Source organism: Nyctereutes procyonoides, unplaced genomic scaffold (genome assembly GCF_905146905.1).
Source record: "Nyctereutes procyonoides isolate TBG_1078 unplaced genomic scaffold, NYPRO_anot_genome, whole genome shotgun sequence".
Classification (NCBI taxonomy): domain Eukaryota; kingdom Metazoa; phylum Chordata; class Mammalia; order Carnivora; family Canidae; genus Nyctereutes; species Nyctereutes procyonoides.
Genome location: NW_026575043.1, coordinates 13436613 through 14590045, shown reverse-complemented (window position 1 = coordinate 14590045; position 1153433 = coordinate 13436613). Strand labels below are relative to the sequence as shown.

Genomic DNA, 1153433 nt, shown 5'->3' with positions numbered 1-1153433 from the left:
CTTTTCCCAAAGAATCTCAAATTTCTGGTTCTCTTGCCATTATATCCATGAGTAGAAATTCTCAGCATTGCAGAAAAATCTGTTATGTTCCAGGAGAGAAATTTTGGGTAAGATTCAGTCTTGAAAAAGTTCCATGCTGTATAACAAAAAAAAAAAAAAAAAAAAAAAAAAAAAAAAAAAAAAACCAAAACAAACAAACAAACACCTGTTCCTGCCTACTTCTAAGCAAACTCTGTAATAGTTTAGAAAGGAAAGGAAAAAATATTTCAAGGCCAACTTTGGCGCTTAGGAACCCCATCTAATGGCTCCTGTCTCCAAATTTCCTTTTACAATAAGGACCCCTTCAAGAAAAAAAAGTCCTTTACAGGTTGTTTTCAAAAGATCTCCCTAGGAGATGGAATTAAAGAATGAGGTCAATTGTCCTTGGTGGTGGGTAAGTCGAGGCCTCCCTTAGCATAGACTTCCAGTGCTTCTCAGCATGCTTGCTTATACCAACTGGAACTCGGACCTACAGTCACTGCCAATCATACCATTCAAGTGTATAATGAAGTTCAGCAAGTCATTTCTGTTTCACTGATGTAACACAGATTGGGCCATGTTTCCTGGGACGGAGAGGTTAACTTGAATCTGGCTAGGGCAGATGTCTCTAAAATTTTGCACGCATAAAATAGAGAGATATTGGACTGATGAAAGGCACAGCCCAGCAAAATAACATAATTAGGGGGGATACCATCTTAGCTGCTATGCCTCTAACATTAAACATTACATAGATACTGGCAAGGGACATATCACAATACGCATATGTACCTCAAAGGAAAGAAGGAAAGTCGAATGAAAACAAAAGACCTCTAAAGGATATATTGAGCCATACAAGACAAAACCTACACATCTCATTTGTTATTTTTCCATTTGATAAAATGCATAGATCAGTGACAGATTTCTCCTTCTTGGGAACATTCCAAGGACACACACAAGAAAAGCAGTAAGTGACACAGAACTTGCTGATGGTCAATAAAGAAGTAAAACTAATTATCAACTAATTTATATGGATCAGATGCCTTTGATGGATATCTCATCAAACCTGAGGTGTCACTCAGAAGACAAATTTGCTATTTCTGTCTTCTGAATTTGCAAGGGGAGATTACTATATGTTTTTTAAATGAGTGTTCTTTTAGGTGACTCTAAGAGAAATGCATTTTAAGTTTACCTGTGTTATCAATGTGTATGTGCAAATATACAATGAGCAGTATCCTTTGCAATTTCTGTATTTACATCAGGCCACACTGATTCACCTGTTAGGTATTGTTTGACAGGTTTGGTTGCCTTTGTCCACCATTTTCTTTGCTCCTAAAAACTGGTTGTAATACAAAAGTTCCTGGTATATTGAGGAAACAGAAATGATTACTTCTGAAATTCTGATAGGATTCTGTTCCTAATGACAGAAGCCAACTCTGAGGTAGCCAGGGGATGAATTTAAACAAAGAGAGATTTTAATTTCACACATGATCTGTTTTGTGTCTTTCCTCCAAACCACTAAGACATTAAAATTTAGTTTCCATTTCTGTTTCTCATTGTATTGACTCTCCAAAGTAAAAATCAAGTAGTCTTTGGAGGCTTCTGAAGTTTGCTAGATAATACAGGTATTGAAAGAGCAGCTAATTTTGATTGGGTTCTGAGTATGAAACTTTCTGAATGGTCATAATGACTTTCCAGAACCTTCAGGGTTGGTAATTCTACAGAAATGTGAGGTGACTTGCCTGACTTCTCTTAGGGTACATCAGTATGAGTTAAACTTGGGATTGATGGTAAGGTAGAGAAGTAGTGGTTCAGTTTTAAGTTTACCCAAACTTAATTTGTGTTTTTATTCATGTATATATTCATTCAGGATTCATTTTATGCCCACTATAAGCCTGTGTTCTGCAAGATACTGGTGTATGAAGATGAATAAACTTGTCCCCAAGGAACAAATAATTTTAAAGTTAAAAGATTAAAAAAAATACAATTTGCACTGAAGAAGAAAAGAACAGATAACCTGTAAAGACAAGAAATCTAGATAATCTCAAAATTTTCAAAGGGGCACCTGGTAGCTCTGTCAGTTAAGCGTCTGCTTTCAGCTCAGATCATGATCCCAGGGCCCGCAAATGGACCCCTGCATCGGGGTCCCTGCTCAGTGGAGTCTGCTTCTCCCTCTGACCCTCTCTCTCTCTCTCTCTCTCTCACACACTCTCTCAAGTAAATAAAATAAAATATAAAAAAGAAAAAAAAAGAATATTTCTTCGAAATTCTAAATGCCAAAGACAATAGAGCAACTTACAGAATTGAAGAGGAAAATTTGTGATCAATCCACGCTCCATGTGCAGTCTCCATAATGGAGCTCAGAAAAATATATCCGCACATACTCTTCCAAGGGAGAAAATGCTTGAACTCATACTAGAGCCAATCAAAACTTGAATAAATTAGTACCTTAAATTGAAATGAATTAGCACCTTATATAAGACCATAAATGAGCAATGAAATGAATGATTTCAAAACTGAGGGTGGCTGTCAAAAAGGGAGTGATAATACATAATGTAAAAACAATATTTTTCAACAAATATTTATTAGAGCCCTCTGATAAACGAGGCACTGTTCTAGATGATGAGATCACAGTAATAAATTAAATAGACAAAAGTTGAATAGAATAAAAATTCTGCCTCATGGAACTTATATTTAGTAGTGGGATCAGAAAATGAACAAGATAAAATCAATGAAACGTGTACTATGAAATAACCCGATAGCATTTCTTGGGGCACAGTATCTCAGATTTGATGAACAAAATTTAGAAGTTGGATAGAAAAGAACAGAAGTGAGTAAAAGAAGGATAAATTCCTTCGGTAGAAACAAGAAAAAAGGGTTTAATTTTTTTTTTTTTTTTTGGTATTTACACCGTGCACCCACCAAACAAAATGTAGGAAAGTTATTTCACTTTTCTAATACTTTTGATAAAGTTACTTTATCAAAGTACATAGCATTTAAGAGGGTATGAAGCACAGTTTATATTAATAGTGGTCATAATATAAAAAGTCAGCAAATCCACAGACATGGTCTTCCTATTCTTCAGCTGGCTCAGTTTCTGCTCTTGCTTGCCTATTCAGGGTATGGCCCTCCAGCCCGAAACTGAAGCCTAGAAGCTGGGCATCACTCTTCACTCCCTCTTCTCTCTCATCCCATATGCCCAACCCATTACTCACCTAATTCTATTTCTCCATCTCTTAAATATGTCTCAATCCGTCTCTCCTTCCTTCCATGCTTACTGCTGCTTCGCTTATTTGTGGCACTACCGTCTCTTACCTGGCTTTCAACCCCTAACCTCAAAACTAGTTTCTTTGCCTCCTGTCTTGTTTCCATCAAATATATTCTTCACAGGAAGACCAAAATAACCCTTCAAAGTCCTCTTTCTCCATAGAGAGATCATAGTATTCCTTCAAAGGCTTTTGAAATGGACAATCATTTCAAAAAAATGATTGTGTCATTTTTCTGCATAAGACACCAACGGCATTCCATTGTCCAGACTCCTTGGTATCGCCCTTTGTAGTTTGATTCTTGATGATCTACCCCGGCTGGTATCACTCTTGTTGACTTTCATATCCCACCATGTGAACATTTGCAATTGCTGAATACTACATCAGGCTCTCTCATCCTGCAGCCCTGGCATAAGTCATTTCCCTCTGTCTGGGGCCATCCCTTTGCTTCTATCTTCCTTTCACTTCTACTTACAAACCTTTCTTGGCTCTCAGCTTTACTAAATCTGGTTGAGTTTCCTTTCATTTCATTAGAAACTTGAACTTATCTATCACAACTCCTACTTATATTTCTGTAAACCAAACTAGATTATAAATCCCATGAAGCCTGTAGACCATACTTGCAGGCCAAAGTTTTACCCAGATGGGCTTTTATTATTAAATAAGATATATTTTAAACAGTAAGTAAATACTTAACTTAAAAACTTAGGGAAGATAATAAAGAATAAGCCAAAGTATATCAGTAGAAGGACTCAATGAAGATTTAAAAAAGACAAAAACAAAAGAAAACAGAAAAACAATCTTTCTTTCTTTTTTTTTCTTTTTAAGACTTTATTCATGAGAGACATACAGAGAGAGGCAGAGGCAGAGGCAGAGGGAAAAACAAGCTCCCTGTGGGGAGTCCTATGCGGGACTCCATCCCAGGACCCCAGGATCGTGACCTGAGCAGATGCTCAACCACTGAGCTACCCGTGTCCCAACAGTATTTCTTTGAAAATAACAAAATAAAGTGAATAAATCTGTGATAAACATAATGAAGAGGAAAGTATACACACAATTGAAAAATTGGTATGAGAAAAGACAATACATATCAAGGATATTTAAAACTGATATTTAGAACATCTTTTTAAATGGTAAATTTCCTGAATAAATATGAATGACCAAAATTGTCTTAATAATTAAGAAGTCTGAAAACTCCAGTAACTATGGAAGAAACAGAAAAGTTCTCAATTTTGTAAAAAAAAAAAAAAAAAAAAAATACTAGGTGGGACCAGCTTTACAACTTTCACATTTTCAAGGAACAGATTACTTAAATTGTTCCATGGAACAGAATAAGATTTTTCAATCTGCCAAATTAATTTTATGTAGATGAAATGATTCTGCTTCAAAAGGCTGAATAAATAACTCAAAACTCCCAAACCGAGTATCTATCTTATCTTTGTATACGGTTGCAAAAGCCTTAAAATAATTACAATCCAAATACAATAGCCCTGTAATAAGTAATCCACTCTATCCAAGGAGGATTTATTCCTGGAACTCAAGAATGACTTAGTGAGAGAAATAGGTTAGCACAGTATATAAATGTATGAAATGAAAAAAAAAAAAAGGAAAGCTGATAAAACCATTTTAGCATCATTCTGGATAAACTAAAATACAAGGACATTTATTCAAAATGCTAGTAAATATCCAATAGCTAAGCTGAAGAGACAAATACCTGCTTCACTAGATTTCTGGCATCCTGAGAGCCCTCCTGATCAAAAATCATATTGTTATATAGGTGACCCTCACATCTAATCAGTGATGACTGACAGTTAATTTTGGTCTAAGCCCTATTAAATTTTCATTTTTGTAGGGCAAAACAATCAAACATTGGCCATTTCTTATGGTTCGCTCTACTGCAGGTACTAAGAGAAAGTAAGTTTGCTAAATAACTTTATCTCTCTCTTTTTTTATCTCTCTCTCTCTCTTTTTTAAAGGATCCTATGTATTTATTCATGAGAGACACACACAGAGAGAAGAGAGAGAGAGAGAGAGAGGCAGAGACATGGGTAGAGGGAGAAGCAGGCTCCCTGCGAGGAGTACGTGCAGGACTCCATCCTGGGGCCTGGCATCACACTCAGAGCCAAAAGCAGACACCCAACCCCCGAGCCACCCAGGCATCCCTGCTAAATAACTTTAGGGAGGACATTGTACCTGTAGAGATAAGCAGCAATGTCTCAGGAACAAACTGGAAATTGTCATGAGTTGCATAGTAAGGAGGGGTCTCTCAACTCCATCTAAACTTCTTTTACCCAGTGCTCAGGATCCAGTATTTCCCAGCACTCTCCTATAAATAAAGTAGGCACACCTGAACTCAAAATATTGTTCCCACCACTAACCCATATTCCCCATTGAGTCCTCTTTAGTAACAGGACAGGAACAAGGCAGGGGGTCCCTCTGCTGGCTCACAGTCCTGGGGTGCATACAGCTGTGATGAGGGAAGCATGGCCCTCCCCAAGGTGCCAAAAGAATGGATAAGAAACAGCTGACTTACTCCCTGTGAGTTTCATCCTGCACCAGGAGACATTGGCTGCAGTTTGCCTGAGTCTTTGGCATGACATTTTGAATCAACTAAATAGTTAATACAAGAAGAATAAAGGAATTAGATTACATAGTACTAGTAATCCTCATAGGTTGTATACTAGTATTCACATCACAAAATAAAATAATCATTAAGAATTGTATTCAGTTTTCAGTTATTTTACTTCACTTAAACCTGGGGTATTTCCAGGAAATGTGTTGTTTGGGAATCCCTTACATCTTGTGAAGATGTGTTAACAGCAGAATGTCTACTCTATCACCCTGAATTTTCATAAGGAGGTAAAACTCTAAAATCATGTACAACAAACTTGATGATCTATATTTATATAACAAAGGGTATTTTTAAATGTGTGTAAGAGAAAAATGAAAAACTAAAAACATAATTGAATATTGCTGGTCTACACTAAAAAAAAAAAGAGATTTGACAAGAGTGCTCTAAAGTTCTGAGTCCTCAGAGGAAACACATTTTTACTAAAAAGTTGGTTGAAATGATTGCTATGGACTGTCAAGCATTTTCAGTGGTTGAAAAGAAAGAATTATTCAGATTTGCACAATACGTAAATCCTAGGTACAAATTCCATTCTTTGTATATACATTACAAAAAATATTTTGCTGAACTCATGCTATTGTGCTTAAAAAGTCATTGATGTTTTAAGATGTGCTGCTTCTGTATTTTGTGTCTCAGTTGTTGGAACATGCAGAACTCATTAGAAATTTTTTTAAGTTTGATAGTGTGGTGGGTGTATGTATAATCAGCTAAGTTTCTCTTCAAGGGGATGAATGAAAGATTTGAGGATACATGCTAACAAGATAATGAATCTGAATGAGGAAATATTTAAAGAACGGAATATTAGTAAACATAGTTATTATCAACAATGAACATGATGAAGGCTATGGATGACTTAGGAATCACGTGCATATACTGTTTTACTCATACCCTACAGTTGTGTTTGGAAACTAATTCTAGTACAGAGTATTTTAACAGGATGACATACCAAGAAGAAAGATCTCAGGACTCTTCTCTATTTTTTTTTCTTTAGATTTTATTTATTTATTCATGAGAGACACAGAGAGAAGGCAGAGACACAGGCAGAGGGAGAAGCAGGCTTCCTGCAGGGAATCTTACATGGGACTCGATCCCAGGGCCCCAGGATCACGACCTGAGCCAAAGGCAGATGCTCAACCATTCACCCACCTGGGTGCCCAGACTTTCCCCTTTTTTTGATCAAAGACAAACGACATGGTGTTCAGATTTGGAAACTGGTTTGCCATGTTTAAAAAAGGTGATAATGCAGCCATTATGTGTAAAAAGGCTGGTTGAACCAAATAAAGCCTCCATACTCTGTATATTACAGATAATGTTACCAGATTAACAGGATATACTAGCCACCAACTTTTTTTTTCTTTCAGAAGAAAAATTGTTTGCTATTCGAGACTGGTTAGGAAATAATCAGTAAACTGATTATTCAATAAACTCATCAATAAGCTGCTGAGTCTTAAGAGTACAAATACTTCTTACATGATTTCTGCTATAAAAGTTCTCTTATCACTTCATTCCAGAAAAGATGCTTGTAATTACTTTATGGCAGTGAAAGCTGAGATATAGAGGGAAAATCAGAGATTTCCCTGAAAGCTGACTGCTTTCCATTGCAACATTTTTAGATGTAAGCCTTAAGGAGAGATTTTTATCAAATGATTTATTTGAATGCAAAATATATTAGAAATAAAAGCATAAGTGAATGTAAAAAATTAAAAAAATAAAGATTTTAAATAAAATAAAATTTTTAAAAGTAAAAATCTCAAGTGTGATTCTCAAAGTGTATAGAAAGCATCTTACCCCAGCAGAGCACAAAACTTCAGTTGGTAAGATTGTTTGTTTCACTGAAACTACATCATCACCATCAACCAAATCTTCACAGCCAGGAGTGGAATGGAAGGTAATGTCTTTTCTTTGTTACTGTCAGAGAAGAAAAAAGCTTGGTAGCATGTCTATGAGCACCTTTTCTGGGAAAGCTATCCAGAAAAATCTCTCCCCTTTACCAACCTTTCTGAAATGGAGTCAATATTCTATTTGTCAATTTAAAAACATTACTACAAACTTTAATGACAAAATTATAATGACAGTTTTATTTTTTTATTTTAATTTCTTTTACAATGACAGTTTTAAATAAAATTTCAGATGAATTTTATATTCCTGCAATATATTTTATGTTGATGACATACGGCTTTGCCACATGTTTGGCTAAATACAAATTTGTAGCATTTGGTCTTGCTATTCCTTCAAAAGATATCATCAGTATCTCTCTACTTAATGTTGTTTTGAAAATACTGGCTAATATATTAAATCATAAAATGGAAATGAAGTATAATTCCTAAAGGACAGGAGATAAAATTACCACTATTTGCAGCTGACAAGAATATAAGCTTAAAAACCTATGAGTATCTACTGAAATATTCTCAGAGTTAATGAGACTTCATTAGCAACTCAGATTTTAGCAGCTCAGAGTTTTAAAATAAGATTTAAGTAAATGGAAAGATATAACTTTCAGTAGTGAGCTAAATTAAGTGCAAAGATGTGAATACCTCTCAATTTGTTGGCTTAACAAAGTTCTGGTCGCAATTCCAGTGGAATTTATTTTGGATGTTAACTTAAAAAAAAAAAAAAGTCAAAAAATTACCTAAAGGAATAGTGGGTAGAAGTGGCTAAGACTTTTTTAAAAAAATTAAAGTGATTAAAAGGATATTGCTCTTTTATATGTAAACATATTGTAAAGTAACATTCAGTAAAATATGACTTTACTGAGAAAATGGAAAGACAGATCTGAAACAAGATAGATGTCAGAAACAGATCCCAAATCTATGGAGACGAGATGGGTGTTTGTAGCTATTAAGGAAAATGAGCTCTTTGAAGAGAAACAATCAGAGAGATACCTACTTCTCTCTCATGAATTGGGTTATTATTTCAGAAGACCTTATAATAATGCCCGGCACATAGTAAACTCCATGTAAGTGTTAAGTAAATAAATAAGATATAAGCCATCAAGACATATTAAGACCTAAAATAAAACATTAAATCTTAAATAAAATACAGATGAATTTGGAATTTCAAAAAAAAAAAAAAAGGGCAAAAATCGGTATTTGGCTACATTCCATCCAACACTAGAAACAAAATACAAAGTAAACAACAAGCTGGGTAAAGTATTTCCAGCAAGTGTGGTAGACAAATATATAAAAAATTTTTACAAGTCTATTGGAAAACCAGTAACACCTCTTGATAAAGTACATGAACACACAAGTTATAAAAGCAGCGTGTAATTCTGACAGACTTATAAAAATAGGAATTCAAAATAATAACAATTTTAAAAAATCAATAAAGGCTCCAAATAATGTTTTAGAATACTAATAAAATATCTTTTATCGAAGTTAAAATGCTTATGGTTGGGACACCTGGGTGGCTCAGCGGTTGAGCATCTGATTTTGGTTCAGGTCATGATCCCCGGGGTCCTGGGATCAAGTCTGGCATTGGGCTCCCCCTGCAGGAAGCCTGTGTCTCCCTCTGCCTATGTCTCTGCCTTTCTATGTGTCTCATGAATCAATAAATTAAATCTTAAAAAAAAAAAATGCTTATGGTTAAAAGGGTCTTGTAATGAAAATCAGTAGGCTTTCTTGCCTTCCCCCTACTCTTGATTCCCAGTCTCTGAAGGCAAGCACTTACCTCTTTGTTTCTTCTCATGTTTATTTTCATCTCTTAGTAATAAGCTTACATTGCTTTTGCTATTTTTGTCACTTTTATACCTTAATTATTGGTCTCTGAAGTGACAAATGAAATTTTAGCTCTCTTGCAACATACCTTCTTCTCCTCTCCCATCCTACTCAGGCCATTAGATAGCGTCTTAAAGTTAAATTATTACATTACTGTGACCATGTCAATATTGTTACCCTCAAAACCAGGTCATGTTTTATGATGATATGTCTTTTACAGTCTTTTGCCTCCTCATGCCCTGGAGTTTCTGATTGCCTTTATTTTTTTATAGCACTAATTGTCTTTATCATATTGTCAACCTCTTTTTAAACTCTTTATCACACCAAGCATGCTGGCAAATCCTCATTTGGACTTAGACTACCCTCCCAGAATCCTAGCTCTTTTTGCTCCAGTCTGGGTGGTTGCTCTGCAAAGATTTGTTTAAAAGATTATATAGAAAAAAAAAGGGTGTGGTGAGACACTCCACCAGGGCTGATGGAGTGTAAACTGTTACAACCACTCTAGAAAGCAAGGTGTCAATATTTGTCAGAAGCTATAAACATTCAAAGACTTTGACCCCGTGTCTTACTTCTGGAAATTTCTTCTAAGAAAATAACCAGACACATTATGCAAAGTTATGTTTCCATGATGATTGCTACTGTGGTGTTTACATGAAAAATTTGAAGTGACTCAAGTGTCCACTTATTGGGGAATTGTGGAGTATTATGGAATACTCTGGATTCATTAAAATTCATTGGTGGGGCATTTTTTTCAATTCTGCTTTGGGGAAACACCTCAAAGAGAGAAGTGGCTTTCTTCAAGCAACTAAAACTGAGGTGATTGTCAACCAGCTGAGCCATGTTATACACATCCAGGAGACAGACTAAGCAAACAAGATCTGTTTTCAAAGTGATCTTCAAATAGAAAGATACAAGCACACACACTGCAAATTCCCAAGTGTTCATTACTGTGGAGTGGCTCTTCACATGGGCGACTCCATGTAGCATGCATGCTCCAAGGGGGTGGCAGGGCTTTATTTTAAAATTTCACAATAGTAGTGATGCTCCCCAACAATGCAGAGGACAACTCTGAGTGGACAGGTATCAAGACTTAGTTGGGTATGTAAAACTGACAAGGAGGGGAGAAGGTGTTATTGGACAAAGGTGTATAGAGTTCACAGCCACAATTATCCTAACTCTAAGGTGCTGGGGAAAGGGTGTGTGGGGAATGAGAAGACTCACCTTGCGGATTATAGGAAAAATGATGTCATCAGGGGAAATCCAGGTTTCATCTGGGATGAGGTGGAGAAGGGTGTATTTGAGAAAGATGTTCCAAATTTCTGAAAGCTTCTTGGCAGCAAAGGAGGCCTACCGGAGAACATGATGGCCAGGGTTAAGGGAAGGTCAGAAGGGAAAGATGTTCCAGAGAATGGTCAGGCTGCTCTGAATGGGATGGAGTACAGACCCAGGTGGGCCAACAGAATTTGTCTTGTAGTGATCCCCAGCAGGAGAAATTCTGGGAGTTGAGGGGTAAAGATGCAGGGCATCAACAGAACCAATAAAACTGAACAGACAGCTCTGGGGTTACAATGAAACTGTACTGAGTTTGTAAAAATGCCTCCACAAACAATTGTTTCAGCGAGCTCAAGTCCACCTAATTGCCCCAGGGTTATCAGGATTTTTAAAGGTTGACTACTTGCACAAATATTTCAGGGGAAAATCCTATGGCTATGTAATTTGAATGAATACTTTGCAAGAGAATGAAGTGTTAGGATTATTTGTTCACTAAAGCAAAATGCACATATTGGGATTGAGGTGCATGAATAAAAGCCTGAATCCAGTAGTTCAAGATAGCGGAGATAGGCCGGGCACCCTGAGGGAACAAGTGGTTTGCCTGGGGGGCATCCTGGGACTGTGTGGAACCCTGGACACATTTTAAGTCAGAGTGGGTCAAGGTGTGGATCTGGCTTCCACCAGAATGGACCTCACTCTGCTGTTGAGGCAAAAATCGGTCAGAAATGGTTCTACATTTGGACTAAAGCAAGGGGTAAATGTCAATTAGTGAAGGAAGACGGAGAGACTCATAAGTAGATGCATACATGAACCACCTGGTGATGTTTGTGCTCTCTCACTTCCCTGAATGTTTATTTTAACCTAGGGCACAATTCAAAGTGAGTGGGATTGTGGGAGGTGAGTTGTTTACATGTGCTTTCTTATTTCTGGCAAATTATCAGGAGCCAATGTGCACAATCCTCTGTAGAGAAGACCATAAAACTGTGAAGAAGACAGTCCAATCCTCTTAGCATGATTAGCATTTTTAATGTTTCCTTGGCCAGAATTTTGAGAAATGGTTTATGTAGATAATAGAAAATGCACTGCATTTTTTGACAAACAATATTCAGAAAACTCACTCTCAGACTAGCTAGTGACCTCATTCCAGATCCCTAAGCAGCCAGGCTGTGTTTCTGAATTTCCCCTGCTCAATACACAATTTTTTTTTTTTATAAATCTAGGAAACATAGTTTGTCCAGTCTCCAAAAGAAACCCTTTTCTGTATTATATACCCACAAACACATCTACCAAAACCAAAGGAAGAATTTCCTTGAGGGCTTAGCACAAAAAGAATACACAATGGATGTACAGATGCAAATTATTGATGGAGGACAAAAACACACCCCAGATCTGTTTGTTACCTCTGTCCTCATCCAGGGTCCAAGGCATTCACAGAGAGGGCTTGTTTTTCACCCTGTTGACATTGTCCAGCCCACTACTCTGAGTTTGCAATGAGGTTTCTATCTTCCTAATACTCGATTTCCATCATCAGAGTGCTCCCAGAAAAATCTTTCACCACCATAAATCACTTTGGCCATTATTGATGCCTGGCCCACAGTTAGACAAACACTGTGAGATCTTGAACTAGAGGGTTAAATGGATTATTCTGGACATCTTTCATGAGAGTTACAGTCTCCTCGTATTTCTTTGCTGTGTTTTCCTTTTCTGAGTGCCTTCTTAATTTCAGTGTAATCATTTTCTCTATCCTTTCCAGTTCCTTGTTAACAAAAGACAGGAATGTTTCTCGTAGAAGTTGTCTTTGTGAACTGACCTTTGCATTTTAAATGACAACGCCACTGTCTTGATTTTTAAAAAGAGTGGAAGGGGAAGTGATCCTGTAGGTCTAACTCTCCTTAGATTTAGATTTAAAGTCACTGAATTTCTTTTTTTTTTTTTTTGAACGTCACAGAAACATTTCATTTAATTTTTATTGAGAAACAAAATGTCATATATCAACAGATCCTATATAACAATTTTGACCTGTAACACTCGGAGAGTTTCTAATGAGTAAAGAATAAAGAGTAACATCTAATGGAAGCATAAGATGTATGCAAGCTCTGGTAAGCATCCTATTATTCTGATCTTTCTTAGGGCCACGTCTTTGCTCATCAAGATTCCAAGGGCTCTGCTGAGAGAAGAAAACCAGGCACCTAAAGCACTATGGTTTAGAGCAGGGGCTTGTGATTAGGAGCCTGGGGTTTAGAACGAGAGCAACTAGGGCTTGAATCCATTGCTCTGATAACTGGATAAACTTGAAAAAGTTTCTTAAACTCCTCACTTCAGTGTGTGTAGGTAACAGATGCAGGTGCGAATAAGTGGGATTTCAAGTAATGGTCCTGAAGGATGGAATAACCATTTTTCTCAAGCGAGGTGAGAATATGGAAAAAAGAGAAATTATATGAGTTTCTTGTTTAAATTCACTGAGCAGGTTGGAAGGGAGATCACTGAAGAGAGATTGTTCTTTCTAAATAGAAGGCACGGCATGACTGTGTCCTCAGGGATGGAAGATGGGAGAAGTAGAGGGAAGATGAGCTGGGGGAGTAAAAGGAGGTTAAGAAAGTAAACAGTGACTAAGACAATCTTTTCTGGCCCACGTGTTTCTTAATATTAATAATGGCATCTTTTTAGTACAGTTTTATATCACAGAGCATGGATTTATTTTATTAACGGGGGATTTCCTCTATGAACCATAGTCTCAACTTTGCTCTCTCTACTTCATTTATCTGAAGAGACCACACATTCAACACCCAAAAACCAAGAGGACAGTAAAGGGCTGTACCATTTAGACTCACTGTAAGGGCAATAGAAATGCAGTCAGAGATGAGCATGGAATGGAGGATTGCAGCAGGTTCCGAGAAGGAAGTAGCATTGAAGGAAGCTTCCCGAGTGCCAACAGCAGTGGGAGGTCTGTAGGTCTGATGTGGTTGTAGGATGCTTTGTCCAGTGCCCAGCAAGGTGCCTGAAGTACTGTGTAAAAGTTTCTGAATTTGGGGGCACGTGGGTGCCTCAGTCACTTAAGTGTCTGCGTTTGGCTCAGGTCATTATCCCAGGGTCCTAGGATCCAGCCCCATGTTGGATTTTGTTCAATGAGGAGCCTGCTTCTTCCTCCCCCTCTGCTTGCCACTCTGCCTGTTTGTTCTCTCTCTCTCTGTCAAATAAATAAATAAAATCTTTTTAAAAAAGATTTTAAAAAATCTGAATTTGTTGAGTAGATGTTACTAAAAATCTCTCTGTTTTGGGTTGAATTGTGTCCCATCCAAATTCATATGTTGAAGGCCAAACCCCCAGAACCTCAGAATGTGACTGCATTTAGAAATAGGGCTTTTAAAGAAGTGATTAACCTAAACTGGGGTTCTTAGAGTGGATCTTAGCCTAGTGACTCATGTTTTTGTAAGAAGAGATTAGGACACAGACATTGGACATGTGCACGTGCAGAGATGGCCATGTGAGGACACAGCAAGAAGACAGCCATCTACAAGCTAAGAAGAGAAGCTTCAGAAAAAATAATCTCTGATAATCCTGATCTAGACTCTAGAACTGTGAAACAATAAATTCATATTGTTTAAACCACTCAGTCTATGGTGCTCAGTCACGGCAGTCTTAGCAAACAAATATACTACGCTTCTCATTTTAATCTTTCTTTGGATGACAATTGTGCTTTAGTTATGTTTGTTGTCTATCCCCATGGTAGCCACCCATTTTTTTAATGTCCTAAATGACTAAGCTGGGACAAGAGGAAAAAATTAAGTTGGAGAAATATGAAAACCTGTGCATGGGGAACAGAAACAGGTACATGAAAATCACAGTCGGGATGGTACAAGGCTAACCTGATACAAGGTTGAGGGAACCTCTTCACCTTTTTCCAGTGACTCAGACGCTGATTGCAACATGACCAAATGCTTCCCTAGAGAATTCACCAGGACTCAAGGAGGAAGCAGAAATCAGGGCTAACCCCTTAGCTCCTTCTTTCAGATACCAGACATGGGGCAGAGGAGTGTGGGGGGTCGGAGATGTAACAAGGAGGAGAAACTGGAATCTGGACCTTGGGTAAGGAAGTAAGGGGAACTGGGAAGACCAAGTTGGGACCAGAAACAATTCATCATGTGACTGCATCTCACATTTTATTACCTGCAAAATAATTCAGGACAAATACGGAGGGAGAAGACGGAGGTAATAAGTATCCAGTTGTGCTCTTTATGGAATAAGTGCCAAAGAGAGCCTTAAAAGGGAAAGGAAATGGGGAAGATACCTCAGAAGCTCTAAATTGAATGTCAGGGTGGCCCACGGCAGTTTGGGAGCTGGGGAAAGGGTGTGGAGGGCAGAACATGATGGGTGGTATTCCAGTTTTTATTAAATGTCTGGATTTGTTCTCATTTATTTAATGGGAATCCAGTCATGAACCCATGGTCCAACCTCTCAAGGATCTCCCAGTCCAGTGATGAACATCTACAAATAAATTGCAAATGCTTCAGTGTTACAGGTGCTAAGATGGGAACACCATTGAAAGCACAAAGGAGGGACAACTTGCTAGGGTGAAAGGGGAGTCTGAGGAGGTCTTCCCGGCCTTCTAAGCCAAGTCCCAGAAGAAAGTGGGGGTGGGGTAGGCAAATAAAGAGAGATGAAGTGCATTTCAGGAATGTGTGAAGTTGGGAGAATGTGACTCACTCATGCAACTACAAGTAGGTTACTAGCATGGGGTATAAAACAGTATTTCTGAATCTTAGTCTTTTCTCATGCCAGGGAAGGAGGTCAGGGGAAAAGACCCACAGTGTTCCCCTCAGGTCTTAAAGACATCTTCATCTCAATAATGTAAATGAACATCTGCCTATCATGAATCATCTGGATGATTCGCATATTCGAGGGCTATTACAATAAAGATAACTCAGGACAATACCAAATGTAGCAACATGTCCTTTTCTTTTCAAGGGATATGTTTGAACATTGGTGTTTTTGGGTCAAGAATCCTGAATATTGGAGCTATGAAGAAAGTCTTCTAATGTTGAAAATGGAACAAAACAGCACCATCAACTTTAATGGGAAGAAAGAAGTGGTCAAAGAGTAGAAAACTCATGTGTGTTAAATACCACTGACAGGGTGGTATTTACTACATAAAGGGCAGCTTTTTCATAGGCTTTGTGTTACCCTTAGTTTCTGCTTCATCTGGCTGATATTTTGTCTGTTACCCCCCCCCTTTGTCTTCAGTATTATAAACAAGTAAACAAAAAACCCACCAGAAGGGACACCTGGGTGGCTCAGTGGTTGAGCATCTGCCTTTGGCTCAGGGCATGATCCCAGAGTCCCAGGATTGAGTCCCACATTGGGCTTCCTGCATGGAACCTGCTTCTTCCTCAGCTTATGTCTCTGCCTCTTTCTGTGTGTCTTCCATGAATAAATAAAATCTTTTTTTTTTTAAAAAAGAATGTATCCTCAAAGAGACATTTAAAAAAGAAAACCCACCACAAAATCAAACAACAACAAAAACTCTCTGCTTTTAAAAGAAATATTTGGTGCATTTTTCAAAGTGATTAAATGAATTGTCTTTTGACCAGTGAGTTGTGAATATGTACACCACATCCCATAGAAGTATTAACGAGCTAAATTTGGAGTTTGAAATGCAACTACTTTTAATGGATTTTCATTTAGATACAGATAAATACTAACACTGGGCTGCAAGGCAATTAGCAATAAGAACTTTTCCTTTGAGTGGGAAATATCAGAGAGGGAGACAGAACATGAGAGACTCCTAACTCTGGGAAACGAACAAGGGGTGGTGGAAAGGGAGGTGGGCAGGGGGTGGGGGTAACTGGGTGACGGGCACTGAGGGGGGCACTTGATAGGATGAGCACTGGGTGTTATGCTATATGTTGGCAAATTGAAATAAAATAAAATAAAATAAAATAAAATAAAATAAAATAAAATAAAATAAAATAAAAATTTGAGATACCTGAAAAAAAAAAAAAACCTTTCCTTTGAAAGATTTTTTTTTTTGAAGTAATCTCTGCTCAAATTCACAACCCAGAGATCATGAGCCACAAGCTCCACCAACTGAGCCAGCCAGGCCCCCCAGTTAAGAACTTATTAATAAAAGGCTTTATGAGTTCAAGAGAAAATTGGTTGCATATTAGTACAGAGCCTTGTCATGCCATCAAAGTACATGGGATCAAGGACTGTTTTGTTCACAACTGTGTTGCCACGCATCTAGAATACTACCTGGTTCATAATATACTGTGCTTCAGTATTTCCAGAATGAACTAAAACCACATACCTACCTACTCTGAATCAGGCACTGTTTTGGGTGCTTTAAAAATCCTTGTCTCATTTGACTTCCATCATAGCTAGTAAGGCATCCATTGACCCATGTGGATGGAAACCAAGGCTCAGAGAGGCCAACTCTACAAGACAAATAGCTGGTCCATGTCAGACCTGGGATTCCATGCAAGCCTTCTAACTCTATTCTCAGTAATGTTTTGGTTACGTTGTTTGGGTTTAGGGAATAATTCTGGTTCTTTGGTGGGAGGACTGGGTCTTGCCTGCTAGAAAAATTTTTTGAAGTTTTTCTTCTTTCTCCTGGTATATAGGTCCCCAGAGTCCCATCATGTGAATTAAATAAATTACTAGTCAATTTCTTTCTAGATCCAAATGTTTAGTGGTACACCAGGACACTTTGCAATCTCAAAGACCTTTGATTCCTAAGTGCCTGGGTGGCTGAGTTGGTTAACTGTCAGACACTTGATTTTGGCTTAGGTCCTGATCTCAGGGCGGGTGGGATTGAGCCTCATGTCTGGCTCCCTGTTCAGCAAGGAGTCTGCTTAAGATTCTCTCTCTCCCTCACCCTTTGCCCCTCAACCCTACCTCCTTCAAAAATAAGCAAATAAATCTAAAACAACAACAACGACAACAACAACAAGAACTTTGATCTGAAGAACACAGCTAGCGTTACTCATGGAGTCCCTCAAAGGGCTGTTGCTCAGAAATTGGTTATATGGCCCCAGGGCCCCCCACTTGGCTGCTTGCTGCTGGCATCCCTGTGCTTCCTTTGCACATATGCTTCCTTACATGTTACACGAACAGAGTACTGTCCCGATGAGTCATTTTTGGCCTTGAAGCCATTTGTCACTAAGTAGGCAGGAGAGAGATGAGAAGGAGTCTTGGCATGACTTTCAAAGAGAGAGACTTGGCCTGGTTACACATATTTCTTTTGTTATAAAATTTTGATTAAAATAGACATCTCTCACTTGACACAGCAGATCTGCAGTTAGCACTTTTCTTCTCTCCTGTAACCAAAATTCACTTTCCCCCCCCAACCTTTGGACTCCAGTTAGAATTTCAGGACATGAGATCAGGGACTGTCTTGTTCACGACTGAATAGGAGAATACTACCTGGTCCATAATACACTGTACTTCAGTATTTCCAGAATGAACTAAAACCGCCTACATATCCACTCTGAATCATAGACAATAAAGATGATAACTCACCCTATAAATATAAAATTTCCCACTCTTTTATAACAGCATATGGGGCAAACACTTTCAGGTAGGCTAAACAAACGCTAGTTTTGGAAACGTATCATAAGGGACATTTAAGGACAGACACCTTATATTCAAATCTCCTTTCTTCATTAGCTGGTTAAAGTGCAAAGTGACTCCTGGCCGTCAAAGAGGTGGAGTGTGTATGTTTGCTGCACAAGTGCCCATGGGCACGCCTGCGTGTGTATACACACACAAGTGGAAAAAAAAAGAGAATCCTGGCACACAAAGATTTTGCTATTTACACAAAGATGTTGATAGTTTCAGGACAATCTCTAGGAGGGAGAACTTTCATCCAGCTGGCGATTTCTACCAAGGGAAAGAGGGAATGTGTGACTGTTAGCTGGGAGCTTTATGTCCATTGTGAATTCAATTTGTATTTAAAAATCTGTTTTGCCAAGTACTTTCTAAAAGTAAGTTACTGTGTGAGGGAAGGGAAACAAAGATGAATAAAGTGCATTCCTTCACGCCAAGGAATTTACAGTCTCAAAGGTGAGGCAGGAGAATAACTGGTGGTTATAATGGGGTGTAGCTAAGGGTTGCGCAAGAAGTCTGTACAGAGTCATTATATGGGTGCGCTTAGGAGGGGCACCTCCACTTAATCTTAGCCAGAGGATGACAAGCTTCAGTATCAGCTTGGTAGATATGTGCGTGGAGGTGTTTTGAGGAAGACTCCCCCAAGGGGGTGGCATCCATTCTGAGTCTTGAAACACTGGTGCAGAAGCCAGGGACAACCCCCCCACAAACACAAAGCAACTGCTGCAGGCACCAGAGAACCTGACCCAGTCAAGGACACTGCTTGCATACATGTGGCTGGGGGGCAAGGCCATTTTAGAGTTTAGATTCCTCTGAGGACTGTGGAAAATCGGTGAAGGATTTCAAGTAGGGGAAAAAAAATAGAACTAGTTTTGTACTTTAAAAAAAATGAATCTGTCAGCATTTTGAATCAAGGCATATGATTATTTTGGTTTGTTTTTGTGCTTTTGATGATCTGGATTGATAAGGAAGGAGGGACAGGGAACTCCCTATAAATAAAAATTCATGTGTTCTTCTGATCATTATGCTGGTGGTTAGCCTAATTTTCTCCCCATGAAACTTTTTCCTGAAGTGTCTAGTAAGTTGTCTTGCTAAGTGGTGAATGCCTCACGGAGAACGGTTGAGACTGGTGGCAGGAACCAGTCATGAGATTCTTGAGCAATCCCACAAGTGGAAATGTTACCAGGAGATAGAATTGATAGGACTGGGAAGGAAGGGTGAAAGAGAGCCCGGTGTCTGACTTGGGCAACCAGAAGGATGGTGATCATACAACAGGTAATATTTATTGAGCACTGGCTATGTGCTAACTCTTCCACATGCTTTACCTATATGAACTCATTTAGTCCTTACAACAATAGATGGCGTGAGTGCGACTCTTTCCACATTTCACAGATGAGGAAACAGAAACATAGAGCGAGGATAAGTAGCTTGTGCAAGGTTACATAATTAGTAAGAAACAAATTTGGGAGTGGTCAATTCATAGAGATCCGAAGGCAAAAAAACATGGATAGAATTAAGCAGAAGGCTTCTGTTGGGTGAGGAAAGGAAAAAGCCAAGGGCAGAACCCTGGGAAATTCCAGTATTTCAGGAACTGGCAAAGGAAGGGATGTGTCTGAGAGAGATGGAGTTGGACCAGACCTAGGGGTAGAAGAGCTCAGAAGACAATGGCTTGATAGATGCCAAGGGCCTGAAGGTTGGGATTGCCACCTGCCTTTTCCAAATGAGGACGTGTATGCTGGGCTTTGCTGTGATCCTTCACACCATGCTCTTCCCACCACTCTGGGACCCCTCATGGTTAAGGTGGCCGTCGGAGGACAGACATATGATTTTTATTTTTATTTTTGGACTCTTGATTATCTGGAATGATGAGGAATGAAATGCTGGGACTTGGTTATGAATTAAAATGCAGATTATTCCCTTATTATAATGCTGGGTGTTAGTCTAATTTCCTGTGTACGAACTCTCTTGCTAGAACACTTAATGAGTTAGGAAATTAACTGATTTAAATTATGTCTCCTCTTTTATTTCCAGGAAGAACTAGCTAGAAAGTACCTAGGAGGAGAAGCAGAAGACCCCAACTGGGGTCCAATTATTGGGATCCAGGTATCCCTCCAATGCTCATTGTTGGTATAGTTAACCTTGGATAGCCTGCAGCTGACAACGTTTGTTGGCAACCCTTACTATTTGTAATAAGTGGTAAGGTAACCTACTGGAATTTTTCCTACAGATTAAAATTCAGCAAACCACATGAATTCTCAGAGATTGCTGGTTTTCTCGGGCCACCGGAAGGCCAGTCATTTCCTTTCCTTTCCTTGAAATGTGTTAGCTCAAAAAGATGCTTGATGTTAGTCTTTGTCCTTGCAGCAATACTCCTGGCGGAGTTCCTGAGGGTCCTAGAGGGTCTTCAATCTCTGATGCAGGGCCACACTCCCTTCGTAAAATACTCACAGCCATATATTCTTTTTTATTTATGCCGCATATACACTTACTTTTCCTTTACATTCTATACTTAAAAATCTCTGCAAAAGCCAGCTTGAGGGGCACCTGGGTGGCTCAGTGGTTGAGCATCTGCCTTTGGCTCAGGTCCTGATCCCGGAGTCCTGAGATCAAGTCCCACGTCGGGAGCCTGCTTCTCCCTCTGCCTGTGTCTCTGCCTCTTTCTCTGTGTGTGTCTCTCATGAATCGATAAATAAAATCTAAAAAAAAAAAAAAAGCCAGTTTGAAGGCTTGAGTCTTTTATAAAGCTTGGTGCCTGGCCTTTTTTTTTTTTTTTTTTTTAAAGAATGCTGCCTTTCCATTTGAATTTTTATGTTTCTATCCCCTTTTCCTCCCTCTGGCAGGGTTTGCAGCTAACCTCCCAAGTTCATAGTCATAAAATCATACTAGTCTCTGCTTGCATAGCCCTTAGCAGCACTTGTCAATTTTTGTTTATTTGTCCATTTACTTGTTTGGCTGTCCATTTACTTGTTTTGCCTTGAGGATCTAAGAAGACAGGAATGGTGTCTTTTTTTCAGACCGCAGTGCAAATTCTATTTTCAATTCAAGCTCAGTGGTTTTTTCACTCCGCACACTAGGACCAGAGGCAAGGAGGAGAGGTGCACCCTACAAAAATGGTCCCTAGAAAATGAAATGGGTAGGCCATGAGCTCTGCCTCCTGAGGCTCCCCAGAGAAGCTCAGTGGTAGGTAGTCAGTTAAAGGAGGGGACCTGGCTGTGCAAGGCCGAGCTGAGCCAGGAGGATGAGACAGCGTGTTGGGGTGGAGGATAAAGTGGTCTATGAACGAGGATGCCAGTCAGCTACTCCAAATCTCTGACACATAAGAGAAGCTGGAGGGATGGGGTCAGGGGTCAGACAAAGATCGGAATTGGGCTAGTTCCAGATAAATTGGACTAAGGCAGGGTATCTGAGAACAGATTTCCCTCTCTCAACCAACCTCATACACACTTGCTCTGCATTTTCTTGCACAGCCATTTCTCAGAGAGCTGTCATTTGGAAAACGAGCCGAAGAAGAAGAAAAGCTGACTGGTGAAATGAAAATGATAAAAGCCGTAAGTGAAACTAATGACCTATTATTCATTTCAACAGTGAAAGAAGGAAAATCCAGAAGGACGGCAGGCAGATATCAGGGCTTCCTAGAAAGTAGATTTCAAAATTCACGGTAAAAATTAGAGATAAACCTCCAGTGACTGTTAAAAGGGAAAGTGTTCGAGAAGAATGGGAAGATAAAAATATGACTCAAAAAAAGTACAACGATAAGATAGCCAGTCAAAAATAATATGGAGGAATAAGGAAAAGGGTAGAGGTCTGTGTAACTAAACAGGAAGAAGTCTTATTGGAATTGCTTATAAAAAAACCTACATAAAAAATGTAAGGAGAAGACTATAACCAAGTACAGATGTAAAGATGGCTTTAATCTATCTGCAAAAAAAAAAAAATAATTCTGCAGCAAAATAAGGGAAGAGAAAAGCTAGTTTCTGGAGTGAACTAAAGCTCGCAAAAAAAAAAAAAAAAAACAACAAAAAAAAAAAAGAAAGAAAAACAACTCCAACAGAATGATATAAAAGGGTCCTTTTTTTTTTTTTTTGATAAAATGGTCTTTACAATCTCAGTGAAGAGAAGCAGCACTAGCTCTGCTTTTTTGGCATTGACATGAATTTTAATGGTATAAAAATGTAAGACCGGGGGCAGCCTGGGTGGCTCAGTCGGTTGAGTGGTTGACTCTTGATTTCGGCTCAAGTCATGATCTCAGGGTCCTGGAGTCTAGCCTCGCACTGGGCTCTGCACTCAGCCAGGAGCCTGCTTGAGATTCTCTCTCTCCCTCTCCCCCTCCCACCCTCCGCCTCTCCCCTCTCCATACTCCCCCTTCAAAAAAATAAATCTTTTAACAAAAAGGAAGATCAGGAGAGATAACTTCTTTCTTTCTATTCTGTGATAACCTAATCTTCTTAATAGCATATTTCTTTTGTTATTAATGACCTTATACACCACAATAACCTTTTCTATACTCTGTTGTGCTGAATAGTATGTGGCTCTTTTCCCCTAACGCTGTCCTAAATTGGAAAATTGAGATTCTTTGTTCTCTAGCTAACTGCTTACGGCATTTTAGCGCATTGCTTTATCTGTGATTAGTTTAGCGTCTCTGCAGCCCAGTTGAACATTTCTAGAACAAACTTCACCCCAGATCAGGAAACAATTACAGGAGATTAAAATAAAAGGGGCTTTCCTCTCAGAATAATTTTCTTGTCCTTTTTAGATATTTGCAGACTATGTTTTCTCTACTGCCACTTCACAGCTCGAGTGCTGTTTTCACTTATAATGAGGAAGATCGCACATGCTCAGTGTCTGAACTAACCGTTCCTCCTGCCAATGCTCGTGCACACTGTCTCTTAGGTTTCAGGTTTTTTGACTTTTCACATTGAAGATCTCTGCTATTACTTATGATTTTCATATTAAGTGTCCTCTGTCCCCCTGCCCACCACCCCGCCTCCCCGGTCCTAGTCAAGATCCAGTAGTGGTAGCTTAGACAAAACTTTTCCCTCTGTCCTTGTCCTCTCCACTCCTTGTATTGGCATGATGCATTGGTGAAGTGTCTTGCTCTTGCCTCTTTTAGCAGATCCTTGACTGAAAAAAGAATCCCAAGTGGATCTCTGCATATACTTCACTTGTTAAACTCTTCCAATCAATATGGCTATCTCCTTTCCTTGACAACCTGCCTCGACTGAGCACTTTTGCTTAGGCATCTTGAGATAAATAGCAGGTGACGGCTCCCCATCTTATAAACGGGAGGAGGTGGATGGAGAGGTCAAGTCTTTTGTCTGTGTGAGGGCGGGGTTGTCCAGTTAGTTCACACCAGCTCCTGCTGAGCCGGATAACTTCTGCATGGACCATGTCATCATTAGGAATTTCACTTTCCTAAGAATTGGGTGTTCTCATAATTTGGCATTCTGACTAAATTTTAGATGGGGTCACTTTGCCCCATTGATTCACTTTCCAATTTTTCCTCTGTTCTTCAGAGAGCAGGTGGTAGCTCTTCCTGGGGTGGCTGCCCTTTGTGGATTCCCTGTTCTCTGGAAGCCTTCAAAAAATTACTGAGAATATATTTCTTAATTATCATTTTTTCCATTACATAGCTAGGGTTTTAAAGCAACATCATATTTATGTTTCATAAAGAGAAAGAATAAAGAACAGCCTTGATTGAGAGAAACCAAAAACATAATCAGGATTAAAATGTTCTACATGTTCACAGATCATCTTTTGAGACCAGAAAGAAAACAGTCCATAGGTCCACAGCTCTAAGAGGATGCTAACCAATCGAGGAGGGAGGTGGGTTTGGAATCTCTGTGCACGTTGGGAACCTGTACTCTTTGTCCCATTCTGTGGGGTCCAGGTCACCAGAAAGTGGCAAAAATGCTCCTTGGAAGGGGGAGGGGCTTGGGGAGAGTACTGAAGAAAAGGAGGCCTCTGGTGCAGAGACCTGGTCATTAGTCCAAAAAGATAGTTTTGTCCAGATAGTGTATAAAAATAGAATGGATGCTGGGGGAGAAAGAACAGCCAGAAAGAAACAATGCTGTTAAAATTCTTTATCTAGAAAATGTTAGCTCTCCCTGACTAGTCTTGAAACAACTTGGGGAAAAAAAGGCTTTCAACAAGCTACTTTGCAGCTCACAAAATCTTTTCCACTTTGTAGCAAGATAATGGGCTTTATATGAACATTATCAGTTTCTAAACTCTCTAACTCATGCTTCCCTGCTTCCCTCACATCCCAGGAAGGGGGGTAATGAGAATGGGGTGCAGCTCCCTGCCTGGCCCTCTCCCTCCAGCCTCTCCTCCCTGGCCCTCTGCCCTCGATTTCCCCTTTCCCGTACCCCCTTCCCCACCCCTCCCTTCTTTTTAAAAGGAACCTTCAGTACTGCTTTCCCAGAAGACCTCCAGTGGCCTGAAATTCAGCCATAAGCAGATACCTCCTATATTCCTTCATTTTACTGCAGTTTTCCCTTTCCCATATTTCTCTAAAATAAATAAACCTAAGGTGGTAACAAACACGATGTCACCGCTCTGCATTCTTTGCTCTTGTGAGTCATATGTAGGAAAGAAGTGTACTTCAATGTCTTTTGCCTTAGCTCACTGTCCTTAGTAAAAACTACAGTCAGGGAAAGACAGTTAATCAATAAATGTTAAATAATATTAAAAGAAAAAGTATGCAGGAGTTTTTTAAGCTTCACAGAAAAAAAAAGAGTAAAGACATTAATTTCCAGGAAAATTATTCTTGTAAGCACTCCAAAAGTTTTTTTTTTTTTCATCAAAAGAACAAATGGAAAAAAGCACAAATGCCAAATAAAACACAATCCTTAGCGTTAAATATATTCTGGAGCTTGTGAAATTAAATTTGCATGTTTAAATGAATCCAAATGCCCCTTTAAAAATGTAACCCACTTTTCCCCTAATTTTTCCCCCTATGTTGACAACCAGCAATGAATATTCTTTCCTTTTTCACTGCATATTCAGATTTGGGAAAAAATGATTATTTGAAGAGAAATGTACTTTGGTCAGAGTGATAGTTTAGAAAGGGAGGGTTGAATTGTTACTGGTAGGTAGGCAGCAGATAGGAATAACAAAAATAATCCTTGCATTAAATTTTTTCTCACTGAAGGAGCAGAGTCTCGAACTCCATAGTGAACACATTCCACAGCCCTCCCCCCGAAAATGGCTGAGTCCAAAAAGGGGAACTGCAAAATGTGGGAATAATTTTAACTCATTTAATATTTTCAAATACAAATAGAATCCAGACCTTCTAATGGCGACATAGTCTACACAATGAACTGTCAACATCATTTGAGCTTATGCACTGGGAAGGAGTTCCTCATGATTCCTGTGGCTTTTCCTCCTAGTGGCCAATGTCCATCAGGACTTAAGAAACCACAGTGTGAAACTGTAGACATTCTACATCCTACTGGTACATTACAGGGGTGTGGGACACACTGACCACTGACCACTTACCTCACACAATCTTTCTCTATCTCATCATCGACCATCTGGTCCCCCTGGAACTGTAAATCCAATAACCAAATTATCTCATTAGACCTCCCTTCACCTTCTTAGCCAATTCCTGTCCTTTGTCCCAGATCCCAAACCCACTCATCTTTGAAGATCTTCCCTGCTTTCTTTTAGATCCTCCATTCGGCCTCCTTCATTCCATGATTACTTCTTGAATCATTGGTGCCTGGAATGGTCACAGCCTTTGCTTGTTTATAAATGTCTTAGCTTCCCCCACCTCAGTGATCATCCTTCCCATGCACTCCCAGTTTTGCTTTTTGCTGGTGATTTTTATTAATCCCATCCCAGTTTATTGACCGGTGAATACAAAATCCACCGGACCTTTCCATTGGAACACACAAAGTACCTAAAATTACTTTTGACACCCAGTGGGGGCTCAATGAACATATATATGTATGAAATTGGAGAAATAAAATAATAGAAGCTTTCTACATTCCGATTTCTAATATGAAAACGAATATCAAATGAGTCATTTTTTTGATACTTTCTGAGGGTAGCTCTCTAAATTTCAGCAGGACACCAAAGGCCTTTTATTATACAAAAGCTGAGAAAGAGGGGATCCCTGGGTCCCTGCCTTTGGCCCAGGGCACGATCCTGGAGTCCCAGGATCGAGTCCCGCATCGGGCTCCCGGCATGGAGCCTGCTTCTCCCTCCTGCTGTGTCTCTGCCTCTCTCTCTCTATATATATATGTCTATAATAAATAAATAAATAAATAAATAAATAAATAAATAAATAAATCTATCTTAAAAGAAAAGCTGAGAAAGAGCTAAGACATTTGGCTTATGTTTTGTCATTATACATGAGGTGCAAAAGAAACTTCACCTTTTTTGAGACATAATTGGCATATAACACTGTGTAAGTTTAAGGTGTAGAAAGTGTTGATTTGGTACACGTTGATACACTTATATATTGCAAATGCAAACCACTGTAGGGTTAGCTAACACCTCCATCACATCATATAATTACCATTTCTTTTTGTGATGAGAACACTTAAATATGCTCTTAGCAACTTTCAAGTTTGTAATACAGCATTGTCAACGGTAACACCATGCTCTACATTATATCCTCGCAACTTATTCATCTTATAACTGGAAGCTTGCACACTCTGACCAACTCTCTCCATTTCTATCACTGCCCTCCCCCTCAGTCTGGTAACCACCATTCCACAAAAAAAAAATTCTTAAAAAGCAAGAAATATACAACCAGTAATGAAATGGAGTCACAGAAAGCATTCTGACAACACTTACCCACAGGCAGCCTACTGACTCATACATATGCTGTTGGCCTAAGAAAACGCAAAGGTAGCCATCATATTTATGGGCACCTGCTCCAGAATGAGGTTTTTTTTTTTTTTTTTTTTTTGGTTTTGTTTTGTTTTCTGTCTCATTCAAAAATGTGGAAGGAAAATTTGTCGGGAATGACTACATAAATCAGGTTCAATGAAGTGGCTTGATTCTACTCTACTCACTCTCTCAAGTGGTGTTCTTTTTTTAAGCCCCACATCAGAGTCTTTTTAGCTCCACATGTCATAAATTACATAGAATCAAAATTAAAGGGAAAAAGATGGGGAGGCAGCCACTGGCCGACACATTTTTTGGTCTCTCTGATGTGTGAAATATTACAATTACTCTTCCATTCCAATCTGTAGGTCCACGTGTGGGGTGTGTGTGTGTGTGTGTGTGTGTGTGTGTGTGATGCCAGTGAAAACACTCGAAGAGGGTATTTAACTTCAAGGTAGAGGGTTGAAAACAAGATAAATACCAAAACACTAAAACGATAAGCCAAGGGGAAATATCGACTAGGAACTCTTCTAAGATAGGGAGGCTTTGTTTTCGTAGATTGTGAATGTCAGAATACGTGTTTCTTTGAAGTGCACCGATATGAGAGTTTTGATGTGCGATATTTTGAGATGGTCTTGAAAGTAGAGTTGAATTAAACCAGGGCTTATTCTTAAACGCAATAAAGTGTCAGACATTGCCACGTAAGGAACCGTGTTCCCTAGGAGTGAGGAGTACCTCGATGCTAGGATATAAGGTGATAGTACATGGCTGAAGATTTTTTATTTCCAATAGCTGAATGAATACACGATATTATGTTCATTGTACTGTGTATTAAAACTATGATTTCATGTACATTCCTTAACCATAGAAAGCATGACTTCATGTACATTATTGCTTCCGATAGTAGTAATAGTGCGTTGCTTTAAAGTTTTTCAAGTAGAAGAAATTAGTCGGTTAATGGAGAATATTCTGTGAAAAAGTACAGGTGGCCATGAGTACGACAACATTGTGAAAAAGGCTTATGGATGACAGGTTTGAGGAATGCAATGTTAAAGAATTGCACATATTCTTTGAAACTGAAGACTGGCTGTTATTGGCTTATGAACGAAAGCGTCAAGGAGATTGCGCTGCGTGCATTATATGTTTGTGAAATGCAGGCGATGGATCTCTCCTGAGGGTCACCCTATTTCCTTGGCTGAATCAACCGTTATATTCTGGGCTGCAGGGAGAAGCCGTGTTGACTCCAGGAGGTGTGCAACGTAGTATGGAGTAGCATCTGTAGTACACACTCTTTCACAGCAGTACCAGGGAACCTGAGTGCTCTGCACGATGCAGAGGGAAAATGTCAAACAGTCAACACTACACCTGATTGAACCAAGTCTGGTGACACGGAGAGCTTCACCGTGCCTGGAATAAACTGGTTTCCCATCCTTTGCGCTATCGTCAAGCAACCTAACGGCTGTTCTTTTTGCTGAGCTAAATGCAACATCTCACGCCAGATTTATTGGCTTGGCAAAGTTGCAAACTTTATTACGCAAAAGTTGAGAAAGAGCAAAGCTGAGGAGTGCTAAAAACAGTACACTTTGCTACTGTGTAGTATCTGCGTTTGGGGCTCAGGAGGTTTTATTTATAGATATCTATTAATACATAGCAAGAGATACAGAAAGAAATACATAAAAAATAGCTTTATCAAATAGTTTCCAGTATTCAAGTGTAATATCAAAAGCAAGAACAGCAACAGCAAACTGTTCTATTGAAGAAAAAAAAAAAAGCCATGTTCTTAGTCTTCTCTCCCTTCCCTTCCCTTTCCTCTCTGAGGTCTGTGGCTCCTAGATCTTGGAAGGGTGGGGTTCGGGCTGTGGAGGGTGGTGGGATGTCCGCATGTATTATTTTGTTCAGCTTTTTTAGCCTCCACCTCTCCTACCTCCCTCTCTAGCAATGCTGTAAGTGGAGGAGAGGTGGAAGCTTGGAGCTTGTAAAACTGGTTTGTTGGGGTTCTTTCTCCCCCTCCCTCTTGCTTCTTGGGAAAATGTCTTGCTGGGCAGCTGCCTGGCAGTGCCCTAGCTGCCTTTTCTGAACCTGAAAGGGGCTTCCCCTTCCTCCAAAAGAAGGAAAGGGGGCTGCACCCAGAGGTGGAGATGGAGAGCAGGATGGAAAGGGCAGAGCGCACCGATGACACACAGAGAAAAGCAGGACACCCCTGTATATGCCCATGCGCATCTTGGAAACTCAGGGTTCAGAGATGGAGGCGAGACTGTACTTGGAACAATGGGAGTCTCCCAAGTCTGGAACCCTGTGCATTTACTTACAGGGCCCTCGAAGGCCTGGGGTCAGGGGTGGGGGCGGATCACTGCCCACTTTTTGTATTTCTAATTCAAATACATTCACAGGATGACACACAGAGGAGAGGAGACCAGAGGAGAGGAGACTGTGGGAAGGCGTGTGGGCAGTTTCATTTTGCTTCACTTCTCCACCCGATTGCTGGGTGCTGCTGGCAGGGGCAGCCTCAGTACTGTGGGGATGGCAGGGAGAGGGGCTTCCCTGCTGGAGGGTAACCCAGGCTCCACCTGGAGACACTGGGGAGGGCGGGGGTGGTCCTTTCCCAGGAGGAGCTTAGGACAGGTTGGTCCTGACTGTGACCAGGCTTTTGCCAAAGTTGCCAGAAGGTTAAAGAAGGGGTGAGCGGGATCCCAGGCAGCCTTTCCCTCCCTGGGAGGGGGTGGGGGTGGGGGGAGCTTGGATCCTGTGAATGTGACATCAGCTCTTCGCAGCTCTCCCTGTGGTCTGCTGGGGAGAGGAGGCGGGGACGCACCAGCCAGAGCTGAGGTGGGCAAAGCTGGCTTCCAGTTTGATGACACCCTGTTCTAGGGCAAGCTGAGCCCTCCCCAGCCCCCCAGGGCTGGGCTGAAGTAAAGCCTATGCAGAGGCAGAAGGCCCAGGGAGGGTCCCCTGGGGCCTGGGTGGAGGCTCCTCTGGTGTGGGTGTGGGAGGGAGGGTTCCTGCCTCTCCCTCAGCTCCAGCTCTTGCTACAGTGGCTCTTTCAGGGAACAGATCTCCGCAGGCACCTGACACCGCTACCGTTACTGTCTCCCCAACTGTGACTTCCAGGGAGGTCTAGGGGCCCAAGTGGGCTCAGGTTCACAGCTCCCCCGCTGGGGCAAAATCTGTCCTTTTGATTCTAGAGGTGAGGTGAGGGCTAAGCAGGGAGAAGAAGGAAGGAATGGTTTGAGTCCTGGAAATGGGTCCACATTTGAATATCCACCCCCCCCACCACCACCCTGGGGAGAGGACTGGAGTTAAACAAGGTGAGGAAATGCTGGAAACTTCTAGTCCATGGTGCCCCTAGGTGTTAGATGTAGACTCACCTTTCTCCCATGCAGGGAAGATGCTCTAAACTTCTGGCCTCTGCTTTCCTCCTCACAGTGCAAGGACTTTGGTAGAGCGTGGGAGCTGTGGGTGCCTCGGTTTCCCCACCTGAAAAACGAGGCTACCCGAAAAAGCCAATGCCTTACATTTATTTTGCTTGGTACCTTACAGCACATTCAACTGCACAGTGGCTGCCCTGTGGGTACCTCTTGCGCGGGGCGAGTGTGTGTGTGTGTGTGTGTGTGTGTGTGTGTGTGTGGATTTCAAGGGCAAACAGACAGAAATTGCTTTGAAAGTGTAAACGTGCTATTAAGTGTGAGGTATTATGCGGTCTTCTCATTCAGCACGGCCATTTCCTCCTTCCCAACACCACCCTCACTTCATATCCACCCCAACCCTTTACAAGAACTCCCCTTTGCCCTCAAGAAGCAAATTTTGAGCTGGGGCGGGGGGTGGGGGATCGATCTGGAAAAGCTGCAGGGAGTAAGTGAACCTTCTTGGGGGGCACCCCTTTGTCACAGGAGGCGCCCTTGCTCGCTCTGCTCCCATCTCAGGCTGCCTTCCTTGGGGTTCTTGGGCAGCCAGGGCTTTAGCTTTTTTTTGTTGTTGTTTTTCTTTTCTTTTTGTTTTTTTTTTTTTGTTTTTTTTTTTTGTTTTTTTTTGTTCTCAGCAAACATCAGCCCCTGTAGCTCTTCATCTCCCCCTGGCGTCCCTCTCGCGCTACTTCTTAACGTGGGTGCTACTGAACTGGGGAGGGGGGGCACGCACCCCGGTCGGGGGAGGGGGTGGGGGGAGAAGGTGGGCACTCTGTGATATTGAAAGCCCTGGGTTATGGGCCTGAAAGGGCTCCAATGTCGTCTTCTTCTTCTTCTTCTTCTTCTTTTTTTTTTAAACCGTCCTGTCCTTGCCATTGCTTCACTGATCTTTTTCACTGCGCACGCAAAGAACTTTAGCAAAAAAAAAAAAAAAAAAAAAAAAAAAGAAAGAAAGAAAGAAAGAAAGAAAAGAAAAGGTAAGGGACCTCCTCGACCTGCCCAAATAATCCGACACCCACACACCCCACCCCCGCAGTGGGGAGGTGGGGAGGGGGGAGCAAAGAGGGAGAGCGTTCCCTTTGTTGGATCAACACTAAGAAATCGGAGACATAAAAGGAAAACGAAATGAACAACAATAAAAAAAAAAAAGAAAGAAATTCCCCCCGCGCACAACAATACCATCTATTTAAACCGTAGCTCATACTTTTCATACCAATGGTATGACTTCCCCGGAGTCCCTCTTCTGAGTCCTGCGCAGAGGGGAAGCGGACCGCAGCGCGGCGCGGGCAGGTTTGCCCCGAGGTCTCTAATGGGTATTTTCTGGTCCTTGGCCCTGCCCCTGAGTGGTCAGACGGCGGCGGGCGTCTGCCTCTGAAGTTAGCAGCGATTTCCTTCGGAGCCGGCCCTTATCTCCGGCTGCACGTTGCCTGTTGGTGACTAATAACACAATAACATTGTCTGGGGCTGGAATAAAGTGGGAGCTGTTCACCCCCACTCTATAGGGGTTCAATATAAAAGGGCTGCGGAGAGCTGTCCAAGCCAGACGCGCTGGTGCCGCGGCGCAGGGCCGAGCGCGCCGGAGGGTCCCGGGCTGCGCGGTCCCGAGGTCCCCGCGGTCGCCGAGCGCCCCGCAGTGCGCCCCGCAGAGCGCCCCGCTCCCACCGCCCGCGCTGCTCCCTAAACCTCTTCTTTATTATTATTATTATTATTATTATTATTATTACTTTTTTTTTTTTTTCTAAAGAGCGCTTTTAGGCTGAAGGCTCACTGGCCGATCTGAACAACTAGAAGCTATTATTATTATTATTATTATTATTTTTTTTTTTTTTCGTTTTCAACCTTCTTTTAGGTTCGGTTGGCAGGAGAGGACTTTGATCCATCCCCACTCCTCTCTTCTTTCTCTCTCTCTCTCTCTTTTTTTTTTTTTCCAAAATGGATTATTTCCCCATGATTTTTTCTCTGCTGTTTGTGGCTTTCCAAGGAGCTCCAGAAGCAGGTAGGCAAACCGGGACTCGTGAATCTCTCTGAACGTTGCTGTCTACTGATTTGTGTGCACCTTCGTGGTTTTCGTGCTTCTGTTTTCCTCCTCTTTTTTTATGCCTGCAGCTCACATGGCAAGGGTCTGGGAATTGCTGCTCAAAGCTACTTAAGTTTTCGAGTTGGGGGAAAAAAAAAAACTTTTTGAGTTGCGGGGGGAAGAGAATTCCTCTCTTGAAAACAATTGCTCCCAGAGCATGAAAATAACTTATTGTTATTATATAGGTGGTGTGGATTTCCTGGGCTTTTAAAATCTATAACTCAAGAAAGGCAAAGACTAGCCTCGCAGTTAGCCAAATGGATATTTGCAGCACATGTGTCTGTACAGTTCCTAGGACATATAGGAACTTCCATCTTATTTAAATGCCGTTTTAATAGCGTGTGAATGTGTAAAATATTTAAACGTTTCACCTCGAAGCCAAGGAATTTTATTCAAGTCATTCAAGCAATCTATGAGCAGTAAAATCACCTGCAGAACAGTCTGTTGAATAACCCTCCGGCGGTTTCAGGGTGAAGCAGATGTTTTCTTTAAAATTTGTCACTATTGACTTTAGGCTTCTTTTGGCAGGTTTTTGGCACCTAAGATGGTGTGAGGTCTATTTTCAGTTTTATTCACCTGTTGTGGGAGGGGAGCCACGATAAGTCGTGGCTGCTTGAGGATTTAGATAGTACGTGTGCATCTGCCCGTTTCCCCCTTCTTGGGGTCAATGCCCTTTTTTGTGTGTCTTTTCATGACCCTGACTAAAGAGAAAAGATGTCAAGGGAATGAAAATCCTGGAATGTGTCTGATCATTTGAAATGTACAAAATTGGGCAGATAAGCTGCATGGCTAACTTGTCAGTAAGAAGAGGCGATGCCGCAGTGGGGAAGGGGCAAGAAGCGAATCCCACACATGCCATCCTGTTCGGGCGATTCTGAATTCAAAATCCACAGAACCTGCATTAGGTTCCCAAGCTCCTTGCTGCTCAGTCTTAGTCTAAGTCAGTGCCTTCTCCAGAGTTTACCACTTGTGATGACTATTGTAGGGCTGGTTTCTCTTCTTTTCTCCAGTCATCTCCCCCAAACCTCTTGAATTCCTCCTAATTTCAAGGACTATATACCACCTGGGCTGCTCTCTGCCCTCCACCAGGTGTGAAGTGGCAGGTACTCCCCTAAACTGCATGGGGAAGTGGCCCTGAACCTAGGAAGAGGCAGGGGATTTATTTAGCTTTAGATCTTTGGTCATCGGCCAACTTTAAGCCACTGTCCTACTAGATCAGTCTGTCCTATTAAATGCCATGGAGAAGCCACCCTGCATTTCTAACAGGTAGCATGGCCACCCGTTTCTCTGGGGCCTGGCCAGCAGTCCCCTTTTCAGGTGGTTGCCACCCCAGCTCATGTGTAATCTCCCTGAAAGTGCATAAGCCAGTGGGGGTAAAGGTGAAGTCACGTTAAGGAGAGGAAAGATAAAGAGCCCCTTTTGCTCTGTGCTTCTTGCTGAAGGCGGGCTGTGTGCTTCACGGGCTTCTATGTGCTCCTCTAGATCCCAGGGGACATGCCCTGCTGACCTGCTCTTTCTCTCCCCAGCGGTCCTGGGTGCGGAGCTCAGCACAGGCCCGGACAGCAGTGGGGAGAACCCGGCTCCCAGTGCACCCTGGCGGCCCCGCCGATCCAAGCGCTGCTCCTGCTCTTCCCTGATGGATAAAGAGTGTGTCTACTTCTGCCACCTTGACATCATCTGGGTCAACACTCCTGAGTAAGTCTCTAGAGGGCGTCATAACTCTATTCCTTACCTCTGGCTTCCCCAGACTCTGGAGCCCAGTGACTCTAGCTGCTTTTAGGGGAGCTCCTGGTGTGGATTCCGAAGGTAGCACTTCTTTTTTTTTTTTTTTTAATTTTATTTATTTATGATAGCCACACACACACAGAGAGAGAGAGAGAGAGAGAGAGAGAGAGGCAGAGACTTAGGCAGAGGGAGAAGCAGGCTCCATGCACCGGGAGCCTGACGTGGGACTCGATCCCGGGTCTCCAGGATCGTGCCCTGGGCCAAAGGCAGGCGCCAAACCGCTGCGCCACCCAGGGATCCCCCGAAGGTAGCACTTCTGACAACATGTCCCGGGTGGGGGGCCGGGACAGTGCCCCTCGGGTCCTAAAAATACACAGGCAGGGTGGTTCTTTGAAACAGAGGGGAGGGTCTTCTGAGGCCCCCTGGCTCAAACACTCATGACAGGATAGATGGAAAATGCTGATGGCAAGTAGGATTCCAAGGACAGAACTTTATTCCTTTTAGGTGAGACTCAAAAGGGACACTTTGGAAATTACTGGACAGCCTTCTGGCAATGAGTCCTTCTATTAGTCGCATGATATCACCAGTTGCGAGAGATGTGCAATCCTGGGGGTGAATGATGTGTGCTGTAGTATGTCCTCCCCATCCCCCCACTCCCCCCATCCCCTTCAGGGGGCACTTTTCGCATTATCATCTGTCTTGGATTGAAAATAGATTTTCAAAATCATGTGAGTCATAGTTTTGCATCTAAGTCCCCCCCCCCCCGCCGTAGCTGTTAACTAGATAGAAAGTCAGAAAAGGAAGAAAATAAGAAACAGACACCAAAGCTGAGATGTCATAATTTGGGACAAAAAAAACAAAGCTGTTTGTGTGGAGAGGAAAGTGAAATTTGTTAAGAATCCAAATGGAACTTCACTGAGTTAGAAAACTGGCTTTCTCCTGGTGGGGTACACACTCGGGGCGACATTGGTGGGCACTGCCCCTGACCACCACCGTACTGGACCCTCCTAAATTGCGAGACCAGGTGCTGTGCGGTGAGCAACTTGGGTCCCACTGCAATGAGTTTGTGCCACAGAATGCATCATTTCAAAGACTCATAAGTATGCTAATGTCTTTTGTTCATCTTTTTTGCTAATAGGCACATTGTTCCGTATGGACTTGGAAGCCCGTCTAGGTCTAAGCGATCTTTAAAGGATTTATTTATCACAAAGGCAACAGACCACAGGAAGAGATGCCAGTGTGCTAGCCAAAAAGACAAGAAGTGCTGGACTTTTTGCCAAGCGGGAAAAGAACTCAGGTGAGGTAGAAACACGTTGGCTTTCGATCAGTTTTATGGCCTCCTGATCTTCCCATCATAATGTTGCCTTCTTGTTTAAGAGACATTAACAGAGACTTTGTGAGAACTGAAGGTACCGTTGCTGAAATGTTTTGCGCTATCTGTATTTTAACAGGGAGCAAGACAGTATGGAGAAGGGCTGGAATGGCCATAAGAAAGGAAAAGACTGTTCTGAGCTTGGAGAAAAGTCCAAGCAACAGCAGCTGGTGGCAGGAAGAAAAATAAGAAGGTAAGAGACTCCCCCAACCAGCTAGCCCCAGTCACCAGTGCTAAAGGGCTGCTCCCTTCAGGTATCCTCCTGTTGATGAGAGAAAGGCTTAGAAGACAACAAAGATCTTCATAGTCTATAGATTTAAAAAGCAAAGGAATCCCTCTCAAATATTTTTTTTTGAAGGCAGATCTTTGCCCACTGTACACTCTGATAATCTGGAGCCTGTGCCACTCAGTCCAAAGGTAGTTTTTCCAAACAAGTTACATCTACGGGCACCCTTGTCACTTGGTCACATCTAGTCCTTGCTTTTCTGAGTCAATGTATTTGCCACTTTCCTTGAGAAAGTAACAATTCTTTCAGGGACAGGAGTTTTGATATTTTATTTTATTTTATTTTATTTATTCTTAAATTCAAGTGTCATGGATGATCAAGTTCTTTAAAACATAGCAGTTACAAAAAAAAAAAAAGCCAAAAAACAAAAGAAAAGAAACCCCCCAAAACATAGCAGTTACTCCAATGGCCAAAGGGAAAAATAAAGTCATTAGATAGGGATGGTGAGAATTAGAACATGCTGTTTTGAGGGTTTATTTATTTATTTATTAAAGATTTAAAAAATTTATTCGTGAGAGACACAGAGAGAGAGGGAGGCAGAGACATAGGCAGAGGGAGAAACAGGCACCCCACGGGGAGCCTGATGTGGGACTCGATCCTGGGACCCTGTGATCATGCCCTGAGCCAAAGACAGATACTCAACCACTGAGCCACCCAGGTGTCCCTATTTTTTTAAATAGGGAAGTGCATGAGTGGAGAGCCCATGTCCTTGTGAAGAGCTCTCATCTTTTCTAGTTGGTTGTGTGTGAGCTGGGGCAGAGAAAGGATGCTGATTAGTCAACACCATGGGGTTGTGATGGGCATCTCTAGAGTGATGGCCTTTCCAAATCCAAAACATCTTGGAATTTGTAAGCTGGAAGGAGGAAATCTGTATTCAGAGCTTTCACGTGTCCTACATTTCCCTATCTTGGTCCATGGAAACTTTTCCTAGAAATCCAGAGGCAAGAAGTTCTGTGATCAGAGTGTTCTGAGCACAGGCCTGGCAGGCAGCAACTACCTCTGTGTTACTTACTGCTGATGTATGGGACATCCTCAGCTGTCTGGGATGTTTGGCTGGCCATTGCCATTCCATATTTATAATGTCAGGCCCCTGATGTTCCCTTCAGATCATGGGGTTACATAAACCACAGTTCCTTAACTGATTTGGAAATTATTCTTATTTTTCTATTAGTATTATTGTGTCAACGATCAAATCACTACTGCAATTCCCTTTCTTTTTCCTGCAAAAAGAAAACATTAAACCTGCAGAAAATACAGCATTTTCTAAGTGTCGTACACCATTTGCTTTGGCCCTACCTGTATGCCTCCTCTCTTTTTGCTTCTTTTCTACCAAGTCACCTTTAATTGCTTTTGTGATTAAGAAGACATCCATGGTTATTTGAAACCTATGCAGAGGTAGTTCTCCATAGAGTCTCGTGGTGGTGGTAGTTGGGAAACAGAATAAAAGAGAGTATCTCTAGTTAACAATAAAATTATATTTTAAGGGGGATCCCTGGGTGGCTCAGTGGTTTAGCGCCTGCCTTTGGCCCAGGGTGCGATTCTGGAGTCCCGGGATCGAGTCCCACGTCGGGCTCCCGGCATGGAGCCTGCTTCTCCCTCCTCCTGTGTCTCTGCCTCTCTCTCTCTCTCTATGTCTGTCATAAATAAATAAATAAATAAATCTTTAAAAAATTATATTTTAAAATTGTACTTAATGCCCAATTCCCTTTAGATATGACCATAGCTCCCTTCATCTCCCCCCACCTCCATTTCCAGAATAAAAGATGGGCTTCATTTTCCCTTGAGATTAACCAAGAGTAGCATGCTGTTGCAGTTGGTGGTGAAGGTTTAGGATCAGACTTAGATTTGTTTGTGCCAGATTCTAATTTTAGATGCCTCTTTTTGCCCAGAAGTGATTTTTTTTTTTTAAAAAAAATAACATTTGTTTTCTCTTGTCTTGTTTTAATAGGTTGGACACCATCAGCAACAGCATCAAAACAGCTTTCCGTGTTGCAAAGCTGAAAGCAGAGCTCTACAGAGAGAACAAAGTGACCCATAATCGAACACACTGATGACTGGTCACCTTGACTGGGCCTGTGGCCCGCAAGCCTTCTCCTCTGTGGAGGGAACCCTGCAGCTAATTCTGCACTCTCTCCCCATGGCTGAGATCAGAGCAAAAGCATCCTCCCTGCTTAGACTGTTTCTTGTTCCAGACTGGCAACGGGCCAGTGCCCTTGCTCTAAACATTCCAGGGAAGGTTAAGGAGTCCCCCAATCCATCTTCATTTGCTTCCATCAATGATAACTGCTTTAGTCTCTCCTCGCTTGGGGTGACAATGGACCACTTGGAAAGCAGAGAGACACAGTGACTTGTGAATTAGGATGTCATCCTCTGGGGGAGAAGAGATTCCACACAGGGTGGAATTTCTGAAGAGAGTCCGAAGGGAGTGTTTGTGTCTCACTCAGGTGCCTGGCACATTTCAGGGAGAAACTCCAAAGTCCACGCAAAGGTTTTCTAAGGAATGCACGAATTGAAAACACATTCGAAGGACATTCAAGTAAAAAAAAAAAAAAAAAAAAAAAGTAAAAGACTTTTTTTTTTAAATTCACAAAATGCAAAACTAAAAGAAACTGTTACTACTGTAAATCAGGATGGGTTTGATGAATCTGAGTCTACCTCACCTATATTGCACTCTGGTAGAAGTACTTCCCCACCGTTAATTATTGCCTACCCCGGCTCTGTCCCCTCTTGCCATCCCCTCCCCCGAAACCCCCATAGTAAATCTTGGCCTCATAGATGTCTAGTCTAACATGCCAGTAGTAGATGTAACATTTTCATGGTAATCTACTAGCTCTGATCCATAAGGAAAAAGATCCTTGAATCTGGAGGTTCCCTTACCTTGATCTTTGGAAACACAACGGTATAGGGTTGTTCATAAAAGACAATGAAAAGTAAACATTTGGTTATGCTTTAAAGCAGTAAAGTTATTGTCCTTTATGTAACTGGCTAATGGAAGAGGTTGGATTAAATTTCGATGTACTTATTTTTTTATAGATATTTATATTCTAAACAACTTATTCCTTATATTTACCATGTTAAATATACATTTGGGCAGGCCATATTGGTCTATGTATTTTTTTTAAAATGTATTTCTGAATGAAATTGAGAAAATGCTTTGTTTTGCCTGTCAAGGTAATAACTTTAGAAAATAAATATTTTTTCCCTACTGTACTGATTTTGAATCATTTCTGAAATTCCCAAGAAGTGGACCAAAGTGCTAAGAATTATGAAGGGAAATGATTAAAGCTGGGTTTTTTGGTGGGGGAGTGGTAGTGATAAGAAGGAAAATAGTGTTGGCTAATCACAAAAGAACTTGATCTAGATCTTAAAAGTTGCCTTTAGATTACATTAAGGAAAAAACGAAACAAAAACCCAGCATTAATACCTCTGTGTTTCCCTGGACAGCAGCCTTCTGCTTCCTCTTCCCCCATGCCCCCGACCTTAAAACTCTCCTGGGGCTTGCTTCATCCATTGACTTTGCTTAGGCTATGAGACAGGATCCTACAGTTCAAGCGGATGGTGTGGTGAGAGGTGCTTTCTCCAAATCAAGGGGCCGAAGGAAGCAGTGGCAAGACGACTCCCCCAATCATACCTAATTAGACACAATTCCACACTAGAAAAATACCTGGAGGAAACAGCCGCCGGTTCAGAGCAAGTGAGGGGCCCCTCTTATTTTTTTATATTTTATTTTTTGGGCTCAGATTAAGACTTTTGTTTATTAAAGAACACTAAGTGCCTTTGCTTTTCCATGGTAGCCCAGGACTGCACACATGCCTGTGGTGGTTGAAATACTGAAAGCTGGGTGTAGGGCGTGGGGGTTGTGGCTCATTCTCCTGTCCACTTTGCTGTGCTGGTCTTGCCAAACCATCTGGGAGACTGGTATTGCATATGGTTGTTACCAACGGAAGCCCAAAAGAGCTTGATGAGCTCTTGACACTCGTCACCATCTTTCCCAAATAGGAAAGAATGCCTGGCATTCAACAAATATTAGCTCATGATGATCACTGTTGTCCAAACAATGACACATCTGAAAGACGTTGAATACCAGCCTTCAGGTGTGTGTAGCCAACGTCCCAGGCAGAGTTTCTATCTCTATGACATTGTTTTTCATCTTCCCTTCTTCCTCTCTCTCTCTCTCTCTCTCTCTCTCTCTCTCAAGGGACAGTCTAATATCTAAAAGTGTATTTTCTAGAAGTCCATTTAGAGCAGATTTCTCTCTTTGCCCTAAAGGCCAGGCAGAGCTTTGATCTCAGGGCTTGGAGGACCAGATATCCTTTGATCTAGCAAACTGTTGGTGTGTGATTCTTAAGGGAATTGTGAAGTTTTGTCCACAATGACCGGGGGCTTGGCTTGAACTTGGCCACTGTTTAATCCTGAGCAACGAGTCTTCCTGCATCGTGAGTGTTCTCATCGGTTAAGTGAGGGAGTGGGGAGTTTCTCTAACGGCTCCAAGAAAGAGCATGTGATGTTCTGAAGCATGAAGAAATGGAGGTGGTGTGAGAGAGTGAAGTTCTGAGCTTGGAGGACGTGGATCCGTTACCTTTAAAAGGGAGTTGGGATGGAAAGAAGCCACTGAGTACAAGAAGGATGAATCAAGCAAAGGTGATAAGATTTCTTTTTCTTTTTTCTTTTTTCCCCTTCAAATCCTCTTCCTCCGTGCTTCCTGCTTCAGTAGCCAGCAAGAAAAGCAAGAAGCGTGAAGGAGCTCTCCTAGGGCATGAGGTCAGTAGTAAAATTAAGCTGGAAGATTTAGAGGAAATGAATATTTTTCAAGTATGTAGAGGAAAGATTCGATATTATTCAAGGCTCATGCTGGCTTGAGAGGTAAAGCGGTAGAATGGACTGTCACATTTCCTGCTGTTTTTCTTTCCAGTAAAAGTGTGGTTTCTGGAAGTCCACTTAGGAAAGATTTCTATCTTCGAGCTAGAGGCCAGGCAGGGCTTTGATCTCGGTACTCTGAGGACCAGAGGATCCTGGGTGCGGAGTCGTGACCTTTGGTGGAGGGAGGAGCCCACAAAGGGGTACTGGATTTTTCTCCTCAGGGAATGCCTTCTTTTATGATGGAAATCATTGGCTTTAATCCTGCCTGTGCTTCCTGAAATATTCAGGATATTATACTAAGTACAGTTCTCACAACTCCAAGTATTATAATGAAGCTAGAGTTCCCTCGAGAAGACTCCTATTGACATTGAGGAAGAGAAATCTTTTGTCTTCAGGTGAAGAAGCCAACGTCCAGAGAAGGATAGAACTGACCTAAGATCACACAGCAAGCTGTGGCATCTTTGGACTCCGAGCCCTTGAGTACAGATGTTTTACCCAGAGGCTCCTGGAGGGCAGTGGAGACTGGTGCCCAAGTAGATATTATCAGAGAGTTCTGGGTGGTAAAGGCAAAGTCAGCCTTCATAAAAGCTTTGCCTTCTGGCCTCATGGGTGGTGGCTGGTGGTCCCTCCTTGCAGTATGTAGTGGAAGAAATGTAGGAGAAGAGAAAAGGAATAGAAGGAGACATACAAGTCCCATGGCTTCGTGAGGTCAATTTCTATAGGATGAAATAGAATATAATGGGGAACTTGCATTTATTATTACTTTTTAGGGTTTACTTACTAAATAGTCCTTAGATAATATGAGTAAAGAGGAATCTTTTTGCTCCATTTTCTTCTTCTAGTAATACTCCAGTATAGTAATGCTCAAGGTACTATGTTTTCTTTCTTTGTCTTTAGACAAAGCATTTGTCCTGAAAATGCTTATTTTCCAACCCAAGTTCTCCATGTTCAAAATACTGTTTTCAAGCTCAGATTCTTAATGGAATTTCTCCCACTTTGGCTTTCTCTCCTTTTTGCACCCTCACAGTTTCTGGGGTCCTGGATCTGGGCTCAGGATGTATCTATTGCAAGTGCACGTTGCTGTTCTCAGAACCTTATGATTTAACAGCAACCTCTCATCTCTGTAGAGAACTGAACTTCTCGTAGCATTTTCCCATTTGTCATTGACCCCCGCCCCCATACCCAACTATCTTTTCAGGATATTGGGGCCATATTTTTATACTCTATGATGTCTGAGGAAACAGATATATTGAATGAATAAGTGATTTCTTCAGGCTCTTCTCCCAGGCAAATAGCAATACTGGATCTCAAGACTCTTGACTCTTTCCCCTAAAATTGCCCCAGAGCCCAGGGCATAGTACTGGCCCTGACTCTTGCACAAATGTAGATTATTTCCATATTGCCAGTGAGCTATGAGCAGAATTAACTTTTTCTTTTACAGATATCAGTGCTCCATGTGTGCACTGGCATCCTAGTCCTGAGCATTTTCATTGCATATCATCCTATGCCAATGCACGGTTGGTAGAAAAATCATGACAATTTATGATGGCTGTTTTCAAACCTGGTACCATGGAATGCTTTATTGACAACTACCAGCCATAGGTCCAACACATGGGAAGAAATTGCCGTGATAAATGAATGGCAGAGGTTGTGCCATTTCCCCAGAATAATCAGAGAATGATCTAGAGCTGGTGCCATTGGATAATGAAAACAGAGGGCCTAGGCCTCTGTTTCCACTGACTAATGGAAATGATGGGTCCCAAGTATGACAGGCTGTTCATAGCTCTAAGAGGCAGCACACTGGGGATCTGACATGCAGACTTGTTGGCTCAGAGGGTTTTTTTTTTGGTGTGTGTGTGTGTGTGTGTGTGTGTGTGTTTCTGTATCTTATTTCTTCACTTTCATATTCTGAGTCATTCTGGTCCTCCACCCTAAACTGCTGTGGAAGTATCTAGGATGAAGCTACCACTGGCATGGCATGGGCAGTGACCAACTGGAACAGACAGGTAAAAAATTTGGGATCAGATTCCTGGTGGCCCCCAACCAGGCCAGATGTTAAGTTCGTAAGACCCACTTACAGGGGTCTCATTGGGGGAATTTGTGTAGTTGAAATATTCCTTTATTCAGGCTCCACTCTAGTGGTAATTATTTGTCACAGTGAGATGGATCTTTTTATTTCTCTCTAGTCCAATTCATCCATTTCACCATCATCATAATAATCTTCCCCAAATGCTTTAATCATAATTTCAATGAATCCAGAGCTAGAAAGAACTTAAGAAATAATTCATGCTATTTCCCCATCTCAAAAAGACATTTCATTGTCATTCTCTGCTTATAGAATAATGAATGTTATCCACTGAGGCAGGGAGCACTAGAGAAGGACCAGACTGAGAAAGAAGAACAGAAAGTATTATAATTTTGGTATTGGACAACTTGAATTTTAAATTCCTTATTATGGATATTTTTGAATATACCCAACATTTGAAAGATTAGTATAATAAGCCCTGTATAACCATCATATAGTTGTCAAGATAGGATTAGTGTTATTTCACCTCTACCCACATTCTGCGTTCCCTTCGTGGATTACTTTGAAGGCAATCCATAGTATCACTGTCATCTCATCTGTAAATATTTCAGTATAGATGCAATGAATTTGATATGCTTTGTTCAACCAAGTGAAATGTGAAATGGTCAATTGGATATGTGGGTCTGGAGCTTAGAGGGGATGAACAGCAAATGTTTCCAGACCTTGTGGGACTGGTAATAACAAAGGAGACAAACACATGTAACGATAGTTAACATTTACTTAGTGCTCACTATGTGCCAGATACTCTATGGAGAGATTTGCCCTCATCAACTCACTTCCTCATGACTATAACCCTATGAGGCAGGTACTTTTATTTACCCTATTTTATAGATGAGGAAACTCGGGGAGAGACTGAGTAGTAACTTGCCCCAGGTCACGCAACTAATTAGGAGGCAGAGCCTGGTATGACCCAGATAATCTGACGCACTGTGCTTTGTGACTAAGAAAAGTACAGTAATAAAGGTGACACCAGGGGACAAACAAGTCCTATGATGGTATAAAAGTGGCAATGATCAATTCTGCCTGGAGACAGGGAGAGGAAGAGTGGTGGTTTCAGGGAAGGTTTCATGGGAGGAGACTGAGAAGAATGGTCCTTGAGCCCCTCACTAAGCAAAATACCACTGGTTCTGAATTCTGCCAAAGGTATGTAATAGTCTCAATAAAATGCTTTGTCTACAAATGATATAATAGGAAGAATGTAACCTAATTTGCTCACGTGACTGGCTCATAGTAAAAGTATATAGGTATCTTTTTCATCAAGAAGTGATTTATCCTAGTAAAATCCAGAAAGGGTAATTAATTTAATGGTACTGAAAATCTTGAAGCAGCACAATCACAATAAATAAAGTCAGAAATTTATTTTTCTAAGTGGTGTTGATTTTTCTGATTAATCATTCTGCTAAAACCCAGAAAGTGTAATTAACAATATTGAAAAATCTTAAAGCAACATGACAATAGCAAATGTGATAGAAATCTCTTCTTTTCTTTTTTTTTTTAAGATTTTATTTATTCATTCATGAGAGACAGAGAGACAGAGACATAAGCAGAGGGAGAAGCAGGATCCCTGCATGGAGCCTGATGAGGGACTCAATCCCGGGACCTCAGGATCATGACTTGAGCCAAAGGCAGATGCTCAACCACTGAGACACCCAGGTGCCCCAGAAATCTCTTATTTTCAAGTGGCATTCAACTAAATTAAAATTTGGGGATGTAACATTAGAAAGAAAACAATTCTAATAGTTTTCAACTAAATTTAGAAAATTTTACTAAACTTGTGTCTAACAGAATGAAATAACTCCACCGGAAGCCTCTGTACTTGACCACACATAAAATTCTGCTGTAGCTCAGATACTCTGCCAATCTCCTACAATTTGCCACATGGTCACAAGCGTCCTTGCACCATGTCAAGAATTCCCACTTGGTATATGAGTAGAAACTGCTGAACCAACTGTTAGCTTAAATGTCTTCTTCAGGCTTGCAGAGCTTGCTAAGAGGCCATTACCAATCACCCTCCTGTACACATTGTTCACTGGCTTGCTCCCCCTAGTAACTGGTTCATTTTTCTCTGTTCAGTGGCCATGGGTGGTGTCTCTCATTTTGGTGAAAGACAAAATGCACAGGGCAATTAAGGAAATGATTTTATTCAGGCCTTTACAATTAGGAAAATGCTCATCAATGAAGACTGTTTCAAGAAAAGGAAAGGAGACCAGGGTTTTATAGAAGCAAGGAAACAAAGAAGTTGTCCAATAGTCCTATGAGAGTCTCCAGGAAGGCTGGAGAGGGTATCCTCTGAGTTGTTGAGAAAGAGCAGAGAGAAATATTCAAGATCAGGGTGGTATTTTGTGGTTAGCCATTTCTCAGAACCCTAAAGGGGAAGGAGTATTCTTAACCCTTGCTTTTGAGGAACACAAAGCTCAGATAAAGTTTGACATTGTCAGTCCTCCTTTTTTGTTTAGGATGAATGTCTATTCATCATCGAACAATTCAGCAATTATAACCCTCCAGAGTGGGGCAGAACAAGGTCTCAGAAATAGTTTACAAAGATTTTTGTATGGCTCCTGCTAAAGTGAATGAAGCAGCTATTAATAAGTGATGGTAAAGAGCAATGGTTATAGCATCCTGGAGATCAGGCCCCTTATTTTTTTTTAATTTTTATTTCTTTATGATAGTCACAGAGAGAGAGAGAGAGAGAGAGGCAGAGACACAGGCAGAGGGAGAAGCAGGCTCCATGCACTGGGAGCCCGACGTGGGATTCGATCCCGGGTCTCCAGGATCGCGCCCTGGGCCAAAGGCAGGCGCTAAACCGCTGCGCCACCCAGGGATCCCCCAGATCAGGCCCCTTAAAAGGGAGATGCTTACAATGAAAAAGAGAAATGTGAACATTAAAGGTTATATTAAAATGGGGAGCTGGGAGCTGAACTCTGAGGGTAAGCAGCCCACTGGGTTTCAAGAGGCCAGTGGAGGAATACTCTATGGTATGTACCACTGCTTTTTGAGTTTCTAGGAACTCTTGGGTTAGGATGTTGATGCTTTTGATCATGTTTCCTCAGTCCATACATGAACCTAGCATTCTATCAGGCTTATTTAATGGTCCAGGTTGTGCCTTTTCAGGGAGAAATCAGACCTGTGAATGGCTGGCTGTGGTGCTGAGTTCTTTGAGACATATGTCAAGCCATTGGGCTTTAGCTCGCAGTGTTCTTTGGGCCCTACAGAAAGGGCCAGCTGCCAAGCAACTTAGAGTCCTCACAGGGACCTGGGTAGTAGGCTCCAGTTCTCAGTGACACTGAGTCAGGTAGCAGGGCGAAAAATTGGAAACCTTAGTTTGAAGGATTATGGTCAGATATTGAAGGAAACTGGAAGGATTGAAAATCTAATAAAGATTGACAATTTGGAAAGGAGCCAGTCCAATTTACAGGTAGGTACCCACACTGATTTTTCCACAGGTAGGGAGCAAGATAGTTCAAAGAGCCAGAGGCAAGACAGAGTTTGTATAGGCATCAGTTATCCACAATTTTAAAAGAGTTCTATCTAAAATAGTTCAAAGACAATGAACAGGGTCAGAATCTGGTAACCTGGAAGGGTCTGCTATATGACATATAGTTTTCATTGAGATTCAAAATTCTCAAAAAGAAACAAAACAAAACAAACAAAACCAAAATTCTCTCTACAGTCACCCCAGTTTTGGTCAAAGATAACCTCAAAGAAAAGTTATTCTTGATCAGGTTAGTTTAATTAAATTTGGCATAGTTATCTAGATAGGTATAATAGGAATGGTAATTTACCATATAGGCCATTTTAAGTTTACTTTCTGGAAATTTTTATAAGGAATTTCAGACTGGACTTTTAAAAAAGCCTCTTGATGTTAAAATGTCAAGCTGAAAGCTTGCTACCAGATTTCAGCTGTAGTAGCCCACATCTGGGCAAATTCTTTTCTTCTTGAAGTTACCCAAATATTCTGAGATTCATGGGCCTTCCTGGAAATGACCTTTCTTACTTACCTATAAGGCTGGGAATTTATGTCAGGTATCTGGGCTGTTTGCCCCTGAGAGCTTTGTAAATACTGAGTCCATAAAGCTGACCTTAATTTCTTCAAAGTGGCTAGTCATATCTGATTAAATAAGCAACATTGTCAAATATGACATTCCGGGCAAGGCCTTGGTTGTGTAACCCATATTTTCAATTATGTCATGGTAACAAGGACAGATCCTTACTGAACCTATGCAAAACTATTGCCACGAATACAAAAATACTCAAGGAGAGTTCCTGAGTTCTGGATTAATTGGGCAAGAAAAACAAGGTATCATTTGCAAATCTTTCAGTTGACAAAAACAGCGTCCACTAAATTATCCATTACAGAGAGTAGAAGAGAAAAAAGTAAGGGCTTCCTTATTCCTCAGAAAATAGAATATTAGAACAACCACATTCCAGACAAAAACACAGTCATTCTTCATCAGCTCATTGAGTCTTATCTAATTAAATCTTGTTCTTCCCTGTCATGAGTTCATGTGTTTCTCAGCTAGAGTTCCAGAAATCCTAACTCAGTCCACTGGTATGATCTCAGCCCACTTGTTTAAGTGATGCCACCAGAACTCTATACTCCAAAGTACTTCTGTGTTGAAGGTGAAATACTCTGGCCTGTAGCTGATTGCAAGAGCTTTAGGGAAGCAACGGAGTAAAACAAAGAACTTTCTGTAGATGACATAAGATTTTAAATGGCTGTGGTAAACTTATTACTGACCATTTTCAGTAGTGAAATATTTGAGGATTGTTCATTATAAGAATAGTGCAACTGACCGAAAAAATGTGGTTGTTTATGTGGCATACAAAACAAGATAAAAAGTCAATCCAAAAAAGTTTGAGACAAAGTAATTATAAACACAACTGCTACTCCTATTTCAGAGAAGAATGGATATTACATCTAGTTTATAAAAATAGATGAACGTCATCTTTAAAAAATCCTCAGATATAACTGTAATAATCTTGACACAATATACCATGAATATAGCATACCAAATGTACAGTGAAATATTCAAGAATATGTCAAGAATATCAAAGAGATTCTATAAGTTTGGACTACGTCTTATACATCAATATGTTAATAAAACTCCATAAGTGAGTGATGTGAATACCAAACTGAAAATCACTGTCCCAAAGATGCCAGATTCAAATTAAAGAAATAGAATTGTGATCAAGTTAATATATTTTTATATAAATTTATTTTTTATTAGTGTTCAATTTGCCAACATATAGAATAACACCCAGTGCTCATCCCATCAAGTGCCCCCCTCAGTGTCCATCACCCAGTCACCCCCACCCCCCGCCCCAAGTTAATATTTAAAAAAAAATAATTGATGGTGCCTGGGTGGCTCAGTCAGTTAAGTATCTGTCTATCTGTCTTTGGCTCAGGTCATGATCCCAGGGTCCTGGGATAGAGCCCTGCAGCTGGGAGTGGGGAGTGGGATGGTCCCTGCTTAGCAGGGAGTCTGCTCTCTCTTTGCCCCTCCCCCACTTTTTCCTCTTTCTCTCAAATAAATAAATAAAATATTTAAAAAAATAATTGAAAAAAAATAAAAATAAAAATTGAGATTATGACTGTCAGCGCTGCATTATTATTGCCTAATATTAGACAAAGCAGTACTAGGACTCTGATACATAGAAACATATCACAGACAATGAGGACACTGATAATTTTCTAGGGATATCTCATATAACATACAATTTCTGAAATATTTATAAAATCATATCCATACACATTTTACCTAGGGAAAGTTAAGCATCTCTTCTGGTGTACTAACTCATCAATGTAACTCTTCAAAAGTCTAATTATTTCTAGTACTTCTTTTTTAATACAGATGAAGGAATAAGCCATGGTGACTTTCCAGGGAACTTTTAAAAAATATATGTATATATGCACATACACACATACATCCATGGCGCCTCTAGACTACATAAAAAGAAAAGGTAAAATTATAATAATCTAGCCACATAATGAATATCTATTCATTTACTCAGTATGGCAAGTTTCAAGGTTTTAAATTTCTTAAAGATCTTGCAAATCTCTTCAAAATGACATACTGCAAAACATAATTATTGCTGAAATAAATTTTTTCAGAATAATAATTCAACTGGGTAAAACATAAATTTACATTTTTCATTGTCTTAAACATTTACTAGACATCATGTTAGCTTATTCAATCAGTAAATCTATAAAGTTGAGAAAGAACATAAACACAAGTAGAATAAAAATCTATGCTTACATTACATTTAACACCAATAAGAGAAAACAGCTGTTTTCATTTTAACAGCTGTTTTTATTAAAACAAAATTATTAAGCTAGTATTACTTGTCAAAACTTACCCAAATTATGTGAACTCAAATTCTTAAATTATTTTTGAGTTTCTTTCTTTCTTTCCTTTCTTTTTCTTTCTTTCTTTCTTTCTTTCTTTCTTTCTTTCTTTCTTTCTTTCTTTCTTTCTTTCTCTCTCTCTCTCTCTCTCTCTCTCTTTCTTTCTTTCTCTTTCTTTCTTCTGAGTTGGTTTCTATAAGAATATGTTTTTCTCCCCACACTGAAAATGTTAAAGATCCAATGTTTTAAATATTTCTAGGAATTTTAGAAATATTTAATTTATGTAAATGCTTATTTATCTCTAAGCCAATCAGACTGGAGCTCCTTTAATTTAAGAGATTTTCTAATCTAGTGTATTAATACCATCAAGAGATAGGAAAACAAATAAATAAAATCTTTAAAAAAAAGAGATAGGAAAACATTACACACTCTTACGAGAGGCAAAGGCCTTTCTAAATTACAAGTGTATCAGCATATAGACTCCCACGTAGAGAAAGCTTATGATTTCAATTCTAAAATTTCAGCTAGCTCAATCATAAACCCAGAAATACAAAACTCACCAGTCCAGACATTCACTTCCTGGTTGACATGAAATTCTTAGTTGATTTGAGCTCAAAATAGACAAAGAGAAGAGATTAACCACATTCTCCATTACCTTCCACTCAACAGAGACAAAGATGTCTACAAATCATCAACTGTTTACAAAGTTCATCAAATGTTTGGGGCAGGAAACCAAAAGATGACACCAGAAATCAAACAAGTGCTCAGAAAGAATCAAAATCAAATCTTCCTGTGCTACCTATGGATGAAGGTCTGGGGCACGGAGTTGAACTCTGATCACCAGTCAGGAGGGGATGTGATCAGGAGCACAAAGGGCTCCAGCCGGCTCATTCCCTGAGGCAATTGCGGATCTGCAGATGAGTTCTAATTCCATCCAATCACTGTACCCAGCTGAGGGAGACCCTGTTTACGAGGGAAATATGAGAAGGAAGGGGAGCCAGGTCAGCACAAATACGATAAGGATAGTAGCCCAAATGCAGTGAGATGACTATGAGCATGGTCACTGGGTCAGGCATACTGGGATTCAAATCATGGATCCACAATTTATGCGACCTTTGGAAAGCTATTTTACCTTCCTGAGTCTCCATCTATTCATACATAACGTTGGAAATAACAGTACCTACCACCTATGTGATTGTAAAGATTAACTTTCCACATAAAAGAACACACCAGAGATCAGCCCCCCTGACACAAACCTGTTGCTGTGTGCCTCCAACTTACTTCTCCTGTCGTATCTTCACCCTCCAGTGTCTACCTCCTATTTTAGAGACTATTTTAAGGCAATGTCTCTCAAATTTTATGTGAAACAGAATTACCTGTAAAGTTTGCCAAAAACGAATGTCCCTAGGTCACAAACCCCAGACATTAGGATCTGATACATGGTAGGATGCAACAAACTTCATTTGAGCAAGCATCCGAATGGTTCTGATGCAGGTGTCCTTTAGATTATAATTGAAAAACTCTTCTGTTAGCTGTTCTTCTTTCGGACTTCAAGCTTTTTCTCCATTCTGGATTTTCGGATACTGCTTCCTCAGTGGAATGTCCTTTCTTCACAGTTATGCTGGTGAAATTTTATTTATTTTCAAGACTTCCTTCAAATGTTTTCTCTTATACATGGTCTTCCTGGACTCCTCAAGGCAAAAGGGCTTTGCTGTCTCTACTCTGGTATTTGTTTATACATCTCATTCCCCATTTGACAGTGAGCTCTTGTAGGGGAGGAACTGGGTGTTATTTATCGCTGTGCCTTCAACATGTAGAAAAGGCACTCTTTCAATGTCTGGCAATAGAAATGACGATCCCAACCCCATATTTTGGGGAGAATGATTTGAATCTCTCCCATCCTTGGCTTTAAACTCCTCTACAAACCTGAACTGAGAACCGTACAAAGGTTTAGTCCAGAAGACAGTAAGGTCTTGTCAAGCTACAGAATGGGAAAAAAAATCTTGCAATATTTTTGAGATAAAAGACTGGACATTGATTGCTGGGATACCAATCTCTAAGAAATGGTGCTAACATATCATTGCAATAAATCAGAAAAACAGTGCTTGTAAGCTCAGGTTCCCACCAGAAACTCTTTTCACCACTGGCAAAACAGAGCTTTGTTCTGCCTCTGCTGAAGTAGATAGTGTCCTTCGGTAGAAATAAAGACCTTCCTAGCATCAACCTACCTCTGCTATTTGTGTGCATGAATATGTTACTCGGGCAACGACAGATCGCTAACCGTCTCTGAGTCCGGCCACCTGACAATCACCCAAAGTCACCAGTAATAGGCAGCCGACATTCTGAACCCAAATAAGGCTTGACGAGAGGCCTTTCCAGGGAAATGCTTTATCATTACAGGCATGTCGCTGAACCCTACTGAAGAGTGTGAATAAAAATTGCTCTCTAGCTATAGGCAACAGAATAAGCCATGAAATGAAAGATTATTTCTAATAAGTTGAAATGATAAATTTAGTAATACATCAACATAAGAAGCTTTACAAAATCATGAATTTAAAGAAGCAGTTTTGAGGTTAGGAGTCAAGAGAGTCACTCCCTTGTGAGGGGCGGCGGGGGGCGGCGGTGGTCATGACTAGCAGAGAGCCTGAGGGACTTCTGATGTTCTATTTCCTGGTCCGGGTGCTGAAAACATGGGTGTGTTCACTTTGTTGGAATTCTTGGAGCTGTACATTATGATATATGTTGTGCGTGTGTTATATTTCAAGAAAGTTTACCTCCTCCTCCCAAAAAGCATTTTTGTCCCCTTTCTTCACTAAATATATGCTGAACAAATATGTACAGAATAATAGTTTGAAGGGATGCCAGGATTGCCGCATGCCTCAAGGAGCCATATATGTCTTGGTCTGGCCTGGGCATCAGATGTGCATTTTTACTTACTTCAGTTCACTTCATTGTTCCAAAACCTAGCTTTCCTATTCAAAGCAAAGACCTCCCATGCAATTTTCTTGCATAAGGTCCCCATCCTGGCTGCATAAGGAAGGTTCCTTCACTGCCATAGTCCTGCCTCAGATGAGCTTCCTTGTACATGTTGCCTGGCTTTGTCAGGTCTTGACGCCATCCTGAAGATGGTAAAATGAGCCAAGTGATTTCATCTCTCATGGCACACCTTGAGGACATTACTTGGGTACAAGCCAATTCACTGCTCACAGTCTGAGAGACGTCTTTTTCCCACGAGCTAGCTTACCTCCCCCTCTTTCACAAAGAACTTCTTCCATGGGAAAAGACACACCAGAGAGTATGGAGCATTGTAGCTACTGGGAAATATGCTTGACATAGGAGATGCTGTCCCCACTCCCTCCTTCCCCACCCACTCCACACTGACGTGTCAACTCTAATTTCTTACTAGTGCTTGGGTTTCACTCGAAGCTTTCTTTGCTTGCTCATGCCCATCAACAAATATATCCAGGGAAAGAGAGTGCATCGGGAATAACTGGCCTGTGTGTAAGCAATCCTTTTTGTGGCTGATTGGCCTTGAGCAGCTTGGAGAATTTGACTCCTTGAACTCTTTGACAGATGTAGGTGCCCTGTGAGTATGTTTCTTTCCACCTGTGACCTAGAACTAAAAGTGATGATGAGCATCAATTGGCAGGATGTGTTTGTTGATTGACACTTGACTTCAAGACCAAGCTGAGCATTCGCACTCTTTTGGCTAATTGCACTGGTCTTTCCACTTGGTCAATTCCATGACTCTGATCCAGGGCCCAAGGAATTAGCATCTCTACGAAACCAGACACAACTGCAATGCCAAAAAGGGTTGTGCTCAAGTATACAGGGAGTAGATGCAAAGAGTCCGCTTTTCATTGGGTTGTAACAGTGTTGTGGCCAATTGGTTTCAGGAAGTTTTTGTTTCGTGTTCCTCCAAAAAATATTTTCAGAGATTTTGCCTTTAGTCTTTCAAGCAGTTTTATAAATGATGCATCTTTTATATTAAAAAAAAAGTTTATGGATTACACTATGTAGACTTTAATTCTACAGCTTGGTGGGATTTGACAACTTTCTAGACCTATCTAAACCAAGGTGTAGAACATCTCCATCACCTAGAGAAATAAATCACGTCCTTTTTCAGCCAGTACCTCATACACACACTCTCTCACTCCACCTACCCGCCCCCGTCTGATGGAACTTGGAGGAAACCATTGCTCGGATTTGTCTTGCCATCAATTAGTTTTGCCTTTATAAATCGGAAGTGATATGTCTTTTTCTGGGTCTGGTTAATTTTGCTCAACATGATGTTTTTGAGGGTTGCCCATGTCATTGTTTGCATCACATTATTTCTGTGTAGTATTCCGTTGTATGTATACATCATAATAAGTTTATCAATTCTCCTGATTGGGTGCACTTGGATTGTATTCAGTCTGCAGCTATTATTAAGACTGCTATGGACGTTGTTGTAAAAGTCTTCATGTGCTCATGTTTTTCCCATTTCTCTTGTGTAAGTAGACTTTTAGGACTGTAAGCAGATATATGGCAAGTTTATAGGAAACTTCCAAAACTTTTCCCAAGTGGTTTTACCATTTTACACTCTTACTAGCAAAACAAGAGTTTCAATTGCTCCATATATGGAATCATCAATATTTTAATTTTACTTATGCCAGCATTTGGTATTTTCGCTTTTTATTATTTCAGCTATCTTAATTTATGTGAAATAATATCCTACTGTGGTGTCAGTTGAAAGCACTCCATAATCTGTGATGTTGAGTGCTTTTCACGAGCTCAAAAATTGGCAATTTGTTCTTTTGTGACCTGTCTTTTCTAATTCTTTGCCTATTTTTACAAATAGGGCTACGTTTTTTGCCTGTTTGTTTTTGTTTTTTAAGAGTTTTTATATGTTATGCATATGAATCTTTTATCAAATGTATATATATTACATGCGTATTTTCCAGTCTGTGGTTTGATAATTCATTTTTTAATTATGACTTCTGGTGAATAGAAATTAATTTTTGTGAGGTTTGACTTAGGAATTTCTTCTTTTATGTGCTTTTTATGACCTGTTTAAGAAAACTTTGCCTTCCCAATGACTGTGATATTCTCATAAATTTTCTCAAAGAAGTTTTATATTTTGCCTTGACATATTTATGGTCTATGATCCGTATCAAATTAATTGTTATGTATGGTATGAAGTAGAAAGTCAAGATTCATTTTTCCCCAAATACTCAGGTGTCCAAACAGTTCAAAAGATTTGTTCAAAGACTTTTATTTCCTTATTAGAATAACTTGATGCTTTGGTTGAAAATCAGTTAGTATATACATGTGTATGCCCACTTCTCAGTATTCTGTTCTATTCCATTGATCTATTTCTGGACTCACTTGGTTTCACAGACATATATCATTTCTTGTAGCTTCAGAGTAAGTCTTAAAATTAGTTCATGTAAGTCTTCCAACTTTTTTTTTCTTTATCAAAATTGTTTTGGTTGTTCCAAATCCCTTGGATTTCTATATTTATTTTAGAATCAGCTTGTCATTTTCTTTAAAAGAATCAGCTGGATTTTTTTTTATTAGAATTAGGTAGAATTTATCATCAATTAGGGAGAATGGATGTCTTCACATGTTGAGTCTACCAGCTTTTAAAAATAGTATTTCATCTTATTTAAATAGGTTTTATTTCTATTGACAATGTTTAGTAGTTTTCAAAGTGTAGAGATTTGGCATACCTTTCACTACATTTATTCCTGGTTATTTAAGTTTTTGGTGGTGATATCATAAATAATGTCTTAAACTTTTTATTTGCCAATTTTTCATTGCTAGAGTATAGTGCATGCAGTGGGGTGTGGTGACTTTGTACCCTGACGCTTTGCTAAATTTACTTATTAGTTTTAATATTTGTACACATTCCATAGCATTTTCTTCTTCTTTTTTTAAGATTTTATTTATTTATTCATGAGAGACAGAGGGAGAGAGAGAGAAAGAGAAAGAGAGAGAGAGGCAGAGACACAGAGAGGGAGAAGCAGGCTCCATGCAGGGAGCCTGATGTGGGACTCGATCTGGGGACTCCAGGATCACACCCTGGGCAGAAGGCAGGCGCTAAACCACTGAGCCACCAAGGGATCCCCCTCCATAGTGTTTTCTATGCATAAAATTATTTTCTTTGGATAACAGTCTGGTTTCCTCCTCTAGAATCTTCACACTTTTTATTGCATTTACTTGTCTTCTACAATTGCCACAACTTCTAGAATATTGCAAAATAGAAGTAGGAGTTGATGTTCTTGCCTTAACCCCAATCCTAGAGGAAAGGCAGTCAGTGTCACTAGTTTGAAGAATAGCTTGTAATTAGATGGAGAAAGGTTTTTTCTTTCTTTTTTCTTTTTTTGAGAAAGGTTTTTTCTATTTCTAGTTTGCTGATAGTTTTTAGCATGAATGGGTGTTGAATTTCATCTAGTGGATTTTCTGCATTTATTGAGATAATTATTTTTTTCTTTCTTTTCCTAATAAATTCACTCATTCAAGTTAAATTGATTCACTTTCACACATTAAACCAATCTTGCATTTCTGTTTAAACCCCACTTGGTCATGACTTTTATCTATTGATGATGACTTTTTATGTTTCTTTTTTTTAAGATTTTATTTATTTATTCATGAGAGACACACAGAGAGAAAGAGGCAGAGACACAGGCAGAGAGAGAAACAGACTCCATGCAGGGAAGCCTGATGTGGGACTCGATCCCCAGTCCCCAGGATCACACCCTGGGCTAAAGGTGGTGCTAAATCGCTGAGCCACCCAGGCTGCCCTTTTTATATGTTTCTGAATTTTAACTGCTGATATTTCATTAAGGATTATGTGGATATACATATATTATATATGCATATAATATATATTTAAGCATATATATATAATTTTAAAGATCCTTTCTGAAAATATCAATACTTCTTGAGCTCTGATTATATTAACTATTTTTCTTTGCAGGTTTGCTTTCATACTTTTTCATATGTTCCTTAATTTTAGATATTCAGTTTCCTAATTTTAGATTTAATACCAGACATTGTGTATTAATAAGAACATTAGAGACCCAGACCAATTCTTTTACACTGAGAAGAGGCATGTTCCCTCTTCTGTCAAACTTTCAGTGTAGAGGTTTGGTGAGTAAACTTTGTAGTGGAGGCAGGCTGAGGCTCTGTTGTTATTTTATTTTTTATTTTTTTTTAATTTTAATTTTTTTATTTATTTATGATAGTCACACAGAGAGAGAGAGCTAGAGAGAGAGGCAGAGACACAGGCAGAGGGAGAAGCAGGCTCCATGCACCAGGAGCCCGACGTGGGACTCGATCCCGGGTCTCCAGGATCGCGCCCTGGGCCAAAGGCAGGCGCCAAACCGCTGTGCCACCCAGGGATCCCTCTGTTGTTATTTTAGTTCTTCTGTCCTGATCCCAGCCTTTGGCTCTTATTGAAGTCCTAGAGCATCTCAGAGGTAACCTTGTAGTTCTTCTACTCTCCCTCCAGTGGAAGCCTAGAGTGCCCTGTAGGGTTTCTATCAGCTCTCCTGCCCTATCTCCAGCAGTTAGCAGCTTCTGCCTTGCATTTGTCAAAGGCCCCATCCATCTCATATCTCACAGGGGAGATCTCTCAGGACTTTCTTGCCCCCAGACTATGTACAAGTGACAATCCATAGGCAAGAACTAGAGAGTGAGTGCATACTAGGGTTCCTTAAGACTCCAGCCCACCATCCCAGCCAACCAGTGAACATCAAAAGTCCATCAAAAGTCCAACTGACTTCTCCTCACCCCATCTACAGAAGGCTCTTCCAATCCTCACTTCAGCCAAGGCTTGAAGCAGTCATGGGCCTCTCTCTCCTGAAATCCATGCCATTTAAATTTATTTCTCTACATCTCTTATAGGTTTCTTTAAACGAGAATTTCTTTAAACTATAATTTCTTTAAACTATAAATTTATAATTTAAATTAAACTATAAATTTATAGTTTATTTTTTTTAATTTATAGTTTAAATGATAATTATAGTTTGTCTGGATGAGTTTTTGCAATGGTCTCTTGCTACTTCTTATATCCTAACAGGAAGCAAACCTTTAAAAGTGATGTTAAAAAATCATTAGGCAACTGAAATTCTATACCTTCCATTAAAACACAACACACACACACACACACACACACACACACACGAGTCCATTTCCTAATTTCTCTTAACTTTTGCCCTACTCAGCCATCCATATCACTTCCTGTTGCCCGCCTCTTTTAAATCAGTGACTCTCCATTAGGATGCTTTTGCTCCCCAGGGGACACTTCTGATTGTTATGGCGGGGAGAGTGCTATTGGCATAGAGAGGGTAAAAACCAGGGATATTGTTAAACATCTATCAGTGAGTGGGACAGCACTCAGCAACAAAGAATCATCTGGTCCAAAATGTTAATGGTGCTGAAATTAAAAAATCCTGTTTGAAGGGAATATGAATGAATGCCCATAGCAAATTCAATCTTTTTTTTTTTTTAATCAACAAATTCTGGTGGCTACCAAGCAAATCACAAAGGAATGGAAGGGGAAGCAAGAATATTTGTATTATCTCCTTAATCCTGGGAAGGCAGTGAGTGACTCTTCCGCATTGCCACATCTTTTGTCACAATGATTTACCATGGTAGTATCGGTAATGAATGTTTGCTGAATGAATACACGGATGAAAGAGTGAAGTGTATGTGCTGCCTGCTATCTGATAAGCTTCTTTTATGAAGCTTCTGCTTGAGCCTCCCATTACTTGTCAAAGGACAAGGGCATTTGAAAATTGTGTCCCCAAAGTTAATACAGTGATGTTCTGCTTTTGAAGTCAACTAGTTCAAATACTTCCTCGTTTACTTTGGATGTTCTTTCAAAACCATTCTTCCATTTCTACATTTGTGACTGGTCACTACCATGAGGCACCGCACTGGGCCCTGGGATAACGTGTTGAGTACTGCATGGACTTTGCCTCTGAAGGATCCTTCCCAGCGTATGCTCCACAGAAAAGCATGCATCTCTGAGTCACCAAAGTCGTGTTCATGATGGCTATTCTGAAAGCATAGCCTCAAAAATGTTTAAAAATCTGAAAAAGATAAAGAGAGAGAATCGAGTATGTTATAGTTCTGATTAATAAACTTATTTTGGGCACCTAGATGGCTCAGTCAGCTAACTACCTGACTCTTGGTTTCTACTCAGTCATGATGAGTAGAGCTCAGGGTCATGAGCTCTAGAGGAGTCTGCTTCCTGTCTCTCTCTCTCTCTCTCTCTCTTGCTGCCCCTCCCCCTACTTGTTCTCTCTCTAAAATAAATAAATATATTTCATAAGAAATTTATATATGAAACTCAGCACTATTTAAAATCAATTATCAGTAGAAATTTTTATCTTCCAAAATCACTTTGGGGACAAGATGCAAGGCTTACAACCAATTTACCCAGACAAGGAAATACTACGAGTTAGACTGGTGTGGGTTGCTGGCATTTATTTTTGTTATTTTTGCTCTAGTTGTCTGATGCAAATATTTGGATGGATGATTTATTACCATGTTTGAGTCCTGAGGCTTTTTCACTGAGGCTTGAACAGTCAGTGAGGAAATGTTTTTCAAATATATTCCAATTCAAATGATTTAAATAAATTATGTGTATATGTGTGGGCATGTATATTTGTGCTCTGCACTTACAAGAGAGTTCCAGCAGTTTTCAGCTTTCCTTTAAGAAGCTTTTCAGACTAATAAGTTATGAAAACCTCATGCGTGGATGAAATACAATTTCTTCATCTTTTTGGTAATCTTTTAAATTTTTTTCTCCTTAATTATTCATTTATTTTTTTCTATAAATATCCAGGGTTTGTGAGATCTAGAGCTCTTTCTTAAACTTACTGTAGTCTTAAGAGTTCTGGTTGAACCAGGGGTAAGGATGTGGCATTACCAGGTCCCAGTCACAGGTAAGTATTTGGACACATGCCTGGTTCCAAACCCACCCTGAAGTAGGACCCCAGCCAGCTCCATCTATTTGTGGTTACACCTTCATGTACCTGCCTCCCAGTTAGGTTACTGTGAGTGAAGTCCTTCTAGAGACTTTAAGTTAAAGAGAGAAAACCCATCTCAAATGAAGAAGTCAATCTGAGGAAGAGTACAAGAAGTGAAAGGCAGCGCCTAGCAATTTGCTTCTATGGGGCTAGGGAACTAGGCTCTAGGCGTATCCCAGATATGATTCACGAACACGGAATTTTTTAAATAAATTAGCTTAAGGAGGCCTCAGACAGTATTTGCTATCCTAGTATCACCCTTTATTCAGCTGAGGGCCCAGCTTGCCAAAAAGGACTGCGTGACTCTGAATTGGAAAGTTACGATCTGCAAACTAAAAGGCTGGAATCTTTGTTTACCTTGGTGTACCTACTCTGCCGTCAATCACAGGGAAATAATTTCTTTTTTATTTCTCACAAGATCTGGACTTAGGAATGTGGATCCCGTCATTGGGGAATGAAGCTCAGCTCAGTGTGTCTTCTTTTCCCTCCATACGGGTCTCTTTCCCCCTGCACTCTAGCAAAGGAGACAAGGGCATCTACCCTTCCAGTTGCTATTGTGAAATTATCATAAAGATAAGGTCAGCAGATACATGCTGAGTGCATCTGGTGACTAATTGAGACTCGACTTCTTTCTGCTTCTTCACGGAGGATGTGGTTAGGAAACACAAGGACAGGGAGGACAGGTTATCTCACTCCTCTGGAGGAGGCCCTGCCTTTGTCTTCTCCATTTGCGGTACCCTGAGGGCAAAGCATCTACTGTGGGTTTGTCTGTCACTTTCTGGGTGGTAGGAGCCTTGCCAGCTCCTGGTGGGAGACTCACTGCTGGGGAGGGACCTTGTCAACATCCCGGGGGTGGTAACAACAGCTCACTCATTAAGTCTTTGTTTTAAGATCCAAGCATCTAATTAGGATTTTGCTACTGGGATTAGAGGTATTTCTTCTTTTAAGTGGTTGAAGAAAAAGGGGTGACTGAGTGACGGGCACCGAGGTGGGCCCTTGACGGGATGAGCACTGGGTGTTATTCTATAGGTTGGCAGATTGAACACCAATAAAAATAAATTTATATAAAAAAAGGAATTGGGAATGGGGTGAGTGATATGACGATCTTTAAACATATATTAGCCTCTGAGACCAAGAAGAGAATAATGAAGACTCGCAGCAGGAGGAATTACTAGGCATTTGATGTGAAGACTGAAGAATATCATGAGATTTGATTCCTTTGCTATTTTAAAGAACACGATGAAGCATAATTTCTCAACAATTAGCAAGATAAAGCCAGCCCGGAGGAAGCACACAAGGCATGGTTTATTTATTCGCTCAGAAAAGTTAATTTGGCACCCGACGAGACAGGCAGTGGGCAAGACTATTCTGGGGAATACTAATTGGACCCAACCTTTAGCCCTCATGTGGTTCATAATCTACCTATCATACAATTCAATGATTTGTTGAGGATCCTTGTTTTTTATTTAGTGTAGAAAACCACACAAAGTAATACTGATAAACTAGATTTTTACTGGTTGGCATGATATAGAGGGCAGGCTAGATGCTAGAGATCTGCTATGCTTTGCAGCTTTTTAAAAGATCTAGCTCATAATGAGCTTGTGTGTTTGTCCCAGTTCAGCTCTTCAGCTCATGGTGCTGCTGCCTCGTGGTCACCCTCCATTCCCAGCTACATCTAGGAGCTGTTGACCAGAAGTGATGAAGCAGGACATGTGACAGCTGATTCACAGGAGTTACTGGGCACACTTGGTAAGAACCTCTGTAACCAGATGCTGAAGGTCAGAAGGGACCTACTGAATTAAGCAATTCATCCCTATTCTGCTCAGTGTGATTAGACAAATTGCTATGGAAAGTGTATATCTTGGTGTGATACCAAGAGCAACATGTCCCAGGTGCCAAACAGCATGTGGAGGGACTAGATCCCCAACCCTGAGAAGTCTCCATCCTCCATGGGATACTGATATTCCTTCCCCTTGTCCTCCCCAACCCTCCCAGAATACTATAGGGGACCTAACTGGCAAAGCAAGAGAAAGGCTCAGAAACCATGCACACTACCCAGGAATGAAGAGAAAGGAAGAGAAGAAGGAAGGTAAGGATTTTATTAGTGTCTCAGGCAAGAACTACTGATACTTGCACTTCTCTACTCCACTTTGAAACAATGGTTTATTAGTTTGCATGCAGTTTATTAAACACAGAGAAAAACCATCAACTTATCTGTTTAGTGTGGTTCATTGCAGGAGAATAAGATAACGATTTCTGCCCATTCAGTGCTAGTCCCCCAATATTTGCTAAGTGACAGACAGTGCTACTAATGCTGAGGGTGTGGTGATATGCCAGTTCTTAAGAAATGTGATCCACTGGAGGAAATCCTCATGAACCAACAGAATCACTGTCATAAGACTAAAAGAAATATTTGCAGGCAGCCTGGGTGGCTCAGCAGTTCAGCACTGCCTTTGGCCCAGGGTGTGATCCTGGAGGCCTGGGATCAAGTCCCACGTCTGGCTTTCTGCATGGAATGAAGCCTGCTTCTCCCTCTGCCTGTGTCAGTGTCTTTCTCTCTCTCTGTGTCATAAATAAATAAATAAATAAATAAATAAATAAATAAATAAATAAATAAAATCTTAAAAAAAAGAGAAATATTTGCTCAATATGGGCACAATTAGATGTAGAAAATTTCAACTGACAGTTCTTTTTAGGGAAGATAGTTCAGATGAACTCTTTGAAGTAAGGAGACAGATTACAAAAACATACCCAAGTAACAATGGATGGTTTCAACACTTTGAGGGAAGAGGAGATCTTGTTAATTAAAGGGCAATTTATTTTCCAAACATCATGGGGGATTCACTGTGTGCTTTCTGGGAGTAGAAGCTAGGGCAGCAATGGGTATCTTTGCATGGTAGGGAGAAAAGAAATCATAACTCTATAGGGAGCAGGGATCCAGAAGGGAAAGGAGAGCTGTCTACCAGGCAGGTGCACAGGAAGGTGTAATGGTCACATGACACTGTCAGCATAGCTTGCTGTGGTGATTGCAATGTAAATTGTCCCCCTCTTCAGGCCTCCCAGAGGAATCTTCAATAAAATAGAAAATGGTTAATATGGTTTTGTGTATATTTTTTTTAAAGAGCTGGAAGCCCCACTTGAAGTTCTGTCTGGATTGGTGGGTGGAGAGGATGAGCAAACGAGCCTGCATGGACTTCACACTCACTAATGACCTCCAATCTTGTCAACTGTCTTGACTGTGGAAATAGGCTCCCAACCGGTCTCCCTCTTCCACCCTTGCTCTCCAATGGCCTTTTGTCCCCAACCTAGCCCAAATGATCCTTTTAAAACATAAGTCAGATTGCATCTACCCTCTGCTCAAAACTCTATAATAGTGTCCATATCCTTTAAGACAAACCTGCTTTCCTAATCATGGCTGACATGCCCCTGACTCCTTGGGGGCTCATCTCCTGCCACTCTCCTCATTCCTATCCTACTGTAATCTTACTTTCTTCTCCTTGTCATTTGAATACTTGAAGACCTTCTTCATGTCAGACATTTGCATTCATTGTTTACTTTGCTGAGATGCTCTTCCTTGGGAAGATCACCTAACTCATTTTCCCTTCTTTTGATGTCTTTCCTCAAGTGCCATCTTCTTGGTTGGTAGCCTCCCTGTCTCCCCTTTCTTACTGAGCATTTCTCCACTGTCCCCTCCACCTCTGACCTGGCACTCTTTATTTCACAGTGTTTATATGTTTGTTGATGATTTGCCCCCACTTCCTGCTAGAATGTAAATCCCATGGGGTCATGGGCTTTGTCAGCATTGTCATGCTGTGTCTCCAAAGCCTATAATGAATGGTACCTAGTATAGGGTAAGTAATTAATGAATAAGTGTTGAAGGAATGGCTGGCTGGCTGGCTGGCTGGCTGGATGAAGTTGTACATGGAGAGACCATAGAGTATGAAGAAAAACTTGGATTAGAGTGAAAACCTCACAAGTGACTGAAGTTTCCTTCAAGGATTCATAACAACAGTGGTAGGGGATTGTTTCCAAATAGTCTTGTCCATTTTCTTTTATTTTTGGCACATAGTATGTCAGTGATGTGCTTTGTTTTATCAAACAAGCCTTTTGGAGGGTGGCCTAGAGGGAGAGGGTGGGCCTGGCCTCTTCCTTGAGGATGCACATGTGGCCTCTGGACAATGGAATTCCTGGCCAGGGTGCCCTGAGAAGGCAATGCAGGCAAGCGCACACACTTGCGCATGCACCAGATCTGTGTGCCCTTCTGTGTGGGGGGTTCAGATAGCTCCCTCCTCAATTATAGTTGTGACAACTCTGGAAGCAGAACAGAAAAGGAGGAAGAGGGAGAGGAAAAAAGAAAGAGAGTAGTGGAGCTAAAAGGCATTTTGGAATAAATACGATGTATAAAAATAAGCAGCCAAGTGGACTCATAATGTGGACATAGAATTCACTCACTTTTTACTCTTGACTAGAGGATTGCTCCTAGCTCCCTTCTCTCTTATCTCTATTTTGTATCCCCAGCTAGGAGAAAAAGCATAGCAATGGCTTGGATCTTTTTTTGTGTGTGTGTTTTGTTTTGTTTTGTTTTGTTTTTGCAGGAAAGATATTTGGCCTACAAAATAAATCTTAAAGAGTAAGGCACTAGAAATGACATATATGATAATGATAATCATGTCTACTAGTTGTTGAGTACCTCTACTTGCTCAGCTCAATAGAAGGCCCTTTCCATGGGTTACTCCCATTCTTACACAGCATTGTAAGGTGGAGATTATCCCCGTTGAACATCTCAAGATACTGAGGCTTGAGAAACCTGAAGTAAATCTAGACCTTTTATATCTTGAAAAGATTCCTCTTGGCTATTTTCTCTTTCATAGCAGTCCACGTACACCTTGAGTAGAGTTGATAGTCCAAGCAGTAATGAATTGAAGGAAAGTAGGAAACCCCCAAAACCAAGATTCTAATTATCTTTGACAATCATAATAGTGTATGACACTCTACTTCAACAAATGTCTGTCAGACTGGAGTTAAGGGAATAAATGAAACTGTTAAAGGTTGATGAAAATAGACAGGGTAGTAACAGGAAGGGCTCACGTGCATACAGCATCCCCTCTCACCTTATCCCAACTCCCATGTTAGAATGGTGGTATTATGTGGTGAAAAGTGTGAATTTTTAAACACCAAGGGAGTTGTTTCTTGGTGGAGGGGGTCTCAAGTGTTCGAGCTGTGAAAGAGACCCCACAGCAGGCTTTGAAGTAGTTGCTAGGGAAAAGGAGGAGGATATAAGAGACCATCTTAAGGTGGGTTGTGAAAAAGCAAAGATCTGCTCCAAAATCAATTCTTGATTACTCATCATGATGGATCCAGAAAGAGAGAAGAGCCCCCTCCCCTCCAAACCCCCCATATCAAAATATCATCTTCATTTCCATAGCAAACTTGCTTGAAAGACTGCTAAACAGTGGCTAAATTCAAAACTTACATCTCACTTTCCTTCTCTGTCCTTCTTCTCCCTTTCCTAATACAGGGATGGACAGACAGATGGAGCCCAGACTATTCCAAGATTTTATCACGGAATGATCAGGATTTGGATGCTTGCACTTTGGGGAGCTCATTTTCCAGTTTTGTGTGTGTGTGTGTGTGGCTGAAGGCTGTCTGACCTATCAGGTGACCAGAAGAAGCTAGCTAATTCGTCCATTAAAAGATTTGTCAACTAAGCAGCTCACCACACAAGAGCTGCTGAGGCTTCAGGGCAAAGAAGCCAAAATAAACATCAGTGGGGCCCACAGGTTTGGGTCACTGGGATAAAAGGAAAGGAAATTTCTAAGGTGGCTGGCCTGTGTTATCTCTTCCCAGGTTGCTGCTCTTGGCATTGACTGCTGTGAGGCCCAGCGACCCAAGGCCATTCCTGGTTGAGAGAACCAAATCATTCACTCCTTCCTTACTTCTTTCAGTTCTTTGAAACATGTGTTCATCCATTCATTCATCAATCTCAGCTGACTTCCTCTGTGACTCTCAGAGGTGGGTCTGAAAGACATTTTAGAGCAACACTAAAGAGTCTCAGGGTAACTGGGTTACAATCAGCATTGCTAGGACTTTGAATATCAAAGACATACTTTGGTTAAAATACCTGATGAGGCCTTGGCAGGAGGGGATGAATAACCTGGAAAGCCATAGCATCTGAGGCCTGAGTTTTCACCTACGTAAGCTCTAATGCACTGAAATATAACCACCTACCTATTTGCCTGCCTTCTGCTCAGCAGTCAGCTTCTGGAGGTCTTGTATCCCAGCACCCAGCACAGGTCTTGGCAAATTGTAGGAGCTTAACAAATATTTGTTGAGTAAATTGAATGAGATTGGGCAGATTCCCATGATGTCAGCCTGTGAGGTCTTTTTCAAGAGGTAGGTGTACTCAGCGGCTCCTGTGGAGCATTTTAGAAGGGGGAGTTAGTACCTTGGGGGCAAGGACTGCCTCTCATTCATCTCTGTATCTGGAGTGCTATGTTTGCTTAAGGAATGAGTAAATGTCTGTATTGCTCAAGGGGTGGCCATGTAATAATCTATTGGGATAGTCCCACCCTATCCTCAGCTTGGAAGAAGATCCTCAGGCAATCAACACAGAAATGTGCCAGACTGATGCCTGATTATTGCTAAAACATCTCCAGAGGGACCTGGATGGGGGCATTTTCTACAAGCCATACTTTGAGTTTGTAAGCTCCTATCAACAGCTCAAAAACTCAAGGAGGTGCCTGGTAGTGCAAAGGGCAAGGCCTTGTTAGCCAGTTTGGGACACAAATAACAGGAGCCAGAGGAATGGCTTTAGCAACAGTACTTTGTTATGACTGCAGGAAAACCACCCAGGAAATACATGCCCTACTGTTGATAACTACAAAAAACAGGAAATGAACAAAAGTAATGACAAGATGAAGGAATGAGTTGGTCAAGGAGGAAAAAAAACAACAACAATAAAAATGAGGCTCATAAATATACCATGATTCTACCTTTCTTAAGTCCATTCATAAAAATACATTCAATATGGATTTGCATTAAATACAAAAACTAAAAAAAAAGATTAAAAAATTAGAAGAAAATATGAATCACTTTTAACTGATCACTTGAAAGGGAAAGCATTTCTAACCACAAAGGCAAAAACAGAAAGCCAATTGCAAAAGAGCAACTTAACACGCATTAAATTAGAATGCGTGTAGAGATCTTGATGTCCTTCTTGAAGTCTTCATTTCCATAATACACAAAATAAAGGTATGACTCTTGAAATCAGAAAAAATAAAAGCATGCGTTTAATAAGAAATATACATTTGTTCCATTAACATCTCACACCAGGCCAAATACCACCCCCACCTCACCCCACCCTTGCTGCCACTTAGGTTGACTTTTTTGGCATGCTTGTTATATTTCTATACTTTCAAAAACTTGCATAAATCCATGTGCGGATGCAAGGTTGAGAAAGCCCACAGCATGATTCGTCTCTGGTCCCAGGACTCACTAAGGAATGATCTGTAGTGTTAGATGTGCCCTCTTTTACTTATCCCAACTATCCCAGTATTTTTGTCTTGAGAGACATCGCTTTCATTGGACCTAACTCCTATACTCTTATTTTACATTTGTTTCTTCTTCTTTCCTAGTGTGGCATTCTAAACTTCTCACGGAGGGTTCCAGGTATCCATATTCCCAGCCCCATGTCCCATTGGGCATGCACATACATAGTATGCTTCATCTAGCATTGCTATACTTGGTACATCCATGGAACTCTATGCTTTCATTTTCTCTCTACCTGGATTTTTGTTTTCTCTCTTTTCCATCTAACAAACTCCACTCTCTTTAAGAATCAAATCAAAAGTGATTTTATGCATTATCAATGCCTTTCCTAATTCTCCTGTTAGAAGGCACCTCCTCTCCCCTCAGCTGTCACAACAGAGTACCTACACACCCATGTCCCACTTTTTTTTTTAAGATTTTATTTATTTATTCATGAGAGAGGCAGGGACATAGGCAGAGGGAGAAGCGGGCTCCCTGCGGGGAGCCCAATGTAAGACTCGATCCCGGGACTCTGAGACCATGCCCTGAGCCAGAGGCAGATGCTCAACCACTGAGCCATCTAGGTGCTCCACACCCTCGTCCCACTTTATCACCTTAAACCCTAGCTGTGTGTAGTTTCATCCCCCTGATCCCACCACAGGGGCCCTGAAGGCAGAAACCATGTCTAATTCCTGTCTCATTCAGCTTCATACCCCCAACATTCTGCATGGTGCCAGAAATAGAGTAAAATTTTGTTTTATGATGAATGAATGATATTGTAAATGATAAAATATAAACTGGTTGTTGTATTCTCCCATGAACTATTTTTTTAAGATTTATTTATTTATTTATTCATTGATTCATTGATTCATTCATTCATGAGAGACACAGAGAGAAAGAGAGGCAGAGACACAGGCAGAGAGAGAAGCAGGCTCCATGCAGGGAGCCCGATGTGGGACTCAATCCGAGGCCACCAGGATCACGTCCTGGATGGAAGGGAGGTGCTCAACTGCTGAGCCACCCAGGCGTCCCCATGAACTAGTTTTTAATTCCTTAAGGCAGAGTATCAAATTTGGCCTCTAGGAGACACAATTACCACTTCAAGACATACTTGTTTTATGTTTCATTTTCCAGCTTCTTATATATTGGAACCTGAAACGCTAGAGTCTGAAACATAAGATTCCCATAAAGTGTCCATAAAGAAGGTCAAGGAAAATTCTAGCCTTTGGATTTTACTTCTTCTTCTTATCATATATTTAAAGGTTCAGGTGTTTCCGGTTATCTGAAAGTGAATAATAAAACCCTAGAGGTTGTACATATCTGTCTGGATTAGTTTGTTTATTCCTATGACAATGGCTATATTATCCCCATAGTTTCAAACAGCAATCAGAAAGCTCCCAGAGCATGCATCAGGTTTTCAGTGAGCAACTTATTTACTTGGCCACAGAAACTGGACCACCATATGCTAACAGGCTACTGGTTTTCTTTCTTTCCAGAAGGCCATATGTGAAATCCTACTGAAACATATTCTTGCAAGTTTGGGGGCATTCGAAGTAAAGGGCTAGGCTGAAAGGTCCAGTTTGTTAATTGGTGATCAACAAGTGACTTTTATTGAGGATCGATCGTCTGAGCCAGATACTGTCATCCGTTCTCTCAGAGTCAATGTTCACAATAGCCCTATATTACACAGTATTATGATTATTTTAATTTATCATTATTTACAGGTAATGAAAGAGAGTCTACGAAAACTTAAATCATTTGCCACAGCTCACAGAACCAGCAAATCAGACAGGGACACAGACAAAACTCTGCAGATTCCAAGCGTTTTTCTCTTCACTAGGCCCGGTATCTCCTGGTAGGAGAAATTTGGTAAGTCAACAAGGAATGACAGTGGGTTTTTATCAGAGTCCTTCCAGGCTCCTTACCACACTGCACTCACAGTGAAACAGCACATCCTCTGGATTTCCAGGGTTTTCCTTAGTCCGGGAGACAGCCCAGCGGCAACAGTGTGAGCTGGTGCCAATCCCACCCAAGGTGATCTGTCCTAGTCTGCAATCAGCTCAGGGCTTTCGTTCTTCTGAGCAGCCCAGATTTTCCAACTGCCTCATTTTCATGGGCTTTCGGCCTGCTGCTTTTTAAAATTTCCTGATTTGTGTGTTTCTTCCCCTTTTGCTTATTTGGGTAGGAATGAGGAAAGGCCACGTACGTCCAGACACTCCAGGAGGCCCAGGGGTGGTCAAGTCACCCCTTTCCTTGCAAACCCCTCAGGGCAGAGCCTGGCTGACAGCTGACATAATCTCACATACCAACTGAGAAACAAATAAACAGAGGAGGAGTTTTTAGTAGTAGCCATGACAAAAGAGCAAACAGAGAAGGAGCTGGACGTGAACAAGTCACCACAAACGGCTTTTGCAGTCACGCAGTCCTGTTGGCCTTAAACCTGGAAGAACCTAGAACTAGTCCTTTAAACTATGACTGGCAACTAAATTGCACCTGCTTAGCCAAAGGCCGCAAAGTTGGCCCCCAGCAAAGCAGGAAAGAATGTAGGGTTTGTGTCTGGACCTTCATCCCCCACCCCTCATCTCAGCAGTATTGTGGGGCATGTCAGCTGATAAGGGGTTTCCTGTGTCACTCTCCTGCAGGGACAATTTGCCTTTTGACACCTGGAACGGGGAATCCCCCAGTACTAATTTACTGTTGAATATCTATTTCCTCTTGTGCCGCTCTATTTCATATATTTTTCTCATCCCAGTTAGGATTGATGAATTATTTCACCAAGCAGGCACTTGAAGAGACCTCTTCCATTCCAGACACTGTCACATGTGAACTCTGGTTGCCTGTGCCCATTTTACTCCGGTAGGTACCTTCTAGTGGGATCCAGACAATGCCTAGAGATTCATGGGTCATTTGGACTCAAAGGAACATTGGAGAATTAATAGTATTAATAATACAACTAGGGGATCCCTGGGTGGCTCAGTGGTTTAGCACCTGCCTTCGGCCCGGGGTGTGATCCTGGAGTCCCGGGATCGGGTCCAGCATCGGGCTCCTTGCATGGAGCCTGCTTCTCCCTCTGCCTGTGTCTCTGCCTCTCTCTCTCTCTCTCTCTGTGTCTCTTATGAATAAATAAATAAAATATTAAAAAAATAATAATAACTAACGTTTATTGTGTACTTGCTATGGGTCAAGACTTTGGCTAAGTTTTTATGTTTTACTATTCCATTGAAAACTCACAAGAACTCTAATGATCTCCACTTAAAGAAGACATGAACTGAAACAAATGGTGGTTAAAAATTTTCCCAAGCCCACTTATTTTTCTCCCCCATTCTGGTAGAATTAGGGTGTCTTTCCTCACCTAGTTCTGCCCTCCTTAAGCCAAGCAGGAACACTAGGGGACTGCCTTGGGTCACACAGAGGGTGACTGGTCTCACTGCTTCCATATTAATGCACTGAATGAAGCCTCTGAGAGTTAAAGTAATGAAGGTGTATATGTAGAGCGTTGGGTCTTAAGGGTGTTATTTAGAAGTTGGGGAAGGGGCATCTGGGTGGCTCGTTAAGCATCTGGCTCTTAATTTCAGGTCAGGTCATAATCTCAACATCCTGAGGTCGAGCCCCATGTTGGACTCTGTGCTGAGTGTGGAATCTGCTGGAGATTCTCTCTCCTTTTCCTTCTGCTTCCCCCACCCCTGCTCACGTATGTGCTCTCTATCTCTCTCTCTAAAAAAGGAGGAAGGAAGGAAGGAAGGAAGGAAGGAAGGAAGGAAGGAAGGAAGGAGAAAGGAAGGTAGGAAGGAAGAAAACAAAGAAGGAAAGAGGGAGGAAGGAAGAAAGAAAGAAAGAAAGAAAGAAAGAAAGAAGAAAGAAAGAAAGAAAAAAAAAGGGAGAGAAATTGAGAGAGAAGCAAGGGAGGGAGGGAGAAAGAGCCCAAAACACTGGGGCCAGAGGAGACCATGTCTTTGCAGAGGGCAGGAACAGAGACTTTTGAGAGGGCGTCCAAGGCTGAGAAGTTTGTGAGCAGCAGCAGGTATGGAAGGGAGATGGAAAGAAGAGGATAGGAGTTTTAAGGAGAATTTCTCAGGGTTGAGAATTGGACCTCCCTCCTTAAAAGTATCTCAAGGGACACAATAATAATTGCAATTACTTTTATGTTTTTATTGATGAGTATGCAGTGTTTCTCTGAGTGGACTGGCAAGTCAGGAACAGGCCACATGGAGCCCTAATTCTCAGAGGGGTTGCACAACCAATTTTCAAGCATTTACCGACACCTGTTTTGTCCTAAGGATGGAAAGAGGAAGAAGGAAGAGCTTTAAGATTAAGAGTCTCACAAACAGGTGTCTACCCTTCCATCTGGAATGACTACTAGACCTTTGGCCTTCTTGGCTGTGTGCCTGCATCCAAGAAGAAATGAAACAAAACAAAGTCAAGGTCCTTAGCTTGGGAGGGGTAGACTGTAACCCACAATGCCCAGAGTGAACCAAAAGGCAACTTAATTCAAACCCTTTATTTGACAAATAAGAAACCGAAGCCCAGAGGATGAAGTGGCCTCATGGAGCAGGACACCAACAGGGACTGGAGACACTTGACTGTCTCTTTTCACTGTAGGCTCTCAGGCATTGCTGGGCTGAATCTGGGGACCTCAACATACAATTCCATCTCACTTATCCCTACTCCGAGTGGACAAGACTTATCAGGGACTTCAAGACAGGCTGCATAGAAGCTAGAGACTGGAGGCCCTTCCACATTGCCATGGTAAATGTCTGTGACGTGAGCCATAGCTCTTGCCTAGGCAAGCCTCCTGGCTGCTCTCAAGTCCTGTCTCCCCTTGGATTCTGGTCTTGGTACTGCTTCCAAGCAACTCAGAGGACTCTATTATTCAGTTTTACCTTTCATTGAGGGCAGAGGGACAGAGGGCTAAAAGACTCTGTTCTTTTCCAGACAGTGTTGACTTCCTGCCTCTCTCCACAGCACATCAATGGGAAGCACACTCCTCTGAGATAAATTGATACTTGGAAAGATCAAAGGTTCATCAGGAAGGCAGTTCATTCCAGTGATCCATCAGCTGTTTGGGTTTGTCTAGGTGGGTAAAGAAACAAGAATTCTCCTTGAGGTGTCACCAAAAAGCTGCCTGTATGGTGGTGGAGGCCCCATGGAGGTTGGGTGGTTGGATGGGCCTCAACCTGGTCATTTGTCAAAGGTGTCCGTCATCCTGACACCTGATTTACTCATTTTTTGGGTGAATGGGGAGGAGACATTCTACTGGGCCTAATACCATGTGGGCCAAGCTTTCTCTGTCAGCGAGGTGGAGAGCCTGCCATCCTCCAGAGTATCTTAGTCCCTGGAATTCTCTGCCAAGACAGGGGAAGAATTAGGGTGAGGGCAAATTTTTGTGTCTCTAATGAATCCTCAAGGCTCTGAGTCTGTCAACACCTGGGAGCTGCAGGAGTCAGCAGGTGCTTCCTTCCTTTCCCTCGGACCCACAGGGGCCCCAAAACTCTCAAGTGGGATGTTGTCCTGGAGATATTGTTCCCTGGGGCTAGCCCGGGGCTGTAGACACACCACAGTAGGCCAGTGTCAATGACTGTGTTCCTGGCCTTTCCAACTCCTCTCCCAGAAATGCAGGCCATGCCATGAATTTACTGTGTCATCTTGAATGGGCCTCTAAACTTCTTGGGCCCTTGGTTCTTCATCTATCAATAATGATCTCCGCCCAGCTATAGTAGACGTAGGTTTTCCAAAGTGTGATTTGTGCCAACCTCTGCCCCCACTCCTGTCAGAATTCCTGAGAATATTTATTTTAAATCTGTGTTCCTGGATCTCATGCCAAAGAATTCTGATTCAATGGTACTGGGGTTGGCCTACACGTATCGGCACTGTTAACAGATACCCAAGGTGACATTTTAATGCATCTCACTTCCCTAAATTCATGTCATGGTGGCAAACTGAACCATTCTATTTAGTACTGGATCATGTCATTTACTGTATTGATTTCCAATTATTTTTTAATGATTTTATCTATTGACAGAGAGAAAGAGCACAAGCAGGTGGAGAAGCAGAGGGAGAGGGAGAAGCAGACTCCCTGTGAGCCCAATGTGGGACTCAATCCCAGGACTGTGAGATCATGACCATGAGCTGAAGGCAGACGCTTAACAGACTGAGCCACCCAGGCACCCTGATTTCCAATTACTTTAGTCACATAATACAGCCTACTTTGAGCAGCAGGCAAGCTCCATGAGAGCCAACATTCTAGTCTTTTTCTTTTTAAAAATTTCCCTGCAGGGGAGATTGATTAGAATGGAGCAACAAGGAACTTACTAGGGTGACAGAAATAGTAGGGGTATAGGTTACACTGGTGTATCCATTTGTCAAAGCCCACTGAATTGTGACACAAAGAATTTGAATTTCACCATATCTAAGTTATACCTCAATTAAATAATTAACTTTGAGAAGAACAACAAAAAATGCTAACTCAAAATTCTCATATAGTTAACAGAAAGGCAGCCAGCTTGAATCAAATATGCTTTGTTTGAGGGACACTGTCAGCAACATTGGAAAAGGCTCTGCAGCTGGCAATTTCTTTCTAAACTAAACCCTTTCCCCCTCCTGATCACCAATGGGTGGCAAAGCCAATCTCTGGGTCAGCCCTTCAAGTGGGGACTGGTATGGACTCCAGAGTGCCTCTGGGAAGCACATGGAGCAGAAGGAGTGTCCTGCCCAAACCCTCCTGGCACCAAGAGGATCTGAGACACATGTCTGATGTGCAACCAATCAGCCCCAGCTTCTGCCCTCTGCCCACCACCAACACCCCCCCTCCCCGTCACCAGGATAAGGCTGCCCAGCTTCATTCCAGACATTTCCCTGGGGCTGCTTTCCTACATGGAAATGTGCATTGCTTTTTTATTCAGTCCACACTGATCAAGTATCTCTGTAGCAGGCACTAAAATGAATGAAAAGTGGTGTCTGTCTTCAAACCCTCATAGTCCTGGGGGCCAGCTAAGTAAATGTGCAGTCTGAGGGCAGGATGTGAAGCGCCTAAGTGGCTCAGTTGGTTACGCGTCTGCTTGGCTTAGGTCATGATCCCAGGGTCCTGGGGTGGAGTCCTGCATGAGGTTCTCTGCTCAGAGGGGAGTCTGCTTCTTTTTCTTCTCCTCCTCCCTTTGCTCCTCCTCCCTTGCTCTCTCCTCTCAAATAAATAAATAAATAAATAAAAATCTTAAAAAAAAAAAAAAAAGTTTGATGGCAGGATGTGAACCACAGTCACAGGTCCTTTGAGCTTGTGACCCCAGAGGAGGAGTTCAGCACTCTGGGGGTAGCGCCTGAGGCACAGAGGAAGGGGCCGGTGGTGAGCTAGGAGGGTTGTTCCAGGGAGAGGGGGTGGTATCATTTAGTTAAGGGAGTGGTGAAAAAGAAGGCTTGGGTACAGGCTAGACCACAAATTGCCTACTGACTTTGGACTTTATCCTGAAACTGCCTAGTCTTGTTGGTTTTTGTTTTTGTTTTTGGTTTTGTTTTTATTTTATTTTTTTCAAATACAGGAGTGACACACTTTGTCTTTTATTTTCCTCCTCTTTTAAACTAAGGAAATGCACAGTAATTTCTACCACTCTAGTCTCCACCCCACAGTGAGTGAGAATGGCCCTGAGCTCCAGCGGTCAGATGTCCTTGGGGGCCACCTCCTTCACCACTCCCCTTCCAGTCATGAGGAAACCCAGAGGCACAGCATATGGACCTCAGTTTCTTCCAAACTAGCTGAATATCTGAATCGTGGAAGATATCCTGATCTTCCACGGTTATACTTGGAACTCTTAAACTTCTAGTGACTTCCACTCTGGCTTGTTCAAGAACCGGTTCTACCATTTCACCAGCAGGAATGCACAGCACGATCCCATTCATCCCAAGGTGTTTTGTCTGGTAACCTCAACGATGACACCAAAGAGCTGAGAATAAGAACATTTCCAAATATATAAAGTCAGTGACATTAGGTCCATACTGTAGACATGGTTGGCATGTATTCAGTTACCCGGTCCTTTATTTGGAGGCTGGTCTGCACCTATTAAACACAATTGGGACAAGCCTGGCACTTTCCATTTCCAGCCAAGGGCAGATCAAAAGTAACAGCTCAGACTAGGAGAAAGATCCAACCCCACAGCAAGCAGGTGAGGGGGAGAATTTAAAAGTCACAACCATCTGCAGCAACGGATGAAAAGAGAGACAAAAGTTCTCATAATCCCCCTTAGTCCTGGGGGCATTTCTTTCCAGTGGAGCAAACATTTTCATTGCTGCAATGAAACAATCATTTTATTTTTTATTTTTTTATTTTTTTATTTTTGAAACAGTCACTTTAATAAGCCATCACGTAAAGGCTACTCAGGTTTGGGCACTGCTTAATCAGGCAGGGACAGGTGCAATATATGTCAGAAAAAAAATACCATGAAGATGATTATAATATGAAAATGTTAGTGCTTCAGAGAACACATTTCAGTTGTCCAGGAATTCCATTTATGGGGACTGGTCACTCGCAGTGGTACAAATGAATGAAGCATTTGTGCATTTGTAAACTCCACTGAGTATCAGGTGATGGAGCCGCAACAGCCTGTACAGGTAAGCTTACAAACGGACGTCTGAGCCTTTCCCTTCCCACAATAGCAGCTTCCCTCCGCGCATAACCAAATGCTTAGGGAGGGCTGCTTTACCCTTTTAACAGTAACAGGCGGGGAAGCTCCCTGGTGCATCCTCGAGTCTTTCCCAAACCTGCAAGAGTGAGAAGGCGCCGTTTCCCTCCCTGTCCCTCAGAACCACACTGGGAAATGGTTTTGTCTCTGTGCCCAGGAGTACCTGTTCTTAAATCAAGGGATCAATGCATCTCACATACGTGAGCATCCAGTTAGCAATCCAGCACCAGTCTGCTCTGTCCGCAACACTCAAAAAAAACGTGGTGCAGGTGAGTGGTTGGTGAAGGTGACATTCTGGGTGAAGCTGGGGTCCTTGGCTGAAAACCTTAAAGCTTGAAAAAAATGGTTGGGTGGAGCTATGAAGAAAAAACTTACGAGCTGTTGTTTAGTTTTTTGGAATAACACTTCATGCTGGCAAAAAGTTGTCCAGTTTGATTTTCTTCAGCAATTATTCTTTGAAATGTACAAAATGCTCTCGAATGTACTACCTTATTTTTTTTTAAGATTTTACTTATGTATTCATGAGAGACAGAGAGAGAGAGACAGAGACAGAAGCAGAGACACAGGCAGAGGGAGAAGCAGGCTCCATGCAGGGAGCCTGACACGGAACTCAATCCCGGGTCTCCAGGATCACGCTCTGGGCCGAAGGCAAGAGCCGAACTGCTGAGCCACCCAGGGACCCCCGTACTACCTTATTCTTTACATTCTTTCCAAGGCTTCCAAAAGTTTCTCCTTTCTTCCGACTTTGACTCCTTACTTTAAAAAAAAAAAAAATTACACATTCAGTGGAATAGCCTGTCTGTTAATTGAGTTAATAAAATGGAAAGCTCCTCATTGCATAACTTGGGGTTTTCTGAAGTCTCCTTCCGCTGAAAAATTAGCAAAACCAAAAGGGGAAGATGAAAGCATTATTTTCCTTCTTCATGTTTCACTGGTATTTTCCAAATCCTTGCACTGTTGTTTCTGTTTATTCGGGTCTATATCGAGTCAGGGTTTTGGATTAATTCTGTTCAGTGACGCTCCATGTTTTCCTGTCTTGCTTTGAGTTAAATCATTGCAGCCCAAACAGAGGAGAACACGAGGCCAGGGATCAAGAGAACTATGCTCAGACCTTTTAGTATCTTCCTATTTGGCCTTCCTCGGCTATAACATGAGACTAACCCAAGTCCCCACATTGCCTCGCTTACAGGTAGCGTGTGGTTGGTGGGAGAGCACATGTGAAGCATTTTCAAAGGATGGACCTTTATACATCACACAAGATTTCATTATCTAGGACAGTAAGGAATTGAAGCCCACTGGCAGAGAACGGGCTATGGCTACTACCCTCTGGGAAACTGTTGGTTAACTTCTAAGCCAGAAAACTTGCAGAGCTCATCCATGCAGTTTTTGGTTAAAATGTCAAGTTCCATGCTTCTTATCACTTTATTCAAAAGCAGCTCTCTTGAGAAATAGTTGGCATGATTCAAATTATTGGAACTGTATTGCCTTAGACATCCACCCCTGGGCATTGTCAGAAGCAAGTGTAAGGAGAGCATCAAGGAGAGTCCGCTTACATTTGCTCCTCACCTGGAATATTTTCTCTGTGCAGGTTTTCTGATTTCATTGTGTTTGCAAAAGGGTAGTGATTACTCAGTGACTGAAAAATATATATATATATAGAGAGAAATGAAATCTCACCATTTGTAAAGACGTGGAAGGAACTAGAGGGTATTATACTAAGCAAAATAAGTCAATCAGAGAAAGACAATGATCATATAATTTCATTTACATGTGGAATCGAAGAAACAAAACAGAGGAAAGGAGGGGAAGATAAAATAAAATGAAATCAAAGGGGGAGACAAACCATAAGAGACTCTTAATTCTAGAAAACGCACTGAGAGTTGCTAGAGGGGAGGAGGATGGGAGGATGGGGTAATTGGGTGATAGGCATTAAGGAGGGCACCTGATGTGATGAGCATCGGGTGTTATATGCAACTGAGGAATCGCTGAACTCTACTCCGAAACTAACAATACACTATATGTTAATTAATTAAATTTAAATAAAATAAAATAAAATATTTTAAAAAGGGGGGTAGTGAGATAGCTAGCTGCTTCTGGTGGGAATTTCTGTGGACGTTGCTGCAATCAGACCCATGGTGCCTAAAGATACCTCTGGACACAGTTCTTGTCTGTGTGCAAATTGTAGCTGCTAACACGGGGCAGAGAGACTGCGTGGGGATCTGCAGGTTGGTTCCACCTTCCTGGCATTCCTAACCTGAGAGTCTGCGGTTTGGGGTGGATGCTTTCTTTTTGTCCTTATTTGCCTGCCTCTCACCTGCTTTACCAGCCGGCTGGCATTGCCCCCGCCTCGCCCGCTTGCTGTTGACTGGACCTGGGGATGTGTTTGGCTTTTCACAGATTGTAAGTAATTATTAACTCTGTGGGGTCAGTTATCGTTTTATGTTCATAACATTGCAGGGGGCTTTGAGATGCCGCAGGTTGATAAGACCTTTGGAGGCAGTTCTCCTGGGGGCTCCCGGGAACCGGCGGATGGGGCCATGGCCCCACACTGGGACTGACCCAGTTTCTGGAGGAGGAAGCGCTTTGCCCTGGAAGGCAAGGAGAGCCCTCTGTCCCCAGTCTGGCTTCCTGATCTCATGCCAGGAGCCTCAAGCAGCTAAAATCCTTTAGGCGACAAGGTTTGGGTTTCACTTGGAGCTGTCCTGTTTGGTGAAAGCAAGCAGCCCGTTCGCGTACATTTTGGACTGTTCCTCTGCACCGCCCGAGGGCACCCTGCCACCTGTTGTGCCACCTGTTTGGTGTGGACAGCTGGGAGAAGAATGATTCTAGAAAGGCTCCCACAGTCCCTCAGCTGAGGCCATATATTGAGAGTTCTCTTGGGGCAGATACCTTGTAGGCTCTGGGAGACAGGGAGAGGGTTTAGAGGGCCAAAAGGAGAGGGAGCTGTGGACAGCTGCCCCATTCTTGCCCTCGAGTAGTGAGAGCCCCAGCACAGGGACAGCACTTGTACCCACAGCACTGCCAGAGGTCATGCTTCACCTCCCTGGCTTGTCGTACGCAAGTCTGAGAGACACAAACAGGACTGAACTCTTTCCTAGAGGCTCAATGCCCCCAGTGAACATACCCACAGACATCCCTGTATAGTTGGTTGTAACTCATTCGGAATTTCTAAGCATTCTGTGTTGATTGATATGAAAGCCAGTGTGCCAGTGATAAACACTAGTGGGAAACTGGTTCACCCTTCCTGTGGCCGAGGCTCCACACTTGGTTCATCTCTTGACCCTTCTGGCCAGTTCTCCACCCTCTCTCTGCAGCAGCTCAGGGATCTTTTGAGCAGTCCCCACCCCTAATCAAAGCCTGCTCATAGGAATAAAGCCTAAATCAAATCCACTCACACTAAAAAAACCAATATGTCACCTCTTCCAATAATATTGGCATGATTATTATCCTTTTTTTTTTTTTTAAGATTCCGCTTATTTGTTCATGAGAAACACAGAGAGAGAGGCAGAGACACAGGCAGAGAGAGAAACAGACTCCCCAACGGGGAGCCTGATGCGGGACTCGATCCCAGAACACTCAGATCATGCCTGGAGCTGAAGGCAAATGCTCAACCACCGAGCCACCCAGGTGCCCCAGCATGAATATTATCCATATTGGGAGAAAGAAGTTTCAGTCAAAGGAAAACATATCTAATTGTAAAGTTTTGAGAGAAGTGGAACAAGCATTTATTGAGTGTCTACTATGTCCCTGGTATGCTGTGCACATGATCCAGTTGAATCTGTAAAACAACTCATGAAGGAGGCAGTTTTATACTCACTTCCTCAAAGAGTAAAATGAGAGTAATGTGTCTAAAGGTACATCATGGTTTCAACCTGAAATGGCTTCTGGACTTCATTGTTAGACCCCTGGCTCATCAGAATCCAGGATTACATGGAAGTATCTCAGAGCCGCTACCAGAAAACGGGAAACTGAGTAAGTGAGAAGAGAGAATTGAGGCGTTTCTCCTTGGCTTTGGCCAGAGCAGTGTCACTTGTGTACATTTTATATCATGAATTTCAGGAAAGTTTCTGCATTAGGAGTTCAACTAGAAAATAAGTTTAAAATATCTTCTTCGGCAAAGAGGAATTTTTTGAAGTCATTTAAGCAAGGATATACAGGGCTATATTCATTTTTTAAACTGTCACCCTGGCACTGTGTGGAGAATGGATCGAGCCTAGAACCCGTTGTGCAGAGGGCCCAAACTAAGGCTTATGAAGTTAGAAGTTTGTAAAGACAAGAGAACAGATGTGAGAGATGCCGAGGAGATCAGCCTTCCAGCCCTGGTGACTCCAAGCCTGGTCTTTGGACCAGCAGCCTCAGCACCACTAGGGAGACTGTGAGAAATGCAAATGCCCAGCCTCCTCCCCACCCCTACCAGCCACGAGAGCAGAATTTGCATTTTGACCAGATCCCCAAGGGATCCCTATCTTCCTCCCACTTGAAATGTCAGAAGCATTGCTTTAGCAATGCCTCAGCACTGTTTGCCTGGCAAAGGGGAATGAGGAAACACTACATGATGACTTTGACCTTCTATTGGGTCATCCTGAAATAGGTGGCCTGTTGGAAGAGCGCTTTGCCTCAGCAGCTCAGTTATGGCAAGGCCTTTCTGGTGCCAAGGCATCTATCCAAGTGAGCTGGCAAGTAATTGCACTGGCTAAGGACCTAGTTGCTCTCTTACTATATTCTCCCTTTCTCTGTGGGCACAGATTTCTTCAAGCATCTAGGACCATCTCCCTGGATCTGGGGTGTCCTACTGAATTGGTCTGTGGTAAACCTTTTCTGCCTAGATTATTCTTTTTTTTTTTTTAAGATTTTATTTATTCATGAGAGACAGAGAGAGAGAGAGAGAGAGGCAGAGACACAGGCAGAGGGACAAGCAGGCTCCATGCAGTGAGCCTGACGTGGGACTTGATCCCAGGACTCTAGGATCACGCTCTGGGCCAAAGGCAGGCGCTAAACCGCTGCGCCACCCAGGAATCCCTGCCTAGATTATTCTTGACTTTCTTTTATTCTCTCCCAACATTTTCTTATCTAACGGTTTATTCTCTCTAGGCTCACTGATGTAAACTAAAATGCTGATGGCAAGGTATCGTCCTTCTTCAAAGAAATATTTCAGTGTTCACCGAACCTTAATTCACTGCCATTAGAGATAAGACTATTTCAAGCGTGGAGTTAATGAGGTAACATTTGGAGGCATGGGGGTCTTCAAGATCTGCTAAATGAGACGGCACCATGTCCCGTCGCTCCTCCACACATACCTTGTGCTCCTGAAATTCTTGATCTCAAAGGACTGTGTTCATTCCTACGTGGAATGTGATTCTCCAGCTCTCCTGCTGCCTCCAGCCTGAGGTAGGTACCCCCACCTGTGTGGTCCCCTTGGGCATACCTCCATCAGGGCGTGCTATCACACTACACCTTGTTGATTTACATGTCCCCCCTTGATTCTGTGTCTTTTCATCTTTACACCCTCAAAGCATAGCAGAGTGCCTGGCTCACACCGGAGGCACAATAAATATTTGTTAAATGAGTCAATGAAAGAATGTGTGACTGGACGAGGCTGGTTTTGGGTGTAGGATGGATTTGGGGAGTCAGAACGGTAGTGCATTCAGCAGTTTGGGATCAGAATACATGAACTTCTTGATTTGTGCTGAGATTAGGAGCTACTCTGTATTCTCAAATGAGATTTTGAGTATCTCCGAATTACTCTTAATATCCTAATGGGCTTATCTGGTGAACAATAATCTAGAACATTCCTCCTGACCTTAACTTTTCAGGCAAGCATTGAAACCTGCTGCTCAGTTATTTTTCCCTAAGAAACTTGAATACCGCTGACTGCAAAGTGGGTTTGGTCACTTATTTTACTTTTATGGGTGTTTTATTCTTAGTTGCAGAGGTATTTTTAGTATGCTTTTACTCATTGAACACTTAGAGCCCAAGGAACAATAGACTTGCATAAGTTGACTCTGGCCAACTCTGTTTGTGAGGGAATTCCTGGCCTTAAGAAGTGATGGACTCCTACCCAGTCTAGCCACCTCAAACGAATTCCAGGACAATACAAGGAATGTCAAGAATAGCAGAGCAGGAAAATACTTCTGTTGCAGCTTCAAACTTGAGGGATGCATTCGTCCCCACCTCAACTTAATAATCTCCCTACAGAAGGAGGAAACAAAGATCCCTGGGAGCAAAGAATGATGGAGTATGTGGGTACACGAATGGATGCATGTGCATTTTGTTGTCACTATTGTAATCAATGATCCTCCGTTGTTGAAAACAGAGATTATAATATTATCCTGATTGACAAGCAAGCTTTGTGATTTATCTTCTAGTGTTCTCTAGTAATGATCCTCTGAATATAGTCTACTCATTGCTTTTTCCTTGCCTTTCATTCTTTATCCTAACACCTCTGAAATGTAGTTCTCATTCTGCATGCTCCCTACCCCCATGGTGGCCATTTCTTCTTTATTTCAAGGCTCCATTCTCCCATAGCTCTGCTCAATGTTACACAGCTCTATGTGGTAGCACATTGGTCTTTTCTGGTCACTACTGCATGTATATTACATAAGAACATTGAAAGTATCTTTGAAAACAAGCCCCAAGCTTATTTTCAGCCGTCTTTTCCCCATGACGTGGTAATAACACTTGGCTTATTACAAATCACAGATGCGCCACCCAGACGAATCAAGACCATTTTCTTGTCCTCTAGCAGAAGGATGGTGGCTGGCTTCTCTTCCACCATTGGAGAGAAAGGCCTTAAATTCATGCTCCAATCATCCGAGTTAGATAGCATGCACATGGTTAAGACTGAGATGAATTGGAGCTCCTGGAAATGATGCTTGTTGGGAAGAGAGAAGCACCAAAAGCCTCCTTTGCCTCTTTTCAACATTTCTTAAAGCCAATCCCAACTTTAGTTACACTACTTCTAAATTAAGGTACTTCACCAGATTTCCTAGTTTTGCCAATCCCCGCAACAATATTATTTCAACTGTAACAGAATTTTTGACTAGGTGGAAAATTGACCTATGGAAGGCAAAGTATACCTGAAATGATTAATATTTTTTCAAGTTTCTATGTTGCATGTCTTGGGTTAAAATGCAAGAATCCATTGTGAATGGAGCTTACCGCTGCTGTTTAACCAATAACACTGACCAAACTAACTTTTGACACAAAAATAGGTATCTAACCCTGGCGTGATCATGGGAAAGCAACAACTTTTCACTGTGTGAACTATTTATATGTCCTATGAATATCCAAAAAAAAAAAAAAAGAAAAGAAAAGAAAAGAAAGAAAGAAAGAAAGAAAAAAGAAAAATAAAACAAGGAAGAAAAAGAAACAAAAAATGAAACATCATATCTAAATCAAAACTGTACTAATCAGATCTTAGTGACAATGAAAGATTTTTCTTTTGTAACATCTCTGGAATGGGCACAAACATAATTAGGGGTGAACTGCATTGGAAGTCCCACATTGCAGGGGCACCTCGGTCCACCATTTGGTCAAGCATCTGACTCTTCATTTTGGCTCCTCAGGGCATGATCTCAGGGTGATGAGATGTATCCTGGGAGTTGGGCTCCACACTCAGTGGGGAGTCTGCTTGTGATTCTCTCTCTCCCTCTGCCTCAGCCCTTGCCCTCTCTCACGAGCATATGCACTCTCTGTCTTGCAAAAAAATGTCCCATATTGCAGAGAATATTATTTCATCCTCTAATTCAGTTATTTTTCCTTTCATTTTCTTTTTTCTTTCTTTCTTTTTCTTCTCCTTCTCCTTGGGGGATGGTATGTGTGTGTTTTGTTTTTTGCTGTCTGGAAGATGAAAAATCATATAGTTCAGTGACATAAAGTCTGGAAAATGTATTGGAGAAGTTCCTAGAAGAAAAGTCCTGCTAGCTTCTATGTTCCCTGTCTTGCTACCATGAGAACACTGTGTACCCTCCAGAGCTTAGGGTGGTCTGATGGGGCTATATTATTTCCATATCCACAGTCAGCTGCTTAGGAGCCTAAGAGGTAGAGCACATGCTCCAACTCTTTTTAAGAAGGATCAGACCAGATCTTGTTATTGCCCCTTCAGTTCTGCTATTCTGCCTCCACTAATGCTCAGGATTTGGTAGTTTAGGGGAAAAGAACGCCAGTTATGCCCCTGGACAGGTATGACATAATTGCTGTCCGTGGCATGCCAGGATTTTATCAATTCCAGCCTGTGATCGGTTCCTGCCCTGAAGAATGTGTTCTGATTGTGTCTACCACTGCTGGCACATCTACAAATAAGATAAAAACACAGTTGTTAATCATCTGGCACCTTTTAAAAAGACATGATTATCCTGCTGTCTAGCTTTTGGTGTTATTAAGGTCTGACATGCAATTGTGAGACGTGCTAGTGCTTTCCTCTATTGGCTCCAAATCAGGGATGATCAAATGTTTCAGACCAGAGCTCAGCCAGATCCTGAGATGCAAAGGCTCCTCTTACCTGGCCAGAAAGTGGTAACCCCTTCCTCCCCCAGTTTCTCCAGGTTTATCCCAATTGACTCTATCATACTTCTTCTCGAGGGCACATGTATAAATAAATTAAATGTATCAAGAAGATAACAAGTGTGTGTAAAACAGTCTCAACTTTAGGTAGCAGTGAGCCTTATTGATTCAAGATATCTTAGGCCAGAGAATGGAATGGGATTATCCACATTTTTCTTTCCGTTTCTCACATTCCAAAGGTTAGTTTGGTGCTGCCCAAATGTCAGACAGAGAGCGTGCCCAACACCAACTAGAACAGCAAGTTGAAACCATCAATTTCTCCCCCAGATAGTCACCCAGTCCCAAATGTCCCATTTCTGTGACTAACACCAGTACCCTCGGTGTGACGTTGAACATCTGACTTTCTTTACTTGCTGAAGGCTCGGGGCATCTCTTGCTCATGATCACCACTGCTGACCACCCACAACCAGGCTCACATCTGGATTGTGAAAGCAGCTCCTACTCTGTGTACCTGCATTCAGCCTTTCTCTCTGCCCTACCCCTCCTCTGTGTCTTCCAGAACAAGCTTCCACACGTGCTGTTGGCAGTGCCATCTGGTGATTCAATAAAAAGTTCAGCCAATTGCCTTAGATCTCTGACAACTGACTTTATTTTAAGTTCTTCTTTCTCTCTTATTTCTCCTCAACACTGCCTGTTTCTAGCTCAGATAATGGGCTTGTTCTTTGCTTCACAGGACTGGCTAGATATTTGCTCTGAAGGCTTCGTTCAAATCTTTCCACCAGTCAGAGCTTCTCTCTTCTCCTAATCTCCTTGCCCTTCTCAAGACCCGAGTTTCAGCTCCAGAAGATCACTGTGGTTAACCAGTAGACCATTCTGATGACCTTTTCACTTTGCTTTCTTGTCCCCTCGAAGGTTTTAGTTGATTGACGTTAGAGTCAATAGCAAACCATTTTGACCTGATGATATTTTGTTTTATAATTACTCACGAGGCACTCCTAGTACATTTGGAGTGTACCTTGACCAAACCGTCCCCAACTCAACTACGTCATAGAAAGCTTTTTGAAGTCAGGAACATGTCTGCCTCCTCTTGTCTTTTATGTATGCCACCCCCTCAACAAAGACATGTATCTATTCAGCATGCCTTCAGCAAATGTCCATAGGTGTATAAGGACTGCAGGCACAGGAGTGAGGAAGACAGACCCAGTCCTTGGCCTTAAAAGCCAGTGGGCGTATAGAGCTAATATCCTGGGACATAAAAGGAAAATGAGGCACATAATTTCCAAAGGAATAAAAAAAGCAGGCGTGATAGTTTCATGAAAAGTGGCAAGGGGGATGGGAAAGTCACATCTAATGATTTATTTCATGATACCACAATGCAGGTAGAGAATAACATGGCAGGCCATGAACACAGCCCATCTGCCAGATTCTGCAGACCTTCTATGTCCTCTCAAAATAGTAGGACCAGTCTTCTATAGAATACCTAGGAGTAGGAGTTTTCTATGTCTTGGTCTGGTAACGGCCACACAGGTGTATACATATATAAAAATCCATCAAGCTGTGCACATATTATAATTCGATAAAAAAGGTCCTGTGTGTCTGTGTATGATAAAGGAAAATTGTAAGAAGAAAAGCAAAGTAAAAATTTGGCTATCGGCATGACCTCTTACTCCCATAAAACTCCCCCCAGATCAGTCCTGCCTAGATCCCTAGGATCTAGGTTGGAGATACTTTTGTGTCCATAAAGTGCAGAGCCATCTGAATGGATTCTTGTTGCATCTCATGTGAATCTTGAGGGGAGCAAGTGATTCTTAGATACTGGAGGATTAGTAATGAGCCTGAAGATCAGTGCAGTGTTTCTGAATTCTGGAAGCACATAAGGACCACCAGAGCATTCTTAAAGAGACATCAGTGCATGAACCCCACCCTCTGAGATTCTGATTCAATTGATCTTGGGTGGGGTCCTATACCACTATTTTTAAAAAGGTACCGTTTTTAATGTGCAGCAAGAATTCATAATCCCTAGTGAATCCCATGCCCTCTTTATAGAGTTAAGGAAATGAGATTTCACAAAGTTTAAGTGATTTGCCTCAGGCAGTGCTTCTGGGTACACGTTCTCAATTATCGGGGGAGCATGTGGAGTGTATCCATGCCTGGGAAGAGCCACTGTTTCAAGGTTCCAAAAGCCTAAGTGGTCAGAGCCAGGAATCCAATCCAAGTGTTTTGATTCTTAACCTCTAGTTTGTTCCACTTCATCTCCCCCAAATGGAGACATCATTATTGGCAAGAGCTTTTGAAATAAAAATTGTAGCTATTGCTTTAATCTAAATGGGAACTCATTAGAGCAACCCCACTGACTGGAAACATTAGAAGGAATCTAGGAGGCTGGAATTTACTTTTTAAAATTCTTGATGTGAATAAACAATATCAATGGCTCTCCCAGGTCTTATTTCTTATTTCCCTCCTCACCAGCCTACCTCCGGCCCCCGTTAATCCATTTGACATAACACACTGTGTGGCATCACTCGGCACACTTCCACATTATAATATAATAATTCAAGAAACCAGAAAAATGAGGGGAATGTTGGTTAGAAAAAGACTAATGAGGAAGCTGATGTCCACTGAAGCAACTATTTGAGAAAGAGCATTAATGAGATCTTTCCAAGTTAGCTTAAAACCTTCAGCAGTACATGAGCTGCCCAACTAAAATGACTTCAAGACTCTACAGTGGTAACTGGAAATCTACAAGCAGTTATTTAAGACCTTGACTACAAGGTCTGTTCTGAACAGCCCGCAGAAAATTCATTAGTGAGACCACCATTTAGAAGCAAATATGAAGGACTTTCTCAGAAATCCATCATCCAGATGAGTTGAAAGTAGCTCATCTCCCTACAGTTTTTTAACAGTGCTTTCCTTTGAGGTAATCAAGGCAATTTCTGCATTCACTTGTGATGACTGCTCTTCTCCCCATTTTATCACTTTCATCTGGATAGTTATGTACATTTTTGTGGGATGATCATTATGTTTTTTAACAAGAGTACACAGTACATTTAAACAGGAAAGAGAGATACATCTATCAGACTCTGTGTCAATGTGGTTGGATAAGTGCATGTAGATGAGAGATTGGTTTAGATCAGATCTAACTTTTTTTCAGGGTTGGTAAATGTAGAAAATAAATTATAGTGGAATTCTGATGCTGAGTAGTACTGAATACAGCTGTGGTCTGACATGGGGAAGGACAACATGGGGAATTTTTCTTCAGGTGGTTTCATCTTTCCTTTCCTTTTTTTTTCTGCTTTAAAAAATTTTTAATTCCAGTGAAGTTAACATATCGTATTATGCTAGTTTCAGGTGTACAATGTAGGGATTCAACAGCTCTGTACATTTCTCAGTGCTCATCGTGGAAAGTGTCCTCTTAAACCCCTTCACCTATTTCACTCATCCCCCTTCCACCTCCCCTCTGGTAACCACCAATTTGTTCTCTCTTAAAGAGTCTGTTTTGTAGTTTTATCTTTTTCCCCTTTTTTTTTGTTTGTTTTATTTCTTAAATTCCACATATAAGTGAAATCATACAGTATTTATCTTTCTCTGACTGACTTATTTCACTTAGCATTATATTCTCTAGCCTCATCCATGTTGTGGCAAGTGGTAAACTTTCATTCTTTTTTTAAAGGATTTTTTTAAAAAATTTATTTGAGAGAGAGAGAGAGAGAGAGAGAGAGAGAGAAACAGACTCTGCCCTGAGTGTGGAGCCTGACTTGAGGCTTGATCCTATGACCCTGAGGTCATGATTTGAGCTGAAACCAAGAGTCAGATGCTTTAACTGAGCCACCTAAGTGCTTCAGATTTCATTCCTTTTTAAAACTGAGTAATATTCCACTTTAAATATGTGTATACCGGCTCTTCTTCATTCATCTATCAGTGGACATTTGGGCTGCTTCAATAATCTGGCTATTATAAATAATGCCACAGTACACATAGGGGTGCATGTACCATTTCAAATTTGCATTTTCATATTCTTTGGGTAAATACTCAGTAGTGGAATTCCTGGATCATATGGTAGTTCTATTCTTAAATTTTTAGGGAATTTAGGGAATCTCCATATTGTTTTCCAGCGAATGAGTGGCCGTACCAGTTTGTATTCCCACCAATGGTGCGTGAGGGTTTTCTTTTCTCCACATCCTTACCAACACCTGTTGTCATCTTTTCTTTCTGACTTAGAGGAAGAGTTACTTTATAGATATTCAATAAATGTTTGGTCATCTATTTATTCATTTTTCCAACCAGTATTATAATGTTGCCAACTGTTTAACAAACCCTGCTAGGTGTTAGAGTATGCCTGTGAATAAAATATAGTGCATGACCATAAAGTTTTTGTGGATTCCTTATTGAATGAATGAATACAGGGAAGAAAGCAAAAAAACAAAAAGTGCTGTGGGTGGCACCTAGGGGGCTCAGTTAAGACTTGATTTTGGCTCAAATCGTGATGTCAGGGTTGTGAGATCAAGCCCTGCATTGGGCTCCACACTCCACACGGAGTCTGATTGAAATTCCCTCTTTCCCTCTGCCTCAGCCCTTTCCCCTGCTCTTTCTCTCTAAACAAACAAACAAACAAACAAACAGATAAATAAATAAATCTTTTTACAATGCAACAAAAAAATGGCTAGGGGAATAACAATACTAGAACAGTGTTGAGAAAGCACAAAGTTTTGAGTCAGGTAGATGCTGGTTTAAATCTAAAAGTCACTTCTTACCATCTCTGTGACTAAAGTCAACAATTTCGAGTAACAGAAGCATTTGGTCAAGAATACTTATGTTGGTTGGGGTCCCTTGAGAACCAAAAGGCAAAACAAGACCTTCAATAGATTTATTGAAGAAAACACCTGTGAAGGATAAAGGAGGAAGAGGGAGTATGCAGGAAGGCCCCTCGGACCATGATGTAAGTCTGATTCCTGGGAAGCAGAAAAGGAAGGTAGGAGGATTGGATAGGGAGAATCTGAGATTCCAGTGCCATTGCAAGACAGTTTTGGCTGAGTTGATGGGAATCTCTGAACCAAAATCATCCATTGGAGAAAATTTGCATCTCACAAGAATGGCATCTATGCTTAGCCATTGGGCAAGAGCCATTTACCTGAAGTGTGGCTTCTGAGGATGTGGTCATGGATCCAAAGGGTAGTAGTTGGTGTTGTCACTCACTTATGCCCCACCACAGCAGGACATCTAAGCATCCATGACCACTGCAATGCTTTTGACTGGAAAAATAAAAAGGGATATTCAACTGACATTTGCTTAAACCAGGAGTTGAAAAGCCTTTTCAGTAGAAGAGTAGACAATAAATCTTATAAACTTTGTGGGCCATACAACTCTGCTATAAGATGAGAGATGCCATAGACATTATGTTAATATGTAGTATTCCATTAAAACTTTATTTATAAAAACAGGCAGGAAGACAAAATTGGCCTGCAGAGCATGGTTTGCAGATACCTGGCTTATGTGGATAAGGTAATATTTCCTCATGTGGTGTTTAGAGATAAGATTGCAGGTGATGCTTCAGTGACTCAACATGATATTAGACTTTTCTGTCTTTTGCTCTTTCATTCTCAGTATTATTTTAAGGCTACCAGCTGTTTTTCTTTTTTCTAAATTTGCGGTAAGCAAAATTTTATTTCAGAATTGTATTTTGCTGTATAGTTCTTAAAATATATTATAGAACATCATGTAGGTATTCTTTAATATTTTAACATATATTTTAAAGATTTTTTTAAAGTTTTATTTATTTATGATAGTCACACACAGAGAGAGAGAGAGAGAGGCAGAGACACAGGCAGAGGGAGAAGCAGGCTCCATGTACCGGGAGCCTGACGTGGGATTTGATCCCGGGTCTCCAGGATCATGCCCTGGGCCAAAGGCAGGCGCCAAACCGCTGCGCCACCCAGGAATCCCTTAACATATATTTTAAAATAGCTTTTGATAATTGCATTTTTTAATTATTAACTTAGTTTAATTTATTTTTAATTTATTTTTTATGTCTTTTTTAAAATTTTATTTTATTTTTTATTAGAGTTCAATTTGCCAACATATAGCATAACACCCAGTGCTCATCCCACCAAGTGCCCCCCTCAGTGCCCATTACCCGATTTTCAACAGAAATCTTTTCAGTATTTTTAAAGATAGCAATGACTTCTCTGATGTCTATCCCTTATATAAGGGGAAAAAATGATTTCTCCTAAATCTCCAAACATCAGTTAATTCATTAATTAATCACATATTTATTGAGCAGTTATTTCAGACCAGCTATTATCAGTGCTCTCACAGTTAACAAAACAGAACAAATCTTTGTCCAAATGAAGCTGACGTACTAGGAGGGTGAAGGAGATGACAGAGACTCACTGTGGGTACTGTATTGAGATTTTGCTGAAGGAGGGGTCAAGATAGAAGCATGGAGTCCCATTAGAAGCTTGAGAGCAAGAGCTACTGGTGATTTGGAGCAGAATGGCAGCAATCGAGGTAAGGAGAAGCATAGATGGCAGAATCTGAGGATTGACTGGATATGGACTGAGTATGAGAAGAAGAGGAGGCAATGATGACTCTGCCTGAGAGGATTGCATACTGGGGACACAAGAGTTGGCATTGACTTAGATGGCAAAGATGGGCAGTGCGCAGATACACTGGGAAGGCTGAGAGGACAAATTGGACTTGTCAGACCAAGAGTCCTATTGACATCCTGGCCAAGGATGCTGAGCCGGCAGTTGGAAACATAAGTTTGCATTTAGACTTGAAGTCCACACTGTAGATGTGACTTTGGGAGTCTTCCGCATATGCTTACATATCATCACCTGGAACTTTGTCATATAGACAGGCTACTCCTAGCTGCAGAGAAGGTAGAGAAGTATATGTTCACCTTTTCCATCTTCCACAGAGAAAGGCAGCAAGAGATAGAAGGATTGATCCTTCAACTAGCAACATCTGGACTCATGTCTCTTTAGTTCTTCCTATGCAAAACGGGGATAATAAAATTTACTTTACATGATTTTTTTAAAATTTTTTTATTATTTTTTATAATAAATTTATTTTTTATTGGTGTTCAACTTGCCAACATACAGAATAACACCCAGTGCTCATCCTGTCAAGTGCCCCCCTCAGTGCCCATCACCCATTCACCCCCACCCCCCACCCTCCTCCCCTTCCACCACCCCTAGTTCGTTTCCCAGAGTTAGGAGTCTTTATGTTCTGTCTCCCTTTCTGATATTTCCCACACATTTCTTCTCCCTTCCCTTATATTCCCTTTCACTATTATTTATATTCTGCAAATGAATGAGAACATATAATGTTTGCCCTTCTCCTGAAAATTCACCTGAGGTCAGCGATAGAAAGCTCCAGGCATAAATAATATGTTCTTTAAATATACAAGTTCCCCTTGCTTCCCTTCAAGTGATCTGAGATGTTATGGTAAGTTGTTAACTCAGTCTAGAATACTTATTTTTGGACTTCCTCATTTAATAAACCAGTGACACCGCTATTTTTACTTTCACTGCTGTGGCAGAAGAAAGGAATTTTTTCTTCCCTGCCCCCCAGAGCCACATACTTTTGAGAGTTGGATTGGTTAAGCTGGTTCTCTACCTCTCAATAACTCTTCATTCTCATTTCTAAGGGGGTGCTGTTTTCACTTTTACACTTCAGTTCCTGTGAGTAGTAATGGGCAAAGAATTTACAAATTCTTAGTAATGATTAACCATTTCAAGATAGGGACAACTCTCCCCCAACCTGAGACTTCACTGGAGAATATGTGGGAAGAACACTCACAAAGTACAAAGAAGTTCCAAGGCAACATGAAGGGTGTCTCACTGAAGGCCAGGTGGAGGCTACTTGGTGGAATGAAGTCAGAGCAAATCCAGTGGCTGTCAGAGGAAAATAACTCTAGAGACATTATTCTCCACTTCCACATCTGGCAGAAAACTATGTAGTGGCATTCTGAAGTCTCTTCTCAGCCTGATCCGTTTGTTTTATATTTACTTTACACCCTTTTCTCTCTCACAGTGCAAAGATGAGACAAAATGTTTGTGCACGCTTATACCTATAGAGGATGGCCATAAAGTTTTGACTCTTAGATAATATCATTTTATCATTTATTGTACTGTGATAACAATAAATCTTTTCCAATGTGTTTGTCTGCTTTTCCTGACTTTGTGGCCACCGTGTGTGTGTGTGTGTGTGTGTGTGTGTGTGTTTGTGTTTGTGTGTGTGCGCACATGCTCACGCATGTATGTATGAGTTAGCCAGGGCTGCCATAATAAAAAAACTACAGAGTGGGTGGCTTGTACAACAGAAGATTATTTTTCCACAATTCTTCAAGGCTAGAAGTCTGAGATCAAGCTATCAGCAGGGTTGGTCTTTTCTTGGAGCTCTCTCTTTGGCTTACAGATGGCTGTCTTCTCTGTGTTCTCACATAGTCTTTCCTCTGGGGGGTTGTTTATGTCCTAATCTCTTCTATAAGAACACCAACCACATTGTATTAGGACCCATCCTTATGGTTTCATTTTAACTTAATCATCTCCTTAAGGATACTCTCTTGGGGTGCCTGGGTGGCTCAGTCAGCTAAGCATCTGCTTTCAACTCAGGTGATAATCCTGGAGTCTCAGGATGGAGTCCCACATCTGGCTCCCTGCTCAGTGGGGAGTCTGCTTCTCTTTCTGCCCCTCACCCCACTTGTGCTCTCTGTCTCTCTCTCTCTCAAATAAATAAATAAAATCCTAAAAAAAAATAAAGATACTTTTTCCAAATATGAGCATATTCTGAGGTACTGAGGGTTAGGATTTCAATATATGAGTCTTGGAGTGACACAATTCAGCCCGTAACAGTATGTATCTATACATAAATATAAAATATTGTATATGTATAAATACATACACAAAGTATTATATGTAATATATTATATTCATACTTCTTATGCAGATACATATATCTGTACATATGAGTTATACACACAGGATTCTGAGATATTATCCAATTTGTGCTTGAAACTTCCTCCTATCTATGGAAATACCAGTCCCCTGACTGCCTGGGGGCAGCTTCCCACTGTAACTGTAGATGTCTGCCAAACCCTTGTTGTCCAGATTAGTTAATCTTTGTAAGATGCTCTGAAGGGCAAGCTACCTTAACCTCCTAACCTCACCATGCCTGTTAAGTGGAAGGGAGGCACCCTGCTCCTGGGACAACTTCACCTGTGGAGTCTATGAGCAGGGTCTCAAAACAAAAAGGCCTCCTGGATGGGGGTTAAAGGGAATGGGAGTGGGGAGGACTCCGTGCTTTTGTTTCCCTAAAATTCCTTTAGCAGCAGGCAGGAAAAGTGACCACAGCAGGGTAGGCTTCTGTTTAGGCTGAGGAAGCAGGGAGCCAGCCAAAGACCAGGAAAAGACCCATGCTTCTGGGTTAAAGATAAACTAAAAAGGTATTTTAAGAGCTAGCTGTTGGTCCAGTGGGAACAATAGATAAGTTAAAGGCCTGGGGATTAAGCCAATTTCATCTCTGAGTAATTTTTTTAGGAAACTATAAATGACATAAAGATTGGCAACAATTGTTCACTTGAAAAGAGATTTTTCAAGAATCTTGACTTTTCCCTTGATATATGGTCAAAATGGGCAGAAGCCACTTAGCTTTCCCTGTAGCTCATACTTTATTCCTTTGGGGTGACTTTTCTACTTGTCAGTTACAGATTGGTCAATTTTATTTTCAATCATGTGTAGGCGCTAATTTGTCCAAGTTCTTTGCTACTCAAAGCAACAAGTCTGGACCAGTAAACTCCACATATCCTGGGAGGTTTGCAAGAAATAGAGTCTCAGTGCCGCCGGTCCATCCCCACTGCCCCAGACCTGCCAAATCAGAATCTGCATTTTAAGAAGATCCCCTGGTGATCTCTATTCATATTCAAGTTTGAGAAGCAGTAGTCTAAGGGCCTAACATCCTATTTGTGACCTTTTCTGGAAGGTAGAGGCCACATACAAACGTATAATACTCTATTAGGAACCATTTCTTATTATATGTGATCTTGAGTAGGCAATAAACAAACACAAGTGCTTTGATGATTGATAGGTCTAGCTTCATCCTGCTTTTCGGTCTGTACATTGGTGGCTTTATTATTTGTCTAATTGCACCATTTTTCCGCTGTGTTATCTTGGGTCATTTACTTGACCTTCTATGACTAACTCAGTTTCTCTTCTGTAAAATGAGATTTAAAATAGTATTTATCTCATAATATTCCTGTAGGCTTTAAATGAATTAATACCTGGGAAGCACTCATATTGACATATTGTGTCTGGCATATGGTAGGAGCCCAATAAATGTTAGCTAAAAATACAATACAGCAGGACCTCTAAAAATACTTACACTGTTAAAATCTTCCCAGGTGCAAGTTGTTATGATACATATATATTTTTAAAGATTTTATTTATTCATGAGAGACAGAGAGAGAGAGAGAGAGAGAAAGAGAGGGAGGCAGAGACACAGGCAGTGAGAGAAGCAGGCTCCATGCAGGGAGTCTGATGTGGGAGGGACTCAATCCCTGGTCTCCAGGATCACACCCTGGGCCGAAGGCAGGCACTAAACCTCTGAGCTACCCAGGGATCCCCATGATATTTTTTTAATGTGCTATCTGGTTTCTTCCTGTGCATTTGCTACCTTTCTTGTTGTTCTTTCGGTTTCTTGAGGGAAAAGTAAATGACGGTTACCATCTTCCTATAAAACCATATAGCACAGTGCTCAGCATACAGAAGATTCTTAGCTTTGCAAAATTATCTTTGTTCATGTGCATAACCATTTTGACAGTGAAAACTGATTTGACTTGTTTAATGTTTTTCCACTGCAGCAATGATTAAATTGGCTATAGTTCACACATTCATTCATTCCCTCTTTTGACAATCAAGGTTTCAGCACTTACTATGTTCTAGATTTGGTCCTAGATGCTAAAGATACAGCAGGAACAAATAGTTTGAAAATCCTTTGAGGAGTTTTCCCTCGAGAGATGCAGAGAAATTAGGTGTTCATGAAGGGAGTTGAGAGGTGGGTCACGGGAAATTAAAAATATGGAGAGTGTTACCACATGTGCATATACTCATGGCAGTTGAGATAAAAATGATGAGAGGGTTGAGGGGAGGCAGTTCTCTCCTTGGGATAATGAAAGGGTGAGATCTAATGCATCAGTATTGCAATTGGCCCTGGTTGGCAGCAGCGACAACCTCACCATAGAGAAAGGAGCACAACTTGGATGAGCACAACTGCCAGCAGTTGGGTAGATGTGACAGCGGGAGAATGACGAATTTCTCATCTAATTGCTACTTAAAAAAATTGAAATAGGAAACAAGGTAGATATCAGCTCAGGAAGCTGAATAAAGGGGAGAGATTGGAGGTTTCAGGAGAGAGAATGTGGGAAGTAGTCATCAAAGAGAGCAGGAGAGAAGATGGGGTCTGCACACACAGAACACCCGCCCAACTATGGAAAGGTCCATTGCCCACTATGGTCGTGAGTTTAAGGAGAGACCGGGTAGCACATTGGGTTTTTTTCTTTGGTCCCTTTTAGCTACCTGGGTGCAGGTGTGGAATAGGCCAAGAATTGTACCTCAACCAGGTTGTACTCATGGTTTGGTGCCACGTGCAAATAGCCACTGGAAAGACTAGATGTGCCAGTTCCTTAGGGATCTCACACAAAAAGTATACTGGGTATGAATTATTTGCATAATAATAAAGCATTTACTCCCAAAGAATATGTTATTCCCCCTGGTATTATGCTGTTTGCGTTAGGTTTTTATATTTTTATTTTCAATGACTTTCATTTCTGGAGAAATGACAGATACTCACATATTCTTTCACTCATGTGAAAGAGTCACTCCTTGACTTCACTTAGACCCCAAGTTCACCTATGCCTTCTTATGACCCTTAAAAATGACGACTTTATTTAGTGCCTACACCCTAGAATGAGCAACCCCAGCTGGAAATCTGTTTGCTTTGCTGACTCAATAGTTTGTCGAACAGCCTGAAAGTGTTAAAGCAGCTATTTTGGGGATTTTTGGTATCTCCTCTATGTCAGGATCTTGCTTTTTTGTATATTCAGAATGGAAACTTTTTGTTCCTCCCACAAGGTTGAGAAAGGCGTTAAAGATAGATTTGTGTCACCCAAATTTCCTTTTTTGTCCCTTCCTCCACTGTGTTGGCTTACATTATTACCCAACTTCCATGACTGTCCTTTACCTGAAACAGCAGTATTCCAGAGAGCTCTTAAAATCTTACGCCCCAACAAAGAGGAAATGAATGAGCTTCATGCTTTGTAAATCTTTTGCAACCTCCTGTGGTGAGTGCAGGGGTTGCTCTGTATATTCTCAATTCTCTCTGGTTTCTGGGCCATCCTTGGGCAATGGGAAGCTGACTGTTCTCTGGTCGCTAAATTGTCCTTGACTTGGGGGTTGCGGTTTGCTCTCTAACGTAAGCATTGTTGGCTGCATATTTCTTACCATGCACAGGTGCAAGAAGTACCCAGGGGGCTTCCCCATAGCTCTGGATCATGCATATCTTTCCCTTGATCACATTCTGTACCCTCTTCACACCTCCCCTCCCTCCAGTCTTCCCTGATAATGCCAGGGAAGGGACATTCTGTTCCAAACTCATTAGTCAAGAATGTTACCAGACTGCCCTGAAGAGGGTTTTCTCTGGTGTGGGCTCTCTGCAGTGGTGCAGAAAATCTGAAAATCATGCTGTCTTTATACTGAGTTCAACTCAGGATTACATTTCCTCCCCAGTGCCCAGGCACTAAAGGTATGGTCTTTTAAGACTCCAACAAATTTATAAAGATGTCCAAATTAATAGTTACCCAGCATATGGAAAGTGTTCAATGAGTCCCTGGAATAGTCATCCTCGAACTCATTCTTCCAAATGGTTCAGTGTTTGGCTTCATCTTGCTAGGGAGAGTAGCCCTTCTAATGCATGAAGTCAGAAGAGGGTAACATTTGTGCCTGCCTGCAGCCACTTTTTGGGACTCTCTGGGAAAGCTAGAGAGCCAAGCATTTGAGTCACGAATATCTATCAAGTGCCTTCTATGTGTGTCAGATGCTGTACTTTACAAAGTGATTCTCAAATTTTGCTGCATTTCAGAATCCCCTGGGGAGCTTAAAAATAATACTGATGCTTTTGTTACAACCTATATAAAATAAATCTCCAGGGAGGGGATCAAGGTAACAGAATTTTTTAAAGCTCCTAGCAGATTTTTGGGGTGCCTGGGTGGCTTAGTCGGTTAAGTGTCTGCCTTTAGCTCAGGTCATGATTCTAGGGTTCTGGGATCCAGCCCCAAGTCTTGTTCCTTGCTCAGTAGGGAGTTGGCTTCTCCCTCTCCCTCTGGTCTTTCCCCTACTCAGGCTTGTTCTTTCTTTTTTTTCTTTCTCTCAAATAAAGAAAAGGAAAAAGAAAAGAAGAAAAAAGCTCCTAGCAGATTCCAATGTGCAATTGAGGTTGGGACCAGTGTTTTTTGACAGTGCTCTTCAACTTTAATGTGAAAGTGAATCCCCTGGACACTTTGTTAAAAATGCAAATTTTGATTCAGTAGGTCTAGGGTGGAGCCCGGGGTTCTACATTTTCTTAGAGTTCCCAGGGAGCTGCTGGTCTTCAGACCACACTTTGAGTAAGAAAAAATAGTTTCTTTATCCCTTAACGTGTCAAGCTTTCCTGTCCTTGAGGTTTCACACAAGCTCTTCCTTTTTCTCTGAAATCACCTCCCTGGAAATCCCCAGAAAAGATGCGTTCTCATCCTTTGGTCCTTCAGGTTTTTCCTGACAACCCAATAGAGAGTAATCTCTACCTTATTTGTGTATGGTTCTCTATTTCTTGTTTTCTCACTGGTCCTGACTAGGGTAAGTGCCAAGAAGCCAAGTACCACCTCCATAAATTATCCTCAATGTCAGCACATGTCTAACACAAAGAAAGCAGCTGGTAAATGCTTGTTGAATGAATGACCACAGGGAAGCCTATTCAGTTTCACCTATTTTTCTACTTCAGGTGAGACAAGAAGCAGAAGTAAGAATAGACCAGAGTTTTCCATGAGAAAGAAGAGAGTATCTTTAAGTATGTCTTATCTGGCTCTTGTTTTCTAAAATGAACTTTGACTGAAAAATTATGGGCAAGCTCAAGAAACTCAGACCTCCTTCCTAAAAGCAGAGCTTGAGGAGAATCTATGGCACCTAGGGGATTCATTCCATGCCTCCAAAAGGCTGAATCATCAGTTTGACGGTATCATCTTTTCAGGTCACTGCAGCTCACTAAGATATCATCAAGGTCAATAATCAACAGAGAAATGCCATAAGCATCTCAGACATTGAAATGACCTTGAGGTTGGTTCATTACTAACCTGAGACCATATCAGAGGCCTTAACTCACCACAGGCAGCACTTCATCCTTGCCAAATCTGGGACTTCAGATGGCAAGTACACCAATAATCTTGTTTAACTCCTCATTTTAAATTTAAATCATGAAAACCAGAAAGTTACATTGATTTCTCATGGAGGTACAGAGGTCTCAATACCAAGGCTATGGGTACTCCAAGTAAAGGACTATGGAGAGCCAAACTACAGTTATTTGATGAGATTAAGAGATACAAAATCTATCCAGTCTCACAAAATGGGGGGAGAAGGATATTATCACCTCCTTTACTCTTAGAGAACTAGGGCATGAAAGAACTAATTGATCACCTAAAGTCATTCAGCAATGGGATAGAAGAATAGGACCAGATCATCTCTCTTCCCAGTGGAAGCCTGTGTACTCAGTGACACAATTTCCCTCCTAATTCCTAAATTCACTACAAGGGATTTGTGTATTATGTTTCCTTAATTTTTCTGAATGGGACATTACAGGATCTCAAGTCTGTTTCAGGCATATGGATTCTAAGGATAATGAATTTTTGTATTTAACTTAAGTATTTATTTAGTTTTTCATTTTGAAAAACTTGACTGCTACCATTGACCTTTTGCTTAGTGTTAAGAATGCCCATGGGCTGTGTATGCTGGCGAGTGTTTGTTAGTGACGCCACCTTTTCCACATTATAGAACAATAAACAGGGAAATGGCTAGTAGATGTTAGAGTAGTATTTAGGGACAGGACACATACCATCTAGGAGTCTGGTGATACTGCCTGAATCAGTGCCACAGTATTATTTATATGTTCCCCATGCAGAAAAGGAAACTTTTGGTAAGACTGCCCATCTCACTCACATTTCCAAGGTCTAAAAGCCTCTAAAATGCCCAAAGCTGAGATATTCTGTGTGATTACAGCCTTTAGAGATCTCTATAGCAGGAATACAAATCAGGAAGAGTACATGTATTCCAAGACAAGTTTCTCTGTCCTTCAGCCATTCAGCTCTAAAGCCCAGGAGAAAAGAATGAAATTCATTCTGCTGTGGGCTCCAAGGTAATCTTTGAAGAACAGGAGTTTGATCAGCATGTAACATGTTACATTGCTAAAATAGCTGAAGAAGCTGCCTTGAGAGATTATGGAAGTCATAGGATCTCAGCACTGGATACCAACTGGATGGGTCTCACCTAATGCGAGCCTCCTTACAGAAAATCCTCCAGGCCTCATGAAGAATGAAGGGCTCAAAATTTTGGGGAAGGTCATTCTTTGTTGGTTCTAATTTTAAAACCGGTCTTCCTTAATTTAAGCCTATGTCTGTATCATTCTAAGTTCTACACAGAGTTTTCACCTCTAAAGCAATATACTGTGTAAGATCAATTCTTTTTCTAGCTATTTCACACTCTTTATAGAAATAGTTTTACTTATAAGTTTAAAAATGAAAGACTCCAACAATAATCCTGTGAGCATTTATTTATTTATTTTTAAAAGATTTTTATTTATTTATGAGAGAGAGAGAGAAAGAAAGAGAGGCAGAGACACAGGCAGAGGGAGAAGCAGGCTCCATGCAAGGAGCCTGACGTGGGACTCGATCCTGGGACTCCAGGATCAGGTGCTGGGCTGAAGGCGGCACTAAACCACTGAGCCACCCAGGCTGCCCTCCTGTGAACATTTAAACAAAGATATTAAGACCTGTCTTAATTATTGTTCTCTTCTACACTTGAATGTAAATGATTGATTTTTATATATGGTTCTAGATCTCCTTACACTAGATGCTCTTCATGCATTCATTTATTCACTAGGCAATCATGTATTTATCTGATGCTCTGTGTATTTTATGAAATATACAGAGTGCAGGAGGACTATTACTTTCCTTGCACCTTCAATAAAGTAGGCTCAATGTGTGTTTGCTCCTTATTAGCATCTTTGTCACATAGTTGTGATCTGTTTTTAGCTAAGTCCATCTCCTTCTGTCTGTGACTGGGAAGATATTTGTCAAAAGATTCATATTAAAATAGTCTTGAGAGATGGAACTATACTAAATAGTAACTATTTTAAAAAGACAAATAACTACAAGGAAACATAGACAAGAAACTAGAGTCTAAAAGAGGTAGTGGATTGTCTAGTAGGTAGTAACTTTTCCTTCACTAGAGTTTCTTCAGATATTGTTGAGGGACGTCTTGCCACTAACAGCGAGAATTACAGAATTTGATTTAATTACTGCAGTCTGTGATTTCAGCTGTCTCTGTGTCTTTAGACTTCTCCACTTTTGTTTTCAACTATTTGGTTTTAGTTTTTAATGAGTGTAGAGAATAAGCTCCCTCCACTGCTAAATAAACTGTCCAATCTTTGCCCCATGGAGCCATTCATGCACGAGCCAGGCAGAGGTTGTGTCATTTATTCAGTCCCAGGCATGGCTCACATGAATTTAATATTACGATTCCTCTAATAGTTTTATAGTTTTAGCTCTTTACACTTAGGAGTTTGACCCACTTTGAGTTAGTTTTTGTGTATGGTGTAAGGTAAGTGTCTAACTGTATTCTGTATGTGGATGTCCAGTTTTCCCAACATACATTGTTGAAGAGATCATCCTCTTCCTGTTGAATAGTCTTGGCACCATTGTCAAAAATCATTTGACTCTGTATTCCAGGGATTATTTCTCAGCTTTCTACTTGATTCTATTGCTTTAAGTGCCCAACTTTATGCCACCATCACATTCTTTTGATTAACCTTTGTGGTTAAGTCTTGAAATCAGGAGTGTGAGACCTCCAAAGTTGTTCTTTCTCAAAATTGTTTTGGATATTTGGGGTCCCTGGAGAGTCCACAGGAATTTTAGGATAAATTTTTCTATTTCTGCAAAAATTGCCACTAGGATTTTGATGGAAATCACATTGAGTCTGTAGGTCACTTTGTGCAGTACTGCCATCTTAACAACTTTATGTCTTCTGATCCATGAACACAGGAAGTCCTTCCATTTATTTCTGTCTTTAATTTCTTTCAACAATGTTCTACAGTTTTTAGTGTTCAAGTCTTTTCCTCCTCCTTGGTCAAGTTTATTCTTCTGTAATTTATTCTTCTTGATGCTATTGTAAATGCAATTGTTATCTGATCTTTCTATTAATATCTCATTTTATGGATGAGAATACTGAGGCACAGAGACATTAAGTTACCTGGTCCATGAATAGTAGTAGGGATAGGACCACCAAACTGTGAAATCAGGATTTGCACTCAAACTGCTTGATCTCAGAGTTGTGTTCTTAAGTGCCCCACTGTATTGTCACTGCAGAAAGAGGAGTAGACCTTCAAGGGCCCTCAGGATGGTGATTTATGGTGGAAAAGCAGGATTTCTGTGGTTTTTGACTACTCCTCCCTGTCCTTCCTTCATCCTTCCAAACTACCTCTTTCCAACAGTTCACTGCAAAAGAGAGACAAATTGTAAACAACAGACCTTCAACTTTCAAACGTTAGAAGCTTGATGAAGATTTATAGCCCATTCTCTTAGAATGCCCCCTTTCCTTCCTTTCTTAGCTGGACTGTGAATAATTCTTATCTACTTATGTTGTTTTTTAATTTTTTATTTTTTTACATTTTACTCCAATTTCCCAGAATAATTTCAATAAATGATTAGAAACTGGTTTGAATACACAGCAATAAAATTTTTTTTAAAATTGAGCTTTGTAGTAGCGACTGGTATTTTCCTTATTATGGATTTGTCTGGATTGTACAAGGATCTCTTTGTATAACCAAGCTCAATAAACCAATGTGCCAAACAGAGGCTTCATTTATCTCTGGCACAGTAGCACCAACCTAACTCAGGTGGCTGACTTGAATTAGTATGATAATCTCGCTCACAAGCCCAGGTATCAAAGACTTGAAAATGTATGTGGAAAAACCCTAATGTTTCACCTGTTTCATAAGAGCAGCATTTTAAGAACTCAGTGGGGAACCCCCAGATGAAAGCACTAGAAAAATGTCTATTCTGTAACATCCTCTATGTAATCAAATGAGGAAAGAGTGAAGCAAAGGGCAGGATCTTCAAAGCAAAGAAAGGATCTTCATTCCTTTCTCTCTATTCATCCAAATAACCACCAAACTCTACCCATCCTTATTTCTAAATATCTTCCAGTCGATTCACTCCCTATTCCCACAGCCACTGTCTTCATTCAGGCTACCATTCTCATTGCCCCAGATTGCTACTGCAGTATCCTCATTTGACTCTTACTCTCCATCTCCTCCAAGGGTGATCCTCTAGAGAAAAATTTCATCATGGATCTTCTCACCTGAAAACACTTGATTTCGAATCACATCGCTTCCTTTTTCTTTTTCCTTCCTCCATTAAACTTCTTTCTTTCTTCTCTAGCTAGACTTGCTTCTAGGACATGCTATTCTTTCTTCCTGGAGTGATAGTCCTCTGCATCTCATATATCAGTCAAGGTCCAGTCAGGAAAAGGAAAACCACTATAGTTTCAGACAGAAAGAAATTTAATGCCAGGCATTGAAACTGAGAAAGCAAACAAGGGAGTGATACAACTCTAAAGCCACAAATGGGAAATAGATCCCATTTTTTTAGTTTGGGGGGATAAAGAGAGAAGATGGTTTATTTGATCCCAGAAGTCAGGTAAATACCAGAAACTGAGGCAATGGAGAGATGATATCCTGTAAGAACTAGAGCCATTAAGAAGATGCAGCCATTGCTTGAGAACCTAATGAAAGAAGACGGAAGAAGGAGCAAATACCAAGGCTTTTTTCTCCTCCTATCATCCAGAACCCCACAATGCTTCTCATTAGCTGAATTTACATTGAAACCACAGGAGAAGAGGTCTGAGTCCCTCCTATACACAACAAGGCAGAGAAGGGTAAGAGAATGAGCTATATATTCAACTAATTCTCTCTTTTCAGGATTCAACTTAAACATCATGTCTTCTGGAATACTTTTCCTGATGTTACCAAGGTATCTAATTATGGCCCTCTCTTTAAATTTATTTTATTATTTTTACCTTTTATCTTTTAATATTTTTAGCTTTTAACATTTTATTATTGTTACTTTTTATTCTAGATGCTCATTTAATTATTGCTTTCTGACCTAATCCATAAGGTCTTTCAGAATTTCCATTGCCCCAGTAACAAAGCAGTATAATAATAAATATTTGTTAAATAAGAAAATGCTTTTGGTAATTGCTCTTCCTAGAAGTTGTACCAGTTTACACTCACCAAAACAATAAAAGTGCTTAAGTTTTCCCAGCTTCACCAGATTGTATATAAGCAGACTGGTTGATCCTTGTGGACCCGAGAGTTGAAAATGGTATGTCAATGAAATTTATATTTGCATTATTTTTATTGCAAGTGAAGATAAGCATCTTTTTATACATTTAAGAATCTGTGAACTATTTACATCTTTTGTTCTTCTTTCCATTTGGTTGTTGATCTTGATTATATTGATTTATAGGAGTTTTTTATATCAGGAGAATTAGTACTTTGCCTCATATAAACAATGAATGTTTTTTCTTAATTCATTGCTCATTGTGAGACTTAGCTTCTTATGGTTTCACCATATAAAAAATTTCAAATTTGTTACTATTTTCCTTTAAAGGTTCAAATACAAGATGGCTTTTGATTTATACTTAGGTATTCTTCATCCTAAGGATTACATTTAAAAAATCTCCTGTTTTCTTCTAATATTGTATAATTTAATTTTATTTAAATTTTTGTGTTTAAATCTGTTTTCAGTCTGGAATTTATTTGGATATAAGGTACGGCATGGGTAAAACTTTACTTTTTTCCCTAAATATTTTTTTACATCTCAACATCATTGTTTAATAATCCATCTTTCCCCTCATGAACTCAAAATGCTATTTTATCACATTCTAAATGTGGATATCACATTGGATTTATTTCTGTACTTTCTACTATGATCCACTGATTTGTGTATTGATGCAGCAGTTCCATAATGATTTAATAACTATTTATTGAATTTTGATTGCAATATTCAGATGTTCTGGTTTAATACTTATTGAAAATATATGACAAATAAAAAATCAAAAATAGTGGTAATAGTAGTAAAGTTTCCTGTTAGAGGTTCCAAACTAAACCATGAAGAAATATATAAAATTAAATAAGCAGGGCTTCTTCTTTCAAGTTGGATATAGGCTAATCCTTCTACTTCAAGAAAATCCAGATTAATTACAAACCATGAAACCACAGAAACAAGAAGGATTCAATATACTAATTTTCAGTAAGGGAAAATGTTTCTGATGAGATTGATGTCATCCAGATATATATTTCTTAAACCTTAGGGACATTTTTTGACTATGAGCATAGGTTAAGCATTGGGTTCACTCAAGTAAAGAGACTTTAGGGGAATGGAAACCAGCAAAGCTGCAGCAGTTATACAGAGCTGGCGTGACAGGATGAAAACTCACAGGGACCTAAATGTGCCGATTCCCATGGAACGTTTCCTGGGTTCTGGTGCTATGTGGAAGATAGGGGAACTAAGATGGAGGATTCTAAAGAAGAGAGTAAAACCTCTCACAGTCTTGTGTGCTTGGGAAACAAAAAACTGCTGAGACAACATTGACCTCACTACATAGCTACTTTGCCTCTCAGGGTATCTGCCAGAATTTGAAGACACATGGGTATGAAGCTGGAACCCAAGCAGAGCAAATTTAGATCCCTTGATCTTTCAGTACTGAGAAAAAGGAGACTCTTCAGGCTTTCACTCAGATCAGAGGTCCATGGCTGAAGGGCAGAATTAAGCTGGAGAGGAGATGATTCTCACTACATTGCAACCCATCAGTGTCCCAGCTCAATTTCTGACTGAATCAAGTTGATCACCCTTCACTTTGCCTAACAGAGGAAAAAAGGAATATCCTCTGCTATAGGAAAACATCTTCTAGAATGGCTCTTTAGTATGCAATATCTGGAAAAAAATTAAAAGTTACTGATCATGCAAAGAAATAATACTGACTGATAAACAACAGAAAAATAATATGATAGATGCAGACCCACAGATGATCAAAGTATTGGAGTTAGCAGATGAAGGCTTTATCCAAACTATAATTATTATGCTAAAGGAAAGAGAACTGGAAGTACAAAGTAGATGAGAGTATGGAAAAATTTAATAGATAAACCTATAAAAAAGAAATTAAGTGGATATTTTAAAACTGAAAAACTTTAAAACTGAAAAATAGGATGAACACAGAGAACCTTAGTGAGGCAAATTGTAGTCAGATTGCTTAAAATCAAAGTATTAAAAGCAGCCAAAGGAAAAATAAGAACATTACCTTTACAGAACAGTAGTTACAGTGAAAACTGTATCTCAACAGAAGTGATGAAAGCCAGGAGGTGAGTAAGTAATACTTTTCAGGGATTGAAAAAATATTAAGAACTAATTTATATCCAGTAAAAACATTCTTCAAATATGAAGGTGGAATACATATGCTTTAAAGACAGAGTTAGATAGCTAGTCTAAAATAGACCATACTAAAGGAAAAACATAAAGCTGCATCCTTCAGATATAAGAAAAATGATTCCAGATGGAAACATGGAAATATTGGAGGAAATAAAGACTAATATAATGAGAAAAATATATGGAAATTAAATGCTGGCTGTACAAAACAATAATCTTAATGTCTGATGGAGCTACGAATGCATGGCAATAGTAATGCAACAGTGATTGGAAGTAAATGGAATATAATAGACATCCTAGCAATGTCAGGAAAGTGGTGGAAGTAATAATTTATATTAGTACTGTAATAATCCAAGAATGTCTATTGTAATCACTAACAGAATAATAAAGTAATTTAAAACTAACAGGTTAATAGAAGGAAAGTTAAATTTAAAAATTGATTGCCTCAAAAGAAAGCAAGAAAAGAACAAAAGAGAAATAGAAATAAGTTAAATGGAAAAGAAAAGGTAGCCAATATATCCTGTAATATATCCATGATTATGTGAAATACAAATGAACTGAATTCTCCTAGTAAAAGAATATTTTTGCTAGACTCAGTAAAAAATATGATGCTTAGAAGAGCCTAAAGTTTGAAGGAAAAGAATAGAAAAAGATACACAATGTAAGCATCAATCAAAAAAAATGCTGTACTAATCTATACTAATATTGGACATGTTATATTTTAAGACAAAAAATATACAAAGCAAAATTGAAAAACACAAATCTAAAATCATAGTGGAATACTAAGGCTCCTTTTTCAATATACAATAGAAAAAGCAAACCAAAAAAATTCAGTAAAGATATAGGTTACGTAGATAAGAATGTTAACTAAATTGATTTAATTGACAATAGAGAATATTGCATCAAAAAGCGATCAACACTTTTAAGGGAACAAGAACATTTTCTAAAACTGACCATATGTTGGGTTATAAAGAAAACATCAACAAATTTCAAAAGATTGGAACTATTCATAATGTGGTTCTTCACCATAATGGAATTAAACCAGACATCAATAACAAAAGGATAAATAGAAAAATTCAAATGCATGGAGATTAAACATATGTTTCTAAATTATTCATGGGCCAGAGAAAAGATCCAAATGGAAATTATAAAAGATGTTAAGTGAGTGGTAACAAAGACACAATACAGCAAACTTATGGAAATCCAGCTAAAGCAGTTAATGAAGAAAAGGGTTCCCTGAAGTACATATTAGGAAAAAACCTGAAAATTTAAGTTTCCATCTCAAGAAACTATAAGAATAACAGCAAACTTAAGATTAGAGAAGTAGAAGAAACCAAAAAGATACTAGTGAATAAGAATAAAACAGAAAAGAAGCAAGCAACTGAGAAAATCAACAAAGCCAAAATTGGTTCTTTGGGAAAAAAAAAAACAAAACAAAACACTAGAATTAATAAACCCCTAATAAAAATGATCAAGTAGAAGAAAACACAAATTACAACTATCAGTGATGAAAAAGGAACATTAGTTTAGATCTTAGAGACATCCAAAAAAATAAGAAAATATTACATACAATTTTATTAAAATGTGTTAATTTGAATGAAATATATAAAAATCCTCAAAAAAAAATCTTGTATAAGAACAGAGAAAATATGAATGTTTTATACCTATTGGAATGATGGAATTCTTTATTGAAAACCTTCTCACAAGAAAACTCAGGCTCAGATGGCTTCATCTTTGAATTTCTTCAAGATATTAAGGGATGAAATAATACCATCTTGCATAGAGTAGTCCAGGGAGAAAAAAAAAAAAAAAGGAAGAGTAAGTAAAGGTTTCTTAGAATGCAAAAAGCTTTAACTATAGCAGAAAAACAAGATAAATAGGATTTCATCAAGATGTAAAACTCTGTTCAGCACAAGAAACAAACATTAAGTGACTAGCAAACTACAGCCAAGAAGGAAAAATTCACAATGCATACATCTGACAAAGGACTTGTATTTTATCCAGAACATAATTTCAAACAAAGTCATCTAGGGCTCTTGCTATTTCCTGCCAGCCAGGTCCAACAGGCATAATGGCACCAAATGTCTGTGCCAGCATGATGTTTTGAGGCATACCAGGTATCAGGTTCCTTTTGGACGATACTATGACAAATAAAAGAATTGACATGACTCAAAGCAAAAACAGTTAAACAGCAGTATACTGCTGTTTCTGCCATGTGAACACAAATTATTTCCCACTATCTTTTTTTCTGGAGCCCTAGATGACTTGGTAAAACACAAGAGTGTCCCAAAGTGAGAGAAAATAACCAGAAATTTTCAGGGGCTTGAATATATTGCTGAAATCTCCAAAGGACTAATTTTGGGAACACGTGGGATATCTCCTTACACTACTCACTAAAGAAAAAGGCACACGATGGATAGTTCTCTTTGAATTATAAAGGCAATATATGCCATATTTAAGATGCTGTTCCAATCCATTTATCAGGTCACCCACAAGGATACTGGATCAGAAGGGAAGGCTCTGAAGCAGGTTCATGCCACACTGCAAGTGTTCTGGCCAGATTGCAAGCTGTCTGACCACAACCAATAGTATTGGAAAACCCTAAGAAGACATTCAGATAAAAAGTTCTAGGTTTTAGAGTATGGGTATGTTCTCTTCTGTGAATCATTCTCCATTTGAAAAGTAGCTCCAGATTATGCTTGATCATGGGAAATGAAATGACTATGCAACTCTAACTTCTCTTAATGAACTATTATCTGATCCAATGAATCATAGGACCCTACTGTAAAATAAAGACTGTATACAGAAAACTGAAACTCAGTAGGTCCAGAATGTACAAGTACACTGTATAAGCAGACAACATAGACTCCCATGGCACCTGCTTCTACCAGTTTTTAACTTCTGTTTGACTCATACCCATGACCACATGAAAGTTTCTTATGACTGGCAAATGGGGTAGGAAATAATGTGAGCCTGGTTTATAGATGTTATCTGCACACTGTTACCTTATAGTTTTATGCAGGGCTGTCCCTGAATGATAGTGGTGAAGGGAAAGTCTCCCAGAGGGCCTAACTTCATACACTATACTTAGTTGTCCACTTTGCATGGAAGGAGGGATGATCTGCTATGGACCTACAAGTGGTCGATGAGTTGACCTGCTGGATAGGGACCTATAAAATTGAAAATTTTGTGCAGGAAGTTCTGAGGAGGAGTAGTAAGGGAATGTGCTTTTGGAATGGATATAGAGTATGTAAAAATTCATGTCCCACATAAATACATACCCAGACAGTGTCCACTTTAGAGACTTTCAATAATCAAGTTGTTAAGATGTCACCTTGTGGACCTTGTGGATCTCAGTCAGCCTCTTTTCCCATCATCCTGCACTGATGAGTACTGAGGGCATGAAGGGCTAAGTTTGGAATTTGTGGCTTCACTGGGAAATCTGTTAGTGCTGCTGTCTAACCTACACCTCTGGTGAAAGGAAAACCACAACAACCCAATAAACATAGGATAACCAACCACTCATGTCCCATGAAAGTGAAGGTTCAGCTATACCCTCATAGAGAATCTTGCCAGGCCAAATTTAGTGTAAGGAAATATGGGATGGATGATAAAAGAAGGATGGTATGATTATCAAGTTGGTCTTGGTGACCATCTAAGTAAGTAGAAGTATGTCTTATATTAGTTGATTCTTTTTGCTCCTGCTGTCTTATACCTTATATGGAGAGAATTTCAAGTGACTAATGTTTTGAGTTTTTTTTAAGATTTTATTTATTTATTCATTCATAAGAGACACAGAAGAGAGAAGCAGAGACATAGGCAGAGGAAGAAGCAGGCTCCATGCAGGGAGCCTGATGTGGGACTCAATCCCAGGTCTCCAGGATCACGCCCTGGGCCAAAGGCAGGTGCTAAACCGCTGAGCCACCCAGGGATCCCCTGTTTTGAGTTTTTGATGGCAGTAGGACTGAGTTTATCCTGAGAGGATACAACATTTGGTAAGATTTTGTGTGTCTCCTGTGTTGGGATCATGTTTTCATCCAAAGAACAAGAGTAGGGGCACCTGAGTGGCTCAGTGATTGAGCATCTGCCTTTGGCTCAGGTTGTGATCCCGGAGTCCTGGGATCCAGTTCCACATCAGGCTCCCTGTGGGGAGCCTGCTTCTCCCTCTGCCTATGTATCTGCCTCTGTGTGTCTCTGAAGAAAAAAAAAAAAAGAACAAGAGTAGATGTTGAGGGTCAAAAGACATGGACCAAATATCTTCTTTTGCCCATTGAATATGTTCTCCATCCTTCTCCAACTTACTCCATGTCCAGAAAATCCACTTTTATGAATTGTATTAATGGGCATCTTCACTTGCCTTCCTGTTGGGTTTGACCAAAAGATGTTCCAAGAAGGAGTCCAGAGGGTAAGAAGAGAGAGAGAATTCAGGGTATTTATTCCTCTGGCTTCCATCCTGGAGGTAGGTCACATTGTTTTACTTAAGGATTAGTTCCTAGTAGGAGACCCTCCTACTCCCTCTTTGCCTCCTTCAGGTCTGGTAGTGGGAATAGCTCCTTTTGTTCTGGGGTAATGCACTACCCCTTGTTGGTTTCCCAAGCCTTACACAGACCTTTGTAATGGACTCTCTACTAAATTCCTCTTAATTACTCATTTGGGGTATGCCATGTTTTCTGCTTGAAACACAAGCATTTTATATCTCTCTCAAAACTTGTCTTATTAATGCATTCCTAATGTTAACAGATGACATTACCACCTAACCAATTACCCAAAACAAATATCTAGGTGACATCCTGGTGTGTTCTTTCCTCTTCATTCCTCATGGCTTATGCACAACCAAGTCTCTTTCTTTATCATTTTTTTAGGGGCACCCGAGTGGCTCAGTTGGTTAAGTGTCTGACTCTTGGTTTAGGCTCAGGTCATTATCCTGAGGTTGTAGGATTGAGCCCTGCATCAGGCTCCATACTGTGTGTGAAGTTTGCTTCAGATTCTTTCTTTCCCTCCTCCTCTGGAGCCCTCCCCCCCGCCCCCCGGTTATTCACATGCTCTCTGTCTCTCAAATAAATAAATAAATAAATAAAATTTTAGAAACCAAATTTTTAATACTTATTATGCCCACAACTATAGCTTTATAACTCAATATTTGCAAGTCTTCTAACATAACTCTCCTTTTGAGTCTTATGCCTATCCATCCTCCATGTTGTTGCTTTTCAAAAATGCATAATTGAGCATATCTCATTATTTCTTAAAACACTTTCATATTGCTTCCTCATTCACAGTCTCAGCCCAAAGTCCTGAGAATGACATGGAAGATTCTTCAAGCTCTGGATCTGCCTATTCCTCTCTTCTTTCCCTCACACAGTATGCTTTGGACATACTGAGTGGATTGACTTTCTGAGAACTGACCAAGCTGGTTCATGTCGTCATGCCTTTGTGCGTACTGATTATTCTGCTTGGCAGGCCCTTCTTGATCTTGTCTACCTGGGAAATATGAAATCATTTTTTAAGACACAACTCAAATATCAACTTTTATAGGTACACTCTCTTGACTTAACTTGAAAATCACATAGAATTTATGTCATTACCTTACATTCACTCCTTTCGTAAATATTTACAGACACCCTATACCACACACTTATTCTGTCACTGAAGATATGGAACTAAATGAAACATAATCTCTACTCTCTTGGAGCTGGCGATCTAGTAGAGAGATACACATAGAAACAGTTAAATATATTGCATTTATGTTTGAGATTCAGGCTAGGGAATAACATGAAGTAAGTCGAGAGGCTGGGGATTCCTGGAAGGATTGCTATTTTATAAAGGATGGTCAGGCCAAGTCTCATCGATAAGGTGATATTTGAACAGAGGCCAGAATGAAGAGAGTAAGCCATTTGGATGACTGAAAGAATATCGTGTGAGGCAAAGAACCCTGTGATCTCAAAAGTCCAGTGGCAGGTGTGCACTTAATACTTTCAAAGACCAGCAAGGTGACCAATGCAGTAGAAAGATACGAGTGAGGTAGAGGATTGTAGGAACTAAGATGAAAGAGCTATAAAACTTGGAAGAACCCTGGGTTTTTCTCATGGAATGATGGGGAGATTTGGGGGAGTTTTAAGTGGAAGGCTAATGTGATCTGATTTAAGTTTTTAAAAAATGACTCTGGGGGGACCTGGGTAGTGCTGTCAGTTAAGTATCCCACTCTTGATTTGGGCTCAGGTCATGATCTCAGCCTCCTGTCAAACCCTGCCTTGATCTCCATGCTGGGCAAAAAGCCTGCTTAAGATTCTCTCTCTCCCTCTTCCTCTGGCCCTCCCCCACAACTCTCTCTCTCTGTAAAACAAAAAACAAAAAACAAAAACAGACTTTCCTCTGTGCTGACAGTAGTCTGTAACTGGCCTAGGGCAGAGACAAAGAGGCCAGATAGGAGGCTGTTGCAGTAATCCAGAAGATAGTGGTGATGTAGACCAGGGCAGTGGTGGTAGAGGTGGTGAGAGATGCTTGAATCCAGATTATATCCTGCAAGGAAAGCCAGCGGATGTACTGAGGATTAGATATGAAGGAGATACACACACACACACACACATGAATACACACATACACACATGACCTCACACACACACGCAAAGAAAAAGACAGAGAGATAGAGAAAGAAAAGAGTTAAGAATGACTTCATGGTTTTTGCTTCAGCAACTGACAGGTTGGGATTGCTCTCTTCTGCCTTGTGGAGTTCAACAGCAGGTGCAGCTCTTGGCAGGGAATGAGAAGTTCCATTTTGGATATAATAAATTTGAGCTGTTTGTGTGGAGATCTCAGGTAGACAGTTGAATATATATGCCTGGAGTTAGAGGGCTGGGATAAATATCTAGTCATGAAAATAGTTCTCTGTAATAATGTCCACAATGTCTTGTTGGATTTATTTGTTTCCATATTTGCATCCCTAAGTAAACTGTAAGCTTATTAAGGCCAGCAACTATGCCTGATTCAATATTGTATGCAAAGCAGCGAGACCAATGCTTAATAAATATATATTGAATAAAATGTATGTGTGCATGGTCCTCACTTGGCCTCTTCTGCCTTGCATACCTGTTTTCCTAATTCTCATCTCCTTAGAGGAAGAGATACACTGGACATCTATTTATTCTTAACACCCAGTACATCTCCATGTATATATATAAAATAGATCCTCCATATATATTTTCTACATTGAGTTAATGTCCCATACTCTATTTACATCTATATTCTGGATATACATTTGGATTAATAAGCACAACTATAATTTTGAGTTGGGCTTCTCTGCAAACCATGTGTCTCCCATCTCTAGTTACTCTTTCAGTGTCAAGCAAAATTCAACATAAGTGGGGAAAAATGAAGGAATTTATCCCATAGTCAAATACAATTGACTTTAGCACGATCAATCAATCTTCTCTATACCATTAATATATTCCTCCATTTTGTGGCATCTTATAGTCCTCAAAGACCTTTTGCACAGATTTTCCCCTATAATTCTTATAACCGACAGAGCACCAGTGAGGATATGACTCACCAAGTGCTACACCGTTATTAAATGACAGAGCTTGGAGTAAAACCTGGTTGTGTTTGTTTGTGGGTTTTTGTGTGTGAGCATGACTCTAACTGCCAGACTCCTTTCTCCACACCTTTTTGTCTTCTTGGTGGTCTCTGTATTTTTAGTGAAAAATGTTGAGTCTTGAAGCTATTTTCTATTGAAGACTATTATAAGATGTGTCCTGACTCTGTACCATGATGAGTTTTTTAGAACAATGTAGGAAACATATAGGGTGAAGTTTGGAGGCAATTCCTCACAATTGTTTGGATGGCTATTCTAAAGAGAGAGAGAGAGAGAAAGAGAGAGTTGGTGAAGATATGGAGAAATTGGAACCATTGTGCACTGTTGGTGGAGATGTACACTGAGGTAGCCACTCTAGAAAACAGTATGGTGGCTTCTCAAAGAAACAAACATAGAATTACCATCTGATCCAGCAAACTCTATTCTGTGTATTTTCTCAAAGGGATATCTGCACTCCCATGTTCATTTCTGTGCTACTCACAATCGCCAAGTTGTAGGAACAATATAAATGTCCACAGATGGATGAATGAATAAAGGATATCTGGTACACACACACACACACACACACACACACACACACACGAAGATTATTCAGCCATAAAAAGAATAAAATCCTGTATCATACTACAACATGGAAGGACTTGGAAGACATTATGCTAAGTGAAATCAGCCTGTCACAGAGGGGCAAATATGACATGATTCCATTTATATAAGGTCTCTAAAACAAAGAGTTAGACTTATAGCAGCAGAGAGTAGAACGGTGATTGCCAAGGCCGGGTAGGACATGTAAATGGGGGGTTAGTGTTCAAATGAGTACAAAGTTTCAAATGTCATATGACTAAGTTCTAGAGATCCGCTCTACAACATTGTGCCTATACTTAACAGTATCATATTGCACACCTAAAATTTTGTTAAAAGCATCTCTCTCAAGTTGTGTTCTTTCCATAGTGCAAAATACTAGAGATGACCTGTTGCCCAGAATAGAGAATGTAGGACACCACTCTTCTGGTAAAATGCTGGAAAGGTCACCGATGGGCAAAACAGATTGTACACATTTAGTTTAGCATCAGGGTCACTCTGGTGCAGACCCCTGCCTCAAGAAGGAGATGACACCGTAACGGCCATATTGGTCATTTCTGTTTGCACATTTTCAGTGCACAGTACTTTTTAACACAAGTCCTGGAACAGGACACAAACTTCTGCTGGCTGAGTTATATGCTCCAAAATGTGAAGCTGATGTCACATTTTCTTCTTATACCAGCCAGTTTCATTTTGTCCTTTCCTGCAGGGACCTCCCTACCACTGCTCCGCCCTGCTCCCAGCCCACCCAAAGCTCCTTGGCATCCCTACCATCAATATTTCCACTGTGTATCTGGGAAAGAGGTAAGGTTGACACCACGGCCTTCACTCTTGTCTTGGACACTTGTCCTTTCAGACCCAACATTTGGGTATTTTATGTGTCCCTTAAATTTGCCATAGTGCCAGGAAGATATCAAAGGAGATGGTTTGGATTGTTTACAAGATGCAGACAACATAGCATCCACAAAGGACACAGGATATCGAATGTTGAAACACCCAGGCCTTCCTTCTTCTCTCTGAGGGGGTCCTTTGTGAGTGTTTTTGCTCTCTCCAGTGAGGAAGACATAAAGAGGTCTCTGTATAAAGCATGACCAGCTTTCACACATCTGGAATGTTTCCACAATCTGTCTGTATCCAGCTGCTGGAGGAGGACCAATGTACCCTGGCAGTGTACCTCATGCCATCATGGCACTTTGCAGACTCTATCCAGGGAGAAGTGCTGAGCTGTTCACTGCTGCCACCACAGCCTCATTCCATTCGGCTGATGGAGATTTGTCCACTGATGACTGAGACATCCTTTTCTCCTGCTGCTCCCCAGGCTGGTGTGGACTCAGGATGTGATATCTGATCATTCTGGAAGCCATGTCCCTGGTTGTAGCTACATGTGCACCCAACCTCCCCCTCTCTCCAGCACCCTCTCCTGTTTCTTCATGGGCATGGGCGTGTCCAAATTTGACAGCCAAATGGCAAGTCTGAATTATACCATTGGCCTAGTCATCAGTGTCATACTGTCACCTGACAATTTGCCTTGCTGGTTCCTTTTTTTTTTTTTAATTAAAATTTTTTTTATTGGAGTTCAATTTGCCAACATATAGCGTAACACCCAGTGCTCATCCCGCCAAGTGCTCCCTTCAGTGCCCATCACCCAGTCACCCCAACCCCCGGCCCACCTTCCCTTCCACTACCCATTTCGCAGATTTGGGTGTCTCTCATGTTTTGTCACCCTCACTGATATTTTCACTCATTTTCTCTCCTTTACCTCTATTCCCTTTCACTAATTTTTTATATTCCCCAATTGAATGAGACCATATAATTTGTCCTTTTCCAATTGACTTATTTCACTCAGCATAATACCCTCCAGGTCCATCCATGTGGAAGCAAATGGTGGGTATTTGTCATTTCTAATGGCTGAGGAATATTCCATTGTATACATAGACCACATCTTCTTTATCCATTCATCTTTCGATGGACACCGAGGCTCCTTCCACAGTTTGGCTATTGTGGACATTGCTGCCTTGCTGGTTCCTTTTACTGGTTTGTTCAAGTCAGGGTCATTTGTAAAGTACTGAGCTGAAAGAGCCAGCATAATCAGGAAACCCTCGTGTTTTCACAAAAAGGCTTCATTCAATTTTGTCTTCTCCTGGAAGCTTGGTTGTTGAGGTCAGAATTGTAATGGTGCTCATTTCGAGGTATTCTCGATATCTAAAATCATATTACAGATGTTTTGATGCTTTCATGGTCCAAACAAAAATCTAGAACTGTACAGTTCCACTGCTGTGTTCATTCTCTTATGTCAGTATTTCATGGCGATCCAAGCTCGGTGAGTCTTATTTTTATCTAAATTTTTATAGAATGTAAAAATTCTATGCATTTAATTTCAAGTGATCTTACTCTTCAACTTTTAGGGCTATGCCTACCTCTCACGGTGGTCAGTGTAATACTTTTTTAGAAACGATAAAGAGAGCAGGAGGTGTCGCAAATTGTTGGGACCTAGGTAAATTACGATCTGTAGTAGCAGCCCAAACACTTAACAAGAATTTAGGTCCTGTTATGATCTCTTTCTCTATAATTGGCAAAGTAATAATTCTGTACCATTATTGTTCTCCAAACTGCATATTTAAACTCACTCTGATTTTTATATAAGCCCTCTTCTGGTTTCTTTCAGGACTTGTACCTTTGTCCCAGAGGACATTTGAGAAAAACAAGGTTGTGATTCTACTGGGTGTGAGAATTCATAAAAGGAGGTAGTGGGACACACAGCCTCCTTGCACAATACTAACTAATATGCATTTTTAAGAATCCAGTGTAACCAGGAGCATTTCTCGGTTAGTTTCTTTCAAATTTATTTTTTAAAAGTGCATACAAATTTGCACATTCATTCAAGCCCATGTGGAGGCTGCTGGGTTGGGCTGGGGTCTTGTAAAACAGCCAATGCTGCCTCATTGTTACACACACACTACTCCATGAGAGGAACAATTCTCTGGGAGAGTATTATTTCCATTTCCACTCTAATGAGGGGCTAAGACAATACATGAATGTACTCAGCACAAAACGCAAACGTAAATGAATCATAAAAACAGAGATGTGAAACGTTGAGGAGAGAGCATTGTAACTTCTTCAACGTTTAAAGTTAGAAAGATGGAAAAATCAAACTCCAGTGGGAAATACCTTAGATTTCTGCCTTGCATTTCTGTATCAAAGGGAATTTATCTCTTTGCTGGCATATCATCCACTCTTTCAAAGTTTATAGCTATTCCTTTTTTTTTTTTTTGACAGAGAGAGAGAGAGCATGAGTGGAGAGAGGGCAGAGGGAGAAGCAGACTCCCTGTTGAGCAGGAAGCCTGACACGGGGTTGGATCCCAGGACCCTGAGATCCTGAAGTCAGACCCAAGCTGAAGTCAGACATTTAATCGACTGAACCACCCAGTTGCCCCTACAACTGTTCTGAACATATTATCCTAGTTAATTGATTTTTTACCCATTTGAAAGAATCTAAGATTGTCCAGTGGGGATTATAGAATCCCATTCTCTCCTATTTTTCCTTATTGAAGTATTAAGATATCTTGGATTATTGTAGAATATAAAACAAATCTATTAGACATGCTCTCTGAAACACTCACTTTCACCAACACAAGCATACATTTATGCATTTATGAGCACAAGTATACACAGGCACACGTGTCTTTATACAAACATGCACTATTTCAGGGGCTGGCGGTAGGAAAATTTAGTTCTCCCCAAATATACCTTGTGCTATATGCATGCTCTGTTAGGGGTTCAGTTGAAGGCGTTGAGGAGAGGAGTGGAATTTTAGGAGTCTTCCCTGAAGATGATTAAGATGGACTGCTTAAAAGATCATTTAGTCTGCTTCACTGACTTTCTGGGAATGTACTTCCTTGACACTGAATAGAATCTGATTTGCACAGGGACACCTGGGTGGCTCAGTGATTGAGCATCTGCCTTTGGCTCAGGTCATGATCCCAGGGTTCTGGGATCAAGTCCAGCATCGGGTTCCCTGCGGGGAGCCTGCTTCTCCCTCTGCCTGTGTCTCTGCCTCTCTCTCTGTGTGTGTCTCCCATGAATAAATAAATAAATAGTCTTAAAAAAAAAAGAATCTGATTTGCACTATTTGGAAATTTACTGCACCTATCCGGGCTTCCCTCTTGTGATGGCTGGCTCCCTGTATGCTCCATAGAGTTAATTACAGTAGGTATACTGAGAGCATATTATTATTTATTATTCTTTTTAAAATGTTATTTAAATTCAAATTAATTAACATATTATTAATATATTAGTATTAGTAGTTTTAGGGGTAGAATTTAGTGATTCATCAGTTGCATATAACACCCCATGCTCCTTCTGTTAAGTGTCCTTCTTAATGCCCATCACCCAGTTACCCCATCCCCCTGCCCACCTCCCTTCGAGCAATCCTCAGGGTTTTTTTTTTATTATTATTATTCTAAGGTTTATATACTGTTGCAATTTCCATTCTACCGTTGAAGAAATTGAAGATTAGAGAGGTTACCCTGGCCTCAGTCTTAAATCTAGCTGGCACTAGCTGGCAGTATCCCACCCTAAATTTAAATTAAGAAGAGAAAAGAGAGGGACACCTGGGTGGCTCAGTGGTTGAGCATCTGTCTTTGGCTCAGGGCATGATCCTGGGGTCCTAGGATCTAGTCCCATGTCAGGCTCCCTGCAAGGAACCTGCTTCTCCCTCTGCCTGTGTCTCTGCCTCTCTCTCTCTGTGTCTCTCATGAATGAATAAATAAAATCTTAAAAAAAGAGATAAACTTACATATTCATTAACTTTCTCTACTAAGCTATCCTCTAGAATAACCAGAGTAAATTTTCTTACAGAAAACCTGAATTCAAAAATCACATCAACTTGTGATTCAATATAATTACGATAAATAACAGCAATAAAACAGTAACCTATCAAGAGTTAGCACCCATCAAGAGATAACTAGAATAACAACTAGAATCCCAGGTGCCTTAAGAAACTTTCCTTGGGCGAGGTTTACATGTCCTTCCACCTCTCAAGATGGCTTTCTTCTCTCATTCCTTCATGTGGGTCTCTGGGATTCAGCTTTCTCCAGTGCTCCCACTCATGATCAGCCATCAGGTTGGCAACATTTTTTTTTCACTTCCCACATTGGTGATGATGTTGCTGTGATCCTCACTGCTTTTCTGCTTGGCTCCCTATACTGGATGGATACTACTCTTGTACTTTGGCTCCTGGGGCAGAGAGCTTTTTGAATTCCTAGTTTCTCACTGTTCTTTCAGCAATTCAGCAGTCTATTTCCCATTCTTTATGGGGAAAACTAGGACATCTAGTTCTCTAGTCAATAAATTCATTCTCCTTGATGGCAGTCTGGAAGATAATCTGCATGTGTGGCCCACACTGTATGTAGATCCCCAAGCCAGCCTAGTCACTTTGCCTCTCCCTCCCCATTAGGATCTAGGCCCAGATGATAAAGAGTGGCCTCTTTTCCAGTAGAGCTCTGTTGCTGGGTTTCAGCCGTCCATCCTGGCATGTCTACTGGGGTCTCTTGGTCCTTCAAACAGGCCCAGACATGCCTGAATTCTTGGTATTCACTTGATTTAGGCTCTTGCTTTGGGAAATTTGCCTCATATACTTGGGTCCTTTCCCCCTCTGTGTTTTCATTTCAGTGATCATCAGTCAGAATTTAGCCTTCTGAAGCCCAGATCCTGACACTGAAAATCCCTGCCTATACCCATCCAACTTCCAACCAACATGGTATCCCCATTTTTCTGTCTTTTATGACTAGGGTTTAAATGCTAATATCCTTTTCTAGGACAAAATTTCCTATCATTTGGTTGAATGAGGTGATATGCATCCCTATACTGAGGATATACCAGGCTGTTCTTAGCAACTCTTTTGTTCCTATCCAGAGGGCTCCAAGTTGGGATAGTGAGCAAGACAGTCTTGGAAGCAGAGGAAGAAAATATTGAACTATTATTTTCATTTATGTTTTACCAGAAGAGAAGTAAACCGTAAACTTTATGGTTTCTGCTCTGTGTTTTGACACTGTTGCCCTTTGTTCAAATGACCCTATGGTTCATGAGGGATCCTGAGAGAAAGTACTACTGGAGGCTTGATAGTCACTTGGTCACTGGTTGTTAGCATAGCGGCACATATTGTCATTTGTGTTTGCCTGGTTCAGTGGATTACAGATATTATCTGGCTTTCCTAAATTAAATCTCACAATATGATTAAAGGGCATACAAAAATGGCTGGAAGGGATGGCTGATTAAGATAATATTGGTAATGCTGACAAAAGGGAAAATGTAGTGAAGCTGACTCTTTTGAGCCCCATATAAGCTCTCATTGGCCAAAGTAGGAGGCAAAAACAATGACTATTTAATCCAATATCAAATATCCTTGAGTGAAGAATGAAAAAGCAGCATGCGCCTACACAAATTTGAATTAAGAACATTTAAAAATCATTGTACAATGAGTAAAAATGAATTGATTTTCTGTATTTGTCCTCTCATGATTTTCTCTTTAGAATTCTCCTCATTTTGATGGCTTCTTCATTCTGTTTTTTCCCTTTTAAGTGGAAATGCCAGCTGGGCTGACCTCATCTTAATATCGTAATACTGTGAAAATAAGGCCAAGCACATTGCATCCCCATTCCACACCTTCCACTGACTTCCCATCAAATCAACATCCCCACAATGGCCTTCAAAGCCCTACGGGTTCCCTTCCCTCTTCTCCCCTCTCAACCTCATTGATTAAAATCATCCCCACCCTCACTGGCTTCCTTATTCTTCGCACACATCAGGCAGTGATAAAATTATCACTCTATTATTGTATGATTTAACTATTGTAGTTTTATAACACACAGAAGGGAAGGCTTGGTTTGCTCAGAGACTAGGACTTCCTGGAAGGAACCAATACATCATATGCATCATCAGATATGCATCATATCTGAGAGGAAGACAAAATGTTTCACCAGAAATGATTTGGACTTTCAATATATTAAATATTTAATTTTGGAGACCTATGCATTTTTAAAATTCCAAGAATGTATTGAGAAGAATTCTCTTTTGACAAATTTATTTCTTGGAATATTAAAAGGACTCTATGGAGAAATTTTTTAGTAAGGATCTAAGCATGTTTCTGATAGGGTCCTTACAGAGGGGAAGTTCATGAATGCCGAATTGGAAATACTAGATACAAAAAAAAAATTCATTGATTCTCTATTGCCATAATAAAAGTACCTAGAAGGAAACTAATCTATGGTATCATAGAGATGTTACATCTTTGGAAAAATTAAATTCCAGGGGTGCCCTAGAATAAGTTAGGGCATAATATGATTGGGTAAATCCACCAAGGGGGAAAAAGACATTTTATGGTAACAGTAGAGAAGAGAGACAGCATTTAGGGTAACATCCACTTGAGAAAGCAGCAAGCATTGGGAGCAATTTCTTCCTTATAAAATAATCTATCTATCTTTTGGAAGTGGGCAGAAGTCAGGGGGCGATGGAAGCACTTCTGCAGAAATGTAATCAGAGCTATTACCAATCTGCACAGAAAATATTTCCCTTAAGCAGAACTGCCACTGGTATTGATACCTTCTCTTAGGGATCAATCTCATTCTGGCCCAAAGGTGCTTCAGGAAATAAAAACTTATGGGGATGATGGTGCCTCTAAGTTATTTCCTCTGCTCTGTTAGTCCCACTCTTTTATCAACAAGAAAGGCCTTCAGGAAAGAGGTCATACACCAGTTATCACCAGTTACACACACAGCTCTCAGGACATTCCTGAAGTCACACATTTCCAGGGCATGCTGAGATACTGCAAAAATGAACCAAGTAGTTACTTTCTGTCTGCCCTAAAAAGACCCTGCACAGGCATCTTATTCTTCAGCAGCTCCTGCAGAGTCAAGTTATCCGAGGGTCGCTGAATAATTGGCCTCACTTTTGTTTCTGACTTTACTCCGATAGAGATATGAGTTATAGGACATAAATCTATTCTGATAGCTTCATTGGGCTGGCAGAAATTCCGTTGTTCAGGATACCATGCATGGATTAAGTTTTTAAAATGTAATGTTGCTGGGGTGCTTGGGTGGTTCAGTTGGTTAAGTGTCTGCCTTCGGCTTAGGTCATGATCCCAGGGTCCTGTGATCAAGTCCCACATCAGGTTCCCTGCTCAGCACAAAGCCTGCTTCTCTTTCTCCCCCTGGGTCATGCTCTCTCTCACTATCTCTCTCTCTCTCTCTCTCAAATAAATAAAATCTTTAAAAAAGAAATGTAATCTTGCTTTCATGATTCTGGTGCAGCATACCTCTACATTCTTTATCAATGGAGAAATCAGACCTCTTTTAATGGTAATTAGTAATTAATTGTTATATTTTGGGATTTGTTATGTGGGAAGAGCTTTCTTGCTAATTTTAGGATCCTCAATGCCAAGAGCTGTACCTAACTCACCACTTTTTCCCTTACAAATTTGCATTTCCCTGTGATAGATCATCAGTCAAGTTTTCTTAAATGAATAGGTCAGTCAATAAATGAAAGATTGAATTATAAATGAGCATCAGAGACATGATCTCTGTCCCTAAAACGTCTTAAAATACAGGTGAGGGCATGATCTGAAGAAAACATCAAATCGGTTAGTAGAGGCCAAACAGGTGGTACAGATGATACCTCCTAGAGAACTGGAAAGAGAACTGGAAAGGCCTCTTGGTTAGAAGTTGGATTTGAACTGTATGTTGAATGATGAGTAGAATTTCAATAACCAGAGCAGATGTTAGAATATTCTTAGCAAGGTGGTGATGGAGGATATTAGGTAGGCTCTGGTCATAGTGAAGAGGTAAAATTAGCAGGAGATGCAGCTTAGAGTGCCAAAGGAAAGAGCTTAGACTTTATCCTATAGAAAGCATCAAACTCTACAGTTATAGAATTCATCTTATAGACTCCAGGGGTGGTGCTAGAGATACAGGTTAAGGACAGACATAGCCACAGGTTAGTGCCACAAAAATGATCGCTGCCTGATCAACTTTGAGTTAGGGTATGGTGGTTGATTCTACCTACACTGGCTAAGCACGCAGGGCTGCTGAGGCCAAGCCCTGTCTTTTACTTTGGACATTTTCCATTGTGCTCAGATAGAGCAAGAAAATAATACTTGTGTGAAGAAGCCCCCCAGATGCGTAGCCCTGGGAGACATCTTCTGGCAATCCATTTCATTTTCCAGTGATTTCCCAAGAGAGTTGAAATCCTACCTGACACACTGGCCACTAGACAGCCTCAGTAGCACTACTTACTAGTGTTTCCTTAGGGCTCCAAATCTATAATGAATCATGCAGAAAACTTCTAAGTTATTTTCAAGATATTAAAAAATCATAGGAAAAAGTCATCATATCCCCAACAATTAACATATAACATCAGCATTGTCTCTCCTTCAATCAAAACATATGATGGAAAATAACTAATATTTCTCTATATTTTATTGACTGTGAAAATGAAGTCCACAAGCAGAATATTTTTCATTGTTTTGACCCCCTCTTAGGGAGTAGCAAGAACCAATAAGTAACCAATTTAATTTTGGGCAATGCAGAGAATTATCACAACGTCTTAAGCATGAATTATAAAAAAAATACAAGCTGTTTCCCAAATCTATAACCACAGTCTTCTAACTTTCAAGTTAGAAGAGACATATTTAAGTTTGCCTGGGTTTGCAGAGGAAGTACTTCGGCTCTTACTAAAATTGTAACTTGCTTTAAAAGTAAACTTCAGAGGGTGCCTGGGTGGCTCAGTAAATTAAGTGTCTGATTTTTGGTTTTGGTGATGATCTCAGGGTTGTGGGATCGAGCCCTACCTCAGGCTCTACACTTAGCTCAGAGTCTGCTTGTCCCTCTCCCTCTGCCCACCCCTTCCCTTACTCTCTCTCTCTCTCTCCCTCTCTGTCTCTCATAAGTAAATACAAAATCTTTTTTAAAAAAAAGGAAACTCCAGAAATAGAGTTGATTCAGAATTTCAATGGGAGAAAAGCTAAGGAGCTTTTTTTCCTGCTAAGATAACTTGATAACTTTCCCTGTTGTGCTGTTCAGTCTCACAACTTTGTGAACTAAGAGGGTGTCGTGACCTCGGATAGCCACCAGTCTAGAAAAATCGAAGTATGACAGAAGTTGGTGTTAAAGACTTCAGTAACTTAGAGAGATGAAAACTGAGGAGCATGTCCTCACAGGATGTTAAAGGAGACAGGGTGACTTCCACATCTCCAGTGAGGTTCGGTGTTTGTAAATACATTCAGAGTTATATACCTGAACTTATAACTAGTAAAAATAGAATAAAATAAAAAAAATAAGGTTGCATACTTTAAACCTGTGTGCCCAGGTAGTTCAGATGACAATCCTTCCCATCCTCAGGAAATCCCACATCAAGAACCACAGAAGCAACTTCTATTTGAAGCTGACCTTGTCTAAGAACCAGATTTACATCAGCATTATCTACTTGCAAGTGGCTTTACTTGACTTTTTCTTAGCTTTTCCATATTTCTCCTGTCCGAACCTCAGATATTGGTCTTCCCAATGACCTATGACTGTTCACCTTGGATCCTTTCTTTTCTTTCTCCGCTCTGCCCTCTGATAACTGCAAGTGCTGGGAGTCTTTTACCTTGGCTACCTGAACTCTGGACACCTGACTCATGCTTGCAGTAAGCCAGGAGTACACTCCCATAGAGTCGCCAGATTTGCAGGTCTTGATCTTGACTTTGATTTTCTTGCTGAACTGCCATTCTTAGATACTATGTGGCTGTAAGACCTCATTAAGGAGGTTTGTGGAGTCACTTCCTTGGGAAGTTTTCATAAGAAAAGCTGAATAAACTTGCTTAGGTATATGAGTCTAGCCTTGGACTCAGAGACATCCTTATAATTCTATGGTCCTTATCAACATTACTGCTCTAAAACCTCACAGCACCATGCTAAAAAGAAAGGATTTCTGTAGGTTAGTGAAAAATTCTGACAGTCTCTCTAGGTTCAATTTCAGGTCCTTCTCACGTGAGACGTGCCATGAACATATGGATGTAAGTCATACAGATCCTCAAGAAATGTGTAATTACGAAAATCAAACTCAGAAAGAACCACAAACATGAAGGACTTGACTTTGCCCAAAATCATTAAATATTTCTAGCAAGAAATTTAAATTTACATCCCTTATCATTTATTTCACCTTTGGAGAGATTTTTGAACACACAAAGACATTTTTATTTAAATTGTCATGGCTTGCTTTCTGTTCAAGGGATTGAAAAAAAAAAAAAAACAACCCAGGGCTTTCTGACTTTAGCCTCCCCACACACATCTGTGGGAAGGAGATAGCTGTGGAGCCTTCTATGGAAGGGGTCTGGCTCAGAAAGGTGCAAAATGAGAGCATGTCTTGAAAACATAGAACAAGATGACGTCAGACATCCAAGAGTCTGGGAAGAACGAGGCCCTGGTGAGACGGCCCCATATCAAGCCACTGTGAGATGTATGGGACACCCCAGAGGTGAATGAGGTAGGTTAAGGGAATGAGGCTAAAGGAAACCCTTCTCTTTCTCCTGGGGTGTTGGCTTAGCACCTAGGGCTGCTGGGCCCTGGCCCTTCCCACCTTCCGTGTAGGACATTTCCTATTGTGCTCAGACAGGAAAAGAAAACACTGCACAAAGAAGAACCCCAGGTACTCAGGCCTGGGAGCCACCTTCAGGCAATTCATCTCACTTCCAACTGTCCAGTGTTTTTCAATGAGACCTGAAACCCTAACCAACATGCTGGCCACGAGACAGCCTGAGCTGGGCATTTCCTTTGGTAGTGCTAATTCCTGGTGTCTTTACAGGGATCCTGACCCAGAAATGCATCTCAATAGGTAAGAAGTTAAAAAAACACAAACAAATGGGGGAAACAACGGGGTGATAAAACATTCTTGAGTTCAGGGGAGCTCAGAAAGGGTATTTGGAGCACAATTCACACTTGGGCCAGCCAGCTCTGTTCATGCTGATAAGTCATTTTGGGAAAAACAAATGAATTCATATCTGATAAACCAGTACATTGATAATACCAAATGCCTTTTGCTTTTCTAAGGCTCTATCAGGGAGGGGGTGGATAAGTTCCCGCTGTACAAGGGCTGAGGAAGGGAAGATTTACTGTGAGTGCAACACAATGGAATATTTCTCAGCATAATCAGTTTTGCAGGGATTACAGTGATAAGTTCCCTTCCTCCCAGGTAGTTAGGACATACCTTCATGTCCCTATACCTGTTTTAGAAAGATAGCTGATAAAATCCATTTCGAGCATGTCTGTTGTTCCAATCAATCACAGACAGCAGCTGAGTGGATCCCAGGGGAGTTTTTTTTTTTGTTTGTTTGTTTTTAATGATTTTAAAAATGGTTTCAAGGGGGTAGGTCCGGCGCTGTCTAAATAGTACTTCCCATGTATGTGTATATATATATATATATATATATATATATAGATATAGATATAGATATATACACATACATATATTCTCCTTGTATATTGTCTATTCCTTCTAGACAGCTAGCCAGTCAGGGACCTCAGAGAAAAATAGGGTCAACAAATTAGACATTGGGCTGGATTCTGAATGGTAGCTCTTTTAAAGCACCTTCTGCTTCTGCATCTAGACTTAGCACTAACTTATATTTGCATTTATGTTTTGTGACATTAAATAGTAGAACATAAAAAGTCAGAAATGCCTGAATAATCTAGGGGCTGTAAGCAAGGCGTACATAAATCAGAAAGAAATACCAGTAGAACAATTTCTGATTCTTTCTGGGTAAGTTAAGGGTGAGTTGATTGAAAGATCTTAAAAAATGGGTAGGTCCTAACAAGCAGACAAAAGTTCTTTTTCCAAATACATCTAGCACAGAATAGGCATGCTTAAATATTCATTCATTCATGCATTCATTCATTTATTCACCAGAAAAATCTACATAAGCACCTGGGAGATAATGGTTAATAAGACAGACATCCTCGTTTTCATTACACTATGATGTGGTTGTTTAAGGACTACAATTATAACACAGTCTGATATAAACTAAAAGGGACTAGGCGAGATGCGCAGCATGCTTTAGCAGCACACAGCAGAAGGACAAAGAAATTCCACACTGCCTCTCCTTGGGCTCTTCCTCGCTGAAAGGTAGAGTAAGTGCTCTCTTGTTTTCACAGCAATTTATCAAATGTACTTCTTGGCGCCTCTTCGAAGAGCTGTCTGATGTAATTTTGGTCAAAATATTCAGAATCAAGGCTAAATCCATCCTCATGCTTTGCTCCTTTAGTCCAAATTAAAGGGTCTTTCTTAAAATATGGATTAGATTTTGTTTTCCATCACCAAGCAGGGGCTTTGGCACATAGCTCCCAGCACTTCTCCCTCGGAGACCATTCTCAGAGTCCCAGAGGAAGCCCTGCTGGTCCACAGTGGGATGCAGACATTGCTTCTTTCTTATGGGCAGATGCTTCATATGAGACTTGGGGAACCGATGCGTCTCTGGGACTCAGTTTCCTTGTTCTATAAAAAGTTGAGACTCGGTTAACTCTAAGGTTCTTTTCAGATTTCAGTGGAGAATCAGAATCCCCTCTCCTATGTATTAGGAGATGAATCTCTAGAATCAATAGTGCTTTTGCATCATTAGAGGGCAGACTTCCCTTGGAGTAGGAAATGAAGAAAAGTTATTGGAAGTTAAAATATTTGATGTGAAGCATTGGATTCTTCTCTTGGTGGGTGAGCATCAGAGAGGGAATGACTGGGAAAAGGCAGTGGAAATGATGAAGGAATTGGCCACTAGTCCCAGAGCAAATGGCCACTGTCAATCAAATGCTTAGTGTACGTGCACTGTGTTGAAATGCAGGGCCCATTAGTTGATCATGAAATCAGCTTATCATATTATAAATGTCATTAAAAATAAAATGAAGTAGGCCCCCCTAGGTGGCTCAGTTGGTTAAGCATCTGACCCTTGATTTCAGTTCAGGTCATGATCTCAGGATCATGAGACAGAGCCTGAGCAGGGCTCTGAACTCATTAGGGAGTCTGCTTGCGATTCTCTCTATCCCCCTCTCTCTGCCCCTTGCTTCACTATTTCTCTCTCTCTCAATAAATAAATCTTTAAAGCAAATTAATTAATCAATTAAAGTAAAATAGAAAACAGGTATGTTTCATATAATAAGAAATGTTATTTAATGAAATTTTGCTTCATACATATGTGTGTGGGAATATGTCCTGAATCACAATATAAAATTCATTTCTAACTGTACATATAGGTCAAACACTTTGAGAAATATTGGTCTAAAGGGATCAAATATTGCTTTTTGGGTTAAATATTTAAGATATTTATATGCTAATATAGAAATTGTGGTTTAAGATCTGGTCAAAGTAGGGCAAGACTCACACAGAGACAAACCAGTACTACACACTTAATCATCTTGCAGAAATAGAATACATTCTATTTCATACACATACCAACATTTTTTTGCCTTTAAACTTACAACATTTTCTCATCTTATAAGTTTTATTTGTTTGTTTGGTCTTCGTAGTCTTTGTTATTGGCTTTGAAATTAGAACCTCATCTAGATCCCAGTCCCACCATTCCCTAGATGTATGACTAGGGAAATCATTTAACCTTTTTCTGCTGGTTGCCTTAGCTCTTAAAATTAGGATAACTGCACGTTGCATACAGAGTTGTTTTTACTCTATCAGCTAATGCATGTAAAGTGTTGAACTCAATCCCTGGCACATAGTAAACTCTCAATAAATTATAGTTCTCATGGTTAGAAGAGAATTAAAGTTTTCCCTTCTTAATTTAGGAAGCCTAAGTGTAGAACAAGCCATGTGATGGCTGATAAACCAACCCAGAGATCTACCTTCTAGCAGGCTGCATCTTTGTCCGCACCCACTCTCTGAGAAACTAGGTATTAGGTAAGAGTCATAAATTAGTACACACAGCGAAGGACAAAAACTGATCTCAGCTCATATACATCTCCTTCAAACTGCTACTTTAATCTAAGAGACTGTATCATTTCTGGGCTGTTTTCCAGTTGAAAAACTAAAGAACATGATGTCTCTGTTTAGGGTGAGTAAGTTGGCCACCAACTTAGACAATTCACTACCCTGAATGGGATCCTACTTCTCAGCTCTGCTTTAGGTCATGATGCTGAAGCACAGCATAAAATGTTGTGGGTATGTGCAGAGCTTTTGGAGTACTCCATGACAGAGGAATCCCATGTGGGTAATATCGTTGTTTTCTGAGTATCCAAGTCTTGTTATTTGTGAATATTACCAATTGGAAGTGATGAAATTCATGTGACATTCATGAAACATGGAATATCTTTTATCTTAAGGCCATCCGGTGCCCTGTCTATGGTCAACAATCTCAGCTGATCTAGACTTGGCACTTTTCAGAGACTGAGCTCATGCTTTTCCAAGTTACCTGTGCTGGTGGATAGATTGCATGATAGAATTATATAATTTTTGAGTTGTAAGACTTTACAGAGATCATCTTGAATGAATTCTTCATTTTATAGTTGAGGAGACAAAGCCAGAGGTATGAGATTATCTGCTTAATTTTATCACTTTGTTCGTGTGTGACTCAGGACCTGAACCCAGACATTCTGTCTCCAAGCCCAGTACCCTTCCCACTGCATTCTAAATTCTCAACAATGGGTATGAAGTAAAGGCAGTCCTTATAGTTCAAGGTCATGGCAGGACTACTTAGGCCTTCACAAAGCAGGCCTATCAATTCTCCCTCAGCCAGGCCATGAGACATGCTTCCCATGAGAGGCAAGAGACTAGGCTCTCTCACACTCAGCATCTCATATTTCTCTCTAAAAAACAAAAAAGACTGACTCCCTTTCTGAAGGGCATTTGACTATATATTTCAGAAGCTCAGTGAATATTCATGACTTTTAGCTTAATGATTCTACTCCTAGAAATTAATCATGAAGAAAGAATCTGGATAAGAGCAGAGCTTTAGCTACCAGGAGGACATGGCATCGTTTTTATAACAACAAGATCTTGGACTCAGGAGAATTATTTAAATAAAGATGTTATATTTATATATAGCTAAAAAATGATGTTTTAGAAAGTAACATCTAATAACCTGAGGGAAATGTTCTTGATGCATTGCTCAGGAAAAATGCTTCATAAAACAGTGACTATAGAATTATCCTAATTCTGTAACAAAAATCTATATTTATACCTCTATTTGTTTAAAATAAGGACTCAGATTAGATATAGTATATATCAAGAGTGGGTGATAAAATGGCTGAGGCATTAATATTTTTGCTTTTGTGTTTTGTTGTATTTTCCAAAATTTTGAACATGGACATATATCATTTTTGTAATGAGACAAAATTATTTAAAATCTGATTTTGTCCTTTACCATACTTCTGGAATGTCCCAGTAAGCTAAAGATGTAGGCTACCACTCTAGACCTTAAGTGGGGGTACAGTGGTGAGAACAGGAGAGAATCATACTCGGCAGATTAATTATATGTAGTATTTCCAGTCCTTTAGGTCCACTGTAAACATCATGAGGCACAAAATATTTTTTAAGATTTTTTTTAATGTTTTATTCTAGACTCCCTGAAGGAAATCGATCTGAAACACTTTTAAAATTTTTTAAATGATTTAATTTATCTATTCATGAGAGACACACAGAGAGAGAAACAGAGACATAGGCAGAGAGAGAAGCAGGCTCCATGTAGGGAGCCTGATGTGGGACTCGATCCCAGGACTCCAGGATCACACCCAGGGCCAAAGGCAGGCGCTCAACCACTGAGCCATCCAGACGTCTCTGAAACCGTTTTTTTAGATCAAGACCCAATCAGGGGTTCCTGGGTGGCTCAGTCAGTTAAGCATCTGACTTTTGATTTCAGCTCAGATCATGATCTCAGGGTCATGAGATTGAGTCCCATGTTGGACTACGCACTCAGTGGGGAGTCTGCTTGAGATTCTTCCTCTACCTCTGTCCCTTCTCCCTGCTCTCTCTCTCTCTCTCTCAAATAAATAAATATTTTTTTAAAAAGACGCAATTTGGCAGGAAAAAAACTCATGACTTACCCCTCTATTTCCACTTTCTATTGGTCATATAGAACTGGTGAGAAACAAAATAAAACACATTGCAGCAAACTGCTTGCTGGCAATATGTAAGAATCACTTACTGTATGTGAAAAATATACGAGCTTATCCACATGATTTTACATTGTAAAGCCATGTGACATGGGGCCCCTGGGTGTCTCAGTGGTTGAGCCTTTGGCTCAGGGTATGATCTTGGGGTCCTGGGATCGAGTCCTACATCAAGCTCTCCACAGGAAGCCTGCTTCTCCCTCTGCCTATGTCTTTGTCTCTCATGAATAAATAAAATCTTAAAAAAAATAAAGTCATGTGACATAAACCTAAAACTAACCTTGCAATGTTATTATCTCATTAGTAGGTTGCAAATTACTTGCATAGAATAGATGTATAAATGGTACAGAACACCTGGAGACTTTACCATCCGAGCACATTTTGGGGCTTGTATCTGCTCTAGCACAGGGTGGGGGTGAGTCATATTTGAGCCAGAACAGGCGTACCTTAGTTTAGTAATTCGGAAATTATAGACCAAAAATAAACTTGATACAAAAATGCATCATTACACACTATAGGGCCAATCAAATAAACTACATCAAACCAGATTGATGATAATGAAGCTAGACCAAGAATGATTTATCACTGAAAAGCAAAAATACAGCTATTGAAAACTCCTTCCAACCAAAACAAAAATGATGAGGCAACTGATTTGAAAGTCACCTTCCCAAAATTTATGGAATTCTAAATAATGGCATGAACCCGTACACTGTTGGACCTGGGCAATGTGGCCACAGAGCTCCAGTTTTTGGTAGCCTATGAGAGATTTTCCCTTGGTAAAATCCAATAATAGACTATTCTTGGTTTATGGTATGAAGTTTGTGTAATTTTTGATAATTTCCTTAGCGGATTGGCTCTATGTACAATGGAAATCAGTGGCCTCCCAGTGCTCCTGCCTGCGAGTATTTAGGAAAGTCTTCTCATTTTAGAATCCACACTCTGTCTGAGGGCCACCACTGTGCCAAGTTAGTCGCTTAGATTACTGTGAGGTTAGGGGATTCTTTTTTTTTTTTTTTAATTTTTTTTTTTTTTATGATAGTCACAGAGAGAGAGAGAGGCAGAGACATAGGCAGAGGGAGAAGCAGGCTCCATGCACCGGAAGCCCGGTGTGGGATTCGATCCCGGGTCTCCAGGATCGTGCCCTGGGCCAAAGGCAGGCGCCAAACCACTGTGCCACCCAGGGATCCCGAGGTTAGGGGATTCTTGATCAACGTGAAGTATGGAAATGGGTGAGCATCTGATTCATGGGTTCAACTCAGGGCCTCCAAACCTTGGCCCCAGGAGTTAGGAGGAAGAAGAAGAAGCTTCTTCTAGAGTATACAAAAATCCAGACAGCTTTTCTTTGTTTTCTGTTCCATCTTTCTTCCTTTTCTATGTCCCTCTCCTGGTTCAAGGTCTGAGTAGTGACAAAAATAGAAGATTGAGCACCCCTCCCCATCCAAAAAAGAAATAGAAGATGGGTTGTGGAAGACATCCCATGTCAGTGCTTTTTTTTTTTTTTTTTTTTTCTGATGACTTTCCATTTATTTTTGGTTCTTTTTAAACAGGCCATCTCTCATCTCTGGAATAACTTTCCTTTTCCATTGCTGTGCACCCTTGTTCTACAGAAAGGAGGGGGGAGCTTTCAAATTTTAAAAACAAAGACAAGAGGTTGGAACAGCTGTAATAGCCTCCACATTCAGGGAATTAGTGATCACGAGAACATTCCAGACTGGGCCCAAGAAGAAAACCTAGAGAACCTAACCACGAGACAGGCACTGTGATGCCCAGGTCTTCGGAGGGCTGAAGAATTAGCTGTGATTTGTGGAATGGGTGGAGGATGTGAATTCCAGAAACTGAAAGTGTTTTGCATAAACCCCTCCCTTTAAAAATGGTTTGGCTTGTCAGATGTCATCTGGCCCTGACAATTTACATGTCTCCCTCCAGGGACAGAGGATACTGGAATAGTAGCAGTGGTCTGGAAGCATCATGATTTTATGGGCACCAGGACGACAAGGGCTGACGCTCTGGCTGTGTGTTGCACAGCCAGGCTCTGAGGCTACTTAGGGCTAGCAGACTTGAGGGCGCCCCTGGTCACCCATGCCTGGTGCAGGGGGCCTGTAATCCCTGAGGGCTCCCAGTAAGAATGAGTCAGGCCTTGGCTGCCTTGGACCTCAGCGAGACTTGTCTTCTGGCCCCTCCCTCTTACTGTCTTCTCTGCTCTGTGTGGCTTCTTTGAGCTTCTCAAGGTTTCTTTACTCTTTTCCTACTGATACCTGCACTCAGAAAAGGAGCTGATCTTTGCCTGTCCTGTGAATATCGACTTAGGTTGACCACTACATTTCTTTTAAAGATTTTTTTTTTTAAGATTTATTTAATTCAGAGAGAATGTGTGGAGGGACAAGCAGACTCCCTACTGAGCATGGATTCCCAATGCAGGGCTCGGTCTCACCACTCAGAGATCATGACCTGAGCCAAAACCAAGAGTTGGACGCTCAACCAACAGAGCCACCCAGGCACCCCTGACTACCACCTTTCTGAATGCAGTTGTCATTCTCACATTGTCCTCCAACGGTGCAGAGAAGGTCATGTCCCCTGGCAGAAATGGAGTGATATTTTGGGGGACCAGGAGGGTTTCTCAGGTTCCCAGACTTGATAGGATTGCTCCTTCCTTAGATAAGGTCTGCTCTTGAGGGGATGTTTGAAAAGTTCAAACTCAAGCTGGAAATGATCACTGGCTCCTGCCAGCTCTGAAAGGACTTCCAACAAAGAATTCAGTTTTTTTTTTTTTCCTCTCAGGAAAGAAACTGGGCCTATCCAGAAGTGCCCCTGCCATGTCTTTACTTATATTCCCCTGGCTCTAGGGAAGCACCTGGGCAAGTGGCCTAAATTAGCCTTGCCTCAGTTTGCCTCATCTATAAAATGGGGGGGGGGGTAACAAAAATAGTATTATCTTTTAGGAAAGCTGAAGAGCTGAATGTGACGGTATGTGTAGAAAGGCTGGACACCCAGAAATCACACCTGGGCCGTGATGACTCACCCTTGAGGCTTGGGGAGTAAAGACTTAACCATCTAACTTTGGACTCAGGCCCACAGGTGAGGTTGTTGTTTTTGTTTATTTCTAAACCAAAAGGATAAAGGTTGAGCAGCAGGCCATCTTTTCTCACTTTGTGCAATTCGGGACCCGCACGGCAGGGACTTATCTCCAGGAAGTCTCTTTGGCCTTGAAGTAGTTCTCAGTCAGTCCAGCAGAGCACACGAGCACACGGATGCATTTCCTTCCCTCTCCTCCTCCGACGCAACCACTTAATTGTCTGGCTTGGATCACCCTGTACTTCTGCCTATTAGGTTTGCTTTGTGTCACGTGTCAACCACTGTCCTAAACCAAGAACCAAGTTCTCTCTTAGCACACAATACTCAGAGGATAAGAAAGGTAGAAAAGGCAAGGCAAAGCTTGAGGATGTGGTGGGTCGGGTAATGTGAGTTCAATCCACAAAAATCTAAATAAACCAACGTACATTTCAGTCACAGCTGCTTTGGCTGATGGGTGTCCTAGTGTATACATTGTTCATTAATACTGAAATTATATTTTTCTGTGTCTATCTATCCTGCTAGATTCAGCTTATTTTTTTTTAAGATTTTATATATTTATTTGACAGAGAGAGAGAAAGCTCAAGCAGAATGGCAGGCAGAGGGAGAGGGAGAAGCAGGCTCCCCTCTGAGCAGGGAGTCTGACTCGATCCCAGGACTCTGGGACCATGACCTGAGCCAAAGACAGACACTTAACTGACTGAGCCACCTAGGTGCCCTAGATTCAGCTTCTTGAGCTTCCAGCATCTTCTGTTGTATTCCTAAAGCCAGCATGGGAGGTTCCAGGAATATGTTATCCTCTTAGCCAGGGCCATGCTTCCCTTTGTTTACTGAGACTAGTCACAGGGGTCCAGATGAGGGTTTCTTTCTGCAGATACACTGTTGGAAAGGCAGCCTCACCTGGCATCCGAGAAGGGAGGCCAGGTATGTCGGTGTCTTCCGGAGCCTAGGGTAGTGTGGAGATCCTCTTGTATGGATCTCCACTCCAATGTCTGCGGTTGATGCGGTTACTTCTCTGTCTTAGCTTGGGCTGCTCTAATAAAATACCATAGACCAGGTGGCTTATAAACAGGATTTATTTCTCATAGTTCTGGAGGTGGTGGGGGGGTCCACAATTAAGGTATTGGCAGATCCCGGGTCTAATGAGAGCCTGTTGCAGACAGACGACTTCTGCATGATGGAAAGAATGCTAGCTGGCTTTCTGGCCTCTTCTTCTAAGGGCACCCATCCCATCCATGAGAGCTCCACCCCTGCAATCTGATCACCTCCTACAGGTCTTGTGTCTGGATACCATTGTACAGGGATTAGACTTTCACTATCCTAATTTTGGGGGACATGAACATTCAGTCTTTTGCAGTAGCTAATCAACACCCTTCTGTTCTCACTACCTCCACTTCCACTAACCAGGCAGGACCCAGGATGGCTGCCTGAGGGCTGAGGGTGGGGAAGGGCTTGCATGTCAGCTCATATAACTCCGGCAGCACCACACAGCGTGGTAGCAACCTTGCATTCTCCCAGTCACTTGCCCTGTGCCTAAAAAGGATGAGAACAGGTCAACAACACCACTTACCATCCGAGTCCCAGTGGGATCTTTGCCAATGTACTTGTGACATTGGATCAAACAGCATGAGCATCAGAATTTGAAACAAGGTGATTTTTATTCTCACCCTTGTGACAAACTGTCAACAAACAGGAAAGAGCCTGAAACATGGAAGGTCATGTCCCTAAGAGGAGCCAGCCAATATTCCCAGTTCTGTGACTTTGTCCTACTCCATCTGTGGCCACAGCGATCTCTCTTTCTAAGCAATTGCACACTCTCAGCAGGGAGAAAAGGACAGAAAGGTTCACTCCAAAACAAAGGAAATCTCCTAAGGTACAAATCAAAGCTGCCTAAAGTCACCTGGACATACAGCTGTGTTTGTTGTTTTATTTAAATTGGTTCAGAGTTCTCTCCACTTCATAAGACAAGGAGAGAAGAAACAGACAAGCAATCCACAAGGTAAGAGAAGAGGAAAGAGAGAAGCTATGAGAAGGATGATGAGCAGTTGATGTAAAAGTGAGGGCCAAGCACTGAAATCCTGTCTTGCTAAGTAAATGATCTACTGTGTTTCTTATCAGAATCTCTGTCTGCTTTGTCCTTAACCCTGTCTCTTTGGGGATGGAAGGGGACTGAGAGCACAGGAAGTCATCCCTAAGTGCCACCCTCCCTCCCTGTACCTGGCTGCATACCTTGTCCTACAGCTCCCTATGAAAACCCATCACTGCAGCACCCGCCACACTACAGCGATGTTGGCCCTTGCTCGTGGAATCAGGAGTCCACTCAGGCATCAGACCAACGTATTAATCTTTATACTTGAGGTTCCAGCTCCTAAGATGTTTAACAAAGATTGTTTGAAAACAGCTGAACAATTTCCTCTGACAAAACCCAGTAAAACAAGAAATTTTGCTATTTGTCCAATTGATTAAAAATCCTTAAATTACGGATGCGTAGGTGGCTCAGTCAGTTCAATGGCCAACTCTGGATTTTGGCTCAGGTCATGTTCTCAGGGTCATGAGATCAAGCCCTGCATCAGGCTCTCTGCTCAGCAGGGAGCCTATTTTTCTCCCTGTCCCTTCTCCCACTAAATAAATAAATAAATAAATAAATAAATAAATAAATAAATCTTAAAAAATCCTTAAATTAGAAGAATGTGTATTGACATATTGGCAGTAAAGACATACCAAAGTGCAGTATTATTATGGTGCAGCATGTCCTTCTGTGCTAGGATGGGGTTGGAAGTTGGCTGACAGGTCAGTGCTTCCTGAAGACCCCCCAGCGAGCTGACAAGAAGCACTGAGAGCTTCTTGTTATAAATGAACTGTGAGAGAGCCCAATCTTTAATGGCATCAGAACAAAATAGGAAGACGGTACCTTGATGCTTTAGCACCATATAGATATCAAGACCAAAACTTATCCTGGTTTGAGAGTTTATTTTCCCTGTGCTCCATTTTTCCTCTTTCAGCTTATAAACAAATAGGGTTGGAACAAGAGTCCTATAAGCAAATTGTTAGTCAAAACAATAACAACAATAACTCTCACGGTTTTTAATACAACACATCTAAAACAGGCATTATTTCAAATGACTTAGAATGAATCAGCAAAGAGGTTGGGCACAAACTAGACAATAGCCTCATCACTGTCCCCAGGGTTTCACTGTGGCCCCAGTAGCCCTCCATCACCTTCCCATCGGGTCCCCTCCCCTTCTGCGCTATGCACTCCAGGGCAGCCTCCTTTGCTATTGGGAAGTTTGCTTTAGGCTGCTTCACTTTTACAAAGGATCTATTCTATTTTATCTTTTAAGATTTTGTTGATTTATTCATAAGAGACACACAGAGAGAGGCAGAGACATAGGCAGAGGGAGAAGCAGGCTCCCTGCAGAGAGCCCAATGTGGGACTCGATCCCAGGACCCCGGGATCATGACTTGAGCCAAAGGCAGATGCTTAACCACTGAGCCACCCAGGCGTCCCAACATAGGATCTACTTTAAATACATGTTTTCACTAACCAATAAAATCCAGAGGATTTTCACTTTTAGAGAATGTTAACGGCTTCTTTGGTTTTTGGCTATTTCGGTTTGTGAAAGCTTTTGTAGGAACACCCTACTTTCAGACAGTGGGGGAAACCCATATTCTTCTTATTATTATTAGTTGGCAGCCTCTGTTCAGCCAGAAAGGCATGCAAAATGACTGCTTGTGGCACTGCTCTCCATTGTTAGGGAGACAATAAAAGGATGTCTGATAAGGATCTTACGACAGATTTTTCTCCAGCTGAAGCATATTGGCGGCACAACTTTCCAAATCTGCGTTTTACCTGTGGCTCCACGGAGCTAGCCCAGACTCCTTGCCAAGAGAGGACATTGTTCCTTCATTTCTAGAGGCGCAAACACTTTGCTGCATTGTTGCAGACATTGTCTTAGAACTAGCTAATTCTCACATGACTAACTGGCGACTATAAATCTCTGGTCGTCAAAGGATTTTTGAACCGTCTCAGTGTTTTGGGAAAACCTATTTGATTAAGAAACATGGGAGCAGGTTCCGTGGAGTCTGTGTTCAAGAAGGAGTAGATTTGAATATACATGTGTAGGAAATTTGGATTCTTTTCTAAAACGTAGATTGAAAGTCATGCTTTGTTTTATAGAACAGTCACAAAAAGAAGACAGGAATTTTTCAGCTATTTGTCTTGCACTGGATGTTTTCAACAGAGGCTCAATGACCATTTTCAAGTACAATCCAGGGGGGTATGTTAATGTGGGCTGGGAACTACACCACCTGGCTTTTCATTGTGAGCACTAAGATCCGATATTTCCATGGCTCCCTTAAATAAGACCATCCCAGGGCACCTGGGCAGCTCAGTGGTTGAGTGTCTGCCTTTGGCTTAGGTCACATCCTCGGATCCTGGGATCAAGGCCCACATCAGGCTCCCAACAGGGAGCCTACTTCTTCCTCTGCCTGTCTCTGTCTCTCTCTTTGTGTCTCTAAGGAATAAATAAAATAATACCTTTTATAAATCAATCAATCAATCAATCAATCAATAAATAAATCCATCTAGGGATGCCTGAGGGGCCTGACGGATTAAATGTCCAACTCTTGGTTTTGGCTCAGGTCTTCATCTCAGGCTCGTGAGATCAAGTCCCACATTGGGCTCCACATGCTCTCAGCACTGAGTCTGCTTGAAATTCTCTATCCTTCTCCCTCTGCCCTTCCTGCTCAGGCTCTTTCTCTCTATAATAAATAAATAAATATTAAAATTAATCAATCAATAAGAGCATCCCTATATATTTACCATATAATTCAATTAAGGAAATTTCAAGTTATGCGCCAAACCGTAGGAACATCTCTTGGCTGAAACAAACCCCTTGTTTATGGTCTTCTAATCAACTGTATTTATTGTGTGTGCTGTCATAAGGCACCATACCAGGCATTTTGGATAACAAGAAACTAAATATCTGAACAGAAATATTTATTGAGGAAACAAGTCACAAGTAGATAGAAAATTAATTTTTAAATAGCAGATGCTTGCCAAAAACTCTTTATAGGTGATATGGAGGTTCATATCAAGGAGAGAACATTCCACACTGTAATGCTGAGGAAACATTTCATTAAGGAAGTGGTATCTGATCTGTCCCCTTTGAAGAAATTTTTTTTACCTGTGTGTTTCCACTGCTTCCATTTAGTTAATAAAAAATTAAGTCCAGAATAATAGTTTTGGTTGTTGCTCCCTATGTCTGTCAGATGATCACAAAAGTGAATAAAAACATAAAACATAAACATAAAAGATAACATAGAGGTACATTTGCAGGATAGCTAGAATTTAAAAAGGTAAATGTGATGGGAGGACAAAGTTGTTTATTGACAACGCATATCAATTATTTCACATCTTGGTTTCATTCATTCATTTTAAGCTCAAGTATTTTCAACATAACAGTCACCACAATAAAAAGAAACAGCTGGATGCAAATTATTGCCTCATACCTTCTAGGTCAATATCAACAAAGGGACCATGATTGCAACACTTTAAAATTGTTGAGAATAACTAGTATGGTCCCTTCTAACATGATGTGAATAATAAGGAAGAATTTCAGGGATTGGACTGTATTTCTGTATTTTTTTTTCTGTATTTTGTAACATTTGGTAAACATAAGGCGCCTTCATTTTCTGTTCACCATATGCACCATCTTTTCTATTAGCACAAAATTCCAGTGACCCTTAAGTAATCCAGATTCAGTGACAGAACATGACTAAGATTCTGTTACTATTAAATAAATGAACACAATTCTATTTAATCTCATACTATTTTGGGTAGAAGAGTTCTCCTTCTTGAAACCTTTTTGATAGTATAAAAGTATTGTTTAGAATCCAAATATTTGTTTTTTTTTTAATTTATTTATGATAGTCACACAGAGAGAGAGAGAGAGAGAAGCAGAGATACAGGCAGAGGGAGAAGCAGGCTCCATGCACCGGGAGTTATAAACTGGTTTCATGATAGGACAATGGCTTTCACTTGGCCTATTAATTATTTGAAACATTTATTAGGATTAAAAAGATTAGCTCCCCACTTACTTAATCTGCTCTTTAAGTACTGGGTTTCAGTAGCTTTGTTTGTCCTACTATTCTAGACAAGGCAGAAAAAAGCAAAATCGACAGATAATAAGCACTCAACTTTATACACTTGGGGAAAATTAAACCGATGACAATTATCCATAAAGCATATATTCAGCCCGGTGCTAATTACTCCTTTGAGTATAAAGAAGTGAGCCTTGGTTCAGACCCTCAAAGTGCTTCCCATCTTGCTAGGGAAAGAAAACTCCTACAAGTGACCTACTTAGGCAATAATATCTAACTTGAGTGATTCAGAGTGATAAAAGCGTTAGAGATGCATAAATGGGAATCAGACCCAGGGGAATGTGTAGGAGAAAGTATGATGTGATGTAGTCTTTGAGATAGATTCCATTCTGGACAGGTTTGAGGGCAACAAACATGGGAAAAAGGCCATTCTGTTCATGGCCAGTGAGAAACGATCACTTGATCAAACAAAGAAACAGAAGGCAGGATTAAAAACAGGGCAGCCCGGGTGGCTCAGCGGTTTAGCACCGCCTTCGGCCCAGGGCCTGATCCTGGAGACCCAGGTTCGAGTCCCACATCGGGCTCCCTGCACGGAGCCTGCTTCTCCCTCTGCCTGTGTCTCTGCCTCTCTCTCTCTCTCTCTCTCTCTCTCTCTCTCTCTGTGTGTGTCTCATGAATTAATAAATAAATCTTAAAAATAAAATAAAAAATAAAATAAAATAAATAAATAACAAACCAATAAACCTTCCTGACTAAAGTGGAGATATCCTTGGAGGGGGAAGAGCGGACACAAGTGAATCTGTAGCTAAAACGTGACCAAGTAAAGGTGTGCTTTGAAGTTTAGGCAGATGAATCTATGGTGATAAGATGGTTGCTTGACTACAGTACAATCCTGATTAACACTGGAGAAACCCCAGCTGGACAAGGTCTTTCACAACTAGTATAAAATGTGTGGCTTTTTTTTTCAATTATGCTATAGAAGTTGGTGAGGAGATAACATCATTTCATTGTAAGTGATGCTTCCAAGTGATACTTCATTTTAAATTCGCTTGTTTAATCCATAGTGTGTTTTGAACTTTCAGTGATTGCTAATGATTGTTTTCTAGTTCAATTTGAAAAGAAATTAGGAGTCAAAGAGCCATTCAACTATTTGAAATCTGACAGCTTGCTTTGTGCTTTATTTTTAAGGAAGGCTTGTGCTTGGGGCTCTAATTTGTTATGTATATTTATTACAGTCAGATATGGCAGCTGTTAAGCAGAATAACCAAGAACACAGACCTTAGAGGCAGAGTAAGATTGAATTGAATCCCAATTCAACCTCTTACCAATATGCGACCTTCAAGGAGTTGTTTTAGGTATCCGTGCTTCAGTCTCCTCATATACAAAATGGGAAGAGGATGGTGAGGATGATGATAATAATAATAATATCTACTTCATGGAATTAAATGTATGCCTATCTATCCATTTATCTATATCTCTATTATCTATCTATCTATCTATCTATCTATCATCTATCATCTATCATCATCTAGCTAGTTAGCTTTTAGAATAGTACTTGAGTAGAAGCTATCAATAGGTATTAACTATGATTATTTTATAGCAAACGTGTCCCCAATATTATACTGTGATTAAGTGTATAAGCATTTTATCGTATCTACAAAGAACACTCTAAAATCTAGATATTGGATTAAAAGGTTTGAGAACCACAGAGCCAAAAATAGGAAGCAATTATAGTTTTTGTTCAAAAAGTGACATGATGAAAATAATTTTTCAGGAAGAGTAGTTATCTTTCTTCTCTTTTTCATGTATTTTCACTGCCCACATTTAACCAGAACAATCTTATCCATTCCCATGGCGTTATTGATAGTATTTCTTATATGCTGACATTCAAATGCTTATCTCCAAACCCGACCTTTTCTTCTAATTCCTAACCTGTCTATTCAATGACCTACTGGAAATCTATTACTCTTTCAGGGTACTTAGGGGCAGTGTTTCAAACTTAGCTGTTGTCCAAATCTATCATATTGGTAGACTCCAATGCACTGGTTCTCAGAATGTAATCCCCTATCAGCCGCAGCAGCAGCATCGCCAGAGAACATGTTAGAAATACAAATTCTTGGGACACATGGGTGGCACAGTGGTTGAGCGTCTGCCTTTGGCTTATGTCGTGATCCCGGGGACCGAGGATTGAGTATCACATGGGGCTCCCCACAGGGAGCTTCTCCTCTGCCTATGTCTCTGCCTCTCTGTGTGTCTCTCATGAATAAATGAATAAAACCTTAAAAAAAAAAAAAAGAAAAGAAATACAAATTCTTGGGCACTATACCAGACCCTTTGATTCAGAAATTTGGGTGGGAGTGGATGGGTGGACTGAAGGGCAACGATTTGTGTTTTAATGAGCCCAGGTTGATGAAATTTTGGAATATAGGTGAGGTACGGAGCCTACGACCCAGAAGGAATTCTTAAGATGACTTTGGTGCAAAATGGTGCTTTTATTAAAGCCTGGGGACAGAACCCATGGGCAGGAAAAGCTGCTGCCCCAGGCTTGTGAGGGGTAGCTTATTATATACTTGGGAGTTGGGTGAGATAGGGAAAAGGGAGATTTTAAGAGAATTTTCATATGCTAAAGAGGACCTACAAGATACTAGAGGCCTTGCCCTGGTCAACTTAAAGATTGTTTTTCCCTCTAACAAAGCATTAACACTAAGACAACTGGAAGCTTCCTAAGGAATGCCACACATATTCCACCCTGGGGTGGCGGGGGTGGGGGGGGTGGGGGGGGTAGGGGGTGGGGGGGTGGGGAGGTGGGGGTGGAGGGAGGGGGGGGGTGGGGATAATCTGTGGGATATCAGCTGTGCTTTGTCCTCAGCTAGCTCTGTTCCCCCAACAAGGTGCTTGTTGGACTTTGAGAACTATTGGTCTAAAAGTAAGCTTTATACTTTATTCTAGACCTAGTTTATGACTCACTCACTCTTCACAAAAAGGATTCAGTTTTCAAGTAGGAAAGATGATTCTGGTGATCTAAAAGGAGAATGAGTGAAGGGGACAACTAGAGATGTACCTGGTGACTAATGAGATAATACCCATCAGAACTTCACCTGGGGCAGGACAGTGGATTGCCTTATGACTAAAGCCAGAACATTCTAGGTTCCATTATCTCAAGTCTGACTTGAGACTTATTAGCTCCTTCTTTCTAACATGCACTCTTTCAAAAAAATATTTTATTTATTTATTTATTCATTGGAGACACACAGAGAGAGGCAGAGACATAGGCAGGGGAAGGAACAGGCTCCTGCAGGGAGCGTTCTCTGGGACTCCATTCCCGGGCCCTGGGATCACCACCGGAGCTGAAGGCAGACACTCAACTACTAAATATACACTCTTAATAAGCTACAATATTCTTAGTAGAATTTTTGAAAATTCAACTTAAATAGTTATGATCATAAATCCTTTTAAAAGGGTTGAGAAAGGTGTCTTAGTGGCCAAAGTTAAAATAATTTATCTAGATTTTCTAAATCATGAGCCTTTGTGTCCATTAAGAACAGCCTTTAACCTCTATAAATTGTTTGGGTTGGATAGTTAGGGAGATCATTTATACAACTAAGGAAATTGTATCCATGATATTTTCCCAAATTTTTCTTAGTGTATCTGGAAATTGTTTTACATTAAAATAAGTGTGAAAATTAGACCATAAAGTGAAAACTTTTTTAAAAAATGGTTTATTTATTTATTTATTTATTTATTTGAGAGAGAGAGAGAGAAAGCAGGGATGGGGGAAGGACAGAGGGAAAGAGTAAAGCAGATGCCCATGGAGCAGGGAACCCAATATGGGGCTCCATCCCAGCACCCATCATGACCTGAGCTGAAGGCAAATGTTTAATTGACTGAGCCACCCAAGTGCCTCATAAAGTGAAAACTTTTAAAATATTTTATTTTTAACATTTCTAACTTAAAGAAAATAATATCACAGGCATTATCAAGGTTCTTGTTTTGTCTATTGATTCTTTTAAATGCCATTCTTAGCAAGCCATGTACCAAATGGTTTTCTCTTTGGAACAAAACTATAAGAACTCAAAGCCTCTCTTTCTCTCTCTTTCTCTTTGTTGTTTTAAAGGAGGCTCTTAGTAGTGAGGTGGAATATTTTTCAAAAAGATAATACAGGGTTCAGATAATTGTAATTTAAAATAAATTATGCTTTATCTTCCAATAATCAGAGGAAAGAGAGATAAGAAAAAGTAGATTTCAGGTCAGTCTGGAATTTAGCATAATTAAATTTATCCTAGCACATTTAGGAAGCTTGTGGGGGAAATTACATAACTTTTCCTCTTTCTTTCTTTATTAATTTTTAATTTATTAAGTCTTCACTATGACCCATACATTTGCATGGTATTGGCTATAAAAAATGAATTAGACACTGTTTCTGCTTTTAAGGAATGCATTATCTAGAGAAATAAGATTGTAAAATTTCATAGTGCATTTAAACAAAAAGTTAAACAATGGCAAAGAAAATTGATGTTCTCTTCTCTAATGTGAAACAATATGTAATCTTCATTCAAAAATATAATCAGGGACACCTGGGTGGCTCAGCGGTTGACCATCTGCCTTTGGCTCAGGGTGTGATCCTGGAGACCTGAGATCGAGTCCCGCATCGGGCTCCCTGCGTGGAGCCTGCTTCTCCCTCTGCCTTTCTCTCTCTGTGTCTCTCACGAATAAATAAATAAAGTCTTTAAATACATATACATATATAATCAGATAACTAAGGTCAATAGAGATTTTATGAAAATCAATAGCAAGAAAATAAGTAATTATAAAGATAAATGGTACAAATGATAAATAGTACAAATGACAGAAAAAAGAGAAGAGAAATATAAAGGGGTTGTTTTTTCCATTTTACTTTAATTATGAATACAATTCTCTGACAAAAAGAATAATTCAGAAAACAAAAGCATTGAAGTAATATTGTTAAATAAAAATAAAAATTAAAAGAAGGGTGGAAGAAAATAGGAAGATAAAGTAATGAAAAATTAAGAAAACTGATAAGATTTCAAAGATGAATTTAATTAATAGGCCCAACATCTGCTTAATAAAAATTCCAAAAAAAAAAAAAAAACAAAAAGAGAGAGAGAAGGAAAGGGAGAGAGGATTAGAGAGAGAAGGAGGGAGAGAATGAAAAAAAGAAATGATCTAAAAACAAAGGGTTGTAATATCACAATATCCTCAATCTTTAGATTAAGTGCTAGGCTGAATAAATTTCTAAAAATAGCAAAACCGGACACATTATGTTAAAATCGCAGAGTAGTTTAGGTACTAAGATGATTCTCAGAGTCTGCATGCTGAATTTTCAGAAATGCAAAGATTTAGAAAGTTTAACTCCCATGCACCATAGTTGTAAAAATTGTATAAGAATAAACTAATAATACAAGAGAATACACAAAAAGAACATGGAGTTGAAGAGAAGGGGAGCTAAGTGGGGTGTGCAAAAGAATTACTGGGAGGTAACTATGCAGCAGACAAAACATCAGGTCCAAGTTCCAACATGAGTATCTGTTCGTCTGAGGAAAAAAAAAATCATTTCGAAATGAAAATACTGTGCATTTAGCTGCATGGTATAATTAAGACGTTGGGATATCTCATTTATGTAGTAGAGGTGACATATATCTCTTCTCAACAAAAACAGGACAAAAAAAAAGACAGTAAAAAACTATAGGAAGAACCAATAAGCTAATTATAATTTAAATATGAAACAAACAAACATTCGTGTGGTTTAGAGGAATTCAAGCTTGGTGAAAAAATTCACATATGGTGAGGGAAAAGAGGTTTCATTTATTCTTGTTCTTATTTTCATTTCAATTTGAGTGGCACAGATTTAAAGGCGTAGAATTCATTTTACCTACAATCATATTAGTTGATTTTATAGCAAGCAATATTTTGCAATCAAAATATTCTAAGTGCTGTTTATTGGTTTTCCTTCTTTATGGTTTCCACTTCTCTACTGAAATTCTTTCTGGTCTTTTAATTCTTTGAACATATTAAGCATAATTATTTTAAAGTTTGTGTCTGATAACTATTTCTGAATCCCTGTCATATTCTTTCTCCTCCTCCTCCTCCTCCTCCTCCTCCTCCTCCTCCTTTGCCTTCAATCAATTGTTGCCTCTTTTACTTCTGGTTATTTTTTTATTTATATGCGAGGCATTGTTTATGAGAAATTGCAGAGTTAATTTGAGGCTTAGGGTAATGTTTTATTTTTCTAGAGACGATTCGTGTCCACTTCTAAAAGATTGAGATGTTTCCAGAGCCTGCCTTAAGTTTCATCCTATTTCTGGTTCACTGCTTTCCCTAGAGTATCGCCCTTCAGAGTCTTAAGTTAAAGTCTCAGTAGTTTACCAGGGTCCATCCAACTTGAACATCCTGGTTCAAGTCATAATTCTTCATTTTACAAACCGGCCATTCAGAATATGCTGCCTAAAGTTGAAACTGAAAGTTGGAACTGAAAATAGAGGTTTTACACATATTAAAGTTATAGATAGTAGATAAACCAAAAAAACATCAACAATGTATCTGAAAAATTTGGGACCATTAGGGAAATAGGGGAAGGTATAAGAGCCAAATCTGCTTCTTTCATAATAATGGTCAAAAAATAATGCAGAACAGTGAGAAATCAACCTTACTTGGAAATGTGGCAATAAACAACAGATCTAAGGCATGGTTATCTTTGGGGACAGGGCCCAGGGATCCCAGGAACAGGTGGAGGACTTTTTCTTTTACTTAGACCCACTCTAAAATGTTTAATGTAAAAAAAAACAAAAACCAAAAAACTAATTCTGGGAAAATCAGTAAAATTTTCTTCTTTTTTTTTTTTAACAACAAAGCTTTCTTTTTTTTAAAGATTTATTTATTTATTCATGAGAGACACACAGAGAGAGGCAGAGACATAGGCAGAAGGAGAAGCAGGCTCCATGCAAGGAGACCAATGTGGGACTGGATCCTGATGTGGGACTCGATCCCGAGACCAGGATCACACCCTGGGCAGATGCTCAACCCCTGAGCCACCCAGGAATCCCTCAGTAAAAGTTTCATAGAGGTAGAACACTTTTCATTTTAATGGATAATTTCCTTTCCCCCTCTTAGTCATAGAAAATGGGTGGTAGTTTGGAAAGAGACATGGGCATGTACCATACCCTATTTTACAAATGACAGAACATTCTGTAGATTGGACGATACAAATGAAGGAGGGGAGTAGTAGGAAATGAGACAGATATGTGACTTAGGGGCCAGAATATAAATGGTCTTAGAAGCTCTGAAAGTTTTTCTCCAAAGTTTTCATTTAAAAGTCTGGGAGGTAGGGACGCCTGGGCGGCTCAGGGGTTGAGTGTCTGCCTTTGGCCCAGGGTGTTATCCTGGGATCCAGAATCGAGTACCACATTGGGCTCCTTTCGGGGAGCCTACTTCTCCCCCTGCCTATGTCTCTTTCTGTGTCTCTCATGAATAAATAAATAAAATCTTTAAAAAAAAAAAAAAGTCTGGGAGGTAGTTGTCAATTTCCTGAAACAGAGAACACTAAAGGCAAAACAATCTGAAGTGAGGACACAGTGAAGAGCAAGTAATCCTTCAGATATTTCATAAGAATTGCTTTAAAGTTTATAAAGAAGCTTCTTAGCTGTTGTATGTGGTAGAGGAACTCAATTTGTTGATCGCTTTGGCAAAATAGCACCTCTAGAAGATTCAGTAAGATGACTGAATTTAAGAGCCTCTATTTCTGTCACGCTCTCCAAAGAGAAAAAAGCTTTTAAATTGTCCTGGGTCTCAATGTGTTTTTGAAACATTTCCTTCATTCACTTTCAGCCCAAATAATCACTCTTGGTATTCTCGGAAGAGTATACAAGTCATTTTAACTTTGCATATATAAACATCCATACCATAGTAGCAAAAAATAATATTCATCTTGATCCTAGCAAACTCTGGGCAGATCTGATGGATCCTTCAGATTATAAATAACTTCAGATATTCTCTATTCTCAGGAAGGGGAACTAGTGAAGGACTTATGTATTTAAAAGCCCTCTTTTAGAATAGGATATTAATTTACCAAAATAGTTTCATGTGTACAAAACTTTTTGATTTATTAAGAGTTTGTGAAATGCAGAGGGGAAGTTTGCAAATTGTTGGAGATACTAGCAATGTGTGTAAATCTCATGTTTTGAAAGGGTGAGAGGCAGGGGTGGGTATGAGTCCTCTTCTTGATTTGCAATGACAGTGGATGTGTGGTCCTACGTTCTCATGTAATTAACCGAGAGTTCAAAGGCTTATAAACAAAGATCCCAAGAATCCAAAGTAAGGCAAAGCGAGGACACAGATGCTAGGCTAGTTGCACAACAACTGTTGATACCACACTCTTATGAAAGGGTGGATGCCTTTTAGTAGCTAGGCTAGCTGCCTCCCAAATTCATTCAGGACAATAAAGGGAGGCGATTGGGGACATCTCTGGACAGATACCTATTATCACATCTCTTAAGTGAACCAAAATCTGTGAGTATGTCTTGTCTCATATATCTTAATTTTTGTTATGGGTTGAATTATACCCATCCCCCTTAAAAAATAAAGATATGTTAAAATCTCAACCTCCAGTACTTCAGAACCTGATCTTGTTTGGAAACAAGTTTTTGCAGATGTTATTAGTTACAATGAGATCACACTGGAGTATACTGGGTCCTACCTAGTATGACTGGTGTTCTTATGAGGAGACAGGACACAGAGAGAAAGCTGTGAAAAGACAAACACAGAAATTGGAGTGATGCAGCTGCAAGCCAAGGAATGCCTGGTGCTACCAAATGCTGGAAGAAGCCTCCAACATAGCATGATTCAGTTGTCACCTTGATTTTAGATTTCCTGCCACCAGAACTGTGAGACCATAGGTTTATGTTGTTTTAAGCCACCCAGGTTGTTGTACTTTTTAGAACACCCGTAGGAAACTAATACACCACTCTAGATCCCTAAATGCAGATACACTGGAATATAAAAATTAATCTCTCAATTAAATGCAGTAATCTCATCATAATGACTATTTTGGTCTCAATATCTGTCAAGTATTTTTAGTAAAAATATATTTTTTGGTAAATGTCTTCCTTAAGGGCCACATAATCTTCTGCCTTGTGGACTCAGTCATTTATTTTATTATTTCTCTGTGAGGTATTCAACTTATTTCATTTTTATCCCTTTCCCCTTCTCTTCTAGATAGAGTTATCATAAACATCTTGCTATGGAGGTATTTGTCTACTTGTTTGACAATTATTTTAGGACATATATGTAGAAATAGAGTTACTGGATCAAAAGGCATTAACTTTTTGATATTCTTAATATATGTCATCAAACTGCTTCCCATAAATGTTGTAGCAATTTATTAGTTTCACCTGATGTTAAAAAATCAGAGCTGTATCCCAGGACTCAGAATTTTCACTAAAAATATTCTCTGCTAATTGGACTAGTAAGGAATCTGTTGCTTTAAATTTCATTATCTTGAATACTGGAATAGAACTCCCCTCTCCCAATAATTATTAACTCCTAGTACTTCTATGACACTTTTTACTTTTGTTCTTTAGTCTTTTTTTTTAAATAGGGCCTTTGTGTGAAATCTATTTCTTCCTTAGTATGTGGAATATATTAACATTTTTTAGTGTTCTCATTTGTAACATGAAGGTAAGAATAAACATTCTCTAGAGCTGCGGTAAAAATGAGATATGCAGAATATACCAAGTACCAGGCACTCAATAGAGTCTTAAAAATTAGGATTATTTACTATAATTTCATATGAAGGTAAAATGAAATGACCTGCATATACTGTTACTTGTTCTCTCAGACGTAGTAGCATGCTTACTTTGACTTTGCCAATAAATTTATTCCCCTTTGTGTAGTGATTTTCTATCTCAGTCTATAGTCTTTAGTAATTTTCTATTTCAGTCTATAGTCTTTATTAAGGTTGAACCAAGGTGGAGGAATAAGCTGGTCTGAAGACTCACTGTGGGGAAAAGCACAGAAACATGGAATGCATGTATGAAGTAAGGTCTGCACTCGGACCACCTGATTTTGTGTGTTGGTAAGGTGTCTTTGGACTAGTAAATTAACCTATTTATGCCTCAGTTTCCTCTTCTGAAATATGGAGATTAATAATGTAAACTATCCCAGATTATTATGGAGGTTTAATAGCTCTATTAGTTATGGATTGCTGCACACCACCTTACCCCATATTCACCTGCTTAAAACAATACTAAACACTTACTATCCCATACAGTTTCTGTGGGTGAGGAATTCAGGGGTGATTTAGCTGGGTGCTTCCAGTTTAAGGTTTCCCAGGAAGTTGTGGTCCACATGTCCTCTGGAGTGATGGTAATGTAAGCTTGACTAGGGCTGGAGGATCTGATTCCAGAATGATCATTCATGTGGCTGGCAAGTCATTGCTAGACCCTGGCAGGAGGTCTAGGTTCCTCACCACATGAATCTCTTTCCAAGTCTGCTTGAGTGTCCTAATAACATGGTCTCCAAATGATAAAAAAAAAAAAAAAAATTCAAGGAGAAAGTTGTAATGCCATTCGGCCAAATTGCTAAGGTCTCACACTGCCATTTCTGCCAGTCTCTAATGTAACCTACAGTCAAGGGAAGGAAAATCAGTCCCTGCCTTTGGAAAAGAAAAGGAACAAAGAATTTGCGGACTTATTTTAAAACAATCACATGTCTTAATGTATGTCCTTCACGTAACTGGGACATCAAAGAAGAAGAACACAAAAGCTACTAGCCAGTGTATCATCACAATCATCATTATTGTCCATAGCACTGTCATTAAGGAACTGCAAATTGTTTTATGGTGGTGCCTTTTGAGTTCATGTGAGGCGTGGTAGAAATTGAGTCTGTAAGATACACAGAGGATAGATTTAAAAATGGGTGAGTATGTCATAATACAGCACTTGCATTTTTCCAATAAGTCCTTGGTTTTCAAACTGGGCTACCCCCAGGGCACACTAGGTAGGCACAAGGGACAAGTGCTATTTAAAGTAATAGGATAAACACATATCATATCTACTGAAGTGCTACTTTATTGGAAGAAACAAAAAAGTAACACAAAAAAAAGAAATGTGCCATCAAGCCATGAAAAAACATGAAGGTAACTTAAATGCATGTTCCTAAGTGAAAAAGCCAATGTCAAAAGGTTCCATACTGTATGATTCCATCTAGATGACATCATGGAAAAGGCAAAACTATGGAGACAGTAAAAAGGTCAGTGGTTGCCAGGGGTTAGGAAGGAGGGAGGGAGGAATAAGCAGAGCACAGAGGATGTTTAGGGCAGTGAAACTATTCTGTATGATACTATAATGGTGGGTATAGGTTATGACATATTTGTCAAAGCCTATAGAATGAGGGTTCACCTAGAGTGAACCTTCATGTAGACTATGGACTGTGGGTGATACCGATGTGTCAGTGCAGGTCCATGAATGCTAACAAGTGTTACACTCTGGTGGGGAATATTGATAATGGGGGAGATCTGGGGGCAGTATATGGTGAATTTCTTTACTTTCTGTTCAATTTTGCTATGAATCTAAAATAGCTCTAAAAATAAAGTGTACTTGGGAAAAAAGTAGATGTGTTGGAAAATAGATTGTAAAGTTGCTATTTTAAAAATGGAACATTAGGCAAGTGGAATATTGGCCTTCTGATAGGCTTCTTTGGATTACGCCCCCTGATCCTGAGTAAATAATTTACTTATCTTTCCATTTGGGGTAACTTAAGGGAGAAATTAAGGGACTCTGTTAGCTAATGAGGAATCACTGAAGGATCTTAGGCAAGGTAAGAATTTGACATTTTCAAAAGGCACTTCAGTCAAGAATACTGAAGAAATTTTTAATAAAAGAAAGGTAGTGAGGTGCCTGGGTGGCTCAGTCAGTAAAGCATCTGCCTTTGGCTCAGGTCGTGATCCCAGAGTCCTGGGATCAAGCCCCATGTCTGACTCTCTGCTCAGTGGGGAGTCTGCTTCTCCCTTTCCATCTACCCGTTGGTCTACCTGCTTGTGCTGTGTTCTTTCTGTCAAATAAATAAATAATATTTAAAAAAAGAAAAGAAAAGTGGTAAATGTTTCCATTAATCCAACAGATATTATAGGTGTTCCAAAAAAAAAATGGTGTTACAAAGCCTTAATAATTAAACAATGAAAAAACTAGGACAAGAATAACAAAAGGATCCATTTACAAAAGTAATTTTTCCAGAAATAGCTGCTGGTTTATGCCTAAAAATCTAATATGTACCTAAGAAGGCATTACCAATGAGTGGGGCAAGAAGTGGATTCAGTGCATGTTAGGGAAAAATGGACACTCTGGGAAAAAATTTAAGTCCTAGCCTCATTTTGCATTATATGCTAAAATAAATTCCAGACAGGTGGGATAAATGTAAAAGTGAAATCATAAAAGACTTGAAGGAAATTAGATGCATATTTACCTGCTGTATGGATGGAAAGGGATTTCTAAATATGAAAGCATTAGGACTCACTAGGGAAAAATAAATGAATGGATGTATCTAAGCAAGTATTAAACCTTTGTATAATACAATAAAATTTTTAAAACAAACCCCAAATACTGATGGGTAGCATTCATTGTGTGCCAGCTATGTGCTAAATACCATTCTTGGAGCTTCATCTTAATTACTTATCATTAATCCTCACAAAACAACACCTAGGGCCTAGTATTATTACCTGCACTTAACAAGTGAGGAAAGTCAGAATACAAGAAATGGTATCAATAGTTTACAATTCTGGATGCACATTGGATTATATAGAGGGGTTTACAAAACCCCATGGGTAGACCCCATTCAAGGACAGTTTAATTAGAATCCCTGAGAGTAGCAAGTGGGCATCCAGTGCTTTGTCCAGTTACACAACAGAGACAGAGCCAAGGTGTTTCTGCTTCTTAAACATCTGGACTTTTTTTTACACCACATAGAAGGATTTCTTTAAAATATAAACAGCTGCCTAGTTCTCAAAGATTGTAAAATCTAAATGAAGGCCTAACTTAAGGCAGAAAAAATTTTAGATATGAGGATATATTTGTTGATCCATCTGCAACATGGACTTTCTAACTATGTTTTGGGGGTACTGGTAAAACAAAAACAAAACAAAAGAAAAATAATAACCATATGGCTGGAATGGATGATCCTCTGAAAACTCCTTCAAAGCTGTGTGCTATAGGAAATGTGCTACAGGAAAGAACGGAAGGTTTAGAAAATGACTAGGGGAATGATAGCATTTTGATGGTCTAATAATTTTGAAACAATTGGCAATGCATGCCCAACAGGTAAGATGTCCATGCGAATCTACCTTCTTTGGTGCATTATTGCCATTGTACCTTCTCCTTCAAGCAATACATAACAACATGCATGAGCCACGTCACTGCACCACTTTTAAGAGCACAGATTTTGAAAACAAATCACCTCATTTAGTCCCCAAATATACTCTCCATAGCTCTGCAGTTTTACATTTGTCAACTTAACTTCTCCATGACTCAGTTTCCCCAACTGTAAAATAGGAATAATAATAGTATCATCTTAATGCTGCAAAAAATTAAGCTGACATACTAGATTAAGATTTTTTTTATAGGTTTTCTGGGTAGGAATGCAGGATCAACTTGGATTGGCAAGCTCAGGGTTTCTCTAAATGAGGGCTGCGTCATCTGATGGCTTGATTAGGAGTAGAGGATCCATTTCCAAGGTGGCTTGCTCATATGAATGACAATATGGTGCTTACTCTTGGTGGAAATCTTTGTTTTCTGTCCCCAAAGGCCTCCCTACTGGACTGCTTGGGAGTAATGTGGCATGCCATCTGACTTCCTCCAAAATAAAGATACCCAAGATACCAGGGTGCAACTTGTAATGCATTTTATAACTTAGCTTTGATCATACACTATCACTTCTGCAGTATTTCATTGGCCACACATATGAGCCCTGATTCAATGTGGGAGAAGACAACACCCTTGTACCAGGAAGCAAGGATCACCTGGGGCCATTATTCGTGGTATAGCTACATTAAGTAACTAGTTTATAGGCTTTTTGCTGCTATAAGTAACTAGTTTATAGGCTTTATATATTATCTGTTAGATATATATATATATATATATATATATATATATATATATATATATATATATATTTCCTTAGAATTTCCTTAGAATAGAGCTTAGACCAATAACTTAGAACACACTTAGACCAGGGCATAATATATTGTATGTGTGTATATATACACTTCACATTTAGAACAAAGCTTAGACCATAGTAAATATATAACTAAATCAGAAATCTGAGGGTGAGTCTAGGCTTTAGTATTAGTAGGTTAAAAATCACCTCAGATGATTCTAATATGCAGCCAGCTTTGAGTGTCAAAACTGTATCCCCATACTTAGCTTCATTATAATCATCAACCCTGAAGCCCTAGAGGAGAGGTTTTTTACCTTGGCTGCCCAATCTGGAGAGCTTTAACAAATCTAAATACCCAGACTACATAGTGGTCCAATTATGCCAGAATCTCTGGGGCACGGCACTCAGGCATCAATATTTTTTTGAAGCTTCCTAGTCAAGTTAGATACCCACTGTTTCAGTTATTTAACTTAGATGATTATATTCCAATTTCCCTATTTACTCTATGAGCTGAACTCTAACTCAGCATTTAAATCCTGGAGACCTAATTTCACTTGTTGAAAACAAAGGGAAGACCTTTGACTCACCCTAATGTGCTGGGAATGCTGAAGATGGGTGGGAATGTGCAGCATGGCGCCAGTTGCTCTCTGACTGCGCTGTGTCTGGAGGATTTGAGCCTCCAGCATGTCAGCCAGGCTCCTTTGGCCAGAAATTGCCTTCATGCAAGAGTAGAAACCTCCTAGGCATGTGATTGCCGGGCCAGGAAAATGTCACCCATTGCCAGAGAAAAACCAGCCTTCCACGAAATTAGAGTGAATGGCACATGAAACCAATTTAGCCAAAGTGGTTGGAGAGGCATCAGAAGCATTGTGAGATGGCCACTCTGGAAACAATGCCTAAAAGATGCACCTGGTAATGTTTATAGGCGCTTGTTCAGGCAGAGAACATGCTCCAATTCAAGAACACAGAGCTGCCTATTTGCTGCTCTATGAGTTTGCTTTTGTAAATGAGCATTAACAAGGCATAGAAAACAGTCAATTACAATTTGAGGCAGATAAGCAAGAAGGAGCAAATGGCAGCTGTAGTTGAGCCAGAAGAATACTAGGTGAATGGCAATTTCCAGTGAATGATACCCTCAAGCTAGACACAGAAAGCTTGCGTTCTGGAAAAATCAACTCTTTTTGCAAATATTTGGGATTGAGGGAAGCTCTTAACAAACTGTGCTCATAGCTTTCTCCCCACATTTAAACCTATGTTTGTTTTAAGTAAAGCTTAATCCATGTGTTTCTGATTCCTTTATACATAACTCATCAGAGTCTTTATTCTGAAAAGAAAAAAAAACTTTTTAATGTCCAAGATGCCTTTGCTTTTTAGCCTTTTAAAGCATTTTTCCCTCTTGAAGAGGGGTTCAAAATGCATGTTTGCCAAGTTTAGAACCCACTCAACTTTTGTGAATGCAGAATTTTGCTACTGTTCAGGATTTGAATTTCTCCACATTTGCCAAAAATGTGACTTCCTGTTTGTTTTTGATATTCAAATCCCCTTTTTAAAATTGAGTTTGAGACTCTTAATGAACTGAATATAGTAGATTTGCCCATTCATAGATTATTTATCTCCCCCTACTGTGGAGCTTATTGATGCGTTTATATTACAATCTTTCTGAGCCTTGGGGACAATTTTTGTTTGTGTTGCCTATTAATATAAGAAAAACACGTTGAACTTTTGATAGCACCTTTTTATCAGGAATCTCAAAGCTGGCTTGCAAACATGGACACAGAGCTATGACAACATTGGCCAAATACCCCATGATGGATGAACTCTTGATTTGAAGGAATAAGAAAATGAGAAGTAAGATTATAAAAGAAGAGTGTATGGATGGAAAGGAAGGCAAATGGGCCTTTTGGACCCCAATAACAATTTTATCGTACATCACCTAAGAAAACTAGTTAGGTATTCTTATTTTTAAATTTTTGAGAAATCACTGGATATTTACCCAAGGAAAATAAAAACACTTATTTGTGGGCAGCCCCGGTGGCGCAGCGGTTTAGTGCCGCTTGCAGCCCAAGGTATGGTCCTGGAGATACAAAATCGAGTCCCAAGTCGGGATCCCTGCGTGGAGCCTGCCTCTCCCTCTGCCTGTGTCTCTGCCCCCAACCCCCGCCTTTGTCTCTATGAATAAATAAATAAATAAATCTTAAAGAAAAACAAAACCCCCCACTAATTTGTAAAGGTATATGCACATTTATGTTTATTATAGTATTATTTACAATAGCCAAGATATGAAAGAAACCCACGTCCATCAGTAGATGAATGAAAAAAGAGTATGTGGCATGTATGTGTGTATATAACATATATAATATTCCATTATGTATATATGTGTATGTATATATAAAATGAAATATTACTCAGCCATAAAGAGAATGAAATCTTGCCATTTATGATAATATGAGTGGAACTAGAAGGTATTATGCCAAGTGAAATAAGTCAGAGAAAGACAACGTATTATTTCACTCATATGTGGAATCTAAGAAATAAATGAACAAATACAAAAGCTAGATTCTTAAATACAGGGAGCAAACTGGCGATTGCCATGGTGGAGGGGAGTGGGTAAAATGAAACAGATAAAAGGGATTAAGAGATACAAATTTCCAGTTACAAAATAAGTCACTGAATGAAAAGTACAGCATAGGGAATATAGTCAATAATATTGTAATAACTGTGTGGTGGCAGAGAGTGACTACGCTAGTGGTGAGCAATGAGTAATGCATAGAAATGTGGAATCACTAGGGGATCCCCGGGTGGCTTAGCGGTTTAGCACCTGCCTTTGGCCCAAGGCGCGATCCTGAAGTCCCGGGATCGAGTCCCACATCGGGCTCCCGGCATGAAGCCTGCTTCTCCCTCCTCCTGTGTCTCTGCCTTTCTCTCTCTCTCTATCATAAATAAATAAATAAATAAATAAATAAATAAATAAATAAATAAATCTTAAAAAAAAAAGAAATGTGGAATCACTATGTTGTACACCTGAAAGTAATATAACATTGTATGTCAATTATACCTCAATAAGAAAGAAAGAAAGAAAGAAAGAAAGAAAGAAAGAAAGAAAGAAAGAAAGAAAATGAAAGAAAGGTATCAGTTTCATAACCTCTGTTTCTTAGAATGAGAGGTAAAAGAGAACTAACCATGTTAATCAGACTCAGCCAAAGTTGGGTTGAAATATTGCAAATCACCTAATAAAAACTAAATAAATGTTAGTTATCTATTCAGATATATTTAGATCTGTGCAATGCTGTATGATCTGTTATTTATAATATCTTTCTTTTTCTTTATTAAACTTTTAGTTATAGATGCTTGGTTCAGGCAATCAGAAAGAGGGAGGAAATAAAGCTCAAGAAAGTTGTAATCATGGGATGCCTGGGTGGCTCAGCGGTTGGCATCTGCCTTCGGCTCAGGGTGTGTCCTGGTCCCAGGATGGAGTCCCGCATTGAGCTCCCCGTGGGGAGCCTGCTTTCCCTCTGTCTATGTCTCTGCCTCTCTCTGTCTCTCTCATGAATAAATAAATAAAACCTTAAAAAAAAGAAAGTTGTAACCAACTATTGTCAAGAAGCTGGGATAAATATTATTTTTATAGATGCTGTAAACTGATATCTAATTTAACCCCCAGATGAGTAATTTGGATCAACACCATCTTTTATATTGACTGTTATTTGGTAATGTGGGACATTTGTACAGGAAATGAAAGTCATAGTTCTTGCCCTTGAAGAATTTACAATTAGAAGAGTTTATAAAATTTCATTATCAAATATAAACCACAGAAATAAAGGATTAATTCACAGCAATGACAGATGTACTAAGCAACTTAGTACTTGGGGAGGTGAAGAGGACAGAATGTCAGCAGACAGACTTGAGTGACCTCAAATTAGGGAGACTCACAGGACTTTGAATGTCAGGACACCACAGGAAGTAGTAAGCATGATTTTCCACACAATAAAAATTTATTTTTGGAAAAAAAATATAATTGAAATCATTCCATTTTATACAAATAGTTTCAAGTTTGATATTTAAAAAGAAGACAAAATGGAATATTGCAATGGAGAGGGATATACCTTAGTAATTACTATTGGCAGCTTGAGTTTATTTTCTGTAACAAGGTTCACATCTATTATATCTTTTTAATATTACCAATTGGATCAAAGCATTTGTTATTATAGTAATCAATTTTTAAAGTGAATGTTATGAAGACCATTTTTCAAGATGGTTATATATTTGATAGAATATATAAGCACATTTCCTTATTGTATTTATTATACTTTGTGCAGACATTTTATCTCAGTGCTGGGCTCTTAATTGACAATGAGTAATGTAAACTGAAGTTTCCTCTTGAAGATTATACAATAATTTCTTTATTAATCAGGAAGAAAAAGCAGACATTTTTAAGGGAAGATTTCAATTTGTTTTCTTTGAGTGGCTGGCCTTAATTCAGTCTGTCTCTCAGTGACTCCCACCTTTTATTTATTTATTTATTTATTTATTTATTTATTTATTTATTTATTTATACAAAGTAGAGCTATCATTATTTCCCAGAAAAAGAAATATGAGATGAGTCAAGGGTGAGTGCTTGAAAAGGACAGTTGGACTCCATAGTTATAGAAACCGTTCCTTGGTTTCTGGGAAAGAAGTGGAGTAGGAATCTGTCCCCCCACCTAAAAAAATATTGTACTGGGGGAGTCTGTCTGATGTAAATATTTTGGAACTCTGTAATCTTTTGAAGGCATGCAACGTTCAACTTTCAGGGGAAGACTTAGATGGTAAATTGTGGTTAATTTTGAGCAATTTCAGCCCTTAGCACAGTAGCCTCTACCCCTCCCCTATCTCCAGCTCCATGTTTGGCAGTTGTCCATGTGTTCCAGGGGCAGGTAATATGGAGCTTGTAGGAGCCAGGGTGGGCATACTAATCAGAGTTCTCCAGAAAAACAGAACCAATAGGACATTATCCTCAAAGTTTCAAAAGATAAAGAGAGAAATTTGACAATAGAAAAGTCAATAGACAATAGACAATAGGAAAGTGAATCACCACCTATAAGTGATCCTTTGTAAGTTGGTCAGCAGATTTCCCAACAGAAATTTTGGAGGCCAGAAGAATGAGCAGATATATTCAAAGTGCTGAAAGGAAAAACAAACAAACCCTGTAAACAAAGAATCCTGTATCTGGCAAAACAGTCCTTCAAAAATGATGGAGAATTAAAACATTTCCAGGTCACTAATACCTGAGGTAATTTCTTACCACTAGACCAGCCCTGGAAGGAATGCTTGAGGGAACCCTGCAAGTTACAGTGAAAGAAACTCAGAACTATATGAAGAAATAAAGAAACTCAGAGCTATATAAAGAAATATATGACTGAAAGTCAATATACCAGCAGTTCTAAAAGCTCGTAACATTGCAGCACTAATTTATAACTCCCAGTTTTTATTTCTACATGATTTAAGAGACTAATACATTTTTAAAATCATTATCTGGAAGTTCCTATTATTGTCACTTTGGTTTGTAACTAACTATACTTTTTGTCTTCTATGTAATTTAAGAGATTAATGCATTTAAAAGAATTATTAATTTACGTTTTGGGCTATACAACGTGTAAAGATGTAATTTTGTGGCATTGGCAATTTAAAGAGGGGGCAGAGCTGTAATGGAGCAGAGTTTTTGTGGTTTATTGAAATTAAACCGGCATAAATTCAAACCAGAGTGTAAGTAACTTTGGATTGCCCATAGTAACCACAAAGAAAATCAGTATAATATATACACAAAGGAAAATAAGGAGGGAATTTGAATGTTTCGCTATTAAAAAAAAGTCAAATGAACACAGAAGACAGTAATGCAGGACAAGAGAGGTGAAAAAAGCTATAAGATGTGGAAAACAAATAGCAAAATAACAGAAATAAGCCTGTTCTTATCAGTAATTACTTTAAACGTAAGTGAATTAAACTCCCTAAACAAAAGACAGAGATTGGCTGAATGGATTAATAGATCAGTTACAAAAAGACAAACACTGTATGATTCCACTTATATAAGGTAATTAATCAATCATAGAGACAGAGAGTAGAATGGTGATTGCCAGAAGTTGGGGAGAGGAGACTGAGTAAGGAGTTATTGTTTAATGAGTATTGAATTTCAGTTTTACAGGATAAGAAGAGTTCTGGAGATGGTTGGTGGTAATAGTGGTATAAAATTAAGAATGATTTTAATACCACTGGACTGTATACTTAGCAATGGTTAAGATGGTAAATTTTATGCTATGTATATTTTGCCATAATAAAAAATGGAACAAAAAAGAATAATTATTTCTTTTTTTAAAAGATTATTTATTTATTTATTTATTCATGAGAGACAGAGAGGCAGAGACACAGGCAGAGGGTGAAGCAGGCTCCATGCAGGGAGCCGGACATGAGACTCCTATCCTGGGTCTCCAGGATCACTCCCTGGGCTGAAGGCAGCGCTGAACTGCTGAGCCACCAGGGCTGCCCAGAATAATTGGTTCTAAATAATTGGTTACCATTTAAAATTTTTTTTTAAGATTTTATTTATTTATTCATGAGAGACACAGAGAGAGAGCCAGAGACCAAGGCAGAGAGAGAAGCAGGCTCCATGCAGGGAGCTCGATGTGGGACTCTATCCCGGGACTCCAGGATCACACCCTGGGCGGAAGGCAGACCTCAACTACTGAGCCACCCAGGTGTCCCTGGTTACCATTTTAATTCTGCATTTCTGGGCAAGACCAGAGAAGTAGATGCATTTGGCTTAAAACACTGAGTAGTGTCAAATGTCATCTGAGAGTTGCTTGGTTTCTCTCAGCCTCCTATTACCTACCATCACTCCTTGGTGTCAGCCACATATTAGATGAGAGGCATTATGTAATCTTATATGACCAGCAGTACATTAGGATCTGCTTGTTGGAGTGGGGCACCATGTTCTTATATCCAGAGCCTTGGATGTAGAGGGATTTCAGCATGTACTTCCCCCCCCCCCCAAAAAAAAGAAAGATAATGCATCAAATTTCAGGTTTGGCTTACATCCATTCAAGTAATCAACAAATACTTATTCAACATATACCAGGTGTCAAGTACTATCCCAGATGCTAAGGGCCCTTTGGTGGCAAAGTTTCATTCCCAAGGGAATGAAATTATTTACTTAGTGTTTCCTTAATCAGATAGGTATTGGAGAAATAACGCACCACATCAAAATCCTAACAATAATTTTGGCTAAGTCTAGAATATTTCAATTGCTCTATTTCCTTGTAGAAATGACACATAAAATCATCATATAATAGGAGACATGTTGCAAAGCACTCTCATGAATTATAAGTTAAAGTGAAAGCCATGTTTTAAACCAGGCCAGTAATATTTTGAGTTTCTAGTGGTCCCAAAGCAAGACTCAATTTCTAGCTTTACTGAGTGAATTTATGTGGATCATTTAATACCATCGAGCCTTCACTTGAAGTAAAATGCTGCTAATTCCCACCCTTCTGTGGCAGGCAGTGTTGACCTAACATTCTCATTCTCTTTTACCCTTGTTTGCCTCTTGTACAGTCTTTCAAAGCTAAATATGAATTTTCCAGCAAGTCTTGCAACTAGAGATGGCTGTGTCATGAAGCAAGCTGATGTAAGTAGAGATGTAAGTATCCAATAAGACACGAGTAGATGCATGTTGAGGTAAGGTGGAAAATTCTGGAAAACATTAACTTTCCAGATAGAATGACACAGACTCAGCTGGGGCCACTTCTCATCCTCATTTTCTCCTCTCTTCCTTGAATGAAGTTGTGATAGCTAAAGTGTCACAATCACACTATGGTGATGAGGTGACCAGCAGAGGACAAAATCCAATGTGCTAAAGAGAGCTGAATGAAAAAGAGAATCTGAACCCTGGAAGATATTACTGAGGCACTGAGCTGACTTCAGCGAGAGCTAACCTGATTTCCTGTTCTTTTTTTTTTTTTTTAAGATTTTATTTATTTATTTTATTTTTTATTTTTTTATAAATTTATTTTTTATTGGTGTTCAATTTGCCAACATACAGAATAACACCCAGGGCTCATCCCGTCAAGTGCCCACCTCAGTGCCCGACACCCAGTCACCCCACCCCCGCCCACCTCTCCTTCCACTACCCCTAGTTCGTTTCCCAGAGTTAGGAGTCTTTCATGTTCTGTCTCCCTTTCTGACATTTCCCACTCATTTTTTCTCCTTTCCCCTTTCTGTAAGGAAGACACCAGGCACCCTCAATGTATTTAAGCCTGCGTTAGTCAGAGATTCTTTTTCTTGCTGCCAAATGCATTGCTATGTGGTGACTCTTTCCACCTAAGCTTACTATCAGGATTTCACACAGACATGACATCAATTGTTTATTTTACTTTATTGATTTCATATTCTCATTTTGTATATGAAGAAACTGGGGCTCAGAAGGACAAGTAACAGAGCAACCTTAACCTGGGTCCTCAAGCTGCACTTCTCTTTTTTCTTCTTTCTCTCCCCACCCCCACCCCTACTTCCTTTCCTTCTTCTTCTTCTCCTCCTCCTTCTCCTTCTTCTTCTTCTCCTTCTTCTCCTCCTTCTCCTTCACCTACTTTTCTCCTCCTCCTCCTCCACCTCCTCCTCCTTCTCCTTCTCCTTCTTCTTTGGCACTAGCCTTTATTGTGACTGGAACCACATAAACAAACTACTCTCAAGCGAGGGAAAGAGCCTTGTTAACACAAATCCACTCCCCATCCCCAAACAAATTTTATTCTATTCCTTTTGCTTTGCGTTTAGATAGCTGAACTAGTGTACTTGTAGAACAAGATGGAGAGTGAAGACAGCTCACCATTTTATGGATCAGAAACCTAACATACTTACCTGATTATTAATATTTTGAAGAGTTTGAAAATTCTTATTATTCCAATACATTGCTCAGGTTCTTCATCTCAGATAAAACTGGTATTTATATATAAAAGGCTTGGGTTGTTATGCTGACCTATTTAGTCTGTGAACTAATCAATGAATCATCTCTAACTGCATGTCTTATGATCATGCTATGCCGCACATCCTTTTGAAGCACGCAGAGTAAATGAAAGCATTTTGTAAATGGTGATGCTCTTATAACATCTCTAAACATTGGTCTAGTCCTTTAACATGTTCAGTGCATTTTCAAAAATTTCAACAAGTTTGATTCTCAGAACAACCCTGCAAAGGAGATAGTATTAATATCCCTGGGTTACATCATTAATGTCAATATTTTTCTTCAAAAAAAATATTTTTCTTCACTGCTTTCATGACCTCTACTACTGCTCAGCTCAGCAATTCTCCTATCACGCTGAACAGTTCCCACATACTGTCCTTTTTTCCTCAGTGGGTTCAAGCTCTTTCTTTGCCTTGTGTTCCTGCCTTGGTCTATCTCTACACATCCCTTGTAAAATTCTATTTTAATTCAGCAGGTTATGTAACCACAACATCAGTGCAGACATCGGCTTGGCTGAGGCCAACGAGCTCTGGAAATCTCACTAAGGAGGGTGTCCACATTGCCAAATTCACTTATTAAAAAAGAAATGCTTATAGTATTAGACACGAAATGTGATTAGAGCCAGTTCTGGCCTGAGGTGACTTTTATATAAAGGTGATGCCTCCAATTTTGGAGGAACTGCAGCCCACTTTTTTTTTTTTTCCTACCAAGCCTGTATGTGTACAGGAACCTCTTTGCCTCATTCAAGCTAACCTGGTAAAATCTCCCCCTTGCACACAGACCACTTCCCCAACCAAGTTGGTGACTGTAAAGTGATACTAAATGAAAAAGCAAACACCAGTTTGTTGAAATGCATTCTATGAATAAAACATGGCAATCCAGGGTCAATAGGGAGTTAAGAAGTTACTCTACCTAATATCTCCCCTATGAAGTCTTGCTGCTCCAGGCATGGCCTCTGGACCAGCATCATCACACTACCTTGGAGCTTGTTAAAAATGCAAAATATCAGATTCTACCACAGACCTACTGAATGAAGATCTAAATGTTAACAAATGTGAGGCATGCTGAAGTTTCAGAAGAGTCCTGTGAAGAGCCACCTATCATAGAGATGCGTACGTTATGGGTGACCAAGAGCCAGGTTTTGCCAGGGTATGCATTTTTGTCATCTCTTTCTCTTTCTCTCTTAGTACTTTTTTAGTTAGTTTTAGAGGTAGAATTTAGTGATTCATCAGCTGCATATAACTTCCAGTACTCATTCCATCTAGTTCTCTTCTTAATGTCCATCACCCACTTATTCCTTCTCTACACCCATCTACCCTCAGCAACCCTCAGTTTGTTCCCTAGAGTTCATTTCTTATGGTTTGTCTCCCTTTCAATTTTCATCTTATTTTATTTTTCCTTCCCTTCCCCTATGTTCATCTGTTTTGTTTCTTAAATTCCACACATTGTCATCTCTTTTGGATCTTGCTTGTGGTGCCTGAAGAATTTCAGTGAATGAAAATGCACATTCCTTTCCCCACTTTATTTTATTACTCAAAAGTGTAAGTTGGTCTACTAATACGGCTCGATAGTGAGTACATTTGGGTGCACCCACTTAGAGCACCAGTGGATATTTCACTATTGTTTGTCCTCTCTGGTTAGATTTGGACTAAAATTTGTAACTGAATTTCTGAGATCTTATTGATCCTCAAGTTCCATTCCAACTTGTAAAGTTTGCTGAATAAAGTTATGTGAAAGCACATGGTGCCTATAATAGAGTGGTATGCAAAAACAAATGATATCATATTTTTGCCTCATGAATATTATTATTGTTTGTATCTTGGTGGATCCACATTTTTTTTTAAGTTTTTTGTTTTTTTTTTAATTTTTTTTTGTTTTATTTATTTTATGATAGGCACATAGTGAGAGAGAGAGAGGCAGAGACATAGGCAGAGGGAGAAGCAGGCTCCATACACTGGGAGCCCGACGTGGGATTCGATCCCGGGTCTCCAGGATCGCGCCCTGGGCCAAAGGCAGGCGCTAAACCGCTGCGCCACCCAGGGATCCCTGGATCCACATTTAGAGGATGTTGATGGGGATGCAGAGAAAATATGGACTGTGACAAATTTGTTTAATAATTCAACAGTTATGTACAAATTTTCTCCTAGGTTCCTGCATTGTCCTAGTGATAAGCATATAAAGATGAATGAGTCATAGTCTCTCTGCTGAAGTTGCAGATGGTCATGTGGATGCAGAACCTTGAACAGCATGACTCCAATGGCACTAGTCAAAGCCAGTCTATGTGGACTATCAGGAGCTGAGCCTGAAGCCACCTTGAGCTAGAAAATGCAACCAGCTATTGCAGAGTCTTGAAGTATCACCCCTCCCTGCTGCTCAACAGCCACATGAATGTCACCCTCAGAGCAATGAACGTAGATTGAGCCTGAATTAGCTGATGGTGGTAGCAGGTTACAAGGCCTTTAGAATTACCTTGAATCCTCTGTATACTCCAGAAAACGCTCCATTTATGCTTCTACCCACCTGAAATGACAGCTGAGTGCTCCTTTATATTGTGATGTATAACACAACAATCACTCCTTAGTATCACGGTAATGTCTCTGTCTCTCTCATCATAACCCATTCATCTCTGCAACCCCTCCCACGTGGCTTCAGAGTCTAAACTCTACAGAAGCTATTTTCAGAAGTTCTGTAATAACATAGACATAATATCTGTAGTGTACATTCCACGATCACTTTCCTTCTGCTATGTCTGACATTTGACACTGTTGATAACATCCTTTGTTGTGAAGACCTCTCTTGTCTCTGGGAAGTTAACTATGGTCATTCTTTCTCCTCCCCTGGTTCTATATCTTTCCCAATGGGCTTTTTCCAAATTGCAGAACTTGGCCTTCCCTTGTTTTGTTTTATGCTTTCTCTTTGGGATCTCAGTCAAACATCCCACAGTTTCACAATCCCCAAATTTGTCACTCCAACTCTGACCCCACAACCCCCACATGCCTTATCAGGAGCTTTCTGTTTCCAACAGCCTTCTGAACAGTGCCATCAGGTGTCATACTTCATCACCATGGCATCAACATATTCTGAAACTGAACTCACCATCTTTGCCTACAACACTGCCTCCTTTTCTTGACATGCTTATTTTCATTCTTGGGAAATCACGGTGCTGAAGTGAGAAATTATCTTTAATATTTCACTATCTCTTACCTATTTAACTAACCAGCCACTCAACCACATACATTCTTCCTTTCAATGGCTCTTATGTCCATCTTCCCCTTTTTCTCTCATTGCTATCACTTTGGCCCAGGCCATGAATAACCCATGCTAATCAGTATGGGGTAGAGAGCAAGAGTGCAGGCTCTGGAGCTGGGGCATTTATGTGGATTTCCAGCTCTACTCTTTATTATGTCATTTTGGACAAGTCAGATCATCTCTGTGTGCCTCCATTCCTCATCCACCAAATGGACATAATTATAGCATCCATCCTATACATTTGTCAGAGGATTAAATTAGTTGATGTATGTCACATACTTGAATAGTCCTATCACATCAGCTGAACTTCATTCAGCTTTCATTTCAAGCATAGTAATGGAGTGATTTGGAGGAGTGAGAGAGAGAGAAGCATGTCTTCGTTTTTACCAACCCAGTTTAGCTTCAGATCTAGTTTCCAATCTCATCTCTGTGTGACTTGGAACAAGTAGCTTAATGTCTCTGAACCTCACTTTCTTTATCTGTAAAAGCTGGAAAGTAATAACATTATAAATATGAAATGTCAGTATATGTGTTAATTGTTTAAGTCCTCGTTTGAATTAGCCTGCATATAAAGAAAATACCTTATTTAAATGAAGTATCATAAATGGAATGTAAAAAGAGCGAATGAATGGGTGCACATGGAAAGTATGCAGTTAAGGAATATATGTTAGTAGTTGTCCTAAATCAGACTTGCTTATTCTCATCCTTTGGCTTAGTTAAAACTGCTACTTGCATATGCTTATCTTAACTCACTCTATCCTCCCATCTTTTAAAAAAATAATAATTCAAGTAGAGTTAATGCTCAGTGTTATATTAGTATCAGGTATACAATAGAGTGATTCAACAATGCTCAGGGCTCCTCACAATGGTTATGCCCTTAATCCCCTCCACCTATTTCCCCAGCCCACACCCAGCTTCCCTCTTGGAACCTGCCTTCCCATCTTAAAAGTCCAACTGTGCTCCCTACATTTGTGAGATATCTCTTTTCAACTCAGAGTTTTCTTTCTTCTTTATAATATCTATAATGTATATTGTTAATTCAGGGTTTACTATGAACTGCCCTGCATTGTTAGTTACATTTTTGTGTTTGCATATTTATTCAGTTCAGCACAGAAATTAGGTCTTCATATTCCCTCTACATATAGAATCGACCTCTGCAAATAGCAACCCCTCAGGTTTGAGTTTTTAATTTAATATTCTGTGTAAAAAGGAACATTTGCCATGCTGACTTGTCATGTTATATGAATGCCATAGACTCAGGATGTCTCTCCTCCTTTGTAGAGGAAGTATTAACTACCCTCAGGCTTGCTGGGCCTTTTGAAGCCACATGGCAAAAGCTTCACTCACACCACCTCCAGCACCATGCCCTTCTATATAAATATGCTGTAGATTGATGCCCAGTATGTGAAATCTGGTTGTTCTATACACTAATTGCAACTGCTTTCTCTTTGGTGGGAACATTCTAGTGGGCTCTGAAGAAAATAAGATCCAGCAAGGGCAAGTCTTGCAATAAGTTATGCATAAAGCATTTTTTAAACAATCCCTAGAAACAGCTAGCTCTTTCCTCATCTGGCAATTTTGATTTGGGTTTTCTAAAGGCCCTGTAATTGGTAATTCTAAAGGCCTTATAACCAAAATACAAATTTTATGGTTTAAAATGCGATGTATTCATAGACTCTTAACTTGCCTCATTATTTATTTCAAAGTGCAGACCACATAGATTTTGATGTATTATAAGTCAGCCTATTATAATGTTTAGGTGGTGGCCTAAGCTAACTCAGGCTTTCAGTCCAAATACATTACAAAATACATTACCCCTTTTTCAATCCTTTCTTCAACAAATGCTTAAATGCTGACATTGCTGCTGTGGGCCACAGTCCCAGCATAGTCCATTAAGGAGGAAAATAGACCATTCTTGACATGCTTTGGAGATTTATTCTGGAATGAGGTTCAACGGCCATTTCAGAGAGCCTAAGGCTATGTGAGGGAATTTGGATCCACAGACTGAGGAACTTGAGGAGAACCTCTGCTTCCAATGTTTTGTTACTCAGCCCGAGCAAACATTAGATTTCTGGCACAGCCTCACATGCTGACCTGTAAGTTGAGGGCTTAGCAATTACCTGCTGGTTTTTAAGAGAGGCAATAAGCCTAACATTGGTGGATCAGTAACTCTATCATAATCTTGCTCATGCTGGGGTACCTAGGTGGCTCTGGATTTCAGCTCAGGTCATTATCTCAGGGTTGTGAGATGGATGCCCGTGTTGGGCTTCCCCTCAGTGTGGAGTCAGCTTGAGAGTCTCCCTCTCCCTTTGCCCCTCGCTGACACTTGTATGCTCTGTCTAAACAAACAAATAAACAAACAGAAAAGATCTTAAAACAATAGTGTTCATGCTGATTTACAAATCAGTCTACTGAGCATTTTATATACGCTATCTCATTATACTGTCATAGCAGTCCCTACGAGGTAGGTAGAAGACTGAAGTCAGGTAAGCGACCTAGAATTAAAGTGTCAGGGATATTATTTGAACCTAGATCTAGCTAGATACAAAGTTTCTTAAGCCAATATCATATTGCCAAATGAGGACGTTTCCTGACATTGTAAATGTTTTGGTGGCTAAGTCTGACTTATTGGGGGAAAATGAATCCATACGTTTGAAAAATGTGTTTATTTGAAGAAGATATTTTAATAAGACCAGTAACAATGGAGAATTTCACCACATGGTGGAATGAGTGTATAAATATTTGAAACTGGTTTTAGAATGCCCTGACTATACTGATTACCTTTCTATGTGTGTATTTGGTGGAAGCCAGTTATTGACTAGTAAGGAGCACAGAGAGTTGGAAATGTTTAATCTCCTTATCAGCGTTTACATGGGTGCACGCCTATGTAAAAAATTTTTGACGTATATGCTTAAGATTGGTACACCACATTTGTAAGTTATATCTCAATACTTTTAAAAATTAAAATGCCTTAACATATTCTGGCCTTATTGTTATTTAGTAGACGCTTAGATCATTGCTATAAGAACTTTCTTCTTTTCTAATATGAGTGTTTTATGCTACAAATTTTTCTTAAGCACTAATTCAGTTGTATTTTCTACATTTTGCTATATTATGTTATGCTCATTCAATTCAAAATATTTTCTATTTTTCCTTATGAATTCTTAATTGGCCCATGAGCTAGTTAGTAGTGTTATTTAACTTTCCAACACTTGGGAATTTTTCTATTTTTAATTCTAGTTTAATTACATTGTGGTTAAAAAGTATACTCTGTATGCTTTCAATTCCTTAAAATGTGTTGTATGGTACAGAATGTGGCCTATATTATATGTACCTGCAAAGAATGTATATTCTCCTTTTGTTGGATAGAATATTCTGCGGATGTCAATTAGGTCAAATTGTTGATGGCATTTTACCAGTCTTTTACATCCTTACAGAATTTCTTCCTAGTTGTTTTTATCAATTACTGAGAGAACTATTGAAGTCTCCAACTAAAATTACATACTTGTCTTTTTCCTCTTGTAGTTCTACCAGTTTTTAATCATTTACTTGAAGATCTGCTAATAAGTATATAAAATGATTATGTCTTCCTGATTATTCTAGCTCTTTATGATTAAGAAGTGGCCTTTATTCCTGGTGATATTCTTTGCTCAGAAACCTACTTTGTCTGATATCAGGATAGCCAATCTAGCTTTCTTTTGATTAGTATTTTCATAGCAAATCTTTTGCCACCTCTTACCTTTTTTTGTCTTTATATTTAAAGTGAGTTTGTTATAGGCAGTACATAGTTGAGTCTCACTTGATTATCTAATCTGACAATGTCTGTCTTTTCATTGGTATATTTAGACCATTTACATTTAATGTGATTACTAATATGATCAGGTTTAAATCTGCAACATTAACATTTGTTTCCTTAATGCCTTATCTATTCTTTATACCTTTTGTCCTGTTTTTCAGACTGCTTTTGAATTGAGTATTTTTATGATTAAAGTTTGTTATTGGTTTATCATTTCTAGATCTTTTAAAAAATAATGTCGGTCCAAGCATTTATATTATACATATTTAATCAATTATAGGTTATTCTCAAATAATATAGTACTGCTAAAGATAAGGTGTAAAATCCTTAAACCAGTATATCGCTAGTTCTGCCTCTCATTTTTGTGTTATTATTGTCATACATTTTATATCCTATATGATGTAAACCCACAGTAGATTGCTACTACTTTTAATTTAAACAGTAAAATCTTTTACAGTGATGAAAAAAAGAAAAGATGTATTTTATATTAATATCTTCATTTTAACCATTCCTAGAAATCTTCATTTTCTTGTTTAGATCCAAATTTCTGCTATCATATTCATTCTGCTTAAATAATGTTCTTTAACATTTCTTGTAATCCAGGTTTGTTGAAGAATTCTCTCAATCTTTTTCTTTTTGCCTGAACAAGTCTATTTTGCCTCCTTTTTTTTTTTTTTTTTTTTTTTTTTTGATAGAGAGAGAGCATGAGGAGGGGAGGGGCAGAGGGAGTTGGAGAGAGAAAATCTCAAGCAGTCTTCCAACTGAGTAGAGAGTCCAATGCAGGGCTCAGTCTCATGACCCTGAGATCATGACCTGAGCAGAAATCAAGAGTCAGACACTTAATGGACTGACCACCCAGGTGCCCTTATTTTGCCTTTAGTTTTGAAAGATATTTTCACTGACTGAAGAATTTTGGATTGACTTTTTTTCGTTTGAAATTTTTAAAGATGTCACTTCACTGTTTCTTGGCTTGCATGGTTTCTGACAAGAAATCTCTGATACTTCTAATCTTTGTTCCTATGTTTGTGATGTGTCTTTTTTTCTCTGACTGCCTTCAGATGTGCTTTTCATCTTCAATTTTCAGAAGTTTGTATCGATGTGTTTAGCTATGTGTGTCTGTTTGTGATCTTCAGGATTATTCTACTTGGAGTTCGTTGGGATTCTTGGATTTGTGGTTTGATATCTTTTTTTTTTTTTTTTTTTGCAAAAATTTCAGCCATTATTTTTTCAGCCAATGTCCACATTCTGTTTCGTTGGAAGAGCTTATTTCTCCTTACATTTCAGACCTGCTGGTTGCATTGAAATCTCAGCTCCCTAGGGCACTCAAGGAAAATTCTGGTATCATAGTTTACCTAGGTTGTTTTTGTTATTAGAGTAGAAGCAGCACTGTTTCCTAGAAGGAAGTGTAACTCTCTTTATTGGATACTTCAAATAAGTATCTCTTTGGTATATGAAGCTGTCAAACCTATGAAGGGTTTGAGATTTTACCCTACTTGCAAGTTAACTAAAGTAGTCTGCCTCTGCTTCAGGCATGCTGGCCAAAGACATAGGACTCCTGAATAAGACAAAGGTTAGTTTATTATTCATAGCAATTAGGGTAAGCAGAATATCATTCTGCCCATTTCCCAAGCATTAAATCCCAGAGGGCAATAAGCAGAGGGCCAGATGATCCCTGCACATGCAGTGGGTTGTGTTACAGGGAAGCCCTGATTTTAAGGAAACCAAACATTTTATAATTGGCATTAGGTAGGTGTGCCCTTTGCTGTGAAGAACACACTATTTATCCCTTGTTTGCTGTACAAATATAATTGAAGAGAGTCCAAAACAAAGGGAATCAGCACTTCTGCTCCCAAAAGACACAAAAATGCAAGAGACTTATGGGGAACTTTCTCCCCAAAGAGATAGCATCTCTTGAGCTGATCTGTTTTCTCAATCCACATTCTCAATCCAATTGTATTGGTAACTCAATTCTGTATTTCGTCTCACAGAGAATCTATTTCCATTAATTTCAATGATATTTATTGGGGATCTCTCATGTACCAGCAAATGTGCCAGGTAGCTGAAGATATTAGAGTGGAGAAAATAAATATAGTCTCTATTTCTCCAAGCTGATAAATAGGATAATTGGAGTCTTTCAGGGTTTTAAAATCCTGAAAGCCATACAAAGTCCTAATGGGCTAAACTACCAGGGATGAAAGAGTTCAATATTCAGACCATAATCTCACATGAATGCCACTTACATCTCTAACTTTGTCACAATTCCTTTTCCATTATGCACATCTCCATAGGAACTTTAATATCACACTGTGCAGTTTTTAAAAGCAAGAGCTGCATTTTATTATGCAGTGCTTTGTTGTAATTTCTCATAGACTTTATTACCACATAGGAGACACAAGAATTTTCTGTGCAAACTTGCCTTTAAAGGTGTTTCCTAAGCCTCACATGTTATTTCATTAGAAAATGATACTTCATCCTGCTTTAAAAAAAAAAAAAAACTTCATTTATTTATTTGAAAGATAGAGCAAGAGTGGTGGAGCAGGGGCAGGGGAGTGGGCAGAGGGAGAGGGAGAAGCAGACTTCCTGCTGAGTGGAGAGCCTGACACAGGGCTCCATCCCAGGACCCTGAGATCATTACCTAAGCCAAAGGCAGATGCTTAACAAACTGAGTCACTCAGACACCCCCATATTGCTTTTCAATAACATGGGAAAATATCCACACAATTTTTACCTGGATGTTTGCCACATCAGAAAGCTTTGAATCATTAGGCATAACATGTAAATTCTGATATTTTATCACCAGCAACCTTTACACTTCATAAAACAGATATGGTGCTTCCTATTTCTGTACATGAAGGTGAAAGATAAAATTGAAGGAAGTTTGGATTTGCAAATGACTTGGAACCACATCTTGAACGCTATTTTTTAGCACATGTCCTTTCAAAACAGATATAAAATGTAATCTTTTTTTTCTTTGTCTTCAACTGCCAGGAATAGGAAGATGATGGCATTTCATTTCTGAGAAAACATCACAGGTTTACCTATTTTCCCCCAAATAATGCCTTGGACTTAGTAAAAACCAGCCAGTAGGTTCTTTCTTTCTTTCTTTCTTTCTTTCTTTCTTTTCTTTCTTTCTTTCTTTCTTTCTTTCTTTCTTTCTTCCTTTCTTTCTTCCTTTCTTCTTTCTTTCTTCTTTTTCTCTTTCTTCTTCTTTCTTTCTTTCTTTCTTTCTTTCTTTCTTTCTTTCTTTCTCTTTCTTTCAAGATTTTATTTATTTATTCATGAGAGACACAGAGAAAGAGAGAGAGAGACAGAGAGATACAGGCAAAGGGAGAAGCAGGCTCCATGAAGGGAGATGTGAGACTCGATCCCGGGTCTCCAGGATCACACCCTGGGCTGAAGGCGGCGCTAAACCTGCGCTAAATCGCTGAGCCATCCAGGCTGCCCCAGTCAGTAGGTTTTTTTAGAGCTTACCCCTGGACTTTTAAATTCTATAAATGCATATATGTATATACCAATATACCTACATACACAATTTAAACTGTGTTCTTTATTCATTTGTGCTTAATTATATGCCCTGATTAAATGTTTCTGTGCCTGAGGTGTCTTGTCAAGACAACGGTTTAAGTGCTGACCTTTGAACCTAGGAGTTCTGTTTTACCAGCACTCAACTGTGGAAGGGCCAAAGTTCAGCTCTCAATTCAGTGTGCTGCTTGATTTAAATGTGAAACTTGGCACTGAGTGTCCTCCTGTGCCTGGTTATTATTCTTGGAATGCAAAAGGTACATGTTTTTGTAATTCTCTAAGGAACTCCTCTATAGCTTTTCCAGAACCTAAGTCAGGTTTCACTTCCAGGCTATGTTCCAAGTCCTAAAATTCATTTTTTAGCAGGTCTCAGACAGATGGGTGCTATTTTTGAAATCCATATGGGCTTTCCTGTCTGCTAGGGTCTATTTAATGGTCTACATCACTACTACAGAAATATACTTAGTGCATTTGTTCTTCCCTTGTTGCACAGAGGGCTCTAGTTTCCATCCAAAACACTGAAGCTGACCTGGGGAGGAAAGGGAGAGCAAACTCATTTGTAAGTGAACTTTAGTCAGCGTTTCTCAACTTCCACAGATTCCGTTTCAACGTTTATTGGGAACTTCAGACATTAGCAATAGTCAGAGTATGAAGCCTATAGCTACCCAGGCAGCCTAGGAGAAGAAAATAAGAAGTGAAATATACATATGCATACACTATGATGTTTACAGCTGGTAAATTCTAAATCAAAACCTATAGATTAAGGTTTGGGGAATTAAATTACATTTTAAAGGCAATAGGGAAGCATAGGAAAACAGCATTCTAAGTCAGTAAAAAAATCTTCTATAGCTAAAAGACCATTTGGTGTCTGTTTTATAATCCCTTGTTTTTTGGAACTCTGACCTCACCTCTCTGAAAATCATGCATCCTATAACTCCTCCCATTCAGAACATAACCCAGAATCACAAAATTAGCCAAAGGTAGTGCTGCAAGCTAAAATCAACATCTCCGTGTCCGTGCACTAAAGCCCAGGACCTTGAGTCGGAGGCAAGCCCCAGGTCAAGACCTATTCATCTGTAGTTCATGCACAATTCTAAAAGCTATCTCCTATTCATTTTTTTGTTTGTAAAACTTGGCTAGGGCCGTCATAACAAGTGCCACAGGCTTATGAAACAAAAGATGGATTAAACAAAAGAAATTTGTTTTCTCAGGTCTCGAAGCTGGGAAGTCCAAGATCAGGGAGTAGGGCAGTGTTAGTTCCATATCAAGGTCTCTCTCTGTGATTTGCAGATGGCAGTCTTCTCCCTGTGTTTGCACATAGTTGTCCTTTAGGCGTGTGCATAATCTGTGTCTAAATTTCCTGTTTTTATAAGAACACCTGTCATATGAGATTAGGGCTTACCCTTAAGATCTCATTTCACTTAATTCTCTCCTTAAAAACCTTATTTCCAAATACAGTTACATTCTGAGGTAGTGGGTGGGGATTAGGATTTCAACGTATGAATTTGGGGGGATACAATTCATCCCATAATATTATTAGCTCTGAAACAGAAACCTGAAATAGTAACTATAGAAAGATATGACATTAATCAGGTGTACCAAGAGTAGCAATAAGCAAAAATCCAAAGACAAGAAACAGGATTGCAAATTTATTTTAAAAGCTCATGTAGGTCTATTGAAAAGCACAAAAGTCTGATGCAAAGATCCTTCATCTCTCAACAGGTCCTGGATCATCTTGATAGAACCATAGAATTATAACTGAGTGAAAAGTGGAGTGTTCATCAAATAGAAGCAGTGATTTGTTATAGAATGACAGATGAGAGCGTAAGTCCTAACAGCATCACTTGAACAACCCACTTAAACTCTCGAAGTATTTGTTTTCTCATTAGTATCATGAGGATAAAATTATTTGTGCAAATGCCAGAGATAAGAAAGCCATGTGTGGGTAAGTGTTTCAGAAACTGATAAGCATTCTACCAGGAATAAGTTGTTAGATCCAATAAGAAGACATAAAAATTTGTGTTGCGCGTAAATAGGATCTAGATTTACATACCAAAAGGATCAAGGAGGGAACTGTTGAGTTTTTAATGAAGCATAGCCTTAGTCATCCAGAAAACTGATTTTTAATAATAAAAAAGCTAAGTCAATTTCTAAGAGTTCTTTCAGGATTTATTGCAATGAACTTTCTTAAGACAAAGCATTGCTTAAATAACCAGATGAGGTCCTTCTGACTATATTGCCCTGTATTCAAATTCAAGAAATGATAGCCATAAGAAGTAACATGATATAAGAGAAAGAGTTCTGCTCTGTAAATAAAAGAAATTGGATTCTGATTAGAACTTCCAAAGACCTTAAGCTCCATTTGTTTTTCTGGGTTAGTTTCCACTTATTTAAAATAAAAGAATAGAACCAGAGGGTTTTTGTGGTGTCTTCCAACAGTAAAATTCATGAAGAGCCATTTCCACTTCCTTTGTTCTCATTTCATAGAATTGGGGAAGATGTAAAAAGGAGATAGTCTCTACTTACTTACCAATTAATTCCCTTACCCACCTCTACCTACAATTTGTGGAGATATGAAGAGAATATGAATGACCAGGAAACCTGGTCTCTATCTCCTCAGCCACCTGTCATGGCAACCTGGACTCTTTGAGCGAGTGTAAGAAGTCTGTTCCTTGTGTAGGGACTTCCAGAACAACACAGGATTGTCATGTCTAAATCTCATAATGGGTAGGTTGCTGTTTTAAGGTGCTAAGTCCTCCTTAGCAAGGTACCACCAGGCCCTACTCTGTCAGAAGTGTTTTAATCTCTGCCATTCAGAAGAAACCAAATACGCTGTCATGGGACAGCATGTATGCAGATTGTGTCAAATCAAATGTGCCTTTAAATGCTGTCAATAGGGATCCCTGGGTGGCGCAGTGGTTTGGCGCCTGCCTTTGGCCCAGGGCGCAATCCTGGAGACCCGGGATCGAATCCCACATCAGGCTCCCGGTGCATGGAGCCTGCTTCTCCCTCTGCCTATGTCTCTGCCTCTCTCTCTCTCTCTGTGTGTGACTATCATAAATAAATAAAAAAATTAAAAAAAAATGCTGTCAATAATTTAGTCACTATAGGAAGCTAGTGCTCTCAGATTTCTCTGCCTAAAGTCCTAAGAAGAAAGCCCTTATCTTAGATGGAAGCACATCTAAGAGTCCCTCTTTGCTTGAAGACAATAAGTATCTACCACATGTTAAAAATAAATTCTTCAGGGCATCTGGGTGGCTCAGTGGGTTAAGCAGCTGCCTTTCACTTAGGTCATGATCTCAGGGTCTTACTCCCTGCTCAGGGGGGAGTCTGCTTCTTCCTCTCCCTCTGCCCTTCCACCCACTTGTGCTCTCTCTGTCTCTCTCAAATAGATAAACTCGAAAGAAAGAAAGAAGAAAGAAAGAAAGAAAGAAAGAAGAAAGAAAGAAAGAAAGAAAGAAAGAAAGAAAGAAAGAAAGAAAGAAAGAAAGAAAGAAAGAAAGAAGAAATTCTTCAATTCTTCTACCCAAAGCAGTTATGGATTTGGGGAAGGCACCAGAAATGGTTATCAAGCAAGCACTTTCTCAGGCTGTAAGTGATACAAGGTTGCACATGAGAAGATCAACTTCACTGAGCTCATGATCTAAGAAAGAAAGAACAGTTTGAAGTGCTAATACCAAGGACTTAGGAAATAGGGCAATGCTTCTGCAGTAGAGCATGCAGGGATACAGACTTTGAACTCCAAAGACAATTCAAATTGAATATACCAGCAACCAAACTCATTATCCACCACCCCTTCAAACCAATTCTTCTAAGTCACCCAAGCAAGAATATAACCTCCCCTCCCATCCCTAATGAGTAACTAGGACCTACTGATTCTATCTCCTAAATATTTTTGAAATCCATTCTGTTCTCCTGTTTTTATTACTATTACCCTAGTTAAATGTCTCTGCCTGCCTCTTGTCATACCAACCTGTAAATCATCCTTTACACAACCAACAGATTATCTAAATAAAATACAAATTCAACTGTATCATCCTTTTGCCTAAAGCCCTAAATAGCTCCTCTTTTTCTTCCATAGAAGTCCAGCCTCCTCAGAAGGGTATATAAAGCCTTCTGTCATCTAACCCCCTCTGATATGGCCACTTTACTCACTTCCTTTAGAACATATCGAATCCAATTCATTTGTATTTTCTTACACATTGCTTTAATACAATTCATCTTAGAAAAGCAACATAAATGCTGATCTTTTTTTTAAATTTTTATTTATTTATGATAGTCACAGAGAGAGAGAAAGAGAGGCAGAGACACAGGCAGAGGGAGAAGCAGGCTCCATGCACGGGGAGCCCGACGTGGGATTCGATCCCGGGTCTCCAGGATCGTGCCCTAGGCCAAAGGCAGGCGCTAAACCGCTGTGCCACCCAGGGATCCCAAATGCTGATCATTTTATAGCATAGGTACCTTAAAATAATTTATGGGTTCTCTGAAACAGACAAGTTCTGAATAAGTTTAAGTGGTAAGAGCTGTGTTCTTCCACTAGATCATCATTCGCTAAGCTAACCACCTAGGTTTTAGGACTTTACAATGAGGATAAAACCCCATATTTAAAAAATATGACAGTCTTCATAAGCCAACAAACTGTTCTCTACTACTATAATCTTTCCTCTATACCAGGCAAAATTATAGTAAATTAGTTTAAAGAATACAAATTTAGAAATAGCAGAGAGAAAATCTAATAATGGTATTTTGATAAGCCTTGTTCAGTGCAAGGCATTTCTCCCCATGGGCATAAACTGATACTGGGGTGGGATAAGGGCGGGGGTGGGAGGAACGTGAGCTACTGTCCATGGTCCTGATACAAAAATACACACCATGACTTGGTTGTTCTCTGTGGGCCATATCCCTTCTCCCCCACATCTACCATCCTCCAGCATCCAAGAATTATATCAATACTGCTAGTTGTAGTTTGTTCAAATGAGTCAGTGCTTTAAATGAGCACCATTATAGATTGTGTCCCTCTAAAAGATATGCTGAAGTTCTAACTCCCAGAACCTGCGAATGTGACCTTATTTGGAAATAAGGTACTTGCCGATGTAATCAAGTTAACATGAGGTCAAACTGGGTTAACTAGTGCTGTTATAACAAGTGAAAAATTTGGACATAGATATGCAGTGGGGAAGGCCATGTAAAGACAGAAGTGGAGACTGGAGGGATGCATCTGCAAATTAAGAAGCACCAAATATTGCTGGCAATCTATTGCAACCAGAAACTAGAAGAGATGAGGAAGGATTCCTCTGCCAGAGCCATCAAAGAGAGCATGACCATTCCAATGACTTGATTTCAGACTTCTAGCCTCCAGAACTGTGAGAGAATACATTTCCATCATTTTAAGCCACCAGTCAGTGGTCATTTGTTAGGGAAGCCCTGGGGAACTAATAAAAGTACCCTATAAATACTCCTTTGGTTTTTTTTTTAATTTATTTTGCTGTTACTTGACATTCCCAAGTCTTAGCTAATTATCTTTCTTCAAGCTATAAGTTTGGTGGCCTCCTTAGTCTGTATAAAGGATAATATTCAGGACTATAATATGATAATGCCTATAAGTGAGGGAAAATCCCACTGTCAACACTAAATTAGGCTTAGGGTCTGAATTCCATGGTACTTCTTTTTTTCTGCTTCAGTTCAGGTGGCAGGGCAAGTATATCTTTCACTTACAGGAACAAAACAGTTCCATATAATTCAACATTAGTGGTAATCCAGGGGCAGTTTTTGGAGATTTTGCTTCTCTACTTTTCTCTTTCGGATCTTTACTACTTATGTGTCTTTCTCAGTATTTACAGTGATTAATATGTCTACTTACTGTTTTAAGACATTGTGAGGTAAAATAAAATGGGAATTATCCATCAAAATGTCTACTTTCTTAAGTCTTTTTTGCACAAGAGGACACACTAGTGCAGAAATGGCTGGACAGAGAGGATGGCACAGTGGACACCGCATGCTTTGCAAGCTGTAAACGTTCCTTGTGACTTGCTTCCTCCTGACTACAGTGATCCAAGTTATTTTCTCCCCATGCATACGCTCAGTGACTGACAAGGGTATCTTTATTATTCTTCTGCCTAGAAATGCCATTTTTTTTGTTGTTGTTGTTGATGAGAATACAGAAGAATTCCTGTCTTCCTTACTTTCTCATCTGGGGTATGTGTATGTGACCAGGGGGCGTGTGCTCAATACTCTGCCTGCTGATGTTATCAAGATATCCTATAGGGCATACTGTTGAAGAGTTTCCTGTTCCTGCAGAACAGAATGGCCAGATTGAGTTTTCAGACAATGTACTTTGGGTGGATGATGCTGACAGGCTGCACGTTAACTCAGAAAGAGCCTTTGGCATGACTGGCAACATGACATCTAATTCTTAGATTGTTTTCTTTCTGTTCAAAGGAGTGATCTTTTCTTATCATAATCTTCCTATAGATTTTGAAACACACTGTCTATCCCAGTGTAAACACGACTCTGGGGGATGGCTTCCTAAAATGGATTTTCTGGGGTGAATTTTGGGACTGTCACCTCAGTAGGTAATATATTAGACAAATTGACCTCATTGGAGTTGCTTTCAGGTTGCAGCACTGGTTTACTAGAATTTAACAGACAATTAGAACTTCTGTGGGATTCATTTATTTTATTTCAATCATTTGGATCAAATGGATACAGTGAAACTAAGAACTTTATTTCAAGATTATTTTCATTGGTGTTAATTGAGATAACCAGTATGTTGAAGGTAATTGGTTTTAACTTTTAAGATGTTAATCCAGAATCTTGCCCTTCTTTTAGGCTTCTGAGAATAAGTGAAATAATTATTATTTTCTTGCCAAAACTGTTTGCCAGGTGAACTAATGATTATTTAATAAAACTATTCCTGTGGTTCTTGTTTAAGTGTGGTATTACTCTTTTTTTTGTTGTTGTTGTTTTTGTTTTTTTTTTTTTTTTTTTGGTATTACTCTTGACCATTGTAGGATTAAATCTTTTGGATTAAGCCAAAAAATCCCGATGACTTAAAAGCAGTAAATTTTGTTCTTATCAGTTATTTGTCTAAAACAACCAAAAAAAACCCCATAAAAACCTTAATATGGCATTTTTCTGCTCAAAAACCTTTGTATTGTTGATTCAACTATTGAAATACTTTGTCACTTACATCTTCCTCTGTTTGATTGTTCCCCTTTTTCAAATGAGCAGCAGGATGCACAGCGTGTCTTATGTTAAAAAGATAACTCTTTCCAGGGTGAAAACAATTTGTGGCAGTGACATGGCCTATGCTCTGAGAGGAGACAAATAAGAAAATGAAGCCTGCCCGAGTTCCAGAAAAGTTGAAAACTAACTTCCTTTATTTGGTAATGATAGAGCTAGCTAATAAGCTTAGCTTTGGGTAGATATTTAGAAGTTCTCATATGATTTGGATATTGAATTTTAGCAGGACGTTTGACAAAATCTTATGCTTATGAACAAGATGCTTAGTGACTGGTGCACAAACTACTTTATGGTTGAAACACATTAAAGGAAATAGAAAACTCCTAGTAAGGTACCTATGGGTCCCACCCAGATCTGTGTTAGTCAGGACTCCTGTGAAGTCATGGGCTCAGTTCTGGGTGCTGGGCTTTATGAAGGCAGTGACTATGTAGAGTATATCCAGAGAAGAGAGGTTAACATGGTCACAAGAGTAAAAAAAAAAAAAAAAAAAAATTGAGTCATTTGAAGGAAAAACTGAATAAATTAAAAAATATTTAGCTTGGATAAGAGCTCGGAAGGGTATGAAATGGTGAACAATATGGTGGGCTAGTATATCAAAGAAGGACTTATTCTATGGGGCTCTTTGATTTAGAGAGGCAGCAGGGGATAGAAAGGAAAGATCAAGTACTTAGAAGTCAGAACTGTGTTTATCACACCACTTTCTAGCTATGTGGAGCTGAACACATTTTTTTTTCCTTTATGAACGTGCTGACTTTGAGAGGATTATAAGACAGATATTAATAAACTGCCTGGACTATAAGATGTTATGGATTGGATGTTTGTGTCTCCCTCTCACCCCAAAATCATACGTTGGAACCCAAGTGTGACATGGTAGCATTTGGAGGTGGAATCTTTGGGAGGTGATAAGTCTAGATGAGGTTCTGAGAGTTACACTCTCATGATAGGATTAGCGTTTTAATTTTCATTTCATTTTATTTAGTTATTTGACAGAGAGAGTGCATGAACAGGGGGAGTAGCAGGCAGAGGCAGAGGGAGAAGTAATCTCCCTGCTGAGCAAGGAGCTGGATGCGGGGCTCGATCCCAGAACCTTGGGATCATAACTTGAGCTGAAGGCAGACACTTAGAAACTTACCTGACTGAGCCACCTAGGCATCCCAGGATTAGTGTTTTAATAAAAAGAGAAAGAGATATGAGAGTTCCCTTTTACCCCAAGAGCACTCACCAAGGAGAGGCCATATGAGGACACAGCAAGAAGGTGGACATCTGCAAACCAGGAAAAAACCCCTCATTGAGAACTGAATTTGCTGGTGCCTTGACCTTGAACTTCCTAGACTCCAGAACTACGAGAAAATGTGTTTGTGGTTTAAACTACCCAGTCTGTGGTATTTTGTTATAGCAGCCTGAGCTAAGAAAGTAGATGGTATTATTTCAAAGAATTAGAACTAGTATCTAGAAGGTCCTGGGAAGTAGTTTTGCTTCACGATAAAGAAGGGCTTTCTTGTATTGAATGCATTCTAAGAGGAAAGTAGGGGAGTGAATTCCTTCTTGCTGGAGTGTTCAGAGTCTATATGATAACCTGACCGATCTGTGTAACCTTTCTTCCACTTTCTTCTACTGGCTTGCCTTTTGCTATATGTTAGAGATTCTAGGCACAAGCAAGTGAGAAATCATATAAAGGGAAGGCTAATTTAAAGAAGAGTATATCTAATTCTGATTTACCTCATGGGTCTGTAATTCAATTTCTTGAAAGAATTTGTTCATTTATTTCTAATTTGGATGTGTTCATTTATTTCAGCCAGTTGTACCTGCAAATTATATCTTTTAACATCATATCAGTTACTGCCACCCAATCACATGGCTATAGACTTAAGAAGAGTGCTCATTCTCTTAAAGTTGGAACTCAGGAATGAGTTTTAATTGCTCCAAACCAAACATACTCTGTTTTCAAGTGGAGAATTATAGTCTCTAAAGAGAATAAAACTAAAATGCAAGAATGCATCTTTTCTATTTTCAGAGACAAGATGAAAACTTGACTTACATATATTCCCTGCAAGAAATAGATAAATGACCCTCTGTAAAGCACAGGGAGTCCCGGTGGATAACTGGATCTAACTTATGGCACCGTGAAGGCATGTTAGTGTAATTTATATGCCACTAATGATACTTATATGAATTTCATTACTATTAAAAAGTAAATTGTCACTATCTCTGTGTGGATAAACTATATTTCTTTGGTGGCTTTTGAAAACTATTCTGGGCCCATAATGGGAACTCTCATGGGAATTGAGATCCTGTGTATAAAATTAATGTCCATGTATCATTCACTGTAGGCAGCTCACATTATTGTTCAGTGCAACATATATTAATAAATTAAAGCCACATGAACCTAATAGACTAAAGAAAGACAACATTTTTTTAAAGTTTTTTTTTAATTGACTTTGTTAAATTCAGTAAGAAAGAAGATTCTAAAACATGGCTGAAATTAAGAGTCATTCAAATCTAAAGGAATGGATGTTGTAAGTTTCTTTCTGGACAACAAATTTGATCTCCATACACAATACATATTTTAAAAGGTTTGAAAACCTTATCCAGAAATCAAGATAAATTCATTAATGTGTTTTGTTATAAATTACATGGGATGGGTATAATTAGATGAATTTTCTTCAAAACAGAGACATTTATCATATTTTATGTTCAAATAGGAATTGATTGAAAAATCTTTTCAGACATCCCTCCGCTGACAAGTTGGCTTTTCCAAAGTCATTTTTAGAATTCTTCAAGATTTAGTGAGCGAGGTATCTCAAGTGCCTCAGGTAAGAAGAATCATTCTTAGGTATGAACAGATAAAACAACTTACGTATTAACCTGTCCAACCTACCATGCAAATATGTCAATCATTTCCTGAGAAAGAAAGCATTTGAAATAGGAATAAAAATTCCTGTGAGCATTATGTAAATCTATTAGATCCATATCCATGTATTATTTGTCTCATTGACTTCCTCACACTTTAATAAAAGTTATTTTAATCAAATCAAAAGAAGAATTTGCTCTTGCTTTCATAAGTGCCTTAGGGAACTACAAGTGGCTCATTTTGAGTCTTTTGAATGTATGTGTACTCTTCCAAATTCAAAAGCGATCTTGAATTTAGGGAAGCTAAATAGTTTCCCCAAATATACAAAGATGATAAGTGACAGAGCTTGGACTCAAACTCACGTGAGATTGTTTAAAAATACCAACTTTGGTTTTCTCAAGACAGCACTCTCTCTTCTGGGGAAACCTTTCCATCCCATTTGCTGACCTCATTCCTTCCCTTTCACTACTAAACATCAGAGTTATTTGGGTCCCTGGACCAGGCCTTCTCTCAGTATATTCTTTACCTAAACAACCTCATCTGTTCCTACATGCACAAATACCACCCAAATGTTGACAATTCCCAAATTTCCATCTAGCTAAAAATATCTCTTCTGAGTTCTAGATTTATACACCCAAATGTCTTACAGTCAACTTATACTTAAAATTTCAAAAGCTTGCCTTCTCCACAAACCAAAATGAACCATCTCTAATTTTTCCATCTCAATAAATGGTACCTCCACCCATGCATTTTCTCATAACATTGATTTGCCTTTGTCACCCACAACTACATCCTAACTATGTTCTGTTGAAATATTTTCTAAATATCCCTCAGGTCCCTTACTTCTCTCCATCTCCTGGCAATGAGGACCAAAAAAATGGTTCCTGAATCAGAAAAGCCAAGTTGACTTAATATCATCATTTAAAAAAAGTGTAATGGATTTTACTTCTTGTTCTTTGGAAAACTATAGTTATGTATTTGCTCATTTCTGTAAGAACTTGCTTTCCTTGCTTTGACAAATTTTGAACTGTCTTTAATTTTATGAAGGCAAAAACAGTTTAAGAGTTTTTTCCTTATCTCGATGCCTATTTGCCTCCTTTCCCTATGTGACACATTTTGTGTTTTCCAGAAGTCCTTCCAATCCTCATTTGGGTTTTTGCTTAATTATTCCTCTAACAGCCTCCCTTTTTGGTCTAGCCAGTCCTCAAATCCTGGTTCTCTAGGGACTGTGTTTTTATTATTGTGGTTTACATATGAACATATTTTATATAACCAGACACGTGAAAACACTTTATTTCAGGGTTTCCCTTATTTTAAAAATATTACAGAATGGAATTCTTTTATTCTAGAGAAGGGAGAAAAAGAAGAGATATATTAGCTGTTTTAGGTCCCAAGATTTTTCCACAGGAGTAATATAGTATAATCAAGGTTTTGAAAATATCACCCAAGTTTTTTTTCTTTCCTGCATCAACACTCAGTCCTTCAGCTAACATTTCATGCTTACAGACAGCAGTGTGCGTGGCAAATGGATATCACACACTCCTGATAATAACCAAGTTTTCCCTTCTAAAGTCATGCCTTCTTGAGAGGAAGAGATCTAGAATCCTAGTTGCTGATCTGAGACTTGATAGAAAGACCTAATGGTCTTTTGCTTCTCATCAGACATCAGTCCTCACTCCGCATTACCTGAGCTAACTTTATAAACAGACTTAGAATACCTGTGATACCTTAGAAGGAGAGCTTTTTAAATTATTGCAATTCTGTTTCAAGGATGGCTGGTATTTATAGTATCCAGACATAAATAGCAAAAAGGCCAGCTTCTGAGAATGAAAAACAAGGCTGAACATGGATTTGTATTAAGGTTTTCAGACAAAGTCTTGCAGTTCTGGGAATTGACAGTAGTCTAGCAGTTCAGGGAATCGACAGTAATCACAAAGTGAAAAAAAAGATTTTGTAGATATTTTATATCCAACAATACCTCTGACAAAGTCCTCATTAAACCTACTTCTTATCTATGGGTTGTTAAATATAGTCCTACATTATTGCATAACAAAGTTTGTATTCAAAATAAGGCAGGAGGAATTTTTTTTTCTTTTAAAGGAAAAGTCATGAGATTTGAGAATCAAAATCATTGAACCAGAAAGATATAAAATGAATATTGTCAGACCCAGGCTGAGGAAAGTACAACAGAGTTCATAGGTTTGGAACTCAAAATCCTGCTTTGCCACTTTGTAGAAAATTGATCACTTCCTAGAAATTAACTAACTCATTTTCACCTCTTTCCTCACCTGTAAAATGGAGATCTATTTGTAATTCAACAACCATTCATTGAGCATTTATTATGTGTCAGCAACTGTCTTAGATTGGGACGAAGCGTGGCTATAAAGAGATAATGATAAAAACAAGAACAAAAACAAAACAAAATAAAATAAAAAAAACAGAAAGGCAGACAAATATGTTTCCTGTTTCCCAGAAACTTAGTTTAGTGGTGGGAAATATTAAATGGATAATCAAGAAAAAAATGTATGCACTATAGCTGTGATTAGAACTATGAATTAGCAGAACAGAACAGAGTGCTATGAAAATCTATTACGGAGTTAACCTGATATAGTCCAGTATTAGTAATAGTATCTGTGATGGGCTGAATAATGGCCCTTCAAGATGTCCATGTCCTAATCCCCAGAATCAGTGAATGCTATATGGTAAAGACTTTGCAAATATAATTGAGTTGAAGATTTTGAGATTGTCCAGAGTTATCCAGATAGGCCCTAAATGCAAACATGAGCATCCTTATCAGAAGAAGGCGGAGGAAAACTGTAGTCAGAGAAGAAGGAGGCAGTGTGGCCACGGAGGCAGAGTTGGGTTGCTCTCAGCAAAGGAGGTCTGGAGTCACCAGATGAGAGAAGAGGCAAGGAACCGATTCTCCCCCAGAACCTCTGCAAGGAGCACGGACCCCCTGGCTCCTTGATTTCGGCAAAATGAAACATATTTCATATTTCAGGCCTCTAAAATTATGATTTAATGCATTTGCATTGTTTTAAATTTGTGATAATTTGTCACAACAGCCTCAGAAAGCTCACACAGTTCCATGTCACAGGGCATGCCAAAAGCAGGCATGGAGCTTGGAATATTCTGTTTTTATTCATTGCCATTATTATCTAAACCATCTAAGTTAGTGGGAATCTATTCTACCTTTAATGATCTCCTCCAAAAGAAGATGCTTTTGCTCCTCAGAGAGAAGAGTTTAACCAAGCCTTCCACTTACTAGCGAATGACAGTCATTTAGAATTTGTTGTGTGCAAACTGTGCTGGAGGGTTTTGTTAGCTATGTAGTTATAAGGAGAAAATATTCTCTATAACATTAGTTTTGCTCTTTCAGCATTTTAGTCCAGTCTTTGCTACAATGCTTATATTTATATTTCAATCTATTTAGTTTTACATGTCTGAATCACTAAGGATGGGGGGGCCTCTGAAATCTGGCTCTGTATTTCCAGAACAGAACAGAGTATCTGGCAGGCAGAACGTACTTCACTGTGAATAATGAATTGATGGGCTGACTGAATGAACAGATTCATACTTCCCAGTTCACCTCATTAAATGGTGGTCCAGGGTGGAGGAAGAGGATGACAAGCCGATGTAACAGTATCTTTTGGGAAGGACCATAGACATGTGTAGGGAAGACCACAACCAGACTCCTGTGTGGCCTGGGGAAGGCACTGAATCCCCTATTTCTATTTTCTTCTCTAATAAGGATCCGATAAAATAAAATAAGGGGTTGTAGTGGGTTAAACAGTTTAGTCATAGAAAAGCTGTTTATTGAATACTTTGGCCAGACGCTATTCAAGGACCTGGGACTATAACTATGAAAACAATAAGATCTTTTATTTCATGGAACTTAAATACAGTAGGGAGAGACAGTAGATAAACACAAACATGTTAGGTAGTGCTAGTGATCTGACAATTAATTAGCAGGAGAGTATGATAGACTTTTAACTAAATCCTAAATAGGAAGGAAGCGAGAGCAATGCAAAGATCTGGGGGAAATGGTTTCAGGCAGGGGGAGAAACCAGTGCACAGGCTTTAAGATGGCAAAAAGCCTTGCTTGCTTGCATAGTGGAAAGAAAGTAAGAGTGGCTGGAGGCTTGAGACAGAGACAAGCAGAGTACAAGATGACAACAGAGCGGCTCAGAGGTGCCAGACCTGCAGGTTCATAAAAAAAGGTTCTCAACATAGAGAACTTACAGAATTTTTGATCTCTCAAGCACCGAAGGATTTAAAAAGGGGACCAACTTTGCTTGGGCTATTTATTTTTCAGAATCACATTTTGGGGGGATGGGTTGCAATGAAAGCAAAACACCAGATGGTATGCCGTTGCAAAAGTCCAGATGGGAAAGGATGATGATGGCTTGCATTAGGGTGGGAGCAGTCAGATGGCAAGAACTGGACAAATCTGAAATCTCTCTCAGTAACCGAGTTGACAGGACTTTCTTCTCTGCTTCTTGGACATAGGGATGAAAGAAAAAGGATTCAAGAACAACTCTTTGATTTTTATCTTCAGCAACTGGGTGAATCACAGGAAATTTATTAATATGAGAGAAAATAAGAGGAAAGTCAGGGTGCAGGGTGGGAATCATGATTCTGTATTGAGATTCCTGTTCAATATTTAATGATACGTCAATTGGGCAGTCAAATATGTAATGTGGGGTTTAGAATCAGAATACCCAATAGAGGGACAATTAGATTCCTAGAGCTTCAGTAACAAATTATCCCAAACTAAATGGCTTAAAACAATAGAAACTTTATTGTCTCACAGTTCTGTACTCTAGAAAGCAGATCAACTATTGCTGGTAGGGCCATCTTCTCTCAAGGCTCTAGAGGAGAATCTATTCTGTGCCTTTCCCTTCACTACTGGCATTCCTTGACTTGAAGCTGTATAAACCCAGCCTCTGCCTCTATTATCACCTGGCACTCTTCTCCCTACCCATCCATGTCCAAAGCACCCTCTTATAAGGGCACCAGTCGATGGATTAAAGCCCACAGTAATGACCTCATCTTAACTTGATTACATCTGCAAAGACCCTACTTCCAAATAAGATCACATTCACAGGGACTAGGGTTTAGGGCTTCCAAATCTTTTTGGGGGGGGGGGCATAATTCAACCCACAGCAAATAAATGGTCTTTGCATTTTGAGCCTGAATGATATTCCTTGAGAGAAAGTTAGATAGAAAAAAGGCCCGCACATCTGGCCCTGGGGTGCTCCAACATTTAGAGGCTAAACAGAGGAGGGAGAAACCTGGATAAAGGCAAAGAGAAACCAGGAGAGTCTGGTGTCCTAAAAGATGAGAGATGAGTGTTTTAAGGGGATAGCAGTGAAAGATCTTTGCTATTCACAAACACTAAGTCATGGGACATTCTATGCCACCAGAGGTTGATTTTACAACAGAGAGAAGTCAAGTGCAGGAGCTACACCCTCTGGAAGACAAGAAGGGCTACAACTGACCTTTAATTGGAACAGGAGCACACTGTCCACTGTAGCACATCCTTGGACACACTTCTGATCTTAGACCAGAAAACAGGCAGACTTGCTAGATCCACAGGCAGGAAGCTTGAGATATGACAATGAAAAGGAGTGATGGTTTTTTGTTTTGTTTTGTTTTGTTTTTGGAGTCTTCCAAATTCCTCTGTAGCGAGTGAGGCAAAGCCATTAGTTGAGAGTGAGTCAGGAAGAGGAAATGTAGGTGACACAAAGGGAGGGGGGTGGAGAGTGCAAAAGGCCTTTTGGAGAATGGGAAAGTGACGATACTAAGGACATGTACTAGGATTGAAGTAGGACAGCTTCTAGTTTGGGTTCCATGATTTGAGCCCATGATAGTTGCACATGCACACACACAGGCACACCTCTGAGCTTTCTCAGAGTTACTTATTAAAACCGATTTGTAAGCATATCGTATGTATTGAAGATATTGGTATTGGCCGATTGTCATGATGTTACACTTTGTACAGTCTACTGTTTGCTCATTGATTTTGTAATGACTTTTTTGGTTTTAATTATTCATGTTGTCAAATTGCATCCTTCTTTGTGACTTTTCCCATTGTTTTTATGCACAGGAAGTCCTTCCTTCAGAAGGATATTACAGCTGGGTCTTCTCTTCGTGTTAAGCTGCCACCATTTCTAAGACTTTCCTAATTTATGATCCTCTTTTCTATTGTAATGCTCATCAATGCCCTAACCAGCCAAGTCTACAACTGAGTGTTGAGATCTGACCTGCACGACACTAAATTATATGTTTGAAGAGTGGGGAATAGACACAGAGCCCAGACCTCAAACTATAGCCAAGTATTTCAACCTGTTTATTTTTCCTGTACTTGAATATTCAACTTTCTCATATACATTCCTTAGATTTTTGGCTGAGAGTCAGAATTAGAGTTGGAAACAAACAAACAAACAAACATAAAGTAGTAAGTGGAAAGAGAGAACATCCAGTGAATAGGTGGGGATTTGTTCTTTTTCACCATGGCAGCTCAATGTCAGATGCCCAGAGCAGAGAGAGAGAGAAAAAAAAAAGCTCTTGGAAAAGCTCAGTGGTCAAGGGAAAAGCTCTCTCTCTTGTTCCCTGTGTATGTCCCAAGCCAGGGAAGAGCATTTTGCTCCAAAGTTTGAGAGGCTCTCCAGGGATTTCCTTGGGGCCTGAATAAACACTTGGGGTGTCTTTTGCCACATTTCACTTCATCTAGCCAACATGAGCTCTATCACTCCTGGCTTGGGAAGAGCAGGTCTGCCCTTGGGTGATTTTAAGTTTGATGTTAAGGAAAGAATGTGGAAATGTGGAAACAAGGCAGCATGAAGCATGTTACCTGGACACGTGTATTCTTACCAGGTTGGGGAGAATCAGGATGATGCTTCCCTCCAGTTTAGGAATTCATGAAAAAGCAATTATTTACTGAGCACCAAGGTTGCACCAGGCATAGTTATAGAAATGGAAACTCTTGCTTGTGTCACTGAGTTTGAAGTAGACTCTCCTTTCAGAAGGAAAACTGTTTCATAGTTTGCAGACTGGGTTCACTGATTCCTTTAGCACTTAATTCTCCTCATGAATATCCACATCAGCTTACATTCAGTGTCTCATAATGTTTACCCTCTGTCCAGTCATTTGTCTTATCCATCTACTACTACTACTACTACTATTACTACGACTACTAATCAGTATCCTTTCCCCCTGCATTAGAAGGAGGGCCTGGAGATCATTAGAGACAACGTGCCTTCTATGATGTCATTAGAACTGCTTTTGCTTCTGTGTCTCTTTGCTTTACCTTTTCTCCTTCTACTCTTCATCTCCTTTTCCTCTTTCTTTCCATGCACCCCCATTTCTCACACACACATACACATAAATGCACAGAGACCACATCTCATACCTGGCTTTCAAACACTGGGGACGCTCTTTACCACATTACTGACAAAGTGCGAAACTTTTGCTCTCTCTTTTTGTAGATTTAGTGGCTACAGAGTGTTCATGTCTATTGTCACGTACAGTTTTCTTTCTTTTGTGGAGTAATTGAAATGGAGTCATGACTCAACCCTTAACCGAAACACCACATTGTGAGGCTGACAGTTTTGGAAAATACTGGAACTCCTACCCTAACCAAAGCTGTCTTTCTGGTCTCTTATTCTATTATTCTTCCTATCAGCTGCTGTCCGTGCTTGGAGACTCCTTTTCCTACTTAATTCCATTGCATGACTAGATGTAACGAGGAGCCTAAGTGAACTGCAGATTAAGAATTAAAAAAAAAAAAATCTGTCTTCAGAGTAAATTAGTTAAAAAAATAAGGAAATTCTTACATCAGAATCTCTGCATGTGAAACCTGAAAAAAATCATATGGAGCTATGAGAATGAAATGATTTTGGACTCCCAGATTATAATTGATCCATGCATATGCTGATCCATTTTAAGGGGTTTTAGTTAAATGCTAACATGGTCATACAAGTAGTACATTTTTATTTTTCTCCTGATTAGACCCCACTGTTTGCTTTATCATTTCTCTTCCTTTTTCATAAAGAATAAATTGAGATCTTTAGATGTTAAGCACTTATTGTAATTTCAGGATACGGTGAGATCTGAAATGGCATTTGGAGATTCCAACATGTAGAACCAGAAATCCCAGATCAAAGGTGGCATCTGCTCAGGCTCCATCTGTCTTGTCCTGCTAGTCAGGTGCCATGTCTACAATAATTTCCCAGTGAGTATCAAGGCCCTGACTACATACCTGTATATGGGCTTCTCACTTCAGGTATTTTTTTCTTACTCTGCAGGATTATATTCATCTCTTCTATATAATGCTGACCAATTATTTGTGACTTTTACCTCTGTCTTCTCCTCTGTCTCTCTCCCTCCCTCTCCTTCCTCCTTCCCCCAGCCCATCTCTCCTTATTAAGAAATGGGGTCATTCTAGCCAGGCCACAGGGGTACTGAGTCTCTGACCTACTTCTTTGATGACAGCACCCTGATTTTGCCTTGCCACCTTCTTGGGTACTTCTCTAGTTCTTACTGTCTTGATGTCAGAACTCTCTGCACCTTTTGAATTTGCTGGAAACCTGATATTTTCACTATAATTATGGGCTCTCATTTCTGTGAAATGTGCTAGTTGTTGCCTGGATTGAGTGGTGCTCTGTGTTGTTCTGCATCACACCTGATTCCGCCTTGCCCGGCACTCCTCTGGGCCTCGAGGGCTACACTTTCTTGTTGGCACTGTAAGAAAAGGTCCCTAAGTCACAGCCTCTGAGCAATTCCACCCTGTGCCACACACCAGTGTCTTCACTCATCACATTCCTAATTGTCTCTGGGTACATCCTGGTGGCTTTTAGGGGTTTTTTTGACACCCGGTCCGACTGAGCATACCCTGGCTCTGCAGCCTGCCTTACCAGAGTCCCTACTGTGCAGCTTGGCATTGGGACCCTGACAGCCACATACTGAGTCTCAGATCTCTGTGGGCCTTTGTGGCTCCATTGGCAGCTCTCAGCAGGCTGGACAGCAGTTTGTCTTGTCCTGCAGCTTTGAGCTGAAAGAAATAGCCTCTTGGCGGTCAGGCACCATGAAGACTTGCTCTCCTGGGAAGCATAGATTCTCACTCCTTATATAGCCTTTCCTTGCTCCCAATTTCAAAAACTCCTCTACTGGCAGACATGCAGCCTCCTCTCAGGAACCTCGTCTATTAGCTGGGCCTCGTCTATTAGCAGAGAGCATTAGCTCTTTCTTGCCTGCTGTATGAGCCAGACTCAAGCATAGGTCCTTATTTTGATGAGTTTTAATTCAGTCTAATCTGGAAACTCATTGGGATGGGCACAAATAGCAGTCTCTCATAAGTTAAAACATTGTCCCAAATCCTAGGACAAGAAGATATAATCCTTACTTCCTGCACATACATGTTCTTATGAACACCTGCAGTAAAACACATACACACAGTCTCTAGCACCATAAAGATTGGACACACACCCTGCTATACTCATTCACACATGCACCAATGTGCCTGCAGCAGTGAAATATTAGGATTCTTCTCAAAGCAGCCATTTTGAATTCAGCCAAATTTCTTTTTTGAAAGTTGAATTTTAAGTTTTTTTTTTAATTTTTATTTATTTATGATAGTCACAGAGAGAGAGAGAGAGGCAGAGACACAGGCAGAGGAAGAAGCAGGCTCCATGCACCAGGAGCCCGACGTGGGATTCGATCCCGGGTCTCCAGGATCGTGCCCTGGGCCAAAGGCAGGCGCCAAACCGCTGCGCCACCCAGGGATCCCTGAATTTTAAGTTTTAAATGATGCTTTGTCACACTTGTACAAAATTCCCTGCATAGACAGACTTGTTTCAGGTCTTCATACAGTATATACGACCTCAACTATTTATTCTAGAAACACATGACTCTCTTTACTTGCTATGCTATTTCAGTCCACACTTGTTCACCTGGGAAACCTTAAGCACAACTCACCTTACTGAGCTAGTCCAGGAAGACTTCCCTTAGATTCCCACCCCAAACAAGTGGTTCTGGCTCCTTGTTCTATAATCTCATAACACTTTGTACATTCTGTAATATTTTGATATAAGGTTATAGCTTTTTGTATAACGTAACCATGTGTTATACTGTGAGCTGCTCAGATGAAGGTATTGTCCTTTGTCATCTCTGTGGGTCCCAGCATTTAACATGGTGCCCATGGGGACATGGTAGCTCTTAATAAGTTTCCACTGACATACAAATTGTCAACAGGTATATTTAAAAAGTATTAAACATCACTAATCATCAGGAAAATGCAAGTCAAAACCACAATGACATATCTCTTCACACCTGTTAGGATGACCATCATCAAGAAGATAAGAAATAGGGGATCCCTGGGTGGCTCAGTGGTTTAGAGCCTGCCTTCCACCCAGGATGTGATCCTGGGGACCCAGGATTGAGTCCCACATTGGGCTCCCTGCATAGGGCCTGTTTCTTCCTCTGCCTGTGTCTCTGCCTCTCACTCTCACTCTCTGTGTCTCTCATAAATAAATACATAAAATCTTAAAAAAAAAAAAGAAAATAAGAAATAACGAGTGTTGGTGAGGACATGGAGAAAAAGGAACCCTTACACAACTGTGGGTGGGAATGTAAAGTGGTGCACCATTTTGGAAAACAGTAGGGGGTCCTCAAAACATGAAACAATGTGGGGTGCCTGGGTGGCTCAGACAGGTAAGCATCTGACTATGGCTCAGTTCATGATCCCAGCATCCTCGGATCAGGCCCCACATCGGGTTCCATGCCCAGTGTGGAGCTTGCTTCTCCCTCTGCTTCTGCCCTTCACCCCTCTCGTGCTCTCACTCTAGCTCTCTCTCTCTCAAATAAATAAATAAAATCTTTTAAAAAAATCTCCAATTGATTTGTCACTTCGGTCATGCATTCATACATTCAACAACAGTGTGAGTCAAAACTCAAAGTAATAAATGGCAGTGAGTGTAGACCTAGCCTAAGGGTCTCTGTGGGTAGAATCTTTCCAGGAGGATCACTTGCTTTTCTCAGGGCACGATTTTGCTTTTTCCAACACGGTTGCTTAATCCTGCTGACATATTCCAGGATACTGTTAGGTCTGATTAATTAATTTGTCTCTGTTGTCTTTTACGTTTTCCAAAAAGTTTTCTGTGGCGAGCTTGGTGGCGTCATCTACAGTTTTCTTTCCCTCTGCAACTTGTTGGGAAGTTTCTTTCAAAGGGAAATGTAAGGCCTGATCTGTCAGTGTGGGGGTTCTGGTGAGGTGATTGTTTATGAGACATGGATTAAGAACATTTAGTCCCCTGTACATAGACTATGCTCTCTTCCATCATTTTAGTGGAGGAGTCAATAAAGACATCTTAGTCTTCTTAATAAGTGACAGATAATCTGTGTGTGCCTGTTTTTCTGCCTCTAGCTTGGAGACAAATGTTGCTCACACTGAAAAGAATGATGTGTGTTTGTCTATTTGACTATTAACTTTATTCCTATATATGGCATCGGTTTGTAATTCTATTTGTCACTCCTGGCACTTTGTGCCACATGTGCGTTTTCTTTCTCTCCACTTAGTACTATGATCATGTTGTCTGTTTCTTTGTATAATATGTGTGATGTGGGCCTCTGTGTGGAATTCCATTTGCTTGGTGATTAAGAAAGTTCAGGTCTGGCTGAAGTCTACCATTGCCTTCCATGAATATGAAATTTTCTAAATAAACATTAAGAATAAAATAGTTCAAAGAAATAGGGAGTCCACTTAAGGGAAGAAGATATAATCATTGTTTGAAAGCAAATGAATCCTGTTAACCAGGTGTTCTCTTCAATCATGAACAGGACTTCTATCTGGAAGCATTTTTGCTACATTTGTCTGCAGACCGGTGTATGTGTGAAAATAATAAACATGCATCTTTATGTTTCTATGATGAATATTTGAACTTATGGATTTTTTTCTCCTTCTATTAATCTAAGTGAGAGCCTTGTTAACCTTAAAAATAAAAGTCAGCTATTTTACAAAGAAAAAATGGGTTTATTTAGGAGTAATATAGAATTGCAATTTGGGATGTGCAAGCTATAGCCAAACTATAGGCAAGTCCAGCAAACAAAGAGGACCATTATTTTATGGAGGAGGAAGCTGGGAGGGGTTGTTTTGGACAAAAGTCCTTTGGAGAAGAGCAAGAGTTCGGGGTGATGACGATTTCTTACTGGCTGAGTTGCAGGGGTGGTCGATGTCTTGTGGGGAGGCAAGGTACTCCTTTCCCTGTGGGGGCCTGTCTTTGATGATTCTTTCCTGTGGAGGATTCTCTGGTGGGGACTGTGATGGACAGACACTTCCTGTAGCTACTGCCTTGGGCTGAGCAGCTCCCCCCTTCTGGCTTACCTTCCAGCCTCCCTCCTCTGTTAGTGAGGTCTCCCTTTATTAATTTCCACAGCTTCTACAGTCTATAGAAGGGAATGGAAAGACCACGATACAGGGACAATGGAAAAGCTGTAGCCACTTATACTGGGAACTCTGCAGGTCTCAATGACTTTCTTTTTCTTTTCTTTTCTTTTTTTCTTTTCTTTCTTTCTCTTTCTTTCTTTCTTCTTTCTTTTTTTCTTCTTTCTTTCTTTCTCCTTCTTTCCTTTTTTCTCCTTTCCTTCCTTTGTTCTATTCTCTCTTCTTCTTTCCTTCCTTCCTTCTTCCTTCTTTCTCTTTCTTTGTCTGCCTTCCCTTCTTCCTTTTTTCTTTCTTTCTTTCTTTCTTTCTTTTCTTTCTTTTTTTCTTTCTTTCTTCTTTCTTTTCTTTTTTTTTTTTATTTATGATAGTTACAGAGAGAGAGAGGCAGAGACATAGGCAGAGGGAGAAGCAGGCTCCATGCACCGGGAGCCCGACGTGGGATTCGATCCCGGGTCTCCAGGATCGCGCCCTGGGCCAAAGGCAGGCGCCAAACCGCTGCGCCACCCAGGGATCCCCATCTTTCTTTCTTTCTTTTTTTCTTCTTCCTTCCTTCCTCCTTCCTTTCTCCCTCCCTTCCTTCCTTCCTTCTTTTGAAACAAACCCTGGAACAAAAAACTTTTCTAGGGTTTGCAGCAGAGATTCCAGAAATGTGCTGGAAAATAAGGCAGAAGTTGGCAAACTTTTTCTGCAAAATACCTTAGAGTAAATATTTCAGACTATGAGGCCCATATACCGTCTCCTGTGTCTTCCTCATTGCTTTGCTTTCTTCACTCCATCTCAGCAGCACTTTAAAAAGCAGGCAGACACGGGCTGGATTTGGCCCACAGGCAGTAGTTTGCAATACCCCAGGAAGAGGGGATTGCTTGTTTTTTGAGGACACTTATAATTATGTGTGTTCTGTGTGTGTGTGTGTGTGTGTGTGTGTGTGTGTGTGTGTGTTGGAGGAGGAGGGGATTGGGATGATAGTCTTTGAAAACCTGGAAACTTTTTTTTTTTTAGCTTATGAAATATTTTACTCTTTTAGTGTTCAATTTAGATTCTTCTAGTGACCAAAACTAGCTACTTTAAATCCTTTTCATAATATACATGAGTAAATATATACTCATACATAAATGAGTTGAAATAACACATTAATAACCTTTTTAAATTGACATATCCATCTAGAAATGTATATTTATGAACACAGTTCTAATACCACAACCCAACAAAAATGGCAATAAAGCTATTTATGTTGATTGCCCTCCAAACTGTTTTCCTTTATATGTGTTCCTATTATATGTACACATCTATATACAAATGTTTACATGTGTACAGAGCTATACCTATAAATGTGAAAAAGTTTAGATAATTTTATATTTTAGAATCATTTCATCTATTTTCATTTAATATGTGTTTTTTTAATACTGAGTTTTTGTAAACATAATTTTACATTACCAGGCATAACCTTCTGTTTTAGAAAAAAAACCATCATGCATTTAATTTTCTTTCTACCAGGTTCTTTTTGTTGTCATATTTAACACAAGGAACAGCTTCATATTTGCAGTATTCTTGAATGAGAGCCAAAGATTTCACACATATGTAAGTAGTGAAAAGCATAAAACAACTACATTAGAGGTTCCTACAAATTTATCTGACTAAGCAAAAGGAGTATAAGAGTTCACTTTTTACTGGGAAGTAAATAATCTAGAAGAATATACGTGTCTATCTTACTCAGCAAGTGCTTTGTGATGTTGTTCACTGAGTTTATCATTCCATTCTCCAAATTCTCTTTCCCACTTGACTTAACCTCCCCATTCTCCAAGACCTCCTTATATTTCTACTGTACACAAGATGCATGGGAAAACCAGAACTTGACTGCTAAGTGCTCCTTTTTAAAGGAGTATTTTCTGTTAGCAATTCAAGCCAGAGTAGACCACAAATCTCAGATTACAGGGAACTAAAGATGATTTGAAACATAAAATTCAGCTTACTGGAAAAGGTGTAGTGTTTGCTTTTATATTGTCCAGGCTAGATGAATTAGTTTTGAGCTCTACAGATACAGATGCAGACATAGAAACTTCTATTAACAGAAAAGGTTTGCTATTAAGTGTTGGCAAGGAAAAGTTTCAATGAAAAATGCAATATTTTAACTACTTGGTGTTTGTTATGAAGGCTCAAGAGATAAGAGCAAGTCAAATTGCTCATATACCATAAAAAGTGCTGTGAAACATCAGTCTAATGTCTCACAACTACAACAATGAGAGGATCTGAATTTGAAATAGATGCAGTATTCTCTTTAGTTAAAAAAAGTTGTTCACCAGTAGCAAAAGGAAAGTGAGTATCCTCTTTAGGTAGGAACGATTGGCTAACTGATCACAGCCAGAGACCTAAAGGGGGCACCTGTGGAGCTCAGTTGGTTAAGGGTGGAACTTTTGATCTCACCTCAGGTCTTGATCCCAGGGTCTTGAGTTGGAGTCTTGTGTTGGGTTCCACACTGAGCATGGACCCTACATAAATAAAAAAAAAAAATACATAGAGCCTCCCCTGAATGATCAGATGGCTTGATTTAGAGGACCTTTTCAGGGATGACCCCATCTTCTGTCCAAAAAAATCCACTTTGCACAAAGTCAATTGCTAAGTGCTTTGGGACCCCAGAGGGAGAGAGGTGGTCCTTGAAGCCAAGTCTCTAATTCTTACTTAGCCTGCCATACTCCTCTTCCATTCTCCTTCCTCACTCCACTTTATTGTGTACAAAGCACTTCTGTAACATCAGTTTCTATCAACGAGGCTCAAAGAGAGTATGTAACTTATCCAGGGTCCTTCACCTAAAAAGTAGAACAATTGGACTCCAGATCTTAGATTTACTTTCAACAAACCCTGCTGTGTGGCAGGAATTGAAAAAAACTGGAATATTTCCTTGTCCAAAGAATCTCCTTCACGTGCATGTCATGATACCGTGCCATTCTTCCACAACAGTTTAATCAATGCTGATAATAAGAAAAAAGTTGAGAATTTGTGAACAATTCACAATGGTATTTTTATGTGCTATCTGTAGCTTTCTAATGTATAGGTAGAGATTCTTTCTAATTTAGTTTCTTCTTGAGATTCTTTCTTCTAATTTATAGTGTACAGAAAATGTGTGGCTCAGAGCAATTAAATAACTTGCCATAAGACCCATGGTTAGAAATGGTACACCTGGCAGGCAATTACACCCAGAGCTCTAGAAGCAGCTTTCTCTCTCACACTTTTTTTTCTAGGAATAACTGTTCAAATTTAAATTCCCCTCAAGGAGCAACATATTCACACCATCTACAGATACTGTTTTCCTGGCTGAAATTGCAAAGACATTTGACCATTAAATATTGATGGTAAATGGAAAGACAAACCTAGAAGTAGCAGTAGCAAATCTAAGTTGATGGTGGAAAGGATAGAGCTTGAAGAAGTGGTGGTGCATTTGGGGGAAGGAGGGCATTGATAACATTGCCAAAGGGCACAAGGATAGTATGTGTCCTAGGCAAGTTATGTAGCCTCTTTTGACATCATATTCTCCTCATTTGTAAACATAGAAATTCCTACCTTCTTGTGTTGTTGTGAAGAAAGGAAAAAAGAAGATTGTGGAGCACAAAACATAATCTTTGTTTACCTCAAAATTTTGCCTCCAGCCAGCCCTCTGTCTGTACATAATCTATTTTTCACTCTCTACTAAATCTTTGTTCTGAAAACAAAGCAAAACAAAATTGAAAACCTTTTCTTGGCCCCATTCCTCCATAGCTACTGAGCCATTTCTTTGTCCCTTTTACCAGGAAATCTCCTTAAAACAGTCATCCATTCTCCTGGTCTCCGATTCCTCCACTCCTATTCTTTCTTAAACCAGCTCCAGGCAGGTTTACATGCCATCACTTCGTTGAAACTGCAGTCTGGCTCAATCCAATGGCCAGTTCTCCATCATGATCGTGCCTGACCTACCAGTGACACAGTCAGCATTTCTTTCTTCTTGATTCATTTTTTACTTAGTTTATAAGACTTTCCAATCTCTTGGCTTTTTTTCCTACCCAACCGGCCACTGTTTCTCTATCTCTTTTGCTGGTCCCTCCTCTTCTTCCCAGACACCAAATTTTGGACCAGGGCATCAGTCATTTTTGCCCCTCTGTGTATTAAATCCATGGTGATCACGGATTTAAATGTCATTTTTATGATGACAATTTCAATTAGGTAAGCCCAGACCCAACTTTCTCCTAAGCCCCAGCTTCACTGAGCCAACTGCCATCTCCCCTTGGATGTGTAATTGGCTTTTCATGCTCAACCATCTCTAAAATTAAAATTTTGAAGCCACCCTCACCCCATCTGAAGAAATCAGCTTTATCTGCAGGCTTCCTCATCACAGGACATGGTAATTCATTTTTCTAATTGCTCAAAGCCAAAACTTTGGATCATCTTCACTCTTTACTGTCTCACACTTCACATCTGGTCCTTCAGGATATCCTGTCTCTAACCTGTGAGAGCATGTGACTCCTTCTCACTGCCTCTCCTGCTGCCATGCTGGTTTGAACTCCCTCATCAAGTTCATCATCAGAGCTTCCTGAATTCCACTCTTGATCCTTTGTGGGAGCCAGAGTGATCTGTTAAAATGTGAGGTTACACATCACTCCTTTCCTCAACTATTTGCTGTGTCTCTCCACTGCATGAAGAATAAAACCCAAAATCTGAAAGTGGTTTGCCCAGTGTCCTGTAGACCTTGATCCTTTGCGGTGACCATTTCCTGCTATTCTTTCCCTCCATCCCAGCCACACTACCCTCCTCTCTGTTTTTGGAAACCAGACGTACTCTACTTTTGGAGCTTTGCTATAGCTGTTCTTGTGCCTGGAACACTCTTCCCCCAGATGTGCATGTGGTCTCCCTTACCTCCTTCCAAGCTTCATGCCAATGTCACCTGCTTGATGAGAAAGACCATTCTATTTAATACCTCATACTACTATTCCCCATGGGCATTTTCATTCCTTCTTATACTGATCTACTTCTTTTATTCCCTATAACACTTACTGTCTTTTAAGCATTCTATATAATGTACTGATAAATTATGTTTACTTTGTATTTGTTTTCACCCACTAGAATGCAGGTTCCTTGAGGACAGAAATGTTTATCTATGTTGTCTCTGGTGCCTAGAACAGTGGCTCCACAAAACAGGCACTTAATAACAATTTTCCAAATGAGTGGTTGAGTGAATGAATTGAAAATGAACTGGATCTGATTCAAGAACAGGGAGGACACGTCCTCCACATCAGTCTGTGGAAAAGTTATACGTGGAAAGCAGAATCTACCAGCAACCACTCTCTCAGTCTGTCCCAAGGGAGAGGTGTGAGGTTTTCAAAGAAAAGTTTAGCTTATCAATTGTAATGAAAATGTATACTAGCCACCTGGAAAGAGAAATCAAAAGATATCACTTAATGCAGACTTTCATCCCTAGAAATGGAATTTGTTTAAGTTTAAACAACCATGTATGCATAATGATTACATAGTCAGTGAATCAACATTTGAATTCAAATTTTATTTATAAAAAAGTAGAGATCTGAGAGTCAGATTCTTGTTAAAAATTCCCTGTTTTCCAAAGTATATTCCTGGGAACCCCAAGTCTGGGAGACACTTAATAAAATAAGTGTCTCTGGGTCCAATAAGATAATAAAGTGACTCAGTGGAGTGTGACAGGTTGCTCATACTGGCTCATGCATGTGTGGGTACAGCACATGCAAGAAGTCCTTCTTTAGGTAAAGTCAGTTTCTATTTCAGAGAGAATTCAAAAGCTTCTCTAGCGTTGCAGAGACTGACCCTGTTTTGTTTTGTTTTGTTTTGTTTTCAAAACCTCAAAATAGGGGGGCCCGGCTAGCTCAGTTAGAGGAGCATGTGACTCAGGGTCTTAAGTCCAAGCCTATTTTTTTTTAAAAAAGCTTACTTAAATAACAATAAACACTAAAAGCAAAATAATTTCTATATACTAAGAAAACCAACAAATTTCAGAATAAAAGGAAGTATGTGAGCTCAGAGCAGAGAGAGGGCCAGGAAAGAGAGAACTCGCTTCAGACTCAACTTCTCTTGTCCCCCTAAAAGCATGTTCCTATTTGCTCATCGACTTCCTCCCACTGGTGTTTCAAATTCAATAGTACCTTGGACTTTTTTTCTTCTCCCTGAAAGAGTTCATAATTAAAGTCTCAGACACCTTTAATCCAAGCTTAGATCTTTTTTTTAAAGGTATACACAGCTCTTTTCAACCCCATATTGGTACTGTGAAATCTAGAGTACCAGGAACATTTACTCCATGGAAATAGGCAACTGGCAATAAACAGATGCTACAAATCAGACCTCATTATTACTGATCAGATTTAAATAAAATTTAAATAAGAGAGTTCAGGGACTCCTGGGCAGCTCAGGGGTTGAGCGGCTGCCTTGGACTTTGGGCATGATTCTAGATTGAGTCCTGCATTGGGCTCCCTGCAGGAGCCTGTTTCTCCCTTCTGTTTCTCTCTCTGTGTCATAAATAAATAAATAAATAGTCTGTTGTTAAACTTTTGCTCCCACACAAAATTCATATTTGCCTTTTAAAATCACAGAGCTGTCTGGGAAAAATCGATGTAATGTCTCCTAGTCTAACTGAATATGCATAACTGTGGAATCAGTTTTTATTTGTTTTCTTGGGGGGGTGGTTACCCAAGGAACACAGATTAATATTTTCATAGAACATATTTTATAAAATGCTCTGATAGTAGAAATTGCATGGAATTTTTGAGTGTGAAAAACCTAAGTTATCAAATATGTAACGTTGGGCAATGATACTAAAGAAATTTCCTCTTGTGAAAATGAGAATTAGCAACCAAAATCTTATTCCTCATCACACAAACAGACATATGAATTCAGAATGGAGAATAGGAAGTGCTGTGTATCACCGTTTTATTTGTAACAATGTCTTGAAAGATGTGTATGTATCCTAGACTTAGATTCATCATAAAATAGTTTGTGTGATTATTTTTAAAAAACACAAATCTTACCATATCATTTCAGTGTTTGTTTTGTTTGTTTGAGCCACCTTCTCCAGCACTCTTACTTTTTTTCCTGGTGAGTTTTCTTAGAGACAGGACTCATGGAAACATCTTTCAATTTTATTTCTTTGAGATAGGTTATTTTGTTCCAAATTCTAAGTAAGGACTTCGAGTCCAAGAAGCTTCAGGTATGAGTGAGCTGTCCTTACATCTGGTAGGTATTTTCTCCTAGAAAACAAAATGTTCTCCATACACTAAGTGGGTATTTCATAACACATTGTAAAATCTTCTTAGGTAAATAACTTGGTCTGTCTTATTTATTAGGAAGACCAAATGGGTAATTATAGAGGTTTCTAGGAAACGTCACTTCCCAAACAATCCCAGTACTGATCCCAGCTCAAGCAGTTGTTTCTTGCCAAAGTCAACTTGCCCCGTACCAAATGGTATCAAGCAACACTCCAATGACTTTCATCAGAATAATGTAGATATTCCAAATGATGTTTCAAAACAACTCTTAAAAAAATCCTTCTATGTGCAAATTGGAGACACAGTAGATTATGTAAGGAAAAAAAAGTGTTTTCTGGAACAGTATTTCCCGTGGGATTCTTAGGACACATCTTGATTGCAACCTGCCATGTGATTTTCCATGAGCATCACTCTCCAGATTGTGGGGAGGCTGAGTGAGCGGGGCAAGTCATCAAACAAAGTCAAACACATGCAAATGGAAGAACTCCTTGGCACTAGTCACAGAACTCTTACAGAAACCTAAGAGCGCCTGAGTGGCTCAGTCAGTTAAGCGTCTGTCTTCCACTCAGGTCATAATCTCAGAGTCCTGGGGTCACACCCCACATTGGGCTCCCAGCTCAGCGGGAAGTCTGCTTCTCCCTCTCTCTGTGTGTCTGTCTCAAATAAATAAATAAAACCTTAAAAAAAAAGAAGAAGAAACTGAGACTGAGATCCAGATGTGTAGAAAATTCTAGCCATCGATGATCACCTAAAAGACCTTCCTTCTGATCTTCAGTTGAGTCATGAAAGAGTAATATTCAGGAACACAAAATAGTCAGCTTTAGCTATCATGTAGATTGCAAAGATTTTGCTTTCCTGTTATCTCTTGGTATGTGTGACCTTTATGATTTCTTCAATGTGTGTGTACACTTTCTGTGCAGAGGAAACAAGCACATTCAAGAGGAATCACCAGCAAAAGGCCTTCCAGGACCACCAGGTATACTTTTACTACATTGTGCTGATTTTGCCACAGCCAAAATTCTTATATACTGAAACAGTCATTTTCAGTTCTGCTTAATGCAAAAGCAAAAGCCTTTGCCAAGAAGAGATTATAGCTGGAACACAGACATTAATAAGTATGTAGCTAACAACAACAGAAATTAAGCTGTTCTAAAATAACAAATACATTAATGAATTAAATAAAATAAAAGCTAATCTGTTCTTTCTTCCATGTATCCTTGCTAGTATTCGCCAGTGTTGCCATGAAAGACTGTTAGTTTTTTAAGTGAAAGAAATATTTTAGTTCCTTTTTTCAATTATTAGTAAAAATGAGTGGTTTTCCACAATTGCGAATGAGTTATAGTTCCACCCTTAAAAATTTTTTGTGTCTTTTGCATATTTTAATTGTATTTTCATCAATATTTCTTATATACTTTATGTGAGCTCTTTATAAAATAAAGTGATGATTTAGTTATCGAATATCTGAATATGAAATACCCCTGAATTTTTATTATTTTTTTTGTACAAAGAGAAGCTTAACATTTCTATATTGTCAGATCTATCACACTTTTCCTTTCTAACGTTTCCTTCCACACCTAACCTTGTACATTTTTTTTCCTGCTTTGGAATTCACTAAACAGATACTCTGATGTTCTAGTTTTCTAAGGTTTAGCTTGTATTTAATTGCTTACTACATCTGGAATTTATTCTAATCCATTGTGTGAGTTAGGATCTCAACTGATTTTTTTAAGACTTTATTTATTAAAGAAAGAGAGAGTGGCAGGGAGGGGCAGAGGGAGAGGGAGAAGCAGTCTCAGACTCTCCACTGAGTAGGGAGCCCAATGTGGGACTCAATCCCAGGACCCCAGGGTCATGACCTGAGCAAAAGACAAACACTTAACTGACTGAGCCCCCCAAACCCCTCCATCAACTGGCATTTTTTAAAGATTTTATTTATTTATTCATGCGAGACACACAGAGAGAGGCAGAGACATAGAGGGAGAAGCAGGATCCCCAAAGGGAGCCCAACGTGGGACTCAATCCCTGGACTAGGATCATATGAGCCAGAGACAAATGCCCCACTCCTGAGCCACCAAGGTATCCCTCAACTGGCATTAAAAAAAAAAACAAATTAACTATCCCAATATTTACCAAATAATCTTTTCTCTCCCCATTGATCTGTGAACCTTAGCAAGATGGATTGCATAGGGCAGGAATGTGCATTTGAGAACTTGACAGGCTTAGGTCGGGCTCTCAGCTACTTTATAACCAAGTGGTCTTGGGCGAGTCCCTTTATCCTTCTGGATTCAATTTGCTCATCTGTGAAGTAAGGATAATAATGTCTAACTGCCCATATCATCATGAGGATGAAGTCAGAAAAGACAGGTAAAGTGTGGAACCCAGTCCTTGTGACATAATCAGAGCCAACTGAAAATGTTAATAATATTCCTGCTGCCTCATTGAGAAAGGCAAAATTCTTACCCTAGCCCTGCACAGCCTTTGCCTTACTCTTCCCCACTATGGTCACTTTCTGACCTCATCTTTTCCCCCTAGCTCATCCTATTCCCACTGCACTAGTGTCCCGGCTGGCTCTGAATCAGCTAAGCTCACTCCTGCCTCATATGTTTACTCTTCATCTTCTGTCTCCCTGGATGTTTTCCCAGACTCACCCCCAGCTTGCTCCCTCACCTCTCGAAAGTCTGCTCAGCTGACACCTGCTCATGGAGGATTTCCCTGAGCACCCCATTTAAGATCGGGCCTGCTCTCCAGCTCTCCTTCTCATCCTTGTTTACTTTTCTTCACAGACTTGCCATCCTAATATATTTTATGTATTTGCTTATTGTCTGTGTCCGCTCTCCACCTTGCACCAAGAAAAAAGCTCCATGGGGTCAGGATTTTCCAGCTGTATTTTTTTTATTAGTGTATCCCCAGTGCTGGCAATAGTGTTTGGCACAGGGCATGTACGCCAAAAATTACTGCCGAATGAACCAATTGGACTTTTTTCCAATAGGCTATCTGCTTCAACTAAGGATGGGAGGGATTATCATACTGACAATAAAAGAAGTGGGGGAAAAGGAGCAACAGAAAGAGGAGCAGCTCATACCTTCTTCAGGGCGACGTTTTATTGGAAGCATCTGTTCAGAAGCTCAGGCTACGAAGTGTGGCCCTACTCTCATACCTGCCTATGCAGATTTGCTTGCTTGGAGGTGCCTGGGTGGCTCAGTGTTAAGCATCTGCCTTCTACTCAGGTCATGATCTTGGGGTCCTGGGATCAAGCCCTGCTTCGGGTTCCCCACTCAATGAGAAGTCTACTTCTCCCTTTCCCTGTACCCCTCCCCTTGCTTGTGCTCTCACTCTCTCTCATAAATATGTTGTAGATAGATAGATAGATAGATAGATAGATAGATAGATAGATAGATACAGATTTGCTTGGGTACCTGCCCTCTGAGGAAGGGGACTCTTGAGAACCAAATGACCAAACTTGAGCTGATGAAGAAGGAGCAAAAGGGGAAGGAATGGCCCTTCAGTGAGTGGGCACCATCTCTGAGTCTGAAGTGTTTGGGAGACCAACTGAGTAACATGCATGCTTAGTTCATACGTGAGCAGTAAAGTATTAATCTTGGGTTGTTAAATGCCCGAAGACTGAAAAATCTGTGACTTAGTACTCAGCCATCCAACGTGACATAGTTCTAAAACATTGTTTAAAACAAACTCGATTCTTAGGTCTTCCCTATCTTCTCTGCACTGAAAAACAAAACAAAGCATTCAAAAACTGCAAGTTGCACAATCTTTTTGATGTCATCATTTCGTGATGCTCTCTGTACAACTATTGGGAAAATTAGATTTACTTTTAGTTTTCTGCTTATGCAATAAGATAGAAACTCCAGAGATGTCTTGGCACTTCATTCTAATGTCCTTCCTCTTTACTTTCTTGCGTTTACTTGACAGAATTGTAGTAATTTCCTAAACTGTATGAGCTATACTACCAAAATCCTTTCAAATAAACTGTTCTTACTCCAACAATGGACATGGGTTTCCTAAGGTCAGCACCAAGGGACTGTTTTCCCCTGTCTTTGACCTAACTTTTTCCAAGCCTACATAATCTTCTTTAATATGTCCCATTTCCATTCCCATTCCCAAATGATTCTGAATGGAACTCCTTCATTTTCTTCCAGCTTGCCTTGTCCTTGGGGGACTAGAAAAGCCTTAACTTTATGAAGAGCAGAGAGGGGGAGGAGCTGGCTTGTTGAAGCTACAGCTGTTTCATAACCCTCTTGCACCTGATGTAGAGCCTTCCCACCAGACAGCATTTTCTGTTGCCTTGATAACCTCCTGACTCAGGGCTACTAGCAACTCCCAGAAGTCCTCAAGTAGTTGAAGCCAATGTAATCATTATCAGGATGTCCTCTTGGCCCATGTTTACTATGAGGCACCCAACCACAATGAGTTTTTGGATGAAGGTGAGACAACCAGTGATTGCTTGCCCATGCATGAAGAGGCAGGCATCTCGAAATCAGAATGCCTTGCTTGGTACAACCATGGATGACTCAGATGGGTTGGATCTGGGGACAATGCTTGTTAAGATTTTATAAACCAGCCAGCAGCATGGTGCTCATGTTACTAAGAAGTTCTCCGTGTCATATTGATTAATGCAAGTTCACTACGTTCTCTAAAAACAGTAACACGACGTAACTAAGTTTTTGTTCCATCAGTGTCCACATTGCGTGCCTGGGTTTTTATAATTTAGGTCTTGTCTCTGTCTTTGGCTCCTCATTGTTCAGAGCAAAAGAGATATTTATTCATATAACCAGTCAACAGACATTTCCCAGGTCTCATGGTGTTTGACTGCCCTTCTCAGTTCTGTGGTGGTTGTTGCGAAGGACATCAAAGAATTACAAAATATTGTCTTGGGGTTAGGAAGGCTGTACCAAATTATTCACATCAGGATGATGAATTAGTAGTGGCAAAGTAGCCCCAAGGTCTATTTGTATATTAATTTGCATGGAAGGGAAGAGCCTTTGAGGAGATTTACACACAAAAAAATTGGAGTTAGAGGCGAGGAAGAGCATTTGCGTCTCTCTCAGCCTGGTCCATGGATTAGGTGGGAGCTTTCTCACAAGAGGGACTGAAGACAGAAACTAAAAGAGGTCATTGAGAGATACAGGTCATTGTGCAGAAATGATCTGAGACCTCGTGACAAACGACAGCACACGATGAGGACAGGGATAAAATGAGAAGAGGAACACTCTCCTCATATAGGAGCGGGACAGTAAGAGCACAGTGTGGGTGCCCACAGGCCTGTGACTAGAGGCACCTGGGATTTATACTCTGGCAGTGGATCCAGGTCTAATGGGTTCTGGAAGCAGTAGGCGTCATGTGGGCCAATGTGGAAAAACAGAAGAGGACCCTTGGTAACCACACATGAGAACCACAAGGGAATCCCAAGAATAGGTGGGAGAGATTTAGGGTGGCAGGTGAGGGACCTCACTAGGCAAGTAGGGGCAGTGAGCCAGTAAATTTTACCTATTACTCAGCTTTGGCTTAATTGTACCCACACGTTGGAGATAGTTTTCCTGATCTGATTTTTGGAGTCTCTCCAACATTTATGAAGTGAATGTTGGTGAGGCAGTTCCTTCCAGGACATGGCTAGTCAGAGAGGGAGCAGACTGAGTGGGAAGAGAGAAGAGGCTCGGAGCCCAGGTCAGTCCTAAGAAGGGAGGTGAATGATTTTCCATTTCTCTTACCCTCATCAGAAGATTTTGATTACTAAAATGACTTCACAAGGTTATAAACCCTGAACTGATAGAAAAAAGGAGCAGAGAAAACATTCTAATGGAGGTGAAGTAACATTAGTCAAGTGGAATATTGCTCCCACATGAAACACCATATTTACTTGGAGGGGAGCGCTCCAATTGACCACACACATTGCTGCTGATTTTTGCCTCTCTCTCCTGCTGGCTCCATAAGGCAGAGGTGACCTGGTTGATTGCTGTGTGAGCGAGGCAAGTAATGACATGGAGACTCAGTTAATACTTGCTGCTCTTAATTATTAACAGCTGGTTATGAGCATGCTTCTTCTAATCAAGTGATCACCAAGTGAAGAAAGATTTCACCTGCTTAAATAAGTCTTGCAATCTGTACTCTTTTCTCTTTTATTATGTGGCATTTGATCCAAATCCTCCTTATGTGAATATGATGATCAGAAACCTGAAAAAAAAAAAAGATCTGGAACTAGTCTTTTATTGATTGTGACTTCCACAAGCTTGAAAATGCCTGGAATTGTCTTTCCCTGGCATGTCACTTGCTTTTGGAAAATTTGCCATAAGATTAAAGCCAATGGGCAAGAAAGAACTTTTACAAGTTATATCATCCCTTGCTTCCTTCTATTACCTCCAGTTATAACTGGTTTTATAGATATTTCATTACAGAGTTTTAGGGATAAAAATCAATTGTTAAATCGATATATCCATTCTTCTCTGAAAAAAGGATTTGAAATACAATAATAGATCTCATTTACAGGTAAGATCTCAGAGGAAATATTTTATGTCTGGTTCATTATTAAGAGTACCTATTCAAAATGAAATCATTTTACATATTCCATGTGTCAAAAACCATGTGTCAGAAGGATCTAAGATTTGACCTTATTTAGAAGCTAACAAATTAGCCTGCCATCGTTTTGTAGATGCTGGCCCCAGACATGAGACTCCTGAGTCACAGACAAAGAACTTTTGGCTCGCAGCAATAGCAATAAGCCAAGTATTAACATTCTCTTGTTCCATTCCACAGCCCCAATTACATAGCACAATTCAAAGGGAGCCAGGTGACATCTGTACACACAGTGGGTTGCATTACAAGATAGGAACCATAAGCTCAGGGAACCAGAATCTCTTACTGTAAGCCTGCCTGTCCTTTGCTCTGGAGAGAGACACTCTTTCTATCTTCAAAGGCAGTTCACCACACAAAAAGCTCTGAAAAGGTAACTCAGAACAAAGACAGTCAATACCTCTGCTTACAAAATGTGCAGAATAAGCTATTCATTGAGAATTGTCCCGAGCCATATACACACATTTTAAAAGTGAATGTCTTTGTCAGGTCAAATTATAGAAATGAAATGTAAGAGGCCCCCTAAAGTAATTTTTAATTATGAGTTCATAATTCAATTGTGAATTTTACTTTGTAATACGTAATCTTAATGTATATGACATTCGTAGGATTCACTTCCCAGTTAATGTTTTCATAATATAAACATATAGTGATAAAAATAGTATTAAAATATAATATTAAAAATAATATAAGGAGAAGTTACTTTTTTCTAAAGTGACATTTCTCTTTGAATTGAGGTGATTGAAAGAGTTAGCTATCAAGTAGAAGACCAACGAGAGGAGATCTTTGCAAAATTTATTCCATTACAAGAATCTGGAAGAGAAATAAAATTTTTCTCTTAAAAGTATTCATTGGAATGGAAATATTCCAGTATAAATGAATAATCAAAAGGAAGGTTATTTGTTCTCCTTACTGGGAAGGAAGCTCTTGAGCTTGGCATTAAACAACTGGGGGATACAGCTAGATGGCAGGAGGTAGTCCAAAGTCTGTAAGATGGCAAAGGTGACCTGAGGATTGCCGGATTCAAAAAGAACTTGGTCCAGTTCAGATCTTTCCAGTAACAGGTAAGTACTAGTTGACTAGTTTGGAGTTTTTTTGTTTTTTGTTTTGTTTTTGTTTTTAACTACCAGAAATACTTGATTGCTGAAATGCAAGTTCTTATCCTCTCTTTCACTTTTCTTATTCATTATAATTTCCCCATTCCAACCCAGGAAAGATAATAATTCTATAAGCCACAGATATATTTAATTTATTCAGATGCCAAAAGCTTCAGAATAATTGCTTCCACCTTCCAGAACTTGATAGAACTTTAAAGACTGACTAGTTTATTGAAAGTAAGTCTGAACTTAATTTCTTCCATTTGCTTACTGAGATAAATACACATCTCCTTGGCTGCCTACTCTGCCTTCCTATGCTACTGTTCCCCCAACCATGAACCAGAGATCATAACAGTTTTTACCTGAGGAGTTTGTTATGAAGGCTACATGATTTAATATGTGTAACAGCTTTAGAACAGTGCCTGATACATAGGAAGCACCTTATAAATGCTTATTATTATTATATCAAAAACAGCATTTTTTTTCTTTTTTTTTTTCAGATCAGAGTGACTGAGGTCTTGGCAAAGCTAAAAATGTTTATATCCGCACAACTTCTATGAGCACACTATCAGGCACTTGGTAAGGATTCAGTTACCATATATTGAATGGATGGCTGTAATATATGACTACATAGACCAATGATGCTTACACTTATCTCTTTATTCTCATTCTATTACAGAATCTAATCATTATATTTAAAATTATGTGAAAGGGAGCTAGAGAATAATCCCGAGCCTAAACCAGCACCTGTGGGAATGCGCTGTGCTCCTGTTTTTGTCAACAATTAATGTCCTCCCTCCTTCCCAGTCTGATGGAATTTTGGTGGAGGCCTGTATGCTTCTTTCTTTCTTGTGGTATTGAACTGTCATGGCAGCCATCGGGACAGAACAAGACAGATCTATGCCCTAAACTCTAATGTGTAATTAAAGTGAAAAGTAAAATGTACCCAGTCACATCCTCTGAGATTATGCGGGCTGAAAACTAAAATCATATGCAATTCAGAGTCATGGCATTCTGTCCATATCTTAATCCACAGATTTTACCCTCCATCACCTTTGGGTGAAATCTATTTGTAGTGGCATTTGGTCAGAAAGCTCTTGAGCAGAAAAGACTGTCTCTAGGGTGTGTTTTATTTTTAATTCCACATAATTACTCAAGTTGTTCTATTTCACTGCCTGATTGAGTGTAGACTGAGGTAACCTGACAGATATTTTCCAACATGTCTTGGCAATTGCCTGGTGCCCCACCAAAGGCTTTGCTAGGAAGGAAAAACCAAGTATAATTTGGTCCCATTTGGAGGGCTCTCGGTTTTGGGAACTGCAGTGGTGGCAGATGCTCCTAGGCATCAAAGACTATATGAGTAAGAGGGTGGGTGGAGCCTCAGCACATATTACAAATCTCAAAGAAATTTTCACAGCTAGAGCAACCCTACTGTTTCTGTTGGAATGTGGAGGAATCATTTTCTTCTTAAGAAAAATAAACTCGTTGGAAAAAGCTAGCTCCTGATACTGACTTGGAAGGAAGGAGCACAAAGTCTGTAGTTTGGGTTTATTTGAGTACCAGAAAGCCTCCACCACAGAGTAAATAGAAGAAAGCCTTTTAAAGGAGACTAGAATGTGCTAAATTGTCTCTTTCCCTCCTCCTCTAAATTCATATGTTGAAACCCTAATCCTAAGTGGCTCAGAATGTGACCATATTTGGAAATAGGGTCTTTACAGTGTAATTAAGGTAAAATGAGGTCATCAGGGTGGGCCCTAATCCAATATGACTAGTGCCCTTATAAGAAGAGGGAATTTAGACACAACATGTGAGGAAGGACGATGAGAAAACACAGAGAAAAGACAGGCATCCGCAAGACAAGCAGAGCAGCCTCAGATGAAACCAGGTCTGCCAACACCTTCATCTCAACTTCCAGCTTCCGTAACCAAGAAAATACATTTCTGCTGTTGGAGCACCTTAGTTGGTAGTAATTACTGACAGCAGCTGTAGTAAACTAATATAGAGATGGAAGACCAAAGTCACTGCAGACAAGCAGTGACTCAAACTTCCATGGTCCATACAGTCACAAGGGTCATGAGGAGGGTGGAAAGTTTTGCTAAAAATGAGTAGTTCAGTGTTTTCACACTCAAGTCCTGTTATGGAATTTTGCAATTTTTCTGAATAGAAATTCTGTAAAGAACCTTCTTGAATCTTGATTTACTCATTTTTAAAATCAACTGTAAGATCCTTGCAGCAACCACAGGGACTTTTATGTCATTTTGTTTTGTTTTGATTTGTTTTGTTTTACCTGGATCCAGCCCCACTAGAGAAAAAAAAAGAAATTAAATGAATGAATCAGTGACTAGAAAAAGAGAGCAAAGGAGTTCTCCCTCTTCAAGGCGCTTACAACAGTTTGGGGGGAGATACGTTGCATAGACAAAGAAATACAACCAGGGAGGTGCCTGGGTGGCTCAGTTGGTTAAGCATCTGCCTTTGGATCAGGTCATGATCTCGGGGATCTGGGATCAAGTCCCAAGTCAAGCTTCCTGCTCAATGGGGAGTCTACTCCCTTTTCCCATCTGCTCATGCTCTCTGTCGCTATCTCTCTCACTCCCTCTCCCAAATAAATAAATAAAATCTTTTTAAAAAGGAGAGGGAGGAAAAAAAAAGGAAGGAAAGAAGAAAGAAAGAAAAAGAAAGAAAGAAAGAAAGAAAGAAAGAAAAAGAAAGGAAGGAAGGAAGGAAGGAAGGAAGGAAGGAAGGAAGGAAGGAAGGAAACCAGGAGGCAGATAAGTGAAGAGTACTCAACATAGTGTGGACTCTGAAGTTCCGAGAAGGAGAGATCTGGAATGATGATGGAAGCCTTCAAGAAGGATGTGAAATTGACTTACTCTTTGAAAGCTGAGTGGAGACTGGATACAAAAAAAATCCCCAGATACATCTCAGGTAAAAGTAAAGAAGTAGACAATGCAATGTATGTCTCTGGGACAAAAAGAGGAACAGTTTGCCCATGTGGAGCTTTCTTCACACTGGAGAGACCACTTTTGGGCGTTCGTGTTAGAGGATAGTTTGTCATGAGCCATGGCCTTAAAAAAAAAAAAAGAAACAATAAGGTAATTTGACTAGATGTTGGAGGCAGAAGGAATTGTCCAACTATTAAAATAAATTGAGAATATTATAAATTTTATTATGGCAGGTGAATGTTTCATCTTTCTGACCTAGAAAACTGTTCTATCCCAGGCCACTGACACCTTAGGGAGTGCATTACAATGACCTATGCTCCATGCAAGAAGAAAAGATTTGCCAAAGAAGTGAATGAACAAACATGACTCCAAAACGAATGCTTCCAGAGCTTTAAAATACCAGTTCCATTCCAATAGTATTCTGATGATGAATCTCTGTAATCTTGTCATCAAAATAGAAATCTGGAGGACTGCCACTTGGCACTGCCCTTAGGCCTATTTAATCCTTTCTATATGTCTTTGAAAGCAATGACTATGTTTTACAAATTAAGCTTTTAATTCAGATCGACCTTTACAATAGCAATCCAAATGATTACATTTTATTACACTGTCAATCTTCTATGAATTCAATCAACAGAAAGTTATTGAACTTCTACCATGCACAGAATCAGCTTCAGGGAAGAATTAACCCTAAAATAATTGTTGATGATGCAGTGTGATGTCTGTATATTCTGTTAATGCCATGGAGGGCTCCAAAATGCTTTACTCAAATTGAGGTAGGAACTGGTGGGGAAGTTTGGGTTTTGAAGATGGTGAAAAAGATCAAGTCATAGATTTATTGAGGAAGATGTTACATAGAGAAAGCTGTTAGCTCTGCTACTCATTAGCATCTTTACCAATGAGGAGTGAGAAGGGAGAGTGAAGGTAAAATCTGAATTCATTACGTGTGGCTCCTCATTAACCAATTGGCCTAGAGCTTCATGAGTATGGCTGTTGAAGGAAGTTTTGTTGGGAAAAGCATAGGGTTGGGAGAGAAAAATCTGCATTAAAGGAAGGGCAGAAGCTCATGATCTAGAGATTGGCTTTATTTTTAAGGGTAATGGGGAGCCATTGGTGTCTTAGAATAAGGTTCTAATAAGATGTGAATTACATTTGGTGAATGTAGTCATCTTCACAATGCATCTTAACTAAAGAAGCAAGAAGGCAGGCTAGGTGAGATTTGGATCATTTGAATGAGAGGTGATTATAAACTATTGCTAAAGAGAGTGGTGATGGGGAAGAAGGTAAGACTATTGACAATGTTGACATGAAGAACAGAACAACAAAATGTGGAGAAAAGTAAAATAAGGAGACCAAGGTGGCTGAAAGCTGGTAGACATGAAGCATAGAGAGGCTGCCCATAGAACAAGCTGTTTCAAAGGTCACTTGGGACAATTTCCAAGGAATGAGATGAGAAACACGATCAGCTAGTGGCATATGTATTGTTGCCCATGTCTTTTTTTAATGATTTATTTATGTTTTTATTCATGAGAGACACAGAGAGAGAGACATAGGCAGAGGGAGAAGCAGGCTTCCTGTGGGAGGACCCCTGATCATGACCTGAGCCAAAGGCAGACGCTGAACCACTGAGCCACCCAGGTGCCCCCGTTGCCCATGTATTACAATGGTTGAGGAAATTGACGTGTGTCTTGGACAAATGCATAAATTAATCAGTGCCTAAAGTCCCTGACTTCTCACATGCTGACAAAGATGCTAATGAGCCACAGAACTGTCACTAAACATCATCCTGAATAGCTATGGCTTTATGTCCCACAGTCTTCAAAATCCAAATCTCTCTACCATGTCCCATCTCAAGTTGAGTAAAATTATACACTTCCTTTGTGTTCATGAGGGTTTACACTGCCCATGGTGCATGGTTTGAAGTCATGCCACCAGATTAGGCACCAAGTGAGCTATTTTTTAAAGAATAATAATAATAATAATAACAGTAATGAAAATATAGGCTTAAAGAGGAATATACCAACTTGGGAATATATTCCCTCAACCTTTCACAGCCAAACAAGAGTTCTGAGAATTCCTTTTCTCTGAAGAGTTAAGTTCTATGAGGTGAGAGATGCAGTAGAAAAAAGGAGATGTACAATTAGATACAGAACAGCTGGCTAGTCGTTTGTAGGTCTAAGATCTTAGGAAAGTGACACAGATTTGGATTCTGCAAAATGAGATTCTACCATGAGTCTTCTTGGAAATTTCTTTCTATGGTCTATGCTGTAAATGACAGCCGTCATTACTGATCTTGTCATTGTTGGTGTTGTTCCTCTGATGATGTCATCGCCTTGCCATAAACACAGGTTCTGTGACTTTTCTTGGCTGTTTCTTTCTGAGTTTCTTTCTTTCTTTCTGAGTTGGGAGAACATAAAGTCTTGGGCTTATCTAGGAATGTGGCCTTTTCCTGACTAACTTCAGGTCATTTTATTTTTACAGAAGATCAAGAAAGGAACAGATTTATTTTGGTGAAAGTGCTTCACAAACTACAAAATACTCTAAATGACAGCCGTCTTATAGAAAAATTCTGAGCATGCAGATCTTCAGATGGAAAGACACGGATGGTGTTGTTGAGTGGTGTTTAACCCACAGAACTTCATAATGATCAATAATGACAGGCTGTGATAAAAACAGACTTGGGCTTCCCATGTGTTTTATGGATTTGGACTGAAACCAGGAAGCATCTTTCTCAGATTAGGGAGTCCCATGTGAGTTCTTAGGCTCTTTTTCTTAATGCTGTATTTCAACCTTCCAATTTGGTCATCAAGCCATATGCCACCTATGGACAGCAGTTCTCCTTTCAGATAAGTGGTCTCCAAGATGTTATTTGGGGCAGAAGACCATATTCTGGGTTATAGGTCTGCTGTCTGCTGTCTGTAGGAGTCCTATCTGTGCTCCAGTGTGCTGGCCTCACCTCACTTCTATGACCAAATCTGGGTTCATAGCTGAAGTGCATGCTTCCTAGAGAGGAGTTGTGGGTGCACTTCCAGTTCTCTCAGGGACTTTGTGACCTTGGGCAAGCTGCAGAAATACTTTGTGCCTTAGAGACAAGTTACTCCCCTTACCTCCCTCTGACAGGTGCTGTCAGAATTAGAAAGCTCTGGAAGATTCTGAAAACGCAAACCTAAAATAATCATTATAATTAATAATAGTAATTAACTTTCATCATAGGTGAGTCATCTACACCTTCAAGTTTCAGCTATAATTTGTTTCAAAGTTACCCCTTAGCATTTCCTTACTTACTGGGCTCATTCATCATAAAAGCTAAATTATATTTTCTTTTTATTTTTTCCACCTTTATGGAATCGTAATTGACCAACAAACATTGTATATATTTAAGGTGTACACTGCTATATGTATGCATTGTGAAATAACTATAATCAAGATAATCAAGCTAATTAACAAGCAAACCCACAGCCTCACATAGTTACCTTTTGTGTGTGTGTGTGTGTGTGTGTGTGTGTGTGTGTGTGCGTGCGTATGGTGAGAACACTTAGGATCTACTCTCTTAGCAAATTTCAAGTATACAATACAGTATTGTTGACCATAGTCACCAGGCTGTACATCAAGTCTCCAAAACTCATTGGTCTTGCATAGCTGAAACTTTGTACCTACCCTATGACCACCATCTTCCCATTTCTTCCATTCTCCAGCCCCTGGCAACCACCATTCTGGGATACACTTTAAGGAAAATATTCTTAGCTTTTGAAGAGAACAAAGAGAAGTTTTCCTATCTCATACTTAATGCATGTGGATGGCTGCTATTGGCAAAGTAATTTTTTTTCTTTAAACCACAATGAAAAAAAAAGGGAGGTAAATGTTTTTTAAAGTAATCTAGAATTCTGTATCTGTAATTATGTCAATACTGATATTTTTGCTTTTAAATTCCTTCAGTGCTCAACAGGCCAGCTTATCTCTGTGAAATGTTTCCTTCTTCCTTTGTCCAATAACAAATGGATAGGAAGTTCAAACATTTATACTTTTTCTTTGAAGCAATTGCTCTAAATCGGTAATGCTGTTCCATCAGCTACAATTTTTATTTCCCTCTGATAAAGTTTTAGGTCTGTGCTCATGAACAAGATATATAACTGTCAATAACCATCTTTTCAGCAGATAGAGTGAGTTTATTAAACAGAACGAGCTGCTCTCCTGGTCTTTCTTCCTGCGACGAATTGCCCAATTATTTCACATTCTTTGAGTGTAAAATAAACACATAAAGTCTGTAGAGATACTGCTGCGGTTATTTATTTTTCAAATGTAATAAGAAAGTAGGGGGGAGGATGACCTTTTCTTAGGACAGGAAACAAAATTAGACCTGACAGTGATACATTATCAATTTTCACAACTATGAAAATATTCCAGAAAGCAAGCAGTTCTCTGTGCACTCAGGTGACTGGCCAAGCTGGCCTGTGGAGTCATAATACCCAAGTCTTTTAAGTTAGTGTTAGTTAATTTTCCTTTTACTTGCAGGGTTTCATTTACTCTGGTAAGCCTCATAACCATGCATAATTATGTCCGCTTTCTTCCTCATCAAATCCCACTACCTCTCCCAGGCCAAAAGGAGCACATGATTCTCTTCTTAATGAAGGTAAAAAAAGAGCATGTGGACTCTGAAAACAGGTTAAGCTGAGGGACATGCCATGGTAAATTTGCTTTGTGAAGCTGAGTCAAATAACTAAGATCTTCTTATTATTTCCATTTCTCAAACAAAAGCCACCAAAACAGCTTTTCTTGCCCAACAGTGTTATGACCATGAAAATACATGGTCAAGTTAAAAGACAACTACATGTATGTATACATACCACCCCCACCCCCAACCCTGCAGAAAGAAAATCTGTCAACCATGCAGGTAGAAACATAGAGCTTTCAGAATCTTATTTTTCTCTAATCACGAACTTGTATTTTGTTTAAGTGGATGGGCTCTCAGCCCGAAGCATAATAACCATATGTACATGGTGGTCAAGGGCAGCAACAGTTGAAGATTCAGAAGCATAAGGTTATCTAGAGTTGAAGAAAAATATTTCTAGACCTCGTACAGACATGGCAAATTCTGGCAGGGGGAGAAAGTAATAAAGTGAGCCAGGCAATGCATACACACAGCTCTCCTCTGAGAGCTTAGAGGAATGGAGATCATTTTTTTTATATATATCTGTCCTCAATAATACCCTCTCATTTTCATCTCCACAGCTGCCTGAGCTTGAATCATTGTTTGGTTTGTGTTAAAGGGGACAGATGCTGGGGAGAGGACTGGTCCCGATTTCCAAATTTGTAAAACCTGCAACACCTGGAGAGTTCTGGCGAGGGAGCTACAGTGACTGGATTCACTCTTGTCCTCTCTCTGGGTGGTGGTTTGATAAGAAGAAGCTACAGCCCTGACATCATCATCATCATCATCATCATCATCATCATCATCTCTCTCTCACTCAAGACTTTATTTATTTATTCTTGGGAGACACAGAGAGAGAGGCAGAGACATAGGCAGAGCCCAATGCGGGACTCAATCCAGGGGTCCTGGGATCATGCCCTGAGCTGAAGGCAGATGCTCAACTGCTGAGCCACCCAGACGTCCCTTGTTACTCTATTTTTGAGGAGCTTCAGCAGAAAGCAATCTGCTCCTCGTATTCAAGCTTCATGAGCATTGGTTTGGAACAAAGGAAACTGGTAAAAGAGAGAAGTGTGAGACATTGCATAATGTTAGAGCCAAAGCCTATGAAGCCAAGATATGTATATACTAGCAGTGGGATATTCAGGATGAAGGTTTGGGTTGTCACGGCCCGGGTGTCAGATCTCAATGTTGGTCCTTGTCCTTCAGGCTGCCATCCAGGCTGAAGACAGCTCTGGGATAAGCCACAAGAAACATGCCCTGGTCAAAACTGGTCCAGATCCACTATTATATATTTCCAACCCATCCCTATCTTGAAGCTCTTTTCTGGGTGGTATCAGCCATCGCAGGAATCAGGCTCATATTTTGAGGATTAAGCTTTCATGCTTTTCAAGTCCAGATAACACATTTTCCTGTATTAATAAATACAACTGAGAATTCTACAGGTTTTCCTCATTGTTAGCTCCCTCTCCAACCCATTTCTTGTCTTATAATCACATTATTACCAGGCCAGGATTCTAGATCATTTCAGATATGAGACATGTTTTCTGATATGATGAATAGAATTCTAGCTTCTCTTTGGGAGTAGATTTACACATTTTATTAGAAAGTCTGCTTTCTGATTGTGCATTTGTGTCTGTGCTTCAGATTTCAAGGTTGTGGCTGCTTTTCTCCTTTCCAAGTGAAGTTTTTCTGGTTGCTCAAACAGCCTTATATCCTTTCCTAAAAATTTTAATGCATAAATTTCTGTCTGTTGCTATCATGAGTAAACCACTCTCCTCCTCCCTCTGAGCTATGCTCTTCATCTGTCAGTCATTGCAAATCATCACATGAGACATGGTAAAACCAAGACAAAATATCCTAATGTTAGGCCCTGTGGTTCACCTTCTCCCTCAAGGCTTTTTTTGTTTTTCTTTCATTTTTGGTCTTGGATAAAGCATTTGAGAAATTCTTGATGTGAGCATAAATTTTATTGTGGTTAGGACTTGATCTTTTCTGGGAACAAAACAGCCAATAAAGATTCACCAAAATGTTTCAGTCAGAAAGCAACAATGCGTTTTCCAGTTCTCAAGCAACTAAGTCCTTTGCACTCTGGAGCCATCCTCTCTGCTTACTGAAAGACAGCTGTCCATGGGCAAAGAACTGTGCCAAGTTTCTATTAGAACAGGGTCTTTTCTCCTTGGCCTTCTGAGAGAAATTTCTACTGAGCTGGCTGGGCACATTCCAAGTGAGGATTTGGCACTTAGCAGGGAGAGAATAGCTCTGTTGTCAGTTCTTAGTGGAATATAAATCATTCCAGAGAGGAGTGAAAGAAAGAAGTTCCTTTCTAGTCTTTGGTCCTAAGTTTTACACACAGCCATCTTTCTAAGAGGTCCTCTGAGATACTAGTCTAACAGGGCTTTCCTTCTTGATCAAACCAGACATCAACGGAAGATGGAAGGGGTACCTGGAGACAGACCTATTTCTCTCCACTCTGCTCCCCTGTCTTTCTCCTGATAAGACTGCAAGGGGACAAGTATGCTAGAGACATAGATAAAAGCATAGATAAGAGCATTACTGAGAATGTTCCTTGAGGTCCCAGGGATCTCAGACAGACCTTCCTAAGGCAAGAGAGCTCTAAGGGGAAAGACCCTCATACCCAAAGCTGTACACTCCTATGAGACTTTTGTTAAGGGATAGAAACCTAACTCAACCTAGCTTAATCAAAGAGAGAGAGAGAGAGAGAGAGAGAACTTTTTGGAAATCAAGATATGACTGGATTCTGGATTTGAAGGCTGTCCTTAGCAGTGCTTATGCCTATTCTACTCCCACATTCAAAAGTCCCTCACAACACTGAGTCTACATAGAACTATGAACTTGTGATCTCAAGGGAAGAGATATCACCTCTTCCAATAGTTCTTGCAAAGGTCAAGAGAGGGCTCAGACTAACTTGGAGTAGATCACATGCCTATTCCCCAATTAATCTCTGTGGCCAGCAAGATGGGTGGCCATAATTGATCAAGAGTCCATCTCTAAGACTAGTAGGAAGTCAGACAAAGATGGGGACTTAGGAATCACCAGAATCCCTTGCACTGAGAGGATTATTAAAAATTGAAGGAGAATTGATTCCCTGAAGAAGTATTAAAGTACAGAAAAACATATGTTCACTGTACATATGGGAAGACCCTGATGGGGCATTCATTATTGAAGGACATCATGCATTTCTCAGTGCTCAGAGAAGTAGAGGGCTCTGGAGGAGGCTTGCATAAGTCATTTGTGAGTTACATAGTGGAGCTGTGGATTCAATTTCAAGTAATTCCATGTACTTTCCTGGATAAGATTGTGAACTCAGGAGGTTCCTGGATGGCTCAGTCGGTTAAGCATCCAACTTTTGATTTCAGTTCAGGTCATAATCTCAGGGTTGTGAGATTGAGCCCTGGAGTCAATCTCTCCCTCTTCCTCTGCTCTTCCTCCCTGGGCTTGTGTGAGCTCTCTCTCTCTTTCAGGAGATTAAAAAAAAAAGACTGAACTTAGTTATGTTTGGGTTTGGGGTTTCTATTTCTTATATCTATGGTCCTGTTTACTTCCCCTTTCTACCCATTGCCCACCAAAGTACTTACACTTCCAAAACCATCTAGTCCTGTTGTCCCACTCCTGAGTAATGATATAAGCAGGTTACCCCTCATTCTTTTCCCAAATGACTCACCCTATGTTTTGAGCCCCGAAGAAATTCAGGGAAATTGATTAATGATTAATATGAACTAAAATGAGTGTTGTTACCAGAGAAGATGCTATTGATGCTTCAAGAGAGGCTATCCCTTTACCTTGTGATTTCCAGACTTTGAGATTTTCATAGACTATCAAAATGAGAGAAAGAGCACTATTGAGGAAGTAGAGATGAGGAGAAGGAGAGGAGGGGAGAGGAAAGGGAAGGGGAAAAGGAGGGAAGGGAAGGGAAGGGAAGGGAAGGGGAATGGGGAAAATTAAGGATTGGTTTGGGATTTTTAAGCATTTTATTTTGGTAAGTTAAGGACCTTAAAAATAGCCACAATAAAACTATTTGATGTCACAAAAAAAGTAATAAAAGAACAGATATTTTAATGCCAGGAGATTTGGAAAGGGTTTAGTTTCATATTCAAAGAGAATTATTTAAATTTTAAAAATTACAACTTTTTGGGAAAACTCACTGAAATGTCCTGAATTAGCCAGAAATCTTTTAATACTTCATCCCAAAGCAGCCCTTGCTAAAAATTAGCATTTGAGAACCTCACTGGGAGTTTAGAGGTGTGGCTCATCCATGGGAGAACTTAATGGCCATTGGGCCTTCAAGAAAATAAATAAGTCCTCTATCTGTGAAGACCTGGCCTTGTTTTAAGCTATGGAGTCCAGCAGAATTTACACATAACAGAATCATCCTTGATAGGGACCTTTTATCTCTCAGCACATCCTTCTCTTTACCTAGAAGGAGAAACTGAGGCTCAAGAGAAGAGACTAGGCTAAGGCCACACTCTACAGATAAATCCCATAGCCAAGGTGGAACTTGCATGGACCGGGACTCAGCTGTTATTCAGATAGAAGGCAAAGAGAAAGGAGAAGAGTTGGAAGTGAAAGATGAACACATCCCCAGATGGGCCCAGTGGACAATGGGTGGAGATGACCATAGGTGACAGGAAGGATGCTGGACCAGAGGTGGAACACTTTAGGAAAGGAGAATGTTGTCAAGGGATGGAGCCTGGCCTGGCCCTCTGGGGGAAAATGATTCAGACCATATTGGGGGCCTGGCAGTTTCCAGGCAAGCCCCCATGAAATGTAAGCAAGACCCTTCCCTCAGGAACTCTGGATTCTTAGGCTTATTATCAAGACGGGAGTTTGGGCCCCCTGAAGGACAAGTCAGGGTATGGCCTTGTCCTTGGAGCAATAGCAAGACAGATTTAATTTTTTTTTATTCATTTATGATAGTCACAGAGAGAGAGAGAGGCAGAGACACAGGCAGAGGGAGAAGCAGGCTCCATGCACCGGAAGCCCGACGTGGGATTCGATCCCGGGTCTCCAGGATCACGCCCTGGGCCAAAGGCAGGCGCCAAACCGCTGCGCCACCCAGGGATCCCAGCAAGACAGATTTGATTGGCTTCAGACTATCAGGCCACTGGGTGGGACAAACTCATTCTGAAATGAAGATTAGAATGTTAACAGCAAAGGAATATTTTACATTGTAAATGTGTAATTTGGGAGGAAGAAATCTGTAGGACTTTTTCCCCCAGTAAAATGGCTGTTATCTTTAATATCTTCCTGTCTCTTGAACTCCATTGTTGACAAAGAGAAGCACGTTTCAAGCACAGAGTTAGAAAAGGCATGGTCACATGTGGATGAGGAGACATTTAAATAAGGCTGTGAAATTGTAAGCCATTTAGAACAAAAAAGAGATAATTTTGGTGAAACCATGGAGAAAGACAAAGACCGGCTCTCAGAAGAGCTGGAAGTGAGTGGAGAGTAGAGTGGCCAACTCTGGCAAAGTGCTTATAAAAAAAAAATCCCAGCATTAAGCACAGGCAGAAGGAAGACACAGTCAGGTCCGATGGAGCTCCTAACCAGACACTGGAAATTAGGGTGGACGTTCAACTTTGTAGCTAATTCTTGGATTGGAAATCCAGTAGACCCATGGAACCCTACCATGTCTACTAAGGGACACCAAGGACATTAGGCCTTAGACCAAAAGAGGTGGCTTAAGCCTTGGGAATAGGAATAATACAACTTTTTGAGATACTTTATTTTTAAATTTTTCTTAAAGATTTTATTTATTCATAGGAGGCACACAGAGAGAGGCAGAGACATAGGCAGAGGGAGAAGCAGGCTCCCTGTGAGAAGCTCGATGTGGGACTCGATCCCAGGAACCTGGGGTCCCGACATGAGCCAAAGGCAGATGCTCAACCACTGAGCCACCCAGGCATCCCTTGAGATACTTTAAAAGAGAAAGTTCAGACTGAGCTCTGAACATCCCTTAAATCCAGTGGGCAACCCCCACCCCAAGATTAAATCCAGTAGGGAATGTGCCTAAAATTCTTTAATGTTGTGAGATTATAGGAAGCTATACCTCAGATTCCTTCACATTTACTCCCACCATCTCTAAACATTGAAACTGAGGCTCCAGAGAGTGGAGTCAGAAAGCGTGGCAACACCTACCCATTTCTCCCGGAACCCAACAGTGCCCTGGGTATGGGAAATCTTTGGTGAAAATATCAGCCATCGAAACAAATGAAATATCCTTGGGACATTAATAATTAAACGTTCATATCTTTTACGACAAAAACAATGCTCGGAGCACGGCATTACTGGAAGTTCATGAAATGAACCCTCGTTTTTGGGTCAGTGTTTACTACAATCCTGATTGTTTCAGAAAGAAAACTTTATGAAAGGAAATCAAGAGCGTTTCTCCAACTCCACGGGTATGGCAATAACAGGAAACAAAAGTCCTATTTCTGTAGTTTGCCAGATAAGAACTGAATAGTAGATTTTTTTTTTGAAGGCATGTGGCAAATACTGTTAACCACATATAAATTACTGTCTATTGCATAGTCTTGGCTGGGTGACTTACATTGTAGCTTCTATTTCTGGTGCGGGAGACACAGGCATTTGTCATTACTCCAGAAAATGGTAAAAAATGACAAGTTGGCAGAAGAGAAATTGCTGCTCAGAGAGCAGCCGCTTCAGCTCTGGTCATCCGGTGGAACCACTCTGCCCCAAGAACATTCTAGAGAGTGAATTTGCAAAAGAGCAAATGCCAACTTACCGAGCAATTAGAGGTAATTTCTAACAGACTCCAAAGATACTACAGTAAATGCTGTTTAAGAGTAGAAGAAAAAATAGCACCTAGTGGCCTGAACTGGGATCATTTCTTTGAATATGCAAGGAGATGTCTTTATTCAGTTCAGCTCAGGGCACATTTGCTTATTACATATTTTATAATTCAAGCACAAAAGCTAGTTGGCCTAATGCAATATTACTTCCCCAAACTTTTCTCAAGTTCTGTTGTAACAGCAAACATAATTAGGGAGGTATATGTGTTTCATTTTAAAGTTTATCTTCTCAGTGGCTTTGCAAAAGACAGGAAAATGAGATCAGAAGCCCACAGTGGGTCATTTAAGACAAATCTCCCCAAAACACACCTTCTAAGCACGTATTGATACCGAAATATGTACATTGAAGGATTTTTTAGGTTATAATGCAAAAGTTCTTTTTGGTCATGGTTTTCAACTCTTTAATCATGATGCCCGATTATCAGTTTCCTTGTTTGCTTAGCATCACTGATACCATCCATTATGGACAAGGCAGTGAATTTTTAATACGTGGTTATGTCAATAATTGTGAAATGTTACTGAGACCAATAACAGAGGGTGAGATTAGTACCTTTATTGAATGTATGATTGTTACAACTATTAGAGAACTGTAAAAATACAACAGAATGCATCAAAACTCCAAACTCAGATACAGTCACTGCTTACATATTGCTATATTTTGCTATGCATTTTACTTTCTATCTTTACTAGATCACATTTACCCACAATTTTTGCATATTGTTTTTCTTTCACTCACCTTTACGTCATAAGCAATTTCCTTTGCTACTAAAACTCTATGCGAAGATCACTTTTATAAATGGATTTATTTTATATGAATATACTAGAATTGACACACAAAAGTTGTTTGTGCTGTTTCTTATCATAAATAATTCTATGTAAAATATCTTTGCAAAGATATCCCTTTCCTTATTACTTATGATTTCCTCAAGATTCTTTAGAGTAAGATTACAAGGTGAAAGATATAAATATTTTAGAACTCTTGATACATATTGCCAAAAATGAATAAGAGAAAGATAGCATCAACTTATATCCTCAACAGAAGTTTAAGTAAGCAAGAAAAATGCACTTAGTTTTCTTTAATATGATTCTGTGGAAATTTATGCTATGGAAAACAGAGCCTTTGTCAAGAACAATCTATTGAGATATTTTTGTTTAAGATAAAATAAAGATGGAAAACATCTTTAAATTACTAACAAATGGCAGGAATTTAAAAATATATTCAAAATTTATAGCAGAGGCAACATCATAGGCAATTTTTAAGTCCACTTTTTAAGAATAAAAGAATCCCTGATATTTGCCACCTGCTTAACAGTTTGCAAATACTTTCATAAATGATCTCTTATGAATCACCATGAACTTTAGCAAATACTGAAATAATTCAGACCTACCAGAAACCATTAAGTGCAATCACATTTTAGAGATATCACAAAATAGTCTGGCATTTAAAATCGATTTTTCTTGTTTGTCTTAAAATTTTTATTCCCAAGAATGATTTCTGCTCTTTGTAAAGAATAAATTCTGTGGCATGGTTCTTTTATTCTAAACAGTTTCCAGCAGAGGAAGGCAGGTCTAGGACTCCTATCTGTATAACTACATGTCTTTCCATTACCTTGAAATCAAATAATGGGAAGAGAGAAACATTGCAGCATCCTGAACACAACATGCATGGTCTTCCAGTCTTCCCACCTGCTGGTCCCTTTAGCCTAGAGTGCCCCCCAATCCTGTGATATCATGGCTTCTTTGCCCCTTCCCTTGGGTCTTTGCTCAAATGATATAATCTCAGCTGGGGTTCCCTGCATGGTCCTACTTAGAATTGCAATCACCACCATCCCGCCCCAATTCCCACCCCAAAAAGTCACTCTCTGCTCCATTTCCTTGCTTCTTTTTTTGATATAGAACTTGTTACCATGGAGGCACCTGGGTGGCTCAGTGGTTGAGCGTCTGCCTTTGGCTCAGGGCATGATCCCAGGGTCCTGGATCAAGTCCCACAACAGGCTCCTCACAAGAGCCTGCTTCTCCTTCTGCCTATGTCCCTGTCTCTCTTTCTGAGTCTCTCATGAGTAAATAAATAAAATCTTAAAAAAGAACTTATCATTATTTTTGTTTTTTTGTTATTAATATAACGCTCAATTACCACAACAACATTAGGAAGCAGGTAACCTCTTCTGAATATGTATTCTATGGGTCTCCATATAAGTCTGGATAATGCTAGGTAATTCCTACCTTCAATGGAATTCACTTTATGTTAGTATATATAATTGTATTAATAGATGAAGAAGGTCTGCAATAAAGAACTGTTCAACTTTATTTTGGCTTTAATCTTTTATTTAACTTTAACCAAGCATGACCCAAAGGATGCTTTTCTCTTTTTACATGACACGTATTCTGATCATGTTAAGATGCTGAGTCCTGTAAATGCCCTTTAATAACTCACAGAATGCATGAATTTTCTCCACTTAACAGAGAAGAAAGTTGAGACTCCGAGAAGCTCCGGGACTTACATAAGGTCAACACAGAGAACATGCAGTAATGCAGATATCCTAACCCTGCTCCACCCGATTCAGGAGGCTGATCTTATCACCACCTCATTCTTCCTTATCACCACCTCCTTCCGCCTGTCACCTAATTTGATTATGATTATTGCACATAGAAATGACAAGACAGCAACACAGCTGCACTTCTAGAATTGTTGAAAACTCAAACACAACTGCAAAATGGACTAAAGATAAGATCACATTTTGTGAACCTGGAAGAAACATGAACTCTAAGTGCTCGGCCATGGCTCGGTGCTACCAGTGATTTTCTTCTTTCTGACATTCCTGTTGTAGGCAGGCAAATAAAAGCAAAGCCATTTTCTAAAAGCTTAGAAATGGTATAATTCACCTACAAAGATTTCAATTTTATTTATTTATTTACTTATTTATTTATTTACTTATTTATTTATTTTTGAGAGAAAAAGAGAGTGAGTTGGGGGAAGAGGAAGAGAGAATCTCATGCAGGCTCCATGCCTAGCAGAGTGCCTGAAGTGGGTCTCTATCCCAGGGGAATCATGAGCAGAGCCAAAAATCAAGAATCGAATGCTTAACCAACTGACCCATCCAAGCGCCCCTCACCTACAAATATTTTAAAAGAGAATCAAATTAAAATCAGTCCGTTAGAAACACACTGACACAAAATGAAACGTGAAGCTATTTTCCTTTTGTCAGAGAGAAATCTGGAAACTTTCAGAGTGTGGATGAGAAAAAAACTAAGCTTCAAAAAAAAAAAAAAAAAACACCTTAGATTTCTGCTGTTACTTAACCAGGGTGAGCTTTATAGTCAGAAATCCCAGCTAGAAAGGAAGGCTTGCTCATACATAGTGCCTTGTCTGTTTTGGAGATGTGCTTATTTGGTTTCTGAATCAGAAATTTCATATTATGTAACTAGTGAGGTCTTTAGAAAAAGCCTGACAAAAGGAAGCATGGGGTTCAGAGTCGAGCAGAGAGTACTCGGGTTTTTGCTGTTGTTGAAGTTTACAGTTCATTGGAAGTGAAAGAGAAAAAAGTCCATGGTAAATAGGGAGATCATGTTTGAAGTTAATGTCTTTATTATTAATCTCTCAAAAGAATTTGCAAGTCAGGATGGGCAAAAATGACAGGAAAACCCAGGTGAGATGAGAGGCCAGAGAAATATCACAATTGTAAATTGCACGTGGTGTCAAGACAAATCATCTCAATTTGGCTAAGTTGGAAACAGTTTATGTGCCGTTCATCTAGCACGCCATATGAGATAAACAAGACTTGGAGAGGCGTCTTAAAGATTAGACCACATATCCATCTAGCTCAGTTTGTTTTGCACATTGGGTCCTTTTTATGACCCACAGTATCCCTCAATTAATGGCACCAAAATAGGAATGGATCAAAATACTCAAATCATCCATTTTTTAAAAAAAAAGCCAAGCCATGATAAACATACCCAGGTACCTGTCCCAGCCCTGGGCTGACATAGGTGGACTTGTCTTGAGATATTCTATGCATGATTAGTTTATAATTTGCCTCTAGTTGTTAAGATAGTAGGCATGTCAGATCGAAGCAGAGCTCCTTGGGCATGCTACTGTGCAGCAAAACAATGACAAAACTCTCAAGTTATTATCAGTGGCAACACTGATTATGAGAAAGACCATGAAATATTGCTCCTTAATCCAAAAGCTGTTAACAAAAGTGTTGAGACCCAGCAGGAACTTTCTCTCTCTTGCTGTCTATGGGAGAGTTCTCATCTACCTCCTTATACGCAGATTGGCAGCCCTACAATATTCACAGGAGAAAGGACTTCTTTATATTCCTATGATGTTTTTCCGGGATAATAGCATGCACGTTTCTAACATGTCACTCTTTCTAAGATAATTAAGGATATTGGTTTTGCCAAAAATGCACTTGAAGCAGGCCTTGCAATGTCAAGCTTAGAGGTTTTGCAAGATGCCAAATATCTATGTTTAGGGCAATTTGTACACATTTTGGACAAGGCAGAGCTATTTATTTTGAAATTAAAGTGTCTCCAAGCAACCATGCATTACAAAACTTTTTGGAAAGCCTTCTGGCAATGGCTAAGGAGTATTTTCCATATGTATGAATAAGCATGTAGAGATGATGGGCATAAAAACCCACTTCCAACTTCTGACACTTCTTGTGCCTGATTTTACCTTAGAGAGAAGTTAAGAATCAGGCTGCACGCACTGGCTTGTTCTGTACAACATCTTCAGCAAGCCTCTGTGTGTGTGTGTGTGTGTGTGTGTGTGTGTGTGTGTGTGTGTGTGAAATAATACATATAATGTAAACTGCAAGAGCAATGTTCAAGTTTATCTCAAAGAGGTATATCTCTATGTTCATTTTTCAGGTAGTTAACCTTCCAGGGAAAGTGTCTTTTGGGCTAAACATTTTTTGCCCTTTCCCTATATTCTTGGCATAAAGGGAAATGCTTCTCTGAGAATATCTCTCAGATCCCACAATGGGATGAATAGGTAGGTAGAGAAGTTACGGAACATGAAAACCATGATTACTATTTATTTATTATTATATTTATCTGACACTTGTGGGTGGCATTTCTAGAACTTCGTTTCCCTAGGTGACAGGTAAGTGAGGATTGGGGCAGGATCATTACAGGGAGTCATGTGGCTTGAAAGTAAAATACTCCTGATGCTCTGCTGTTATTAGGACAACTCTTAGTCAGCTGGTGAGACTTAGCTTTTGAGGTTAACTTCTGGTTTGTCAGTGCCTCAGAGAATTGTTTTATATTTGGGAATTCTTTTCTGTCTGTCCATAAATAAAGCCTTTCTTTATTTGCACAGGGACTACCCTTTGTAGCTGTGTCTTGGCAACATTCTGTGTGTCTTACCAACAGAAAACAATTGCTCAGTTAAATATAATTCAAGTTTTATTTCTCAGCAAATCTTCTAGAGTGTCCCAAATAAATACATCATTAAATGATGAAATCCTTGCTGAACTCAGACTCTCTATCGAGAGCTTGATATATTTTAGCACCCAGTTCCTCTCTCTCCTTATGTTCTGAGTCTAAGCAAATTCTAATCGTGATTTATCTCCCCGTGGAAGTCTGACTACAGGGAGAGTTTTCACTAATAATGCCACTATAAGTATTCCAATTCTCTGACAGTTCTATTTCTCATTGCAAATTAGTACATGGGACAGATATAAATGATATTCCACATTGGTTAATTTGAGACTGCCTACCCTCATTGAATGAACAAAATCTAATCAGAAGCCACAGGTCAAACATCAGATTTGGGTCCATGGTGGATAATTTCTCCAAGGCTCTCTTGGGCTTGTCAGACTGCTAATTTGCTTCCCTGGAGGCAATTCTCAGATATTACCATGTGGAAACTGTTCTAAATTCCTACAGTCCTCTTTGTACTTTCATTCTAGGAAAGTTTGGAAACTATGTGGGCAAAATATTGTGAAATTGCAGGTGGATATTGAGGAAATTTAGGTGATAATCATGCAGAGGGAACAGTTGCTTTGAAGGCTGGGAGTGGTAGGTCAGGCAAGGATAGATTCTATATCCTTCTATAGAGTATCCACAACATTGCCAGCATGCCAGTGAGGGAAGAAGAAAAGCTTCCATAGAAGGGAATGTTTATCCAATGATAGCCAAATTTTGGAGGATGAGGAAAATAACAGTTCCCTATCTATATTAACTTGGATTTGCCTCTACCCTTTATCATTAATCACTGCTCCAAACAAAGTTAATGGGAATGTTATGGCTCAGTTTCTGTGGACTGGGGAAGCTTATCAATGGGGCTGCCACTTCCTAGCTACTTGTGGAATTTATCTGTGTTAAATGAGTTCACTCAGGGATGTCACGAACATTATAAACTCTGTCCTGCTTGGATGATGAAATATTAAAAAATATTCACACACATTTAGGAAAAAAGAAAAAGGGGAAAAAAAGATCCAACTTCCTCCCTCCATTCAGCCATGAAGACTTAAAAAGACATTTATCATTACACACAGTAATACACATCAATGGAGCTTAATTACATTTTTGAACCCAAATAGGTTACAATTCTGTGATTATTCGGGGACACATCCCTTTAAGAAAGACTATTTTGAAAGATCATGCACAATAAATTGGTAGCATACTAAAAAGTTGCTTTCTTGGATGAAATCTAGCTGAATAGCTTGCTGTCTACCTGAGACATGCACATTTCGCCACATAGATGAACAAGGTTGTTTTATTATGTTATCCAAATAGTGAGTCATTGCTACTTAAGAACTCTTGATTCCTACAACCAAGAATAAGGCCACATCAAGAACACTGTAGCTGAGTTCCAAAGGGCTATAAAATCCTTGCCCACGTTGATATGGAAAACAAGTTATAAAGCCGATCCTTCCCATTAAAGATATGTGCACTAAGTTCACTAGATTGCCCTGCATTTCAATTAAATGATGTCTCTGAGCAACAAGAGTGAAATGCAGATGGTCTTGAGATAGTAGCAGGATGAAGACAGGAATAGCCAAGAGCTCTGCTGTTTGTTTTTGCTAAACTCTGTGCTATTTGCATGATTAAGTTATTGAGAGTCCAGGTAGTTTTAGTTTTAGTTTTTGTTTTTTGTTTTTTTTTTTTTGTTTTTTTTTTTTAGTTTTAGTCTTTTACATGGGGTGGGATGAAAGAATTAGGCAAGAGGGAAAGAAACCTAGCTAAAGAATGCCACACATCCAGTCTTCCTTAAAGTTGAGGAAGAATCCTGCACGTTAGTTTTAAAAGCCACTATGTGACTTTCAGATTTGAGTTTCTTAAATATGCTAAGATAAGGCTTATAGAGGGAGAGTGCGATTAAAGAGGCTAAATTTCACAAATTTTTTAGGGGCTACAAAAAACTATCTGAATCGACATTTCTAGGTAGATAACTGTCTTCCTTCCCCCACCCCAAGCCTTTTTTCCACATTATTCACCAAAAAGTCACATGTTCCTTGTGAATTAGAACTGATTTTATTAGAAATATAATTTATTTTAAGAAATACTCTACTGATAACCAAGACACTAAAATATCCTTTAATGTAAGAAATATTCCTAGTAACTTTGCTAGGATGCTAAAAATAAATGACTTTTTATGTCTCCTTTTCAAGTGCTGTGGGCATTGAGCTGAGGAAAAGCTTCTCTACTCATAGCTGAGTAATCTTGGGGATGTTGTCTAAATTTTTTGAGATTTGGTTTTCTCGTGTCTACAAATGAGGTCAGTGATTCCTACCATCCAGTGTACTCATGACAATTAAATTAGATAGACTATATACATTTTTTAGTTTCTGGATTACAGTCGGTCCTCGGTATAAATTCTCAATAATTCTTTCAATCCCAACTAGATTTTAGGCTTTTTCGGTCCTATGATAACCAACTGTAGCTATAATTAGTGGATTCAATCCTTAAAAAGTGATATACAAATTATTCATGATATAAATATGTTTATTATAACCATATATCAAAAGCATTATATTAAATACATTTTATTAGTTTTTTTCAAAGGATTTAATACTTAATTAACACTTTATCAAATTCTAATATACATATTAATTCCACTGACAGGAAGATTTTCTGAAAGGATATAACATATAAGGAGAAGTAGGGCTTCTTCACTCAAAATCAAAATAAAATCATGACTTTATTATTCCATTTTTGCATAAGACATAGGCTCTTTTTCCAAATCCATTGGTAGAAGTTGGACAGGATTCTGAGCAGAGGGAGAAGTATGAGCAAATGTGCCAATAGCTCAATACCCAGATCAAGTACTATCTCCTTCAGCAATTCTTTGGTTATATTTGGCAAATGAAATGACTGCTAGACTCAGGGCACCCTGCTATGGAAACAAAGACGACATTTGCATCCTTCAATAGGTTTACAGTCTAAAATAAAGAGAAATATTATATATATAATATAATATACTGTAGATGTTGGAGTAAGGGTATTTGGCCAATTCAATTTGGTCAAGGTGGTGCATTCCAGAAAATACTTACTATAGTCAGAACCATTAACCTGATACTTATACACAAGTATTTTGTATACATAACTAGGTGTCCATCAAGTAGGGTGAATGAGGATGATGGTGGATAGTAACAGACCTCAGAGAGGGACCTCATAAATGAAGGTACAAAAGCGTGAAGCATCCTGGCCTATTAGGAGCCATCAGAAAATGAGTGGGCCTGACACAGAGTGGGTGGCAAGAGATAAGTTGGGAAAAGTAGTTGATGACAAGTCTTCATGGTTTTCTGCTTATTCTACAGAAGTTGGACATTGTCCTTAGGGGAGTGGAGAACCATTGAAAATTTTAAATAATGAGAGCAAATAAGAAGACAGACATTCCAGAAAAAAATCTCTGGAAAAAGTACAAAGGATGAAGGAAGGCTAGATTTAATGCAAAGTTCGGATTGGAGACTGTTTCGATCCTCCATGCTAGAAAATGGCTAACATTCTCTTTTTGAAGTCTTAATGTACTGATTGTCAGTGTCATTCATTTTGCCACCTAGTTGCCCTTTTATTTCACTCAGAGAAGTTTTCTTTCTACAACTACATTGAAAACTATTCCACCCCTGACATATCTTGAATTGTTTTTTGGTATCTCCTCTATTAACCCTCTGGAACACACACACACGCGCGCGCGCGCGCACACAGACACACACACACACACACACACAGAGCTCCCAGGGGGGCACACTGAGAAGATGAGCAGACAATGCTTAATTAACATATTCCACTGGTCTTGAAATACACACAATCAGTACCATGAGGTCATTCACACTGAAGATCATATATCCACATAAGCTACTAAAAGATATCTGAAGGCTAACTCAACACACTGGAGAGTTGAAATGTGTGTGCCTCCATCTAGTTATTCGATGTAACTTTATCTGAGTATTAGCATATAAAAATTTTTGGCTTTCCTCATATGTTACTCTAATTTTGATTTTGCTGAATGTATGAGATGACTTTGCCCTCCACACATTGCCCTCATTGCTCACACCTTGCAAACTGGGTTTTCTTAGAGCCGTATCCAACTCAGTGGAATTTTCTTTCAAAAGCATCCACTCATTTCTTTGCAAAGCTGGCTTTTTAACCTGACCTTTTTCTGTATGCACAAATTAGGCTTCATTGCGAGCATTATCCTAACTGATAAAGGATTACATTATAGATGTATTAGAAACAATACACATAACATGCTGTTTAGGTGTAGTGACATTTTGTGGATGATTGGGAGGTAATAGGAAGGGAAAAAACTCCCTGTAAAATATCCCACAATTCTCAGTTTTAAAATTCATGGAATTGGGGGCACCTGGGTGGCTCAGTCAGTTAAACGTCTGTCTTTGGCTGGGGTCATGATCCTGGGTTCCTGAGTGGGGAGCCTGGTTCTCCCTCTCCTTCTGCTTCTCCTAACCATGCTCTCAGTGCCCTCACATACATGTACTGTCTCCTTCTCACAAATAAATAAATAAAATCTTTTAAAAAATTTATGAAATTGGACGATTATGTAGTCTAAGATAATAAGCCTCTCTACTTTGAAATCAATTCCCTCCTAAGACTAAGTTTAGTTTTTAGATGTGTATGGATATGTACATTTAGGTAGTAGAAATTTTAGTTGATTCTGCAAGAATGCAGCTTATTCTATGGAGATGTCTGGGATTTGGGGGAAGAGAAAGGGATAGAGTGGAAAAGGTGAAGGAAGAGGAAGGAGGAGGAGAAAGAGAAAGGGGTAGAAGAAATGATTTTGGAAAATGTAAGGGTTGGAGAATAACTCCTAGGCAGGAAAAAAGGAAATAGCAGAGACAGAGGCATCAGGAGAAAATGAAAAAGTAGGACTGCACAGGAATCCATGACATTGCAAGTTCCCCCTCACAGTTGTCCTCACCCCCATCTGGTATGTGGTATTGTACTGCAGTGGTGAGAAAATGAACACTGCCTTTCTCAGATTCTTTCAGCAGAGGTTTCCTGACATGATTTAGGTCCTGTTGATTGGAGACACTGTGAGAGGCTTGAATTTAATTCTGAACCAAGTAGGAGCCAGAAAGCATCAGGTCAGGCATCCATTTTTCTGATAGAGATATCATCAAGGACACCAGATTCTGGGGCCCGTCATTCTGATGGCAGCTCCTTCATGCCCAGGTGGCTCAGAACATGTGATCCTGAAGATGGTGACAGTCTCAGCTCTGGATTGCAGATGTATTTAGGGAAATGGCTTCCTGATTCCCAAGCATTTTGATTGTGGTAGAAATAGAACCTGCTCTTCCAGTATCTGATTCTCTGTTTTGAATCCCTTATTGCTTAAAATAGTAGAGTGTTTCTGTTATCTGCAACTGAAACCTGATTTATACACATCATTTTTGTGAAGTGACCATGAAGAATCCATGAGAGAAAAGTTGGGAGTAACTCCTTTAGGAAATAAAACTTTATCATTATCAAAGTACCTTAGGTATAAAACTTATACATGTTACGTCTGTATTGGTAAATATCACCCACTTCATTATTCAAAGGTCACCTCTTTCTCATCATCAGTTGTCCTGACAATAGCCCCTAATACCAGAATTTTAAAAAAGAAAGAGACTTTTGAACAGAGCACCTGAATAATTCTCATTGGTCCTCATCCAACGAGCATTCAGAGTATCACTGACTGCTAATTAACATGAAAGTCAAAGAAATTGACATTTATAATTTCTCACTAATGTGAGCAGAAATTAGAAATACATGGGAAAAACTTATAAAGACAAGCACAAATAAGTAAGAGATTGAAATATCACAGAGGAAATGGAAAGAAATCAAAAGGAGATATGATATCATATTCCCCGAAATATCATTCAAATTATAATGCAGAGACAGCCCCCCCCCAAAAAAAAAAACAAGACTATGCTCTGAGACAAAATATAAAAATTTGTTATCATTTTATAACTTAAAAACATATGATGTAATGAGATGAAGACATTTTACAACACAAGCGCTTTAAGTAAATAAATGAGCCACGGTAATTTCTTTAAAGTGGATGGGTCACCCTTGAAAGAAACGAACACTCACAGAGAGAATCAAATGCGTGTCATTCCCACCATGTGTAATTCATCAATGGAAGTTGGACTGACACCAAAGAGCCTGAGTAATAATTCTCTAATTGAGTAAATAGGAAATAATGGAAGTACTTCTGGGGTTTGCTTAGATTATGTGACATAAGGACACATTGGTTGAGTGTCCTGAAATTTCAGACAGTGAAGATGATCGCTTGACAATAAATTAGAAGCCACATTAAAAAATTGTTCATCACTTTTTCACATAGCCTACTCAGTGTGGCCACTAAATCAAGTTCATGAGTTTTTGTTCTCCCTCCCTTCTTGGCTTTATGGCAAGGTCCAAGGCAACAGTCCTTGCCTATATCCATGACATCAACTATTTCATAGAGTGTTGTTGTTTTGTGCCCTCTGCTCTGAACTCAAAGCATAGATAGATAGATAAGTGATAGATAAATGGATAGGTAGATGATAGATAAATAGATTGATAAATAGATAATTAATACAACTTTCCAAGGCATCTGATTACATGACAAATGATTTTTTGCAGAATACATGAAAAATGTATACATGACTATATGTATACATGAACACCTGAAAAATGATTTTTTGCAGAATAATATATAAGGTATAATCCCCATTTAAAAGAAAAAAAAAGAGGGATGCCTGAGTGGCTCAGTGGTTGAGCATCTGCCTTAGGTTCAGGGCATAATCCTGGAGTTGGGGATTGAGTCCGCATCTGGCTCCCCGCAGAGACCCTGCTTCTCCCTCTGCCTCTCTCATGAATGAATAAACAAAATCTTAAAAAAAAGAAAAAGAAAAAGAAAAAAAGTTGTGTATATATATGTAGGTTTGCATAAAATACATAGAAAGTAGAAAGACTGCACAGATGCCAAAAAAAAAAAAGAGAGAGAGAGAGGGAGGGAGAGAGAGAGAGAGAGAGAGAGAGAAGAAAAAGAACACCCCTGGGGCAAAGAAGTTAGAATAGGGAATATCTGAGGTGGTTGGGAGCACAAAGGCAGGTGCAAGAAAGCTGAAGTCATCTTAGACTCCCTGTGCACCTGGATGTAATTATCATCACATCTCTTCCATATTGTCTTCTTCGTAACTTTAGAATTTGTCTATTTTGAGAAATGGCTGTCCCTTCCTTAACTTCCCCAGCTTAGGCAGCCAATATCTCCCACTTCGGCTTCAAGCTATTCTTGCAAAAGGTTTAATTGCTTCTAGTTTTGCTTACACATATTATCCTTCTGCAGCACTAAATCCATACTAATGCCTTAGCCATAATTCTTTTAAAAATCTTTGAATTTGACAATTAGGCATTATACAATTATATATTTGGCACAAATATATTTTTGGTGTAGATGATTCAAATTATCCATACGTTTCCTTTCTGTCTCTACCCCCTCCACTTACCTATCCATTCTCTATCCTAAATCCCACTTGCTTCCCCAGAGGCAGCGTATGTGATTTGTTACACATCTCTCCAGTTTCCTTCTATGCTTCTTAACATACTCACACTTCTATACATCTTTTTTGTTATTAGTTTTTGCAAAAACATGATTTACCATATATATTATTCTGCAGCTTTAGTTTCCTCTTAAAAATTTGTCTAGGAGAATTTTCCATTTAGGTATAAAAGGTCTACCCTATTCTGTTTAATTGTTGCAAAATATTTCATAAAACAGATATATTATGATGTATTTCTTGATAGACATTCAAGCTTATTACAGTTCCATGCCATTAAAAAATTCCATATTTGTACAGCAGACTCATTTTTATAGAATAGACTCTCTAAAAGTGGAATGCTGAGAGGAAGTATGAATTTTTTTGTTTTTGATAGATACTGTCCCAAATTACATTCTAAAAATTTTTTTACCCATTAGCACTTTATCTCTTGGCACTTTCATCAAAAGTGCCTGGGGACGACGCCTGACTGGGTTAGTCAATAGAACAGGTGACTCTTGATCTCAGGGTCGAGAGATGAAGCCCCACTAGGCATGGAGCCTACTTAAAAATAAAATAAAGTGAAGGTTTCTTTTAAAAAGTGCCTGTTTCTGCAACTGATTTTATCTTTTAAATGTTTTTAATTATGATGGTAATATATGACACTTACTTATTGTTTGAATTAGTAATTCCAGAAACATTAAATATATTTTACATTTTTATCTGATATCTCTACTTCTATCTTTTGACAAATACATATTTTCATTCATTTTAATAGAAATTTTATTTTATTTTATTTTATTTAATCTATTTATGATAGTCACACAGAGAGAGAGAGAGAGAGAGAGGCAGAGACACAGGCAGAGGGAGAAGCAGGCTCCATGCACCGGGAGCCCGACGTGGGATTTGATCCCGGGTCTCCAGGATCGCACCCTGGGCCAAAGGCAGGTGCTAAACCGCTGCGCCACCCAGGGATCCCCTCATTTTAATAGAAATTTTAAATTGTGTTGCATGAATTCTATCTATGGATGGGTCAATTGATCGATTATTCTTTCATCTGATATATAGAGCCTCTGATAGGCAATGGTCAAAGACCTTTTATTGCATAGTTGGGTCTTTTTTCCAATGATGTGAAACAATTTCATAAGATACCACAATCCCACATATACATGGTCTGATTCTGGGCTTTCTGTCCTTTTATATCAATATGTTTTTACGTTCTGTTTTAATGTCACACTGTTTTAATTTCATAGCTTAATGACTTGTTCTTGTACTTGTTCTTGTCTTATTAGACAAGTTTCCTTTTCTTTATTTTTTTAAGATTTTATTTACTCATTAATGACAGAGAGAGAGAGACAAAGAGAGAAAAAGAGAGGCAGAAACATAGGCAGAGGGAGAAGCAGGCTCCTTGAGGGTAGCCTGATGGAGGACTTGATCCCAGGACACTGGGATTATGCCCTCAGCCAAAGGCAGATAGATGCTCAACCACTGAGCCACCCAGGTGCCCTTTTCTTACTTTAAAAAAAATCCTCTTGGTTATTTTCATAAATTTTATTTGCCATATGAAATTGAGAGCTCATCAAGTATCATGAAACATCACACTGTGATTTTCATTGAGGTTATAGAAATTTCAAGGGATAATCTGGGGAGAAATAACCATTATACAACACTGAATCTCTTTGTCCAAGAACGTGGGTAATTATTTCAGTCTTTAAATATCCTTCACTACATTTTTATGGTTTTGTTTTATATGGTTTCTGGGTTTTATTTTTGCTATTGCAAATGGATTTTTTTTTCTTCCAAAACATTTTTCTAATTAGTCATTTCTGCTATTGGGGAAATTTTTAAAATTTATGTCTTCATTTTTCAGCCTATCTACTTTTTAATCTTACACCTTTGTTATTCCTTTTCTAACTGCTTGCATTTTAGGTTTTGTGTTTGAGAGCTCTTGCTTGGGATTCTTCAAATTTTCAGCACCTGGCTCTGGTGGGCTTAGGATGGTGGCAAAAGTGACCCATTGGTTGTTAGAGCCCTGTCCTTTTTTGGGTTTTTTAAACTTTTTTTGAGGAATACTGACAAACATATACAATTGTATATACTTAAAGTGTACAATGTGAAAATCTGACATACCTACACATTGTAGAATGACTACCCGATCAAGATAATTAACACATTCATCACCTCAAAAGTTAACAGAGATAACTCGATGTGTGTGTGTGTGTGTGTGTGTGTGTCTGTGTGTCTGTGTGTGTATGTGTAAGAATGCTTAAGATCTATTCTCAGTGACTTTCAAGTAGTCAGTACTGTGTTATTAACTGTAGCCACTATGGAAAACCCTATTGTGGTTTCTCAAGAAAAAAAATTAACCGAATTGCCATATGATCCAGCAATCCACTCCTGGGTGGGATACACCCCAAACAACTGAAATCAGGATCTCAAAAAGATCTCTATACCCTCATTGCAGCATTCGCCATAATATCCAATATATAGAAACAACCTAACTGTCCTTCCATGGATGAATCTATAAAAATGTGATATATATATATATATATATATATATATATATATATATAAAATATATAATGTTATAATAGCATATTATTCAGCCATGAAAAAGAAAAAAATCCTGCCACTTGCAACCACATGCATGAATCTGGAGGGCATTATGTTAAGTGAGATGAGGCAGAGAGAGAGAGTCCTTCCCATGGGAGGCCAGTATCTTCCTATAGTGTTGCTCCATTTTCCTGCTGGAGCACCCACCCTCTCTGGTCCAGTGTTGGGTACACACCATGACTGTCCATGTGCTTCCTCAGATGAGGAAGCAAGAGATGGGAGGGCCATGCTCCAGCTACTTTGCCCACAGCCCCCAGGTGAGCTCCATGATGCTTCCTCACTGGATCCTGTGACTTCAAGTTCTGAACTGTATTCTGGACACAGGACAGTACATTTTTTTTCTAATATTTTCTATTTTCTAACAGGGCACCTCCTCCAGGAAGCTCTCCTTGACCTCCAAAATTAGGTTAGATGTCCCACATCCCTTCATCCATGTACCTTCTGCTTATTCCTGTCATTGCATTTGTCACATTATATGGAATTTTACTTTTTACTTGTTCTTTACCTTTTTAGCCTGTATTTTATGTGAAAGTCAGGGATTGCAATTTATGCACCATGTAAACAACCCGATGGAAGGAACTGCCATCGATTCTTATCTGTATAATTTCTAGAGCTCAGTACCATGCCTTAAACATAATCTCTTAAAAGCAAGAGCTTCGGGGTGAGTCAGACTTGGATTCCAAATCTATTCTGTCATTTATTAGCTCTGTGCAGGGCTGGTTACATAATTGGGGGTGGGGGGAGGCAGGGCAAAATAAAAATGTGAGCCTTGACTAGGATGAAGAAGTCAATCTCTCTTCCCACAGGCCTAACTCCTCAACCCACAGCTGATGGGCAATCTCTAAGAGATCACAGCCTCCTTGTGGGAATGAGATTGGTACCTGGATTAGGAACAGGTAAGTGGCTTTTGCCATCATCTACCAAAAGGGGCAAGACACTGTCAGACCAGGACAGAGACCTCTCTTTCCTTGACCATTTCAAAGACTCCAACTCTCCCTGTGCACATGCCCAAAACCCCTCCTACCCCCATCTGGGAGACTAACAGCAATGGTGGACCGAGGGTCTTGTCCTGCAGACAGTCACTGCTCTGTCATAGGGTGGGGTCAATAGCAAAGATGGGAGGAGAGAAGCCAGTAACCTCTGATAGGCAATCGGAAGCAAGACCACTTCTAAGCTAAGGTTCCAGCTCCCGGTATATTCTACATTGTCTCTTCAGGCCTTACTTTAAAAACAGAAATTCAATGGTAAAATAATTAAAATGTCCAGAGGAGATAGTAGAGCTTTGATCTCAGGAAGAAGGAGGCCCTGCATAGCTATTGTGGTTGCAAGCCCAGGAAGCTGGCCCTGACTCTGTGACCTAAAACAGTTCACCTAAATTCTGAATTTCAATGTCTTCACCTGAGAAATAGACATGATAAAACCTACCTCATCAGGTTGTAGTAAGCTTTAAAGAAGTAATGTCCTTAAAGCTCAGAACACAGTACACTAATATTTTTATGGGAAGTTCAAGATCTCCTCTTTGGAAGGACTCAAATGCAATTTTTTAATGGACTGCTTTGCTAAAGCTGAAAATGTGCCAGAGTTTATGGAGTCATTAATTCTTTTAGTCACTAATCCTTTTCTTAGCCCTTACCTCGTTGGGGTTGGATGGTGAAGTGGACAAAATGGCCATGGGATCATTTCACACTGTGGTCCACCATGTGGTGTGGAAATCAACTCTCAGCGTACACCTCAGGGTGGCTCCTGATCTCCTGAGGTGCTTAAATAATTCTGTTTCCTGAGCTCCACCATCAGAATAGCTGGAGAAAAGATTCAGGAATAGATGTTTCTTGCAAATATCCTGGGTGATTCATACACACACAAATTTTTTTCTCAATATTTTCAGGGTGTTTTTCCCCTTTTGAGGTCAATTCACTTGCATGGAATGGATAAATCTTAAGTGCACATTCACCGACAGATGCATCGACCCTATGCAATCTGAGCCCCTATCAACACGCAGAATACGCAATGAGCTACATGTTTGTGTTCTCCCCGAATTCATCCTTTGAAGCCACAAACCCCAAGTGATGGTATTTGGAAGTGGGTGCCTTTGGGAAGCAATTAGATTATGAAAGGCATCGCCCCCACCAATGGAATTAGTTTCCTTAATAAGTGGAGGCACAAGAAAAGTCACGACTTTCTTGTGCATGTGAAAAACACAGGAAGGTGGCTCTCTATAAGCCAGGAATCTGGCCTCCATGGTACCAGATGTGCCAGGGCTTTGATCTTGGACTTAGCAGCCTCCAGAACTGTGAGAAATAAATGTTCCTTGTGTTAAAAAGAAAACCACAAAGCCCAAGCCACTTGCCCCCAGGACAGTAAACCAGGATTTCATTGCAATTTCAACTTCTCCAGCAGTGGAATTTTAAACCAAGCAGTCTGGAATTTTCTGATCAGTTCCAATGAGGTCATCTGTCACATGGGTTCTCTCCATCCCCCAGAGCAAGATAAGGCGACACCACCTAACAAGACTTCCTCTCCTTCCCTCTAAGAGAAGATGACCTTGCTAAAATAATCCTTTTTTTTTTTTTTTTTTTTTTTTTGCTAAGAACTTCTTGTCTCACCTTCTTTCTGAAATAAAACAAAAACAAAAACAAACAAAACCCTTCCATTTTGTACGATTCCTTAGAGCATCTCTCTGCTTGCCAGATGGGATGTTGCCTGATTTATGAATCACTTCAGAAAACTTATTAGGTCTTCAAATTTACTTGGTTGAATTTTTCATATTTATTAGTGTGTAAGCCGCCCAGTCTGTGGTATTGTTATTACAGCAGCCTGAATTGACCAGGACAGAACATTACCATCACTCCAGAAAGCTATACCACCTGTCCCTTCCCGGTAAATAGACATGCTCAGCCTCCCAGAGATAATCACAATTAAGATTTCTTTCCAACATAGATTTCTTTATGCCTGTTTCAGAGCTTCACATAAAGGAATCATGTGTTACATACACTTTTCTGTAAAGCTTTTATTCAGCACATTTCCATCCACAATGTTGTCTGCATCAGATGTTGGTCCCTTCCGGTTGCTGAACACTATATAAACTCTACGAGTTCCTTTCACTACAGGAACACTCTACCATTTATTTATTATCCTTTTTTTTAAAAAGCTTTTTTTTAATTTTTTTTTTTTATTTATGATAGTCACAGAGAGAGAGAGAGAGGCAGAGACACAGGCAGAGGGAGAAGCAGGCTCCATGCACCAGGAGCCCGACGTGGGACTCGATCCCGAGTCTCCAGGCTCGCGCCCCCAGCCAAAGGCAGGCGCTAAACTGCTACGCCACCCAGGGATCCCCTATTTATTCATTATCCTACTGGTAGACACCTCTGCTACTTCCAATTTAAAGCTATTATAGGGCAGCCCCGGTGGCGCGGCGGTTTAGCGCCGCCTGCAGCCCAGGGCGTGATCCTGAAGATCCGGGATCGAATCCCACGTCAGGCTCCCTGTGCATGGAGCCTGCTTCTCCCTCTGCCTGTGTCTCTGCCTCTCTCTCTCTCTGTAGGACTATCGTAAAAATAAAAAATAATAAAAAAAAAAATTTAGAGACCTAGGATCGAGTCCCACGTCAGGCTCCCTGCATGGAGCCTGCTTCTCCCTCTGCCTGTGTCTCTGCCTCTCTCTCTAGCTGTGTCTCTATGAATAAATAAATAAAATCTTTAAAAAAAAATAAAGCTATTATAAATAAAGTTGCCATGAACATTTTTGTGCAAACCTTTTTAGGTAGATTCTTATGGCTCTTGGGTAAATACGTTGAAGTGGAAATGCTGGGTGGTAGAGGAGGGTGTAGATTTAGTTTCATAAGAAAATTCCAGTTCTTTTACACTCACACCAACAGTGTTTGAGAATGTCAGTCACTTCTCATCCTCACGGAAATTCAGTGTTGTCGGTCTTTTATTTTTTTTATTTTTTATTTATTTATTTATTTTTTGTCAGTCTTTTAAATTTACTCTTAACCCTTCTGGTAAGTATTAAGTGATATCTCATTGTGGCTGTGACTACCTTTTTCCTGACAACTATTGATTTTGAGCACTATTTGCATACTCTAATTGGCCATTCAGGTATCTTCTTTGTAAAGTGTCTGTGTCAGTCTTTTGTCATATTTTGAATTAGGTTATCTGTCTTTTTTATTATTGAGTTGTAGGAGTTCTTTATCTATGCAGGATGCTAGCCCTCCTTTGTCAGATAGGGCTTACCAATCGTTTCTTTCATTCCAAACTCTATTTTCTTTTAATGGTGTCTTTTGAAGAGCAGAGGTTTTTTTGTTTGTTTTGTTTTGTTTTGTTTTCTAAAGATTTTATTTATTCATTCATGAGAGACAGAGAGAGAGAGAGGCAGAGACACAGGCAGAGGGAGAAGCAGGCTCCAGGCAGGAAGTCCAATGTGGGACTCGACCCCAGGACTCCAGGATCACACCCTGAGCCAAAGGCAGATACTCAACCGCTGAGCCACCCAGGTGTCCCAAGAGCAGAGTTTTTAACTGTTGCTCAAGTTCAGCGTAATACTTTGTTCCCACATGGTTAATGCCTTCTCCCAAGTGAACCACGTCTGTATCCACTCATCTCTGGACTCCCAGCCTGACCGTACCTGAGAGGTGAGCTGGGAGGTGAACAGCACACATTTCCATTTCCATTTCCAGCACACATGTCCCCCATTTCCATTCCTCCTCACTCTTCAGGCCCCCGCCTCCAATGCCCTCTGAACAATGACATCAAGGAGGTGGACTCACTAGGCACCTTTTAAGAAAAGTCTGTCCCTGATACCACCATTTGGCAATTTTTATTATCCAAAGAAAAAGACAGCAGCCCTTATTTCCTGTTGTTCCACATTTTTCAGAGACACAAATTACTTACCGTGTTTAAAAATTCCTGACAGCATGGAGCCCCGGGTCACAATTTAAAATCTTCAGAATTGGGGGCAGCCCGGGTGACTCAGTGGTTTAGCGCTGCCTTAGGCCCAGGGTGTGATCCTGGAGACCCGGGATCGAGTCCCACGTCGGGCTCCCTGCATGGAGCCTGCTTCTCCCTCTGCCTGTGTCTCTGCCTTTCTCTGTGTGTGTCTCTCATGAATAAATAAATAAAATCTTTAGAAAACAATTTAAAAAAATAAAAATAAAATCTTCAGAATTGGGAACTCAGAGTGAAGGCAGAAGAGGAAGACTGAGATGCTTGTCATGAGCTCCTTGGGCTCTTATGTTATGTTATGTTGTGTTATGTTATGTTGTGTTATGTTATGTTATTCGAGGTCTCTGTGTTCAGAAACAATCATCTGGAGCTTTCACAACATTTGACAGGGGGTTAGGGAGTGAGGTAACCATCTTTGATGAGAAACAGCAGACACAGGGAGAAGGCACCTTGCCTCAGGCCATTGTGGGGAGCTTGGAACAGAAGCCAGGCCCCTATCAGGAGGTCCCAGTCGCCTCTAAAATTCCACCATCAGAACCAGGCAGAGCACAAAAGAGAAACCCACTGAGGAGAGGAAATGTTTTCCCACAAAAGCAATTTCCTCCAATTTGTATTTCAGCAACAAATTCGTTTCCAGTTTCAGATGCCACTATTCAAAACTGACCTGTTGCCTTTCGACTATAATAGAAGCTCTCTCATTCTTCAGTGATTTGCTTGTAAATATTTATCAATACAGCTTGGCCCTCAGCCCCCTTCCTCCAACTTTCTGACAGGGAGCCCCTGGCCCCTGCTGGCACTTCTCAGGCCTTGATTACAGTTACCTCCTTCACAGGGATCGATGTGCTTTCTCCTGTGGGTTATGAAGCGCTATAAATGCTTACCACTGAACTGTCAATGTGGAGAAAAAAAAAAAACTGTAAATTTTCAGAGTTCAGTGATCTGCATTATGCTTTTTATACTTTTGCATAGGTCCGGAAGATTTGCTTTAATCTTAAGAAAGTAAAGCAATAGATTAGATTAGCTTCACTATATTACTCAGTACCCATTCTGCTAAGATCCTGAAACTGTCCCATTCCTAGAGTTGTATGTGTTTTCTCTTCCAATAGAATCTGGTTTATTAATGATAGGAACAAAGGCTTGATTAAAATTTCAGTCTTCCTCTCATTGACTGCTATAGTCATCTAAGGCAGTGGTTCCAAGCCCTCAGCTGGCATCAAAATTCCCTGGAGAACTTGTTAAAACATAGATTTCTGGGCCCCGCCTCCAGAGCTCTGATTCAGAAGATCTGGAGTGGGGCCCGGAAATTTGCATTTCTGACAAGTTCCTGCTAATGCTGATGCTGCTGGTCCAGGAATGCAAAGCATTGATTTGGTGCTTCCATCTGAACAACCGAGGGTATTCACTTTTCAGTTTGGATTTCAAGCAAGTGATTGCCTTACTCCCATATTCTGAGCAGTGCAGAATAGTAAGGCTTTGTCTTCACAGGTAACAGGGTTCACCTCATGCAAAACTTGAGAATAAGTGACCCTCACAGGAACAAAGACACATCTCTACGTACCAGGGTATCAGCAGGTATCCTGCCCAGTCTTGTTGGCCTCTGGCTGTGTTGGGTTTCTCCAGCCCTGGGAAGGTCTGTGAAATGTTCTTATGTGTTCTATGCTTCCTCCACATCACTACCTCTTTCTAGCCAGCTGCTGTTTTTTTTTTTTAAACTTCTTCCGCAGAGATATGTTAATTAGGATCTTCTTCTCATTTGATCTTACCCACTACATCCCCATCTGTTTTAAACAGTCTCCTACCCACACTTCAAGGCTTAGCTGAAACCTCACCCCCTTACCCCCATGACACCCTAGAGGAACTCTCAGCACCTCTCTGTGGTCTGGGAGCATTATGATCAAATATTGCATGTAACACACGGCCCTGCCCTTTTCTGGTTACATGTTTATCCCTTTCTATGAAACTCAGGATCTTCTAGACTGAGCAGTGTCTTAGTTATGTCTGTCACCCTGCAAAGTCACACTCAGTAAATTAAGAAAGCAGGACAGGAGGAAGGAGGAAGAGAGGATGTTCTGCTCCCAAGACATATGTATCATTCATTACAGAAAAGGGTAGGATGGTATTTGGGTGGTTGGGGAAAGCAGTGAGGGCTGCTACCTACCATGACAAGGCAAAAGCTTGATTCTCACATCAACAATGGAATCAGCCGCATGAATGATTTCACGATAGGCAAGACGTGGATCCAGCCCACCAATAGAGGAGGAATGCATTGCCCACACCCTTCTGGTTCTTATGGCCCTTTGGCAGAGAGGATGCTGATGCCATGATAATGGTGGGGAGCTGGGTGTGGGGGGTAGGTTGCTTGAGGCTGAAGAACTATAAGACTCAGGAAAGATATGGGATGAGATAAAAGCAAAGGCCGAATAATATTTGCAAATGGAGTTACTCATCATCGGCGCACTATACACCAGGCACTCATCTAGGGTTAAACATACAACGAAATTGAGAGTTATGCAATAAATTAAAATAGTATATATTTGTATCTTTATCCTGTGTGAATAGTATTGGGATTTCCTTTAATATAAGAAAGAAATCATAGATTCTTTTCTACATTTAATTTATCTTCAATATCTTGCAATATACAAGTGACAAATGAACTCACTCATACAATATATGCCTTTTTGCGGGGTGCCTGGTTGGCTCAATCAGTAGAGCATGTCACTATTGATCTTAGGGTTGTGAGTTCAAGTCCCCTGTTGGGCATAGAGCTTATATATATAAAAACTCTCTCTATATATAGATAGATATAGATATAGATACAGATAGATATATACAAGGCACATATATGTATGCCTTTTTGCTCTTTCCAAAAATAGTGTGAGAATATTTCTTCATAGAACCACTTTAGAAGATATTTGGCAGTATCTTACCAAAGCTAAACAGTCTCATCATTTGATTCGGCAATCCAGCAGTCATACCTCTAGGTATTTACTCAACTGAATTGAAAACTTATGTTCACATAAAAACCCGCACACAAATGTTTGTAGCAGCTTTATTCATAATTGCTAAAAATTAGAAACAACAAAGATGTCCTGTTGCAGGTAAATGGACAAAGAAACCTTGTTAGATCCATAAAACAATATTATTTAGTGATTAAAAGAAATATGCTATCGGGACACCTGGGTGGCTCAGCAGTTGAGCACCTGCCTTGGTCTCAGGTCATGATCCTGGGTCTGGGGATCGAGTCCCGCATCAAGCTCCCTATGAGGAGCCAGTTTCTCCCTCTGCCTATGTCTCTGCCTCTCTCTGTGTGTCTCTCATGAATAAATAAATAAAATCTTTTTTAAAAAAGAAATAAGCTATCAAGCCATGAAAAGACATGAAGGAATTGAAACCATATTGCTAAGTGAGAGAAACCAGTGTAAAAGGCTATATACTGTATACTATGTATTTAGAACAGTATGGCCTTCTTAGAAAGAGACACTCTGGATACAGTGAAAAGATGAATGGTTGCCAGGGGTTGGGTGGGGGAAAGAGAGAGATGGATAGCTGTAACACAAGGATATTTAGAGCAGTGAAACGACTCTGTATGATACTGTAATGGTCATAACGTAATCCACCATTACAGCGAATGCATGTTTGTCAAAACTCATAGAATGTGCAACACCAAGAGTGACCCTAGAGTAATCAGTGGACTTTAGTTAATTATAATGTCCATATTGGCTTATCAATCATAACCAATGTATCACAATCATATAAAATGTTAAAAGGGGGAAATGAATGCAGGGGAGAGGGGGATTTATGGGAACTACTGTACCTTCTGTTCAATTTTTCTTTAAACCTAAAACTGCTTGAAAATGTAAAACATGGGGTGGGATAGGGAGAAAAAGCAGACTAATTCTGAATCACTCCAGAGGATCAAACTCAGGTGCCAGGAAGACCTTACTTAAAATGAAAGTTGATAAATATAGGAGTAGGTTCCTTTCATTGGTAGGCTCATGCTGCAATTCTGTCTACCCAGAATGATGGCTCATGGAAGAAAGTCATATTTCAGTTAGGTTAGAACATTGGAGTAGATGATAACTAAGGTTACCTGCAATTTTGATATCCCGTGATGCAATAGAAAGTAGCTACAAGTATAATAAACTCTATATATCAGAAAGGGAGACAGAACATGAAAGACTCCTAACTCTGGGAAACGAACTAGGGGTGGTGGAAAGGGCGGTGGGCAGGAGGTGGGGGTGACTGGGTGGCGGGCACTGAGATGGGCACTTGGCTGGATGAGCACTGGGTGTTGTTCTGTATGTTGGCAAATTGAGCACCAATAAAAAATAAATTTATTAAAAAATAATAATAAATAAATAAATGCTAAATTAAGATTTAAAAAAAAGAAAAGAAAAAAATTAAAGTCAGGATGACGTATTTCCCCAGACTAGGGGCTGAAGAAGGCAAGCAAAGCATGTGGAATGGCTGTAATTCTGAATAGTGGTCCATGCCCAATAAGTGAGGTGAGAAGGAGGAATTAAAGAGTGGTGCTTTTTTTAAAAAAATATTTTATTTTTATTTATTAGACACAGTGAGAGAGAGAGAGAGACAGAGACAGAGACATAAGATACTGGCAGCTGCAGAATCTCCCTCTCACCCTCAATTTTCCAAAGAGTATGATCACATATGAATGTATGTGTGTCCACACACAAAAAATCACTAGTGGCATGAGTCACCACTAATGGGTTGGCCAATTAAGTGGTTGATTTGTTTTTTGAAACATCCATACTAATCCTCAAAGATACTGTAGAAATGAGAGAATAGGGGCACCAGGGTGGCTCAGTCAGTTAAGCATCTGCCTTCAGCTCAGGTCATGTTCCTGGGGTCCTGGGATTGATCCGTACATGGGGCTCCCTGTTCAGCAAGGAGTCTGCTTCTCCCTCTCCCTATGCCTGCCTCTCCCCCTGCTTGTTCTCTCATTCTCTCTCTCTCCGTCAAATAAATAAATAAAATATTTTAAAAAATAGAAATCAGAGAATAGACACCCTTGGAATAAGAGTCTCTAAACTAAATTGTCCCATATCTGGGTATTTTTACAAATCTCCTCTTTCTCCTCCTATAAGGGAAACTACAGGCAAACTTACTTTATAAACACACCTGGCTACAAAGCCCCTCTGTGGTCACTTAGGTGTTCTCCTCTACAACATTAAAAGAAATTCAAGGTTCCTATCTGCAGAGCTGCTGTTGCCAGGGCAACAAAGCCTCATCAGAATGCAGTTGCTTTGAGTCTCAGTGCCCCAGCTACTGGCTCTTTTGATTAGTGGACACACAGGAATCTCTTTATATCTAAGAAAGTTAATTTCTTCATATGCATCTATTGCACAAACATATCGGTCACCTGGGTCCAGACAGACTCCTGTATCTGGTTACCTGAGTAGCACTTGTTCATGGAGAGAGGGAAAGCAATGCCAGGGGATAGACCATTCTGTCCTTCACAAAGAACAGGTGGTACTAAGGGGTCCTCTCTACTCTGCTTTCCTAGAAGTTCTCCAGAGATCCACAAAGCTTGAATGTTTGTTTCTAATAGGCAGGCATTCCATCCTCCCTGAAGGTACTGTAATAGTCTATGACACAGGTAAATTCAACACGGGCAAATTTTCCAACTAGAACTGACTCTAATGTTCCCTAAATATTTAAGGCTGGGACCACTCATCAACAGAATTTCCTGGCACTCAGCTTTTATTGGAAGGTCTTCCAGAAGCAGCCTAAATTCTTATATTTCAGGTTTGTTCCAACTCAAACAACTTACCTGAGTGATTTCTGGAAAGTATGTAAACTGATATCGATTGGGTTTGAGCTATTTTGAGCTTGATAGAAATCCAGATGAGATATTAACCCATTCATACAATCATGAGTCTGTATATATATTGATTCAATAATCCAGAAAGCCAGTCTTTTTCATGGAGATATGCTTCGGAGAACCCTCTCTATGCAATTTTTGTTTTCTTTTCTTTTTGTTTGTTTGTTTGTTTCAATTTTTGTTTTATTGGCAATAAGTGACCTGACTTTCTCATTCATTCTATGGATGATGATACAGCAAATGTGCTAATGTGCTCATCTAAGAGAAATCTGAAATGGGGTCATTTTCAATTTTCTTTAGGAGAACAATAAAGACATGATGACTGTCTCATTATGAAGGTTGATTTCATTGCAGCATGTAGATTTTTAGCAAAATTTTTAGTATCTTGAAGGTTTACTCTCAGGAAAGCTTCATGCCTTTTTTTATATATATATATACTGTCATTGCATTTTCCCTGGGTATTCTAGTAATATTTCTAGAATTTTTACTCTCTGTTTAGCATTTGTGTAATGTACTCTATTCTTATATTTTACTTTTAAACTTGTCCCTCAAGAGGTACCTGAGTGGCTCAGTTGGTTAAGCATTTTTGGCTCAGTTCTTGATCCCAGGGTTCTGGGATGGAGCCCAGTGTTGGGCTCACCCCTCAGCGAGGAGTCTGCTTTTCCCTTTCCCTCTATCCCTGCTCATGCTCTTGCTCTCTCTCTCTCTCTCAAATAAATAAAGTCTTTTAAAAAAATAAACCAGGCCCTCAAGACTTCTGATTTTTACTAATTATTCCCATTAACTTACCACGGCATTTCCAAAGAAAATTCCAACATTTTTTTCCTTGATAATGTCTTCCTTGAAAATAGCATCATTTCAAATGAAATCCATTTAACTTCATTAAGTCTAGAGTGGGCATTTACCTCCTCTCCTGATAGGCAAATTCAGGTGGCCCACATAAAGGGATTCTGGATGTGATCTCCTCTGAATGTTTATCCCATATTTTTATAGCTAGAGCCACTTGCCAGGTCATTCAGCAACTCCAAAATGATTGTTTAAAGCAAGACAATGTGCCTGTGTGGTAGAGTGTACAATGTAAAGCCCTAACCTAGAAGATTGACATTAAAACTTGACAGAAACATTCCTTTTGCAGTAAAATAAACAGTTTTTTCTCCTCCTAGATAAGGTGCAGTAATTTTTTTGATTAATCCATATGGTTTTTGCTCTTGCCTCGGAAACCACTAAAGACAACAATTTTCCAGCTCCCTTCCTCGAAATTTTCATTATCAATAAATGCCTGTGATATCAGCTGAGATTGCTTAGCCCACACATCCGGCTTATATCTTAATTGCAATAACTTCTTGTCACAAACAGCCAACTGAGCTGATGTATGGAAACACTGGATTTTTTTTTCTCCTCCCCATTCTCCCCCCTGTACCTCCAACCCCCTTCCCTCCATTCCCCATTCCCAACCTCACGGAGCCCGGAAAGTCTTGCAGCATTCCTGAAAAGTTACATAAGACACCAGGAGTAGATAACATTGTATGTTTCAAGTTTAAAATGCAGAATGTTTATGCCTGTCGGGAGAGAAGAATGAAAGAATATCTTTTTCAGGAATCCTATCTGAAATGACTGCAGTCTGAGAAGTGTTTCCCTTAGTGTAAAAACGATGTTTGAGGAGTTTGAGTGTTCTTTACTACCTAGTCAATGGTAAGTTCTTTGTTCCTTAAGAATAAATAACAAGGACCTAAGGGTCTAGGTTATGGCCACTTGGCTGAGATTTCTTAGGTTTTGTTGGAGGCAGGGGCAAGGGAAGCAGAACTTCAGACCCAAGAGCAAGCAGTATCTTTGGTATGGAAGGACCAATAGGATGGAGGATGCGGGTTGTGGATTGGCATGAAAGAAAGACAAGCCAGGTTCTCCCTGGAGCATTTGATCACCTGGCTAATGGCTAGTTTGCAGATACAGAGAGTTAGGTCTGCCGAACTCTTGAGCTTTAATCCCAGCAGCCTTTTCCATCTGGCAAAAGAGACACCTTCTCTGAGAACAGAAGACACTGTGCTGTAATTCAAAAGAGGAGATCGTGTAGTTGGCTAATGGAAGCACCTAGAGAAGAGGTTTAATGTGTAAACATATTTGCCTGAATCAATATGCCACACAGAATTGGTTCTTCCGAGGCCTCCTGACCTTGCCCTTCCCTTCGGTGAGGTCAGCAGCGCACCCACTCACACACACACACACACACACACACACACACACACACAGCCCCACGGCTGATTCCAACACACTGCAACCATCTCCGAGCCAACACTGAATTACGGTCATCTCAGCACTGCCCAATTTCCAGGAAACTTCTGGGGCGCTCTGTTCTTTGTGGTCTGGCATCGGGATGGAAAGTTTAACCTAAACGCAAGTGGAGGCTGGTTGGTTCCTACAGACTCTGCATTCTTTTCTCCGGGGGGTCGGGTTTGTGAACAAGGACTGGCCCCACCTGTAGTGTAAATATTTTCAAAAGGCTTGTAGAGCGTAGACATGACCTCTGCCCGGTGCACTTACCACCCATCTAGATAAGTAACAACAGAAGGGAAATGCAGGGAGCATCTCCACTCCTTTCTTCAGGATGGAAGTGACTTGGAAAAAGGAATAAATGAAAGAGAACTGAACAATACAAAACTGTTCGGCTGGTTTCTTCCCTCTGCCCACATTGGCTCCTGCTGTTGCTCTTTCTCATCCTGCTGAATTTATTTCTTTTATTTTCTGTAATGGAGACCTGCCACGGTGTGACTGGGGACTGCTGAATATAACTGAAATAAAGCACAGTGTTTACCAATGAGTCTCCTTGTGGCAACGAGACCCCTCTGTTTCATTTTATTTATTGAGCTGTGATGGGCATATAGTGAAGTTGTACCTGTTCCATGTACACATCTTGATGAGTTTGAGATAAGTATTCCCTTTATCTTAATACTGTCTCATTTAGGTCTTTCTTGCATCAGTACTTTTACCTGATGTCATTAATGAAATTCACTCTTGCCCATGTTCACCAGAAGTCAATGGAACCCCTGCTAAGCATGAGACACCATGCAAAGCCAGTGATAGGGAAAAAGGCCATTGCAATGCCATCTGTAAGGGTAGTGGAAGACAAGAGAAAGTGACTGCCGCATCTGGATGGCAATTCCAGGGTAATGGCCTCCAAGGGATGATCCTGACCAGCAACCTGGTCGGATTATTAATCTCTCCGTGTTTCCCATCTGTAACATGGAGACAAAACTAGTATTTCTTATACAGATGTCTTATGAATTAGATCTGGGCTTCCAGTGACTGTCTTCTACTTGTAACTCACCCCTGGCCCAGGAAGTTTAAGAGATGACCCATTTTCTTGCTGCGTTGCAATGACTTCCAATGCTGAACGGAGATGAAAGGGAAGTTGGGTTTTCTTCATCTCGGTTGGGATTGATTCTTACTGCAGCTTCCATCACTTTGTAGGGTTAAGTTAGACATGGATGTGGCAAGTCCTGCCCAACTAGGTAGATACAAACTTCCAACACCCAAGCCTTGGGCAAAGTGTGACTCACCAAATCTCCAGACGTTCTAGAAGGCATAAGAATGTGAACATTCGGGGCGCCCGGGTGGCTCAGTGGTTGAGCATCTGCCTTTGACTCAGGTCTGATCCCGGGGATCCTGGGATCGAGTCCCACATCAGGCTCCCTGCATGGTGCCTGCTTCTCCCTCTGCCTGTGTCTTTGTCCCTCTATCTGTGTCTCTCATTAATAAATAAATAAAAATCTTAAAAAAAAAAGAATGTGAACATTCAATTGTCGGTGTTTGATGTTTGGACAGACCCAGGGCCAAGAGAGCAGCTGTAATTCACATGACCAATAAGAGCCCAGATCACTTTGATAAGCAGGAAGATATACCCCCATGGTTCTACCTTAAGTTGCTATGTCTCAGCACAGTAATTCACACAGAGGAAGATCTCTGGATGAGAAATTAGAATTTAATTGTTTGCCATACTAATGAACCAAAGAATTGAAGCTGGTTAAACTCTTTCAAAGACGCTATCACTGTGAGAAACTGCCATATTAAGAATAAAATTCTCATTTGACCTGGAAGATTGAGGTAGGATGAAAAGGTTTCAGAAGGTGGAATTTGGGGGGTGATACCATTTATCTAAGAGATAGATGTATAACACATTTCCACTTATGTGACATGCAAATAACAGACACTAAAGAAACACTTAAGTGAAAAATTTCATACTCGACGTGATAACAAAGAGCCAAAACCCAGGGAAACAAGGTGATATCAGTAAAATAAGCATGCACACATACCCAAAGAAAGCTCATAACTCTTCACAGTCACCCCATGAGATAGATGTTGTTCCCATTTTATAGATGAAAAAACTAAGGCCTAAAAACATGAAGGGGTTTGCACAAAGTCATCCCAAATCACCTTCCTCTGGCTTTAAAATCTGAACACTCAATACTGCGATATTCCTTCATGTCAGAGATTTACTTATGTTAAATGCACCACTTTTAAAAAGGCACGATATCCAAGGCTACTTCTGGCTCTGCAGCCTTCACCTTAATATAATATTACCTAGTGTCAAGGAATTTCTTAAAAATTAAATCATCCTGTAGGGCAAAGACTGAAAAACTATTGGCCATGGTTCAAATCCAGTCCTCTGTCTTCATTTTTAAATAGAATTTTATTGGAATACACTCATGCTTTATGTATTATCTATGATTATGTTCAAGCTGCAATGGTGGAAGAAAGTAGTTACAATAGAAATCCTATGCTCTGCAAAACTGAAAATAAGTATTTCAGTCACTTGCCATGCAGCCCTTTACAGATTCATATAAAATGGTTAGTATAGGGCAGCCTGGGTGGCTCAATGGTTTAGCGCCACCTTCGGCCCGGAGTGTGATCCTGGAGACCGGAGATGGAGTCCCATGTTGGGCTTCCTGCATGGAGCCTGCTTCTCCCTCTGCCTGCGTCTCTGCCTCTCTCTCTCTTTCTCTGCGTGTCTCTCATGAATAAATAAATAAAATATTTTTTTAAAAGAGTTAGTATAAAATTAATCCACCTGCCTATATATTATACACAATATTTTACAGTGTTCATGATATTAACTGTGAGACTTCTTGCAATTTCTTAAAGCATCAAATAAATCATAAAAGACTCAAGGCTACTTGATACAGTGTTAGGTGTAAGTGTATTTTATGCCATTCAGATCCACTTTGGGTAAACTTAGTACAATTCCCTTAGGCAAAACATCCTACTCCCCAGTGATCCTGGATAAATATAATCTTGACATGAAAGTATTCAACAGGCTCTAGTCTATAGCTGAAATTGCTACAGTAGAAGATGTATACTGGTTGTGGACTCACTCAGCAAATTTATTCATATTAAAACATGCTTTAGGTTTTAATTTTGCTTTACCACCCCCCACTTGTACAATTTGATTTTTGTTGTTTGCTGTGGTTTTATAAGCCAGTTATCTTTCCTTCTTAGCTTATGAGCGCTTGCATTCTTTTGTATCTAAATCTTCAAACAGCCATACAATGAGTAAAATAAAATTGTTCCTGTCTTTCCTAGTTTTCTTTTTCTACTGATTCATTTGCATTAGTTTCCAAACATGTTCTTATTTTCTCTCATCAAAAAAAAAAAAAGAAAGAAAGAAAGACCTCCTCTTGACCAACCTCCCCCTCCTCTATGGTCCTGCTGGCTAACATTTCCTTAAAGTATAACCCCTTCAGAACTTTCTTCCAATTCTCTTATTTCTACCCTTTCAAACTATTCCAAGCAGGCTTTTGTCCTCCCCACTTCCACTCCAGCTACTAGCAGTCAGCAATGACCTCATTGTTAAACCCCTACTCAGCTCTCAATCCTCATGCCACCTGACTTGCAACTGCAGCATCTGATGTATTTGCTTGCTCTATTCTCCTTGTTATACCCTCTTTCCATGGTTTCCAGGATGCCACACCCTCATGGGATCTTGAGTTTTGTCCCAGTTCATACCTAGAACTATGCCTGAGACTTTGGTGCTCAGTAAATAAGTGTTTAAATAAAGGAGAATGAGACACCTAACCTCATCTGCACCACAAAATAAATTCACACCACTGCTAGCAGGATACTATCAAATAATGTTTGGAAGCTTGTTAAAAAAATATGTTTATCAAAAAAAAACAAATGATCACATTCCAATGCAAAAATATCAAGTACCATTAACAAAATAGCTACCCTTCATCTATCTGTGCTATCTATATACACACTTCCTTTAAGGTATTTAAAGAAACTGTAAAATTTTTATTGATAAGGCAATGACAGTATTTCATTCTTCTGGGAATACCCCCCTTTTGGGGGAAAGAATTACAAATCTGAATAGACCATGGATTGAAAAGCATGGCCCAACATCTTTCTTCTTTACTTATCACTGTATTTGACAGAAGTTGTAAGAAGATCCTTGGGAATATATCAATGATGGATACAGTGGTGAATAGCCATGTTAGGAAAGCCAGTTAAGGAGGTCATTTGGATCAGGATGACACATTAACTACGGTGTTATCTCCTCTGGTCAGATAATATGTGGCATGTAGTAGGGGAACCTTCCCTGCCTTCCCACTCCCTGTGAAATAGAAGATAAGCTCATTGTGGGTGTCCAGTAATACTTCACAATAGAATGAAATTGGAAAAAAGAAAGCATCCTGGTAGATTTTAACTGAGTTGTTCCTGATTTAAGAAGCATTTTTTATTCAATAGGTTGCTCCTAGATCAAAACACTTGTATGTGATAAATAGAAATTAAGAAGCCAGACTCTCACAGTTATTCAAAACAGCCTTTGAGAAAACGGAAAGCGATTTTACTGAGCATCTGCACGTTTAAGGAGACAACAAGCACGTATCACGAGAACACTGTAAACACAGTATGAGGACGAAGTTAGGATTGTGATATACAGGGCTTCCTCTGGGTGGGTGACATGCCACCAAGACAAATGGCATTCCAGTCACTCAGTTGGCCAACATCTAAGATTATTAACCAACTTCCGTCCTGTTCTTTTTTTTATGGGTTTTAATGACCAGACGAGATTTCACTGTTTAATATTTAAACAAATGTTTTTTTATGCAGAGACAATAAAGCCACTGTTGAGGCTGGCTAGGACTGTTTAATATTCTCCAGTATGGCTGACTGCCATTCCCGCTGGAGTAAATGGCATAAGTTGATTTCTAGAAGTGTTCAGAAATTGAAGCTCTTTTGGTGACACATGTGAAAGGAATCTCCTTGAGTGGCACACATAGCATACCAGGTGTGTGTGGTCTGCCCTGCAGGGTGAGTTCCTCTATTGTTCCGGCCCTTCTAGAAGAACATGATTTGGTTAGGATAGCTTGTGTTGGCTGAGTGAACTGGCTCGCCTCCACGTGCTGCTCCTTCTCTGCATTAACCCTTATCAAATTGCTGATGGCCTTTAATATACCCCTTCTTAATTACCCACTGTCAAATGCAGCTGGGTGGTGGGTTTCTGTTTGGAGATTCAATATCCCACCTTGGTAAGATGACCTGTAATGAACCACTGAGGTAAGCTTACTTAGCATAAGGGCATGTTTCACATGAGGCAGGACATCTCTCAAAAGCCACTTTGACCTACTTAAACAGTAGTTCTATATTTTTTTATTCAAAGTTAGGTGTCATAATTTTTGGATTACATCAGGAAGCCTAACTTTACAAAATGTTCAGGATCTTTTATGTGCCTGAAAAAACTGTGATGGACAAATCCACAGACGGTCTTTGATGACACCCCTAAGGAGGTTTTATCTCTTATAAGGTTGAGTGTGGGTAGGACAGGCTGCAAATTGGGTCACTATCCCTGAGGATATTTAGCCACACAACCCTCAAAATACTAAAGTTGTACATTCAACTTGTGCCCATCATGTTTTAACTAGTTGGGGTTTTTCGTTTTTTTTGTTTTGTTTTTTGGTTTTTTTTGCCTAGATGAGAATGGAGTCAAAGATAAAAGCCAGCAATTGGAAATAACAATATAAAAAATCTTAAGTGGTACAATCACAGCAATGAGACAGGGACGAAATAGAATTTAAGAAAAGTTTGTTGATTTCTGTTGTCTAAATTGCCTTCTTTAATAACAATCTTAATACATCTCAAATGTAAAAAATAAAATCATTTGAATATGATTGTGTATAAATTCTAAAGCTTCCATAACACAGTCTGGTAAATAAGATGATTCCTCCAATCCAACACCCATAGAATATGCATTAGAGAACACAATTTCTCAGAAAGGGTATGAATTGATAGAACTCATCCACATTCTCTCCCCTAGCTCTCCCAGACTCATGATTTCAGAAATGGCAGCCCACAGCCAGAAAACCATTTAAAGCTACCTGGCCACAGGGAGAAGTATTTCTCAAATTTGTCAGATCAGAAGTATTACTTGGGGCGTTTGTTAAAAATATAAATTCCCTTCACCCTTACCCACCCACTCCTCACTTCAGATCAACTCAAGAATATAGATTGTTAATAAGTCAGTTTTTCATATGAGGAAATTGTGTGAAACATTTTTCCAAGGTATAGAATCCCAAAATTATGACCTCACCAATTGAAGATGTACCAGTTTTGTGGCTTAATATATTCACAGGGAATGAACAAGAGAAACTGAAAAAGAACTAAGATATAAAAAGCATATATAAAAAATATAGATGGTAGAGAGAAAAAATTAAGCATGGCAAGATAATGATCAGAAATAAGTAGTGACTAGAAACTTAGGATATGAGAATATGAAGGGAAAAAACAGATACAAAGACAGAGATGTAGAGAAAGAGATTGATTTCCAGAAAAGTTTGCTTTCTCACATTTACTCTGAATTAGTCTTGGACTTGTGTCCAAGATCAAGGTCCCCTGTTCTCATGACAGGGCCCTGCTCAGTAGCCCCTGTCTCTTTTATGCATGTAGTATTAGACACTTGGAGCTAATTAGGAATACGTGAAGTTTTGTTCTTAAAGTGTTTATTTTTAAAGTAAAATCATTAAGGAAAATAAATAGGAGTAGGACATGTGTTGATGGAAGATCTACCATTAATTGAGCATCTAGCTATGTTGCACACACTATCCTTGTACTCTAGCATTTCTTCATGGATCTTCACAACTCTCCAAGAGAGGTTTTATTACAATTTTATTGATAAGGAAACAGAAGCTTAGAAAAGTGGTTTATCAAAGATCGCATCATCTACCAGTGGGTTTGAAACCAGACACATCTCTTTCTTTTATACTCTATATTCATGAGACAGTAAGCTGTGGATTATGAGGCAAGAATCTGGATTCATTTCCTAGGTTGCCTGATAACTAATTCTGTGTATTTAGTTCCATGTTTAGTTTTCTTTGTGCCTTGGTTTCCATTTCTTCCAGTCTGTAGGCAACTTTTCTATTATCTGCTCAATATAGTATTAGTTGACATTAGGTATGGGGTTTCTATTTGGGTTCTACATCTGGTGTGAAATTGGGAGGAATGTATTCAAAAACTTTCAGTTGCTATCAAAATGGCAGCAGTGGCTCACAAGTGAGGAAGCCCATTAAAGCAATTCGAGGAACTATTCACCTATCTGGGAACCATCTGGTGGGTTACTATTGTCTTTGGACCTTGTCTGACACTTGTCAGCTTGCTAAATTCTAACAAAAGGGACAGAATGAAGCTACTATCTAAAATAAAGCATCTTGTGCCAACTGGCAAAAGGCAAACATGATCTCCCAGACACTCTTGCCTAGAAGTAACTGTTCTCTAATGAGTTGCTGTTTTTATTAAATATTATGTAGAGCTGATTCATCCTCTTGGATTATAAGAGACACAAACATAACGCAATGTGCTTTTCCTATGCAGAAGCTATTTGCAGCTATGTAACAAGTCCCGAGTGAATGTCTGAAAATCAGTCATGTTTGTACAGATTTAAAGAGGTTTGCACAAAGCTTTGAAAGAATTAAAAATAAGCATTTTTGAACAATCACTGCCATCCAAAGGACAATGCTCCCTGGTGTCAAGGCGTATCCTTTGCAAGAAGGAGCTGGGGGATGTGAAAAAGAACATGAAATTAATGTTAAGAAAACAGATGTCCAGAGCCTTAGGGATTAGCAATGCAATTCCTGAGCAAGAGAGCTATAAAGTACAAATGAGTCCAGGAAGGAAATGCGATAATGTGGGGGAGTGATATCTATTGGGTAGATCCTAGGTCTGTAGGGGTTTCATATTTTCAGCAACGACTCAGTGATGGCACCAAGAACATATTTGTATTCGATAAGTTAATAGGTGACCCTGGGCTGACCCAGAGAAAATTAAAAGTCAGAATGCCTTTATTCAAGATGGGGGGGAAACTTGGTGAAAAATTTAAGGATAATTTCCAGACAACGCAAACACTACAGAAAATAACATGGCAGGAGAGAGCTGTTTGCGGTTTACCATGAACTTCGTGCTATCTCTAACTCACCAGTACACAACGTGGTAATGTTTCCACAGAAGCATATAGGATGTACAATAATTAACTGGAAAGGGAGTATCCAGTGGGCCCCCTTTTCTTTAGCCGGTAAAACAAATGACAGAAGGAGAAAATAGGAGAGAATTAAAGAAAGGGAGATTTGGGTCAACCAAGGGGATGAGATTTGCAATGAAACAAACTGTTCAACGCCGAGAATATCTGGTTAAGGATGTAGAATTATCATCCTTATTATCACTTTCTTGAGGTCTTTAAAAATCAGAGAATTTCTTGTCCAACCAGGACAAGGTGCTTGCTATTAGGATGACCAACATGAATTGCACCTAGGTTTAGAGGATTCTTTAAGGCTCCCTTAGTCTGTTGCTTCTGTGGACCTTAGGAGAGGAAAGTGCAGGCTATCCAAAACTTCCCTGGGCTTCTTGCTCCCATCCTGGACCCAGACAGCTCTCAGGATAACCAGACTTAGGTTGTGCTGGCTTTTTATCTCTCTGTGTTAATTGACTCTAAAGTTGGAGCATATCCCTGTTTCTTCCCACTCTATCCCCCAAAATGGAAACGGAGGAGTTCATTTTCTCCTGCCCTGAACTAGCTCTGACTTTGCTAGCTCATGTTCTCAAATTTAGTTGTCTCACATAGCAGACTGAGATGAAGAGAAAAAAAAAAAAAAAAGGAAGAGGGATGAAAAGAAGAGAAAGCACAGGCAGTGCCAAGAGGATGACTGGGGATGTGAGCCTTGGTTTAATTTCCATTTGCACATAATCTTGAATGGGACTCAACATCAGTTAAAATGCTATCTTGACTCTGGAAATGTAGCTTTAATGCGAATTCCTCAGTCTCCCTTCCAGTTCTTTGCATTATCAAAGAAGTGGTCTCTGATTAAAGAATCAAAGTCATCTTGAGTTATAAGAGACATTAAGAGGAAGAACATCTAGTCTAACAATAGATAATATCTAGTCTTTATTTTACAAATTTGCAAACGAACAGCCAGGAGAATAAATGACTAGACCAAAACTACTCTTCTCTGGTTTACAGTCAAGATTGTGGTTCAGTTGGTTAAGCATCTGCCTTTGGTTCAGGTCGTGATCCCAGAGTCCTGGGATCAAGCCTTGTGTCAGTGCTCAGTGGACAGTCAGCTTCTCCCTCTCCCTCCGCTGCTCCCCCGGCTTGTGCGCACATGGTCTCGCTCTCTCTCTCTTTCTCTCTGTCAAATTAATAAAATCTTAATTAAAAAAAAGATTGTGGGCTTCTTGTGAGCAGGACATTTGTCTATCTTTTTCTGTTATAACCTCAGAACTTAGCACAGTGCCAGGCATAGAGTAGAAACTCAACGTGTTTTTATTGAATGAATAAATAAATGATTCCTGATGCCCTTTCTCGTGTTCTTCCCATTCAAGCACACATTTTAGTTCTAAAAGAAAAAACAAAATCCAAAAAGCAATCTGAGGACCAATTTAGCTCACTTCACCCCACCTCAAGCCCTGAAGTGACCTAATATTTTATCTTGGAATGTTCCACTGTGTTTCCAAAAATTCTTAGTATGTTGTAGTGTGGTTTGACTTAATTATGTTTTCACAAAAAAAGTCTGGCTAAGTGAGCCTTTCACAAATGCTCCATTGTTATCACCAGTCTCAAACTTTCACCAATGAAAAGAGTCACCTTCTGAAATTTTTGCTGTTTTGATTCTCAGACTTTCTCCTACTCTTCACAATTAGAGGAACTCTTTTACCTTAGTTTATAGTAGAAGAGAACAGAGTGCCATAAGCCATATGTAGGTAAATCTCACCATAAATTCTAACATTAGAAAATCTGATTTCCATTAAATTCTACCCCTGAAGCTAATAATACAGTATATGTTCAGCAGATTGAATTTAAATAAACAATTAAAAAAAAAGAAAATATAACTTCAAAACATAATTACAGGGGAGGCCAATTTTTTTGTAGTACTGAAGGATGTACCATAAGAGTCCTTTAAATATTGATCTAAGGTGTAAATGTGGTGCAAATTACATGCCACCTTTTCGGAACACATCTATTGTGCAAGAGAGGTAACTTCTGATACAACTGCAGGATAGGTAAAGCAGCCAACTGCTATGGCATGTTTTAGGACTGACTCGGGGCATTGGGAGTCAGAGTTCCCAAAGCCCTGTAAAGCATGTGGACTCTTTCAAGCTCCAGAAGTCAGGGATCATCTAAGAACTAGCATACTTGAAACTTGCTCCACAGCCAGTTAAGTCCAGAGAGGAAAGAGGAATAGGAATAGGAAGAGATCATTTTAACCCTTACTGAATGTCAAATGCCCTACTTCTGGCTAACTTTGACTGACACATAACAAATGCTAACACACAGGATGCCTGGGTGACTCAGCAGCTGAGCATCTGCCTTTGGCTCAGGGCCTGATCTGGGAGTCCCAGAACCAAGTTTCGCATCAGGCTCTCTGCATGGAGCCTGCTTCTCCCTTTTCCTATGTCTCTGCCTCTCTCTCCGTGTCTCTCATAAATAAATAAATTAATTAATTCTTAAAAAATACTAACACTCTGACACTGAGATATTCATAATTTTTTTAAAAAGTAACTCAGGGGGACACATACAATACAGTAAAATAGAGAAATCAAGTGTACATGAGGAAAGGGATAGGAATAGAAAAACAGAGAAGCTAAAACAACAAAGTGCACCATAATGTATGTTATTACAAGAGACGTGGATGTTGATTCCTGGTTTTTTAGCAAGCAGTCAGTGAGAAAAAGAGAACTGATCAGTTATATAACTCGTTATCTCTCTAAGATTTTTTTTTTTAATGCTCTAGAAAGCACACCAGATAGAAATTTGTCTCCTAAGTCCTCATAAAGATGACTCTGGGTAAATAATAAATAGCATGCCTAATGACATAGTTCTCATAGATGAGTGGTTCTCAAACTTCAGAGTTCTCAAACTTCAGAGTTCTCAAACTTCAGAATCAACTGGAAGACTTATTAAAACACAGATTTCCAACACCACTCTCTTTCTGGTGCGGTTCATCTGAAGTAGGGCCCTAGCATTTGTATTTTTAATATGTTTCTAGGTGATAGTCATGTTGCTGGGCCAGGAACCACACTCTAAAAACCATTGCCGGGATCCCTGAGTGGCGCAGCGGTTTGGCGCCTGCCTTTGGCCCAGGGCGCGATCCTGGAGACCCAGGATCGAATCCCACGTCGGGCTCCCAGTGCATGGAGTCTGCTTCTCCCTCTGCCTATGTCTCTGCCTCTCTCTCTCTCTGTGTGTGTGACTATCATAAATAAATAAAAAAAAATTAAAAAAATAAAAAATAAAAACCATTGCCGTAGGCACAAGGCCAAATTTGCCAGGTCCTTTTCCTTAAGCAACTTTCCATATAAACTGATGACAATGCATAACTACAATTGAGCAGTTACCTGGGATTAATTCAAGTGCGTCCAGACACATTCCTTCTGGAGACCTAGTCCACAGCAGAGGAGGAGAGGTAATGACCACCATACCATTTATCCATTAATATTTGCTATATCATTCTTTGCAGTTTTGCAGCCCAAACTCTGTTGGTTTATTCATTGTATCTCTCAGCAAACATATTTCTTCCTCATTCATCAGATTGCTCTGGAGAAAGAACTCTACCTATTGGAACTTAACCATCATGTGTCGGCAAACACACGAAAATCTTTTCTGATTGATGGCTGCCTCTTGAGTATCTTTTTTTTTTAATTTTTTATTTATTTATGATAGTCACACACACACAGAGAGAGAGAGGCAGAGAGAGAGAAGCAGGCTCCATGCACCGGGAGCCCGATGTGGGATTCGATCCTGGGTCTCCAGGATCGCGCCCTGGGCCTAAGGCAGGCGCCAAACCGCTGCGCCACCCAGGGATCCCGCCTCTTGAGTATCAATAGTCTTTTGCATCTGTATTACTCATTATTTACATGTTCCCCTTTCATTATTCATCCATTATTCATCAACTTTTTAAGAGTGAGTTTCCTTATATTTCCAACCAGAGGTCAAATTCTATAGACATGTGTAATGCTTCCTTGCATCACTAAGTCACATGGCGTAGCACTTGTATAAAATGGGCACTCAATTATTTGAGAGCTGAACAAGATGCTTAAAAAGAAAATGGTAAGAAACCGGTGAATCTGAAAACTCATGTCGCCAGAGGAGATTCCCCTCAGCCATCGTGGCATACCTTCTTTCTCATCAAGATGGACTCTTGTGGATTGACTACATTCTACTGAGGAAACGAAAACGTGTGTTTAAAAATGTGATTTTACTGACAGTGTGAAAAATACATGGCATCGTTATTTTCCTTGAAATAGGATTTTTTTTCCCGTATTTTAAAGCTGAGTTCATTCATTGATTCAACAAATATTCTGAGCTTTTATTACGTGTAAAGTAAAAAGAGTACTATCTTAGGGAGCTCACATCACACTATGGAGCACAGACACACAACTCATTAATGTGACCCATACTAGATTGGACATACCCATGAAATAAGCTGGAAAAGCAAAGAAAATAATGAGCTTGGATGGCAGAGTGTGGTCATAGAAGGTTCTCATATCTAACCAAAGGAGCCGAATGCATATGAAGGGTAGCACACATTTTAGGAAAACAGGACTCATACTGTAAGGAATTGGCATGCCTTTTACCATAACAGGTGAAGCAAGCAAACTAATCCATTAATCAGCTGTGAGCAAGGGAAGCATGAAGAAGTTTGAGAGGACACACACAGTAACATGTTTGGAGTGGGGGAGCCGGAGATATCCCGCCACCAGTTGTGATGGTCCTGACATTTCACCATTAAGAAGCCATTCTTCTACATCTTAAACATTCTCTGATTTTCTTTTTTTTTCTTTCTTTTTTAAATGTATTTATTCATGAGAGGCAGAGACAGGCAGAGGGAGAAGCAGGCTCCTTGTGGGGAGCCTGATGCGGAACTCGATCCCAGGACCCCGGGATCACGACCTGAGCCAAAGGCAGACACTCAACCACTGAGCCACACGGGTGCCACCATTCTCTGATTTTCTAAGTCCTCAGGTAAAAACGTCATTTCTCCTAAGACAGTAACTTTCAACGTGGTGACACTGGACATTTTGAACTAGATTATTCTTAGCTGGGAGAGACTGATAAGCTGCAGAATATTCAACAGCATCTCTGGTATCTATCCCCTAAATGTCAGTAGCAGCCCACTCCTTAGTCATGACAATAAAAAACCTTTGGACACAGCCAAATGTCCCCTGGGAGGCCACATCATTTCCCATTGAGGTCCACTGTTCTAGGAGGTATAACACTTTAGGTTGGGGTCAGGTCTGTTCTGTTTCTTGAGATTGAAGAATAGCTCTCCTCTCTCTAGGGAGACTGCCTCCTCCATGTAGTCACTGTGCAGCTAAGAGAGAAGTGACTGACCAATTAAGAAGCAGGATGACAATTGCCCACCAATTGTATTGGCCATAACAACTCTATCAATGGGGTGACAGGTGTCACCACCTGAAAATTTATGAATCAAACTATTTGAGCAAAGGAGAGATCTTGGGAGAGGGAGGAGAAGCAAATCAGAGTGTGATAAATCAAAATGGCCCAATTTTATAAAAGCTTGGAGAAGAATGTCTAAATTAAATCTTTTCTGTTTAGGTATATCATACAGCAGAAAGGAATTTAATTGTTGATTTATTGATTGACAAAGCATCTATAAAGTACATAATTATCACTGATACATTATTAATAATCAATCCTGAAAATAATAATGTCCTTTACATATATATAATGCTTTATAGCTTTTAAAATCCTTTTCACATATGACCTTTCCCAAAAATTGGCAATATTCTGATGTTTCAAAAATCAAAACAATCTAAAAAGGATAAGCGTGAAAAATCTCATTTGTACCCTTGTCCCACCCACTCATTTCTTTCTCACTTCAGATAACTATTTTTGAGTTTCTTTGCTATCCTTCAAGAATTTCATGAAAATCCAAGAATATACAAATATATATTTATATTTTCCTGTTTCTTACACAAAAAGTACCATGCTACACATTCTGTTCTGCAGCTTGTTTTTTTGTTTGGCTTTTTTCCCCCCACTTAACCTCTTGGAGACTCCCATACAGAAAGCTTTCTCATCATTTGTTTCTTATAGCTACATTGTGTTCCATACATAGATATGCCACCATTTGTGTAAATAGTTCCCTATTGATGAACTCTTGGATTATTTCCAATTATTTTCTATTGCATGCAATGCTGGGATAATTACCCTTGGCCATACATTGTTCCATGCATTACCTTCATCTGATCTTGACATCAATCATATGAGATAGACAGGGAAAGGATGTTCCCTTTGTTTTCCAAACTTGGTTCTTTCTCTGTGTGGTAAAAAAAAAAAAAAAAAAAAAAAAAAAACAATCTTAATCATATTTAAGTATGCAGTTCACTAGTGTTGAGTATATTTACATTATTGTGAGACAGATCTCCAGAAATTTTTCATATTGCAGGACTGAGACTCTATACCTATTAAACACTAGTTCCCTTCTTTTGCTCCTAACTCTAGCCTCTGGTAATCACGTCTACTTTCTATTTCTATGAATTTGACTCTATTTTAGATACTGCATGTAAATACTGCATGTAAATTGTGTTTTTGTAGCTGGCTTGTTTCACTTAGTATAATGCCCTCCAGATTCATCCATGTTGTAGAATATGACAGGATTTCCTTTCTTTTTAAGGCTACATAGCATTCCATTGTGTATATACTACATTTTGTTCCATTCATCCATTGAATGGATGACCCTAGGTTACTCCCATTCATAGTTATTGTGAATAGTGCTGCTATGAACATAAGTGTGCAAATATCTCTTCAAGACCCTGCTTTCAATTTTTTTTGGTTATATGCCCAGAAGTGAGATTGCTGGATCATATGATATTTCTATCTTTAATTTTTTTGAAGGATCTCCATATTGTTTTCTATAGTGGTTACACCATTTTACGTTTTACATTCCCACCAGCAGTGCACAAGGGCCAAGTTGTATTCTTAAATATTCTAAAGATGATGTGTTATATATGCAGAAACTAAGACAGGCTGCAGCTAATAGAACACCAACTAGGAAAGAGAACTTCTTGACACAGTCCAACGGAATTTATTGACACAGTCCAGTGTTCTGTATTATTCTCCTCACTGTATTAAAATTCCAAGTGAAGCAAACAATGCAAATGTTATTTTCTGTCATCAGTAAGTTTGATCATCTCTGTTAGAGTCTCTATAATAATTAACCCAAAGATTTTTCTACCCTTTGAAAGGATAAACTTTCCCCTCATTCCTCATGTATACTAGTGCTCTTCTCCAGCACCACTTCCAAAAATGTAGACGATTAGTATACTAGTTCATTGGTAGTTATTTATGCCAGGTTATATTCATCCTCCATTATATATAAATTAATTGAAATCTTGAACTTGGGAACACAATTATGCCCCACTGGCCCAACATCAGGGAAAGAATCTCAAATGACTAATACAGTAACCCAGCTAGATGTGTTTGCTAACCCAAAAAGCTGTGATCTCTGGGCCAGGCACGTGGGGCCAGAGGAAGAACTAACTCTTGGCTGTATTAGTGGATTTTTCCACCAAAGAATTATTGCAGGAAGACGGGTCACAAAGTCAAAGCATATATTACTGAGCAGGGAATACCATCAGAGGCAAAAACAAATATGGGCAGGAAGAAAGGAAAGGCTGGCCCATTCTCCCTCACACGTCTCACCTCAAAGATGTTGGTGGTTGGAAGCTGTTTCAATAATGATAGCTCAGACTGATGACAATGCTCTCTAGAACTGTCCTTGTGATCTGGTTGTTTTATGTTTCATAAAATATCCAGTGAAGTAAAGGAAGGTCATTGCCACGGGGAAGGATACAACAGAATGTTGTCCAGCAGAACTGTTACTTTTCCTGCTCTACATATGTCTCAAATCAGCATTCAAAGGCTTTATGCTCTAATTGTCAGGGAGCTTGCCGCTGATGATAAAATCATGATCTCTGACACTCGAGTGCACATGTCAACATTTATGAAAAAAATAGCTTTTATGCATGAATGGCACAATTAATAATCAGCTAACAAGTACTGGAATCTGAAATATCATAGCAAAACTAGAAATACACCCACATGTAGAAGGAGACATGGAGATGTGCCTGTCTTCGACTTGGCATTGGTTGGAAGGGAAAAGAATCCTCCCTAAAGAATTCATAACCACACTCGCACATATGTAGGTTTGCTTCCCAATTTTGCACTTCCTATTTGGTCCAAAGAAATCTGAATCTAATCCAATCCCTTGGGGAATAAGCCTTGACCTCCAAATTCTTTCTATTTCCCAGTAATCAAACCATGAATCTGATCACAAATTATCTTATCATTTATCTTAACACTTAAATTTATTATATAAATATTTCCAGAGAGCAGTAACACATGAAGACATTATTATCCAGATATCTACTGTAACTCTATTCTTAGCCATCTACATAGCTAAAGCAAATAACTCTTGAATCTCAGAACTCACCAATTCGAGTATTGCTCAGTTACAAGTGAGGAAACTAAAGCATAGTAATTAATTAACTTGCCCAAAGTCACAAGAAGTAAATGGTGGTGATTGGCAAAGTAGGATTCAATCCATGATAAGTCCGAAATGTTTTACTACTGTACTATATATACTGCCTCTTTCTAGTGCACACATTCTGTTTTTTTTTTGCTAGAATTTAAAAATTTCTGAATATTTAAGGGTCTATGTATGGTTAGTGAACAAGTAATATAAGAAAACTGTTCTTTTGAAGAGTATATTAAAATAGGAAAACATAAAATAAGCAAGTAAAAATAATAGCTTTAAGAAAATGGTAATTGCTATAAAGAGTAGAAAAATGAAATAAAGAATGACTAACAATTAGGATAGGGCTGCTTTTTCAGCAGAGCTATTTTATCTTATCACTAAGTTGGTGATGCTTGAGAAGGGTCATGAATAATGAGTTTAAAATCCAGTTATCCTGAGATCTGGAGTCACAGAGAGAACTTCCCAGCCAAAGGGAACAGCAAACATAAAGATCCTAAGGTAAGAGGTTGCTATATTTGACCAATAATCACCTAGTGGCCTGGAGTCTACATGAAAGACAGAATGGTTGGATGATTTCAGAGCAGTGTGTGGGTCTAGATCATGTGGGGTCTTGTCATTAGTTGGAAACTACTGGAGGATTTTATCATATCACTCGAACCATTTAAAGAACAGAGTTGCTTTTGCAGTACAGAGAGTTTCCAAATAATCCTTCACCTAGTTTCCTCCAATGTTAACATCTTACATAATCACAGCACAATGACAAAAACGAAGAAATTAACTGAATTACAGATTTATTTGGATTCTTTTTTCAGTATTCTTTTTCTCTGTCAGGATTCCACACTGCATTAAGCTGTTATATCTCCTTTGTCTCCTTCAATCTATGATAGCTCTTTAGTCTTTCCTTTTCTTTCAGGACCTTGATATTTTGAAGGATGGTCAGCTACATCTGTAGAGTTTTTCTCCATTTGAATTTCTCTGATGTTTTCTCATGATTAGATTGGAGTTATACGTTTTTCAAAAGAATATCACAGAAGTGATTCTCTTCTCTGTTCATCACTATATCAGAGAGAATAAGATACTATTACAAGGTGATGTTAACCTTGATAATTTGGTTAAGGTACTGTCTATTGGATTTCTCTAATACAAAATTACTAATTTTCCCTTTATAATTAATATCTTTCTAGAGGTTCATTAAAATCATGAAAATGTCCTGTTGTATCTCAACTTTGTGTCTACTGATTTTAGCATACCTTATTGAATCTTGCCTGCAGCAATGACTAGTGTGGATTTTACTCCACTTGACCACTGCCCAATAGAGGGAGCTGGGGGGACCTGGGTGGTTCAGTGGTTGAGAGTCTGCCTTTGGCTCAGGTCATGGGATCCCAGGGTCCTGGGATCAAGGCTTGCATCAGACTCCCTGCCCAGAGCCTGCTTCTCCCTCTGCCTATGTCTCTGCCTCTTTCTCTGTGTCTTTCATGAATAAATAAATAAAATCTTAAAAAAAAAAAAGAATAGAGGGAGCTGAAGAAAAATCTAGGGCTTATCCAAAGTGAAGAGTCTATTAAAAAATTGCTATTGGATGTATTAGATGGGGATGGGTTGATAAAAACACACTCACAGAAGGGGCATCAAAGATTTGCCTGTTTTAAACTTATTTTGTGAAGGCTAAAAATATTTCCTTGGAATCCAGAAGCAAAATATGTCTTTAATGTGGATTTGCTCCCAAAGTTCAAACTTGAGATGGTATTTTAAGGTAGTCCTAGGTCACTAGTGCCCCAATAACCTCACAAAATCAAGTGAAAATAATCTAAACAGAAATCCACTTCCAACATTGACCATTAAATATTTCCCTAGGTAATGTTCTACAGAACATGAATTCAGTTAAAAATCATAAAATACACAAAGGAGAAAGGTGTATTCAAAGGAAACCAGCAGAAACAATATATAGTAGAATCACATAAGCCAATATTTCTGGTACTGGAATTTTTCAATAAAAATACTTAATAGGTTTAAAAAACAAAAGAAATATTCATAAGACTATGTCTATAAATTACCAAATTTGAAAAAGGAAATCACTTAGAAGTAAAAACTGTAACAATTTAAATTTAAACTGAGAGGATAAGTTAAACATATTAGCATTTTAGACCAAGCTGAGGAAAGAATTAATAAACTGGAAAATAGAACTGAAGAATTTACCCAGAATTCAGCATATTGGATCAAAGAGAGAAAATATGAAAAAGAGTTTAAGAGACACGGAGAAAAGAAGAGAGTGTAACACCAGACAAGAATTTTAAAATTGGAGAGAAATGAGGGAAAAGAGGAAAGGAAATATTTGAATAGAGAATAACAGAATTTTTTGAAATTGTAGAAAATTTAAAGATTTTAGAGTTAAGAAATCCTATGCAAGATAATAAAATATATCTACAATTAGACTTATCCCAGTAAAACCAAAAAACACTGAAGACTAAGTAATGTTCTAAAATTTGTCTAAAAAAAAATATTACTGACAAATTAACAACAATATGCCTAATTGATATCTCAACAGCAATAATTACTTACCTAAAACTGTATACCTATAAAGACTATTTAATAGTGATATTTTTAGAAAAAAAACTAAAATGAGAAAATTAATAAAGATATTTTTAGGAAAAAATCATCATAAGAGAATTTTCACCAACATTTATTAAAGGAAAGTATCAAGAAAGTCCTTTAGCCAGGATAATCTCATGTGGAATTTCTGAAATGCAAGAAAGAATGGATGAGTAAAGAAATTGGTGAAACAGGGGGATCCCTGGGTGGCACAGCGGTTTAGCGCCTGCCTTTGGCCCAGGGCGCGATCCTGGAGACCCGGGATCGAGTCCCACATCAGGCTCCCGGTGCATGGAGCCTGCTTCTCCCTCTGCCTGTGTCTCTGCCTCTCTCTCTCTCTCTCTCTGTGACTATCATAAATAAATAAAAATTAAAAAAAAAAGAAGTTGGTGAAACATATGAGCAATTTACACAGTGATTGTAAAAAATAACTAATATTTTCTAATTTGGTTAAAATACACACAAGAACAAAAATACAGTGCACTGATGATATATAAGAAAGTAGAAATTGTTTGAGATTATAGTGCTATTAGATCTTATGATGTTAAGTAGAAAGGTCAAGGTAATAATTAATTTTATGTATTAGTCAGGGTTCTCTTGAGAAACAGAATCAATAGGATTTTTATTATAAAGATTGACTCACATAATTGTGCAAGCCAAGATGTCCCCCAGTCCACTGTCTGCAAGCTGGAGAACCAGGGAAATTGGTGGTATCATTCAGTCCAAGTCCAAAGGCCTGAAAAACAGAGGAGCCAATGGTGTGTATCTCAATCTTAGTCCAAAGGCTTGAGAACTGGGGAGCACTGATGTCCCAGAGCAGGAAAAGATGGATGTCCCAACTCCAGTGGGGACTGCAAATTCATGCTTCCTCTGGCTTTTTGTTCTATTTGGGACCTCAATGGACTGGATGCTGGGAAGGACAATTTACCTTATTAAGTTCACCGATTCAAGTACTAATCCTTTTGAAAGCATCCTCATAGACACACTCAGAAATAATGTTGTACCAGCTTTCTGGGGATCTCTTAGCCTCATCAAATTGACCCATAAAATTAATCATCACGTTTTAAAATTTAAGTAAAGTAGCATGGTAAAATTTTTACAGTAACTATTAATGAAAAAGAAACTGTGTTTATAATTTAAAACCAATAGGGGAGTAAAATATGGAATGAGAGAAAAAAATTCAAATAATTTCAAAGGCAAAAAGGAGAAGAAACAAATATACTCAAAGGTTTAGAAAAGGGGAAAGAAATAATAATGGTAGAAGTAATACCATGTATATAAATATAATTAAAATAAATATGTGTGAACTAAATTTAGCAGCCAAATAGCAAAGATTATTACACTGGATTAAAAGATCCACTTATATGCTGTTAACAAGAGATGCACATGCATTATAATGCAGACAATTTGAGAGTAAATATTTGAGACAAATATTAGCCAAAGGAAACCCAGCATCAATATATTTATATCAAATCCTGTAGACTTTATGATCATACCGGAGGTACAGTCACTATATTGGATAAAATGTTTAGTTCACCAGGAGGATGATATTTTTAACATATCACTAACATATATAAAGTAAAAATCAAGAGAACCACAAGAAGTAGATCAATTCACCAACATCCATCTTTCAACTTGATAAATATATAGATCTTGAATAACACAATTAACAAGTTAAATATAAGATGGATATTTAGAACATTTTATCCAAAACATACTTTTTAATCATACAAAATAAAAACCCCCCCACAAAACCTACCCTTATAAAAATCTGACCTGTAATATGCTTAGATCATGAAAACAACAAATCTCAAAATTTAGTATCATACAGACTTAATTCTCTGACCACAATATAGCAAGATTATAAATTATATAAAAATATTATTAGCATTATTACACATATCTGGAATTTTTTCCATGTATCTTGAACTTTTTTTAAAAATAAGCTCACATCCAGCATGGTGCCCAATGCAGAGTCCAGACTCTTGACCCTGAGATCAAGACCTACGCTGAGATCAAGAACAAGATGCTCAACCAAGCCACCCAGGAACTCCTCATATCTGGAATTTTTAAAAAAGAAAAGCAGAGTTCAAAATCTGAGTCACAAAAGAAATAATAATGAAAATAAAAAATTAGAACTATCCAATACCCCAAAATACTACATAACAAAAATGAGTGATACTGAAAAAAAGCAATGCTTAGAAGTATAGAGCTTAAATATTTGTATTAGAAAATATTAAAAGCTGAAATTTAAAATAATAGGCATCCAGCTTAGAAATTTAGGAAGAACAAGTATAAAAAAAAGAAATGAAAAAGATAAATTTGTAACATACAAGGTAGGGATAAAATAGAGGATTAGCAAAGCCAGAAGTTTATTCTATGTAAATACTAACAAAATTGATATCAGTTCAGCGTCTCAGCTGAACTGATCAAGACCAAAAAACCGAAAAATCACAGTTTTTGAAAAATTTGTTGCTAAAATTGACTCAATAATATTTTTTTTAAAACTTGAGTTAAACTAGCCATTTAAGATATTGAGTCAGTAATTTAAAATCACAAACAAGTGAGAAAATCCTAGGTGCGTTAATGTAGGTAATGTAAATCACTCTAGTTAATTTACAAAGAAAAGGATTTGGAACAGGGTAATCACCTTTACAACATCACTGCAAGGACTAGGCTAGATTTGGCAGACTTTTTCTGTAAAGGACAAGATAGTAAATAATTTAGGTTTTATGAGTCATATATAATCTCTGTCACATATATTCTTTGTTTTGATTTTTGGTTTTTAACAACACCTCAAAAATGTAAAAATCATTTTTAGTTCGGATTATATAAAAGCAGGCCATGAATTTGGCACACAGACTCTAGTGTGCCCGGTCCTGATCTTAAGCTCAACATCCTGGAATGATAAGTGGAAGCAGGTGGTTTGTTGCCCACATTCAGGATAATTGCTAACTCTTCACTTTGCTTTATGTTCTTTTTTTTTTTAAGACAGAGAGAGTGAGAGCAGGTGCAAGTGGGGGGCAGAGCGGCAGAGGGAGAGAGAGAATCTTGAGCAAGTTTCATGCCCAGCATGGAGCCGATCAATGTGAGGCTCGATCTCACGACCCTGAAATCATGACCTGAACTGAAACCAAGAGTCAGACACTTACCCAGTGAGCTACCCAGGCGCCCCTATTTTATGCTTTTTAAAATTAAGAGCACTTCATATTCCACCCTCAGAAAAAAGTTGATTAGGGAAATAAAATGTCCTCAGAACTCCACAGAACTGCTTTTTGTACAACTGCATTCAACATGAACTAAAATTAAAATGTTTATTCCTATTTTCCTACAATTCTAATAAGTTATGTTCTTCTTTTTCCCTGTGTGTGTTTATTAATATGCAAGTTTACAATAGATTATAAAAGATGTGTTCATATATCTATGTAGACATGCATGTCTTGACCACTGTATATTAATATTATATATTTATATCTAATTATAAAAATATATTAGAGACTTATTTGTGTTATCTATTTCTTCAAAGCTGTCAGCTCTGAGTCTTCCGTGGCTGTTGGCTTCTTACAATTACATGCATTTATTGATTTGCTTATCACTTTCTTATCAATTCTTGTCACATTACCTAGCATGTCATGTGTTAACTAAATATCACAATTCAAGACATTTTGGAAAGAATGAGACAAATGAATAAATAAAATATGAATCCTAAGAAAGTATGGAAAGTATTTTTATAGCATAGTTAGCAGCTTCGCTGTGCTCAAGATATGATACATATACCACTAAAATCATAATTGATAATATTGCATTGATAGTGGATGCTTGGAACATATATAAAGAAACAATATTTTTCCATATGTCAGTTCCTTTCTGTTTATTCACTTTTGTCTAGAACTAGCAAATCCTGAATATGTCTGGATGCAATGGTAGTTCTAGGATATCTATAATTTCTAGCCCAATTAGAAACACTTCCCTCTCATATTTTTATATTTTTTCAATAAATGTTAACAATTTCTATATAACAAATCAAGCTGATGGTTTAGAACCATGATCTTTCAACTCTCCCTAGCCCTCCACTTCTTTGGCATATGTTCTTATTGGTCCACTTTCAAAGGGATTTAGCATGCATGTTTTTACTGAAAGCACAGGACATCAACCCTGGCACGTCTATAACGTAGTGGACAGAGTCACCAAGAATTTCCCTGAGGTCGAAAAGAAATTAAATGACATTCTTTCCCTGAGTTCTCAGCTGGAGAGAAAGAACAAAACAACCTGTTCATTGCCATCTATAGAAATTTGGATCTAATCAAGGACTGAATATTAATCATGTTTTTACAGGAAGAGCAACACCAGGAAGCTTTTCTAGCTGAAAAAAAAAAAAAAAAGAAAGAAAGAAATAAAATGAAAATAAAGCAGTGCACTTCACAGACAAGAGTTCTGAAAATGACTCATCCAGGAATCATGTCAGGAATGCCTGGCTGTTACCAGATGGCTGATTTGGGTGTCAGACTGAATTCTTGAGATCCAGGTTGTAGGACAGTCTCTCCTTTGGATCAGATCTTACCTTAAACTCGTTGAGACCCCAGCTGATGTCCAGATGGGATTGGATGTTCCAGGGACATGGGGATGATGCTATGGTCTTAGGGGTTAGCTGACTTGTGGAAGAAGCATATTTGTTCTCAACTCTCTTCTCTGTAATGGAAAACTACAGACGCAGCCTCACCTGTCTTGGTGGGACTTCAAACTAATGTAAGCACATTTCTAGAATACATACTCATTTGGATGGCAATTCAATTCACACACTTAGAGAAATATGCCCAATCTACCTACTGTCTTTTATTTCAATTAACTACATACTGCCTTAGGATGCTTAAAGATTTATTATTTATTTATTTATTTATTTATTATTTATTTATTTATTTATTTAAGACACACACAGAGAGAGAGGCAGAGACACAGGCAGAGAGGGAAGCAGGCTCCATGCAGGGAGCCCGACGTGGGACTCGATCTTGGGTCTCCAGGATCATGCCCTGGGCTGAAGGCAGCGCTAAACCACTGAGCCACCCGGGCTGCCCAGGATGCTTCATATTTAATGCGTAACACAATTTAAACTCAAATCATTTGATTTTTCATTTGCTCTCTTATCTACCAAAGCCAGCTATAAGCTCAGCGAGAACAGGGATCATGCTTTTTACTCTCTTGTGATCCCCATCTAGACTGAAGTGGAATTCAAACATACTCTGAATTTCAAATTAATAAAAAAAAAAAATCCAAGTGATGTTCTTCTTATGAAGGAACATCGTGAGCTAAAAGAAATCAAGATAAAACATTTCCCAGAAACTTATCTTGTTTTATTGGAACCAAATGGCAAAATCCTATCGGATGGGCAATGTGATTGTTGGTCTGTATGCTGTTCTCACAGATGTGCTGGGCACAGCATGCTTTTTCCTGGGGCATAAACATGGGTGATGCCTTCCTCTGCTTTTCCCTTACCATTGGATTTTAGCATTCACCTCAAAAGCAAAACTACTTAAAAATTCATCTACATATATAGTAATCAATCAGCATTATTATTTAGAGACTACTGTGTTTGTGGATTATTATTTTTCAGAAGTTGAGTAGGTGTTATAAAATTAAAAAAACAACAACATTATAACACCCAAACTAGAAGTCACTGTGATGGGTTAATATGATTTGCAGTGTATTTTTTGGGAAGTAAACATTAAGTTTTTTAAGTGTGTGGGTGGGTGGGTGGGGGTTATTTTGCTAATTTAACTCTTTTAGACACAAGGATCATGACCCTCATTAATCAGGTAGGACTTCTGAGTTTAACAATACCTTAGAGATGTTTTCCAAACTGTACTCCTTGATACACCAGTTTCTGGCAAGAAGTCAGTAAGTGTTCAATGAAAATAGTGATTAAGTAAGTTTGGGAAATTGTGCCTACTTTGTCACCCACTTGAATAATTCCCAATGCATGTAATCATAGTAATGATTCTGAGAAGTCCTTCTGTTAAGAAAGCTTTGCTCAGCTTTGTTTAACTCAGTGTTTCCCAAACTAATTCACTTGTAGACTACCACCCCCTTTTATTTTTGATGATTTATTAACATTTCAAAGGACACTAGTGTTCCAAGGAGCACAATTCAGAAAAAGTTCCCTAAGGAGTTTATTCTTTATTTCCATTCTTTTTGAGGACAATAAAAGGATTAGTTGAAAAAAACCACACCTGCTCTCTGTAATGAGAACTTCATGTGGTTTACTCTGCATGAGTACATTGGTATCGTGGCTAGCCACTCCCTCCTAAGAAGCAGAGAATAATCTGAAACCCGTAGGTGGGGTAAAGGAATCCTTGCTATTCCATCACCATATGAGTCTGTGTGTGTGTGTGTGTGTGTGTGTGTGTGTGTGTGTGTGTGTGTGTGTTGGAGCATTTATTTCTTGTTTCTCACCCCATGTCACTAAATGTAGAAAATGTACATATGTACATTAAATGTACATATTTCCTTTAGTAACCACAGAAATAATTTGTCGCTGATTGCTGAGTCTTTTTGTCTTTGCAATTTGTCTGTAATTCTCCAAAAGATCAACATTCCGTGATATTTGGGAGAAACAAGAAAGATAAAGATATACCTACCTACTGTCTTGATAATTTCTTCTACTGTCCAGAATATTCTGTGATGATGGCTAATGCGTGTCTTCAACTTCTTCCCTCAACCTGCTTCATTGTTTCACTTCATAAACATGTTCAAGTCTTCTCTATGCTAATCAGACAAACTCTCTTAAATCTCTTGGTTATAGTATTATTCCTCATACTATTCTCAGCCAAATTTCTAGAAAAAATGTTATTTTAGTCATTCTGTTTGCACCTCCAATTTACTCTTCAGCCCTCTACATTCTTCCTTAATTCCTTTTACTGATACTATTCTGAGAACACCAACCATCATGTCTCTGTTATTATCTTGCTTGATCTCTCTGATGCAACTGACTCATTAACCAGAGCCTTCGTGAACTTTCTACTCTCATAGTTTTCATTATACCAACACCTTTTCGGTGATTCTAATTCTTGGTCATTTTGTGGAATTCTCCATGTCCGTCTGACCCTAACTTTGCTGTTTTCTGGTGTCTGTGCTTGCTCACTCTTCTCACTCCATTTGTTCCTTCTGGGGAATGTATTTCATTCTCAAATATTTAGCCACCACTTGTGTGCTGATGATTTGCAATTATCTATCTTCATCATGAATATCTCCCCTATACATCAGACTCACATTATCAGATGTTTCCCAGACACCTTCATTTAAATGTTCCACATGAATTCATACTCAACATACTCACAGTAGAACTTTACACCCCTTTCTCCTACTTTTCAAGGATTTACTTTTCCAAATGTAATCCTTACTACAGTTGGTGGTAGCCTTATAGTCTTGGTCGTGCCAAAAAGAAGCCTGTATTGCACCTTCATGCAGTCAGCCTTTCCTCTTTTCTTGCCCTCCCTTGCAACATCTAAGAGTAACTTGTTCCTTTCAATTCTGTTGCATTGCCATGTGGAATAGCTTCTGAATTTGTGGTCTCACTCATGCAAGTTTATTGACCACAGAGCTGCTAAAATCATCTACCTAAAACACAAATCATGTCAAGTCATGGCTCCACATCATGCCTACCAGTCAAAATATAAAGGAAAGCTCTTGTCTACAGTACTTGTTCTCTTTCAGATTGCCTGCAAATTCTTCATTTTTTCATCTACTTATCTCTGTGAAACTGGATTTTCTTCAGATACTTCCAAAAAAAATTAACACAGCAGATTCAATTCGGAAACAGAACTCTTAAGCTAGATACTAAAAACATTTGCAAAAAAATGTAAAGCAATGAATGCCTCTTTCCTCACTAAATGTGATTCTTGTTTTGGAAAAAAATAGTTGCTTTTCATAAAAACAGGTCATTTATGTTAACATAATAAAGTTAGAATTTGTTATTTTTAAATGAATGAATGCATATTCTAGATGCCTCAGTTGTCATTTCTAATAGTAAATACAGATTGATGCAACCTGCAAAGGTCAAAGTTATTAAACATCCTCAATCATATTTAACAGTATAAAGTCATCCTGAGACCAAAAGCTTTATAAACTTCTGATGTAACTGTTACAATATAAGCTTCTATGCATGCAGATGTTCATTCACCTATTTGAAGTATTAATGATAATGTTACATCTGACTGCATCTAAGCCAATCAATTCTGGGGTCTCTTCCTTGAGAAAAGACTCTTTCAACTCCAGTCTAGATGAGGTTGTTCCTTTCCTGTGCTCCAATTGTGCTGAAATAACTTGATTTCCTTTATCTCTCCTAAAGAATTGTCAACACTTGAAAAAGGTACTGTATTTTTTTCACTTTTATATTCTCATTCCCTTGATCAGTGCTACAAGATAATCTATAACTATTCACAAATCAAAGTCAGGGCTACGGCTGACTTCAAAGAAGCTTTCAGTTTTTGTGGCTGGCTTTCTTCCAGTTGCACCCAAAGTCAGATCAGTCTCAAATTCTCTTAATTTATGCCTATAAATCACCAATTCCATGTGCTTATCCACTCACTCATCCATTCAACAAATCATGAGTGCTTACCGTGTCCCAGGCACTAGGCTAGGCATAGTTTCAATGCTGAAACAAAGCCCATGTGTTCTCTTCCCATTTGAAGCAAACTGTCTACAAAGAGAACTCTAGGGGCACCCAGGTGGCTTAATCAGTTCAGTGGTCTGACTCTTGAATTTAGCTCAGGTCATGATCTCAGGGTCGTGCGATGAGCCCCATGTGGGGCTCCAGGATCAGTGTGGAGTCTGCCTCTCTTCCTTTCCCTCTGCCCCTCTATCTAAAAAAATAATAATAATAATCCTAAAAAAAAAAAGAAAACTCTAGTGCACCAGTAAATACACAAATACTGTATACTTGTACTTATGGCTAGGAAAAATAAACATTGTGCTGTTAGAGAGGATCAGGAAGGGACAAATCTTTTGATGGTTTGGACAATCAGAGAAGGATGCCCTCAAAGGATGATATTTAAGCTAAAACTGTAAAGGGAGAAAGAAACAAGTGCAAAATGGAATAAAGAGCAGGAAGTGTAAAGACTCTTAGGTAGGCAAGTGCTTGCCCTATGTGAAGAACTAAAAGGTAGGAGTCAAGAATAATCCTACTTTTTTAAGTGAGCAACTACAGGGGTCTTTTATTGCCACCACTTAACTGACTAAGCCTCCTGGGTGCCCCAAGAGTTTTCTTTGTAGACAGTTTGCTTCAAATGGGAAGAGAACACATGGGCTTTGTTTCAGTATTGAAACCGTGCCTAGCCTAGTGCTTGGGACACAGTAAGCACTCATGATCTGTTGAATGGGTGAGTGAATAAGTATATGGAATTAATGGTTTATAGCCATAAATTATGAGAATTTGAGACTGATCTGACTTTGGGTGCAATTGGAAGAAAGCCAGCCACAAAAACTGCCCCTGGGTGGCTCATTTGGTTAAGCATCTGCCTTTGGCTCAGGTCATGATCCTGGGGTCCTTGGATGGAACCCTGCATGGGACTTCCTGCTCAGCAGGAAACCTGCTTCTCCCTCTTCCTCAATCCCTCCCTCCACTTGTGTGCTCTCACTCTCAAATAAATAAATAAAATCTTAAAAAAAAAAAAAAGATCACTCTGATTGCTACCTGGGAAATGAAGAATGAGAGAATAAAATTAAAAATAGGAAGACCATTTAGAGAGTTCCTGCAACATCCAGGTAAGAGTAGCTTAGACTAGGGTAGAAATGGAAAGATTTGAGATCTATTTGGAAGTTAATTAATGAGGTTTGATGGTAAATTGGAAGTGGAAATGTGAAGAAAATGTAGGAGTCAAGAATAATCCTACTTTTTTTAGGTGAGCAACTACGGGAGTCCTTTATTGCAAAAGATGTCTTCAGGACAGTGAGGCTCCCACTCTCAGAGTGGGAGAAGAGCTCAGAAATCAAGAATCAAATCGTTTTGGATATTACATTTGCAATTCCTATGAGACATTCAGGTAGACATCGGTGAAAGGTGAGCTTTGTATATACGTTTGAACTCAGAAAAAGATGACTGATCAAAAATGTTAATGCCAGTCATCAGCACGTAGATAAAACATAAGTAAAATAAAGTTCAAAATATTTCCTTTGCTTCTTCTTCTACTTAAAAATGCTGATATAATTCTTGACCTCCCCCATCCCATATTTGTGATATAAAAAAAGGCTCAAAATTGGCTTCCAACACTAAATTTTGAAAGCCTTGCTGTCTCCCATTTACGGTGATTTCAATAAATGATTATATTGCATCTTTCAAAAGATTAATTTTTCAGCTTTTCTGGATAGGACTTGTACTACAGAGTGTGGTATTCCTAAGGGTTTGAGAGTAGATCACTTCTGGGAAAATTAAATTATTTTGCAAGTATATGAATGAGGTCAGTTGTTATTTATATTAACCCATGGTGAAAGAATTTATAAAGTTAGGAATCATGTGTGATTAGTGAAACACCATCCTCTGGTGTTTTGTTTGGGAAGTTTAGATTTAGGATACCAAATTTTCTTGAACAGGTAAGACCTGAAATTTGTTTTCAAAGTTGATATAGTTATTTTCTCTATGGCAAAAAGCCTACCAGTCTAAGTCAACATTATTGCATTAACTATGGGTGGGTCTTTTTCCACTTTTAGATTTGAAGCTAAAACTGAAATGCTTAGGTCATTAATCTTTGTACTCCCAAGTTCGTGTAAGAACTCATGCCTGTGGAATTCTTTGATTGAGGTAGCAATGTCAGGAATTTTGGAGAATATCCTACTAAAAATCTCCCGAAGGCTTATTACCTCTCCTATCAGTACATATAACACACAAATAAAACAAACAAAAAAAAAAAAACTGTGATTTGCTAACAAACTTAACCCTGAAGATGGAGGTGGAAGACATGTATGCATGAAAAAACATGATCAATTACATTTTTTTAAAGTTTCATCTTAATTCCAGTTAGTTAACATACAGTGTTATATTAATTTTAGGTGTTAGTTACATATTTTTACATACTAGTTTCCAAGCATTACTAGACAAGGGGATCTTAAAACAATGACATATTACCAAACTTTTCATCTATCACTTGAAGATTTTGGAAAAAAGAATATTATGACTTTGGTTAAGCATGTAAATTATACACATGTATATTTACGTGTATATGTGTATATATGTGTATACATGCATGGATGTATATGTGTGTGTAGTATATTAACATGTGTAGTATATATGTAGGTGTTGGTGTATTTGTATATATGAACATATGTGTAATGAAACCATAGATATCAAACTATTGATATGGATTTCCTCTGAAGAAGAATGTGGGAACATTGAGATGCATGAAGTGGGCTTTCATGTTTATTCCATATATGTTCATAATATTTTAATCTTTTACCATGTGAGTGTATTTATATTTCTTGCATAATTTAAAAAGAAATAGAGGGGAAAAGAGGAAAATAAATAAATATTTGGATAATATTTTACTTAAAAAGCAGGAGGATAAAGAAGACAAAGAGAATAAAGGGAACACGATAAAAAGTAGAAATATGACAAAAGTGTTTAGACTTGCTTCATCAACTTGTTTCAAATCTGGAAAATTGATGCAAAGACCTGGCCATCTGAACTTTGGCTAGACCAAATATTCCCAGAAGCAATTGGTGGGTTACAAACAAATGCACCTTTATGTACTGGTTTCATATAAAGAGAGATCCACCAGAATCAAGAACTTGTCTTTCTCTGGGCTTTGCCTCCCCATTTCTATTGCTGTTCATCATAGGGATCCTTCAGAGGATGAGTCATTACCAGCATTATGCTGTTGATCTGTGTTTTCGGCTCCCATTATTTAGATGGCTGACTTTGGCTGAGATCCTTTTCTTTTTGTTTTTATTAAATTCTCTTTTTTAAAGAGTTTGAGAGAGACAATGAGAGAGAGAGAGAGAGAGAGAACACAAGCTGGGGGTGGGGTAGAGGTAGAGAATCTCAAGCAGACTTCATGCTGAGTGTGGGGCCCGATGGGGGACTAAATTTCATGACTCTGAGATCATGACTTGAGCTGAAACCAAGAGTCAGACACCTAACTTAGTGAGCCACCCAGGCATCCCTTTATTGATTTCTTTTTAAAAACAAGCTTCTCAATGCTGTTCTATCTTTCCCTTGGGAATGGTCATCCCAATCCTCATGAATCATAAAGTCATTCCTTTAATCCTCATGAGTACTTGTTCAATATGTAACTTTTTGTAGAAAGAACTGTGAGCAGCTTCTCTCAGAGAAGGAAAACCCTCTAACTCCTGGGGGGAATTTCTATGTTATATCCACCTTGCCCTCCAACATCTGCAGAACCCCCTAGAAGAACATATACTATTCCTGTGGAGGAATTCCCACAAGCGTTGAGCAGACTCTTGTTACCAAGAATACAGTGATATTTGAATGAATATCTCTCAAGGAGTTGGAATGGAAATGGGTTTCATTACTGACAATGAAATGTCCCGTTGTTCCTTTCTCTCCTTCTGCTCACACCCTTATATTCCTCCTTTCTCTTCTCCCTCTTTCCTTCCTTTTTAACTTCCTCTTCGTTTTATGTTCAGTACATCCAAGAGTCGTTGTTTACAGAAGGCTGTCCACCCCAGGGTAAGTGTGACTTTTTCTGGGAATGAAGTGTCAGCGGGCAGCCTTGGTATTATTGCTCAGAATGATGCAAAGCCCTCATAGCAGGGGAGGGCCTGCGGCTCTGAGTGATGAGCTAGAACCTTAGATTTAATCTGACAGGCAGCCTCAGTGACTCGAAGGAATTCACAAGGAACACTTGGTCCCTCCTCGTGAGTCCAAGCGCTGTCTGGAGCTGCCAGTCTGTCTTGTCCTGTACTCCTTGCCCAGGGCAGGTTGGAGATCCTAACCCACACTTTAGACAGAAATAAGGTTGCTTGTTCGCCTCAGATACTAAGAACAACAGCATTTGAAAATGTCTTAAAATTGCCCAATCATACCACATTTTATTAACTGTCCCTACCTCTGCCCCCAAAAATAAAGGCAAAAGGAACAAAAGAAAAAGAGAGCCCTATCATCTCTCTAACATCCCATAACATGGTATATCCTATGGTGAGATGTGGCAGTGAGTACAAAAGGCTGTTCAGTCTTCCTGGATATTTGGGGCTAGTTTTCAGTATTTTTTAAAAAGATTTATTTATATTTGAGAGAGAGGGAGAGCACAAGCAAGAGGGGCCAGAGGAGAGAGACTCTGAAGCAGACTCCATTCCCAGCACAGAGTCTGACGTGAGGCTCGATCTCAGGATGCTGAAATCACCACCTGAGCCAAACCCAGAGTCGGCCACTTAATGAAGTGAGCCACCCCGGTACCTGACTTAAATGAGGCAAATAACGTCAGAGAATGACTCTCTCTATAGGGTGTTGGGAGAGGACGCCTAAGATATATTTACTTTGAAGAAATGATGCACTTAAGGTTGTCATTTAAGTGATTTGATCTAATAAGTCATTGAGCATGGAATTAAAATTGTTTGGAAGCAAATTTTCCATTTGATATGTTTCTTGGTAAGGACTGTTGAACAAAAAAGTCGTTGACATTTGACTCATGCAACTTTCCAAAATGTGCACGTGCAAGATTTTGAAGGTGTATGCAAGATTATTGAATTGTAACTTAAGCCATATTCCACAAACCTCAAGATTTCTATTGGACAGAGATGACAAAATTATCTCAAATAAAGAAATGAAGTCAAAAGAATTTAGATTAATTTTCTTAAGTATACTTTGGGTTTTGAGTCCAGAACATTACCTGCAGGGCAATTCTCACCCTCTATCTGTTACATTAAGAACCTGGAGTCACCTGTCAACTTGAGAAAACCCACCCAGAAACATTCAACAAGTTTACTTCTCACCAAGCAGGAGAGTTGGCATTGTTTAAGAGTTTGAAGACCCTCTCTTATTTTTACGTACATGCCTGGGCATTGTGAAGTATGCTCATCCCCCAGGCAACCCAGAGCACAATATTTTCTTCCTCCAGGTCCTTTAATAACTTTGGATTTGCACTATACCAGCATATAGCACCTTAGCATTGCTGATTTTTAATGACTCAACAGGTCTAGACTCATAGGCAAGAATTTTAGGGCCATCGCCCAGGCCTGAATCAGCCAGGACTAAATCCAATTCATTACTTTGCAACGATATTTGTTAATTCTTGTTCCAAATGTGATTCAGAGAAAAACAAAGCCCAGGGAAGCTCAGTACAATGTGTTAGCCTGCAAATAGAGTTATTTTAATGAAATGTATAGACCTGGTCACCATGCCATTTCAAGGACTCTTTTGACTTCATTTATCTGAAGTGACCAAGAGAATCGCAAGTGAGTCATAATTATTTATTGTTCTCCAAGACAAAAATAAAATGAGTAATAGCCAAGCCTCACAGAAAAAAAGGATGATATACCAGAATATTCATAATCCTTCCATTGTGCCCAGTTTCAATTATCTGATTGTCAGTGTGTTTCTGGCTGCCCTTTGGATAAAGCCCAAATCTGTGATCATTAGCCAGCATTATCTCAGGCAACATGAGCCTAATTAAACTCTCCTAATCTTTTGCACCTTGGGCAAGGTGACTCTAATCTGGTTATTGATAAATCACCACCTATTCTATTAATCATCTGCATTCCTATGTTGGGTGCAATAAATGCCCAAAACCTGGAAGTTGTCATTTTCTTCTTTAAGTCTCAGAATCACAATTTATTTATACTTGTGTCTTGAGGTCCAACCAATAAGTCCTTCCAACTTTCAACATCTCTAGAGGATGTCATCTCACTCTGATTTTATAAAGACGATCCTGGCTATGGGTGGTGAAATCCCTAAGAAGATGGCAGGTAGGTGGGAGATGAGAGGCAGGCTCTGTCTCAGCCCCAGCAGTACAGCTACAGTCCTTGACCTTGGGAGGCAACGCTTCTCCATTTTTACAGTATAACCATGATAACATGACCAACCTATGGTTTTCAAAGAGTGCCCTGTTTTTGCCTTAAAGACAAATTAAAAAAAAAAAAAACACAAAGAAACATATGTTCGTTCCCTACCTCTTGGAAAGCATTAGAGACATCTGATTAAAAGTGAATCTGTTTACAGGTTGTAAACGTAGAAAGTCTTTGCTTTTGTGTGGGTTGAGTTGGTTCAATGTTCCAAGGAAAACCTGATAATTCTTCCTCCCTGCCTATATTAGAAGAAACTTCCCTCTGTGGTAGGCTTTTTAAAAGAGGGCTGGGTCTGCCTCTAACTTAAATCAACTACATCAGGAACCTGGGTGATGTTCTGGCTGTTTATTGAGATGGTTGGAAACAATTCTCGCAAGATATTTGGAGTTAATTGACTGCTTCAGGTCAGGATCACAGCTGTACAAATGGTTCTTCAAAAGGCATGACATCAATGAAGTATTTCTGATGGTTGAAATAAGATACTTCTTATTGTGGTATTTTGTAGGCCAATTTATTTAGTAGACATGAAAACTCTCATAGAGCTTGTCAGGACACACTTTACCTCCAACAGACGATCTATCTTCCTTTAATTGGGTTAAAATGGATTTCTCAGAGAGCCATAAGAAGGTTCAACTGCCAATAATGGCTAAGGATATAACCCATACTTAAACTGAAGTTTGGTTGTTTTCACAAGCAGATAACTTACTCAGTCAAGCATCTTGGCCATTCCATACAAACAGAGCTCAACAGAGCTACCGAGGGAATAAAACACTGATATCCGAGTGCATTGTGTGTTTTTACCCTTATGATGGGTTGAATTTGCAATCGAGTCTATTCATATTCAAATGGACCCCACTTAGTCCTTTATCCCCATTTGTCTTTTGGGATTTATCTCTTTCAGTTTGTGGCCATGTCAGGCCTGTGCTCAGGATCTACCCCTTCTATCAGTAATCCCCATGTTGGCTGGACACAGATCTGGATTACTTTTTCTTCCTCTGTACTACTTCAGCAATAATGCATGCTCTTGGTAAATACATTCTTAATGATTTTAAACAGATACTGTTATAAGAACACTTCCTTTCTTCTAAAGAGAAAGGCACACATGGATGAATATGTTCATGACTGTCAGTGAAATCAGGTCTGAGAACGTCCGTGTTTCTATTCCTGGTTAAAATTATATTTAAATTCCTTTAGGGAAAATTTGCCATTACAGGTTTTCAAGAATTTTAAAAGGAGAGACAGAAAGAATGAGACTGGCAGACTTTTGGAAACACTTTGATGTTCCTCTCATCTTTGCCCCTTAACTCCTTGGTGTTTAAGCTTGTTTTCTTTTAAAAGAGCAGTCAGGGTGCCTTGGTGACTCAGTCTGTTGCTTTCAGGTCATGTCATGATCTCAGGGTCCAGGGATGAAGCCCCACCCCATATGACATTGGACTCCCTGCTCAGCAGGGAGTCTGCTTCTCCCTTTCCTGTGCCCCTCCTCAATGTTCATGCTCTCCCCCCACCTACCTCTCTCACACGTAAATAAATAAAGAGAGAAATCAAACTGTTCCTCTTTTAAAAATTCTTAAAAGTCTGGGGTATCTGGGTGGCTCAGTGCTTGAGCATCTTTCTTCAGCTCAGGTCGTGATCCCAGTGTCCTGGGATCAAATCCAGCATTGGGCTCCCCGCGGGGAACCTGCTTCTCTTTCTGCCTATGTCTCTGCCTTTCTCTGTGTCTTTCATGAATAAATAAAACCTTTAAAATAAAAATTCTTGGGGGGGATCCCTGGGTGGCGCAGTGGTTTGGCGCCTGCCTTTGGCCCAGGGCGCGATCCTGGAGACCCGGGATCGAGTCCCACGTCAGGCTCCCGGTGCATGGAGCCTGCTTCACCCTCTGCCCGTGTCTCTGCCTCTCTCTCTCTCTCACTGTGTGCCTATCATAAATAAATAAAAATTAAAAAAAATTAAAATAAAAATTCTTAAAAGTCCTATAAAGTTACTACATACACTTAATTATGAATTAATAGTAATATTTCGTCATTAATTGAAACTGCAGATCTGAGATATAATGGTGATACTCTGAAAAGTCAAACTAACATTTCATTTCTTTATTGAATTGTTGTCTCTTCTACCACACAGAATAGAATTGCCAAAAGTAATATAATCCATAATTCATATAACATTGTGGCCAGAACTACAACCTAAAATAATTTTCTTTCTACCTCATGGCTCCTAAGGAGAAATGCCCTCAAAATGCTGGAAGTACAACTCATTTTGATCACACAGACCTTCAGATCTACTGCATCCAGCAGTTGGGCAGAATTTTTGCCCTATTCAGACAGACACCCCGTTAAAAAAAAAAAAAAAGCCCAAGCACCTTTTTGATCTAACTTTAAAAAGCATTGTCAATGTCAAGAACACGGAGACTGTAAGCTGTGAGTTGTTTATTATGCTAGAAGGAGTCTTCTGTGTTGTATTGTTTGTGTGGTATGAAGCAACATTGTATGCCTGCCGTCCCTTTGGGACCCTCATGAAAAGGAGATATTTTATCTCTCTGCCTATGCCCGTAAATGAATTCTGCGAAGTAAATACAATATATAAAGACAAGTCTGGCTCCAGAGTCATCTATGTACCTTCTTTTGGTTATAGAGGAACTTACTCATGCTTATCAGAGGACCAAATTTTGTGTGCCATTCTTAGGTCTTCGGCATTATGGTAAGAAGACACCATTAAGGGTGGTTTTTAGGAACAAGGTGTGCCAAAACATGGTCTCCCTGTCTATTGGCTCCAGGGAGAATGCTCCTTCCTTTATCCTTGAGGTAGAGGAACTTCTATGAATAAAAAGAGAAGTCAGATATCCTTTGAGAATGGGCATCACATCACTAGTCATATAGGGGAGGTGGTTAAACACATTAATTTAAAAATATTTTTTCCCATCTATGGCACTGAAATTTGGAGAACTAGAATCCCTTTTATTTTATTATTTTGAGTCAACGTGGGATTACTTGCCTCCGTGAGGAAACCAAATATGCAGGAATTTAGCCACTTGACAAAACCGTGACCCCATTACAAGCCAGACAATGGGAAAGGACAATGGAGAAGGAAAGTCAAATTGAAATTATATTGCTTCATGACTGAACCATGTCATTTATTTCCTGATCCTGACTCACAGCCTTTTCCACCCATGTACATCAGTTTTGTCCAATCCTTTCCATTTCTCCAGATTCTTCAGAGCATGGGAGTCTGACATCTGTCGTCAGTGTAAATGCATTGTTGGGGTTAGATAAAATTGCTTCAAAGCCATGAACATCCAGACTCAACTCCTGAATCTGCTACTTGCTAGCTATGGGGACTCAGACAAAAGCTTTCTAAGAACTTGCTTGCTTTATAAGTGATTATAGATTTTGTAAAGTAGCTATATAACATCTGAAACAATTTCCTAGAAAGTGAGGATATAAAAGCAGATCATAATTCTATGATGTTTTCAGAAAAACAGCTCATTGAAAACACTTGAGCTATTTTTTTTTTAAGATAAAGGATTCAACTGGGAAGTATTTTGTTAGTTAACCATCCTAAGACGTATAGTACTTATTATGTATAATATGTTAACAAAATTAAAGATTTAATTTTTACCCACAGGCTTTGAAATGATTCTTGAAATTCACATGAAAATATTAACCATATATTACTGAGTTTAATTTAAAATTTAGAAATAGAGGGGCACCTAGGTGGCTCAGTGGTTGAGCATCTGCCTTTGGCTCTGGTCATGATCCCGGGGTCCTGGGATCCAGTTCCACATAAGGCTCCCCACAGGAAGCCTGCTTCTCCCTCTGCCTGTATCTCTGCCTCTCTCTGTGTCCCTCATGAATAAATAAATAAAATCTTCAAAAAAAATAAATAAAATAAAATAAAATTTAGAAAAGAAATAATTTAAAGTTTTATTTATTTGATTTTACTGAGATACGATTGACATACAACATTATGTTAGCTTCAGGCATATAACATTATAAGTTGATATTTGTAAATGTTGCAAAATGACACCACAATAAGTCTACTTAACATCCATCACCATACGTAGTTAAAATTTTTTTTCCTTGTGATGAAAACTTTTAAGATCTACGCTCCTAGCAACTACACAACTTAGCAAATATACAATGCAGTATTTAATATCCTCCCTCTGCTGTATATCCTCCCCCATTACTTATTTTAAGAATAATTTAGTTTTAATCTTAGAAAATCAAACATAGGTGTCTATGAATACATAACTGAGAGTTTTATGAGCTTCTCTTTTCTTTATTCCTCTCCTAAGGAACCCTTCTCAGAAGCTTAAAATACTGTTGTTAGTATCTTGTTCAATAGCCATCATATATTAAATCTGCTAGAAATTTTAACTTACAACGTCAGCTCAACCAACATTTCAATCATGCAGAAGCCTGAAGAATCAAGATTAATTAGCCAGGTGCAAATTTTATACATTTATAGCGAATCTGGAAAGTATATCTTTGGATTGATTTTCTGTGGAGGTTACAATGGTCTATTTTGGCCTGTCTGCCCCTTAATATCATCTCTAAGTATAAATTAGAACCTATCAAGTACCAAATACAGCTGGAATGTAATTGCCCAACAGTGACGTCAAACTTCCAGAGAGTAACAGTCTTAAGCTAAGTATTTCAAGGGGTTTACCTCAATATTTTTTCTTCCTGTCACTGATCAGAGAAACTGAAGGACTGAACAATTATGATTTCCCAATCTCATTCACTGGAGGAGAAAAATACTATGGAAAGAATCACTTAGGATTCCGGTCAGTGTCCATCAGCTCCCTTTCTACGGATTTGTGTAAATCTACATTCTAAAAAGTGAAAACCCGTTCACACTACTCTCAATAGTATGGGCATCTGTTTTGACTCCTTTGGTGACTTAAAAACATCTCTGGGTCTGGATGTGTGCACTCTTGAAACTGCAATTTGTCAGCTTTGTAGTTGACAGATGGCATTTGTAGGGTTTGATTCGGGCTTGTCTTTAAGAGAAAAAAAAAATTTTTTCTTAAAACTGTATGCCTTTATCAGAAGTCGCCCCTGGGCTGTTTACAAGTGCCATGGTTACAGTCCAGCTAGACTGATGATATTCACATGCAGGAAACAATGCAAGGAAAACAGGATTTGAACGGCTCCGACTGCACTGGCCCAAGAATTCCAGGAAGTGATTGTACTTTATGAAACCGTCTGTGCTCCGCTAGATTGTCTATAGCTTTTAAGGTCAAGTCCTATCACACTGAGTTTGCAATGCCCTTTGTAACAACGCCGAGTGTTTATGAAGCTGAGTACATGCTGTATTGTTTACCAGGCCGTGCGGTTTAAAGGTGCGATATCCCAATCTGCTGTTCAGGATGGCACTGGGAATCGATCAAGGGCTTTTCTGACATGGGCTTGGGATCAGTTCAAAGAGCCACTAGCAACAGGGACCATGCGACAGTCCAGAGCATGGAGAAAGTCACGACGCCTGCAGTCTCTGGCGGGACAGACGGGTGAGACGGTAGAAAATAAATGCGGGGAGCACTCTGAGTTTATGTTTTAAGATTTCTGTGCTTCCTGCTGTGGCCGAGCAGTCGCTTGTTGGAGGGAGAGAGGGTCTGGCGTACAGTATTCCAAGAGTGCGGAAAGGAGCCAGAGACTACAATGGAATTTACTTCTTCGTAAGAGAGCTGGGAGGCAGCCAGGCATTCCAGGCCTTGCTCTTGGATTTCTTTGATTTCTCTGCAGGGCATAAGGACCAGAGATGCCTTGTGCTGCTGGACTCGGGCTGCTGGAGCCAGACAGTGGACACTGATGTGGGAAGAAAAGGCAAAAGAAAAATGAAATTTCCTTACTACTCCCAGCCCATTGACAAGTCCTTGAGACAGGCAGAGTGACCTTCATCTGGGAGCTCAGCTGCCTCCACATTGACCCTTTGCTAAGGGCAAAAGGCAATCTTAGCTTAACTTTATCCCAACCCCCAGGATCCTGTAAGTCTCCTTTAACATATAAAAATGCCTTAGGAAACTTCCTACTCCCCAAGATACATGGCAATCATCCCAAGAACATGGCCCACCGATATACATCTGAAGGGTCTCATGACTGAGTTTTTACTAAACAGCAATAAATGACCTTTTCCTAACAATAGCTGGCTCCCTCAAGATCCTGGAGACCTCGTTTCCAAAATACCTTGGAGGATTGTGCTCTCCCTAACCCTCTCCCAACTTGAAAATATATAATCAGTTGCCCGTCATAACCCCAGTGCAGCACCTTCTGCCCATGGGTCCTGTCGTGGGCTTTAATAAAAACACTTATTTTTGCACCAAAGATGTCTCTAAAATTCTTTCTTGGCCGTGGGCTCTGAACCCCAACATTTTCCTACATCAGACACCAAATCGACTCAACTAACCAGACCCCTGCTGCTCCTCCCCCATGAAGGATGTTGAAGCTAAGTCAAACAAGCAATAACCCATAGCTATAGTTTAGGATGCTGTAGCAACTGATCATCTAGGCCTGCAAACTTTCAGGTCGGAGCATCCACTACTACCCCGGCTTAAGTGAACTGACTTTCTGGAGATGTTCGCATGCTATGCTCCAAAGTGATGACAAACGTGACAGTACTGTTTTTCAATACATGGACCGAATGAACTTTAGGGGGTGATTGTTGCTGTCAAATCAATCAACCTAAACTTAAGGGAGTGCATTAGTTTGTAAGTTAAGTGACTTCCCATTAGGTGCCATTTCTTCAAGGATGGAAAATAAATGGACAACAGTGAAATAAATACTCTCCATCCCGCTCCACATTATGTACCCCACTACATTACTGGTTTCACAATGGAGGGTTGTATTGTGTTGAATATATTAATTTTATTTTTAAATTTCATCTTTAAATCAATAAGTACACTATGGAGAAAATTGCACAGGTCCCTTTAAGCCTTTTAGTAAAACTTATTTCTTTCAAGTAGGCTCATAAAAGAGTCACTGTTGGATGTAGTAGTGAACATAACCACCTCATAAATAGTTGCCAATGACTTCAAAATTCACAAAACTAAATAAAAATTTAAAAACACCACTCATCAGGTAAAAATATGGTAGAAAACACCAGATCAGAAATCCTATGATCTTTGTTCTGGGTTTGGCTTTGGCACTAACCACTAGGAAATTTCATTTCTGCTATTTATAGGCATTTGGACAATCACTCCCTGGACCTTTGTCTTTTCACCTGCAAATAGAGGAACTTTGAATATGTGATATGCAAGGGCTTTCACATCTACAAAGATAGAATCTGAACCTGTGGCCTCCAGAGAAGACTCTATGGAGAGAGAGGGTGAAAGCTTCCTGGAGGAGGTAAGAAAGGCCCACATGGGAAAAAGAGCCAAGGTACCAAATTTTGAGGATTAATCCTGCCATAAGAAGAAAAAGAGAAAAAAAAAAAAAAAGAAGAAAAAGAATACTTAATACTTTACATTTGCATAGAACTTTTTAAAAAGTGACTCCACAAAAAAGAAAATGACTTCTTATTTATTAAATCCTCAGAAAAATCCTAGGATGTTGATATGGCAATTTTCTTTCTTTGTTTCTTTCTTTTCTTTTCTTTTCTTCTTCTTCTTCTTCTTCTTCTTCTTCTTCTTCTTCTTCTTCTTTTTTCTGATATGGCAATTTTCAAATCACAAATAAAGATGGAAGGTGAGTCTTGCTGAAGGTACCTAGTATTGAAGGCTTGCATAAATAAAATAAAATAAAATAAAAATACCCCCCTACAAAAAAAAAAAAAAAAAAACACACACACACAAGTTTTCAGGCTCCAAGACCAGGGCTCCTTAAGCAGTCCAAATAAAAAGGTAATGGTGTCTGATGGAGAAGAAGTCCAATTGAGAGCATGTCTATTCTTGGTTCTTGCTGTATCACGTTTAGTTTTCTCAATGTTCTATGTCGCAAAATGTAAAAGACCATTCATTGGCCCTTTGTAGGGACATCTTCTGATTTTAACTGTGTTAATTTTATTTTTCACCCTGTTAAGATATAACATTCATAGAAAAGAAAGGAAATTATGGAGGTATTTATTTGAGGCATATCTTAGGAGAAATATATATTAGAGATAATGAAAACCATTTTTTGTGTCCTAAGTGCTCTCAGCAGATTGTCAGATGATATAAATAAATGTTAATTACTTAACTTATTCAATATTTATGCAGGTGGAGCTAACAAAAGTGATAAGTACTATAGATACAAAAACAATATGTGAGGTACAAAAAAGCTGTTTTTATAGGGAAAAATACAGTTTGCAATTCTTATGCTGGAGAAAGAAGAAAGACTTCAAATTAATGAGCTCAATATCCATTCTAAGAAATTAGAAAAAGAACAGCAGAACAAACCCAAGGTAAAAAAGAGGGGAAGGGGTGATAGGAAATAGTGCAGAAACAAATAAAACAGAAGGTAAAGTTTCATATAAATATTCAAAAAGCTCAAGGTTGTTTGCAAAAACAAAGTTCTGGTAGATGTATCAAGAAAAAAAGAGAATATGCAAACAGAATAGGCCAAAAAAAAAAAAAAAGGAAAAAGAAAAAGGAGAAATTAACATTATTCCCACAGATATTTAAGAAGAAATAAGAAAATATTATGCACAATGTTAGGCTAATAAGTTTGTAAGCTGATGAAATATATGCACTTGTAAGAAACATAACATAAAAATTACTCAAGAGGAAATAGAAATCCCCTACAAATTAGAAATGTAATTGAATCTGTAGTTTAAAATCTCATAAAGGAAATGTCATGTCAGATTATTTTACTTATGAATTCTACCAAACATGTTTTACACAAACGCTTCCAGAGACTAGAAAAAGATGGAAAGCTTTCCAACATATTTCATGAGACTTGTACAAGCGCAGTACAAAAACTAAGAACAAAGCAAAGCAAGGAAAATTACAGGTTAGGATTATTGTCATTCACTACATTAACAAGTTAAAGGAGATAAGCCATATAATTAACACCCAGAGTAGCAAAAACCTGTCCAATGAAATTCAATAACCATTCATGATAAAACTTTTGGCAAAGTAACAATAGAAGAGAATGTCTTTAACTTGATGAAGATCTATAAAACTCCAGAGCAAACATCATATATAATTGTAAAAATTTGAAACTATTTCTTCTGAAATCATGAGCAAAACAAGGATGATATTACCACTACTTCCTTTCTACATTGTCATGCAAATCCCAATCATCAAGATAAAACATAAACAATTAATTCAATCAATCAATCAATCAAGAATTGCAAAGAAAGGAACACGTCACTTGTTATTAATAGGTGATATGAAAACCCAAAGAGAAAACCCAATAAAAGTAGTAACAAATCAAGCAGCAAAAAAATTCATTTCTAGCTATAGTCAGATACAAAATGTAACTTAAAATATCTTCTACAAAAGTAAAGGACGCGGGATCCCTGGGTGGCGCAGCGGTTTGGCGCCTGCCTTTGGCCCAGGGCGCGATCCTGGAGACCCAGGATCGAATCCCACGTCGGGCTCCCGGTGCATGGAGCCTGCTCTCTTTCTGCCTATGTCCCTGCCTCTCTTTCTCTCTCTCTCTCTGTGACTATCATAAATAAATAAAAAAAGATTTTTTAAAAAGTAAAGGACGCTTGACTGGCTCAGTCAGTAGAGCATGTAACTCTTTTCTCAGGGTTGTGAGTTCAAGCCCCACATTGGGTACAGATATTAGTTAAAAATAAAATTTCTAAAACATAAACAAAAAGAAAACACCTTCTGTGAAAGCAGGTAGATATAATAAATTATATAAAGCACATAAATACATAGGAATAAATCTAACAAAAGATATATGACATATGTGTGACTAGAAAGGTTTTCGAAGCTCATTAAAGAACTCAGCCAATGGAAAAATACACCATCATTTTCGGTATGAAGAGTCATATCATAAAGTTGTTAATTCTCAAATGGATCAGAATAGTAAATGTGATTACGATAACAATTTCAAAAAGTTTATTCTTGGAATTTAACTAGCTGATTTTGACATTTATATAACAGAATAATGGACAGCCAATGTACTCCCAGGGAAAGAAAATAAGTAATTTGTGTGGCACGCCTGCGAAGCTCAGCAGTTGAGTGTTTGCCTTTGGCTCAGGACTTGATCCCAGTCCAGGTATAGAGTCCCACATCAGGCTCCCTGTGGGGAACTACTTCTCCCTCTATGTTTCTGGTTCTCTGTGTCTCTCAGGAATAAATAAATAAAATCTTAAAAAAAAAAAGAAGGAATTTGTGCTCTTAAATGTAGTGACTCATGGAAAACTATACTAATTAGAATACTAATAATGTGATATTGCACTCTAACTAACAAGGAGACCAAGGGGAATGGAATGGAGAGCTTAAAAACAAATCCACAGATACATGGAACAAATATGACACCTATAACAGAGGTGGTATTTGAGATTAATAAAAAGATCAGCCATTCAATAAAAGCTACATTCAAAAATGTTTAAAGATTTTTTAAAATAATCTCTACACCCAAGATGGGGCTTGAATTTACAACAGCAAGATTAAGTCTCACACTCCACCAACTGAGCCAGCCAGGTGCCCCTTACATTTAAATTTTTAAAACTGAACTTACAACCCTCTTCTCACACTATACACAAAAATCAAATTCCAAGAGGATTAGAGAAATAAACATGAAAATCAGAAGTACAGAATCCCAAGAGAATGTAGGAGGTATCTATAAACAGAACTTAAAATTTACAAACTCTAAAGAACAAGATTGAAGAATTCCATGACTTTAAAACTAAGAACAATTCTTCATCCAATGAGCCCACCAAGAGAGTAAAAATAACTAGCGATGGAGTGAGAAAACATAATTACCTCACATATCATTTATGAAAGCAAATAAACTCCACATAGTTAAAATTTTTGCCTATCACTATTCCTGCTTTAAGAGCTTGAATCAATTAATTAAATAAAAAGAGAAACAACCCAATATAAAAATGGGCAAAAGACCCAAAAAATAATTCCAAAGGAAAGGAAACACACATGGCCTGTCATAAACACTGAAAAGTTGCTTGGCTTCTTCAGTAATCAGAGAAATGCAAAGGCAAGATCACAATGAGGTTTCATTCCACATGTACCAGATTGAAGAAAGAAAAAAAAAATATTTGGACATTAGCATGTGTTAAAGAGGATGTTGAGCAATGGGAACTCTCATCTAGTTCTGGTGAAGGTTTAAATGTGCACTGCTACTTGGAAAACAGTTTGGGATTGCCTAGAAATGTGAACATTCATAGTTTATGACCCAGCAATCCACTTCTGGTTCATACTCAGACTCTTGTTTATGTGCACCAGGAGCCAAGTACCCGAAAATTCTTATCAGTGCTCTTAGCAGTAGTCCCAAACTAGGAAACATTCAGATGCTGATCAAAATCAAAAGAAATAAAGCAGAATGGACAAATTCAAATGTGCATCAAAAGCAAAATAAATGAATTCTCATGGTGGAATATTACATAACAGCAAAAAATAGTGAGCTACAGATACAAGCATCAACATGGATGAATTCCTAAAACATAGTTTTGAGCAAAAAGAGTAAGTCCCAGGGAAGTATAAATATAACATTTCTTTGATATAAACTCCTCCCTAAGTCAAAACTAAACCATAGTTTGTTTAGGGATATGCACATGAATGTTAAAACTACACATGGGGCACCTTGGTGGCTCAGCTGGGTAAGTGTCCGCCTTCTGCTCAGGTCATGATCTCGGGGTCCTGAGGTCGAGCCCCCTGTCAGGTTCCCTTGTCTGCCTCCCTCCCTCCCTGCTAGTTCTCTCTCTCTCTCTCTCTCTCTCTCTCTCTCTCAAATAAATAAATACAATATTTCTTTTTTAAAAATCCTACATATATATTTAAAGCAGGGAATGATTAACACAAAATTCAGGATGCTGGTTACCTGTAATGGGGGCAGGGAAAGCAATTGCCAGGTCCACATGGAAGGGTTTGAACTATAGGTTATGTTCTGTGGGTAAACTGCATAGTAGGTACTTAGATATCCACATTATCATAATCCTTTATAGTATACGGGTATATTTTAGATTTTTGTATATGGATGATATGGATGATGCACCCCATAATAAAAATAAATAAATCTTTGCTTACCACATCATTTATGTCCAGAAGCACTGCAAAATAATCCCATTCTTTGCCACTGGATTACTTTGGTAGGAAATGCTTTTATAAAAAGCCCTGTCTTAAAAAAAATAATAAAAAATAAATAAATAAATAAAAAGCCCTGTCTTACAGTTAACATAAACGATGAGCTTTCAGGTTTGGATGGACGAGGCGATAGATAGTGAGAGGGGGCCTGTGGCTGCCAAGGGTGCACGTGAACAGTCAGAGGACAGGAAGTCAGCGGGTACTGTGGCCGACATACTTCACATAGCCAGTAATTTCACCCAACAGTCCCTGTCTACAGAATTGTCGCAAGCTGGAAATCCCACATCAGTCACTACTTCCCTGGTGACATTAGGCTGTTCTGAATAATGGAAGGCTGAATTTTTATCACAAAATAGAAGGAAACGGAAAACAAAGAACGAACCCAAGAAGTGGAATATGAGGGCTGGGGTTTCTCCCTAAATTTCCCTTACACGTATGTGAATGTTCTCCTCGGTTAAGTATTTGGAAAGCACATTGTATTTCAGGAGTTTTTTTCTTCTCCCCTAAAAAAGAACAATTTGTTCCACTACTAGAAAGAATGACAATGTTTTCTTTCTTTATTACATGATAACACCATGTGACACCAGACAGGAGAGATCTTATTTAGGGGATACATGTGTGTAAAACTAAAAAGAAAAAGCTGGGAATAACAGAAAAGTAAAATGGGTAGTAAGCTCTGGCAAGGGTGGCATGATCACTGAGATTTACCAGGTAAGGAGGGTGGTTCTAAAACACTGGCCATATTCTATTTTCTTAATCCAGCTAAAAGATACATGGCCTTTCCTTTTACTGTTATTATCTAAACTGTGCGTGAATTTTTATAATCTCTTTTCTACACATTATAAATTTCATAATACCTATTTATTTGCTTTATTTTACCTGAAGTTCTTAGATGCTCCCCATCAAAAGAAAAAAAAAGCAGAGATAAACACAGAGGGCCCCCAAAGAGCAGATATCAGAACCAAACAGACCAGGGTGAGAGAGATTTTTCTCATGTATACCTGGTACTCTTTTAAGGCATCAGACTTTTAAATACACACTTCTCATAAGAGACACTTTAAACGCTCTCCTCCTGACCCCGGACAAATCACACGCATTTGCTGGGAGGCTATGGGTTGAGTGGAAAGGGAAAGGAATACCAGAAGAAGAGAAGCCACTGAGGTTGCAACCCAGTTGGTCTGCCAGAAGCATCTCAAGAAGGATTCCAAAAGCAGTGCGTCAATAGATGTAGAGCAACAGTGAGTTAGCCCCACAGCTGCCTGATAGCATGATGAGCATGTCTACCAGTTTGCTTCCTGTGGCCCGAGCTACGTCTTCTGTCCCAGAATAATTGTTATCAGCAATGCCCTTTTGCTCTCAAAAGCATCCCGGTGAAGTATGCGGTCATCCTCTACACAAAGGAAAAGATGTTAACAGTGGGGGGGGGGGGGGGTAAAGGGCTCATCCAGAAAGACATCATAAAAGGGGAGAAGCTAGAGTTTAGATGCTAGCTTTTAACTGCCCAGAAAGGATGGAGAATTTTTTAAAAAAAGAAATCAAGACAGAGAGAGAGAGGAAAAAGGAAAAGGAGAAGGAAGGGGGGGAATTCTTTGTGGATTTGTTTAGATCTGTATGAAAAAGAAATGAGGAAATGTAAAACAAGACTCCTACATCCAAAGAAAGGATTGGTGGACGCTGGAGGGGATGGCATGAGGGGAGGGGGCCGGGAGGGGGTAGGGAGGGGGTGAGCAGAACAGGTAAAGGGGATCAAGAGACACAAATGTTCAGCCCCAAAGTAAGTAAGTCACAGAGATGAGAAGTGCAGCGTAAGGAGTATGGTCCATAAGACTATGATGACTGGGGCATCTGGGTGGCTCAGGGGTTGAGCGTCTGTCTTCAGCTCAGGTTGTCATCCCAGGGTCCTGGGATTGAGTCCCACATCAGGATCCCCTCTGCCTGTGTCTCTGCTTCTCTCTCTGGGCATCTCATGAATAAATAAATAAAATCTTAAAAAAAAAAAAAAAGACTATGATTGCTTTGTGTGGTGACAGAGGGTACCCAGACCTGCAGTAAACCATTCGCAATGACTTGCCCAAGCACTCACTATGTCGAATGCCTGAAACTACTATGACGTCGTGTGTCAATCCTTTGCTTCAATGAAAATAAACGAATGAATGGGAGAAAAAATGCCAGGGGATTGGCTCTTACTTTCTTGACCAACTTGTCTTCTGCTTTGAGCTTCTAAACGGTGTGCCTGGGCTTCTTTTCCCTCAACTCCCTTTCCATCTGAGATGTGTAAAAGACACACGGGAGGAACTGGAATAATCACAGCTGACTTAGAGATTAGGGAATTCCAAGCCCTGCATCATGTCTGGGGAAGAAAGGTTGGAGGTTTCCTACCTATTCTCATCACAGGGTTTGTGACCTGTGTTCCTGCTATTCCCCAATACACATTCTTGTGGCTTTGTTAGCTCTGACAAAGAATGCTGGAATTTATGAGCTCTCTCCTCTTTTGACCCTTTTGGCTGAATTTATCAACATTCTCTAATTTTATTAACAAAAGAAAAGGAATTATTTTTAGGTGTGATGACCACAGAAGGCTGAAACCGGACCCTCCCAAGCATGTTGCAACTCTATAAAGCGGTCCTAGGAGGCTCTCTCTCCCTCACGTGATCTCAACTCATAAGTCATTGTTTTGTAAACCTCGTCCTAAGAGGACCAAGTCACAAAGTTTCTGTTTTGTTTTTTCCTTAAAAAAAAAAACAATTTGCATATAACCATAAAATGAATAACAGCTTATAGCAGCAAGGGATGAGGAGGTAAGGAACAGGACGAAGTAGGAAAGTCTTCAGAGAAAGAAATTCAAACCCAGCCTGGAGTATATCTCAGCCTCCAGAGACCCCAGGAAAAATATGAATGGCAGAGTTAACTAGAACACAAGCAATTTAATTTGACTCAGGAGAATGAGTAGAAAGAGAGGGCTGATCTCAGCCTTGGAATCAGACACTCCTAGAAGGAAAAAAAAAAGGCATTTACTAATTAATTCATTTATTTATTTATTCAAAATGAATAATAGCAATCAAATCATGGTTAGCTACAAGGGGAAAATTTTATTTGTTGCTTTCAGGTACACTAAACTCTGGATATCAATTTCTTGAGTACAGGAAGATCACTCAGAATTACTCTAAAATGCTGCAATATATTTAAGAAAGATCCTTGGCAGCAAAAAGACTCACACTACACAAGCTTGAGCAAATTTATGGCAACTCTAATGGGCCAGTAAACATTATCAGTAATGTCTTCATTTTTCTTGGTTTTAAGGCTACCTCTTTTGCTACGTGGACAACTCAGTTCTCCCTTTTAGTCTCCACTTAAAAAGAGAGTCAGGATTCATATGTTACACAGCCCTAGACTCTTCGTGGCAAAGGAATATTTACCCAGTATTGAGACTTATGAATATAAAGGAGAATGACAAAGCAATCTACAAGAATTTCTCCCTATCAACACTGACTCCAATAAATGTCATAGTAATGAAGATTTGGGAAGTGGAAGCTTTTCAGTAAAGGGAAAGGTATCAATCGAGTTTAACTTGGAACAGAGAAGAGAAGCATTTAAGTTGTGTTTTAGAGTGTAGATGTCCACCACATACATACTTGTTCAATCCGCATTAAGGCACTGTGCCAAGCATTTATTTTTTTCCCACTATTTTTCCAAATAATGGGTGAATTCTGCTCTTTACCAAAATGGAAAAGGTGGTGATGGCAACTTCCCCTGAAGAAACCATCTGAGACTTTTAGCTGAGATGCCAAAGGGAAGCCACCCAGAAAGAAAGCTTCCAAATATTGGGACGGGATTTTTCTCTTGAGCATTCAAGCTTATTTGCCTCTCCAGACAACTTTCGGTGTCTCCTCCTTTTAAAACAAATGCACTTCATTTGTTCATTTGAGAAGTCTTCATTTTGAGTGCTGTTGATATATGGATTAATTTTGAAGTGATGTCTTGGTAGAAATTGGCACATGATCAGCTGATAACAAGGATGACCCAGATGAGAGAACAAGTGATACATGTGGAAGTCAGGGTGGAAGAGAGGTGGCAAAGATATCAGGAGACAGGAAAGGAGAGGAGGAGACAACAAGAAAGATTAATTTCTCTGATTTAAGACTTTTATCTGAACTGACTCTGGTCATTGTAGGAATTAGCTCACATAATGCCATGCAATTCCCAGTCACCTGGCAAACCTTTATTGAACATCTCATAGGTTCCAGACACTCAATTCAAGTCTAAGGATTCAAGACCGAACAAGACATGGGGTATCTGGGTGTCTGAGTCTATTAAGCGTCTATCTTCAGCTCAGCTCATGATCCCAGGGTCCTGGGATGGAGCCCCATGTCAGAATTTCTGCCCAGCAGGGAATCTGCTTCTCCCTGTCCCTCTGCTCCTCTCCACCCCCCCACCTGCTGCTTTGCTTGCTCTCAAGTTAATAAATAAAATAATTTTTTTAAAAAAGACTGCACAAGACAAAGAGAGGACTTCTATTGCAGACTACATCCTAGAGGAAATTACATCTAAATTCAGCTTTGAGGAATGAATAAGAATTTTCAAGAGAGGCACGTAGCCAAACATGGCCATTTGTGGCTTCTGGTTCAAAAGGATCCTCAAGCATTGCTTTTGCAATTCTTTCACTTTTCCCCAGAGTCTCTACACTTTATCTCCTGGAGCTTTCCATACTGCCCCATATCTACTTACTGTCAGGAAATGACCTAGGCTCCTGTTCCTCAGAGAAAGAGGTTCACCATTCATGAAATCCTTCAATTTCTCTCCATGATCATTCATCCATATATCCCCAATCCTACCTCATCACCTCGTCTTACAGGAGAATGTCCTCATCCCCCCACCCATTACTCCTTGATATAACCAAGTCTTTCTTCAATCATTGAGACCTGTACCTTCTGTATCTCTTCTGGAACCTTTGATACCATTGTCTTCATCCTCCCTCCTGCCTTCATCTCACACCCTAGTTCAGCATGAAAAATGCCCAGCTTTTCTCCCTCTTAAAAAGCAAACACATGCACACACACATACTCACAAATGTTTATTAAAACAATTCCTGTCAGGATTTCTCCTACCTGTACTTATATTGTTTTATTCATTTCATTTACAAATCAATGAATTCTTAGTGATTCTCAACCTAATTAACCTTTCTACACTTTTAGACATTACTGACTGTTTCTTCCTTCTTGCAGTGCTCTCCTTACTAAAATATTAATTTCTTCCCAGTTCTCTTACCCATCTAATTATTCCTTCTAGATATCTTATCATTCTTTATCCTTTAAATATTTGTAGTCCCCAGGGGCACTTGGGTGGCTCAGTAGTTGAGAACCTGCCTTTGGCTCCAGTCACCATCCCGGGGTCCTGGGATCAAGTCTTGTATTCAGGTCCCCGCAGGGAGCCTGCTTCTCCATCTGCCTATGTCTCTGCCTCTCTCTGTGTGTCTCTCATGAATAAATAAAATCTTTAAAATAAATAAATAAATAAATAAATAAATAAATAAATAAATAAATATTTGTAGTCTCCAGAGTTCAGGTTGTGATCTGCTTCTTGTTCCATTAGCTCTCCCAAGTAATTTTATTCATCTTTAGGGCTTATTTTCTCTGACTTCCCATGCCCAACCAACAGTAATTTCCATTAGATCTTCCTTCTTTATATTTATCAGTCCCAACCTCTTCTCTGTATCCAACCTATTGCCATTCATCAAGCTGGCTATCCTCACCTATCACCTTGTTTAGAATTAAAGCCTCCTAATGCATTTCTGCCTCTATTCTGGCAACCCTCCAATTCCTCCACAGTTTGCCAGAGTGATCTTCCTAAGTGATAAATCTTATTTTGTTCCCCTGCTTAAACACTGGAATGCTCTTCATTGCCTTCGGGATAAAGTTCAAATCCTTATGAAAATTCTCATTGTGACACAGAGACTCATTTAAGGTCAATCTCGATCTACTTTTATCATCTCTCTTCCCCTTCTTTATACCAAGTGCACCCTTGGAGAAAATTTTCATCACCCTTCAACCATGCCATGATTTTCACACCTCATGCCTTTGCTTCTGCTGAAATTCCAGGCCTGGAATATCTTTCCTGAATTTTTCCACATGGAAAAATTATACTGATTCTTCAAAAATATGAAAAATAATGACATCCTCTGCAAAGCATATTTTGTTCTACCTCCTTACACTCTCCACCCTACAAAAAAAAAAAATGTCCCAGACAAATTTAGTTACCCTTTCGTCTTGGCTCCCATAATATTTCATCCATTCCACTACTAATAGCCCTTACCAGATTATTTCACGGTCATATGATAACTCTGTTTCTCCTGGGAAATCAGGGTAAGGACAGTTAATGTCACGACTGAAACAATGATGATCTAGAACACTTAAGCTGGTGAGCCATCTCCTATGCCATGGTGTCTGCTTAGTATCATCCTGCTGGAGGGGAAAGTAGATCTGATAACCTCTGAAAGGCTTTGTCTGTACTACCATGATTCTCTGAATAGCTTCTTTCACCATTGCTTCACCACAGAATCCACACAGCTGATGCCTTTGTTTTGTAAAGGCCACCCTGTGAACAGTGGCAGGAAATACAGCACCTCTCTTACCACATCATAGGTGCCGTTACTGAAGGTGACATCTTGATAGCCTTCAGGCTTGCTCTTATTCCCAAATGCCTAGATAAGCAGAATAACATTGTTATGGTGGTCCCATAAACTGAATCATTTTGAAAAAGGTCACAGTGGTTGGGTTTTTCCATAGGGGATTTACTATGACATACAGAGTAGTAGAAATGAATGTATTGTGTGTCATTAATCTGTTAGTTCAACAGAACTTCCTTGAGATCAATCCAAATATGAGAGTGCTTCTGAAGTCTGAAGAGCTTTTCCTTTTCTAAAATGGGAACTGAGATAGAGATGTAGTTTCAAACCTCATGGGATAATTTAGTCTAATTGTAGGTATTGAAAACCCAAGTGAGCACCTACCATGCACCAATTAAGTGAAATATAAACAGACACTGTGCAAAAGCACTATTTGTCAAGAATTGAAGCTCCCTGAATAAATTCTCAGATAAAATTCTTTTAAGCAACAGTTTTATAATATCGAATGGACATTGTGGGCCTCGTGTGGACAATATGTGATCCAAACAAAATGGGAGCATTTCAACTTTGAACATTTGCCCTGCTCTTTTTGGAGGGAAGGGGATGAAGGATGTGAAAGAAATTGGTCTAAAAGTTGGAAGGATCTTAGATCTCCTATCACAGCTCCTCTATAACTGCTTATAGGACTTAGAGAAGACAGCCATCTGGTGCCTCACATTCTCCAATACAATATGGATAAAATACCTGCTTCACAAAAAGACACAAATTGAGTATGATATGTGGAATGATAGTTACTTTGGTTCTTAGAAGCTGCACACTATAAGAACAAAGTATTTTCATCTGTATTGTGTATTATTCACTCATTCAGCAATAGTCATTGAGCACTAACTATGTGTCAAGCACTATTCCAAGTGTGAGAATGAGTAAAGAACAGAAGAGACCAAAAAAAAAAAAAAAAAGTCCCGTCTTTTTAAGAAACAGCATTTAATAGAGGAAGACAAAAGGAAATAAACAACAAAAAATTATATATTGGAAGACAGTAGGTTGGATGGAGAAAAAATGAAACGGGAAGAAGGCAGGGAAGTCTAAGATTGGAGATGGATTCCAACTTTGAATAAATGATGCTCTGGGAAAACCTCACTGAGAGCAACAGTTGAAAAGCACTTGAAGAGGGAAGTGAGATGAATTATGAAAATGAAGATATATGGAGAAAGAATCTCTGGGGCAGAGGACACACAGGTGTGAAGAATTTAAGATGGAAACATGACTCTCTGTTCAAGGAACGATTAGAAGGCCAAGGTGGCCAGCCGGTGGGAGGAAGACCAGAGAGTTAGCAGGAGGCCAGATGCACAGAGCCTTAGAGCTCATTAAAAGGATTTGCTTCTCTGAGGCAGATGAGGAGCCATTGGGTGACTTTAATCAGAAGAGAAACATGGTCTGACTTGTATCTTAAAGGTATTCCCCTGGCTGCTGTTTTGAGAATAGATGTGTGGGAAGGTGCCCAGGTAATAAGCTGTTATAGTAATGCAGTTAGTGGTTAGGGCAGAAAGGTAGCAATGGATGCAGTGAGAGATGATCACACCATGTATTTTAGAGGTAGAGACTGCAGGATTTCCTATTGGAATGAACTTGAGGGTGAGAGAGAGAAAGGAGTCAGGGTGACAGCATGACTGTCATCCTAGCAAATGACAGAATGTACTGGACATTGTAATTCCACTGCTGTGACACTAGTTCAATTTCAGGGAACTTAAGGCAAATAATTTAACATTATCTCTTCTTCCACATTTGTATGTATCTCTCCAAGTGATAAAAATGTGAATATTCAATTGGGAAGTTTTAAGGACTTTGACTAGGGGCGCCTGGGTGACTCAGTCGGTTAAGCATCTGCCTTTGGCTCAGGTTATGATCTCGGGGTCCTGGGATCAAGCCCCATGTCGGGCTCCCTGCTCACGGGGAGCCTGTTTCTCCCTCTCCTTGCCATTCCTGCTCTCTTGCTATCTCTCTCGCTCTCTATCTTTCAAATAAATAAATAAAATATTTTTTAAAAAAATACTTTGGTTGAAAAGAAGCTATAAAATAAATTTTATATATATACATATAACTTTATCCTATATATATATATATGTATAACTGTATATATGTATATAACTATATATATAGACTTTAAAAGGCTCACTTAATCTTAACAAACTGCCTGTGAAGTAAAAATAGATCCACATGAAAGGAACAATATGGTGTTATTACCCAGGTTTTACAAATGAAGAAACCAAGGCCCTGAGAAACCATCATGCAGCTAGGACCAGTTCTGATTCCTTTTCCAGGGAACTATCGTAAACACTGCCTCTCTGATCACATTAAACCCATGTGTGTTACTTTTATAATAAAAATAATGATTTCTATGTGGAAGGCTCTTGGGTTTCAACAATGAATGAACCCCTCCTCTTCCAGAGAATGTAGATTGGTATTATAAGTAAGACACAATGGATTACCAGTTGGCTTGTTTTCCTCTTTAAATCTTATTTCCCCATCCTTCAAGTTAGAGAGTCATTAATCGGCAGCTTTGTCGTTCCATATGCATTAAAGCTAAACTGTGAAGATTGACTTGAAATGCAAATGCTGTTTTAACACCTTTCCAGCAAATAATACTTATACTAATGCCAGGCAAATAGCGAGATCAGGAGATTGTGAAACTCAGTTTTTTCTCCTATTCAACTGTCTCTATTTGCTATCCTAGAATATTCTGAAGGCAGCAAGTCATGCTAGAAGAGAAAGTTTATAACAATTTGTATTTCCTCTGCTGTGGGGCAAAGAAAACCTTAAATGTCGGTTTTATAGTCTTCTGTACTCCCCAGGGAATTTAGGTATGCAGAGCTTTGGCTGAGATAGGAAAGGAACAGCTCAGAGGTGGAGGCTGCTGCTTAAAATGTTCCTTTGTTTCATTTTTTTCCTGTTATTGTATATGAAACTTTGAAACCATCCTGACTTTCCATTCCAGAGGCACAGGCCAGCACAGGTGCCAATTGCCAGGACTGCTTGGATGAAGGGCATACACGGTTACCAGCTTTTATGGGGCTCCGAGGGAACGCAGAGGGGGTTTCATGGAGAAGTTTTACTATGAGATTAAGATGTTTGCATACCAGGGGTGCCACGGTAGCTCTGTTGTCTAAGCATCTGGCTCCTGATTTTGACTCAGGTCTTGATCTCAGGGTCCGTAGATCAAGCCCCGAGTGGAGCTCCATGCTTAGTGGGGAGTCTGCTTGGGAATCTTTCCCTCTGCCCCTTCCCCCACTCATATGCACACTTCCCCTCTCTCTCCCTCTCAAATAAATAAATAAATCTTAAAAAAAGAAAAAAAGATGTTCGCCTATAAGGGTAAGCTGTAATCCTTTGCTACCTTTGGGTGAAAGGTCTCCTGTAAGGAAATTCAATAAGGGAGATCTTCAGGTTAGATAGAAGGTGGAATGAAGTAGGGTACGTGTAGTCCCCAAAACAGAGTGGAAATTCAAGGCTCTGGGTCCTAAACTCAGTCTGTGTTTACTTGTCTTGTAGGCTGGGCACAGTGTCTAAATTCTCGCTGCTTCCATTTCCTTATCTATGGATTACGGCATGCCATGGGGATAGGTGTCGTGTCAATACACAGATACCATCATTTCTTGGAAAATAAGCGCTTTGTTTAGCCGACAGGGCTCTCTTTTCTGTAGAACAGGGTGTGAACCAGAGCTCCTGGGTCTCACTCCAAAACTCTGAAGATATTCAGAAGATGCTACGGACAAGGCACTTTGCTTGACTTTAGGTACGTTACCCAACGACTGTGCAGAACTTTGGGAGATCTGTTTTATTGTTCTTTTGGGTATACTACTCTGAAGTGATGGACTTAAAGACCTTCTGGGCTGACCACTGTGTCGTGTTGAACAGCAAAGCCACTTTAACTTGCTAGGTTTATTCTCATACTCTCACCGGTGCCACCTCTCCTCTCAAACACACACACCACACACACACACGGGATATCTCCTCCCACTGGTCATTTGCCTGACCAATCCCAATGATTTGAGGGATTTCTGCTGCCACATTTATGCACCCCTAACCACTTCTCCTGTTATGACACTGAAACCTGTTATTAAAATGGAAAGGAGAAGAATCAAATCTACTCTGTTGTTGCTCATAGCATCAGTATGAGCACTGGGTTTGAATCCCAGCTCTGTCGCTCACTGCTGTGTGATGCCTCTGAGGCTCAGTTTCATCCTCTGTGAAATGGGCACATTAATAGTACAGGCCTCATAGGATTTTCTATGGGAAGTATAAGCAATAATGATACAAAGTGCTTACAATCTTGCCTAATATGTAATAAACACACAATAAACACAGCTTTTATGATTATTTCTGGTTTGCCCATCTTCAGCCAGAAGAGGAAGGGCGAAGTGTTATATTTGCACCAGCCATTTACGAGTGTTCAACATAATTTTTATTTTACTCCTGTTGATGGTAAATTTTAAGGGCTTGTAAGAGTTGCCTCGTCCTGTAGACAAAGACCATTCCAATCACTCTATTGCTAATGACTGGAGTGACCTCTAGTGGTACCTTTATCATACGGGGGGGGGGGTTACCACTCAAAGGCCACTGCTAGCTAACATCAGCTTTTACTATTTTGCTTGTAAGCCCAAAATTCACAAATTGCTTAAGTGGAAACTAATGTAGTGTTTAATTGGGTTGACTGATTTCATAATGAAAATATTAACATTCACAAAGTAGTTTCGACTGTCCCTTCTGAACATCACCACACCCGTGCCACTATCTGGGTTTGTTTTCCATTACTGCTAAGTCAGAGGAATCGTTCATTCATTTTCAGTTAAAATGGGTTGGTTGCCTCCCACGTGCCTGACACCGTGCTAGACAGGAAGAGACAGAGAAAGATGAAAAATGGCCAGGCCTCTGCTCTTAAGGAGCTCCTTACTGAGTGAATGATTTGGGGGACAGTTTGAGGGGCAAAGTACTAAAAAAGTGTCTGCTTCTCGGAATGTACTAAAAAAGATGCCAGCACAAAGAATTAGCACTGTTTGGTGCTTTCTGGAATTGTAGACAACCTTTCTTTTTCTAATAAGGGAAGAAACAGACCCCCTTTAAACAAACAAAGCAGAATAAAGTATCATGTCCATCAAAATACAAAAGAATTCTCTCCCACGGGCTGGGAAGTATTGGCTGAGTGTAGAGTCAGGTAGCAAAAAAAGACAAGTACACTGCCATGTTTTTTTTTTTAAATCTATATGAAATAAAGCAAATTCAAATTCCAAAAAATCCTTTAAAGAAGTTATTTTAAACTTGTTTCATTACCAGCAATCATATCTCACTTCTTTTCTGGATAATTCTACTTTCAAATAAACTTACTCCTTTCTAGAAAGCAATGCATTAATAAGTAGGCAAGTAAAGATGATAACTTTTTATAGCTTGATATAAATTTTCGTGTAACTAAGTTCACAAGTCAGGAAAATATTTTGTCATATCCTATTTTATCTCGTAGAAGATTGGCAATGTACATCTAGTCTGTGTCTAAAGAAGTAGGATTCCCAAAGAGAACATTAATGCTCTGTTATAATACCTACCCTTCAATCATTTTTATTTGATGGCTATACGAAGCTAAAGAATATTTTTTTGCTACACATGAAAAGTATAATTGTCTCTTATTTCTCTACTCACTTTCCATGAAGACTTTAGTGACGACTAGTTGACAAGCTAATAACCTTCAAAGAGCTATTCAGACATGGCAGGCATTTAGAAATTATTCAAGCCTAATTCAATCTAAAGGCCGCAAAATGAATTCACAAAATCTCAAATTCCTCCCTTTTAACTTTATTTTTTTGGTAAATTTATTTTTTATTGGTGTTCAATTTGCCAACATATAGAATAACACACAGTGCTCATCCCATCAAGTGCCCCCCTCAGTGCCCGTCACCCAGTCACCCCCCCAACTTGTAACTTTATGTGGCAATACTATGGCGATAATTCCCCCCACCTATAATGTAACTGGAATTTTCCTGAAATATTAGGCTTGATCATTGGGAATTCTGTTCCATTTTGTTTTAAGGTTTCTATTTAGTTGCTCACTTATGTTCATTTTCATGTCCTGGGAGTACAGACACAGACCAACAGGAGCACCCAAAAAGTTTTGTTTTTAAAACTTATTTGTTGGTTTATTCTTACTTATGTTTTCTTTATTCTTTACATCTGTTTTTTTTTCTTCTTATTTATTCCTTATTCTACTGAGGATTTACCTTATTTATTCTTAGCTGGTCCTCAGTTTAAATAAGCTTTAAGGCATTCAACAGGATGTACCACGTCTGATGAGGAGCTGGAATAGGATGGAACATGCAGTTCATTAAGAAATATTACAGGAAAGATGTATAGGGAAAAAACCCAGGCTGAAAATTATAACATTACCTGTCCCTGGGGAGTCTTTGATTTCTCACTGTCAGATTTTGTTGACTCAATGTTTTATTTGCTTTACACTTATAACTACATTTACAATCTAATAGTCCATCATAGGCAATTAATATCCTTAGTCAACACTGAGTGGTAATTTGGACACAGTTAAACAGCTTATGCTTTTCTAAGCACTTGTACTAAACATTGGGCTAACATTAAGTTCGTTTGCTACATTGCTTTTAGTTATTTGAACTTCTATATCACCACTTAAAACAACTATCAGCACATGTCTAAAACAAATAAAAGAGGTTAATTGGCAGCACAGATTTAAAAACAACTTCTCATGCTAACTGGGAAAAGCTATAACATTTGGATATCTAGCTTCAATTCCAGGGAAATAATAAACCTGGGTCAGGTCTTCATTAGAAAAGTGTTAGGGCTTATTGGGTACCTACCTCTGTTCTGTGAATTTTAAAAGTAAGTAGATGTAACTTCCAGAAGCCTCAGAAAATATTGGGAGATACAATCGTTATAATTATACCTTTGAAACTTTTCAAGCTAGCGTGTTCTTTCATACCATTCCGTTTTATCCACACCCGTTTTTGCTTCATCTCCTTTGGAGTATCATCCACAGGTTTGAGGTTTTTTGCTGCTTGGCTAATTGCTTCTCTCAGCAGTTTGCTGCCACCTAGTGTCCAGGATGGGCAGTCATGCATTAAATCAGATTTGGTGAGTGACAGCAACTTGACCCTCACCAGAGAGCGCACAATGCAAAAACTGGCATATGAGAGTTGTGATAATGGCTCTCATGATGATCCAATAGTGCCATCAGATAAGATTCAACTCCCATTAATACGTACCTCACCGTAAGAATGACCAGGAATGGGGTGGAAACAGTTCCAATCTCAAGTTAAACTAGAAAACCAACTTACACATTTTCAAGTAACAAGAGTTTCTTTCTTTCTTTTTTTTTTTTTTAAAGATTTTATTTATTTATTCATGAGAGACACAGAGAGGCAGAGACACAGGCAGAGGGAGAAGCAGGCTCCCTGTGGGGAGCCTGATGCAGGACTCGATCCCAGGACCCTGGGGTCACGACCTGAGCTGAATGCAGACGCTCAACCCCCGAGCCACCCAGATGCCCCTCAAGCAACTGAGTTTCAAAACCTATTAATTATGAGAATTCTTCTGGCACCAGCCCTACCACATGAGTTTAGAGAACACAATCACAGAAGATATAGTAGAATTTCAGAGGGATTTATACTGAGTTCTGCCAATTTTAGGAGTACTTTTCAATACTAAGTCCCAGTATAAGGGAAACTTCTCTTTATTTTGTCTACAAAGTGTTAGGCTTCCTCCACTTTAATCTTCCATTTATATCCAGCTACAATTGGATGGCATATTACTTCTGAAAGTCTAGTTGTTACTAGGATATGACAAACAGTGTTTGACATCCACTTTTCTTTCCAAGCCTGTTCCACTTATAGCTGTTCTGAAGAATAGGCTTCATTTTGAGAAGTGAACACAGTGCTGTTACATAAAGTCTGATTGATGGCAGTTAAGGTGGGCAGGAGTTATCAAAATCTGAAAACGAAGTGTTTGAAGGGGAAGGAATGTATTATCATTAAAGAAGTGGGAGGATAGGATTGCCTGCTCTGGCTGAATGATGGGTTGGAAGCACCAGCCTTCATCATAGATCCCAACAATGGAGCCCGGCATCCTCGAGGACTCGCTCTGCTGGGCTGACCTTCTCACAATTCATTAAATGCCATTTGTCAAAAAAAGTCCTCTTCAGCAATCAATCTAGTCACAAGCAAAGACTTGTTTGGACATTTCTCTGTATGTCTCACCAGACTAAAATATTAAAACTTACAAAAGAATGACCTCAGCAACTCAGAGCCAAAAAATGAGGGAATTGGGGAAAAGAGAGAAAAATTCAGCCTCGCTGTTAAAGTGATTCCAACATCTCTCTTCTTTCCTCCCTACTGACTATGTCACAGAGCTCACACTTGCCCACTCCCATTCTCCCTCATACACACCCACAGGTCTTCACATATTTATCTCTCCTCTTTCTTTTCTGCAAGAAATATATGCCACGGAATCACTCTCCTGGTAGTGGAGCAACCATTGCAATATTTAAAACCCTCAGTTATAAATTTTATGGCTGCTCATAAAGTTCCCAACTGATTGCCAATCTTTCCCAACCATTTCCTATATGGATATAAGCTTAAAATCTTGGAGCATAGCACATGGTCTGTGTGAATAGAACAAACAGAAAGTCCTTACTTTCATAACTCTAAACATTTTCATTTAAACAGTCCCATATTAGCAAAGGTGAGACCCCTTTTTTGTTTTGATCATTAAGTACGTGGCTACCTGAAGGAAGAGAGGATTTTGCTTTGTTTCTGTTTTGTTTCTAAGATTTTATTTACTTATTCATGAGAGACAGAGAGAGAGAGAGAGAGAGAGAGAGAGAGAGAGAGAGAGAAAATGGCAGAGACATAGGCAGAGGGAGAAGCAGGCTCCCTGCGGGGAACCCCATGTGGGACTCTGGGATCATGACCTGAATCAAAGGCAGATGCTCAACCCCTGAGCCACCCAGGTATCCTGGAAGACTGATTTTGAATGAAGGATTTATCCTGACCATGCTGGCTCTGTTCTGTCCCTATATATCTGATGACATTCTTAATGAACATCTAAACCTATGTTACAAATGAGAAAAGTTCTTAGATGCTAAGCAATAATGCAAATTGCATGTGTGTGTGTGTGTGTGTGTGTGTGATGTATACATATCTGTATATACACCCAATGTTGCTGATAGATTATATGCATTAGAGGGGATGAGTCAGGAACAAGAATCTAGGCTCTTTTTATGAGAAAGTCATCCAGACATATACTTTCCCTGTACAGAACTTGAGTTTCTGATTGCCAGTATTCATAAACCTGATGGTAATAAAATTCTTTTCTTTGTTTTAAAAAAATACATAATGGCACTTACTGTATTTCACAAAGAAGGCTAAGCATCCTTTTTCCACCTTTTTCTATTAATATTACAAAAATCCATCAGTGTCTATTGGTGTGCCCTTGATAGGATTTTAAGAACAATTTCCTCTTCAAAAGGAATGGGGAGGGGGGACCTTGAGCAGTGAAAGATTATACATTCCAAGAAGGTTAACAAATTTCCTTCAATGGAGCATAGTGAAAGGACTGTGGACAGTGTGTGTTGTGCTTTATCTATTTAAAAAATGTATAAAAAAGAAGCAAGGATATCACCATCTCTTCCAGCATCCAGATCTACAATTTACAGAGTTAAACAGTAATTTTGAGCAACTTTGAAAAGACAATCAATATCATATGCCATTTTAAACAATAGAAACTTAGGGTACCTGGATGGCTCAGTGGTTGAGCATCTGCCTTCTGCTCAGGTCATGAACCTGGGGTCCTGGAATCAAGTCCTGCATCAGGCTCCCTGCATAGAACCTGCTTCTCCCTCTTCCTATATTTGCCTCTCTCTGTGTATCTCTCATGAATAGATAAGTAAAATCTTCTTTAAAAAATTAAACAACAAAAACTTTGTCTTTTTACCTCCAGCTATCTTACATTTTAAAGACACAGACTCAAAATAGCACAATGCATATTTCTAGATTTTGGTCATTAAAATGCTTCATCTGTAGCCTGCTAGTCATAAATAGTCAACTTGAGAAAATAAACCAAACTAAAAGTCTTTCTTGTTCCTCTAACCATTTCTGGATTTTTTTTTCAACCTTCTTGTTCAAGCAAAGAGAGCCCAAACAAACAAAATCCAGCTGTTTGCCCAATCTTTTCGATTTACGCCTGCATAAATCAAACCAGAAGTGACCTTATTTCTTATTTCACCAAAGGGAGTTGGTGACACATCTAAACCTCCCCCTGGGTAAGAGAAATAGGATAGGCCAGAAAGACAAATCATAGACCTGTAAGTCAAGGTTTAGCATAGAGAAACAACAGGAAATATCTATGAGGTTGTTTACAGCTTGTTAGGCTGACTTAATATAAGACTACATAATGTGACTTACCTTGACAATAGTTTCAACTCTGGAATTTCCTTCCCCTGTAGTAAATTTTATGGTGCCCTTGAACCAGGGAAGCAGTGTGGTATGCAGTGTGGGAAGACACAGGCTTTGCTGATAGACAAACTGAAGTGTCAATCTCCAAACATCCACTTGGCTTTGGCAATATCTAAATGAATCTGAAGTTTTTAATTGTAAAATGATTATAAGAATCTATACCTAACGTTACTGTATGAAGATCTAGAGATAATATACAAAAAACTCCCTGAATACATCTTTAACCTTTTTTTTAAATTTTTTATTTATTTATGATAGTCACAGAGAGAGAAAGAGAGAGAGGCAGAGACATAGGCAGATGGAGAAGCAGGCTCCATACACCGGGAGCCCGACGTGGGATTCGATCCCGGGTCTCCAGGATCGCGCCCTGGGCCAAAGGCAGGCGCCAAACCGCTGAGCCACCCAGGGATCCCCATCTTTAACCATTTTTTAAACAACATTTTATCTATTTATTTGAGAGAGACTCTGAGCATGAGCCGAAAAAGGGCAGAAGGAGCAGAAGGAGCAGAAGAAGCAGACTCCCTGCTGAGCAGGAAGCCTGATGCAGGGCTCAATCCCAGGACCCTAAGATCATGACCTGAGCTGAAGACAGATGCTTAACCAACTGAGCCACCCAGGTCCCCCCATCTTTAACTATTATTGAGAGAATTATGAGCATCAAGCTATAGAAGCCAGAATGTGGAGAAGATTTTGTCCAAGACACAGGTAGTAAAAGGAGGTAAAATCAGGAGAAATCAAATATCTCTTTAGTAAAAAGTTTATTTAAGATTCAACCATCACAATGAGGCAGGAACCAGATGATAGAGACTTTGTGAAGTTATACGCTGCCCCAAACCGGAACTGCTCTACTCGATCACATCTCAGATTTATCACTTTACCAAAAGGCCCTCTTAGAAATAGGCCCTGTGCAAAGTCGTGCTTGTGGGAAGTGTCATTCCACAACCATTATGCTAAAATCAACCTGGTGAACTGCAATGCAGCCTTGGCAAGTACTAATTTTCCTCACCCACTGGGCACATGCCAAGTTGGTGTATTCAAAATTTCATTTATTATTCAATTTACGTAAAGAGCTATTATTTGGAGGTTGTTTTGCTAGACTGTAGACTGAGGAAATGTATCATTCAGCAGAAATATGCAGTTAAGGACTTTCATCTCAACTTGACATTATTGTTACTGGTGCAAAGGTGTTGCCTTTTAGGCAAGAGCTGAAGTAAGAGCTGCCATATGTCTTGGCAGAACTGCTATCTGTGAGATCCAGCACTAAGCCCCACGTGCCTTGGCACAACAGCTGCACAAATCAGTGCTGCAGAACTTGTTCTAAATACGTCACAACATAGATCTGGAGCAAGAAGGCAGAAATTTGAAATCCATAGGACTAGGTTTGCTCCTCCTGGGAGTGCTAGTTGTTTTACTTTTGCAAATATCTCAAGTATCTTTTTATGCAAGCCACTGTATACACATTATTAATTTTTTACCTGTCTTGCCCAGAACTCTAAAAATCATTTTATTTATACCTCAAAAACATTTTTCTCTGGATAAAAAGGGAGCACACCAAGTTTCAAAGCTTCAAAAAGGGAGAATTATTTCAGAACCCTGCCAATATTCACTGCAGTATGATTAGAAATGAATCTTGGATAGGCAAAGATCTCTTGGATAAGACCCAAAAAAAATCCCTACCAAAAAAGAAAAAAAATGATAAATTGAACCTTATCAAAACTAAAAATGTCTTTTATCAAAGACTCTATTAAGAAAATGCATAGACATACTACAGACTGAGAGAAAAATGTTTCAATGCATTGGCCAAATGACCAAGGACACATATCCAGAATATTTAATTACTACAAACCACTAATTTTAAAAATGCAATAAATATTGGCAAAAGTTTTGAATAGCGACATTCCACAAGATAAACAAGTAGACAAAAAGCACATGAAAAAGCTTTCACCATCATTAGTCATCAGTAAAATGGAATTTAAAACCAATAAAATGCCATTTTATGCTCATCAGAATAGCTAAAATGAAAAACTCTGACAACACCAGGTGTTGGCAGGGATGTGGAACATCTGGAATGCTCAGAAACTGCTGGTGGGAGTGTAAAATAATAAAGTACTTAAGTACTTTGGAAAACTGTTTGACTTCCAGCAATTCCCCTCATAGTTATTGACATAGAGAAACAATAACATATGTCCACATACAGACTGACATGTACAAAAATATTCATAGCAGCTTTATTCATAATAGCCAAAAGTTGAAAACAGCCCAAGAGCCACTTCCTAGGGACATGAATACACAAATTGTGCATATTCATATAATAGAACAGTTCTCTGTAATAAATAGGACAGAACTACTGATACACACAACAACCTGGATGAGTTTCAAAAACATCATACTGGGGATCACCTAGGTGGCTCAGTCAGTTAAATGACTCTTGATTTCAGCTCAGGTCATGATCTCAGGGTTGTGAGATCAAGCCCTGTGTCGGGCTCTGTGCTCAGTGAGGAATCTGCATGAAATTTTCTCTTTCCCTGTCCCTCTGCTCCCCCCGCTTCTCTCTAAAATAAATAAATCAATCTTTAAAAAAATTGTCATACTGAATGAGAGAAGCCCGACACAAATGACACAGTATGACTCCACGTATATAAAATCTAAATTCAGACAAAACTAATCCAAGGTGCTTTCAACGTATCATTTGCCCAGAATATAATCCAAAATTATTCAATAAAGAAAGAGGGAATATCAAACATACTCAAGAGAAAAGACAAGCAGTGGAGACTGACCCCAGGATGATCCAGATATTGGAATTAGCAGGCAAGAATTTAAAGCAGCTATACAGCCATGCTAAAGTTTGTGACGTGCCCATGAGGAAGGAAAAGGCAGGAAACACAGACAAAAAATGGAAACTAGAGGAAAAAAAGAAACAAAAGGAAATCCAGACCTGAAAAAAATTAAATATCTAAAATTAAAAATTCAATGAACGGATGAGCTAAACAGCAGATGGGAAATTATGGAAGAATTATTGACCTTGAAGACAAAGAAGCAAATTATCCAATCTGAGAAATAGAGAAAAGTAGATTCCAAATAATATGTAAGGCCTCAGGAACTCATGGCACAATATCAAGAGGCAAACAGAATTCTTGGAGTCCAGTAATAAGAAAGAGAGAATGAAGCCCCTAAAAAAAACTATTTGAAGAAATAATGGTTGAAATTTTCCCATAGTTGGTGAAAGACAAAGTCTGTATTTTCAAGAATCGCAGCCAACCCTGAGTCTAAGAGGTAGGATAAAGGGGCTTGGTGAACACATACTTCAATTATTCTGTACGTTAGAAAACATTTCATAATAAAATGTTGAAAACAATATTTAAAAACTCATCAAAACACTTAGATCTGTATATGATATTGTATCTCAACATATCAACTTTTAACAAGTAATTAGAGTGTGTTAGGTGGATATTCAAGCTTCAAGCATTAACTGAAAGGTGTTCAACATCTTTGTGATTCCTGCTTATTGAGGTAAAATGTGGTCCATGGAAAAGGCAGATGATGATTCGCATTATCTGATATAGGGTCTACTCCCAAATAATCAGTTAATTTATCATCCTCTTGTCACTCACTGAAAGTTCTTCATCTCATCTTATGGATAAATATATACACATCTGGTGAAAAAGTTTTTTGTTTTTGTTTTTATTTATTTTTTTTGTTTTTGTTTTTGTTTTTAAAGTGAGAATGAAAGATGGGAGACAGAGTGCCATGCACAGCAACCTCCTCCCCACTCTTGTGTTGGTGATCTGGTCTTTCTCAGCAAGAGTGTACATTACAAAGATGCACCAGAGAGTCTAATCTTTCAGCACTATATTTGACCATAGGATGATAAAGAATAGCGTTCATTAACTTATTTGTCCAACCTCTGCCACTTACTAGTCATGTGACTATAAGCAAATCCCTAAATTTACTCAAAACTCCATTTCTTCTCTACAAGTTGAAGAAGTGAAGAAAAAAATTGCTCCCTCAAGCCCCTTTCATGCCTAATATTTGTTGTCACCACTAGGCTCTTTTGAAAAGGACAATAATTCTGTTTCCAGGAATTCTACTGAGATGCCAGGTCAACTGAATTTGTCTGGTATTTTTCTCTTTGGTCCAAGTCTAGGATCTACTTGCAGTCGGCCCCACCTGAACCCAGCAGATTTCGAACATATTCAGATAAGCATCACCAGCTCGGAACAAGTGTTCTTGTTTTAAAAAGGGAACTGACATGAGCAACTAGGTGGGTTTTAAAAGATATGAAAATCCCCAAAGAAAGTTAATGTGCTGTGATTAAGTTCGTACAGAACTGACATCATGTGGGGGAAAAGGAAAACCACCTACAAGAAAGTGTTACGCCTGTCCCTGTTTTCAAGTTCCTCCCACGCGTCTACTGCTTCTGTTGAAACTTGTAATTGCTAAAGTACTTTTTTATCATAAAAAGAGCTATAGTTCTAAAAGGGACTATTGGCACCCAAATTCAGCTTTGGTGCTCGAGGCCATTAAATTTTGTCTGGTCATTTCTTTTCTGGGCATTTAATAGCATTACTGTTGTCAGTGTGCCCAGAAAGGGGGGAATTTTCTATGACTCATAAATACAGCACAAATATTCCACTAATTTTTGAATATTTCTTTCTTGGGACAAAGAGCTGGATTATATCGAGGCACGATGGCCAAAATAAAAGCAAAAATTTCATGACTGGTGAAAAGCAATCTACGTTCAACTGGCTAATCAAAGCATTCAAGTAACTGTAAAAAGCTCATGTCCTCATTCAAGGTGCTTTAAATACAAAGAAGTTGTTTACAGAGTAAATCCAAGCTATGGATTGGATTTAAAAATCCAATTTAAATCTCCATTTAAATCATTAAAATATAACATCTGTGTTAGCCTAATTTTCTGAGTAAGTAGGGATGAGCTGATGATCAATTCTGAGAATTAACTATCAGTGAGGCTCTGATTTGCACCCTTACCCTTTCCCCCTGGCTCTCCATAGGTATAGCTAACACCAACCAGTATCTATTTCAGGAAATGCTGAAATCTCTTTATTTTGTAATTAACAATCAGGGCAGGCTTTTTCTGAAGCTTTCGTCTGGGCATCCAGAATCGCTGACTGCCACTAAGTTTATGACATTTTTTTCAGGCAAGAATTCTATCAATTCAAAATTATAATTCAAAGATCACTTTATGCTCGGGCCAAAAAGACAGAGATTGCAGTGTTTTCCAAACTTTTCTCCCAGAAGCCCCTTGAGATCTACAGAGATACATCAAGGGCCTGGTCCTATTTAAGTAAAGCAGCTCAGCCTTTTCTGTTTCTTTTTAAAAAAATAAAATGGATGAGAAATCATGGATTATATCCAATTCCTCTCAATTTAAGGTTGAGAAAAATGGAACCTCAGGGACATGCAGTGGCTTTTTATAATGTAGCTCAGCTAGAGGATTTAGACAAGTAACAATGATTAGACCAATAAATAGGAGAGAGAAAGAGAGAGAGAGAAGAGAAAGAGACAGAGAGAGAAGAGGGACAGAGAGAGAAGCCGAGCTGGGACCCTGTCCCACCATGATCCACCGTTTTTCTCAGTTACCTTGGGTAAACGTCACCTCTATATCATACCTAATGTGTCTTGTTCCTTTTCATGTTTGTTGCCACCACTTTAGCTTAGGCCTTACTTGCTCACGATGGGACTAGACTGTGTCTCCCTTCAGTCTCATCCAGCATCTTCTTCCTTCAATCCATTTTACGCCCTGCCACCGGACTTCCTACTGACCATGTTACGGCCTTGATGAGAGATACCTGATGGCTCTCCATTGTCTTCTGCTGTGCTTCCCAGGGTGCAGCACTGGCCCTACATCAATGCTACCTGAAAATTTGTGAGAAATGCTGTTCCTCAGGCCCTACCCCATACTTGCTGAGTCCAACACTCCAGAGTTAGTGCCCTGTAATCTGTGTCTCATCAAGCCTTCTGGATAATTTCAATGCACACTCACACCGAAGAACCCTAGTCTACAGAAGAAACTCCAAACTGATGGTTCTGCATCATCAGTTTCCAACCTACCTCCCATCTTTATCTTCTACTGCTTTCTAAAATGGAACCTACATTCCACATAAACTGTACCATTCCTTTGACCCAAGAGATGACTGAACTTTTCCTACTTCCCAGCCTTTTCTCACTCTGTTGCATGAGCCAAAAGTCTCCTTCATGCTCATCTGTATATGTCAAAACACCAGCCTTCTAAAGTCAACCTCAACTGCTCCTTCAAGAGTACCTCACAATATCCACATGACTTCAATAACTTCTCCTTATTCTGAATATCTACAACATCTTCCCCCTCCTTTGTTTTTTTTTTATATCCTGACTAAATTATGATTATTTATCTATATGTCTTGTTAGAGCTCCTAGATACTTTAAGCCTATGAGGTAAAAGGCTGTGCTTGTAATTGTTTTGTACCAATGTGCCTACAACATTGTATATAGATTTAATAAATATTTGGCAAATAAAAGAATAAAGACTTCTTTTTTAAAAAATATTTATTTATTTTATTTATTTTTAAAGATTTTATTTATTTATTCATGAGAGACACAGAGAGAGAGAGATAGGAAGAGACACAGGCTCCATGCAGGGAGCCTGACGTGGGACTCAGTCCCGGGTCTTCAGGATCAGGCCCTGGGCTGAAGTGAAGGCGGTGCTAATCTGCTGAGCCACCAGGGCTGCCCGAATAAAGACTTCTTGAGACTAAGAACTATATCCTCCTTGGCATCCAGATGAGTTATTGTATATAACAGGGGTTTAGTATGTTTATTACTTGAATAAGAAACTGAAGAATAACAGTTTCTCTCAAAGGTCTGGTTTCTGATTTGTGGTAACATTCTTTGCACATCTTCTATATAACATTATTTTTAAAATACTTTATAGCCAAAGTACAAATGGCTAGGAATTTAAAAAACCTGAATTCTAGACCAGTTACTTGCTGTATGTCACTTTACATAAGCCACTTGTCTCTTCTGGGTTTAAATTTCCCCCATTTAAAATGAAATTTTTAGATAATATGTTTTTAAAGCTCTCCTACTGTTTAAAATCTATAATTTTATAAATTAGCATAGTGCAGTGAAAAGAGCACCCAATCACCAGACACTGAGTCTTTCTGTGATAACCATTCTGTTAGGCACTAGCAGTGAATTTTGAGTACCAGATCCAGCCCTGTAACTGACTAACTTTTTATATTAGTCAAGCTCCTGTAATGATTTTAATTTCAATTCTTCATTTATAAAATCAGTTTTTATTCTAGGAGTTTTATCATGCAGGGCATCTCTTTTTTCTTGTTCTCTCTTACTGCATTTACTCTGCCTTGTGCTGCAGCCATCAGCACAATCTTTTCTGCGAGATTGTTCCACTTCACCCCCCATGTTTTATCTTCTATTCATGCAAAATGTTTAATAAATGCCTGTTGAGTTTAATTGGAAAGAGTACATGTTTTCTTGCAACTTACTGTAAGATTTGGTATTTCAATGAAAACATGACTACAGTTTTCTATCAAAAATTTTAAAGTCTTGAAAATTGTGGAATATCACAACTTCAGATGCTGCTGTATCATTGAAAAGTCTGTAGGTTTTAAAAGGGATAGTCGGACTTTATTTTACTTGAAGAATTTCAAGCCTGACACTTTCTTACAGTAGAATCAATCCATAGTGGCAAGGTTAAAAATTCATGCTGACTGGAGTGACACCAGGCAAAGAAAAAGAGACTAGGAAACAATCTGGAAAATCAAAAAGCAGAAAGGCTAGAACAACTCAACAGTCTGTATCAATGATGGTCTCAAATCCTATGACAGTCTTTTCTGAGGATAACAATGTGGTAAGATACATAGCACACTGACCATCCTGAAGTAGAGGGTGTGTGAGAAATGTGCCTTGGTACACATGCTCTGTTTCTCAGGTTATGCCTGAAGAAGAAAATGCTCCAGTGGGATTCTTTCTAATCAGCTTAAATATATATATTTATATATATAAAATTTTGTATATAAAAGGTATATATATATAATTGTATTTATTAAAAAAATAAAAATACTTAAAATTGTATTTATCTGAGAGAGAGCAAGAGAGCACAAACAGAGGGAGAGGGAGAAGCAGACTCCCCACTGAGTGGGGAGCCCCACACAGGGCTTGATCCCAGGACACTGGGATCATGACCTAGGCCGAAGGCAGATGTTTAACTGACTGAGCCATCCATGTTCCGCTCCCATCAGTTTCTGTGGAGAGAATTTTGCCACCTTCTGAAATTACATAAGAGAGAAGATATCCTTTCAAATCTTAGATGGAAAGAGTGAGTTAGGGTGGGCATGAAGTCTCCCAGGCACCCTCTCATCAAAATATAACCAGAATGTAACTCACCTCTTTCCACAGACCATAGGCTGAAAACCAAAGAGATAACATTTAAGGAAGAAAATATGACCACTTGGAAAGCTCTTATCATCAGGTGGTTGTATATCCATTGATAGTGAGACAATTTTGACTTTGAGGCTGTAGTAGGCTAAGGCCAAAACTATACTAAATGAATATGAATCAAAAACTCCTAAGCCATCATCCAATGCAGGAACAGTAGAGGGAAGATTGTCTGGAGGCTGGACCAACAAGAATTTCAAAGCCCAGAATCTGGTCATCAGACCCTGGTGATGTAATTTGCCAAGGAGCCAAAATATTAACTTATTTGGTAGTGTAAGTGGTTTCTGGGCCATGAATGAGCTGAGGGTATATAATTGAGCAGAATTACCAATACTCATTCCTCTGGCCACAAAGACATCACATTCCACAGTACTGAGACCTCCAAACTTAAGATACACTGTGAGACAGAAAGAAGGAAAGACGCAAAGACGTGTGCATCTGTATCCCCTTTGTGTCTTTTGCATTTTCATTAGGTGCTTGGAATTAAATCCATGCAAGAGAAATCTAGAACTCTTTCCAGCTTGTCACACTTACTGTTCTTCTTCTTTTTTTTTTAAGATTGTATTTATTTGTTCATGAGAGACACACACAGAGAAGAGGCAGAGACCCGGGCAGAGGGAGAAGCAGGCTCCATGCAGGGAGCCCAATGTGGGACTCGATCCCGGGACTCCAGGATCATGCCCTGGACCAAAGGCAGGCGCTAAACCACTGAGCCACCCAGGAATCCCCTCACATCACCATCCTTGAAATAAAATCCAACTCAGCGATCTGGTCTCACTTAGAAACCCAAGCTTCTCAAAGAGCATAGATTGACATGTCTGATTACAGATTAGGTTGATGTAGTGGATTGTATTTTTGTTCTCAAATAGTCATTGCCCCTACTTTGGGAGAATAAACGTACCCATCTCATTGACAAGAGGCTTGACTGTGTGGCTGGCTTAAGCTAGTGCAATGTGAGCAGAGATGATGCTCCAAGAAGAATGTTCAAGAGCCAGTGTGTGGTTCTGCCAGCAATCCTGTCCCTTTGCTAAGATGAAAGAGTTTCATGTTGGGATCACCCCTTCAAAATGAAGAGATTGTGGAAAGGAGCCATAACAAACATATAAAACACACATGAACTTGAACAGTAAATTCTTGTGACTGTGAGCCACTAAGTCAAGGGTTCATTTGTTACCACAGTATAGCTTAGCCTGAACTGACTGGTACACTCATGTTAAGTCATAGGCTTTCTTAACTGTCAGAAAAGCATGCCAGGCATCTTATTTTCCAATAAACAGCTGGTACATGTATAAAGGTGCTATGCTCAATGTTTCATCATGTTGAAATTTTATGTATTGATATTTTATGGTTTTGGTTCAAATGGTCTTATCTTTTCTAGGAGGGTGGTGATTGAGAACCATATGCATTTGCATTCTCCCATCTACCAGTCTCCGTTTGGCCTGCATTCATTAATAGCCAATTTCCCCTGAGGCCAACTTCTGAAATTGTGTCACTAATTTCAAAATGTTCTACTAATTGAAACTTGAGTGTTTCCCTCGGTTTGCAATCTAAGTTCTATAAACTCCTATTGTCATTGTTTGGAAGCTGCATAGAGAAAAAAGGCAAAACGCATATTATTTTGACCTTTCCAGTGCTCAAAGAAGATATACCTGATAGAAGCCAAAGTATAGTCTAGCCTATAAAATCATGTGCATTATCTCTCCTGACCAAGTGAAGAGCTGTCACCACAGAGATACTGGCCAGAGTGTAGAGGATTTTCTGCTCTTAAGAAATGATGGGAAAATTTTTCTATATTACATTTCAAAGTTTAAAGATGGAATTTTATCATCTTTAAACATGGGATTATTGTACACATTAATTTTCTCTACTGCAAAATTAAATGCAATTACTCTTCCAATTTGGAATCACCCAGTTCTCATTGGTGTCATATCTGACAATTTTTGCCCTTTAATTGAAGAAGATATTTCATTTATATTTAATGTAATTACTGATAAGCTACATTTGGGTCTTGTATCATACCGTTTGGTTCCTACATAGCCCTTTCTTTATTGCTTTGTTCCTCTTTTCTTGTCTTCTTTGGGTTAATTAGGTATCTTTCAGTAGTAGTTTCTATCTCTTCTGTTGGCTTTTAAGTTATATCTATTTGTAATACTTTTCTAGTGATTCTTCTAAGGATTTTAATACAAATCTTTGACTTACCACTAAAAGAAAGCATCACTACAACTTAGGTTACTTTGTATTAATACCATACAACTTTATATACAACACAAGAACCTTAAAACAATACCATTCTATTTATATATTCTTTCCTTTTATGCTGTTGTTACATATTTTATTTTTATATATGTTGAAATCACACAGTACATTTACCACTTTTACTATTAATATTTAATTGTCTTGAATTAATTTAAGAAAAGAAATAAAAGACAGACACTTATAGTTACATAGTTATCCAGTATTCTTAATCTTTCCTGTAGATTGGGTGTTCCATTTGATATCATGTCAGAAGTTTCCCTTAGCATTTCTTATAATGTGGATCTAGTGGCAACAAATTATCACAGTTTTGGTTTATCTACCACTGTCTTTACTTTGCCTTTGTTTAAAAAAAATTTGTTGAATATATAATTCTAAGACAATACTTGTTTTTTGTTTTGTATTTGTTTCAGAACCTTAACGATGTTATTCCACTGTCTTCTGGCTCCATTCTATGGAAAGCCAGTTTTCATTCTTATTACCTGTATGTGATATAGCTGTTATTCTTTGGATTCTTTAAATGTTTATATTTATCTTTGATGCTCAGAAGTTTGATCACAATGGATACAGGGGTTGTTTCCTTTGTGATTATCCTGGTTAATGTATGGTTGTAGAGCTGGCTAGTCTTCATTCACATTTGGGTTCTTTTTTTTAAAAGATTTTATTTATTCATTCATGAGAGGCAGAGCCATTGGCAGAGGGAGAAGCAGGCTCCCTGCAGGAAGCCCTGTATAGGACTCAATCCCAGGACCTTGGGATCATGCCCTGAGCCAAAGGCAGATGTTCAACCACTGAGCCACCCAGACATCCCCCACATTTGGTTTCTAAAACTTTGACAACTTCGGCCTCTTGGTTGGCTCTGGGGTCAAACTCATGCAGCTACTAGACCTTTAAACAATGAGACCTCACACATGGAGGAGCACAAAATTGTGAGACCGTGAGACTGCTGAGCATATCCATTAACCCAGAGACCTCAGTCTTATGAGTCTATAAGACCGAAGACCATGAGAAACTAGGACTGTGGAATGACAAGGTGTTGAGACCATAAGACCTCATGTTTCAAGATTGCAAAATGTCCACATGAGACTGAGATTGTGAATATGATGGGATACACAATCTCTGTGCCTACTCAGACATCTGATTTATTATTTTACAATGCAGTTAAGTAAACACAAAGAACTTATAGGTCCTGTGGCTTTATTTGGAACTAGCTAGGTTTAACTCTGTTTCTTTTTTAAACAATTGCTTAGGTATTTAATCTTCATAGATTAATTAAAATTATAGGCAGGTTGCTGCCTTTAGGACTGTCAAGGAGAAATCTCTTCACCTCTTTCCTCTTGAAAACTACTCTGTACTAATAAGAACACAGAACTCAAAATCCCTTTTTGATGAAATCTGCAACCCTTGATCACAAAATGGGAAGCAAACAGTTGGAGGAATAGTACAACTTAGCCGAAGAGGGGTAGGTCAATCTAAGTTTTGTTGGAGGTAATACCAATAAGGACAAGCCCATTTGCCCTGCAAAACCCAGGAACAGCTTAGGAATAGGAGACATAAGATACTTTGTAAAATGAAGCTCAGTAGGAAGGGTATAAACACAGAGGGTTCATTGAAAATTTATTTTAAGAGCAGTTAGATACTCAGTGCTTCATCCTTTCCAGATAATCAGGCCACTTCTCTTCCTTTCCACTACTGAATATAACAGGTAATTTTTTCAGAGAAAGAACATCAAAGAGGCTCCAAATTAAAAAAAAAATCAGGCACAGAGAAAGTTGTTAGAGATGTTCTAAACTACAATCCATAGACAGGTCTATTAACTACATATCTACCTTCTATCACTCACCAAATGACAGAATGCCAATAGTTTCACATAACCTTCCAGACAGGAGATTGAGAGATCCATCTCTGAAGAAAGTGAATTAACCCAGAAAAAAACCCAAATAGATACTGATATTTTGGGGTTCCCCAGTGTATCACTTAGAGAAAGCTACCTGCTGTAACAAATAGAGACCCTACCCCCAAAAACATGTTCATGTTTAATTCTCACTCACTAAGGATCATGCCATCATTCGGGCATCTGTGCAGATGGAGACCCTGCCATCTTCAACACATGATTTCCAGGATTGTACTCTGAGAATCCTTCTCATTCCAGACATAAGGGAGTAAACTATGGTGCTTTCATGGGCCAAGCCTGTAAGTGGAAGGAGTCACCTCTACTAACATTCTGTTGTGTAAAACAGTCATAAAGCCATATTAAACTGCAGGAGGGCTGGGGAATGGATTTTGGTGGGCAGCTGGAAGTTTTAGCCACACTCAACCAAACTTCTAGACCCAGGACTAATGGGTCTCCAATGAGTAAACCCTCTTTGTCCAGAAAGCCTTTTAGTGGCCATGCCTGATTCATAGAAACAATCCTCAAAAAAAATGAGATTTGGACACAATAAAAATGCAACCACAAGAAACTAGGAAGTATCCTTGGAAATTAAAATTATCATAACTCCAATTAAACATTCAAAAAATCTTGAAGGATGAAACTGAAGAAACCTCCTAGAAAACGGAATAAAAAGGAAGAGAAGACCAAAAGGAAAGAAAAGGAGAGGGAAGGGAGGGCAGGGGAGGAGAAGAAACAGAAGAAAAGGAAGGAAAGGGAAGATGTGAGAAGATTTTAGCATCATTTCAATAGCAACATTGGAAGCTAGAAGCAAAAGATTAATGGCTTCAAGCTTTACATAAAAATTTATTTCAAGCCCAATGATTAACTGTGTGTAATGAAAGAATAAAGAAAATTTCATATATAAACTGAGCAAGGTTTCAAAAAAATTATCTTCCATGAATCCTTAATTAGGAAGCCAATAAAGAATGTGTTCAACCAAAAAAAAAAAAAAAGAAAGAAAGAAAAAAAGAATGTGTTCAACCAAAACAAGGGAGAAAAATAAAAAAAGATACAGACACAGGATCCTAGAAAAAGGCCATACAAAACTGGGAGAGAAGAAGCAAGGGAGTCTGAGAATGAGGGCAGAGGGATGTCAGAGAGTCTCACAGCAGAACTAAAGAAAGACAAGTATAGATCTAAAAATTGAACAGAAATTTTTAAAAGGGGGCTGTTTCAAGAAAAAATAAAGTGGAACTGATCATCAGAACAGATTTCACCATTCATTATGGAAATATGTTAACAGAGTTAGTGGAAAATGTAGTGAAATGTAGCCACAGGGTCAAAGAAAATTAAGGAAAAGAGGGGGGAAAAGACTATTCATTACAGAAAGAATAAAAAGTCACAAAAGAAAAAATGTAATCACAGAATACAACATTATTAACAATATTCATATACTCTATTTGCTATTTGTTGATGTGTAACAAACTACCCCAAACTTTGCAGCAACACCTATCTGGGGCATCTGGGTGGCTCAGTCAGTTAAGCATCTGCCTTTTGCTCAGGTCATGATCTGGGGATCCGGGGACCGAGTCTCACATCAGGCTCCCTGCTCAGCATGGAGTCTCTTCCTCCCACTCCTGCTCTCACTCTTACTCTCTCTCTCTCAATAAATAAATAAATAATATATATATATATATATATATATATATATATATATATATATATTTTTTTTTTTTTTAAGCAAGCATACTTATTATCTTACAATCTGTGGTTCGGGAATTCGAGCATGGCTTAGCTGAGTCTTACACTCTGGTCTCTCAGAAATCAAGGTGTCAAGCCAAGGTCTATTGTATCATCTGAAGGTTTGACTGGAGAAGGATCTTCCCTATTCAGTCAATGGTTGTTGGCAGCATTTGGTTTCCCACAGGAAACAAAGGAACTCAGTTCCTCATTGGTTGTTTGCCAAGGGCCACCATTATTTCCTTGCCCCATGGGCCTCTTCATTATGGTAGTTTACTTCATCAAAGTCAAGAAAGCAATCAAGTCTGCTCGCAAGACAAAAGGTAAAGTCCTCTGTAACCTAGTCTCAGAAATGACACCTATTTGATGTTGCTATATTCTATTGACTGGGAGCCAGTTACTTGAAGAGAGGGGATCACACAATACCAGTCATACCAGGACATGGAGATAATTAGAGACCATTTTAGAACCTGCCCACAACACAGCAAGATAGTTTTTCAATTTTTACAGATTGAATTCAATTTTACAGACATACCTAAAAAGTGTGATAGAGATCTATTGAGGGCATGGAGGGAGAGGGTAGGAAGCATAAGAGAATTAAAATTCACAATGTATATGCAGGCAATCTATAAACAATATCTAATAGATATCAACTGGAGGATAGTAACACAAACATATAGCATTTAGGGATATGAAGTAAATATCAAGAGAATCTCAAAAAAGTTAACAATGATTGCCTCTAGGGAGAGGATGGGGCAGGAGACAGCTGGTTTTGGTTTTGATTTTTTCCTAAGCAACATTAAGCAAAGACTTGTTATTTTTCAGGTAAATACAAATGGATGAAATTTTGATTGCTAAAGGAAAACTTCAATGTTGACCACATTAATTGGATTTCAGACTTTAAAAACAAACTTTTTATGATTTTCTTCACTTTGTGATTTTTTTTCTTGTCAGTTGCATTACTTTTTAATTAATTAAAATCATATGGTAACATGTAAAATTTATTATCAGATATTCATTGTTATTTCTAGTTTTTCCTTTGGTCAGTACAACAGGTTTTATTTAAAGTCTGTGTGTCTGTGTGTGTGTGTGAGAGAGAGAAAGAGAAAGGAGGGAAGAGAATTGAGACTTTGGTAAATGTAACAGTGAGAACATTTCAGTGTCTTTTCAGTAGAGTTGTAAGAAAACTATCCCCTCATCAGTGCCTGGGACCTATATAGCACAAGGGAACCACTTCCTGAGCACCCCCCCCCCCAAAAAAAAGATGGAAGGATTTATGAGTGCAAGGAAGGAAAAGTACAAAAGGTGTTTCAGGCATGAGGACATTAATTCATGCCATTAACTAAGCACTTCTCTTTTAAAATAGGAATCTACCCATTTTTTTCCACCTTCTCTTTCTAGTACCTATATGTTCTATTACATCTTTATCTGTCTACATTTCAACAGGAAATTGGAAAATATTTCAGTGAAATTGAAGAGCAGTAAGGGTGAGGTATCCCTTGGACAAAGGACAGCTTTCAATGATGGGGAAAAAAAAACAAGAAACATGAGGATGGTCCATACGTCTTGCTACTTTTTACTGTGACCAGGGATATGGTCACTAGGTAATGTGAACAAAGGAATATTACATGTGGATATTTTTAAATTTTTGACATTTCCTCATGAAAACATGACTCCTCTTGAATAGTTCCAACTTTAGAGATAGTTGCTACATCTTCAATTGTATTCATGAAATGTTCTTTTCTTTGTAATTAAAAAAAGATTTGCTTAGATTTAAAAAAGAGAGGTTTGCAAATCTAATTGCTATCTTTTGTAGAAAGTGGAAGTCTTTAACAAGCCACTCTATTCTCTTTGTATACCTAGACATTTACATGGTTCCTTTTTTTGGTAATCATTTATCAGCTATTTTTAAAGATGACAAGAATATATTTTTTTCTTTATTACTGACACAACTTTCTATTATTCCCAATAACAACTGAAGGAGTATTTTTATTTATATGTTCATCTTCATATTTACTGGATTTTTTTAAAAAAATTTCTTGACCTGGAAGTACTTTTAATTAGTCTTAAATTTTAACTCAAACTCACCTGTGGCCACTCTTACAGTAGATGTTTTGAATGCCTGTCTTGTAAGCTGACCTTTGACATAGGGGACCCAAGTGAAGTCCTTTGCTCAAGGTCACATGGCTAGCTAGTGCCAGAATCGGGAGGATGTCCGCTCTCCTGACAGATTGTTATGCAATGTTCATTCCACTGTGCTTAAAATTCTCTCACTATTTCCTCTGGTAAATAAATGGAATTGAGATTTGTTTTGTTTTGTGGGATTTATGAATAAATGCTCCCTTCTGCCTCTAGGTGACAAATTAAACATATGTCTGCACAACACTTATCCACTAACATTCATAGTAGCATTATCCATAGTAGCCAAAATGTGAAAACAATACAAATGTCCATCAATTAATGAATGGATGAACAAAATGTGGTCTATTCATATTCAGTAATAAAAAGGAATTAAGTACTGACACCTGCTACCACTTGGATAAACCTTGAAAACATGCAAAGGAAGTCAGGCACAGAAGTCCATATACTGTGATCTCAGTTATATGAAATATTAAGAATAGGCAAATCTATAGATACATAGAATCATGGATGCATAGAGTTGAAAGAGGCAGGAAGGCTCGAAGATGACAGGCAAGAGGTGTGGGATTTCTGTTTGCAGTGATGACAGTGTTTTACAATTGATTGTGATAACAGCATTACATAGTGCCCTAAGTACCCTAAAAGCCATTGAATTATACACTACAAATGTGTGTAATGTGGAATATAAATCATGCATTAATAAAACTGTTAAAAATGTGCCTTTGTTGGTGCTCATTTTAAAAAGAATTTACATTTATATCATTAAGATGAAAAGAAATATCAGTAGCAACCATAGATATAAAGGTGCTCTTATAAAACAAATGTTATGGGGTGACTGGGTGGCTCAGCTGGTTAAGAGACAGTCTCAGGTCATGATCTCAGGGTTATGAGGTCAAGCACCATGTCAGGCTCCCCACTCAGCATGGAGTCTGCTGGAGATTCTTTCTTCCTCCCCCTTTACCCTTCCCTTCACATGTGTACCCTCTTTCTCAAAAGGATAAATAAAATCTTTTAAAAAACCCAGATTTCTCAGAACTAAAAGAAACTTAATGTGTTTTGGGTTGTTTTTTGTGTGTGTGTGTGTGTGTGCTTTACCTTATGTATTAGATCCTCACTGTAAGCTGTGCTAAGAAAAAATTTGAATGCCTATTTAGCTGTCTGTGATAGGCTCACCCTTTCTGCAAATACAGACCCCCCAACCTGCTGCTAGAAACTGCTGGATACAGGGGTAAAACAGTAAGTAAATAAATAAATAAATAAATAAATAAATAAGGCCACCAAGGGAGTTCATGGTAAAGATTCCAGTTTTAAAAAAAATACAAAAATACTAATTCAAAAAGATACATGGACCCTGATGTTTATAGCAGCATTATCAACAGTGGCCACATTATGGAAAGACCCCAAAAGTCCATCAACTGATGAATGAATAAAGAAGATGTGGTATATATACATATGAATGGATAAAGATTGATGCACACACACACTGGAATATTATGCAGCCATAAAAACAAATGCAATCTTACCATTGCCACTACATGGATAGAGCTAGAGTATTATCCTAAGCAAAACAAGTCAGTCAGAGAAAGACAAATACCATATGATTTATTTAAGAAAAAAAAAAAGAGAGAGAGAGAGAGAGGCAAACCAAGAAACAGACTCTTAACTCTCTGGAGAGCAAACTGATAGTGAACAGAGGGAAGAAGGGGGGTGAGGGGTTGGGCTACATAAGTGATGGGGATCAAGGAATGCACTTGTGATGAGCACCAGGTCATGTGTGGAAGTGTTGAATCACCATATTGTACACCTGAGACGAATATTACACTGTATGCTAACTAACTGGAGTATTTATTTATTTATTTATTTATTTATTTATTCATTTGACAGAGAGAGACCACAAGCAGGGAGGTGGCAGGCAGAGAGAGAGTGAGAAGCAGGATCCTCGCAGAGTAAAGAGCCCAACTTGGGGCTCCATCCCAGGACCCTGAGATCCTGACCTGCGCCCAAGGCAGCCGCTTAACCCACTGAGCCACCAAGTACCCAACTAACTGAAGAGTTAGCATTTGTTGAACACATTTTACATTCCAAACACCACGCAAATAATTGTACATAGTTTTAAAGTTATAATAATGGCCAATTGAAAAACCATTTATTACTCTACAATTAATATTGGTTGGCTATTAAGATAATGAAGTGTTTAAATTATTCAGTTGACATCTATTTCATGACTAAAGTCATCCACTGTCTTATTTCTCTCTGTGTCTCAGGAATCTATTTGACTAATGATAATCAAAATATAATTTATAATAAAAACTTGCTGAACTCTCAAAAGCAATTAATGAGTTAGCAATATGATTAGCTTGTGACTGCAGTTCATTAAAATCCAAGAAGTAGTCAAACAGTTGTCTTATTGATTCTTTTCATCTCCAGTTCAAGAGAGCAGAGCAAGGAAAACTATTTACAAAGGCAGTATATGGAGAGTTATGAGCATAATTGGAAGGCTGGCTAAGGCCAGTGCAAGTTTGCAGACTCGCACGAATATTGTGGTCTGATGACTTTTCAAAGGATTCGCAAGACTAACCACTGCTTTCTGCTTTATCTCACACACCTTCCAAGAAGCCCTCAGACACAATAGTTGCTTTATTCTTTTGTACTTGAGCATGAAAAGTGAGTTTCTCTTTATTATGTATACTTTGGGTGCACGGCAGGTGAAGGCAGGGGCTTGGCCATTGACAACATGTGTCACTCGTGCAGTTATGTGGATTATACTTACCGTTCTAAGTGTGACTTTTCTCCTGAGAACAGAGTGCTTTACAAATATCTGCCGGAGCTCAGAACCTCAGCAGGGAGACAAGAAGATAGGGACCAGTAGTAAACTATTTCACACCTGAGAAAATCAAAGGAAAAGAGGCTTTCCAACTGTCACGTAAGGAAATTTTAATCTTTTTTTTCCACTGTAAAAATTTATTTTATTGTGATAAGAACACAACATGAAATCTACCCTCTTAAAAATTTTTAAGTGTACATTATTGTTGACTATGGGTATAATGTTATATGGCAGATCTCTAAAGCTTACGCATTGTACTTAAACTTTATGCCTGTTGACTAATAACTTGCCATTTTCCTCTCCTCCCAGACCCTGGAAACCACTGTTTCACTCTTTGATTCTACAAATTTGACTATTTTAGATAATTAATGTGGGTAGAAGTATGCAGTATGTGTCTTTCTGTGACTGGCTTTTTCCACTAAGCATAAAGTTCTCAAGGTTCATCCATGTTGTCACATATTGCAGTATTTCCTTCTTTTATAAAACAGAATAATATCCCATTGTATGTATATATCAACAGCTGGATGAATAGAGAAAATATTAATATTTTAACTACTCAAGGCAAATGAGCTAAGAAATAATTCGAGGCTGAGTTTGCCTCCTGCGTGCTGACAATGGCAACACAATCTGAAGAATTCGGGGGGACTCTGCTTAAGCTATAGATGTCCATGCTGCACAGATGGTCTCATTGCAAATGGCACTTTGGACAAAGAGGTGTCCAACAAGACAGTTTTGAGCCAAGGGATTGTTGAATTGACTTTGGAAAATGTGGCATGAGGGGCACCTGGGTAGTTCAGTCGGTTAAGCGTCTGCCTTTGGCTCAGGTCCTGATCCTGGGGTCCTGGGATGGGGCCCCCACATTGGGCTCCCTGTTGAGTTGGCAGTCTGTTACTATCTCTCCAGCTCTTTCTCTCTCTCTCAAATAAATAAATGAAATCTTAAAAAAAAAAGAAAAAGTGTGGCATGAATATGTAGCTTAAGCATAAAACAATCACTATTAAGCACACTACATAAGACAGCCTCTGCAATAATTGCCTCTGTGACCATAACAGGGATTTGTTAGCTGCAGAAGTTTACCGGAGGTGAACTTGATTGAATCAACTCATGAAAGGATTTGGAAATTTTTTTAAAAAGTCTGTGCATACAAACACACACTTGTAAATTACCAATATATGCTTAATCCAGTCAATCAATAATGAATGAAAAGTTACAACTAGATTTTGAATTAAAGCTGTTTTTAGATGAACTGATCATGGGTTGCCTAAGTGTGTCAGTCGGTTAAGCATCCAGCTCCTGATGTCATCTCAGGTCATGATCTTAGGGTCGTGAGATGGAGCCCCCAATGGGCTCTATGCTGACCAGAGAGTCTGCCTGAGAGTCTCTCTTTGCCTTTGCCCCTCCCCCACTGCTCATGCAATCACGATCTCTGTAATAGTAATAATAAAAGAAAAAAAATCTCAAAGGAAAAAAAATTAAAGGGATTGTTATCAGCAGATTTGGAACCAGAGATGGTGCAGAAACAAGACAGCAAGGACAGGCTATGCCCATGAGTGGCCGCTGGTGTCAGGCATCAATACTCTTGGGAAATGGCACTTCAGGGTTCAGAGGGAAGGCATCAATAACCCAGTAGGACTTTGACTGGTATCTATAGGACAGGCGCTATTTTTGTCATTGGTAGGAAGCTAGCAGGCAATGAGGGAACCAGCGGGTGCCAGCTGGGGAAGGTCTGCGTGCTGTCTCACTCATCATGAACCAGAAACATCTTGAGATGGGTCCTCAAATAGAATTCCATTCAAGGGGCTGTCATTGCCTTGGGGACTCTCAGATCAATGGGAGCAATAAAAGAGGAAAGGTGATTTCTGCACAGCAAAGGAACAGTGTCTTGTTACAACTGTGGCATTATTTTTGTCCCAGATCACTGTTGCGAGGAGAAAAAAAAAGATGAGTTATGTTCACCTTCCAAAAGGATATTTTTAGTACTTTTAAAAGCCAATTATGAAAAGCCATATGTAATTATAAAATAATGTTATGTTACTCTAATCCTGTAGTATAGTGCCAACAAGAAAAATAAAACCCAAAAATTAACTGCAATAAAGTGTCCTGTAGGTTTCTAAGTGATACTGAGATTGTAATTTTTTAAATAGCCTTTATATAATAGAAGTCTAAATAGTCTGATTTTTATTTGTTTTTGCTGTTTGCAAATATGTTACCATGACCAATCTAAGTCAAGAGAATATTTATAGTATAAATGATGAAATAAATATATGCTTGTCTCTCATACCTGCTGCTACAGATAATAGAGCACACTGTTTCTATCTTTCCTGAATTAGAATTTCTTTTATTTGCTTGAGGACATGACTTCATTTTTTTTTCATTTTTCTTAAACTTGTCAGTAAACTTATTTTTGCATTAATCAAAGTATTTAAATGTCTTTCTCTTGAGTCATGCTTAACAGAAACATAAACAGGGTTGGCTTTAGATAAAATTGTAAAAAGGCAACATTTGTTTCCAAGCCTCCAGCTTACCCAAAATGTTTTCAACCTTCCCCAAACCCCATCTCCCGCCCTCCCTCCTGTCCTCCAAAGCAAACGTGTCAGTTTAACCTACCTGATTTAACCCATCGCAACCTATCTTAGAAACAACTACTGAAATTACTTACCATCTCCTCCTTTTATCAAAAAGTATCAAAAATAGCAGCTGAATTTTAACAAGAAACAATGCCTGGGATGCTCACATCAAGGTAGCTTTAATCCTAGGAGTGTACTTGGCCTGCCAGCATATGCAAAGTCTCAGGAAACATCTGATAGTACATCTTCCCGAATGTAACTATTAATGGCACATCATTTTAAACATTTCATGTGAAAACAAACATGGCTATATAAATTCGGATTGCAAAGTACCAAGAATCGCAAAGAAAAAAACACAAGACTGTGAGGAAATTTTATTATTGTGATAGGCTGTTTGAACAACCACCCCCCCACCAAAGCCATTCATTTCTGTTATTTGATCTCATGTCCCACTGCCATCAAATAGGCATCTGTAGGAAAATTGAAGCAGCACAGTCTTCAGCCAAAGAAATGAAGTCCTAATGTCTAATTTTTCAGTACCATCCAGCTGGAGAGAGACCAGAAATTAGCAAGAGGACGATAACTCTTATGCAGTAGAAATAAATTGAAGTTCCAACATCTCCTACTGGTGTGACCTTGGTCAAGTCACTTACCCTCTTTGAGTAAGTCTCTACCTGCCACATAAAGGTAAGTGACTCTTGTTTCTATTTTTTGTTCTATTACTTGCTTTGTAGAGATGTTCATAGGCCCTCTCTGGAGCCTGGAATCTCATCCCTACAGCTGAGCCCCTCCCTGCCCACTAGCTGACTGCTGGTCTGCTCTGGTGTGATGTCCTTCTGGGCTTCTGAATTCAAGTTAAGAATTGCCTAGGGTAGAGTGTCAGCATTTGATCATAAATAATTATCCTTGTTGTATATTTGGATTTTACGCAGAAATAGAAAAACATGTCTGTGTTTTAAGAATCTGTGGATGATTTTTGCTCACATCCCTCCTCCACCTGAAGGATCTGTAGGAGCTTGTGAGGAATGCAGAATTGGTTCTGGTGATGCCTACATCAGAGGTGGAAAGAGCTCGAGAAATCACACTCCTTTCTTTGGAATCAAGATTACATCTATCTTGGGTTTATTTGCCATCTGTGCTGGTAAATCTTTTGGGGAGAGACAGATATATAGTTTTAGATTTGAGGCCATCAATTAGGTATTTATATAAATAGCAAAATGTCTTAATCTGAACTTGGAATTCCTGGTTTCTATACAGACAATGCCACTTCCCTCGTAGAAAGGCAAGCCATACATATGCACACAGAGAAGTGTGCAGGGTCTTTCTCTCCTAAAAGACAGCCCCCAAGTGCAACTATTTTTTGATAGGGACAAGACCCCTTTCAATGGCTACCGTGTTCTCCTTAGTGTTCTCCCAGAAACTGGGAATTTGAGTCAGGCCCAGGGCTTTGTTTTCAAAGGAGACACAAAACACTCGGCCACTCTAAAGCTCCAAGAATAGTACCTGTCAGGAAAGGGTATGTTAGCAACCAGAAATTAAAAGTGTATTTCCCTAGAGATTTTCCAGATAACACGATCTGATATATTCTGCTCAAGTCTGAGAGTTGTTAGCACATCTGTCTTCTAATCCCAGTCCTCCCACTGTGATTGTACAACTGGTAGACGGAGCAGGTTCCTCCCCAGCTGGCATGCAAGGAAGCTCCGGCTGACATGGGAAAGGCAAACGAACATGCTCAGGGGATGGGAACAATCTCAAATCTATCTTCCCTTTAGCTTTGAACGTGTTTATTCTAATGCCACAAACTTACTCTCAATTTTAGGACACGTGGCTCCTATTTATTGTTTTTCTTTTCCTTTAAGAGACATAATTTTCTTTCTTGTTCTTCTATTTTTTTCTTTATTCTATTTTGTTTTATTTAACACAATGAACACAGACAGATACAAAGAGTACAATAAAAAAGAAGTATCGTAAGCATGTTGAAAAATTACTTTCAGGGCTTTTAGCTATGCATATGCATGTGTTCGAAAATCAGAGTCATAACATATAGAGTCACTGAACATTTGCATTTCTTCTTTAAACTACACATGTCATGTGCCCAAATTTTTAAGGAGCTATATGCCTTCTTCTGATTGATTTCAAAGCCCTATTTATATATTAAAAACAGTTACACCTTATAAAGGTTGCTTGTTCCTGGTTTATTCTTATTGTTTGAACTCTTTTTTTTTTTTTTTTTTTTTAGGTTAAGGTAACCATGATTTTCTGAGTGACAAAACCAAAACACATCATCATGGATGTATTTTTTTGTTTTGAGGAAAAAAAAGCTCACATTAATCTACATGTTGAGATAACCACTATTAGTGCTTGGTATGTATCTTTCTCAATATGTATATTTACATATAATATATATATTTATTTTGATTGTGTTTACCTGAAAATTGTTGTCCGTTACTTTTATTTTTGACTTGGCCATATTCCTTTACTTTAGGTCTATGTCTTAAGAGCTCCACCTAATTGGATTCTGAATTTTTTCCCCCTCTAATTTGAGAGACTTACTGTGGCAGTTAAAACCACTTACTTTATAACGTGTTCCCAACCACCCACCACTGTTTCTGTTTGTTTGTTTAAATATTTTATTTATTTATTCATGAGAGACACACAGAGAGAGGCAGAGAAACAGGCAGAGGGAGAAGCAGGCTCCATGCAGGGAGTCCGATATGGGACTCGATCCCAGGATCCCAGGATCACACCCTGAGCCAAAGGCAGACAGACATTCAACTGCTAAACCAGCCAGGTGCCCCTCTATTTGGTTTATTATCACACAGACTATTCTCGCTCTCTCTCTTCTTTGTATACATTTTTTTCTAAGATCTTATTTATTTATTTGATGGAGAGAGAGAGTACAAGCAGGAGGAGTAGCAGGGACACTATACACAAACTGAAGCCATGCATTTCTTTCTCTCTCTCCCTTCTTTTTTTAAAAAGATTTTATGTATTTATTTGAGGGACAGTGAGCACAAGCACGGGGAGAGGCAGAGGGAGAAGGAGACTCCCCACTGAGCAGGGAGCCCAACGCGGGGCTCAATCCCAGGACCCTGGGATCATGACCTGAGCCAAAGGCAGATGCTTAACTGACTGAGCCACCCGGGCATCCCCATTCTTTATTTTTATAGTTTTTTTTTTACTTTATTTTTATACATAGCCTTTTTATGTTTTGTTAGTGATCACATTTTGTTATGTCATTACTATTCAATTAGTTATTTACTGATGAGTGTTTTAATATTATACGGTTTCCCTACTAAGAACTTCTGGGGATGCCTGGGTGGCTCAGTCAGTTAAGCAGTCTGCCTTTGGCTCAGGTCATGTTCTCAGGGAAGCCAGGGATTAAGCCCGGAGTAGAGCTCCCTGCTCAATGTGGAGTCTGCTTCTCCCTCTCCCTCTGCACCTCCAATTCATGCTCTCTCTCACTCTCTCTCAAATAAATAAGTAAAATCTTTATTTAAAAAAGAACTTCTGATACTTTTATTATGCTGTATGTGCATATTTGTGCTAGAAGCATTTCTAATATTAATTAGTTTCCATGGTCATGCACATTGTCATTTCTCGTTTCACATAACCTACACATTTTCCAGTTCTCCATTTGGGTTTTTCATTCGGTTCTCTGGACCAGCTGACAGAGACCCAAGCCCATTTCCCATCATCTTTGTGCATAAAATATCTACAGTGAGTCTTCACTCATCAGTACGCAATGAGCCCTTCTCATTTGTAGGCTCCAGTGTTCAGGACAATTTTCTTCTTCCTTTAATTATTGCTCTGGGTTCATCAAAAGCACTATTTCTCTGAAAGTCTGTTCGACATAAATGTGAGCCCTAATTATATCTGCATTGCTCACCTTTTCTTCTTCTCTCTCTCTTTCTCATTTTTATCTCTAGACTCTCTGCCTTAATTTCAGGAACAATTCTTGAGTTTCTCTTCCACTTCAGAAATTTTATATTTTCAGTATCCAATCTACTATTCATTGTATGCATCATGGCTTTTATTAGACACTTGTGTTTTTCATCTCTCTCTCTACCACTCTGATTTTAGAACTTCATGACTACCTATTTTGGATTCATATATGCAAATTTGCTTAAGGCACTTTAATAACACAGTTAGAATCATTGAATTTTCTTTTCCTACTGTTTCTTGAGGCAAATTTGTTTCAGAGGGAAGCATTTGCTTTGGTTCTTCAGAGCAGTTCCTTATGTTAGGTTAAAGAATATTACAGCCTCTCTTTATTTATAAATATGGCAACTTTATATGATTTCACCTAAAAGAAATATTTTCTTTTTTAGGACTTATGACTTAATCTTCCACAAGTAAACTGTTGCTGCCCAGATTGACTTATAGCCAAGTCAAAGTAAAGATGAGTTTGTGAGAGATTTATTTGTGTCTCTGTTACTATTCTTCAGGTCCAAGTAAATGGGAAGATTGAGTATTATTCTTGAAATGAACTTGTGTTGTGCTAGGTTAGGTAGGGTATGGGGGAATCAATACCACAATCCCAGCAGTCAATTTTGTCCATGTAATTTCCATATGTGATGGTGGATGCTGCATAGCAAAAAAAACCCACATTTCCTTAGGACTGCCTAGTTGCCATTCTCTTTTCAGTAATCATGGCAGACAAAAACAATGGTTCTTGTCTGCTATATACATTTGCCAGGGGATCCCTGGGTGGCTCAGTGGTTTAGTGCCTGCCTTCGGCCCAGGGCGTGATCCTGGAGACCCGGGATCAAGTCCCACATCAGGCTCCCTGCATGGAGCCTGCTTCTCCCTCTGCCTGTGTCTCTCTCATGAATAAATAAATAAAATCTTAAAAAAAATATATTTGCCAGATTTGGCAACTAAAAATATAAGATGCCTTGTTAAGTTTGAGTAAATAACAACTTGTAATATTTGTATGTTCTATGCAATATTCAGGACAAGTTACACTAAAAATTATTTGTTGTAGTGCAAATCAATACCACAATGAAGTATCACCTTCTATCTGTCAAAATGGCTAGAATAAAAAAGATAAGAAATGACAGGTGTTGCCCAGAAACTCTCATGCACTGTTGGTGGGAATGTAAATTGGTGCATCCACCATGGAAAACAGGATGGAGAGTCCTCAAAAAGTTAAAAATAGAACTGCCCTACAATCTATTAATTGTGCTACTAGGTATTTGCCCAAGGAAAATGAAAACACGAATTCCAAAAGATATATGCACCCTTGTTTTTATTGCTACCTATTTACAATAAATAGATAAGGTATGGAAGCAACCCAAGTGTCCATCATTAGACAAATGGATAAAGAAGATGTGGTGTGTATATATATATGGAATACATACTCAGCCATAAAAAGGATGAAATCTTGCTAACATGGATGGATCTAGAGGATCCAGAGGATGTTATGCTAAGTAAAATAAGTCAGACAGAGAGAAAGATAAATACCATATAATTTCACTTACATGTGGAATCTATAAAACAAAACAAATAAACAAAAAAGTAGAAACAGACCCATAAATACAGAAAACAATCTGATGGCTGTCATTTGGGGGATGGGTGGAGAGGTGAGCAAAATTTATGAAGGAGAATGGGAGGTACAGGTTTCCATTTATAGAATGAATAGGTCACGGGGTAAGGTACAGCACAGGGAATATAGTCAATGGTATTGTAATAGTGCTGTATAGTGATGGTACACTTCAATAAAAAATGATTTATTGCTAATCTGAAATTCAAACTTTGTTATTCATCCTGCATTTTACCTGGCAACCTACTGCTAAGCCTAGTCACAGCATTAAGTTCTTTTCAACACAACCAGGCAGTCAGTATAAATCAACTGGAGTTGACGTGTGAGTTGATGCCCATTTGACATCTTATAATGGAGCTTACCTGGTAGGATACAAATGCTGACAAATAGGTCATACTTGTCTTCAATACTTGCATATCTGAATGTTTGGATGCTTGCTGGCGTCTGTCAGGATCTCTCCCACACGTGACCAGGAACACTGCTGTTATGCGGGAGGAATGGCATTGGTCACTCTCTATAAACTGTCATCAGGGTGGGTCCACCTCACCATCTCTCCCATAAATTCCTCAGATGTCATGAAATGTCAGTAGTGCCCTTCTCTAGTTCCTAATGGCCATGCAAGTTTCTATTAAGTATTTCAAAGGGATTTGGGGAAAAAGAATATTAGATGACTGTGATATAGTCATCTTACCACCTAACCTGGAGAGTCAGAATGATTTTCTTGATCTGAAGCAAAACAAATTTTTGCACATGGTCAATGGACATATTCCACCATGAACTTTAATAATCATATAAATCGGATTGTGATACTTATCTATAGTATGGCCAGTGTTTTCATGAATTCATTGTTCTCGTTGTAAAAACGGTTTTTAGAAAAAGGTAATCTTGAAAGTGGCTCTTGCTCCCTAGTTGGAATGTGAGGCAATGCGCAGACAGTAAGACGTGCTAATTAAATAGTGTGAAATATAACCCTTTAACATGATGAACGAAATCTTGGAAATTTCCCATGAAGATAATTTCTTATTACAACACACACTGACCAAACTTTAAATGAGGATCCATTGAGAATAAAAATCAAAGAATTTAGACAGCACCTCCAAAATGATCATATGTGGCCTCTTTCCTTCTCTGCCTTTATCTCTTCCTCTCCATGGGTGACATATAAAGAAGAATTCTGCAGCATTAAATCAGATTTTATTCTCACTACTATCATCATATGCACATCAATGATACATGTCATACTCTTGCTTAGTTAAGTGGAGATTATAAGGAAAGCATTCCTTTAGAGAATTTGTTACTCAACTTCTATGGATATTTCATTCTAGAAAAATAAGATTTTGGTCTACGTATTCAGGACTGATGCCTTTATTTGAAGTTTTCAGTAAATACTAAGGCCACTGTTCAAACCTGTTTAAATACAATAGGAAACTACAAAGTTGATTCATTTTCAGTTCAAAAAGTATGTTGCTAACAATGTCCTACTGTTCCTGCAGTAAGATTATTTTCCTTTTTATTTAATTAAGGTATACCTGACACACAATGTTACATTAGTTTCACATGTACAACATAGTGATTCAACAAATCTATATAGTGTGCAATGTTCACCCCAAGTGTAGCTCCCATCTGTCACCATGCAATGCAATCACAATACCATGGACTATATTCTTCATGCTGTGCCTTTTATTCCCATGATTTATAACTGGAAGCTTGTACCTCCCACTCCTCTTCACCCATTTTGTCCTTCCCTCTGGCAACTGCCAGTTTGTTCCCTTGCATTTAAGAGTATGTTTCTGCTTTTTTTAGAAGGTTACTTTACTTTTTTGGTGTAGAAATAGCTTTGATTTTTTATTTTAAGTTTTATATGTAATGCATATTCAAAGTAAAAATCAAAAAGTATAAAATGATATAAAGAAAACAGGAAAAAAAACTACCTTTAATCCTAACCCTAGAAAATAAACTTTACCATAATGTTGGTATATCTTTCTGGATTTCTAGTCGTTTCTACTTAGAAATATAAATGTGAACATATACATGAATACAAAACTACAATCAGAATGTTGACTTTATTTTAGGTAATATGTGCTTCAGCACTTTGTTTGAGTTCCTTTTTAATTTTAAAAGCCACCCTATAAAGTAGGTACTGTTAGCATTCCCAGTTCAGAGATAAAGAAATTCTGAGGACAAATTAGTCAGCTTGTCCAAAGCGACACGCTAGCAAATGGTGAAGCCAGAATCTGAAAAGCAGATTTACTCCTGAGACAAGACAGGTGAGGGGCTGTTAATGACCTGCATTTTTCACCTAACAGCATATCACTGACACCTTTCCACATTAATACATACCTAAACACATACATCCTCTTTATGGATGCATAGTATGCCTTTAAATGTTTGTGCCTCAATTTACATAAATGATCTCTTTGTGATGGGGTTTAGTTTGATTCTTTTATTGTCAATTCTACAATAATGCTATGAAGAGGACCCTTGCCTAGATCTTCGCTAATCTCCCTGGTAACTTATTTAGGATAAATTCTTGAAAGTAGAATTTGAGTGCTCAATTTAATTTCTTCTACACATTGACAAAATGCATTTTCTAAAGGTTACAGCCATCTACACTCCTGCAAACAGCAACCCAGAGTAACTCTTCTCCACACTGGCTCCACATAGAAAAATTCTTAACATCTCACATTCCGGGTGGCTCAGCGGTTTAGCACTGCCTTCAGCCCAGGGCGTGATCCTGGAGACCCTGGATCGAGTCCCACATCAGGCTCCATGCATGGAGGCTGCTTCTCCCTCTGCCTGTGTCTCTGCCTCTCTCTCTCTCTCTCTCTCTCTCTCTCTCTCTCTCTGTGTGTGTGTGTGTGTGTGTGTGTCTTTCATGAATAAATAAGTAAATATTTTTTTAAAAATCTCACATTCCAAGACACTTTGAAAACAAAAATCTCCTTCCATAGTGAGTTAGTACAGTCATTTCCAAAGTCCAAATACTTTAAAGACTATGATTCTTTGTCTATTGGACCAATGCTCTTGCAGAAAATACGGTTCCAGGGTCCAGTCACCCAATCACCGCCAGCAGGCGGTGCTCATACACAGATTAGAAAGCTCTCTATGGCCACATTTACTCTGATGCTTAGGGCATCACTCACATCCTCTCAAACTCTTGGGCAGCACATTATGGCCTGCTTACTGGAAATTTATGTAATAGTTTGTCCAGTAATCTCTAAAATTCAGATTTTTTTTGTTATTCCTCTTATATCAATGCCTTGGCAGGAGTGGTGTTAGCAAAGTCCAAAATAGCCTTCCCATTAGGAGGTCTACTATCTATAAGCAATAATAGCTCACTAGGACTCATTCACATGAGTTTTCAAGCATCTGATCTTAAACACGAATCAGCCAGCTTTCAGCTTTTACTTCTTTACCTATACTTCTTGTCTATAAGGAATGTCATATGCCAAAACACTACCTCATGCTCTTTCTCTGCCATATTTCACTTGTTTTAAAAAATCATACATTTCTTATTAAAACTGTGGCTAAATATTTGTCATTGCAAGACTGAGGTGAATACATTTTTCTATGTTTTCCTTCCATTAGAGCTCAGTTTATTTCTTTTTTAATGTCATTATATTGGAAAGCATCATACTGCCTCATACTTAATATAAGCACATTTCAGCCTCCTCTATGATTTCAGAATTCAAATGGAAAGTTTGAAAAATATGATCACACACATAAAAAAATGTCTGAACATTCAAAATATCAGAAACAAAACAGATGAGCATATGCTAAGGAAGAATAAAAGAAAAATAGCAGGGGGCGGGGGAAACAAACCATAAGAGACTGAACGATAGAGAACAAACTGAGGGTTGATGGAGGGAGGTGGGTGGGGGATGGACTAGATGGGTGATGGGATTAAGGAGGGCACTTGCTATGATGAGCACTAGGTGTTGTACCTAAGTGATAAATCACTGTATTCCACTCCCGAAACCAATATTGCACTGTATGTTTACTAACCAGAATTTAAATAAAAATTTAAAAATTTTTTGAGAAAAATATTTACAACAAATATGATTCACAAAAGATGACATCCTTAAGAAATGAAGAGTTTGTAATTGTCTATTAAAAATATTAAAAACCCTAACAGAAAAAAATGGACGGTGAACTTGAACAGAATTTACAAAAGTACAAATAACTATGGATGTATTTCAAGAAAATATTTAATCGAATTAGTTATGACAAAAATACAAATTAAAATGATCTTGTTCAAATTAGCAAAGAGTAATTCAATGTTAGTAATAACATGTTAGGACATGGCAAAGGTCAAAGTCACACCTCACACACGGTTAGTAAAAGTATATAAACACTCTAGAAAGAAATTTTACAATTTATAGCAAAAACATTAAAAATATTTATGCCCTTTCACCAGTAATATATTTCTGGAAATTATCAGAAACCAAGTCAAGTAGTATATATGTAAATTTCATTCTGACATTATTTATTCCAACAAAAGACTACACACCACCAAATATCCAACAATGCAGCATAATTTTTAACATATAAATGCAGGACAAATACAGGAAGAAAATATATCCTATTTTTAACATTTATTTTTTCTGGATGTAAAGTAATAGTTTTTGTTTTTAATTTGTACTTGTTTGTTTCTCATACTTTTACAATCAGAAAAAAAATACATAGATTTAAAAGATCAACTTGACTGAGGTATAATTTCCATAAAATAAAATGTACTTACTTTAAGGGTAGAATTAACTGAGTTTTGGCAAATGGCGTGCTAACATGGCGCTCATCATAATCAAGATCCAGAATATTTGCATTTTTAAAAAATAAGCTCTACACCCAACCTGAGGCTTGAACTCACAACACCAAAATCAGGAGTTCCCTGCTTTACTGACTGAGCCAGCCCATTGCCCCACATACAGAATATTCTCTGCCAAATCTTTCCGCCTCGATCCCCAACAATCCCTGGTTAGCCTTCTGTCATAACACAGCAGTTTAGCCTTCTGAAAATTTCATGTAAATAGAATCAGTAGGTTATCTTTCATGTTTCTCTTCTTCCCCTCAGCATAATTTTTTGAGATTTAAATATGATATATATATATATATATATGTATGTATATACACCCATAGCTTGCCTCTTTTCACTATTGAGGAGTATTGATTTCAAAGATATACAACAATTTGTTTATCAAATCAACTAATGATGGATATTTGGGTTGTTTCCAGTTTGGAGTTATTATAAATAAAGCTTCTAATTACATTGGCACATGTGAACATATGCTTTAGTTTTTCTTGAGTAAATATCTTGGAGCAGATTTTCTGGGTAGCATTGTAGCGAGTATTTATCAAAAAAAAAAAAAACAAACCTAAAAGCAGTGTTTCTAAGTAGTTATACCAATAGATCTGCCCAACAGCCAAGTATGAGAGTTTCAAATGTTCTACATTCTAACCAGCATTTATAATTATCAGTCACTTTAATTTTAGCCACCCTCATAGAAAGAAGTTTTTATTTCCTTGATTATTAATGATTCTTAGCCTCTGTTATGTGCTCACTGACAAAATCTGTAGCTTTATTAAGCTATTCATCACTTCTATATTTTGAAATATTTTATGAATACAATGTCAAATATTAAATATTAATTGATTATAGCATGTTTGATTCATCAAAATCTTTGTAAGTAATGGTCAGTGCATCTAATTGGCATGAGAAAAAGAAAGCCAGGTTAACTTGATGAAATTCCTCCTGCAAAAGAGGCTTAATTAAATATTGTAGTAAATTAACTGCATTCTTTACCCTTTCTTGTTTCCACACCTTTTGTTAAAGTGACTTCGGAGTTCTTCCTTTAAAGATGGAGTATTTCTTCATCCTTGATGCCTTGATTTGACCTTTAGGATAAGTGGAAGTGACAGTGGGCTAGTTCTGAGCCTAGACCTCAAGGGGCTTTGCACGAGGCTGCTTGCTGACCCTTGTTTTCCCATCATCCCCAAGACAACATGCCCTGGTTAGTCTCCCAGATAATGAATGAGACTCATATTGAGCAGAGCTGGGTAGCTCATCATCTTGGTCATGGCCAGCCTGCATCAGCCACCTTCCAGCAGGTGAATGATCTCAATCAAGATCAGCACAGACTCTTGGTTAACCCCAAGGCTGACCCCACAAAATAAACACATATCACTCTGCCACAACATAGTTTTACAGTTGCTTGTTATGTAAGTAACAGAAACAATTATAGTGAGTTTTCTTGCACATAATAGGAACACATCTATTATGCTTTTAAATACTTTGAAAATAACCTCCAAACAGTTTTTATTTCTTCGAACCTAAGCTTGGTTACTCCTGCTAACAAACAGACCTCTTCTGTATATGTGTGATCATAGCCATTGTTACAAAGAGGCCACATATGGGTCAGATATGAGTCCATTTAGTACAAAGCAGGAATAGCTGCCTTCAAATGCTGCCATGCTCGTTTTTAGTCTCAAAAATCAATTTCTAAGTGAAATCCCCAGAGCTGATAAATCTGGATTCAATAAAAATGTGTGTACATATGTGTAAATATGTGTGTGTCCTTGTATCATACCTACGTATCTTTATTAAATACCTCAAAATATTTTTAAATCATATACCCACCATAAAGAAAACTTGAATAAATTCTAATAAGTACAATTACCCAGATTATTTTCCCTACTGGAAGTTTATTTTAAAAAGGTTAAACCAAAAAATAAATAAATAAATAAAAATAAAAAGGTTAAACCAAAGCATCAAATTATTTTTAAGACTCTCCTAAAATATTTTTTATACCAAGCAGGAGGTAATTTTCACAAACTGTTAGTTAATGAGGAATATATACTTCCGAAACATAATAGTTTTCATCTAAACCAGACACCACATCCTATTCAGTAATAAATACTTGATTTATCACAGTAATATCAGAAACAAACAAAACATACAAGGGCACCACCATTATTTATCTGGATTCTAGAAGTAAGACGTCATACATTAAAATAAACAAAAGAAGATGTCAGTATTAGAAAAAATACATTTATCACTACTTGAAAGTAACATCATTTTCAATGGAGGCTATTCAAGAATACTGATAAAAAATATTTGAAGTCATGAGACGTTAAATAAGGTAGCTGGTTGAAACCCAGACAAAAATAAGTTGACATCAGATCACGCTGTACATCATTTCAATTCTTATAATTGGGGATTGATTGAAATCACCTTTTTACTGAAGAATAATTTAGAGGAATACTATCTCAGGTCTGGAGATAGATGATAGATAGATAGATAGATAGATAGATAGATAGATAGATAGATAGATAGAGATACGCATATATATGTCAGTATATAGATATTCATATAACTTTAAAATAATACTTGTGACTATTTTTACTGTTGATTAATGCTATGAAGATTAGCAGAATTTAGGCACAGCACAGAAATGAAATGAAAAGTGGTTAAATTTTATTATAATTTATTCCTATGCATACTATACCACGCATATCATCAACTAAGTAAGTGCTATAAATCGTTATCAACATTTCAGTTTATACTGCAAAGTCATTTGTACTGTTGGTTGTAAAAACCCACACTTATATAATTATTTCAAGTACTCAGTAATACTAGAAAGTACTAGAAAGCACCACAATGTTTTTTAAACGGGAATTATTTTTAAACATGCCCGTAGCTATGGCAAGCACACGCATACCCTCTCTGTTTACTCTGTGTGAGGGAGATGCTATGCTACTTTGCATAAAAATCATTTCTCAGTGAGAAACAATTCAACTTTACACTCTGACTTCCAAAAATGCTCAAGTATATATGAAGGTGGTGAGATTCATGCAACCCCAGGTGGATGGATTGAAGTTCATCTTCTCTTCCTCCTTCAGCCTACTGTTTGGGAGAGACACTAATGAACACTGAAATGACCATACGTTTAATACAACCAGAAACACAAAAAGAGAAAAAGAATCAATATAGCCTGCTGCTGCAAATTCAAGTGTCTGCTAGGCTTCTAAAGACAACCCAACAGAGAGTAACACATATCAATCATTACATCACAAACAAAAAATGATATGAGTATATGAAAAGCAGATCAATCTCACTAACAATGAGAAATGAAAATAAAGATGAGCTATAATTTTTGTCTACTAGATTGGATGAAATTGAAATGACTGATAATATTCCGTGCCAACAATACAGTGGAGAAATGACATTTTCATCAAATGCTGGGGGATAGATAAATTCGTACAATTTTGTATAAGATAGTTTTGTCTGCATTTGAAAGGAAACCCACCTAGGAGCCCCTGAGTGGCTCAGTCAGTTGAGCATCAGGCTCTTGGTTTTCACTCAGGTCATGATCCCACGGTCATGAGATCGAGCCCAGTATTTGGCTCTGAGCAGAATCTGCTTGGGACACTTTCTCCCTCTCCCTCTTCCTCTGTGTCTCCCCTGCTCGCTCTCTCTCTCTCTTTCTCTCTCTCTCTCTCTCTCTCATATAAATAAATAAATCTGGGGGAAAAAAGGGGGTGTGTATGTCTGGGTGGCTCAGTTGATTAAGCAGCTATCTTTAGCTTAGGTCATGATCTCTGAGTCCTGGGATGGAGCCCCATGTTGGGCTGCTAGCCCAGCAGGGAGTCTGCTTGTCTCCTGCCTCTGCCCCTCTCTAAAATAAATAAGTAAATCTTTTTTTTTATTTTTTAAGATACATGAGGCTTACCTTTCCTGACAGAAAATAAATTTGTGGCAGTGATATATTTTGTGTGTGACATTTTGGTAGTATCTGCCAAAATTTAAATGCATAAATCTCTAACAATGTAACATTTCTTCCATGAATTTAGGCTAGAGATACTTCCAGAAACACTGTGGAAAGATATAGGCTTCCTTGTAGGTACTTCTGGGATTTTATACATGTATGTGCATCTGTATATCTTTACACAGTACTTCTGGAAATATGTGTAATCATGCCAGCATCATTAATAAAAAATTGGAAATAACATATAACTTAAATGTCAGTTAATGCTTATTAAATACTTGTACCTGGTATAGTATCAGGTACAATATGTGCTAAGTGAATATTTAATGTTTTGGGTTTTATTGTAAATTATTTGTTCTGTTTTTTTTTTTTAATCTCCATCAATGTAAGATTAAATCAATATTGGAATGCCTTACAGCAACCAAAAAGAACAACATAGGTTTACATTTGCTGACATTGAAAGATGTATAAGATATATTGTTCAGAGAATAAGGCGAGTTTCTTAATAATATGTGTAGCATCATCTTATTTTTCTTTAAAAAGGCAAGGAAAATAAAGCTAAGAATATAATTGAGAATGAGTTTAGGTTTCAATATTGTCGTATTTTTTAAATAAGACCCAAGCATTACTTGTTTACTCTTCTGGGTGATTTTGGATGTCCCTCTTTGTTTTCAGCTGCTTAGTACAATGGATATAGATAAGATGTATTTTATATTTAACCAGCTTAGAGTTCTTAGCACCTCTTGAATATATAGTTTGATGTCTTTCATCAATTAAAAATCGCCAGACACTTCTCTCTAAATAATACTACCACCCATTCTCTTTCTTTTCTCTTATGGCACATCAATCACACATGTTAGATATTATTATCATCTCTTCTGTGTTTCTTTTACTCTTTTCTAAAATTTTTATCCTTTCGTTTCTTTGTGCTTCAGTATGGATACTTTCTTCTATCCTACCTTCAAGGTTACTTATTCTACCTTTACTCATTTGCAATCTGCTGTTAAACCATCCACTGAGTTTGCAGATTGCATTTTTCAGTTCTGGAATCTCCAAGTGATTCTTTTTATAGTTTCTTTAGAATTCATATTTGTTTATTATAATGCCTTTGACATGTATTATGTATTTTGAAGTCCCCGATAACTCCATTATATGCATCTGAATATCTATTTTTTCCAGCCTTTCTCTTGATTTTTGGTCAAATCTTATTCCTTCACATGACTTATAATTTCTGATTAGAGCCAAATATTCCCTATGAAAAATTGTAGAGATATTTTGAGAATCTAGATAATATTACCTTTCTCCAGAGAAAATATAATTTAGTTTCTGGCAGGCAGCTATGCTAGATGCATTAGTAATCCAAGATTTCCTTTTTTGATCAGGAATTGAGATGATCTAAAATTGGGCTTAATTCTATATGAAATGTTCTAGTTCCAGTATCCCAGTGCCTGCTTTACCTTCACCTTGGAGAATCTCAACCAAAAATCTGAGATTTTTGTGAACCATTTCCCACACATTGGTGGACCTTGAATTCCAATTTTTATAATCTCATTCCTGTTGACAATTCTACTCAGCTTCCCAACCTTTAACATAGATTACTGTTTTGAAAATTGACAAATGGTTTTAGAGACCAACTCTCTGACTCTGGACTTACTTTTTCATTGGGGAAGGGGAAGGGGCTTTGGAGTACCCAAATCTTTACTTGCCAGTTTTTCTATTTTCAAAGAAGATTCGTGAAAAACAAATTAATATACCATTGGCAAATTACAAATCACAAGTAGCTTTTTTTAAATTAAAAAGAAGAAAAAAAAAGATATTATAGCAAATCACACTTTGAGTTAATTAATATCTGACATTTCTATAAAAATGAGGCAGAGGTTTTAACAAGAATTCTACATTTACAGATTATATTCTAGGGATTTGAACCCTACAAAATATCAGGGGAACCACTAAGTGCATAAGGTATTAAAAATGGGAAACTGGTTGTCTTTGGGCTACTCCTTAAGATTAATCCCACTGGAAACTGAGATCTATTAAAAAGTACCAAAGTGACCAAAGAGTAGGAAAGAGAATGAAATATCTGGGTTAAAATGTTAACATAAAGCCATAATCTTCTTCTATTAATACTATTAAGATAGCTATTGAATGCATTATTTTCTCTTAACCATATATCTGGCAGTCCATCAATGTTAATTAATACAAGCAAGTAAAAAAATGGTTATGTAAAACAATCAGCAGCAGCAACCAAGCATAGAAAGAGCAAATAGGCTTCAAAAAAAAAGGAACTGAAAATTCTTTTGTGACTTCACATCTCCTGATACCACAACTCCCTTTCAGAAGTCATATCAATGAATAAATTTTACAAAATCCTGGAAATTCCCAATAATACCCACTTCCCATTTAGGTATGCCCACACTGGCAGTAAATAGGTGAGTCAGGAAAAATTCAGGGGAAAAGATGTTAATGTAAGCATTAGTAACAGTAGGAATGTTAAGTCATACTGTGTGGACAGAATGGTCCACCTTAACCATAAATAAAAGAAAAGGAACAACAATAAAATAAGTCATGAACTGAGGGATAGACACAAATTTCCTGTCAGTGCCTCATGTCAGAGAAAAACTTTAAAAGAATATAAATATATAAACCAAGGATTCAGTTAAAACAGTAAAACCATATAATAAGAGGGAATTGAGAAAATTCTTTCCAGCCAAGGAAACAAATGGATAACAAAAAACTCACCATTACCTAGCTAATAAATAAATAAATTAGAAACCTTAAGAAGCAGATTAACCATGGCTGAAAATTAAATTACTGACAAGGACAAAAGCCTTTGAGATAATTATAATAAATGCTGAGGAAATGGGCAAACAGATAAGACAATTAAAAAGAAGACAATAGATACAAAAGATAGACAAACACCATCTATCATCATGATAGTTCCTATCCCTGAGGAAGAAAGCAACAAATAAAATAATAACAACAAAAAGAATGTTTAAAGATATAATAGGTCCAGGTAATTTTCTGCTATCCTAATGTCCAACTACAACCGCAGGGTAACAACAATGACAACAATCACCTCAGAGAGAATAAAGAAGAAAAAACTATAAAATGAGAGGCTGAAAAGCAAATGGACCAATGATAACCTATTTGGCAAATATAAGAAAGCCAAAACTCATGCAGTCAAGACAGCTGAAGCTCAACACAGTTTGCTTTATAGAATTCTCAAAAGGTACGGGGACCCACAGCCTCAGATCTCTCTAGAACTGTGGGTAAATGGAAGAGATGCCAAACTGATTGAGAGAGTTCTTCCCAAAGAAGTTAGCTTCTTAGTATCCTTTCCCATCTCGTGCTAAGCCTTGAGATTTATTATCTATATATTTAGATTCAGTGGCTATATGCACACTGATTTCTAACTGCAGAGACCCCCAAGCCCACCCCGCAACAACCCCAGTTCCCCTGACTTTGGCTCCCAGAATGATGGCACTTGGATGTCCAAATAGGAGAGAATTGGGACACTAAGCAGTTCAAGAGGACATATTTAAAGACATCAATATTTGGAGATTCTCAACAAAAAGTTCATTAAGATCATCCTATAATGAAGTTTGAATACAACAAGCCCAACCCATTAACTCAGTGCTTCCAATCAGCTTTAGTAACTCATTTTAATCATAAACAGACAACCCAGAATTACAAGAACTAAAGGAAAACCTGTAACACAAAAGAGGCAAAACCAACCAACCAACAAAACAATAGGGAAAGAAAAAAGAAAATCCCAAATTAGAGAAAACTGTGTAGGGAAAAAAAATCCTTAAAGATGGTATTATTGATATCCTCAGAGGTAAAGAAAACCAATGCATCCTTGAAACTAGATTAGGATGCTCTTAAAAGAAGATTTCAAACAAGCAAAAGCTTTTAGAAACAGAAAATGTAAAAACAAAAACTGAAAAACTCAATAGACAATTTAGAAAATGTAAGTGAGGAAGTTCTCCATAAAATAGTGCTGAAAGACAAAAGGATTAAGAAAGAGGGTAAGAAAATCAGAAAGCCAATTTATGAATCTAACACTATAATAATAGGCACTTCAGAGAGATAAAATAAAAACAAGTGAGCAGAGAAAGTCATCAATAATATAATTTAAGAAAATCTCCCAGAACAGAGGTGCCTGGGTGGCTCAGTTGGTTAAGTATCCAACTCTCAGTTTTGGCTCAGGTCATGATTTCATGAGTCCTAGGATCTAGCCCCACATGAGTTTCCACACTTTGACGGGAGACTGAAAAATTCTCACCCTCTGCTCCTCCCCCTTCTCTCACAATTAATCAATCAATCTATCTTCTTTTTAAAAAGAAAATACTCCAGAACAGGACATATATCACCGAATAAAAATTATATGTTATGAAAATACAAACAACCTCATATAAAAATGGTCTTCCAGGGCAACCCAGGTGGCTCAGCAGTTTAGCGCTGCCTTCAGCCCAGGGCCTGATCCTGGAGACCGGGGATCAAGTCTCAAGTCAGGCTCCCTACAGGGAGCCTGCTTCTCCCTCTGCCTATGTCTCTGCCTCTCTCTCTCTCTGTGTCTCTTATGAATAAATAAATAAAATCTTAAAAAAAGGTCTTCCAAAGAAGATATATATGTATATATATAAGTATATATATAAGGAGTTCTCTTGTATATATATATATGCAATATATGCAAGAGAACTCAAAACATGTCTACACAAACTTTTGTACATAAACTATAAATTCTCCATGATAGCTAAACTATGGAAAACCCAGGCGCCCATCAGTTGGTAAGTAGCTAAACAAATTGTGATATATCCATATAATGGAATGCTATTCTGAAATTAAGGGAAATACTGATACATGCTGTAAAATTAATGTATCTTGAAAATATTATGCTAAGTGAAAGAAGTCAGTCAGGAAAAGTTATAAAACTGTATGAATTCATTTATCTGAAAAGTCCAGAAAAGGAAAATCCGCAGAAACCAAGTAGATTAGCAATGCCTAATGCTAGGAGTTCAGGTTGGAGTTAGTGTTAATAGCTATGGGTATACATAGTATATGAAATTTCATAATATAAATATTCTAAATTTGATTATGGTAATAATAGCAAATTCTTTGAATATACGAAAAAACATTTAATTGTAACTTTAAATGGGTGAATTGCATGATAGGTAAATTATATCTCAAAAAAGCTGTTTATATGTAAATTATATTTAATTAAAGCATTTAAAAAATGATTGGCCAGGCTTCCAGTATAATGGATGAGAATAGATGCAACCAATGTATTTTGTTACCACATTTCAGAATACCAAGGACAAGAAGAAGACTCTATAGACTTCCAACGGAAGAAAAATTAAATAATAAGAATCAGAAATCTGAATGGTGTCACAGTTCTCAGCAGCAATCAGAACCATGAAGAAATGCATCAATGCTCTCAATATTCTGAAAGTAAGCATTCTGCAATCTAGAATTCTATAGTTAACCAGACTGTAATCAAGCATGAGGCTAAGATAAAGATCATTCTGGTATAAAATATCTCAAAAAAAGTAACCTTGTGCACCCTTCATCAAGAATCTTCTGGAGGATGCACTTCTTGAAATGAGCATTATCAACTAAGAAGATGACTAGGGGATAAGGAAATGGGTCATCCAGTGCTGGAGAGAGACAAAGAGAATTCTCCGGAAATTCCCAAGGAAAGGGGAAATCTGAAACGATAGTTATGCTCTAGATCAGAAGGCAACAATCCAGTCTGAAGTATCACAATAAGCAACAAATATACAAAAAAGCAGTTTTCACCAAGAGCCTTAACTGCCATCCAACCCAAAATGCCTGGATGTACCTGCTTCAGATGCTTATGTGTTTTGGATTGCATAACCATGTGCTGTGGAAATTTCTGTTCTGTCCATGCTCTGATATTAGATCATCTAAAGACACTCATTTCAGGAATGCCTGGGTGGCTCAGTGGCTGAGCATCTGCCTTTAACTCAGGTCGTGATCCTGGGGTCCTAGGATCAAGTCCTGCATCAGTCTCCCCCCATCCCTCAAGAGCCTGCTTCTCCCTCTGCCTATGTCTCTACCTCTCTCTCTGTCTCTCTCACGAATAAATAAATAAAATCTTAAAAAATAATAAAAGTAAAACACTCATTTCAAACCACAGAAGTGCACTTCATTCACCTTTACTTGGGAGCTAAAAGTAAGCCGTGATGTGATATGTTAATCAGAGTATCGGGGATTATGCTGGGTAACAAATTATCTCTCAAGCTTTGAGGATCTATCACTCTCATACTACATGTCCAATGTGCCTTGGCATGGATATCCTGCTCCTATAGTCACTGAGCACCCAGGCTAATAAACACTCTGATTCCTAACATCTTGTTCTCACAGTTGCTGCGGAGGGTTAAAGAGAGTTGGTTTAGCAACCACGCCTGAACCGCTCCCAGAAATAATATACATCTCCTACACTCCCATCACATTGGCAAGAGCTAGAAAAATGATCCTACTAGAACCACAACGTTTCTAGGAAATGGGACAGACCACAAGAATATATGGTGAGCAATAAATATCTCTACTATATAAACTGAGAAGTAAAAATTACAAAGTAGCCTGTTCTCTCTGAACCTAGCTATCCAGAACCTGGCTCACAGTCCACACCCCAGATGCCCCATCTTGGTAAGCCCTGTGTTTCCCAGAATTCAGTTGTGACCTTGTCCACGTCTCTCCCCATGGGAGGCAGTTGTTGATTCTCAGGAAGCTGAAGTTAGAATATGAGACTGAGAATGTTCAGCTTGTTTTCTTCATCAGTGGGCCTTCTCCTAACATAACTATGTTTGTATTTGCTACTCAGATTTTCAAAAAATAAGTGCAGGCAGATAGAGAGAAAGAGTTAACACAAAAGTCAGAATAGTGATATCTCTGGTGGAGAGAAATGGTAATACAGCTGAGAAAATGAAAAAGTAACATATACTATTTCTTAATCTGGGTAGTAAGTGCTGGGTACATAGGTCTTTGTTTTATTAATGTTCTTAAACTAAATCTCTATCTATCTATCCATCTACTACCTATCTAGTCTACCTGTATGTGTCTCCGGTTTCCTGTTGTACAGTAAGGATTAACATTGACCAAAGAAAGATTTGGCCTGAGAAGTGACTCCTAGACCCTTAGAATGTCTTTCTTGGAAAGATCGTGTTTATTATCTAGAGGCCTTAGATGTGCAATATCAGCTTGACCCCTGGAGAAGCTGGAAATACAGGTCAGCTATGCGGGCAGTCAGCTATGGCCATGTACCTGGCCTCAGTGAAATCCTGAACTCCAGGGCATGGTGGAGCTTTCTTGTTTGGCAACACTCTTTGCATGTTGACACAGTGTTCCTGGGATCAGTGGGCCCTGTTTGCATGACTTCCTTGGGAGAGGACAGCTGGAAGCTCTTGAGGACAGCTGGAAGCTCTTGTCCCATCTGGGATGCTATCCTACGTCCCTCTTCCCTTTGCTGATTTTGATCTGCATTCTTTTCCTATAACAAACAAATAAGAGCTTTGTTACATTCTGTAAATTCTTCCAATAAATCAGCGAACATGGAGGTGGTCTTGGGGACCCTGGGACTACATCCAGATGTAAGACAGTTTTTGCAATTAGTTTTTTTTTTAATATAACAGAAGAAAAGTTCCCTAAATATAGGAAGAATTAAATCTGCAGAACAAAAAGACATTTTGTGCTCTGCAAAAGATTTATTTACATCAGGACATGTCACAAAGAAGTTCCTGGACATTAAGTATAATGAGGGAAAAGAAATCTTTAGTCATCCAGGGGAAATGCGGTTTACTTACGGAGACAGAAATAACTGCTGCTGAATTCCAGGGGAGAATATTTAAAAAATTATAAAAATCTGAGAAAGCACTACTGAAGAATATAATACCCAACTTAAATTTATGTTCAAGTATTAAACTAACAGACCAACATTCTTACTGAGGAAACAATCATGGGGTAGTGCACCCGCAGGCCCTTGCTGAAAGCTATTATGCCAAAGTGAAATCATGCAATCAAATACGAATCAAAATATAAATAAAGATCTCAGAAAGGGAGACATGGGACTAAATTGATGAGCATTAAGCACTGAATTCATTTTATTATGGAACCTGGTTAAACATGTGTTGGAGGGGCCCCTGGGAGGCTCAATTGATTTAAGCAACTGACTCTTGATCTTGGCTCAGGTCTTAATATTGAGGTCTTGAGTTCAAGCTCCATGTTGGGCTCCATGTTGGGCTTGGAGCCTATTTAAAAAAAAATAAATGCTAGAATCATGGGTGAAGAACAGAATGTAGATGTTAAAACTCTCAGCTAAATAAAAATAATAAAATAGAAGTCAGGATGTGATTGGGAAGAAGGTGGGAGGGAGGGGGAGAAAACATGATGAATTCCTCCACCTTTCATAGCAGAAAGCTAAAGAATTTTTTCAGAAATGGACCTAACCCAAAAACATGACTCCCTCTCCGATATTTTTCATAACCAACTTTCCTTAAAATAAATCTATATAATTGAGCTAATATAAAAATAACTGACATTTATGAATCACTATATCCTAGGCACTGTTCTAAATGTTTTCTTTATATTATCTCTTCTTAGCTTTGCAACACTCTATGATTTAGGTACCATCAATCCTATTTTACAGATGGGAAATCTAAGACCCAGACAATGTGAAATAACTTGCCAAAGTTCCCACAGAAAGTTAAAGGGTGGATCCTGGAAGTAATAATTTTTCATGTATGGAAACAATTTTATACAGTTTTTGACTTCAGATTTCTTTACTCCCTTATGTTCACTTGTAATTAAATGTGAAATCTTAATATGATATACATAGCATAATCTCATTGTTTTTACAAAAATGTCGTTCTTTGATCTAGCTATATATGCATGCACATTGGAAAATGTTCCAGATATAGTCAGCAATATTGCAATAACATCGTATGATGGCAGATGGTGACTGCACAACAAAAAAAGAAAAAAAAATGTGGAGGTACGTTGCTCACCTAATATTATAGAAGATGTTTCAGACATTTAAATTTGGGGTAATATCTCTGCTCTATAGTTATTTATACTGTTTGAATTTACATAATTCATAAGGTCTATAAAATTAATAAAACACTCTTCAAAAATGTATCTTATAATTTGGCCAGGAAAAACAGCAAGCTTCTGCTGTACCAATACCATGAAATTTTGAGCAGCTATTTAAAGCCCTAGTATAAGGCCACCTGGGTAGCTTAAGTGTCTGACTTTTGGTTTTCCCTCCTGCCCTGATCTCAGGGTCATGAGATCAAGCCCAGAGTAAAGCTTAGGCATAGAGTCTACTTGAGATTCTCTTTCTCTCTCCTCTCCCCCTCTGCCACTCCTCTGTCTCTCTCTAAAATAAATAAATACATCTTTTTTAAAAAAGTGCTGGTGTTAAGACTTATGGATAATGGATAAACTTATTTTTGTAGAAACAGTCAATTTTCAATAAAACATGAAGAATGCATTTAGTCATATAAAGTTAAATATGGTGTGTGTGTGTATGTGTGTTGTCATATACAGAAATAAGTTCTTCAAGATAGTAGCCGGGGTTATATCTGAATGTTAGAATATGAGGGCAGCCAGGGGGCCTCACTGGTTTAGTGCGCCTTCAGCCCGGGGCCTGATCCTGGAGACCCGGGATCGAGTCCCATGTCAGGCTCCCTGCATGGACCCTGCTTCTCCCTCTGCCTGTGTCTTTGCCTCTCTCTGTGTGTCTCTCATGAATAAATAAATAAAATCTAAAAAAAAAAAAAATCTGAGATAATTTTTACTTTATATTCTTTTTAGAGTTCTCCAAATCATTAATCATAAACATGCTATTAATTTAAGTACAATTGGGGAAATTAAAAAATTAAAATTTGGGGAATTGTAAAGGCCAAGGATACATTTGTATATGTCCTCAGAGAGGTTCCCTGATTTTTCTGTGCTGGCTGTTTGGCAAAGGTGTGGGTGTTTGGTTTTTTTCCACTATTTTTTTTTCCTTTGCTCATGATTGCTTAAAACCTCTTTCTTGATTATCCTCTTTGAGATGTAAGACAGCGGGAGTTGTTCAGTATTGAGTCATTTTGACGGGGAGGGGGAAGAAAATGCTCCAGGGCCATTTGAACAACACGAAAGAATTGATTATATTTTTGACCTGTTGCTGCTCAATTAGGTGACTCTGCCCAGCTGTGGCAAGATTGCCTGAGCAGGCTATTCTGCTTAGGGAACATGTCGTTCTCAGTCCTTTGCTAGACTGATTTACCCCCTTGCTACTTAAAATGTGGTTTCTGGCACAGCAGCACAGACCTTACCCAGGAGCTTATTAGGTCCACAGAGCCTTGGGTCCCACCTCAGACCTACTTTTATCAAGATCCCCAGGTGATTCTCAGGCACATTAAAGCATGAGAACTGCTGATTCCAAGAACATCATGTTTCTGATTCTCTCTGATGGGTGGTCAAATGTGTGCCTGCATCTAGGTCAGAGAATCACAGAAGGTTATATGGAAAATACCCACATTCCACAGAGGAGAAACCTGGAGCATAGAATATTATTTCTGCTCCTTGTGGCCAACCATACCCTGGACACACAAACCTGTTCCAGGACCTGCAAAACCACAATCCAGAGATGTAAATTGGCAGCACTGGTTAGGATACCCAAAGACAAGTAACACTGACACTAGAAATTGGAAATTGAAGACCACGTTACTTGAATGTTCTGTTTCTTCTTCAGAGAGCTGATTTTCCAGCTCTTAGTACCCAGGTTGGCACATAGCAAACACTGTGTTTTTAACCAAATAAAGAATAAACTAGGAGCACCTGACTGGTCGATGGAGCACGGATCATAAGTTCAAGCTCTACCTTGGGTGTAGAGATTAGTTAAAAATAAAATATTTTTTAAAAGAAGAGGAAGGGGCACCTGGGTGGCTCCGTGGGTTAAGCATCTGCCTTTGCTCAGGTCATGACCCCAGGGTCCTCTGATGGAGCCCCACCATGGGCTCCTCCCTGCTCAGCAGGGAGTCTGCTTCTCCCTCTCCTTCTGTGTGTTGGATCTCTCTCCCTGACTGTCTCTTAAATAAATCTGAAAGAGAAAGGAAGAAAAAAAGAAGAAAGAAAGAAAGAAAGAAAGAAAGAAAGAAAGAAAGAAAGAAAGAAAGAAAGAAGAAAGAAGAAGAAAGAAAGAAAGAAAGAAAGAAAGAAAGAAAAAAGAAAGAAAGAAAGAAAGAAAGAAAGAAAGAAAGAAAGAAAGAAAAGGAAGAGAAAAATTAGATGAACCTAAAGAGAAAATTAATACAGAGTTTGACAGAGGAGCCCAAGGTCAATACCAGTTAAAGGTAAATCTAGGATTTGCATTTAAATCTTTTAATGGCAGGGATCCCTGAGTGGCTCAGCAGTTTGGGCCTGCCTTCCAACTGGGGCGTGATCCTGGAGTCCCAGGATCCAGTCCTGAGCCGGGGTCCTTGCATGGAGCCTGCTTCTCCCTCTGCCTGTGTTTCTGCATCTCTCTCTCTGTTTCTCATGAGTGAATAGGTAAAATCTATTAAAAAAATAAATCTTTTAATGGCCGTTCTGTGTTCTTTCTACCTCCTTTCCCCATTGTTGTTTTCCTACTTGTTTCTCTTTTAGCAGGTCCTCTACCATCCAAGTAAGATAATAAAACCAATGGGAAATTATGATAATCTCAAGAGCTACCAAAACGATAATTGGAAAAGAGTGATCACCCTTTCCCATTTAAATTTGTTAAAATCATCAGAGTAATGTGTGCTTTGTGAACATGATGAAATTATGTCGAATAAGCTTGGTGTCGAAACACCAAATTTAGGAAAAACTATGAAAAAAAAATTCACAATGAGCAAAAACAAAACTAAAATCATGGACTACCTGGGGAAAAAAAACGTAACAAATTCCATGTGATTCCAGTTAGAACTCCAGCAGCATGTTTTCAGGAGTTCATGGGACAAGTCTAAATTTCACCTGGAATCAGAAAGAAAGGAATACAGCCAATAAAACTCTGAAAGAAAAGAGTGATTAAATGAGACTTGCCTCCAAGAGATTTCAGCATTTACCATAAAGCTATTGTGCATGAAGCAGTATCTTACTGGTGAATTTAATTTGTACTTTAAATCACATATTAGTGATATTTTTATAACACTGAGTCTTTCTGGCTAAGAAAAAATATACAACAATATCTTACTGGTGAATTTAATTTGTACTTTAAATCACATATTAATGATACTTTTATAACACTGAGTCGCTAAGGAAAAATACCTGTCTCCCTTTATTAATACATGGCCTTCAGTAACATCGCATAATATTTCTTATCTATATATATCTTGTTAAATATATTTGTTAAGTATTTTATGTGAATTATAGTAGTTACTTTGTGGCTGTCACTATCTCTGTTGCTGTTATTATGAATTGATCTTTTCCAACCTTCTATTTTCCACTCTATAAAAAGTTAACTCTATGTATAGGAATTGAATCTGTAGAAGTACTCAAAGAAATTAAACGTACATAAAATGATGTTTCACTGCAAGATGGCTTCAAAAAGTAAAAATAAGGTTTGACAAGTAAATTCTATTCTATCCTTACAATGACATACTCTGGAGTCATTTTTTAAAATGACTTGGATATATAACGAATTGACATGAGTCACCGTCTAAAATATATCATAAAGAAAAAGGATTTTAGAACAGCATGTCAAATAAACCATCTTATTTTCTAAATTATGCATGTCTACAATGTATTTTCAATAAAAGCTCATACTATTTTGTAATTGGACAAAATTAAAGTGGGACATCTTTAATACAATGCAGTATATTGCAAGCATTGTTGTTCACTTGAGAGAAATAAATCAAAGCAGTATAAGAAAGAAATTTGAAAATCAAAATATTAAAAGCACCATAATCCCATGATCTTGCCCAAGCAATATTAATATTATAATGCCTATGTTCCTTTTCACTCCTTTCCCCTATAATCCCTTTCACTATTTTTTATATTCCCCGTATGAATGAAACCATATAATGCATATGTTCCTGCCTTTTTCCACACTGACTTGTAAACATATTATACAGAGTTTACTAACTATGAATATGCTGGCAATATAATATCCTATTGTGTGATGTCCCATAAATTATTTAGTCTTTCTCTTACAATTAGAAATTTAGGTTGCTTCAGTTTTCTCCATCCTAAAGAACAGTGTGATATGGACCTTCAAGCAAACAGCAATTCTATTAAATTTTAATTACAATTAATGTGACTTTCATATTGAATATCTCAAGTTGAAATCACTGCTGTAGCATTCATACTTATTTATAGATACATACCATCGCAGGATAACCACTTGAGAAATAAAAAATTCATCAAAGCTGTTTATTTGGATATTTAATAAACACAAAATAGTTACTTCAGTCACTTTTCCGGACTTTCGTCTGGAATGTTTCATGTGCTTGATACTCAGAATAACTTAGCAGAGTGGAAATTGCTTTGGATCGTTAAGGTCAGCTGATCAATTCTTTTTGCGGATGTTTTGAGGCAAGAATTCAAAAAAGACTTACACTAGGATGTAGGGGAAGGACCTCAATGTTCTTTTATTTTCTTTGTAAACCACCATTTAATTAACTGTTAAAATTAAGTAAAGAAAATTGACTTGTGTTAGTAGAGTGCACTAACAATGAGCATGTTATTATTACAGACCACGGCTGAAAGCAGTCAGTCTCCATGCTTTGTCAGTGGGAGAATTTAAATGCCTTTAAGGGGAAAAATGAGACAACAGCACACTGAGCCAACTATGCAATTCTACCAAATTTTCCAGGAAATAAAGTTCACAATGTTTATTTGAGAAGGTACATGATCTCAAAGGCTGCACCTGCAAACTGCCATTAATAATTCACTTTGTCTGATTGCTACAGATAAGGAGAATATTGTAAGAGTTGGTATTTAAATCTCCACTTCACAAATGAAGAACTGCCCCCCAAAGAGTTGAACCCTCTCACCCAAAGTGATGCTACCAGATATGTTCTATTTGAAATTGGTAATTCTCATGGAATGTGGGCTCTGGTTTGTTTGTCTAGAAAACAGAATATTCATTAGACAGATTGCTTTCAAAAATCAAAACAATTATGTAAATTCCCAACTACTTCAAAATGATATAAGGATTCTGACATCATTAAGTGGCATTTAAATGTGAATTTTACATCTAAGGTAGTTGAAAATCTAGCCTGCCTTTGTGGAGAGGAGGTGAGATTTATTGGGAATGACATGAGCAAACTTTCTGTGTAGATGGTGATATTTTTACAGAGTTCTAGGAGTGGACAGATAAGTGATAAAATGAGTATAGTAAAATTTAACAATAGAATCTTGGTGAATATTCAATATTTGTTATAAAATTCTTTCAATTTTTCTGTATGGTTGAAAATTTTCTGCATGTTATAAAAATATAATAAAAAGTAAAGGGAAAAAGGCATGGAGGTTTAGAAACCCATGTCTAGGCAGACAAATCACTTACAGTTATTTAAGAAACTCAATTTGAAAGAATGCACAAAAAATTATCTTAGGCATTTGGAACCTGACTGCATTTCTTAAGAAAATATTGATTTGTCTAAATTGTATTCAACTTTACTGTAATAAAAACTGAGATTATGGATTCTTTTCTGGATATTGGAGAGGTATATTTTGTGTTCAGAATGTTTCATTATTAATAGACTTATTTACCATTCGTGTTGTTAGCAGCTGAATAGACATTTCTAAGTGTTTCTTTTTTTGAGTAACTATAGAGACAATTTCTCTTTCGTTGTCTTTTCAACTGTTTTCACAATTCTTAGGACAACCTGGAAAGCAAGCAAAGCAAATTTTGAGTAATTTAGTATGTCTGGAAAAGCCTTGCCATCGAGCTCACTTGAATTGCTTTTTCTGGTGCAATGGGGAAAAAACAGCTTCCTCTTTCAAGGCAACAAGCTCCAGAGACAGCTGCCCTCAGGGGCTGGATTCACCTCCATGGTTTTCCTCTATTCCACGCATCTTTCGATTTCACAGTTCAAGGAAAGAAGGCAAAAATAAACAAACAAAAGACCCCTAAATAGTCCAAGTATCATTCTCAAAGAAAATGATTTGGGACAATTGTCTTAAAAGAATAAGCAACAATCTTTTTAAAATGACCTTAATAAAGTAGTAGTTTTGCTTTTCTAAAAATGATGGACTGATGGAAGCTGTGTGTTTTCTCTCTGTAGTTCTATAAGGCGCATATGTGTTTAAGCTTTGTAAAGGCAGGCAGTCACTGCACTTGATTCTTTCTGGAAATTCTGGGCTGTCAGAAAACCCATCTTTGCTGTTTCTCCTACTATAGAGGATGTGGATGAGTCCTGCCTGCTTGTTTGCTAAAGATATTAAAATATGTTAGAGCAATTCTTTGTTGATACTTATATGACGCTCGAGGCTCTTTCTGATTTTTAAATGCTTCACCAGGCTTACTGCCTTTGTAATACTTAGCAGTGGGAGCTAACCCTGTCTTAATGACCATTTATATATTAATACTCTTCATAATAGTTCTATTTATTTATTTATTTATTTATTTATTTATTTATTTAGTTCTATTTATTTTTTTAACAACTTTCAGAAACCTGAGTGTATTTGTGAAAGTTCCTTACTAAATTATCGAATAACAATGGTAAGAGGTGCATTTATTGTAACATGATTAGTTTTTCCTGGGAGAGATATACAGGTTATTGGCATAAAAATATATGAAAAAGAAGTAACAGAGCCTACTGGCTCTATCCCACGAACCCAAAGCGTTAGATGCAATAGAAGTGACAGCTTTAAACCTAACACAGAAATGGAGGGAATCCCTGCAGGGAGAGAAGGCTCAGAGTCTTTGTTGCCATGTATGTAGCAGAAATGGCAGTGAAGAGCCAGGAACAGAGGTTAGGGAACTAGGTGGGAAACATGTTTTACTGTGTTCTTTTCTCTCCTCTAGTATTTCATCTGCTGTCCTTGTGGAATAGAAAAACTTTTAACTTCTTGAGAACCCTCCATACTGTTTTCCAGTGTGGCTGCACCAGCTTGCATTTCCACCAACAGTGTAAAAGGGTTCCCCTTTCTCCACATCCTCACCAATGTTCATCGCCGCAATGTCCACAATAGCCACAATGTGGAAGGACCCGAGATGTCCATCGACAGGTGAATGGATAAAGAAGATGTGGTCTATAGATACAATGGACTATTACTCAGCCATCAGAAAGGATGAATACCTACCATTCACATGGATGTGGGTGGAACTGGCAGGTATTATGTTGAGTGAAAAAGGTCAATTGGAGAAAGACAACTTTCATGTGGTTTCACTCATATACGGAATATAAGAAATAGTGCAAAGGACCATAAGGGAAGGAGGGGAAACCGAATGGGAAAAAATCAAAGAGGAAGACAGACCATAAGAGTCTCTTAACCTGGGAAAAGACTGAGGGTTGTTGCAAGGGAGGTGGAGGGAGGGATGGGGTAACTGGGTGATGGGCATTAAGGAGGGCATGTGATGTGATGAGCACTGAGTGTTATACACAATTGATGAATTATTGAAAACTACATCTGAAACTAATGATGCACTGTATGTTGGCAAATTGAATTTAAATTAAAAAAAAAGAAGAAGAAGAATAGGAAAACTTTAATTCCAGCCTAATGCTGGGTAGAAGAGTAGGTAACATCAGAGAAATTTTAGAACCTGGTTTGGAAGAGAAGGGGAGAAGAAGTGGTGAGATAAATTAGCCAACCCTCCATACAGTTCCTCCTCCTCCCACCCTGCTTCCACCCTTAGTGAGATAACTACAACTAAGTGAGGGGACTCTTCAGAAATAGCAGTGCCTGAAGCAGAGGTGCTGGAGGGTACCTGAAGAACAGGACCATTTTATGAAAAGGGTAGATGTGCAGTAACTCAGGTGTAACCTCAGAGGCATATGCCCCTTTCCCTGACCAGTCTGAAGGGGTGGGAGCTAGGGCTGAGGCCTTTGTCCCTTCCTCTGTCTATACCTCACTGGCAGGTAGAGTTCACTGATTTAAAAGATCATGAGCTTGTGGAGAAAATAAGGAGACATCCACAAAGCACAAGCAATATAGAAGTGAGATCACATCTGGAAAACCTAAGCTAAAGTAAGCAAAATTAAAGAGCACGAAGAACCAGAATTTAAAATAAGCTCGATAGAAATTTTCAATGAGATAAAGGAGAATATTGAAAGTATGTGCTGTGGTCAGTAGTTAGAGATAAGAACCATTTAGTGAGACAGGGCATGAAAAATATGGTAGCTACAGAAAGATCTTAAAAGGTGATTAATTGGCAGAATAGGTATAGTCAAAAACCTAATTAAACCGGAATATCAGATCCAGGAACTCTCCAAGAAGGCATTAATAAAAAATAAAGAGATGAAAAATAGCTTATTTAATGTAAAAGTCCTAGAGAAGGAGGGGAAAATGTAATCTATGCTAGGAAAAGTAGGGAAGTGTAAACATTTGTGTAATATAGGAGTCCCAGAGAGGAAAATATATATATATAAAATATATATATGCTAAGAAACATAACAGAAAAAAGTATTCATGATATATATAAATGAAATAAATTAAGATCAAAAGATAAAACACCTCAGATTGAATTAAAACAAGACAAAACAAAATACAACATAGCAATATAGTGTATGAGATAAATTTACAATAAAAGAATATTGAATGATTGAAAATAAGTTACCAGATAAATATGAGTTAAAAGAACACATTTTAGGCACTTTAATATTAGTCAAAATAAAATTTAAGACAAAATTCTTAGAGATCAAAGAGAGACATTATTTACTAGAAGAGAGATAAATAAGACTCCAAGGACTATAACTGCATCCAACTATATAGTCTTATTATTTAAGACTATAAATATATAAAGGAAAACTGATACAGATTAATCAACTGGTAGCTGAATATTTTAATAACCCCTTTCCAGAGTAGAATGTAGATTGTATAGCTCATGCAGAGAAAAAAGAAAAAAGACAACACAACTTACAGGCATATAATTATACATATACCTTTGTACCAAACATATACCAAATATTCACAGTAATGAACTATGAATTTAGGCAAGAAAGAGAGCTTCAAAAAATTCTAGAGAATTCAATGTAATATCAATTACATTTCTAATCATAATGCAATAAAATTAAAAAGTAAAAACAAAATGAAACTCAATCTGAAAAGTCAAAACAGTTATATCCAGCTCCAAGAGATTAATTCAATTCAACAGACATTTATTAAGCATCTACTAACTTGCAGTCCTTGGATACCTACAGAGGATCCAATAATGCCCATTGAGATACAGGATAAAATATAATAACCTATTGACATTTTTCTCATACTTTAAAAAAATCTATGTATATATTTTTAAATGTATATAATGTATTGGTATAATACTTGAAGTATATAATATGTACAAGTAGTAAGACATGTCATATATTAGTTATGTGTCTGTAGTGTTTACATTAATTCCCAAGGGTTGCCATAACAAATTACCATAAACTGGATGGCTTAAAACAACAGAACTTTATTCTCTCAAATTCTGGAGGCTAGATGTTCAAAATCAAGGTGTCAACAGGACCATACTTCCACAGAAGGCCATAGGAAAAAATCCTTCTTTATAAGTGTTCTTTCCTTCCACTGATTTCTAGCAACCCTTGGTGTTCCTTGGCTCTTGGCTACAACACTCTAATCTCTGCCTTTTCTTCACATCGCTTTTTCCCCTCTGTGTGTGTGTTTCTGTGTCTCCCAAGCTCCCTCTCCTTGTTAGGACACCAATCGAGGTACTTAGGGCCCACCCTAATCTAATAGGAACACAACTCGATTACATCTACAAAGACCCTATTTCTAAATAAGATTAGTCACAGGTACTAGGGGTTTGGACTTCAATATATCTTTCTGGGGACACAAGACAACTCACAACCTTTTTTAAATTATGGAAGTATGCAATTCAAAAAAATTGAGATCACTAATGTGGAACTCAAGGGCAAGTACCATGAGAGACATGGGCATGTGTCAGATATGGCTCCTGGCTTTTGCACACTAGCAATCTGTGCGATACATCACAGGTTCACTAATTACCATAATATATTTTGGCAGGATAAATGTTACAAGAAGAGTCCTGACAATGTTATAAGGCAGTGCAAAGGAAAAAGGTCATAACCAGGTCAGGGAATCATGAAAGCCTTTGTTAAGGAGGTGATGTTTATCATGAGCACTGAATACCATTTCATCCAGAGAGATGAACACTCTATAGAATGATTTCCTGGCACAGATACAGAGCCCAGGGAAGGAGCCAGAACACTGAATATAGTTTGGTTTAGAGTGATGAGTAGAAAAATAAGAGGAGATCACATCACAGAATCCCTTGGAAACCAGAGGAAGCTTTTATTTCCTTGTTGCTTTTGTTTCCTGAGGTTTTTTTTTTTCTTTTTTTTCTTTATTTGGTGGCAATAGAGAGCTACTGAATGTTTTTGAAAATCTTATTCTGGAGGCAGTGTACATAATGGTTGGAAAGATGGATAGACAGGAGATACAGGGAGATACTGTTTAAATACCTAGGCCAAGGAGAAATAAAGACATAAAGCCTCAATATCTGTGAGAATAGGAAGGAGGAAAGTGATAGGAGGACTATTACCAATGTAGAAGAAATAACCTGGCAAGTGATTTATTGAAAAGTTGGAAGAAGTCAAGGGGCTTGAGTAATCAGGAGGCCAATACAAATGGTCATGAAAAGAGAGGAATCAAAAGGAAGATAGAAATTGTTTTTGTAAGGGCTTCAGGTTGGGGAACCTGGGTGGCTCAGTCAGTTAAGCACCCATTGATTTCGGCTCAGGCCATGATCTCAGGGTCGTGAGATTGAGTTCTATATCAGGCTCCACGCTGGTCATAGAGTCTGCTTGAGATTCTCTCTCTCCCTCTCCCACTGTCCCTCCCCCTGCTCATGCTCTGTTTCTCTCTCTCTCAAATAAATAAATAAATAAATCTTTTTTAAAAAAAGTTTGACGTTGAAATTTGGACACAATTAGATTTAAGCCTACCAAACAAGGATGTCAGATAGAAAAATAGAAAATGTTTTGAGTGCTCATAAGACAATCCAGGTCAGAGGCATAATTTTGGGAGTCATCTGCCTAAATCAAGGTGAGAACTAAAGCTCTGAGAGTCCATTTGCACTCAAGGAAGAAAGTAGCAAAGAAAGCAGAGATAGGGTGGGATGGAGTTTGTGGTCTTGATTTAACTGCTTATTTTTTAAGTTATTTTCCATATCCTCCAACAGATTTTACAAATGGAATTGCTGAAGCATGCGTTTGTAGCAGAACAAGCCTTTCTTCTGCAATATATTGCTTTTCCTCTCCTCATCTGCTCATTTTTTTCATTCTTTGCCTATTAGGCCAGCTAATGTCAAGCTAATAGAAGTGGGTGGCCACAGAGAATTCTGGGATAAGTCTCAATTTTTAATAAATACCTTTAAAGATTCAGACACACACACACATACACAAGTATAGCAAGCATTGTGTTAGGAGTCGGGATATATGAGAGATGCTGAGCTTTAAGAAACCTGTAGTTTAATGAGGAAGCTTTCAATCATGTAGGGAGAAATGCTAAAAGCAGAACTGAAGGTGTTTGATGAATGAATGGGTAGCTAGGTCTCATTATTTATATAACAATTAGACATTTATCTTTTAATGAATTTGGTGGTAAGGCAAAGGTGAGGAAAACAACCAGCAGTAGCTTGTAGCTTGAGCAGGAGAAAAGAAAAAAAATAATACTTTTCATGATGAGGAGCAGGTAGGCATGGTTACTCAGAAGAAAGTGGCCCAGGAGAAAGGCAGTTGGATATTCATATGATAGGATAACTGGCAGTGCAGGGTCAAAAGTAGGCACAAGTAGATAAGGCTGGAGTGCCAGCCCAAAGTGAGCTCCAGTCTTCTTTCTGAAGAGGAAGAGAAGGTATGAAAAATAATTTGAGGATGGAGGAAGAACATAGAAGTGGCAGAGATTGGATAACCAATTAATAATATCACTGAACTTTAAAGATAAGAAATAGGGACACCTGGGTGGCTCAGTGGTTGAGCGTCTGCCTTTGGTTCAGGGTATGATCCTGGAGTCCCTGGACTGAGTCCCACATCTGGCTTCCTGCATGGAACCTGCTTCTCCCTCTGCCTGTGTCTCTACCTCTCTCTTTGTGTGTCTCTCATGAATAAATAAATAAATCTGTAAAAAAAATAAAGATAAGAAATCTTTAAGTTGTCAGTAAAAATATCAAGGGAAAAAGAATCAGACTGCATTCAGAGTTTGCCACAAAAAAATTGCCCCAAAATCCTTGAAGAAAGAATGAATTATACACCCATCTAAGCAGTCTTTCATATATAATGACATAAATATTTTGAAATATACAAAGAACTCAGGGACTGTAGTCCCAGATATAGATATACTGCACAAAAATGAATTAAGAAGCGATTGCAGAAGAGAAATGAATGAAAAGTTGAGTTTGAAAAGCAACTGACACAGGGACACCTGAGTGGCTCAATTGGTTAAGCGTCTGCCTTTGGCTCAGGTCATAATCTCAGAGTTCTGGGATTGAGCACTGCATCAGGCTCCCCAGTCAGCGAGGAGTCTATCTTCTCCCTCTGTTCCTCCCCATCCCTGTGCTCTCTCTCTCTCTCTCAAATAAATAAATAAAATCTTTGAAAGAAAAGAAAAGCAACTGACACATAAATGAATATTTTTATACTATACTTAAGATACATTTAGGGTTAAACCCAACTTTGTTTCCTGGCGCAGAAAACTACATGACAAAAATTTGATATCTTTGAAAAAGATGAGTTCCAAACCAATCTTTAAGTAAAATTTGTTAAACAAATTCATTCTGAGGTTGGAGACTGCCTGGCTATAAAACCAAAAATAGCTTGTAATATTATTGAGTTAATATGGAATTGATACAATATATTACTCCAATTTCCAACCTTACTCTTAGCAAGGGAATGAACCCTAGCAAGGGAATATTACAACAATATAAAAATTTGACTTAAATAAGACTATGTTGAAATTTGTCTTTAAAAATATTTTTTTTAATTTCCTAGTTCCTTCTGTATTTCAGGAAATCTCTACCCTATGAGTTTTTCTGAGAAGCAAAGTCATCTCCCAGTGAGGACAGGAAACACCAGGGTTCTACTGGAGATAGCTTGAGCCCCTAGCCATGGCTTGTGTCATCAAATGTACCCACTCAAGACTGAATGAGGAGCTAAAGGTAAAAAGATGTGCCTACGGGAAGCTTTTGTGGTGGACAATAGCAAAGGCAAGAGCTGCTTTGCCTTCCCAGGGGCCATGGTGGCAAAAGTACAGAGGAGCCACCTGCTTTCCAGGGCTGGGGCAGCAGGGACCCAACCCATCAGATTGTTTAGTGGTGACAGTAGCAGTGTCCCCACCTGACTCACTGCAGGTCTCAACTTCAGTAAAACTGTGGCCGTGGCCTTAGTTCTGACCTCCTTTTATGTGCCTTTTATGTGGCCCTTTTATCTGCCACCGTGGACCCTGGATATTCACAGAGTGATCTGTGGAATACATGCATACACATATAGCCTAGGAGGAAAATTCTAGAGTTCAAATATTGTACCATTTCACTGAATACAACTTTCTAGTTGTGTCTCCCATTATTACCATGCTCTACAGGCTAAATGACTTATCACCTGTACTCACTCTCATTTCAAGCTCCTGATATTCCTTGCCTGGGATGACATTTCTCTCTCTCTCTCCAATGACTTCACCTTTTTGAAGACTTATGCCCCTTACAAAACTTAACCAAAGAAGCCAAATGCTTCCGTGGCCATGACTGAAAGGGGAATGCACAGGTGTATCTGGAGAGAAACCCATTTTGTACTTTTGATGCATGGTGGCTTCCTGCTGGGAAGCCGTGGTGCTGAAAACAGCGACCATCTCTCAGAGAGCTGGGAGGGCCGGCTTATGACTTGAACTGGGTATTCTTGTCTTTTGACATTCTTCCATCGAATTGTGTAAATCTCTTCCTAGAGTGCTTTCCTACTACTTTTCTGTTTTCTCACAGGGATTCCCTCTCCAAAGTGCCACCCTTAAATAAGAGCCTTGTATTTCATTAGCTGCCCACTGGAATGAGCAAAAGAATTAGCCTTTTTACTAACAACTGCATTTTTCATTGCTGTTTCTGTGTCTTATTATACACATAAGAGGACTTACATTAGAGGGTGCTCCGGGGCCCATTTCTACTAGCTAGACAGACCTCTTGCTATACTCCTCAAGCTCCCACTTAAATGCCTGGCCCTCCTTAGTGTGTTTCCTAAACCCTCACCTGCCCATTTCACATCCTGACTACATTCCATTCCTTCCTTTACGTTGCCACATCAGTTAGTGCTTCTTTTAAAGCAATTACACTTACAGTCAGATGCAACAATGACAAATGACGTGTTCTTTTATACCTTTCCTAGTCTTTCCTCTTTCCTGTACTTTAAATTACTGAAAGAAACTAACAACCAAAGATGTTCACAGATTCAGTCACTCAGCAATCACTAATGGAGTTCTTGCTTGTTCAGGCACTGCACTTGGCTTTGGTCACCCAAAGATGAAAGTAATAGGTTCTGACCTTGGGAACTCAAAATCTAGTGGGAGAGAGATGGAAACATGACAGAGCATCATTGTCCATTTAAGCAAAAAAGAAACATACAAGTTTTGGGATTTCCTAGGATCCCATACCAGGTGGGTATGGGGAGCAGGGAGGATAGAACTGCAAAAAACTTCCCCAAGAAGTAGGACCTGAAGTCATTTGTAAAGCAGTAGAATATCAAAATGGGGGGAGGAAAGGAAAAACAATTTCAAGGTAGAGGAATAGTGTGAGCAAAAGCAGAAACGCAAAAAGTGATCAGTGTATGCAGAACACAAGGATTTCAGTATCACTCAAGTGTGAAATACAGAGGTGAGGTGCAGAGGCCAGATGACAGAGGGACACACATAGTATGTAAAGAAGCTTGGGATTCATTTTGAAGGTGGAAAGTCAGTGAAGGATGAATTGGCTTAATACTTTGGATAGATCACTCCATTGCCTTTGCATAAGATGGATTTGAAAGGGAAAGTACCAAAGGCTGGTTAAGTGATTAGGGGGTTGGTACTATACTCTCCACCACAGAGTATCTATTCTAGGATAGGGATTGTAAGGTAAGAGAGGATGTGATGACTTGAAGAAACAATTATACAGTAAAAAATTGATTGTGTTTGGAAATTTATTTTCTGTGGGAGATTAGGAAGGAGGGAGGAATCAAGGCTGCTCCCCCATTTTGTTGCATCAGAGAGATGGTCAACCTGGAGGAAACATAGGGAGCTAAAGAAGATGATGTCAGTATGGGACCAGTTGAGTTTAATTGTAGTGGAGTTGATACCTAGCTGGAATTTAGACCATTAGGTCCATCCTGACTTACTAAACAACTGAATTTCAGGAGAAAATTCTGTGCTAGACAGATGTGGGCTTTACCAGTATCTAGCAGTATCTCACCGTTATACACATGAGAATGGGCAATGTAGAGAGATAATAAGATGAGAAAAGAAACACCAGGTTGGCACTAGAACAAGGTATACCAACTGTAAAGATGGGCGGCAAACAAAACCTTCCAAAGGACATGGAGACAAAATGGTCAGAGATGCATGGGGGAAAAAAAGCAGATATCTGAAGTGAGGGAGTGTGCCACCATGTGAAACTCGATGAGGATCGAACACATGCCCTGAATGTGACGACATGTCATTGTGCAGGTTGCAAGCTAGAAGCCAAATCTCAGAGAGTTGGACAGCCCGGGTGGCTCAGCGGTTTAGCACCACCTTCGGCCCAGGGCATGACCCTAGAGACCAGGGATCGAGGCCCATGTTGTGCTCCCTGCATGGAGCCTGCTTCTCCCTCTGCCTGTGTCTCTTCCTCTCTCTGTCTCTTTCTCTCTCATGAATAAATAAATAAAATCTTAAAAAAAATCTCAGAGAGTTGAGTAGTGCCCGCAAGATGTGGAAGTGAGTTAAGAACCATAACTGGTGAGGAGTGCAAAATGAATGGATGATAGAGAGGACCAGAAATCTTGCCAATTTATACAAAATCAGCTCTGCATAGTTTAAAATGGCATGTCTACAACTGTCTGCAGCCCCACCTGAGCACAATTATCAGAGCCACCCCTTGATCCCTGACCTTCAGCCATCCCTCAGATCATGGGACATGATGATAGCAGGTGTTCTCAAGATAGATCAAGCCGGCAAACCGATGTGGATGGTTAAGCAACTGTCTAGCAAAACTGATTAAAATAGATAGCCCAACCACTTGTGCATTTTAAGTTTTCTTCAGCCAGCCTTGCTATAAGGATGAATTGCAAGGCTAATGGCCTCAGTTCTCTGCTAAGGCATTCCCCACAGATAGTTTTCCATAAAAGCCAGGCAAGGAGGCAATTACAGAAAACATGGGCTACAGGGCAATTTACACATTTAATGCAATCACTATCAAAATACCATGGACTTTCTTCAGAGAGTTAGAACAAATTATTTTAAGATTTGTGTGGAATCAGGGAAGACCCCAAATAGCCAGGGGAATTTTAAAAAAGAAAACCATAGCTGGGGGCATCACAATGCCAGATTTCAGGTTGTAATACAAAGCTGTGGTCATCAAGACAGTGTGGTACTAGCACAAAAACAGACACATAGATCAATGGAACAGAATAGAGAATCCAGAAGTAGACCCTCAACTTTATGGTCAACTAATATTCGATAAAGGAGGAAAGACTATCCACTGGAAGAAAGACAGTCTCTTCAATAAATGGTGCTGGGAAAATTGGACATCCACATGCAGAAGAATGAAACTAGACCACTCTCTTGCACCATACACAAAGATAAACTCAAAATGGATGAAAGATCTAAATGTGAGACAAGATTCCATCAAAATCCTAGAGGAGAAAACAGGCAACACCCTTTGTGAACTCGGCCACAGTAACTTCTTGCAAGATACATCCACGAAGGCAAAAGAAACAAAAGCAAAAATGAACTATTGGGACTTCATCAAGATAAGAAGCTTTTGCACAGCAAAGGATACAGTCAACAAAACTAAAAGACAACCTACAGAATGGGAGAAGATATTTGCAAATGACGTATCAGATAAAGGGCTAGTTTCCAAGATCTATAAAGAACGTATTAAACTCAACACCAAAGAAACAAACCATCCAATCATGAAATGAGCAAAAGACATGAAGAGAAATCTCACAGAGGAAGACATAGACATGGCCAACAAGCACATGAGAAAATGCTCTGCATCACTTGCCATCAGGGAAATACAAATCAAAACCACAATGAGATACCACCTCACACCAGTGAGAATGGGGAAAATTAACAAGGCAGGAAACCACAAATGTTGGAGAGGATGCGGAGAAAAGGGAACACTCTTACACTGTTGGTGGGAATGTGAACTGGTGCAGCCACTGTGGAAAACTGTGTGGAGGTTCCTCAAAGAGTTAAAAATAGACCTGCCCTATGACCCAGCAATTGCACTGTTAGGGATTTACCCCAAAGATACAGATGCAATGAAACACCGGGACACCTACACCCCGACGTTTATAGCAGCAATGGCCACAATAGCCAAACTGTGGAAGGAGCCTCGGTGCCCATCGAAAGATGAATGGATAAAGAAGTCGTGGTCTATGTATACAATGGAATATTACTCAGCCATTAGAAATGACAAATACCCACCATTTGCTTCAATGTGGATGGAACTGGAGGGTATTATGCTGAGTGAAATAAGGCAATTGGAGAAGGACAAACATTGTATGGTCTCATTCATTTGGGGAATATAAATAATAGTGAAAGGGAATAGAAGAGAAGGGAGACAGAACATGAAGACTCCTAACTCTGGTAAATGAACTAGGGGTGGTGGAAGGGGAGGAGGGCGGGGGGTGGGGGTGACTGGGTGGAGGGCACTGAGCAGGGCACTTGACGGGATGAGCACTGGGTGTTATTCTGTGTGTTGGCAAATTGAACACCAATAAAAAATAAATTTATTATTAAAAAAAAAAGAAAACATGGGCTATGTGTCCCTGTGTCTGCCTACCTCTCCCTCCATGGTCTTCTCATGCTACTGTTCATTTTCTTCAACACCCTATTTTGAGACAGATTTACAGATGCTGTCACACCAACTGATGTTTGGTGATAAAAGTCATTTTCTCTGCTTCAGCCCAGCTTTTTCTGACCAGCATTCATAATGAACATTAGGATCTCCTTCAGGATCAAAGAATGCAGGGAGAATTGTCAAATGATAGCCTGAAGACTCTCATCACAGTAGACTGGGTTTTGTTTTGTTTCTTAGTTGCCGTCTTTACAAACACATTAGGTCTCTGGGACTATATTCTATTTGCTTTGAAATCCAGGGTTTTAAAACTCGGAAACAAAGGTCAAGACCCTATGTAAGAATCTAGATGGACAAGAATATTCTCACTCTTCCTACTCCGACAAGCAGGCAACCTGAGGTGAATGCTGGGGGCTGCATTCCACTGTCCAACAGGGATCCTGCTTGGTTGCTTCCTGTGGGTTGTGACAGAAATTGGCCTGAAGCAAGAAGGGGGTGGGAAGGTTTTGTCTACACTGGAAGCAGAAGCAGTTTCTCAGAGTTCATTGCTCCTATATTTAAATTTGCTTTTTTAATGCTCAGCACATCCTCTTGTTTCAAGAACGCATTCTCCAACTTCTCCATTTAGTTTGTAGACTTACCTTCTTCACCTGCCAGAAATTGGCTGGAGGAGTTAAGTGACTTCTCAGTAACCTACTTCCTACCACTACAGGGATTGCAGGCTGAGAAAGTGACAAATCTGAATGGTCACCCTGTGATGCCTGATGAAAAAATACAGAAAAATTTGTATGCAGAATAAATGTAACTTGTGTCCCAAGGGAGAGAGGACATTTTGAAATTTGTTGTTGATTTTTCCCCTTGGTTGTCTGTTAAGAAGGAGAAGAAATGTCAATCCCTCTGGTTTTCTTTGCTGAAGCAACAAAGAACAGCAAGATGCCCAGCAGGGTCTCCTAGCACATCAAATTCTGGCTGTGCAGAGACTCATCACCAGATAAACACCATCAGCCAGCCCTGCCACAAATGAAGGTGTTCCAAGCAAAGATTAAATCATGATCATCCTCTACCCTGATACACACACACACACACTCCTACCCCACTCCTACCCCAAGTCCCAGCTGTCTTCCAACTGTGGGAAGCCCAGATTGGATTATGAGATGCAAAAAAATCTCTTTTAACCTATAATACCAGGATTGGGATCCTGGTACCTAGTGTCCAACATAGGAAAGGGGACAAGTCTCCTGCTCAACCAGAATTCAGGCACAGGTCCAAGGGATGATTTAAAAGGTTGGGAACAGGGGGGAGGGGCAAGATGGCGGAAGAGCAGGGTCCCCAAATCGCCTGTCCCCACCAAATTACCTAGATAACCTTCAAACCATCCTGAAAATCTACGAATTCGGCCTGAGATGTAAAGAGAGACCAGCTGGAACGCTACAGTGAGAAGAGTTCGCGCTTCTATCAAGGTAGGAAGACGGGGAAAAGAAATAAAGGAACAAAAGGCCTCCGAGGGGGAGGGGCCCCGCGAGGAGCCGGGCTGAGGCCGGGGCGAGTGTCCCCAGGACAGGAGAGCCCCGTCCCGGAGGAGCAGGAGCTGCACCAACCTTCCCGGGCGGGCGGAAAGGGGCTCGCAGGGAGTTGGAGCAGGACCCAGGAGGGCGGGGATGCCCTCGGGCTCCCGGGGACACTAACAGACACCTGCGCCCCGGGAGAGTGCGCCGAGCTCCCTAAGGGCTGCAGCGCGCACGGCGGGGCCGGAGCAGCTCGGAGGGGCTCGGGCGGCGGCTCCGCGGAGGGGGCTGCGGGGCGGGAGCGCGAATCCACCAGCGCAGGCCCCGGAGCACAGGGCGCCGGGACACAGCCCAGGATCCGGCCTCCCCCGGGACAGGCAGAGGCCGGGAGGGCCCAGGACAGCGAGGACGCTCCTGCCCCGAGCTGAGCAGATCAGCGGCCCCGCCCCGGAGCCTCCAGGCCCTGCGGACGGAGAGCCGAGAGCCCCGAGCCCCGTAGTTCCTGCGGAGGCTGAATCCAGGCTTCCAGAGTTGCCATAGCAACTGCGGCTGTTCCTCCTGGGGCCCCACGGGGTAAACAACCCCCGCTGAGCCCTGCAGCAGGCAGGGGCAGAGCAGCTCCCCCAAGTGCTAACACCTGAGAATCAGCACAGCAGGCCCCTCCCCCAGAAGACCAGCTGGACGGACCAGTGATACTCCCCCGTGTTCCAATACAACTTGTTTTTGGCCACTCTGCACTGAGCAAAATGACTAGAAGGAAAACCTCACCTCAAAAGAAAGAATCAGAAACAGCCCTCTCTCCCACAGAGTTACAAAATCTGGATTACACTTCAATGTCAGAAAGCCAATTCAGAAGCACCATTATACAGCTACTGGTGGCTCTAGAAAAAAGCATTAAGGACTCACGAGACTTCATGACTGCAGAATTTAGATCCAATCAGGCAGAAATTAAAAATCAATTGAATGAGATGCAATCCAAACTAGAAGTCCTAACGACGAGGGTTAACGAGGTGGAAGAACGAGTGAGTGACATAGAAGACAAGTTAATGGCAAAGAGGGAAACTGAGGAAAAAAGAGACAATCAATTAAGGGACCATGAAGACAGATTAAGGCAAATAAATGACAGTCTAAGGAAGAAAAACCTACGTTTAATTGGGGTTCCCGAGGGCGCCTAAAGGGACAGAGGGCCAGAATATGTATTTGAACAAATCCTAGCTGAAAACTTTCCCAATCTGGGAAGGGAAACAGGCATTCAGATCCAGGAAATAGAGAGATCCCCCCCTAAAATCAATAAAAACCGTTCAACACCTCGACATCTAATAGTGAAGCTTGCAAATTCCAAAGATAAAGAGAAGATCCTTAAAGCAGCAAGAGACAAGAAGTCCCTGACTTTCATGGGGAGGAATATTAGGGTAACAGCAGACCTCTCCACAGAGACCTGGCAGGCCAGAAAGGGCTGGCAGGATATATTCAGGGTCCTAAATGAGAAGAACATGCAACCAAGAATACTTTATCCAGCAAGGCTCTCATTCAAAATGGAAGGAGAGATAAAGAGCTTCCAAGACAGGCAGGAACTGAAAGAATATGTGACCTCCAAACCAGCTCTGCAAGAAATTTTAAGGGGGACTCTTAAAATTCCCCTTTAAGAAGAAGTTCAGTGGAACAATCCACAAAAACAAGGACTGAATAGATATCATGATGACACTAAACTCATATCTGTCAATAGTAACTCTGAACGTGAATGGGCTTAATGACCCCATCAAAAGGCGCAGGGTTTCAGACTGGATAAAAAAGCAGGACCCATCTATTTGCTGTCTACAAGAGACTCATTTTAGACAGAAGGACACCTACAACCTGAAAATAAAAGGTTGGAGAACCATTTACCATTCAAATGGTTCTCAAAATATACCCTAAAAACTATAGAACACTTCTGAAAGAAATTGAGGAAGACACAAAGAGATGGAAAAATATTCCATGCTCATGGATTGGCAGAATTAATATTGTGAAAATGTCAATGTTACCCAGGGCAATTTACACATATAATGCAATCCCTATCAAAATACCATGGACTTTCTTCAGAGACTTAGAACAAATTATTTTAAGATTTGTGTGGAATCAGAAAAGACCCCAAACAGCCAGGGGAATTTTAAAAAAGAAAACCATATCTGGGGGCATCACAATGCCAGATTTCAGGTTGTACTACAAAGCTGTGTTCATCAAGACAGTGTGGTACTGGCACAAAAACAGACACATAGATCAATGGAACAGAACAGAGAACCCAGAAGTGGACCCTGAACTTTTCTGGTCAACTAATATATGATAAAGGAGGAAAGACGATCCACTGGAAGAAAGACAGTCTCTTCAATAAATGGTGCTGGGAAAATTGGACATCCACATGCAGAAGAATGAAACTGGACCACTCTCTTGCACCATACACAAAGATAAACTCAAAATAGATGAAAGATCTAAATGTGAGACAAGATTCCATCAAAATCCCAGAGGAGAACTCAGGCAACACCCTTTTTGAACTTGGCCACAGTAACCGGAGAAGGACAAACAGTGTATGTTCTCATTCATTTGGGGAATATGAATAATAGTGAAAGGGAATATAAGGGAAGGGAGAAGAAATGTGTGAGAAATATCAGAAAGGGAGACAGAACATAAAGACTTCTAACTCTGGGAAATGAACTAGGGGTGGTGGAGGGGGAGGAGGGTGGGGGTGGGGGTGAATGGGTGACGGGCACTGAGGGGTACACTTGACGGGATGAGCACTGGGTGTTATTCTGTATGTTGGTAAATTGAACACCAATAAAAATTAATTTATAAAAAAAAAAATAAAAGGTTGGGAACAGAAGTGGTCTGGGTGGCTCAGTGGGTTAGGCACCTGACTCTTGATCTCATCTCAGGTCTTGATCTCAGGGTCATGAGTTCAAGCCCTTTGTTGTGTTCCACGCTGGGCATGGAGCCTACTTAAGAAAAAAAGTTGGGAACAAAAGTTGCAGAAGAAAGATCAATAGGGAAAAAAGAATGGAATACAATTTTCCACAGAGATATAAGAGAATGAGTGTACTTTTCAATTGTGAAATTGGAACCTTAGACCTTGCCTGGCACAAGAAGTTATGGGTGGTGATGGTCAAGCATGATAAAGGAGTTGAAAGGAAATACACATGAGAATAGCTTTGAAGAGGAAGTCCCTGAATTACAATAGTCAAATCTCAGAAACTCAGTTAATAAGTTAGTGTTGGGTAATAGTTAACTAATTGTAACATTGCCTTTTGAAAAAAAATTAAAATTTTATTTATTTATTCATGAGAGACACACAGAGAGAGGCAGAGACATAGGTAGAGGGATTACAACCTGAGCCAAAGGCAGATGCTCAAAAAAAAAAAAAAAAAAAGGCAGATGCTCAACCATTGAGCCACCTCGGTGCCCTTGACAAATTTTTAAATGCAATAGCAAATGGCAGAAAACATGTACATTACAATTTTTGAAAGTAATCAGAAGAAAAGCAGTAATGGGAAATATGAAATCTTATCTTGCTCCCAGCTCTCATGACCTGAATGTCACACAGATCCCCAAGTCTACTGCTGTTGCTTCATTTCTGTTAGTCATCCGTTAAGTGACTTGAACAGATTTAATTACATGTCATAAGAGGCAATGAAACCATTATATAATATAGCCCATTTGTAATTTTTTTTTCTCCTCCACAGCTTCTGAACACAGAGATTGATTTTTTGAGTAAAACTGATTTACCCTGATGTGTCCCTCTGGTGACATCCCACAGGACTCCAGTTCCACCTGCTTTATTATCCATCCTCCCAACTCTTATTCTAGTCCTAGATCCCAGAAGGTAAGAGGAAGAGGAAGGCAAGGAGGAAATGAGAGGAAACAGTTCTAACTCCAATGCCTGTTGCCAGAGGGCAATTCTGGAGGCCAAGAGATCACTTTGGAAAATATTGCATGATTTCAGGAAGTGGGTGATGATGGTCTGTGTGGAGGGTGGAACAGAGAGAAACTGACAAATTAAGAAATACTTAGAGGATTATTGTAAAGACTAATTGGTTTAGGACAAGAAAGAGGAAATAAGAGAATGATGGCTTAAGCAAATTGATAAATATGGTGCTTGTTACTGGACCAAGGAACAAAGAGGAGAAGGAGGCTATTTATGAAGTAAGATGACTAATTCCGTTCTGAATACCCTGAATATGCAGGGATCTGACAGACCTCCAAATAGGGACCCAATAGGTAACTGAATATACGCATCTGAAGCTCAGGGGCAAGTCATTGCTGGAAATACAGATTTGAAAGTTAGCAGGACTTAGAAGGTGGCAATGGAAGCTGTCAGATCATTGCAAACCCCCACAGGGACCATAGGGAATCCATAGCGTTAGAAGAGCAAAGGGTTTTGAGAAACTCCAATATTTAAGGGACTGATATAAAGAGAAGCCTAGAAAACTGTAAAAATGAGGTAAGAGAAGTAGAAAAAAAAAACATAGACGAAATTGCCGGAATAAAAACTAAGGCAATAGTGTATTTCAAGAATGTCTGAAAGATGGTAGCAAGGTACGTAGAAGAGCAGTTTGAGGATCTTCCTAAATTCTCCATATAAAAGGAGATAGAGAAACTAAATAGCAAAACCAAAACATATGGGAGCATGTAGAAGAATTCTTAGTGACAAGACACCTTTAGAGACTCCAAAATACAAGGGAGTCACAACAAACTATCAACAGTGACAAAACCCATGCAATTCCAGCATCTGTGTAGGAGAATGAAGATGGAAGCAACAGGACACCCAACAGACCTGAGATTAGGAGGACCTCAATATAGCCACCAGGAAATCACTAGAAAGTCAAGTGGGCCAATTTGGGAACAGCAGCTGAACTGGGCAGGGGTTTCCTTACTCTGAATCTCTATTTCTATAGTGACAGCACGCACAATAAGATCTCAATCAGTTGGACCAGTATTCACACTCTGAACTCTTGAAACTGAGTTTCAGGGCTCCTCATGGGACAGCCCCCACACTGGAGGAGTGAAATAAAAATTGAGCATATTAAAGAGAAGTCTAGCTCAAAGTGAGGGGAACAGAAACAGGACATCTTAGACAAGCCACCAACATTTTATAATACCATGTGAGAATGACAGGAGAGTTTTGTGAAGTTAAAAATGTCATCAGAACTAAACCTCCTGTTACACATTCAGGAAAAGGAAATTGCCATAAAAATTATCAAGTTCAAATTTTTTACAAGCTTTCTACAAGATAAAAAAAATAAAGAGCAGACTAACATCCTATCCAAAATACAAGCATTCCAAATGGTGTGTTCAAACTAGATCAAAATGACTGCATATATAAAATAAGGTAAAAGGAAAATTACACAAGACATGAAAGAGCAACATATATCAGAATCAGAAGACCTCAAATGAGGTGATGGAAGTAAAAATGACTTAGAAATAATTCTGGAGATGGAGCTATGGAGATGTGGAATCATTCACTATATTGTATACTTGAAACTAGTGTAACATTGTATTGCAACTATAGTCAAATAAAAATCGTTTTAAAAAGAAACAAAAGAAAAAATTATTTTAGAAATAAGGAGTAAGCTAGACAGCACGACAGTAAAAAAAAAAAAAAAACACTACAGATAACGCCTTAAGAGAAATTTAAAAGAATGAAAAGATAGAAATGCTTTAACTCAAAAGAAACAAAGACATTTTTAAAGGGGCTTAAGAGAAAATGAAAGTATTGAAGTTAAGTAAAAATGATCTAATAAACAGAGAATATTAAAAAAAAGAACAAGAAAACTGAAAACAAGAGAATAGAACGAATACCCAAAACTAAAGTACAGGAGAAAGTTTCTAAAATTAAATAAAAGGATTTGAAGTTACATATTGAAAGAGCACAAGTCCACATAGACCCAAATAACGAATAGTACAACATTCTCTAGAAAAATCCTAAACTTTAAAGAAATTTATAGAGAAAGAAAATTAATCATCAGACTTTTTGACCTCACAGCTTTGTATCAGATTAATATAAAGTGAAAGATAGTCAAAGATAATGATTATGGGGGATCCCTGAAGTGGCTCAGCGGTTTAACGCCTGCCTTTAGCCCAGGGAGTGATCCTGGAGTCCCAGGATCGAGTCCCACATCGGGCTCCCTGCATGGAGCCTGTTTCTCCCTCTGCCTGTGTCTGTGCCTCTTTGTGTGTATCTCATGATTAAATAAATAGAATCTAAAAAAAAAAAGATAATGATTATGAACTAAGGATTTTATATCCAGCAAAAAACAGACCATCAAAAAGAAGTATATAGAAAAGTCATCATCACAAAGAAAGAATAGTGTTCCTATAATTCTTTCCAAAAGAATCTACCAGAAGAGAGCAAGCTTTGAGCAATCAAACAACTAGAAAAACATGACATGAAGCCAGATGATGAGCAATAAATCTATAGCAATGTGTAAAACCAAGACTAAAGAGAGGTTACAGGGAAAAAATTTAATATGCAACAGCTGCATGATCTGACAATGTAGATATGGTGCTGTCATTACCTAAGTGTATAAGGATATTGGCATATGCAAACAATATTTTAAAATTACTTTAGTTATTGTAATTGATGGTACTAGCATTAGTGTTAGTACTCTGGGAATAGTTTGTATATATAATATGGGGATAGTAGTTTTCTGAATCTTGGCACTATTGCCATTTTGGACTAAATAACTGTGTTAAGGGCCAGTCTGTGCATTGAGGATGTTTAGGAGCATCCCTGGATCCTAGATACTAGTAGCACCAAACCTCCTCACCTCAAGAGTGACAACCCAAAATGTCTCCAAACATTGCTAAATGTCCCCTGAAGAGGACAATCACTCTTGATTGAGAACCACTTGGATAAATCAAATGATTAATCATGAGACATGCTAATTCTAATTCATCCCCTGAGTCTTTTAAACCAAGATTCTTGGTATAGAGGAAAAGTACAGGTTATAGTATATACACTGAGGAGAGAGAGAATTTGCAGTATCCAAATTTTAGTCTTCAAATGTTATTTCCCATTAAGAGAAATCAGGACTTGTTGGAGAAATGGCTGGCTCTGGATCTGGGGCAGGAAATGATTTTGGAGTTCCTTAACATGCCAGATATCAAGGAAGAAATTAAAGACAACTAGGGCCAATGTTGAAAAGACTCAGGGTCTAACTTGAAGAGTTAGATCACTGGCCAAAGTTCAAACAATTAATCTTCAACAAAGATAAGATTTGCAATTGATTGGAAATCATTCATTATGTTTAAATTTATGAGTTCATAATAATATTTTAAAAACAATGATTTTCTTCAGAAGATGATAGGGAAACAGGTAATCACCTTGAACTCTTGTAAGTAAAGAATATGAATCAATACTTTATCCAGCTTTTCCTCAATTAACCAAATAGTGGATGAGAGAAAATATCTCTGTAATAGGTTTTCAAAAATAATTTCAAAAGAAATGATAGATTAGAATCTCATCGTTTTGCAAACTCCTACAATTTGATAAATAGATCAAGGCATTGAGAATCAATGAACAAAAAGATCAACAATCAGACATAATGTGCCTCCTGAAAAAAGGACACAGTACCACCTATAGTCTTGCCAAAGAAATCAAACCAGACTCTGATTAAGTGTCTGGGCCCACCTGTTAGTTTATAAGAAATAGAGGGGATGGAGGAACATGCTACCAGGAGTATGGTTATCAGCAAAATTCAGATTGTGAAAAAATACACAGCAAAATGGTTAGAATTTTTTCACAGTCAGATTGTAAGGGAAAGAAAAGAATGCAAGAGGAAATTACCTGGAAAGAGAATAAATGTTACATCCAATAGTTTTAAATGGGTAAGGCTAAGCTGTAGTGTGTAAGCTATCATAGGGATGCACACACGAGTGATAAAACCATGCAGAAGTCCAAGGAAAATATATTTTGAAAGATTTTATTTATTTATTGATGAGAGACACAGAGAGAGGCAGAGACATAGGCAGAGGGAGAAGCAGGCTCCCTGTAGGGAGCCCAATGTGGGAATCGATCCCTGGACCCCGGGATCATGACACTTAACCCCTGATGCACCCAGGCTGCCCTACAAGGAAATTATTAAAACAAAAGTCAGGGTGGAGGTTACTCGTGGGAGGAGAGCTTCTGAGGTGGCAGCATGGTTTCTATTTCTTGGCCTGAGTGATGTTTACCAGAGTGGTATATATATATATATATAATTCACTAATTTATGCACTTATTCTCCATTATCTTGTGCGTCTGTTTTATTTTACAATGAAGAGATTGCAAGAGAGAAATAGACAGGAAAGGCATAGATCTCAAAAATGAGTATTTCTAAATCCTCTCAATTTTGTGACGAGTAGGTCAATTTTTGCCTTACTGAGGCAGTTTTGGTGAAGTGAGAGATGCAGAACATACTGAAGTAGGACGAGGAAGGGAGGGAGGGGGAAATGGAAACAGCAAGCACAGGCAACCCCATAAGAAAAATAGCTTTGGGGGACACCCGGGTGGCTCAGAGGTTGAGCGTCTGCCTTCCGCCCAGGGTGTGATTCTGGAGACCCAGGATCGAGTCCCACATCTGGCTCCCTGCATGGAGCCTGCTTCTCCCTCTGCCTGTGTCTCTGCCTCTCTGTGTGTGTGTCTCTCATGAATAAATAAATAAAATCTTAAGAAAAAAAAAAAGCTTTGGGGCACCTGTGTGGTGCAGTGGGTTGAGCATCTGACTCTTGGTTTCAGCTCAGGTATGATCTCAAGATGGAGAGATGGGGCCCCATTGTCAGGCTCACTCCACAGTGCAGAGTCATCTTGAGATTCTCTCTCCCTTCCCTCTGCAATCTCCCACCCTCTCTCTCTCTTTCTCTCACTCTCCCTCTCAAATAAATAAATCTTAAAAAACAATTAAAGGAACACAGCTTTGAAGGACAAACAAGAGATTCAGCAATAGAGAGAAGGATGAGCCTAGAAAAAAGAATGAATGTGCTTAATTGTTGGTGGAGAGTAGTACACAGAAAGGGGGAGATTAAAGAGATAACTGAGAGACAGGCAGGAGCCAAAGTGAGAGACAGCCAGGAACCAAATCTTGAAGATCTGATATCAAAATAAATCATGATAGAGAAAATTTTTTATTTAAAAAAAATAAAATCCTATGTCTATAGTAATTTAATTAGCTGATTGATTAAGGGAAAGAAAGTTCTTTCTTTCAGTAAAATGTTAATTAATAAACATGAAGGGGGGATCCCTGGGTGGCTCAGTGGTGTAGCGCCTGCCTTTGGCCCAGGGCACGATCCTGGAGTCCCGGGATCGAGTCCCGCGTCGGGCTCCCGGCATGGAGCCTGCTTCTCCCTCCTCCTGTGTCTCTGCCTCTCTCTCTCTCTCTCTCTCTATGTCTATCATAAATAAATAAATAAATCTTAAAAAAAATAAACATGAAGGAATGAGAGAACTGGAAAATAGTTTTCAACAGGATGGGAATAATAGGATGCTGGACTTCAGCAGTGAAATATTGAGGAAGAACAGGATATTAACATAGCCTCAAGTTATCTCCCCACAAATCACTTATTAATTATGAAGGGAAAAATAATAACTTTGAAGTAGAGAAATATGGCAGACACTTTATCCAAGTCAATATTATCAATATTAGAACAACACCACCTCATGCACCTCCTGGTACAATGCACTGAAGAAGACACATGTCAGTTATATTCCTGCCAGAAATGAATGGCCTGAATTCTAATTGCAAGAAAAAAAATCCAAATTACAGGACATTCTAAAAACTCACAGGGCTTTATTTTATAAAACTGTTAAGATCACAGAAGACAAAAAAAGTGGGCGAAGAACTATTCTAGATTAAAGACCCTAAAGAAATATGACAACTTAATATAAGAGTCATCTGGGATTGGATCCTAGCATGGAAAAACAAAATAGCTATTTAAAGGACATAATTAGGAAAACTGAGAGAATGTGAACATGGGCCATGGATTCACTATTAGTATTGTTGTCAATGTTAAACTTCATGATTTTCACCACTACACTATGTTTATGTCAGAGAGTGTCGTTGGTCTTAGGAAATACGTCCTGCAGTATTTAGGAGGTAAGAAATTGGCTCTCTCTCCAATGTATCTGAAATTATTCTTTATGAATTGAGACAGAGACAGAGGAGCAGATGGGGCAAAATGTAAACAAGTGGTGAATCTGGATACAGAGTATATGGATTTTCTTGTGCTATTCCTGCAAAATCTCTGTAAGTTTGAAATTGCATCAAAATAGAAGAGGGGAGAGGAGGAATGATTGATGGATCAAGGTCAGTAAGGAGATGAAAGGGGCCAAGATTTAAAGCACATGCAGAGGGAAGAGCCCTAGATTAGAGGAGGGACACTGTCTCCACTGTAAAAGGAGAGAAAGGGGAAAGATGGCTTCTGGTGTCATTTTCTGTGTTAGTTGAATGGAGAGAGGATAAAAATATCATCCTACTAGCAAGGGGAAAAGTCTTTATAATACTCTCATCCCCTTTTGAAAATTGATGAAGGAAAGAGCAAGTGTGAGCCTGGAGCAGAAGGACCATTACTTGGCAGAATGTGTTAATGAATCTTTGGGTATGCAAAGAAAGGCTTCAGGTTCACTGTGTGAGCACACATGCCCACTCCTGTGTAGTGGAGGACAGAGATTGGGAGAAGTGGAGGGAGAAAATAAATAATGCAGGAGGGTCACAGCCTCACCATTACTGGGGAGACAGTGGTTCAGAAGAGAGTGAGGCACTTACTCCCCTCTACTGCCCAGGCCAGGATGCCTGGTTCTGGTCCTGCTTATGATTTTCCCCTAAACCAGTTTTCACAGGATGAGCCTTGGGACTATTTTTAAACTAAAGGCATAAAATGTGTTCTACCTGTAAATTGTTCACATAACTGTTAGCCTTAGTCATTGCTCAAATTTAAAAGCTATTTGTGGAATGATGAAATCCTACAACAAATAGTGAAATATTCAAGTTTTAAACCCATCTCTGTAAGTACAGAACAGTATTACTTTCATGGCTTTCTGTTAAAATGCCCCAAAGAGACCAATAGTCAAGATAGATGAGATGCACTTTCATTCAAAAGTGGGTTTTTCTTCCTTCAGTGGCTCGCAATTTTCACCATTACCTCTCTTCAGCTTGTTAGAGCAAAGATTTGGTCAACTGACAGGTGCACCATAAAGTCTTAAAAATAAATAAAAATTTGGCCCCCAGAGATATGCTTACAATAGTAATGCTGTTCAAGCACAAAGTTTAAATATAGTGTTCTTTACACATGGAAGAGTATAAGGTCACTAGAAAAATTTGTTTTTTCTGACAAATGAATGTTTACCCTTTCAAATGAAGTAAAAGCCTATTTGTAAAATTTGGGATGTTGGAAAATTGATTGGATGGCTGAATTTCTCTATCCAGCAAGATCCAGCCAGTTACTAAGTCTCTCTTATTTTCAAAAGAGACACTAGGAATAAGATTGCTCAGAAAGTTGGACAAATGACATCAATGGCCAGAAACAAGAAGATGGCACCATATAGCTGGATCTTGGGTTCAGATGATGGTACAGGGCCCAGCTGGGAGGGAGAGGCATCTTTGTTCCATTGTGTATAACGCAAGTGGAGAGATGGATCTCATATACAGCTCATTTTATACACCAGGGATGGACTTGAAGGAAGGAGAAGGACAGGATATTTACTCAAACACTGAAATCAAGCATAAATTGCACACAACGGATACAAGATAATGTGTCAGAGATGCTATAAGAACACACTGATTTACAACCATTATAACGGGACCACATCTAAGAGCCAACCACACATTTTATACATAGTTCTTTCAATAAGCCATCTACAAGGCAAATACCTAGCAAATACTTTGATGTTTTACTCATCCATTCTATAGACAGTATTATGTTCATGGTCCCAGGTTAGAAATAGGACAAAGAAAAGGATTGAAGAGTGTTTATCTCAAAAAGCTCATGGCCTAGAATGAGATGCTTGCTATCAACATCATCATCGCCATCATTATCCTCATGACAGTGGATATACACAACAAAAATATGCCTCTACTATTACGGGAATATCAGAGAGGGAAACAGGAGCAGTCTGTTAGCCCATTCTTTAGGAATTGGTATAAGAGTATTGAAAGGTAAAACAGACTTACACAGGGAGCGTAGAGTGGGTGGGCATAAAGAAGAGCATGTCTGAGGGCAACGAGGCACCAGAAAGCAAAATGCCCTTAGAAATCAGAATTTTGGTCTGCCTAGAGGGGATAATGCTTGTGGAGATGCAATGGCATATGACAACTGCTGAAAGAAAAATTGGGGGGTCCTGTATCTCATATTAGGGAGTTTGAACTGCATCCTGAAGAATCTCCAAAGACCACTGTTGCTAGGTAGAGCTGAACCTTCCTGTTTTGAAGTTTTAAGATTGACTTCTCAATTTAAAAGTGTTCAAGATAGAAGATTCTAAGAGGAAACACATTATAAATGACCTAAGTCTCCAGTTACAAGTTACATATAAAAGACAAATTGACCCAGCAAAGATAATCTGTTATTGAATTTTAGCATGCAAAATAGCTATCTCAGCCACTTACTGGAGTGCTTAGAACTTTGCTTCTTCTCTTCCTTAAAATTGTTGGTATGACTATCCCTCTCTGGATTTTTAAACAGTTTTTCTGTTAATGTGTTAACTGTCATGTTTCCTAACAGTCTTTTGGGATAAAATTCAAGTGATCTCTCTCCAGGTACCAGGATAATTTCCCAGCAGGATGGTGTATAGAGAATTACACAGTTGAATCAGTGCCAGTGAGCAGTGTAAAAACTGACATCAAGTCCCACAAGATGTCTAGATAGTGAGGAGAAACTGACACATTTCAATTAAACATGAATCTCTCACCCTCTCCATGGTGGTGGCCCCAATAATGTTTGAAGTTTGGTTTTGTCTTAAGCCTTGTGATGCCTTGAGAAAGAGACTCTGATTATAGTTTTCTCAGCATCCAAAAGATTATACTACTCAAAGAGCTGTTAGTAATAATTTCTACCCTAACAGCTGTACAAAGCTTCCCTAATGTGAATTCTGTGTACCCACTTATTGGCAAATCTTTAGCTCCCCAAAAGAGTCATTATAGTGAATTTTATTTCATATACTTGAAAAATTTTAAATGTATGCAAATAATCATTGTGTTTCCCAACCTTTTGAGATAAAAAAAATATATATTTCTTTACAGAGATGGGGAAAACTCATTCTAGGTTTGGAAAACAACATTTGCAATGGCTTTCAGGAATGAAAGTATGCAGAAAACTTCAGAAGACCATGTGGCTACATCAGATATATCTGAGTGGTGAGGCTCAAGCAGGAAGTGATTTTGCTTACTGTGGCAAGAAAGGAGCTAGAAACACATCCCGGAATCTGGATGGGTATTAGTGAAGGAGCTCAGGCAAGTGAATGACATGCTCAATTTGAGTTTAAAAGATTCATTCCAGCATCATTAAGGGGAACGGGTTATAAGAGGCATGCCTTGGATCCCAGAGACCATTGGAAACCTTTTCAAATAACTAAAGCCAAAAATTATGAGGCAGTAGAAATGGAGGATACAAAAGACCTCAGGAGGAAGGAAAATTGGCAGGACTTAGTAACTGGCTGGATCTTGCTGGATAGAGAAAATACAGGGATTTGGGGGGACTCCCCAGTTTGTGGATGTGATTCCCTGTATGATAATGTACTATTTGCAAAGAAAAACAAAGAATACAAGAGAAAGAACAGTGAGGGCATACGTAATGATAACAGCTAAAATTTATTCAGTGCTTATTCACCATCCACTATGCTAAACTCTTTGCATTACGTTATGCCAAAGGGCGTGATGAGTTTGAGAGGCCTATGCCATCCAGGGGAACATCCTCATCAGCAGCACCAGGAGGATATGAGTCTGCAGAAGGGTGCATTGCTTTGGAGATCCCACTTCAAGAGTCATGATAATAATAAAAGCAATGGTTTATTGAGTGTTTGCCATATGCCAGATACTGTTCCAAGTACCTCATGTGTATAACCCGTGTAATTCTCAGACATTCACATGAGATAGCAACTATTATTAATTCTTTCCATAAAAGAGTCGAACAAGAAACATTACTTGACTTGCCCAAGTCATGGAGCCAGTAAAGGCTCTGAATCAGGAACCGCATTCCCAATTCCTAAACCTTAAGGTTGAAGACCCAAAGAAAGTTGCAAAACTAAGAGCCCCAAGCCACACTTGTGTTCCTTTGGTAGTAGGTTACAAGTTACTGCATTTTCAACCCTGTGGTGGGGTTCTACAACCCAGGGAACAAATGGGTATGTCTTGAGGGAATTCAAGTTAAGAAACTGGATTTGAAATTCTCCTTTGTGTGATTTTAGGCAAGTAACTTTATCTCTATGAGCTTCATTTTTTGTCATTCTGTCAAAGTTGTATAATACCACCCAAACGAATTTTTCTGACAATGAAAAGAAATGGATTTCAAAGTGGAGCATATAGTGAATAGGCACTAAAAGCCTATCATACATTCAACTCTCTTCCGTCTGCAATAGCCTATTCACTTCTAAAAGTAGCCACCACCATCACAAAATACCAGTGAAGAGACAAGGTCAGGGTTGGGGAAGAGATACTTCAGAATGGACTTCCTTCACATCTTCTTTGGAAAATTAACATGTCCAGGTGAGAGAATCAACACTTTTTATCTACCTTATTTCAAGAATTAGAATGAGCAGCTAATTATGTCTCCGTTCTAAGGTAAAGAGAATTATGAGATATTACCATTTCTTGTTTTTCTACAAAAACCAGTATTTTGTGTCCTTAAACTGACATAATAATTTCTTTAAAATATCATACTAGATATTAATCCATCTGTAGCTATTTTGCATTCTCAGATCACTGGGAGTATTATTGCTGTCATTCAATTTTTAAGACCTTGAGCTTGCAATTGGGGGATCCCTGGGTGGCGCAGCGGTTTGGCGCCTGCCTTTGGCCCAGGGCGCGATTCTGGAGACCCGGGATCGAATCCCACATCGGTCTCCCGGTGCATGGAGCCTGCTTCTCCCTCTGCTTGTGTCTCTGCCTCTCTCTCCCTCTCTCTCTCTCTCTCTCTCTCTCTCTGTGACTATCATAAATAAATAAAAATTAAAAAAATAAAAAATAAAAAAATAAAACCTTGAGCTTTATGACTCTGCAGATTTTATCAACTTTAAGTGCAGTTTTATTGCATTTTGAAAATAAAATATTTTCCTTAGATGCACAACTCTTATTGTTTTTATTGAACAAATGTTTAAGCTTCTCAAGGACAGAGAGAGTGTCTTGCAATTCTTTCACACCATCTGTAGGTACCCAAGATAGTTTGGAGAACTTAACAAGCAGTTATTGAACACAAAAATACAGACATTCTATAAAGTATTTCATAAGAATCATTCCACTGGTAGGTCATTGTTGAGATTACAGCAACACTTTAATTATAGCATATCTGGGCATTTGGAAAAATCTTATTAGGATCAGTGCATAACACATTCTGAGATAATTAAGAACTCCGAAGCTTTCTGAGATCCCATTTTACATCATTGGATAAGCTAGGCTGCCAATGAATAAGCTAGACGCTTGAGAAAATTTGCAGAACTATTTAAAAATACATGGCTTAAGTCTTTCTTCCTTCTTAGAGTCGGGCATAATCCATCTGATTAAATTATAACCCAACAGAAGTAGTACTTTAGAATCAGTCAATACTTCCTTCTCCCCAACCTGATTTCCAAGGCAGAGGCATAAAAATCCCATCATACTCTATAATTTAGGTATTAATCTTTGACTCATCCTTGACATTCTACTTACACCTACACAAAGTCTTTCAGTCTTACAAAATGCCACCGTTTCAAGGTTTAGCAAATTGAGGCATACAGCTCTTTACCGCTAAAAGAAAAATCTCTCTCCTTGTCCTGACTTCTTGCTCCCTCCCTCTCCCCCAAAACTACTTTAGCACATGAAGAGTTTCTATCCTATCTCTAACTTCAAAAAATTGTTGTATAAGCTCTCTAAATTAATTGAAACTCTTGAAAGTTAAGAGCTTAATAAAAACTCAAAGGTTGGGGTGCCAGGGTGGCTCAGTTGGTTAAGCTTCTACCCTCAGCTCAAGTCATGATCCGAAGGTCAGGACCCCTGCTTATCGGGGAGCCTGTTCCTCCCTCTGTCCCCTCCCCCTCGTGTTCTCTCTCTCACTTGCTCTCTCTCTCAAATAAATAACAACTTAAAAAAAACCTCAAAGGTTTCCTAAAGAATATGCTGTTTTATGTCATCGATGATACCTTCCAGAAATTACCTTCACACCATTCTGTTGCACAGCAACTAAGGCTTCTATTATTAATACATTCCTGGCATTATGCTCTCATTATAAAAAATCCTATTATATTTGATTGAATTTAGATTTCTACTTCCCCTTACGACTTCTTAGCACAGTGATTCTTTTCCCTAGCTATACATTAGAATCACCTGGGGAGCTTTTAAAATACCAATGCCTGGGCCTTACCCCAGAACAAATAAATCAGAATCTCTAGGTGCAAAGTCTGAGCTTGGGCATATTTTTAAAGTTATTACTTTTTTTTCAATGCACAGCCAGGGCTTAAACTACTGTTTTAGCAATTCAGGGGCACTTAAGTTGGGTTTGGCCAGGGCTCACTCGTTATCTTCTAAGCATGACCCATGATCTGCACATTGGCAAGAATCTACTCACCTCTAAGATATGAAGCAGGCATTTAAACTTTACTCTTTAAAAAAAAGATTTATTTATTTATTTTAGAGAATGAGCATGTGTGTGTGTGTGTGGTGGGGGCAGGGAGCAAAGCAACAGGGACAAGCAGACTCCAAGCTGGGCATGGAACCTGAAGTGGGGCTCAATCCCACAACACTGAGATCATGACCTGGTAAAAATCAAGAGTCAGATGCTTAACCAGCTGAGCTACCCAGGGACTCCAGGCATTTAGACTTTAATGTGCGTGGACGTCACCTGTAAATCTAAGCAAAATGCAGGTTCTGATTCAATAGGTCTAGGGTGGGACCTGGGACTCTACACTTCTGATCAGTTGCTCTGGATTTCTACAAATGCTGCTTGCGGGAACACCTTATCTCTTGTAACTGCACTTGTTCACACTGTTTCACATTCCAAATATATTGATTGAGAATTCATTTCCATAGGTGCAACTTCTCCCTTTAGACCCAAATTTCTTTCGAATCAACCAAAGAAATGGCAACGTTAATGGGTAACACTAAATTGTCACCAATGTTGCCTCCTTTGACTCTCTAAAAGGGTTCAGGTTTTGTTTGCTTTATTATTTTGTTTAATAAACATTTTTATTTGTGTAAGCTCAAATAGATTGCTTAGCTGCCCTAGAGAGCAACAGAGTTAAGAGATGTCGATTTAGCAAAGAGTAAAAATAAGTACTCATGTATTAGGATGAACTCAAATGCATAAATGGTGGTTCTTATTAAGTTAGTGTGGTTTCTTGTCTCTATACTTTCATTCCAGTTAGCCCCAGATAAAAGTGTTGTGCTCATCATAAAAGCGACTCAAGATCCTTCCCAAAAAAGGTGAGGCAGTTTCAAGGGTATTCTTATTGTAGCATGCTTTACATAGCTTTTCAGGCATTGCAGTTTGAAGAAAGCCAAATTTCCAAGCTAAATTCTATAAGTGGAAATTGGAGGCTATGGTTAAGTGAACAGAAATAGAATTGACAACCTAAATGCGTCAACATCCATGAAAAGTGACATCAACAGGTTTGGTGTGCTATTGCTTCTTCTTCTTCTTCTTCTTCTTCTTTTTTTTTAAGGTGAGTAGGTGTTTAAAACTTTTAAATGTTTAGAAAGTGTTCTTTTCAGCTTATTTTGCTTTATGTAATTTTTTTAACAAGAAAGGAATTCTTTGCAAGGATTAGAAGATATGTTAGCACCAACAAATGTAAAATCATGTATCTGGCTAAAAACAAGGACATCAAAAAAGACTACAGCCCTATCTCCCAAGACATATAATTTGGGGACTATTATCATAATCCTTAATAATTAGAAGAGACTTCTGCACCTTGGATATGATCATGAGTATCTACAGAACTGCCTGCCATGGAACAATATCGCTACCTGGCTATTCGTGAAACATTTGAGGAGTCTCTTTGCTGACATCCAAAGGGCTACTTAATGACTTTTTAAGAGAATAGAAGAATAGATCAATTTAAAATTTCAAGAACAAAATGTGTGGGAAATATCAGAAAGGGAGACAGAACATAAAGACTTCTAACTCTGGGAAATGAACTAGGGGTGGTGGAGGGGGAGGAGGGGGGGTGGGGGTGAATGGGTGACGGGCACTGAGGGGGGCACTTGATGGGATGAGCACTGGGTGTTATTCTGTATGTTGGTAAATTGAACACCAATTAAAATTAATTTATTAAAAAAAAATAAAATAATAAAATTTCAAGAACAAAAAGATGAAAACATTTCCAGGCAATCTCTTCTATCATTCTGCCTAAGTTTGTTGATGTTGTTACCTTTAAAATGAATTTGTGAGCCCAGAGAAGAATATGTCGGTTGTTCTATCAAAATATTTTACCTCTACTGGTGAAAGGCATTCAGTAAAATTCTTGATGAAGCAAAAACTAATCCCTCCATTCTCTTTATACCCTAATTGCCATGTACATATTTTTATTATAGGTCATTCGTGTTTATTGTATTTTGAATCTATTTACTTCGGTAGACTGAATTCTCTGAATGCAAGGATTTTATTTTTGATCATTTCTGGATTTAGCACATCACCAGTGTCAGGTACTTTTGGAGACTAAAAGTGGTTCAGGACCATCAAGATCATATTGTTTAACCTAATATTGTTCAATATTTGATGAATGAATACACAATCAATTACTTTAGATTAATATTCCATATAGCAGTGCTGAACTTTTCAAAAGGAAAGTCAGCACCTATTCCATGTCTTTCATGTTTTACAATGTTTATGAAATGATAGGAAGTATCAATTAGTCAATTGCTGACTTGATACTATGGAGATTTCCCGGTTATCATGACAAATAATTCAGCCCTAATAGAGAAAAAATAGACCTCTGTGCCTCATTATATTCTGATAAATGAATTAAAGTTTTGTGGATCTTTTGAATAGGAGAATGTTTGTTTCTAGAAACAGTTTTTCATTCAATGTGTGCATGGTTATGTGCTATATATATAGTACGCTCTATATAGATTTGTCTCAACATTTCTTAAGAGCAGACAAAAAACTAAAGTGGAAAAAATTAACCCTGGAAAGTTTAAATGAGCTTTTTGAGGAAGATGCCTCCTCAACTGAAGACAACTTCAGAGAAATTCAAAACAGTCAACAAGCTAAAGGATACCAGAGTGAAAATTAATAAGATAGAGCCATATTTCTCTTAATTTCATTGCCCAAATGATGGTATGAGAAATCCTTTATACCATTTAACAATATATTTCAACAATAGCTCACTCTGTGAAACAACATAACCACATAAACCTTACAAAGGACCATTTTTACTTCTTGATGGATGTTTCTATCTCACTTAAATGACATATTGGCTTTGAAGCCACTCTAATTTTGAAGGTCTAAATAGACCTTCCTCAAGGAAGGTCTATTTTTGAGATATTAGGCCATATATATATATATATATATATATTATATATATATATCCTTCATTTAAAACCAGTTTGCTTCCAATATTAGTATTCAAAATGACTTGCTGCTATGAAAAATATTTAGAGGAAGAATTGCTATTTCTCTAATGTGGAAGTCTCACAATAGGCTGTCCATGTTTAAAAGTAAGAAATATACGGGGTGCCTGGGTGGCTCAGTTGGTTAAGCATCATCTGCCTTCAGCTCAGGTCATGATCCCAGGGTCCTGAGATCAAGTCCTGTACCAGCTCCCTGCTTGGTAGGGAGTTGGCTTCTCCTTCTCCCTCTGCCACTCTCCACTGCTTGTGTGCTGTCTCTCTCTCTCATTCTCTCTCTCTCTCTCTGCTTTCTATCTCTCATATAAATAAATAAAATCTTCTTTAAAAAAAAAGAAAGATACACCATAACCCCTTTCCAAGGAATGAAAACACCATCTCGTGAGTTAAGTGTTTAGAAGTCAGCCTTTCAATCTCCCAGAACATTAACTAAAAAGAATGAGATAGAAAAATGGACACTTGCCAAAAATAAAAAAGAAAAAGAAAAAAAAAGAAAAATGGACACTAAAATCAATTAACTTTTGGAGTGCCTGGGTGGCTCAGTTAGTTAAGCATTGGACTCTTGATTTCACCTCAGGTCATGATCTCAGGGTCTGGGGATCAAGCCTGTGTCAGGCTCAATGCTCAGCAGGGAGTCTGCTTGAGGTTCTTCTCCTCTGCTCCTTCCTCTGCTCCCTCCCTCTCTCTCTCTAAAATAAATAAATCTTTTTTTAAAAAGTTGAAAAACTCAATTAACATTTCTTTCAATTAAAAAATTAACTTTCTTTTTTGCACTATTGGTGAGAATATAAAATGGTACAGCCATTATGGAAACACAGTATGGCAGTTCCTCAGAAAAGTTAAAAATAAAACTTCCATATGACCCAGTAATTCCACTTCTGGGCATAGGCCCTAAAGAGTTTAAAGCAGAGGGGCACCTGGGTGCTTCAGTGGTTGAGCGTTTGCCTTTTGCTCAGGTCATGATCTCAGGTCCTGTGATCGAGTCCCGCATCAGGCTCCCCACAGGGAGCCTGCTTCTCCCTCTGCCTGTGTCTCTGCCTCTCTCATGAATAGATAAATAAAATCCTAAAAACAACAACAACAAAAAACTAATTTAAAGCCAAACTTGAAGACGTATTTGTAAACCTACATTCTTAGCAGCAGTATTCACAATTGCCAGAAGGTAGGAACAACCCATGTAGCCGTTAGTAGATGAACAGATAAACAAAATGTGGCATATCCATAAATGGAATATTATTCAGCCTTAGAAAGGAAGGAAATTCTGACATATGCTATAACATGGATGAACTTGAACACCTTATGCTGAGTGAAATAAGCCAGTCACAAAAACACAAATATGATAGAATTCCACTTATGTAAGATACCTAGAACAGTTTAATTCATCCAGACAGAAAGCAGAAGGGAGGTTGCCAGAGGCCAAGGAGAGTGAGGAATGGGGAGTTAGTGTTTGGTGGGTACAGGGCTTCAGTTCTGCAAAATAAAAAGACATCGATGGGCACCCCGGGTGGCTCAGCAGTTTAGAGCCGCCTTCGGCCCAGGGCGTAATCCTGGAGACCTGGGATTGAGTCCCACATCAGGCTTCCTGCGTGGAGCCTGCTTCTCCCTCTGCCTATGTCTCTGCCTCTCTCTCTGTGTCTCTCATGAATTAAAAAAAAAAAAAAGAAAAGAAAAGACATCGATGGTGGTGATGGTCTCACAACAATATGAGTGTACTTCACACCACTGAACTCTATGCTTTAAAATGGTAAGATGGTAAATTTTATATTATGCATACTGTATAAAAATTTAAAAAAAATCTAATTAAAAAATCATCATCTGTTGTCTTGGTCAGAATAGACACCCACAGACACAGGTGGGTAGGACAATGAATATCCTGAATCGGCACAATAGTCATGATATTGGGAGTGGCACCCAAACACCTGTGCTATTGCTTGGGTTCTGTGACTTACCAGCTTTGACAAGTCAATTCAGTTCTTGAGTTTTGTGCTGACCTCTTCTGAAAAATGAAGTCATAATCCCACTTCTGATTTCCATGTGATGTTGTCATAAGAGTTAAATGAGGATTTTTAAACTGAAAAAATCCAGGTCCCAGGTTGGAAGGAGGGTAGGGTCCAACAAAGGGCTTTTATGCCAGGAGACTCTGTTAATAAGCAGACGGGTTCAGGGTAGACAATCTGAAGAAGGCCTAGTGGACACTCCTTCCCCCTCTTAGCTGAATGGCCATATGGAGAAGTCCACCTTAAACCTAACCTTAGTTTCACCACTTAAGAACCTATTTCTCGTGTAACCACAGACAGGTTACATTATCTCTTCACACTTTGGTTTTTTCATCTGTTAAATGAGAATAACAATCAATAATTACCTTGGGGTTGAGGGATGCCTGCATGGCTCAGTGGTTGAGCGTCTGCCTTCAGCTCAGGTTCTGATCCCGGGATCCAGGATCGAGTCCCACATCAGGCTCCTTCCTTGTGGGGAGCCTGCTTCTCCCTCTGTCTCTGCCTCTCTCTCTCTCTCACTCTCTCTGTGTCTCTCATGAATAAACAAATAAAATCTTTAAAAATTTTTAATTAAAAAATAATAATTATCTTGCGGTTGAGACAAAGATAGATTACAGTGCTTAAAGCAGTTTACCTGGCTGCCAACAAATTTATCAATAGAACATCACGTCTGTATGTAACTTATGGCATTGGTTCTCAAGTTTTAACGTGCATATGAATTTCTTGAAAAACTTGTTAACATGCAGATTCTGAAACAGTAGGTCTAGGGTGGGGCTCAAGATTCTACAGTTCCCAAGTGCCAAGGTAATGCTGATGCTGTCCACCCATGGACACATTTTGAGCAGCAAGATTCTATACCATGGGTCTCACAGGGTGATTCACTTTTAAATATTCTGGTCTCACTTTAAAAAAAGAAATAAGAGAAAGTTTAATCAGGGGTGCTTGGGTGGTTCAGTCAGTTAAGCATCTTCAATTCATGATTCTAGGGTCTTGGGATCAAGCCCACATCAGGCTCCCTGCTTGGTGGGGAGTCTGCCTCTTGCTTTCCCTCTGCCTGCTGCTCTCCCTGCTTGTGTTCCCTTCCTCTCTCCATAAAATACATAAATAAATAAAAATCTTTTTTTAAAGATTTTTATTTATCTATTAATGAGAGACACAGAAAGAGAGAGAGAGAGAGAGGCAGAGACACAGGCAGAGGGAGAAGCAGGCTCTATGCAGGGAGACGTGGGACTCGACCCAGGATCTCCAGGATCAGGCCTTGTGCTGAAGGCGGTGGTAAACCACTGAGCCACCCGGGCTGCCCAAATCTTTTTTTTTTTTTTTTTAAAGAAAGTTTAATCAGGTCTCAGTTTCACTGACTTCAGTCCTGAAAATTCTACATTTTTGAGCAATAAGTTACTTTAGACCTACAGACTCAATCATTTAAAATCTCCATATTTTATGAGAGGGAAAGAAAAGCCCAGAGCTGATGAATATTGTGCCTATCATCACAGAGCAATAGATTAGGATCAATATCTGAGTTTCTCAGCTCCGAGTCCTTACACTTTCCAGGAATACAGTGATTGAAGACAGAGTCTTAACCCAACACCCCCACAGACATATATACTAACTGAGGAAGTTTTGGAGGACAGAGGGACACTTGTTAGCCTTTACAGAGAAGCCAAGGAGTATCATGCTTCATTCTGCTCCAAAATGTTCTTCTGACTCTTCCCAAAGGAACAGAAATGAATGACTAATCCACATTTTGTCAATATCTTCAAACCTAAGCAAGTTTAATGCAAAACATCCCAGGCCATTTCCACCTTGAAAATGATTTTTCCGTGGAAATTTAAAAACCACTCATCCAAGATTCAGGCTTTGTTTGGCCTTTGGATCTTTGAATCTCAGGCTTCAGGGTCCTACTCTTTAAAACAGAACCACTGGGGTCCTCCCTGAAGAACAGACAGTAATGGTGACAGCCAACACCTAGGGCCTATGAGACAGTCGACTCAGAGGGGGACTTTCTCCACACCCATGACTAACCACTCCTGAGCTTCCTGAGAATGTGTTATAAATGTTCCCAGAGCTGTGCTGCAGCCCAGTGGGTGCTTTCTTGGCTCTGTCTCACCACATATGTTATCTTCATGGTAGCTGCTCCCAAAAAGGGTTGTAACTCAAGGGAATCTCTTCACAGATTCATGTCTGGCTTTAAAACAAGGAGCTCTCAAACCTGTCAAATCAGGAAAGCAGACGGTATCTCTATTTTGGGGTACATTTTCCCTCTGGGTGTGTAAAGGTTTCCTTCAGGAGGACTCTTCCCTTTTACATTCATAGGTTTGAGAATTGCATGTTGGAAACCAACTCTGTGTCTGGAAAAGATCCTTTTTCAAGGTGTACCATTCAGTGAAGTTCAGGTTGAATCTATAGGGAGGGGATAGCAGCGGGTGGGGGTACACCATGCACAGCTTAATGTACACAGCATGCAGCATTAGTTGAATACTTCTGTTGGTTGCCATAGGAATGAGAAGACTTTTGATTTTAAATCATAGTTCCTCTGGAGCTATGTTAAAAATGTGACTGTGGATTCTTGCTGTTTACAGCTACGAGTTTTTTAAAACAGGATTCTAAAAAAAAAAAAAAAAAAATGCAGCCCAAATGTTTACCCTGTCAAAGGAGGTTACACTAACCTGAAAAAAATGTCACTCCCAAGGCCCTACCCACTAAAGAACATGGACTTCTTCCAACTACCCTGGGCATCACAACTTCCAAGCTAGTGAAAAACAATGTGGTCCTGTTATCTTTCTTCCAGAGGGATTTGTGAAATACACAAAAACTGGTGGTAACTCCCCCAAGGCAGTTGTTGTTACATTGTAGGGTAGGCTGGGGAGGGGTCAAGGGGAATATTTTTAAAAATAAGGAATTGGTCTAAAACCAATAACTCTTGAGATCATTTTTTAAAAAAGATTTATTTATCTATTTATCTATTTATTTAGTTAATTATTTTTTTGAAAGAGAGAGAGAGAGCACAAGGGGAGACAAGGGGGAGGGGCAAAGGGAGATGCAGAAGCAGGTTACCTGCTGAGCAGGGAGCCCAACTTGGGGCTCAGTTCCAAGACCCTGAGATCTTGACCTGAGCCAAAGGCAGATGCTTATCTGACTAAGCCACCCAGGGGCCCCTGAAATCACTTCCTAAAATTGTTTGGTAAAACAATTTTAGCGGCACCCTCTCTGTTTTTGTTTCCTCTATTAATTGGCCCCCTAATCATTTTTATCACTAATTCAAGGTTCTGATATGGATTACCAGTCTGTAATTTTAGGGTTAAATGCTGCACCAAGTTTGATTAGTGCCTACTCCCCCCTTCTCCCACCACCAGCTAGATGCTGCATTTTTCATTTAATTTGAAAAGCTATGGAGAAAAGTTGAGCATCTTATGTAAAGCTTCCCAACTGGCATACCAAGTTGTTGCCCCCCAAACCCTGGATGACTGAGCCCCTAAAGCTGACTGCCCCTCAACACATCTACTCATTTATAAATATCATTTTTCAATGTATGCCTTAATATGAAAAAAGTTGGGAGAATCTAAGTTTGGTGAACTTGTACTCTCCTTGAGAAACAAATTTGTCTGGTTTATTAATGTATTCCCAACAACTCATCCATTGCTTGGCACATAGTGAATGATAAACAATTATCTACCAGTTAAATAATTATGAATAAATGAATAGTGACTGAACATTTAGACCAGACAACATGTCTGGACTTACCCCTGGAAAAATATAAACTTCTGTTGTTGAACCATTTATTACCCAATGGATGCAGGGCCTACTCTGCTCCAAGCATCAATATATATTATGTCGTTTAATTTGGCTGAGGAAAGAGATAAGTTTATGAAAAAGAGTGGCCAAAATTCTGCTATAGTTTGTAACTCCCTGTTGCAGGAAAAGGAAAGCAGAGTGGTAGAGAGAAAAACAGCTGCCCTTTTGGTGAGGATATGTTGGCAGGGGTTCTTGATGCTTCCCTCCTTTGCATGGCACACCAGAAAAAGAACACATATGGAGAGCTCGTGGAGTCCACGAGCATTCTGTGGGGAAAGATAATTATAATAACTAACACTCTGGGGCACTTACTATGGGCCAGGTACCATTCTAGATGCATCTAGATGTATTATTTCAACTAATACATGAGATAGATGTCTTTGGGGTCCATAAGATGGGATATATTATTCTCGCAAATCCTTACATTTGTTAGCTGTTGAAAAAATATTTTCAAGTAATTCCTAACCTAAATGCTTCCTGTGTGTCAGGTTCTGTGTTGTCTACATAGGTCATCTCATTTGATCTTTATTTTTATTTTTGTTCTACAGAGATGGAAGATGAGGTGTACAGAGGTGAGCTTGCTCAGCTAAGAAGCAGCAAAACCTGGATGCCCAAGCCAATATTTTTAAGTACTTTACTACGTTGTCTCCTGAATGATTGCAAAACATTTCTTTGGTGTTTATTTTATAGCAATGAGTATTCGAGGCTAAATATGAACAAAAAATCTCCAGGTACTAATTAATAATGCTTGTGACAAACTAAAACTCAGTAAGTACCAATACGGTTCTCTTTATTTCAGAAGCAAGCCCCCACCTACCATCACTCCCCTTTATAAGCATCATGGGAAAGGTGGTTCTTCTGTCATCTTCAACACACTAGGAGCAAGGAATACTGATTTGGAAACCTGATACCTGTGGCATGATGCTCCTCAGTGCCTTCAGGTGATAGATCCCAAAGACATTTATCTCTGAAATCAAACCAGGAACTGTGTCATGAATAATAATAATAATAATAATAATATTTGTTATGCAAATACCCTTGCACAAATGCACAAGTAAAACATTTAGTATTAATATTTAAGCACATAGACCTTGTTGTAGAATGTGTCAGTATATTAAAAACCTAAAAAGAAAGAAATAAAAATAAAAACCTAAAAAGGATGAAATAGTTATCAAAGTTCCTTTGATTTATACAGTTTTGTTGTTGTTTTTTTTTTTTTAACCTTGGCATTTGGGAAGAAAAAAAAGGAGTTCAAGGTTATCACTGTGTCTCTATTCACTTTTATCATTTTCTCCTATATCTTTATATCTCTGTCTACCTCAGTCTTTTTCTAATCTGAACTTGTCTATCTATCGATCTATCTATCCAATCTACTGGTAATCCTCAGTTTACATAGTAATATGGGATTGTAAAAATGACCTTGAAATGACCTAAAAATGACTTATACTGTTTTGATGCAATTCAAACTTACTCCCTGTGGGCTCTCACTGCTATATTCAATCTTATTTTCCTAATATGCTTTGAAAGTTCAGGAGCCACATCTCTGTAGAGTCTATGACTCATGCCCTCAGAGATCACTATTCCTTCTTTATACAATACAACTTGGGATATTTTCAGGCTACTTATCCCGATTTTTAGGAGGACTAGGAAAATGCAACTGAACTTGTGATTAGTTTTTGCCCCTCCAGGAGAGTTGAAAACAAATTACACATTCTCTCTACACATAAAGAATTGAAGGCAATATAATTTTCTTACCAAAAGAAATGAAGTTAAATATCATTATAATACATCCTCAAATTCATGTTTAGAAAAGCTACTACTGTCAATTCATTTCTTCATAAGTAACTGGCCACTTTCACACCGTCATAGTTAGGGATTTGAGAGTTATAATAGTAGAGAGTTACTTGAGGATTCCTCCATTCCCTACTCATCATTTCTTCATTTCCCTATTTCTAGATGAATTAGATAAACACTAAGAGAGAAATATAATTTATGAGTATTCTTTCTGCCAAGCAAAGAAATTTCTGGATTATAAGAAAGATCAACTTACTAGAATCCAGTTGTTAAAAAAGTACAATGCCTTTTTCAACCCTTGTTCTTTACTCTGTGAACCAGCCCTTTTACAAATATTAAAAGAGGGGAAAGAATATTTTCAGAAGTGGGCAGCAAGTGGAGCTAAAGGCTTCATTCTCCTTGGCCTTGGCTTCTGCCATATTGGCCAGTGCCACCTCTCATCTAATATGGCTTTCTCCAATGCGTCCAGAACGTGTCCAGCTGTGTGATTTTATTTTGAAGAATTTTTCTGCTAACTGAGAATAAGCCAAGGGGGAAAAATTTTGACATGATGTTCTTGAATAGGATTTAGAAGTCTGTCTACGGTCCTTTGGGGGCAGTGTCAGTCCCTGGTCCAAATTATGATGTTTTAATGCCCATCTCTGCCAGCTGAAGGTAGGCTTACCTCATTTTATTGCACTTCATAGATACTGTATTTTTTTTTTTTTTTACAAATAGGTTTCTGGCAACCTACATTGAGCAGGTGTATTGACTCCATTTTTCTAAAAGAATTTTTTCACTCACTTCATGTCTCTGGGTTACATTTTGGTAATTCTCACAGTATTTTAAACTTGATGAGGATGAGGATGAGGATGATGATGATGTTTGTCATGGTGATTGGTGATCAGTGATCTTTGATGCTGCTATTGTAATTGTTATGGGACATCACAAACCGCACTGGTATAAGACCACGAGTCAAATCAATAAATGTGTGTATTCTGATTGTTCCACCAACTGGCTATTCCTTCATCTCCCTCCCTCTCCTCAGGCCTTCCTATTCCCTGAGATACAACAATATTGAAACAAGGCCATTTAATAATTTTACAATGGTCTCTAAGTGTCCAAGTGAAAGAGAGTCACACATCTCTTGCTTTAAATCAAAGGCTAGGGCAGCCCCAGTGGCACAGTGGTTTAGCACTGCCTGCGGCCTGGGGTGTGATCCTGGAGGCCCGGGATCGAGTCCCACATCGGGCATGGAGTCTGCCTGTGTCTCTGCCTCTCTCTCTCTCTCTCTCAATAAACAAGTAAATAAATTTAAAAAATAAAATTAAAAAAATAAATCAAAGGCTAGAAAAGGTTACACTTAGTGAGGAAGGTATGTCAAAAGCCAGGATAGGCTGAAAGCTATGCCGCTTGCACCAAGAAGTTAGCCAAGTTGTGAATGCAAAGAGAAAAGTTATTGAAGGAAATTAAAAGGCTACCTCAAGGAGCACCTGGATGGCTTGGTCAGTTTAGCACCGAGTTGGTCTCAGCTCAAGTCTCGATCTCAGGGTCATGGATTCAGGCCTTGCACTGGGCTCCACATTGGGCTCCGTATTGGGCACACTGGGTGTGGAGCCTGCTTTAAAAAAAAAAAAGTGCTACTCCAGTGAACACATGAGTGATAAGAAAGTAAAACAGGCTTGTTGCTGACATGGAGAAAATTCTAGTGGTCTGGCTAGAAGATCAAACCATCTACAATACTTCCTTAAGCCAAAGCCTAAGCCAGAGCAAGGCACTAACTCTCTTCAGTTCTATTAAGGCTGAGAGAGATGAGGAAGCTGTAGAAAAAAAAAAAGTTGGAACTAGAAGGAATTGGTTCATAAGGTTTAAGAAAAGAAACCATTTTCATAACAGAAAAATGTCAAGTGAAGCAGCAAGTGCTGATGTAGAAGCTGGAGCAAGTTATCCAGAAGATCTAGCTAAGATAGTTAATGAAGATGGCTGCACGAAACACCCGATTTTCAATGCAGGCAAACAGCCTTCTATTAGAGGGAGATGCCAGCTAGGACCTTCATAGCTCAAGAGGAGAAGTCAATGCCCGCCTTCAAAGCTTCAAAGGACAGGCTGACTATCTTGTTAGGGGCTGATGCAACTGGTGACTTTAAGCTGAAGCCAATGCTCATTTGCCATAAAAAAACTCCTAGGGCCCATAAGAATGATGCTGAATCGACTCCTTCTGTGCTTTATAAGTGGAACAACAAAGCCTGGATGACAGCACATCTGTTTACAACGTTGTTGACTGAAAATTTTAAGCTCACTGCTGAGACCTACTGCTCAGGAAAAAAAAGATTCTTTTTAAAATATGACTGCTCATTGACAATGCATCTGGTCATCCAAGAGCTCTGATGGAGATGTACAGCAAGAGTAATGTTTTCACACCTGCTAACACAACATCATTCTACAGCACATGGATCAAGGAATCATTTCAACTCTCAAGTCTTATTATTTAAAAAATACACTTTGTAAGGCTCTAACTGCCATAGATAGTGAGTCCTCTGATGGATCTGGGAAAAGCCAAATGAAAACCTTCCAAAAGGATATCTGGGTGACTCAGTCAGTTAAGCATTTGACTTCAGCTCAGGTCACGATCTCAGGGTCCTGGGATCGAGCCCTGCATTGGGCTCCCTGCTTTGCAAGGAGTCTGCTTCTCTTTCTTCCTCTGCCCCTCCCCACCCCACTGATTCTTTCTCTCTCAAATAAATAAAATATTAAAAGAAAAGAAAAGAAAAGAAAAGAAAAGAAAAGAAAAGAAAAGAAAAGAAAAGAAAAGAAAACCTTCTGGAAAGCATTCACCCTTCTAGATGCCATTAAGGACATTTGTGATTCATGGGAAGAGGTCAAAATATTAAGATGAACAGGAATATGGAAGAAGTTGATCCCCACCCTCATGGATGACCTTGAAGGGTGCAAGATGTCAGTGGAGAAGTCACTGCAGATGTGATGGAACCAGCAAGAGAACTAGAGGCTGAGGGTGGGACTGAATTGCTGCCATCTCATAATAAAGCATGAACAGAAGAGGAGATGCTTCTTATAGGTGAGCAAAGAAATTATTTTCTTGAGTTAGAATTTATTCTTGGTCACAATGCTGTGAAGACTGTTGAAATGATAAAGGATTTAGAATATTACATAAACTTAGTTGATCAAGCAGCAACAGGGCTTGAGAGGATTGACTCCAATTCTGAGAGAAGTTCTACTGTGAGTAAAATGCTTATCAAACAGCATCACAAGCTACAGAGAAATGACTCATGCCAGGAAGAATCAATCAATGTGGCAAACTTCATTTTTGTTTTATTTTAAGAACTTGCCACAGCCACCCCACCTTCAGCAACCATCACCCTGACCCATCAGCAGCCATCAATATGGAAGCAAGACCTTCTATTGGCAAAAAAGTTGCAATTCTCTGAAAGCTCAGATGTTAGTTAGCATTGTTTAGCATTGAAGTATCTTTAAATTAAGATATGTACATTTTTTAGACATAATGCTATTATACACCTAATTCACTATTGTATAGTGTAAACAGCTTTTGTATTCACTGGCAAACCAAAAAATTCACTTGACCTGCTTTATTGCGATACTTCATTGCAGTGATCTGGAATGGAACTTGTGATATCTCCAAGGTATGTCTGTATCTGGCACCTTATATATAAGTGAGGCTCAAAACATGACTACATGCTTACATGGGATAAAATTAGGTTCCTCCTCCATGTGAGACTTTGTTTTTCCCAGTCTACCTTCCAACCCTCGCAGCCTTCTTTAGCTCTCCAACGATCATGAAAAATCTTTTCACAAGAAAAGTCTGGAAATTCATTTACTTTAAATTAAAAGTAACTGATGATGGCTTAAAGTGTTTCTCTCCCAGGGAGAGTTCAATGGGAATAAAACCTCATATAAAATATTTGCAGTCTCCTACCATTTGATGACAATCTTCAGCAAGCAGGGAAGGAGAAACTTCTTTTGAGGAATGGGTTGAGAGAGAAGAGAGTGACTTGCCAAGCAGAGAGAAACCATTGCTATTGCGACATATTCTGAGGTCAACTGTTTGCAAAAATAAATGAATATATTGTTTTCTTTACTTGTTTAGCAAAATAGCAGTTAATCAAAGATCTTAAACCTAGGGACCCCACCAAGGAATCCAAAATGCTCCCACATTCTAAGAGAGCTTCTAACATTTTAAAATTAAAGTTAGTTGAGTTTGTTGGGAAAAGAGAAACTTCCCCAATATTTCATGCAGGAAGAAGGCTGAACTTCATATAGTTCCACACAAATATAAAACATTGTCTGCTGGAGAGTTCTGGAATCCAGTAAAGCAATTAAACAAGTAAAATTAATTATAAAATTGTCAATAACACAAAACTCTTCATCTCTTAGTAAACAATAAACCCAAACTGACTCTGATGGAAGTTAGCACAATGATACAAAAAGAACAAAAAAGCCAGTTGTCTACATAAAAATCATGTGACCTTCTTTCCCAAAATGTCTGGGTCTTGTGGATCCAATAGAATGAATAAGTATACCCCCAAAATAAATTAATACAAACTGGTATCTTTCCTGGTCTCTAGATTCCATCTTCTAATATACCTCCATTTTGAATTAATCAAATACTTTTCCCTTCCTATACAGAGCATTCATACACATATGCTCTTGTCATGAAACTGAATAGAAAGTACACACATCTCTGCCGTGTCATGCATTTGTAATAATCCTGGATTATTTCTTTCAATCTTACATTTCCAAACTTCCATGTTATAATGCCATTGATGTAAAAGATATAACTCTACTTTGGCCTCTTTTAAAATAGTTTTTTATTTCTTACTCATTAAGATATGTTAACACTGAGTTAACTTTTAGAGCTGATGTTTTGAAGATGATTTGGGCTGAATTGTTCAGTGCTACATAAGTGTTATTCAGAATACTTGCCCTAACCTTGCCTCCTTCTGTGTCTGGTTCTGTTATACTTCAGAACAATAAGCCATTATAAATGTTGCTTTTGAGTGGATTAAAGTTATGAAGCAGAGCTGAGCTGATCAGATCGTGACAATAGCTCTCGAACATTATAATGCTTCTCACCTTTAAAAATAATTCCTCACCCAGTTATCCCTATATGTAATCTATATCTATGCTCCCAGAAAGTAAAGGCATTTTTTGAAAATCTATTTCAGAAGCTGATCTTATTATGTTAAAAAAAAAAAACAGTGGTTAATTATTTAGTAAAATGAAGTCCCCGTTTTGCAAGTGAATAATCATTCCCCTCCCAAATGTATTTCTTTCTCTATGGTGAAATCTTCCTCTCTGTGTTTTCTTAAATCATGGCCCTTTCTTATTACATGTAGATTTTGTAAGACACTTCGAATTTACCTTTCTTGGTCAACTGTTCAGAAATGACGGACTTCCAAACCCATCCCCTAACCTCTGGGAATCAACTCCATTTTTCAGATTTCCAATTTAGCATCTCTGTCTTCAATAACACATTCGTCTGTGCTCACCTCAATGTTCGGTGTTTGTCAGCACCAGTTAGGTTGTGCAGTCTCTCTCCCTGTCTCTCTCTCTCTCTCTTTTTTTCTCTCACCTATGAGTCATTACAATTTCAGTAGATTCACAATAGAGAGTTCAGAACCTGTCGCCCACACCTCACTGTAAGCTAAAGAAACCAGAAGACAGCTTTCTCCTCTTGTAAATGTCAAGTGTTCAGCATGTCTCCATTGGAGGCTGAATAGAAATGTAACCTTAGAAAAAGTAAGTCCTTGGGCCTGAGCACAGCTTTGAGTATTCCGCTCTAAAGTGGACTTCCCTACAAGACCATATGCTTGGTAGTTTTAGCTTCTTGTTTCATCAGGCTCAACTCAGCAGCATCAGCTTAGTATCTGATTTGTTCTGATTGGGTGGGAGAGCCCACAAGACCAACAGTAGGAGATTTTCAGGTTTGTCTCAAAAGCAGCCAGAACTGTATCTCTGGGAGAGGGGAGTGTGGTGGTCTTCCATCTAAGACTTCTCAAATGTAGCTCCTTTTTTCTTAACAATCCAACACACCACACACCATGCCATACTCATTACTAATTTTTCTTGGTCAACCAAGGGTTGAAAACCCACTCTAGCACTCGAATTTGACTATGATTATGCCTTTCATGAGCACATCTTCGGGTATTGTGTCTAAAAGTCTTTCCTGAGTCTTGATAGGGAGGATATCCAACCAAAGTCCTTTTTTGCTCTTGGGCTTATTTTGTTACATTCAGACAGAAAAGAACGCATTTAGACATATTGGCGTGATTTAGGCTAGAGCTTTGACCAAGCAATCAGAGGCAGGAAGAGGAAGAAAGGCCAGGGAAAAGAGGGAGGGGGTGAAATCAGATGTTCACTTTATATTTCACTCCAGAAAACAGCTCACAATTATAATTACCCACCTTGTTTTGCAGCTCAGAATAAAAGTGGCGTTGCACCAACCCCTACCCAAACAGCCATCGTGATTAGAAAGTACTCCACACCTTGGAGAACTGAGGAGACATGAGCATAATTTTAAATGCAAATTAAATTGAGGGGGTAGCAGAGAGAACACATAAAAGACAGTAAAACAAAACCTTTCAATTTTCTTAAATTAGCAGTCTAATGTGTTCTAAAGAGCAGCTCCACTCACATCTCTTCTTAGGGGTTGCATTTCATCACAATATAAAATGGGCAAATCCATCACTTTCCTCTGCTCAGTGCTCTTGAATTGAGATTGAAGGGAAAATTAGAAGCTGTTCATTTGGGCTCGCGTGCTCAGCAGCACTGCACAGCTTCATTTTATGCTCTGCGGTGTCCTGCTGCAAGAGGTCAACAAGTGCTGGTGAGTATCTGCTAACTTCAAGACTCTTCCTTTCCCGTATCTTTTTTAGCTACCTTTCTTTTTTTTTGGGGGGGGGGGTCTCCTAAAAGATCCTTGTTATAATGCATTTTTTTTTAAGGCTGGGAAATTTCAGGCAGCTTTTTAAGCTTCTTCCAGTGACTGATTCGCAGAAGGAAAGAGTTATTTTCAGCCTAGATGCTGGTGACTGATCTATGTATGTATTAATTATAACAGGGGAACGTTTAACATATGCTAGCTAGAACGGCCTTTCTCTACAACCCGTGGCCAGCATTAGGGTAAGAACTGGGTGCCCCCAACAATTTTGAGACAACTTTTCTATCCTATTAACTATTTAATCATGTAATTCTGTTGTAATTGCAAATCAAACTGTGATGTGGGGTTATAAACATAAATTATTGAAGCCCAAATCCATTTTTAAACAATTATGGCACTTCTGTGCGTAAGAGATGGAAGGGGTGAGGGCAACTGGACAACATGATGGTTACATGTCAATTTTGAAGGTGATGATTTTGTGCCCAAGTTTTATATGGGAAACTGGTCATTTTCTTCCCTCACAGTGGAGGATACAAAGAGGCTGAGGCTGGCGTCACCTTCTGTTGCTAAGGTAACATGCTCTGGCCATTTTATGTGATAAAGGAGGTCCAGTGGACTGTATACATTATTCATCGCTGTTCTAATCAAACAATCAAAATTGTTTACTTTCATCGGGAATTTAGTGAGATCAAAGACGCTCTGGCTGAAATTGTTCTTGCTTTGACTGTCGGCAGTTAGTCCTTGATTCTTTTTTTTTTTTTCTTTTACAGTAAGTATGATTTGCTGTTGGGGTACCTTTGGGTATTTTTTAAAGTTTTCTCTGATCAGATTTGGCTTCTTAAATTAAAATATGCACTGTTAGAAAGAGAAACGAATTGGATTAGCCTTCTGAGCTTGATTTTAATGACTTTGTCTTATAAATTCTTTCCAAAAACATCCTGCAGAAATAGAGTATTTCTGCAAGTATCGGAGAAAGGCTACATATGCTAAAAAGAACCCAACAGGCTGAACGCTTTTTAATGAAGTGCATCAGCTTCCTGACAGGCTAGTGCATGATAATATTATGATCATTGCTCTACAGAGCAGAATTCTTTCTCAAAAGCAGCCTGGGTCAGGGGCAAGCAGGTGATGATCCTGTAGCACTTTATAAAATGTGCTGGAGGGAATCACCAAAAAGGAAGGGATCCAAGGCATTTTTACAACAAACATGTCAGCATGTGTCATAAACACAAGGCACCTATAAGTGGAGGCTCAGATTCCCAGGCGGTTCTCACTGTTCTAGGGGAATCAGAACTCCCGGGACCAACTGAGGATCAGTGCAGAACCGCTGACACTTAACGATGCCATTCATCAGACAGACCTTTTGAAAACGGATAGCATATGAATTTAACAGCCTAATTTCCGGTTAATATACAACAAGGAAAGACTGGTATGTTATTTCTCTTTAGCTTAAATCCTCTGAGTAGAATATATTTCTTTGAATGATGTTGAATAAATGTTGCATTTTCTCATACAGCAGGAAAGCGATGTTGAGGGTGGCTTTAGCATTGGAAATGTCAAATGAGGGAGTATTCTCATGAGATATTTCTTATTCCAAAATTTTAAATTCATATATGTGTATATATGTGTGTGTCCTTATAATATATAACAAATATAATACACTGTATATACACGTTTATATATAAATGGTTTTAAACATCTATTTGACAGTCTAACATATTGTGGAATTTTTTCCTTTTTCATAGGCATACAAGTAACTATTTTGTCTTGAAACTCTGCTTTTGGGACAATAAGGATGGATTATCCCAAAATGGATTATTTTCTGGATGTCGAGTCTGCCCATAGACTCTTGGATGTTGAGTCAGCTCAGAGATTCTTCTACAGTCAAGGAGCTCAAGGTAATAAAATGGGAGCAGGAGAGAAAACTCCTCTCTTTTGCATGTTGGTTTTATATTGACAGTGCAGTGTTTACTGCAGTAGCTTCAGCTCCACTGCAGATCAGTAATTGGGATTATTAAATCAATAACAAATCTCTACCAAACTGTTGCTGAAATTGCGGCAGACGTGTAATAGAATGGATCAATGCAAACTTCTTGGATGTGATTTAAAAAAAAAAAAAGAGCATTCTACTCAACTTTTGGCTCAAATGCCCCCTTTGAACAGCTATGTTAGAAAATAATTTCCACCTCCTTGCACCCAATACATAGGTATCTGGGAAGGTATCCAGAATGCTCCTAACCCTTCCCCCTGAAAAGGTTAAGTTTGCAGCCACTACACTTGAGATCTAGGGCACTCTGACCTATCTGATTGAAATCCAGCTGGATTAGGGGCTCCTGAGATCAGCTGTGTGCTTCTAGAGCTGCCGTATCTGTTTTAGATCAATTCAGTTACTGCTCAAGGAATTGACAGTGCACTCGGGGAAAAGGAAGGAGCATGGCTGTTGTGAAGTGTGGCTGCTACGTGCATTTTTATTACATTTTTCAAGATGGTCAGTCAGGCTCCAGACTGCTTGCTCTTCTTGTTCTATGGTGCCTTGGGAATGTTTTGTCAGAGCATTAGAAAGAAGCCGGAGTGTTTCATGGGATCTCCTGACAGGCAGGAGATTTTTTTAAAAAGTGGATTTTCTCTTTTCCATGGAATATTTAGAGTATTCGGTCAAGGCACCCTGATGATAGGCCAGTGATGCTCTGAGGAGAAAGGCAATGTCTGTGATCTTAAAGAGCAAAGTCATCAAATTCTTGGGAGTCAGAAGCCAGAACTGAGAAGGGGTGCTGTTTGGGGGATGCTGGTATCTTTGTTAGGTGGTGACAGGTACTTTACACAGGGCCCTGATGAGATCTCCCTTGGCTTTCCCAGAGGGAAAGATGAGATCTGCACTGGCTTTCCCTCCCTAGCAAGCCAATTTCCCATGGCAACCTCGAGGGCTTGCAAGCCTCCTTCTCCTCTGCTTCCATTTTTCTGGGTATGATCCAGGCTTCTTCTTAAAGTCAGGAGGGTCTGGGAAAATATCTGGTTGATGTGCTTGGGTCAGTGCGCTCATCAGCAGAGCTCAAATTAGCAAACGTGATACAACAGCTAATTTTCCTCGGGCCTCTGGTTGTGTGCAGTCAGCAAATGCTCCTCTCAGCCACCTCAAGAGACATGAATACCTTACTGATGTGAAAGAGTGAGAGGCTGGCCCGCAACCTCCAGCCCCTTCTAGATCTGCAATACGAAGATGCTAGAAGTAGATGGAGGAAAGGAGGGGCTGAGGCTCAGTCCGGGCTCCAGTCCCATGTTTAAATGTTACTGCATCTGATTCATTCGATCTGGGCGCGACAGTAATGTTCAGTGGTGGGGTCATCTCTCTGAGCTGTGTAATCATTGGCACAGAGGAGAAGGGGAGTCGAGTTCGTTAACTTTGCCTTGCAGGAGAGACCATTTAAGGCTTTAAGAAGCCTGTGGGCTCCGGGCTTCCACGGAAGGAAAGCAGGCAGGGTGTGGGAGGCTCAGAGGACTCAAAGCAGCCTGGTGGTTGTCAGCAGATGGAGTTTGGGGGTGGAGTGGTCAGAATCATCACCATCCGTGACTGCGGTGTAGACAGCAGAACTGGAATGACTCGAAAATGCAGGGGAGGTGGTAGCGTAAGCCACCAGTGCTCCTGGGAACACGTTCATTTTAAGGTAATCGGACTGACATTCCAATCCAAGAATCTGGGACTCATTGTAAGGTTGAGGGGTCCCTAAACATCAACTAGGTCGATTTTTTTTTTTTTGAAAACCCCAGCCTTCCTGAGTCAGACATCCGGGTGTACAGCCTAGGAGTTTGCATTTTAAGCAAGAACTCCAATGATGATAACCTAGCAGCACATCAGTCTAGGAGCTCACATTTAAGGACCAGTCAACCCAACCCCATTTCATTCCTTCCTCCCCAGATCAGGAACATTTTCCTTCACATAAGAGGCAGGATGACACAGGAGTTGCAGACCCAGGCCCCTGACCACGAAGGTTCAAATCGCGGGTCTGCCACAGTGAACCTAGGCAAGCTCACCTCTCCCATCAAAAGAAGTCATCATAGTGGCCAGTTCCTAAGTGAATAAGGGCCTTCAGGAAGTAAGATTTTAAGGTGCTGAAAACTGTCCGCCCCCTAAGAAATGCTACACATCAGCAAATCAGTAAAACAAACATCGCTGGCAAAAGGCCATCCCCTCCTCTGTTTGAAATTTCATAAGGAAGCCATTGCCAAACAAGAAGGTAGCTTGATAGGAGTTTAACCTCCTATTTTTTAGAGAAAAAAAAAAGAAAGAAAATTTAATTTGACATGAATTGTGAAACAGTGATTATTTTCTGGTCACGTCAAAACCCAGGTCAAAATTGAAAAATAGTGAAAGTTTATCTTGGTACTCCCTCCCCACATAGTCCTCCTTTTCACATGAGAAGTGAAACCCCCCTTTCTTCCCTACGCCTTCCCCAGAGCCTCACCACCTAGGGCCAGTGTACCCCAGTCTGGAGCTCTGCTGTCACTGTGACGTGGGGCTTGTCACTACACTGCCCCAGGTCCTCCCTGGTGTCTTCCTTCCACTTGGCACAAACTCCCCAGTCTTTCCTAGACAACCAGCCCCTGAACCTGATAAAGGGCTCCGCTGAGTGGGCAGAGGCCTGAGAACCACAGTCTGCACCCCTCCCTTTCGGAACCAGATGGATGTGCTTGAGGGGAGATTCTGAGCACCAGTGGAAAGGGGGCAGAGTGGGAGGAGGCTCTTGGGAAAGGCATTTGAGGCAATTAGGGTTTTTGTGCTACTGCTGAATCACAGCTCATGGCAGCTCTCTCTCTACCTGGCCAGCTCAGCCCAGGACAGGGGCATGGTAGGTTAGGTACCCCTGCTCTGACATCTTCTTCTAAAAGAAAGTCCAACAGGGAGCATAGTACGGAGCTGAGCACCTGAAACTTGAGTGACCTGGGATTTGACCCACTAAACTGGTGGGGGATCATTGCCCTTTTGAGTTGTTCATTCTCAAAGTTATGTTGGTTATTTCTGTAGACTGATCAGGTATTCTTGCAGGTGTAAATACTTTTAAAAGGGGAAGGAAGAAAATCTGAGTTTTATTTTCCGCATTACCATCCTGTATCAGTTTTATACTCAGATTCAGAAACTTCTTAGAAACCAACTCCTTCTCTAATAAGCACATGCAAAATGGTTGTCTAAGACCATGATACCAGAATTATAGCATTTTTTTTTACCCCATCAAAAAGAAATTTCAATTCTTTTTGGAAAGCAGCAGAAGGCCTGCTCCTAAGAAGATGCTTTTAGCTAGTAAAAACCAGAGAAACCCCAGAGGTTGAAAAAGAATGACAAAAGCCATCCAATCTATCATGGAACAAATTCTTCTGAAAGTTCCAGAGATTTTCGAAAGTCAGTCATGAGCTCTGTGGAATAAAGCAGGTTGCTCTGTGGACCTTCATCTTTCCTTGGTTTGGTCCCCAGGTAAGGAAGATGAGTCCATGTCTCTTGGGGAGTCTGCTTTGGAAAGCATGATGTATTGCAGAGAGTAGAAAAAAAAATCTAGGGTCACCCTGTTCATCATCCATCAGTGAAGGATACTCTTCCAATTAATCTGTGAGCGCACCATCACCAGTAAAACGTGCTTACCGAGAGGGAATTCTGTGAGGGTCTCCATGAACTCAAAGGGAGGATTCTTGCTGTTAAAAATACACCTGGCATAGAGAGCAGCCGTGTCCCGACATCACCCACCTTCTGGGTTTCTGACCATGATGACTCACACACTCAACTTCGGTCTGTAATATTTTTACTGAACAATTGCATTGGGAGAGAAGTCCTCTTATAAGATCACAAAACTAGCATCAGGATTTTCATGTTGGAAGGGACATTATAGACGGGTGATTCTCTTGGCCCCTCCTGAAACCAAGTGAAACAGAATTTGTGAGGGACAGACCCAGGTCCCAGAGCTACATTTTCAAAGAGCTAATAGGCTATTCTGATGAATAGGTAAGAACCACTCTTATGGATTGTTAATCACATGCTATTCAGAGGGTGGCCGGGAACTAGCAGCACTGGCTCCTTCTCGGGGCTTCTTAGAGATGCAGAATCTCAGGCACCCCAGACCTAGAAAAGCAGAACCTGCATTTGGACAAGATTTTCCAGTAATTTATGTTCTTTTGAGAAGCAATGACTGGATCCAGTGCATATTAGAAACATCTGGTGAGCTTTTATGGACTCAAGACTGGAGTCCCACAGCAGACCAATTAAATCAGAATCTTTGGTGGTGAGCTTTATACTTTGGGGATCATTTTATTTGTCCCTGGTGATTCAACTGTGCAACCAGGACTCAGAACTAGTGACCTCCTGTTTTACAGTAAAGTAACACATCTTGCAGCTATTCTTGCCTGGGTATTTTTCTCTATCTACGTCCTTCCCTTAAATAAATCCACAGCATTGGAAAGGTGCAAATGGACTTTTTATAGAAAGGACTGGGCTATGTATGGGTGCTACCCTTTGCATATGCATTGGATCCATTAATCCTCAAAGAAACTTTGGGAGAGAGGAATTATGATGCTTATTTCACAGATCAGAAAAGACTACACATTTAGAAAGCAGTAAGGCCAGGATTTGAATTCAAGTATTTCTGACTCCAACAACCCTACAGGTAGTGAAGGAAACATTCATAACCAAATCAACACTTTTAGATATGGTGAAGTTCAAGGTGGTTCCACCACATGCCCAGATCACACAGCTTATAGCAAGAAGGTGGAGACCGGAACCCAACTCCTGTTACCACACACACCTATGCCCTCTCTGCTATACTAGGTTTCTTTTCTCCAAGATCGTCAAAATCCTCAGACAATTAAATTTCCTTCAAAAGGGAAAATATATTAAAAGGTAACCAATTGACTAAAGTCACTAGGCAATTAATTGTATGGCTCCTGCTCACAAATTCCCCCTTTTATCTTTTTAAATTACTCTTGGCATTAGAACCAGGTGATCTACTCATTTCATTATATAGCATCTTCTCAGTCTTGTCCAACGAAGGGAAATGCTGCTCTTGACAACTGATGAATGCCACAGTTAGTAGCTAAGAATCTTTTCAAGTTGTATTTGGAAATGGAGAGGAATTCATTCAAACCCTCTCTTTCAAACATCTTCTCTTGCCCACCCTATGAAATCTGTAAGAATAGCTGACTCTTTGATCTATAGCTCTGAGTTAAATATACTCTACACCTAAACTCTAAGCCTCTGGGACTTCTTGACATGGCCCCAAAAGACAAGGACATTTGGTAACACTTGATCAGTTGCAAGTCATTGACTACGGTCACCAGCACAGAATGTGCTCGTGCTATTTCCTCCCCTGTGCTTCATGCAAAACCCAACCCAATGTTGCCTTCTCTGTGAAGCTTTGCCTGACTTTTCTAGCCTTTTACCACAGCGTTCTGTTCATGCTTACTTTATAGCCTTTGTCCTATTATATTATTCAACTTCCACTACTTACTAGCTGCAAGAGCTCACATAAATGGCTTTGTGTCTTTAAGCATCAGGGTTCTCATCATTTCTTTTTTTTTAAAGATTTTATTTATTTATTCATGAGACACACACACAGAGAGAGAGAGAGACAGAGACAGAGAGAGAGAGAGAGAGGCAGAGACACAGGCAGAGGGAGAAGCAGGCTCTATGCAGGGAGCCGGACATGGGACTCCATCCTGGGACTCCAGGACCAGGCCCCGGGCTGAGCCACCCTGGCTGCCCTCAGGGTTCTCATCAAAATGGATATAACCCTAGCTCTAAATTCATAGAGATTTTTGAGCATTAATGGAAGTGTGCTTATAAAGTGTTCAGTATATTATTTATTATTATTGATTAGTCATTGATGCTTTTGTTTCATTATTACTTAGGTGTCTGTTGCCTACCTAGAGAGCACTGATTTCCTTAAGTACCATTTTCTGGGTGCCTAGTATCATCCTTGGTATAGAGTAGGAGAATTAAGATTTAGTAAATGTCTCTATTGAACTCAAGGAATGAAAATGCTTAAATCTCCATTACAAAGAGATACCCAGGATTCAGGGGAAGAACTTTTGACAATTAAAGATCTGGAAACTAGAACCTTCTAGGATCTTTAAGGAATTCAAATCTTTAATTGAAAATAAGAGGCTGCTGAAGGCCAAAGGGAGGTGCAGGCAAAAACAATTTTCAAATACATACAGATGCAGGACATGGAAGAACATTATCAATTTTGCTATATCTCCCATAAAATAGAAGAAATTTAAAAAGCAAAAGCAAAAAGAAAACAACAGCAGGAGGGATTTTGTGTGCTATCGAGGAGCATTATTAACCTTTTACGTAGATTTAGAGGGCCGCTCAACAGTACCATTCTTAGAAGAGCTCTTTAATTTATGATACTCTGTGATGGTTGAATTTTTATTCTGCTTAAAAGTAGAAGTATAGAATAGGTGACCAGTCAATGTTTACTTTGCTGAACTTAATTGACCTCAGTCCAAAAGCTGCTCTGAACATATTCAAGAAACTAGCTCTGAGTTATATCTCAGTTGAGATACCTTTCCCCTTCCTTCTTTAGATGCTTACTGCCTAATCCAGTGCTTACATTCTTTGGTTGACTAACTCTTTTTTTTTTTTTTTTTGGTTGACTAACTCTTAAACCAGTTTCCATTCACACTCCTGCTTCTGACCAGACTCAATGGAAGGTGGCTGTAGATACCCACCTAAGCCCCACGCTAGAGACACCTACCTTGAGAACCACTCACTGAAAGCCTGGCCATGGGGTTTCTAGGAGTCTTGCTAGGAGTAGATGCCTGGTTGTCTTTCTTCTTTTGGTCTGTCCCCTGAGACCTTCATGCCATGGTCTTAGATGTAGCTCATAACAGGACCTAGAGGTCAAATTGTCCCCATAAGAACTGAGGTAGAAACGGTGACTGGAAAGCAACCTGATCCCCATATGAGGCATGATTGCCAAATGGATTATAACTTTTCTATTCACCAATATGATGTCCTCCCATTTGCCCCTCAGAGTCCTGCTAGGACCAACCAGCCACATTCATCTTCATAGGGTATGTCCTAACCAAGTACGATGCATGTAATTTCCAGACCTCTGTCTCTGAGAAGTGCTTCAGAAGACACTTTTCATATATACTTTCTAGCCTTACTTTCATGGCACTCAAGTCCTCACCCTCAACAAATACTTGCTTTTTGTCTTTTTTTTTTTTCTTTCCTCTAAAATTCTATCCAGGAAGCAGCATGCTGTGCTTCACTCACGGATGACAAGCTAACTACCAAGCCTTCCCCCTAACCTCCCACACACTCCATTTTAGACCTGTAATTGCTCACACGCAGGCTCTCCAAACCTGTGTTTAATACAAGGAACATTCTGTGTGAAGGAGAGGGTGAAGGCAGATTAAGAGAAAAAATATTATGGAGATAGCCAGCCTGCCAATTTCATCCGTAGGTAGATGACCATAAAATGTACCCTTCCATTTCCGGAGTGTGCCATAGGAACAGGGCAATTCTCAGTACACAAAGTAGCATTCTTGGTGCCAGCAATTTACCTGCATGCAGTCTTCCAAACCTTTTTTGTGCCTTTGCCCCCAGCAAGCATCTGCTTTGCCATGTATTGTGACTCAGTGCTCATAAGTAAAGTATGATATGTGAACAAGAAGGAAGAGAGAGAGAAGATGAGGGGATGAGAAACAGAAAGGGGAAAAATTATGTGAAAATACAATGAGAGAATTCCAATCAATTAATAACTCCTACTTTCACATAAGGCATATAGAGGGAGTGGATTATAGATTCGGCTCACACACAGCCAGCATCAGCCATGACCCAATTAGCATAAGCAAATCACAGGTGCTTGGGAAAGAATTCTCCTCATTTTCCCAAACAAATCTGTTTTCCTAAAAACTTTCAGTACCACCCTCTGGGACTAAGCTGGCAGAGGGAAGGGTTGAGAGCCTAGCTCATGAAAATCAGTTCATGGCTAATACCATTTTTAATATTTTAAGGAATATTTCAGTAAACAATTAGACCCCTACACTCATGAAAAACCACAGAATGAATATTGGTGTGAAATAGTACTTCTGAGGGATACCTGGGTGGCTCAGTGGTTGAGTGTCTGCCTTTGGCTCAGGTTGTGATCCCAGGTCCTGGGATCAAGTCCCACATCAGGCTCCCCTCAGCCTGCTCCTCCCTCTGCCTGTGTCTCTGCCTCTCTCTCTGTGTGTCTCAGTGTCTCTCATGAATAAATAAAATTTGAAATGTTAGGACTGAACAGAGAGAGAATGTTGGAGATCTATGTATCTTTTTTCAATTATAAAAGCAAAAAAGGGTGATATTGAAATATTTGGCCAAAAAATGGGAAGGAAAATCAACCCTACACAACTACTATTGACCCTTGAACCAATACAAGGGTTGGGGCAAGTACTGCCTATGAAGTCAAAAAGCAGTCTATAGCTTTTGACTCCCCCCAAACTTAATTACTAATAGCCTACAGTTGACCAGAAGACTTACCATTGATAAATCATCAACCAACACATATTTTGTATACGTCCTATGTATACTTTGTTTTTATAACAAAGTAATCTGAAGAAAAGAAAACATTATTAAAACAATCGTAAGGAAAAGAAAATACATTTACAGCACTGTATTTCTCAAAAAAATCCACCAATGAGTGGACCCACGCAGTGCAACCCACATTTAAGGGTCAACTGTGCATATGTATTATGAATATATTCGGCCAGTTTATGCTTTGCTTTTTTACTTTCTTAGTGGTATATTTTAATAAGTAGAAGTTTTTAATTTTGATGAAATCTGTTTTTTTAATTATGATTATGATTTTATCCTTTAACAAATCTTTGCCATCCCGAACGTTATGAAGGTATTTTTCTGTGCTATTGTTGTTTTTTTAAAGCCTTGTAGTTTTAGCATTCACATTAAATCTGTGATCCACCCTAAATGAATTTTCTGGATGATATGGGGTAGAGGAAGGATTCTCTTTATTAAAGAGAAAGAAACTCTTCTTATTACAACTGACATTTTGAAATGGGATCATTGAGAATAGAATATTTTGCTTATCTCTTTTCTCTCTCGTGTTTTCTCCTTCCCCCTTACTCTTTATAGTCTTTATGTTGCCCAGATCAAAAGTGAGTTATCATAGATGTGATTTATATATCTTTGGAGTTTGTTCTTTATATGAAATTTGAACTAGGAAAGTTAACGTTCCATTTTTAAGTTACTCTAAAAAGACTGAAGAATTCCCAAATTGGACTTTTTCTCAAAAAGTAATGACCTACATGGCATAAAATAGCAAAAAATCTAATATAGTTCTTTGTTTACAATTGTGAATGTTGGCGTACCAATCCTAGGACTACTGGAATTAGAAATAATTGAATTAAAAAAAAAGAAATAATTGAATTTATTATTCTGTCATGTAATGTTATTTAAAATGTTTTTGTACATTTAAGGTATTCTCCTAGATATTATCCACTCTAATATTCATACTATCCATCTATTTCCCTATTATTCAACTATCAGAAAGTCTTCAACGTCTATTTCTGTGCGTAAAATTGTGTTCACGATCAATCTGTTTGCAGCACTTTACTTTTGTTATACATATACATTAATGTCTTGTTGGATTAATAGAATTTCAACACACAAAGCACATTCATTCTGTTGGTCATTCAACAAATATTTATTGAGCACCGGTATTCTGCCAAGTACTAGCCATGTATGACTCCAGCAGTCAATAAAACAAACTGAAACTTGCCTTTATGGAACTCACATTTTAGTGAGATTTTTTTCACTTCAATTTATATCCCAAATATTTATTTACCTTTCTTTAAAATTAAATATTCAAAAAAATAAAAAATAAAATTAAATATTCAGATATTAACAATATGTCTGAATTATTTGCAGCAGACACTTCTATGCCTATCAAATCGTGTGCCCCTTCTTTTCATAGTGTGGAGTTCTTTTGAGAAATTCCTATCCAGCCAGGAATTATACTTCCCACACCCTCTTATACCTTCAGTAGTGCCTATAATCAGTTCTTGCCAATGGAATGACAACAGAATTAGTGTGTCACTTCCAAGCCAAGGTATTTTAGAGGTGGGTGTACCTTCTCTACGCTCTTTTTTTTTAAATTTTGTTTTATTTTATTATTTTTATTTGAATTCAATTTAGTCAACATACACTGTGTTATTAGTTTCAAGGGTAGAATTTAGTGATTCATCAGCTGCATACAACACCAGTGCTCATTACATCAAGTGCCCTTCTTAATGCCCATCACCCAATTACACCACCCAGCAGCCCTCAGTTTGTTTCCTGTGGTTAAGAGCCTCTTATGGTTTAGTCTCCATGCTCCTTTTCTTTTTGCTGGCTGGTTGTAGATGACACGAGGCCCTAGAGGATGGTAGAGCCCAGAGGGAAAGTGCCAATCACTGTTTCACTTCAGACAGGAAGGGGGTCTAAAGTAACTCAGACTCCAATGTAAAAAAATACAAATACAAAAAAATACAAATGTAAGGTTTATTTGATAAATTAGCATTACCATCGCATTGTTAATACTGACAACTGTCAATCTGAATAGGTTTGATGATATGATGAATATCATGGTGTTTATCTGATAATACAATCATTATCCTTGATCTAGTACAATTTCAGAGTTGCCAAAAAAAAGTGACACTGAAAGAGACAGTCAGCTATGCATCCTCCCGAAGGACAAGGCCAACTCCTAAAAGGAGATTTTTGCTAAATACTGAGGCCAACACAAAATTAAGTGCATCCCTTAGCAGTTACTGACTTTAAAAAAAAAGTTGTGGGGAACCCTGGGTGGCGCAGTGGTTTAGCGCCTGCCTTTGGCCCAGGGCGTGATCCTGGAGACCCGGGATAGAATCCCACGTCGGGCTCCTGGTGCATGGAGCCTGCTTCTCCCTCTACCTGTGTCTCTGCCTCTCTCTCTCTCTCTCTCTCTCTCTCTCTCTCTGTGACTATCATAAATAAATAAAAATTTAAAAAAAAAGGTTGTGTAAGAAAATAGGAGTAATTTTGAGGACTCCATGGCCCATGAACCAAATTTGCATAGTTATAGTATCAAGTGGTTACTATTGGAATTCTGATCAAATTAGGCTGAGGAATGTGGAGAATATGGTATAGGAAACCATGTCCTTCCTCATTCTGTATGGTAGTGAGTGCAAACTGGGTCAAAAATATATATATATATATATATATATATGTGCTTTATATGCTCATATAGGAATAGAATTTTTTCCCTCTGTGGGAGTTGAACCAGTGACTAGAAACAGAGGTGGAGGGGAGACTTTTCACTTTTTCACATCTGAATATTGTACCTTATGAATAATCACCTATTTAAAAGTATATTTTTAAAAAAATGCACTGTAGCTTGTGAGAAATTATTAGTATTAGGGAAGATATTATTTTACTGAATTCAACAAAATCCATTATGAAAATTGGTGTATGAGAGATTGCAGAATTGACACCATAATTTAGTAAGTACCCTCAATAACATCCTTCTCCTAAAACCTATACAGTTTTCTAGGTTTTCACCTACAACAGCTATTAAAATCAGTGTTGAAATAAACTGAAGTTAAAACTAACCCTCTGAATCACTATATACTAAAATGATCAATTAAGATTTTTTTCACTTAAAATGTTTTTAAATACTGAAGCACATTGTTATTTTTGCTTCATCAAAAAGTCTGTTGTATCCTAATACATCCCTAATGTATGATATGCCAAACTTTTAATCAAATAAACAAAAAATTACTTGTCTTATTTATCATCTTATTTATCTGTTAACTACATCTTTTGTGTATATTTTAGGGTATATAAAATATTCATACAGTACAATACTGACCCATAGATTAAGAAGTACATTTTTGGGAATGCAGGCTCAGTAAGCTTGTGGGTGCTGGTGGGTGGCTGAGTCTGAGTTTGAAGATGCATCTGTATCTGCTACAGAAGCTCTGATACCCCTGATGAGAGTAGTCAGATCAAGGCTGTCTCAGAAGCATGGTTTGAGCTGAGACTTGATTGCTTATAGGATTTAAATTGGAGTTAGGATGAGGAGGACATTATAAAACAAGAAGACAGAGGGAACTGACAGGGCTTGTTCAGACCACTAAAGCAAGTCTCCAATGGGGGTCTGGGCCCATTGACAGCAGCATCACTGAAGCCATGTTTAAAATGCCTTCCCCACACTTAGTAGATCAAAAGTTCTGGCGTAGTGGAGTAAAAAATGCTCATTTTTATCAAGCTCCTAATAATTTTTAGGCTCACCAAAATTTGAAAATATCTAATTCCATGAAACTACACTGGAGGGCATGTGGATTTGTACTGCAGAGACATTATAGATGATAATGAAAAAATAAAAAGCAGCAGTCAATCCCAAAAAAGGAAATTGAGAAACGGCTACTTTGAAGTATTCATCACAGATGGGTCAGCCATATTACTAATACTTACTTCAGTTTAAAATATTTGCATTTCCATGGCGTCCTGAGCACCCTGTTGTTACATAACAAAGAGACTTGAAAAGTTTCAGCCTCATTCCTTTTTTTGAGTGTTGGACAGTGCTATTGTTTAATTACCTTTGAACTCTAGAAAAAAGCCCAGAAGGGCAGCAATGTTGGCTGCGTGCCCCTCTCCTGCCTGCTTATCCTAAAGTTAAGGATATTTTAGGTATTTTAGTTAAATGTATTTTTCAAGTTGGTCAGTAAATGTGTCAGTTGTTGAAAAACCTCCTTGTGTCATTAAAGGCTCTTAGTCCATATATATTCTCAGGCTCTTCTGAGTTTCACACCTTTGTTACCCCTGATGCAACTGTAAGGTAGGAAGATGAAAAAAAAATGATGAATATCCTATACTCCCTTTTTTCCATAAGCTGTTTCCAGAACAATGTGTGGAGCTCATTTTAATATTTAATATAATCTGAGTATAATTTTTCCTCCAAACATTTTATTCCAAAATGTCATGTTCCACGTATTATGTTGATACATTCGTAATCTTGGTGCATATATTGCCACTTTGTGACAAAGGGCTTGTGTCTTTATTTTCCTCCTGTGGAGAAAAGATGGAAGACTCCTACCAGGCTACTTTAAAATGAAACCCTGGTACCAGTTAATGTGCATCAAGATTACAATAAAAGCACAGTGCCAATTTAAACTGTGTGTGCATTCCCTGCATTTCTCACTCAAAAAAGGGAACTATTTGAAAACTTAGGTTTTTACAAATAAAAGATGACCAGGGCAACTGAGTGGCTAAGTCAGTTAAATGCCCAACTCTTGATCTCAGCTCAGGTCTTGATCTCAGGGTCATGAACTCAAGCCCCAGGTAAGCCTCCCTACTCAGCAGGGAGTCGCTTCTCCTTCTGTGGCTCCCCTTGCTTGTATGTTCTCTCTTTCTCTCTCTGTCAAATAAAGATGTAAAATCATTACAATAAAAAGTCATAAAGAAACAAAAATACATTTATAGAGCTGTACTGTAGTTATTTTTAAAAATCCACATATAAGTGGACCTGTGTTGTTGAAGGGTCAACTGTATTTTAATTTTTTTATACTTACTTTTGGTCACTTTCATACCTGTTCATATTTTTACGAAGTGACGTTGTGGCCTATACAAAATCAAGGTTATGAATGCAATCTTTTCCAGGACTGACTGAAGAATATCATGTTTTAGGGCTGGGCTTCAGAGTAACGGATCTGATTTCACACTATGATTTCCCTTTCATAGTTTATGACATTAGGCATGTTCTTTAATCTCTGGCTTTTCCCTTTTGAATGCAAATGAGAATAAGAGTTCCTAACCCAAGCAGTTATATTGAGGATTAAGTGGAACAAAATGCATTTCACAAACTCTGGTCCAATATATGATTTGCAGGTAATACTTATGAACTCTTTTATAATAATAATGTATCTGTTTTCATCATGTTTTAGAAAAATGCAAATTAAAGAAATATATATGAAAATATATAGCTATAGGGGCACCTGGCTGGCTTAATGGTTGAGAATCTGCCTTCTGCATGATTCCGCGGTCCTGGGATTGAGTCCCACATCAGGAAACAGGAAACCTGTTTCTCCCTCTGCCTATGTCTCTGCCTCTCTCTGTGTGTCTCTCATGAAAAAAATAGATAAAATCTTTAAAAAAGAAAGAAAGAAAGAAAATATAAAGCTATATAACTAGACTTCATACTTAGGGACTATTGCTTAGACCAAGGGGGGAAAAGTAGGCTAACTGAATTCTATTTAAGGAGTAACATTAAGTAAATAATAGATGACACTTTGATGGAGCAAAATCCATAAAAGTGATGTAGGAATGACTAACATTTGGAAACACTGAGCAAATAAACATAAAACACTAAGCAAAATGTCAAGTATCTAATATGCATTTAGTAAGGTTTAGCTCTTGTGTTAAATATGCTTTAGTTTTGTCAAGCTTCCAATGGAGAATAGCAGGGCCACCCTGTCCCATCTCTGGTCCTCTCTGCCACCATTTATTCCTAATTCAGATTTCTAAGCTCCTTGAAAAAGTGAGACAGTCTGAAAACACAAGAACAAGAAAAAGCAACAAAACTTTGGTTTTTTAAAATACAGCTGCCAAAAATCTCCAAAGAATTTTCTTTAAGGTTGGACCGCTGGTAATTTTCATCCTGCAAACTCTCTCAAAGCATTAGCTCCACTGTACTGATTTCCTCTGGATTTACAGCAAACCCTAGTTTATCGGGTTGTGGCTTCCAGGTGGTGACTGACATAAGTCAGCATTTACCAAGGAATAAGGAAATCGATTTGGGAAAATCCACTTTAAATCATACTTCTCAATAAATATTCGTCTAAGGAATGGTAGATTGTCACAATAAGGAAAAGAAAGAACATTCATGAAGTAACTGTTGTGTCTTCAAGAAGCTCAAAGACAACACATATAATGTAGTACAAAGTACTCTAATAGAAGCAAACACAGGATCTGAAAGTTGGGAAAGGAAAGAATTCAGTGAATTCTTTGTGGAGGACTTAACGACTGAGTTTCATCTCAGGATTAGCACAGTAGTGGGCCTTCCCAACAGAAAAAGCTAGTACATATAGGTCTTCCCAGAAACAATTCAGTAGGGCCAGATCAAAAAAGTAACAAGAAGGTGAAGGTGAGAATCTCAATCTGAGATTGAAGGAAAAAGCAGAGTTCAAGGAAAGAGACCTTGCATAAGAGATTAAGAAATTTGCGGAGGGTAGAGGGGTGCCTAGGTGGTTCAGTCAGTTAAGTGTCTGCCTTTGGCTCAGGTCCTGAAACCAGGGTCCTGGGGTTGAGCCCTGCATCCTGTATCAGGCTCACTGCTCAGTGGGGAGCCTGCTTCTCCCTCTCCTTCTGCTGCTCCCCCTGCTTGTGCTCTCTCTGTCAAATTAATAAATAAAATCTTTAAAAAGAGAAAAAAGAAAAAAAATTAGCAATTTGTAGAAAACACAAAGCCTTGGAAGGATTTCTAAAGCTGGGACAGTTTCTGGGCCAATTCATCCCCAAACTTGTTAGATATCAGAAACATACATTTTACAGCCCTGACTCAGATGCACTGATCAGAATTTTAGGGAGTCGGGTGTGGCAATCTGGATTTCCTTCTATTTTTAAGGGGCTGTTTTTGTCTTCTTTTGCAGCTCCCAGATGCTTTGATGTAAATAGTATGAAGTCTAGAATTTGAAACCCACTGACTAATCTCCTTCTTTACTTTTAAAATTCTTTTCTTTTCTTTTTAAAAGATTTTATATGTATTAGAGAGAGAGAGAGAGAGAGAGAGAGAGAGAGAGCAAGAGTGAGGTGAGAGGCAGAGGGAGAAGCAGGGAACCTGACATGGGGCTCAGTCTTGGGACTCTAGAATCACAACCTGATACAAAGGCAGATGGTTACCCGACTTAGCTACCCAGGTGCCCCTAATTCTTTACGTTTGTAGATGAGAAAAATAGAGCCAAGAGAGGTAAATAAATTAAATGGAATAAAAACCCAAGATTATATTCATTTAGATTCATTATTTGCTGACCACTAACCATATTCTGGGAATTCACAAAATAGACAAATCCCTGGGCCTCAAGGAGTTAATCATCTAATATAGGGACAGATAAATAAGTAAATGATTTCAGGACCAAAAGATAAATTCTGGGAGGGCTGTGAGTTTTATAAACACAGAGGAAGGCACCCATATCAGACAGAGATAGGTTAGTGTACGCATGTATGTTGGGGAGAGAGGGTAGATGTGTTTTCGCTTTAGTGTCCAAGCCCAAGATGAGATGATGGTTAGTCAGCCTTTGCCTTAGACTTAAGTAGGAGAAAAAAGAACATTCAGAGCTGTGTGAAATGGCTTGTGACAAGGCATGGACACATTAGGAGTATGATATGTTAGGGGAACCATGTTACAGAATGAAAAGGAAATTGGAAAAAAAAAGAAAAGGAAATTGGAAAATATTGGAAATTATTGGAAAATATGAGGAATGGCAAGAGAAGAGACTAGAATAGCAGGTGGTAGCCAAGGCATGAGCATACTTAGTAAGTAGGCTTAACCAAGTCAAACCTGATACAGAAGGCACTAAATTATCTAACACAGAGGAGAGCTGTTGTGAGATCTGTTTGTATCAAGACCACAGAAATAGAGGTCAGATTAGAGGGAGTGAGATTAGAGGTATAGAAAGAGAAGCAGTGGGGCACCTGGGTGGCTCAGTGGTTGAGCAGATATCTGCCTTTGGCTCAGGTCACGATCCTGGGGTCCTGGGATTGAGTCCCACATGGGGCTCCATGCATGGAGCCTGCTTCTACCTCTGCCTATGTCTCTGCTCTCTCTGTGTATCTCTCATGAATAAATAAATAAATAAAATTTTTTTTTAAAGAAAGAAAGTGAAGCACCTGCAATGATCCCAACAAGACATAAAGACTGTGTGAAAAAGGAGCTAACTGATAGGGCACTTGAGTTAAGCATCTTCCTTTGGCTCAGGTCATGATCTCAGGGTCCTGGGATTGAACCCCCATGGGGCTCCTCGCTCAGCAGGGAGTCTGCTTCTCCCTCTCCCTCTGCCCCTCCCCCCCCAACTGCTTATGCTTTTTCCCTCTCTCACTCTCAAATAAATAAATACAATATTTGTTAAGTGGGAGGGGGGCATCCCTGGGTGGCTCAGCGGTTTAGCGCCTGCCTTCAGCCCAGGGTGTGATCCTGGGGCCCAGAGATTGAGTCCCACAGTGGGCTCCCTGCATGGAGCCTGCTTCTCCCTCTGCCTGTGTCTCTGCCTCTCTCTCTCTCTCTCTCTCTCTCTCTGTGTGTGTATGTGCGTGTGTGTCTCTCATGAATAAATAAATAAAATCTTAAAAAAAATAAAGTGGGAGTGGGGGGGTGGGTACTGACATAGTGACTTCAATAAGAGTGAGGGATCTTGGAATATTAAGAGAGTTCTTTCCAGATTATGTGGTGGTAGGGTGAGTAGACAGAAAGTGAGGGAGGGGTACTTCCATATGTCTTATGTGGACCCATTGGGTAGAGGGTGAGGCTGTTCATTGACAGAATATAGAAAGAAAATCAAGATGGAGGGGAAAAAAAGATATGCTCAATTTTGAATATACTGAATTTGGAGACCCTATAGAACATCCAAGCATAGATGACCAGCAGGGAATAAATTCTATAGGTATAAGGCTTGATAGAGAGACATCTATATAATAATGTCACTGACTGCTTTACAACTATGTCTAAATATGTGGTTCCACTGGGCCTTTAATTTTCCTTTCGTATTTTCTTAGAAGACTGGGAGATGGTATAAAGGAAACATTTATTTTGTAAATTAAAGATTTTGACTGTAAGAACAATATTTTCTCTCTAGCACTAGTACTTAAAATTAATAGGCCGTTTGAAATATTTACATAAACCAAATGTTTGAAGTTACCAATTATTATTTCAAATTCTGACTTGTGTTTTCATAAGAAGCAAATTTTGAGTTGACATAAGATCATCTAAAGAAAACAAGTTTTTATTTTCTTTTAGATAATCTCAATGCAGTTCAATCTCTTCACAGAACTGCAGGCTCTAACGGAATGTTGCAAAAGAAGGGGAAGAAAAGAGATCCAGCTAGAGCTGTTTAAAAATAGACCTTACTTTTCTTTTCAAACTACTCAGTAAGATCTTTTGTTACATTTAGTTAATTATGTACTATTTGGTGACTGAATTATGTACTATTTGATCGATGACAGGCAGAGAAAAATCTAGTTGGCTTAGCCCAATTCAGTTCTTGTCTCTGGAAAGCAAAACCACACTCCAAACATTATCTCCCAAGACTGATTTTTACATTAGCCCCCCTATCCTATGCTAGCTCAATAATCTGGACATGCACACAGAAATTGCAAAGGGAAATGAGAAGGGGAAGAGGACTCACATTTCGTATGTCAGGGGCTTAGTGTTTATTGTCTCGTTTAGTCCCAGAAAGAGAAATTTGTGGAAGTATTTGTTGTTTATTCTCATTTTAAAGATGAAATAATCCATGTTTCCAATAATCAAGTAACTTCCCAAGCTCATACAGCTGTTAAGAATGGAGCCAGAATTAACGATCTTGAACCTTTTTTTTTTTTTATCTTGAACCTTTTGATTCTTCCTATTACATCTTGTGGTCCTATAATATATTGGCGACAGTGGCAATACTGGAAAGATGTGCAGTCACACATGATTCCTCTATTTCGACATATTCGAAGGTGGAATCTCAATATAGTAAGATACAAATGTGACAACGAAGGCATTTTATGTAGTTATACTCTTAGATTCAACTTTTTCTTTTTTTTTTTTAGGAAAAGATTCTATTTATTTATTCATGAAAGACACAGAGAGAGAGGCAGAGACATAGACAGAGGGAGAGGTAGGCTCCCCTCAGGGAGCTGGATGAGGAACTTGGTCCCAGGACCCCAGGATCATGACCTGGGCCAAAGGCAGATGCTTAACCATTGAGCCACCCAGGTGCCCCAGATTCAACTTTTTCAAGTGATTTTCACCTTTATTTATTTGAAAAACTATCAGTATCGGATGGTAGATCATCTCTGTCCTTTAGGTTGAATTGCAGAGTTGGGGGTGGGGGTGGAGAGAAAGACAATCTGCCTAAACCCTCATGGGAACTTCTTATTCTCAAAATTCATTTCTCCCTCTCACTACTGACATAACACATAATAACTATAGAAATTTTAGAAAATATAGACAAACAACACACCAAAACTCTCTCCAGCATCCAAAAATAAACACTCTACAACCAGTGAATATCCTTGTAATCTTTTTTATACACATTAGCGTGCACACACACACACACACACACACACACACACGTACGTTTCTTTTAACCTTAATCAAGTTCCTCAGCTTTATTACCTTTAATTTTCTCTGTCTGAATTTAAAACATAAGTAAATTCTTCATATCTTGGTATAGTTGATTCTAACAAATGTAGGAAATAATCAGACACAGTTTGGGCTAAGACACAGAGGTCAACCATGCTTTATTTTTGCAGAAAGGGTGACTTTGCCAGCTGGGTTGATGTTCCTGGCTCTGTTCTGCCATTATTTACTAGACAGAGTCTCTGACTAATACCCTGTGATCTGATCACTGTCATCAGGCCATCTGTAGACACAACAGAATGCAAATAAAATATCTTCTGAATCTATATTGGGCAGGCCTTCCTCTTAGACACATACATTTAGGAATTTTTGTGTTTTTCCCCTTCCACCATCACAATATGTTTTTATTTTTATTCCATCCAGCGGTAGCACTTCATTACCTACCATGAGCAAGTGCTTAGATCTAATATCTCATTTAACAGTATAACATCTAGAACAATAGAACATTAGAACTAGAAGGGACTTAATCCAACTGGCTCATTTTACAGGTGATGAAACTGAGGCTCAGAGAAGAAAAGCACAGCAAATCGTGTTAAATAATACCTGATATATACCAGAAGCTATGCGTGTTTATGTCAAAACCACAAGCTTGTGTCAAAATCACAAGCTTCTGATTTAGATATGATTGCCTCCAGCTTATAGGAAATTAAAGCTCAGCAGGATCATACAACTATGAAGTGGTAAAGCCATGATTCCAAGATGAGTCTTTCCAACTCTGCTTTCCCCCACAATATCCTGCTTTTCTGGAAAGAGGTGACATCTAAATCAGACATCTAGATAGTAAGCGAACAGAAAGTTCTAGTTCTGGTTCTCTACTACCTAGACTGATGCCCCTCTCTCTACATCTTGCTGTTGTACATGGGGCTCAAATGGGATTAGGCCCATGGTATGTGCCTCTGAGATCACTTTGCAAGTGATCAAGCCCAACAGTTTGCCACACAAAGATATATCCAAGTATATGTCATCCTTTTATACATTGAACATGAATTAGAAATAGCAAAACCTTCAGATTTCACATCATGTCATTAATTATAGCAACTATATTGAAAATCAACCATGTAGAAAATACAAAATCAAAATAATTAAGGCTTAACATTACCTGTGCTATTCAACACGATTGGAAAAGTGACTTGCAGATCTGAACCAGGCATGTTCAACATTTAAGTCATAGAAAGCTATTTCAGTTTATGCCCAACTCAGTTCAACATACAAAGCCTAAAACACATTTTCCTTTTCTGCATCTAGCATGATTTAGCACCCAGCCCCCAGCCGCTCTGCACAGTATCTACTTTAAGAAGCTGAGAGGAAAGGAAGCAATGAACATTTGTTGCCCGCCTACCATTTGTCAGGCTGTGTGTTAGGTGTTTTACATTTATTATATAATGTTTTATCCTCCCAAGGCCCAGTGAGAGTTTATTTTATCTCTAATTTACATATAAAGAAACTGAAGCTTGGAGAGCTCACTAACTTTTTTCCAAGATCTAATAAGCATTAAGCTTAGGAATTATGCCAAGGTTTAATTGCACAGTGACAGGCTTACTTGGAGCCGTCCGGTAATAATAGTTTTCAAATAATAAATGTTTATTGGGAATTTTCTTTGCCAAAAACTACAGTATTGCATGCTTGAATCCTCATAGCAACCCTAAACCTTTGGCATATGTAAAGCCCATCTTATAGATCCACAAAGGGTAAGTGATCTGCATGAAATTGTACAACTTTTATTTTAAAAAAAGTTTTTAAATAAATTCAATTTAATTAACATATAGCATTACTAGTTTCAGAGGTAGAATTCAGTGATTCATCAGTTGCATACAATACCCAGTGCTCATTACTTCAATTGCCCTTCTTTAATGCTCATCCTCTAGTTCACCCATCCCCCCCACCCACCTTCCCTCCAACAACCCTCAGTTTGCTCCCTAGAGTGAAGAGGCCACAACTTTTAAGTGTGGAACTTCAGCACAAACTCAAGAAAGCTAACTGCAAAGCCTGTGCTGCTAACCTTTATTTCCTATTGTCTGAAAGGAAAATAATATCCACATCATCGTGTTTATATATATTCAAACAAAATGAAAATTACAATGTATCATAGGTGGAAAAAGACAAAGAAAGAGGAAGTTACTACATTCTCATAGTATGCTGGATTGGGGATGGGAATAGAAACTTTCCAGCCATAGAGGATGAGCAGAGTTTAGACAGGCAAAGATGGGGGGGGGGGGGGGAGAAAAAGAAAGATTTTCCAGGGGAAAGATTTGTACTGTCATTTGATAATGTTTTCTTAATTTGTGTTTGAGCTTATGTCTTAAAATCTGCTCATTGTTCCATCAAAGTGGTTAAGATTTGGGTTTTCTGATAGACAAAGATGGCATCTAACTGTGCATGATTGATGCTCTAAGTCCCCTGAGAAGCCATGTGTATTGTATAATTGCCTCGTGTTGCATCTCAAATTACCCCAAATCGTAATACCTTGCAACAGCTAATGTTTATCATCTCACAGTTTCTATAGGTGAGAAATTCGAGAGTATCTTAGCTCAGTGGTTCTGGCTCAGGACCTGAGGTGGTAGTCCGGAGGGATGTTGGCCAGTCAGCCAAAGGCTACAGTCATCCAGATAGAGGAGGAGTTAAGATGCTGGAGGAGTAGGAGCAAGGACCCTGAGCTCACCTGTTCCCTCGACAGAGCAGAGCTAGTTATCAAATTATTCTGAACACCCAAGAAATCAATCAATAGGTCTGAGAAAACAAAACTGCAAGTCTACAAGTAGAAAAGCAACCACCTTTTGGAAAGTAGGAGGTGAGTAGTTCCTGGGGGCAAGCAGAGTTGCACAAGCAGCAAGCAGAGAGGGAGCCAATTAGGAGGCTACCGCCAAGTATTAGAAGTGGTCCAGTGCAAATCTGAACTTTTAAGTTCTCTCCCGTAGAGGATGCACCTGGATTAAAGGTGCTCAGATGGTGGAGAGGTGCAGGATCCCAGGAGCGACGGGGGTGGTCCGAGCATCCCCTGGGCGGCAGGAAGATGGTGGTGCCAACGTGCAGTGCTGCTCCCAGGCCGGGAGCTGGAAAGGCTGCCCAGAGCCAGGTGCCCGCTTTCTGCTATAAACTGAGCACAGGCTATGTGGTCGTGTGACCGCTTTCCCGGGTTGTTGGGCAACTGAGGCAAGATCCTTCTGTGCAGGCCAAGGGCAAATCGGAAATTTGGAGTTTTGAAACTTGATCATGCATCTGAGATAAAAAAAAAAAAAAAAAAAAAAGAAGAAGAAGAAGGAAGAAGGCTCAGACACAGGCAGGATGAATGCAGGGTTCAGATGGAAACTGGGGAAACAAATCAGGTCATTGATTGCTTTTCTATGAGGGCTCACTGAAGAGTGGGGGGCCGGGGAGCATCCCTTCCATCACTGCTGAAAGCCTTCAGGGAGCAAAACAGTGCCACCTAGTGGAATCTGGAGCGGCTTCTAGCTGCCAGCCGCGCAGCCTCCCTGTGCCCTGGAGGGGCACTTCCACTAGAAAAGTAGTTCACCTGAGAATCTGTGCACCAGCACCCTCCCCCAGAAGACCAGCATGAACAACTCACTCACACCAATTTTACGGATTATAGAAGGCCGCAAAGCTTCAGCTCTAGGGGAAGTAGATTTGAGAGTCCTTTGTACTTTTGTTCTTTATTTCTTTTATTTTTACTATGTTTTCATTTATTTTCTTATTTTTTCCAATTCCTTTTTAAAAATTTTTAGTATTGATTTTTTAAATATAAATATATATACTTTTCATACATATTACTAACATTACATACTTATATTTCTCATTCATATATATACTTTTCATACATATTTTTAAATTTTTTTGGTCTACTTTCATCTTATTTTATTTTCTTATTTTGGGATCTAGATTCTTTTAACCAACAGACCAAAACACACCCAGGATCTGGTGGGGTTTTTGGAGTTTTCTTATTTTTGTTTTTCTTGTTTGGGGTTTGTTTTTCCTCTGTTTTTTTTTTTTTTTTTTTTTTTTGCTTTGTTTTTATTTTTTTTTTTTCTTTTGTTTTGTTTTCTTAGGTCTTGGGGTCTTTTTATTCTTTTTTTTTCTCTTTCTTCTTTTCTTTTCTGGACAAAATGATGAGATGGAGGGATTCACCCCAAAAGAAAGAACACGAGGTAGAACTCACGGCCAGGGATTTAATCAATACAGACTTAAGTAAAATGTCTGAACTAGAATTTAAAAGAATGATTACAAGGATGCTAGCTGGGCTTGAAAAAAGCATAAAAGACACAAGAATATCCCTTACTACAGAGATAAAAGAACTAAAATCTAGTCAGCCTGGAATTAAAAATGCTGGAACTGAGATGGAAACACAAATGGAAGCCATACAAACAAGATAGACCAAGTAGAAGAGCAAATCAGTGATATAGAAGTTAAAATTATGGAAAATAATGAAGCCAAAAAGAAGAGGGAGAGAAAGGTAATGAACCATGAAGGTAGACTTAGAGAATTCAGTGAGTTAATAACACATAATAATATTAGTATCATAGGAGTCCCAGAAGATGAAGAGAGAGATAAAGAGGCAGAAGGCTTATTTGAAATTATAGCTGAAAACTCCCCTAATCTGGAGAAAGATACAGACATCAAGATCCAAAAGGACAGGGATCCCTGGGTGGCGCAGCAATTTAGCACCTGCCTTTGGCCCAGGGCGCGATCCTGGAGACCCAGGATCGAATCCCATGTCGGGCTCCCGGTGCATGGAGCCTGCTTCTCCCTCTGCCTATGTCTCTGCCTCTCTCTCTCTCTCTCTCTCTCTCTCTCTCTCTCTGTGTGTGTGTGTGTGTGTGACTATCATAAATAAATTAAAAAATTAAAAAAAAAGATCCAAAAGGACAGAGAACTCCCATTACATTCAACAAAAGCCAGTCATTGCCAAGGCATATGATAGTCAAATTCACAAAATACGCAGACAGGGAAAGAATCCTGAAAGCAATAAGGGAAAAAAGATCCTTAACCTACAAGAGAAGACAGATCAGGTTTGCAGAGCATCTGTCTATGGAAACTTGGCAGGCCAGAAAGAAGTGGAAGGAAATATTCAATGTGCTGAATGGGAAAGATACACAGCCAAGAATTCTTTATCCAGCAAGACTATCATTCAGTATAGAAAAGCTAAAGAGTTTTCCAGACAAAAAAAAAAAAAAAAAAAAAAAAAACTATAGTTTGTGACCACTAAACCAGCCTTGCAAGAAATTTTAAATGGGACTTTTTGAGTGGAGAAATAAAGACCAAAGCAACAAAGACTAGAATGAACCAGAGATCATCACCAGAAACACCAACTCTACAGGTAACACAATAGCATTAAATTCATATATCTCAATAATCACTCTGAATGTAAATGGACTAAATGTGCCAATCCAAAGACATAGGGTATCAGAATGGATTCAAAAACAAGATTCACCTACATGCAGCCTTCAAAAGACTCATTTGAGACCTAAAAACACCTGCAGATTGAAAGTGAGGGGATGGAGAATCATGTATCATACTAATGGACATCAAAAGAAAACCAGAGTAGCCATACTTATATCAGACAAACTAGATTTTAAAACAAAGACTATAACACAAGATGAAGAGGGGCATTTTATTGTAATTAAGGGGTCTATCAAGAAGATCTAACAACTGCAAATATTTATGCCCGCAACTTGGGAGTACCCAAATATATAAATCAACTAATAACAAACATAACCTCATTGATAATGCAATAGTAGAAGATTTTAACACCCCACTTATAGCAATGGACAGATCATCTAAACAGAAAATCAACAAGGAAACAATGGCTTTGAATGACACACTTGACCAGAGGGACTTAACAGATATATTCAGAATATTTCATCCTAAAGGAGCAGAATATAATTCTTTTCTAGTGCACATGGAACCTTCTCCAGAAGAGATCACATATTGGGTCACAAATCAGGTCTCAGAAATACACAAAGATTGAGATCATACCATGCATATTTTCAGACCACTCTGCTATGAAATTTGAAGTCAATCATAAGAAGAAAATTTGGAAAGACCTCAACTGCATGGAGGTTAAAGAATATCCTACTAAAGAATGAATGAGTCAAACCAGGAATAAAAGAAGAATTAAAAGGAATACATGGAAGCAAATTAAAATGAAAGCACAACAGCCCAAAACGTTGGGGATGCAGCAAAAGCAGTTCTTTTTTTTTAAGATTTTATTTATTTATTCATGAGAGACACACAGAGAGAGAGAGAGATAAAGGCAGAGACACAGGCAGAGGGAGAAGCAGGCTCCATGCAGAGAGCCAGACATGGGACTTGATCCCAGGTCTCCAGGATCACGCCCTGGGTTGAAGGCGGTGCTAAACTGCTGGGCCACTGGGGCTGCCCAGCAAAAGCAGTTCTAAAAGAGAAGTATATTGCAATATTCCAGGCCTACCTCAAGAAACAAGAAAAGTCTCAAATACATAACCTAACCTTAGACCTAAATGAGTTAGAAAAGGAACAGCAAATAAAGCTTAAAACCAGCAGAAGGAGGGAAATAATAAAGATTAAAGCAGAAATAAGTATATACAAACAATAGATTAATGAAACTAAGGGCTGGTTTTCAAAAGAATTAGTAAAATTGATAAACCTCTAGCAAGACTTATCAAAAAGAAAAGAGAAAGGACCCAAATAGATAAAATCATAAATGAGAGAGAAGAGATCACAATCAACACCACAGAAATGCAAACAATTATTAAGAGAATACCATGAAAAACTATATTTAACAAACTGGGCAACCTGGAAGAAATAGACAAAATCCTAGAAACCTACAAACTACCAAAACCAAAACAGGAAGAAATAGGAAATTTGAACTGACTCATAACCAGCAAAGAGATTGAATCAGGAATCAAAAATCTCCCGAGAAACAAAAGTCCTGAGCCAGATGGCTTCCCAGGGGAACACTATCATACATTTAAAAAGTTAATATCTATTCTCAAATTGTTCCAAAAAGTAGAAATGGAAGGAAAACCTCCAAACTTATTCTATGAAGCCAGCATAACTTTGATTCCAAACCTAGACAGAGACTCCACTAAAAAGGAGAATTACAAGCCAATATCTCTGATGAACATGGATGTAAAAATTCTCAGTAAAATATTAGCAAATTGAACTGAACAGCACATGAAAAGAATTATTTAGCATGATCAAGTGGCATTTATTCCTAGAGTGCAGGTGGTTCAATATTTGCAAATCAGTCGTGATACACCATATTAAAAAGGAAAAGGATAAGAACTGTATGATCCTGTAAATAGATGTAGGAAAAGCATTTGACAAAATACAGCACACTGTCCTGATGAAAACGCTCAATAAAACAGGGATAAATGGAACATACCTCAACATCATAAAAGCTATATACAAAAGACCCGCAAGTAATACCATCCTCACTGGGGAGAAACTGAGAGCTTTCCACTACAGTGAGGAATAAGACAAGGATGTCCACTCTAGCCATTACTATTTAACATAGTACTGGAAGTCTTAGCCTCAACAATCAGAGAACAAAAATAAATAGAAGACATTCAAAATCTGCAAGAAAGAAGTCAAACTCTCACTATTTACAGATGACATGATATTCTATGAAGAAAACCCAAAGGACTCTACCAAAAATTGCCAGAACTCAAATATGAGTTCAGAAAAGTTGCCAGATATAAAATCAAAGTGCAGAAATATATTGCACTTTTATACACCAATAACGAAGCAGCTGAAAAAGAAATCAAGGAATCGATCCCATTTGTAATTGCACCAAAAATGATAAGATGCCTAGGAACAAATCTAACTAAAGAAATAAAAGATCTATACTCTGAAAACCATATGAAAACACTTATGAAAGAAATTGAAGAGAACACAAAGAAATGGAAAAATACTCCATGCTCCTTGATTAGAAGAACAAATATTGCTATAATGTTATCCTGCTCAAAGCTATCTACACATTTAATGCAATCCCCATCAAAATACCACCAGCCTTTTTCACAGAGCTAGAACTAGAACAAACTTTCCTAAAATTTATATGGAATCACAAAAGACCCCAAATAGCCAAAGCAATTCTGAAAAAAGGAAAAATAAAACTTGAGACATCATAATTCTGGATTTCAAGCTATATTACAAAGCTGTTGTCATCAAGACAGTATGGTATTTAAAAAAAAAGGATGGTATTTTAAAAAAAGGATGCCTAGGTGGCTCAGCAGTTGAGCATCTGCCTTCGGCTCAGGGTGTGATCCTGGGGGCCAGGATTGAGTCCTGCATCAGGTTCCTTATGGGGAGCCTGTTTCTCCGTCTACCTATGTCTCTGCCTCTCTCTCTGTCTCTCATGAATAAATAATTTAAAAAAATAAGTATAGTATTGGGACAAAAACAGACACATAGATCAGTGTAACAGATGAGAGAACCCAGAAATGGACCCACACCTATATGGACAACTAATCTTCAACAAAGCAGGAAAGAATGTATAATGGAAAGAAGACAGTATATATATGTATATATATACATATATATATATATTAGTTTCATTTTTTTTATTAAAAAAAGAAGAAAAGGAGAGAGGGAAACAAGCCATTAAGAGACTCCTAATGATAGAGAACAAACTGAGTTGATGTAGGGTGGTGGATGGGGGATGGACTAGATGGGCGATGGGGATTAAGGAGGGCACTTGCTATGATGAGCTCTGCGTGTTGTGTTTAAGTGAAGAATCACTGAATTCTACTCCAAAAACCAATAGTGCACTCTATATAACAACCTAAAATTTAAAACAAAGCAGAACAATCCCTCCCCCAAAAGAGTCTGCAGTCATCCAAAGGCTTGACTAGGGCTTCCAAGATGAGTCACTCAGGAGTCTCTGTCCTTGCTACATGAGCTTCTCCCTAGGTTTCTTGGGTGGGTTCCCCCATGACACTGCAGCTGGCTTCTTTCAGAGCAAGAGACCCAGAGATAAAGCAAGGTAGAGTCCACAATGTATCTTATGACCTGGCTTTGGAAATGATATACCATCACTTCTAGAATATTCATTCTAGTGGTCACAGAGACCAACCTTGATATGAGAGGGGGCTACACAAGGGTATGAATACCAGAAGTTGGGGATCATTGGAGGCCATCTTGGAGGCTGGCTATCACAACACACACACATTTTTACAGGAGAAGAAAAATTTCAAAAGAAGTAAAAAACATGGCTCCTATTCTTGAACAGATTTTGCTAATATATCTCAAAGCTTCAAGTGGCTTTAAAATTAGGTACAATTTTTAAAAAATTTTTATTTATTTATGATAGTCACACACAGAGAGAGAGAGAGGGCAGAGACACAGGCAGAGGGAGAAGCAGGCCCCATGCACCAGGAGCCCGACGTGGGATTCGATCCCGGGTCTCCAGGATCGTGCCCTGGGCCAAAGGCAGGCGCCAAACTGCTGCACCACCCAGGGATCCCTAAAATTAGGTACAATTTTACAAAAACTAAAATGTTGTCCCTCTGGAGAAGTCAGTATGTCTATGTTAAGGTAGCTGTTAAATCACCTTGTGTCCATCTTTATCCAGGTATTAATTCAAGGAAAGCTAGATATTAAAGCTTTAAAAGAAGACTCAGACCAAGTCCAATATTATAATAGGAACAGGGCTGGCTTGAATGCCTGTCATGAAACCATGGGAGGCCACCACCTTTGGGGACTGCTGTGAACTTCAAAATTCTATAGTTCTATCCACATAGACTAAGATGGGAATGGTGTACCTGTGAAGTTGTGCAGTGTGAAAGTTCGGAATTAAGGCCAGTAAACACTGTGGAGCTGGAACTCTAGACAAAAATTATAAAAGAAAGGCAGCCACTCCTCTCCTTTGTGGGCCCCACAAAATTAATCAGAAAAAAAGAGAATTCATATCAGAACTTTGTAGAATGGATAGCTCATTTAACGGCAAGTTTAGCTGAGCGAGCTAATAACAATTCCACAGATTCTGGGTTTTCTAGCGAATTATTTTAGAAAAGAATAAATGTCTCAGCAACTACTTACTAAATTTGTTATAATAAAAAGCTTAAAAGTATTTTCAGTATATTTTTGTTAAGCCTATTTAAGATATATGTTACTAATGTAAACTTTTTAGGGTTGATATTGCAGTTAATAGCACAGATCCTTATTATTTACATTTCGTATTTTCTACATGGATGATTTTGAATACCATTACTGCAGTTAGTGACATCACACTCATTTGTTTGTTTTGTTTGTTTGTTTATTGAGAGGTTAGGGAGACAGAGAGGAACAGAGTGGTGGGGCAGAGGGAGAGGGAAAGAATCTTAAGCAGGCTCCACTCCATGCCCAGCACAGAGCCCGAGGCAGGGCTCAATCTCACAACCCTGCAATCATGACCTGAGCCAAAATCAAGAGTCAGATACCTAACTGAAAGCCATCCAAGTGCCCTGACATTTAGAGGTTCTCGTATTTTTGATTCATGTTAGATATGCAAAATACCGATATACACTTCATCTTTACAGCCCAGATTCTTTTTTTTTTATAAATTTTTATTTATTTATGATAGTCACACACAGAGAGAGAGGCAGAGACACAGGCAAAGGGAGAAGCAGGCTCCATGCACCGGGAGCCCGACGTGGGATTCGATCCCGGGTCTTCAGGATTGCGCCCTGGGCCAAAGGCAGGCGCCAAACCGCTGCACCACCCAGGGATCCCATACAGCCCAGATTCTTAATCTGCTTGGCTCCTCTATCAATCAATCAATTTGTAATTTAAAAAAAATCAAAGACCTCTAGCATAATTGCAGGATAGATTACCCTCAAGGTCAAAACTGCATTTATCTACCACCTGTGTGAATAACTGACAATGACAGTTTTTTAGAAAGATTGAAAGTAAGGATTGGACATCCCCTCTAGTCCTTGGAAACTTTCCTAAATAGAAACATGTGTTTACTAGTTCCTTCTAATTTTCATCAGAAAAAACCTACAGAAAAGTTGCAAAAATAAAATAGTACAAAGAATACTTACCTTTACTCAGATTCACCTATTGATAATATTTTGCCCCATTTGCTTAGCATTTGCTCTCTTGCCTCTGTCAAGCAACCAAATTGATCGATCGATTGATTGTCCAGAGAGAAGTGTAAAAGTGTATGTTTATACTGAGAGAGGGCGGGAGAGAGAATATATACATGCAGTTGTGTGTGTGTTTGATTTTTGTGTGTATATATGTACATACATATTTTTTTCCTAAATCATCATGGCCCTTTATCCCTAATACTTTACTATGTATTTCCTAAGAATAGGAATAGGATAGCCTTTTTCATAACCACAGCACAGCTGTCAACTGCAGTACATTTAACATTGATACTTCATATGTTTTTATTCAAATTCCAGCTAGTTAACATTCAGTGTAATATTAGTTTCAGGTGTATAATATAGTAATTAAACACTTCCATACAACACCTCATGCTCATCACAACAATTGCTCTCCTTAATCCCCATCATCTATTTAACTCATGCCCCTAGCCACCTCCCTTATAGTAATGGTCAATTTGTTCTCTATAGTTAAGAGTCTCTTTCTTGGTTTGCCTCTCTTTTTTCCCCCTTTGCTTATTTGTTTTGTTTCTTAAGTTCCACATATGAGTGACCTCATATGGTATTTGTCTTCCTCTGACTAATTTATTTCACTTAGCATCATACCCTTTAGTTCCATCCACATCATTGCAAGTGGCAAGATTTCATTATTTTTATGGCTGAATAAGATTCCATTGTATAAATATATACATCCTCTTTGCATTCATCAGCTGATGGACAATTGGGCTATTTCCATAATTTGGCTATTACAGATAATGCTGCTGTAAGCATCAGGGTGCATGTATCCCTTTGAATTAGTATTTTTAAATTCTTTGAGTAAATACCTAATAATGCAATTGCTAGATGGTAGGGCAGTTCTATTTTTAACTTTTTGAGGAACCTCCATAGTGTTCTCCAGAATGGCTGCACCAGTTTGCATTTCCACCAACAGTGCAAGAGGACTCCCCTTTCTCTGCATCCTCATCAGCACCTGTTGTTTCTTGTGTTGTTGGTGTTGTTGTTCCATTTTGACAGATGTGAGGTAATGTCTCATTGTAGCTTTGATGATGAGTGATATTGAACATCTTTTCATGTGTTGGTCATGCGTAAGTCTTTAGAAAAATCTCTCTTCATGTCTTCTGTCCATTTTTAATGGGGTCAACCATTTTTGGGGTGTTGAGTTTTTAACTTCCTTATATGTTTTGGGATACTAACCCTTTATCAGATACATCATTTGCAAGTATCTTCCACCATTCCATAGGTTGTCTTTTAGTTTTGTTGTTTCCTTCACTGTGCAGATGCTTTTCATTTTGATGCAGTCCCAGTCATTTATTTTTGCTTTTGTTTCCCTTGCCTCAGGAGACATATCTAAAAAGAAGTTGCCATGGCCAATGTCAAAGAGGTTACTTCTTGTGTAATCCTCTGGGATTTTTACGGTTTCCTGGCTCACATTTGGGTCTTTTGTCCATTTTGAATTTATTTTTGTCTATGGTGTAAAGAAGTGGTCCGGTTTCATTCTTTTGCATGCTGCTGTCCAGTTTTCCCAACATTATTTGTTAGAGATTGTCTTTCCCATTGGACAGTCTTTCCTGCTTTGTCAAAGATTAATTAGCCATATAGTTGTGGGTTCTTTTCTGGGCTTCCTATTCTCTTCTATTAATCTATGCCTATGTTTGTTCCAGTGCCATATCGTGTTGATCTCTACAGCTTTGTAATATGATTTGAGGTCTGGACTTGTTGCCTCCAGTTTTGCTTTTCTTTTTTTTAAGGTTGCTTTGGTTATTTGGGGTCTTTTGTGGTTCCATACAAATTGTAGAATTGTTTGTTCTGGCTCTGTGAAAAATGCTATTGGTATTTTGATAGGGATTTCATTGGATGTGCAGATTGTTTTGGGTAGTATAGACATTATAACAATATTTGTTCTTCCAATCTGTGAGCTTGGAATGTTTTTCACTTCTTTGTGTCCTCTTCAATTTCTTTCACCAGTGTTTTATAGTTTTCAAAGTACAAATCTTTCAACTCTTTAACACTTATACGTTAATGCTTTCTTTGAATTTCAATTTTCTCAGCTGATCCCAGAATGTCCTTTATAGCACTCTTTCCCTGCAAGACAGGATCTAGTCCAGAGTCAGTTCAGTCTAAGTTCTGGCTTCAGTACAGAGTCAGTCTAGAGTCAAATATCTTTTATCTCCTTTTACCTGGAAATTTTCAAAGCCTTAAGCCTTGTCTTTTAAAACATTGGCTTTAAAAAAAAAAAAAAAGAAAAAGAAAAAGAAACACAGTTCTCCTCCTTTTTAAATAAACATTTCCTACTTTTGAAGTTGTCTGACATTTCCTCATTGTTCTAGTCAGGTTACTCATTCTAGGATGGAACACTCCAAGAGTAAGGTCATGTTCTCTAGGTATCACATCTGGAGGCACTCAATATCCATTTGTCCCTCCATGGCATGGTAATTTTGATGGTCAAAGTCAATGTGTTTTCCAATTTCTCCCTTGAAACTAATGAATCCGTGGGAGAAGTTTTAAGATCATGAAAATATTATCATCAAAGTTTCCTCCTAGACTTAGCATCTATTATGGATCTTTATTTGATCTTTTTTTTTTTCCTTGCTTGATCTTTATTACAATGGCTGCAAAATGATGATGATTTTCTAGGTCCTGCACTCCTTCTGAATTGAAGTGTCACCTCTCTGCATTCTTTTGGAAACAAGAGCCCTCCCCTTTCCTGAATCTCTTTATCTAGTCATTTATCCAATTACTACCAGTTTTATCCACTCATCTATTTATTATTAGGACTCATGAATGCCCATTATTAACAATTTATCATTTATTAGTGGACTTAATTATTATTATTTTTTGTTTTGTTCAAATTGTTCCAGATTTGGCCAATGCAACCCCCTTCAAGTTGCTTCCTATGTTTTTGTGACACGCCCCTTAATTTGGAGGAACACTGCCTTGTTTCTGGCATAATAAGACTATTCTTATTCTTCCATTATTCTTTATACACATTTCCAATCTAGTTATTTGTTGTTGTTTTTAATGCAGCACAGAATGCTGGGAATAGAACATTTAAAAGATCATGATTATAAAAGACAGATATGATGATAGCCTAAAACTAATACTAAGACAGAAAAAAAAATACAGAATTTTGAGTAGTGGAATGTAGATAATCACAAAGATGGCCCAACTCACTAGGAAACTATTTAATCAGATCGAATTAAATAGTTATTAACAGTATGGTTTTGTAAATATTTGGTACTTAAATGCAATGATTATCATATTTATTTGTGCATATTAATAAGGTGGAAGCTTTTTTTAACTGAAAAAAGAGCTTGTGCATTTGTTTTTAATTGATAATAGTTGTATCAAATAACTACAATACTCTACATACCATAATATTCTCCAGGATATATTTGTTTATGTAATAATGTAAATATTTTATTTCTAAATGTTTAGTAGGGGGATCCCTGGGTGGCTCAGCAGTTGACTGTCTGCCTTCGGCCCAGGGTGTGATCCTGGAGACCCGGGATCGAGTCCCACGTCGGGCTCCCTGAATGGAGCCTGCTTCTCCCTCTGCGTGTGTCTCTGCCTCTCTCTCTGTGTCTCTCATGAATAAATAAATAAAATCTTTAAAATAAATAAATAAATGTAGTAAACGGTGACTAGCAAATTTGTATTAAGGTAAGCACAATTCTATGAGCTGACAAGTTTTCTAAAATTAATTTTTTACTGATAAATGTATAGTGATGTACACAAATATAAAATATATGACTTAATGAACTTTTACAAAAGTAATCACTTTTTCTAAAAGGTATAATCATCACTCAAGTCAAGATATAGAAAGGTTCCTTTGTCACACCTTCCAAGACATTATCTTTCTAATTAACCTCCTATCAATGTGTATTAGCTTTATTTATTTCTCTTGAACCTCACATAAATGGAATATATACATATTCATATAATATATAGGTCTGGCTTCATCTGTTTAACATTATGTTTATGAGATTCATCTATCTTGTTTGTAGTGATAGTTTGTTCTTTTTCATTTCTATGAAGTATGACACTGTAATTTAAATATTATTATCATTTTTGTACATTTTGCTTTTATTTTTTTTTAGTTTTTTTAAAGATTTTTATTTATTTATTCATGAGAGACACACAGAGAGAAAGAGAGGTAGAGACACAGGCAGAGGGAGAAGCAGGCCCCGTGCAGGGAGCCTGACATGGGACTGGATCCTGGGTCTCCAGGATCACGCCCTGGCCTGAAGGCAGTGCTAAACTGCTGAGCCACCCGGGCTGCCCTACATATTGCTTTTAATGGTTATTTAAGTTGTTTCCAGTTTGGGGATGTTATAAATACATCTGGTATGGACATCTGTGTCCATGTCATAAGGTGTTTGTGTGTTTATCTATATTTATGTATACTGTGTGTGTAAATAGGTGTCCAGAATGGTTTTACAAGTTTACATTCTCACTAGCTTTCACAAGAGCCCCAATTCTTCTACATCCTCACCAATACTTGGCATTGAATGACTTTTAAGTTTTAGCCAGATTGATGGGTGTGTAATGATATGTCATTAGGTTTTTTATTTTAATTTACTTTTAAGTAATGATTTTAAGCATCTTACTGTACATTTGGATTGTCTTGTGTATGAAGTGCTTGTTCTTTTGTCCATTTTAAAAATATTGAGTTGTATTGCCTGTCTTTTCATTATTGTCTTAGAGGTTCTTTATTTATTCTGGTTACAAATCCTTTGTCATATACGAAACTTAGAATATCTTTTCCCAATCTGTGGCTTGCCTTGCCACTGTCTTTATTCTCTTACGATTTTCTTTTATTTTTTAAAATATTTTATTTATTTATTTGAGAAAGAGAGCACAAGCATGAGGTAGAGAGCAGAGAGAGAAGCATACAAAGCCAACTCCCTGCAGAACAAGGAGCCTGATGCAGCTTCAGAGGGGCTCCATTCTAGGACCCTGGGATCATGACCCTATCCAAAGGCAGAAGCTTAACTGACTGAATTACTCAGGCACCCCTAAGATTTTATTTTATTTTATTTTATTTTTATGTATATATATTTTATTGAAGTTCGATTTGCCAACACATAGTATAACACCCAGTGCTCATCCTGTCAAGTGCCCCCCTCAGTGCCCGTCACCCAGTCACCCCCACCTCCCCGCCCACTTCCCCTTCCACTACCCCTTGTTTGTTTCTCAGAGTTAGGAGTCTCTCATGTTTTGTCACCCTCTCTATTTTTTCCCATCCACTTCCTAAGATTTTATTTTTAGAGTAATCTCCACGCTCAAAGTGGGCTTAAACTCAAAATCTCAAGATCCCAGGATCAAAAGTAGCATGCTCAAAGCCATTGACTGAGCTAGTCAGGTGCCCCGTCTTTTCTTTAAGAACACTACATGTAGTTTATTTGTACTAAGTTGTTGAACTTATATGAGCATAAATATGTTTGTAGTATTCTCTTATTATTCTTTTAATAGATATAGGATCTATAGTGATTACTTATGTTTGATTTCTGATATTGGTAATTTGTATGCTCTCCAATTTTTATCTTTGTTATGCTTGCTAGAAGTTAATCAATTTTATTGATTTTTTTTGAAGAATGAGCTTTTTGTTTCATTTGCTTTTTTATTGTTTCCATGTTCTCAATTGCACTGACTTCTGATCTTATCTTTATTAGTTCCTTTCTTCTACTCACTTTAGATTTATTTTCCTCTTCTTTTTCTAAGTTCTTGAGGTAGGATTATTGATTTGAGAATTTCCTCTTCTCTCATATGGACATTTAGTGCATAAATTCCGCTATCAGCACTGTTTCAGCTGCATCCCATATATTTTGGTATGTTGCATTTTTTAATTATATCTTGTGATAAACAAAAGTTCTTAATTTTAATAGCATCAATATGCCTGTTTATTCTTCTATTGTTAGTACTTTTCATGTCCTATTTAAGAGTCTAGGCCTTAAAATATACTTCTAGGAAAAAATTTTCTTCTAGAGACTTTATTGTTTACCATTCACTATTAGGTCCATGATCCACTTGGAATTGAATTTGTGGGTGGTGTGAAATAGGGACCAAAGTTTGTTTTCCACCATATGAATGTCCAAGTGATCAAGCACTATTTATTGAAAAGTCCGTCTTTCCCTCACAATACTGCAGTGGACCTCTTGTCATAATTAGGTCACTGTTTATATATGGGTTTATTTTTAAATTCTCTGTTCTCTTCCATTTGTCTAATTATCTTACTTTGTTTTCAAATTCTATTTGAATTTACATTTAAATCTCCAGTTATTTTCTTATTATTTGTCATGATAAGGCTACTCTTATCCCTTTGCATTTTCACGCTAATTTTAGAATCAATTAGCCAATTAAAAAAAGTTTGGAATTTCATTTAATCTATAGATCAATTTGAAGATACTGATGCCTTTACATAGTGTGTCTTTTAATCCATGAAGGTGAGAATGGGTTACTCATCCCACTCCTCATTTATTTAGATCTTCTTAATTTCTTTCAGGAGTGTTCTGTAGTTTTTCATATAGTGGTCCTGCTCATCTTTTGTGGGGTTTATTCATAGGTATTTGGTGGTTTTGATACTATTGTAAATGGTTTTTTTATAAATTATACTTTCTATTTTTTTCAGTATATTGAAACAAAATTGATGTTTTTTACTGCTATCATATCAGTGATGTCAAATTCACTTATTATATCTAATAGTTTGGATTTTTATGGATTTTATGTATACTCTCATAACATACATGACTCATCACAATTTTATTCTTGTTTTACAATCATTATATCTTTCTAATTATCTTTCTTTTCTTTAACTTAAAAGTCACTGCATTGACCAAGACTTCCAGTATAATGTTGAATACAAGTGCTGAGAATGGACAAAGTTTGAAAATCTAGGTACTCAGGTCTCATCCCCTCAAAATTCAGGAGGTTCAGGTTGAGGGCCTCAAAAATCTACATTTTAACAAGTATTCTAAACAATATCAATGTAGGGGTACCCTAGAAACACATTTTGAGTAATACTTTTAAAGCTTCACTCACCTGAAGAGTTTTCTTGATTAGGATGGAATATTGCTCTCCTCTTTCTCCTTTCTCTTCCCACCTTCACTTCTTCCATGTTAGCAATGTTATTTTTCTGATCACCCTCTTGTGCTGCCTTTCTTTCTCTGTCTCTAGTTCTGGATACAACATGCAGGGTCTTCAGTATTAAAATGTTGACTGGCTTTAGAAAAAAAAATCTTTTTAATAGCATCAACATGCCTGAGTCAGCAGTCCTATTCAAAAAGAAACAATCTTTTTAAAAAAGTATATTCAAAAGTTGTTGAGATCACAGTTGAATTCAGTTCTTTCTATATACATATCCACACCCACACATGCATGTACACAAACAATCATATGGGTCTTGCTACATGATGGAAACAGTATGAGGAAAAAAAACATTCTAAAGGATACAAAGTTGTAGAAAATAAACTTGAATAATAGGAAATCACTAGAGAGAAATATAGAGACCATGTGGTTTCCTAAATATGGCTAGTTACAAATCAAAGACTCAATGCATTTTCTTAGATTAAGAGACAAAATATGCCATGGATATTTATGGAAGGAAGAAGAGAGAGAAAAATAGCTGCAAATACAGAGTATTATAGTTAAGATCGCATTAGCTGACCCTGGCATTTTTGTAGCTGAAGTGACAGAGATCCAACCTGGTAGAGTGAGTGACTTGCACAGTGTTACTTGGTGAGGTAGTGTGATGCACCCAGCGTCCCAGATTCCACTTCAGAGTTTCTTGCCTGATGTCATTCACATAGTTTATGATAAGAGATCACGTATATGAAAGGAATCCCAGAGAACAAGGAATGTGGAAACAAAAGTGAGTCCTTCATATAGGATAAGAGAGAGCTACAGGAAATGGAATCAATTTTGTCAGCAAGTTGTAGAAAGATGTGAGAAAGGAGGCAAAGTGAAAAGAGAATGGGAAAAAATTAAATGAGACAAAGAAAGCAGTTAAATTAGGGAAGTAAAAAAATGGAAGATAATAGAAATAAAAACAAAATAAAATAATTCAAGAACATGTAGATCAATGTAGTATTTTTATGTCATTTTCATCAAAAGTATATCTATCTAGAATTATTTTAATAATAAAATTTTTGATTTTATATTTTTTATAATTTTATATTTTTATTTATAAAAATATAAAATCTTTAATTTTATTATTAAAATAGTATTTTTAATTTCATTAAAAATTTAATGAAATTTTATGAAAGTACATTTAGACTCCTGTAAAGAGAAGTACACCTAAAGTGGTAGCAATGTTAAGATCTTGATCTTCTAAAATGCTGAAGGAAGAAGATATAGAAATCCAAAGAGGTACTTCTTTCTATCAAGAACCATTAAATCTAAAATCAAAGAAACACAAAGAAAGCTAAGGCTAGCTGTTTTTTCAAATGTCTGTATTGTTTTTTTTTCTTTTCTTTTTAAGACATGGATAATGAATGAAAATACAAGAGATGGAGAATCTCAAAGACTTTTGAACAGTCAAGTGTCACTGGCTTAATTCAAAGAGAGTAGAGTTTTTACAGTATTCAGAATTGTTGGACTTTCTTTCCTTACTTTTGCATTTCCTTAAGAGCCTGAACCTAAGTGTTACAATCATAATATTGGTTTGCTGCCTGAATAGCCATTTAAAAACATTAACCTTCATGGTTCATTTGATGAACCAAATACTCCTGTTGTGTCTCCTGGGAGAGGAGACATCCATTTTTAATCTATATTTAACAGAGATAAACTGGACACAATCATGAGGCAAGTGTCATAGAAAAGTGAATTTTAAGTGTGGCTAGTCAACCAAATATATACTTAGCAAATCAATATACTGGTTAAGGACACAGGATTTAAAATCAGGCAGACATGGGTTTGGTCCATAATTCACTCTTTACTACTCATTACTTTTTCTCTCCTTCCTTCCTCCCTCCCTCCCTTCCTCTTCTCCCTTCTTTTATTAAAAAATATCTATTGAGTACTTACTATGTACTAGGTTCATGCCATAGACTAGTGGGCTAGTTATCTGACATTCCTGAGAGAGAACATGGAAAGTTTATAGGGAAGAAATTTGTGGTGTGTGACATAAGCAAAGGTGCAGATGCAGAAGTGAGCCAGACTGGGACAAATCTGAGCAGACTGGAAGCAAATAATGGGGGATGAGTTTGGAAAAACATGTTAAAGTCAGGTTGTGAAGGGCTTTGCATGCCAGGATAGGCAATTTCAAATTAACTGTGCAGATAATTGACGAACAGTTAGAAATTGAATGATTTGGGAGGAATCTAGTACAGAAAGCCAAAGGAGGAGGCTACTTCAAGAACAGTTTATTGTGTACTTCAGAGCAGACAAGAAAGAAATGGATTTAACTGTTAAAAGAATATGATGACCTTTAACATAAGTTTGGGTGGTAGGGATGGAAACCAGTGGTGGGGATGAAAGGTGAGATTGAGGGTGAAGACATGGACCCTGTGTAGCAAGAGTTCCAAGGGAAGCATAAGCAGAATGGGAAGGAAATAGTATGGTAGACATTGAGGAAGCAGCGAGGCCAAGGGCAGGTATATTTTTCCCAAGATGAAGCGTTACTAGCTATGTGTAGAGTAAAAGACCTGTGTGGAGAGACTGAAGACTCTAGGGTGCAAGAGTTCCGAACTGACAGCAGAAGTGCAGAGGGAAGTCTTGCAGAGCTGGGGCAGCACTTCTTCCTCTGAGATGGAAGGGTATGACTTGACACTGAGATTTCCTTTGTAGCAGGGAGGGAATCAAGGCAACATTTATCTGTGTACTCCAGGTGAGCTCTTATTAGAAAGAAGAGTGGCAACATCAAGCCACAAAAAGACCAAGTGACTGAGGCCGTAGAAAGACAAACATAAAAGAGGTTAGCCCATCAATAGATTCAGTAGGAGCATCAAACCATTCTGATTCACACTCCAGAAACCTTTCTACTTCCTTCTGTGCTGTGTAATGTGGGAAAATTGCAGTGCAAACATTCAAAGAAATGTGAAGTGCTCTTGATCTTCACCTCAGTGGTACAGGGTTATAGAGATTACAGGTCCAGTGCAAAGACCATTGTGTGTTCCCTAAAGCCACGAAATAAAAAAAAAAAAAAACAAAACTTAAAGGTTAAAATGAATGGGTATTTATGTAGGCATAAACACATCCTAGAAGTTCTCTGTGAGTACTCGGAGTCTACATTCAAAGGATCAACTCTGAAAACTCTATGGCCCAACTGCTTCCAAACTTGCATATATCTTTCCTCCACCCTCCACCTCTAGGGTCAAGGGGACTGGTAAGAGAGCTTCTGAAGTTTGCAGATCCAGGTGGCATCTTTATTTGAGCTCGGGGTTGGGGAAGAGGGAACCCTGTGACCACCAGGGGGGCTTGCACTCCAGCAGTAATAATCCCTCACAAAGCCAGCTGAAGTTGGTCCATCTGGCCAGGCATCCTCAGTCTGAGGGAACCCTGTGGGTTAAGGAGACCCAAGTGTGCACTTGAAGAGCCGAGTAAGTGCGTTTGGCGGGAGAGGGCACAGTGCTGACTGGGCACCTTTGCTTTGGAGTCTTCCCTTGCGCATCAGCCTATCTGTGCCAACAGCTGAAAACTGGGGCTGCGGGCAGGAGGCGGGGAGTCAGTCGGGAACACTGACCCATTGGCCCTGTGGCTGCAAGAGGAGTTAGGGGAGCCCTGGCGCAAGCCAGGGAGAGCCTCATCTCTGCTCCAGTCCACAAATCCTTAACGGATTTTCTTTCTCTCCCTTCACCCTTTTCTCTCCTTTGCTCCCTTTCTCTCTCTCTCTCTCCCTCTTTTTTTCTCCTTTGCCCCCTCTCTTCCCCCTCCCTCCCCGTCCCCTTCCCTTCCTCTCCCCTCCCCCCTCCCCCTCCCCCTCCCCGTGGGTGAGCCTCTTCCTTTCCCCTCCTCCCCTTCTCCGCCTCTCTCCCTCTCTCTCTGCACCTCCTTCTCCCTCTCAGCTCGCCGGGCGACCCTGCTCCTGCCTCCCACATTAATGGCGGCATCTTCGGAGGATGATATAGACCGGCGGCCCATCAGAAGAGTCCGCTCCAAGAGCGACACGCCGTACCTCGCCGAAGCCAGGATCTCCTTCAACCTAGGGGCAGGTAAGGGCGACCCTGTCGCCGGGCTCGCGCCCCCACCCCGCGTCCCGGCCTCCCGTCCCTCCCCGCCGGCTGGCTCAGCCCCTACCGGCCCTGGGGTGTCCCCCTCCAGGCAGGGCCCTCCCTCCCGCCCGCCCCCCTTCCTACCCAGCCGGGCGCTGGGCTGGCTCACTCGCTCTTTGTGTCGCCGGTATTCGGAGGGGTGTGTGCGTGTGATGTGTGAGTGTGTGAGTGTGTGTGCGCGGGGGGTGTGCGGGGGGTGTGCGGGGGGTGTGCGCGCGCGTGTTGCGGAGGTGGGGGAGGGGAGTGCGTGGAGCCCTACATCCTCCCAGGACTCCCACGCGGGCTTTCCCCTTCCATGCGGAGAGGAAAGTGTTGTCAGTGGTAACAATGATCTTAGGGATCACCAAGAGCCGGGTCGGGCTGCCGGGGCACCGGCTGTGGGCGGAGGGTCTGGCAAGGCTCTGCTGGTGAGGCTTGCTGGAGGGGTTGCTAGAGGGTGGAACTTGTTGGTGACATTCAGACCCGTGATTTCTGGGGGGTTGACACCACTGCTGCGGTGTTGGCTGGGGAGAGGGTGTGGGGTTGACAGCCGGGGACAGGACCTTATCCTTTCACTGAGCTGTTGGAGAGCAACCCCAGGGATGATGATGATGATGATGATGATGATGATGATGATAATGATAACATGGTCTATAGGATACATGTTAGGTGATTTGACTGTCACTAGTCCTGGTGCCCAAAGTGGCCCAGAAGGCATCAAGTTGAAAGGACAACTGAGGTGAAGGAGGGAGGGAGGGAAGAAAGGAAGAGGAAAGAGAAAGGAGTGAGAGACTGCGAGAGTCAAATTGCTTGGGTTGAGATCTCTCAGGGGTACCTGATAAGAGGTACCCTGTGTCTGCTGTCCTCACTGCTGCTACTGCTCTAGATTCACAGGCGGACCTCACCCTCTGTTACTAGCAGATGATCACCATCACTGGAAGGAAGTTATTCCCCACTACCTTCATAGTGCTGCCTTTTCTGAATGCCTCCTAAGCATCCGCCCCAGTTTGTGCCTCTTCTTTTCTAGAGTCCCTCAGCATTCTAGCAATTCCAGTGCAAAAAGGGGGAAGACTTCCCCTCAAAATAGGTTTGAAAACCAGATAATAGCTCTTTCTTTAGCAAACTAAATCCTTGGAAATGGAACTGAATCAAAGTATGTGTGTGCCCGTGTTGGGGGCAAAGAGAACCTTTAAATGATAAGTATTGTATACCCTGTTGAGAAGTTTGGACAAAGGAGAAAACTCTGATGAGAGAAAGAAGATGTAGTGGCTAAGTAACCTTCTCTTCGTGACTGAAAGAATGGCAACTGAAAGTACCAAAGTAGCCAAGTTCCTTGGAGTGTTATTTTCCTGTGTTGGTGATTTGGGGTTTTAATCATATCTTCCTCATCACTCCTAAAACGTTTTCCTTTGGATTTAGAGCTGGGGAAATGACTTCTTTATTGGGGGAAGCTTTTGCCATTTTTGTGGCATGCTGTAGTAGCCTGTGGTCTCATTTTGGAACTGTTAATCCTTCACTGGTATGTTCCAGATTCAGGATGTGGATGTGAGGAGTCTTCAAAAGTACTGAGAAGAGTTTTTTTTTTTTTTGCTTTGTTTTGTTTTTTGTTTTTATGACTGAGATTGTTTTCTCACGGAGTGATATTAGAAATTGTACCACTGACCTCTTTGCTACCAAACTCTGGTATATTCCTTGGTGTCTTTGGCTTAACACAGGAGAAAAAGGGCTAGAGTGGCAGTTAGTAAATGTTGTTTAACCTTGTTTTACTTTTACAACAAAACAATAAAATAAAACACTAAAGGGAGCTTCAAGTTTCAGCCACTACTGAGTGAGGTTGAGCATTTGCCACCAGATTAAACTCAGTGACTTGCAATCTTTTATTCTGGTTGAATTACTCTGGAGGCCAATTAAAAGATTGGACTTTTCAGTCAAGACTTGTTTCCCTTTAATCTGGAAATACAAGCCCAATGGGCTCCACGTGCCTTCTGTATGTCCCTTAGAATCCCTCTGATAGCAAGAAAAGACACCAGCAAGAAAGAGAAATGCCATCCAGAGGATGTTGGAAAGAAGGGGGGGGGGCGGGTGTGCAGTCGCAATGGGCTCTGTTCTGCAGTTAGGGGAGCTGTCCTCGCTTGTGGTGCTGAAGCAAAGAGCTGTGTGACATAGACGTAACTGTAAGCAAGACACTCGAGGGAGGGGTCCCTCCCAGTGATGGAGTCCCAGGGAAAATGCAGAAGATCTAGGCACCCTGTCCTGTTCCTCCCAGTGATGGAGTCCCAGGGAAAATGCAGAAGATCTAGGCACCAAAAACTTTCCTATCCCTGCCCACCTACATTTACAGCCTGTTTACTACCCTCACGCCCACTGCTCCACTGCTCAAGTCAGGCAGTTCTGCTCTAATTTTGCGCAGGCTGCTCACTCCTGGCGCTTTGTTTATTTTCCAGCTGGTTTCTGGTTGCTTTCCTGACGTAGTAAGATCTACTCGCAGATGTGCCTTTCCCCCGCGTTTAAAAGTAATTGTAACCCCTGGTTTAAAAAGCAAACAGCCTTGTTTATCTCCTTGAGCAGCAAGTTGTAATTAAACTATTAGTGTCGTTATCAGCGTTACTGAGCAGAGGAGTCTGCACACTTCTAATAAATTACATAATTTGGGCATAGAGAGAATTTTGTCTCTTAACAACAATTTATAAACAATTAAGCAAGGAAGCTTTCATCTGCCCTTTATTCTCACTCCTCTTCTACCCCCCAAATAGTCACTTATTGTTTATTCTTTCCAGAGAAAATTTTTATTGGTTTAAACTATTTATGTTTAATTTTTGCTTTCCCACACCCACTTATTACGTATTTTAGAGGCTTAGTAATGCTTCATGGACTAAATATACATATATTCATTTTATTTGGATATCACAAAGTCATTTTGGGTACCAACACCCTTAAACTAATCTATAGAGTTGCCAAATAAAGTGGACAGGGCATTTTGAATACTAATTAAATACTTAAGCATCCTTTCGACTACATCCTGTCCCTGAGGGCACTTAATATCATTTCAGAAATAACTCCACAGCTTGAGTGAAGGATATACTCCTTCACCTACAGTCCCAAGTCAATCAAAGAATAGCACCAAAATGTGGGTCTTACATCAGTTTATGAAGATGCAAATTTCAAGTTTTAGCCTAAACTGACAGGGCATAGAACAGAAGTTTTCTGAACCATGATTTCCATTTTTCAAAAAGAGCCCCTTTTATAGGTTTTTAACTTCTATTCAGCACTTAGTGTATTATGCTAATATTGATAATGATTGTTTACTGGAAGTAGTATAAATGCTGCAGAAAATTAAGCCAATGTATTTGCTAAAACTTACCTAGACACATCAGACCTCATTTAAAACATTGAAAGAGGTTTCTTTTTTCCTGAGAAATTAAAATGTGTTATAAGGACATCGTGTAACAGAAGAATGTATTCACACTATTAGTAGCAAGTGTTTCTAATTGTGTTCTCACTTGATAATGAACATCACTGACATTTAGCTTGTGAGAACTTACCCTGCCTTATGAGGTCATTCATTCACTGTATTCAATGCAGTGAATGCTCATCTGGCAGATGTTTTCCTATAGGCTAGTGTGTTTTATTTATCTTTATATTGAGAGTATATAGAAGAGTATTTGATATATACATATTTGATACATGCTGAAACTGAAAAGTTCTCTGTAATTACACACTGAGGTGAATAGAGGTATTATGGTAAATAGAAGATTTAAGCTCATCAGAAATTTCTTAGAGGAATGTCAGAAGAAGGAGGACTAGTCACCCTGATGATTTAGGATTTTTAAAACCCAAAACCAATATTGGGCCAAAATTGAGAACAGTAAGTACTTCTCTAATCATAAGGAAGTTTAACTTTTGTTGACATTTCAGAATTGCTTTTATGTGGAGTAGATTTTAAGTTAATAGCATGGTCAACCTCAGAATACCTATCTTCTTCGGGAGTTCAAGATCTGTTTTAGTCTCTGATGTCATTCAAGGGTAACTGTTCCTGACTTCTACTGGTCTTCTCCACTCTTTCAGGCACAGAGGATAATAGTCAAAATTGGCTTGTTCTGGCTGCCTGTAAGAATGGATGGGTCAGCCAGATTAAGTTATAAACTGGGTCTAAGGAGATCTCTTTCTTTCCTACCTTTCTTGAGAAGGAAGACTGTCTCTTAGTTAAATTATGAAAACCTGTGATACTAAGAAGTGACAACCCAAAATATGCCACTATCACTTAGCAATGAGAATTCTCCGTAGGCAAAATTGTGAATATTGTCATACTGAACCAAGATTGTTTCACCAATCAGAAGGTCCTGATAAGCATCTTCTTTCACTTTTTCATTGAAGAATGTCAATGTCTCCATATATATATATATATATATATATATATATATATATATATATATATTTTAAACTTATTTCAAATTGAAGACATCATATGGGTCTGGCTTTTATTTGATGGACCCAAAATCTGCTTGAAAGTATTGCTTCTAAGAGAAAAAGAAAGAAAAAGAAAAAGAAAGAAAGAAGAAAGAAAGAAAGAAAGAAAGAAAGAAAGAAAGAAAGAAAGAAAGAAAGAAAGAAAATAATGGGTTTCATATTCAGTAACCACAATCCAAATGGATGGCCATGTAGTTCACCAGAAGCTTCAATTATTGGACTTTCTAAGGGTCTGCCCTCCTTCTTTACTGTTGTTAAAGCTAACCAACCTGTAATCTCATTACGTAATACATTCAGATGGTACTGATGAAGACCACTCCAGACAATATAAATAATATAAACAAGGTAAAGTAAATAATTAACAATATGAGGAAGTGGGAAGCCCTTTGCTGTTAATATTTATCTTGGCTGCTTACAATGTCATCATTTCAACAACAATTTAGACATTTATGAGACAACTCAAACATAAAATCTGTGCCACATGGTTTAATTTTCTTGCGATCTCTGGTCTGAGCATTATTAATTTTTTTAAGATTTAAGTATTATATTTATTGTTATCACTAAATGATAAGTTGCTTGTTTAGTTTGTCTATAAATGTATATATATTATATATGTTGTATATTATATATATATTTTTTTGATTTCATGAAAGACCATGGAGGTGTGTTTTATATGAAAAATATGAATCAAGAGTCAGAAAAACTTGATTTTAATGCATCTCTGCCTCTAAAAGCATGGGCAAGTCATTTAATTTTTCTAGGCTTGATTCACTCAGCTCTAAGATGAGAGATTTAGATTTTAAGATCTCTAAAGTCTCATCCAACCTAAAAATTTTCTATGAATAAACCAGTACTTCTAACTCTTGCTGTACTATTGGGTATACACTATACCACTGATTTTTATATCCCATCTTATTTATGGTATAAAGCATATAGTAGAATAGCATAATTATAGTAATAATTAAAATATTTGATCACAGCTAGTTATGAAAATTTGTTAATTAAAAGAATAATTAACAAATATTAATAATCAATAATTAATTCTTAATAATTAACAGTGTGTTAAAAGTATTAATCCAGTCTCCCAATTGGCATTTTAGTTTTTTAGCCTGTACTCTTTTATAATTAACATGAATAGGGTATGTAAGATCTATATTTTCCCTTTATCCTTTTAAATTACCAGGAGAGGTAAATATATTCCTTTGGAATTCAGATAGAATAGCCCTAACTTCTAGGCACTAACTGTAAAATTTAGGCCAGAATTACAGAGAATTTCTTCTCCTTTTTCTTCCCCAGGCATATATATTAACAGGAGCAAATAAATTGTTGGTTGGAATAAGTGCAAAACAATATTTTTATGCATATATTTTAATACCAAACAAAAATATTTATTACACTTGGACTTACTCCCTGATATATGCAACTTCAATTCATGATTATGTGCTGTACAAGCAGGCATTAAAACACAAGTGGAAACGAAAGATAGTTTGTAGAGCTATTTCTCTCCTTGACTTGATAAGGTGAAAAAGGAGACGTATATTATAGACTGTATTATATCATAAAAACAAAAGAGGCCCTGAAAGAACTATTAATAGATATAATATGTTCCTCACTGAATGATACAAGAATTCTAGCATTTTTTCCCTTTGTTTTGCCGCTGTCCCCTCCCACTTTGTTTTTGTTTTTGTTTTTTTTCCCACCCACTTTGGTAGATGATAAAGTGAATGTGATTTCAGGAGGAAAAAAAGTGGACTTTGTTGAGATTGTAATTGCTTTAATTTACAAGTCTTTTATATAATGTAGGATAGTTAAATAAAAGACAAAATCAATTTTCTGGCCTTATTGAATGATGATGGATTGGCATAACTTTCTACACAGGTTATTGAAGGACATCAGGAATAATCACACTACTAGTTATTTGACATTTATAAAGATACGTGTTGTGTAAAAGCCTATAGCTTTCCTATTGATCTTTTCTTCCACATCTGTGTATCTTAAACTAACAATCCAGGAGCAGAATCTTTGAATAGTAAACACTTGGGCTGTAATGATAGTCATGAGTATTCAATGTATATCTTGGTTTTGAAACTATACTGAACTTTATCATTATTATTGCTTGCTATTTATAGACATAGAAAGCTCATTATTTCAAGATCTCTACCAAACATATGATAGCAGATTGGTTTAATACTCAATAATGGTTTGAACAAGAGTACAGAAAAAGCTTCATTATGTTTGAATTTATCCCTATTCCATTTGGGCCCTGTGCTTTGTGGGAGAGGTGGAAGACATAAGAAGAAGTAATAATATAATAATATTTATTTATTTAGCAAATACTGAGAAGTTAAATATGTATTAGACCATGTTTTAGACATTTGGGAAACATTAGTGATCAAACAACATCTAACCCTCATAAATTTTAACTTCTAAAAGTGGATTATGGACAATAAACCATATAATATTTACATACATTGTATAGCATTTTATAAGTTAAGCACTAAGTCAAAAACAAATAAAGGAAGGTAAGAGTATAAGGCATGTGGAGGCAAAGAAAGGCGTAGATTGGAGGATAGGCAACACTGAGAAGAGGGAACGTGAACAAAGTTCTCCGAAGTAGGTGAGAGAATGAGCAATGCCAGTGTGGTTGGAGGACAGGATAAGAGAGAGCTCAGGGAAAGCAAGTGTAAAGGCCCTATGTCTGGAGTGTTCCTGGTATGTTCAAGACCTGGCAAGGAGCCCAGTGTGTCTGGAGAGAAAATTTGTGAGGCAACAGGAACCAGATTCCACAGGATCTGGCAGGCCACTGCCTGGCTTTGAATCTCCTCTTAGTGAAATGTGGGACGGTGCAGGGATTTAAGCATTACAGTAACACGATTTGAGATAGACTTTTATTTATTTATTTTTAAGATTTTATTTATTTATTTATGAGAAACACAGAAAAAGAGGCAGAGACACAGGTAGAGGGAGAAGCAGGCTCCATGCAAGAAGCCAGGAATCTGGGATCATGCCCTGAGCCAAAGGCAGACGCTCAACCGCTGAGCTACCCAGTCATCTCTGAGATAGATTTTTAGAAGGATCACTGGGGCAGCAGTGGTAAGAGCAGACAATAGTGGGACGATGAGGAAGCAGGGAAACTGATTTGGAAGCTATTACAATAACCCAGAGAAATAGTGAGGGCTCAGCAAAGAGGTACAGCAGCCACAGTGAGAAGTGATCAGATTCAGTATGTATTTGAAGGGATAGCCGACAAGCTTTCGTGATGGATTTAGCATGGGTTGTAAGAGAAGAAAAGGAACACGAAGTCCCTCAAAGGTTTGACCTGAGCACCTACGGGATAAAAGAGCCATTTTGGAGCTCGAGGGAATGGTCAGAAGTTGAAATGCAGACATGTCAAATGTGAAATGCCCACCAGACATCCCAGTGGAGATATCAAATGGGCAGTTAAACGGGCCTAAGGTTAAAAACGCGGTCTGGCTCAGAAATAAATATTTAACTTGTCTGTATATATAGAGTGTTTACTAACATTGTGCTAGGGGCTTTATTAACATTTGCCCATTTATTTCTCATTGGTATAATTAATATAATCCTTATCTTATTGACTTTGAAATTAAGTCACAAAGAGGTTAAATCATTTAGCAATGATGATATAGATAATTAGGGGAATAGGTAAAGAATTGGAAGTTAGATCATCTTTTATATGACTCCAAACCCATATTCTTTTTTTAAAAAAATATTTTTATTTATTTATTCATAGAGAAACAGAGAGAGGCAGGCATAGACACAGGCAGAGGGAGAAGCAGGCACCATGCAGGGAGCCCGACGTGGGACTCCATCCCGGGTCTCCGGGATCAGGCCGTGGGCTGAAGGCGGTGCTAAACTGCTGAGCCACCCAGGCTGCCCTCCAAACCCATATTCTTAATGTCTATGCTTTCTTATAAGAGACCAAGCTTATGTCAGCTTTGCCATAAGGACAAATTTTAAGCTGAATGTAGCTAAGAGAAAAAAAATGCTAGAACTAAAAATGCATCCTACCTCAGTATTTTAAAAACTGTTTGGCTAGGCCTCACTTAAAAATGCACTTTAGGGACGCCTGGGTGGCATAGTAGGTCAAAGAGCTGACTCTTGGTTTTGGGTCTGGTCGTGATATCATGGTTTCGAGCCCCACATAAGGCTCTGTGTTGAATGTGGAGCCTGCTTGAGATTCTCTCTCACTTCCCTCTGCTCCTCCCCACTTGTGCTTTCTCTCTAAAAAAAAAAAAAAAAAAAAAAAAAAAGAAGAAATGCACTTTATATCACCTCACATACACACTTGCATATTTATAACTGGAATAAAATATTCCTCAAAATACCCTTAATAGGTATGAATATACTCTGATGTTTTCTATATTATCCTATCCCATCCCTTCCCACCTCATTCCATTCTAACATAGTCTAGTTATAAAAATGCTAGTTACAACCCATCTCAAGGATTTTACAACTACGGTTTATTTATTTATTTTTTTTTAAATTTTTATTTATTTATGATAGTCACACACACAGAGAGAGAGAGAGAGAGAGAGGCAGAGACACAGGCAGAGGGAGAAGCAGGCTCCATGCACCGGGAGCCCGACGTGGGATTCGATCCCGGGTCTCCAGGATCGCGCCCTGGGCCAAAGGCAGGCGCCAAACCGCTGCGCCACCCAGGGATCCCACAACTACGGTTTAAAAAACATTACTTCATTGGTTGTTTACCAAGTGCTATTTCTGAACTCAGAAACAGTATTTACAAGGAAATACCACTTCGATACTTCTTCAATTCCCCCAAGAATGTGGTAAGTTCATTTTCTTAACTAGACATGAGTCAAGGTGAAAGAGAAAAACCCCAGAGTCAGGACCAACTTAGCTATTGGATACAATAGTCACAGATCCCAGGCTGACAATACCTTTCAAGGCCCACAAAAATGTTTTAATTTCTTTTAAAGTCAAGAAAAAAATGAATATAATCCAGCCTGGTTTATATTTGTCTTTATACCAACATAGTAATAAAATATAGTTTTTATTTTATTTTTTTAGTGAAAAGGATTTTTAAAGGCAAAAATGCCTAGGAGCCACGAAAGTCTTATAATGTAGCCCTGCAGAGTAGAAAGAGGACAGATAGAAGCCTTTCTTCTCCAAAGTAGTATAGTGGTCATGTGGATATACTCTTGAAACTAGACTTCAGTTTTCTCACCTATAAAATTGAATTAATAATAGTGAACATCCTGGAGGTGTTTTATTATTTTTTTTCCCATAGAGTAGGTAATTCTTTTAAATGTGAAAAACTTAGAATAATGCCTGGCATAGAGTGAGTATTCATTACACAAAGCGGGGAGTGAGCTTTCTTACATTTCTGTGTTTTGCCTCATCTTCGTTCAATTCTTCCAAGATACTACAAAACAGAAAAGAATGGAAAGAATGAAAAGAAAAAGAAAAAAAGGAAGATGTCCTTCTAGTGACCACATCTTATAAAACTCAATGAACTTGGGATCCCTGGGTGGCGCAGCGGTTTGGCGCCTGCCTTTGGCCCAGGGCGTGATCCTGGAGACCTGGGATCGAATCCCACGTCGGGCTCCCGGTGCATGGAGCCTGCTTCTCCCTCTGCCTGTGTCTCTGCCTCTCTTTCTCTCTCTCTGTGTGGCTATCATAAATAATAAATTTAAAAAATTAAAAAAAAACTCAGTGAACTACAAATTCAGGAACTTCCACATAAAGAACAAATTTTCTTAGCTAAATTTCACCTCTACTCAATGAATCTTGTTTGGAGTACTGGATGAATATGACAAGCCCCAAATGAGAAAGGAAGTCACCTTCATATTCTAAAAGTTAAGGAAATTTATGTTTAATAGTCTATCCTCTGAGAAGTTGAATGGATCAACTTTGAAAAGTTGATCATTTGGAAATGGCTATCCCATTCAAATAACTACTGAACTTTCCAGTGATTCCCCTGGATGTGGAAGAGATGTTTTGTGGGAAGGGGAGGAAAAAAAAAAAGAGCAAAGAAAGGGATACAGAGAGAAGAAAGGAGGAAGGCAAAGAGGGAGGAAGAAAAGAGAGAACACAAATTTTTAGTTTGAGATGTCATCCACGTAGGCCAGGTGGACATCAGCAAATCACAGAATCTTAGCTTTTAAAAACCATAAGGAGTATACTCTTCCCTGAATCATGGGCACAAGTGTTCTGTGATGGGTTTGGAGAAATATTGATACCAAAATCTGAGTATGCTACTCAAGGGCTGTATCACCTCTGAATCTTTGAAACCTATAAATGGAGACAACAATGTCTGCCTATTTTTTGTTGTCACTTTAAGGACGAAACGTAAAAATGCGTTGCCAAGAGCCATGTGCTATAACAAAGGCAAGAAACAGATGTGGTCAGGTGAATGGGACAGCTTTAGAGGTCTAGCTCTGGCACAAATAAGGCATGGGAATGAAAATGTGAGAAACAGACTAATTCTACCTAAAATGTTGTCTTTGCCATAGCCAAAACTTCAATACAGCCTAATAGCCCAGAAAGACTGCCTATAGCACTTACCTTGCACCTCCACCATCAACTCTCATCACTGTATGAAGTGTGGCCTCATTGGGATATTATTATCCATCCATAAGAGACAAAGTGCTTGAATTTTTAGAAGTGCTTGTCATTTTGAAGCTAAAAGTAACCATACTGCACTCTAGAACCACTGGCCATTTGAGGCATTAGTCCAGCTTAGCCATAAACAGACACTTGGCCAAATAACCAGGTGCATTCATCTTTCACAACCTCCTCTCCCATTTTCTTCACGCTCCTCTCCTTCCCTGATTATTATTATTAATTATTATTATTATTATTGTTAGCCTTAAACCCAAAGTTTTCAAGGCCAGATCTTTATTTCTGAGAGGAAGAGGCTCAAATGTCCCACCCCCTTCATCCCACCCCCCTGTGTATCTGCGGAAGTTTACGGCTGTTTATTACCTCCCACTCAAACCATAGAATTACATAGTGTGCACAGCTGTGAAGCCAGCTGCCCTGTGTTCACTCCAGATCTCCCACCACGCTGCCTTTCAGCAACATCTTTGCTCTATCTGGTTGTGACACCGGCTGTAATCAGCTAGGAAGCAACTCTTTCAGTAAGAAAAGTGACTTCCACCAGCAGTTTTGGCATGAGACTCAGAGCCATCTCACATGTAAGGCAACTTCTCAGTTCTAGAAACAATCCCTCAATGTTTGGTTTGGTCAACTGAAATAAAACAAGCAGAAACAAAATTAGGAGTGAATGGGTTCTTATATTTATTTGTTCTTTTTGTCCTTGTCACAGTTTACAGGGGATTTCATTCATATAAAAGCAAAAGATTTCAGCGGATGCCTGGGTCTGCAGCTAGGATGGGTAATGCAGACCACGCAGACCACACCAAATTGTGGTTAATCACAGATTCCCCATTACATATAATTTATGATACCACATAATTTTCATGAGTGTATTTTACTGCATTTTTGACATAAAAAGATATTTGGTGAGTAGGCTTTAAGCAAATTAGGTGCTTGATCCATTATTACAATTTTGCAAAACTTCAAAATGACTAAGTCTTTTTTTTTAAGTTGTAAAAGACCTGAGGTAGTTTTCCTTTATCTTCTCGTGTAGGGAGTTCATTTTAAATGTGCAGAAATAAATCATTAGTGTGGTTTCTGATGTTTTAGCCAAAGGTATTTCCTACACTCTGTGTACCACTCACTCCTTGCCACAAAAAATTCTCTCTGCTTTCTGACGTAACCAGACAGCACAGTCAATGCTCCCTTGGTTTGTTGTTTAGTTGATTTGAAAATTCTTTTTTGTCTTTCAAAGTCTATTAATATGTTTACACCTCTACTATAGGTAATATTCTTTCTGGTGTCTTAAGAACATTTTGTATTTCTAGAAATAAAAGATTTGCCTTTATATTTCTTGTCCACCAAGATCTGAGTCAAACCATGTCATCTTGTCTGATGGAATAGTAACCACATAAATGGAAGTATGTGTTAAGTTTAAGAACAACTAGAACCATCCATAAATATAATACCAGGTCAACCCAAAGTAAGCTCAAATCAGCCTTAAACTCACTTCATTGGCCTCTCTGTTACAGCTCATATAATATGATCTGTATGAACAATTTCTGCTGTAAAGTTACCTCATAAAGAAATATATCATCTACAGTCCTTTCATAAACCCAATTATAGGAGCAATTCAGGAGAGTTACAGCTACTAGAATCTGTGTTCTATCTCCTCCCTGGTTCCACTTATTAAGGACATTGAAGTGGAAATATTGAGGTGGAAAGGAAACAATGACTGAATTTACTGAATACAGAAGAGACTGGTATAATCACTCAATCAGGCATTACTTTACTTCTTTTATTGCCATGTTGCCAGCTTCATTTATTCTAGGTGATTTGACCAGAGAAAAGCTATCAGCAGGCCCTGTGTATGCAAATATGAATATATTTTCTTTTTAAAAAGTGTATTTTTAGTATCTCATTGACTTGGGTTTTTTTTTTCAAGATTATTTATTTGTTTAAGAAAGAGAGTGTGTGCAAGTGAGGGGAAGGGGCAGAGGGAAAGAATCTTCAAGCAGACTCCCCAGTAAGCACAGAGTCTGGATGTGGGGCTGAATTCCATGACCCTTGAAACCATGACTTGAGCCAAAACCAAGAATTAGATGTTCAACCACCCGAGCCACCCAGGCGCCCCTCTCACTGACTTATTTACACAAAATTGTGTATGTTTCATTCAAAAGTGTTGGCACTATTTAATTTAAATCCAAATCTTCATAGTGCTTGGATAACTAAGATGTTAAATGGCAAATGGCAGAGAAATAGAAGAATAGTAATTAATAAAACATCATTAATTAATAATTAAGAAAATATGTTATTGAGCGAAGACAAAGTCCAATTGTAAAAGATGCGATTCCTTTTATTCTTATGACATGGTTCAGACCAGAAGGTATTCACATGAAATTTGTTGTTCTACACAGAATTGAAATAGTGATACTGAGGGCAGCCCGGGTGGCTCAGCGGTTTGGCACCTGCCTTCGGCCCAGGGCGTGATCCTGGAGTCCCGGGATCGAGTCCCACATCAGGATCCCTGCATGGAGCCTGCTTCTCCCTCTGCTGTGTCTCTGCCGCTCTCTCTCTCTCTCTCTCTCTCTCTCTCTCTCTCTCTGTGTATCTGTGTGTGTGTCTCTCATGAATGAATAAATAAATAAAATCTTTTAAAAAAATAGTGATACTGATTTTGAAAAGAAATTCCATAGGTTATAATAAAAAGGCATCAAAAGGGACCAAGTTGAGAAATGGGTGTTAATCAAATTAAAGCTTTTCTGCAGCCAAGATTCATCATTCAGAACCAAAGGAAAATGAGAAGCATCTGATGGCTACTTGTACACTGATTCCAATATTTGGTGCACTCACCGCAACTGGGCACATACACTCAACAACACCAGTGGATATATTTTTTCAAAGATTCCATTTATTTATTCATGAGAGACACAGATAGAGAGAGAGGCAGAGGCACAGAGGAAAAGCAGGCCCCATGCAGGGGGCCTGATGTGGACTCCATCCCGGGACTCCAGGATCCTGCCCTGTGCCAAACCACTGAGCCACCTGGGGATCCCCAACACCAGTGGATATTAAAGTGAATGTAATTTTCTTTCCAGTTGCTGGTTCTCAGAAGACTTTATTCTTTGCCAATCACTACAAACCTCAAATACAGTCCAATAACCACAATGAATCTTGAGTGCATTTCAGTCTTTCCTAAATTATAACTGGTTTCATCTCTCTCGTGCTTGCTCTTCAGTGATTCTAAAGAATTGTGTTATTTATTTTATGCTCATAAAAATGTAAATTCTTCCATAAGTCCTCAGTGTCCATAAATCTGCTGCTGAGGTTTACTTATTCTCCACCCCCTGAGGGGGAGGACAGTTTCGAGTCTTAGATCCATCTAAGTCCCCCCCACCACTCCCACCTTATGTTCCCAGCTCTGCCTATGTAAGGATAAAATGCTTTACCGTGGTGAAAGCTACAGTCTGTATAGTTGGAAGCAGATCATAGGAGCAGGGTGGCAAGTAAAAGGTGGAGCTCTAGTCTTCCCAGGGATAAACTGCCAAGAGTGCCCACTGGCTTGTAATATGCCATCATATGTAGAAGGAGAAAAGAAATGTCTGGAGATTATTGATTCACATGGGAGCTTTGGTTAGGTAAAGGTGTAGCGTGACTCGTTTGACTGCTCTTGAAGTGTTGTGTATAGAGGGAGAAGCACAAATGTGTCAAACAGACCTGAGTATGAATTCTGACTCTTTTGGGCAAGTTTATTATCTTTATGAACTTCACACTGCTTACCTATAAAATGGACATATTCCTTTCCCAGGGTCATGCAAATGACTTGAAGAGGGTATATAAAGTACCTGGCATAGTGGATGCTCAGCAAACACCTTTCAAACCATTCAAACAAGAAGCATGTTCAATTTAGTTTAACATAAAATCTCAGTATTGAATCACAGGGACAACTATTAGATAAACCAAAAGTCCCCTTGTAAAACCAGTACAAAAGTTTGAGAAAAGAAGGGATGAGTTGTTTATCGTGACTTATTTCATTAAATATCCTTATAGCACATATTCACCAAAGGCCTGCTACATGCTTGATATGGATTTAACAGTTTCCTCAACATGTAAATCCATCAGTGAGAATATCATCATCCACAAGACTCCAAACTTTTTAAGGGAAGGGACCATGTCTCCCTTATATTCACCCATGAATCCTCAGTGTCTAACATAGAACATGGCCCATGAGAGGTGCTCAAAAAGTACTTGCAATGAAAATAACTGTTATCATGGCAATAACCATTTTGCTATGAGTCCATCTTCCATCTTTATACCAAACTCAGTGGATTTCTTCAGGTTTTAAAGAAAAGGCCTTCATTTATTTATTTTTTTTGCATTTTCATGTTTTTATTGAGATGTAATTGATGTACAACATTGAGTAAGTTTATGGTCTACACATGTGGATGAAAGGACTTCATTATTTAAGAGCAGTTTTTGATTACTAGCAAAATGGACAGGAAGATACAGAGATTTTCCTTATACCCTTTGCCCCAAACATGCACAGCCTCCACCATGATCAACATCCCCCACAAGAGTGGGACATTTGTCACAATTGATGAACCTATATTGACATGTCACTATTACCTAAAGTCCATACTTGACCTTAGATTTCACTCTTGGTGTTGTACTTTCTGTGGGTTAGTCAAGTGTATACTGGCATGGATCCATTATTATAGTGTCATACAGAGTATTTTTACTCCCCCCAAATTCTCTGTGATCTTCTTATTCATCTTTCTCCCTATCCCTCATGCTTAGCAATCATTGACCTTTTTACTGTCCTTATTGTCTTTTCCAGAATGTTATAAAATTGGAATTATACAGTTTGTAACCTTTTCAGATTGTCTTCTTTCTCATGCATTTAAGGTGGTATGTGTGTAAGATTTTTCCATGTCTTTTCATGGTCTGATGGTTCATTTCTTTTTAGCACTGAGTCACATTCCATTGTCTAGATGGACCACAGTTTATTTATCCATTCACCTACTGAAGGACATCTTGATTGCTTCCAAGTTTTGGCAATTATGAATAGAGCTGCTATAAACATCCATGTGCAGGTTTTTGTGTGGACATAAGTTTTCAACTCTTTTGGATAAATACCAAGGAGTGCGATTGTAGGATCATATGGTAAGAGTATGTTATGTTTTGTAAGAAATTGCCAAACTGTCTTCAAAAGTGGCTCTACCATTTCCCATTCCTCACAGGCAATGAACAAGAATTCCTTCTCTTCACTTCTTAATAACATCTATGGACACTTTCATATATTTGGTCCTTGTCTTCTTCTGACAGTTTCCATAAGCAGAAGTTTTAGAAGGAAACACTTACCCTCTCAGAGCTGTCTACAAGCCACGCAGACCTCTCAGTATTGCTGTACCCACCTCTTCAGCCCTGCTCTCTGGGAAGGGTACAGAGATATGATATTCTCTAGAGTCTGTGTCTGGTCCTAAAATACATGGAAAGAAAGGGTTATGTTGGTTTTCAATATTATTTCATTATAATAGCAATAGCACTAGTGATGATACCATTAGCTTTTCTCCATCAATACTCAGTTCATGGTCCTCCCCACCCCACAAGTGATTCTCTAAATATGATGGAACTTTGAAAGTGCAGTTCTTGCAAAGGAGATTGGCTGTTACTTCTTCATGCATCACAACTAAGAATACCTTTGATTTTGCCCATTTTGAAAATGCCAATTTGAAATGAAGCAGGTACAACCAATCGTAATGTGCTCCTTCTCATCGATCTGGCTTTTTGTTGTTGTTTTTTTTCTTTTTGAGCTTAACTGTCAGAACTCACATCACTGTGACAAGATCATGGGAGTCTGCCATTTTCTATATCTCTGAAAACTATAGCTAACTTTTATAAAATAAACCTCACTGAACTAGAAATAAAATGCTCTGTGTAGGACATGACCCTATATCTCTAAGTCCTTAGGGTATAAACTTGGACTCAACAAAACTTTTTAAAATTCTGGTATAATTCTCAGTCTGCCTTAAATTTTGGAGTGGGCAAATTATTAAAATATTTAAAGAATTGAGCTTAAAAAAGCCTAGAGATTACTGTTCCTGTTAACACATCTTGCAAATGAAGAAACTATGTCCTAGTGAACCCTATGGTCTCCTAGAAGAGGGGGAAGAAAAGGAAAAAGAAAGTCTTCAGAATTTAGACAGTCAAAAGCAGCTCAGTTCCAGGGGTGTGCTGGCAAGAATATAGGTTCTTAAGAACCAATGAAGCACACCTTTTCCCAACTCCACGGTCAGCGACATCACATCAGTGGCTTAAGATCAGCCATAGAGTGACTATTTACACATAAAAATCAGCAAATACTACTATAAGTCAGGACATTTTTTGAGAGCTGACACATCACTGCTCAGTTCCCAGAGTTGAGCCTGATATTTAGTTATCTTTCTTTCTTTTTTTTTTTTTTAAGATTTACTCATTTATTTATGATAGACATAGAGAGAGAGAGAGGCAGAGACACAGGAAGAGGGACAAGCAGGCTCCATGCCTGGAGCCCGACGTGGGACTCTATCCCAGGACTCCAGGATCGCGCCCTGGGCCGAAGGCAGGCGCTAACTGCTGAGCCACCCAGGGATCCCCTAGCCTGATATTTAATAGACATACTCTAAGCACCATCAAGTATATACGTAAGTGGTTTAGGCATGTTTTATTAGATGCTAAAAATATCAAAGGAAAAGTATCAGAACGGTTTCGCTTGACCAATTTAATTTGACAACTTAACATTCTAATGTTTATTTACTTCAAAGGATCTAGGAACATTGATAGGTAAAATTACTTTACTGCTATTTTAATATGGCAAAATCAATATGACTAAGATGCAGGATATAAGCATGTCTGTCAAAAATATTCTTTCATCTTTAGAATAGACATAAAAATGCATGATACAACTTAACAATTATTCATAGAGAATGTTTTATCATCTTTTATTGTATTTTGGGCACTTAGGAAGATGAAAGTGGATTTCTTTCTGCAGTCCATTCAATAATAATATCAGGTTGGCCAACATTCCAACATATTATGCAGCATTTCCACTTTTCCCAACTAATGCTACTATAATATATTAATTCTATTTGGAATCGAGTTTCAATCAAATAAATGGTGAGTCAATTGCAATACCGCCGCATACTGGCCTTGCCAACTGGAAAGGTGCATCTTGAAGCAAGAAGTCAACAGCTATTTGGAATTCTTATGGGCTATCTGTCCTTAGAACAATTGCTAATCTATATCAGAGTGAAAAAAGTCATTACATGTAGGCTTTCCAAAGAGAGCCTCTTAAAATTATATTTCAGTTTCTGCAAGTCACATGGGTTTTTTAAGCAGTGGAGAGAAAGGTTTTTTTGTTGTTTTCTGAATAGTTGTTAGCTTATAGTAAATGCAGCGATAGATGAAATCAGGGTCCCAAGGGAGCACCTGACTTGCTGGAGGGAATTTGAACAACCTCCTCTATGCTCTTCTTCCCTTTTAAAATGTGACTCAATGACAATCATAAAGGAGTGCATGTGCATACACTAAGAAACCAAATTAGAACTTTCCATTTATGCACGAAGGCAGTATAGGGTAATAAATGAGAATGTTTTCTCTCTTGGTGTGTTTTAAAGCTTTCCAGGTCATTTCTGGGCATTCTGACATATAGAAAACATATAAAGCAATTCCGAATGAGAGGTCATTAATTGAGAAAATAGCCTAAGGATGGAGAATTCTAGGAAAGAATGATAAGACAAACCTAAAAGGAATTAATAAATCCCGTTTCAGTTACTTTAATATATGCCAACTGAATAACGTGAATCAACAGAAAATGTTGTATGTGGCCTCAATATTATTTCATAATTAGGCTTGGCATGTTCCTTTGATGTAGAAAGTGACACCTGGTACATTGGGACAGTAGATTTGTCATTGGGAAGTAGAATTGACTGATTTCGACAAGCTTCATGTGACTCAGTACAACAAGGTCTCTTTCTATGGGGACAATTACTTAGGATGCTATCAAGCCCTTTTTAGGAAACAGATCCTGGGAAGAACAATTACCCCATCAAACCTCTGTTGGGCAAAAGATCTTATGTCATTAAGGTCATGAATTAGTGTCGAGGGCTGGAAATTTTCTTTTCATTTACTTTCTCTTTTTGAGGAAAGAATGAGTTCCAATCCTGGTTCCGGTTGGGTTCTGGGGGTTAGACCATGGCCCACGGAGTGTTGCCCTTGGGGTTACATCTCACCTCCAGGCCTCATTAAGTATGAGACCTTGAGTTAGTTGCTGAACCCCTCTATGTCTTTTTGTTTCTGGGTAAATTAAGGATAAAAATAGCATCTATACTACAGTTGTGGGAACTAAATAAAGCAAAACGTACGAAGTTCTTAGAAGAGTTTCTGATACATAGTAAGCGTTCCACAAATGTTCACTGGTACTATTAGTGACCCTGCTGGCTGGGTCAGCCCAGGATTCTAATAAGCTTTAGACACTCAGCACCTATTGGGAGAGAGCCATAGACACAGTGTGAGCAGAGCCAGCTGGCTCAGCTGTGTGGTCCCCTCTATGAGTCCCTGCTTTTGCTTTGTTCTGCACAGATCTGCTTAGAGGCTCTGAAGGAAACCTCTTTAACACCCAGGTCAAGTCCTGGCTGAAGCAATCTGTCCCAAAGCCATCATCAGGCTGTGACTAAGCAGATTCAGAATTCAAGCCTCTTTTAGGTAAAATGACTTATGGGGTTAAGTATTTAACTCAGCAGGCAGGTAAAAGATGTGATAACCAGTGTTTAGTCACTTAGAACTCTAACTGCTTGAGATGATTATGCAATCTGAAATGCCACAAGATGTGGGAAGCAGAGTATGAGTCAGTGAAGACTTAGATCCTCTTGCCCTTTCATTTGGAAAGCCTCCTTGGTGTGTCCTCCCACTGTGGGGACTCTTAAACCTGGTTGCACAATTAACCCAAAAGGGCAGTAGTGGGACCAGAGTTCCAGATATTAATGCAGCTATTTTACATAATACCTCTGCTTAGTATCCCCTACCCCCAGATCCTAGTGCTAGGCAGAAGGGACACAAAGATAAGTAAGCAAGCCCCTAGTCCTGAAAGCCTGAGTTGTCTAGGGTAGAGGGGTAGTAAACAGGTGGTTCCACGGCAAAGTGTTAGCAATGTCATAGTCAAGGCACAGACAAAGCTTTACTGGACGTGGAAAATGAAGAGCCTAGCCCTGCCTGGGACAGTAGGGGAATCTTTACAAGGGAGGACACCTGGGCAGATCCTCAGAGGATAAGTCGGATTTTTCCCATGGAGGAAATCATGGGGAATTGAAGGGCATTCTGCACAAAAGGCATCTGGCATTTAGTTTCTTCTCAAAAAGGTTGTATTCCTTAAGAAATGTGCGTATATGATCTGGAATGCACCTAACTGACTGGACGTCTCTGCCATTGAGGAGTGCAGACTGAGAGAAGAAAGTCATGGAAGGTGACTGTGATGTACTATAAGTGCTCTACCAGCAGAAAATAGGGAATGGGATCCCCCAGCAGAGCCTCAGGATCTGGTGGGGCCCCACAGTGGAGACTCACAGTGGAGGTGGTGCTGGAGTAGAGTTTTAGGAATGAGAGGCATCCCTCAGGAAGGCAGAAGAAGGGGTGTATTTGTCTCTCTCTCTCTCTCTTTTTTTTTTTTTTTTTTTTACAGGGGAAAACACGAACACAGTTGAAGGGGTGTATTTGAAGGTATAAAGGTCAGATGGCATGCAGCCTCTCAAAGAGCAGGAAAACTGGAGAGCATGTGTGAGCAGGAACTTGCAGAGGAGATGAGGAGAGGGGACCTGACAGTGCAGGCCTCCTCATGCAATACTCAGCAACAGTAAGGAAGATGGATTGGAGAGTGTCCATACAGGGAGGTGCATAGTTTCTCTGAAGCATTTTGCAAGACCCGAAAGAGGCCTGAACTGGGGCAGTAACAGCAAGGATGGAAAATTTATTCAGAATCAAGATATTTTGAAAAGTAAAATAGCCAGGATGTAGTAACCGTGGACTCTGAAGGCGTAGGGAGAGAGGGATGAAGACCTCTAAGTTTCTTTCTTGGCTAACTAAGTTCTGTTGACCAGTTCAGGGAACAGAGGATGGGGCACAAACTCTCAGGACAGGTTAATGAGCTTATGTATACACAGACAGGTAGGTTTGCGGGTGCCTGTGCGGCCTCCCAGGGGAAGATCCATCAAGAAGCGAATACATAGGTCAGAAGCTAGGGAGAAGTACTCATATTTACTAAAATCAGGTAGGTTCAGAGATTCTTGTTCAGGGTATCATCAGCGATCACATTGTGCCAAAGTATAGATACCCTCAACATTGTCTTCATTTTAGGTGTACAATGTAGTGATTGGATTTATGTACTTAATACAAATGATCATCATAATAACTTTAGCTAGCATCCCATCACCAGCCTTTTCTTTCCTTTTTTGTTTTTTGTTTTGTTTTGTTTTTTGAGTATGGTTGACACATTATGTGACTTCAGTTTCAGGCAGTTCAACTTCTCTATAGGTTATGCTACACCCACTACAAGTGTGCAGCAGCTACCCTCTATCACCATATAACACTATTACAACATCACTGACTATATTCCCTGTGCTGTGCCTGTATCCGCATGATTTATTCACTCTATAACTGGAAACCTATTTCTTCCTCTCCCCTTCACCCATTTTGCCAGTCCCCTCACTGGCACTCATGAGTTTATTCTTATGTATATGGGTCTGATTCTATTTTTTGTCTGCTTATTCATTTGTTCTGTGTTTTAGATTCTACATATGACTGAAATCATATGGTATTTCTCTTTCTCTGTCTGACTTATTGCACTTAGCACAGTACGGTCTAGATCTGTCCATATTGTCACAAATGGCCAAATTTCTTCCTTTTTTATACCTGGGTAATATTCCATGTTGTATGTATACATATCTTCTTTATCCATTCTTCTACCGATAAACATAGGTTGCTCCCATATCTTGGCTATTGTAAATAATGCTGCAGTTCACATAGGGGTGCATGTATCTTTTCAAATTAGCATTTTCATTTTCTTTGGGTAAATACCCAAAAGTGGAATTACTGGATCATATGGTATTTCTATTTTTAATTTCTTGAGGAACCTCCTACTGTTTTCCACAGTGGCTACACCGGCTTATATTCCTACAAGAGGCCCAGAATAGCCATCACCATCCTTTTCTATATTTGCTATGACCTAACAGAGCATTAGGAAGTCCTATGCCAGGGAAACCACGGTGAGAGACAGAAGGGGATTGGGAACAGACTCTGGAAAGACATCCATTTTAAAGGGTGCAGAGAATAGGACTCAGCACTAGCAGGTGAGGAGGAACCGAACGATAGGGAGGGAGATAAGAGCAGGCCAAAGGAAAAAAAGGATTTTCTAGGGAAATACGGTGGCCAGTCGCCTTCATTCAAAGGCATTTGCTGTGAAAGAAAGATGGGAACAGTACCCTCATTAGCCAGAGTGGGACAGATGTCAGAAGAGGTTTTGTTTTGTTTTTCAGTTATGCACAGAGGTGTGGCTAATCTGATTTCCCTAGTTAGGTTACAAGCTCCCTGAAGAAGCAACCGTGTTTCCTCTAGCGCTGGGCACAGCCCTGATGCTAATTCGGGGCATGAAGATTCGCATACTAATTTTTGTCACAGAATTATTCAAACAACATCAATGGTGTGCACAAAAATTTAAAATGTAACTCCTTCCTATTTTTAGAAATATATGAATATACACATTTCATAATGGGAGAAAGCAGGTTTTGCGATGTTAACTAATAATAATGAGTCTTTTAAAAATACTGTAATTCCACAGTTACTTATCCTCTTGCTCTGGAGATTTTCTTTTATTTAGACTTAATTTTAAAGTGTAACAAGTTATTTTGTGCCTGCTTTTCTCTGCACACCGGCCTTTCTCCTACATTCATCTGTTAAGTAACATTTTCTCTACCACAGTGCTTGGACCATATGTTCCCCTTCTGTAGTGTTTTGACTTTCTTTGGTGGGGTAAATGGTACTTGGAGTGAGTCTCATCATTCTCAAATACCAAGCAAATACACTAATTAGGCTTAAAAACGATATCAACTCTTTCTGGGCAACAACTCATTGATCAAAAATATCACCCTACTATTGCTCCTAAATTGAAAGGTACAGGTTGGTTTATACTGGGGAATGCATGCCCCCCAAAACATGAGAGTCCACATTTAAAGTTTCTGTTTGTACTAGGATGTGTCGTTTAAGCTCAGAAAAGTGTTAGAACTGATTACAAATCATAACAAATGGACTCTATTTTCAACTGCCATTTTTAATTTAAACTTGTACCAAATCCAGTAGGATTTCCAGACATTTATATAAAGATACAATATAGATGTGATAAAAAAGAGACCTTTAAGGAAGAAAATATGCCCTTCAAAATAATGGAAAGAATAAAACAATCTGGTGAACTCATGGAATGCATAGCACAAGCCTCTCTTTGATAGAAGTCTGAAAGTAGTCATGAGCGAGCAGTGATTTCTGTGGTTTCTGTGTGCATTTTCCTGAGGTGAAATTGGGCGAAGGTATTAAAAGATGTTTAGATCTCCAAATAAAAAGACCGGTTTTCACAGCTAAATTCCATTTCATGCCAAGATTTCTCAACTGTGTGCAATAAATTAAGTTCCATTTCCAGGAGTTGCCCCTCATGTGTACATAAGGATGTGTACATTTTGTATCAGCCCAGTATTTTCAGAGCACTGTGACAAATGGTTCTATTTTTTCCCAACTCATATCCAGTTTCTAGAATTTGTACCATCTAGCCTCACCTGATCCACTAGTGTATCTTGCAGACCTACACAATTTGTCACTTTCTTAGAGGGATAGGATATGCAATGTCATTAATTCTATTACCTTGTTTTAAATTAGACACTTGAAAAAACACATTTCAAGCTAGGCTTAATAACCACATGCAGCAGAACTAGAAAGAAGGCTGTCAGTTCAAGGCAGGTCTTGGTTCTAATATTAAACCTTAGATTTCACAGATCTCATAATATCTGAGCTGTGACTATTTGCTTCAGGCACAAACGTGGCATTTAAAAAATTTTTTTTCAACCACATGGACATTTCGCTTTGCCAGAATATTTACTGCTTAAAATATTTAATGCTTGAAAATATGAAACTCTAACTAAAACATCCAATTTTGTCACATACCAAGAGTCAGGTATCTTTTTGTCTGATGAGATTCTCTTTCCTTCTTTACATGTCCAGGCTCCTACATACTTGTCACCCATTTTGTATTCATTGGTTGATGGATTGATTGATTAGGCAATCAAATTGACTGCCCATAAATTGCATTCTAAACACAAAAAGACCTTTTTTTCTCTTAGAATTTTTGCCTACAACTTTCACTCTGGGAAATTAAACAGTATAGATATACATGTAAAAGACCAGAGAAAGCAGTCGTGGGTAAAAAAGAAAGGTGAGAGAGTTCATAAAATTTAAAATGTGTGACAACTAGCTTGGGTAGCTCAGTCAGTGAAGTGTGTAACTCTTGATTTTGGCTCAGATCATGATCTCAGGTCATGAGATTGAGCCTGAGATCCAGTTCATGATCAGTACTCGGATTCTGTTTGGGATTGTCTCCCACTCCTTCTCCCTCTGCCCTTCTCTGTGCTTGTGCACACATTCTTTCTCAAATAAATAAATAAAATGTTATAAAAAATAAAATAAAATAAGTGGCAATTGTGTTTCTTCCAGATGAAACAGATAACATATTTTTTTTTTGCATGGGAACTACCTTGTATTTTATACTGATATATATATGTATGGTATTATTAGCTCTCATTGCCCATGACATTCATGATTAATGTTTGCATAACTCCCTAGAATTTACAAAGTGCTCTCAGCTCTTATCTTCTCAACTGCAAGGTAAGCTCCTTTAGACCTAGAGGCATATTTGTATTTTCCTGACACTTCACAGGCTTAAATATATCCAAATCAATAAATCTTTGAGCTGTTAGGAATCTGTGGGATGTTTAATGCAATATCACAGCTGCAGATACACATATTATGACTGAGAGTCTGTTTTCAGTAGAGGCAGGAAGAAAGAGGTACAGGCTTTGGCATCAGAGCTGACTTAGTTCCCAAAAAGCAAAACCATTTCCCAGTAAAGTAAATGAAGATGTTGCTAAAAAGTTCCTGAGTTCTTTGAAAGTGTATTTATAACTGAAGAACCCATGACTTTCTATTATCTCTCTAAGGAGACTCTGCACTTGGGTGCTGAAGAGATGGGGGCACCGGGTGAGGGCTACCTCAGGCCCTACTAGCCAGAGTAGCATATTAAAAGGATGAGCAAAGGAAGGGTTCAGGGACTCACTGTGTTATCTCTCTAGGACTCACTTCATCTCTCTTCATCTTTATGACACATTAATTACCCAACAACTCCCGCACTATACCACATCTTATCCAATTTTTCAAATAACCAATTTGCTAATATTCGTAACCCTATAATAAATCAAAGTTCAGCTACCCCAAAACACCCCTAATGAAATGACATCTCCTATTTTTTAAAATGTAAAAATAAATATCTTAATTTTTTTTAAAGATTTATTTAAAGGAAGTTGGATGTGGCCATCTGTTGCCACATAGTTAACCAGTAATATAGTAAATACAAGATGAGGACATAAATCTATTTCCATTCACTGAACTCATTAATCATGTGGCCTAAAGCGACTGCAGAACACCACTCACCTTTTTAATTTGTATTATGATAGTGAGGGCTAATCCTAGGACACTGCATTTATTTTCAAGTACCAAATGACAAATTAAATAAAATTTAATGTGGTGGGTTTTTAAAAATCCATTGTGGTGGAGAAAACATGCAAATTCATGTGAGATGCAAACTGGTTTGAAATGTAGTTTGTACATATGGGAATCCAGGAGCAGGTGGGGTTTTTTGCTCTTCCTGTAGTAAATTTTTTAGAAGCTTGGTATTTTAAGATCTGAGAGTCCAAGATTCTCTCCTGCCAATAGTTTTGACTGGAATATACTGTACCATCAGGCTTGCCTACCTCCAGATCTGATGGAAAAGAAGAGATTCTCAACCATTTTCATAGATTCTTGGGGCAGGAAACCATTCATTATTTATGTTAAAATCTAAAACTAAAACTAAATAATTAAAAATAATTACTTCAATCAACAATCATTTACTGAGGGCTTACTCTATGCCAGGCATTGTGCTTAGAAATGGAAAGACAATGATGAACAGTAAAATATTACCCCCTGTTCTCACAACTCTCAACTCTCACAGTCTTAAAGGGCACCTCAGTCTGAACAAATAATGTTTGAAAAAATTTTTAAAGATTCTATTTATGTATTTGAGCATGTGCAAGAAAGAGAGAGCGTGCACAAGCAGTGGGTATGTGGGGGGACAGAGAAGAGGACCCCTAGCTGAGCAGGGAACCCAATGCAGGGCTCCATTGCAAGGATCCTGAAATCAAGATCTGAGCTGACATCCAGTGGACTGAGTTACCCTGGAGCCCCGTGATGTTTAAAAAAATTTTTTAATGAAAAAAGATTATTGTCCAAAGACTTTTTTTCTTTAAAAATGCATATACAACCTTTTAACCAAACATGAGGTTATTTTCCTACCTCTTTTGGCTATAAATGTTTACTTTCTTCCTTTTAACTATCAATATCTATGTCAACAGAAGAAAGTATTGGTTACATAGCCAACAGTCTCTTTATTTCCTTTTTCCTGTTTACTTATAGATTGAAGAAAAAAAGTGAGAATTTCTTCTGTTGTCTTAACACACTCCTCATTATCATTTACAAATTTAAGTTAATCCAAAATAAGAAAACAATCTTCCTATTTCTGTGGAAAAAGCTTATTCTGTGAAGCCTGAATCAGTACTGGCAGCAGCCTCCAGTAAAGCAGATGCCTGACCATGTTCACCAACTAACATTGGTGGTGGTCCTGGCAAGTCTACATACACCCGTCCTGCAAAGGTTTCCACTCCACTTTGATAAGCATCAGACAGCGGATGTCTGGGTAGATGTGGGCTTGGGTTCTAGGACAAATCAGAAACTCCTTGTGTATATTATCTTTTCTGTATTACTCCATCTTCATATTTGGAGTTTCACATATTTTGAGTAAAATCTCGCTCAACTCTTAAATGGAGTTAAACAAAACAGACGTATTATTTTAAGGTTTATTTTTATTTTCATTCATCATTCATATCATCTTCCCTAATTTAAGAAACGAAGAAACCTCAAATATTAGTTATATAACCAAGTTGGTCTTTACCTTTTTCCTGTTCACTCACAGACTGGGGAAATAAGATATTGGACTGTAGAATAATATTGAAGATTCTTAGATTCTGTTGAAAAGAAAGAAAACTAGATGGGGTCCTTTACATGATATAGCTTGTTACAGAACATCATCTTTGATACAGAGAAGTTATGACCCATCCTTTTCCCACAAAAGAACCAGTAGGCTTCCAGAGTGGTAATCTTCATTCATGTTTTAGTAAATTTACTCACTTTTAAGGTTAGAAGTTCTCAATGTGCACACAGCATTTGTGTTTAATATCCACTGATTGGCAGAAATGGTGAATAATTGCATAATACTCAACCATTTTTGTACTTTATTCAACGCAACACTATTTGCATAATCTGAAGAACAAGAACATGGATATGTTTGAGATGTATTCAGACTACTGGTACTAACTCGTATATGTCCATGGATGGGATGACTTCTTATAATAGCTCTGGGGTCCCACAGCAGTTCAAAAGGCATGGGTGTGGTATGGAAGGGAGAGGGGGCTTCTTCAGGTTAAATAATGCATGGATCCTTTTTAAAAGAAAAAAAAATATTGCTGGGCCCCTGGAATTGCAAACCTGGTTATAAACTCCTTTGCACTCATTCAGAGCCTTTGTCTAACCATAAAATCAAAACAAGTTAACAATCAAATACAGGCTACAAAATCAATTAAAATCAAATTAACAAAACTAATTTGATGTGGCAAAACATGTTGTTTGGTTAAAATTAAATTACCACTCAAAATGTGAATATGGTATCGCCTACTATGGCAACGGGGCTTCTGATTTCAGCATGTCTATATATTTTAAGTGCCAGGAGATAATTTTTTGGTAGAACATAGTAAAGCCTTAATTTCTTCTATGGATTTACTTGGTGCAAATAAATTATTTACTTATAAGTCTACCTTATAGTCTGCAATAGTATTACTTATCACTGTTGCAAAAAAGTTACATTATTTTTTTAGATTATCATCTGAATAAAAACACCAAATCAAATACAGAGAGAATTTGCAGAATCTTAAAAAGGTGTTCAAGCATTCTCCTACCCCCATTTCCAATGACTGTGGACATCAGTTTGAAACCCCTAGAAGCCAGTAAACCTTCTGAATTTGCACAATGTCAAAGGGTAGTCTCTATAATAATAACACAAAGGCTTGAAATTCAGTGTTATAAGATATTTAAATGCCCAGTTGAGATTCCTACAAAGAATATTGCAGTTTCACTACTAACTCATATTGTTCCTTCGTGCAAATTAGAAAAAGATGCCCCTCTCAGCAGACCTAACCCCAAGCTGGTGTTCACAGCTTAGCCACAGGGACCAGGCAGGATTTCAGCTCCACTTATCCCCTGACTCATGCCTTCATGCTATGACAACCTGCACAACTGTACATGGCAGACTCAGGATATTAAGAAGTTAAGGAAGCAAGATTCCTCTCCTTAATTTTGTTTTCCATAGAAAAAAATCCTGACTCTCAAATTGACTCATTAGCAGAGTTAAACATCTTTGTAATGTCATATTTACTTCAATTGATTAAAGCAAATGCACTGGGAGATACTCCATGCAGTTTCCCTCAGGAAATTAATCTTGGTGACCTCATCTTAAATAAAAGACACTTTCTAATCATGGTTCCATTTCCATTTATTTCACTAATTCCATTGCATTTTCCCCATTTTTTCCATTTACTATAATTGCCCAAGTAATCAAACCCTAATTTCAAGTCCCCTAGCACCTTCTTGATCTCATTTTTTTTTGTAGAGACTATTTCCTTGTTATATGTGATATTGTGATTCATAAAAAAATGTATATTTGGTCATTCAGATGATCAAAATATATCCTTCATATATGATTTGGTCTTAGTCTACAGTTCCTGGCTCACAGCTCTAAAAAAACCTTAGAATCTCCTGCAATGAAAGCCATAAAGGTGTCTTTCTTATTTTGATGAGGAGACCTTTGGAAAGCCTTTGGGTAACCCAAGGATGGAGGCTGGTTACCAGGAGAGCCAACCACGTGATGCAGGATTGGACCATCAGTCTGGGAGGGGAGCTAGGCTGGATATATATATATATATATATAAAATCAATGGTCAGTGATTGAATCAATCATGCCTATATGATTGAAGCCTCCATAAAAACTCAGAAGAACAAGGTCCTTGGTTGACGCAGTCTCTTAAGGTGCTGACTCTTGGTTTCGGCTCAGGCCCCAATCTCAGGGTGGTGGGAGCCAAACCTGTGTGGGGCTCCCTGCTAAGCGTGGAGTTCGCTAAAGTTTCTCTCTCCTTCAAGTTCTGCCCCTCCTTTCTCTCTCTCTCAAATAAGTAAACATGTCTTTAAAAACAACAACAACAACAACAACAAACAACCAAACACTTAAGGGGCACCTGGGTGGCTCAGTTTGTTGCGCATCTGCCTTCCAGTCAGGTCGTGATCCTGGAGTCCTGGGATCCAGCCCTGCATTGGGCTCCCAGCTCAGCGGGGAGTCTGCTTCTCCCTCTGCCCTTCCCCCTGCTCATGCTCTCTCTCTCTCTCTCTCTCTCTTTCTCTCACTCTCTTTCTCTCTCAAATGAATAAAATCTTAAAAACAAAACAAAACAAACCTTAAGGACTATGTTCAAAGAGCCTCCAGGTTGGAGAACATGTGTGGATTTGGAGAGAGTGGTGAGCCTGGGGAGGGCATGGGAAGCTCCAAGACCCTTCCCATATACCTTGCCTTATGCATCTCTTCTGTCAGGATGTTCAGCTGCATCTTTGTCATATTCTTTTATAATAAGCTGGTAATCTGCTAAGAAAAATGCTTCTCTGAGCTCTGTGAGCCACTCTAACAAATTAACCCAAAGAAGGGGTCTGGTTTATAACCTGGCTTTCAGCTGGTCTGAGTGGATAGGGAGGCTAAAGAGCAGACTTGTAGGGACTGAGCCCTTAACCTTTGGGATCTGATGCCACCTCCAGGTAGATAGCGTCAAAATTGACTTGCATTGCAGGATAGGCAGTTGGTGTCCAAGCACTGTTTATTGCTGTGGGGGAACCCCTAACCCGCATTGGAATTGGTGATCAGAGCCACCAATTTACTGTGTGATGGGGACTAGAAAGTTATTCACCATGGCAACATTTCTCAGCAGCAGTGTGGGTATGTGTGTGTATATATATATATATATATATATATATATATATATCCTCACTTGCTCGCTATATATATATAGCTTAGTTTAAATAAAGTGTTCTTTTCATATAGATAGAGTATTTTGAATAGGAATACATCATGGAGAATTATGTAATACTGTTATCCTGAATATTGCTCACTGAGCTTGCAAATGCTGTGTACGGGTCATTTCTCAATGTGCATGTTATTGAGAAAGTCAGTTTGTGTTCCCATCCTGCTCTAACTCAGAGAGAAGGGAGGAGGAGAGAAATTTATCAAGAACCTGTGGCAGAGAACTCTGAGATGACACCCAGAGGTAGAAACCAGGAAGTTGAGGATTGAGTTTCAAGAATCTGACTGTATATTAGTGTAGTATTATTGTTGTTGTTTAGAATCCTTGAGTTATATGCATAATAAAAGCCCGATGTTTAGAAGAGCAATGGAAGCATTCCAGTGTGTTTGTGTGTGTGTGTGAGAGAGAGAGACAGATTGAGAGAGAGAGAGAGAGTCCATTCCATTCCATGTGGGTGCATGCACATAAGCATTCTGCAGAGGCAACTTTATATATGAGCATCAGGGTCTGAAATATAGAAACAGATAATTGCTGTAACGCGATCGTGAGCTTATGTAGTAAATCCTCTCTTCTCTATGCTTCATACCCAGCAGAATTATGCAGAGGCAATTTTACTTAGTGGATTATGGCCATTTATCACAGAGTAAATCATTGCCAGATCCCTGCAGAAGTAGAGCACTAGGAACTACCTTCTACCCAGAGTCAAAGCCTGTAGTACTTCCCTCTTACCTCTGTTTGCATGCAAAATGACCTCCTCTGGGCAAGCAAACTAACAACTGCAGGCCCAACAAGTGTATGCACTAGGCAAGTCCTTTTCTATGCTGCCTTCCTGGTGTTTACATACATTCATTCCCAGCTGCCTTAAGGTCATCTAAAGCACATTGAAGCAAAAGTTATGGAAAGTTACCTCCAAAACTCTAAAAACACCTGCAAATCTTAAAGGGATGCTTTCTGAAATATGACAACACAAACTGTCCTGCCTCATCCCTTATGTGATAAATGGTTTTGGAGGACAGATGAACTTGGCAAAAGATGGGTAAAAACATATTTTGACTTTATCTGGTTCCCCCTCCTCTACTGAAGGACACCTAGCACAATTTGTCACTCACGCGGATCTCAGGCAAACTGCTGGGAGACACTCATGAAAAACTGAAATTCTTCATTATAGCCATTGATGTAGAGGCCTCTCATTCCTTGTCACTCTCCCTAGGGGAGACTGCAGGGCTTTAAGAATACAAATTAATGAATTCCTCAAATATTATGGAGTTCCTCCTACATTCTGTACATGGACTTGGAAACTAGTAATGCTGAGTCGTCCTCTCCTTGTCACCCATATTCTGACTCCAGGATGATCTTGGCTTCTCTGTGAGTTCTTTGTTCTGTGATATCTTCAGGGTGAAGAATCTGGATCCTTTGTGCACCTGCTGTTTCATGGTAAAGTTTATGATTATGATTGTTCCTTCACTACTATAAAACCATTTTCAAAGTAGTGTTCACCCTAATAAAGAAGTGTTTCCTGTATTCAAATGTTTGGCAAGCTATTTATTTTCCAAATAGGCCAAAGAAGTCTCTAGGGTTACCCTATTCAAAAGAACACTTCCATCAAGCTTGTTCACTGTTAGCTAAACTCTTCATTTGGAAGGAACAGAAAAGCTCAATTTGGTAATCTCAATTCATGGGAAATTATTATAACGAAAATCATATCTATAGACAAGCAGACATTTCATGGCAGTCCAAAATCAGTCACTGTCCACACCCCTTTATAGTAGGCTCTCCAGGACCTGGGCAGTTCTTCCTATCTAATTGTTACTTCAGCAACAAGTGTTCATGATTTCTGGTCATCTCTACTTTTTTTCTGGTCACCTCTACTTTTCCCTGGAGCAAGGTAAGCAGTAAATTCTTATTTTCCTCCCATTATCAAAATCTCAAGTGAAAGAATGCATTTGTCCTAACAAATGAATATTGACTCTGTTGAGGCTTTTATACCAAGTTATCTTGTAGGATTCTGGTCAACCTAAGTGTTGATAGGTACCCTTTCTTGGTCCAGTTCATTACATCTGGATATTTAAAATGGCAGAGAACATGAGCCCTGCACAGGGTGCTGCTTGTGGCTGCTTTCTCCCGCAAGGCATGTGAGCAAAGCCATTGTCCTCAGAGAGCACATCAGATGTGGCACATACCATGACTGGCCCTTCCAGTATAACATCTGGCCACAATGATGTAGTAATGATATTAGGGTTTGAAGCTGACAGCCAAGAAAGAATTCTTGGGACATCTTTGGTGTAAAAAGGTGATTTTATTGAAGCACAGGGACAGAAAGAAATGCACTGGGATCATGAGGAGTGGCTGATTATATACTTTCAAGTTGGGAAGGGTTAGGGAGAGCATTAAGTCTCTAAGAAATTTTGGAAGCAACATTTCCAGGACTTTGGGGGCCTGGCTATTGTTAGGAAAAGTTTACGTATTACTGTCTAATCAAACCTTACTCATGAGACCCTTCAGATGTTTATTGGTGGGTCATATGCTTGGTGGATGATCTCCAACTTGTATTTTGGTGGGTAGAGATTAAGGAAATTTCCAAAGGAATTTTTATATGTTAAAGTAGACTTACAGGATCCTGGGGATTGTGCTAAGATTACCTTTTGCCCTTAGCAAAGTGTTAACATCAAGGCAGATGAGCTTCCTGTTTCAAGGACTTGTCAATGGGTTGTAAGTAGTAAGGAAATTTAATAATTTTTCTTCTGCCATTATTTCCCACATCAATAAAAAGACTATATTCACAAGGACAAATATGATTAGCTTGTGTTTCCAATCCAGTTTCTAAGACTGTTGCATATTTGCATATGGATTTATTGTAGTTTTGTTTTGTTTTTAGAGAAGGAGAATGGGGGTGGGGAGAAGAAGAAGAGAGAAAATCCCAAGCAGGCTTTATGCCCAGCGTGGAGCCTGATGTGAACCACTTCAGCCTCACAATCTTGAGATCACAACCAGAGCCTAAATCAAGAGTCACGTGCATAGCCAACTGAGCCACCCAGGTGTCCCTGCATATAGGCTTGTAATATTGAGGCTACGGCTAAGGGTTTCATAAAAATATTGACTGAAAAATATAAATCTTTTCCATCTAAGTCTTTAGTATTTTGCTTTTCATGAGCTTGGATTGTGAGAGCATATGGCATAATTACAGGAAAGGTAGCAATAACAACTTACAAGAACTGAAAGATGCATTTAGCCTTTGGGAAATGTTAGATAAGGCTGGATAGTGACCAGCAGTTGAATTTAAAAAGAGGACCTAAAAAAAATAATAATAAAAAAATAAAAAAATAATAAAAAAATAAAAAGAGGACCTACTATTAATTAGGCAGGCAGAGTAATTGAAAATCATGATTCTGGATAGCATCCTGATGATGGGAAATGAGGGACCAGGTAGCTACCAGGTAGACATAGGCATTATCCGAGTGCCTGTTCTTTTATGAAATACATAGCCAGCTGGAAACTCAATTGGGAGATAGGGAGGGGGAGAAAAAGAAATATTTGTGTTCAACCTGTATCATCTTTGGATTCAGATATTTGCATTGTTCAGCTGTGGGAGCCTCTGATGAGCTGTGGCTCCCTGTATTTAGGATAGCCCTGTTTTAGGCAGGACAAATAAAATATGTTCAGTTCACATGCATCATGAGCTGCACTATTGACTAAAAAGACAAGGCTGTCAGCAGTCTGTTGCTTTGCTTGTGTACTGTCTGTGTAATGTCAGGAACCCTGGTTTCAAGTGTGTTGTCTTGTCATCTCCCTGCATCACCATTCCTTGGCCAGGTGGGTTGCAGCAAACGCACAGATGCTTTTGTGTTGGGCATCCAAGCAGGTAACTAGGAAAACTCTGTGTGGGGGCTGAGTGTCTCACACTTACAAAGATCAGATCCACCCTGGATTAGTGGTTCAACGTATAAGAATTACATTTTCAACATGTTTATTTAAAAAACAGATTATTTACTCTCCTTGTGCTCCAAAATTTGTAGGGCACAATGACAGCTGAGGTGCCATGGGTTAGGTAATAAATGTGACTGGGCTTTCTTTACCTATGGTCTTAGGACGGTGAGATCACCTTTAACTTCAAGTTTACTTTTAAACATATTTGGTTATAGTCCCAACCACATGGATTTTTCAGTGTAATAAAACATATTTTTATAGAGTGTCATCATGCTTGCTGCTTCGATAAGCAAATCTGCGACAGATTCCAAAATAGCATTTTTCAGCCTCAAGGAGCTTGCTATCAAATTACAGAGAAAGGCAATCATAAAAGTCACAATGGTCATAGCAATGAACATTGATTGCATGGTAAAATGCTTTAACCGCACTTCCAGCCATATCCAAAAATATTATAAATTATTCTCTCATTTTCACCAAGGAAAATATTGAGTCAGTGTGGTTAAGTGGCAAACCCAAGTAACCAGATATAGGATTCATATTTAGATTATCGGGTCCCTGGGTGGCTCAGTGGTTTAGTGCCTGCCTTCGGCTTAGGGCGTGACCCCTGGGTCCCGGGATGGAGACCCACATCGGGCTCCCTGCATGGAGAAGCATGGAGCCTGCTTCTCCCTCTGCCTGTGTCTTTGCCTCTCTCTGTATATCTCTCATTAATAAATAAATAAAATCTTTAAAAATTAGATTATCTGAATTTAAAACTGCATTTTCCTATTATATCATGTTCAATAAATAAAATAGTGAAATAATAAATAACAGTTATATAAGTAATTGCTCTTAAAATTCAGAGAAGATCAACATAAGAGGTCCATTAGTTCTATATTTGCTTGATAGACTTTATAGGAGACAGTGCTAGAATGCTTAGACACACACATATAATGATATCTACACACACATGCACATATACCTGGTGATATATACCTAGATACACAAACATACATCCACATATACGCATATGACGATGTCTACACACACCTACATCTATGCACATACATACACGTATACATCGTGGTATGTACCTAGATACACAAGCATACATACACATAGATGCACACAATGATGTCTATACCCACATACATCTATACACATGCATACACACATATACACATACATGGTGGTATATATCTAGATACACAAACACACACACACACACGATGATGTCTACACATATAAACACACACATACACATATACATGGTGGTATATACCTAGATACGCATACGCACATACATACACGTACACGATGATATAAATGTAGATACACATATATGCATGCACACATATCATAGAGAGAGAGAGAGCAAACACTAAACTCCTTCTAGGAGTTTATAATCTAAGAAAAAATACAGGACACTGTCATGAAAACAATGCTTTTCATTAGAGCGGACACGCAGACTAGCGCTGAGCTGCACTGACCATAATTGCATGTGTTGCCATCAGATAGAAGGGGCTCCTGTGTTCACCCTCTGCCTTTGTCTCCATAGACTAGTAAATAAAAGCATACCTATTAGGTTAACATGTAAGGGTAGAAATAGTTCCTTCTTTTGCTCAGGAAGGAAACCCCAGACAGCAGTTATGTCTTATTCCTAGTGGTCTCAAAGCAATGTAGAGGAATAGTAGAGGGGGACCTATCACTGCAGACCTGCCAGCCTGGTCGTTGGCAGTGGGATCAGTGGGAAAACAGAAGAGAGGTTCAGGTTTTTCTCTTGGGCTGAAGCAACGGTATTTTTACAGTGTCTTGAGTCAAAACTCTCTGTTATCACAAAACTAATTTAGAAGTTTCTTAAGGTCTGGATGCTGGTTCTTAAAGCAGGCCTGATGTCCCAGGAACCAGATGCCCTCTTACATGCTTTGGTGAATATAAACGACTTCTTCCTTTGCCGTTATGGTTTTATTTGTTTATTTCTATGATATGTATTATATCGTTTATATCATATTCACTTGTATTATGTATTCATTAATCATTCATCATGGCTTCATTTATTTATTCATTCATTCATTTAACAAATATTTACTGAGTTGCCTACTTTGTGCAAGTTAACAGGGCACATTTCACTGATTACATTCACCCAATTGCTGATGTCTGCTCTGACATCCCTGAAGAGAATTCTTTCTCGACAAGACAATCCTTCAAAGGTCATTGTGCAGATAACAGCATAGTAGTTTTGTGATTTTAAAACCACTACTCAGAGGGAAAATAAAATCTTTTCTTCTTAATGCAGTTTTTCCCTTCCCTTTGGGTATTCAAAAAATACCAATATGGTAATGAGAGACACTGTATTTTCTTCCCCAGTAAGTGGAATCTTTGTTTTAATAGTCTGGCTACATACCCTTTATTGTCTTAAATATAACACAAGGTTCACTTATGAAAGGATGTGACTGGTTTTCTTACACTACTCATAAATTGATGGTAATCCCAAACTAGGAACTTCTAATTTTTTCATGTGTGTGTGTGTGTGTGTGTGTGTGTGTTAGACCAATGTCAGTATTATAAACACATAGCTTTCTCAAGAGATTCTTTTGAATAGGAAAATAATTCCTGGCACAAATTCTGATATTTTGTTGATAATCAATTTCGAAGCATCACATGCAGGAATCATTGCTGTTTGGTATATAATTAGACCGATGGTTCAGAAATCAGTATTCAAGTAAGAATAAAAGGGGGAAAAATTAAATTGCCTGTTGTTGGAAAGTGTCAGTTGTTAGTGGTTGTGCATGGTGCTTCAGGGTTGCTTGGGATCAGTATGAAGGAACTTCTAGAATCCTTTGCCACACTGTGTGAAGTAGTTAATTGTCAAGGAGGCTAGCTCTCTGGAAATGATGATTCTGAAGTTGAGTTCACAATGACAGCTGTTTACAGAGTAAAAGAGCAAAGCCCTTCGATGCCCACAGTCAGCAATCTTGATAAAAGTAGTCATTTTGTTTGTTTCCTCTACTTTAAAAACACTTAGCTAAGCCTCAGTGTCAGAAAAATGGATACTTAAAATTATGGTAGTATATAAAAATATTCCATCAATAAAATTACATGTTTTATAATTACCAACTTAAATCACCTTTGGTGGTGAGTTTTGGGAAACAGAAGGGGACGTGCGAGGGCAGACAGCATGCCCTGACTTCTTTAACTATGGGAAAATTATAAGTTTTATCTAAATTCAGAAAGGTTAGAAATAAGCTGTCAAGCCATGGATGAAGTACTATACCAAGGAAAATATTTCCCTAAGTGAAACAATTGAAAAGTGGGACTATTTTCCAACTGACTGAAAAAGATGATTTAAACGGGCAGTTCTCATAGAATATTTGAATAGGAAGGAGCTTGGAGATTGCCCCCTCATTTCATGGTTGGGACAATTGAGGGAGAAAACTTGAGGCTGAATCAAGGGTTGATGCTAACCTTTGGATGCAAAGCCAGAACCACTCATCAGTTTCTTTCTTCTAACAAGGTTGTCTTCTTAAGTTTGAACTTTGTTATTATTTTTGTGGTTAGAACTCAGTAGGCATATAAAAGCAGGTGTAAAGCCTAAGAATTTCAAACGTTGACTTAAACTCCTTAAACTCGACAGAGTTTCCTTTCACTGTAGAAAAACACATCCTTTAAAAAGGCACCAGTATCCTCCCATGACTTGAATGTGAAAGGCAGGAGAGTCTTTTGTGGGGCAAATTTACTGATTCACAGCCAAGAATGGAAAAGGTCTGATCCTGTGCAATGGTTTCCCAGAACAGTGATGAAAAGATGTATTGAGGGGAGTTTATTCCAACCTGCCTTTACACAAAGGCCAAGAAGGCTGTAAGAAAGGGCTCAGTTTGCTTTTGATTTATAGTCAGGCTCCTCAACAAACTGGCAGATACTGCTCGGAATCAATCTAACGTTAGGCGGGAGTCGAATGCTAAATCACAGCTCTCCTCGAGTGAATCTGGCAGGAACAAAGCTGATGTGTTGGCCCTATGGGGTCCCAGGGCTTTAACCAATTGCATTGTTCTACCCAGAGTGACCTTTCTAGACAGGAACCAGCATTTCAGCATCTCAGAATAAGAAAGGGAGCAAACGGTAGAAACCATGGCTTCCACCTCTGCCCTGGCCTAAGCCTGGGGCTTCAAGAGGGCACTTGGGTCCATTAACAGCAGATTCAGGCAAACTAAATGAGAGAAAATGAGCACTGCCAAAGCCACAGCTTCCCTCTCCAAGTTCCCCGACTGTATCAGCTGGTATAACTGGTCGCTATATTTTCAGTTTGCACCATTTAGCAAGATGAGGGCTCGCAGAAATGAAACCCCTTCTCTTCTTTCCAGTGATGAAAATCTAGAGACTACAGGCAAGAAAGGAGTATTATCTTGTCAGAGTTATTTTTAAAGATTTTGAATAACCTAGCAATGATATACAAAAATCACGTTTTTTAAAGATTTTTTAAAAAGATTTTTTATTTATTTGAGAGAGACAGAGAGAGAGAGAGAGAGAGAGAGAGCATGAGCATGAGAGGAGCAGAAGGAGAGGGATAAACAGACTTCTTGCTGAGCAGGGAACCCAACACAGGGCTCCATCCTAAGGCCTGAAGATCATGACCTGAGCTGAAAGCAGACACTTAAACGACTGAGGCACCCAGATGACCCAAAATTTATTTATTTATTTTAGAGAAAGGGAGTGGGAGGGGCAAAGAGAGAGGGAGAGAGAATCTCAAGTAGACTCTCCTCTGAGCACAGAGCCCCACGCAGGGTTCAATCTTAGGAAACTGAGATCACGACCCAAGACGAAACTAAGAGTTGGATGCTAAACCACCTGTGCCACCCAGATGCCCTCAAAATTACATATTTTTAATGGGGACCTCAGGGTGATGGACAGGAAGGAAATATAATGAATAAGAGAATTTCATCAGGACTCTGAGGATATGTTAGGTTCTAATTTTCTTTTTTTTAAAAAAGATTTTATTTATTTATTCATGAGAGACACATAGAGAGGCAGAGACATAGGCAGAGGGAGAAGGTGGCTCCTTGAGGGGAGCACAATGTGGGACTCAATCCAGGACCCCAGGATCACACCCTGAGCCCAAGGCTGACAACCACTGAGCCACCCAGGCATCCCTAGGCTCTAATTTTCTATAAAATTGTATTTCATGTTGAGGGACTGTTATGGTTTTTGAGGTGGAATAAGATACCAGTATTCATTCATATTTGTTATTTTTCTTACCTATCAAAATACTAATAAAGTGAAGAGTTAGTTATCAGACAATATAAATTAACCTGACAGAGAACAGTGGCCAAGGCCTTATTGGGTGCCCATTGTGTGCTTAACATTCTAGTGCTCATTTAAGCAAATTTAAAACATTGTCTCTGCCTTCTAGCAGCTAATAATTTTAGAAAGAGATAAGACAGGTAAGAGAAGAAGAATAGAGTACAGTGTGAGACAAAATTTGATTTAGTGCTGAATTGAGACCATAGAAAATAAAGGCTTAGGTACATCTTCGGGAATGAGAGGGAGAGCATGAGTTGAACTTTGAAAGAAAGACAGGAACTGAAGAAGCAAGAATATTTGGAGAAGAAAGGAAGAAGTCACTCAACTGAAGAGCTGTTATTACTTTCTTACTTACGGAGGTTCTTTGCATGATACAAACCACCATTTCTTTGTTCTTTGCTAATACTCTCTATCCCCAATTTCTCTGTTCTCTTTTCCTCTTAAATTACCTGAGTTCATGTTTTTGCCTTCACACTTCCAGGGTATTGCTTTTGCTGAGACCACTAATGCCTTCTATCCTATTAAGTCTAAAGGTCAAGTCTCTATCTTGTCTTTCTAGACCTGTCAGCATCATCTGTGATGGTAGGACCCACTTCACTTCCATCATATGCCTGGCTTCCAGGACAATCCTTTCTTCTGGTTTCCCTCCAGAGTCACTGGTAACTTAATCCTGGTCTCCTTTCAAAGCCCCTGATCTTTTAACATTGGACTGCCTCAGAGCCCGGTCCTTGTTCCTCTCTTCTTCATCTACACCAACTCTCTTGGTGGTCTTCTCTGATGTCATGATTTTAAATACCACATAAACAGAAATAACTTCCAAATTTATGTTCTGAACCCAGACAACTCTGCCAAACACTGTAGTCACTTGTCTATCTACTCTTTGACACCACAACTGAACTCCTCATTTGCACCCATTAAAATGCGCTCTTACCCTCAGCCTTTCTGCCCAAGTTGATGGCTACAACCATATTCCTGGTTGCTTAGTCTAAAACCCTGGAACCATCCCTTTTTTTTTTTTTGAGAAAGAGAGACAGAAAATGTGCACATGTGTATGAGTGGGGGCGGGGTGAGGGAGAAGAAGGGCAAAGAGAGAGGGAGAGAAAGAATCTTAAGCAGACCCCATGCTCAGCTATGGTCTGATGAGGGGGCTCAGGCTCACCCTGAGATGATGACCTGAACCAAAATCAAGAGTTGGATGATGAGATCCCTGGGTGGCGCAGCGGTTTGGCGCCTGCCTTTGGCCCAGGGCGCCATCCTGGAGACCTGGGATCGAATCCCACGTCGGGCTCCTGGTGCATGGAGCCTGCTTCTCCTTCTGCCTGTGTCTCTGCCTCTCTCTCTCTCTCTCTCTCTCTCTCTCTCTCTCTTTCTCTCTCTATCATAAATAAATAAAAAATTAAGAAAATAAAAAGAGTTAAGTGACTCAGTCACCCAGGCACCCCACCCTAGGGTCATTCTTGACTCTTTCTTTCTCTTATCACCTACATCTGGAAATCTTTAAAAAACTTCTAGTGTATGACCACATCTTGCCACTTCCACTGGTACCACTGTGGTTCATGCCACCATGGTATCTCTCTTGGTTCATTCCAATAGACTTCAAATAAATCCTCATTTCCTCTTTCTCCCATTAGAAATCTATTCCCAAAACAGAAGCCAAAGTGATCTTTAAAAATGAAACACCATGTCACTGATCTACTCAAAACCCCTTACAGGTTCCCAGTTTCACTTGGAGTAAAGCCAAAATCCCTACAATGACCAGCAGGGTCTGGAATCCTGTTACCTCCTCTACCCTTATTCCCTAGAATTGTCCTGCTCACTCACTCTGATCCAGCCACATTGACCTCCCCGCCCCCCCCCACCTTTTTTTTGGAACCCATCAGGTAAGCTTATGCCTCGTAGCTTTTTTGCTGTTTTCTGTGCCTGGAGTGCTGTCCCCCAGATAACACAGGGCTCATTCCTTCACATCCTTCAAGTCACTGCTCAAATGTCCTTCACTTCACCAAGGTCCCTACTAACCCCTCCATGTTATATTGCAAACTACTTGCCCAGTCTCAGTTTATATTGTTCATCATCTGTACACCTGAGAAAATGTAAGCTCTGTAAGACCAGTGATCCTTGTCTGTTTTGTTTAATGACCACATAGCAGGTACCCAGTGAGTATTCACTGAATGAAGGAGCAGAGACTGGCCATGGCTAATTTATAGAAAGAGGGTATTATTAGATGACCATGGTATGGGTCAAAGAATCTAAAGAAAAGTGATGAAGACTGAATGCATCTCCTCAGGTGCCCACATCAGGCTAAATTATGATCTCCATTTGGATCAAGGTCCCAACTGCAGAAAGAGAGCTCTGATTGGCCTAGTTTGGTCACCGGCCTGACCCTAGGCCAGGGGTGGATGGGGCAACTTGATGGACTATTCATTCAATCTGAACTGGCTCCTATGAGAAAAGAACAATTCCTCCCTTTAAAAATCAGTGTTCTATTATTTTCTGAAAGGAGAATGAATAATAAGCAAACACAATAGAAGGCCTATTCAGTAGTCATTCAGCCAGTATTGACTGAGGGCTAACTTTGTCACTTATTGGGCTGTTCACAGTGGGGTGTGTGAGAGGGACAGTCACATAAGCAAATATAATGCAATATGACATGCTAAACTTCTATGGTGATGGAGAAAATTGAACAACTGCTTCTCTCTGCAAGGAGGGAGAAGAGAAAATAAGTGAACCTTTTTAGAGGCCCTGAGGTGTTTCATTAGAGAGAAGCGCAGCATTTCATCCTTCAGTCCTGTCACCTGGGGTAAAGGGATGCTGAATTGGAGCCTCTTTCATGACAGTTTGAGATACTTTCTCTTGCTCTTTCCCTGAGATGGAGAATATATTTAAGGAATCAGATCAGCTAAGATAGCCAGGGATGAATAAGACCCCAGGAACTTGTCCCTCATCTCACTTCTTCCACAAACAAAGTGACCTGAGCAAAGCTTTACAGTGAAGTATGAACATGGTGTCTTTGGGGAGAAGTGAAGAGACCAGATCTTTGGCAAAAGCAGGTGCTTGCTCAGCAACCTTCGGAAAGAGACAAGATGAGGCAGCAGAGCGGAGTGGTTCAATGCATTGGCAGGCAGGGCTTGAAACTGTCTCCTTGGGAGAGTTTCTTCACCTCTCCTAGACTCCCCACTAGAAGGAGGAGCAAATGTGCTGGGCCCTAACCTTCATTCAGAAGATTGAATGAGAACCGTTTGTAGTGCAACCAGCACAGTGCCCCATACCAAATAAGCAGCCATCATGTTTGCATTTTGGGGGAATGTTTGCTGAATATCTCTCGGCTGCTGTTCTAGGTGCCACAAAAAATGACACAGAAAAATAGTGCTCCTTTCCTAGGAGTTACCCCATGGTGAGAAAAGCAGGTAGTCAGTACAGAATAGGTTTCATAATATGCAGATGGTGATTGTGTCATGAAGAAAAATAAAGACAAGCCAGCAAGAAGGTAAAGGGGCAGAGATGGGCAATATATTAGTATAAAGGGAGGCCAAAGGAGGCTTCTTTGATAATGACATTTGAACAGAGACCCAAAGGAGATGTTAATATACACATGTATATGCATGTAAGTATATCAAAGTAGGTGAGTAGGTGTAGTCATTTATTTAAATGCATATATTTACATATATTTACTTATATATCCATGTATTTGCATTATAGATTATGGTGAGAAATCAGAGAATAAAGAGTTGTGACACCATCTTCAAAAAACTAAATCTGCAGAATATTTTTTTTTTAAGATTTTATTTATTTATTCATGAGAGACACAAAGAGAGGCAGAGACACAAGCAGAGGGAGAAGCAGGCTCCCTGCAGGACTCGATCCCGGGACCTTGGGATCACGACCTGAGCCAAAGGCAGACACTCAACCACTGAGCCACTCAGGTGCCCATGCATAATAATTTCTAATACTGAGAAAGCTCAAATACTCAAAAATTCAAATGCTACAGACACCACATTCATGCCCATCTATTTAAAGCTATCAATAATTGTGAAAATGTCAGTGTATCTTAGAAATTAGTCTATTATGATCATGTTCTTGCAATTTTCATTCAAAATCCTGAAAATTTTACTTTAGGCTAGGATTCTTTTGCACTCTGAGGCCTTTTAGATGCCATTAAAATGGAATTCAAGATTTAGAGACATTAAATAGAGCTGCACATTCTTGAGCTTGATATTCCCACTATATTTGTTCCTTAAATAAAAGCTTTTTTTCAGGGAGCAATCATCAAAGGAATTCTGAAGCTTTTCTATCTTGACTACACCTACGTGTTTGCTATTTTTGGCAAGCTCCCTCCTAGTCAAAAACATGCTTAGATTTTAAATTTTTCTTGCTCCTAGTGAAATTCGTGAGATCTGTCATTTTAATTTTATCTTCAAAGTTGTATTTCTCCCCCTAAGGTCATCATCAACTCTTGCCTCATGTTAAAAAGAGAGAGAGAGAGAAAGAGAGAGAAAAAGGGAAAGATGATTATTAAGGATGATTCATGTTAGGTACTTCAGTCTGAGATGCACTATTTCTCAAGTGCTCTGATAGGAGATTATTAAGTCAGTATTTCAGGAGTGTTTTAGAATTAAAATTGAATATATGTCAAGTGTTTCCTTGTGTGACAGTTTGGTAAACCATTCCCACCAGTACTGATTCCCAGGTTTTATTGGGTTATAAAATCTTGTGACTGCAAAGCTTTGTATATAATTTTTCCTTTATTCACGTTTGTTATTTTTCTATGATTGACATTTTTTTAAAGAGAGCCATTTGGCAGGGGCAAGGGTCAACTGAAAGGGATAGTGCAGCACTGCAGTTCCTGTGTCTTTTTCTCCATCCTTTGTGTATACCAAGCAAGCATAAGGAAAATGTCATGTGTCATTCATTATTTGAAAAGAAATACAAAATCACACAGGGAAGAAAATCTTTATGAACCTTTGGGCTGGAAGACACTTAGTGCTCCAAATTCTTATTATATTGATCAAGAAACCAAACCACTCTTTAAAAAGAGTGGCTTTTTAAAGTTAATTTAGTGGTGGAACCTGCATCAGAATCCAAGATTTGTCGTTACTGACCTAGTGGTGTTTCAACCATAACATTCTACTGTCCAAAGTCAAGAGGAAAATATATGGTGTAAATTAGCTTTCCAAAACACACTCACATTTCTGTTTTCTTTACTGGGGCACCAGACTTCCCATGTAATCAATATCACTTCCCAAAAAGTTTCTTCTACAACTACCCTCTGGCAGTTAATAAATTGAATGAGGATTTAGTGTGAATTCATGTGAACTGTGAATAAATTGAATCCAAGAAACATTTGCTGTGCACCAAGAAAATGCTAGGCATGGTGCTAAGTCCTGGACATAGAAATGAGATAAAAAAAAGGGAGAGTTTGAAGTCAGAGAGCCTTGGACTCGAATCCTGGTTCAGTCACTTAGCAGCTGTGTGGCCTTGGAAAAATAAGTTAACCTCTCTGAGCTTCACTCCACTGGGCCTACTTCTGAGGACAAAATGAAACATGCCACTTTGTAAAATGCCTAGTCTTCTTCACCCATAGTAAACCGTCGAAAGTGAGACATCCCCCCCACCTTTAACTCCCAGATTAATCAATATAGTCAGACCACACTGTGAACAGATGATGGTGAAACAATTTAACAAACCTGCCATGAGTTACTGCTGAAGTGCCGAGGGCATCCTTGGTATATCCTAGGAGGATGTTTAAGGGGGAGCAGGAGAGGTGATTGAATAGGGAAACTATTTACAGGGCAGGCAGGGATAAGGAAGAGAATTTCAAACCAAGGGAACTGCCCAAACAAATCACAAGCCTCAATGTGTGGGGGTCTGAACAACTCTGTCAATAGAAATAAATGAAGCTAAATTTTCTAGTTGCCACATTTTTTAAAAGATGCCTTTATTTTAGAGAGAGAGCAAACAAGCAAGGGCAAGGGAGAGTTGCTGACTCCCTGCTGAGCACAGAGCCCCACATGGGGCTCCATTTCACAACCCTGAGATCATGACCTGAGCCAAAATCAATAGTCAGGCACTCGAGACCCATTGAACCATCGTGGCACCCCTCTAGTGGCCACATTTTTAAAAGGGAAAAATGGAAATGAATTTTGAGACCATATTTTACTTAGATATATATCTAAAATGGTAAGTACCAGGAATCCCTGGGTGGCTCAGTGGTTTAACGCCTGCCTTTGGCCCAGGGCACGATCCTGGAGTCCCGGGATCGAGTCCCACGTTGGGCTCCTAGCATGGAGCCTGCTTCTCCCTCCTCCTGTGTCTCTGCCTCTCTCTCTCTCTATGTCTATCATAAATAAATAAATAAATAAATAAATAAATAAATAAATAAATAAATCTTTAAAAATAAATAAATAAAATGGTATGTACCAACATGTCCTCCATTTAAAAAATTATTGAGATATTTCACATTCTTTTCCCCATACTAAGCTTTTGAAATACGGTGTGTATTTTCACTCACTGCACATCTGAATTCATACTGGACACATCTGAAGTGCACAATAGCTACATGTGGCTGATGGCTACCACAGTGGACAGCATCGAAATAGAACAGTGGGTGTGCGGGTGGGAAGGAGCTCCACGGTCAGAAAGGAAGGCAGGGACCGGATGACAGGGGGCCTTACAGCCCTTGTGGAAATGGACTTGACATTTCTTAAGTAGGAGAATTAGATCACCACATCTGTGACTTACAAAGATCACTCTGGGGGAAAGGGGGCTTGAAAGAAGGACTGGCCCTTAGGAGGCTGTCACAAATGATCTAGGTAGAGCATTGCTTCTCAATCTTCAGTGCATACGTGGATAATCTGAAGATGCTAAAATACAGCTTCTAACATTCTAGGTCTCGGATAGGGCCTGAGAGTCTGTCTGCATTTCTAACAAGCTCCCCAGATGACGCTCATGCTGCTGGCTCATGGATTGCTCTTTGAGTAGCAAAAAGCTAGGATAAAAATTAAAAAACAGTGTAAGCATTATTTTGCCCAGAGAGAAGGAAGACTCTTGAGTTAATAATCAAAATGCAAATAAATGACATGAATTCTTCATGGTCCAAAACTAACTACTTAGTGCTAAGCCCTATTTGAAGTCACCCTTTCTCTGGGAACTAGCTGTGTCAATTAAGGCTGTGAATGACAATCATTATCTCCCATTCCAATTTTGTTAACCTTTCCAGGAAGTTCATTAATACATGTTCAGAGGATAAAGACATTTTGAGCACAGACTGCCTGTGATTTAATGCTCCCAGGGAAGAACGTTTTGATTCACAAATAAGTTGGAAACCATAGGACTGTAACAAAATTGCCCATGTAAAGGTTGGATGTATGATTAATGAGTCCTCGTGTTTGATGCAGGTAATGTGCCACCAAGTGATGAGACAGCACAAGTCAGGGAAGGGAAATTACAACAAAACCGGTAAATTTGGGGGATGCCTTTGTGGCTCAGTCGGTTAAGCCTCTTCCATCAGCTTAGGTCATAACCCTGGGGTCCTGGGATCGAGTCCCTCCACAGGGAACCTGCTTCTCCCTCTGTCTCTATGGCTCTCCCTACTCATTCTCTCTCTCTCTCAAATAAATAAATAAAATCTTTTAAAAAACATTAATTTTTTCATTCAGTCCATATACATTAAATACTTTGGGAGAGGTCAGTTGATCAGTATGGAGAGTGACATCATGGTTTTTGAAGTTTATTTTATTGTATATATTTTATTCCGCCAGTTTTTGAGGGCAAAGTAAATTCAACCATTGTGATGACTTTTTCTTTTCATTTCATTCTTTTTTTTTATTTATTTTTTTGTAATAGAGAATTTTCTTCAGGGAAAATTTGTCTTCCCTTAACCAGAATTTATATTTTAGGAAAAAGAATCTTCAAGTTCATTGAGAAAGAAACATAACCCTGTTGTTCTTGGAGTTCCTTAAAAACTCCCAAATGATTCTTGGCCATTTGGGGAAGTTAAGTAAATAAAGAATTAATATATTCAATTAGAAGAATTCCAACACACACATCTGTGTTCCTTGGGAATGCAGAGTTAAACTGTATAATTTACTTACTTTGCCAAGGCCAACAAAGCTGGAGTTTTTTTTCTCTTGATTAAATTGAAAGAACCTCAGAAGGAAGGAAAAAAAAACAGTATCTGGGGGATTTATATACTGGGGAGATTTAATTGATGTTATTTCTAAATATATGCATTTTCTTCTATAATATTTTGAGTGCCCTCTGTCTTAAGTAAGAATGTGTGTGCTTTGTGGTTTAGAGTAGTTATGTATAAAACCCAATTTGGGGGATCCCTGGGTGGCTTAGCGATTCAGCGCCTGCCTTTGGCCCAGGGCGTGATCCTGGAATCCCAGTATCGAGTCCCACATCGGGCTCCCTGCATGGAGCCTGCTTCTCCCTCTGCCTATGTCTCTGCCTCTCTCTCTGTGTGTCTCTCATGAATAAATAAATAAAATCTTTAAAAAAAAATAAAACCCAATTTGGGTCCAAACAATTAGGGCAAGAAAACATTTTCCTTTAGCCAGGGCTGCTACCTGAAAGACTGCTTGATGCCAGGACTGTTACATTGCTGTTTCATGAGACCTAGTGCAGCCAGACTGCCCTGGTGCAGCATCTCCCTTGCCCACTGACTGAGGCTGGTACAGTGCCCGCATAGCCATGCTGTAGACACCAAGATGGGTCTTTAAGATGCCTCTGCAGCATGAACCATGGTGTTTGGATGCCTTGATTTCCAGATACGTTATACTCAATCAATAACTAATTTTCTTCCGATCTTTGGTTTCTAGATCAGATTCCCAAATACCCTCTAGGCACCGATGCCCAGAGTTTCTACAAACATCTAAAGAGAGAAGTGCGCTGGGAGGAATAGTTTAGAGTAAATGAAAGTAGAATCATAGAAAGAAACACTCATGGGGACTTACAGCAACTGAACGGTGGGACACTCGAAGACTAGAGTCCACAGGCAAGGTTTAAGCAGGAACAACAAGAGGCACCTAATATCTATCTATGCCCTTTGAGCTCTAGACCCTCGGCTGACACTTCTGCAAAATTCTCAGGTATTCTGCACACCAGTGCCAAAGGGCAGTTATTGTCCCTTCCATTTTACAGAAGAGAAAAGTGAGCCTCAGTAATACTAATTAAGCTATGCAAGAGCATTAATGTTTCAGTGGAGGAACCTGACCTTAAATGTGGTATGTCAACCTTGCGAGAGCCTGGGAGAAGCCCAGGTGTGTGTGTATGTCTATAGGTGTGTGGAGGAGGGGAGGCCAAGAGTGGAGAGGGGATCATAGCAGAGTAATAGCAGAACTTGACTTGGTGAGAGAAGACCTGATCTTGCAATTCCTTAGTCCTTACAGGAGTAGTGGTGGTATGCCCCATACATGCAGTAAGACAGATTGATGGGATGAAAATCTACCAAAAATTCTGTAGCATCCACTTGCAAGCGGCTAAGGGACACTTTCAGTGGCCCTTGGGATAAGGGTGTATAGCAGAGGTCAATAGCAAATTTAAAAATATATATATTATTTCATATACACTATTGTGTAGTGATTCAAAGACAAATGCCTTCACTGAATTTTCCATCGGCCAATCAGTGCATTTGTTAATCACTGGCCTTTCATGGTTTGAGAACTGCAATGGCTCTCACCATGAGACACACAATCAAAAGATAATCATTCATTACTTCTTTCTATAAATAATTCTTTGAGCATCTTCTCCATGATATTTTGGAGCTTATAAACTAGTAGGGAAAGGGGAGCAACAATAATATGCAAGAGAACAACTGAATTGCTTTGATAGAGGAGATATCAAGTGTAGTAGGAGTGCAGGGGAAGCAGGTGTGAGCCTACCCACCCCCTGGCCAGTGGAAACCCTGGTCCACCTCAGCTCACCCATTGCATCAACCTCTTCTTAGACCCTCAGTCCCTGTCCCCCACCACACTGCAGCCACACTGGTCTCTCCATCTGTCAACACACCAAGCTTCTTCTTACCCTGGGGCTCTGCACCACTTGTTCTCTCCACCCACAACAACCCCTCTTAGATGGTCACAGGGCAGTTAGGTCTCCGCTCAAATGTCAAATGTCACTTGGTCAAAAGGTCATTCCTTCCTCTACCCTCAGTCTTGATTACATCTTGATGACACTAACCACTACTTAATATTATGTTATACAATTTCTGCTTATTTCCATGGTTGTTATGTTCTTGGGCTGCCTATCCTTCACCCTTTCCCAAACCCTTACACACACACACACACACACACACACACTTATATATATTATAATCTATAACATCAAGGAAGGGATTTGAGTTCATTACTGTATCTATCCGCTGTGCTTGCCACAGTGCTTAGCAGAGACTCACCAGTCAATACCAATTCATTGAGAGAGGGAGAGGAAGATAGAGAAGGGAGGGAGGGAGGGAAGAAAGAGAAAAGAGGAAAGATTCAACTAAGGAGACCTGAGTGGATGTGTTTTTAGATAAGACAAGCAGTGGGCAGGAGGAGGGCTGCCATATGTAGTGGATGCTAGGGGTATAATGATAGAGGTGACATTCAGGTTAAGGAGTGGCAAGTCCCACTGCCCGAGATGACAGGGAAAACTTAGGGAGAGAAGTAAGAAGTAATCTGAGATTCCAAAAGATTAACAATTCTGGGTGCCGAGTTAGTTACATGTCCTACTCTTGATTTTGATTTCAGCTCTGGTCATGATCTCAGCTTTATGAGATCAAGCCCCACGTCTACGCTCCGTGCTGGGCGTAGAGCCCGCTTAAGAGTGTCTCTCTCTATCCCTCCTTTCCCCTCTAATTAATTAATTAGAGGGGAAGATTAATGATTCAAAGATTATTAATGATAAAAAGATTAATGATTCAAAAAGGCAGCAAATACTGGAAGGGCATTCTAGGCTATGGGCGCAATCCAGATATTACTCCTTAACTTTTAAGTAAGTAAAGTATTACAGCACAACTGAGCTTAAGTGTTATTGGCCCATTTTAAGTCAGTTCTTAGAGCAACTATTTCTTGAGGGTTTTCAGAAAGAGTATACATCCTGCTTGCTAATTAGGGGAATGATGACTTATCCTGCATACTTGGGTAGTCACCTAAGAAGTCAGCCTATTGCAAAGGAAGCTGTCTTCATTGCTGGCTAATGTCCAGAGCATACCTTTCTATTGTCTTGTAAATGTTGTTGCATAATTAGCATGTGTACCCTGGCACAGTGTGAGAACAAATTCAGATGGGTTGCAAAATGTCAACGATGTATGGCCCTTTCCTGAATCTATATAGTGGATGGTCTCCCTGTTTTTTATTCTAGTTGGTTAATTATACCAAAAAGAACTCTGTTGGTTCCAATCAAAGAATGTTCAGATTCTTTTCACTCTAAAACTGTTCTCCTTTCTTTCCCTTGTAAAGATCTCCAGGTAGCAACTTAGAGCATTTCATTGATTTAAGATTATGTCAAATTGCAAAAAGGCTGAATGACACCTTCTAAATGTCATACCCTACCATAGTCACTTTTGGGAAAAGCAATATCCATTTTTTTAATTTGACCTTTCTTGGGAGCACGTTTGGTACATGTGATTCACTTCAGTTCTCCTCAAGTCATCCACATAAAAGATTTATAAAAGGATCTCCACCAGTGTGATATCTCACCATGTGGCATGGAAAGAATGTTTTACAAATGCCACAGTGTGATGAAAGGTAAGGCCATGTGTCAAGCTGGGGGTCACCCTAGAGAGAGCGCTCATATAGACAGAATTCACCTTCATGGCTTTTTATTTCATAGCTTTGGAATATCACCCAAATCAAAATATGAATGTAAATGAGACATTCTTAACTTTCAAAGTTAGAACCAGTTATTAGGTTTTCAAAATATTAGACATTTTCCCCACAACTTCTTTTCTGGGTGAAAAATAACTGTGTTGTCCTCTTGCTATAATAAGAAAAGCATCTCATCATACTCTCTAATGGCAACATTTGCAGAGATTCCCAAGAAGTGAAAAAATTAACTATATTGTTTTGGGGAGTGGATAACTGGCCTGTTAAGAAGGCACCTACAGGGGCGCCCGGATGGCTCAGTCGGTTAAGCATCCGCCTCTTGGTTTCAGCTCAAATCATGATCTCAGGGTCATAAGATCCAGCCCAGAGTCCAGTCAGGTTCTGAGCTCAGTGGAGAGTTTTCTGGAGATTCTTTCCCTCTCCTCTTCTCTCCACCTCTGCTCCTCCCCTGCCTGTGCACACTAGCTCTTTCTCTAGAACAAATAAACAAAATCTTAAAATGAAAAAAAAAGAAAAATGCCACCTTCTTTGCAGATTCATTGCTAGAAACTGACATGTTACGAATTTCTGATGTGTCAGTAATCTAGGTGGTCCTGGCCAAGCTGCTTGGCCATGTGGTTAGACCTTATGATAGATCATCTGGTGTTGATAATATTTTCATCATGAGATAGCTTGAGTTTAATATGACCTTGAAAATAAAGGAAAGGGGATTTTGATAGAATTGTTCATGGGCAAACTTTTATCCAAGTGGCCATTTATACTAAAAGGCATACATAGAAGAGGGGTAGCTGAAGATGATGCTGGTAGTAACAGCAGTAATAACTCAGAACTCATTACTCTAATGCTATAGCATGTTGTTCTATTACAGGCCACAAAAATTTTCACATACCTTATTTACTTTAGTCTTTCCATCAACACTGTGTGCAAGTTTTAAAATCTTCTTATACCTATTTTATTGACAAAGACATTGATGTAAAAAAAAAACAAAACAAAAACAGACATAGCACTAGACCCTAGGTCTTCTGACCTCTGATCCCACAGTCATTCCATTACTCCACTGAGAAAGAACAAATAATAGTTGTATAAGCAAGAAGCAGTGGCAAAAAAAATTTTTAGCTCCTTAAACTTACCATCTCTACTTACCATCTTTACCATGTTTATACTTTTTCTTGGTTACAATGAGTTGGGATATAAATCCCTGGAGGTTTTTTTTTTTTTTTTTAAATCCAGAGATAGGCATTCCATATGTGCAAAAGAAAACATCTCAAAGACTGGGCATCTCACCAAAAAGCTACAACCCAAGAACAATGATAAGCGAGCAACACATGCAAAAGACATACTTTGGCATTTTGTGCCTATTGCAAACTTTTCCTAGCCTTCAGTTAAATAAATTGATTTTATGTCTCATTGTATACCATTGTTCTTTCTCTTAAAGTCAGCAGAGTGATTCTCTAATTTCAATATGTGTAGTTCATTAGAGAAGTCATAACAAGGGAAGAAATATCCATGATCTAAAAAATTTTGAGTTAAAGAAGTTTAAAAGTCAGGATACCTGGGTGACTGAGCAGTTGAGCATCTGGGTTCAACTCAAGGGGTGATCCCGGGGTCCTGGGATTGAGTCCCACATTGGGGTCCCCATGGGGAGACTGCTTCTCCCTCTGCCTATGTCTCTGCCTCCCTCTCTGTGTCTCTCATGAATAAATACATAAAATCTTAAAAAAAAAAAAAGAATTTTAAAAGTCAATTTGAATAGCTCATTTTTCAGGGATCTTTTCTCCACTTCTAAGTGGTGAACTATGCTAATAAACCTTTGAGTATAGTATTTTTAAAAATAAGGTGAAGTTACTAGGAAGATAAAATACAGTAATTATGTACTAGGTTTATCAGGGCCCTTGATTTTTGCATTCAAGATACTCAAGCTAAAGATAAATGTAATGGTGTGCCTTAAATTAATCATTTGTATTAGTAAAATGATTTGGAGAAAGATTTTGAACTTGTTAATGTATTTTGACAAGAGTTGAGAGGGGGAGACTACAAAAGACGGGAAAGATGGGTACAAATGAATCATTGGCAAATCAATCTAATTTAGCAGTGAAACTCAGTTGGGCATGTCAAGTCAATGCAATGGTCAAGAGGACCACAGACTGATGGTCCAGTCAGCATCATGGGCACCACATGCTCCCTTGAACCCATTGTTGGCTGACTTCACCTATTCGACCATGTATGGCTTGGGCATCTCATTTTCATAAAGAAGTCAGGCAAAGGAGAACAAGTTCAGAAAGGGTCACAGAAATAATTATAGGGGTTCACTTGTAAGAGTAAAAATAAGAAAGAACAGAATATCCTCACTGCTTGGCTGACAGCTCTGCCAGGGCACGGATGGCAGCAGGGGGAGGAATTAATTGCAAAGAAGGAGCTAAGAAGTCTGTAGAAGTTTGGGAAGGAAGCATTTAGCAGAATCCTGGAACTTTAAAGCTGTAAGGTATCTTAGAGATCATCTAGAGATTTGGTTAGAATTAATGAGCCTAAATTAAGCTGGGAAAATGAGATAAAATGCAAGAAAAATCTTCTGCAAACGAGAACTACTTAATAATGCTTTATTGAGCAAAGTAGAAACTCTTGCTCAGTTCTTTCTTCACGTCATAGGACCCTGGAATATGATATTCCCTTCCAACATTTAAGCCAATACCTTTACTAATATGAATCCAGGATTAAGCCACTGAGAAGTGACTTTAAAAACTGTTGTCAGATCCAGAATTTTGATATCCAGTTAGTATTACTTATACCATATTGGTAGGCTCATCTGATTCAGATTTATGGAGTTGTATAGAGAACATATAATTTCTAGGCTCTGGTGTGCTCATTTAACCTCACACAATCCTTTAAATTTATATACCTCTTGAATCATAGGAAATGGAGCTATATAGTATATAATTAAACTTACATAGCCAGCTAATGCCAAAGATGATGAGTAGATACTAACTTCTACCTATGTTCTCCTATTTCCAGGCCAACTTATTTATTGAAAAAAATAATTGTTTTTAAGTCCCTATGAGTTTGCAGTCCTCATTAGCAATTTATGATAGTATAAAAGAAAAAAAGCCTCAGGAACAAAAAGCTACACACAAAATTAATCATTTTTATGTTCTGGCAAATGGAATATATAACTAGGGGAAAATAGAAGCTGAACAAGAAGCTAATTTTAAAAAGGAAAGATATATCTATGAGTATCAAAAGAGGAGTGAATTTTAGAGGCAACTGGCCTGATCCAAGTGATTCTAAGAAATTTGGCAAACATTGACTACTGACTACATTAAATCTAAAATGCTATCAACTATAGGATATACCATTACTTCATCTGCCACCCAGAAAGAAAAGACCAATTAGATCATGACACAATACTGTCTTATCTCATCGATTATAAGATGCACATTGCTTTCTTAAATGTTAAACTGTTTCTTAAAATGTGCATAGTAGAATCAATGAAATACTGTATCTTAAGCTTAAACACGGAGCAATTAATTAAGTCTGTAAACCTAATCAATCAAGTGTTGATCGCCTTCCCCTCGGAAAGCCCTTGACACCCGAGGTCGTCATCTCTATCATCTTATTCTGAGAGGAGAAATTTTTTAAAGTGACTATGAGTTTGGGGTTATGTTCTTTTTTAAGAAAAAAAATTTTTTTTAAATTCATTCTCTGTTCTTGGGTGATGAGAGTGGCAAAAATAAAAACCTTATGTGAAGATAGCTTATCTATGTGGCTTTTAAGGAAAGAGGAGATGCATTCCATTATACAGTGAAGGTGAGCATGCCTGTTAAAATATCAGGCTGCCCTTTCAAAGCTTGTGTATTCACTTGTGAAATGCTACCAAGCTGCACTCACTTATCTGTGCTCTGCTGAAGTGTGCTTCTCTTTGGTCTCATTATCTTACCACTTCTCTGTGTGTCCTCTCGTTTGAAAGTCTTTGTGTGTGTCAATACTGCTGCACTCAGTGGCTCACGGAACTGGTACCTTTAAGCCAAGCAGGGAAGCTAATCAGGACCTAAGGGCTGGGAGGAAGCAGGAGGGATTTAGACTAGACATCTCTCTCTTCTATGTCTCTTCCTCCCCCTGTGCATCTGCACCACTAACCCTGACCAGCCCACCACTCTTCACAGGGGATCGGGGAAGGAGGAGACAGATTAGGGAAGGAGGGGAGTTTACACTTGAGCTTCAAGTGTAAAATGAGTTTTAATAAATAGGAAAAAGAAAAAACATTACCGTATATCCATGCTGAAACATGCTGGAAGCATTGGGAGTGCGACCATATTCTTTTCTAAATTTCTCTAAGCTGTGCTCTAATTCAGTTTCCCAGCTTTAACACTATTGACATTTGGGGACAGATAATGATTTGTTGGAAGTGATGGGGGCTGCCCTGGATACTGTAGGATGTTTAGCAGCATCACTGGGTTTCCGATGCAGGTAGCACCCCTGCCCTAATGACACCAACCAAAAATCTCTCCATCACCAATGTCCTCCAGAAGGCAAAATTACCTCCCCACCCCTCTCCATATGAGAACCTCTGCTCTCATTGCTCCAGAAAGAAAAGCTACAGGGAATGGAGTAAAACTCCAAAAAGTAACACATTATCAAGTGCTCCTCTACAAAGGGTGAAAAAGGATTTCTTATTCTAGAATTGGCCAATGCCAAGCAGAGAGGGAGAGAAAATTATTATCATCACTTCCAAAATACTGTCTGGAACTGCCTTGTATCTCTTAGACATTTTATCCTTTTTCGTTTGAAACTAAATAAAAATGTCCATTGAATTGTATGCCAACTGATGGGGATCCCTGGGTGGCTCAGCGGTTTAGCGCCTGCCTTTGACCCAGGGCGCAATCCTGGAGACCCGGGATCGAGTCCCACGTCGGGCTCCCTGCATGGAGCCTGCTTCTCCCTCCTCCTGTGTCTCTGCCTCTGTCTCTCTCTCTCTGTGTGTGGATCATAAATAAATAAATAAATAAATAAATAAATAAATAAATAACAAATAAATCTCTTAAAAAAAAGAATTGTATGTCAATTGAATTATTTGATGATCCTTATATTCAGCTCAAAGAAAACAATGCTGCATTTTATTCAGTGACCTCTAAGAGGCACTTTGAAGTGTTGACTTACTTTTATATGTCTTTGAAAATTCTTTTGTCCCATAAATTTTCCCAAGTTCTTTCCATCTGTTCTGTCTTGCTTGGAATGGCCAGGTGCTGACAGCCTAATGAATGAGAAAGCATAGTGCATGAGTTTAAATACCTGAAAGGAAAGAATTCACTGAAATCAGATTTATTTGAAAGATGATGATTGGTCCCATTACACAATGATCTCTGCTTTCTAAGATCTTTTCTTATAGAAATTTTAATAAGTATTATTTTATTAAGTATTATTTTTGTCAAACGTAGACCTCAATTGACCACACTAGTATGAAGATGCATTCCAAAAAAATGAATGATCATTAATCCATAGAAATTTATTCAGATACCTTATTGTAACTTACATAGTCTTTGCTACAAACTTGTTCAGTAACAGCAACCACTACATGTGCTGTTCAGAATCTCACCTCTCTTATCCTCAGCATATGTGTTGCAAAAGAATTTTCCTTTTTGGCTATATGTGGGTTGTTTGGGATTGGGCTTTTAACATTTTTTGGTAAAGTCTGGGGCAAAAATTTATCAAGCTATCTCATTAGTTAAGTCAGAAAACTTTGTCATAGAGGAAATGACTCATCTGTTCTCTTGAAAATATCACACTTGAAATCCATCAATTAACACATCGTATGGAATTTATTTAACAATGCTTTTTGAGGTGTCAAACTCTTCAACTCCTTCCTAAAATAAATCTCTTCTTAAGTGATCGGATTTCCTTGAGGTCAAAGTGCCCCAACTACTTCACTTTTCTAGAAGCATAAAGCATGGATGCAGCTTTCAATTCTGGCTCACGTTCTCTTAGCCCCAAACAGTCCTCTTTGGCCTCCACAACCTCTTCATGGTCCCCTTCATTCATATCTCAGGACCCCCTCCTGCCGACAATGACACGCTCAGAAAGGCTCCAATGACTAATTGTCAAGTTGAACCACCTTGTATTTGTTTCCTTACACTGGAGTAGTGTTTGCTGCTGTTGATTCTAGTTCGGTCATGGAACTTCCATCCATTGGCTTCATGACACTGCTGTCTTCTCCTCTTCATCCACCCCAGATCCCAATGTCCTAATCTCCTATCCCTCCTTACTAATTGTATCTCTGTGTTGTATACTGGATCCATTTCTCATTCTCTACTGTTTCTTAGACATCCTAGCCAGGCTCACGGCTTTAGTATATCACTCCCAACTCATATCAATCCCATTGGGATTTGGAGTTCCCAATCTAGCTTTAAAACCTAACTGGACCTCATTTCCAACAGCTATACAACTAGGTCCTCCACCCTGTCATTTGCACATGCTCCCATTGTAGACTCATGGCGTCACCATTGCCTTTGCCATGACCACACTTTAATCTAGAAGAAAGCCTTCATCTCCCCCTTTCTTTCCCCTCATGCCACATATTGTATCAGTGGCAAATCAGGTAAGAGGCACCACTGTGAAGTCTCTATCTCTTCCCTTAATTTTCAATCTCACATCCTGGCTCAGGTCCTTGTGCCCTCTCGTGTGGGCTAGGCACCTGTTTGATTTTCTCCCTTCTGATTTGTCCTACAAACTGCTGCTAGAGCTTACCTCTTTATAAAGAAAGCCTCCTCCCAAAGAATGGAAACAATTTTCCAAACTCTGAAACTTGCAGTAGTCCCTCCTAGTATGCAATGCCTTCTACATTCTGACCTCAACCCACTTATATCTGTGATGTCCCACATGCCAGCTAACCCAGGTAACTCCCTGTCCTCTGAATACTGCCCATCTGCATGTTGTTGTGCTCACATCATGGTTTAGGTGTTGTCTCAGGACCAGCACATCAGTGGTGCCTGAGAACTTGTCAGAAATCCAGATTTGGGCCAAATTCAGATCTGCTGAATGTGAAACTCTGAAGGAAAGTCCCAGCAATCTGTGTTTTAATAAAATAAGACCTGCAGGTAGGGTGCCTGGGTGGCTCAGCAGATTGGGCATCTGCCTTCAATTCAGGTCATGATCCCAGGGTTCTGGTATTGAGTCCCACACCAGGCTCTCCACTCAGCCGGAAGTCTGCTTCTCCCTCTCCCTCTGCTCACCTCCCCAATCCATGCTCTCTCTCCTTCTCTCTCTCTCTCTCTCATGCTCTCTTATAAAAATAAATTAAATCTTAAAAAAATAAGCCCTCCAGGTGATTCTGATGCATATTAATGCTTGCAAACTCAAACTATTTTTCTCTGTTCTTTTTGCTAAATTTTTCTCCATCTTGTGAAAATTTACTTAGATATGAGGTTTGTCTATGGGATTGTCTCTGGTTCTCTGATCTGCTCCTACACTCTTCTCTGTCTTTATCATGCCATTTGCCAGGCCATTTGTTTCCCAATTATATGCACCTGTGGACTCACTCCCGGTAGATGTTAAGCTCAAGGATGGAGCTTGTGTGTGTTTTTGTATGTATTGTGTGTTCAACTTTATGCCTTGTCTTTTGCTTTATATTTTAAAAATAGAATTGAAAGCAATACATAAAACTTTCCTAATTTGTGAGCGATGTAATTCATCAGAATCTGGAAGGTTATCAGAAGCAATGAAATAGCACTTTATATTTGGGAAAGTAGCTTTAATCTTTTAATAAAATAAAACTAGTCTTTATTCTTACATGCTTATTCTATTAGGAGGGGCCTGTCTGATATTGTGGTACTGACTTCAGAACATTTTGACTGTCTGATCTCCGGAAAAAAATTTAACACCCAATAACATCACAGAGACAGGAAGTTATGTTTTCAGAATGCAAAGCCCATGGGACTATCGTGTGGCATAATTGTTTTATCCAAAAGGGAGTCTAGAAGCAAAGAAGAAAATTTTCTCAGACAGGTATGAAATTTAACTTTTAAAACGAGTGTGGCTAAATTTGCTCGGTTGTCCTGCATCTGTGATATGAATTCTTATTATTCCACTTTGTACTGCTAATATTTATTGATTCATTTGACTGTTATTTGGTTATAATATAAAACCAAGTCACTCTGATATGCATGTATGTTTAATATAAAATATTCTTTACAAGCCTGATTTTCTTAGGTATGGAACAGACTGGGAGGATGGGCAAAGGGCAGAGAAATGGAAGGCAGAAAGAGTAGGGTCTGAGTGTGTCACACGGGTTGCGGTAACCAATTTATAATTTCAAATGTAGCCATAAAGTATTGAAAACCTTGCTTTAATTTGTTTCTTTTCTTTAATTGTAGGCTATTAAAGTAGTGACTAATTCGTGCTTCTAGGGACTGGCCAAAAAGACTTTAAGGTAATGAGTTCTAAATTAGGAAACTCAGCGTCTACTCTATATCCAGCACCTAGAAAATGGCACTTTAGCTCTTAAAATCTCCCAGAAGGGAGCTACAACAACCCTATCTGACAAATGAAGATGCCTGTGTAGGGGAGGCTACAATACTCATCCAAGGTCTACAGGCCACAGTGAAGAAACTCACCAGACTTGGGCATCAACACCACTGGGGCCTCCTTGAAAGATGAAAATCAGTGGTGCTCAACCCTGGGGTGCTTGCAGTCCTTTTGAATGCTAGATATTTTGGCAGTGTATTTAACAAAATTCAAAGACTCGGAACAACTCAAGTCAATAGTAACCGCAGTGTAAACCCTTCCCCCGTAAGCATGTCCATGCAAGCATCCTCAGCTCTCCTGCTTTTGTTTATGACTTACTCCCCTCTGTCCTGTGGACGGTGAGCAGAGCTGTGTGTGGCTCTCCCTGTACATATGGATCCAAGAGGCTAGTCTCAGCACTCCAGTGAGGGGACTTTTCTTTGTTGTTGCTTGAGGTTATTAACTACACATTTCACCTCTACACTGTGACATATCCTCTCAACTCAACCTGACAGTCATTGCAGTATATTCCGTTATAATAAAAATAAGCTTTATCCATTGCCAACAATTTGGCAACACATGTGACAAGACTGCAATACAGAGGCCCCCTAGAAGACATCATCTCACATCTTTTGAATGAGTATGTAGTGGAATAGAAAGGCTTGAGCTATCCTATAATAGAAATGTGATAAACAGAAAATTTTAAATGATGATAATTGGATTTTTAAAAGCCTATTAAAAATTATGATTCATAGCATATTCATAGCATGCTTTAATATAAGAAATTATCTTTTATAGAATATTATTTAATCAAACAATGCCTTTTTTAAATGAATCAGATCTTCATTATACATTTGGACTAGTAATCTCTATAAATTCAATCTTTAGGATGATGAATACTGAGCGTCCATCAAAATTCCTGGGAAAAATGACTGTCCTTAAAAAACATAGCCAGGAGGACATATATTTTCAGAATTGTGAATTTGTTTGCATGATAACTGCAATTACAAATCTGGAGTTTTTAATCTAGCAATCAGATGACAAGATGAGCAATTACCATTCCATGCTTAACTATTTTTATGATGACTTTTTTTTTTCCCAAAGCAGATGTTGCAGTTAAAAACGCAAAGATTCCTATTTTTTCTTCCCATGCTACAGTATTTTGGCAAACAAATCTCTGTTTCCCAAAACATAAAGAGTCTTACTCTGAAAGATGATGTAACACATGTGAGCTTTCATAGATTTTCCAGTGCTTAATGATCTTGTAGATCTGGGCTTTTTTTTTTTTTTTTAAACCCAGACAATGCTTAGTACAGAATGGCTACTCAATGAGGAGCTCATGAATGGTTGGTTGAGTGAATGAATAATATTTGGGTTATTTAACTGTATCTTTCTAAAAGTGATTGTGTGTGTGTGTGTGTGTGTGCGCGCGCGCGCTCGCGCGTTTGTAATTGCAACTGGAAAGGAAAACCCAAAATCTTTATTGACTCTATTTTCTTTTCTTCCCCAACTGGCTGATGAATTAAAGAGGTAGATAATGTTCTCTGGAGAACTTCAGACAAGAGGTGTGTGCTTTATAGAGTCTGAGTCTCTGTGTTAATTACTATGTCAATGAAATACAAGGGAATGAAAAAGATAGGATGATGGATAAACAGATATATGCCGCTGATCAGATAAATATCTGATCAGTTCAGAGATTTTAGTTTCCCAGCAGATTGGGTTAGAACAGAGACATAAAAAAATCTTTACAAAGAGCAGGCAGGAATTCTGATCCTTCACACCAACCCAGTCTTAGTGAATCCATCTAAAAAGATGCATCCTTTATAATGCCTTCACTATTAATCACGGGCATTGCTTGTTGCTTCCTTGTCCATGTCTTACACCTACTTGCATCCTTTCTAGTACTTGCTACACTGATCTCCCCCCAAATCTTTATGTGGATGTTCTCCTAATAGCCTTGTTGTAGCTTTAATGGGTTACACCATGTTTTAGCAATCTTTGTACCTGCTGTGTCTGACATAATACTGTTGCTCAATGAAGTTTGTTGAGTTTGATTGAGGGAGGGTAAATATATAACTACTCACACCTCAGCTGCTGTTATTTTAAGCAGTTTTACAGTTTAAAAGTATAATCTGCAGAGCTCAAATTTTCCATTGAGGCTGCAGGACAGTTTCCATAATTTCAATAGGTTTGGTTTTAATCTATACACTACGTCATATTGGAAACAGGGATCACAGTGTAGAACCTCAGTTGTTCCTGTTTGTAGGAATTTTTTCTCATTTTCTCCGTGACATCTCAAAGTAGAACTCAGTAGCAAGTCCTGACCCATCTAATGAGTCAACATATTTCGTGACAAGCAGGTAACTTTTCCATTATAACTTTGTGTGCAAAAAAAGTGTTTTGTCACCCACATAGTTCCAAATATGACATTAAATGATTCATTGTAATGACACGTGCAGAAACTAGTTTCTTGAGAGCAATTACTAATCCATACAACAGAATTGCTTAATTGGTCTCTGAAATCTTAGTACCATTATTCAGGCCTTGGGCACATTAAAAATATACTTTCAGAGGCTCCTGGGTAGCTCAGTTGGTTGAGTGTCCAACTCTTGGTTTTGACTCACATCTTGATCTCATGATTTGTGAGATCCAGCCCCACGGTGGGCTCTTTTCTCGGGGAGTCCACTTGGCCTTCTCTCCCCTACCCCTCTCCTTGGTCTCTGTCCCTCTCTGTCAAATAAATAAATCATTCATACATATATATTTATTTATATAAGATATATATTTATATATTATATATTTATTTATATATATAATGCACACATACATGCACACGCATATGCTTTCAAGTTTTTTTTTTTAAGATTTTATTTATTTTTCATGAGAGACACAGAGAGAAAGGCAGAGACACAGGCAGCGAGAGGAGAAGCAGGCTCCATGCAGGGAGCCCAATGTGGGACACGATCCCAGGACTCCAGGATTACACCCTGAGCCAAAGGCAGATGCTCAACCACTAAGCCACCCAGGTGTCCCTGCTTTCAAGTTTTAAAAATTTGGTGGAAAATAACTTTTGTGACATTTCAAGAGAGCTATTCATCAATAGTCATCAAAATTAATTGCATGTAATTTCTTTCAGCAGTTCTGCTCATTAAAAAAAAATTTTTTAAAGATTTTTATTTATTTATTCATGAAAGACACAGAGAGAGAGACAGAGACATAGGCAGAGGGAGAAGCAGGCTCCATGCAGGGAGCCCGACGTGGGTCTCAATCCCAGGACTCCAGGATCACGTCCTGGGCCAAAGGCAGGCGCTAAACCACTGAGCCACCCAGGGATCCCTGCTCATAAAAATTTATACTGACATAGTGATCATATAGGTACCAAAAGATATGGCTATAATATTCATGAAATTGGATTTATCAAAATAGTAAAAATTAGAGACCACCATGATGTACACTAATGGTTAACCTACATAAAACTGGTACAATGGAATATAGGAAGGTACTTTAAATGATATAGAAATATTTTCATGAGTTAAGATCAAGGTTAAAATATCAGGTTGCAAAACTAAGAAGGCACAATCCCTTTTTGAAAAATAATACCTACATGAGAAAAAGGGAGAGAACATCTATCAATATTGCAGCCACATCTTTAGGTGAAAGAATGATCATGATTTCTACTGTCTTATTTGTAGCTGTACGTCTTTTCTGGGTTTCAGTAGTGAACATGGATTGTTTCAGCAATAAGGAAAATAAAAGCTATCATTGATATTTACACAGATTCTTTCACATAGAATTAAAGAAAGCAAACTACCTAGTGCCGGAAGAGCAGATACTCCACACCCAAGAGACCCAACTCACCAATCTCAGCACTTTGCCCTAAGCAACTTTGATGGAACCTCATTTTTTTTTTTCAGTATCAGGCTCTTAATTACCCATTAATCCAAGCTAGTGTGAAAGACAAAACCTGTTCGCCAATTCTACTATATCAAAAGAAAACAAACAAACAAAACTCTCTCCCCCGGGATTGAAAGTCTCTTGTATTCCATGGTTTTAAATAATAGTGTTTTAATTTCTCTTTTCAAAAAAATTTCTCTTTCCTTCCAAGGAAGTAATGTAGACTAATAAAATGATAAATGTGAGGCCAGATGTCTTTCTCGGAGAAAAAAAAAAAAAGCTTTAAATAAGCTTCATAGCTCAATTGTTCTTACAAGATGAGACACAGATGGAAAGGCCTGTGGATTAGAACTTTCATTTCCCTCCCCCAAAAAAGGATATCAAACTTTATCTTTTATCTTTTGTGGATAGCAAATCATATGATTTTATTTTTCTTCCAATTAATGGTTAAAACAATACATATATTTTAACATAATTCTTATCTTCTTGGTATTAAAATCCAGGACTCCACCCTTTTAAGGAGAGTGATCTAGGACCCTAATACTAGAGGAAGGAAGTATAGAATAAATGAACTGAATTTATTTAGAACCTGTATCTAGACGGCCCACCTCCATTGCCTGGTAGTCATCTTTGCTTGTCAAGAAGCCTCTTCTTATATGTAGAACATTCAGTTTAGGTGGGTATGGAACAGAACTAATCAAGTGACGTCTATCCACGTTAAAAACTAAAGAGTTCCTCAGACTATTTCCCTCTTCATAAATACCCTCATTTCAAAACGTAGGAATTTTTAAACTCATTTTTTTCTCGCTGGTAATTAGTTGAAAGGAGGGACAAAATTGCTCTTTGTTTTATGACAGTTGTGTTGTTCCTGTATCTCCTTCTTTCCCCAAAATAATTCATATTTCTCTTCCCGAAGATAATACTTCTTTCTTACTCCCAGGCATTTATAAAAATGCTCTCATTGAATCTCACATAAGATCTGTGTGAAGTTCCTTCAGGTTTCAAGAAACAGAGATGCACTTGGGTTCTCTCTGTGCATCGTGTTTCTCGTAAAAAAAAAAAAAAAAAAAAATCCTGAGAGGTATTGGCAGCTGCAGAACTGCTGGAAGGCTATTCCTTCTGTCAGGAGCTGACGGTGGCTTGTGTTCCAGCATCTTCTCTGTAGTGACCCAAGAGCAATGGCCCTGGCATGCCCTGCTCTTATCCGCATGCCCCACTTCTCTCACTAAATGTATCTTCCTCTTCTACCATTGACTATGTCTTTGCTACCTCCTTCCCCTGTCATGGCTTCTGCTTACTTCCTTCTCTCTGCTTCTTTGCTCCTGCTCTGCTCTATTGTATGTCACTTCTCTGTGTGTCTCAAACTCCTCAAGAAAGAGCATGTTTGGCCATCAGTCACCCTCTAGTACCAGGTGGAGAACCCTCAGGAAGCGGAAGGCTTCTTAGGCTATAAATGGCCAGATTACAAATGGCTGTCTCTGTGCTTCAGTTGTCCATTCTCCTGTGTATCAGGTGTTCCTCCGCCCTGCAAACACCTCAGCAATGGCCATGGATTCTGCAAGTGCTTCTTCCGTCAATGTCTGGTAGATAAACTTCCTAGATTATTCTGTGAGTTGTAAGGTGATGTGACATTTCACGTAATAGGAGGAGGCCTCATTGCTTGTTTTCCTCTCAATCTCTGATTGACAGGAATACGGGGGGTTCAGAAATCATAGGAGGAAGGAAGTGTAATAGTTTGAGAAAATGTTGAAAAATATAGAAGATTACAATTTGCCTAGTCACATAAACATTCAAAATAATGTGACACAAGATCAGGCCCTGAGTTTCTTTAAAGGCATTACACGAAATGCATCCTTGATTATATAAGGCTATGACAAAGAATACTGTCTCATCACTGAAAATAACTGGTAGATTTTAATGTGACTTGTTAAAAGTTTACTTTTTTTTTTTTTTTTACAAATAACATTCTCTATCTTGACATGGGTGTTGGTTACAAGGGTGTATAACAAATGGGAAAAGGACACCTACTTGTACTTAATGCATTGTTTCTGATGTTTGCTATCTTTCCATTTGAAGGACATTCCATGATTTCTTTCTGCAATCCCATCCCCATCTTGGCCAAAGCTTCTCCAGCTTGAGGCTCTGGCTTAAACAGGCCCTACACTGCACTCTGCTCTTCCTATCATTCTGCCCCATATCAGTCACCTGTTCTGAAGTGGTTCTGGTCTGCTTCCGTCTTCACCAGGTACCGATTTCAGTAACTCCTGTTTCTCTCTTACTGCCTACTTAGCAGTGTGCCTCCTGAAGGCAGACATCATCCTTGATTTTACCTCTTATGTCTCCATGGCAACCAGCACAGGACTTAGCTCATAGTAGAATTTCATTAAGGACATGACTCTAGAGGAGCACCTGCGTGACTCAGTCAGTTAAGCTCAGGTCATGATCTTGGGGTCCTCGGATCGAGCCCTGCATCGGGCTCCCTGCTCAGGAGGGAGTCTGCTTCTCTGTCTCCTTCTGCCCCTCCCTGCCCCCTGCTCCTGCTCTTCCCCCCTCCCCCAAATAAATAAAATAATTTTTTTTTTTTAAAAAAAAGGACATGACTCCAGGAATGTTACAAATGTCAGGAATCACAGAGACCCGTGGCCTTTTATTCTTTCTGAAAGAGATAGCTGATACACAGGGTGTGTGTGTAGGGAAAGATGGACAAACATGAACTTTTTTTATTAGTAAAAATTTTAGAACTTTAATCTTTTTACTTATTTTAAACATACACACGCAAGATAAAATTAACCACTTTAAAGTCTACAATTCAGTGGCATTTAGTACCTTCATAACTTTGTGCAACTACTACTTCTATTTTCCAATACATTTTCATTGGCCCAGAAGAAAACCCTGTACCCATTAAGCAGGTTCCTCTGCTTCTCCCCTATCCCCAGCTCCTGCCAACCAGTAATCCGCTTTCTGTCTCCCTTCACCTATTCTGGACGTTTCATATAAATGGAATTCTACAACATGTGGCCTTTTGTGTCTGGCTTCTTTCATTTAGCATAATGGTTTCAAGGTTCATTCCCAAGGTATCATGTATCAGCGCTTCACTGCTTTGCGTGGCTCAAGTACTAACCCTTTTGAGCGTGAACAAAGCAGCAGATGCTGTGCCAGCTAGTTTCCAGATGTATCCCCTTGTAGTCCCTGAAGCAGCCCTAAGATATATATATATATATATATAAATAGTATTATCCTCATTTTACAGGTCTGAATAGTAAGGTTCGAAGACATGAAGTCTCCAGCCTGAGTTTGGAAAACAAGCAAACCAGCCCACCTGGTCTGGGATCCACATTCCTGACCCCAGGTGTCACATACCTAAGTGTCTCTCCTGCTAGGGTCCTTCCTTCACTTCTGGGTCTGTCTATGCACTACCTGCTGACAGATTAGTGACACAGCCTGACAGTTCAGAGTGGGCCAGACAGATGCTTGTCTATGGTTTCCCTTGCTGGAAATCACTTGTTAGTTCTCAATATAGATACTGAAAACTTTACAGAAATGTCTGCTGCTCTCCAGGGGCCATATAAAGTTTCAGCCAATTGAAACCCGAACCCAATTTTCCCTCATGGCAGGCGATCATTGGAGAAGAAGATCTCTTTCAATCTCTAAACTGTTGAAAAGAAGGGGTGCTTTGAATATGCATGAGCATCACCAAGGCATCAACAGCAGAGGTGGATTTTAATAATTAATTCATTAGGCCAATTTATTTCTCTAATTGGTTGTGAAGCTTTGTCAACTAGGAGATAGTAAAAACAATTAAAAATGTAAAAAAATTTAAAACCTAGTGAAGTTTGAGTATTAACGATGCACAGGGAAATGAAAACAGACAGGAGGCCCTAATTATTTCTCAAATAAGTGTTTAAATATTTACAAATTGCACTTCAATGAAACTCATTTTTATTTTTATAAATGTGTACTGTCTCCATTTGTGCTGGGGTATTGGCTCCAAACATAAGGCCTGAGGGCCCTTTGGCAGTTGAACAGCAGCATTCTTAATACTGGGGTCACAAACCAATTCAGGGGGGCTGGTTACTCCTCGCAATTATCTGGAAAACATTCCGAGTGTGAATTTTTTTTGAGATAGGAATGCAGAACTTTTTTCAGATTCTCGATTTAGGAACCACTACCTCACAGTTTTCTCCCTGACTCTGAGGTGGTGGTCAAGGTAGTCTGACATGTGAGACCCTAACTTTCTCTGCAATGGGGGAGGGGCTTCTATCATCATCCCAAGAACTCTCATGGCCACTTGGCCCCTTAGCAGGGGCTTGGAGCCCAACCTCAGAAAGGCTATCCCTCTATCCTTTCCACCTGTCCCTCTCTTATGAGTAAACCAGACTGTACAGCCAGGTCAGAAATGCAGCAAGCGCTGGGGGCTGCCAGATGAAGGCTGAAACTAGAAGCAGTCAGCTATTGGAGATTGTTTTCTGGAAGTGCAGAAAACAAGAATGAGCAGAGCCTGGCAACTCAGAGTGTGGTCCATAGACTGGCATCTTCTGGGAGCTTGTTAGAAACATAGAATCTCAGGCCCCGCCCAGATCAATTGGATCAGATGTCTGCATTTTTAACTGGTTGCCCAGGGATTCCTAGACTTGATGGAGTTTGGGAAACACTGGTGAGGCTGGTGCAATATTCTGAACAACGGTCTCCATTCTCAGCATGGCTCCTTCTCCTCCATCTCGCTTAGGAAGCCACATCCTCCCCATCACTGCCCTAACTCCCCCATGTCACATAGGATTCCTGTTGTTCCCTGAAGTCAGCTAAAGAAGCACAGTTTCTAATGCATGTGATGTCCTGTCCAGCCTCTGTCTGGTACACAAACTCCTGTGGCTGCCCTCTCTTCATGGTGCTGTGATAAGGAGAGAGAAAGGGGGCGCCTGGGTGGCTCAGTTGGCTAAGTGTCCAATTTTTTTATTTCAGTTCAGGTGATAATCCAGCCCCATATTGGGCTCCACGCTGGACATGAAGCCTGTTTAAGATTCTCTCTCTTGGGTTGCCTGGGTGGCTCAGTGGTTGAGCATCTGCCTTTGGCCCAGGTCATGATCCTGGGGTCCCTGGATCGAGTTTGACATTGGGCTTCCTGCAAGGAGCCTGCTTCTCCCTCTGCCTGTGTCTCTGCCTCTCTCTCTCTCTCTCTCTCTCTCTCTCTCTCTCTGTGTCTCTCATGAATAAATAAATAAAATCTTAAAAAAAAAAGATTTTCTCTCTCTCCCTCTGCCCTCCCTCACTCACTCTTGCACGTGTGTGTACACTTGAACTTTCTATCTCTTTTTCTTAAAAACAAAACAAAACAAAACAAAAAAACAAGAAGATGAGAGAAAAGAATTGAAAGATTGAGTTCTCCAACCATTTCTCTATGGGCTGTACAGCCATGAGCAGGTCACAGCCTTTTGGGCTTTCTTCCCTAGTCTTCAATCATTAGGGTTCATGGTAAGGATCAAAGATACTTCTTAAAAGTACTTTATGCCCAGTTCCAAAAAGCCACTTTATTAGGTATGTGTGACATGCAAAAATATGTTCCTGTTTAATGCGTCCAACTTGATGAGTTTGGGGACAGGTATGCACCCATGAAGTCATCACCACCAACAAGGCCATCATGTCCATCACCTCCCAAAGTCTCCTCCTTCCCTCTTTTTATTATTATCACTGTTATTGTTGTAGTAGTATTATTATAATAATATGGTAATAACATAGGATCTACCTTTTTAGCAAATTTCAAGTGTACACTACAGCATTGTTGGCTCTTGGCACTACTCTGTGTGGTACATCTCCAGAACTTATTCAATTCTCTGAAAAGGCAATGAATTAAAAGCTAGAAAGTCTGCTTTTCTTGTAGCTGATCAGGCTCTGACTAGTTTTGTGTGAACTTGGGTCAGTCTCTTCCCCTTTGTCTCCTGGCCAATAAAATGAGGCTTTGACCACCGTGGTCAATTGTATCTTCTGACTCTGTCATTTTATGTATTAGCTCCCAGAGGAAGTCATCACCCACCAGAGGTTCTACAAGTGGTGAAAAAAGCTGCACTGTAGAGTCAAATGCCTGAAGGGTATCCCTCGAGACAAGTATATGTGCATTGTTCCACTTCCACAAACATTAATCCCCCTCCATTAGTGATTCTAAGTTGCTGTGACTGCTTTATACAACCCAGAGCCCAAATCCTTGGTCCTTTGTGACATATCTTCTGTTAAGTTTGCCTCAAAATGCAACACGCTTCACACTCACTGAGCAGGGTTGCAGATTTCTCTTGACAAAATGAAAAGATTAATTTTGAACTTCAGTACTTGGTGTTTATCTGTCATGGTGCCAACTGCCATTGTAATGATATAGTCTCCCATGCAGACAATTAAAAATCATGCTGACGGAATCTGTTCTAATTGGTTTTGCTTTGAATTATAATTCAATGAAGAGGCATCGCTTATGTTATAGGAGAGCCACCACGCTTTGTTTGAAGTTTCAGCAATTCTTTGATTTCCTTTAGATACAGCTCTTTCTCCAAAACATCTCAAGGAGTCCCCCAAAGGACACCAAAGCCAGGGAAGTAAAAGGAATGGTTTCTGTGGTGCCTAGAATTCCTTTTCTCTTTATTCTAGGCTCCAGGGCTACCCCCGCATCCCCTGCCGTCTACCCAAAATTCCCTTCTCCGCTGAGAGCCTTACATTCTGGTATTTTCTCTTCTTGTTTCTTCTTACATCAAACTTACCTGTTTTAATCATTCCCTCAAGAAGCCAGATCACTGCCACTGACAAGCAAATGTGGCAAATGAATCTGTCTCCCAGTATTGAATAGTGGGTGCTAGTGAAGATGCTCTTTCCTCTTCTTGGTTTACAAATGGAAAAAGAAGACAATAACCATCCTCCTCTTTTCACTGAGCATAAGTGACAGTTGCATGGGAGGGGAAGGGGTAATGACGGAACAGCTCCTTAACCCCAACTTCTCCCAAATTAAGTCATACTGGAAAAATCCCAGCTCACACCCAACAAAGGGGACCTAACACAGGCTTTGTGGGAAGTTAAAAGAGGGATCTGATTAACTATCCTTCATTGTTTTTTTCTTCTACTTTTTTTTGTCCCTTTATCTCTTTTCTGCCCTAGACAGCTTCCATTACCCAGCTGTACACAGAACAGTATGCAGAACCTTTCCACAAGAGACTAACAGTGTTTAGGAACTTTGTTCCCCTTTCCTTGTGTATGCCCGTCATCCCCGGGAACAAGGCTTAGTTTGCAAGGGGAAGAATCTTTCCAACGAGGACAAGACAAGAGCAAGTTAACTGAGCATGGCTCTTCACCCGTGAGGGTGGACCCTTTCTAGATACATAAGTAACAGTTGTACATGAATATTATCTTCTAGAACCTTCGACCAATGCTACTTTAAATGGCCCCCTTTCAACTCAGAATTGGAACTCCATAAATGACGTTTAATTTAAATGAACATTGACATTAACTTGAAGAGGCTGTTGACCTATCTCCTTAATAGGCCTGATGATACCAGGTCTACTCAAAAGACATACCAGTCACTCACCCTTTTATGAGAGCTGTTTTATCAGACCTGTTCATTTGGAGTCTCAAAGAAAGGATGTCACCTCTTAAACATGTCATCTTTCCCTTAATCTGAGATTCTCTCTAAGGTAAATTCAGTCATTCCCTTTAGTCTTTTAGACTTCTGTAATTAAACACTGTGGGTGTGTATCTTGGCTTTCATATTAGGGAGAGACAAAGCCTGATTAGGCTCCATCCCCAGGGACAGATCACTAGTCTGAGAGAAGACTCTTTTTATTCTCGAGGACTTTGCGTTCTATGACATCCTGGGTCAGAGACCTCTATCACTGGTGCCACCATCCCAGAAAATCATATCTGACACTTTTCGGCTATCTTCACAACTTTAGAGTATCATACAGTGCTTCAGAAATGGGAAATCCTGTTTTCATCTACATAAATCGCAATAGCCCTAGCTTGGGAGAGAGGCTGATTTTTTTTTCCTTTTGCTTTGAAAAATCTTTCCAATTTTATTAACAGACCAGGGCAGTCAGAAGGATGTGGTAACAAGTGTCAAAAGACTTCATGAATCCTATTTCAAAAAAGAAGACCAAATTATCAGGACAGTATTTACATTGGAGTAGGATGTGCAATGGAATTATAGCTTAGGTGTAAGAGCCTCCAATGGGGTTAGCAGTGAGAAAGAAAAAAAACCACTGTGGTGACTCAGAAGGGCACAGGCGTGTGTGTGTCCTGTACACGTGTGTAATGACAGGATTTTTATAGTGGCAGTGTGGCTTCCCTGATTGGCAGGGAGGAACAAGTTTGGCTCCACTTGCCTAGTGATCTAAAGATGATACTTTTTATAAACCCTTACTGCCTTTTGGCATTTTTCGTGAGTAGTGGAAGAAAAGACTTTTAGAAAGGGGATTTTAAACCAGGAAATAGTGATTTAAAATTATAAAGCAGGTGAAGTTTCTGCCTCCGTCTCCCTTTTCTGCAAACTTTTTACTGCTCTCCATACCACCTTCAGATTTTTCCAACCATTAAATCCTGGGAAAATAATTTTAAACTTATTCATAGCAATAATAAATGGCTTGGCAGTCCCTAAAGTAAAATGGTTAATGGTCAGAAAGATCTGGAATTGAATCCTGGCTCTGCCACATACTGTGGAATCTTGGAAAAGTTCGTCTCTGAGCCTCAGTTTCTTGAACTTGAAAATGGGAAGAATCAAACCTTCCCAGTGAATTGCTATGACTGAGTGAGATAATGCTCTAAAGCACTGATTGCAGGAGCTGGGACACAGTAAATGCCTAATAAATGATAGCTTTTGTTATTGTTGTATCACATCACCCTAAAGTGAGAAAAAGAGATTTCAAATCTTGGGAATTTTTCTAACACTAAATTAGAAGTCTTTGGTGTTATTTATTAGGAAAGACAAATACTGAAATCAAACCATTTCCTATTAGGAAGGTAGGTTCTTTATATTGCAAAAAATCACTACTAATTAAAAATAAGCAAATGTTTAATTTATTTTTTAGCTTTATTGAGGTATAATTGACACATGAAATTGTAAGATAGTTAAAGTGTGCATCGTGGGGATTTAATACATGGATATATTGGGGAAGAAGTTCCCCGATCTAGTTAATTAACACACCCATCACCTCACATATTTACCTTAATGGTATATGAGTACATTTAGAAAATTGCAGTGATTGAGAATAACGCTGTAGCGTTATCAACTGTAGACACCATGTTTCACATTCACTCTTCGGGCTTGATTCATCTTCTTGTACCTTTTCATCAACTTCTCCATGTTGTTCCCCCCACCCCCAGCATATGACAGCTACTTTTCTACTCTATGTCAAGGAGTTAAACTATTTTCTTTTAGAGTCTACATATAAGTGATAGTCTGCAATATCTGCCTTTCTCTGTCTGGCTTCATTCACTTACCCCAAGGTCCAGCCATGGTGTCCCAAATGGCAGGATTCCCTTCTTTCTCATAGCAGAATAATATTCCATTATACATGTATACCACATCTTCTCTACCCATTCATCTGTTGATGGACACTTAGGTTTTTTCCATGTCTTGGTTGTCGTGAATAGTGCTGCGATGAAGATGGGGGTATGTACCTCTTCAAGATCCTTGTTTATGAAGTACCTCTTCAATATCCTGTTTTCATTTCCTTTGTATATATATTTAAAAGTGGAATTGCTGGATCATATTGTATTTCTTTATTTAATTTTTGGCAGAAGCTCCATTCTGTTTTCTATAGTGACTGAACCAATTTACAGTCCCACTATCAGGGCACGAGCATTCCCTTTCTTCATTCTTCACATCTTTGCCAACACTTATTATCTCTTGACTTTTGGATTATGACCATTCTAACAGGTGTGAGATGATATCTTAATGTGGTTTTGATTTGCATATGTCCCTGATGATTAGTGACATAGAGCACCTTTTCATATACTTGTTGGCCATTTGTATGTCTTCTGTAGAAAGAGTATTTAGTTCAGAAAACAAAAAGCAAAAAAAAAAAAAAAAATGTTTTAGTTCCTGTGCTCATTTTTTCATTGTTTGAGATTTTGGTTTTTTTTTTTTTTTAACTATATGAGTTCTTTATATATTTTGGATATTAACTCCTTATCAGACATATGATTTGCAAACATTTTCTCCCTTCCCATAGATTGACTTTTCAGTTTGTTTATGGTTTCCTTCACTGTGCAGAAGCATTTGGGTTTTATGTAATCCCACTTGTTTAATTTTGCATTTGTTGCCTTTGTTTTTGGTGTCTAATCCAAAAAAATAATTGGTAAGACCAATGTCAAGAAGTTTACCCTCTATGTTTTCTTCCAGAAATTCTGTGGTTGAGGTCTTACATTTAAGTCTTTAAGCCATTTTGAGTTGATTGTTGTGTGTGGTGGGATGTGTCCCATCAGTAAGGGTTGTTTATCAAGCAAGGCCACATCACAAAACCTGGCCATCTGTGGACATCACCTACTTGGAAGCTCTGCCATCTACTATTGTCCACATAACCTTGTGCAAGTTACTTGTATTCTCTATGCTTAGATTTCTAATTCCAGAACATGAGAGGAATAGTGCACCTTTTCATGAGATTTTAGAGGAGAGTAAAGAAGTTCATATATTTCAAAAGCCTTGAAGAATGAATGAGTGACACATGGGGTGCCCTAAATTTGGTATTTCCAAAGAACTTTATTAAAATCAACACAGTGAATCCAAGAAGTTAATTTGAAAGCATCCATTCATTAAGTGCACGATGAATTTAAGAAAAATAAAATACAAGAAATATTCCAGTGGTTCCACTACCAATAAGATGTGTGAATTTTTTCAGTGAAGCTGAAAAAGCATTGTGTTAACTATACTCCGTTGGTTATTATGTGCATAGCAAGCCCGCCTCTGAACCTGGGTAGATCTGTCCTGTTGGCTTTCATATGGATTGGAGATCTGTAAAAAACATAAAAGCCCTGGGAGTGAGCTGACCCACTTCCGTGTTCAGAACACAGTGTTGTATTGAATTACACAATTGATTTTTAGAAAATCCCTCTCTCAGTTGGAGCTTCAGATTCATTCTATATTTTGCTTCTCTCTGTGGTTTCATCTGTTAGTGTAATAGAGCAGAAGTAGTTTCCTACCACTTTAGAAGCTTGTACTTAGGGTTCATTCATTACATCCATTTTCTTTCTTTATTTTGTAGACAAATATAAGCTAAAATTCATTAGCTGTTAGGGGTCATTTGCTGCTTCCCTGAGGTATAACAGCATTTTGATTTTATGCATTCCTGAATTACCTTTCTCATGATTTTCCTTCCAAAAGAAGGAAAAATCTGTTGCCGGTCTCATGTCCTCAATGGGATTATACATCTGCATACCATTAAGGCAGAGAGAAGCCATATAAGTACTTCCCATTCTCAATGTACTGCTCTGGAAGAATAAGGCTCAAGGATGGATTTCAGAAGGTTTCAGAGGGAGCAGTGAAGGCAGAGATGGAGACTAGGAGGGAAACAAATAATGCTGTCCTATTTCCTAGCTTTATTTTCATTGCTCGCTTAATCCGTACTTCCCCATGTAATAACGGGATCTATTAAGACACTTGGGTCCTGAAGTTTCTGTGGATTGACATTAATATAGATGGTCTAACAGCAGGTGTATCCGACACCTAGTGTAGTGGTCAAGAGAGCATCAGTTCTGGAACCAGAGTATCTGGGCTCAATTCTGGACTCCATTCTCACTTCTGCCGTTGTGACCCTAGGCAAGTAACTTCTGCTCTCCGCGCTTGGGTTTCCACATCTGTAAAGTGAATGCAAAGGAAATTAAGTTAATATATTTAAAGCATTTAGAAGATTTATTGACATTATTAACTATTACTAGCAGTTTCTCTGTTCCTATTTCTGAATGAGGTGATTGATAGCTATTGAGTATTGTTTCTCTGTTTTTGTTTTTGTTTTTTTTTAAATTTATTTATTTATTCATGAGACACGGGGAGGGGGCAGAGGGCAGAGACACAGGCAGAGGGAGAAGCAGCCTCCATGCAGGGAGCCCGACATGGGACTCGATCCTGGGTCTTTAAGATCAGGCCCCGGGCTGAAGACCGCGCTAAACTGCGAGCCACCAGGGCTGCCCTCTGTTTTATTTAGAAACACACTAGCATTTTACAAATGGAATAGGGAAATGACTGAAAAACATCAGTTTTTATTAATATGGCCTATCCCTTTTTAAAAGAAATTTTGAAAAATCATGTGCTGGAAGTAATAAATCTTATCATTCTTGTTTTGCATGGCTCGTGCATTATAAAAGTCGCATCCAAAAGAAAGTAATGAACCTCAGCCTACGCGCTGTCTTTTTACTTCCCCAGGGACTTCCCTCCAGTTTCATTCTTTGCATTATTATAGTGCTGTTTTAAAACAAAGATACATGTGCCCATCATACATCAGGACCTGTTTTGAAAGAAACTACCCAGACTCAGCCTTAGGCCCACATGCCTATTAATAGTAAAAGGATAACTTAACCTCTCTATTAAAATGAATGTCCAAGTTAGATTATGTATCTTTTTTTTTAAAGATTTTTATATTTATTTGAGAGAGAGAGAGCAAGCTTGTGCATATGTAAGCATGGAGGTTAACTTAATTGCTAGGGAAATTAGTTGATCTTAAAAAAACCTGAGAGTTTCTGCCAGGCTATTTTGACAAACCAGGAATTGAGTCTGTAATAGAAAACTCTCCATTCTGAATAATATGGATGTAATTATTTGCTGCTGCTGTGCAAATTCTGAGTATAAAACTTAAACTCTGTGCCCAATGAAGGTGTCTTCTAGAGTTTTTTGGGAGAAAAACTGGGGAGGAGCAGAGAGAAAGAGAAAATCTCAAGCAGATCCCCCACTCCCACCCCCCCACCCCCCCACCCCCCACCCCCGCCACTGAGCCACCCAGGTGCCCCTATACTATTTATTTTAGAAACAAAGATTGGATTTCACACAGGAAGGACATATTAGGGGTAAATGGTAACCAGAAATGAAAGCTCCCCTTGCTCTGCCATTGTAGCCAACACCACACTGGGCAGCTAGAAAGTTCCTCTTCACTGAGAATATTCACCCATTGAGTATATAAAGAAAATCCTCCTGAATCAGTTAAGACACATGGATCTGCTTTTCTTTAGTTATGAACCAGTTTGGATTAGTGATCCCAACCAGGCAGGAAGATAAATTGCAACTGTACAACCTTTAAGTGAACTTGGCATTCCAGCCCTGATCATCTCTTGAGAAACTCCTGGTCATTTTGCTTCCCCTCAGCTACTTCTTGCTGCTCCTGCTTTCTACCCTCCCAGCTCTACTTTCCAGAATTTCTGTCTCTATTTTTGCTCCTTTCTTCACCATATGATCCTTCGCATGTTTGGCTGTGTCACTCTCATCTGCTAGGGCATTACCTTTTTCATCTTTATCTCATTATGAAATGAAGGTTTGCTAAACTCACCATCACTCTTGATAACTTCTCCATTCATTATGAGGATAAGCATTCAAAATAAAGAACAAAAAAAAAAATAAAGAACAGAAAGAAAAGAAAAAAAATTTAGAGGAGACTTTCCATGATGTTAAGTTTACATTAGTGATGGGAATTTTTCTTTTTTCTTTTTTTAAAAGATTTTATTTATTTATTCATGAGAGACACAGAGAAAGAGAGAGGCAGAGACACAGGCAGAGGGAGGAGCAGGCTCCATGCAGGGAGCCTCACGTGGGACTCAATCCTGAATCTCCAGGATCACACCCTGGGCTGAAGGTGGTGCTAAACCGCTGAGCCACCTGGGCTGCCCAATGGGGATTTTTTGACATTTAAGTTTTCTTTGAATGTTAATGAATAATTTTAATAGATTGGGAGTGTTTCTCACTATGGCTCTATGCATTCCCTTATGTTATAAGTCTCTGTAATGTTGAAAATAATTTTTCCCCATGGCAAACTCCAAAAATCCAAACACTTCACTGATTGACTTAGAAACAGGAAAGCCAATAAACTGTACATTTATTTCATCATTTTTTTTTAAGAGAGAGAGATTTTAAGTAATCTCTACACCCTACATGGGGCTCAAACTCACAACCCCAAGGTCGAGTCTCATATTCCACTGACTGAGCCAGCCAGGCACCCATCATCTTTTTATTATTATTATTATTATTATTATTATGGATGTATTTACCATTTTTTCCCAAAAGAACTGAGCAGCTCACAAGGATACATACCATCCAACAAGATCGCTTGAATTTAAAACTGTGACACCCCTTTTCCAAATAAAAGAAGAAAAAGTTAAAGACATAGCTGGAAAAGGGACACCTGAGTGATTCAGTCGGTTCTCAACTCAGATCTCGATCTCAGGGTCACGAGTTCAAGCCTCGTGTTGGACTCTGCATTGGGGATAAAGCTTACTTAAAAAATAAATAAATAGGGCAGCCTGGGTGGCTCAGCGGTTTGGCACAGCCTTCGGCCCAGGGTGTCTGCATGGAGCCTGCTTTTCCCTCTGCCTGTGTCTCTGCCCCCCCCCCCTGTGTCTCTAATTAATAAATGAAATCTTTTAAAAATAAATAAATAAACAAACAAACAAAGTTGGAGACAATGTGGAGAACAAGAGGCTAAACAAGTATATCTTCATGACTCAAACCTCTTCTTTGGAGTTCACCTGGTTGACTAGGAAAATGGAAATACAATCAAATTTAGTAGCAATTCTTCAACTTACAGAACTAACTGGTGACTTTTACCTGAGAGAGAAACTCCTCTGTCGAGACCCAAGCGTAGCCTTTTTGCTAATTGCTATTCATTCTCTCTGCCACTCAAGTAGAAAGCCTTCAAATGACTGTGATATAGTCATAGGCTATCCTTGAATCTTCTCTAATTTATTTCTTAAATACATAATTTATAATCTTTATTGCTTTAATATTAACAACAAAAATCACTTGCAGGACATCTCAGACATACTGTGGTAGAGAATTCCCAGGTTTGCACAATGCTCAAGGTCCATAAGTCAATATAAAGGAAACAATAGCTCAGGTTAAGGACAATTAATCTTGAAACAAAGGTTAAGCAGGGATTTCTCCTATAACTCCTCATGAAGATGAGCACAGTTTGATTGCTTGGATGTCTTTCTCCGTGACATGCTGACAGCAGTATCAGGAAGTTCTATAGATTTAATTATTTTAACAGTCTTGAAAATAGGCTACTAGTAACATTTTTTAAAGCACCCAAATAAAGGCCATTCTGTCCAATACCTACATTTTATCCTTTGTCCTCATTCTTAATTGCTTATTATCATAGAGCTGATTATCATTAAGCTATTAATTATTACGAAAACGACTCATCTTAAATAATGTTAGTAGCTAAAATTCCTCCTCATGTTTTCATGAAAGGATATTTCCTGTCTTTTGCTTAATCACTTTAGATACAAGGGCTATCCAGATATCTGCTAGAACTTCACTGCATAAACATGGAAGCAACTTCACTCAATTGTATTTAATGTCTTTTTTTTTTTTGTATTTAATGTCGAATCAGGTTTCATAGATATTTTGGAGTCACAAACCCTTGAGAAGACAACAAAAGCTGTAGACCCCTGCCCTATAATGAAGAAAAAAGTTCATAATATTAAATGTTATGTATCATTTCAGAGATTTGATAGACCTCCTAGAACCTATGCAAAACCCCTCTGCCCCAAAGATGCCATTAATTCTAATTTAAATTAACTCTAGTTATTTTAAGATATATACACATAAACAAAACCCTGTATAATAGCAAATCTTGCTCTGGAACTTAACTAGAAATGACCACAGCATCAATGTTGAGAGAGAGACTGGGAAGTGTTTTCATTCACGTAAAAGACAATATAATTCCCTACACAGATGCAGATCCAATTTACTAAAATTAACAGAACCTGCTGTTTATGCCTGAAATATTCCTGGAGCTGCCAAAAATTAATATTTCTATGGAAGCAAAAGCCAGCTTAAAATTGTCCCTCCTTCATGAGAAGACTGGACTTTGGCAAGCATACAATGGTATTAAAAAAGGCTGAAATGAATTCTAACATAACCTTCCAACCACAGTATACAACAACCTAAAAATGAAAAGAGCTTTCTTTTCTGTCTTATGTGAGGGAGGGAGCCCTGAAATAAATAGAATATTTAGTAGCTATTAAGATTTGATATTTGGGTCTTTCTGATACTCATTAGTCATTTTGGTTTTTAACAATTATTTAATGTCTCTCTTTTCCAAAAGAAAATTTAATTTTGGGATATGATTGTCAGGTTAATTCAGAGCTAGAATTATCTATACAAAGAAGTAGCTGTGGGCTTTGATTACCTTGCTAAACTTAGCCAATTACAGTTGACTTAGTGGGTAGGCAGTAGAATTGTCATTCTATCATTTTGCTAATATGACGTCAATTAACCAAAATGATTTATTTATAGATCATGAAATTCTGGACTTAAAGTGTAACATTATGTTTCTCTATTCTCTAGTTAGGAATTGTCACTGATTTTTGCAGTTCTCTATCTAAATACTATTAGAACAGATTCTGTATATTTTCTCCAACATATCTGTATGTATTCAGCACATATAGTCTGATATGTTCACACTTTTTGCAAACCCAAAAAGTGAAGCAAATTTAGACTGTATGAAAGGACATAAAATTATGTGGATGTATTCTTTTTATATGAAAATAACTGTAAGAAATAGATGATCAAAGGTTTTTTTGTGGTGGAGTTTCTATTCACTTTTGGTTTTTTATTAGTAGTAATTGGTGTTTTAGTATTACTTAAAATTCAGATTTGAGGACTTTTGAATATAATATTTTTGTTAAAAAAGGAGAAGGAAATACATGAGGATTTAATTGTAGTTGTCTCTGGATGGGTAGGATATAAATGGTTTCTATTCTTCACTATTTATTTATCTTTGTTTTCCAATTTTTCTGTAATAAAACTTTATAGCTCTTGTAATGAGGAAAAAGCAACCAAAAAAAACTTCATTGGGGGGGGGGCAATGCTCTCATTGTAAAAAAAAAAAAAAAATGTGTGCCTGAGGCACCGAGTGACTCAATGGTTAAGTGTCTGCCTTTGGCTCAAGTCGTGATCCTGGGGTTCTAGGATAGAGTCTTACATCCGGCTCCCTGCAGGGAGCCTGCTTCTCCCTCTGCCTATGTCTCTGCCTCTTTCTGTGTGTCTCTCGTGGATAAACAAATAAAATCTTAAAAAAAAAAAATGTGGGCCTTTTTAAAGAGCAGTTTGGAATATAGGCAAGACATGCTTTGAAGCCTTTGGCCAAAGGGAGCCATCTCAGAGATGAGGACAGGCAATGCCTATTTTAAAGGAGTGTGAGTGGGGTGTCTTAAAGAAGAAAACAAGTAAAAATAACAAATTTTGAGGCTAGAGAAAAAGTTCTTTCTAGTAGTGAAGAGGACTATTTACATGAAATTGTATCTTAGCCTAAATACAGCCCTGAGGGACTCTTAGAAGGTTTGATAAAAGAGTTTGGGACCACATGGTAGCTGTAAGTACAAGACCAAGGTGTTCTCTGCTTGATTTAGGAGGAGATGGGAGTTCATTTGAAAGCATTTGAGTAGGTGAGTGATGAGATTAGTGCTATAGTTGAGAAAAATTAATCTGCAAACCAGGGTAAATGGCTTGGGAAAAAGAGTAACAGTAGAATGAGTATAAGGTGTTGAGGCTCTTTAAAATGGCCCAAATGTGATCTTGAATTGGACTTTAGTTTTATGACTGGAATGGATGAGTAAGATAGTAGAAGATTATAAAAGAAAATTAAAGGTGTCTTTAGTTCCCTTCATTCAGACATCTATTCAATTCAATTCACAGCTGACTGGCTCTAAAAACTAGAAGTGACCTAAAAATTCTACTCAGGTTGGAGACCCAGCTAACCCAACTTCCCAGAATCTTACTCTATTCTCTTTATTGATTACCCTCAAAATAGGATTCAAGGGTCTTAGACAAAAAGAATCTGTGAGAAAAAGGTACTGCTAGTAAGAGAGTTGTTTCTTTAAATCTCTGCTTTATGGAATCAGCATATTTAAAGCTCACATTGATAATGTCTACATTGAACATGTAAATAAAAATGGTGAATTGACAGAGAGACACAGAAAGAGAGGGAGGGAACCAAAGAACATGTAGTTTAGACCACCAGTCTATTATCAGCTACTGACAGCATATGATAAATGAAGACTCACTTCATCTAGACGTAAACATTTTAAAATGTTGAATTTTGCAAGCCTCAGCAAAATGAAATTATAAAAGAATTCTGATTTTTCAGTTTACCCCAGAAACAGAAAATAAAGTTTTGCCTCTCCATGTTTTCTGATTAAAAATCCATTACATAACACATAGTAGGCACTTAACAAATATCCACTGAATGACTGGATAAATTAACAAATAAATAAATACGTATGAAATCATGGTGCATTTTTTAAAGCCATGTGAATACTTGGGGATATTATATTTACAGTTTATAGACATTAGGTTTGTCCAGAAATAGGGAATGTCATGGTACCAAAATGAGGAAAGTTATCCAGAAAAGTACCACTTCACTCAAGACCTCAGGTACATATTGTGTCTTGCACTTTGATGACCTAGAGCAAGGGATGACATCCTTAAAATAGGAGAAAATTTTATCTGTTCATTTGATAACTGAGTAACTGATATGTAAGTCATACTTGGATACAAAGACACAAAGCACAGATCAGATGTCTGCTCCCTTGTTTAAATTCACATAGGACATATAAGGTATACCTTACTTTGAAGTGTTTCCTGCCTCTTTAAGAGGAGACTTGGCCAGTCTGGAATTATTCTATGTTCTGTTACATTCTTTGGCAGACATAACAAGAATGGCAACTATGATATGATTAGCTTGTACAGTGATTATATTTAATCCTCTTGGCAAATAGAACAACCTAGAAGAAATGGGTAAGTTCCCAGAAATGTACAACCTACCAAGACTGAATTATGAAAAAAAATAGAAAATCTGAACAGACTAATAATGAATAAGGAGATTGAATCTGTAGTCAAAACCTCCCAACCAAGTAAACCCCAGGACCAGACAGTTTCACTGGTGAATTCCACCAACATTTAAAGAATTAACACCAATCCTCAAACTCTTCCAAAACTATTAAAAAGGAGAGAACAAAGAATTAACACCAATCCTCAAACTCTTCCAAAGATATTAAAGAGAGAACACTCTGAATTAATTATATAAGGCCAGCATTACCCTGATACCAAAGCCTGATAAGGCCACTACAAGAAAAGAAAACTATAGGCTAATATCCCTGACAAATATAGATGGAAAAATTCTCAAGAAAAAAAAACTACTAGCAAACCAAATTGAACAGCATATCTAAAGGATAATTCACCATAATCAAATGGGATTCATCCCTGGGATGCAAGGATGGTTCAACATATGCAAATCTCTTCAACTGTGTGGAGAAAAAGAAAAGAGAATGTTAAGTCTATGAGTGGAAAACTTGCTTCTCGTAATATGGCCTTGGTCATTTATGGCACACACAATTTTAAGGATTTCTTAAAATAACTGCTGTCTTTGGGTTTGGAGAGGAAAGGGATCTTAGACCATGTAATCTAAACAACCTCCTCATTTGTTCGAGGAAACAATATACCTTGAAAAAGCAAATGAGATAGCAGACGAGGGTGATACTCATTTCTGTCAGAAACATAGTAAGACCTAGGGCTTTTTTCCTCACATGCCTTAAAGAAAGCATTTTGAAATTCTGGAATACAACATTTGTTAATGGAAGAGCAGTTGGAAATAACAAATCATATTAACTAGGAGTCTGAAACAGAATCCAAACTGTATAACCTAAAACTGATTTGTACGCTCATATATGTTTAGTTTTAGACTAACGGGCTTGTTGCCAGGTCAACACATTTCTCACATTCTAGCATTGACATGAAGAAAGTTCATCATTTTCCAGTTATGGACGCAGAACAGTAAACACTGAAAAATAATTCATGGCTATAGCATGCTTTAAATAGTTAGACAATTCATCTCTTGTCAACAAGAAGCACTCCTGGGCTTTTTCAATCTGGCCCTGGTAAGTGGCAGCAAATAAATGCTTTAAGGAGTCAAGAATTTATCATATGAAAGTTGATGAACTCTCAAAGCAAGCAAAATTGAAATGCTTCTATTAAATTTAGTGTAACACTCAAGATTTCATTTACTGTATCGCTTGTTTCAAAGTTCTCTGCCTCGTAAGATTAGTTTAGTTTCAGATCTTTACACTGTTGTTACCTGGAAGAGAACTACCTCCCATGCCCCTCATCGTTTGTTCCCCTTGTGTTGTCAGGAACGTAGAAGTACAGGGAGATGCAAAAGATTGGTAAATCTATGTCCATGCTAAATGCCAAGATACCTTCTCTGAGCCAGGACACTTGACTTCTTTTCCATCACGGCCAATTAAAGTCTTAGAAAATATGAGGTTCTTATGTATAAAGAGCCTTTCTGAGATTTTCTTCAAGTAAACTGCAGTGTTAGACTATCAACTATAGTGTGATCCAAAGGGCAAATTCCAGATTAGTAGTGAGCCTGAATATGATGAGGAAGACAAGATATGAAGAGATGTAGTTCTGGAGCTCATTAATTGTTTGTCCTTGAGGAAGTTATTTACTATGGCAGCTCATTGTCTTCTCATCTGTTAAGTGTCTTCTGAGGTCCCTTTTATATCAAAAATGCTATGATCCATATGCTATTGGTTTCTTTGCTTCCTTTTCTATGTGAAATTTGGGTATATCGGAGTTATCTTTTGATATACTAGATAATTATTGCTCTAGAATCCTCTGTACCATAACCTGAATCTGTCCTTCTCTCCATCCTCACCACTGCCATCATGTTTGAAAACACCATCTCTCTCACCGGAATCATTTACTGGTCTCCTGCTTGTCACTCTTGACATGCATGCACACCACTTCACACGCAGTCTGTTCTCTTTGTGACAGGCAGAGTGAGCACTTCTAAGTGTAAATCTTCTAATGGCCTCTTACTAACTTGCAATAAAATCTCAATCCCCTTAGCCTTCCTTAGAAAACCCTGCATGATCTGGCCTCTGCTTCCCTGACATCCTTCTGCCCTTATTCACCATGCTCTGTTGTTCTGGCTTTTTTTCTGCTCCTCACACAAACTGAGCTCACTCCCACCTTAGGGTTTTTGAACTAATGGCTGCCTTTATCTGGAATAGTCTTCCCCAATCAGTCATCACGATGCATGCCCAAGGCTGGGTCCTTCTTGTGATTCAAAGTTTTTGATTGTTGACTCCCTTAGAAAGCTTTATATAACCCCCATCTTGACATGTATTCAAATCACTCTCCATTCAGTCATCCTGCTTTAGCCTCACCATAGGACTGACCATTGTCTGAATTTGTCTTATTAGAATGTGTATTCACTTGTTTACTGATTTTAGTCCTACTCACCCAAAAATGTTTGAGGACATTTTGCCTATTTTTTCCATTAATGTGTCACTAGAGCAGTGCCTGGCACATAGTAAGTGCTCAATAATATTTTTTTCAATAGCTATTTTTTAAAGACTTTGGAAAAGACTAAAAACATGTTTCCTTTAACTGAAATAACTTAGTTTTGTCAACTCTAGGGTCTGAATGGCATAATAGGTTCATAGATATTAGTAGAAATGTCTCAACCTCAGAGGCCTGAGCTAGTGGAAGTCTAGCTTTAGAAACCAAAATTTCCATAGATTGGGCAGAGTTAAGTGAGTTTAAATTAGTGGAGAGAAACAGTGGTATTAACCCAGAATAAGTTAAAATAGAGGATGCAAGGCATCTTCATGTAGCTTACACCTTTAAATTACAGTTATCCATAACTTAGGGAACCAAGAATAAACCAAATGTGAAACATATCTGTTTCAGACAGAAAATTCATACAGACTCAAATATGGCCAGAGCATACATAAGTCCAGATAATTGTAGCAGTCGATGGGAAAAAAATATTAGTAATTGAAACAAAATGTAATACTAGGATTGTTTATCCTTGTTTTGGGAGTGTGATGGTCAAACCATAAGGGAATGAAATTAGAAAAACAAAAGTCTGAATTTATACATCCAAATAAATAGTTCTGTTCATATTGCCTTCAGAATGAATTAGAATATCATTTATACAGCTTTCCTCCTTGTAGGCAGATAGATCAAATCAAGCTTCTGATGGTGACTTGTTTTTGAGAAGTTGCTAGGACAACTTAGAACATCCTAGAACAGAGTGATGGACCATCCTCAAGAGGAAGCATCCGCACATTTTCAAATACACCCTTCCCAAAGATGAACATTTTATCCCTCAGAAAAGTGAAATGCTTTGCTTTTGCCTCACAACTGGTTAGCAATGAGGGGAATTCAGAAAAGAAGGAGGAGAATAGGTAAAAAGCTTTGAGAATGACGGAAAACTGGGGCCCAGATGAAATGTGAAAAGTTGATGGGTAGCTGGGCAAACCCAGAGGGAAAGAACGATGGAGACAGTAGACTTCTGTAGGAGTGTGTTCTGAGAGTAAGAGTAAGCCTGAAGTAATGATGCCTGTGGGAGAAGTGAGGAGTCAGGTGGGGGTACATGGAGTTATGAAGGTGTTTCTTCCTTTCCAGCCCACCACTGGCATCTGGGCAGAGGTGTTGAGACATTTTTGGGGATGCCTGTGTCAGAGTGTGAGATGGAGTGTAGCACAGGGGAGGTATTGAGTGCTCCCTAGTCTAATACTCTATCTGGGATGCCACTGGTGCAGCATCCCAGGCCAAATGGATGAAACATTCTTCTTAAACATTTTTTATTGGCTTCAATTTTACTTATTTTTCAACGCATTCTTACTATTTAAAACTCAAGGGTCTCAAAAGGCTTTACACAGGAAACAATCTCTCCCGCCAATTACTGGTATATATATATATATATATATATAATATTAATATATATATATATATATATATATATTAGGTAATATATAATATATATATATATTAGGTATCCCTTGTGGAAGGGATATATATAATATATAATATAAATATATTATATATTACCTATATTAGGTAATATATAATATATATATATTAGGTATCCCTTGTGGAAGATATTTTCAAATATATTATATATTACCTATATTAGGTAATATATAATATATATATATTAGGTATCCCTTGTGGAAGATATTTTCAAAGAAGAAAGTATATGTGGTAGGGCAGATTGAATAGTAATGTACTATGTTTTATTTAGAGGTGTATTTTTTACCATGGTTTCATGTAAAGTAAGATAGATATTGCTGCTTCTATTCTGCTGACAGGACAACAGGGAGAAGTTAAGTAACACAACCTAGGCTTAGTACCTTTTTGGTGGGAATATCCAGATTAAGTTCCAGTTGGGGAGTGAGGGAACACAGATGGAATAAAAGAGTAAAGATAACTATAAACGAAATTTCCCACATACTAGTTTCATGCTTGGTTTTTTTGAATAGTTACAAAGAAGAAAGTTTTCAATTTCTTTGAGGCAAAAAAATTTGAAATCATTAGTGTGTCTACATTGTTTCTTTATAAAATTCTATAAATAATAATGGTCTTTTATTTAATATCACAAAAGTGACAACAATCATGGTCTTGGTGCTGGTGAATTAAGCACCAGAGCCTTTGTTTCAGCTTGAATTATTTTCTGGAACTTACCAGGAAGCCATCAACCTCACCTGACTTTTAAAGGCATTGAAAATACGCCCACAGTAACTTAAAATATTAAGGTAATATTAATTCCCAGGCTCTGATTTTTAACTCCTGTCTTTCTCTTTCTCACCTGCCAACTCTGCTTCTTTTTTCAGTTTCAATTTCAGCATACATGATGAGAAAAGATACTTTTTAAAATATATTTTTTAGAGAGAGAGCACACCAGCAGTGAGGGGAGGAACAGTAGGAGAGGGAGAGAGAGAGAGAGAAAGAGGACTCCACGCCCAGTGTGGTGCCTGATGTGGTGCTCAATCTCATGACCTTGAGATCATGACCTGAGCCTAAATCAAGACCCGGTTGCTTAACTGACTGAGCCACCCAGGCGCCCCATAAAGGTACTCTTTTTTTCTACTGACCGAACAATGTATCTGCATTTTTTGGTAGCAAGTTTAGTGGACTCAAAAAAGCAAAGTCAAAATCTTGATTTCTCTTGAACTTGAATTGTCAGAATTTTATCTCTTTCATCTATCTCTATTCTGGAAGCCAGTAACACTGTTCCAGCAGGAAGGACTTTAGGCTGAATATAGAAGTGGAAATCTCTAGCAATAGTGAACTGAAAGGTGAAGAAGCATCCTCAAATACTACTCAAGCTATCATCTTTGCAAAATTTCCAGAACAAGTGCAACCAAGAATGATCAAAAAAGATACTGTGTATCCCAGAGAGGCACTCATTTAGCTTTGGTGTCCACAGCTAGGAAAGATAGTTGAAATACTTCCTGATTGCTAGAGTCTGAATTACATACTTTGAAAATCACTGTCTTTTAGTTACAGAGAAGAAAATTTTTCTATGAAAGCAAGTACCTCCTCAGTAATTCACTTATAATTTGAAATATTTAAAATTATTTCAAATATTAACTGCATTCACAATCTTCTCCAGGGAGCCAGGAGTTTCTAAACAGTATTATCTCATCACTTCAATTAGTTCCTAATGTGATGAATAAATGGGGCATATATTTAAAATCTTTTTCATCCTACTTACAAAAAAAATAAAAGATAAGCAAGAAACACCATTTATTCAACTTAGTACAGTTAGACCAAATCAAGAGATGAAACAAACCATAAAAATCTCTTTCCACAAATTACCACCCTACCTTAAGGTAGCTAAATGGTCTTGGGCAAGTGATTGACAACCCCAAACATCAGCTTTTTCTCTATAAAGATGGGATTAAAGGCCTTCTTTCCAGAATTACTGTGAGTATTGTAGAGCTATATATGTGAAACCAACAATCCGGTGTCTGACAATAATAGATACCTGTAAAAACTATTTGGAGCTTGTATAACAATATCACTTCACTTAGTGGCCTAAAGCAACACAAATCTATTATTTCTAGTTTCTAGTTTCTGCAGTCAGGAATTCAGGCACAGCTTCACTGAGTCTCACAAAGCTGCAGTCAAGTGTTGGCCAGGGCTGCAGTCTCATCTGTAGGCCCATCTGAGGAAGAATTCATTTCCAAGCTAATGTCACAGTTGACAGAATTCAGCTCCTTGTAGCTGTAGGGTTGAAGAACTTGGATTTTTACTGACCATTGGCTGGAGGACCCTCAGTTCCTAGAGGCCACCTTAATAAGGCCACTTGCATTATCAAACCAGCAAAGGAGAGAATTTCCTTGTGTCATGAAATCATAGAAGTGACATCTCATCACCCTGGCTGTCTTTTATTGAGTAAAAGCAAGTAACAGTTCCTGCTTACTCTAAAGAGGAAGAGATCCCACAAGTGTATAAAAATAAAAAGAAAAGAATCATGAGTCCACCCTAGAGTCTGCCCACCATAGTGTCTGATACCTAATTCCTTCTTTTTCTACCTTACCAACTCCTTCTTGTTTTTTGGTTTCTATGTCAGAAGACCATGACCTCTGCTGTCCATCAGGATATTCTTTGTGTATGTAGGTGGTTAAAGACGGTACTTTAGAGTTTCCTAAAAATAAAATAGAAAAAGACAGCTTGAAGTGGAAAATACTTAAATTAGTGTTTTATAACAAGTTAACTTGTGTTCCGTAAATTTATGTTAGGTAAAATTTTGTTAAAATAGAAGGCCTCTTGTTTTCTCTTGTTGCATTATGCTTTTGATGCAGTTTTGTTGGACTGTGTTCAGAAAATTATTGTGAATTAAAATTATTGAGTATAGAAGCACTCACAAAACACAGACACTACAAAATAATTTTGCTATGTAGCCTGGAAGTGGTTGTGGATTTTGTTCCCTTAAGTGTGGTTAGAAATAGCTACAAGCCCCAACATGAGACAGAATGGCATCAATGCCAGTGTTGGTCATCGCAGGTAGTTTGGCCATGTTTTGTATGCCCTACTTGCATCTCCAGTCTCTGGGGTTTTTGAGAACCAGGTCTTCCAAGATGGTAGGAATTTGAATGATTGTAAGGCTATTGCTGCTGATGATAACAATGATGGTGACGGCTAGCTAACATTTGCTTGTATTGATTACATCCCAGTTATTATAACATGCTTCATATATGCAATCTAATACAATCCCATGAGAAAAGAACTATTATGATTCCCGTTTCACAAATGCAGAGAGAGAGCCTTAGACAGATTAGAGTCACATGGCAGGCAAGCAGTAGGGCCTGGATTCTAACCACACAAAGGTTTGATCTCAGAACCTCAGAACATGAAAAAACAGGAACTCTAAGACACAAACAAGAAGACTAATGATAGGTTAAATATAATCTTCAAAATGTTATAGGACTATCTTGCTGGGATGGATCAAAGTTTCACCTGTGGCCAAGGAATGGTGTCAGCCCTTGTCTGACACCCACCCCATCTTAGCTGCTGTAAATGTACATCCAGATGCCGGCAAGCCATTTTTTCTTCTCTTAGAGCCAGTCAGTGGGCAGTGGAACAGCACAACCATAACCCCCTCTGCCCCACATAGAGTCCTTAGTGGGATTTGGGAAGGGTCGGGCTTGTACCATGCAATGAACAAAGTCAGGGCCCTTCTGTGGCAGGCTGTCCCTTCTCAATACTCCATGGGTCCTACATGCTACCCCCCTACCACCAGGCTACCAAGATAACCCTGTTTCCTCACACATCAGCTTCCCAACCTGATTCCAATGTCACCAGGCTACCAAGATAACCCTGTTTCCTCACACATCAGCTTCCCAACCTGATTCCAATGTCTGATGCAGTTAATAGAAGCAGAATACTGGTCACAAACCCACCAAAATGTGCACATTTAATGGACAGTGAGTCCCTCCATATCACTGGATACATATCTCATTAAATTAAAATGAATGAAGACTAGCTGGTTATATTCCACGTGCCCACCTGGGCCAGATGTGCTGAAGTTAGGCTGTGCAAGGGGAAAAATTAAAGATCTGTGGCAAGAAGGCAGGAATGTAGGAGTAATAGTTCCACAAAGCAAGAACAAAGGATCATGACCATTTATATACTTCTGTCACCAGAGATCACTCCCAACCCCAAAGCAACGGAGTTACATATTGATGAGAAATCAGGAGCAGAATTTTTATGTGGGTGTCCGATAGGAGACTTTGTGGAGATCTAGTTATTATGTCTCACTAAAAATCATTTTCAGACATTTATATACTTTTCTCTTTTGATGTTAATCCCTTCAAGAATGAATTGTATAGATATTTACAGAAATTTCTTTTAAAATGTAGAATGTCTGATTGCAGTCAAGCCAATATTTTGGCATGTCTGATCAGTTTTCTTTGAACATTGGGCATTCATTCCATTAACTTACTCCATCATACTCACGACCTAAACATAACAGAGAAAAAGTTTTCATCCATGAGAAAGAAGCTAGTGGAGCCAATGTCCAGGAAATCCCTTGTAGAAGCAGATTTCCAGATACTTGAGTATGGAAGGAGGCCTCCTCCACACCACTCAATGGACCTGTTTCCTCACCCACATAGAGAAATACCAGTGCTTCACAGTAGGGGAAATTTCTGGAGCTACTATATAATACAGTTCCAAGTGAAGTCCTATGTATTAATGGGTAATTTAGCCATAGATTTTCTATACCTACACCTATATTTTCTATTCTTTTTAATAATTTTATTTATTTATTTATTTATTTATTTATTTATTTATTAACTTTTTGAGAGAGACAGCATGAGTGTGGGGAGGGGCAGAGGGAGAGGAAGAGGGAGAGCCAGAGAATCCTTTTTTTTAAATTTTTTTATTGGAGTTTAATTTGCCAACATATAGCATAACACCCAGTGCTCATCCCACCAAGTGCCCCCCTCAGAGCCCATCACCCAGTCACCCCAACCCCCCCACACTTCCCCTTCCACTACCCCTTGTTCATTTCCCAGAGTTAGGTGTCTCTCATGTTTTGTCACCATCACTGGTATTTTCACTCATTTTCTCTCCTTTCCCTTTATTCCCTTCCACCAATTTTTATATTCCTCAAACGAATGAGACCATATAATGTTTGTCTTTTTCCAATTGACTTATTTCACTCAACATAATACCCTCCAGGTCCTGCCACATCGAAGCAAATAGTGGGTATTTGTCGTTTCTAATACGAGCCAGAGAATCTTAAGTAGACTCCCCTGCTGAGCACAGAGCCTGACACAGGGCTCCCATCTCACAACCCTGAGATCATGACCCGAGCTGAAATCAGGAGTCAGTCACTTAACCTAGGTACCCCATATATTTTCTATATCCACACACTTTTCACCATCTCCACAAAAGTAAATAAATAAATAAATAAATAAATAAATAAATAAATAAATAAATAAAGTTTGAATCCTTCACCCCAAAATTATGTGTCTCCTAAAGTAGTGACTATTTCTTCTTGCTTTTGTATTTAATTTCCAAGAGTTTAATCAATGCTTTACAGAGGAGTGCTGGGCATGAAGGAAGCATTTAATAAATGCTTGTTGCATTGAGCTGGTAAGGAAATAACTCTGCACAGTCAGCAGCTGAATTGACTTAGTGAGTGACATGATCTCGCTCTCTTGGCCATGTTCAGACAAGACCTTGGGGACACTAGGGTACCCTGGCTACAGCAAGAAATATGATATGAGCTAACTTTGTTGCTTTCCAGTCTATTGCATAGTAGCACTGTGGTAAGTTCTTTAAATATACTGACTTATTTTGGGACCTCTGGGTGGCTCAGTCGATTAAGCATCTGACATTGGCTCTCAGGGTGTGATCTCAGGGTCCTGGGATCAAACCTTGCTTAGCAGGGAGTCTGACTTCTGCCTCTCCCTCTGTCCCTCCACCCATTTGCATGCTTTCTCTCTCTCAAATAAATAAATAGAATTTTAAAAATATATATATATACTTCTTTTAATTTTCACAATCCTTTAAGTTATGAGATAAGGAAGCTGAGATTTGGAGAAATTAAGTGACACAGTCAAGGTCAGACATCAAATATGTTGTCAAATGGGGCTCTGACTCCAAGGCCATGTTCTTCCCATTAGACTAACGTGATACTTGCTTCTTTTCCTTGCTTGCTGTATAGTAACATCATCCTACTAAAACCGAAGTGCGTGCCTACAGTATTTGCACTAGGGTGGTAGAAGAGGCCACAATCTTGGACTTGCTAAGTTCTGGAAGGATCTTGTTAAGATGCAGTTGGGTCTTCAGAGTTTCCCTGCTTTGTACACTTCCAGTTGCAAGGAGAAAAGCACAATATATATAAATTGAGCATCAGATATCAAGATTCTTCTGTTTTGTTATACCACTATGAAAATAAGGATAATTTTTAAGATGCTGATGATGATTAAAATAAAATTTCTATCATGCTTGGGTAGAAATGTCCGTCAAACAGAGTAGTTTGATATTTCAGTGTTTACTGTAACATTCAACTCTCAAACTGGGAGACTAGAGGGGTGCCTAGGTGGCTCAGTCGTTTAAGCATCTGCCTTCAGCTCAAGTCATGAACCCAAGATCCTGGGATCAAGCCCCACCTTGGGCTCCCTGTTCAGCGGCAGTCTTCTCCCTCTCCTTCTGCCCTTCCCCACTGCTCATGCTTTCTTTGTCTCTCTCTCACAAATTAAAAAATAAAAATCTTTAAAAAGAGAGAGACTAGATCTGATAGTTTTAAAAATAAAAAATAAGTACTTTGTTTAAAGAATCACATAGAGTTGGCAGGGAAGGAGTGCTATAAACATTTTAATTTTACACTAAAATTCATTTTGATAAGTATCCTGCTTTATTTGGTATATCTCTTGTGGGAATAGTTAGGAGCTGACAATCTTCTCTTCTACTGATATTATCACTTAATTAAGCAGCTTGTTTCAGTTGCCTGAGGGCTTCTTACACCTTTATTTTAAAAATAAAAAAGTACTCTTTAGAACCACTTATTAATACCTTGACAATCTACTTCAGTGTTATGGCTTTATACAAAGCAATCATGAGAGGTTATTTTTATGCCATTGGAAATAAGGAGTTTTATTCTATGATAACCACACAACACTGTATTTCTGCTACTTAATAAGAGACCTATATAAAAAATAAAAAAAAATATGTATGAAAATCAGAGTGAGGAAAAACTATATTTGACTATGAAAACTGCTGCTTATCTAATGTTCTACCCTTAAAAATGTAATTGGAAAATTTCTAAAAGCAACCAGATGGTTAATTTGCATTATTCAGGTATAGTTAACTTAATTATTTAAAGCATAATTTCATGTCTTCCCTCAGTATTATACACTACATAGAAAATCTTGAACTTTTGCCCACATTACTAAGAAAAATACATTATAAAAGTATATCATATTTTCTTGTAATAACAAGGTTACAAGTAGAAGGCTGTGTGACCTTAATAATGGCCCAATGTCATAAATTACTGATGATCCATTTAAAGGAAAGTATGTAATTTCAAGTTGTAAAGATTATTTTAAATAATAAAACACAAGAACGCCTCGGTGGCTCAGCAGTTGAGCATCTGCCTTCAGCTCAGGGCATGATCCCGGGGTCTTGGGATCAAGTCCCACATCAGGCTTCCTGCAGGGAACCTGCTTTTCCTTCTGCCTATGTCTCTGCCTCTCTCTCTGTGTCTCTCATTAATAAATAAATTTAAAAACCTTTAAAAATAAATAATAAAACACATTTTAATAAATGCATTTAACAGTAAAGATATTTTTTCTAAGTTTTGCAAAAAACTAACATGAATACACTGTAATGATTGATTATTTAAGGAATTTCAATGTACCATAAGACCCAATATACACCTAGCACATAATTATATATATCTTCTGGGTTACAATTTGACTTATCTCCCCTTCGTTTGCTCTCTGAAATAAGCATTTTCTTTTTTTAAAAAAAGTTGCTTTTTTGTCATCTGTTATGTAGAAAGACCTTGAGGTGATGTTTTGATGATCCAAGTATCTTGAAGTTGGAACCAGTGGCATCCTTCTCTCTTGTTTAAATCCCCTAGAGCGAGAAGAATATGCAAAATTTCTCCTGACTAGCTAAGAGCAGTAATCAATTTGAGTCGATTTTTGAAGAAATTTTACTTTAATAAAAGGTCTTCTAAGAACTTTAGCTCTGGGAGCTTGGACAGCAGAAACCTTACACCTCTCGTCTTTGACTGATCTCCTTTTCATTGTTTCCATTTCAAGGACAATTGTATGGGAGTCTGGAAGAAAAGAAGAAATACAAACAAGGAGCCTTAGCATTGGTGATGATGCTAAAAGGCTGGGGAAAGCAGAGCAAGGAGACTGGGAGCTAGCAGTTACACACACACACACACACACACACACACACACACACTAACTTAGAAATATCTATTTCTTTTGAAGCTGAGGGGTAAACCAGTTGCTTGGAAATCATTGTTTCCTTATACGTGATGTGTTAAACTATGCATCATAAATTGACAACTGATTCCCACTGCCAATGAGTGGAAGGTCAAGGATTACAGTCCTATATGAGCAACTATGCTTTGCAGATATTCAAAGCATGGTTAGAAAGACCTGATATTGAGCAGAGGTGATAATACGGGTAACAGGCCTCATATTGGTTATGACATCTTGGCAATCTATGAGCAAAGTTCCCTTTGCCTTTCATTCAGAAGAGGTCATTTTTTTTTTTAAGATTGTATTTATTTATTCATGAGAGACACAGAAAGGCAGAGACACAGGCAGAGGGAGAAGTAGGTTTTCTGCGGGGAGCCAGATGTGGGACTCCATCCTAGGACCCCAGGATCGGGACCTGAGCCAAAGGCAGATGCTCAACCACTGAGCCACTCAGGTCTCCTGGAACAGGTCAATTTAATATTTGCATTTATGTAAACCTTTTATATGGCCATAAATGCCTTTTTTTTTCTTTGAATAAATACATTGTAGTAGAAACAAAATAGGTTTTAAGGTCAAATAGATATGAGTCTGAACTTCAGTTATGTCCATACCAGCTGTGTGTCCTTGTACAAAGTGGTCAATGTCTCTGACTCCTAGATTCCTCTTACATTAAATGAAGTTAAAATTTCAACTAAGAATCAACCATCCAGTCATGAGGAGCTGCAATCATGTAGGTAAGCGCACAGGTCTTGGTGCTCTTGATGATGGTACAGACGTTGTTCGAAGCATTTGGGCCACTCAGGTAAAGTGTACAGACCAAGTCCTTTTTCTTAGGAGTTTCTATATCAGTAATCAACTTCAGGAAATAGTAGAATGTCATTAACATACACGAAATACTGTATTGTAGACTGAAGGGACTTGAGGGGATATCTGTCTTGTAGAGCCTGCAATGATTCGAGAAATATTTAAGGAAAGAAATAAACATTAGAGAAGTAGGGAAAACAGCAGGTACCACTGGCGAAATTGGTGAAGAGGCATCTTGGAGGAGAGTACAGGACCTCAGCTAAAGGATCTATAGTTCTAGAAGAGAAACTTCTCTCCCATGTCAGCCTTCTAATGGTAGAAACAAATAAGTACAGTGAAAGCTTGAACAGCAACAGGCAGCCACAAATCACCTGGTTGCACAAAGGGTCACTTGGTTGCAATTCTCCGCAGAATAAGATTCTGAAGACACAAATTTAAAAACTACAACGGGTGTATGTGTGGAATTTGTATATGTTTGTGTGCATAGTTATGCACAACTGTATCTGGGTATTAGAGTCTATATGTTTCAAAACTTTATTTAAAATTTACAGTGTGATTATGTGCATGATGTGCTTATAAATCTTTGCATGATCTATAGGGAAAGTGAGGAAGCACCGTAAGTTATTTTGGACTCTTTTCTTCTTCACCAGATCCCATGATACTTAGGTGTTACCCATCACATATGCTACCAGGTGTTTTGTGAATCCTTCCCGATTCTCTCCTGTGTATTTTAGTCTCTGCTGCCAGGCACTTGCTCATTCTTCTGCAGGGAGGAAGGAATGGAGTACAAAGATGTCACAGTGAAGAATCCCCTTAATGCTGAGCATTCCTTCTGCAACAGATGGCAGTATTGTCATCCATGGCACAGCAGGCATTTCACCTCCAGGATTACTATTTCTGCTGGGCACAGAGACACTCTCATGTGCTGAGATTATTATCATATATATGGCTGTTGTGTACTATTTATAAAAAAAATATGCCCGAAAGGAAGATAACTCCTGAGGTTAATGCTTCTATTTAGCATGCTCCCCACAGGTTGGAGCACCCGATCTCTGTGCTTATTAAGTTCCTTCTGTGGGCTCTGCTATGGGATTGTTCACGTGCGTTCCTATGATGCAGGTTATCTTATCCCTTTTAAAAGGCCATTTGTCTCATCAAATGACAGCATTCTCTTAGATTCTGCAAAAGTAACGTTGATTTATTTAAAAGAGCTCTTGTATTGCCTTTAAAATTTCATCTGATAGAGTAAACAATTTGCTGTGAGCAGACCCCATGCACTTGCTAAACATAGATGTCTCTCTTCCCGATCATGTTCCAAAATCAAGCCCATGAGGTAAATAGTTGAAATGTAATTTGTTTGCAGATAGCAAAAGTAAGAACTGTGGAAATGAAATATTTTGAAACCATTTCTAAAAAAAAATAAGCAAAAGTGAGATTTCAACACTATGGAATAAAGACTTTCCTTTGGAAGGATGATTTTAGCCATCATGTTGGTATTTGACTGTTGTTCAGTGCATGTACCTGGTGGACTGGCACATAGGAAGAGCTTAATAAATGTCTGCCTACGGAATGGATTGATAAATGTTCACATCGAAGAGAGAGATCTTAAATGTTATGCTCTTTTTTTCTTTTTTTAAGAGAGAAAGACCTCACATGAAGGGGTGATTATGTGGGAAGGGGCAGAAAATGAGAAAGAGAGAGAGACTCTTAAGCAATCTCCACACCCAGCACAGAGTGGACATGGGGCTCCACCTCATGACACTGACACCATGACCTGACCTAACATCAAGAGTCTGACACCCAATTGACTGAGCCACCCGGGTGCCTCTTAAATGTTAAGATCTTAAATGCAATGGAAATGGAATACTCTGATGCCACCTGTCAAATATTCCTTTTGGGATTACACTGCAAATTTCCCTCAACATAGCAATGATTCTAAGGACTCTGCTTTCACAAGTCCCATTTCCTTTCATATTTAAGGATCCCTACTGCTAGGTGAGTGTGCCCTATGGGCAGGGTGCCCTTTTAGAACAAGCTTTGGCTAGACCCTGAGTCTAAGATCCAGAGCACAAGGCACTCACTGATGTTGCTTACTCATCAAAATCAGATTTCTTACGTGTAGATGGGGCAAGAGCTTTGGATGCTGTTTTAGGCTTTTTACAGTTATACATTTGCTTGTTAACCTTTGAAATGGTGTTGTTAAAAGATAAACTGAGGCATATTAAAAATGTTAAGAACTTGCTTGAGCAAAAATCAATTCAAATTGGACAACACCAAACCTGTCCTCACTCTGTGACAGGGAACCAGGGACAAAACTTTTACAAAGAAACAGAGGCAGAGTAAGGAAATTATTTGGTTGGAAAAAAATTAAGGGGTTGCATTATTTGAGAAAGCCCAGTTGGCAATTTTTGGTTGGTTGTTCTTAGGTTTCAATTTCTTAACCTCGAGGCTTTTCAGGCTTAGGTTTGAGTTTGCTTACTAGGCTACTAAGACATTAAAGCCACCTTTGTCTAAAGGCCTCCTTCTTTAATTAATTTAACAATATTAACCCCACAGAAATATTGTAACTATAGAAATTTAAAATTTTATCACTTGGGGTGCCTGGGTGGCTCAGTCGGTTAAGTGTCCGTCTTAGGCTCAGGCCATAATCCTAGGGTCCCAGGATTGAGTCCACCCATGTCCAGCTCCCCGCTCAGCTGGGAGACTGCTTCTTCCTCTGCCCCTTCCCCCACTCATGTTTGCACTCTCTCTCTCTCTCTCTTTTAGATAAATAAAATCTTTTTAAAAAAAGAAAACCAACAACAACAACAAAAATACCAGTGCTCCGTGTGTGTGTGTGTGTGTGTGTGTGTGTGTGTGTTAGCAGGTATAGATCAATGGAGAGCTCTGAATGAATAATATATACACATATAGTTATTGCTATTAATGTTAGTATTAATACTAATATTGATAATGGCTAGGACCTATTAGCCCAGAGAGAAGTGGTAAGAATATGGAAACAGCCATAAAACCCCAATGAGAGCACCCATCTAAGACCATATAGTAAAAAGAGAAAAAATTCACAAAATACATGCCAAGATGTTTCAGTCGTACAGTATTCCAGTAATAAGCTATTTAAAAAGTGTTGCTTTATATTCAGGAGACTCTATTCCCAAAGGGTGGGAAATACCTAATATATTTGGAGATATTTCCATCCAAAATTGATTTTAAAAAAACAAAATGAGGGTTTAAAGGAGCAAAACAACATTCCTCCAAATTTACCTCTTTAAAACAATTTATTTCTCAATGATACCATTTAACGGAGGGTTTTAAACTATTTGCAATTTCCCATATATTATTTTTTATTTAGACTCTGATGTACCTCCTCATCCTGACATGGTTAGGAGAGTGTTTCCTGGGAACAACAGCTGATCACTGAGTGATGCTAGTATATGTACATTATATACATAAGGAATAGTATAATAAATGAGCCGTAATAATTCAATGTTACCCTTGCAACAGTGCACCTGGATTTTTGTGAATCCACCCACAGCTTTAGGCTGGACCAATAACAAGTTATAAATAGAATCGAGTTAACCAACCACATGGAGATTAGGTCTGTGTGTTCACATCTTGACCTTTAACTATTAGAAGTAATCACTTACTGATGGAAGACCAAGCCATGCCCATTGTTTTCTGCTTATAGTCTTACCAACATACATAAATATACATACATGTATTTCAAATATGCAAGGTTTTTACCTAAACACTAATATACATAAGGGTGGTTGTCTCATGTTTCTTTCTTCCTACCATCTCCTTTTCCCAAGCTCCTTCAGGCTCCATTGGGCTGGATCAAGGCACCAATTCATTTCAATTAAAAATTCAGTGCAACTGGTGGAGACGTTTATTTGGAAATTTTATAGCAGTTCATTTAGAAAAGAGAGTGGTAGTGGAGTTTGATAAAAAGGTTTTCTCAAGACAATTGGTTTGCAATATGCCTGAGGATTAGCTCACTTTAAATGACATTTAATAGCTTCTGTTGCACATCCTGATAAACATTTCAGTGTAACTGATCACTTTGAAGACAAGACATGGGAACGTAAGCAGACGTGAGAAAAATAGCTAGGTTGCCGGTTCTGAACTTATTTTCAAATGGCTTTCTGCCATCAGAGAACACTAAATAAATTCCCTTGAGAAATCCACCTCAATTTAAAGGAAGCAAATCTTTTTTTCTTTTTCTTTTCTTTTTTTAAAGAAAGTGCTGTAAGAGTCTGGATTAACAGCTGAAAAATCAAGACATTCATGAGAACCACTAAAATGCCAAGGAAATGGAGACTTTTTTTTTTTTTTTTTTTTTTTTGCCTTTCTCAAAGCACATTTAATCTGACCACCACAAATTATCAATGACTATTCTATCTAGAATTTCAAAGGCAGGTAATTTTCTTCCTTACTACAACTCAAATTACTCTGCAGATGACGCTTTGATCATTCTGCACAATGCAACACCCTACAATGGTTAAGGAGGATTCCACTTCTCCCCAACAGGAATCGCCCGGTACGGCAGTAAGGAAACTACTGAATTCGATGCTACAGTTTCTCAGCTTATGGGCAATAACAGAAGCTCCCTGGGAGTGTGTAAGAGAATGAACCTATTAGGAAAACCTCACCCCTCCTTGGAATTCTAGAAGACTTGGCAGCAGAGCCACTATGTAAAGCACTTAGGTTTCTCTGGGTGCAGGCCCAAGAAGGTACCCCAGTCAGCCAGACCTACAGGCACCAACTTATAAGAACACTTGCACCTACTTGGAAGGGGAGTTTCCCTGAGCTGGGGGAGCAGCGGGATGAAGAAGATGATGGGTGGTATGCAACCCCTTGTGGAGAGAGCCCATAGGCAAAACCCAATGGAGACATGGATTGTGAGTCAGATCTGAGGAGAAAGAATGTAATCCAGAGCACCCATCACTGCAGCTGACTGCTGGACTATGAGCATGCGGGAGAGGTAGTCTTTGGACTCAAAAATAACAGAGTGATGCTTAGGTGGAGGCCAGGACTCCATGTGAGTTGAAAGGGCAGGAGCCAGTGGGTTTTGAGATTTTGCTGTTACTGATACTGCTAGTGCTTTGCCAGAGCTGGTGAGGCTTTGGAGCATTCAGATTGCACCAGCTAGGACACCAACAAGCGTGTTCATAATTATTGTATTCTGTACAGTGTTTAATGGCTTTCCCATTCTCAGATAATCAGACAATAATGCAGAAAACGTCTTCCCTCTTCTGTCCCCAGGACTCCTATGAGTATTTGAAAAACAAAACAGAAATATAGTTCTTGGCCATAATGTTATGTTAAGAGGTTTAAGTTTCCAAAAAACAAATAAATGTACATTTCTTCAAATTGAAGGAGTCAATTGCTTAATCCATGAGATTTCCCTAGGGGCTTCATTCTATAAAAATCAGAGCCTGCTTCTTTTTCCTGGACTGGCTTTGAGATCTAGGGAGGATCTTATCTTCTGCATCCCTTGTCCCAGCATGTCACAGGATTTGACTGCCAGGACTGGAACTGGGAGTCTCAAGGATTCATTTTGCCTTTTGCTTCAGTCAAATTTTATTTCTTCACCTCGACTACCCCTTCTTATCTCCATGCCTACCCTGCACTGGTTTCCTTCCTCCTTCTCAACTTCAGGAAGCTACTAGAATAATGGTTGCTGTTGCATTCTCCTGATACCTGCTTCTTCCTCTGCATTCACTGCAGCTACTGCTAACAGACGCTTGTATTATTTTCCACCAAGTTCAGATACAGATGCAAAATTCTTCCCAACCTGTGCTCCTGGCAGCCATCCCTGGTAAATCGACTTTGCATAATGGGATGAAATAAATTTGCCATTCCTCCTATATGACAGTGCCTGGAGAAGGGAAACTTACTCCATCACTTGTCCTCCTTGTAGCAAAAAAAATCTCTTTTGATCTCATTTGGATTTCCCAGGAGACTAGAGCCTTATTCAGCATCTGTATTAGTTTCTGTGAGCTGCCATAACAAAGTACCAAGAAGTGAGTGACTTAAGACAATAGAAATTTATTGTCTCACAGTTCTGGAGGCTAGCAGTTTGAAGTGAAGCTGTCAGCAGGGCTGTGATCTCTCTGTCAACTGTATGGGAGGGTCCTTCCTTGCCTCTTTCAGCTAGTGGTATTTGCTAGCAGTCCCTGGCATTGCTTGGCCTGTAGATACATCACCCCCATCATGTGGTGGTCTTTCTTCAGTGTCTTCACATTACCTCTCCACTGTGCTTGTCTATATCACAATTTTAACTTCTTATAAGGACACGAGTCATATCAGATTAGGACTGATCCTAATAACTTTACCTTAAATTCCTTAAATCTGCAAAGATCCTATTCTGAGGTGCTGGAATTTAGGACTTCAACACATCTTTTTTTTTTTTTTTTTTTTTTTTTTTTTTTTTTTTTTTTTTTTTGCAGAGGGTACATCATTAAACCCAAAATGGTGTTCCAATGCCCTGTTTTAATACACCCATATAGTATAATTCTTCCCAATTTTACGAAAGTTTGTGTGTTCACACATCTAAAACATTCTTCCTTACCCAGATTGCACAAACTGGGACATGATCATTCCACACTCATACATAGGCAATAGATCCATGTAAACATGTTCCTGAATGGACTGATCAATGAGACTACTTACCATGTTCCAGGGAAGTGGGTGCTGAGCCAGAGATGAAAAGGATACAAGATAAGCTTTGGATTTTAAATAGTCAACTCAAGAAGCTTGGAAGATGATACATAGATACAAATTTAAATAGTAATCGAGGACATTAATAAGGTAACACAAGGAAACAGAGTACCATTGGGAATAGTGGTGGACTGTAATGGCATTAGAAGACATTAATGCAAGGAAATACAAGAATACCCAAATCTTGTAATTAGTCAACCCCCTAAAAATTTCCTGAAGAAGACAGATATAAGTAATAACAGTCTAAAGCAATAAAAATACCATTTTGCGATTAATTACACAAATATCCATAAAATGTGGCGTGGTGGTAAAGAGGAGTTAAACATAGGATTCAGGAACTGAGTAGTATCATATATTTCTCATAGCTCTCTTTTGATTTTCCAAATCACCTTAATAGTCTGACAGATTCCACATACCTATTAATAACTAAAGAATTTTGAACTTAGACCTTAAATTTTCTTTCATTTTTTAAAAGACTTTTTTGTTTATTCATTTGAGAGAAAGAGACAGGGAGACAGAGAGAGCACAGCAGAGGGAGAAGCAGACTCCCTGCTGAACAAAGAGCCTGATGCAGGACTAGATCTCAGGACCCTGAGATTATGACCTGAGCAGAAGGCAGATGCTTAACCATGTGAACCATCCAGGCACTCCCTAAATTTTCTTAAAAAAAAAAAGAAAAATTGCAAACAATTATGCAGTGCTGTGCTGAATGTTTTCCTCTCTTGTCCTGCATTTCAGGAGCTTTGGTTCTACTATTTAAGAACAACATTTATGGGTATGTTCTATTATGTGGTAAGAAGGACCAAAGTCCTGAAGAGAAATTCTCATGAAGCCAATTTAAAGTATCAATGACCCAACTATGGCCAGGCAATGGCCCACAGCTGGGGTGATTCATACCTTTCTCCCTTCCCTTCACACAACCCTGTAAAAACAACCCAAGTAACAAAAGAAAATAATTAAAAATCTTACAAAGGGAAATCAGAAGAATCTGACTTAAGGGCATGATATGCAAAATTTCTAGAACTTACTTCTGGAATATAAACTCCTTATCCATCCATGCTAAAATAGTAACAATCTCTAGAAATCATTGACTCTTGGATCTGAAGAGTACCAAGAGGTAACTAAATGCATTGCATTGCTTTGACAGCACTGGACATAAAACATTATACACAGAGGGATTGTAATGTGTGTCCTAAAACCTCTAGGCAGGCAATCCTTGGTCTCTCTTAGAAACCTTTTTTTTTTTTTTATCATATCACATCTTGAATAATCAACAATTCATCCTTATTTTTAACCTAAGTGTCTGGCACTTCCCATTGCACAGGACACATATTAAGGACATATAGTAAGCACCTATTAAATGTAAAAAAAGATGCACTTCAGAATGTGTAAATATCAAATAAATAATCCTAGCACTTGAAAAGTTTAGTCAGTTGCAGAAATGGCAAATCTCTGGCAAGGGTGTCACCACTGTCCTTGTTCCTTGCAGACACCATTAATTGATCATATCCCCCCTTCCCCCCCCCCCCACTGGTGGACATAGTTTCAGAATCCTCAACACAACATCTGGGCAGGCAAAAGACATTGATTAAATTTAGCAGAGGGGATGAGATTGATTCATTAACCACAATTGGCATATCACCAATAATGACTCCAGTTATATATAAACATATGCTTATATATGTGCTTATATATATGCTTTTATATATATATATATATATATATGCTTATATATGCTAAGCAGAGATTCAAATAATGTGCTAAAAGAATGAAAAGAAAGGACAGTTTATTCTGAGTGGTTGAAACAGAGAAGGCTTCCTGGAGGAGAAAGTATTCAAATAAGACTTTATAGAATGACTATGGTGTCGGCAGGGACAACTTTGGAGCACAAACCTTCCTTACTGGGACAGCACAGGAGCAAAGGCACGTAGTGTGTGTCTGTGGAACTCTGTGAGTTGATGATCCCATGCAACTGTGTTCTGGGGTTATGTATGAGTGGGGGCAAAAGTAACTTAGAGTCATGTTATTCAAGACCTTCAATGCCATAGGAAATTTTGTTTTCTGAGGTAATGGAAATGTTGGGAAGGAGAAAATAATACACATATTAATCTAATCAATTTCTTTAAAATAGAACCATAAATAGAATTACCCATTCCTCCAAAGAGCTGCCAAGCACGAGGGTCCTCCAAAAGCCACTTAAAGTTTTGTCATGGAAATGTATATGTTTCTCTTTTGTTTCATTTCCTCAGATGTAGGGTAGTAGGCCAGGCTAATAGGATGTATTTTTGGTTGACCTGCTTGTCTCAGAGGATATTTGCACCTTGTTAGCATTTTCCTTGTTTCTGTCAAATCCTGATAAAACATTCGCTTTGTTGTGTACCTATGGAAGTGTCACTGTGTGATGGATGGCTTTTGTCCAGGGACTTCCTGAATACCTTATGTTTTGAAATTTGGCTCTTAATCTGCAAATGACATGAGAACAATCTGATGTGTGAATGAATGGGAATACAAGTCAGGAATTTATCATTTTGGTCACTTTCTGGCAGAGTGACTTACAGTCAGTTCCTGCTTTCTCTTAATTCCAGAGCTGTACAGCCCAAAGCATAGTAAACCTTGAAATTAATAGTCACAATCGAAAGCTGCTAAACTGGAATAAGAGTGTGACCAAAGGCAATAGATATATTTTTGATGATTTTGATGATGATGGTTTTAAGGGAGTCTACCAGTGGAAAAGCTCAACTAATCAGAAGTCAACTACTGCCCTATCTTCTTGGGTCCTCAGGGGACCTATCACTGTTTAGTCTCTTCAATTCATTAGGTCACAGTCTATTTGTTTAATTCCAAAAATTCTCTCTTTCCTGAATTATCTAAAGGACTACTGCAAGAACAAAAGCAAATCTTCCTTTGTGATCAGTCACATATACAAGAGCCCTGTGGTTACAGAGAATCCTACTTCCTGCTGCATCTTTAGTCTAACCATCATCAGGACTCATTATCAAGATCCTAAATTCTCCCACCTTAGCTACTTTGCCTCAACCAGTTCTTGGAACCTCTTTTTGCTTGAGAAACAAGCCAGGAGCACCCTGAGCGTTTTCATCTTTGCTCAGGACTAAAGACAGAGAATGTGCTCTCCTGAGCAATGGGACCAGGAAAAGGATCATGTGGTATTAATGAAATCTCAGAATCTTTCTCAGCCTATGAAAATTGAGGCCCCCTCTTATTCATTCTCTGTTGAAATCTAAGATTACTCTCTTCGTGAAGTACTGTGTTTCAAGCAGATGCAAGTAGCCAACTAAGAAAAGTATAATTCCCAAACACAGAATCTGGAAAGCAATCTCCTGTTCTCAGTAAATAGTTCTGTGTACTAACTAGATCAAATGCTAACTTTATTCACAGAATGCTTGTATTTATTTTTCCTATTAGCTGTTTCCTGCCTGTGGGCTACAATTAGATGGGAATTCATTGCTTAGATAAAAATTAGGTCAAGTGTTACCCTAAGAAAAAAGATCTATAAATTACACTTAGAGCACTTAAAACCAAATTAACATAGTTGCATGCTCATTAAAAAAAATACTAACATTTTCCTAGGCAGAAATATTACTCAGCTGCTGATAAAAATAATCACACCGAATCAGCTAACAATATGAATTTATAGTTTGGGTTTTTTTTAATATCATCAAAGCCTGAGACCATATCTTTTAGCCTTTTACCAGGGTTAATGCCTCTTAGGACTGGTTATGATTCTCCCACTCTTTTTTTTTTTTAAAAGACTTTATTTATTCATGAGAGACATACAGAGAAGGAGAGGCAGAGACACAGGCAGAGGGAGAAGCAGGCTCCACGCAGGGAACCCGATGTGGGACTTGATCCCGGGTCTCCAGGACCACACCCTGGGCTGGAGGCGGCACTAAACTGCTGAGCCACTGGGCTGCCCTGATTCTCCCACTCTTAAGACATAAGATTCAATCACCCCATTTCAGCCAAACTCTGTGGACACAAAATAAGGGATGTGTAGTCACAGATCTAGGGTTAAGTTCTGAATTCACCACTTATTCACTGAAATCTTGGTCAGGTCATTGCAGTCATTCAACAGACAAGTATTGAATGTTTCTTCCATGCCAGCTCCTGTTTTATGCATTTGGGAGGCCAAGATTAAAAAATACAATCTGATTTCAATAAATTTACTGTAGAGTGGAGGAAGAGATATGCAATATGAGAGTTGAAGTAATGGAGGTTATGGAAGTCAGCACAGAAGACACACAATGAGTTTAGGAAAGGACTGGGAAGACCTTTTAAAGTGACCTCACAGTAATTCCCCAAGAGTCTAGATATCATTCTTTTTATTACAGAAATTCCCTTTGTCAAGACCCCAGTGCCCATGAGGCTTGGGGAGGTCAATTCATGGTGATCATACCCCACAAGGCTGAAGTAATTCATGAATTTACAGGTACCTATATAACTTCCCAGGGTATTGGATAATCACAACTGAAGCCTTATTTTCTCATCTGTCAACAGGGCAATAGTGATAATATTGATATTATTTTTATTATATTAATATAATAAATTCATATTTTATTATATTAATATTTATTTATTATATTAATATATTTATTATTATATTATATATATTATATATTATATTATATTATTATAATATCATTATATTAATAAATATCTATATATTAATATTTATAATATTGATATATTTCCTATCACTAAGGAAATATCAATATTTCCTTAGATACTTTCTAAGTGTGTGGCTAAGTTTGGAGATCAAAGTCTGGCTATTAAAGTATCTACCATTCACAGAGTGTTGAAACCACCTAGTGCTAAGTGCTTTACATGAATTCTTTTATGGAATCCTTCTTCTGCATAAGGATGTAAATATTTGTATGATAATTTTATAAAGGAGGAAACTGAGATTCAGAGAATAAATAACTCACTCAAGATCACACAACTAATAAGTCTCACAGCCAACTTTTGATGCTGGCTTATTCTAAAACCTGTGGTGTTAGACTCCAAGTTTAGAGTTTCCTATGAAGTAATAAATATCTTCAAGAACTTTAGTAAATGCAAACACTTTCACTAGAATGACTTAATAAGATGTGGCAAGAAACAAAAAGGAGCTAATGAAAATAATTGCTAGTTTTGGACACTACCATCATAAGTTACTGGCTATTCTTTTATTTACCACCTAACACATGCTTTTTTGACTACTGAAATATATAGTGCTTGGTATATAACCATGAAGGAACTGTCCCAAGCCTACACTATCTATATCAGTGAATGACACTTACAACCAGTATATATATTACATGTGCATTACAAATACAGTAATTTATAGCTTTTCTTTCTTGTTCTATACATATTGATAAGCCTTTGCCATGGCTTAAATATTTCAAGTGTATCAGGAATTCTATATTATATGAGTAGTGTGTACTAAGTGATATTTAAATATGATAGTGTTTTTTGGCTTTTGTTTGTTCATTTGTTTTACAGTAGCAGCAAACACACTTCAAGAGCCCTGTGTACAAAGTTCAGTCTTAGGGAACAGAGCTAAGAATTAGACCATCATCCAAGGAGCCTGCTTGGCCACAAATGCTGATTGAGCTCTTTTCGTGGTTATGGATGGTGCCTCATTAACCGTATCTTTGTACACTTGCCCAGAACCAATATGTTCACCATCATTAACTAACATGGACTCTTAATACGTAAGGACAACAGATGTTAATTCCAAATGCACAAGAAATTCTCCAGAGAGAACCTTTTAAACATTGCTGGTATTATTAGACACAGGGCTTTTAGGGCTAAGAGGTTTCAACATCCATAAGGCACCATTGGGTTTTCTATAAAAATTCTCAACCATGGCTTCAGAATGGTATCTTAAGTGCACTGTTGTTCCAAGGTTATGATGTAAGGGTTGCTTGACAATTACAAGATTAATTGCTGGTATATTACATAAACTATACCACTTTTGTTGGGCAAGGCAGGCAACATTATAAAGTAGATTTATAGTTTTAGACCACTTTCAGAATGTCGCTACCCTAAGCATGTGGTCCACAGACAGAATGCCATTGCAGGGCTGTGCCTTTTCTTCCCCAAACATCTCACACACTCTTGATATGCTGGTGACTAAAAACTATTTCCTCAATAAATTAGAAACGAATTTCCAAAATGTAAACATTTTTGTTTGTGTAGGAGTTAGGCAAATGGCCACGGCTCTGATTTCTTGAGAGAAAGGACCCATGGAGAGGCTGAAAAATGGTCACCCAAGTCTCTGGTTCAGAAGACGAAAGGCAGCGTGTGTAAGGTTCTGCAAATCTGGATCTCATTTAGACTACGCACAGGTCCTGTTAAAGAAACACGTGTGAATAATAATGGCAACTCCCAGCCTTCCTTAGGCTGGGACAGTTAATCCATGAACCTCAATTTGGAACGTGCGTGTTAGTCATGTGTTCTTTTTTTTTTAAGATTTTATTTATTTATTCGAGTGAGAGAAAAAGAGACTGAGACAAAACATGAGGAGAGGAGAGGAGACAGAGGGAGAAGTGGACACCCCGCTGAGCAGGGAGCCCGACGCAGGGCTCCATCCTAGGACCCTGAAATCATGACGTGAGCCTAAGACAGACACTTAACCAACTGAGCTGCCCAGACACCCCTTAGCCATGTGTTCTAGTGAAATATATATTGAGTTGAAGAGAAGAAACAGAGAAGCAAATGCTTTACCTAGTGGCTTCCCATCATTGCACTATTGTAGACAAAGAGGTCATCTGCTCTGAGAGGAATAAGCATGCTGAATGCACACAGGAGCTTGGTCCTCTTACAAAGGAAGGGCAGTTGTGCTCTCTGTTTTACTTACATCAGCAATGGAAACCCAGTTTACCCAAGTTTTTCTTGGTTGTTTTCTTTAGCTCTTCTTTAAACTCATAACTAGTCATACTCTCCACTACAGAAATAATAAGCGTGAAATATAACCACATCACTTCTGGCAAGCTAGAAATCAGATGCACATTTGAGTAGAGCCCATAACTGACCCTACACTACAATAGGTAATTTTGATGATGTCAGATTTAGTTAACATTTGAAATAAATGGATAATGTACATATAAACATATATTTGTAAATATACATGAACCATATATACACCTACACACTTTACAAAAACTTTTTATGGACATATAGATAGTAATTGACATATACTAACATATATACTAGTATATAATGTACTAATATATAAAAAACATACTAATATATAATAGAGTATATAATAGATATAATTACATATATGTTAAATATTATGCTAAGAATGATTCATATGTTGGTGGAGGTGAAGGTGAGAGGAATCTACAGATCAAATACAGTGGAGTCACAGCCAGGTCAGCCGGAAATCACCAGAACTGGGAGAATGTGAGAAAAGAAGAAATGCATCTCTGTGTCCTTATCAGGGTCACTAGCACAGGTGGAGTAATGATACTTATCACAGTGATGCTTATTGTTCCAGAGCTGTATCTTACTCTCTTTCAAGCCCAAGAGGGAAGGGGGGTGGTCAGTGTCTTATTATCACTCCCTCAGCTGTTGAGAAGTCCAACACTGTCTAGGCCAACATTCCTGCTGTATTATTATCATACAGCACAAGGTCACCAATGCAATTAGCAGGGTTGAGAAAAAAGAAGAAAGGAAATTAAAAAGGTTCCACTTTGTTTGATAATGTCTGGACAACTGAGGGACTTCGAGAGACTAAGAACATCTCTGTGTGCTTTCCATTACCAATTAATCAGAGCAAGCTGAGATATAAATTAGCGCATTCATACCTAGCTGTGACTGGGGAGACCTCTGTGCAATTGGGACAACTGTGTTGCAGTGGACAGAACAATGGTCTCTGCTTTGGAAGACATGGATTCGGGATCCCTAGGTGGTGCAGCAGTTTAGCGCCTGCCTTTGGCCCAGGGCGCGGTCCTGGAGACCTGGGATTGAATCCCATGTCAGGCTCCCGGTGCATGGAGCCTGCTTCTCCCTCTGCCTGTGTCTCTGCCTCTCTCTCTCTCTCTGTGCGACTATCATAAATAATAAAAAAAAAAAAAGAAAACAAGGAAGACATGGATTCTATCTAAGGACTACTCTTCATCAGTTGTGTCTCTGAGCAAGGCATTTCAGCTTCCAGAACCTGAATTTTCACCAGTAAATGGGGAAATAATCCATGAAAGGGCTTCATGAATTCTAAAGTTTGATAATTACAGCATCATTTACTAACCAGTAGTGTATGGAGAGAAGTTATGAAGTTGGAATCTTTATTGTATATATTAGCCATCTCAGGCTGCTAGAAAATGTCATAGATTCGGAGGCTTAAACAACAGACGTGTATTCTCTCACAGATCTGGAGGCTGGGAAGTCCAAGGTCAAGGTGTCTGCAGGTTTGGTTCCTGGTGAGGGCTCTCTTCTTGGCTTGCAGATGGCCATCTTCTTGGTGTGTCCTCCCATGATGGAGAGAAAGAGATCCCTGGCCTTTCCTCTCCTTATAAGGCACTAAGCCTATCATAAGAGTTCTACTCTCATGATCTCATCTAAACCTGCTTACCCCCTTAGTACTTCCATCAACTGCCATCACATTGGGTTTAGGACTTTAGCATATAAATTTTGGAGGGATACAAACATTCAGTCCATAAGACTGACATAGTGAGATGACCATTGTTTTTATTAACCCAAAAGAAAGGAGGTAAAGACCAGAGATTATGAAATGTCTGGAAAGAGTTCTTCCCATTTGAAGGCCAACAGCCGCAGGCAGGATCTGACCACAGAAGGACAGTCCAGTACAGCATCCTTAGGAAATAAGTGTGTCTTCTAAATGAGGTTTAGAAAGTCAAGTTTGAATAATCACTGTTTCATCTTACAGTATAAAATGATTGATTTGGTTGTTTACCTTCTTCACAAAATGGTTCACATAACAATGGTTATGTTTTCCCCACTTTTAAAATAATAAAATATCTTCAATGTAATGCTAAAATAAAGATAAAGCTCAATTGATTCTGCAGAATTGCAGGGACAGCCAGGTGCTGAGTGGCAGTTCAGGGAAGACTGGTTCGGTAGCAATTTATGATCTATGAAATTTACTTGTAGCAAATCTAGGCAAGGTAAGCAAGGAGCAGAGAAGATAGCATTGAGTTTCATGCAGGATGCTAAGGTGTTGTGAATTTGGTACCATGTGAAATATTTTTTGTTAATGGTGATGTCCGAGATTCTTACTTTCCTGTCCTTGACATAGAGTAGTAATGTAAGCTCAATGCCTGAATTCTTTGGGCATTCTTACTAATCCCTGACTGTCCATCACAAGTAAGGAAGATATGGCATGGGTACATTAATTCACTGTTTCTCAAATTTTTGCTGCATGTATAAGAGGGGTCACCTGAAGGAGTTGTCCACATATACATTCCTGAGTCCCATCCTTGGAGTATGTGATTGAGTTGCTGGAGAGGCGGGGGAAACCTGAGAATTTGCCCCACATATTCCCAGGTGATTTCAATGCTGCTGGTTCAAAAGGATGATGTTCTTCCAAACTCCATGTAATTTAGAGAGGAATTATACCTCAACACTGAGTCTTAATGTCTAAGAAATAGTTGCTTCAGCTAATTTGTCATTTTGAAAAGATCAGATGAAAACTCAAGAGATAAACATGAAGCTCTACACAGACTAACACATAGGACTTGGTTTCCATTGAGGGATTCCTCAGTAGCTTAAAAGATTTCAGATTTGATTTCTATAGCCCAGCCTTTCATAGTCACCTGCCTTCTTTGTTGCTGACTTTCTGCTTTGTGTCATTGATTGAATAGTTTTCCTCTCTATCTGCACAACTGTGTCAGTGCTGGCATGTTAGTGCTACCTAGGGGTAGGCAAGAGTAGGAAGTAGGGAGAGAACAGGTAGGAGGTCAGGTGAACGATGCAGCCCAATTTGCCCAGATACTGGTCCCAGCTTTTGAAACTGAAATGTTCCCCATTCCAGCAAACTCCTCAGCCTGGGCAAACCAGGAGAGTTGGTCACTCACTCTAGCAGAAGGACAGTTTGCCAATGACCTTGGGGGAAGAGTGGGGAGAGAGAGAAGGAAATGATGACCTATCATGTCATTCATATTCACATACTGCTTCAGATTTATGAAATCCTTAGACAGTGATGGTATCACGGGAGCAAAATAATATCTTTTAATACTAATGAGTTGATTTGATGAATCACGCCTGCTGCCTTCCACCTAGATTCCAGTGTGAGGCTAGTGTTGAAATAACTGCTTCATGGATCCAGATGTGTGAGTTAGTCTCTCTCTCTCTCTCTCTCTCTCTCTCTCTCTCTCTGTGCTCTTTTCATCTTTAGCTCCCCACTCTTTTCACTCTCTCTACTGGGCACCCTGTACACTTCTCTCACAGGCCCTGTACTAGTTGCTCGGTAATTCAAAGCAGTCCTAAAGGGTCATTATGGAGGCTTCCTCATTCTCTACTTATCAGTGCTATTCAAATATTATAGTTTGCAAAGCTATAAAATTAAAAGTTTTAAAGTCTTGATTTTCCAGGACAGTTCCACTTTCAAAGGACCTGTTACATTGTCCCAGCAAGTATCCTTAGCCTCCCTGGTTTGGGGGATTAATTTTTGGCTTGCGAAGTTTGATGTTATATATTCCTTCAGCTGTAAAGCCTTATGATTCTGTCCTCCCCTCAAAAAATACAAATGACTCCATAACGAACTTCAATGGGGGAACTCGAACTTTTGATGCTTTCCTTTCTCTAAGAAAGGCACTCCTCTCCGACAGGAACAGCTGAAGGGGACTCCAAATTACTCTCTTTCTCACGCAAAGAGGGAATACAGGAAAGAGAAACACGACTCTTTCAATTATGTCTTACACCATCTGTGAATAGGCATGGTACCCAGCAAATCTCAGCCTAAGCAACAGTTTTAGGGAAGAACCATTATGATAAACAATATCAAAGAGTTTATACTTTCACAGTGCCTAAGTAATTCAAGCTGATGGTGATGTTTGTGATTGCAGACTTAAAGTTCTCACTTCCTCTCATCCAGAACAAATGGTACATCAAGCAAACAGATTTCATGTATAGGACCCAAGTTTTCCTTGGTAAGGGGAAGAAGTTAGACAAATATTTTGATTATATTTTAGACTTCACTCCAGGCTATCTTAACTAACCTCTTGCTCTCTGTCCACCTCTCCACCCATATCCTGTGTAAAGTACTGGTTCCTTACATGAGGTGCCCCAGTGGCTCAGTCGGGTAAGTGTCTGACTCTTGATTTCAACTCAGGTCATGATCTCAGGATTGTGAGATCAAGTCCCACATCTGGCTCCAGGCTCAGTGGGGAGTCTGCTTGACATTCTCTCTCTCTTCCTCTCCCTCTCCCTCTGCCTCTCTCTCTCTCTCTCTCTTTCTCAAATAAATAAATAAATAAATATTTTTTTAAAAAATAGGACTGGTTCCTTATATTTCTGAAATTCTCTCGTTGCTTCCTCTCTCCCCAGAAGAGAATGGAAAAGTTTCAAGAATTCTCCCCCTACAGCCCACCACTCCTATTCTTTATGTCAGAAAGAACTGCTGCCTAAAAATCTCAGCCTGCACAATCCTCTTTCCTCCCACACACATGCCAGTTTTTGCAGGTTGAGATGGGGTAATTGAGAAGGCGTATTCAGAATGTTCCATTTATGTTCCCAAAGGTTAAGGAGCCTCCGCAGGTCGCCTAACTTCCCTCTGCAAATAAAACATTATGCAAGTTGCCTTGCTGAAAAGAGACTCACTCAGTGCTTTGGTGACAGAAAAGAAACACCAACAATAGATGGTAGTTGTTTTCTGCAGGATTGTATGCTAGGGAGTTAAGGGGCCCGTAGGTGCCAAACTAGTCTCTGTGTGTTTTACTGCTGTTGAACTAAAATAAATCTTTCAAATGAAACACATGGTCCCTTATGGGTTAGTGGGCTAGAGTCCCACTTTGCAGAATGCTTTCATTTCTCCTCCTTGCTCTCACTACCCTGCCAGTCGCCTGTTGTGTTTACTAAGGCTTGAGCTTAGATAATGGTTAGGAACTGGTGGTGGGGAGAGAGAGGAAAAAAAGTAAAAGAGAAAGAGAGGTACAGAGACAGAAGAAGATAACAACACAGAGATAGAAAGAGAAGGAGAGAGAGAGAGAGAGAGAGAACAGGACACAAATGTCCTCTATTCTGGGGACAACGGATGACCTCTATGAGGACAGCCCTCCCAAGCAGAGCAGTCATGTTATAAACCTGAAAGGCACAGAACCTGACTTATGTAAGTAACAGGCTGGAGAATCACAGAATTTAAGGGGGTGGCAAGTAATCCAGTTTAACTACCAGCTTTCACAGATGAAATGAGACGAGAATCCAGGAGAGATTTCATGGCTTCTCTGGGCTCACATAGCTAATTAACAATAGTGTAATTTGTAAGACTGCTAAGCTGCTTCAGGGACTGGTGAAAACAAACAAATAAACAGCTATGCCCCCAGCAAAGTGGATTTTGCGGCATGTTGGGGCAAGGGTCCCTTTTGACCAATGTCCTGGGCATTTGACTGGTGGTGCCCTGGTAAATTCAGTTTGGAGGTCAGAAGCCAAGTCCATGGCATGTGACCCCTGTGCAGCTCTCTGACCATAATAGCAGGCTATGACTTTTGTATCTGATGGGGTCTTCAATGCCTGCTTCTGCAAGGTGCCAAAGGAGAGCTGCACCTTACTGGATTCATTGCAAACTGGAAATAACATTACCTAACTGGTCAGACTCTTTCAAGGATTAAAGGAAAAGTCATTTAACAGATACTTGTTGAGCCCTTCCTATTTGCCATGCTCTCTCAATTGCGTAGCCTGTATTAATTCATTTTCCTTCATAGTAACAATAATGATTCCAGTTCATTTATTGTCCCCACTTGACAGGTGAGATTAAGGTCCAGATAGGGCAAGTGACTGGCCCCAGACATTAATTAGCTCAGTGTTCAAGAAATCACTATAAATGGAGGACTTAGAATTTTGACCCCAGCAACCTGACTCGAGACCCAGCCCATTTTCAGAGCCCTATTCCAATGCCTGGCATATAGCAGCTTTTCACAAAATATGAATTCATTTCCATTGTCAATAGTAAGAATTCTGAAGTCCTAGTGACCTGGATTGCAAGATGGGGAGATATAGGTCTACAAGTTGTGGGGTTTTCTTCCCCTCCTTTTGTTACCTACTCCATTTAAGTCGATTTTTTGGAGGACGGAAGGAAGAGGGAACAAGGGCCCACCATTCATGTGGGTAAAGCTATGGGACAGTCTGGGACAAGTATGGGACAATGTCTCTTTGTTTCCAGAGGAATATTGACATATATTCACACCAATTAATGGTCTTAACTCTCTGACAGGAATCAAAAGTTCAGATGCTGGCCAGTGCATAGAAGGACCCCCTCTAATACCATGGCTCTATGATTCCTTAAGAAATGATAACTGTCTCTTTTCTGTTTGTTTTTCATGATCCTATCTGAACCTAAACTCTAAAGATGAATTATCTATGAAAAGACACTTCTAAAGATGTCAAATTAAATAGAGAAGTAGAGGAGAGGACATAAGAAGCAAAGAGGGGGTGGGAGACATGCTATATAGTCTATCAAGATGTGTAGATCAAGACCTTCCATCATTTTCACCAAAATAGCACCGAGGATGGATAATGGATATACTGAATAAAGACACAAAGTGGAAGAAGCAGGAAGAAAAGAGTGAGGGAAGGCAACAGAGAAGAAAGTTATCACGTGCCTTCTTAATACCCTGAAAAAGCAAATGGCACCTCCTTGTCTTTTCCCAGAGGACCATTCAGGGAACTAGAAACACATTATGAAAGCCTATGGATAGTTTAAGATATGTTTGGGATCTAGACCACGGGCAGGCATTCTATTAATTTAGAACAAAGAGAAATTAGTATATGCTGGCAGTCCCTTCACCAAAAGCCAGGAACTTCAATTCTATCCATAGATCCACTCCATAAAACCTCTTTTAGGTGAGAGTAGTCTACATCCTGCCCACTGCTAGGGGCCAGGTCTTGGGTAACTTGTTCTCATTAATTCTCTTTATAATTTAGAGGGAGGGTCCAGCATATTCCCCTCTTCATCCAAGTCTCTTCTCACTGCCATCCACATCCTCCTCATCATCTGTATCCATTTCTGCGCCATGATTGTGCTTCAGGTAAAACTCTGAGCCATGAAAGACATTCACAGGGCATTGATAGATTCCCAGCTTGGAGCTGGCAGTGCTTCCCCAGGGCATGCAGAATGAAGAAAAAATTCAGTATGACATCCAGGTCCTTCTGTCAACAATTCCTATCTAATAGCCCAGCCCATTTCCCACCCCTGTATCATATACCTAATAATCCAGTTCTACCTCATATTCCCTGGACCTCTGCTGAATAGTTCAGGCCTATCTTAACCCTTGTACCTCTCCGTAATGGTCCAGCCCCATCCCCAACACATTGCACCTCTACCTTCTTGTTTAGCCCTTCTATACCATAGTGACGGTCCTACTGCGATTCTATGTGATGGTCCAGCCCTAACTCCCATCCCTTAAACTCTGAGTTTCAGCCCTATGCCCTACATTCCAACTAAGCTGGGCTCTTCACTGTGTAGCAAACACACCCTCCTTTCTGCCATCCACAGGGTCCTTGTTAATGTTTACTCTACCTAAATGACCTTCATACTCTGTATTCTTGAAATATTACCACCTGTGTGAGATCCTTTTGGATCAGAATTTCCCCTTTCATCATCTCTGTCAACTGCTCTTTTCATTGTATTATATTATTCAGAGTACTTAGTACATTCTATTTTTAGTTATATGCATTTGTAAGTATATTGCCCCAACACAGAAGATTTTAAAGGCAAGGAACTTGGGTACAATGCCTCAGAACCTTTTAACAAATAGTCCCTGAGCTCCCCCTCTGTGTCAGACATGGTCCAAAGTGCTAGGGTTTTAGAGGGTGACTAAGATGGTTTTTATAAGACCTTATTTTGTAGGCTGATACTTTATATGCCCCTACAGTGCCTGGCAAGGTGCCAGTAATTGGTCCTCAGTACATTCTGTTGAATAGAATGAAAGAGAAGAAGCAAATTAGTTGGCTGAATGCGCACTATAGCTGAACAGGGACACAGTAACAAACAAGCAAACAACAACAAAACCAATCAAATACTTCCTGTGCACCAACAATATCTCTAATTGGCTCAAAGAAAACATGCACATTTTCTTCAATAAGATGTCAGAAGCATTTGCAGCCCATGTAGGTAATAACACACTGCTCTGTCTATTCAGAGTCTTTGATGTGCTTTAATTATTTTTATCCCTTTTTTTCATATGGTTGCTATACAACCTGATATTCAGTTCATCTAAATGGAAGATTCATTAATGCATGATTACATGTTTCATCAAGGGGATTTTATCAAGCCCCTTTTTGGAAAGGAATTTGGAGGAATGATTTCTATTAGAAAATGTCAGCCTCTAAAAGTTCAAAATTATAACTATCCAGAAAACACTGGAGCCTGATTCCTTGGGAATTTTATTTGAAGGATCTGCAGTAGATACTTCCACATTTTCACACATACAAACACCCATGTGCATTCTCCTCTGTCTCTTCCTTTGTATGTGGAAGAACATTAAGTCGCCCCTCCTAAGTACATAAAAGCTCCATAACCCGTAATTTATATGATATGTAATCCTTTTAACACATACGTTCCCCTACCACATACTTGCATTTCCATCTAGCAGTAAAGAACTACACAGACTCATTCCATGACAGGAATCCTTGGACTGGCATGAGTTGGAAAGCTGACTTTTATCAGCTTTTAAAAGCCTTCATCTAAGTGATGATTTTTTAAAAAGTCAATTCTTTCTAAAAAAACAAGTGCTAACATCAGCGCATGAGGAAAATTAGTTTTCAGACCCAGGAAATAAGATTACCATCTTGGGAATAACACTATAATTATCATCTATAATGAATGAACTTAGGCTTTGTGACTTAGGAGAGGTCACAAAATCTCAGGAGACCATCAATAAATGTGTGGTTGAAACACAGAAAGTAAAAAAAAAAAAAAAAAGAAACACAGAAAGACCCAAATCCAGTCAACCCATGGAGGAATCAAAGGCATCTGATATTAGCTATGAAAGCTGAAACCAAAGAAGGAAGAAAGGTTTTCCAACAGAATAGCCTGCTAGATCAAAAAAAAAGGGGGGGTAGATAAAAATAATTTGTCGGTACTTATCCAAAACTATGAGCTACTGGACGTTGGTACATGACTCTGAAGATCAGACACTTGATTCACTGGGTATTTGCGTGTCTCAAATCCCTTTCCCAAATGCCTCAATGATCCTCACTTGGTTCAAATGTCCTAATTATCTAACAAATGGCTTTTTGTAGTTTATTGTCTCTAATCAAGACCCAAAAAGAGATCCTCACATTGCACTTGGTTTATAAGTTTTTAAAATCTCCTTTAATTCACATCATCAATCCCCTCCTTTATCTTGCCATTCACTAGGGAAGTAATCAGGTCATTTAATCTGTAGACTTCCCCACAATCTAGATGTAGCTCATTTCATGGCCATGGTGCCATTTAACATGTTTCTCTATTCCTCATATTTCCTGTAAACCACCTTGATTAGCTACAGGTTCAGTTCTTTGCCAAAATACATCGTGGATGCCATAATGTTGGTTGCTCTGCTTTGAGTGAGGTTAATATTGATTAGTGGCTTGGGTATTGTCAGCCTAATCCATCCATTCTGAGGTTCTTAATCAATCTTATACCTAAATATTTTAAAACCCATTGATAACTGTTGCTTAAATTTCTATTTTATAAGAGGTTGAAAATGGTTCTTTTATAGTTCTTTCATTTCTTCTGCCTTTATTAGCTGGAATTTTTTTATAAAGAAAAATGTTCCCAGGGTGCCTCGGTGGTTCAGTCGGTTAAGCATCTGACTCTTAGTTTCAGCTCAGGTCATGATCTCAGGATTGTGAGATCGAGTCCCAAGTTGGTTCCATGCTGGGCATGGAGTCTGTTTAAGATTCCCTCTCTCTTTCTCCCTCTGCCCACCACCCCCACCAAAAAAAAGAAAAGAAAAATATTTCCTCATCAAACATTTGGTTACCCTGAAATAGAGTGTGTATATGAAAGGCAGGATATATGACTGATTATTTTTCATTTGATTTCTGTATTCGCAGAATAATGAGTTGATAGCCAGCAAGTTTTTCTTCATTAGGAGCACATGGGTTTTAAAATTACAAATGTGCTCAATCCCTTGTAATCATTATTCCCTTTGGTGCTCTAATTATTACATCTTTGACAAGTAGGAGGCCCTTCAAGTTATCTCCTATCCCTTTTGAAATGGCCTCAATAGATACTGAGAGCATCCTTCCTTTCTGGCATAATAAGATGTTTCTAGTTCATCTTGTGCTCTTCCCATCCTAGACCTGGAATCTGTCATCTCTCTGAGGAGCCCTCATTCCTTTCTCATGGGGAGTGATAGTTAAAAACCACAATCTAGATAGGGGAGGTGTTTGTTGGTACTGCCTTTTCATTGTCTTTAAGCGTCATCACTACACAAAGCTAGGAAATTCATAAGGGTATTGTGGGTACATTAAAAGAAAACTTGCATCTGCTCAAGGTGCATACTACAGTATTTATTCATGAAATATGACAGAGTACCATGGATTTGTTTTAAAATAGCCTAAGTTTTTTTTAAAAAAAAATAGAGGGATGAAAAAAAGAACCTTGGAAAATGTTAAAAGTGGATGATGGGTATGTGGGAGTTTTTTATATTATGAACTCCACTTTTACTGGATGTTTAAAGACCTCCATAATAAAAAGTTTTAAGAAAAAGGTGATTCTCTCTCTCTCTCTCTCTCTCTCTCTCTCTCACACACACACACACACACACACACCATTTCACTTTTTTTCTCCCATTCCATGTACATCTTAAAGCAACCTTTTCATTACTCAATTCTCCTGGTATCTTGACACAAGCCAGAAAGTAGGGGAAACAGGATGTGAGTATTTTAGTCCTGATAAAGGGGAATCCCAGGGTATATTAATGAATTGCAAGCCTGGTTTGTTTCAATATTGCAGGTTTTGTACTTCAGCTTCTTTCCCCTATGTCACCAAAATGCCCCTGAAGCTCCTTATCATTCTTGCTCTTCACTATTGTCCTAAGCCATGTTGGATCCAGGTATCTCCTCCTAAGGGCAGGCACGGACCAATTCTCTGTGTTGAGTGCCTGGCGCTCCCCTAATTGTGCAGCTCCTCTACAGCCATTTTTCTGTTTAATTCTAAATATGCTTCTCAAAGCAAGACCAGTTCAGATCAGAGATGAAAAAAATCATAAACATGTATTCGGTACACACTATGCCACTGTTCTGGGCACCTGGGCACCAGATAGGCAAATATTAATAAAACAAAGTGCCTGCTCTCAAGGAAATTGCATTTTAGTGAGAAAGATATGTAAACAAGTAAGTGCATAAGAATCTTTAAGTAGAAAAAGATGTATACAATGGAATATTACTCAGCCATTAGAAATGACAAATACCCACCATTTGCTTCAACGTGGATGGAACTGGAGGGTATTTTGCTGAGTGAAGTAAGTCAATAGGAGAAGGACAAGCATTATATGGTCTCATTCATTTGGGGAATATAAATAATAGTGAAAGGGAATAGAAGGGAAGGGAGAAGAAATGGGTAGGAAATATCAGAAAGGGAGACAGAACATGAAGACTCCTAACTCTGGGAAACGAACTAGGGATGGTGGAAGGGGAGGATGGCGGGGGGTAGGGGTGCATGGGTGACGGGCACTGAGGGGGGCACTTGACGGGATGAGCACTGGGTGTTATTCTGTATGTTGGCAAATTGAACACCAATAAAAAATAAATTTATTTAAAAAATTTTTTTAAATAAGTAGAAAAAGACTTTCGATGTTAAGTACAAATGCTGCATTAGATGTTCATGAAAAGGGCTTTTGAAACGCAAAGAAGGACCAATTAATGCTGAGGAAGCACAGATTGGAAGCCCAAAGAAGTGGAATGTGAAATGGGTCTTTCAATCTGAGTGGGGATTCCACAGCCATAATGGGGCTGTAATTGAGGGAAGAGGAAGAGGTATTTAAGGAGAAGGAAGTAGATATCCAAAGGTAGAGGAGTATGAAGGGACAGAGAAGGGACATAAGGGAAAGAACCTGGTGTTTGCTTTGTGTCAGTAACATCATAAGCCTTTGACTCTCGGCCCCATGAGCCAAATCCAGCCTGCACCAGGTATCAGAAAGAAGCGTACTGGAACACAGACACACAGCAGTGTTTACAGATTGTCCATGGCTGCTTCTGCACTACCATGGCTGAGTTGAGTGGTTGCATTCAGTGCACAGCCTGAAATGTTTATTCTCTGATCCTTTGCAGAAAAGTTTGCCTAACTCTGCCCTAGAACAATATTTCACAAACTTTAGTGTGCATAGAAGTCACGTCGGAATCTCATTGAAATGCAGATTTTGATTCAATAGGTCTGAATAAGCCTAAAATTCTGAATTTCTAAGAAGCTCCCAGGTGATGCCAGTGTTGCTAGACAGCTTGGCATGTTCTGAGTAGCAAATAGCTAGGGAATCTCTGATTCTCAGGGTTTGTTCTTCCAGAACGACAGGGAAGAGTTGCATCTGAGAAAGTATCTGACAGCTGAGAATATGGCCAGAGCTGAAGTCATTCTGGACACAACTTGATTTACTAAAGTTCACTGAGATGCAAAACCCTCATTTTGGTAAACACCGTTTAAGCTTTTAAAAGAACAGTGTTGGGGATCCCTGGGTGGCGCAGCGGTTTAGCACCTGCCTTTGGTCCAGAGCGCAATCCTGGAGACCCGGGATCGAATCCCACATCGGGCTCCTGGTGCATGGAGCCTGCTTCTCCCTCTGCCTGTGTCTCTGCCCCTCTCTCTCTCTCTGTGACTATCATAAATAAATAAAAATTAAAAAAAAATAAAATAAAAGAACAGTGTTATAAATGCCAAATGGCCGTTAATCATGCCTGCCTCCTTCCTCAAAACAAGGCTCATACCAGAATCACCATACGCTCTGCATCCATTCTCAAAGCATCTCCATTTCTTTTCCTTTAAGCTAAGGATCTCCCAATTGGTAGGCTACATAAGCCCCCCACCCCATACACTTTATCCCTCCTGAGATACTTGCCATGTACCTCTCTCCCTTAACTGCAATAATTTGGTGATCAAACAATTTTCCAAAAGCAATGTCAAGTATCAAACCAAAAGGACACTTTATAAAACACAAAAAGCAAATCCAGTGGGCCTCTACTTTGAACCATAACAGATTTCCACCTACCCCATTCCAAAACCCTTATAACGTTATAATAAAATAAGAACAGTCACCTGAGTGACTTCAAATATGTTTTCCTTAGGGGCACCTGAGTGGCTCAGTCAGTTAGGCATCTGCCTTCATCTCAGGCCATGATCACAGGGTCCTGGGATTGAGCCCCACATCGGGCTCCTTGCTGGGCCGGGAGTCTGCTTTTCCCTCTCCCTCTGCAGCATTCCCTGCTTGTGCTCTCTCTCTCTCTCTCTCACTCTCAAATGAATAAATAAAATCTTTATATATATGTTTTGCTTATTTCAGCCTGCTGTTAGAGAGTTGGAGTTGGGAATAGCCCCTTCCCTCCCCTTTATTTTCTTAAATTAATTTTTTTTGTATTTTTTTCTATTGGAGTTCGATTTGCCAACATATAGTATTACACCCAGCACTCATCCCATCAAGTGCTCCCCTCAGTGTCCATCACCCAGTCACTGCATCCCTCCGCCCACCTCCCCTTCCACTACTGAAGGGAGAGACTCTTAAGCAGGCTCCATGCCAAGCCCAATCCAGGGTTTGATCTCATGATTCTGAGATCATGACCTGAGCTGAAATCAACAGTCGGACTCAGTTTTAGCTGATTTAGGCCACCCGCCCCCTTTTATTTTTAAGTAGAGGATTAGAACTAACCCGAATTTTGGCAAATACTGAATTTGAAAGAATATTTAAAATCCTTTGGCATTCGAATCTATTTATTCCTGGCAAAGAACTTCCTATTTCTGCACCTCCGCACCCCACCCCCCAAGAAAACACTCATGTAAAGGACCAAACTTGAAGGACACTTTGGAAATCAATAACTCTCAAAAGGATAACATTTAGATGAGCTAACTCCAAATGACTCAGAAAACATATGGATTGAATTCCCACAGAAACTTTATACATGGACTTTATATTTAATGTGTTTAATAGAGTGCCTGTTACAATTTTTCTGAGAAAAAAAATCATCTCTCACTCATCATGACTCCATAGGGTTCTTGATTCTTCTGGGGCCCTGGCCCAGGAGCCAAGGGTGAGAGTCCCCACTCGATTACTAACTCAACTGTGTTTGGCAATTCACTGAAACTCACTACCTCAATATCTGCATCATGCCCGTTGAGGCTCATTCCAGTGCAAAGAGCAGAATTGGGTGGATTTGCCCAAGATCACCCAGAACCGAGAGCCAAGCTCAGCCTTCTGTTGTCACATCAAGGACTTTCTTCAACATTCTGTTCTGTGCTGCTTCTATGAATAAAATTAATCTATTCATCACCCTGTTCTTGACAGACCAGAAATGGAAGCTTCCCCGTCCAATCTGACCTATAAGTCTAACCCCCAGTACTGCTCAGTTGCTATCCTGCTTTGGGGGGCTAACAGTGGAAATCAGTCGCTATTGTGGGGATTTGTGCAGGCTCCCATGCAGTAATGGAGATTTTTAGTTCAAATCCACAGAGAAATTCCTAGGTAAGCGTGGCCTGCATTGTCATGTTTCAAACTTTCTGAGAGGGACTCTAGAGGCCAAATGTACCCACACGATGACGCACATCTTACACGTTGCTTGTAAAGTGCCTTCACTCCTTTTATAAGTATGTAACGAGGAAGTTCAGGAGCCCTATGGGGAGAAATCAGGAGACACTACTCTACTGTGTGTGTTTTAGACAAATGTTATATAATAAATCTATGGATAATAAAAATGTGAATGGGAAGCCTGAAATAATTTATAACCAATCTGATGAAGGCTCTCGGTATGTTTTCTCAAACATTTTTCAAAGGTAACAAAATGAAGACAGAAAAGGAGTATGTGGAGATAGATACCAACTCATGACCTCTGCAAGCAGGACTGCTCCAATACTTTCGTGCCAATCAGGAAAAGGTTCCCACTGCGTGGCTTGGGGCTTATGGAGCAGGACAAAGGCTGATTTCCCACACACTTTCAGCAGGGCCCCCTATACACATATTCCAATGCTGCTTACAAAGGGCCTGGCACTGTCCTAAACTAAAGATACATAAGAATTTTGTGACCTTCATAATAATCCAAGGATGTATTATTTACAGTAGTAGCTATATTTGCACCCATATGATTATTATTTTTATTCTCATTTTACAGATCAGGAAACTGAGATGGGAAGCAGATAAGAGACTTATCCAAGCTGGTGATACAGCTAGTGAACTTCAGAGTTAGAATTCTGCACTAATGAGAAAACAATCCTCTGAGCTTTAGCTTATCCCTGCCTTTGGGAGCAAACACATATTGCTGTCTTCTCAGGGCACACCTGCGAAAGCCAGCATGCACATACTTAATCAGTACAGTCTGACTAAAGAGACCCTCCCCAGACTCAGAAATAGTGATTTCAAAGTTTCTCTCAAGAGAAAATGCCCCCAAATTGCAGCATCCTTAGGCAAGGCTCACAACCAAGCCTTAAGTGTGAATATCAGAAGCCTACAGTAGGCCACAGTGAAATGACTTGCATGTATTCATGTTGTATAGTTGTCATGCCCATGATGTGTCATGTTTTGGGTACGTGAGGCTGTTTCCTTCTGAAGCTCAGCATAGGAAATCAAAGGGTTGGATGTCAGTTTAGGGTAAAGGCAGAATAATTTTCAAGCTCAGGCATTGCCTGGAAGAAAATACCAGTAAATAATGTGTGATGGGATAATGCACACTATCCAGTCTTAATCAACCAAGAATAGAGAGCATCTCTTACATACCAGACCATCCAGCCCATAGCAGCACCAGAATGCACAGAGTCATAATGTCTGGCCCTTTCTTCCTCAGCTTTGCCCTACACACCATCATCCTATTTCAGGGAACAGAACTCTGCTGGTTCCTGAGTGTCCCCTGGGGCTTCACACTTGTGTGGCTTTCTTTGCATTGGCTCTCACTGCTTGGAGTGAGCTTCTTGCTGGCCTACCCGGTAAACTATTCTCCATTCATCGAATGACTCTTACATCACCATCCTGTGATGCTTTCTCTGTCTCCCTGCAAACCTTCCTTCCTCTGTCAGCTATCCCACTGTACTACATACTCCCCTTCAGCAAGGCAGTTTTGGCTTAGTGCCAAGAATTCAGGTTTTGGGGTCAGATAGTTTTCTTCCACCAAGACCTGTTCATTAATGACTCTTCCTCAAATGGGGATGGTCAGAGTATCTATCTTAGAGTGGGGAAAGATCACGATATACTCATATAACCCTTTAGAAATTCCCTGTATGTGTTTCCAATTCATATCACGTTGGACTGTAGTGGTCTCTTTAGTGTCTGTTGCTTTTTGAGGCCGATCATACTTTTCCACCTATGATTCCAGAGCACATAGCAAAGTCTCTGTGGAAGAGCCTTCAATGAATATTTATTAAATGAAAGGATGAATAAATATTACAGCAGCAAGGATTTCAGAACCTTATCTAATGTTCTGCCATGCGTATAAGGATTTCCTCTACAAATCAAGATTTGATGATCCCCACAAAATCACAGGTACTTTAAATATCTGTGGATAAAGTCAATAATAAGCTACTATAGATTTAGGCATGGATGGATGATCTTTGTTATGGATGAACTTTTGAAAGAACTCTGCTGCTCACCAGGGGCTTGCAAATATAATTCAACCCCTATACGGGAGAGATAGAGGGAAACTGACATTGAAATTAAGTATTTCCAAGGTCATAGAACCAATGAGCAGTAGAGCCAGAACAAGAAAGTAAATCTCTTGAGTCCCTGGTACCTATCCTGAGGGAATTTACCATCATGCAGGGAAGCCTAACTCACACATGGAAAAGTTGGAAAGAAACATCACACTGTGTATGAACAAGGGCTGAGTGGTGAGCCAGCATCTCCAAGTGCAGCTGGAGTTCAGCCTGGTAATGTGGTTGCCCTGGGGATTATTGAGTTGGCCTCAGAGAATTGAATCACTTCTGAAATATTTAGAGCACCTGTGTGCTGTTCAGCATCATTAAGTTGTCTAGTCCCCTTTTTAACTTCCCTGGGTCCTGAAAGTGTTATATATTATAGTTTGAAACTGTTGTCTAAAATGGGAGGAGGTGAATAAAAAGGTATGAGACAGATTCAGACGCACTCTTTTCAATGGACTTATTTGGAATTTATGGCTCCATGCAATCAATCTTTCATCCACTTAAAATTTCACCTGTGCCTCTTCTTATATCAACAGCATTGAGATGACACATGTAGCAGTAGGGGGTTGTTAATAGTCTGGAGATGCAATGCAGTGGCTCACGGTTTCAATATTTTAATACGTTCTTGCTTACAGTCATGTTTTTCAAGCAGGTTAACTTTGCTAAAGTGTAGAGCGGATTACAAAGGCATGGCTGAAAGCAATGAAGATTCTAGGAGGCTGTGTAAATCCTCTGAGCAGGAAACTTAGGGTATGAGTTTGAAACAAAGCAGAGATGGGTGGAGATAGAGGAAAGACCTGAGTGGGGGTTAAGCTCTCTGAGGAGAGAGCCTTGGTCTGTCTTACTCAACTGAATGTGGAAATTGAGAAAGAAGATAGAGAACAATGTCATTATGCAAGGCCACTCAAACAATACAAATGTAACACCATGCAATAAAATCTTGAAAATCAGCCAACTGGGGAGGCTCTCAGAGACTCCTGGGTTCCTTTTTGCATCCTCCACCCACCTTTCCCTGTTGCCCAGAATCCTCTGGAAGCTTCAAGGCTCATGTTTTAATTATTTCCTTCCTCTTGGTTTCCTTCAAATCAAGTCTGTGACCCTTCCCTTGAGACCCTTGTGCCCCAGTCAAACTTACTCAGGGCTAGATCAACAACACATGATAATATCAAAAGCCAACATTTACAGAGTACCAAGTATTTTACATTTATTTGGTCCTCACAAGAACTCTCTGAAACCAATATACCATCCTCATTTTTCAGATGGTGAAACCAGGCAACACAGAGGCAAAGAGTCAGGATTTGAATGCAGGCTGTCTGGCTCCTGAACCCCCTTCCAATATTACACTTCTTTCACAAATAGGGTGTGAACCTGGTCCACTGTGGCAGTTCTTCTATTCTTACATGGGTGTTTTTATCCAACCCTGTGGTAGTTAGAAGACTGTTATGAACATATTTATTGATTTGAATAGATCAATAATATTCACTGAGGTCACATTATTCCCAGAATACCATGCTAAACTGGGGTGCAAACAGCTAACATTTATTGAATGTGTACCATGTGTCAGACTTGCTACACACTTATGAGCATTCACTTCTTTAAACCTGAAGACAACACTTTGAGTAGGATTATCATCAACTTTGGTTTATAGATGAGGAAATATAACCACAACCACTCAGGGACAGAAATGGGGTTCAGACTCTGAGATTGTCACTCTAGATGTCATACTTTTAGCTACTACACTCTGCAGTAAGACAAGTGGGCTCATGGTTAAGTCAAGGAAATGTATGCATGATCAAGAGCCAAAAAAAATTGATCCCCAAATAATATATGATGTGGGTTTTCATGGCCTAAGTGAATGGAGAGCATGTCCCTGAGAAGAGGAGCAAAGATTAAGTAAGATTTGAATAAGCAAAAAGAAAAAGTCAAGGCATTCCAGACATGGAGGTCAGGGTGAAGGTCAGGGTGAGAAAATGTGATGGGTAAAAGTAACATTGATTTATAGATTAGCAGAGTCAGAGATTTCATGTTGGGGGCAGGGGTAGTGAATGAGTTGTGATTCAATAGGAAAGTTGTAGGCATAGGAAATACGGTCTTTTTCCTGTAGATATTTTAAAAAATGAGAAGAAAAGAAAGAAAAAAGGCAGAGTGAGAGCTTTGATCTAGGGGTACACTGAGGCTCAATTTCTCCATCTATAAAACAGAACTATTAATACCACCTTGCAGATACCATGAGCCAAGGTGTGTAACAGGCTAAGCACAGTGCCTGCAAAGGGTGCATTTGCATTGAATGGTTGTTATTCATCCCCACTGTGCATACAGGATGAACCTGGCAACAAGATGCTGCATGTGAGGGTAGGGCCTGTAGGGACAGAAAGGACCCTAGGACTGTCACTGGTGCATTGAACATCAGCAAAGAAGGCAATGATATGTGCCAGGTAACCCTTCAGTTTCCAGCCCAGGAGGTAGAAAAGACAGGAACGAGAGAGCCAACTCATGTGGAGAGCATAGTTGCAAAGTTTTGTTGCAGATAAATTGTTCCCACAGTGGGACAGTGGGAACAGCCAGGAAGCAATTGGAGAAAGAGAACAGGAGCTCTTTAAAGTCCTGAACTGTGGCCCTGAGTTGATCAGAGCCATCTGTGTAGATGTCATGCATGTCCCTGCTGCACTCCCCAGACACTCTTTCCCCAGAGATAGCCATGGCTTCCTTATCACTCAGGGCTCAGCTCAAACATCACCTCCTAAGAAGAGCCGTCCCTGACCACCCTAAGATGGGGAAGTGGCCCCCCAAACTCTCTGGCCCATCATTTTGTTTTCCTTCCTTCCTAACACTCATCATTATCTGCACATGTAAGAAATGTCTGTTCACTTGTTCACAGTCTCCTCCCCCAGGGGAACAAGGGCCTGGTCCTCTTCCCCACTGGGTCAGGGCCCAGAAGAGGGTCTGGGACATGGCAGGACTCAGGAGCTTTAGCAAACGGTATCAAGCACCATTGAACTCAATAAACATAAATGCATTTGAATAAATGAATAAATGGAACTATAACGATGAAATTTGGCAGCAAATGAGGAGAGATGAAGGAAGCTACAATCCACCCCTTAGATGGAGATAGAGAGCAAAAATGAGGTCAAAGAGGTAGGAAATGAGGCAAGATTATAGAAGTGGGTCCAAGGGCAGAAAGACAGAAGATATGTCAGAAAGGAAGGGGTAAGGGAAGAAAGAAAAAGAAAGAAGAGAGGGAGGGAGGAAGGAGGAAGAGAGGGAGGAAGGAAAAGAAGGAGACTTCAACATGGCCAAATGCTGTAGGGACATGAGGGAGACTGAAATATCTGTCAGTCTCTGAGGAGCAGGGGCTCCTCTGGACCATGAGCTCCAGCCCAAGAGAAGGCATGAATGCAGGTGCTGCTCCTCGCCAAGCCCTGGCCATCTTAAAATGGGAAATGAAGAAGCAAGATAGTGGTTTAAGGGGAGAAGAATGTAAGACAAAAGTAGGTCTTCCACAGGAAAAAAGTAGATATGAAGAGGGGGGAGACTAAAGATGCTCAAGAAAAGAGACATGGGGCACCTGGGTGGCTCAGTCAGTTATCTGCCTTTAGCTCAGGTCATGACCTCAGGATCCTGGGATTGAGTCCTGTGTTAGGCTCCCTGCTCAATGTGGAGTTTCTCCCTTTCCCTCTGCAACCCCACCACCACCACCACCACCGCTCATTCTCTCTCTCTCTCTCTCTCTCTCTCTCTCTCTCTCTCTTTCTCTGAAATAAATAAAATCTAAAAATATCAAAAAAGGGGGACATGATAAGAAGAGGAGATCTGTCCCCAAGGGAGGGCAGATGGACTGAGCAGATCTACATTGGCGACCAAAATCCACAGAATGACTTTTTGATGACTTGTGGCCACATTACCTGTAAAATCATAAGCTCAAATGTATGAAGAGTAATAGAAGAATACATGAAAATGGGTACTAATGCCTATGCCCTATGGAAAGATGTTTTCATCTGCTTAAAATCAACTTAGGCGCAAAATAGAGCATCCAAAGCAAACTGAGAAAATTAGAGAAAGATGACAGTAGTCAAAATAGAAGGAGAGAGGAGTTCTAGGGCTTTTGTGACCATGTTGGCCAGCTCCTTGGTTGAAGCAAGACCCTTGCCTTTCTTCAAAAGCCAGCTCTGGGAAATGGGGTTCTCATTGTCTCTTGCCTTCCTTGTGAGGTTTTTCAGAGGCTCAGTAAAATAATAATATGCTATAAGGCACTTAGAAGTATGTTATAAATGAATTTGAGCTGGTATAGTAAATGCTTGAAAGTGATTTCATTATCCCAGATTTCACGAGACAGCTTTGTGTACACCCATTGAGAGATGATTAATGGGTCTCCAGCAACCTCATGCAAAGGCCTTTGAAAGCACCTGTTTGGAGGAGGTGTTGGACCAGCAGGAGGCTTAATGACTCTAGAGAGATGCTGCTGCCAGCAGCAGGGTCCTCACAGGTTCCCCAAGTGATAAATCAGAGTTATGGAGATGGAGCTTGGTACGGGGACCCCCGCCCCCCAGACCCTGCCTAAGGGAAAGCCGGCTCCGCTGCATGCATTGTCAGATATATCAACACAAGAACATGAGGCTTTTTTTTTTTTAAGGTATAAAATCTTAAAAAAAAAAAAATCACACAGCAGAGAAAAAGAAATACCCAAAACTCCAGGCCCCAAGGGATTTGAGTTCTCTATGTTACATGCTCTCAGGGATGGTCTGATCCTGCTGTGCCCTCCTCCAATCCAGGGGTCAGAGCTCGGGCAGGTTGATGAAGCTGAGACCTTGAGGCTGATGGATTCATATTTTCTCCTCGTTTTTCTGTCTTCCTACATATCACCATTCTCTCTTCATTTGTACCAGTCCTTTGGGTTCATCAGATACTGTCTTGTAAAGAGTACAGTACATACATGCTTTCATCTATGCGCACAAACACGCCCATGGGCACACATTACCACAGCAGATCCTAAGGGCAGGACCTACTCCAAACCCTTTAATCTCCCAGGACCTGGCACAGTGCTCTGCTCAGTAAATCTTCGTGGATTTTATTTCTACTTTCACATCTTTTTGTGCATCTGTAAATCAGTACAAACTTTCATTAAAGGGATGTATACACAGAGATGGGCACCATGATTTATTCCAGAAAATCATAGCGTTAGATTGTTGAATTATTTTAGAATTTCTCATACCTCAGCATGGCACCAATATACCACCCATTCACTCATTCATTCACCAGTGAACACTTATCATTTCCAAACACTATGCACTGTGTACTGTATGTACACATACACACACATCCCTGCTCCCTAGTAACTCAGATTTATAAAGGAAATACTAATCATAAATAAATAAATAAATAAATAAATAAATAAATAAATAAATAAATACTGGATGACTTAACATATTCTAATAAGAGTACCAGACAAAAGAGCCACTAGGGTTGTCTTGATAATCAAGCAGTGGTCACAGGGAATTAATTAGGGCTCTTTTTTTAAGATTGATTGATTGATTGATTGATTTGAAAGAGAGGGAGAGAGGGAGAGAGAGAGAGAGAGAGAGAGAGAGGACAGAGGGACAGAGGAAGAAGGAAAGAGTCCTAAGCAGACTCTGCTAAGTGTGGAGCCCAACACAGAGCTCAATCTCATGACTCTGAAATCATGACCTGAGCTGAAACCAAGTCAGTCACTTAACTGGCAGAGCCACTCAGGCACCCTGGGAGTAGGGTTCTGAATGATGAATAGGAGCTTCCCTACAGTGGAAAGCCCATGTTAGGCCTGGTGGTTTTTTTTTTTTAAAGATTTTATTTATTTATTCATGAGAGACACAGAGATAGAGAGAGAGAGAGGCAGAGATACACGCAGAGGGAGAAGCAGGCTTCATGCAGGGAGCCCGATGTGGGACTCGATCCCAGGTCTCCAGGATCAGGCCCTGGGTTGAAGGCGGCGCTAAACCACTGAGCCACCCGGGCTGCCCAGGCCTGGTGGTTCTTAATTTTTTTTTTTTTATTTATTTATGATAGTCACAGAGAGAGAGAGAGAGAGGCAGAGACACAGGCAGAGGGAGAAGCAGGCTCCATGCACCGGGAGCCCGACGTGGGACTCGATCCCGGGTCTCCAGGATCGCGCCCTGGGCCAAAGGCAGGCGCCAAACCGCTGCGCCACCCAGGGATCCCAGGCCTGGTGGTTCTAACATTATCCTTGCAACTCACTCAGAGACAGTGCAAATCTAAGGGCCTGGCCACTGTTTGCTAAAAATCTGTAGATTGGAGTCAGGGTATCACACATTCCTGTGGAGTACAGAAGTGTTCCTGGAATCTCCCTGAGTTGGACCCAGACTGCGCCAGGGGGAAGAGACAATCACATCTAGCTCCAGAGTGGCTTTTCCATGTTCAGTAGGTGCCTTTTGAGAAAGTTTTGTTGGGAGGGTTACCCACAAGCATCTGTCCAAATCCCTCGCAAGCTCTCAGAATGCTGAAGGGTTTATTAATTTGGGTGTTTCATGTAGACAATTATCATTTGACCCATTTAAAGGGAAGTGCCTGTATGTCTTTGATCAGAGAATTCCTATTATCTGGAAAATTGCTTTTCTAGTAAGCTGGGACAGGGGATGTTGAAGACTTTGCCTGTTTATTTCACTTTGAAGTTTTAAATCGTAGTCTGGCTTTAGAAATAGCAAAGTTACATTTGCTTTCTATCTCTCTGTGCCACTCCCTTCAAAGGATTCATTTTATGAATCATTTCACCAGAAGGATGTTGTTTGAACATGTCCCTCTCAATGACACTACCATGCTTGTGGCTTTATTTTTTATTTACAGCTTTACAACATGGAAATCGAGAGACGATCTCATCTGATGACAAGGACACAGGGAATAGGGTCTAAGAACACAATTGACCATTTAAAACCCTGTCCAAGGAAGTTTAATGAGATGAAAAAGAATTCTCTGATTCTACTATGACCTTAGGTTATCGGATCATCGTTGCATTGTGATGAAGCGAACCCCAGGAACGCATATCCTCAGATTAAAATTTATGTCTTATTGCTAAAAAAGCAACTTAAAAAACACATTCAAATGGTAAAGATTTACACATTCCTGAAAATGAAGAAAAATGTTTGCAAGTTAAAAGGTCACTCTCAATGCTTAGCAATTCCCATATTAGAGAAAAGTATTTCAATAGTAATTTCTTATTATTATAAACGGTCCTCACTGAATACTTGTTGGCACTAACCACTTTAAATATTTTTTTTTCCATGTTAAATGTTCAAAACAACTCTTGGGAGGTAGTATTATTATGCCAATTATACAGATGAGTAACTGGTGTGAAGTACCAAGATTAGGGAACTTCCCCAAGGCCATGCAGAACTGCAGCTCTCAAATGCTAGCTACATCTGCTATTCCCACATCAGTGCTTTGCTGGGGAAGCAAAGGAGAAGCAGAAAAGATGGCCAATCAGGTTCCAAATGAACTGAAATCCTAGCTTTAAAGTTAGGTGATTCATTGAGACCCAGTGTCATAGACAATATAGGCTTCAGTTGCTAAGATGGATCCCAAACAACACGGATCCAAACAGAGAACTCACAAAGAGAAGCAGTTAACAGCTCTTGATAGTGATTGGTGCAGAGGGAGGAGCTGGGGTGAGCTGAGACTGGCTTGGTCATTATTCCTATCTGGTGCTTGCCTCTGCTGGGGTGAGTCAGTATTCTGAGGCAGATGGGACCTTAAGGAATGCAGATCCAAATAATGCTTTAGCAGTCACTTCAAAAAAAAAAAAAAAAAAAAAACCAGTAGAGGAAGGAATAGGGAATGTAGATGATGAGGCAAAAATATTTGGGTCCAAGCATAGCATCCTAAAGGAAGTCAGTTGGTTTCAGACCAGCGTGCAGTGCCATGTGATAAGAGGGCTCCTTCTCCTTGACCTTCACCTTCTCCTTCTTTCTTTATGAGCTGGGAGACCTTCCCAGTCAGCCATGCACAGTCCTACTCGGTCAGCCAGCACCAGGCGACCCTTTTTCTCTTGCTTGCCAGCCCTCCTGAGTTTGGGGAATCAAGATCTCTCCTGAGCGCCACCTTCCAGTTCAATACCACCTGTCCCTCTCAGAGGTCTCTGCTCCTCTGAACATGCACCAACAGAGGAAGGGAGGGGACTTGCAAGCCAGGATGCTCAGTGGCTGAAGACGGTAGAGGGGATGGTTAACATTATCATAAGCTTAACAAATCACTGCTTCTGGGTTGCCTGGGTGACTCAGTTACTTAAGCATCGGACTCTTGATTTCAGCTCAGGTCATGATCTCAGGGTTGTGAGATCGAGCCCCACATCAGACTCTGGCCCTCCCTCTGTTCACTCTCTCTCTCTCAAATAAATAAATACATCTTAAAAAAAAAAGTCTCTGCTTTCTGCTGAGTTCTCTGAACTATGGAATGCAGCTCACATGCTCTTCTGTTCTTTCCTCCCAAATCTTCCTGGCCAACTCAGAAATGCCAGCCAAGCTAAGCACTCATAGTCTTTTTCCTCCAATTCATCACTGATGCCTGCCATCCAGCAGTGCCCAACCATGGAATATCACCTTTCAATCACAGAAGCAGTCATTCCTCCAGCAGTGATAAAGTGACATTAGCACTTTGTGGTTTTATTTATCTTGTATTCATTTGCCACATGTATCAGCAAACACTTATTGAGTCCAATATGTGCCAGACATCATTCTAGGTGCTGGGGGAAAAAATGGGTACAACATTATTCCCAATATTAAGAAGCATGCCATTTAATAGAAAAGTTTTGAGTGGAAATCCAGATTTTAATAAGCTATATCTAGATTAGCACTTTATAGTTAATCATAAAATTTTAAAACCCAAGGTCATTAAAAAGGAGTTTTATTTAACTCTTTCTAAAGGCCACACATTGCATAATAAATTTTTGGTAAATAAAGTATGTTTTTAATTAGATTTGCACCCTAAGAAATAAATCCTTCTGCTAACTAGAAAATGCACCCATCCTGAATGACTTTGTATTAGTTAGTTTTGCTGTGGTAACAAACAACTCTAAAATCTCATTCGCTTGCAACACTTGTTTCTCATTCATGTTATGTGTGGGCTCTTTTGCCAGCTGTGGCTCTGTTCCATATGTCTTTTAATTTCAGAACTCATGCTGGAGGGAACTTCCCCAAGGCCATGCAGAAGGGATCTCTCTGGTGCATACTGATCTAGTGAGAGGAAAACAATAAGGAAAGGGGTGGCCTCTTGCAAAGCCTCTTAAAGCTTCTGCTTCATGAGGTGTATGTTTTACTTAATCATATTTCATTGTCCAAAGCAGGTCACAACATTAAGGTCAGTGGGGTGGCAATACTCTTCACACAGATAAAGGGTGGAGGAGGAAAGTAAATGGTTACCGAATTCCAATGCCTTCAGAAAGTCTATGTTGTTGGCTGTATCTTTATCTATATCTATTGCAAAGATATTTAATGATCACATGCATACTAGTCAAGGCATGCTTGGAGAATTACAAATGTCAAGAAATCATGATACTTGGGAATATATGCTAATCTGACACCAGAGCTCCAACACTCTTGCGCCTTGCACGTTGGAGGCCTGGAAAGAAATGGAAGTGGTTTTGTCAGCCTTCTCTCAAATTTCTGGGCCATCTGGGAGCAGATGGCAGCAAGTTAGATTTACTGATGAGCCAAGCAGCCTTCCTTTAGCCAGTGTTTCACTGTTATCCAATGCCATTTTGATGCATTTAATGAAGTTTTTTTTTTCCTCACTGATTCATTCCTTTAATAAATCAGATAACTGAAAGATAGACTTAAAATATGATTACAGCAAAAATCTTCTGTGGTTCAATTTCCCCTTTTTAAATTTTTTTTTAACTATCCCCAGACTAGCAGAGCTTGACTGGAGTCAAGCTTTAGGGGGTGAATCTTACAAACACATGATCCCACCTGTGAAACTTCCTCTTGCCAGTTGCTCTGCCTTCACTGTTACCCCCTGGTCCAAGACCCCTCAGGTCATCCTGCCACAGTCTCCTGATGGGCCTCCTACTTATGCCCTGCTCCCCTATCATTCTCAGTAGCGCGCCAGCCTGAGCCTTTAAAGTCAGAAGTCAGACCATGTGCCTCCTCTTCCCCAAATCTGCAATGGCTCCCCTTTCATTCAGAGCAAAAGGCAATACCTTGCGATCATCACCTACAAGGTCCCACCTGATCTGGGCCCCAGGACTCTCCCAATTCCTTCTCTGTCCTTCTCCACTCACTCTGTTCCAGCTTCATTGGCCTCCTTTTCCCTAAAACTAAATATGTTCCCATCTTAGGGCCTTAGTTCCAGGCATCTCTTCCTTTTGCCTGAAATGATCCTCCCCTGGACATCTGCTTGGTTAATTCCCTCACTTATTCAAATATCACCTTCCTGGGGAGGCAGAGGCTGGTCACCATCTTTGACCATGAAAACTGCCCCAACATTTGGGGTCCTTCTGACCCCATGCTGCTTGTTCTTTTTACAGATAGCACTTTATCACCATTTAACCCTCATAATAATTTGCCTGTTATATTTACTGTTTGTCATTTAATCCATACCTTAACCCTAATCTTTTTAAGTGCTGGTCTTCTTCCCCTGAGTTCCTCAAATGTGAGTTGAATGCCAAAGACCAAGGAGACTGCACTAATGCTTGGGCTTTATTACACAAATTACGCAATCCTTACATGGCTTGAGAAATGGATGCATCAGAAGGCTCTGACTTAAGTAGCATCCTGAAATTCCAGTTCTTTCTTTCCTCATGATGAAATGCATACTCTTTTCATAAGCTAGTAGCTGTATAGGGAAACTGTGTCTCTCATGTAGACTTGGGCGTGACGGTGGAAGCCCTATGTGTATTACCTCATTTAATCCTCCCAATGCCCTGTAAAGCAGATCTATTATTTTTGGCTCAAATTTTATAATCTAATCAAGGATGGGCTTTATGTTTATACAGACTCTGAAAAATGTGGTCAGGGAGCCACAAATGCTGTAACAGAAGCCCCAGGTTGTAAGGAACTTTGTAGGAGGAGCAGGGGGAGTATAGGAAGGATTTTGAGAGCAGTGTAAGTTACAACATGAAAAGTAGGAGTTATCTCGAGTAGCCAATTCAGGATCTGGTTTTACTGCCTTTTAGGATTTGGCACATAATAATAGTTAACCCCGAAATCACACTGGGTGTGAATTCCACTCACTTGCTGGCTGTATAACCCTCAGTAGCCCACTCACTCCCTAAGTGTCATCTGTAAAATGGGCATAACAATAGACCCGCTTTATCGGGTGTTGGGAGGATCAAATGAGATAATACACACAGGCTTCCACCATCACACCCAAGTAGAATTCGCAGTCTACATGAGAGACACATTTTCCCTATAACTTTATAAAGCTACTAGCTTATGAAATGAGTATGCTAAAAGTTTGTATTAAATGTATGAATGCCAAATAAATAAATAAATAAATGTATGAATGCCATAGTGCTCCCCATGAACCCTCAATCTGTCCAAATAAAGTACTAAAAAATGCAGCCCCTCTTGCATTGTTAGTCTAATGATGGGAATGGGCAAGCAGTTTTGTTCATTTTGAGCCATCTTGTCAAACTGAATGGTCTCTGCCAAAGGAGCACATTAGAGAAAACTGTTGTCCTGGTAAAAACTGAAAAGCCTGGGATAGTGTCCAGCTCATTTATGATTTAATGCATTTAATGCGGGCTTCACCTTATGCAAATAATAGACTACACATGCATAACTTCTTTTGCCTTGATAGTGGCTCTTCAAACCTGGATTGAATTAGGAGAGAAACATTCTGGGTCTGTCAGAGGGAAGCAGTGAGACAGACATACCCATATGGATTTACAGTTACATGGGAGGTTTGAGGACCTGGTTGCAAAATCCTCACGTATAGGACCCACTTTAGTTGTCAAAATAATACGGTCTATTAAAATGTTTCATTCTCTTTCGCTGTATCTTGAGTTAATGGTGGAGCAGAGCAGAAGCAATGGAAGCTGTTGTTTCAGACATAGTTTTCCTTTTCATGGAGAAAGGATAGTGTGAGTAATCAAAGTTCATCCTCCTACTTGTTCAAACAGATATGAGGAGCTGAGACATTGTTATGACCTCTGCCCTCAAGGAATCCACAATGTAGGTGGGAGGTGGGAGGAAGACAAGGAAACTATCTGCGCTGAGTAGGACAAGTCGTGCAGGTCATATGAATGACAACAGCAAAGGAGAATAGGTTTCATTAAGAAGGGTGTTGAGGGACAGGGTGATGGGGCTCTGAGGAAGAAACAGGCTTTGGAACCAGGCTTTGAGGCAATGCTAGGATTTCTTAAGGCAAAGAATAGAGGCTTCCAGAGGGTTAAGAGGGAGAGAAAAAGTATGGGGTCTTGATGGTATAGAGTGTCCAGGCAACACTCTTAGCCCAGTAATGTGGCTAAAAATGAGATTGGAAAGGAAGAAGAATCTCATTATTCCAGCCTGTAATATGTGCTGGGCAACTTTACAAACATGATTCCTCGACTCCCCCTGCAAGCCCTGTTGGACAAGTGAGAAAACCAGGAGCTCAAAAGGGAACACAGTCCCGTGCAAAGCTAATGCCAAACCCATAGCTATCTGCCTCCAGTGCCTGTACTCTTTGCATCCAATACCCAAATGCTATGAATTAAAATCTAAAAATAGAGTCAAGAAGAGCAACAAACCTTCAATAAACATTTATTCATCAACAGTAGATAATTGCTGCTGAAGATACTCCTGCTCTCCCTTCCTCTCCAGATTTTCCACAGAAAATGCTACCAGGATGATAACAACAGAATGGTCTGAAAATCAGTTAAGCAGGAAGGTACATGGTAAACTAGCCAGCTAATCCCTGGACAGGTTCTAGGTATATGGCATGACCCCTTCATTGTTATCTGTATGACTTTAAGAACTTGTATTTAGGGGCCTCCATCCCTCCTCCTGGTGGCCTGCTGTGCCCCTGGCCTCTGCAGCTGCATGGTGAGAACACCAGGAGCTTGCAACCTGTCAGCCACAAGATTAACCAAAGGCGAAGAGATGGTTAGCTTTCTTCTTTCTGGCTTCTTCCACTATTACTGCAGATACCACTTCTCCCTCTGGGACAAAGAACTCAGGTCCTTCTCACACAGGCGGCTCACTCAGACTAAGGCCCTTTGCTAATTCAGGAATCACGAGCCTCCAAACTCAGCAAAGCAGTTCTGCCCTGGGAGGGAGAGAAGATTCAAGAACCCCATTTCTATTTATGTGAGGCCAGCTGCACCCTCTGCGGAGCAGGGGCAAGGGACGGGAGGCTCCGCAGGGGGGAGATAACGTGTGCTATCAGTTAGCTCACCTTAATGGCAATTTGCACAGCAGCACATCTTCATTCCTGACCTGTGGGATTTTTAACTTGAAACTCCCTGCTTCACTTTTTAAACTTTATCGCCATCTCGCGACTACTTTTAATATTGCAGGTGGACTAAGTACTAGAGCCTCAGTCTCTCGCACAGAAAAACAAGCAGATAAAGAGAAATAAAGCCTAAGAGTGTCATTGTAATTATGACTTAATATCTTTAAATCTCAATAGTCAGGTTGCGTTGCCTGGTTGCAGTGAGCTTCCCTAACTTCTAGCTGATGTCTCAGCCCAGCCAGGCTGTTGCCCCTATGACATCTAGACAAGAAGTCCTGCTGTCTGACAAGTCACTTAGGACCTGTGGGATATCTGAGAAACGGAATGGAATATCTACCCTACATACATAAAATTACATCAATAACACGTGCCCAGCATAGAAAAAAAAACTCAAAAGGTGAAAGTTCAAATTGTCTTTAATTCCATCACACAGAAGTAACTCTCTCAACATTTTGATGTATATCTTCCATGTGTTTATGTATATATGTCGCAAAAGTAGTATCATTATACACATGTTCTTGTTAAACTTCCTTTCAAAAAATGTGAAATCCTCTTTCTTGTTTGCTGCTAAACTCCTAGAGCCTAGAACAATATTTAGCCCAGAGGGATCCTCTAAAAGTAGTTGTTAAATACCCCTTACACTGTTTGGTGGGAATGCAAACTGGTGCAGCCACTCTGGAAAACAGTATGGAGGTTCCTCAAGAAGTTAAAAATAGAACTACTCTGTGATTCAGCAATTGCACTACTGGGTATTCACCCAGAGGATACAAAAATACAGATTTGAAGGGGTACGTGCACCTTGATGTTTATAGCAGCGTTATCTACAATAGAAGCAGCCCAAGTGTCCATCGACTGATGAATGGATAAAGAAGATGTGGTGTATACATATACAATGGAATATTACTCAACCATCAAAAAGAATGAAATCTTGCTATTTGCAGCAACGCGGATGGAGCTAGAGGGTATAATGCTAAGTGAAATAAGTCATAGAAAGACAGATACCATATGATTTCGGTTCATGTGGATTGTAAGAAACAAAACAGATGAACGTATGGAAAGGAAAAAAAAGAGGGGAGAAGCAAACCATAAGAGACTTTTAATGATAGAAAACAAACTGAGGGTTGTTGAAGAGGAGGTAGCTGGGGGATGGGGTTATTGGGTGACGGGCATTAAGAAGGGCACTTGAAGTAATGAGCACTGGGTGTTATACGCAACTGATAAGTCAGTAAATTCTACTCCTGAAACCAATCTTACACTATATGTTAACTAACTAGGGTTTAAATAAAAATGTGAAAAAGAAAAAAAATAAACTTTAAAAATTAAAATAGTTGTTAAGTGAATGTGAATAAACAATGTGTGTGATTACTTTGAATACATGTATAAAATTCCACTTTGGGGATATACTCTAACAAACCTATTCTCATCTGATATTATGATCCTTTCTATTCTATTATTAACAAGACTATAAAAAGCGAAAGCAGTAGAGTTGTATGAGTTTTACTCTTTAGCAGCACAATAAAGGGGTCCATCTGCAGCAACAGTGGTGGTGACCGCTTGCCAAATAAATACAAGCTCTGATACAGAAGATTGCTGTGTTTGCACAAACTTTACCCATCAGAATGAGACCAAGGTGACTTCCTCTCCTTCAGAACCATAATGTGGTTCTGTGGGCAGCCCCCGTGGCTCAGTGGTTTAGCACCGCCTCGAGCCCAGGGCCTTATCCTGGAGACCCGGGATCGAGTCCCATGTCAGGCTCCCTGCATGGAGCCTACTTCTCCCTCTGCCTCTCTCTCTCTCTCTTTAGAATCCTAAAAAATCTTAAAAAAAAAAAAAAAAAAAGAAAGAAAGAAAGAACCGTAATCTGTGATCCTCCAGTCTGTCTGCAAATTACAATTACCTGGGGAAATCTTAGAACTAGGGAGGCCTAGGTCCGGGCCCCCCGAGATTGTTACTTAATTGGTCTCAGGTGGATCTCACTCACATGTATTTTCCAGAACTCCAGGGTAATTCTAAGTGCAGCCAGGATAGAGAAACTCTATATGGAGTTACCACAGATTTGGTATCAGGGAGATCCTCCCAAGAAGGGAAACAGCTCCAGTAAATAAGCCCTCCTTGAGTGTGTGTGGCTCAAGATGAACACACAACGCCATGGGTAGCCTCGCTGCTCGGATACGAGGCAGCGGGTTCTGCATCCTCAGGCTCATTGGAACCTCTCAGAGCTATTTTTGGGAATTAACAACACAAGTAAGGCAAGTAGAGTGGATATCTATTAGATAACTTGCCAATACCATAATGACTTTACATACGGCTATCGTAACCCATGTGCACATAAAGCCATGGACTGCGTCTATTAGATACAGTAAGCCCGTTAGTATGGCCAGACATAGGTCTTAAAACAGGCTTCAATTGCCAGGTGGAGGAAATTAGCTTTGGAACTACATGTATACTTTGTAATGGGTTTAGCACCATTTGGGAGATTGATGAGGGAGCTTCCCCCGGATCCTTTAGGATCTGAGACCACATATTCCTTTGAGAATCCCATAGCCTGATTACATATGCTCTCCTTTCACATATACTAGACTTTTGAGCAACGCTGTCTGAACTGAGCATGCCCAGATCACTTAGCCCTCACCTCCCCCCACCTACTTAATAGGACTTCACTTGGGACCAAAATGCCAGACAGTCCCATGGGCTGGAAAGGAGCTAAGGTCATTGGATGTAGTCCTTGCTAGTCCAGGAGATTCCAGCTAAAAATAAAAGTAAACAACAGAGAAACATTATTAGTGCCAAAAACAGCTCTAACCATATTTCTTTAGGGAATAAAATGTCTCATTTTTAAGACTCCAGTGAACTGACAATTCCTTATATGTTTCTCTTCCCACGTAATTGGTTTTGATCTGGGCAGTTCTTTCTGGTCTTTCGAGTATGGCTGCTGCAATTTGGGGAGGGCCGGGAGGGTCTCCCTGGAGAACTGGAAAGGTCGGGTCTGTGGCTCTCTGCAATGTGTTACGAGTAGAATTCAAAGGAAAGGAACCGAAAGTTCTATTGATGCCTTCTGGATGTTGAAGTTTTAAGCTGCCAGTGTGCCTGCCTGTGCAGCTTGCTGTGACAATGAATTCAATCTAAATGTGCTCACTCGGGTCAGCGGCAGGTGCGGAAACATTGGATTCAGATACACGTGCTCACATCGAGATGATCACATACATTCTTCTTCGAAGAGTCATTTCTCAAAAGAACACCTAATGGGATGAGTAATAAAAGAATCATCAACAGCCTTGGTTTCTGTGTCTCTTTGTTACACAATGGACACGAAAAATCGTTCACGACCTCTCCTGCTAGAACGTTCAATAATATTGGCATTAAGTGTGCCCAATCCCTCCCAGACAAGAAAATAAAGCCTCCTTCAACCCTGCACCCTCTTATTGTTGCCAGGGGCCATCACCCTAATGCACACATATCTACACACGTGCAGGGGCACGCACACGTACGTCACCTCATCGTTAGTGTCCACTTCCCCACTTACACTTATATCCTCTCCCTGGCTTCAGCCTCTATCACTCCACTGAAATCTCTCCAAAGAAGACAAAAAATGTCTTCATTCCAAACTGTAATGAGCACTTTGCAGTCTTTACCTTACTTGACTTTTCTGGCAGCATTTAGTGCTCTCCTTGACACACCATCTTCCTAGACTTTAGGCCACCATATTCTCTTAGGATTTATTCCCTACTTCTATGGCCATTCCTGGGGTCCTTCTTGGCCTCCTTGTCCTCCTTGGCTCCTCTAAACTTTGTGGTTACACACTGTCCTCCTCTCTCCCCTTTTTTCTTCTCTCTGTAGTTTCTCTGTGGAGAAACCCATCCACACCCACGCCTCCAAGTCGTGAGCTCAGGGCTCACGACTCTCGAATCTACTCCAACCCAAATCATTCTCCAAACCCTGAAACCATGTCTCCAACAGACTCCATAATCACAGCGTTTCCCAAGCTTGGCTCTACCACTAGCTTGGCTCTACCACTCATTCTCCATATGTCTATGACATATAGGACATATATTCAATGTGTCTCCAGGAGGCAACACCCAGAGCCCATTCGCCAAACCAGAAACCTGGCCATCACTCTTGATAACCCAGCCACCATATCCATCAAATCTACTTCCTAAATGTCTCAGACACATCACCTCTTCCCATCTTACCTACTGTCTCAGTCCATTCCGGCTGCCAGAACAGAATACTCAAACTGAGTGGCTTATAAATAGAAGAAATTTATTTCTCAGAGTTCTGGAGGCTGGAAAGTCCAAGCTCAAGACGCTGGTAGATTCCATGTCTGGCAAGAGCCTGCTTCCTGGTTCATGCTATGACCTCTCATGACAAAAGGGGTGAGGGAGCTTCTCCAGGGTCTGTTTTATAAGAGCATGAATCCCATTCACAAGGGGTCCACCCTCATGAGCTAATCACCTCCTAAAGACCTCCACCTCTAAACATCACTGAATTGAAGATGAGTTTTCAACATAAGAGTCTGGGTCAGGACTTGGCGAGGGGCTACAATCATTCAATCTACAGCAGCTGCCGTGGCTTTAATCAGGCATCCTGCATCGTCTTGCATGGGGATCATCTCGGGCACTTCCTGACAGGGCACACTGTTTCCTTTCTTGCTGACCCACTCTCCACATGACAGACCAGAACCCTCTCTCTATGTGGCATCCCATCCTGTCAGGATCTTCCATCACGTTCAGCATACGACCTCTTGCCATGTGTTCTATAAGGTTTTCTCTGCTCTCTCACCCACTTGCCTTTCCAGCCTTCTGTGTGAACCAGCTCCCCTGCACCACACTCCAGCATATGACTCAGGCACTTGCTTTGCTGTGTCTTACCCCAAGCCCTTTGCATATGCTGCTCCCTGGGCCTGAAGCACACTTCCCACCCAGCCCTCCCCATTGTTTTTTCCTCATTATCATCTACATATTCTTTTTTTTTAATATTTGATTTATTTATTCATGAGAGACAGAGAGAGAGAGAGAGGCAGAGACACAGGCAGAGGGAGAAGCAGGCTCCTCCCAGGGAGCCCAACATGGGACTTGATCCCAGGTCTTGAGGATCACACCCTGGGCCAAAGGCGGCGCTAAACCACTGGGCCAACCGCTGGAGCTGCCCATCATCTACACATTCTTACATACAGCCTCCCCAGGAAAACCTCCTGCAGCCCCTCAAGCCTGCGACATAGTGGTCTCTTGTCTTCTTGTAGATCACCTGTGTGTACTTCTATCCCATCACCTATTACACTGAGTGAAACAGCCTGTTTATCTGTTATCTTCTTGCTCTAAGGAGACTGCAAATTCCATAATGGTAGAGTCTGAATCTTATTCATCACTTGCTCACAATACCCGTCAATCGCCTGACAAACAGTAAGTGATTAATAAACATCAAATGAGTAAATGCAACCTGATTTCACTTTTCTAGTACAGGGATGATATGAGGAATAGTAATGGAAACAATCATTTTAAGGCATTAAAGTCATAAAAGTACCCCTAGAAGAAAGATAATAAGCCCTTTACCTCACCCTAGTTAATGTAATCTTTAGTCATATGTGTATGCCATAAACTGTTAAAATAGTCCAAGTAGTATGGTTCTTTTAATTTGTCCAAGGGAATGAAATTGTAATTTAAAGGGGTGTCTATATGTAGGTACCTGCAAGTGTTCATAAAATTCTGATATTAATGTAATTAAGCAGCCCCAATCGAAGGAAATGAGCTAAATATTTCCTTCTTTCTGGGATCAACCTGTGTTGGCCTGCGCCCTCTTCTGGATGAAAGAAGAATAGCTTAACTGTGAAAAATTCTGTAAGGAATGATAATTTAGGACAAACCCAACAGTGTGTTCTGGGTTCAGATCAACTCAGACTTTCCAGAGGAGAAAGAGTACTTGAAAACCCAGAGAGGAAAGTGTGTGATGTTACCACTGGTCAAGAAACTGTTTTTCTGCAGTGTCACGCGAGCCCATTCTGTAGGAGGTCTTCACCCTGTGATGTGGCCTTGTGTCCCTCCAGCTGAGAACCTACAGACTTCCTAGTGGTAGTGTCCGTCCCCCTGAACACACAGTCTGGCCATCTTCTAGAAGACCAAACCAGGGACCACGTCTGCCCAGCCACTCTCTTTAAGGCCTGGTTGCCAGATTTAGCAAATATTTGGCAAATGTTTTCTTTTATCTGGAAACCCTATCTCTGACATACCCAGCCACACCAACTCTGGTCTGCTGATGCTGCCTTGCTTCTTCAATTCACTTGATTTTCTTCTTAAAGTCCATTAGTCTCTTCAATTGCTTGAATCATTTTCTTTAGAAATATTTTTAGCCTATTTTATTTGTATTAAGTTCTTCCCCATTGTTTCTACTTCATTATATGAATTTTTACATTGAATTTATTTTTACTTTCTATTAATTATTTTTGACTACTTCCTTTTCCTTCATAATTTTTTTTTCTAAGTTGGTAATATTGTCCGGTGACTTGTTTTTATTTTAGCCTTACTACTCCCCCTCATCCTTTCACTGAGAAACTTTCAAGCTTTCAATTTCTCGGCCGATTAAATTAGATGCATGTTTACACCATCTTCTCTTATTTTAATATTTTACTGATTCTTTTCTATTAAAGTTCAGTTTCAGTGTCTGAAACTCTTGGCTATGAATTATTCTTCACTTCATTTTTACTTTATCTACTGTCCACTAATTATTCCTGACTCTTGGGTGTTTCATTTTAATTTGACATTTTACTTGACATTTAAGCCTTTTTGACTTTTTCTTGTTATTCAAACAAGTATTATCTTCTGATTTTATTTTTAAATCGTTATTTTTTTCCTCTAATTTTACAAGGAGCAATTCAAGAGACATGCTGATAAAAGCAATTGGAAGGATAGCATGCATTTTGAAGGAGAGCACACTATGCTCCTTCTTCCCCAGGGCACTCCCTAGGGAGAGTGCCAGGACAGCAAGGGCCCCTGCCTGTTGCTCTCTGTCACTTAGTTTTTTCATGGGCAAAGAAATAAAGAACGTTGAGTCAAGAAATGAGATAAGGAATGGGATCTTGGATACTGTTTTCTGCTTATAAGAGTAATTTTGCAATAGTATCTATATATCTGTACCTAAAATATTATTATGGGCAATTTCAAAGGGACAGCTGCCCCTTGGCCTTGATAGTAAGTGAAGTTCAGGAGACCTCAGAACAAGAGATTCCTCTTATGTCCTCTCCAAAAGATGGTAATATGTTAAGAAGGAGGAGGAGGAGGAGAAAGGAAAGAGAAAGAAAGAAGAAAGAAAGAGAAAGAAAGAAAGAAAGAAAGAAAGAAAGAAAGAAAGAAAGAAAGAAAGAAAAAAACGGACAGAAGGAAGGGGAAAGTGAAAATGAAATTTCAAGAGTTTTTATATTAACCTCCTTTTTTGCATGACCTAAGAGAGAAAAGACAATCTGCACCTTAAAAAGATGCAAATCTTCAGAAATTCACCTCCAATGTGGCTGCTTGCACACAGTAGTTTTCAAGAAAGGGCAGGAGTAGGGGATATTTTGTCCTCCAGGGGACATGTGGCAATGTTTGGAGACACTGCTGGTTTTCACAACTGAGGAGGGGGTGCCGCTGACATCTAGGAGGTAGAAGCTAAGGATGCTCCCAAGTTCCCTATAATACACAGGACAGCCCCCAGACACAAAAGACATTGCCCAGCCCCAACTGTCAAAATAGCTGAGGTTGGGAACTCTGCTATAATGGCAGGTTTCTTAACAATCTTCCTCTCACCTGACAGGACTTCTTTTTACTCCCATTTGATGACCTCTTCCCAAAGATCCCCTCTGGTGAGCACAGTGTCAGCTCCAACAACCAATCATGTCCAAGATGTCCTGTTCATGTCTTATTTCTCTACAAATTATTTCTCTACACATCTTCTTGGGTTGAGGAGCTCAGACCTCAATTTTTTCTTCCCAGAGTCCTGCTTCTTCCTTATGAGCCATAGTTCAAACAGTGAACTCTCCCTGAGAATGCAAATCTGGCCTATGGAGCATGCAGTTTCTCACTAGACAGGATAGACTATCCCTGCTTGGACCAGAGCCATAAGCCCATGCTACCCATCCCAGCAAGTCACTACCAGCAGCCCAGCCACAGAGAACAGCTGAGGCCCATGGCTATACTTTTTCCAAACCCAGTAGGTTCCCCGTGACTGCTTTCCTCCACCAGCTCTGAATACCCCCGGTCGCTCTTTCAGCTTACAGGTTTGACGCAAAGGGAGACAAGAAGCTATGGATGAAGGGAAGGCATCCACATGGAAGGTGATAAGAGTGTGGGGGTGAAGAACGTGGGTTCTGGAATCAGAACACCTGCACTCAACTCCCAGCTTCTGGTCACATGTCTTAATCCCTCTGTGCTTTGATTTCCTTATATGCAAAGTAGAGCTATCCTAAAGGGTTGTCATGAGGATCAAATGAGTTAGGACAAGAAAGTAGTTGGAACAGTGCCAGACACAACCTCCTGGTAAAAGCCATGCCATTTTTCTACAGCCAAGAAGCAAATGTTCTGGTCACTAAAACTACCCTTAGATAGCATTGTTATAAATGAGTCAACCAGATAGTAGCATGACCAGAGGTGACCTCTCTCCAAGGCTAAGGGAAAACTTAAACAAATGTCAATTCCTTACAAGGGCAATGGGACTGGACTCCGTCCTACTTGACATTAATTCTGTTTCCTTTTTGCTATTTAAGAACGAGTACACCAAGTACAGTTCTCCAAGCTTCCCCACTGGTTGATTCTCAGCCCCTTCTCCTTTGCCCCAGGGGAGTTCTTGGCCTTCCCCCTTGTAATTCTGTACATAATTATTATGAAATTCAAGTGAAATGGGATTTCAATTATTTTATTAAAGATAACAAATACAGCTATACTCTTGGAGTCATATAAAACAAAATAGTTTTTGAAATCACTGGAAATAGTTATATTTTTCCATCAACTGAGTATTAAAATATGTGAAAAGCCTGGGGTAAATTAAGAGAGATTTTGGCCTATTAACATTCCTAAACAGTTCTAAATAGGTCAAGAATCCAGTCATAATATCTATGGATTTTTGCTTCTTTCTTATTTCCTGATTGTACCACATGTTTTATAATTTAACATCTTTTTTGAGGGGCAGCCCAGGTGGCTCAGTGGTTTAGTGCCACCTTTAGCCCAGGGCCTGATCCTGGAGACCCAGGATCGAGTCCCACATTGGGCTCCCTGCATGGAGCCTGCTTCTCTCACTGCCTGTATCTCTGCCTCCCTCTCTCTCTGTGTCTTTCATGAATGAATAAATAAAATTTTAAAAAATAATTTAACATCTTTTTGAAGCAACTGCCTTAAAATCTAAAATAAAATCCCATTTTCCACCTTCAAAAAAATTTTTAATGGTGGGTTTGCTTATTACTTTAACAGAATATCTATGTCCATCTTAAGATTTAAGATTTAGGGGATGATTGAGCTATTTTTTTTCTTGCATCCCAGTACATACTACAGAATCTGGAACAGAGAAGACATCTCTTTTATGTTTGCTAAATGAATAAAACATACATATAAACTAACAAATGAACTGTTATCACTATTCAAAAAATTTTTTTTGTTTTGGGTTGTTTGTTAGTTTGTCTGTTTAACTAGCTTCTTTCACAGAAAATACTCCCAACAATAGTTTTTCTGGCATGAGAATCACATTCAACATCAAGCCTTTAATTTTTATTACCTGACATCTCTTTGACCTGGGGAAGGATAAATAGTTCATTATCAGTAGGGAAAAGCAATTATATACCCAGAGGTCACTAACCAGGTCAGTCTAACATAATCAGAATCCCATCCAACCAGCCCAGTGTAGTATCCTAGAAAGGACATGGTCTGGCCACTGAGAGAGGTGGCTCTCAATCCAGGGTCTATTGCTTCCTAAGCCTTGGAGACTCCATTGCCTTGTGTATGGAAGCGAACAATTGGGATTTTGTTGAGATGATATATGTCAAGTGCCTGGGATACAGTGAGCCCTCTGTACATATGCTACATATTAGGACCTGATCCCAATCACTTCCAATGAAATAATAGGAAAACCATAGGAAAGCCAACCAGATAGTAGGAAGCACTCCTACCCATTAGCTGCTTCTGTATTTCTCAATCCTTGACTAAATGTTGACATTACCTACTGAACTTTTGAAAATAAAATTCTGATGTCTGGTACCTATCCTCAGGGAGCCTGATTTAAATGGGAACAAAGTATCTATATAGTCCTAGAGTTGCCCCAGGGGATCCTAGTGACCATCTAGGGCTGATTGTGATACCTGACAGGTGTACACAATTGTGTCCCTGTACTCAGGTAGGTCACAGGTTGGGTGATAAACAATCACTGAAGAACATTTTCATTCAAATGTATCTTCTTGGCTTAAACTCTATTTAATTTGATGTGTTGGATGTCTTTTTTGTTGTTGTTGGATATCTTTTAAGTAAGATCTTCAATGCAAATTCTAGAGCCTTCCTCCCAAAGCACTCATGTAATCATTAAAATAACACATTTATTACATAGTAATTTATGTGTTACATAATTTTTTAACATAACCTATGTGCCAAGTACTGTGTGTTCTTCTGGGATCCATAAATGAACCTGATGCAACCTTTGCCTCAAGTTGCTCCCAGTCTGCTAGAGGAAACAAAGGACAGTGACAGTTTAATGTGACATGTGTTCCCATATGGGTATGCATTGTAGAAAGGTCACTAACCCAGGCTTTGGAGCGAGAGAGAGAGAGAGAGAGAGATTTGAGAGCACATTCAGAATAGGTGATGATAAGGATAGATAGGAATTATCTGCCCAGAGAAGAGCAGTCCAAAGACGGTAGTTGGAGGCATGAGTGGGGAGGAGAGCTTGCCAATTTCGTATAATAATCATGAATTAATCTTATTTCATCTTCAAGGTATTAGAGTAAGTCTGTAGGCACCTATCATACATTAAAGATTTTATTCAATAATAGGGATTTAGAATTTTCCTACCTGGCAACATCTCATTAATTAAATTCCCCAGGAAATATGTGTGATATAACCTGACATAGTATGTTAAGAAGTTGAATAAATAACTCCTAATATCATTTCTGTTTTTTAAGTTCTACAACACAGATAAAATTAATTTGCAAGCTTCCTTTTCTCTTCCTTTTCCTTATCTAATAGACTAATTAAGGCAGGTTTTGTGTGCCTGTCATTGTCTGTATATGAGATAGAAGAGTGGAAATGTCAATCGTGTTCTGAGTAAAATAATTCCCAGATAGTTGACCTGTTGGCAGCTCTGGTTTTAACCACTTAGTCAGATCAATTTAAAAATGTATTAATCCATATGCTCAGTGGTTTTCAGCCATAGATTATTGCATTTTGAGAGGGACATCAAAACATTGCAGAAATGACATTGTACTTAAAATATGCATAAATGTGGTGTTTCGGTGTTCTCGTCTCCCATTATCGTACTCAGGAGTTAACTTTTTCACCTTCCAACAACCTCATGTTTAATGATGCTTTCTGATATTTATTTATTTATTTATTTATTTATTTATTTATTTAGCTTTCTGATCTTTAAGCGAAAAGTACTGTTGATGATAAACTAAAATATTTCCTTTCCCTCAGATAATCTGTATATCATAGCTTTGAGTTCAATGCAGGGTATCTAATTTGTCAGTATTCTTTCCTTTTAAATCTGGACTTTATGAAATAGAGAACTTATTGACTCAAGGAACTGTAATAGGTGAGAATGAATGCAGACCCTCCACTGATGCTATTAAGACTCTAGCTGAGTCTCTTAATCTCTTGGTTGTTTTGCCTTCAATCTCTGGTAGTTTCCATCTCTGCACAGGGGAAACTGGGCTCTGACAGGCCCAAAGCCCCAAGTGCATACAGCTCATGGTCTCTGAAAGGGAAACTATCAGTAAGCCACCCCTTCAAGTCCCCAAAAGAGCTCTGGCCCTGGTTGGCCATATGCCCACTCTGGCTCAATCACTATGTCTGGGGACATGAGCTTTTCTGATTGACCCTTGGACCTACCACTGTGGTGAGATGGGACCCTTGATAGACAGACCTACCAGAACCACAAGGAGAGAGGAAGAGCAGTCCCCATGATAAAGAAATGGAGGCAGATAAATTAAGAGATGAGCATTGCCAAAAGCCGCATTATTATAGTTTCTCTCATTCCTCCCTCAAAATTGTACTATTTTCACAAAGTATAAAATGAAGATCCAAAAGAAAAATTAACCACATTCAACATGTAAATTTGAAATAAACCTCTGATCCCAGAACACTGGGACAGAGTAAGTAGGTCTGTAATTAATATTTGAAATGGTACTATTTGAAATGGTAGTTCAAAGGGAGGGGAGAGCCAGCAATTTCTCTCCTTCAGAGAAGTTTCTAGGAGAAGCCAAATTTTAACCTCCAAGTTGCTTCGGGAACATGACATATTAGCAAGATCTATTACTAGGTTTCACTTAATTGCTAGTAGTGTCAAGCTATGCCAGTTTGATGTATCCCTATCCACTTCATCAACAAATTGGATCTATAAGCCAGCTGGTCAGAAAATCTTCTCTGAAATAAAAGAAAATTCTCAATTTCTCTATTCTCAATTCCATTTTTTTAAAGTTTCCTGCTTACTATATCCCTTCTGCTTGTATATTCATTCTTTAGAAATGGTAATGAGGGGTGCCTGTGTAGCTCAGTCAGTTGGGAGTCTGACTCTTGATTTTGACTCAAGTCATGATCTCAAGGTCATGAGTTTGAGCCTCATGTTGGGCTCCATGTGAGGTGTGGAGTCAGCTTGGGATTTTCCCTCTCCCTCTCTGCTCCTCCCCATCTGTTCATGCTCTACATACATACATACATACATACATACATACATACATAACATAAAATGGTAATAAAACCAGTAGGCTCCAGCTGGACACTGTCCTTCCAGACTTAGGCCTAAGAGATCATTTTAAGGAGATCAGATAGTAGATTAGATAGATAGATAGATAGATAGATAGATAGATAGATAGATAATGACCTTTAAAATATACATGCTTCCGCTTCCCTTCTTCATATCAGGATTTCAACTAGCTTAACTAGTTGACCCACTGACACATCTATGTTATAGTGCCTAATATAGTATCTGAACTCTACTATGTATAAATTATGTATATTTAATAAATAAATACTTATTAATGATGGTGGAATGAGGAAAGAAGTACTAAGAATAACAAATCACTACATGAGAGAGTATATTGATGAGTACCACATAGAACCACTTAGAAATTTGGCACCAGGGGGAAAGGAACTAACACTCCCAGTACCTACTAACCCTAAAATAGGGCTGTCCTAACCCATCTTGCTAGAAGCTCCCAAACATAAGCCTTTACATACTGTTGCTTCCATAGCAGTTTTGTTCAGTAATTTCCCTGAACACTAAGTTGGCATCTCTAGCTGGTTGGACTGAGGTCAGATTGACAAGTGGTGGCACAAGGGGCCACATGCTCTTAGGTGACAACAGATATGAAGAGAATATGAAATGCCTCCTCTTGACTGGGTGCTTGCTTGGGGGCCCAGCAGAGTCTGTATCCTGAGATGTGTTTCTCCCGTACAATGGTTGCGTACTTCTAGACTGACTAGAAAGGTGAGAAAACAGTATTAGTATTCTATTCAATCATGCTACAAATTTTGCTCAGGAAGCTAGTTTCTCTGGCCTGAGCCCAGTTTAAAGGACCTTGCCTGATCTGCAGCCTAAATGAGTTTTTAGGCACGTGACTTTTCAAACAGCCATTGTCATCTTTAAGAGGATACTTTAACACTAATGTGAGTCCAGTTTCCTCTTGGCCTATTTAGAAAATAACAAATTGTACTCGTGAGGTTGCATAATATAAAGCAACCTAATTTGGAGCCATACAAGGTTTGGCAGCTGCAGTAAAATGGGAGTTTATAAAGAAAGGGGAAAATGATCAATTAGCTTTGTGCCACCATAATGGTCCAGCATCTCAGATTCACCTCATCATTTTATCTTTTCCATACTGCTGAAGAAAAAAAAAAGCAGCATAAAATCACGTAACCTATGAAATCTTGAATAGTGATGGGTCTTTAGAAGTATCACAGTAGGAATTACTATTTTTCTCAAAATGCACAGCTAACTTTTAGCAAAAACAAAAAGTCCCAGCCAAACATGGGAATGAATCTAAACTATTAATGCAAATAAAAACCCTAACAATAATCTTGATGCCACCTTACGGTGAAGTTAGGAAAGTGGAAACTTCTTTTCAGTTCCATCCTCAAGAATCATAAGGACATACCCAGTAACACAAAATATCATTTGCAAAAATCAGAATCTTAAATGTTGAAGTATGTTACAAACCTTTCTGGAACTACATCATACATTCAGTTATTGTTGTTGTAACAAGTGTCGATAATCTTTAACATTCAATAGTTAGTATCAAGCATCTGAGGATAATGGTATAGGCAAATCTGGGTCCTTACAATTTTTTAAGATCTTATTTATTTAGGAAAGAATGAGGGGGCGAGCAGAGGATGAGGGAGAAGCAGACTCCCCACTGACATGAGCCTGACAAGGGCCTCGATCCCAGGACCTCGGGATCATGACCTATGCCAAAAGCAAATGGTTAATCAACTGAGACACCCAGACGCCTCAGTCCTGACAATTTTATTTAGGTGTGTGTGTGTGTGTGTGTGTGTGTGTGTGTGTGTGTGTTTAGATACAGAGAGCTAGGGTAATAGAACATCAATGCCATGTTTTAATTATTATATCATAAAACAGAAAGATATAACCAGTGTGGTCATCCACGTGATACTTGAATAATTCCTACAAAATCTCCAGCTTAGCCTGAGTACTTCAATAATCAGATATTTACTACCCATTTCAAAAGGCAGCTGATTCTCTCTTTGCACAACTGACCTTTAGGGCATTCTTCTTTGTATCATTCCTATCTCTCACTAAGTCCTCCATGCACTGATCACACTTCACAGCCACAGCTAGGCAGAAAAAGTCCTCTTTTCCGTATGGCCACCCTTCATACACTTCAAGACACATACCAGCTCCCCTCTATCTTCTTTTCTTCAGACCAAAATTGTTCTTTTTCAAAAACAGAATTTAACAATCGTATGGAGATTGCCTATTACAGATCAAGCAGTGAGCTAGGTCCTAGTGATAAATGGGACACTGGTGGTTGTCCTTTAACAGCTCACAGTTTAGAGAAGGAGACAGCACATGGTCAGAATGGATAAAAATGAAATAAACGCAGTTGCATTATTAAAAACAAGATGCTGGCACACAAGATGGAGGGGATAATCTTCCTGGAAGAATCAAGAAAGGCATGGCAGAGGAGGGGATGTTTGGGTTGAGTCTGGAAAGGCAGGTAAGAATGGCAGGCAATTATGGGCTGTGGGTTGGCCTGGAGGAGATCTGACTGCCTCTCTACCTAGAGGGAATGCAAGCAAAAGCATTTGCATGTAGGGGAGGTGCCAAGTCAGGAAGAGGACATCCATGGAACTGCAAGGCAGCCAGGCATGGGATGTCTGGGTGATGGGAAAAAAGGGAGGGAGGAGATGGTGGTATATGATCCACGAGAAGTATCATCTCCAAGGGCCTCATAGGTTTGTTTGGCAACATGAGAACCACTTATTCCAAAGGTCATAAAGAGCCACTGAATGATCTCTAGCAGAGAAATGACACTGTCAGATTTGCATTTTAGCAAAATGTATCAGATGGTTGTGTAGAGAGGAGGAGAAGGGATGATAGATAGCACAAGGGAAGTGGCCAGAAGATGAGTATGTAGCAGTCCTTAGGCAATAAAACCCAAGAAGCTGGGTGGGGGCCCCACTGTCATGCAGGTGACATCCTCATCAGCCCCTCGTACCTGACTAGATGTGAGAAACACATGGTCAGGAGGATTTTTAAAATTATTTTTTCTTAAAGACCCATCTTTTTCAGCCATCGTATACCATATGGTGGTTTTCCATATCCATGCCATTTTGGCTTCTTTCTTGATATTGATGAAATCTGGTGACCCTTCTACCATAATTTAATTGCAGCCTGTTCTTCCCCACAGGGTAATGATCCTGAAGTAATACCAATGTCACTATTTACATCATGGTGTCAGCTTAACTACAATTAGGTCACAGTTCCAGGTTATTAGGAACTATTATCATAATAGCTACGGCGTCCTTTGTTTGCAAATGCTGAGTTGTGAGATAGAGAATTCTATGCACGAGTAATTAGTTTTAAATTTATTTTTGCAATTATATTAATTGAACATGGAAGCAAATTTAAAAATATGAAGGGCATGGCATTGAGCCTGACGCAATGTCTTCACAATAGGCAGATTAAAGATGTGATTATTCCCAGTAGCTGAAAACAAACCTTGCTCTTCTTGCAACAGCACACTGCAGATACAATGACCCATGCATCCGCTCCGAGTTCAATGAGCACTCAGTACATTTGCCATGTGGAGTCTTCATGAGAGTCACTTTGAAAATGGACTGATTCCCAAAGCAAGAGGAGGGCATCCCAGTCTTCCTGCATCTCCACTCTCCACTTGGACTGCTCATGGGCAGGCTTCCCACATTCCCCAACTTTTAACAAAACACACAACCATTCGTGATCGCTCTAAGCACCTCATCCTAAGACCCCAGTTGCACTCAGCATCCAGCCAGCCCTACTCTGGCAAGCTGTCCACCCCTTCTATTGGTCATGGCCGTGGGTCCCGTGGAGTGAGGCTGCTTCAACTCACTTGGCCCAGCTCCTTATTATGTGCCCATCTGCTGTTCAATTCTGTGTAGACTCCAGTGCAGGCCAGCCTTTGAACTGAACACGGAGGGGCCCTGGTGGGTCAAGTAGGGGGTAGGAGTAGCAGGTTCTCCTCTGCATGTCTTCCTAGACCCACTCTGTGATGCCAGAGAGACGTACAGGAAAAAAACGTACTGAGCAAAACACTTGCAGTACTAAGCCACCTGCTAGAGGGCAACATATGTTAAATTATAACATGGCTGTTTTTCTGTGGGATGACACGGGATTCTTTTTAGTTCAAAACCAAAGTCCAAAAAAAAAAAAAAAACCAAAGTCCAGTTTCTCTGATTAAAAAAAAATTTCCACAGTGTCCAAAGCCATTGTAACTGAAAAACAGTAGCCTTTGAGTTCTTGTTATTTTTCAAGGGATGTATGTGGACACCTTTATTATGGCTCCTGTCCCCTTTCCAGATTCACAAAACAACCTACCATGATTCAGGGCAGCTAACCTTCTCTGCCACCAAATGTAAAATCCTCTCTTGAAAGCTCTATTAACTTGACTACCTAGAGACCAACAGGTAAGAGAGGAAGTTCGAAGGAAAATATAGGACTGAGGACAAAGGGACACTTTGTGATTGTTGTGCCTCTCCCACAGCTTTTAACCTCCAGAGTCGACAAGGGCAGGCTTTTAGGGGACCTTGTGTCAAAACTAAGCAGAAGGTCCATTATTTTGGTATTTATAGTGCACAGCTTGTGTTATCTAAAGAGAGACTCAGTTGTTTTGCTTGAAAAGGTTTTGTCAGCTGCTTACGTTTGCACATGTCTATAAAGCCAGGATGTGCCCCCTGTAAGAAAAAATATGTACACGGTGCAAACACATCTTCCACTCCCTCCACTCCACTCCCCTGCCTTATCTAATAAACGGCTTATGTTTTGTCCTTGTGTATTAATGACAGTTTTTTTTAAAGCTGACATTTAGAGCCGTCAAGAAATAATGTTCAAAGGATGTCTCCATCCTGCTTTAAAGGCTTTATATCTGTCCCCTCAATCCCCAGGAAAGGGAGTTTAACTTATCAGATTAGATACTGAGTTTCTCATAGAAAAACCCAATGTAGACATACAACCAAAACATAAATATCAAATGGCTCCATCTGATAAGAGCACCGAAGGCGATTTCCCCCCCAGGTCTCAGTGGAAAGAGATTGTGCAGATTACGGAACAGCACAGGATCTACAGGTTCATCAAGTGACTTGTCTATGAAGCCAGGGTGCCCTGCAAATTGACTGTGAGCTCTCACTGGGACCCAGAGGCACTTAACAATGTCAAAAACTACATGCAAATTTTAGCACTCAAAGTCCCAAGACCCTCTTGCAACAAAACCAAGAGCCATGTGCCAGTTATGCACTGGGCAGCTCAGAACTTGGGAAGATTGATAAAACACTATCAGCTTCTGCCTGAGACCATATCACCCCAGGGAAAGTCTGAATGGATAAGACGGCTCTCAGATCATGTCAGGGGCTCCCAGGTGACTCCAGATCTACGCTGCATGCCGCCGAGTGAAGGCAACTCCTACGAGGTGGAATTATTTTCTTTCTTCCTCAAGGAAGAAACACCAGGTATCCCCTGGTAACATTTCACTTTCAGCAAACGGAAAGTGTTCACAGAGATGACATGTGTACATCCTACACATTTTGACACTCTTAGGGCATTATTCCTGAATTTATAATGCCGGAATTTATAATTATAATTTATAAGTATATCCAGAATTTCTGGAACTTCCCAGGAAACTCTGAAGACACCCTGATTCTGCTGAACAGTTTGTGACATCTTGTAATGTTCTTCCTCAACCTCTGCTAGCTTCCCCACTTCCAGGGCTGCTCCTCTTGCCTCTTTCACCGACACCCTCACTCTGCTCGGTCCTTCAACCTAGGGAATCTTAAGGCCTCCATTCTTGGTCTTTCTTGCCCCTGAGACTTTGCATATCTCCCCTGGTGACTACGTCAACTACCATATTTGTGCTTGAGATATCCGAACCCCCAGTCTGAGTTCCAGATTCTTGTCCCTATCACCTGTTTGATTTCTTCACCTGAAGGCCCCACAAACACCAAAAATACAGCAATTGCAAATGTGAATTCATTAGCCTCCACCACCAAAAGGTGTTCTTACTCCTCCACCTCCATTAGGGCTGCCATCTGCTCAGTGGCTCTATTAGCTGGTTCCAACCAGGATACAGAAACCTCACCATAACTGAAATTAGGAAGCTTAATATAAGAAGTATATTAAACTATGCTGGGTGGCTAACTATAAAGCTACAGAGAGGACTCTAAAGGACAGCCTAGGGCTGAGGGAGAGCACCCAAGGAAGGACAAGTTTGGAAATGGGCTGGCATTCAGATCTTACTGGTACACTACTGTTTTGGGTCCCCTGGATTACGGAAGTTGGATGTCCAGGTACAAAGTCATTGATAGTCAGAGTGGCAAGCCCTGGCCCTCTGGAGTTCAGATGAGCCCAGGCTGGTGGGTGGGGCACACTGGGAGTCCAGACCCCAGTGTATGCATGAGGTCTGGAGTGTGTTGTATCTGCATAGGGAGGCTATGGCAATATGGCACCAAGCCACACCAGAGCTGCTAGAAGACCAAGGGACTACACATTGAGGGCCTGCATCTGGGGCAGGGAGCCATCAGATGTCTCCACACATCTATACCATGGTGAGATATGCAGCAAAAGCAACAAAAAGTGCAACTCGGCACACGGAAAAGGTAGGGAAGCTTCCTTCTTCCTGTCTGCCACTCCAGCACCCCCTAGTGACCTGGAAAGGAGGACTGCTGGAAGACTCCAGCTCATTCTGGCAGAGCGGGTCCAGAGGAGTGAATCTGAGGCTGAGCAGTAATAAATCGATGGCTGGCACTGTTGCCTACACTAAGGTCCTCACATTTAGTTACCAGACCTTGCAGTTACCTTACCCTTAGCAGGTAATCTGTAGCATGGAGTCCATCGTCTCTCATCCCTATCACCCTCTCTTGGGTTTATCCTCCTCTCAGCTCTCAGGTGGACCTTGGCCATAGCATCGTGACTGGTCTTCCTGCCGCCAGTCCCACGACCACAGGCTACCAAGAATCTTCCTAATATGACAAAATTATCTTTATTATGTCCTTACTTAAAAACCTCTGGTGGCTAATTGGCTGGTGCAAGACGTTAATAACAGCAGCAACAACAAAAAAATGTGTGTATGGAGCATGGGAGGGGGAGAATCACGTGACATTCTCTGCTCATTTTCCTATGAGCCTAAAACTTCTCTTAAAAAAAAAATAAAATCTTTTAACTTTTAAAGAGAAAACTCCTCTGTGGCTTCCCTTTGCCAACTGCCTTCTCTTGGGATCAGGTTATATCCAAATTTCACATCCACGTGGCCTCTTTTCACTTCTCACCAGACAGAGTTCCTCACACCAAGCCCTGAATTTCCACCACTGTCCTCCAAAACAAAGCATTTCCTTTGTGTGTAATATCCTTCACTGCCTTCGTCCACAAGGAAATTTCTAGCCATCCTTCAAGCCCCAGCTCAGATGCTAGCTTTCAGCAAAACCTTTCCAGAGAATCCAGCAAGCCAATTGTTTCTCTCTCTGCCCTCAATTTATTTCCTAACCGCAATATTTTAAATTACCCCGTGTACACATCAGGCTTTGTCATCTGTTTATAAAGCAGAGGCAGGAACTGTTTCTTATTCAACTATTGGTCCCCGGCCCCTAATGTCATGTTTGGTACAGAGGAGGCACTCAGTAAATGTTGGTTGACTGGTAATAGATGAATGACTGAATGATGAGAACAGCACCAAGAGCCTAACAAATGTATTTCCACGTCACTACCCTTGAGAGAGCAATGGCATTTAGGGAGTCAGTATACTTGTCTTGTGTTGGGGGGGGAGAATAGATCAAAATAAAATTGCTAGACGTTCCTATAGACACACCCTTAATGAAAGTATAATGTTGACGATCAGTGAATTTACAAGTGCTAACTCAAAATGATTAATAACTAATAAACCTCAGGAGAACTGGATACTTCTGGGCCTGGGTTCCTAAGTAGAATAAATTGTCAAAGTGATAAATGACTACTCGGGTGGTTATTTTGTTGTTTGTTTTGTTTTGTTTTGCTTTCAACATATCAGCATTTGAGGCTGTTGTGGCACTTCGCCTATGGTAACTCAGAAATCCGGATGGCTTCCAGTTGAAGGGCACTATTACCTTTCCATAGAAAATGAGCAGCAAAGTAAGCCTCAGTCACATGTGTAACTATAATTAGGCTTCTGTTAATAGTAAGTTAGTGTGCCAGGCGTCTAGTTCAGCACTACACACGCATCTCCTTGTTTACAACTCACATTGACTTAATCAATTCCTTCTTCCATGACTGGGGACAGTTTTCTGAATAGTACGTCAGTTTACAGTGCACAAACCAGCCTCTCTATTAGCCAAAGTGTTGTGGGATGAATCTGTCTCAAGGAGACTGGCAGTGTAGACTGGGGTTTTCGTTAGCCAGTCAGTATAACCAGATGCCATTGAAGGGGATATAGGTTGGAGCCTAGCTCTGGACCTACAGCTTTTCAGGTTGACCTTAAGGAGGGACTTAGATCAGAGATGCCTGGGAAGCTCAGTGGTTGACCATCTGCCTTTGGCTCAGGTCGTGATCCCAGGGTCCTGGGACCGAGTCCTACATTGGGCTCCCTGCAAGGAGCCTGCTTCTCCCTCTGTCTGTGTCTCTGCCTATGTCTCTGTGTCTCTCATGAATAAATAAATAAATAAACAAACAAACAAACAAACAAATAAATAAATAAATTTTTAAAAGAAGGGACTTAGGTTATATCAGAATCATCCATGTTTATTTCGCATTTGCTACCTTTGGCCAACTCCAAGGAGACAGCCATAAATGAAAGGCTGCTCTGACCAAGAGGCGGATGTGGACCCTTGGTTTCAACCCTTGTCCTCACTCACTGAGCTCAGGAACTCAAAACTGAGGAATTCAGAGGTGACTGGCCAGCTAGGCATCTCTATTCTGATGGTACCGCTAAAAATAGAATCTAATTTGTTCGGTAGTAAGGCCAAAACAACTATATAAACACTATCCTGCCTTCTAGAACATGAAGCTTCAGCACCACCCGTAATGATAGGAATCAAGTCCAATGACAAGAACAGCTTTATGCCCTCAGAGCCTTCCCCTTGCAGTCTCCCCTAAGTAAACAAAAGCACTGCATATGGGTCATCTTTATAAATCAGTCCCTACAAGAAGCCACAAGGTGGTTCCCCCCAAGCGGGACTCATCCGCAGTCTTAGATAGAGGGCTGGCCATTTGGCCCACACGCTAATCATCCTTAACACTTTTTTCCTCGTCAGGGAAACTAGGAAAACACTGGGCTGACATTTTAAAATTTCCATTACTCCTGCACAGCCCAGAATTCCATTTCAGGCTATGGCCTCTGTAATCACACCGGCATATCCGTATCTCCGATTGCAAACACAATTTGTTTTATACATGATTACATCTCCACTTAGTGGAGGGTGAGCCCAAATTTTAACAGTGCATTTAGAATGATGTTTGTTGACATTATATCTGCCATTGTACATAAAATTAGCCTTGCTTTGTGAGAGCTGCCACGGCTCTCTATCACTGTTCCATTTGCATGTAGAGATTGTCTGTTTGTGCTTTTCAATATTCATTAATTTGATGTGATGTCATTCTGACCATAAAACATGTTATATGTCATAAGTGAGCATGCTCCCTAAATCAGGACTCCTAATACAAAAGCATTGACCAGTGCCAAAAACCATTAGGACATGTTGACATGTCATTAAATCTGAAGATAGAAGCAAAAAGAACCATCTTTTTTTCTTTTTTTGAAAGAATTGGCATTTTATTTTTTTTAAGATTTTATTTATTTATTAATGAGAAACAGAGAGAGAGAGAGAGAGACAGAGACACAGGCAGAGGGAGAAGCAGGCTCCTCGCAGGGAGCCCAACGTGGGACTCAATCCCAGGTCTCTAGGATCAGGCCCTGGGCTGAAGGCAGCGCTAAACCGCTGAGCCACCCATGCTGCCCAGCATTTTATTTAAAAAAATTTTTTTTATTTAAATTCAATTTGCCAACATATGACATAATAGTGCTCATCCCATCAAGTCCCCTCCTCAGTGCCAGTCACCCAGTTACCTCCATACCCCCACCCACCCAAAAAGAACAATCTTAACCAGAGCCATCTAAGTGGGCCAGGTATCAGTTTCTGAAGATCATTAGAATTTAATCTACACCCAGGATAGAAACAATAATTCTTTCAAGTCACTTGAGCTTTAATTTTTACTTCTTAATCATCACCCAAGAGCAAAAATAAATAAATAAATAAATAAATAAATAAATAAATAAATAAATAAATAAAGGAGAGAGAGAGAATTTTAAAATATCTTTGATTCTCAAATGCCATTGTTTTGTAGGGCTCAGCGCTGACATTATAAAGGCTTTTAAGGCAAGAAAGAAACACAACCACTTTGGATGTGTGCATTGCTAAGATCATCTTTCGAATCTGGAAGTGATGTTTTAGACTCAAGAAAATACGATACATATTTTACTAGGATGCCTTACAAAACTTAGAGTTAACTTTCTCAAGCTCAAACTGGGGGCTCATTTTTCTGCTGCGACGCTTCCTGTGACTTCTAGCTGTTCCATGTGGATCCCTCAGTGCAGTCACTGAGAAATTCAGAAGTCCATTAAACCATCATTTTCTGTGTGCAGCAGCAATGCCCTTAAATGTGTACTGTGCTTGAAGTCAGTTTTATCTCTGCCGGACTCTGATCTCTCCAAGAAGAGACCCTTCTACTCTTTTGTGTATTTTATTTTTATTCCTGTACTGTGCCTGACATTGTAGAAGCGCTGGGGCACATTGTCACATAGACCGTTCACAGCCCACTTGTTCCATTGAACAAAATCACTTCCTGATCTCAGCCCCAGTTCGTTTTCCCATCTTCAAAGCATCATAATAGGTAATAGTGACCTTGAAAGAGAATGGTTTAAAAAGGAGAGACAGAAATAAATAAATAAATAAATAAATAAATAAATAAATAAATAAATAAATGCAGAGATATTAACAGGCACATATTTTGCCTGAAACACATGATTCACTCAAGAAATGCTGATATTGGGGATCCCTGGGTGGCTCAATGGTTTAGTGCTTGCCTTTGGCCCAGGGTGTGATCCTGGAGACCAGGGATCAAGTCCCACATCAGGCTCCCTGCATGGAGCCTGCTTCTCTCTCTCTCTCTTTCTCTGTCTCATGAACAAATAAATAAAATCTTAAAAAAAAAAAAAAAGAAATGTTGATATTAAGTTTGTTACTATTATTGTTAACAGATAAACTCTTGTTGACAGATAAATATCTGCTCAGATGTTGGCTGAAATTTTCCAAATGAACTTAAATGCTTGGTAAACAAATGAAGAGAGGGTGAGAGAAAACAAACCTTGTTTCTGTCCTGTTTCCAAATTACGCAACAATGAATTACTGAAGCATAAAGCTTGTCATACTCATAAACCGGTAAAAGAAATCCCAATAAATTGTATTAAGTTCAAAAGCCACGTTATGAGGGATGACCTTGAGCATTTCATGCCATTTGCCCCTGTGAAACTTTGGCTATTCCCTTTCTCCCCAATTTGAGTCATTCCTAGGTTAACAGAGGAGATGAAGAGCTTTTCCAAACCTGTCACCTGAAATAAACTGCCAAAGAGTCTGCGTTTGCCAAGATGATAATGTATATTTTTCACGCTCTCTTCATTAATGGTAATCCATGCATTATCAAGCTTTTGCTCTTCCTGTTTCTATTTTCTCTGCCTGGCACTTAAGGAGGGGCTGAATATAATGATGAGGTAAATTTGTATCTGCATTATAATTAACAAGTAAGTTGCAGGGGCGCCTGGGCGGCTCAGTCGGTTACGTTTCTGACTTGATCTCAGCTCAGGTCTTGATCTCAGAGCTGTGGGTTCAAGCCCTGCGTTGGTCATATACCCAATGTGGAGCCTACTTTTAAAAAAATTATTATTATTATCATATTTATATAATTAATATGATATATAAAATATAATAATAATAATAATAATTATTATTATTATTATTATTATTATTATAGGGATGCTGGGGTAGCTCAGTGGTTGAGTGTCTGCCTTTGGATCAGGGCCTAATACCGGGTCTGAGGATCTGTTATGCATCAGGCTCCCTGCAGGGAGCCTACGTCTCCCTCTGCCTGTCTCTGTGTCTCTCTCTGTGTCTCTCATGAATAAATAAATAAAACCTTTAAAAATAATAATAATTATAATAATTAACAAGTTGCAGAATTACAGTGAAGGTAAAAGGCTTGTTGTTATACAAATGTCCCAGAGAATAGGGGAATTAGGAGCAAAATAAGTAGAAGGAAAAAGTGGCTACAAGATGATGTGCATTCCTGTCTCAAATTAACTATCTCTTAGAAGGAAGAAGTAAGACTTATATGTTGAAGTCCAAGGGACCTGAAAAATAGTATTCCCAGTATTAATGGCTACTATTTTTTAGTAATTAGCTGTGTTTCCAGAGCTGGGCAAAACATTTCATTTATCCTTAAAGCCTTTTGTGTTTGATGCTGAGTTTGGAGTTCTGAATTTGGTGCTATTAATTAGCACTGATTAACAGATGAGGCTTAGAGAAATGAAAGATCTTGCCCAAGATCCAGAGACAGGACTGGAGAGGCAGATGAAGTGCCTAGGTTGTAAAATTTGAGGAAGCACTTGCTTTCAGGTTTGTACAAGTGGAGAGCTGGCCCTGTACAGTGAATGCCTCCTTAAATTTTATGCCCCAGGTACCTGCTTAGTATACTCTACTCTCCACCCTGCCAGCATCACACAAATGAAAAAAAAAGAAAAAATGGCTGGGGTCCCTTGGTGGCTGAGTCAGTTAAGCATCAGATGGTTGATTTCAGCTCAGGTCATCATCTCAGGGTCGTGAGATCGAGCCCCACATCAGGCTCCATGCTCATCAAGGAATCTGCTTGAGATTCTCTCTCTCCCTCTCCCCTCTTCCTCTCCTCAAAATAAATAAAAATAAATCTTTTTAAAAAAGAAAGGAAAATGGTCAGAGCAGACTTTAGATCTGATCCAAAGTTCATGTTTTTGACCATTCTGTTAGGTACCATACCAGGTAATCATCCTCAGCTTTCTAGAAGATAAATTCAATAAATAAATAAACGCCCAGGGCAGGTATGCGGGGCACACACGGGTTAGAAAGGCAATACCTGTCTTCAAGACTACAATGTCTTGAAGTACACCATAGTTGGTGTACCACGAATTGCTAATATTCCAACCAAGCTAAGAGAGAAGAAGAAAGGGAGGAAGGACCAAGCATTGCCCTACCTTGTAGTATCATCTGGCTCTAGTGCCAGCAGGCATCATGGGAATCTTATACTCTCTGAGTCTCATTTCTACACCTGTGAAATGGGAATACTAGCACCTGGGTTGTCTACCCCACAAAGTCTCAATGATGACAAGTACCAAAATGAGATGGTCCACTTCATGGGACTATCAAGTAGAGAATAAATATGAGTTCCCATTAGAAGGAATGCTGACTGTAGTGTACAGGGCAATGAATTTGGAGTTGTATTCCCTGATTTCAAATTCTGGCTTTGCCTTTTATCCTCAGTAGAACCTCGAAGAGGACTCTTCTTGCAAGATCCTATTTCCTCGTTCATTGAATGAGGGAATCTGATTCAAAATACTCAAAGCATTTCGTAATTATGTGACTGAAGCATTAAAGGAAATACTTAGTAAAATTTGTAACATTGTTTGTAATCCCATTTTATGGTACATAGATTAGTACACATTCGATGATGTTGACTCTAGAGATTACTATGCAAACATATTAGTGTTGTTATAAATAAATAAATAATAATAAATAGCAATAAGAAAGAAAGAAAGAAAGAAAGAAAGAAAGAAAGAAAGAAAGAAAGAAAGAAAGAAAAATAATAAAAGGTAAATTTTAGGTAAGCATAAGGAACAAGATCATAACAATCCATTTATTCAAGAAATATGTGTGGAGCACGATGATATGATACGTTGAATCTATATCTCCAGAATCTAAGCCCTTTGTTCTACTTTGTTAGAATCTCTCCCAAGCTAGCAAATAACGGAATGGAATTACTGAAAAACCAGAAGGCTGTAGAGATGGCTTGACCAAGGTTCAAATTCTGACTCTGACACTAACTAGCTCTGTAGCAGCTGCTGAGTATATGTCAACCTTTCTGAGCCCCAATATCTCAGTGTGCAAATAGAGTTCATGCTACTTCGGAGGGTTCCATGAGGATTCATGGAGCTTATAAAGATCCTTACACATAGCAGCTGATCAATAAACTATCTGGAGTACCAGAACTCTAGTTGGTGATCAGAGCCAGCAGTCGTACCCTGTAGAACAGTGGGGGCAGGTAGATTTATAGGTTCTGTTCTTCTCCACCTCAACCATGTCCTCTTGAAGGGTCTCACAGGCAACATGACCTTCTGATCTAAACAACCTTGCTTAGAGGCTTTATTGTAAAAGGAGAGGATGTCTGTACAACCTTCTCACATATGAATTCCCCAATTCATGTCTCCTGGCATGTCAGCTGTCCCCCAAAACCCAACAGATTTACACTCTGCCTCCTTGACTCACAGGCAGTAAGAACAGCACTGTAGGAAGAATTTTGTACCTGGAATCCAGAGACTAGCATCTGAATCATATCTTCTCTTTGAGCTTGTGTTTTTTTATCTGTAAAATGGGAATAATGACAAATGCTGCACTTTGCAAAATTTTGATAACTGAACAAGATGTTTTTAAAACGTTTAGAAGCCTACAGTGTTGTACAAACATAAAGATCCATTGCAGGGTACAGGGCTGGCACCCAGGGAACATGAAACAAGAGCATGTGAGTTAGCCTATGTGGAGCCAGCATCACTCCTAGTTGAATAAAGCAGAGTTCACACCGTAACATCAGTAACCCAGAAGTTATCTGCAGCTCCTCTAAATTGTACCCTATTTGTTTAAGATTTTATTTATTTATTCATAAGAGACACACAGAGAGAGGCAGGGACATAGGCAGAGGGAGAAGCAGCTTCCCATGGGGAACCCCATGTGGGACTTGGGACCCTGGAATCGTGACCTGAGCCAAAAGCAGATGCTCAACCACTGAGCCACCCAGGTGTCCCTTAAGTGTACTCTATATACTGAGAGCAAAAAATATTAAGATGACACGGCCTTGGAAGTCAGGTCCATGGTAATTAAAAGCAATGGCACCTCTTCCTACAACCTTACCCTGGTCCCAGGACTCCGTATTGACATTGGAGTAAATTGAAAAAAATTTATTCATTTTTAAAATATTTACTGAATATTGCCCACAAGCAAAACACAGTGGGAGATTAGAAAGAATCAGAAACGGAGGCTTCTTTCATAGATCTATTACCGCTGCAGCTAAGAATGTTTAAAGAGAATTCCAGCAGCTCAAAATTTAATGCAAAGGGGACTAGGGATACTCTAAAATTAGAAAAGATTCAGCAGATCTAAGGGATGATGGACAGGTCCTTATCAAAGGCCAGCGACGTGAATCTACTCAAAAATTGGCTATATTTCAAAAGGAAATAGCAGAAAAGATGTATGACTAAGGTTTTGCCTTGAAAAATTAATCCACATAAGCTATTTCATCCTATATTTAGCAACATTTAGGATGAAATGCCATCGTGCGGTAACTCATGAAACAAACATAAAAAAGAAGTTATTACTTAAAATAACTTTGCAACAAGTATTACGACAGCCCAATGCACCATGCCAGACATTGTACCTGGTTTTTGCAGGACGATGCAGAATAGAATCGCATTTACGACGTCGTATGAAGACCTCCCGCATTTTTCTAATATTCTTATGCTACTGCAAGTCTGGAAGCATCTATCATATCATTACCCCGGCCAATTTTTTTTTTCTCTTTTTTATCACTAACTGATCTCTTAGAAGCTCGTGTTTCCCTGGCTTTACAATTCCCCATCATCGTATTCACTCATTCCCTGAAACCATACAATCCTTGCAAGATTTGCTGTTTCTCTTTACAATCAATTGACATTGTGTTGTCAGAGAACATCATTCATCAGCAAGAAACAAATCTTAATAGGATGGGCCTGAAGATGCACAGTGGGAAGAGGGGAGATACCATGATGACTTAATTTATAAGTGGAGGTTTACACGTGACTTACCCCTATAATGATACTTTGCTTCTCTAAACTTTATAAATGTGAAAGTCTGGATAACGAGGGGTTTCTGTTAGTGATAATAAGGTTTCTAATATAACCTCTCTACATCAAATATAATTCTTTTCTTTTTAAAGACTTTATTTATTTATTCATGAGAGACAGAGAGAGAGAGAGAGAGAGAGAGAGAGAGGCAGAGACACAGGCAGAGGGAGAAGCAGGCTCCACGCAGGGAGCCTGATGTGGGACTCAATCCGGGGTCTCCAGGATCACACCCTGGGCCAAAGGCAGTGCTAAAACGCTGAGCCACCCAGGCGGCCCTATGATTCTTAAATTATAGCAAGTGGTCATATTTTGCAGTTGGTTAGACTCATTTATGCCCATCTTAGAAATGCTAAGTGCTTTTTCCTATGATTTGTATCACAAGTTGATGAACATAATGGAAATAGATGTTTTCAAGTCATTTCTTTTTGCATTGCCCTTCAATATGTACCATTTCTGATAGAAATCATGTGTGAGAAGCTCATTATGCCAGCATGGATTGTTTCTCTGGTTTTGGTCCTCTTTCAAATCCATCACCTAAATTGCCTGTTTATCTTGGCTTATGCTTTCCTGGTGGTAGCTGCTAATACAGACGCATGGCAGATGCCCTTTGTATTTTATATACAATTACCTGGTAGAACTTCTGTGATGCAAATTTCAAGCACAAATAGCTCCCAATAACTAGGTCACTTTTTTGCTGAGGGCTCAACTGACCTGTTGATCAACACAGTTGAGTTGGGATATCAGCCATAGGTTGGAAGTGAAAATTTCTCTACTTTTTCCTCTAAGTGATAAACATATTTGAGTAAACACAACAGCCTATTAGCTAATCGACAAGTACTGAGAGCCTATTAGTTGGTCAAGACTGTGGGGAGGCCAGTACAGCAGGTGTATGAAAAGCAGGAACTCCCCTGAAAGAATATAAACAAAATGAAATGTGTGAACAAAATGTGAACAAATGTGAACAAAATGAAATTAGTGCCTATTCCTCTGTTGCATGCTGTTTGGGATGAACAGTCCTCCGAGTCAACAGTTCTTAGTGTTTTGGAACATGTAGATCATCTCATTAAAGCTATGAACTATCTGTCAAATGCCACACGTACATACGCAAAAAGTTGAATAAAAGGTAATGTATTTCCTGGTTAGGAACCTCTGTTCTGAGAGAAAACTTCCTGGGAATCTCTGGGTGGCTCAGAGGTCTAGCGCCTGCCTTTGGCCCGGGGTGTGATCCTGGAGACCCGGATTGAGTCCCGCATCGGGCTCCCTGCATGGAGTCTGCTTCTCCCTCCGCCTGTGTCTCTGCCTCTCTCTCTCTCTCTGTGTGTGTCTCTCATGAATGAATAAATAAAATCTTAAAAAAAAATTCCTACATCCCTATAGTCATTCTGAGCATTACATTACATCAGACGATGTACATAAAACTAGCACGTGGAGTGGAATTTAGCACATGTGCAATAGATATTGATATAGTTCCTCCACCACCACCCCCTTACTTTTTGGAATGCAAATTGTATTTTAAAAGTTCCTAGATTTGGCTGAAGACTGTCCCCACTAGAACACCACATTAAAACAGCATCTTATCTTGCCATAGCATTTATATTCTAGAAAGCCCAGAACTGAACTCCAAAGGTATAAAAAAAAAAAAATGGCCTGGGGACTCCTCTTTTCTCCTACCCAAAAAAAAAGTCTCCCATTTCTTTGCTATCCAAAGCAGAAATATATAATCCAGTTCTAGGAGCCTCTCCTTCATATATCTTCAGACTCATTCTAATAAACCATATATCTTTTTTCGTTTCTTCACTAATCTCTTTGAAAAAATAGTCTATGTTCCTTCCTCCACATTCTTCCCTTAAACTCACATGGCACCCCCTCTGTAGTGTTCCTTCTGACTTTACATCACTACAGGAGCTTCTTTAGTTAGGTCCCCCACGAACTCCCAAATGCTACCTATCAGACCTCATACTGCTAGAACTTTCTGCAGCCATTAGCCCCATTGGCCTAACTTCTTCCTCTTGTAGAATTGTGGTTGCCCTCGATATCTTTCACTCCTGGCACTGTCTCTCCTGGATTTTCTCCATGATTCTGAGCTCTCCTTATTTGTCTGTTGTCTTCCCGTCTAGTCTCTAATTGATGTTTCCCAAGATACTATCCTGGATCTTCTTTTCTCCTTATATGCCCTCCCCAGCAGATTTCATCCATTCCCATTGCTTTAGTTCTGCCCTATAAACTGATGACTTCTAAATCTGTGCCCTGATCCTCACCTGAATTCCACATCCATATTTATATTTGGATATACCTCAAAATATCTATATTTCGACATACCTCAAAATCTGTGCTCCCCCAAGCCCAAGTCCTTGCCTATTTCACCTGTTCCCTATCCTGACATCAATATCCATCAAGCCTCTTGATAGACAAGGTGACTTGGACTCACCCTTGATTCATATTCTTTATTTCCATCGAAAGTTGTCCAACAAGTCCTGAAGAGTCTTCCTTTGTAGCATTTCTGGCATTGGCTTCTTCTCCATCACAACCTGCTTTGGGCCCTCATTCCTCTTATCAGGATTTGTAGAGTGGCCTTCCCTTTCCACTCTCTGTTTACGAATCCATATCACAAATGTCCAGCAGGCAGTGAGCTCAAACAGAACTGATCATGAGCTCACAGTGCTTAGAGACAAAAACACCAAGCTCTTTTGTGTGGCTTTCACAGCTCTTCACACTGGTCCCAGAGCTTTCTAGCCAACCTGTTTCATGACTTCATGCCTTTGTTTTGCTTTTTTCTGGCAAATCTTGCAACCCTTGTTAAATCTAGTCTTTGCTTAAGATATAGTTTAGATGCCACCTTCGTTGTGAAGATTTATTTTACCTTTCCCACCCCAAGTACAATAATCACAATTTTGCTAATGCTGCTGGCATAGTTCATGTCACATATGGTCATTATGCACAGTTGTTCAGATTGTTCAGTGAGCAAGGACACATGGCCAAGAGGGCAAGTGTCTAAAATCCAGCCTCCTGGCAGAGGGAGTATCTTTTTTTCTGATTCACATAAAGGTGCAATGTAGGAAGTGTCAAACAGAACTTAAGTTTAGAGCTCTTAAGTGCATTTGACTCTCTAGACTATGAGCTTTTTAGGGGCAAATCTTGTTGGCCTTCTTAACCTCAAGGCCGAGTGCAATTTCCTGCACTGACTTGCAAAAATTGTCAAATTTGAAAGATTAATAATAGCAACAGCAACAATAATCTAGTCAGCATGTTAAATTCCCTATTATGTTATAGGAACAATTCTGAATGTTTTTGCATGGACAATATTTTGTTATCACCATAAGCCTATGAAGAAGGTACTATTATTACTTCTGTTATACAGATAATAAAACTGAGACTCAAAGAAGCTTAGTTATTTGCTTCAAGTCACACAGCCAGGACTTGAATCCAGGCCTATCTAAATCCAGAGCCTGTATCCTTAAACACTATGGCAAGTAGAATAGGTATGGGCAGGTACACACCGAAAAGGCCCTCACGTGCCCATGATGGTAAGACCTGTGGCTCAGGACCATCTGTGAATGTCAAGTGTTTTTGTAGAAAACAGTCTGATGAAGAGCAAACCCAGAGGCATCCTGGAAGTCTACCTGCAGAAGAGAGACATAATCTTTCTGTACAGATAAAGGGAAAGTTCATCTCCTGCTGTCTCCTGGGAGTCTGAAAGCATGCTCCCAGCAGGTTAGCACCCCAGAAGTAAGATGGCTAACCACCCCCTGCTGACTGTAGGTGTCTCCTGCTCCACCTCCCACCACCAGCGCCATCTCTCTTTTACCTGCAATAAATGTCAGCTGACTTGTTGGCTCTCACACAAATCCTAGTCATATCCAGGCTCTGTGTAAGCTGTGGAGCCCCTCTCTCAGGCTCAGACAAGGGGGGACAGTAGAGTTATCCAGTCATTCATCATTGCAAGGATGATGGCGCCCACCCCCATGCCCCAATGTGTCACCCAGGATCCATTAATACATTGAACAGGACAAAGAGAGACACCTGCTGAGAAAAGGCACCTGCTGATGGATGAATGATCCTTTTCAAATGACCGTGGGAGAAAGGTGAAACCTCTTTCCAGAGCAGTTTTCACTATGTGTGTTAAAAACCATCATGGTTTCCGGAAGGCTACCTGGAGGAGCACCAACAATGCCTGGTTCATCCAGCTTCCATCTTGCTACCTATCACCAAAACTGGCTTGAAATTAACCCCCAGGATTCTAGGTAGACTGAGAAACTGGGACGTGACAGTGATTTGTTTTCCTTTTTTTCCTTCAGAATCCTGGTTTAATTTCCCTCAAAGCCGGGGGATCCCAGGGTGGCTCGGTGGTTTAGCGCCTGCCTTCAGCCCAGAGCGTGATCCTGGAGACCCAGGATCTAGTCCCATGTCAGGCTCCCTGCATGGAGCCTGCTTCTCCCTCTGCCTGTGTCTCTGCCTCTCTCTCTCTCTATCTCTCTCTGTGTGTGTATCTATCATGAATAAATAAATAAATAAGATCTTAAAAAAAAATTCCCTCAAAGCCTGCTGCAGCACTGAAGGATTACTTCCTCCTCAGAGCTGTGGAGCATTTGTGTCTGTCCCACTCATTTGAAAAGTTGTATTCCGTGCATTTATCCATTCGAGTCATGAACCCGGAAGTTGTCCTCTGTGCCAGGCACTTTGGTAGGGGCCAGGATAGACAAAGCTCTGTTCACATTCTCAAGGGAGAACTCAGTGAGATGGGCAAGGGAGCTGGGGAGGAAGACAACCCCAGTAGAGGCTGACGGTTTCTGTAACACAAGAGAGAGAGGTAAAGGCACCAGAGGAGAGCAGCATTGATGTGTTTAGCCCATCCCAAGGCAGGACCAAAAAAAGGCTGCACAGAGGAAGGGCACATGAGTCATGAAGGAGAAGAGGGAGAAGTCAGGGAGTTTCAGGCAAAAATGCTTTAAATCACAAACGTCTGAGTGTCAACGCAACACAGTGGCATTTTTTTAAAGATCCCTCGGAGACTCCAGTGGGCAGAAAAGTTTGAGAAGCACTGCTCTGGAGAAATGCCCTAAGCAAAACAGAACTGCTGCATCAGGAAATTATGTCTCTCTTATTCATTTATCCTGCTGCCACCAAACTCCTCCTCCACCTAGGGCAGCTGGCAGCCTAAGAATGAATGACCAGCACACAGGGACCAAATGCTTGCTACCTACCTAAAGGTGGGACCCAACTCTGTGGGCAGGTTCATGCTTCAAGCTTCCCCATGGGGTCAAATGAGACCACATCCTTTGCTTTGAGCCCCCTCCCTGCCCTATAACCTACTCCAGCTCACCCTTTCTCCTGAGAGCATCACTGAGCAAGTTACATGCACCTGAATCTCTGTCCTGGCTCTGTTCCAGGGTAGTGACTCCAGATTCTTCAGTCCTTTGAACTATTCATTACAGACACTCAGTGTGGATTGAATGGTAGTGAGGCAGCACAGTTTCCTAGCCAGAGGACATATGGACCCTTACAATGTTACTGCAATAATGCGTTGTCCCTTAATTAGAAGAGCGTGGAGGACAGTGGCTTAACCCAAGGAGTTTGAAGAGCCACAGTGACTCTCAGACTTGAAACAGACAAATCTGAAAAACAAATGACTCATTGTTCCTTAGTCACATCATACAAACAGCTGCCAATCTTACCTCTTTTGAGGACTATTCATTCATGGCCAAAGCTTGTCATTTCTTCACTGTGTTTTCTTCATTTAAAAAAACACATCCAAGGGGTGCCTGGGTGGCTCCATGGTTGAGCATCTGCCTTCGGCTCAGGGCGTGATCCCGGGGTCCTGGGATCAAGTCCCACATGGGGCTCCCTGCATGGAGCCTGCTTCTCCCTCTGCCTGTGTCTCTGCCTCTCGTATGAATAAATAAATACGATATTAAAAAAAAACACACATCCAAGATGCCCAGATGATACACTTGAATGGTGTCTCACTGATCAGCCTCTACTGAGACTGCTCCCTCATTCTGGCTTGTCAGAGTATCATTTTAATTTCATAAATGCTTTCATGACACTTTTTGGTTAAGTAATCATTGTTTAAAATGTTGATGCAAATGACAATGTCTTTTGAGTCACAAACATAGCTACTGTCTCCCTTTAATTTTTTTTGGCACTTTTTAAAAAAGATTTATTTATTTATTTGAGAAGGGTGGGGAGAGGGAGCATTAGCAGAGGGAGGGGCAGAGGAGCAAGCAGACTCCCTGCTGAACAGAGAGCCTGACTCTCCGGGCTTGATCCCAGAACCCTGGGATCATCACCGGAGCCAAAGGCAGACAAGACACTTAACTAACTGAGCCACCCATGTGAGCCAGCACCTTTTTAAAAAAAAGATTTTCTTTTTTTTTTTTTAAAGATTTTATTTATTCATGAGAGACACAGAGAGAGGCAGAGACATAGGCAGAGGGAGAAGCAGACTCCATGCAGGAGCCTGATGTGGGACTTGATCCTGGGACTCCAGGACCACGCCCTGGGCCGAAGGCAGGCACTAAACCGCTGAGCCATCAGGGATCCCCAAGATTTTCTTTCAAAGTAAGCTCTACACCCAACATGAGGCTCAAAATCACAACTCCGAGATCAAGAGTTGCACACTCGGGGTGTCTGGGTGGCTTAGTTGGTTACACATCGCCATCAGCTCAAGTCATGCATGATCCCAGAGTACTGGGATCAAACCATGTGGGGCTCTCCGCTCAGTGGGGAGTCTGCTTCTCCCTCTCCCTTTTCTCCTCCCACTACTCATGCTAGCTCACTCGCTCTTTCTCAAATAAATAAATAAAAATCTTAAAAAAAAAAAAAAAGAGTTGCACACTCTACCAAGTGAGCCAGTCAAGTGCCCCAATTTTTTGCATGGTTTTTTAATAAAATATTTTATATCTAAAATCCTTCAAGTAAAAGACTTTTTAATCTGCTGGTTAAACCTGCAAATGTGCCCTTTGAACAGAGCTTTTTTGTGTGTCTAGAGAACCTCTTTGGGGACTACAAGAAAAGAAAGAGAATCCCAACTTGTTGACCATTGATCCTCCAACAATTACTCAAGTATCTCACAATCAGTATCTTGGCCTATGTTGCTCTAACAGCACTTGTGTATCAGCATTGCCAGCCACACTCATCCTCCAGCACTGGGGGAGGAGGACCATCAGCCTAAGTGGTGAGTCACTATAAAGGAAGGCACAGGGGACCAGATCTGGTTGAAACAAATATGCCAGTTCTAGGTCCAAGAAAGTTTGTATCAGTACCATAACTCTAGGAGTAGGAGCTGAATCTTGAGTCCAGAAGCTACACATGCAAAGGACAACCATACAGGCAATTGTATTAGTTAAGATAAAGGCTAAGCTGCTAGAACCAAAAAAAAAAAAAAAAAAAAAAAAAAAAGCTGCTAGAACAAAGAAGCCCTCAAGTGCAGTAGCTTAAACAAGATAGAAATTTGTTTTTCTCAAACTTAACAGCCTAGAAAGGAGTGAGCCATGGCTGGTGAGGTAGCTTCTAGGATTGTTCTAGCCATGGTCACTTCTCCGAGAGTGGGAAGGGTAGAAAGGAAGTTGGTACTTCCTACCAACTGTTTTTTTTTTTTTTAAGATTTTATTTATTTATTCATGAGAGACACAGAGACAGAGAGAGAGGCAGAGACACAGGCAGAGGCAGAAGCAGTCTCCATGCAGGGAACCTAATGTGGGACTCAATCCCGAATCTCCAGGAAAATGCCCTGGGCCAAAGGTGGCGCCAAAATGCTGAGCCACCTGGGCTGCCCTCTTTATCCTGTTTTTATGAAGAAACTAAGAGTCAATAAAGTTGAACTACTTGCCTGGGGTTTCAGAGCATGGAAATGACTAGGCCCATATCTGCAAAGAGAGACACATTACCCTTGCTCTTATTTATTCATTCATTCATTCATTCATGAGAGACACAGACAGAGAGGCAGAGACGTAGGCAGAGGGAGAAGCAGGCTCCCTGTGGGGAGCTCAACACAGGACTCACTCCCAAGACCCCGGGATCATGACCTCAGCCAAAGGCAGATGCTCAACCACTGAGCCACACAGGTGCCCCTACCCTTGCCCTTATTTATTTATCTATATGGCTGGTATTTAATGCATCCCAAATCTTGGTTAAGTAATGATTTCATATTTTTCTTAAAGTTGGAAATTTAATTGCAGATTATAAGTTTGAAATGTCCTGCAGGGATCCCTGGGTGGCTCAGCAATTTAGCACCTGCCTTCGGCCCAGAGTGTAATCCTGGAGTCTTGGGATCGAGTCCCACATCAGGCTCCCTGCATGGAGCCTGCTTCTCCCTCTGCCTGTGTCTGTGCCTCTCTCTCTCTATGTCTCTCATGCATAAATAAATAAAATCTTTAAAAAGAAAGAAAGAAAGAAATGTCCTGCAAATAAGGGGTACCTGGGTGGTGCAGTTAATTAAGCATCCTACTCTTGGTTTTGGCTCAGGTAGTGATCTCAGGGTTATGAGATTGAGTCCCACATTGGGCTCCGCCTCAGCTCAGAGTTTACTTAAGATTCTCTCTCTGCCTCTACCTCTCCTGCTCATGCTTGTGCTCTCTCTCTCACTCGCTCGCTCTCTCTCTCTCTGAAATAAATAAATTTTTTAAAAAAAGAAATGTCCTGCAAGTAATATTATAGGAATTAAAATATTCATGGGAAATAACATTTTTAGATGTTATAAAGGTATATTTCAAAATCTGGTGATCAAATGATCATAATTTGAGAATCCCAGTGCCATGAAAGCTAGGAGGAATGAGAAGATAAAGGTAGCAAAGAAACCTGTTAGAATTGATGGCTATAATGGACCTTCTCTAACATAACTCACTTTATCTTCATGGGCATGAGCACCAAAAGCATCCAAGTGCCTTCTTTTTCAAATTACTTCATGGGCAATCCCCCTGCTAGGTCCCCAGCTCTAGAGGAGGACTTTGCACATGGTATGTGTTCACCATATAGTTGTGGAACTAAATAAACATCTGGCTCTTCATCTTTGAAGAGGACTAGAGAAATCAGAGTCAGGTGGATTTCAACAACTGTCTATCCCTAGAGACCTGCTTGTCCATGCTCTTTGTTTTCAGATGAACAACTGGAAACCATGAAGTTATGTAGCATGTTCAAGATCCTACAGATGGATAGTGGTAGAACTGGAACTAAAAGTCAGCTTTCCTACATGGGTTATACATTCATTAAAATTCATCAAACTGACACTTCAGATTTGTGCATTGCACTGTATGCAAATTATGCATTTAAAATAAAACCCTTTCCAACTCTTCTTTTCTGTCATTTCTCTTCCATTATAGTTCTCTGCAAAAGGATGAATCAGGATAAAAGTAGCTGATATAGTTCTGGCTATGAACAGCCTAAACAAGGTCAGATTTTGAATTTCCATGGAACACATTATAAAGTCTCAATAAACAATCAAGGCTTGACATAGGGATACCAACTTTGTTTATTTTGCCAAAGAAGGGAAATTAAAAGATTAAAAACTTCACTATGTAGAGTCACCTTCATAGCATAAGACAAAGGAGATGTTGGCATCTTAATAGGAAGGGCATAATCTCAGAATAAAGACAATGTTCTCCTCCAAAAAAAAAAAAAAAAAAGACTGTTTTTGTTAAAGGCTTATGAAGATTCTTAAGGGATCAGCACAGAGGAGTATCCGGAATTCCTAGACTCGGTCAGAAAGAGCCGACAAATGAGGCTCAGTGCCTGACTGTAGGCAGAGATAGCTTTCCTTCTTCTGACCTGGGCTCACACCTTATTGTGTTCCTGTTCCCACTAGGCCTAGAATTTTTTCATTTGAGGGGGGATATAGATCAAGCAAGAGTGAGACCAGTAGTGTCAATGCTTGGTAGCCCTGGTAGAGTTCATATATTGTTCCATGTAGGAATCACGTACTCCTCGAGAGAGCTCCTACATAAACTGCATTAGCTCACACCTGCTGGGACCCCAGGTATAGCTGCGCAGATCTCTACTCAGCATGAGGCCTGCTCAGGAAGCCTTTACATGGCGTCTACAATTTGATCTATTATGAAAAAGGAAAAATATGAGTTGGTGTATATTGTATATTGGATTCCTAGAGCCTCTTCTAGCTTCTGGCAGGAGTCTGCAATCCTTGCATTTCTTGCCTTGCAGATGTATCCTTCCAGTCTCTGCCACCCTCATCCCATACCTTCTCCCCTGCATGTCGTCATATTATCTTTCCTCTGTGCATGCCTGCCTCTGGCTTTCTTCTCTTCCCAGAGGTCACCAGTCAAACTGGATTAATTCTATCTGCAAAGACCCTATTTCCAAATAAGATCACATGCACAGGTTTCAGGGCTTAGAACTTCATATATCTTTTAAAAGTACACAGTTCAACTCATGGCAGTGCATAAGATTTATTCCATGGCTCCGGTGAGCCAGGGTTTTGAGGAGGATTTCAGATCTGTATCAACTCCCCCAAGACCTCGACAAAGAATGCATCTACTCATCTCATAGGGTTGAAACTCTAATGACTAGCTACTTGCTGGTCACCTTGTATGTGTTTGCAGTGCTTTTTGAGGGACACTCAAGACGCACAAAACCTAGTCTCTACTTTCAGTCCCTGATCTACCTCTCACCAGATATAGATCCCTTCTGTGCCCCAGTGTCTCAGTCTAGAAATTGGAGATAATAGGGCACCTTCCTCAGAGGCTTGTTAGGAGGATTACAAGAGAAAATAGATGCTGTGTGAGCCCTAGCAAAGGTTCAGTAAATGCTACCAAATGCTATAATCTGATATGTGCACAAAATACACCCATATTTTGAGAATACATAAGAAACAAAAGCACAGTATAACATACAGACATTGATGCTGCGGTTTAGAAGTTCAGACAAAGAAAGGAAAGCATCTCAGATATTAACTAATACCTTATTTACGGCTTTTTAAAGAGATTTCATTTATTTATTCAGAAGAGACACAGGGAGAGAGGCAGAGACACAGGCAGAGGGAGAAGCATCTCCCACAGGCAGGGAGAAGGCTCCCACATGCAGGGAGCCTGATGCGGGACTCGATCCTAGGACTCGATCCCAGGACTCTGGGGTCATGATCTGAGCCAAAGGTAAATGCTCAACCTCTGAGCCACCCAGGTGCCCTTTATTTATGGTTTGCATGTGTTTGTGTGTGAATGGGTAGATGTGGGTAATTTGATAGGGAAGCAGGAATCTGGAGGATGACTATCTTCCCTGGGACTGAACAGGAATTTAGGACCTGATCTTCCTCATTTTATTTCCATCTAGCCATGTGGTTCCTGCAAAGGACAAACTCTGTTCTGTGCTCAGCCCTGCACTCATGGTGGCTGCCAGCCTGTATGTCTTATGTAAAACGGAACAGACTCTGAAAAATCTCTTAGACCTGTGCATTGAGCTGGTCACCCCATGGCTGAGCAATGTATTCTTCTGCCTGAGAAGAGATTATTCTTGGACCTAATATTTTTACAACCTGCTCAAACTCCCTGTTCACTGAGAGCCTTTGATCAGGGCCACTGCCTTGTGCTTTCAGATTGAGCACCATAGAAAACAAGATCAAGAGACAATTTGGCTGCCCCTTAAAGAACTATGCATAACTGCAGCAAAGAATGAGTTGACTTAGCACCAAACCAAGACCAAAAAACATCTAAACCCCTAATGTGCCTTTAGGGGTTTTGCACTTCGAAATAGCCTGAAAGAATTTTCCACAGCCAGACTCTTTATTCAGACTGAAAGTAATGTATCTGCAGCTACTGTAGCCACTTCTCCACTTATATTTATATTGGTATAATGCTAATTGTAACACTAATTGATTAATCTAGCTCAAGGCTCTCAAGTGTCTGCACACAAAATTGGAATGTAATTGCAACAATAAAGAGATCAAATGAGGTTAATTAAAACATAAAAGATGACAAATGCTAAGTCAGGAGGCCCTAGGTATGCGCTGAAAAGTGTGCTACTTATTTATCAGGCATTGTTTGCAGATTCCTAAGGAAAGGGCTCAAGGCAGAATAAATTCAGTGATCTGTTTACACATAGATATCAAATAAAAGTACTCACACAAGGGCTGATTGCAGCACAATTGCACACTCAAGCATATATATTCCATAGGGCACTGTTCAGATGCGTCATTATAGAAGACATAACACTGAACTGGCATTAGTGCCATTTTCACATTTCTCCTAAAGCTACGAACTTGAAGGAATAGCATCTACAGGAGACGGCAGGAGGAGGACAAGACAGATAAATGGAAACAAGTAAAAAATGAACTACTTCAAGGTTTAGACATGTAATTTGCATTTTTAGAATTAAAAAGAAGGAGAAGGGGACAGCCCGGGACACATCTTGGGTTAGCCACACCAGAACAAATTGCTTGCACTTTCAAGGGCCACTGGGGGGTAGGGGGGTTACATTGTACCTCAGACCTAATTTTTGTCCAATTTCTCTTCTTATCGACTGTAATAGAAAGAGTCTAAGGACCCATCACTTCAAAGCCATCACAACTTTCTAAAGCTTAAGATTTCTGTTCTTCGTCATTTTAGTAACAATCTCTGGCTCTAATCTTATTTTTTATCAAATATTTTGTTCAGCCCAGGCAGTTTCTTAACTCCTGCAGAGCCAGGAATGAAATGAGATGGGAACTTCACTGATCTTAACAATTTCAGATCTTTTTTTTTTTCTTTTTTTTACTTTTTTTATGAGAGAGAGAGAGCCTGCATGCCTGTATGTGCATGAGCCAGGGGAGGGGCAGAGGGAGAAGGAGAAGCAGACCCCTTGCTGAGCAGGGAACCTGGACCCAGGGATCATGACCTGAGCTAAAGGCAGATGCTTAACCAACTGAGAAATCCAGGTGCCCCAACAATTTTGGATCTTTTTCTACTCAGCTACCTGGGTCTGTTGGGCCAGCTGCATGGAATCACAGGGGACCATAAACCTGTCCCCGCTACCAGCATCAGCAATGCATGTCACCACCACCCTGCTCCCATCACCAAGGAAGTTTTTGGACATTATGTGGTCATTCATTTATTCAATATTCAACACATATTTTTTTGAGTGACTTTTATTGGGGAACCAACATAGTCCTTGGTCTCAGGGAGCTTATGTCCAATGAAGAGAGACAGAAAATAAACAAATTAACAAGGAAATGTGTCATATAATGTCAGTTGATGGTAAGAGTCAGGAAAGAAAATAAATCAGAAAAGGGTCCAGAGAGTGATTAGTGTAAGGGCACTATTTTAGAGTGTGGCCAGGAGAAAGCTCCCAGACAGGGTGCTGAGCAGAAACCAGAAAATTGGCTTGAGTGTGCCTCACTTCAATATTCCTTAAATAGACTCATGAACTCAAGTCTTATGGGAATGAAATGCAGAAGGTAAAACAGAATCCTTTCTCAGTAGTTCCAGGAAAATAACAGGAAGAGCTAGTTTTTACTGAGCACCTCACAGGTATGAATTTAATCCCCCAAAACCTTTATCCCCTGGCACCTTTGTGAAGTAGGAATGAGGATTACCCTCCTTTTGCCAATGTGGTTATTAACTCACCAAAGGTTATAAAGCAAGTGGTTAATGAGACTGAGTTTCCACTCCAGGCCCCTATGGGTTTTTTATTTTTATTTTTCGGAGCAATTAATGTACTATAAATGGCACATATTTAAAGTGTACAATTTGAGAACTTTTAACATAAACATATGCCTATGCTCATGAAACTATCACCACCATAGGAACCGTAGCCCTATGCCACACTCATGCTTCGTTTTAGTCCTACCAGCTGTTCCACACTAGCCTCCAAGCAATTCCTGGTTTGCTTTCCATCATTTCAATGCAAGATGAGCTTGCATTTTCTGCAGTTTTATATAAGTGACATCATACAATGCGAACTTTTTGGTTTGGCCCCTTTCACTCAGTATGATTATTTTCTGATTCATCCATGTCGTTGTGAGTATCAGCAGTTCAACCCTTTTTTCACAAAGTAGTGTTCTGTTGTATAGACGTGCCACAGCTTGCTTATCTCTTCACCTGTTAGTGAACACTGGCGCTGTGTCCAGCTTTGGTTATTACAAATAAGCTATTGTGAACATTCATGCACAAATCTGTATCAGACCCTCACTCTTTTTTTTAATTTAAGTAATTAACATATAGTGTATTAGTTTCAGAGATAGAGTTTAGTAATTCGTCAGTTGCCTATAATACCCGGTGCTCATTACATCAAGTGCCCTTCTTAATGCCCATCACCCAGTTACCCCATCTCCCCACCCACCAGTGTGTTCCCTAGAGTTAAGAGCCTCCTATGGTTTGTCTCTCTCTCTCAGATTTCGTCTTATTTTTTTTACTCTCTTTTCCCCTATAATCCTCTGTTTTTTTTCTTGAATTCTACATATGAGTGAAATAATATGGTATTTGTCTTTCTCTGATTGACTTATTTCGCTTAGCATAGTAACCTCTAGTTCCATCCACGTTATTGCAAACGGTAAGGTTTCAATTTTTGGATGACTGAGTAATATTCCATTGTGCATATATACCATGTCTTTATCCATTCATCTGTCGATGGACATTGGGACTCTTTTCATATTTTGGCTATTGTGGTCATTGCTGCTATAAACATTAGGGTACAGGTACCCCTTTGGATCACTATGTTTGTATCCTTTGGGTAAATACCCAGTAAGGCAATTGATAGTTCTTAGGGTAGCTCTATTTTTGACTTTTTGAGGAACCTCCATACTGTTTTCCACTGTGGCTATACCAGCTTGCATTCCTATCAGCAGTGTAAAAGGGTTCCCCTTTCTCCACATCCTCGCTACTATCTGTTATTTCCTGGCTTGTTCATTTTAGCCATTCTGGCTGGTGTAAGATGGTATCTCATTGTGGGTTTGATTTGTATTTGAAAAAATGTTGAGCATTGTTTCATGTGTCTGTTGGCCATCTATATGTCTTCCATCAAAACCCTAGAGGAGAACACAGGCAGCAACCTCTTTGACCTCAGCCTCAGCAGCTTCTTGCTAGACACATCTTCAACGGCAAGGGAAACAAAAACAAAAATGAACTACTGGGACTTCATCAAGATAAAAAGCTTTTGTACAGCAAAGGAAACAGTCTACAAAACCAAGACAACCTACAGGATTTGAGAAGCTATTTGAAAATTTCTTATCAGATAAACGGACTAGTATCCAAAATCCATAAAGAACATATCAAACTCGACACCTACAAAACAAACAATCCAGTCAAGAAATGGGCAGAAGACACGAACAGACATTTCTCCAAAGAAAATATACAAATGGCCAACAGACACATGAAACACTCAACATCACTTGGCATCAGGGAAATACAGACCCTCACTCTTTATCATTATATAATAAGCTTCTCTTAAAAACAAGATAAAAATAGAACACGTAGGAGCTGCTTTGTGTGGCAAAATAACTGAACTGGAACCAAAGCCAGTAGATACCAAAAGCTGTGACTCTTTCCTAGTCTGAGGTAATGAGTAGCCATTGAAAAATGCAGTTGTAAAGCCTTTCATTCAGATGTCCCTTGGTTTCTCCATGATTTAAGGAGAGATTGCCTTAGATAACCTGGCCAAGAAATCCCTGGCTTGCACTCTCTCTCCAACATTTATCAATGGTGTGACAGTCAACAAGTCATTGTCCTCCCCAGGACTCTTCCCTCATCAGTCAAAATGCCAGCCAACTCTAGACTGACTCATGACTTGTACCAATTAGAGGAAAGCAGGAGATTATCTAAGTAGTTGGATATTCTCATGTCACCCCACTCCTCTTTACTGCTACCCAATCGTGGTCACCAGGATCCTGGCATCTCAGAGCCACATGCAACCCCAGGAAGCATGTAAGAAATCAGAGACCCCATGAGTGGGGGGTGCCATGGTACCCCTGCTAATCACTGGCAGAAGGGAGTCCAGATCCATTCTTCCTGACATTTAGTACAGAACCCTTCCTCCTACATCAAACTGCTGCTTGTTGATTCTTCAAGTTTTATCTCCAACAAATGTAATGAATTAAATGAGTGCATTTTCTTTCCTATTTTATAATGAATTAGGGTGGCATGATTATGTCTCGGAATATTTACTATACAATTTGTGATCAAATCCCAGTTGCAGAAGTCCTCGGGACACAGAGTAACACCTCGCAACCTAGGTAGATGCTACAAGAAAAGAAATACTTTTGAGGGAGAGAAGCTGTAATATGAGAGGCAGCAAATAAATGATTCATTCCCCTCCACACCCCACTGTTAATTTAAGTTATAATTACCCAAACTTTAAAAATAAAACCTGAAAAGCATCGCTGTCTCTGCCACACAACAGCAAAAGCACACCCCATTGCATCAACTCAAATCACACATTTAACAACTGCTGTTTTAGGTTTCACTAATTAAGGAACGATTCTTTGTACATGCATTTCTACTGCAATTAAATAACTCACAGTGTAGGATGGAAATGTTAAGTCTTCTTAAAGCTGCTTTTTCTCTTTTGGTGTTAAAAGATGAATTTCTCCTGGAGACCAGAGTTCTAAGAGCTTTGTGTTTTAACTCACGAAAGCCTCAGTATATTGGTTTAGAGTGACTTCTTTAAAGCAACTTAAATTATAGGGTAACAGGCTGGAAGTTTCTCTTTAGGATAGTGAAATATTCAGTGGAGATAAAATTGCTTTATAGACGGCTGACCAGCACTCAGTTTAGAATTCATAATACATGTCAAACCTTGAGTGGAAGGCGGCATAATTTTTCAGTGAGCTTTATTGCTTGGGAGCTATGTGCTGCCAAGAAGTGACGAAATGCCCCTTTGCAGCCTCCCTGTGTCTTGTTCCTGTATGCAGCTCATGCTGGCTTTGCCATGTAAAAAGCAAACAGGTTGGAGATTTTTATGTTGATGATCATGTTTAATGTATCCCTAAGTGTTATGCTGGTTTATACCATCTAAGTTTCTCAGCCTGTCATGAATAGATCAATTCCAATATTTTAACATGCCTATCCCTCAATATGTCTCATTTGGACAGAGACACTTGATGTCTTCTCATTGCAGGTGCGAAGGTAGAAAAATTGGGACAGACTGAAATGATTCTAACTCCCGTCACCCAAGACAATGGTAGCTTCAAAATGTCTGTATAGATTTCCTTATGGCTGAAAGAGGAGGCTGGGGGCATGGCCTTTAGAAAGTGTTTGCATAGCAAGCATATAGTCTTCACTTGGATGTTATGTTTATTGGACTCCCTATAACACCAATTCCATGTGAGCAATCATTTGCTACTGGTGAGGTTCATGGCCAAGGCGACTTCCCATGCCAGTCCACCTACAGAAAATCTTGGGCACCAGTTCTTTTGGATAAACCTTTGGCTGGGAAAAAACTAAACCAGATCAGCAGTAAATGCCCCTTAGGGAAGTACCCCCAGGGGATGCCTGAGTGGCTTAGTGGTTGAGCATCTGCCTCTGGCTCAGGTCGTGATCTTGGGGTCTTGGGATCGAGTCTCACAACCCAGGGATCCCAGATATATTATCCTCTTGAAAGTAACCACAACCCTATGTTGTCATTACAGGTAGTTCCCCCATTTATAAACAATGAAACTTTTAGAAGTTAAGCAAAAGTTTAAGATCACACCTTGAAAAATGCCAGGCTTGGTATTGAAACTCACATAATCCTACTCCAGTGCTCAAGTGTTTAGCAACAAAGATCTGCTGAAGAAAGTAGCCTCGGAACTAATGGAGAGAGGAGTGACCCCACACAAATTTTCCTGACTCATAGTGAGATAAGCAAGCACATCTCAGGGCTTAATAGCATTTTCATTAAAGCATTTCAGCAAATACATTCAATCTTTGCAGAATCCTGATAATATTCAATTTAAAAAAGAGTATACATGCACCTAAATAAGTTAAATATGAATTTCCATATGACTCAGCAAGTCTACAGTTAGGTAGATACCCAAAAGAATTGAAAATGAGTGTTCAAACAAAAACTTATACAAGAATGTTTATAGCAGCATTATTTACAATGGCCAGAAAGTGAAAACACCCCAGATGTCCATCAAGTGATGAATAGATAAACAAAATGCAGTATGTAGTGGAATATTGTTCACCCATAAAAAGGAATGAAGTACTATTACAGCTATAATATGGCCGAATCCTGAAAACATTATACAAAGGGAAAGAAGCCAGACACAAAAGGCCACATATTATGCAATTCTGTTTATATTAAACATCCAAAATATGGAAACCCATAGAGACAAAAAGCAGATAAGTGGTGGTCAGGGGCCGGTACGGAGGAGGAAACCAAGAGTGACTGCTTGGGTACAGTGATTTCCTTTATGGTTGATGAAAATATGATGGAGCTAGATGTTGGTGATGGTTGTACAACATCATGAAAGTACTAAATGTCACTGAATTATACACTTTGGATGGGTAAAATGCTGAATTTTATGTTATATGCATTTTATCCCAACTTAAAAGAAAACATTGGGGTACCTGAGTGTCTCAGTCAGTTGTCCGACCTTGATTTTGGCTCAGGTCATGATCTCAGGGTTGTGAGATAAAGCCCCGCATTGGGCACTTCCCCCACCCCAACCCCCATTTTCACTTTAAAAAAAAAAAAAGCATAATGGATTTGCAGTAAGACATTTCATGAGGCATTTATCTGTAGGGGTTGATGAATGCACAAGGCACATGCTCTATCCTCAAAGAATCTAGATATGTTACTGTCTGATGAAATTAATTAACTAATTCCTGTTTTTCCAAGACCATGATGGTCTGCTTGAGTGACAAATGGTGTATCTAATCCAATAATTTCTCCACTGTGGTTGAATCGACACCAGTCAATGTGTGATGACTTGCAGAGGTTATAAAACATTTGGGGGGATTCAGAAGATCTGAGAAGCATGTGTACATTTCTATTTTCAATTATATTTAAGAATTTATGATACTATAAATCTGTAGAACTTTTATGCATCAAGCCTTTGAATTTTCTTGTTTTTGCTGGAACAATAGGGAAATGATAAAAGATGATTGTTCTCCATATTTAGATCCTAGGTCATTTTATGCATTATTAAGTTTGCCAAACTGCATGTGGGATTAATTGGAAACAATTGCAATATTCACACTACATTGCACCACTTCCTTTCGTTAATTAAGAGACATTACCCTCTGTTCTACAGATGACAAAAGGGATGGTTCTTTTTTTATTACCAGGTGGCAGCCATAGACAGAAAGGCAGGAATTACTGTGTGTCTGAGAACCAAGGAGATGAGAGCAGTCTGGAATTCCAGTATGGCAGCTGCAGGGAGAGATGCTGGGTCTAATCTCTTGGCTTTTAGGTACGCTTGATTCTAAGCATCTTATTCAATCTGCCCAATTACACTTTTACCTCTCTCTTTGCTAGGTCACAAAAGCAACTTGCCTGATATTGGAAAACATGTTAAAGAGGATTAAACAACAATGGAGTTAATTAAGAGTGTCACTTTACCATTCACAATTACATATCTATATTTAATTTTTTAATAAAAAAATAAATTTGGAAATAAAATTAATAAAAGAACATCCATATACATTTTTAGCAATAAACCTCTTTTAAAAATTATCCTTTATTTTGGGGCACCTGGGTGACTCAGTCCATTGAGTGCCTTTGGCTCAGGTCATGATCCCAGGATCCTGGGATAAAGCCCTTCACTGGGCTCCCTGCTCAGCAGGGAGTCTACTTCTCCCTCTCCCTCTGCATGCTGCTCCGCCTGCTTGTGCTCTCTCTCTCAAATAAATAAATAAAATCTTAAAAAAAAAACCCTCCTTTATTTTGAATTTAGGAGTGTTGGGGATGGTGTGTGTGTGTGTGTGTGTATGTGTATCTCTGTGCTTCAACAGATCATATCTGTGATCACATTATCATAAAGGAAATAGCAATTCAACAAATGTTTATCAGCTAGATGTGGTTAGAGGACAGAGGAAGATTCAGGAAATGGTGATGAAAGGGATATCAAAGACTTCATGGTGGCCTTTGAGTTGAGACTGTTTCTGGTCACTCAGGCAGCTCAGGCCCTCTCTGATTCGGGGACCTTTACATAAGCAGTTGACCCTGCCTGCATCACACTTTCCATTTCTGCCCCTGATTTCCATCTGGCTATTTCCCACATCACCTTTAGGTTCTCATATAAAGCCACTTCTTGGGCAGCCCTGGTGGCTCAGCGGTTTGGCGTCGCCTTCAGCCGGGGGCATGATCCTGGAGACCCAGAATCGAGTCCCACATCGGGCTCCCTGCGTGGGGCCTGCTTCTCCCTCTGCCTGTGTCTTTGCCCCTCTCTCTCTCTCTCTCTCTCTGTCTCTCATGAATAAATAAATAAAATATTTAAAAAAATAAAGCCATTTCTTCCAGGAAGCCCTCCTGAATCATTCTCCCAGACTGTTCAAGTCCCAACCCTATGCAGTGCCACAATTCTATTTCCTTTACAACAGCTCTTACCACATTCTGTGTTTGTAGCATGTTTAAGCTTATCTGCCCTCAGGCAAGATGATAAGCTTCATGACCACAGGTACTATATCCACCTTGCTTTCATTGTCCTTCCTGTACATTCTCCAGTGTCTGGCATGGTGTTAAATACATATTTGGCAAGCAAATGAATAATGGGGAAATGAAGAATGAATGATGAAGAAGATTTGAATATATCAGTGTTTCTAGTTAATAAACTCTAGTTCCTAAGAGCTTTCAGAAAAAGAGGAGTCCAATGTTTAGAAAATATTGGGTTAAGCAAAGCTAGCCAGGTTTATTTGTTGCAGGACTTCTTAGAGTTGAAATGCTAACGTAACCTCCAAGGGGAAAGGGGATATCGTAAAACAGGATTACCCACAACCATTGACTACACCTCCTTTTTTCAGTAGAGCATTTCCTAAAACCAGTATTCTGAAGAGAATATACTGATAAATGGTGCAAAAGACAGAGAATAAGGAAAGTGCATTGTCTAGTGAGTTGCTTATTTTTTTAAAGTAGCTTAGAGGCTGTGGACGTCAAGAGAAGAATTGCAACATGATGTCCAACATAATAGAGGGCTCAGAGGTTTGAAAAGGCTTTGCATACAGTACTGTAACCTGGTGGATTTTTAATGGAAGTCCCCTAGATGATTAAGAAATTTGTAATATTTCCAACTTTTAAATAAATCATGCCTATAAATTACCACATAGCCAGAGTAGCTCTTTCTGGTTGGATGCTGACTGGGGCTGCGCAATTTAGATCAGGATGGACCTGGAGGATATTATACTAAATGAAGTAAGTCAGACAGAGAAAGACACATACAGTATGATTTCACACATATGTGGAATGTAAACAGCAAAGCCAACAAACAACAAAAACAGAAACAATCACAAATACAGAGAACAAACTGGTAGTTGCCAGAGGGGAGATAGGTGAGGGAATGGGTGAAGTAGGTGAAGGAGATTAAGAGGCACGAACTTTCAATTATAAAATAAAGAAGTCACTGGGATGAAAAGTACCGCATAAGGAATAGAGTCAGTAATACTGTGATGACGTCGTATGGTGGCAGATGGTAACTACACTCACTGCACTGAGTAACACATAGAATTGTCAAATCCCTGTTGTACACCTAAAGCCAAAATAACATTGTATGTCAATTCTATTCCAATAACAAAAATTTTTAAGACATCCTTCATAACCCAACACTTTATTCCAGCTTCCCAATTATAACCTGAAGAAACATAACTATTCCTGTTACTTTTTCTGTGACAACACTGGTTGCCTTGTGACTTTCATATCGGTTGATGCTTACTGCATCAGGTTCTGCAGAAGAAAGATAAAAAGGCATGGTAAAAAAAAAAAGACATGGAAAAACTTTTTTTTCAATTTTTGAATGAGTGATAAATTAATGAAGGAGGAATATCAAAATAGATGTAATTAGAAAATTCCTTTAAAACCACAAACATGCAAGCCAGACATGCCTGGGTTTCTATCCTGACTGCAGAACCTACCAATTATATGACCTTTAGGAAGACAGACATACGCATTGCCAGATAACAAGGTGTGCACTCTCTGCCAATTCATGTAAACCTCACAATGACCCTAAGAAAAGGATGAGGCTCAGAAAAGTTTAAGCAAATTCAATATGTAGCAAGTGATAGAGTCAGATTCAAACTCTAGGTTATTTAATGACAAAGCCAATTCCTTTCCACCAGTCTGAACACTTCATGAGGACAGACATTACATCTGCTTTGTTTACGTTTGCGTGTCCAGACTCCGGCACATGGTAAGCTGTTAATAACTATCTGTTCAATGACCAAATGAATGTATGAATGTATGAGTGATTAAGCAAATTATCATGCTGACTTCAATATACCTTCTCTTTTTGGACCTTAATTTTTTTTTCTTCTGTTGGCTCATTATAGGTACTTAAAGTCTGACCTGAATAAGGATAGATAGTCCTTGGTCTTACGGATAGATAGTTCTTGGTCAAAACAGATCTCCTGCTCCAGAATATTTGGCCATTAGTAGCAAGGATGACTATGACAGTTAAGAACATTGAGGGTAAAAAAAAAAAAAAAAAGAACATTGAGGGTAAAGTGATCGCCAATTGTGGGTAAGCTGTCCAATGCAGCTAAGATTGACTAGATGGTTTGAAGCAATTCCTTATGACTGTAACATTAGCATGAAGATTGAGAAGTGTAGTTGTACAAAGTATGAGTTGAAAAGAAAGTTGGCTAAATGGAAGGAAGTGTAATTATAAAAAGAAAGGAGTGCATGCCAGTCAGCCATAATGCCTTGGGAGCAAACCCCATCTTAATGATTACCACAGGGTTTCTGGTGATGGTGTTGGCATTGGTGGTAGAGGTGATGACAAAGAATATCTAAGATTTGTCTACCCTGTGTCAGTTTTAATGCTAAGTACTTAACCAGAACACCTCCTTTCTCCTGACAATAATCCTATAACTTAGTCCTAATTTTTATCACTTTTTTAGACATGTGGACTTAGTAAAGATCCAAAGCTAAATAGCAGGGTCCATTTACACCCTGGTCCTCCCAATTCCAGAGCCTGAGCTTTAAACCCAATACTGTTGTGCCATAGGAGAATATAATATAGGCCATATTTCCATTCCAGTTAGGTTTTATTGCGTATTCAACATCAACATTTCATTGACATGGATCAGGAATTCAGGAAGGGCTCAGCTGGGTGATTCTGGTTCTAGTCTCTGATAAGGTTCCAGTCAGGCAATAACTATGGGGGCTGGGGATGGAGCATCTGGGAACTCTCTCTATGGTGTCTCCATCTGGGCTATGTTGGGCTTCCTCATAGGATGGCAGCTGCAGGGAAGTCAATTGTTCACTTGTCAGCTAAATGCTTCAAGAGTAAATATTCCAATTAGTAAGATGGAAGCTAACTTGTCCTTTATGACCTAGAATTATTTTCACCACACTGACTATAAGCATGCTCTAAGCTCTCCCCTCCACCCAGATTCACAGGAAGAGGAATTAGATTCCACCCCCTGATCGGGAAGTGGCAAGGTTCTAAAGAGTAGGTGGGATGGAAGACAGCTGTGTCCAACTTTAGAAACTGTAATCTGCCATGTAGAGGCTTTAGGATGGGTAAGAGGGAAAATACACACACTCAGTACTTAATCATTTGCTGGAAGCCTCATTTAACTTACACCAAGGAACTTTAGAAAGGGGGCATTGTAATCTCTTTCCATTTTAGAGTCGAGGAAACAGAAACTCAGAAATGTACCTGGCCAATGTCATTCAGCACCTGCTACACACCAGGCCACTTGACAGATGCCTTACCAACACCACCTCCAACTTACCTTTGATCTATGATTATCAGCATTGTTCACAGGAAGAAGCAGAGGCTAACTAGCTTGCCCCAGTTAGTAGGCAGCAGAACTAAAATCCAATCCCAGGTCTCTCCCTACTGTATCCTCCACCTTTTAAAACCTCACTCATTTACCCCATTATGCAGTCCAGTGTGTATCTCCCTCCCTTCTGTTGTTTTTCTTGGGTATCAATCCTTTTTGGATGCATGTCATCACATAACTTCCACATGGTGCTTTGGAGAGAATTGAGGGAAGCATCAAAACCACCTGCCCTCTGGGAAACTGCCTTTTTCTGTTTTCTCCCAAAGCTGTCATATAGACATTATGCTGAGCTGGCCAAAAGACAATTTGAAAAATGGCTTCGGAGATTGGCAGTCGTTCTGACTTGGCAGAGAGTGAGGTATTAACTGCTCTGTTATAGATTATGCTGGAGGCCTCCGATCTTTTTCTTGTCAGGCTCTGCCTGCCTTCTGGGAAGTCCTGTGTGAAACAGCCCCCTTTGCTCTGAACAAGAATCCTTTGACCTCATATCTTTCTTGTTTATGGTATCGTGGACCTTCCAAGAAACAGGTTGGTCTAAGTTTAGCAACCCTGGTGAGCTTAATATGGCTTTGGCAAGAAGATCCCGATACAAAGAGTCTTAGTTAGCCAAGAATAGCAAGGGACAAAACAAACTTGTTTTATTTTATGTTTTTAGTCATAATTTCTCTTTATTTTATTCTAATTATGGAAGTTAATATACAGTGTAATATTAATTTCAGGTGTATAGTATAGTGATTCAACACTTCCATGCAACACCTGGTGCTCATCACAAGTTATAACTCCATACCCCAGGAAACACATAAGGCAACTAAAAACAATGCATTTTAAAAATAATCAGTGGAAAGGAGAGAAAAAGAGAAGAGTGAAGGAGGAAGAAGGAAAATGAAGAGAGAAGGAGGGAGGGATGCAAAAAGAAAGAAGGAAGCAAGGAAGCAGAGGTTGGGGAAGTCAATCTCAGTCAATCTGAGAATGTGGGTCAACCTCAAGTTGGATAGAAAGAAGGTAAGTGAGGTAGAAGAAGAGGCGTTCCCGTGGGCACCGCCATCTCTCGAGCTCCCCAGTGCCATCTCTAGTATTTTGTTATTATCATGTCATATCTAATTATATTTAATATTAAGAATAAGGGGCACCCGGCTGGTGCAGTTGATTGAGCACTCAACTCTTGATTTCAGCTCAGGACATGATCTCAGGGTCTTGAGATTGAGCCCTGAGTCAGCCTGTGCGCTCAGCAAGGAGTCTGCTTGAGATTCTCTCCCTTCTCCCTCTCCCCTCCCCCTACTCACACATGCTCTCTCTCAAATAAATAAATCTTTAAAAAAATATTAAAAATAAACCTTTACATTAAATGACACAGACATTAGCCAATAGCTGATCATAGACATGATCTCCTGAAGCATGCACAACAACCCGCAATATCCTCATCTACTCTTTATGGATGAGGAAATTGAGGCTCTCAGTACCTCACCCTGCAGAGGCAACCCTGCTGCATGCAGTGTATTGTAAATCCAGCAGGTGGTGGTAAGGGCTGACAGCTGGGGGCATACAAAATACTTCCAGGATTGAGTCCATGAACAGGTTAAATTTTCCCAAGACTCAGTCACTCTTCCAGCCCCGGGTCAGACCTTCTAGCACAAACATCCTCCAAGTCTGAGGCTGTCCCAGGCTCCAGAGTCTCCAGAAACTGCATCAGTAATAGCTTTGTGTTGACATGAAGGCTATTATGCTGCTTATGTACGTGGAAATACGTATTATTTGAAGCATAAGTGTATTTTCTCTTCATTTCATTTAAACCAGAATTTATTAATCCCTTAGTACATGCACTATCATTTATTTACTGGTGTTGTGGAAACAAAATAAAGAAAACGATTAATAAACTTGAGTAGCTGACAATGTGATGGAAAAACAATATATCACAATAGAACCCAGTGAGCACAATCGCTGGGCACCCATGAGGAGCCATTCCTTGGCCCCTCCGTTTTTCTTTCTTAATTAGACTTTATTTTTTAATTTTGTTTATTTTTTTAAGGATTTTATTTATTTATTTATTTGAAAAAGAGAGAGAAAGAGAGCATGAGCAGGGGAAGGGCAAAGGGAGAGGGAGAAGTGGCTCCCCACTGAGCGGGGGCTCCACCCCAGGACTTTAGGATCATGACCTGAGCTGAAGGCAGACACTTAACTGACTGAGCCATCCAGGTGCCCCAATTTATTTTTTAGGGCAGTTTTAGGTCCACAGCAAAATTGAGCAGAAAGTACAGAAAGTTCCCATATATCTCCTTCCCTCCCACACATACCCACAGCCTCCCCATTATCAGCATCTGGCATCAGAATTACATTTGTTTCAACTGATGAATCACCACTGATGTGTTACTACAATAACTACATTGACACATCATTATCGCCCAAAGTCTGTAGTTTACTTAAGGGTTCACTCTCAGTGTCATACACTCTATGGGTTTGGACAAATGTATGATGACATGTATCCACCACTGTAGCATCATACAGAGTCGTTTCACTGCCACAAAAATCTATGTTCTATCTATTCATTCGTGCCACACACACACACACACACCCTCCCTAGCCCTTGACAACCACTAATCTTTTTACTGTCACCATGGTTTTTACCTTTTCCAAAATGTCATATAGTTGGAATCATACAGGATGGAGCCTTTTCAAATTAGCTTCTTTTATTTAGTAATAGACACCTAAATCTCCTCTATCTCTTTTCATAGCTTCATAGCTCATTTCTTTTTTTGTTTGGTTGTGTTTTTTGTTTGTTTTTGCAAAGATTTTGAAGATTTTAGTTATTTATTTAAGAGAGAGAGAGAGACAGACAACACAAGCAAGGGGGAGGAGCAGAAGCCGACTCCACGTTGAGCAGAGCCCATTGTGGGGCTCAATCCCAAATCCCTGAGATCATGACCTGAGCCGAAATCAAAAGTCTGAGGCTGGGCAGCTCCGGTGGTGCAGTGGTTTAGCACTGCCTGCAGCCTGGGGTGTAATCCTGGAGACCCAGGATCGAGTCCCACCTCGGGCTCCCTGCATGGAGCCTGCTTCTCTCTCTGCCTCTCTCTGCCCCCCCTCTCTCTCTCTCTCTGAATAAATAAAATCTTAAAAAAAAAAAGTCCAATGCTTAACCAACTGAGCCACCCACATGCCCCATTCAGAACTCATTTCTTTTTAGGCTAAATAATTTTCTGTCATCTGGATGTACCAAGTTTATTTATCCATGCACTTCCTGAAGGACGTCTTGTTTGTGTTTAAGTTCTGGCAATTATGAATAAACCTGCTATAAACATCCACGTGCAGGTTTTTGTGTGGACAAAAGCTTTCAATCCATTGGGGTAAATACCAATGGGTGCAATTGCTGGATTCTATGTCAAGAGTTTATTTTGTAAGAAACCATCAAACTGTCTTCCAAAATGGCTGTTTGGCATTCCTACCAGCAACGAATGAGTGTTCTTGTGGTTCCACACCCTCACCACCATTTGGTGTTGGTCCTTCCACTTTTTAAAGCCCTACTAAAACTGAATTATGTGGAAATGACTGGAGAGCCAGAAATAAGGCCAAAAATGATTCCAACCAACAAAACTAAATGTCAGTGCACCTGGGTGGCTCAGTGGTTGAGCATCTGCCTTTGGCTCAGGTCATGATCCTAGGGTCCTGGGATCAAGTCCCTCATCTGGCTCTCCACAAGGAGCCTGCTTCTCCCTCTGCTTAGGTCTCTGCCTCTCTCTGTGTGTCTCTCATGAATAAATAAATAATTTTTTTAAACAAGCAAAACAAAAAAAACCTGTCACATCTGTGATGTCCGTGTCACAGGGTTTCTCAGCCCTTCCTCAAATATGTCATATTCTTGCCCTGTACAAAATGCTATTAGGTTAGGCTTCCTATTTTCCCAATCCATAAGAATTAAAAGCATTAAACAGATAGAGACGATAAACTATAAGACAAGACACAAGCATTAGCTTGTTAATAAATAAATTAAAAAGCAAGTATGCGATTCTACATTTTTTTGAGTCATAACTGCACATCAACTCTCATAAATGGTGTTTATAAGAATGATCTTCAAATGATACATGCGTCCTGGTGTTTATAGCAGCATTATCTACGATATCCCAATTATGGAAAGAACCCAAATGTCCATCAACTAATAAATGGATAAGAAAGACATGGTGTGTGTGTGTGTATACACATATATATGTATATATTTATATATATAATGGAATATTACTTAGCCATCAAAAATAATGAAATCTTGCCATTTGCAGGGATGTGGATAGATCCAGACATTATGCTAAGTGAAACAAGCCCATCAGAGAAAGACAAATACCATATAAGGTCACTTATATGTGGAATTTAAGAAACAAAACAAATGAATATGGGGAGGGAAGAAAAGAGGGAGGCAAACCATGAAACAGACTCTTAATTGTAGAGAACAAACCGGGGATTGCTGGAGGAGAGGGGAGGCAGAAATAGGTGATAAGGATTCAGCAGGGCATTTGTTGTGATGAGCACCAGGTTGTATGTAAATGATGAAGCACTAAATTACACACCTGAAACTAATATTACCATCTATATTAACTAGCTAGAATTTAAATAAAAATTTGAAAAAAAAAGAGTACCTCAAAATACTTGTTGAAAGAAGGAAATAGTATTCAAGATCCCACAGCTATTGAAAATTGAGAAGTCCCAGATTTGTGCTTGCAGATTTGTGGTTGAAGTTAAATGCAATGTATGTAAAATGCTTAGCATAGTGCCTGATACGTAGTAGTGCTAATCCACATTGGCTGCTATGTAATGATGGTGATGGTGAGGATGGTGATGATATAACAAGTGGTTAGACAATAAGTAGGGGGAAATGGAAGGGGAAAGGCATTGGAATTCCTCCAGCTTTTATTGAGATCCTACTATGTTCCAAAGTGAATTCAAAGGTAAACAGTATGTGGTTCCTCTCCTTGAGGAAACACTTGTCTAGCATGTCACATAATTACAATAGACTGTGATAAATGTTGTACACATCTATTTATAAAAGTAGAGTGATAACATAGTTGAGGGGGCTGCTAATTTCGACTATAAGATTAAGAAAACCTACAGTAAATACTGGAGCTAGGCTCAAAGAATTTTACTGTTTGGTAAGAGGTAGTAGGCATTTTAAGATAGGACATTCCAGGCAGAGGGAACAGACTAAACAAAGGCATGTTGTCATGGAAATCACGGCACAGTCAAGAATGCAGACCATGGTAAAATCAAAGAAAGTACAGCCAGGAGATGAGCCAGAAAGTTCCCTGAAGGCCAGCTTATGATTACCTGATTACCTGGATATCACAGCTAGGAGTATGAATTTTATGTGGAAGGTAGCAGGTTGCTATTAAAGGTTTTAAGCTGAGAAGCTACATGATTAAATGTCTGCTTTCACCGTGTGCTCAAACTAGAGGCAGTATAGAAACTGGACCAGAGTGGGTAGAGAATGGAGGCAGGAAGCCCAGGCAGAGGCTCTTGGGATCTTCTGGGATATTGCAGAGGTCCTGGAATTGGAGAAGAGATGACAGGTAGATTCTACAGACTGAGTGGTCTGTTGGAAGGGCTCCAAAGAGCAGAGGGAGATATAGAAAATGCAGTGAAACATGACTCGAAGGTCCCTAACTTTGGTAATTGAGGCAACCCAACAAAGGAATTTTTTATAAACCTAAGATTTATTTTTTAAATTTTTCCTATCCTCTGGTGAGGGATATGAAAAAAAAAAAGCTGAAACCTTTAATATCTTTTTTTTAATTTAAAAAAAAATGTAAAGATTTTACTTATTTGAGAGAGAGAGCACAGGTAGGGGTGGGGCAGAGACAGAGGGAGAAGCAGACTCCCCACTGAGCAGGGAGCCCGATGTGGGGCTCCATCCCAGGACCATGACCTGAGCTGAAGGCAGACACTGATTGAGCCACCCAGGAACCCAAAACCATTTCAATTCCAAGCTTATTTGATATTTTCTTGCTCCGCCTAGAGAACACCACTTGATTTATGCCATAAAGCTAGAACCAAATGAATGCAATTTATTTTTCCAAAAGTTTCAAGTAGGGATAGACAAATACTACTCAAATTCCGAGCCCCACATGACCAAATACAGTCTGAAGTGGGACCATCCAAAATGACTAGGTGTGGCCACATGTGGCTATTGAGCACCTGAAACGTGGCTACTCATAATTGAGATGTGATATAGGTGCAAAATACATATAATTCATATCAGATTTCAGAGATTTAGTATGAAGAAAAGAATACAAAATAATTTGTGAATAATTTTCTATTGATTACATGTTGAAATAATATTTTAGATGTATTAGATTAAATAAAATATATTACCAAAATTAACCACTAATTTTTAATGCAACAACTAGAAAGTTTTAAATTACATATATGGCTCACATTGTATTTCTACCAAAGGTGCTGATCTAGGAAATTCAATTTTTGTGGCATCAATATTTAATGGTTATATACAGGCCAAGGGTACATTTTGTATTATCGCTTGTCTTCTCTTTACTGGGGAGAGTCTCACCAGTAAATAGAAAAACCTGATGCGGGATCCCTGGGTGGCGCAGCGGTTTGGCGCCCGCCTTTGGCCCAGGGCGCGATCCTGGAGACCCGGGATCGAATCCCACGTCGGGTTCCCAGTGCATGGAGCCTGCTTCTCTCTCTCTCTCTCCTCTCTCTCTCTCTCTATCATAAATAAATTAAAAAAAAAAACCTGATGCTTTCTATTATCTTACTATGTATCCTTATTTTCCTTAAGACAGAAGTAGTTACCATAGCAACTGTGGCAACATACTGTATTTACTACACCTAGAGGGGGTGAAATAAACAGACATCAATCTGTCATTCAGATTTACACTTTTTTTTTTCATGTGTAGCTGGTCTTTGCAAAACTGAGTGCTGCGAGTAGGAAACCTGACTTGTAATTCCTGCCTGTGTCACTGGCTTCTTTGGGTCTGTATAAGAAGGGTAATAATGATCCCGTGCCAGCTTCAGATGTGTGGACAGACACTTACAATGGACACTGAAAGTTATTCTTAGGGCACAGTATCAGTATAATGTCAACACAGTTTAATATAGTAATGGTATCTAATATTATGTCCAAAGCCAAGGCAGGTAGGAAGGACAAGGTAGTTTCCTTTGGTGGATATAGGTGAGGGGTGCAGAAGGAGAAACCAAATGATGGTGATCAATATTAATATTTGTTCACATAAACTTTAACAGTCTTTTTTAGGTACTTAACACATTCAGCAACAAGGCTCCACTGGCTGAGAGAAGATTGGGAGCCCAGAGCCCCCTCTGCATACTGGTCAGCCTGGCTTTGATATGGACAGAGCCAAGAGGCTGGAGTTTTTTATGCTGATCATCGTGTTGCATGATGCTTTCACTGTTATGCTTATTTGTGCACCTGAGTTTCTTAAAGAGCCATTTATTCATGGGCCCATTCTATACTTTAACATATTGGTCCCCCAATAAGTATCTCAGGGATGACACAGTGGCTAAGAAAGGAAAATTGGGATAGATTGAGACAATTCTTATCACTTTCACCCAAGACAGTGCTGGCTTCAAATTATATCCAGAGATATTTGCCTTAAAGATTTCAATTTGGTGGGAAGTAGAGGCTGGGGGAATTGCTACTTGCATAGCAAGCTTCTGCCTTTTGGTTGGATGTTATGCTTTTTCTGGGGGGGGGGGGCGCTGGGGAAGGTTTATGATGATCAGATTCAGGTGAGGGGAGGGGGATTGGCTAAAGACCCCTCAACCCAATATATCCCTTTGGCATTTCAGGGAACTTAGATATGTGGCAAAAGTAGAAACACTCCAGGTTTTTTTTATTTTATTTTATTTTATTTTATTTTATTTTATTTTATTTTATTTTATATTTTATTTTATTTTATTTTATTTTATTTATTTTATTTTTATTTTATTTTATTTATTTTATTTTATTTTTTATTTTTTTATTTTTTCACTCCAGGTTTTAGAGCTCCTTTGCACAGGTGTTATAAATCTATGCACTCTACCATTTGAAAACTCCTTCAGTTAATGTATCGCATCTACAGCCACCCTAAAAGAAAATCAAGGAAAGTGCTACACTTACATCTTGAGATGTTACACGTTCAGAAATCTCTGCTAACTCAGCATTGGCATTTAGGAGGTCCTCTACTCCAGAAGAATCAAACCAAAGGGAAATAAAAATGCCCTGCAAAACTGTAGCACACCCCCCACCCCCAAGGAAGTTTCAAAAAAGGATAGTGGTCTTCCCAGCATCTCCCTCTGGGCCTCTCCTTTCACTCCAGGGGGTGGGGGAGGTAGATGGGGGGGGACAGGAGGGGAGTGTGGGTTTCTGATCAGAACTCAAATAGCAGGGTTTGAATTATATAATGGAGCTGCTGTGAGTCAGGTGGCAGGCTCACTGAGTAATTCCTGCAGAAGGAGACAAACTGCATGTTAAAAAGCTCAACAAATACTTTAAAAAAAAAAAAAAAGTAAAATAAAAAGCCCAGGCCGTGAGTTCCAGACTTGCAAGCTGCAGTTTTCTCTGAATGTGCTCGCCCCTGAAACAGCTGGGCGGGCTCGGCCGGTTGCAGCCTCCTCCGCAGAGGCTGCTGCGAGGGCCAAGTGCAGGTCCGGGGGTCCGGCTGGATCACCGGGTTACTTTCTGTTTCATTTCGAAATGTTCCCTGCTTCTGGAATTGGTTGCCTCCAATGTCCAGGAAAACGCATGACTCCTTGGAGACTCCAGCCAGGCTTTTAAGAGCTGGGGCTTTGCGAAGGTAAGAGGCATCCCCCTGCGAGCCCGACAGCCAGAGGCAACCTGCTAACTTGTGGGGGGGGCGGGGGCTCGGAGCGAGGCCCGACAGACCGCTCCAGAGGGGTCTGAAGGTTAGCATAGGGATACGGGGGTCCCTCCCACCCACATGGGTGGCCAGCCGGCCCACGGTGGGTGGAATCGGTCCCCAGCCCCTGGGGGCTCCCTTGCCCCCCCCCATTCTGCCCTATGGAGGAGTTGATCAGCAGTCAGGGACTTGGCACGGGCTGGCCCAGGGCTGGGAAGGAAGGCAAGGGGCTGCCTGGCACCCAAGGGCTGCCTGGGTGGGTGCAGCATGTGTATTCCAGAGCCTGACACTTGAGGCTGTTGCTGGGCTGAGAAAGCGCAGCTATTAGGAAACCAGAAAACAGACCCAGAGGGGAGGATCTTTGCAGCAGCGAAGAGCTTTGGGAAATTTGTAAGGTAGGCGTTTTGAGTTTTATTTTTATTTATTTACTTACTTATTTCTTTTTTCTTTTTTTTTTTTTTTTTTGCGTTTTGAGTTTTAAATGATTTTATCGCCTTTCGTGTATTCGTTAGTTGGATTTCGTGGTTTTTAGGTTTTCCTCTTTTGGAGCTGCCAGTGTGGACTGGTTTGGTCTCTGGGTCTTTGGAGCCGGTTCATAGGATGTCTTGGAGTCCACTGGCGTTTGGGAGGTGGGTGCCTGGAAGTCACAAGACGTTGATGGGAAACTGGCCCGACGCTGTTGTTCAGATCAGGGGATTCACTTGCAAATCTCACTGCAGTCGGTGGAGGCTGCGCCTGGCCTCCGCGGAGGCGGGCAGCACTTGGGAACCTCAGGAAGTTTCTGACTTAAAGAGACAGGAAAGGAAAAACCGGGTCAGCAGTTGTTATTTGGGGGGAAATGGGCGCCTGGAGAAGTTGTGCATGAGAAAAGAGAAAGATGACCGGAAAATTGAAGGATAAGTACAGGTTTGGTGAGATCCCATCTCGGGCCGTGGCATTTTGAGGTTTGAGGCATGATGATCAAAATCAATAGGGCAATGGATACCAGCCCACTGGGCTTGAGTGAGAACGCTACGATGGATTCTTTTTCTTGGGGACTCCAAAGGACCTCGAGAAATAGGCTAGGCGTTAGTTTCCAAGACATCCTCTCTAATGACTTTCCTTTTTTGGCCACACCGAGGTGCTCTAAACAAAATATGGTGATGTTAGAGCCAAAGAGAAAACTACTGTAAAGAAGGTCTATGAAGAGTTATTCAAGTTTTTTGCTGCCCGGCACCCCTTCCCCATCTAACTTCCTGTTTTTGGTAAATTACCTGAGCTGAAGGTGTCTAATATAAACAGCTCTTTTGAGTGGTACAATGGTCCCCATGAGAGGATGTTTGGATTTCACAATAAAAATGATCTTTACTCGGTGGTTGTTAAATCTTTGAGACCATGGGCCACATTTGGGAACAGAAAATATTTTGTGGATCATGAATTTCTAGAGTCCTCTCTCTACTACGGTCCCATCACCCCCATCTCTTCCGTGCTCAACAAACACAACTAAATGATGACAACAGAACCCAAAGGCATAACATAGTGAGGTTGCTAATTAAAGCCCACGTTTGGAATATAGAGAAGTGTCATATTGTAAATGTTCATAATATAAGAGAACAGCTCATGGAGCCCCCATACACACCCCATCTGCAGGCCATGGCAGTCCCTGGAGAAAGCACTGCTTAAATAATTAATGTCAGCACAGCGAGGTCTTTTTATCCACATTTCCATCATTTGAAACCAATGGGAAAATCTGCATTTCTACACTTCAATAATATAATGAGGAATGAGATTCATAAGGAGGACCTCCAGACACCAGGAGATCCACCCCTGCCTTTCAGATCACAGAAGATAACATGGTACTCTGACTAGTTTTACTTCTGAGTGCATTGCCTTGCACTCCAATTCACTAAAATTTGGTAATCTGCCTAAATCGTAGTGCCCACATTTTCCACCCCAAGAAACAGGACTTGTGGTTTTTACAAAGGATTTTTGTGTTACTTTCAGTGTGAGGCACAATCTGGGAAATGCAGTTTGGATACCAATATATCAAGTGTGGATGTCCATTTCTGGGACAGTTCAATAGTTCATGTGACAGCTCGTCAGAAGGTATGAGATAGGAAGGCTTTTGAAAATCTGGTTCTCATAGAAATGTAGACACTTTGCTTAAAAGCGTAAGTCTTTTGTGTTCAGGCTGGCTTGGGTTTGCGTTCCAAATTCTTTGACCTATTGAGTGATGTCGAGCAAGCTTCTTGACTTTCTATGATTTTTTTCTTTCTCTCTCTCTTTTTTTTAAAAAGATGTTATTTATTTGACAGAGAGAGAGAGAACACAGGCAGGGGGAGCAGCAGCAGCAGGCAGAGGGAGAGACAGAAGCAGGGAGCCCAACGCAGGGCTCAATCCCAAGACCCTGGGATCATGACCTGAGCGAAAGGCAGAGCCACCCAGATGCCCCCTAAGCTTGTTTTTTCATCTGTAAAATTAAATAGTAACAGTACTTACCTCATAGGTTGTATGGGAAGTGAATAAAGTGATGTATAAGTAGAACAGCACATAGTACAATTCTGGCATAAGTAACATCTAATAAATAATATCTGCTATAATTATTGTTATGATGTGCTATTTAATGACCATGAAATAGTTGAGGATCCAGGTCATTTTTTTTTTCCTTTTAAAATCCCAGAAGGAATAATGTTGTGCAACTTTAGAACAAATTTGGGATCCTCAGAATGTTCTGGAATGAAGTTATTTGCATATCTGTTCCTCTGCGTGATGAGGCATCATTGCCTCCTGTATTGCACAGAAGAGACTATTGAACTAGATTAAGCCACAGAGCACATCAGTGGCAGCATAAAGGTCGGAGGAGGAATATTTGTCTCCAGAATCACTACACCCTACTCCCTGGATCACTCTAGTCCTGATAATCTCACTGGGGACCACACCAGGGCAGGAGGGTGAACAGCAAAGACAAAGTAGCCCTTGTTTTTACTTCAAACACCTTCCCGTGGCTGGAGTTTGGTGCAACAGACTTAGTTTTCCCTGCTTCAGCCTGTGTTAGTTGTGGCTTTGCTGGGTTCAGGATTGCTGGGCTCAGAACCCCTCCAGGTGTCACCCATGTGGCCAGCTCATCCAGAAGGGTGATTGTGATCAGGACTCCAGGGCTCCTGTGGGGTCAGTATAAAATCTGATACCCTGTACAAGCCCCTTATGGGCTCAGCTTCTGTTTTTTTCTTGCAGCCTCTTAACATGGGATTTAATGCCTGCCATTAAGCAAATTCCCGATCATATGCTATAAAGTCCAAAGACAGTCATATAATTAATCTAAAGGATAAAGATGTCAAAAAGACCTTGATTTTTGCATTCCATGGGTATTCTGCTTCCTGTAAAATTCTGAATCCATATTTACAGGAAGATGCTAAGAGAAGGATTTTGTAAAAGGTGCTCTAGGAATAGCCTAGGCTTCTCAAAGAAACAAAATAAAAATCCATCCCCCCCACCCGCCCCACCCATTGTGTAATGGGAGAGTGAAGAATGGTGTAGAGTGTCTTCTTTTAAGCAATGCACCACAAAGACAACACAAAAGTCTAAAACCAAGAGAAACAGAAACAAAATCCAATAGAATAACAGAGGAGTAAGACACAAGATTCCAAAATAAAGAAGCAAATTTTGAAATGTGAAAACACCCTAAATTGGAAATACGATAATGCTAAGGAATAATAAGAAGAAGCAGAATATGGGAGAAACCACAGAGAGAGAGGTTATAAATTCAGCCCTGTAGCCTGGATCAAACATCCTCATTGATAAAATGCAAAAATAATCCCTACCCTGCTCCCAGGGTTACTGAGGGGCACAATTAAGAGACTGTGTCAAAACCAGAGATTAGCAGTATTCCCTCAACAGTGTTGAAAACTTGAACTTTAGCTGGGGCTGTCCATGGGTTGTTTTTTTTTTTTTTTTTAAGATTTTATTTATTTACTCATGAGAGACATAGAGAGAGAGAGAGGCAGAGACACAGCAGAGGGAGAAGCAGGCTCCATGCAGGAAGCCTGACGTGGGACTCGATCCTGAGTCTCCAGGATCATACCCTGGGCCAAAGGCAGCGCTAAACCACTGGGCCACTGGGACTGCCCTGTCCATAGGTTTTAATAATTATTTAGTATTTTTAAAAACTGACAAAAAAAAGAAGGAATATGTGTATTACTAAAAAAAAAACAACAAAAAAAAAAAAAAACACCAGGATTTTCAGGGCACCTGGGTTGCTCAGTTGGTTAAGCATCCGACTCTTGATTTTGCTCAGTCGTGATCTCTGGATTGTGAGATTGAGCTCCATGTTGGACTCCATACTCAGCGGGGAATCTGCTTAAGATTCTCTCTCTCCCTCTGCCCTTTCTCTGCATGTACATGCTCATTCTCACTCTCTAAAATAATAAATCCTTTAAAAAAAAAAAACAACCCAGGATTTTCTTCTTAGTAATAGAGAAGAAACTCACTTTGGGTAAGCTATTGGTAATAGCTTAGTGAATAACTGGTAACTACTGTATTAGTTTGCTAGGGCAGCCATAACACAATACCTCAGACTCAGTGGCCTAAGCACTTAGTCTAAGAAACGTATTTTCTGGGACGCCTGGATGGCTCAGTGGGTGAGCGTCTGCCTTCAGCTCAGGGTGTGATCCCAGGGTTCCAGGATCTAGTCCCACATTGGGCTCCCTGCATGGAGCCTGCTTCTCCCTCTGCTGTGTCTCTGCCTCTCTCTCTCTCTCTCAATCTCTCTCTCTCTCTGTATCTCTCATGGATAAATAAATAAAATATTTTTTTAAAAAAAAGAAACTTATTTTCTGATAGCTCTGGAGCCTGTAAGTCTAAGATCATGGTGTTGGCATAATTGGTTTCTCCTGAGCCCTCTCTCCTCGGCTTGAAGATGACTGCCTTCTCTCTGTGCTCTTGTATGTGTGTGTGCTTGTCCTCTGTGGGTACACACCCCTGGTGTCTTTCCTCTTCTTAGAAGGACACCAGTCAAATGGGGTTTGAGCTCCACATGTATGACCTCATTTAACTTTGATTACCTCCCTGTAGGCCCTGTCTCCAAATACAGTCCCATTCTGAGGTACTGGGGGTTAGGGCTTCAACATATGGATTGAGGGGGAGCACAATTCAGCCCATAATATCTATCAATTAAGAAAGCTCATTAAGGGACACCTTTGGCTCAGGTCGTGATCGTGGGGTCCTGGGATCGAGTCCCACATTGAGCTCCCCGCAGGGAACTTGCTTCTCCCTCTGCCCATGTCTCTGTCTCTCTCCATGTCTCTCATGAATAAATAAATAAAATCTTTAAAAAAAAAAAAAGAAAGCTAAATAAGGGGTGCCTAGGTGGATCAGTAGGTTAAGCGTTTGTCTTCAGCTCAGGTCCTGATCTAGATTCAGCCCTTCATTGGGCTCTCTGCTCATCAGGGAGCCTGCTTCTCCCTCTCCCTCTGCCATTCCCCCTGTTTGTGCTTTCGCTCTTTCTGTCAAATAAATAAACAAAATCTTTAAAAACAACAACAACAAAAAAAGGCTCATTAAAAGGTATGTTCTTGTTCTAGAAATCTATCAGGTCCCTAAAGGAAAATGTTATCTCCATAAAGGAACAATGAAATCTCCAAACTGCGATGAAGAGACACCATGGAAAGTAGTCTGGTAGACCAGGCCCAAGAATGAAGAGGAGCATGACTTCCTGGTGTATTTCAAGTAAGAGGGGGAAGTGAGGAGCTTGTTTTCTGACTTCCTCCCAGGTGGTCTGTCAAAGAACTAGTAGACTAGTCCCTGTGGAGGTTGCATCTCTATGGTGACAGCTGTTCTTAGAAGATGGATTTAAAATTGTTTGGAATTAGATGCTCCTTTGAAGTCAAAAGGATTGTGGCATTTCACTGGCTAATTTCGCACTTCCTTTCAATATTCTCTCTCTTCAAGGAGGTCAAATGTTGATCCCACCATCTGGGGTCCTGCTATGCTTAGTGTGATTGTGCATACTTTTCCCCATTTCTTCAGTTGGTCTCCAGCTCTCCTTGTTCACAGTGTGAACAGTAACATTCAAGGACATGGTTACCTGAAATACACATACATACACATATGTGCACACACACACATTTATTCATTCCTGAAACAAAATTTGTGAGTAGAGAGGAAGGTTTTTTTGTGATATTTACACATCACTTTCTTTTAAAATGTCAGATTTTTTATTTCAGAGAAAGAGATATGGGGTCCAGCTCACAGCTGAGGTGTCCCCACAAATATGAGAAGCACAGGGGAACTGATACCTATTCTCAATTCACAGGCTCAAGAGGGGAAGCAGGTGATTTGCAGGTGTTTGCAGATAAGAGTGAGCATGCTCACTGCCTGAGCATGCTGTTGCTCCTTACTGCTCATAACCATGCCTTTAGGGGACAATTTGCACACTCTGGTTGGGGCACATCCCGGGTATATCCAAACAGGAAACATGAGGAGATCATGCAAATAAGGCATACCCTGATTTTCTTTCTTTTTTTTTTTTTCTTTTTAAAACAATGGATAGTGGTGGAAAATTATATTGGAAGAAACAAAGAAGCACAAATTTAGTAATTTGTAAAACACCCTGTTGTGTCCTTTTGCATTAAAAATAAGGTACGCTGGGGTGCCCTGGTGGCTCAGTTGGTTAAGCATCTGCCTTTGGCTTAGGTCATGATCCTGGGGTCCTGAGATTGAACCCTGCATCAGGCTCACTGCTTAGCAGAGAGTCGACTTCTCTCTCTCTCCCTCTGCTGCTCCCCCTGCTTGTGCTATCTTGCTGTCTCTCTGTCAAATAAATAAAATGCTTTTAAAATAAATAAATAAAATAAAAATAAGGTATGCTTCCATGCCCAAGGAAATTCCCTGAGCATCACAATCATACCTTCTGAGCCTGCTCTTCATACTGTCTCGGCACAAAGAATGCACTACATTCTTAGTTTTCTCCTTCTAACAGGATCCATTTCAAAGGCAGGGGAAGAAACAGTGTTAGTACACTAAATTAGTCTGTCCAACCTTCAAGCTGGTTGGGTGCAATGTTCTCTACAAGTATCAGGTACTCTCATCTGGGTTATTTTTTTTTTAATTTTTATTTATTTATGATAGTCACACACACACACAGAGAGAGAGAGAGAGAGAGAGAGAGAGGCAGAGACACAGGCAGAGGGAGAAGCAGGCTCCATGCACCGGGAGCCTGACGTGGGATTCGATCCCGGGTCTCCAGGATCGCGCCCTGGGCCAAAGGCAGGTGCTAAACCGCTGCGCCACCTAGGGATCCCATCATCTGGGTTATTATAAAGAGGCTCTTGAAACTATGATGTAATTCAGAATATGTCAGAGCCTGGATTACTTAGCACTGATTCAAAGGTTCATGACTTGCCCAAAAAAGGACCCAGAGCCTGAAAAGGTTTAAGGACACATACTCAGGAACGAGCCATCGGACTTTAAGAAAGCTAATACTGGTTCCCTTTGGCTTTCAGATAAATTAGGAACATAAATTAGGAACTCTTACGTAAGTTGGTTTGTTCACATATAGAACTTCCCAAAGTAAAAATGTAGGATTCTTGTTTTGTTTTGTCTTGGATAAAGCAAAGAAATCACTACCTTGGGGTTTTGTTGTTGTTGTTGTCATTGTATTTAACCAGTAAGCACTTACTGTCTACTGAACTAAGAACAAAATGTTATACAAAGGGTTTTGCAGGGGAAGAAAAGATGAATCAGATCTACTGTATTTAGAGAAAAAAAAACATGTACATAAAAGTTTTATGAAGATACAGAAGATGACAGCTTCATGAGAATGGAAAAAAATAGTTATTGAAGTTGAAAAAAAGGGAGATAATTCTAGCTAGCGAGGGCTTTAGGAATGTTTTTAATAAAGGTCTTTTTTTTTTAAATTGGAGTGTGATTCCTTTTTTTAAAAAAAAAAGATTTTATTTATTTATTCATGAGAGAGAGAGAGAGAGAGGCAGAGACACAGGCAGAGGGAGAAGCAGGCTCTATGTTGGGAGCCTGATGTGGGACTTCATCCCGGGACTCCAGGATCATGCCCTGGGCCAAAGGCAGGTGCTAAACCGCTGAGCCACCCAAGGATCCCATTAATAAAGGTCTTGAGGGATGAATAGGTCTGTTTCAGCATAGAGGGGGAGGAGGAGAAGGGGGACATTCCCAAGAGAGGAAATGGAATGAGTGGGAAGCAAAATCATACAGAAGGCAAGTGAGCAGGCCAGTTTTGTTGGAGGAGCAGGTGAAAAGAAAGCAACCAGTTGTACATGCATTGGAAAGAACTTGAATGTCAAGCAGAGAAGGACAACAGTATGTGTTCCTTCTGAAATACACATACTAGTGGAAGCTGAACAGTATGTGTAGGATGGGGTGAATGGAGAGAGAGGTGAGTGAGATAGTCAGTTACAATGTTCTTGCAGGAGCCCAGAACCAAACAATGGTTAATAATAATGATAATGATAACAATAATACTAACAACAACAACTAGCTCTTACCTGCTGAGTGCCTAGAAGTTGTTGAACATGTCCCGTAGACGATTGCTTTTAACTTGCCCAGCAGACCTGGGAGGTAGGTAAAAATAGACTTGACCTTCATTATTCACAGGTTCTGTTTTTGCACATTCACTTATTCACTAAAATTTATTTGTAGACCCAAGATCAATACTCATGACACTTTCATACTCATTCATGGACATGAGCAGAGCTGCAAAAACTTTTGCGCCACACGTACATTCCCAACTGAAATCGAAGAAGGTGGTGCTCTGCCATTTGTCCCAGCTCTCAAACTATAAACACATGTTGTTTTCATGGTCTATTTAGTCTCGTGATTTTCACTTTTTTTTTGGCTTTTTATTGGTGATTTTGCCATTTAAAATAGTCCCCCAGTGTAGTGCTGAAGTGGTCTCTGGTGTTCTCGAGCACAAGAGGGCTGCGGCGTGCTTACAGAGGAAATATGTGTGTTAGATAAGCTTCGTTCAGGAATGGGTTATAATGCTTTTGCCCAACTTCAAGGTTAAGGAGTCAATAATATATACTAAAATAAGATGTCTTTAAACAGAAACACACATAAGACAAGGTATCAGTCGGTTAGTTGGTGAAAACATTGTGACTAGAGGCTCATGGGAACCTTACCTTATATTTCCCCAAGGAGCAATGGTTCTGTATTCACTACTTCAATGTTCACAGTGACTTTATTGAAGAAGGCTACTTGAATATCAGGAATCCTATAGTACTTTCCTTTCCACAGAGGAGTAAGCTAAGACTAGGAGAGACAAGGGCCTTGCCCAAAGCCAAACAGCAGGCACAAACCCAGTCTGCCAGACTCGCATGTCATCATGTGATCACATACATTTGTAATGACATAACAAGGGTCTGGATCAGGTGATAGCGATGAAAATGAAGAATGGTGGAGAGAAGATAAATTACAAATGGTTTAGGAAGTATAATCAACAGGACTTGGTGTGATTGCACATGGAAGGCAAAGAGGAGTAGGGTCCAGAAAGACTGAAGTCAGGAGGAGAAGATGACTCAGAAGCCAAAGGTTGCAGGAAGGGTAACCAGCAGGTTCAGCTGGGCTTAAGGACTGGGGTTTGAGAAGAGAAATGCCAGTTGTTATTTTCTGAGCACTCATATATTCCAAGTGCTGTTATAAGACTCTACCCGAGTAATCTCATTGAATCCTTACAACGGCCCCCAGACAGTCACTATGATGCCCATTTTACAGATGAGGAGAGTGAGGCTCAGAGGTAAAGTAACTTGCTGACGGGACCTTGCTTATACACAAAACAGGAAATTCAAACCCAGGCTGAGTGACCCCGGAGGTTACAATAACAGAAAGAAACTTTGGAGTTTGAGATCTCGGAGGAAGAGAGGCATTAGTGTTAGCAATACTCTGTCTTGTTCTCTAGTCTCTTGTTTTTAATTGTATTCTTACAATGTTTTCTCTTTTCACCACATTTTCCTATCTTTGTGTTTTTGTTCAAATTCTTCTGTCCCACAGGAATGTTGTTTTCTCTCCTAGCCCTTAGGTTTCTTTTCTTTTTTCTTTCTCAATGTTCAAAGGGTTAACTAAAATCATTTAATAGCTGGGGCACCTGGGTGGCTCAGTTGGTTAAGCATCTGACTCTTGATTTTGGCTCAGGTCAGGGTCTCAGGGTCGTGAGATTGAGCCCCACAGGCTCTGTGCTGGGCATAGAACCTACTTAAGATTCTCTCTCTCCCTCTGCCTCTCCCCACCCTCAGATGTGTGTTCTCTCTCTCTCTCTCTCTCTCTCTCTCTCTCTCAAAAAAGTTATTTAATAGCTGCAGGAACTGAACATGTTACATTGAATTAGTTTGTGCTATATCGTAAAAAGTTAGGATTTCAAGGTTTCTAAGAATGTAATAAACGTCACTTAGCAACAATTATTTTCCTAATCACTTCTGCATTTCACATTAATAGACTTATGGTTTATTGACAGATGTGCTCCTTAATATAGGAAAACATGATTATGCTATTTGTGTATTAGATTTGGATAACCTGACATAAAAAGACATGTTTTGCATTTCATCTCAGATATCAATTATCTTTTAACTTTTTTTTTAAAGATATGAAGTCTCTAAGTTTCCCAAATCCATATCCCTGAGGCTTATTTGTCTATGTCCCGGAGATATTAAGAAATTAAATATTCCCTTGACACTTAGATATTAAGCATTATTTCCACAGGACTCCCAGCAGTACTGTTCCTGGGGAAGGAATAGTTTCCAAACACAGAGGGGGTCTCTTCTAAAAAGTGCCAGAGCTGTTTATTATATTCAAAAACACACTAATTAATGATAGGAAAAAATTCCCATCAGGATCTTAGGCTCCCTCCTCCTTTGCAAAGCCCCTTCAAAATGTCTAGAAGGTGAGCATTCTTTCTGGCCACACAGAAGGGACTCTCCAGAGCTGTGGTATTTCATCAAAACACCTCTGCCCACAGAGTTCAAATGCCAGTGGTTGCAAGAATGGTTAGCTTGAATCTCTGCATGCAAGCAGGAAAGAGTTCACCTACAAGGGACTTTCTATTCTTTGAAATAACCCAAGTATGAAAACGTTCCTTTATGAATTAAAAAGAAACCTTTTGAATGATTCTGAAATCAAAAGAGAGAGTTGCAATGCATCTGGTAGCTGTCCTATGCCCTCATTCAGCTCTAAGTAACTCTTAGGTGAATAAAGTCTGCATTGGTATAGAGATCTGGTAATTTGGGAATAAAGGCTACAGCAAACCCAGAGAAATCTTTGTCCTCTTCTTAAAATGCTGTAGTGTAAAAGGGAACTGGGAAAAGTGAAGCCATGTTTGTTTGATTCAACAAACACCCGAAACCATCTTTCAAATATTCTGGATGGAATGGAGTCCAAAGAGTGTTTTGCCAAACCCGAGGGAAATTCACTCCATGTGTTTCTGATTCATTTATAGTTTAATCATCAAAATACTGCTTTGTAAGGAATATTTATGTCCAAGAAACCTTTTATGAGCCATTTTAAAACATTATCTTGAAAACAGGAAGCACTGTTTTGCCAAGAGCGAGCAGATGCCTGGGCAGAGGTTCTGGATTTGGTTGTGGGGGCAGAGCCAACTTTATAATGCCTTTGGGGGGAATCTGTTCTGTGTGTCTGTCTCCACTCACGAGAATCACAGAAATCCTTCAGGGAAAATAATCCAAGGGGAAGGTGACCACTAGCTTTTGTGATTTCTGCTCAAACTTATTCCCTTTCTTGGATTTTCATACGCTTTCACTGTATTCCATTTGTTAAATGCTAATTCAGGAGATAACTTCTCTGCTGAAATCTTGCTAGTATCTTAGCCCTTAAAAACCTAAGGTAGAATTTCATAATTGAGCTTAGAAAACGGTAGCTTCAAAGGAGCTATTGACTTCATGAATAGGGGGAAAATATTTTTCTCTTTATTTTTGAGGATTTTTTAAATGACTAAAATTGTCAAAATTGAAGCCTCCTAAAATTGCTTTTACACAAAGTAATGTTTATGTCACTTTCTCTCTTGTTGCTCTTCATTGGGTTGTTTTTTTTTTTTTTTTAGGATTTTATTTATTCATGGGAGACAGAGAGAGAGAGAGAGGCTGAGACACAGGCAGAGGAAGAAGCAGGCTCCATGCAGGGAGCCTGATGTGGGACTCGATCCTGGGTCTCCAGGATCACACCCTGGGCTGAAGGTGGCGCTAAACCACTGAGCCACCCAGGGATCCCCTTCAATGGGTTTTTTTAAGTAAGTTCTCCATTTAGCTTCACCCAGAAAATTGTTAGAAATGAAAATTCTCTGAGCCCATCTCACATCTGCATCCAGCAGTTCTCAAACTCCATGTGCATCAGAATCATGGAGGCCTCATCCCTAGAGTTTCTGATTTGGTAAGCCTGGGTGTGACCTGAGAACTTGTATTTCTAACAAGCCCTCCAGGTGGTCTGCTGGTGCCAGGACCCCACTTGGAAAACCAGGATTCTGTACTCTTCCTAGTTCTCACCACTGGCCTGCAGTTGAGTGGCAAGGAGGCAAGTTCGGAAGCACAGGTGTAAGTGAAGACCATTCCGGGGTGCATCCACTAATGGATACTTGGGGATATGTTTCAGTGATTTGGCAAGGATGCCATCTTGAAATTCCTGTGGACCATTATTCATGGCCAAAGAAGTGAAGTAGTTCACATAGTTATTGGAATTATTGTGTAAATCTGGCCTCCACAAAGATTTAGTTTGTGAAATAGTACCACCAAGCCAAAGTATATGAAACATTTATAATCTTCAGAGACCCTCATGAATTAGTAGACTTTAAAACTATATAAGTTAGTAACTAGATTCATCTGGTGACAGATGCTTTTTCTGTCATTAAAATGTTAAAGGACTTTTATTGCATGGATCTTGCATAAGGAATATTGAGTATATAATAGGAAAACGCCCTTGATGAGAATTGTATAATTGACACTAATAGGTTGTACTGATCCTCAGGCAAATTGTGAAACTGGAGCTCACTGAGGGCATTTCACCAGAGAGTTCTGTTGGCATGCTGCTTTCTGATGATCTGACAATACAAATAAAGAGCGTATAGAACCTTCCATTTAAAAAAGTGGCTCACAAAATTTCACATGTGTTAGAATCACCTGGGAATCTTGCCAATATGCAGATTTTGATTCAATAGATATGGATGGAGTGGGGCTCAAAGTACTTCATTTCTAATAGTCTCTCAGGTGTTGCTAATACTGCTCATCCATGAGCCACAGTTGGAGAAGCAAGGTTCTAGCATAGTAGTTCATGGCCCTGAGAAAGCTTTAAAAAATTCTAAATCAAATATTCTGGGTGGGACTCAGTCGTAGGTATTTGTAAAGCACCCCAGGTGATCCTAATGTGCAGCCAACATCAAGGAGCTCTGACCTGGAAAAGTAGTGGTAGCCATTCTAGGCTACCTCTCTTGAAATCAAATGTGTTACCTGAGTCTTTGGTGAGTACTTGATTGCAATGAATTCACACTTGACTTCTCTCATAAGTGTCTTAAGTGCCTATTTCTACGTTGCTGATAAAGGAAAGAGCCAAATGCTTGAGATTCCAGATGGGTTGACTACAGAGTTGACATTCAGTTATGAAAATGTAGCGACCCATCATATATCCTCACCCCTACAGAGGCTTTCCATTTACTCTTCCAGGTGAGCTACAGGTATAACTATGAGCACAACCAACATTGACATGCAAATAAAAAATGTTTGATATGCTCAAGTACTTAGACACATATCTGAGAACTCAGAATCTTGCACTTAAAAAAAAAACTGAGATAAAAAATTGCCTGAAAATGTTAAGAGCAGATGTTACAATTCACTTGTCTCTGGCATAAAATAAATATAATATTACTTCTGTGGAACATCTGCTTCTGCTTATAACTGCACCCCAGTGGACTTGTTGGATGAGCCACCTGTAGCACGCACCCTGAAGTAGCTGAATGTGCTATCTGCGGTTGGGGTAATTAAATATCGTACACCAAAATATTAGAGAATACCTGCCTAATAAAATTATTTCATTTTTAGCCTAGCTGACGCGGAACTTCTCTTTCTCACAATAATTAGCCAACAGTTGCAGTTACTTCTTCAGCTCACTCCTAATTTCTCTTAATAAGACAATGGCAAGATAGAAAAGAATATACTCCTATTTATTCTGGCAGAGGAATACAGACCCCATTTGTCTAATAATTGTATCCAGTTATTTAAATATGAAATCCTGAAGAAGAGGACTTAAACACATAGCGTATTTTAGAAGTTAAATGTAATCCACCAAAAAGCCATTCTTATCTCACCCACCCCCTCCACCTTTCTCTTTCTTTATTTTTTCTTTCTTTCTTTCTTTCTTTCTTTCTTTCTTTCTTTCTTTCTTTCTTTCTTTCCTTTCTTTCTGCTAGTAGTATTATTATGACAGATGTAAAGAATTGACATTCAGGATGCCATGTAAATGTTTCCCATTTGATGCTATGAGTAGTTCATAGGCATGAACCTAAACAGACCAAAGTGGTTCTCATTATAAAAGTGCTCTTCTTAAGCATATGTCCATGAATTGAAACTGTAGAGCAATGATCAATAGAATGATCAGTAATACAACAGACATGGCCAGGACAGTCATAAAGAGTGATTTCTTGTTCATCAGGACACTACACTGTAGGGCACCTCCTGTGTACTTGGAATTAACCCTCTCACCTACCAGGGTGAGTAGCACAAAGCAGCCAGTCCTAGAGGAAATGCTTTAGGAACCCTTTTACTTGTTTCTTCTCTGATTTCCTTGTCACCCAACAGTGAATCACCTGGAACACCTCTCTTGGCCTCTTTATACATCTCCTTTTATCTGCATTCTTTTTTTTAAATTTTATTTATTTGACAGTGAGAGAGCATAAGCAGGGGGAGTGGCAGAGGGAGAGGAAGGAGCAGGCTCCCTGCAGAGCAGGGAGCCCAATGCAGGGTTTAATCCCAGGACCCTGAGATCATGACCTGAGCTGAAGGCAGATGCTTAATCGACTGAGCCACCAAGGTGCCCCTTTTATGTGCATTCTTGTCAATATTTAGCCCTCAGACTTTCTCACGGTCTTGGGTGTGGCCACCCTATGGCTTACAACATCCCCTACTGCTCCAAGTGGAAACTTACTGTCCAACTTGATCCCCAAGGAAGCCATTCTCACTTTGACAACCTCAGGCAAGCCCATTCAGCTACAATTACAACAGACCACCTAGAAGCCTGGGGCCAGCAAAGTGACATGGCTCTGGCACTCAGATTACTGAAGACACCCATGTAGGGTGAAGGGATGAGTAGGGAGTAGGAACCACCTGCATTCACTAGGAGAGGGGGATGGTATTGGTCCCTCTTGGACTTCGGGTCCATCTGGATTCATCTCTAGAGTTCTGGGGTCTCTCATCACTCAGATTAGAGTTCTGGAGGTAGGGCTGGAAGAGGAGGAATGACAAAGGGAGCTTTTAAACTTGTACATTCTTGGAAAATCATGATTTGAAAATGTACCATTTGAATTTCATTTCCCTTTAATACTGAAAGTTCTGACCAATAAAACCCACTTCCCTTCAGAGGCCCTTCCAAGTAAACCTAGTTGCTCATTTTTGAAAAAGAAAAGAAGCTGACATAGAATTTTGAAGTGATGGCCAGTACACATGTGGGTGTCTCTTTGCTTACATAGTGAGATTTTCTTTTTCAAGCAAGGGAGGACCACATTTGGAATCTATCTGCAGGAACACAACCTAAAATCCTGTCCTTGACAATCACTGGGATAGGCCCTATAATTCTAATAGCTAGTGGTTGTTTTCAGCTTTTGGTGATTGATCAGATGTCTTAGGGTGGATGGGTTCTTAATACAGAAGTGGGCCAGACAAAGAGAATGGAAAATTGTCATAAAAATTAAAAACAAAATAAATAATAACAAAGGATGGGCAGAAACAGAACCCGTCAGAAACAATACCAAGAATTGAGGCAAGAAAAGTGGTAAGAATTGCATTAAGTAAGAATTAGAAGGTCATCCTCAGAGCCTAAAGGATAGGTCCGTTGAGGAAGTCAAGAGCACCAAAAGATAGCCCAAGTAGATGGGAATTCAAAAAGCCTAACAAATTATCCAGACTGAAATTGATGCCAAAATTGATAAAGAACACCAACAATAAGACAAACATAAGGAATCTAGGCAAGTTCTTCTGGTAGTTCTTACTTAAATAGCCTGGGAACAGACCAGTTTCAAAATACTGATTCCGAGATTTGTCATAGATCAATTAAAATCTCCAGAGGTGGGACATAGGGATAGGAACTTTGTTTAAGCATCCATGAGGTTATTTACATGCACACTGAGAGCCTAGGATCCTCTAGCCCAACCAGTAACCTTCTCTTGTGCTTTCTGTTGGGACAAAAGTTAGTTCTAGGAGTGGACATTCTGTAGCTACACTGTCTAATATGGCACCCACGCGCCACATGTGGCCAATGGGCACTTGAAATGTGCCTCTTCCAAATTGAAATCTTTTAAATACACACTGAATTTTAATTTTTTAAAAAGATTTTGTTTATTTATTTGAGGGAGAGCATGTACAGAGGGAGAAAGTGAGGGAGAAACTCCCCACTGATTCTGGGACACCAAGACCATGACCTGAACCAAAGGCAGATGCTTAACTGACTGAGCTACCTAGGTGCCACTAAATACACACTGAATTTTGAAGACTTAGCAGAAAGAGAATAGAGAGCATCTCATTAACAATTTTTATATTATTCACATGTTGAATAATTATATATATAGTGTATATATATACACACACACACATACACACTCTTGGGTTAAAGAAAATATTTTTAAAAATTCATTTCACCTACTTATACCTTTTAAATGCAGCTACTAGAATACTTTAAATTACACTTGTGGGTCACATTATATTTGTCTTGGGCAGTGCTGTGCTTGAACCTGTGGATAAAACAGCAACATTTTACTGTATGGTATATAGGAAACAATGAGAAGACCATAGAAATGAAGGACTTTTAAAAATTAAGGTTTACTTATTTGGTTGTGTTAGAAAATGTAGGTTTAAAATTAATTGTAATTGTGTGCATCTGTGTGTGTGTGTTTGGTTTTGGGTTTGTTTTTTTTTTTTTTTTTTTTTGTAGTCCAGTACTGAGTAAGGTAGTTATTTAGTAGAGATTTAGGAATGAAAGAGCATTCCCAATATGCCCCTGCTGGAAATATTTCCCAGATTAAGTAGAATACTGATATGTAAGTCATTCAGCCATGTTTTGTCCAGAAATTAGTCAAGGAAAATGAAATGAGATATATATAGATAGATTAAATTAAATTAATTAATTAATTAACATAATTAATGATATAAGATTTAATTTATTTATTCATTCATGGAAGACACGTAGAGAGAGACAGAGACACAGGCAGAGGGAGAAACAGGTACATGCAGGGAGCCCGATGCGGTACTCGATCCCGGGACCAGGGAATCATGCCCTGAGCCAAAGGCAGGTGCTCAACCACTGAGCCACCCAGGCGTCCCTGAAATGCTATATAATGCTATATATCTCTTGATATATAACACATTTGTATACACACGCACCCCCCCAAAAAATATCTATTTGTAATATGTAGGTGATAAGTGGATCCAGATAATGTCTGATATATCAGCCTTAGTTTAGCTTCTCTGAATTTAGCAAAAGAGAAGTCTGAACTCATTCAAATTGGAGACATTTTTAATCCATCCTAGTGATAAATATCTATGGTCCCAAGTATCATGCAAGATCCTAAGGATACAGTGATGAATAAGCTAGATTACAGGTCCTACTTTTTCAAGGCTTGCAGGGAATGCAGACAAACAGGCAGTTATAATGCACTGTGATGAGCTGTAGAATCAGGGGCTAAGAAATCACGGTGTGGATGCACCTGCCAAAGACTTCTCGAAAAGAGCAGCGTCTCCCTTGAGCCCTGAAGGATGTACAGAGGTTGTTCCAAGCAGAGGGGCGTGTGTGTTGATAAGGCTGGGAGGCAGGAGAGTGTAACCTGTGAACACTTGGAGAACTGAAAATAAATTTTTGCTGTCATAGTACGTTGGAGGGTGGGAGACTGGTAAGGTGTGAGCCTGGGGAAGTAAATATGGGCCACATATTTTCTGGTGGTATGAAGTGGCCAGAAAAGGCAAACCTATAGAGGCAGAGCATTGATTAGTGGTTGCATGGGGGCTAGGGTGAGAATAAGGAGTGATGGCCTTCTCTTCTTTTTAGGATATTGGCAATGTTCAAAAATTGGATTGTGGTGATGGTCATACAACTCCATAAATATACTAAAATCCATTGACTCGTTACACTTAAAATGGGTGAATGTTACGGGATATAAGTTATGTTTCAATGAAGCCGTCGGGATAAACAGGCATCTTATAATCCCTGCTAAGAAGTTTTGATGCTCTCCCAATTAAGGCAAGAAGGTATTAGTGATACAGATTCGTGTACCTGCATTTTAGAAAGCTCCCTTGGGATCATACACAATCTCTGCTGTTTAAGGCTCTGGTGAAGGGACGAGAACTGACCTAAGCTGAGCATCTACTGTGTGACAAACACTGCCTAGACACCTTATGCGCATGATCTCATTTAAATGCCACAACAGCCTACTGGTACCTTTACTTTAGCTGGATGGTTTATTGCTGTTGCAGTAGAGATGCAGTTCTATTAGATCTGAAATATAGAAAAGCACTGCTTTACCTATGAGACATTTACGCCTCAGGGAGGTGAAGTCACCTGCCCAGAAGCACCTGGACAGTAAGTGACAGAGCCAGGTTTGGAGCCCAGGAGATGTCTGATTGATCTAAGCCTTGGTCTTCCTGCTCACCCTGCTTTTCTGAGATTGGGTGCATGAGTGTGCACCTCACAGAGTAGAGCTGCTTGGTAGATTGTCCAGCAGAAATACTTATACACACTCTTTGTATTAGTTTGCCATGGCTGCTGTAAAAATTTACCACACATCTAGTGGATTAAAGCAATACAAATATATCCTTTCTGGGGGGACAGAAGTCTCCTTCTAGAGGCTCCAGGGTAGAATCCATTTTCTTGTCTCTCAAAACCACCTACATCCCTTGGCTCACAATTCTTTCTTTGAGATGGGATCACTCCAACCGCAGCTTTTTTTTTTTTCTTTTTTAGGATTTTATTTATTTATTCATGAGAGACACAAAGAGAGAGACAGAGACAGAGACAGAGGGAGAAGCAGGCTCCTTGTGGGGAACCTGATGTCGGACTCGATCCTAGGACCCCAGGACCATGACCTGAGCAAAAGGCAGATGCTCAGCCACTGAGCCACCCAGGCGTCCTCAACCTCTCCTTCTTCTTTGACCGGACTGTCTTGTCTCCTCCTTACAAGGGCCCTTGTAATTTGGATAATCCAGGATAATATTTTTATCTCAAGAGCCTTAATTTAATCATATCTACAAAGTCCCTTCTGCCCTGTAACATAGTCAGAGGTGAGGGAACTAGAATGTGGACATCTTTGTAGGGGGGAAGGAGCGTTATTCAGCCTACCACACCCCTGCATTTAAAAGGAGAAACCTGTGTTTGAAAGGAGTCTCAGAATAAATGTAGTCTTCTATATTTTGACCTTGAACATAAGCTCAAAAGCTTCTCTTATTCATAACCAAAATCAAGATTTAAATAATACTGTTATTCATCTCCCATTTTAAAATGTCCTCCTCTGGAAACTTGAGTAAAATAATTAAGAAACTTGATGATATGCCATTAAGAATATTATTTTCCTCTGAAGGTATTATTATTAGTTGATAAATTGCAGGCCTGCTTTAACATGGCAAGCCCTCAGAGAGATCTCACACCGAAGGAATGTGGAAGTTTCGACAAATGAGAACAAACACACATGTAGAATAATATTTATATTGCTCAGAAACTGTTTTGAGGCATACTTTCCCTTCTACAGTGTCTCTTAAGACAACCATGTGCTTCATAAAGCACTGTTTAAATAGGCCTGTGTCTTATTTTTTTAAAGGTTGTGTGGTGTCTATTTTGCTGTAGGTTTACCTCCTACAGCAACAGCTGTAAATTGTCAGTTAAGGCACCAAATTACAACAGAAGAATAAGAACAAAACCAGAGGCCACGAGGCAGCCTTGAATCTGCTGACCGAGAGCACAATATGGAAAAAGAGACTTAGTCATTGTTATTTATGGGTTCAGGGCTCTGCAGGTTGTTCTTTCAAAGGTGGGAGACCTTATCCTATACGTGTGTGTATGTGTATTTTTAAATATACATTCAAAATATTCAATGGTAGGAGGTTGGGAGTTGGAGAGGATGGAATGTTCCCTCAGCTGTTATTCAGAATTCTCCTGTATATTCTTGTCTCTCTTTGACCAATGACAATAATACTTTTCTCTGTTAATTCCTGTCACCCTCACAGGACAGATCACCCTCTTCATTTTTTGTTGTCTTAAATTCAGCCTACCAATATGGGCTTTTTTTTTTTTTAATTCTCTTTGAACCTCATGGCTGAGTTTGCTAGAAGTAATGTTTTAATTAAAAAATGTCCTAGGGGGATCCCTGGGTAGCTTAGCGGCTTAGCGCCTGCCTTCGGCCCAGGGTGTGATCCTGGAGTCCTGGGATCGAGTCCTGCATCGGGCTCCCAGTATGGAGCCTGCTTCTCCCTCTGCCTGTGTCTCTGCCTCTCTCTCTCTCTTTCTCTGTGTCTCTCATGAATAAATAAATAAATCTTTAAAAAAAAAATGTCCTAGGTGGTCAACTAGATTTAGTCTCACAGAGTAGAACCCAGAGTAGAACTCAGGGACCCTGCTCTCTGCCATGAACTGCTTGTGTGACCTCGGGGTCAGTCTGTCTGGATCTCTGTTTTTCCACATGAAGTTCAAGCCTGCCAGTGTTGTGTAATAGGACTGTGAGGTGCTTTTTGGTTCCAGTACCTTATAAGCTCAGAACATTTAGTGAATATGGGAACTATGTGTTCAGTCTTGGTTTGGGGTTTCCAAGAAGTGACCCAGAGATACAATTTTGTGTGTAAGTTGTTTATTTAGGAGGCATACACAGGAAATGCTGACAGAGGTTTGGGGAGATAAGACAGGAAAAGAGAAGAAAGGTGACAAGGAGTGCTTTATCAACCCAGTCACCACTGTATGCAGCACGCCTCCACATTAGCCCAGTTTGGGGGTGCGGAAATTGGGTGTTTATTCACATACTCCTTCTCCATCAGTGGTTGAATGCTGCTTTGGAGGGCATTGTCTCTCCAGCACTTCTTGCTCCTTTACTCCTACAATCAGGGGGGAAAAAGCCTCTGTACAGAGTTGCAGGTGTTCCCTGTAAGCTTCCTAATTATGGAAGTGAGTGCCAGTGAGATAAAGGCAGGGCGCTGACTGCATCTGCTAAAATGTGTATAAGGTTCAGGGAAGGATGGGAAGTGAATGGTCAATTAGGAAATGAGAGAGCAGTGGTCTAACATTTTGTTGGTTTCTTTTAAACTTGCCGCAGAGGTTCCAGAGATTACAAGACATTGGTCTGCAGTGTTTAGCAGCATATGCATGCTACCTACATGATGGGTAGAAACAAGAAAATAAATTTGTAGCTCTGTGTCGAAAAGAGCTTACAAAAATCCTGACCAGTGTGGAATCCTGACCAGTATGTTAGTAAATTATGGGTTGTCTATATTATTTACATAGAAACACTCTTAAAACACCACTCTGCAAAAATCTGCAGTGCAACTTTTCTCACTACCTGTTCTTCAGAAAAATGATAATAAAATGTCATAATGCTATGACATTTAACTAACAAAGAGTTCATCCCTTATTTCTTGGTATAGAAGGTTCAGTCTGGCTCGGAGCATTCCCTTATGTGTTTGGGTCTTTCACGCATAGGCCAGTGCAATGTGTAAAATAGGGCAATTGGTTCTATGATCATGCATTGTTCCTTGAAAGGCTTTGGCCTTCAGAGATGCTCTTCGAAATAAGTGGGGTGGGAGGAATGGAATAATTAAATTCATTTCCCCCTTCTGAACTTTATTTCTGAGAACCCAAGTTGCCAAGATCTATGAAATAGAGGAGGCTTAGCAATCAATCACTTCGGAAGGAGGTGATGGAAAGGGAAGGAGACAGCGGGCCAAGGAGCTCTAAACCTCAGTCATTTTGCATTTCAAGACAAGAGAGCAGGATTGCTGACTTGTACATTTCCTTTGAGAGGTGGCATGCTAACGGCATATTGAAGAGTCTAATAAAGCCAAGTATAGGTGTAACCTCTTTAGGAAACAGTCAAACTAATAAAAAGTGAAACTCCTTGGGTGAATATGAAGTAGGATTTGACTTACATTCAACTCAGAATCTTAGAATAAGAACAGACTTTCCAGAGCATCTGAATTGACCCTATTATTTGGCTTAAGAAAAAAAAAAAAGACCTTGAGAGTTTTGGACATTTGTCCACCAGGGCCAGAGAGCTTATGGATTCAAGTGTCCTGTGCTCTTTCTATCCCACCACATGGCTATATAGTCCTTCCTCCTTCCTTCCTCTTCCAGCCTCCTCCCCCACTCGCCCATCTCTACCTCCCTCTCTCCCTCTCAAAACAAAGCTGTTCATTTAAACAGGAAAACATGGGCAGCCCTGGTGGCTCGGTGGTTTAGTGCTGTCTTCAGCCCAGGGCATGATCCTGGAGACCCGGGATCGAGTCCCATGTCAGGCTCCCCGCATGGAGCCTGCTTCTCCCTCTCTCTGTGTCTCTCATGAATAAATAAATAAAATCTTAAAAAAAAATAAAAAACAGGAAAACACCTGATTTGAAAGGACAACTATCAAGGACTAATTTCTTTTACCTTATGCCTACATGTAATAGCTTCACACACAGCACCCCTGCCCAAATGTTGTGAAGTTACCTTTGGATTTACAATGATAAAAACAAAACACTGTAAGGTCTGCAAGGATTTGCATTGTGGTGATTTGTTTAACACGGAAAGCAAGATAACTTACCCCTATGTAGGGATGGAAGTTGAATGAGCATGCCAGGAATGGAGACAGAGGATGTTCTCATAGAAACCATCTTTTTCTCAACCTGGTCTCTATTTGGTCTCCACTTTGAGCAGTGTAACAAAGACCACTTAGTTGTCTTTTTCTTTTTTAAATAAAGAAATGTTTCTGTGTTCTCTGTCTTGCTTCTGTCAGTGTCTCTTTGCCTGACTTGCTCCAAGGTAGTTGTCATTTAATACTTCTGAACCTCAGATTCTTTGTGTTGCAATACTTCTTGGCAGGGATAGATCTTGTTTTGGAGGGGTCTTTCTAAGAAAAAAATACAAAAATCTATGACTTGGGAAATAGAGGAAAAACCATGACCCTGTGAACACATTGCTAGGTACTCCCTCAGAGCCTTGGAAGAGGCCTGTGCCTAATTTAAGCATCATTACCTTCTCAATAAATCCACCCATATGCCCCAATGTCTGTCCATCTTAAGAAATCTGGCCCATACCCTGTCTGGCTGGGTTTATGGCAGGATCCTTGGCTGGTCCCCTGCCTGAGTGCCGTCTCTCATTGGTGGCCCCAGTAAGTAGTCAAAATCTGAATCTAATCATGTCACCCCCAATGCCACCTTGTGCAAATCTCCCTGATTCTCCATGATCTTATGCATAACCCCAAATTCCTTAGAAAAGCATTGAAGGCCTTCCATGGGAGAAAATCCTTGCCCCTCCAATACTTCCTCTTGCCCAGCCCTGGGGACACTCCAGCCACCCACACTGTCTGATGTTCCTGAAATAGGTCGGGCTTCCCTGCCTCTGAGCCTGCCACGTCCGTTCTCTCGCCTTCAGCATCTGTCCAGCCTACTCCTCTTTTGAACTCTGCCCCCAGATCACCCACAGCGACCTCTCCAGGACCCCTGCCTTATTAACTCTGTAATCACCATGGTAGACTCATGTCTTAAGGGAAATGTGTGTTTGACAACTTTTCAGAATGATGTAAAGGAACTAATAAGATAGGAAATGCACAATGACTCCATTCAAGTTCCTGTAATACCCGGATTGTTATCATAGATTTTCCCGGAATAGTCCTAGCCATCATCAGGCCTGGTCTACCCCTCTTGTCGATCTCTGCAGCAGGGATAATGAGGCCAACTGGTGAAAAGGAGACGGCATATTTTTGTATGCACAGAGTAATGATTGATTGGTTCTAAGTCACACATTTCTTGGCAATTCCAAAATTAGTCACATTAGCCCATTGAAAAGGCTGGCACTAACACCTTTTCCCAAAATGTAGCACTTGTACAGGAAGAAAAATCGACTGCAGTGTCGCGTGGAAAAGATTGAAGAAGAGAGTGGCCCTGAGACCGCTCAGGTGAGACGTGAGGCCAAACAGCCCTCTCCCCTCCTCACCTCCAACCCAACCACCCGGCACATTGTTCCTGAGGGGCCAGGGGGCTGCCTTGACCAGAAACCATTGTATTTGTCTTCCTTCAATGAGAGGAAGAGGGAGGGTGAATCCCACTTTCTTTTTGCCACTTGAAAAAATTCCACCTACCTCCCAGCGTGTCCCTTTGCACGGATCCCTTCTCATCATTATTATAACCACTCGATGTGTTTCTGAATCCATTGGGTGCCTCTCTAAATGTGGCAGTGATGTGCAGGCCACTGACCTAAGGATATAAAGCAGCTGGTGATCTTACATTCAGGAGTTCATAGTGCAAATGTGCTTACAAGAGAAAAATCCTAGGGGTCCAGGGGGCTCTCCTGAGCTCTGCTTTGCAGTTGGCAGTAGGCCCCGAGCAGTCAGATGTGAGGAGAGACCCACCCAAGGACTGCCAGTGTATACAGTTTGTATATACCTGCATGCAATCCTTGCTTGCATTGTGTCGCTCTGGCATAGCTCGGATAACGTTGGGTAACAGGCATTACTTTGAGAGACATTCCCTTTCCATGTTTGTGTGTGGAGGGGATCCAATGCAGTGAGTTTTCCTTTCAAGTAAATGATCCCCTAAAACCATGCAACAAATGTGGCAATGTATTCTGGGAATTCACTAAGACACTGTGATTCTTTCTAAAACAAAATCAGATGGTAAAAGTTCCCTCATCCTTTAGTTGTCAAATACTTGCTAAATAACACAGTTGATTTGGAATAGCTTCTTTAAGACTTGCTTCTCCGGGCACAAGCACAGCTCAATCAGTTAAGCATCCAACTCTTTTTTTTTTTTTTAAAGACTTTATCTATTTATTTGACAGAAAGAAGAGGCAAGCATGCTCAAGCACAGGGAGCTACAGAGTGGGAGGGAGAAGCAGGCTCCCCAGTGAGCAGGGTGCACGATGTGGACTCAATCCCAAGACCCCAGCATCACGACCCGAGCTGAGGGCAGCTGTGCAACCAGCTGAGCCACCCAGGCATCCCTACGCATACAACTTCTGATTTCAGCTCAGGTCATGTTCTCGAGGTGGTGGGATTGAGCCCCATGTGAGGCTCCCCACTCAGTGGGAATCTGCTTGAGATTCTCTCCTTCTCTCCACCCCTCCCCGCCACTTGTGTGCGTTCTCTCTCTCTCTCTTTCTCTCTCTCTCTCTTTCTCAAATAAATAAATTTTAAAAAGAGAAAACAAGAAACTTCTCATTCCCAGGATGGCTGTGCTCTCCAAATAGTTCCTTCATGTCTGCATAGGAATGAAATCACTTTTGCAGTTAGCCAGATTGATCAGCTACAGTAGAGAGACAGAGTTCTCATCACAATCCAGAGAAATGTTCAGTGTCGCTGCTGGTAAAATGGTAATGTGGTTATGACATCATGATCAAATTGTGGAAGGTTGTTTTGTGTCCTAGCAGAAGGAAGGTGGGAAAAGTCCAAGTATTCAACATTGTTTCTTATCAAACAGTGTGGAACACTGGTGATTCAAAAAGTTTACAGGAAAAAAAATAAATTGTGTGTGTGTGTGCAAGCACAGCAGACAACAAATACTGAAAGGTTTATTATTTTGCCTCTTTCACTCTTTGCTCCTGCACACCCAGCCCCTGTTGTCCTTAAAGGGACCGAGTTGAGAGGAGGATTCATCGTCCCCCCACCCTTCACCCTTCCCCAGCCCCAGGCCAGGCGCATCAGGCTAGCTCCATAGAAGTGGGTCATGCAAGCTCCACTTTTGTGGGTAGTGCTTTGGGCCTGGTGACCTCTCTGCTTGTTCTCACCCTTTGCTCCTTGCTTAGAATACCCCTTGCGCTCTTTCCCATGGCTGCCTGTCCCGGTCAAGGTGCGACCTGCCCCAGGGTCATGTGTTGATCCTCTAAACCAGAAGCTTTGCACTCTAGTAACATTTGGTTTGGATCTTTTTTTATGATGCTGCTCATAGGCATTCTTTGCATTGCTATTACTGTCTTACCAGTTTACACTTAAATTCTTTAATGGAATGAGCTCTCCTTGGGCTGCAGGACACAGTGCCTTGCACTTCCCTAGCAGTGCCCGATAAGCATTGGATTGAATGCATGAAAGAGTTAGGGGGGTGGAACTGTGGTGAGTTTGGAGTCACATTTCTGAGTTACAAATAGAATGACTTCTCTGTGTGGTTGTGGCAAGGTGAGTAGGATGACATGGGCTGGTTTTTAAAAGCTGCCCACTGCATGTCTATGAAAACTGTTTATTTGAGACTCTATCTCCTAATTCTCATACAAATTCTTTTTACCGTTTCCTAGAGACATGGGTGCAGACCAAAGATATAGACAGCCGGGAGAGAGAGATAGCCTGGCTGTTATTTATATGCCTTTATAAAATCTTTCCTTCATCTTATTTTAACTTTTCAGAAATTCCCTTGTAGAACTGAATCTGCCTACACAATTTCTTTATAATTAAACTTGTGCATCAATATTCATAGCTCCACCTACTCTTCCTCCCATTTTGGGGCTGTGTGCAGGTTATACAGATGTCTAAGGATGTACTTCCATTCTCTGCGACATACACCCGGCCAGCTTCCCCCCGGATTTACTGGTGGGAATGTTCACCAAACAGGGCTACAGATTGGAAGTCCCCAGGTATGCAGCCTGCCCCAGATGGGCTTGTCCATGCAACATCGCATTTGGTTTCTTTTCCTGCATAAGTGTAACATTTTGGAAAACAGTGTTAATACCGGCCTTTTCAATGGGCTGATGTGATGAATTTTGGAATTATCAAGAACTTTATGATCTCGGGAATATAACAGTATAAGGTATTATTGCAAATAAATAAATAAATAAATAACCCGATAGATGCTAAAGACCGTACTATGAAAACTCTTCTGCATCTCTGCCTCTCTTGCAAAGCAAACTGGTGTTAACTCACATTAGCCAAATGTCTTCTTATGAGCACATGCCGTGGCATTTCCTGGTTCCTACCACGAATAGGAAGAAAATTTTTAGGCTGAAAAAGATAACGCATATGTCCATTCTTTCTTATGTTAGGATGTGAACAATCTGAGAAAAACTTATGTTGGAAAGATTTCTGGTCATGTAGGAGTAATTTCACAAAGCATCCCCAAATATAGGCACTTTCCTTTACATATTCTTTAACTTCTAGACATGTTCATTCTAGTTAAAGGATTAGGAGTTTTCCAGTTCAGAATCTGAACACGGGATCACTGTCTTGACCTAGGTTCATTCCCAGCCCTCACGAGGGCTGCTTATGTTCAGGGAGCTGATTGAATCAGAAAGTTCCTGAAATGCAGGGGGAGGATTCTTCAAGGTATAAACCATATGTAAGTGGATAATTGTACCAGGTAGCTTAATTGTGGGCCTCAGCTTATCTTGACTTACATATTTTTTATATATATTTTTATCTTTTGTGGTTTATCCCCTTCTTCAGGCCGAACACTAAGATACCAGTTACTTGAACCCATCAAATTGCTCAAATTCCCAGAATCCACTTCCCTGCATCAATTTTCTTTCCAAATCCCAGGAAGCCTCTTTTCCTGGTTGTCTTTGGGAAAAGATTAAATGTTTGCCTATTGATTAGAAATCCCAGAACTGAAACTGAGATAAACCGTGAGTTCACATTTCCTCTAACCGGCAAGTCCCCACATCCCTATTCTTAATGGGGATGTGGCTTCTCCTGTGTGACTTCCCTTGAATCAATTGGCCTCTGCTTCCTACACACTGCTGCTTTTGCAACACCATACACCTGATATTCTTCTGCCTAGAACTGCCTAAGCTCCATTTCCCCCAATGCAACTTTCTCCAGCTACTGTTTAAATCCATTTTTTGCTCTTTCCCTTGAGATATGAATGATGACCTTTCTACTCCTTCCCAGTTATTTACTATTATAAGGATTAACCTACCTACAGTTTCCTTTCTAGGTTGGCTCTCAAGAGACAGTTTGCCTGCTTAAAAAATACTAGACTTGAAATCAACCAATGTAGGTCCAAAGTCCAGTTTCTATCACTGTTAGAGCCTCTACGTTCTCATCTGTCCAGTGGATCAGTTCTTGACCCTCAAAAGATGTTCTCCCCATCTACAATTAATAAGTGTATATTCACAATAACTGTGTAATTGGTGATGTGACATTCATTGTAAACAAGAGGATTTTTAAATGTCTTCTTTTACCATTATAGCTAAGATCCTTGAAGGTATAAAGATCAATATCTTGATTTTACAAGGAAAAAGGTAGGGTCCCCAGGTCCCACAATCAGAGAATTAGTAGCAAAGCTACTAATGATAAATAATAAATAAATAATAAAATAAATAAATAAATAAATAAATAAATAAATAATAAAAGAACCAAACTCTTGCCCAAGGATTTCCAGTCCATTGAGTTTCTTCTTGTGTAGCATTCTGAATCTGCGAACTCAAACACATACAGATTAATTTTGTGCTTCCTACAAAGAATTAGGTTAAGCATTAAAAGTACAGAAAGCCTGGGCAGCCCGGGTGGCTCAGCGGTTTAGCACCCCCTTCAGCCCAGGGTGTGATCCTGGAGACCCAGGACTGAGTCCCATGTCAGGCTCCCTGCATGGAGCCTGCTTCTCTCTCTTCCTGTGTCTCTGCCTCTCTCTCTCTGTGACTCTCGCGAATAAATAAAATCTTTAAAAAAAAAGTACAGAAAGCCTATCTCTTGCTCCCCAAAATAATTATGAACAAGCAAAGGAGAGAAAGATGTCACCAACTAACTAATACAAGGTAGAATGAAGTAAATGCTACAAAAGATTAAACATGTTTGTAATTTCTCTTAATTTAAAGAGAATATGGCATTTAAACTGGGGTTTGACCATCACATGAAAAATTTGGAAACATGGGGAAGTAGGGGTAGGAAACACATATCAGGCAGAGGAGATTGCACAAGGAAAAACCAGAGTTTTGAGAATGAGTGGTGAGGACTGGAAATATAGGAAAGACTCATGTTAAGTAGCATGTAGAATTTCTAAGTAGATGTGTTGAGAATTTAAATTAAAATCATAAATAGTTTGGGGCCATATCATCTAGAGTTTTGGCTTTTTGTTTTGTTTTTTTTTTTTTTTGTGTGTGTGTGTGTGTTTTGTTTTTGTTTTTGTGAATGAATACCCATTGCAGCTTTGAAGAGGCTGAGGGTATGAGAAAACTTATTTTTTTTAATTTTTTTTTAATTTTTATTTATTTATGATAGTCACAGAGAGAGAGAGAGGCAGAAACACAGGCAGAGGGAGAAGCAGGCCCCATGCACCGGAAGCCCGATGTGGGATTCGATCCCGGGTCTCCAGGATCGCGCCCTGGGCCAAAGGCAGGAGCCAAACCGCTGCGCCACCCAGGGATCCCGAGAAAACTTAATTTAAAAAAAAAAAAGTAATCCCTAGGGGTGCCTGGGTGGCTCAATTTGTTAAGCATCCCAACTCTTTCTCTCTCCCTCCCTCTGCCCCTCCCCCTCCTACCTGCATCCCTAACCCCCCCTAAAATAAGTAAATAAATCTTAAAAAATAAAAGTAACACCTAGAAGTTCAGTCTAGGTTGGGTTGGAAGGGCCAAAAGGACAAACATGATGGTAATGGAGAGAAGGCAGATTCTAGAAACATGTCATGTCAGGACTGAATGTAAATGGACAGTTCTAAACTCAAGAATTTATATCACTGATCACTTCTGAGCTACCCTCTCTGGTTTCCCAGAAAGGGTATCTTTCAACATGATTTTGTCATCTCCCAGACACTAACCAAGTCATATCATTTACTTATAGAATATTAGCTAAAATTGATTCCTAAATATTTTTTGTATTTTTTTGCTGGGAAAATAAGAGGGTAATGTTACTTACACAGCTAAGTAGCTTGTTTCATAAGGAAACAGCAAACCTTCCAGTTCTGGTTCAATAATACTGGAGTATCCACTGATGATGGTTTCAGAACTTGTGCTTAATACACAGGAAGCCTGTGTAGATTTCTATAGCACATTCATGAAAATGTAAGAACAGAATTTGACCAGAGTGTATAACTAAAATAGCTACTTTGGGTTTGAAACTTCTGATTTACAAGTTCTGGAACTAGTTTTATACTTAACAAAAGCCAGGTTGTCCCTTAAGTTAACATCATCTAAACCACAGTATTCCACTGGTATATACAACTGAAATGTTGTCGAATTGAAACCACTGACACTGAATTTTCATTAATAGAACATGAGGTTTGTCAATGTTATCATTGTTCTCAGTTGATATTTTAAGAAGCACTTTGAAAAATACTCTTTATATTTTCTCTAATTCACACCTGATCTATGTTAATTATCTCAATAATCCAAATTTTCCTAGGGTTCAGATTTTCTCTACAGGCAAAAGTTTAAGCCTGAGGTCTTCTCTCCAAATGAGACATTAACCTCCAGAGACTAGATATCTGACTTCAAGGGTTCAAAGCAGCAGATAGAGGTTTAAAATTGATTGAGAGTAGATATAACTGCATCTCCAATGTTCTAGCAAGTGACTCCCTTCATTTTCATTCCAATAAACATCAAGTTCATCTGTATTTAAATGTTGCTGCTGTTTACACTGAACATACTGCTCCATCAGAAGTTTGTAAAGTACTACAAATTAAATTATATATATATACGCATTCATGAAAATGAATGAAAAAAATTTCCATTTGTGAAAAATGCTATCAACTTGCGTGTGTGTGTGTGTGTATCTTAGAAACTTTATCATTGCTTACTTTCAAGCTATCCCACTATCTTTCTGGAGTTCCCAAACAAGTAATTTTCAATTTGATTTTGTCATTTCCTAGACACTAGCCAAGTTATAGCTTTCATTTATAGAATATTAGCTAAAATGAGTTTCTAAATATATTTTTTTATTTTATTTATTCATGATAGACACACACACAGAGAGAGGCAGAGACACAGGCAGAGGGAGAAGCAGCTCCATGCAGGGAGCCCGACGTGGGACTCGATCCCAGGTCTCCAGGATCAGGCCCTGGGCTGAAGGCGGCGCTAAACCACCGATCCACCAGGGCTGCCCTCTAAATATTTTTTGCACATGTCAATATGTATGTACCTATATATATATGAGGTAAATAGCTTTTTAATAAAAGCTAAAACCTAGAAACAATTCAATGTCCATCAAGAATAGAACAGATAGGGCAGCCCCGATGGTCCAGCAGTTTAGCACCACCTGTGGCCTGGGGTGTGATCCTGGAGACCCGGGATCAAGTCCCACATTGGGCTCCCTGCATGGAGCCTGCTTCTCCCTCTGCCCGTGTCTCTGCCTCTCTCTCTCTCTCTCTCTCTCTCTCTGTCATGAATAATAATAATAATAAATAATAGAATGGATAAATTATAATCATGATGGTATACTACATAGCAGTAAAAGTAGCAAACTACAATTATATAGATAAATCCCATAAACATAGTATTGAGTGAAAGAAGCTAGGATACATATTGTATGATTCAGTTTACATGAAGTTCAGAAACATGCACAATTACACTGTTATTATACTTTAGAAACAACTTAGTTACCATGAACTGGGGAGGAGGGTGTGGTTAGTGATTGGGATGGAGCATTAGTGGGGCCTCATCTTGATCTGGGTGATGTCTGCATGGATATTCCTGGAACTTCATTCACAATGATATGGACATTGGTATATTATGGAGCTGGATATTGGATTGTCTAGATCTATTCCTGATCTTTCATTCCTAATTGGAAAACATTTTTACCATAAAAGATATGATGTTCTGGGAACATAGGTAAAATCAACCATATGTGCTTATTACTGTGGGACTTAAAAATGACGTACAAATATGGTTTCAGTCTTCAACTCACCAGGTGAGGAACCATAAGTAATACAGATATATTCATTATTAACTTAGCATTTTTTTAAATATCAGCTCTGTGCAGGCAAGTGTGCTAAAGACACAGGGATGGCTAAAATACTCTTTGCCATCAGCGAGCTCCCAGGTTTGTTGAGGTGATGGATGTGCATGCTTCCATGACATGTGTATATGTATGCCAGGTACATGATGCCAGTGTATTAGAAACCCATGGAAGACTGGGGTGGAGGAGGATTAATCCTACCTATGAGGAGGGATTTAAAGGATAGTTTTACAAATAAGATGATATTTGGATAGCTCTTGATTGATGGTGATTTGAGAAGACCTAGTAGGACAATATAGTTTAGGAGGAAAAATGTGAGTAAAGGCCAAGATGAATGAAAAAGCATGGTTTAGTGGAAAGCACATTTGAAGGACACCTCTCAAGGTACTAATGGGGTTGCCTTGGAGTGGTAGATTTTTCCTACTTCTTTATATAAGACTATCACTACACATTTTCTAGAATAAGAATGTACTATATTCACAATCAGAAAAAAATATATATATATGATTTTAAAGGAATGTAATTTGGAATGTTATGAATAGGTTAAGAGGATCCAGAATCCTAAAGATTTGGGTTTTATTCTGTAGGTAAATGGGAGATAAGGAAGGCCTTTTTACAGAAGAGTGACATTAATTTCAACAACTGGAGACCAGTTCAGAACAGTATTCGATTCAGCTCCAAAATGTGTTATATCAACATATGCACTAGGTCAGAGAAGACAATAGCAATGTGGATCAGAATGTTAATGATAGGCTTCATGGAAAGACATGGGATTGGAGCTCATCCTGGAAAGACTTGTAATATTTAGATCAAGGAAAAAGCAGGGGAGGGGACATTTTAGACTGAAGCAAAGTGTGATCAAAAGCAAAGTGATGAGGACAGATGCTTCTGTTTGGAAATAATGAAATTGGAGGATGCATAGGTGAAATCAAGGGAGGTTGTGACAGCTTCTAGTTCTAGGAGGGAGGTTTTGGACTTGATTGTACAAGCCAGGGGAGATTTTCACGCAGAGGAATGATAGGATAAAAATAGTTCTTGAACAAATAAAGCTCATTCAGCAGCAGTGCTCAGGGAGATGTGGTGGGAGAAGCACTAACTAATCTCCATGTAGGGTGAGCCAGTAGAAGCAGTGGGAACAGAGCTGCAGAGGTAGCACATTTTAAAGTTAAAAAGTCAACGGAATGGGTGAAGATTGGCTAGGGACTGAATGAGAGGAAAGAGTTCATGGTCCTTCCACTGTAGATCAGAATTCCAGAGTCCTGAGGATAACTGTAAATTGTCATAGGATCCCATTCAAATGGAAGTGTCAACATCAATCTTTATTATGGAGGCATACATTTTTCCAGCAACTAAGCTGGGTTGGACTAGCCACTCGTTATTCTGCTGAGGCCCCTCCATGACCCAGGGGGGACATTTATGAAAGGTTTGATCAGCCTATGGCCATGAAAAAGAGCAAGCCTATCTGACAGGGGTACACCTCTACTGCTAATCTTATATATACCATGTGACAGCCAACTAAGGTAATCAGGTTGAATCAATACTGAAAACTAAAGGGTTTGGGCTCCATTGCAGTGTGTCTTGATAGGCAAAAGACACGGGGAATAAAGGTACCCTTTCCTGCAGAGCTTCTTAAAATATGGAAGAATTGTCATAAGCAATTACAATTAAAGAGTCTTCAGCTAGCTTGATTGCTATAGATGACCTAGAAATAATCTCAAAGTATTATGTGACACAAAGTCACATCACACAGATCACCAATTACCATGGGTGGCTAGCAAAAGGGTGTGAAAAGTGCTTGGATGCCATGTTAAATATTCATAATGAAGTAGTGAAGCAGAAGGTTCCCCTTTGATCCTTGGTTACAAAATTATCCACAATGCTGGTAGGGGTGATGCATTATGAATGCATATGAATAACATGTCCATCAAACAATCCTGGAAAAACACCACCAAGATGCAAAATGATATTATTTGCAAAGTACTTAAGCAGCCTTTTAATTCCTTCATCCTCCCTCCCCACTGCATAGGAAGCAGTTCTTCTTTTTTAGAAGAGAAATCTTAAAAGATTGCTGAGAGTTGAAACAATTTGGGCGGCATCACAGTGACAAACGAATAGTGGGAAAAACTCTGAGTTGGTCAAGATAGTCATGTTTGAATTCTGGGGAGCAGGGATGTATCGGTTAACCAGTCTGTCGTGCTTTCTTTTCCTACAAAGTAAAAGAACCTACCCATCTCCCAGGGTTTTTGAGAGGATCAAAGAGATAATGGATGTGAAAGCAGGGTTCAAATGTGAGATCCTGTCAGTGTGACTAGAATGTGAAGTTCCCATACATTTTTGAACTTTGCAGAGCCCACTAAGGAATATCGATCTCCTAGAACAATGTGCTACTTGTTCAGCCTGCTGCTGCAACAAAGGTTTAAAGAGGAAAGCACTGTTTTTAACCATTCATATGAATATTTAACACAGCATCACACTGCATGTCATAGAGCTCTCCATCCTCAACATGGTAATTAGCAATCAGCATATGGAATACCACTGCATGAGGTGACTTCCAGGTGGACAAGCCATTCTTTTCCAAACATCATTGCTATTCCATGTGTACAGGCATTGCAGACACAGGGAAACATAAGATATAATTGCTCTCCACAGAGTCTCAGAGTCTACAGGGGGAGGCAGAGAGATAACCACATGTACATACAGCCATGTGAGAGCTGAGGCATGAAGAAAATATTATAGGAGCACCAAGGGAAGAGTGAATAACTCTGCCTACATAGGCAAGAAAGTTTCATCCAGAAGTTGAAGTCTGAGCTGCAGGTCATAACAGTGTCTGGCAAACCAGCTAGATAAGATATTGGGGTTGTGGGCTGTCAATATAACCTCAGGACTCCTGACTGAGACCTTACGCTACTCAACTCCCTACACATCCAACTCCTACTTGGAAGCAAAGCATTTTCTTTGAAGTTTTCTAAGGCTTTATTGGGTACCTGGGACCAGAGGGATATCAGCTAAGTGGGGAGCTCTGGACCTAGACTAGAATCACTGAGGACTCTGGATCACTATTCCTCCTTTTTAGGATAATTTCAAACCCTCTAACTATATCCCACCCCATGCCTGGCATGTGAGGTTGACTAGATGCCCCAGGGAACTCAGCATTCCCATCATGGGTTGGTTGTGGGCCATTGAGGCCAGGAGGGTGGACTGCCTAGCAAGTTTAGCACATTGTTCCACTAGCCAGTATGCTAGTACGTGTGTGTGTGTGTGTGTGTGTGTGTGTGTGTAAACCAGGTGAGATTAGTGCTGACATGCTGATTTGAGAGGACTCAAATCATTTCTATAGACAAAAACTCTTCACACTGTAGGGATGGCTGTGGTTTGTAGAACAGTAGCATGTGTCTCCCCAGGACTACCCCACACTGGAAAATTCTCCACTTATAGAGCTGACCAGTAAGTCAGTGCTCAATAATTACAACAGGTCACCTCATTGTGACAGAAAGAGTGGAGCTGGGCCATTATCTTATACCATACCCGAAAATTAACTCAAAATGGATTAAAGACCAAACCTAAAACCTAAAACCATAAAAATCCTGGAAGAAAACCTAGGTGGTAAGCTCCATGGCATAGGTCTTGGTGATGATTTTTTTTTTATTCTGACATCAAAAGCAAGAACAAGTAAAGCAGAAATAAACAAATAGGGCTATATCAAACTAAATAGCTTCTTTGCAGCAAAGACAACCATCAACAGAATGAAAGGCAACCTACTGAATGGAAGAGAATATTTGTAAATCATATATCTGTCAGGACAAATAATCCAAAACATATAAAGAATTCATGCAACTCAATAGCAGTAAAATAATCCAATTTAAAAATGGGCAGAACATCTGAATAGACATTTTGCTAAAGAAGACATACAAATAAATCATCAACAGGTATGTGAAAAGATGCTCTACATCATTAACCATCAGGAAAATGCAAATCAAAACTATAATGAGATATCACCTCATATCTGTTAGGTGCTCTCTGTTAGAAGGGCTCTCATCAAAAAGACTAGAAAAAAGTGTAGGTGAGGATGTGGAGAAAAAGGGACCTTGTGCATTGTTGGTGAGAATATGAACTGGTTCAGCCACTGTGGGAAACAGTTTGGAGATTCCTCAAAAAATTTAAAATAAAACTAACATATGATCCAGAAACTCTACTTCTGGGTATTTTTCCAAAGAAAATAAAAACATTAATTCAGAAGATATATGCACTCCACATTCATTGTAGCATCATTTGCCAAGACATGGAAACAACCTAAATGTCCATTGATGGATGAGTGGAAAAGGAGATGTGGTATATGTATGTATGTATGTATGTATGTATGTATGTATCACATACACAAAAGGGAATATTATTCAGCCATAAAGAAAGAATGAAATCTTAGCATTTGAGACAACATAGGTGGACCTTCAGGACATTACACCAAGTGAAATAAGTCAGAGAAAGACAAATACAGTATGATCTCTCTTATGTGTGGCTCTAAAAAATCATTAAAAACTAAGCTCATCAATTCAGAAAACAGATTGATAGTTGCCTGAACTGGGGAGTAGGAGAAATGGGTAAACTGTGTTTAGTTTTGGGTTTAATTTAAATTAAATTTTTTTTTTATTTTTTTTATTTTTTATTTATGATAGTCACACACACAGAGAGAGAGAGAGAAGAGGCAGAGAGAGAAGCAGGCCCCAAGCACCGGGAGCCCGACGTGGGATTCGATCCCGGGTCTCCAGGATCGAGCCCTGGGCCAAAGGCAGGCGCTAAACCGCTGCGCCACCCAGGGATCCCGGGTTTAATTTAAATTAAAATTGGAAAACTAAAGCATGTCAAAGAAGAATGAATGAAACCAGGATTCCACATTGCTGATTACAAACTTTATTTTAAAGGCACTTTTTTATCTTATAGTTACTTTTTGAGTTTAACTCAACCCCCAGCCTCCGAATTCAATGGCGCAAGATGCTGGGGCTCTTCCTAATGAATTTAAACATAGATATAGGGGCATCTGGCTGGCTCAGTCAGTAGAGTTTGTGACTCTTGATCTCTGGGTTGTAATTCGAGCCCCATGCTGGGTGTAGAGATTACTTAAAATCTTAAAACACAAACCAAACCAAAAGAAAAACCATTCCCCTAGCCTAGGAGCTGGAGAAGATGATGAGGCTCTAGCAGGGTCAGCCAGGCAGGCTGGTTGATATGACCACATGTCTGAGTTGCAGCAGCATCTAGTGACCCTGGACCAACCTTCTGAGCATAAAAGGTACATGTCCCCTGCTTTACTTCCCCCTTCAAAATTAAAAAAAAGAAAATCTGCCAACAGAATGCTTTCTGAGAAGCCAGCAATACAGAAAAGTTGTCTTCTGCCTTTTTTCTGATTTTATTAAAATATTCCCTTCTGCTCTTTGGTTTATTCTCTGACACAGTTCTGTTCCTATATCTTTTTCTTCCTCTAAAAAAAAAAATCACACAAAAAACCATAACTGAACTCAAATTCCCTCATCAGCATTTTGTTGCCATATGGAGGTGGCTGGCCCCAGAGGAATAAGTTTGAGACTTGGATGGATGACGAGGCACATTATCCAGAGTGGCCGGCCCACGATGTTGAGCACCAAGAAAGAAATGGACTTAAGTTTAATTAAACTGTCATGTTGGGGCTGCGAGGGGAATCACATGAACACTATTTTCTGAACACACCTCATTAAAAGCTTGCTCAGGATCTCAGATAATGAAAATATCAGGTATTCAATGTGATAAACCTTGTAAATTTCACACCAAAATGCAAGGCCTTCCTCAGTGTGGCATTGACATAACTGTGTGTGTGTGTGTGTGTTTTACTATTATGAAAGGTTTTTGACCCTCGTTGGTATCTGCTTTTTTTAAATTCAAGTATAATTAGCATGCACTGTAATATGTTTCAGGTGTACAATATAATGATTCAACAAGTACACACACTTCCCAGTGCTTATTGCAATAAGTGTACTTTTAATCCCCTTTACCTATTTCGCCCCCCCCCCCCACACACACACCCACCTCCTCTCTGGCAACCAGAAGTTTGTTCTCTGTATTTAGGAGTCTGTTTTTTTGTTTGTCTTTTTTTTTTTTTTTGGCTTGTATCTTAAATTCTACATAGGAACTATTTTTTTATAACCAAAATATGCTGACAACACATGCATTGTTATTTACCATGTCCAGAAGCTAAACAGCTGACTTAAACTAAGGTGAGCAAAAGGATGAGTCCCAGGTTAATGAAAGACAAGGCTTTCCTTACCTCTTTCTCCCTCCTCCCAATTCTCCACCTGAATCCCCCAGTGACAGATGTTGAAGGACAAATCAGAGTACCTTCCTCCTGCACTGTAAGCCCCTTGAAAATGAAACATCCCAGTATTTTTAAGAAATTGAAGATCTAGAAAAATGTTAATTAAATTGTCAAAAAGCTCCTTGCCTCATTTCAGTGCAGTGCATAACTAGGTAGCCAGAAGCTATATATAGCATCAGAGTGCTATTCTTGGCTCTTAATATAGTTTTAATTATTTAATTTACACAGTGTTTCAAACAGTGAGGAAGAAAACTAGTTGTGACCAGGTCAGAACAGTCAGGTACCACAGAAATCTTGCAGTGTCTCTCTCCAATCCTCCTCATTTTCTGACACATCTCCTATCTGTGTCTTGGAAATATTCTACATCATATTGCAAATGACAAGTTGTAGAGAAGTAGTAGATGTCAAACTCACCTATATTAAAGCTATCATTCATCCATCCATCCATCCAATATTTACTGAGCTCCTATTTAACAAGTGCCAGGACTGCACTAGAAGCTAGGGGAGCAGAGTGGAGTGGAATGATAAATCATAAACTGTGATTCTTGCCTTAGTGAGGCTTATTGAGAAGGAGGGAGACAAACATGCAGAGACACAATTAAAAGGACTCTCAGCAGTACAGGCAACTGAACTGCCATTCCCCAGGGTGCCTAGCCTGGATATACACACCAGACACTAAAGGCTATAGTTTCAATGCCCAATTCAGGGACAAGAAATGTGGCCTTGGCTTTGCTTAAGGCAATGATCAAAGACCCTGCTTAAGGGAAGATTCCTCAGGGGTCTTCCCACACTTAAACCTGGAAATAGTACAATAAAAACAAAAATATTTTTTTCTTGCCTGGAAGGGCAGGGAAGTAGTAAGAAGCCTTAAGCTCTGGGGATCTGGGTATAAGTTAGGAATGCCCCCGGGATAAACCAAAACTGCAAACCTGTCCCACTCTTTATGTTAGAGATTTGAATTGATAGTGCTGATAAGATTTGAGAATCCCAGGGCTAGAAGTGAACATAATTTTTCTTTTCCCCTGGGCCATTGGAACCACTGGGATACTGACAGAAGCAAATTAAAATTCTATAGGGAATGAAAAACCATCCTGTTGAGCATAAATTCACAATGAAAAACTCAAAGTTGCATGAAGAGATAGACCACAAGAAGGAAGGTCAGCAGATGTAACAAATAAGGACTAGAAATAAAACACAATGCTTACAATAAGAAAATTAAAGAAAAAATAGAAGCCACCATGAAAGAAGAGATAGCTTTAAAAACCAGAGACAGACTAGAAAAGGAAATACAGCATCTAGAAATGAAAAATATAGTCTTGGAAACTATAAGTGGTTGGATTCAGTAGCAAAGTAGACAAAGCTGAAGAGAGACTCAATAAAATGGATGATCTAAGGATTTGAAAACCTAGGTAAAATGAGGAATTTTCTAGATAACCTATAAATTATCAGTAGATAAGAAAACTGAAATCAATAAAAAACTGAAATCCCTAAAATTTCTAAGGACTTTGAATCCACAATTTAAAAGAATCTGATAACCAGAAACCACTAATACTAGAAGGTTTTGCTGATGAGTTCTAATGAGCATTCAAGTGAGGTTATCTTTAGGGGCACCTGAGGGGCTCAGTTAGTTAAGCATCTGACTTGATTTCAGCTCAGGTCATGATCTCAGCGTAGTGAGATCAAGCCCTGGTCAGGCTCCATGCTGAGCCTGGAGTCTGCTTAAGATTCTCTCCTCTCCCTCTGCCCCTCCCCACCCCCAGTCACACTCTCTCTGCTCTCTCTCTCTCTAAATAAATGACAACAACAAAAACAGGGGTTATCTTTAGGTTATAAAAGCTGTTCTAGAGAATAAAGATGTAACCTCCATTTTATACAAACTATTCAATGAAATTGAAAAAGAAGGAATAGAACTCTGGACAAGGACCATATAAGAGAGAAATATATGAACCTAAGTGCAAAAATACTAAAAATTTGAAAACAAAGCCAGCAAGCTAGAATAGAATTATTCCAAGAATGTAAAGTTGTTTTAACCTAGGAATGCTATTTAGGATTTCACCACATAATTTATCAAAGAAAAATAAAACAATGATTATCTCAATAGATACATAAAAACTATTCAATATAACTTAATACACTGGGGAACAACAAAAGTAGCTTTATAAATCAACGAGGAAAGATGTGCTATGCAATAAACAGTAATCAGGAAGAAAATGTCTCACATGAATAGAATAGGATCCACTGTCTTTTTTTTTTTTTTGTCTTTGAAATATATTTTAAATAAAAACAATATTTATAGGGGATCCCTGGGTGGCTCAGTGGTTTAGCGCCACCTTCAGCTCAGGGTGTGATCCTGATGTCCCGGGATGGAGTCCCACATCAGGCTCCCTGCGTGGAGCCTACTTCTCCCTCTGCCTGTGTCTCTGCCCCTCTCTCTCTCTCTCTCTGTCTCTCTCTCTCATGAATAAATAAATAAAATCTTAAAAACAATATTTACAGAATGTTACAATAAACGTCCAGTTAGCAGTAGGTTCCAGGGTGGCTCTGAACACCGGGAGCAGGTACCTCTGTCTACCCAAGTGTGCTAAGAGAGCCTTCCAAAATGTCATTCTTAATGCTATGACATGAATGAAAAAGAGGCTCCTGAAAGAAAGAAGAGGGAAGGTCTTCCAGATGAGGAAGTAGCAGGTGGGAAGTCATGACAAGGCAAAGTGCTTGGGAATGGGAGCCACCTGGAGTAGCCACGAAGCGGTAGAAGATACACAAGGTAGTAGTAGGAGATGTGGCTACAGAGGAAGATTTGGCTGGTCTTGGCTCTAGGTCAAGATTTGTTATCTCTGGAAAGTTAAATGCTCTCCGAAAGCTCCTACTTCTATCTAGACTGTCATTTCCCTCTTCCAAACACAGTCAAACACACTTTTTATGTATCTTTTCTCCTGAGACCTTCTTCCAGAGGTTGCAATGTATCCACTTTTAGAGTCAAGAATTGCATTTTTGGAAAGATCATCTTAGCAATCATCTACTAGTCCCGTCCCCTCATTTTAGCCATCCAAGAATGTAAGGATCACTTTGATGACAGGCCACTCTGAAGGTTTTTATCTTTGCAATCCAAGTCTATTCAGTGGCTTTCTGGGAGAATTGATTCCTAGAGAAGATTTATGAAGGAGTCAGGGGGAAAGACTGTATCTAGAAGTAGTTCATTTTTCATTGGTAGAAAATTTCATGAAAGTAACACTGTCATATAAGTATATGGGTGCTTAATATATTATACATTATTTTAATGGGTTCTTATAAAAATTAATAAAAGAATTTGTCTCTTGAATTCATGTTTTGAAGAGTGAGATGGGATGCCATCTCCTCCCACCCCTCGCTCTGGGAATTTTTATCACAAATGAGAGAAGAATTAAGATGAAGGATACATAAGGCTTGGTGCAGAAGATGGAGTGACATTGAGGAGGTGAGAGGATTCAAGTCCAAGTGACAAGGAGGAATGAGTGACCTGGGAAGAAGCAACAGTCTGCACAAGGAAATGATGATAAAGATTTGGGGCCAGAGTGTTGAATTTCAAAATGTGACTACACATTCCAAATCAGTGTGATTCATTCTCTTGCCCCAGCAACACCACTTGCAATAGCTCAAGCAAACATAATCAAGTCTTTCTCAAGGATTCTCTGTAGTGTTTTGAAATTTGGTTTCTTAATTCAGCTCCACCTCCCAAGGAAAATGTGGCAACCTGAAACATGAAGTCTAACACATAGTGTGCCCTCACTTTGGGGAAATGCTCTCGTGTTTCTGGTCTTCTCTTTCCCTTCTCACTTTGGTTGAAACCTTTGTGTTTCCTGATCCTCCAGGTCATGCTTGAGCCATGGGTAAATCAAAACATCCAGGAAGAATCCATCTAGTTTATAAGACTGCCATCACCGGAGGTCTCTGTCCAGCTGATACTGGCAGGTGATTAGTGTGAATGATAGCATCAGTCTGGATTTGCAGATGGGGATTCAATTGATTTCCTTCATTCCTTCCTCCAACAATTAGTTATCCAAAGAGTTCTGGGCTCTCTTCATGCTATCAAACTCATCTTTGTATTTATAATTAACATCCTGAACTATCTATTTGCATGGAATGGACCCTTTACTTCCTGGGTTACCAATCTTGTTCCTATTTTACACAATTTTGAGCTAAGGTCACGTTGGACAACACAGCAGCTCATTGCTCATCTCTTTGAGCAAACCACACAGTGTCAGAGATAAAGGCTGAAATGCCCGCTATGTTCACTCAGCCACCCAGTTTCTTTCCTGACTTGGCAAGAATGCCAGCATACACTACAAAGCATTTTATACATTTCTGCTCATTCTCATCCTTGGTTGTAAATATTTATTCATAGCAAATAGCTCAGTTCTCTTTTTATTCCCCTATTACTCATGGACATATCTGTATCTCTCATTAGTTACATGTTTAACAAAACCCAAGGGAAAATGTAAGCAGAAAGCTTGCATTACAATCCTGTGATTTATTGTGTCTTCTATGATGCCTTCATATTTCGAAGCCAGTTACAGAAACAAAGCCTGTCTCTGTTTCAAACTATCCCGAAGATTGACACAGTGTCAGTTGTTTGCTGATCCGGTGTGACTGTCAGAAACTAAGCTTAGTTTTGCCAATGCCTGCGTTGGGAGTTCACTCTATGTGAATATAATGATGGGTAATAGTTCCCAAACTGTGTAGAAAGTGTTCTGAACAACTCACAGTTGACTTAATATGCACCATTTAGGAAAAATGAGCAGATCCTAATAAACAGACATGCCCTGTGTGGGCTTGTGGACATATGAGCAGGAAAGCTTTATGAGTAATGTTTATAATTCATACACACTAATAATGCCTTCAGCATGTCTGAGAACTTTTAATTTTGGAACGATCAGGTTTAGGCTGTGGAGCAGTGTCTGCATGTCTGTCGTGGAAGCAAAACAGTAATGTTTTATTTTAAAAGTAAAGTTGAGATTCGGATTTAGAGGCATGAAAGGCGTCTTTGCCTTAAGGGAATTGACAGATCTGGGGGACACTAGACTCGGGATACATGGCTATTTTCTTGAAAGCAGAGGATCTTTGGGCACCTGGGTGGCTCAATGGGTTAAGTGTCAGACTCTTGATTTCGGCTCAGGTCATGATCTCAGGGTTGTGAGATCGAGCCTGTGTGGGTCTCTGTGCTCAGAGTGGAGGTTGCCTTAGAGTCACTTATCCCCATAAGAGCAGGTAATTTTTTGTCAAGGATTTAATAAGTCTTTTTTTTTTTTTACCTTCTGTGTTGCAAGAAAAAAAAAGGGCATGTTTTACCATGTTTTTAAAAACAAATGACAGAATTTGCGAATGAAAGAATGTTTGTTTGGGTACTTTTTTTTTAATCCATAAAAGGGAAAAGCAGATTGACTTCCAGTGTCTATAGGCAGATCCTAATGAATATAACAGGCTTGCCCTTCATCTTTAAGAAGCCCTCTAGGAATTTCTTCCTGAGCTGGCTTAGAAAGATATTTTTACCTTCACTATAGCTTCTTTCCTGTGGGCACATTTCTGGACAGCAGTGTGATACGGTGGAGAGGGACTGTGTCTGAATGGTGAATGGCTTGCATTCCTTGCAGATCTGGACTCTGCCTTGTTCACATGATACAGCTTTGTGCAGCTTCTCTCGTCTCCTTGGATCCTTCTTTGTCAGATGGTGGTTGGAACATCTCAAATCGTGGAATTGTTGTGAGGATTACATGAGACTTTTTTTTACTTAAAAATAGAAAACATATGCAAAATATACAATATTATGTAATGTTTAATTTTAATATACAATATCTATTTGTTATTGCATAAATACGTTACATAAATATAAGTATAAAATAAATAATAAGTATATAAATAAAATAAGTATAAGTATACAAATAAAATAAGTATAAATAAGTATATAAATAAATATATAAGTATATAAATAAAGTATATAAATAAGTATATAAATAAAAACATTTAGTATATTTATTAGTAAAAAGCCCAGCATAGTTTTGCCAGCACTCTGGAGGCTCACCAGGTGATGTGTCCCAGCCTGCCTACCCGCACAATGGACTTTTTCCCTGCAGACTTATCATTGTGACCCTGAATGGGTTTTTAGAACCTATGTTTATCTCTGTATACAAGTGTATCTACAATTCTACTCTTAAATTCCAATAGAACATTCTATATGATCTCTCTTGAGACTCTTCTTAGCCTTTTAATGTGCCCTTCCAGTCCTGTAAATAACATTCTTTTCTCATATAACATGGCTACAATCTGTTGTTATAATAACTTATGCAGAAATAATATGTATCACAGAAGAAAATTCTACCAACATACAATGTATAAAAATAAATACAATTCCTCTTTAGCAAAGCTTCTCTAGTGTAAAACACACACACACAAACAGTTTTGGAAGCTCACTGGATCACAGCATCCTGGCGTGTTGGGAAGAAGAGAAAAACTTGGCTTGTTAGAAGCAGATATATGCCTTTGATCATTCACTTCACAAGTCGTAGAGCATATTATAATGTTCTCCTCAGTGAATTAGACCCATCTTACCTTCCGTGGTAGAAATAATTTGCATGTCATACATTTATACACCTGCAATTCCCACTTAAGATCTCCCTATTGCTGGCTACTCGAAGCTACTCATATCACAATTATGTTTCTTGAATAACTAAAGTTCTCACACTTGGACAAAAAGGGGGATGGGAGGGCCAATTTGCATTTCTCGCCAATGTCACATTATCCTATTACCTTGTTCCTGCACCTGCTCTGTACAAACACAATTGTGATTCGGTCCTAATGGCCAATTATCATTAGCTGATGTGAGCTTTTGTCAGACAGCCCTGAGGGGCTCACCACACCATGGATATAGAATCCCAGCCCTAAAAGGATAACATCCATGAGTATCAACCACAGTCTGTTTCAAGACTTAATGGCAGAAATCTGCCAATATAGATGAAAGGTAAGAACCTGTGCATCCTATTTTTGCCCCTGTTCTTTTTACCCCCGGCAGCGCTGCTCGAAATGGCAGGCAAGGTTTCTGTGTCCCATGCCTGTATCTGGATAACCCTTCTGGGTTGTGTTGCATGATGCCATATGTTTCTGTCCCAAAATAGTGCTGAGGGTCCTTCTGAAGGAAAACCATCTAGCAGCTCTCTGCGTGTCAGTGGGATGGTTGGAAAAGGAAAAGTATGCTTTGCAGTTTAACATATTTTGGCTCCGATTTTTAACTGGCAAAGTGCTAATTGTGTAACCTGGGAAATTTATTTAATCTTACCCAGCTTCTGTTTCCTGAAGCATAAGATGGAAATAATAGTTCCATTTTATGGTGTTGGCGTGATAGCTAAATAAAGGGATAGATAATATTCAAATACATACACGAAAACGTCCCTCATACACATTTGTCATTACTGTATTAATCTTCATAGGTTAGATTAATCTCCAGCTCAGAACAGCACAAGTTCATTTCTTGTACTGCATGGCCTTGTGGGTTGGCAGGTAGGTTCTGCTCACTTCAGAACACAAAAGAAAGCAGCTGCTATCTCGAACTTCAGCTCATCACTCATAGGTTACAATTGGCCACCTGGTTCTATCCGTTACCCTCAAAGGGAGTTAGATGTATAAATTGCAATCCTATCATGTACCTGAAGATAGCAAATCAGAAATATATGGAGAATAATACGAATGCCCACCCACAATATCTGTCTTACAAAAATGAGTCAGTTCTCATTAACAATACAGTGTGGAAATCCTTCCAAACCAATTTGTTAAGATAGAACTCATTATTTTTAGTGGCATCATGCTTTAAATATACTGTAATTTATGCAACCGTTTCTTTATCAGTGGACTTTTTTTTTACTTTATTGCAATATAAACACACTTAATGTCATCTCTGTGTTCGGTGCTTCTATAAGATAAATATCCTGAAGTGTCTAAATCATCAAAATCAACCTGTTTCTAAGAAGAAACATAAGGTTGTGTTTATACGGCTATAAATCTCATTTAATATGGGATTTATGATTTGGAACAAAATATAAAGAAATGGACTACTTTGGAACATCAGACTTCTTAGTTACTAATCTTTAACAATTCTTGGGGTGCCTCAGTAGGTTAAGCATCTGTCTTCGGCTTAAGTCATGATCTCATTGTCCTGGAATCCAGCCTGGAGTCAGGCTCCCTGCTCAACAAAGAGTCTGTTTATCCCTCTGCCCCTCTCCACCCAACTCATGCATTTTCTCTCTCAAATAAATAAAATCTTAAAAAAAAAAAAGAAAAACCATTTCCCAACCTCTACTTATTGTATCCTCTGTCTTCCCCTGGACATGAACAGAAATACCTGATCCCAAATTTTAAAATGTAGACTGAGAGCCTTCCTTGGGTATCAGCAATATAGACTGTGAAGATGCTTGACCTAACAAGACCTTGCAGAAAATGCCCTACCAGACAGCTTTTTCCATCCCAGCCACAAGGATTAGAGTCCTTCTAACCTCATGGCGAAGTTCCTCTTCTTTGGACTTGAGAACTAGACCACTCCAGCCCTCTTCCCATCCATGGCAATGCAAAAAAGAGAAAGAAACATTTCTGGATGACACTGCCATCAAGCTATAGGAGTACATGCCTGACGGTTGTCCTTCAAATCACCTCTTTCGCCACCTGTTTTGTCTAAATGCTTCCAATCTTCCTTTCTCATCGGGTTGCTATCTGCTAAGTGTTTGTAGAACAATTTGCACAGAACAACCCCTTAGTAAGCATAATTACCATAAGCCTAGAAGGAAAATTGCTCTCTATTCAGTTTTAGAAGAAGAAGAAGAAAAAAGCAAACCCTTAGCTAAGACAAAACAAAAATCCCACAAACACACACACAAAACTACTCACACCATTTAGATGTCTCAACTATATTTTTAAGAATTCAAGTTCTAAAAACAGACACATGAAATTGTTTCTTCAAAGCAACTGTCCACCGACTGCTCTCTGGTTCTTATACCAAAAACCTGCCAGGTTAGGTTAAGAAATAATAAGAGAGGGACGCCTGAGTTGCTCAGTTGTTGAGTGCTTTTCTAGCTCAGGGTGTGATCCTGGAATCCCGGGATCGAGCTCCACCCACATCAGGCTCCCCATGAGGAGCCTGCTCTCGCTCTGCCTATATCTCTGCCTCTCTCTCTGCGTCTCTCACGAATAAATAAATAAAATCTTAAGAAACCAATAATAAGGGAAAAGCTAAGGCCAGAAGAAATTTTGCAATAGGCTCCTAAACACATTTTCAAGAACATGATGGGAGAAACTCATCTTTTTGGAGAATAAAAGTTTGCCAGTCATGCAGCTGCTTACTAATGTTTATGGGAGTGACATTCAAAATCTTAATAACTAGATTTTCAAGTGTCAGAAAGGATACTCAACCTATTAGAACAGATGCCAGCCATAGTGATGCCTACAGCTGTACCAGTGCACGGGGCTGGTAGGAGCTCTACTAAACGTCACTGTGTTGTCTGAAGAATTTTCACTGGCCTCCCACAGCCAGCTCTGCTTCTGTCTCCTTGCTCAGCATACAAATGCATTATACTAAATATAAAAAAGCCTGGAAGCTGTATTCCCTTCTTAATGAAAGTCTACTTCCATTCCATTCCATACTTCCATCCCAGCATCTGCAAACACAGGAACACACACACACACACACAGGAGTGGCAGTAGTGGAGCACAGTTCTATGTCGTAACCGCTTAGAAGTCATTTTTAACACTGTTCTTAAGTTTGTATTTTGTAGATGAGCTTATGGTTCTGGTTTTAACATGGGACACATTTAGATCAAACTTAGAACAAAATGGCTATGTTTCTGAAATTAGAAATATAACATACTGCTAATATTTAGAGAGTGGATTTTCTATGGCTGCTGTCACAAATTACCACAAAGTTGGTGGCTTAAAACAACAGATCCTTATCCTCCCACGGTTCTGGGGGCTATAAGTCCAAATTTAAGGTATGGGCTGGGCCATGACCCACCCCCCCCACAGAAGTTCTTTGGGAGATTCCACTCCTTGCCTTCATCTAGCTTCTAGTGACTGTGGCATTTCTTGTGGCTACCCCACTCCAGACTCTGACCTCAGTTTTTACATTGCCTTTTCCTCTCCTACCTGTGTCTCCTTGTCACCGTGTGTCTCTCTTCGGTGTGTCTTTCATGAGGACACTTGTCATTGGATTCAGGGCCCACCAAGATAATCCAGGATGATCTTTTCAAGATCCTTAACTTCCAGGGCACCTGGGTGGCTCTGTTGATTAAGTGTCTGACTCTTGATTTCAGCTCAGGTCCTGATCTCAGGGCTGTGAGATGGAACCCTGTGTCGGGTTCTGCACTGAGTGTGGAGCCTGTTTAAGATTCTCTCTCCCTCTCTTCTCTGCCCACCCCCAACTTGAACACACATGCTCTTTTTAAAAAAAAAAAATAATAATAATTTATTTATTAATTCATGAGAGACATAGAGAGAAAGAGACAGCAGAGACACAGGCAGAGGGAGGAGCAGGCTCCATGCAGGGAGCCTGATGTGGTGATGTGGGACTCGATCCTGGGTCTCCAGGATCACACCCTGGGCCAAAGGCAGGTGTTAAACCACTGAGCCACCCAGGGATCCCCCACATGCTCGCTCTCTCTTAAAAAAAAAAAAAAAGCCTTAACCTCATTACCTCTGTAAAGAACCTTTTTCCAAATAAAGACATATTCATGTATTCCAGGGATTTGACATGGATATATACCTTTTGGAGGGCCACCATTCAGTTTGCTTCAGGGATGCTAGGAAAAGAAAGCAGACAGTTCCCTAGCTGGCTTAGTTGGTAGAGCTAAGACTTTTGATCTCGGAGTTGTAAGTTCAAGCCTCATGTTGGGTATAGAGATTACATAAAAATAAATATAAAAAAAAGACGGGGGGGAATGTAATGGGTCGCTTGAGTATAAATTGAAGAGAAAAATGGTGAGGAAGAAAAAAATTTAATCTTTCTGTGCATCAAATATGTGTAGTGATATTTGCTTAAGCTCATGTCTCTTTGAATGGTTCCACTGCTTTGCCTTCTTTTGACATTAATATTTTGTATTTCTAGTCTATCTTTCTCATAAGAGTTAAAGCACTTTGTGAGTATTTCCAAATTTCTATTCTTTGATTTTAACTTCTGTTAAGCCTAATAACTGTTGAGCTTTAAAAGGAGGTTGGCCAGAGACAAGCAGAAAGCACAACAAAATCTGAGCTCCAAGTTGATCACACTCGGTTTCTCACATTTGACCTTGGGGAATTTTAAGGTTTATAGTTACCTTCATGTCATCATAATGGTGGTATCTTCTAGAAAGCCCAATTTTCACACGCTGCCTTTCTGGGTATAACACTCCTGTCGGGCTAAGAATCATCATAGATCCCCACCTACCTACCCCATCACCATGAATTCCACTTAGCCTGTGACCTTGCAGGTTCTCCACACGGCCACCACCTCTGCCACCACCCCTCTACCCCCCAATACCTCAAGCTGACTTTCCCAGGGAAGTCTTGCTTCACCCGCTCCATCTTTTCCACATTATTCTGCAGAATTCCCTTTTCACATGGCTCCCACTCAGATATTAAATGCCTATTTCTTCCTGGCTGCTCTGAGCTATAAATTTGCACATGTTTCAGCTGGGTGGGTTCTGTTTCTCTTTCTAAAATATTTTATTTATTTATTTGTTTGTTTGTTTGTTTATTTATTTATTGAGAGAGAGAGAGGAGAGGGGCAGAAGAAGAAAGAGAATCTCAAGCAGACTTCCCACTGAGTGCAGAGCCCTGACTCGGGGCTTGATCACACGACCTTGAGGTCATGACTGGAGCTGAAATCAAGAGTTAGCCACTTAATTGACTGAGCCATCTGGGCGCCCCAGTCCTCTTGTTCTTATAGGTCCTTCATTGAGTGCATCTTCTCTCCTATTAAATTTTAAGCTCTGTGAGATCAGGGGTCCTGTTATTTACTTTGGAAGCAGAATGTATTCCACCGGTAGGCAATTAATAGTATTTTGGGGCCGGTGCCCCTGGGATGCTTCTCAAACCTTACTGTGCCTCCGAATCACCTGGAAGTCTTGCTAATATGCAGGTTCTGGAGTAGAGCTTGAGAGGCTGCATGTCCCCCCAAGCTCCCAGGTGATCAGGATTAGCTGTTTTGTGCAATTGAACTTTATGAGTAGAGGTCTTAGGGTCTCAAACAAGTTTCAAGGAGAGGATCTACAAGTTAAGTGTATCCTAAAGAAGAGATGGGACCAAGATTGCCATGTAGATAAGTGATGCTGAGAGGGACCGCAGGAGAGTTTTTCCCACTTGGATCATCTAAGTAAGAATCCCAAGCAAGTTCCATGGGCCCTGCGTTGAGAACCTCTGTTTTAGGTGGCATAATGTTCTGCACTGTCTTTCCTTTCAATGTTTCCCTCCTTCCTTGTCCTTTTTTTTTTTTAAAGATTTTATTTATTTATTCATGAGAGACACACAGAGAGAGAGAGAGGCAGAGACACAGGCAGAGGGAGAAGCAGGCTCCATGCAGGGAGCCTGACCTGGGACTCGATCCTGGATTTCCAGGATCACACCCTGGGCTGAAGGCGGTGTTAAACCGCTGAGCCACTGGGCTGCCCCCCTCCTTCCTTTTCAAATTAAAAAATCCCACAAAAAAAGTTTTTTCTCGAGAATGCTCTCAGATGACAGGTTTCTTTCATTATCCACGCAGGGAGATGATTATTCATAGCCACAATAACGCTGGGCCATAATTGCAAGGATCATAATTAACAGGTGTGTCTTCTGGGATGACACAAACCCAGACTCCATATAAGGTTTCTTGTGGCCTTGGGAGCTATAGGGACATTATAGTAATGGGTCTCAGAGGAAGGCTTTGCTGAAGTAGCATTCAAGGTAGATAGGGCTTCTCAGCTTCCCAGCTCCGCCTGAGATGCTAAAATCCCGACGTCCTCTAAGACCAGCATGGTCTAACAGAACTTTTAGGGATGATGGAAATGTTCTGCCCTGTGCACTAATACAGTAGCCACTGGGTACATGTGTCTATGGGGCATGTGACTGGTGACTGGTACAACCAGGGGAGTGAGATTTAATTTTATTTAATTTTAATCAATTTAAGTATAAACAGCCACAGGTGGCCAGTTAGAAGCTGCAAACTTGAGAAAAGCAGTTTAAGGAGATGGATCACCAACGAAAGGAATAGCACTCAGAGGTCTACCTTAGTCTTTTTAATTTGAATAAAGAGCCCCCATAACTGCGGGGCATCGCCTTTAATATTTGAGCCCAAGCTGGTGGTTGTGTCTCTGTGCTACGCTGCCTGGCCAATTAAAATAGAGGCCCCCAGAGCCTGTAGGTCTGGTTTAGTGTTCAGTGAGCGCATAAAAGATTGCAATGGGCTTAGGACCGTATGGGGTTTATGCAGGTCTCCTGTTCTGACCTGTGAGGCATGCAGCATGGGAAAGGCGTGCAATTTTAAAAAGCCATTTAAGAAGAGATGTGTCTTTTTTTCTTTTCTTTTCCTTTCTTTTCTTTTCTTTTTTTTTTCTTTTCTTTTTTCTTTCTTCCAGGAGGTAGTTAAGTGAAATGGTTTGGGAGAGGGATCTGAGCATTTGAAAAAGAGGGTAATGAATGTTTTCCTATACCACAGTGTGGTAAATTCTATCATACACTCCACCAGCATAAGGAACGGGGCCTCTGCTATAAGATAAGGCTTATAATTAGCCAGGGACCGAGTGACATGAATCTGACATGAGACGATACAAGTGAGATTTGCCTGCGGCTGGTTTGGCTGGTAACCTAGGTGAGAAGGGGGGGTCCCTAAAGGCCCAATGGACACCAGGAGAGACTGATGTCATTAAAGGGCACTGGACACTTGAGGCCCCTAACCACTCAATGAAGAAAAAACTGAATGTGCTGATTTCTTCAGAATATTTTGCAGTTGAGAAGTGGTATCAATGATGGAGCAGTACAATTGCAATGATCAGAAGCTTATTATAACACAATAATTTAATATCCCCAGGGGAGTGCTGACACTTTTACCTGGGAGGGGAACCCTACGTGCAGTTTGCCCCGTTGGAGGAGAGACAAGCAGTGACTTGCACTTCATGGAAGAATCAGTCACAGGATATTATGACATTAACTTTAGGGAAGTTCCTAGAAACAATAGCAGTGATAGTGCATCCTTTAACACTATTTTAGTGGGCTAGGACAAAAAAAGAGAAAGGTCGTGGCTCATAAGGAATGAGGTGTGGTGGGAAGACAGAGGCTGGATTTATACACCCCTGGCTGTAAGCACCTGTTTTCACCACTTATGCTTTGCATCAAGATCACCCCAAGGGAGCTTGTTAACGCTACAGATTCCCGGTCCTACACTTACCCTCTAAACCAGAATCCCAGTGCTTTGGTTCCCCCCACCACCACCCCTATTTTTTAAATAAGCACCCACGGTGGTTAGGATTTGAGGCTTCTCCAAGCCTTAGTTCTCTGAAAGGTGATGTAGGATTCGCAATACTTGAGTCCAGACTACTGTAATAGAGTGTGACTTTTTTTTTTTTTTAAAGTGCACAACAACAACAACAAAAAGGGCTCAGCTTGTAGCTGTTATTACCCTGGGTCTGCCTTACTTAAGGCACTGTTCTGTCTTTGGAGATCTCAGTAGATGTCATTCGCCTGGCTGAGCCTTAGCCACTGTGCTCAGACAGCTGGGGAACCTTCAGCCACGATAGCTGGGATCCCAGAGCCGCAAGTTGTTGTTCCTGAGGATTGATAAAAGCAGCCTTTTCTCTCTGTTCCTTGTTCTTCTTAAGTTTTAAGGACACCGGTGGAGGAAGCAGGAAGCGCCCCCCCCCCCCCCGGTTCTCCTCCCTGAAGGTGGGGGAGTTTCTACAGAGGGTGACAAGATCAGTTGTGTCCTAACAGGTTGCCAGGTGCAGGGAAAAGTGCAGGGGTGTGGGCAGGACCCCCCAGGGGAGGGTCCTGGGCTCTGGCCCCCAGGGAGGCGCGGGCACCAGCAGGGCTCGAGCGCAGCAGCCGCCTTCGGTGTGGCACATCCTGCTTTCGTTTGGCAGAGGGCGGCTGGAAGGAAAGGGGGAGGAGGGGGAGGCTGGCATCGCGCCCCGGAGCTCGGGAGAGTGAGGGTGCAAGTCGCCGGGGCTGGGATTTGCGGAGGGTGGGGCTGCCCGCGGGAGGCGGTGCCCGCGAGGCCGCGTCCCAGGTGGGACCCGGGGCGCCTCCCGGAACCCTCCTGCGGCCGCGGGGCTCCCACTGGCTCGGCGGCGAGGTCGAGCCCCTCTCGGCGGCGGGCGCGATGCCGTAGGGACGCGGGTGCAGGGGGCCGGGGGCGCCCGGGGGCCGCGGCGGGGAGGGGGGCGGGGCGCCGGGGCCGGATGGCCGAGCCCACGCGCGCCGCGGAGCCGGGGAGGTTCGCGCCCCGCTCGCCGCGCTGCAGGGAGGGCGCGGTGCCAGCCGCGAGCGCCCGGAGACCCAGAAAGAAAGCTTTTTATTTGCTGAAGATGAAGCCCCTGAAGGAGCCCGCCCCCAACAACAACGTGTCCTTTGTGATCCATTGTCAACTAGGCAAGGAGATCAAACACATTTGCAGCAACTGCAGCCGGGGGGAGGACGCCCGGGACGGTGAGTGCCGGGGCCCGACGGGGCGGCGGCGAGCGCTGGGGCGGGGGGGGGGGGGGGCAGGGCCCAGTTTGGGGGCGCAGCCGGCGTGTCTGCCTGGAGAACTGCGGAGCGCTTGGCGGAGCGCTGCCCTGACCCGAGCCGGACCGCAGCCGAGCACAGACACCGATGGATGGATGGATGCATGGATGGATGCATGGATGTCTTTGCTCCTTCCAGGGAGGGGTTTGCAACAGTTAAATGGGAAGCTCTGGGATTTTCTCCCGCGAAGGTGGGGTTTGGGGGTGATGGGTGGTTGTCAGGGGGGTAGCATCACTCGCCTTAGAAAGCTGGTGACACCTGCTCGCCTAGCTTTCCGGGTTTCTTAGCTCTTCTCGCTCGCATCCTTGCATTAGGATAGGGCTCTGCTGGGCTGCGTTACAGATGTGCGGCTCGGGTGGGTGCACTTTGGGGAGGCGGTTCGGCCTCGGCCCCGGCGCCCCGGAGACTTGTGGAGTTGGTGAATGATGTCTGTTTGGAGTAAAACATGGCTGTGATTTTTTTTTGGGGGGGGGGGGCAGGGGGAAGCGGGGGAGCGCACGCAGCTGCTGCCCCTCCTGGAATGGTGCCTAATGGGCCCAAATGTGGGAGGTGGGGGAGGGGCTTGCAGCGGCTTCTCCCAGGTGAGCCTGGGCGTGTGTGAACCCCGGAGCTCCCCCCACCCACCCCGCCCCCAGATCGGATCTGAAGGGAGGTGGTGACAGGGCGCCGGGCTGCCGGCCACTCTGGGCTCAAGGAGCCAAGACCGGGGAGGGACCGCTCGGCGCGGTCCAGGCTGAAGCCTCTGCAGATGTGGAGGCGCCGGTGCATTTCGCCGGAGCCTCCGGGCGGCTCCGAAGCAGCTCCCACAGCCCACTCGCGAGGGCCACTGAAGGTCGCAGAAAAGTTTCAGGCAGCAGATTTTGCAGAGAAAGCATCAGCTCCCGGCCAGCCGGAAGCTCCTGGCTCCAGCACTCACCTGCTCCTGGCCTGGCTGACACTCACACCTGCTCCGGCAGGCAGCCTTTCCTACCAACCAGGCGGGTTGAGCTTGTTCCCTTTGGAAGAACAGATCTTGCTTAGGATCCCTCTATTCACTGTCTGCCTCTGAAGTGCAGAGTAATGAAGTGACTGTGGCTTGGCTAATGTCTTCGCAAAATTAGAGTCCTGCCCGCGTAATTATACTTTTCTTTGATTAAACTGTGAGAGAGGCTCTGGAGGATGACACTAGGCATCCAGGAGGAAAACTGGAGCCACAGTCGAGCACACCAGTGCTGCTCCTGCTCCATGTGGGGGAGGACATCCTTTTATGAGAAGCGCACGCTACCCAGCATGTGTTGGGTTCTTTGGTTACTGTATAAACTGATGACACTTCTGGAATATAAATGGATGAACAGAATGATGCAAAGCCAGACTTTTACCATATACTGTAACAGAGCATGGGATGCGGGCTAAAATTGTTAAGATATTAATTTGACAGAGGACAGGGCAGGAGAGGGGGAAGCAGGCTCCCCACTGAGCAGGGAGCCCAAGGTGAGACTCTCTCCCAGGACCCTGAGATCATGACCTGAGCGGAAGGCAGACCCTTACCAACTGAGCCACCCAGGCGTCCCTACAATATTTATTAATGAATCACTCTGTTGACCGAATTGCTCCCCAAATTGGCTGCTTCCACAAGCTTGGGGATTTATTTAAATTAAGCCTTGTAAATGTTGCTCCAGTAGGGAAAGGTCTATTTCTGCACTCAAGATGTGTGGTTACATACGTAGTTAAACACGCTGTCATGGGTAAACGTGTCGGAGCACATGGTCAGCGGCGGCAGGCGTGTATTTTAGCCTATAGCACAGATCTCTGCTTGTAACCTGCATCATCTCTACGGCCCCAGATGCTCTGGAATGTCTTAAGGAGCTACCCATGGATGTTGGCCTATCTTCTGATACGACTAAAGTATTTAATTCAAGGGGAGACCTCGTACGGTGGTGCCCACACTGCTAATCCTGCCTTCCTCGTGTGCGGTGCGCTCCCTTTAGTCTGTAAAATAGAATGAGGTCAAGTGTTTAACCCTTCTACTTTTACTGCCAGAGCCCAAAGCTGTACCGTCAAAGGAAAGGAAGTTCAAATTCCCCTTCCTGCAAAGATTAACCTTGCCTGATGGTTTGTCAGGAGTGAATGTTCTGTTAGATAAGTTCTCCGGACGCTATTTTCAATTTGACTTCTCTTTTCTGTATGCCAGGAGAGCCAGCTACTTGGAAGGAAATGTGTAGTGAAGATTGTAGACACGCAGGCAGATTTGGTAGGGCTCCATAGAGGAGGAGGCTTCTTGCTTTGTGTTCAGCACCATAAATGTGTCTGGTTTCTCACTCAGCACTGAAGAGGCCATTTAGTGGCAACCAAGGAAAATTCTGGTCCAGCTGGAAAGCCTTCACTTGAGATTTTACATTAGCAGAATTTTACAGAGGCCTTGCCCACTCTGTCTCTTTCAATTTCTTTATATATAAAGATAGCAGTTATTTTAAACAGATTTAAAAGCAAATTTTAGTAACTTGCAGTTTAAAGGCAACCCATAACTAAAAGTATTTGGCTAATAGAGAACACACTTTAAAAGGAAAAAAGTATTCCTAGCTAGTTGAACATTTATTAAAGGTGAAATTGCATTTTAGCAATTGCCATTTTACTTAAGAGTGTAAAAAAAAAAAAAAGTTCCTGGTATCCACTAGCTAGTATTAAAGATGCTTTGCTGACCTTACTTCAAGTAATCATCTGTTTTGAAAAAGTTGGAGAATACAATTCACCATTAATGCTCAAAGATAGGTTTGCTTCTTTCATTTTTGCTGTTTTGGTTACAATACTGAAGCCATTTTCAGATAAAGAAACAAGCTTCCATAGCATTTTGGTGCTAATGGCCAAATACACAGAGCACGTACAGGGTAGAATAAAGATTCAGACCCCTATCTTTGAAATCAGGGTGCTCTCTACTATGCCATCAAACTGTTTTTTTCTTAAAGTGTCACCCACACTGAATGTAGAAAGTTAGGTACTATGGTGGGTGTATGCATGTGTGATAGACAGGTGCAGTCTTTTTTTTTTTTTAAGATTTTATTTATTCATGAGAGACGCAGAGAGAGACATAGGCAGAGGGAGAGAAGCAGACTTACTGCAAGGAGCCTGATGTGAGACTCGATCCCTAGACCCCAGGATTACGACCTGAGCCAAAGGCAGACACTCAACCATTGAGCCACCGAGGTGCCATCTTAATAGACCAGGTTTATTGGGATATGGAATTAGAAGGAATTACAGAATTTTTTAGTACACTTAAATGTTTTTTAAAAGATTTTTTATTTGCTTATTCATGAGAGACACACAGAGAGAGGCAGAGACCCAGGCAGAGGGAGAAGCAGGCTCCATGCAGGGAGCCCGATGTGGGACTCAATCTCAGAACTCCAGGATCACGCCCTGGGCCAACAGCAGATGCTCAACCGCTGAGCCACCCAGGCGTCCCTCACTTAAATTTCTTTTATCTGCCTTATCTACCTGACAGAGAAGCTGGAACTGGGGAGGAACAGAGGGAGAAAAACTTTTAGCCAAGTGAATTAGAAGTAATGTACATTGTATGGCCACAAGAAATATGGCTAAATCATCACTGGACTTACATTGGTAGTCAATACAAGAATATGATTTAGTTTACAAGTAAAAGATCAACTTCAGGGAGAAATCTATCCCACAAGGCAAGGGATTTCTGGAATATAATTTTACACATATTTTCTATTCTCATTTGAATTCCTTTTAAGTCTATTAAGAGTGAAGGATTATCACAGGAATTACAACATCATTAATCATTCCTAGGATGTCATTTCAAGTAAATTTAATAGAAACAAGACATTTTAACATTTTAAACACTTTAGAAATATTTTAAACAGATTTAAATGCAAATTTCAGTAACTTGCAGTTTAAAGGCATACTTTACAAGTAATCAAATGATAGATTTAGAAAGAAGATCTATTGATCACAGCTGCTACTCAATGCGTTTCACGTGTGATTAATCAATATTTCAAGGTGGCCTTCGTTTTACTAAATATAATTTCTGTTCAAATATTCATACAGAGATTCCCGAATCCATTGACTCACTAGACACATTTCCAAATTTCGTCTGAGGGATTGCAAATACCGTGTTTTCTCGTGAATTCTAATACAAGCTTTTAAAGTGACAATAATTTGTCATGGTACTTCCCGTTAATGGCTACAGGGTTCATTCTGCAAGACAGCCTTCTGGAAGAGAACACCTTTTGGGTTTCTGTGGGTCAAATCCTTCATTTTGCAGAAGAGAAGATTGAGGTGCATCATGATTATGTGAGCAGTCCTTCATGCCCCAACCACCACGTGGTGTCAGGGCTAACGGACCCTGTTCCTTCATGAAGGAAGTAGTTCCCAGTAGCAGTCTATGACTGGTTACTGGCTACTCCACTCACTAGCTGAGTGACTGCAGAATACGACAGTAGTAACTTCTGTATGGAATTGTGTGGATTAAATGAGATAATTGGTACAAAGTGTGTAGTGTGGTGCCCAGCAAGAGAAAGTGTTCGAGAAATGCTAGCTGTGATTATCATCATTTGTATTATTATTACCAAGTCCAGTTGTGTCTTGGGTTTTTCCTCCTGTTCTCCTGTGCTGCTTGGCCTCTTCCTTGAATTGGGTCCAAAGTGGAACCACCCATTTCTACCCTCTATTTAACAGGGCAAACCTACATTTTTAGTAAGGCAAGTGAAAGTGAGACTGCAGAAGGGCCTCTTCAGCACTGCACAAGTCAACAGTATTTTGTTATTATTGTTGTTGTAGTCGTTTTAAAGCTTTAATGGTGGGGTGCCTGGGTGGCTGAGTCGGTTAAGCCTCTGCCTTCAGCTCAGGTCATGATCCCAGGGTACTGGGATCAAGCCCCACGTTGGGCTCCCTGCTCAGTGAGGAGCCTGCTTCCCCTCTCCCTCTGCCTGCAACTCTGCTTGTGTTCTCTCTCTGTCTCTCCCTCTCTCTCTCTCTTTCTCTCACGCTCTCTTTCTGTCAAATAAATAAATAAAATCTTTAAAAAATAAATAAAGCTTTAATGTCATGACCAGTATGTTCTTTATTTAAAAAATAAAGTTTTAATGTCATGACCAGTAAAAGGGCTCGTGTAGATCTAAATTTACAATGACTAGGCATTTTGTGGTCCATTGAATAATCCAAAAAATGGTCAAGAGGAGATCCAGTTGTTTCTCTGGGAGGAAGGCCAAGAGCTGAAGGAAGTAGTAGCTAGAGAATTTTATCGGCAGGGGCCTGATGGACCCCTCAGTCTAAGGGACAGCTCTGGAAGACTTGGGGATACAGGTTGGAAACTGCTTCCATGAGGTCAGGAGAGCCTAGGAAGCGCTCTGACTTGAGTGGAGTGTAGAGGTTGTGTGTAACCCATGTGACCCTGAGAAGAAAGCACCTGTTGCAGCAGTAGGGAGAAGAGGTATGGAAGGGCTCAGCAGGATGTTGGGACTAGTGTACAGAGCTGGAAATCCTAAAGCAGTTGGGCTCTTACATTCTGTTAGAGTATCCTGTACTCAAACAATGGAGTTGTTGACTCATTCTCTTACAATTGTTTATCAAATCAGCAGCTTGAGTGTGTAGGGTCCCCTCGGCTTAGGCTTAGGGGTAGATATCAACAGGTACAACAGCCCATTGTTACCCTCAAACAGTCTGAACTCTAGTGAGAGCAGCAGGAGGTAAACTGCTGAATCACCAGAGGAAGCCTTTAACTGTGTGAGTAAAGCAGGAGGGCTTCCTAGAGGAGGTGATATTTGAAATGGGACATAACAGAGGGGTCCTTTCAGGAAGGGAAAAAAACCACACACAAGCGATCGAAGCTGTCAGAGAACATAGCTTGTTCGGGAAAGGGGAGAAGTTTAGTGGGTAGAATTTGTGAAACGTCAAGGGGCGGGTGGAAATGACTTGACTTAGTTTGGAAATATATGTTGGGGAAATTCATTTTCTTCTGGCAATATGTTTGTGAAACATCTTTTATGTGCCATGTCCAGTATTAGGAATATAAAAATCAGTAAGACCTTATGGTCTCTGCCCTCAGATACCTAATGAAGCAGTAGGGGGAGAGAGGTAGACAAATGTGCATGCAGAAGTTTTAAAAATGTTTGAGAGAGAAAGGTATTGTTTTAGGGGCAGAAAGTGGAGCGTGGTCAGTCCCACCTTGGGTATGAGGGAGGTCAGGAAAATTCTGGTACAGTTTATGGAGTTTGGATTCCATCACTGGAATCCAGGATTACTGAGGGCTGCATGGGACTTTTTTGTTTGCTTTAAAGAGTCTATCTATTTATCTCTCTTTATCTACTTATATATCCATTTAATTATCTACTTATTTATCTGTTTATCTATCTATCTAGAGTAAATGCAAGCAGGGGGAGAGAGAGAATCTCAAGCAGACTCCACACTAACCACAGAGCCAGACTCAGGGCTCAATCCCACAACCCTGAGATCATGAACCGGAGCTGAAACCAAGGGTCAGATACTTAATCTGCTGAGCCACCCAGGTGCCTCTGCACAGGAGTTTTTAAGCAGAGGTGGTGTGACCGAGTTACCTTTCTAAAACTATCATATGGAGAATTGTACACAAACACCGAAATAGAAAAGGATAACAGGCCCCTCTGAATTTATCATCCCCATTGCCCCACTCCTGTGTTATGCCGAAGCACATACGAGTGGGTTTTTATGATGCTGTTGCTGGCAGTGCCTAGGCAAGGACCAGACAAGAGAAAGGGCCCTAATGCCACAGCCACTCATAGTTCCGGACTTTGAGCAGTAACAATGTCAAAAGACCAAGATTCTGTGATTCTGTTACAGATTCCTAAAAAGCCCCAGGAACACCAGCAATTCAAAGTCCATTGGCCTTATTTTTAGCAAAGCTTGGAACTTATATGTGATTTTCCTAATAATTTCCCCTTCCATTTTAATATCTTCTGATGCTTTACAGATGACATCTATAAATATTCACTCCGTTTAGGAGAAGAGAGGCTAAAAATATTTGTAAAATCTATAGCCTGAAATATACCCACGTGTCTAAAGGAGATAAAAAGGATTAATGCAGAAGATAAATACGTAAAACTGTATTGGTGGGGGGAGGGCTCAATACTTGTTTACTAGCCCCAAACATTCATTTCTGCAGGTTGCTAATTCACGTGAATGGTAAAAACTTCTAGGGCTTCAGTAGGTTTTGGTTTGGTTTTATTGAGAGAGCAAACATGTGTGTACCAGTGGGGAAGGGGCAGAGAGAGAGAATCTTAAGCAGGCTCCTTGGTTGGTGTAGAACCCAACACAGGGCTCGATCACACAACCATGGGACCATGACCTGTGCTAAAATCAAGAGTCAGTCACTTAACCCACTGAGCCACCCCGGCGCCCCACGTGTTCAGAGTTTTAAGCCCTGTCTGAAAGGAGGGGGCATGATGAGCCAGTTAGGAGTTGCCTCTGATGGCTCCAAGCTCTGTGCCAACTAGGCTTTGTGATGAAATCATTTTTGCAGTCAGAGGGCCTGGGGGCAGAGAAGGGATGAGCTTCCCTTCAACCAGAAGGTCAATAGGGGAGAAACAGCCAAAGGGGTGGAAGTTGCAGAGTTCTGGGTAAGGGAACAAGGAGCTAAGCAAGAATCCGGTAGTTGGGTTGGAAACAAATGAACAGTAGAGACAACTCAGCTGGAATGCTCGCCATAGACCAGCTGGAAGAAACCATGTGATGGTGGCTTTTGCAGCCATATTCTTTTCTACATCTGAGGCCAGAGGAAAGCTAGAACATGGAAATTCATGTATTCACATAACAGGCATTGATGGTGGCCGTGAACTTGACATGTGAAATAGGTAAGGGATGAGTTTCTGCTCTGGGGGAAACTTGCAAGGGTCGTTGCTATGTGGAAGTAGGCTAAGGATGCTACGGCACACAGGTGGGACATCGGCTTCTTGAGAGTGAAGGGCACCAACGTCATATGAAGGGAGATGGCACTTGAGCTGAATTGCGGTGGCTGAATAGCATTGGTCTGGCAGAGATGCCGAGGGAAAGAGTCTCTCCGGCAGGACCACGAGCAGAGACAGAAGAAAGGTTGAGAGGTCCAAGGAGAGGACATCAGTTGTAGACCGCTCAGGGCAAGGGGCTGTCTCACCTCTGCTCTTCACCGCTGTATCTCTAGTAGCTAGAACAGTGCGCAGATACGAGGCACTTAAAAATGTGTTCAACCTAAGAATATACATGTTAATTTATTAATTTTTGATCTATTCTATAAATATATATTTACTTACTCAAGTGACTGCAGGGACAGAAGTTTGCTATGACCAGAGTGGAGCATGCACACCTGGGGAGGTGAGACTGGACCTGGAAAAATGGGTAGAGGTCCATAATGAAGGGCTCTTGGCTACCATGCCAAGGAGCTGGGATATGTGCTGTGATGGGATGCAAGAGGTTTTGGAGGATTTTAACAGCTTAGAATTTGTTATTTTTCCTTTTATTTTTTTTTAAAGAGTGAGAAGTGGGGAGGGGCAGAAAGAGGAGAAGGAGGAGAGAGAATCTTAAGCAGGCTCTCTGCCCAGCATGGAGTCTGACTCAGGGCTTGATCTCAGGGTCCTGAGATCATGACCTGAGCTGAAGTCAAATCGGTTACTTAACCAACTGAGCTACCCAGGCACCCCTTAAAATTTTTTTTATATTTACTTTTTTAAAAATTTCAAGCCATAATTGACAAAACAATTGTAAGATATCTAAAGTGCATGTTGTGATGATGTGGTATATGTATACATTGTGAAGGGAGTTGCACCATCTAGTTAATTAATACATCATCACTCTCCGTATTTACCTTTGTTTTATGAGAACATTTAAGTTCTACTCTCCTTGGTAAATTTCAGTTTTTTACAGCACTAGGTTATCAACTGTGGTCACTGGTTTACATTAGCTCCCCAGACCTTATGGTCATCTTCTAGCTGAGAGTTAGTACCTTTTTACCAACCTCTCCTTATGCCCCTCCCTCCACCTGCAGTCCGTGGCTACCACTTTTCTGTTCTGTTTCTATCAATTTCACTTTTTAAATTTTTTTTATAAGATTGTATTTGTTCACTGGAGAGAGAGCACCCATGAGAGTAGGGAGAGGGGGAAGCAGACTCCCGGCTGAGCAGGGAGCCTGACTCAGGGCTCGATCTCAGGACCCCTGAGATCATGACCTGAGCCAAAGGCAGACACTTAACCTACTGAACCACACACAACTTTGCTTTTTAAAAAGCAAGTTGCTACCTAGAAGTGATCCCATGCAGTATTTGTCTTTCTTTGCCTGCTCTATTTCACTTAGCATATTGCTGTCAAGATATATGTATGTTGGGCAGCCCTGGTGGTGCAGCGGTTTGGCTCCGCCTGCAGCCCAGGGTGTGATCCTGGAGACCTGAGATCAAGTCCCACGTCGGGCTCCCTGCATGGAGCCTGCTTCTCCCTCTGCCTGTGTCTCTCCTTCTCTCTCTCTATGAATAAATAAATAAATAAATATTAAAAAAAAAGATATATGTATGTTGTTGCAAATGGCAGGGTATCCTTTCTCTTGGCTGCATAATAGTCCAATGTATATATACCACATCTTTATCCATTAATCCTTTGATAGACAGTTAGGTTGGTTCCACCCCATGGCTATCATGAATAATTCTGCAGGGAACATGAATGTGCAAATATCTCCTGAATATCCTGTCTATATTTTCTTTAGACATATACCCAGCAGTGGATAGCTGGATCATATGGTAATTCTATTTTTAATTTATTGAGGAACCTCCCTACTGTTTTTTCTGTAATAGCTGCGTAAGTTTAAATTCCCACCGACAGTACACAAGGGTTCTCTTTTCTCCAGATTCTCGCCAACACTTGTTACTTCTTTGCTTGCTTACTTAAGATAATAGCCATTCTAACAGGGGTGAGGTGTTCACTCATTATGGTTTGGGTTTGCGTTGTCCTAATAATGAGTGATGTATGTGGGTTTTTTTTAAAAAAGATTTTATTTATTTAATCATGAGAGACACAGGGAGAAAGGCAGAGACACAGGCAGAGGGAGAAGCAGGCTCCCTGAATGCAGCCCGATGCGGGACTCGATCCCAGGACCCCAGGATCACACCCTGAGCCAAAGGCAGACGCTCAACTGCTGACCCACCCAGGTGTCCCATAATGAGTGATGTTGAACACCTTCTTATGTACCCGTTGACCATTTGTAGTCTTCCTTGGAAAAATGTCTATTCAAATTCTCTGCCTATTTTTAAATTAGATTATTTGCTTTTTGGCCATTGAGTTGTATGAATTCTTATATATTTTGGATATTAACCCCTCATTGGATATATGATTTGCAAATATTTTCTCCCATTTCGTAGACTGACTTTTTGTTTAATTGATGGCTTCCTTTGCTGTGTAGAAGCTTTTTGTTTGTTTTGTTTTTCCTAGTTTGATATAGTCCCAATAGTTTATTTTCACTTGTTTTTTTGCTTTTGATGTTGAATCCAAAAAAAAAAAAAAAAATCACTGCCAAGATCCATGTCAAGGAACTATTTCTTATCTTTTCTTCTGGGAGTTTTATGGTTTTAGGACTTAGACTCAAGTCCTTAATGCATTTTTGAGTTAATTTTTGTGTGAGGTATAAGACTATGATCCAATTTCATCCTTTTGCATGTGGCTGTCCAGTTTTCTCAACACCATTTCTTGAAAAGATGAATACCTTCCTCTGTTGAATATTCTTGGCTCCTTTGTCATAATTAATTGACCATATATGTGGATTTTTTTCTGGGCTCACTATTCTGTTCTATTGATCTGTATATCTGCTTTTGTGCCAGTACCATACAGTTTTGATTACCATAGCTTTGTAATATAGTTTGAAACCAGGAAGTATGATCCCTCTTGCCATTTTTTTCTCTTGCTATTTTTTTTTTTGTTGTTGATTTTTACAGGTTTATTTATTTTAGAAACAGAGAGTGGGAGTAGAGGCAGAGAGGTGAGAGAGACACTCCTCAAGCAGATTCCCCACTGGGTGTGGAGCCCAACATGGGGCTTGATCCCAGGACCTTAAGATCATGACCTGAGCTGAAATCAAGAGTCAAGTGCTTAACTGACTGAGCCACCCAGGCACCTTGTCTCCTGCCATTTCTTTTTTTTCTTTTCTTTTCTTTTTTTTTTTTTTTTCTCCTGCCATTTCTTAAGAATGCTTTGGTTATTTGGTGTCTTTTGTGGTTCCATATAAATTTGAGGATTTTTTTTCCCATGTCTATGGAAGATGTTATTGGGGTTTCAGTTGCTTTATTGAGATGGAATCTGCACATTGTACAATTCGTCCATTTAAAGTGTATAATTCAGTGGGTCTTAGTATATTCACAGAGTTGTGTATCCATCACCAGAATGAATATTAGACCATTTCCATTACCAGAAAAAGAAACCCTGCCCACCCCATCTTCAAGCCTATCCCTGCAATCCTATCCTCCACTAACCACCAATATACAGTTTGTTTCTGTAGACTTCCCTAGTCTGTACATTTCATATAAATGGAATCCTGCAGTATTTGGCCCCGTGCCTGTCTTCTTTCACTTAGCATAATATTTTCAAGGTTTTTTTCGACAATGTAGTGTCGGTATTTCATTTCTCTCTATTGCTAAAACATTGTGTGAATGTGACACATTGTGCTTCTCCATTAAGTAGTTGATAGACGTTTAGGTCTCTACTTTTTGTCTATATTATGAATAATACGGCTGTGAGCATTCATGTGCAAGTTCTAGTGTAGATGTAATACTCATTTCTCCTGGGTGTGTACCTAGGAAAAGAATTGCTAGTTCATACAGTTATGCTGTTTAACCCTCTGAGAACTGTCAAGCTCTTTTTTCAAAGGGGCTGTACCTTGTACCTTCCCATGAGCAATGACTCTATGAAGGTCCCATTTCTCTATATCCTTTCTAATACTTGTTACCTGTGTTTTTTATTATAGCCTCCCTAGAGGATTTTTAAAAAAAGAAAACGAGAAGGTTCTGAGCTGGTGGTCAAGAAGAGAGTTAATGCAGTCCATTTAGGGAAGCCAATAAGATTTTTTTTTAAGAAAGCCTAGACACCTTACATGTATATATATTACACTTTGTAATTGGCACATGTTCTTTGCTTGTGATCATCACAACAACCTTTTCAGGTTGGAATTACTCTTTGAGAGTGTTAGAGAAGAGGGAACAGAGAACCAGAGCAAACACAGTTTCCTGCATGTCACAAGCTGTTGCTGCTGTACCCAGACTGTCCCTCTGGTGCCACCACCTCAGCCATGTCGGCTGCTTCTGAGATGTGAACCTCTGAGAAGAGACTAGTTATTTTGGTCAATGAAATTCAGCTTCTTAAAGTGATTAATTAAATGGGGAAATGATTCTATCAGGAAAATTTGGGCAAAAACCAACACCCATAGCCAACTGTCAATTCCTTGAAAAGGACAAGAAGAGATTATGTGGTGGAAAGTGTTTGCTTAGCATTAGGAAGTGTTGGGGATTGGGTCACCTTCATCCTGCGTTTCTTCCACTTGTAAAATGAATTTACTTCTCTTCTCTGAAGACATTGTTGAGATGCATGAAAACCCAGCTTGATCAGAGGTTGGTAAGCTTCTGCTCATGAGCCCTCTGCCTGTTTTTTTGTAAGGTTGAAAAGGTTTTATGATTTCAAAAGGCTGGCCAAAATCAAAGAAAGACTAATATTTATTTAGTGACACAGATACTTAGGTGAAATTCAAATGTTAGTGTTAATAAATAAAGTTTTATTGGCACACAGCCATGCACAATCATTTATGTACTGACCATGGCAGCAGCTGCAGAGCTGAGTACTTGCAACAGAGACCGGTAAAGCCTAAAGTATTTCTTCTCTGACTCTCATCGGAAAAAGTTTGCTGACCCCTCACTACATCAAAGTTCCTGTGATGAGAAGTTGCCACTCCTAAGCATCTCAGCACCATATCTGAATTAGAATCCAGGGGGACCCTATCATGTCTGTGACGCTCACCTGAACTGCACTTCTGGTCTTATCAAGGGCTACTTGACATTCTAGAGTGTCCAGAGGGACAGATTTAAAGTGAAAATCTGCCTAAAAAGAAACAACTTGTGGGAATTGGGTTTGTGGATTATCTTTGCTCCCCACCCCCACCCTGACCTTTGTGTGGGCTTCAGGCTGGCACATTTTACAAAGGGAATGGATTTCAAATCCCCACCTAAGAGCTCACCATCTTGACTCTCTATTATTGTTTCGGCTTGAACTTTAGAATAATCGCTTCTGCTATTTTGGCACATGGAGATTTGCCTCCACAGTAATTATTTTGCAACCCACAAAAGTAATTATAAAATCAAATAATTATCTTCTAAACAAGCTGTAACTGCAGCCATGGTTCTTTGGGGGGAGGGGACTTCCCATTCTTTAATTTTCATTTTTAGGGGTGCCACATTCTGCTTCCCTTATCCCCCCCTTACCTCTGTTCTTGTGTTATTTCCAGTACGATAACAATCTATAGTGAAGCAGCAGCTCCTTTTGATGGAAGCTCTTCAAAACAATAGCCCTGCTCCAAGATTATGAGTAGAAGGACAGAAGAGCAATCAAGAAAAGGGAAAAGCAGAGCCTGATTTAATTCTTCAGGTGATAGGAAATAAAATTGCAAAAGGGAAGATCAGCCTACCAGACTACATTACGGGTTGGCTTGAATTATTGAGAACTGCACTGTAGTGAGGCCTCCAGAAACTGAAGGTGTTCTCAGTAAGGGCTGGCACCAGTACTTCCTGGCACAAAGGGAGGAATGAAATCTGCCACACAGTTAGCGACCATCCGTCACTGACAGACTGGGCACAAATCAGAATTAGATTATTTCCTGAGAGATTTAAAAGTCTGTTTATGGGTGTTTGTCTGACATGTGCCGCAGACACTGTACATAACATATATGTATGTGTTTGGAAATTGGCACCTGTCTGATAAACTGAATTACTTGCCTATAATGAAACAGATCCTAGTGACCGAGACCATCACAGATCTGCTACACATTCAAGAATAGCCCTCTGCAAATGTCAGTAACTCACTAATTTATAACTTTCTTTGCCAGACCACTGAAAAAGTCAAACATGCCACAGCCGGGAACTCATCCCCAAATGAACACGTAGTGAACCTTTTTGGCTTGCCCAGAGTCCTACCTAATGTTGTCATATCCAGAATAAATAGTATGGTGCAGTTTCCCAACAGCCATGGTATGAATTATTCATGCACTATTAAGTAGCCTATGGTCAGAACACCACAACCCAAAGTAAAACTGAATACGAAAGATGAGATTTTAATATTTGCCGTTCAAAGAGCCTTTTGCGGTGGAAATAGAAATAATGGGGGGGGGGCACCTGGGTGGCTCAGTCAGTTAAGCATCCCTCTCAGTTTCAGCTCAGGTCTTGATCGAGAGCCCTGCATCAGGCTCTGCACTCAGTGGGGAGTCTGCTTCAAGATTCTCTACCCCTGCCCCGCCTCAAATAAATAAGTAAATCCTTAAAAAAAAAAAAAAAGAAGAAATGATGAGCTATAGACCCCACCTGTCCTTGCCCAGGGTCTTTGAGATTGAATTGTGAAGGCATATGTAGATTGCTTATGATGGGACCATAGAAATAGCTTGGAATACCTGGTGAAGGTAATAGCTTTGGGACTACATGTGTGGGTTAACTTTTCAAGTCTTTCTGGAAGGCAGGAGGGGGAACATTCAAAAAGGAATATCTGTATTCAAGAAATAAAAGACACAAAACATAATTAAGGAGAATAGAGATTCTTTGGAAGAAAACTTAGAAGTGTCTTGGAAGATCCCCATATATAAGCCAGATAAGGCGAGGGGGTTGCTCTGTGTGCCCTCCCATAGGGTCCTAGAATCCTAGAGATTTTTAGAACCACAGTTTAAATGTTGTTCTCTGCACTACTCCATTTAGGTGAGATACAATGTATTACAGAGTGATTATTGCATTTCTAGAATATAAACCTCACTTCCTAAGAGGAGATTACACCCTAAATTTTAATTCAGGGGAGACGATAAAACATCTAGGGCAGCTGTGATATAAATAATGTATAACCAAATAGGTAATAAGTGGGGGTGAGATGGGGGTGGGGGTGGTGTGTTTGTGAAAGAGCGAGAGCATGCTCCACATGCACACCCCAGGGTAGAGTTAGCTTTGGGAAAATGTACAAATTGACTGAAGAAGTACATCACATGTAAATGAGCAGGAATATAACATTCTTAGATTCAAATTATTTCAGTAGGAATGTTTAATCTCACACCAACATTAATAATCACCTTTTAAAAAAAGACAGCTGCTTAAAATAAGATTAGACTAAGCGCACAATCCCTTTCACTCCCTTCTTCACATTGTCTGATGGTCCTGAAACCCACCACTGGATTTATAAGCGAGGGTTGAGGACCAAGCCGGAGTGACATTTAGCATTTAAACCATAAGTGTGACAGATGGGTCAGTGTGTGTTACTGGTTAAAGTACATAATTCACTGTGAATGAAATGGCACAAATTTACTTTGAAACTATCCTAGCCTAAATTACAGTAGGATTGAACTGGGAGGATTTCCACCATGATTTTGGAAAGCAGACACGGCTTATTTTTATTGCAAAATCCTAAGAGTGCAATTCCTGGCAGTGTTTACCAGAGAGAAGGAATTAGCAGCCTCAAGGGGAGGGTTAGGAAAACAGAGCACCCTCTGGGAATCAGCTCCTGCATCTCCATTCCAATAGCCTCAGCAGAAAGCGGCCTCAGACAAGTCGTTGGGTCCCAACCTCTCCTTACCTTCTTGCAAAAGGAGGTGAAGGAGAGGAGGATCGTGCTTGTTTTTGCAGAGGGTCTCAAAGATATTCAGAAGGCATCTGAAACACTTTCAAAAATAAACACAGGGGTGTGTTGTGCATTTATATCCATGGTGCCAGCTTGGCTTTGCACATTCCCAGGGAGGAAGGAGATGCAGCATTTCTCTTTTCTCTTCTTCTCCTCTCTGTTCATTGGTGATGGTGGGTGAAAGAACAGAGGACCGACAGGCTGTGTGACCTGTAGGACTGGGCAAATGACTGCCGTCTTATTTCAAGGTGAAAGAGCAGAGGGGTCCCCTGAGCGAGGTGAACAGATGGCAGTATTGTTGCTGCTACACTGCTTCTGGCTGCGAGTGTCCCCCCACACACACCCCCAGCCTCAGCCGAGCCCTTTTCAGACTGTGCAGGTCACTCGAAAGAGCAGACTCCTGGAGGCTGATGTAGAGACCGAGTGCGTGCTGATGGCCAGTCCTCCTGCTCAAAAGAAAAGGGCTGCACGTTCTTCAGCAAGGGTGGGTGGGCTGAGGTCCTCTGGGAAGTACAGATCCTCTTTGGGATTCATAGTCCTCTGCTATTCAACTAAATCATAGAAGCCACAGAGTTTTTAAAAGGAATGACTGTGTCTATGACTTAGAGATCCAAGGTGTTGGAGTGGATTAGGGAGCAGTCTGGAAGTGGGTGGTAAAATTGGGGTACTTTGCACCTCCACCTTTGGTCTTGATTTGCTCCCTTCCTTTGCTTCCTTATAGGTATTCAGGGTCATAATATGTTGGGCTCCTCCCAAAACACAGAAGTTTAAATTCGCCTTACCACTTGTGGGAGAATAATTTTTTGCCAGGCGTCTAAATATGTTGAGATCTATGCTGTTATAACCAGTCCAAGGTAATAAAGCGGAAAAGACAAAATCTTCCATTTGGAAATATGGTCTGCCCAGATTCTGGGGTCTGTGCCATTCCAGCAGAGACCAGCGGAAAGCATTCCCCTTTCTGCCAGAGGCTTAAGTTAAGGGGGGGGCTGTGTCATGCTTCTCTATTTCGTCTCCCAAAGCGGCTCTGATTACAATGGGAGAAACTTTATTTTTTTTTATTTTTTTATTTTTTACAATGGGAGAAACTTTATAATTCAAGTTCTAAAGTTCAATGTTGAGATTTTTGTCAACTTTAATGAGATGTTTTCTGGAATGTGTTCCACATAACACTTGTTCCTTAGGATGGTAATAGATGGTATGTGAAAAATTTCAAGATCAAACTAATTTGGAAAACTGAGCTAAGACAAAGTTAAGTAGATTGTTTTAATCTCAGAGCCCTTGGTATGCCCGTGCGCATTGTGAAGGTTCAAAAACAAAGTGTATATACTTGTTTACCCACATTATTAGTGGATTTTTTTGTTTCTGGGGGTGGAGAGAGCATCACAAAGGATGAATGCCCCAGAGGAAAATTAATGTGCTGTTTCAGAAGTCCTCCTGTAGAAAATACTATATTGATTGACCATGTTTCCTACTTTGAATCACAGAACAAAGAGGTATGTTCATGAATATTTCCTTCTACTGGGAGCTATTAGCACTAAACTTTACATACTAACTGAAAAGAAATACTTGTGCTGAACATATTGATTAAGTGATTTTTTTTTTTTTTTGGTTAAAAGAGCTCTGAATGCAAATTAAACTATTATATTGATTTTACCTGTGCTTCAGTCAATCCAGGCATTAGGGACTTTCTGCTTCTCTAGTCAGGCTCTAGAGCCATAGGGCAGGGCTGGGGCTTCCAGAGACCTTGTGGTCACCACATGTGGAACATTTTAGGTCTGTGTTACTCAACTGTAGGACTATTGACATTTTGGACTGGCTGATTCTTTGTTGGAGGTGGAGGGTTCTGTGCATTGTAGGATATTCCGCAGCATCCCTGGTCTCTACCCACTAAATGCCAGAACTCTTTAAAATGTACCTGGGACTTTATTTCATCATGTATGATAAGGGGACAGACTTGAAGAGAACTGCCTTTAAACAAAGAGTTTATTTCTTACAGTTTGCAAGAGGTGGGGCATGCATGCATGCCGTGCAGGGCCTGCCTCATGGAGAAGTATTAGGGTTGTTTAGGAGGCAGAAAGAACAAGGGGAGAGCCCAGCTCAGAGCCTTTAGTGTGTGTGTGTGTGTGTGTGTGTGTGTGTGTGTGTGCGTGTGTGTGTGTGTGTGTGTGTGTTGTGGTTTTGTTTTGTTTGCAGGGAAGGAATGTGCAAGTCAGGATAGGCAAGGTTGAGCAAGTGTAGGATTGGATAGTTTGAGTAATTTTGCCTGGCTCAGAGCTGTGGAGTGGTTTCTGTTTGTAAGGAACCTGACCCTGGGGTGACTAAGGACAGAGCAAATATTAACTTGGTACCAGAGGATTAGATAAAGGAGCTGTTTGGGGTATAAGCTTTGGTTTGGTTGGTTTGCATAAAAAATGTGAGGCAGCAGGCAAGTTATTTACTATCTCTAGGAATTAGCTGGCCCTGGGAGGGGCAAGGTCTCCTGGATGTCAGAGCATCAAAAAATACAAAAAAAATATTAAAAACATGATTGATACAGCTATCCCAGTGATGACAACCTAAAATGTCTCCAGACATTGCCACATGTCCCCTGGCGGGGGGGAGGGGTGCAAAATCAGCCGTGGGGTTAGGAACCACTGCTTGAGGGCCAAGGTGGGTAGTGCCAACCATGAGTGGTCTCACCAAAGCAAGAGAACACCGTGACTAAAGTCCCAGAAGGCAGCTCTGCGTGAAGGTGCTGATTTGGATCAGCAGAAGTCAGGAGGATGTCCTGAGGAGGGGGATTCATGTGACCTCGAGTAAAGGGTGGGGAAGGCGGAGACTCAGTGGGCAATAATATCTCGTTCACTTACTGTACATCCAGCCCTGTGCCAGTGATGGGAATTGTGTCCTTCCTCCTCCCAAAATATCAGTAGTATTTATCTCATCTTGACAGAAAAGGAAAATGAGACTCCAGGATTAAGCGTCAGGCTGGGTCACACCATGGGCATGTGTCGGTGTTGGGATCTGCAGTCAGGTCTCTGTGATTAGAAATAACATCAGGTTAAGGTGAAAGGATATTCAATTACAGACAGAAGTGTCTAGACTGAAAGGTAGGTGGTACCCGGAACGGTGGCAGATTCCTAGCAGGGGACTGGTATGATGCAGAGGGCATCTGGGTTCATCTGGCACCAACCCAGGGGAGCTGCTCACAGGGGGGCTGGGGTGCTGCGTGGCTGGGTGAGACCAGGTAATACAGGTGTGATGATGCATGCGTGGCCAAGGGTGGTGACGATAGGATTGGGGCAAAAAGGGGGGCATCAGAGATGTTTCCAGGCAACAGGAAATAAGGGCTGAAGAAATGAGTGAAAGGTCATACCTCATTGGGTCTAAGACAAAAGCAGAGCAGAATGGGGCTCCCCCCCCCGCCAAGGGAAGGGACCTGGGTGTAATAGGGAAGTGGGGCTGGGGGGTGAGGGGAGTGTATCAGAGTGTGGTGGAGTCTGGGCTCACCTAAAGAGCTGAGTTTTCCATTTCCGTGCCTTATTTTTTAATTTGCAGAATTAGTTCCCTCATTTGACACTCCCAGGAGCCAGGCACTGCTCCTTTGCCCTTGACATATATGAACTCACTTATTACAGTGGCTTCTGAATATGAAGGCTCAGAGGTCAGTGACTTGGCCCACATCTGGCTCCAGGGTCCTGCCCTTAGGTCGCCCGCTGTGCAGCCCCTGGACCACGTTATTAATGCTCAGCTGCTGGGCGCTCCTGACAACTTTCTCTCCTATCCTTGCCTTTCTCATCTTTGGAACAAAGGAGCTGAGCTTGTAAATCCTTTTGCTCTACCATTCTGTGTCTAAGGGTAATAATTCCACTTGCTGAACAGCCGAGCCATAATTCTGTTACTTAATTCAACATGACGGAGACCTTTATCTTAAAAAGAGAAATGGGTTTTCTGGTGTCTTCTCTATGAGCCCTTGGAGGATGGCTTGGGAAAAGAGCCTCCTCTGGAATCCTAGCACCCCACCGCCCAGCATAGTTTGCAGAAAGCCATTCTGCGTGTACCTCAGTTTCCCCTGCTCACCTGTGAGCTCCTTGAGGGCAAGATGAGGTTTTATTCATTTTTGTATTCCTGGCACATAACTTGTTCCCAGTGGAAAATCAATACTTGTTTTGTTTTCGCTTTTTAATGATTTCAGACTGTGAGGGAATCATATTTAATAAGTTTCACTTGTGTAGCATTACCATCATTCAGGGATACTGTTTCTGGAAGAAGAGGATAGTATTTAGCCCTTAGCATGCTTACAAAAATAGAGGCAGGGAGCCGTGTTAGAAGGAAATGAAGCTTCTTAGCCAGCTTGTGTGAGGGCAAAGGACTTCCGAGGCCTGAATGTATGGAGCGGGAGGTCAAGTTGACGTTACTTAGCATCGAAGAGTTTAGACAGGCGTTGGCGAACTTTCTCTGTAGAGGGCCAGATAGCAAACATTTTAGATCTCACCATATGGTCTCTGTTGCAGCTAATCAATCCTGCTCTTGTAGCTCAAAAGCAGCCATAGGCAATATATGAAAAATGAAAAATACATGAAAAATGAAAAGGCATGGCCGTGTTCCAGTATGGATTTTATTTACAAAGATGGGCAGCCAGCCGGACTTGAACTAAAGGGTCAGAGTTTGCCAAACCCTGATGTTGACTCGCAAGCGTGATAGAACAGGGCATGTATCCCAGCCACTTACTGTGTGGTCTTCATTGGAATACGCCTCTGATGTCCCCATCTATAAAATGGTGCTCTAACCACATCCACACCCAGGGCTGGGGTAGGATTAAATGAAATGACATAAAGCATTTGGCACTGACCGACCCTAGCATACATCAAGCACACAATAAAGGGTTATTATTATTATTATTATTATTATTATTATTATTAAGTAGTACGTATCTCCTCTTGCCTTTTTATCCTTCTTTTTTTTCCCTTCTTATCCTTCTTGCTTATCATTGTATTAAATACGCTTCCATGAACTCATTCTTGTGAATGCTATGTCAAACGTTTTACTTTCAGTCTTCCTTTTTTATCTTTACACTTCTTCAGTTTGAAGAAGAATAAGGAAAATAATCTGTAGTTCCTCCTAACTAGGATTGTTATAAGAATACAATTCACGTGCAGTGATTCACACGGCGCTTGGGAAATAGCACTGAGTATATTGTAGCTACGAGGATAACGAAGAGGTTTAAAGATGTAGGTTTGCAGAATGAAGAATTTAAGAAAGTCACAACTTAGAAATCTTAGGAAATTTCAATTGAATGGGAATTCTGATGGAGAGATTTTTAGTATTCAGGCTAAAAACTTCATTTTTTTGTTTTGCTTTTAACATTTGGAATCAATTAATTGGTTGGCTCAGTTAATCAGTGATTTCCTAAAGTGGAATCCATTGCTCATAAAACTAGGAACTTTAAAACCAGTCAAGGCATTTGCTTTTTGAAATGATCTGTTTATATTATAGCCGAAACAAGATAAATCACACATGCAAAACAGCTGTCTTGTTGGTCGTGAAGAACAGACTGTGTTCTGCTTATTGGGAACACTCGTGAGCAGTCATTGTGCTGAGCCGACGATTGTTCAGTAACATATACAAGAGGTGAATGCAGGACTTATCCAACTGGGCCTGGCTTCTTCCAAGACATGTGTTTTAAGGCTTGGAGAACAGATTTCTCACCCTTGGCACTCCTGACATTCTGGGCCAGCTAATTCTTCATGATGGGCGGTTGTCCAGTGAATTGTAAATGTGCAGCATCCTGACCTCTACTCGCTAGATGCCAGTAACAACCCCCACCTAGCCCCAGATTTCGCCAAATAGCTTCCCCTAGTTGAGGATGGCTAGTGTAGACAGATGCTTTCACAGTGCCTAGAGACCTCCTGTTGCAACATTTCCAAGCAATGGCAACTTATTCCTATGGAAACATGCATGCCGCATTTCTTGGGGTTGTCCTGATTTCAGATAGCCTCCCCCACTGATTCAGCATGCATGCCTCAACTTGGAAGCCCACCTAGGCTGATTTTCTTAAAATTGAAAACAGGGTGTGACCGTCCCTATGCAGCATTTGTCTTGCTTAAGCCCTGAAGTTTGAATAATGTGTATTGTGCCACCTTTCCTCTTAGTCTTTATGAATTTTGCTTAGACAAATAGTTGGTGCGCTTCATATTGGTTAACAAAGCTAAATGTCATCATATATCGTAAAAGTGGTGAAAGTCCACCGTTAGTTTGACTGAAAAAAATTTTTCATTTAAAACTTTAATAAAAGGCAGAGCAATACAATTTTTAGGTCTCCTGTTTCCCGTACTGGTGATAAGGTAAAGCTTTTTAGTGGCTTTCATGTGTTCCACAACCATTGATTGCTTTAGTAATGCGTTATATTATATGTGTCTGGGAAGGGCTGGCTTCTTGGAGTGCATGAGAAGAGTGCTATATACCTGTTTCCTGGAATACCTTTCCAGGCTAATTCTGGCACATTGCCTATATTACCTGAAGCAGATTCACTTATCTTTACCTTTTTAAAAAATTTTATTTATTTATTTATGAGAGACACAGAGACATAGGCAGAGACACAGGCAAAGGGAGAAGCAGGTTCCCTGTAGGGAGCCCGATGTGGGACTCGATCCCAGGACCCCAGGACCATCACCTGAGCCGAAGCAGATGCTCAACCACTGAACCCTTTGCTCGATTCTTTAAAACAGGTACCAAAAATTACCAATTTTCTTTTTAACCCACCTTTGTCCAAAGAATACAATGATAGCAAGAAAAAAAATGAAGTTTCCTTTTTTTAGTAGATCTTACCCCCAGGTGCCACATGGGAAGGTGGCTGTGTATTAAATCTATAATAAGGTAAGTTATGGGGAACATTAAAACAGGTGTCACTATTTAAATTGCATCTTGAAAATATTTATGCTAGAACCTGTCTATAGCTTTCTATATCACTATTCTGAGACTTACGGAATTTACCAATCTTATGAAATACCACAGTTTCAACACTGGGGAGAATTTGTGAATATACTATTCCACCTAATGCTGTAAAATAATTACCCGCGGAGATATCTTTTCTGGTATTATATAGCCTGGGAATAACTTTACCAAATTATTCCTAGGCTATTCTGTATTTGTCATTTATTAAAGAGATACATTTTACACTAAACAGTAATACCTTGAAAAGTAACTGTGGCCCATAGTACTGTGTATTTTTGGAATGTTGACTTTCCTGAGACATAATTAAGCTCAACCTATTTTGTACTGAATCTGTGTACAGATAATAATCTGCCTTTAGTTCCTCCCCTATTTTAGAGCATTTGACTAAATGCTCTTAAAAAGTAGCTCTTAATTTTGAGCTCTAAGTCCTGGGGGAGGTCATGGTCTCACAGTAGAATAGATCTTGTTTCTGTGTGTTGTTAAAATAGTAATTTCTAGGTTCTACTTATTACTGTGTACAGAATATCCCTCGTGCCTTGGATCTTTGTGACATTTACTAACTCTGCGATGAATTTTTATTCTGTTTGAGAATACGGAAGATGATATGAAATCAATACTTTTGTTATTATATTGGAGTCTTGGTCAAAATTTCCAGTAAGAGCAAGTCTTAGTTTTGTGGAACTTTTTTATTCCTGAGTGTCATGGAAAGTGAAGCTGGCTAACGTCTCCCTTTCCTACTCTTTTCCTGTACTTTCATTTTTCTTTAATGCTACGGTTTTAATCTTAGCTTGCAATTACGTTTATAAGGAGAAAAATCTGGAAGACAGCCGCTGATTAGCTAAGAGTTTCTGTGCCATAGTATGAAGATAGCATTGGTGCATATTCTTGTTAAAGGAACAGCCTGGAGCTCCATTCCTAATGCCCCCACCGCACCCCCCTACAACCCAAGCCAGATCCCAAACTTTGGAATAACACAAAATCTTCAAACTCTTTAACATTAGATTTTTTTCACGTCAGCAAAATCTTTACTATTGCTTTCTGGAAGGCACTTGATTTGGAAGAACGAGGTGAGACTGTCCTTCCAACTTTCTAGCTCCAGCCGAATTGCAGACTGCGACTATATGAAGATATTTCTCATTTTCAGGATGCAATAACTGCAAACACTTGACCTATTCTACTAGATTAGGACAATAGTTAGGATAGCTACTGTTAGGACAGAACTATAAAAAGTATTACTGCCAGTTTTACAGACAAGTGTTCCTGTATGGACACATTCTGCTAGAATGTACCATTATATTTTTGATTCTTTCTGCAGAGAGCTATCTCTAGCAGTTATTGGCAACTAGACAAAAACATTTTCTAAAAATCACCATATGATACTGTTTGTTTTCAGATGTTTATTCTAGTTGGTTGGCTTCAGAACCAGAGAGGAAAATGCACTAGATGGTATTGATTCAATCTGTCAGAATTCAGAAGCTTATTAATTCCTGCAGATTTGATTGCAGGCATAAAAGTTGCTTTACAGTATGAATTGTTCTAGAAAAGAACTTTCCTGATGCTATACAGAGCTGATTTGCCTGCTTCCTGTCCCACAGGGCACCCTAAACAAAGTGCTAGATTATGGTTTTTAATAAACCTATCTACATACCTTCTACTGAATATAATAGAGCAAAACAGCCGCAGGAAATATTTCTGCTGACATTTCAGTACAAACTTAACTTTAAGAAAATCTGAAAAATTGTTTTCTCTAGATCCTGTCTGAACCATTAGATGATTGTGTGTGCTCCACAATATTGTACTTTTGAAGAGCAGAGACCCCTCTCTATCCAATTCACAAAGCTGCACACAGAGCAGATGTTTAATAAATGTTTGTTGAACTCAAGTCATGAAAGGTGGTTTGTTGGGGAAACTGATTTTTGTTAAAAGTCTTTAATATAGATTCCTCCCCCCCAAACCACTTCTCCTCATATTTTATCTTAGGAGTTCAGTTATTGTTCTCTTGGTGAGCCAAGGAAGAACTCAAAGTAAACAGCCACTGTTTCACGCCCCTGTGGACAATTCATGGCTGAATTCTCCAGATAATTAAAAAAAAATTCCCTTTTATTGGCTTTAGGGTTGTGATTGTATCAGACTGTGACACAAAAGACTTTCTTGTCAGACTTAAGTTTTCTAGCTGTGTCTTCTCCACTTACAAATACGGATTCCCTTAACCTGGCTTGTCATCCTGAGTTGAATCTTTCTCAAATCCATTCAGTCCCATCACCGCATCTAATTTTTAAATCAGCATCAAAGAGAACAGTTATATTTGCATGCGAGCCAGTATAAATGGCAAAAATTTACTTTTCTGGGTAGCAAAAGGGCAGGAAATAGACCAAGGAATTACCTTCAGTGTTTCTTGAAGGATAGTACAATAAATATCAAATGCTGTTAGAAAACCTATGAAAATATTGACTTCATGGAGTCTAATTCCTTTCTGCTTAATGGATCTATACCAAATCTCAGGCAATTTCCATCTAAATATATGCCTCCAAAGCCTTCCGAGTGTACACAGAGTGTTTGCTTTGTGTACTGCATGATCACATTGTGAATATATTTGAATTCCTCTTTGCCTTTTTAGTCAACTTAGCTATAAGATTAAAATCCAAAATTTTTCCCCAAGACAAAAAAATTAACCATAGCTATATCTTATTAGACCAGCCAGTGGGCTCTGTTGTTTTTATTAGTCTATAAAGTACTTGACATCCATTTTTTCATGAATGCCATTTTCATGTGAATTAGGTTCTGTAGAATAAAGATGGTTTTGGCATCCAACTCAATTTGAACTTAGCTGTACACCCTCCTCTCATAAAGAGCCCCCTCATTTCCCCCTCCACTTTTTTGATGGGAGTTTATCTCCTTTCAGAATACAAATATTCCAGAAAAGTTGTAAGTGGCTAATTTTTTTTTAAACCCAGCAAACCATTTTAGCGCACTGTTGTTTCTATTTAAATAATTCTTACAATTCCACTTTGAAATGCAAGAAATTTGCTAGCTAAAAATTATGACTAGTGGAATATCAAGGTGATATATTTTTAAAGTTTTTTTTTTCAGTTTTTTTAATTAATAGGAGTATCTGAGTGGTTCAGTCAGTTAAGTGTCTAACTTTGGCTCAGATCATGGTCTCGGGGTCCTGGGAATCCGGCCGAGTCAGGGCTCCCTGGTCAGCGGGGAGTCTGCTTGTCCCTCTCCCTCTGCCCCTCCCTCCACTTGTGCTCACTCACTCTCTCTCAAATAAATAAACCTTTTTTTTAAAATGTTATGAATTTATAATAATATTTGGTTCTTAACTATGGCCAGGAGCTGAATTAACCATTTTGGTGCATTATCTTATGTAATACAACACTATATAAAGATATTGGGACGCTTGGGTGGCCTAGCGGTTGAGCATCTGCCTTTGGTTCAGGGCCTGATCCTGGAGAGCCGGGATCAAGTCCCACATTGGGCTTCCTGCAGGGAGCCTGCTTCTCCCTCTGCCTACGTCTCTCTCTCTCTCTCTCTCTCTCTTGTGAATAAGTAAATAGAATCTTAAAAAAAATAAAGAAGATCTTCTCATTCTAAAAGTTTTTATTTTTTTATTATTGTCATTTTAAGGTGAGGAAACTGGCCTTAGGTCAAGAGGCTCATTTCTACCCATTCCAGCCCTGATCTCTTAAATGCTGCATCACACATACTCCACTGATAGCCTCCGGGAGGAGAGACAACATTCAAAATTATCAGTAACTCCTCTATTCCCTGTACATTCAACCACAGCTCCACTAAGTACCATTTTGTTAGATTTAAACCCGAGTGCAATATTCACATTATAATAATGGCAATGTGCTTTTCATAAAGTCATAATAGCTACTGTGCTACATGCCATGCTAAATGCTTTCACATATATTCATTCTTCATAATATTCTTCATTCATCCTTCATAACAATTTAAGAGATAAGTCTTGGGACGCCTGGGTGGCTCAGTGGTTGAGCGTCTGCCTTGGGCTCAGGGCATGATCCTGGGATTCTGGGATCGAGTCCCACATCAGGCTCCCTGCAGGGAGCCTGCTTCTCCTTCTGCCTGTGTCTCTGCCTCTCTCTGTGTCTCTCATGAATAAATAAATAAAATATATATTTAAAAAAAGGATAAGTCTTATTTTCCCTCTTGTACAAAGGTAGATGCTGAGGCTTTGCCTCTGGCTTATAGATGCCAGAGAAGGAATTGAATTCAACTCTATCACCACATCCCAAAGCAGAAAAAACAATTATAGAGAAGATCATCTATGACTTTATGGTCCAAGTAGAAGCTCTCTTCATAGCTGAGTTTCTTCTTTCAGATCCTATACCTGTGGATACACAGGTACATAGATAGGTAAGTAAACTTCTTTTAGAACAATCTAGCTATTTGATACATAATGTTTGGCAACTTATTATCCACTGAACTGGCAACCATGACAGTTTTTCATGTCAGTAATTAGAGATGTCCATCCTCATTTATAATGGCCACATAGTCATGCGTCTGATTGTCATCCCTTAGGTAATCCCTCATGGCTGGACAGTTGGGTTACTTTTTGTGCTATTAAAATACAAATGAAATTTAATCTGTGATGCGACCCTTCAATTTTGATATATGTATCAAACTTGATAGCAAGTCAGCAAATCACTATGGCACATAGAGACTTTTGTGAACAGCCAGTTATCAAGTCGAAGCAAAAGCAGTTCAATCAGATTGGGCATAACCCTTATAACCAAAACCCACCTTTCAAGAAACATATGACAGCCTCTCATCTTGCCCTTGCATGCGTGAAAAGGCTCCCTGTGTCTTACCTGTGGCTTGGAGGTAGATACCATCTCCTGTTCTGTAGCCCCTCCTCCAGCCAGGGCTCTCTCTAGAAGTAAATAAAGAATGAGTCATACCTATAGTTGATTGTCCTAACCATGAACGTTCCAGGAGATGGGAAATATTTTATATACCAAAGCCAGAGCCTACCCTGTCTTTTTCTAAGAAACCTGAATTCATGTATTCATTCAAAAATCCTTAGTGATCATTTCCTGTGTGTTATAAATGGTCCTTAGCCACCAATCTAGTAGGGACATGTCAATCAGGATGCTTTGGCTGCAGTAAGAGAGCTCCCTGCACATTTGCCCTTAAACAAGGAGATCATTCACTAACATAAATTTGTAAGTGGGGCTAGTTCCAGGCCCGATTCCACTGCACCACAATTCTGTACTTTGTCCTCTTTTGCTTCTGGACTCCATCCTCAGGCTGATTGAAAAATGGCTGTAACAGTTCAGTCCTCACATCCGACACCACAGTGACCAGGGCAGAAACAGGACTGTCTCTCGGCTATTTCTCAGAGCAAAGAGGCTGTTCTTAGAAGCCCCACTACCTAAAGGCATCACTTATGGATCTCACTGGCCAGATCAGGACAGCCTACCCACTCTTAATTACTGACCAGAGATCCACCCACTGGTGTTGGAGGTAGGGTCAGATTCTGGAAAGCTCATGCTCCTGTGGAGAAGATGTAAATAACTGAGCCTGATCTAGGTTCTCTCTTGGGAAGGAGGATGCACAGAAAAGGGCTTGACATTCTCTGTTAAAGGGGAAGCTGGCATTGTGAAGTGACACAAATAATCATCCAGGCAGAGGGAATGGCAGGTGTAAAAGCCTCGAGGCAGAAATTACATGTTTCTTGTTGGCTTTGAAGAAGAAGAAGATTAGCAGGGTTAGAGCCAGTGAGGGGGGCAGATCATGGCCCTCCGAGTTGACGTGACTTCTCTGAGTCCTTAGCCTGAAAGCAGGATGACTCACTGCGGGCTTTACAGCAGAGCAATGGCATGTTTGTGAGAGAGTCCCAGGCTGCTGTGTGAAGGCCTTGGAGATGAGTAGTAGGATTAACAACGGAAGTTATAGGTGCCCGGGTGACTCAGCTCTTGGTTTTGGCTCAGGTCCTGATCTTAGGGTTGTGAGGTTGAGCCCCATATTGGGCTCCATGCTCAGTAAGGAGTCTGCTTGAAGATTCTCTCCCTCTGGTCCTCCCCATGTGCTCATGTTCTCTCTCGCTCTCTCTTTGTCAAATAAATAAATAAATCTTAAAAAAAATAAAAGAATGGAGTTGGTGTTCCGGACAACTGGTCTACCTTGAGGAGAGTAGAGAGGGCTGGGAACTATTGAAGAATTCGTTTTGACCACTCTTGGTGATAAATTGGATCTGGGGGAGGTGATGGAAGAGGTGATATCAAAAATGACTCTGGATTTCTGTCTGAGTGTTTAGAAAACTGACCTTGCCATTCCTAAAGAAGTGATCAGATTGGGGCACCTGGGTGGCTCAGTTGGTTTTAAGCATCTGCCTTGGCTCAGGTAATGATCTCAGGGTCCTAGGATCAAGGCCCTGTTTCTCCTTCTCCCTCTGCCCTCCCCCCACCCCTCTCCCCACTTAGGCTCACATTCTCTCTCTCAAATAAATAAAATCTCTAAAAAAATTATCTGATTAAGGGTGAAAATAATTCATTTTCAATAAAGTGAATTTGAGGTGACTGTAAAATATTATTTAGAGATAAAGAGTAGTAATAATAGAATGATTCAGACACCATTTAAAATGTTTTCTTTGTATGAAATAATCATGTTTTCACAGTAACCCAATGAGGCTGATGCCGGCGTTAACCCCATTTTACAGATATGGTAATTGAGACTCAGAGAAATTAAGTAATTGGGCCAGAATTAACACAGCTAGTAAGTTGTTTTATCAGTTAGAAGAGCCTTCAAGGCTGGAAGCTTACATTTAGAAATATTCAGCTTCTCAGTGTTCCAGCCACGAGAGTAAATGAAGTTGTCTAGGGACAGCTGAGCTATGGGAAATTTCATGATTAAATCCAAGTCTGGTGGACACACAAGAACTATAGAGGAGGGGGCGCCTGGGTGGCTCAGTGGTTGAGCTTCTGCCTTGGGCTCAGGGTGTGATCCCAGGGTCCTGGGATTGAGTCCCACGTCGGGCTCCCTGCAGGGAGCCTGCTTCTCCCTCTGCCTGTGTCTCTGCCTCTCTCTGTGTGTCTCTCATGAATAAATAAATAAAATCTTGAAAAAAATAAAAGAGCTATACAGGAGAGGGGAAAGGAAGAAGAGGGGGAAAAAGGTCTTCCTATAGGTTGGCTTTAATGAATGTTAAATTGTTAAAAACAAACAAACAAACAAACAAACCATAAACTATTTGACTCCTTTACAAGCTAAGAAGTAGGCTTTAAAAGGTTTTGAACTTCTGCCAGAGAGTGTGTGAAACATGGACATGTTATGTCAACACCTGATTCTGTCATTGACAAACTACAGTTTGTATAAACTTCTGCAAGTCACTCCTTTGCATTAGGATTAGGTTCGACTGCATAAACCAAAATCATAATAACTTAAACAAGGTAGCAGTTTATTTCTCTCTCATGGAAAAATGCAGAGGCCGCCAGTTCAAACCTATCATGCATGATGGCTCCATGGTGCTACCTTACTACCCTTTCATTATTACGAAGTGACTCTTGTCCTCATAGTGGCTGCCAAATTCTAGCCATCACAGCTTTGCACTAGAAAACTGGGTGAAGGGAGAAGCAGATGAAAGAAATGGCACATCCCTTCTCTTTAGCAGACTTAGCAGAAGTCACAAAACATCAGCTTACAGCTCAGTGGTCAAAGGTTAGTAATATGGCCACACCCAACCTCCGAGGAGGCTAGGAAATGGTCTTTTAGTTGGGCAGGAAATCAAGAAACTTTCACTAGAGAAGAGAAGAATGGATATTGGCAGGCAACCAGCCATCCCTGCCACTGTCAATTTGCTCTTCTCTAAAATAAGGATTAACATATTCGCTCTACCTCTCCTGTTGGCTTGTTGTAGGGATCAGATGATACAACTGGGCAAGTGCTTGATAAATGGTGAAACACTATGCGGATAGTTGCCTGAGAAGGGTCATGGACTCCTCTTGCACACAGTAGGCATATATATTTTGAATGAGAAAAATCTATGGAAAAGTTAAGATTTTCCACTAATCTGTAGGTGCAAAAACAGAAGCCAGGAAATGTGAACTGGGGGGAGAGGATATTTTTCCTACAAATTTTCCTACAAATTTCCATGACAAGGCTTTCCCTTGCTTTCAGAATGAATTTCAGGACAGCCAAGACTGATACTTGATTAGCTCCGCAGTAAGAGGTGCCGTCGGTGTTGCCAAACGCAGGCACTGTCTGAGGAATGCAGGAGAATTATCTGTGGGGGCAGCAGTCATGTCATTAACCCACCTGTCCTTCCCACTCTGACTTGCCAGTATCATGATGAGGGTTCCAGACCAAGGTCCCCCGAGAGGACTCCACTGAAAGGAGTGGCTCTATCATTCAGAGACTAGTTGCACTGGTCACTCAGGAATTGGATGCATCGTGTAGCTAGTTACTGTGCCTGGAGATTCTCGGAGCCGATGAAGTTCTTTTCCCTGTTCATCCCTGACTGCCCTGGATTTATTTCATCTGCGAATGTTCATATCCTTTTTAAGTTTTGAGTTTGCCTCCTCCAGAAAGAGGATGCTTTTGCCTTTTAATGATGACTTTTAAGATTGTTCTTAGAACAAAGTAAAGAATTTCTATGGACTCTCATTATACATGTGCTTTAGATGTTCCGTATCAATTTCCCATTGCGCTCCGAATGGAATGGTGTTTACTTTTGTGTGGCACTTTCCATTGTAGGGTCTTTTTTTAAAATTTATTTTAAAGATTTTATTTATTTATTCATGAGAGACACAGAGAGAGAGAAAGGCAGAGACACAGGCAGAGGGAGAAGCAGGCTCCATGCAGGGAGCCCGATGTGGGACTGGATCCTGGGTCTCCAGGGTCAGGCCCTGGGCTGAAGGCGGAGCTAAACCGATGAGCCACCCAGGCTGCCCTCCATTTTAGGATCTTAAAGGGGAGGAGCTTTACCTTCTCCCTCCTCAATTCCCCTACCCCATAACTCGGGTTGTATGATTCATGTGTAACAAATGTTTGCAGAGTTAATGCACCATAACCTCATGTGCTTTGATACCTCCCAAAAGTACCCAAAGGGACAGAGATGAGGACAGAGGCCCAAACCTGGCCTATTTCTTGTGACATCCCTGCTTTTGCCTCTAGTGACCTGAGGCCTTATCAACTAATACCCGGAAACCTTGAAAAGGGGATGGAGACTAGCAAAATCAGAACTAATTTAGTTGTGATAAGTTTTATTATGTGACCTCAAAGAAAAACTGAAGAGATGCTTTAGAAATTATTATTATTATTATTATTATTGCTTTACAAATTAAACTACTGTATTGCCAGTAAAACTGTAGTCCAAAATTCTAACTTAAAACTTAACTTCAGCAACGTGGGGAGGTTTCTCAGTTGGAACTAGTGCTGTTCCGTTAGTTTCATTGCTGCTCTGGAGCATTTGATGGTCATTAACTGTACTTTCTGAAGCCTTCCAGCTAAGACACAGCAGCCTTCCTCCTTGCCACTGTCAGACGAGATGAACCAAGAGTAAATTTAGACAAGGAATAACCCTCAGAACCTCTCAACACCCTCAATCTGGAGTCAGGAGGTGTTTAATGTGCACACACTAAGTGCCAGTTATTAGTCTAGAGTTTTCACGTGTTAATATAATGATTATACCATGAGAAGTAGATATGATTCCTATTTTGCTGTTAAGGAAATGCAGTTCTGAGATTGATTAATTATGTGCCCATGCCCACAATGCGAATCGATGACAAGCACTTGTATCTCAGTGTTCAGAGTTCAAATTCTAGGCTCTGAGGTCATTATATTCGGTCATTAAAAAAAAAAAGAATCTAAAAATGCACTCCTAATTAGATGTGAGTTCAGAACTTCTTAAGGGAAGAAATTAATTGATGACTTTCCCTGCTGAGATGTCTTGAGAAATTGAACATCTTTCACGCAGAAGAATAATAAAAGGTCCCAAATGGAATTATTGACAGGACAAAAAGAATAGGACATTTACCTCTGGGAAAAAAAAAGACTAATGGAACTCAGTTTCTGCGTTCTGAAACAAGAAAAATTAAGAATTCCTTGTGAAATAAGCAGTTTCTTTCTTTTTTGAGTAATGGTTCAAGCAGACCCACGTTAGAGCTATTGATGGCAAATACACATGGAAATTATACACACAAGGGAAAGAAAGCAAAGCTGTTTTAGTAAAGACCCACATTCCTGCGAAAATATTTTCTCCAGGAGTGCTGTTTATATTTCACATGCTCACTACGCAAATGACAAACAGTACTGAAGAACTGGTCTGAACTAATGGGAGGTAAACAAGGAAACTGTTGTGTCATGGGAGAAAGAAAATGGAAGTAGATTCAGGCAATGACTCTTCCATGGAGTGTGAGGTCTTCACAAGGTTCTCTATCATTCCATGTTCAATACGTAACCCAGGGGCTGTTATCATGAGATCTTACAATGAGCTCAAGGGAGGAAAAATGCTGAGGAGTGTGTTAACCTTGATAGTATCACGGGAGAAGAGACTGCTGAAAAGAGTTGGATCAAAAAGCCTACACTGCTTGGTTTCAGGCACCCTCAAGCCACCCATGAGGTTTGGGGTGTGAGAGATGACTGGCCCATCTTTAGTTCCAGGAGTCCTCGGCCACGTTAACTGCCTGTTTGAGCTGTGCATTCTGGGCAAGTCACCTGACTCCCCTGCATCTAATTTCCTGCACCTGTAGAAGGAGTCATAAAGGACACTGCCTTGGCATTTTTAGAAATGATGCCCCTTGATGGGATGAGCACTGGGTGTTATTCTATATGTTGGCAAATTGAACACCAATAAAAAATAAATTTATAAAAAAAAGAAAAGAAAAGAAACGATGCCCCATGGAATGCTGGTCTATTTTGAGACCTCAGTGGTGTCATACCGTGGAAACCAAGGCCATATTTGTGGTTAAATTAAGTTTGGGAACCAAAGGGTCAAACAAAGTTTACAAGGTGTATTGCGGACCTTCTCAGAGCCTTAAAAAGGCTAAAATAAATTGTGATGTGATTCTTTAAGAAGAGAACATGGTATGTCAGCCATAATGTCAGGGCAACAATGTTAGGAAATTTGATACCCTTCCACATAATGCAAATGTTATGAAGATCTAATGAAATAATAGATGTAAAAGCACTTGGAAAGAGGGGCACCTGGCTGTATGGCTCAGTCAGTGGAGCATGTGACTTTTCATCTGGGGTTGTGAGTTCGAGCCCGACGTTGGGTGTAGAGATTACTTAATTTAAAACACACACACACACCTGGAAAGAATGAAGCACTATGTGAACATTAGACATGTGTAAAGAATTCAAATTCTTTGAATGTTTTGGAGCTGGCTAGCATCGCTGAAGGGATCTTCCTCAGCCACCTGAAGGCTGTGGATTTAATTGAGAAGAAGGGTATAGGATTCTAGGCTTTGGCAGGAATGCCATAGTGTATTTTCTGAAAAGTAATTCTTAGACTGCTCACACCAAAATTACCTGGGCTGCTTATTAATGCGTTTATGTTACGGGTTCAGATCTAAGATCAAGACCAGGGATCCAAAGTTTTAGCAGATACTTGAGTTGATTCCTAACTGCACTGAAGCTTGAGATCCACCAGCCCGGAGAATCAGAGGCCTGATCAGAGCCTCCAAACTTCATGTAATCCCTTAGTGGTGAAGTGGTAAGGAACTTCACCTTTTTGAGCAAGTGGTCTGCCCGGTACTAGAAGAGACCTTTTTTTTATTATAGTTTTTTTTTTTTATTTTTAGATAACTTTTATTGAGTCTCTGTTCCAAGCCCCCAAGGAATGCATTTAATATACACCTGTTCATCCTTATAAGTCAGTATTATTCCTATGTTATAGGAAAGCAAGCTGACAGGACGTCCCTAAGGTCACACAGTGAATTTGTTAGAGCCCCTTGTTTAAAAATGAGAGAGAACCCAACCCACTTGGGCTTAAGTAAAAACAAGAAGGTATTGGTTCATGTAAAGAAAATGTCCAGAGTTAGAATGGTTTCAGGAAGGGCTGGATCCAGGGGCCCAAATAATATAATGAAGTCTCAGTTTCACCTGATCCATCCTTCCCTCAGTTCTTCTCTGTTGTTTCAATTCTGACAGGCTCTCCCTTCGAGGTGGCAGGAATATTACCAGCAGCTTCCTGCTACAGAACAAGGCTTGGGAAACTATCATCACAAGGGCTGGCTACCTGGTTTTGTAAATGAAATGGTATTGAACACAGCCATGGCCACTTGTGGACATTTGTCTGTGGCTGTCTTTATGCTGCAGTAGCAGTTGAGTATTGGCAACAGAGCTGTATGGCCCATAAAGCCTAAAGTATTTAGGATTTGCCTTTACAGAAAGGGTTTGGTGACCCCTGTGGGAGAAACCAAGTTTTGTTGGTTTGATTGTGAATCTGTGAGAGGCATTATTTATTTATTTTTAGAGTATCCGGCCCCTAGGGCCTGATGTGTTAAGATGAACAAAGAACTGGGGTGCCTGGGTGGCTCAGTCGGTTAAGTGTCTGCCTTCAGCTCGGGTCATGACCCCAGGGTGCTAGGATTGAGCCCACGTTGGGCTCCCTGCTCAGCAGGGAACCTGCTTCTCCCTCTCCCTTTGCCCCTCCCTCTCCCTTTGCCCCTCCCCCTCTCTGCTTGATTTCTTTCTCTCTAATCAATAATCTTTTTTAAAAAGAAAGATGAACGAGGTACCTGCATTACTTAAAGATTGTTGCTTTGGATTAACAGAGGGCTAGGGCGTTCATTTACAGTTTAAGTAAACAAGGTCCATTCCCAACACAAATATATCCTATGGATTACAAGAACAATAGAATGTGTTGTAAGATTTTGTAGTCATTATATGCTTCAGTGGTTGAAGGTTAGATTCCTGGAAGATGAAACAGGAATTTTTTATTGAATACCTCAGGAAGAACTTTGTTTATAATGTCTAGTATCTCAATAAATATAACAACACAGACATGTATAAATTTAAACGAGACATTGCCCCTACCTGTCTGCTCCTGTAACTTTAGTCAGTAATAGGGAGATTCGAAAAGCCGAGCTTTCCTAGAGTGGGCAGGTATTCTTGAAAATAGACAAGGCTTAATTTGTAGCAGGTGTTTCTTCCTAAGCATCCTCTCTCTTTTTTTTTTTATTTATTCATCTATTCATGAGAGACACAGAGAGAGAGAGGGAGAGAGAGGGGCAGAGACACAGGCTCCATGCAGGGAGCCCGACGTGGGACTCGATCCCGGGGCTCCAGGGTCACGCCCTGGGCCTAAGGCAGCACTGAAACGCTGAGCCACCCGGGCTGCCCAGCATCCTGTCTTTCTGTTCATTAGCTCCTCCTCAATTTCCCCAAGTGTAAGATGGGGATGATTGTACCACTGCCTGGTGAGATTAACATAGGATCCCGGAGGAGAGTATGCTCTAAGTGTCTTGGTCAGCGCGTGGCACAGACTCGGTGGCTGAAAAGTGGTAAGCGTATCATCGCTGTCCTTGTCATCATTGTCTATGACTAAGGAAGCACCATCCTGCTTAGAATCCCCCTTCCTGTTGTGTGCAGAGTTCCGCAGATCACATTAGTCACTGAACCTCTTTCTGATATGATGGCCTGCAGCTCCTGAACCGGTACAGCTTCTGTCTCTGCTCTCTTTAAAAATCAGTGCATCACAGGGCCCTGGATTTAGGGGCATTCTCGTATTCCTCAGGGATTTCAATTACTGCTTTAAGAGAAGATTAACAGACTCGGGTCATCTTTGGTCCCAAGGGATCCACAAATTCCCTTTCTCTCCTCCCTCCCCATACTGGCATAGTGTCCTTGTGTGCTTTTGCCAAGGTGCCTGGAAGGGATGCTCTCAGTCTGTTCACAGTGTTGCAGGCAGTGGCAAGCCTGTGAGCATCCTTTGGGACCTGCTCCTGGCATGGGTGGAACTGCCTCCTACCGGGTAGAAATCTCTGGAGCCAGAAGAAAAGGAGCAGGTTGGCCAAGTGCCTGAGCAAATATGCTGAGAAGAATGGGCCCAGGTGTATGTGGCCTCGCTCTTCCCCCACCGCATCGTACCAGCACACCCTTTATTGGTTCTTCCCTCAGGAAGGATCCTTTTCTTGTAGCAGCATGACTGAGAAGCAGCTCTCTCCGTATAAACATCTGCATGTCCCTGCAGAAGCACAATGCACCATCATGATGGTGTCTAGTGGCTGTGTCTGGAGTGTGCGTGGTTTCCTGTAGTGTGTAGTTGGAGTTTCCTCTGGTGAGTCCCAGGTAGAGGAGGCAGCCCCTGTGTGTCCAGAAAATTGAGGGGCACAGAGCTCCCTCTCCTATCCTCACTGGGGCCTGCAATACTCAAGCAGACTTGGATTAATGGATGAGCCCTTTGTTAAATGCAGCTGTATTCCCATTAGCACTGGGCTAGGCCAGTGTCTGTGTTTATGCCCATCAGTTCTGTTTTTTTTTTTAAGATTATATTTATTTATTCATGAGAGACACAGAGAGAGAAGGGGAGGCAGAAACACAGGCAGAGGGAGAAGCAGGCTCCCTGCAGGGAGCCCGATGTGGGACTCGATCCCAGGACCCCGGGATCACGCCCTGAGCTGAAGGCGGGTGCTCAACCACTGAGCCACCCAGGCGTCCCTATGCCCATCAGTTCTAATGGGCAGATTGGATCTATCCTTGACCGATGGTAAGGAATAGCAAAGAATGTGGTGTTCCAAGGTTGGAAGACCAGGTATGGGCAGTGAAGGTCAAGGAAAGGGCCGAGGGAGAAGATGGGTAAGAATGCCATAGATCCTCATACTCGGCATCACTAACACACCCGTGTGTTTCCAGGCATCATGTCTGCATTTGCGTCAAACGCCTTAGTGGCCCCGTGGTCAGTGGGGCAGTGTTGCTTTATCTCCTATCTCCTTATGGGCTGGTGGGTCTTCTTTAAATCAGATAGCCCTCTCTGGGCAGCAGAGCCTCCTTGTGCCCCCGTGGCCACCTCCTGTAATGCCCACCCTTCATCTCCTCTACCCTGTCCTCCCCATCTCCTCCCCACCCCTCAACTCATGGACAGGGCAGGGGCTTCTGATTTTTATTTTATTTTATTTTATTTTATTTTATTTTATTTTATTTTATTTTATTATTATTAATTATTTAGGCTTCTGATTTTTAGAATAAAAATGTGTCAGTCCTTTTTTTTTGTTATTCTTCTTGTAAACGTACTTCACAGCTAATACAGATCAGTCCTAGATTGGACAGAAGCTGTTCAGAGTTCTGGCCTCTCTAAGACAGTGTGCTGTAACTTAAGGAGTGGAAAGGGGAAAATACTGCCATCTTGCTCCTGATAAATCATACTAACCCTTTCCTTGCCCTAAGTCATGTCTGTAAAACTGAAAATGCATGTTTAAAAGCAGGGAAGCCACAGTCGTGGAGAATTTCCTGCATGGCTGGGACCTGCAGGCGTCCTTCTGCAGCTGTAAGAGAAGGTCAGACTCCTTGCAGCAGAAAGGTGGTGGTGGGTTTTGGGCCTGGGCCGTTCAGCGTCGGTAACCCACCGATGGCCTCACCTCCGCCCCTAACTTGGGCCACCAGTGTGGTGAAAACAGAAGCCCCATCTAATGAAATTGGAAGAAGTGAATGTTACCAGATCCTGCTCCCTAAGCTTTCAATTTCTGAGTTCACTTTGGGTTGAGAGGCCAGTATTTGTGAGGATCTTGGGTCCCTCCAAAAATCTAAGGAGCACTTGGTACCTGGAGAGATCCAAGTGGGGGTGGGGGCGCGGTATGGAGGGACTCCAGATGCCCTGGCCTTTCTGCCTCTGTTGGTGACTGGACATCAGATAGCATAGACGCTGTGGCTCCCCCCTTCTAAACTTTTCAGGGGATCCCTGTACGTCTGACACCTTCTAGGACACTAAAGTTGGTTCTTCCTTTGGATGAGCCTTGAAAGCCAGGCCACCTGAGAAATTTAATTGTAAGGATGCTAGCTGAGGTGCCCCGCCCTTGCCCACACTCCCATTGCACACTCTAAGGGCCCACCAGAAGCAGCCCCAGGGTGCCAAGAGGGGTGGGCTTCAGGGCACCGGCCCATGCAGGTGCTTGGGTTCTAGTCATGAAAGTCATGCACCAATGAAGTCCCTCCTCTCTGGTTTTTCAAAAGGGACCGAAAAATCTTGTCCCCCACCGTGTCTCTCCCTCTGAGTAAAGTGAATCCCGGACTGTCTAGTCCCCTGAAGAGCATTTACGTGGATGGAGGTGCTGGAAAGACCCCAGAGCTCATCTGGCCAGGCTCCCCCCCTTCCCCTCTTGCTCCTGCAGATCTTTGAAGCAGCTCAGCTGCCCGCCTCATACCTTTCGGTCCAGCATTCTGTCCTGGCAGTTGACATTCGAGCTGATTCATGTCGAAGTGAACAATTTCTCCAGACAGCTGGCTCCTCTCTCTGCAGCACGAGGAAGCCACCTTTGAGAGCAGTGGGCTTGGCAAAGCAGCCTTTTCATCATCTGTTTCAAAAGAAGGCTGTTTTTATAAATGTGCCGGGCCTGCCTGCCCTTCCAGTACCCTTGTCTTCATCCCGTTCTCTCCCAGGCTCCTGCGAGGTTGGGGACCACTTTATTCTGAGCCTGGTTGTACTTTCTGTTGCTTTTCTTCCCATCCCTACTCAGGAGTGCCAGTCCTCGCGCTCAGACCTTCCAATTTCATTATCTGGTGGTGAAGCAGCCAGGTTGGGAGTCAGCCCCTATCATCAGATGAATTGGGGAAAAATGTAATGTGGATGATTAAAATATAAATCAATTAGAGTAATCCAATCTGCTCAATAATCTGTACTTAAGAGCTAAACATCTTGAATTTAATAATGTACGTATTAAAGAGCCATTTAACTATGGAGTTGTAATTATGCCTTTATAATCCTCTGTCAGCTTCTTGCCACTCTAGGTTTTTCTAAGGCACTCCTACTTTCTTATAATTATTTTAATGTGGTAATTTTGGAATAATTTTTATTCATTTTTTTAAGATGTGATCATGAGACAGCTTTTGGGTCTTGGTGGTGCATTTTTCTTAAGACAGCTAGCGATACTGATTTTATACTTTTTTTTAACAGTTCATTTATTTATTTGACAGAGACAGCACAAGCAGCGGAAGCAGTAGGGAGAGGGGGAGGGAGAAGCCGACTCCCCACTGAGCAGGGAGCTTGAGATCCCAGGACCCCGGGATCATGACCTGAGCTGAAGGCAGATGTTCAACCACTGGGCCACCCAGGAGCCCCTGATCTTACACTTCTTAAGATGTGTTGTCTGTGAATGAACTTAATCAGGTGTCCTCCTCATTTATTCCCTTTTTTTTAATTTATTACCTTTTTAAATGAATTATCATTGGATGCCAACTGTGAGAGCAAACCCCAGCGCCAATTCTAAAAAACCCGTATCTTGAATTTTTTTTTTGAGGGATTCGGCATATAATCTCTTTATCAAACCTTTAACAGAAATGTTTCACCTTGGCTAAACCTAGGTCTCAAACTTTAAAAGTTATATCTTTTGTGTCTTAGGCTAGAGAATCAAAAGAAAGATGGAAACTCTTCCAACCAAATGCAGATACCCAGATACACATGAACTTGTGCACGTATTTTCAGGGGTATGTTGCCTCCTGAAGCCTGTTGGGATCCGTGGATCCCAGGATGGGCGCTTTGCTGAGCGAGGTTTCCAGTTTGGCATCAGTGTGTGTTTAGAGAGGTACTGGCAGGTAATTCTGGGCCGGCCACTCGGAGGTTCCTTAGGCCAAGGCAGGAAACCAGAACTTTCTGCTGTAAGTTGTAGGAAGCCACTGAAAGCTTCTGGAAAAAAAGCAGGCTTCTGGAAAGAGTAATCTTGCAATAATATAAAATACAGGTTTAAGCAGACTGGGATTGGGAAAGTAGGTTTGGAGACTTGTAAAAGCTGGTTAAAGAACACTCAGATTATAAATGAAGGTAAGAAACAGGAACACAGTGATGGATGTGAAAGAGAAAGTGATTTCGTGCAAATCAGATCACTAGACTTTCCTGGACTCAGAACTCCCTTGGTACAATGCCCACATCTGCCCCTCCCTACTTGGCGACCCAGCTACTGAGCATCACTGAAGCAGCACCCACTCAAAGCAATGGATACCATTTAAAGAGAATAATTTCCAGATTCAGAGGTTCCAGAGCCTGTTCACTTTTTCTGTTTGGATTCTCCTTCCTCACTGTAGATGGTTTTGTTCCCTTCTCTCCTTAGCCTCCCCCACCCCACCCCTGCAGCCCAAACTTCCTCAAAGTCTCCCCAATATGTCTCTTCCTCCCCTCCGCCCCCAGTCCCCCAGGGCTGCTGGATTCATCTCCCCGAGGCCCACATCTGATGTGTGACACTTGTGATCAGAGACCTCCGTTCCGACTTTTGGAAAGAAGTCTCCTGGTGACTAACCATAGTTCAGAATAGAGTCTTCCGGTGACTAACATTCCCATATGTACTTCTGATCCCTCCCCCTTCTCTCCTCCCGGAAAACTCTACTTTGTAAATCCCTCAGCCTCGCTGCTACACCTGCAGCCCCTTCCCCTCCCCGGGAGCACGGCCCACTGTCCCCATCCAGTCTCTCCACTTGCATCCAAGGCAGATTTCCCTCAGTTGCTCTCTCTTACCCTAAGATGTGAAATCCAAGCTTCCAAAGATACTTTGCAGGAAGCTGCATTATCTGGCTCCAAAGGCCTTGTCATGGAGCCTGCCTACCGTCCTTTTCTTCAGCTTCCTTCTCTAATCAAAGTCTTAAAAAAAAAAAAAGCAAAGTCTTGGGCACCTGGGTGACTCAGCAGTTGAGTGTCTGCCTTCGGCTCAGGGCATGATCTTGGGGTCCTGGGATCCTCCCCGCAGGGAGCCCACTTCCTCTGCTTATGTCTCTGCTTCTGCCTCTGTGTCTCTTATGGATAAATAAATAAAATCTTTTTTAAAAATGCAAAGTCGTGGGACCTCTGGGTGGCTCAGTGGGTTAGGCATCTGACTCTTGATCTCAGCTCAGGTCTTGATCTCAGGGTCATAAGTTCAAGCCCCACATTCGGCTCCACACTGGGCGCAGAGCCTACTTAAAAAAAAAAAAGAAAGAAAGAAATGTGTTCGAGTGATCGCTGTCTACCCAGTCATGAAACACAAAAGCTTCAGCCATCCCTGCTTCCTTGTCCTCCCTCATGCTGGTCTGGGAAGCTGCCAGGAGCCTGTGATTTTGCCATTTGGTTGGGTCTCATCCTTTCTCAGGTCCCTTCTATCACACCCTACCTGCGTTCCAGTCACGTCTCCCCAGGAAGACCGCAGTGGCCTCCTCATTACTCTCTGCCAGTCTTCCAGTTCGGGTTCCCATTGTCTGTGCAGTGAGAGTCCTAGAAATAAATCTAATTGTGCCTTCTCCAGCACACTGATTAACCCAAAGCCCATCCCCCGCCTAGACCCTCTTGATCCCCTTCTCTCTGTTCTACTTTTCCTTTAATTTTCCCCCCAAACACAGATCTTCCAATATAGTGTACAGTTGACTTAGTTGTAACATGTATTTTCCGCTCCCCTCCCCCTGCCCTGCCAGCGGAGGCTCCGAGAGTTGGTGCTCTTATCTGTTTTGTTTGCTGACGTAATTTAAGCAGCTGGTACATAGTGAGCACTCAGTACATATTTGTTGAATGTCATAATGTCAATTCCTTATTTTTACATCCTCATCCTTTCCCCTCTGCTTATAGAATAAAACCTAAACACCTACTAGGAACTTTCAGAAGGTTGCGTGTTCTGGTTCCACACTCCTCCAGCCCCTGTCTCTCACCACCGGGTGTCCATCATGAGATGGACATTAAGGGATAATCAAGATTTGATGGGTTTCTGGACATGCCATGTTCTTTCAGCCTTCTCTGTTCCTGTCTGGTCTATTCTCCTCCCAGAGATCTACTTCTCTACCTTTCCCCATGTGGGGGGAAACAGTTCCTCCTTTTTCAAAATCCAGCCAAAAATTCCATCCCCTGTGGGTCTCCTCCTACACCCTGAAGGAGAATTAGTTTCTCTCTCTCTCCTGTTTGCTTCCTTTAATTTCTGTGTGATTGCTCCTGGTGTGCAGTTTTACACATGGACCTCTGTGTCTCCTCCCCTAGACTCTGTGCTCCGTCATGTCCATTTTTTTCTGTGTGTCTGCGCCCAAAATGATCACAGGGTCCATTACAGTATTATTATGTTGTCACTTAATGCAGTGATTGAAGAGAGGAGCTGCCATATGTTGAACCACGTAGTCAAAGGTTTGAGGGCCGTCACCACACCACATGCCCAAATTATTGCTGTCCTCACCCCCAAACCTGTACCTGCCCTGTGTCCCCTGTTTCTGTGAGTGAAAGGGTGTCAGTCCCCTGACATGAATCTGGGCATCGGGAATGACCTACCTCCTTTTCCTCAGATCACCCAACTAGGTCCTGTTGACTCTGCTCCCAGACATCTCCCAAATCCATCTTCCCCTCTGTCTTGCTCTCAGGAGCCTTTGCCTACCTGTCATCTCTGTCACCAAGCACACTGCCTGGCACATCGTGGAGGTGTCATATATATTTCTTGAATGAGTGAGTCTCTGAGTTAGAACCATTTCAGGTAGCAACAGGCACAGATTACCGGGCTATGAGTTCGAGCTTCTGAGCTTCTATGTTGTTGCAAAAGTCTGGGTGATTTTTCTGAAGGTGGGGTTGGAGGCCCAACAGAGTGGTTTTGGATCAGCCCCATGGCTCTAGATGTTATCTGACTTTCTAGACCAGTGAAGCTCTCTCAGCCTCCTGAGTTTGCCAAGGGGGTCACGTTTTCTGATCGCTTCTGTCTTAAAAATTCAAATCCCGGCATATTTCCCTCACTGGGATATGTAAATTCTCATGTAAGTTTGGAAAAGGGTTTGTTTTTTAACAAGTGATGAAAGAGATCAGGGCAATTGTGACCCCCTAAAGAAGGGTCCACTAGGAATAATGAGTTGGAGGGTCTTCGTATCCTCACACATGAAGTTACGGGATTAGTCTCGATGTTCCCTCAAGTCACTTTCGCTCCCAATTTCTATGAATATTATTATTATTATCATCATTATTAAAGCAAAATACCAGGAACAACAGCAACAACAACAAAACCTAGAGGAACCGAGGCGGTTGTAAAGTCTAATGAAGGGTGAGTGATTCTAAAATCAGTCTAAGCTGGAGACATCACTCAACAGATTCCAGTGCTGCTTTGGGTCTGGGCAAAGCAGGAAGGAGAGTCGTGGGCGGTAGAGGCGTTGGCATTGGAACAGACAGTTGATAAATGTTTTCAGCCTCCTCTTTTCTCGGCAGACGGTGCTATAGTGATTGCATCTGCCAAGTCTTAATCTGAGATATTGCTGGACCACTAGTTACACAGACTGTGTCACTTGACTCCTCTGATGCCCTCTTCCTGCCTCGTTGGGGAATCTCGATGTGTCAAGAGGGTTCTGTTCCTCCTCCACCCCATTGTCCTCCTTTATCAGGTCTAGGTCGAGGTTGGGTACATTTGGGGTGCTCCAGATGCCTAGGGTTTGGCTGACTGTCTCCAGCCTTTAGAACAGGGTGGTATGACTTCCATTCCAAAAGGCAAAAAAAGAGAAACGGAACTTCAGTCATGTGGTTTCTGTTATCTGTAACCATGGAAAACGTTGGCCATCTGTGAGGATCCCATTTTAACACTTTCTCTCTCTCTCTCTCTTTCTCTTTCCATCTCTTTCTCGGGGAAAACTAGCTGAGGAAGTGGAGAGGCTGGCGGCCATGCGTTCTGACTCCCTCGTTCCAGGTACCCACACCCCACCCATCCGCAGGAGAAGTAAGTTTGCCAACCTGGGAAGGATTTTCAAGCCTTGGAAGTGGAGAAAGAAGAAAAGCGAGAAGTTCAAACACACATCCGCAGGTAAGATGGTTGTTTCCTTCTCTTTGGGAGTTTGTTGACTTCAACTCTGTATGTTAATTAGCAGAATTTAATTATTGTGGACCATCTGAGCCAAAGGGAAGAAAAATCAAGCCTTAGAATTGCTCTTGTGTTGAATAATTCTTTGGTGCAGTTGAAAAATGGCTTTCAGATCTTGTGTGTTTTCTCGTGTGTTAGGTTTTTTGTTATGTTTTGATCTGCCACTTGTGTCTAATCTATAAATATCTGAGCTTAGAATTCCACCTTTTCTGTAATTGAATGCTTTTATTCCACCACTGACAATCCATTTCTTATTGTTCAGCCTCATTTGGACTGCTTTGGCAGAAAGCAACCCGTAGCAGAAAATAAGTTATTTGTGGTCTTTGGCAGATGAGAATAGGTTATTCCATGGAGGAAAAATCTTGAATGAATGATTGTTGGACACGAAAGGAAAATGCAGGAGAATGAAAACAAAGCATCATGTAATGGCAGGGACAATTCTACAGTTGATGACTTAGTGGGCAGAAGGGGAATTGGAGGGAAGTCAGTATTAGCTGAGGGGTAAAGAGCACACTCTGGAGTCAGACTGCATGGGTTCAAGCCCCAGTTCTGATATTCGGCAGTTCTTTGACCTTGCTCAGTTTATTTAACTCTGTATCTCAGTTTTCCCACCTGTAAAATAGAGCTAAGAACAATATTTTACCTGACTTAAAATTGTGAGTTTATGTGACATGCTATGTGGATCTATTTTAAATGAGTAGGAGTGTGCGGAGGGAAGGGTATAAGGAAAGAGGCCTGATTTCACCCTGTTGGCTTTGAGATAAGGTGATGGAATAGCTATGCAGATATTTTTTATTTGTTTTGTTCTGATTTTGCTTACTGAATGCCCAAGTCCTTTCAAGTCTACGCTCCAGGGCTTTAATCTCCTCCTCCCTCTTCATCCTCAAAACCTCAGCCTGCCCTTCTCCTCCTGAGAATCATCACCTCTTCTGTGTCTTGGTCCTCTCCCCACTTTCCCCTTGGTCCTTCCCCCCACCTTGCAAACTAACTGTGAAGTGGGAGATGGGGCTGCTTGTTGTACCTGAACATAAACCCGCAGATCTGGGAATTTTCATGCTAATTGCTTTGGGGGAACGAAAGAAAATAGCAAACATAGGAAAGTTGCAGATAGTCTTAGAAATCCATAAGATAGAAATCTTAAACGGTTCTCATGGACCTCTCCAGCTTGTGTTTTCTGACCTTTCCTTCAATGGAAGCCCCAATGCCCTGTTGCTGTCATCTGTTAATTCTTGAGATTGGAACGAACATCCAAATTACAGTAATCTCAAACCTGTCAGCCCTGGGACTGAGTCCCTTCACTGGACTACATTCTGCACCCTCCTGGTCATTGGACAGGTGTAATAAAACCTGTAGGCCGTTCATGTATTTCTAAACACTGCTGAGAGATTGACGTGCAAGCAAAACCTAAATGGATGACTCCTTTTTATCCCCCCACCCCAGGGGAAAACTAGACCATGACCTCTTAGGGAGTGTTCTGTGAACTCTGGAAAAAATAAAGTTTTGGGGCTCCTGGATGGCTCAGTCATTTCAGTCTTGGTTTTGGTTCAGGTCATGATCTCAGAGTCATGAGATCAAGTGGGGGGGGTGGGGGGGGTCTGCGCTCAGCAGGGGGTCTACGCTCAGCAAGGAGTCTGCTACAGATTCCCTCTGCCCCTTCTCTCATGGTCTCTGTCTCTGTCTCTCTGTCTCTCTCCTTCTCTCTCATAAATAAATAGTTTTTTAAAAAAAATAAAATTTCCAGGGATCCCTGGGTGGCGCAGCGGTTTGGCGCCTGCCTTTGGCCCAGGGCGCGATCCTGGAGACCCGGGATCGAATCCCACGTCGGGCTCCCGGTGCATGGAGCCTGCTTCTCCCTCTGCCTGTGTCTCTGCCTCTCTCTCTCTCTCTCTCTGTGACTATCATAAAAAATAAAAATTTCCATAAGATCCCTTACCAGGGTCTTCCTGACTTTGTGGTAGAAAATGGCTTACAATCACACAAACACACATTGAACCAATATCCATTCATCAGCACGAACCCCTGAATGATGGTGTCCCAGATGCCTTTCCTACCAGCAAATCAGGAGCTTTGTTTTGTCCATCTGATGAGACCTTTAGGTAAAGCTCGGATGCTCCTGGCATGCAAAGATCTAGTGTGCTGACTTCAGGATGTTGGGAAACTGGTCCTTTGACAGATGCAAATACAAGAACTTCAAATTACTTGTGGATCATTCAAAGTTTGAATATTATTTGCATTTAAAACTCTTTGGGGAGAAAAAAATTTGAAACACGTGACTGGCAAAGTTGCGGTTTGAATCATTCTTATCATTAACTATTCTTAGCAAGTTCTTGTGATTGTGATTTCTCTGGCCAAACTGATGAATTTGGCAGTTGAATGTGATATTTGGATGTAAGCTTTTTTTTTTTTTTTTTAAAGAGACATTGACCTCCTGAAGTAGAAAAGGTAGAGGATATACTATAGAATATATCCAAATAGGTGGCGGGATACCTGAATTAAGTGAAGCTATTCTAGTTTTTAAAAAAGTCAGTGGTTTGCGCTGTCATTTCCTTTGTACTTAACTGGATTCAGAAATATTATTCCTTATTTTTGGAGAGACTTGTAGTACCAGTTCTTAGCCCACAGGAGAAAAAACTGGACAACATAAGGATGTTTAACATGATAAATTGTATATATATTCAAGTAATACTTTGAAGTGCAAACTTTCCTATGCATTGGTAAGAGCTAAGTACATTTACAAGAGGATTGATTGATTATGGGATTGTTAATGGTTGGCCAGTGTTAGCTGATATGTATATATTTGTCTTGTACGTGTGTATATGTAATGTCCTCCCTTTCGTGTGTAAAATAAGGTCCACAGTTTTGATACAAAGATCAAGTTCATAAATTCATTTATATTATGCATTTGTATTTAAAACTGTACTTTTTTTTAAAAACACATGAAAGAACATGAACACAATGCACACTTGGCCTGTTTGGTACTTCCACAGTGAGTTGCCACTTTTTAAGTTGCCACTTAAAATTTGCCATAATTAGCTATGCTATGGTTTTCCTATAGCTCAAGTTATGGGATAGGTGTATCTGTGTCTACCACATCTTCAAAGATAAGCCCAGAAACATTACTTTCTAAGTTGTATAACAATAAGAAAACTGCATTGGAAAGTTAGGATCTCACTGTTTCCCTCAATTTTGGCATCAACAATTGTATGAACTTTTCAAAGGCCTCTGTGTCTTGTGCTGCTTGTACATCCATCCTATGCTAGGCTGAAGGCCAGGGTCCTGACAAAGCCTTCAGCATTAAGATCCTGAGACTGAACTCCAGATGGTGGTGGAAACACTGGAGGACGAAGCAGCCCTGCATCATAACAGTAAGGAAACAACCGTAATGGTTGGAAGGCAAAATAATGGGTCCTCTGGGAGGTGATCCTTACGTGCTTTGCAGCCTGTGCTCAGAGGCCATGCCCACGGCCTGCAACACAGCCTGACACACCCAACCTCCTGTGTGGAGTCAGCAGTGTATGTCCACAACACACACCCCCAGAGCTACTCTGGGAACAAAGACAAATGATAACATCCCCTCCAAAGTAGAACAAGCAGAGCCTCCCCAAAATAGTCAATTGCAACCATCTTATCCAAATTCCTTGAAAATGAGGACTGTATTTATAGAAAAATAGAACTGGCAGGAATAAACCATGAAGATGCCACTGAGTTATGCTTTTATTTCCTCTTGACAGAAAATCATAAGCTGTAGGGGGTTGGCCCTGGAAATCTGCAATGTGCCAGAAGTCCCTTTGTGCTTCTAAGCTTTTCCGCATACCTAGGGCCTTGAGCAACACGATATTTTTAAAAATTAAAAAATGTTACTGAATGCCTACCCATGCTGAAACTGTACCCGCTCTGGAGATAGATAACTGTGAGCAAAAGCAGACCTTGTCGGTGACCTTGTGGCATGCACAGTGTAGTGGGAGAGGCAGGCAATCGAAACACATGGATACAGGTGGGATCACGATTATGATAGGGCAGTGAAGGGAAAGTACTGGGGAAAGTGAGGGGGACACTTGATGCCATCTGAGGGACCAGAGAAACTGTCTTGAGGAAGAGAAGTTTGAACTGAGACCTTGGGGAAGTAGTAAGAATTTAGAAAACAAGAACTCCAGGCAGCAAAACAGCCTGTGCAAAGGCCCTGTAGTAGAAGAAACAGGAATGAACAGGCTGGGAAAACAATGGCTAGAGAGTGGAGAGCTAGGAGTACGCTGTCAGTCGAGGCTGGCGGGGTCACCAAGGACTGGACCCTCTCTAGGCCTTCATCCTGCACAGCAGATTAGACAAGAGTATGTGTGGCTCCAGGAAAACCAATTTGGCCATGTACAGATTATGGTAACTTGGACTCATATTTGCTAGTAGAAATGAGTGGGTTTGGGAGATGTTATGAGGAATAAGTTACAGGACCAAATGACAAGTTGGATTTAGGAGGGAGAGAGAGAAGGGTCATGTTTGACACTGTAGTGTTGTTTTAGGGCATATGGTTATAGGGTTTCCTGAGATGAGTACTTTGGAAGAGTGGCAGATTTGGAGGAGTGGGGGGAGGGAACGGGGGATAGAGGAGCTATGATCTCCATTTTAGGTGTGAATTGGAGTTGATTTTGTGATATCCAAAGTTGGGAGTTGAATATATGGAATGCAAAGAAGTGGTCTGGACTGGGTGCATAAATCTTGGGTCTTCGCATATCCGCATTAGAGTGATGACCGTGTCGAAGATGGGCTGGGAATACGTATAGAGTGGAAAGAATGGAAAGAAAAGAGGATCCAAGTCTGTCTTAGAGGCAAAGACTATCATCACTAGTGACTAGATAGAGGAGGATGAACTTGTAAAGGAGATTGAGAGGCAATGACTTTCTTTGACCGACTTATTTCATTTAGTGTTATATGCTCTAGCTCCGTCCGTGTTGTTGCGAATGGCAGATCTCATTTGTTTTGTGGCTGAGTAATATTTCATTCAATATATGCCACCTCTTCTTTACCCATTCATCTATGGGTGGACACTTGTGCTGCTTCCATAGTTTGGCTCTTGTAAATAATACTGCAGTAACCTCAGGGGCGTGTATATCTTTTCAAATTAGTGTTTTTATTTTCTTTGGGTAAATACCCAGTAGTGGAATTGCATGATCACGTGATATTTCTATTTTTAATTTTTTGAGGAACCTCCATACTGTTTTCCACAGTATGTGGCTACACCAGTTTGCTTTCTCACCAACAGTACATGAGGTTTTTTTTCCCCCATGTCCTCACTAATACTTGCAATTTCTTTTTTTTTTTTTTTTAATTTTTATTTTAGCCACTCTGGCAGGTGCAAGGTGATGTCTCATGGTTTTTTTTAAAGATTTATTTATCTATTTATTCATTAGAGACAGAGAGAGTCAGAGACACAGGCAGAGGGAGAAGCAGGCTCTCCGCAGAGAGCCTGAAGTGGGAGTCGATCCGTGGTCTTGATTTGCATTTCCCTGGTGATTGGTGATGTTGAACATCTTTTCTTGTGTCTGTTGGCCATCTGTATGTCATCTTTGGAAAAAATATCTATTCAGGTCCTCCAACTGTTTTTTAAATGATGGTTGCCAAAGGTGACAGTGGGGGGATGACTGAAATAGGTGAAGGTGATTAAGGGTACACTTACCATAATGAACACTGAGAAATGTATAGAATTGTTGAATCATTATATTGTACACCTGAAAGCAATATAATACTGTATTGTTAATTATACCTCAATTTTAAAGAAATTTTAAATTTTTAAAGAAAAAAGGCTATGGCTAGAGAGGTAGGAGGAAAACCAGAAGAATGTAGTGTGACAGGACCCAGGAATGGAAAATGTTTTAAGGAGGGTATGATGAACCATGTTCACTGCCATGGAGAAGCCAGGTGCAACACAGAAAAACATACCTGTCGACTTTAGGGGTTCTGATCAACTTGAGCTCATTGATGACTTTGCAAAAGCTTTCTGGGCAGATTATTTGGGGATAGATGCCAGATTACAGTGGAATGAGAAATTAGTAGGAAACGGGGGAAAACAAGCTTTTGAAGGAGTCTGGCTGTGAAGTGGGGAAAGGACAGGACGGGATGAGCCCCAGAAGAAATGTACACATGTCTACAGGGACTGTCTGTGTGCCTTCTGATTTGTCATTGTCATTGTACGATGGAAGTGACATAAGTGCTACAAACAAGTGTGAGGGATCCAGTAGAGAGAAAGAGTCAGAAGATCTATGAGAGGAGAGGTGGGGGTAAAGTGCTGAGAAGCTAGGAATGAGTAGGATATAAGGGACAGATAGAAGGACTCTTACCAGAAAAGGAATTAAACCTCCTGCAGTGAAATTGGGCAGCAGAGGGGCTGGCTGTGGAGGGAGGGAGGGAAGAAGGAAGGAAATTGGGTATGACTCTATCTGGCAGCTGAGCTTTTCCACGTAATAAATCAGCTCATCTTTTCACAGAGAGGGCAGGAGTGGGACCTGCAGAGTTAAGCCAGTTTCAGGATGATGATTATGACACTACGTGGCACCAGTGACTTTCTCCAGGGGCTTTGGCTGTCCAAATACAGCTCTAGATGAAGCAGACAGTTGGGTCCTTCTAGCACTGGGATTTTGCCAGATGGATTAAAAAGTGGGGGTGGGTGGAGCAGAGGAGATTAGGGCATGTGTATCAATTTCCTAGGCCTGCTGGAACAAATCACCACAAATTTAGTGATTTAGAACCACAGAAATTCATTCTTTCACAGTTGCAAAGGTCCAAAGTCCAAAATCCAGGTGTTGGCAGGGTTGGTTTCTGCTGGAAGCTGAGGGGAGTGTGTGGTCCACACCTTTCTTCTAGCTCCTGGTGGCTGCTGGGCTATCCTTAGCATTCCTTGGCTGGTGGCTACATCACTCCAATCTCTACCTCTGTCTGGACATGACCTTTCCCCTATGCCCTTCTGTGTTACCAGTCTCCCTTTGCTTTGTCTTATAAGGACAATAAGACATTGGATGAAGGGTCCACCCTATATCCAGGGCCATCTCATTTAGAGACTTTTAACTGAGTTATATCTGCAAAGACCATTTCCAAGTAAGGTCACACACACACACACACACACACACACACACACACACACCAGGTAAGCTGTTAGGGCTTGAACCTATCTTTGCACAGATACAGTTTAATCCACTACAGTATTGACTTTAAATTGGATAAGAAAGGAAGGTCGATAGACTTTCAGGCTCCAAAGGAGTCCAAGAATTTTAGAACCATCATTAGGCCTGGTAGCCAGAAGCATGCTAGAAAAGCAGGGGCACCTGAGTCCCCAGCTGTGTCCTGAATAAGTGATTTTCAAAGTAGAGACAAAATACAGACTAAAACTAAAGAAATGGGTGGCTGAGGTAGAGGATTAAGTTAAGAAATTATTTAACCATTCATCTTTTTATGGACACCGAGGCTCCTTCCACAGTTTGGCTATTATGGATATTGCCACTAGAAACGTTGGGTCAATGATCCCATCCACTAGTAGACACACATACCTGATTTGCCAAATTTTGTGCGGATTTAATTTGCTATATTCAATCAAGAAACAAAGGAACTTTTCTCTTTGGTTTCAGCATTCAACTAATTCCTGAATTAACATTTTCTTGGAAAGATTCTCCTTTCCTTTTTCAAATTGAGACATTTCAGTCCATCATACCTTTAAAGTACTGTATCCTGGGGTACCTGGGTTGGCTCAGTGGTTGAGCATCAGCCTTTAGCTCAGGCTGTCATCCTAGGGTCCCAGGATTGAGTCCCCTCTGCCTATGTCTCCGCTCCTCTCTCTATGTGACTCTCATGAATAAATAAATAAAATCTTAACAAAATAAATAAAGTACTGCAACCTAAGTGATTCATAAATAATCAAAGGTTGCCTTTTAAACGTTCACTCTGCCTATTAGCACACCCACCTAATGAACTGGTGGTATAAGGCAGGGACTTTGAAACAGGATTCATAGGAAGAAACGAAAGAAAGAAAGAAAGAAAGAAAGAAAGAAAGAAAGAAAGAAAGAAGAAGAAAGAAAGAAAAGAAAGAAAGAAAAGAAAGAAAGAAGGAAAGAAAGAAAAGAAAGAAAGAAAAAGAAGAAAGAAAAAGAAAGAAAAGAAAGAAAAGAAAAGAAAAGAAAAGAAAAGAAAAGAAAAGAAAAGAAAAGAAAAGAAATAGGACTCATTGATGGCCTGTCCCCTGTGACACAACTGGGGACACGTGAACCATGGACTCTGTCCGTGTCAGCCCCACCTGCCTGCTGGTGATAATGAAGGACCAGGCCTGAATATGTTGGGGGTCTCCCTTCATATTCATGATGGAGTGCAGGAATAGTCTGCATGCTTTTGCCCAGTGTTTTCTGTACAACGTGATACTGATGTTGTGGGGTCTGTGGGCAGGACACTTACAGGTACTCTCATGAGCATGGTGCTCCTCTCACTGAGCCCCTCTGCTCTTCTGCTGTAGGTTCTGCTCATCCCAAATCTCCCAGTAGAGTAAGAGCCAACCCTGAACCCTGGCCTGTGAGCTAACTACTTCCTCTAGTTGCTGGCTACCCCTTTCTCTCAGGGTCAGACTCCTCTTCCTTTATTTCTTGCATTGATTTACCCAGAGTCTCTGATGACTTCGGCAACTGCTCGTTTCCAGGAATCTCTTCCTGGGAAGCCTGTGTCTCTGGACTTGTTGCTTTTCAAATAATTGTTGCTCCTTGGATAATGAAGACCATCTACACTGGATTCTGCCTTTGGACTTGGTGTGATGGGCTTCAGAGCTCTTCAGAAAGAGCCGTGGCTAATATCCAGAGTGGTTGGCTGGCATGCCAACCCCACATTGCCAATTCCTCACTACTAGAAATTCCTAGCATGTCCTGCAGCAAGGGGAGTGCATGTACACTTCCTGGAGAGAGAGAAACCCTAGGGTTTTCATGGAGGCTTATATTGACATCATTTTGTCATGCAGGATTGAAAATCACTGTTAATCAATGGAATCATTGGCTTTATGTCCAGCATAAGACCAGCTCTGCCCACTGTAAATAAAGGTCCTGTGGACCATCACTGGCACAGCTCTGGAGTTGGAAGTTTGTATTTTTCCCCCTCAGGCATAGACATGAAATCGATGTATTACAAACATTAATGCTCATGATCAAGTGCGTGTGTGCTTGAGAGAGATGGTGTGGGCCTTTGCACCCTAACCTTACTGTTACCTTGGAGTCTCCCTTTCAAACTAACAAAGTAATATTATCTACTTGGTCAGAATTTAGGTTTTTAAACTTCTGTAAAGCCATAGACAGTTTGGTAAGTTTGGCATGTTGTTTGTTTATGTGCCAGATACCCCCATTATCCCCAAAAATGTATCGACAAGGACAGACATGGCCCCTGCCTCCAAAAGGTTATGATCTTGAAGAGAAAAAAAATAGATAATAAAGCTAGCAATTACAGTACAGTGTCTGTGATATTAGAGGAGACACCCAGGGGCTCCAAGAACTCAAATTAGACAAACCAAGCTGAGTTACAGGTTAGCAGGAAAGATTCCCTAGAGAACTGGTTGTTTAACCAGAACAGAACACAGGAGAGTCTGGAGAAGAGAGAAGGAGAGATTGCCAGTCTACAGCTTGAGAGGGAGGCTGTGGTTTGAGAAGGATTGCTGGGGGAGAAGCAGAGTAGTGAGCGATGAGGATGAATGAAGAAGTGGGCAAGGATCTGCTCATGAAGGGCCTTACAGGGTCTGTTACAGAGTCCAGACTTTATTCCAATGCAGCATCCTACTAAAGCTGTCAGAAGACTCACCTTTTAGAAAGATCATTCTTACAGCATGGGAAATGTTTGGAGTGTGACCAAACATCATTTTCAAATTTATAATAAAACTACTTCTGTGTATTTGTGGAATGAGAGAAAACCGTGATACAGTTTAAGGGGTCACCTCCTTGCCATCATGGAATCAAATGGGATATTGTGTATTCCTGTTGATTCCAGTCACAAGAAAACCGTTGGTGGAAGGAAGCAGGTGGTTGATTATGATGCTGGAGAGAGATGAAGATAGCCCAGACTAAAACAGTGGCTTTAGGCTCTGAAGACTATGGACAGTGGCAAGAGATCTTTAGGAGACAGAATGAGCATGACTTGATTACAGACTGTATGTGGAGGGTGAGGAGGGCAGTAAGGAACCACTCTGGCTTCTTGCTGAGCAGTCAGGCAGGTGGAGGTACCACTCACCCCATCAGGAACACCGAAGACCAATGCATTGGTGGAGGAAATGGTTTATTTGGGGGTATGCTGGCTTTCAGGTGCTTCTGGGATACTTAAGAGAAGAGGATATTGGATGTAGAGAACTGGGATCAGGAGAGGTCAGGCTGGAAATGCAGATTTGGAAGTCATGTATGCCTGTGGATTCATTTGAAGCCATGGGATAGAAACTCCAAGGTGAAAATAGGAAGTTGGAAGCAAAGTAGGGCTGCAGTAGGAGCACCCTGAGGGCGCTACCAACTTGTAAGTTATACGTACAGGCAGTGGAGCCTTTGGGGAGACAGACAAGACCCACTAGAGAGCTAGGGGGGAAATAACAAGAGGCACTGGTAGTATCATTTGTGCAGAACAGGGGAGCATTCAGGCATGGAGAAGGGTCTGCTCTGGTGGGTCCTGACGGGATGGTAAGGACTTGAGAAGTATCCCATGTGTTTAGTGACCAATCATCATGGGTGTTTTTGGGAGAACAGGTTCAGGGAAGCCTTCTGGCTGGGATTTAGGAAGCATATGGTTAAGATATGAATGCGAGAAGAAGTAGACTTCTTTTAAGAGGTTTGGCCAGGAGGGAGAAGGAGAAATAGATAGTTGTCAGCAAAATGGGAAATGAGCTTCGAGGGAGGTGCTTTTTTTAAAGATTAGTTGGACTGTGTCAAGATGGAAAATTTGCCTTAATGTGGCTTTGACATTCCAAGGGAAGTAGAAACATCGGCAGAGTGACTGCGAAGCCAAATAAATCTATTTCCACACATTTTTCAGTAATGACATTTCTTGTGACTAGGAAAAACAAACATGCAAATAATTGGAGCACTATTTAGCATCTGATTTTAATAAGAAATCATCAAACCAAGCTGTCTAGCCTTCAGCATCTGGGTAAATCACACATTCTCTTTGGGTAACGAGCTGAGCATGGACATGCAAAGAATATTCTTACCTGCATCTCCATCATGACCCTCAAAGGGAACACCTAGGGGGTTGGAAGGCAAAGTAGACTCAATGGCCCAGTTTTTTAAAAAAATCTCTGATAAAGGCAAAAGATTCTGGAGATCAGTACCTTCCTAGGGCTGGGATGGTAAAGATGTCACTGTTTCCTCTCAAGGTGACCTTCATCCATCACTCTTTTCTTGTGTATCGAGGCTATAAATTCTTTTTTTTTTAAGATTTTATTTATTTATTCATGACAGACACAAAGAGAGAGAGGCAGAGACACAGGCAGAGAGAGAAGCAGGCTCCAAAGCAGGGAGCCCGATGTGGGACTTGATCCCGGGTCTCCAGGATCACACCCTGGGCTGAAGGAGGTGCTAAACTGCTGAGCCACCTGGGCTGCCCAAGGCTATAAATTCCTTAATGACAGAGATCCTGCCTTTTCCTCCTTGTCTCCTGGGATTGAGCAAACATCTGACGTAGTGGGTGCCTAATGAGTACATATGGAGCTAAAAGGGAGGTAGCCAGCCAACCATACGAGCTCCTCAGTTTATCAAGATCTGAAAGTGGAGAGGTGAGGGCATTTACTGAAACACACAACTTTCAAGAGATTTTTCATCATTCAGGATTGTTTTTCAGTTTGTCCGAATTATAAATGGGGCGGTTATATGACACTGTGTGTTTAATTTCAGATTTTTTGGGCAATGCTGTTTTTTGGGTTATCTCTTGTAATGTAACAAAACACCCCTCAACATAGTAGTGGCTTAGAGCAACAACCTAATGGTATTCTGTGACCTGATGGTTGTTTAAGCTCAGCTGGGTGGTTCTGTGGCCAGGCTCTCTTGGGATGTCCTATGTCTGCAGACACATGGGATTGAGGTCATCAGGAGGCTCACCAGGACATAGAGTAAGCTGGACCCCTCTTTTTCTCCATAGAGTCTCAGGGTCATTCCATGTGGTCTCTTCATGTGGTCTTTCCAGCAGGGCAGCTCAGGGCCTCCAAGAATGCAAGGCCTTTTAAGACTCAGTCCAGAATTAGTCCAGTATCTCATTCACAGTTTTCTGTTGGTTAAAAGCAGTCATGGGACCAGACTTATTGTTGGGTCAGACTAGACAAGGGGGTGAGGGTGTGAATGCCAGGAGCATGGTTCATTGGCTGCTGTCTATGGAAGCTATCCACCATTGTTCAAGGTGTAACAAGGCTACAACTCCTGCTCCTTCTGTTCTTTCTAGGTAGGATGTGCTTCACCAATTTTATATCGAGAACAACAACAGCAATCACTATTGTGTCTTCTGTGCATGTGAAATACACTTGACTCTTTCCATGCCTTATGAACCCTAGTTACACAAGCAGACCTCCATGATACTGTTAACTTAATTTGGCAGGTGAAGAAACCAAGGTCTGGAGGAGTGAAATAATTTCTGATTAGAAATGGCAGACCTGGAATTTGAACTTAGCCTAAGTCTTATCATCCAAATATTGTGTTTCAGAGCCATGAGTGTGGGAACTCATGATTCAGATGCTTTCTAACATCTACACTTCCCAGTGATGTCCTAGAACAGTTTCCTTTTCTGACACATCTCTGAAAAACCAACTTGTGAAGGAAGAGAAGCTCATCGATGAAAATTGTCACCAGAAGTCACAATGTGAATCTTTCTTGAAGGCCTTTCAAGGCAGTGGTTAATATCTTACTCATCCCCGTTTGTGTCTCATAGTATCTAGTGCGATGCCATGTCTACCCACGTGTTTTCCATTTGTTGAATGGCCAAGAAAGAGCAGATTGATACTGGCTCCAGAGAAATACCATTCGAAACCATTACATTTGTATTTACAGCAGAACATGATGTGTCTCATCTAGGAACAAAACGTGTGTACATCAGGCAAGCAGTCGGTGATCACATAGACCTCAGAGTGGTTGCTAGATTTACAGCTAGACATTTGCAGAGCTAATTCTGAAAGGACACCAGCCATAGAGCATTTACCATGAGATGTGTTCTTGGCCCACTGACTTCTATGACAAGCCAAGAGTTCAGTGTGGCAGGTGGTATGGAACCATGGTTAGGACACAGACCGTGTAGCCCGACCACCACATTACCACAGACAGGTTGTTTGTACCCTGTGTGCTCAGTTCTCTTGTCAAAAATAGGAAGACTGGTGCCTGGGTGGGTCAGTCAGTTAAGCATCTGCCTTCAGCTCAGGTCATGATCCCAGGGTCCTGAGTCGTCCTCCCTGCTTGGCGGGGAGTCTGCTTCTCCCTCTCCCTCTCTGCCTCCACTCTTTTTGTGTTCTCTCTTGCTCTTGCTCTTTCTCTCAAATAAATAAATAAAATCTTAAAAAAAATAAAATCGAAATAAAACTGGTACCTCATAAAGTTATGAGGATTGAAAAAGAATTTAATGTTGGAAAGCTCTTAGAACAGTCCCTCACACATGATACGTTGTATGTAAGTTTTATCTACCATGACTTCTACCCCCCCCCCCCGAAATGCATTAAAAAACAATCATCAAAGAGTAAGGAAAGACTTATCTCATAGTCTTTGGATATGGTGTACGTATAAAGTGACAATTCCAATGAGCTTCTCTTAGATTTAGGTAGTTTTATTTAGGCACTGGGTATAGGAACCTGCTTTTAGACACGTTGTGTAATTGTGCATAGCAGGAGCTTATCCTGTGTTTTCCTAGGTACCAACGAGTATTTCCTGCTCTCTATGAATTTACAGTTAAGTGAACAAACACAATGGCTTCTGAGGAAATGCCCCATCCTGCTTCTCCCTTTGCGATACCATCGGCAAAAACATGTGTGATTTATAAAAAGATGTTCTTGTGCGAGGTGAAACAACGTGGGTGTAGTCTCCTTTGGAAAATCAGCTCAGTGGCCAGGCAGAGTGGTCAGAAAAATAGAGAAAGGTGTAAACAGGATGACCATATACTTTATTTTCCAAACCTGGCCATTTTTTGACTATAAAATGAGATGCCATTACCACTTAGACTGGGACAGGGAGCCCGAAACAGACCTGTGCCAGGCAAGGTAGGGGTCATGGTCACTCTGTATAGACCGCCTGGACACAAGCCACAGACTCTGAGGTCAGTCCTGTTCTACAGACAGAAGAGAAGTGCCAGTTAACTCGCAAGAGAAAGTAGAAGCAAAGACTTGGAACCAAGACTCCTAAGAACATGAAAAAGGCACTCAACTGCCTGCCATTTCGGCTAAATGAAGTCATGGTGGTGGGGTCCCATAGCATCTTTGATGGATTCAGTACCTCCTTTCCCAGCCCTCAAACTGTGTCTGCCTCCCATCTTGCTCTTCACCTGCTAGATGTCTTGATGAGAAATTCTGTCCCAGTGCCAGTCTCTTCCACCAGGAAATCATTCTGTCCTCTCCCACATGTCTGTCCTTCTCTGAGGCTCTGGACTGCTCTGGTCACCTGCTTGCATGCCAGCAGACCCCAGGCAGGTCCCCACTTCCAGACCCTCCTCTCATGGCTTTGGGCGTCGCTCTTCATGTGCAACACCATGTTCTTTCTTTCCTCCTCTTCCCTAGCTCTGGTCATCCTCTCATTTTTCCCCCCTCCTCTTCCGAGAGCACTCATTTATCCTGTCTGAAGCTCTGATGTCTCCTGAGTTCATTAAGTTCCCAGATACTTGCTGGCTGCATCCATAGGGCAGCATTAGAGTCCATTCTCCGTGAGCCAAAAGCAAAATTCCATTGAAATCAGAAATTCAGTTTTGTAAAGATTTCGACCCTGAAGCCAGCACTTTGCAGGACCTTCCCACTACCCCTCTCTCCCCCCCAAATAAGTATGCACACACCAAATGCCTCCTTTCTGCTCTCACAGGCTTCTCCTCCAAAAGCACCCTGATGCTATGAAATGAATCATCATTGTTCACTCTGGAAATACCTTAGAATCACGTATCAATTTTATTTCCATAACCAGTTCTGATTATAGGCATGCATCACCTTCCTTCCTCCACTACCACTTTAATATAGACATTCAGCTGGGTCTCTTGGGTTTTCCCAGAAATCTTTGGCTTTTTCCCTTTGCTTCACTATAAACAACATCATAACTTGCTAGCACAACTAATCACAGAGGTAATAGCTGATGGTCAGTGGGCAATGAATGACAAAATACCGAAGCAGGTGCATTGCAGCTCTTACTGCCTCTCCAGTCCTAGGAGTCCCTTACTGCTAACATTGTTTTATAGATGACGATAATGAGGCTTAGGAAGGGTCACTAACTTGCCCAGGCTCACTCAGCTGGTTAACGGTAAAGCCCTAGAGGACTTGAATGCAAGCCTGTCTCCCTTCCCAGTCTCCTGGGCTTTGCTCGGAAATATCACCGTTCCACGTGACTAGAAAGCATAAAGAGTGAAAAGGTTAAGAGGTACGTATGCACATCTAGGTTAGGTAGGTGTTAACCACTCGAATTCAGAAAGCTGATCTCCTAAAAACAAAATAATACTGGAAATAAGACTCCATGATTTCAGTGACTAACACTGGCATTCCCGAGGCAAAGAAAAATACCTTCATGATGTGTGTACCTTGTCCCTTTAAAAAATGAGTTCCTGCGTGTCGGTTGATTGATTCTGTTGTCATTGGTTTCCTTGTTGAGTCGTAGAAGTTACAGGGAAGATGTTAGGCAATTAGAATTTGGGGCTTATTTGATGAAAGAAATACCAAGTAACCGTAATAGAAAAACAGACCGTGAGCCCACACATGAATCAAATGGTTTTTGAAGGTCAAGTTTTAAAGGTCTTCCTTCTTTTTGTTAGCCCAGGGGAGAGTTGGATCAGGGGCATTGTGTGAATACAAAATGTGTGAGATTTTAATGAAACCACATGGATGAAAGAAAGCGTTGTGTACCACACACCTGCCTTGAGTGGCAGCCTGACCTGGGGAAGAGGACGTGGGGGCTCACCCCAAATGCCTGGGGGGTACCTTCCTGTCTAATCACAGGGGGTTATAATTAAGTGGCATTGTGAGGGGTCTTTGTGGGGAAGTCAGGGAGCAGTGCTAATGACGTTCAGACACAGATACAATTTTGGCATAGAAGACTGCTGTAATGTCTCATCTATTTTTGTCCTTTAACAAGTGTTAAGTTTCTGAAGGGGACAAATGCATTTCTGGGTCCACGGAAAAGCTGCTCTGTTCCATGTTCCCAGGCTCTCTATTCCATGGCTTCTTGGGAGACTTGAGATACTCTGAGATTGTAGGAAGCTGCTTGCTACCACTGCAAATGGTTTTCAAGGAAGCCCGTGAAAAGGGCTTTTAAATGCTTCTTGGCACACAGGAAGGGGTTGTTGAATGCAGTGGTTAGAGCACCAAGCTAATTATATTTCCAGACGTTTCTGTGAAGATTATATGAAGCAGCTATGAACTGTAATATTCTACAACCTCCTTATACAATACCATATCCCTACGTTTAAAAAAAAGCTGTACAATTTATCCATCATAACACAAAACTCTATTTCATGCATGGGCAACTGGGAAGATTCGTTACCAGGAGATCTGCCATTACAACGAGGATAATTCTCACCTGCCTCGTGAATAACTGAAACATCGTTTGATAGATCTGGGTCAGGTAGATACTTACAGAGATTCTGGTAATCGTGTGCCTTCCCTCACGGCTGTAGTCACATCGGTGTCTGGTGTGTCTGGGAAGGCTGGTGGGCTCCTGTGTGTTGAATTCTAATCCTAGGTATGTAACAAAATCTCTCTCAACAAGTCAACACATTCATCACACACTGCACCCCTGTATACGGTAGTTATGGTCATAATTTTGTATTTGGATTCCAAATAGCAAATTTGAAAGAGATTTCTTTAAATGAAAATAATAAGAGTCCATTCAAGTTTGAAAATAGAAAATTCACCTTTCATCTTGACATCCTTAAAAATTACGATCATTTATACATATTTGCTTGCATTTTTACTAATTTCACATAGTTGAAATCAAAACAGTCACCTCCTTTATCTCCATGCATCCCATTAAAAAATATCTCTTATTTTAATTTTTTAATGTAGTGGTATGTGGTAGTAGAAGTCTTGCTCCTAGTCAGCCGAGGCTCCTGACTGTAACACATTCCCTTGGGTGTGTGCTGTTATAAATAACCCTGCCACTAGCATCTGTGTACGTAGCGTTTCTTTCTTATGTACTTTTTTCTTTAGCGTAGACACTGGTTTAGGGGCACACTGGGTGTGAATATTTTTTTTTAGCCCTTGCTTTCCAGAAAGGTTGTGATGTGATGCAGAGAGTAATGACTTCACACTCTCATGGTTGCAACAGAGAGACATGTAGTGTTAGGTTATAAGTGTGGTCAGTGAGAAATCAGGCGAGGAACAGGGGGCCTCTTTCCTAGGATATGCCAACATTAGACAATCTGTCCAGAGTGACCTCAACAAAACTGTGACCACTGGCCTCTATTTGGACATATTTCTTCTCTTGTAGCTAATATTAAACTCCTGGTGTGAACGTTGCAACCCAAGTGTAGTGTAACATTTTCCCCATCAGAATACCTAAACTTTCGGGAGAACTTTAGTAAGAGCTGGCTAGAAGATCTCTTGATATTGTTACCAGAGTGAACAAGCAGAGACCACAAATGAAATATTATTTACAAAAGGTCCCCTATAGTAGGATTGACAAGAACAAAATAAAATACTCGAGGAAATAGTTGAATGTTCCAAGACAGTTCTTTAGTTAAGGTGAATTATATGAAAATTGGAATTTCTTCAATTAACCAGTGAATCTGTATTGAAGACCCAGTGAGAACTAGGAGCCACAAGCAGCCAGGTGTTACTGGACCATCAATGTTGAGTCAGGGAAGCAACCATGAGAAGAGGCTTAGAATGAACTAGGTCCTAGCCCTTATTTGTCATATTAGGGCTGCCAGACTTTATCTTACAGACAGTGGGTTACCAATAAAAGTTTTAAGCAGGACTGTAGCAGTCCTATTTCAATTCAAAATAAATTGGGTGCAGGACATGAACTAAAAAATTGAAGAACACAAATGTTCCATCAATATAAAAAAAGGTCTCACCCTCACTCATGATTAAGCACAAATTGAAACTAGTAAGATACTGTTTTTCACTAATGACTTTGGTAAAAGTAAAAGAAATTGATCGTTACACCATGTCAGCTAGTAGAGTACAATACAGCCGCTCTCATATGATATTAGTGGAAGGGTGAATCAATGCAGGCTGTTTTAGAGGATGATTTTGGTAAGAGTAATCAAAAACAATTTTTTAAAGATTTTAATTCTTTTTAAAGCTGACCATTTTTTTAAAAAAGATTTTTGAGGGCAGCCCAGGTGGCTCAGTGGTTGAGCGCCTGCCTTCAGCCCAGGGCCTGGTCCTGGAGACCCAGGGTTGAGTCCCACATTGGGCTCCCTGCATGGAGCCTGCTTCTCCCTCTGCCTGTCTCCCTCCCCGCCAACTCTCCCCCCGCCCCCCCGCCCTGTCTCATGAATGGATAGAGTCTTTTTTTTTTTAAAAAAAAAAAAAAAAAGGACTTTTGGGTAATCTATAAACCCAATATGGGACTTGAACTCACAACCCTGAGATCAAGAATCACAGGTTCCACTAACTGAGCCAGTCACAGCCAGGTACCTCAAGAGTAACCAAAAAAAATTTTAAAGATTTTATCTATTTTGGAGAGCGTGCGCATATGCGGGGGGCAGGGGCTGCAAAGGGAGATTCTCCAGCTGACTCCACACTGAGCAGGGAGCCCAAAGCAGGGCTCCAAACCACAACCCTGACATCATGACCTGAGCTGAAATCAAGATTCAGAGGCTCAATCAATTGAGTCATCCAGGTGCCCCAAGTAACTGAAATTTTAAACGCACGCACCCTTGACCTCGCAATTCATCAACCTAGCAAAGGATGGTAAGGCAAGGAAAGATCTGGAGACAGGAAAAGATGCTGCAAAGTGACAGACTTGAGGAAGGACATGCCCAAAAGGAGTTGAAAATCTCCAGTTAACCTACACGTACGTGTGCAGAATTATAGGGAGATGGATATACAAGGTGGTTCTTTACAGATTGTTTATAATATTAGAAAACTGAAAAGAAGACAAATGATATCAATTGAGGCTGGTTACATAAATCATGGTCTTTCTATACCATGGAGTACCAGCAGAGCCACAGAAAAACACAGGGTAGATTTGTATCCCCAGATATTGAGAGAACTTTAAGATGTACAGCTTTATTCATGTCTGTTTATTTCTTTTTTTTTTTCATGTCTCTTTATCTCTTGACTTCAACACTCCCCCTATTTTTTTAAACAAAAATTGCGTATATTTAAGATAAACAACATGATGGGTTGGTATACATATGGTAAAATAATTGTTACAGTCAATCTAATGAACATATCATCTCCCCACATAGTTACCATTTTTTGTGTGTGTAATGAGAGCACCTGAAATCTACTCTTTGAGCAAATTTCCAGTGCTCAGTACAGTATTAACGAACTAGTTTTGCTTTCTGGGTGGAAAATCCAGAGTTATCCTTCCCCAGTGTGCTGTGCTCCGGGTCGTGGCTGGCCAGGACACATCCGTATCTGTCTTCTATCATCCAAAGCTGCAGGCTCCCAGCCTGGGCTGCCTGCCTGCCCCCTAGCAGAGCGCTTTGTAGCTCAAGGTCATATGCCAAGGGAGCTTTCTGCTGTCCGACTCCCTGCATCAAGCTTGGAAAACAAAATACTGCACATCAAGCTAGATCTGAGGCCAGGGTGATTATTTGAATACAGCTAAGACATTCACTCTTTTCAGAATTATGCCATAGAAATGATAGCATTTGATCACATAAACCTCAGCAATGAAGTATTGGGGAAAAAAAAAAACAATGTAAAAGGAGCATCTTTTTCTGTCTGATGCTCCTTCGTGGCTCACACTGCCCCATTGTTTAGCTCGGGCTTCTCTGGCAAATTCTTTTGTTCAACAAATACTTACCCAAGATCTCCTAAATGTCAGGCTCAGAGCAACGAGAGCTAAATAAGACAGAGTCTGCCTACACTGAACACACTCTCCTGGAAGACACCGAGCTGGCAGCCAGTAATTAGAAGGCTGTGAGATAAGTGATCATGAGGTATACACAGTGCTGTAGCAGCACAAAAGAAGTGATTCCTTGATTGTCTTAATTTAGTCCCAATTGAGAATTACCACACAGAGAAATGACCTCATGTCTCCACTGGAAAATAGTGGTGCCTCAGCTTATCTCAGCCCTCACCTGTGCCCGAGTGCATTAAAAAAAAAAAAAAAAAAAAAAAAAAAAAAAAAAACCTGTGTGACTCCTAGAAGTGCCAACACTGGCGTCTGTGGAGAACCGTGGTGATTGCTACGGCCCAGTGGGGTGTTCACACCTTCCAGTGGTTCCATGTTCAGTCTTCTACTTGTTTTGCGAGCATCATGTTGTATTTACTGAATATTAAGTACTGAGTCGGGCCCTTGGACACAAAGATGAAAAATACAGTTGGGGCGCCTGGCTGGCTCAGTCGGTTAAGCATCCGACTCTTGGTTTTGGCTCAGGTTGTGACCTCAGGGTTGTGAGATCAAGGCCCACCTCAGGCTCTGTGCTGGGCATGTAGCCTGCTTATTAAGATTCTCTCCTTCTGCACTCCCCCACTCAACCTTCCTCCTCTCTAAATAAGAAAAGAAAGAAAAAGACAGCTCCTCCTCTCAGAGTCTTGAGTCTGGCCCAGCTGGGGCAAGAGCAGGGCTGGCAACACGGTGCTGATGAACAAGGAACACAGAGCGTGGTTCTGAGGGAACTCTAGTACTAGGGTTCAAGATCAGTAAGAGGGAAGAGACAGGATGGGATGCTGCAAAGTTAGGGTTGTGAGGAGAAGCGTGTCCAAAAGAAATTATGAAAAGAAACCTACGTAGCCTAAGAGTGGATTCGTGGAGATATTCTGAGAGGTCACAGAGAGCACTGTGACCTTCACCTTCTGCAAAAGTGTCTGTGAGTAAAAACAGTAGATGAGAGTCTTTGCAAGCCCCACATGCCAGGTACTGTTCTCACTGTAATTCATGCACTTTCTTATTTAAATTTCCCTGTAGACACACAGGAGTTTGCTTTTGTGGACACTGCCATGCAGGGAAGTTTGGATAACTTGCTAGTGTCACCTCTTGGTGAGGAAGGGAGCTGGCTTCGATCTGGTGCGCTGCCCTGCGGAGCCCACAGACTTAACCACAGCACCACACCCATGTTCCATCCACTGTAGGAGTTTGACAGGCACGGTTAGGGGAGAGGATATTCCCCCAACAGAGCAAATGGGATCAATGGAGGCACCAAGGTGGGAAATCAGAAGTGTGTTCTAGAAGTTCAGAGCATCGGCTAATAGCAGGCAAGTGATGGGATGTCTATCAAGGATTAGATCATGGAAAGTAGTAAAGACTGCAGAGTTGGACTTTTCTTCCCTTGGAGACTTCCGAGCGAGGAGGTGACATAATTGCAGCTGGCCTTTGGGTGACTCACTGGAACAGTAGAGAGCCCGGGAGGGGGAGGCCAGTTAGAAGGCTATTGTAACAGTCTAGGCAAGAGATAATTGGAGCTTGCAGGGGGTGGTAGCATCAGAATGAAAAGGGGGGGTAGGTGGGAGACAAGAGACACAGAGGAGGCAGAGGTGATTGGACACGGGAGACAGAGATGTGGGGGCGAAGCAGAAATCAAAGATGCCTCTGAGATGTTGACCCCGATGACTCATGATTGGTAGTGCTTTTTTAACAGGAGTGTGTAAGAGTTGAAAATGTAGGAGATGAGAAGAGAGAAGGTATTTGTTTTTGACAGAGGTCTCCTGGCCGGAGAGGATTCAGAAAGTCTCCATCATGCAATGAAGGAGAGGCCATCTGCTGGGAGTACAGGGTGCCCAGGCTGGGTTCCGTCGTGTCTTGAGAAGAGAGGGAACATTCCTAACCCCATTAGGGGGGTTTGTTTTCTTGGCCTGCCGCAGCAAAGTATCACAAACTGATAAAATTGAATTCCGGAGGTGCATCACCTCACAGCCCTGGAGGCTGGGGAGTCAGAGATCAAGGTATGGGGCGGGGGTTCCTTCTGAAGGCTGAAGAAGAATCTGTGTCTTGGCCCTCTCCCAGCTTCCGGTGGTTCACTGGTAACCATTGTCACCCCTTGGCTGGTGGCTATAACACCCAGATATCTTCCTCATCTTCAGACATGGTGTTCTCTCTGGATGTGTATCTGTGTCCAGATTCCCCCTCTTGATAAGGACTTCGGTCATATTGGGCTAGAGATCTACATGACCTCATTGTAATCCAAGTATTTACATCTTTAATGGCCTTATTTCCAAATTAAGTCACATTTGGAGATGCTAGGAGTTTGGACTTCAGCTTGCGAATTTTGGAAGGAATATAATTCAACCGATAACAGTGAAGGAGATGAAGGCCTTCTTGCTCTCAAAAGATAACCAGGCTTTTCTTCTCCTTAGGCATCTTCCAGAGGTTTGTGAGCCAAAGCCATTATTGGCTTAAAAGATGTTATCAAATCTGTAAGGGTTGAGACCTGTTGACAACTCATTAAGGGACTTGCAAACGTTCTTAATTAGCAGAAGAATGCCAGTTCCTTCTCCCAAATACCAGAGAACTCCAGAGAAAGTAGTTGCTTAGCTGGGAGCACAAGGCCTAATTGCTAAAGAACTCTCACTTGGAAACAGCTGCTTGAGAGAGAGAGAAAGAGAGAGAACAGGCGCAGACCAAAGCCTGGACTGGGAGTCCCACGTTATCCTGCTTTGGCCATCAAGTTTTGCCAATAAAAATAGTTTACAATTTTTAGCCTGAATTGAATTTTTTTCTTCTTGGAAACTGAATTCTATCAGCTTGTTGAAAAGAGAAAAAACCCTCTGAAAATTTTTGTTTAAAAGGTATCTGATTTTTTTTCAAATCCACCCTCATCAGCTCATGGGCTGTTAGACCTAAGCAGGGTCAGAGAAAAACACACCTGGATCAAGATGTGTATAGTCCTCCTCCAGGAAAAGGAAATGTCAGCTCCGAGAGACCTGAGCCTTCTGTGTCAGATGGCTGTAGGTTTGGGCATCCCGGAGATGGACAGACGCCCATGAATGAATCACAAAGAGCTCTGCCCTGGGTGTTTATAATTCAGATCCAGTGCTTCCCTAAATCGCTCTTTGGTGGTTTTCCATTTCTGTGTGGGTATATTTACATTTACACCCCATTTATATGATTTGCCAGAGCTTGAGGCTGATAGCTTAAACTTTTCCCTTCACTTCCAATTTTCATTTGCCCTCCCAATCTCTGTAGCCCTGAAAATGAGCTTTTCTGAGCTCCTCATTAATTTTTCACTCCTTTCCCTGCAGGAGATGCACAGACACACAGCACTAGGATTGCAGGCCAAAGAATTCTTGGCAAGCTACTGCTACACCCAGCAATAGATTTCAGAAACACACCTCCAGGGATTTTGACAAGTGAAATGCCCAGGGCCTGCTCATACTGTAATTACGAGGTTCCCATTAGGCCTTGAGAAAGTTGCACCATATCCCAGTATCAGGGTGTGCAGTGATTTGCTCCTTCTGTTTTTAATTGGGTGTTAAATTAAGAGTAGTGGTGTGATACACTAGCTAGATCACTAGTCTAGCAACTACTCGTGTGACCATAGACAAGTGAGTTCAACTCTCTGAACTCTTTTTATCTTCAAAATGTGAGGCTTAGATTAGCCCATCTCCAAGAGTCTGTTACATCTAATAGTCCTCTCGTTTTGACAACGAACAGCATTCTTTTCAACAAGTATAAAGAAAAGCCATTTAACAAGTTCCCTCTGTGTCACTGTTTCTGTGGCCAAGAGCAGGATCTATGTGTTGGAAGTCTAAAAATTTCACTCACACCCAGCTTTATGTAAGAAACATGCCACGTAGAAGTATTCCCATTAGAACAGCTCCATTGCCAGCTCACTGTCATGACGTTGGAGGCCGTCTCCCGGCCTTGGCCCCCATCCTTCCCATGTGACCCATACAGCCATCACTCCTGATTAGAAGATTAAATGCATTTCTTAGGGACCCTTTACAAAGTTATTTCAAGTTCTGGGGTTTTGGGTCGCCTAGGACAAGTGCGGGCCAGAGACCTCTCTAGAGTCTTAGTGAGCATGAACTTGCTCCACTGGCAGAATTAACCCTATTGAAATTTTTACCTAGGTGTCTCAGTTGGAATGGGGGTGTCTTCAAGGTCCAAATGGATCAGGCTTTCAGGATGCTAAACTACATCGGTGGTGCCCATGATCTCCTTCTGCAGAGTCCTCTGAAATGAAATAAACGTATGAATATATAGGTGGTTTTCCAAGAACTAATAATTCAGATGCTCAGTGAATAAAGTAGGATAAATGCTGGTTTTCATCACTACACCACACTGCCTATATCTGATGTCTAGAAGTAATTGTCTTGAGAATAAACTCTTTTGATCAGGAGCCAGGACTGCTATCTGTGAAAACTGAATTCCTTCACATTGTCCTTGAGGACAATAAGCAATGTCACAGGAAGGAAAGTATTAAAAGCAAACCTGCTAGAAAAGAAAAGAAAGAGGTGTTAGAGATTAAGTAGTACAATCATGTGAGAAATTTCTCCACCTGAATTTTGTCATCTTGGTTAGGACTTTTTGTAAAAGAAAAAAAAAGTTTTTAATGGCTTGCTTCCCTGACTAATAGAAAATGAGAAGAATTTTCAGGCTGAGCTAAAAATGAGAATATTTTTAGAAAAATACAGCAAGCACTTGGAGTGCAGACAATTTGTTGCATCAACATTAACTCAGAAATGTGTTGAATAGCCAATGGATTACTTCTTCATGTGAGCAGAGAGTAGGACGGAGTGCAATATTTAAAACAACAGGTAAGAAGGGCACCTGGGTGGCTCAGTGGTTGAGCGTCTGCCTTTGGCTCAGGTCATGATCCCCGGGTCCTGGGATCAAATCCTGCATCAGGCTCTATGACCATAGGGAGCCTGCATCTCCCTCTGCTTGTGTCTCTGCCTCTCTCTGTGTGTCTCTCCTGAGTAAATAAATAAAATCATAAAAAATAAAATAAAATAAAACACCAGGTAAGAAAATCCTGAAAATGTTACTCATTTCATGTACAAAAAAAAAAAAGTGCTAGAAAATAAAACAAAGGGTAGAGCAATAATTATTTTGAGTGAAGCTCTAACACTATTCAAGTCCTTGACATAACCCCATTTTCTTTCCTAAACTTGGTTCTGCCCCTACACTAAGTCCCTCAGAGCTCATAAAGTGAAGGATTCAAAAAAGATGGTCTCTGAGGCCTCTGCTAGTTCTAATATTCTTTGGTTTTAAATCAGCACATATGAGAAAAACATGTCAAATTTTATTAAGTAAGTTTTCAGCTGTATTCAGATATAGTAACAGCAGAAATGATAGACACAATATTTACCCTTTCTGTTAGCTATCTCTCTTTGCACAACAGCCTTGCCAAGCACTGCTCCAGGTTATAACTATTTGAAAAGGCTGTATGATGTTATCTGAAAACTAATTTAAATAAGCCGAAAAAAAAAGTATGGTTTGCCCTTTTAAATGCTATTGCGGTAGGCGATCCTTACAAGGAATGTAAGAACAAAGGGTGGCCTTCATTGCTGGTTCTTCTTCTCGGTTGACCAGGGAGAACTGCAGGTAAGATCATTCTTGCAGCCCTTTTCTCATGAGCCAGAGCAGATGTTAATGCTTAAAGAACACTTGTGGTCCAAGAAAGGACAGTCAGGCTTAGGCACAGACTTTTGGGAATAGCACTACCTTTCCTGTGTCGGGCACTCACCACTATTCTTCCTCCTATCTCTGTTTATCCTAATGTTTACATCCTTTTTCTTCTTGCCTTATGAGTCTGACTCACTAATGGCTCTCAGAGGCATCACTTTGCTCAAAGTCATTACACTGGAGATGACCGACCATGAAAATTATATCTTCAGAACACTGAGGGGAAATACTACTAACCAACAATTTTGTGCCCTGGTAGGACATTATTCTGGTGAAATAAAAATGGTTTTAGTGATAAAAATCTAGAAGTTTACCATGAAGAGAGAGTCCCAAAAAGAAATGAAAAAGAAGAACTAGCTCCCCCAATTAAAGAGCACAATGCAGAAAGCAATAATGAGCAAAGAAATTGGTAAAATTTTATAAATAGGAATAAGTGCTGATTGTTTAAAAATACAATTATATGCAATTGGGGGTGTTAAACTCAATGAAGGCTGAACCAGTGTGCTATACAACAACCTATAAACTAGAAGAGGATGATCTGAATAAAATTCTTCTAAGATCACTATATTATTCTGGAGGTGGGAATTAGGAATTCATTTTGAACTCTTTAAGTCAAATAAGCATATTAAGTATTTAAGGGTAACCCCTAAATGAATGGAAGTAAAATGGATAACTTAAACCAGTGAAGAGAGAAATGGAAAAAGAAACCTCATCACTCTAAAAGAAAATAACGAGGGAAAGAAAGAAGGAAAATCATGATAACTAGCACAGAAAAAGAGTAGAAATTTACCCAAATACATCAGTGATTACAATAAACATAAATGTTCTATATATTGGAGGGTGCTAAAAAATATATAACAAAAATCCAGGTATAAGCTACTTCTGAAATATACTTAAAATATAAGGATATAGAGAAGTTTCAAAGGGCATAAGAAGATACACCAACCAGTATTTTTTTTTTAAAGATTTCATTTATTTAGGGAGCACAAGCAGGAGGAGCGGCAGGCAGAGGGAGAGGGAGTGGGAGAAGCAGGCTCCCCACTGAGCAAGGAGCCTGAGGCAGGGCTCTATCCCAGGATTCTTGGGCTCATGACCCTTGCCAAAGGCAGACAATCAACTGACTAAGTAACCCAGGTGTCCCCAATCCCCAACCAATATTTTTTTTTTAAAGAATGCTAGTTTATCTACATTATTACCAGGCAAAATGTATTTTTAAGTCGAGAAACATAAAGTTCATTACATATTGATAAAAGGAGCAGTTCATTAGGAAGCTGTAACAATTCAAAATATGTGTGTCTAACTTGATAGTCTCAAAGCATATATGGCAAAAATTGGCAGGATATAAGGATAAATTAACAAATCTAATAATATGTCTCTCAGTAATTGATGAGTCAGACAAAAAAAAAAGTAAGGATATAAAAAACAAAAGTACACAATTAACAAACTGTAAGACAGCCAAAGCTCATTATAAGTTCAGAAATTTAAAAATAAACATCTAAATAGTGTACGGATTAAAGAATAAGTTATACTAAGGGCACCTGGGTGGCTCAGTTGGTTAAGCAGCTAACTCTTAGGTTTGGCTCAAGTCATGATCTCGGGGTCCTGATGGGCCCCCCATCAGGCAGCATGGAGTCTGTCCCTCTACCTCTCTCTCTCTCTGCCCCTCTCCCCCCTCCACTTAAATAAGTAAATAAAATATTTTAAAAAAGAATATACTCAATAGTAAACGTTTAGAACTGACTGAAAATAAATATATTACATGTCAGACTCATATGAAATATAAAACAGTAAGGAAATATATAACCTTAAATGCATACCTTTGACAAGAAGATTGAAAAGTGCCAAAGTTAATCAGAAAACAGTGAAATGGTAAAAATAAGATCCATAAAACCTTCAAAACAGTTATTTGACAAAACACAATTTTAAAAATCTAGCAGAATTATTTAAAACAAAGACACAAGTTTTAAAAATTATCAGAAATGAGGGGATCCCTGGGTGGCGCAGCGGTTTGGCGCCTGCCTTTGACCCAGGGCGCGATCCTGGAGACCCGGGATCGAGTCCCACGTCAGGCTCCCGGCCTGTGTCTCTGCTTCTCTCTCTCTCTGTGACTATCATAAATAAATAAATAAAAATTAAAAAAAATTATCAGAAATGAGAAGAATGTAACTACAGATACAGTCCTTTTAATCAAAAGGAAAAATTGAACAATTTATACAAAAACTTAAAAACTGAAGTTAAAAAGACAGCTTCCCAGGAAACCATATGAATGGCTGAAATGGATGCTAATAGAAAAACCTGAATAAATTATAACCAGTATCTAAATTAATCAGGGAGTTTAACAATCCTCTTTCTTTTCTAAGGCTTTTTTTTAAATTGAGATATAATTTGCATACAGTAAAATTCACCCTTTCTCATGTATTAATTCTGAGTTTTGATAATTCTGTACAGATATGTAACGTCACCACAATTAAGATGTAGGGTTTTTGCTCTGAAAAATTCCTTCCTGCCTGTTTGTAGACAGCTTTTTCCCACCCCAGCCCCAGGGACAGTTGATCTGTTTTCTCTCCCTGTCCTTTTGTCTTTTCCAGAATGTTACATAAATGGAATTAGAAAGTTTGTAGCCTTTTGAGAATGCATTTCAGATTCATCCATGTTATGGTGTGTATCAGTAATTCCTTCCTTTTTCTTGGGAGTAGTATGCTACTGTGTGGATATACCAGTTTATCTATTGGACCAGTTGAATGGCTTTTGGGTTGTTTCTAGTCTGGGGCAATTATATTTAAACATGTTCTCATTTCGCCTGGGTAAATAACAGAATGAGATTACTGGGTCACGTGCTAAGGGTATGTTTTCCATTAGAAGAAATCGCCATGCTGTTTTCAATGTGATTGAATTTCTACTTGCTTTGTGTTCTCATCAGCACTTGGTGTTGTCACTTCTTTTAATTTAGCTATTCTAATACGTATGAATGGTGTTTCATCGTGGTTTAAATTTGCATTTCCTAATGATTAAGGACATCGTGCATCTGCTAATGTGTTATTTTTATATCTTTGTTCAAATCTTTTGACTTTTTTAAAAAAAACTGGGTTGATTTTCTATTACTGAGTTTCAGACTGCGTTATATAATCTGGATATCTGGATAAATATTCTATATAGTAGTTTAAAATCGCCTTTTTTTAAAAAAAGATTTTATTTATTTACTCATGAAAGCCAGAGAGGCAGAGACATAGGCAGAGGGATAAGCAGGCTTCCCATGAGGAGCCCGATGTGGGACTCGATTCTAGGACCCTGGGATCATGCCCTGAGGGAAAGTCAGACACTGTCACTGAGCCACCCAGGTGTCCCTAAAATCATCCTTCTTAAAAATGAAAAAGATAGGCCTAGGTGGTTATTTAGCCAAATTCTACCATACTGTCAAGGAACAAATTTTTCCAAAACAGAAACTAAGAGAAAACTCCCCATTCTATTGAATAACCACAATACCAAAAAGACATTATGAGAAAGGAGAATCCATAGATCAACTTTACTTGCAAACATAGATTAAATATTGTCAAACTAAACCCAGTAATTGGGAGGAAAAATCTTATCCAAGTGGGGTTTATTCCTCCAAGGACAGGTTAACATTAGAAAATATATAAATGTAATTTATCATATGGCCATATTGAGAAAATCTGTTAATTATCCCAAAAGAAGGAAAAATATTTGGTGAAATTTAACATTCATTTATGAATATTGAAGGAAGAAAAAAATGCATCAATTCACAAATGAAAGCAGACACTTATTACCTGGTAAAGTATGACTACAAAATAGACCATATTGAATGGTGAGGCAGTAGAGACATTCTTTCTGGAGGATAGCTAAAAAAGAAGAGTGTTTACTCTTACTACTTCTATTTACCACAGTCTGGAGCTCCTACCCAAAAGAATGATATGGTGATTTCTACATAAAGAATACAAGAGAACCTATGGGGAATATAGAACTAATATGGAAGAGGGGTCACCTAGTTGGCTCAGCCAAGTAGACCAAGCAACTCTTGATCTCAGGATGGTAAGTTCTAGCCCCACATTGGGCATGGAGCCTACTTAAAAAAAAAAAAAAAACTAATATGGAAGGTTTGGCAAAATGATTGAATATAAGATTAAGATGTATTTTTAAAAAATCAATAGAAGTCATATGTAACAGCTAAAAGTAGTAAGAAAACATAATGGTAATTTTTAAGAGAATTTATTCTTGACAGGCCAAAACAACACTCAGAACTATGACTGTAGTTTCTATAGTTGATTCTCTATTTCACTACTAAAGGACTTGACTCCTTATGTTGCTCCTAGAAGAGATCTGATTCTCCCTATACCTTCCAGCTTCTTTACAAACATCTGTTCCCAGTGGACTATTCACTGTGTGTGTATATACTAATCCATTTAATTTGATTCCCAAACCTTTAAAAAGGAGCCACTATGTCTCTGGCAAGTATCTTTATCAAGCAACATAAAACAAATAATCTTTGTTTTGGCCCCCATTTCAGTATATAACTTCTTTTTTCCCCTAATTTTGTCCACCTTTGATTCTAAACTTTCTGGATATCATAAAATTGTTCCCATAGTAATCCCGAAAAAGACCTTCTAAGGTCAACTTCAACATTTAAATGACTTTTACCTGTAGGAAAACAGAAGATATAGTGCAGTACACAATAAAATATTTTCTCATGTGCTCCCAAGAGCAGGGACAACATGCTATTACTCAACTTTGTATCCTGTAACAGAGTGTCTTACAGAAAAAGATGCTGATTATATTTTTTAATGGATTCTATAAAACCTCAAAGGTCCAGAAAACAGAGTGCTTCATTTTAGGTCTCCCATGAGGAGTAGGGAGGTGTTGCTTCATTCTATCTCCTTGACCCCTGCTGTCATTGTGCAATCGTAAAGCAACCTCCTATAGGTCTTCCACTAACATTTGTTGGACCTGGACAGAAGTAAAATACAGTTGCTTCCCCCTTGACTTCCTCTTCCCACCCTAGGCCCATCCCCCACCACAAGAAACCTCTGAGACCTGAGTCCTACCAGCCCACTACTCAAACTCCATCTTCTGGAAGCTCTTGGCCATGTGGGCAAGAAATTCAGTGGTCCCAAGTACCTACTGCCCAGAATGTGGTTTAAAAGTGGGTGCAGGATTCAGGGTGTACCCTTGACCCAGATGTCTTACCTTATATGGAGGGTCAGAGTGGGGGATAAGTGTCTTCTTAGATACCAGGCACAGGGCAGACTTTCTCTGCTGCCTGTACAACCAGGAATACATCAGCTCATTTCAGAATTCTGACTCAACATACTATCATTTTTTAGGTAAAAGCATAACATATAAGAACTTAGAACTTTGAAACCATCTTATCCAAACTTTTTGTTAACTGGGGAAACCAAGGCCACAGAAATGAACTGACTTGCCAATGATCATGTGACAAGGTCGGCATTAGACAACAAATAGAAAGCCAAGTCTCCAGAGTCCGGATAATCCTTCCCATTATCATTCTTCTACCTATATATTCAGTGCCTGTCTCTGTGGTTCTCCAGTGCTTTGGCAAACCATGTTGCTAGCTCTGTTGCTATTGAGTAAAACTGGCCAGTTGTAACCACAATGGAGCAGACTCCTGCATGGAGGGCCGAGGAAAATGTATTCACATGCTTTCAGCGTATACATAACTCCTAATTGTGAAAAAAATAAATTCCATGTGATGAATAGGATATGTCATTTAGAATTAGAAGTGGACACCAGTGAGCTCTCAGATAGGCCAGAATGCCAGAAGCCAAGTAAAAACAATGGAAAGGAATAGCATTGCATTGTTGGTTTTTATTAAAGTTGTCCATTTTCATCTCTTCAAAGTTCCCTCCAGAATAACATACCCAAGACAACTATACTTGGATCCAACATGGCACTGTAGCTCGGCCATCACTCAGCCTTGAATGCTGTTGCTGTAATTCATTGATTTTATTCTGAGAAGTGAAGTGAGAAGAAAAGGAAAAATATAGCTCAGAAAATAGCTCTTCTTTCATTCATGTGTATATTATTTTTCCAATAACTATCTGTGGAATGGGTGCTGGGTACTAGGTCCTGTGCTGGGTACCAGGACAGGAGGTGAATGAGGCACATATAGTCCTTGCTCTTGAATATTTTCCAGTCTAATGGAAAATCATGGGAGATCTTTGAGAAGGAAAAGCAGTGTGTGGAAGTGCTAAGCCAAGAATGTGGGAAGCCTTGACAGAGCAGAAAGCAAAAAGGAACATGACCTGTTAGCAAGCACCTATTAGCAAGCCTTGGTGAAGATGCTAGGTGCTTTGCTGCTGGGATGAAGAATAATGTTTTTCATCTTTGCGGGAGAACAAAGTGAACTACAGCCTGGGGGGATTCAGGTGGGGAAATAACATTTACATATTTTAAAAGCTTTTAGAATAGGAAATGATACCTAGAGGAAATTATGGAATATTCTTATCTGCTAATCTTTAAAGCAGACCCCCTGGCGTTGGGTGGTTTAGCCATGATCTTCTTTGTGTCTTCCAGAGTGATGGATTGGGGAACGCCTCAGGGTCACTGCAAGCTCCATTTGCCTTTATACGGTTGACAGAAAGCTTAGTGATGTTGAGCAAGATGAATCTAATTGTTATTTAGAAACTGCTACTACAGTGTTTAAAACTGATGTGTGTGTGTTGGGGGAGGCGCTTGGGTGGCTCAGTGGTTGAGCGGCTGCCTTTGGTCCAGGGCGTGGTCCGGGGCTCGAGTATAAAATCTTTAAAAATAAATAAATAAATAAAACTGATGTGAGGGTTTTGTGAACTATAAGTGAGATACAAGTAAGTTTTATTAAATGACTGAAATCAACAAAAATAATATATAATATAATATATAATATAATAATATTAATAATATTTTTGTGGGAAGAGGAAGTCAAGAGCCTAGTTTTTATGGCACTTTTTCAGTGGATTAATACTGAATTACAAAGAAGAAGCATAGTCTGAGCCAGCCATGTAGTTCTATGTGTATTGGCTCTGCAACAACTTTATTTTTTAAATTTTTTACTTTTGATTAGTTGTCAGCATTTTATTTATTTAAACAAATAACCTTTGTTTTTTGTATTTTTATGTACAGATGGTTGACAATACAATGTTATATTAGTTCCAGGTATATGACATAGTGATTCAACAACTCTATGTTTTGCTGTGCTCCGTATTTGCAGGTGTAGCTCCCATCTGTTATCATACATTACTTCAATACCATTGACTTTATTTCCTATGCTGTACTTTTTATTTCCCAATTTATTCATTCCATAACTGGAAGCCTATATCTCCCATTCCCCTTCACCTAATTTTGCCCGGCTGCCCACCCCTTTCCCTCTGGCAGCCATCAATTTGTTCTCCATATTTATAGGTCTGCTTCTATTATTTGTTGTTCATTTGTTTTTATTTTAGATTCCACATGAGTGAAATCATACAGCATTTGATCTTTCTCAGTCTGACTCATTTCACGTAGCATAATACCTTCTAGGTTCATCCCTATTACTGCAAATGGCACAATCTCTTTCTTTTTTTAAAAAAATATTTTATTTATTTATTCATGAGAAACACATGAGAGAGAGAGAGAGAGGCAGAGACACAGGCAGAGGGAGAAGCAGGCTCCATGCAGGGAGCCCGACGTGGGACTCGATCCTGAGTCTCTAGGATCAGGCCCTGGGCCAAAGGCAGCGCTAAACTGCCGAGCCACCGGGCTGCCCACGATCTCTTTCTTTATGGCTGTGTAACATTCCATCGTATATATATAGCACATCTTCCTTATCCATTCATCTATCAATGGACACATAGGTGGCTTCCATATCTTAGCTATTGTAAATAATACTGCAGTAAACATAGGAGTGCATGTATCTTTTGAAATTAATGTTTTCATTTTCTTTGGGTAAATACCCAGTACTGGGATTATTGGCTCTTACAGTATTATTATTTTTCAACTTTTTAAGGAATATCCATACCGTTTTCCACAGTGGCTGCACCAATTTACATTCCCACCAACAGCGCCTAAGGGTTCCTTCCCCCCCCCCGCATATCATTGCCACAACTTGTTATTTCTTGTTTCTTTTTTTATTTTAGCCATTCTGACAGGTGTGCAGTGATAGCTCATTGTGGTTTGGATTTGCATTTCCCTAATGATGCATGATGTTGAGCGTATTTTCATGTGTCTGTTGGCCACCTGTATATCTTCTTTGGAAAAATGAAATGAAAGCTGTTTGCCTAATTTTTAATTGGATTTTTTTTTTTGGTGTGAAGTTGTATAAGTTCTTTATATATTTTGGATATTAACCCCTTATTGGATATGTCATTTGCAAATATCCTCTTCCATTTAGTAGGTTGCTTTTTCATTTTGTTGATGGTTTCCCTCACCCTCCAAAAACTTTTTATTTTGGCATAGTCCCAATAGTTTATTTTTTGCTTTTGTTTCTCTTGCCTTAGGAGGCATATCTAGAAAAATGTTGCTAAGGCCGGTGTCAGAGGGATTACTGCCTGTGTTCTCTTCTAAGATTGTTATGGCTTCAGGTCTCCCATTTAGGTCTTCAATCAATTTTGAGTTTATTTTTGTATATGGTATTAGAAAGTGGTCCAGTTTCATTCATACATTGAAATCCTAACTCCTTAATATGACTGGATTTGTAGGTGAGGATTCTAAGAAAGTAGTTAAGGATAAATGAGGTCATAAGGAGAGGCCCTAATCTAACAGAAGGGGTGTCCTTGTAAGAGGAGATACCAGAGGAGCTTGCTTGCCTTGTCTCTCTGCACAAAAAGAAGAGATCATGTGAGCACACAGCAAGAAGGCAGCTGCCTGTAAACCCAGAGAAGCCTCAGAATGAAACCTACACTGCCAGCACCTTGGTTTTGGACTTCCCAGCCTCCAGAACAACACATTTCTGCTGCTTAAACCACCCCATCTGGGATATTTTGTTATAGCAGCTCCTCATACCCTCCCCATTTCTAACATCATTTGTAAGAGAGAAAGCCCAGTTGAAGATGTGACACCATTAATGGCCTATTGATTTATCAGATAAATCAACTAAGAATAGAACATACTCTTTTAGTGTGAGTGATTTAAATTATGTGTCAGTGGTAGTCTTCATCACCATCATTGACACTGGCTTACATTTGGTCTACAGGATGCAAGTAAAACAGGCATGGTCTCCTGTTTCGGATTTTTTTGTTGATTTCAGTCATTTAATAAAAAGAAAAATGTTGTGGGATCCCGACAATATCCTAACTTTACTGTGGCATTCCTGTGTAATCTCACGGAGCCTAAAAAATAAACCCACCCACAAGGGGAAGATGAAAGTGAAGAGTGGGAGAAGTAATATGACCTTGAACTTAATTTGGAAATATAATTCATATTCATCTTTAACAACTAAAGTGGATTGCTCTGAAGTTTTCTGTTAGATCTAAGACTCGTAAAACAGGGTAACTTATCAAGAGGAAGAATGGCGTTTTGATCCATTGGCTTATCCCATGTCATGTCTATGTGTTATTGTCATGTAAGTATGAGAAGTTAAGCACGTAGGAAGAGTTGCAGTTTTTGAAACCCAAAAGGTAGAAGGGAAGTCTCTCTTGATCAGTGTGTCTATATGCTTTCCAGTTGCTAGCATCTGAAATAATCACAGCTGGGGATGACTTTCTTTGCCTTTAGGTGCTCTAGTTTTTGAAGCCTGTCCCCACAGATGATGTTAACTTCCGAGTTTTTATGCCACTCCACAGCCAGCCGGTGTATTCAGGCAGCTGATGGAGATTAAAATGAGTCCTTCCAACCCACTCCTTTCTTTTTTCCTCTTTCTCTTTTTACCAACATGCTTTCCAGGATAGAAATCAAATTGATAAGGAAATAAATTTGACCATTTCTTTCCCACTCCCCTGATGTTAATTCGTTCATCCTATGAGCAAACAAGTGATTGGCTCATTTACAAGACTCTCTAAAGGTGAAAGAAATTCCTCCCCTGATTAGAGATTAAACTAATGCTTCAGATCCTTCAAACACATAGGCTAATTAGAAGTAGTTGGACAGCCTTTAGAGGGCAGATAGAGCCTTGGGAGGGAAAGCTTCTTACATATGTGTCATCTGTTTTATTATTCTGTAAACTTGGGAGAAACATGCCTTAGAAGCTTCTTAAGGAAAGCGGATCAAGTCTTGGTGACATTCTGGGTGCAGATTACCATTAGCAGCAAGACTTGCAAGGGTGTGGACATTAAAAAATATGTACAGTGTAGAGAAAAGAGCAAGTGCAAAGTCTGCAGATGTGACAAAACCCAGGCAACTGATGCTTGTGTGGAAATTCTTAATTAGTAATTTCTAAAAGATTTTAATTTGGGGTATAAGCAAATATTGTGATTAATTTTGTTTATTAAGCAAAGCCTTTGTGAGTATTACTCTTAGGGAAGGTCTCTATATGGAGAGGTGCCAGGAAAAAATAACAGGTGAAGGTTGGATCTACTCTATGAATTGTTTCTAGAAGCACATAACTTCTCCTGCCTATCACGTGTGACCACTAGAAGTTCTATATATAGTTATATATAGAACCACTGAGAAGGTTATATATATATCTGTGCTCAAAAGGAAAAACAAAGATGGTATAGAAGGGCAGGATAGCATGAGTTTTAGATGGCTGGGGGAGAACTATTCTGATATTAAAAAAAAAAAAGGCTCAGGGGTCTTCAGTGTTAAGCATCCATAAGATAGAGGGAAAATAATTAAAAACTGAATTTCCATAAATGCAAACTTAGATGTCAGGCATACACCATTTTTCCAGAACTAAGTTAATTCCTTGCAACCTACGTGGTTGCAAATAGAGTTGGTTTGAACTCTCTTGAGCTCTGTTTGTATTCTAGGTAAGGAATACTGTTTATAAATAACCTCCAAATGGTCTACTGGATTATAACTTTATGTTTTCCATGGAGACTGGAAAGCATCAAACCAATTAAAGATGGATTTATTTCTAAGAATTTATTATCTATGTTGATGTAAATTAGTCTCTGCCTTGCCCTCCCTAATTCCTTCTTCCCTACTCTCCCTCCTGCCACAGCTGGCCCCCAGCAATGGTATAAAGAGTGATGATGCTCTAAAATAATTGGACGTAATTTATTGTTACTTTTACACTCTATGATGAGTTATTTGTAGTAATACTCTGCGATTTTATTTCCTTGGTTGTTAGAGGAAAGCTATTTTACTTTTGAGCTCGAAGAAGCCATGCACCTTTCTACCAGGAAACTGGTTTAAAGCTGAAGAATGTCCCTTTTGCCCTGGTTGACTGGCTGATGGGCACTGAGTGGGTCAGAACCAGATTCACCTCCCACCATGTGGATTGCCCTACTGAAAACCCTGTAAACCCAGCAGCCTCAACTGGGGCCTTGGTTCTGCTCTGTGCTTCTCTGGGACATTCACGTCCCCCCCCCGTCCTCAGTGGCTCTGCTTTTCTCCAATATCTCAGTTCCTCTTGCCTGCTCCCAATCTCCTACTCCTCACCTCGCCACACAATTTTACCTTAAGAGCCTGGTGTAGATGGCAGCAGCCCCCAAGCAAGATCTCTCCCAGCTTCCTACCCTCTACCTATTCTCTGCCACATCCTGCTACACTGGAGGAAGATCCCTCTACTTTCTGAAGATCTGTCTGGACCCTCTTTTCCGACCTAGACAGAACCTCCTATCTCATCCTTTCTCTCCTAGGAGTCCATTTCCACTTGTTACTGGATTTTGCCCCTACCCGAAGATGCTGTAGAGTCTCCCATTTTCACAAACTCCCCCTTGACCCTGGCTGAGCTTCACACCTTGCTCCTGGCTTTACTGCACTTACTCCTTGGAGATCCAAGCCCTCCATGTGGCTACTTCCAGTTTCCTTTTCCTTAACATCCCAAGGGCTCTTCCCCAGGGGACCAGTTCCTCTTTTGCGTAAGTGATGTGGTTTGGCGTGTTGGGGTCCAGAGCCAACAGCCAAGAAAGAATTCTTGAGACGTCTTTGGTGCAAAAAAGGTGGTTTTGTGAGATCACGGAGACAGGACCTATGGACAGAAATTTCTGCACTGGGTTCATGAGGAATGGCCAAATATAGAAGATTTTCTATCCTGTGGAGGGGATGATAATATCAGGGTTCTAGGAATTTCATCTGTAGGTTTCTTCGAATTTGGCCATTGAAAAAATTGTTTTTTTCCTTGTAAATCAGTAAGATGGTTGCAAATGGATAAAGGTTCTTGTCTGGGGTGACTGTGATCTCTCTTGGTTAACCACTTGCTTTTCCTCCAGCAAAACATTCATGTTAAGACAATTGGGCGATCCAGGAGGAAGGTCACTCTGCTGTCTCAAGAACTTGTCAATGGGCTATAAGTTGTAAGGAAGTTGAATTTTCCATCTGCCTTTGCTTCCCACATCATCAGGACCAGTCCCTCCCCTCTTGGCTTCAGTTTCATGCATTCTCCTCCTTTTCCTCATCTCATAGCCACTCCTCTGCCTTTTCCCAGTGCCTCACTGTTACAGTCCATACAGGTTTGAGCCTGAACCCCCTCTCCTTGTACCCTGCCTCTAGAACATTTTCATCATGCATGTGGCTCTATATATCACATTTGTGCTGATAGAACCCAAGTCTAGATTTCTATCCATTTCCATCCACATTTTCTCCTAAGGTCCAGGCTTACACTTGATATTTCCCGTCTGCCTTACAAGGACCTCAAATTCATGATGGCCAAAATCAGGCTCATCATCTACCACCTCCAGCCATATCCTCCTCCTGTGCTCCCTTTCTCTATCCTCTCATACAAGATGAACACAGCAGTGATTCTGAGCTTCTCCCCATCTACCACATTGAGTCAGTCTTGAAATCTGATTGATTTGTTGGACATGTTCCCTTTTGTCTAGTTCCCGTGACTCCTTCCTAGGTCAACCACCAGTCTCTCATCAGGACTATGGCCAGAGCGTCTTCTGGTCTCTCCTTACGTCCACATTGGCACCCTACGATCAGTTCTCTGGCCGGAAGCAACAGCCAATGTGGCTGTATCCCCCCCCCCCCCGCCTTTAAAACATTTGAGTCACTTCCAGAATGCTTATAAAGTCCAGAATCCTTGACACAGTCTACAAGGCCCTGCTTGAGCTAGCACCACCTGCAGGCCTCCTGCAGTCCCAGCCACCCTCTCCTGGCACACTAGCTCCAGCCACACAGCCTTTCCTTTGCTCATACTTCCCACTCCATAGCTCTGGCACATCTCCTCCCACCCAGTCTTCAACTCTTACTCCTTCAGACGCTTCCAAATGTCACTTGTTCACATATCCTCCAATTTAAATCAGGCACCACCACCATAGTCATTCATCAGTCATTCATGTCTTTGTGTTACTAGAAATTCCCATAGAACTTCTCTCAGTGCACAATCCTGTGCCGCCTCCTCTGATGATGTGACATCTGTCACCCACAGCAGTCTGCCAGCCTGGGGTCCTCTGTCTGTGCAGTCCTCTTTGCTCCTGGCACATGGGAGGTGCCCAGTGAGAGCTGCTGAATGAATCAGTGAGTGACAGATAAATAGAGACCTCCTCTTGGAACTGACCTAGAGCTCTGGTGGCTCTGACTGGCTGCTTCAGTGCTGCAGGTGACTGGACAGGCTCTGTGCCCTGGTGTGCAGCTGCTTCTCAGGTGTAGCAGTGAGTCTTCCTGCTTCCCATCAATCACTCCCTCCTAATGGCAATGTTCTGTTTATATACATGTGAACACTTTTACCTTCTGCCTCTGAAGAGTGTTTACTTTAAGAATTGCTTTTTTTCCCCTTAGATTTTATTTATTCATGAGAGACACAGAGACATAGGCAGAGGGAGAAGCAGGCTCCCTGCAGGAAACCTGATGTGGGACTCGATCTCAGGACCCTGGGATCACGACCTGAGCCAAAGGCAGACCCTCAACCACTGAGCCACCCAGGTTCCATACCTTAAGAATTTCTAAGTAGACATGAAAGGAAGGTAACTCATCTGCTAAAATCTAAATGTAGCTGTGTTAACCCAGTAGAATGGCATCAACTTGAAATGTTTCTAGAACTATTCATGCTTGAATACATCTTTTCAGCTTATACTTACACTGAGAGTTGATAGTTGCCTTTTTCTTTAAGTTGGGAAAAGAAACAAAAAACACATTTGAAAATTAGCCCCTGCCCCAGCGAAAGTCCTCTATAATCTCTAAGTTTTGTGGATGATGCTAAATCAGGAAGCATGGCTGATTTAGTGTCATGAACAAGGTTGGTTTTACTCTGCTTGACTGCATAACAATCCATAATATTCGAACACACACACATGAAATGTGCTGTGAAACCCTCGTGGTGTGAAAGAAGGAATAACAGAAATAAAATTGAGAAAAGGAAATCTTACACTATCACAAAAGACAGAAGCCACAAGCCATACTTTTGTACCGAGGCCACTCACTAGCAGAAAGTTTCATTTTCTCTTGATTAAGGAATGTTGTGAAAATTTCAAATTGTTTCCATTCGAATCATCTTTCCACCTATCTCGTGTGAATACAAAAGCATTTGAGCCAAGGTACATCTTGAAACCTGTGAACAATCACGTTCAAAATCTCAGGCTCTCAGAATAAAATATTTTTTTCTCAGATTTTCAAAAGAGAATTCCGTTGAAGACCTGGCCAACTGTTTAATTCCCAACACTGAAATGTGATCAGTTGTCTGCCTGTGGTAGATATGTCACAAAACTATGGAGATATACCATTCTGTAAATGATTAAAGAAAAAAATGCTTCTTTGAGCTTTCCCCAACCAACCTCCAAAATTCTGTGTCTCTATGCACACTTCCACATGTTACGTTTATTCATTTATTCTTCTTCTACCCTTTAATGGCACTCTTGATATTCCTGTTTCCCACATTCTTGAATCCTAAATTGTGAACCAGCTGGTTGGTTGGTATTTTAATATAATTGCCTTCACCAAGTTGTGTGATTATCAGCTTCAGGAAACCCTCTATGGAAATGAACAAGCACCGATAATCAATCGACAAGCACCTTCCGTGCAACCATGAGCTGTAAGGAAGGATTCTCTGGAAAATGAAAAGATTGGTGCCCGAGCCCTGTTCATACCTCCCCAGGTTCTTGCCAAGGCTCAGGTAATTGGGATAAAGGAAAGGGCAGAGACAAGAAGTGAAGAGATGTCCCAGGTTGCAGTTGTAATGACTGGAGTTTATTTCTCCAGGTTCTTCTCTTGTATATCAGAATCTTTTTTTTTTTTTTTTCAGAATCTTTTGAAGATCTTGTTAAAACTCATGTTCCTGCTCACTGCCCCCCAAACCCACACACAACCCTCCAGAGATTCTGACTCAGTAAATCCTAGATAGGGCCCATCAGTTTCCATTTTTAAAAGTTTCCTAATGATGCTGCTGCTAGCAGTCTGACCACACTTTGAGTAGAACTGGTTGAGCTGGTTTAGCCCGGCCAGCCAATAGCAGAAACTGGTTTAGGCCAGCCAACAGTGGGAACTGGTTTAGCCCAGCCAGCAGCAGAACTGGTTTAGCCTATCCAGCTAACAGTGGGAGCTGGTTTAGCCCAGTCAGCTAACAGCGGGAACTGGTTTGGCCCAGCCAGCAGCAGTGGGAACTGGTTTGGTCCCGCCAGCAGTTGGAACTGGGTTAGGCCTGCCAACAATAGGAAGAGCTGACCCATAATTTCCCTTATCCCACTCTTTGGCCACTTTTGCAATAAACCTGTGTTAAGATCTAAGAAATTATAGCGGAACCATTAGTCATGTAACCCACAGCATCAAAATATGATGGACATGGAACTCAAAACAGCATATTCAGTGGTGACAATATTCTACTCTGAGTGCAGGTAGCGCTTAGGCTGACCAGGGCAGAAACTTATGGAAGCCAGAATCTGAATAGGTAGGAAAGGACAAGACATCTCTGAAGAGACAAAGAAGCTTAACTTTATCAGTAGGCGTGCCAGTCATAAGCTCAGTGGTACAGCTCTGGGATGCTACTTAAAATCAACAGAGTCCCACCCTGTCCTTGGAGGAGCCTCCTTGGGTAAAGTCTGATACTTGGAATGCTGGGTTTCACTGGGGCCTTCTTGCTGTCCTTGGGTTAATACCACCAGGTTTCTTTTCTTTTTCTTTTTTAAGATTTTATTTATTTATTTGAGAGAGAGGCATACAAGCAGGGCGGAGGAGGGATAGAGGGAGAAGCAGACTCAGGACCCTGGGACCATGACCCGAGCAGAAGGCAGTTGCTTAACCGACTGAGCCACCAGTCGCCCCACCAGGCATACCCCCACTCTCTAGGTATCCCAGAGAGCCTCTGAAAAGGTTTTTTCCACCAGTGGGAGCATGCTTGTCAGAATTTGGCTAACTGAGAAAACATTTGTATTGCTCGTTGACCCAGACTTGCCCTCTGCAATTAGAATAGCACTTTGCTTTGTTTTCCCTGAGGGGGAAGCAGTTGCCAAGTTTTAACAATCAGCTTCTAACAAATCTGATGGAAGGAGCAAATCAATTGGGCTGGTGGAGAAACAATTAAGTTTCAGACTAATCATCAGAATTCAACTTTGACCAAATTATTCCAGAGATTCATGGAAACCCCTCTTCTTGGCTTGGGGTAAGGTAGTTTCTAGGTGTGTTGGAGAGGGTCATTGACAGTGCAAAAAAATACGGTTCGGCAATTTGGAGTATTTTCTTCCTCTCAAGGGATCAAAAAAAAAAATGAACATTGTAAATCGCCACAGTAGGTTCTGTAATTAGAAATGAAAAGCAAGGGAGCACCTGAGTGGCTCAGTGGTTGAGCGTCTGCCTTCAGCTCAAGGATCCCGAGGTCCTGGGATCAAGTCCCCACATCAGGTTCCACTCCGGGGAGCCTGCTTCTCCCTCTGCCTATGTCTCTGCCTCTCTCTGTGTCTCTCATGAATAAATAAATTTTTTAAAAAAATGAAAGGCAAGGACAGTTTTAGTATTTGACAGCATAGCCTGTTCATTTACAACCATTGCACTATAAATGTTGTGTATTTTTTTTGTCAGAGTTTTGTGTGTGTATATGTGTGTGTATTTGGTTTGGGAACACTGCAGAGTAATCAAGGCTGCTGATACATCTGTTATGGGTGCCTAGGTACCCTGGGTGCAACCTCAAGGATGTGTAGGATTGTGTTGGGAGGGAAAAAAACCTGTTTCTATGTATATCTGCTTTTAGCAGCAAATCTGTTCATATTTTGAAAAGCTCGCAAAACATCCTGGCGTAATAGCAGTGTATACTGTGATGAAACTGTAATTGATGTTGCATTATGCATTATTCATATGCAAATCATGCCTTTTAAAATAATCTCTAAAGTGACAGATGGACAGACGTTCTCTGCCTCCTTTATGGCGGGTCAACCTCTAACCAAGCAGGTCACTTATTAAAGGAGCTTATGACCTTTACTTCATTCTTTGCAGTGTAAGACAGTCCAAAGGGCTATTTTATTTCTTCCCGGAGAGGCTCGGCCTGGCCAGACTCAAATGTGATTGGAATTCATTTCATGACACCATCAAAACAAAAGAGATACATTTCTACTTCCTTTCACCTATTAAGGTTTGTCACAAATATGGCTTGGAAACATTCTAAATAAATTACTTTGCCCTGTTGGAAAGAGTGCCATGCTGTTAATTTTATTGCTTTTCTGGCAAGCACATTAGTGTTAAGCAGTAGATATAATTGGAGGCATATTATAAATTAGACATGACTGCTGTTGAACACAAAATCTACTCCAGCTTTAGATAGAGGAAAACATCTGAAATATTTTCCAAGGAAAAACGGGAGAGTTGCACTAAGCCCTAGCAGTGGTTTGTTAATTGTTGTGAGAATTTTTAAATATTTTCCCGGTGTTGGAATGGTGACTATACTGCTTTTATAATAAGAAATCATAGTAGCAATAACAGATGTGACGATGTGCAGGATTGCCATTCCTTTGCCAACATCCCAATACCTGCAGTAATTTCTTGAACTTTTCTTCTTTCTGAAACTATATATATATATATATATATTTTATATATATATATAAAAATATTATATATATTTATATATATATATAAATCTAAACATGTTAATATGGGGTAGAAATGTTTCTTTGCTTTGAAATTCTAAATTTGAACTGATTATAGACTTACAGAAAAGTTGCAAATGTCGCAAGAGCTGCTCCAGACCCTAAACCTTGCTTCCCCAGTGTTGGCATCTTATACAACTACAGGACATGATCAAGGGTAGGATATTAACATTAAAACCACATTATCAACTAAATTATAGATTTTATTCACATTTCACCTATTATTCCATTGGGTTTTTTTCTTTTCTGGATTCTATCTAGGACCTTGAGTTGAGTTTTGTAAACATTTCTCTTTAGTCCCCTGTAGTCTGTAATGATTCATCAGTCTTTCTCTTTCATAAAAACGTTTATTCAAGCAAAATTTCTGTGTGTTTGGTGAAATATGGCAAGGTCATATGTGTGTTTTGGGGAATGGGATGGCAATGGAATGGGAAGCTCTTGAAATACTCGTTTGCTTGAAGAAAAATTTTATGGAGTCTTTTCCAATATATTAATAATCTATGAAAATTTAGTCTTATTCAGTGGACTTTACTAATTCAGATTAATAGTAAACCACACAGATTTGGTTAAAAACAAAGGCTGAATTTTAATTTTAAAAATCTGATCTGCTGTTTTAAAAATAGGTGGTTTTATTCCATTAATTTTTTATTAAACTCTCAATTGATGTAGATTTTTCATTCTAATTGTTGACTAGGAGATCTTATTGGACATGAAAGATAAATTTGTAATTAACGTAAGTATTATTTGTACATTGTAGATTCTTTCAAGCTCATAAATAATTCTGTTCCTTAAATATCCTCCCTAGGAAGGATCTTACCTCTCTTTTTTTCGTTCACTATAAAAAAAAAAAAAGCATCGGCTAAGCAAAGATACATTGCAGCCAGAATCTTGCCGAGATTCTGTACACTGCAAATTAATGTGATTCAAATTAGTAAGTTGTATGAGAAACTTAAAAGCTATTACCAAAATATGATTTTAAAGAACAGTTGATTTATAAACTAATCTATTCCTTAGTACCTTGGCCCTCCAGGGTAAGAAAGACAGGAGTTCTCTGCTTCATCTCTCTTTACAAATGATTATTGAATGGAGCTATATACACCTGCCCCAGTTCCACAAACATTATTTTTTTTCATTCTCTTCTATTTCAGCTATGCTCTGTTTCAACTGTTCTGTAGTTCACATGGTTTTTTAAAAATGTTTTATTTATGAATTTGAGAGAGTGAGAAAAAGAGTGAGAGAGCACAAGCCATGGGAAGGAGCAGAGATAGAGAAGCAGGGAGCCTCAACACCAGGTTGATCCCACGACCTCGGGATCATGACCTGAGCAAAAGGCAGATGCTTACCTGACCGAGCCACACAGACACCCATGCAGGTCACTTCTGACACCCCCCAGAATGAGTTCAGACCCCACAAGTGAAAGGTCACAGTCACAAGTCTGCCCCAGTGTCTGATGCCAGCAACAAGAATCACCTGCACTTTTCACTGAATCTCTACAAATCCAGGGCTTCCCATCTCCAGTTCAGTCACTTTTAGAAAGACACACAGAACCCTGGAAAGCACTTATACTTACAACTACAGTTTTATTATAAACGACACAGATTAGGAACAGCCACACGAAGGGAAACATAGGATGAGGTCTGGGCAGAGTCTTGAACACGGAGTTCGCACGCCTTCTCCTCTTGGAATGGGGCATGTCATCCTCCCACGACACATCAGTGCGTTCACCAACCAAAAAGCTCTACTGAAGGGCATTTTTATTAGTGTTTATTATGACTGGACTTTGACCACTGGATTGAACTCAGGTTTCAGGCCTCTCCTCCCTCCCCAGAGATAGGAAGGTCAGGCTGATATCAGGTGACCCAAAGCTCCAACCCTCTCATCAAATGGTCTTTCCAGCCTGACCATCCTGAAATTATCTAGAGACCCACAGTGAGTTACCTCATTCGCCTCAACTATCCGGGCCAGCCAGGAATAACAAAGACATGCCTGTGACTCAGGAAATTGCAAGGATTCAGTCTTTTTCTCAGGACAAAGGCCAAATTCTTTGGATTTTTTTTCCTCTTTAATTTTTTTTTCTTTCTGATAGTAAAAAACAGGATATTGCATACTGTTTGGGAAATAGGAAAAGTGTTTATTAAGAGGGAAATAAAAAGCATACATAATCCTACATGGTGATAACACCACTATGAACATTCTGACATACAGTTTTACCAATATTTTTCTCTGAATTTTAAATGATATTGAAACATAGTTTTGTTTTTTTTTCATAAATTTATCCCTAAACATTTGATGTTTGGATGCTGTTGTAAATAGTACTTTAAGAAACTTCATTCCCTGACTACTTATTTTTTGTAGAAATAGAGAAATGCAATTAATTTCTGTATATTGACATTGTACTTAGGATTCTCCAAATATATGATCATGTTGCCTGCATATAAAGTTTTACTTCTTTTCCAATCTTCTCCCTCCTTTCCTACCTCCTTCCTTCCTCATAATGCGTCATTGTGTTGGCCACCTAAGATATTTTTAAAAACCATTTTATAATACAGTACAGTATTAAATAGAAAGAGTGGGAGTGTATGTCCTTGTTCCACATTCCTGATGTTCGGGTGGATGTGTCCAGGCTCTCACTATTAAGTATGATGTTAGCTGTACTTTATTCACAGATGCTCTTTATTAAGGAAATTTCCTTCAATCCTCGTTTTCTATGAGGGTTTTTTTTTCTTAATCATACATGGATGTTGCATCTTTTCAAATATTTTCTCACCTTTTAAGACGATTATTTTTTTCCTTTATTCTGCTAGTGTGATAGATCACAACTGAATCATTTTTGCATGCTCTACCAACCTTGCATTTCCTGGGATAAATATCATTCGGCTATGCTATAGTATACCTTTTATATATATTGCTGGATTTTTTAAATTATTTATTTATTTATTTATTTATTTATTTATTTATTTATTTATTTATTTATATGAGAGAGAGAGAGAGTGAGAGAGAGAAGACACAAGCAGGGAGCCTGATGTGGACTCAAACCCAGGACTCTGGGATCATGACCTGAGCCGAAGGCAGCACTTAACTGATGGAGTCATCCAGGTGCCCCTGTATTGCTGGATTTCTTAAGGATTTTCATGTTTATGTTCATGGGAGATACTGGTCTGCAATTTTTCTGTATTGTCTTTGTTTGGTTTTCTCATCAGGATCAAGCTGACCTTACAAAAGGAGCTTAGAAAAAATATCCTTTCTCCTCTATGTTCTGAATGAGTCCGTGTAAAATTATTATTTCTTCAATAAATGTTTTATGGAATTCAGTAGTGAAGCCATTTGAACCTGGCATTTTCTTTGTAGACAGGTTTCAATTTGAAATTCAGTATCTTTAATAGATATAGGACTATTTGCATTTTTTCTTTCTTCTGGTATCATTTATAATAATTTGTCAGGCAATCTGTTATTTCATGTAAGCTGTTGAAATGTTGACAAAAAAAGTTACTCACCCTATTTGCTTATAATCCTTTTTAGTGTCTGTCGTATCTGTAGTGATGTTCCTTAGTTTCTTTCATTCCTGATACTGACAATTAAAAAAAAAAATTATTCTTGATCAGTTTTGCTAGGGAGTTAGCAATTTTGCTGACCTTTTCAAAAGTCAACTTTTAATTTTATTGCTTTTTGCCTTGTTTTTGCTCATTTTCTTTCTCACTGATTTCCAGTCTTTATTATTTCCTTCCCTATACTTTTGTTCAACTCAGTTTTGCTTCTCCAGCTTCTATGGGAAGCTTCTATCATTTTTTTTCCTATAATATGGGCATTTAAAATGTTATTATTTTTCCTTTAAAGACTGTTTCAGTGATATCCCACAAACTTCATAAGCTATATTTTCATTATTATCTGGTTCCAAATATTATCTAATGTTTCTTATGATTTCTTTTTAATCTCATCAGTTACGTACACTAGTACTGTCTGTTTTGTAATATATAATTATTTTAAAAATGTTTTTGTTTTGATTTCTGAATTAATATCACTGTAGTCAAAGAACATATTCAGAATGATTTTAACTATTTTACATTTTTCAAGACTTATTTTATAGCCCAGCATATAGAATATCCATGTTTTATGTGCCCTGAAAATAATTATATTTTGCAGTTTGGGGTCAAGTATCCTGTAAATAGGTCAAGCTGGTTGATAGTGTTGTTCAAATTCTGTATACCATTACTGTGTTTTGTTTATTTTTCTATTAAATACTATAAATGGAACACTAAATTTTCCAAGTAAAATTATAAATTTGTCTATTTTTTCTTTCCATACTGTCAGTTTTTGATTAAGGTATTTTGAAACTCTATTGTTAGGATTGTTATATAGCTCTTTTTCAAAAATTAACTTATAATGTAATAGCATTCTTTATATCTGGCACTATTCCTTGACATGAAGGTTATTTTGCCTGAAACTAATGTAGCTATTCCAGCTTCTAAGCATTAGTTTCTGAATAGTTTATCTTTCTTCTGTCCTTTTACTTCCTTCTGTCCTTTTACTAAGCTCTACTTGTAACCAACCTCTATTTATGTGTTTGTGTTTGTATGTATTATACTTTTTAAATATGTAATGGATTTTATTAAGTAATTCATGAGTTGGGCAGCATCCATCTAGCAAGTAGAGAAATGCTCTCTCTGTATTTAAATATTTAAAGTGTGTGTTGTCCGTAGTAGATAGTATCCCTGCCTTTTAGGGTATTTTTTCATGTAATTACCAATGTAGTTGTATTTAATCTACATTCTTGCTGTTTGTTTTCCACTTGTCCCATTTGTTCTTTGTTCTATTTTCCTGTGTTTCATGCCTTCTTTTAGATTGTTGAATCACTTTTTTATTAACTATATTCCCTTGTTTTATTTATTGATTTTTTTTATTGCTCTGAGATTTACTATATTCATCTTTATTTTTTCAGTCTACCTTTACTTTATATGGTGCCACTTTATATATAATGTAAGAATCTTTATACAACAAACTTTCATTTCCCTTCTCAGTCCTTGTGCTACTCTTCTTTTTTAAAAAAAAAAAGTATTTTATTTATTTATTCATGAGAGACAGAGAGTGAGAGAGGCAGAGACACAGGCAGAGGGAGAAGCAGGCTCCATGCAGGGAGTCCGACATGGGACTCAATCCTGGGTCTCCAGGATCATGCCCTGGATTGAAGGCAGCGCTAAACCGCTGAGCCACCAGGGCTGCCCTTGTGCTACTCTTAAAATGCATTTTATTCCTTTATACAGTACAAACCTCACAATGCATTTTTATTCCTTTTTATAGTTATCTCTCAAATAAATTTAAAACTGAGAAGTCTTTTCCACTTTGCTCCTCTTTATTCTTTTGTGTAAATCTGAGTTTATCTGATAAATTTTTCTTTGGCTTAAAAAAACCTGCCTTAATATGTCTTATAGTTCAGGCTTACTGGAGATGAATTTGCACAGCTTTTATTGATCTGAAAATTTCTTTATTTTACCTTCAGCTTTGTGGGATGTTTTCTCTGGGTATAGAATAATAGGTGATGGGTTTATTTTTCCTTTTGCGACTTAAAGATATTATTCCATTGTCCTCGATTGCCTTATTTCTGATGAAAAGTCAGAGATCATTCTGTTTTGTTGTTGTCGTTCACCTTTATGTAATATGTCTTTTTGACTGGTTACTTTTTTAAAGACTTTCTTCTTATCACTAATTAGAATAATTTGATCATATTATTCTCTTGTGTCACTTTTTAAATATTTGTCTGTCAAGCTTTTTGGATCTGTGGCTTTATTCCTTTATAGTTTTTTATCAAATTTGGAAAAATTTAACCATTATTTTTACAAAAAATATTCTGCACCTTCCCTTCAGACCTGTCTTTTGGAACTCAACTTACATTTGGATTAGTTCATATTGTTCCATAATATTCCTAGGCTCTACTCATTTTTTTCAGTCCTTTTTCTTCTAGTTTTTGAGTTTGGATAGTTTCTATTCCTATGTGTTCAAGTTCACTATTTTTCTGCATTGTCTGATCTGTTAATCCCATCCAGTGAAACTTTTAATTCAGATACAGTATTTTTATCTCCACAGGTCTTTGTTAGTTCTTTCAAATCCTTGGTCATAAGTAAAATACTCTTTTTAAGTCCTTGTTTACAAATTCCATTATCTCTGTTATTTCCGGATCTGTTTCTATTGATTGGTTTTCCTCCTAGTTATAGTTGACAATTCCCTTTTTCATTTGCCTAGTAATTTTTGATTGAATATGGACCATCATGGTGTGATACTGTCGACTGTCTGGATTTTGTTTTACTCCATTATACAGAATTGAGTTTTGTTCTGGCTAGCAATTGTTATTTGCATTAGCCTTCCAAAGCTTGTTTTTAAGTTTGTTTTGAGTGGGTCCAGAGTAGTTCTCCATTTAGGGTAGGGGTAGCCCATCTAATGCCTTCTGGCATCTCTACAGAATGCAGCAGGTGTTTAGTGAATTTTCTTCCCTTTTAACAGTATTTGAATGAGTCCAGCTTTCCCTAGAAGTTGTATTTTGCTCAAAAGCTTTGAATTTCAGCTAAAAACTCCAAAGGACTTCTGTTCTCCTATCCCAGCTGCCTCAGCCTCCCTGTTGCCCCCAGTCTCTGTCTCTTCAATTCAACAGGACCACTAATCTCTACTTGATACCTGCATCTCTGTACCAGTCTGGAAAGTGCCTTCAGACAGAAATCTAGGGAGATCAGAGGACTAACCTCATTTGTTTTCCCTTTTCTCATAGAAAAGTCATGTCCTCCTTGTCTGGACTGTCTGAAAACAGTTGTTTTCTAGGTTTTATCCTCATTCTGAGTTTTTTACAGTCAAAGTCAAGTCTGATTACTCTGTCATAGCTGGAAACTGAAATTCTGCCCTTCCTACAAAGTTCTATGCCCTATTTTTTCTTTCACTCTCTCTTAATCTTTTAAGTATTTTCTATGCTCTTCAGCAATTCTCCTTTAAATGACAGGAGAACAGTCTTTTGAATAGATATACCATAATTTGCATAAGAATCCCCCATAATTTCCATGAGCACATAGATCCCAGTTGTGCATTAATATTAATGTACTCTTTTTATTATTTCTATAGGATAAAATGAAATTACTATGTCAAAGGAAATAGACATTTGCATGGCTCTTTGCACAAATTACCAAGCTGCTATCCAGAAAGATGATTCTGGTTTAAACTCAGCAGCACTATTTGAAAGTGTGCATATCTCCATGACCTTGCTAGTACTGGATATTAAAATATTTTTTAAATATTCAATTTAAGTAAAAATTGATATCTTATTGTTGGAATATCATTTATCTAGAAGTTCATTATTTTATTATTGCTGTGGTTGAATTTGTATGACATCTGTTATTGTTCACATTTGTTTTTTGAAAACCTATTAACTTAAAATATGTATATGTTTTTAAAATATCAATAGTGGAGAAGTTCTTACATTTCCTGTCCCATACTTCATCATGCCAATTTTATTGCTCAAAGAAACCAAGTTTTAACACTAGGTTTCTAACTTAGATCTTATGCTATTACTTCAGTTACTCATTTTAATATTTACTCTTTACTTCCTACTGTTATAGGTTAGACTCTTAATTTAATCCTCCACCTTCCTCTCCCCATCCTTCCAGTATACTTAACTAGTTAAATCAGTGAACACTGCTTACATTTGTGGGTCTGTGTAATGATATTCTCTGCAGAGATGCTAGTGTGTTGTTATAGTTCTCATTCTTGCAGAGCTTTCTCTCCTTCAAGTGTTTAGTTCTTTTTTATTTTTTTTTCTTCTTGTAATACCTTCCTTAAAACAATTTTATTTTTTAGCTCTGGCATGTTTATATTTATTGAGCCCTCATTTGCTATGACTGCCTTATTTTCACCCTCCTCTTTTAAGTATGGGATGTTTACTTTCTAGATCACCATTTTTTTTTCTTCAGAGGACTTCTTTTGCTGTTCTCTGCCTGCCTCTCGTTGTTTTATGGATTCCACAACATTATTCTGTTTTTTCTATTGCTTTGCTGCAGCACATTCTAAAATAATTGTAAAGAACCTCACACACTTTGTTTCATTAAACATGGAATTCCAAGTTCAAATTAATTTTTATGAAAAATTGAGGATATTATTTTGTAGCATTGAGTAAGTAGTTTTGAGACGTTAAATGCGTTCTGATTTTTATTCTTTTGGGTATGACCTTTCATTCTTTTGAGTATCTTTATCATCGATGTTTTAGAATGTCCTGATTGTGTATCTAGACATTCATTGTGCATGGCATCCAGTTGACATTTTCAACCAAAAGACCTTTGTCTTTCAACTCTGGGAACTTTTTTTTACATTATTTCAGTTAAAATTTTACTGTCTTTGACTTTCCCTGCTCTCTCATTCTGGAAATTTTTTCAGTCAGATGTTAGATTTCACTGAGGGACTGTATCTCTTTATTCTCTTATTTTCCATCTTTTGTCTTTTATTTCTAATGTCTGGGATATTTCCTTGACCTTGTATTCTAACTCGTACACATATGACTTCATTTATCTTGGTAATCATTTTTTATTTTCAAGAGGTTTTTCTTGTTTTCTGTTTCATTTTTATAGTATCCTCAAAGGACATTTTATGGAATTATTTGCTGTTGATCTTTATATTATCTGTTTCTCCTATGATCAATTTTTAGTTTTTGATTTATTTGTCATGGTATTCCTCTTTCATGTAAGAGTTTTCCCTCACATTCCAAGTGGCTCATGGCTGTGAATTTATATTTAACAGTGAGGCCTTTAAACTTCCATTTCCAACTGTGTTTTGGACTAGATTCTCTGAAGGGCTTTCCTGCAGAAAAACAAACAAACAAACAAACAAAACAATTAGGTCTTAGATGAGTCCTATTATAACGCATGCTGAGTTTTTAGGAAGTGACAAAATTTTTCAGATTCCCTTTCCTCCATAACGCAACCACTGCAATTGAATAAATAGTCTGATGCTGACACCTGAGCAGAATCTGGTAGGCAGAATGAAAAAACTGAAGAAAGTTATCATGAAAGAAAACGCTGATCAAAGGCAGCAACAAAAAGATACATTAAAAAATTTCTGTTGGGCAGCCCTGGTGACGCATCAGTTTAGCGCTGCCTGCAGCCTGGGGTGTGATCCTGGAGACCCAGGATCCAGTCCCACATCGATCCCACATCCCACTCCTTGCATGGAACCTGCTTCTCCCTCTGCCTGTGTTTCTGCCTCTCTCTCTCTGTGTGTCTCTCATGAATAAATAAATAAAATATTTTTTTAAAAAAATTTCTGTTGGGGATCCCTGGGTGGCTCAGCGGTTTGGCGCCTGCCTTTGGCCCAGGGCGCGATCCTGGAGACCCGGGATGGAGTCCCACGTCGGGCTCCCAGCATGGAGCCTGCTTTTCCCTTCTCCTGTGTCTCTGCCTCTCTCTCTCTCTTTCTCTCTCTCTCTATCATAAATAAAAATAAATAAATAAATCTTATTTAAAAAATTTCTGTTACGGGGCACCTGTGGGTGGCTCAGTTGGTTAAGTGTCCAACTCTTGATTTCAGCTCAAATCAGGATCTCAGGGTGGTGAGATTGAGCAGTGCATTGTGCTCTCTGCTCAGTGCACGGTCTGCTTGAGACGCTCCCTCTGCCCTACCCCTGCTTATGTTCACTCACCCTCTCTCTAAAATAAATAAAACTGTAAAAAATGAAATAAAATAAAAGCTTCTGTTAAATGTGGAACTTAAACATACATTTAAATAGCTCATGGGCAAAAGAATGAAATATAATGAAAATGTAAAATATCTAGAACAAAAAAATAAAGTACTACATATTAAAACATTTGGAATATAGGGAAGTTCATAGCCTTCTGTGTTCATATAAAAGAGAACAGATTAAAACATCCACATTAAGAATTAAGCATAAGAACAACAGCATAAATCCAAAGAAAGTAAAAGGAAGGAGATTCCAAAGATACAAAGCTTAATAAAATAGAAAAGTTAATAATATAGGGGATCAACAAATAGAACCACTAGATGAAGAAAACAAGTACATAGGGTGATATTAGAAATGAATAAAGGGCAAAGTTTAAAAAGGTAATGAGAATACAGTACATACCTTTATAAGTGATAAAATGTAAATGAAATAAATTTAGAAAAATATTAACTGATCCAAGAAGAAATAAAAGCATGAATAAATCTGTAACCACTAAATAAGAGGAATCAATAGATAGGGTGCCCGGGTGGCTCAATCAGTTAAGCATATGCCTTGAGCTCAGGTCATGATTTCAGGGTTCTAGGATTGAGCCCTGCAGGACTCCCTGTTCAGTGGGGAGCCTGCTTTTCCCTCTGCCTCTCCCCCTCACTTGTGTTTTCTCTTGCTCACTCTCTCTTTCTCTGAAAAAAATAAATAAAATCTTAAAAAAAAAAAAGCTGAATCAATAGATAAAAATCTTTCCCCAAAGAAGGCATCAAAGATTTTAAAGCAAATTTTACCAGACTTTCAAGAAGCAGATGATTATAAACAGATTATTATAAACCTTCCTTTCTCTTTGAGAGAAAGGAAAAAGGAGAGATGCATGCTACCTCGTTCTGCTGGACTTGGTTCATAATTCACACTAACAAATGATAGGATAAAATACATGTGATCATTTCAATAGACACAGAATAGTTATGGTGTGAAATTTAACATCTACTCATGATTAACAAGAAAAACACTAGAAAGGGAGTCTCCTTGCATTAATAAAACATAACAACAGCAACAAAAACAAAAACAAATATAACAGAAGCAAGCATCATTTTTACTTATTTTTATAAGTATAATTTTTAATGCTGAAATGTTAAAAATACTTTAAAATCAGGAATAAGAATGCTCATTGTCCAGGTTTTTATTTCACCATCCTACCAGTAGCCTCAGGCAGTGCAGTAAATCCAGGAAAATTACATTAACATTATGAGATTGAAAGGGAAGAAACAAACTGTCATAGTTTGCAGATTATATTAATTTAGGTAAATATGCAGGTCTCAGACCAGTTATCAGAAATAATACAAGTATTGAGCAGGATAAGCTATAAGTAACTAGGCTCCAACTGTATAAAAAGCAATAAAACTATGTGGATTTTGGAAAAATAAAAAGACTGAGAAAATCCAAAAAGGAAACTAAAAGATCTGCAAAAAACATTTTGCTCACAGCCATGCACAGTGCAGATATCTGTGTGTGCAGATCCTAAAAGTAGCTGAGTGCTAGGCACAGGGTGCTGGTACCCTTCAGTCTTGGCTTCTGTGCCCTCTGGTTCCCAGAAGCAGGGTTGCCTTGATGGCTTGACTTTCTCCCACTTCTCTCTGCCAGGAGCTATTTCAATTGCTCCCATGTGTTGGCTCAAGAACAGAAGACTACAGTTATTTTCTTTCCAAAAACTCTGTGTTCCCTTGAGACTTCTCTGCTTCTTGAAGTCTCTAGAGTGGGGAAGGAATCTGGTCTGAGTTCATTTCTAGAGCTTTTATGGATACCTCCACAGGAATAATAGCTTGGTCTTTACAGGTACAGGTGTTCATTTCATACCTAATCAGGAACATCTAGTTAAATCTCTCCCCCACCCAACCTCCTGGGAAATGTTATTTTATTAGAAGATGAGAGTATCCAGATACCAAAAGTATTAAGAAACAGCAGGAGGATGTTCTGCCACATGATAAGTGAATTTTAGGATCAGTAATCAACAGGTTTAGAGTTAGAGCCTCATTTCTCTAGCTGAACGGGTTTCATCTGGGGCAATTTTGCCCCCAGGGCACGTTTGGCAATCTCTGGAGGAAGTGTTGGTTGTCACAGTGTGAGGGGGTGGTGGGGTGAATAGAGGTGCTCCTGGCATCTAGTGGAGAGAGACCAGGAATCTTGCTAAACATCCTAGAATATACGGGACAGCCCCAGAGCAAAGAATGACATGGCTTAAAATATCAGTAGCGCTGAGGTTGAGAAACTCTGCTCTAAATCAACAACTCATCCAAAGTTATAAATCTAAACCATCATCACAGTAATAACAATTAGCATTTATTGTGCACTTAGGATATCCCAGATGAAGTGCTAAATAAATTGCGTATATATTCTCACGGAACCGTCATGGCTTCTCCTGTGAGGAAGGTACTATTTTTGTACCTTCTTTACATATGAAAAAAGCTGAGCTGGGACGCCTGAGTGGCTCAGTGGTTGAGTGGCTGCCTTTGGTTCAGGTCGTGATCCCAGGGTCCTGGGATCGAGTCCCACTTTGGGCTGCTCACAGGGAGCCTGCTTCTCCCTCTGCCTATGTCTCTGCCTCTCTCTCTCTGTATCTCTCATGAATAAATAAATAAATAATTTTTTAAAAAAGAAAGAAATAGCCGAGGGAGGCTAAAAAAAAAAAAATAGGTAAGATTACCTAGTGACTAAGGGGTAAAGCTGGAATTCAAACTGGTCTATTGGACTCCAGAGCCAGACCTTACAACTAAGCTAAACTGCCTCCCGAGTAGGGCCAGTGCTTCATGATCTAGATGAGAGATTATAGGATCCTGATGTAGGCTTGTTCCTTTTTCAGCTCTTCTAGTTAAGTGCTCTCTGTTGATGTGGGATGGGTTTAGCCCAGAACTGGTTTTATACCACCAGAGAACTGTTTGGTTGAAGACCTAGATAGCTCTTAATTGTTTTACTACTACTTGATTCAACATAAAATGACCTTCCTAAAGCCATGCAGCTGGTTGAAGCTGAAACTGACAACTGCCCCCCCAATCCACCCCAACGCGCACACTCACAGGTATTGTCTTTATGGCACTTGATTCTGTACACCGCCTCCAACGCGCGTACACACACACACACACACAGGAATCCCTTCTGAAGCTGCACCTTCATCTCCCTTCCATCCATGTCTTTGTCTGGGTTAGCCTAAAAGCGGAGCCTGAGATAAGGATTTGGGTGTAGATAGTTTATTTGGAAGGTGATCTTGGGAAACAAGAATGAGGCACAGTAAGTCAAGAGGAAGAAAAGCCAACACGAGGTGTGTTGTTCAGGTTGTCGCTGTGAGCGTTGGGAGCTCCCGGCCCCATTGCTTTAAATCCATGCCTTTCTAAGCTGCACTTGTACTCAGGCTGAGCATAAAAGAGCTTGGGGCAAGTAATGGGAAAATGCAGATGCAGGCTGCATGCCTGAGAAGGAATGATTTGAGTGAAATTGGGTTTTAGCTCACATAGGATTGTCCCCGGTAGGTATAGCTGAATCCAGAGTTAGGCCTAAGGGATATGAACCCTCTACCAGTGAAGGGTTCACCAAGCACAGTGGCAAAACAACAGGTGCATAGTGATTTCTCAACTAAGTTTGAATATCCTTCTGCTTCACATAAACAGGAGATTGGCTGGACCTGTCAGGTTATATGATCTGATGGCCCCAGTATGGTGGATGTGCTATGGTCAGATTTCTTCTTTTTTTTTTTTTTTTTTTGAGATTTTATTTATTCATGAGAGACACAGAGAGATAGGCAGAGACACAGGCAGAGGGAGAAGCAGACTGCCTACAGGGAACCCGAGGTGGGACTCGATCCCAGGACCCCAGGATCACTCCCTGAGCTGAAGGCAGATGCTCAACCACTGAGCCACCCAGGACTCCCCAGACTTTCTTCTTGACACATTAGCTCTCCACTTTTTCCTTTCAAAATAGTGCTCGAATTATCTGTTTTTTTAATAAAATATAATCAACAAGAGGTAATCCTTAAGGCTGCAGTTCCTCATTGCTATTCTTGAGGAAGCTACTCTTGAGGATGTTTAACTAGACTGAAACTGGAGAGATGTGCACTAAATTAATACACTTTTACAAATCCAGCATGCTGTCGAGTCCAGCGACTATATTCAGAATGATGAGCGCAAGCTGGTTGTGCCCTGAGACAGGCTAAGAGGGAGAGGCATCACATACAAGTGCAATTATGAAATGAGAGTCATGTGACATATGTGACATACAGCAGCAGAAAACTCCCCAAGGGTAGCTTTTATTTTCTTAAAAAAAAAAAAAGGAAGAAAAGAAAAACAGTAGCCAACATTCCTGGAGCACTTACCATGCATTAAGTCTTTTAAGGCCAACTTGAGAAAATATTAAAGTGTTCTGGAAGACAGAAGGGCATTTACTTTTAAGGAAAAAGGAGGGAATTGGGATGGGGAGAGCCATGTGAGAGTCTCTGGAGCTGGCGATGTTCTTTCTCTTCCTTCCAAGGGGTGTTTAGAGAGTAGGACTCTTTATAATGAACAAAGCATTCAGCTGTGTACATGTCTTTGTAAGTATATTTTGAAATTTAAAGAAGAAAAATAGGGGCACCTGGGTGACTCAGTGATTGAACATCTGCCTTCGGCTCAGGGTATGCTCCCGGGGTCCTGAGATCAAGTCCTACATTGGGCTCCCCTTGGAGAGCCTGCTTCTCCCTCTGCCTGTGTCTCTGCCTCTCTCTGTGTGCGTGTGTGTGTGTCTCATGAATAAATACATAAAATCTATTTTACATTTTTTTAAAAAATAAAGAAGATACAAATATTGACAATTTGTTGAACTTTAACTCATGAGGAGGAGGGAACCATGAGAAACCTTTCAGCCTGCTCTTTGCGTTACCTCATTTCATTCCTGTGACAGCCTATCGAGCAGATGACAAAGTGTGTTATCCCTCTTGTGAGAAGAGGAAACTGAGACACACAGAGGTTGAATGATCTGCCTCAGGTCACACTTCCAGCGGGTGGCAAGTTTTGTTATTTAGACCTGATGCTTTCACTATATGGAGTGTCAGAGCTGGCCAGTGAAGAGAAGTGCTTGGCAGCCTCTTGGTTTATTCAGAACCTGAGCTAGCCTGCCTTGGTTCAGTTAATTCACAGACTGGGCCGTGAACCCTCAGAACCTTGAAGTGGGACATGACGAGGGCACAGAGCCCCATAGGAGGAAGTGGGTTCATGTTGTTTCAGAGCAGCTGATACCTTTCTATAGAAACCTGCCACTTTCCTCAGTCTCTTGGATTTTTCCTTTAAATTAATAGTTACCAGTCATAGTGATAAAAACAGGTGTTTCATGGAGGGGGGAGGGTATATGCAGAAGGACCTCCAAAGACTGAGGTGCTGGAAGACTGAAGGGAAAAGGTAGCAAATCCAGCTCCTTGAGAAATGATTAAGGACACTTAGAAGCATGTCTTGGATGCCTCAAGACCAAGTCCATGTCCCTAACCACATTTCCCCTAAGAGTTGCTTATATGGCCTTAGAGGCTAGGAGGACGTGCTGAGGGGACCCCTGGGAGGAGAATGTTTGAGAATAGCTATGTGTCAGTCATGTCTTCAGGGCAGATCGAGGAGGTTATGCCTAGGGGCACCTGGGTGGCTCAGCAGTTGAGCATCTGCCTTTGGCTCAGGGTGTGATCCTGGGGTCCTGGATCGAGTCCCACATCAGGCTCCCCATAAGGAGCCTGCTTCTCCCTCTGCCTATGTCTCTGCCTCTGTCTGTGTGTGTGTGTGTCTCATGAATAAATAAAATCTTAAAAAAAAAAAAAGAAAGGAGGTTATACCTAGAGGGTGTGCTTAAGGCTGTGGTTAACCCAAGGGAAAGAGTGAGAGAGGGGAGCTAGTATGTTCTAGAAGGTTTCAGATCATAGAAAACTCATTATGTTGGAATTATACAAGATAGCCTTAGTCTGGTTCACACTCTAGTATCTGCACATTTGACCTCAGCAAGGTGCCATGTTTAGTGGGTTTTGGGGTTTGATTCTGGTTGACGTTCTTTTCATCTTAGGGCTGGTCATTTATTTTGAAACTTGGGCTCTTCCTCAGTAGTGATGTCATGTTGGATGTGTTTATGAAATGGAAGTCTATGAATAATCTTGGAAGACTGTTAAGAAAGGGTAGTAAATATCAAATTAAAGTACATCCTTGGCTCTTAAAAGGCTACAATTTGAATCTCAGTCAACATCTGACATGCTCCACTCAACCAAGCAAGTATTTATTTGGCATCTGTTGTGTGATCAGTTAGCACATGTTGCAAGTTTCACAAAAATGGCATCTTGGTCAGGAGAATAGGATGTATATGAATGTGTGAGTATTGGAAATCCTATCGAGTTAGGCTTTTGAATTGGTGTGTAACAAAATTATCCGTAATTCACCTTGTAAGCCTAGTCCACGTATCTCCTAACACTTTCTTTTTCTCTTATGTTCAGTAGTGGTCATAGCGTTATATCCTTCTATCATCCTCTGGGTATTGTAATCTTTTTTTTTAACAACCTTCTTCTCTTTTTCATTCACCCTCATGGCACCTAGCACAGAGTTCTGCACCTGGTAAGCACTCAACAGAGTTCTCAGATAAATTAATGCACCCCATAGCCTCTCTGTTCAACTCTTGATGTTTCTGAGCACCAGGATAATTTTAAATATTCATGTTGTATGTAAAGTCCATTACTCCCTTCTGTAAACCAGTGTGTAGTCCTCAGTGCTGGTCTAAGAAGGCTAGATGGAATCAAACAAAAAATTCAAAATTCAGTCAGTTTCTACCCATGAATTAAAACTTTACAGAAATATTCCAAACTTCTCTAAAATGAAGAAGGAAAGTGAACTGAATATGTCAATAAATTTTCTGTCTTTCCCATTTTTACTGTCTGGACACACCTAGGCTGTGTGCAAGTGCATGAAGAATTATACAAGCTCCTCCAACTATGTTGTGGCACTGTGGCTCCCCTCCCATTTCTCAGAAAGGCCAGAATGGAGGCATTGGCTTTGGGGAAGCAAGGAAATCAAGAAGCTACTTGCCTGAACTCTTTACCCAAGTCCTGGTGGTTTATTAACTAGTATCCTTTTCCTACCCCTCCATGAAGTCACTGCTCTGATGTATGCCCCAAGACCCCTGCTAAGAGGGGCTGTACAGGAGAGTGGAAAGAGTCCATCACTGGAACTAGACCCACTGCGTTTGCACCTCTGCCCGACTGTAATTTAGACTGATTCTTCCAAAGATTTATTCATTGAAAGACAGCGAGCAAGAGTGAGTGAGTGAGCACGTGCGAGCAGAGGGAGGAGCAGAGGGCGAGGGAGAGAGGGAATCTAAAGCAGACTCTACACTTAGCACAAAGCTCAACTCGGGGCTCGATCCTAGGACCGTGAGATCATGACCTGAGCCGAAATCTGGAGTCAGATGTTTACTTGACTGCGCCACCCAGGCGCCCATACATCAGTCTTTTGATATCATTCCTACAGTGCTGAAACTTAGTCGTTTCACCTGTAAAATGGTAACCAGAGTACGTAAAATTCTAGGTCATAGTGAGGGTACCTAGCCACTGGGATAGGCCCCAGACAAACATTTTCTTATTGAAGAGTTTATAAGAAACCTCTCTCTGGCTTCCATTTTCAAGCTTTCTCTGTGTTTCTCAATTCCCAAGACACAGAGTAGTTATTTTTTTAACATCAGGTCTTTCTCCCCCTGCCAAGCATATTTTTCAGATGGTAGAAGTTCAAAAATAAGGCTTGTTCATGAGGAGAAAAGCATCTATTCCAGAGAAATTCTAGTGTTAGACAATGTGTTTATGAAAGCCCATGAGATTAATGTAAACCTGTAACACTTGTTGGAAAACACCAGGTGACTTTGGAATTGCCCCAAGATTTCTTCAGTGGCAAAGATGACCACTCTCATGATAATTGGTCACTTAGAACACCACAGTCATGCTCACGTGGAGCTTTTTAGTGCTAAGTGAAGGTTCTTCAAGTTGGAGGAAGTTGATGCTGTGTGAAGTGCAGGGAGTGGCTCCCTGCACTCCCCTCCACCCCACACCCCCACATCTCCGGGTGCAGGACAGGCACTGGCGGAAGAGGCCCCAGCTCCCAGCTCTGGTATCTACAGCTTGCAGCACAGGGCTGCTTGCCTTTCCGTTCCTGCTTCCTGCCTAGGAGAAGTTTCATACCCCACATCTATTGAAGCATTAACCCTTTCGACCTCAAAAAGCCAGATCTTTAGCTATAGGGCTACTTCCAGCAGATGGGAGGTTTCTGTGAAAACCTGGCACCTTTCCTGGCCCCCCTGACCCCCCGGCCCCAGCCCCAACTATTGCTCGAGTCACCTCTGAGGGATCTGAACTTGTAGAGAGGAATTCAAATGGTAGGAAAGTGTGCCAGAGGTTTTCCACTGCACTGAGCAGCCGAGCCTAACCTCACCCCTCTTAGACTGTGGACTTGGGCATTGAAGATGCACCCTGTGAGTAATGTCACATCCACTTGCACAGTGACATACTTGACCAAGGGCCCGTGGTCACATGGACCATCTCTCATCCTAACTTTAGGTTAGTCTTGATTTTCAAAGTGCCTCTTGTCCGTTCCCCTTGGGGAGAATCCTTCCCCTTGGCAGCGTCTTGGGCGTACAAATCTTTTATGACTTGTTACCATATATAAGGAGTAAATGCAGAAATATAATAGAGGGCTTCCTCGAGCTCTGCAGTCCAGGTTCCTAAACTAACCTCCTCTCTCACCTCACTCCTTTCCTCCCTTCCTAAGAGTAAATCGATTTGTTTAAACAAACTAGGGAAAGTGAATACTCCCAAAATGGAACAGTGAGGCACCCTGCCGTGGTGTTGCAGACACTGTGCATGGAGAGTTAATAGGGAAATGATGACCTTGAGTGAACTCCCTGCAGACTCTGACCACTGAAGTGTGGTGTGTGGTGCTGGCCTGCTTCTGTCCTCATGGATGGTGAGCAGTGGCGCTGGAGCAGGGGCCAGGGTAGTGATGCGATGGAGGCACAAGGTAGGGAGTATTGGGTTTCTTCCTTCACTCAAGCCACGGAGTACAGGACTTCACTTCTCCTCCTGTAGACTGCTGTGTCCATCTCTGTCCTTTAATTCTACAGCCCAGGAGGGTGATCCAGCCAAGGATACACTGCCCTTCATTGCCTTCCCACCACCCCACCCCCAGGTCTGTGTTGGGAAAACCAGCATTTGAGGAAAGGCAGGGCAAGCATCCTGAGGATGCTCCTGCAACCCTTGTTACTGATGTCCTTTTAAAATCTCTGTTCGCCTCTTGGGGGGAAACCTTACCCAGCATTGTGGCATCGGTGTCACTGTGCTCCTCCACATTTTGATGATTCGGATGAGTGGCTGGCAGTTGAATGCTATCATGCCAGCACTCTGCGTGAGAAGGAACAGGTGCTTTCTAATCCAAAGCGTGTACAGTCTGTGGTACATACACGCAGGTGTGCAGCTGACAGTGATGCAAGGCAGGACCAGATAAGTGTGTAATGGAGGCAGGGGGGTGGGGGGCGGAGGCAGGGAGGGTGGGGTTGCTTGCTCTGGAGTCTTGGGCAGCTCAGGGAAAGAATTTCTCCTAGTTCAAGATGAATGTTTTTCCAGGGGGGGTGGGGGAAGCAATTCAGTGAAGAAGCCTGGTGTGCTGGGAGGGGATAGCCAGGGTGCTGGTGGGATTGGGATGGAGGTGCTGAGCGGGAGCCTGGGGTGGGGGGAGGAGGTGGTCAGGGGCACCAACTCCAGGGCGGGACTGCTGGGCCTCAATTCCCAGTTCTGCCCCCTAATAGCTGGGTGACCCAGGGGAAGGTTCCTTAACCACTCTGTTCTTCTGTTTGCTCAGTAAAATGGAAGTAATAGTACCTCCTTCATAGGATTCTTGTGTAGTAAGCTCTATTATGGATTGTATACCTTATATTATTGATCACATAATATGTAATTAGGTAAGAATATATAATACTGCGTATGGTATGATAGCTGTACCATGTAACAGTAATTTATGATATAGTTATGAGCTATTATTATAGCTATTATATATTGTAATTTGAGGCTCAGTGGCATAGGGCCTAATATTATGCCAATTTAGTGACCGGCAGTCAATTCATTTTCTAGACAATGGAGAGACTCAAAAGGTGCTCAGGGTCTATTTGTATATGATCTGACCTGTTTTCTAGAAAATAATTCTGGCAACAGGATAGGTGGGTATAGGTGAGGCTGGCAGCAGGAAGACACATCATATGCCTCTTTCCATCAGAAAGGGTGCAAAAAGGACCATAACCAGAGTCGCAGAGGCCCACGTGGAAGGCCGGGCTGTTATAAGAAGTGATAGGGATCATATAAACAAGATTTTACAGCCAACTGACGAGGGAAGCAGAAGAAGAGACTGCGTTCAGATACATGTCCTGCAACATGATGTCCAGGACTACTGTGGGCTTTAAATACATGGATTTATGCACGTATATACGTGGCTGTATGTAGATAGATAAGTGTGTGTGTGTGTGTGTGTGTGTGTGTGTGTGTGTGTGTGTGTGTGTGTGAAAGAAAAATTGCAGGAACTTTTATGGCTTGCCATGTGTCTATGATGTGATTGCGCATTTGCCTCAGTGTGATACAGAAGCAATCTGTTCCCAAGCCCCATGGCCACCAATCTTCACTGAGGAGTCATCTCTGTGTTAGAACATTTGCCAGCACTTTCTAAATAGTGAACAATCTAATAACAGCATCTAATCTAATAACAAGATCACTTTTTCAAAAATTCACTTTTAAGAGTTTCAGTACAGAAGGATTTCATTCTTTACATCTAGATGCCCTTGTGCTGTCACGAGTTTTTAATTAGGGTTACTGATTAAATCCCCAAACACATTTTCAGCTTATATATATGGAATTAGATGAAGTGTACGTCTCCTGAAATAAGGGGCAGATGTGGGGAGCTTCCTCCACACCTGATCGAAGATGAGCTTTATAATTGCCGTAGAAATTAAGCTTTAAAAATATGTGTGCACAGCCCTGGCTTGCATGTTAAGACATCCTGACAATGTCAGACTACCTGCATGTTGTTCTACCCAAATACGGGACTTTGAGCCTAGAGAGGTGCTGCTTTCCCAAAGTTGTAAGAATGATAGTGACGGTTATTGAGAGGAGGGGATGAGTAGGTGGGATTTCATTGCACTAATTTCTCTACTTTTAAATACTTAAAATCTTTCCTATTCTTCATTTTTAAGGAGAATTACACTTTCGGAAATAGGAAGATACTGTTCAGAACAGTTGCCTAGAGAGGTGGTGTGGTTTTAGGGCTATTGGAAGGACCACTGATCCATGTCTAGATTGACCCGGTCGGTTAAGGTCATTGGCTTTAGTCTTTTTTAAAATGAGCAGGGTGACCTGGGAGTTTACACAGTGCCCCACAAATAGCTACCGCATAGAGCGTGTATTGGGTGTCTTTGTGTCATTTTCTTTATTTGGGAGTCTTCTTAAAAGCCAGAGGCAAAGTTTGGGCCTCTGAGGAAATGGTTCATGGGATGAATTTTGAAGAAGTAACATAATGGATGAGCAGGAACTTAGCAAACTTCCCACGGAGCACAGCTCCCAGAACTTGGAGGGAGGAAAGGGTCCTTAAAATGTGAAAGAATAATTTAGATGTGGAAGACAAACATGTCTTCTTTAATTTCACTTAGAGCCAGGGCAGCCTGGATCCAGCTCCCGCATGTGAGTAATGGTTTACAAGAGACTTCTATTGCCTTCTTCCTCTCTGAGTGGCCGGGTTACTATCGTGCTCCCACCGCAACATTGAAATGGGAACATTTCAAAGATGTTGAGAGAATCGAAATCTGTATATTTTTACTATTGTAAGAATAGTGAGCATTGAATGGGGTTGTCACAGGAATATAAATGAAGGACAAGAAGGAGAGAGTAGCTTTGCAGATTGTCCCTTTCTCTCACCCAGGTGCAAAGTGTTGAACGTGAAAAAGCTTATAAAGGATGTGTGTTTCTTAAAACCAGAATTGGGGGCACTTAGGTGGCTCAGACAGTGAAGCACCTGCCTTTGGTCAAGGTCTTGGGATAGTGTCTCGTGGCCTACTCCCTGCTCAGCGGGGAGTCTGCTTCTCCCTCTGCCCCTCCCCCGGCTTGTGCTCTCTCTCTAATAAATAAATAGAATCTTTAAAAAAAAATAGAGGGAACCGGAAGGGCACTTAAATTTAGATCCTACAGCCAACTCTGCTGGGGGAGAAATGAAAGTCATTAATATCTTCCATCAGATTGGCAACATCTGTCCTTCTTGCTGATTTGAGAGGGGTTGTGGATGTGAATATGCAGAGTGTTTTGTTGTCGTTAATCTCCAAAATTTTGACCAGAGTCTCAGTGTCCATAACTGTTCCTCAAAAACAGATAAAATAAAACCAAGTTGAAGTCAAAAAACAGTTTTGAATTGTGTGCTGCAAACACTGGCCCCGTCACATCCTTTTCGTTGCCTGTGTTCCCCAGCCAGGTAGAGGGCACTACTAGGGCTGTCATAGCAGCGTATGGTCTGAAGGCAGGGGCAGGGGGTTCTGACAGTCCTGAGAGGCTCTGGTTCAAATTGCTGGTTTGCACATGAAGGGAGTGAATTCTGACGGGAGGTCAGATAGCTCAGGTCTCAAAGGGGCAAGAGAAGGTGCCATCTGGAGTTCAAGAGGATGGGTCCTTGTGTTTTCAAATTATTCCCCCAGTATCCAAAAGGTTGAGTTAGACCCTCACCAGAAAGATCCAAGGGGCCCAGGGGTATTAAACCACAGAGAGCTCGTTCAAGAGCAGTGATCAATCCCCTGTGCAAGTCTCCCTCTCCCCAGTGTTTTAACCAGAGGCATACCACTGGGACCTCGAGGTGTGGATGCCAGGGCTGGGCTGCATCTCCAACCAACTTGGAAGAACCATAGAGCGTGACTTCCCATACCATGGTGTTCCTTGGGGTTCAGATCATTAAAAGCAGTTGTAATATCTGTTTCCATTTATTTTCTTAAGTGAATCCGTGAAAGAATTACGTCAAGTGTGTTGCCTATAAAATGAAACTATTTGAGAGCATTCAAGTATGCATGTGCAGGCTCATTGTGACTCAGTCACTTGATAAGTTTATAGTTTAGCAGTACCCTGTGTACCTGTGGGCATCGTGGCTATTAAGAGAGGTTAAAATTGATTTTATTCTGAGTCAAATATTGTTTCCTTTATTATCCATAAAGGCCTTTTGATTAAAGACAAGAATTTGTATCAGTCAGCTTGAGTGGCTATAACAAAATACCAGAGGCTGGGTGGCTTAAACAGCAGAAAATTAGAAAATTGTTTTCTCAGTTTTGGAGGCTGGAAGCCCAAGATTTGCCCAAGAGGGCAAATTGATTCCATAGCTCTTTGTTTACCATAGACCTATTCATTATACTTAAAGAACTTAAAATGGCTTCTATGTATAAAAATATAAGCACAGATGTATCTCTGATGTATCATCATAACTCTCTAAATGGTAGATGACTTTAGCTGACAGCTACTAGAAATTTTAACTGCCACTAGCCCTCAGGAATCCAGATTTAAATGAACCCAGGCTTGATGGGCATTATGTTGTGGAATTAGAATTGTCTTCTGGCTCCCTCACTTCAAAAGTTATTCTGAACTTTGAAAACACAAGCTGGTAGTTAAAGTGCTGAGGAAACAGTAACATCAATATACCTTTATTAAATTGTTAGTTTATTTGATTGATACTTTTAATCAGGTGCCAACACACAGTGTTATAGCTCTATAGGTAATCATGTCTCCGTGTGATTTATGTCAGTTTACATCATTATGGAAATATCATAATACTTCATTAAGCATTAGGAAATTAGGTGTTCTGTATGAGTGATCTTACCAAAAGATTATCCCTTCTAAATGCCTTAAAGAATTTTTTCAATCAATCTCAATAGAAGCCTCTTGAAAATATATGTTTTCCCATTTCTCCTTAGAATAAAGTAAGCCTAATTTTATGTTTTCTTGATGCTTCGGGGTGTTTATTAAAACATTTCTTACTGTGCCATGCACTGAATGATTGGGCTAATAGAGGGTGTAGGACAATTTAGTCTGTTGTCTTTAAAATTCCCTCCCCCATCTCCATTTCTGTAAACTATCACTTCTTCCAATCTGCCTCTTGCTTTGTGATTTATGTTTCTAATCTGGAATGGGCTAGGAAACCAGACTACCAAACCCATTTAAATTGTAACTACAATTAAACTAAACTAGCTAGGTGTGGGAGTTTGGGGAGCTCTCAAAATGATTAACTGCATGAGTTTTAATATGTGGATTTGTGCCATCCGTTCTGCTGGCTGCATTGCTTTTCTGGCTTCTTGCTAGCTAGCTGGAAGCTCAAACTGCAATTTAGATAAGGGAATGCTGTAGTGACTTCAAGCTCTGGAAAGTATTTTAAAGGAATACCTGGAGTCATCTGGAGGACAGTCATTAGTAAACGTGAAATCCTTCTAAATTTAAATACATCATCGTAAGGAACAATTATTAATTGAGCTTCAGAATCCCACTCTAATCGGATCATCTTCTATTCCAGTGATTTCTTTGAATTGGGGGAAGAAATGACACCGATATGGAAGATTTCATCCTTTAGCTTCAGCTCATAATCTGAAGGATTTTTATTTTTCTTGCATATTTTTGTTAAGCAACCATGAACCTAACTCCATTGAGGCAAATTAAAATCTTAACTGAACCTTCTCATTAACTGGTAATGTGAGGCCTGAAAGGGGTTTAATAACCTCATTAGAAAATTCATCCAGTCTGTGCTTTTAGACAGGTGCATGCATTTTAAAATAACCTTTTAGGTTCATTCTAAATTAACAGAGCCTGGTATAGGTCCACCACCTTCCCTCCCCACCCCACCCCCATCACTGTCTGAAAGTAGAACATTCCCATGAAACTTTTTGTAAGCTGGAATGGCATAAAGCAAAGAAGTGGTTACAGTTGACCCTTGAACAACAGGGGGTGAGGGTCACTGACCACCCCCCCAACACACACACACACACAGACACAGACATGGAAAAATCCATGTAAAACTTCCAACCTCCCAAACACTTAACCACAAATAGCCTACTGTTGACTGGGAGCCTCACCAGTAAAATGAAAGCCGATTAACTCATATTTTGTATGTTATAAACATTATAAACTATATTCTTACAGTAAAGTAAGCCAGAGAAAAGAATGTGATTGAAAAAATCCTAAGGAAGAGAAAATACATTTATAGTGCTGTACTATGAGTAGACTCGCGCAGTTCAAACCCATGTTACTCAAGAGTCAACTGTACCATTAATTTATGTTAACTTTTTTGAGCATTTCGGAACCCCCCAAAATAACCTCTTTAGGCTTTTATGATACCTTAGGACACGTCTTGCTAATGGACACACAAAATGAATGCAATACAAAGACACATAGTTCAAAACTGGCGGCTTGATGCTGAGATGCTGGGTGTAGTTCCCAGGGAAGGTGCTTGGTGACGCCACTCTTGCTGCTCAGGGTGCACCTGCCTTTATAGCAGCTCACCGCAGAACAGATGCTGAACGCTATTTTTGCTTTGTCCCCCCCCCCTTTTTTTTGTAGAAGTGAAAATTATCTTTGGATTTCTCTCCATTAACAAAAACAGATACTAACATAGGTCTCTCCCAAAAGTGACGTGGCAGGGACACCTGGGTGGCTCAGTGGTTAAGTGTCTGCCTTTGGCTCAAGGCCTGATCCTGGAGATCTGGGATCGAGTCCCACATGGGGCTCCCTGCATGGAGCCTGCTTCTCCCTCTACCTATGTCTCTGCTTCTCTCTCTCTCTTTCTCTCTCTCTGTGTGTCTCTCATAAATAAATAAATAAAATCCTTAAAAAAAATAAAAGCAATGCGGCATAATGCGAAGTTTTGAAAAGCAAGGGAGACCATGCCTGTCAAATTCCCATCTCAAATGTGTTAGCTGAGACTTGGATTTTTTTAATCCTTTTATTTTCCCTTTACAGTTCTATTTCTTCAGGGTCTTTGTTATGGAATAAAAAAATTATATCTGAATATGTTAATGTTTATAAAGACGTTCATAAATGGAGTATCCATATATGGAGTGTGGAGTGTGTCACTGCCTTATCTGAAAAATTAAAATGCCTTTCCTCAGATATCCAAGTCAGGAAATGACAGTAACTTTGAAATGAGCATGTAATATAAAAATTATGAATGACCTAGTAAATCCCACTAACTGTGTTATTCAAACAATGGTTACACAACTTCGTGTGACATAGAGTACCAAAAGGAAACAGGGTAGTAGTACTCCTTACATACAGTGTTCAAAATACCTAGAATTTGTTGAAGCCCAGTTTCAAGCAGCTTTGTTTTCTCCCCCTCTAACTTCTGGTGAAGATTTTTCCCCAAGCCTCAACACCGCGGTTGTCTCTAAGGCTCAGTGATGTCTCTTTTGTTGCTTCTCATTTAATTTCAATTCCCCAGGAAGCCCCGGCCCTCCATTGGTTGTGTACTGAACTCTGGTTGTCTCATTGCTTCTGATTTCTTGTCAGTTCTCCAATAATATATATATTTGGTCAACCATCAACATTTTCATTTGGATACCCCAGCTCATTCAGAAGATAATATCACCTGCTCTGTCCCACCCCCAGCCCATAGCAGACACTTGCCCACACAACCTTAGCATCATGGTGGGGGCATCATTCAAGTTCAGTGCAGAGAAGAATTTAATTTAGAAATTAGGTGCTTATGTCACTAGAAGAATGAAAAGTAACCAAGTTATCTGAGTACATATCGGTGGGTAGGTAATCAGACTCAGGTTGGTCAGCACAGCAGACACTGACACAGGCCTGAAGATTCAAGTGCATGGTTGCGATCTCTAGCAAAAATCTTTAAGGGGGGAATAAAATCCCTGGCAGAAATGGAAGAAACAGGAGAATCTGAGTCCCCAAGAATAGAGGGTTCAAGGATAAAATCGAGAAAAGGACCAAGTTTACTATAACCGGGTTTTCAGAATCAGAATATTTCAGGCATTAGCCCTGATTTAAAAGAATTTTTTTTAATTTTTTTTTTTATTTATGATAGTCACACAGAGAGAGAGAGAGGCAGAGACACAGGCAGAGGGAGAAGCAGGCTCCATGCACTGGGAGCCCGATGTGGGATTCGATCCCTGGTCTCCAGGATCGCGCCCTGGGCCAAAGGCAGGCGCTAAACCGCTGCGCCACCCAGGGATCCCTTACAAGAATTTTTTAAAAAATATTTGAGACAGAGATAGCAACAGAGATGGCGAAAGAGAGCACAAGTGGGGAGGAGAGGGAGAAGCAGACATCTTGTGGGGCTCGATCCCAGGACCCCAGGATCATGACCTGAGCCGAAGGTAGATGCTTAACCGACTGAGCCACCCAGGCATCCCAGCTCTGATTTTTCATACCAGGTTAGGGGCTTACTCTCCACTCTATCCCCAAAGCCTCAGTTGTGTGCCCAGAACATAGGATGTGCTAAAACCAAAACAAATTGTTGGAAGAAAGAATGAGTGAAATCCACAGATCAAATATTAAAAATTGATTCATTGACTTGAAGCTGAGCAGACAGTTGAGATCTGGCTGTCCTCCCTGTCCTGAAGACTGAGGGCACAGTGGCCTTGGCGAGATCTACCCACAGTGAGAATGGGAAGAGCCTGTCGCTGAGATCTGTCCCTGGTATTTCTCAGAAACTAACTTTAGTTGCAGGAGATGTAGATGCTACCTTTAATTCCTATGACTCTCAGTAAGTCAAGAACAAGGCTAATTTTAAAAATTTCTCCGGATATTATTTCCCTATTTTATAGCCTATTCAATTTTTTGAGGAATTTTGCCTTCATCTAATTTGTTAACATGTGGCATTCTGGTTTTAAAATAATAATATAAATATATTAAAAATCTCCTCAACTTTTACACCTGCTGGGCCAACCTGTTAAATAGTTTTAAGGATTTATTTCAGTGACTTGACTGAATGTGAAACACAAAATCCTCTCATGTTCTTTTAATAACATAGAAAAGAGCAGCTTTCACAAAGCCGGAAGTTTAGTAAAAGTAGCTTGAACTAAAAAAAAAAAAAAAAGGTAGCTTGAACTCAGATGTCATTCAAAATTTGACCTTCATAATATTTCCTAATCTTGTTTTCCAAATCCTTTCCAAGAATCATTGTAAGTAAAAAAGTGCATTAGACCCCTCCTCAGGAAAAGAAATGCAAATAGCCCCTTGCCACATGACTGAAATAGACATGAAACTTTGAAGATTGACCCACATCCCAGACATCGGTTTCTTTTAGATACTCATGTACTAACCCTATAACTCAGAGGGGTTGCAATTGCTGAGTAGGGAAGTTGGTTGAGACCTTTGTTCCAGTTCTGATTAACTAGAGAACTTCCTGGCTCTTGTGATCATGGAGCTGAGCTCTGAGGCCTTCCCAGCCCAAGTCCCACCTGACTCCTCCCTGTCCTCTCTCCCATCACTTGGCTGTCTCCAGAGACCCATGGCCTCATGTAGACCAAGATCTCCACCACCTTTGCATCCTATACATGGTATTTACTTAGCATATGTCTATTCATGATGTGGCGGTCAGTGATACAGTAAACTACATTCATGTTATTATGGAGTAGTAACTATCTTTGGGGAGCACCAGAGGGAAATTAGTTAAGACTGCTGAGTTAACGAGGGGACAATCTTTTGTGCTCAGGATGTCTAAGCTTAAGCCTGGAAACCTTAAGCGTTAGATTTTGGTTTGGTTTTGTTCAGTCCTTGGGTTTTTTTTTTTTTTTAAGTAAATACAAAAGATAAGTAAATTTTCAAAGTGTACCTAGAAATCAAGTTAATGGGATGGGCCTGCTACCTAAATGTAGTCAGTATCTTACCTATAAAAATACTTAGTATTTGGGGACCAAGTTAATGAATAACCAACGGAGTGAACTAGCTTTCGACACAGTCATCATATTTCAGAAGTTTCAACATAAAGTGGTACTTTTGAGGGTTGCCTCACTGGTAGAGTTAAACTGCTTGGTTTAAGTCATCCATATATCTTTTCTCATCCTCTTTTGTCCAAAATAAAAATAAAATAAGATGCAGGTTTCTATATTTCTTAATTCCTGTGGTTTGTGTCATTACTACTTATATCGTACTAAGATGCGGCGATACTACACACATGCCCTTGTGGGTTGGGAATAGGAGTGGGTGAATCTGTTCCTGTTGTTTTTCCACACTAGGCAAAGAGGCTTTCTCCAGAAATTGAAACACAGAGGGCAGGCTCCAGGTGGTAGGAAAGGAAATAGGTCTCTTGGTCTCACCTGTGAAGCATTAGTCAAGAGAGTTGCTGGGCCTCCTGGGATTGGAAGGGGTGACACGCTAAGGAAAATCACAGAGGAGAGTTTTGTCTTTCACGGACTCTGAGCATTAAAGATGGGAGCAGTGTCCCCTGAAAGTAACATGGAGCAATAATCACTGGCAAAAAAAGAAACAAAGCTGGACACAAAGGCAGTCAGACAGATTTTATTACTTACTTTTGCTGTAGAGGAGAGACCCCAGTGTACCCTGAACTCATCTCCATGGAAACAAAGAACAGGAGGCCTTTTAAACACTGGGGATGTGCTAAAGGAAAAGTAGCAACAGGCCTTATGGGATGTGAGTAGGACATCTGTGTCTGCTGACTGGGTCTTATCGAAGATAGAAGTTATTAGGCTCCTTCCCTCCACAGAGATTGGGAGACAGAGGCTGCTCTGTCTTTTTTTTTTAAAGGAGAGAGAGAGAGCGACAGAGCATGCCACTGGGGGGGGGAGAGGGGGAGAGAGAGAATCCCACACAGGCTCCATGTCCAGTGTGGAACCTGACGCAGGGCTCGATCTCATGACTCTGAGATCATGACCTGAGCTCAAACCAAGAATCTGACATTTCACTGACTGAAATGTCTTTTTTGATGCTTACACTTCAAAGGAGTTACTTTCTTGAGAAAGACACTTGGGTCATGGAAGATCTACATCTCCAAGGGACAGAGAAAGGATTTTCTGTTGTAAGTTTTCTAAAGGAAATGCTATAAGAAAAGAGAGCTGAGGGCCTTATGTCAGGTATTGGCCAGAACAAACAGGAAGCTCCCATGGAAGCCTTGAGCTTTCTCAGGCAGCCCCAGAAAATGGGGCTAGGATCATCACCATCCTAGGAACATGGCCTTGGGCTGCTAGAGAGTGTGCTAGTGTTTCTTCAAGTCTCGTATGGATCATTTGTGTTGGAAATGGAGTTCCTGTAGGCCAGGACTGGAGTCTTTGTCCTCACTTTGGGAGAAACTCCGAAGGGAAAAAACAAGACAGATGCCAGAGGGACATTCACCCGGCCATACCCTGAGAAGAACTTCCTTCTCTGGTTACCTTGGGGCGTCCAGTTACATCAGTAAGGAAAATGTCATTTCCACAGATGACAACAGAATTTGTTAAGTGACTTGGATGAACGGTGTAATTTCCACCTGAGACTTTCTTCTTCGTAAAGTCAAACATTAGCTTTTAAGGAAGTTAGAATTTTATGGTTATGGTGATTTTCATGTATCATAAGCTTTTTTAAATCAAAGATCAAAACTGTGAACATGACATGGGCCATTAAATGCATTTTTTACATGAAGGCACAATTTTATACTTCCTTTTGAAAGAAATCACATCAAGAGGATTTGCTTTGCCACTTGTCTTTTTCTTTCTCTCTTTCTTTCTCTTTCTTTAGCCACAGAAGTTGAAGGCTTTTCCTCCTCTAACTTGTGGGAAGACTAATTTTTTAAAAAGATATAATTTATTTATTTTAGGGAGAGGGAGGGAGAGACTGAGTGAAAGGAGGGCAGGAAAGGGTAGGGGTAGAAGGAATCTCAAGCAGACTCCATGCTGAGCGTGGAGTTCAACATGGGGCTCAATCTCAGGACCCTGAGATGGTGACCTGAGCTGAAATCACGAGTCAGGGATGCCTGGGTGGCTCAATGGTTGAGCGTTTGCCTTTGGCTCAGGGCATGATCCCGGAATCCTGGGATCGAATCCCACGTCAGGCTCCCTGCAGGGAGCCTGCTTCTCCCTCTGCCTATGTCTCTGCCTCTCTCTGTGTCTCTCATGAATAAATAAATAAAACATTTTAAAAATTTTTTTTGAAATTGCAAGTCAGCCGCCCAGCTGAATGAGCCACCCACACTCCCTGAAAATTCTGATTTTTAAAGTTCTTTCCCTTGGTCTTCTACAACAGGGGTCAGCAAATTCTGATGTAAAAGGCAAATCCATCTCTCAACCTGTTTGTAAATAAAGTTTTATTGAAACACAGCCCTATTCCTTCATTTGCACATTATCTGTAGCTACTATCGTAGAGCTGAGCAGTTTCCACAGAGACTGTAGCTGTCTGTCCTTTTGCGGCAAAAGTTTGCCAAGGCCTGCTCTATGTATTCACAAACAAATTCTTTTTTCTGTTATAAATATATTTTCTATCTATTTGAATCATGGGGCTGGAAGGCTTACAGAATCTGGATTGATACTTTGTTTTTTGTTTTTTGTTCTTTTTTTAGTGATTTGAAGATAAAATCATTTTATTATATCTCATAATTTATGGATTCTGAATTCAGGCAGGGTGCAGCTGGGAGATACTTCAGCTTCGTGTGGCTTTGAGTGGGGTCATTCATTGGTATCAGCTAATAGCCAAGCTGGTCTGAGGGTCCTAAGATGGCTTCACTTGAGTGATTGGCACCCTGGGACTGATACTTTGGACTTAGTTATATCCCCCCAACTTCCCAGATTTGCATTTGAGAGATTCAGCTTGAAGGCACTTCATTGTTTGAAGACCCAGTGAAGCTTCAAGAAAGAGAACAAGTGCATACCAGGCAGCCAGGTTTCCTCAAAAACTAGGAACTTTGACTCACATATTTAAATACCTTCACACACAATGGAAGGAGATGCACATATTCCTTGTGAAGCTGCAGTTCTTAATTGTGGAGAAATGTATGGATAAGTGTCTATTTTAAAAATTAAAAGAAAGCTATAATAACAAGACCTTCTTTCTCTGAAAAATAGAACCTTTCTTCCTGGAGAGCCTGGATGGCTCAGTCTGTTGAGTGTCTGCCTTTGGCTTGGGTCGTGATCACAGGACCCTGGGATTAAGCCCCACATCGGTCTCACTGCTCTGTGGGGAGTCTACTTCTCCCCCCACCATCTCTCCCCCTGTCTTGTGCTCTCCCACACTCATACACACCCACTCTTTCTCTCTCATGAATAGATAAAATCTTTTTTTAAGAAAACTTTTATTCAACCTTTCCATAAAATTCATCTCAGTGCTCCTCTAGAAAGAAATCAAGTCTTATAATCAAAGAGTCAAAGGAGGTCTTTAGTTCATGATGTGATTTCTATGACCTTAGGTGAAGAATCAACAACTTTCTTTTTTTTAAGATTTTATTTATTTATTCACAAGAGACACAGAGGAGAGGCAGAGACATCTGCAGAAAGAGAAGCAGGCTCCCTGTAGGGAGCCTGATGCAGGACTTGATCCCAGGACCCCGGGATCCTGACCTGAGCTGAAGACAGACGCTCAACCACTGAGCCCGGTGGTATCCCGAATCAGCAACTTTTAAAGGCATTTAAGCTCATAGCCAATTATCATAGCTCCACATTCTCACGATTACCCTCTCTGAGTTTTGACCTCTTAAAACTAAGCTCATTACCTCATACCCATTAGGTTGGCTATTATCAAAAAAGAGAAAAAGGAGAAAGAGGACCCAGAAAATAACAAGTGTGGCAAGAACGTGGAGAAATTGGAGCTCTTGTGTATGGTTAGTGGGAACATAAAATGATGCTGCCACTGTGAAAAACAGCATAATGATTCCTCAAAAAATTAAAAGTGAAATTACCATGTGATCCAGCAATTCCACTTTTGGTATGTGTCCAAAAGAAGTGAAGCAGGATCTCAAAGAGATATTTGTGCTCCCATGTTCATAGCAGCACTATTCATAATAGCCAAGAGGTGGAAGTAACCCAAGTGTCCATCAACAGATGAATGGATAAAGAAAATGTGGGTAAAGAAAATGTGGAATTGCAATGGAATATTATTCGGCCTTAAGAAGAAAGGAAATTTTGTCACGTGCTACAAGATAGACGAACAATGATAACAACAGGTTAAGTAAAATAAGACAGTCACAAAAAAGATAAATACTATATGATTCCACTTAGAATGAGATACCCAAGGTAGTCAAATTCTTAGAGAAAGTGGAATGGTGACTGCCAGGGGCTGGGGGCAGAGAGGAATGGGGAGTTGCTTAGTGGGTGTAGGATTTCCGTTGTAGGAGATGAAAAAGTCCTGGAGATCTGTTGCACAACAGTATGAATATACTTTACACTACTGACTGTACACATAGGAGTGGCAAAGATGCTGGATTTTACGTGTTGCACTACTGTTTTTAAAAATGCTAAGCTGATGGCATCACTGAACTAACAGCTCTGACCCCACACATAACAGAATCTAGACAGTTTCTGTTTAGACTCTGTCTTCACGGTTTCACAGAAATTTGTTTATTTGGCTCACTCTGACAGGTGATGGGGTATTTTAATAAGGGAAAAAATCAAATGGAGTTGATCGATCTGTTCTCATCACCTGCTCTTGTAATATTGTGTGGGTACATCCTTGGGCAAGATTTTCTATTAATCTAATGATGAGACCAGCACAGCCCCTTTTATGGGGTTGCCAGGAAGGAAGAAAATGGATTGGTGATGGACATTTGCCTCTGGAATGCCACTGAGATGAGCTACGTTCCCATCGGTACCCCAGTCGCACTTTGTCCCCTCGCCCCTCACTCACTCATGGAGTGGTGCTAAGAATCAGAATTCTCCCTCTCGGTGGCTGCCTCAACCCAGACCTTTGCTCACAGCAGCCCATCTCTGGGACTCAGTCCCTAACATTGGGCAACTGCCAGACAGCATTCTGGAACCAAGTTCCATTTTCGATGTCCTAAACAATCAGTCTCAAGCAAATGAAAGAAATGGAATTCTGCTGTTTTTATTCGTGAATTAAGGGTTGCACCTTTGTCGGCTTCCACCGTGCATGCCACAGTTATTTCAAAAGACCTGCAGAAATAGCCGTCAGAAACAAAGGTTGCAATCACAAGTTGCGATCACAAAAGATGAGCAGTCTGAGCATTCATTTAAGGGAGCAGCGTCTGCCTGCCGCGTCTCCCTGCCTTGTCATCACTGCGACGACTCATGGCATTCTGTAGAAGCAGGCAGTGTCTCCAGGAAAGCTTTGAGTAGCACTCTGTTTCCAGAACTTTCTTTGCTATTGCATATGTTATGAGATTTCTTCTTCTTTTTTGCGGTGGTTGTGTTTTTCAGTTTCTCCAATTGCTGTTAGGATAGATGTTTGACTTACAACCCTGCTATTTAAATATTCTGGGATTATTTTTTTTTCAAGAATAATATCCAGGCTGATTTTCTACCACCCCTAAGACAGATTAATTCTTCACTTCTCCTCTTTGAAAATAACGGATATTTCACCATACTGGGTTTTTTAATCATTAGTTGGCAAATGTGTAAAGTACAGCCAAACCCAGTCCGTCTTTTCTGGGTGAAGCATCTTATCATGCAAAAGAGAAGCTTGAGACAGAAATGAAAAAATGTTTTGTATGCAGAATAGGAAGGGACGTTCCTACATCCCTTGGACTTTTTCTTAGATTTGGAAGGATTTGTTACTTAATTACAAGCAGCTATTACGCATTTCTTCTTCATGAGCATTTCTGTTATGCTTCGGTGTTAAAGTCTCAATACAGCTCACTATTTCAATATACAGATCAAAATCCATGGTGTAGCTGCACATTCTTTGCTATATAATTCTCTCCACCTGAAGTGACCAATGATATGCACCTTCCTAAACCTTCATCTCCATGGAAGACTGTGAAATTACAAATTTATGTGTGACTCTGTATTTCGTCTGGCCAGTTTAAGTTTTTCCTGAAGGAGAGAGTGGTAAGAATAACAGTCACAAAAAACAAAATAAAATAAAATAAAATAAAATAAAATAAAATAAAATAAATAAAATAAATAACGGTCACATGGTTTAGGAGTTTTAGGTGCAGGGCCAGTATGCTTGGTCTTTGTAGGTGAAACGTCATTTAGTGATAAGTAAATAAATGCTGAATTTAATAAAAGGATTTAAGAAATGATCATAGTTTTACAAGCAACAAAATCCTGTCCAGGAAATAGCAAAAATTGTGTCCTTAGTTCTTGTGTATATCCACTGTGGCCCATCTGTACAGGTCTGTTCATTCATAGACAGGCTGGGCAAGTTTGAGAGGTATTCCTGGTTTTTTTTTTTTTTTTAATTTTTTTTTTTAATTTTTTTTTTTTTTTTTTTATGATAGTCACACAGAGAGAGAGATAGAGAGGCAGAGACACAGGCAGAGGGAGAAGCAGGCTCCATGCACCGGGAGCCCGACGTGAGATTCGATCCCGGGTCTCCAGGATCGCGCCCCGGGCCAAAGGCAGGCACTAAACCGCTGCGCCACCCAGGGATCCCCGTATTCCTGGTTTTTAAAGACACAGATGGGGGTGTGTAATGGCATGTTCATGTGTGCACATGCTGGAATCACACATTGTGATTGGGTTCCAGTCCATCTTTACACTTTGGGCAAGTTACTTAACATTTTCCTTTTCTGCAAAATGGAGATAGTAGTATAGACCTTGTAGAGTTGTGCTGAGATTTACCTTAAGTACTACATGGAAAACACGTAGAGTAGCACCTAATGCATAGTAAGTGTTACCATGGCAACAGAAGGGAGAAACCAGGTCTTCGTACGACATGTCACTTTCAGGCAACGTATATATGTGAGCAAATATCTGACATAACTGCGCATAGGTAGAAGTTTTGCTAAAGACTCATTTATTTATTTGAGAGCAAACGAGTAAGGGAGAGGGAGAGAGAGAATCCCAAGCTGACCGTGGAGCTCGATGCGGGGGGCTCAATCTCACCACCCTGAGATCATGACCTGAGCCGAAATCAAGAGTTGGATGCTAAACAGACTGAGCCACCCAGGTGCCCCTGCATAGGAACAATATTTTTTTAAGACCTTTGCTCCAAGAGAGGGAAAGAGAGCATGAGTAGGGAGGGGCAGCAGAGGGAGGAGGATAAATGCAGAGCTTGATGTGGGGCTCAATCCCATGACCCCAAGATGATCACCCAAACTGAGATCAAGAGTTGGACACAACCAAGTGAGTCACCCAAGCACCTCTCTGTTTGTTTGTTTTGTTTTTTTTTTTCAAATTTTTAAAAATCTGTATTCTTTTGTTAATTTTTTCAGTTTCTTCTTTCTGTCAGCCTAAACTTGAAGGTTAGGATTCCAACAAATGATGCGATTTAAGAGAATCACCGCACAAAACAGTTTCCCTCAATGCTTGTTATAATGCCTAAAAATTAACCATGAGGACTCCGTCTTTTGAAAATAAAAACTTCCCTAAAATTAAAAAAAAAAGACTTTTGCTCCAAATTATTAGCTGACTTTAGTTCTGACTATAGCTAATATAAATAAAAACTCTTGATCTAATGCTGCTGGCTTTCTCTGATTTATAAATGCCAGAGAAGTAAGATTTTAAAAGCCTAAAATGTCTTAATACTGCCTTCTAAGGACTTTATCCAGCAGTGTTGATCTGGCCATGGGTAGAAAAACAAGCAGAAAAAAAAAAAAGAAAGAAAGAAAAACAAGCAGTGAAGCAGGCAAGCTTATTTACATGAAGTTGGCATCACAAAACACTTGGACAAGGAGCCTATTATCTTTTAGGTAACAGGTGGTAGCTGGGGTATTAAGCTGTCCTGGGCAGGATTTCAGACTTCCATTCTTCCATGCCTCCGGCAGTATATACTTCTATCATAAAGTGATCAGTAATAATTAGGTGTCTGGAATGAAATACAGCGCGGCATTATGCTTCCCACATCTGGAAGGAGAAACTCACTTAACTAGCTCTAAATCAGTGCACTTTCTTTTTATTCCTGGGGGGCAGTGTTCGAGGCAGCAGAGAACACGGTGGAAATGTGAATTGTGGCCTGGTGCACAATCACACAAAAAATTAGGTGTTATGACACACTTTCCTACAAGTAATAGAAGCAAGCCCCAAAGCACAGAACCTTTATTTCTGACATGAACACTTTTATCACATTGCCTTCTCTGACTGTAGGGCCACCTGTTTCACATTTAATAAAAAGTGGCTGTCACAACGGGTGATGTATAGGTGAAAGGGACAAAGTGAAGCTTGTCAACGGGGCTTCATGTGAATTATTTTTCAGATCTTATAGTTTATTAAATCATGTTCTAGCATGTTCCCATCACAGGGTGCCAATAAATGGACAAGGAATTATTTCTCTTTTGTGTCTCGTAGATCTCAAAAGAGACAACTGATACTCACTCTGTTAGAATTTGATTTGAAGTTTTCCTGTGCAAGTGGGGGATTAAGGAGCCAGAACATGGGCACTTTTCTCAGGGTGCTCCCAAGAGTGCTGAGCCTGGTCCTCACAAAATCACTTCCCCTAAGTTGACTCCTTCCTTGTCACTCCAGGTTTGGGTGGCAAGAGCAGTGCATCCTGCTTTCAAAATTCAGAATCCTTATTTGTGCAAAATTACCTAAAATATTCTGCCCCCAGGCCTTCCAGTCCCTGCCCTGCTGCCTAGAGACTTACGAGCATCAAGCGCAGCTCTTCCACACTCTTGGCTGACCTAGTTGAAGAAATGACCAGGAAACAAATTACAGTATTTATTGCCTTATAATCACCCGTTCTTTTATTAACCGGAGAGAGTCTGCTGGCCAACTGCATAATTTCATTATCTGGTGGCTGAGTTTTTTATTCCTCTTCAGAGACCATTGCAGCAGTACAAAGGGAAGTCCAGTTAGTGAGAATGTTCTCTTAATGTTTTTATTTTGGAAAATAGAATATATTCGAAAAGTGCAATTTAACAAGCAAACTCCATGTAACCACTGCCCACGTCAGGAGAATTACCAACAGCCCCTGGCAGTGTCTTTCTTTTTTCTTTTAAGATTTTATTTCTTTATTGTGGGGTGACAGGGGCAGAGGGAGAGAGAGAAAGAGTCCTTAGCAGATCCTATGCCCAACAGGGATCCCAGCATGGGGCTCGATCCCATGACCCTGAGATCATGACCTGAGCCGAAATCAAGCGTCACATACTTAGCCAACGGAGCTACCCAGGTGCTCCAATTACATTTCTAATTATGCATCTCTAAAAATAAGGGAAATGTCCTATATAACCACAAGACCCTTATCATATGTACCAAAACTAATAATAATTGCCTAATAATACTCAGTTCATATTCGTGTTTTTCCAACTGACCCCAAAACACTTTTATAGCTGGTTTGTTCAAACCAGGATCCAATTAAGATCCATAAAGAATTTTTGAAGTAGTTTTAACAGTCCAACTTGCAGCTTAAAATGAGTCTATGACCCTGCCTTTTTCCCATACACTTAATCAGTGGCTAGAGCTCCCGTGGGACCTGGCTGCAGGCCCTTCGCCCACAGGAAAGAAGAAAACAAATCACCTCCTCTCTGCTAGTAACATGGTCCTACTCTTCTGCTCTGTGACTCCAGAGGAAATTGCTCAGTCCAAATTACTGTCAGAAATAAGTGCCTAATATCAATTATGTCAAAGCCAAATATGTTATTTTGGGCACGTACTCTGTGGTATTGGCCTTCTCAAGATTAAAGAAATCTAGTTATATTTATCTGGAGAATGCATGGGGGGCCAGCCCATTTGGGAAGCTCACTGGAATGCAGCTCCAATCTCTGCCAGCTGCAGCTTTTACCAGGACCACAAGAGGACAGGTGGATGGGTGGCTGGTCCCTTTGCTCTGTTAGGATCTTTCTAGTCACTCATATCTTGCTTGCTTGGTATTGCAGGACTTTGGGTTTTTGGTTGTGTTTGTTTCCTTGGCCAAAAAGCTCTTTATGAAGGAGCTTGGCCCTCTCTGACCCTGCTAAGGTAAGACGGGCCAACCTCTCTGGCTCCTCTTTATAAAAGAACACCACAGTGTTTTCCTGTGATCTGGTATGATTTTAGATCAGCATTTCCCAGAAGGTTTTCCTTAGAATGAAAGTCCCAAAGTACTCCCAAAGTACCCCATTTGATCATACTGTCAAATGAATTTGAGAGAAACACTGGCTTCTCTACCATACGTCCTTTTGTGCTAATGAATACTGTGATTCTCCGGTGGTACATGACATTTCCCCAAATTATTGTCCTCGCAACCCTTTCCACAGAGCATCTCTGGAGGTTACTGTTCTGCAGAAGAGACTTTAGAAAGTGCTGATTTGGAGGACTTGGAGAGAATCACAAACAATAATACATAAACAATCTCATCTACCTCATACATTATGAAGACTTTATCCAAGCTAGCTACATACCATACTCTAGGACAGTGGCTGCGTTACTGTGTTGGAGACGAGGAACTTTGTTCATGTACCCCCTGCACTTGGACTTCTGCTGAGGTTCATACTGGAATGATGGGGGAATCAGGATCTGTACATGGGACAAGGGCAGTTAGGCCTGAGATTCCATCTTATAGATGGAATTTCCACATGGTTTGGACTTATAAAGGAAAAAAAAAATCCATACTGGTCAGCCTCTCTGATTTTGAGGATCACTTGACTTTAATTGCCAGATATTTTGTTAAGATTTTATTTATTTATTAAGAGTTTACTTATTCATGAGGGACAGAGAGAGAGAGGCAGAGACACAGGCAGAGGGAGAAGCAGGCTCCCTATAGGCAGCCCAATGTGAGACTCGATCCCAGGACCCCGGGATCGCGACCCGAGCTGAAGGCAGATGGCTCAACCACTGAGCCACCCAGGTGCCCCTATCTAATGGTTGATTGATTGATTGATTGATTGGAGAGAGTGGAGTAGGAAGGAATAGATGGGAAGGGAGACAGAGAAGGAAAGAATCTCAGGCAGACTCCACGCCAAGCACAGAGCCTGACACGGGGCTTGATTTCACCACCCTGAGATCATGACCTGAGCCAAAATCGAGAATTGGACATGTAACTGATTGAGCCATCCAAGTGCCCCACCAAATTTTTTTAAACTTCATTTTGATTTAGTAATTTGGTAAGCTTTCTTTAGATGATCAAGTAATCAAACGTTCTTGCCTACTTATTCCACATTTGGCAAAATGTTTGGATATTCCTAGAACTTGAACGTCTTTGCTAATAAAAGGCACAATATATGGTGCTCATACCAATTACTTCTAGATTAACATGATTTCTTGAATATGTTTCTCATACCATTCTGTCTGAAACTAGACCTTCACAGGGGCATTCACCTCTGCTTTCTCTTCTTTTTCAATATAGAATTTAGATTGACCACCTTGTTGCTTTTATCATTAATTTTCTTGGGAAATAACTGATGAGCTGGTGTTGGCCATTTGGTTTTTCAAAATGGAAGATCTCCAGGTTTATCCTATTTCTTCTTCCTTGCCTTTCTTGGTTTTTATAGATTGCATGTGTAAATTTAATTTTGAAACTGTCTCTTCATCTTTAAAGAAATGAAAGCATTTCACATGAAGACAGTGTGAATATGGCTTGATTATTTTATACTGGGTTTCCTAGGCTATCGCTGTTGTATTATATGAATAATCCTCATTATTCATACTCAGGTGGGAAGGAGAGGTATGTTCTAGGTTCTTGAGGTACATTCCATTTGTCATTTGTAGATTTCTAGACTAAATTCACGTTCCCTGGGGTTATAAAATTTCAAAGAGATGAAAGCCACCAATTTTACATACAAGTTGACTATTTTAACAACTGAAGGTATAAGACTCTGGAGTAAGCTACTGCAAATTTCATCATTGCTCAATTGTTTTTCCTACTTCAAATGTCTGGCTCCTCCATAGTGTAATTTAAAGGCAGCTGAGCAGAGAATTCAACAGAGATGGGTTATCCTAGAGGACAAGCTGCACAAGTCCCTGCATTGGTACTCTGAGTAGAACCAAATAACTTGTTCTGGCATCACTATTGCTTCCCCCACCACTGGCCCTGTTTCCTCATTTTTTAAAAAATAAAAAAGCAGTACTTAAAAGTTATGAAACATGGGTTTTTTTTCTTCTATCACTACTGAGAGCATATAAAAAATGGGCTGCCCATGGGGCACGTGGATGATTCAGTTAAGCATCCAACTCTTGGTTTCTGCTCAGGTCATGACCTCAGAATCATAGGATCGAGCTCCATGTCAGGTTCCGTGCTCAGCAGGGAGTCAGCCTGAGATTCCCTCTCCCTCTCCCTCCCACTATTTCTTTCTTTCTCTCTCAAATAAATGAATCTCTTAAAAAAAGATGTACTACCCAGAAATTGTACATCTTGTGATATAGTCTAGAAGAACTCAAAAAATTAATTTAAAAAAAGGAAGGATGCCTGGGTGGCTCAGTCAGTTAAGTGTCTGCCTTCAGCTAGTCATGATTCTGGGGTCCTGGGATTGAGTTCCACATTGGACTCCCTGCTCTGTGGGGAGCCTGCTTCTCCCTCTCCCTCTGCTCCTCCCCCTGCTCATGCCCTCTCTTGCACGTGCATGTGCACACACACACACACACACACACACACTCTCTCTCTCTCTCTCTCTAATAAAAACAAATAAATAAATAGAAATTCTTATACCTGTTCACATGCATGCTGGAAGAAATACATTCATGGTATAAATGTTTGTATGCCCCAAATTTGAAACAAATTTCAGGTGGGTAAATAAATGACACTTCTGTCCCACGTAATGGTGTGTGGTGTTCAAACAGAATGAGTAAGTACTGATAGGGAGATCTCTAAAGCATATTGACCAATGAGAAGGAAGAAAGTGTTATAAGATAATATGAGCAGAATGATCCCATTTATGTTTTTAAAAACTGCGTTTATATATAGTGAAGGAGTGAGTGGAAAGGGAAGGAGCAAAGAGCAGAAAAAAAGAGATAAACAGAAGAAAAATCTCAAAGGAGGGCAGTAGTGAAATTTGAGGAGTTTTGTCGAGAGAAGGACAGAGTAAAAAAGACTTTTTTCACTCTATTTCTTGAATTATTTACAGTAAAACATTTTCATAAACAAAATAAAAGCATATATATGTGTATGGGCACACGCACAAAAATAAAAAGAGAATGTGTCTGTTTTTTTTTTTAAGATTTTATTTGTTTATTTTAGAGAGAGATAGAGTGTGAACAGAGGGAGGAGCAGAGGAAGAGGGAGAGGAAGGGGAGAAGAATCTCAAGCAGACTCTGCACTGAGCACAGAGCCCAATGAGGGGCTCGATCTCATAACCCTAAGATGATGGCCCGAGCCAAAATCAAGAGTCAGACACTTCACTGACTGAGCCACCCAGCTGCCCCGAGAATGTGCCAGTTATTTTTAACAAATTCATCCAACTCAGGCATTTGCTGGGGAGAGCAGCCCACCCAAGACGTCTCTGTGTTTAAGTTCATCAATGTCAGAGAAGCGTGGGATTCCTTGGCTGAGCACAAACCTGTGTGGATAGCGAGGCTGAGAGGGTAATGGAGGGGAGATGCTGGGGACCTGGCTTCTGGTAACCATGGCATACCCTAAAGTGCTGGCTCAGAAGAGCCCCCAGGCAGCTCGGGTGGCTCAGCGTTCAGTGCTGCCTTCGGCCCAGGGCATGATCCTGGAGACCCGGGATCGAGTCCCACGTCAGGCTCCCTGCATGGAGCCTGCTTCTCCCTCTGCCTGTGTCTCTGCCTCTGTGTGTGTGGTGTGTGTGTGTGATGTGTGTGTGTCTCATGAATAAATAAATAAAATCTTAAAAAAAAAAAAAGAGCCCCCAGAAGCACTTAGACAGGAACCACTCCATTGGGAGGGTTGGTCTCTGGGCTTTAGTGGAAGGATCAGTTCTTCACCACACTCTGCATTTCTAAAGCATTTGCTCAAGTGAGAACAGGCTTCAGAACAAGAGGTTAGAATGTAAAGCTGTGGGAAATACCCTTAGTTTTTCCTTTGTTTACAAACCACTGTGGGGATAGGTGGGCTTTAAGACGTAAGCCTTGCTATTATGTAGGTATGGTGAGGCCAACAGATCAGGAGATGCCCGCCATTAAAAAGATGGTTTGGGGATGCCTGGGTGACTCAGTGGGTAAAGTGTCAGACTCTTGATTTCAGCTTAGATCATGATCTCAGGGTCCTAGGATTGGGCCCCATGTCCAGCTCCCCACTCTGCACAGAGTCTGCTTGTCCCTCTCCGTCCCTCTCTGTTCCTTCCCAACCCCCACCCCCAGCTCTCTCTCTGTGTGTCTGTGTGTGTCTCTCTCTGTCTCTCTCTCTCAAATAAGGAAATAAAATCTTTAAAACAAGATGGTTTGTTATACTCACAGAGTCCAAGAGAAAGGACCATGCCATGGAGGGCCATGCAGGGAAGTACCAGTGTCAGTCAGGAGGCAGAGAGAGGAAGGAAAATGTGGAAAATGCAGGCAAGAGCCATAGTGTGTTTTCTACAGGAAAGAATGGAGAGAGTAAGCAAGCTTTCCTGGCTGGTATGAATCATTGCAGCAGGCTCCGGGGCATAGGGACTGTCTCCAGTTGTCTGGAACCTGGGCCTGGGCTGACTAGGGCAGGGGCAAGTGGCTGTAGAGTAAGATCTCCATGAAGGAGGGTTGGGTATGGGCCCTGGGTCAGTTGGTTTGCATGTGGAGGGTATGTTCACAGGCTAGTCACGTACTGTCTGTAGGATCTGGCTAGGCCTGGGAGAGGCAGTCTCACCAGGAGTTACCCAAAACTAACAAAACGTTGTAGGTAGACTATATTTAAATGAAAAGAAAAATACAGAAAGTCAAAAGACGAGATGAATAGGTAGAGATGCGAGAATAATTATGCGTCTCAAGGTTTTCTGCGTGGCTTCTGTATTGAGGCTGGGTTTGATGGCAAGCTTTGGAAGTCTTCCTTGGACATCCTAACTTTTGATTATGGTTGGTGAGGGGTGGGTATTTGGGGACCATTTTGGGCACAGTAATTGTGAAATCTTTCCATTCATTTCAGTCAAGAGGATACCGGAAGTTTCTTTTTGAGTATTTGGATCTACTCAGCTAATTCTTTGTCATCTATAAAAGCAGATCAGAACTTTTCCCCCTTTTCCTCTTCAGACATATCTCTCCATTGGGCATAGAATTTCAGACCGAATGGCCCTGCCGTAGACTTTCACACGTTTACTGGCTTATGCGATTTTGTTTTTGATGTTTTGCTTGCCACAGGACCACCTCAAAAGCCTATTACAGCATTCTGCATTTACTGCAGCCTGCAAAATTGGTCCTTTTTTTTTTTTTTTTTAAGATCCACTATCTGATCTGTATTTTCATTTTGAGGTGGGTGGGTGAGGATTAGATTCCTGCTTTTTCTATTTTGGTTCTACTGCTTAGAAATTTGGAAAAATGTTTTTAGAAATTTACCTTCACATGATAACTTCCTAACCCTTTGATTTTAATGTTGTCCTCATGCTTACTGTAGCCTAATGTTTATTTTATTTTTTATAATGCTTTTTTTTAAAAGATTTTATTTATTAATTCACGAGAGACAGAGAGCCTAATGTTTATTTAATTGTCTGCTTAGATGTACTGTTTTTGTTTTTAATGGATGGTTTTGCCATTATGAGAATTTTCTCTCATGGTCACTTTTTTTCTTTTTCATGTCTTAATAACTATATGGAGGTATCATTTACTTGCCACACAATGAACTCATTTCAAGTTTATAACTCAGTGATTCCAGTAAGTTTAAGAATTGTACAGCCATCACCATGGTCCAGTTTTATAACCGAAATGTTTAGTCCAGAGCATTCCCATGTGTGGTCACTCAGATTTCATTCTGCCCTGTGCTTTAATAACTCAGTAACATTTGAGTGATCCTTGTGTTTTATATTTTCTTTTTAAAATAAGCCCTTACTAACTTTATCTTTCTTTTTTATCAATTTTTTTTTTGAGAGAGGGAAAGAGTGAGTGAGACCAGGACTGGGAGGGGCAGAGAGAAAGAGAGATTCTTAAGCAGGCTCACATCCAGTGGCAAGCCCGACGTGGGGCTCGATCTCACGACTCTGAGATCATGACTTGAATGGAAATCAAGAGTTGGATGCTCAACCGACTGAACTACCCAGAGGCCCCTAAAAATACTGCTTTTTACCACACCTCTAACAAGACCATTTTTCAGGGTTTTTTTTTAAGATTTTATTTATTTATTCATGAGAGACAGAGAGAGAGAGGGAGAGAGAGAGAGAGAGAGAGAGAGAGGCAGAGACACAGGCAGAGGGAGAAGCAGGCTCCATGCAGGGAACCTGATGTGGGACTCGATCCTGGGACTCCAGGATCACACCCTGGGCCGAAGGCAGGCACCAAACCACTGAGCCACCCAGGGACCCCCAGTTTTCTTTTATTAAAAAAGATGGATGACTTTGTGCTGTTCCATTTTCTAGCATCCAAAGGCCAAGCATTGCCCAGTGAATCAGCTCATGGTCATGCCTTGGATCTCACTTTATCTGATTTATTCCTGCTATCTTTTGAGCAGATGTGGTACCCATTACACCTCCTCTCTTCCCTGAACTGTCAGTTCTCTGCTCTGACTTTAACTTTTTGTAATTTCTTCTCTGTTTTCCTTTTTTTTCATCTTTGTTCTACCCAACGCCAAAGTTGTTGGAGAGGGTAGATTGGATCTAGTCTTGGTCAGTGAACAGGAAAAACCATTACATTTTCTTTCTCCCCACATCAAACCCTCCTTCCCCCTGAGTTTTGTATCTCAGTAGTAGACCAGGTCAGAGGATCTTCTGCACCACACAGCCCACACAGCCCATTTTACTTCACTTCCCGGAGCAGTGGTGAGCCTGTCTTTGCCTGTAGTCAAACTTAGGTCTCACTTTGGAAGGGCTGCTAAAAATAAGACTGGAAGAGAGCATCACATATACCTTGTGTAAAAAAGAGCCCCAGATGGAAGACTCTCCTAAGAATAAAGTGTAATTATGCCATTTTACTATGACATACAGCCCCAAATAAACTAATAAGTAAATTGCTTTCCATTTTTAGAGCCTTGTATGTTAGATTATATTTAGAGCCTATAGTCACCCTAATGATCTTCACAACAATATGGTATGGAAAAAAACAAGCGTTAATAATTCTTTCTGCCCTGCCACTTACTGCTATTTGACCCTGAGCAAGTCAATTTTGCAGGGTTTCAGGTACCTCTGAAAAATGAGAATGATAATACTTCACAGGATGTGGTGAGGATTAAGTTAAATAACGTGACATGCCACGCTTCTCAAAATGATCTGGGTATCCCCTGTGGGAACAGGGTTCTGTGCTAGGAAATAAGACAAAGCGAAAGGATAAATAAGCCATCTCTTCCCAAGATGTCAGTTCAACTTGGAAATTGGTTGGGGGTGGAGTGTATTTTTGGATTTAAATAAGAGCAGATAGATCTATTATGTGAGCTCCACTTTAGTTCTTTTTTTTAAAGGAAATATTTTATTTATTTGAAAGGGAGAGACAGCAAGAGAAGGAGAGCGTGAACAGTGGGGAAGAGCAGAGAGAGAGGGAGAAGTAGGCTCCCAGCTGTTCAGGGAGCCTGACGTGGTCCTGGGATCATGACCCAGGCTGAAGGCGGATGCTTAACCGAATAGCCACCTGGGTGCCCCTCCACCTTAGATCTTAAGGAAGAACTCAATGCAGTTAAGAAATGACATGCTTGGGACAACCAACTCATTCCTACCCTTGGAGCCCCTGGCATTCATTACTGCTTCACCATTAGAAGTGTTTCCATGGGGCAGCCCCGGTGGCTCAGTGATTTAGCACCGCCTTCAGCCCAGAGTGTGATCCTGGGGACCCGGGATCAAGTCCCATGTTGGGCTCCCTGTGTGGAGCCTGCTTCTCCCTCTGCCTGTGTCTCTGCCTCTCTTTCTCTCTGTGTCTCTCATGAATGAATAAATGAAATCTTTAAAAAAAAAAGTGTTTCCATGGAGGGACCATGGGTGGCTCAATGGTTGAGCCTCTGCCTTTGGTTCAGGGCATGGTCCTGGGGTCCTGGGATCAAGTCCCACATCAGGCTCCCTGCATGGAACCTGCTTCTCCCTCTGTCTGTGACTCTGCCTCTCTCTGTGTCTCTCATAAATAAATAAATAGAATCTTTTAAAAAAGGGGGAGGGCAGGGAGTATTTCCATGGAAAAGTTTGAGAGACACTGGTACCTGAAAGAATTTATTGCAGTCTATGCTAATAAGCACAATCTCAGTTAGCCCCTCATCCTTGTCTTAGAAAGTATCCAGCTTCATTTCCGCAGCATGTGTTTGAAATCTCTTCTTAGGCATAACTAACATTGGGCGCACCATCTTCCCTACAAACCTGCTTCTCATCCCGCATCCCCCACTGCGTAATCAACACCACCTGTCCATTCAGTTGTGCAAGTCAAGAACCAAGCAGTTGCCCTCGACTCCTCTCTCTCCTTCACATCCTTACTTGACACCATGGCAACATTGCCACCTTCGTGTGGCTTGAGTGCATCCTTTGCCTTCATGTCCATCACCAGCACCTGGATCCAAGCAACCACCATCTCTTGCCTAGACTAGGTGATCCCTAGACCCGGCCTCCCTCTGATCCATTTTCCCCACGCTTAAGTAGGCCCTGATCTCTGATCATTTATTCCCATTGCCCTAAGAATAACATGGTCCATGAGGCCCTGCCTGGCCCAACCCCCATCCCTCTGGCCACATCTCGAGTCCTCTTCCATCTGGTGTTGGCAGCTGCAGCAACATCGGGTGCTTTCTCTTCACCAGCGGCACCATGGCTCCTCCATCAGGAGCCACTGCCCAGCTTGCTGTGCCTGGAGTGTCCCTCAACCCCTACCTGACTGCCCTTTGCCGAAATAATACAGATTCATCTTCCAAGCTCTGCTCCTGAGTCTCTTCCTCAGAGAAGCCTTTTCTCGTGGCCCAGTAGGGGAGTTAGAACATGTCCCTTTCTTTTACCATCTGATGACCATCTGAACCGCACGTTAGTCAGTCAACTCTGTAAGGGGTGGGACTGTCCCTTAGGTCACCATCATCTCCTGCCCCTGCCAGAATACCTTTCTCGATGAGCAGGGTGTCTGCCATTGTCAAATGAGCATGGGGAGCCCGCAGAGGTCCATGTGGCTGAGTGGTTGGCCTGGGAGCACCCACATTCTATGGAAACTTGCCATCTCAGACCACCAAGCCCACGGTTTTGCCCACCTCTCTGCGGATTCTTCCTTTGGTGCTGGGCATCAGGTCCTTCTACTTCTGTCTGTGGTTTTGAAAAGCCCCTGAGAAACCTCATTTTGATTAAGAGAAACCCATTCAATTGGTGGTTCGATATGGGACTGCAAGGCACCTCTTTATGTGTGCTTTCTGGGTGGCTTTATGCCACCCACAGGATCTGTTAACAAAGTCCTTTCTTAAAAACCCCTGCTCCACCTTGCCTGTTGAGTCTTTTCCCATGGGGCCCCTAAGCAAATCTTGGCTTTAAAGGGCTACAGGATTTTTGCCCCTCAGTGTCCACAGTTCTTAGTCACACCACTTTTGAAGAATGAAGCGTAGTGCGCAGGAAAGCAAAGTTTACTGAGCAATAGTTATAAAGCTCCTGAAGGGGGGGGGGGGCTCTGAGGGTTGCCTCAGAGTTTCTACGGTTAGGGGCTTTTATGAGCTCTTTTGCAGAACTATCTTAGGCCGGGCAGCATGGGTGGCCCAGCGGTTTTGTGCCTGCCTTTGGCCCAGGGTGTGATCCTGGAGACCCGGGATCGAGTCCCACGTTGGGCTCCCTGCATGGAGCCTGCTTCTCCCTCTGCCTGTGTCTCTGCCTCTCTCTCTGTGTGTCTCATGAATAAATAAATAAAATCTTTAAAAAAAAAAAAAGAACTATCTTAGTTCATTAGAGTGTGCTGGGTCGTGCCCATCAGGGCTTTGGTCACGAATCTGTCAACCTATTAGGTTAACGTCTCTGTGCTGATGGTCTTTTTTTTTTTTTTTAACTGACATCTGTGGGCTTATCTCTTAGCTGCTCCTTGCCCGTGACATTAACGAATGCTTTGTGATTAATTGTCTTATTTACGGACATTTTGCAGAAGTCATTTCTGCAAAGGCCGCAAAGCAGAATGCTGGTGTGGTCCTGTCTTCAGCTACAAATCAGGATGTTAGTGCTGTTTTATTTTTGCTGTCGTGACTCTATATTTTCTTGTTGGGGACCCTGGCCCTGACTGCCCACCTGTCCACCTAACTTTTGTTAGCAAAAGCAGACAGGGCTTTCTAACCTAACTGTGTGCAGGTCTGTCTCCCTTCTCTGGGTGTTCCTCTTCTGCAGAGAGGATATCTTTCTGCCCTCCTGCTACCACAGGGTGTCCTTTGGCATGAGTCATAAAACTCCTACATCCTGGAGACCCAGGATCGAGTCCCACGTCGGGCTCCCTGCATGGAGCCTGCTTCCCCGTCTGCCTGTGTCTCTGCCTCTCTCTCTCTCTCTCTCTCTCTCTCTCTCTCTCTCTCTCTCTCCCTGTGTGTGTGTGTGTGTGTGTGTGTGTCTCATGAATAAATGAATAAAGTCTTTTAAAAATAAGTAAATAAATCAGAGAAACTGGGGCTGGGGCATCAGTGTTTTCTCAGACTGGCAAGTGACTTGACCACGGTCACATGGCTCAGAGGTAACAGAATCACAGTCCCTATTTCTTTGCTTGCTTTCTAGTGCTTGCTTGTATTCTTTGGACTAAATTCTACCGAGCGTGGTCTGTGTATAATTAATCTGTATTTGAATTTGTCTGCATAAAAGTGTCTTTATTTTATAACTCGCTCCCCCCACCCCAAGGCATAACTGTGTATCCGAACCAGAGGATGTAGAGCTTCTCAAACTGACAAAAAACAACCAAAATACGCTCTCACCTCCTCCTCTCAGTGTTCAGGCAGGAACAGAAGTGTCAGCTGCTGGCTTTCCCCACCTTACCTGGAGCCACAGGCCTGCCCTTTGCGCTGCCACTCACTTTTCCACTTCTGGACTCTTCACTCACATCGCCTGTCATGCCCCCTGACCCCAGAGAAACCTTCCCTCTTCCCTCCTCCAGTGCCACCTGCATACGTGTTTGGCTCAGGCGCGCAGCTGGGTCCTGGTGGGTGCGTTTCATAACTGGGCGGCTCACACCTCGCTTGTCTGCTTGGATTTGGAGCCTAAGAGAGGAGAACAATGAGCACCTGTCCCCCGGGGGTCCCCCACTACCTGGCCCCATCCCCCATCTCTCAATCCAGAGCACTTTATAGGAGACATTTTCATACCTTTTCTTTTTTTTTTTTTCATACCTTTTCTTTTAATAGTTGGGAAGCAACAAAATTCTCAAAATATGAGACGTGATCCATATGAACTACATAATTTTTTTTTTAAAAAAAATCCCACTTACAAGGAAATGCCACCATCAGGAAGATGGGCCAAGAGTGGAGGTAGCATTTCCACCTTTGAATCCTGGCTCCTCGTGTCAATAGTTTTGTAACCCTGACAAGTTATTGAACTTCTCTATGCTACAGATTTCTCCACCTTAAAGCAGGGTGCAATAAAATGAAATAAAAGTGCCTACCTCATACGTGGTTTGAAGATTGTTTTGAGGATCAAGTGAAATAATCTGATTAAAATGCCTATCAGGTTTCATTCATTTGCATGAATAAAATGTGACTTATAGAAGCTTTCCCATAAGCTACTTTTTAATACGAGTCCTTTGAAAAGCAGCTCTGTTACTGACTCACACCTGCTTCTCTGTCTTTTGCTGTAGCCCTGGAAAGGAAAATATCAATGAGGCAAAGCAGAGAGGAGCTGATAAAACGAGGAGTCTTGAAGGAAATCTATGATAAAGGTAAGGGAGACTGGTCCCCCCCACAGGGAATCTGTGTGCATATTTCTCGGAGTTGGATTCCTTTCTCTGCGTCGCTTTATCAGGAGTTGAACCTTTAGAACTCCAGACGGTTTTGGAGAGAAAAGAGAATTTTGCAGACCACTCCAGAGCTCTCGGTATTATATTAGAGGAGAGAAATCAAGCTCCCTTTTTCTCAGCGTTGGAGTCACACCGCAGGATGCTGCACAGGCTGATGTGGCTGGAGGAATGATGTGGGTACCGGTGGGGAGCCTGTTGGTGTGCGAATACGCACAGCTGGGGCGAAGTTAATTGCTGAAGCTCTTTTGGGCACTAGGGGTTCCCAAGACAAATGTTAAAAATCTGCAGGCATCTAGAATTTCCTTAACAGATTGCTTGCTGGCAGTCTGTCTCCCCACAATAAAAGAAGTCGAAGTGAAGAAAATGATAAAGTATAACTGTATGCAGAAGAGATTTCAGATGATAATATTGACAGTGATGCTGCAGACGCTTTGTGAAAGTGGCCACAAGTGGTTGCCAAGGAACACCGCGCCTTTTGCTTATTGAGGGACGGTCTTTAAATACAAATTATGCAGCGGTTTAAGTGGTATATTAAGTATTCTTCATTTTTATTTTTTAAGAGGTTTGCTGTCCTAAATTAGGCTTTCTCTCCTACTCCCTCATTCCTCCTCTCCCCTCAGGTACCCTCCCCTCTCCCTCCTCCCATCTCCCTCTTCCCTTCTCCCTCCTCTCCTCTCTGCCCCTCCCTCCTCCCTGCCCCTCCATTCCTCTCCTTCCTGCCCTCTCCCTCCTCTTCCTCCATTTCCTCTCCTCCCCTCTCCCTCCTCCCCTCTCTGCTCCTCCCCTCTCTGTTCCTCCCCTCTCTGTTCCTCCCTCCCCCTCCATTCCTCTCCCTCCTGCCCTCTCTCTCCTCCTCCATTCTCCCTCCTCCCCTCTCCCTCCTCCCCTCTCTGCTCCTCCCCTCTCTGTTCCTCCCTCCCCCTCCATTCCTCTCCTTCCTGCCCTCTCCCTCCTCTTCCTCCATTTCCCCTCCTCCCCTCTCCCTCCTCCTCTCTCCCTCCTCCTCTCGCCCTCCTGCCCTCTCCCTCCTCCCATCTCCCTCTTCCCTTCTCCCTCCTCCCCTCTCTGCCCCTCCCTCCTCTCTCTCCCTCCATTCCTCTCCTTCCTGCCCTCTCCCTCTTCTTCCTCCATTTCCCCTCCTCCCCTCTCCCTCCTCCCCTCTCTACTCCTCCCCTCTGTTCCTCCCTCCCCCTCAATTCCTCTCCCTCCTGCCCTCTCTCTCCTCCTCCATTCTCCCTCCTCCCCTCTCCCTCCTCCCCTCTCTGCCCCTCCCTCCTCCCTCCCCCTCCATTCCTCTCCTTCCTGCCCTCTCCCTCCATTTCCTCTCCTCCCCTCTCCCTCCTCCCCTCTTCCTCCTCCCCTCTCTGTTCCTCCTTCCCCCTCCATTCCTCTCCTTCCTGCCCTCTCCCTCCTCTTCCTCCATTCCCCCCCCTCCCTTCTCCTCTCTCCCTCCTCCTCTCGCCCTCCTCCCCTCTCCCTCCTCCCCTCTCCTCCCTCCCGCTCCATTCCTCTCTGCTCCTCCTTCCCCCTCCATTCCTCTCCCTCATGCCCTCTCTCTTCTCCTCCTCCTCCATTCTCCTTCCTCCCCTCCCTGCTCCTCCCTCCCCCCGCCCCCTCCATTCCTCTCCCTCCTCCTCTCTCCCTCCTCCCCTCTCCCTCCTCCTCCATTCCCCCTCTTCCCCTCCCTCCTCCCTCCTCTCCCACCCTCCTCCTCTCCCCTCCCCTCTTCTCTTCTCTTTCCTGTCACCTCTTTCCCATTAGGCTCCATGAAATGACAAACTGTCCTCTTCCAGCCTTCATGCAGTCATCACCAGTAATTTTCTATTTCAAGTCTTACTATTGTTTGAAGCTGGTGTTACCTGGTGGGCCAGATTACTGAGCACATATTCTCCTGTGAAGATCCATCCTGGTAGTTCAGGCAACCCCGTGATCCTGGGTTTACCACGTTTCTATGCGTCTTCTGCAGGCCTGATATAAAACGGCAGCTTGCGTTTCTTACTCTGGTACACCCTTCTGATTCCACCGTTGTCAGTGACTTGGGCCTTATGCCTCGCGTACATTTGACCTTGTCCATTCCTGCCACAGGGCTTCCCGGTGGCACTCCTCGAGTACTGTTTCTTAGCACAGATTGCCCCCCTGAAACGCTACAAGGAGGAAGTGGCCCTGCCCTGCCCTAAGTGGCAGGGGTGCTGGAGGCAGGGTGTGAAATTGTGCTATTTCTGACTATCTTCTAGAACTATCAGAGCCTCCTGGGGCCCGGAAATCCACTTCGTGAGCCACTTTATCCTTCTTGTTCTGGCTAAGGCCTTACCAAAATACAAAACACAATACAATTGGCCAAGCTCTCCAGGGAAGAGGAATCCACAGCTTTGTCAATTTTCTCCAGTGTCTTGCTCTCTTTACAACTCCCAGGCCTCCCCTTAAATCTTCCTGCTTCCCCCTTAGGCACTCTGCAGCAAGGTGGCCAGTGACCGCAGGTGTCATGCTGCACGATAAGCATCCACCTGCTTGAATAAACACTCCCGTCGCATTTAAAGCCTGCTCACATCTAGTGAAATGATCCCTTCTAGCTTCTTGCAACCTTTATGTCTCTTACTATAAACCTCCGAGAATACTCTAGAGAACACATTCTACTTTAGCATTAATTATTCGCCTTGCACCTAAAACTCAGTTAGGTAAGTGTTGCCCAAGGAACTTCTGACTTAACCAAAGAAGCCATGGGTTGTTGGAGCAGAAGCCACATTGTCTAGAGACAGAAACAGGGGGCATCGAGGCTGGGGCCTGTGGGCACTGCTGACAGCTCCCAGGGGCTTCGTTGTGTGCGCTCAGAAACTGCTTGTGGAGGAAGGGACCAGCTGAGCTGCTGCTTGTCACCACCCCTTCCCGACTGGCTTGTCTTTTCGCTGTACTGTCTGTGCCTCTCTGTTTGGCTGGTGGCTGCCTTTCCTTACCAGCACGCACACTCCAGGAGAACACGGACCTCAAGGCTTGCTCCCAGGTCCCGCCAGCCTCAGGTAACGCTTGAGATAGATGAGGCTCCCACACACGTTTACTGTTTGGATGCTGGGAAAAGGAGAAGCAGAGAGGGACTAAAATTAGAAATCCCTTGCACACTGTACATGCAGAAGCGTGTATTTGCTATGGGTTTTTCTGATTAAAAGCATGCATTTGAGGGGCACCTGGGGGACTCAATCAGTTAAGCATCCGACTCTTGGTTTCAGCTCAGGTCATGGTCTGGGGTCCTGGGATCGAGCCCTGCGCTCAGCAGGGAGTCTACTTGAGGGTCTCTCTCGCTTGCTCGCTCGATCTCCCTCTGCCCTCCCCCTTCTTGTGAGCTCTCACTCTCTCAAATAAATAAATCTTAAAAAAAAAAAAACATCCATTTGTATCACTGTGGATATTAGTCACGTTACCTTATATGCTATCAGCTGTTAGGAACATGGGCCCTGGCATCCGATCACTTGGGTTCAATTCCAGCTCCCCTGCAGACTAGCTGTGCAACTTTTGTCAAGGTGCTTACCTTCTCTGTGCTTCAGTTTCGTCACCTGAAAGCATGGACAACGTGATGAGGTTTACCTGGGCTAACACACGTGTGTTAGCTGGTAGGGCTGCTGTAACACGGTGTCACAGTCCGAGTGGCTTAAGCAGTGGAAACGTACTTCCTCCTCATTGTTCGGGAGGCAGGAAGTCTGAGATTGTGATGTCACCTGGATGGATTTCCGTGCGGCCTCTCCGCTGGGCTGGCGGATGGCTGCCGTCGCACTGTGTCCCCATGTGGCCTCCCCTCTGTGCACACACGCTCCCGCTGTCCCTTCCCCTTCCAGGAAGGACATCAGCCCTATAGGATCAGGGCCCTGCCCTTAAAACCTCATTTAACCTTAATCACCTCCTTAAAGACTCTTCTTCCAAATAGAGCCGCGCAGTGGGGCGGGGGGCGGGGGGGGGATTCAGCACAGGCATCTGGGGGGCAGGTGCGGGGCATGCAATTCAGTCCTCAACAACATGCGAGGTTGCATAGCAGCCGTCATCCCATACATCCTCAAGAGGTGGTGACACACCGTTATTAGTATCATCCTCACCTTTCCAGGTGTTGAGACCCTTTCCATGCCTCACCATCGGTCCTCAGGCCCCAGAGTTAGGAAGGAGCATTGCTGCACCCTTTTATCTGAGGTGCCAGGATCCACAACCCCCCTTAGCAGTGTTGGGGGGGTGGTGACGCGAGACACCTCACCCCCGGCCTGATTCAGTTTCCCTCCTACACCTCTGCTTTTGGTTTTCCTGTCTTCCTCCTTCCCCTTCTAGGGCATCGCGCCCCTTGCTGTAGCTGGGATCCTGGTGGGTAAAACAGATGCAGCTCTGTTCCCACGACCTGAGTGAAATGGCAAGTGGCAAAAGGATTTCTTAATCATTTTCCAAGCTGTGTTTCCAAGAGACGTTTCAGAGATTTGGAGCGATCATTGCATAGTGCCTGGCTGGCAATTCCTCATTGTGTGCCGCCTCCTGGACTAGGACAAATGACTCCAGTCACCTCCTGGGACGTGTGGTGCCCGACAGCTGCCTGGTGTCTGGAACTACTGTACCCGCCCATCCACCTGCCCGCGAGGGCCGGCCTCCCTTCCCACGGTGGCCACGCTGGGCTGTGCATGAGCTTGCTGACCTGGCACAAAGCGGTTTATCCTCAGTAGGTCAGCTTTCCTCTTCTAGCTTCTTTACATTATTGATTTTGCTTAATAATACCCCACTTGGCCATAGAAAGTATAAAGGGAAACAGTAGTGATGTGAGATTTATCAGTATTGGGGCAGGGTGAAGTCAAAATCGATGAGATTTTATTATCCTGATAGTTCTCCTCAAAATTCTTTATATTTTTCTTAGCAGGTTAAAAATCCCAAGCTGAGACATAAATTTAAATGAGGGAAAATGAGAGACTGGGTGGAAGAGGGAAAAAGATCTCAGATATCTATAGGAACAAGGTCAAGAATCCTTCATTTAATGAAATGCATTGGAAATAAAGAGTACAAGCACTTGATGGCTTGTGGGTTTGTTTGCTTTTATTGATTTCCATATAGAATCACATAATTTTTGAGACCAGATGGAACTTTATTTTTTTTAAGATTTTTTAAAAATTTATTTATTGAAGAGAGACACACAGAGAGGCAGAGACATGGGCAGAGGGAAAAGCAGGCTCCCTGGGCGGAGCCCAGTGCTGGCCCAGGATCACGACCTGAGCCAAAGGCAGATGCTCAACCACTGAGCCACCCAGGTGCCCCTAGAAGGGACTTTAGATAAAAGTTTTAAAATCCGAGAAAATAATTTATTCTCTGGGCATATTGAGACCATGTGAGAATGAAGGACACTTTAAAGACTCCATAAAAAGAAAATTTTTCATGTTTAGTCAAGTTGTAGTAGGGACATGAAATCATAATTTTTTTAATCCCATTTTCCAAAATTTCCGCAATAGGGGTACAGCGGGTTTGGGAAGAACACAAGGTAAATGTTCAGAGAGGCCATCATCATTCTAAATTATAAAAATGTTAAAACCAACTAGTGATGGAAGATAATCTATAATTTGATAGCTTATTTTTTAACTGCTTATTTCCCGACCTTGTGGCCTGTTTGTTTGAATCAGAAGAACGTAAGGGCTCTCTTAGACTCAGGGTCATTTGTTCATCCAACAAATTGGTACTGAGTGCCCCCTGTGTGCCGGGCGGTCCCCCATGTGTTGAGCTACAGCGATAACCAAAAGATCAAAATTCTTACCTTCTCAGAGTTTCTGTTCTACTAAAGGAGATAGGAAATAAATAAACGTGTGATCTGCTGTCAAGGAGTGACAAGCCTCATGAAGAAAAACAAAGCAGCAGGGCAAAAAGATAAAGTCATAGGTAGAGCCATGATTTTAGATAAAGACAATCATGGAGAACTTCTGGAGGAGGTGATACTAACACAGAGAAATTAAGTGATCTGTGGCTGAAACAGGGGTGTTGGTCCTACCACTTACTTCCAAAAAAACTTTGACTCACTATGTTCCTTTTAAATTCAAGCCTATAGGAATGCCTGGGTGGCTCAGTCGGTTAAGCATCTACCTTTGGCTCAGGTCATGATCCCAGGGTCCTGGGAGCGAGCCCCGCATGGGGCCTCCAACAGTGCATGGGATATATATAGTTGGTGTTCACTTAAACGTTTATTGACACGTGCAACTGGCAGCTGTCTGTCTCTGGGTTTATTCACTTGGGTTGCTGAACTTCCTATTTCTCTGATCCCCCTTGTTTATTCAGCTCTATGGTCTGTGAAACTTCGTTGCCCGTTATTTAAATAGACAGTATCATATTATGTGTATATTTGTGTAGATGGATGCTACATATCCTACTTCCAAATAGTGACTTTTAAGTGTTAAGGAGAAAAAGATCCTGAAAACAGTGAATGGTTTGGCCATTAGTAAAATCCTGATGCTATCTCTCTGACTTAGCAGGGATCTCAAGAGGTCACCTGGCCAAGCTGGTGGTGTTTTTCCAACATAGAGATTAAGTGGTGGAAGCCCAGCGAGGTTATTGCCCTGTTGAAGGGCACACGGCCGCCAGCGAGTGTAGACTCTTAAAACCCCTGCTAAGCCTGTGTGTCCTCCATTTGGAATTTAGGGGAACACAGGAAAACTTTGTAACGTGTTGCCAGTTGGTGGTCAGAGGATCTCAGTAAGTATTGCTGTTTGTGTTTTTGCAAATAATCTCTACAAATAGCCGTAATGCTGGGTTTGAAGAATATCAGGGGTGTTAACGGTGGCCGTTGTGTGGATTTTCCTGGAAAACCTCTGTTCTCCCCCAGGGTCACCTGCTGCATATGGGATGGGTGTGTTTAATTTCACATGGATGTAGCCACCAGTTAGCAGGAGGGCAGGAGAGGGAAGGGAGACCTTGTCCGAGCAGTGGCCGGGACTCACTTCCACACGCAAAGGGGAGCCTGATGCTCCGTGCAGGGGTTGTAGCTGGGGCCGTGGCAGCTCCTGCAGGAGTCTCCACGCAGTCCCACTGAGACCCTGGGGAAGGAGAGAGCCCCTGGGGGAGGGAAGGGGAGCACGGGACATGCAGGATAGAACTGCCTGAACACCAGTGAGCAACTTCCTTCCCACTGTGTGCTGGGAATTAGAGATAACGTGTCACAGCAAATAATAAAGTGCCCTGAGATGTGCTTTTGGCCTTAATTGAGTGAGAGCAACATTTTGGAAGGTGTTCTTTTTAATGATAAGCACAAACAGAAGCTCCCTGCAATGGACAATGCTTTTTGTGCAAGAGGCTGCATTTTCCCTTCTCTGGGATTCAAGAGAAGAAAAAGAGAGAAAAAAAAAAAGCCCGATATTTAAATTAAAAGGTCATTATGTTTTAAAAATAAAGATTCTCCAGCAGATCGAAGGAGACAAATGTAGTAGTTGTTTATCTGGTACCCCAGGTGTGTAGGCTTTTCAAGTCAGAGTTTGTGGGAAATGCTTTTCACGGCCTTTACCAGGCACAATTACTTTGTCATGTTTTTTAGCTGTTTCTGATGCCTCATGTAGGAATGGCACCCTCGGAAAGCTGTGGTATAGGGTAGCTGTGTCGAAATAAAAAGAGTGCTTAGCTTCTGCATCAGCGACATGTAATTACTGATGGAGCTCCTCAAAGCCCAGTACAGTGGATTGCCCTAGTGGGGTAGTTGGGAAGTGCTTTAAACAATAAAGAAAGTAAATAAAAGTTGTGACCAAAATTCTCTTAAGCAATATGGTTCTTAAAAAAAAAAAAAAATTAGGGGCATCGAGATAGCTCAGTGGTTGAGTGTCTGGCTTCTGCTCAGGTCATGATCCCCAGGTCCTGGGATCGAGTCCCACATCAGGCTCCCCGCAAGGAGCCTGCTCCTCCCTCTGCCTATGTCCCTGCCTCTCTCTGTGTGTCTCTCATGAATAAATAAATAAATAAAATCTTTTTTAAAAAAATCACCACCCCAAGCCAAAAAATGACTGACATTTTTCTTATAGCCATGAGCACACATCCCCAGAAAATTTACTCACCTCTTGCGTGTATGGTGAATGCCTGTGATGTTGCAGGCACCGTCCTGGGCACCAGGAATATGAAACAGAGACAAGCCTGGCTTCCCTGGACAACAGAACCCATAGTTCCAGAAGTAGGGTTCAGGCACTCAACAGTTATGACAGGGAAAGTACAGTATGTCCGGGGATACCTGGAAGCATCACCCACCCAGGCCTGGGGACTTAGGGAAGGCATCCTGGAAGGAGTAGTGTCACAGAGGAAACCTGGCATGTGAGGAGAATTATCCTGCAGAAGCTGACAGGCAGGGGGAATGTCACAAGGGGAAGGACTAGCCCATGTAGAGGCACCAAGTTGAGGATAGAGAGGGAGAGACTGTGTGTCCAGTGGTCTGTAAGGTGAGGGGGGTGTTGGGGCAGATCATGCAGGCAGGGACACTATACTCGTTGCTTGTCCTTTATCCTGAGAGCCCTGAGGGGTTGCGGAAGGCTGCTCTGCATGATCAGATTTGCAGCCTCATTGCTCTGCCTATGGAGAAGAATATGGAGGGAGGCCAAGATGTGCGTCAGGATGGCCAGATAGTGACTATTGCTGGGATTCAGTGACATGACAGGGGGTAGCAGGGATGGGGTAAGGGTGGTGTGTGGGCTTGGCTGATACTCAGGATTCTGGCTTGAGCGACCAGATGGACAGAGATAGGGGCCATTCACTAAGCCAGGGAACCCAAAACAAGCCAGCTTAGGGCACCAAATATTGCCATGGTTTGACCACACTGGGTTTGAGATACCCAAGTGTCTATGTAGATCTATGTAGATCTGTAAAGATACAGATCTGGGAACACCTGGGTGGCTCAGCGGTGGAGCATCTGTCTTCGGCTCGGGGCATGATCCCCGAGTCCCGGGATCGAGTCCCACGTCGGGCTCCCTGCATGGAGCCTGCTTCTCCCTCTGCCTGTGTCTCTGCCTCTCTCTCTGTATCTCTCATGAATAAGTAAATAAAATATTTTAAAAAAATAAAGATACAGATCTGAAGCTCAAGAGAGAGAACTGGGTTGGAAATGCAGGTTTGGAATAGTCGTTGTATGTCATGAAGTCACACGAGTGGATGATCATTCTCAGAGAAGGTGTAGAATGAGAACATAAATGGTCCTGATGGAAGACCCCATGGAGCCCCAACATTAAATGATCTGGGAGTAAAGCAGAAATTGTCTGGGAATGAGAAAAGCCCTCAAAGGGGCACCTGGGTGGCTCAGTGGTTGAGCGTCTGCCTTTGGCTCAGGTCATGATCCCAAGGTCGTGGGATCGACTCTCGCATTGGGCTCCCTGCAGGGAGCCTGCTTCTCCCTCTGCCTGTGTCTCTGCCTCTCTCTCTGTGTCTCTCATGAATAAATAAATAAAATCTTAAAAAAAATAAAATCAAAACCCTCAAAGACTGAGAAGTGGATGGAGAAATAGGATGTAAACTAGAAGTGTGGATCAGAATGGAAGCCAAAACAAGCAGCAGTGGTTTGGGAAAAAAAGTGGTCTGAAGTGTCAAATATAGACATGTCAAATAAGATAGGAACCAAGAAGTGTCCTTTGGGTTCTTTTTATGCCACTTAATTGTAGGCTTTTAAATTACCTGTGGAGCCAATGTGTAGTCAACAGGGTGTAAGTTAAAGGACTTCTGGTTTCAGGTCACAAAGACTTCCCTTAAGAAGGATGAAGCAAAAAAAAAAAAAGATGAAGCAATAAGCAAATTTAAACCAATGATCTTTTGTGTTTTATCCTCTGTAGCACTCCAAATGCCTTGAGCAATGCTTGGCACTTCTCTGTGTTAATGTAATATTTATGGCATGAATGAGTGAGTGAGTGAATGAATGAATCTCCCATCATAAAGTCCAGCGGTAGGACAGCTCCAAGGATGGTTAATTCATCGGTTCAACAACATGGCCAAGGGATGCCGTCATTGGGCTCCAGCCCATCATGGTAACAAGACGGCTGCAGGAGTTCCAGCCCCCCATGCAGACCCAGTATCCAGAGGAAAGAGAGAAGGTTATCTCTTCTTGGTATCTCTCTCTAAAAGCAAGCAAACTTTGCCCCAAAGTTTCTCCAGAATAACTCTCATTTTTCATTGACCAGAATTTTGGGAGATAACCACTAGATATTTTGTTTCCCTAATTATCATGAATGTTTCCATAAACTGAAGTGTTACAGGCAATCTGCTCCCATGGTCAGCTGCCTTGGAGGAGTTATCCTTGGAAGACCCATCACCCTACCACCCTTTCCAACTGCCGATCCAGGCAGGGCAGGGTACCATGGGCATAGTGGGCATCGCTGTCCCCCACCTACCTGGCCCCAGCCTTCTGATGCTTGATCACTCCACAGCCACCAGTCTGCGCTGATGTTTGCAAGGCCAAGGCCAGCCAAACTTTGGAAGGCTGGTAGCTAATAAAAGGAAAACTAAAATAAATAAATAAATAAATAAATAAATAAATAAATAAATAAATAAATAAATATTAAAAAAAGGAAAACTGATCATACTTAGAAAACCCTCCTTTTTTTTTTTTTTTTTATTTTACTTAGTTGAGAGAGCATGACCAGGGGGAGAGGCAGAGGGAGAGGGAGAAATAAGCTCCCCTCAGAGTAGGGAGCCCAATGCAGGGCTCAATCCCAGGCCCTAAGATCCTGACCTGAGCTGAAAGCAGACACTTAACTGACTAAGCCAGCCACGTACCCCTAGAAAACCTTTCTTGACCTCCCTGGAATTTGCGTCGATTTAGACAAGCAAGCAGGGCATTCAGCTTTAACCATCACATAAGTGTCTGTAAAACAACAGCACTCGGATAGAAGCTCCCCACCCAGGATTCTGGTCCCAGCTCTCTCATCTTCTGTGTCTACAAGGCACAGGGCAGCTTTTCATCTCTCCGGACTCTGATTTCAGAGTGAATGCAACCCCAGGACCCTGACCGCTCCAGCACCAAAGCCATGCTTTCCTTTATTCCCCTCTCACTGTGCCTGGTCCTTCGCCTGCTTGATGGAAGGCCATCTGTCTGCCAACCAGGTGGTCCCCTAATGTCTCAGGGATACCCACGGAATGATGTACTCTTCAACTCCATCCTGCCCTGGCTTGTCTTCTCATGGGGCTGCTGGAGGATCAAAGGACAGAGTCACTTTGGCCTTTTAAGCCACCGGGGAGATTCCATTGTGAGGCCTCAGGACTTCACTGCTGGCTGGCCATGCCCAGCTCTGAGGCTCTTTGCTGCTGCAGTCAGGGCTCCTGCCTTCCACATGTGCCCCAGAACCTGTCTTCATTCCCCCAGCCCTCTCTTAATTTCTTGGAAGGAAATATTATCCACTAAACTGACCACGTACTGGGATGTGGGCCAGGTTAGCAACCTCATTTCAACCTCCCAGTTCCAGAAATGCATTCCCTTTTTCATAATCATTAGGGTCGTTATTGTGATTTTCAAGTGTGTCGTGAGCTAGTGCTGTCCAGTCAAATTTTCAGCTGTAACAGAAATGCTTTACCATCATCTGAGCTGGCCACCACAGCCGCCTTGAGCTAGCCTCACGTAGTTGTTGAACACTGCAGGTATGGTTAGTCTGACCAAGGGGTGTGGGAGGGGTCTGCATTTTAAATTTCATTTAGTTTTAACCAATAACAGCTACATGGGGCTAGTGGGGGCCCTATTGGAGAGCCCAGCTAAAGAAACAGAGTTGCTTACATCTTGCCTAGATATGACCAGCCCCTGACACCTCCTTTCCCCATTCTAGCCATTGAGGATTTTTTCCTTAAATCTTAGATTCCAGTTTTCAGCTCGGCTATATCCCAATAACCATGCAAGGCCCCTTGCACAGGAATGCGTGATTCTGGGAGAATCACATGATCACATAATAGCATAGGGGAGAAGCTGTGCCACCTCCATCAGTTTATGTTCAACCCCCGCCCTAGTTGCATTTTTGATATCAAAATGCCCAGGAATAGCAAGGCGGTAAGTCCTCTTCCAGCTACAAACCTTGGAGCCAGAGTCGTCTTTTGGAATTCATGGTCAAAGCCTTCATACTTCATCAGGATAGTTGATGTCAGAACCAGTGGCCCTCAGTGTGAAGATGAGGGAACAGGCGGAGCTGTACCCAGTACAGATGAAAGAAATAGCTCTGGGAGGAAGGCACCACCATTTGACACAATGCGGGGTTTGCAGTCCCAGCAAGCGACTGAGAATCCACGTGAGCTGTAGTTTGTATCGAGGAGAGGCAGGAAATGCTGATAAATGCAGCAGAAAACAGCTGCAGGAAAATACAATCGAAACAGGCTCCCAAGGTCAATGCCACTCTTGTGATAAGAAGTCCTTGCACCTCACGTATTTGATGGTTTAGGCAGAGGCCTCTTATTAATTTCAGAATAGGATATTCAACCCAGAACAATTGCAACAATAAAAAAAGCAAGATGATTCTCCAAGTACAAAAACATGTACCACTCCACTCTGTGTAAGAAATCGTCCAGAGTATCACAGAATCGATTAAATTATGATATTGAAACACATCTTGAACAGATTTTCAAGATAGTAGGTTCAGGAGGACTCTGAGTTACGAAGATGCTTGTATCAGGCAGAAAGGAACCTCATGGCTCTTGCCAAAATTGTTCCTCTGTGTAAGCTGGTCAGAATAATCCAAAGACTTGTAGCTGCAAATCAAGTGGAAGATTCTCTAACTTATAGATTCCTAAAATATTGGTTCCCTGATCCTGCATAATCCTGTGATTATGCAGAGACTTTTTTTTTTTAATTTTTTTTTTTATTTATTTATGATAGTCACAGAGAGAGAGAGAGAGGCAGAGACACAGGCAGAGAGAGAAGCAGGCTCCATGCACCGGGAGCCCGACGTGGGATTCGATCCCGGGTCTCCAGGATCGCGCCCTGGGCCAAAGGCAGGCGCTAAACCGCTGCGCCACCCAGGGATCCCATATGCAGAGACTTTTAAACACAGAGAGACACACACTCAAAGTGACCTTTCCACCATTGAAAAGAAAGCCCACCAGAAGAGAGAGGCTGCAGAGTTTGGTTTGGTTTGGTTCGGTTTTGCAAAAAAGATGTTCAGTTCAAGTGTTTTTAAATGCTCAGGAATCAAACGCATTCATCTGCAAACAGGCAACAGGAATGTATTACTTTCTGTGTATGTTTAAAATTCTGCAAAATATTATCTGTAGCGCCATTTAGTTTAATTACATCCCTTCCTTGAACTCGGGCAAATTGAAGAAAGTATCTCCCATTAAATTTAACACATGCCAGGGAGCCACTTCCAACTTCTTGGGCTTAAAGCTTTTAATCTCTCAATAAACTCATTCAATAAATTATTTCTTAGCTAACTGTTGGTCAGCAAATCATTTGGCTGACTATGAGAACAGCTAGTAGCTTTGACTACAATGATTTAAAAGGTTACTGGGAAAAAAAGAAAAAGAAAATAAAAAAAATAAAAATAAAAAAATAAAAGGTTACTGGGATTCGTGGAAGCTTTGCCAAAGCTCTGTATAGTGTTGCTAGAGTGACCCCTTTGTGGGTTTCAAAACAATGACTCTGCCACCTTCATGGGTGGATTTTTTTCCTACTCTAGTGGAAAAAGTCTGTGTCAAGAAAAAAAGGAAAGTCAATGAGTCTGTCCTTGGTGGCTTATTCATATTAGGACCATCGCTACCAGAGGAATGCTTTCTTGAGGAAGCATCTTCAACTTTAACTCATCAGCCACCCAGTGGAGGTTCCCCTTTTTGGTCAAATAGCATGTGTGGGAAGCTAAAATAGGCCATGAAATAGGCTGAATAATAGCTCTTGTCTCAAAGGGGAACAGGAGTTAGCAAATGCTTGCATTAGGCTCTCCTTACATGTCTTCACAAAGATAATGGTTTGCTTTAACATATGTGGCTCTGCTTTTTGGTTTTGCTTTAATTAGAGCCATTGGGGATCACTAATGAATGAAAATGTGTTTGAGTTTTCACCAGCGTGCAATTTCATGGTGTTGTTCGCTCTTCTGTATTGTAAGTACTTAATGGTAACAGAATTGGGGTTTTAACTCTGACATCAATGTGCTTTACATATAAAGGATTATTCTACTGTTCTTTTGCCATCCTTGAGGAAGTAAACTTTCAAAATAAGTCATTTTAAGTGAGATCACATGCTCTCACCGCTTACTAGCTCATTACCTACCAATTATGTAACTTTATGCAAGTTATTTTAACCAACTGGGGTTCACTTTCCTTTCTACAGGGAGGGTAATTTTGGTACCAACCCCATAGAACTGTTTTATGTATATATTAAATGAACAAGTACCTGGCTTATAATCAAGTCCCCACGTATCCTTTAAGGGGTTGTTACTATTATATATAAAATGTCTGGCGTTACACTTGACACTTTCAAATACTTAAAAATATTTCTTTGACCATCCCTTTCACTGTCCCATTTTTTTTTCCTTGTCTTTCTACTGAGTATATAGAGGCTTTGTATGTAGAGCGCAGACTTCTAGCCCTATGCTAAAATTTAACAGTTGTTTTTTAATAAAAATATAAAACTTTACTGGCAAACAATAAACCTGAAATTCTTCAATGTAGTTCCTGGTTCTTGTGACATGCCCAAATAGAGCAAGTAGACAAGGAGAAGAAAGCCTAAATGAAAGATGGTTTGCTATTTTAGCTTCTCTGTTATTTCAGGCTTATTTGCAAGTTTTCGGGGGGACTTCTTATTTCTTCCCACTGCCTTACACATAGCACTTGGATCTGGAAGGAAGTTGGGCATTATCCAAAACAGTCCTTTTTTGTTTCCAAGGGAAAGAAACAGAAGTCCCAGAAGTTCAATAGCTTGTTGCAAGCCAATGATGGCAAAAATAAGAACATGGCCCTGCCTATGCTGAGAGTCTGGGTTCTTTCCACTGTACCTGCTGCTTCTCTCTTCCCACCCAGCCCTCCTGAGTATGAGTTAGGAGTACTCACCAGCACCCTTCTGTTTGCAGACACATGGAGAGCATGGTTTATAGCACCGTCCTGTCACCTTTCATTTCTTTTTACCTGAGATAGAAAAAGCATTATCTTCCTTTGAGACTCCAGACTCCTAAGGATCTGAGGGGTCCAATATTAGTGCTGTTGGTAAAGGCTAGTCTACAGGAAGTCATTGATGGGCCTGACAACTTTCTACTCATGTCCTCCCCCAATCCTGGACTTTACATCAGCCCCCAAGAAGAAAGCTTGAGTCCTGGATCAATACTGGTCCAAGATGAGGAGGGGAAAATGCGGAGTACACCCACAGCACTCGCCATTTAGATTCTCTCCACCCAGTAGAGAAACAGGGACCTAGCAATGAGGTCACTGCAGAGAAGGGTAGAGCCAGGCAAATCTTCCAAGGCTTCCAAGACCATATGGTGTGCCCACAGATCCAGCTGTTGGTGGTCCTTTGGTCCATGGGGAGCCATGTCTTATGGACCTTGGGTGCCTAGAAGGGGAGGCCAGTATACTATCCCTAATATGCCATATCCTTCTCCAGGGCCATATCCCATGCCCCCTCCCCAAGCACCCGGGGCAGTGCCACCTGTTCCACGGGGCACTGTTCCACCAGGATCCTGGAGACCACCAGCACCATATCCTGCCCCTGCAGGATCATATCCCATGCCAGGACTCTATCTCACTCCCAATAATCCTTTTCAAGTGACTTCAGGACCTTTTGGTGCTGCACCAATGCATGGTGGCCCCCATTAAGTTGATGAATGAAGAGATGCTTTGCTTTTTGAAGTACATATATATACACATGAATGTATATATAAAAATTACTGGTTTCACTAATCTTAGAGGGCATTCATGAGCAACTCTTACACCTCTCAGAGAAGGTATCTGCCTCTTGTATGTATAGTACATCTTATAGTTACAATCAGATAAAAATATAAAAGTAAATCATTCAAATATGATTTTTTACTCAGTTTTTATGGAACATTAAAGTGATGTATATTGAATAGCTCTTTGATACAATCTGTTTACATCAAGTTTTCGATTTGCTTAAATTATGAAGCCATACACTTAAAAATCTAAGACTATATGGATTATTGTTAAAATCTGCAACCTCATTGGCAAATTACCTTTCAGTATTTTTTTGTAATCACTTTTTCCCCCAAATAAACACACTTTGAGAACAATCACATTGTCACAATTTAAATAATTGATGCCTCTCAACATCTTGAACTGCTCTGTCTATAGGATAAATAAACCTGGTTCTCTTGAAGTTGTACTTTGGGTATATATTTTAAAGCTATTGGTAATTATTGTCAGATGTTGAGCTCATTAGCCAGGAGTGTTCATTTTTATCCTTGATCTTTTAGTAAAAACTTCTCTGAAAAAAAGAAAAAAAGAAAAAGCAGCCAGACCAAAAAAAAAAAAAAAAAAAAAGAGGACTTGGGGAAAATTAGTGCCTCATCAAGAAATCAGAGGAGTGAGGGCGGGGTTTTCCCTCCAAAAAAAAAACTGTTATTTTTTCATTTAATGTAACAAGGCAACATGAAATTTTTATGTTGTTGTTTTGTTTGCCAAATATAAGCATCTATATATAGAAAAAAGTTAATAATCATTGAACTCTATTTCTATCTTACCAAGTTTACTTTGGAAAATTTGCCATCCCGCATACATATTTCATTTTGATGTGATCCTGATCCACAGGTACATATTGTTCTACATTCCTGCTTTTGTCCTTGACATTATCTCAGACACATTTTTTAATGTCTGGGCACCACCCACGTGGTCACTTCATTTGCATTTCTTTCATTCCAGCAAGGCTCTGCGTTTCACAAGAGGCACCTGGGACACTTGATTTTGACTTATTTGTACACATACTCTTCATTCTTGGAATAGTCCATCTTCTATTAGCTCTGTTTGCTTATGTTCCCCCACTACACTGCTCTTTTTCTTGTATTTGGTGTACACATTTTATTTTGCAAATTAAAAATCAAAAAGTTTTGTAAGCCAGCAACTCTCCATCTGGCCTCCCTCTTATGCAATCTGAATAAATAAATATGTGTGCACACTTTTATTTGTACTATTTAATCTTGTTTTAAAGTTTTACTTTTTTTTCTGATCCACGTGAAATATATTGTCATAATGGTTCAACATATAGGTATAAACCAATCCTTTATACTTGTAGTCAACTATTATTTAAGCAGAGATGTCTGATCCAACTAGAAATACATTTTTAAACATAGATTTTTACATAATTCATATGCATATCCTATAAAATCAGATTCAGGGGTGAGCTTAAGTTTATACTAAAATATTTCTTCAGGGATGCCTGGGTGGCTCCGTGGTTGAGTGCATTTGGCTCAGGTCGTGATCCCAGAGTCCTGGGATCGAGTCCGGCATCAGGCTCCTTGCAGGGAGGGAGTCTGCTTCTCCCTCTGCCTATGTCTCTTACTCTCTTTGTCTCTTGTGAATAAATAAATAATGTTTAAGTATTTTTTCAGAATTAAAACTCATTCTTTTTTGTCTTCAACTTCAAAGCGCCATGAACTGTGAGCCCTCTTGGAACAAAATATCTCTTCTGTGCAATTTTTAATGTGATTTAATTTAATGTTGTTACATGGCTATCTCTGAGAACCCAAAGAATTCCCATTGCTCATTCTCCCTGTGACCTTTATGTATTAAAAAAAACAAAAAACAAAAAACAGCTTCAGTTCATCTTAAGCTTTGAGAAAATTTAACTGATTACAAGGTGTCAGTCACCCTAAAGTCAGAGTATTCCTAAAACAAAACAACAATCAAGGAGGGACCATGGGTGGCTCAAGGGTTGAGCTGCCTTCTGCTCAGGTCATGACCCCAGGGCCCTGGGATTGAGTCCCACACAGACTCCCCGCAGGGAGCCTGCTTCTCCCTCTGCCTATGTCTCTGCTTCTCTGTGTCTCTCATGAATAAATAAATAAATAAAATCTTTTTTAAAAATGGAGGAAAATTAAAACAAACAAAAAAAACCTTCAAATATAGGCACAAAGGTAACATCCAGTTACAGGTGGATACAACTCCTAAATAAAGCAAAACATTTTTTTAATGTACCTTTGGAGCCAGTCCTCTGGAGCACAACTTTTATGTAAATCATGCTTTCAGAAAGAACATCAAAAACAACTCCACGGGAGACAAATCCTCCTCAAACACGTGGTCCCGATGTTGGGAGCTCAAGTCTTCTAAGTTACTTCAACTCTTTTTCCTTCTTTTTAAAGTCTTATCAGGGTTTAACTTCCCACTTTTGCTTCTTTTCCCCACGTCTCACACTAATGCCTGCCCGTGTCTGTGTTTCTGCATTTCTGCACCTGTGCTGTGTCCTCTTAGCACTTGGCACCGTGCCAGGCTCGTGGGTGGGGAGGCAGGTGCGCTGTGGTAAAGCTCCAGGGCTGGGGGCGGGGTGGGGGCAGCCAACCGGACAGGGGTCTCTACAAGCATCATAAGGTGCTGAAAGCAAACATCTGCCTGACCCGCAAGGTCATTGCGAGCGCCCGCAGTTCCTGGGTTGTGATGCATGTTGTTAGTTACAGGCTCTCGACAGATGTTTGCCTGTTGAACGAATTAATTCGCTGTCACCGCTCCCCTCACTCTCCTTGATTCGGTGTTAACCTGACTCTACCAACATCTTCATTTCTTAGCTCTCACAAGGGGTAGAGGGGAATAAGGCTGGCACAATTTCCATGGCCAGTTCCATACCTTAGACCCCATGGCTTTCTGTCTCATCATTTATAATTTACGACCTTGACTTGCACCCACTTCTGCATCATGTTCTTTGTCACTTCTGTGACCTGATTTTACCCTGTTGAATATGTCTGCATCTGGCTCAGATTTTAATTTTCCACCCTACCCTACTGCTCTTCCCAGTGCCCTAGTCCTTTGTGACAAGCTCAGATTCATGATCCACAGCTAAACAATGCAACTTCCTGCTCTCTTGTCTTGAGATTTAAACCAACTGTCTCTATTCCCTGCTAGCCACATAAACAGCATTTTCTGCCCCAAACCTCATCATATCAAGGCACTGTTGTCATTCCAGATTATCTTGCATCTCTGATTCCTAACCTCTAATCCGGTGGGTCTCAAAGTGTGGAACTCTGACCAGTAGAATCCGCCCCAGCATCCCCCAAGAGCTTGCTAGCCATGCATGTTCTCTGTCCCACCCCAAAACCACTGGAAACTCTGGAGGTGGAGCCCAGCCATCTACTTTAACTTCCCTGCAAAGAATTGTGATGCCTGCTGAAGTTAGAGCAGCACTGACTCAACCCCTCTGGCCTTGCATGCCTTCTCCTGCTTCCTATTCCTACTACTCATCCTGGTAGGAAACTTATTACTGGCAGTTGTTTTGGTTTTTATTTTTTTTAAGATTTTATTTATTTATTCACGAGAGAGAGAGAGAGAGAGAGAGAGGCAGAGACACAGGCAGAGACACAGGCAGAGGGAGAAGCAGGCTCCATGCTGGGAGCCTGATGTGGGACTCAATCCCAGGTCTCCAAGATCACACCCTGGGCCAAAGGTGGCGCTAAACCACTGAGTCACCGGGGCTGCCCCTGGCGGTAGTTTTGTGCAATTTTGAAAGCCATTATTATGGATAATTTTAGAAGATCATGTAAAGCATCAAAATAATTTCTGATATTACATAGGGCAATATTATTTCTAACATTATTTTTTAAAGATTTTATTTATTTGAGAGAGAGAAACAAAGATAGCAAGAGAGAGCACAAGAAGGGAGGAGAGGGAGAAGCAGGCTCTCCTCTAAGCAGGGAGCCCAATACAGAGCTCAGTCCCAGGACCCCAGGATCATGACCTGAACTGAATGCAGACGCTTAACTGACTGAGCCACGCAGGCGCCCCTCTAGTATTATTTCTAGTATAATTTCCAATATTACTATAAAGAGCAAATTCTTTCTCATCCCTGATAACAAGAGACAGTGATGATCTTGATAGATAAAAGTACAAATAGTCCATGAGACTAGACTCCTCCTAATCTGGAGGGTTAAGTTCTTTCTAAAAAAGGAAAATAGGACAGCCCGGGTGGCTCAGCCACCCTGTTTAGTGCTGCCTTCAGCCGAAGGCCTGATCCTGGAGACCTAGGATCGAGTCCCACGTCGGGCTCCCTGCATGGAATCTGCTTCTCCCTCTGCCTGTGTCTCTGCCTCTCTCTCTCTCTCTCTCTCTCTCTCTCTCTCGTCTCTCATGAATAAATAAATAAAATCTAAAACAAACAAATAAATAAATAAATATCTTTTAAAAAAAGGAAAATAGTTTTTCTAATAATGCTAATTAAAATGCCAATAAAGAGGCTGATAAATCATCTTTGTAAATTGAAAGGACACAGAGAGTTACATACTCTTCAAATTAATCAAATATGGAATTACCAAACCTTAGGAATTCCCAGCTGATTTCTTAGCTTGATGATGAGTATATGGGATCAGTTACATTAATATTTCTACTTTTGTGTATGTTTGAAAATGTCACAATAAGAATTTTAAAACAAGTTACTTAACAATGGCATCATCGTGGGAGCCCCATGTTATAAGAATCCAAACCAGATGGTCTTCACTTTTGTCACTACTATTCTTGGCCATAAATGATATTAATAATGGATTTGTCATATCTATTGAATGGCTTCAATTTATTTCTGCTAGATCATTATATGTATATAGATAGGTAGATAGGTGGCTCAGTGGTTGAATGTCTGACTTTGGGTCAGGTCATGATCCCAGGGTCCTGGGATGGAGTCCCCACAGGGAGCCTGCTTCCCCCTCTGCCTATGTCTCTGCCTCTTTCTCAGTGTCTCTCATGAATCAATAAATAACCATTATTAAAAAACGGTTATCAAGGTTAATATTGAAATGGCCAAAAGCTAAGAAATTCATGTGATCTGTACACTGCTGCTGTGTAAATAGAGAAATGCTTCACAAAACAATTATACAAGATTCGGGTATATGTCACTAGATATTGAAATATTAACACATAAGTTTCACCTATTGTGATTTCTCTTAAAAGGTCAGAATTCTAATTGCAGAAAAGGCTTTATGTAGGGAGGTGATCAGCAGAGCCTCCTTTTTTTTTTATTATATCATAAAATATTGGAAATCCCTTTATGACCAGCCATAGGAAGATAGCTAAATAAAATTCAGTTTATTTGGGGTGTTTGAGTGGCTCAGTCAGTTAAACGTCTGCCTTCAGCTCAGGTTATGGTCCCAGGGTCCTAGAATCAATCCCTGCATCCAACTCCCTGCTTGGCAGGGAATCTGCTTCTCCTTTTCCCTCTGCCTCTCCCGTGGCTTGCGTGTGTGCGCGCTCTCTCTTTCTCTCTTAAATAAATAAATAAAATCCCTTTTAAAAAATTCAGTTTATTCATCCAGTATAATCATTAAGATTATAATTATGCAAATTATAATGTTTATAATAGTAAGAAACCAAGACAGGAAATCTGATGCATAGTAAAATCACAACTATGAAAAATATATACAAACGGTTTCTGTTAGGTTGTCTTACTCTTTCTTTTTCATCTTTATTTTTTTGGTGGAAATGTGTATTTAGAAATTATGACAGTGGAATTCCCTAGATTGTTTCCTCTCCAAAGCGGTTTGAGTCTTTGTGACTCAGCAAAGGTACTTTTAATATATGGGGAGCTCAATATTTTGAGAATTGCAATGTCCCAAGGAGCGCATCTCCATTACCAGCAAAGCCTCCAGCCCTAAGTCAGCTGCCTTGATGAAACTGAGATTCATAGAGTCTAAGGTAATCCAACTACAATTGTATTTTTGCCCCAGAACTGTTTCCATGGTACTTCTTAACTGTTAAAACGTACAGCAGTCATTTGTATCATTGCCCTGAAGAAGCAGAACTTGGCAGTGGCACTGAAACCACCCCCTCCTCTGGTTGTCTTACCAGGACTTCTTTACATTGGAAACATCAAAAATCAAAGTGGTGGTGCTACTTCCCATGGCATCAGTGTGAACATGCTAAATTAAAGTGTGCTGCAGGGACTGGGGACCATCCCTTATGGGATGGCAATGCAGTAACCCACCTCCCACTCCACCTTCCCTCCTGCAGATGCTCAGTTCGGCAGTCTACTTTCCATAGCATCAGCCTAAGAGTCCACACTGCTCTTCTTCTCTTATTAATGAGGAGTAGTCATCATTTTATTTATTACAATTATACTAACTCCCATGCCCTTCCAGGCATCCAAAAAGGCTAAATGAAAAGAACAAGGAGAAAAAAAAAAAATCTTAAAGTATGTCAGTGCTTTATATCATCTGCCTCAGATGATTTTTTTGGTATCTATTCTGTTTTTCTCTGTTTATACAAGATTCAGGTCAAATATCCTGTGTCCTTGAACCATATGTTATCTAAAGCCTGTTGGTTTGTAGATTAGTCTGTTGACTGTTTTTCATCAGGCCAGTTCTAACTGGGAGGAAGGGGCCCACAGAGCATCCTTTACCACTGCTTATTGTTGTGTATAAAATTAAACCCTTGGGAGGAGCATGGCAAAAGAAAAGGATCATTTATACAAGATTCACCTTGGAGTCATCTCACTGTTTCATTCCTACAAGTAAATCATCTTTTGTCCAGTTTTAAGGCTTTGCTGGTTCCTGTGTTTCTGACTAAGCATAACTTGGGAGTCTTTCGTCTGGATGTTTATTCATCTTACTTGGAACAGCTTTCCGTCCTCTTTAAAAATTAATTTGACTTTAATGTCTAGTTATTTAGGACTCCCCTGGGCTAGGATGAAATCACACTGGGGGAATTTTGATTTGACAAATGGCCATTGTGCGGGAGCCTTTGATCCTCTACCATGGTGTTAACTAGCCGCCCAACCCTTGCTTTGAGAAGCTTTAAGCAAGATCAAAGTCTGCCCTTCCCCACCCCCAAGGTGTGATCCCTGGTGGGCAGGGGGAGAATTCTGACACTCCCAGCATCCTTAGGATGCTGCAGCCCTCAGCTTTGGTCGAAGCTCTCTGAGTGGTCAGTACTTGTTCCCTCAGAAGGTTTGCAGAAGATGGGACCTTCCCAACAGCCAGTGAGCTTGTCAGGAGGTGAGCCTCAAGGAACTTTGAGCCCTCCTAAACATTTACCTCTCTAGAAAAATTGGATGCTGGTGGGAATAGGAGAAAAAGGATGAATTTTTCCTAGAGCCTTAGCGAACCATGCTTCTGGTGTGTGTTGAGTGGTATGAAGCCCTGGGCTCCCTAGAGTAGGAATTCCTACTCAAGGTTTTCCAGCCTCTGAGGCCTGCTCGATTTTTCCAGGTTTTCCAAAATTACAAAGAATAGTTCATTTTAATTCACTTTCATTAAAAAAGGTACATCCAAAAATATGGTGAAAGACGGAGAGGGAGAGCAAACAGGCAATTTACTAGAGGTCACTGGAAATTGCTGCCTTCGTGGTCAGATGCCATATGTCTAAAAATAAAGTGTCTGAAAATCAAAAGATCAAGTGTAGATTTTACAGACTGACCTTGAAAAAGATTGTTCAAAAACATTTATATTCGATTAGCAAATGATAAATGTCACCCTTCCCTGGAAGGTGGGTGTTGTCTAACTGGGCCATCTCCTCTCGCTCCCACAGATGGGGAACTCTCCATATCGAATGAAGATGACTCGCTGGAAAATGGACAGTCCCTGAGCTCCAGCCAGCTGTCTCTGCCTGCCCTGTCCGAAATGGAGCCGGTCCCAATGCCCAGGGATCCCTGCTCATACGAGGTGCTCCAACCTTCAGACATCATGGATGGGACAGGTAATGCAGGACGCGATGGGACATGGAAGGGGCAGAGTTGTGGGATAGGCCCCCAGCACGTGACATTTGGGACCTGGAGCCTTGGCTGGACGAGGGGTTCTATTTTGAACCACCCTGAGCTTACGAATAGCCTGGAAATGGGGACAAAACTGCCCAATTAGTAGATATTCACACATGCCGTTCTACAGTTTTTTAACAACATTTTTTGTAATCTTAATGATTTTAAAGAAGACATGCCCTGTTTTTGTAATATCAAGGATTTAAAATGTCATTTTTGTTTTTTGTTTTTTTCTAGCACTTGTTTGTCTTAAGCTCAAGCTAAGGAATCCTATACTTTACACAGTTCCTACCTAACTCACATGCTTGTAAAGCCCTAGCACAGCCTTTAAGTCCAGTCTGGGCATACCAGCTAATGGTTGTATCTGGGTAGCAAATTTTATCAGTTTACAATCAACGTGTTAATTGGGTAACCGGTTAACTCACATGCTGCTGATGGATGATGTTTGGTACCATCAGACTGTCACTACTTCTTTGGTCCAAAGCCCTCTGAATGGTCAGTACCCACTCCCTCAGAAGGTTTGCAGAAGGTGGGATCCTCCCAACAGCCAGTGAGGAGTGCTCCCTGTTGTCAAGAGGTGAGCCTGGGTGGGGAGGGACCTCCTGAAATCTCCAGAGTTTGGGCAGAAAGGCCATGTCCTTTCGCCACACCATATGCAATGTCTGCGTCAGCAGAGCTCAGGTGGGAAGACAGGAGAGCTGGTGTTACAGAGTCCATTCCAGGCTTCACTTGGGGACCTGGTGAGTCATTTGCTCCATCAGTGTGTCCGATGCTGATGGTAATGGTGTCCCTTGTGAGAGGGGGAGAACTGAGTGCTCCTGAGGATTTTTGGCAAGGCTTTGATGCTGCTACCCAGATTAGGGAAGAAGAAGAGGGTGACGGGTGAGTCACTAGAGTCATTCCTATTCCAGCAGCTTTGGGAGGCAAGAGGCTATACATCTGAGTTACAGTCCCCCCAAGCTGAGGAGATTTTTTTCCAGCTAAAGAAGGGAATTGTGTTTCTGATCCAGCTTTCCTTGTGACATTAGAATCATACAGATTTGACTGTTAAAGGGAGATCTGTCATCCCAGTGAAATGAGAGTTTCAGTCTCGTTGGCCAGGCTGTCAGCATGGAATGAAGGCCTTTGTCTCCTACCCTCTCCTCCCCAGGACAGCTCTTAACTGGAGCCAGTTGGGGTCACCCATGGTAGAAAGGAAGAGTCAGACCCAATGCCAAGCCAAGAGAAATGGGGGAACCCAAACAGAAAGCCATAATTCTGGCAAGTGAGAGGACAGAAAGTGGGAGACAGAAAGACATTGTCTTGGTGCATCCCTTGTCTCATCAAGGTTTAGAAGAGCCCCTAAAGCTGCAAGGTGCCTGCTGGCAGCTGCTGCCCAGCCCGGGAGACACACGTCAGGGTGCCCGACCTGGTGTCAGCCTCGAGGGCTGCTCCGTTACTTCCTGGCCCAGACCCAGGGAGACCCAGGGGGTGCAAAAACAAGACCCCAGAATCTACCATGGCTTCCTCTCAGCAAAGGACAAAGAGGCCCAGAGGAAGATGCTGGTTCGGTTCACCTGGGGGCCTCTTTGTCCGCCACCCACTGCACCTGCCATCCGTGGATTGTCACTGTGGTCCCATGAATCACGTGTGAGAGCACTCACAGAACGTGTCATATGAGTGCCAAGATTGAAGTGGTGAAGTTTGGGATTGTTTTGAGAAAATAGCCTCTTCCTAACTCCCTTCTTGCCCCTCCTGCCTCTCCCTTACTGCCTCAACCTCCCTGGTGTGTTCCCCCACCCTCCCCACCCCCTGCTTGATTGGATTTCTAGCGGCCTCTCTTGAGCTCTCCACACATACGTGACGACCTGGAACAAGTCGGTGCTCTGCTGTGTTGCTAACCCACACCCCCGTCCTGTGCGCTCCTGCCGGCCCCACCTGCACTTCGTTTGTGTAATGTCTCCTGTGTGTCATATGGTTGTCCCCTCAGTGTCTGAAGAGAGTCCCTCTGCCAGTGAGTCTGGAATCCTCCTGGCCCAAGATCCTTCAGCCAAACCAGTCCTGCTACTGCCCCCCAAAAAACCTGCTGCTTTCTCTGGAGACCATGAGGAGACCCCAGTGAAGCAGCTGTCCCTTCTCAAGCAACCCCCCGCCCTGCCTCCCAAACCCACTGCCAGGATTGCCAACCACTTAACAGGTGAGTCCAGACGTCTTCTGGGGGCATGCGGCCCTGCCTTCCCTTCAAGGGATAATCTCTTGCTCTCTTTCTCTTTTTAGCCAAGGCCTGTTGCACCTCTTTGGTGAGGCTGCTCTGTGGGACGTTTGGGTGTTTCTATGTGCGTCTCGGTACACACAGTCATGACCTGGGTTTGTGTGTCTTTGTCAAGAAGCATTCGGTATACACCTGCCAGCCGTGTGCCAAGAGCCTTTGTCGTGTGTATCTGTAAATATGTACATTGGTATTTATGTGATTGACTCACGATTGTTTGCCCATCGAGGTAAATTAGATTCAATGTCAAAAATCCTTGCAAAGATGAAAAGTAGTACCTTGTTCCCTTCATAATGAGTTTGCCGAAGCTTTAAATTTTTTGTCTTTAAATTATTGATCTGAAGCCCAGCATATTTCCTCTATTAAAATTCATGTCTGTGCTGTTTGTTCTATTAAAAAAAAAAAAAAAAGACAAGTGAGACAAATCTGCAAAGCATCACGGGAAATACAGTTAAAAGAAGAGAAGGTTTAGGAATGCGGTCCTGAAGTGATTTTTATATTTTCAAGTTTAACGTGTTAGTGAACACACCCAGCGCTATTAAATTGGGCACCTAGTGAAATTGTATTTCACTGCACACGAACCAGACACTCCTCTTGGATTCAACGCTGTGGTTTGGGATTAAAGAGTAAAGATTTCAGGGGGTTGTTTCTGCAACCCTGAGAGTCTTTCCACTGACCAGTTGCCTTTTTACAGTGCGCTTAGTGTTTTTGTAAATGGTTTCTAATTGATCTCTGTAGGTTTTTGTGAGACGTGATGAAGATGGAGGTAGGAAGAATTTTCACCTGTTTTGTAGTGGAGAAGCTGAAGCTTCAGAAACATCAGGACCTTCAGCAGGGCCAGCAGGCGTTGTGCAGTAGGATCATCCGGGGAGCCTGGTCTCTGGTAGGAGGCTGCCTCCCCAGTGGTGCTGAGTTTTATTTAAGTCCAAAATAAACACAAGAGTGAGTCAAACCACTCTATCAGCATATGTGTCCACCCAGGTCAGATGTCTGTGGCTCAAAAGAGCATATTTCCATCTACAGGAGCCACCCAACACATTAATAACCCTTTAGTGCAGTGTCCTAAAATGTGAATGCATAGGAAACCACAAAGGAACAAATGACCCCATAAGCTTCCTTCTAAGAGATGACCCCTGTCCGTTTATCTGTCTAATGAAAATCAGATGCCTGCTATACATATCTCCTATCACTGACGTTTTGCACATGGTGGTATCTTCAGAACTGGTTCTCCTGTTTGTGAATACTGCACAACACGGTTTTGTTAGCCGCCCGGTGTGGAGTAGGGTTCCCTCATTTGGCTCCTTGTGGGCTCTCCCATCTTCTGCCGTAAAAATCACCACAGCAGACATCCTCTGCAGCATACACTGCATTATGAGCATCTGAATTTCTCCTAATTTATTTCGAGAATTAGAGTTGCTTATTCTGATTCCCGAAATCATCTATGTACCTTGGAAGAGCTATAGGCTTTTGAAGGCTTTGATGCCAAATTTTCCCAAAGATTAAATATTACAGAATCAGCTTCTGTATGTGGTTCATATTTATTCATCAAACATGTGCTAGGTTCCAACGCAGGTACAAATAAGTGACAGTTTACTGTATATATTTTGCATATGTATTTTTTATATATTACCTGTATAGTATAGACACACAATAGAGCACCAAAATACTGTCGGGAGTATCACTTCGAGTTCTGTGCAGTCTGATCAAAGGGCATGCATGGAAGGGCTGCAGCTTGAGCTGACCCTTAACTCATGAAGGGCGTTTATGGAGAATGAGGGGAGAACGTTCCAGGAGAGAAGCCCCCAATCAGAGAGGCCCAGAGATGGCATTGTTTTGGGTCCATCATGAGGTGGCTGAGCTGGGGCAGAGGGTCTGTCTCAGGCTGTATTGAAAAAAAGGTTCACTAGGTAAGGCATAGGAGGATTTAGATTTTATTTCTGGGGCAGTGGGGAGCCTTGGGAGGCTTTTGAGCAGGGGAGTGGTGTGATGAAAATGAGCCTTTTGAAAGTTTTCCCACAATCACTGTGTAGAGAGTGAATGGAAGGAGAAAGTTGAAGGCTTAAAAAGGCCAGCCCCATGCCTCATTCTCCAGAATCACACTAGTTGAGTGAAACTGAATAATTTGAACCAGGGAGATGACGGAGGAAGCCACTCCTGTTTCTGAGATAGGACCTAACAAGCAGGAGGAGAGTGAACAGAACAACAGAGATGGAATCTCGTAGCCGGTAGCATCCTCTAACTTATCTAGTTATCTAATTAATGAAGGCACACTTCATTCATTCACAGCTTCAGCTATGAGCTGTGAGCTTGGGCAGCCTGGTATCCATGGGACTCTTGATGTAGGAGAAACTGAGCCCAGTCTCTGGCTTCCCTGGTCCTTTTATAGGGAGAGTGGACTTCTCTACTCTCTATAAACCTCATCTCTACAGAGCTTGGATCACATGGATAAAAATACCTAAGAGCTAATAATCCTTGCCATGTTGGGTCTGGTAGCCTCTTAAATGAGAAGACAAGACGGGTGGAGGTCTCTGTGGGCTGCAAGCCTGGTGCTGGCCTTTTCGGTTTAAACTCATTTAGACGTGCTTAATTTTTGTAAGCGAACAATTATAATGAATCTGCATCACCACAAGGCAGCTACATTAACCCTGTTCTGTTAGTAATTACTCTAGAGACAACTGGGCTGTGTCAGAAGAAATTAATCAATGAAGAATGCTAGAACCCTACGTTGAGACTTAGCAGTTGTAGCATGCTCACACTGTCTGTTGTCCTGTTGACGTTTTTGAAAGGAAACCCAGGACAGTTTGAAAGCCACCAAGCATGATTAATAAGAGAGTGACAGTGGTTAACGGTCCGGTGGGATACTAGAGGAAGCACGAACCTGACCTGGGGCTACTTCCAAGTACATGATCAGGCAAAGACAGGCAGAAATATCTCTACTTTGGCATGTGCTTCCCATTTTCTCAGGAAAACCATTATAGACTTGGAGAATGTTCTCTGTTCTCCAGCAAGTGGAGAGAAGCCTCCTTGCTCTCCCAAACAATCTTTCTTCTTCCCTTGTCATCATCCTGTCTGTTCTTCTCTTCTCCAAGAGCGGCTGCAAGCAGCTCTGCCACGCACTGTACTTCCAGAGTGGAAGGAGAATCTGATGCTCCATTATTACATGCCTCTGCATAATGCATATGATCTGAGATGAATGATTCTCAAAATGCATCTCTCTTGGAATGATGATGGACCCCAGAGGAAAAGAGTTGATTGAAGTGAAGAAAAAAAAAAAAAAGAACTCCACCACTGTCTCCTATCTTTCTAAGTCTTCATCAATCACCTCTCCAGCCATCCTGGCTCCCAGAGTCTGATATGACACACTGCATGAATAATCCATGCCTCTGCATATGGTACCTGTGATTAGGTACCCCATCGATGCTATTTGAAGGAAGGATAATCAACTCCCGTGAGAGCTGGACTTCGTGGTCTGGCATTCACACTTGGGTGATAATGGCAGCTACCACTTTTTGAGAACTTCACGGCATATTGTTTAGTCCTACAGAGTCAATGCTATTATCATCATTCTTTCTTTTTCTTGGAAGAGGAAAACGAAATTTAGATAAGTTAAATAACTCTGTCATGGTTACATAGCTAGTAAGTGCCAGAGATGTATCCACTTTTTTACTCCAAAGTTCTTACTTGTAATCATTGGTTTCTAACATCCTCACTAAGATACCTATTCTTAAAATTCAAAACAATGGAATTATGAGCTTTCTTTGTTGTTTTTGGTTTTTTTTTTTTTGTCTTGCTTTGTTTTTTTGCCTTGTGACTTTCAGTCCTTTTAAGAAAATTGGCTTCTTGGGGGCACCTGGTTGGTTCGTTTGGTTACGCGGTCAACTCTTGATTTCAGCTCAGGTCATGAGATCAAGCCCCGAGTTGGACTCCGTGCTGAACCAGGAGCCTGCTTAAGATTCTCTCTCTCTTCGTCTCATCCTTCATGACCACCACCCCTACTCATACTCTTGCTCCCCCTTCTTTCTCTCAAAAATAAATAAATGGATTGGTTAGTTGAATTCTTAAAAAGGAAATCAGGGGGCACCTGGGTGGCTCAGTTAAGTATCTGACTCTTGATTTCAGCTCAGGTCATGAGATCAAGCCCCGAGTTGGACTCCATGCTGAACCAGGAGCCTGCTTAAGATTCTCTCTCTCTTCGTCTCATCCTTCATGACCACCACCCCTACTCATACTCTTGCTCCCCCTTCTTTCTCTCAAAAATAAATAAATGGATTGGTTAGTTGAATTCTTAAAAAGGAAATCAGGGGGCACCTGGGTGGCTCAGTTAAGTATCTGACTCTTGATTTCAGCTCAGGTCATGATCTCAGAGTCCTGGGATCCAGCCTTACATCAGGTTCCTGGCTCAGCAGGGAGTCTACTTGTCTCCCTCTTCCTCTTCTTGCTCTCTCTGTCTCTCTCTTAAATAAATAATCAATTTTAAAAAAAGGAAAGGAAATTGGCTTCTTTATTTGCATAAGTCAAAGACAAAAATGTATCTAGTCTTTCAAAAATAACTAATATTCTCAAGGCACTTGATTATAAAAAGGAGGACCTGAATGCAGTTGGGTTGGGTTTGGAAGAACATGTTAAAAGTTGAGAGTCTGTAAGAATCAAGAACAGGACAAATCACATAGGAAGCATTTGGTCACAATTAGAGATTGGCAGTTTAAGCAAAGAAAAGGAAATGTTGGGGGAGCCTGGGTGGCTCAGTTGGTTAAGCATCTAGCTCTTGATATGGGCTCCGGTCATGATCTCAGGGTTATGAGATTGAACATTGTGTCAGTGTGGAGCCTGCTGAGATTTGCTCTCTCCCTCTCCTTTTGCCTTTCCCCTACACACTCTTCCCCTCTCTCTCTAAAATAAATAAACCTTGAAAGAAGAAGAAAGAAAGAAAAGAAAGAAAAAAAGAAAGAAAGAAAGAAAGAAAAGAAGAAAGAAAGAAAGAAAGAAAGAAAGAAAGAAAGAAAGAAAGAAAGAAAGAAAGAAGAAAAAGAGAAAAGAGTTGCTGATCCTTTACAAATAAGTCCTTCTGCTAATGTGAACCTGCCCAGGGCTTCTTTGTCTTTAGACCCTGAAATACAAGGAACTTCTGTTGATCAATGGCTAGTTTCAACATTCCGAAGTTTTTACAACTACAGACTTTTCTGGCAAATGGCACCCATGCCCTGTGGTACTTCTTAGCCTCACCCGGGTCAAATGAGAATCTTCTATCCAGAGCTTATCATACCAAAACCAATGTTTCTCTTTATACGATCTCCCTAGTTCTGTGGACACTATCCATGGCTCACTCTTCTGTATTCCCATTCTCACCTCTGATTTTGTTGTTCCTCACTGACCCTGTTACTGTGTGTCCTCATTTCTCTCCAGTATCCTTCCCTATTCTCCTCCTGCAGATTCCTCTCCAACTCCACAAAATCATTCACTCTTACCTCTACCCTTGCATTCTACTTCAAAAACACAAGAAAACCACTAAGTGGACCACTGTGACTTTGGACCTTGTCTCTGCCTTTAAGTGGGAAACATGAACTATAACCCAGAGGCCCCAGAAGGTTTAGGGTTCATAGTCTCTGAGTAGTTGATACCTTGAAAGAATGGGAAATATACCCAAATTTACTCTTTATACCTAATTTTCTGTATTTTTCCAGTCTTTTTTTTTAAGATTTTATTAATTTATTCATGAGAGACACAGAGAGAGAGGCAGAGACACAGGCAGAGGGAGAAGCAGGTTCCCTACAGGGAGCCTGATACGGGACTCAATCCCAGGACCCCAGGATCACGCCCTGAGCCAAAGGCAGACACTCAATCACTGAGCCACCCAGATGCCCCAGTATTTTTCCAGTCTTGATTTACCTTTCTTAAAATGCAGAAATTCTTTCTGGGTGCATTGGAGGACTTTCTCTGAAAACCTTTTTTATTTTTATTTCTTTAGATTTATTTATTTATTCATGGGAGACAGAGAGAGAGAGAGAGAGAGAGAGGCAGAGACACAGGCAGAGGGAGGAGCGGGCTCCATGCAGGGAGCCTGTTGCGGAACTCAATCCCGGGACCCCAGGATCACGCCGTGGGCCAAAGACAGGCGCCAAACCACTGAGCCACCCGGGGATCCCCTAGAAACCTTTCTTAAAAAGGTGCTTTCTGCTCTCACCTCTGTGACCAGCGCAAAGATTACACCAAAATATCTTTCTTTTTTTTTTGTAGCACTGTTAGGTGGGAGATTTAATGCACTTGGCACTTATTTTTTATTGTGGTGAAAACATAATATAAAATTTACCTTCTTAGCAGTTTGTAAATGTGCAATTCAGTAACGTTGACTATATTCACATCATTGTGCAACAGATTTCTGGAACTTTTCCATCTGGAAGAATTGAAACTCCCCTTTTTCCTTCCTCCCCCTTAGCTCCTGATACTACCATTTAACTTCTTATTTCTATGAATATGGGGTACCTCCGGTAAGTGGAATCCTACAGCATTTGTCTTTTCATCAGAGGCTTATTTCATTTATACGCTGCCCTCAAGTTCTATCTACCCTGTAGCACACGATCGAATCTCCTTCTTTTTTAAGACTGAATGGCACTTCTGCTCTGAGTGCCCACCATGTGCAACGTGTCCCACCAGCCTTGCTACAGTTTATAAGAAGTGTTCCCTCATCAGCTGTAGGGCTTGTAGGCAATTATAAGCTACAGAAAATGCTTCATATGAAGATGTATAAACATGATTCTCAAGAAATTCAATAGCAAGAGACCAAATCCTTTTGAAAGAATTATACAGAGCATCCTAAAGGAGGATGTATTTAAAACAGGCCTGAAAGATGAGTAAAATTTGAAAAGTTAGGGAGGGGAAAGGAGACTGTGGTGGAAGGTGAAGCAGAGTAGACAGAGCACCTGAATACGAGGCCCAGTCTGTTCAGGAATTAGCACACGGCCCAGCTTGGCAGGGGTGCAGGATTTGTGGAGAGAAACAGGCCAGAAATGGGTTGAAGAGAAACTGTGGAAAGCCTCGAATGCCATGATCATGATGATGGATTTAACTTTGGTGGAGGAAGTGGGCATGATTTGTGGACATTTAGCAGCATGTGCTTGATCTCAACTCACCTGTCTCCTTGACACACTTGTGGATTTGATGGACAGTAATGCTGGGGGATAGATGCACAGCCAGCTGTACAAAGGAAACTGGGGGATGGCCATCATCAGTGGAAAGTGCAAAAGGCACCAAGCTACTGCCCTTGGTTCTTCCTCTTGGACATCGTTTCAATGTCCCGGGGTCAGTTCCCTGAGAGCAGGGATGGAGTCGGCCTTGGTCCCTTCTGTGTCCTCAGCTAGCGCTGAGCAGCTTGAGAGAGAGAGAGAGAGAGAGAGAGAGAGAGAGAGAATCGCCTGTGGCTGAAGCATTAGAGGAGGAGCTGGATGATCATTTCCCACGAGTTCCTAGCAGGAATATCCTAACAAGGATACTTGTTATCTCAGGCTCTGAGGTGTGCCATAAAGGCAGTCTGACTCTTGTGCTTCTGTAGTGCTTGATGGAACCACGATACCTAGATGGGAAAGCAACCCCTTATTAGAGTCACAGATGGAACATGACAGTCATCCATCAGTCAAACTAGGTGGCAGAGAGCACGTTGGGAATGTCAAGGGAAAATGGGGACACCCCTTGGAGACCACCAACTGCAGGTGGTCAGACCAGCTGCCACCATCTCTGTAAATGCAAGAGGTAGGAGTGTGTCTTCCAACAATGAATGAATATCGTGCATCAGGTAGAGGCGAGGTTGGAGATGAATTGCAGCCATCCTCTTTTTCCCTTTATAACATCTAAGGATCTTGCTTGAACTTACACCTTCATCCTGCATGTTCTTCCTCTTTATAGTTCCACATGGTCTGTGTAGCATTTCAGTTTATACGATCTCAATTAACGACTTCCAGACATCATCGATCAGTCCCTTGGTTCCAGCGTCCTGAGATCAGATGAGCATGTTTTGCTTGCCTTCGTGACTGTGTGACTTGGATTTGACTCTCCCAGCCTTCTTCTGGACAGTCACAAATAGCAGTCCTCGCAGTGGGCACTGTCCGGTCCATGCTTCTTACTGTTGTCCAACTCTAGAACCTTCTCACTGTCCTTTGTGCCTGTCTTGCAGTAGGCATAGGTTCCACAGTTCAGTTATCGGTGGGACAGTGCTCTCCTCCCCCGGTCTCCCCGAGAGCAATGGTGCTCATCCGCATCACTGCAAAATCAAACCACCTAATAATGGGCTTTTTTGCGCAGATGATTTATAATCTCTAGCCAAATGCTGGTCTCAACAGGTGTTTGCTGTCATGATATAGGGACACCTACAGTTGTGACTCTTTAAGAGCAGTTTCCTGACAATGAATAATGTATACTTTGATTTCAAAAAAATCGAATTTAATTGCATGCCCTATGAAGATGACACGTGGCCCAGCTGTGATCCCCACCCACCCACCACCCAACATCTCCATCTGGTGAGGCATGTCCCTCCCTCCTTGTTGTCATCTGCCTAGATGGTTTTGTGGAAAGTGACTACCCAGAGTCACTTTGTGGGAAGTGACTCAGAAACAAAGTCAGGTGCTGGTGATGAGTGTGCTATACTGGCATTCAGTTTTGGACCCTGGAAGGTCTCAGGACACGTTTGTCACAAACCTCAGATGTTCGTTAGTTTCCACGTAGGGCATGTAACACAAGTCACTTCTTTGTTTCTCTTTTTCTCCGCCCATCCCTCTTACCATGGGGAGGGGGGGTTGGTCGACACATTTGGCCTTTCCAGGCATCTGACCAACGAACTTAGAATCCCTGGGATGGTCTGAAGGAATTCACCAAGCTTGTATGAGCACTTTTGTTGCAGCCAGGGGGAGTCTGATTCCAGGCTTTGGTGCCCCTGGACTCTGATTGAAGTTCTAAGTACACTTCGTAGAGGCTCTTTATGTTCCTGGGGGGAGTGCCTGTATCTATAAAAGGAGATCGGAGACTCTAACCCATTGAAACCAGGTGGCAAATGCCTGAGAAATTGTTACAGCACCTTCGCTCATTAAGGCGCTAAGTGCTACTATCATTGACAAGTGCCCTGATGCATATCTCAGGCAGAAATGGGCTTCAACAGCAGGTGTTAATAAAAAACAGAGAAGGGAGGTTTGGAATATGTGCCCTCAGCCCATGCTGTTCTGTTATAGACTGTGGTCCTATGGCACAGGAGTGGACTAGAAAAGTAATCTGGAGTTTTCATCCCCTGGTCTGAAGTCATAAGGCAGAGCTGTGTCATGTCTGGATATACAGCCTTCTTGGGTTTTATGGCTCTGTGACACTCACAGTTTGAGTTTATTTTCCTTGTTCTCTGGAACTGGTTGTTTCTGCCTTTCCCACTCCATCAACAGAGACAGTTTTATGAATATACTGCATCTCGACCAGTCTGGCTGCAGAGGGACTCATGCATTTCTAAGTCAGCGGGCAGAGAGAGCTTTGTGTGCCCCAGCAGGACCGGCCACTGTCATCATTATAAATGCAGGAGGCAGAGTGTGTCCTCCAATGATCCACAAATACCATGCATCCCATAGATGCAAAGCATTTTATTCAGTGAGGTGCTATTGAGGCAAAGGAGACATTTTTTTTTATCCCTGGATTTTTAGAGGTAAAGAGTCTGAATCCCCCAAAAAAGATTAGCTCTTTCCAAAGCCTCTGAATAGCAGAAAATCTAGGTTGTCATTCTCAGTTTTGTGTTCTTTTCCACTAGCCCTCAATACTGATGCAGGGCGGCATGCATTAGAACAGCACCCCCAAAACCTGAGTGGCCTTGCCCTTTTTGCTTTGCTGCAAGCATTGAAAGCTGCCAAGAGAGTCCTTTGAAAGCTCTCTTTTGCATTATTGGATTCCCTTTCAGCTGGCTTTTCACCTGCTTACTTAGAACCACCACCTACTGTACTCACGGCACTCCTGGGTGCTGTCTTGGCTTCTCGCTTCCCACTCCAGATGGGAAGCATCAGGCTAGGGGATGCTCACAGGTACATCAAGAGTCCCATGAGCAACAGGCCAGGATTTGGCACTCGGCAAATTGCAAAGTGTGTCCACATCATCTTGTCTGCCCCTCATGACAACCCCTGAGAGAGGGAGAGAATATCTTTTTTTCATTCAGTATCAGAGAAGGCTACATTTATTGAGCTCCTTTTACATATCAAGGAATCAAGGACTGAACTGGAGGGATTTTAACACAGGTCAGTCCTCCGCTGACCCGTTCAGGGACTTTGTAAAATGATTAAAAGGTGCCCTTTGGAAGAATGAGTCTCCTGAGTGAGAGTCTCTGGGCCAGTGTTTGGATTTTAAATGCTTCCCAGGTGCTCATCATACTCAAGGAGTAAGAGGAAAGAATTAGGGAGAATCACTGATTTGGGGGCACTTTACAGCTACCTGTGGCAGGGATATGATGCATCGTTTCCATCCAGGCCCTGGGCCAGTGTCCACCCTGAGTATTCAGCAGCAGGGTCTCCAGGCTCTATTTCTATGTCCCCAACATATAAAAAGTAAAAGACTAATCTGCAGGAAGCCAGTGTACTGAAAGCTGAACTAAGATCTATTCACCTAATGACTAGCTTTGCCTAAATCTAACATTTGCAATTAAGGGATTTGTCTTAAAACCAATTTGTCTAAAGGTGCTTCCAACTTAATTTTATATTTATAAAAATTTTACATAAAAATCACTTATGGATGAGTACTTCGTGGATGAAAAGATTTCTTATATCCTTGTGGGTGGATTTTTCTGTTTTATTTGTTTTCGAATAGTTTGAGGACATTTCAGACAAGTTTGCCTAAAGGAGGATCTCTTCAAAATTTGTCTCAAGCAATAAATATTTAATCAGATGTTTAGCTTTTCCTACTGACTTGATTCAGTGCATTAGGTTCCTCATTTCCTTCTTGCTGATTTTGGTATGTCCTATGTGTACTGTATGCATGTATTAAAACAAACAAGGAAACATACACCCAATACTCATTTCTGTTTAATGAGGCACTGACATTTTTGTGACAGAGATGACAGCCTGAGATGAATGGATTGGGAATGGAATGCATGCTCCCCACTGTTTCCTTCCAAGATGCCACATACTTAAGGCAGTGATTTCCACCAACCTAATTAGGGAAGTTTGGGAGACTCTTATTAGGGAGGTCAGAGGTGAAGCCCAGGAATACAAACTTCTAGCAAGCATCAGGCCACCATTGCAGGTGGTCCAACAGCTCTGCTTAAAAATCCGTGCTCTTGGGATACCCAGGTGACTCAGTCAGTTGAGCATCTCACTCTTGATCTCAGCTCAGGTCTTAATCTCAGGGTTGTATGTTCAAGTCCCACATCGCTGGGCTCTATGCTAGGTGTTTGGCATCTGTTTAAAAAAAAAAAAAAAGGAGTTAGTGCTCTTTTTTTTTTTCTGTTGTTTTCAGAGAACAGGACAAGAATAAGAGGTTGCGTGGTTTTCAAATATGGCTTTTTTTTTTTAAGATTTTATTTATTTACTCATGAGAGACACAGAGAGAGAGGCAGAGACACAGGCAGAAGGAGAAGCAGGTTCCACGCAGGGAGCCCGATGTGGGACTCGATCCCGAACTCCAGGATCACGCCCTGAGCCGAAGGCAGGCGCCAAACCGCTGAGCCACTGGGCTGTCCAAATATGGCTTTTAAAAGACAAAGCTGGCACCCCCCACCCCAATAGAATCCCTAAGAGGGGGTGGTAGGGTCTGCATGAGTGTGAGGCTAACACATCCCTGGGGTTGAGAATCATAAGGCTGCAGGAGTCTGGGCTTCACTAGTGGAGCCGAAACACATGGGAGGAGCCATCCAAATGCAGCTGGCCTTAACCAGCACAAAGTCGAGCAGAATGAAATGGAGGTGCTGGCCATCTGGGTCACAGGAGTTCGGGGCAGGAAAGGCTGCAAGGGGGATTGGTATTGGGTCTTCGATTGTGCTTTGAAGGGTGAATGCAATTTTGATCATTGGGCAGAGAGGGTGTTTCAGGGGGCAAGTGGGACAAAGGTCCTCAGAGAGGATGAGCATGGCTACTAGGAAACCCAGTGGGGAAGCTGGCCTGGCCAGAGAGGCCAGAGTGTCCAGGGAGATGCAGGGCAGGAGGTACCTGCTGGCGCTGGGCTGAGCTGGATGGCCCGTAGCACTGCCTGGGGCAGAAAGTCATTGTGTGACCTCCAGCATGACATGTGCTTTAGGGAGATGTCTGGTATGGGGTGTAGATGGAATAGGAGGATGGACTCTGTGATCCACCCTACAAGAGGATTTAAGGTCCCAGATTGGTGTCGTGGTCAAGGGGGCAGAGAACACAGAAGTTTGCAAGGGACAGAAAAAGCGATAGACAGAAACTCAGAATGGCAGACCGTGTTCAGCTAGCTCCAGATCTGTTATGAGCAGTGACTTGGTATTACGATGTCATAAAGATATAAAAATAGGCACAGAGAGTGACTACACATCTGGGCTGCTCAGGCCTCCTCGCTTGTCTACCGTGATGGGGATTACCGAGCTAATTCACTGATAATTCTGATAATACTAAGCCACCTGATTTTAACCTTTTCCCCAACTTCCTCCTTTTTTACCAAATATCCTGAGCTAAAAAATTACTTTAAGTAATTCATTTTTATTTCCTACCCACCTATAATTGATGACTGTGTGTAGTGAAACAACTAGAAAGGAGATGCAGGCAGGAAAAGAGAAAGGCGTCCTCTAGGACCCCTCCATCTCTCTTCTTGAGCAGTGAAAGTAACCATGGCCACTAATTTGCTCACTACCTCCTTGCCCATTCTGATACAATTTCTGGTGTCCCCTTGGCCATTTTCCTAGTGAAGAAACCAAGTAAGCTTTGCTGTAGAAGTGGTGACAGGAAACACCGTGGTAGAGTGTGTGCAGGAAGTTGTAGTTTTGCAAGATGGTAACCCAGGTAGTCACTGTTCCTTCCCAGGTAGATGGCTCCATGCTGCCCTCCTGGCTCTGCTTCCTCCTGCCCAAGCGAGTGAGCACTTACCTGGCTTAGACAGACAGCTAGACCTACAAAGGAAGGAATAACGGGTAAAGGTTCTTAGATAGAAACCCTTAACATTTCCAGACATATTGCATTTGTGCTACGTTTGCGCAAAGGCTTCTGAGAGCCAAAGGGATGGACCCTTCAGTAGCAGGAACTGGACAAAGGGGATGAGTTTCTGGTATCTCAGCCTCTTTGGAGTAAGCACCGTTGGTCATTCACCTGAACGTGGTTAGGTTACTTTGTGTCCTGTGCATGGGGGATGGTGACAAACAGGATGAGCCTTGTGGAGGAGCATGAGGGAGCCCTGTGGTTATGACCAGATGGCATTTTGGTGTTGGGGAGCAATCTTATCAGGCTCTCTGGGATTATTAGGCTTCCCTGTGTATCTCAGCTGTAGGATCCATACACCCACAGCTGCATGGTCCTAAAATTTCATTTTATGCTCATATTCCACCCCCCACCCCCAGCAAGTATGTATTTCTGGGGAAGGTATGAATGCATCCCACAGCAGAGCCTCAGCACATCAGCTCATCCTGTAAATGAGTTGTGAGCCTCTCGCTCTGTGAGCTAGGCACCGTACAAGATGCTAAGGGTAGAGTGACCATCTGAGGTCCTTGTTCTCCAGGAGAGGAGCCAGCTATGAAGCGCCATTTGGTGTCTTCAGAGTCCAGCGGCATCGTCTGCAAAAGCAAGATGAGAATGTGTCTCCACCACAGGCTCATTGTGAGGATGACATCGAAAAGCACTTGAACAATATCTGGCCCGGGGGGAGGGGCAGCTCGAGTTCTTCCCACCATCGTGGTTGCCCCCGTTGCTGTGGGCAGGGATGAACCCCACATCTGCAGTAGACCCACTGGCGCGGAATAGAAGGGGCGATGTAATGACCCAGGAGTGCTCCTCGGGGGAGGGGAGGACATTTTGCAGTTGGATCTTGAAGGGGGAGGACAAAACAGGAATACTCCGACCCGAGGAGGGAATGTTGCAAAGGCCTGGGGTGTGCAGACATCAGGGAGTTTGGGAAATGCAGATGTTCTGGAGGGAAAGAGAGGTCTCACGTGCATACCTTGGGCTTCTCTGCAAAGTGGGAGCAGCGCTCTGCCAAGGGAAGGGGGCCTCAAGGAGACAATGACAAGCCGTGGAGAGAAGATGAGGGCAAAGGCCACCCTGTCATGGAACTGGGGGGTGTTGGGTGTGTGCAGTTGCCACCACAGCCCGGGAGTACCTATAGCAGCCCCACCGTGGTGTGAACAGCCCAACTATGGATGGGTGGGCAGACCACCTCATGGAGGCCACCATGCTCAGACCTCATGGAGGTCAAGTGTGGCCATGAAGAGATGAGCTGCGTAACGTGCAGACCATGGGGGGCTTGCCTCTTCATGGGGGACCTGAGCCTGCTCTGTGGCAGTGACTCTTCATAAAGCATCCTGCCTAGGTCATAGATGAGGGAATTAAAGTTAGCACCATAGATGTCCCTTGTGGAGGGACACGCTGTTAATGGACGTGAGCCTAGGACTGGCTTCTAGTCCTGTGCCTGTATAAAGGTGCCAGATGAAAGGATATTAGCACGTTACAGCAGCAAAATTGCACACATCATGGCGTATCCTAGGACAGGTCTCTTTGAAGTTCTATGGGTTTCCATGAATAGAAGAATGGACCATCATGTTCATTTCCCCTTCCTACTGCTGGTTGGCCTCACTTAGCCTGACAGCTGTGTGACAGATGTCACTAATGCCCCCCGAGGGCCTTGAGGCCAGAAGCTTTAGGCAGGAAACGAGTTGGTGGGTGCTTGCTGAGTTAGCAGCCACCCTGCTGGTGTGTTCAGTCAGTGCATTTTATCTCAGGGCCCATGTCAATGCCCACAGTCCCAAGGTGGGCACGTGTGGTGTTCTAGGTTTCTTCCCACACCCCAAAACTCACAGCTGCCTCTTGCCCTCCTTTTGCTGCAGATCCTGGCGCCCCTGTGAAATTGCCTTGTCTGCCAGTGAAACTGTCGCCTCCGCTACCTCCAAAGAAAGTCATGATCTGTATGCCTGTAGGGGGGCCAGACCTCTCCCTGGCATCCTACGCAGCCCAGAAGAGTGGCCAGCAGAGTGGGGCCCAGCACCACCATGCAGTCCTGCCATCACAGATCCAGCACCAGCTGCAGTATGGCAGCCTCGGCCAGCACCTCCCTTCCACTACCGGCTCCCTCCCCATGCACCCCTCCGGCTGCAGGATGATAGAGGAGCTGAACAAAACGCTGGCCATGACCATGCAGAGGCTGGAAAGGTAATTGATGGGGGAGAGGGGGCTTGGCTAAGTGGGGGGTTAGGATCTGACCAAAACCCAGGAGTATAAAGGCCAGGCAAGAGCTTATCCTCACTAGGGGAAAGGTTTGAAAGTAAAATCAGACCAAAACCTGAATGTCAAGGGAAGTGTGGAAGAAAAACAAACAGTGTTGTCAATTGCCAGATTCCAAAAAAGTCACATTTATCAAAAAGTAATATATATATATGTACACATACACATACTATATAAAATAGTACAATATGTATAAATATATAAGTAATACATACATATACTAATAAGTATGAATATGTTAATATATTTAATACAAATTTTAAACAAATATTTAACATAAACATTTGATATAAGTATATTAACTTATATATTTACATGTACATATATCTAAATACATAAATATATAGAAAGAGGAACATATAACACATACTTCTATAAGCCTTAATATTTTTTGAAAGTATATGCACATAATTATTATAGTGGTTACTTGTCAGTTGGGAAGATGGGAAAGAAATTATTTGACTTTTATATTTCATATCTTTCCATACTGCTAATTTTTTTATTTTGTATGTATTGTTTTTATGATAGAAAAAAGGGGGGAAAAAAGACAGGGATGCCTGGGTGGCTCAGTTGGTTGAGCATCCAGTTCTTGGTTTCGCCCTAGGTCATGATCTCAGGGTCATGAGATCAAGCTCCAGGTAGGGCTCCATGTTCAGTGGGAAGTCTGCTTAGGATCGTCTCTCCCCCTCTCCCTCTGCCCCTTCCCCTGCTCACATCCATGCTCTCGCTCTCTCTCAGAAAAAAGAAAAAAGATCTTTTGAATGTAAAATAAGGAAAGATGAGAGCTGACAGGATGGTGGTGAAAAAGCAGTGGGATGGGAGAGGTAGAAAGGCACGCCCTTGTTTTTGCTGATGAAAGAAGCAGAGTGTCATAGCTTGATTATTGACCATTAATGTTTAGCCACACCTGGTGCAGTTGCCTCTTTCACCAGAATCTGCCTCCAGTAGCATTGCTGGGAGGTCTGCAAAGACCCAAAGGACTCATTCTGAAGTGTGTGTGTGTGTGTGTGTGTGTGTGTGTGTGTTCAGATACCGCCCTACTTCTACTAGATTTCCCAACATGATCCCAAGGCATGTTGCTTCCCCTAATTTCCTAGCACAACAAGAACAAAGTGTTGCAATCTGCCATGTAGGATGTATCTGAGCTTGGGACCCTGACTGCCTGTACCAGAGTAGTGACCACTGTCAGCTGGGTCCTACAGATGGGAAAATCACAGTCTGGAGAGCCTGCTGGTCACCAGGCAGAGAGCCAGAGGCAAGATGGACACAGTCAGGAGCTTTCTGTAATAGTTTCCAGACTCTTGGCGACATATTCTGTGTTTGGGCTAGAAGTGATTCCAAGGGAAGTAGTCGTTGCTAGGAATTCTGACTTGATTGTCCATTAATATCTGCCCTCACTGGAAAAAAAAAAAAAGATGTCTTTGGACCCTTGCCATCCTTTTCAACTACTATTATTGCTAATAAAGAAGGTAGTTGTTTCAATTTTGGATGGCACTTTTTAGTCTTTGATATATGTTTATTATCATCTTGATCCTCCCATGAGCCAGGGAGACCTAGTAAGTAGAGGATGCAAAGACAGGATATACCGTATCTTTAATGAATTGGAAACTCTTTCATCAATTGAAAAAGATCCTCGAGAACAACATGGTAGTTGCTAAATACAAGTCTACTTAAATATGCCATTTTAAGAGGTCCAGTGCGGAGACAGAACATGAGAGACTCCTAACTCTGGGAAACGAACTAGGGGTGGTGGAAGGGGAGGAGGGCGGGGGGTGGGGGTGACTGGGTGACGGGCACTGAGGTGGGCACTTGACGGGATGAGCACTGGGTGTTATTCTGTATGTTGGCAAATTGAACACCAATAAAAAATAAATTTATTAAAAAATAAAAATAAGAGGTCCAGTGGAAAATACTAAACAACAAGTGACAAACCGTGTTTCAATTCAGTCATTCTTGTATTTGTAGATTATTTCAGTTGCGTGTAGACCAATAGGTAGGTCTGTTGGACCTAAACCAGGTCAGGTTCTCTACTGAAATGAATCAAAGAGAACAGATGATATTATGGGAAGAGGGTGCAGGAAGGGGAACAGCATGATGTTGGCAGCTGCACCAAGACAATCCCATGTGCTTCGTGCCACCCTCGGGCTCTCATTACCCCTGTCTCCCTCCTCTCCCACTTAGGTCAAGGCACAGGGTTGTTCTGATAGACCAGCCAGGACATAGGGAATTAACATGTATATCACTCTGATAAGATCATCCTCCAGAGAGAGAGAGAGAGGCCTTATTCCCAAACAAATAAAGATGGAGAGATTTTTCTGAGCATCCCCATCTGGGTCTTCCAGATGCCCTGGATGGATCTGAAGCAAGGCCTCACAGGCCACCTTTTCATTAGTCTGGGATCGCCTTACTTTTAACTGCCTAAAAATGCTCCCGGTTGCCTATCAACATGACTTCATTTTTGTTCTGACCAAGTTTAACACAGAAAGAAAGAATCATTTCTCTCTTCTGGCAATTTCCAGTGACCCCAAAAAACACTGCAGGAAGGAAGAAACATTACCGAGCACTTAGGCATGCTGCCCGCAAAACCCCTGAGGTCTCATGGAATGTCACCTGTCGGGCATTGGTGCATTCCTGTGGTCTGCTCCTGATGAAACACTGTAAGTCATGTGAAAATCAAATGAAGAATTAAGGAGCATTAATGCCAGACTTTGGGCCATAAATCTGAATAAATAGTCCTGTTATAATTGAAAGGGGCAATAAAGAGCATCCAGGCAACCAGCCCACTGCCTGTCACAGCATTCCTGGCCATTTGTCTTCCACTCCCTGCAAGAACAGGAGCCTCCCGTGGGCCCCAGAGAGTCCACCCCATGGTCAAGAAGGTATGATTATTAGAAGGTTTCTTATATTAAGTTAAAAGTTTTACTTCTCCTAACTTAGACCCCCTCAGTTATATTTCTAGTCTTCCTTTCCTGTGAAAAGTTTCCAAATCTTTGAAGGTCACTACCATTGACTTTATGAAAGGCTTCTCTCTTCCACACCAATAATCAATAATGGAATCCAGATTTCATTATAATAACCATTTATTGAGGGGCACCTGGGTGGCTCAGTGGTTGAGCATCTGCCTTAGGCTCAGGTCATGATCCTGGGGTCCTGGGATCAAGTCCCACATCAGGCTCCCCACAGGGAGCCTGCTTCTCCCTCTGCCTGTGTCTCTGCCTCTCTCTGTGTGTGTCTCATGAATAAATAAATAAAATCTTTTTAAAAAGACAACCGCTTATGGAGATGTTTTCCTTTTTTTAAGATTCATTTATTATTCATGAGAAACACAGGCAGAGGGAGAAGCAGGCTCCCTGCAAGGAGCCCGATGTGGGACTTGATCCCAGACCCCCGGAATCATGCCCTGAGCCAAAGGCAGATGCTAAACCTCTGAGCCACCCAGGCTTCCCTGAGATGGTTTCTAGACCCTTTACCATCTTGCTTGTGTTCTCCCAAGAATACTCTAAATCTCTGATTTGTGTGAACAAGTTCTTTAAGTTTTTTGAAAATTTATTTAAATTTTACTTAGTTAATATACGGTGCACTATTGGTTTCTGGAGTAGAATTCAGTGATTCATCTCTTACATACAACAGCCAGTGCTCATCATAACAGGTGCCCTCTCAAAAGACATGAAGAGAAATCTCACAGAGGAAGACATAGACATGGCCAACATGCACATGAGAAAATGCTCCGCATCACTTGCCATCAGGGAAATACAAAACCACAATGAGATACCACCTCACACCAGTGAGAATGGGAAAATTAACAAGGCAGGAAACCACAAATGTTGGAGAGGATGCGGAGAAAAGGGAACCCTCTTACACTGTTGGTGGGAATGTGAACCGGGGCAGCCACTCTGGAAAACTGTGTGGAGGTTCCTCAAAGAGTTAAAAATAGACCTGCCCTACGACCCAGCAATTGCACCGCTGGGGATTTACCCCAAAGATACAGATGCAATGAAACGCCGGGACACCTGCACCCCGATGTTTCTAGCAGCCATGTCCACAATAGCCAAACTGTGGAAAGAGCCTCGGTGCCCATCGAAAGATGAATGGATAAAGAAGATGGGTTTATGTATACAATGGAATATTCCTCAGCCATTAGAAACGACAAATACCCACCATTTGCTTCAACGTGGATGGAACTGGAGGGTATTATGCTGAGTGAAGTAAGTCAATCGGAGAAGGACAAACAGTGTATGTTCTCATTCATTTGGGGAATATGAATAATAGTGAAAGGGAATAGAAGGGAAGGGAGAAGAAATGTGTGGGAAATATCAGAAAGGGAGACAGAACATGAAGACTCCTAACTCTGGGAAACGAACTAGGGGTGGTGGAAGGGGAGGAGGGTGGGGGGTGGGGGTGAATGGGTGACGGGCACTGAGGGGGGCACTTGACGGGATGAGCACTGGGTGTTATTCTGTATGTTGGCAAATTGAACACCAATAAAAAATAAATTTATTATTAAAAAAGAAAAAGAAAAAGAATTCAAAAAAAAAAGCAGGTGCCCTCCTTGATGCCTATCATCCAGCTAGCCCATCCCCCACCTACCTCCCTCCATCAACCCTCCATTTGTTTTCCTTCATTAAGAGTCTCCTATGGTTTGTTTCTTTGTCTTTCTTCCCCACCCTCCCCATATGTTCATCTATTTTCTTCCTCAAATTCCATGTATCACTGAGATCATACGGCATTTGTCTTTCTGGGACTGACTTATTTCACTTAGCATCATACTCTCTAGCTCCATCCACATTGTTGCAAATGGCAAGGGTTTATTCTTTTTGATGGCTGGGTAATATTACACTGCATCTTCTTTATCCATTCATCAGTCCATGGACATTTGGGCTCTCTGCATGGTTTGGCTATTGCCGATAATGCTGCTCTATATATGAACAAGTTCTTAATTATTACTCTAACCTGAACTTCCTTGGTGACACAAAGATGTGACTCGTGGTTGGTCACTTACAGCTTTGGCTCACCAGATTTGGGGGAGGGGATGCAGAAGAAGGGAACTACAGACCAAGTTGATGCAAACTTGAAGAGTGCCATGTTTGTCCAAGGTCCCAAGATGAGAGCAGCCACGCCAGAGGCAGTGTCTATATCACAGACTGCCACCATCTAGCTGCCGGGGTGTCAGCCTCAGGTACCACTTCTCTTTGCCTTTAATTCCCCATCTGTAAAACAGGGGTAATAATGCCACCGCCAACCTCATTAGGGCTGTTTGTGAAGAACAAGCGACTTCTTCCATCCAGCTCAGTCATCCTCTTTGGCATGCAGTAAAAGTGTCCAAGAAACGGTAGCAAGTGTTAAGCCAAATTATATACAAATTCACCTTCAGTGCCCCTGAAGGGCATCTTACAAACAAGTTTGATCCAGTGTCGGACATTTTGCTTGTGTCAGTTTCCTGAAATGACATGGTCTTCATTTGTTTCTTTTCCTGATGATTCATCTCTTCTTTGAAAGTGACATTTTCTCATTTCAGTTATCATGCAATTTTTAATATCTGCAATAAGCTCTATGATCTAATTGACATAAATCTGGGAATTCAGACTTAAAAATCCTAATCAGCCACTCATTTTCTTTCTCATCTTAATTCAACCCATCAGTTCCCTGTGCTCTGGCTTCCCTGTTGGTAAAATGAAGATGGGGTATGTATCCTTGTTGACCCTGAAGGAATTTGGGGGTGATTCTTAAGGGAATACACCTTAAAGAAAGAAGTCCTTCTTAATTAAAAGGGAAATTCAAACTTCTAGTTGCTCAGGCCAGAAATCTCAGGCTCACTCTTGACACTCTTCTTTCTCTTGGACCTCATGTCTGCTGGGTTGGCAAAAGCTCTTGGGTCTACATGGAGGATGTGTCTTGGATGAGCCATTTCCCACCAGCCTGATCTTCTGTTTCCACTCCTGCCCCTTCAGTCAAACGGACAATGTGTAACAAAAATTGGGTCATGGTTGCTTTGGTTTCCTACAGCAGCCATAACATAGTACCACAGACTGGGTGGCTTAAACAATAGGAATTTATGTTCTCACAGCTCCAGAGACTAGAAATCCAAGAACAAAGTGTCAGCAGTATTGCTTTCCCCTAAAGCCTCTCTCCTTGGCTCATAGATGGGTAGATGGGGCCTGGGGCCTTCACATGGTCTTCCCTCTGTATGTGTCTGTGTCCTAATCTCCTGCTCTTAGAAGGACATCAGTCATTTGGTTAGAACCACCCCCGCCCCCATGACCTCATCTTACTCAGTCGCTCTTTTACTTTTTTTTTCCTTATTTTTTTTTATTTATGATAGTCACACAGAGAGAGAGAGAGAGAGAGAGAGAGGCAGAGACACAGGCAGAGGGAGAAGCAGGCTCCATGCACCGGGAGCCCGATGTGGGATTCGATCCCGGGTCTCCAGGATCGCGCCCTGGGCCAAAGGCAGGCGCCAAACCACTGCGCCACCCAGGGATCCCTCAGTCACTCTTTTAAAGACACTATCTCCAGATGCATTCTGTGGGTCTGAAGTACTGGGATTAGAATTTAAACACATGAATTTTGAGGGAGACATGATAACCCGTAACAATGACTGTGCCCAAAATGTTCCTTTGGCCTTCCAACGCACTTATGAGTATAAAGCAAAGCAGAGGAGCATGGCATGGACCTTCTGTCCTCTCCCTGACTCGTTATCTGCACTGCCCACCCTCTCCTACCATAAAGGCCCTCTTGCTTTCTCACAGCCTTCGACATGCCAGATACCCTCTGAAAAAGGGCCTTTGCACTGGCTGTTCCCTCGCTAGACTGCTCTTCCCTTGCATATCCTCAGGGCTCCCTCCCTCCCCTTCCTTGGGCCTGTATTCTGTTGTCACTTCCTCAGTGAGGCCCTCCCTAATCCCCCTACTTAATGCTACAATCCTCCTAGCTACACAGCATGTTCTCCAGCTCCCCTTCATTCTTTTTGTAGCATTTTTCCCCACCTAGCATTCTGTATTGCTTGCTTTTCATTTTGCTTATTGCTCTTCTCACCTAATAGAATATACTGTCCACAGAGATGAGAACTGTTTTTTTCAGGCTTGTATCCAAAGTGCCTAGAATAGGGCCTGGCTTACAGGCACTAGGTGCTTAATAAACATTTGAGTAAATAAACAGATATGTGAATGAATGAATATAGAGGCCTCAGTAGCCACTATGGTTGGATTGTTAATCTCTTCCCTGTTGATGGATATTTAGAGTGGTCCTGATGTTCTTTGTCACTGTTAAGCTTGGAGTTCTCACGAGACACACGTTACATAAATTCTAAGTGATGATGTGGAGAATTTGTCTTTAACCTTTTTTATTTTTCTCATAACCCTAAAATCTTGAACATTCCCTCTGTATAGAATGCACCCTCCTCTCCTCCACCACCCACTCCACCTTGTTTTGCAAAGCAAAATTCTGCTTATTTTTCAAGAAATACTGTGTCCTCCTTGACCACTTCTCAGATTCCCAGAGGAAGCTCTGCCTCCTTCTGGGCTGCCTCTGTCTCCACACACTACCTCATGTTGTGCATTTCTCTGTATACTCTCTCTTAGATGTGGGTGAGCACCATCCTTGTCTTCCCACTCACCGCTAGTCCATCACGGGACCTGTCATGCAGGAAGTACTCAGTAAACATTTATTAAATGAATGTGATTAGAAGTTCTTCTGATCTTTGAATAGAAAGGTATTTTAATCTGATGTTTAATATTTAATTAGAAATTCCCTTAATTATAGAAACAAGCTTTAGTTGTGGATACACTCCCAACCGCATGGTTGAGCTGTGTGAATTTTGTTTTTGTAGATATTAGAAACAAAAGTGTCTTCCTTTAAAATTTAACACAGGTCTTTGTCACATTGAATAGTATCAGACTTGAGTTCAAGATATTGTAATGTTGATTAGGAACTTTACTCACGGAAGTTCATTGTTCCTTCATTTAATTCTCTTGTACTATACTCATTGTACATGATAAAATGGGGGAAGTGACCATCCATGGCTCTTCTAGCAAACTGTTGAGGTGTAGGGTTTCATACTGGATCATCCAGCTGTCTTCAGTATCCTCAGGTTAAAACTAAAACTTAACTTTCAGAATTTTGAGAATTTATAGGGACCTGAAAAATCAGCACAAGCAGATGAAAGGTGGATGAGGGGGCATCCTGACAGATTAGAGGAAGGGGAGTATATTAGCATGGCAGGAATAATTGAAATCTCTGGGTTGAAACTAAAATAAAAAAATTTTTGAAAAAATAAAATAGAACAAAAATTCACATTTTTGTTCCTATTATTGCTCATGTGTATCAATAATTGATATTTTTAATTCTGTTTTATTTTCACCTATGGGTTTTGGTTTAGGGAATTTTAAGAACCATACATTTAGTTCTACAGAGATGCATTTACTTACTACATATGGGTCTTAAAGTGGACAAGTAAACACATCTCTAATAAATTTACTTTTCCTCCACTTTTTCCTACCCTGCAATCCCTCAACTGCTAGAATAGGAAAGCTCCAGTATTTAAAAAGGAAGGTGCCTGTGTTTCCTTAGTATTTGTAAGATCAGTTAGCAATTTTTTATGGCGTACCTTTTCTGGACCAGGCTCTGTGCTTGACACTGGCAACACAGCAGTGAACCAGGTATGGAGGGCTGCTGGCCCCAGTGGGTCATAGAGTCTGTGGGCAGAATAAACCGGGTGAGTCAGTACCAGGAAGAGTGCAGGGAGGGAGACAGCTTGAGACATGGGATTCAAGATGGGCTTCTCTGGAGAGCTACGTTTCAACTGAAATCCAAAAGATGGGAATAATCAGATGAAAAGAGAGAAAGGAAATGAGAGAATGTTCTAGGCAGATGAGAGGAGGGAGTGGTGAGATTTTTGGGAAAAGGAAGTTGACAGTTACTCCCCAAGTTCATAGAGGACCAATCATTGAGAATGAGAGAAATAACAGAAGACTGTCATCTGACATAAGAAAGAACCCAGGAGCCACTGGAGAGAAGGTGCTGGAGGTCTTCAAGAAAGATAGGCTAAGAGCTGTCTCAGATGCTTTACCTGAGTACTTCATAAAGGAAAACCTAACAGGTGAGATCATCTGTCAGGACCTGTCCCAACTCTATAACCTTGTGTTAGATGAATTGAAGTAGGTTATTAACTCCACTGTGTTTCTAGAAATAGAAACATGTTTGTATGCCAAGCATTGTGGTAGACACACAATAACATCTGTGGTCTTTCTTTTAAAATAAAAAACTTTTTTAAAGATTTATGTATTTATTTTAGAGAGGAGGAGCAGAGGAAGGGGCAGAGAGAGAGAGAGAGAGAAAGAGAGAAGCAGAGTCCACACTAAGTGCAGAGTCCAATGCAGAGGTTGATCCTACAACCCTGAGATCATGACTTCAGCTGAAATCAAGAGTCAGATGCTCAACAGACCGAGACTCCCAGGCTCCCCTAAAATAATATTGATAATTTTAAGTATGTGAATAGTTTATTTTATGATTATAATATCCCCATTTTTATGTGTATATATTAGCTGGGAATTAAATTGCTACCTGTCAAGAATACTGAAAAAAAAGAATGATTTCAGCTTGGACAGGAGAAATTAAAATCTATAGTCCCCCTCCCCACACAGATTCCTTCAATCTCTCACATCCTCTTATTCCATAATTACTTTTAGACCTTCCAAAGGGCACAATTCATTTGTAATCCTAGTATAAATACATTCCATGGTGGCAACTACTTTTTTTTCATGTGGCCTCCAGGATCACAGGAAATTCTAAAGAATAATTAGAATAATTCTTGGTGGTGAACTAGATGATTTCCAAGGTTTCTTATAGCCATAACAGTCTAATTCCTACGTTGGCTTGTGTTAAGAATGCTTCTGTCTGCAAATCAGAGTGCTCCGTGATGATAAGCAGATGCGTATTGGTGCCCTGGCAAGAATGAAACCGAATGCCTAAATGTCAATTGTTTGTGGAGTAGCATTTGTTTGAAGAAGCTCAGTGTTTTGTTCATCATCTATGAAATAACATACAAATGTAAATGAAACACATTTCCAGGGAAGGATTCTTTCTTACATCAGTGATCATGTGTCCCTGACCTCTGAGGCCAGAACCGTCAACCTCTTACTTTAAGTCATTTCTTTAATCATGAAGCATATATTTATCCGTAAGTGGCTCCATGTCGATATTGGTTTATAACGTAACTGTGATTCTGAGGGGCGTGATGTGATTTCAGTGCAAGGTGATGTCACTATGAGCAAGGCAGATGCTCCCCTGTAAGGTGATGAGCTAACTGCTTATGGGAAGGTTAAAATGAGACTGTACAAAAACTACTAACGTCTTTTGAACTCTTAAGAAGATAAAAAAAGGAAGTATATTTTCAAAAGCGAGAGAATCTTCTCCTGAATTCCATGTGTGTATCGGTAGAAACCCTGCTCATGCCCAAATTACTGATTCTTTTATCTTCTTGGAAACCATCATCCAGAAAGACATTTCAGGCCAAAAATATAAAAATGCTATATAGGAAGTGTTTTAATAAACTCATGGATAGTACCCATAATGACTGGTTTATGATAAATGGTCATTGCCCAAGTACATTTCTAGTGAAAACAGTGACCACCAACACTGACATTTACGAAGCACGCTGCACACCAGCGTGATCCTCTGAAAGAGCCTATGAGGTGGACAGATAGGTCTGTCCATTTAACCAATAAGGAACCAAACTAGTGAGTGGCCCAGCTGGGTCTCAAACACAGGCCTTCTCGCCCCACATCCTGCCCTCCCGGCACCACCATCCAGCCAAGCATGACCTGAAACATCTGCTAATGTCTATAGATGAAGTTCTGTGAGAAAGACACCAGTGTCTGGCTCCTCCATCCGAATTGGAGAATGCTGGGACGGATGGCCTGGGGGTCAGACTCTGCTTATCTTTTGTTTTATTTCTCCCATCCCCTCCCTAGACAGGATTTCAGAAATGTGGGTCCCTGGTCCTTGGAAAGGGCAGAGGAAGGGTTATGAATGAATGAATTTAAATTCATCACCACTACTGGAAAGAAAGCAGCTCAAAACACACTCTCGACTCAGGAAGGTTCGGTGCCCTAATCTATATATAGAATGGCATAGTTTCCTGCTGACTGGAGTCCAACCCAGAAACAAAGCTCTAATGTTGAGTTTCTTATCTTAGAAGGCCACGATAAAACACACAATGTGGGCCTGCTTGCCTAAAATGAAGCTGATTAACTGTTTTCTTGGATTTCAGTGGTTATTTCTGTCATTCTTCAGCCTAAGGCACTGCAATTTGTAGCATAATTTCTCACACATTTTTGGTCTCCAAGAAGAAAATTGTTCTCTCTCCCCTCTGAAAACTCTCTTTATAACTCGTGCACACCAAATTACAAAAGCTGTTCCTTTGGAAGTTTCATTTCATTCTCAGTGTTATATTTGTAGATAATAAATTTTCTCTGTCCTTTGAGGAAATTAATGTCTTTTTTAAAAACTTGAACAAGCACTGCATCTGAAATCAGATACTGCCAGAAAGCAATATCTCTTTATTAGACATTTTTCTTCAGAAAGGAGGATAAAATGGTTCTCAAGTATGTTTGAAGAAGATTAGCAGTTTAAAATAGACAGTGATTTTTAATTTCAAAACCTACCCCCGATTTCCTAAAAGAGTATCAGAGGTGTTTGATGACCTGTCCTCCCCAACCCATGGATTGGGCCCAGTGCCCTGCCATGGAATGTGCCTGCTACCACATGACACAGATAAAGTCATGATATAAAGCTGTCTTGAAAAGAGACCAACTGTTGTCATGACCCTGAGTGGTTGTTGGCATTCATTTCTTTATGAATTATTATAGTAAACTGCTTCTCCCTCACCAGTAATAAACATGACAGGTAAGGCAGTCTTCAGTATTCAAAGTCCAAGGATTCCTTAGAAACATGCAACTATTTCAATAGGAAGAAAATGGCAGAAGAGAAATAGATGGAAAGCTGAGGGGAGGGGGGCCTTTGTGTTCTCCACCCGTGTGTCTCCTATGTGGCTTAATAGAGTCAAAAAGAGAGTTGGGTTTTCCAAAAAGAAAACTTGCTAAATGTTTGTCTTGATGGAGGTAGGACTGAGGGAACGAATAAAGCTTTCACATCCATGGATTATCTTAAGGGCATAATGAAGGAGAAGAGAGTTCGAAATATCTGCTTTTGCAGATTTGGGATTGCCCTTTTACCCTCAAGCTTTCAGAATTTTTGTTTTTACTTTGTCTGTTGTAAGTAGTAAAGTAGTAGGCATCCTGTCTTAGGCAAATTTTTCTTTATTCTTCCCTGTTGGTACTTTTTTTTTTTTTTTTTTTTTTTTTTTTTTTTTATCCATGAAGGAAGATCCCATTTTTGGTCAATGAGGACGAAACAGAGTCCTCATCCTTGTGGGCATACCTCCTTTTAGGGGAGGAGACCAACAAATATATAATGTGCTGTGAAGTGGAGAAGGAGCATTGAAGAAAAATAAGGCAGGGAAGTGGGAAGAGTTGATGGTGAGGCCTTTCTATCCTCAATGAAATAGGTTAGTAGCGTGACCACAGTAAACCCATGTGTTCCCCCCTTTTAGTGACAAACACCCCACAAGCCAAGGTTGGATTATTGGCCTACTAATTATGGTCTCCTCTCTCTTGTATCCTCTTCTGTCTGCATAGCTACCATCTCCTTGTGCTACCCACACTAAAACTGTTATGCTGTGTGAGTCTAGAATTCGAACCTGCCTCTGTGTTCCATAATAGCCTCTAACCTTGGGGCTCTTCAAAGTAGAATTCAGAGCAAAAGAGCAGTTGGAAAAAAAAAAAGAGCAGTTGGGTTCTATGAGCATCTGTTATCCTTGCTTTTTGTTACATAGAACGTTGTTGTGTTCCATGTTTTTTCATGAGTTTGTGGAGCAATTTCATTTCGTAGCACATATATGTACAAGAAAATCATAGGCAAAAAAAAAGAAAAGAAAGGAAAGAAAGAAAGAAAGAAAGAAAGAAAGAAAGAAAGAAAGAAAGAAAGAAAGAAAGAAAGAAAATCATAGGCATTGAGGGTTCTCTGGGAGAGGACCTCCTGATTAGTGAAAAGAACACAGGCCCTGGAGTCAGGAGACCCAAATTTACATCCCTGCTGTGATCACAGCCATGTGATCACTCATTTTTCTCAGAAACATAATGCCTCATCCATAAAAATCAAGATAATAGCAGTACCCTTCCTAACTTCTCAAGTTTTTGTGAAGACTAAATGAGAAGATGAACATTTACAAAGCACTTTTATAGGACCCTTAAAGGACCATGTGTGTTAGCTATTGTAGTTTTTCTGAAAAATGCCCTGCTCCTTCATCCTGAGCCTCGGAGCACCTGATATATTTAATTAATAGAATGGAAATACTCCAAGATAGCATAGCTGTCCAATGCCTCATGAATATCACAGACTATTCATCCCTATGACATTTTCTGGGAAAATGACATCATTTGGAGCTAGGGAGATGGAGAATCTCCTCTTTCACCCACCCCTAGAGAATAATTTAGGTTCTTTGGTGTTTATTTAAATTCATCATAGAATGTCATACAAGAAGAAACCTTCTAGATTCCATCTAGTCCAACTACTTTACAAGATGGCCTAACTCTGGACAGTCTTTTTTTTTTTTTTAACTCTGGACAGTCTTAATGGAAGTAGCCTGATTGGCTGCAAGTGTAAAATTGGAAAATGTAATGACTTCACACCCTCTCTTTCACATGTTCTATGCTCACATCGTCCTGAGTTGGAAGGCACCATGGGTGCCTTGACATCCATGACCATGACATCTTTCCTTGTGTAGGTCTCCAAGCCTTGTCTCTTTGGATTATTTTCTCAGGGAAAAAGTCTAGGTCATGATTTCCAAAACCTTAATTCTCCTTCTGCAAGGACATTTTCCCTATAACAGCAAAACTCTAAAGGTCACAGGGATAATTATTTTAGTGAATTAAATGTGTGACCTAGCCTGATTCCAGGGGACTTTGGTTCAAATATTTGATTGACTTTTCCATCAGTTTCAAAAACATGCACAAAAATGGGGCTAAGAGATGCAGATCATTGATAACCTCTGTCTGTGACACAGCCGGTGGGCCAGGGGGTAGTAATCATAATACGACAGATGCTGTGACAGAGTTCAGAGCAAAGATGGGAAGCACAGAGAAGAGCCTGGTGTTCCTTGGAAAAATCAGAAAAAGTTGCTCAGAAGAGGGAACACCTCGGTGGCTCAGTGGTTGAGCGTCTGCCTTTATTTAGCTCAGTGCATGATCCTGGGGTCCTGGGATAGTGCCCCACATCAGACTCCCTGCAGGTGACAGTGAGATCCTTTAGAGGTCTTCACTGGGAGAATTAACATGATCAGATCCATCTGACAGCCCTAGAAAGGGTGGGGAGGGGAAGGTTCTGGAAGAAGAGCAAGTTCAAAACCATAGCAGGGCTTTTGCTTCTGTGTAGTCAGTGGTATTGTGACATCAGTAAGGGATAAGGTTCTGCAGTCCTCCTGCCTGAGTTCAGCAATGCCTGCACTGCTCTAGCCGTGATGTGATATTGGCCATGTGCCTCGCTTTTCCTCTCTAAAAGGGGGGGGGGGTTTACAGTAGTACCTACCCAACAGGGTTGTTGTGAGCCTTACCTGAACCAAGGCATGGCCCATGGTGAACATTTAAAATGTTGACTTTTATCCTGTTTGCACGCAGTAGTGCAGTAAGAGTAGAGGCAGGCTCCGTCCAGGAGGCTAGGACGAGAGGCTTTATGTTTACCTGTGGTTTCAGTCCCCATCAGCTATCGGAGAGTAACAGTGGACACAAACCACCGGCAATGAGAGCCAGTTGAGTTCCAAGCAAACTCAGTGCTTAATCCTGAGGAGTTTTGATGTGAATGGTGTAAAATGGATCTTATTACACGAGTGTCAGCTTTCCCTCCGGCACTTTGACAGGTACTCTGGAAGCCGTGGTGACTCAGGCCACCAGAGTATCATTTTGTAAATCATGACCTGGGCCACGTGGTGAGAAAAGCTAGCTCACCCAAGAGTCTGCTTGGAGCCCTTGCATTATTGGGGTAACTGCTCAAAGCCTGGATCAGGGGCACAGAGAATGTATTCAGTGCAAGCCTAACAGCATCAGTGTGTTGGTTCTACTCCCGGGGTCCAGCCTGGGACACAGCAAGTCAGGAACTTAGGAGAAAGGATCCACGTGGTTCTGAATCATCCAGAGAATGCTGCAGATTCTCAGCAGTAAATGCCAAGGTTGCTTTGGAAGAGACTCCCACGGTACAGCTCTGAGGAAGCAGCAAGAAGCAAAGCTGTTGTAGATATTCTTGGCCAGTGGCTCCCAAATGGGCAGTTTTGCCACCACAGTACATTTGGCAGTGTCCAGTGATGTTTTTGGTTACCACAACCAGAGGAGATGCCACTGGTATCTAGTGGGTAGAACCCAAGGATGCCACCGAACACTCTACAATGTACTGGACAGCCCCTTACCATGAAGAACTGCCTAACCCAAGTGTTCATCATGCCGAGGCTGACAAAATCTGGTCTAGGCCATTATTTAACCAAAATGTGATACATGCATTTACTGGTAGTACGTTAGTTATCACAGTCACATATTTATTTTAACCTAAGTTATAAACACATATAATCATTAGCACAAGAAACCTATGATTACAAATGTTTTGCTTTAGATGAGGCTAACATGGTCTTTATGATCTTTTAAACATTGACTTAAAAATACAAAGTAAAAATGGTATAAGTGTACTTTACATATGGCGCACACACAAAAAGGGCGTGTGGGTATGACCAAGCTTAGGGAAACATTGATTTAAGCCAGAAGTCCGAAAACTTCACAGTTTTTCAGCTGGCTCTATTCCCTATGCTGTACCTTCATCCTCATGACTTCTTCATTCCGTAACTGGAAGCCTGTATCTCCCACTCCCCTTCATCCATTGGCCCAGCGCCCCATGCCCTCTGGCAACCATCAGTGTCTTCTCTGTATTTATGGGTCTGTTTCTGGTTTTGTTTGCTTATTCATTTTAGTTTTCAGATTTCCCATATAAGTGAAATCATGTGGTATTTGTCTTTCTCCATCTGACTTATTTCACTTAGCATAATACCCTCTAGGTCTATTGTTGCAAATGGCAAAAAACAAACAAAAAAACTCATTCTTTTTTATAGTTGCACAATATTCCATTGTATGAATATCCCACATCCTCTTTATCCATTCATCTATCGATGGACACATGGGTTGCTTCCATATTTTGGCTATTATAAATAATGCTCCAATAAACATAGGAATGCATATATCTTTTCAAAGTAGTGTTCTTGTTTTCTTCAGGTAAATACCCAGTAGTGGAATTACAGGATCATAGCTAAATTCTATTTTTAATGTTTTAAGGAACCCTCATACTGTTGTCCACAGTGGCTACACCAGTTTGCTTTCCCACCAACAAGTGCATGAGGGTTCCTTTTTCTCTACATCCTCACCAACACTTGTTATTTTTTTGCATTTCTTGTCTTAACACTAGCCATTCTGACAGGTATCAGGTGATATCATTGTGGATTCTACTTGCTTTTCTGTGGATTTGACATGCTGAGTGATGTTGAGCATCTTTTAATGTGTCTGTTGTCCATCTGGTTGTCATCTTGAGGAAAATGTCTATTTAGGTCCTCTGCCCATATTTTAACTGGATTGTTTGTTTTTTCTGGTGTTGAGTTGTGTATATTCTTTTTATGTTTTGGATATTAACGCCTCATTGGATAAGTCATTTGCAAAAATTTTCTCGCATTCAGTTGGTTGCCTTGATGGTTTCCTTGGCTGTGCAAAAGCTTTTTATTTTGGTGTAGTCCCAATAGTTTGATTTTGCTCTTGTTTCTGCTGCCTTAAGAGGCATAGCTAGAAAAATGTTGCTAAGGCCAAAAAGAGTCTGCCTGTGCTCTTTTCTAGGATTTTTATGGTTTCAGGTCTCATATTTAGATTCCTTAATCCATTTTGAGTTTATTTTTGTGTATGGTGTAAGAAAGCTGTCCAGTTTTGTTCTTTTGTAGCTGTCCAGCTTTCCCAACAGTGTTTATTAAAGAGATGGTCTTTTCCCCACTGTATATCCTTGTCTTCTTTGTTGTAGATTAATTGACCATATAAGCGTGGGCTTATTTCTGGACTCTCTATCCTGTTCTGTTGATCTGTGTGTGTGTTTTTATGCCAGTAGCATATAACTTAGTGGTATATCCTGAAATCTGGGATTATGATACCTCCAGCTTTGTTCTGTTTTCTCAAGATTGCTGTGGCTTCTTAGGGTTTTTCATGCCCCCCCATACAAATTTCAGAAAAGATTTTCTGATAGTTGAGATAGCAAATATTTGAGGCTCTATTGCAACTGCTCAACTCTGCCGTTTTGGAGCAAATGAGGCCAAGACAATCAATGTGATGAGGTTGTCAGATGAGTCAACAGATGAATCATCAGATGAGTCCCTTCACCATCCTGAACATTACAATACAGTGTCTAAGATGAAGCCTTTAAACTCAGTGCCCAAGGATGGCCTGACTGTAGCAAGATAGAACACTATTACCTACCCTGGTTAGTAAGATTTAAAATACTTATAAAGTAATAATGCTCTCTTATACATTTCCTCCACCTTGCATGTGTATAGTTAGTGGGGTTTGTGATTAATCAGAGTACACAATCCTTAGGTACAACATTTTGAAACAGGATGAGTTCAAATTCCAACTCCCTTCCTTTTAAAAAAAAAAAAAATATATATATATATATATATATTATTGAGTATCTCAATGTATGTCTTCCTTTTTTTTAAGATTTTATTTATTTATCTGAGAGAGAAGAGAGTGTGTACATGCACACAAGAGAGCATGTGAATAGGGGAAGAAGTAGACACCCTGCTGAGCAGGGAACCTGATGTGGGGCTGGATCCCAGGACCCTGAGATCATGACCCGAGCCGAAGGCAGATGCTTAACCAACTGAGCCACCCAGGCGCCCCCCAACTTCCTTCTTCACAACATCTATCCTCATGGGCTGGTTAATTACCCTCCCTCAAGCCTTAACTTCCCACTTAATAAAATGAGGATAATGACATTTCTCTTGCAGAGTTATTATAGAAATGAAATGAGATACCAGATATGGAAGTTTCTAAAACAGTGGACAATAGAGTAAATGTTCACTTTTCACTCCCTCCTTTCCTTGTCTATCTCAGTTCTTTTGCATATTTTTTAAAGATTTTTATTTTATTTATGACAGACAGAGAGAGAGAGAGAGAGGCAGAGGCACAGGCAGAGGGAGAAGCAGGCTCCATGCCGGGAGCCCGACGTGAGACTCGATCCCGGGACTCCAGGACCACACCCTGGGCTGAAGGCGGCGCTAAACTGCTGAGCCACCTAGGCTGCCCTTTTTTGCATATTTGATGAAGATGCCCTTTTTGTCATTAAGCCATTGATGAAAGTGCCAGCCAAGTCAGGGGCACCCACAGCCCTGCAATACACCACAAGTGCCCCCCTGAAGTTTTTTTTAAAATTCTTAGTACTCTTTGAAAATGATTTGCCAGCCTCTTAGAAAAGCTCCTAAATCTCAGTGATTCCAGCCCATATTCACTCAGCAAACATAATAAAAGTTTATTGAGTGTCTGCTTTGTGTCAGAACAGTGCTTGGCATCTGCTACAAACATGAGTAAGACACAGCCCTGCCCCTCCAGGAGACCCCAGCTTGGTTGGGGAGGGGAGGCAGCAAGCAAACAGATGTTCACAATTTTCACAAGGGTGGAGTCTCTGGAGAAAAAAAGCAAAAAAGCCAAGTATCTTTTAATGCTTTGTCCCAAAGCATCGCCCGGGACAAAGTATTAAAAGATAAATAGAAATCAACACAGTAAAGGTGGAAGGGGAGCACCTTTCAGTCCAGGAGCATGTAATGCATCGTTACATATGTTGTATGTGACCGAGGGAGGAGTTGTATGGGTACAACTGGGAGGAGGGCTGGGAAGAGGAGGGCTGGGAAGGGGGAACGAGGGTGGGTTTAATGATTTGGGTCGGATTGTGCAGAGGATTGCACATCATGCTGTGCTTGAACTACTGCTTCCAGGCTGATGGTTTTCACTTCTCTTTAACGATAAAATCTTTTACTGAGAGCAGATCTGCCAAGGGACAACTCTATTATAGAAAACCAGCCTAAGACTTATACCCACCTAGGTTTTCCCCTTCTTGCCTACAGCCACCAGGGGTGGAGGCCACAGGTGATCAGGTGCTACATTTATGTTGATTTAGTTCTTGGCCTTGGCGAGTAGAGCTCATAAGGTGTTAATGGGATCTTCCATTTGTGTCACTCTTGGAGCACTGGTTTTGTGGGCTAGGCAGGTATTGGGAGTTCTCATGGGCAAAGCTGTGAGATCTGGGTTTTAGCAAGTTGCCCTGACAACGGTGTGAATAGTCTGAAGCTGAGAGTGTTTTGAATTCACTTGGAAGGCTGCTGCTGTCAATAATAGAAGAGGGCCTCATTTCCAGGCACGCCCATGGCCACTTCACACGCACCAGCCCTGCTATCAAGGTAGGTTTACCCGGTGTTGCTCAAGGAGACAGGGACCAGAGAGTTTACATAATTAGCCCAATGTAAAGATTTGATAGTAAGTGGCAAAACTTGGACTCCAATCTGTATCTCGACTCCTCAGACTGAGATCCCATAATAAACTTTCCAGCCTCTGCTCAGCTAACTCTTCTCTCCTTTGTCTTTTCTTGCTGTCCTTTGGCTCACCAGTTACCCAATGTATGGGATCATCTGGGTATTTGTCTTCCACCCAGCACCTTCCTTGACATAGTTGGCAGCCAGTGGATATTAATGAACCAAACCCTTTTGGTAGATTCACTTCACTTCCTGGGAAACACTTTTTTTTTTTTTTAATCCTTGCGGTAAATTAGACGTTCTATCACCTGCTAGAGTCATAGAGGGAAGGGAAGGTGACCTGATTGGCCAGGTGAGATCTTCAGATGTGTCTGTAGTACCCGCAACAGGCAATCACTGATCACCATGACCAGTCCTTGTTTCACAAGGCTGGTGGCCTGACCACTCACACCTGCCACCACGACTGGCGGGGGCAGGGGTGGGGAGGCTCCTTATAATCCTGTCCCACTCAAGGCTTGCCCTTCTTCCCTTGCATCTCTGAAGGAGGAGAAACCACAGCCCCCTGTTTATCACAGCCTAGCTGTAAGGCTGAGCTTCTTACTTTTCTTTGCATAATATTTCTCCTTTCTCTGACCCCTTGAGATAATTGGAAACTTCTATCTTAAGGAATTCTTGTGCTTTCTCATTTCTAATGTTTTTTTTTTCTTTTGGCCTCCAGAGAGGCCACCACACAGGTACATCTATTAGCTGCTGATCACCCGCTCTCTCCCACGCAGCATATCCCCAGCTCCATGGTTGTATCAGAGCCATTGTTAATTAAGCTGTCAGTGATGGAGAGGAGAGGGCAGGGGTGGGGAAAACATGGGCCAGGCGTGCAATTACGTTTCTGCCTCCTCCATGTCTGCTTTCCCTAACTCTCAGTGTAGAAATCCAAGCACAGCTGGAATGCAGCAGGCACATAGCCCAAGACAGGGCCACGTGGCAGGCGGGCCCGTAGGTGCCCACCACCCAGCTCTTCTGTTTGCCACCTCTCACATGCTCCAACTGCCGGCTCTTATTGCCATTGGTATTAAATCAGGTGGGAAATGGACTCTTTACATGGCCAATGGCTAATAAGATGTTGCATTTTTGTAAATATGTGTTTCAGTCTCCCTCAGCCGTCGAAAGGTGTTTAAGTTGATTGAGTTCATTGCCTGGAACATCATAGCTCATAATGTGTTAACTAGATTTTCCATTTGTGTCACTGCAGAGTTATGTGCAAAACACAGAGAGGAAAACAGCTCTTTGGAAACAATAGAAGGAAGAAAGTTAATTGAATTTAAATCAGACATAGCAATAATTTAAAGTATAATGAATGTTTCAAAGGAGACTCATGCATTCGTATGTCACGAGTAAAATTTTTCTTTTGTATGAGATATTCTAATGCAAAGTTTATTGATATATAGTTGATATACAGTATAGCATAACCGCACCCCCCCCACGTTCTTGTGCAGGTCAGACATTCTTAGATGGTAAAATGCATTTGAGTCGCCTATGTTTACAAATTCCTTAAATGAAAGATATAAATGCCACTTCTAGTTAACCCAAAAAAGAATTATAAAATTGCACTGTGTTTCTGGCTCCATTTTTCTTGCTGGATTTCATTCAGAGCCTGTCCTAAAAAACATTCTAAAGTACTATAGAGACCTAGGAGAGACTCTTTTAAAATAATAATAATAATAATAATAATAACTATTTTCTTTATTTTTGTTATGCATTTCCTAATTTCCCTACAGTGAATTTATATGGCAAACCATTTTTAATTAAATTTGTAATGAAGCAAATCATTTTTAATTAAAATACATTTTTTATCTGAGTTGGTTCACCTTGATAGGTAAAACCAAGAAAGTCATCATCACTGCCCCCTGGAAAATTAGCCTATGACAAAATCAGACTAACACTACCCATAGCTGCTGAGAGTCTGGCACTGTCCTTTGGAGAGAAATCCCTCTAAGTCATCCATGACCCTGCCCACCACGATGATCATGCACATGTCTCCAGCCTTATGGTCCCTTGTCTGCTCTTCCCCTGCATCTCCATCCATGACATTTCAAAGAGTGTCTGTGAGACTCAGCCCCTATCAGTCATGCTGTATAGCTCTGAAAACTAGAACCTCATGCAGTACCTCTCTTTCCTAAATTCCTAGCTTTACCCTCCAATTAATGCTTTTACTCCTGCAAAACATGTGGGTTGCAGATGAATCTTGCTTTGATACTTGGAAATGTTGATCTTAACCATAAATATTTCTGGAATTCAAATTCTTTTTTTTAAAAAATGTTTGTGTTTTAATTTTTTTTAATGGTGAAAAATGCTCCAAACCAAAAAAAAAAAAAAATCACAACAACTTTAAAGTGTACAGTTGAGTGGCATGGAGATGTCCACACTGATAGGTAAGCCGCACCGCCATCCCGTCAGGAAACTCTGCTGCCCTGAAATAAGAAAGGAGATGTGAATTGCCCAGTAGACCCTTTGTCTCTTAGGATGGGACAAATGACTTTTTAAAAGATTCTAATGCATTTATGTGATGTGTTGGCCAGAATTAACATCCTCTTTCCTCTTCCTCTTCCAACAGCTCTGAACAGCGGGTCCCCTGCTCCACTTCTTACCACAGCTCTGGTTTGCACTCTAGTGACGGTGTCACAAAAGCGGGACCTCTGGGCCTTCCAGAAATAAGACAAGTGCCAACTGTTGTGATTGAATGTGATGACAATAAAGAAAATGTGCCTCATGAATCAGACTACGAAGACTCTTCTTGCCTATACACAAGAGAAGAGGAGGAAGAGGAGGAGGACGAGGACGATGATAGCTCGCTGTACACCAGTGCGTACATCCCAGCGCTTCTCAGAGGGTGGGAGGGCAGACTGGTGGAGGAGAGCTGCCCAGGGTGCCCCGCGCTCTGGCTTCTGATCCGGGCTCGGTGTCCACTCGCCCAGAGCCATAGGGCAGTTCAGTTGGGAAAATGAAAGGGTAAATGTCCTCCAGACACCCTCCTAGCTTTAAAAATTGCAACACTATGCCACCACTTCTCATCTCTTAGGTGGCTTTTTCTTTCTTTGACTCCTTCCCTTGAGATCCAACCCCCTTCCTCAAAAAAAGGGAGGGAGGGACCCAAAAACTCAGTTCCAATCTATAGCATACTCAGAAATACTAGCCATTGCGTAAGCAACAAATTCATTTAAAAGCACACCTCAAGGGGCGCCTGGGTGCCTCAGTCAGTTAAGCATCTGCCTTTGGCTCAGGTCATGATCCCAGGGGTCCTGGGATTGAGTCCTGTGTGGGGCTCCCTGCTCGGGGGGGGTCTGCTTCTCCCTCCTCCTCTGTCCCTCCCCCACCTTCACTAGTGCACTCTCTCACTCTCTCTCAAATATATAAATAAAATCTTTTTAAAAGATAAAATTAAAAAAAAAATAAATGCACACCTCAATAACTCTGCAAGGCCTGAATTTAAATGTCCTAAGGCCTTTCCGTGGAAGAGAAGCAATGAAAAAGCAAAGTTCCAAAATCTGGCTGTAAATAATAAATTCTAGTTAAATGAGTACAGACTGATTACTTGGTCAACTTTTTTTTTTAAGATTTTATTCATTTACTTAGCATGAGGGGGGGTGCGGGGAGAGAGAGAGAGAGAGAGAGAGAGAGAGAGAGTCTCAAGCAGACTCTGGGCTGAGCATGGAGCCCGATGCAGGGCTCAGTTCCATGACCTGAGCCGAAACCAAGAGTCAGATGCTTAACTGACTGAGCTTCCCAGGCACCCCTGTTTGGTCAACTTTTTAATGAATTTACACAATAGCTACCTTTTACTGAAATATATACTGTGTGCCTAGGTGTTACAATTTTATTCTGTTACATGCATCTTACAATACCTGCTGACATGGATGCCATTGGCCTATTTCACAGATAAGGAAAGAATATGGAGAGGAAAGGGACTGGCCAAGAACCTCAAATCTAAGAGGCAGCGCTGGGATTTGACTCCAGCTAGGTCTTGTTCCAAGGCCCTTGTTCTAAAACCAGTGGAGAAAGAAAGAAGACCAGCTCTACTAAATAAAATCCAAAGGAACCCCCAAATGTGCTACTTCCTAGTCTCTTCCTCTTGCTTTCCATGCACCAGGCTTCAGACAGCTGAATTGGAAAGCTGGGAGGACGCCTGGTGAGCAAGCAATGATATGGTCAAAATAATGTCAAGGAGACAAAAACCACAGAGGGGCCCCAGGGACCCATGACTGGGAGCAGTGCCCAGCCTCTGCTCACGTTTCCTACCCAGAGAATTGAATGGTTCTCAGCCTTGGCACCCCTGACATTCAGAGCAGGTAATTATTGCAGGGCCTGCCCTGTGCATTACAGGGTGTTCAGCAGCACCCTGGCCTCTGCCCACTAGATGTCAGGAATACCGCCCCCTCCACCGCACCCCAGTTTTGACAACCAAAATCTATCTCTGGACTTTGCCAAGTGTATCCTTGGCAGGGGGCGGGAAGTGGGGTGCAAAGTCCCCCCTAGTTGAGAACCGTAGATTTATTCCAATCATAAGGAAGCCCTGCCCTCTGCTCCATCCCAGAATGTTACTGGTTCCAGTGACCTCGCTTCCACTCAAACCCCAAACTCACCCCACTTTGCCCAACTATACTTTCCTTTGCATGCACGCCCCCCACCCCCAGCTCCACTCGGCTGACCTCTTGTCTCCTGCGATTGCCTGGCTTCTCCATCTTCTCTGAGGCTCCCCCCTGCACACGGCTGCCAGCTGCTACCTTTTTCTCAGCTGGCATCTGTCCCTTGAGTGCCAACCCCTCCTCTCTGAAGCTCCCCGTGGCCGCTCCAGGCCGCCAGCCCTTCCTTCTGTTGTGCTCCACGGCCCGGCCAGCCCTCCTTTGTGATGTTGCCTGCCTGCTGGGGTTCCTGGGGGCAGGGGCCAGAGATCCCATCACAGACTCCCCATGAGCCCCTCACACCCACAAGACAGTGCTAGGTCCATCGAACATGTCGGTTGCAGGAACTCTATCAGTGACCATTTGAACAAGGCCTTAGGCCACTCACAGGTGTTAAGCTCCTTGGGTCTGTCTTCCTGCCTCGAACCTCATGGCTCACCGCTGGCCACTGGAGCCCGGGCAGGTTTATGTCAGCATTAAGGACTTCTTTCTCCCTCTCGCAGCCTCCCTGGCCATGAAGGTGTGCAGGAAGGACTCCTTAGCCATCAAGCTCAGCAACAGGCCCTCCAAGCGGGAGCTCGAAGAAAAGAACATCCTTCCTAGGCAGACAGATGAGGAACGATTAGAGTTGAGGCAGCAGATCGGCACCAAACTCACCAGGTAGGACTGCCCGGCTGTCGGCTCTGCGGTCTCCATCCCCGCATCACTCCCGGGGGGTCTCTGGAAGAGCCTCCTGTGGGGACAACTAGCTGGAGAACAATCCAGGTCTTCTCCAGGGTTACTTTTATATAATCCCTTCCCCTTCACTCAAGCAGATCTTGAACAAAGGTTCGGGGAGAAGCTAAAGGGTGGATTTCCAGGGAGAATAGTGCCTGTAGGAGAATCACCAGCATCCAGTAGATAACGATGACCTGCAGAGAGCAGTTGTGGTTTGGTGAAGCTCCAGGCAGTCAGATAAACACATTTTCGGCTCTTCCTTGCAAGTGCATGAGGCCAGTGGTCCCCTGTGCCTCGTTACTAACCTGTGATCCTTCCTGAGTGGTTGCCTTTTATGTACAGATATTACAGACATAGGCTCAGCGGCTTGTTACATTAGTGCATTGAACACTTATGTGTGCGTCCACGATCTAGGGCACAGGAGTGTGGCATTCGTTAACGTCCGCCAAGCACTTGTCATTTGCCTGGCATTCTTCTAAATATTTTATGTGTATTAAATCATTTCATCCTCGAGCCTCCCTAGGAAATTGGGCATCTGTGTGCCCATTTTACAGAGAGGAGGCTGCCGGGTGTGGGGAGCTGTCGCTACCTGCCCCGTGCTGCAGAGATCGGCTCCAGGGCACCCCTGCATAGCCAGGTGTGTTTCGCCACCCTCCCCACCTTGGTCCTGGTCATGACTGCCTGGAGCCCTTCCTTGTCCCAGGTACTGTGCCCAGGCTTTGAGCTGCCCTCTGCCCCTTCCCAGCGGGACAGACCCAAGCAATCCCCTTGTTCCCTCTGCATATGCTTCTGCATTTGTAAAATGGGAGCTGTAAGGATTCAGAAACATAAGTAAAGCATTTTAAACACTCAGGTATCCTCCCAACAACCCCAGCCAGTAGCTTTCATTTTCTTCACAAATATAGGTGAGGAAAGGGGTGAGGAGAGAGCTTACAGGGCCATCGATGTCACCCAGCAGTGTGCTGGGGTTCAGCCCTCCCCCCTGACTTATGTCCTCACTTCAGGGCAACTTCTGGCTCATGGTTAACTTGGTTTCATCCCGGAGGGGGTTGTTTTCATGGTACGGGGCTGCGTAAATTGCTCAGCACCAATGGATGATTTGGTCTTGTGTTGTGCAGTCTTTAGAGCCCTGGGATGGAGATCTCTAAGCACCTGCCACACGCACGTGCACGCATCCACACACTCTTGGATGCTCGTTGAATGTGGTAACACGTCCAGGGTTTAGTGATCCAGGTCTCTGTTAATGCTGAGGTGACAGCTCCCTATGGCCTCCTGGGGAGCCTGCCCCATTGTTGGATTGTTAAACATTCCTCCTTCTATGGAACAAAAATCTCTGCCCGTGCAACTCTTCCCCCCACCCCCATCCTATTCTCTTCCTCCAGCGACTGCCCAGAGCCTCATCCCTGTTTTCCACCCTCTTGGAGACAGTGATACTCCTCTCTCAGATCTTTCGGGGCACGGGATGGGTGGATATGGTTGTGGGCTGTTTCCTCCAACAGCTTGTCCACGTTTACACCTGACATGAAAAGACCTGCCTTTTAGGGGACTGGTGGAAAAAGAAGGAGCAGCTCCCCCTTCCTTGAGGGTAGGCACCCTTTATCGTGATTCTTTGCCCTAAATTCTCACCTCCCCAGCTTTGCTACAAAACAAGCAGAGCCCCAGGTATGTGAGGGGGACATGGAAGGATTCCCTGTAGGAAGTGGTGTGGGGGAGAGGCCGGCACATCTGGCTGCCCGGGGCAGGGGGGGTGCATCGTCCATGGAGGGGGGGTGAGGAAGATGGGACGTGTAGAAAGTACGTGTGTGACTGGCCTCTCTGCTTATCCGTTGTAGAGCTGTTCCACCTGGAGGCAGCTACAGAGTAACAGGCCATGGATGTCCCACACCGCCACCATGACTGGCTGGCAGTGGCGGTGACGGGACCACGGGTTGGGAGAGACACAGACCCTGCATGTGCTAGGAGGAGTTCTCCACAGTTGAAGCCTCATCCTTGCATATCAACCCTTCCCACCCCTTCTCTTCTAACCACACTTCACTCTGCTTGGAATTCCCAAAATCCACTGAAGGGTCCCATTCCCAATGCTTCTCTCTCACCCTGGTCATGGCCTGGGGGCAGGAGGGGGAGAAAGAGGGGAGTTGGGAGGGCTGTGGTGGGCCGGCCTGCATCCTTGCCCCAAATCCACCTCGTCTTTGCTCACTCTTCCAGCTAGGGAGTTTATTTCCTCATGGCAAGACCCCGGGCATTTCCAGCCAGACTCTAGAAAGTGGGTCTGAAAGAGAGGATGTCAGGAGGGCTTAGCTGGTTGACCAGGTGTAGTACAGAGGCCAGCGAATCAGGGCATAGGTCAAATCCGCATCTCACCGTCGTCTTTGAGATAATGCAGCCACTGATTCACACCCAAGGAGTTTTCAGGGCTATTCCTTTTATTTTTTTAAAAGATTTTATTTATTTATTCATGAGAGACACAGAGAGAGGCAGAGACATAGGCAGAGGGAGAAGCAGGCTCCATGCTGGGAGCCCGACGTGGGACTCGATCCCGGGACTCCAGGATCACGCCCTGGGCCAAAGGCAGGCACCAATCCACTGAGCCACCCAGGGATCCCCTATTCATTTTAGAATAAGAACCCTTCTCTGTACTTTTAGCCACTCATTTCTCCTGAAGTCAGGGCCCAATGAAGGGGAAATCTGAAGAATCTGAAGGTGACTGTGCAGAAGTAGTCAGAGGGCAGGAGCCTTGGGTTCTAGCTCTGGTTCTACAGTTTCCTGAGCAGGCATCTGCCCTGGGCCTTCACTTCCTAACCCAAGGGGATTAGATTAAGTCATCTGATGACCTCGTGCCATTGGTGAGCTTTATTATCAAAAAAGTAACTAAAAGAAGGTAGGACTCCGCATTAGAGCTTGCAGTTCTGGGGCTACACTGCTGCAAGGAGGCAGTGAAATCGTGCTGGAAATCTTACGTGCTTTGAAAAGCACATAGCCACGTCTGCGGTGCTCGTGGAGTGACAAGCAAAACACAAAACATAATTTTAGCTTGGCAGTTTTAATAGCATCAAACAAACAAACAAACAAACTATGCAGCATTCCAAGAATAATCCCAACTTGGGAGTGGGAAGCAGAAACTCCAAGTAAAACGATGTCAAGCATTAAAGGCAGGGTTTCTACATAAGAATGCAAAAACATTGTTCTTCCAAAAATATGTTCTCATTGATGCTATTGGGCACTCTCCAAAGCCTCAATCAGCAAGTCATCTGGATGTTTTGACGGTAAATAACTATTTCAGTCAGTTGCCATTTGAGAAATGTGGGCTGCCCTAGAGACATGAACAGGGTCTACTGGGTGAACATTGCTCTGTGCCTTCTGTTTATAAACTCAGGATGGGTGCAGAGAGCCAAGGGGTGAGCAAGCCTGTCCACTGGGGTGTTGGGGGAAGGGAGCAGTACAAGTAGCGGAACTTCTATTTAAATTTCTTTTGTATCATTCTTCTTAAGCTGATGACTTGCGTGTGTATTATAATGCACATGGTCTATGAGTGCAGTAGCACTGATACGAAGCTGAAAGAAATGGCATGTTTGGGGGTGCCCGCCTAGATTATACTGATGGAGCCATGGGTCTAAAGGCCCCTTCTCAAGCTGTGTGAGGAGGACTTTTCATCCCTGGTGACCTCTGGTCATGGAAGTGTGCGAGCTCAGAGCAGCTCCTCTCCCCCACCTGAGCCCTGCCCAAGTGCAAGACCACACTGCTTTCTCTCGGGGCCTCTTCTCGGGGCCCTTCAACCCAAACCCTAGGAGGTGGTCAACATGATCACGCCTTCTGGCTCTCCTCCACTTTCCAGCTTGGCGCGTTGACTGGCTCAAGAAGTAAAAGTCTCCCTAGAGGCTGGAGCTCAGGGCCACTGGGGATGGGGCTCTCAGGGACTGAAAAGAAGCACCCCAAAATGGCATGCGCTTGTCTCTGAAATATCCTTTAGAAAGTCATCCTGTAAATCACCAGGACTGCTGGTTTTCAAAGGAAAGAACAGGCCCATGGCCCATTCGTGGCCACTCAGCAGCCAGTGCACTTAGGCCATTTCTTGGGGGAGCAGCCAACTTTCCAGACCCAGCCGGCGTGGGCCTCTCCCACCAAGACCCTCTCCTCCAGCCCCTTCAAAATGTTTAGATCAGACGGGAGGAGAAGCCGGGGAAGAAAAATCAAACAGAAGGCACCTTGCAGTGAATGCAGGAGTGTAAAGCACTTAGAGCGTGAGGATTCAGACAGTCTGCTTCCGTGACACACTCTTTCCTTGAAAATACCTCTTCTCGCTTTCCGTATCAGCCTCCCCCTGGGTCAAGTGCCTTTATCTTTTTGGCAGTCATGGTTGACCAGAATTTTTCAGCACCACCCAAGCAGGAGCAGACACTTTCCCACTTATGAGTAGAAGCATCTATCTCTATGGGGAGCTCTTGGAAGCTTGCTCTGTTTGGGGAAGAATGGTTTTCCCTGTGATGCCCTTTCTCTAGACCAGACATGTCGAGTGATTTAGGCTCCTCGCCTATGATTCCACCAAATGATCAAAGGAAAATACTTAATTTAAGCTACTCGGAGTATTTGTGTTCTAGGGCTGCCATAACAACGTACCAGAAACTGACCGGCTCAAACTACAGAATGGATTATCTCCCAGCAGCTAGAAGTCAACACCAGGGTGTCGGCAGGGTTGGTTCGTTCGGAGGGCTGTGAAAGGGAATCTGTGCCGGGCCTCCCCCCTGGCTTCTGGGGGTTTGCTTGGCCGTCTTTGGCTTTCTTTGGCTTTCGTTAGCTTATAGATGCATCATTCTGATCTGCATCTTCATCTCTACTTCTCCCTGGGAGCATGTCTCTGTGTCAAAGTGTCCCCTTTTTGTAAGGAGACCAGTCACATTGGTGAGGACCCACCCATAATGGCCTTATTTTAACTTGGTTATCTCTGTAAAGACCCTACCTCTAAGTAGGGCCCTATTCTGACCTACTGGGGTTAGGACTTTGATGTGTGAGTTTGGAGGAGACAGGATTCAACCCATAACACTTGGGGAGATACAAAGTGGGTCTACCTGGGGAAGAGGTCACCGGTTCAGAGACATGCCAGCACCAGCCAGATCGTGATCGTAAGTGAAGAGGGCATTTCTAAGATTGTTGACAGAGAGTGTTGGGAACGGGGGCAACATGGGAAGTCCACCCCTTACCCAAAGCACTGATACTACCCAAACAGCTGTAGCCCCTGTTTTGCAGAAATGATGGACTAGTTTGTCAGAGCCTCTAAAAAAAATCTGGATTTTTTTTTTAACAAAAGTTCCGATTTTTTTAAGATTGTATTTATTTATTTGAGAGAAAACAAGTGGTAAGGAGGAGAAGATGGGGGGAGAGAGAGAGTGAGAGAAGCAGACTCCCTGCTGAGCAAGGAGCCTGATGCAGGGCTCGATCCCAGGACCCTGAGATCATGACCTGAGCCGAAGGCAGATGCTTAACCAACAGAGCCACCCAGGGGACCCTAAAAGTTCCAAATTTTTAAAACACGGTACAGAGCAAGCTGTAGATATTTATGGACCAAACTCAGCCCAAGGACCACATCCCAGCCTGGGCACCTGGTTTTGATCTCTGATTTGGAAGCTATAATTTTTCTTCTGGGGACCACAGTTATGCATTCTTGGGGGAGTACACTAAACGTTTTTCCTGAGATTTTGAGAAAAGAATATTACTGTGTGTTGGGGGGGGGTGCCTGGGTGGCTCAGTTGGTTAAGCATCTGCCTTCGGCTCAGGTCATGATCGATCTCCAGGTCCTGGGATTGAGTTGAGCTCTGAGTCAGGCTCCCTGTTCAGCGGGGAGTCTACTTCTCCCTCTCCCTCTGCTCCCTGCCTGTGCATGTGCTCTTTCTCTCTCTCACAAATGGACAAGTAAAATCTTAAAAAAAAAATACATGTAAGAGTATACATGTGTCTATTTGTAGCAATTTGGAATTAACATCTTATAGAATCCTGATTCATTTGAGCCTGTTCACTTATGTGGATTGATCATTAAAGCAGCCTAGCACATCCCTACAAAGAGGACATGGTCCAGCGTTCTCTGTCTCAGGAATCCAGGAGATGACTGCAGAAGAACATGTTAATTTGGTTGGAGACCTACCTGTAGTTGCTTCTTTTCCTCAGTGTCTATGAATTTTGGAATCAGAAGGCTCTCAGGTTAAGCACCTGCTGGTTGTTGATGGTTTGAATGTATGCTTCAGATATGAAAACCAGTGCTAAGGGATCCCTGGGTGGCTCAGCAGTTTAGTGCCTGCCTTCAGCCCAGGGCGTGATCCTGGGGTCCCAGGATCGAGTCCCACATCAGACTCCCTGCATGGAGCCTGCTTCTCCCTCTGCCTGTGTCTCTGCCTGTCTCTCTCTCTCTCTCTCTCTCTCTCTAATAAATAAATAAATAAATAAAATCTGAAAGAAAGAAAGAAAGAAAGAAAGAAAGAAAAGAAAGAAAGAAAGAAAACCAGTGCTAAGCATGTGTCCAGATCAGAGGTAGGACCCTCTTTTGATAAATACGAAAATCCTCCTCTCCTCCCCACTAGGGATGGTTCCCCTCATTTAGGGAGCCACTGTCTTTGTGGTGGCAGGAGGCAGTAAACCAGCTGGGGCCCCTGGGAAAATGTTAGTCCTGTCCGTCCCCCTAGACCCTAGTATGTTATTCTCTCTTATTTAGAATGTAATAACATGGTAGAGAGAAAGGGTATGCTAAATCTACATTTTCTGCTGCCAGGCAGCTCACTACAAGAGTCACTGTAAGCAGAATATAAAGTCATATGTGCAGAGGATTAGGTCCTGCGTTAAATGATAATACAGCGTTCAAGGCAGAAAATTGAAATCCATTTTTATGCTCACGGCACAGGCAATAAAGGACAGTAATTCTGACTTCTAGCTGATGCTTGTGCCCTGCTTATGGTTTGGGAAGATCACTACCATGAGTCTGACGCACCAGAGCCTTCTTCTGAGGTGGCAAACAGCATCTCCTTCCCACCCAGCAAAGTCTAAGCACCGATGCTAAGTGTGAACCGGCATCTCCCCAAGGCTGGGTAATTTCTTCTGCTGCAAAAGCACATCCCCAAAATAAGAATAACACTCGAAGGCTGTATAAATTCAGTCCAGCTTTGGCTGGCTGGGTAGCCCTGGGCACAAGCCCCTGGGAGTCAGCATTCCCATAAAAGAGGGAGGAGAGTAGACCCGAGGGCAGTTTAGGAGGAGCTACTTTGTGGACCTGGCCCTTGCAGCCCCAGCATCTTGGCCGTGGTGGTGACAGCGGTGGTGCTGGCACTGAGCCCATCCCAGAGGGGACCAGGACGGAAGGGAAAGAGGGTACTGCTCCCCATCCACGAAGCCCCGCCGGGCGTGCCTCGGCCTGGTGGTCTCTCTCTGTGGATTCCGAGACCACCCCTAAAGCAAACTGAAATGAGGTACAGGTCACCTCTCTGACACTGAGTGGACCTGGTTCTTTGCACAGCATTTGCACAGCAAGTGCGTGAATCCTTCCCATTGCTCAGATGCTCGACACCTCCCATTAACTGGCTGCACCAAATAGCCCTTTTTATTTTTTATTTTTTTTTTAAATTTCTTTTTTTTAATTTTTATATATTTATTTATGATAGTCACAGAGAGAGAGAGGCAGAGACACAGGCAGAGGGAGAAGCAGGCTCCATGCACCGGGAGCCCGATGTGGGATTCGATCCCGGGTCTCCAGGATCGCGCCCTGGGCCAAAGGCAGGCGCCAAACCGCTGCGCCACCCAGGGATCCCCAAATAGCCCTTTTTAGAAGCCCTTCGGAAAAGCTGACATCTCGTGAAGTCGAGCCAAGGTTCCAGTACTGTCTGCCTGAATGAGAAGGGCAGCTGCACGTTTTTTAGGTTTTGCTGTTCAGGAAGGGTGCAAGAGCTGTCCCCGGAACACTTGACTGGGACGCCCTGGGAGAAGGTGGAACAGAACTTCAATAGCACAGGTGTGGCCTCAAGGCATGAGCCACGCACAGCAGGGGACCCGCAGCCCCTGACCTGTTGCAGGGCCCAGCGACACCCTGGAAGGTGGCCGCTGTTGGAGTCCCTTCTTGTAGAGATGCAGGAGCCTCTTGCTCCCCCACCCCCACCTCCAGCTGTTAAAAAATGCAGTGAAGACAATTCCTGACATCTTGTAACCCAGGCGGGGTTTCTGAGCCCTGACCGTGTGCATGCGAGCCCATGTGTGTGTGAACCTGTGTGCACATGTGTGCATGTGCATTCAGGAGAAGAGGAGTCGCAGTCTGCAGGCCTTACGCAGGATGTCAGGGAACAAAGCCACATCTTGTCAGGTGCTTCCAGTGCCCCGTGTGTGTGGCTCGCGGCTCTCCCGGCCGCCCGTGTGTTCTTCGGTGATACAGTAAGTGTGGAGGACAAAAGAGCCGCTCTCTACTCGGCAAAAGCAGAATCAGTCTGGGTTTGAAACTTGCAGAGGTTTAAAAAAAGAGAAAAAAAAAGTGGCTGTCCCTGGGGATTAGGGAGCCTTATTTTGTTTTCTGTTCCGTAGCTTTTTTGAACAGCTGCGCTTCAAAAGCTGGGGCGCTGGGGTGGGGAGGGGGCCACGGCATTGCCCCACAGACGAAGCAGAGAATGGGCCAGGCTTCCAAGCTGCTGTCCAGCTACATTTGAAGTGGTTAAAAGCCCTTCTAATTCTCCAGAAATTTTTGTCCTCATCGCTATGGGGAGGTAATCTGCAAGGATTATTCTTGTGGTTTACCTTAGCAGATGGCAGAAAGAAAGGCCCCGTTTCTTGGAATATTTGGCTAAGTAAGAGAAGAATCAGCCTGTCTACATGGAGAGGCAACCACACAGGGTGATGGTCCCTGACATAACGTTACCTAAGACTCCAGAGGCCTCTCTGTTGATAACATGCTTTCCTGCTAGCACTTCTGCTGATAATCTTCGTCTTCACCCTGCAAGGTGGCTGCTGTTGGGATCCCTTTGTGTAGGTGAAAAAACTGAGCTTTAGATAATTCTGACGACAATAAGGAACAAAGAGAAAATACACCTTTCATATCCCAGACTTCCCTATCTGCAGCAGACATGCTGAGAAAAATGTTTAGTTTGGTTTTAGTTTATAGGTTGAACAGAATTTCCATCCCCAGGTACCTGTGGTTGGGAGGGGATTGTGTGGGATGGTGGTGGAGTTCTAGACCAGAGGCTCTGTCTTGTGTGTGCACATGTCTTCAAGGAGGAGAGGCGAGCCATGAAAGGGAGAGAGGGTAGGAGATTTTCTTCCATCTCGGACTTAACTGGGCTTTTTCATGCATTGCAGTAACACTGTCCACAATAAGTAGGAAGAGCTGAAGCACTTGGCACTGAGGTTTGGTCCTAGACACACTCCTGCCTGGTGGACTGTGTTGAGCCAAGGTCATCCAGTGCAGTGGTTCCCACAGTATGGTCCATGAGTTGGTGGCATAAGCGTCACCTGAGAACTTGTTGAGATGCATATTTGCAGGCCCCACCTAGTCTCTAAATCAAAAATTCTGAGGATGGAGGCACCTGGGTGGCTCAGTGGTTGAGTGTCTGCCTTTGGCTCAGGTCATGATCCCCGGGGTCCTGGGATCAAGTCCCACATCAGGCTCCACACAGGAAGTCTGCTTCTCCCTTTGCCTATGTCTCTGCCTCTCTCTGTGTGTCTCTCATGAATAAATAAAAAATCTAAAACAAAAAAAGAAATTCTGAGAATGGGACCCCAAAATCTGCATCGTAACAAGTGTGATTCTGAGGCACACTGATGTTTGGGAAGGAGGGGTCTAGCAGACCGAGCAATCTAGCCTATTAAGCCTATGAACCTTAGACTGAAATCTCCATCCTCCATGTACTGACTGGGTTCCTGTCCAGCCTCAGTTTCCACATCTGTAAGATGGAACTCCCACCCAAGGTCATCAAGAGCTCTAAATGAGTCATTCTCCCAATTGCAGTAGATAATGAACACTGGTCCCTTCCCTCTCACTGTGAATTTGAGTGTTAATATTACGCTAGACTCTTACTACTCAGAATAAGTAATGCTATCTGGCCTAACAGGTAAATCCTAAATCCCAATGGCTTAAGGCAATAAAGGTTTATTTTTCCCTAGAGTAAAGCCTAATGTAGTTCAGACAGCCTCCCTATAATAGAGCCATCACACACTTTTAGAACATGCAGCACCAGCATTTCCATAGCAAGGGAAGAGGGAATAGAGGAGATACACACATCGCTTCTGCTCACGACCCACTAACCAGACTAGGCTCCAGACCCCAATCCAGCTGCAGGAGAGTCTGGAGGAAGTAAAGATGCAGTTGGAATGTTTGATGAGCACAAAGTGTCTTTTTTTTTTTTTTCATGCACAAAGTGTCTTAGCCACAACTTCACCGAGCCAGGTTTGTCGTATATCTTCTGTGTTTGATGGTTGTTATGGCCATGGCCCCATCATATGAAAGGGACCGTCGTATCTAAAACAGCCGTGATTAAAAGACTTATCAGAAATCATGGTATATACATAGAGTGGAATGTTGCTTGACCTTTAAAAAAAAAAAAGAAGAAGGAAATCCTTCCATTCCTGACATAGGTGAACCTGGAAGATGTTATGCTAAGTGAAATAAGCCAGACATAGACAAATACTTCATGAACTCACTTGTCTGTGGAATCAAGAGAGAGAGAGAGAGCAGTGGGTGGAAGTGAGGCAGAGGGAGAGGAAGAGAGAGTATCAGTCTTAAGCAGGCGCTGCGCCCAGCATGGAGCCCAAAGTGGGGCTCCATCTCATGACCCTGAGATCACCTGAAATCAAGAGTAGGGTGCTCAACCAGCTCAGAGTCCCACTTATATGTAGAATCTTCAAAAACAATCACTCTGAGAGACAGAGAGTGACAGGTTGTAGAATGGTCATTACCAATTACCAGAGATGGGGGAGTTGAGGGCAAAGGAGAATTATGGCTCAGATGGCAAAAACTTTCAGTCATAAGATGAATAAGTTCTGGAGACATAATGAACAGCATGATGACTAGAGTTAATAGTAACACAACGAAAAAAAATAGTAACACAACGTATACTGTAATTTCCCCTGAGAGGAGACCTCACGTGTTCTCAGCACACACCCAAAAATGGTACCTTATGATGGGAGGTGATGGATGCGTTAATTAGTTTGATTGAGCTAATCATCTCACAAGGTATGCATATATCAAAACATCGTGTTGTACATTCTGAATACATACAGTTTTCATCTGTCCAAAATAAGAAAAGCTTTTTCACTGTTGGCTGAGGGAAGAAGGCAGCCAGCTGGCCCTTGGAAGGCAGGGAGCATGGTTTCTCCGAGGGGAGCCGACCACGCGAGGGTCTGAGGCTCTGTGTTGGGGCCAGCATCACTGCATGCTCCTGATCTGCATCCGTGAACAGTTTAGCAAAGCAGCTCACAGACATCAAAACAATGTAATTAGAGAAAAAAAGAGACTACAAATAAACACTATGTCCATTTAAAGGGGGAAAAAAAACTGGTTTAAGTACAAATGGGAGATCCCAGAAAGGAACAGTTGGACCTTGAGCTGAAAGAGTCTGGTTTTGGTAGGTATGAGGTTAACGTTGCAGAGTCTCAAGTCTCTAAAGGAGACTGTGAAACCTCAGTTTCAGCAAATTGATTCCATCATGAAGTGTTGACTGAGCGCCTACTATGTGCATGGCACTGTACTGTGTCACTTAAATGTAGCTGGATAATCCTACAAGAATTAAGACAAGCTAGTCAAGGCATACTCATTGTTTTCAGGTAACGAGATGCTAAGGACAAGTTCTGTGGGGAAAGGGTGGGTCCTTCTGAAGCACAGTTTTTTTATTGGTATAAATTTCTGTTAGACTGTCTTCCCATTTTTTTCCCTTAAAATATTCTCAAAAGAATAGGGGTGGACAAGGATGATATAAATATTGAATAATCCAAACGCTTGATTCAGAAACCAACACGTTAACGGGAGCAAGTTTAACTCAAGGTGTCGAACCACTTTTCCTGCGATGTATTCTTTTCCTCAACTACAATCTTTTGATCCCCTTCTAAACCAGAACAGATAAGGATGTGTCATTTCTACCACACTGTTATCCCGGAAAAGATCTCTCAGAACCATTTGTGAACTTACCAGGAGGCAATAAATAAAGCGGAGTTAAGTCATCTTGAGAAGCAAAGTATCTTTCTTTCAATCTTTTGGTTCTACCTCAAAATCTGGCCTTGTGCTTCCAAATTGGCTTATTTTTTTTTTCTTTCTCTCTGAGCTTTGTGCCTAGAATACCTGTAATTTCATAGATAAGGGAACTGAGCTCAAAAGAAATTAAGCTGCTAAGTTCACGTCATTACTTGGCTACCCTAGGATTTGAAACCACTTTCCCTGCCCATAATCGGTGCTAAAAAATTAATACACCTGCAACTAATATCACACTGAATGTTAACTAACTAGGTTTTAAATAAAAACTGTAAAAAAATTATATCCCTCAAAAAAGGGAGAAATGTATTCACCTCTCGCTGGAAGAAACAGGCCAGTGATTTGATTCAAAGTCGGACGAGTCATACTCTTATTTTTCTCAATTCGTGTCTGAGAAAAAAGGCCTTAAAACAGAGGTTTTGAATTAAATCTTTGAGGAACATTTTCAGTCATCAGAAGGCCCATGAGAAAGGAAACCTTGTCTTCTCACATAGGTGGGTCCTTCCAGGGGCACTGTTTCCCTCCTCGATCCTGCTTAGTGAGCTAAACATTTAAATCATGCCCAAGCAAGAGCTGTTTCCGCATTTTACTAATTCATAGTTAATCTCAGCTCAGAAAGTCTCAATAATTTTGAAGACTTGAGCGGGTTCTTTGGAAGATTCAGTGGCTGGTGCCTTGCTTGGAGTTTGCCTATTGTGATAGTGGTCAGTCAAATGAATGAAGCTCTAATGGTTTATCCTGAAGATTTTTTTTGTTGTTGTTGTTCCTTGTTTCAATGGTGGAGTTGGCCTCTCCAGTCTCCAGAATAATTTCCATGGGGTGCCATGCTTTTTCTCCCTCGCCCACCAAAACTAGCTTCAGGTTTGATTAAATGTGATTTTTCTGCAGCTTCTATAGAGAGCCAGCACTCGGCTCTGAATACTTAAATAGCAGGATTGGATTACGGTTGAGAAGTGCGTGGTGCAGTTGCTTTTCATGTGTCCCCGCACATCTTCGCTTACTGGCAAAATACCTCAGATCACATGCAAAATGCTAATAAGAGTAATTCATTTTATTTATCTTCATTATGTTCATTTCACTCTTCTTGATGACAATGCAAAGATTTTTATAACAGCCTCGAAAATTGCATATATGCTCACTAAATAGAATATAAACAGGAAAAATTATCCAAAGATACAAACCCTGGAAAATCGCTTTTCCCTCTTGATTCTGAAGGCAATTCCTTTGAAATATAAGTGAATATGCTTCTATTTTAGGAAGTGTGATCATGAAAATTTTATGTTCTTGGCCCATCAAATCATTAAAACAAGAGTTCTTCAAAACGAGAAACCTTGTTAGTTCCTTTGGGGGAAAAAAAAAGTAGGCAGACAGATAAATAGTGCGTGCTGCCCGGTAGTCAGTACGTTGCAAAGAGTTTTAGCCTCTTTTTGACTTATGATTTTCCTCATTTTGTTTATCTTCATATTGTAACTTACTAAGCTCCCTCTTAAAAGATGCTAAGATAGGGGATCCCTGGGTGGCTCAGCAGTTTAGCACCCGCCTTTGGCCCAGGGCGTGATCCTGAGGTCCTGGGATTGAGTCCTGTGTCGGGGTCCCTGCATGGGGCCTGCTTGTCCCTCTGCCTGTGTCTCTGCCTCTCTCTCTCTCTGTGTCTCTCATGGATAAATAAATAAAATATTTTTTAAAAAATGCTAAGATAGGCGATGGCATCTTCTGTGTGTTAATGACACAGTTAATGATACAGGAGCTGCCCCCCTGAATCAACTGAACCAATGAACCTGCCACCTGCATGTTGGGAAGCGTGGCCCCCATCCCACGCAAGGGAAGCCCTCGGCCCACCCTTCCTTTTGTGGCTTGGGGCTGCCTTCGTACTTCTGGAAGCCGAGTGGGTGGCTTCTGCTCAGAGCCTGCGGTGCCCGTCCAGCTCCACCCTGGAGCACCTCCCCTGCTCACCACCAGCTTCTCAGCTCTCTGTCCAGTAGCCCTCTCTCTTCACGGTCCTTAATGACCAAAGTCATTTGGGACCACTGCCTGTGAAATCTGATTCTCAGTCAGCAAGCAGTGTGACCAGGATACGCTCAGGCATTTGCCACAAAGGGACTATAAATCCATATGGTTTAGTCCAGGCAAAAACAAAATAAGCCTGTTCTTTTTTTTTTTTTAAGCCTACATGTAATCTCAGATTCAACCTACTTAAGAAATTAGTGAAAAATTATCAGAAATGTATATCATGTGTTACATGATATCTGTTTAATAATTTATTAATGATAGAAGGCTGGGGTATGTGTAAAACTGTGTGGAACATTTTCTCTTTTTTAAGCATTATTTTTTATTTTTTGAGAGGTGGGTGATGGGGGCCGTGGCAGAGAGCATCTCAAGTAGACTCCCCACTGAGCACAGAGTCCGACACCAGCAGACCAGGATCTCATGACCCTGAGATCATGATCTGAGTCGAAACCAAGAGTCAGACACCTAACCGACTGAGCCACCCCAGTGCTCCTATATGGAATATTTTCTTAAACATTAATCATTTCCATAAAAGTTTTCAAAAGGCCTATTTGATAACAAACTTGATTCGAAAGTGTATTCTGATCTCCTTTACGTATGTCACAGTTATCCTCCTGTTGGGCTGATAACAGATCCCTGAGGTCATGGACCCTGTGAGAAGGAAGGAATCCTCCTGTAAGGCCCATGAATAGGTGGGGCAAAGAATCCTACTGAGGGAAGCATGCCTTTAGCTGCCACAAGTGGAAGAACTCACAGCCACGCCACCACAGCTCAGCTCCAACCGTGGAGCCACCAAGGCTAACCCCCATGTGGGCCAATGTTTGATAAGGGGACGGGAGTCCGGAAGCCACAGTGGTGGATGAGAGCTTAGCGTGGAGACAGTTGGCATAAAAAAATACCGTGTGGCTATCCAAGTAATGGGCCATGTAAGGAAAGGTGGCACATAGGAGATGTGACATCTTCCAGGTATTTTATTTGTTTAAAGATTTATTTATTTGTTTGAGAGAGAGGGTGGAGACAGGGGCAGAGGGAGAGAAAAAATCTCAGGCAGACTCCCCACTGAGTGCAGAACCTGACTCTGGATCCCAGGACCCTGAGATCATGACCTGAGCCAAAACCAAGAGTCAGATGCTTAACCAGCTGCACACCACCCAGGCACCTGCAGACATTGGTTTGTGGTGATTGATGGTGGTGAGGAAGACAAGAGGACTGTGCTCAGTTTCTCAGTCTGACATGTTGGGGGACCCAACATATTGCCTCTTTCATACCAGGTCATGAGCTACACAGCACAGACTATAGAAGCCCCCCACCTCCATTTCGCATTGAGGAACCAAAATAATTCACGTTGAGTAAACTGCGGCAGGGCCTCCAGTTGATCTGGTTGATCTGCCAGGACAGAGTCCAGCCCAGGTGACACCTGTGGCAGAGGCCACAGACCACAGCCTGGGGGCCATATCTGGCCCGTTTGTACATCCATCCAGCTTTGGTGGCGCGCTGTGGCTATGCTCATGTTGTGACAACAGACTAGAGGAGTAGTGACAGAGACCACACGGTCCACCAAAGCCGACGTACTTACTATTTGGCCTTTTTCTTTGAAGAAGAAAGAGATGACACGTTTAAAGATCTAGACTGAGGACACTCAGAGAAGGTGGCCTTGCCTCTTGCAGTATTGACAGTGGATCCATTTAGGAAGTGTATACGCTTAAAATATCCCCGTCACAGGGAGAAATTTTCTCTTCACTCCAAGACGTTTTCCTCTGTGATAATTTCTCTAATCAGAATAATTGCATTTGCTTTTACTTATGTGTCCAAATGTGAAGCACCATATTGTTTTACAAATTATACTGGGCATACAGTCGATTCTTTTAAATTCGATTTTTTACCTGAGCAATTAGGAAAGCTGTTTTCAAGGACAACCAGGTACCATCAGAAGCAGCACAGCTGAGCTGCTGGCCAGCAGAAGAGGGACTGGCTGTACAGGCAGATGAGAGAGGGAATACAGTTTTTTTTTTTTAGAGGTTTTAATTATTTATTTATTTGACAGAGAGAGAGAGAGAGAGAGAGAGAATGAGCCCGGGGAGCAGCAGGCAGAGGGAGAGGGAGAAGCAGATTCTCCACTAAGCAGGGAGCCCAACATGGGGCTCAATCCCGGGACCCTGAGATCATGACCTGAGCTGAAGGCAGATGCTTAACCGACTGAGCCACCCAGGCATCCCGAGAGGGAATCCATTTAGCAGAAGACGTGTGTTGTCCTCAAGAAGGAAGGCCACACGCCATGTGAGGCAGGTCCATCTGGGAAAGGAGTATGAGGAAGAGTGATGAGCATCTTCTTGTTTTTGCTGCTGGAGCTGGATTCAGGCCCCAGGAATAGATATGAAAGTGCGAGGAAGAGGGACACAAGGAGGCAAAGTCCAGGCCTGAGCCTGAAGCTCCACACTCAGGACGCTCAGGACGGGTGATCCAGATGACACCTAACCCAAGCACCACACAGATGGGAAGAGAGGTTGTGGTGGCAGTTCCAGCAACTCACAGAACCGCAGATGTGTGGGATGTGTATAAAATTGAGGTGACCAGAACCTAACAGAACGTCTGTACAACACTGCATGAGGAAAACGCGTGCTTTACACACACACGTGTGCGCCCACATCAGGAGAACCTGTCTCCTGACTAGAGAAGTGAGCTGAGAAGGGCCTGGAGCTTTGCTGTGGTTGGTGGTTTCCCATCCCTTTCCTGCCGTGAATGCCCAGAAGGAAGTCTTCCAGGGCTTTGAGAGGCTGAGCCTTCCTAGTGGTCGGTTGGGACTCTGCCTCCAGACAAGACCAGCCTCACAATTTCCTCTGATTAAAACATGGCGGTCATGAGGTGCCTGGGTGGCTCAGTTGCTTGAGCGTCAGACCTGAATTGGGCTCAGGTCATGGTCTCAGGGTCGTGAGATCGAGCCCTGTGTTGCCTCCACTCTGAGTGTGGAGTCTGCTTGAGATTCTGTCTCCCTCTCCCCTTCTCCCCTGCAAAAAACAAAAGACATGGTGGTCAGGATGCTCTCCCTGGGGTAGGAGACCGCTCATGAGGGAAGGTTCCACAATCAGCCATTTCCCTCAGGATGAGGGTGGGTGTTTCTCTGACACCTTGGGAGTTGGTGTTGCTGGCGGTCCCATAGGGGACATTACAGTCATGGCCCAAGGGCCACTAATGGATTCCGCCCAGTTTCCCTGGGCTCCTACTGGGGCCTTGCAACCCTGAGACACTGCTGCTCATGCACTGATGCCACAGTCCCCTGTGATTTCCTCCAGCATCTCACATCGAAGTGCACATGTGGGAGAGAGGGGGGCTGTGTGAGGTAGGTGCTATGTACCTCACATGACCAGATCGTCAGGACATAGAGCAGAAGAGCATAAGGGAGAGAAGAGAACTTGGACCCTCATTCACCAGACTGGGAGCTAAGAGTCCCTTAGTGGATATGTGCTATGAGTTCAGTCAGTTTGGGGGGAATATATTTAAGGGGTAAGGGAACAATCTCTTCTCCTAAGGGATTTCCCAAAGCATTGGGTAGATAAGGCCAAGAAAGTCTCAAGAAATCACTTCTGTTAGTTTCCTGTATAATCAAGGCAAAATCTATTCAGAGGGTCCCTATCACTTCATTTTCGCATGGTTATTCCTCTTTCCCTTTCCCGGATAAATAGGTCCTTTCCCATACAGATAAACTCATCCCATTCACCATTCCTGATTCTCTTCCTATTAAAAAGATTTCCAAAGAATACAAGCTTGCAAATCCAGACTACTTAGACATTCCTAAAGTCCACCATGCTGCCAGGAAGAAAAAGTATGTGTGGGGAGGGGGTTGGGTTGGGGGAGACGATCTGGCCTTTTTTGGTTCATTACTTACGTGGAGAGACAGATCCTCAGGAAAGTGCTTACAGTTTAATGAGAGTAACAACATTCAGTCCCCTTCCTTTGGACTGCAGGGCTATTGGCTTTAAAATGAAGATTTACAGGGCGCCTGAGTAGCTCAGTCGGTTGGGCATCTGTCTCTTGGTTTCAGCTCAGGTCATAATCTCAGGTTCGTGGGATTGAGCTCCCTGCTCAGCATGGAATCTGCTTGAGGTTCTCTCTCCTTCTTCCTCTGCCCCTGCCCTTGCTCATGTTCGCACACAAGTGTGAGCTCGCTTAAGGGAGAACTGTAGGAAATTTTGCAAAATAATGTAACCGAAACCCACTCTGCATGGGCATCTGAGACTCTTTGGAGGTTTTATGTGTTCATCTCCAGGTTTCTAAACAGCATGGGATCTCATCTGAACCTGAGTGGTTATTGTTTCTAGAAATAGGGGCTCGTGGGAAGCAGCAGAAGGACATTGGCTGGAGCCCCACTGAGTGAAGAGGGGGAAGGAGGCTGGCGATTCCGGCCTCCTCTCCCAGCTCCTGCCTCACCTTGTACCCTCAGAACTCTCCCCAAGGAGTGCTGATGGCCCCGGGAGATTGGCCCATTGGGAGTGAATGTGAACAAAAAAGAAAAAAAAAAAAGAGCATGAGCTGCACCTATGCTGCTGCTCCATGTCCAACTCTTCATCCTTACATGCCTTGCTTCAGAAAGTAAAGATGGGTTGTGCGTGCTGTTTGAGGCCCAGCAAAGCAGAAATATTGGAGAAATCTGTGACTGTAATATTTTTAAATGAATGGATGAATGAGTGGGTGAATAAATTAAATGTGTACTCTTAAGCATTTTAGTGTCGTCTGGGCTGTGCTCATCGACCTGCCCATGATACTGCCCATGATAGTCGCTCAGCAGTGACACCCAGATCTTCCTCTCTTCATTGGAATCACTCTTTGTCCTTGCCCCAGTGGTCCGTGTCCATCAAAAGCAACATTGTTTGAAGGAGTAAGGGCAGTAAGTACAGGGATACCTAGGGAAGGCTCAAAATAAGCCTCTCTGGATGCCCACAAATACCTGAAGTTCTTGCTTGAGCTTAAATCAAGTCTTTTGCTGAGATTCAGACAGTTGTGGGCATGTTTGGTGGACATGTCCTGAGCCCACTGGAGGTCAACCTTCTGGTCTCCACTAATGGATTCTGAGCATGAGCATCCATCAGTAGTCAGGTGACCGGGTATTGTCAGGTGGCTTTTCCAGCAGTGAATGCAAGAGTCCTCAGTGAAGGGGCTAAGGCATAAAAGGAGGAGAGTGGCCAATGCCATTTGATCATGGTAATGGCAGGACACATTAAAAAACACATTAAGTGGGGACTCCCAGCAATAGTTGGGATAATTTATAAAGATTGGAGATAATGGGTTTGTGTGACATGGGGAATATTGTGTGTAAGTCATCTGAATATTTCTCTTGGCTTATTCCTGTTAGACGACTTAGAAGCTTGAGCTTCTACCTTTAAAGAGAAATGGCACAATACCAATCTTATCAAATGACCATTAGCTGTCACTCTCTTGATGCACCAGATTTGCTGTGTGTGACAGCCAAAGCAGCCATCTCCTTCCCCTCTGGTAGTCCTCAGTGTCTCAGACCTGAATAGCTTCATCAGAAAGGAAGACTTTCCATACTATAATCTTCATATCCATCTTCCACCAGGAAACAGGGCCCACTAATTACGATAACTTGAGGAGGACTTATTTGCAGCATGACTCATAACAAAGATGTGGGCAGACTTCAGAATCCTTCTCAACACACAGTTCGTGGCAGCTTCTGTCAAACGGCCAGAGTTGACAAATGAGATGAATCTCTTTGGCATTGTGATTCGTGTAGATTACTGTTGCAGCTTCTGTAAGAACCGAGAAAGTGAGAGACTGCTCATCTGTTATGATAAATAGTTGAAGGCTTAGCCCAATGTCTGGTATGTAACGGATGGACAGACAGAAAGACTCACTCATGCATGAATGGACAGTTGGGGGGACAGATGCACAGATGGATAGACAGATAAAATTAAGCTAAAGTTGACCAGGCCTCCTTAATCACTTTAATGTGGTAGATAGAACAGTGGACATTTTTAATTCCCACATTCCTTATCTTTTGACATCTCATTGTTTTAGCCTTTGTACTGATTGATTCTTCAGGTAGGGATGGCCTTGTTAAAATGAGTATATTCTTCAGGTAACTTGATTAGCTATCTTAATTTCTACTGTAACAATTCAAATACTCTTTCAAAGTAAAATCTTACTGATTGCTAATACTGGATTTACGCCTAATAATGCTGGTAATACTGAAAGTATTCACTATGTAGGCTCTCAGTTTTTTTGTTTCTAAAGATTTTTTTTTCAGTCACCTCTGCATCCAGTGTGGGGTTCAAAATTAGAGCCCTGAGGTCAGGGATCCCTGGGTGGCTCAGCAGTTTGGCACCTGACATTGGCTCAGGGCGTGATCCTGGAGTACCAAGGTCGAGTCCCACGTCAGGCTCCTTGCATGGAGCCTGCTTCTCCCTCTGCCTGTGTCTCTGCCTCTCTCTCTCTCTCTCTCTCTCTATAAATAAATAAATAAATAAATAAATAAATAAATAATAAATAAAAAGAACCCTGAGGTCAGGAGTCACACGCTCTACCAAGTGAGTCAGCCAAGGCAACTCCAGGCTCTCACTTTTCATACCGTTTTGGTCTTTATTAAATGGGCTTAACGCATAGCAAAACAGCTGGTCCCCTTGTCATTTCCATACTGATTTCAACTCCACATATTTCAGCGTTTTCTCTGGCTTTTACCTCCCAGTACCTGAGCTTGGTCATAGGGCCTCACATTGGGGCCCAGCCTCCAATGGACAAAGCCAAAAACATGTCTTTCTTAAGAGTAACCTGTTTATCTATTTGAAGTCAGAGACTTTTCTTCAAGGTACCCAAAATAAAACGTCATGCCTTCTCCTTCCTTTAAAAGGGATTTTTATCTCTCATCCCCATTCGGGCCTCTCAGCGCTCCTGGGCGGCAGGTAGGCCGAGCTAGTGGTTACAGCCACCTGCCGGACACCAGAACTGGGCACGGAGGTCGAGGTCCAGCAGCGTAACATGCCCAGGCGACCTCCTGGTTAACGGGGGAGGCAGGCCAGGAGTCAGGCTCTGGACCCCAACCCGTTTTCCCCTCTCTGGGCTCTTTCCCATGCTGTAAGCAAGCTATTTGGGAGGAGAATGAGGAGGAGGAAGAAAATTGAAAGCTATTGCCTGGAAAGAGGTGGGTGCATAAATCGATAATTTTAAGACTTGTTCCGCCTCGCAGGGAGGAGGGGTAGCAGGGCACAGGCCTGAGGTATAAAAGCCAAACTGCTGTTCACTCTTCCCAGAGGAACCTCTTCGGGGGCAGAGGCCAGGACTGGGTTCTGGGCTCCACTCCATAGGCTGAAGTGTTACTTGTTAATCGAATCATCAGAGGTCTGCACAGCCCCTCCTGGGTGCCAGGCCCCGTACTAAGTCTAGGAGCTCAGAGGTAAATAAGACATAATGTGCCTGTGGAGGTTTCCCCGTCTAGTTGAGAGGATGGTCACGTCAGTGGGTAGTGCCGGTGTCTTGGGCAAGGCCGTGATCCCGATGAGGGCGCCCAGCAGGGGGAGCTACAAGCTCTGCTGATAGAATCAGAGGCGCCCCTGCCACTTCTCCAGGCCCTGGACATGCACCCGGTTATCTCAGGATGTGCACCTCGGAACCAAGGGTGAAGGTATGAGGGCCTTCCACTCACACCCCTGGACACGGGGGGAGTGAGTGTGAGCTCAGATTTCGTGCAGTGTCACCCCTCTCATCTTAGTTTTGAGATCCAGATTGAGTTCCAGGTGACAGCAGAGTGGACCGGGCTGGCTGTGGCCTCCGTGCCCTCCCTCTGCCCCCACTCCCCCCCCCCACTCCTTCCGTGCACCGGAGTTCTAGGCAACCCACTGCCCGACCCATGGCAACTCTCCATGCCACGGAAGGTGGGGAGGCCGAGGTTGGGGAGAAGGCCAGCTCCCCTGAGGCCCCCCGCCTGTCGGGTGGCCGACCCAGGCTGGGCATGGCACACGGGGTGATGCTTCTGAAGCCACCCCCAGGATGGGGCACCCCTGGGGCTCTTGCTATGCATACAGCCTGCAAGCACCCCCAAGCTAAGGGTGCAGAGAAGCTGGGAGAGTGCTGACCACCAGGGGACTCGAACGAGCTTCCAGAAGTAGCTGTTCATCAGAGGTGCCACACGGTAGAGAAGGGTCAGGTAGGATGAGGCTCTGGAAAGGCCACCGGATTTGGCAGTTCCGTCCTCAGTGACCTTGGCCAGAGCTGATCCCTGATGCTGGAAGAGCAAGGTTTGAGAACCAGTCATTGGCTCACCGTGGCGTACTCCAGTTAGCAGACTGCAGAGCCCATGGTGAGCCAGTGAGAGGTTCCTCATCCAGAAAGTACTGAAAATTTCATATGTCAGCAGAGCAGGAGAGCCCATGCAAGAGGCCCTTCCTGCGGGGCCCCTGCAGCCGCCCATGTCTGTTGTCATGAAGCAACCCTGATGGGGTGAGGGCGCCGGGTGGTCCTGTGTTGCAGGGCTCGAGCCCCCGGGTCCAGTGGACAAGCCATGTGATCACAAGAAATATGTCCAGTAGGACGAGCACCGGCGTACAGGAGACACAGGACTGTTGTCCCACACCGTGGAGGCACCGTCACCAAAATGTTAGTGACCAGAGGAAGTGATGTTTCAGGCTGACGCTGTGAGTTTGAGGACTATTACCAGTTAGCCCAACAAAGAAGAAGAAAAAGGCATGCAAATGGAGAAGAAACCAGAAAGACATTATGTCTAAAGGACAGAGTAGGGGTGGGGAGATTCTTGGCAAGCATCCAGATCACAAAGACTCTTAGAGGACGCTGGGTGTTTGAAGCCACCCCACCCCCCGAAGGTCACGGGTGGACGTGCATAGTTTTCAAGCAGGGAGGTGTGTGGCCAGGTTTCCCCTTAGGAAGGGCATCCCGTCGGGTGGAGGAGGACCCAAGAGGCATGGGCTGCAGCAGCCAGGAGAGATGCTCAGGCCTGCTTTCCTGAGGAGGCTGTGCTGGGCTGGAATGGGGGACGGTTTGGACCTGGTGGTGGATTGGTTGTCGAGGGTAAAGCACCCCAACGACGATTCCCAGTTTCCTGGGCTTGGACAGCTCAAGGGGATGCAGACCTGTCCGGGCAGATGGATTCAATCACCGAGGACCTCCTGAGTCCGATAGCTTGTAGGAGTATATATTGGAAAAGCAATCTGGACCTCAAAACTGACGAGAGGTAGAGATTTTGGAGTCATCGGGATATCAGATGTGAACTAAAGTTGTGACTGGGGGTGGGATCCTCCCAGGGGCTTGTGTGGCATAAGAACTGGTAGGATCCAGGCTGAAGAATGACTAAAAGCACCTATTTTGTTCTCCGTGGTCTCCTAGGACCTGTGATGTAGCAGTGACCAAGGCCAGACAGAAACGCCCAGCCCACACATAACCGATACATCCTCTGGAAAGATTCCCAAGGAGGGGCTGGAACTCACTGTGTCTCCCTCCCTGGCCCCACCATGCCTGTCTTCACTCATTCCATCTCCCACCCGGGGCACCCGGGGCAGCGGTTGGGAAACCCGCCTCTTCCCCCTTAGGAGAGAGGACGAGTCCTTCCCACCTGTCTGGAAGGGCTGTTCCCTCCTCCTGGGGCCGAGATGCAGAAGAGCCAAGGTAGCCCTGCTTTGCCTTTTCCTGAGATGCAGATACAGCTTCAGAGATCCAAACTTTAAAATCCGGGCGCTCCGAACAAGCAGCAGTTGCAAACGCTAATGAAATCCGTGACCTTGGCAGTTCTGACGCCAGCAGAAGGCTCATTAGCTCCTTGCGGCAGAACAAATCCTTGTCAGCATCAGGAGTCAGACCTGCAAAGGTTTTGTCACCACGTCTCTGGGGGAGACAGCCTCCCCTGCTCTGCGTATTGTTTTAAGCATCTTGCCACTACATTCTCTCTCGGTCTCCTTTTTCCGAGGCCAAAACCAAAGTGCCATTTGCTTCAGGTTTGTTTTTCATGGTCCCTGCATGAGAAAAGAAGAGCCTCGGTTTGTTTCCTTGTTTCTTGCCATCACCAGCATAGAGTTGTTCCAACCGATACTACACAAAATCCATGTCTAACTTCTGCAAGAACCTAGACGGCTCCCAGGTGGCGATGGATGGCGCGTGGCATTTAAATAAGAACTCACTGATTTTTCACTTTGCAGCCAATGCAGGTCATTTAGCAGTGGTCCATGTAAGGAAGAAATCGTTTTGGAGTGACAACAACTTTGCAGCTCAGAGATACCTTATAAACCAGGGCCACATATATAAATAGAAGCTATTTAAATAGATCACTTGAGAGCAAGTTAAAACTTCCACTTTCCGATCATTCATTTTATAGAAAAGTTTAACTCCCAAGAACGTTTCCCATATACATGGTCATGTCTAAATATAGAGTCTGGAACCACTTTTTAAATGTAATGTGAGTTTAAATCCGACATAATTACTTGAACATACCCTCGAGGCACGGGTAAGAGATACAATACATTCAGAAAGCACCTCTGTCTTTATTCCTGGAGCTAAGGCCGCTCCTTGGGGTTATTCATAAAACTGACCACTATTCATTAATAGAGTAATTGTGCTCTGCTATCCGGCTTTCTAGTAACCCGTATTTCTGTACAAGGTAGATCTGGAAAGGAGCCCAGCAGCAGGCTGCTTTACTTGGACCATGTCAGGCTGCCCTGGGTCCTTCCCTGAAGGACCACTGGCCACTAGAATTCTGAAGCTAGAGCTTTATGCCTTTGGTTTATGAATTTGGCTCTGTCCAAAGACCAACCGGTCAAGGAAAGGTAATATTTTAAGCTGATATAAGTCATCCTTGTGATAGACTGACTTAATTTGTGTTCTAGTAAGTGAAAGCCGTCAGTTGGGAACTCTTCATTAATTCCCATACCAAGCATACACACCTACGTACAACACCTACACACAAGCCATCCTGCTTGCCCTGTCTTGGTAAAGAGCCATCCCTCCATTTGAGAAGGAAGCCCTCTGTGTCCCTGGACAACACCACCCCCCCCCCAACCTCCTCGGGACTCCGCACCGTCAACCGAGCCTCCTCCCTCCTTACGTAGTGTCTCGACAGGACCACCTCATCTGGATTCTTTCCATTAAACACATCCAGTCTTGTCCCAGTAAAAAGTGTAAACCTCACCAGGGCCCACTTCACCTGCAACTCTCTCGTCCAGCCAGGCTTTGGGAAGAATCATCTCTCCTTGTCCATCTTCCCACCTCTGTTCTCAAGCCCCTTCAGCCTGGCTTCCAGTCCTGCACCCCCTGAAAGAACTCTAGATGAGGTTGCTAACAGCCCACCTGGTCCTGGACCCCATGGGCAGTTTGCCAGGCTCACCTGACCCCTCGGCAGCACTCAGCACCGTTCGTTGTTGGCCGTGCCCATCTTGCCACCTCGCTTCCAGGATGTGCTACGTTTTCACCTGCCCTCACGGCCTGCCCTCCTCTAGCTCCCGGGAGCGTCATTATGCTCAGTCTTAATGGTAAATAGCGAGATTCTGTGAGGTTCCAGCCTCACTCCTCTTGCCTCCTCAGGCTGTGCTCCATCATACTCCTGGCTTCAGATATTCTCCATATTGCAGACCAGCTCCAGATTTCTTTTGGTTTTATTTAAATTCAATTAATTAACATATAATGTATTATTAGTTTCAGAGGTAGAGGTCAGTGATTCATCAGCTGTATGTGTAACACCCAATGCTCATCACAGCACATGCTGTCCTTAATGCCAGTCACCCAGTTACCTCGTCCCCCCACCCACCTCCCCTCCAGCCACCCTCAGTTTGTTGCCTATGATTAAAAAAACTCTTATGGTTTGTCTCCATCTCAATTTCATCTTGTTTTATTTTTCCCTCTCTTCCCCTATGATCCTTTGTTTCATTTCTTTTTTTTTAAGATTTTATTTACTTATTCATAAAAGACACAGAGAGAGGCAGAGACACAGGCGGAGGGAGAAGCAGGCTCCCTGCAGGGAGCCTGACGCAGGACTTGATCCCGGGTCTCCAGGATCTCGCCCTGCACTGAAGGCGGCACCAAACCTCTGAGCCACCCAGGCTGCCCTGTTTTGTTCCTTAAATTCCACATGAGTGAGATTATAAACTTGTCTTTCTTTGATTCACTTATTTGCTTAGCATACTATTCTCTAGTTCCATCCACATCATTGCAAATGGTGACATTTCTTTTTTTTTTTTTTTTTGATGGCTGAGTAGTAGTCCACTGTATATCTATACCACATCTTCTTTATCCTTTCATCTGCTGATGGACATCTGGGCTCTTTCCATAGTTTCAGCCCCAGATTTCTCTCAATGGCCTCGACCTCTCCACTGAGGTCTCCACTGAGCCCGGTGCATGCACCTGCCTACCTGACCTCTCCACTTGGATGTTACAAAAGCATTCTGACTCAACAATCCAAACTCAAACTCATGGTTCCCTTCCACCCTTACCATCCTCCAAAATACTCTGCTGCTCTTCCCTCGTTCCCATCTCAGTGAATTGTTTTACCATCCATCCAGTTGTGTAAGCCGTGAAACCTAAGGCAGACAGACAGACAGACAGATCTTATGTATCCCTGTTTCTCCCGCCTTTGTCCATCTACACCGCATCTCCACGGTCTGTCTGCTTGGCTTCCTAAGAATGGGCCATGTCAGCTGCCACAGCCTGGCTCAGGTGTCCCCTCTCCCTTACCAGCTGCACAGGAGCCTCCTGTGGCTTCTTCCCAAACCGTCTCTTGTTCCCTCGCCGCCAATCCCTTCTCCAGACAACCACCAAGGAGATCCGTTGTAAATCTGAAATGTTCACTCACCCTTCCCCTCACTGATGCTAAAATATCAACTTTTTCGTTGCCAAAATCCCAAACACAGCCCCCACAGGCCACATGGCCTGGCACCTGCCTGTTCCCCACCATCCTTCCTCCCCTGGCTGTCCACCTTCCAGCAACGTGGCTCCCTCCACCCTTCACATCAGGGCACAGTGTCACTTCTGCAAAGGACCCTCTCCTGACCCGATTGGGTCAGAATCCCCGCGCACGTGCCTCCTGTCGGAAGCCTTTTAACTACAGATACGTGGCCTACTTACTTCCATGACTACCTGGTGAATGACTGCCTCCCCTGGAGGCAGGACCTTGACCTGCTTGTCCTCACCCGGTGCCCCTAACACAGAACCTGGCACAGAGCTGGCCTCTAACAAATAATTTGTGAAATGAATAAATGGGTTTATTTTTATTATGCATTTTCTTTCTTTTTTTTTTCTTTCTTTCTATCCTTATTTCTATCCCTCCGTCCCCAGCTCACTTGCAGTAAAACAGTCCTCATTCAGATGTGGCTAAGTACATAGCATATGTTTCTAAAAACCATGCCTTAGGCTATTAAATTACTATTTATTATTCGCAGCAGAGTCCCACACCTTGTCCACGAGAAAGCAGGTTCTGAGCAGAGTGAGAACGAGAACCCAGATCCCCTAACTGCTGAGCTGTTTAGTGCTTTGTCATCACGATGCCACAGTATCATTTCCCTACCCAGTCTCATCTTCAAAGCCAAAGCGACTGATTGCCACCCGTGTCCTTCGGGAGAGCTTTGCTACGTTTTATAGCCGTGATCGGCCTCAATGTTCTCAGACCCTTTCAAGAGAAATGACACCTCAACAGAGGGCCTCATTTGAAAGCGTGTGTCTTTGACTCCGAGGCCTCCTAGCTAATGGAAATTGTCCTGCTTAGAGCTCAGTCACTTATTGTTTTGTCCCCTCCAAACATGACCCATATGGAAAAGCAAAAATGAAAAAGCCAGCACAGAGCCAGGCAGTGGATCCGGGGAGAGAATCGGTGGGCTTCTCAGCACAAGCCAGTGGGGGAACTTTCTGCAGATGCTTCTGGCCATAAGGCTTCTGGGATGCAAGCTTGTATCCAGAGCTTCAATCAGAACCTACTGACCTAAAGCCCTGGCTTCACCCAGAGCCTGGGTTCCACCAAGTGGTCCCATAAAGCCACCTGCACATGCCTCCAGACAAAGCGAGCATTCTGGGGTAAGATAAATGGAAAGGTGAGACAGGGCCTCTGAGAAGCTCAGTCTGAGTGTGGTCCTTATTCCAGACCAATGACATGGTTTCCTCCCCAGGTCCGCGAGTGCTATTTTCAGAAAGGCTTAGAGATTGTGGAATCCCAATTTAGAGCCTCCAGTATTGCAAATTTCCAAAATATACAGCTGGCCCGGATCAGTGGGAAGCAACGGTGTCTTCATGGGACATTTGGGAGGGAACGTGACTAATGAACATGAAAACGCTCTTATAAACTGAAAAACGCTTCGGATTACAATTTCTAGCCATTTCCAGGGTGCTAAGGAGTTTACAGAGCAGTATCTGACCCCAAATCCTTTCTGTAGCATCAAAGCCCGTGCCCTCCCTACTAGAGCATCTATGGTGATGACATGGGGGGGGGGGTGTCTCACAGAGTCCAGGGCAATGAGGAGGATGACAGGTGACAAGTCGCATTGAATTTAAACTGCTTGCACTTGGTAACTCCACGGCCTTGATGTTTTCACGCCGGGTCTCTCTCGAGATTCCATGGTGTGGACGCCTTGCCAGCCGGAGACGCTGGTGGCCGATGCTGGGATTGGGGACACAGCCTGTGCTGCCAGGAGAGCACCCCCTTCCCACCCACCGCGCCGGGCCGGTGCAGGGCACCAAGCAGCCCCGGCTCCTTCTCATCTCACGCACACCTCCTCCCAGGGGTGAAGCGGGCTGCTCAACTTTGCGGGGGTCTTGAGATAACTGCCCAGAGCTTCAAAAAATGCAGGCGTCTCCGTGAATACCGCGGCGCACGGTTTGTGTTGCTCATTCCTAGAACTTTTTGCACCACCGCGTGCCGGGCCCGCCCGCCACCGACTTCTATCCGGACGCGGGGGCCGCTGCTGGCTGTCCCCGCCCGCCACTGTTGCATCCTGGCAAGTTCACGGCCCTGCTGTGATGCTGCACTCGGTAGGGCTCAGTTACGGTGCCTGCAGCAGGAGTGGCAACAGGAGTGTCGCTGCTGTTCCCGTCCCTTCCCTGGGATGGGCGGAGACCAGAAGAAGAGCACCTATTGTTCTTCGCAGACAAGACACACTGTCTTGCGTCCCCCCGGGGCCATGACCCTCTTGGTGCTCTAACTGGCTCTGCACAAACATGGCAAGAAGCGAGCTCTAGCCTGGGGGGGAGGGGGTGGAGGAGGGCAGAGGCCACGGTCCCCGAGTTAGGAGGCCACAGGAAAGAAAGGGATCTCTGTGAAGGGGAGAGTCCCGGTGGCCCCAGGCAGTGGGGGAGCAGGGCTGCGGAGGGCGGGGGCAGGGGAAGGGGGAGGGTCAGCTCCCGGACGCGCCGCCCGGTGCCTTTCCTGGGGTTGAAATTGAGGAACTGAGCCTGCGGCCGTGGTGAAGGCCCGCAGGCCGGGGCCCAGGATGGGACAGCGATTTGAGCCACTCTCCCTGCCTCATGTATCTACGCGGGCCGCCGAGACTAATGACCCAGGGAGGATACGATATGGTCCAAAAACTTTTCCTGGATTTTTTCCGTAGGCGGCTGAGCCAGAGGCCGACAGCAGAGGAACTGGAGCAGAGGAACATTCTAAAACGTAAGTGACTCAGCCCCTGGCCATCTCGGACGCCGAGCAGTGGCTTCGGTTCCTGCTCGGGGTGGCGGCCGCGAGGTTTCTCCCCTGTGCCCCGGGTGGCAAGGACCGCCAGGCTCTCTGATGCTTGCTGCCCCCCACCACCCAGCCTCCTGAGTTAGGGCATCCGGGCGGCCTCCCCGGCAGAGGAGGCGGGTGCGCGTGCCCTGGCTCGTGGGACGCTCGCAGACCGCAGAACCACCTGCCCTTTCGTGGGCTGGAAAGTCGGAGAAGCTGCAACATTAGAGCCAGTGACCTCGCTAAATGATTTGGAGCAGAATCAGGGGCCCCTTCAAACCAAAACTGACCTAAAAGCCACAAGTACTGTGGCTAAAATAAGGTAGACAGCCATGGGAAACTGGGGCGGCTGGCTGCTGTTGATAAACCCCCCTCCTTCCTTTGAAAATTAAATGTAAAGTCGAGGGGCGCCCGGGTGACTCAGTCGGTTAAGCATCTGCCTTTGGCTCAGGTCATGATCTCGGGGTCCTGGGATCGAGCCCCGTGACGGGCTCCCTGCTCAGCAGAGTCTGCTTCTCCCTCTGCCCCTGCCTCTCCCTCTGCTGGTGCTCGCTCGCTCTGGCTCACAAATAAATAAAATCCTTAAAAATGTTTTTAAAAATTAAAAAATGTGAAGTCTAGGAAAGCATTTCCAAGTGAGAATGCTTCAGGTCCACCTTTCAGGACTCGTACAACTGGCCCTTGGTAGGCCGGCCAAGTGCTCCCGCCCAAGAGAAGCTGGCCGTCGCTCTGGCTGTGGCCGGAGAACATGAACGAGCCCCTTGTTTGGCTCAGGACGCAGTCCCTGGGATGGAGAGAGGGAATCCACTGAGTGCCAACCAACAGGAAACTAAAACGTCTCAGGGACACCGGGATTCCTCCATATGGTGGGAGGTATTAATTAAAACGACAAAATCTCTCTGCCCACGTCTGCCCCCTCATTATCACTACTCTCACCAGCACTGTCCTCAAGATGCTCTCAACAAACACTATTTTTAGTTTAATTCATGACCCTTTCTCCCTACACACACGTGCACTTCTAGTTTCTTCCTAGAAAAGAGAAATACATGCTACGGAGAGTTTCCTAGGAATGCCACGCCGTGTGCACGCATGTGTGTGCACGCACACACGCACACACATCCAACCACGTGAAACCTCAGTTTGAGTGGCTGGATATTTCCACTTAGACCAAACTAAAACGCTCTTGATCTTGCTTTTCTACTCCTCTCCACTGTGGCCTTGGGAGTTGGTCAGCTTTGAATGGTTTGCTGAGGGTGAGCTGTTGAATTTCACCTTGGGGAGGTTTTGGGGTGGGGGGCGGCCCTCTGTCCACCTCCTGCCCCCCTGCTCCAGGCTGGCTGTCGCCTCCCCAGCTCTCAGGACTGGCCTTCCTCAGTGTCGGCTGCACCTCACCTAATTCCCAGTTCTCTAGGAATGTGTGTATATGTATTTTTTCTAACCAAGAGGTGCCCCTTAGCAGTTTCGAAGCCTAATATACTGTAAAATGAATGAGACCTTTTTTCTGATGATTTCCATGGTCAGGGAAGTGTTTGTCCTGTGTGGTGTCTCCCTTTCTGCCCCCATCTCTGCTACGTGATCCATCATAAGCTTTCCGTGGTTGAAGAGAAAGAAAGACAGGTGTCTATTTATTCCAGAAGCGGGAAACCGGGTAAACATGCTTCCTTTCCCACCCACATACACCTCACCCACCTAACCCAGATCTGTTGTCTTCTGGAGGAATCTCAGTACAGTTTGCCTACCGGGCCAGGCTGTTTGGTGGCCTTCAACCTGCTCCCAAAGAGGCTACAATTCTCTGGGGGGACTGTTTGGATTTCAGAAAATAGTGCTTCTCTCAGCAGGGGTTCAGGTTTTAGAAAGAGGAGGTCTGAAGCCCCCAGCTCCCTGGGAGAGTACAGGGAGACCACGGGCCCCCACGCTGGGCTTTTATTGCCGTCTCCAAAGATACTCAGATCTCAGAGACGTCTAGTGAGCCCGCGCGGCTTAGATTCAGGTGACCCACGCAGCCGTCTAGACATCGTTCCCAGGGTCCCCTCCTGTTCTGATCCTTCTCCCTCCTTACCGTGTTGGAATAGCCAGGTTAGAGAACTGCCTGACCAACTTCAGACAGGCTGATCATATCAGTCCCAAAACTTTTCAGAAATGAACTTCTACTTCCTATTAACTCTTCACCTTTCCCCTGTGTTCTGGACCTTTGTTTTCCTAATATTTGGGTTTGTTATTGTTTTTGTTTTTGTAATCTGTTCTGATTGTTAAACAAGAAATGTTTCATGGTCTGAGAGAACACCCTCAAACCAGTTCTTCTGAATCTTATTTTCTGAGTTTGAGGTCATCTGAGGAAGCACATGTGTGAGGGGGCTGAACCCTGGGGCCTGAGGTCTGCGGCCCACCTCAGCCCCACCCTGCCGACCCCTGGAGGGCAGCACTGGCTTTGTCCGGCAGCCAATGAGACACTGTGCACATTTGAGCACATAATGAGTGCACTCTGATGGTGGCAGCAGACAATGACATCACAGGCCTTTCCTAGCCTCTCTTCCCAGTCGTCTAATGGGGTTGTCTTGGTACCCTCAGCCCAAGAATTCATGGCCCTGGGTTTGTAAATGGCTTTGAACTAAGGTATAGATTGCACAAGTGGTAGCTGGCGGCCCCGCCCCCTCCCCGGGGGACCTAAGAAACACATACACACACACACACAACACACACACACACACACACACACACACACACGGGAGATGGCTTCATGCTCTGTGGTGGCTCTCAGGGGGGCTTGTAGGATGAGGAGGCCCCAGCCAGAGCCTGGGGCCAGGAAGCAGGAATGAAGAGGAGGGACCGGCCCCAAGCAGAAGATGACAAGGAGAAGAGGCAGCTTATTCTAGCAAGAAAAAAAGAGCTGGGCTGTTTGTCTAGTGAGTTAGGTAGCCGTGTAGTGTTGTCGCATGTGACCAGCCGCTTAACTCCCCCGGGCTTTCACATCATCATTTACAAGCTACGGAGTGCTAGGCTAGGCCGTCTCTTGGTCTCTTGGGCCCTCATGGACCTACTATCCCATGAGCCTGTACATTTTAACCAAGGGCCCTGGAGCCACCCCCTGGGGTCCTCACTATCCAAACTCTACGTCTTGCATCCTTGGGCCACCTGCGAGTGCACTTGTCCGCAATCTCCTTCTTCTTTCTGCCTCCCAATTTATTTCTGATAGATTGATTCATACTAAGATGTCAATGGCTGACTAGTTTCATGAGTTTTTATCCAAGACAAACTTGCATTTTTAAAGGGAACTCTGGGAGGGAGATTAGATCTTTAAAGGAAGATCTTTTAGGAAGGAGCTCTCCTGGAGGTGGGGGGGGGGCAGGGGCAGTGGGGGGAGGTTGGGGCCCTGTGGGGCATGTTGCAGTGGGGTCTTCTGGTCACCTTGGCCCACTGCAGGATGTGGGCATCCCTGGTGACCCTTACAAGATCCTGAACCTGGCCCCCCACTCCAGGCACTCACAGAGGCCAAATTGTGCCCCTGGGGCGTCGCTCAGGGCCTGAGGAAGTGGCCACCGCAGCGTGAGTTGCTTCTGGTTGTGGTAGCTGCTGCCAGGGCCGGCAAGGAGAAGCTGGGTAGGACCCCACTCCTGGGCACAGCGGCTTCCCTTTTTTAGAGACCCGTTCTATCCTGAGATGACTGAATTGCAAGTGTGCGCTGATAAGAGGAGTCGAGTTATTGAAACCTAATTTAACGACAGTGATTTCCAAATGAGAGAGAACAAGTGCCAAGTGCCCGGGGTGTTCTAGATTCTGTGGGTGAGAAGCAGAGACCCTCTTTGATGTGGTCTGATGGGCAATGCCAGGCTTCTACCCATGCCTCCAACCCCCCAAGCCCGGGAGGAAGATCACCCGCTTTGCTCACAAGGAGAAATCAGCCGCATTCCCTGCCCTCCAAATCTCTGCTCCATCCCCAGACCCTCTAACCTACGGCTCTTTAAACATCTGATGAGTAAGTCAGCCCACCTATTAAGCTGGGAACGCTTAGACTCCGAAGTCCTCTCTCCTGAGACACTCCCTAAAAAGTCTAAATGCAGGCAATTGTGTCCCACACTCTGGCCTCCCACCTGTTCTGTGGACTTCTTGGAAGAGTCAAAGAATTAATGGAATCAGGGCTTACGAAAGGTGAGCGTTTTGAAGTTCCTCGTGCAGCACACGCTGGCATTTGGCGGCAGCCCAGCCGCCTCCTGTTTCGGCGGCGAGTGGCAGGTGCCCCCGCAGACCACCTTCTGTCCGATCCCCACCGAGCGAGTGCCAGACCCGAGGCCACGTGCCCGCGAGCCCCCGTCGGGCGCTGGGGGGCCCACGGCAGAGTGGAGCGAGCCCCCGGGTCTCGTCCAGAGCAGGGAGCCTCGCCTCTCTCCCCAGATGCCCCGGCCCCACTGACAGCAGTTGTAGGACCTTGCAGGCCCTTGCGGGACCCACCCCCCTTGCCTCGCACCCACTTCTCAGCCCTCACGTCTGCCTGGAGACTCCACCGCCCCCTCCACGTAGCCCAGGAAAGGAAAGAGAGTGAGGAGGCCCGCCGGCCAGCGCACTCGAGACAAGGAGCGGTTGGGAGAGCGCCCCGAGCAGATGGTCGCAGGATTCGCCTGCATGCGACTCAGTTTCCCAAAATCAGGGGCGTTCTTCGATGTTTCTTGCAGCTCGGAATGAACAGGAAGAACAAGAGGAGAAAAGAGAGATCAAGAGGAGGCTAACCCGCAAGGTGAGCGGCTTTGCCCTGGGGCTGGGGTGGGAGAGCACGTGGCCCACGGGAGGGGACGGGGTGCTCCCTGCCGTCCTGCTCTTTGGCCCCGAGAGCGAGTGGCCCTCTGGACCCCACACGGCCTCTCCCGGGGACAGTGGACAGCTCCGTCTCATGCCCCTCAATCCTCTGGGACTGGCTGGTCACATCGTGCTGCTTGATTTTTTTTTTTTTGTGACACGCCCCCCTCCCCCACCCAAAGCAACTTAATGTCAGGCGCATCATATGTCAGTTAACCGTGAATATTTTGTTTTTTAAAAATTCACCAAATTCGCTAAAAGTTCACCTCACTGAGCACTGGAAATGCATTCTCAGAATCAGCAATGCAAATATAATGCACTTATGTGCTGTGACCCCAGGAGAGGAAATCTCCCTTGCCCCCCGCCCCGCCCCCCATACTATTCCTTACCTATTCACTGAGAACTCATTGACTTCATTACGCCAAGTCCAGCGCGAATTACTGAATTAGGAAAATGCCGAAAGTACTGAACAATTTACTGAAGGTGTTGGAAAAGCATATAAAATCTTATAAAGCCAGAATTTTTATGTATGTTTAACCCCCAAAATAGACGGGTTGGCCACGCAAAGTAGACCCAAATGGATCCAATTCTGTATGAGTGGCCTAATAACAGACTCTTATTTGAAACTATTCTTGAATGGCGTTGACACATTTAATTAATTGATAGCACACAAGAAACAATACTACATTCTGTGTTTTTAATCAGCCTCCTACAGTGACCGTCTTGAGAGAAAGATACTCAAATCTTAGAGACAGTTAAGAGACCCATTAAAATTAATTTTTAAAGGTTTATTAATGGGTTTTTCTCCCTAGAAATATTATATGAAGGAAGAAATTCAGAGATCCTAAAACATGCCCTACAAACTATTAGGGTGATGATTTGTGTTTCTTGGCACTTACTCTCACTTGGAACATCCCATACATCTGGTGACAAACCCAGTGCCGCCCCAGTTATAAGGAGTAGGACAAACAAGTGCCTGAAAGTCCAGATGATGGTGGCATCCCCCTGGACTGGCTCCTCTTCCTCCCCATTAGCTCTCCTTCCTTCCCCCCAAGAAAACTGCCTGATAATTTTTGCATCTGCCCTCCCTGGGGCTGGCATGGAGGATAAAAAATAATGACTTTAAGGGAAGGGAAAAGTGCTTTAAAGGGAGAGGCTGGAAGGAGATTTTCCATCTGGTTTTGCCGACAGACATGTGAGCCTGCCAGTAGGTCGAGACTTCATATGGCCTCCTGGCCCTGGGCGGGTCCTTTCCCTGGGGAGCCTTGAGTGCAGCAAGACCAGATGCCAGTGGTTGTGGCTGCATTTCAGTTACCTGCAGTCAGAGGTTTTCCATCTAATTTTAATGTACTAGTGAGAACAGTGGAACCCAGGAGCTGATGCAGATAGCAACAGACCAGTCTTATTCTTCAGCCAAGCTGAGACTAACTTAAAAATCATATGCTCCGTCTTTTAGGAAATGCTGGCCTCCCCTTTTCAAAACAAAAAAAAAAAAATGCTAGCTAGTTAAATGGATGGATGGGAAGAATGAAGGGGAGACAGAAATGAAGGGGAGGAGGGGACATGCACTTGGGTCAAGTTTTATTGATAGTGGGAATTGGGTCTCAAGTACCTTACTCTTCAGTATTTGGTTGCAAATGATATTTCTGCTGTAGGTTAAAATGTAATGCTACCGACCCCTGCTCCCTACCCCTGCTGCTAGCCCACCATCCCCAGAAACCTTACCTTGGCCACAAAAATTATGTCTTCACCCTCTAAGGAGGGAGCCCAGGTTTATGTACCCCGAGGAGCCAGGAGCATGAGCCCAAGCTCCCAGGGAAGAGTCTGGAGGGGGTGGGTTGGTTGGTTGGTTGGTTGGTTGGCTCCACACACCCCGAGACTCTCCCAGTGGAAGAAGTTGGTGCCTTCACTCCCTCCCTCCCTCAGCGCACTTGGGTGCAGTGCCTTGTTGATTTGCAGAGATGGTGCCTAACGTCTCCATGGAATTCAGGCATGAAAAATAGTCACTGACCTTTAGATCTAACATTTAGTTTCCTGTTCACTCCAGATTTCTGCCGTTAAGTCTATGTGTAAAATATCCAGATCATGATTTCCAGAAATAAAAACTAGAAATTCCATGTTTAACCTTTTTCTGGTCATGGTGTATTTAGAAATTAACACCATTTGTCCAACACCCCATGGTAAATCTTGCTAGTCCTAAGAAATACCAAAGGATTTCGGGTGGGAGGGGTATGGAAACAGCATATGTCTGTATGTATTTTAATGATAGTGCAAAAGCTCCCTGAACTCACATTTTAGAGAACGCATTTTCGATTCAGGACGGACCCATAAAGCCTGGGACACCTATGGTTTCCTGGGACAGGCCAGCACTGCTGCCAGAAGGTCCTGTCCTAGGAAAGCTAGGGCCGTCTCAGCACAGACTGGAATCATTTATACTCAGGGAGCCACACGTTTTCCATGCAAGTAGGCTGGTGCCACAGCCCCTGAGGCCTCTGGTCCCCAGATCTCCCCACCACCGGCCAGGAGGGAGCGGCACGCTGCTCTGGCCCTATCTGGAACCTCACCATGCCCAGCTCCATTCTGTCCAATACCAGCCTGGCAGTCATCGAACCCTGCTTGCCCACCGTCGGCCAGTCGGCAGCAAGCTGGAGCGCTCTGGCACCAGCCGGGGGTACAGGGCAGCTGCAGGAGACAGGGTCAAAAAGCCAGGTGGTTTGGATTCACTTGTGGGTGTTTGTTTCATGCACCTTGGCGGTGAAGATTGTATCTGTGTTTTCTATTAATAGAAGTAAATACAGTCTAGGGCTTAGAGGAAAAATTGCTTTTAAATAACATGAATAGACGGTCTCCTAAAGAAAGAGCGACAGTGTTGCTCCAGGAGAAAAACCGAGTGGCAGGAAATGATAATAGAAACATAACTCTTGTGCCATTTAAGTAAAAGGCAGGGTGTTGGTGACTAGGACCCGGAGGGGGCTCCGTCCGTGTGAATTCTCCTCCTCCTCCTCCTCACACCCCTTCCCACAGACCCATCCCATAGGACTGTCCCCCCCGCTTCCCTGGCAGAAACCAAGCCCAGCTCTACATTTGTGGACTGGCTTTTCTTTGGAACTCCCTGACGGGCAGGGTCTCCTCTGACCTCCTAATCATCCCTGCATACCCTGACTTTGCATATTGTTTGCATATACACCTTTTTTGCATCTAAGACACACACACACACACACACACACTTCAAATGATTTACACACCCATCCTGCAGAGCACACTCAATTTGACACATGGATGTGGACTTACAAAACCAAAATGAGACAGAAGCACAATGGAAGGTGCCTGTCACCCACGGGGAGAAGTAGCACAGGTGTGGGAAAATCCACACCCACGCAGACGGAGGAGCTGCGTGCGAGGGGACACTGCAGTGTCGTGAAGAGCCGCAGGCTGTCTATCCGGAGAAACCTGTAGATAGCTCCAGGGGCAATGAAGCTCTGTCTCGGAGTCCTGGCAAAGGCCCAGGTCCAGGAGTCAGAAGCCCTAGGTACCGCCCGCCCCCAGGGCCCTGCCCCCTCACTCTTTGTGTCGCATGTTGGCTGTCACCTCGCCCGCCCGCCCGTAAATTCACAGACTGACCCGGCAGCCTCAACTCCTCCGGCTGACGGGGTCCGTCTCTCTCCTCCCTTGCAGCTCAGCCAAAGACCCACAGTGGAAGAACTTAGAGAAAGAAAGATCCTCATCCGTTTCAGCGACTATGTGGAGGTGGCTGATGCTCAGGACTACGACCGCAGGGCCGATAAGCCGTGGACCCGCCTCACCGCTGCCGACAAAGTAAGCAGAGGGCCCGGGGTGAGGTGTGGGTTCCTCATGCCTCAGTTGGCCCCTGTGTCCCGGACAGCTGCAAAGCTGAGGTCACGGTGTCAGTAACGAGGGTGCCGCAGGGCTGCGGGGCCTGCCTGCCGAGCCAAGGGCACTGTGTCCCCAAACCTCACCCCTGGGCTCCAGATACTCTGCAGGGAGGTCACTGAATTGACTCTTCACGGCTGCAGAGAAGGCGCGAGACAGTTACAGATATGCTACATGACAGCGGGAGGACAGGCAGTGTGGAGGCTGTGCCCAGAGGAACAGAATAGCCCCAGTATGGGCATGCAACTGCTCACGGGCGCCAGGCTCCACACCTATTGTGGACCTTTGGTGAGCAGGACGCTGTCCTCGGAGCAGGATTCAAAAAACCACAAAGAGACAAACTCACTCTGTAAATTATTATAACCTGATGGTAGAAACGGGACACAGATCACAGAGACGCGAAACCTGCCTCGCTACACTAAACACTCATCCATTTGGAAAACAAATAATCTGAAGTTGAGTTTGTTTTATAGGAAATGCAGGGAGGCAAAAGATTCATCATTCTTGGGGCACTGGGGTGCCTCAGTTGGTTAGGTGTCTGACTCTTGATCTCAGCTCAGGTCTTGATCTCGGGGTCATGGGTTCAAGCCCTCCCTCTACTTAGAGAGACCTCATTCTTACTTGACCACTGGACCATGTATCAAAATGAACCTCTGCTTTGTAATCCTTTGTGACTCTAGTCCGGTCACCATGAGGGACTAACAAAAAAGTCTAAATTAATGACTATGTCCCATGTGCAAGTTAACAGTGGGAGGAGTCTGGGGTACACTGGGGGCCTTCTCTTAAAGAGTCCTGCCCATGAATTCCCAGGGCCAGTGTTGTTCTTATATGAACCACAGGGCGAGGTCATCTACAGCTCAGCCTCCGGCCTGACCAAGTGCAGGCAGTGTGAACGCAGGGCAGCTGTTGCACTCAAGAAGGAACGATGGGGCCAGAGGCAGACAGACTTTCCAGAGGTGCTTCCCACATGCTGAGTCCACCCCACAGGTCCTGACGAACGGGAACCTCTGCCCCCTCTTAAACACAGCACTCCCCTCTTCCCTGTGCAGGCATCTGTGGGGATTGACCCAGGGAACGGCAGCACCATCCACCACACATACACACACTCAGTCCCCAAGCAGTTGTGTCACATACACAGGAACGCAGGAAGGGGCCTTGGCCCTTGTTGCCTTTTGTTCCTGTTCTGATGACAGGGTGCTGGCTTACCAAGGATGAGGGATCAGCAAAAGTGGAGAGAAAGCACAGCATGTCTCCACACACACGTGCTGAAACTGTGAGCAGCAGGGAACTCTCTAGTTCCTCACAGGCTGTTGTGGCAGAGGAACAGGAAGCGGTTCTCAGGCTGATAAACAGGCACAGAGGCCGTGTGTGCCGCCTCTCTTGAGGGGGAGCCACACTGATCCTACCTAAGGAATTTCAGCCCCCAAGGAAGAAGTGAGGTTTCCTCCAATGCCAAACCTATCCCGTCCATCCTCACCAGTCCTTGCGGTGTGATTGCCCGACTCTCCTCTTGGCCACTGCACATCTGCGGACAGTGCTGGGAGGAGGCGGCCATCCACACATGGCCCATGGCCTTGATGATGGCTCAGCCACCTTAGAGTCAATGGAGCTGTCAACGAGTGGGGGCTTTATACATCACAGGATGGCGCAATCACCCACCCCTTCTAGAAGGATCCATCGTGAGGCATCACCCTGCCCGTGGTGAGCTCAGATCATTTCCCCAGGGAAGATAAGAGGTTGACATTTAAAGCCCCAAGGAGTGTGGGGCAGATCTGTGTGGGCTGTGGCTGCCTAGACAGCAGTGCTCCATGGAGACAGGAAGACAACACTTGGGGCAACATGCCATGTACCACCATTTACAATTTACATTTAGCGGGAGGGGGATCCTTAGTAGGTTCTGGGTGATTTTTTTCCCCTCCCCATGAGAGAATTCATGTTACGTACTTTGTCGAACGGCTTTGTCGAAGAACACAGAAAATAGAGGTGAACTCCTTTCCATCTGCCTCTTCTGCATGTTCACGGGATTTTCTTTATTCCAGGCTGCCATTCGAAAGGAGCTCAATGAATTTAAAAGCACTGAAATGGAAGTTCATGAATTGAGTAGACATTTAACAAGGTTAGTGTACCAAGCAGTTCTTTTCCCTTGCCCCACCCCCCCAAAAAAAAAAACTGTAATATTTGCTTCCAGACAAAACTATCCCATTTGCTTCTGGATCACAGGTTGGGTGGCAGGTGTGGCGCAAAAGAAGGTGAGAGGTCAGTGTGAAGTTCCCCTACGGTTACCAAAGCTCGGGGAAGGAGCATTACAGCCCAGGCTAAATGGGACCTTCTGGAAGCCTAGTTTTTAAATTATCCAAACTAAAGATCTGATTAAAGATCTGATAAGTGCTGAGCCACCAATGATGCCAGAGTGGGTTTCTATGGAGACAAGCTGAGAAGTCAAGACCATTGACAGTTTACAGCTCGGCCCAAGCCAAACCTGGGCAGAAATACCAAATCCACACGGGACTTCCAAGGTGGGGGTTCCCTCCTATGATTCCAGACTGAAGCATAGAGAGATTTAAGGGGCTGATATAAAGTCACATGGCTAGTTTAGCAACAGAGACATCGACTTAATTCTTAGGACCTGTACTCACTGGTGAACAACTTAGAGAAACAGGACGTACCAATTCTATAGTGCATGGACTCGGAGACACAGGCCAGGTGCTATACCTGGCTGCTGAGTCCAAGCGGAGAGCATGGGCTGAGGGCCAGCAGGGCCATCTGGTTTGACCCCCAGGAGCTCCACATTAGACCATCCCAAAATCAAAGGTGAATCCCATGGGGCTCAAGGACCTGAGGAGTTCTGTAGGGATGTGCCTTTTCGTGGAGGTTAAACCAGATTCAACTTGGCACTTGTCAGCAGTGGGGAATCTGAGGATGGGAAGCTTGGATGGGGGAGTCTGGCACCTTTGGCAGCCCCTTGGTCTTGATTTAATTATTTGTTTTTCTAGGTTTCACCGACCTTAACAGTCCAATTCCTCTTGAGTGCTATGCTGTCTTCAAAACATAAATTTATAAGAACCATAAGTGCTGGTATTTATTCACTTCCCCATTATGATGTAAATCTTCTGAACTGCCTTTTTTAAAAAGAAGAAGAAGAAAAATAAAAGGAAACATGATCAGGATTCTCTTTGCGAAAATGCGATGGTCACCGCTCCATGATCAGAGCTGCTGGCACCACCGCTGATTCGGAGGGCACCGGCAGAGCGAACTGAAGGCTTCCCAGTGCTCGGAGCGGGCCCGGTCCTCTCCAGCCAGGCCCAGCAGGCCAACCTCATTTAGGCTCATTTAGGCCCCAGCCAAGCTCTTCTCCTAAAGTGTGTGTCACCGGGGTCCAAAGAAAGCCGAAGCAGTGCGTTTGGCCTGGATATGACTGTGCAAAGCAAGTGGTCTGGTAGGCCTTCTAGACTTGGCCAGACTCACTGGCTCCAGGAGCGGCATTGGGCTCGGGGGCCTCTTAGGAGGAGGATGCTGAAAGGGAGCACTGTCCTCAGTTGCCCCTGTCCTTCCTCTCCCTCTAGCCATCATCCATACGGTGAATGAAAGGGAAGGTGCTTTTCTGGGGGCATCTGTGGTTGACCTTTGGTCCCAAGAGCGTGTGCTCCCAGCATGACTACCTGTCGTGTCCCCGCAGACTGAGCTGAGCTGCCTTCCAGGGAGCTCTGGTTTAGAAGGGAAAGCTGTCATCTGCTCAGTTCAAATTAATTGACCCATCTGTGTCCAAAAAGCCAAATGTCACGGGTGATCTTACGCGCACAGCCACGGCTGTGGTACTCCTGTGGTATTCGTGCATCCGAGTGTAAGGACCCTGTTGAGGACAGAAAGGCTGGGGTAAGAAACTGCTTGGCTGACGTTCTTCATTTTCTCCACGCACCCCGGGGTGAGTGACTGTGTGGAATGGAAGTTAACAAAACAGCCTCTGAGTATAGGACCAATGCATGCAAGCCAGAAACCAGTCCTGAAAGGCTGGCTGTCCAGTCACTGAGGGACTGGTACTCCAGAACCACTTGATGGCCTTCTAGTCTCCTTTCTTTGCACTGAAGAGTTTCCGTGGAGGAGCTTCAGGGTTTGGCATATGCCAGAATCGTGCAAACACCAGCCACGCCTGCTCATGCTGTACCTTTCTGCTCCTATCCAGAGAGAATCCTTCCTCTCCCTCATGGTGCTGGTAAGACTGATTGGAGATGTCTCTCCCACTGTCCCATTCACTTGGGACCACAAGAAGGCAGTGCTCTTCTGACAGAGGGACAACAGGGATAAGGATGTGCAGTGAGAGGAAGGACAGCCCCCAAGCCCTAACAACTCTCTTGAGGCCCATTGCAGCTTCTTCTGTTTTCCTTCCTAACAGACCTCACAGGGCCCTCAGGCACACAGCTCTGCCTGGTTTTCTGTTATGGTCTCACTGTTACCACCACTTCTCTGGGTAATGGCTCGCTCCCCTCCACACGTGCCCAAGAGTCAGAGAGATGCCAGATTGGCCGTCACAAAAAGGAGTTAAGTGGCTCCCACCCCAAAACGTGTGGAAAGCGTTACTCTGGGGAGGCACACCCATCAGTGAGGCCATTTAATTTTCGGCAGGCGTTAACAGCTCCTCTGGCCAGCATTAATCCAGGAGCTGGGCATATTTTGGGGGGGAGCTCAGGGCAGTTCTTTAGGCAGTGCCCACTAGCCATTGCAAAGCTGTCGTGCGCTTTTCTCCTCCCATCTGGAGTGAGCACGCCACTGCCCAGCCCAAGGAGGGCCGCCATCACTAGATCCTTTTTTTTTCTTTGAATGTTGAATCTGAATAGTTAACTGTCGTGGGAAGGTATATTGTTCAGGGAAAACGTGGTCGGGATTTCAGTGTGGCTGTGTAAACACAGTCTTCCCGAAAGGCTTACTGACGTTTGAATGTGCAAATGGTATGACGAAAGATGTAGGGCTCTTTCGTTTGACTTCTTTACGGCAGGCACGTGTTCCAGGCAGAGGTGCCTGCCTTGCCAGGATTTGAGTCGGAGCTTCCTGTGACTCCCAGCTGTCTTCGTGTGGCTCACAGGGCCCTGGCACGGTGGTCGGGCCTTCCCTGGGCCCAGGAGCGAGTCCTATGGGAACTCATTCCATTGCCTGGACTCCTCCTCTGAAGGCCAATGGCTTCTCTGCTGGCTTCGGTTCTGGGGCCTCTGAAGCCCTGGGAACATGACGCCCAATTCAGTTTCCCTGCAGCCAGCCAGCAGCCCAGGTATCCTGCCCAAAGTGCAGTCCACTTTGAGCATGGAAGATATGGAACACAATTTCCACTTCCATTCCTGCAGAGCACCCTTTTTGAAAAGTCAGTTGCAGGAATTAGGGGTGAACCTTCCACACCCCTGAAATCTCACCTACCATCCAAGTGGGCTATTTCAAGCCCACTTTAGGGGGCTCAGCAATCTCAGTGGACCACAGGATGGGGCCTCTGTCTCTTTCCTTCCGTGAACTCTTGAGGTCTTTAGAGAAATCTATCCACATTTCTTTATTGCCATATTGTTAGGACAACTGGAAGAAGTTACAAATAAAAAAAAAAGTGAGATGGGCTAGGTGGTTTTAAAATGCATCCATTTTCTGAAAAAGCTGCAGTTCTCAAAGGTCTTGTACGTATACATTCCCAGTTGAGCCTTTTGTCATTTGGATTAGCGTGAGAGGAACAATGTGAAATTTCGCAAATCAAAAGGTTTCCCTCCCAAAATCAGACATTGCCCCAACTTCCCCACCACCATCTGTGACAGAAAGGACTGCCATTGGCCTACTTGCTCTTTCAAAATTGCTATCTATTCCTCTCCAAAGGCCCTCAAAGCCCTGTAAAACTTTTAAAACTTTAGCCTTTATGTCAAATTAGAGAAACCAAACAATGTGATGGTAGATGTGATAAAAACCTGAGTTTATTTTTTCTCCCGCTTATGAACGTGTATTTATATTTGCCGAATGAATATCGTGGTGTGTGCTTCGGTGAATGGGATTTCAGGCTCTCCCCGTGCACAGCCAGTGGGTGAAGGTCACCTTAGATGACTTTTTCTTCCCATCTGTCTGTTAATCCCCAAACCAGTTGCTTTTTCCAGTTGCTTCCCGGGTGTCTGTACATAGTTTGTCTGTGTATAGGAGCGCTCTCCTGTGTTCTAATTTAACAGATGATGGCTGTATGAGGAAGACAATGTAAATAGAATACAAATTAAACTGGATCTCTATGGCCTAGGTTTTGTACATACAGAAACTGCATGGTATTTAAATTATTGTTTGTCTCTGATGATGTATGCAGTTTCTTTAAAAACAAACAAAAAAAAGTCTAAAAAAATTTCCTCGACTCCTGTGTGTTTTATCAACCACTGAAAACACTTTGAAGACTGGGTTTGGGAGGAAGGCAGGTCTGTTCATCAGCAAACAGAGTTATGGAGATGGAAAACCACTTCATGTATCAGGTATTATTGGGGGGAAGGATGGCTGTACATAAATTAGCTTTCTAGGACTAAGATGTAGCACCCAACTGTCTGTTCTTTAATAATCTAGGAATAATGAATATAAGTTAACTTGTTAAATCCCTCAGAGTCATCTCTGTAATATGTGATATCAGACAGCTTTGTATAGCAGCAATGCCTTGGGGAGCCTGTGGGGTGTCACTGCCCCAAAGCAAAAGTCCCAAACTACTTTGCTTTTGAGTACTTACCTCTGTCTCCAGGACAAGTCTTGAGTATTTGCCCTGTAAAGCTAAGAGCTTTATCACTTATCTTTCTGGTTCTAACTTGTCTCTTGTCTAACTTGTCTCTTGGTTTTGGAGGGAAGCAAGAGGGACCTCAGTGCTTTCTGGCTACATTTTAGGTGGGTAAGGTTACTAGATATCATATGCTCAGTCTGCCAGATGCCAACTCAGTAAGTCTAGGTGGTCCTGAGATTTCTGCATTTCTAGCTAGCTCTCAGGACACACTGATGTTGCTGGTCCAGGAATCATGCTTCTGAGTAGCAAGGTGTGGAACAAAGGGAGCTGCTCTTCCCTCTCCTGGGAATGTCCAGCCTCAGAAGGTTGGATTGACCACATGCACTACTTACTTCTTTGCTAAGCAACAGCTGCAAAGCCACCATTGGATGTTAGCCTTCTGCATCACTGCACCAGCTCTCACCTGTACTAGCCGCAGGGCTCCTGGAGCAGGAGTGGCAGCAGCAGAGAGGGCTGGCATTTACAGAAAGGGTTTCAGGTTTCAGACTGAAAGCTTTGCCCCCATTCTGCCCTCTGCTCCCCTCCAGAGCTCTCTGACTTTGATACATCTAATTGGCAGAACAGGACTACAGTTATCCCAGGGAGTGAAAGACCTATAAAGAAAAGCTTTGGTAACACCCCCAACAGGCTCTGCCCTGCAACAGGGAAGGAAACTGACCACCATCTTGAGGGAGCCCTTTCTGAAGTAAACAAAGGTTGAGGCTACACATTCCCGATAGATAGAGGTGGCCAGTACACCCATCAGATCTGTTTTGTCATTCCAGGACAGACAAGTGGTGGCTGTGTCACAACCCGTAACTGGGCAATTTGGCTGAGTCACTTCTCAGGGCTTCACCTTTCTCATCTCACCAATGAGAACACAGATATCCTGTGCTATCCTTTAGGGCATCAGCTTTCTATGACTTGGGCTTACCTGAATTTTAAAACACTAAGCCCTTAGGAGAGAGCTTTAGATAAGTCCTGCCAGGGCACTCTCTTGAAGAACAGTGTGGATTCCTCTTTTTCAGACCACCTGCAAGTCTGACATGCATGCCTGCTACCCCTCCTTGCCTTAGGTTGACCTCTTGGAGGGCTCATTGGCAGTGGGACCTGCTCCCTCTGCCATGTGCCTTCAGGGGGGCTCAGCCTGAAGCTGCTGTCCTTTTTCTGGGCAAAGCACCCTGGGGAGGGTAGGGGCTTGAGAACCTTGGGAAGTGATGCTTAAGTACAACCTATTGTGTCCCCTCTACAATGCCTCAATTTCGGGGGCACATCAGTGATATGTTTACACCTGATAATTAATCAAAAGGACAAATTTGACACCACTCCCTAGATGGCTATAGGTCCTTAGCACTCCCCTGGCCTCAGATGAACAACATTATCTATAGCTACAGCTCAGATCTACCCTGAGCTTCTGGCCTGGGTTTCCAAATGTCACAAAGTGGCAGTGTAGCATAGATGTTAGGAACATATGGTGCAGCCCTAGAGCAGAATACCCTGGACCTCCTGGCCCATCAGGTTACACCCTGTATGGTACCCTTGAGAAGCCCCTGGGCTGTACCTGTCTTGGCTAGGGCACCCTCCCAATGCTAAGCACTCTGGAAACCTTCAGCCTATACCCCACTGCAGCTCTAGCTGCTCTCCGGGACACCCTCTACATGGAGCACCTCAGAAACTCCTGGTCTGTGCCCACCTTGACTCCAGCTGCCCCCATCAGAGTGCCTCCTGCATGGGACACCCCAGCTCATGCCCACTTCAGCTCAGGCCATTCCACCAGAGCAGCTTAAACACAGGGTGTCCTGAGACACCCCACCCCCGCCCTAGCCCATGCCAAACAAAGCTCTAGCCAGCCAGTCACCAGGCATACACACAGTCTACGTAGGGAATGACCATACATAAAACCATTCCTTCAAATTTAGGAGAAGTAGCGCTCCCCCTAATTCATATAAACAAAGTCAAGCAAAATGAGGATACGGAGGAATAGGCTCAAAACAAACCTCAGAAAAAGAAAAGGAAATGAAGATAATCATTTTACCTGATAAAGAGTTTGAAGTCATGGTCATTAAAATGTTCACATGATTGGAAAGAAGAATAGATGAATTTAGTGAGAAAGAAAACAAGGAGAAAGAAAAGATGAAAAAAACTGGGTTAAAGAATACAATAACTGAAATGAAAAATACAGTAGAGGGAATCTGTAGTAGATTAGAGGATGCAGAACAGATCAGCAATCTGGAAGGTAGGGTAACAAAAAGCACACAAGCTGAACAGCAAAAATAAAGAAATTTTTAAAATGAGGATAGGTTAGGGGATCTCTTGAACAACATGTTCAGCAAACAAACATTGGCATTATGGGGGTTCCAAATGGAGGAGCGGAGAGAAGAGAGCAGAAAATGTATTTGAAGGAATAAGAGCTAAAAACTTCCCTAAACAGGGGAAGGAAACAAACCTCTGGATTCTGGAAGCACAAAGAGTTCCAAACAAGAGGAACACAAGTAAGTGCATGCCACAACACATAATAATTAAAATACCAAAGATTAAAGAGAGAAATTTAAAAGCAGCAAGAAAGAAATAACAAGCTACACACAAAGGAAACCCTATAAGACAATCTGCTGATTTTCCAGCAGAAAGAAACTTTGCAGGCCAGAAAGGAGTGGCACGATATATTCAAACTGTTAAAAGAAAAAAAACATACAACCAAGAAAACTCAACAAGCAAGATTAGCATTCAGAATTGGAGAGAAATTGGAGAGAGAGCTTTCCAGACCAAAAGAAGAAGAAGAAAGAAGAAAGAAGAAAAGAAAGAAGAAGAAGAAGAAGAAGAAGAAGAAGAAGAAGAAGAAGAAGAAGAAGAAGAAAGAAGAAGAAGGAAGAAGAAGGAAGAAGAAGAAGAAGAAGAAGAAGAAGAAGAAGAAGAAGAAGAAGAAGAAGAAGAAAAGAGAAAAAAGTTGAAGGAGTTCATCATCACTAAATCAGCCTTATGAGAAATGTTAAAGGGGCCTCTTTAGGTGGAAAAGAAAAGGCCATAATTAGAAGAAAATTATGAAAGGAAAAAATTTCATGAGTAAATTTCATGAGCAAATACACAGTAAAGGTAGTAAAGCAATCACTTATAAAGCTAGTGTGAAGGTTAAAAGACAAAACTTAAAATCAACAAATTAAAAATATTGGTTAAGGGTAATCACAAAAATTTTAAAATGTAAAATATACATACAAAATGTGGAGGAGGGAGTACAGTTCTTTGAGAGTGTATTCAAACTTAAGTCATCAACTTAATATAGACTGCCATATATTTAGGATGAAGTAGCACTATATGTGAACTATATGTGAAGTATATATGAGCCTCATGATAACCACACACCAAAAACCTGTAATAGATACACAAAAAATAAAGCCAAAGACAGCCAATCATAACAATTAGAAAGTCAGTAATCATCATAGAGCAAGAAAAGCAACAGAGAACTACAAAAAAACATCCAAAAACAAAATGGCAACAAATACATACCTGTCAATAATTATTTTTTTAAAAGATTTTCTCTATTTATTCATGAGAGACACATAGAGAGAGGCAGAGACATAGATAGAGGGAGGAGCAGGGAGCCTGATGCAGGACTCAATCCCAGGACCCCAAGATCACGACCTGAGCCAAAGGCAGACACTCAACCACTGAGCCAATCAGGTGTCCCTCAATAATTAAATGTAAATGATCTATATGCTCCAATCAAGACATAGAATGACAGAATGGATGAAAAAATAAGACCCAAAAAAACAAGACCCATATATATGCTGCCTACAAAAGATATCATATCTAAAGACACACATAGACTGAAAGCAAAGGGATGGAAAAAGACACCCCACACAAATGGAAGTGGAAAAAAAAAAAAAAGGCCAGGTAGCAACACTTGTATCAGACAAAATAGACTTTATTATTTTTTTTTTCAAAATAGACTTTAAAACAAAGACTTTAATGAGACAAAGAAGTGCATTATATAGTAAAGGGATCATGGGCAGCCCTGGTGGCTCAGCGGTTTAGCACCACCTTCGGCCCAGGGCATGATCCTGGAGGCCCAGGATCGAGTTCCATGTCAGGCTCCCTGCATGTAGCCTGCTTCTCCCTTTGTGTCTCTGCCTCTTTCTCTGTGTATCTCTCATGAATAAATAAAATCTTTTAAAAAAAAATAAAGGATCCAAAATCCAAAAACAGGATATGTAACAATTGTAAACATCTATGCATCCAACACTGGAGCACCTAAATACATAAAGTAGAGCAGTCCAGGTGGCTCAGCGGTTTAGCGCCGTCTTCAGCCCAGGGCATGATCCTGGGGACCCGGGATCGAGTCCCATGTCAGGCTCCTTGCATGGAGCCTGCTTCTCCCTCTGCCTGTCTCTCTCTCTCTCTCTCTCTCTCTCTCTCTCTCTCCTTTCTGTGTTTCTCATGAATAAATAGGTGAAATCTTAAAAAAAATCCATAAAGCAAAATACATAAAGCAAATAAATATTAACAAACATTAAAGGAAGAAATGGACAGTAATGCAATAATAGTAGGGTACTTTAACACCTCTTTGACATCAATGGATAGATCGTCCAGGTAGAAAATAAGGAAGAGTGTCTTTTAACAACACATTAGACCAGATCGACTTAACAAATATATACAGAACATTCTATTCAAAAATAACAATACACATTTTTTTCAAGTGTATATGGAACATTCTCCAGGACAGATCACATGTTAGGCCATAAAATAAGCGCCAGTAAATTTAAGAAGATTGAAATCATATCATGCAGCTTTTCTGAACACAACAGTATAAAACTAGAAATTGATAAAAAAAAAAAACCTGGAAAAACACAAACATAAAGGCTAAACAACATGCTACTAAGTAACCAATGAGTCAATAAAGAAATGAAAGAGAAAATAAAATACATGTAGGTAAATGCAAATAAAAACAGTCAAAAATCTTTGGGATACACTGAAAGCAGACATAAGAGGGAAATTTACAGCAATATAGGCCTACCTCAGGAAACAAGAAAAATCTTTTTTTTTTAAGATTTTATTTATTTATTCATGAAAGACACAGAGAGACAGGCAGAGACACAGGCAGAGGGAGAAACAGGCTACCTGCAGGGATTAGTCCCCTATGTGGGACTAAATCCCAGAACTTCAGGATCACGACCTGAGCCAAAGGCAGATGCTCAACCACTGAGTCACGTAGGCGTCCCGAAACAAGAAAAATCTTAATCTAACCTTACGCCTAAAGGAACTAGAAAAAAACAAAACAAAACAAAACTCAAAGTTAATAGAAGGAAAAAAGTAAGATCAGAGCAGAAATAAATGAAATAAAGACTAAAAAAGTTGTAAAGATCGAGAGTTAGTTCTTTGGAAAAATAAACAAAACTGATAACCTTTTACCAGACTCACCAAGAAAAAGAGAAAGAGGACCCAAATAAATCAGAAAGGAAAAGAGGAAAACAACCAACACCACAGCAATACAAAACAAGAATAACTACTACAAAAAAAACGATATTCCAACAAAATGGATAAGCTAGAAGAAATGGATAAATTCCTAGAAATATACAATCTTCCAAAACCAAATCAGGAAGAAATAGAAAATCTTAATAGACCAATTACTAGTAACAAAACTAAACTGTAATCAAAAAATTCCAAACAAACCAAAGTCCAGGACCAGACGGATTCACAATGTTCTACGGAACATTTAAAGAAATAATACCTATTCTCTATTCCAAAAAACAGAAGAGGAAGGAGAGGCACATGGGTGACTTAGTGGAGCATCCAACTCTTGATCCCTGCTCAGGTCTTGATCCCCAAGTCATGAGTCCAAGCCCCATACTGGGATCCATGCTGGGGATGGAACTTAAAGCGAAGAAGAAAAAAAAAAAAACAGAAGAGGAAGGAAAGCTTCCAAATACATTCTACAAGGCCAGGATCACCCTGATACCAAAACCAAAGACATTGTCTAAAAAAAACAAAACTATAGGCCAATTTCCCTGATGAACATATTTGTAAGAATCCTAAACAAAATATTAGCACACCACTTAACAATACTTCAAAAAAATCATTCACCATCATCAAGTGGGATATATTCTGAGGATACAAGCATGGTTCAATATTTTTGTAAGTCAAACAACACTATATACCACTTTAACAAAATAAAGGTTTTTTTTTTTAAAGACTTTATTTATTCATTCATGACAGACACAGAGAGAGGCAGAGACACAGGCAGAGGAAGAAGCAGGCTCCACGCAGGGACCCCGACATGGGACTCGATCCAGGGTCTCCAGGATCACACCCCAGGGCTAAAGGCGGCACTAAACCGCTGGGCCACCGGGGCTGCCCCAAAATAAAGTTTAAAAAATACATGATCATCTCAATAGATGCAGAAAAACCATCTGACAGAATTGATAAAAACTCTCAACAAGTGCATTTAGAGGGAACATACTTCAATACAATAAAGGCCACGTATGACAAACCTACAGCTAACATCACACATGATGGTGAAAAACAGCTTTTCCTCTAAGATTAGGAATGAGAAAAGGATGTCCACTCTCACTACTTTTACTCAATATAGTACTAGAAGTCCTAACCACAGCAAGCAGGCAAGAAATAAAAGATATCCAAATTAGTAAGGAAAAAATAAAACTGTCACTATTTGTAGATGATATACTATACACAGAAAACCCTAAAGACTCTACCAAAAACTATTAGAAATAATAAATGAATTCAGTAAAATTGCAGGATACAAAATTAATATACAGGAATTTATTGCCTTTCTATATATACTAATAATGAAGTGGCAGAAATTTAAAAAGCAATTCCATTGGGGCTCAGTCAATTAACTGACTCTTTTTTTTTAATTTTATTTATTTATTTATTTATGATAGTCACACAGAGAGAGAGAGAGAGGCAGAGACACAGGCAGAGGGAGAAGCAGGCTCCATGCACCAGGAGCCCAACGTGGGATTCGATCCTGGGTCGCCAGGATCGTGCCCTGGGCCAAAGGCAGGCGCTAAACCGCTGCGCCACCCAGGGATCCCAACTGTCTGACTCTTGATTTCCACTCAGGTCCTGTCAGGGTCATGGGATTGAGTCTAGAGTCAGCATCTATGCTTAGCATAGAGTCTGCTCCAGATTCTCTCTCTCCCTCTGCCCCTCCACTCACACTCACTCATGCTCTCTCTCTAAATAAATAAAAAGCAATTCCATTTACAATTTCACCAAAAAGAATAAAGCACCTAGGGATAAAGTTAAGCAAAGAGGTGAAAGATGTGTACTCTGAAAACCATAAAACATTGATGAAAAGAACTAAAGGTGACACAAATAAATGGAAAGACATACCATGCTCATGGATTAAAAGAATATTGTTAAAATGTCCATACTACCCAAAGCAATATATAGATTCAATGGAATCCCTATCAAAATGCCAATACTATTTTTCCAGAACTAGAAAAAAAATCCTAAAATTTGTATAGTACTAAAAAAGATCCCAAATAGCCAAAGCAATCTTGAGAAAGAACAACAAAACTGGAGGTATCACAATCCCAGATTTCAAGATATACTACAAAGCTATAATTAATTCAAAAGAGTATCATACTGGCACAAAAATCACATTCAGATCAATGGAACAGAATAGAGAACCCAGAAATAAACCCATCAGTAGATCATCAATTAATCTATGACACAAGAATGTACAATGGAGGAAAAATAGCATCTTCAATAAGTGGTTAAATGGTGCTGGAAAAAGTTGACAGCTACATGCAAAAGAATGAAAATGGACCACTTTCTTATACACGATACAAAAAATAAAATCAAAATGGATCTAAAGACCTAAGTGTAAAGCCTGAAACCATAAAACTCCTAGAAGAAAACACAGGCAGTAGTAATCTCTGACATCAGCCCACGAACATTTTCATAGATAAGTCTCCTTGGACAAGGGAAACAAAAGCAAAAATAAACTATTGGGACTACACCAAAACATAAAATTTTTGCACAGCAAAGAAACATCAATAAAAGAAAAGCAACCTATTGAATGGGAGAAAAAGAATGATAAATCCAATAAGGGATTGATATCCAAAATATACAAAGAACTTACATAACACAAAAAAAATTATCTTCTTAAAAAAATAAGCAGAGGAGGGTGGCCTGGGTGGTTCAGTAGGTTAAGTGTCCATCTCTTGATTTTGGCCCAGGTCATGATCTCAGGGTCCCGGGATAGAGCACTGTGTCAGGTTCCATGCTCAGCCTGGAGTCTGCTTGAGATTTTCTCTTCTCCCTCTGCCCTTCCCCTGCTTGCTCTTTAATAAATAAATATTTTAAAAAATAAATAAGCGGAGGACCTGAATAGACATTTTTCCAAAGAAGACATACAAATGGCCAACAGACACATGAGAAAACACTCACCATCACTAATCATCAGGAAACACAAATCAAAAGCATAATGAGATATCACCTCACATTTGTCAGAATGGCTAGTACCAAAAACACAAGAAACAACAAGTGTTGTGAAGATGTGGAGAAAATGGAACCCTCATGCACTATTGGTGGGAATGTAAATTGGCACAGCCACTGTGGAAAGCAGTACAGAGGCTTCTCAAAAAATAAAAAATAGAACTACCGTATGATCCAGTAATTCCACTACTGGGTATTTACCCAAAGAAAATGAAAACACTAGTTCCAAAAGATACATGCACCCCTATGTTTATTGCAGCATTATAATAGCCAAGGTATGGAAGCAAGTGTCCACTGATAGATGCATAGATAAGGAAAACGTGGTGTGTGTGTGTGTGTGTGTGTATGTATGTATGTATGTATGTGTATATATATACATATATATAGCAGATATATATATATATATATATATAGCAGAATATTAGTCATAAAAAAAGAATGAGATCTTGCCATTTGCAACAACATAGATGGTCCCAGGTAATATTATGCTAAGTGAAATAAGTCAGATGTTGAAAGACAAATACCATGTGATTTCACATACATGTGGAATCTAAAAAACAAAACAAGTGGACAAAAGTAGAAACAGACCCATAAAAACAGAGAACACACTGATGGTTGCCAGAGGGCATGGGGGGTTGGGCCAGTAGGTGAAGGGGAGTGGGAGGCCCAAGCTTCCAGTTATAGAATGAGGAAGTCACAGGGATGGAAGGTAGAGCACGGGGGATACACTCAGTGGTACCATAATAGGGTTGTATGGGGACAGACAGGTAGCTACACTTGGGGTAAGCGTAGCAAAACACAGGGTTATCCAGTCACTATGTTGTACATCTGAAACTAATGCAACATTGTGTGTTGACTATACTTCAATAAAAAAGAAAGAAAGAAGAAAAAACAACATGGTGCTGAGCCCCGAAGCTCTGGGGTTGAATTCTGGCGCTACCTATTACTAGCTGTGTCGGGCAAGTTACACTGTGCCTCTGCTTTCTCATCTGTAAAATGGGAATAAAGGCACCTATTTTATAGGGCTCTTACGAGAATTAAATAAATAAAACATGTATAAGATGCTTAGAAGAGTCAGGTCTTACCAAAGGTAAGATGGCATGCTGGACACACGCCTGACAAGTTCTACAAATTCAATTATGTCTCAGACTTGTTTTCATAATTTCAAAGCCTGCCCCTCTGCCCTTCCTCCCCTTCCTTCCTTCCTTTTCCAGTGAATGTCATCACCTAGAAGTCACTCTCTCTTTTCTACTGCCAGCTGATCATAAACCCCTGCCAGTTAGTTCTAGAAGCTGGTCCACTGCCCTCTAAAAGGCCCTCACCTCTCGCCACGATGATCATAGTCATGTGCCTCTGCTGGTGCAAAGTCCTCCATCCACAGACCTGCTCGCACCACTCTCCTGCCTGACATCTGCAGCGCTCCTGCCCTACTGGTAAGATCTCAATCTCCACTGCACCAGCCCTGGGGCTGGTATGGCCCACCCCCTGCCTCGTCCTGCTGAGAGGCCCCAGAGCAGGCCCCTGCAGCGTGTGTGGCCCTGGAGCCCAGCACGGGGGCTGTTGATGGGGCCGTGCTGTAGTGACCACTCTGGGGACAACACATGAGCTTTTGCAACTGAGTGATAAGATTCCTTGAATGGAGTCCAAGGGAGGCCTCGCTTAGGGGACCCTGGAGTCTAGGGAGGAGCCAGAGTAGTTACGGGTACAAAACAAACAGTACGAACAAATACCTGTGCCCTACAGTAGCTGACATGTGGCCAGTTTCTAGCAGAGAGACTGTGTGGACACTTAATTCCTGTCGATACCACTCACAGTTCCCAGATATTACACGCTGACCACATACCGGGAGCTGGGCTACACAGTTTTCATATCAGATTTTATTTAATCCTCACGACACCTGGTGGCTTCCAAACCAGGCCTGACTCTAAAGCATCGCTCTTAGCCTCTCTGCTAGGTCACTGCATGCATGGCTTCCCCACCGCTTCCTTGGACTCTTTTCTCAGCTTTCATCCACTTATCCCAGTTGCCTGTCTTAAGTAATCATATCATCTTCTGACACCGAGAACCACAGATCAGGAAAAACACCCAGGTCTCTCCAAGCCCTTCAGGTAGTGCACGGCCTGTCTGCGACTCACACCAGTGGCGATCTCACCCCACCAACCACGAGCCAGTCCGCCAGTACTTATGACTTCCTGCAAAGGGAACTCATGTTGAGCCAGGCACTGGCACAGCACGGGTCCCACGTGGGGCTGTGGCGAAGGCAGGACAAGAACAGCAGCCTGCCTAAAGCCAGAGAGGAAGAACACATCTGACATGTAATCAATCATGGGCATGCAACCCGTCCCTTTCCCAAGTGCTATTATTTGGTAAAAGGGGGTTCTGCTCATTTTGTGCCATTAATTAAAAAAAAAAAAAGCTCCTTATTTCATAATAAGAGGCCGTGACCATCCCTATTTCCATGGGGCAACACCCCAGATGAAGGCAAAGGGCCTTTTAAAAAATGAATTAATGAATTTGTTTGTAAAAGAGACAGGAAGACTAAACCACGAAAGCATAACTTACCGATTCTTCTGCTAAGCTTTGACAAACCGGTTAAGATGCATGCTACCCTGAGCTGGAATTCCACATGCTTGTTTCTCTTCCCCTCTGTAACAGATCAAGACCATACCTCATGATCTCTGAGGCTCTGAGTCTCCTGCATGGTGACGTCATTGCAGTTGTTGTTCCTTTACTTAAAAAAAAAAAAAAAAAGAATGGAAGGGAGGGAGGAAGATTCAATCTGTTCCTTATTACCAACCTGGGGTTGGGGGGGATGGTTGTCACTGATACCTTTGTTCCAGGGGGGTTTCCAGGGATCACAGGAGGCTGTGTCTTTACAAAGCCTGTGACCTCACAGCCCCCTCCCAGAAGAGGGCAAGCGAGTTTCTTCAGCTGAGCAGGTACAAATACATCACACACTGGTGAAGGCTATGATCTCAGAAAGTCCTTCCCATGAAGAGAATCAGGGTAAAGAGCATGTATCCTGGTATCCCAGTGGGCAGTGAGTGTGCAAGAGCTGAGGCTTTTTGCCTTAGCACCTGAGCCTCCCAGAAGGAAAGCCCCAGCCTGGATGCTGGCTCTGCAAGGCCCTGTGGTTAAAATAGTGAAAATATCACCAGGTGGGAAGCTGGCCTTGTTCATATTATGAGGTGCCTTGCTGTTGGGGGTGGGGCTACTCCAAGCTACCACTAAAATGCTTATGGTCATCCCCAGTGGCCCCCAGACTCACCCCCCTGCAGAACACCCACCCACCCACAGCACGAGAGCCTCTTGCTGCCGGTTAACTCTCAGGTTTTCCTCAATTCTGACTGGGTTATGACAGCTCCAAAGCAGGCAAGATAAATCCCTATGCTGTCTTCCCTTCTTTCTAGAAAAGCATATGTGATCTCATGCATGTGTGGAGGCTGACAGGCTGCTTCTGAGGAAGGGAACTTGGGGCTGTCGCTGTTGGCTGCATACCCTCTTGCCCTGGCTGCCTTCTCTCCCCACACAGCACATATCCCTCTTCTACTAAAAAACCTAGTTATAGGGGTACCTGGCTGGCTCAGTCGGTAGAGCATGTGACTCTTGATCTCAGGTCATGAGTTCAAGCCCCACACTACGTGTAGAGATTACTTAGATAAACAAAACATTTTACAAATTTAGTTACAATTATTAAAAAAAAGAATTTATAAATGCATATAATACTGGTTACCTTTAGACTTGCCTGAACAAGGAAACTTACCTATGTGTAATATGTTTACTCCCACAGACCTTATTTCAATTATATCAAAATTAAAAATCTAGGAACAGACCACAATAAGGAAATGTGGACATTTTTCAGACCATCTACCAGCTGGTCAAAAAAACGGAGCCTCATGGGGCCGAGCAGTAAGAGGTTCCTATTTCAGTCTCTGCCCATCACCTCCCGCCAGCACCCCACAAGCTGGGAGATAAGCACATCTCTTGATGGTTTCAGTTCATTGCAAAGACATGGTTTTGCCCTCCAGGAACCAGCTGGCTCTGCATGAGTGAAAAGAGTGCAAGTGCAGAACATAATTAATTGAAGTGGGAAAGAGAGAAAGGCAGAGAGGAATGGCTTTGGGTTTGGACAGTTGTGGAGAGAAATCTAAAGCAAAAAAAAAAGGTCTTTGATTTGGACAGAAAAGGTGTGGACCATTCTGCTGTGGTTGAAGATATTTCACTGTAGGTTCCTGTCAGTAGGGGAGAGCAGACACTAATGGTTGACCACTGGTCCATGGAATGGCTTAGAGCAAGTAGCTGGGGGAGCGTCATTTGCATTTCCGCAGCAAGCCAGTGAGGGGAGTTGAGATGTTGCCTGAGCCACCTCCCAGGCCTCAGCTCAGAGCTCAGATGCAAAGGCATGTCTCCCAAGGCCTGGTTGAGAGCTGCTTGTGTTCCACCCCTTCCTCTGAACAAAATCACTCATAGAACATTAACGGTGACAGGAGCACTTAGTCCAACCCCTTCTGGTGCTCTGCTGCCCTGTAGCACACCAACGTGCGCAACCCTAACAGAAGCTCTGGGTGGTGTATCCCTGCCTCCCCCCTAAGCTTCACCTCTGCACCCCCTCACACTGCTTGCATCAGCCCTGGTCACTGCTGCTGGGTTGACCTTTGTGTCCTTACACCATCATCCTCAGACCACCTCAACACCAGCTGCCATTAGCTCTGCACTCTGGCACTGCGCTGGACACTTTCATCTCTCATCCCTTTTCACAGGCAAGGAGACTGAGGCTTAAAAGGAACAGGATCATACAGTTAGGGAAAGGCATAGCCTTGCTGAGAACCCCGGGGCTTCAATCCAGTTGCCCTGCCCCTACGTTGACCAGCAAATCCCACAAAGGATGCTCAGAAGGATGTTTAAGATACCAATTTAACCCTGTGTCTATGCTACTAAACCACATCTGCTCTGATAGTGTCAGCACTGCGTTCAACAGCCTTTACATAACAGGAAACCCAAAGAGTGGCCAAAACTACTGTTGGTTTCTATAAAGGAAGTCTGGAGCTAAGCAAGGAAAAGCTTGTGACATCATCAGTATGCCGCAAGTCTGTTTTTCTGCCCCAGCATCCTTATCATGTGGTTTCCATCCTCATGGTTGCCTCATGTCCCAAGGTGGCTGCTGGGGTTCCAGCATGATGTATATTATACAGGCAGGAAGTGAGAAGAAAGTTTACCTACCTGACAAGTAAATTCTCCTTAAATGAAGACCTCTTCTGGATGTCCTAATGACTTTGCTTTCCATCTTATTGGCCACCCCTCTTTGCCCAAGAGGTTAGTAAATAAAGTTTTATTAATATACTCCTACCTCAAATAAAACTGAGGTCTAGTTAGTAAGGAAGAAGGAAAGGACGGATATGGCTGGTTAGCTGCCACAGAACTAACCTGGGTAATGAACTGACCTATGACAATGTTATAATGAAGGCACTTCCACTGGTCCAGGGGAGACAGACTTCCTGGAGAACATTCGAGTCTCGATACAGAGGTTCTGATGAACTGCTGTATAAACTTTTAGCGATATTCCCACCATCACCTAGAAATGAAGTCAGACTAATTATTTAAAAATGAGAAAGCGGTTACAAGCAGGTGGCATCCCCTGCAGCATATTTCTTTCTTTGGCAGTCAGGGTTAAGCCCTGTATAGGTGAAATCTACATTCCCTAAATCCTTGCTCCTCAAACCATGATCCCCGAGGACCAGAAGCATTGGCATCACCAGGGAGTGTATGAGGAATTCAGAACCTCAGCCCCCACCCCAGGACTAAACCAGAATCTGCATTTTAATGAGGGGCACCAGGGGACTCCTATGTACATTACAGTTTAAGAAGCTCTGTTCAAAAGGCATGATTTAAAGAGCCAGTAATGGGTCTGTAATCCCCTAAAAGCCTCATCTCAGGAAGCAGCCTCCTCTAAGACATTTCGTCTTTAGGGAGATTGAAAATTATAATGCCACCTCCCTGAGAAGAATACACATTGAAACTGTTATCACTTGTGATGCAGTAATACCTAATGTTTATTGAGAGCTTAGTCTGTGCCAGGCACTGACCTAAGAGCCGTGTGCGTATCTTTCTGCACTTAATCCGAACAATTCTGTGAGGTGGCTACTGCAACCATCATCCTTCCCATTTTACAGATGAAGATGGTGTGCCAGCCAGAAAGCATCAACAGGGGGGCACGTTGACAACGTTTTACCCAGATGCAGGGATCTTAAGGATCAGAGAACAGACAGAGGTTGTGTTTCAGGATGAGGAAGTAGCTTGGTCAAGTACAGTCCAGCCAGGAGGCTGCTCAGCTCTCTGGGTGACCTTGTATAGCCTCCTGGAGCCTCACTCTCTTACCTGCGTACCAGGGGCAGGGTTGGGGTGGGGGGCGTGGAGTCAGACGACTTGCAAGCTCTCATCCAGCTCTGACATTCCTCAAGTCCAGGTGTGCCTCCCCTGTGATCTTGAAATCAATTGGCCTTAGCGGCTGCATACCCCCATGACTCTGTGCAGGTGCACCCAGCTGCCACCAGGCCTGGCTGCAGCCCAGCTCTGTCTGTAGCCCCAGATGTTGGACACCCTCCCAAGCAGTCAGAGGCAAATAAACACAGCTGCTGCCACCCACTCCTCACCAAGGCTTCCCACTTGACTCATGTTGGAGGAAGGAGCTAGGTGAAGCCAATTTTCTGTAGAGTTCCAGAATAAATGAGACTTGATATGAAATGTTCACAAACACCTAGCCAAAGGAGACACTGTTTGCCAGAGCTCCTAATGCTCACCCCACCTGAAAGGACTGGCTGTCTCACCTTTCAACTGGTTGACAGAAACCAGAAATAGGTGGGGGAAGGAAAAGCCACTCAGACTTAGTTCAAGGCAGTAGGTGCCTGATGCCCCTCCTGGAACCTTTGCAGGGTACAGATGCAGTTAACAGATTTGCTAAGTGGAGCAGAAAACTTTTCAGAGTGTCCTCTCAGTTCAGACTGGACCCCATAACAAGGTCCCTCCTTCAGCACCCATACACTGCCACGGACACCAGGGAGGCTCCTGGTAGCCGCGTGTCTACCGTACGACTCCTCCATCCCCACACAATAGATGGCTGGTCTGTGGACAGCACCAGACCCAAACTGGACCACAGCCTCTTTCTCACAGTCTGAGAAACAGAACCCAGAGACTGTCTCCAGAGGCTGGACCTATGACAAATAAGCTTACCAGCTTAGAGTCAGGTGTCTTCTACCAAAGGAATCTGGACAGCAGAGAGAGAGAGAACGCAGCAGACACAGAGTAGGTCAAAAAGAAGAGTTCAAGAGCCCAGGCTCTCTTTGGTCCCGTCCCAGATCTAGCCAGCCCTAAGTCCTCTGGGTCCTGAGCCTCACCCTGTATCCCAGAATAAAGGTCTCCTTTAAGCAAGCTAGCTAGCTCCAGACGATTCCATTACTTGTCACCACAGAAGTATTTTTTTAAAAATATTTTATTTATTCATGAGAGACACACAGAGAGAGGCAGAGACACAGGCAGAGGGAGAAGCAGGTTCCATGCAGGGAGCCTGGTGGAGGACTTGATCCTGGGACTCCAGGATCACGCCCTGAGCCGAAGGCAGGCACTAAACCACTGAGCCACCCAGGGATCCCCACCACAGAAGTCTTAATCTTAATCAACACAGAGCAGGCATTCACGTACTCAAACTCATATCCCTGGTGAGCCCAGGCCAGCTGAGATGTGCTTTGGCTCTGAGGGAAAGGAAAAGAGAATGAGACATGATCTCGACCCTCAAGGAGCTCACGGGCTAGTGTGGGACCTCAACCAATGTATTAAATGTGGCGAAAAGGACACAGAGTGCCAGGAAGGAAACAGGCCTGGGGCAAAAGGAAAGGTGCAGAGAGCCAGGAGAGTTTCCTGGAGGAGGAGCTGCCTGAGTTGAGCCTCAGAGACGGATCCCTGCAGTGGGGAGAGGACATTCCTGGCAAAGATGCCTGTGTGCCCGGAGAAGGGCAGGCTAGCACAGTTTGGGGGAGCAAACAGGCACAAGGGGCTGTCCTAGATAAGATGGGGATCAGGGAAAGGAAATAAGACACAGCCCCAGAGGCTTGCAGTGCAGAGGGAAACCACAGCGAAAGTTCAGTAGAAGTCCAAGACTAGCAAAAAAGAGCATTCCAAACAATTACCATGAAATGAGTGGTGCCTGCTATGTGACAGAGCCAAGAGGAAGAAGAATCCCCTTTCAGCTTGGCAGTTTACTAGAGACTTCAGGACGGGCAGAGCAGAGTTAGGCCTTGAAGTGCTGTGCCGATTCAAAAGGGCAGCTAGCACCCGGCCACCTTCTTGTGAACTATGCTATCAAAAATATTCAATATTACACGGAGCTCCAGATTCCTTAAACCGCTTTCACACAGAACTCACTGGATGCCCATGAGCACACTGGGGGATGAGGAAGGTAACAGAACGGGTTTGACCACAGGGAAGCAAATAGAGACTGCATGAGCCCCCGGGTCACAGAGCTAGTGAGTGGGGCCAAAACCACGCATGCCAGAGTAACCCAACCCTGCGCTGAAGCTTCTCTTCTGTGGGGCAGCTCAGAGGAGCTGAGAGCTACTCTTAACGATGAGAGAACACAATATGTACTTGTGTAATTTAGTATTTGCCTTCCCCACCCGACTACAAGCTCCAAGAGGGCAGCCGCTGTATGACTTGGTCAGCAATTAAGCTCGGCACCTGGTCCATAATTGGAAGCTGGAGTGTGTTCAAACTGACTTCACAACTGAATGAGAGTGACTACCAGGGTGAAGGAACCCAACGGAAAAGGAGAAATGAGGGCAGGGGCAGAGGATCACTAAGGCTCGTTGAGCGCAGCCTTCAGACATGTGGAAGTGAATGGTCCAAAGCTCTCCTCTTCCTTGCTGCCTCCCTCACAAACCATGGCATTAGTCCGGAGGGCAGGCACAGTTGGATAAAGAGAGATGCCAAAGCGACAAGTGCCAGGTTGCTACTTCCCAGCCGCACAAAGGAGGTGAGGCTAGCATGTGCACCAGCGGTCCCCGGTGATGTGCACATACGCTTTTGGTAAACACCACAGTCATACCTACTTTTCAGGTGTGATCCCGAGTTCTAAACACTAAGCACCTGCTGTGATATTCTATTTGGAGTTCTGCTCCACCAGGACAGGTTTCTGGAAGAATTTTTCCCATGTTCTCCTTGGGTCACATTCTCCAGCTTCCCCTGTGGTTGCCCTACAGTAAAACCAGCTCCCAGGAGTAAGGTGGGAAATGGTCAACTCACCTGGCAACTAACTGTCCACTCACTTTGTAACCTCCAGAAGGCAAGGCTGAAAGAAACCAAAAAAGACAGGGAGGAACGAGTCAGAAAAGCAGTAAGAGAGGACCGTACTGCCACCCCCCTGTGGTCCTCCAAGAATATTCCAGCCTCCATTCTCATCACCCCTCTTTCTTCACCAACCCCCCAAACTGGTACCAACTCTGGGTAAGCCAACGGCTGACCCAGAGAGGGGTGACTGGTGCCAAGACCCACAAGCAGTTTCATTTGGCACAGAGTCTAAAGGAGAAACAGCTCTTTGTTTCAGCCATCAGAGGGATGACACAAAAATTCCCACACTCTCCTCTCAAGGCAGAGAGAAGTATCCTCTGGCCCTTCCAAAGCCAGAACATCCAGCTGAAGACAAAAGCTGCTTATCCGATGGGACTACTGGCAGATGCCAACTACAGGGCCAGCCACCACCCTGCCGGCTGCCCACACCCCACCCCTCCCAAAGGCTGCCCCTGGCCGAAGAAGTCCAGACTTGTCTCCTGCTTGAAGTCTCACAGCACCAGCACAGGCTGTCACTCAGAGCAAGAGACTCGTCCAGGGCATAGATGCTCTATTTTTACCCTCATCCTCACAGACTTCCCTCCAGACTCTTTGCTCTTAAAGAGAAGAGAATAAACCCCCACGGTGGGGAAGTGATAACCACACGACAGAGAATAGGCCAGAGCCAAGGGAAGATTCTAAGTAATTCAAGACAGGGCAGGCGTGCCTGACAGTCAGAGCAAGAGAGGATGGAGGCCTTCAAGCTCTTCCTCCATCCACATCATGTGATGAGGGCTGCCTCATGATTCTCAGGCAAACTTTCCATGAACAGCAACAAAAAAAGTGCTTCGTTTTAATGAACCCTGACCTCATTTACTGAGGGAACCTCAGACACACCCCACAAGTCTGGGTGCACGCAATCTGTCCACTCCATTTTTTGTCAGGCAGAAGTCACACATGCCCCACCTTCCTGGGCTCTCAGTAGCTCCCAGCAGCACAGACTTGAAGCTTTTTCATTGTGTTTATGAACACACTGTAAAAAAAGATGAACTGAATGAATGAGCAGATGTTAAAAAAAATGATACTGTGTAAAGGAAGGACTAAAACTATATTTAATAACGTTAGACCCCTTGGGCAGCCCAGGTGGCTCAGTGGTTTAGCGCCGCCTTCAGCCCAGGGCCTGATCCTGGAGACCCAGGATCGAGTCCCACGTCGGGCTCCCTGCATGGAGCCTGCTTCTCCCTTTGCCTGTGTCTCTGCCTCTCTGTGTCTCTCATGAATAAATAAATAAAATCTTTAAAAAAAAAAAGTTAGATCCCAGTTTTCCAAAGGAGTGGGAGAGCCCCACAGGTTAGCCCTGACAGTTTGGGCTGTAACAAACCCCCTGAGCTGTTACACCGAAGGGAAATTCTGCAGCATCTTGACAAAACGTCTTGAATAATGGGACTGGGTGGGGGGGTGGGGGGGTGGTATTTTCATCAGGAGCCATGCTTCTCCCTAAAGGCAGTAGGCAGAAATATTTTTCAGAATGCTGAGGCTCTTGGCAAAACAAAATTCTGGTATCAAAGTGCAACTCGACCCTCACCCATACTGCCACTGTCCTCACAGGGGACCCTAAAAAACCCCTTCTGCTGAGATGGAGCCCTTTGGTTGCCTAAGAAAGAAAACTCTGGATGGTATCAGACTGACTTTTTTTTTTTTTAAGGATTTTATTTATTTATTCATGAAAGACACAGAGAGAGAAAGAGAGAGACAGGCAGAAGGAAAAGCAGGCTCCATGCAGGGAGTCCAACGTGGGACTCGATCCCAGGACTCCAGGATCACACCCTGGGCCAAAGGCAGATGCTAAACCGCTGAGCCACCCAGGGATTCCCTTGACTCACTTTAAAAGAAAATCCCCACTTCCCAGCCCTTCACCAGAAAGGTTTTGACCAACCTGAATTTGGCAGAACACTTCTGACCCCTTCGTAAGACAGTGAGTCTTCCCTTCAGCTCATCTGGACCTTCCCCAAAGTTGTGAAGAGGCATGTGTCAGCCTCCTAAGCTTTCTCCTGCCCAAGAATTCCAGGGACCCCCTCGCCCCCTCACACTCACTCTATAGTGTGCTAGTCTTCTCTCAGAATTCAGAAGCAAGCAGGAACACATACCTTGAAGCTACCTTCTTGTTCAGAAGTTGCTGAGTCTTTGTTTCCTCTTGGAGTTGAGATTTACTATCACTTGACTTTTTAATCTGTTTTTTAGTAAAAAGCTGTACTAACAAGACATGGCTCATAAATAGAAGTAAACTTATTTTTGTTTTCTGACTTCTCAGTGAATTTTACGCATCCCCCAAGAGCGCCAAACAGCAGACAACTAGAGCAGGAGTTCCTTCTTAGGTGTTTGCTATCTCCAACCAGCTAGAAAGTAAATGTAAAGCAGGAAATGGCAATAGCATTTTGCTTTAAGAAGTTTTCTTCTGGGTGTATTTTTGCGTTTTAGAAATGAAATACTTTGGGATATGTTACTATTCAGAAGTACCAGCTGGTTTCAATGACTCTGTTCGCTCTGACTTCTCAAGTTATTTTACACGTTAGGGAGGGAATGAATGCTCCAAATTCTAACTGCAAAATTTCATGGTCCCGCCTCCTCTTCTGAGAGTGGGGCTGGGTAGGGTAGGGAACCAACTCACCACTCAGGTTCCTGCAAGTCCGACAGCTGAACCAGTCTTGAACAAAGGGCCTCATCTCAATCACCAGTCTCAAAGCCTACAACTGTCAATGAACAGTTACCATTTGTGGCATAACAAGGCCTGGGGGCATTAGCTATTAACCTTAGCCTGCCGCTTCTCCCATTCCAATTCTGAGTGGCACAGTGCTTCCTAGAGCCCACCCAACATTTAATGACCCATCAGGAAAAAGCATGAATTGGGCAAGATATCCACAAGTACTCTCTCTCCTTGTAGGTAAATTTAGACACATTTTGTTCAATAACTTGCACTCCAACCGACACAGAGAAGAAAAATGTAAGATTTTTATTGAAACCTATTTGGCAAGACAAAGCCTCAGAAACCAGACAGTTTAGATTTAAACAAGTACTGCATCAAGGAAAGCCGAATCTGAGCTGTCAACAAAAGGAAGTTGTTCTTTATTCCAGAAATAGCCTTAGAAAGTAACGAGCTTGGTGCTAATTAGAGAGGAACGGCGCAGGCTTGGTTATACACTGCCTATCAAAGCACCCGCCTTCCCTGCCTGAACTGTTTTGAAAATGGGGAAGTGTTTTCGAATAACCCTTTTCAATGCTATTCAGAGTTGAACTTTGTACTTCTGTGAACCACAAGATGCTGCTCCACGATATGCCACCCAATCTTACTCGGAAAAAATTATGCTTTGGGCACAAAAGCAAGAACCCTATTTTCGGTAAGTTTAGTGACTGGGCCTGGCAGGCCGTGCGCATCAGGAGCGGTCAGGCTGAGTGCACGGGGGTCCCGCAGTGTTTGTGCCACAAGTCGATGGCCTTGCTCACAATCGCGTCCGAGCTGTCCTGAGGAATCTGTGGACAAGCAAACGAGTCTTTGTGAAATTGCCATGTTTATGACTTCATTGACTCCCTCATTCATCATGCCTCAGCAATTTCCCCCTGGAGTTTTCACTACTTTTCAGAAAGTGATCCTATGAAAGGCTGCAGCCAAGATCTTTGTTTAGTGGGCCACTGGAGGACACAGTAAGGAGCTCTGGCCAGACTGGCCAGGTTTCAAGCCTGCCCTGCCCATCATGTGCCCCTGGGCAGGTTACCCAACGCTACCTGAGTTCAGATCCCATCTCTAAAATGGGGCAAATGACAGCCTCTTCCTAAGGCTGTTTAAGATTATGTGGGAGAATCCATGAAAAGTACCTAGCGTGGGCCCTGGCACTGTTCCCCACTAAAAGAATGCTGATGACTCATTTATTCATCACGTTGTTCACTGGGTACTCACTATTTACTGAGCCACTATTCAAATGTTAATAGTGACCAATTAAAAAAAAGAATAGATTTTTGGATCCAGTGAAATTCATCCTGGCATAAATCTCTTGCCTAGTTAAGGGTATTCTGAGATACACAGAGATTCATTTAGACCTCCTACGTGCACTATGTACGTATTTAAGCGCATTAACAAACCCAACTGGGATTCAGCCAGAGATAGGAACAGCAATGAGAGGGCTTATTACAGAGTCCCCCATGATATCAGGCTTCCTTTTTCCACTGAGAAGGATTACTCTACCTCAGATATTAGATCTCCCCTCCTTTCTCAACAAGCCTCCTGGTGGTCACATAGGGAGAGAAGACTTCTGGTCTGCATGCACACATTCATAAGTCTCACTGCTCAGACCGTCATCCCCCAAAGAGGATGCAAACTACAATCCACAGACCAACTCTCTGCTAAGTTTTTCCAAGGGGAAAAAGTGTTTCTTACAAGGTAAAGTTATCAGAGAAAATAATGTAACGTGGGAAGAAAACCTGGTTTGCTAAACAGACTTCCTTTCTAGATTCAAAATCAAATTTTTAAAAAAGCACACTTACATTTTCCAGAAACTTTGTTATCTTCTCTGCATTGTTCAGAGCCATTACTTTTATTTTAAAGGTTAATAAAATTTCCACAGCTACAAAAACCAGGATCTTACAGGATCCACTTACAACTTTATCCCAAACCCTATTAAAAAAAAAAAAAAAACGAGATATAAGATCATTTGAGTTTGAAATTTATGGTTAGCTAAACTTCTAATTATAAAATTAAGTCAAAATTACTCCTTTTAAGTATAAATTTCAGAAAAAAAGCTATAACAAAATAATCATCAAAAAAACAAAAGCAAACTAAATCAGCCATTTGAAACGTATTTCACATACAACACTGGAAGGGAAAAGGAATGATTACTAAAAAGGACTTGCTCTACAAGGCATCTGCCAGGCACCCGTCTTCTAATGACTGAAACTTGACATTTTAGGGAAGGAAAGTCTTAAACCAAAGTTTGGATTTTACTAATAGTAGGTAATGTTAATCTAATTATTATTATTATTAAATACTAAGGAATAACAAAAGCGATGTATGAAATGAGATCAATGCAATTTCATTTTCCAGTGGTTGAAATTCCTAAAACTTCTCCAAAAGCTTAAGGAGCTAGGGGGCACCTGGTTGGCTCAGTCAGTTAAGCATCTGCGTTTGGGTCAGGTCATGATCTCAGGGTCCTGGGATCGACCCCCTGTATGGGGCTCCCTGCTCAAGGGGGAGTCTGTTTCTTCCTCTACCCTCTGCTCATGCTCTCATAAATAAATTAAAAAATTTTTAAAGAGCTTAAGGAGCTATTGACTTGCAACCACTCTAAAATAACTATTCTCATAATTCCTATACCTATTTATTTATTAAAGATTTTTAATTTATTTATTCATGAGACACATACACAGAGAGAGAGAGAGAGAGAGGCAGAGGCACAGGCAGAAGGAGAAGCAGGCTCCATGCAGGGAAGCCCGACATGGGACTCGATCCCGGGACTCCAGGATCATGCCCTGGACTGAAAGCGACACTAAACCACTGAGCCACCCGGGCTGCCCTAATTCCTATACCTCCTAAAGTTGGTTTCACACTCTATGTGCTTAGTCATGTACTGCCCTGTGATGTTCTCTGCATGTTGCCTTTTCTCCCAACTACCTCATACAGCCTTGTGGGGAGGGCCAGGACTCTCAAATGCCAGCAACACATGTCTGAAATGAATAAAAGTTGGATGTGAGTCTCTGATCTCTGCCCACCTTCAGCTACTTTAAAGATGTCAGGAGGAACAAAGAAACAGGAATATTTCCTCCAGATCAAGGCCTACCATATTTCTGGAAAAGAAAAGCTTAGACCTCTGCCTGGAGACAGTTTTAGATGTGAATATTGTACAGCATCTAACATACTGAGGGCCTTCAAGTTTTCTAATTGTACACTCTAATGTCTCTAGCATTACCATTAAGTTGTATTCACATCAGGTTAACATTACTAATATTCTAGCATTTCTAACTGTAAAAAGAATAAGCTGAATCAAGTGTTGCTCTGTTGCCTGCCAAGAAGTTAACTTCAAATTATGGTATTGTCCTAAAGCAGATTCATACTCTGAAGGGTAATCACATGAAAAACCAGGATCCTTCTCTGCTTCAAGCCTTCAGATATCTTTGAAAGAGATACTTGCCTCTGTAAACTTGATTCAGGCAAGCACCCTGCGAAGCACCTCTTGAACCAGAGATCATAAGGAAGTCTGGACAGCGCAGAACACGTCTTCAGATGACTCAGCAAACGGCTATCTTCCAGATTCAAGTACTGTTCAAAAGCCTTTGGCTAATGATTAAACAGGAAGGGAGATTACTTGTTTCCTGTGACATAACATTACCCGATTTTACAGCTTGTGATGAACAGGATGAATCAAACGTACATGCTGAACGCAAAGTAAGTGCCAGAAAACCAAACTCCAGAATCATCCAAGTCACTGGTGACGCAAAGTTCCCAAGTCAGCAACCAGCAACACAGGACTAAGGGGTTTTCCAGGGCACTACTGGGCAAAACCAAACAGCTCTTCCCCCAATGTTCCCCTAACAGCATTAACAAGGTTCCACATCCAAAAGCAAGAGTCCAAAGCAAAATAAATTTATTTATTTTTCCCCCCCAAAGCAAAATTTAGTTGTTCTGGGGAACTAAGAAAGATCCATGGCACCCCTGGCTATTCTGGAGCAGTAGATGAAATATTCAGGAAAAGGGGAGAAGGGGAGGGATGCCTGAGTGGCTCAGCAGTTGAGTGTCTGCCTTTGACTCAGGGGCTCAGGGTATGATCCCAGGATCTGGGATCAAGTCCCACATCCAGCTCCCTGTGAGGAGTCTGCTTCTCCCTCTGCCTGTGTCTCTGCCTCTCTGTGTGTGTCTCTCATGAATAAATAAATCTTAAAAAAAAAAAAAAAATAAGGGAGAAGGGGAAAGAGTAAGACCAAAGAAACAAGAGTAGGACCGAAGTGGGGAGAGGGAATTAGGAAGAATGGGACAAAAAAAGAGCTGGATGTGAAAAGGGCCCACCAGTCCTTGACCACCCACACCCAGGCCAAGCGTTACTGTGCACCACACCAAAGACACCCCTACAACAGAGACATCCAGAGGAGGCACTCTGTACCCCACATGTAGGAGAATTCTCGGGAGGCAGAGAAATAACATGGAGGGAACAAAGCACCTGGATTCCATGTGGAAGCCTCTCCCATAAAAGGGTAAGTATCAGCCAACTCTAGGAGCCTGGGAGAGCTAACAAAGCCATCTCCCAGACCAGTCAAATCCACCTGGCACAAGCTGCTATATTTATGATCCACCAGCCAAGAATAGTGCCTGGGGGTCAAACTCTCAAGCCTGTATCAGTATTAAAAAAAAAAAAAAAAATACAACCCAAAACTACACTGAAGTATCCTCTCTAGTAATCACACTGAGTACTTACCCAAAAAATATAAAAACACTAATTCAAAAAGATACGTGCACTTTGAGGTTTACTGCAGCATTGTCTACAACAGCCAAACTATGTAAAGAGCCCAAATGTCCATCCATTTATGAATGGATAACGATGTGATGTATATATATAGTGGGATATTACTCAGCCGTATAAAAAGAATGAAATATTGCCATTTGCAACAACATGGAGCTAGAAGTTACGATGCTAAGTGAAATAAGTCAGAGGAAGGCAAATACCATATAATCTCACTCATGTGAAATTTAAGAAACAAAATAGATGAACATAGAAGGAAGGAAAGAAAGAGAAAGGGAGGCAAACCAAGAAACAGACTCTTAACTTTAGAGAACTGATGCTTACCAGAGGGCAGTTGGGGGGGGATGGGTGAAATAGGTGATGGAGATTAAGGCTACACTTATCATGAGGAGCATTGAGTGTTGAATCATTAAATTGTATATCTGAAACTAATATAACACTGTATGTTAACTCTACTGGAATTAAAAGTTTAATGAACAAAATTCACCCTTAAAAACAAAAAAAGAAGATATATGGAGGTATCATCTCTCACCTATCAGACTGGTAAAAATGACACACCATGTTGGCAAAGGAGACTGTAGGACAATGCATCCTCATCTACTGGTCATAAGGATGAGGTCTATGAAGGAGAATTTGGAAATATCTAGCAAAATAACATAGGCCTTTATCCTTTGATCTAGTCAACCGATTTCTAGGAAACACATCCCCCAAATATACTGGTAAATAAAAATGAAAAGGTAGGTGTATCTGTATTTATCTGTAACACTGTATAATACAAAAGACTGGAAATACCCTAAGTGGCCAATAGAGGACAAGTCAAATAAATGAAAGTATATACACACAGGGGAGTCGTATGAACCTGTGAAAAGGAATAAGGAATGTCTCTATATACAGTTGACCCCTGAACAACATGAGTTTGAACTATGTGGGTCCACTGATATATAAATGTGTTTTTAATAAATACATGTACAGTACTACAAAAGTATTTTTCTTCCTTATGATTTTAATGACATATTCTTTTACCTAACTTTATTATAAAAATAGAGTATATAATATACAAAATATTTAATATGTGTTAGCAGACTGCTTATATTCTTGGTAGGCTTCCAGCCAACAGTAGGCTACAGTAGTTAAGTTTCTAGGGAGCCAAAAGTAATACATCATTTTGAACTGTGTTGGGGGTTTGATGCCTCTAACCTCAACACCATTCAAGGGTCAACTGTAAAACTTAAGGCATGATTTCTAGCATATATCAAGTGAAAACAGAAGGGTAGAGAAAGATGCATATCATATTATTAAATCTATTAAATAGATGCTATTATTAAATCTAAGAAAGATAGTAAATATAAATACATATGTATATACTTTCTTTTTAGTGGAAAGAGATAATATTTATATTGCCTGAAAGTTTTAGTATACAGCAAATGGTAGATGAGGTTATTATATTTTACTGCTAAACTTTTAGGTTATTTCCAGTATATCCATGACCCTCAAATTCTTTACTTTATGAAGAAAAGAAAACACACCTGAACAAGAGAAGGCAAAATCTGACAGACTTAACCACTCTGAGAGGAATTTATATTGAACTTAAGATGAGGTTGCTAACAGTGTTTATTTAAAAAACAAAAACACCTCTCTTTAGGATGGCTTTTAAAAAGCAGTGCAATGGCAATGAAAGAAAGCTCACTTACTTTAATGACTGAACACAATTAAGTCTGAGATGGCTTAAGGACAGTCTGTTCTGAAAAAAGATTAACCAGAGGCCATTCATGTCACACACTGAGGCTAGATTCTATTCTCCTTGCCAAAAGCAAGATTCATCAAAGGGCAACATTTCCTAAAGCGTGTAAGCAGAGGAGCAGCTGTGATATAACCCTATCAATCAGAATATTATGACATAATAAATGTGTCACCATCAGATAGTCTCATCTTTTTGTCATGCCAAAAACCCATCGCTTCCCATTAAGTGTACATTTTCCTACAATGATAAAACAAACTACGCTTTGTGATAACCAATTTAGTTGGTAAAACCACAAAATCTTGAAGATGCTAGACAAGATTATAAAAATTACTTTAACAAGAAGCTAAGAAGAAGAGATCCACTAACCACAGTAATAAAAATTTTATGGGAGACTAAACACAGCTTAAATAAAGAGAAAAGTTCAAGTAAGCCAGTAAGTCAAATAGCAACACAAAGGAAATTTAATTTTTCTTACACATTCTGAAGAACTTTTTAAAAAAATTTCATAACTATTTAAAACTATGTGCGGAGTACTAAGACGTACATATTAAACCTCCTTTTTGAAGAGGAAGAAATTTAGGTTTGGGGAGGTATTTAGTATACCACTCATTCAAAATTCACTTCTAAAAAGAAACCAGAAACCAGTGTTCAAGCAGAGCCAAGGCACTTTTGAAACAGAACAACAATATGAAGGAATTTTCTTTACCAGCTACCAAAACATATGAGGAAGGTGTGTTAAATAAGTCATATGGTATTAGTCCAGGAATAGACAAATAGCTTTATGGGGAAAAAAGCCCAAAAAGAGATGCTAATATATATGGAAATCTAGTATATGATAAAGGTGTCATTTCAAATCTGTAAAGAAAAGAATGAATTGATAGTGTAAGCGGTAGGTAGTTCGGCTTACTGTGTGCCCTTGGGCAAGTTACTTAACTGCTCTGTGCTCTGTGCATCTATAAAAACAGAGAAGTGTGTTAAAATTAAGTTTTCATTAACATAGTAAATTGCCTGGCATGAAGCAGGAGCTCAATAACTGTCAAACAGAAAGAGGAAGAGGAGGCAGCTGACTGAAGGTTTACTGCAGTTAACAAAGAAACAAGGTCAAATCTGTGTCAGTTACAAACACAAATCCCTCACAAATTAAAGGACTAAATTTTAAAATGTTTCAATATAGGGACACCTGAGTAACTCAGTTGGTTAAACATTCAACTCTTGATCTCAGCTCAGGTCATGATCTCAGGGTTGTGGGATCAAGCTCTACTAGGCATGAGTTCTGCTTAAGATACTCTCTCTTCCTCTGCCTGTCCAACTGCACCCTGACTCTGGCTTGCTTGTGCATGAGAGCTCATGCACGTGCTCTCTGTAAAAAAAAAAAAAAAAAAAAAAATTAATATTAAATAAATAAAATTTTTAAATATTTTTAAAAGTTAGAGGAAAGTTTTTTAAAAACCTGTTTTTTAATCCTGGAGTTAGGAAGGATTCCCTACATAAGATACAAAAAGCAAAATACTGACAGATCCAGTTGCATCAAAACTTTAAAAATCTCTCTAAGACACACAGGGAGAAAAGATTGTTAACATATGTAATGCAGGATAAATATCCAGAGTATATCAATGACTTTTACAAATAAAAAAGAAAGATGCAAAAGAGAGAGGTGGACAAATACAAAAGACTCAGCATAGGCAAAATTGCTCAGCTTCATCAGAAAATGAGGATATGTAAATTAAAATGAGATACCATTTTCACTATCAGATTAACAAAAATTTAAGAAACTGATACTATCAAGTATTGGCAATGGAGTGGAAAACAGAAAATCTTATCTGTTGGGGAAGGCAAAATTGGTATGCCTTCTGGGTGAGCAATCTGGCAATTAAAAAATTAAATACGGGGCACTTGGGTGGCTCAGTCAGTTGAGTGTCTGCCCTTGGCTCACGTCATGATCTCAGGGTCCTGGAATCAAGCCCAATGTCGGGCTCCCTGCTCAACAAGGAGTCTGATTCTCTCTCTCTCTCTCTTTCTCTCTCTCTCTCTCTCTCCCCAGCTACCCCCCCACCCCTGCCACTTGTGTGTACTCTCTTTCAAATAAGTAAAATCTTTTAAAAAAACAAAAAAATTAAATACAGCACTCTTTCAACCAGGCAATCCCCTCATAGGTACCTGCTCTACAGAAACACATATATAGAAAGGCTAACATAGAATAACATGCTAACTGTCAACATGGACCTGTTATATTAAAATATGGCAAAATTCTTAACAGGAAATACTATGAACACATTTTTAAGAGAAAAAAAAGTGGTTCTAAATGAGTGGCTCTCAATCCTAGCCATACTTCAGAAACACCTGAAGCTTTTTAAAAAATAGAATTCTGGAACCCACGTACCCCCCCAAGATTCTGACTTACTGGTTTGGGGAGAGGAAAAGCACTGGTAATTTTTTAGAAGCTCCCAGGTGGTTCTAATAGGAAGTCAGGGCTGAACACTACTGATCTGCACTGACTTGGAAAGTGTTCCAAGACATTAAGTTTAAAAAAAAATTGTAGAGCTATATGAACATTATAATATTTATGTTTTTTAAGTTACATATATACAATATAATCATTATATGTGCATATGTGCATATATATGTATGTGTGTGTGAATGGATTCCATCCATCCTCATGTGCATAAAACAGTCTAGGATATACACCCAGCTAATGACAACGTTTACTTCTTAGAAGGTGGGGGATGAGGAGATACAGATCTATGGGAACACTGGATTCATCAGAATACTTCAAGAATGTACTCATTACTTGTGTCATTAAAAATAAAGAATTCTTTAAATGTAAACTAGCAAAATGCTACTGGATTGGCTTCAATACTAAGTAAGAAAAGCTAATGAAATCATGGTATAATTTGGACCTCTTGATCTAATTAGGCAACTAACATTATGTTCCCATTGCCATGCTTATTTTTATTGAAATTAAGTGGATTAAATTTTAAAATCCTGAAAATCAAATTTTACATAATTGAAATCTATAAAACACTCTTGGAACAGTGCTCAACAAAGCTAAAGGGTCTTGCCAAGGGTTCTGACGACTGCAGTTAGCACAGTGATCCTCAGGGCTTAATCAACTTTCATCAGCACCCCTCCTCAGGCCCTGCAACCACTATCTTTAGTTACTGCTTTCAACAGACTCTCAAATGACACAACTCAATGATTTAAGAAAAAAGACATTCATTTTTATAAATGAGAGAAATAAAGAAAAACATTTGAAAAACAGAATGGCAAAGAACCACTGGCTTATGCTGAGTAAGCAGGTGCCATGCTATTGTCTGGACTCCTGAGTCAGAGCGCAGCAGCCAGCCTACTTACATCCATTCACCTCTCCTTCTTCACTAACAGAATTCCATTTTAACAGATCACAATATGCCTGGCTTTATAAAAACAAAAACAAAACCACATTTCCCAGCCTGTGGCAGACAGAGGTAGCCAGGTGTCATGGTCTTGCCACCAACAGGTATGCAGAAGGAAAATCTGTCCAAGGGACTTGACTGACTGTCCCTTCTCCTCCTTCACTTTTGTCCTTGCACTTCCCCTCCTACCTGCCTAGGACACGGATGTCACAGTGGTCTCTCAGCATCCATCCTGAGCAAGAAAGGAAGGACCACAACTAAGACTGCTGGACTGCAAGGACAGGAGCCTGGGTCCCTGAAGATATCATGGCACTGTGGCTCCAGCTCTGGACTGCCTTACCTCTAGACTTCTGGTTACATGAGAGAGAAAAATAAAGCTTCAAGGATATTTGGGTTTTCCATTATATGCAGCCAAATTTAAACCTTAACTAATACAGAGAAGTAATTCTAGATAAAGCCAGTAGATTCTAGACCAGGATAAGGAATACAAAAGAGCAGGGGTTTGCAATCTATGGCCTGCAGGAGGCTAAATCCACCCACAACCATTCTTTTATGCATTGTCAGTGGCCACTTCTGTGCAACAACAGCAGAGCTGAATGTTTGCAAGAGACACACAGAGACATAGAGACCATCTGGCCCATCAACCTGAAAATATTTACTATCTGATCTTTTATGAAAAACATCTTTGGCTCTTCCTATAGAGAGTCCACTCATAATTGTAGCAGCACCAGGAAGTAAGGGTAGTTCCCCAGTATCACTGCGCACCCTGACTCACCAGCAGCCAAAAAGGCATTCCTTACCAGCTGAGGTAAAGACTCCCGGTACTTATTGTTTAGTTGGTTCACAAAGCATCGAATGATCCAGTAACAGTCGACACTATCCTCTACCATTTCTTCCACGGCTTTGGCAATGGCAAGAAATACTTCATCTTCTGGCTCCTGAAAGATCAATAATAAATCTCCGGTAAAGAGAGGGAGCCAGCAGAATAGAGGAATACATATTTCTTTCATAAAAATGAATCCTTACCCCCTAAGTTCTGAAGAGGCTGTCTTAATCAAAGTGGAACCAAAAAGCACACAGTCCACCACTAAAGAGAAGACCAAGGCGGAGATAAGAATGGGTAACCAAAGAAACCTATTTAGATTAGTGATGCTGACAACTATCCATGTTTCAGGCTGAGCATGCAGAGGTTTTTCCACCCTCTACTATTTAAGGTCACCAGAGAAAACATAAATCATAAGCAAGGTCCTGACTCTCTACACCCAAAAATATTCCCAGGGCTAGATGAGAATTTCTTTGAAAAATATGTGATGAACACCACAACTGGAAACATTTGTTAAGACAGTGCCAGTGATTTGCAAAAAGTTCAATGACTCCAAAAGAACTAATAAAGCATTTTCTTTATTTCAAAGTATTCATTCATATATTCCTTTAGAAAGGAGCCTCGGTGTCCATCAAAAGATGAATGGATAAAGAAGATGTGGTCTATGTATACAATGGAATATTATTCAGCCATTAGAGACGACAAATACCCACCATTTGCTTCGATGTGGATAGAACTGAAGGGTATTATACTGAGTGAAATAAGTCAATCGGAGAAGGACAAACATTATATGGTCTCATTCATTTGGGGAATATAAAAAATAGTGAAAGGGAATAAAGGGGAAAGGAGAAAAAATGAATGGGAAATATCAGAAAAGGAGACAGAACATGAGAGACTCCTAACTCTGGGAAACGAACAAGGGGTGGTAGAAAGGGAGGTGGGCGGGTGGTGGGGGTGACTGGGTGACAGGCACTGAGGGGGCCACTTGATGGGATGAGCACTGGGTGTTATGCTATATGTTGGCAAATTGAACTCCAATAAATAAATAAATAATATTAAAAAAAAGAATTTTGTTCTAAGCACCCTTAAGCACCTAATAAGTTAAAATGTCCTTAGAATCAGAATTTCAGGAATGAGAAGAATGGCATTTCTCAAACCCTGTGTCAATACTCAGAATATGAATGGAAACCCTCAAGTAAATTTCAACAAAGTAATCTTATAAGAACTAGAATCTACTTGAAAATCGATTTTGTTTTCAAACACCATATCTTATACAAAATTACATCTTCAGCAGTGCCTGTGGCTCAGTCAATTAAGTCCCCAACTCTTGATCTCTTGATGTCAGCTCAGGTCACAATCTCAGGGTCATGGGATTGAGCCCCACATCAGGTGTGGAGGCTGGTTGGGATTTATATTCATTCTCTCTCTCTCTCTCTCTCTCTCTGCCTTTCCCCCAGCTCATGCACACATGCATATGCTCTTGCTCTCTTAAAAAAAATTTAAAAAATTTTAAAAAAAAGTTTTCATCTAGGATTTAACAGCCAAAAGACTTCAGTGTTAAAAAGAAACTAAAAAGTATCTCTCTACTCCCCTTAAGAGCCCCAAGTTAAATCAAAATTCCTATTTTAATAAAAGCATTTCGGGGATCCCTGGGTGGCTCAGCAGTATAATGTCTGCCTTCGGCTCAGGGCATGATTTTGGAGTCCTGGGATCAAGTCCCACATCAGGCTCCCTGCATAGAGCCTGCTTCTCCCTCTGCCTGTGTCTCTGCCCCTCTGTGTGTGTCTCTCATGAATAAATAAATAAAATCTTTTTTTTCTTTTAAAAAAAAAGCATTTCATTTTAGGCCTCCTTTCAACCTCTTAATATTCTATAAAATGTCAAGAGTAACAGAATCACAACAGGAAATTGAGGGTTGCTGGAGGTGAGGTGGGTGGGAGGATGGGGTAACTGGGTAACGGGCATTAAGGAGGGCATGTGATATAATGAGCACTGGATGTTATGCAACTGAGGAATCACTGAATTCTGTCCCTGAAACCAATAATACACTATGTGTTAACTTTAAAAAGTTTATTTAAGAAAAGAGTAGGGATGCCTGGGTGGCTCAGCAGTTGAGCGATTGACCTGCCTTTGGCTCAGGTCATGATCCCGGAGTTCTGGGATCAAGTCCCACATCGGGCTTCCTGCATGGAGTCTGCTTCTCCCTCTGCCTTATGTCTCTGCCTCTCTCTCTCTCTCTCTCTCTCTCTCTCTCAGTCTGTGTCTCTCATGAATAAATAAATAAAATCTTAAAAAAAAAGTAACAGAATCACAGAAAATAATTTTTTCTAAATATTAATTAATGTATCAGAGGAAAAGAGAGAAGGAAGGGAAAGACAGCCTCCTTTCTTGCACTCCCATCCCATACTGGGCACTGTACTGAGTGCTCCTGAACATGGTATCTCACTGGCTCCAGGACAGTCTGAGAGGCAGGGAAGAAGACCAATGTCCTTGACTATGTTCCCAGCCCCGTGTGGAGCGCTGTCACACACTCTACTAGATAGCAATACTAATGAGGCTGAGTGGGTCTTGATGACCGGGGAGATGTGGGAGGCACAGCCAAAACCAACACTTTGATGGCACATCTGCCCAAGACTACAGTGATGTGCCATCAAAGTGTTGAGACATGCTGAGCAGGAATGAGGTGAAAACCATAAACTATCATTTAGATTTCTTGAACTAATAGATAACCTAATTTAATATATAATTTAAGAACTTGCAGAGTACTACCAACTTTGCTCTGCCAGAGATAAGGAAAATTTAAAGAAGTCTGTCAAGACTTCCAATTATTTTCAGAGCCATTCTCTCTTTATAAACTTAACATGAATGGACAACCTCAGGTCTGTCCATGGGAGCCACATCATTAACTTCAAAAAGAAAGAACAAGTGAAAACTCAAAGTGCTATACAGGTAGATTGCAAAGTGCAATAAAAAAGTAAGTTTTGGGGTGCCTGAGTGACTCAGTTAAGCATCTGCCTTTGGCTCCGGTGGTGATCCCTGGGTCCTGGGACTGAGCACCACATTGGTCTCCCTGCTCAGCAGAGAGTCTGCTTCTCCCTCTCCCTCAACCCCTCTCCCCACTTGTGCTCTCTAATAAATAAAAAAATAATAATAAGGTTTACAGAATACCACAGCTTGCAGGCAAATCCTGATTTGAGCCATCACTGTTTTAGCCACACAAAAAAAAAGTTAAAATGCCTAAAATGAACTTTGAATTGCATTAAAATAGCCAAAGCCCAAGAGCTATAATCATTTCTTTACCTGAACTTTCCCTCTTCCCTTCTTTTCCCTTTACAAACAATAAGCAGTCCAAGTAACTAGGGTACGGTTTGTCAAAGATGGAAGTTTAAAAACAGGTTGGGGCCTGCTGGGCTGAGGCCTTAGGTCAAGGTCAAGGAGCTAACCTATTGCACCAGCAGGCAAGGGTCAAAAGGTAGCTGGCAGTATGGGTTACAACGAGAGGAATGAGCAAAGCAGTAACCATACTAAGGAGAATAAGAGCCTTTATATATTTGCAACTCTCAGACAAGGAAGCTGCAAACACAGAAGGGTGAAAGTAAGAAGAACTCACAGGCCTGGACTGGAATCAGAGGTATTGGTACTGGAATCAGAGGTGTGAAATGAGGGTTTTTAATATTCAGAGGTCAAAAGACATATAAACATACACATATGTGTGCACATGATTCTATATACTAATAGAATGTGTACATATTTCCTAGCTCTGCCTATAGACAGGACCAAGTGGCAACAACACACCAGAAACAACAAGCACGTCTAGTGCCCTATTCTTGGTTTCTAAATACCACCCTTTATTCAAAAGGGACATGGCTGATTTTAGGAGTGGGGTAGAAAAAATACAAGATGGGCTTGGAATATCTTTTTGTGCCGGAAGGTAAGGAAATGCTCAATGATAGGGGCTTGTCAATAAAGACACAGCAGTCAATTTGAAGGGTCTCCCACTGGCCTGAGACAAGCTGAACATCAAGTAAATAATCATATTAATGGGTTATAGGCCACTGAATAAAAGAGGAATCCATAAATTCATACTGATATAAATAAATGAGAAAGGAAACCCCTTCCTTATAAAAGAATGCCAACTAATAATTGCAGAGGGAATGAAACAGAAAATGACCAGTTGACAATCAGCAGAGTAAAAATTATTTCAGGCAGGAATCATTACATGTGGATGGATATTTACATAATCTCAAAGCATCTCCTCACAAATTATTTATTAATTACAAGAGGAAAAATAGTAACCTTAGACTGAAGAAACCGGGCAGATGCCACCTTAATCAAATGATCAAAGTTAGCAGCAATAGTAGTAAGTATCATACTTCTGTGGTATTCCTGACAAAAGTGCATAATCAAATATTAGTCACAAGGAAACATCAGGGCAGCCCGGGTGGCTCAGTGGTTTAGCACTGCCTTCAGCCCAGGGCGGGATCCTGGAGACCTGGGATCGAGTCCCATGTCAGGCTCCCTGCATGGAGCCTGCTTCTCCCTCTGCCTGTGTCTCTGCCTCTCTCTCTGTCTCTGTCTCTCATGAAAAAATAAATAAGGGGATCCTTGGGTGGCTCAGTGGTTTAGCACCTGCCTTCAGCCCAGGGCGTGATCCTGGAGACCTGGGATCAAGTCCCACGTCGGGCTCCCTGCATGGAGCCTGCTTCTTCCTCTGCCTATGTCTCTGCCTCTCTCTCTCCTCTGTGTCTTTCATGAATAAATCAATAAAATATTTTAAAAATAAATAAATAAATAAAATCTTAAATAAATAAATAAAAATAATCTTATCTTTAAAAAAATAAAAAAAAAACAAGGAAACATCAAATGGACCTAAACTGAGAAACACTCTACTGTCTAAAACTCTTCAGATGTGTCAAGATCATCAAAGACAGACTAACGAACATCTAAATGAAAGCAGAGTAAGAAGATGTGGCAATGAATGCCACCTATGAGTCCACACTGGATCCCAAACCAGGAAAAGGACAGCAGAATCTCAGTATGGTCTATAGATTCATGATATTTTATCACTGATAATTTTCTGAGTTTGATAATTATACTACAGTTACAGAAGATGAAACATCTGATGATGCTAGGTAAAAGTACATGGGAACACTATACTATGTCTTCCAATTTTTTCTATGTCTAAAATGATTTTTTAATGAAGAGTTAAAGCATTTAAAAAAATTTTAAATCACCAACAAATGATAAAACTACTGGCTGAAAGTTTCATAAGAAAGTCTGATAAGGGATCCCTGGATGGCGCAGCGGTTAGGCGCCTACCTTTGGCCCAGGGCACGATCCTGGAGACCCGGGATCGAATCCCACATCGGGCTCCCGGTGCATGGAGCCTGCTTCTCCCTCTGCCTGTGTCTCTGCCTCTCTCTCTCTCTCACTGTGTGCCTATCATGAATAAAAAATAGAAAGAAAAGAAAAGAAAGAAAAGAAAAGAAAAGAAAAGAAAAGAAAGAAAAGAAAGAAAGTCTGATAAGTTCTGAACCAAAACTTATTGTTTATGATAAAGGGCATTACTGGGGCAATTGCCAAATGTGAATGGAGTCTGAAGATTCAATGTTAATACTGTATCAATGTAAACTTCTTGGTTTCAATGCTTGTACCATGGTTACCCAGGGGAATGTTATTCTCTTTAGGAAGTCTATATTGAAGGAATCTGAAGTAATGGAATATCATGTTAAAAATTTTTTTAAAGATTTTATTTATTTATTCGTGAAAGACACACAGAGAGAGAGAGGCAGAGACACAGGCGGAGGGAGTAGCAGGTTCCACGCAGGGAGTTTGACCTGGGACTTGATTCCAGGTCTCCAGGATCACACCCTGGACTGAAGGAGGTGCTACACCACTGAGCCACCTGGGCTCCCCTGCATCTTATTTTCAAATGGTTTAGGAAAAAATATGTATACATGCAAAGGAAAAAAATGACAAAGAAACATGGCAAAATGTCAATGCCTGGGGAACCTGGGTAAAGAGCATATAGGAATTCTTGGTAATGTTCTTGCAAAAGCTTGCCATCACTTCAAAATAAAATGTAGAAAATTTTATAAAAATTAGACAGGGATGCCTGGGTGGCTCAGCAATTTAGCACCGCCTTCAGCCCAGGGCGCGATCCCAGGGTCCTGGGATTGAGTCCCACGTCTGGCTCCCTGCATGGAGCCTGCTTCTGCCTCTGCCTGTGTCTCTGCCTCCCTCTCTCTCTCTCTCTCTCTATCATAAATAAATAAAAATTTTAAAAAATTAAAAAATAAAAAATAAAAATTAGATTGAGTCAGAATATGCAGGACCAGGAGTGCCAGGGAAATATGTGTTGCTTTTATTCCACAGAGAGTCACTGAAAGTTTCGAAGACAAAATACAATGCAGTCAAAAGGTCAGCAGGATGGGACAGACTAGAGTTGAGACAAGTGTCAAAGAAAAGCAGCACTAACCAGTGGAAAGGAGGGACTTCGAGGCAACTTTCCAGACTCCAGCTGATACATGCGGAGATAGACTTCAACCTGAGGTGTGGCATCGCTGACAAAGCGAACAATGTGCAGGGCATGAAGCACATCGCAGTACTGCTCCTTGCGATACATCATCACCTGGGCATGGGATTCATGGTGTGGAGGCAGGATCCCTATACAGAGACCGATGGGGGAAAAGAATGGGCAAAATACTGAGACACAGACCCAAAGCCCTCCTCTATTACAGAGAAATCAAGTGAGAGCTGCCCTGTCATGATTAGACTGCAATCACACAGATATTTAGTTACCGTACAGATTCTGTTTTACAAATTCTCTTTATAAAATATTAAATTTTAAAGTGAACTATCAATATTTGATGCCAACTGCATCACTGAAATTTAAGAGAAATTGAAATGGCATCATAAAGCCCTTGAACAAGTGTGCCCCCTAAAGTCAAGACAATAGCTACCTCAATTATCATAATGATTTAATTTTTGGTTGTTGGCCTGGGGCCACCCTCAGCTTCTACAGACCGATCTCCAGTTTTTGCACTTGGCCCCTGCTACAGACTGAATTGTTCCCCACCCTCCAGATTCATACACTAAAGCCCCAACCCCAGTGTGCCTGTAACTAGAGATAGAGCTGATAAGGTTAAATGTGGCTGTAAGGGTGGGTGAACAGAGCTATTGCCCTTCTAAGAAAAGGAAGACATACCAGAGTCTGTGGTTTCTCTCTCTGCCATGTGCGGACAGAATGGGAAGGTGGCCATCTACAAGCCAAGAAGGGAGGCCTAAAGCACCAAGAGCCAAACCAACCAGCACCTCAATCCTGAACTTCTCAGCCTCCAGAAGCGTGAGAATATACTGTTGTTTAAGCCCCCAGTCCATGGTATCTCATTATGGCTGCCCAAGCTAACAGTACAGGCCCCTCATCTCAGAGCCACTCACAACTCCTCAAAGCCTTCTCTTCCCCAACAAGCAAACTTGCTCACAAAGTAATCTAGCTTCAGGAATACAGAATCTGTGGCTGATGAGGCCACCTTACATTACATTCTGATACTATTTGTGCTCATCAACTCAATCAAACACATCTACCTGTGAGGCTCTGGAGCAAAATCCATATCTTTTTTTTCACAAACAAATGGCATGGAAAAAAGCAGAGTGGAAAGAGCACTGGACAGGCTTTCAGCATGTCTGATAACCCCAGAATTCTCACAAATGTCTCTCTGGGAACTTGTTTCCTCAGCAGGCAGAGGTGAGAAATGGGATGGTTAAGTATCTCACCAAATGTCCTTCATACAAAACTAGCCCCAAAAGCCTGTATGAGAAAAAGAGTACCAAGGGTCAAACAGATTTGCAAAATGTTGAAATTGAATTTTCTAGGTTCTAAATTCTGCTATAAAGAAAAACATCTTAGGGACACCTGGGTGGCTCGGTTGAGCATCCGACTCTTGATTTCGGCTCGAGTTGTGATCTCGGGGTCCTGGAATCAAGCCCCAGATCAGGCTCCCAAGCTCAGTGCAGAGTCCGCCTGGGATTCATTCTTTGTCCCTCCCCCAGTGCTAGCTCGTTCTCTAAAATAAATAAATAAAATCTTAAAATAGAAACTGTATTTATTCTAGCCTCATTAGATTTAACAAGACTGTATAGGGACATGGAGTCAAAGTTCATGTCATAAGTTCATAAGGTTTGCTATCCAGCTCTATGATTAACTGGCTAGATGATGGTCAGCAACTTATTCAGTGTCCCTATACCTTAGCTGCTCCATCATAAAAATGAGACTAATAACACCTATCTCATACAGCTGTTGTAATGATTAAAAAATTTACATATATAAAGTACCTAGGAAGCATATAGCACATACTAAGCTAGTATAAGAGTTAGCTGTCCATTTGATTAAGGATCACTCTTTGCTATAAAACAACAGAGATCCAGTATTCTAAAGAAGTGTCACAAACCGCAACTGGACATCTCCCACTAATCCACTGGTATTATTAATAAGACACGTAGTATTTCCCAGCCAAAATAGATGGTATTGACATTACCACCTAAAAGGCATCCCTGGAAGGCATTTATTTTGATGGTCACCGGAAACACCAAGATTTAAGAAAAAATGCTCAGGGAAAAACTAAAATAGCTGATACTCGCTCTCAAGACATAAACTGTACAGTGGCCCACCAGAAATACAACTACATAAAGATGTGCCAGGACGCACAACACACAAAGGCATCACACAGTACTTTCCAGTATGGGTTGTATCCCCTCGCTGCCTCCACATTACGTAATCAGACTTAGGATGGCAGGTTTCTCAAGTTCTGAAAATCCAGTACATTCTGGAAAAGAAAATGAGGTCTGCTGTCTATCCTACCTTCGGATGGGCTCTACCAACCTGAGATCAAATCCCAGCTCTGCCACTTACAGACTGGAAGGCCTTAGGCAAGTTATTTAGCCTTGTGGCCTTTGACACCATTTGTAAAAATGGGATGTTAATACCTACTTCACAAGAGAAGTCTAGGATTACTCTCATTTTTTTTTTTTAAAGAAAGAAAAGTTAGATGGTTAATGGATGGATATTATATGCAACAGCAGGCTGAGCAGTAACAGAAAAAAATCCTTGGCTCAAAAGGGACGCTGTCAGTCACTTTTCCTCCACAGAAACTGAGCAGGTTCATTTGTCCTTTCCTTCAGCCACTCATCACTGAAATCTATCCATTTGTGCTTCTAGGAGGTAAAAACTTCAATTTCTTTCTGACTCTGATAGCACTCATTAGGAAGTTAGACCTTTGCAGCTGGGAATCACAGAAATAACAAATTGAGGGCTACGACCTACAAGTTAATGTGGCTAAATAACCTCACTTTACAGGTGCAAAAATTGAGGCCTAGCAGGGTCTTCCTCAGTTACACAGGTGACGGTAAAGCCTAGGCCAGTTCTTTCTCCAATTCGATGCTCTTCCCACACCTAGTTTCAGGAACACACGTTACTTTCTCTTCTATTATTACTAAACTGACATTCTTAGAGTCCTATTTAATGCACTGCTACTAAAGCCACCTTCTTAAATGCTCTCACAGTCCGCAGTAATCCAGTCTCCTAAAACCAGACCTAATATGCAGTAAAGGGCCTAAAAAAAAAAAAAAAAAATGCTCTTTTTTCTGATAAGATGACGAATATCCCGTCATTCAACACTTTTGAAGATAAATCTTCCTACTGTTGGGTCACATACCTAGAAGCACCTTCCATACCAGTGCACGGTACATGGATGGGAGAGGGAACCTTTGACTAAAAGTACAAAGTTTCTCAATATCTAGAGGAAGAGAAAGAAAACAGCAATTAGGAGCTTTTTCATGCTGATCAAATGAAAGTGCATTTCTGTCTTTAAAAATGACAGTAAGACATTTCTTCAGAGGAATTCTACTCAGTAAATCTAGGAAAGGCAAGGTCTGATTTCTAGCCCAGGTGTTTCACCAACTAGCTATTTAAGAACAATTAGTGCTTCACGGAGTAGGTGATGTATTTAGCATCTATTACTATATTCCCTACATTAGCAGTAGTTACTATTTATAGAATTTATTTCATTTAATCTATACCTCAAGCTTTTGGGGTTGTTATTGTTTTAAAGATGCAGAAACTGGGGCACCTGGGTGGTTCAGTTGATTGAGCATCTGACTCTTAATTTCAGCTCAAGTTGTAATCTAAGGGTGGTGGGATTGAACCTCGAGTATGGCTCCTCGCTTAGCGGGGAGTCTTGCTGGAGATCTCCCTCTACCCCTCCTTCCCCATTCATGTGCCTGTGTGCACCCATGCATGTGTGCTCTCTCAAAGAAAGAAAAGATTTCTCTTTTAAAAAAAAATGCAGAAAGTGAAGCTCTAAGAAGTTAAATGACTTGATGAAGTTAGCACAGCTACTGAGTGGCATTGTCAGGCCTCAAATCCCCACATTTTCCAATAAACCACACTCAACTGTCCCGGACCTCAACTCCCCCTACTTGTCAAATGAGAATAATTCCAGACATACTTAAAACAAAGACTGTCTAGTGCGGATCAAAGATAAGGTGGGAAATTGTTTAGAAATTCTAAAAGCAGGATGCCTGGGTAGCTCAGCGGTTTGAGCATCTGCCTTTGGTCCAGGGCGTGATCCTGGGTCCTGGGATCGAGTCCGACATCGGGCTCCCTACAGGGAGCCTGTTTCTCCCTCTGCCTATGTCTCTGCCTCTCTCTGAGTCTCTCACAAATGAATAAATAAAACCTTAAAAAAAATTTTTAAGCATTCTATGCATATTACTTTTTTTAACCTATGATTCAGTTTATTTTAGTCAACAGAACAGACCTATTATTACTATGAAGAAACTAAAACGTCAATACATAACGTAGTCTTGGTATTTCCATAGAAGAAAAATCATGGCCAAGAGTTGTTGCAAATTTACCCAGAAACTAATAACACCTCTGAAAACTGAGGAAAGGAAATATATAGGTATAATATGAGAAAAAAAGCATCACTGACTTGAGTCCTCTCAAAGACATCTGACTCGGCCTCAGCAAAATATAAACCTGAAAAATCCATGACTTCTGTCAAAATACACCACTCACCTTTCATCCTATCACTAAAAATACAGCAGGTAACAAATAGTGCTGAATGTCTTTTAAGATAGCATTTCTTTCAGAACAGCTGAGACGACTAAAACGCGATAACCCTGAGCTTGTAAAACTCACCCAGTCGGTCATCTTTTAGGAGAATTTCCAGTGATTTCTTTTCTTCAACTCCACGAAACCCCACTTTCTCATAATATACGGAACGGAAGTTTCTCTGAGAGTCCTCAGTCATGTTTCATCCTTGGAGGGAAGAGAAAGAACAGGGAGGGGGAAACAGCTTAAAAACAAAGAGTAAAGAATTAGGAACATCTCCAATGATTTTCTGCGACTTCGCCATGAATTTGATATACTAAAATAAGCTGGCTGCCCTCGCACAGGACTCAACATTAAATATCCCTTTTTAAACAACTAACACCACCTCACCGGTGTTCCTTGGCCAAAAACCGAGACATAAAACTAAAGTCCTCTGAGCTACTAAAATAGATTTTGCAAGGTGCAGAAGATACTAAGGAGGACCACTTATCGGAGCTCCTAGCCATCACATAGGTTGAAAGAAAAAAATTAGTAAAATCCGAAGACGGACTAGATAGGGGTTACCAAACAGTATCCACCAGGATTTTTGTTTGTTTTACAATATTATGCATTAAAAAACTGGACTCTATTCTAAAGCACTGGCAATTTATTATCTTTCAGTGGTAGGATTCCAGGTGGTTTAAATCTCCTTTCTTTTGTCAAATGGGCATTTTGTAAAATGAAAAACTAACCTATCATGTAAAAAGCCACATGCTTCTCATTGAGTTTCCCTTCAAACACAGTCCTATCAAATGCAATTACCCAGATCCAGAACCCACCAGAGAGTAGCAGCACCAAACTGCAAACCAGAAGAGGGGCAGGAGCGTAGCCTGTTCACAAGCGAGGCCACAAAGCTGGGGACAGAACAATGAACTTAAAATGTGGAATCAGAACTCAAGACAATTCAGCGGCCTCAAGTTCTTTCACCATAAATGTTCCTAAGACTGAGGGCAAGTCAACCGGGAAAAGGTCAAGTTAGGTTGGCCTTTAAAGCATAAAATGAATGTAATGGATTTTTCAGGAAGTACTGCACGCCCAACTCAAATACATAAAATACCCATGCAAAAAAAAAAAAAAAAATATATATATATATATACACATATATGTATAATCCCCAAGTTTCAGAAATCCTGAGAAGCCTCCAGTGACCCGAAGATGGTTGTATTCCAGACAGCCACAGTCTTCCTTATTGAAAAGATATGTTCAGGGCAGCCCGGGTGGCTCAGCGGTTAGGGCCTCCTTCAGCCCAGGGCCTGATCCTAGAGACCCAGGATCGAGTCCCACGTCGGGCTCCCTGCATGGAGCCTGCTTCTCCCTCTGCCTGTGTCTCTGCCTCTCTCTATCTCAAATAAATAAATATTTTTTAAAAAAAATCAAAAAGAAAAAAAAGAGGCATATAATTAAAAAAAAAAAAAAAGATATGCCCACAGTCCCTTCAATTCCAGGAAGAGGAGGGATCATTTACCAATCAGAAATTCTCAAGGGTTCTGAGCTCTGGGGCCCAAATGTGTTTTTGTTTTGTTTGTTTTGTTTTGTTTTTTTTTTGAAAAAACAAAATTCCAAAGCTCTACAGCCGCTCGTGAGTTGGGGGATTCATTTGAAAGCAGGATCCAAACAGCTGCAGGCGGATGAAACGCCATCCTCGGGGCAGCCCGGGTGGCCCAGCGGTTAGCGCCGCCTTCGGCCCAGGGCGTGACCCCGGGGTCCCGGGATCGAATCACGCGCCGGGCATCCCTGCATGGAGCCTGCTTCTCCCTCTGCCTGTGTCTCTCATGAATAAACAAAATCTTTAAAACGCAAAAAAAAAAAACAAATAACAAGCCGCCAGCCTCGGATCGCACTACAGCGGAATGCGGGTCCTGCTGGAGGAAATACCGCAAATGCGCCCCCGGCCCCGATGCAAACACACCCTGGTCCGAGGGCCCAGGTCCCCCTCACTCCGCTTCACCTCCGGTAGAGGAAACCACACCCGGCTTGGGACTAAGCGGTCCGGGGGCAGCCGGGCGACCCGAGGGCCGCGGACCACACGGACGCGCCCCGCGGCGACCCCCGCGCCGGGAGGCCAGCGCCTCGCAGCCGCCGTCGCCGGATGTGACGTCAGCGCCCTGGGCGGGGCGGGGCGGTGCCGAGAGTGGCAGCCCTCCAGAGCATGCGCAGAAGCTCCACGCGCCCTAAGCACCTGGGGTCCGAGGCTCGGGCCTCCGTGCCGCAGCGGGCCCCCGGGCTCCGATCCTCTAGCTCTCCCCGCCCCCCGCTCCGTCCCGGAGAATCTCGCGGCCACCTTGTCCCCTTGTGCGCTCTGTCCTGGCGGCTGGTGCTTGGGATGCTCTCTCCTCCAGGGCGGGGCGGCGGGGAGGTCCCCACCTGCAGGGCACCTGGGAGCCTGGGAAGATGCTCCGCAGACAGGTGGCAGACTCCTGTTTTGGTTGTTTATTTCCTTTTTAATTCTTTCGGTATGTGAAGACCAGCTGCATGAAAAATGCAAAGGGGGAATCCCTGAGTGGCTCAGCGGCTCAGCGCCTGCCTTCAGCCCAGGGCGTGACCCCGGAGACCCGGGATCGAGTCCCACAGGGGGCTCCCTGCATGGAGCCTGCTTCTCCCTCCTCCTGTGTCTCTGCCTCTCTCTCACTCTCTCTCTCTCTCTCTGTCTGTCTGTCTCTCTCATGAATAAATAAATAAAATCCTTTTTAAAAATGCAAAGGGAAGTTATTCACAGCTCGCTGTGCAACAGAGCCACCATCCCTTGAGTTTTCTCCAAGGCGGGCCGAGGAGTGGAGATGGTTGATGGGGGGCGGGGGGGGAGCGCGGGGATGCTTCAGGCGGCCCCTCGCTGGAGGCTGCTGATCTGGGGAAGCTGTGGGGAGACTAGTTAGAGGGGGGCAACCTGGGTGGTCCGAGCCCCCGTCAGCCGTGTGTGGCTTTCTGTGGTCCGAAGTTGGGACAAAAATCAGAGAAGCTGGCAGTTATTAATCAAATCCTGGCCACCTGGGGCCAAATGTTACTATCATTTATTGATTAGCTTCCTGGGCTTGTTCCTAAAGCTAGCAATCTGGCTTCCTTTAAGTCTGGCTCATAGCAGACAGGCTTCCTAGGCTAGTTATTACAGATAGGCATTGGTTTTCTTTATCTTTTTTTAAGATTTTATTTATTTATTCATGAGAGAGACAGAGAGAGAGAGAGGCAGAGACACAGGCAGAGGGAGAAGCAGGCTCCACGCAGGGAGCCCGATGCAGGACTCGAACCCGGGTCTCCAGGGTCACGACCTGAGCCAAAGGCAAGCGCTAAACCGCTGAGCCCCCTCCCCCCCACCCCCCCACCCCCCACCCCTACCCCCAGGCTGCCCGGTGTTGGTTTTCTAGCTAGGTTGCTGCAGGTTGTGAGTCAGAGCTCTTTTTTTTTTTTTTTAAGAAGTTGGTAAATTCTTTTTTTTCTTTATTGATTCATGATAGACATGAGAGAGAGAGAGAGGCAGAGACACAGGAGGAGGGAGAAGCAGGCTCCATGGAGGGAGCACGACGTGGGACTGGATTCCGGGACTGTAGGATCACGTCCTGGGCTGAAGGCAGGCGCTAAGCAGCTGAGCCACCCAGGGATCCCCCCAGAGCTCTATTTTTATATACGGTTGGACCACTGTATCTTCAGATTAAATACTATAAAAGTAAATTAGGAAAAGTGAAGGTTAAAAACAAGATATACTAAATGTAATCCCCAATTTATTAGGCTTAGCAGACATAAAGCTACTCTGTAAAATGGCTACTAAAGTCTATAAGCATTTTCAATTTCTATGCTTAACCTGTCACAGACCAGCAGTGGTCCTGGAGAGATCCCTCTGAGCATTGCCTGCACAGCTTGAGAGGAACACCCTCTTCCCCCCAGAGAAAAGTCAGTTCAGTGGTGAGTGCTGCCTCCTTAAAAGCCCAAACATATGGGCAGCCCGGGTGGCTCAGCAGTTTAGCATCACCTTCAGCCCAGGGCCTGATCCTGGAGACCCGGGATCAAGTCCCATGTGGGGCTCCCTGCACAGAGCCTGCTTCTCCCTCTGCCTGTGTCTCTGCCTCTCTCTGTGTGTCTCTCATGGATAAATAAATAATTTTTTTAAAGCCCAAATGTATACAGAAAAGATCACACAGAGGCCAAGCTCTAGAGGGAAACTGGCATCAATGGTGTAGAAATCAGTCTGGTCATAGGAAGAGGGAGAAGCAGGCTCCCCGCCAAGAAGCCCAATGCAGGACTCGATCCCAGGACCCCAGGATCACAACCTGAGTCAAAGGCAGACACTCAGCCACTGAGCCATCCAGGTGCCCACTAGATAGAACTTAAAGAAGCAAGTGGTGATTGAACTTGCTTAAGCTGTTCCCAACTGCCCCTCACCATCTTTAGTTCTTCAGCCCTGAAGTACTAAGCCTTGCTTTGACAGTGTTTCTTCACATTGGGAGGAATTCTTCAAGTTACAGCTTTAAGAATTCCATTTGCTTCATTTACTTCACCTGAACCTTGGGCCAGTCACTAATGTTTACAATTTCCTTTCCTTTTAGTCTTTAAAATAGAGCTAATTAGGGTGACAATATTGCAGGTATTGGAAAGATTAAATGGGAAAGTGTGTAAACTGAGGCAGCCGGGTGGCTCAGCGGTTTAGTGTCTGCCTTCGGCCCAGGACATGATCCTGGAGACCTGGGGTCGAGTCTTACATCGGGCTCCCTGCATGAAGCCTGCTTCTCCCTCTGCCTGCCTCTCTCTCTCTCTCTCTCTCTCTCTCTCTCTCTCTCTCTCTCTCTGTCTGTGTCTCTCATAAATAAATAAGTAAATAAATAAATAAATAAATAAATAAATAAATAAATAAAATCTTTAAAAAAAAGGAAAGTGTGTAAACTGCTTGGCACAGTGCCATGGCACAGTGAGGAGTTCTGTGAATCAGCTGCCAATAGCGTATGCGTGACAATATGGTTGTCTTTAGCTGCCATTCACTGTGCTTTTTGGTGAGCTGATAAACTGAATATTTGGAGGTTTCTCTGTTCATATAGAAGTCTCCTAGAGACCCTTTCAAAATGTCCTTTCTCTGCTTAAAATCCTGCGGTGAGCTTCCTGTTTCCCTTAAATACCACAATGTTTTCGTTGTATGCCTTACCTCCACCTCATCTTCTATCGGGGACCCTCTTGTCTTAGGATCTTATCATGTTTGCTTTCTCTTCCTGAAATGCTGTTTCCCCAGCCAGCCACACTTCCTATTTCCTCACCTTAATTTCGGTCATATGTTTCCACCCCCTAACCACCCTACCAAAAATTGCAAACTCATTGCCCGAGTCTTAATCTCCTCCCATACTCTACTTGTCCTTTCTTCCACAGCACTTGTCACCTCACACACTACATTAATCCACATATTTTCGTTGTCGAGTCTGGTGGGAGGCCATCAGAATGTCAGTTCCACAAGATCAGGAAACTTTGCTTTGTTAACTTCTACATCCCTAGTTGATGGGACAGTACTTGACACATAGTAGGTACTCAATTCAGACTTGCAGAGAGATCCCACACACTGAATGGATGGCCATCCTTTCCTTCTTATCACTGTGTGTTTGGGCTTTGAGATGTCAGAAGACATTATTAGTCATTGGATGCCTGCCACAACACAGAACATAGAGTGAGGTAGGCAAGTGTGATGTTGTCATTCACAAGAAATACATATTTGATTCTTCATGCCTCTTTTTTTAAAGATTTTTAATTTATTTATCCATGAGAAACACAGAGACCTAGAGAGAGAAGCAGACTCCCCTCAGAGAGCCTCATGTGGGATTCAATCCCAGGACCCCAGGATCATGATCTGAGCTGAAGGCAGACGCTCAACCATTTAGCCGCCCAGGTGCCCTTCATCCCTGTTTCTGGCTCAGAACTCCTAAAATCCTTGAAATGTCCTAGGTATTGAGAGTGATAATGGTATGTTATGTTAATGAGGTGACTGTTGGACTACACCTGAGCATGGGCCTGCCCCCCTGACTTCCCGGAAGGTGAGAGAGGCTGGAAGTGGAATCAGTCCTTAATGGCCAATGATTTAATCAATTGTGCCTATATAATGAAGCCTCCATTAAAACCCCCAAAAGGAGGGGGTTTGCAGAGCTTCCGGGTTGGTGAATTCCTGCAGATTTGGGGATAGTGGTGCACTTGGGAAAAGTGTGGAAGCTCTGTGTCCTTCCCTATATCTTGCCCTAAGCATCTCTTCCAACCGGCTGTTCCTAAATTACATCCTTTTTATAAAAAATTAGTAATCTAGTAAGTAAAGTGTTTCTCTTTGTTCTGTAAGCCACACTAACAAATTAATCAAACCCAAGGAAGAGCTTGTAGGAATCTCCAGTCTATAGGTGGGCCAGAAGCCAGGGAGACAGGCTAGGTTTTCATCTGGAATCTGAAGTAGGGTGGGGGAACCAGTTTGTAGGATCGACCCCTTAGTCTGTGGAATCTGATGCTATCTCTGGGTAATCTCAGGATTATTTAAAATATAGGACACCCAACTGCTGTCCAAGAACTGCTTGATGCTGTAGGGAAACCACCCCCTCCACATGCACGTGTGGGGGCACACACACACACACACATATGCACACACGTAAGAACTGGATGACATATCTAAGCAGGCATTCCATTTTTATGGAATTTCATTGAAATATGAATTGTAAAGGTCACAGGTGCACTTCATTTTGAATGTATACCTTGCTGCCCATTTGTGGCTAGCCTCACTCTTTACTGCTTTGTAACCGGACTGCCCTCTGGTGGTGAACTGTTTTTACTAAATTACGGGAATAATTGTACTAGTCAATCGAATGTGGAGGTTGAAAAGGGAATTCAAAGTCAGCCATTAAATCTGGGGCAGTGAGCTAGACTTCAGGATATGAAGACAGAAGAATATAGGAATGGCATCATAGCTTTCAAATTTGAAATTCACTTTCGACAGGATAGTTGTTACCAAATACCATCAACCTCCATCACTTCCTCTCTTTTCAAATAATAAAGAAATGGAGACCCAGTGAGGTCATAGCTCCAAGGCAACAGCATAATTGGTGACTATAGAAATTCAGGTAATCGATGTATCAGATCACATCTCTAAAACCTCTGAAGAGAGACTAATCTGGATGTTCCTGCAGGTTAATTTTCTCCTTCATATTTGGTTCCTTGGTAGAGAAGAGGCTAAGCCACCCTGAGTTGGCTCAGTCAAGTATGCAGATACCAGCCATGAGACTCTGGAGGCTCCCCCTTTCTGACCAAACAGAGCAGTTCTATACTTCGCCCCACTCTAACCCATCATTGTAGATAGAGAAAAAAAAATAAGGACAGAGGACCCCTCTTGATGGAAAGATTGGCCACAGTGAGTATAGACCCTCTATGCCTGGCCTGAACTCTGGGATAATTAGATTTGAGGGATCCCATGCCCTTGACTACTTTCCACTAGTAAGCTTTCCCTCTAACAAATCATGTGTTATACCTACATCATTTGACACCACTGGTGTTTTCATGACCCTTTTTCATGTTGTATAACGATACACAGAAGTGTAGCTTTGGGATACGGGATACTCTCATATCCCAAAACTGGGAGCATAGGTATTATGTAGATGTGATTATAGACTTCAGTACTGTCCCTATGGTTAGGGTCATGATTTTCCTAGTGCTTAATAGGTCACTTAACAAATAATAAATCCATCAACCACTGATAATTATTTGGTCTGGGCCCTGGCTGATATTTTGAGTAAATCTTTGACCCTTCTAGTGTCAGGACGGCATATAAAATCAGCAGGGTGGGCAGCCTGGGTAGCTCAGTGGTTTAGCACCACCTTTATCCCAGGGCATGATGCTGGAGATCCAGGATCCGAGTCCCGCATCAGGCTCCCTGTGTGGAGCCTGCTTCTCTCTCTGCCTGTCTCTCTCTCTCTCTCTTGCTTTCTCTCTGTGTGTGTCTCTCATGAATAAATAAATAAAATCTTTAAAAAATAAAAAAATAAAGTCAGCAGGGTAAAAATGAAAACTTCATTTTCAGTGAAACTGGAAAAAAATTATAAAATAAGTGAAGAAATTTCCAAAAGCAGTGGAGATGAAGCAGGGCACATGCAGGAGAAAGAATCTGTGAGTTCTGGGTCAGTTGGTCGATTTTTCTTCTCATTATAGGTAATGTTTTCTCCTTTCTTTACATGCCTGATAACTTTTCAGTGGATACCAGACTTTCACCATTTTGGGTGCTGAATATAATTGTATCCTCCAAATATTCTTGAGCTTTGTTCTAGAATGCATTTCAGTTCTTTGGAAACAGTTTGATGCTTTTGGGTTTTGCTTTTAGGATTTGCTAGGTGGACCCAAAGACGTGTTTATTCTAGGGAAAATTATTTCCGACTTCTGAGTACCTGATGCTCCATGAATTAAGCAGCTTCTCAGTCTGGCTGGTGAGAAAAGGCACTAATTCTCCCCAACACAATGTATGTAGTTCTCTCTAATCCTTTAAGATGATTCTTTCCCCAGCTTTGGGTTGTCCCCTTTCATTTTTTTTTTAAGATTTTATTTATTTATTCATGAGAAACACAGAGAGAGAGGCAGAGACATAGGTGGAGGGAGAAGCAGGCTCCCTGCCAGGGCCCTGATGCAGGGCTCAATCCCAGGACCCTTGAATCAAACCCTGAGCTGAAGGCAGATGCTCAATGACTGAGGCAACAATCAGCGCCCTCCTGGAAACTTGAAGGGGACCGTGGGTAGATCTCTGGAACTTGCTGTGGTTCCTTTCAGTACTCTGTCCTGTCAACTCTGGCCACTTTGCTTTCCCCCAGTCTCTCAGCTCTGCATCCTCAAATCAAGGAGTCCACCAGGCTCTACCTGAGTTCCCCCTCACAGCTTAGAAACTCTCTCCAGGCAGTCAGCAGGTGACTGACATCATAGGTCATACCAGATTTGTTTACCCCTTTTTGTGGAATCACCGTCCCTTGTTGCCTGATACCCAAAGTCTTGAAAATGACTGTTTCATATATTTTGTCCAGTTTGTTGTTGTTGTTGTTGTTATTGTTGTTGCAGGTAAGAGATGCATCTGTCCTTGTTATGCTGCATCTTGGTTAAAAGCAGAGGTCTCCGGGTGCCTGGGTGGCTCAGTCGGTTGAGCATATGACTCTTGATTTCAGCTCAGGTCTTGATCTCAGGGTCGTGAGTTCAAGCCCCACTTTGGGCTCCAGGCTGGGTGTGGAGCTTACATTGAAAAAAAAAAAAAAACCAGCAGAGGTCCAATAATTATTTTCAATTTTGTCATTTTATTAATTCCACACATTTCAACATTTTGTCAGGAAAAAAAAATGTTAAGGAGAAATGTACCCAAGTAACAGCACATTTCATAAAGGAGACCTGAGTAGTATGTTAAGAAATGCCATAGGAGTTGAAACAGTGTTTCTTGAAATGGAACGAAAAGCACTGTGAAAGGAACAGCATTTAAGATGAGGAGTAAAGAATTTGTAGAAAAGGGGGTATTTTTGGCACAAGAAATGGCACCCACTGAACCACAAAGGAAATGATGATGGATATTTGGAGAATGGGAGTCATCCTGCAGCAGCTGTGTGGGTGTCATGAGAGATAAGGCTGGAGAAAAGGAAGGCCAGATGTGGAAGGTTGAAGGAACTAGGACCAAGAACCCTTCGGGGGGGAGGGGGCAGTGACCCAGATTAGTGGGAACGTTAGAACAGTGGACATCAAATACCTGTAAAGGGGAGACACAGGGAGGCCAGAGGGCCTCTCTGGAGGTGCTAAAAGCCATTGCAGACGGAGAGAGGGATGGGTTTGGACAGCTGAGAAGATGTGAGAGGTCGTAGCTAACCTGGGACCCAAATCTGGACATCTGGGATATGGTGGCATGAAAAACCAAAATGAGGAAGCAACCAGGAGCAGGTGTGAGACCCAGCTGTGTCAGTCACAAGCTAGCTAAGCTAGAGAGAACAAAGATCAGCATTTTGATGACAATATCCAGATGCAGTTGTAGATGGTGTCCCATGAAAAAGTGCAAAGCTAGGATGTTACAGGCACTTTAAGATGAATTCCTGAACAAAGTACCTATTGAAAATTCCTTCCACATGGGGTTTGATTTTGCCCCAGTTTCCAGCCATGGAAACTCTACATGGTATAATTCTCAAGAGCAGCAGCAGAGGGCAGCAACTGTAGGTGCTTGGAATATTCTTCCCAAGGCGCTGAGAGGAACTGGAGATTTTCCCTTCACCAAGAGTAGGTATTTCCTGGTGCTGGAGAAGATAAGGCTGGCCCTGGCTTGCCAGGTAAACCACAGATCCATCTTCTTGCAGATTGAAATGCTGAGCAAGGCAACAGGGACTTCTTTATTCCCTCAAGTAAAAAGAATAACAGCTAAATTCATTGAGTGCCTACTATTTTAAAAGCTACGTGTATATTATGCCATTTAATTATCTTAACAACCTGAAGAACTTGGTATTATTATTACTACCATCTACATTTTATAGGAAATGAGTTCAAGTGGATACAACTTGTAAATGATTGATATCTGGTTCCAGAGTCCACATACTTAAACATTACACTGTGTTACCTCTCCAGGAAGTGGTATTGTTAGTAGAGTATGTGTGTGTGTGCGTGTGCGTATGTGTGTGTGCATGTGTGCTTTTCGATGCATAGAGAGTTTTTGTTAGTTGTTTATATGTAGGGTAAGATGGATGACTTGTAGTTTTTTTTTGTTTTTGTTTTTGTTTTTTTTTTCCTGCCAGGATGCTACAAGGCAGAAACGAGATACTTTGGTTTAGGGAGCAGAGCCACTTAAAATGTGGTCTCATGGCTACTGCTGGTCCTTGTCATGGGTGTGCAGCAAGGGAAGTGCAGAAACTCGGAGCAAGCACTTAGATACTCGTATAACAGCTTGAATGTAATTTTATGCCTCTTGAATCTAGTAATAAAAATTGGGGACTCATATTTTGTAGGTCTTTTCTTTCATGTTTCTAGTAATTTCTATTTATTATATTTGAGAAAAGTTAAGTCCATGACAGATTGGAATTTTTATTTTTAAGAAGCTGGTTCTGGGGCACCAGGGTGGCTCAGTCAGTTAAGCATCCAACCCTTAATTTTGGTTCAGGTCATGATCTCAGGGTTGTGAGAGCAAGGCCTAGATTGGGCTCTGTGCTGGGTGTGGAACCTGCTGGAGATTCTCTATCTCCTTCTCCCTCTGTTTAAAGCTTAAGGAACAAGATCTTCTTCACTTCTTAGCCAAATCATGGCCATGAGTACAGGAAAAGTACATATGAAAAAACAGATGGAGTATGGAATAATTTTTTGAAAACCTGTTCTTATAAATTGCAAAAGCATGTACATTTGATTCAACAAAGGATTCTGAGATCCAGGCTTCCACTTCAATTTATTCCTAGTCACTTAGCTTTAAATAAATAAATAAATAAATAACCTGACTTTTCATTGAAAGATGAACTTTTGGCCTCCCTCCAGCTTTGGCATCAAAAGTAGGTATTTGGGAATGTAGGGAAAAAAGTTTTAGAAGTGACTTTTCTCAGAGAAAAACAAAAATCAAACAGAAAAAGAACTTCCCACGGCATAAGTAAGATTTAAAAATAGGAGTGGAGTTTGTTAGGGTAAAGGAGAAGAAAAATGGGGAAATAAAAGGGAAAATGCTTAGCTCTCTGTCCTGTGTCCTTAGCAGCACACAAACAGGGTTGATATCCATCTGTATAATATGATTTGCCAGGAAGCGTTTCTCAGTTCCCCCCAGATCTTTTCTCCCCAGCAGCTACTCTGCATTTTTTTTTTTAGGTTTTTTTTAAGGTAATATCTACATTTGACGTGGGGTTCGAACTCACAGCCTCAGGATCAAGAGTCGCTCACTCCTCCAATGGAGCTGGCAGGGGGTTCCCTGCTCTGCACCTAAATGCCATTCTTTTTTTTTTTTAATATTTTATTTATTTATTCATGAGAGACACAGAGAGAGAGAGAGGCAGAGACACGGGCAGAGGGAGAAGCAGGCTCCATGCAGGGAGCCCAACATGGGACTTGATCCCGGGTCTCCAGGATCAGGCCCTGGGCAGAAGGCGGCACTAAACCTCTGAACCACCCAGGCTGCCCCCTTAATGCCATTCTTGAGTTAAGATTCTTCCTACCATGAGAGAGCAAGGAGCCCTGGGAGGTCAATGCATGCAACCAAATCCATCATTTGTATCTTGGTTTGTAGGAGTTTACCAGACCCATCCAGAGAGCGGGATTTGAAAGAAGAGCTAGATGGGATCTGGGGGTGTTGCAAGCATGCATTCTTCTCCAGCAAACAGTCTGAGTCACCGTTATGTGCCAAGCACTGGGAACACATGTCCCTACCCTCAAAGCAGCTTACCATCTACTGAAAGAGACACAAATGAATCCAGAAAATGACACAGATGCAGGATGCTTTAATGCATCCACGAGGTGGTATGGAAGGGTCAGAGGAGAATGCATTCACAGTGGGAAGGAGGGAGGGGCAGCAGTGGTCAGAGTGGCTAATGGGAAAGTGGTTGGATCATACTGGTGACTGTGAGAACGTGGGTCTTTCCTCAGAGTGAAGTGGGGAGTTGTCAGCTGAGGCACAGTGACACGATCTGACTTGTATTTTATTAAACACACACACACACCACATTCACTGCTATGTTGAGAATAGACTTCAGAGGGGGTAGAAACAGGAATATCTGTTAAGACCCATTGCAGAAATTCAAACAATGGATTGTATCAACCACATGCTTAGCTTCCACGAATTTGATGTGTAAACATCTTCCCTACATGTGTGTGCCAGACACACCTCGTTCTGGACAACCCACGCCATGATCCTGGACAAGCAACTTAATTCTGTTTTACCCATAAACAGTGATCTTGATGATTATTGTACTTATACCTAGAAGGCTGTCATGATGGATCAAATGAGTTAAACTGAATAGAGTATTTAGAACAGTAGCTGCTGCAAAGAAATAAACCGTAAGCACTAGATCATGTTAGTCAATATTTTTAATCTTCCTTTCCTGTTACTTTCCTTTTTTAAATTGTCTTATCTGGATTAAGTAAAGGAGGATATGTCCATTTCCGGATGAGGATAGCTGAAGTCAAGTCTTTAGTGACGGAAATCAAAAGTCAAGTGTGGCAGCAGCTGAGAACCAGGAAGTTAGTTCTAGGTGGGTCAGAGTGGGGAAAGCTCCTGTAGGGATGTCACAGGGTCATCAGAAATACAGCCTTGCTCGCAAGTAGGTGTGGCCACAAGACTAAATCCTAGGCCAAAGGAGGGGACAGGGACAGTATGTGTGAAATTTTGGGTCATGTCCTTAAAGAGAAGCGACATGTGGGCACCTGGGTGGTTCAGTCTGTGAGGTATCTGCCTTCGGCTCAGGTCATGATCCCAGGGTCCTGGGATCAAGCCCCATGTCAGGCCCCTTGATCGGCAGAGAGTCTGCTTCTCCCTCTCCCTCTGCCTCTGTGTGCTTGCTATCTCTCCCTCTTTCTCTCATCCTCTCTCTCTCTCTCATGTTCGCTCTCAAATAAATAAATCTTAAAAAAAAAACAGAGATGTGAACAGGCATAAAGGTGCCAATTTCACATCTGTAAGAAGGTGCAGCTGCAGAGAAGAGACTTAGCAGTATCTACTCCCATCCCCTAATTCTGAGTGCTTTTACTCTCCGAGTCCTGTTAAGTTATTCCGCATCCAGTCCTCTCTCCATCTGTGTGAAGCCTTCACTCCCTTCTTCGTTGCACCCATATGCAAGCCATTTTGCCATCACCCGATCCCTCCAAAATGTCTGAAACTCGATCCAATTGTTCAGCTCTTACACTTGACCCAATTATCCTAAATTTCAAATCAGAGGCAACTCGATGCTGGTCTCTCCAAGGACTCTCTCCACACACCCCTCCTCTATGTCCTCACATTATCCTGGATTGGATTCTCCTGCTGTGTAGTTCCCAGGAGGACCCTGAAACCATTTTCTGAGCCCAGAGGCAGCTCATCCAATGTAAGTTTACTCTTTCTCTCTCTTCCCACAAACATTTATTAAGCTCTTTTTCTTTGCTGGGCGATCATACCAGAGACCAGCCAAAACAAGTGCGAAGACCAGTTGTCACGTGGCACAGGTGTTTGGAGGCTCACTTCTATCTGTAGGATCCAGGACAAAATGTGTGATGCAGGGAAGGGGAAGGGAGTATGTGCGAACTTTTCTGCATGGGCTTGGAGTAGGATGTTTACACAATATGAGGAATTCGTCTAATGTTACACAGGTGAGTGATAGGTAGCCACAAAGAAAAGCTAACTTAGGATTTAGGACATTTCCAGAAATCAACATGCTAGTATCCCTCAACATTATCTTTTTTTTTATCAAATAAATTGCATTGCTGACCTGGGCTCAAATTAATGTTCTATTGGTTTATCAAGCAAGTCCAATGGGAAGCCAGAGGGATCTGATTATTTTTTATCAAACAATACAGAGCCAAATTTTGCAAGCTGTAGATTGCAAACAGCCCTCTTGGCTTTGGATCACTGGTGTGCTTTCTCCTCGGATATGCTCTCCCAAATGCCACATGGAGTTTGTGTGTCCTGGCCCATCTCATTGCCACATCAATGGCAGATTCTTAATACTGATTAGATGAGTGAAGGTATAAGATAAAGGTAGGAGTGCATCAGACATTACTGGTATTTCACAGTGTAACCTGCCCTCTCTCCAGATGTTGGTTTGGCTCCTACATCCATCATTTGCCATCTGCATTACTCTTGGCAAATTGCTTATGAGCGTTGGATATGTGAGAGGTTTAACAAGAGCTAGGCTGGTTGTAATAATTACATGAAGGCACTGTCACACTTTTCATGCTTTCCTGACTGAACAGAGCTCAATTTTCTGCCAACTCTCCATGGACAAAGCTCTTGCCCCCTACCTCTGGTCCCTTCTAAATTCATCTTTCTAGACAATCATTATATAGAGAGACACCCCTCCCTGTGATGCCAAACTCACTTCTATACAAGTCCTGCTTCTGACCTAGCAGCCCTGAGTGCCATACCCCCTGCTGGTGTTTGGGTAGCTGTCTGGATTCCCTCTTTCATCCATCAGCAGATGGCAGGGCCCACTTGCCCCTACCCTCTGAAATTGTCTGCCTTCCATCAATCCCACATAGACCAATCAAGGCAAGGCAAGCACCGCCCCCCAAAAAAGACTTTGTGAAAAAAGGAATGTGAGAGGCAGAGAAACCTTGCCAACCTCTCTGCTCTCCCTACACCTGCTCCTCCAAATGGGTGCCATATTGAAAAAGAACTGATCAATCAGGTATTGATCTGGCAAAATCAATAAGTTTTAAGGGGTATTTGTTTTTTGGGATGGGTAAATCATTAACTAGTGGGGTGACGTTTCAGGTGTAAACAATAGCAACGGAAGAGAGAAATTTGGGCATCAAGCAGTCCCAGGACCCTCAAGTCATACCAGCTGGACCAGTTTATTTCACCAGAAGGCAGGTTCTATTGATCCTAGAATTATACAATGAGCTTGTTGCCTAAGTAACCTTGAAAAGATGTCTTATGATGCACCTGTTATGCCAAAAGGTGGAAGAAGTTGTCTTGGAGGTTACTCTGTCTCATCAGGGTTTAACAATAGAAGTCAGAACATCCTCCCAGTGAGAAACAAGGTGATTCAAAGACCCAACCAAAAACCTGAACAGCACACAAAAATCCCTTCAGTCATAAAGGCAGTAGGAAGTTCAAGAATTAGTGTGTGGAATCTGCACACCTCGAACGCTTTCCTGTGTCCCTGAGAATTTCTAGGTGGCAGGATGAGCCTAAAGACCTGGTGCCCAGAGTACTAGTCTCAGCAGCAGCAAGGGACGAAAACATAAAAGAGAATAAAAGCCACCTGCTGGATCAGAACACCAAATAAAAAGCATGGCCCTCATTTTTAGCCAGCTGCTCTGAGTCTCCCCAGTTCAAGCTGAGAAAAGGCTGAGGGTTGGGAAGCTGTGCAGCTCAGTGGCTGTGCGTGGCCCCTTACCTGCACATCGCCTTTGGGAGAGGGATGTTCTCTAAAAATGGGGTGGGCAGGAAAGCCTGGGTGGCTCATTGGTTGAGCATCTGCCTTCGGCTCAGGTCGTGATCCTGGGATCCTGGGATGGAGTCCTGCATCGGACCGCCTGCTCCATGAGGAGCCTGCTTCTCCTTCTGCCTATGTCTCTGCCTGTCATGAACAAATAAATAAAATCTTAAAAAAAAAAAAAGAAATGGGGTGGGCAGTGGGCATCTCATTCGAAGGTGGGACACCGGTGTGTGCAACACAACATCCAGGCTAAGCTGTCCCCAAGGTGACCCAGGCCACAGCTGGGAAGTTCCTAGGTTCCTTCCATTTGTAGTTTTTCTTTTTTCTTCTTTATTTATTTACTTGAGAGAGAGACAGATATCTCTGTCTCTCTGCAAGAGAGAACATGAACGGGGAGGAGAGAAGCAGACTCCCAGCTGAGCAGGGAGCCTAATGTGGGGCTAGATCCCAGGACCCCAGGATCATGACCTGAGCTGAAAGCAGATGCTTAACTGACTGAGCCACCCAGGCACCACCACATGCCCCCGCCCCCCTTTTTGGTTTTTTTCTTTCTGAAGGAATTCCTAGGCATGGCAGGTTTATATTGCATTTACACAGTATTATCATACAATGTCACCTTGAAACAGTTTACTGTCTACCCTTGGCCCTCTAATCTTATTACTTAAGTGTTAGCAGGCAGGGCATGGGAGGGAGTGGAATACCAAACTATTTTGTTTTCTGGGAAGAAGAGAGTGAGCATACGGAAAAAAAATAAATAAATTAAGCGCCTGGCTAAGGAAACGCCTGACCTGTTCCCTTTCTCCACCCTGACCCATTCTACTTGTTTTTCACACAGACAAGCTCCACAGAGATTAATCACAGGCTGATTGTTGTACACTTCTTGCAGAGCCAAGAAAAAAAAAAAAGCTAAAAGGAGGCATTAGAAAACCGAGTAGCTGGCTAGAAGCAGAAGAACTGAGATGCCCATGAATGTGGGGGAACCGGGTTGAACGGGAAAGCAGTCTGCTCTCCAGATAGACTGGTGAGTGCCTGACGTTAGGGCACGCTAAGAATACAAACCATTGCAGTGGCTTTCTTTTTGGCATCCGTTTGCCTGAGTATACCAGCTTCTTTTAGGTTCGACTCCTATTTGTTAGCATTGGAAAAAAAAAATGGACCATTCCTATTTGTTAGCACTGGAAAAACACAAAATTGACCAGCTCACAATATTTTTGCCCATCCCAGAGAGAGTCAAATCAATTTTAGCAATTCTAAGCCGAAGACCAGTTCTGACCTTTTAAAGCCCTTAGAATCTGAAATGTATTTTTCTGCTAGAAAAGATTTTAGGAGACTATCAGCTGGCTCTTGAAGAAAGGAATTATTAATGCAGTTTCTGTTCTGGAGTGAGGCAATTGAAGTGGAGAATATCCCAGGAATTAATTTTCCTGAAGCCCTGTAGCCAGTTAGGGGTGGGGAGTTAGAGTCCAAGCCCCCCCCCCCCCTTTGGCAGGGTTCCGTCTTACAACCTGTGGTCTCCTCAGCTGATGAGCAATCATGATGCATTACAAGCAATCTGCTCCTTCTGTGCTGGAAGAGGCGGTGGGGAACAAACAGGTGGTTCCTCCCCAGGCTGCCGAAGTCTGCAAAGGGAACGCGGCGAGTGCTTCTTGAAACCTGACTGTCCGTTAACATCACCTGAAGACCTGTGACTGCACCCCTGGCACATGAGTCAAATCAGAGCCTCTAGGGGTGAAGCCAGGGCCTCTCTAGTTTGTGCAAGCTCCTAGGTGAGGCTGAGAGCCACTGTTCTAGAACCCTGACCCTTAATGAGGTGGGGGGATGGTAGATGGAAGACAGACTTGTCTGGAGCCATGCCCACACTCACACTCACCTGGAGGGCTTGCTGGACCCAACCCCAGTGTTTCTGATTCGAAGATCTGGGGTGGGACCAAAGGTTTGTATTCCTGCAGAGCTCAGGACAATTCTCTGATAACCGCTGACCTAGAGGTAACTTTTCTCCCCCCTCCCCCTCCCCGCCCTCCTTTTTAAACTATATTTAAATTCACTTAATTAACATATAGGGTATCTTTAGTTTCAGAGGTAGAGTTCAGTGATTTATCAGCTGTATATCACACCCAGTGTTCATCACATCACGTGCCCTCCTTCATGCCTATCACCTAGTTACCCCATCCCGACACCCCCCTCGCCTCCAGCCACCCTTAGTTTGTTTCCTAGAATTAAGAGTCTCCTATGATTTGTCTCCCTAGAGGCAACTTTTCAGACTATGCTTGTCTGTCCCAAGCCTGAGACTGTCACCCCTGGAGAGGACTTGGTGTGCACAGGTGGACAAAGAGGGGAGTTCTGACTAAGAACCCGGGTAAAAATGATTACAGAGCATGTAACTCCTGTTGCAGTTGTGCTATTTCTCAGGTGTCCTGGAGCTGGAAAAAGTTGCCAACTAGCAACCCAGGATATAAAAACCAGAATTGAAAGTCGATCCTATTTCTTTTCTTAGCTCCAAGTCAAGTCTCTTGAAACTCATATGAGAGCTAGTAGATTTTCAGCAAACAGCTCTAAAAAGGCTATACATGGTCTATTATCAGGCCTTATGGCAAGCCAGCAACCCAGAGCGAGGAAAGCAGCATGCCAGGAGATTTGGGCCTGTTTGACCTCTGTGGGGCTTGTCCTGACTCCTTCACTTCTCCTTATAGGGTAATTGCCAGGACCTCAGCCACAGAATGAGGTCTGAGAACAATTTGCTCTCAGAGGAAAGGCAGCAGTGCAATGAAAACACACAGGGTGTGGCAGTTCCACAGTTCTCCGAATAGAACCACCAGTCTCTGCTGCTCCCTGGATTCTGTGTCTTCGAGACGTACCAAGCCTGAGTGAGGTCCACAATGGAAGGAATGGTGTGTGAGTCCATAAAACCCCAACAGAGGGGGCAGTGGAATAGAATTTACGCATGCATGGGTGATGTCGGTAAGGCAGGGGGAGAGGGTTATGTGATGATGCAGGAGAGACGTTGGGTTTGAAGTCGACGGCCAAGAAAGAATTCTTGAGACATCTTTGGTGGAAAAGGTGGTTTTATTAAAGCACCAGGACATGACTCATGAGCAGAAAGAGCAGCACCGGGGTCATGAGGGGTGGCCCATTCTATACTTTCAAGTTGGGAGGGGGTTAGTTACGGAGAGTGTAGGTCTCTAAAGGAAGTTTGGAAGCCAGGTTTCCAGGACCTTGAGGGGTCTAGCTGTTGTTGGGGAAAGGTTATTTATTACTGTTAATAAAATCTGAGTCATGAGACCCTTTAGTCATGAGACCCTATTGGTAGGTCACCTGCTTGGGGGATGATTGCCAACATGTATTTTGGTGGGTAGAGGTAAAGGAAGTTTCCTTTATATAAAAAAAAAAAAAAAATATATATATATATATATATATATATATATATATATATATATATTTATTCATGAGAAACACAGAGAGAGACAGGCAGAGACACAGGCAGAGGGAGAAACAGTCTGTATGCAGGGAGCCTGATGTGGGACTTGATCCCAGGACTCCGGGATTACATCCTGGGCCAAAGGTACATGCTCAACTGCTAAGCCACCCAGGCATCCCGGTAAAGGAAATTTCCAAAGGATTTTTTATGCGTTAAAGTAGACTTCTAGGATCCTGGGAATTGGGCTAAGATTGCCTTTTAAGAGTCTTTAGCAAAGCATCAACAATGAGGCAGCTGAACTCCCAGAGGTCAATCTTCCTGTATTAAGGACTTGTCAATGGCTGTAGGTAGTAAGGAAATTTAATTTTTCTTTTTTTTTTTTTAAGACTGTTATCTATTCGTTCATGAGAAACACACAGAGAGAGGCAGAGGCACAGGCAAAGCCTGATGTGGGACTCAATCCCAGAACCCTGGGATCAGGCTTAAGCCGAAGGCAGATGCTCAACCACTGGGCCACCCAGGCACCTGGAAATTTAATTTTCCCTTTGCCTTTGTTTCTCACGTCGCGTGATGGCCATTCCAGAGAAGTGGCTATTAATTACCGTGTAGAAAGGAGAAAATTGAACAGAATCTCCAATGAGCTTGTAAGTTCAAAGCCGTGCTTCACCAAACCAAAGATCCCTTCCATGAAATTTTAATGTATGCAGCGGCGTGGCATTACCTTCACACTCTAGGGAGCAACAAATTGCCAATAGAATCATCTCCCTGTGCAGGACCCTACTGATGGGATTTGGACAAACCCATGGAGGCCAGCTACTCAAATGTGGGAGATCCTGAGACTCTTAAACCCAGATTTTGGGGTTCCCGGATGACTCAGTTGATTAAGTGCCCACCTTCGGCTCAGGTCGTGATACTGTGGTCCTGGGATGGAGCCCCGCGTCAGACTCCCTGCTTGGATGGGAGTCTGCTTCTCCTCTCCCTCTCCCTCTCCCTCTCCCTCTCCCTCTCCCTCTCCCTCTCCCTCTCCCTCTCCCTCTCCCTCTCCCTCTCCTCTCCCTCTCCTCTCCCTCTCCCTCTCCCTCTCCTCTCCCTCTCCCTCTCCCTCTCCCTCTCCCTCTCCCTCTCCCTCCCTCTCCCTCCCTCTCCCTCTCCCTCTCCCTCTCCCTCTCCCTCTCCTCTCCTCTCCTCTCCTCTCCTCTCTTCTCTCTCTCTCTCTCTCCCCCTGTCAAATACATGAATAAAATCTTAAGAAATAATGAAAACAAATAAACCTGAGATTTTCAGTGATTCCCTAGTGGGGAGAGACAAGATTTGGGTACTGCAGGTCATGAAGGCCCCTTTGGCAAGTGTCTGACATGGCGCCCTGGCGCAGTCTGTGGCCAAGGCAATGCTTCCCCTTGACTTCTCTATGTGGCACAGACATACGGAGGCTTCGGGGAATCTGTCTGCCTGGGGCTGAAGGTTTCACGATGAGGCTGTTCTCTGGACCAACTTCTGTCCCCTACAATCTGAATTGCTCCAGAGTCCGTGGATCAAGGGAAGTACTTTAAAGCACACAGGTACACCACATGGCGTTGACTTTCAGGAGATTTAACTTAATCTGAACATGTCACTTGTGAAGAGGGTTTTTCCGAGCCCTTTAGCTGGGTCAAGGACACCAACACACCAGTTAAAGAAAGTACAAGGAGGCTTTAGCACAGACTTTGGGGGTGGTTTGTGACGGGACTTGAATTGTTTCACAAGCCCTGGCCCAATTTCCGCAAAGCTTTCAACATTGAGGATGAAAGGCATTCCAGAGCTGAAAAGGATTCTATCCTCAGGAGTGCTGGGACTGCCAGGGGTAAGGCCAGCTCTGGGCTGACTTCTGACAGGCTTAGGAGAAAGCCCTTTCATGCCACTTAACACTCCGTGTGAACAGCCGCCCCCCTAGAAAGGATATCATCTTTCCCCATAAAGAAATACAGACCTGTCATTTTGCTTTTAGGTTCTCTAGAACGAAAGGGCTCTGAACAGTGGCAAAGAGGCAAATGAGAGTAGACGTCCCCAAAATGTCAGGCCTGCTGACCTGATCAGGGAAGAGAGATGGGGAGGAGGGAGCTGGTGTTGCAGCTCTATTACCTCTATTTAAAAAAAAAAATTTTTTTGGTAAAATATCCGAAACACAAAATTTACCGGTGTAACCATGCTTAAGTATATGGTTCAATGGCACTTGGTGCGTTCACACGATCGTACAACCATCACCACCATCTGTCTCCCGTCTTAACATTTTTTAATTAGAATTTGAATGTAGATTTCTTTTTCTAAAGCCATTAAAATGAATGAGGTAAAAAAAAAATGAATGAGGTCAATGTTATAGGCTGATGTGGAAAGATGTTAAAAATACATTTAAGAGAAAGAGCCAGACACCGAGCAGTGAGTACGGTAGAAATCATGTTTGTGTGTACCCTCGGGGAGGGAATACAGATTGTGGGTGGGGGTTACCCCAGATCGTAGGGACAGCCTGGTGGCCATTGTCTTTGGAAGCTGAGGAGGGGTGAGAGAACTGTATTTGCACACACACACAAAAAGTCTACAGGACAGATTCCTAAGCAGAGGGTGTGTCCCAGGGGCTCAGGAAGGAAATGGGAGACAAGGTGTAAAAAAAAAAAAAAAAAAGCAGATGTTGAATCCTTGAAGATTTCAGGTTTGGGGGAGTCCCAAATAGGAAGACCAACGAGAAAGGAGGGTGGGATCCAAGATATACTTGGGCTCTGGTGCTCATTTAACACAGCGGTTGGTACTGAAAATTCTGCAGCCAATGCCAACAGTCTGGTAGCTCTGAACAGCTCTAGAAGCGAATTAGCCAGAATTTTTAAGATTCCTGTAAGAATTCCTCCTTCATTCCTTCTCATCTGCTATCCTCCTTCTCCTCCTCCTCCTCCTCTTCCTCCTCCCACCCTCCTCCAAGCTGTTCTCAGAGCACAGATCAGCCCTGCCAGCCACAGAGGAGCTGTATTCCAGATACAGTTACTTGTCTCCAGAACTTTCCATATCTTAAGTGCATAGGTCTGGTCTTATATCTGTTTTCTCCATCCTCTGCTTTTACCCTGAGCATGAACCATCAGGAGCATGCTCCTGCCCTCCCTTCTCTCTGCTGCCCCTCCTCCTCTTCTCTCCCCATCGCATCCCTCCCACTTACTTCCTTGGTGATCCATACAGTGTGAGCACTTCACAGCCAGATTGATGCACAGCTGTTCTTTCCAGGCCGGCTCTCTCTTCCATTTCATGGCAGCAACCTGCACGTCAAGTGCAGACTCAGCCTGGCATATTGAGGAGTGCCTGATTGACTTCTCCAGGCTCCCCTGTTAGGTCCCATGTCCCAGACAAGCAGCTCAGAAGGCTTAGAGGGACAGTGGAGGCTCTGGTCTTGCTACCCCACCCCCACGCCTGCCTCTTGTTGTCTCACTGGCTGTCATGCGTTCCTGGTCCTGGAGTCTGAGGAGTCTGGAGTGATTCCTCATTCTGAAGGCAGCCTCAAATAGCCTTTCTGATTTAGACCCCTCAGTGCTCCCTAAAAGGGCTTAGTGACTTGGAGCTCAAGACTGAGGACTGCCCAGCACCTTGTGGGCTGTGGACATGTTCACCACATCAGTGGCAGCCACACAGGCCCTTTTAGGGTCCCTCCTTCTTGATGGCTCAGAGACAAAGGGGCATGCATGTTGCAATTCTGGGATGGAGCCCGATCAGTGTACCAATCGTTGACCAAGAAAGGAATTAATCTAGAACTGCCCAAGAAGTGATCCGAAAAGTTTTGTAGTCTTTCATTTTCACGGGTGGTGAAAAAGAGAGGGTTTGGTTTGATGCAAGGTGATCAGACCTGTGTAAAAGTAGGAGAGGGAGGTGTTCCCATAATTAGGATGCCATTTTAGAGGAAGTCCAGCAACGAGCTCAGATATGGGGAGCACAGCTTCTTAAGTTGTGGTTGGCCTCTAGTTATGCTACAAAGCTGTTGTAGTTCAAGTCATCTCTCCGAGATCTAGCCAGCAGATGGAGATGCCAAAAGCAGAACTGGAGGAAGCCTGAACTTGAATGAACAAGGCAAAGGATTTTGAATATTTTGCATCAGATTTTGTGTAGAGGTTTTGGCCTCAGGAGGCTGTACGGCTGTCTATCTGGTTGTGACTTGGCCCAAACTCTATGAGGTGGCATCTTTTTCATCATTGTCTTGGGCAGCCTTCCAGCTGGCAGGCCCCACTGCTGCCAAGTGCACCTGCCTAGGAATATCTAGGCAGAGAGATCTTTTCTGCTTAGGCAAGATTAAGGTAGGTGTGGGTTAATAAAGTGGGAGCCTACTATGTAGAATGAAGTGAAATGATTTTTTCCCCATTTCTATACAGAATTCTGCATACTTTGTGTATGGCTGTTATTCATTTTCATAACAATTGTTGCAGTCAGTTTATTTTTTCAGACTGAACCACCCAGACTTGCCACAACATGTGCTAAAAATGCACAAGTTAAAAGAAGCAGGAGAGAAGAGAAACGGGAAAATGGTGCTATGCATCTGTGCGTGGTAGCGGGCGTGGGGAGAGGTAGACGGGCACAGGTGGACACGCAGGTTTCTCTTCCTTTGACCAGTGAACAATCTGGAGGGCTTGCACTACGACTGCATCTGTTCTTTTAAAGCAAATCTCGAGAGGCTCTGAAAGCACTGCTAATCATATCCTGTGATTTCATAGGAGGCAGGATAATCCCTGGTTTACAAAACAAGAAATGGGCTTGAATGGAAGGAAATCAACATCATAGCGAGATTCCAAATCTGTGGAGGCACAAATGGTTGTTTCTGAGTTGAAAAAGTACCTAAGTGCTAAGGAGAGTGTAGTCTCCCGTCAGGGTGGGTTGTCAGGGCAGGCTGGCACTCGGAGGACTAGACCCCATCGCAACCATCCCTTGTGTTTGGGCAGATGGTACCTGTGGCTTTGACAATGCACTCACCCTGACGGCCTTCTTCAGAACAGCTCCTGGATGGACAAGTGTCCTAAAATGTGAGTGCTACACGAGCACAGTGATAATCCGTGTAGATGCAGGGCTCTGCTTTATTCTCTCAATGGACGGGTCGCGTTCTGAATTCATTAACATCAGGACCTGCTCATCAAGGGGTGACTAACGAGAAGGCAGCTTTGTACAATAATGTCTAATTCTTAACTGTTTTTAAGTGATGGGAAAGCACAGCCCAGAGGAAGTGTGTATTTGCGGAGAGTTGGAAAGACAGCAGAGGATGGGAAGTCCAGCTCATCTGCGAGCAATCTCATGTCATGCAAATCTGAAATTAGGCTGAGCTCCATCCAAGATGATGGCCCTTGGACGTTGACAATGGAGTCAGCAAAGATGCTCTTGTGAACAAGTGAGCCTGCTAGAGGGTCTTTCAGAGCTTAGTGTGGGGTATGAGGTTAAGATATTAAAAGAATAGAGAATTCTAAAGTCTATCTTGACATCTTGTTGTCTGGATGAAGCTTTCACACACACACACACACACACACACACACACACACACACGCCCCCTCCCAAGTCAGGTGGCCTCTCCCCTCCATTTCCACATTTCCAAAATGAGATTTTGAACCAGATCGCTCTAAAGAACCTCCAGTTTTTTGAAGATTCAGTGAATCTTCAGGACAGTTGATTCCCACTGTTTTAGTTCCATGCATGCTGACACATGGACAGCCTCCCTCTACACCACACACACACACACACACTCATCAGATGCACCACCATCATTCTCACCCCCATTCTTGCTTTGGATCCCACAGACTGGTCAGGTACCTAACTCATGAGCTAGAGCACCTGGCTCTAATAAACAGGAAAACAGCTGGAATTGTATCTTCTCTTCAATCTTTATTTGCTGCTTCCATTTCTTTATCCCACCAATGCAAATTGGGGAGGACAGCAAAAGGCCACATGTAAGGTGGCACCCACCAGCTGGCTGAGCAATGCCAACCACAGTCCCCTGAGCATCACAGAGGTAACAGTGGGCATCAGCTCCCGTGTCTGGAGCTCAGACTGCATGGCCTCAGGGCCCAGTAGGGAAGGTCACCTCCCACAGTAGGTTTGGCCTTAAAAACACTAAAAACAGTTGCATTCATTGTCTTTTTTTTTCTTTTTTCCTTTTTGCTTTAATAATAATAAAAAAAGAAAACCAAAACCTTCTATAATTTATAAGCTATTTTTTGCTATCTACATTATATATAAAATATAGACTCTGTTTACTTTATAACACACATCTTTTCCCCTTGATAAATAACTCTTTAAAATATCTAGTATACATGCCTTGACTTTTTATATATAAGTTTGGTTTTATACATATACATACATATATATATACTCATGTTTGTAAAACACAATAAATACATACTCGACAATGACAACCAAACAAATGTAATTTTGGTTAAAAGAAAAAGAAAAAGAAGTAGTACTATAAAAGCACCAGGCAGCGAAAAGAAAGCCATAATTGCTAGAAACTTCTCCCTCCCCTGGGTGAGGCACAGGGGACAATACCAATGAAGTTTTGACGTGTTTGGATGCCTGAAGGAGGAAGAGGGGAGCAAAGTAGCTGGTCAGGTCACTTGCTCTTTTGTTTTGTTTCTGAACCTGGGATTAGACTAGAATCACAAGTAAGTCATTGCGTTTATAAGGAGAAGTCATGGGGCTCATTCAACAACTTAGCCCTTGTGAGGATGGCTGCAGAGAACAGATCAGGAGGGGAGTGAGAGAAACAGCAGGACACGACCTATGGTTATTCTGCAGGCCCTGCCCACACCAGCCCAGGCGAGCTTTTGATGCTGCACTAAGCGTAGAGCTACTGCATACGACACAGTCTTGTTGAGTCTACTCACTGCTGGTTTAAACAGAAAAAGAGTACAACAGATTTAGGAGTATTCAGTAGTGCAACAGTTCAGTAGCCAGACTGAGAGTGAGATGCTTCAGTGGCCCCCTCCAGGGCTCCAGCAAACAAGGACTGTGACACGAGGACGAGAAAGGTCAGTACACCACCGCCTTCCACTGCTAACCGATGTGGTCACTCAGGTATGATCCTGGCCTCACCTCCAGACTCTGAGACCACTGAACCCATCACCTCTGATGGCAGCAGCATGGGAGGCCTTCGCCTCTCCCGTGGGAAGTTCTGGGAGCCTGACTCAGTCAGGCTGTCCCTGAGACTCCGAGCACTGCCACCAGCCTGTTCCTCTGCCCAGGGTAGGGCAGGCCAGGTGGGGCGTGCCGGCTGCCTGTCAGGACGCCACGCTGCAGACACACACAGCTGTCCTGTCACTGCCCTCCTCCCTGTCCTCAAAACTGAAATGTGGGGCTCTGATAACTTCTTAATGAGCTCCCCAGTGTCCTGGCCTCTGCTCTGCAGACTTCAGGGCTTTAATGGCCAAAAAAGGAGGCAGCAGGTGGGGCAGGCATCATAAGCCAGCCAAGGCCTGGATCTGTATCTAGGAGAGGAGTGGGTGGGTGGGGGCACTAAGCAGAGCTGGCCTTAGGAAATCTCAAAGATGGGCATCTAAAATGTGTGTCCCTCGTCCTTGCCAAGTACAATACAAACTACAGATAACTGTTCCCATTACAGTCTCCAGGGGACACCAAAACCAGCTAGCTTCTGAGTACATTCAAGACATAACTGAGCTGCTAAAAAACGCGGGAGCTCAGGGAATACAGCCGGTTGCAGGTCTGAGTCCTAATCTCGACGCCTCCACCAACTAGCCATGGGACTTCAGACAAGTCACTTCACCTCTCTGCCTTCCTAACCCATCTGAGAGCTCTGAAGGTGCCGTGTACAGCAGGATGGGACCTGTAATGAGGGGCTTCCAGGCCTGGTTCTAACCCTAAGGAATGTGTTGACCTCCGCCATCAGCCTCTGGGATGAAAAATAAAGGATGTGAAGACACTAGGCTCAGAAGTCCCTTTGGATGCAACCGGAGCTACTTTCTCCTTGGGATGTCTCCCCAGCATGCTGAAATTTCCCTCCATACCCACCAGAATAAAAGCGATGCCATCCGAGACCTGCTTTATGACCCAGCTCAAATTCAACAGCTGGGCTAGGGGCTAGGAGACAAGATGAAGAGAGTTGAGAGAGCGTAGAGGTATGAATGTAATGCACAGGTAAAATCGGTGTCACAGACGAATGAACTTTAAAAGCCCCACTCCCTGAGAAGACGTTTTCCTGTATTAGACCACCCAGAGCAAAATCCAAGGCCACCTCTAAGAGCGGGCCAGTGATGTCCTGCAAATCCCCAACCCTGCAGTTTGCTGCATCACAATCAAAATCAACTTAGGAAAGTCAATTTTAAAAGACGCTGAGTGCAATTTCCATTTTGGAAAGGGAAGAAGAATCGACTGCTTCTATTTGCAGCTCTATAAGGAACCTTCTAGCAGAACATCAAATGTGGCATCCTGCTCAACAGGAGGGCGCGGACGGCAGGGGAGCTGAGCCCCGTGCAGGTGCAGGTCCCGGTCCCAGGCACTGCGAATCACGGATGCTCCACAGGACATGAGAGGAGCGGCTCCCACCCCACCCCACCCCACCCCGGGGGTTCGATAAGGAGTGAACAAATCTATCTTCTTGGGAGGCTAACGTGGTTTGGAGAAGAAAAGTTTTGGATTCGGGTGACTCCACCTCTGCTTAAGAGCTGTGTGACTTGGGGCAAGTTATTCTTCCCAGAAGAGCCCCGATTTTCTCATGTGTATCATGGGAATAACAATACTCAATACCACAGGGTGGTATTGGGGGTTAAATGAGATAATGTATCTAAAATACCCTACACACGCTGGGTGATCAAGAAATGTGGGCACACAGCGAGTACCTGGATGGCTCTCGAAGGGGTCCAGGTAAAGCTCATCTTGAAGTGGAGTCAGCCAAGACTGCCTCTAGAAGGAAGGTCCAGATACACCTGACATACAGATACTTGCCACCAGGTAGGTAAGGAGTATGCGTGGTACCTGCAACGTCTCTCCCATGGAGAGGAGAAGTCATAGAAGAGCTGACAGTGGTCATGGACTCTTTCTGCAGAAGAAAACTCAAGAGAATCCAAACTTTCCACATAAGCCCAGATCATTCCAAACACTTGTGAATACCAGGTAAGCACCACTGACCTCCACCCTCTCTCTACCAGTAGCGTGAGCAAACAGTAGCATGAGCCCAAATTTCCAAGACCAGAAGCATCTACACAATGATGGCCGCAAACCAAGCAACAGTGACTAAATACGAAGGCCTTGCAGCGGTACCTCCCTTACACGGGGTCTTTGAAACACAGTAACCAGAGCAGAAAGCGGCTGGATTGCTGCTGGGGCCTCGTCCTGGGCCAAAGTCACCTGGTGGCACCCAGACCCCACAGCACACCATGAGGTGCTAGGCCTTGCCCCCGTAGGCTTTGTTGAGAGCTTGAGATCTCAGCTTCCCATTGTGGCTACCAATCAAGGCTTTGCAAGTGGTAGTAAAGGGGCAAAAGGCGCACTAAGGAAGTATCTTAATTTCCTAGAACTCTTGCATTTAAAAAATGAACTACCTAGGTCTTCTCTTCCTCTTCTTCCTGCATCTACCTACAACATGCATTTCAGTAGATAAAATTTGAGTATGCTTACTAAAATATTTTTCATGCTTCTTTTAAAGAATATAGTTTCTCTCTATATACCCTAGCCTCAAATGACAATTTTTGTTTTAGACACTGAACATTTATCACAGAACTCAGAGGCCTTTGGAAGAAAAAAACACTTCCCAAATCTTTTGGTTAAGCACAGAAACATAAAATCGAAACCTCCGGAATATGCCTACTTATATTACAAACAACTTAGAAAAATGGGACCCACAGAGTCATCTAGTTTCCTTTCCCTTCGTCCTTCATCACAGCCTTTTGGGCTAAATAGAAAAAAAAAATCTTTCTACTGTTTCTACAAAAGTTATTTATCCAGGGGGCTATTTAGGAGAACCTGAAACAAAGCAGCCCACAACATGGCCCTCTCCTCACACCTTTATTGAAACTCATTCATTCCACCAAATCTCTAGTTTTGAAATGACACCTGCAAGAGGCAGCACGCTCATCACGAACTCGTGATGTCAGGGCCCGTAAGGTACCAGGGAGAGTTTCAGCTGGCTAACCTAGCCAGGCTGCAGCAAGGCCCCCAGGAAGGGGGGTGACTTTTTCTGGGAAGGCAACCCTTCCTCGTCTGTGCTAGAAAATGACAGCAATCCCGTGGTGCTTGTGGACATGCCCACCCTGCACCCAGGGGCAACCAGGGAGGAGGATGGAGGCTACAATGGACTCTTCTGTTCATTCTCAGATTCTGACTCCTCAGAGCCTGGGGGGCGGGGGGGAGCAGGGGAGGTCCTCATGGCCCCTTAAATTCCCTTCCAGTTCTACCGCCAGTCATCTGAAAGGACTCTGTAACCTCAATTGTGAGCCAAAGACAACTATTGGACTTCTGTGACCTGGGAACAAAAGCTATGGAGACTTACAAGTCACGGTCTCCACATCCGACCCTGGCGAAGGGCTAACGGGGGATGAAGGACTAAGAAAAGGTTTAGTCCCCCACTTTCAAAATGTTTGACTCGGTGTCCCTTTCAAGAAAGGGCTGAATTGCAGTGACACTTGGTGGTGGTGAGCGCTGACGACCGCTTAGGGGTGTGCGTGTGCGTGTGTGTAGCTCCAATTCCTCCCTTTGGAACTGCCCCCTCCAAGCCTGCAGGCTACCACCTCCACTAAGAGCTCTGTAAGCAGAGAGGGACAAGACAAGAGACACAAGAAACCAAGGAAAGGAAGACCATGGGTTTTTTTTCCCCCCCACATTAACATTCTCGGCCCTACATGAAGATACACCTCCGAGGGCTTTAAAAACCCCCCATGAGAAACACTGAAAATTATGTTCCTGGTTGTCCTTTTGTTTAATACCTATTCAAAAACTTGCAGGTGTCAGCATCTTGAAAGCTAAGGTAGGTCAAAGCTAAGGAAAAGAGCCTTGACTTTTTTTTTTTTTTTTTTCTTAAAGAGAAAAAGATTCTCCCTGCCTGGAACCGAAGGCTTCCCTTTTAAATCCACAAAGCTAGGTGAATCTCCTAAAAGTCCTTTATCCGTTTGGTAGGAGAAACAGGTGTCAGAGCCCAAAGCCCGTCCAGGGCGGGCTCACCTTCCTGGGGCCCCCAGCCCAGCCTGCGCGCTGGTGCTCAGACCCCCTCCTGCTGGGCCCCGACCCTGCTGGAGAGGCACGTGAACGGACATTTCAGTGCCCCATCCCCTGCCCTCAGTGCCACCCCACCCGAAGTAGTAGCATAAGGTGGCTCCTTGCAATTTTTGGACTGTTGCCAAATCCCAAGGGCTATTTTATTCTCCGCCTCCTCTGTCTGCAGCCAGAAGGCTGGTGCCCTCCGCTCCGCTTGCTATTCCTGGCACTCCCTTACCTCATGGCAGGCCAGGCCGAGGGCAACGAACCACTTAGGAAGACGCTCCCCCCCGCTTCCTATGAGCAACACCAATCGATCAAGATCGCTGTACACTGTGCTACCAAGGGCTTCCTCCTGGAGACATCTGGAGTGGCTTCCTGGAAGTCGAGCTCTCTCCCCGGCCCGCTGCACCCCCGCCTCTCCCCAGACCAACAGGCTTCCGTGGACATCCGAGGATGTGCCTTCTCCTGCCAGGGGCGGGCGCAGGGGGTGGAAAGCCGGCACCCGCTCAGCTTGCCATTGGATGGCAGGGGCCCTCAGCCTGCCAAGGAGGCGGCGGCCTAGGGGCGGATGAGATGGGGGAGACACCAACCCCTCCCTGCTTCTCTTGGCAGCGGGCAGCAGGAGCTGCTAGGCCTCCTCCCCTTCATGCAAACGCCCAGCAGGCCCCACTGCATCCTGCCCCCCTCCGGGGGGGGGGGGGGCGGCTGTTGAGGTTGAGGTTGAGCTCACCCTGCCAGCAGTCTTACTGGGTGCCCCTCACCCATCATCAGATGCCGCCCTCCACCTCTGCGCCCCGCACAGCCCAGGCCGCCTCTGCAGCACGCCTTCACCCTCTCCGGCCCCGGGCCCAGGCCTCCCCGGCCCCCCGACAGGTGCTAACAGTACAGGGACATCCTGCTGCGGCGCATGGCCTCGCTGATGAGGTAAGCGGGGCTCAGCTCGGGCTCCTCGGTCATGACAGCGATGTTCTGCCACTCGCCCGTCTGGCTGGACCTCTTGATGGTGTCCACCACGCACAGGGCGTACAGGCAGTCGTCGAAGGTGGCGGCCATGGTCAGCGGCCGCCCGTCCCACGTGCGCCGGTCGTCCTGGTCCTGGAAGGCCTGGCGCACGGCCTGCATCATCTTGATGGTGCCGCGCAGGTAGGGCGACGGGATGTCGCTGAAGGCCTTCTCGGGCAGCAGGGCGTTGCTGACGGGCGTGGCGTCCTGCAGCAGCAGCTCCTGCGCCGCGGCGCTGTTGCGCTGCCCGTACAGGTCGGTGCCCGCGGCCAGCAGGCGCCCGGCCGAGCCCACCACCGTCACGTCCTGCTTGAACTCGCCGGGCACGTTGAAGTTGAGGGTGACCGTGCAGCACACGCCGCCCTCCAGCACCATCTGGAAGGTGCAGAAGTCGTCGCTGGTGATCTGCCGGATGCCCTTGATGTGGTCGGTCTGCTTCACGAAGGTCTTGAGCAGCCCGTGGACCTTGACGGCCTTCTGGCCGGTGAGGAAGGTGAGCAGGTCGATGATGTAGGTGCCCACCGAGTGCAGCCCGCCGCCGCCCATCAGGTCGTCGCAGCTCCAGTTGTACTTCTTGCCCAGCAGGCTGCCGCTGTGCACCTGCACCTCGCACACCTGCAGCTCGCCCACGTAGCCCTCCTCGATGAGCTGCTTCATGCGCACGAAGGCGGGCAGGAAGCGCAGCACGTTGCCCATGATGCTCATGAGCTTGGGGTAGTAGTGGGCGGCCGACATCATGCGGAAGGCGTCCAGCGGCGTGGCCGTGCGGTCGCAGATCACGTTCTTGCCGATGCCTGCAGGCGGGAGGACAAACAGCCGTGAGGGCGCGCGGGGGGCGGGGGGGGGAGGGGGCGCCAAGGCCCCGCGCGGGCAAAGCCGGCCTGCAGCCCGGTTGCTTACGCAGAAGGCTCGGGGCCCAGCTTACATTTGTGCTACAACCTACGTTCCCATTATTTTATTTAACAGTCTGTGGACTTACTTATTCATGAGAGAGGCAGAGAGAGAAGCAGGCTCCCTGCAGGGGGCGCGACGTGGGTGGACTCGATCCCGGGACCCCGGGGTCACCACCTGAGCCCCGACGCTCAACCGCTGAGCGACCCAGGCGCCCCATATTCGATTTTAAACACTTCGGTCGAATTACTTTGCTATTTTTTAAACTTTTTTTTTTAATTTTTTATTTAAAAATTTTTTTTTATGATAGTCACACACACACATAGAGAGAGAGGCAGAGACATAGGCAGAGGGAGAAGCAGGCTCCAGGCACCGGGAGCCCGACGTGGAATTCGATCCCGGGTCTCCAGGATCGCGCCCTGGGCCAAAGGCAGGCGCCAAACAGCTGCGCCACCCAGGGATCCCGAATTACTTTGCTATTAAGCCAACTTCATTTATTAACTCATTTTAATATATTTACATAGCCCCTGCTTTGGAGATGTTTTTAAAATTTTACCAGTATAGAATATATATATATTTATATATTATGTATATAATTTTATATATATATAAATATTATATATTATATATTATTTATATATAATTATATACATTCTATATATAAAAATATAAGAATATATATTATTTTTATATTATATATTATATTATATATTATTTATATATAATTATATATATTTTATATATATAAAACACAAATATATATTATTTTATATTATATATTATATTTTTTATTTATTTTATATATAATATATTTATATATAAAAAATATATAAATATAGATTATTTTTATGTTATATATTATTCATATATAATTATATATATAATATATAATATATATTATTTTTATATTATATATTATATATCATATATTATATAATACATTATATTATATATTATATATTATTTATATACAATTATATATTTTATATATAAAAATATATAAATATATATTATTTTTATATTATATATTATATTGTCTATTATATATTATTTATATATGATTATATATTTGATACATATAAAAATATATAAGTATATATATTATTTTTATATTATGTATTATACATTATATATTATTTATATATAAAATTTTATATATATAAAATATATAAATATATTATTTTTAATATTTTTATAAAAATATATTATATAGGGATCCCTGGGTGGCGCAGCAGTTTGGCACCTGCCTTTGGCCCAGGGCGCGATTCTGGAGACCCCGGATCGAGTCCCACGTCGGGTTCCCGGTGCATGGGGCCTGCTTCTCCCTCTGCCTATGTCTCTGCCTCTTTCTCTCTCTCTCTCTCTCTCTCTCTGTGTGACTGTCATAAAATAAATAAAAATTAAAAAAATATATATATTATATATAGTATATATAATAACCTATAATATAGGTTATGTGCCTTTATATATATATTACAGGATATAAAGCACTTCATGTTTCATTTCTATGAGTCTATGACATTTTATTTATTTTATTTTATTTTATTTTTAAAGATTTTTTTATTTATTCATGAGAGACACACACACACAGAGAGGCAGAGAGAGAAGCAGGCTCCACGCAAGGAGCCGGAGGTGGGACTTGATCCCAGGTCTCCAGGATCACACCTTGGGCTGAAGGCAGCACTAAACCACTGAGCCACCGGGGCTGCCCTTTATCGGTATTTTAGAAGTAAAATATGTTTGTATATAAAATGTCATAGGGCAGCCCCGGTGGCTCAGTGGTTTAGTGCCACCTTCGGATCAGGTCATGATCCCGGGGTCCCAGAATCGAGTCCCACATCGGGCTCTCTGCATGGAACCTGCTTCTCCCTCTGCCTGTGTCTCTGCCTCTCTCTGTCTCTCATGAATAAATAAAATCTTAAAAAAAAACAATAAGATTAAAGTTTAAATATAAAACATAAGGCCTACACAATATCATTTTTTTTAACATATAAAACGTTTTATTAAAAGTGTATTTCCAGATGCCTGGGTGGCTCAGTGGTTGAGTGTCTACCTCTGGCTCAGAATGTGATCTGGGATCAAGTCCCGCATCAGGCTCCCCACAGGGAGCCTGCTTCTCCCTCTACCTATGTCTCCGCCTGTCTCTGTGTGTCCCTCATGAATAGATAACATCTTTAAAAATAAAATAAAAAAAATTTTTAAAAAGTATCTTTCATATGAAATATTTTATAGCTTATATATATATTAAATATAATTTCTTAAAAAATGTATTCTTAGAAATACCATGGGTAAAGAAGGGAACAGTGTCTCTGTTCAGTGAATCAGAATATGTAAGCTTAAGTCATAGCCAAAGCAAGTCTGATTAAATATGAGGAAGAATTTCTTAATGATACCCTGTGAAGATCTAAGCTTTCAGCTCTCTCCTCTACAACCACAAACAAAGGATTATATTTTGAGTGTTATCCTGCTTGTTTATTTTGCATTATGGATTAGGGCTGGCAGTGGTCAGAGTTATGTTTGCTTAGTTTTCCCCGCTCTTGACGGGAAGAGTGGGTGGGTATTCCCTATATCTGAGGGGTGAGCTGTGGCTGGTTCCTCCCAGACCTCCATCTGTTTTATGGTGGGGTTTGGTGATTTTGGCCAATGCGGCTGAGGCCAAATAACAATTAGGCTTATGTGATGACTGTACTGGATGCATAAATTACAGGTAGATTCAAGCCCTTTGGGAGACTAAGTGATTCTGGGTCTAGAGAAAACAAAGGATCAAAGGAACGAAGACTGACAGGAATGAGAAAGGGATTTATTCTGTAGAAGCCAAGAATCAGGGAAGGAAAACAATTCAGCTGAACCTGTAGAGACAGCCAACTGGAACATAATAATAATAATAATAATAATAATAATAATAATAATAGAATTACATGGATTTTGTTAGTAAGCCAGATTGAAGGCTGCTAGGTAGAAAGGGCTGAAGAATTTCTGAGTCAGGGTACATGTCTCTTTTCTGGTCATGCTCTGCACATTGACCCTCTACTGGGGACCCTCCAGCCATAGATGAGGGAGATACCACAGGAAAGGGAGCAACGAGACATACATTCCATCCCAGTTGTCTTGACTGTAGGCATTCAACTTGACAAACTCTATGAAATCGCACAATAAGCTAGGCTGAGATAGGATTCTGGGGGGGGGTCCCCTGCAACTGTGGGTGTCTGTCCAGTGGAGATGCCTGGATGAGGACACGGTCTGGCACATGGCTCTCATTTTCCCAGTGGAAGAACCAGCCGAACAAACAGACGTGGTCAGGACAGATTGTAGAAAATAAATACAATCAATGGGCTGTCGATTTCCTCACACACATTTAATTCGGGCCCTGAGTGAAAGGCCTGGAAGCCACACAATGACCACATCTCCTTGCCTTGTCCATACTGGCAGAGCTGGCTTGCTTTTCTGATGACCATGAATGATCAGTAAGAAGTGCCTTTAACTCTTAGCAACCAGTTGAGAAGAGGGACAAGGAAACACCGGTTTGTATGACCAAATGTGCCATGTGCTTGCGAAACATAATGTTCTGATAACACGACCCTGTAGGCATTAGGTTCACGTAACACCAGCTCATGCTGGCAGGAGCAGATTTACATGTAAACGGATTGATAGGTCACTGCCAGGACAGGTGACTAATGCTGCCAAAATCTGCCTCGCACCTGCTAGGTATGGGCTGTGACCTCTCCTATACCCTACCTCAAGGTTCCCCCAAACCAGGACCCTACCTGTCATCTTCCTAGTACACTCTTGTTGTCGTCTTAATAGCACATGAGAAAAAGTTTCTTATTCTTCTATTATACTCTCTATTTTTTAAGATTTTATTTATTTATTTGAAGAGAGAGAGAAAGAGGAGAAAGAGCATGAGAGGGGCAGGGGCGGGAGCAGAGGTTAGAAGCGTATTCCCTGCTGAGCCTGGAGCCCAAGGTGGGGCTGGATCCCAGGACCCTGAGATCACAACCTGAGCTGAAGTTCGAGGCTTTACCCACTAGGCCACTCACATGCCTTATTTTTCTACCATAAAAAGACTATAAAATAGTAAAAGAAAAAAATAGGGAAAATTAACTTACTTCCCATCCCCACACATTCCCCTGAAGCCATCATGAAATAGGTAATTCTTTGCAGCTCTAAAGATGAAAAGATGCTGTTGACAGCTCCTTCGCTAGAAAATGTAACGTGAACAGACACGAAACCCCCTAGCACTTTCTGAAACTCATGCATGGCTCCCCCAACGTTCGGAGATAAAGAATAAAGAATCTCTTCTGTTAGGCTAGTTATGTATGTTGTGGCTACACACTACACAATAAAGTCCTCAAAGACAGACACTGGCTCTCATTTCTCAAGCCTCCACTGTACCCAGCACCCAGTGAACGTTGCTGCCTGCCCCACCTCGTGGCCTGCGCTCTTTAGCAATATCCACACTTCCCAGATGGCTCTCAGCAACATCTTAACTCATGATACCTACAAAATGCAAAGGAGACTTCTAGGAATCTATCATAAAGAAATAATCTAAAATGTAAGCAAGGCTTGTTGCCCAAGGAGGCTTGTCACTGAATTATTTATTAAAGCAAAAAGCCAGGAACAATGCAAATACCCAATGATAGAAGAATGGGTATGTAAGCTGTAGTACAGCCATATAATAGAATAATTGTGAAGTCGTCCAACATGATGCTAACAAAGACTTTTTAATGGCAGGCAAGATGATTATGATGTCATGTGAAGTGAAAAGGGCTCTATTCATAGACCTACTATGATCTCAACTCTCTCTTCAAAATACAAAAGAAACGGAGAAAATCTGGAAGGAAACACCTCAAAATGTTCACAGTGGCTAATTCATTCGTAGCATTATGACTGATTTTTATTTTCTTTGCTACGTTTTCTTGTATTTCCTAAGTTTCTAGTTTTATGGTCAGAAAAAAAGGTTAGCTTTTTTTTCTTTTTCCTTTTCTTTTTTTTTTAAGACGGGCAGAAGGAGAGGGAGAAGCAGACTCCCCACCGAGCAGGGAGCCCCATGCGGGGCTGGAGCCCAAGATGCCAAGATCACAACCCCAGCCAAAGTCAGATGCTCAACTGACTGAGCCACCCAGGAGTCCCTTAGCTTTTCTTTTTTAAACTCAAAGGAGAGTGCTCTCTTCGGCAGCATCCATACTAAAATAAACTCAGAAGAGACACAAAGACCTTTGAAGGATGGTATTCACATGATGGCAGAGAGTGCCTCCAAAGCCTAGGCTGGGCAGGCAGGTGCGAGAGCCAGTGGACCCGTCCCAGTGCTGTGCCCCAGTGGGCTGGTGAGTGCTCCATTGACCCTGAACTGTGAAAGCTTCAGAGGCTCAGGCTACATTGCTAGGTCTCCTGGCTCCAATTCCTTAGGACCTCTTTATGATTCTGATGAAAGCTACAGACTCTCTTCAGAAGATGCAATTCAAACATACACACAAAACCGTACCCACACCCCAAGCCTGAATACAGTTCCCTCAGGTTCCCAAGAAGCAGGCATCTCCATCATAAACTGTAACTTGTTTCTAAAGTATGTATGTATATATGTATTTATATATATATTTTATGCCCAACATGGGGCTTGAACTCTCAACCCCCAGATCAAGAGTCGCATGCTCTACTAAGTGAGTCAGTCGCCCCTGTACAATAACTTCTTAAAGGCTTTATGACATACTGTTAAAAACAAAATTACACTTCTGTTTTAAAAGAAACCCCAAATGCGGAGCTAGGAGGCCCTTCACTGATTTATAAAGCAAATTCGTTTTCTCTCTATTCTGAACACTCTCACCTTGACCCTACCCCTTGGTAGGACTTCTGCAAAGCATCCTCTGGAGCCCCATAAATCCTCAGGTCCTCTTTCTCAGCTTCTCCCCATCAAAATGCCCAGAACCTGAAACTCCAAGGTCCTTAGCAGTTTAACAAGAACAAAGGGCTTAGGCCAAAGAAATACAATTCTACTTAACAAAAAGTAGAACAAAGCTTGCTTATTTGGTTTTTCTGATTTTTGTTTTATTTCAGATTTACTGAGATATAATTGACGTGTAAAATTTTAAGATTTTTAAATTTTTTTTAAAAAATTTAAAGATTTTATTTATTTATTCATGAGAGACACAGAGAGAGAGGCAGAGACACAGGCAGAGGGAGAAGCAGGCTCCCTGTGGGGAGCCCGATGGGGGACTCGATCCCGGATCCCGGGATCACATTCTGAGCCAAAGAGAGATGCTCAACTGCTGACCACCCATGTGTCCCAGATTTTTTTTTATTTTTAAAAAAGTTTTTATTCATTTATTTTGGGGGACAGGGGCAGAGGGAGAGGGAGAGAGAGAAAATCTCAAGCAGACTCCCCACTGCCTGACGTAGGGCTCAATCTCATGACCCTGACGACCTGAGCTGATACCAGGAGTCAGACACTTAACCAACTGAGCCCACCCAGGTGCCCCTAAAATTGCAAGATATTTAAAGTATACATCACGGTTACTTGATATACGTATGCATTGTGAAAGTATTTCCACCATCTGTTTAATTAACCTCTTGTGTTGATCTTTTTGTGTGTGCGAGAGAACATTTAGGTGTTCTACCCTCTTAGCAAATTTCAATTACACAATACAATGTTATCAGGGATAAACACCATGTGTACATAAGATCCTCAGACCTCACTCCTGTTATAGCTAAAAGTTTGTACTTAAAGGAATATAATTCTAATTGTAGACTTCCAGTCATCAGACACAGTGAGTATTTGTCGGGGTGTGTGCAGGCGTGTGTGTAAGTACATGAGTGCGGCACAGAGCATCCCCTCACTCCTAAAATCACATGCAGTGGAAAGGGAACTTCCGTTGTCTGGGTACACGGTTGACACCCCCAACAATCCTGGGTGTGTCAGATGCCACTGAATACACGCTGGGTTTCTTCCAAAGACAGCACATAAATACCTGCCTTCCAAATCGCCTCTGTCAGCCTGGGCTTTGGTCTGGCTCTTCAGAAAATACCACGGGTCTTTGGTATCTTTGTGATTTTCAGGTGTCTTGTAGCACAATGGCATTCCATGAAAAAGTGCTAGAAAAGCCTCTTTAGAGAAAAGCCCTTCTTTTTTTTTTTTTTTTTTTTTTTTTTTTTGCCCTTCTCTATTTTGTGCTGAAAAGGAAATAACAAGTGGGGCCCAAGTCTTGTACTGCTCCCTAAGAAGCACATGACTCTGGCGTTCCTTTGATATGAAGGTAAATAGATACCACCAGGGTGACAGGAGCTGAAAAACTCCATTTCTCAGGGAGAAAAGCTCAGGGAGAGACAGAAGTCCCCTTTCTCTTCCTGCCCCCAAACAGCCAACGGCTGCTTCCTAATGGGGAACCACAAGGGGAAGAATATGACCCTGGTCCCCGCTCTGCAGACCCTCAGAGGAGTCTCACTTCTGGAAGGGCTTTACCAGAAGGCCAAACACACTCCCTTAGGAGCTTATACTCTCTTGTGGCAAGATGTGGTGTCCTTCTAAGGCCAAGGATCCACATCTCTGGGACCCCATGTCATCTTAAAGGAAATCATGCTGCAGAGGATCAAGACAAATCAAGGACTTGGGACATATGGATTCAATTTCACTCCAAATAAACAGGCCATGCAAAATGGAAAGCAGAGATAAAATATGACATGACTGAGAAAGAAAGGGTGTTTTGTGTTTTGCCAAGCCCCAAACCTTTTCCCAAGCAGTTGGGAGAGTTTTAGTGAGGCCCACTGGTGCTCACAGTGACGTAAAGGAACAGCAGGAGCTTTCTGGGCATTTGGGGACTATGGTGTCTGTGGCCACCCTGCTGCTTCCCACCCCTTTCCCCTGGGGATGTGATCTGACCCATGATACCATCACCGTCTGCTTGGCTATCTCCACCGAGGGATCTGCCCCTGCCCAGAAATGGATGCCTTGGCATCTCGCCACATGTGTCAAGGCAGCGCACTGTGACTCCGAGTGGGTGGCAGCGAACACATCAGGACTGCCCTGGCATTGTGAGGAGGTCTTCAGAGCCCGCCTCCACTGTAGACCATTTATGCTTTTGCACAAAGAGCCTAAGCTTCTTCGTCTTTTGGGGATTGAGAGGAGCGGAATACATTGCCCCAGAATGTTACCACCCTGGCATGTGGATTATTTCGAGATTGAAGACAATCAGGACCCAGCAGACCTAAGAGGAGGCTTTTTACCTCCCCCTTAACTGCCTGAAAGAATTCAGATAGAGGGGCTGTAACCAGGAAGAGAGTTATTAGCAGTGATAACTTTTTATATCAGAAAGGTTTATCTGCATGGCCTGGCAAGCATTTGTCTATTAAACACTTGCCTTTTCTCATCTTCCTGTGAAATGTCTTCATTCTCCCCTTTGAAGCCCCAGACTCCTGTCCTCTTCTCCTCGGCTCGGTTATGATCCATAAGCCTCAATTACCTGGCTGCCAGGGAGTCCCATATTTTAATGGGGGCTCCCGTGTGTAAGAAATTTGCTTCTCTCCTGTACGTCTGTCTTACGTCAATTTAATTTTTAGCCAACCAAAAAACTTAGGAGGGAAGATAGGAAACGCTGTCTGCCCCGACAGCACCTTGGGCTGGAACAAACAATTTTTCAAGGGAGGACCCCTTGTCAGCGAAGAAAGTGAGAGCTCCCTTGTCCATACAATGGGAGGCCTAGGACCCTTCCTTACCTCTATCAGGGAGCTGAAGGAGGGGAGGAAGTGAGATCAGTGGGAAAATTCTGGAAGGTGAAAGAGCAACATGCAAGACCGTGTGCCTGCTCTTCGTCAGAAGCTTTTAAATGAAATAATTCCAGAAGGAGTTTTACTGCCCTCCTGAGATCTCTCGTGGGGAAACAGGAAACCGGCTCCCTCCCTCCACAGCCTGCTGCGTGTGTTTTCTGTAATGAGCCACAGTATCCACAGCCCTCAGGAGGGGTTCGTGCTGCAGAGGACGGGTTTCCAACCAGGAGATCCTAAGTCACTTCCAGGCAGCTGTGCCCCCACTCTCCAAACTCAAGTTTGGGCCCACATTTCTTTCCAGAGATCAGAGCTTTTTCTTTTTCTTTTTTTAAGATTTTATTTGTTTATTCATGAGAGACACAGAGAGAGAGAGAAAGAGAGGCAGAGACACAGGCAGAGGGAGAAGCAGGCCCCATGCAAGGAGCCTGATGTGGGACTCGATCCTGAAGGCAGACACTCAACCGCTGAGCCACCCAGGCCTCCCAGATCAGAGCTTTTGTAGGGGCTGACACTCCATCCAGATGAGCCCCCGAAGGAGCAAGAGGCCAGGGACTTCCCAGTGACACCTCTAGGGAAAGACACAAGCCGTCTGCTGTCCCAAAGAGCAGCTACCCTTTCCTGCCCCTGATCAAGTAGGTTATCCCTGGGCACCTGGAGTGTGCAGGTGCCACCCCGCCACCCCGAGGACACAGCCACCCCCTAGCACAATCAGCTTGAAACTTCAAAGCACGCTTCCCTGCCACACATTGCCAATTACACACTCCCTTATCTAATCGATGGTGCAAATCTATGAGGCCAATGCTACCTTCCCCCCTCTGATTATTCCACTTGTGCTGACAGCACCTTATCTTCTGAAAGCCAAAGTGGCTGCTGGTCCTCCAGGCTGGCTCACAGAGGTCCGGGCATGTTGGCAGGACTCCCACACGGAGCCCCATCACATACAGCCTCCTAGTTCTTCCTCCCATTCACAGGAGGTGGAAAATATTTCTGTGCAATTCAGGCAGGGACCTCATCGTCTTCATTTATACTCTATTCTGCCGACGTTTCCTAGCACGGGGACTGAAAAATGAGTGCGAGAGATGGATAGGAGCTCTCAGTCTAGTAGAGAGGACTAACCAGAAATGAGGGATTACAGTATCTTATACATGATGGGATCTAACAGGCGGAGAAGCAGTGAGAGCAAGAAGGGCTGCCCAACTGACCTGGGTGGGGTAGGAAGCTCTGCCGCAGACGGGACATTTGAGCAGGGTTCTGAAGTATGTGTAAGAGTTTCCCTGAGGGGCACCTGGGTGGGTCAGTCAGTTACGTCTCTGACTTTTGATTTCAGCTCAGGCCACGATCTCAGAGGCGTAAGATCAAATCCCACATCAGGCTCCATGCTCAGTGCGGAGTCGGCTTCTCTCTCTCCTTCTCCCTCGGCCCCTCCCCCTTCCTTGTGCTCTCTCTTCCTCGCTCTAATAAATAAATTTATTTATCTTTATTTTTTCCTAAAGGTTTTATTTATTTATTCATGAGAGAGAGAGAGAGAGGCAAAGACATAGGCAGAGGGAGAAGCGGGCTCCCTCCAAGGACTCTGATGTAAGACTCGATCCCAGGACCCTGGGATCATGACCTGAGCCAAAGGCAGATGCTCAACCACTGAGCCACCCAAGCATTCCTAAATAATTTCTTTTTTAAAAAAGAGTTTATCTGAATGACTATTCAGAAGCTTTGGGTTCCATTTAGAAAACGGTTGAAAACCAGAGTGTTTAACCTAGGATTTGAGAAACCACTAAAATTGGAAATTGTATGTACATATCCTGATATTTAATTTTCTGAGAGATCCATTAGCACCTTAAAAGATTTTATGACTCAAAGGAAATCAAGCAGAACTGGAGTCTAGAGGGAAAGCAAAAACGAAGGCAAAGTAAAGAAATCTCTGGTTTTAAAGGAATTAAGCATCTGAACAAACTAGGCTACTTACAACCCTTCCTTCCATGCTCCCCATGGGTTTCACTCACTTCTGGCGACACTGCATGTGTCTCAGCTCCGACTCTGCCCTCCTTTCTTCCCTAGGGGTTGGCATCTTCGGTGCCTCTGCCCTCCCAATCCCCCCCGCCACACACACCCCCACACACACACACAATTTTCTTTCAGCTGAGAACGTTTCTTTCAGCACCAGCAGGGATGGTGCTGAAACCCCACTCTGTGCCCTCTGGTCCTTCTTCCTTATAAATTAGGAAGAGAGGTCCTTTGGAGAAATCCCCTCATCTTCAATCCCCATGAGAGTTCCTGACAAACAGCTTCCCAACTCAAACCACTAATCTGGTCTGTCCATAACATGTATACATTACATGTAAATGTAAATCTTTTTTTGTTTTGAAGAGAGAGAGAGAGAGAGAGCACACAAGCAGAGGGAGAAGCAGTGAGAGACAATCTCAAGCAGACTCCCTGAGGAGCATGAAGCCCCATACAAGGCTCAAGCCCATGATTCTGAGATCATGACCTGAGCCAATATCAAGAGTCACTTAACCCAGAATGCCTGGGGGCTCAGTGATTGAGCATCTCCCTTTGGCTCAGGTCGTGATCCCAGGGTCCTGGGATCAAGTTCTCCCTCTGCCTATGTCTCTGCCTCTCTCTCTATGTCTCTCATGAATAAATAAATAAAATCTTTTTTTTAAAGATTTTATTTATTTATTCATGAGAGACACAGAGAGAGAATGAGAGGAAGAGACACAGGCAGAGGGAGAAGCAGGCTCCACGCAGAGAGCCCGATGTGGGACTCGATCCAGGGTCTCCAGGATCACGCCCCAGGCTGCAGGCGGCACTAAACCGCTGAGCCACTGGGGCTGCCCAAATAAATAAAATCTTGAAAAAAGAAAAGAGTCACTTAACCCACTGCACCACCCAGGGACCCCAGCCATCTGTTAAGCACTTATGCCAGAAGAAGCTGAGCATTTTACGTGCACTCTATTTTTTTTTTTTTAGTGTACACAACCCCTTGAGGCAGGTACTAATATTGTCCCCATCTCCCAGATGTGGAAACTGAGCCTCAAAGAGGAGAAATAACTTGCCCACACTTCTACAAATCAATGGCTGGGATTTGAGCTCAGATTGCTGGGCTTTAGAGCAAACCTGGTATTCACTTTTACACTCCTACTACCTTCTGAACACCCTTGTCTTAAGACTGACTCAGTTGTTCTTGTATCTGAATTATATACAACATGCAGAGGTGGCATTCACCTCCCTGATATGTGTTCCCAATGCCACTGGCAACGCATGTCCGTGCACATGTGTGCAATGCCTATAACACATGGCATCTCAGGAGGGCTCCAGGGAGAACCATATAGCTGACCATGGTGGGCATCAAAAACCAGGGCCCTGGGGGTAGGGGTGCCTACTTCTCAAATGGATGACAGGCCAAAAGCTCCAGAGCACCATGGTTAAGTTTCCATTCTAGTCTCAGACCTGACATGGAAATGGGTCGGGGTGTGACCTGCATCCAGTTCCTCCTGTCAAGGCCCCTGACTGGTGGGCTCTCAGAGAGGTGAACAACCACAGAAAGGAAACCACCACAGCTGACACTGATGGGACTTGACATTGAACTGAATTCAAGGTTCAAGTGGTTTTTCTCTATCCAACCAGCCCTGAGAGGCTAGCCCCTACCCTACCAACCCTTTTTATGGGTTCCCCCATCACTACTCAGGACTGTGGTCTGAAGCCTCCTTTTCCAGAGAAATCCCTACCAGTAGTTGGATTTTCTCAGACTGTTTCACGTGCATCTGAGCCCATAAGAGCAGGGATATCCAGAGCAGGACAGTACTCCTGAAATACCTTTCATTTTGGGCACCCATCTGGATCACTATGGCCCATAGGTGTTGACAGTGAACATAATGTTGGGAAGTCACTAGCCAGCCCCTTTCTGGGCATTCCGTAGGAGAGAAAAGAAAAAAGAAAAAGCTGGCCACTTCTAGCCCAGGGATCAACAGCAGGTAGGTGCTTGGGAACCAGACACCTTCTAGGCTAGTGGCAAGCCCCCCCACACCCCACCTCTGCCATAGACAGGCCTGAGGTAGCCGTTCCCTGCCTGTAGGTGGCACATACAGACCCCAGTGTGAGGGGCAGGAGGCAGTGGGAGAGCCCATGGGAGAACAGAGGCCTGGGGTTGGGTGGAAAGGCTGCAGTGGTCAGGGACGTGGGGACACAGGAAAACGGCCAGGTTACGGGCTCACTGGCGGACTCCTGCTATGGCTGGTCCCAAGTAGTCAAATGACACCCACTGCATCTTAGTGGTCCTTCTTCCAGGGAGTGGCCTGGAAAAGCCCCTCTAGAGCCTGCACCACTATTCCACACCTGGACAAGTCAGAATTCAGAGGACACCACCTGGATGCAGGCGGTGCATGTGAGCCACGCTTTCCCCATAGAAGCAGCCATGTTCTGCAGTGGCAGGGGACACGCAGAAGGCTGAGCAATTGGGTCACCAGAGTCATCAAAAAGATACTGAGCTACTTAAAATGTAAATGATTGGGTTGGGCAAGTTTACTGGATTGCCCTATAATTCCATTCCCTACCCACCCAGCTAGCAGGATGGGAGCCTAGAATAATATAGTAGTGTGAACTTTCATCACACATCCCATAGGTGGGAAGTTCCACATTATCTCCCCAAGTCCCTACACCGTCCTCTCCAAAGCCTCAGAACCGAATGGTCAATTTTTTAGTCAGTGCTCTCCAGAGACACACCATCCTCACTGTGCATATAGTACGCAAGGCGGTAGACTTTAGGCAACTTCTCAAACAACCCAAAAAGTCTCCATTCAAGACAAACTCTCTAGTGAAGGAATCATAGCTACCCACACTTACCCAGTGATTTTTTTTTTTTTTTAATCAGGATACTTCACACAGCCTAAGTTTTTGGCCTCTCTTCAACAACAGAAAGATCCAGAAGCATTGGGTTTCTTCCCCCAGAGCCTCCTGCAGGACAACAACCAGCTGGAGCGGAATCGTGGCTTCCATAGCTGGGTGGTGCACACATCTCCCTGCCAGTCCCTAGTGAACGGCTACGTTATATTTCTACTGCTGCCATACCAAACTACCAACAACGGAGCAGCTTGACCCAGTGCCCATTCATTATCTTTCAGAGCCCTGGATCAGAAGCTGGGCAGGCTCAGCTGGGTCTCTTCTCAGGGTTTCACAAAGCCACTCGGGGAAGAATGTGCTTCCAAGTTCACAAAGTTGTTGGTGGAGTTCAGGGCTGTGGAGCTAAGGGCCTGAGGTTCTCTACTGGTTGCCTTGCTGGCTGTTCAGCTTCTAGAAGCACTTGCATTCCTCAGGTGCTGGGCCACATGCAGGCCAGTGATGGTAGATGCAAGTCAGTCCTTCCCACACTGGAATCTCTCTTGACTTCCTCTTTTGTCACCAGCTACCGAGAACTCTGTCTCTCAAGGGTTCCTGTTATTACATTAGGACCCACCCAGATCATTTCCCTTTGGCCGTATAACTAATCACAGGAAGGACACCAGGGAGCAAAGGTCATCTTAAATTACACCACTGCCCTTTGTCCATGGGCACATGAGCTCTAGAAAAAAAGTCCTGCCAGGAGGAAGATGCTCATGTACTCTCCCGACATTAAAGTACCCCAGACACGTGCTGACATGCCTTTCAAATCAACCTCTGTTTCTGTGTTCTCTCGGTAATTTTTACTGCATCAGAAGCCTCAGTGAGGTACTCTAAGCTTTAAAAATCTATTATTAGTCTCCTTGTTACCACGGAGATTGTGTCCCCAATTCAGGGCTCCCTGTAGGCAGCCGTAATAGGAACAGCGCTGGGCAGGGTGGCGGTCCAGGTATCGGGGGCTGAAATGAGCACAAGGAAGGGAAGAGGAGCTGAAATGGTCCCGCGCCCGCTGGGTGCTCGGCGGCCCAGTTAGGCATCACGCCGGCATGGGCACCATTATCCCCGTTTGTCCCGAACAGGTCATTGAGGCTCAGAGAGACTAGGATGGCCCAGGATCACAGAGAGGTGACAGGTCCCCACTACAGATTCAGTTCTGTGTTCCCCAAGCCCTAGGTTTTCTACTTTGCACCTAAGGAACCACTGCAAGTGGAAGGGGAGCAGCAGGATTCAATGCCTGAGCCTCGGAGCTACCAGATGCTTTAATAAAAGAAGCCCCAGCACACTGGACCACACAGGACCCCAGCATGGAGTCCCGAAGTGATTTGGGAAGGCAGCGGAGGTGGGGGTGAGGGTGGGGAGGCGCCAAGGCCAGTGCTTGAGGGGGACAAGTGGGAAGCAAAGGGCTGGGGGCTCAACACTGGACCACAGTGCTTGCCATCCTGGCAAGGCAGGTGTCCAGTTGCTCCACATCTGGGGCAGTGAGCCCAGAGCAATGGAAAGAGGACAGTCAGGAAGGAGAGAGGCTGGGGAAACTGGTGGCAGTGGGGACAAGGTTCCCACAGCTGAACACAGGAAGCCCTGCAAGGGTTACAGCCCTGTGCACGCAGGCGGCCACCAGCTGGCCAAAGGAATGGGCAGCGAGGTGCTTGCTGCAGCAGCAGAAGCATGTGCCAGCAGCAGAACGACAGCAAGGGCACACTACCACCACTTCACTGCCCCGTGAAGCCCAGGAGCGCAGATCCTCAGGGGGAATATGCAGCTCAGTGAGGTCAAAACCTGCCCGGGAGAGGAAGGTAGACCAGTGCTCCGGGCTTCCTCACAAGGAAACCATGGACCTGACCCTCTCTGCCAGAGCCCTGGAAAGGATCTTCAGTTCTAACACAATGCTCCTGCGGATGTGGCAAGACAACAGCAATAACCAATAACGCCCTGGCACAGCCAGGAGGCAAAGCAGATCTGGATAAGGTTTGTTAATCAGTATAATCATTAACAAACCACTTCCCCCGAGCACTTTCACCTATGCTATCTTAGAGCAGGGCTGTGACAAGATGTGGGGCGTGATGGGAAGGTGGTGGTGGTTAGAGACAGAGAGGAACCTATAATTAGGTGAGTGTGCTTGGGGTACGGTGGGTAGTGGAGACTTGTAGTTTTCAGGGCTGCCTAACATCTGAATCTCCTCATTCTATCTGGGAAATTTCTAACCATGTGTGAGTCTTGGTGGGAGGGAAGACTTCTCCCCTACTCTGGAAGCCAAGCCAGGGGCATGCTTTCCCAGCAGCCTTTGCAGAAAAGGCATGGGCACACACCTGGGTTTGGCTGACCAGGGATCCTGCCTGGGTTTGGTTTGTAAGAAAGGAGGAGGATGGAGAATCCATGCTGGCAGTGGGGGGTGGTGATAGCCAGTTTCCAAGGGATGCGGTGGCGGTGATTCCAATGAGGACACCTACGGTCCAGAGCCAGCACCATCGAGAAAGCAACAGGGTCCATCCATGTTGGCTGGGTTCTCTGGCGTGAATTAGATTGGGATTCCAGCTGCCAAGACTTCCTTTGTCCTTTTTGTTTTCCAAGCCTACTTTCTCAGCCTGCCTCACATTTCTGTGATGAACTAATAATCTCCTTTCAAGAAATTCTATTCTGCTAAAATCAGTCAGGTAGTTTCTGTTGTTTGCCACTAAAATGCTTGTCCAGTACAAGGTTTACAAGCTTTCTGGATCCCTTTTTGAAAAGACGGATTAGAGTGCAGCGGAACCAGTGAGTACCTATTAATAAAGGACCCTAAGATCCAGTGGGGTTTGTTGGAAATGGAAGTGGAATGAGGGTAGGGTGATGTGTTTTAAAGTTCTGATTCTAGGGCACTGGGGTAGCTCAGCAGGTTAAGCATCTGCCTTTGGCTCAGGTTATGATCTCAGGGTCCTAGAATCGAGTCCCACATCAGGCTCCCTGCTTCTCCTTCTCCCTCTGCCCTTCCCCTCCACTTGTGCTCTCTCTCGCTTGCTGGCTCTCTTGCAAATAAATAAATAAAATCGTTTTTTAAAAAAAACAAGTTCTGATTCCAGCATGTGGAACGGTGTGACCTACGCCATTTGACACTGAGGAAACTCGGTTCCCCTTATCTATAAAATTGGAACAGTAACACCTTCACAAGGCTGTTTTGAGGATGAAATGACAGGTGGACAACTGCCCCACCACATAAAGAGTACTCGTGAATGTCTACTGAGATCAACAATGGATCCAACTAAAAACTGCTCATGTCAGCTCCTAGAGCTACAAGAATTAACAAGTTGGGCAGGAGGGACATTACTGCATGGCAGTGGAGTGGGGGGGGGAAGGCGGTGGGTCGATAGCAAGACTTGGAATTGAAATGGGTTCAAGTCTGGCTCTGCCACCAATTCAATGTGTGAAAACCATCTTTGAAATGGAGCTGATATCTGGCCCTGGCAGCTTTATAAGACCGCTGACAGCATGACACAAACAGCATAAAGGGAAGTCTGCTGGAAGAAATAGCCTATTACAAGAAGAAAGTTACTGCTGACATGGGTTAGTGAAACAGGAAACCTAAAAAGCAAACCTGTGGATGCACTCCCTATCTGGAATCGTTGGGCTGGATACTGGATGCTCCCAGGAATGAAAACAAAATGCAGAGCCCACAGGCACCGGGTTGGGGTGCTGAGTCACTTCATACACCCCAGGCAGGGGATTCTGTTAGCATTACCGGCTCTATGGGGTGGCAACAGGGGTCAAGACTGGGAAAATGCAAAAAGCAAAGACACACTGAGACATTTAGCTGTGCACCTTATTAGCTGCTCCTAGCAAATAACTGAAGCTCAGCTAGTGATGGAAGGCTGCAAAGGAGAACCCCTCCTTCCTGAGAACCAAACCTCACCTTGGTTGCAGTTAATATTTTGACAGATCTGGGCTAACATCACTGCGAGGAGCAGGATCCTGTCTACAGAGCCCAGAACCTTGGCAATGGGCAAGATTGAGGGAGGAGGCTGTTAGGGAGGTGGGGATGGGGGGTGGGGAGGGTCAGTTTACACAGCACCTCACTGAACAGAGATCCAGAGGCCAGCCAATTTCTTCCCTCCTCCACCCTTCTCTCTTAAAGGGACAGTCCTTAGTTTCTCATCCTGGGACCAGATGACAACCCCCTGCGCATAGCTGATGACAGTTCCAGCAAGCCCTGTCTGCTGAGGCCAAAAACTGGAAACTGCTCATTGGGAGCGGAGACTAGTCATTCTGCCGCCACAGGCACTAGCTAGGGTGAGCCTTCAAAAAACCTTTTTTTTTGGGGGGGGGGTAACAATTTGCAAACAATGCAGACTCTTTTTAAAAGAAAGAATCCTAGTTGGCAGGTAGTTTCAGAAAACTGGGCACACCTAGATCTATGTTTGTCCCAGCGATACTAGTTGAAAGCCTGAGAGACTGGAAAGCCCTTGGCTTGCTTGGTGGTGTCAGGTGGCAGTAGCCCCATTTTACAATTGAGGAAATGGGCTAATACTGTGAGGCCCTGGAGGGGGCTGAGATACACACACAAGTAACCAAAGCTCTAAAGGCTTCAGCCCCAGGGGAAAGAGTCCCAGCAAGGCTGTCATGGCTCCAGATACATCCTGAGGATGCTCCTGCATGGAAGGGACTCTTCCCTCCCAGGAGAGGGGTCTGCATGGGCACAGTGCTGGAACAAGTCTGGCCTGGTGCTCCTGAGCACCCGGGCACGCATCAGACTTGTACAGGATTCGGGTTGAGTATGTGGGGAGATGCCCGGATGACTTAGACACAGCGATGCCCTAATGGTGCGCCAGACATAGAGAACGAGGACAGAGACCAGGCTTGGTGGGCTGTGTCCCACACTGGGGAGGGTGTTGGAGCAGTTATGACTGATGTCTGTGCCCGGGGAGCAGTCCTTGCGCCTTTCAGGCCCTCTGAGAGCAGAGCCAGCATCTGCCAAGGGGCCTCACTGTGGCTCGTCCCCTTCCCTCTTGGTAGGGTACTGTCCTCCACCTGAGCCCTCACCCACCCTCCTAGCCCGAGCACCTCATCCTGTGAAAAGCATCTCATGCTCAATCACACTGAAGTCTACATGCACCCCAGGAGTAAGAAGAATAATAGAACTAACACTTATGGGTCGAAGCATTGCCACGTACCAAGCACCCAGCAAAGTACAGTTACACTCGTCCCAATGACCCTGGAGGTCACTGCCATTCCCATTCCACAAACCATGATGAGTCAGTACCCAAATTCATACACTAGTAAGTGACAGAGCCAGGATTCGAATCCAATATTCTGGTTCCATGTATCAGTGGCTCATCTTGAATAATACGTTGCGATTCTAAACAAACGCAATTTGACAGGCAGCAAAACATGACTACATAGGAATCAAGTTGTAATCACAGATTTTCACGTAACTTTTCGTTCAGCTGCAAACATTTACTTAAAGCCTCCTGGGGACAAAACAGGAGGAGGTGCCCTGGCCTCAACCTGCTTGTGTATTTTCCACGACTACTTTCCACGCTTTAGAACCATGGTTCCCAACCTGAATGCCTCGGCACCCAAGGTATCCCGAGGCCCCACAGGGAGCTCACAGGGGGCACTGCAGTGTATTTTAAATATTTGAGGAACATACAGTTGTGCTTAGCATCTACTGGACATTACAGGAACTACTAGATCAAGGAAATTCAGTTTCAATATTGGATTGCATGCATTCCTTTCAATAACATCCAATCTCTAAGCAGCTCGGTTTTTGGCAATTGCTGCAATGAAAATAGAACAAACAGAAGTACCAGGCAAAAATCCAGGTTGGACAGAGAAGAGAGCGGTTGTATTTTGCCTCCAAGGTTTGAGAAGTTGCACAGTGCCCAAAAGGCACACCTATACCATTACAATTCGTTCTGATTATTTAAGAACGAAACACAAATGCTATCATTCTTTCAATTTATGTGTTTTTTTTTTCAAGTATCCTGCATGTTAGAACATAAATACTTATTATTTGGATTTACTAAACTGCTAGGTCTTTCTATTGTCCTAGGAGCACCATGAAAAAGTACTGAGACACTAAAGATGTTGTGAATGGAGAATGTTTGGGAACGTCTGTTCTAGAACATTCTGTGAACTCCCTCCTCTCACTCATAATTATAAATTCTGTAAAGGTAGGAGCCAAAGTATTGTATTGGTCAATACTTTGATTTGCCCTCAGCAAGGTACCTGGCTTGCTGTAGATACTTTTTAGCACTTGTTCACAATTGACAATAAAAGACTGAACCCGGCCGTGAGAAGCCCTTAAACATCCACAGAGGTCTAGCGAGGTGTAAGTGATTATGGGGTGACTACACTCCAGCTCACAGGTCCCACCAGCTGGGGGTCAGAGATGCATAAAACACCTGCTGGGCCCTAGCAAATAAATACAATTTTCTGAGCTCTCTGATGCAAAGTAAAATAATCAACTGCCTCTTAAGGGCTTTGAATACAAATGAAGATACAGCATTTCAGGATAAACCACTTTAAACTCCTCTGATAAGGAGATTTCTTTGTCCAGAGGTTGGGATTATTTTATTTAAGCTCCATCCATTTTTGTGTGGGATTGATCTACATCACTCCCTCCAGTCTCCAAAGTCTCCGTCTACCCACACCTCCAGGGAAGGAGGGGCGCTCAGCAAGCCGGGGAGGGTCATTGCTGGTGGGCAGCTGCAGAGTTCAAGTGCCAGCTCCCACCGCCCTCCGCCCCCCAAGCTGGTTTCTCAGGGCTGGAACTCTCCAGAGCAGGAGTTGCTTGCCTGCTTCTCTATCTGCTGACCAGGAGATAAACTGGTCGCTTAGCAACAGCTGCATCCCGCTGCCAGAGCAGAGGAGTTGTGCGTCCAGTATGAGGCTGACATTCTAATCTCCGGCGTGTGCCAGTCTTCTGTGTGGGTATCTCAAGATAGGGTAGGGAGGAGCAGACCCACCCAGGCACCTGCTCCCACAGGGCTCTAATCCCAATAAACTGCAGATGATATCAGCAACCTAAAAGCACCACTAGAAACAGAAAGAGTTCACAGAATTGTCTTTAAAACTGTGCAGAAGCAGCATTCACCCAACAGAGTCTGCTCTTGGCAACCCACCTGCCTGCCAGGGAGCTCTATTCCCCCAAACACCCCTCATTCTGCTGCTCTCCCTGGTGGTTTTCAAGGGGGCAGCGTTCACCTCAACAAACACCTCTGCCATCTGAGGTTGAGTAATCAGTATGCATGGGTCTGAGTCCATGACAGCAGTCGGGACTTTATGTGGACCTCTGTTCCCATGTCCCAGCCCCAACTCTGCCACTGTTTGCTCATCTGCAAGGGACGGGACTGAGCTAAAGCAACATTTCCCAAAGTGCATCTAAGGAACACCAGTCTGGCTGGGTGTTCACTGCCGGGTAGTGCACCAGAAAAGGACTCCAAGGTCAAGGAGTTTGGGAAGCGCTTGCTACAAATGTTAAAATGGTTTCGATTCTGTGTTCCACCCCCACTGCCAGCCTCCATCTCATTCTTTGCAGTCCTGCCAATGACCTCCTTTGCCACATATGCTTGTTTTGATGGTTTTTTTAAAGTGATTTTCAGTACCCAGTCACAAAGGCACACGCAATAAACTGTGGTTGCAAGTACTGTCTCCATAAAAAAAAGTCTTCGCTAGTGTTAGCTCTTCTTTGCACTGTTCATGTTCCATGAATCTCTAATGAATCCATAGTGTGACACAATCCCAAGATTATCTGACCATTTCCTTTTCTAATAAAGTATATCAGAGAGAAGAGTGACAGCTAGTGTTTAGACTCGATGTTCTATAGGGTCCCTTCAAGTATAACATTCCATGATTTATCCTCTCCACACTGCCTTGCTATCTAAACAGCCTATATGCATTTGTTTGGGGGTGTTGGAGTAGAGAGGAGATGAGGGGACCAGAGGGGCTCTGAAGCCTTGTCAGGGTTACCAACGGTGCCACCAGCTGGCCCTCCCATAGCCTCAAGAGAGGAAAGCACAGTAGCCATTCTAGAAGGTACCATTCAGGGAAGGCGGGGATGTGAAAACACTTCAAAACACATTGGGAAGCACACGCTACCCACCTTCTATCACACACACACACCTTTAGGTTGAATGAGTAGGAAAGAAAGAAGTTCATATGAAAAACTGCTCAGAAAAAAAAAATCTCAGCAACTGGAAATGTAAACAACTCACCGCAAAATTCAAACAGACACACTTTTGCCAACTGTTGATATGCAATCAATTCTTCTCAAGGTCCACAGTGTAAATAGTGAGTCTTTTAAAATGCCCAACACCTCTTTCCAATCTATCTATTAATTTCTTCCAAACATTGATAGAGTACCCCCCCCCCACACACATACACCCCTCCTGTTTAGAAACTTAATCTGCCACTGCCCACTGCATGCCATTTGAGACTTTCCATGCACTGGCCATGATTTATTTCTTCAAAGGGTTTCTCCGCTTTCCTGCTGCTAAGTCCTCAAGTTCCAGCAGGTTCAGCCTCACTGCGCACTTTCCCATCTCATCCCTTTGCTCCTTCCTCTGCAGTCCGTATTATGTCAATGCCCATCTAAGGCCCAACCACAGTCCCATTTCCCCTGGGATATCTTCCCTGGGGACTCTGAGCCTCAGGTCTCTCTCCTTTTCTAATCCTTGCTACCTGAGTCAGGTATACTTTCTGAGTCTTCTTCTTCTTCTTTTTTTTTTCTGAGTCTTCTTCTATAAACATATGGAATTTGATCATATTTTCATCTATGGTATTGGAGCTCCAAACCACCTGCGAACTCCGTAACGGTGAGCAAGGTCTCCCAAACTTTCCGAACTTCTGTTCATTTCTGGTTTATATAAAAGAGGGAGAACCATAGTATCTACCTCAAGAGGTTGTTATGATGGGGAAATGAGGCAATGCGTGGAAGCTACTTATAGCACCCAGCAGAGTCGGTGCTTACTAAGAGGCAGTCTTCAGTAACCAGATGGTGAAACCCTTTTGAATAATCAGACCGTATCATATCTACTTCTCGGTGTCCTCCAGTGGCCTAGCATGATGACCATCTTCCACAAATCTGTGTTGCTTAAAATGAACACAAGGGAAGAAAAGAAGTCCAGAGGAGAGAATGTTGAAAGGATACTTACTCTAGTTTTCAAGGATATAAAGAGTTATTTTACAAAAGATGGTGAACATTAGATGTTTTTGTTTCTTTGAAGACAGAGGATGAAGAAAAGACTTGGATTTTCAGTACTCATGGCTGGAACTTCCTGATGCTGCCAACGAAGCTGCAGTAGAGAAGGATACACGTGGGAGAGCCAGACCCAGTAGTGAGTCTCACCTCAAAGCTCCACCGCTTATTTGCATAAGTAACTGCGCCTCTAAGTTGTGTCTTCATCTGTAAAATGGAGATAACTAGAATGTCAACTTGACTGGGAGGTTGTGAGCACTTGTAAGAGCTCAGCATAGGTTCTAGAACATACAGAGTGCTCAGTGAATACTAATAACGGTCGTGATATTGTTGTACCAATGGGTGTGGTGCAGTTTATTTCTTTCAAATGGCCGCTCATCAGTTGCTTTTGGTAGATAGTTGAATAGGTTTGCCCGTGGCACGTGGGGGAGCTACTTGAGGTTCTGAAATCTGTCAGACCAAGGACCACTCTGGTGGGCAAAACAACTCTGCTGACTGTGTGTGCAGACTCTTCATTAAGAATCACTTCTTCTGGGGTGCCTGGGTGGCTCAGTTGGTTAAGAGTCTGTCTTTGGCTCAGGTCATGATCTCAGGGTCCTGAGATCGAGCCCCATGTCAGGCCCCCTGCTCAGTGAGGAGTCTGTTTCTGTCTCTTCTCCCTCTTCAACTCATGCTCGCTTTCTCTCTCAAGCGAATAAAAAAAAAAAAATCGCTTCTTCTGATCCATGTGTGTTTTGCTCCTGGGTCCTCTCTGATAATTGATTGACTCTGTGATTTCACCCTGGTGGAGAGGAGGTGAGCAGATGAGGTGGGTGCAGAGGAACAAAGAACTTTCCAGAGAAGAAGAGTAGTGTGAAGTGACACAGGTTGTCACGGTGGCACTCCCTAGCTCACTGTCCCTGAGGAGAGGCACTCGTGGTCAGTCCAGTGGGACCCTACCCAGCAAGTGTCATCAGGACTCTCCATCTCTGGCGGAGCAGTGGAGTTCCATAAAAATACAGTCTTCTTCCTCTCTCACTTACCTGGAATCTGGTGACACCAAAACTTACTGAAATATGTCTTTTTATTTATTTTTTTTATTTTTTTTATTTATTTATGACAGTCACAGAGAGAGAGAGGCAGAGACACAGGCAGAGGGAGAAGCAGGCTCCATGCACCGGGAGCCTGATGTGGGATTCGATCCCGGGTCTCCAGGATCGCGCCCTGGGCCAAAGACCGGCGCCAAACCACTGCGCCACCCAGGGATCCCCTATTTTTATTTTTTTAAAGATTTTATTTATTTATTCATGAGAGACACAGAGAGAGACAGAGACAGAGGGAGAAGCAGGCTACACACGGGGAGCCCGATGTGGGACTTGATCCTCAGACCTGGGATCATGTCCTGAGCCGAAGGCAGATGCTCAACCACTGAGCCACCCAGGTGTCCCTGAAGTATGTCTTTTTTAATAATGCCAAGCAACACTTGAGTTTCAAAAAAAATTTTTTTGATTGCTCAAGGGGCACCTGGGTGGCTCAGCTGAGTAATGGTCTGACTCTTGATTTTGGCTCAGGTCCTGATCTCGGGGTCCTAGGATTGAGCCCTGTATCAGGCTCCACACTCAGCACCAAGTCTGCTCAAGAATTCTCTCTTTCTCCCTCTCCCCTCCTGCTGTCTGCACTCGCTCTCTTTCTCTCTCTAAAATAAATAAATAAATCTGAAAATACATATAAAATAAAAATTAAAAATTGCCCCAAACAGTATTTTTTTTGTGGAGAGTCATCCCTTATTCATTTGGACTCTACAAGCAGTACATTATTTTCCTTCCCTAACTTCTTAAAGAAATAACTTATAAGCAGCTTGCTAGCTAGCTAATAAACAAACATGTGGCCTGGTTTTAAGATTTACTTTGTCACTAAATAGCACCTTTCTCAGGACTTTAAATTCTGCATTTCAAATGAAAAATAAAGTTCTTCCTACATGGTATAGAAGTTAGAAAGAAAAAGATGCAGAACAAAGTGCATGGTGCACTTACTATTTATATATAAGAAGAGAACAAAAGTATATTTGCTTGTATTTATATAAAGTATCTCCAAAAGAAAATACAGATAACCAGTAACGCTGGTTTCCCCTACACAGGAAACAGGTGCCTCAGAGCAGGGGATGGAGGGGAGCTTTTCAATGTATCTCCTTTTGTACTTCAGATTTTGAACTGGTTGACTACATTCCTAATTCTGAAATAAATAAGTAAAATTACAACTTTTATTCCAAAAGGACAAAAAATAAGGGCTCCTGGGTGGCACAGTTGATTAAGTGTTCAACTTGGTTTCAGCTCAGGTCATGATCTCAGGGTCCTGGGATCAAGCCCCGTGTCAGCCTCTGTGCTCAGCACAGGGTCGGCTTGTCCCTCTCTCCCCTCGCTTGTGCACATGCATTTGCTCTCTCGCTCTTTCAAATAAATTTAAAACATCTTAAAAAAAAAAAAAAAAAAGGATGGGGCAGGCCCTGTGGCCCAGCGGTTTAATGCCACCTTCAGCCCAGGGTGTGATCCTGTATACCCAGGATCGAGTCCCAAGTCAGTCTCCCTGCATGGAGCCTGCTTCTCCCTCTGCCTCTCTCTCTCTCTCTCTCTCTCTCTCTCTCTCTCTGTCATGAATAAATAAGTAAAATTTAAAAAAAAAAATTAAAGAAAAAAATAACCATTACTATGTCCTTGGGATGGAAGTGGGGGGCCTAGGATTCAGGAGGGAGGGTGAAGACAGATTCAATGAGGAGGGACATTTCCAGCACCATGACAGCTTTGGCATGGCCCCCTGCCAAGAGGCACTGGATACAAGGTAATGAGCCTATAAATCACCCAAGAAAACTCATATATCATGCCTCTGCCTCTGATAGGGGAATCTTGGTTTTCGTTATAATACAATACAGTCAAGAATTATCCAGAAATTCAGCTGTTGCAGTGTCATGGGCTGGTTGGCTTAGAAGTTGGACAGATGCCAGACCCATCCCTTGGTAGCTGCACACACTCAGGTAAGAAGAGTTAGCCAGCCGCTCAGGTCTGTGACTTCCTCACTGGTCACATGTGGCCAGTAATATCCTGAGGAGCGACTAACCATAACTCATGTAAAGTGACCAGCTGCCAGCACTCACTTATAAACGAGAGATAAGGAGCCCAGAAGCCACCACAGGGGAGGCTTGAAGAGTTCCCTGGTCTTTACCCGACAACGAAAGAAACCTCCTTGGTGTAAATACTGCTACCCCCAACCCCCAACCTCACTAAAGTTAGTTCCCAGCCAAGAGCAAGTAAATCTGGTGATCTTCCCTGGGAGGTCCCACTTAGGCTTGTATCTACCCTGGTCCAGGGTCCCAGGACAATTCTAGGTCCAGCTGGGGTTCATTCATTCTGGAGAGATCCAATCTTGGGATGAAATATGCCAGCCACTGAGCCTGGGGTGAATAGGGGCGCACAGAAGGCAGTAAAGGAATGTCATCCTACTATGCTCCTCTTTATTACCTTTTCTAAACTTGCAGATGTAGGTTCTAGAGTTTGGGAGCCTGGAGAACAGCACTTATAAGTTCAGTCAGTATATATACATTCACAGTTCTTATAAACACATATATGTGCAGTTAGTACTTACACAGAGAACCTATAAATACCCATGAGGCCACCCAACATGAAAACTAGGTAGAGGCACTGTATCAGTCCCATTTCTATAAAGCTCACCAGAAAGTCTGCAAATTGATTATAGGCATAATTTAATGAACACCTACTATTTGCCAGGTACTGTGCTAGGTGCTTTACTTTCGATCTTCCCTGCAAAGTTAGATTACTGTTCCCATTTTACAGATGAGGAAAATGAGGCAAGTACATTGAACCTGTGAGGGGTCACAGTGCCAATCACTGGTCAGAATTTGAACTCAGGTCTGAGTGCCCACCTGCTTTCAAATGTACCCCTCAAGGTGAGTGCCACATTGAGTGTCTGAGAGCTGGACCAGCAGCACTGTCACCTATAGGACAAGTGGTTTGTCCCAGGAGCTGGTGCCAAAGATTCCGTGTCCCCTGGTAGGCTGAAGGTCAACATCCTAATCCCCAGAATCCATGAATGTTCCCTTGTATGAAAGCATAAGGGACTCTGCAGATGTGATTAAGTTAAGGATCTTGAAATGGGGAGATTATCCTGGATTTTCCAGACGGGCCCAATGTCATCACAGGGTCCTTCTAAGAAGGAGGCATGAGATCCCAATGGGCGGTAGGGAAAGTGTCAGGAAAGCAAGAGGTTAGAGTGATGTGAGAAAGTGTTCACTAAGGAATATAGTCAAGGCAGCTTCTAGAAGCTAGAGAGGTGAGTGGATTCTCCCCTGAAGCTTTCAGAAGGAACGCAACCCTGCTAGCACCTTGAATTCAGACTCACCTCCAGAACTGTTCAGAGAATAAATGTGTGTTGCTTGAAGCCACTAAGTCTGTGATAATTTGTTACAGCAGCCACAGGAACCTCATACACAGGCTTCCTGTCCAAAGGAGGGATACTTACTGCCCAGGGAGACATAAAGGCTCCTGGGTGGCAGTGATCACAGTGCGCACTGATTCACTGGAGGACCCACACCTTCTGAGCCACAGAGAGGCCCAGCTGGAGACAAGCGTGCAGGGAAAAGACAAGAGCACCCATGACTATCACATAGGGAGGTGACCTGTGCTCCTCCCCATTACCTTTTCTTTTTTTTTTTTAAGATTTTATTTATTTATTCATGAGAGACAGAGAGAGACAGAGCAAGAGGCAGAGACATAGGCAGAGGGAGAAGCAGGCTCCATGCACAGAGCCCGATGTGGGACTCGATCCTGGAACTCCAGGTCAGGCCATGGGCTGAAGGCGGCGCTAAACTGCTGAGCCACCTGGGCTGCCCCCCATTACATTTTCTAAACTTGCAGATGTAGGTTCTAGAGTTTGGGAGCCTGGAGAACAGCATTTATATGTTCAGTTAGTACATATACATTCACAGTTCATATAAACCCATATATGTGCAGTTAGTACTTACACAGAGAACATATAAATACCCATGAGGGTACCGATGGGGGCCCCAGGGAGGCTAGACCACAAAGGGAAAAAAAGAGGTCATGCCTCAGCTCCTTCCTCTCCACTTGCTCTGAGAATTGATCTGTTCTTTCACTGCCTGTATAGCTTCTTACTTCCACTGTCACTCCCAGACCCTAAGTTATCTCAGGGGAGAACGCGGTCATATCCCAAAAAGGTGGGAGCCAGTGCTGTATCATGAGACCCAGAGGCAGACTTAAAGGGAGACCTGGGGACTCTGTGACCACCTGGTAGGGCAAAACATTTGCCTCCAGCTACTTCCACGTTAGAAGAAAACACAAAACAGGAGAGCGGTGGGGAACAGGCAATATATCTGGCCAAATACCAACTCAGTCACAGGAGTTATGAGAAGACAGTGGTGTCTGGAATGACACATGGCTCACATGGCATCTCCCTGGAGTGTCCCTTGACTTGACTATTTGGGGAGGGGAGAAACAGTTTTCTATTAAACATATTTTTTTACAAATTTATTTTTTATTGGTGTTCAATTTGCCAACATATAGAATAACACCCAGTGCTCATCCCATCAAGTGCCCACCTCAGTGCCCGTCACCCAGTCACCCCTACCCCCCCACCAACCTCCCCTTCCACCACCCTAGTTTGTTTCCCAGAGTTAGGAGTCTTTCATGTTCTGTCTCCCTTTCTGATATTTCCCACTAATTTTTCCTCCTTTCCCCTTTATTCCCTTTCACTATTTTTTATATTCCCCAAATGAATGAGACCATATAATGTTTGTCCTTCTCCGATTGACTTATTTCACTCAACATAATACCCTCCAGTTCCATCCACGTTGAAGCAAATGGTGGGTATTTGTCATATTAAACATATTTTATATTAAAATGAACACAAGCATATCTGGAACCAAATACAAATTTTGCATTAACCGTAAGAAGAAGAGATTTCTGACTTGAGACCATGTCCTTAAGATATTCCCTCTGATTCCCAAAATATGCGTTCCCTTTTCTTTGTTCTTAACAAATACATCAGAAGAAAGTCTGAGAAGCATAGTTTAGGGGAAAGTGCCAACACCGGAGCCTTCCCAGCTGTGTCTGATTCCTGGGGTGGCCAGCAACTAGCTGTATCATGTTAGTTACATAATATATGTTATATTGTTATTGTATATTACATACAAACCTTTTATATATATAAAATACATATTACATATAAACACTTTATATATTATATACACACACACACACACACACACAAGGAAATAAATAGTATATTTAAAATATATACTATAAGGACACCTGGGTGGCTCAGCGGTTGAGCGTCTGCCTTCAGTTCAGGGCATGATCCCAGAGTCCGAGATCAAGTCCTGCATGGGGCTCCTTGCAAGGAGCCTGCTTCTTTCTCTGCCTGTGTCTCTGCCTCTCCCTCTCTGTTTCTCATGAATAAACAAAATCTTAAAAAAAATACATACTATACCTTGTACGATGTTATATAATGTTATATAACATAGTATCTACAAACATGTAAGTATTTTACACATATGTTAGTCATGTCTCTAGGCCTATTTCCTCATCTGTACACTAGAAATGAGAACTCATACTAGTTTTGATTAATGGGCTTTCCTGCACTTAGAAAGGACGTAATTTGAGATCCCAAGGCCTGGAGGCAGAACAGAGCTCTGCTGAGCAACGGGCCCCTCTCAGCCGCCTGCTCAGCCAGGGGGGGGGCCCTTGGTGAGTGGTGACTTCTTTTCCCCACCCCCAGCTCAGGGCTCAGGCCAGCCTGTGGCTGCCACCAAGCACAGAGTGCCCCAGAAGAGGAACCGGAGAGGGGTGGTCAGGGGTGCAGGGTCGTTTTTGGAAGCCTCTCTATTGACAAAGATGCCACAGACACCAATCAACTCCACTCATTCTCTTGGTTTCTCCTAGTATAAATCACGAGCTAGTTAATAGTGCTAGTTAATAGGCACTGAAAAGAGACAGCTGGACAAGCATTTTGGAAAACAGGCATTATTTTTAATAATGTAAAACATATATCTACCCTAAAGCCCAGAAATTCCACTCCTAGAAATGTAACTGAAATGAAAACATATGTCTACACAGAAGACCAGAATATGAATGCTCACTATGCGGTTTTATTTACCCTAGTAAATAGTAGGCAGCCCCTACTAGATACCCTAAATACCTAAATTTTATGTTTAGGGGCTAATTTATTTAGGGGCTACCCTAAATAGTAGCCCCTAACTAGAGACCACTCAATGCACATTAGCAGCTGAGTGGACAAAGACAGTATGATATACCCAAAAAGTAGACTATATTCAACAGAAAAGAAATAAGCGAATCGGACATGCAACAATATGGAGAAACCTCAAAAATACTATGCTGCGTGAAAGAAGCCATATGCAAAGGAGCACATACTATATGACTCCATTTATACCAAACTGTACAATAGACAAAAGTAAGCTACATGATGGAAAGTGCATCAGTGGGTACCTGGGCTGGGGCTGGGAGGGGAATATGGACCACAGGTCACACAGGAAACTTTTTAAAATAATTGGAACATTCTACATTTTGAGATTGGGGCAGTGTTACATAGGTATATATTTTTTAATTCACCCAACTATACACTTAAAACATATTTTATTATATGCAAATTATACGTCAATAAATAGAAAAAAAACTAAGGGACAGAAGGAGGGGAGAGGTAGGATGGGGGAGAGATGGAGGGAGGGAGGGAGGGGGAGTAATTGAGGGAGGAAGGAGGGCACGGGGGAGGGATAGAGGGAGAGGTGTCCAATGTCTTTGAGGACACGCTCCCTTTCAGGAAGGCCAACACGCCATTTTTCTTTCTTTCAAAATCCTCCACACTGTTGTTCATGCACTGCCTGAGTTTCACCCTGAAGGGATTATAATCTATGAAACCATGGGAATATGGATTTTTGTTTTTCAAGGAGAGACCTCCAGCCTTCTGCCACATTAAAGAAAGAGAGTAAAGACTTTATGGAGGATGGAAGCCCTAGAGAGGACACAGTACTATCCCCCTGAACCAGGCACAATGCCTGGGCCAGTACTAAGCTAGCACACAACACGCACTTTGGAGGTAGAAAAAATTAAACTGTTGGCACCTAGTGGATGCCCTGAGATTCCTGAGTATCTCCTCATCACCCAGGACCCCTCTTCACCTCCTCACCTCCTCACCTCCCCACGGACCAGCAGCTTGAAGTCTTAGCAGCTGCACCGCCAAGACCCTTATTCCAGCTCTAAGGTGGTTTCTGTATCGGTAAGTTGGTACCTGGCCATACTTGATGGAGAAATACTTCAAATGCCCTCCTCCGACACAACAATATAAATGAGGAATAATCCACAAGCATATGGTGACTAAAAGAGCATGCATTTTGTCAGAATGCAGTGGTGTCAATGGAAAAAAAAACCCACACAAAGTGGGATGTTTTGAATCACGTGACATGGAAAACTCTTACAGGATTTTTTTTCCACTTGTAAGCTCTGCTTTGACCCTCATTGCAGCCTTATATCCTGCTTCCAGATCAACATTTTAAATGAAGGGAAGGGGAAGAATCATGAAAGAACAGAAAGATGATCACATCTGGTGACAGGAGGCCAGGGATGAGATGTGGGAGCCCAAGAAGCCGGGAGGAAACAGAGCCCCTCTCTTCTGTGGGGCTGAGGGAATCCAGCTCTCCACCCTATTAAATAAAGTGAGATGCGCAAGAGCCCTCTCTGTCAGTCCTTACAACAATCAGTCATTGATGCTCAAGTATTGGGGATGCGGACAGACAACAATGGGATTCTGTCCAATATCTTCAGTAAGGATTAATTCTCCTTAACAGGTGCCCAGAGAGCTGACCACAGCATCACACACTTGTACAGACCAGTGTCCCTCCTGCTGAAAAATATAATTTCAGGTTTCAAATTTCTTTATATGAAATAGGGATCCATTTAATGAGGATAGTCTGACTATCAGGGATAGCTCTATATGTGGTTAGAGACTCAGCATGCCTTCATAATACAAATTCGAATCCTCAGGGCATAAAAAAGGAGAAAGAGGGCTGTTAGGAAGGAAAGGAGACATGACCAATAAAACTTCAGGTACAGGGATGCCTGGGGGGCTCAGCGGCTGAGCATCTGCCTTCACCTCAGGTTGTGATACCAGGATCCTGAGATCGAATCCCGCATTGGGCTCCCTGCAGGGAGCCTGCTTCTCCCTTTGCCTATGTCTCTGCCTCTCTCTGTGTGTCTCTCGGGAATAAGTAAATTAATTAAATCTTAAAAAAAAAAAAAAAAAAACTCAAGTACAAGGGGAAGGCTTGTTTGGACCCTGATTTGAAAAGGCTGACCGTGACATGGCATTTTACAGACAATCAAAGAAATCTGATTCTGAACCATGTAGTAAATGACAGCAGGGAATTTTGTTAATCGTTATGGGTCCAATAGTGGCATGGTGGCAATTTAGAAAGGAAAAAAACAAAAGGCAGAGGGCAGGAGGAAAGGAAGGAAGGAGGGAGGAAGGAGAGAGAAAGAAGGAAAGAAAGAAAAAAGTAAGAGACCAACAGATACTAGCTCAGATCAGAAAGCTTCATACTGTTAGGGATGGAATGCTGCCCACATTGATCTACAGATTCAAAATAATTTCTATCAAAATTCCAGCTGCCTTTTTTTGGGTAGAAATTGGCCAGCTGATCCTAAAATTCATATGGTAATACAAGACACCCAGAATACTAAAAACAATATTAAGAGCAAAGCTGGAAGGCTTGTCATTCACGATTTCAAACTTACAATAAAGCTATAGTGATCAAGATGGCACGGTACTGGCATAAGGATGGGCAAATCATTTTTTTAAATATTTATTTATTTATTCAGAGAAAGAGAGAGAGGCAGAGACACAGGCAGAGGGAGAAGCAGGCCCCACGCAGGGAGCCTGACGTGGGACTCGATAGGATGGGCAAATCATTGAACAGCAGCATAGAACTGAGAATTCAGAAATAAACCTTCACACGCAGGGTTAATATATTTTCAACAGGGTGCCAAGACTATTCAATGGGTAAACCAGTATTTTTTTCAACAAGCTATACTGAGACAACTATAGACAACTTTCCATCTACATGGAAAGAAGCTGGACCTTTAGCTCCCACAATGTGCAAAGATTAACTCAAAAACGGATCAAAGACTTAAATGTAAGAGCTAAAAATATAAAACTTTTAGAAGAAAACACAGAAGTAAAACCTTGAGACCTTGCATTAGTAGATGTTGACAGTAGCATCTGAAATACCTGGGCTCGAACCTCATTTCTGCCACTTTCTTGCTATGGCCAAGTGGGTGGCTTGATTTCCCCGGGCCTCAATGGGAATAAAAATGCAGTCATCCTCACAGGATTGTTAGGAGGCCTATACGAGGCGACACTCTCCTGACAGCTCCCAGGATATGAACTCAATGTGAGTTAACTGCTAGGCACGTTCCCAGTAAGTACAGAGTGAAGCCTATAAGTGGACTTGGGTGCTAAATTGAAAATAATGCCATTTCAAGATTTCAAAAAGAAATTCCAATTTACAAAGCTGGGTTTGAACTGTCTGCAAGGGGTACTTTTCATGAGCTCTGTTGTGTACAACAATTTGTTTTCAAATATTAAAGGCTCCAAGAGTAGCACGCAGGAGTCCCTTACGCCAAATTCCACCTGAAGACATTGCTTATGGAGCACCTAGTGTTTTACAAATTTGAATTTGGATGCTTTTACGTAGGTCACATTACCTGGGTGAACCACAAGCCCTGCAGTGCCATATCGTCTAACCTCAAGCCCATCCCACTTGTTTATATCATAACCTGGTTCCTGAAGGTGATTATGATTCTCGACTCTACCTCAAATGCTGGGAAGGGAAGTCTTTTTGTTGGTTAACCAAGCTTCTTCCTACAAAGGTTTGAAGAGCCTTTTTTTCTTTTAGAGACTTTTCATGTTTGGGAAGGTTTTAAAAGTTCTTTTTTAATATCTTCAAAAACATAAAATACAAAGTTCTACAATATCTGAAAAGATAACGTAGCCATCGTTGCCCCAATAGAAGTGTAACAAGTACAAGCTCCATGTATAATTCTAAATTTTCGAGTAGCCACACAAAAAAAGTAAAAAGAAAGAGAAATCATTTTCATCATACTTTTTTTTTTTTTTTTTAGTCTCATACATTTCAAGTGCTCAATAGCCACGTGTGGCCAGGGTCTCCCGAACTCAACAGGGAGATACAGACAACCAATGACAAACCAAGACCTTAAAAGGAGAATTAGAGGAATAGAGGAAAAGAACACCCATGTTGCAAAGTATTGAAGTGGCAGGTTCTGGGGCTTTGGTGGTCCTAGGTGGTGACAATAGTCACACTGAAGCTTCAGACAAGTGAATCAAGACCACATTATTCCAGGGAGGAGGGGAGGGGAGGATATTCAGGGTTTCTGTTTGTGCCATTGTTTCTACAGCTATCCATTGTATTCCATATGTTTTGGGGGGTGAGACAGGGCAGGCTGAAAAAGAAGCAAGTAACAAAGAGTAGAAGGTGGGCTTGACAGACCACCACTCCTAACATTTATCTCTGCCTCAGGTCCTGGCCCCGAGTCATTAGCTGTTTGTAGGGTCCCCAGGCCAGGAGCTTGCTGGGTGGGGATTTCTCCTGCCACTCCCGACTTCCCCTCCCCAACTCCCAAGGCAGCCTTCTCCATCTCCAAAGAACAGGCCTTCTGCTTCTGCTATTCAAGGAATATTATGTTCTCCCCACTGTGATATTTTGGGCCTTTTTGGCAGGAGGTGGGATGGGCAGGGGTGGAAATAACTCACGAATGTTCTCTGAACAAGGAACCAGTAAAGTACAGACATCTGGCTCCGGGATTTTGCTGGCTCCAGGGATGTCACCATAAACCCACTAACACTAATTGCTTTCACATCTGCTCCCCTTTCTAGTGGAAATAGATTGCCTCTCTAGCTAATGGAAAATGAAACACCCATTGGCTGTCTGTTTACCACGTTACGTAAGAGCTCTCTATACCACCACTCCTCCTCCAACCCCCATCCTGAAACCCTCTGGAGGAACTCTTGCTCGAAAGACTCTAAGGGCTCCCACATACAGGGTAACGAGGATCAGAGAGGACACCTGCCTTCCCACCAGGGCTGTGGAACTCCTTAATCCTAGACGAAGTCGCTGAGAGGGGATGGCAGAGAGAAGAGAGAAAAGGCAAGGCATCCTTCTTGTTTTTAATTTACATTTCCAGGCATAGTTTGGATCTCCTTACTTGACCCTAAGCACAAAGACCTGAACCTCAACTTCTGAATTCAGTTTGACTGGCAAAGAAGGGAAAACATAGGTCCAGCTAAAATTGGGGTTGACTGAACTTGCTAAAATCACCTTTGGACTTGAACTGAAACATTGGTTCTTCTTGGGTCTCAAGGGTGCTGGCTTTAGGCTAGAACTTACACCACCAGCTCTCCTGGTCCCCCCCGTGCCTTCTGACTTGGACTGGAACTACACCATTTGCTCTCCTGGGTTTGCAACCCACTGACTATAGATCTTGGGACTTCTCAGCCTCCATAACTGTGTGACCCAACTCTTTTATTCCTGGAAACCACGGGTCCAGCTAAAAGTTAATGGTTCTGTTACTAGAGAAGAAGGTGAGAACTGATTAGGGGGAGGGAAGGGATAGTGAGGGGTCTGTGGTAGGTGCTGGAGATGATGGTGTGTAAGATGCAGGCTTTCCAATGGTCAGTGGGGGGACAGACAAGGGATTGTGTAATTATAGCATACTGTGATCTATCTCTCCTTATCTCTATCTCTCTGCCTATCTCTAGCCCTCCCATTGGCTTGATTTCTCTGGAGAACCTTCACTAATACATCCACTATTTGGCTTTCATTCTGAAGATCCAGCTTCCAGAAGACTCTTACTTCCTCACTATACAATCTGCTCCTGGGCTGCAAAGTTTCATCTTCCTCATCACCTTCTTTGGTTCCTACCTCCCTCTACTCCAGCCTACTCCATGGCTGGATACAGAGCAGTACCTCTTGACCAGGTTGACTTAGACATTTGGAATAAAGATCATATTCAAATCAAAGCCCTTTGTCATATTTCTTTGTAATGCCTTTGAAACACTCTGTTACAATGGCTGAGAAAATTGGCCAAGATGGCCAAGTTCAAAGGGCTTATCTTAGAATAGAAACTTTCTTCAAAGCAGCGACTGGGTTTGTATACACATCTCCTGCGTAGTTATAAAGTTCTATGTAGCAAACTTTAGGAAAAATTAAGATCAAATGGGGCTCCGAGAAGCAAGCTATTACCACAGGGTTTAGTCATATGGTTTTTTCCTGAGTCACTCAATTTCATCAGGAGAGAACTGCAAACACAAACCCTCTGTTCAACCTAGACGGTGATTCCAGCCCAACCACCTCCCATCTCATATGCATCCAACCAACTCTCTGAGATTGCCCAACCAAAGATCATAAGTTCACAGCATATCTTTTCTTGGGTCAGCTCCCAAAGGATGGGAGCACTTGGCTTTGCTCCCAGAAAAACTGTGATCTGGCAAAGGTATGTGAGAAATGTGCCCTTCCCTGCCGACCACTGCAGATGAGAGTGGCCAAGAGCCCTTCAAAGTAGCGTTTGTCCCTCATGTGGAGAGTGTTTATGAACTGACACATTCTCTGTCTAGCTCAGGAAATAGCCGCCTGATCAGAACACAATTGAACATGACCTTGGGCCCAGCTGTGGCAGGCAAAGGTTAATTTCCTTTCCTGCTCAGGGTAGGACCCAGTTCCAATTGTCTGGCTTTGCCTAATTAAATTTTCTGCACAATGTAGCAAGTGCCTTATCTTGAGCAGGGAGGCAAAAGCTTCCCCTTGTTTCTCCTTGTGGTTTAAAATGGAAGTTTGGTAGAGGGTCCATTTGGCTTCAAAATACACACACACACACACACACACACACACAGCATTAATTGTGAGGAGAAAGTACTTTTTCTACTGGTGGCTGCTATTCCCATAAAAATTTATATTCCCCTGTAAAGACTTCTCCATGGGACCCAGCAGGGAGGAAAGATAAAGCAACCATGTAAAGGAGCTCAGCTGAACAATGTAGGACCTAAAAGAAAGTAGGCCAGTGGGCCTAAATAAAATCCAGCCACAGGTGAACAAAAGGTTTAATAAACAGGAGATAATGTGATGCCAGCACAGTTCCCGGGCCTTCTACCCTTCAGCATTTTCATGGCCAATGTCACTCCATGCTCACCTGGTCAAAACAGCTCTGCCAAGGGAAACAAAGTGAGCTTCTGTATTTGCTTACTTACATATTCATTTATTTTGGAATGACTTTATTGCTTTTTGCAGCAACGGTATGTATTCTTTTTTTTTCTTCTTTTAAGAAACTCAGAAAAATCTGTAGAGGAAATTCGAACTCAAACCCCCACCACCTGAAAAGCATCGATCAGTAAAAGTTGGGTGACTGTAATCCAGTTACCTCTTCGTGCACATCTACGTCGAGGAAAGTGGACAGATTTTAGCGAGAGAAATAATGTTCATGGAGCACACCACACACCATCTCAGATAAAGAGGATTCCATTATTTCGACTCAACGGAAGAAAAAGAAACTGGAATGAAACAGAATCTTCTCGCTTTCTGAAACGAGGCAGATTTTTAGCCTGGCACAATTCTGAAGGCAGGGTGAATGTCTAAGGCCAGCTGGGGTAGATGACATCAGAAATGCAGGTAACGCAGGGAAATAAAGCTCCAAACCTAAGGGATGTGAAAATGTTTCCCTTGGCATTCTGGAGAGATGTCTTCAGTTGAGATAAGAGGAGCAAGCTACTCTGGGCTCCGTGCTGGGAGCCCAGGGTGCAGGATCTCACAGTGAGGCTGTATCTTGATAGATTATCTGACCTCTTAAGAATGGAACATCCACCTAGCACCGGATAAATCCAGTGAAGGTGCAAAGAAGGTTGTTAATCGCCTAATAGCCAGCAGGAGAAAAGTGGGAAACAGTTTGAAAGCTCAGAATCAGTGTCAAGGAGCTCCCAGGATAGGCCAACAGAGGTCTGGGCAGTTTGAATCAACAAAGAGAAAGAAGGAAGGAGACGGTAGGAGAGAAAGGTGTCTTGCAGCCTCAATAACAGAACCAAAGCCTTTACCCCAAGTCCCATCCCTCACCTTCTGCCTTGAGCAGCTCAGGCCTTATTATTCACACAGCCAAGCAGTTTAACTTCCAGGAGACAGTGGGAAATGCTTTCATAGTAACCAGGACCAGAGCACCTGGGTGGCTCAGATGGTTAAGCATCTGCCTTCAGCTCAGGTCATGATCCCAGGGTCCTGGGATAGCGCCCTGCATCAGGCTCCCTGCTCAGTTGGGAGTCTGCTTCTCCCTCTCCCTCTGCCCCTCTCTCCCCTGCTCATGCTCTATCTCTCAGAGAAATAAATAAAATCTTTAAAAAAAAAAAAAAAAAAAAAAGCAACCAAGATCTAACCAACTGTCTGGTAAAGCCTTAAGCTCTTAAGCCTTAAGGAAGAGTCCAGGGCCGTACCCACAGCCCAGCGCCTCCGTAGTCCTGCAAACTCGCTGTCTCTATGTCGCAGCACTGTTGGGAGGAAGGAGGAACAGCAGCAGAAGGAAGCCTCCAGGCAAAGTAACACCTCAGATCAGAGAAGGCAGCTGTGAAAACAGCAGGCTCCAGCGCGGTGGGCCTGCCTCCTCTCCTACCCTGTGAGGACTGATACGCACATCAGCTGCACGCAGTTGTAACTTGTGGCCTGTTCCTTTTGGATTCAACAAACTGGGTGTCACCTGGGGGATCTCTTTCCCATCTGGAGAGGTAGGCGGCTGGCCCACAGATGAAGGCCTATCCCAGTCTGTGAGGGGTATCAGGCCTGAGTATAAAAGAGTACCTCAGTGTCTCCTCTTTGATGAACTGGGATCAGGCCTCTTCCCACCCTGCCCGGTGATGTGACTTCCAGTGAGAAACATGGACAAGGCCTTTGCCTGGACGCTGTGTGGAGAGGCTCAGCACGTGGGCGTCGGAACCAGGCTGCCCAGCCTAAGTTCTGGCTCTGGTGCTTTCAAGCTGTAGGAGTCAAAATACATAAGTCCCTTGTGTCTCTTTTTCCTCATGTGTAAGATGAGGGAAACGCTAGTAGCTACCTCAGAGATACTGAGGAGGAGGTGGCACACACAAAGTGGCAGGAAGCAATTCAGGAAGCAATGCATGGTAAGGGCCACGTGGCCCATCACCACCACTGAGCACCGTAACCACTGCTGTGGGCTTAGCTGTCTCCCCAAAAATTCATATGTTGAGGCCCTAACCCCCAGGACCTTGGAATGGGACTCTATTTGGAGATAAGGACTTTAAAGAGATAATTAAGGTAGAGAAGCCTTTGGGGGTGAGCCCTAATCCGGCATAACTGGTGTCCTTATAAGAAGAAGAGATTAGGACATGGGCAGACATAAAGGAAAGACCACGGAGGACACAGGGAGAAAATGATCGTCTGCAAGCCAAAGAGAGAGGCCTCAGGAAGAAACCAGCCCTGCTGACACCTTGATCATGAAGTCTAGCCTCCAGAACGGTGGGGACAGACACACACACACTCACCCGGTGTGCAGTACTTGGTTATGGCAGCCTGAACAGAGCAATACACAGAGGTTGCCTGTGAGGGGCACCTGGGTGGCTCAGTGGTTGAGCATCTGCCTTTGGCTCAGGTGGTGTTCCAGGGTCCTGGGATTGAGTCCCACATCGGGCTCCCCACAGGGAGCCTGCTTCTCCCTCTGCCTGTGTCTCTGCCTCTCTCTGTCTCTCTCATGAATAAATAAATAAAATCTTAAAAAAAAAAAAGTTGCCTGTTACTGTGGCAGAGCTGATGTTCACCCAGTATGAACCAGTGCCCTAGTACATACAGCCAGCATCACATCTGATTGGTGATATCAGTTATAAAATATTTCAAATATTTTTAACACCTGCCCCTCTTCATACTTGTGAGTCCTATCCTTGTGGTGCCGACTTTTGGATCGTAAAAGAATCAGCTTTTGGCTACAGAAATCAGCAAGATCATGTCTGCTTTCTGCCCCCCCTCCCTTGTCTTGCCTTCTGTTCTGGGCTTTTCTGCAGCTCAGAGCTCCCCGTGCTCTGAGTAATGCCCCCCTTCGAAGTATGGGACTTGTGACAACCGAGTACAGTGAAGGGGTGAAGGGGGCTCCTCTGAGCAGAGGCATCACTAAACCGTCATGAGAGAAGCCCTCTGGGATCCTGTCTGCTTCAGACAGTGTATGCGTCTGAGGACTAGGACGGGGTTGCTATGACAATTAGCATGCTCGCTGTGTGCACGATACCCTTCAGTCCATCAAGTGGGATCAGTGGCATCCACCATGCACACGAGAAGCCCAGAGAAATCTCCCTGCGATGGAAGTTGTACCAGAGCATCAAGTAGACCTGCTCCTTGGCTCTGTCACTGAGTTAGTCTTCATCTACACGGTCCCCTGGAATGTCTGCACCCAACACTAAGGGCCAAGTTTGTGTGACACTCTCTCTGGTAGGGCTGCTGGCTGCGCAACTTGGGGGAATATTTGCCCACGGTGCCCTGACCCTTTCATACCCTCTTGGGTAGCAGGAGGAAGGAACCGAAGTGACCTATCAGTCTTAAAAATCTGCCTGGGGACGGGCACCAGAAGGTTAGGTCCTTCATTTGCTAGGGGTTGTTTGGCCTGCCACTGGCCTCCATTCTGTCCCCTGCCACAGTTGGCAGACGCAACAAGCGGTAGGTATGCAATCCCCGTCCAGAGATAATCAAAAGGAGAGGTCTGATCCAAGAATAACCGGTAAAATCCTTTCTAATGGAAGGTAACCACTGTGGCATTCAGCTCCGGAAGGGCAGGGAGCTCCCAGATGGCTATAATTTAGCTCTTTACTCTCCCCATCCACAGTAAGCCAAGGGTGAGGCAAGCTGAAAAGAATGTCTGAGCATTCTTTGGCCAAAAGGGGAAAAAACCCAAACAAACACAACCCCCTCTCCCCCGCCCCCGTCACTCTGAAGCACTTTTCTCCGCAGCTACACCCAGCTACCACTGCCTGGCTCATCGGGCAGCCCGAGCTCCTTCTCGAACAAGCACACGTGCAAACCAACCCCTGGCAAAACAGAAACCACCTGGTAGGTCAGACCTCAAAGTCCCACCAAGCCAACCAGGTTCAATCTCTGAGCTCAATTTGGTTCTGTCTTCTGAACAGATTACTGAGAACAGCAGTCACCCAGGAATGACACAGCACAAAAACACCCCATAAAAAGAGACCAATATAAAATGCACAAGGTGACCAGGTCCCTGACAACTCTCCCAAAAGTCAGAGATCTGAAGCCTACAGATGATGCTTTCATCTCCCTTATAGAGAAGGGCTTTGTTAGCAGCCTAATGCCAAGTTCCATCCACCTACAGGAGGCTGCTCTGTCCCCTCGTCAGGCTAAGGGGCATCACGCCACTTCTAAGCACCCATTAATGTGCCAAGTGCTCTGGGGACTCTAGAGGAAAAAAAACAAGCACAGGCTCTCTCCGTTAGCATCTTGCAATCCGGAGGGAAGAAAAGATGCGTATATTTGGAAATGACTCGAGATGGCAGTACGGTCCCACTGGATGGAGTGCCAGATTGTGTGATGCAGGCCTGTGAGTGCTAGAAGAATCGGAGAGGGCCAGAGGCAGCCAGCCCCACCACACACCCAACCAGCTGAACAAAACTAGCTTGAGAGAGCAAGAGCTGAGCTGTTTGTCTTAAACAGAAAGGGTGATGTATTTGGTGGGTAATCACGGCTGACTCCACGGAGCTGAAGAGAGCAAGTCTGAGAGTCACTCTGCTAGGGTTCAATTCCCAGTAGCCCACTTGGCTGTGTGGGCAGCCCTGGGCCCCTCACATGGTGTCTCTGGGCCTCCCATGACCCCATCTGTGAAGTGGAGACCAACAAAGCCTACCTGAGATAGGTTCCACGCCCAGCGCGGAGCCCCACATGGGGCTTAGATCCACATGATCCTTAGATCACAACCAGAGCTGAAATCAAGAGTTCAATGCTTAACCAACTGAGCCACCCGGAGGCCCCCAGAATGTAATTTTAAACAAGATTTTCTTGGGTGAGGGTGGGGAGGCCCCAGGTTCCTGGTAATATGGCATCTGTTGGAAGAGCCTGCAGCTCAAAGTAAAGACCCTTGTAACCTCAGCTAATGCAGCGGCCAGAAACAGAAGTGGCCTGCTGTTCCTGCTGGTAATCAGCGGCTACAGAGCCCAAGCAGGGAGTAGAAGTCCGCACTGATGAGAATGCGTGTCAGGGATGATGTCCCAAAACACTCAGCATCAAGGAAAGAACCAGCTCTTTGCTGAAAGGCTTCCCTCCTTAACCCTGCACTGCTTGCATTCAGATCTTTCCCCAGCACTGTTGGCCTTTTTTAGTGAGAACACTTAAAATATTCCTCAGAAGCTAGACCCAAACAACCAACTCTTCTCATGTCCTGGTAATACTGGTCCCCTCCCCTTCTTTCACTGTTTCCAGAGCTTGAACATACAGCTCTCCTCATGAGACAGTTCCAGAACATGCTTGACTATGAAAAACATGGCTGGCCTCTCTTTGCCAGTCAGTTTGCCCTGTGCTTCCCTCCACCGAGCCCCTTCAACACCGATATCCCTCCCACCTGAGGGAGGAAGTGGAGAGACACAGTATCACTGAGTCACCCTACCTCCTCCACCCACCTGGCCTTGGCCACTCAAGCTCCCAGTACAAAACAGAGTTCTCAGAAGTGGACAGGAGGTAGCTACAGACCTCAGATCCCTTCCTACCCCTCATCTTTCTTCAGGGTGAGCCATCTATCCAGGTCCTGGATCCGGGGGGGCGGGGGTATGGTTTCACTTCCACGGGGCATCACCGAACAGACCAGACCCTCTGTGGCTCTGGATTCAATAGTTGGACAAGCTGACCTATTGGATGGCTCACTTCCTCGTCAAATGAATATCTGCTTTGAGCTGGGGAAATGGCTAAATGAGATAAAGACCACAAAGCACATAGTTTAGAGTTTGGCACATGACGACCATTCGCCTAACTAATCATTAGCATCATTATCTGTGTGGTTATAATGATTAGCGTCCAGTTTCCTATTCATTCATTAGACAAACACTGACTATGTTTCTCTACCATCAACCACACGCCAGGCACACAGTGGTAAAAGACTGGCCTGGTCCTCAGCTCTCATGGAATTTAAGGTCTCCTGGGAGAGACAGACAAGAGAGAAACGTCATTTCAGGGTGTGGGAGTGCTATGCAGGAATCAAAGGGAATATGTGACAAAATAACAAGAGGGAACTTTCGTTGGATAGCACAGTCAGGGAAAGCCTCACTGCAGTGACCTTCAGGCCAAGACCATATGGATAAGAAAAAGCCACATGGAGAGAAGCAGAAAGAACAGCACGTCTGAAGGGCCTGGGGTAGAAAGAAGCTTGATGGGTCTGAGAAATGAAGAAGGTCGGTATGGCTGGTGTGCCATCCAAAAAAGGAATGTGTCACTGGATGAGGTGGGAGAGTCGGGCTGGGCCTGTAAGCCCTGGAAGTGAGTTTGATTTTTATCCTAAGGGAGGTCTCAGAATTTTTTTTTTTAAGATTTATTTATTCGAGAGAGAGAGAGAGAGAGAGAGAGAGAGAGAGAGAGAAGCAGGCTCCATGCAGGGAGCCTGATGTGGGACTCGATCCTGGGTCTCCGGGATCACACCCTGGAACCCTGGACTGAAGGTGGTGCTAAACCACTGAGCCACCCGGGCTGCCCCTCAGAATGTTTTTTTTTGTTGTTGTTTTGTTTTGTTTTTATTTACGATAGTCATACAGAGAGAGAGAGAGAGAGAGAGAGAGAGGCAGAGACACAGGCAGAGGGAGAAGCAGGCTCCATGCACCGGGAGCCTGATGTGGGACTCGATCCCAGGTCTCCAGGATTGCGCCCTGGGCCAAAGGCAGGCGCCAAACCGCTGCGCCACCCTGGGATCCCCCTCAGAATGGTTTTGATCAAGAAATGGTACCTCACAGGGGTGCTGGGAGGCTCAGTCGGTTAAGCATCTGCCTTCAGTTCCGGTCATGATCCCAGCGTCCCAGGATCGAGCCCTGTGTTGACTTCTCCCTGCCTATGCTCTCTCTTTCTCTCGTGCTCTCTTTGTCACTAACTCAGTAGCTATCCCTTTTTCTCTCTCTCTAATAAATAAAAATCTTAAAAAAAAAAAAAAAGAAACGGTACTTCATAGATGCATCTTGCTTTCTCCAATTATTCACAATCAACATTTTCTATCTACGCTTTATGGAGCACTCCCCATACAGCAGCTCTGCACTAAGAATTTTACCTGCATTTCCCAGGCACGGCTACCAGCAACAGGCGCTAGGGTGGTGGCAGTGGGGGGACACACAGAAGTGGATGGATTCGAGAAGTACGTGCTGATAGAACAAATGGGGCCCAGGACAGACACCAGCACAGCCACTGCCACTAGCTTCTCAAACTGTCCCATCACCCTCATCATCGTCCCCAGTCACGATTATCATTCGCCCAAAGAACAAGATTAAATCACCTCATCAACTTCCTTATAAAGCCCCCATGACACACACTGCACTTTGAAAGGCAATATGTTCCATAACAAGCGCGTGCTAGGTTACTCCGTGCCCTAGAAGACTCTAATAATCCATGCTTGGGTACTCTGCCCTTACCTACCTCCAAGGGCTGAGTCTAGAAATAGTTTCCAAAAGAACCTGACAACTGCTGAATGGTCCCATTGATTTAGGCTGGCTCTAAGAACAAAAGCAGAGAAGTGGCCCAAAGACACCAAGTACCAGTGCTGCTCACTGACGCAACTAGGACGGACGGACGGCGTCACCTAGATGGAGGAGTTTTCCCTAAGTCCCGCAGTCTGTCACATGAACGCCCAGAACAATGTCAGGCTCAAAGCAGGAACCAAGGCCTGAGCCTGGAGACAGCGTCCCCACAAATGCAGCAGGGCAGCGTAAAGAACTGCTGGAACGTGGGTTCTTTCAACCACAGGATGAATAATACTATCAGTTGCCACATCATCACCAGAACAATACTGCATGAAGGGACCTGCTGGGAAACCATTCAGCTGAAAGAGCCCCATCCAGCCCTCAGGTGTAGAGTGCAGACTCCAAGTTAGTAAGAATGTCCTGGAAAACGTGCATAGTAAGGATGACTTTCACAGTGGGTGGCAGGTGCATTGGGGAAAAGGGGACTTTCTAACTGTGGATGCCTTGGGTCTCCCATCCTCCCCTCAGCCTGGAAGAACTTGTTAACTTGTAGGTAAGAAGAAAGGTATCAGGCTTCCCTGACCTGGCTTCAGCTTGTCATTTCTGGAAGGCAGCCGTTCACTTACTCAGTAAAACCTTACCCCCAAGCCAGTGCAGGGGACAGGAGAGACAATAAATCGTAACAAAACAGAGAGTGAACAAAAAAAGAAGAAGGAGGAGGAGGATGACGACGACGACGATGATGAACTGGCAGGAACAGCCACATCTTGGGTGGGTGACTGTGCCCTCTTTATTAATTATTATCCCAAGATGCAAAAATCCAACCAAGACACGCAGTCTGATTGACACAGGGCTGATGAAACCCGGTCCTTTTGCAGAATATGAAGTTGTCAGGGGTGATTCTCCGGGCATGGCAGTTTATTTTCTTCTCCCACCCTTCTAGCTTACTCATCTCTGACACAAGTCATGAAGCCTCTGCTATCTTGAAACTACTGAATGTGGATGGCACAGAGAAGTTGCCGTCAATTCAGACCTGGGCCGCCACTCGTAGGACCCCCTCTCCCGAGGCCCAGAAGATTGGCTTCATTGGTCATCTCTGCTCTTTATTTCTCATCTTGTTCTTACTTAGAAGTGTGAGATGTTAAAGCTGAAAGGCATCTTCGAAGTCCAGCTGTCTAGGACTCACAGAAGAGCTGAAGAAGCCGTCCCAGGGAAGATGAATGCTCACAGAGACGCATCTGGAACAGGTGCAGTGAAAACCAAGGTCTCCTAAGCACTGGTAGAGCGAGAGCCTGGGAAACATTTCTCAGCACCTTCTGCTAATATTATCAATAACACAAAGCCCCCGAAGGAAGTCAGACGGGCATGGACACACACAGACATTCAGAAGGCAGCCTAATGATGGTCTGTTCCGTGTTTCCTGCTCAGCCTGTGTTGCTGGGGAGCTACAGCAGGTGGTTCCTGGTTTTGTGGTTTTCTTCCCCTCAAGTTCCCACCCACCAGAAGGCTTGGCATGGAGCACAAGGAACAGATGGCTCATGCTCAAGGCCAGGCTGCCATGTTGGACCTTTCCTGCATTTCCTGTAGAACGAAAGTTGTGCCAGTTCGAAGGGGTGAGCAAGTGTCTTTCCAAAGGAGATGGATGTGACTGGAACCTGGAGATCAAGATACTGAAAAAGGAAACAGACTATTTTAGAGGCTCTTATGTTTCCCTGTGGGAGGGAAGGAAGCCAGGGAGCTGCTCATGCCTCTACTGGCCAGAGCTCTACTCCCAAGGGACGGCGTGAAGGCAGAGGACACCTGACCTCCCTACAGGGTGTGATACCGAAGGGACCGCTCCTGAATCACCACCATCCTCCACCACCATCCTCCACCACCATCCTCTCCCACCCAGACTCGGTCAGTAGCTGCTGATCGCCTTGCCTCACCCCTGCTGAAGGCTACACCAGAGCTGGAGCCAGGCTCTTAAAAAAAGGGACATCAGATCACACCGCCCTCCTGCTAGCCACCCTCCAATGCCCTCAATCATCTGCTCAGATGCCACATCGTCAGAGAGCCCTTCTCAGACCATCGCAGAAGCTGGCGCCCCCCGCCCCAGCTCACACGCCCCTGTCACACTCTGTCCTTGCCTGGCTCTGCTTTCTGCTGAGCTGCCGTCATCCCATTAGTGTTTCTCTTTCCCCCACTGGAAGGCGTGCACCTCCATGCTGGCAGCGCTCAGTCTGTTTGCTACCCTGTTCCCAGTGACAATGGATGGGACAGAGAAGGCATTCAGTAGACTTGTTGGCTTGCGTGGAACTAAACCTATACCTTTAAACCTGGTCTGGAGGAAGAAGACTTGATTTCCACAGGAAAACCCAAGGCCAGTGGGCCCCCTGATTTCTCTGCGTATGCAGACTTGTTTCCAAATATATATTTTCCCATTGGTCCACATAGTCCTGGTTTTTTTATTTTTGTTTGTTTGTTTTTTAGTGAGCTCTACATGCAATGTGGGGCTCAAACTCATGACCTTGTGGATCAAGTCATATGCTCTACTGCCTGAGCCAGCCAGGTGCCCCCACACAGTCCTGTTTCTAAAGGGTGATGACCAAGCCTCAGGACATGCCACCTAGAGCCGGGCAGGGAGACCAAGAAGAGGGCTCAGCAGTGGACTTCCCAGAGGGAATGGGCCTCATCCCACTCAGAGTCTGGGGAAGACCCCCTCCCATCTCCTTCCAGGAGACAGGTAACTCAAGAGTGGAATGCTAAGGAAGAGTGGAAGAGAAGCACAGGGCAAGGATTAAAAATTGTCATGAGCCATGACAGCCCCCAGAGCCCTCCTGAAAACATTCCAGCTCCACGGAAATAAAGATAGAGCTTTGCCTTTCCAACTTTGCATCATATGGAGACCTAGGAAAAGAGCTGCTGCTGTTTCTCCTAAGTCATTTTTTAAAAAGATTTTATTTATTTATTTATTTATTTATTATTTATTTATTTATTTAAAAAAGAGAGAGAGAGCACAAACATGGGGAGGAGCAGAGGAAGAAGCAGACTCCCTGCTGAGTGCAGAGCCCAATGTGGGGCTCAATCCCAGGACCCCAGGATCATGACCTGAGCCAAAGGCAGATGCTTAACTGACAGAACCACCCAGGCTCCCTCTTCTAAGTCTTCAGAATGAACTTGTTAGATAGTTATCTTAACTCTCTACACTTCTATTTATGCAGCGGACTGATGCCTCTACTTCACCAGGACTGATTTTCCAGAGTCTTTGGGAGGCAATGGGCACAGGCGCTCCATGTGGGAGGAGAACACAGCCCTGCAGCAATGCTGCCGCGTATTCCAAGTGTGTTTTTTTAAATTCCATGCCCAGTAATTGTGCTTAGAGAAATCCACTCCAAACAGGATGTCATAAATCAGGCAAAAAGTGATATGCTAAGATATTCATCTAAGCACATTTATAATAGAAAAAAGCTGGAAACAACCTAAATCTCTAAAAATAAGAATGATCACGCATGTAAAATTCTTAGCCCAGTGCCCGACACCCAGTGAGTATGCAACAAGGGGTTGATATATGGTTTGCATTGTGAAGAATTAAAGGAAGTGTGGTATGCTTATATGATATAGATCATTTCTCAAGCTTTTCTCCCCTGTTGGTGTGGCCACATGCATATCAAAATCTGAGTGAAAGAAATACTTGAACAACTACCTTTCAGCGGGAGACTGTATGTCCTCCTGTATTGTCAGAAAAAGCCTCATGACCCCAACTCCTGTATTTGACAGGTGCACAGAAGGCATATGCCACCCCCAAGACCTGTTCTCTCTCTACCCCCACTGCTGTGTTAGTAGTCCTTATTAGCTTTCCTTCTCGGAGGCAGAGAAGAAACATCATTCTAGAATCCCATCAGCATTTCTAGCATCTCTCACGTTTTGGACCTTGGGTAGGATGAGTGTCACGGAGGCAGGGGCACTGCACAGAGAATCAGGCTGGAAGCCCCTCCTGTCTACGGGAGGTCTCTATAAGAGCGCAGACAATCTGCTGGGCAAGCACAGCCCTCCTCCAGAGCTGTCAGTCAAACGGACACAGCAACTGTGCTGGACAGATTGACAGCTGGTTTCTTCCTCTGGGAAGCACCAAAGGGGCAAAATCTGAACTCATGAGCTGTAGGTCCCTGGAGGAGAAATACATCCAAGGAATGAATACTAGGGAGTGCTTGGGGCCCTTCCCTTTTCTCACCGCGATGTACACATCCAGGCACACACACACACACACACAGACCTCCTCACCCCCCATAGATATGCCAACCACACACACACACAGACACACAAATACACAACACACAAACACACACAGACACACAAACATACACAATCTCCCTCCCTTTCCTCTAGTGATGCCCCTTCTCCAATGAAGGCTGCAGTTCAATCCTGGCATTCTAGTAACAAAAAGAACCAGAAGTTTCATGGTTTCTGATGCTGTGAAGAAGACCTCAAGTGGTACCACAGGCCGCCAGAACACTTGCTGCCCAGCTAGATTCTCAGGAGAGAATAAGACTGAAGGTACAGGTACCAGAAAGGCATCCCCAGAAGAGACCAGAGAGACCGCCCACCCTGCAACAAGGTACTCTGAGGTTTGCCAAGTGATGCTGGGTGTCCCCAAGTTCCTGCTGTATGGTCTTCCCTCCCCAGTAGATCTCTCCCATCGTCCTCCCACTGCTTCATCATGATTGCTTCCTGCGCAAGAACACCTCTAACAGGACAGATGCAGATGCTTCCCGAAAGCAGAGATGCTTAGGTGTCTGCACTTCGACCTCTGCAAGTAAGTCACTCACTGTCTCGGGTGCATGAGAAGAAGGGAAAGAAAGAAAGAATGAATGAATGAAAAAGGAAGCCCACGTTCCCTTTGACTCAGATCATTTCCATTTTAGTAGGAAGCATGTGTTCACCCAGATACTAGCTGGCTGGTTCCTTTGTTTAAACAAAAGGCTTTCCTGAAAGCTGCAGGGAACCAGAGGGCAGGGATTCTACACAGGGATTTTCTCTTAGTGAAAAGCAGGAGGTTCTCTGGTGGGAATGCGCTACCCTGGTTTGACAATTCTGGAAAGCCAGCTAGCAGAGTAGACTGCGAACATGTGTGCCTGGGGAGTTCACCCAAGGAAGTGTCGTGTTCTAATTTAATTTTATTTATTTTATTTTTCCAAGGAACTATTTTAAATCCGCCTTCCTTTAATTGGCTATTTCTTCTACAGCTAATGCTGACTGAAATACAGATTTTCCAGGCTGGAGCGCATGTGCAGGAATTAACATGGCACCTGCAAAACAGGGCATGCCACAGGGCACCACGGTACCCCCTTTACAACTTGCTGGCTTACTCAAAGCTTTCTTGAAAACCAACCAGGTGAATGCCTTTGAAAGTCTGTTTCACTTCCAAAAGAAAATAATGGAATGAAACCTCAGATAGTATTACATTGGAGAAAAAACTGAAGTGCCCAGCATAATACCTGGCAGATAAATAGCAACAGAAGTACCAGACCCCCTCACTCCAGCATTCAACTGGGACCAGATTCCTACTGACAGCTGAAATTCATGGGCAGTTACTGACACGGACGGTCCTGAGACACAGGATGGGTCTGTTTATCAAACACCTGCCACGTGCAAAGCACTAGGCTAGCATCCCTCTCTCACTGTCATGTGTCATCTTGAGAATACAGTGATGCCCACTTTACCCTCCAGAGGACAATGCTGAGGGTACTCAAGTTATGAGGCCAAGGTCATCCAGTAGTAAGTAGCTCAACAAACGACACCCACGTCACTAGCTCAGCTTCTTCACAGGCAAAGAGAACTCATGACATTCAGATGTGGGATCTCTACTGCCTGGGATGCTCAGTGAATTCGCTGCCGGTATTTTGTAGGCACTAAGGAGTGAGTGATCCCTAGAGCCTGGGAGCAAGCAGAGGAATGACTCTGGGACCCAGGAGCAGAGGTCAGGGTGGATTGATAAGGCAGGCCTCCAGCAAGGGACAACTTAGTACCCTGCAAGCAGGATGGGGACTGGGGACTAAGCACCAGAGGATGGAGAGCTTTGAGAAGGAATGGCTGGCAGCGTCCACTTGGGAGAGAATACAGTCCTGGTACCAGAAGGTTGCGGTTTGATTCTCAGCTCTTTCTCTTATTTCCTGTGTCTGGGGGCAGGTTATTTAATGCCTCCGGGCCTCAGTTTTCTCCCCCACAAAGCAGGAATATGACAATGTTTCTTATGTGGTTGATGTGATAAGCAAGACTATGGGAAAGCATTTTCAGAAAACACAGGAAGGTGGAAATGGCCCTGATGTGGTGATGTGGGAACCCACAGAACAAACTCAAGGTTTGTTCAGAGGCTTACAAAACACTGAGTTTTTCCAGTCAGACTCAGTCATGTTGAAACTACATTTTCAAGGCCATGCAGAGTCTGTCCAGAACCCAGGGCCTCGTGTCTGGGATATACATCAAGCTTCTGCAGGGAGAACATGTATGTGCAGGAGGGCTTGCCTTTCAGAAAGTCCAGTAACCGTGCAAAAATCCAAACTGACCAAATGAGAAGCTCCGGGGAGGTAAGAGATGTGAGCAAACAGTGAAGAGTTAAAAAACACGATTTTTAAAAGCACTGCTGGTAGCAAACTTCTCCTGATGCTCCTGGGACACTCAAATGCTGACACACCTCCGTTTCACAAATGCCACTGTTGCATTTGGTCATAAAGTTTATGCCACCATCTGCTACTTTGGTCTGTGCACATCTGGGACCCTGGGAGGGGAGGGGGTGCCTGTTGGGCACCTCTCCATCATTAGCAGGCCCCAGGGCACAGATTGAGCCTCCTGACACTGAGGCCCCTAAGCATGGGAAAGGACCGCTCAACTCTGAGGTCAACTCTGCAAAAGAGCCGGCCCCTGATAGCAAGCTGCTGACTGCTCCCTTTCCAAATGGCTCATAGCCAGGCAGAGCAAAGAGGCCTGACAGTGTGCCAAGTCTCACCAACGCAATCAACATTCAAAGACTCGCAGGCCCGGGAGTCCCAAGCACCTTGTGGGTGGGAAAATCTTGGTGGGAACGAGTTACTTTTTCTATCAACCATCTTTGAGTTCCACATTCTTTTCTTGTTGGCATTAGAAAATGTAAGGAACCCCAGCCCCTGTGCAGGGTCTGGAGAAGGCAAGGGTCCCATCTCAGCTCCCAGCCTCCCGCTCAATTTCCCTGGCTCTGGTCCTAGTGCCTCTTTTGACAAAACATGAGCCTCACTCGGGCTTAGTCCGGGGTGACACCCGTCACCGAACCGTGTGAAAACTGGGGGCTGGAGAGGAAGTGGGGAGGATGTGCAAGTGGAGGCAGGAGGAGGTGCCACCCGAAGCCCTGCTGCCGGCCGTGGAAACACAAACTTGACGTTTTCATCTTCCTGTCACCTTCTCATCTCGGGCACCCCCGGGTGGCTGTGCTGGCATCTCCTTTCCACCACCTCATGCACCCGGCATGTGAAGGATTGCCCCAGGAAAGAAAACAGGATTAAGCATTCAAATCATGAAGCTGAGGTTTCTCAGCCATTTATCCAATTAAAGCACAGAGAACTTTCTCTAAGGGAACCCCCAACCCATGCTCCCCCCGCGCACCCCCTGGGCAATGGAGATGATCTAATAAACCTCTGCGTTGCACCTGCACAATTCCCGCCCATAGTCTTCCATGAGGAGCAGAGAGGACTTTCTGATTATTCAGTTGCTCTAATGAACAGGTCTGCTAGGGATTCTATTACATATAGCTTCCTGCCTTTCTCTCTGGCCTGGTTAAAAAGTACCGTGTTGGACAGATATTTTCTTGACCACCCAAGAAGTGGAATTAAGATCTTAAGTAGCGGGGATCCCTGGGTGGCTCAGCGGTTTGGTGCCTGCCTTCGGCCCAGGGCGTGATCCTGGATTCCTGGGATCGAGTCCCCACATCAGGCTCCCGGCATGGAGCCTGCTTCTCCCTCTTTCTGTGTCTCTGCCTCTCTCTCTCTCTCTCTCTCTCTCTCTCATGAATAAATAAATAAAATCTTAAAAAAAAAAAAGATCTTAAGTAGCACCAAAGTCCCTCAACATGTGATGCTAGTCTGCTAGAAATCCACACAAACCCTAAGAATATGAGCCTAGGCAGGTATCTACAAAGATGCGCTCCCAGGAGAAATCAAGGTTGAGTGGGGTCCATCAGTTCCATGACAGAGAAAAACCTAGGGGCATCTCCCTGGCCTCGGCTCCTTGCCAGGAAGTGATACAATGGGTCACAGGGAAGACCGTGTCCCCTGTGTGTGGCAGGCGCTGGCATTGTCAAAGGGCTGTGTGGCCCCAACGCAGAAGGGTGGCCGCCCTCAGGAGTTGGTTCCTTTGGATACCATCAACCAAGACACTCTGCCAACTTGTTGCTGCTTTAAGAACTACCAACTACAGGAAGCCTGGGTGGCTCAATGGTTGAGTATCTGCCTTCAGCTCAGGGCGCGATCCCGGGGTCCTGGATCGAGTCCCACATTGGGCTCCCCGTGGGGAGCTTGCCTCTCCCTCTGCCTCTCTCTCTGTGTCTCTCATGAATAAATGAATAAAATCTTAAAAAAAAAAAAAAAAAAAAAGAACTGCCAACTGCCTATTTAACCAAAGGAAGAAGCTTTCACAAACTGTGAGTTCCTTGGTGCCCTCAGGTGTCCTGCTGACCGAGAACTAGGAGTTGCTCAAGTGCTGCTGCTGTAAAAAGCTTCACCAGAAACTTAGTCAGGTGGTGCCCTGGGCCCCTGGGCACAGCTCAGACACTAGGGCTCCTAGAAACAGCTCTTTGCCTAGGGTTTTCTGGAAGAACATAACAGTATGTTGAAATAGACTGGATTAGCAAAAATCATCTTTCTTAAAAGAGTAGTACAGAAAATAGATTGTATCGCATGTAATAAAGGAAATATCATCTTGCAATACTTGTCCTGTATGTTCATATGCTTATGCATTAATATATATGTATGTACACATGCATGCATTTTATATATATACAGATCCATGGATACATTAGTTGGACAAATGTATTTTTCACATGTGATCACAGGACTTCTGGTCTCACATATTCTCCTAGAACCTTGCCACTTCTTGATAAAGAGTTAGAATCTATGGCCCTCCCCTTGAATTTAGGTAGGTCTTTGTAAGTGGCGCGATGAAAGAAAAAATGATGAATGATGCCATGTGACTTCCAAGGATCAATATTAAAAGGTGACACAGCTTCCAGAGGACTCACGCTCTCTCTCAGGATGCTCTCTTACAGAGTCTAGGCACCAAGCTGCGAGGAAGACCAAGCCGCCCACAGGGGTTTCTGCGAACAATCCCAGCTGAGATCCCAGCGACGTGCCAGTGCCAACTACCAGACAAATGAGTGAGTGAGCTTTCAGGTGACTTCAACCTCTTGCCCTCTTTAGAGCCACCCAGATGATGCAGCGTGGAGCAGCGATGAGCTGTTCCCACCAAGCCTGCCCAAATTACAGATTTAAGAGCTCAATATATGACTGGTATTATTCCAAGCCACTAAGTTTGGGGGCAACTCATTATGCAGCAGCAGGGAAGCAGAATCAGTGGGTTGCAATATAAAATGGATGTTCTCTCTTAATGTGGGTCGTATTTTAAAAGTTTGAGCGACACTGAACTAGACCATCTGTACGAGCAAAACTTAAATGTATTCACTAATTTTTCTAAGCTTTTATTCACTTACTAACTCTATAAATGTTTGCTGTGCCTCATACTCTGCTAAGCATATTATATACTGTTTGTTCAGTTTTCCCAGCACCCCCGGAGGAGCGTACCTCAAAACTCAAAGCGTAGCGGAAACAATTGATGTCTGGAGCCTGTGCCTCCCAAGGCACACCTCCTACAAAAACCAATTTTCTCCACCCTCGACATTCACAAATGCGGAAATGAAGGTCATGTTGTCTTAGCAGCATCCTCGCTCTACTCTCTCAAGGGGCTTCTCACTCATCAGCGACTCAGTCCCAGCCTGTCTCTCTGCACACCAGGCGGCTTCAGAACCCACCCTGAGCTGCCAGATGTCAAAACAAGAAGCTACAGGTGCAACTGCATGGATCAGTGAAGGAAGAGAAGACAGCCAGTGTCATCCAACCAGCGACTGACCAGATCTCACCCTGGCTAGATGACATTCCAAAGAGCTAAGACTCTTCTTAGCGAGACAACACAGGAGGGAGACACAGTGGAACTCCTCTTTCTTTGTCTAGTTTGACACTTTTGCCAAGTGTCACTTTCCCTTCAGGAAAGTTTCCCCATCTGGTCTCTTCACCTCTGTCTCAGCCAGCGTAGGCTGCTATCGCAAGATACCGCAGCCTGGATGGCTGAAACAAGAGACATTTCTTTCTCACGGTCCTGGAGGCTGGGAGTCTGAGATCAGTGTGGCGGGTTCCTGGTGGGAACCTTTCCTGGTTTGCAGACAGCCACCTGCTCCTCTATCCTCACATGAGGGAGAGAGATCATCCTCTGGTGACTCTTCCTAGAGGGGCACTAATCCCATCATGGCAGCCCCCCCACCCTCAGGACCTCATCCAAACCTAATCATTTCCCCAAGAATCCCCCACCAAATACCATCACAATGGAGGTTAGGACCTCAAGTTAAGAATGTGGGGGGACACAACACTTGGTCCACAGCACCCTTCCTCTCATCAGGACGCCCTCCTACGTGGTTTCTCTTGTGGTTCAACACCTGTCAGTGGCCTGTGCACACACACCCTGGCCACCGGGGCTATTCGAGGAGTGGGCAGCGCACAGGATTTTGCAGCCTCTACCTCCTGTGTGTCTTCCCATCTCACACCCCGATGGCATAGCCCACCAAGCCTGGGTCCTGAGAGAAAGCAGAAGATCTTAATGAACAAAGCAGCAATCTGCCCCCAAACCACTTCCTCTCAGCATCTCTGGTCATAAAACACTTCCTGTCAAATGTCTCTGGTCATATGTGCAAGTTTAAATAGGAATATTCATCATTTACTCACCTAGCCCTGTTCTATGTAATCAGCATGTGCCAAAGCCTTGGTCTGCTTTTAACAGGGCTTTTCAACAGCAGCATAAGGGACATTTTGGAGGGGATCATTCTTTACCATGGGAGTGACTGTCCTGCGCCCTGCAGGGTATTCACAATAGCATCCCTGGCTTCTGCTCCCTAGATGCTAGTAGCATCTCCCCAGGTGAGACAACCAAATTTACCTCCAGACATCGCCAAATGTTTCCTGGGGGCAAAGTCTCCTCCAGTTGAAGACCAGTGGGGTGACCTGCAGGAGGGCTTCCAATGGGGAGAAGCCTATAGGGGTTTTCCACATGCTGCCACTCTTTCTCTCGCCCTCCACTCCCCTCACATCACATTCTCTCTCTTCGGTGAGTTTCCACTGCCTTTACCCAGCTACCCGCGGCTTCCTCCCACTCTGCTACAAGGGTTGGCAGAGAACAGTACCCCCCATTAAGGCTTTATGGGTTCCTTTGTCCACACAGCAACGCCTGCTCCAGCTCCTAAATGGGTTATCTGCAGACTATTTGTTCAAAAAACATTTTCAGAGCCTTCTTGAACAGCCTCACCAAGTTCTTGACACTAAGAGAAAGCAAGCAGAGATCTGTGAGGCACCAGGTCCCAGAAGAGCCTGGAAGTCACAGACAGGGCGCCAGGCAAGTTATTGCAGAAACACAGAAGTCCAGTAGCCGTCTCTGGGCTCAGGCTTGAGCAAGATGAGGAAGGAGGTGACCCAATGAAGTGATATCAGAGCCACATCTTAAAAGTCCAGAAGGAATCAGCTAAGCAGATGGAGCAGGGAAGGCATTCCTTGAAGACAGGGATGAGGGAAGCACAGTGGGTTCTCAGAAGAGCAGGCTGGAGGCCAATAAATCATCAGAAAAAACCAGCAAGACAAAATGTGGTGGGGAAGCCAGAAGCCTAGAGAATCTGCCACATGCTCAGCCAGCATCTGATGCACTTCAACAGGTTACGTGTGGCAGCAAAGGTACCTACACGAACTCACATCCTGAGCCATACAACCTGAGAGGCACGTGTCCCCAACCCAACACCACCAGGACAACCTCAGAGCTGCCCCTTTCTAGAGCTTTCTCTCTGGGGCACATCTAAGCACAAGCTGTACTGCACTTGTGACACATCCCCCTTCTTCCAAGAGGTTGGCAGCCTGAAATGTCAGATACTACTGTGATCTCTATTTACCTACCCAGGAAGGGGGTGCTCATAGAGAAGGCAAGCAACTAAACTCAAGCACAGAAGAACAAAGAGCTCTAGAAGAAGGTATCTTCGATTTGTAAAATGATGACTGTGGTAGGGGTGCTCTACAATCTCTGCTCTCATCATAAGAAACTTAGCAGGTGAAGCTTTTGCATGTGCTGTTCCCTCTACCTGCAATGCTGCTTGCTCCCCTTTCCTTGCATCTTCCCCATTTCCGACTCATCCTCTCCCTGTCAGCAAGACTTTACTAATGACCTTCATCAGATCCCTAGAACACGCTCTTTTCTTCCTTCACCTTTCTAACTGTAATTAAAGAATCAACTGTGATTCCCTCCACTACACCGTAATCTCAAAAAAAAAAAAAAAAAAAAAAACAGAGCCTGCAGGGCTTTGGGTACAACATTTCCAGATGGGTCTGCCCAGAGATGACCTCCAGCACACCAAGAAGGTTGTTAAATTGTTGGGATACTTCTCTACTGGCTGGTGAATAGCTGCTGTGCCAAACCCACTGCATGCCTTCCCCAAGACCAAGACTCAGTCCAAACTATGCAATGACTTTTCACATCAAGGTTTCTGAACTTCCTGGACAGAAAGCAGGCCCTCAGAAATGGGCTAGCCTGGGACTCTGAACAAGATCTTGCCCTTTATCCATGGCTAACAGACATAGAAAAATTTAGTTCCTTCCCCAACTAGCTTTCTTACAAAACGCCACTTATAAATACAGTAGTTGGGGAGTGGAGAGTGTGATAGAGGGGATTTTAGCATGCATTCATGTTTACATTTGTAATTAGGAAGTTAATTTCAGGAACTTCTCTTGTGCATGCATAGAACGGGTCTAGACGGACATACACAATGCAGGTAATAGGTAATGGTGGGTACTCCAAGAAAGGGAGCTCAACAACCATGGGGTGGAGGAAGAGGGACATTAGCATTTTGCGGTGTATTCTTTTGTACTTTTGGATTTTGAATCACATGCATGTACTCCCTGTACACACACACACACACACACACAAAGTTTTTAATTTAAATTCAACTGGCCGACATATAATACATCATTAGTTTCAATGTAGAGTTCAATTCATCAGTTGCATATAACACCCAATGCTCACCATGTCACATGCCCTCCTTAATGCCCATCACCCAATTACTCTACCCCATTACCTACCTCCCTTCTAGCAACCCTCAGTTTGTTAAAAATTAAATTTTGGAAGTATGTGGGCAGCCCCAGTGGCGCAGCGGTTTAACACCGCCTGCAGCCCGGGGCATGATCCTAGAGACCCTGGATCGAGTCCCACGTCAGGCTCTCTGTATGATGCCTGCTTCTCCCTCTGCCTGTGTCTCTGCCTCTCTCTCTCTCTGTCTCTATGAATAAATAAATAAATACAAATCTTTAAAAAAAACTTTTTGGAAGTATGTAAGCAAAATTTAATTTCAAAATAAAAGCAAAACAGGGACATTTAGAAAAAAAAAATCTAATACAATAGTAGGATATAAAATGAAATTAAGTTCCCCCCTCCCAAAACCCTATCCATTCACCAAATGACTGTGAACAGTTTCTTGTATATCTTCCCAGAATATTTATTTTTTAACAGTAATTAACCTAAATGGGATCATGCTATATGTTCTATTTCACACCTTAATTTTTCGCCTAATATCTCAGAGATCTTTCCATATCCATGGATATGTATCTAAATTATGGCTCTAGAGGTTGCATATTACACTGTGTTAATATAGCACAATGGACACAATCCATTCCCCTACACATATACACTTAGGATGTTTCCAGTTACTCAATATTATAACTAATGCTGCAATAAACGTTTGTGCTAAAACAGCTAAATGAATCCCCAGAGGTGGAACTGCAGGGGTGAAGAAGGGTAGGTGTGATTTTAACATCGCTATCGCTGCACTGCTTGGCCCATACTCAATCACTGTGTGGCTTTATTTTCTCCATCTATACAACAGGAGAATATTGATGGGCTATCAGGTTACTTCCGTAAAAGGCTTGGCTAGCCTGAGAAATACAAAGCAGGGTCATTTAAGGTGACATTCGGTCAAAGGCACTGTGTTCATGCAAAATCCCAACACAGAACCGTTGTCTGGGGCCAGACACGAGGCTGGACTGCTGGTCGGTCCAACAGCACCTGCCTCAGCGGCCCTGGATGCCCAGTGGCCAAGGAACAACAGGTCTGCTGTGTCCAGGAGGACCTTTTATTTTCCTCCTAAAATCACTTTCAAAGAAAAGAAGTTGCTCTCATAAGTGAGGTATGAGAGTATGGGGAAGCCCAACCCAAAGGCAAATGGGTCTCAGTGAAGGCAGTGATAAAAAATAAGTAGAGTTCCAACCTCTAAGGCCGGAGTTTAGGAAAAATCCAAGAAGATCTAAGAAGGTTGGATATCTGCTGGTTTTCCCTTTACCTTGATCCACCTTTGAGTTCCCACAATGACATGCCAAGCCTCACTGAAGGCACATATTTGAAAATATCCTTCCTCTAATCATGGCAGATGCAGCAGAGACTGAAAGGGCCTCTCTCACCAATACAAGCCACATTCATTCATTCATTCATTCATTCAGAGAGAGTGGGGGGAGGGGCAGAGGGAGAGGGAAAGAGAATCTCAAGCAGACTCCTCCGCTGAGCATGGGGCCCGATGCGGGGTTTGATCTCATAACCCTGAGACATCATGACCTGGGCCGAAATCAAGAGTCAGAGGCTCAACAAGCTGGCCACCCAGGTGCCCCTCTATAAGCCACTTTTATCTCTCTTCCCACCCACCCTCTAATGCAGTGTCATCCAGGGACGCCTGGGTGGTTCAGTCAGTTAAGCAGCTACCTTCAAGCTCTGGTCATGATGCCATGATTCTGGGATCAAGCCCCGGGCTCCCTGCTCAGCAAAGAGTCTGCTTCTCCCTCTATCCCTACCCCCTGCTCATGCTTGCTCTCTCTCTCTCTCTGTCAAATAAATAAATAAAATCTTTAAAAAAAAAAATGCAGTGTCATCCAACAGAACTTTCTACAATGATCCCATCGTGCTCTCCGTCAGCACTATCCACCATGGGAGCCGCTAGCCACATGTGACCACTGACCATCTGCAACGTGGCTAGTATGTCTAAGGAACTGAATTTGTTATATTATGTTCTTTTAATTAACTTGAATGTGAATAGTCACCTGTGGCTGGTAGCTACTGTGTGGGCAGAGCAGCTGTAATGGCTTTTAAAGTACACATGCCCTTTTAGCCCAAATCTCTCTCAGTCGGCTCGCTGAACACCACAAGCTCTCCAGCTATCACATAACAAGTGGAAGCACAGCAGTGAATATTCCCTGGGCCGAAATCGTGATCATGAGTTGCGGCAGTCACTGCTTCTGTCTGGTGGCACGCTGCTGCACACCAGACACTGGACAGGGTCGCATCACTGGTACGCTGGAGTCTGGGGAAGAAAAGACTCTCCCCTCCTTCATTCCACAGACATCAGGGCTGGGCTGGGCTCTGGGGTTACAGATGCATAATAAGCCAGGGGAGTGCATGAGAGGAAGAGGAAAATATACATATGTGGAGACAGAACCCAAACCACACAAACCACGTGCTGAGCATTCTGTGCATGCTTTTCCATGTGTCATTTCACTGATTTAGTTTTAATAGAGAAGACAAGTGCCAAGTGACAACATGACATGATAAAAGGGGTTAGTTGTCTTATGTACAAAGAACTCCAGGAGTCTCAAAGGGCATGTGGTGAGTTCAGCCTCTACCTCTATTCCAAAGTGTGATTTTGCAGAAATCTAGGCCCAACAACCCCCTCACCCCCACCTGCGTCCAGTCATGCCCAGCCTGCTAAAACCTAGAATAAAGAAACTGTGCACAGCATGTTTACATAAGACAGAGCAGAAAGGAAAGTTATGTCAACGTGGAAGGCAAGAGCAATGAAAACGTTGGGAACCAAGGATATAAATTACCTTCTTTACAAAGAAAACTACTTGCAATCACAGACTCTTGATAGATCTTGCAACCCGAGAACTGTTCCCAAGCCTGAGAAAACACAGCGCTGTCTATAAAACATAAAATTATACCTTCGCAAAAATGAACTGAAAAAAATTTTAATTTTAAAACGCAAATGACTTGGGGTACCTGAGTGGCTCAGTCAGCTGAGTCCGACTCTTGATTTCAGCTCAGGTCATGATTTCATGGTCGTGAGGTTGAGCCCCTTGTTGGTGGGGGGGGCCTCCATGCTCTGCGGGGGAGAGTCTGCTTAGGGCTCTCTCTCCCTCCACGCCTCCCCAAGTTCACCCAGGCTCACACATGTGCTCTCTCTCAAATAAATAAATAAATCTTAGGAAACACCAATGACTTGTCTCAACTAGTAATATATTAATATTAATTCTCTAACATCATAATATGACATGTTTTGCATGTATTCTATATAAGATTCATATATTAATCTACATTACCGAGCACTTAATGGACTTGACATATATATGATTTCTATTATTTCCAATCTTTACCATCTGCCACCTTGCAACAGGGGCTGTTCCCACTTTACAAATTAAGAAACTGAGGCTCATTGGCCAAGTATTGACCTAGGTCCCTAACCCAGACCTCCTGAGGTGTGAAGCTCGTGCACTCCACGCCATCCCCTGGTCTCGGCACAGTGCTGTAACTTCTATTTCACTCCAGCGGCAAGTCCTCAGCTTTGCCATGTCCCACACACAGCCCAGCACAGTGGTGAACATCCAGCCCCACGCAGGTATCACCAAAACCCCCTGAACCGGCCAGTCTGTCTCAGAGCTGGTGCTATGGTGGAGGCACTAACTGATAAGGTTCTGAAAGCAGAATTGTTAACCCAGACACAATGTATTAATTTTTTATAATTGGTATTTACGGAGGTGACATAGACACCTACTAATATTCCACAAGTTGGACATGCTTTTACATCAGGGAATGAGAACAAAATCACAGAGAAGGAGACCAATTTGTGTTCTTGACTTCTGGAGACAACATCCCTGCCATCACAGCACTTGGGAATTAACTCTTTCAGATGTGTGGTGTAGAAGATTCAAGATAGACCACCCAAACTTTACTGACATGTGACTTTTCTGGAGACTGCCCCCTTGTCAAACCCTGAAACAGGATCGAGTTGTAAGCAGCTGTTGTAATGCTAACGTTTGGGCAAAAGAGAGGGAGGGGTCAGAGAACAGATAATTGCAAATAAAAGATGATGAGTTCCTGGGATTTCGGTGCATCCGGGTGTGCCCACAAGTCTGAAAAAAATAAGACAACAGTAACACGATGGCCCCGGGCAGGCTGAACCCAGGAGAGGCTCCGAGGTCTAGCTCTCCTTCACAGCACTGCTGCCAGCTTGGAGGCTGTCTGTCTGTCTCAAAGGCAGGAACTATTATCCAGAGCCTTCCTTCGAGGACATGAGAAATACCACAGTTCTGCATTTTGAGAGTTTTCTCTGCATGTGCAGAAGCTGAGCTACCGACAGAGGTGGTTGTTTCTTGAGCACTTACTATGGGCCGGGCCCTGGACTAAGCACCTGGCATGTATCACCCCTTTTTATCTTCATAGGGACCATCGACCTTGGATATTATTTTCCCTGCTTGACTGACAGGGGAACACAGCTACTGAACTAGTCAACTTCTCTGTGGTCTGTCTTGAACTGTGGTTCTCAACACGGTTATCCACTACTACCACATGGAGATGAAGAACACTTTACAAAATACCCATGCCTGTGTTCCTTCCCCAGAGATGCTTAATTCTGGCATGGGAGGAGGGCGGGGGGAGTAGCCTGGCATCCGGGGCCTGGGCGATTCTAATGCTTAGTCAGGACTGAACATCACCACACTAAGGCAAGCTGGGGGCAGGGGAGACAGGATTCGGACCCAGGTCTAATTCTAGAGCCTGTGATTTTAACTGCTTATCTCTCTGGCCCTCTGTGCTGAAATTAGGAACATGAGGTGCTGCCAATCAGTAAGAATTGTTACAGGAACACCAAGCTCGACCAGTTCTTCCATTCCAGGCTGTCCAGGGCTCCCCCTGTGGTTCCAGGTCTTTCGACCTAAGGGTTAACGTGAATTCTTTGTGAACCGTGCCCATGTGGATCATAATCAATCCTCAGATGACTACTCTCAGGGCCCTGCCCCTGGGCAGCACCTCTCATTTCTAGAAAAGCAAGAGCTCAGACATCCTCCCATTCCAGGACTGGCTTGGTCTCCTGGCAGCAATTTTGCTAACAAATGTTTTCAGAAATCAAAACCAGATATGTTTCCTATTAAATCAGAGAACAGCTTTCAATGTAAACAGTACTCGGGTTATTATCCAAACATCCGTAGCCCATTTTGAGAAATGCAGAGCCCCCTTTAATGCTTTCAAAGAAGGGCTTATGTCACTACCTTTCAATGCTTCGGCTTTGCCAGTACTTCCCTGGTGTGTGTCTGTCCTGCTCTCCCTACGTCCTCCACTCTTTCCTCTTCCCTACTGTTCCTCCCCCATGGGACAGACGGAGCCACTACAATTATCTGGGTATTCAGACACACGAGGATAAAAAGAACAGGCTTTGGCCTGTGGCACTGATTATTTCATCTGCTAATCTAAAAGTAATCAGACCACTGCAAAGAACTCATTCTACGATTCACATCTGCCCAGGCTGATATAATTTCATGATACCATAAAGCATTTCACATTAAGTTCATCTCCCCCAGCCGTCCCTAAGAGCCTGGGCAGCGCTGTACCCAGAGAACCACCCCCAATAATGAAGGGCAAGATGGGGTGCAAACATGTTGGATGTAAGCTCATCGGGCAGGAGGATGAGAGGGGATGCATATGCTCCCCAGAGCCCATACTGCCCAAGCCTACGTTCAAATGGCTTGCCCTTATTCCTGGAGAAATGGCCAAGTCCACAGTGTCATGGAAACCATCAGACCTTATCTCACCAACCATTGATTTCAAACTAGCTATGACCTCAGGCCAGCACCCTAAAACCACATGGGCCCCAAGTGTCTTCCCATATTCTGAGACCCTCTCAAGCCCCAGAGGTCTATGAGTGCCAGCATGGACATCCGCTCTCCTCCTTGGTCCTCACATGCATGCTACCATTGCAGATATGGGGGTTTTGCCCCAGTTTCTGAACTAGTAGGGGTCTGTGTGAAAAGCTTCATTCAGAGACAACAAATCTGGGATCACTGCAAATGCCAACATCTCTTTAAAATGAAACACGGCACACATACCTGACAGGTCCCACAGACAGACAGCTGCCAAGAGGCAAGGAGGGAATATGTGAATGTAGACTTCAACTTCATACTCTGTGCAAAGAATTTCTCTCTTCATCTTTTCAGCTCCATATAAAAATCAACCTCCTCTAATTAGTAAGTGAAGCCCCTTAAATGGAACTCGATTAATAATACAAATACCAACCCTCCTGTAACCGTACATTTATCATCAGTAATGCATAACAGACCAGCTTATGCACACAGCAGAGGGGATTGAACAGCGCAAGAAAGCAGAGCTCAGCCTCTGGCAGAAGGCAAAGTGGAAGAAGAGGGAGGAGGGAAGTCGTTAGCATTCAGGTAAAGGCGAAGGCTGGCAGCCTTCCAAGCCCGCACATGCTCGCACTCCAGTCTCCATAAAGGGCCAGATTTCCTGATGCTCTCACTAAGCACCACTTCTCATATTCATATGTGAATATTCAGGAACAAATATGCATCTCAACGAGACCCAGACACTGCCATGCCAGAATCTATTTGATAATAGTAATAATGTTGGCACTTGTACTGAGCCATTAATCTAAGGAGACCAAGATCCAACCCCACCTTTCTCCATATCAGGAGAGCCATAGAATTCAAACAGTTTAGGAAAACAAACTCTCATTTTTAACATTTTCCAGGTCCAAAGGAGACAGATCCTGTCCTTTGGCAATGCCTGGCTTCTTCTCTCTCAAAGTCATAGTTCTAACATGGAGAGAAGATTCCTGCCACCAACTAGAGGGAGTGACAGCTGGGTCTGACATCACTTCTTGCTACCAAGCGCACTTTCAAAGGTACCATTCTCTCTTATTCCTGCAGAGTCAAGGGCCGTACTCTAGAAGAGGACATCTTAATGATGTAGCTTAGGGCATACACAAACATAATAAAAATGCAAGTCTAATCTTTCAGAAGCCAGTAGCTTGTCCTGCTGGGTTGCACAGTCCGTACATCCAAACCTTTGCCATCCTAAGCCTCTGGGGTGGACGCCACAGTGCAGGTCTGATCTCTTAATAGAGCATCAGGTCAAGGAACCAGCCAGGTATGGCAGCCTTGATTAGAAATAAGGTAGTAGTAGAGGGAAGGTGGGAGAGTGTCTGTTCAACTGCAAAAGGAGGCAAGAGATGCTGGCAAGGACAAAAAAAAAAAAAAAACTAGCAAAGGGAGAGAGCAGCTCAGAGCCACCATGCTGGAGCTAGGACCTATCACCTCATCCACGTTGCTAACAAAAACAGCCCCACTGCCAGCACTGAGACCCCGTATTCGTCTGTAACTTCCAAAATCGAAACCTAAGAACCAGCACTCCCAGGGTTAACCCAGGAGAATGAGGCCCAAGCCTCAAAACAAGAGACCTGTATTTGCTAGAACAATGGGGGCCACCAGCCGGGTGATTAGTTTTATCTGGGATGGCCCTGATCTCAAAGGGAGGACCATCCTTCTGGAAAGGCCACTCAGCCTGGGAGGGGCCTGGCTGTACAGCCCCAGGAGAAGAAGGGCTGAGCCAGGAGAGGCTGGGTAACTGTCAGGTCCAAACAGGTCTGCTGCAGCCACCTGCTAATCCCAGAGTGACATTCTCAAGAAGTGTCAGCAGACATGTTCCCGAGATTGGCGGTGAATCACACGCACAGGCTGCATCTACTCTCTCAGACAGGCTTATGCAGGTGGCAGCCAGTAAGTTACGGGAAGGGAGGACTTGCAAGGAAATGGGCGTCCTAAGAGAGAACCTGAAGGCTGGCATGATCCCATTAATCCATCCTACTGACAGTGAACACAGCCTCTAGAAGGTAGAAGCATGCATCTGAGGCTTCCGTCCTTCTACCAGCCCTACGTGTCCCTAATCCTCTCTGGACTCTTCTCTGCCCACCTTGTATGGCCTGAAACTCAAGCGGCCTCCAGAATTCTAGGCCCATCCGTTTTGGGTGTCAAAGTTTATTGGCAAAAATTTCCTAAGCTGGAGGGGCGCCTGGGTGGCTCAGGCAGCTGAGTGTCTGCCTTCGGCTCGGGTCATGATCCCGGGCCCCAGAATCGAGCCCCACATCGGGGCTCCCAGCTCAGTGGGGAGCCTGCTCCTGCCACCCTCCCCCCCCCCCCCCCCGTGCTTGCTCGCTCTCTCTCTTCCTCTCTCTGTCTGAAATGAATAAATTCAATCGGTACATGTGGGTGGCTCAATGGTTGAGCGTCTGCCTTCAGCTCAGGTTGTGATCCTGGGGTCCTGGGATCGAGTCCCACATCGGGCTCCCCCAGGGAGACTGCTTCTCCCTCTGCCTATGTCTCTGCCTCTCTCTGTGTGTCTCCCATGAATAAATAAATAAAATCTTAAAAAAAAAAAAAGAATAAATAAAATCTTTAAAAAAATTGTTTCTAAGCTGGAAAGGAATGTTTAAGAGATCTTTCAGGAACCTATGTGCCCTCTGAGATGTTAAATAGATAACTGTTTTACCATCATTAGAAAAAAATACAAGATTTAAGTTGGAAGGTGTATGAGCCTGCTAGGGCTCCCATTACAAAGCACCCCACACTCGGTGACTCACACAGCTGAGATGTATGGTCTCACCGTTCTGGAAGTTGGAAGATTGAGCTACCAACGGGGCCAGTTCCCCCTGACCGTGTGAGTGAGAATCTGTTCCATGGCTCTCTCCTGCTTCTGGCAGTCTATGGACAATCCTTGGCTTGCTCTGTATCATCCCAGTCCCTGCCTTCATCTTCACGTGGAGCCCTCCTTGGGCAAGTGTCTGTCTGCCTCCAAATAGTACCTTTCTTTAAGGACACCAGTCATAGTGAAGTAAGGCCCATTCAATGATCACGTTTTAACCTGAAGATCCTATTTCCAAATAAGGTCACATTCTGAGGTATTAAGGGTTAGGATTCCAACATAACTTTTTTTGAGGGTTGGGGGGATGAGGTAGGGGCACAATTCAACCCATACTGGAAGGAATCTTAAAGATCCAGGGATCTTTAATTATGGGTTAAAGATCCATAAAGCACAACTTGAGGGATTTTTCAAGCTGTGTTTTATGAAACACCCACTTAAAAAATTCTCAATAAAAAAAGAATCTTTCTGCAGGTATATACTTATCCCTAGATTCACTGAGTTGCATACATTAAATAAATATAGCTTTTGACATGGCAATCATACCTCAATAAAGTGTTTTTTAAAAAATAAAAGATTTTAGGGATGCCTGGGTGGCTCAGTCGGTGAAGCATCTGCCCTCGGCTCAGGTCATGACCCCAGGGTCCTGGGATCGAGCCCTGCATCAGGCTCCCAGCTCAGCGGGGAGTCGGCTTCTCCTTCTACCCCTCCCTCTGTGCTCTCTCTCTCTCTCATGCACTATCTCAAATAAATAAATAAAATCTTTTTAAAAAATAAATAAAAGATTTTAAAGATTAATCAATTAGAAAAAGAGACAGAGAGAATCCTCTGGTCCAATATGTTTGAGAAATGCTCCAACCGGTAGCCTAGAAATCCATTATCACAACACAAATTTATAAAGCACCGCTCTTCTACATCAGTTCCTAAGCTGGAGGGGACTCCAAAATTCACCAAGACCTGGTTGTTTCTGAGGAATTGGGTTTTTTGAGGGGGATGATGGTGAAGGTGTACAGAGCAATAGATGCCAATGTATGTGGTAAATGCTATGACAGAGGCAGGCACAGGTCACTGTGGGAATCCAGAAAAGAGAAACTCACCTTAGCCTTGGAGAAGGCTTCCTGAGTGGGAAACCTAGCTGGTTTTAAAGAATGCCCAATAAACTCATCAGGACAAAGGCATTCCGGTCAAGAAAGGAAAGCGAACAGGGGTATAACACAGCAGACATTTGAGGAAACATCACAAGCTAAGTGCTTCTAGAGAATTGAGGACAAGACAAGCAGGGTGGAAGGTAAAAGATGAGGTGCACAGACAACGAGGGCTTGAGGTGTACCGTGAAGAGTGAGAAGAACCAATGGAAGGACTTCTGCACAGGGGTGACAGAAAGAGAACTGCCTCTGAAGAGACACGGAGTAGGTAGGAAAGAGGAGAGGCAGGGAGGCCCATGAGGAGGCTGTCTGCTGCACTGATCCAGTCAAAAGATTACAGTGAGGCTGGAGCTGGCAAATTATTTTGCAGCCATCATAACGAAGACTGGATGAGACACACCATCAGTGGGTCCTAAATCTAGGAAGCAACTGTAGAGGTGAGCCAAATGGGGTCTTAAAAAGTCTCCCCACGGGGTGTTTATTAGTTGTAACCCCAAAAATAGTAATAGAGGAGAAATCGGGTATGCCTGGACATGGTGATCAAAATGACCATCTCCAATGCTGCACAGAGGCATCGTGCATCTCTACATAGGATCCAACTGAGAACACACAATCTGAATTTAACCATGAAGAAACTCAGACCCAAACTGAGAGCCATTGTATTTGTAAAAGAGAGAAAAAGGAACTGTATTCTTCAAAAACGCGACTCTCCTAAGAGACCAAGAAAAACTTGAGAATGTTCCAGGGTAAAGGAGCCTAAGGAGACTGAAGACTGGCGAGGGGGTAGCGGTACAGCAGACATCACTGGGTCAAGTGGCAAGGCCAGATCACGGAAGGTACTTTGCAGGAAGGTGCCACCTTGATGGTTAAGTCACTGAAGTTCGGTAACGGCCTCATGGTGATGTAATAGAACATTCCCCTTCTTAGGACACACAAGTATTTAGAGGGAAGTATTTAAGAGTTAGAGGCCATGAGCTATGCAACTCACCCTATGTGTGTGTGTGTCTATGTGCATATGCACACCTACGTACATGGGAGAGAGACTATGCGCACACGTGCCACAGAGATGCGCTGTTAACAGCAGGTGGATCTGGGTGTTCTTTGTGTTATTTTTATTCTTGAAATTATTTCCCAATAAAAAGCTGGGAGAAAGAATGCTGACGGCCTGAACTAGGGCAGCAATGGGGAGTGCGAGAGGTAATATCTGCAGTGGTTGGTAGGATTTGGGGAGATGAGAGGTCAGGGGGGACACCAAGAATGGCTCCAAGTCTCTGCCGTGTGTACCCTGAACATGGGGAGGGAAGAAAGAAGGAGAGCAAGCTGATCTAGAAAGGAGAGGAGAGGATTCTGGATTAATGCCCAGCATTCATGATTCCTTCAAAAACCTTTCTTAATGACATCTGTGATTGGCCACACCTGACTCTGGCTACAGACCATCCTATACATAGAAGGGAAGGCTCACCGTAGGCAAGTGAGCCTTCTCTTTTTGCTCTGCAAGCACCATCAGTCATTTTTCTCAGGTGATGGTGGAGCTGTGGTATTGCCTCCCTGTCCTGTCTGAAGGAAAGTTCTAGAAGCCCCTTCTCCCAAGTGTCCCCTCCACCCCCATAAGGCAGTTGGCCCAGCGAGTCCTCTGCATGAAGGAAGCGTTCCACAAAAGGGGCCGCCGACAGTTCCCCTCTTTTGTCATGTTAGCCTACACAAAAGGGTGCTCTGATTGGTCTTCCACCAAAACAGGGCTCTCTGAACAATTTTGAAAAGAAAATGAAAAACTTCCAAATGCCATAGCAACACCCAGACTTCTTCACAAATGCCAAGAGGGACAGCATATCTGCCCACTCCATGCATGTCATCTGCAGCAGCTCCATGTGAGATTCGATGCCTTGTCTCCACTCTCCCAAGGATAAAGAGAAATGTGCTTCAGGTAAAGTCAGGGTCTCAAAGTCACTAGGTTGACAGGGAACGTACGTACGGACTCCCAGAAGGGCCGCTGAGGATCATGTTTCCAGCAACCCAGTGGGTGGAGTTCCAGCAGCACCTCCTGAGATGCTCCGTTCATAATGCTCTGGCTCCAGAGACAGCCAAAGCCTCTCTCAAGCAGGGGCTAATTTTAAATGCTGGAGCACAAACCGTGATCTTCTGCCCTTGGGAGAGCAAACACAACCACCAGGGCAACCCAGGCCAATTGCAAGCAGAAAAGAGAGCTGTGTAGAGAATCAGATACCATCCCTGAGTTCTCATGGTCCATTAAAGACCTGACGGCCAGACACAGTAGTTCATACTCTCCACTACTCCCAGGTCTTGCTACTAAGGGTGCAAGACTCTACCACCCTCAGGACAGAATTTTTTTCTAAACGGAATGCTTTCCTAAAGCTTTCAGGAAAAGGTATATGGTTTCTATTTAAAGTTCATGGAAACAGTCTAAATATGCTATGGTTAAGACCTTGCTTGGCGTTTCTTCTCAAATGACTCTTCTCTACCCATCATTTTCTCCCCGATAAGTTCCGTAAGGCTAACTGGCTTTCCTACTCGGCTCTGGAGAATCTATAACCTCCTCAGATAAAGAACCCTGAAGCATGCTGCCAGTGTTGCCCTGATGAGAAGGCATGCCAGCCAAATTGTTTCAGAAAATTCCCTCTAGGATCCCTGGGTGGCTCTTCAGTTTAGTGTTTGCCTTCGGTCCAGGGCGTGATCCCGAGGTCTCCCTGCATCGGGCTCCCTGCATGGAGCCTGCTTCTCCTATGTCTTCTTCTGCCTGTGTCTCTGCCTCTCTCTCTCTCTCTCTCTCTCTCTCTCTCTGTCTTTCAAGAATAAATAAATAATCTTTAAAAAAAAAAAAAAGAAGAAGAAGAAGAAGAAAGAAAATTCTCTCCATATTCTGGAATGTCAAGCTGAGCCAAGAGGTTCTTGCTGATTTTTCACACGTGGACCACAAATGATCTGGTTCCTCCGTGGGGAGTGCCACATCGGTATTCTACTTGGGGCAGGTGCTCAGGATGCAATTTTAACTAAACTGAAGCTCCTCTTTGAATGGGTAGCAGAACCCTGAACCTCTCTGCAGTGAATTAGCTGTGGGGAACCACACAGGGACATGGGGCTTATCTTTGTTGCTCTCAGGCACTTCAAAGTCCATGAGCACCCAGAGTCCCCAGGACCACGCCTGGGCTTGGTAGGAAGATTCACAGGACTCGGCCTACAGGTGGCTATACTCAAGGCTGTGAAAGAACAGGAAACAAGAGCAGCAAAGGGAAAAACGCTCACAGGGCAAAGTCTGAGGGAACCAGGTAAATGTTGTCGAGACTTTCCTGGTGGAGTAACGCAGCAGCCACCAGTGACCACAGGTGTGGCCAGAGAAGCCCATTAGAGACTTCGTGTCCACTGGTTTTATTGGAAGCTGGTCACATAGGCGCTTTCTGCCTGGAATTTCTACCAAAATTCCGGATTTCCAGAAGGAAAGCAAGTGTTTGATATAAACCAAACTGTTTGTACTAACAGTTCAGGCACAGCAAGCCATGCTTATCACTTAGGGAAAGTTTTATATCAGTGTAGGGAACTATTTACAGCCAAGCTCCCAGACACCAGCCAAGGGTCAACCTCGCGAGCCAGCCTTTCTCAGGCCAGCAGTCTTGGGCCTACACGACAAGTAAACCAAGACTCAGGCCAAGGTATGTGAATCCCAGGCCACAGCTGCCTTGGGATGGTGCTGGGTAAGCTGACCTGCCATACCTTGACGTTAGAGAGGCTCCCACATGTGGTTGGCCCAATTTGATACATATGACATCCTTTCTCATCAGCTGTGATGCTCATTCTTTGCACACGCCAGACAACTCCTGCCAGAGTCCCTAATGGACATCCTGGAATTTCTCAGAACCCAAAGAACCCTGAAAGAACATCTGGTTCATTCCCTTCAGTATACGGATGAGGAAAGAGACCCACAGGGAGGTTAAGTGCTTTCCCCAGAATAAGTCTGGACTTGAAAGCCCCTTCATTTCTGACAGACTCTCCTGGCCCCTGACACCGACCTGGCCCTGATCCATGGCCCTCAGCCATGACCTCCAGATCTGAGAGAAGGGAACAGACCAGCAACATGGAGGCCTGATCCTAGGAAGCAGGCTGGCTCCATGACTGGGCTGGGGGGAGGGGAGGCAGGGAGGGCAGGAAGGAGAAGCCAGCAGCTCAGGCATGAAGAGATTATGGAGTACGTAGGGTCAAGTCCAGTGCATCTTGACAAACACTGGGTCACCAGGAAAGCCCTCACCAGGAAAGCCCTCCAAGTAGTTGTTAAGCAGGTGGTGGTACTGGGGCTCCAGGGACCCACCAATCTGAAGCCAGTAGCTTGGGGGCAGGGGCAGCCAAAGGCCAAGCAACTTGCCATGGTCCCAAGCAAATGGGTTGTACCATCATCCCAGGGCAGAAGGAATGTCAGTCAGCAAAGGGAACTGAAGGCAACGGACCCAAGCAGTAAGAACCAAGGTAGTCTTCGCTCCAAAGATGCATCAGATACTAGGCCCACGTCAGAAAAACTAGTGATCCTGATAAATCCACCAATGGAGGGAGGGCTCCTGCATGCTGGGTTTTCTCTAACCAGACCTCCATTCCTGCCCCAATTCTTCATTCTCCCACGTAGAAGGGATGTAGGCACAGAATTTGGATTAGACTGAAGAAACTGTAGATTACTCTGGCTACCCTCTTAAATTGAGGAGCTATAGGGTCAGATTTTGGTGGTAGTGGCTGTTTTTTAACATGTGGACCAGGAAACAAAAGGCCAGTGATCAAACAGAGAAGCCCAGATGGAAGACAGAGCACATGACCTGGTTCCCAGCACCCCTGCCTCTAATCTCTCCTAAGGCTGGGCCACAGCTCTGTCTGAGGCTCCAGGAGACAGCTGGACCCTAATCATACCTTCTCCCTGCACCCTTGTCCCCTTTTTGTCTACACCTGGGGCTGGTTTCTAGGACTTAGTGAATACCAGTAGGACTGGCTGCCCCAACCTTGCAGAGTTAGGTTCTTTGCTCTTTATGACAAAGAAAGCTTGTGAAAATGTTCCAGGTTAAAGGAGTCTAAAGAGAGGAGGGCTGGGGATGGCAGGGGCCAACAGGTGAGATGACCGCTAAGAGGTCTGTCCCCAGCACTTTCTCAGCACTGAGCCTCCAGCTCAGAATCACGCAGTGAGTAGGCTTGGGGCCCTAGGCTAAGAACGTTGCTTCAGAAAGCCAGTGCCATCCCTTCAGAGCTTTGAGACCCGAGCACATGGTTCATTCAACTCCTCTGGACCCCAGTGCTCCTTGTCTATAAAACATCAAATTATACAGGCCCACCATCCCCTTTCCAAAGTCACTGGGGCCAGATGCAAGTAAGGACTCCCAGATTTCAGAAAGATAATATGGTAAATTTACGAGATGTTATACATCACCCCCAACATTTTTCTCTACAGAGGAATGGGTTGAACATTCACATGAAGTGGGGGAAAAAAATCAAACAATAAATGGTCTCCCATCAGCCCAGCTTAGGTTCTGTGATCAAATGAGCTTACCAAAAAATCAAAGGACAAATTTCATATTTCAGACTTGGGTTGGTTTTTTTGGGTTCTTTGGGGTGATTCTTGTTTTGGTTTTGGTTTTCATGCATTCAGAACTGAGGCTTCAGGACCGTGGCCCTGTATCTATCTTGCCGGATTATTCTGAAGATGATACAGCTAATCCTGGGGCAGCACTTTGCACAATGCCTGTTACCACCTACGATTACATCGATGTCGATCTGTCTCTCACTAGGCTGCAAGCTCCTTTAAAACCCAGAGATACTATCGTAGTCGTTTTTAAATTCACCTTAGCACCTAGTGAAGTGTTCCGTGCATTGCAAGGCTTGAATAAATGTTTGCTAAATGCATAAATCGAGTTTCAAAGGTAAACTTTTTTCAGCCTTCAAAATACAATGGATCCTTGCAGATTCCGTGCAAGGGGGGAAGGGGGGCGAATTATGTAATCATTTGAAGATGTACACACGTAGAAATCCTTACTCCTTTCTTTTTTATTTTTATTTTTTCCCCTTCTTTTTTAAAGCATCCTTTATAATACGAAGTCCTCGGAACTTTAAATGAGCAAGTCAAATGGTAGAGATAGCAGCATGGCAGCTTACATTTAGTGAAAGCTACAATATGCCAAGTGTTTAATGCACTTTATATGAATTAACTCATTTGATCCTTTCAACTATTTTTTTTTTAATTTGCCCATTTTACTGATATGGGAACAGGACAGGTAACTTGCCTAAAGATACACAGCCAGTAAGTGGCAGCTTTCCAACCACCTGCGCTCCCATGGCCTCCCCCATGAGGGGGACACAAAAACCCTTTTACTCAAATCTTATGGGTTCAGTTGTGTCCTCCCACCCCCACCCAACCACCAACCTTCCACAAAAGATGAAGTCCTAGCCCCCACCACCTGTGAACATGACTTTGTTTAGCAATGACATCTTCGCAGATGATTAAGTGAAAATGAGTGAACTCTGTCCTTACAAAAAGGGGGATTTTAGACACACGGACACGCAGACACACACAGAGACCACTACTGAACGTGAAGGCAGAGATGGAGGGATGCCTCTACAAGCCAAGGGAAAGACAGACACTCCCCCCCCCGCCCCCCACAGCTGCAAGGGGAAAGGCCTGGAAAGGATTGTCCTGACACCTGGATTTCAGCCTTCTGGCCTCCAGAACTCTGAGAAATTAACTTCCGTTGCGTAAGCCACCCAGGTGGAGGGATTTTTGTTAAGGGAAGCCCAGGAAACTAAAATACAAGCGCATCAAGGCGCTAAAAGAGATGTGCTAGAATCAGGAAGGCCAACGTGTCCCGACGGAGGGTCCTGAGAAGGAACAGGCATGACACAGAACCCCACTCTTACTGGAAGGACAGCAAGGGATCGGGGCACCAAGGAGCTTCTCGCTCGCTGGCACATCACCAAATCCTACTTCCTGGCCTTTCAAGTGCTGACTTCTTTTAAAACCAACCGAAAGGAAGCCAAGAGAAGACACATTTCCATGCCGCCCACGAGCTCCTGAGAATGAGCAACAGCACCCAAGTCCCAAGAGCACGTGTGTTCTCACTCACATCACCACCCCTCTCCGCTGCGTGAATCCACTGCTGGTATTCTCCACCTCCCACAGACCAAGGTCTGCTCATGATTCAGAAACGAGCGAGAGCAGACAGCCAGGGACCCATGCCAACGCTCCCTGCCCCCCTTGTGGGCTGCAAGCAGGAGACAGAAGTGGCCCACGAGGGAGACCAGAGCAGGAGTCAGGAAGAGGGGTGTGTGTGCCTGTGTGTTGGGTGGGGGGTGGGGGGGTACTTCAGACCCCAGGACCCTGGCTTCATCCTTTGGCTGTCACTCACAGCAAACCTCTGGCTGCCCCCATATGAAAAACCTCAAAGAGATTATAAATGCACCGGGATGAGATTGTAAACCATCTGATGCTGTGGCTCCCACCAGAGTTTAGGGTTTAGTCATCTGAGGCCGTCTGATCTCAATCTCTCTGCTCATGTGCCTGTCACACTGGGGCTCTGTGCACCCTCCCCACCACCCTCACCCCCCTCCCTGCTACCCCCAGGCTCCTGTCCTCGCAAGCACCTGAGCAGAAGCCACATGCTTGGCAGTGGGCAGCTATACCTAGAGAGGTGTGCGGTGGGTCAGGTTTCTGACCCGCTCTGGGCTGAGTTTTACGCTCAGGGTTACTTCTTTCAGAAGTCCCTATCACTGAATCACCTTGGTAATTCCAGACGCCCATCAGGGGTTTTGTTTCCTGAGAGGGAAGCCAACCCCAGGCTCACAGGAGCCGTGGAGAATGGTTCCAGGCAGGGAGGGAACCACGAGTGGGAAAGCCCCCTCATCTCTGGTCTGCATTTGGTTCTAGAAATTCTAGAGAGGTGGACATGTGTTACTCTACAGAGAAAAATCCTCATTTTGTCTCCCCAGAGGTTGACAAATTGACAGGGAGATGTCTGGAACTAAGCAAGCTCCATGGGGCCGAGAGGAATTAGGGTTTCTTATAGATTGGTTTAGCTTTCTATTTATTTATTTTTTTGACTTTTTTGAGATTTTATGTATTTATTCATGAGACAGAGAGAGAGAGAGAGAGAGAGAGAGGCGCAGAGACACAGGCAGAGGGAGAAGCAGGCTTCCTGTAGGGAGCCCTATGTGGGACTCAATCCCAAGACCCTGGGATCATGCCCTGAGCCAAAGGCATATGCTCAACCACTGAGCCACCCAGGTGCCCCTGGTTTAGCTTTTTAAAAAATATCAACAACAACAAAAAAATATCAACACATATTGTCATGACAGATTGGGTTTACTCCACTCTCTGATCCATTAAATACAGGTTAATTTTTAAACTACCTGTGGCAGCCACCTCTAATCCTTTCTAGAAAAAAAGCAAAAATCTAAAGAACATACAGACGGATCTCAATGGCTCTTAACTGCAGAAGATCAATGCCGAGTGGAGCATGAGGTTTGATGCACAGCCTCTTCGAGGTTCACAGACTGAGGCACCTGCACCCTCCCCTCCACCCCAGGCACACGGCTGCCTCCTGGGAATAAAAGTTTTCCTAGTCACACAATCACAGGAACATTATCAAGGAAAATGAAGAGCTCACATGAATTTCTGAAGTAAGAACATAACAACCCCAAAGACACCTCCTCGTCCCTGAAGAGGTGTTGAGCTGTGCTCCTCCCCCACTCAGGGGAACCCGAGCAGAGAAGTCTGGGGAGCACCACACAGGGGCATGCCACTCCCACTCCTCTCTGCTCCCATGACTCAGAGGTGACTCAGTGGCCCATGTGGGGAAAAAATCAAAGACGGGGCTTTCTATCATAAATTTGAGGCAAAGAGGCAACGCTGCCTATAGCATGCGGCTGTGTAGACCAGAGACATACATGCTCGACGTGGAAAGTGGAAAAGATGAGCTTAACCTTCCCAGACATGCTCCCCCTGCAGATCCCAAGCCAGACTTGCCAGAAGCAAGTGGGCACCTGCCAGGGATTTGAGAGGTGACCTGGACTTGCTATAATTTTCTAGAGCCTAAATAAAATGGAGGAATGGTCTCTAGAAGGTTCTACACCCTGTAGAACTCTGCTTACGGATAGCAAGTGCTCAGGAAATGTGTGGGGAGGATGACTAGTAGGTCTGCCTCCAGCGGAGAGCCAAACAAGAAATGTGGCTCCCCCATCCACCGATGGTACCCCATATTGTTGGGCAGGCCCAAGTATCTCCATTTGGAACCAGTTTCTTGTCCATCCCCAACCCAGGGTCCTCAGGAACTCTACAGAGAACAAATCCTATGCCCAGGGAAGGACAGAGCTGGGGCTAGAACCTGGGTCTGGATGACACCATACCTGAAGCTTCTATGCCAGGTTCTTGATTATTGATTATTGATGGCAAGCCCACTAAGTGTGAGCAACCATCTGTAGCTGGATGTGATTCAGGGTAAGCAAGACATCCTTAGTGTAGTTTTAAGCTGGACTCTATAACTTAGATTCTTTGGAACTAGCTGCCAGTCTCTTCTTGCAAGAAAAATAAACATGGAGCCTTCACTGGCTCTGCTCTCAGCGCTCTTAAATCATTAGCTTGGGCTACTTCAGCGACAGGCTTCAGCTGAAACCTAGAAGCATTTTCTATCCAGGCAACAGGAGAGGTTCCAGATACGATTCTTGGAGCTCAGACTGGGATCAGTGGTTCAAAAGGATGATTTCACTCCTTCCTCCAGCCTATCCCATCCCACAAGCCTAGAGACTTTGGCTCACCCAAAAGAAACTAAGGACAATTAAAACACAAGTCTAATTAATTGTTTCCTAGTCCCTTGGCCCTGTTTCCCTCATCCAGACTTTTTAAACCTTCTTCATATTATTTATCATCTAATAAGCCATCTCCAAACTCCTTTGAAATAGAGATGTAATCAATAATGCTCTCCACTAAACCTGTAAGGTGATCTGATGTGGCAGAGCAGACTGATCTTGACTTCAGTCCCACCCCCGATTAGCTGTGTGACCTTCAGCAAATGACCTAAACTCTCTGGGCCCAACTTTCTTCCTTTAGAAAATGCTACAAATACCTGCGTTATAGGGTTGCTGCAAGGCTAAAAGGATAAAAATGAGATGATATGAAACTGTTTTGTGGGGGTGGTATTGCCCCAGCTGTCATCACTCAGGCAGCCAGAAAAAAAGATCCTATGGCTCCTCAGGGAAAAGAAGTTAATTTGGAGGAAGATGACGGAGTATTTCTTTCTTTCTTTCTTTCTTTCTTTCTTTCTTTCTTTCTTTCTTTCTTTCTTTCTTTCTTTCTTTCTTTTTCTTCCTTTTTTTTTTTTTTTTTTTTTTTTTGATGAGGGAGTATTTCTGATGTGACTTCTACGATGTGATATGGGGCAGGGAGAAGAAAAGCCCGAGGGGCAGCCACGGTGGTAACCAATAGATTAGACCAGTGTTTTTGTTCATCAAAGGCAAGACGGGCAGACAAAGAAAGGGACAGGCAGGCAGGATGCAGAGATCGTTGTCCCATTTTTACCAGCTGTTATGAGTCAAACAACGTCTCCTCAAGAGATAAGTCCTAAACCCCAGTACTTTAGAACTAACCTGATTTAAAAATAGGCTCCTTGCAGATGATCAAGGTAATAAGATGAGGTTGTTAGAGCGCACCCTCATCTACTGTGACTGGTGCTCCTGCAGAAAGGGGAAATTCAGACAAAGGCATTCACGCAGGGACAACATCACGTGAAAAGGAAGGCAGAGTTTGGGATGATGCCTCTATAAGCCAGAGAGTGCCAAGAATGCCAGCAAACCCCCAGAAGCAGGAGAGAGGCATGGAACAGAACTTCCCTCATGGCCCTCGGAAGGAACCAGCCCTGAGGACACCTGGATTTGGGGCTTGAGGCCTCCAGGACTGTGAGACGATACATTCCTGTTGGTTAAGCTCCCCCTATTTTGTGGTATTTCCTCACAGCAGCCCCAAGAAACTAATGCACCAATCAACCAGAGGAGGCTGTTATTACCATTATGATGAACTATTGTATTTTAACACTACGGGGCATAAGACTGGTGCTGAGAAATGATGCCTGTGGCTCATGCCTTCATCCTCTCATCCTATTTTTTTTACAGATTTTATTTATGTATTCATGAGACACACAAAGAGACCGAGACACAGGCAGAGGGAGAAGCAGGCTCCCTGCGGGGAGCCCAATGCAGGACTCGATCCTAGGACCCCGGGATCACACCCTGAGCCAAAGGCAGGTGCTCAACCACTGAGCCCCCCAAGGTGCCCCTCTCAGAATGGTTCTTAAAGCTCCTCTGCTCCAGCCCGAGCTGACCCTCTGAAGCACTGACCAGTTTGTTGCCACGTCCCACGGCCAGGAGCCCAGGACAATCCCACCCTGGTGCCATCTTTGTCAGCAACGGTCCCACCAAATCCCATTCCCTCTGAACTCAGACTTGGAATCTAAACAATCTGTTCCTTAAAAGAAAAAAAAAAAAATCAAGTTAGGACAACAGCTGAGTCTGGCAGAGAGCCTCATGTCTCTACAGAATAAGCCTACATCTTCTCTAATTCACAGGTCCCTTCCCCACCTCCTTGTGTGATAGGATTCAGTTCACTTACACACTCAGTGCTCCCAACAGGGTTACAGGCACTACTTTGTCCTCTCTAAAAAACACATTGGTTAAATTTAATTGTATACTTGTGGAGGGAGGTTGGGAAAACCCCCACAAATCCCTTGCTGTCCCTCCCACCCAGAGGGGTGACCTATGTCTTCTCACCTCGAACCCAAGGCCTTTATAACAGACTCAATTAATAGAATGAGTCAGGGCTGATGGTGGCCTCTCACACCCCTTCGAGGGGGCCTCTCGGAGCTCAGAGTGACTCGCTGTGCCCGGGGTATTTGTGATTCATTGTGTGGCACTGACATCCTTGGTGCCTGTGACCTCGAGGAGAGGAAAATGAAACCTAAGGCAGATTCTGGGTTCTGGGTTTATAAGTCTGGGTTTGTAAGTCTGGGGTCGAAAAAGCCACATAGTAGCATCTGCTGTTTTCTGAGATACTAGGTCTGGAAGCTTCCAGACCCTCTGGAGAAAGTCCAGCTACCCCTAAAATCTCATGATAAGAGAGAAGGTGGTGGGGAGCCAAGGACTCCCACCTGTTCCAGCTCTCTGCCTCCCCCCGTTGACCTCATCTTCCCTGCCCAGGTACCCAACAGAGATGGAAGGAACCTTCGAGAAGATCCCAGGCCCGTCCACCATCAGACTGCAACAGCATGAAGGACCCTGAATGAGAACCCTTTAGCTGAGCGCAATCGACCTCTAGGTTGGCACACAAAAGAAATGATTATTTCTGGGGTTTTGCCGTTCATGTACTCAGGTGCTGTTTTGGAGAGATGCGTCAGCGGCTCTAGATCATCAGCACGACTGTTAGGTAGTGTGCTCGTCCGTCAGTGACACACACAGTGGTCTCACACCCACTGGGAGGAAGCTCATCCCTCCTTCCGTCTCTCCTCTCCCCTCTCCTTCCACCGCCCATTCCTCCCATCTGGGGGTCTGCTCTCCCACTACCTGTGACTATTACAGTGACATCCTGCATGTACCACGCAGGTCCCCCCACCTGGATGGCATCCCCACCTTGGGGGCCCACTGCCTCCAGGCTCTCCCACACAGCCCCAGACAGGTGGTCTGGACCCAGGGCTGGCGGTGTCCCTCCCCACTGCCTGGAGGGCCCTCTGCTCCTTGGGCTGGTGCTGAGGCCCTCCGTGGTCAGAGTGGTTCTACATCTCTAGCCCCACGGCCTGCCAGTCACTCTGCACACCAGCCTCCAAAGTCCCTGGGGCCCTTCCCTGAACACCATGCCCATCACCCATGCTGCTCCCTCGCTGGGAAAACTGTTTGCTCCCCGCTAAAGCTTCACCCTCTGGGCCCCGATGCCCTGGTGCCCTCCTCCTCCGGCTAGCACAGCCCGTCACTCCTGTGTCCCCAGGGGACTGGGAACTCTTTGAGGGCAGGACCCCAACTCATTCTGCTTCTAACACACTTGATGCTGGCCGAATCACTGCCAGGCTGACTTCCAGTAATTCCAGTGGGCCTCCCCAGAGGCCCCGGGCTCCTGGCATCGGACGGAGGGTTTACCAAGGAAAGAGATGAAGGGAACCGATCACCCCTTTGGCCAGAATCTGCCTTAGGTTTCATTTTCCACTCCTCGAGGTCACGGGCACCAAGGATGTCAGTGCCACACAATGAATCACAAATACCCCGGGCACAGCGAGTCACTCTGAGCTCCGAGAGGCCCCCCAAAGGGGTGTGAAAGGCCAAGGGGCAGGTTTAACTTTGGACTCTGACAGTTTGTTTTGTTCTGTTTTTTGGTTTGTGTGTTGTTGTTTTTTTTTTTAATATTTTATTTTTAAGTCATCTCTCCACCCAACGTGGGGCTCGAACTCACAACCCTGAGATCAAGAGCCGCATGCTCCACCGACTGAGCCCGCCGGGTGCTCCGGTTCTGCTTTTGTATAATGCCTATTTTCCAATGTAAAAATGACACAGTGATAGCATGGTAGGCGAGCTATGTTAGATCCCCCACACATAAATGCAACAAACCCTTTTGTGAAAAACACAAATTTCCATCACAGGCCAGGCGTCTCCCTTAACTCTTACTACCAGACTCGGAGGAAGTGAATTATCTTCATTTACAGATAGAAAAACAGAGAGGTTCATGCGCATGCACGCGCTCCCCCTCTCAAGTAAATAAATAAAAGAAATCCTCAAAAAAAAAAATAAAAAAGAAAGAAAAGAAAAACAGAGAGGTTAAGTAACTCGCTCGATGTTATACAGCCGGGAACTAGCAGAATCAGAACCTGAATCAAACGTCTGGGCTACTAAATTGCTGTGCTGCCTCTCAACTTCAGGCCTGATTAGTGGAGGGTGGCCTGCTGTGTCCCGGGGTACTGGTGACTCATTACACCATCCTTGGTACACGCATATGGTGCATGAGGCTCACGCTGGCATCACTCCAAGAGGTGGGAAGGCCAGTCCTCCGCTCGTTGGCTTTCTCGGTGGAGGCTGAGCCTGGCTTCTGTGTTTTCTGGGAAGATCTGCTGCTGGGCGAGGTGGAGTGATGGAGAAGGAGCCTTCTTTCTCTCTGAAGTCAGAGGGAGGGAATTCACGGTGGTGCAGGAGAGAGTGCGCCCCATGCATCCCGGATGCAGGGAAATACAACCGCACACCAGTCACACATTCAGCTGGCAGGAAACAGCTGCCAAGGGAGAAGCGGGCAATGTGGGGGCAGAGTGGTACCGCCCTGCTCTGGAGGGTGGAAGGTGTGAGCTGACATGGATGGAAAGACAAAAGGGGGTGGGGAAGGCTGCTGTGGCTCATTAGCCAACCCCGTCTGCACTGGAGGAATGGAAGCTGTGGGAGCTGACTCAGGAGTCCCCGGGCACTTCAGATGGCACAGTGGCAAGGGTCTGCACAGGGCAGGGAGGGGCGGGGGAGGTAGAGGTCTCCCCTCCCCTCTGAACTGGGGCATCCTCCCTCCTTCCCCAGCGGCTCAGGCTCAGTGACAAGAACAAGCCTGGGGGCTCATGCACACACAGACAAAATGAAAAAGAAACAAGATAAGTGCTCCCAACAGCCTGGGGCCATTTGAATCCAGTGGCAGGGGGCTGAATATTTTATTCCCAGTTTCTGAATGTCCTGAATTTAAGGCCCTCCCTAGAATTTCTGTCCCTCTTTTAGTCCCTCCCATCAGAGCCAGAATAAATTGGTGGGACATCCCCAGTCACTGCTGGGCTCGGCACAAAGCAATGGGCTGTGAGCTTCTCACCCAGCTCACCCAGGGCCCTGCCAAAGCCAGCCCCAGCAGAGCTCGACTCTTATTACTGGAACTTTTGGGAGACAGGAAGAAATCACCTCATCTCCGGTCCTTTGCTGGGTTCCCTTAATTTTCCCAGCTGGGCCCAAGAGGTAAGCAAAATAACGGGTCTTTTGAAATCCCGACTGCTAGAATGTAAACAAATTCGGTCCTCCTTGAACATAATCGGTAGCTCCGTAAACCACATACAACAAAAATAACCCAAGCCCACCCCGACGGCTAACCCAGGCATCCAAAATCCCACTGTCCTCTTCATCTGGTGCCAGGACACCTGTCTGGAGAGAGGGAAAAGCAAAGCACCTCGTGTGTGGCTTACAGATCCCGTCCGTGGAGCTCAGCACGTCTGTGAAGATGGGCCGCTAAGATCTCATTAAGCAGAAAGCGTCTCTCTTTTCAAACTGTCAAGTCACACGAGTGAGCAGTTAAGCAACTGTAAGGGAAGATGGGAAGGGCTTCTTAAGGAGCATTTAAAAATGCACAGCACGGTTACCTGTAACATCACCCAGGGCATTCAATTAAGTGCCAGGCCCTGGGTCAGCATTCAGCCTGGCTTCTCTGACCACTAGAATCCAGAAAGGTGGAGCTAGCAGGCACGGTGGCAATCACACAGCCCAGCCTCCCAGCGTGTAGATGCTGTGCGAGGCCCAGGGTGTGGGGCAGAGGGTGTGGTGAGGGAGGGGGCTCACGGCCATACACTTAGTCGGAGGCAGAGGCAGGGCTGTACCCCCAGGTCTGTGCTGTCCACCGTGGGAGCTACTAGCCAGACACAGCTACTTACATTTAAACTCATCAAAATGGAATAAAATATAAAATTCACTTCCTCATTTGCCTGGCCAGGTCCACGTGCTCAAGAGACACATGGGGCCTGTGCTGGATGGTACACAATGGTACATTTCCATCACCGCAGAAAGTTCTACACTACAACGCTGCTTCGGATTATAAGACTCCTGAGTTTTTCCCACTCTGCTAAAGGCCTGGGTCGCATTTTTACCGCAGGTGTCCACCCATTAAGCATTGTGAAATGGGTTCAGTGGGACAGAGCCAGCTTTCCTTCTTTGTGATGAAATAGAAGACAACAGAAAATACAGCGCATCATCTGCCGATGAAATATGGGTAATGCCGGGCCATAAAACCTTTTCGGTTTCATGCAATTTTACTGATGCCCATACACACACTATCTACATCTATGCGTTTATAGTTTTATATCCACTGGGCCACAATGTAAAATGTGTTCCCTCCTGCAGGTCAAAGTCACAGAAAGTCAGACCCTCTCATGGCAGTGTGCTCCTTATCTACAGATATTTGAATGCTTTTGCCCCCATTCATCGTCCCCTTTTCCAGATGACTCAGATCAAAAGCTAGTGAGGCGGAGTGTCTGTTCCATAGCATCACATGTGGGTTGTCCTCCAGAACTGATTTTCTCTGTGTGCTCTTCCCTGTTAACTTTCTGTGTCAATTTGGCTAGGCCATGCTAGCCAGGTATTTGGTCAAACATTATTCTGGATATTTCTCTGAAAGTATTTTGTAGGTGAGATTAACATTTAAATCAGCAGACTTTGAGTAAATCATATTATTCTCCATAGTGTGGGTGAGCCTCATCTAATCAGTTGAAGGCCTCAATAGGAAAAGCCTAATCACCTCTAAAGAGGGAATTCGGCCAGCAGACTGGCCTTTGAAGTTCAATTGCAACATTGACACTTCCCTGGGCCTCCAGCCTGCTGTCCTGTCCTGCAGGTTTCAGACTTGCCAGCACCCACCACTGCATTAAACAACTTTGTAAAATAAATATCTTTCTCTCTCTCTCTTTATACGCACACACTTCCCATTGGTCCAGTTTCTCTGACAAACAGAACTTTCCCTAATACACACTCATATTCTGTCCAAAGAAATCCTCCTCATCGTTCAAGGCTCTCTCAAATCCCACCTCCTCTGTGCAACACCCTTGACTTCCTGTTAGAAATGCTGCTTCTGCTATGCTCATTTCTGTGGTATATTGCTTGTGTCACATTTTTGCAGATTATTGTGCTTTGTACTGTGGTTAATACTTAGATTCAAAACCTTGCTTCTCAAAGTGTGGCCCATGAACCAGTGGCATCAGCATACCCTAGAAACTTGTTAGAAATGCAGGATCTCAGACCCCACCCCAGACCATGGAATCAGAATCTGCATTTTAACAAGATGCTCCAGTGAGCCGTGATCACATCAAAGCTTGAGAAGCACGGTTTTGTTTTTTTTTTTAAGGTTTTATTTATTTATTCATGAGACACACAGAGAGAGAGAGAGAGAGAGGCAGAGACACAGGAGGAGGGAGAAGCAGGCTCCATGCAGGGAGCCCAACGTGGGACTCAATCCCGGGTCTCCAGGATCACGCCCTGGGCCGAAGGCAGCGCTAAACCACTGAGCCACCGGGCTGCCTGAGAAGCATGGTTTTAAAGATAGCTCCTCAACTGTGAGGAGCATTAAAAGATACTGATGCCTACTTACTACCCTCAGACTGGTGTAGCTGCTCTGGGCTACAGCCTGCGTGGGCATCGGGATGTTCAAAACCTTCCCAGGAGTAGGAGTTCCTAAGGTGCAGCCCAGTTTGAGAACTACCATAACCGAACCCCTCATCCTGTAAGAGGAACTGAGATAGCAGAGTCCAGAGACCGTCAGGTCCCAGAGTGAGTTAGTATCAGGAGCAGAAGCCCACCAAGGTTTCCTGTGTCCCTGAAAATGTTAACGAAAGAGAAAAAGGATCCATATGCACCATCAGCAAATTTAAAACGAAACCTGGATCATCCAACACCCAGCTGACGAAGGACACTGGCATTCCACCCAGGGTCTCCCTCGGAAAGAAGAACGGAGAGGATTCTCTATGAATTCAAAGAACCACTCTGTTTCGGTTGGATCTCAGGAACCCTCCCCATTTATAATGACGGTCAAGCACTGAAACCAAGTATATAATCAGTGCTGGGAAAGACAGGAGCTGCCCCCACCGCCCCCCGCCCCAGGGTCTAGGGTGACCCAAAAACATCCCGCGCCAACACAGACACTACCCTCCACTGGCTCCTTCGTTCTGTGCTGGTCCCTGATCGCTGCTCCTGTGCTTTCCATGACAGGTACAAGATGATGCTATTACTGTGCCTTCTTGCACTGTCGCCATATGGCATGGATTCCCTTACCTGAGTTAGCAAATGAACAGGTATTTGCCCTTCAGGTCAGCTCTATGCTGACCTGGTCGTCTAACTCCCCTGCCAGCTTTCCAATCCGTAACAACAGGCGTTCACTCCTGTCCTCCCCTCCCTTTGGCTTCCTATAAACTGTCCCCAGGTCAATCTCCGGCCTGGAGTTGGCTGGAACAAATATCTCTTTGACATTGACATGAACAGCCTCGGACGTGAAGATTCCTACTGCTGCTGACAGTGCAGTAGTTCTTTTTGGGCAAAACGACATCTTTCCTTGGTATAATGGAACACAATCTGCCTAATGAGGCACCGCAGTAAAAGTTACCACCCAATGCACACTGCGCCGATAAATCTGTGCCCAGAAATTATACTGAACCCCACAGAATGACCAGCTGGACAGCTGGTTGCAGCAGCTACTCATACAGATGTGTTCTCGGCAGTGACATTAACAGGAAAAAAAAAAAAACCCGCACACACCATCAAGGGCACAATGCACATCAGCAGGCACACGCGTAGGCGCACGCACGTGCACACATACACACAGCTGGCAAGCAGCCTTCCCCGTAAGCCATACCAGTCATGCCACTTTGCCCCCAAAATGCATCTCCTCCCTTGCAGATGAAGGGAGAACTGCTTCCTGGTCTAAAGGAGAGCTATGTGTGTTTGTGTAATAAATTTAAAAAAATAATAATAAAGTCAAGCTAATCAACAATCTGACAGCATCAGTAATAAAACAATGCTTTAAAATATTTAGCAACCTGAATAATTGCAGCCGGCAAGTCCCAAGCTTTTCAAGAGAGCTACCAGGAGTAGCCAGACAAGCTGGGAACTGGCAGGGACTCTTATAAACCGACGGTGGCACCTGCATTTTACAGTTAAAGAAACAAAAGTCTAAGAGGTCACTTGCCCAAGGTCACACGGCTAATTAGTTACAGTACCGGGCCCAGAACCACCTGTCCAGGCTCCCATGGCAATAGCCCCTGGGCTACAGCACACCCCCATCCCCCACGGCCCAGAAAGAAGTCCCTGCAGACGGTGACAGGTGACGAATGTGCTCTGTGCAAGGATTCTGAAGCGGCTTCCCATCTATACCGGGCGCCAAGTTTGGCTAAAAAGAAAACTTCCTGCAAAGCAAAGGGGAACTACACACATAGCAATGGGACGGCTCCCAGATCCTTTAGGAAGGCTGAAGCCAACAGGAGCTTCCCTTCCCACCATGTGGCAAGTTCGGGAAGGCAGAAGAAAATGATGGGACCACACCAGCCCTTTTCAGCTGCGTGTGGGATTTGGCAGTCCAAGGTCAGAATGATAAATTACCCTATCACCAGGAGGCAGCGGCTTCTCCTCAAATTCAGAGTCACATCCAGTTATTCCCCCCTACAAAAAGCAGAGCTCCTTGACCTTTATATATCCACTTCCACTTCCTAGAGGACCGCTATTTCCCTTCGGCCAAGGCCGGACTAATTTTTGCTCCACCACAAATGTCTGCACATGCCTGGGGACAGCTGTCCCAGATTCAAAGGAGCATAGGATGTAAGAACCAGAGGGTCACCCCAACCAAGCATTTTCCCCTGTACTATTGTCTCCTTTTTTTTTTTTTGAAAAATAAATTTATTTTTTTCCATTAAGATCAGATTTTTTTTAAATTGAAAATTTAGAGAAGAAAAACAACCCATAATCCCACATAAGAATCATCATTAGGGGACGCCTGAGTGGCTCAGTGGCTGAGCATCTGCCTTCAGCTCAGGTCATGATCCTGGGGTCCTGGGATCAAGTCTCGCATCGGGCTTCCCGCGGGGAGCCTGCTTATCCCTCTGCCTGTGTCTCTGCCTCTCTCTCTCTGGGTCTCTCATGAACAAATAAATAAAAGCTTTAAAAATAAATAAGAAACATCATTAGGATTTTGGCTTATGATCTACTAGACTTCAATTTTCTGGATGTGTGTGTGTGTGCTTTCAACAGCCACTCTCATGATATAGAAATATTTCTGCATCTTTTTTCTTTATCCATAATCATTAAAAATATCCCCATAACGCTGCAGCCTTCCTATCCATAATTTCAATGCCTATTTAGTATTTAATTAGCTGCATTTGCCATACCGGTTTCCCTGCTGTGGATTGATGTTTGTCTCCAGTGTTTCAGTAACATAAACAAGGCTTCGCTAAACACTAGTGTGTGCGCAGTTTTCTTCATAGAAATCATTTGATGTTACTTCCTTAGGAGAGCTTCCCCAGAAGTCAAATTCCCCATTTTCCTCATTGCTGGAGAAACGTGGGCCCCAGATGAATAAATACCTGATGAGTTAAAAGGAACACTCTCTGGAGAGCCAGGCTTGATGAGCCGTGTGAGCGACGAGTCACTCAACCCCTCCGAGACTCAGTTTCCCTCATGCACCCAGGGCTGGGTCCCTGCAAGGCAGGTCACAGTCTTCTGGCTGCCAGGAGTGGGATAAATTTAAAATTAAATAAAATTAAATAAATTTCTGCTACTTCACATGGCCTACCGTGGACATAAGTCACCGAGTCTGTCTCCCTCCTGCTTCTCTGCTTTTCACAGCAGCTGCTCAAGAAAAAGGACTTTGTCAAAGCCCATCATGGGATGTGATTTGTTGAAGTATGTGGGGGCTGTGCAGATCAAGTGCAAGGTGTGCAAAACAGGCAGGGGTACTGGCTGCCCACCTCCCCGCCCCCCCACCCGCCCACTGCCCCAGGGTCTCCAGCCATGCCCTCTGAATCCAGGTCAGCCGTGGAATTACACCCAGCTCGGTGCATACCTGGAGGTGGTGACCACAGGGGACCGTGACGATGATAAACACACACAGGGTGTTTGGGTGTGTACAAGCTGTACAGCAGTATGCTGGACCGTAGCGGGTAGTGAGAAGACGTCAGAGATGTATAAGATATGGTGGGAGGAGGGAGTCAGCCCGTGTCTCCTCCGGTGGTTCTCTGGGACAGTACAGGGGCCACTGTGTCTGCGGCCACGGGTCACATTGCTAATGAATGTCTGCAAGTCAAAACGCTGCCCTCGGCCCAGAGCCACCAGGACAAATGGAAAACCACAATAGTCCTGTTTTACTCTTATCCAAGATGACACGTTGCCATTTATCTTTGGCCTGTTTTAACCATGGGTTGTGATCAGAAGGGAAGGGAAGCCCAATCTACTGGCAACACAGCTCCTCCGGCTATGTACTGTCTCCTCCGTTAGGAAATTCGACAGGGGGACGCCTGGGTGGCTCAGCAGTCGAGTGTCTGTCTGTCTTTGGCTCAGGTTATGATCCCCAGGTCCTGGGATCAAGTCCTGCATCAGGCTCACCATAGGGAGCCTGTTTCTCCCTCTGCCTGTGTCTCCGCCTCTCTCTGTCTCTCGTGAGTAAATAAAAAAAATCTTAAAAAAAAGAACAAAACAGGAAATTCGACGGGAACTCCAACAGAGTCATCCTGACTCCCTTTTCATATCTTGAAAACCGTAGCAGACTGTGCATGCGGAGTACAGATTTTGCAGCATGTTGCGCTGGCAAACACACGCAAGCCTTAGAGTCCAGCAGACCTACATCCGACACCGATTCCACCGCTCAGCTGACAAAATATAGCACTTGACAGAGGGAAGGCACCCCTGCAAAGACCTACGGTGATTTTTACCAATACCAAGAAGCCAGCCTTTGCCAACTAAACTAGGACATGCCATCGACTGTAAGACAGGTCTGCATTGTAGATGCTGAAGAGTGAAAAAAAAAAAAACTTAGTACCTTAGAATCCATGATATGTGAGGGGCGCCTGGGGGAGGCTCGGTTGGTTAGGCATCCAACTTTTTTTTTTTTAAGATTTTATTTATTTATTCATGTGAGACAGGCAGAGACAGAGACATAGGCAGAGGGAGAAGCAGGCTCCCAGGATCATGACCTGAGTCAAAGGCAGATGCTCACCCACTGAGCCATCCAGGAGCCCCAGAAGTCTGACTCTTGATCTCAGCTCAGGTCTGGATCTCAGGGTCATGAGCCCCATGTTGGGCTCCACAATGGGCATGGTGCCTACTTTAAAAAAAAAAAAATCCCTATCTCCAAATTAAAAGAAGAAAAGTACTGGGTAGGTTCTGGGTAGATTATAAGCTCTTTCATAGTAGATACCATATCTTATACATCTCCGACCTCTTCTTACCACCGCCTACGGTCCAGCATACTGCCGTACAACTTGTACACACCCAAAAAATGGATGGTGAATACAAATGTTGAACCAGTTCGAAAACTGATACCCCCAACAGGGAACTGCTGTCCAGAGGGGATGTAGCCAATGCAATCCCACTGGCTTCCCCAGCACCTGCCAGTACTGTCCTGCCCGGCCTGTGGGGGCGGGAAAGGAGACAAGCCAGTGTCAGCAGCTCAGTGCATGTCCCCCACTGAATCACCCACACAGGCAGACTGTGGTGGCGCCCACTGCAGTGAGTAAGCACAAGTAGCCACGTCTCAGTTCCACAGACAAAGCAGCACGGAGGTACCCCTGGGCCTCCCGGGGAAAGCCAGGCAGCCTCTGTGCCCTAGATGTGAACGGCTGTGCATATTAAGTCAGACAGGCTATGTCCCCCAGGGCTCTAAACCTGTCCCCCAGGACTCTCTGAGAACAGCATTGTGCAGTGTAAACAAATGTCCCACGTGGGTGGAGCTAGAAGGAGCAGTTTAGACAAACAGAACCATGTGGCATTATTTTTTTTTTCCCCTTAAATGTTTATCCCTGCTGGTTTTTCCTCCTCTGGGGCCCCAGCTCTATTGGAAAAGGGGAATAGATGGAACAGGGGAAAGAATCTCATTTTCCACCGCCCACTTTGGATTATTCATAGTCATGTAGGAGACGAGAGGGGCTGCCAATGACAAATTTCAGCAACAAGTCATCTCAAATCCCTACCTTAACCCTTGACTTCAGGCAAGGCCATTCTGTGGGAGGCACACTGACCATGTGTGTGCCCACACCATCACCAAGGCACACTCCCCTCACTCCCAGCTCCAATCAGCTGGAATTCCCGCAGTCCCAGCGCTCCAAGCAATGCTCACACAAATGGGTACTGATTTCACAAAGGGAGTGGGACTTGGGGTGGGGGGAGTGCCAGTAATAATTAGAAAAGCAGGGGCACCTGGGTGGCTCAGTCCCTTAAGCGCCTGCCTTGGCTCAGGTCATGACCTCTGGGTCCTGGGATCGAGTCCTGCATCAGGCTCCCTGCTCAGTGAGGAGTCTGCTTCTCCCTCTCCCTCTGCCCCTCTCCCCACTCGTTCTTTCTCTTTCTCTCTTTCTCAAATAAATAAAATCTTTAAAAAATTAAAAAATAAATTGGAAAAGTGGATTTACCTATTTGTTGAGGCTTCATGTGCTACTACTTCTGCAACCTTTCCCCTTGGGTGCAGGGAAAGACGGGGGAGTGGAGAGAGGAGGTGTTTGGTGGGGGGACCCAAGTGCTGGCAGAAGCCGAGAAAGCAACTTTCCCATGAAGTCGGGGTTCTTCCCCAAAGCCGGCCCTTGGGAACTGGCTGTAAGTGTTCTAGGTTCTTCTGGGATGAAGACTCCTGCGGCAAGTCCCTTCCCTCCTACCTATGCTGCTGCTCTCTGCTTTGAGCTGTACATTGGCCCAAAGTTGGGAAACCCTCCCCAGGTTGTTGGGAGGGCTAAGGAAGCATCTACTGCATTCCCACCCTGGCCTTACGCCAGCCTCAACCGTGCCATCTGCTGCCCAAAATACCTGTGGTGACCCCCAGTGGGCAGGGGTACCACTTACCTGCTTACTCATTCCCAACATCTACTGGGGATTTTAGGAGACTTTGCACAGCCGGTCTATCTCTTTCTTGTTAGAGTCCTCACTAATACAAAGAGAAGGTCATGCCCATACCTTCTGAAGCTTCCACTCATGAGACACCAAACCCACTGTGTAGACTCTCTGCCCATTCTTGGGAGGAAAGGAGATGCACTCAACAGTTTGGATGTCTCAAGAATCCATGTCTAGGGGCACCTGGGAAGCTTAGTCAGTTAAGCACCTGACTCTTGATTTGGGCTCAGGTCATGATCTCAGGGTCCTGGGATCGAGCCCTGTGTGTCAGGCTCCATGCTAAATGTGGAGGCCTTGAGGAGTCTCTCCTTTTCTCTCTGCCCCTCCCCCCACTTGCAAACTCTCTCTAAATAAGTAAGATATTTAAAAAATAAAAAACAAAAAGAATCCACAACTACATCAAGCATAAATGAGTGCTATGTTCACTGCTGAACCCCCACCCCTGAGATTAGTGCTGTCTGCTAGAACTTTCTGCAATGAGGGATATGTTCTGTGATGCACCGTCCAATATGGAAGCCACTAGCTAGCCAGACGCAACCTTTGAGCACTTGAAATGTGGCCAGGGCAATTGAGGAACTGAATAGCTTATCTCATTTAGTTTTAATTTATGTAAATTTAAAGAGCCACACACAAGAGTATAGCAAATGGCTATTATATCATAAAGCCTGGAACTAGACAGTGCCCAGTATGTGGATGGTGCTCAAAAAATAATCTGTCCAAGGGAAGAGTGACTAGACAGTAAGCAGCCCACCATAATAAGTTCTGATGAAGCAGGATTCTCACGATTATCAGGTATTCACTTTAAACAAATCCCTGTTTATTAAGTCAACAACCTTCTGAGTCAGGTACTTTGGTTAACTCTGCTTTACAAATGAAGAAACTGAGGCTCAGAAGAGTTTAAGAGGAGGATCCATGGCCACAGAACTCGGCAAGACCAGCACAGGGACGGGGCCGCCTCTTAAAAGTGGTCAACTTCACCACTAATGGAAAAAGCATTCAGGAGCCTCCCTTTTCTTTCCACAGGATGACACCAAATTCAACAGGCATCTTTTCCTTTTGAAATAAAGTAATGAAGATACAGTGTGTCACCTGTGGTGATGTTTTAAAGATTTTATTTATTTATTTATTTATTTATTTATTTATTTATTTATTTATTTGAGGGTGAGGATCTCAAGCAGACTCCATGCTGAGTGAGAAGCCTGCTCAGGACTCAATCCCACAACCCATGAGATCATGACCTGAGCTGAAACCAAGAGTTGGACACTGACCCATCTCAGCCACCCAGGAGCCCCTGTGGAGACATTTTAAAAGCCTAGCCAGTGCACTCACCTAGCAAGGCTCTGGTGACCGGATCCCTGGTCAAGAACTAACCATCCATCCCACCACTGTGGCATTTCCCTACAACCATCTCCCCTGACAGCAGGCTACCCTGCAGGAGCCTCACGGCCACGGGAGAGCTCCGGCCCCCTGATGCTGACAAGCCTGTCCACATGTCAAGCACTGAGTGTCCTTCTCCAAGGAGAGTCCCTTACCCTTTCTCCTGCAGTAAATCACAGCCCCACCCCAGCACTGACCCTTGTACCATAAGGGGTTCAACTGTATCACACACAGACACGAATTTCCGAGTTTCTGTCACCATGGAACACAAGCACAAAACCAGGAGCTGAGCAGAGACTCCCCTTCTCCTCAGCTGACTCCACTCTCCAACCACATGGACCCAACTCCATCACACAGGGAGCTTTTGTCTTTACAGTGTCTCTCACTGAATGGATTTTTGCAGCTCTTTTCACACCCTATAAGACTGCCATTTGTGCTTCTCTCAAGGGGGTTCTTTCCAATGATCCTGCAAGCTGTTTCCTTCCCCTACCCCAGAGGAGTGTCATCTGTGACTGTCATCATTTGGAATTGAGGGGAGAGAAAGATTTAAGTGGAACTTAATGCTGACGGGGTGGGGAGATTGATTTGCTGGCAAACAAAAATAATTTTAATTCTAGATAAGAACAAAAAAAAAATTTTTTTTAAATTTTGGACATTCTTAAAGTACCCTCACTTTGTCCTAAATGGTCAGTCGTAGGAAACACCATTTTCCTCTGAATATTACTCCAGAATCCTTGAAAAGGATTTTATATCATAGAACCTTCTATATCTTCCTTCACAATTATTTAAATCCGACCCCCCTTCTTCTGGATCCAGTATAAGCCCCAGAAGGTCTTCCTGGACCATCCAGGCCCTCAGGAATTCCTCTTCCCTCTGCTTTCAGGCAGGATCCATTATCTGTAGGGCCACCTCCTCAGAGACCCATGCTGCCTGAGAAGGGCCCTGGGGACCAGCATGGCCTTTCCCCACAGGCCCTGTGCATTTTATCTCTAATCTCAAACTCAAGTTCACCACTCAGCAAAACAAAAGCTCCACAGTGAACCTTTTATCCAGCCTCTAGATCTAACCCTTCTAGAAGACAACATAGCAATATTAGAGGAAGCCCCTTCCAGATCTCACTTTTGCAAAGTCTCTCATTCACACATACAACACTTTTTGTGCGGGGGAATTCTCTGTTTGGTTTGTTGTTGTTTTCCCTGTTTTTTCTCTTTCATCTGTTTTAATACCCTTTGTGGATTGCTATGGGGAAGCTACCCAGGTGGCTGACACTTAATCCAATACTGATATTTTGAGGTTATTCAATTTCCTTAAGCAAATACTTCCTGGCTTTACAGTATCACAATTCACTCTGCACTTAATCATATATTTTATTGTATTGTTGTGTGTTTGCATATACTTATCTTGTGTCCAGAACAAAGACCATATCTTACTATCTGGGTCATTGCTAACAGCCAACACAGTGCTACAGGCATTCAAACGCATTTATTAAATAAAAATAAATGAAGAAGAGAAACACTCCAGACACTGGGCAGGATAAGTAACTGAGAGATCCTGGACCACCTCAGAGAATCTTCAAATTGGGAATATCCCAAAAAGAATGTTTAGGGCATTATCAGGGCCCAAGGCAACGCTGGTGCCCGAGAAGTCAGCATCCGCTCACATGGCTGTCTCGCTTTTCTAAATAATGAACCATTTCAATGAATATTTGGCAAAGCTAATTTTACTTGGGCTGGAAAACTTGTTCAGCTGCATCTAGTTCCAAAATCAAAAATAAAGGGAAGTTATTTGAAAACCAAAAAATCTACCCCTAATGGGACAACACAACAAAATCACAAAACCAATGCTTACAACCCAATAATAAGAAGACAATCCAATTTTAAACGCTCAAGAAATTTGTAGATAGATGACTGGCCAAGAAGCACATGATAAGGTGCTCAAAATCATGAGCATTTGGGGAAATGCAAATCAATATCATAATGAAGTAGCGCTACACACTAACTATAATATTGGCTGTACTCAAAAAGGCTGACAATACCAAGTGTTGGTAGGAATATATGATGGTAAAGCTACTTCAAACAATTGGGGGGAGAGATCTATTTATTTGTGAGAGAGAGTGTGCAAGCAGGGGGAGGGGCAGAGTGATAAGGAGAGGGAGTCTCAAGTGGACTCTGCTGAGTTTGACCCTGAGATTAAGACCTGAGCAAAAATCAAGAATTGAATGGGTACAGCTGCTTCAGAAAGCAGTCTGGTGGTTAAATAGGTAAATATGTACACACCATACAACCCAGCAATTTCACTCTTAGATATCTACCCAAGAGAAGTGAAGGCATAGGTCTAGAAAAGACTAGTATGCAAATGTTCACAGCAGCATTATTCATCATCATTAAAAACTGGAAAGAATACAAAGATCCATCAAATGGTGAATGGACAAACCAATCATGGTATATCCATACAATGGACTATTACCCGGCAATAAAAAAAAAAAAAGAAGGAATGAATTTCTGACAGATGCAACAACGTGGATGAACATCAAAAACATGCTAAGTGAAAGAAGCCAGACACAGAAGACTACGTATCATAGGATTTCATTTATATGAGAGCTCTAAGAAAAGCAAAACATGTGTGGTTGCCTGGGGCTTAGCCTGGGATTGGGGACTGGCTGCAAACACACACAAGGAAACTTTTTGGGATGTTAGAAGCATTCTAGAACTTTGGACATGACTATTATAAACATTTACTAGAAATCACTGAGTCTCAATAGGTAAATTTTATGATGCACAAAGTTTATCCCAGTAAAGCAAAAAAAGCAATGCTAAAGCTACAAACCCACTTAACTGGGGCTTCAAAACCCTATAGCTTCAGCTTATGCATACTATGCCTAAAGAGCAGCCTCTCAGTGCCATAAAAGCTATTACAGTTGGAAACGAGAAATTTTAAAAATAATTCGGATCATTTTAACATAAAGTTATTTTTTTCTGCATTTTTTAATACTCCACAGAGCATTAACAATTCTCAAAAAAAAAAAAAAAAAGCCTAAACTCCAAGGCGTCCCCAGCTCACCTGAGAAGCCAGGGCACCTGGGGGGCTTGTGGTTGAGCATCTGCCTTTGGCTCAGGTCATGACCCCAGGGTCCTGGGATCAAGTCCTGCATCAGGCTCCCTACAGGAGCCTGCTTCTCCCTCTCTGTGTGTCTCTCATGAAAAAATACATAAAATCTTAAACAAACGAACAAACAAACAAACAAACCCTAAGAAGCCAGCTTCCCCAAAGCCCTGCTGAGAGACGTAGACTCAGTCAGGGTAAAGGGTCCATGTGGGTCTCAGCAGTGAGGATTTTAAAGCTTTTCACCCAACAGTCACCTTGGTCAAGTCTGAACCAAAAAAGATCTTTTCTTTTGCCTTCAAGGTCTTCCTGCTTTAGAGGAAGATGCTCAAGAGAGTGCTCTCTGAGGGGCCCACACTCACCAGCTGAACTCAGTGGAGCAGCTTCAAAAACAAGTCTTTCCAGACCCACACTCACATGACACGTCTGCCAGTTTGTCAATGCCCAGCCTGCCTGGCCAGGTGGACTTGATCCAGGCCAAATTTGTATTCATCAGGGTTCTCCAGAGAAACTGAGTCAATGGGGAGGGGTGGATGGGTGTATGTGGGGGGAGAGGGAGAGAGGAGGGGAGGAAGGGAGGAAGGATGGGAGAGAGGGAGGGGGTAGGGGAGGGAGGAGGACAGGAAGGGGAGAAAGACCTCGCGAGGGTGAATGAAAGCAAGGTAGATTTATTTTTAAGGAATTGGCTCATGCAATTATGGAAACTGGCAAGTCCAAAATTTGCAGGGCAGCAGGCTGGAGACCTAGGGAAGGGTTGATGTTGCAGTTTCCAGTGTGAAGGCCATCTGAAGGTGGAAATTCCTCTTCCCCGGGGACCTCAATCTTGTTTCCTGACTCCTGACTCCTTGGAGGCCCTACCCTAATACTTGTGCACAAAGGGTCTCTCCCCACAGTTCTCTGCTGCCACATCCAAGCAGGAGGTGCTGGACCATAAAACTCCATGGAGCCAGCTATGTTTATCTACTTTCCCATCACATACTTTACAAACATTTACACTCTAAATTTAATAATAAGGTTGGCATCATTGGATCATGACACACATTTTTTCTTTCCTGTTTTACTGTGGTCCTTATAAAAGCGATGAAATGTCAAATGTGTGTTTGAGGACAGTATATAAAGAACCTGCAAAAGCAAGAAATGCCTACATTTGTAAAATCTTCAACTAAGTCTGTGTTTTTGTCATTAGCACCTTCTGGGAGTGTGGTGCAGCTTGGGATGCCCACTCTTAACCCCTCCAGTCCCACTTCCTGCAGTAGAGGTTCCCCATGGCATTTTGTGATGAGTCCCCCACATTACCAGATAACCTCCAAAGACTGGGCCAGGAGAGAGCATCAGACACAAGCAGAGACAACTAGGAGTGGGGGCTGGAGTGGGGGAGGCTAAACCGGTAATATTCCTATTTGGGAGCTCTGTCTACCACCACATGGGCCCCCGAAGCAGAGAAGACCAAAGAGCGATGGATGATGAGGTCACCACACGAACAGAAGCACAGCACAGAATGATAAAATTCCAGGAGTCCAGGTACCCACTGGGGCCTGAGCTACATCCCACCCCTGAATTCCACAAAGGGCCCTGCATCCTTCTCACAGGCGATGATAAAACCCCACAGGAGCATGGTGAGTTCCTGGGAACACCATCAGCACCTTCTAGATCGTGTCTCTGTAAAGCAAGTACCGGATTCTCAGCAAATCCCACATCTGAAGCTTGGCTTATGGACATTCCCCTTAAAAAAAATAAATAAAAAGGTGGGGGTGGCACCCAGGTGGCTCAATCAGGTAAGCTCAGACTCGTGACTTTGGCTCAGGTCAGGATCTCAGGGTCCGTGAGCTCGAGCCCCGTGCTCAGCAGTGAGTCTGCTTGAGACTCTCCCTCTGCTTCTCTTCCTCTCCCGGCTCATACTCTCTTTCTCTCCCTCTCTCGCTAAGTAATTTTTTTAATGTAAAAAATAAATTTAAATGAATTAAAATTTTTTTAAACTATTTTCTGAATCTAGGTAGATGGAATCATCTCTTTATAAAATATGAAAAGCAATCCTCAAAAGTATCATTTGCAATAGGCTGAAGAACTGATCACCTCAATGAGACGTAGAATAATCTTTATTAGGTTTATGCAGATAGCTGTGGGCAGAGGTGGGGTGGCTAAGCCTGTCCACATCCCCTCTCATTTTAATTGTCACATCAATTATGTACACTTATTTTTTTAAGATTTTATTTATTTATTCATGAGAGAGGCAGAAACATAGGCAGAGGGAGAAGCAGGCTCCCTGCAGGGAGCCCGATGTGGGACTCAATCCCAGGACCCCGAAATCATGACCTGAGCCAAAGGCAGATGCTCAACCACTGAGTCACCCAGGTGCACCAGTTATATATACTTATATCATAGTATCCTAACATAGTATCTTAACATACTATGTCATAGTATCTAAACCCATCTTTTTGATCAGAAGCCTGAAGTTCAGCAGGGATGGTTACACAGTCCTGACCCACCAACCTTTTGTATCATCCACGCTTCTGTAACTCACAAGGCCATCTACAGTGACAAGCCATAACTGCCCTGAATCAAAATATGTAACTAATTGCCCCTATATTTCTTTCTTGGTAAAACCCTTAAAACATGCTATTTACTTCCACCACTTGTTTTTTTCTTTTGGTTCTTCCCCCATTTTGGGATCAAAATGTCCAATTTCTTCATCTGGCTTCTCCTCACTCTGATTTGCACTTCTGCAGAATCGAACATTTTCGAAGCCAGATATCATCAACAAAACAATCACTCAACTGCACCTAATTTCAGTTAGATGAAATGAGACTGGCGAGGCTTGACTTTTCCTCACCCAACGCGGTCACTTCTTCCATCTACATAATGCCCCAGGGCTTCCTCAGCCCTACACCAGGCTGATAAACCAAAATCACTGCATTTGGCGCTCAGCGGTGGAGAATACCCAGAGAGAGAAAAAAAAAATATGCAATTGCTTCTTCTGCACGGTCTTCGTAGAAAAATGCATCCACAATAGGCTTCAAGGGGGAGCTGGAAATGTGGGGTGTGCTGGGATTCCAGAATGGTTATTACTGAGTCCAAAAGGGACATCTGATCATCAGCGGCCGTCTGTCAGCCTGTGTGGCAACCACGCTCAGCACCCCTCCACCCGGGTCTCACCCCTGTTCCTGCAGCCCTTCTCTGGGTACACCTGCTGCTACTCCGCAGTAGGGCATTAAAGTGCGGGGTGCTCCAGGTCCTCAGCTGAGGATGCCAAACAAGTCAGGGCAAGGTTACTGTGCACACAGTCAAGGCTCCACGGAATTCTACAGTCTTCTTCGCAGTCCCAGAGGAGCCTCCGGTCCCCCAGAGAGGCTTCCCCCAGAGAGTCTGCACTACTGTCTCCAAAAACTGGGGCAGGGAACGTGAAAACAGATGCCGTCACATTACACACAAAGGCGGCAGATATTTTAACACAGCTCCCCCGCCAGGTTAATTATTCACAGTAGGGTTGGTCTTGTTTTCCCCAAAGGCAGAGAGCCATCCCAGCTCTGTGTCCCGCAGCCACCACAGGCACATCACCTGGGAGCTGGAGAGACATTCTGAATCTTGGGCCCCGCCTGGGAATCTGCATTTTGACAAGATTTTTTTTTTCCCCCCTCGGGTGGCTGTCTGGGAGGCACTGCGCTACCGCAGGCAGGACAAAATGTTACTGACTGATTGACCCATCCTGTTTATGACCTTTTGCCTTCTTCCCCCAAGCATTCATTCATTCACTGAAAAGGCATTCATTCGTCATTTGGCAAATATTTATAGTGTGCCTACTAGGTGACTCAGAGCCTGGTACTGTCTAGGGGAGATAAGTCCACCCCGGTGAGCAAAGCAGGCACGGGCCGACCTCACAGAGCTTTCGTTCCAGCTGGGGAGACAAACAGCAAATGAGAGAACAAGCAAACAAATGAGAGAGGTCATCACAAACAGCGATAATGCTACCAAGAACACAGAGAGGCTGCAGAGGTTTAAGTGAGAAGTGGGGAAGAGAACTTCTGGTTGGGAGGGAAAGACCAGAATGGTTTCTCTGTCTCTGTCTCTGTCTGTCTCTCTCTCTCCTGATAGAACATTTGAGCTAGAACATCAGAATGAGCTAGCCATCCAGAGGCATGAGGGAGAACCGTCTGGGCAGAGGGAGGAAAAGCCAGTTTGCAAAGGCCCAGAGTCAGGAAGGAGCTGGTGAGTTTGAGTTAGAAGGCCCAAGTAGGGATCCCTGGGTGGCTCAGTGGTTTAGCACCGCCTTCAGCCCAGGGTGTGATCCTGGAGACCCGAGATCGAGTCCCACATCAGGCTCCCTGCTTCTCCCTCTGCCTCTGTCTCTGCCTCTCTCTCTGTGTGTGTCTCTCATGAATAAATAAATAAAATTAAATTTAAAAAGAAGGCACAAGTAGCTGGAAGGTAGTGAGCTGGGTGACGGGGATTACTAGACAGGGCTTGTCCAGGCCAAGAAAACTGAATGTTGCTCCAGGTGCCATGGCAGCCACTGAGAGATTCTGAGCAGGGAATGAATGACATTGCACCATACATATGCATACACGCCACTCACCTGTTATACAGAGGCTAGCCTGGATAAGGAACAAGAGTGGACCTAGGGCAGCAGTGGGTGGCTCGCTGCACAGCCTAGGTGCAGGAGGACAAACTGGACATAGGCTTTGACGGACTCCCCAAAGGCCAGCTAGGAGCTGTGCTGCTCTGGATACAAAGGTGAGTGAGACCATCCTGGCTGCCTTCAGGCACCTGGCAGTCAGGGGGCTCCTGGAAGTGAGGCCTGCGAGCAGCTCAGCAAAAAAAGCAGTGTCATCTCGGGGGCCGGTAAATTTGGCAACATCTATCTACATTAAAGGAAATGAACACATACTTTTTGACCAGCAGCTCACATATTTACCCTACAAACACAGTGGGTGAGTGTGCAAACCGACATAGGTTCTAGGTTATTCACCACAGGTTCGTATAGGCAAAAGATTGGGAACAACCAAAATGTGGGTAGCAGAGAACTGGTTAATGAATTTTGCTTTAACCATACAATGAAATACTATATAGCAAAAAACAGAAACACGGAGGCATGCCTGGGTGGCTCAGTCAGTTAAGCCTCTGCCTTCAGTTCAGGCCATGATCCCTGAGAGTACCTCCCAGTTGAAGAACAGAGACTGGGGGGGGAGGGGCGGAAAAGGAGTTGGAAGGGGGGGGAGACACTTGCTCCTCCCTGTAAAATTTTATGGTATTTTCAATTTATACCACGTAATACATAACTCATTCAAAAATAAATGAAATTTAAATTGTACACTAAAAATAGGTTTGAGATGGGGCACCTGGGTGAGTCAGTGCATCTGCCTTTGGCTCAAAGGGTGATCCCGGGGTCCTGGGATCAAGTTCAGCATGGGGTTCCCCAATAAGTTTTTACTTAAATAAATACATAAAATGGGTTCGAGAAAAGATGAAGACAGCCTTTGGCACTAGACCACAGCAGGGTATGGGAAAAGCGAGACTCTGGAGAGGAGGGAATCCTGGGGCCAAGTCCTGCAGGATGAACAGGCATCCATCACAAACACGAGCCAGAAGGTGTTCCAGACAGAGGCATGGACCTAAAAGCAAACAGGGACCGTTCCAGGACACTTCAGTCGTTCTGGGTTTCACTAAAGTGCACAGGGCTCCAGAAGAGCCAGCAGGACATAGCCTGGGCAGGCTCGTCATGAGACCAGCTCCTGCCTGTCAAGCCAAGAAGCTGGGACTCTTCTAGAAGTGACAGCAAGGGGCATGGTGACATGATCAAGTCTGCAGCTCTTCAAGGAAAGGCTGGCAGTGGTGTGGAAGCTGGAGAGAGGCAGTGGTGAGGAGGGGCAGACTGGAAACTCACCCAGAGACCTAGAGAGGGGCCGCTGTTCCTTCTGTGGAGGAAGCAATGATGGAGAAAAAGGAACTGAGCCCACGCATGGGGCAAAGAGGAATAAAAGATAACACCAAGAACCTCACCCGAGCTACTGTGATCTGAGAGAAGGAATTGGAGCCAAGAAGCAAGTTTAGGGGGTGAGAGAGGAAGAAAGGACTCTCAGAAGGTAGAAGCGTGGGTTCAAATCCCAAGCTATCCATCCCTGAGCAGTTTTGCTCAGCTCTCCAAATTTTAGTTTGCCTTATTTATAAACTGGGGCTAACATCTATGTTTGAAGGCTATTCTCATCATGAAATGAAGTGTTTTATTTTTTTAAAAGATTTTATTTATTTATTCACGAGAGATACAGAGACAGAGGCAGAGACATAGGCAGAGGGAGAAGCAGGCTCCCTGCAAGGAGCCCGATGCGGAACTCAATCCCAGGACCCAGGATCACGCCCTGAGCTGAAGGCAAGATGCTCAACCACTGAGCCACCCAGGCGTCCCAAATAAAGTGTTTTATATGCAGCACCTACCATATCGCCTGGCACACACGAGGTACTTAGTAAAAGACAGTCCTAGGCGCTGTCGAAATTGTACAAAAGAAGTGCAGGAAGTCTCTACAACAGAGAAATATGTCTAGTTCACCAAAGTAGGGATTTCAAGGGAAGTTTTAGAAATTAAAGGAGGATGTATATGATCCTGTTGATTCCAAATGTCATTCCCTGATGGTCCCCAGGCCAACCCCTCACCTTGACAGACTTGAAACCAGTCACGAGTATGGACAGAGGGACCACTCGCCATTGCTGGGCAAGCAACTCAAAAGCCCAGGCCTTTGCCAAAAGAAGGACAATTCACCAGGATCAGTCAAGACTGGCTTGTTCCAATTTCAGGCAAACACCAGCATCTATAAACCCCCCAACGGCCAAACCAACTCTGCAACTGTCCGGGGTGTTTCACTTCCTGTGTTAGGGGTGTTGAACCTCACCATGACAGCAAACACACCAAGACATCCACCCAGCTGCACACTCGCAGGTACAACGTGGAAGAAAGTGACCTCTCGGGATTTTCCAGTGAAGATGAACTGGGGAAAGAGATGAAGGTCCAGCCCCATCTAAATTCAATACCCCCACGTTTTCTATAATCACAAACTATCTGAAATGACCTGCCAAAACAGAAGTGGGGGGAAAAAAAGTCCCAAGACTTACTACAAAAATATAAACAAAACCCTATTCCTTAGTCATGGGAATATTCCTTATTCCGGGGTCTATTTCTGAAGACTCCTGCTTGGTTTTGAAGAGATTAACTCTTGTTAATCTTGTCAAGAAAAAAAAATCTTAAGAATTTTTGAAAATAAAGACAGAAGTATCCAGAAATGTATAATTTATGCCACCTCTCTCCAACCCAGAGCAGCCCAAATGCTTTCTTGGTTAACGTACAAGAGACTGTCAGAAAATAGGAACATTCTTGTTCCCCGAATGGCCGCTCACCTGGAGATATGCCTGAGGGGTGCTGACCTGCAAGACTGTGTTGTCATAGTGGGGGAAAAGCAACGTTACAAGGTCTTTCTGATATGACCAGTCCTGGGCTTTCTACAGACACAGAGCTCAGGACAGACCTGTTGGATACAAATTGTCCTTACAGGGCAGCCCGGGTGGCTCAGCAGTTTAGCGTCTGCCTTTGGCCCAGGGCATGATCCTGGAGTCCCAGAATCGAGTCCCACATCAGGCTCCCTGCATGGAGCCTGCTTCTGCCTCTGCCTGTGTCTCTGCCTCTCTCTCTCTCCTCTCTGTGTATTCTCATGAATAAATAAATAAAATCTTTAAAAAAAACTGTCCTTACAGATTTATGCCATATGATGGTTATGACCCATCTGGTATGCACAGATCCACCGTAAACACGAAGGTTAGCAACCCGATTACTATATTACATCAAACACAAAAGTCAGAACCCAATAACATTCAATCCAAGGCCCAAGAAAATAAGCAACAAAGGTCAGAAACTTAGTAAAATACAATAAAAAAAAATGGTTTTCTAGGAAGAAAGAGTTCTAACATTCTGGTCATTCAGATCTCTGAAGACAGAATTACACACACACACACACACATCAATGTATACATTTCACCTGCCCTACATCCATCCCTGTTTTAAAAGATAAAACTCGCCTTTACATAAATTACCACTGGCTTCTAAGTACTGTCCCTGCTCTTTGCCTTGTAACTTCAACGTCCTGTCCTGTGCCATAAGCTTGGTCTCTTTTCCTCGCCAATAAAAATCCCAACTCTCAAGGGTGGGTGTTACATTTCCTGGGAGGGTAAGGAGTGAGCCACAGTCCTGGGATTGTCTTGGGTAGGTGTGAGAACTGCTGATGGACAAAACAGGCGCTGCTTTTTCCTCTGGGCAGGGCAGGGCGCGGATGCTCTGTGCTCTGAGATGGTTAGGCGGGCGCGGGGTGGGTGGGTGGGGGAACCGCAGGGTGAGGGGCAGGGAGTTCCCTCCCAACCTGCTCCTCCACGTCAGGCCTGGGAACTTTCCCGACGGTTATTAAGGAGGGACCCCTTGCATGCTCCCGCGTGCAACTGACAGCCTTGGGCTCTTTCCCACTCAAAGCAGCCATCCCTTGGCAACTACTGCGCCCATCCCCTCAACATTTCAGATCTCTTATTCCAAGCCCACGCAGAAGACAATTCCTGAGCTGCCACCAGAGTTCGATTCCCCTGGTTTTGTCAAAACGGTGGCTACGGACCCAGGACGCGCCCACCCACCACCACCAGGAAGACGTCCCAACGGATCCCCTGGCCCCCGTCCGACCGCCCCCGCCATCCTTGCTCCCGGCTAACGCGGAATAATCCCAGGTGAACGTCACATTCCGATCTCACAGCCAAGCAACAGCAGGAAGAAGCGAAGCGGCCTAGCCGGGCGCCCCAGCCGCCCCCCCGCCAGGTGGCCCCCGCCAGGTGGCCCCCCGCCCGCCAGGTGGCCCCCCGCCCGCCGCCCGCCCCCCGCCAGGTGGCCCCCCGCCCCCCGCCCGCCGCGCGCACGTGTGCGGCCCCGCATTCGCGGTCCTGGGCGCGCACTCGCAGGCGCGCACGCTCGCGGGCGGCCCCGGGCACCGCCGGGCGCTTAGTTCTCGCGCCCAGCGCTCGGCATCCGATCCGCCTCCTCGGCCCCCGCGCCACGCACGTGGGAAGGCGCGTCCGGGTGGCGCCGGCGGGGAGCGGCGAGCGCGGCGGCAGGGGGGGGCCGGCGCGGAGGCCTGGCGAGCCTCGGGGGTGACGAGGGGGCGAGAGCAGAAGAGCAGCAGGCGAGGGGAGAAGCCGGGGCCGGAGGGGGGGGGGTCGCTCACCCAGGGTCTTGACAGCGATCTGCCTGGTGAGGGGCGGCGGCAGGTTGATGCACACCAGGTCCACGTCCTGGTGCAGCAGCACCTCGTCAATGCGGCTGGTGTAGAAGGGGACGCTCATCTCCTTGGCCAGCTCCTCCGCTTCCTCCTGCGTGCGGCCCCACAGCGCCTTCACCGCGAAGCCCTCGTCTTTGAGCAGCGGGATGATGACACGGGCCGTGAGGCTGGTGCCGAACACGCCCACCCCGGGAAGCATGGCTGCTCCGGGCCGCCGGGTCCTGCTCGGGCTCAGCTCTCGGGCCGCACTCGCTCGCGCGCGCGCGCACACACACACGCCCCTCGGGCCGCTCCTGCACCCGGCGCTCGCCGCGGTGCGCCCGCTCCCAGGGGCCCGGGCAAGGCGCCCGGCTGCGAGCGCGCCCCAGCCGCAGGCGGAGCAGCTCGGGCAGCCTCAGCGCGGCGCCTGCTGCAGTGTCCGCCCCGCGGGGCCCTCGTCCCTCCCGGGGGCGGCGGCACGGACCCCCCCGGGGCCCCGGCTCAGGCAGCCGCCCCGCCGCAGCGCCGGCCGGCTCCGCGAGCCCCGCCGAGGCCGCCCCATGGCCGGCTCATCCCCGCGCCCGCGCCCGCGCCCGCGCCCGCGCCGCCGCAGCCCGGGGCCCGCTGCCTCCCGCGGGCTTCCCGCAGCCGGACACTCGCACGCCCGAGTGGTCCGCCCCGCCGGGGCGCCGGCCGGCGCGGCCGCAGGGTCCCCCGACTGCCGCGCGCGCGCCCGGGGCTCCGAGCGCCAGAAGCGGCGGCCACCGGGAGGCTAAGCGCGCGGCCCGCGGGGCGCCGGGCGCGGGTCTCGAGCTGCAGCGCGGCGCCGGCGGCCACGACCCGGCGCCGGCCTCATTCTGCTGCCATGTTCGCTCGCGGCGCGGCTCGGGCTCCGGCTCGGGCTCCGGCTCGGGCTCGGGCTCGGGCTCGGGCTCGGGCTCCGGCGGGGACGAGGGCGGAGTTGGGGACTTGGGCTGTCAGCAGCCGGGTGTCGCCGCCCCGCCCCCGCCGCAGCGCCGCGCGCCATTGGCCGCCGCGCGCCGCCCCCGCCCCCGCCCCGCCGCCGGGGCTCCCGGTGCGCGCCGCGCGGGGCGCAGGAACCCGCCCGCCCCCCGGCCCCCCCCGGCCCCCCCCGGCCCCTCCCCGGCCCCTCCCGGCCCCGCCCCGCGCGCCCGCCGCCCCTCGGCGCCTTCCCTTTCTTCGCCCTCGCCGCCTCCTCCGCTCGCCGCCGCTTCCCACGCCCCGCCCCACGCGGGCCGCGCCAGTCGTCAGTCCCCGGGAAAGGGGCCGGCGGGCGACCCGGCCCGGCCCGGGAGGACCCCGGGGGTGGGGGGTCCCAGCGAGGCGTGCGCCCCGGAGCGGGAGCCTTTCCTGCGCGCCCAGAACCACCCCAAGGAAGCCTTCCGGGCATCCCCTCTTAATCCTTGCACCAACCTTAAGGTGATCGGGAACCCATTTAACTGATCATGTCATCGAGCCCGGGGAAGGGTAAGTGGCTCGCACAAGGCCACGCAGCCGGTGAGCCGCGGGCCGACGCCGCCATCCAGGCTACGACGCGGAGTTCGGGCGCTGGGCTGGAGAGGTCCCCCTCCGAGAGAGCTTGCTCCCCGCCCGCGCCACCCCTCCCGCCCTGCGCCCAGCCTTGCTACCAAGGCCAGCGGCTCAGTGGACGCTACGGGAGGGGTCCCGGGGGGCTGCGGCACGCGTGTCCACGCCTGGGTTCCTGGGTTTCGAGATGGAGAGGACGCCCCGGCCAGAAGCTCCGCCAGTCCCTTGACCTCTGGCTTCGTTCGGCTTCTTTCGCCGCTTCCTCCCCGCCCCCCCGCTGCTTCCACCCGCCCCCCCCCCCGCCCCGCACCCTCTGCTCCTTTGGAGGGAGCCCCCCCCCCCCCCCCCCGCTGAAGCTTGCCGGGCTCCCGCCTGCGCGCACTTCCTGGGCACCGATCACACTGACATGTAAGTAGTAAGCACTCAATAAACATTTGCTAAATAAATAAATATTCACTGAATGTCCACTTTGTGCGCACTTGGTGCTGGGATCCGGGACCCAAAGCTGAATCGTACGGGGCCCGGCTTCCAGCTCCGAGCCTCTTGAGAGGTCAGGGGTCCTGGCATGTCCCTCTCCTGCCTTCGGCTCTCAGCTCCGTGTGGCACAGGGTCGGCTTCGACACCGGAATGGAAAACGTGATACTTGCAAGCTTTTGAAACGACTTGTAACAACTGGCAATGAGGCCGGCGCGTCGTGTGTTGCAATGGGGGGAGGTGGCTGACCTCAGGGCGTTAGAAGAAAGGGACAGAGGACACTGAGTGCTCTGAGTGGCTGCCAGCGGCCTGGGAAGGTCTGAGACAAAAGGAGTATTGCCATCAGTACTGACAGGCTTCTTTTGAGCAGAGGTCTTGTAAGAAGCAAGGCAGGACCGCCTCTGAGGGCACAGGGTGCAGGCAATGGTGTCAGACACCAGGCACCCTCTCGGTACACAAGAGGCCAGGCCATGTGTCAGCGATGGCAGCGGTTCATCTGGAGCAGGAGATGTGGAGCTGGGCACCGGGCTCGGAAGCAGAGCCCGAGCACCTGGGGTTGACTCTTGGCTCTGCCGTTATTAGCCATGGGACCTTAAGCAAAATACTTCCCCTTTTTGGTGCCACAGCTATATCTGTTAAGTCAGGGTAATAATGGCATAAACAAAGGATTTTCAAGGACTAGATGAGTTATTTTTATAAAGGCCTTAGAATAGTGTCTGGCACATAGTAAGCTCTAGATAAACGTTAAATAAATATGGAGAAGGGTCTGTTACCAACATCATCGCTCCATGTGAGAGCCAATTATATTGGCCAGGGCAGCAATATCTAGCCAGCAAGAGGTAGTTTGTGTTCCTTTAAAGGGAACTGTACCCTTAGCTTCCGTGTGAATAAAAATAAACCTTACATCTGTGTAATATCAAAAGAAAACTATCGCATTTGAGTCTCATCAAATGTATAAAGCAAACATCATCCCCATTTCACAGAAGACAAAACTGAGTCCCGCAGCAATTCAAACTTACAAGTCTAAAACAATGCTTCATTTCCAACCTTCCCCCCCAAAACTGTTGCTCCCCCCAGGCACTCCCATCTCAACAAATGGCACTGCCAGCCCACCATTTGGCTAAAAACTTTAGAGGCATCCAGGCTCCTCACTAGCATACACTTCTATAGTCCAGCTTTAACAGATCCTCTCTGCTCAGCTTTCAAAATCATCCAGAGTCTGAGAGCTCCCCTGCATGGTGGTCTCCAGGTCACCATCCTCACTGCCTGGACCAGAACATTCACCTCCTCACTGGTCTACCTCTTTGTATTCTCAGTGCTTCCCCCGGAGTTCACATTCTCCACACAGTAGCCAGAGTGAGCCTTGCACGAGCAGAAGAGGGAGAGAGAATCTCAAGCAGACGCACTACACTGAGTACTGGGCTCCATGTCACAACCAGGAGATCACGACCTAAGCCAAAACCAAGAGTCAAATGCTCAACCGAGTGCGCCACCTAGGTGCTCCAGCCAGAGTAAACCTTTAAAAGATAAGTCTGATCATGTCCCACGAGGCTGGACACCTACCAGTCAATAAATCCCAAAGGCCACAGGATGGCCTGAAGAGCATTGCCTGAACTAACCTACCCCGCCTTGCACGCCTCTTCACCTACGGCTCTCCACCCTACAGCCTGCATTCCAGAATACTGCCCTCCCCACTGCCCTGTATAGACCGAGCCTGTTCCTGTCTCATGGCCTTTGCACTTGCTGTTTCCTCTGCATGCCCCGCTTCCACGCACACCCTCCTTCCACCCCCACATACCGGTGTGGCTCACCCTCTCACTTTACTCAGGTCTCTACTCAGATCTCCCCTCCTCAGGTTGCTTTGCCCAACCATCCTGGCTAAAATGACATCTTTGTCACGTTTCATCTTTTTATCTGGCTTTATTTTTCTTTCTACCTCCTCTCACTGCCTCACAACATATTATACACCTGTTTATCTGTTTATCATCTGTTTTCCTGAACAGATTAGAAAATCACAGAGATCAGAAGTTTGTGTGTCTTATTCACTTCTGAACCTCCAGTGCCTAAAATTCTATCTGGCCCCTGTAAGACACTCAGTACGCATTTGTTGAACGAATGCTTATAGGTTCTCCCAATAACCATGTGATATTATGAGGAGTGTATGAGTTAATATTTATTAACTGCTTAGAACATGCCAAATGCCATGGTCTAAGTCCAGGAGAAGAAAGGCTGAGTATGGCAGGGTGCCTGCCTTCAGGTTGCTTATGCCTGGTGGCCTGTTAATTGGAGACATGAATGGACAATGGCAACACAGTATGGCCCATGCCACAGTAGGAACCGGCAGGGGGTGATTTGAAGCAGAGGAAGGCTTTGAAATCAGAATGGGAAGCCTTTGAAGACTTTCAGAGAGAGGAGAGGACTAGACCCAGATTTTGAAAGACTTGCTAGAGTTAGCTAGAATAAAGAGGAGAGAATATTCTAGACT

At 41.6% G+C, this 1153433-nt stretch overlaps 4 protein-coding genes and 2 long non-coding RNA genes across 13 annotated transcripts; 4 read left to right on the top strand and 2 right to left on the bottom strand.

The window, feature by feature from the left end:
* The first annotated feature begins 32011 nt into the window (after positions 1 to 32011).
* Positions 32012 to 39403, top strand: EDN1 (endothelin 1). The gene is made up of 5 exons (XM_055323370.1): positions 32012 to 32729; positions 34337 to 34505; positions 35674 to 35832; positions 35987 to 36100; positions 38142 to 39403. The coding sequence occupies exons 1-5, from the start codon at positions 32666 to 32668 to the stop codon at positions 38242 to 38244; spliced, it is 609 nt and encodes a 202-aa protein (XP_055179345.1). The 5' UTR covers positions 32012 to 32665; the 3' UTR covers positions 38245 to 39403.
* Positions 39404 to 44184: 4781 nt separating this feature from the next.
* LOC129507973 (uncharacterized) lies at positions 44185 to 61978 on the top strand. Its single transcript, XR_008664109.1, has 3 exons — positions 44185 to 44282; positions 61124 to 61256; positions 61503 to 61978. It is a non-coding gene; the product is annotated as an uncharacterized LOC129507973 (long non-coding RNA).
* Positions 61979 to 65364: 3386 nt separating this feature from the next.
* Positions 65365 to 70129, top strand: LOC129507975 (uncharacterized). The gene is made up of 3 exons (XR_008664110.1): positions 65365 to 65519; positions 68759 to 68903; positions 69787 to 70129. It is a non-coding gene; the product is annotated as an uncharacterized LOC129507975 (long non-coding RNA).
* A 349103-nt stretch (positions 70130 to 419232) lies between these two features.
* On the top strand, positions 419233 to 968233 carry PHACTR1 (phosphatase and actin regulator 1). 5 transcript variants are annotated; one of them, XM_055323078.1, is made up of 14 exons: positions 419233 to 419335; positions 460896 to 461042; positions 762047 to 762211; positions 856753 to 856833; positions 880489 to 880656; positions 882684 to 882890; positions 897952 to 898273; positions 920602 to 920849; positions 923170 to 923326; positions 953120 to 953175; positions 957897 to 957958; positions 961693 to 961833; positions 963948 to 964024; positions 964902 to 968233. In XM_055323078.1, the coding sequence occupies exons 1-14, from the start codon at positions 419233 to 419235 to the stop codon at positions 964915 to 964917; spliced, it is 1950 nt and encodes a 649-aa protein (XP_055179053.1). In that variant the 3' UTR covers positions 964918 to 968233. The 5 variants fall into 5 exon arrangements, with proteins under 5 accessions (XP_055179053.1, XP_055179056.1, XP_055179057.1 ...); XM_055323081.1 differs by lacking the exon at positions 882684 to 882890; XM_055323082.1 differs by lacking the exons at positions 419233 to 419335; positions 460896 to 461042 and adding an exon at positions 663012 to 663171.
* Positions 968234 to 989417: 21184 nt separating this feature from the next.
* On the bottom strand, positions 989418 to 1013119 carry TBC1D7 (TBC1 domain family member 7). Of its 4 annotated transcripts, XM_055323315.1 has the most exons (9): positions 1012939 to 1013119; positions 1011809 to 1011883; positions 1011078 to 1011197; positions 1009591 to 1009671; positions 1006356 to 1006543; positions 999855 to 999992; positions 992599 to 992744; positions 990959 to 991088; positions 989418 to 989950 (listed from the first exon to the last, which is right to left on the bottom strand). In XM_055323315.1, the coding sequence occupies exons 3-9, from the start codon at positions 1011187 to 1011189 to the stop codon at positions 989864 to 989866; spliced, it is 882 nt and encodes a 293-aa protein (XP_055179290.1). In that variant the 5' UTR covers positions 1011190 to 1011197; positions 1011809 to 1011883; positions 1012939 to 1013119; the 3' UTR covers positions 989418 to 989863. The 4 variants fall into 4 exon arrangements, with proteins under 4 accessions (XP_055179290.1, XP_055179289.1, XP_055179292.1 ...); XM_055323314.1 differs by lacking the exon at positions 1011809 to 1011883; XM_055323317.1 differs by lacking the exons at positions 999855 to 999992; positions 1011809 to 1011883.
* A 23210-nt stretch (positions 1013120 to 1036329) lies between these two features.
* Positions 1036330 to 1149494, bottom strand: GFOD1 (glucose-fructose oxidoreductase domain containing 1). The gene is made up of 2 exons (XM_055322527.1): positions 1148894 to 1149494; positions 1036330 to 1043464 (listed from the first exon to the last, which is right to left on the bottom strand). Exons 1-2 carry the CDS (start codon positions 1149144 to 1149146, stop codon positions 1042545 to 1042547), a joined length of 1173 nt encoding a protein of 390 aa, XP_055178502.1. The 5' UTR covers positions 1149147 to 1149494; the 3' UTR covers positions 1036330 to 1042544.
* Positions 1149495 to 1153433: the final 3939 nt, after the last annotated feature.

What these genes read in the sequence shown, in the direction of transcription:
- PHACTR1 (XM_055323078.1), top strand. Translation starts at nt 419,233, where the DNA reads ATGGATTATCCCAAAATGGATTATTTTCTGGATGTCGAGTCTGCCCAT. An exon ending in CTCCTTCAACCTAGGGGCAG is followed by an intron (nt 461,043 to 762,046) that starts GTAAGGGCGACC and finishes GGGGAAAACTAG; the next exon opens with CTGAGGAAGTGGAGAGGCTG. An exon ending in AGACATCATGGATGGGACAG is followed by an intron (nt 880,657 to 882,683) that starts GTAATGCAGGAC and finishes TTGTCCCCTCAG; the next exon opens with TGTCTGAAGAGAGTCCCTCT.
- TBC1D7 (XM_055323315.1), bottom strand. Translation starts at nt 1,011,189, where the DNA reads ATGACTGAGGACTCTCAGAGAAACTTCCGTTCCGTATATTATGAGAAA. An exon ending in GGTATGGAAGGTGCTTCTAG is followed by an intron (nt 1,006,544 to 1,009,590) that starts GTATGTGACCCA and finishes GTCTCTGTATAG; the next exon opens with GGATCCTGCCTCCACACCAT. An exon ending in GGGAGTCTTTACCTCAGCTG is followed by an intron (nt 992,745 to 999,854) that starts GTAAGGAATGCC and finishes TTTAATCATTAG; the next exon opens with CCAAAGGCTTTTGAACAGTA.
- GFOD1 (XM_055322527.1), bottom strand. Translation starts at nt 1,149,146, where the DNA reads ATGCTTCCCGGGGTGGGCGTGTTCGGCACCAGCCTCACGGCCCGTGTC. An exon ending in GATCGCTGTCAAGACCCTGG is followed by an intron (nt 1,043,465 to 1,148,893) that starts GTGAGCGACCCC and finishes TCCCGCCTGCAG; the next exon opens with GCATCGGCAAGAACGTGATC.
- EDN1 (XM_055323370.1), top strand. Translation starts at nt 32,666, where the DNA reads ATGGATTATTTCCCCATGATTTTTTCTCTGCTGTTTGTGGCTTTCCAA. An exon ending in CCAAGGAGCTCCAGAAGCAG is followed by an intron (nt 32,730 to 34,336) that starts GTAGGCAAACCG and finishes TTCTCTCCCCAG; the next exon opens with CGGTCCTGGGTGCGGAGCTC. An exon ending in CAAGCGGGAAAAGAACTCAG is followed by an intron (nt 35,833 to 35,986) that starts GTGAGGTAGAAA and finishes GTATTTTAACAG; the next exon opens with GGAGCAAGACAGTATGGAGA.